Raw genomic sequence first — 983,686 nt, 5'->3', positions numbered from 1 at the left:
AAGGGAATCTAATCCCAGAGCTGCACGACAATCTGAACTGTACTGTCCCTCTGGGCTGGTGTCCAAGGGAAGAACTCCAAATCCCAATGGAATTTCCATGAGTTTGACAGGAAGAAACTGCCCTGTTATTCAGAAGGGTCTATCTGATGATCGTATTTGATAAATAGGAAGGAGTAGACTTTTTTTCCTTTGTTTACTTATGGTGGCATTTGAGAGAGCACCGGTCATCTATTTTTCTCTCAGCTCCCAGCGCCTGCATCCAGGCCCCGTGTGTGAACAGGATTGCAGCCTGCAGGAGCAAGGCAGGAGCACCAGGGGGAGAGCGTGGCAAGGAGGAGTACAGAAGACAGAGCTGCAGGTGATTAAGATGGATAGCTAAAATGGATAGGTGCAGGCAGTGTGTGCCAAACGTGGCACGGACTTGGAAATAACCTGCACTTAGAAATGAGGTAAGCCGTAAACATGAAGGAGGAGGAAGGCAGGAAGCAACAAGCGTGTCAGATACACTGCCTGGGAGACAAGGGAGAGAGGATGCTGTGGTTAACAGCTAGAGGAAGAGCCAGAAGAGCTGGGTGTCCTGCTTCGGTTTGCCTTGAGCAACCTTGGGAAAATTATCTAATAAATTAACAGTTACTAGTTTAATTTCTGCACCTCTTTTCAGTCTCTGCTTGAATTTCAGGCATCTACGAGTGGGACTATGGTATTTTATGGAACAGAGCAGCTTATGACTTACTGGAAATTAATGCTACTACTGTGATGTGAATCATGCATTGCAATGATGCAACATACAAGTAACAGTTGAAATACGTTGCCTTCCTTCTGTAATGTGTGTTAATGAACTCTGTGGCGGTGGTGGCGGCTCTTCTCATTTGCTGCCCTTCACATAGGAGCTGCTCACCCAGTTTATGAGGGGAGTGTGGTATAAATCCAGGGTCAGGTGAGTGGTTCCAGGGCAAATTAATGAAGATGTCACATGGAGAGGAGTAAATAACTTACTGGAAGCCTGTGTGCTCAAATGCAAGGCATAGCAATGTGATTTGTCATAGGGAGAAATAGTGGACTGATACATTTCTGTGGTAGAAGTTTATTCTTCCACTAAGGTGTACATCAGAACTCTGTGTGTCTCGGAAGTTTGTGTGATAATCTGCGTTCAATGTCTGTACTTTCTCTACAGCACACTTGCCTCTGTGTGAATCACACTCCTTTCTGTATATTGTAGCCTGTGCAATGTGAGGAGCAAAAAATTAGAGCAAGGAAACCTTCCATTCGTTCCTTTTCTTCTCTGTATCTCCCTGTCTTCCTTCTTCCATCCTTCATTTCTGGAAAGTCCTTTACACACCATTCAGATTCTTTCAGACACAGCCATCCTTCTGCCTTCCAATCCAGCATTCACGATGGATGTTTTAACCCATCTCAGTAGAAGTGTTTGTTCCTTTCAATCTAAAGAGAAGCTAGGGCAGGATCAGAGATTCTCCTGCTAACTGGCTTAGACACAGGCTGCCTAGAGAGGTAGTAGTCTCCTTCTTTGGAGGTATTCAAGACCCCTGGATGCCCACCTGTGCAACCTGCTGTAGGGAATTATGTTAGCAGGGGGTTGGACTCAATGATCTCCAAAGGAGTATAATGAGATACAGAGAGGCTAAGTGAGGCTTTTCTCTGTACTCTGTGCACGTGGGGTCCTGCTGCAGGTGTGCTGTGTTAGTAACAAATTGAGTTCACCTGTATTTGGATAAGAACTGCAGACAACAGATTTAAAGGGGGGGGGGGAAGGAACACGTTGGTGGTGATTTCAGTGCTGCTGGAGGAGGTGCTGTGGTAGGAAGGAAGCAGTGAAGCAGTCTGGTAGGGGCAGGCTAGGGACAAGCAAGTGGCTCGCTCCATTCTGTCAGTGTTTTGGTGGGGAAAAAGCTGTAGCCTCTCAGAGTGGGGAGTGTTGAGATGTAGGATGCTGCCACACCTGAGTGGGGGAAAGTGAGTTACCTCAATAGAACCTGACCCTGTAAAGTCAGGTTGGACTAATATGTTGTAGGGCGGATGCAGGCCATCCAGCAGTGCTTTAGGCAATGCACCTTCTACCCTGTCAGCAGAGCTGAGGCCTGTGGCTGTCTGTGCTGAGAGCTGAACATGTGGTTGCTGCCTCCAGTTTGGTATGTGAGTTCTTGCTTTTTCTTCTGCAATCTTGTTTTTCCTGTTAATTGCATTAATTGTGTCTATGTTGCTTTATGAGTGATCAAGGTACAAACCTGCTGCTTTTGAAATGATTTAAAATGAAGTTCCTGACTTACTCATTTCCTGGATTTTATTGTTGGGGTTTATTTATGTGCTGTTGCAGTCTGCTTTTTGCATACACAATAACTGTTATTATATTTGTCATAAACTTGATAGATTTGTCTCACAGTACCTCCTCCTGCCTTGCCTATTCCAGTTTTTTTCCTTCAAAATGATACCCAAGTTGTTGTCTTACAACAAGGGTTGGGCTTGTGTCTGCTGTTCTCAAGCCAATGAGTGCTTTGAGCTGAGGTTTGCAGAGCTGGGTGCCAGGCAGTCATTTGCAAAGCAAGCACACCTGGAGTTGAGCACCAGGCCTTTTATACAGTTGAAGAAGCAGGCATGGGACCATTTGCTGTTTGCTTTTTATTATGTGACTTACTCAGTTACTTACATGCTCAAGCTGGCTGTCAGCTCACAAACTGAAGGTGGTCGCTTATTTTCATATCACATCTCCTCTCAGGAGCTTGTGTTGTATATACCATGTTAATTAAGCATAGGTTACTTTGGAACATCCTTCTCACCTGGTCAACTGTGAGGCGTGTGTCCTTTCTGTTGCTCACATTTGTGAGTACCCTGTGAGTGGATAGGATGCCTCGTCTATAACTTTGTTTTTTCCATGTTGGGCACCTCCAATGCCCTGCGTTGTACTCAGCTTCATCTTTCTTTGCTTGTTTCAGCCCTCTGTGCTCCTGTAGTTATGTTCCTGCCCAGACTTGGGAGAATAGGAAAGTTTTGACAGGGAGAGTTCCTGTAATGGGAGAAGATAGTCAAAATCAAATTATGTTTCCAGATTGTCTGTAGGTTTTGGATAACCTTACTTCAGGGTAGGGACTCTGAGATGTTAACACAGGCCAAGACTTGTGTCTCTTTCAGCATCTGAAGGGGTAGTAAGCAAGTGGACCAGGCTCACTGATATCATTTCCCACTGATAGAGGTACCACTGATCAACTTCGGTGCACTGAGCAATGATTGCTGTCTGTGTTTGAATGGTAAAACATAGTTAACGTGTTTCCTTTGTTCAGGCTGGATTTTGTTAAAATTCCACTTCGCTTAACATGGGGAACCAACAAGATGCTTCAGGACAGAGTATTATAAATAATCAGGTTGGATTATTTCTTACAATGTTATCTTGTGATTAAGTCCAGAAAGACCCTTTGTTTTCAACTAAAGCAGAAGTACTAACAGAATCATCAACTTTGGCATGAAAAATGCTACCTTCTCATGGCCTTGAAGGCAAGGAATTGTATGAAAGAGTCTTCCAAGTTAAAACCAACAACCAAAAACCCCTCTCTTCTGCCTGGGTGACAGCCTGCAGGTAAGTTCTTTCTTTGTGTTAGGGCACCAAGAGGAAAATATGTGCCAGAGACGGGTACACTTGTGCACATTTTCATGTTGCAAAAATAAAAGCAGAAACAAAGATTGGGATAAAAATGAGATAACTCTATGTTGCAAAAGCTATCCTGCTCTGGAGATGGGAGATTAAATGGCATGGGAAGTAGTGCATGTGTGTGCAGCCAGGGTGCATGCTTGTGCATACTGCTTGCAAGCCCTCCAATGCTGTGGCAGATACTGCCTTTAGAAGGCAAAGATGGCAAAGAACCATTTGGCAGGGGGTGTTAGCAATAGAGATAAGAGTCCAGGACAATGTAGGTGTGACTAGAAGAGCTTAAGATCTGCGTGTTTGTATGTGTTCTCTTCACAAAACAAAGGCAACCTGAGTGAGGAAGATATTTGGTATCAGTTTCGCTCTCTTCATGAAGGTGCCATGCCTTTTTCTCCCTTGCCTCCCTTCTCCATCACTGACACAAGAACATATGTAATGCTTTGCAAAAAAAGAAAAGCATACACGCTTTTCTCAGATGTGGTTAAACTAATATCGTTGTAAGGAGTAGTAAACAAGGGAGAGGCTGGATGATAGCACTGTTCCTAACAAACCTTTTCCTGAAGGCATAAGGGCAGCTGTGGCTGCTTGAACTGTAGGTAAGGTCAATATGTTTGATCAGAGCACTCTTTGTAGGCTCTCATTATGCTTGGACATGACCTTGGCTTTTGAGAGCACTCTGGAAAAAAAAAAGAACCCTTCAGTTTTGTCATTTTCTTTCTGCTGTTTGCCTGGAGGATTAACGGCATGATTTACAGAACATCTCTTAAACCAGTCATCTGCTGAGGGAACTGGGAGTGGTAAAATACATTGGTGAATGTTTGGAAGTCTATTGGCTCAGGGCAGGATTGCACCATTCACCCTATGTAGAGAAGAGGCCGAAAAAGGTGTTGCAAGCTGCAGCTGATAGGTCATCTAGACATCTGCTACACGAGAATGGATCAAGGTCACGATCATTCTTCAAATACTCAGCTCAAATCAAGGGGTTACTTTAGTCTATGTTTGCTTGACTGTGATTGCAGTGGGAAGGCATGCACTCAGCTGTAAAGATGGCCTTGTAGTGATGACGTTAGGCTGTCTGAGGTGCGTGCCAGTCGACTGGAGGTTGTGGGAGTACCTTGTTTTTGCTCTGGTTAAACACAAGTGGAAATTGATCAGGCAGTAATGAGCGCTCTCAGGTGACTTATTAAAGCATTAGCATCAACAATTATTTGTCGCAATTGATGGATTTGTAATCCTAAAAGATCTTGTGATATACAGTAAAGAAGCATCTCATTATTCTTCATTAATTAAGTGGGGAAAAAGCAGATGCAGTTTGAAAGGCTTCAGATTACTGCGATCTCACCAAGTGTTTATAAGCTACTTTTTATAGTTTTTTTTCAGTATCTGTCATGGAGATAAAGACCAGATGCTCTACCTGTAAAATCATTATTACTGTCTTGATTGTATTTGTAATTGCCTTCATTTTTACTACAGAATCAAGCATCATCTGTAGGCTGCACTTTTAGGCTTAAATTTCCACAGTGCTGTTCCAGAATGGTTGCCAGTGCCTTATTCACTGGCACTGAAGAACTCCTGGGTGAATAACTTGTTACGGCCATACAGGAGTGAATCTTGAGTCTAATTGCCATGGCTAAAGTTTGTTGTCCAACCTAGCAGCTTAAAGCTTTATGTGAAACATCTAAGATACGGTGCTTGAACTTTAACAACCAGATCTTGTCTTGTATTGTGATCTTGCAGATCTTATCAGTGCTGAAGTAGACATACATGAAAATTCCACCACTGGTAACCATGGGTATTAGTCCAGACGGGGTAGGAAGAACCAGTACTCGTATCTCAGTCATCTGCAGATGTTCCCAGATTGTTAACTGACTTAAAACATTAGTGCAAGCAGCACCTCATGGTCCAGAGAGATCAATTTATGCTGGATATATGCTCTATGTAAAGGAATAAACATTGAGATAGAGTTGCTGAAGACTGGAGAAAAAAGATGCAATTGGTAGAGTCAGTGTAACCTTTGGTAAGGGCTTAACTTAAAGGGATTTGTGGAATGTGAAATAGTGAAATTAACTAATAGTTAATAGTTCTCAGTTAAAGAGAAACAGCAAAGCTTAATTGAGCACAAGATACTGAGTCTACAAAGCTTTACTTTCCATCTTATTCTGTATTTTGGCTTCGAACCAGAGGCAAGTTAGCACTGGCCTATCAAACTGCAAGAGAAATTTAATCAGCACCACCTTCCAGCTGTTATGCAAACAAACTGGCAGACTGAAGCTACCAATGAGGGGCTGCAAAGCTTGCACAACTGGTATTCTCTGGAGCAATCTGCGTAACTTTTGGTTCCGTGGCCTTTTGTGAAGGCCACCAGACTATTGCAATGTCTTTGCATATGTAAACACGCACTTCAACTAATTAATTTGAAGCCCTGTTTTAAAGTAGTAGAATTAGTGGAAGGTTTAGCCATTAAAAAAAAAAAAAAAACACATGACCAAATCAATAAACAAAATAAACAGGTGCCCAGGCAACGTAAAAGCAGGGATGAGCATTTATTGTCTCTTCCTACTGCTGATTCACTGTGTGATCAAAGAGTCCCTGTTAGTGTCTCATCTTTTCACATCTTAACATGACAGATACTGGCACAGCACTCTGTAGTGTCATTGTTAATTAATGTTTATTAGGTGATTTTTAGTTCTTGGTGGCGTTGCAGCATGAAGAAAAATAATAATAGTACTTGGCCCAGTGCTAGCAAGCTGCAGGAAGGAAAGAATGCGCCTGTTGTTAATGTTGTTAAAGCATAGGGCCAATCAAATCAGCCTTACAAGCATAATTTTTTTTCTTATGGAAATATTGGCACTTTTGCCTAAGGAAAAATGGGATGTACTCTCCTTCAGTATGTAGATCAGGTTCCAGTCAGAGGGTTTTAGAAGTCGACTCGTCATGTCCTATTAATTGCAGAGTGTCATTAAGTGGCTGCAGCAGGATTATGTTATAAATGGAGCATCTTTGCTTTGCCAATTTATGAACAGTAACACAGTAATTATAAACACCTCTGTAAGCTTTCCAGAATGACAGTATGTCACTGAGGCTTCCTGTAATGTGAACAAGTCAGAGCAGGTTATGTTTGCTGCGTTTCTGGTGTACTCTTTGAAGTCCATAGCATGTGTTGAATGCTGTGTGTGCCTTCACAGCTCTCCTGCCATGTCTCTTTACCAGCTTTTGTCTCTGTGAGACTGCACAACGTATTTCAGAAGAGAGTTGTGGTATCCTCAAATATTAATTATTCCTGGCACCTTATCTAAGATATGGAGCGTTTCTCACCCTATTCCAGTGCATGTGATGCTTCCATACCCTGCTTTCCAGCAGCAAGGTAGCTAGCTTGATTCACTGAGCTTCTATTTTTCCATTAATATTGGACTCTGGCCATGCTGGCAATCCGCACGCATCACACACTCATTACAGCTGAGTGTAGATAGCTGTGAAGGGCTTGCTGTGAGCTGGGCACAGCTTGTAATTCAGAATTCAGCCAATGCTAATATTTGGTAGGCTAATGACTAGTTAGCTGGTTGTTCTTTAGGCTGTACCTAAATGTTTTGTAACAGTAATGACCAGTCTCTATGGGAGTACTACTAACCGAGCAATGTGGCAGATTATGCCCCCACCTGCTATCCTGTTGTTCTGGAACTACTTCAGTGTTTCAAACAGGATCAGTGCCTTTTCTGTAGCTGCTGCCTTACTGCCCAACAGGACAGGAGCTTTGTTTGAAGGAGCTCCAGTAGGTATGACAGACTGAAAGTCTCAAAAGTAGAGCACTAAGAGATGTCCGGGAGATCAAGCAAGATTGTTAGGCTCTTTGTGCTCTCACTGCACTATTTTAAGTGGAGTGATGTATTGAGGCAGATGGCTATTTTTTTTTTAACCTCTCAAGCAGGGGAGGAAAGCACTCTGCCATCTGCGTTATTTCTACTTCTGTCTTACTCTCTGGAATTACATCAGTTCTCATCCTGTACCCAACTTGCTGGGAGTGTTGCTCTGATGTGTTTATTGAAGGATGATGGATAAGAGGTAGCACCCAAGGTACTCCTTCACACCAAACAGAAGGGACTGGTTCTGCTTTATTGGAACTAAGAAAATCAAAGCAAGTTAATGGGACTGAAAGTTACAGCTGGGTGGAAAAAAAAGCGCAGAATCTCAAAGCCCTGGGTGTGTTTGGAGCACATTGCTTCAAAAAGGGGGTGGAACTGTTATGGATTGTGAAATTTAGACTTGATTTCCTCCATGGGGGAGGAACCAAATGACAGTGAAAGAACGGAACAGAATTTCAGTGAATGGAGTTATGAAACATTTAGTAAAACAGAGCTCAGTGTTGTACAGACAAGAGAGAGTGAAAACAACAGGATCAATAGATACGATATTAGATGTATATATGATTGCTCACAAATAGATACATTTGTCAGTACTTCAAATGTTCTGATCCGTACTCCTGTAGCTGATCTTGTTTTCTTATTTTTTAAAACAGTGTGTACTTCAAACACAGCAGACCTGAATGCCTGAGGTATGTGTACTTGCAATGTGTTCTTAGCCTGTCTGGGCAGGTTGTACAGAAAGCTGCAGAACAGAAGTAGCTGAACTTGAGATGAGTGTAAAGGAAAGAGAGGTCGTCACTTTTCCAGAGAAATAATTTGGATGAGAAAGGTGATCAGCCTCCTTCCTGCAGCATGCTCAGAGCTTCAGGCAGCCTTAATCTACTGAGGAGCGATTCTGCAGGCTAGTAGCAGGGATGGCTTGGTTCTAGCACTGGCTGCCATTCAGAGGGTGGTGAGGCACTGGAACAGGCTGCCCAAGGAGGCTGTGGATGCCCCATCCCTGCAGGCATTCAAGGCCAGGCTGGATGTGGCTCTGGGCAGCCTGGGCTGCTGGTTGGCGACCTGCACAGAGCAGGGGGTTGGAAGGAGATGAGCACTGTGCTCCTTTTCAACCCAGGCCATTCTATGACTCTGTGTAGAACTGAGTGGTGTATCCTGTATCAATCTGGATTTTCAGGAATTTGTGATGAACAGTGGCTAGCCATGAAAGAACTAAAAACAAATATTGCAATGGGATCTATTCAAGAATTTTATCCAAGGAAATCTCTGGTACATTTTAATGGCTTTTCTGTTTGGAAATTGGGTGGAACTTCTAAAGTCACTGTTATTGATTCTTCAAAGACGAAGAAAACAAATTCTCATGGTATAAACTGCTGGGAAGGTTAAAAGTCATGGTCTTAGGACAAATGTGCCAGAACAGTAAGGAAGCTGAAGGCAATGAGGGACCTGGAGGAAGCAGTAGGATCTGTACCCTCTGCCTTTCTCTTTTTGTACACAAATTCCATGGAGCAGGGTGGGAAGCTCCAGAGGCCTGGCCATAGCTGTAGATGAGGTGTCTGTGTGAATGCTGTGACCTCTGTTGGCCTCAGTCTGTGGACATACCTGCACAGCCGGTCAGTGCCCTGTTTGGACTGGGTACACTGACCTCAGCAGTGCGTGGGACTGCCTGGCTCCAAGAGCCCTGTGGTCTCAGGTTCTTGTGGAATTGTTCTGCCCAGGCTGAAGGCTGCGCTGCACAAGAGGCTGCAGAAGACTCTTGAAATCATAGAATTGCTCAGGTTGAGAAGACCTTAAAGATCATCAAGTCCAACCACAGCCTAACCCTACTACCCTAACTCTAACAACCTAAATCACGTCCCTGAGCACCGCATCCAAATGGATTTTAACCACATCCAAGGGTGGTGACTCAACCACCTCCCTGAGGAGCCTATTCTAGTGTTTAACAACCCTTTCTGTGAAGAAGTTTTTCCTGATATCCAACCTAAACCTCCCCGGCACAACTTGAGGCCATTTCTCCTTGTCCTGTCACCAGCGAGAAGAGAGCAGCCCCGCTCTTGCTGCAATCAGTTTTCAGATATTTGAAGAGAGCAATAAGGTCTGCCCTCAGCCTCCTTTTCCCCAGACTAAACAGCCCCAGTTCCTTCAGTCTCTCCTTATAGGACGTATTCTCCAAGCCCTTCACAAGCCTTTTTGCCCTTCCATGGACCTGCTCCAGCACCTCAATGTCCTTTCTGTATTGAGGTGCCCAAAACTGAACACAGTACTCGAGGTGAGGCCTCACCAGTGCCGAGTACAGTGGCAGGATGACTTCCCTAGTCCTTTCATCACTCCATTCCTGATACAAGCCGGGATGCCATTGGCCTTCTTGGCCACCTGGGCACACTGCTGGCTCATATTCAGCTGACCGCCCATCAGTACACCAAGGTCCCTTTCCATCAGGCAGCTTTCCAGCCACTCCTCCCCAAGCCTGTAGCGCTGCCTGGGGTTGTTGTGACCAAAATGCAGGACTCAGCACTTGGCCCTATTGAAACTCATACAGTTTACCTTGGCCCATCGATCCACTCTATCCCTCTGGCAGATCAGCACTTCCAAAATTACAAATATGAAATGGGCCATTAAATGTGCTTTTGGCTTCTTGGTGGAAGAAATTTCTAGACCTGTTTTACATTATAACTCATTTGATAGCTCTACTCGGGGAATGTCAGTGACCTGTAATGAAAGTTGCCTGCCTGGGTTTTTCCAAGTATGCGTTTAAGCCTATTAAACATTAATGATGGTGATGTCTGGAGTAACTTCTTTCTCTTGACGAAAGTGAGTTTTAATGTGTTGTTGTAACTCAGCAACCAAGTGTCAGCTCTTCATTCTAATGGCTCGCTCTTCATTCTAATGACTCACTCTTCTAAATCAAGGATGCTTATTGAAAATGTTACGTGAGATGTGGGTTGAATAGATCAGCAATTTAATAATTGTGAGACATCATACAGAAAGACTAGAACAAAAATGCTGAATTTGATGATATTTTTCAACTGGAAGGCAGTGCAGAAGGTTATGAAGTCTCACCAAGTAACAGTGGTAGTTTTTTCTGCAGTCAAGGAAATGAATGCTGTCAGTTGCTCAGTAACATTTAAATGATCAAATAGTATACATTACTGTGATTAGTCAGTCCCAATTATGTGGAAACAATTGTTTGCTTTGTGGACAACGTTTGTGGAGGTTTGTGCATGTTACTGTCAATACATCCAGAACAAGATGCTGGAAGGAAGGATTTCCAGAGACTTTGTAGAATGAAAAGCATACGAGAAAATTATCCTGCTAGATCATAAATTGAAAGGGGAGGAAAAAAGAAAAACCCAACAAGTTATGTGCATTACTCTTCCTGGTTTATCTCTATTGCCAGATTTTACATCCCTTTCAGCTTTTGCAGTGGAACAAATAGAGTAAATAATCCATTTCATGGTGTGGGTGTTTCTGTTATTGTTGCTGAAGTTCAGCATTAGTGATGCTGTCTGTTGAAATCTGGATGAGTGACTTTTAAGACGTTTTATTTTTTCAGTCCTGCCTAGGATTTCTATTCTTTAACTCAGATCTTATGCTACGCCTATGTTTCTCAATGCTTTCCGTCTTCAGTATAAAAACTGGAGGGGAAAAAAAAAAAGGGGCATTCAGGTTGCTGAATTGTTCTGAATGTCTGTGTAATACATCCCAGTTGCATAAATGGATTTTGTAATCCTTTGCCCTGTTGCTTGCACAGTGTGGGTTAAGTTAATTATTTATAGCTTACTGGAGTAGCCGTTGAAGTGCCCCATGCAATGCAGGAGGAGTGGAACCTGACAGGAAGCCATCCTACTGCAACTCCTCAGTCAGGATAGGGCCACAAGAGTGTAACTGAGAGAGAGGTGCCACAATTTAGATGTGTATTTTCCTCCTGGAAAAACAAATATCATATTCCCATTTGTTCCCTCGAGCAACTTTTTCTTATGATCATCTCTCTAGTTTTTTTTCCCCCCCCAATCTTCTGGTGGTTACATGGTCTACACACATCTCATGGGCCTTCCGCAAGGTGTTCTAAGAGTACCCAGTGAGGAGACTGTATAGTCATGAAGGCTGGAAAGGACCTTGAAGATCACCTAGTCCAATCATCAGCCCATCATCATTTTGCCCACTAACCACATCCCTCACAGTCTCATGCTGTAATGCAGAGCTGCTAGGTGGCATGCCCGAAACAGAGATAAGCGCCGGGAGATCACGTTGTGCTCCAGGTAGTGTATATTGTACGTAGTTTATGCATAGCACATATTATAGCTCAGCTACACTGTTCAAACAAGCAGTAGGATTCGTGACTTATTTTCTTGTTCCTGTATGTATGAGAGAAAACTTCATAAATTGCAGAATGGTTGAGTTGGAAGGGACCTCAAAGCCCCCTGAGCCCAACCCCTGCCATGGGCTGGCTGCTCCCCACCAGCTCAGGCTGCCCAGGGCCCATCCAACCTGGCCTTGAGCATCTCCAGGGATGGGGCACCCACAGCTCTGAGGGCTGGATGTGATACTGCAGATGGACTGCACTTAAACTCATCTCCACAAAGCTTTGGTGCAGTGGAGCTGCCATCAGCGGGCAGCCAGCCCCATCTCACAGCTGTGGGGCAGCAGAGCAGGGCACGTGAGGAGAGCAGCCTGCTGGGTCCTCCTGGCCATGCCCTCACCAGGCACGTGGCCCAGGAGCTCCCAGCCCTGCTGCTGACCTCTGTGTCTGCCCGGCTCTGGCCGCTCCCTCTCCTCGCCCAATGGGGATGTGCTTTTTGTGCTGCTGAGTCAGGCTTCCATTGATCGGCAGACCCTGAACGTGGAATCTCGTTGGGTTTTTTTTCCTCTCTTTTTCCTTTCATTTATCCTGAACATTGTGTCATCTCTCTGCATCCAAGGTCCAGTGACGTCAGTGTGGATAGGAGGTCAGGGACAATAGGGTTTTCTTATAAGAAATATTGACCTGAATGCATTCGGGTTGAGGAACCTGAGAAATCTGAATTGAGAGAAAACACTCTCATAAATTCAAAGACGACATCAATAGTGGCAGAGTCCTTGCCCCCAGAAGCGAGGGGATTCCTTCTTATTCCTATATTTATACAGAATTTTCATTAGTGGTTTTAATTTCAAAAGCACCTCTGAAAGACGAAGAAGAGGTGTAAGTAATGATGAATTAAACCTCTCAGTTTGTGTCTTAGGATGTAGCAGTGCTATTTGAGCTGAGTGGTTGCATTCACTATAGATCTTTACCTAAACAAGATGTGATAACTGGAACATCTGCCAATTTTGATAGCAGGTAATGCTTTCAACTTTCCTGCTCCTTGAGTTCCATTGTGGAAGAAGATGCTCAATAGTTCATTCTTGTTCTGGAAAATAAAACGAAGCCTTTCTATGAAAATTGGTAGCATCGTGTTGTTTTTCATGCCTTTCAGGTCCGTGTGGGGAAAACAGCCTGGTGTCTTTGCTCCTTTGCTGGTCTTTCTCTGACACTGCCTCCTTTTGCTTGGGCATCCATCCTGTGTACTGCAAAGAAATTATGTCCACGTTGTGTTTCAGCCAACAGGTTCTCAGTGAAACGGTTTCCCACCAGGCAGAGTTTTCCAGAGAGCACGCGGTGTTTGTTTAACTTATCTTCCACTGAGTCTGGTGAGAAAGGGGCTCAGTGTTTTTCTGTTGCAAATTCAACCCTTGGTGTCGTCACCGTTTGTCCTGCCAGGTTGTCTAATTTGGCTGTACTGCAATTATTTCTTCTGTAAGATAAGGAAAAACTCGAAACCTAGTATTCTGTTATCCATGTAAGTGTGATGTGTGAAAAGGCCATTTTTTCCCTCAGAACTTGCCTTTTAAGAGACATATAGAGGTTTATACAATCAAAATATTCTAAAAGGTAGGTAAACCTTAGATAAAGTTGGACGCCCTTTTAGTCCAAATATTGAATCTTCCCACAGAATAGGAGGGATTACTCAATGTATGACTCCAATAGATGGATCTAAACGGGAGCTTGAAGGACAGTTAGTTAAGGTCCCTATCTCAGAGGAAAGACAAATATGGCAAATGAATCCTCTTTTTGAAGAAAAACGTAGCTTCCTGAAGAGAGTGCTGTGAAAGGGAAAATGGTTTTAAACCATAAGGGGGTAAATTTAGGCTGGATATTGGGAAGGAATTCTTTACTGTGAGGTTGATGAGACTCTGGAACAGGTTGCCCAGAGAGGTGGTGGATGTCCCCAGAGGCATTAAGGCCAGACTGGATGGGGCTGAGAGCAACCTGCTCTACTGGGAGGTGTCTCTGCCTATGGGGAGGTTGGAACTAGATGATCCCTTCCAACCCAAACCATTCTATTCTGTGATTTATTGAAATCTGTCTACCATTGCATCTGGCTGTTTATAAAATGATAATTATCATCTATCCAACTGCTCCCCCACGTCCCCCCTTGACAAAGCAGGTACAGACCAGAGGAACAACCACGTTCTAGCAGAATACCTGTAGGGTGAAGGAATGCCAGCCAGGGACTCGCACTGTGTTCTGAACCAGCAAAGAGACCACCAGACCAGAGCCTTGTTCTTGGCCCATCCTTGTAAATCACAGTCATGGTAAAAGGGCTGTGGTATAAAAACCACAAAATAAACTTTGTGGTATAGAAGCGGAAATCTCTCTCTTTGCACGTATTTTTATTATGGCAACAAACCAAAGACAATGCCATGACTCTCACGGGTTAGAAATGTTGGAGCTTTTATGTATAGAACCCAATTTAGGATTGGCACCACCATAAAAGTAAAGAGAGGTGGATTTGAAATTCTGCATCCAACTCTTCTGTGCGGATATTTATGTAGAACGTCTTACACATTGTGTATTATAATATATAAATCTTCTGGTGTCTTTAGACAGATTGACTCACTCTAATTTACTTTGGTCACTTAAACTTTTGATGCTTTGACCAGATTTGGTTTATCTCCTGGATGGATTTTTGAAGAATGACTGTGAATCAGCAGAAACCAGACTGAGGTGTGTTGGAACACTCCTGTCTTGCAAATGGCAGAGACAGAAGAGATAGGCTGCAAGATGTTTTTCTGCTCACTGCTGATATCAATTATTACGTGTAATCCCAATGTTGTTGACAATTAGGGCACGTTTCCTTTGTCCTGGGGAAAGTTCTTATATTCTTATATACCTCTTTGTTCCCTATCTTTTATTATTGTTTTACTCAAGTATTTTTCCAAGCTGCGCGTGGTTAAAGCCCAATTTACTGTCTCAATTAGCGAGGCTGTTAATCATGTTTACATCCAAGATGCATCATCAGCATTCTGCTAGAAGCACAGGCATATCTGCATTGGAGAAAAGCATTAGTCATGCTGGGTGTTTAATTGCAGCAGGGCTGTCATTCATTTGCTGTTGGCAAATCTCTCATAACCTTATTTCCCCTGCCTGAATTTTGTGAAATAGCCTCCTGCCAGCTCATGAAAATGTTCAGAATTGTTGAGTTGAGATAGAAAACAAAGCAAGATATTAAAAAAAGAAAAACAAGTGTGGGAAACCATGTGATTTTTAAAGTAGGTAACTATGCCAGGTGAAAAGGGGGATAAGGGTTGCTTCAGGCTTGTTGTTAGGTGATACAAGTGGCTGTCTAGTAAATGATGTGGGATCTCTAAGTTCAGTGTGCATACTAGGAAGAATTGCAGTGGAAGGAATACATCTTCATACTCCTGAAACTAATGAACGAAGAGCCAATTACCTTCAGTTCTCAAGAATTTGTTTGGAAGCCAGTTAGATTAATGTGAGACTTGTGTTCAGTGCCTTCCAAATAGCTGGACACAAAGTCTATCAATGACAGCAGCATCTTAAATGAGGTGCTTTTTATCAAATATATCAAGTAATTCATGTAATTAAGAGTTTCTTTACTGAATACGCTATGATCCATAGGCATGTTTAAGATGCACATAACTCCAGGCTCTATGTACAGTCAGCTCTCTTTCCTGTCCTGTCTTAATGAAATAGTGTTGGGAATACAAAAGGTTTTTCTTAGTTGTGGTTGAGGCTGTGGAATACTGGGAACACGACTCAAGAATGTCAGATTTTTTTTGGAGAGGGATCACAGCCCTTATATAATAATACTTGAAATTTCAGCTCTTGTAATACGTGTGTAACATCCTATTATCAAGTTTGTAGGCTGTTCAAGGCTCAACTCGAAAGCAGATAATGTTTCTTTAATGCACTACTTCTTTCCAAGGCTAGTTCTTCAGCTTTACTGCCACATTTATGACATATCTAATTTTCACCTTCAGTGACTTGTGTTCAGTTCATAGCATTTGCTTTTGTGTCAACACTGTCTGTGATTTTGCGGTGGAACTTCTTCCTTTCTGCCCATTGTACGCTGTTTGTTACTATTACAGAGTGGCAAATTAATTAAGATGGGTCTGTTTTCAATCAAGAGAAGCGCAGGCTGTCTCAGGGATACAAGCTGAAAGTGAATGGCAGTGAGATACACAGGGCAGCCAGAGGACTTGTGGAGAACGGCCAGATAGTTTAGGGTGGTATATTAGACGTGAGTTCACATAATGCAGTATGTAGGTTGCTCCAAAAGTAATGCCTCCTATTTATTTCCGTGGAAACTATAACAGCTACAAAGAGCACAATAACACTATCTGATAGAGAAAACTCTCAGCTACAAAACACCATTTTTCAACCTAGTCACCGTCACAAGTTGTGCATTTTCACCAGTGATGAACAAGCAAGCTGCGCTTGTAAAGATCCACACCAGTGGAGCTGACCCACTGCTTCTACCTGTTAGTTATTTTACCAGATGGTGGCCCAGAAGTTGCAAGGTGTTAGCTCATATACGTGTGTGTGTGTGAGTGATATATATGGGGTATTGCACTAAAGCACTGGCCTGGGAATTTCTTCTTTTCATTACCAAACCTCTTGACGAATGCCTCTATTGACTTTTCTCCCATTTCTCGCAAGAGTGTAACGTGCAAACAAAATAGCTGGCCTCCTCGCTTCTGTTTTAATCCTTTTCCTTCATTATCTCTGATGTCTGTTTGCTGTATTTTCACGTGTTGACTTAATTCTGGTGGTGAACTCCTTAGGCAGGGATGGAGTTTCCATAAGTTTCATCATATTCTTTGAGCCGTGCATTAGATCACTCACAGAACAGATTACTACATTCGCAACAGCGGATCTGCAGGATTAAGCAGTCAGAATGAGAAAAGCTAGCTCCTTTATTTCTGATAACGCCATAATGCATCCACTAATCTCTGAGCCTCTTCTCTGAGAAGTGAGTGAGATGGGGGAATTCTGGGCTTCCAAAGCAGACCTGACTTTGAGTTGTGAATGGACAAATGGGTGATTGCTGCAATGGGAAACCTGCTATGCTTTCCCTGGCCTCTAAAACAAAGTACTGCTTTGCAACCGGGTTGCGTGTTTGGCTGATGAAAGCTTTATGTATTCAGCTGGCTCTAAGGGATTGCTATGCTAATGGGAATGTTCTTACACTACAGAAGTTCGAGGGTTGTTTTCACTTTCTGCACTGCCGTTTCTGCCAACCAATTCTGTGTTATTTGTAATGGGCTTTTCAAAAAGGGTGAAGAGATTTCAGTAACGTCAGTTGGTGTGTTCCAGTGTTAAATTTAGAGGACCTGGAAAGTACCAGTTCTAGGTGTTTCGGTTCTCTGTCTGTAAAACGAGCTTGAGAGAATGGATGAACTTGGTATTCTGCAATTAGTGGCGTGTGAGATGATGTCTGAAGGTGTTCATACTCGGTAATCTGTGCATCAAGAGAAATACACCTCTCCATTATGTATACAGCAGATTGATGGGGTCAGAAGCAAACCTTATAGTGGAACATCATAAGATGCTGTGCAGTGGTGTAGGAGTGGGGGACAGTTTAGCTATAAGGTATTCACTATAGCTGGACACTGCAGATGGGATTCCTGAGACAACAGATGACACGGCTACAGGGGTTCTTTAAATCTAAGAGCAACATCTTGCATTATGGAAAAATACAGGTGAGGAAATTAAGTTAGATTTTGATGTTAATGCCATAATGGCTAGTTGCCTTAAGATTGTGGCTGTGAGTAGTAATTGTTAGTTAAAACACTACTGAACTATTTAAATATGTTAAGCTTGTGTGGACTAATTTTGAGATGGATGCTTGCTGTGTGAGGGCAGTACTCCTATAAATCTGCCCCCCGCTATAAAGCAACAGAAGAATTCTGAAGGAAAGTGCCACATTTTCAGTGTCCTCACTGTGCTCTGGGAGGTGCCAGGCAGTAGGTGTCAGCACTGTTTCAGCTATGCACAGGTTCACTGCAAGCTTGGGTCAAGGTAACCGGCATCAAACACAGGTTTGCTGTGAGCTATGCTTTTGGCAAAGTGAGTGTCTTAAGTGCTTAGACAACGACTGGCACTTGCTGTAAAATAGCTTTCCCCAGGGGACAGATGGATAGAATACATGAGATAAAGATAATTTGTGTATTGTCTTTGCTCTGACACACTCCCAAAGCACTGAAGGAAAAGGCTTTAAAAAATAGTGATTTAATTAGCTTTTGTTGTCTTGTGAATTGGCCAGGTGTTGCTGCCAGGAAGATGTAGTTATCTCCCAGGAATTTTAAGCTAGGAAGCAATTTCTACTAGTAAGGCTGCTATGCTGAAGGTGGGAAGCAAGGGTGCTGAAACCAGAATGGAGCAGGTAGGATTAAATACTGTGCTAGGCAATCTCTGTAAGATTTTGGAACTGTGCAATTTTGTGGTGTAGTTTTAAGCTGGGACTAAGAGACTGCACATCTTGTTTGTGAAAATGAAACGTGCTGTCTGAGGAGCTTTTCTACAGGCATGTGCCCTCAGGAGAGGCTGCGCAGTGAATGCCAGGTGAATGGCTATGCACACAGAAAGGGAAATGTTTTGGTTTTTTTTTTTGTCAATATCCAGTAAGAAAAGGTTGGGAGAGCACTCTTATCCTCCCTCAGCCCCTGCCTTCTCCCTACAGGTTGCACTGCATTCTCACAGGCTGTGAGTTCCTGGCACTGATGCAGAGGCACGCTCCTCTTCCTGCAAGCTTGGCAGTGTGGTGTGAAGGCAATGCAGCTGAATTGTGATTTGAGCTGATCTATTGCTATATTAAGGGGCGGGCCACGTTGCTCTTTCCTTCTCTGTCACTGCTGCTGCAGAAGCACCAACCAAAAGCAGCTGGCACGCCTCCTCATTGGCCCTTATATAATATGGGGTTTTGCAGGGTGCTGATGTAGAACTCAAGGCGTTCTTGAGACAGGCTCACACTGCTTGTCCTGTTGCTGGTGCTCACTTTCCTACCAAGTTAGGGCTGCTCTTGGAGGGTGACCTGTGGTCTCATTGGGGTGAATTTTGGAAGGTGTGCGGTATGGCTCCAGCTGAGACAGGGGATAAGCTTGTTTTCTTTGTGAATGGTAAAAAGGTAAGGAAGATTCCAGCTTTCTGCTTGGCTTGCTCCTGGGCTGTGCCTGATTACTTTCTTTTTCTAGTTGGCTTTTCCACCTCTGAAGTTTTCTAAGACCAGCACAAATGCTTCGGTTGCTTTTAGATATTAAGTTGTGAGGACTATTTATTGCTTTGCTGAGTGGCTTTTCTCCCCTGTTTGACCTTAGCTTGTGAAACATTCAGAGAGCAGTACCTCTCTGTAACCTTCATTTTACATTTGAAATTTGTTGGCAATTACCTTTAAACAAGAGGTGCAGTGGCTTTAGTACAGGCATTTCTACTGGAAATACTTTCAGTAACTACAACAGATCTGGAAAAAGTAATTCAGTTGAGAGCATACATATAATTCCTATGCTCAGTAAGTAATTTTGACATCTGTTTTCTAAAAGAGATGCAAGTAAAATACTCATTCCATTCCCATTTAAGAAGCTGGCAAACCCTTCACAATCTTAACCCCATTGACTGACACTCTTTTGGATGCACTGAAAGTCACCCGCATCACCTACTGATGATTATCAAAGGAGCTCTGGTGCCCACAGGAGGTGGCTGTCCTCTGGGAACCTTTGGGCAGTTTCTCCCAGGGCACCTCTCTGAATTAGCTTTCATTTCTTTAGAGGGTAACACGCTGTTCTTATTTGGCTCTAAAACTCTACCTGCTGCCCTGCAGACCAGCACAGGATTCCTATCAGTTTTGCTTTTGTTGAACTTTGCTGCTAATTTAATCATGTGTAAACGTGGCTAAGATTGTTGCTACAATTAGGGTGTGTTAGTTATGAATTTGGGTCCCAGGATAAGTTGGAAATAGAGCTTTCCAAGGCATTCAGCATTCAGTGTTTGAGGTTCTCCAAGTACCCAACTATTAGCTGAAGAATGAAATGTACTTAGTATGGATTATAATTTCATTGGAGGGGTCTTGAGTGCAACACTGATGTAGAAGTCAACCCTGGTTCCAAGCTTCTGTAAAGAAGGGGACAATTCCTGAAGCTTTGATTGCACAGTTCAGCATGGCTCATGTGTCAGTGTTACCTGACTTATCAGCTGCTAGCTGCTTCTATAGGGAGCCAGAAACTCAAAACTTTGCATTAATCATGACTAACCAATTGAGTTTGGTAACTGGCTCATGAAGTGGTGGTGTAGCATTCATCTGATGAATTTTCTGCAGTGACAGGGGTGTGGGTGTTGTACCATTAATTTGTCTTGTTCTCTTTCTGTGAAGGCTTCAGTGATCTCCATGAACCCAAATTTTCAGAGGGTGAATGGGGAGATTTTTTCAGTCTCGCTGTAGGGAATTGCCACAGACGTGGCAGTGCAGTCCCAATACAAGCAAAGTAGGATGTCTTGTATTCTTTTTCTGGTACAACCTAATGGAAGAGAATTGTTCTCATGCCAGCCCTTCTTCGATTCAAAACCAGCATGTGACTGGTGGCATATATGAAATTCCTATATACAGACATAGTGAGTACTTCAGCATTGAGGTTGCTTGAGTATTACAGATGGGTTGTAGAGAAGGCCATCGCCTCCTGGAGCAGATTAACATATGGAACTAATTTACTAATCAGTAAAGCAGAAAAGACTTAACTGTGCCAAGAGGGTTACGTGAGAGTCCTATGGATGTGGCACTGGGGGATGTGGTCAGTGGGCATGGAGGGAATGGGCTGGGGTTGGGCATGGTGATCTTAGCAGTCTTACAGCACTAATGACTCTGTGGTTCTATGTATGGTGAGGCACAGAATGGGTGGGAGAGAGGTATCAGCCCTGAAGGCTGACAGCAGAAACCAACCAGTATATGCTGTCCTCTATCTCTTTTTGTGCCCTAAAGTTTAGGGAACTTGCTGTGAATGACATCTCCACTTGTGATTTTCAGCACTTGTTATGAAACCACAGCTCTCTGTTCGCAAAACTCTGCTTTGGAGCTGGCCTTGTGCAGGTATACAGGGCTGTATCACAATCTGACCTCGGCGGTCCTTGGTTAGGGAAACAGCAGGACCAGTGAGGCTACCAGCAGCACCAGCTCCTTCCACACATTGAGGCTGTCTCAGCATCCTTCCCTGTTTGCATGTGGGACCACAGTGCTAGCAAGGAAGGAGGTTCCAGCTGATCAGAGATAGGAGAAGCTTCCCCGGTTGTGCTCCTCCCTCAGCCTCCATTGGCATTTATTTCCTGTTTCCTTCATTGTTGTGCTACCAAAGAGGCTCGAGTTACACCTCCAGCAAGTGCAAGTCCAAGAGGAAGAATTGGACTTATTTGGCTATCCAGTACGTGGCAACAGGGATTATGTAATGAGAGAGGTGGGGGGAAGTCCATGGAGGATGCTGCAGAGACAGCAGGTGGCAAGCTAGGGTACGGCTCCATCCACCTGAGTCCTAACGGCATGCTCCAGTCAATTTGCTGGAAAGAATGTGATAGCATGGCCAGTGGGAAAGCTCACTGCTTTATGAATCTGTGGCAGCTTGGCATTGTTAATGGGCTGCTGATATTCTGTAATGGCACAAACCAGCATGATAAGAGGTGGTTGATAAGATAGGGACTTTCTTGATGGTTAATTCTGCTTTCACATTAGCCCAGTGTATAATATAATATCAAGAAAAGTCTCCTCAGAGCAGCTGAGCATACTTCACATTCAGGGGTGTTTATTTTAAACACCTGTTTACTTCACTGAGATTGGCACACAGCTAATGCCAAGTTGGAGCCTGGAATATTATGGAACACAACACACGCGTAGCAGGATTGGAAGTGAATGATCTTGAATGTCTTTTTCAACCCAAGTCATTCTGTTATTCTTTATCTATATACTATGAGTACAGTTTTCCTCAACTGACAAGTCTGTCTCACGCAAGTTGCATGCAATTTTAGTTAAACACACTGTATATTTGTATTTTTAACCTGACTATTAAGAGGTCTGTGTAGGAATCCACATTAGAGCTCTCTCAAAGCCTTTCTACCCATGATCACAGGTGGAAACAGCTGAAATTTGGGATTTTTGAGCTTTGGAACCCTCTGGATCTTACATACACAGTGAATTACAATTTTCAGTGAGTTGGTTTAAAGCAGAATAAAACATTCTCATGACCAATAGACTAACATCATGTGGCTATGCTCAGATTATTCATTTATGTTCTAATCCTTCTCCCTGGTAAATGAATTTGAAACCTCTAGCTGACTTCAGGAATGCCCTTTCACAGACTGCAAGGTCCTCAGGGACTTTTACAGCTGACCAGCCTGACCTGCTGTTAAAACCTTCCACCTTCTGTTCTTGCCTCTAACAGACAGGAGTTGTTCAGAAAGAAGTCTGTTTTCTCATTTACAGGCAGTAGCTGATGCAATGCTTAGCTTGCTTTTGGTCAACTGGGAAACTTTAGTCTTCCTTTTTGTTCTTTCCAATATCAGTAATTGGACAAGGTATAGGAATGCTAGTTTAGATGCTTTATGCTCTAATGACAGTTACCTGAACTGTTGTTGTTCTCTGTTGCTGCGTGGGATAAAACAACCCATCTCAAAGCAGAAATAGCAGACACACAGTTTTGAGTTCACTGCATTGCACCCAATGCAAACCAACCTGCTGCAAGGCACCTCATGTCATCTCTGGTAAATGGCTGATGTGTCTCTGCACATCCTTAGTTCTCCACAGGGCAGGAGCAGAGGACTGCTGCCTCTCTGTGCATCTGCTCCTCATCTGGTTGGACTGAGAAATTTTTAAGTGAAAACTGTTCATTGAGATCCAAATCTTGCATGCAAAATCATGGGGAAATGAGCTCAACACCTCTCTGGAAAAGCCCACAGAATGCAAGAGTGTGGAGTGAAAAATAGATGCATAGTGCAAACATAGCAATGCAGCACAAGTTTATTAGAGGTCATTTGAAATCAGTGCCCTCAGCACATTTCCTAACGTTAAACAAATTGGCATTTGATTAAAATTTAAGCTACCGTATGCAGAAACATCTACAACTTTAAATCTGTCAAAATGTAGCCCTCAGTATGATTTGTTTTACCAAGGCGGGCATTGATTCAAAAAGCAACAATAACAGCAAACCAGCAGCTTAGCAAAGAAGACATCTTTCTTTAATAGCAGTATCCAAACAAGTTGGTCCTAATCTTGCTGAAGACAATGGGTATAATTCAGCTTCCTTCTACACAGGAACACTGAGGGAGTTGAGCAAGAACTGTCTTGATGGATTAGATATTGAGCTATGAATCATATTGTTCTGGGCATCAGACAAGAGGAGCTGTTGTCCCCACCTATGAGGTTTTAAAATATTTTAAGAACAAATCACAGCAGGTGAGCGTAACAAACCACTTGGAAGGAATGGTGTGCTGAAGGACAGAACACGCATCAATGCTAGTGAACAAAAGGCAGGAGAAGTATAAAGTTTCTCTGTGTCATCTGTAAGAGAGACTCATAAACAAATATTGCCCCAGCAGGAGTGTGAGTGCAGAGAAATTGAAATTATTCCATGCTCTCGTGTGTGAGATTTAGTCTAATCCAGACTGTATTCCAAACTCTTACCCCTGGGCTCTCTGATCCCAAGTCTCTGCCAGTGACTGAGGCATAAAACCGGGCTCTTAGTTGGAATGGGATATAAGTGTGGATTATTGTGACACTTTTCTGCATAGTGGGAGCCACTTTTTGATAAAGTTGGGCAAAGATTTGGCTCTGATGGGACTTAACACCTACTTAAGGACTTTACTAGAAGCGTGTGTAGCTGAGTGGTGAAGTGCTTTGCTGAATGAAGATTTAGGCTTATGTTTCATTTCTTGCTGAAAACTTCCTGACAAGGAGCCATTTGGCCAAAACCTTCCATTGCTGGGTTGGAGTACTTCATGGAGTGCTTTTGGAAACTCTCAAGCAACATTCTTGAGACATTTTCTTAGAACTAACCATAGAATAGTATAAATACCCTTTAATCATCCAGAGAACTGTTCTGAAGCTTTTTCTCTGTGCCTGGCTACCTTGGGAACTTGATTGAAAGGGATTTGCTATGGTCACTGATGGAGCCCTGGGGAAGACACTCAGCTGACGGTAAGGATGTGAGTTGCTGAGGAAGGCCCTTGATCTGGGAAAGGCCTATTGTCCATGGGAAACCAGTAGCCACAGCTTTTCTTTTGGATTTTTTTGCCTGTTTAACAGACTACTGCAGAGGAGTCTGCGTGCTTACTCTGAGTCAGTGGCTAAGACTAGGCCAATACATGCTCTTGCATTCATATGTACAGGAGAGATGGGAATGGGGATCACTCTGCTTTAAATAGAAGCAACACGAGTGCTGGTTAGAGTAAGACATCCCTGAGCTTGAAGAATGGATTCTGTTTCCTTGTAGATTATCCCCAGGGCAGAAATAAGACTATTTTTTCTTAAGGAAGGCAAATACTAACCAAAAATAAACTGTTAACACTTGTGTTTTGTAGCAGAGAACTTTATCTGATGGTTGTAAAAATGTGGACTCAAATAGGAAGTATGAACCTTGTCTCTTGAGAATAACCCTGTCACGTGTCAAAGGCATTAAAGTGAAACAGTACAGAGGGCGTGAAGGTGTTTTATCAGCAAGAAAAATGGCTTACACAAGTAGCCTCTGTATTGATTTACCCTTCAAAACTGGGAAAGGTAAATTCACATACAATGCCTGCCAATGTGAGATTTACCTTAAACCAGTAACTATTTTTCTTAGGATCTGCACAGTGTAAGTGCCAAGAATACATGATTATGCTCTGGCATGCAGTGAATTTGACATTCTATTAATAACAAAAGAGGAAGACAAGCTCTGCTGTCATTTGAAGGGAAGAGCAGACTTTGGTTTCTGGCCATAGGGTAGAAGTCCAAGTAAAATCTAATTTTATATCTAATGGTTAACTGCAAATATATATATATATTTTTCACTAATGGGTGAAAATCTGCAGAGAAAATATCTCTTCGATTATAGTTTTACATTCCTGCATTTAGGATAGTTGTCAGTGTAACACTGGTTGATTTAACATCATCAGGAATGGTATTTGCTATTTAGCACCATTAGTCAATTCTGCTGGTTGGTTGGTTTGTTGTACAACACAACATATCCGTGCTGTGAAATTTTCTGTGTGTAAAAGTATTTTTCCCTTCTTGCAGGTGGTGGAAAAAGATGTGGACCCAGAAACTACTCTGCTGACTTACCTACGAAGGAAATGTATCCAATGTCAGAAGAAATGACAGGAGTCATTGCCTATGGCATTTCATTGTTGTTTACTGTTCAGCATTGTGGAGTGGACAGAGTGGTGCTCCACGTGTCTGGTATTATTTCTTGCTGGGAAAGATTACAGCAGATATTTTGAGATGATAGAACAGAAAAATTTAAATCATCCACTTCACGTAAACTTGAAATTAGTTATTAATACTACAAAGGGAGATCTCAGAATTGCTAACTACTGGAATATTGTAGATACACGTATAGAGATGATTGAAGGAAATTTAGCTTTGTTTCATGAAAACTGTAAAGAATTTTCTGTCCAAAACATTAGAGCCACTTGAGCTGCTGTCTGTGTTGTCCAGTAATTCGAACATTACTGGATAGGTAATAACCAATAATTTGATTATCCTATGACGTGCTTCCCATAGGCAGGGTTAGAATGATCCATCGGTGTACACTTAGAGGCAAGGGTTTCTGTTGCATACTGCGGTTGTATTTCTGGATGCAAAGAGTCATGTTTGATTCCTGTGTAAAGCTAGTGATATGTGAGTCAGATTTGCTTTGGGAGCTGAGTAGCCATCACTGTGATGACCAGGCTGGCTCTACTAGGTCCAGTTCAGTAAGTTGTGTCTCGTATTTAATCTCATCTTTAATTTCGTTTATAATTAATTCTCATATTTAATCTCATGTTTAATGAGATTTTGTCTGAACTATCTGGGAGTGGACATGCTACAGATTTTTCAGTCTGTGTTGGTGTACTCCTTCAAAAGAATTGTGCATTGTTGTTTTATCTTTGGTGCCACGTTCTGGTTGTCTGGAATTTGAGATAAGTACAAAGATATAAATCATTATCCTCTTTGGGGTTTCCAGGAGAGATATAGCAACCCCACTTTGTCTGATTGTATCTTGGGTAGGTTAAGTTCAAGAGGGAAAATAGTGGCCTGTCTTTTGTGCCAATGTATGCTTCTCACTTCTTGACCTTTTATACCTAAAGTTGTTAACAATGAATGCAAGTAGGTTCAAAGGAGAATCTTGAAATTGATCTCAAAGATTATGTGCCAACATTTGAGACTTTGCCCATATTGTTAATTTATTGAGAAGGAAAAAATATCAATGCTTAGTTTCCAGCAAGAAATCGCTGCTAAGACTTGATTGACAGCTGTTGGAGAGAGCTTTTGCCAACGTTCCTCATGTTTTCCTTAATTCCTGTGCTCTCAGTGGGACTATGTGGAACCAAACTGGGCTGTGGGGAGGGTGGATGTGGTGCTTGCACTGTTATGATATCCAAGTATGATCCCTTCCAGAAGAAAATCCTGTATCCTTTTCAATCTGAGCCCTCAACATAGTGTGTAGCAAAATGTTCTGTGGCTTAACACGCAGCGATGACATTTACCTTTCTAAGTCAAATCCTCTTGTGCACAGTCAGTTTAAAATTCAAGTGAGGTTGTTAAGAACTTTGAATAGGTGCTGTAGGATTTGACTTGCAATGTTTGCATTGCAATCTACTGAAGCTCACTTGCTGTGTCTGCTGCCACGGATTCTAAGTACTTTTCAGCCCCTCCTGATTCCCTTTTTCCTCTGCAGAGCAGCGCTGTTGAATGAAATAACCTTAATTTATCACTTTAGCCACCATACTGCCAATGCTTGCCTCTTCCCTATCTGTGCTCTGCATCATGTAGCTGTAACTACTGTTGAAGGCATAGGAAACACAAAGTCCAGGTTGCACCCAGCCCAGGTAAGCTATTAACACCATTAACTACTGAACCTGCATGCACACTTTCATTTTGTTTGAACATGTTCCAGAGTATTGAGATCTTCATTATAATGCTGAAAGATTTTGTCTTGGAGGAATGGCTAGAAAGCTAGTAAGTTAATTGGTGTTCTCTTGGCCAAAATGCTCACACTTTGTTATGGGGCCATGGGACTCTGGTTTGCATCCTGCATCAGAAACTGGGAAAGCTGATGTTGTACTGGAAGCCTGTATGCTGAAAGCTGACAGTTGAAAGACCAGGAGCAGGAAATCTGGAGTTAGGTTTTGGCTCTGTTATGGCCTTCCAAGAATGACCTTGGTCTCTCCTCTTATGTAGTTAATAATCTGAAGTGGTAGGAAGAAGTGATGGTAATGTGAGCTTGCTCTTTTGGCAAAGTGTTTTATTGCACTTTGTACGAAACTTGACTTTAGCACTGCTGGGAATACTCTCCTTTACAGGGAACTGATTCATTTCGGTCTGTACAGTGAGTGGGACTTCTGCCAACGGCAATCTGAGAGAGTAAACAACAAAGAGAAAAATAAGTTAGGCATGTGTGAATGAATGACAGCTTGTCTGACCTTTGTTTGCTTCTTTCTCTACCTCCTCTGAAGACTCTAACCAGCTAAGCTTTGAAATTCAGACTCAGGTCTGTACAGGTAGCTTTCAAGTATGGCAAATCTGAAGACCTCCTCTCTTATTGGAGACTTCTGGTTATTTTCAGCTACTCTGGGAATCTGAAGCCTAGATGTAAGCTTTTCAGTGGGCTCTCTCTTATGAAGTCTTCACAGATGATACAACCCATCTTGTCAAAGAACATTTGGTGGTTGATTCAGATCTTTTGATGAGATTGTTTCTGCTTTTCTTTTTTTTTTTTTTTGAAGTAGAAATGTTGCAGAAAAGGAAATCAGTACAACCACAAACTCACTTTGACACCATGAGCTGATTGTTGCTGTTACTTTTCAGGAGAGAATAGCAAAAAGTCATGGGTCCCAATGTGGCTTTTGCACTCCAGGCATTGTTATGTCCATGTACACATTGCTTCGAAACAAACCCAAACCCAAAATGGAGGACATAGAAGATGCTTTCCAAGGTAATACCCACATTGCAAACAGATGCAACCTGTGCTGTTTTGCTAACATCTGCTTCACTAGATAAGATGGAAGTGCAACTTTGCTTGATGTATTTCATTAAAGACAGGCAGTTTTTATGAGGTTAAGCACCAGCTTTTCCACGGGGAGACTTGTCAGGTGCTATTAAGTGAACCAAAACGGCCTATGAAAATCCCACAACAACTCATTGTCATCCTGAAGCAGTGATAAGTGGTCTCAGTCTCTGATCGGGTCTTTACTGTTCTTAACATGATAAATTATGTGGTTAGTGCCTCGAGGGCTTTTAAGAGCCTCCACATCTTGTGAAGGCCAATTCATCTTGGGCACAAGAGGATGCAGAGTGACAGCATCTGGGCCAGATGCCAGTTCCAAGACATGATGGAGTAGGGCAGAATCCAACTGTTGAAATTATTTGAGAAGGTACTGTTGCTTCTGAGGTTAGAGCTCTTACGAGGCCTCTGGCTGCAGCCTGAGAAGAAATCAGATGCAAAGGAAAGCAATCTTGTTGCAATTCAGGAGGTTGGAGAGTTGATGTGCTGATTAGACTCGCGCAATTGAGGTAAATGAATACTGGATTGGGCAGAATATGTCTAAATTAATTTCAATTGAAGGTTTCAGTGAAAAGGGATAGTAAGATTGTTGCAAAATTATTTATGAAATGTTCTTCCCAATATTTTTGTTAGCTTAATCTAGATTTGACGAGCTATGGTGAAGGATAACATAATTTTCTAAAAGAATTATCATTCAGCTAAATGATGCTAATTTTTTATCCTTTGTCTCTGGCTATACAGGGAACTTGTGTCGGTGTACAGGATACAGACCCATTCTGGAGGGATACAGGACTTTTGCTGTCGTAAGTGGCTTCAGACAATGTTAAAAACATTCAGAGCAAATAAATACTAAGTAATCAATGGAGTGAGAGGTAGTCTTCATTTCACATGTAAAATGATGAGCTGGTGAGCAGATCACTGTGCAGCAAGGTGATCTTGGAGGTGTGGTAGATAGTTCCATGGAAGCATGGCCACCAGTGAGTACTCAAAACAACGTTCCAAGGAGTAGAGAACAAAACAGTACACAGTGTTATGCCAGTGTATCATAGGTCACCAACACCTGAGTACTCTGTGCCATTCTGATTCTCTCATCTCTATTAAGGTATAGCAGAAATTTAGAAATATATATCAGAAGTGGAGTAAGGATCACAGCTATGGTAACCTGGCTTCCATGCTAAGTAACACTGGGCTAACTGTGACTCCAGCTTGGAAGAGAGGTGTCAGGATGAAAGTGGGGAGAGGGAATTGTCTCAGAAGGGAATAAATTCTGCTTCATTTTCTGGGAACATGGCCATTTTTCTCAGAACAGTTTTCTGTCCCCACAGGACTCAAATTGCTGCAGCAGTTTAGCCAATGGCACTGGATGCTGTCTTAGTAAGGGAGAAAACAGCGTGGTAAGCTGAACTTCAATAGCCTCAATTTGCAATGTAGTATTAATAGAGGGTTTTTTGTGTGTGTTAGTCATTCCTCTGGCCATACTGTATTGCAGATGTCTAGGGACATCTGAGCTGGTTTGAATGCCTGTCTCTTGGAAAACACTGCCGTTCTGTATGTCTGGAGTAGCACAACACGTTATGACACAGGTTTTAGAAAAGTGTTCCCACTGAGTCAGTGAGGTGTAACACTTATGTGAAATAATGTGATGACACTTGCAATCGAGGTGCTACCAGCTTTTGCAGCTGTCTTCGTGAAAGCAGATTAATTATTCAGTATTGATCTGTCCCAAAATTAAACAGTTCAGTGATGAATGATTTAAGGACCATCCCAGGGCATCACAACTGAATCCTCTTGGGATATCTGGAGGAAAAGAGCTGATCACATTTTATGTAATAGTTGAGGTACAAATGATAGAGACTGAAAAGAAGGAATTAAAGCATAATACAATAGAAGTGTAAACTGACTTTGGGAAGGAGAGACTATAACAAAACTCTTTGGAAAATTCCAAAAAATTCTTGTGGATTCTTTGATAGGAAACATCCGGGTTTGTTTGGAATACTTCAGCAATTAACAACTGCTTGGTGTTATTTCATTAAAATTATTAAAGAATGCATGTTACTGAAAATTGCAGTGACCCAGGGTTTGAAAAGAGGGAAGGAATATATCCTGAATTGTCTAGTTTTGTCCAGACTAGTTGAAGTATGTTTGTTTCTTCTTCAGAATGGGGGCTGCTGTGGAGGAAAAGCCAATGGCCCATGCTGCTGCATGAATGAAAAAGAGAACCTGGTAGAGTGTTCCTCAACTATTTTGTTCTCTACTCTGAGTGTTTATGAATCTAACTTCGCTTTACTCTGTGCCAAAGCTCGTTGTAATCTGAATTTATGCAGAGGAGATTGGACTAATTTAGCTTTCATGCTGGTCTTGCATTCTAAAATGTACCTTTGTCATTTAGCACAACCAGTGTGAATGTGATGAAACTTTTAATTGGCAAAAATCCTGTGAGTGTATTTAGGTTTCTGGCCTGACATATTCTGATCAGAAAAAGTCTGATCTGGAAAACTTGGGACACTGGACTGGTTGTGTCTTTTCGCTGTTTGTTGTTGTTTGTTCCATGAAACAATAAGAGGCATTGGACTGAACAAAGAAATGAGATAAGGATGTATGTGGATAACTTTCTCCTCTGCTTCTCCTCCAGCTATCTTCATTCTCTCTTTCATAGACAATGATGCCCTCCAGCCTGTTTGATTCTTCGAAGTTCCAGCCATTGGACCCTACACAGGAACCAATCTTCCCACCAGAGTTAATGGTAAGGTACTTTAAAAAGAAATAGTACGTGGTTCACTGGCTTCATTTTTCCGCACAGGGTTTGAATGTTGCCAGTACTCAGTGTCCTGATGAAATGGTAGTGCCAAAGATGGCTGATGATGAAATGAAGCAGCATGGGCACAAATATTTCCCTCTTTATGAAAGACTCTTGCCAGTCAGGATGGCTTAAAAGATATGCAGGCTAAGAACGTGCCCCAGGTGGCTGCACTTCCTGTTGTCACCCTGTCTATCTGCTCTTGGGTTGCCTTCCTTTTTGGCCATTGACTATCTGAAGAGGTAACAGCTGCTGATATGTGGATTTCACTTTACTAGCTCATATGTATATCTCTGCTGTAAAAACAGTTGTCTGAGCTAATGACCCTGTGACCCATTTATACTGTGGAAAGGAAGGTAAGAAATACAGGAAATAACTGAATGTATGTCTGAACTAGATAACTTCCTGAATGCACCAACTTTCCTCCACTTGGTATAGCAAGAGTAGAGGCCGACTGGCTTACATCAGAGATTAGTTCTCTCCATTTTTCATCCCGTTGTTTGTTTGTTTGTTTGTTTTTTGGAGTAGCACTTCCAAAGGGAAAGAAAAACTTCTGTTGGTGTGGGAGACTTCAGTCAGTGACAGCAGGGGAATGGATGGAGAATGGCCAACTGCCAACCAGATGTGGGTGCCACGGGTCCCCACCAGTCACTTGGCAGGATTTTTGGCTTCATGTAAGGGATTCTTGGCTTCATGTAGGGCCTGAACTCTTTGTGCATTCTCTTTCTACAGACTCAGAAAAGCAAGGAGCAGAAGCAGGTGTGTTTCAAAGGTGAACGTGTGATGTGGATTCAGCCTACAACTCTCCAGGAGCTGGTGGCACTCAAATCCCAATATCCCAATGCCAAGCTTGTTGTAGGGAACACTGAAGTGGGTAAGAAGAAAAGCTAGTGCGCAAAAAAAAAAAGTAAACTATTGTGTAGATCTCTGAGCTTTTTTTTTTCTTGTGGGATTTTGAGAAGTGGGAGTGACGTGATATGACTTCTCTTTTTACTAGAGGTCATTCAGTTGTGAAATCTACATTTTGAAAAATCTCCAGGAAGTAAGCTGTCATGCCTTGAGATCTTGTGTGTTGTCTCCCAGCACGTATAACTCTGCAAACATGAGAGGCGTGGAAGAGAGTTAAGACATGCTGAGTAATTCTATTATCCTGAATAAATCAGGAGACAATCGCTCAGCTTGGTCTCATTCATTGTATTAATTTTTCTTTCCCTAAGGGTTATGTACAGCGATAGCCACGTCACACAAGTGCTAAATAGCCTAAAACTGCCCTGTGAAAATTCTGGTGTTAGTGGGGAGCGGATTTTAGTTCGGTGTCTTTATGACCGTATGTGATCTGTACATTAGATGGTCAATGAACTGACTTGTTTATAGGCCTGCTGCCTTTTCACTGGGAGACAGTTAACTGAGGCTCTCTATCACATATGCACAACTGAAGGAGTCTTACTTTTCCTTAAGGTATTGAGATGAGGTTAAAGAACATGTTGTATCCAGTGATACTAGCACCAGCATGGATCCCTGAAATGAATGCTGTTCAGCGCACTGAAACAGGTGAGGGAAAGGGGAGACAAGGCCTGCTAAGTGAGTGGGAGCTCCAGTACAAAAGAAAGACTGTTTCCTATTTCCATTCATGCATTTCCTATGCAGGTGACCAGGTGAGAGACATGTATGAATAGTTTAAGAAAGAATTTTCACTAGAAGGTAGATTCATGTATAGATGTAGATGTACTAAGGGACATGGTTTAGTGGGGAAATATTACTGGTAGGAAAATTGTTGGACTAGATGATCTCGGAGGTCTTCTCCAGCCTTGGTGACTGTGATTCTATCTCAGTGTGTATGGTGTTTCAAGTATATCGTTTGGCTCAATAATGAATTTCAGCAGGCCATCTTTATTAAGATTTTTAAATTAGCAACTGTGAGAAACACATTGGATTTGACAGTCTGTGTAACTAAGCATTTATCTTTGTGATGGAAGCAGGGAAAACTTAAAAAAAAAAAAAAAAAATTAGAAGAAATGAAGATGATGTAGTGAATGCAGCCATGCTATAGTAAGGCAAATGGATGCTAGGCTACTGTCATGTAAGAGGCAGTACTGCCATGAGCTGTGAGTTTTGTTCTGGGGATGTGATGTTTACACGCATTGCATTACAGAATACTCCATTGTGGCTGAGTGCCTTCCCCAAATCTTTGCTGCCTAATTAAGTCCAGTGGCATCTAAGCTTTGTAGACGCTGTTATAATTCTCCTTCTATATCTAGACTTCCGGGAGAAGAAAAATAACAGTTCTCATTTGTCTGCAGGGATCACCTTTGGCGCTGCCTGCACTTTAAGCTCAGTAGAAGAGGTGCTGAGAAAAGCGGTGGCAGAGCTTCCTTCATACAAAACTGAGATTTTCCAGGCTGCCCTTCAACAGCTGCGATGGTTTGCAGGGCCACAGATCAGGAATGTTGCAGTAAGTGACTCAGGAATACTGGGGACTGGAACTGAGAGCTTGGTCTGAGGAGATGGCCTCCCTTATCCAGCACTGGTGTGCCTTGGGCTCTTTGCACAAGGAGAAATTTATTTACTGTGTGAGTGAGTGGTGAAATGCTGGAACAGACTTTCTACCGATGCACTTGGTTGCCCCAAGGCTGTTAATGTTCAAGAGGGACTTGGAAAATGCTCTCATTAATGTGCTTTACCTTTTGGTGAGGAGGTCAGGCTGTTGGGCTCGATCTTTGAAGTTCCCTTCCAATGGAACTCTTCTACTGTGCTGTCGGCTCTGGGAAGCCAACCTGCTTTCATTTTAACCAGATGTAATTTTACAATACATTGGGCCACATATTTGTGCTGCAGTCAAAACACTTTGTTTTCTGAATGTTACTGAAAAGTTTCTCCATGGATCTTTCCATAATTGCATCCACGCCAATTGAATCTTGACACTGCTGGGTATATGTGGCTTGAGCACGAGGTAGTTTTGATGCAGTACCCAAAGACTGCTGCTAAAACCGTCAGACAAATGTTAGTATCAAGAGGGCAACAGCTGTTTTTGTGGATTTTATATATCCCTAATTCATTAACAGCCTAGAGTTGCTGAGTAAGCAGAAAGAGCTCATCAAAACAAGCTCAAGTGCAGCCAGTCCTTTGTACACTCTGTGGGATAATGTAGGATTGCAAGATATTATTAGATGTTGAGAATTTTTATTATTTTTCTATTTCATTTATTATCACTTTAGGCTCTCGGTGGGAACATAATGACAGCAAGCCCAATCTCTGACTTAAATCCTGTGTTAATGGCAAGTGGAAGTAAGCTGACTCTGATATCAACGAGTAAGTTACTTATATTTCTTTGTGGCACTGAGGTAGATGGAATAGTCGTAAGTCCTTTCCTATGGAATATTGTCAGATCAAAACTTGAAAGTGCCTATCAGCAACGCATAAAATATTCTTTGCTTGACTTTTGGAGGGTTTTGCCCTTTTTGATTCTCAAGTCTTGGGGACAGACCTAAGACTGGTTTCCTGAAGAGTTTTGAACTTCTATGCCAAAATAAATCTGGCACAGTGTATGCACTTACAGAAAATGTGAAGAACTGGTTGGAGATGTCTGTTCACAAGGAAAAAAAACCCAAAAAAACCCAGAAAAACCAAAACAATCAAAAACAGGTGTACAATTATTTATGTCACTCTCATGCTTTGATTGTTGTGGATTTTTGAAATAAAAGCTGAATTCTGTTCTGAATTTTTTTCTCCTCCTGTGAAGAAAACTAAATGTCACAATTTGCATTTGTTCTTAGGGAGAATTTTTTCTTCCAATAGGTTATTTTTGAGAAGTAGTCTGTCTTTTCAATGGTTTCTTATGTAACATGTTTGAATGCAGGCTGTGGAAAGGGGAAAGAGGGACTTGCATTGAAATGCTAGAAATGAATTCCACCAGAGTCTCAGCTTTGATTAGATGAAGGAAGGAGGATCTCTTTCATCAGTTCTCATGCAGATATGTACAGAGATGTAATCCATGATATACATTTGATATACATGATGACCAAAGTGAAGCTGAGAAAATCCTGATTTGTTGGAACAACGAAAATGAGTGGAAAATGAAAACTGGTACCATATCAAGAATGATTTGTGTAGACGAAAGGTTCTATCATATATACTCTTTCCATTCTTCATCCGAGATGCTCGCTCATTCACCACTGATCTCTCCTTGCTCTACAGAGGGCAGGAGGACTGTCACGATGGATGAGAAGTTTTTCACAGGATACAGAAAAACTGCAGTTAAACCTGAGGAAGTACTCCTCTCTGTTGAGATACCCTACAGCAAGGAGGTAAGCTTGTAGAAAAGCCGTCAGCATCTGCAGAGTTAAAATATTATTACCTAAATGCTAGTTTCACTGCTAAGCATTTTTCCTTGAAGATTGGCCTCCAAATGCTTATGAAGTCCCAATTGGATCAGCAGGCAAATAAAGTATTTGGTGAAAATGTAGCATTGTGCTCTTTCTAGTAAGCAAGAGGAACTGAGCTCTGTGGCAAGCCCAGTTTTTCTGGCACAAGAAATAAAAACTCTACTTTATTGTCTAGGGCTTTTGAGTACATTCAGTAATGGTTAAAGGACCAATGTGATGTTCCCAGAGGTGTAAATTCTGCTTGTGAAATGGTACAGCAAAGATGCTAGCAATTCCTGATGTGAAGTCTATGATTCTGAGGTTCCTGTTTCATTTCTGTGATCTGAAATGGGGAAGAACATGGAGATAAGAGGCAAGTTGAGTTTCAGTATCCTTGCCTTGCAAGACTGAAACCAGAAGGACTGCTTATCGTGGCAGTTTGGCAAATAGGGCACTCCCCTTTAACTGCATAATAGATTCACTGTCTATGAAGTAAAACCCCTTTTTCTCTTCAGGGCAGATAACGTCAGACTGTAATCTGCTGGTGTGAGGGTATTTTACCTTTTTAGAGCTTGAGACTACAAGCTGTAAGATTCAAGGATTCACGGTGTGGTAACACATTTATTTTGTAACTGGAAAGCATCAATTTACCTGAAATGCCATCGCATTAAGGAACAGAACTAACAAAGTTGTTGACTATTCTCTTTCTTAAAATTATTTCTCTTGTGTCTAAGTGTTAAGAGAACATAGGTATTTTACTGATGACATTTTTACATGTATTTCTGAATAACTGTTCTGTGATCTTGTGATAACTACAAGAAGAATTGCTTTTTCTCAAAATGAGAAACACTTTTGATAGAGTTGATGGAAAATACCATGTTCCTCCATTCATACCAAAGTTGTGTGGCAGCTTCACAAAAGAAATAAATGTTTACCAGCAGGGCAATGGTGTGATCCATAGGTTACGTGCAGCTCATTCATCTGAAAAACTAGAACAACGTTTGAACTCTGGATCTCATGCTGTCTTGGTTGGTCTTTGCTCACAAACATGAAGCCAGAGAGAGTAAAGTTCTCCAAGGAATGTCTCATGGTGCTGGCATGCGACAAAGTCTTCAGGAGCTGTGATATCCTCACAACAGATGCATCAGTTAATGTATAACACGGCATTCCTGGAATGGTACATACCCTTTATTTAACAATCCTCTTTCACTTCTAGGCTATAAAAACGTCCCGTGTTCCAGATAAGGTTCACAAATGTTATATGCACCATTTGCATTATTTCTCATTTAGCGATCATTAGTTTTTTATATCCTTCTCCTCACATACATCTTTCTCTAGGCCATTTTTCGCTCTTATTTAATGTTTATGATAGTGATATTCTGAGTCATAAACAAACCAAGTCATATTCAAACAGAAAGTGCTTAACAACACAGTGACTATATACTTCTCTATGAACCTATGAAGGTTTGTAGTGTTGCATTTTTTTCTACACTGGAGAGACAGAAAGATCACAAAATCTTACTTCATCCTTTAAATTGATATTTTTTCAACCTTCTTCCTTTATTGACCCCTATAGTCCATGCTTTTGTCAGTTCTTTCAAACACAGAAATGTTTTTGCAAATGCAAATATGTGCTCCTACATGGTGTTACTTCAGGCAGGAGGAAGAACCTAAATCTGTACAGAGCCCTAGTCAGTTACTTGGCTTTTCTGTGAGACTGCTAGTATCTGTAAACTTCCACTGTGAATGTTTAGAGGGGACGTTCCCTTGTTTTACCATGAGGTAGGGCATACGTGGGGAGCTGGTAAAATGGTTACATTGCCTACAGTCCTGGTGATGAAGAATAAGTATCTTCTCCCACAGGACACTTTACCTAGAAAACCTGTAGTGTCTTGTGAGAAGTGGAGGTAATTGCTATGCTCCTTGCTATGATCTTGTTATTGGTAATTTCTGAGGTGTGCTGTGAGAGAAGTGGCTGCTTTCTCTTCTCTTTGAAAGCTTATTGGGAGGATGCTACTGATGCTCTTCTGCCATTACCTGCTGGCTGCCTGCCAATTACTTGGATTTAGGAAATGAAGCACACACTTCAGTTATATCTCCAGTAACAAGAGCTCAGTGCATAAAACCAGCTCCGCGTGAAACTGCTCTCACTGCCAGCAGTAGTGCAATTACTTCCTTACAGTGGAGTCCACTTCTGATTAGAGATAACTAATGGAACAGACTGCTATGCTGGGCGGTAGCTTGGCTGAAGCATTCAAAGAAGAACTTGGCAGCAAACTCTCAAGAATGGCCATGCAAAGATATCAGATCTGATTTCTCTCCTAGTCTGCAGGCGGCTGGAAGAGGAATTTGTTATACACTGCAGCACAGGCAATGGGAAAAACTGACTTTTCTGTGACTCCAAGGTGACGCTATCACTTGGTGTAAACCAGTAGCATGTTAATCTCTTGTTTACTGCTGTAGGACAGCTGCTGAATTTCGTGAGTTGTAGCTGCTGGTGCATTTTTTTCCCATGGAATCCAACAGAGGATTCAGAGTAGTTATTGAGAGCTGTATTTCAAGTTGTATTTCAAGTAACAGACGGAACTGACAGTAAGTCTTGCATTCACTAGTCTGGTGTGTTCTAGAACTGTGAACCATTTATGATTACTGATTTCAGTTCCTTTCAGGTATAAGGACTTCCAATAGAGCTGGAAGAGAAAGGGTGAGGGAATCTGAGTTTTACTGATTAGGTTTCCAACTTGGCAGCCTGGGAGAAAGTGGTTGCAGAGGAATAGTAAGATTGTTTATGTAAAAAAAGGTTGTTTTCCTCACAGTGTAGGAAAACTGTATGCAGGTGTGCCAAAAATCATTTCACAAACAGCCCTATCTTGGATAATAACCACCAGTGTAATACATTAGACTTAATTTTAAGATCATGTGAATTTTGGACTTGAAGGTCTTTTCCAACCTATATGATATATAACACTGCCTGAACAAATATATCACACAAGGCACTGCGAGATGAATCCATCTGATACAGTTCCCTAAAATAGCTCATCTATGTAGGGATAGGTTAACAGCTTGTCCATTTCCATGCTCTGAAACATGCCAAGGCAAGGAATAAATAAATATTTTTCTGTCTCTAGGGTGAATACTTCTCAGCTTTCAAGCAGGCTTACCGTAGGGAGGATGACATTGCTATTGTAACCTGTGGGATGAGAGTCCTGTTCCAACATGGCACCAGTCGAGTGCAGGAGGTCAAACTAAGCTATGGCGGAATGGCTCCTACAACCATCCTGGCACTAAAAACTTGCCAAGAGCTCACTGGCAGGTAGGAGTTTTTCTGCAAGTCTGACTAGGGAGCAGCACTAACAGCAATTCAGATACCCAGAATCATTCTCTCTGATGGTACCCAGAAGGACAAAGGGAAAGAAGCGATGCTACGTTTATGCAGCAGTCTGTATGTTGTGTGATGCCTTCCTTCTTCCCTTACACTGAAATGTTTGTGTTGGGCTCTCAGAATGCTGAATGAGCTTGTCTATTGGAAATCTGTCCTGCCAATAGTTAGGGCTGAGGAAAGGTTGACTATTGCCTGTGTTCCCTTGCAGGGACTGGAATGAGAAGCTGCTGCAGGATGCCTGCCGATTGCTGGCAGGTGAGATGGACCTGTCTCCTTCTGCACCTGGTGGGATGGTGGAATTCCGACGCACACTCACACTCAGCTTCTTCTTCAAATTCTATCTGACCGTTCTCCAGAAGCTGAGCAAGCAACAGAATGGCCCTGTGAGTGTTGCTAGGGAAGGCAGGCTGGGGAAGAGTGAGCTGTATATGCTGTCTGAGAGTGGAAAGAGTTGAAATTCAGGCAGATTGGCTACTGAGGACTATGAGAAAGGGACTGACTGGGAAGATAATTTTCTTTAATATTCTGTGGCAGAGCAATCTGTGTGAACCTATCCCCCCAACCTACATCAGTGCTACGGAGCTGTTTCACAAAGATCCCATTGCAAGCACCCAGCTCTTCCAAGTAAGTCGCTGTTATCTAGGCTTTTCTTTAGCTCAAGCAGTGCTTCTTGTCTTGTTTCTTCCCTGAGTATTAATAGTACATGAACTTCTTTAATGCTGTTGCTAAGGATTTTAATTTGGTCTCCATCCCTTCCTTACTTTAGGATGCAGTGCCCAGCACTGCTCCTTTCATCTTTAGTACTGAGAATAGCTAGCTGCCAAACTTGGAAGCTTATATGAGCTGAATCCCTTTCACTTCCTTCTCTGCTGTTCCTTGTGTAGCCACTCCATCCTATTTGTCTTCCTTTCCCTAAGGATCTGAGGGACTGAGCCCCTGTCCCTTTACATGTCCTGCTAGGATGTCTCACCTTGCTTTTTAGTCTCCCATCGGTGCTTCTGCCCCCTGCACTAGCAGCAGTGAAGTCAGCAGTGTGTTTTGCTCTAGGAAGTGCCCAGAGGGCAGTTGGTGGAAGATACTGTGGGCCGGCCTTTGGTGCATGTTTCGGCAGCCAAACAAGCATGCGGGGAGGCTGTTTACTGTGATGACATTCCACACTATGAGAACGAGCTGTATCTCACACTGGTGACCAGCACCAAAGCCCATGCTAAAATCCTGTAAGTGTTGCTTTTGAGTTTCACACGTTGCAAACATCTAGCTCCTGTGGCTTAGAAAACATTGACGTGATAAGTTGAGGATGAGGGGAAAGCTTCTTGCACCAGTGGGAACTGTAGCTCATTGCGTGCTTTGTGCATGCAAGTGTCTCACATGAAGGTGAGATTTGAATGTTAAGCTGCCTTGTAAATCTGTGTGAGGGGAAATCTGAGGGAATTAACTGACCTGGCAGTTTTGGAGCACAAAGCCCTTGTCCCTAGGCAGCATTCTTACCCCATCTCACTTAAACGTGTAGAATTAGTGCATGACATTGCCTCATACCATCCTCAATAGCCTTGTGATTTGTTGTTTGTTCCTTAGGCAATACTTCCTGCCCACTTAAGGCTCCCTGCCCAGTGGTTTCCCACAGTGGTCAAACATGGGATGGGCAGCATACAGTGGTCATTGGTGCACTGATGTAGTAGCTGGCTTCCAGCTTGTGACAAAAAATGTTCTGTCATCATGATTAAATCTCAGGTGTTGCAGTGTGGTCATTGAGTGCCACAAGCATATAAGTATCATTACTGTTACCGGTGCAGGTGAGGCCATGAAGAAAGCATCCTATCTATGCCTGTTACCACAGTGTGCAATATTTTCTAGAAGTTGCTGTGCGTGTTTTCTTGCACTTGCACTTGCACTGCACACTGACTTTTCAATCTGTCTGTGTCATTCCGTGGAGGATGTGGCAGTATGTTTCATTAGGACAGAAGTAACAGAAGAGCCTCAACCTACGATTCTATTGGTCAAAATACTGGCTTTGAAAACTTCTCTTCACCTGAGTCAGGTTTTGACTAGCAACTATAAGTTAGAAATGATCTGATTTTGTATTACTAAGAGAATCAATTGGGATTCTTTCGGAGGCATTAGTGCAGAAGTGTTGGAAAGTGAGATTTCATAAGAAAAATAGCATTGTCTTCAGCTCCTGGTGCCTAAGAGTTCACATTCACACGTGAATGTTTTTTTTAAACGTCTGTAGAGCACTGGGATTAATAAACAACAACTTTCAAGCACATCTTGCAATGGAGTTTCAGGAATCTAAACAAGAGTGCTGAAAAAATTGCAGTAATTTATAGATGATGTTAAATTGTTCAGCAGAAACAAGGCCACAACTCTTCTACTGGCAACAGCCCCTTTGTAAAGCCAGCCAAATACGTAGCCCGTGTACATAATATTGCAAAAGCAACCTTTCACAATTTTTTAGAGCTTCAATTTTTTTGTGATTAATACTCGATGAAAATAATTTTAGTTGCCTCTCTGCTTTAGTCTAATGTGATATCCTATGACAAACTTCTCTTATGCATTGCCAGGCTTCTTGGAATCAAGCCTGAAGATTTATCAGTGCATCATAATCAATCACAGAAAGAAAAATAAGAAATAATAACTCTACTTCTCCTGCTTTCTCTCTTTAGTTCTGTGGACGCATCAGAAGCCCGGACTGTCCCTGGGTTTGTGTGTTTTGTCTCTGCTAAGGATGTTCCTGGCAGTAACATCACTGGCATCGCTAATGATGAGACTGTCTTTGCTGAGGATGTGGTACGTCCTTAAAAATAGCCTTTTTCAATCATATAAGAGTACTTATATTGTCCCATGTAGTCCTCTGCCATATGCAGAGACAAATGCTGACTGCACTGGAGTCAGTAGATATCTATGTGCCAAATGCAGTAAGGCCTGCTCCAAACCCCTCTCCTTTATCTGTGATCAGTGTCTCTTGTGGAGTTATGAGTAATCATGGCTATATTCCATTCAGACAGCTACTTGGACATAAAAACCCTACTCTAGCTACTCATCTATTCCTTATGCTATTCAAAGGTGGCTTTATGTAGACCAAACAGTGGGGAAAAGGAGGAAGGAAAAAAAAAAGAAGAAAAAAAAGAAGAGTTGAAGAGAATTAACACAAGTCTTGCAGTTACTCTGTGCGTTTGTGTGTGTGTGTATATATGCACTAACTGATGGTGGGTTCAAACCTGTCCTGCAGGTCACTTGTGTGGGTCACATCATCGGTGCAGTCATTGCAGACACACAGGAACATTCCAGGAGAGCAGCTAAAGCTGTGAAGATTAAATACGAGGAGCTCAAACCTATTGTCACAATCCAGGTAAGTTAGCTCAGGTCTGCTTCCTCAGTTAGCTCTCAAAGCTCTGATCTCCAGTGAACTTCGCTGTTCACACACGGTTATTTAGCCATGCGTTGCATTTGTCTCTGTGATGGGGATGCAGCAGTCTTTAAAGGGATCTTCTCAAAACTGAAGAAACATGTCAACAATTTATGATTATTTCATGCCTTTTTTTTTTTTTTTTAAACTGGAACATTTATTAACAAGGCATTCCTGTAGGAGTAAAAGCTAATTATATCTAACACAGCATTCACATCTAGAAAGGAGAGAAAATTGCACAAAGCCATTCCCATTAAGGAGAAATTAGAAATACTGAGGAGAAGTTAAGGCTAATTAGTTTTTATAAAGGTCAGTATTTTGTGCCACGTGTTCTGTATTTGGATTTGGCTCAAAAAATCTGTGCGTTGTCCAGCACAGACATGCAGTCATCTACGAGCAGAGGTTTTGATCTGTTTACATAGGTAGTTCATTTTCAAACCGTGTGTTAGAACTTTTCTTTTTCTGTAGCTAACATCCGCTTATTCAACCTAGAAAGAAAAGAGTGGGGCCAAAAAACTTTGTTGTTGTTGCAGTTCTATCACTGTTGTGTTTTGTTTTTGTGATGGAAATGTGCACTTTTGGCAAGAGTGCATTGCAGTCATAAAATTTCCACAGGAAAGGTTGTGTTTGGGCTCAGAAGTGGACTATTTCTGCAGGAGTTCTCACTCCGTGTGGGAATAGAGTTTTCTCCTTCTGTCTCCTTTCTTTCTGTACTGCCCTTTGGGCCGTGGACTACAGTTAACACAGGTCAGAAGTCACAGCTCTGTTGGCTAGAGGTCTTGAGCTTCTGGATCCGTGATATAAAACAGGTCACAAGGAACAATCCTAGGTTGCCCAGTCATGGTGTTTATTGTGAAATTGCTGTGCTGTAGCGTGGCAACAGGCAAAAAGCTTCAACAGTTAACATTCAGCAACTTGTGTGTTACCTTAAAACGTTTCTACATCAGTCGGAGGAAGCTTTGCTTTCACTCTGTCTCCATGAACGTTTCATTGTGTCATTGTTTCCCAGGAAGCTATTGAGAAACAATCCTTCATTAAACCTATAAAGAGGATTAAAAAGGGAGATGTGAAGAAAGGATTTGAAGAATCTGATCACATTTTGGAAGGTGAGAATGAACACAATCCTATTTTATAAATGTTTATCTTGGTGTTATCAAGAAAGTCTGGAAGGTATCAAACTACATAGAATCATAGAATGACTTGGGTTGGAGAGGACCTCAAGGACCATCAAGTTCCAATCCTCCTGCCACAGGCAAGGTTACATCCTGAGCGATACTGGCTCAATGGTGTGGAGTGCAGGATTATTTTTTAAATGTTTTTTGCTTGTTTGGTTGATTTTTATTTTTTTTATTTTTTTTATTTTTCTTACATCAAAATGGAAGTGTCAGTTTTAGAGCTAAGCGTGTCCAGTGCTGCACAACACAGGACATCCAGTGCTATGCACCCGTGTTTCGTGTTTATCAATTTAAAAGGGTGGTGGTTTGTAGATAGGAGATGGTGGTAAGCGTCTTATGGCATTCTATCTATGGGACACTTCTGTCAACTTTCTAGGAGAGATGTACCTTGGTGGACAGGAGCATTTCTATCTGGAAACTCACTGTACTTTGGCTGTACCCAAGGGAGAAGATGGTGAGATGGAACTCTTCGTGTCAACCCAGAACTTAATGAAGACGCAGGTAGGGTCTCTCTGACTTCAAATACAAAAGACTTTTGAATATCAGTTTTAGACTAGATGAATGCTTGTTTTGCAGTTTGTCCTAACTTGCCTTATGCTTAATAATAATAATAAATCCCACACCTATCTCTAATTTTTCAGTCTACACCCATCCAGCTGGTGTCATGAACTTGATTCCAGCTGACTGATACTTCTGTTGGTAATACATCTCTTAAACAAGGGATTACAGAGGATGCCTTCAGGACCATAAGGCTGGCTTTTGAATGACACATTAAAAAGGGAGGTGGTGTGGATGAGACAGTTCCATACATCGCTTCTGCTGTTCTGTTTTTCTTTAGGAGTTTACTGCCAGAGCTCTGGGAGTCCCATCAAACCGCATCGTGGTTCGAGTGAAAAGAATGGGTGGAGGATTTGGAGGAAAAGAGACTAGAAATACTATTCTGACCACTGTAGTGGCTGTGGCAGCCCTCAAGTAAGTTTCAGTGTAGGGATTAGGGGGTTTTTTGCTTTTAGAATTCACCTGGTCCAGACAGTCTTTTCTTGGGCAACATTTGTGCTAGAGTGCTCTGAAGACTGTGCAGTTTGTAGCAAGCCTGGGATTTCCTAACAGGGATATATAAGGGGCTCTTAGCTGGAGAAGGAATCTGCTTAAAGGGTCTGAGATTATGCAGGGATGCCAGAAAGGAGAGGATAAACCCTGTTCTGTTCTTTTAGTTCTCTCTGGAAACTCCTCAATCTCAAACTCTGCTCATCTTTTTCACTTAGAAACCCCTTCAAAACTGGGCACTATTTGTGCCTGTGTTATTTTGTATAGCGCAGATATGAGAGCCTCTTTTCCGCTTGAACCCCTGCTATGCCAATAATACAATGCTATTTCTCAGCTCTTATATGAACTCTGCTTGTTGGATTTTTTTTCCTGAGGGGAGGGAAGGTCACTGAACAGAACCTCCTGCTTTTCAAATTCCTAACAGACCAGGGAATGAGCCTGGACCATAACCATTTCTGAAACAGATTGTAAGTGTGCTTCTGGAGTTTTGATATGGGGCCATCTTTAACTGTGCAACTTCTTGTAGTTGTCAGTAAACATGGCGTCCGAGATGGTTTCTGTGCACTGAATACCTTCAGAGGAGCACAGCCAGATTGAAACTCCTGTACTTAAAGCAGCTTTGTTTTTGCTGTTCTGAGCAAGCCTTCTTTTTTTTTAAACAGTTGGTAATACGTATCCATTTCTAAAAAATCTCTGTCAGTCAAACCACTGCTGTTCTGTATCTTAGAGCTTATAGAATCATATCTATGACATTCTCTTGACATTTTTACAGTGTAAGGAGAGACACAGGGAAAGCAGAATTGCTGGAGAATGAAGAGTTTCTCCCATCCTCCTTGGATAATGAGTAAACAACCATGGTTGCCAGGTCAAATTGAAGGCTACTTAGTACTTAACATTATTACATAACTCATATGCAATTTTCCCTAGACAAGCCAAGAGATTGCCTAGAGAAATAATATAAAAAGCAATGATTTCATGGAACAATAGAATGGCCTGGGTTGAAAAGGACCACAATGCTCATCCAGTTTCAAACCTGCTATATGCAGTGTCGCCAACCAGCAGACCAGGCTGCCCTGAGCCGCATCCAGCCTGGCCTTGAATGCCTGCAGGGATGGGGCATCCACAGCCTCCTTGGGCAACCTGTTCCAGTTCACACAACCCTCTGTGTGAGAAACTTGCTCGTGATATCTAACCTAAACCTCCCCTGTCTCAGTTTAAAACCATTCCCCCTTGTCATTGTCAAGTCATTTCTTACATTTTAGTATCTCTCTCTATATGAAACTATTCTTCCTTCTTCATATAGGAGCCTCCACAAGTGTTTTCAACTGCAGGTCCCAACCCTAGAGGGTCTGTCTGTGAGTCTCTCTTTCTCACCTCAATCTAACCCTTTTTTTTTTTTTTGAGGAAGATATGCAATCCAGGCAAGTTATCCCTAACTCATGCAACCATTGCTCTGGAAAAAAAGACACTGAAAAGAGAAATATGTTTCTGTAGGAACTGTACTGTGCAGTTCAGGGTTTGCCTGATCAATTATCCTTTAACAGAATTGGCCGACCTGTAAGGTGCATGTTGGATCGAGATGAGGACATGCTGATAAGTGGTGGGAGACATCCTTTCCTGGGGAGGTACAAGGTATGCACACATACGAACTGAATGCATGGTGTTTTAGTGTTATCATCTGAAATGCCAGTGAATAGTAAGATACAGTGATAAAGCTGCTGCTCTGGTTGTTTCACTGCTGATATCCCCTGCTGCAAATGGGTCTGTTCAGCTGGGTTATGGCATTCATCCCATTAAAGATCTTTTGGATTGTACAGTTCTGCTTCCTGTAGAAGTTCTTCTGACTTGGGTGGTTCTCTTCCTGTGACTTAAATGTGAATACTTCATCTTCCTCCAACCACAACCCTGTTCCTGTTGACAATCACTTTGATCTTAGATGGCTCTCTATTTGTTTACAGCATTACACTAATAATAATTTTAACCTCCTTACTGCTGTGCCCATTTCAATCTAATTGCTTTCATTTTTCAAAGCAAGACAAAAGTTAAGGAGAGTATGACTGTGACAAGCAAGCAGCATCCACTTTAGAAGAGTTTTCTGGATCAAGATTAAGATGCATGCATGGAAACCTTTCTGGGAAGCATTCTCGTTTACTATGTACACTTGTCCTGTGCTACAGCAGAAGACAGACAACTTTTTGTCTTCAGGAGGTTTATTCTGTTTTTGAAGGAATATAGGAAACAACATTTTGTAGAAGAAAGCATTACTGAGGTAAATCTCTTAACAGGTTGGTTTCATGAAGAATGGAAAAGTCAAGAGTTTGGAAGTGTCATACTACAGCAATGGGGGCAACTCTGCAGACCTCTCTCACGGTGTAAGTAAAATAAACTTTTTGATAGATTACTATGCAGAAGGTGTGCTTCCCTGCATAATCTTTTACTCTGACTTCAGAGCTTTTGTCTACAGCAGTGCATTAACATCCTGCTCTCTGATGTGACTGAAAACAGTTCTTGATGTTTTTATCTTCTACAGCTTCCTTGAGTCAACCGGTCTACCCTGGCATGTGTCACATAGTTGATACTGATGTTTTAATAACTTGTCTAAGTTAAAAAGGTCAAGAATGTTTGCTTTGCATTACTGAGGGCTGTGACAGGAAACTTGCCGCACAACACAAGGTGGCTGACAGTCTCCCAGCTTTGGGAAAGCCAGTTTCTTGAAATAAAATACGCCCATGTCAATAGTTTGACTGTGGCAGGGTGCTTGAATCAACAAGTTGTTTGAGAAGTGGCTAAAGCTAATATTGGAGTTCAGAAGGGTGGGCCTGGGTTCTGAATTTGTCTTCAAGAATTTTTGTACTGTGGAACAGAAACATTTCCCTTTTTGTTACATGAGTATCCAACTCAATAGCCTAATGTAAATCATGCTCACTCTAGCTTTCCTTCTCAAGCCCGTTGAGACCTTGATATTTTTTTCTGTGAAAGTGAATCCACTTCAGTGTGAGAAGACTGCAAGTACTAGATTAATTTGATGCTAGCAATGTGCTTTGTGCTGTATGAAGAGCAATGTCAGGCATGTCTTCATATAAACTATGGACCTAGCTGGGAGTGTGTATGTGTGAAATGCCTATTTGACTGTGTTTGAACTGGGAAACTGGGATGTGCTCTGCTTTGAGATAAATTTGAGATGTGCATAATATCTGCATTGTGCTCCTGTTGGAAGACAAATCTGGGAACACAAACCGTAAATGATCTGGCCATTTCCTAGTCCGGGCAATTAATGGACAAAGATCTGAAATTTTGTGGTTTATTTTGTATATTCGACCTTCTTCTCATAGTCTTGATATCATCAAGACCTCTTTCCTACAAAGACATTACTTACTATAATTAAAAGAAGTTATAATTAAAAGAAGTGTCCGATGCTTCCAGATGGATAATGGTGTATAAATGTAGTTTGGCCCAGGCAGAGCCTAGAGCCAAAGAATAACTCGGAAGCTCAATCTTTTCCAGGGTCTTAAGTATCAATAGAAAAGTGTGCTTTTTTTTATTCTCCTTTCCTTAAAGATATTGCTCTGATGCTCCATTGCTAATGGGAAGGCATACTGGTTACACCTCAGTGCTCATCTGTGTTGACTGCAGACATGTGGGATGGAAAAGAAAGTGTCTGCTGTTGTAAATTATCTTCAGATCTTTCCAGGCTAGCTTTGGTGGTTAGTTAGAAGTCTGACATGTAGTTCATGTACAATGTGCACACCTCCATCATTTCTCTTCACTAGGTTATGGATAGAGCCCTGTTACATTTGGATAACTCCTACAACATCCCCAATGTCAGCAGCATTGGCTTTATATGCAAGACCAACTTGTCTTCCAACACAGCCTTCCGAGGCTTTGGAGGTCCCCAAGGAATGATGATTGCTGAATGCTGGATGAGTGACCTTGCTCGGAAGTGTAACCTACCACCTGAGGAGGTACAGATCCACTGACACATTTCAGTGCACTGACTTTGAACAAGGTCTGAAAATTGAATACAATTGCAGAAAATTCTAGAGCATAAGAACTTTTGCTCATTTTTGCTAAACCCTCTGCAAAACCTCAGATTTTCTCTATGATTATTCCATTAAGGCATGGATAATCTTCTGCTTCCTTAAATTCCCTCAGTAGTTTCAGTTTTTAAATACCTGTTTTAAGACTAGGTATTCAGAAAAAGTCCACTAGCTGCCTTAATCTAATTAAACATATACTAAAGGATCTCTCTTGAATACTTCCAGCTTTAATGTCTTAGGACCCATTTTTCTATAAACAGATTTTTATCTGTTAATTTTATTGCTCCCTAGGGGGAGTAAAGACTAGGAATCAATGTGCTTTTCATGTCATCCTTAAAAGGACCTAGTCTGAAACATTAAATTTGACATATCCTTCTATGTCTCTTTGGGAAGGTAAGGAAGATCAACTTGTATCATGAAGGAGACCTGACTCATTTTAACCAAAAACTGGAGGGATTTACTCTGCGGCGATGCTGGGATGAGTGTTTGTCAAGCTCTAACTATCATGCCAGGAAGAAACTAATTGAAGAATTCAACAAGTAGGTGTTCCCAAGCTGCAGAATTACTGGTTGTACCTTCAAACTTCTGGAGTTCTCTTAGCAACTTGAGTGATGCTAAGTTGGTCCATGTACTTGCAGAATGACTTCTAAAAATTTCTTTTCTCAGAATTCCTTCAGGCCCGCTATGTAACAAAGGCTCTCACAGTGACCTGGTATCTTAGATAAGGCAGGAATCAGGCCTAGCATGATGTTATTTTGTAAGGGAAATACAGCAGGGGAGAGGGGTCTTCAGAGTCTAGACTTCGCTTGAGTTTTCTTATGACTATCATGAAAGCTTGTGTAGACTTCTCATTGCTGTATCACCTTTCTTAGTTGGCTTATGTTTACAGCTGAGTAGCTAATAGCCATGCAATTGCTTCTTTAATGCCTAGGAGGCCATCTTCAATTCAAATTTCTTCTTGTAGGGACCTGTAAACAAAACCTTTCTTTCTTAAAAATAGCCAATAAACTCTGTCTATATTTCATTCACGTATTTCATTTCTACTTTGACGCCCAACCTGTCAGTGGGAAGCATGGCACTGAGATGCAGTGAAAAAATCATTCATGAATGTTTTTTCCTTGCAGACAGAATCGCTGGAAGAAAAGAGGGATGTGTATTATTCCTACCAAATTTGGCATCAGCTTCACTGTCCCATTTCTGAACCAGGTCTGTAGAAGTCATTGGTTTAGCTCCTATAAAGGAGCTAAATTTATTCTGCCTCTGTCAGACACTTTCTTCTCTTTAATAATAATGGAAATACTGTGACACTGAAAAATGGTCATTTTTATTCCTATGTTTAATCTGACTTGGTGGACCATCAGCAGTGTTCAAAAGTTCAAATGAACAGAGGCAGGTTTGGGCTACTTCACCTGCCTTCCCAACGGGAAGGCTGAGATGTGCAAAGTCATTGGAACTTTTACTGAGCTGGAGATAATAAACAAAAGTCGCTTCAGATGTAAACAAGCGCCTTCAGTTGCACCAAAGAACATTCATTCTCTGTGATTTGTAGCTGAAATCTGCTAGGTACTTCACTACTTCTTTTATGACAAAACTTGGATTAATATTTGCTTTTGTAGGCTGGAGCTCTGGTCCATGTATATACAGATGGCTCTGTGTTACTCACACATGGTGGGACTGAGATGGGTCAAGGACTTCACACCAAAATGATCCAGGTAATACTTTGGACTTAACCAAATGAGACGCCTGCTATGGCACATTACACTCCTTCTGTAGTACTGCCTCAGTCAAGTTGACACCTCCTCTCTGTGCACATTATGGTAACAAATCATAATTCCTGTTAAACGTTTCAACTGCAGTGCTGGGTTTCTAGAGTATTACTACATTTTAGCAGGAGATTTAGAATTCTCATAATCTTAACCCATCTAGTATAGATAATGCAGGTTATGGCTGCAGTCTAGCCTCTATAGCAGTTAATTGTCATATGATAAAAATAGCTTGCTCATATCTTTGTGTATATTTGTTGTATTGCAAACATGTATCTGCATATTTGCATGCCATAATAATTTAAAAAATAATTTAAGAAGAGCAACGCTGCTTCAGCAGGGAAATGAGGAGGGAATCTGATACATCTCTTAATCCTCTGATACTTTTGTAATTAAGGACAATGCAGTGAATGCCTACCATTTTGGCCAGTGTCCACGTGTGTACTTGCACAACGCCTGTGAAGGGCGAACTTAACAATGTTCTGGTAGATTCTCAAGCACAAAATCAACCAAGTTCCCAAGAAAGGTGAAATTTTGGACTGGGAGAGTGTGGAGGTTTAAGTGTGGACCCTGGCAGTGTAGGCAGTGAGTGGTCATGCTCCTGTATAAGAAGAACCACTTACCAATTGCTTTCCTTTGCTCCACAGGTTGCTAGCAGGTCACTTGGAATCCCTACCTCCAAAATTTACATCAGTGAGACCAGCACAAACACTGTCCCTAATACCTCCCCAACAGCTGCATCTGTCAGTGCTGACATCAACGGGATGGCTGTCCATGTACTGATCCCATGTTATTTAAGCTATTGGGTCGTAAGCTGGGAAACAAGAAGATGAAAAATTGATGTGTATTTACCTATTGCTTAAGAAAAATTTAACTTTCAAATGGGACTTGTAGGCAAGGGATACCTCACAACTTCTGCTATAGCTATCGGGGGGATGTCAGATAATGAATGACCATCTTTATTTTCCAGTTACTTTTTTACTTTCAATTCCAGTCCTTTTGTAGTCATGGAATTGAGCATTAGTGATTGCTCAAAATGAACACAACAAAGCAGCCATTTAAATGCCTAACTTTTTAGTAATTAATGAGACTTTGTTTGTAGCAGTGTATCGTGCTGCAAGTATTACTTGCCGGTGGTTTGTGGCCTGTGCTGTGGAACCGTAGAGAGAGAAGATGTATAAATTTAGAGCAAATATCCTTCTGTAACAGTGGCATAATCATGATAATCTCTGACATGGGATTATTATCATTATCAGTGCATCCATTTGCAGGACATGATGCTTTTCCAGTGAAAAGAGAAAAGATAACGTTGAAAGCTGAAAGTCTCAGCGTCAAACTGGTTATAGTCTCTGTACATCTTAAGGTTGGATGTTTGTTTCCAGTGTTACGAGGTCATCTTGCAATATATTCTAAGGTGATCCACTACAACTTGGTAAAGATACTGTATGAACACACGGGTTTAAGATGTTTTGTATATTGATCTGGAAAGGTCTGTGCTGTATTTGGTATTCACTTCTATCACCACAACCTGTTTTAAATTTCTTTTCAGTCAACATTTCTTTTACATAGCAAGCCATTTTCTAGTGAACTTTGTTCCTTTTTATGATATGCCAAAGTCCTAAAAACAATACTGATCTAAACAGAAGATTCTTTGAGTGTTGAAGTGCTCTTAATACTACTGACTGACATTTCAAACCTTATAATACTGCTTTTCTCTAATTGTTTTTAGAATGCATGCCAGACCATCTTAAAAAGACTTGAGCCAATCAAGCAGTCTAATCCCAAAGGGTCCTGGGAAAGCTGGGTAAGCTGTCTGTATCTGTCACCAGGCAAATGGGCATTCTCAGAGATTGCTTTTGTTGTCAGTCCCTGAATGCAGATATACCCTCCTGTATCTCACTAGCAGAGATCTGAGGAAAGAGAGCAAGGGAAGCAGTCAAAGCTTGCAAGGGTTCATCCCCAAAGCATCAGCTGTGACTGATCCTGGGGTCTCCTTGTGACAAACCTTACCAAATCATGGGTTCACAGATTGGCTTGCATTGGAAGGGACCTTAAATATTCTCTAGTTCTGACCCCCTGTGCTCTGGGTGGGGCTGCAAATCACTAGATCAGGCTGCTCGGGAACCCATCAAGTCCTGAGTGTTTTCCTATGTCTCTGTAGTCAAGCTCCAGTCCTGGGTAGGAAGAAATCTTGTATCTACTGAAGGGATTCTGTGATGAACAAAACACAAGTAAGACTTAGAGCTCTGCCACTCTGTTTGGCAGCTGCTGATCAGGTGATGTGGGGAATCAGCTGCAAAAGACGTTTCACTTGGCACTGCTGGCAATGAGTGTCAGCTGTCCGTCACCAGACACCTTCTGTTCAAGTCCTCCTCCAAATGTGTTTGTGGTAGCTATGTTTCAGGCATTGGTTGGACCGTAATTGTTTTCAAATTCTTATTCACTTTGCCAGATTAAAACTGCCTATGAGAACTGCATTAGTCTGTCAGCCACAGGATTTTATAGGTGAGTGAATATTCATGCTGCAAAGGCAGTTCTTATTCAACTGCATAGACTGCATCCAGGGAGATTCTGGGGGGGATTTGCAGCCCTAATCCCTCTGATACTGCTCTAATTCAGGACGAAATGCCCTTTCCTACCTAGAAACATGGCAATGACCTCCAAGAAATGTTTAACTGCGCTCAAAAGTAAAGGATTTGCTACTGGATTTGTGACAATATGTCTATAAAAGTCACCATAAGCCCTGAGATTCATCAGAAAGTGAAGATGGCTGAAATCGTTTCAGTTGGGTTTGGGAATATAGGGCAGCTTTGTCAGACTTCTATTTATAGGGTTTTTTTAATGCTTTTTCATTTCTGCGTGGGGTTGATGGAGGGGATAAAACCCGAGCAAATTAAGTTTTTTGCTAAACTGCACTGTGGTTGTATTCCTCTTGACTGTGAATTAAATCTGATTTTGTTTTTTTTCTGCATCAAGAATTCCTGACGTTGGCTACAACTTTGAAACGAATGAAGGGAAACCATTCCACTACTTCAGTTACGGTGTTGCTTGCTCCGAGGTTGAGATAGATTGCCTGACAGGTGACCACAAGGTGAGGGGGTCAGCAGAGAAACAGCCCTCCATGTTTGGGTAAAGGAAACATTCACAGGGAGTTAAAGCAAATACTGGGTGTCAGCCTTTTCCTAGTGCTGTCATTGGTCCGGTGTGACCTTCAGTGAATTTCTTAACTTCTGTGTTCCACAGTGCAACTGTCTGGAAAGAATAATAAAATGATGATTATCTGCCCCGCAGGGATATTATGGGGCTGGATGATTGCAAAAGTTATGGGATTTGCTTGTGTAAGAGATAGCAGCTCTGTGTTAGCACAAAGGAACACCGAGGTATCAGCATTGAGTTAATTATTAAAAATAGCCCTGGGATCTTTTAGAAAGGAAGAAGAAAAGACAACTCATTAGAATCTGACCTTCTAATTGATGGTTGTGCTCAGGTACAGAGCACTGACCCTGGCAGCTTTGAACTAACACAGATCAGGTCCAATCGATCTCCAGGGGAAACTGCACTGCTTTACTTTGCTTTAGGGATGAACCGGTTTAAAAGGTGGCGGGAAGAACTGAACTTGACACAGATTGCTGAACACTGGCCAAGGTTGGGTGCTGGTGGATGCATTCCTCTTGCTCAAATGAAACCACAGCATACCATTTTCAACAGCTGTGCTGATTTATTCCTTGTTTCTGTCTCTTAGAACGTCCGCACAGACATTGTTATGGACGTTGGCACCAGTCTGAACCCAGCCATAGATATAGGGCAGGTAAGTGAAATAGTCTCACTAATTTCACCATGTTCAAGATCACCTTGCTCTTAAGCTTTTCTAGATAGATCATTAACCTGCTCTAGCTTGTGCCTTTGCAAATTTAAATTGAGTATCAGGTGAGGCATTTTAGGCTGGCTATGAAAACCAGTTTGATTCACTACTAACTATGCAGTAGGCACAGGATTATGAATCCAGAGAACATGGAATATGGAGTAGTGGAATAACCTCACTCCAAGGCCAGTTTCTGCTATGTGGAATACATCTTCTAAATCCTGCAGTTGATTTCTACACTCCTGTCTACCTGTCAACATCAAGCCCTGTTTAATTTAGTGAAAACTATTCTGTGTTGAGAACTGGGGCAGTGGATTCTATCCACCAGGTACTGCTGCATACCTCAGTAAGAAGATTCCTTGGCAGGGACTGACTGACTTATCAGTCAGCAAAAGAAGGTAATAAACACAAGGTTATCTGATACACTGACATGTATCATCAGGTATTTGCTCATGATTGCCTAGTCAAAACAACCCAACTGCTTTGCTAACTGTAGGTGTCAGTACAGTGCAACCCTAGTGGTGCAGCTGCAGGGTCTATTTCCATAGCAAGAGTTTGCTATAGATGAAATGAAATTTTGAAAGCAACAAGTTTTCAGAAAGAGGTGTTCTCTTTGAAGTGGCCGAGGGGAAAGGGAGCCTTTGTATTCTCAGCCTGTCAGGCTGGGGCTGGAAAGAAAGAGGCGGGTTATATGGAGACTGGAGATATGGATTGATGCAGAGGATCTGGGGGGAAAAAGAGAGAAAGGAGGCTGTATAGCTGCAGGACCACAGGCACATGGTGCTGGGTTGAAGATTGTGTTTTTTTTCTCCTTCCTTCTAAGATTTACAGTGGAAAAATCATATAAAGAAGACTCTAATGGTTGGATGGGTATGGGAGTGTTTTTGCTCTTTGTGTTGCTGACCTGAGAATAAGCAGTACTTGAGAAAGCATTCGTGCTGAAATATGGAAATATTTACATATAGAAACACAAAATGTAAAATAGCTTGTTTTCAGATATATTTTTCTCATGCCCTTCAAATGATCAGCAAATACTACTCATGCAGTGCTAATCTGCCTGTGAAGGAATCAATATATATTTATGTACCAAGCTGTAATCTGCAAAAGCGTTTAGAGATGAAAAGTTGAGATTTAGACAGGAATGGAGGACTGAAAACTCTGGTTGAAATTGTCACTGTTTGCTCTAGTGTGAGGCAGAACAACAGCAATGAATCAAGAACACAACCTAGTTTGGATGTTTTTGCAGATAGAAGGAGCCTTTGTCCAAGGCATTGGGCTCTTCACTATGGAGGAATTGCGCTACTCACCTGAAGGGAACTTGTACACTCGAGGGCCTGGGATGTACAAAATCCCAGCGTTTGGAGACATCCCAACAGAATTCTACGTGTCTCTTCTCCGTGACTGCCCCAACAGCAAGGCAATTTATTCATCCAAGGTACGTCTGCGTGACCTGTAGGCCTCTTACTTCTCCAGGCTTGTATGAATGCATGATAAAGTGACGATGCACGTGTCAGAACCGTTGGTTTTGTTGTTGTACTGTAGAATTGTGGCATGGTTTGAGTTGGAAGGCATCCTAAAGTCCATCCAGTCCAACCCTTCTGTAATCCCTGAGAGAGGCATTCCTGCTGGTTTGGAAGGACCTCCAGTGATAGGAGGTGGTGTGCTCTGCCCATTCCGCTCACCTGAATGCCTTTGCTGCAGTTTTTGTGCTATCCAAAGGGATGTGAAAATGGGTTAGTCTTTTTTCCCATTATAGCAGTTATCCTGTGTTAGAAGTTTTATATTTTCATACTGTCTCTTTTTACAGTGGAATGGAAGTTGTTCACACTTGGTGAACTGGAAGCAGTTTTAGCTTGCTATTTCCTTTCTCTTGATAGACTGAGTTTCACACCTGGAAGGGGAAGTACTGCTTTGTTGCAGCCTTTCCTTGTTGATCACATCTAGGAGATTAAGACGTTACAAAGCAGGAATGAGAACAGTGATTGTCATCTAGGACCTGCTCATCCTTCTCTCAGCCTGGAAACTGGTGTTTCCAGGACCAGGACTGCTCTGAGCTGCAGTCTCATTTTGCTTGTCTTCTGTCTAGGCTGTGGGAGAGCCGCCTCTGTTCCTGTCTGCTTCAGTGTTTTATGCCATTAAAGATGCTATCTACTCAGCAAGGGAAGAGTCTGGTGTGACGGAACCATTCAGGCTGGACAGCCCTGCCACCCCAGAGAGGATCCGCAATGCCTGTGTGGACACCTTCACGAAAATGGTAACTATGCTTTCATAGCCCTGACCAGTCTACCCCACACTGTGTGCTAGATCCCAGAGCTGCGATTAGGGCAGGATGGGGAATTGTACTTAAGCAGCAGGTTTTTATTTCATGGGCCTCATCCTTCACTTAATGTACCATCAGATGAAAGACAAATGTACAGACTGGCGTTGCTAGCGCTAGGACGGGCAGTGTCTCTGAAATAGCATTTCATCCCTCCGTCCTTCAAATGCAGTTTGTAGAATGAAGGCTCTGACTTGATCTGATGCTCCTGACTGTTATCTCTTAGGGATTCTACAGTGCAGGCCCACTCTGATTTATTAGCCTTTATTAGCTATAATGCTATATTTATTAGCATTATTTATTTTTTTCTCCTCTTTACAGTGCCCTTCTGCTGAGCCAGGGACCTTTAAGCCATGGTCTGTGCGTGTGTAAAAGGAAAGTTGGAGGAGCAAACTTTCCTTGTGAAACCAGTCTTACGATGGAGAGACCACAAAGCAGTGGGGGGAAAAAAAAAATAATTCCATGTTCACGTGGCTCATCTACTGTGATTCATAGAATTTTCACGTTTAATTGTTCAACTGCTGTTTCCTCTTAGAGAGGAGGTTGCTGCCAGATTATAGCTGTGATGCAGATTTGAATGAAGAATAAAGTGGAAGGTGATGTTATCCAGGTGTACTTGAAAACTACACTACATTTCATTTAGAATTGTTGCACAGATGGGAGACACTCTTACTGCCAGGTGGTATGAAGTAGCATGGTTATTGTTTTGGGGTTGTTTGTTTTAAATTGTGGGAAGAGAATTATCACCTGGTCGCTCTCTGCTGTTATGCCAAGAAGGACTTAAAGGCACTGAACCCAGACAAACAGTGCTCTCATGGAGATGGGAAAAGGCATGAGGGGCACTGAAAGCTGGACCCTACAGCACAACAGCTAGATATACACCAGAGGAAAATAAGGAAGAACACTGATGTTAGCTTACTGTGATGAAGGTCGTGTGTATATTATGGCAGTGGGCTCAGAGGGAGACCTTAAAATGTGACCAATTGCTGATTTATCCAAGGTTACATGAGGATTGTTTTGTCTATGACAAAGCTTTAATGAAATCTCAGTTCATGTGCTATTTGTCTTCTCAGTCTAAAGATAAGAGCTCAAGATGCCAAGACTTCTAGCAAGATGTTGATTCATTTGGCATGTTCAGCCTATTTCCTCAACATCTCTTCCTCATCTCTTAAACAGCAGAGGACATCAGAGAAAGGACCTTGGAGTCATAACATGGTACTGATTGTTGTTCCTACAAGAATGTGTACCAGCCAGGATGAGGGTCTGGACAAAGCTGGGGGATGAGTTGGCTCTGGTCATTCTCTAGGGTCAGTCTCTTACTTTCATGCCATGGCCTTGCCACCTTTTCAAGACAACCCTTAGTTTTGCTGAATGCAAAGAAATGTTGTATGTTTTGCAAAAAGGATTGCTTGTCCAAAGGAAGGTGTTGATTCTGTGATGGTCTCATGATGTGTTTTGGGATGAATGTGTTTTTTGGTATTGGATTTAATGGTGGGTGTTCCTCTGCACAGGTTTTGTCAGATTTAACATGGCAGCGCGTTTTCTCTAGATGATGCCATGTACTGTACCTCCTCATCATGTGCAAACTTTCTCTGGCCCACAGCTCTATGAAAATGTCCTTTTCCTGTGTTAGCACTCCTGGGGCCATCAATAAATACACTGCAAAAGAACGCAACTCCATTGTCTTAAATAAGAATTTGCTTACATATGTCCTACTTAAAATTGGCCTCTATCTTAGGACTTAGTTTGAAATACTCTCTGAAGCACTCCAGGACATACAGTTTGGAAATATGTACATGTAATTCTCGGTTCTAATTGCCAGTTTTCACAGGGTTGTTAAGGCCTATCCATGTTCTCATGGCTTGGCAAACAGAGGCAGGACTCTAAAGCCATGCTGCTGCTTTAGAACAAAACATGACATGGAATTAGAAGAAGTGTCGTAGTGTAGGTTGTAGTCTGACAGCCACTTAAGAAGATTTTATCTTAATCTGCAGAATCTGAGAGGCATCTTACAACTTACAAACGTGTAGAAAAAGCTTTACTTCTTCCTTTGACTTCGAAATTCACAATAGTCAGGAACTCTTTCACACAGTATCTGTCAATTACTTTCAATGTGTCCCTGATATAAGATCTGTTGCCAATTTTCAAAATGCTTGGGCTTACATAGAAACAGTAGCATGGTTCTTTTTTTGTTTGACATGTAGATGCACCTGGATAAGCCTGCATCCAGGTAGAAGCGATAACCAGCAGCCATGTGCTCACAGTGCCATCCCTTATGCAGAACAAGGTTGCCTTGTATTGGCATCATGCTCCTTCTTGGCTTTGTTTCAAATTTAAACTGATTTTATGAAGTTTTGTTTGATTTTGAAAAGAACTTGGTAGTCTCAACAAACCTTTCCCTGCAAGAGCAGCGATAGCTACTTTCAAATGAATATTTTAAACCTTGCTGCATTCATCTTCTCGGCATTAACCTGTGAGATTAGAAATAAATTTGTGCTCATAGACCTAGCTGTTTGTCTTTGTACTTGGAATTTAGAATCCAAGTTTGTGGTAGCAGCTCTTTATTTGCTGTTTCTTCTCCTGTCAAGTGACCTGACATGTTTCAGTATACATTCTAAGGCCTGAATAAGATGTGACATTTTTATGTATGCAAAGTACTCCATGTTTGATCATTTGAGTGCACCCCCAGCAAGTTTGCAGATGACACCATGTTGGGAGGAAATGTTGATCTGCCTGAGAGTAAGAAGGCCCTACAGAGGGATCTGGAAGCCTGGATCAAAGGGGTGAGGCCAATGGGATGAACTTCAACCAAGCACTGGTCCCAGGTAACAGTGATAGAATAAAAGATAAAGGCTTTAAGTTGGGCTGGGGGGAAGGTTCAGGTTGGCTGCTAGGAACAATTCCTTCTCCCAGAGAGCAGTGAGGCAGTGGCACAGCTGCCCAGGGAGTGGTGGGGTCACCTGGAGGAGTCCCAGAGCCATGGAGATGTGGCACTGAGGTACATGAAGGGCGAGGGTGGGATGAGGTCAGACTGGATGATCATGGCCCCCTCGTATAGTGCTCACCACCCCTATATAATGTGCCCCTATATGGTGCTCTCTACCCACCCTATACAACAACCCTAGTATAGTGCTTGCTGCTCCTGATATAATGCCCCTGTATAGTTCTTGTTTCTCTATATGACATCCCCATGTATAGTGCTCACCCTGCATTCTATATGATGTCCCCCCATAGAGTGTTCCATTCCTTATGTAATGCCCCAACATAATGCTTGTTCCACCTCCCAAATAACGTCCTCCAGTACACTGCTTGCCCTCTCATTGCACATAATGCTTCCCTGTATGTATTGCCACCCCCAGTACACAATGCCCCCTCATATATTGCTTGTCTCCACCATATAACCTTTCACAGTTTACTGCTTACCCTCCCAACACCCTTGCTTACACACTCCCATATGATGCCCCCCGTACGCTCCTCACCCTATCTACGTAACATCCCCCCACCCAAGCAGTGCTCTGCCCTCTCCAACATAAAACCACCTCACGTAGCTCCCCATAACCTTTGAGCTAGATGATGCAACCTTTGACCTTTTATCCATTGGCTGTGACTCCATGACTTTTTGACTATGACCCCATGGCATTCAATGTTTTGACCTTGATCTGGGTTTGATCTTGACCCTCGTGACCTTCCTCCTCTGCTGTGAAAGCAGTACGAGCCATTTCAAAGTGGATGAAAGGAGAAGTGGTAGGATATGCTGCTTTTCTCTCAACGTGCCTCAGAGATGTTAAACAGGAGCTCCTTTGCTCATTTACCCCGACGCCCACTTTCCCAGATTTATGGTGACACAGATATTTCCAAAAAATGAAATCATCCAACATCTGCATTCTAAAATTTGATCATCTCTGAAATTTAAGTCCTTTCTAAGTGGGAAAAATCGGGGTTTAAGTTAAAGCACTGGAGAATGCATGGAAAGACTCCAAACTCAGGTTTAAAGAATCTCTCTCCATGTCCTACAGCATGGAAAAGGAAATGTAAAATGCTAACAAATACAAAGCATTAAAATTTAATACAGAATTTGCTGAATATTTAGTATTTTGTTTGCTCTCTTGCTCCAATAGCTGAATCAAACTATTTTGTGTCACTATATAAAACACTTGCATTTTTAGAGATGTGTTCTTTCTTTATATATAATCAACTCACTTGAAACATCAGCCTGAGGATGTTCAGCTGGGTGGGAAGAGCAACAACACTTAATACTCTAGGTCTGCAAGTATTCTTTGGTATTCTATTGTATAAATCTGCTCTCCTACTTAAGCACAAAAGAAAAAAAACAACACAGTTAAGTAATTGCCAAAATTCCTTAGGGCAAATTTTCAATCATTTATTTCTGATACATAAAAATGACATTCTTCCAAATGGTGTTTTTTTCCCCCATTAATTAATTTTAACTAGATCCAGGAAATTCTGAAGACAAATTAGTCATGTAGCATGTATATAATCATATAAAATATATAAAAGAGGTCATTAAAATACACAAAAGGGATGTATATAGAACTTCTTCAATTTGTATTTATATTAAAACCTTTTTTTAATCAGTGACTGTATCTATAGACTTCTTCAGACACTAAGACCGATTAGTCTCAGCTCTCAACTTTCTGCAGAAGTGTTTTTCTTACTTTTAAATACAGCTGTAATTGTGGCTAATTTCTGTAGATATCCTCACTACTTCTGTTACCTTTAAGACACTGCATGCTATGGAAACATGTTGTTTGGTGATGTGTTTTTCCTACAGTAGAAAACAATTTGGGGGGCAGAAGGAAAGGGCTTTTGTTGTTCTCCTCACTTTAAAACTTGCCACTAGAATTCAATGACCTTTCTGAGAATTTTAGGGGGATAGGAATCAAAGCAGATATAGCAACTTTAACAGAAGTTAGGAAAGAAAAGTCAGAGTCAGAAACAAAGATCAGTTATTTGATTTTCTGTCTTTTCCTTGCCTGAAACTGTTCAGTTTTGTTTTTGACAGATTTTACTAACATTGACAAGGCAGGATCTATGGATTTCTTAGTCTCTTTCTTTGCCACCTTGTTCTCCCATTCCTTGCTTGTCTCGTGAAGATCTTGCTGTTTCTGCTCTCTCCGGCGAGCTTTCTCTTCCAAGATCCTTTCTACTGCTTTTGTCTTCTTGAAATTTGGATCAGAAGGATCCACATTAAATAAGGGGGATGTAAACATGGCTTGGAACCTCGTATCAGCAACGTTTACCTGAAGGCAGAAAAATAATACTTATTTTGGGTAACCTTTACCCATGATAGCAAAGCTTTTAAATACAATAAAACATGAGCTGCATAAGGAGTAACAGCTCATGAGATTGTTCACCACCCCTGCAGCTGCTCAAATCGTAGGTATTCATCAAGCGCGGAGTAGAGAATCAAAAGATAATATTAGTAGAATAGATGAGTGATTGCACATCCAAGTGCTGCACGTGTCTCTATCAGCAAACAAAGGACAGGTTTCTTGTTAAGAACTGGCCAGAATGAAAGATGCAGTGGCTTATCATCAGAACAAAGGTAGCAATGAGTTTTATGAGGCTGTATCTGTCGTATCTTACGAGGCCTTGCGTACTGCTTTATCTTACACAAATCCATGTGAAAAGAGCCTGTAACTCCCTAAAAGGGAAGACACAAGTTCTTCTACTTCAACTTAGAGCAAGAAGGAAGGATATGGGACTGTAAAGTTTCTTTTCCCCAATTAGTTGATACTAACAGTTCAGTATCTAAGCTTATCTACTCAAATCTCAAAATCAAAAGCACATCATCACCTGGAAGTCATCTTCTAGTAATTCCTTCTTTTTCATTAAGAGTTTCTTTTTCTTCTTGCTCAAGTTCTGCTGTTCCACAATCTGTTTATAATTAAAATGCTTTCTGCCATCATCCTCATCATCCATCATAAGTAGAGCCATTTCAGCCTGTCGCAAAATAAGAGTTGAAGTACACAATAGAAGTTTTCTATGAAAAATATAACAACCATGTTGATCAAGTCTGTATAGCTGTACATAAACGAGTTGAAATAGTGTTATCAGTGCAGTATTATTGCAAATACAGTGACGTTAATGTTTTTGAGGTGCAATATTAAATATAACAGTTAATTTTTATCTTTTATTGAATAACTGCAGATACATGTTTATGTTTTTTAGCATACTGATAAGCTGATTTGAGAATTGTACACTATAACATAGAAATAATGCATTGATACTATTTTATATTTGTTTTCAAATCACAAAATGATAACTAACATAGGCAAACTTAGTAAATGGATTTATTTTTTCATTTTGGGAAAGAATGAAAGAATGTTAAAAGTCTACAGGACAAACATGCTTTAAAGCTAGAGCGACTAACCAGCCAGCCTGGTTTCCATGCCCTTACACTTGAGTATAATTTGACCCTGTTGAGCTGTGTTCAATTATAATCTTCCAGAAAGAGACCCTGGTGTAATCTTAATATGTCAAGTCAGTGACCAAGTACCATTCTCCTTGGTGGTTTTATTCCAAAAGCTGTTGCCATTAAAGTCATATGGTGTCAGAAGACCGGGTAGTTCCATTCACAAACACATACATTACATAGTTGCAGAATTCAGGCAGTGCAACATGTGTAAATCTATGCACTTTAAACCACTTTACCTTCTGTTTTTCAACTTCAGCTTCATCTTCTGAGTTACTTTCAACCAACTCTGCCTTCTTCTTTAAACCTATGGGCAAAAATAGGGCATTCACACGCTTATTCAAGTTTATGCATGACAGCATAAATGATCTATCAACAGGACCTCAAATTTCAGTCTCATTCTCTTACTTCAGTGTAAGATTTGGAAAACTGAGTATAGAAGTCTACCGGGTATTTCCACCATTCAAGAAGACAGCAATACTGAGAAGAAATGATCAAACAAGAACAATTAAAACAGAAGGCCAAATCTGCCTGCTGAGCAAGATAAAATATATTAGTTAAGTAAAAAAGCCCCACGCAAGTTAGTTTTGAAATTTATGTGTAAGCTTAAAGCTATACTGTGCTATTAGCCATGCAGGTGCTAGGAATACAATGCAAAAAAGACTCTTCACAGAACCACGGGGATGAAAATAGGATTGACTGTTCAGACTGAATGTTCTTGTGATAAAGTACTATGATAAAGCCCAAGAACTGAATTGTTGATTTATTAGTTCTAGAAAGTGTGCAAGAAAATCAGATTCAGATACTATATTGTTATGTGGCAGGAAAAAATAAACATAACACTTTGGTAGCTTTGAAATCATTCTTATCTTTGCAGAACTGCCAACATGATAGAAATGTAAACAAGGGGATGCCAAGTGATAGCAGTTATCCTACAATCAGCCTTTCTACCTGTACCTCAAGGAAGTCCCCTCCAATTATCTTCCTTCGTCTTTCATTACAAGTATAATCATGAAAGAGTTTATCCTCAAGTATTGAAAAACACGTGTTCTTGCAGATGGGGATGAATCAGGAGCCAGTTTTGAAGTAAGGTGTTTCCCATAGGGACAAATTAATTCATTTCTTTCTATGACCTTACCCAGCTAAAGGTTGTAATTACTCTCAGCACTAAAAGCTTTGCATCATAGTTTGGTTTCAGAATTCACAAAGGCATCATTCATCTTTTTAACATACTCCTGACGTAACCCCTGTCCTCAAACGCATTCTGGAAGTCCATCCCTCCCTCCTTTTGCAAACACATCACATAGAATATCCTGAACTGGAAGATATCCTGTTAATAAGCAATTACACTGTGCAGCTATATACCTCACAGCAGTTTAAGCTAAAAGAAAGAAAAATTGCCTTAGGTGAGCCTTTACTGAGACTCCACAGAAAAGAACAAGCTAGGATTGAAAGTGGACAAGTCAAATTAGAGATCTGTAATGCTTTTAGAAACAATATGTATTAACATAAAACAAAAGTGACAAGTACTTGTCCCCCCCCCGACAATATCTAACCAAAATAAATGAAACACAACATCTAGGCTCATATGCAGCACTTTACATCTTTGTCCATGGTACTGTGTGCACAGCCATTATGTGTACTATTATATTAGCAAGCACTGTCATGAATTTTGGATGTGCTAATTTGCATATGCCTATATCCTGCATGGATACTCTTTGGACATAGCAGGCACATAGAAGCTGTTTGACTTTGCACCTCCTCCTGAGCTGAAGCATTGCTCCCTGTGAGAATCATTGCTTGCTTTGCTAACAGGTTTCAGGAACAAAGACAAACCTGACAAACACACACTCAAGCAGACTTCACAGAACTTTAAGTTCTGCTTTCATAGCACTTAACAGAATACAAGAACGGAGAGCCGGTGTCCAACACCTCCTTACAGTCCTGCTCCCCTTAAAATGCCTCGGCTTATCAAAAGTGAACTTACATTTACATGTTACAGTCACTAAGTCCCTCAATGACACACAGAACTTCTTACATAAGGCAGAAATGTGCTGCCTCGGAGACTGGATTCAACATTGACACAGCAAATATTAGTATGAGAGTACCTACATGTTCTTGCTAATGAAAAACAAGAAGGTGCTGGAGGAAGTGGCATCTTTCTTTCCTTTTGTTTTTGAGTTATTTACTTTCTCCTAACATAAACTTCTAACTCTGAAGACACAAGACTGTGGTGGCTGGTGTCAGATTAAAGGATGCTTATTCTTGACTTGTGGCATATGAAAATCTGTTGTTAACATTCTTAATACGGCGTTGTAGGAATCACTCCTAGGTTTTGGCTTCAAAAAGCATGAAAAGCCAGGAATCTGCACATCTTGATTATCCCGCCCTTCAAATTCTAACCCCCAAAATCATACTCAGAATAAATTCGTCATCAAACTGACAGCTAACTAAAACACCACAAAAACAAAAAAAAGATATCCCAAAAATCTGAATTGGAAAAGTTCAATCTGAACATGCCACCTCTGCCTTTCTTTGGTTCATTATGTAAAGAAAAAGGCACATTTATTCCAGAAGTTACTTGTCTTAACTCACCTGTTTTTCCAAGTTCCTCAGCAAAATATGGATCACTGAGATCAACATCAGAGGGAATCTCATCTTCACTCATTTCTCTCTCAGCAGTAGCCTGTAACAAAACACAAGCATTATTTCAACCATCATATCAACTTCTAAAAATTCACTGCAATTAAACGTTCCTTCTGCCAGAAACTAGAAAAACCAAAATACTGCATGCTGAATCATCACCTAACTAGAACTGACTGAAAATTGCTAGTAGACAAATTCACAATTTAAAGCCCACACCACAGAATGAAAGCTTTCCTTTTACCTGAAGAAGAACAGTTTACACAGACCAAGGAACTCCATCAGCTGCAGCCACGGACTGCACTGTAGTAGGCCAACCATACCACCAAATACTTGCACAGGATGTAGTTCTAGCTGCATAATCACTACCTGATTGCTCTTACTTGCTACAAAGACAACAATTACAACCTAGCTACATCTAGTAGTTGAACAAACATTTCATTTACCTGCCTATTCCTGCACATCTCTGCCACTGCAGTTACCACACAATTACCTCCCATGTGTGAAAAGAAAGCAACAGCAATTTTCACATTGCTAAAAGGCTGTTCCTATACAGACATATTTACCAAATTTGCTTTTGCAATTTCAAAGTTGAATAGTTACAGAATCACAGAATCACAAGGTTGGAAATGACCTGCAAGATCATCCAGTCCAACCACCCTCCCATTCCTATCAGTGCCACAAGCTACTAAACCATCTTTTGTAGCTCCTCATCCAGGCGCCTCTTGAACACTGCCAGGGATGGCGACTCCACCACCTCCCTGGGCAGCCATTCCAGTGCCTGACCACCCTCTGAGAGAAAAAGATTCTCCTAATATCCAACCTAAAGTTGGATAAAGTTCTTCAAGGCTATCCATTCTTTGCTGTTTCAGCAACAAGCACCCGTTTTATTTTAGGCTGAAAAGGTCTAAAATTACAACCACTGTGTATTCTAACTACTTTCCCCCACAAACATACTGTGACAAAAAGACATCAATGTGTTGAAAAAAGACATGAATGCATTGAAAAGTGACATGTTAGAAATCAGACAGATTAATGACATTGTATCAGTGTTACGCTGAACATCCCACAGCTCTGCAGACTTCATGAGGCACTCTAACCTTTCCAAATGAGCGACCACTCCACATTCAAACCTTAAAACAGTACTGTACATTATGTAACTTTTTTTTTTCCTTTTTTTTTTTATACAAAACAAGAGCTGCGACTTAAGAAGAACAAACAAACAGCAGCTCCCCCAGCATCTGACCACAGCAGACATTACCTTCCTCTTTTTTTTAAGATTTCTTTTTTCTTTCTTCTTCTCCAGGTATTTTTGCCATGGAGTGAGGTTATCCTTTCCTTCCAACCTATTTTTGACCATTTCTTCAGCAGTTTCTTTCAGGCCTAGAACAAAAAATAGCAAGTTAAAAAAATGAGATCAATTCAAACATTTTCTTTTTTCCTTAATTTTTCTTTAAAAAGTCCATGAAAACAATACAAGTATTGGTTGGAGCAACATCTTTATAAGATCATTTTTATAAATAAGACCATGTTTTATCTTTTCCATAGGATTATAACCCTAGTAGCTCCTAAATATTTTGTGTCACCATTCAGTGTACAACCAAGTTCCTGAACACATGTTATGAACTGGACTATGAGGCCAAATTACCAAACATAATTGGATCCTGCTCTGGAAACAGAATGGAGCTTCCTATAACGTGCATCATTCAAAGGTGCATAGAAATGTCACCTCAAAAAAAGAATCTCTTCACTGTTCCTATTTTATAGCTGTAATATTTATACCCAGAATAAACAATGACTTTCAATCAGGAAGAAACCCAGGTGCAAACAGAACCATAATTTAGTGTTTTTCAATAGTACAGATCTTGATCTCCAGTATCAATAAAAATGGAGCCACGTGCTCCCCAGAAACTAACCACTATTACTTTGGATTATTTTTCAGTAACTTTGGGGAAAAAATGACTGCTCACTTCCTGAGAATCAGCGTGTATTTAAGTGGCCAAAAAACTTTTGATTGCAGAAGTGGAAAGGAATTGTTTACTGTAGGTAGAATTATTAACTGGTCATAGAAAATGTTAATTTATCCCTTATCTACATTATTTATATTTTTGAATAAATGAATCACTATTCTCACTTAATCTTTACAAACAGTGGTCATGAAAAGAGGGTAGAAAGATAATATATGTTAGCACACAACTAGATCACACTTGAAGTAAATGATAAGAAGTGATAATACTACAGCAAATGTAACTATATTGCTTTGCACACTGCAGGAATGGAGAGGGAGGATGGGTGGGACAGAATTTATGTTTCTCTAAACAATTATTTTGGAAACTTCCAAAAATTTAATAATTATGAGAGTTGCAAGCTGTAAAGAGCTAGAAAGATGCTTCTCAAATCTCAGGAAATCTAACTGAGCAAGTTCATCTTACATGTAGCACCTTACCCTGCTCTCTTGAAAGCAAATGTCAAAGTTTCTTTAATCCTAGCTGAACATTTTCAGGTCCAATTAAAAAAAAATGTATGAAAACCTGCCTGAATATCATTAAGAATGGCAATTGTGGCCTTCCTCTTCTTCACCTTCTAAAGGGAGCTTTAGGAGCTGGATATGGATGCATAGCGATTGCTTCTCAAATGAGATATGATTAAGAAAGCAGATGGGTGGCTAAATATAACACTGATTTTGTACCTAAAAGAAATAGACCAAAGAAAGTTGGAACTGCACCTAACTTGTTTTTGCTGGCACTATGCTTTATTTAAAGCTATTACGATTCAAGAATAACGGAATGACTTGCACAGTGTGTCTTCTATAACCATGAGTAAATATATTGGTGCCCAAACTCAAATTTTGAAATGAATTCAAGTCTGCATATCTATTGAAAATGCTCTTCAGTTCAACTGTTGTAGCTCTCTCTCTATTAAATGTATTGGCAGCAAAGTGATTTTGCAGTCAGTCAATCAGAACCCGGCAAAGTTTGATAATAAAAATATTCCAACAGACAGAACTTCCCTAGAACTAATTTAAGGAGTCTTAAGAGATGAACACAGAAACTATTTTTGAATTCCCAGACTACTCCAAGAGGAACGTAATTCATTTGGAATTTAAATAAGCACATTTGATCAAGGAGAAACAAGATAATAACTAATGTACTTCTGTCCCCTAGGAAAGCATAACCTCAGCTGTGTGTATTGCCAGAACTATAAAGTACTGCTCAGCACGCAGTGACTACATTCCACCCTCAAAAATCCTCTCCTTCTGGACCTTCTGGACCTTCTCTACAAATGTTGCTTGAAATCAATGAAGACTAGATTTTGCCAGGAGGTTGAATATAAACAGGAGTTTTGAAGTAGACTGACAGATGCAAGAGCCAGGAGAGGCAAGGCAGCCAAGCACCAGTACCACAGACTAAACTGAGGTTTCCAAAATCTGAATGCTCTTGTCCAATATTAAATAATGCCTGACACATGTAAACACAACATATTCCTAGCATAAATGTTTCCATTGTGGTTTCCAGCTTCTGCATGACATGCTGCAACTGAATATCTTTGCAAAATCTTATAATAGAAAACTCTGCTGCCTCCAATGCTCAGTGATACTAAGAATTAAAAGGTATTAACAGAGCAACTCCAGCAATGGAAATACTGACACGCTGTGGGCATTTGAAGTAAGACAAGTTGATGGGCTTTGCTAGTTTGCACTTGTCCTATAACACACATTAATTGCCTTCTCTAAAGTGTGCTGGCAGAATGCTCATCAGAAGTTATTCAAATTATACAACTAAAGGTCATAACTATTTTAATGCAATGCATGTTTTCAAATCAAAGTCTTATGAAGAACTAGGTAGGACAAATTCATTCAGTTTGATTGATTTCACCAAATTTGCACATACACAGAATAAGAATTTTAAAAAGGAGAATTTGTATAAAGCCAAAGTTGCCCAAGTTAATTCAAAATTAATAGTACAACTGAGATTCACATTCCCAAATGGAAATTGCACACCAGTGGAGAAGAGGCTGCCTTCTACCACAGCTCTGGTCTCACTGGTTACAATAGCAGATCAGGCTGTGTCCTTGTATCAGCCTGCAGTCTTCCACCACCTCCCAAAGCAATGCAACACCTGCTGCCCCCAAAATGGACAAGTCACACCTTCCCAGTCTTTCTCTACAATGAAATCCTTTGAACAGTCACCAAATGCTCCTATTTGTCTGACTGTCTAACCAAGAGAATAGCCTCTCTTCCTATCTAGAGCACTTCTGCTATTACAGCAAATCAAATTAACTTGCAAATGAATCTAACAGGTTCCAGGGCTCATACGTACTGTCAGAAGAAAACATTAAAGCCTACCTGGAACCCATTTAATCTCCATTTCTATATCCTTTTCTTCCTGTTTTTTCTCTTTTTCTTGGATGCTTTGCAAAATTTCTCTATACTTGGCAATTTGCTCTTCATCATCTTTTTGGCTCTTCCTGGGTTTGTCATCTTCCATTTCATGAGCTACACCTTCCCCTAAAAAGATGAAGAAAGGTATGAAAGACAGCCTCAAAGTGGTCAGTTGAATTTCACAGTTAGGAAATGCACCTAAGGCAATAAATAAAGTAATCCCAGGCATTTTCCTGTATCATTCCCAGAAAAAGTAACCAAGTTTAGAATTCCTGTACTTAGATGAAAAAAAAAAGAAAAAAAAATATGAGAAAAGATGTTGATCTGTCCTATCATCACCACCAAAACAAAACAATTACAATATGACCTGCAGTAAACTTTTAAAAAGCAATGGACAGCTGCCCAGGGAGGTGGTGGAGTCACTGTCCTTGGAGGTGTTCTAGAACCTCTGTGTCAGTGGGCATGGAGGGGGTGAGCTGGTGGTTGGACTGGATGATCTTAGTGTTCTTCTCCAACCTGAATGATTCTATAATACTGGATAATGAAGGCAATGCAAATTTGTACGTTTTACTGTCTTGCTAATTTTGCTGGGAGGAATTTAAGCAGTGACATGTATTGCCATACTCAAAATACTCATCACCTCAAAAAACTTTAAGAGTCTTTTCACTCCATGAGCAAATGAAGAACATTTGACAGCAGCTGCAAGAAAAGGAAAGTGAGCCACCTTCTGGTGGACGTTAAGACAGTAATGATTTTTGCCAACAGATTTTTCAGACTTTCTGAACAGTAAAAAAAATAGCCACAAGAAAATGTTCTGATGTTTTTCACTCAGAATGAACTGGATAGCCACCACAATCTCTAGAAAAAATCAGTCAAATGTATAATAAAAAGCATCTTTTCTGTAGCAGAATCATCAGATCAGCAATAAAGAAAGTGAGCTGCAATTTAGATGAACTGTGATCTTGCTACTTGAAATCACTCCAATTATAATCATTATACTTGGCTTAATTAAAATTTAATTATACCAGGTAAACAGACCTTGCATGACAAATGGAAAACACAACAGCAGGAATCTCTTTCAAAGCAAGGGTAAAGAAAATAAAATTCAGTCACCCTGTCTCCCTAATGCACTTCCAACATCAGATAATACACTTTCTCAGCTCCACAGCAGAATTGTTTACTTTGTCTTCAAAAAGAATTTGGCCATTTTGAGGTTATACCAGTGACATTATTTATTTCAAGAATCAGAAATAGGCCTACATAATTCATTTCAACTGTGGCTACAGAGATGTTTTAGAAAGTTCAACATATGTTTTCTTGCTACATACGCAAAACACTGCAGAAGTTTGTTTCTGAAATCTGTATTTAACTCAAAAAAAAAAAAAAAAGAGAGAGAAAAAGGGAAAAAGTAAATCTGAGAAACTCCACAGCTCCCATGTTGTCAGGCCTAGCTGAAATTTTTCTTTCATTATCTGTCAGCATTGTGTCATCACTCCATGTATTTCCTAATTGAAAAGAGTGAACCACAGCTACCATCAAGCTCACCACTGATGTCCATCCATCTCAAAGTCACACACCCAAAGGAGTAAGTATGTGCCACATCCAGAGACATTTAGCTCTGGGAAGAACCTGACCACAGCTTTTCAATAATGAGTATAATATTGTCACTGCAAAAGGAAACATTCAAGTATTTTCTAATTTTATGGAATTTATACATTTGACTCACATTTAAAGTGCTGTAGCTAACGACTTTGTGCTCAACATTTATTAATGAAGGTACCTTGCTGCTCTTCTTCCTCTTCTTCACTAGATGAAGCCAAATAAGCTTGAAAATCCATGTCCAGAAGTTCCTCTTTATTAAAAGTTCTGCTAAGTGACGTTACTCGTTCGTGATCTGTTTCATCCCATGTGATATCTACCTTAAAAATAGGATAGCTGCTTGTAGAAGCCAATCTGTTAAAATTAAACATTCTAAAGCACTTTTAAAAGAAAATTGCTTCCTAAGTGGTATAGATAATATAAACATGTTGCTAGTACTCTCCACAACGATTTCCTAAAATAATCATTTATTAAAATCAATTGAATTACAATTTTGATTTCTTCTTCAAAAAAGCATTTCAAGGAGTTTTAACTCCATGAAAGAATGAAGAAGTTTCCTATTGCATTTAAGGGTTCCGTAACATCCTGTCACACAACACTAAATCTCCGTAAGCCAAATTTCCTTTGTGGCAGCAGATACTGGAATTGAAGCAGTGGTCGCCAACTTTCCTCCTCCAGCTCTAGAGGATCCTGGAATCACACATGGATTGCAACAGGGACAAGAAAAGTGTTTGCACAACTGCAGCCTCAGCTAGAAAATGAAACTAATCTGACAAACCATCCCACCGAAACAACTTGGTTCTCATCTAATCAATTCTCCAATATAGTTCATTTCATGGCCAGATGAATGTTTTGGCTCTCACATAAGTCTGAGTAAGAGTGGATCACTATAAGGAAGCAATTGTGTAAGCCTGACACTACCACTAAAACCATTCTTGTTGAACTGCACACAAACAACTATTTTCAGCAAATTACATGATTTAGTTGTAGATAACAAAGTAAGTCCACGTATAACTTGAAACAGACATAAAATGAAGTAAAAAATGCAGTCTTCTTCAGTTTTTAACAAAGAAGCTTATTTATGGGGTCACAACTTGGGACTCTATAACGTGCTTGCATCTTGTAGTGTGTTTGATGTCTCTATTTTGAAGTGGTGAACAAAAACAGGAAGGTTTTCCTTCTAAACAAATTAGAAAAACATTATGAAAACATTGTAAAGATACCTTTGATGTTCCCATTGCAGCAGATGTGAAGTACTTTGGCTTATATCCAGATACATTCACTTCTGAGGCTGTGTCCTTTGGCTTATCATCAAATGTAACATTATCTGGAATAAATCTTCAAGGTAGATAATATGTTATTATTCAAATATGCTGGGAAGGTTCATAGTATGAACAGTCTTTTTCACAAATACAGAACATGAACACAAAATAATCAGGGGCCAGGAGATGTGGTTAGATGTATGCAGTGTGGTTAAACACAGAACGTGTCTACCACATTCAGGGACATCACCCCCTGCAGTCACCAGGAAATGATGAGGCTGACATGCTGGCTCAAGTATGGTGGACTGAGCACTCTCCTTCTGAGAACATTGCCCACTGGCTAACACATGCTGGACAGAAGACAATGTGGCCAGCAGTCAAAGCACTGAGGCTGCACAGAACAATGTCAGACATCATCCAGGCATGTCATGATTGCAACACTTGCTCAAGGATGAGACCAAAACCCTTGCCAGAGATGACTGCCCCCCTTGCCAGAGGACATAACCCTCATCAAAGGTGGCAAGTTGATTATATAGGCCCTCTCCTGTGTTCTGAGGGGGCCAGGTATGCACTAACTTGCGTCCAAATGGCAAATGGACTGATGCAGGTCTACCTGGTACCAAAAGTCTACACCACCAAGGCCTTAACCAAGTTAGTGGTGGCGTATGGGCAGAAGAAAACGCCACTGAATGGTGCTTTCATCTGCTGTATAATCCAATGGGAGCAGGCCTCAAACTGAACGTTATAACGGGATCCTTAAGGCTGCTCTGAAAGTAGACTGTGGGTCCCTGCAGGGGTGGATGAAGAGACTGCATGAAACTCTGTAGGAGCTGAACAAAAGACCTAGGGATGGCAGACCCAGGGCCCTTAAGATGCTTCAGATAACTGGGGCTTCCCATCTTAGGATCCAAACTGTGGCCTCTGACAATCATGCAAGACCCCAAACTGTTAATGAAAATAATCTACTGCTCCCTGCCCCTGACAATGTAGAACTCGGTACCCACAGAACAGAATTGCCCTGGAAGGTGCAAGTAGGACTGAAGGGGTCTGGCCCACTTGCACCCTGGTAGAGATTATTGGAGGTGGGAAGCTCAGTAGTCTCTCCAGTAATCAGCACATGGCCTACTGACATTGTGGTCAACACTCTGGTCTTCATTGCTAAGGAAACTCTCATCATGTCCCTATGGCAGATCAGAACCCCCCCCTTTGGTGCCTGATATAGTAGCGCAGTCACAGATATCTGGCCAAAGGGTGTGGAATAGACAGCTGAGATATGCCCCAGAGCAAGCTGAAGTGTTGACTCAAGAGAGGAACATGGCCTGTATCTTGCCTCGGAGGGCAGACCTTCCTCTGTGGGTACCTCTGAAATACCTGTACTACTCTGTGAGTCTTTTAAGAGTTCCTAGGATCACCAGAAGGAGTGAAATGTCATCAAAGTGTTCCAGTGTCGCTGTGACATGGAGCATGACACTTGGCCATGGCCTATGTGGGACTGATGGAACATGAGATGGACCTGTACCAAACAACTGCGTGCCTCCAGTAACACTATCAAGAACTGACCCATGAGAGAACATGAACTCCAACCACAAGTTGGAGTTCATGTATCAATCATCTTACTTTGTGTCAACCTGCATCTCAATAGGCAACTGTATGAGCATCGTGGTGCGTTGGATCTCTGTATCAGGGAAGGCTCATCCTCCAGCTGGCTCAATCAGTGGTTCAGGCCATGAAGAGGTGGAATGTATGGAAACTACTGAGTCAAGGGCTGAATCACTGATTGAGCACCTGGAGAAAAGACAGTCAGCCCCAGGAGCACAGATGAAGGTAATTTATCTGTAATACCAGAAGGGTGAAGTGAGGCTCTACCCCTCTCTAGACCTCATTTAAGGGCTGACTGCCACCAAGGAAGGCTCTCTTACTGAAAATCCTTCTTTTCTGGAGTTTTTCTGCAAGCCTAGATCTTTGGAGACAGGTAAGAATTATTATTATTTTTTTTTTTTTAAACAATCTTCTCATTGTGCTGGTCCTGGTGCCATTACATAAGAATGAAAAATTACAAGCTCTTTTGGCCTGAAACTTATCCTTCATGGTTTCCAAGAGTGTCCACAGCACAGCTCCCAGGAGACAAAGCTAGCTTCTTCAAACACTAATATGATTTAGTTATTTCTCTCCTGCCTAGACTAGCAGGCTCTTTCATAACAACAGGAAATACTAGCAACAAAGCACAACTGTAATTTGAAATTTTTAATTTTCCAACACAACTTATGAAATATTAGAGCCTTTAGCTCATAGGGAGTAACATGATGTACTGCAGCTTCAGAAAAAAGCAGCTATATTTGTGCTCTGTGCTATAAATCCAGAAAAACAGACAAAAAGTGAAAAAGAAAAGCTACTTCTAAACATGAGAGTTGCAAGTTGATGTTTTTTTGATGTGTATCTTAAAACACTGCTTAATTTTAGCAGAAAGGCTGAATATTCAACTGGAATTACTCTAATTTCTCTATGTAGATACGCTCAAAATTTTCATTTCTATATAAAGATACTTAAGGGACAAGTAGACAGAAGTGGAAAAAAAAAAAACAAAAACCAGCAACAATAAATGAAACTACCACTACCTCCTGCACCTTAATTTAAAAATAATAATAATCTCAACTTTGGTTAGAGAATAAATATAGTCCAATCCATATTATTCTAAATTGATTTTTTTATTTGTGCCCTTTCCCCCTTTGGATATATAAGAAAGCCACCATCAGATTTACCTGAGGTCAATAAATGAGCAGCTACTTTCAAATTCCAGTCCATCGCATTCCTCATAAATTTTGTTGGCTGTTTCAGGAGAGTCACATTCTACAACTGCATAGAAGTACTTCAGTCGCTTAAACTGATATTCCCTCAGCTTTTCCTTATAAAGCCTGCAAAAGCAGAAAACAACAGAATTAGTGAGCTGGCTTAAACAAGCTTTCATCTGCAAAATATTGTAATTCAACTCCTTAAATATATGCATCACTGAAACGCTCTCCCTGTCTTTATAAGATTAAATGTTAAACAACATGACATTCTACCAATACCTATTCAGTTTTACTCAAAGAATTCACACAGCTCTGTTAAAGGAGGCTGTGTTTCACTCAGTGCATTTTCTACCCAAAGAGCTAACATTCTAAGACTGACATTATTAAATTTTCCAACTTTCCAAATTACTGATGTTGTTCTAATTGCCTCAACATGTTATATAGTTGCAACTCTATCAGACTCTGCCTCCTACCAGCACTGTGAGGTTAGAGTCCCCGCACAGGGCATACAGCAGAGCACCTCTGCATGCCTCCATGCAGGCCACAGAAAGCAGCAATCAGTATTTCCCATCAAAGTGTTTGAGCCTATTTAGCTGAACTGAAACCTGCACCCTTGACTCCTGGCAAAGCTGGTGAGAAGCATTTTCATATACAGGTATGGTTACTCCATGACTGGAGAAGCCTGGATCTGAAGTCCAGGCCTGATGAGCTCAGCCTGCCTGGGCTGCAGCTGGTAGCATTCAAGAGATCTCAACCTGGGAATTTTTGGGCTAGGTTAAAGTCCACGTTGGTTGTGCTGATAAAAATTTTAATAGCAAGCAACAAAGGGGTTTTTCTTGTGCGAGTGGCAATTGGTAGAGAAAAATCATATATTGAACTCTTGACACATTCAATTTATTATTGCAACGAGAAAGTTTTCAAGTCTCCTATTGGTAACATTTTTTTTTTTTGCAAGTTTTATCATAATGCATTTATTATATGCATTCCTGTTGAACTAGGATCAGGCCTGATATATCCCTTGAAAAAGCTACAAAATGAAAATGTCTACAGGAGACTCCAGTAAATGAAGTTCTGTAACAAGCAGCTAATCAGGGAATTAAGATTCATTTGAAGATTAAGTTAATACTCGTCTTTCTCCGTGGTGTTCTCTGGAAGATCAAACAGTTCCTTAGGCCCTTGTTGTTCTTCCTCTTTCAATCTTTCTTTTCCAAACTCTGAAGGATAAATCTAGAAATAAAACAATACAAACATAAATTTTAACTGTGGAGCAAATTGTATACCAATTAAGAATAAGATCTCACCAAGCCTTTTACAATTCACTGATTTTTAGAGAGGGAAAAAAAGATATGGGTTCAATTCTACAAGTTTTAATATCTTCTTAACCTTAAAGAAAAGACAAGGAAGTGAACAGACTGTTAAACAAGAGACTATTTTGAGACAGATGAAAACTAATAGGAGCAGTAACTTCATCTTACTGTGGCCCTCTTCAGAAAGGGCTACTAGACTGACTCAGGAAGTTTCTGCTGCAGGCAAGCACTAAAACTGGAAAAACATTACTTTGATCAGAAGGTAACCAGTTTATAAATAATTCAAAATTGTTTAAAAACAAACAGTAACGGGCAATGACAAAGGGAATTGAGTGCATTTAGAAATCTCCAGTTTTAAGGCTGAGTTATCTACTAGATAGACTACTGAAAAGCAATCTAGCTAAGGAAATGGAGTCTCCCTCCACTAGGTTTTGAAAACTTCACTGTTAATCTCAGAGAAACAGCACTTGGAGCCAACATTGTATACACAATATGTTAACAGCTTCAGAATCCAAGCCCATCACTAGAAAGCAGTTACGCTTTACATTTTAGGCTACAAAAACAGGGAAGAATTTAGAGGGGAAGACAGATGAGGAGCAGCTAAGTCCCTTGGTTTGCACAGAGCAGAGGAGCCGAGGAGAGGCCTGATGGCAGCTGCAGCTCCCCCAGGGAGCGGAGGGCAGCTCTGAGCTCTGCTGTCTGTACAGCAACAGGGCTGAGGGAACGGCATGGAGCTGCGTCAGGGGAGGGCAGGTGGGGGTGAGGGAAAGGCTGCGCCCCAGAGGGCGGTGGGCACGGCCCCGATGCAACACGTGTCAATTCTCATTTATTGTGTCTTGGTTCTTCCACCTAATTAACTTCCTTTGCTTTTATTTTGTTGGCTTTCCCCCAGCTTTAGAGTAAAAAGCCACTTCCTTCTTTTAGAAATTGAGTCTTACCTTAATAGAAAATATAGTTCCTCCTTTGGGTATGAAAGAATTAAATAAAGCCAGCAAGTCCTTAGCTTTAAGTCTGTCCCAGTCCATATTACAAACTGCCAATCTACTTGTAATCTGAATGGGGGGGAAAAAAAAGAAAAGTTTAATTCCTGACCACTATGGAGAATATACAATTCTCTAACAACTGTTCTATGTAAACACTGAAGTCAGCAACAAGCTCTACTTAAAAAATACAAACAGAATTTTCCTCGAGACTTGATATCAATTAATTACTAAAGGCTTGAAGCACCAACCAACACAGCATATAGAAGGATCCAAGTGGTAAAGCAACAACAGATATGCTAGACTGCATTAATCACAGAATTAAGACTAGATTTATAACACCAGTGCTTCAGATTTTGTTAACACGTGGTTAGTCACAACAGCAATAACCAACACAGTATTATAACAGCACTGTGGTACTGTGATTTTTGTATGAACTAAACATAACCAGTTTTAAAGTCCTGCTTCCTTGTTAAATAACTTATTTAAGCTTGAATTAGAGAAATCATATTTAAAAAGTGAAAAACAAATCAGTAGCCAACAACAGCAGAACTATTTAAACTCCAGAATTCCTTTAAAAGCACAGTTCCATTTGTTTTTTCCCCCACTTACAGATAGAGCTTATCTATCTACAGATGACCCTCTGCTTAGAGATAGAGGGAGACATCAGAGAACATTTAAGGTCTCACGTTCATGGCCAACTTCACCAATCACTTGCATTTTGTAATCAAAAATGTCTAAAAACTGTTCTGACAAAAACCTTCACAAGTTGTTACATAGTCAAAAGTGTACAACAAACTTATGACTGTACATCTTTGAGTTATTCACACAGTAACCTGTCACATGCAGAAGCAATTTTACCTCATCTCCACGAGGGGCATCTTTATCTAGTTCACCCCATGAATGCTCAATCTCTGGCTCCTTTGGAAATAGATCATCTAAGTCATCATCATCGTCCGAGCTTGTTTCAATGTTCCCTATACCTCTAGCCAGATCAGGCTCTATATCACTTTCTCCATCTTCTGAATCACCACCTTCATCTGTTTCCTCACTGTCTTCTGACTCCTCGTCCTCATCTGTTTCCCCATTGTCTTCCAACTCTTCTTCTGATAGCATACACTCAGAACTTTCCCTTGCAGAAATTTCTTCCTCTAATTGGCTTTCATCAATGTCACTTTCAGCACTGCTGTCTCTGCAGGCAGTCACTAAAACACAAATATTAGGTATCTGACTTTATGTTGTAAACTCATATGATCTTTTACAGAGAGGAAAAAACATCTTAAGCTTTTTTTCATGCTGATTAAAAGAATCTCTGGAAGGTAGAACAATGCAGGAACAAATTACATCAGGGAAATTCAAACATCAGTATTAAGTGTTCTGCTTCTCATTTATTGCTTTTTGGTCCCCTACTTGTGTTACTGGTTTAAAACTGACAGAATGATATCATTTTATTCTATGTTCCCCAGAGGGTGGTGAGGCACTGGAACAGGCTGCCCAAGGAGGCTGTGGATGCCCCATCCCTGCAGGCATTCAAGGCCAGGCTGGATGTGGCTCTGGGCAGCCTGGTCTGCTGGTTGGTGACCCTGCACATAGCAGGGGGTTGGAACTGGATGAGCACTGCGCTCCTTTTCAACCCAGGCCATTCTACGATTTTATGATATTTTATGTTTCTTACTACCCTAGCAAACAATTTTGGCTCCATCAAAGGGAAGGACATGACTGTGTCCAACGTTACTGAAGAACACGTACTGATTCTGTGAGCAGCTCACTCCCATTAGTAATAACCCAAGTCTGCTCTTCTGGTTGATTTAGTGAAAAAAGCATTTTTCATTTATAAAATAGAAACAATACCAAAATAAGTACAGCCAAATTCTGTTATTGTAAAAACTAACCTGATTCCTGTGTTTTTCCTTGTACGGAACAGTCCCTCTTTGCAGCTTTAACTGTATTAGCACCTCTTGGCTTTGAAGTCTTCTGCTTACTTTGAACTGAAACCAACCTTCCTTTTGATTCACCTCCTTCCTCATTTTCTGTATCACATAAAAGGTCCTTGTTTCCCTGGGAGTCATCCATTTCTGTTCTGGTTTTCTTGGAGACCTCTTTCAATTTGAATCTAGATACAACTTTCTGTCCTTCGTTCTGAGGGTCATCTTTACATGCTTGGTCCACCCCTTGTTTTTTCATTTTACTCTCTTTCTGAGGAATTGGTTTTACAGAATCTCCTTCCTTAGGCTTAGCTTTTTTCTTCTTTTTTTTCTTTTCTGCACGTACTTCGCTCTCATCTTCTGAAAGTTCAGAATCAGATTCCGACAAGGCATAGAACTTCCTGAGGTTCTCTACAGAGGTATAGTTAACAGGTCGACCTCTTTTATCCACTGTGCACTTCAGCTTGAACCTCTTGTCATGAAACATTGCTCGAAAGCGTTTGTCAATCTTGACTTTACGGTCTTTTTCTGGCATCTCCCAAAACCTGGGATCCCGGGCAACGCGGCTGAACCGCCCATCGCTCAGTATTTCCTTCTGGGATGCCATTTTTGATGTCACTGAATTCTGGAATGAAAAAAAAAATACACAAACAGAAACCCCATATTAACAAAAAAAAGAAGCAAGATTTCTAACATCTACGTTATTTTCTGCAAATGCACATGCAGGAATCACTAAGGTTGGAGAAGATCACTAAGAGAAACAAGCCCACCGTGCCCACTGCCCGCAGTGCCACATCCCCACGGCTCTGGGACATGTCCAGGTGTTCCCACCACTTCCGTTCCAGCGGAGGGACCGTCACCTCCTGCTCCCCCTGGCCGCCCTCCCGCTGACACAAGCCGGGGTGCCGTCGGCCTTCTTGGCCACCTAGGCACACTGCTCGCTCACGTTCAGCCGGCTGTCAGCTAACGGCGCCTTAAACGAGCCCTTATCGACCCAAAAGGTTCCATTCCAAGCCAGACTTCAGGCTGGCTCTCCCCGCGTTTCATACCCTAAAACACCATTTAGGAGCTAATACAACAAAGCTCTTCCCCACAGACCGATCCGAGGGAAACACGGCCCCGCTCCCCCCTCGACCCTTGCCGCCAAGGAGCGCACCCCGCTCTAAGCTGTGCCGGCCGGCCCCACCTGAGACACGCCGCTCCAACCACGGGCCCACCACGCGCCGGCCAGCAGCACTACGGCGGCTGCGGCGGGACACACCAATCGCGCGGCGCGGCGGCGGAACTGCGGCAGCGGTGCTGTCGTGCGCATGCGCAGGGCGTAAGATAAGTTGCGGCCGCGAGTGTGGCGGCTGTCGTTGGAGTGGTGGCGCGAACTTTGGCACTGAGGGACGAGGTTAGTGGGCGGAGTGAGCTTGGTGAGCTTGGTGAGCTTTTCCAACCTGAATGATTCTATGATCGAGCCTCCACGTGGTCACCAGTTTTACCTCAGGTATTTAAGTAGACAGCCATTACTAACCATCACGTTAGTGTGCATAGGGAGCCCTTCTGCTGTCGGTCAGGTGGATGAAGTGGTTTTTCAGTTTATGCTGTGTGATTGACCTTCCTGGAGCTTTCAGAGAGGTGGGATTTAATTTTTGAGAATGAAAAAGTAACTCCATTACTTGCACTGAGAGCTATTTGTGTATCCTGTTGTTTAAATAAAAATGGCCACATGAATAGCTTGCGTTATGCACAGTTATTATTTTTTTTGCAGTGTTATTGCAGTGCTATCCCGTCACCTCTTGATACAAACAGGAGTATCCTGTTTTGGGATAATGAAGCTAGAAATCATAATACTCCAGCATTTACTTGAATTTTTTAAAAATAACCCCTTGGAAGTACATTATTTTCTCTGGGAATTAAATATTCTGTAGTGTGGAATAGTTTTACCACCAGGATAAAATTAAGTAACCTGTTACAATGCCCCCAAAAGAGCAAGAAACTGGGGGTCTTGGTGAATTTCTGTCTGGGATGCTCATTTTCTACTTTAGCACCACTGTCTTTAACTAATGGAAACTGTTTTCACCAGCATAAATTTCTTGCTGCTCAATTAAAGGATTTCTTTTTTAGCGTGGGTAGAAGTAGTGTGATTAATGCTTAATGAAATACCCATTTAAAGGGCTTTTGTTTCAACTCAGTAAGTGAGGTACATTAGTTGTGGCCTTTTCTGCCTTGTTAGCTTGATTATGTAAAATGGCTATTCTTTCTAAACCAGCAGTTGCTGGCAGTTCTGTATATAAAAAAAGAAGCTGAATTGGTTGATGTTCTCAGTAGGATCTGGGCAAGGAAAGCAGCCTGTCAGCCTTGGCATTTGAGTTGCTTTATTGCTGTTCTTCTTAGATTTAAAAATAAATACATAAATAAAAATGAAAAAATGGGAAACAGACATAAGAATGGCACTGCTCTGCTGTGAGCATAGAAGTGCAAAAACCACTACTGGAAATCAAGGCCTGTGCATCTGTTAAGGAGTTCCTGAGGCACTCAGGTTGCCTTCCTCTGAGGAAGTAGAAGTATCCAAATTGTTGTAAACTGTACCTTTTTGGAAGAAAATTATTTGAGGTTATTGTTTTAGGAGTTTCCTGTTGCGAATGCTTTTACCCGAGATTGCTTTTAATTTCATTAAAAACAAACAAATAAAAACAACACAGCAGGAATTTCTTAGCTGCGTAGTATTAATAAAAAAGAGTATGTTTTTTCTTCTGTGCTGTAGATTCACCAAATTCAGATGGAGTATTTATTGGTGCAGTGTTTGGGGGAGGCAGTCTGTACGAGTTTCCCTGCCCTTTGCAGCTACCTAGGGCTAGGGAAAGGGGATTTTCTCTTCATAGATCACCACTGTCCACTTCATATTGGATTTGGGACATCTGTCAGGTGCTGGCTTTTAGCACCCTGGCTGTGGTAATTAACAATCAAAAAGTAGTCTGAAAGATCAGAGCTGTATAGTAAACACTATTTACAGGAACATTAGCAAAGCATAATAAGTAATTCCTTTCTTTTGCATGGAGTGTGCTTTGCTAAGTAAGTTTCTGAACTAGTCTGATCTGCCTCTGTTCTTGGCTGTGCTGAGATCAATGAAACCAAGTGAAGTGTATCTTTGGCTAGTGGCCCAGATGAGTTTGCCCAGTCTTCATCAAGAAGTGTCAGAGAATGTTAGATTTGCTTGAAAGAACTTGAGACACTCCTGCTGCTGCTTCTAAAACCAAGAAAAGAATAATGGCATTTCAATTAAAATTTGATTAGGTTTAAGCCACTAAACAGAGTTCTTCAGAAATGTTGAGGCAGTGTATTTTTCTGAGTAATAGTGTGTTCAATTAGAAGTGGCGGGTTCTGAAAGTTAATAGAATGCTGTGGTTTTAACTTGATATGCTCCAAAATTAAGCTTTTGAATTCTTTCAGGATAGCGATGAAGTTCAGGTAAACCATCCAGGATCGTCTCAGGTTATGGAAGACTCACAAGGCAAGTATACACTGCAGAAACCTAACCATGTTCTGTGTCAGCAACACAGGGGTGGAATAGTTAATGCTTGCTTCATAACTCCAATTAAAGCTGATGGTAGTAGTGAAAGCATTACTTTTTTTTTCCTGAAATCTAATGAGTCAGGAGAGTAGCTCCACAAACAGTTTTGTATTGGGAAGCAGAAGTCAGAGATTTCTTCTTTGCGGTCTGCTGTGAATCTGTTTTACTCCTGAAGTAGGAGTTGAGGAGAAAGTAAGCTGAAGAGTTAACCTGAAACAACTCTAAAAACTTACTTGCTCTGACCTCTATGGGGGGGGTGGGGGGAAGAAAGAATTAAATACTGTTTTAGTACAGGTATTTTTAACCTTAATTACAATGACAGAATTTGAACTATGTTAATGTGCCAGAATGAGATATTTTTACTGTCCCAAATCTTTCACCAAGAGTCATTATGAGGAGTATGCCATGCCTAATTTGACTGTTTTGGGAATTTATGAGTTCTTAATGCTGATATTCCGTGTACCTTTTCTTTTTCTCCCTTCCTTCCATGACAGAAATGCATTGAAAGAGCAGTGGCTCAGTACCTGCCCCACTTCAGATCTTCTACCTGACTGGCTGGAAGTTTCACAAATCACAGGTAATATGAAACTCGGCTATTGACTCTTTGAAGATGTGTTTTTAAATTACTTAGGCTTTAAACAAATTTTATAAAATAATTTAGAAAACAGTCCTTATATTTTTTTTCCTCTTTTCTTCTTAGGTGAGACCTGCACAGAGAAGTTCTGCTACAGTTTCATTTGGAGATCTAGCAAAAACAGAGGAACTTAGTAGAAGAGGAGCAAAATAGTTCTTCATAAGTAATAAAAGTTATTTTGAAGCTCCTATCAAACTTGAGTGGACAGTCTCCACTTCTACTTATTTTGTTACAATGTTTTGAAATTATAATCTGCATGCAGCAAGGAATTTGAATGCCTGTGCTACATCAACTGTGTAAAATGGCACTCATTTCTTTTTCTAGAGAAGTATTTGAGCATTATTCTAAGTAGTACATTCTCTCCCAGTTGGATTAAATTCTCAAATGTATACTCAATACTCAATATACTCAATACTCAAATGTATACTCTCAAATGTTGGATACTATTCTCAAATGTAATTCCTCTCCCAGTATTTCAGTAGGACAGACTATTCCAGGTATGATTTGCAAGTCTTGGGCTGTATTTTCAAATTATTCCTGAAGGATGGTAGGTCATAATGAACAACTCTACTTGGTGACAAATAAATTTAAGTCATACTAGAAGAGAATATCAGCAAATACACAGATCTAACCAACTTTGTATGGTTTTTGTCTGTTGGAAATTATAGTTAAAAAGATATTATCAGTTAGCGTTTGAAAGTTGAATGTTTGACTTGTGCAAGAGGAAGTGATTAAATAAGTGCTGTAACAATATCTTTAGTTCACACTTCTTTGTACCTGCAACACAAATTCAATTCTCCTTCTACTTGCAAATGCAAAAATGATTGTTTCTAAACATTAAGGAGGGTAGGGTACCACAGAAAAGGCTGATGCTTCATTCCACCTTTAACAGACTGTGCCATCATTTGACTAAGTTTACTGAGAGAAGTAGCAAGCAGAAAAGTTAACTAGCACACAAACAGACTTGTATACTTTAAACTAATTAGCTTACAAGTGGCATTCTCTGGAATTGGCATTCTTTTGGAATTGCAAGGAACTTTGTACCAGTTGTATATTGTAGTGCTTAAAGGTAAGTTAAATCACATTTCCAAACTTGCCAAACTTTCTTCTTTTCTGTTTTTAGAGGCTGAAAATTGTGAAGTTTATTTTCTACTTCCATACCTGTTGCATGGGGCTGTAACTTTTCCTGTAGATAAATATTTTTAGGAATTGATCTTAAGTATGAGTAAGGCCCGTTCTCCTGAGGTGTTAAGAAGAAGTAATTTACTCGATGATTCACTTGGTTGTAGTGCTGGTAGGGAATGGTCGGAAGGAAAAGTGTGCAAAGTATGTAAGTGCATCATTAAAACAGATGTATCATTCTTTTAGGTGTTGTATTAACAAATGTGTCAGAGCTTCTCTTGGCCTGCCGTAAGAAGATGATCCAGCAGGTGGAGTTTGACAGGATGGTGTGCACAGGCCAAGTAGGCAAGGTAGGCAGAAGCTTTAATATTCTGTGAGGGTTTATTGAGCTATGATTCAAAGACAAATGCAGATATTAAAGTTGCCACCTGCTGCTTAACGTTCAATTCTCAAAATTACAAAAATGCTTTTTTGAAAGAAGCAACTTATGCAGTATTTAACTGGCTAGAAGATTAATTTAAGAGCTGGGGGAGAAGGAGGTGTTCTGTACCAGATTTTGGCTGGAAGAAATGAGTGAGAAGGTATAAAATAGTGTGATGAGGAGGGGAACCATCTTCTTGACAAGCCTAAAGCATAACAGTTCACAAGGAAGGGACTCATCTTTCATTTTCCTTTAGAGAATGGTAGTACTCCTGGAGAAAGGGAGATAAAGTACAAGTCATCTTATAACTTTTACAGCCCCTAAAATGAAGACTTAATACCTTTGGAGAAACAAGCTCTTAAGTTTTCTCATAGACCATCCATGGACTTGATCCAAGATACTGCCTCTCTTCACAGGCTCTGTCTTTCAGACAAAGTTTACATGTTCTAAGAGGAACTCTTCAGTTTTCCACATGTGAGCTGCTGTGGAAATGCATGTCAAATAACTGTGAACTTCATGCATTTTTGCTTCAGCAGGTTGATTTCCAGTCACTTCAACTGGTGACTCAGATGTGTTAAGGGGGTGAGGAGGTGGGAATGTGCTCGGTAAATGTTAACTGGAGATGGGCTCCTACTGTGCTTCTATGGTGCTTTTGGGGAAGAGGGAGATTTATTCTAGAATCGATATCCTCTTCTTTGGTTCCACATTCCATAGGTGGAGTATGTAAACAGAAAGGCATGGACATGACTTAGTAATGGGAGAAGGTATGTTCTGGATAGAGAGAAATAGAGGAATGGTTTTCTTTGTATCACCTGGAAGAAAAAAGAAGTATAGATAATGTGGAAAAAGGCTGGGAAAGAAGAAGTAGGGAGTAACAAATCTATTAATTGGAGCAATGCTAGCTGGAATTAGGGAGCATGCAACTGACAAGTAAGGTGTTTCTTCCCCTGACCAGCAGTGTTTTATGAACAATTTTTTGTTTGATAAACTTTGAACTGCACTGCAGTGCTAAATGAATGTAATGAATGTACAGTTTTTCACTGTGATGCAAGTTTCGTTTTAATTTCTTGACTTCTGGTGTGTGAGGGGGTAGGACAAGTTACTGGCCCACAGAAGCTGAAGATTGCATGAGCATTGGGCACTTAATAGATTGACATGTGAGGTAATCTGTAATGTTTCCTCCACCTAATCAAAATTAAGTGAGGGGAAAAAAAAAAAGATCAGTGAGCATCGTGGCTGCTTGCCAGCTTTAAATACTAACACAGAGCAGGTGGTGATTTTTCGTGTTGTAGAGGATAGGAACGTTCATATAAGTCAGGCATTAAAATTTGCATGATGTTACCCTCCGTGAGTTACAAATGTTTAAAATTTCAAGCATCTACAAAATAAACATATTTATGAAAACCAGCTCCACCACTATAACTGCAGGGCTTTTTTTTCCCCCTTCTTGGAGTTATTGGCAGGTCTGGTTTCCACTGATCACTTTCTTTGTATGGCAATCAGATCGATACCTTTGAAAAAAGTTAATTATGAATAGCTTTTTTTTAATTCATGTAAGGCTTTCATACTTTTTTTTCCAGCTTTATGACTATTCCTTTCTGAAATTGTAATGAAGAAGAATGTAGTTTGCCAGTTGTTGGTCTGGGAAGTTATTTTAAACTTTAAGTGCTTGTTTAAGAAGCCAGGTTTTGCAAAATAAGTAGCTTCTAAGAAGCAGTTGCAAACGTGATATGCTGTGTCTTGCAAGCCTAGGTGGTTTTAAAAATCTTTATGCATCATACAGAATGTTTTTCTCCTGACTGCAGAAGAAAGAAAAGTGAATTTGGGGAAAGAATAATTTTGACCAATTGTAAGCCAAGAGTGCACAATAAAAAAAAGAGTTAAATGCAAGTATAATTCTAAAATGAATGTTACTATTTGAGGGTCACAGACTGATAGGATCTGAGGTCAGTCATTGGTCATCAAGGATTGAGTTTTTTCAGTGTCTTTGAGTACAAAATCTGTCAATATGTTTTATCCAAGGCTACTTAGGATATAAGAACGATAGTAAGACCCTGTGTTCTGTACCCCAAGCATCAGATTTTATAGTTCCTATGACTGAGAATTTGAGTTTTAAGCATGAGAAATAATCCTTGCTTACCTCTAACTTATGAAAATGTCATCAGCAGAGGTTGAGAACTGAACCATACCTTTTTGTTTTTAAACCAGTTTTAAAATAAAGACGATGCTTTTCAGTGTTGTCTAGAAGTCAGGTTTTAGCTTGCTTTTTCAGTTGTGAAGGAGGAAGGAGAAGCCAGCAATCTTTCAGATGTGTTTTCCTTAGGATATCCTGATGTAAAAATCTGATGTAGTGGATATAATTCCATTAGAACACCTGGTTCCAAAGCTGCATTGGGGAAGCTAGCATAAGCATTAGTCCTAAATTTTAATTTGTTAAATCCAATAATTTAATAGTCACTCTTAATTAAAAGATATATTTTGGACCAGAGTAGGAAACTGCTAATGGGGGAGGGAAGGTTATTCCAATAGTTTGATTGGAATCTTAGAATCATTTGAGGCCATCCAGTCCAACCCCCTGCAGTGCACAGGGACACCCACAGCTCCATCAGTGCTCAGAGCCCCGTCCAGCCTGACCTTGCCTGTCTGCAGGGATGGGGCACCACCACCTCTCCGGGCAACCTGTGCCACTGCCTCAGTACCACTTGTTTAAAAAGCTTTTTCCTTATATCCGATCTGAATCTCCTCTCTTTTGGTTTGAAACCATTTCCCCTTGTCCTATCACATTGTCCTTGCTATAGAGTCTGTCCTTTCTTATACCCCCCCCTTTAGATACTGACAGGCCATTATCAGGTCTCACAGAGCCTTCCCTTCTCCAGGCTGCACAGCCCAGCTCTCAGCCTGTCCTCACAGGGAGGTGTTCCATCCCTGGATCATTTTTGCAGCCCTCCTTTGCACACTCTCCAGCAGCTCCATGTCTCTCCTGTACTGAGCACTCCCCATCTGGTCGCAGTGCTCCAGGTGAGGTCTCACAGCACAGAGCAGAGGGGCAGATCCCCTCCCTTGCCCTGCTGGCCACGCTGCTTTGGATGCAGCCCAGGATGTGGTTGGCTCTTTGGGCTATGAGGGCACAGTGCTGGCTCATGTCCAGCTGCCATCCACCAATACACCCAGGTCCTTTTTGGTAGGGCTGTGCTCCATTCTTATATCCTCATTTTGTACTGATAGTAAGGGTTGCCACGGCCCAAGAACAAGACCTTGCACTTGGCTTTGTTGAACCTCGTGGGGTTCTCCTGGGTCCCACTGCTCAGCCTGTCTAGGTCTCTGTGATGGCATCCCATCCCTTGGGTGTGTTCACCACACCACACAGCTCAGTGTCACCTGCAAACTGCCGAGGGCACTCCTGATCACACTGACTCCATGTCACTGATGAAGATGTTAAAGAGCACCATACCCAGTACTGATGCTTAAGGAACACCATTGGTCACTGATCTCCATCTGGACATTGACCACTGCTCTCTGGGTACGATCTCGCAACCAGTTCCTCATCCACTGAACAGTCCACTCATCAAATCCATATCATTCCAATTTGGAGAGAAGTAAGTTCTGGGAGGTAAGTGTCAGCACAGAAGGAAATTTGACAGGTAAAGCTAGCCAGTTGATTTCCTGCATATCTTAAGTGCTCTCAGGGGAGGGTGAGGAAGAACAAAATAAAATAGAAAATGAGAAGTTGTGTTTTTTAGCTGAAGGTTGTGTGTAAGTGTCGAGCAGAAAACACGGAGAAGTGCATGTGCTTATACAGGATTTGGACTCATGGTTTAAATCAAATAAGGATCGAAGTGGTTTGTTGATTTATTAATAGATTGTAATTAACCCTCAGTCAGTGAACTGCATGCTTAGGATTAATAGCAGCAATATAACAGATAAATGGCTGTACTAAAGCCTTCCAGAATGTGAGTAAACACCTTCAGCTATCTACACGCTCTTCTCCAGCTGTCTCCTGTAAGTTGGCAGTCGCATGTTCACCTCTGTCCTTTTGGCAGGCTGTTGTGGCTACAAGAACTCATCGTTCTGGGAATGAACGTTCTTCTATTTGCATTACATGCCTCTCCTTTGAAGATGTGGTGCTGTAGCTGTGTGTGTCCCTGTGCTGTCTGTGCAATCCCCTAACTTACCCTGCCTGCCATGCTGGCACCCCACGGGTGATGGGCAGGCACCCTGAAAGGGGAGGTATGGATTGTGCCCCATGCTGCCAGCACAAGGGTAGGGCTGGGAGCTGCTCCTGGCCTCTGGGAGCCAGGAGGGCATCTTCTTAGCACGGGACCAGATTGCACTGCTCCTTTCTTCCTGCTTCTGTTGCAAACTGTAGTGCTTGGGATACTGAAGAGTTCCCATTAAAATGCATGAGCTTTAAGACAAGACCTATAAAGAGAGACAGTATCTTGTACCTGCTCCATAGATAGGCCTTGAGAAAACTGATGCCATTGAAGAGGTGAGCTCTTCTTTTAGTCTTATTGTTATCATAGTTGCTTTTGTAATTGACATCATTTCCACAAAGTACTTGCTTTTGATGCAGTTATCTTTTGTGGTCAGTACCTGTCCTGTCTCAACTACAAAGTCTGATGTTATAGAAGAAATATTGCAGTTTTGAGGCAATGGCTGTAGGAAGACTTAGTTGGTGAATCAACGCTGAACTTCCTTGGCAGCCAGGACCAAACTGTAAGGCATACTTGTATCTTTGCATCCACATCACTTTAATTTGCATAACATCCCATTCATGCCTCATTTTTGTCTTTTGAATTTCTTCAGTCACCTATGGTTATTTCCATAATTCCAGAAAATAGTGCTGTAGATACTGCCGAGGGGTTTTCTTACTCAGATCTCAAAACCAGCACATCCTTGGCATTTTTTTTTTGCCTACAGGAGTCATCTTCGAAGGCGATCCGGAGGGGCACTGAGGTGCTGTCACACCGCTGTTCAGTCAGCAGACCGAGAGCACTTGTTTGATGCATGGATGACTGATCTTCGATTACTGCCTTTCACAAAACAAACAGAAACATCTGTTGTTTTATTTATACCTGAGCTTTCCCAAATAGCAGCTTAAGGGGCTTTGTTTTGTTCTGTTTTGTTTTTCCTTCACTTTTAGCTCAGTGAATCCCTCTTGTATGCAGAGAGGGACTTTGAAAACCAAATAGATTGGATGATTGTATCTCCCTTTTCAGGTCATGCTAAAGCCTGCTGGCTGATACTTTTTGTTAAAGAGCATTAATGATCCCTTATTGAGAGACTAGACTTTTATTTATAACTTCTATAACTCTGTGTTTAGAGATTTCAAAGGTACTGAATTAAAAGAGATTGCAGGGGTGGTTTACCCGCCTCTTAAATACCTTTGGAGTAAACTTAGTCATTCCACTTTGGGAGAGGATTCAGGTTTGTGAACCAAAGGGCTTATAAGTACAGAGAAGTGTTTCCCCACTGCTCCTTGCAGTGAACAGCTGAATTTGATAGATAGCATTACTCCAGCATTGACTACAGGGCAGCCTGTCTTCAATTCTAGCTCTCCTGTGTCTCACACAGCATCTGTGAATCACTTCAGAAATCTTGAGGATGTAAGTCAGAATCCCATTGCTATAAAGGGATTTAAGCGTTACGTGGTACAATCCTAGAACCGCCAAGGTTGGAAAAGACCTCCAAGATCATCTAGACCAACTGTCCACCTACCATCAGTATTTCTTCATAACCCATGTCCCTTAGTACCATATCTAAAGGTTTCTAATTCTGATTGTGTTCTAATCATCTTGAAAACACATTGATGTGACTTAGTGTTGCTCTTGCAATGAATTTACAAATGAATCTTGGCGTAAGACAGATGTATTTTAACACTTCTGTTTGTATGCCTGCTTCCTGTGTATTTATTTTCACCCTCCAGCTGATGAGCTGCTTTGTCTTGTGTACTGAAATGGCCTGTTTAATGCAGTGGGAAGTCAAGTAAAAGCTACCATTTGTTAATGGATGCTTAGAACAGGCACAGTCAGACATCTTAAATTATTCTAAATAAGCAGTAATTCTGATTCATTTCTAAAGATAGAACTGTAACAACCCAGTTACCTAGTTCCCTCATAGACTAATCAGCATGAAATCGGTCTATAAGTTTAATGTGCAATTTCTCATTGTGTGGACGTTGAACATACTAGCAAAAATATGGCAAGCTGTATTAGATTCTGTGTGGTAACTTGTTCCCATGCCATGCTGAGGGGTCAATCTAGAGGGATGTAGATAAGCTGGTTTGCTGGGCTGAGGGGAATGGGATAAGGTTCAACACGGCCAAGTGCTGGGTGCTGCACTTTGGCCCCAATAACTCCATGCAGCACTGCAGGCTGGGGATGAGCGGCTGGATGACTGTGAAGAAGAAAGGGACCTGGGGGTGTTGGTTGATGATTAGCTGAACATGAGCCAGCAGTGTGCCCAGGTGGCCAAGAGGCCCAATGCCATCCTGGCCTGCGTTAGAAATAGTGTGGCCAGCAGGAGCAGGGAGGTGATCGTCCTCCTCTACTCAGCACTGGTGAGGCTGCTATGACATATGGCTTAATAGCTTGTGGTAGTAATGGTGATGGGAGGGAGGTTGAACTAAGATGATCTTGTAGGTTCTTTCCAACCTTGTGATTCTATGATTCTGTAAAATATATCTAATGGGTATGTGCCATGTCTGTAGTGTTTTCCTCTTACCTTCTGTTGTCCTGTTAATCCTACTTTCAACAGTGTTCCTATGGAACTGATTTTCTGACCAGGCTGCGTCATGGAAGGGAAATGTAACTTGAAGAAGTACAGCTGTGGTGGAGGAACATGCGTGCTAAGCCCTAAGACCTGTAGCAATATCTAGAACAAAGACAAGAGAAGGAAATTAAGGAAAGAAAAATGACTCACTACTTGTACGTTGAAGATCACATTCAGAAATAGTGTTGAGAAAGGTATGAACAAATCAAGATTGAATAAAAAAAAAAAGAAAAAACAGTAAAAATATCTTTTTCTTAAATCTTACTCAATATTTTAAATGATAAAAGGTGTATTTTTCCATTTCACCTCTTGATGTTCTGACTTTGTAAAGTGTAACCTTTATACAATGTAGACAGACAGCTTTCTGCTTGTTTTTAATTTTCAGGTTGTGTTGCTTAGAGGTACACAATCATAAATCATGATAGCTTGTTTTTTCCTATTTATTAAAGGAATGAGTGCACTTCATTTCTGAATTGAATGATGAGCTAGGTTGCCACAAATGTTTTGGCTTAAGACCTTGTCGTTCATTCTCTCTCCACAGGCGTTTATGTCAGGAAAACACAATGGTTTGAGTGCTCATTGAAAGTAAATGCAAGAGCTGCCTTGGTATTACTGAAGTAAGTTCACTGAAAAATGTATGTCTATAGATTTTCTTTTTTTTCAGTATCTTCTGTTAACAGCCACAAAAAATGAAACAGAATACTCATAATTGGAATACAACTGTGTGAGAAGAAAAAATGGTTAAAGATGCGTGTCTAGAGAACTGGAATGCTGTAACACGCAAATAAATCTTGTCAGTTGGTTTGGGCTCATGTTTTTCATTCCTTATACAGAAAGTAGTTGCACAGTTGCATAAAAGATCTGACAGAAAGTTGCACAAGTCTGTGGCCCCAGCAGCTCTGGAACCATGACTCCAGATCACTGGGTTATTGCCACATGCATTTTTCTCTAAGTGACTTTGCTGTTTTTCTGAAGCTGGCGATCATTGCCACGTGCTCTCCAAAGAGGTAAAGCGTATAGCTACAGAAATGATCTTGAACAGCTGTAGGGCTGGAAGGTACAGTTCAAGGCAGCAGGTTCCTGCTATGTGTTTCCCTGCAAAGGAAGGGACAGGTACAAATAATTACACAATCTTAAAATTTATTACAGCCCTGATAGCCTTTGTTCTTGCTCAAGCACTGAAATGTGAAGTTTGAAAGTGGTTTAAGTTTCAGCTGTCTTTTCTCCCTGAATTGACTGAAAGTAGCTGTTTGGAGCAGCACGCTTGTATTTGTGTGCTCAGTTCAGAAGTAACAGGGCTCCTGAGTGCAAGCCCTTTGTTTTGAGGCATGACTCAAGATAGCATTTTTGCTTTCTCTTGTTAACAATAGTAGAAGGTACCATTAAGCTGTAATGTTTGGGGAAAGTATTGTTTTCATGAGATTGCACTTGTGTAGAGCCAGAAAAAAAGCAGGCAGAATTCCACTCAGTTTATTGTAGTTATATTAGCTCCACAAGGCAAGGTGGGCTGAAAGGTAAGAAAATCCACTTTTATCACCGAATGCTGGACAGAGACTGAATATTACAAATGCATTCAGAGCAGAACTCTGAATTAAGCTTTTCTGGATTTAGGCATTTGCTTTAAAATGACTTCTCTGCCCTTGCAAGGTCTTGAAAATGGACTAATGTAGAAGTTTGATGAGGCAGATCTTCAGGTCTCTAAGGACGTGCCCATTTTTCTAGTCAGTGGGCAGACCAGTGGAAGACATCTGTTCTAGGTTATACCTAGCTGATGGTACAGTAATTACTGTGAAACTATCTTAGTCCCCTTGTTCAACTGGCTATTGCCTCACTTCCGTAGGGAAGTCTTAAGTGTGAATCATAATAAGGAGAACTTGCACAACACAGAATCAGAGAGAATCAGAGCCAAAAGACTTCAATACAACTGGCTTTCCTTATGACGCATACTGTTTCTCTTGACATCTACCTATTGTAGCCACTTCATCCTTTCTTTCTCTCTTCATATAGGATATTGTTCCTCACCTTGCCTATTCATAAAAGTCAAATAATTACTGATTTTGTCCTTGTTAATGTTCAGTTTCGCTGTTATTTGTGGAAAGATGTAAAGCAAGTTCAATGATACATTCCAGACTGAACATGCATGGAGTGTTGCTGTGATCAGCTGTAACATAATTTGTTTGCAGCTGTAGGACTGATAATTGCTGATCTTGAATTTCAGAAGTATATTTCTGACAGAAAGTGTCTTTTTTTTTTTTTTTTTTTTTCCTTTTTGCAGAATATACTTTGGGAAGGACTCAGAAACAGGACATTTGGAATGAAGAACTCAAACTGCATTGTAGGCTGAACTAATGTCTGAGGTTTAAATATATGTGGGAACTATATTATATAGTTCTGAAGCTGAAAGCGATAAGCCTGGATCTGATGTGGAATGTAAAGAAATGAGAAAACTGGATGCCAAGAGGTATTTTCAGCAGCAGTATTGCCAGTACACTGAAGAAACCAGAGAGACAAGCAGGAAAATGGGTAATGTCAAAAGTCTCTACCGTGGTTTAAGGATCAGAGACAGGAAGGATGTTTTAGAGAACAATCTGAAAGGGAAAAATGAGATTTGGCAGCAGGTTAGCTAAGGAAGAAATAGGCAGGAGAAGGTTTGAAAGAAGAGGAAAAACATCCAACAAAGTTGAAAAAATATATTTCTTTTTTAGCTTGTTGGCTGAAATTGATAATAAGGCCCACAATCAGTTGTACTGCTGAGATTGGAAACTGGGAGTACAGCTAGTGGTAAGAAGAGATTTAGATCATCTAAAGACGTGTAGGACTTTTGGAAATGTTGAGAGCATGTGATGTCATTTAGATGACAGAGACAGCAGGCACAGAGCTTCCCTCAGGCTGCAGGAGAGAAAAGTTTGTCTTTTATCAGCTTATTCAATGAGATGAAGTTGTGGAGAGAGGAGTTACTTTTTTTTTTTTTTTTTTTTTTTGACATAATAAAAATTGATAAATCACCCAAAAAGATTAAAGATTCTGTGAAGATGAGATGGGAGAGGTTCACTGGAACAGGCTTGGTAGAGGAGATGAGAGGTGGAAAGTGAAAAAAGAGTCAGCTTGGGGAGTAGCGTAGGTTGACTCTACTGTAACATAAATTCAAAAAAAGTTCAGTGTTTCTAAGCAGTATGAATGAGCTTGTATTTTAATGCCCAAGAGGTGAGGGGAAAAATAAATTTCCTTTGGTTGAGAAGGCAAAAAGTGGCTTCTTTCACCTGAGAATTAGAAGGTCTGCAGCCACTGCAGACAAGAAGTCAGATGCTGCGCCATGCCAGCTGCCAAGAGACCTAGCAAGTCTGTCTTTCCTTGCCCTCCAGTGGTGTTCTTTTTTCATCTCACTGGTCTGCAAGTTTATATGCTGTTGGTTTTTTTTCCTCCATCCTGATTACTGCTTGCTTTGCTAATAAGGGAACAAAGATGAGGAAATATGTCATACAAATTGTTAGTCAGAGGAAAGGATGGCTGCAGGGATAGCACCACCTGAGAAGGAATCAACAGTTTGACTGCTTTCAGTAATCGTGTGAGAAGAAATATATGCTTCTGTTTTCAGAGTGAACAGAAAAAGCCTAGATGGAAAAGTCCAGCAGCTAAAGTTGTTATTATAGGCTGATTTAAAGATGCAGGTGAGGAAGTACTTCAAGATATTTGTTTGTTTCATGTTGGCTTTATAAGATTTGGCTTGCTGATTTCTGAAGGCTTGAAAATGTCTTGCAGATTCTCATGTTGACTGGTAAATCCTCTTGTGCTTAGAGTGCCATTCCCTCGTAGAGGCACTTTACATAATACTGATCTACCTGAATGATTTCCATGAAAGATCCATTAAACGTTTAATCCTGGTCTGAAGAGCTTAAATGCCAGAGAGCTTAACACAGACATGGTTTAATGGGGAAATATTGGTGGTGGGTGGACAGTTGGACTAAATGATCTTGGAGGTCTTTTCCAATCTTGGTGGTTCTGTGATTCTATTTGCAATAGTTAATTATTTTCACTTAACAACAACAAAAGCAAGTGGATCTTATGTTGAGCCTTAAATCTAGAGCTTCCAGCTGCTGAGTTTGGTATGAACTGCTGTATGGGAATGTAGCCTTTCACTGTCAAAATGCCCACCAAAACACTTAGCAAGAGTGGACAGTGATTAAATTGTATTTTAGCACTTCCAAAAGATGAATCAAGTGAATGTATTTAGAACTGTTCAAGATACAACATTTAATTAAACTAAATACACTATATAGGACAAGATCCATGCTTTTACCTATTTCCCTCAATTTCTGTGCCTATTTTCCTTCAATTTTTAATGAGGGAACAAGCCGGCTCTTTTCTGGAAGAGATTCATTTAGCTAAAGACAACATTTATTTATTTTTTTTCCTTTTACAGCCTTAGGGGTTGTAGATATACAGGTTGTACAGAGTAGTTACTGTTGTATTTTAGAGCATGTTTAGGTGTGATGATTGTATATGAGAAGGATGGTTGTGCAATCAGAGGATCTGAAAAACTGCTACGTCTGTTGTTCTTTATACTCTCAAGGCTTTATAATGCATTGTATTTTCTGAACCGATGCAAGAACAAACCTTTGATGATAGAAAAACTGCAGCTTGGAGTCGTAAAATAAATGTGAATTGATTTTGCCAATTTGGGAAATGAAATAGGCAGTACAGAAGTTCATAGGCCGCTTTCCCAGTTGAAAAGCACTTAGGTAAAACTGGACAAAAAGCTAGAGTAGAACTAAGTGAGATTTCACACTTAGTGAGATGCTGCACGTCTGAGCAACCAGCCAGACCTGAGTGTTTTAATATCCCTAATCTATTCTGTGCTTTAATGAGATCTTGAGCTATTGGCTCTGAAGATTATTAGTACCCTGGTGAATAGCCGTTCAATCTTCAGGCATGTGATGAGAATTTGCTTCCCCTTTCAATCCTTCAGCTTCTTGGCTAGAATTTATTATTTCCCTAAATAAAAGCAGCTGCAAAATTTCATTAGGTTTTATAGTACCCCTTTCTGCTATATTTAGCCTTGTCTCATTAAGTAAATTACATCCTTACCTCTTGTAATTAAGAGCAAATCAAACACAATATTTTAATATTATATTAAAAACATAGGAAATAGGACACCTTTTCAGCTGCCATTCTGGAATTCCTAAAGGCAGGAGTGCTGCTTTGACAGTGATGAATTCTTCCAGAAACATCTGGTCTATAAAGTGTATTTTCTCCTTATAGATGTGATAGTAAAATCATAAATACCAGAGACAAAGTGTTCTGTTCTGTCACACTTGAATTCCATTTAAAGAGAGTTCTTTATCTATTTCATCTGTTCAGTATCTGACTAACATAACTACCTGCAAAGGCTTCTGGTAGATATGGGTTTTCTGGACCCCAGCAATCTTAAATATTAGAGGAGATTAGGCTGTAGAAGAAGAAAATGTAAATCTAATGATGGGTTGTGTATTAATTCAGTAAGCCTTTGATTCTACTTAATAAGCAAAGAAAATGTATACTTCCACAATCTACTAAGAGTCCACTCAAACTATGTGATAAATACTAAAAGGGGGAAAAAAAATAATCTTGCACATTCTAAAATTTGGTCAAGACAAGCGTTGTGAACCCACATTGTGAACCTTCCTTATGTGGATTTGCTAAGTCCCATGTCTAAACTTCATCCATCAACGTTTGCCACATAAGCAGGGTGCAGCTGGGAATTAAGTCTTAGGGTGGGAAGGGGGAGAAAGGAGAGTGACAGCTTTTTTCTGTTCTCAGCTCCCAGCTGAGAAAGTCAGCCTTTAAGTCAGCATTTAGCCCAGAGCCTCTCTATGAGCTTCAGAGCCGCAGTCCTGCTGCTTGCTTGGGCTCATGCCCTTGGCTTTCTATCTACTGCAGCCTCTGTAGTATTTTTTTTTTTTCTCTCCACTTCTGCTTCACAGCTACGTGAGGTTCCACAGCACTGGCAGCAGTGAAACTCCTCACCCACACAGCCTCTCCTTGCTGTGTTGATGTGTTTTCCTGCCCTGGGGCGGAGGCTGCTTGCCTCTTCTTTAGTATTGTGCCCAGAAAATAGAAGTGTTGTTGCTTTTTCAAGTTATCATAAGTGGACACCAATAGATACACCCAGCCCATAGTGATGCAAAGTGTATGGTCTGGGCTGGGTGAATAATAATACGAGCATTTTCAACTGCAATTTTATAGCATCATAGAAACGTTTGAGTTGGAAGGAACACTTGAAGGCCATCAGGCTCCTCTGCAGTTCACGAGGCTGGGTTGGATGGGGCCCTGGGCAGCCTGGTCTAGCATTAAATGTAGAGGTTGGTGGCCCTGCATGTGGCAGGGGAGATGGAGATTCATGATCCTTGAGGTACCTTCCAACCCTGGCCGTTCTGTGATTCTGTAACGTTCTTCAGTGAAGTTCTTTGCAGAAATAAAAGAGGAATTGTCTGTTCGAGGGCTTTGATGTTGCATCTCTCTTGAAAACACATTTCTCCCTTTACTGACTGTGAGGTTGTGCAGGGCAGCAATGCTGATCTAAAGTTGGAGATGAAGCTAAGTGGTATTCACTGTGCTCAGTGTAACCAAAATGTGCTGTGTGTCTTCATCCTGTACCTTTGGAGTTAAGCATTGGGTAAATATAGAGCATTTCTCCAAGTTTGTTTCAAGTATGAACTGTGTGTATGTTATTAGCTATCTCTACATCCAAGAGAGATTTATTTTGATAATATTATCATTAATTTGATTTCAAACTGAGTCCCTGATTACATGGTTTCTAAGACTCAAATTCTGTTTCCTTGGGAAGGCAGAGGTGAAAAAGTTTGCACGCTACTGCACAGATAAGTAAAAAGCATTTCCCATTATGCATGTATGCTGTCTCTGCTCTGCTGTACTGTCCTTTGCTCCTTTTCCATCCTGCATGGTAGTGATGCAGCAGCAGTCAGTCTATTCTGTTACGTGTGCCTGAGTTGGGCTGCAGCCTTTTCTTAACAAGAGCCAAGGGCAGGCATCATGCTGCTCTGATTTACCTGCGTGGCTGCATTAGATCCAGTCATTTCAAAGTTCTTAATGATGGCAATTTATCAAACAAGCCTTAAAATAACAGGCACCATTTCCAAAATGCCATGGCATTAGCAACCCTGTTTTAGCTATCTGTATGGAATGGCATAGAGTTTTTGTTTTAAAGAACAACAACAACAACAAAACCTCCAAAAGAAACAAGAAAAACATTTCCCCCACCCAGTATTCGGAACAAGCTTGATACGTGGTGTATTCCCACACTGTTTAGTACAGTCTGAAAATTGCCTAAATGCATAAAATGGGTCACCCTGATTATGTTTTGAGCCTGTGAATTCTTGCAAGAAGTTGTTAATGCACGAGCAGTCCTGCTCAGCAGAGTGTGTTACAGCAGGAGCACGGCTACAGCAGGAGCATGGCTACAGCTTACTGTGGGAGGTGGGAAGTGGCTCAGTTTGAGATCAGATGAGAAGAGCCAACTATTTCACCTGAAAAGATCTCTCTACAAAGGAAGGTCAGGCTAATTCTGCTAGAATCATGCGAACCAGTAATTTGAAGTGCTTCTTGCACTGAATTGATATATACTGAACATGCATTACTTTGTGAAAATATGCATTAAAGTTTGCAAGTATTAACATTTAGAATACATCCCTTGCTCTCTCTCAGTTGATAATGTCATCTCCAGAAGCGTTTAGCAAATTACAAAATGTAATCGGTATGTATATTTGTGTATGTATGGCCTATATTTGTCTTTTTTGAGAGGGCAAGCCTTAGGCTGAAGTGCTTGTTATTTTGCAAAGCCTTGAGGACTGTACTGACCTGGTAAGTCAGAAGTTGTTCCATCTTCTGTTTTGACAGTAAGAACAGAAAGAGAATTACTTTTCCTACAGTGCCCAAGTGAGAAGGAACTTAAGACTGACCTGTGAGCTGTTTGGTTCTGTAGGCTGCATCAGTGTAGGAAATTGTGTGGATCAGTGGATGTGGATGTACAGAAACATGCAGGTGTTGGTGTAGGCTCAAGATACTCAGTATATGTATATACAGCAGGACTAGGGGAAATGGATCCAAGTTGAAGGAGGGAAGATTTAGGTTGGATGTTAGGGGGAAGTTCTTTACTAGGAGAGTGGTTAGGCCCTGGAACGGGCTGCCCAGGGAGGTTGTGGATGCCCCGTCCTTGGACGTGTTCAAGGCCAGGTTGGACGGGGTCCTGGGCAACCTGATCTGAATGTGGATGTTTGGTGGCCCTGCCAGGCAGGGGGGTTGGAACTACATGATCCTTGAGGTCCCTTCCAACCCGGGTGATTCTGTGATTCTGTGATATGTGCATTTTGGTGGGATGAGGGGTTTAACGATGAGCTGGTCGTTTAGGATCTTGTTCTGTGAACTGAATGCTTGTTTACAGTTGAAGTGCAATTCCAATTTGGTTTCATCTGAAAGCAGTCTAGTTAGTGCACACCACTGTATGAGGTGAAGCAGGTGAGTGGGGACAGTCAGGAGGTGTACTTCTACTAAATAGTTAAATGGGTTTATTTCTTAAGAAAAGTCTTGGCTCTGCTATTATTGCTCTAGCACGATTAAGGTCTTGCCTACTCAAGTATATTGGTAGGATGCGAGAAGCAATCAAAACCAATTCAGCATACTGGTAGTTTTGCTATGGCTCAACAGGAGCTAGATCTGAGAATGAGAGAAGCAGTCAGTCTCTATTGTTTGGCCTCTGAGTAAAAACATAACAATTAGAAACTGGAAAAAGAGTTAATGCCAGGCTTGCGCTGGTAATGATTGACTTTTCCATTCATGTGGCTGCATGCAAGGCCATCAAGAGATGAGAAATAATGATTGTATTTACCAAACTCAGCGTGTTTCTGTGAGCTCTGTACTTACTGTTGCTACACTAATGCAGCTATTTCAGGGCTGCTGGTTTGTAAAATAAGATACTTCATTTTTACCATCACTCGTATAAGCTTGGCATTCTACTGGTGTTGCATTAAGGATAAATTCATCTTCTGAGAAAACAAGCACTGATAGTATAAGAAATTTGAAATTGCTAATATTAACTTCAAATGATAAGGTGCCAGCTATTATAAATTCTTACGGAGCACAGTGTAATATGGAAACATAAGAGACAGCTAGAAATAAGAATATATGTTTTCAATAAACCATGTGGCTTTGTTGTACCTTCAGTACAATATAATCTCATGGATTAGAGAAACTTTTACTTAGCCCTTCAGTATCGGGGTTGTTGTTGCTCCTCTGTCCACTTTCTGCTTGCAAAATGAAGCTCATCACCGGTTGTCACAGGAAGCTTAGTCAGCTCTGTTAAATAAATAGGATGTCTGATTTCCAACTGTGTGATGAAACTTAACATCTACTCTTAATGTTGGGTGCAGTCAGTTGTAAAGAAAAAAGCTATATGGAAAGCTCAGAACTTGTATGGCTGAGCAGAATTTGCTTATAATGCCAGTGAAGTAGTACAGGTCTCATGAGCTATGACTGCTGAGTGAGCTTACTTTCTATGAAATCATAAGTGCAATTCTCTCATGCTTTCCAAGACTGAGGTGTAGCTATGATCAAATGTGTAGCTATTAAAGCTGCATAGTCCTACAGTCAGATTCACTTCTTGTCTTAAAGCACTAGAGGACTGTTGAGATTTGGGCTGCAGGTCTACGATGACACAAAATGCGTCATTCTGTACTTGGTGGGAGCCTTTGCCATCATTATGATTTATTTTTTAAATGTCATTTGTCAAACTGGAAACATTTTCCAGGAAAAAACACCCAAAGCATTTTACTGAGAATTTCACATGCAGAGTTTTGGAATTATAATGACCAACCAGAAGGAATTTAACGGGTGGTGAAATTCAAACTTACAGTAAGTCATTTTTTTTTTTAAAATGGAGAAAAAAAAATTGTATTTAATCTAGAATAAAAATACTTTTGAGATCTCAAAAGTATTGGCATCTTTTTTCCTGTGCAGGCTACTGGGAACTGGGTGTAGTCCAGAAAGCTGGTGGCAGTGGCTTGGAAATGCACAGAAGCATATAATCTCCCAAATCAAGCTTCTAATGGAAACTGGGGTATGTCATTTTTGCTCTCTATTCCAAGTTTGTTGGTAGCTACCATCTGGAATTTAAAAACATTAATAATGATTATGAGATTAGAAGGATAAAAAGCCACAGCAGCTCTCAGATATTACAGCAGAGCTTTTCCCATGTGCCTAAGGGAAAAGTACTGTACCAGGTGCAGAATATTTTCAGATTACTATTGTTTTAATTCAATTGATTTTTATTTATGCATATATTTTTAATGATCGAACAGTTGTTCAGAGCCTTTAAAAAAGATGAAGGGGAATGTTGGGTGCATAATTCATGTGCCATTTGCAGCCAACCATCTTGCACAACCGGGAAGATTCAGAGGAAGAAAAGCACACAGTTCAAAAGGAGATGCTGGGGTGTGAAATGAGGAAGGAAGCAAAAATCTCACACTTCCACAGTTTGAACTATGAAATGTTAACTAAGTATAAAGGAAAAACATATTGGAGCACTTCAGAGAATTATGTTCAAGGCAGAGGAAGCGTTGTGGTTAAGGATGAATATGACTACAGCGTGGCACGCTGTCTTAAAAAGCCAGTTGACTGGAAAACAACATGATGTACAGGATGGAATGACTGGTGGGGACAAGGAATGGAGGTAAATGGCAGCAGGATGCCTTTTTTTCCTCTCTGATGCCATCCAAGGTATCTCTTCAGTCACTGAGTAGGTACCCAACTGTGCCAGGTTTGTTTCCCCTTCCTCTGAAATGCAACACTTTAGGGGGAGAGCAAAGATCCTGCCCAGGCACTCAGTGGGCTTGATCCAGCCATGAATCCTTGTTTTGTTCATGTCAAGAAGAGTGAAAGAAGGGCAAAGGGTGTGGAAAGTAAGCTCTCACTTGGAAATTCTGGCTCAGTCTAGGTGTGAGCAAAGTTCATGCAAATCTTGTTCTATTAGCATTGCCGTTTACTAGGGTTTTTTTTCTACTGATTTTGTCCTGAACTGGTTATTTTGGATTACAAATGTGAGGCAGTGATCAGCTGATTTCTGTCATCACCTGAAGGAGCACAGCTCTGTGGGTGCTGAAGTGCACTCAGAACACAGGAGAACAGTCACCATGAGTTATAGGAGACCTCAGGTCAGTGCCCTGCTCAGGAAGAAAAGAGTTTCTGATCAGAGGAAGATAACAGCTTGTCTTTAAAATTAAATGTGCCCTTAAGGAGACCGCGCAGGGATCACAATTTTCATCAGCTCTAGAGATGTAGTAATTGCTAAAGGGGTCATTTACTTCAGTGGTTGCAATAACTATTTATTCATTATTACAGAGCTATGAAAACGATGGTTCTCCCTTTTTTTTCCCCCCTCCATCCCTCCCTCTTTTATTTTTTCATGGGCTTTCTTATCTTTCTGGAGTATATATAAAGAAAAGAAAGCAAGCTATTATATTAAGTAGCTCTTAAGTAAGATGGAATAATAAGGGTTGGTTAAAAGTAGTGTTTGTAAATGTTACTGAAGGGGAAAAAAAAAAAATCAGCAGGTGAAAAAGTGCAGTTATTAACACAAATGATTTCCATGCATGGATTTGGATTAGTCCAAACAAACAATTTAGGTAATGCCAGTGGAGAGGGATGGCTGTTCCTCCTGAGCACAGAAGTAAGAGAACAAGAAAGCTGGTGTTGTCTGATTGAAGGTGAACCTAAGCTAAAGAAATCTGGATGTTTGTTCAGCCCAGAGCACGACCTGCATTACACAAAGCTGTGTGCTGGAGAGGTTAGGGAAGCAGACAGCTGATATCCATCAAGAGAGAGGGCTCTTTCTGTGGTGGGCTGGCTAATTGTTCTCTTAGGCATTCAGCTGGGTTGCAGAAGACTTGTGTTTAGTTTCAGGTTTGTTTAAAGCACCCCGTGCTCCCTGGACTGTTAATTATTTGACCTCTGCTGTGGTTCCTGTGTAAGATGTTAGTATGATAGTTCTTTTCGTTGAGGCTATATGCTGGAAACCAGCTGAAAAGGTCACTGCCCAGGTGCTGTAACTCTGTGTTCCATCCTATAAAAGAGAAACGAGAATGGGTATTTTCTTTCTGTTAGCTTCACTAATGAAATCTATTCTCACTGGAACTCATTTATCAACATTGTTTGATGGATGGTTATTTGCTTGATCTAATGTTTACTGAAGTCAGCAGAAATCTTTCACTGGATATTTAATGTTGGTTTGTTTTTTTTCCTGTCTCGCTGCAGTGCTTCATGGCCAATGAATCAGCTGAGGAAAAATGCTCAGGAATAAAAGCCCTTGGGATGAATACAAAGCAACAAAGATCTTCAGAGTTACGCAATTTGTATCTTTAAAGTAATGGTAACTTCTTTCAGTTCCAATTGGAAGACCCCAAAGGTCAAGATTAACCTTGAATACAACCTGTATGTAAAAAGCAGGAGGTGGAGGAGGTGGTGCAACAAAGGGTCATGTCCAACCACAGCCCACCAAGTGTGGGAGATGGAGGGAAGGGAGAGAAAACGAAATAATTAGTTATTATTAGAAACTGATTACTGTAGGTACTATGAATCTTGTGAGAAGGAGTAGTGGAATAGCTGCTGTGGTTTTTATTTAGATTAAGTTGTATTTCAATCTCAAACTTATGAAGCTGCAGACACATAATATGCATATGCTGAAGTTCAGCTTCTTTAAAAATAGGGCTTACAGGTGCATGTGATGGTACATGTACAGCAAATTCTTTTGTTTTCAAGAAAATCTTCTTTTAATTTGGGCTTGAAACTGGATTCTGCTGACCTCATTTTAAACTGGAAGTCTAAAGACTGGGTAAAGATAGCCTTGCTTTAGTGCAGCAGCAGCAGATGAATCTCTGACTTCTCATGAAGGTGGTGCTAGCAGTGGGGGCTCTTAGCAATGCCCAAACTGAAAGTACTTCCAACAAGGCAGAATCAGACTGTAATGCATTAATTCCATTGTACGGTTTATCTACTTTGCTTGACATGGACAGTTATTTTTTGGCATTGTGTGGCAATCATCATTTTGGTGTGTTTAGACTCTCTTCACATCAGGGTCCTTATTTAGTAAATACCTGGAACAGAATCTCTACGTACTGGGATGTTCTATGAAATTGATCTTGTCAGCCAAGTGCTTTAAGGAGACTTAGTGTAATTTACTCATTTTGTCTTTCTGCTGATAGTTCCTAGGGAGATTTTTATGCCTTTAGGACAAATTGTCTGATGAACCTGCAACAAAAGGTAGGACTTAGTCCTAGAGAACAAGATTCCTAGTGGATCTTTAAATTCCACAACCAAAGCATCTGTATGAGGTAAGGAGCAGCACACGAGGTTTTCAGGTAAGACATTTTCCACAGTATGAGAATTAAGAGAAAATGTATTTTGAAAATTCTACCCTCACTTGACATTCGTTCTGCTATCCGTTCTTATGCACTGTCTTTAGGACTATATATTCTATGCCGTGTAACTGGACAGTGATAAACGGCTCAACAAGGTTAAAAATTAATGAAGAAAGGGCAATGAGAATGTTGTACTTTTATAATGACTTATCTGGCTCGTACAAATGAGATTGTGTACGAAATATAATAATGTTATCAATGTAATCTATGTTACTTTGGACATTTCCATACTTATGATTCATTAACAGTAACTGTTTTGCTATGTAGCTTTCTGTACTGGTTATGTTGCTTGGCAACATTAAGTCCAAGATAATGATGTCTTACTGCCTGTGATTAAATAATGCTTTTTCCCCGTATTGTTTATGATATATCTAGCTTATTTATTTTCTTGTTTGCAAACTCTGTTCCTTATTTTTCATGCCAAATATAGCAAGGTATGTATACATTCCTTGGATAATTCTATACTTAAAATTCACCGCGTGTAGTCCCCTACTGAAGTGAATGCAAATAGCAAAATAGTATGATGGAAAAATAAAACCAGTGCACGATAATGCAAAGAACATAAAATGGAGAGGCAGTCTGTAGAACTACCGCTGATACTGCTGAATAAATCCTTAAAGCCTTTTCAGCTGAAGTGCGTTGCTGATAGCCGTGGATAATGCCCTGGCTCTATGGTTTAATTCTCCTCTTAAATAAATAAATAGGAAGCTATGGGGCTTGCCCATATGCAGTGCTAAACTTTGGAACTCGACCAAAAAAAGTGAAATACTATGCGCTAAAGGGTAGTAAATGTCTTCTGATGCCATTAGTAGATAGATCAATGCAGTTTAATAGTATTTACAGTAGTACATTGGACCTCAGTGTTAACAGTATTCTGAACTAATACCTGAAGCATAGCACACATTAAAATTGATATCGGGTGACTATTGAACATATTTTAAATGATTCTGTTAATTCCCACAGAGCTTATCACCATGGTGACAGTGACAGAAATTGAACGAACAGGAAAAAAACTCAGAATTGATCCATCCTAAGTGAGATTCCAATGGGATTTAGAGTCATGCTTAAAAATTGGGAGCCAAATTTAAGAGTTCAGCTGGTGGTATACCTCTTATCTTCTCCAAGGAGGGGTTCTGTCTGCAGGTTTGGTCTCTGCATCATACATTGCTTTCCAGATGGCATCACCTAGGAAGTGATGGTTTTGGAACAGAGGCCTAGATAGTAAGCCGTGTGCTTCCAATATACTGGCATTAAATCAATAATTCTTTGTGGTTTAGACATTTATAACTGAAGTGTTAACACTGGTATGGATGCAGTATGAGTAGAAATGTGCATGTGACAGCACCAGGAATTACAGCCAAGTAAATGTTAAAAGAGTGTTGTACTGAACACTCAGCATGCTGCTCCCAGGGCTCTTCACCCAGTTGTAAGGATGAGGAATACGTTGTTAAGTCCACATGAGAACACCTGCCCTCTACAAGACTCTGCAGCACTGAGGAAGACCCAGAAGGGTGGCAGAAAGTTGCAGCATGTCCTGCATACCAATCCTTTGTGGTTTTCCAATAGGAGAACGTGCCCTTCAAACCAACAAGGAAAATAATGGAGGATGCACAGAAAGCTTGGCTACGACGCATGGAGCTACTGGAGTCAGAAACAAAGCACTGGCTGCCAAAACAGGTACATGGCTTCTCTTTGTGCTCCAGTACCACTCTTATTCTAAATTCAGCCAGTTTCATGTGAGAGATGTGAATCTCTCCTTGGAGTAGGATGTTTTCCTACCATTTTGAAGGGTTTCTAATGTGTCCAGTTGCTCGCAATTCCTAGCTGCTGCTTTTTAATTTCAGCAACGATCCTCAGAGAAATTCTTATCAAACTGAGCATCTGGAGTAGGTTTATAATTGCTGTACTTGACTTTCCCTGCAATGTTGGTATGTGAGGTCATTACAGAAGGCAGCAGGGGAAGGTATCTGTGATATGCAATTACACTGATGTCTATAGAGAACGTATTTCTATAGTAGTTTCTTTAGACAGATGACATAAAATCTCAGTGAAATCTTACTGGAACATTCTGGGTTTTCATAAACTTTTTTGTGTGTGTGAGGAATATTCAGAAAAACAGATGTTTCACCTCAATCAAAGTTGCAAGTGGTCCTATGTATGATGTGATCTCTCCATGTGAAACTTCATGTGTATGCTTTACAGATGCGTAACAAATCTGAGGTTGTGTTTGGTTCTTAGCTTGAACGGATAACCCCGTCTGCACAATGTGTTGTTGCTGTGGGATTTCAAGTAAACAGTAATAATAATAAAGCGTTCTTAAGATCAATATTGAGGCATAACAGGAACACAGTAAGGTCAAATCAAATGCCCTCATGAGTGACAGGGAATTCTGTTAAGTTGGGATTATATTTACTCTGTCTTGCACCAAATAAGGATGCTTATAGAAGTACATCTCTGGCATCGGGAGGTCTTTCTGCAGTTGAAATCAGGTGTAGTATAGTAAAAATACTTTTGCTGATGTTGGACTAAATATTAGCTTGAATAAAACAGTCAATGAGAAACATCCAGGAAGCTACTAACAGGCATGGAAGGCTGAGGATCCCATCCACTAGTCATTATGAATGAAACAAGTAGAAAATGGAGCGCCTGATTTTGTAATGTGATCCCCAGTGGAGAGGAGTTCACAACGGTAATGTTGGCAGGCTCTGAAGTTAAAGGTATGCTACATGACAAAGAGTTGTAATGGGAAATGAACCTTGTATGACTTGAGAGAAGAGAACAGCTGGGAATAGCACAGTGTTTGTAAAGGAATCCCTACCACCTGTGTAGGTAGCGCATTTACAGTCACAAAGGAGTTTTACTCAGCCCAAAATTCTTCCAAATGATGTCTGGTATGTAAGAAACTTGAGCAAATTAGAACGAGTTCATTGGGATAAGTTTTTGTTTGTTTAATTATAGATATTTCTTTTCTTCCACAGGAAAACATTTTGACCCTGGTGCCATTTATATTCATAGCTGTAGCGTACAAATGTCTGAGATGAAATAGTCAAAACTCTCAAGTTATACACTTACTCAACATTCAGGTTTAAAACCTTTGTGGGGAATCATATTTAATATTTAATGGAACTCTGCCAATTATTTTGGAACCACGGATTAAAACATAACTCTGCCATGCTCCTCGAAAAGTCACGTGGAACAGTCTGTTCTGACATAAATGGAGCTCTGGATATAAGCAGTGTTTTAAAAGGTTGAAAGTACATTACAAAGATTCAGTGGCTCTCACAAAAATGAGTTATTCCCAGCACTGAGCAGGAAACATGATCCTTTGAAAATGATCTTGGAGAAGATGCTGCTATTTTGATAATGACGTGACCCCAATTTATGCTAAGCTACATGTAAAAGTAAACTACTTCTTACTACTGTTCAAATATTTATAAGCTTTCCAGCCAAGCAGTGCTAATTAAAGCTTTATGCACTTAAGAAGAAAATTTTAAATAGTATTCTAGTTTGGCTTTTATGAAATCCTTTTTCACCAGGTTGTCAGACAGCAGCACAGCTGCAGTGACATATGCAGAAGGACATCACAACTGAAGAGCAACTCAGGAGCAACTATTTCCACTGCCTTCAGATTTCCCAGAACTGTTGTTTTGTTGGCTTTGGTACACTCTCATTCAGAACTATGGGATTCAAATTTAATCATTTAATATTAACATTTCCCAAGGCCCCTAAAGTCAAAGAGGGTGTAGAGCATCTTGTCTGAACAGTGATTGCTGTTTCCTCTGAATGCAAGCTAACTAGGAAACTATTGTGGTTTTTTTTCCTACAGAGATGTTGCAGGTTCTGTTTTTCTTCCCATGCCCTCAGAGCAGTATTTTTGATTTAATGTTGCTATTACTTCTCAGTATTAATGTTAGCATCAGGTTAGGGATAATGACATTAAAGGAATAAAAAAAAAAAAAAAGAGGAACTGGAAGCTTACTTTAAGAGAGAAAATCACAGAGAATCACAGAATTGAGAGGGGCTGGAAGGGACTTCTGTAGGTCCCCCAGCCTGGCCCCTGGATAAAGCATGTTCCCTACAGCAAGTTACACAGGAATGTGTCCAGACAGATCTTGAATATCTCTAGAGAAGGAGACCACCACCTCTTTGGGCATTCTGTTCCAGTGCTCCATCACTTTGACAGGGAAGTTCTTCCTCATGTTAGTATGGAAATTTCTGTGTTCCAGTCTGTGCCCGTTGCCCTTGTCCTGTTGTTGGGCACCACTGAGTGGAACCCAGCCCTATCCACTTACTTCTCACCCTTTAGATATTTAGCATGGGTAAGACCTCCTTCATAGTCTTCTCCAGTCTGAAGAGCCCCAAGTCTCTCAGCCTGTCCTTGTACAGGAGATGCCCCAGGCCCCTCACCATCTTTGTGGCCCTCTGCTGGGCTCTCATAGAAGTTCTCTGTCTTTCTTGGGCTCCCCAATTCAGAACTGAGCACAGCATTCCATAAGTGGTCTCATCAGGGCACAGTAGAGGGGGAGGATCACCTCTCTTGCCTTGCTGGCCATGCTCTTTGTAATGCACCCCAGGTTACCATTGCATTCTTGACTACTAGGGCACACTGATGGCTCATGGCCAACCTGTTGGCCGCCAGAACACCCAGGTACTGTTCCTCAGAGCTCCTCTCCAGCAGGTTGTCCCCTAACCTGTACTGGTGCAAGTACTATTCCTTCCCAGGTAGCAAGTAGGATGCTACACTTGCCCTTGTAGAACCTCGTCAGGTTCTTCTCCAGCATGTCCAGGTCTTATTGAATGGCAGGCAGCACAGCCATCTGCTGTGTTAGTCACCTGGCTTTGTATCATCAGCAAACTTGCTGAGAGTGGATTCTATCCCTCCATCCAGATTGTTGATGAAGATGTTCAAGAAGATCAGATCCAGCACCGACCCCTGGGGAACACCACTAGTTACAGGCCTCCAACCAGGTTCTGAGCTGCTGATCACAACCCTCTGAGCTCTGCCAGTTCTCAATCCACACTTCCGAAGCCTACCTATGAGGATGTTATGGGAGACAATGTCAAAAGCCTTGCTGAAGTTAAGGTATGTGATACCCACTGATCTCCCTGCATTTACCCAGACAGTCACGCCATCTTAGAAGGCTACCAGGTTGATCAAGCATGGTTTCCCCTTGGTGAACTCACACTGACTACTCCTGATAACCCTCTTCTCTTTTAATTGCTTGGAGATGGCATTCAGAACAAGTTGTTCCATCACCTTTCCAGGGATGGAGGTGAGGCTGACTGGCCTGCAGTTACCTGGATCCTCCTTCTTGCCCTTTTTGAAGACTGGAGTGAATTGGTTATCCTCCAGTCTTCAGGCACCTCCTTCATTCTCTGTGCCCTTAACATAGATGATAGCAATTTGGCAGTCACTTTCACCAGCTCCCTCAGCACATGTGGGTGCATCCCATTGATTTGTCTAGTCAATTTCTCACCAGATCTTCCTTGACCCATGGACAGTCTTCCTTTCCAGATTCTCTTACCTCCAGGGTCCGGGTTTCCAATCCTAGCAGTAAAGACTGAAGCAAAGGAGGGGTTCAAAATGTCAAGTTCAAAACTCCAAAATGTCTAGTTTGGGTTTACACACAGCCAAAGAGGATACCTAAAGCCCTTTGCATTTATTTAAGCCAGAACTGAATTTACACTGAAAGCTGACGAAACCTAAAGGAAGCTATTAGAAAAAAGAAGTCAGTACTAAGACTGTCAGGTTGCTGGCGACAGATCAGTTCCTCCACTTTGATCTACCCTTGTGCCAGTGCAAAGGAAGGATGGCATGGGGTAAGAAAAATGGGCCCACGTAGGTGAGATCTTTGATATAAATGAAATTACACTTGGAGCTTTAAGAAATAAAAAGATAAAAAAAAAAATCCCCGGTTCTACCCAAAATGATTACTAGTAATACTTCTGGTTGAAAGTGTATGGTTCCAAATCCTGATTTCTAAGTAGAAAGCACATGGTTTTGGAGGCCTTGATTCAACAAGTCCCATGGAATTTCTTATTGGTGAGGAGGAAGAAGAGGCGCTGTGTGTGAGTGTGTGTGCACCTGTGTGTGTCTTACACAACAACTTTGCATCTTTGTGCTTTGCTTGGTCTGGGAAATAAATGGATAAGTACGTGGAAATGAAAATTACATGCCATGAAACTTTTGGTTTCAAATGTTTGTTACTGACTAAAATGAAGACGTTCATTTACATTAAAAAATATGGCTCAGGCAACAGTACTGCAAGAAATTAAGAGGAGGAGTGTTTTCTCTCTCATAGGTATCTGTGGCCATGGCTGCTCTCTCTGTAGAGTGCATCAGACAGCAACTCTTTGTAGGAAGATGCCTTAGCTACTTAAGTCTTTCAGTGCAAATGCCTTGTTTTCTTACTGAGCAGTCTGGGTACCTGTTGTTTTTTTCCACAAGGAAGATGAGCAAGATCATGCCACTTCAAAGTAGCTCTTGAACTGTTTAGTAGACATCTGTGCTGTCAACTTCTGCCTTCTTATTATTCCTTCTTGGTCTATTTTCCTTCACCTTTGAATTCTAAGTGGGATTTTTAGCTACTTTTGTGTGTTTTCAAGAATAAAAGTTATGAATATCTTTTTTTTTCTTTTTTCTTCATTATGTTAAAACCTACAACTACGTTAAGCAGGTGCTTACATCAGAGATTAGTACTTACAAAATCTATTTAAGCTGAAAGCAATATTTTATTCAGGTGATGCTCTGCTTATTGTTTGTAGCTAAGCTGTAATCTTCACATGAAGGAAAAAAACACTGCTTTACATCTGTTTGAATGTCATTGATTTTAAAAGCTTTGTTTCAGTATCTTACATCTTACATGATATCTGCGGTGCTTAGAATTTTTGTAGAGCTCCTTAATTTGTTCTAGTAATACGTTGGTGTCATACATATTATTTACAACCTTGGTAATCATGTTAATATAATTGCATGAGGACATCTTATTGCAGTAGTACTGTAGAATCATGGGATGGTTTATGTTGGATGAAACTCTTCAAGATTGTCCAAACCCCTCGCCATGAGAAGGACACTCAGGCCGTTCAAAGTCCTGTCCAAACCTACTTTGAACATTTCTGATGATGAGACATTCACAATCTCTTTGGGCAACTCGTTCCAGTATCTCAGCACTCTCGTAACAAAATAATAATAACAAGATCATTTCTTTTGTCCTATCTAACACCTCTTACTATCACAAACTGCAAGAGCTGTCATTACTGTGTTTGACATTTGACAAGGGTTATACAGTTTGGGTTTCAGATTGTGTGGTCCTGGAGCAGCTCAGTGCTCACGCATACTTGAAGAGAGCAATTAATGCTGGCAGGAGGAGTCCAGGATCTCTTCCAATTCCCCGTCGTTTTGTTTCTTTATTTCTGCCTTTTTTACTTTTCCTCTCACCTTTTCTGTTTCTTACCTTTTGTAACTGTTTCCTACCACTTTCTTTCCTCCCATCTTTCCTAGGAAGGATATTGCAGTCTCGGTAAGCAGGTTTCTGCTTCTCCTTAAGAGGAATAAAGACCGAATAAGACTGTTTCTCAAAGACTAAAACCAGGGTAAGTATACAGGATACTTTTTAGCCTCTTGCTGCTGGGAAGCTCAGTGACATCTTGACCTGAATATTTTCTGTGAACTTGTGCAGTCTGTCCTTGTGCTCCTGTAAATTTAATGTCATTTTCTTCTTTCCTAATATATTTTGGTAATAAATAATTAATAGAAACAGACTTTTCAATGTATTTTAAAAAGGCTGCCAATCGCTATGTAAGTAATGTCATTCTACCTGCCATCTGTAGTTACCGTTCAGAAAGTGACAAACGATCATCAAATCTTGTCAACACAAAATAGCAGTCTTTGCCAAATTTGGAGATAATCCACAATCCCAGAGTAGAACAGTAAAGTGGAAGTGAGTTTGTATTATCCATTTGCTTGAAATAAGCAGAACTGCACTGGTAATGCACTACTTGTAAAAATCCAGCCATTAATTTCAGTAAGAGACGTTTCCATCTTTTGTCTTTGTAACTGAGATAGTTGGCTTTCTTTTGGCTAATTTTATCATTGCACAGGTGAAGCTGGGTTGGATCTCTGGAGTTTGGCATGGGCACACAGAGCGGGGAGCCCAGGACCACATCCCATTGGGTTTTGAAGCTCCCTGATGGTGTGTCCACAACCTCTCTATGTGACCTATTCCAGTGCTCAACCAGCTTTGCATAAAAAAGTCTTCCCTTATGTTTGGCCAGTTTCTCATGATTTTTAATGTGCCTCTTGTCCTACCACTGGATACCACTGAGAAGAGTGGCACGCATTTATTCACTGCCCTCTGTCAGCTATAGCTGGGATTCCTGAAGGCCAGTTGTACCAGGCAAGATTGAGATGAAGGATGCATTAAATAGCTTGGAGTTTTCTGTGTCTTGTGTCACCAGGTCCCCTGCTCTTTTCAGCAACAGCCCCACGTTTTCCCTAGATCTCTTTTTGCTTCTGATGGACCTGTTGAAGTTCATTGTCTTGTACTTCACATCCCTCCACAGATTCAACTCCAGATGGGCCTCTGTTTAAATGTAACAGGTAATTTAATATAGATTTAGCTAATTCTAAAGCCTATTACAAATTAGTCTGGCTCTAGTACAGGTTTCAAGTCTGAGTTTGACAGGTATTACTTTTGACTTGAAGAGCTAGGAGTTTAAAAAAAGTAAAATTGCAGCTCCCAACATGGCACAATTACTGCTTTTTTACCTCAGTTAACCAAAATGTAAGAAATATATTTTGTGGATTCTTTTTCAATGAAGCAAACTGGTATAGCTGACAAAGCACTTAAGCATGTGATGACAGATATCACATGTATTGTTCAAATTGGTTTTCGCTGTTTAATAAAATTTGCCTTTAAAGGAATGCATAATACTTATGGAGGAGACAAAATATCATCGCTCAGCTGGGGCTTCTGTGACAAAGTAGCATTTTATTAGATCTACCTGGTAATAAATGTAAATTGTGATGATCATAATAAATATTTAATTGATTTCTGAGTAGTCAGCAAAAAAGATTTGGCATAGATGGTTCACTGCTCTAAAAGCACTACTTCAGAAAATTCCTTTGCTTCATAAATCCCTCTAATGCATACTACAGTGCTGTAAATTACTATTGACCACAACATAGATCTCAAGTCTGTATCTTTCAGTTAGGATACACTGAATGATGACCTGAGTTCAAGAACTCTTCATGTTTTCCTTCTGCGTGTGGCTGTGTCTTCATTTCTATGTGCTGACTGCATGCTTTTCCCCTACTGAGTCACTTGCTTTCATCACGAAACAATCTATAATTGTGAAGTTGCTTTTGAAAACTTTCCTTTAAAATAGATAATCTACTTCCAAATGCAAATTCACTACGATGAACCGGGCCTGCATCCAAGAGAACCCCACTCAATTAAAAATGTAAGCAACTGCTCAAACATTTCACCATATGGAAGTACCTCTAAGTATGAATTAAAAATTAACCTTGTATGGGCTTAACGTGATAAACTGAGAAAGCAGATTGTGTTTGTTGGACAAATTTGTGAGCGCCCAGCAGCTGAGTAACACTTGGATTTACTGACTGATTCATTGCCATCTTTTACAGTGGAGGTGAGGAAGGTGAGAGTGGGCAATGTGGTTCTCTGTCCTTGATCTGAAGGCAAAGAGGTGTTCTCATCTATGCATGTGTTTTACTGCTAACTTGTAGCTTTTTGGTACATGCATGATTAAATTCTTATCACATACGTGTGAAATGAGACAGAAATAACCTTTTACTAGAATTACCATGGTGATGGTCCTCATTTCATTATCAGTAATCTATTTATTAATACTGAATTAAGCAGAAAGGGACACCTGGACAGAACATGCTATAACATGTAAAAGTAGCAGAAAGTGAAACTTTGAAAAGAATTGAAGTCCAATCATTAACATAGGCATCTCTTTCAATAGATCTTTGCAATTCCTCTGTCCCACACAGCCAGGATGTTTTACATGTAGAAAAGCCAAGGAGTTGTATCTCACATTCTCAATATTTGACTTTCATGCAGTGTGTGAAGAGGAAAAGAAACTGTGCCATTTCTTTTATTTTTGATGCATGCATATCCTTCTATGTATTTCTATACCTTGTACAACATTCCCATTAGCAATAATAATCTAAATGAGATGTCACTCGTTTTTCTTCTTTTACTCGTATTATATAGAACATAGAATAGTGTTATGGTGCTGTATGAGCTACCAAGCCAGATCTGCAATATATGTTATGATGGAAATTCCATAAAGCAGCTGAGAATTAAACACATCTACTTTTGAGATGGCATGAATGTGTTCATGTGTTGTATGAGCTTAAGGACGCTGGGTTTCATAGATGAAAGGAGGTTATAGTCAGCAGCAGCAAATAGTGTGATCATCAAGAAACTGCATGTATTTATTGAGTTACAATAAATAAGAACAGTGGCCCGTTATCATTGTTTGACAGAAGATGCACCAATAAGTATTTAAAGATTCTGTTTTATTAGCATCAGGGATTTCTTTATAAGAAGAATAAAAGCTCCACCGTCACCTATGAAATCTCATTTCATGCTATTTAATATTTGTCAGGTTGCTCAGAAATCAAAAAGCAAAAGAAGGATCAGCTGAATAGTAAACATTTACATCTTCCATTTGTTTCTATCAGTAATTTGCATTTGTGTTGGTTTTTTTTTCATCTGAAACTGTTCCCACTCCAAGATCCTCCTCTTTTCCAGAGTAGCACACTTGTTTATATTTAAACCATGCAAATGTTTTGTCCAAGCTACCACGTTTCTATCATTTGCAGACCCGGAACTGACGAGCTGCTCTCAACAAGTAAGTAAATCTGATAGAACTTTTCCATATTTAACATCCGTCAAACTTAAATACATTTAGTGCGGGTGTTTTTTGCTTGGTAGAGTCTTGAAATGCTCTCTCTCTACCTGGGTTCGGAGCCCAAGTACAGCAGTCTGTCTGTGTCCTGGGGAAGCTGAGCCACTGTGGAGGTTCGTGACCTTGTTTGCTTGCAGCAAGCCAGGCTTCCAGCCCAGCAGACTGTGGTTAATGTTTGCAGATCGAGAGGATTTTGCTGCTGACTGCTCGATTAAACACGTGATGTAAAATATCCTCGCTTCCGAGCAAAAGTTTGTTTTGGACCAGGATACATTTGGCAATTATTAATTTTACCAAACAATGTGTCAAAATAGCATATTAATGGTGAAGATCACTGTTGTTATCAGCTGCTTTCTTCTTCAAACAGCATCTACTTCTCAGTGCTGTCTAAAGTCCTGACCTAAAGCTGGAGAGGCGTTACTTGAGTCACCACGTGGCTGTGAATTAAAATTAGGCAGGGAGTTTTTTGTGGACATAATAACTGCAGTCTAGTCTATTTCCATCAAGTTCTATCAGTCCTTGCAAGGGTGACAGCTGTGGCCTGAAAGCTGTTTTCTTAAGGATGGTATTTCGATTTTATGCTAATGTTTTGGAGGAATCCTTCATTACCTATCCTTAACAGTCTTACATTCTCGATCAAAGCACACGAAAGCCCACAGAAATTCTCTCAAACTTCATTTAGTGCAAGCGCCACGGGCATCACAATCACTTAAACATTCTTTCTAAATGTCTGTCAGATTGCATTCTGTATTGGTCTGACCGAACTTCCCCACATCTGAAAGGTCGTGTCAGGCTTCATTCACTGTATGTCAGCATAGCCTCTGCCGACAGCCCGCGGCTATATGTGGATCTCGTGAGGGTGGCTACATGCCTTGGTTTATTGTTGCTGGAATTTGACCGATAAGATTAAACCTTGCCTCCTTTTCAGCCCGCAGAGGCAGTTTTTAAGCCAATCAACTCAAACCTTGTTCTTCTCCAATGCTGACTTCCTCACGTTTCAGCGTAGTACTGAAATATTTGTGATTTCTGAAAGGTTTACTGTTTTTCCTTATTTAAAAACAATCCTGTCTCTGGCTACTGATATAAATCTTGTTAATGCCCCTCATTATCGCTTCCCATTTGGAGCTATTCTTCATTTGCTTTTCCTTTTGGAAGCAGTCTCTTTATAAACACCTTTTATAGAAAGGGGAAGTCTTGTAATTTTTTTGAAAAAATCTAATTTCATTTCTCATTATCACTTCATCTGACTCCGGAGCTCATCTTGAATTCAAGTAGTTCTTTATCCCATCTTAGTTTTCCTTTTCAAGATATTACTTTTACAATTGGAATCTGACATCCCTTTTGAAACGGCACTTATAACTGTAGGTGGTATTCAACCATCATGAAAGGCAGCTGGCTCTTTACGTGCAGCGATTACCCTTGGGAATAAAGGCTTCTCTCCACTCTTGCTCAGATGCAGGAATATACTGGGAAAACATAACTGGACTCTTGCATCAGAACAGCTTTGACAGTTTTATGCAGTTCACTTATATTTGGCTACTGTACAAGGAAAAGAAACTGGATGCTTTAATGTAAACTTTACTATCATAAAAATATCACTGCTGAATCGCTGCAGTATTTCATTGGAACAGCATCATTTGAAACTGCATGTAGAAGGTGATGGGCAATCGAACATAGAAAGGTAGAGACAGATCTTGTTTGAGTGTGGATGATATGTATGTAAAAGTTTGCTGGCAGTTACATCCATAAACAAATGCTTTGGCAAGGTCTGCTGTTACTGGTTCAAAGGAAAGAAAAGAATTCGGAAAGTCTCACTACAACCCCCTGAAAGGAGGCTGTGTGAGGCGGGGTCGGCCTCTGCTGGCAGGGAACGGCCATAGGACGAGAGGGGATGGCCTCACGTTGTGCCAGGGGAGGTTCGGGTTGGCTGCTAGGAACAATTCCTTCTCCAGAAGTGATTCTGCACTGACACAGCTGCCCAGGGAGCGGTGGGGTCACCTGGAGGAGTCCCAGAGCCGTGGGATGTGGCACTGAGGGACGTGGGCAGTGGCACGGTGGGCTGGGGTTGGACTGGGTGATCTTGGAGGTCTTTTCCAACCTTAGTGATTCTATAATCAAGTAAAGTCTGTTGTACCAACAAAAATAATTTGATATTGGCATTATTGTGCTTATGTTGGAGAAACAATAGAGAATTAGTATAAAAAAGCCCTGAGAATAAGATTCACTGGTGTTTCTAAATCAGAACTTGTTTTTTTAGTGTGGATTTAAACTGATTTTTCACAAGATAACTACTGCTGAGTTTGCTGTTTTCTGGGATTTTGTTTCTGTCCATGATTTGTCTTCTGCTGGCCTTGAAATCTAGTTTTTGAAATTATCTCTTATCAAATTCTCTTATCTTGGTGTTATAACATTACTATGATTTGTTATTTCCAGCTTGGCAGTCCTGCTTAAGAGCATACACCATTTGCATTCAGTTAAGCTATTATTTGCACCAAGTTCAAGTGCAGCAGCTTTTCTCTTTTCCCTGGAACACTGTTCACATTTTAAACACGTAACCATTCTAGATCACCTATTCCATAGCTTGTGTAACTCTACAAAAATCAAATTTGCTCTAGGCAGTAAAACAGCCTAGAGCTGAAATACTGATTGTGACCCTTTGGAAAGATGTAAAGAGTTTATCAGAAAAAGCGTTGTGTCCTTTTGACAATGTCACAATTAATTATCCTCATCCCATTGTATATCTAGCATGTATATCACTATCAGTTGGCCAAGGCAAGCAGAAATATGTTGTTCTTCTGTATTTCACGTATAAACTATTTTATGCTTAGGCAGGTGTTGTTATTAAAGAGTGGGTGGAATTGGAAGACCTGCTACAAAACACTACTAAGGTCATACATTTCTTAGCCCACCATTAATCTAAAATTTTTACACCTTAACTGTTATGCTTCATATCTTCTGATGTCTTAGGATGTGTGTATAGTAATAATAATAATAAAACAACCGGAAGAGAATGTATCTACAGTAAATTATAATACATCTGCAGTAACTTACAGCTGATCTTGTAGTTGTTTATTGTGAACTTTACCTGCTGCATCTAGATATATGGCTCAGTGTTGGGGGAGTGATACAGAGCCGTTCTGTCAGCTCTACTTAAACTAACCTCATTACTCCTGATTTTTCCCTGAGGCTATTTCTACCCCATTTTGTACAACTAGAGCAACGTGAGGAGACCAGAGTTTTGCTAGGAGTTGAGTCAAAGGCATGGACTACTAGTTTACCTCCTCTTTTGGTGTCTAAATAGCTGGCTTTCCTTGTCAGAAGAAACGTTTGGTTATTAAAGCCTGAGAAGGTATGCTCTAGGTGTTTCTTTCGTGTTTTTAAATCTGTCATGATCAAACAATATTTTCATTGTAACGTTGTTATTCAATTTTAAGATTGAAGGAATACATACAGGAAATGGATTAACATGGTATTTCTGTTTACTACACTATTTGTTATCCAGAAAAAAACTGTTTTTAAATGCCACTTAAGTGACTTCCAAAGAACTAAACTGTTTAATACACACTTGATTTCAGATTGATGTTAAACTGGTCATAATATCTTGTTTATTTCCCCACATGTAAAGCAAAGGATGTTCTCTCTAAAATCCACACAAATCTCTGGCAGGATGTTAGAAATGAAAAGCTTATGGAGAGCAGTCTATGGTAATTCCATTCGTAGATAAGAACCTTCTTAGACACGGCTTCCTATTTAAAAGAACATTAAAATGCAACTGGATTTAAGTGTAAAATGAGGTAATATTTCTAAAACTCGCTGCTAGAATAATTACATGTGGAAGCAGATATTTGATGAGCACTCTTTACATACACCGCAGCGATAGCTTAACACTTGAAACTGAACACATTTAGTAAGTATTATCTTCACAAATCACATCTTTGGGGTATTGATTTGGATACTAAAAATGAACAGATCTGAAACGAATGACCACTTGCGGTCCTGCATGCTGGCACAACTCTAGCTGCATTTGATGCATTTCCATTTCCAGTTGGTTACTAGTTTAGGAACCTGGGCAGATTTATCACTCTTGGAAGTACATTTCAGCTTCTTGCCTCATCAGCAGCAAGATATGAGACACTGACATATGCTATTTTAAATAACAGCTGCTTATTGCTGTTCAAATTTTTCCCAGTAATGGCGATACGTTTTACTGAAATAATGATGCTACTGTTATCATTTTAGAAATTTTGTTCAAAAGTGCAGTTATCAACCACTGTGTGAGTGAACGCTATAAGAAGCTGCTTTTAAGAGTTGGGACTCAAACATGAGCTTCCCCTTTGTTCTACCCCTTTAAGATGCTCTGCATTCACTGGTTGCCTGTGTGTGGGTGCACGGCTACCAGGCTGATGGACAGAAGATGAGCAGTGTTTGTGGCACAACTGCTTTCTTTCTATGGCCTTTTTTCCACTTGGAATAGTTGCCCTCTGGCAAGCTCTTCAAGCATTCCTACAGGCAAATACAAACCTCACTGCTTGCCAAAGGATGCCCCTCTCTGGGAAACCCATGATTCATTCACTGCCTGACCCTTACCTTGTGCTCCACTACACCAACGTGAGTGAGGCCTGTTCCTTCCCACCCAACGTCAACTCAGGGGACAATTAAACCATGTTGAGGTCCTGCTGGCCTCCACAGCATTGCTTTGGGTAGGTTCTGATACCACCACAGCCTGCCTTCTGCCTCCTGAGCCTCCTTACTGGAGGCTCCAGTAAGAGCTCCTATCCAGGCAGGCTCTTACTGCCCATCTCCAAAGGTCCCTCTACGCAGTGAGTGCATGGAGCATGGAGCTCTGCCATCCAAGAACTGAGTGGATGCAGTCTGTCTGTCAGTAAACACGAGCAGCAACGAAGTATTTAAGATAACTTTACAGATTGATCAGCAGATAGATCACATCCACGTTGTAACAACGACGGGACAGGGTTTGTGACTGTGATGGAGGCACTAAACCTCTGTCCTGATAAATTGCACTGTGAGATGCATTACCTTGTTTTGAAGCATTATTTCTCTATGGTTTTCAAAAAAATGTTTGCTAAAAATAAAGCTACCAGTAAGGGTGCATTTTGTTCTAAAACTGTTTTGTTTCTATTCAAACAACAGAATGTATTTGGAAGACAAATTTTCTTAATTTGCTAACTAATAACGTAATTCTTTTTCTTTAGAGATAATTCTAACACCTTAATAACCCCGTAGGATACTTATTAAAGTACAAGAGATTAAATTCACAGTACAGGCCTCTTCTTAAAATGACTTCCAGGAAGGCACCACTGTAGGAGAAAAAGATTAAATTCATTTTCCAGCCTGTAACAAAAGGCAGAATTCAGGTGCATAGCTGTAAGCACCTCCCTGAATACCCATAAATTAAGTCGTGTTTTTCCAGCCAGTCATCAATGCCCAAGACTGTTATGCATAAGTTGGTGGAAAGTCTGCCTTTTCAACTGGTGGGTGACTGGGAGTCTTGGCCATATACCAGCTTCAATACTTCTTGCATACGAGTGCTGTGGATTTATGATAGAGGATAGTAGGACCTTGGTCAGGATTGTGTAGGGGATCCGTGGAACAGGATACACAGCGTGAAGAGCTTTTGCATCAATGTACAGCTAGGCACTGGGACAGGTTGCCCAGAGATGTGGTTGATGCCCCGTCCCTGGAGAATTCTGGGATTTGTGATCTAAATATTCCACTTTCTATATCATATTCTATAGCGTGAATGACATGTAAGATGATATGCAGTACCACAAAAGCACAAAATGCAATTGAGGAGGAGGACATTCTCATTAGCAGCATTCAGGCTGGGTAATCCCACGGAATTCGTACTCCCAAATTGCAAACTCATTTTTGCAAGTGATGTAGCAATTAAATGGAAACAGCACACACAAACGGTTGCGATATACAGTTGACCAAAGGTAAAGCTGTTATGTATACACATATATTTTTTTTCTCATGGGAAATGAGTAATTTAGAATGACTTAGCTAAGAGCAAACTGTCAAAGTACCCAACTAGAAAAAGCCACGAGCACCCCAGTGTGAGCTCCTGTTTTTGGCAGGAACTTGGATCAGAGAACCCTCATGGACCCTCCTGCCACAGGGAGGCTCTGATTCCTTGGTTCTGTACAAGTTGTAACTCCATATGTGTGCCAAGCGCCATCTCACTAATATTAATTAGCGCCTGCACTTCTGTAACTGAAGTGTGCCTTGGCAAGAAGTTTGTCTCCAATCTACAAAAGCTGTGCAGAATGGATTAATTTAAAATAACAGAGTAAAAGAAAACAGCAGTGAGGATACCATTGAATAGATGGCATTGTTTGGGGGGAGAATAAAGAAAGAACTGGAAAAGCAAGCAGTTTAAAAAATAATGTAGTTATTTCCTGTTTCAGGTCACTTCATATTAGCTTTGCTCTATATATAATTTTAAAATTTTGACCTGCCTTTCCAATTCGTATATCATTTATCTACTCTCTGTGCTCATTCTTTCAACTCACAACCATATCTCTAAGTTTTGTTCTGTTTTGTTTTTCCTGTCTGTCTGCAAAGATGCTGTAAAAGAAAAGCCAGATAAAATGGAAGAATAATGAACGTGGATGTTCCCTCTGGTGAGATCCAGAATTCCTCAGTGGAGAATATGTGACCTTCTTTTATTTTGACACTTGAAAGCTTTCTTTAGTAATATTATTTCAGCCTAATTCTATACAGCAACCATGTTAGATGTCTTTTGAAAGTACTTCCATCTTTTATTGTTTTTAGAAACCAATTAATTTGCAGCCCTACTAGTCCCAGTTGCTCAGCTGGATACTGGAGATTTGGCATAGCCTGTTGTCGTGAGTCACCCATTTATTTCCCCTTGCAGTCAGAGCAGATTGAGCACAGATGTAGATGTGTGCAACATCAATGGAAGATTCAACACAGCAAAATGCATCCTTGTACCTCTTCTTATGGTTACCCCACGTGACCCATGCTTTAACAACTAGTACTGCAGATGAATACCTTGCTTTCTTCTGCTAGATCTGATTGCATTATTTATTTTCTGTCCTTCCAAAGCCATTGGATGATGCAGCTGTCTTGACTGTAAGATGGTGGTGCACCTCCAGCGGTGGCCAAGGTCGCAGTGGTCACACATTACGTCAGTATTGAAGATAACCGCATTACTGTCATGTACTTTTCCTTGGAGCTCATGGGTAAGCTCTGCTTTTTCTTTTTCTGTATTGAGGTCACTTTGACTGTTGCAATCTATTTATGTTTTCAATTTCCATTTCTTACTGAGTGCATTGTAGGCTGATCAGGAATTCCACATTTTCAAGGGGCGTACTGAAAAGCGTTTTCCTGCCTGAAAGTTTTCATTGCGTATTTTCTGAAATACATCTCATTTCTTTCTGATACAGAATTATTCAGACCAAGTAGTTCTGTTTCTGGCAGTCATGAGTAGAGACCTGGAAATGCTCATGCAAGCACCTCCACCACAAAGTTCATATCAAAAACTCCAAAAAGCTCCTTCTCTGTTGTCTTTGCATACATTAACTTTTATCATAGGGTATGATTTTTGTAAACATTAGTATGAGGGCTGCTCTGAAAGTAATGCCTCCTGTTTTATGATGTTGGCCCACAATATCAGAGGCCGATGTTGGTGGCCGTGTTACAGATGGCAGCAGACGTGGAAGTGCATATGGAGCAAAGGTGTGATGCTGAAGTCCTCCATGTGGAAAGAATGACACTTGCTGAATGTTGATGGAGTGCAAACAGTGGATGTGAGCACAGTGAGGGGTGGGTGGTGTGTTTCAGCAGTAGCAACAGCAACAGCGGGTCACCTCCGCTGCTGCAGAGTTTTCCTCTGCAAAACGTATTAAAATCAGAAAGCTGTGAGAAACATGAATATTTTGCCTTTCATCTTTCTCTCCAATCACCCCGCAGGACAAAGGAGCCTGCAGTTTCTTGCCTCCTTGTTAGCTCATTTGCTCGAGGCAACAAAGCAGGGAAATTACAGGCAGCACTTCATCAAATGCTTGTCATCAGTTCACTCCCTCTCTATCTGTCACGAGGTGTAGTTTTATTAACAGAAACTTGACCCAGGTATGCTAGTAGCTCGAAAGCTCAAAAGGTGGGGTACAGCTCTCCAATAAAAGATGAGTGATGTACGTTTTATGTGTTGAATGCATGGTGGCATATCTGAAAGTGAATGTGCTTATAGAAAGGCAACATTTTGTTGAATATTGTGGAACTCAGAAGGGTTTTTCTATGTGATGTGAATGAGCAGGAGAAAAGACTTCATGGTTAATGTACATGGGCTGTACATCTGCATTAGAATTTCCTGCTGTGGAACTTGTGTTGGCACAGGATTTAATAAAAATCAACAAGACTCAGCTAACAGGGCTTACTGCACAAACAAGCTCTGAGAAGTGAAAATAATAACTGCTGAGATACATTTTTTCAAATTAAATATGAAATATTCATAAACTCATTTTATATGTTTATACTTTATTCTGTTATTGGCATGGTAAATTACTTTTGTTTACTGGCTACTCAAATCATACATTTCCAAATGCGTAAAGTTGTGTTTCATTTGTTAAAATGGTTAGAACCAGAGGAAATAATCTCAATTTAATCTCACATTCTAAATAATGTTATCAAGGAATTGAAATCGTATAATGAGGTTCAGAATCTAATCCACATCACCCACATTACACAGTCTTTGAAATCAGCATGCTGACTTTACAAGTCGTTGTGTAGTTCACAGGTAGAATTTAAACTGTTTTACAGGGCAGCAGCTCCGAACTGCTTATTTTGGTCAGGATGGCTGATGGTGACTTTAATGCTGTGTGCAGGTGGTGAATGTTCCAGCAGCTTGCACTGAAGTTCCAGCTCTTCTTTGGTATATTTATTCACTGATATAGTGTATTATTAATTCTCTTATTCATTTACATTTGCTATTATGTATCTCACAGGAACTCTCTAACCAGTCACTGCTTTATCCATATGTCAAGCAAGCATTCATTTTACAGTCACAGTAGAAATCTGTCTTCTGTCCAGGCCATGCATCTTTTAAACAATACTTTGTGGGCATTTCCCTGTTTTCCTCTCATCTTCTACAGAATGTCACCAGTGCGTTCCGTAGGCCAGGGATGGATGAAACACACTAAATTTTGCATTTTTGCACTCAGCGTTTCAGTGAAACATACTGAGGCCTTCTGAGTATTGTTTAAGCTGACATAGTATACAGCTCACTAATTTTCTCCAGAAAATAATCTATTTTTCAGCCTTGCTGGTTTTCATCCAAGTACTGAAATGCTGCTTTTTGGCTAAATTTTCCCAGCCCATTCAATACTGCTGATCACTTCTCTCAGAGACTCCTCTTTGACTCCCATGCTTCTCATTCCAGTGATTGCGCTCTCATGTTCCTGGTCATCATGATGCTGGATTTTGTATGGACTTCCTTCATCCTCCTTTAGCATCTCCTGTACTTTCTGCCCTTGTGAGGTCTCACCTGCAGTGCTGCATCCAGACCTGGGTCCCCAGCACAAGAAGGATGTGGAGGTGTTGGAGCAGGCCCAGAGGAGGGCCATAAAGATGCTGAGAGGGCTGCAGCACCTCTCCTTTGAAGAAAGGCTGAGGGAGGTGGGCTTGTTCAGCCTGGAGAGGAGAAGGCTCTGGGGAGAACCTCATTGCTGCCTTCCAGGAGGGGGACTGAATCTTTACATGGTCGGATAGTGATAAGACAAGGAGCAATGGCTTTAAATTAAAAGAGGAGAAATTTAGGTTAGATGTTAGGAGGTAATTCTTTACTCAGAGGGCAGTGAAGCCCTAGCATTGCTGCCCAGAGCTGTGGTGCCCCATCCCTGGAGGTGCCCAAGGCCAGGTTGGATGGGCCCTGGGCAGTCTGAGCTGGTGGGGGGCAGCCAGCCCATGGCAGGGGTTGGGCTGGGGGGGTTTTGAGGCTCCTTCCAACCCAAACCATTCTATGATTTTGTGATTTCTGTTCATTCTCACTCTACATCTTTGCTGCAAATCTAGTGTTGTCCTTGTACAATCTTACCCACTAACATGGACAGTTAAGTGTCCGCACAGAGCCAGAAGTTAATTACTGTACTGTGTGTTATATAATTAGCACCTTGTCTAAGCATCACCCCACTTTTAGGATGCTACCTGTTAGATGTTCCTTGCTTGGAAACAATGGTCAAACTTGGCACTTCAGGCTAAAACTCTCATCAACAATTCTATGAGAAAGAAAATAAACTGTATTTATGTACATGTGATACTGTGCCTCTGTGCCAGCTACAGTGTTAGAGAAAGAAAAAGACGTAACCTGTGTTTTGTTCCCTACTTTCCTTAGATTTCATTGCAGTGTGCTAGACTGCTGCCAGCATCCAGGGAGCAGGATTATTATTCCTGTCATGTGGATATTTTCTTCCCTCTGCTGACTGAGAGCTACAAACTTGTCAGACAGAAAGCCTGATGTATTTGTGCCTTTGTCTTTTTAAAATTCACCCATGGCCAATGTTAACATGTGCTCGACCAGGGGAAAATATCTTCATAAAGAAATTAGGTGTATTCCCCAAACAGCATTTCTAACGGACCATTTCCCATATATTTTTCTAGCTCTGGATGTGGGGATTGCAAGCTGGTGGGCAGCAGTGGAAGGGCTATTCGTGTTTCATATCTACAAGGCTGAACACTTTGCTTCCCTTCAGGAACAGCAGGGAAAGCACAGACTGAGATAGCTGGTAATTGTCCGATGATTTCACTTGACCTGGAGGATTTGTGATTGTTGGAAGGTTTAAGGCCTCCGGAATCAACAAGTATAAGAAGTGAATGCTGATCATGCTCACACCAAAGGCGGTGACTTAATTTCTTCTTGCTTCCGTGGGCCCAATTATACCAAGAGCTACTGAGGTAAGAACTCATATACATTTAACTAAATAAAATACATTTAACTAAATAAAAACAAGTATTTTCTTACACAAATTGAAAAACTTAAACATTTCTGTTTTAAGTTGAAGAGAGTTTTACTCCTGCCTTTTATCTGATCTTCCATTTTGGTGCTGGTGCATGAGGCTTTTTTCTTTTTTTCCTTTTAAAGGCACATACTTTCTATATTTCCCAAAATGATGGCTGTTTTAGCTGTTTTTACAAATGAAAATGAAGAATGCATGCAAATGTCCCGGATGGGAAAAGAGTTTTCTCTGTCTTCCCTTCTGGTCCAATAAACATTGATTTATAAAATGTGGAACAGATCCCAGAGGACTTTAGAATATTCAGTAGCTTGGTAATGTGGCAATGATGCAGGATATGGGTTCAAGTATCTGCTCTGCATCATAGAAACACAAACACACGTGACTTCAGCTATGATCCCTTTGATGCCTCTTCATCAGCTGGTTTCTCATTTTACCAAGATGAGAAAACTGTGTGTGGGCTACCAGAGAATATCAGCTGGCCAAAACAAAGACATTGAGTAAACACAGAGGATAGCAGTGTACCCTTGAGAGCCGACCTAATCTGAACATTAAAACGTGCTTTGTAAAGAGGAGTTTTATTCTAACTTGAGCTGGTGAGAAGGACAGCTCTGAGTATTCTGTTCCACCAGTGGGTGTGGTGAGACTATGGATTTTGCTGTCAGGAATTGCACCATGACTGCAGAACAAGAGCACAGACGCTGTGTTTGCTCCTCAGAAACTAGGACTTGGTACAAAGGCGGGCATTCCTGTGCACAGGAAAAAAGGCACTTTTCGCTGTTGTGTTTGTTTCACAGCATTGTCACAGAGTCTCTCCCTCTGTCAGGAGCGGCTTTATTTCACCAGAAGACCAATGAGCTCCCTCCTGACACAGCCTGATACACAGCACCCCGCAACACTGAGAAAAGGAGCAGACTTTTCCTCTGCCAGATGCAAAACTTCTACAGGATAACCCACTCGTTGCTGATGTTTTGCCTTAAGTGGGAACACTGAGACCTGCTACCTGCACAAACCCATTGAGCAGCGATTCCCAAGAGCACATCTCCGGGCTCTCTGTTCATGCCGTGGATGATACTGCCCCTTTCATTTCTAAGCTGAGGCAGTTCTGTGCATCGTGTATAACACAGTGTCCTCCAGTACCTCACCATGCTTCCATACTCTTCCACAGCATCATTTATTGCCGTCTGATCACTTGATTATTATTATTTTTACCGTGCTGTTTTTTGCTACTGTGCTCATTGAAAGTTTCATGCATTTATGTTTACACTGAAAAAAAAAAAAAAAAAAAAAAAGAAAAAAGTGCTGGGATAGGGAAAAAATCTGCCCAGAAATGCCACGGTTTTTCTCCGTGCAGCTCTGGACAGAGCTCTCTGACAGAGCCAGAGTCACAGGCCGAACACAAGGAGCTCCGGACCCGGGATATCTCTTCCTCGCGGCCCAACCGGACTTCACTCGGGACAAGGCGGGCAGCTGCCAGGGGCTGAACGTGCCCAAGGCGAGGCTCAGCAGGCGGCTACGCGCAGCTCCGCCCCGCCCCGGCAGCCCGCCCGGCTCTCCCCGAAGCCCCGGGCGTGCCGTGCCGTGCCGGGTCCCGCAGGCCGCGGTCTCGCCGCCCACCTCGATCGGGATCGCGACGCCGTCGCGTAGCAACGCGGCCCGCCCGCCGGAGGAGCGGAGCGCTCGGTGCCGCTCGGCAACCCGGAAGCAGAGCGGGCGCCGCTCCGCCCCGGGGCCGGCCGTGCCGTGCCGGGCCCCAGCGCCCTCTCCGGGGCCGCCGCCGTCCTACCCGAGCGCTCGCCGCGCTAGGGACCCCTCCGTCCCAGTCTCGGTCCCGGTGCCTCTTCCCGCCCCGCCGCCGTCTCCGGGCCCCTCCCGGCCCCGCCGCGCCCGGGCCGGCGGCGGCGGGCGGAGGAGGGGGCTGCTGAGCGGCGGCCGCCGGAGCCAACGGGCGGCGGGGAGGGGGGCGGGCGCTGCGGGGGTGTCGGGTTAGAGCGAGGCGTGACCCAGCCGACGGGCGCCGCGCGGAGCCGGGCGGCGGGCGGGCGCGGAGCTGGCGAGCAGCGTGCGCGTGCGGCGGCTGCTGTCGCTGAGGCTCGGCGTCCTCTACACCCCCGTGAGCCTGGGGAACCTGCAGCCGAAAGCCGCCGCCAGCCACAGCACCATGTACCCCGGCAACAAGCGGAAAAAGCTCTGGCGGGAGGAGAAAGGTACTGCCGCTGCCGCCGCCCTCCTCTCGCGGGGCCGCCCCATCCCGGGACGGGCTCCCGCCGCGGCCTGCGCTCTCTCCGGCGCTGTGGCCGCCTGCTGCGGGCGGGCGGGCGGGCTGCGCTGGGGGGGCCGTGCGAGCCCGTTCCCGCCGCTCCTTCTCTCCGCCGCTGGGGCCGCGCGGCGCGGGCTGACGCCGGGCACTGCGGGCGCCTAGCGGCCGGGAGCTGCTGAGGGCGGGCGCCGGGCGTTCCTGTCCCGCGCTCGTCTGCGCGTGCTGTGCATGTGTGTGCGTGTGTTATTTGGGTTACTGCGCGGGTAAAGCACCGGTGAGAAATCGTCCTTCCTTCTTGAAGGGCTCGTCGATCTTGCCCTCCCTTCCCTCCGCGTCTCTTTGAGCCCAACATCCAGCTCCAGAGCTGGCCGTCCGCTGGAGGTGTGGGACGGGCGCTGTGCGCTGACCTTGGCTTGTGGGCGTCCGCCTATCGACCCTCTGAAAGCAATGTAAATACCGACGAAGAAAGCGTGGCGGCCAGGCGGGATATTGCCGGGGGCTGGTGGGAGCCCCGCGCCCGGGAACCTACCGGAGACAGAGGAAAACTAAAGCACGCTCGCAGGTCCTGTTGTGAGTTCTCCTCTCATCACGCTGCTGAGTGTGTATTGCAAGTCTGGAAGGCAGGCGGCCCCTCGTAAGACAGCGTGCATGCTGCCGGGAGCAATCCAGTGGGGGATCGGTGAAGAGGAAGATGCAAGATGCACATAAGTTCATTGCTGTGCAAGTTGACTGCTCTATTCACACCCATCCCCAGGGCAGGGAGTTGCATTGCCTGTCATTTTGTCAAGCTGTCCTAGAAGTAGCATTCCTTCCAGACATCCAATTTCTACCTGGCTTTGAAATTTCTCTTTTCCAGAACAGAAGAGAGATGGTTAAACCCACCAGCACAGCGATACTATGGTCTGTGCGGCATGAAGATGTTGCTGAGCGCTTGCTGCAGCTCAGCTGCTGCTGAGGGTGCTCTGCCCAGTGAGGCGTGTGTGTGAGCACTGGGACTCGGTGTCTCCTCACACAGTGAGGCTGAACAACACTTGCCGGTCTTCTGCTCCAGTAACTGTTCCTTGGCATTGTATTCGTGGGTTTGGCCCTGGGCCCTTCACATGAGGAAAGGGGAGAGTGCTGCTGTGTTGTTGCTGCTGCTCTCTAGCTTGCAGCTGAGCATAGCTGTAGAGCGTTCTCTTGGCTGGGGAGCGAAACTACAGCATCCCAACTTCTTTCTTTCCTCGCCAGGCTGTCTGTGAAAGCAAGCATTCTGCTAGGCCTATCTCTGCCATTCCTGTGTGCTCCTGGCTCCCACAGTGCTGATGGGGCTCCTGGTTCTGCTTCTCCTGTGCAGACTTGGTGGTGGATCATTCTCAGCCTTTTATATTCTGTAAGGCTTCGTTCTTTCAAAAAATAAAAATAAAGAAAACAACAAAAAACAGACTACTAAATACTGGCTTGAAACCCACTGATAGCTACCTGGCTTTCCTTGATTACTTTCTTGGTAACTGAGAATTGATTCACTTTCTCCCAAGCTGGATCTTGTTGGAGTTCATTGTAGCAGCAGGAGCAGCATTGGTGTTGATGTCAGTCTTGCAGCACCGGACTGGTCTGCTTGTGAGGCTTCTCAAGCAGGTCAGCAGGCAATGTGGATAACAGCACTTGCAACTAAAGCTTCTTATGGGGGGTCTGTGTGCAGCTGAAATTCTCTCTGGCAACTTGCAAGAGTGAAGCCCTATGCACTCTTCCTACAGAGGGAAAACTTGCTGTTTTAAGAGTAGGGAAACTGCTCTGTGGCATCTTCAGCAAAAGACAGCCAGACATTCTGTGCTACTTGGTCCAATGGTTTGACACATGCAAACACACTCTTGTGTTCCTCTCACATTCAGGTTTGCCTTTCTGTAGTACCTCTAACAAACACACAACACTTGGGGCGCTTGAAGATCAAGCAGGAAAGCTAAGTGTGCGTTTGCAAAGCATAATGGTGATTCTAATCACATTAGTTGTACTTTTGTACTTGTAAGCATCCAATTAAGATACCAAGCCAGAATAATGCGATAGAAATATTTTTGTTGACTGAAGGAGAAGTCATACTGTCAAAGCATCAAAATACATTTGTTCTGATAAGGAAGCCTGTGTTCAAAGCCTGCCCCTGGTATTTTAGACTGTACTGATTACACTGTGTGAAATTAGGAAAGTTATTTTGATGGGGAGGGGGGGAAACACTAGTATAGTGCAAGTGATTTTTCCTGAGAGCTTTGGCCTGAAAGGCAGTTTCTGTTCAACCCCTTCCCTGCTCCTTCAACTTGATAAGAAAATACCATTTCTGTGTCAGTTTGTGACAGGGAAAGGTAAGATCCGTATGTCTCTAAAACTTCTTCAGTCATCAAAGAGCACTTAGTAGTGACTAACAGGCCAAGGGAAGGTGTTAGTATGGTGATGGTAGCTCAGTGTTATTGGTAGGACGTAGCCAGGAGCCTGGTTAGCGAATGGGAGTCCTGACGTGCTTACATTTCTTCATCCCTTCATACAGATGGGTGCATCTAGAACAAAGCTAGCAGTGAGCATTAGAATTGTATCTCACTACTGAGAGAGTCCATCCTGCTTGGTGGGGTGAGAAGAAGGGGATAGATCTGCAAGAACCTGGTGTCCAGCCCAGGTTGCTGGGCTGCTTTTCTCGCTTTAGTGCGCTTACAGCCACTGATGAAGGAGAGTGAAGCTGGCAGCATCTGTCCTAAATGTACAACCTGTGAGGCTTTATTTATACCAAGTGTCTAGAAGAAAACCTCTCGTATGCACTTCAGTACAGTAACTAAGTGCGTCATTCTAATGCTCAAGTACAAAACTCTTAGTCTTAAGCCAGGCTGCTCATTTCAAACCCAGGTTCTATTTCACAGCGCTTCCAGTCCAACAGATTCAGATCATGCTGATCCTGGCTGCCTTTAGAAACCTGTTTAGCCAATAGAGAGCAGTGGGCTTTCCTAGCAATTGGTGTGTGCTCCAGCTTAGGGGTTTCTTTTGCTCATCCTTGGGTGACCAACAGGTAGCCTGTTGTATTTTATTTTTCTGGAGCTGCTGATTTTGGCCCAGAATGTGATTACACACTAGTGGATGTGTTTAAAGCAAATGACTGCAGATTTCTCTGATGCTGGGAGTTAAATTGTTTGCAGAACAAAACAACCAAACAGAATCACCTTTCTTATCACTGCAGCCACGTAGGAAGTGATGTAAGATTTGCTTTTGCTGATTTCTATTTTTGTAGCATATTGACACTGCTAATTTTGTACCATTTTCCCCTCTTTCTTTGCTGGAGCACGTGAAACTTGTTTCAGTAAAAACACATCAATTTTGATGTTCCAGTGTGGTAGCTCTGCTTGTTTATAAAATCTGGTTTATGAATAGGGAACGTGAAGAATATATTCTGATACCTGGAAACTCTATGAAATAACAATTCCCTACTTAATGAACCTGCTGTTAAATCTCTGATGCTGAGTTTAAGCGGCTGGAAGATGGGGAAAGGAAATGTGTACAGCTGAGAGAGCAGTGAAGAGGCATTTCTTTTTTTTGCTGAACTGGGATATCCAGAAATAGGTGCAGGCAGTGGTTCTAAATACACTGTGTTCAGCTTCTATTATTTGTAACTCATCAAATCACCCATGCTTGTTTCTTTCAAGCAGTGTTTGGTTGCCTCAAGGACACTGAATTGGTCACTACTTGGCCAATGTACAAGAACATATGAAAGCTTGCAGAACTTTTATTTATCTTTTTATCCCCTGAACAGAACGTTTGCTGAAGATGACCTTGGAAGAAAGACGCAAAGAGTACTTAAGGGGATACGTTGCACTGAAAGATATTCCAACGTGGATGGAAGAAATGAGAAGCAAGAATGAAAGTGATGGTAAGTAAAATGGGAGAATCTTATTTAATAAATTATTTTGTTGACTCAGCCTTTTCTGTTTTCTCGGTTACTTTTAAGAGCAGAAGACTCGGAATCTTTGTTAGTTACAGTGGCAGCCTTAATTGGGGTCAGGAGTGCTACACTGGGGTGGGTGGGGTAAAACAGCTAAAAAAAAACTCAGAACAACACTGGTTTCCATTGATTCCTTAAATACCTGCAGGCACAGACAGAACATTGGTACCCCTAGGTATGTGAAGCAGCAATTCTTTGCCTCTGCATTTACCTTCTGGATAATCAGCCATGCCTAATTAACTTTGTCTTAATGAACTTAGGAACCTTAATGGTGTGGGGAATCTGAGCAAAATAGTGTTGTTCTTGTAGGCTGCTGAAAAGCAGTGGGGAAGTGCATGAGTTGTGGTGGATACTGAAAATCTAGAGACAAGACGGGATTGAATTTGAAGCCTCTGAAAACAACATTTCTTACTCATGATCCAATCTCCTTCCTTGGGCTGAGGAGCATCAGCCTGGCCTGGATGAACTCCTCTTCTCTTAGTGCGTGCAGTGTTATCATGATGGCCAGTAGGGTTGTCAAAATACTTGCAGTGAAAGCTGTCTAGAGATGTGAACTGAACTTGCTAACATAGATAAGATATTTGAGGTCTAGATTCTGGTAAGAATTTAATTCTGTGACATTCTTTTTTCTAGTTCTCCTTCATTCACATGTGTATAAGAAGAGGGACTTCCTGGTCTGGTTTCCCCCTCCTGTTTTCTTTCTGTGTTTTATCTGGGCTGTCTCTTGGGCTCTAACTATGAAATGTAACATATTCTCTGTTGCAGTCTCCTTACTGCTGCTGATACAGGAATAGATTGCTGACCCTTTTGTAACTGTTGAGGGCTAATACTGGCTGGTGTGAACAAGAACGCAGGGTGGTCTTGTGACTGTAGGTGGCCGTAGCCTTCATAATAACACTCCATGTGAGATGAGGTCTGAAATTTATAATCTGTTTTTAATAAAATGGGAAAGTTGCAGTCTTTTTTTTTTTCCTTCTAAAAGCATTTCTAGTGACTTCAGAAATAAAAATACACGTCAAAAGTTGCTTAGCTTTGAAATTCCAACATGGTTCTGTTACAGCAGTATCCATAGGTCTTTGCCCTTTTATGCTACATCTTTGCTATCTTCATAACATCAGGAATCTTGTTTATCCATAAAACGAGGGCTGTGTAAAAAAAATCTAGAGATTACATGACTTCAAAGTTTGTTTAGGTCTGTGGCACGTGGGAATGTGCAGTCTGTCCATTAGTTTAAGTGGGAGACTTCTTATCCTTCCTAGGCTAAACCGTGTTTTTATTCTGACAACTCTCAGGTGTGACTTATAAAACTGCTGGATCTCATATTACATGGGCTGCTGAATGTGACAAGGTGTGGATTTATGTTGTGATTGCTGTTACATCTCACATAAGCAAAATGTCAGTGTGTAATGTGCAGCTATTGAATCACAGGGATGGTGAATTTATTTCACTGTAGGTACTCTCTGTTAGTACCCAGTATGCTGCAAAAAATGCTGGAAGGCAAAAGTTGTGCAGGAACATTATTTTTTTCTTCTCTGCTATGCAGAGATTTTGTTATAATGTTTTCAGGAGAAAATATCCTTAGTCTCTTGTTTTTTTCCAGATGTCTTTGTTGTAAGTAAGCCATGTGAAGCAGTGAGCTCATGGAAGGCTGGGTGCTCGAAATGTTTCCGTGTTTCAGCTGATTCGCTCAGTTAAAGAAACTCTGTTAGGGACAGTGTTAGTGTATCCATTTCAAACTCTGTTTCCTTTAAATGTCAACTCAATTCTGAAGGTATCAGGACTATGAGGGCCGGATGAAGCTCCCTGTGCTGAAATCAGCGATGACTTGAGAATGCACTGCCCAAATTCTGTTGTTTTCTCCAAGTGAAAGGTTACTTCTTGCGGTGACAAACGAAGGAGGTCTGAAGAAAAAGAACTAAAAAGAAATAATGAATGTATGTACTTGGCAAGCCAGGACAGCAACTGATGAGGAATGTGGAATAAGTTTTCTACCATTTACTTCAAACACTGTATACTGTGAATAAATGACAGATTGATTAGTAAAGCGTGGAGTGGCTGTTCAGAAAGAGCGATGGGGAGAATTCAAGACAGGAACCAAGAACAAATAAACTGAAGCAGGTGTGATCAATCTTCTGCTGGAATACGGAGCTGTAGGAGAACAGGAGAGCCTCAGGGACAGGCCTACTACTCCCAGGTTCACCAGACTGGGAATGAAAGGTGTTCAGTACCGCACAAATTTTTGTATTGGCTTTTTCTTGGCGATAGCATCGTGTGAACAACACAAAGGCTTTTATGGTACTGATTTTTCAGTGTGAAAGTATTGCTGGAAAGCATGTTGAGATTCCAGCTAGTCGCACGCTTCTGTTATATGCCAGTTTAATGGGAGATTACTAAAGTCTCTGGAACTGCTGAAACTGAAATGATGATGAAAAAACTTCCTGCTGGGAAGGAGCCAGCCTGGCTGCCATGCTCTGTTTGGTCCTTATTGAGAAGTTTGGAGAACGCGCTTTGGTTTGTGGAAGGAAGTGTTTCTGCCCCTATTCCTCCTCAACCTTTGGGTGTGAAGTGGTATTTGGAATCCTGAAGCGTACCTGTAATGCTTTGAGTAAGTGGACCTTGAGGTGAGTTTTGGCAAGTCTGGATATCTGAAGAAATCACTACAACAACAAAGAATTTCTGGGAACAAAGTTAGGAAGTTGTGAAGGGCAGATGAGAGTGACTTTTTCTTAAGTGAAAATTTTGGAACAGCAAAGATGTTTAATTGGAAGTTGGAAGTAGCTGTGTGTGGTTGAGTCTGTTTTACTCTTTCCTGACTAAGCCAAGAATCTTAAATTTTTGAAGGCCTCCTTTTGGGGGCATGCATCTGGACCAGCCGTGATAAATGAAGTTGCTGTGCATTGTGACGTGGAATGTCTTCTGATACTTTTTGGTTTAGGGGAAGAAGGGTGATGTGGAATGCAGACATGAAGTTAGTGCCTGCTGACCTGAATGCAGGGAAGCGAGCTCTCAGGCATGTGTGTTTCTGGAAAGACTGCGTTGGCAATGTGTCTGGGTTTTGGCAAATAACTGGCCAAGCTGGGAAGGTAGACCTCAAGGTACCATAACTGTCCATTCTCCTTACACTGCTGTTACTGACAAGCAATCCTTTTGAATCTCAGAGCGGATAGTAAGAAGGGAAACAATCCCTTCCTCTTAAGGCTGCTTCGTAAGTGGCAGAAATTCTTTTGTTTGCTTTAACCACATTAAGAAAAGGAGAAACTGTCAAGAATGACCCTGTCATACAGGGCAAGGTAGTCTGCATGTGCTGTAATCCATCCTTCCTCCCACATCTCGTTCTCCAGCTATACCAAAGCCAGACACATCTCATCTGTTCTGTTACGTACTTGGAAGCAGGGTTTCTTCCTGACAACTTGCAAATAATGGACTTGTTTACTGAAGCTCTGGATTTTCAGTACCTCAATTTCAATGCTATTTGTTATGTATCACCTTATGCTATATACTTGACCTGTACAGTAATGATAATTTGTGTTTTGTTGTGTTTGGTGAATAAAGAGACATAATGCAGAAGAACTAAAATCTTTTTTGGAGTTGAATACAGTAACTTGTTTTTGGGTGCAGTTATTCCTGAAGATGTCTTTTTGGTTCAGTGGGGGAACTTTGGAAGAAAAAGGTTTCAAAAACTTTTCCTTGAAAGCTTTTCTAAAAACTGGGGGTTTGAGAAATCTGTTGCTGCTGAGTTCTGTGTACTAATAGTAGATAAATGCTTTGTTGTGTTTCCATTCAGTAAGTGGATTTATGGCTAATTCACAGCATGTGGCAGTCCTGCTGGGCAGTCAAGGTCTGTGGGATTCATTGGCATAGCAGTGGTGCACAGGAGACAGGAAAAATCTTTATATCATTATCTGAATTTGCTAAGAGTAACTATTTTTTGTGAGATCAAGTCAAACAGGAAGAATACAGCAGCTTTAGAGGCTTCTTGATGGTTTAAAGGCCACGAAAGGCCCGCAGTATTTTTTGTTTTAGTGAGTCTTTGGCAATCAGATGTTTTGGCTGCTTCTGAATTTTCTTAATATGCTTTATTTTTAGAAAATGATGTGGTTCAAAATGTGCTGCAATTGATCTACTTTAACACTGAAAGTTTTATGCAGATTTTTATGAGGTTTAGATTTAATAAAAGCATCTTTGTGCTAAAAATCTGCAGATTTCTAAATATTCAGAGAGATGACAAGATTAAAGAGACAAAGCATCTGTATAAGCCACTCAGTGCTTAATGTTGAAAAGAAAATATATGATCGTATTAAACTCTATTGACCAGCATTACTTGATATTGTTAACTAATCACCAATCATACTGGGTGCTTCGGAGCTGTTTATGAAGTGAGTGCCTGTCCTGCAGGAACCATGAATCAAGGTATGGCTGTTTTTCATGCGAGTTGTCAAACAGCCTTTGGAAATCAGCCTCCGCTGAAAATCTGCCTGAAGTCTACAATGAGAAACAGCATCTCGCAAAATTATTCATCATCTTCATCATATTCATCATCTTTTCTACACAGAAAAAGAAATGGTTGTATGAGAATGCGAACAGTTCCCGAGAGCTGCTCCTCAACCGAGGGTTTCTCTGACTGTCACAGCTCTGTGAAACTAGCACACTTCAAGACCACCCCCTGCCAAGAAAACAAGTCCATCGACTGTCTTTAGAACAGACTTCTACCTGAGTGGCAGGGATGAAAGTCAATTGGGACATCTTAACGCCGTGTGACGTTTGCTATCCGTCAGTCAGTGGCAGCTGTACTTCTGCTGCTGACGCTGGTTTATGTTGGCAGTGCAGAAGGTTTTTGGCTGAGTTCCCATACAAAACCTGCATGCTTCGGTTCAGGATCTCCTGCTACTAGTTGTAGCTGTGGATGATAAATTTTAGCTTCGTTTATACTTAGTGCTCTATTTGCTTCTGTTTTCTATTTGTGATTTTTGTTGCTCATACTGAACATCTTACACTGGAGTCTTCAGGAGACACTGAGGTGTGTTTGGTTTGAAAGCTGTCACTTACATGCATGTGGAGGTTACTGCTTAATGCCTGCTGCTTGAACTCCATTAAAATACTAACATTTGTGGCTTCAGTGAAGATCATGATAATGAAGTAGTTTATCTGTGGAATTCCTCACTTTCCAAGCCAGTACCTACATGCAACAGGAGTGAGCAGATTTCTATGATGCATACAGCTGGAGTGGCTGCAAGAGTGAAACCATATTTGCAGCAAATTAGGTATCAGTAATATTAGTTAACTTATTAATAATTAATATAACTGAGGACTAATTAATTGCAGTTATTGTAAAGACTTCCAGGAGCATATGTGCCCATGGTCTGACATAGGTGAGATGGTTTATGCCTGTCATTTATGTACAGCCTGTTTACAGAGGCTTCTGGAGCAATAGTGAGCAACAGGGAGCTCTACTGAGAGTAGAAAACTGCAGAGTGATACAAAGCTGATCTTGCCATTTGCTGATGCTCTGTATTTTTCTATCTTTCTAAACACACACCTCAGGCATTCTTTTCCAAAGACAGCTTTACAATGTGTAGGGATGGGGAGAATATCCTTGTGAGCAAGTATTAAGGTAAGGTGAGAAATGGCTGTTTTTTGGGGGGGTTGGTTTGGTTTTAGTGTCAAGTATTCCTATTTAGTTGGTGATATACCTGACATAAATAGACAAGTAATGCAAACAGTATGTTTAGTATAGCAGATGGAAAAACTGTGATGAACAGAAAGAACCAATGTGTATTCAGTTGACCTTGTAGCTCCCCGGTGAGCAGCATAGATATAACCTTTATAGGATGGATTAGCTGTCAGAGCAGTAATGCCTGTGTTAGTTTTCTTCAAAGAAAAATCTTGCCTTCAGCAACTGTAAGAGATGGTTATTAAAAAGTAAGAAATCAGCTCTGTTTATATATATATATAAAGAACACATAATTCAGTATGGCTAATTCTCTAAGACGATAAATCACTTGACTTTGATTAAGATGATGTCTTCTTAAGCTGTTGTTCCATAATTTATTTTTTACCAAGTTAATATCCACGCAGCATTAAGTTTATGCAGGTCCCTGATATGGTTGTCATTTTGTGATGTTTCTGTATGCAGCTGAGAACCTTATATTTTGATGTGCTAACTGTAGTTTTTCATAGGAAAGGATGCTGCTATCAGAAATAAATTAGAATCCTCACCGCAGCTCTGCAAGCTATCGGTCTCTCTTTTGAGAGTCACAATAGTGAAGATACAATGTGAAGTTTAACACGGGTTAGCCAGGGGAAAAATCTCTAATGTTGAAGTGCTTGAGTCTTGACACAATTAATAATTCTGAAGCCTCCCATCCCATGCAATAAGAGGATCAGGTGTTCTTTGTAGCTGCTGAACACTGTATGCAGCTCAGTAAGGAGGTCCCTAAGGAAGTTTTGTCAGCAGGTAGGCTTGCTTGGATGGCAGGGAAGGATGACTTTATCAGCAGTGGTGCTGTGTGTAAGGCAGTATGTGCTGTTCCTCAGAAATTGTTGAAAATGTAGGGTTTTTGAAGTTCCAGCCTGGATTTTATTGAGTAGCTGACTTGCCTCACATTCAAGTCTAGAAAGGGAATGAATACTATCTTCTTGAATGACATAGCTCTTTATGTATATATCTGTTTTTTTTCTCCTCAATGGGCATTTCTTCTTCTAATTTTTGTGCATAAGGGATGAGCTCCCTTTTGAGTGAGGCAGGTTGCAAGATCAAATCTCCGATTTCTTCTTCTGTGAAGAGAGTTCCAATAAGTCATCCACTTTTGCCCAGTACGGTAGTATAGTTCTAGCCTTAATCTGTGATTTGGGATAGATGGTATATTGTGTCCTCACAGTCTTTTGCAGGCAAATGTGAGCTAATGTGCCAGCCTGAGGGGAGAAAACATGTTTGTTGATTAGCTTGAGGCCAAAATTGAGCTGCTGAATTGTAAGCCATGACAAGGGTACTGCTGTAGACCTGGTGCTTTGTTGACTGCTTGCATGGCTTCCAGGTACCTTTGAGTACATGCAGGACAAGCTGCTGTCCTCCTTCATAACACCGGGAGCTTCCTTTTAATTGGGCAGTAAGAGAGCAAAGACAGTGGTGCTTGCCTCCTTCACCATAGCTTAGTTGTGACAGACACTTATGAGGATACTGAACTGCTGTCTCAATGTGGCTTTGTTGCCTGGGGCCAACAACAATTAGTGCTTGCATGGGCTCAGCCTGCCAGCTGCTGCTCTATGGATGTGGGAGGCTTGCATCAGGGTCTGGAAGTGCATTGCTACCTTTGTGGTTCTTAAACTTCCCTGATAAGTTAGTAGTGTCACTGATACACTTTAAACTCATTGAGCTCACTGTTTGGATGCTATTAACCAACTCTCATGCATTGCTGTGTTTACTCCATGCACAATTAAACACATGAGTACACGTGTGTTAAAAAGCTAATCGCTGGAAACCAGATAAGCTTGACATCTCTTTTTCAGTTCACTAGAGCCAAACTGCTCAGTTCAGTAGAGCCAACTTGCTCACCACACAGAAACATCTCTAACAACCACTTCATGTTTGAACGAGCTGTTGTAGTGCTTCCCCCATGAAGTGGTATGTGGTTTTCCCTGGAAGCTGACATCTAGCTGATGCACCATCCTAAAATCCAGTTGGCACTGAATTTATCAACCCTGTATACAGATGTTTGCTACAATGCTTTCCCGTGCTGGAGAGAAGGCTTGGACAATCTGTTTTATTTCAAACTTTTATTCTGTACAGCTTTAAGACCACTGAAATTATGATGATGTATGGCTCCATTTCTTATGTTAATGGGAAGAGGGGAACCACACAGCAAAGCTACCAAGGCTGGCAGCTGTTTCATGCTTCCTTGTGGAAGGGAGAGTAACAAAGGGCCTTGCCCAAAGTTTCCAGCTGTTCGTGTGGACAGGGTATTGTAGAATGCACATCCTCTGAAAGGCAAGCTTGCAGCCTCATGCTGATGTAATCCATCCATAATGCAGACCTGAAGAGAGTATAGAACCATTCACCCATCTGCTTTGCTTTAAAACATTTCCCTGCCTTGTCTATCTCTGGCTTTTCTTACACGGCTTTTCTATGCAATATGGGTCTTTTGGGTAGCCTCTTGGTACAGATGGGAGTAGTTTGTAAAGGTGTATGTAAAACCATGACAAGGTGGGGTAAGTTGCCTGTCACACTTGTGCAGCAATTGAAAAAAAGTGTAGTTCAAGCTCAGCCTGTGTTGGATTAATTTGTGTGCTTGATATAGTCCTTTGTGTGAATGAGGAACTGCTTAGAAAAAGACATAATAGGATTTAGTTCTCAGATAAACATATTGTGTGTTGTATTGCTGTCCTTTTGTGGGAATACTTAATGAATCTGAACTAACTGAAAGAAAACCTCACTTAGTGCTAAGTGTTGGGAGGATGAGCCAGGGAACCACTGACTGGTGTGCCTCACTTCTGTGCCATGGAAGGTTGTGCTACAGATCCTCCTGGGAGCTGTGCTAAGGCTCATGGAAGACAGGGAGGTGATATGGGACAGCTGTGTCAGCAGGGTGAGGGAGGGGATCTGCCCCTCTGTGCTGTGAGACCTCACCTGGAGCACTGCGACCAGATGGGGAGTGCTCAGTACAAGAGAGACATGGAGCTGTCGGAGAGTGTGCAGAGGAGGGCTGCAAAAATGAGCCCAGGGATGGAACACCTCCCTGTGAGGACAGGCTGAGAGCTGGGCTGTGCAGCTGGAGAAGGGAAGGCTCTGGGAGACCTGATAATGGCCTGTCAGTATCTGAAGGGTTCTAAGAAAGAAGGGGAAGGACTATTTAGAGGGGTCTGTGTAGTAGGACAAGGGGACATGGTTTAAAACCAAAAGAGGGAAGATTTAGGTGGGATATAAGGAAGAAATTTTTTATACTAAGGCTGGTGAGGCACTTGCCCAGAGAGGCAGTGGATGCCCCATCCCTGCAGACAGGCAAAGTCAGGCTGGATGGGGCTCTGAGCACTGATGGAGCTGAGGGTGGCCCTGAGCACTGCAGGGGGCTGGGTTTAGTGACCTTTAAAGGTCCCTTCCAACTCAAATGATTCTATGTCCCTGGGAGCATGGATCAGTTATATTTAAAGAAGTAGAGGCAGATTTTTTTCTGTTCTCTTTTACTACTACCAGGTATCTAAAATTTTTAGTGTATTGCTGATAATTAAATCCAGATAGAATAAGGTGATGTTAGCCACTTTATGCCTGTAATGAATTATGCTACAATATTCAGGTGCTTTGAAGTTTGGTGTTTCCTTCCCTCCCTGCCCCCCCTTTTTAATTTATTTCAGATTAAACATGCAGAAAAAGATAAAGCTAAAAATGTTTCTTCTCTTAGTGAGTTTGTGTCACGTCCTATTTTTCAACCCCTGAAAGCAAGCCAGTATGACTGTCAGCCCTAATGGTTGTTGGTAGAGTCCCCTCAAATGCTTACAATACTTAATTCTGTACCTTGTTGTTTGGATTGAACTCCTATTGTTTCTCAGGGTAGCAAATCAGTTATTTTTTTTTTCTCCTTCCCTTCTTGGGTGGAGAAATATTTAAGCTATGTGTGACCCAGGTTTAATGTCTTAATGTAGAAGATGCTGTTTTGTACTTGCATAAGAACATGCCTGTATCCCAGTAGTAGAAATCCAGAGTGGCAGTCGCATGACATGTTTGCTGGCAGTTCTGCCGGAGTTCGGTGGTTTGCTGATAGTAACTTTGTATCTCCAACCTCCTCAGTAAGTATTACAAAAGGCACTAGTGCTCGACTAGAGAATCTGTTGCTTAGCAATGGTGTAGGAAATTTATATGGCGCAGAATGTAGAGTAAAATTTCTCTGCTTAAAAAGCTAATGAATCTGTGCATGCTTTAAGCTTATTTAAATTCCGCTTGATGCTGCGTGTGCTGTGTATGCCTACTAAAAATGGGCTTATTCCTCATGGTAAATAAAATAGATACTGCTGGAGTCCTGACACCTGGTTACACATAAAAATATGTACTTTTTTTTTCCCCCCAGCAAATTCCTGAAGTTGAGTGAAGGAATACTGTGCTGCTGGTAGTGTAAGTTTTGGATGAAGGTTATCTTGAGAGATACTGGAGTAATTTAGACATACTAGTAATAGGAATATAGTGGTGCTATCAAGACACGAATCTTGTAGTTAAGGTGATCTGCTTTGTTTGAATCACAGAATCACAGAATGGCCAGGGTTGGAAGGGACCTCAAGGATTACAAATCTCCAAACCCCTGCCACATGCAGGGCCACCAACCTCCACGTTAAATGCTAAACCAGGCTGTCTAAGGCCCCATCCAACCTGGCCTTGAACACCTCCAAGGACGGAGCATCCACAACCTCTCTGGGCAGCCTGTTCTAAGGTTTGAAGGAACCTTACAAAGAAGCATCATCTATAGTCTTGCAGCTTTGTTTTTTTAAAAAAAGGCATCGATATTGTTCTCAGAGACCATAAGCAGTGGTCTAAAAACATGTTTTTCTGTTTTTGACCTTGCATCATCAACTGCATGCTGCCCGTTGTAGAGAGAGATTGTAAAGTGGGAATTGAATTGGAGGTGGTGCAGTGTGGTTCTTGTCTCCAGCTGACCTTGGCTGACTACTTACCATCCTTCAGTCAAGCTCACGCTGCCATTCTGGAAGAAGGATTTGTGTTTCAAAGTTCTTGCTATCCCTCAGATCTAGGTACTGATCATCAGACTTGGGCAAGAACTTAATAAATATGCCATCCAACAGCGTTGTTATTCCAGTATATTGTCAGAAAGCCTTGAATCCCTCTGAAGGCTCACATTAAAAAAACAAGGCAGTGATTGAGTGAGTTTCTTTAAATATGCAAAGCACAGCTCCTCCTGGGTTTCAGCTTAAGTGGCAGCCATACCTAAGGACCCTAACTAGTGAAATCTCAAGCCAGAGAAGCAAGCATAGCAGCTGTGTGCTGACTTTCCAAGTAAACACACAAATACCCTAGGGCCTCAGCCTACTTACGTTGTGTCTTTGCTCTGGCACTGTGCATGCCACTGAGGTGAAGAGACTTTGATTTATGAATTGACAACTGTGTGTCTCTGCAGAGCAAGTTGTATAACAAATACGGATTGAGTATGTATGAACTTTCTTGTTCTCTCCGTTACTACTGCTTTCTCAAAGTTTGTTCTTGGTTATTGCATTCCACACAATGTCTTGCCCAGTTTCTCAGAAAGCTGAGGAAAAGGACCAGCCCCTCTGTTCTTTTACCTTCTTCTTCTCACAGGTTTAATGGGCTGTTTTCTCCTCTGTCTTGTTTTTGGGGGACATACAGAACTGTGTGGGGTAGAATGAGAAAAGGTAGAGATATAACATTGTGTGAACTACCCACGAGCTTTATAACATCAGAATAATAATGTTGTGAACGTGCATTGTATGGATTGCCAGGACTAGCATTTTTAATCAGTTCTTATGGTATGCTGCTCTCTGTGATGTGTAACATAACCCTCAGTGACTTCTGATTCCATCATATGGCTGAAAAGTAGAGGCGCTTATTTACAAACCTGTTCCTGGGCTGCTGATAAATTTATGTTAACACAGATCAGATGAGTTACTCCGAGGCTTTTTGTGGTATTGATTCAGAGAGGTGTGTTTGTACCACTATTGAACTCAATTAAGATGTGGTTTATTGGATGTGGGCTCCTTAGATAACTAGTGGACACCAGGTGATGTTCATTTAACTGAAGTTATTGAGTACTTCTAGAAAAACCATGAATGGGAGGCATTGTAACCTCCTGGACTGGAAGCTGGGGCAGAGTGCAGCCACTGCACATTGCTGAACTGGGGAGTGTGATTGATGCACTTGAGATAGTCAGAGGGCTGGAGCATCTTCTCTACAAGGAGAGACTGAGAGAGCTGGGATCTGCAGGGGTCAGCTCCCAGGTGAGATATTAGCAATAATTGAAAGCATATGACAGTAAGGCATAAAGAAGGCAGAAGATAACTCTGGACTTTCCAGTAGTGCATAGTAGCAGGGCAAGAAGATGTGATCACTACTTGACAGAGGAAATTCTGTCAAAAAAAAAAAAAAACACAACAAAGCACTTATTGTGAGGGTTGCACAGGAACAGAGAGAGTTTATGGGGTCTCCATCCTTGGAGGTATTTAAAACCCAACTGGATGGGATCCTGGGCAACTTATTCTGAGCAGAGGATGTTGAGCAGACAGTCTCTAGAGGTCCCATTCCACCTCACCTGTCTGTGAGCTGTGTGCCCTGCTAGCACTTGGCTATGATCATTGGCTAATCTGATGATATCTCTTTATAATTAGCTGCAGCTGAGCATATTGGCAGAGTAGTGTCAGAAAGTCCTGGTGCCTTTGACTTGCATGTTGTGCAGCGTTTTTGGCTAGGTAGATAGCGATTTGTCTGCAACAGATGTTTCTTCCTTGTGCTCAGGTTGTGATTGTGCTTAAGTCCAAGAACTGCTAGAGCAAATCTGTACTACAAATCTGAAGTACTGTAGTGCATCTGTGAACGCTTTCCCAAGATGATGAAACACGTGGAAATAATACTTGATTTAAATAAGCAATTGCCTTTCCTGTACAATCATCCACTGCTAGTAGGAGTGAAAGCAGGCACGTAATGTAACAGATCTTACAATCTGTCTTTTCAAAAGCTCTGTAAGCATATGCAGAAACAAATGGAACGGAAAGCTGTGTTAAATGTGAGGTTAGTAATTGCTGATAGGTTGTCATTTTTAATCTGTACAAGACATTTGTAAAGCAAAGCCTTGGGGGAGAGGGGAAAGCATTGAAGAAAAGAATGCAGAATATCTAGTAGGATGGTTGCTGCACCTTTTCCTTTGGTCAGACGTTCTCAAACATGCTCAACTCCTTTGATTTTGTAGCAGCCTGTGAAAAGTGGAGTAGTGTCCTAATCCAGCCTTTTGCTGGGAGTTCTCCTGGTAGGGGAAGGGTTGGCCTCTGCTTGGTTGCTGTTGGAGTTCCTGTTCCTTGTACAGGTCCTTTCCTAGCACTGGCTGCAAATCCTGTTACAGGTTGCTGGAAGAGAAGCATCACGCGGATACATGTTTCCATGAGTAGCTCTTGTAGCAGGGATGAAATAGCAGATTTTTTTTTTCCTGTGTGTGTGGAAATGAGTTATTACCTTCAGAAGCAAATTCTACAGCTGTTTGTAAGTATGAAACTTTCCCTTTTTCAGCTTTGTTGCTTGCAGTTCACTCTGCTCTTATTCATAGAATGCTTTGTGTTGGAAGGGACCTTTAAGAGCATCTAGTTCCAACCCTCTGCTATAGGCAGGGACACCTCCCACAAGAGCAGGTTGCTCTCAGCCCCATCCAGCCTGGTCTTGAATACTTGCAGGGAGGGGGCATCCACAACCTTGCTGCACAATCAGTTCCAGTGTCTCATCACCCTCACAGTAAAGAATTGCTTCCTTATTTTTATGAAATAGAGGAAAACAGTGATAAATCCAATTTGTTAAACAAAATTGATTTAAATACCTTAGGCTTTTAAGACTAGCAGCAATAAATCCTTTTCACTTTTTCCTTCTTTAATTTCTTATCATATCTGCTTTTGCTCATGCGGTGCCAAGAGCCTTCATTGCCAAAGGTATTGCTTTATATTATGGATCTTTAATAATTATTTTCACTACCATGTTTGTACTCAACTCTTTCATTAGCAAATAGTTGAAAAATTACCATATGTTTTTAATAGCTCTTCCAGCTGTGTGTTTTACTTCTTTTCATTGCAAGCTCCTCGGTATTGCTGGAGGGATTTCTCTAACTGGATGTCTGAGACTATTTTGAAAATGTAGCTACTTAAAAGTGTACTAAATGTCAAAATCCTGTTTTCCTAAACTGAAGAGAAGGGATTAGATTGGTCACGCTATCAGCACAGGTATTAATCAACACGCATTACCTGTGATATCCTTCTGAACTTGAACTGAAGTACTAATTACTTATTTAAGATGAAAGACAGGAGGGAATACTTAGGGGAAGAAAAGATCCAGGAAAAAATGCTGGGTTTAAAAGATAAAAGGTGGAGAAGGGAGAAAAGAAAAGGATGATGTTCATGCCCTTGATGGGGGCTCCCTCTAGTGAGCTGTTTTGGAAGTTCTTTTTCCTCTTCTGAATTAGTTCTCACACTTTCTTTCAGTGCACGTTCAGTAGGTCTGGTATGTTGTTTTTAGTTGGAACAAGAGCAAGCTGCAGCTGAGTGCTGGAACCTGATGCAAACGAGGAGGAATTGCAAGTAAAGTAGGGGGACAGGACTGCCTGTTTGCTTTGGTATGCTGGTACACTTCAGACTTCAGGAAAGGTGTGAATAGGAAGAGCTCAGAGACGTTGTGAGCATGGTTAAAGATCCAAAGGATGTGAAAGGTTGAAAAAGCTTAAGGAAGTGGTGTTGGGTAGCCAGAAGGTTAGAGGATGCTGGGGTGGATCTAAGAGGAAATGCTGGTGGGACATATATTGCTTAGAATTTGTGAAGATTTTCCAATGTCGTATGTTCTTGAGGCTGAGGAGGGTGCAAGAGTGGAGCCTGGAGTGTTTGTGCTCTCTCTGCTGCTGTGTGCCTTTAAAAATAACCGAAACAAGTGATTTTTAGGAAAGCTGTGACAGGACCAACTCTACCTTTCATGTTTGTAAGTGCGCAGGTTTAGAATCATATCATAGAATCACAAGGCTGGAAACGACCTGTAAGATCATCTAGTCCAACCGTCTCCTCATCACCACTGCCACCACAAGCACTGAACCACATCACGCAGCACATCGTTTAGTGAGGTCGCTCCTCATGATCATTCACTTTGTTTTTCAATTGTACTTATGGTAAGCCTATTGGCACTACTGAGGTTTTAAAAAAAAAAACACAAAAAACAATCAAACAAAAAAACATAAACACAAAAAGCCAGAAACTCAGAAACAAACAATCCCCCTAAAAACAGTGTATTTGTTTTTGCATTACTTCTGTATATGATATTGTAGAGGGAACTGTTAAGTCCTGGTTTGAACTGCTGATTGCACACCTGGTGAAGGGCTGTGGCTGCCCAGGGAGCACAGACAAATTGTTTGCAGCTGTGCTCCCCAGCTGACCAGAAGGGGAGGACTCAGAGTGGAGCCTCCCTGGGCACATATAAAAGCCAGCCGCTGAAGGGGGAGCAGCTCTTGGACCTAGGCTGCTTCTTGAGAAGGAGTGCTGCACAGCCAGAGGGCCCCTTCACCACCTGGGTGAGTTCAATTCTTCTTTCTGTGTATGACTATCGGTCTACCTGCAAATACTTTGCCTGGTGCTGCCAAGAACCTGTCAGAAGCAGCTTTGCTTCTTTGTGGGCAGAATGGATATTTTTCATTATTTTGCTATATTTCCCTAGCGGTTTTTTTTCTGTAAAAATCACCCTGGGCAAGGGGTTGAGACATGAATGTCCAATCTTCTGGTTTGCCTGGGCCACAATGAGTAAAAAGGGAATTATCTTGTGCCACGTATATATAGGCTGCTCCCAACATAATGCCTCCCACTTCCATTGAATAAATGGTGATATGAACACCATCCTAATGCTGTTTGATAAGAGCGCAATTGCAGCTGCAAAACATTATTTTTTTCAGCAGTCACCACCATGCATTTTTGTCAGGGATGAACAAGAGCCATGCTGTGCTTGCAAATACATGCATCAGCAGTGGTGATGTACTGTTGCTATTGCTGAAATGCACCACTTACCCCTCACTGTGCTCATGTCCGCTGTTTGATCTCCATCAATGTTCAGCAAGTGTCAGTGGATGTCATTTTTTTCTTTGTGGAGGAATTCAGTTACACTCCTTTGCTTCATCCACACCTCCATATACCATTGGTACCACTGTACCATTGACTGCCCCTCTGCTGTCATCTGTCACACAACAGCAAAATGTAATGGGATATTGGTGGGAATATTCAGCCCCCTACTGCCCTCCCACCAACATCCACCTCTGTTATTGTGGGGCAACATCAGAAAATAGGAGGCATTACTTTCAGTGTAGTCCTCATAAAAATGTATAATATAGCTACTGTATTAAGTAACAAAACTTACTTTAATAATTTTTTTGTTACAACATAAAAATGAGACATCGACAAAAGGATAAAACCAGTGGGATATGCGACCCTGTTTTTGTGATAGTAACTCACCAGTCCGATTCGATGGCAGTGGTTACAATGCTCAGGTGTTCAACTGAGCTTTTTGATGTCGCTTTACTCCGAGTGCTTCATCCTTGGCAGTAATTGTTCATGGATATGCATACTGCCAAAAAGCAGTGACATGAATAAGGTGTGACTGTGAAGTGAGGGGTGTATGTCTTTGCTAAGAGAGGTCTTAGAAAAGTCTGATCCTGAGGCTTGATTAGATTTTTGAGTTGAATGGTTGAATGTCTGATTGCAACCTGATGCCATGTGTGGCATGCAGGCTGTGAGTTGGACATGCCTGTGTTAAGGCTTGCATTTGAGCCAGGAGTGCAGAGAAGTTTAAAAATTATACAGGTCAGGAGAAAGAGGCAAGTAGACCAAGTTGATGCTTGAAGTTTTAGCCTTGTTTGTTGATTGGGGTTTGTTTGTTTTGCTTGTGTATGTGCAGATTGTTGGCACGTGTGCAGAGCGGCTTCATACCTTGTCTCGCTTCCAAAATATGTGAATATTCCATTTATCCCCCCTGCTTAATAACATGCTGTGTATCAATTAGTTCTTTGAATTCATCTCAGCCTGAAAGTTGCAAATGGCATTGCAAGCTGCTGGAGGGGGAGTGCTTGTTGGTGCCTTCAGCCAAAGGTCTTGGTCTAATGAGGGTTTATTCCAGAGGCAGGGATGGCATAAAGTGGTCAGTAGGGATGGCTCTGGGGTTGTATCATCAGAAATCAGATATCTGGACTTCATGTGAGCACACCTTGTAAGATTTACTTGAGTTTAAAAAAAAAAACAAACACATGTAGTGTTTTCTAAAGCATTTATACTTTCTATTACGGGGGGAAATTCTTTACAGAGAGAGTGTTGAGGTGCTGGAACAGCTGTCCAGAGAGGTTGTGGATGCCCCATCCCTGGAGGTGTTCAAGGCCAGGTTGGATGGGGCCCTGGGCGGCCTGGTGTGGTATTAAAAGGGGAGGTTGGTGGCCCTGCGTGTGGCAGGGGGGTTGGAGATTCGGGATCCTTGAGGTCCCTTCCAACCCTGGCCATTCTGCGTGATCTTCATTTTTAACCTGAAGGACTATTTTGCAGTGCAGAGATTTGGTTTTGCTTCATGCCGAGAGTTAGGAGTGAAGGTGTGATCACAGTCAGTCCAAATCCTCTTTTTCTCAGATTCATGAGCTGTGGCTGTCTGGCTGTTTGTTGGCTTGTTTGTGAGGTTTTTTTTTTTTCTGTTCTCATGTCTGTGAGATTGGACAGCTGCAAATGTGAACAGGTGAGTTCTATTACTCTTCTTTGATTTTACATTGCATTTTGTTGATGAGCAGTCTTCCAAGTGTAGGTACAGCAGGTGTGCCTCAGAACAGCTCAGAATAAGGATGAAGTGAGAACTAACCTCACAATGAAGGTCTCACTGGGAGTCCATAATGATAAAGGCCCAAGTAAAGCAGAAGCTTTATTATGTTAAAATACAGTCTTCACACTCTGTTCACTCCTTTTGTCCTGAGAGCTCATGCTCACTGTTGTGGATCAAATGGAACAGATTTCTGATCTTGGTGTCTGTGGTACATCTGTCTAAGTGGTGGACTTTATAATAGTCTTGATCTGGTTTGTTTTTTAGGACTGGAATCTTTCTGAATGTTCCTGGCTTTCCAACTGTTCTGCCTTCAGGGTGTACTCTGGACAAAGTTGTTGAGGCAGACTTGAAAGTTTGGCAGGGGGGCTGTCTTCTCTCCAGATGCTTCCTAGGGATGATTTGTGGGTTATGGACACAGCTGCTGTCTGCTCTGTCTTTCAGTCAGGTATCATGAGCATCTCTAAAGGGTGAGGCTGATGCAAATTCCTGGTCTGTACCTTGTGCTGAAGACTGGTGTTACATAGCAACCACTTTGGAGAATTAATTTCTTGAGGGTATATGTACAGTTCTTTCTTTAGAGCAAGAAACACTTTTGCTACAAGTGCAAGGGTCTGTTGCTGCTTGGATTTCTATGAGTGCATGAGTTTTGCATGCGCTGCATGTCTCTGTGAAACAAGCAGTGCCCTGCGTCTGCTGGCTTGTCCTTGCTGAGGTACAGTGCAATAGCTGCAACAGATGAGTTTCTTGGGCATATTTGAGTTATTTGAGGACAGTGCATCATTCTTAATGACAAATTTGAGATTCAGTGTTACCTTGCAGAGCAGACAAAAATGCGTATAGGTAAGGAAAAGATGGGAGACAAAAGTGAGAAGTGAGTTCTATAATCACCGGGAATGACCTCACTGTCTTTGCCAAGATGACTACTTTGATTAGAGGAGAAGAAAACATCCCCAATAAGATACCAGTTTGACTTTGTTAGGGAAAGCTGTCTGCCAATCCCAGAGATCTGACAGATGGCAATGTGACTATTTGTATTGTGTTGGGGTTACTCTTTTAATCAGAGGTGTATTAGTAGACTTGTCAAGTGCGCTTGACTGCGAATGAGACTTGGCTCTCTGAGACTCCCGTCAGTGTTAAGAATCTTTCTGCAACAACCAGCATGAAATAATGAAAACTAAAATTCTCTCTATTACCAGATTCTTTTTTTAATGGAAAGAAGTAAGGGTAATCTGTCACAGATGCACGAGGCAGCATGTGTATTTCCTGCTGGGCTGTATTATAAATGGCCAAAAGCTGATGGGCAGGTAAGGGACTTGCTGAAGAGGTTGTAGATCATCCAGGTGTAGTGTGTTGGATTTTTTTTTGCTCATGAGGTTGTAAATTTACTCATGCTTTTCTATTGGGAAGAAGTCAGCATTTGTGAAGAGCAAGAACTAAAGGTGAGTGTGATGGCAGTGCAGCACAGATCAGGAGGTAGTGATTGTGTTGTGTGGCATCTTAAAGGAGTAATGGGACCTTGCTGGTGAATTGGCAAAGGAAGGGATATCTGTGCTCTGCTTCTGACCTAGAAAGCAGTAGTGATGAGAATTAGCTTTTATATCCTGTGGCACTTGTTCTCTTTGTGCCTTTTGATGGTGTTTGGTTTTTGTGGATTCTGCATGATATTGGCACACACAACCCTGTCATCCAAAATGTGCTTGCTAATAAACTTGAAGTAGTTTGGTTTGGAGAATTCTAGAAATTAGACATTATCTTGTTGCAGTCTTTTGGCACGTGGTGGGCTATGGTGCTGTGTTTGGCAGTGTTCCAGTGGGACGTTTACTAGGGAAGGATAGGGAAAAAAACTGTCCTGCGTGGCAACATAATGTGGTTAACAGGAGAGCAGGTAATAGATCATGCTCTGTAAATGAGTCAGAGGTTGATTTTTTTTATTTTACTATAACTCAACAGCTAGCTGCAATGCTTACCTTATGTGGAAAAGATGATGAACAGTATAATATTTGTTTGGTTAGGATAATAAGATCCTTAATAGGATACAAATACTTCATACCCCCTAAACAGAAATACTGCTTGTTCTGGTGAAGGCAGAGCCAACAGGAATTTAGGAGCCGAATAAGGGAATTAAATTATTGAACATACACACGTGTAGTGGAAAGGTAGTCCTGTACTCATGTAAGTCGTGGAGGCAGTGTATGTTTTGCTGGAGGTGGCGTGGATTTTGTGCTTAGCTGATCCAAGCTAGAAGTATGCAAGACTGGTTATTTTGAGTGGCTGAGATAAATGATGATTTTGGATACAAGTTGTTTGTGCTGAGGTTAAATCAACATCTAAAATAAATGCAACTTCTATTTATGGCTGCTTATAATGCGGATGATTTTGAGCAGATATTGTCTGATTTGTGGAAGTTGATTAAAATGAAGGTTAATCAGAAAACTGGACGGCCAGACTGAATTGCTTTCAGCATCTCACTGTATTTTTCCTTGAGTTTATTTTTCTCAAAAGTGAATATTTGTTTTGAGAGTTGAAAGCTGTTTTGCACTTAGATGTCAATTCAGGAGTTCCAGTTCTGTAATTCTGTTTCTGGCCAATATATGAACTCAGATCTCTTTGTTACAGTGCACAGAAGTAATTTTCAAAAATGAACAAAGTTAAGCAATCTTTCCTTTTCTCACCTTAAAATTTTAAGGAGTTTCTTACAATTCAAGGCTAGGTTATACTTACTGGCTAGTATGTATATGTGGAAGTATTGGGGTAAGTGGACTACCTTATGGATGGATTATAAGGCTGGTGAAGCAAGTTCTGATGCGAAAAGTACGAGTGTACCAGAATAAGAGAGCTGTTATTACAGCATTTGGCAAGGAAGCATTTGAAAGCTAATGTATGTGGAGACTTCAACCTCTGCCTAGCGGAGCAATTGAAGGTGTCGAAGCTCTGAGTTTAAATTACTGGTTGTCTCTGTTTAGGTTTTTCTTCTCCCTGTTGCCTACTGCCAGGACGCCTTCTGAATTCTGGCTGTGCTGGCAAGCTGCGTGTTCATGTGCTTTCAGACAGATCCTGAATAATTCTGGGTCACAGAACTTACAGCTTCAAGTGGGAGGATGGTCTTAACTGATTCTTGTTTTCTGTCGTTTTGTACCCTTGTGACTACCAAGGAAACTCACTGGATGGAGGTATCTCTGAAAACTGTGTGTGTGTATGCTGTTCTCCAGCCCAGCAGCGTTTGGGTGGAGGCTGTGCTGCACCCAAGATCAACAGGAAGATGCCTTGGGCTGTTGCTGCCCTCGCGAGGCTAAAGCAGGATGTGTCCACTGCTCCGTGGCAGACCTGTAACCAGGGCTAATGGTGCCTGCTCTAAGTGCCTCAGTGTTACTGCCATGCTGATGACCTGCTGTATCCTGTATTTTGTAGGTGAGAATGCTAAAGAAGATGTGCAGGGGAAGAGAAGTCTGAGTGAGAAAGTGTCTCTGTACAGAGGTGACATCACGCTGCTCGAGGTTGATGCCATCGTTAATGCAGGTAGGTGGCTGAATGTTGTCACTGCTTGACAGCCTTTATTGCAAGGATATCCATGTGACAAACCAACTCTGCAACCTTACCTAAAATTGCAATGGCCTGTGGAAACCTGCTGGAAACTCAGCATGCTTTGTTCCTGATTTCTCTGTATTCCCTCTGTTCATCTTGTGTGCTTTTACTGTGACAGCGGTTTATTGTGGAACTTGAGCACCACGGTCACTAAGAAAAAAAATAATGATCTTGTGTCTATTTTTTTTCTTAGCTTCAGTAGCTGAGAGTTCACTCTTGATATTGACAGAACGTTGCACTTCAATACTGAGTTACTGCAGTACATTCCAGTCTGGTTTTTAAATTGAGCCATTTGAGGACTAGATAATGTGGAAATCTTTTAACAGTAAGGTGATAGCAAAAGTGACATACTGTTTTTCATGGTTTGAATGTCTGCTTTCTTGTAGAGAGATTATATCTTTTAAATTTTTGTCATTATTTGTAGAGCTCTAAATGTTTTAAGACCTTTTCTGCTTCAGTGACTGAAGTGAAGAAATGTGTGTAGCATTTTGCAACAGAAAAGGAAAAAAAAAAAAAGAGAAAAAAAACATGCAATTGATTTCATCTATTATAATTATCTAATATGGCTACTTGAGAAACACTATGGGAAGGTTTTTCCCCCTGCTCCAACCCTCTACATCTTGGCTTCATTCCCCACCCCCTAAAGGGCATGGTTTGTGTGTCTTTTGTCAGTTTTTCCTTAGTATCTGGTTATGTTGTCATTACTTGTTGGGAATAACAATCCATTTGCAACAACTAATAGCTGGTGTTATTCATTTACTGGAAGGAAGCCTACTGCACTTTTCCTCTGTAGCAGAGTAAAGCACAGAGATCCCCAAGGTTGTGCTGGGCAGATTGATGTGCTTTCTCACAACAGTAAAAAGGTATATGGAGATGCTGGAGCTCGTGTCTGTAGAGTGTGAGCCCATGCAGCATGGACTGCCTGTGCACTTGGACTGTTTGGTGCTTCTTCCTCTCTGCTTAGCACAGTTCTCTTTATTCATGGAGCTCCCTTGAATCACAGGTTGGCACTGACTTCAGATTAGTTTTGGAATTGAAATGGTTTGCATTTCTTGACTGAGAGGGTTTTTTTTTTTTGTGCTTTCTGTTTGGAATGTCAAAAATCCTGCCGTTCAGAAATCGTATGTGATCAGAGTAAGGATCTGTTTTTTGGCTTCTACAGAACAACTGAGATGCAGAGTGACTGAGAGATACCTGGAAAAGGGAGATGATACGACATTTAGCTAAAACCATTCTCAGTTATGTACTGCCATGAATATGTTGTTATTGCTGAATAGTTCCTTAAAATGTCCTTGTCAGTGATTGTATTGCAGGCAGGTATTAGTTTAACTTAATGTTTTGCCTTGAGCATCCTGTTAATTTCCTTTCTCCCTTTTTTTTTTTTTTTTGAAGTCTTCTGTGCAGATGTGTATAAAAACCTTAATTTTAGTCTTACCTTCTTTATGAGTGTATTACACTGCCCATTACATGGAACTTGATCTTGGCTCTGAACAAGCTATTTCCTTCTATCTCTGCTTGGCTGCTGCCTCTGTATCTGAAGCATGGGCAGTGGGGTATTAGGAAGGTCTCACAGCTTAAGTAGGCCCAATGTAGCAGTGGTAATGATAAGTGACATTTTCTGAGGCTAGTGGAAAACTAAAAATGTAGAACTTACTCTGCTCACTTTTAGGTTTCTTCTGAGTTGGGGTCTCTGTGTAGAGATTAGCTAATCCAAAATAAAGAAATAAGCAGCAAAAGTATCCCTAAGACTTGAAGATAAACTGGGGGTTACTTGTAGTATCAGCTAAGGAGTATTTTCTGGGCTCCCCTGTCAAAACAGACAGGGATCTCCTAGAAGGAGTGCAGCTGAGGGCCACAAAGATGATAAAGGGCCTGGAACATCTCCCTTGTGAGGAAGGGCTGAGAGACCTGGGGCTGTGCAGTGTGGGGAAATGAAGACCAAGGGGGAATCTGATGAATGTTCGGCAATATCTAAAGGGAGACGGGAGGGAAATGGATGAGGCCAGGCTCTTCTGAGTGGTGTGTAGCAAATAGGACAAGGAGGAATGACTTAAAACTTGAACATAAGAAGTTCCATACAAGCATGCAGAACTTCTTTACGGTAAGGGTGGCAGAGCACTGGAGCAGGCTGCCCAGAGAGGTGGTGGAGTCTCCATCTGTGGAGATACTCAAGGCCCATCTGGACGCCTACCTGTGTGACCTGTTGTAGGGAACTGCCTTAGCAGGGAGTTGGACTTGATGGTTTCTGTCCCTGAGATTCTGTTGTTTGTTTTTTTTAATGAATATTTGGGGAGGTAATGGTACTTTTGCTATTTATACTATAATGATGTGGTAGATGCTTAATTTAAGTAGAAACAGGAGCTGCATTTTGAAAGTGGGTGTTTTTATATGTGACCGTGTAGTCATGTATATTAACTAGCAGTTCATCACTGCTGGCCTCACATATAAATTCACTTGTTGCCTGTTAAATCTTACTGTCAAGTTGTAAGATAAGATGTATATTAATGTGCTTGTGAATTAGATTTACTAGGAGCAAGATCAAGAGAAAAATATTATAGAGCAATGGGGGAGGAAAGGATTATTCTTTTTTATTTGATTGGAAAGGGGCATGACTTGCAGAACACTACAGAAGTGTTAATTCTTAGCTTTGAAAAATGTCCTTAGATAGAGGTACAAAAATATGGTACTGAGAAGAAAAATCTTTCATTTCCAGGAAAGAACAACATCCTTTCTCTATTCAAGCTGATTTCTGTTAATAAGTCTGTAGTATTATTTGTATGTTAGCCACTAGCCCACTGCCTACAGTTAGAGCAATGAGGTCACTCCATTCGGTGCCTGAGCACTGGAGTCTCCCCTAACTCTCCCAAATCTGGTGGAAAAGCTGTTGCCTCTTAGAGGGAATGTTGTTTCCCATTGTGAAAAAAGAAATGGTACACAAAAATCTTACTCTGATAAAAGCAAGAGGAGTTAGTAAAACAAAACAAAACAAAAAACAACAAACTGAACAACTTATATCCCTTTTCTGGTAGGAAAGCAGACCAGGAAGCAACTTACATCTGAGGCTTTCGGAAAATTTAGGGTTTGAAACACTTGTCCTGCTGTTCATCCTTGTCCTGGCACTGGAGATATGTTGAACTGGGAAATTCTCATTGTCCTACTAAATCTCAACTCTTCCTATAGGAAGATGCCTTTCTTCCCTTGAGCTTTTGCCTTCAGAACCATGTTTAAATATTTTACTCTAGCGCTAATTTATTTCTTAATTTTCTTTACCAGATTTTCTTCTGAACTCTTGACCTTAAGGTATAATTTGATCATTTAATTTTAAGGCATCACTTTTCTCTCCTGTCTCAAATTACACGTCAAGGTAGAAGTAACACACATAGAAGGTGTGAACTGAATGTGTTACTGCTGAGCTATGCTTAAGCCAGTGTGTAGTTACATCAGTGGCTGAACCATGCCATCCCACATAACAGCTCGTTAATGTGCAATCAGTTGCTGCAGTTGCCTTGAACTTGGTGCTTAATGAACAGGTGGGGAAAAAAAGGAAGGTTTCAAATCTGGAACAGATCTGACACCAGGCAATTTCACTGATTGCTAATCCGTTTCATTTGCCAACTTCATTTATCAAGCAAAATTTTCATCTTGCAGCTTCTGAAGTAGAAATTACTTGAGCAGTGGCCTGTCTGAATGTTGTGAGGGTGTTTGAATCTGATGCTGGCCCTATGGGAGCATCACATGTACGCTCATTCCCTGCACCTATATGTTACTGTTAGGATTTTTGCATGGAATATTTGTATTTATCAGCACTAATTTTTCAGCTGAGCTAAACAAATAAATATTTACAACAGAAGCTTCTTAGTGAGTCTGATTCTAGCAGCATGGTTTTAAAGCACATTTTGTTTTATCTACAATATTCTGATAGGAGAACTGAAAACTTGAATTGAAAGCACAAAGTCAGCTGGCATCTGCCTATGTGTCTTGCACTTCTGTTATTTCCTCAAGGGAATAGAACCAGTAATGCTTACAAAATGTTAATTTTCATTTCTACCATGAGCAAGCTGAGGTGTTAATCAAAGGTTTCTCAGGTTAAATTAGTTGGTGCAATTATACTTATGTATATAATCCCAGATTAATTTGTATGTATTTCCCATTTATTCAACAGAAAAGTCAACATTCATCATTGCTGGAATTGGTTATTCTCAATAATCCTGATATCTGTGAATAAGTTAATCACTGCTTTCTGTGACAAATATGCTGAATTTGTCAGGTGAGCAGGACATGGTAAACTTCTCATCTGCTTTCGTTTCATCTGATATTGCTGTAGTTCTTCCCTTTACTATTGTACTTAGTTAGAAAACTAAAAATGTGTCCGAAGTAACAGTGATCAAGGGAATGTAACCAAAGAGAAGTACATCTAGATGTGCAATTTCATTGAGTTGGATTACTGTAGCTGCTCTCTTGGTCAAACAGCTTTTGCTCTCAGGATGTGACAGAAGCTTAATGCTGGGGAGACCGACTCAGAAATGACTGCAACAGGTAGGGTCACTGGGCTGCTTGAGGTTGAAGGGAATGAGTTGCATACAGTTAAAAAAAAAAAAAAGTGTAGTTTTCTCTAGGAAATTACTGTTGTAATAGTTGAGTGCTGGCTGATTTGCTGTATCAGTGTTTTGATAGTGATGCTCACACGGCAGAAAATGTAAAGAAAGCAGGCACTTGAATATCTTGCCTTCATGTACCTCGGTGTTGTATCCTGGCTGTCACCAAAAGTCCACTGAAACTTCGTTTTCAGAAAGGAGAGCTTCGATGTGGAGTATGCATTTGGTTGGTTGATTTTTGTATTGGCTTTGTATGTCAGGTGTGCTACTCACCTGATCACTTTGAAAACCTGACTGCATGGCAGTGCATTTAAATCAGAAATGAGTGATGCTAAGAAAATTCTCATCTTGTATGTGCTGTGCATCCTACAAGCTTGCTTCCAACAGCATTGCTTAACTAGCAGAGATGAGCTGTGCATGCAGCTGTTCCTGAAGCATGGCCCGAACATCCTCTGCCTGCACTGTGCCTGGGCGCTGGTGGTACCAGGGGATGGAGAGAAGAAGTGAAGCCTGTGGGGGAAGAACTGCCTGCAGCCTGCCACATGGCCAGGCACTGCAAATGGGCAGGTGCTTCATGCTAACAGGCAGTGGGATGCCAGGGCTCTGCCATAAAAAAAAAGGCAGTAGAGAAGGGATGTACTTTCCATTGGGCAAAGGCAGTTGACTAAAAGTCTCCCTACACCGACAGACTGTGCAATGAGGCAGGAGCTTCTGTCAAAGCAGCCTGAGGTTGAAAGCAATGTTGTTTGGCTTTCCAGGGAGCGGGATGAGGTATGGGTGCTGAATATTGGGATGCCCTGGCACAGAGTCACGCAGAGGGTGGTGTGAACTGGAACAGGCTGCCCAAGGAGGCTGTGGATGCCCCATCGCTGGAAGCATTCAAGGCCAGGCTGGATGTGGCTCTGGGCAGCCTGGGCTGCTGGTTGTCAGCTCAGCACACAGCAGGGGGTTGAAAGTGGACGAGCACTGTGGGTCCTTTTCAACCCAGGCTATTCTATAATTCTATGAAAGCATCTCCTCTGATTGGGTTCAGTGTAGCTTGAGAGCTTTCTGATAATCTAACATAAAGCAGGCAAAGTCAGAGCATTTTGGGGGCCTGATCTAACCTGGTGGCCTATAGTAAATGTATTTAGTTAACAACTTAGTCTTGATGTAGATAGTGCTTTCAGGGCACTATCCATGTGTTTAAATAAAATCACCACACTAGTTTCAGTATTTGTGCTTTGACTGTCCATTGAGTCCATTCAGTTTCATTATCTCTATAGTTCACGAGGAAAGGATCATCTGTATAAATGCTGGTATTTTTGTGCATTAGATAAACGGAACAAATAGTGCTTTATGAATACAGAGAAAATGCTTCTGGTAACATCTTTTTGATACTTTCTGGGACAGAGAAAGTGGCTGGAAGTTGAAGGTGTTAGAGGCATCATTTGTGACCTGCCAGGTTTAGGGCTAAGGCTTGGCACTGCAATACAACAGTCTTTGTGCTTTCATTTGATCTCCTTCTCAGGTTTGTGTCTGGCCACTCAGATTGGGCACATGCTGTTATCTAAAGGCAGGGGCTGTGTGTAGTGGAGAGGGATCTGCTGGAGATGCAGGCTGCCAGCTGTGATTGTTACAGGTAATAGTGGCAGGATGCCATGTGCCAGGTCTTCTGTCTGTCCCACCTTTAGGTTCTCTGTCTTGTGACACTGCTGCTTTTTATTCTTCGTGTTTTGGGGTAATGATAACTTGAAAGCCTTGTTTCAGCTTGGAGATCTGCCTTCCTGTGTTCTGGGATTAGAATGTGGATTTTAGAACCACTGACCACTGTGTTTATTGATCTTTCATGCCGTGGTTACTCTGTATGTCCTTTCTGAAGGAAAAACTAATGACATACAGCAGAACACTGGTGAAGTTGGATTTCTTTAAGTCTGTCTGTCTTGCAAATAGGATGTGCTAGGAGTGCCATGAGTGCTTTCTGACAGCAGGTGGCAATAGCTCTACTGTTATTGGGAAGCCTCTTGCTTCTATACCTTAAGTTTTTTGGACATCAAATCAGTAACGACTTAAGCAGAAGAAACAAAATGCATGTATTTTAAAACTGCTTGTTGGATGGGCTATTGGTTTGCACTTATTAAATGTCTGCTCCATTACATGTATTTAATGGGTGTTTGGAAGAGAATGTGAGACAGATGTGGTTTGGAACAGCCTTAAGCGTCTCTTTTACTTCACAGAGAAACATGTTTAGGAAGGACTTTGCTTTCAACCTGTACTGTCCTGCATCTGACAGTGGGGCTGTCATCCCCAGTGGTGTGTTGGATGTGTAAGGAGCTAGCTGAGATCTTATTGCATCACTGTGCTTTGTTTCGTAATATTAAATCCACTTTTAATCAGGACTTGGGATTATCTGAAGGATTTTTTTTTTAAGCTGATAGTTGCCACAGCATGTTCTGAGTTAAGGTATGCATGCAGAGTGGTGTTTTTTCAACTGTTTGCATTGAAATAAATAAGCAAGATTCCTGTAACTGAAAGCTGATAGGACACAGAAGTCTCCTCAGCAGTGCCTACAAAATCTTGTCTGTTGGTTGGCTGGCTGGTGGACTGAGATTGTGCACGTTGTGCTAGTATGGTGTCTCCATCCTTCTGACCACGTGCGCCTGTTTCCTCTTTATTTACCCTCTGTAACTATAAACGCATTGAGATGGACTGGGCTGTGGATTTGCACGGATTGTACACTGGCTGACATCACGTTGAGCTAAGTAATGCTGTAGCGTTAGCATGGGAATTAGTATTTCTATGCAAATCTTAATCCCATTAAACATATGCTCTTAAATTGAATAAGGGAAAACGTGCTCTGATCAGAGCAACTGAACTTCAGGTTTATCTCGTCTCAGTGGTACGCACTGAGAACAGGATAGCTGCTTGCTACAAGTTGTAGCGAGTGCTGATACTGAAAAATGCAGTTGTGTTAGGGACCCTGCCAGGCTCCTCTTCTTTCCCCTTTGCCAGCAGGCACTGCTCTGGCTTAATTTTTGCAACTGCCAAGTAGAAGATGGATGCCTTGTCTTCCACCCTTTAATTTCTAGTTGCTTATTTGTCTACTGTTTTGCTATTTGCTGTAGATTTGGGGAAGCTTTTGGGGACTATTAGTCACTTTAAGCATAGCTTTGATCACTTGTTACGTATGTAATTACAGGCTACAAGATGCAGGCTAGGCCTGATTTTGGCCTATGGCTGTTGGTAATGCTTTCCTGACAGGAGGAGGGGGTTTCTATATGACACTGCAAAAGTAGAAGCTGCTTTTCTTTGACATTCTAGCTCTCTCTCACACCAAGATTACTGTTAAGGGTATGGCCTGGCTTTTAAAACTGGACTCCAGCCTCCTTCACGTGACTCACTGTCACAATCACTGCAGATGGTAACTGCAGGTAAATGCATCTGTCAGAGCACAGTGGAGGTTTGCAAAAGTGCTATTTGCATGTTAGCTCAAGTGTGGTGGTGGTGAGTGTTTGCAACATATGCAATAAGATCTCAGACACCTGTGCATTTATATGCTGTTGTTCAGAGTTGTGAAATACGTTGGGTTGTATGCAGGGATTATTTTAATTATAGTACTGAAAATGCAGTGGATTCCTTTGTTTCCTCCAGAACAGCACTGTGATAGCAGTACATCTCCCAGTCTTGTAAAGTTTATGCTTTGAGGTGACAAGAATGTTCAGACATGATTTTAATATCTCCTGACTGCACTGTGGCTTGCACAACGTGCTGAAGGGGCTGGTAGAGGAGTATGCTGTGCACTATTGGTCACTGGGTGCCTTTTCCACAGTGTGGCCTGGTGGCTGCAGAGGAGCAAGTAAGGCCTGGCTCCCTCTCCCACTCTCTGGGGTGCCTCTAGGGCAGGAGTCTCATAAGGAAGGAATTACTCAGCTCTTGTAAGAGCTACATTGTAAATGGCTCTTGTTCTGTAGTGGTTTCAGTGGTGACGCCTCAAAGCCCGGGTCTCCTATTGCCTGTTGTGTCTGAGCAGTTGAAGTTTGTGAAAACCATTGATTCAGATGACTTCTTTGGTACTGCTTCTTCTCCCTTCTGTCACTTGCGTGCCTATGCTGCAGTAACTTCAATCCAGTGTACAATATGAATCTCTTAAATATGCCTCCATAGCACCTTTCATGCTCTACAGTTGGATCCTATGTAGTAATAAACGGGAGCAGTTCTCATCTGGTGTACCTAGTTGCAGGCTGTTTCAAAAAGATGGTTGTCAGCTGCATTGGGTTTGTATTTAGAACTTTTTGCATTTCAAATCTGCTTTTAAGGACATAAGAAATGCTTTAAAATTTAAAGTGTGAAGCATATTGCTTTTTCAAGAGAGCTATACTCTTGTCACGTGAAATAACTTTTATTTCAGAAAGATGTGCTATTGCTTTCAACTGCCTCACATCAGCTCGTAGAGGAACGTAAGTCTTCCCAATGGCTTAATATGTTAGATGATAATAACTGGCAATCCATTTCCTTTATGTTGCTAAGGATTTGTGGCATATAGCCCATCTTAGAGAAACTGCTTTTCATCCTGTTGGTTTCAGCTCTCTTTGTAGTGGCTGTGTTAAGCAGTATGGTCCGTATCTCTGCTTGACTGATTCTGAACTTCCGCAAATCCACGTACTGATATTAGTCTTTCTGAACTTAAAATTGTTTTATATGGAGTTCGTGAATAGTCAGTCAGTGAAAAGTGGTGAATTTTTACTTACTGAATTCTCCAAAATATATTAGATGTAGTAGCAGAATCCAGAATTCATGCACAACATATTTCTTAGGTTCCGTGAGGGTTTTCAATTTAGTTTGGATATTAACTTCAAAGTAAAGCAACTAAGTCTGCGCTGGGGCTGGGCTGAGCTGGAACAGATACTGCAGTTACTTTTTAGTCCTTTGGCAGATCACTCAGCACTAAGAGGTGTTTGCTGCTAGATGACAAAGCTCAGGCTTTTAGAGAGCGGGGTGATCAGCATGAAGGCTATTGGGGCACAACTGAAGTGTTGTCTTGCGCCTCATTTCTAGCAAAGGTGAATCTGCTGTGGAGGCCCAGACTTGTTGTATCAGCAGGGCTTAGAGCCCAGAGCTTTAGGTCAGTGGTTGTCAGCTTCAGACTAGTCCCAACACCAGCAAGAGGTTAAATAAAAAAAATATATATATACACAAAAAAACCTAACCACCCACCCAAACAAAACAAACCCCAACTCCAAATTGAATTCACTGATACCATAAAGGGATGTTTTCAGGTGGGGTCATTTCTCTATATTCCCATCAGAGCATAAGGTTTTGATTTCTGTCTTTCCCAGTTCTTGTGGGTTTTAGTTAGATCTGGCTTCTCCTCTTTCTTTCCTCGTGTTGGCATCATCTGACTCAAACCAGGCTCTTTGCCAGGGAGCAGAGCTTAGCATGTAGCTTTGCAGCATCTCTGCCACCTTCCACTCCCCTCCCCTGGCGCTAGCACTTAGTAGAGCAGCTTGTGTTGATTGCAGCCTCTTCTTTATTTATTTATTTAAACTGCTTCTGCCCTTATCCTTCTTGGGAAAAGGGTAGATGACGGGAAGTGTATGCTGTGCTGCCTTTCTTTCCCCTCTTAGAAGGGCCGCTGTGAGCTGTTATCAGGCATAGCCTCATAATTGCAAATAAGTATCTCAAATCGCAACCTTCAACCTTGGTTTCAGCAGCAGTGGGCACCAGCAGTCAGTGAAACTGTAGTGATGCATTTATAACAATTTTTTTTTGTTATTAACTTGAGCCAGTGTTAATCATCCAGGAAAGCTGGATTTTATTCTTCTTGTTGGCCCCTTCAGAAATCGAAGGCTGCTTGGCTTTGCCTGCGGGTGAGACAGAAATGGCTGGCTGCTCCGCGTCCTTGCTACAGACTCTGTGCCTCAGGATCCTCCCCGAGCACCACTGGAGTCACTTCAGATTTTGTAATTCCCTGCTGACAATTAAGTCGATTTGCTGGTGCAGGCATGATGGAGCTAAGCTAGGACATGTGCCTTTTCTAGCCAGGACATGGAGTAAAAGTTGGCTCTTCTGCTTCAATGGCATCAAAAGCTGAAGCATATCGTTACCTGTTCCTGAGGAAAGGGTAGAGGTAGTACTGAGGGACATGGTTTAGTGGGCAATACTGGTGGTAGGTGGATGGTTGGACTGGATGATCTTAGAGGTCTTTTCCAACCTTAACGCTTTTGTGATTCTGTCTGCTGGGTTTATCTCCGCTGGACTGCTTAGTCTCAGATTAATATTACTTTAAGTACAGAAGGGATCACGGCAGGGAGGAGTAGAGCTTGGTGTGGTAGTTGGCAAAGCATCAGCCTTCAGCAAGAGAGGATCCAGCCTGGAGCTCGAGCCCAGAGCCTGTGCCTGGGAGAGGGGATGGATGTGTCCTCAAGACCTTGAGCCTCAGGAGATGCTTGGGACCTGTGGAGTACTAGATCTTTCACTCTTGTCCAGCATGGTCTCTGGGTCAAGAATTAATTCTGGAAATACCCCAGCCGTGTGCAGTGTGCAGCTTTCCTAGTGCTGGAAATACTGCTGTGACTTAATGGCTTCTGTTCAAGTTATTGTGCATGGTTTTGCTAAATATATAACTTAGTTAATATGTTTCTGTTCTAGCTTGGGTATAATTTCTCTCCAGTCCTTGCCTGAATACTGTTATCAGTTTGGAGTTATTCTGATGAAACGAAGGATGATTTAGCTGTAAAAAGCAGTATTTCTTCTGGCTGCTTGTAGAGAAATCAGCTTATGAATTGGGTTATGATTTTTGCTTGGGGTTATTGTGCTTTACAGACATGGGATCTGATTTTTTTTTTTTAATTTTTTTTTTTTTAGTAAAAGATTCTATTCTCAGTGCCAGTGCTGTGGTATCTAACATAGGTTTGCACTCATTGTTTTTCTGTTAATTTTTTTATTTAGCTACTTTTTTTTTTGCTATTTTTCCAAGAATAGCAAAATAAATATTCTGCACCATCAGCAAGTTACTTGGTGTTGTACAAATGCCAAAGATAAAATCCTGTATAATTAGCCAGACTGGAAAGTTTTAGGTTGTGATCATCAATTCAATTCACTTGCAAATATATCTCTTATGTGTATAATGAATCTCCAAATTAGATTAGAAAGAAAATATGCATATAAAATAGATGTAAGGTTCAGTTTTTCCTTTGGAAACTTTGCTGTGAGGGACTGATATGTTAATGGCGGTAGGTTTTTCATCCATAGGTATCTAAACTATGTAATCTTAACAATCAGAAGTCCAAATCTGGTACTTCTGAAGCACTTTTCTTCTCCTTTGTCCAAAATCCTTGCTTTTCAGAATGCATGGGGGAGTCTTTTCAGTACTAATGCATTATTCTTCTGAAATTTAATATCTGCACTGTGTTTAATATGCCTGCATCATATCAGATAGTGCTTGCAAACTATAAAAATGCAGGTTTTAAATAAAGGAGTTGTGCAGATTGAATAGATTTGAGTTCAAGCCTTAAAGCTGGAAAAGCTATGAGAGTCCTTAAATTCTAATGTAGGCTTATTCACACTTTTGTAGAATTACTTTATATATAATTTAAGGATATACAGCCCTTTTTCTCCAGAGTTGCATTTCTCATGGAAGTATTCTTCCAGCATTTAATAATAAGGCACTAATTTTTATTCTTTTTAAGGGCTGCTCTGTAATCACTGTAGTTCATTATTTCAGCTTCAAAGTGTAGCCTGTGCAGAAGCAATGAGGTGTATCCACATCGAGAAATTAAGCAATAATCGTGTAGTTTGGTGTTTCAACAGGCTTTGTTCATTACTAAGTACAATGATCCATTGTAACTACATGCACTAGTCACGATGTTCCTAAGAGTCTGAAATTCATATTTTCAGTATATTCCTGGCTGGAGTAGTACTGCCAAAAGTGACAAATGTGCTTAAATGTGTCTTGCTGTAATGGCAACTGTTCTGCAAAGTCATTACGGGGAGAATATGGGAAATGATGGGATACTTCCATGTGTGCATGCGTGGCTTTGGAGTTACCGATAGCTCGTGCTTGCACTGTGAGAGAGAATAAGTATAGATGCATTAGAATGATTGGAAAAGCTTCTTTAAATAACACAATTGAAAAACTAGGAGTGAGAAGAGGAGAAATGAAAACACAGCGAACTCAAAGGAAGAGAAAGAAAGGAGAAATTGGGGGGGGGGTGAAGGAGGAAGTGAGTGCTTAAATGCAGGTGAGCATACGCAGAAGTTGCTGGATGAGCTTCAGTAACTCAAACCCAAACCACCAGCAACTCCAGCCACTCAAATCACAGTGACTAAGACAACGCCGACTGGTTGTGAAGCCCTTTGAGCAAGAGCTGAGGAGGGGATGCTTTGCATTCCTGAGAACACTGGGGTGTGCTACAGATGTGAGTGGGAGGAGAGGGGAGGAGGGTGGTTTGACCAGGGTGTTGTAGTCTGGGGCTGCAATCATTCAGCAACTTGGGAGCTTCTGGGCAATAAAAGCACTGAGCTCTTTCAGTGAGGGGGACCTGTCTGTATGCTCAGCTGCTCCCCAACCTCAGACTGTCCTGGTCAAATATAGAACCCTGGCATCCAGCCATCCAGGGGAATTTCTTTTCACCTTTTCTACCTTAATGAGGCAAACCAGTATAGAAGTAGACTTGTATTTTAGGTGCACAGATCTCCTGGGTCTGGTATCTGCATGCAGGGGCTCTGTTGCAGGCAGGTGTGGCTCAGTGGCCTGGCACATGGCAGCATTTAGCCTAAGAAACTGAGAGCAAAGCACTAACTTGCCGTGTTTGTATCTGATCCTAAGATATGTCAAACTGTGTAAAAACCACCCTTGCCTTTGTCCTCTATCAAGAGCAAATAGTTGGTGATTCCAGACTAACATGTGTAAACCTTCTTGCTTCCAAACAAGCGCTAAACATTTTCCAAATGAAGGCAGAGTTCAAATCTCCTTTTATTAGTCAATCTGAGCACGGCACTGAATGTTCTGTGCAGATTTTGGGTCGCTAGAGTGTGCTGCGAGCCCGGGCTCCGTGCAGCTCCATGCATGTCCTGCTGCGGGCCGTCTGCCTTCCTCAGCCTGCTGTCTCCTGGGCAACTCCAGCCAGCCCCTGCTGTTTCCTTTGTGCTGCACCCTGCTCCCTGAGGAAGGTGGCTGTCTAGTTACCTGGTGCCCTATGGGACAGCATCGTGTCACTGGGTCCTGCAGCACTGCCACCTTTGGCTGAGCCAGGAGCATGGCCAGTGTGTCACTGAGCTGCTGTGGGTGCAGGGGGGTAATGGAGCTGGGCTGGTGGGCTTTGTGCTGGAGCAAAATGCAGACATGCTGCACAGGCTTGGTTGTGGAAGGAATGTGGTCAGTGCACGGTTTGGAAATGGTCTAATTCTCATTATCGTAAGGTGCCGCTTCTTAAAGTAAATGTGGCTTGCTGTCTGTCCTTTGGAGTAGAGATGAACAAATTGAAAGCAGCAACTACTTTGGCTATTCAGTGCTTTTCTGCTTGGTCAGGAGAACCTTGGCTAAATTCTTTTAACATTTTTGGAAAAGGCTGAGATGGTTGGAATAAGTAGCTTGAGGACAAATCCGAAGCTGTGTTTAAAAAAAAAAAAAAAAAGAAAAGTAATTAAAAGATACTTCTTATTACTTCTACTGTCCTGTCTAATTTTAATTAAGTTCATCCTCTGATGAGAATTGCAGACTGAAAAAGCAGTGGGAAATCCATAATATCTTCCCCTGGATGAAGATCGCAGCTGACAATTTGCTGCCTCAGGCGTCCTCTGTGTTCCTGCCCTGAGAATGAAAGCACAGGGAGTGGTTCCTTAGGGACAGGTCTGTGTGGGGCTGAAGGACCATTGCAAACCCTAAAGCCTTGAGAAATATCTCAAGACCTCTCTTCCATGCAAGTAAATGTATTTCTGAAGAAATAACTTCAACACCAAAAGCCAGCTGATGAGCGGCAGTGTTGCGTGTGCATTCCTGTACCTCTGTGTTCTGCAGAGAGTGAAAGGAGTCATGAACTTGGGTGTGTGGTTTAATGCTGAGCTGCTGGGCAGCCCTGTACCAGGAAGAAGACAGCCTGACCCCTGTGCACACAAGGGATTACAGCAGCTGCTGAGGACCAGGCTGCTGCCTGCAGCTGCATGCATGTCTCTGCTGCTGGCCCCGTAACTTGCTCTCTAAAGCAGGCAGACATCTTGCACAGCAGAAAGCCGTGGGGGTATGGGCGAGGATTAGGACAGCTAGCAAGGAAGAGGGGGAAAAGAATAACGCTTGGAAATGTCTCCTTTCCTATCTCCTTGGATAGTATAGCCCTTGTGCAAAAGCAGGTTGTCCAGCTACTTGCTGTGACGCTCAGTCAAGCACCCGGGTAAAGCAGCCAAATGAGACGGGCAGGATCCTAAGTGGGATTTGTGTTTTATGGCAACACGATAACGCTGTTTAATCTGGAAATAGTTAGGGCTGCTAATATGTCTGGAATTTCTGCCAGATGGTCATTTTCTTGTCTAGAGCGATACGAGCTGTAAGTGGGGCGGGGGGAAACCACCTCTGCAAGCAGGACCAGCAGCTTTGCCCTGTTCATGCACCGTGTGGAACTCCTTTGTCCTGTGTCTGTAATTGGATGGGATGAACCTGGGTTTGGCACAGCGGACTTAGAAAAGTACAAATTCTCCTCTCTGGTTGGGGAAGGGATGAATGCTTCTTATTAATTTTTGCTTTGCTAATGTGAAAATATGTTTTTGGTTTTTTGCTTTTTTGTTGCTTTCTTTTTTTTTTATTCTGAGCTATATGTTAAAGTTGTAAATTTTCTTGGAAAGCTAGTGAATGGAACATGCCTATGAAGAGATTAAAGTAATTATGCTGCAATGCTCCACTAGCAACAGAGAGCAGTGTGGGATAAAATTATTTGGATAGACGCCAAAGCCAAATTTTGTTCCATTTTAAGCTAAAACTAATTAAAGTTGGCAGGTCTTACAGTGGTCAAAGGTTGCTCGGCTGCTACTTGAAATAAATGAGTCTTTTTTCTCAATCAGTAACGCTACCAGCTCTGTGCTTTCTGTCATCCTCACAAGCCCAAGCACCTTCTGAAATAAGTATGCATGTTTACTTCTTGTGTTTGTCCACTTTAGTGGGCCGATTAGCATGTGATGGTCCTAATGCGGAGCTAAATGCCTCACCTGTGAATGCCTCACTGGTTCTTAGTCTTTTCCTCTGTGCCTGCCTTCCCTCTGTTACTTCATTTTATTTGTGCTGAGGGTTTCTGGTGAACAAATTTCACCAGGGGGCTGCTTCCAGACTTCTCCCACAAAAGCTGATGAAGCTGATGGTGTGTGTGTGTGTATATAAAAATGAATCAACTGTACAAGACTGGGAACAAATTCAGCTTCCTAGAATGCAAAGTATGATAAAATACAAAATCTCTAAAATACTATTAATTTCTAAAAAGTCATATGCCAGTTGTATGGTTGACCTGAAATTCTGTTGGAAGAGCTTTTGGTCATGAGGACTGTGGTGAGTTTGCCAGCTCAAAGTGGTGTAGCCAGCCTGCAACTCTGCTATTTGTTTTTGGCTTTATCACACTGAATATATTCCTTCTTCATAAAATGTTGACATGTAGTCACTCAAAACGTGCTTACAGCATTTTCAAGAATGGAGAAGCACGTGCTTACTGTCAGTAGCGGGGCTTTTAATGAGAAACTGCAAGGAACAAGTTGCGGGGAGTTGGGATTTCATTGGTGTTACACCTGTGTGGATGTGGAGATGGGTGCATTTACTCAGGGTTTGATGCCAGAATGTTAAAAACTGAATTACTTGAGTCTTGCGTTCCGTAGTTCGAGGCTGGGTGGATTGAAAATGTGCTTGGATATTGGAGGTGTCACGTTGAGAGCTGAGAAGACATGGAGTAAAGAGACTGACATGGAGCATAGCGACTTGCTGGAATGCTGAATGTATGAATGTAAATACCACTTTCTAATAAACTTTATATCTGAAGTTTCACCTAGCTCCACTGTAGATTTACCATAAAATTTAGACGTCAAACCAGACTGGCTAAATTCCAATTAAGATAATTAATAACTTGCCCTTGCAAATTTATGTGGGATTATTTATTCCTTATTTTTTCTTCCCTGCACGACTTTGAAGTATGCTGCCCATATATTTTACTATGTGGTATCTATTCTGACTAAGTGTTTTTAAGAGTGCTGAGGAGACAAGCCTGGAAGCATGCAGTGGGGTTGCATGTCAGTTGACTTCTTGTGCTTTTTTGTGTCTCAACTTTGATATTTTGTTGAAGGTATTGGGTTAAATTGGCTTTGCTTGTTAGTCTTAGGATGTTAAAACAGTTTAGCTTAGCTGTGTATTGCTAGTTGCAGGGAGGTGCTTTCATGGCTATTAACGATGTTGCCAAGATATTTTTCATATATTGCAAGTGCTAGACATATGAGATCAAACAGGTTGTGTAAGACTTGCTTTGACTTTCCAGTGTCTGTGTATAATTTTAGTAATAAAGTGTAAGCATAATTGTGAAGCAATGCTGTTGTCTTTCCTGCGAGTTTTGGTTGTGGAGCTAGCAGACAAAGCTTAACTGTTCACTATAAGCTTTTAGCGGTGGCTGCACAGAAGAGGCTTATTCAACCAGGCTTCAGTGGCAATCTGCAGCAAGTCAGACAAAGCCCACAGGACCAAGATAACTCTTGGTTGCAGCAGGTGCTTGCCGAGCCAGGATTTAGCAATTTGTTGCCTCAGACTATAAGAAAGGCAACCAGTCTGACCAGATTGTCAGTTCATAGTGTTTCTGTGGAGTTTGCTCTGGGATGGCTGATGTGTAACATTAAAATGAAACAAAACCATTTTCCCTTTTTAAAAGGGAAAAATTATGCTGAGTGCACTGGGAAGAGCAAAGGGTTGCAATTGCTGTAGACACAGGAAGATCTGAAAGGTATCTAGCAACAGCAATAATAATAATAATAAAAACCCTTAAGCTTGCTGTAAGCTTGTTTAGGCTGGGCACTGTCTGTATGTGCGTCCCCACCGACAGACCTACCTGCTGCTTGTCTCTGGCACTGCTTCCATGTTTGCTCAGAGCTTTGTCTTTGCAGGAGAGAAGTGTGGCTTACCCACAGTGTTGCCCCGTGTTGAATGGGACAGGGGACTTGTCCTCTGCCTCCAACATCGGCCAGTGCCCTTGGAATGCCAACTTTGCTATGGAATTTGTTTCATTTGCTATTGCTGCTGTGAAATTCCCAGACCGCTTTACCAAAGTGCCCTGTTTTGGCCATCTCCCTGCCTATGGTGTGGGAGGGAGAGCTGGCTGCCTTTTGGTCTTTTGGAAGAACAGAGCTAACTTGGATGTTCAACTTCTCAACTTCTAAATCTTCTCACTGTGAAAGCGATTAGACAGATTCATAGTCAGCAAGTCATAACTGTGCTGTAAAAGGGCTGGATGGGGATGCACTCTAACATCCTTAATGGGGCAGTTTGGGATGCAGGGGATAGGCAGGGAGAGGACTGCAGGCACTTGCCAGCTGATGTGTTCTCCCTGAGCAGCATCCCCTGCTGCTCCCACCAGGAGGAAAATCCTGGGCTAGACAGATCATTAGCCTGGCCCCATAAGGCATGTCTTCCTCGTAAGAGAATTTCTGAGTAGGTAGCTCTCTCTCTTAAAAACTGAACTGCTCAGGCTTCTCAGAACAAGTTCGTTCCCCTTCTCTGCCTCTGTTGTCAGGAATCTTTAAATTTGCACAAAACATGGAGGAAATATTCCTGTATTATTTCTAACAGCCCTGATGTCTAGGACCACCTTCTCCTCGTAGGAATAAATGTCACAAACTTAACCCACCTTCTTTAAATACTTAGTCCGGGTGCTGTGGCTGAAATAATTGAACTGCCAGTTAGATGTAGTTATCTGGGATGTCGCAGAGTGGTTACATATACTTGCACACGTGCACTCTAGTAGTTAAAAGGCCAGCCTGAAACTGCATGCTGTGTTCCTAGAAACGGGAATATCCACGTGGTTTTGAGTGATCACAGTGTGATATCTGCTGGGAACTTGCTGCAGGGAATACCCATTAAATCCACATCCACACACATGCCTTTAGCACAGCACTGGAGGGTGTGCACAGAAGAAAGCATTCCACTGACTCAGTGTGCTGAGCGCACTTGAGATTATTTTCTTATTGCCAAATTTCTTGCAAATTCAGTTTAAAATCTGTGCTGTGACAAACTGTGCTTGCAGTTCCGAGTTGCAACAATCTCAGGAAACCTTACGTTAATCGCTAAAACCCACAAGCCCCCGAACAAGCAAACAAATCACAGAAGTCATGGATTAGCTCGTTACGCTGTCCTGGATGACTTGTTTTTCAGTATGCTTGCAGGGATTGGTTTCTGCTGCCCACTGGGTGCTTAATCCTGCTTTTAAAATGGAAACTTGGTGGAAAAGGTTATCAGACTTCCTTTCTAGAACAGAAAGATTGCATTGTTTATCAAACAACAATTGAAATGAAAGTGAATATCTGTTTATGGCAGCACTAGAGCTTGTCATTGCTTTCCCTACGTGTTCAGGTTTTGTGTAGGTTGTTTTGATGGCTGCTGGTGCTGGTTAGGAGAGAAGAAAGTTTTGAAGCAGAAACTGCAGCGTGGTTTTTTTTTCATTTTGTTGGAATGTGAAGATTGAGGTATGTGGATAAAGGAGGCATGCCTTCAAAGGGTGCCAGATCAGTGACCGTGGTGTGGAAATTACACGGCTTGTTTCACCCCTGAATTTCTCCAACCTTTTCTACTCCTGGCACAGAAGTTGGTTGGGTGAAACTGTATGCACGTATCCAAGGCTTGCTCTTGTCTTTGGCTTCCTCGTTGGAAGTATCGGACACCTCACGTATAAATAACGCGTGGTTTTCCTTTACTATTAATAACTAGTAAATATGCTCTTTGTGTTCCATACCAAAAACTCAACAGCTTGAGGTACAGCGCCTTGGAGCTCACAAGGTGGCCCAGGTTTGTGTGTGAGGATCTGCCCACTGCCACAGCTCCATCCGGCTGCCGCTGGCACAAGTGAGACCTGTGCTTTCAGCCTGAAACCAAGTGGAAGCTGCCAGCCTCAAACACAAATGCTTTTGCTTTCATCTGCGGTCTGCAGCTGAAGGACAAAGGGGAGATTTTCAGAAGCCGTAATGAGAATCAGGAGTTGAAATCCCATTGACTTGTGATGAAGGCTGGGGGTAGGAGCGCTCGTTGCGCATCAGAAACTTCTCTCCTTTTTCCTTGTTGTCCGGGTCGCTGGCCCTAGGATGTCCCTGTGCTGCCTCCTGTGCTCCTCTGGCAACAGAAGCTGTTTGGAGACCTTTGTGTTTGGTATCTCGCACTTGGTTTTAAAACAACGGGGATCCAAGGATCCCAAATTCAGGCTGGGAAGTCTGGGCCCCTGCTGTCACTGTGAGGTTATGTGGGGAGAGCGCATCTCATCTTGCTATTTCGAGGCTGCAGTCAGTGCCTCTATTTGCTTCGTTTCCTGGATTGTTTGAGGGGTTAAGAGAGATGCATCTGGTGAAGACATAACCCTTGCTTTATTCATCTGTTTATTTTTGAAAGATGCATTATGGATGAAGCTGGAGGCAGAGTGCTTTTAAAGAAGTTTATCTTGCATACTCATGCTATATACGAGTGTACAATCTATACTTCTTATACAGTTGTCCACCTTTTTACTCGTGGCTGTGCTCCATAATTCGATAATTGATGTCTTTAGTATGCATATACAAAATGATGAATGATCATGTTATAGAGCTACAGGAATGCAGCACTGGGTGGTACTGGGAACTGTGGCTCACCATTTGTTTTGAGATAAGTTGCATAAATGCCTGTGCCTGGACTGACCTGATTTTTGCCAAAGCTGCTCTTCCATAAGGGCTGCTTGTGAAACAGTTTGCTCTGGCAAGTTCATCCCTTCATCTGTGTGCAAAACTTACTGTTATATTGAATATGAATTCTACTCTACCATAGCATATCAGAAACTTCAGCATCGTCAGAAACTAACACCGTTTCTGTAACATTTCTACGTGATCCATATTGGTGGTAGTTCTTCCTAAAAGTTGGGACTTGTTTTGCTTAACCTGAACAGTTACTACTGGAGGACTGAGCTAAGGTCTCTGGTTTTGGCTATTAATATTACGCCTTCAGCTGTTCTGTCTGTGTTTATAATTATGTAACTTTATTTTGGGTTTGATCTTTTCATTATATAAACTTTTGTCAGTTTAAGAACGGATTATGAAAGCACAAATGGGGAGAAACTCGTCTTGGGTGCCTCTGAAAAAAAACTGAACATAAGGGTAGAAGCATGGTAATATCTTCATTGCTGATAACGTGTTTGTATTTAAGAAAAATAAAGACGAGGAAGGAGGAGACGGAACAGTTGTAACCATCTGAGCAATGATTTCCTGGCTGTAGCCAGTAGCATCTTTGTGCTGAAGATGGGCAGTTACCTCATGCATTTTCTTCCCTGGCTGTCTTTTGTGGCTTATGTAACACTTGCCCAAAATCTCAGCTGTTTTCAGAGTGTTTTGATAACTGAGAAATGTGACAGAAGGTTATTAAAAAGTAGAGATCTTGAAAGTCTCCAGAATAATTAAAATGCATAAAACAAGTAAGTAGCAGATGGCAAGCAAGTGTTTGAATTAAACCAATAACTCTTTAAATATATAACCTTAACAGCTAACGTACTGACATGGCAGACTGCACCAGAATTCCTGTCAGCATTGTTTAAGTGATTGCAAGAGCCAGAATAATGTTAGAAACTATATTAAAAATAATAAAATTAATTAGCTTGGATTAGGTTTGATCTCATCCTCACCCCAACTGCATGGATTTTTCCTTTTCCTGCTGGCATTGCAAACCATTGCATGGTTTAGTATTTCAGGTTTTTGTTTTGGTTTTGGGCTTTGCTCAATAGCATTACCAGCTCAAAGATGTTCTTCCATTTTTTGTCCAAGATTGGTGAAAGTAAGGGTCTACTTCCTGCAGCTGTGCCTGCTGAAAGTCCTGATGCTGTACCAGAGCCTACAGCATCATAATTGTTCCCCACCTCTCGGCTGTGAACACACAGAATTGTGCTGTGCACAAGTTGGAGAAGCAGGTTCTGTTGCTAATTCGTTCCTTCAAACTACAGAATAGAAATTCGAATGGTATTACAGCCATTAAAAGTCTATATAAATAGTGTCACAAAATAATACATGTCTAATTGGATTTTGTTTAACTGAAATGTTTTTGTGGAGTACTGTTACCTACTTTTTGCTTGTCTCTGTAGTCTTTCTACTTACTTCATAAGAAAATGTGTTTGTTCAGCCTCCCCTGCCTGCCCACCTCCCACTTATTTCTATCCTGGCAGACTGCTTGGGCTCTTCATGTCAGGTTGCGCTGTGCTTTTGATCAGCCCAAACCAATCTTTAGAGAGGATCTTCTGCTTATTTCCAAATGTGTAGCTTTTAGCAGGCCATTGTGACATTGAAGCAAAAATGTGAATGATTTCTGTTGGGTTTTGCAAATACAGTCAAGCCTCCTGCTGTTTTTCTTCTTTGCAGCTTGGGGAGAAGTAAAAGAAAGGGGAGTATCCGTCCATGCATCAATTCATTTCTGTGCATTTTTTATCCTTCTTTCCTCCTCAATCACTTCTGTATATATAAAACCACCATAGGTTTTCTTATAGACTTGTTATAACTTTCTTTTTGTCTTGATAAGTTGAATTCAACACAATTCCTTGTAATCATTCCTTAGTGTTACTGGCTGCTGTAATTAATGGAATTTGTCTGGAAGCAAGACGGGCAGCCAGGGTTCTGGAAGGAGAAGCCCTTTGTAAGTAGGGGAGAAGTTAATGAAGCAGAGACAAAGAAATGCAGTAGCAGAAGCATCCACTGTAGTTGCAAGCAGTTTTCTTTGAGCTAGAGCTGCTCTGTGCTTCCCTTTGAACCCTGGCTGCGGCACTGCAAGGTTTAAACCCCAGTCTCCCACATGTTCTGCTGCTACAGCTCCTTGGAGCTATGCCTGCACATTTATCCTGGACGTAGAATTCCCAAAATATTTTCTGCTCAAGCAATGCTGTTTCATCAAAATAAAGATGACACCGGCAGGATGATAATTTTGAAAACTATTTTTCCTTAATGTTCCTGAGGGATTTAGTGCTTTGAAATGAATGGGTTTTGTGCGTGCATGTACTTGGGCTTCTCTTTGTCAAATCTCACGTCTTCAAATTCAGAATAAAACAAACAGCAAACAAATACTTGAATGATTAAAAGCACCTTTTAAGCAACGTGTATTATGAAGGCTCCCTTTCTATAATTTCTGCAGCAAGGCAAGGTTCTTCTCTTAGACCTGAAAGGAGGAAACTCAGTAGGATGTCAAGATAGTGCCTGAAGCGTATGCTAGCAGAAAGGCAGCACCAGGCAGCGCTTTTATTCTGACACTATAAAAAGCCACATATTTCCTCTTCTCTCTCACAAAAAATATTTTTCCTCGTCTTACAGCAGTGATGCTCATCTGTTCACTGGAATATCATTGCCAGATATTTTGGATAAAATATTTTTCTGCAGAACAAATAAATTACCAACAAATTGAATTGTGTAATGAGTTATGCCAGAAGTACAAGTAAGAAACTTGAATGTGCATACATAATTTTGCTTGGGTTTCTGCTGAAGTTGACAGGCAAGAAAACAAATGTCATGCTTTTTTACTCATCTAGCTCCATTATTTAATTGGAGAATTAAAAAAACTTACATGTGAGACAATGACTACTTCTTGAACCTTATCTTTGTGTCAGTCTCTTCTTAATCGCTTTTAAATTCCACATAACTTTTTCCAGCCTCTTGAAGCATTGTACATGCTCTGAATCCACGCATAGGATCTGAACTGTGCTTAGCGTGTTCTCTTGGTGTTTTCTCTGCTTTTCACTGTAAGGACATCTTTATTTTTCTTTTGTGAGTCTACTGGAAAGCTTTATTGCTCACTGTAGGCAGAGTTTTTTTTCCTTATTGTTTGTCTTCTCTAAAAAATGATAAAATCCTGGCAAATGCTAATTAAAAAAAAAAGTCATTCCCATCAAATCAGTTGAGATGGGGCTATGTTGTGTTGAAAGCCCAAAACTCCTCCATGCCTGTTGTGTACAACCCTGAATATTTCCCACTTGATGGTAGTGAAGAAATTTGATAGTTTATTTCAATGTACTAAGCAAGTCTCTATTGGTGTTTCAAACATAAATATCTTAATATAGCAGAATTTTATTGAGCTTATTTGACAGTTCTATGCAGACTAAGTTTTCTTCTTTGGTAATGGAACTCTGGTTTTCCATTCTGGTTTCTTCCTCGGTGTGGAAATTACACAGATAATGTTGAATTGGGATTCAAAGTCAACAGAGATTCCTTTGTGATGAATTCTTTAAGATGGCGATAGAAGGATTTGCTTATAGACCTTGGCCCTCAGTAATGACATCAGGTTTTTCTTATGCCTGCATTATGCAGTGAGGTTGCTAGAACACTTTAGTTTGATGAAGATGAGGCTAAGATTTTTGTTTGATTCTCCTGGAAAGCTTCTGTAAGCTAACATTTGGTTAGCTGGTACTAGAAGACCTGCAGTTCAGTGGTGCGTTACCTGATACTGTTCTTGGCATTGGCTGGTTATCTGAGATTGCCTTGGCTGGGTTACATTTCTCCATCAGATTTTATTTACACCTCTTATTTTAAGAATTTCCTCAAGTCTCTAATTCAAGTGTTTGGAGGTCACTGTGCTAGTTGTGTTCCTAGAATCTCTTTTGTCTGGGTGACAGCTTGGAGGAGCCTTCTCTAGACAAGAGAAGGAGGAAGGTGTGGTGATGAAGGCAGGGCGCGCATTGACTCACTTGGGAAGAGTCCGCCTGTAAGAAGCAGTTATGGTGTGGAAACTGAAATAAAATTGAGAAAGTGGGAATGTCAGCTGCATAATAGGGAAAGTTTTGGAGTGTTCTCCTGAGCAAAAAGGTTTTAGCATCTGAGCTGGGTAACGTAAGAGGAAATGCAGTGTCTGTCTGTCTGCTGCAGCCAGGCGTGGCCCCACAGCCCGCAGCTTCTGCCTGCAGCCAGGGCAGCTCAGAGCACTGGCACTGGTTGCCTCAAGCAACACGTTATTCAACACACACATTTATAACTTCAGAGTGCTAATCACTAATAGAATTAAAACAGCTGCATGGAATGAGATTTGTAATGGGGTGTTGCTGCTACAAGGAACGAAATTCAAGTGCAGGACTTGTATTTCATTCATTCATCACTTAACCTCTTACAGCACTGAACTTTCATTTGATTCAACAAGAGAGATGTTTATGATCCAGGTCTTCGTAAAACATAACTAGGAGTTGAAGTTTTGTGTAGTAGGCAGAAATACTTACACAGGCTTGTCACGAGGCAGCAGATTCTTAAATGAAATGTGTCTTGAAGCAGGGTAGCACTGAAGCAATTTATGGGACAGTGTTATAATCAATTGATAATTTAATTAATGTAGCATCTTTAGCTACTTGTCTCTGATTTAACTTTTTCCAGATGTTTTGTTTTAATGAAAAGCTCTTTAGAGACTCATGAGGAAAGCAACATCTGGGGAGCATTTATGGTGAGTTTATATGGAAGCAGAGATACGCTTCTGTAGTCATTAACTTCCATGTCAGCACAGGTGCTTCTGAGATTTGGACAGACTATATGGGTTTTTACAAATAGGCACACCTATTAGCAATTAAAAAAGTGAAAAACATTATGTAATGTGGTAAGGTGTTGATTCTAAAGCAATCCCACAACTGTCTCTTAAGCAAGAGCTGAACACCAGCGTATACTGATGACCTTTTTGTGCTGCTGTTACGAGGTGGCATACAGTGTCACCTTTCAGATTGGGCAGAGTCAAAGAATGGCCTGGGTTGGAAGGGACCTCAAGAATCATCAATCTGCAACCCCCCTGCTGCAGGCAGGGCCACCAACCTCCATGTTTAATACCAGACCAGGCTGCCCAGGGCCCCATCCAACCTGGCCTTGAACACCTTCAGGGATGGGGCATCCATGGGCTTTATTTAGGTAGCGTTGCTTAAATAAAGCTAACCTTGCTCCTGTCTTACTGTAAGACTTGACCAATACAGCAGAAGAGTTGATCTTGAATGCTCTAATAGGATGCAAATGATAATAAGAACTGTTAGTGTTGAGTTTTCTTTCACTGAAAACTTTTAAGTGCTTTTAAGGTATTCATGTTAGAGAAAGTGTGACCTGGCCGTTCTGTGGCCTGGAAGAGAGGAAGAGCTGGCAGGACTTAGAAATGGCTGTGTCCCATAAGAAGCAGAAGGAAATGCACTGCTAAGTCCTAGGCTCATTGCACAAATAAAGCATTTTGCAGTGTTAAATGTGCTAATGCTATATATATGTATGTATGTATTGCTGAATACTATAAAAAAAGAAGCAACAAAAGAACTTTATTTAAAGAAATGTATCTGTCCATGTGTTTTAAATAAATTATCTATATTTGTGTAGAAAGCAGATATTAAGTGGAAATTTAAGCCCAGGCAGCCTTTCTTAACAAAAGATGTTTTTGATCCGGGGTCCTGACATCCCAGGTCGGCCCCATTATTGTAATTCCACAGTGTAAGCTTTAAATGTATCTGGAGAATTTAATGGATCGCATGGGAGGTAAATACCTGCCTTAAGCCATGTGTTACTGATACGTGAAGTTGAGCTGCCTATCTCTTTCACTCGAACACAGCTGTGCACTTCCATAAGGGTTTTTTGAACTGCAAAGGGAAGTTTCACATTCCATTCTCCCTCTGCATAAAGACAGTCTCATGCTCTGTAATTTCAGTTGTGTAATTTTATAGATTTTTCAGGAGCGGGTAATTTTTTGATACATTACTAAATCTAATGATGCTTTAAAAATGCTTTATGACTTCAGTGCATTCACTTCATTCTTTAGCTTCTGTATGCCTTTCCTATTGTTGATCAAGTTTCTTTATGTTCTTACTATTTAAATAGCGTGCACGAAACCTATTTGCTTCCAATTGATATTGCTGAATATTGATGCAAAGAAAAAATTAAACATTAGGTTTAAATGATGGACTTGTTCTTCATACTCCTTGTTTTATTGTTTTCAAATATAACTATAATATGTAAATATTGTAAACAATTCATACTACTGTGATACAAATAAAACAGGATTGAAATTTTATGCATGATAGGGCACACAGAATGTTAATGTCTAAGATGCAATTTATTTTTAATAAACTATTAATTCCCTTTTGCAACTGTAGCATCTCTTCGAGTGTCTTTTATTACTTTCTTAGACGGCATTCTGGTTACTCCAGCATTCTTTCAAGGATGTCATATCACTGGTAGAGCTCCCTGAACACTGACTGCTGAAGTCTAAGGTTGATCTCCTTGCAATAACCAGAGCTTTCTCTGCTTACAAATGCTAGAGAACTATTTTTAGCCAGTAATTAGTAAATCCTCAATGGCCTCTCCTACCTTAAGTAGCTTGGTAGTAATTTTAAACCCAGCCTCTCCTCCGTATGGGACATGTACCTTGAAGCATTTTTCCCTGCTGTCTGCAGAAGCTTTTATTTTAAAATTAAAAAAAAATGAAAAAAGAAAAAGGGAAGGATGAGGTGTTGGGGACAGTGCTTGGAAATGCACTCCACAGGGTGCTGCAGGTAGCAGGCAGCTCCTTTCTCAAAGCCACGTTTTAAATAGAATAAACATTTATAGATAAACTTTGAAGTCGAGGGAGAATGGAGTGATGACAGCGAATAATAATTCTTGGCTACTTGTCCTCCTCACAGGGGGATGATAGGATAGAGGTAAATGAGGAAAAAACGGTGAGGGAGTATGATGAGGCAAAGCAGCTAAGGGTGAAAGGAGGAGAACTAAAGGGGGAGATAAAGAGTGAATGTTGTGAAGGGCTGCACTGGAGAAAAGAGGTTGAGGAAGTTTACCTTTATTTTTTTCAGGGTGGGTGTAGTCTAGCAGTAGATGTAAAAGCCTGTTTTTATGACTTCTGTTTCAGGGAATAATGACTAGGAACTCCACTTCCTGTAGAGAAGAGAAATCTTAATTTCTTTCAGCATTAAGCACTATGATGCTTATCCTTTAAGAAGTCTGATGCAGTTATTACTCCTTTCAGCAAGATGAAATTATGTGCAATATTACCAATGGCGTTTATACAAGGTGTGCAGGATTCATCATCTCAGGTTTAATGAACTAAGGTAATTATACCATGCCATAACTAACAAAGTAATAACAAAATGTTTTTTTTTTCCTCTACAAGATGTGCTGGGCTTGAAGCTCTCTGATTTAATATACTCATGCAATTGCACAAGCATTTAGGTTGTAAGTAGTGTTAGGAGTGTGTTCAACTTTTTCTCTGTGTGGTTTATACATAAGTCTGCACTTCAACTTCTGAGGAATGGCTTTGTCATAAAATAAATGCAGAGTTGCTAAATTTCAGTTGCCTGCGTGCAAGCAGGAAAGAAATGCTTCTCAGTTTCATATTTTCATTTCTTCTTTTATTTGAATGAGCCAAAGGCAAACTATGGTGTTTCTGTCATGATGTATTTCTTCTGTAGACTAAATTTTTATGGGTGAACTTCACCTCAATTTCAGCTGTCCAGGTAGGCCCTCTGCTTCTTCAGTAGGCAGTGGAGCAAGAGAGCATTTCCCAAAGGCCATCCCACTTTTCCTACGAGTCTCTCAGCTGGGGCAGCTTCTCCTTTGGAGTGCCAACTTTTCTCCATTCCCTGTAGACAGAAAGCGTTTAACCCAAGCAAAATATCTAATTTAGACCTTTATTATTAAGCACAGTTTCTTGCACTTCTTCATCACCGTTAGTGGAAGTGTGCAACAACTGTTTCAGATTATTTCCATCTGGATGAATTTAGATTTGGTGGACGAGACAATGTGTTTAGATTAAGTGATTTCTTATTGAGAAACGTGGGCAGCCTTTAAACTGGGACACCTTGGCAAGCTGCTTCCCCAGCACATTCTCCAAATACTCACCATTACCCACCAGATATCTCTAAGCCACGTGGATGTGAGTGAACAGATACTTGGTAGCTTGGTAGCACCCTGCCAGCAGTGTGACTGTTGGTAACCAAGGCAGCTGCATGACACAGCAGGATTTTGGAGAAGTTGAGTCTATGGGGTTATGGGGAAATCTTAATTAGTTGATGTCTTGTGCTGTCCCATTTGAGACAAATGTGATGCTTGATCTTGGTCATGTGCTGTTGTGTCACACTTTTGCTCTTGGCCCTGCTCCTTGTGATTTTTAACTGAAGTCTTTTGCAGTTTAGGTTAAGCTTAATGATCTTCTCACCTTTCTTTTTTTCTTTGCTTTAAGCAGGTAGTAAAAGAAACAAAACAGAACCCTCTTAAACAAACAAATCAGTTTTCTTTATTTCCTTGTAAATAAAATTTTGCGGAGCAGCAAAAGGCTATTTGAAAAACATCACAGAATGCATCTTATAAGTAGAAAAGTCAGCAAGTGGATTTAGAAACATAATTTGACCAACAGTGGGTTCCTTTTGAATGCTGACCCATTGATTTCACTTTGAAATATAAAACAAAGCAGCAAAAATAGTTTATTTCTTTACATTTTGTGTTACGTGTTTTAGGTTTAATTTTTTTGTATGAACTACACTCATCAAATGAGATACAACTGTTGAGGTGAAGGGCAAGTTGGCTGTGATGCTTGTCTTTTAAATCAGCTGAAGAAGTCTTAGTTTTCCCAGCAGTACAATGTTTTTGTGTTTTGTTCTTTTTTTTCCCCCACTTTCTTGAAGAATCTTCAGAATGTAAGTGATGAACACCTAGCAAATGGAATCCTGGTATTTCACATCATTCTAACGCTGCATTTGCTGTAACGCTGCAAAAATGCCTTCAGTGCATCTGTTTTCTTGGGGCTGAATTCCAGATGTTAATTTACAGTCTGCCGTCTGCTTGGATCTGGTGGTTTTGTCAAGTTACAGGTCAAAATTACGATTTGTTTGCAGACAAAAAAAAAAGAAAGCCACCATTTGAAGCACTGATATCTTGTGCTGAGTGCTTTTCAGTAATTCCTGTCTAATTTGCACTTCTGCTTCAACTCCATAGGTTAAATGCATACACAGAGTGAATTAGATAACTGCATGTGACCCCCTTGGTGTGTATATGTTGTTTAGCTTATGGTATACAAGTCTGTTGACTGTACAGCTCTGAAAACTATTATTTCTGAGGTTGTGGAACAAGTATTGGGATCTTGGGAAGGGGGTGATGCCCTACGTGTCTTGTGGAAGTGTTGGAACTCCTCTTTGACAATCAGGTAGCGATCGGATGCCTGATATCATCTCCAGTCCATGGCTGTGGGAAGTGTTGGGTTTGCTGCCAAATGAAAACACTTGTGGCCGTTCACTGCGGAGCTGTAAAGTGCACCTGTGTGACAGAAAAAAATAATTGTTAGTCTCACGTTTTGAGACGCGAGTGAATGGTGTGTGCTAACAAATAGGCTGGAAAGGTTTTTACTAAAAGCCTGAATTTGAATGAAGGTGAAATTAGTGACACGTGGCCTTACTTAGAAACCCATTACGGCTTCCTTCATTGTGCCATACTTCAAAAGAGGAGTGCACTTAATATTTGCTGACCCATATTGCTAGTTTTTTCCAGAATTTGTCATCCATCTCCCACTGTATGTTTTACCTTCTCCTGTGCCCTTCTTAAACTCAGCTGTAAACTGATTCTTTGGGTATATTTTCATCTCTTTTTTTTGTCAAGTGCAAATAATAGTTAGTAAGACCTGTGGGTACTGTGAAAGCCCACTTGAATTAATTTTTCTCCAGGTTACTCTAAGACTGGCCTGGCTTTGGAAGCTGTGTCAGGTCACCCTGTTGCTGGTAGTGTAGCTAGAGTAAGAAATTAATTGCTTATACTGTCTGGTTTTCATTTGCTGGGGAGCATTAAACTCTACAGTTAAATAAGTGACCAACTCCACTTTCGCAAGATTTGCATTTAAATGAATTTTCTTTCTGTAGTTACAGCAACAAATACATTGCTCTTTAAGTTATTGGGTAATAAGCACTAAAACCTTTTGTATTTAACTTCCATGAATTTGAATTTCCCACAGTTATTCTTTGAGATGGATCCCTTTCATTATTTCCTGGCCAGAAATAGGTCCTGATATTTTAACTTTGCTTCCCTCTTAGATGATCTCACGTGAAAAGATGAGAGCTGATATATGAGTCACTCTTTTGAAGCAGGCAATAGTCCCATTTGGAAACCTTTAGCCGGGATGGAGTCTGGTGGGGGTTTTTAACAATGCTTTCTGCCATTGAGTTAACTCTTGTAATCACAGAATGGACTGGGCTGGAAGGGACCTTGAAGGTCATCTAATTCCAACCCCCCTGCCATGAGCAGGTTTGCCAACCACTAGGCCAGGCTGCCCTGGAAACCATCAAACCTGGCCTGAAATGCCTCCAGCATCCACAATTTCTCTGGGCAGCCTGTTTCAGTGCCTCATCACCCTTTGAGTGAAGAATTTATTCCTCACATCTAACCTGAACCACCCCCTCTTTCAGTCACATATCAGTACTGTGAATGGTTGCGTGCAAACTTTTTCCATCCATTAAAATGCTTCATGCTTAGTGTTACCATGCAAGTGAAATAATGCATGAGACATTTTTTTCCACGAAATTTAAAAGAAAAAGGAACAAGTAATAGAGCAGTAACACGTGTCTCTAATGAATCAGAGCATGAATGGTTAGGTTGCAGTGACTTTTGGAAAGACAATTTAAAACTTCTGTCCTTCTGCTTTTATAACCCTCAGTCCGGGTTAGCAAATGTTCAGAATAGGAGAGCATTTGCATCATTATAACTCATGCTTGCTGGTTTTGTTTTTATGCAAGAAAACAAAACTGTTATAATTGCTTGTAACCAACCTTCTATAATAGAAGCGAGCCAGATGGGGCAACATTTGCCATTGGTGTTGGTCCAGGGCTTGTCTGTGCTTCTAACTCCACACCAGCTTTGCTCTTCTGCACCTGTATGCAGCAGCACCCTGTAGGAAATCATAGCACACACAGCTCAGAATTTCACTGCTAAAAACCCTGCTGTGTGGAAGAGAATTCTTGATCTCCCACTTCTTGCATTCCATGGCACAGGTCAGAAAACTGAAGCATTTGCAGGATGATTTGAAATGTATCTGCTCATAAACTGTTGCTAGAATGAGGGTACTGACACAAAATGTTTCTTGCTGTCCTTGTAGTGGTTTATCCAGATGTAGGTATGGTAGCAGTTGGCAGCCCTGACTTAATTGCTGTTTTTAGGAGTTAAAATCCACCTGTAATTCTTGGTTATGATAGTTAAGATTAAACCCAGGCTGCCAGTTGCCAGGCAGAAGAACATAATCTGTCATTTTCCAAACTCAGAGAAAGGGGGAAAAAACCCAAACCAACCCCGTGTAACTAACATTTTCTTGTGTTGAAGAAGAGCATGGGATTTCTTGTTTTGTTTTGTTGGTTTTTTTTTTGTTTTCCTCTTACCACATGCTCATTGAATGGTATGAAATGTAAGCAATATTTGTTTAAAGAATGGGAAAAAAAACCCAAACTCTGGAACCGGAGATGAGTAGCAAAAGCAACCAGCTGCTGGCTGGAGGGAGCACTCTTCTCCTGCCCCGTAGGACTTTTCTGGGATGTGATGATGGGGTGCTGGCTGGCAGCACTCTTCCCTTTGTCCAGAGCTTTGATGCTGGGGTGGTGATGGTGAGATGCCCAAAGTGAGGGGCTGCTTCCATTCTTCTGCTTCCTTTCACTCCAGGTGTTGAATGCTCCCCCTGGATTGCAGTGGTCTTAGTCCTGCTGCTTTCTGACCCTGCCTGTACAAATTGGCAGGCCTGATATCTGTAACATTTTGCATGCTTTGTTATGGATAGCTTTTCAGTCCATCGTTAAAATCTGATAAAGAAGGTTTATGTACCCTTAAAATTAACTCACAGCTGAGTAGGTATTTTTTTGAATTATTCAAAATCAATTTGACTCATTTTTTCCTGCTCCTTCTGCCCAGCTTAATCTTCAACAGCAATCAAACACGGTATTGCAAAGCAAAAGAACTCCAAGGCTTCAGTGGTAATGTGGAAATGCCTTGCTGTTAGATGCATTTGTGTTCACTACTAAATTTATGTGGAGTTTGGAAGTAGATGTGAAATGTGTATTTGCTCTAGCCCCTTGTTTTCTCTTTTGGTGCATTCTGTGGCATTTTATTTGGTTATGGTAGCATTTATAAGATTGAATTTCTATTTGGATATCTTCTTTCCCAGAGCTGTATTGAAACCAAGTTTACTTGTTACTCATACTGTGCTGCCAAGCAAGCATAAAAGTTAGTAAACAGTTTTCAGAGCAGAAAGCATTCCTGTTGGTGAACACAAGCAGGAGCTGTCATCGGGAGCTTCTGGAGCTTTTCAGCGGTCACTGCTGTGGTTTAAATTAAGTACTTCAAAGTACTGTGTATTTTGGCCAGAAAGAGGCTACGTTTTTTCCTGGGAACACTTACTGATTCCTCTAGTGGCACCACTGCCAGCTAGGGAACTGGAGTGAGCATCTTTTTGCCAAAGCTCCTTCAAATAGAGTTTGTGTTAGAAAGCCAGCCCTGTTTTGCTGGTGGTTTGGATTTGTAGTCAGTTGGTTTGTAGGTATTGGAGAAATGGCCCAAGGAGAGACCTAGCAGAGAGGAAGAAAGAGAAACATCCCACATACTGGATATTTAAAGTTTGATTAGGGAATACTAGTGAGTGTGTTGGTTTTTGTTTTTTTTTTCCTTAAAAAAAGAGCAAAGTGGGGGAGAAATGTAAATTATCAGTGACTACATCATGTTATTTGTTAAGAAAGTGTTCAGTTTGTGTATTAATAGAAGTATAAAAGTAGTCATTGTTTTGGCATAAAAACAGCTGGTACTGTTTGATGCCAAAGAGGCAGGTGCCAAACTGAAGTTCCAGCAAATCCTATTAAGCAGAAACAGGGACAGAAAGGATGAATCATGGCAATGAAGAACTTACAGTAGAAATAACATAGATACCTCCTTGGGAGGACTTCTTCAGGAGGGAATGTTCCATGTGGTGGAGTGGTGCTGGTCCCTGTGAGATATCTTAGTGGTCTTCTTTCAAGAATGTGTCAGGAACATAGAGGACATCCATGTGATGCCTGTGTATAGGTGGGTGCCATACTGCATTTATCTGTCTTTGAAGGGGTATGACTACAGAGTAGGTAAAATTCCATACCTGAACTGTTTGAGGCACATTTACGTGTGATGATGCCAAATGCTTTTACAGGTGTATTTGACTTGCCATTTTCTGTTAAAAAATACGTTCTTTTAACTCAGCCTTTCTTATTGTTTTCACAGACAGGTACAAGAAAGGTTGAACGTGGTGGGTGTCATTATGGGGGCGGATGGGGAGGTTACCAAAGCTGAAATGGAATTTTATCAAAATCCCTGAAGAGTCAATTAGGTGTTCTGAAGATTTGACAGATTAATCCCACGTAAAATAGGTGCTAGCAAAACCCCAATCTAGGGAACGTGGAAAAAGTGAGAAATGATGGCAGATTTGTGATGGTCTATAAAAATAGAGCCCAAGAAGCAGATTACGCTGGTGAGTTTGGCCTTTGCTAATAACGGTGCCATGATGACACCATTCAGCTTACTCTCAAAATGTGGTCACTAAAAGCAGCAACCTTCTTCAGAAGTATATTGTGGTTTAGGATGCTCTGTTTCAAAACAAGATGAGAAGCAACGCTGCTGGAGCAAGCAAGTTGAGCTGTATGGTATTGGTTTGTAACTCTTCTCCCTTACGAAATGGACCTCGATGCAGCTAAGAAGTGTACAATTTCATGTGATGTGCCAGTCAACAGAGAACATTTCAGCAAATGATTGCCTACTAGAATTGAAAAGTATGTGAGGGAATGTTATTTTTTGAAAGAAATTGATTCAGAAAAAACAATTTATGCATTGTGCAACAGGTAATGTAACACTTGCAGTACTAAAGTACTGAATTTAGCATGAAATATTATCATGAAGCAGATGAGTGCAATAGAATGAAGCTCCTAGGGAAAGGCAAGCTAAGACAGTGACGCCTCAATGATGGCTTATGGTGTGCTTATCTTAAAATTAATTATGCATATGTATGTCTGTGCTTTAAAAGGTTAAACCAATGGTTTTAATACCTAGAAATAGCACGATGAGTATGAATATAAGTCAATTTTCTAACAACTTTAGCTGTATAAACTTAAAAATTTACCACGTGCTTTAATGAGTAAGTTACTGGGATGTTCATTTTTGTACAGAGTGCTCAAATTGGAATAGCAGACTTGCAGGGGATTGTTTACATGATGCCAGTGTTTTCATTTAAGGTGCTGTAAAATCTTTAATTGCTATTTTCTTGTTTAAGTCCAATTAGTGCTGAAGCTTGCATCATTTGAAGAGCTGTAGCCCTTTTTTTTTTAACCACAGGTGACTTCTGTTGCACATCTAATTAACAATAGATGTGTATCAACACTTCTGTCAAATGTGGTTGGTTGGTTGTAATTTCTGAAGTAAATGCAAATAATTGCGTCTGATATAAAATGTTAATTTTTTCATGGACTGTATTTATGAATTACAAACAATAGAATTTGTTTGAGTTGATTAGTTGGGTAAATAATGACGAGTTGACTAATCAGCGCTGTTGCCTAATGTATATGTAGAGTACCAAAATTACCAGCAGCTCTTTGCAGCTCTTCCCCTCTGAGGGAGCACATGCTGGCAATCTCAGTTAAGTGAGGCATCTTAATATTGCTTGTGTAATGAGCACTGTTGAAAACAAGTGTATGATGGTGTCTTTTTATTGTGGTATCTTGTCAGCTGGCAGCACGTGCTGCCAAATTTGATGCATAGCATCAAGGAATGTCATAAAGGCAAAAGAGCGGAACTGAAAAAAGTGTCAGTCACCTCAACAGTGAAATAAAAGTTAAAACTCTAATGGACTTTGTAATGGAAGCAAAAGAAATTTCATAAGAAATTTGGAGAGTAGGGCTGCTGATTTCATATGGCGTGCTTTGGCAATAGGCGAAAGCACTGATGCTACAGATAGGGCTCAACTTGCCCTTTTCATCAGCAATATTGATGTTTGTTATAATGTCACTGAAAAATGGTTTCTTTGGTGCCACTAAAAGACTCAACTGAATGTCTTGATTTGTATGAAGCGGGTAAAATTACATGAGAACGATTTTCTTTAACCCTTGTCAATGTGTCTGTATAGCTACTGACGGTGCCCTGGTTATGGTTTGTAAAAAAGAGGGACATATAAAATTATAGGCAATGATGTAATTATCACTGGCAGCTCGTGTGTGATGAAACATCACTGCATTGTACATAAAAAAAAATTATTTGCAAAAGCTTTAAAAATGCACATCGTGCAAGTCATCATCAGAACTGTTCATCAAGTCCAATGGATTGAATAACCACTAATTCCAGGTCCTTCAACAGTATGGATGCTGATTGTGAGGGCATCGTGGACTTTTCTGAAGGAAGGTCACTGTGTTGGGCTAAAATGCTGAAAAGACTTTATGATTTGTGATATGAAATCAAGTCATTTATGGAATGAAAAGGGAACCTATGCCAGAGCTTGAAGATGAAAAATGACTCACAGATTTAGTGTTTTTGGTGGATTTGAGTGCTCATTTAAATGAGTTAAACATGCATCTTCAAGGTGAAAATCACCTTATTTGTGCTATGTATCAAACCATAACAGCATTTGAAATGAAACTTCAATTACAGCAAGCTGAAGTTATGGCAAATAACGTCATGCATTCTGAGCTGTTGGCTAATACAATCCTGTGAACAGCCAAAAAGATGCAATCGAGCTTCCAGTTTTGATAGAGGAATTTGAGGTTTCTGAAAAAGTCATCAATTTTTCGATTCTGTGACTCTATGAAAATCCAGATGGATTTCATAGATGTACAATGTGGACTTCCTGAGAAAAAGAAGGGAGGAGAAAGAGGTGTTTGCTTTTCCCTTCCTTTTTCCCTTTTCCCGCCCCTTTTCCCTTTTCTCTTCTTTTTCCTTCCCCCTTCCCTTTTTGTTCCTGTGGCCACCAAGCTTGGATTGAGTTTTACATGACCGAACTTAGAGTGGATTAGTCCTCATGGTACTTTATAGGAGTACTAGACTGCCTGCAAAGCTAACCCACAGCACTAGCACAAGAGAGTCACCAAATTTTTTACTGGCTACATGTAATCCCCCTTCAATAGACGCCAGCCAGGAGGAAGGAAACTAACGCCTTCATTTAGCAAACTCCTTACTATTTCTTGCCCAATTTAGTCCAGGTATTTTAGGAAGAATTGAAACAGTTTGCCTATTCTGAAGTCTAAAATGTCCAGCAATTTATCACTGAAGTGCCCAAGCAGATGTGTATTAAGATAACTATGTTCTTAAACCCAGATGTGTTGTGATTGATGCCCCATCCCTTGAGACTTTCAAGGCAAGGCTGGATCAGGCCCTGGGCAACCTGACCTAGCTGTGATGTTCCTTTGCACTGCAGGGGAACTGGACAAGATGACCCTCAGAGCTCCCTTCCAGCTCTTCTGTGATTCTGTGTAAGAGTGCCTCCTTCCCTTCCTGTGTCACCAAAAGCTGCCTGTACCCCCTTTTTATCCACGGCTTCCTCATTTTCCATTTTCTTTTTCCTGGCTAGCAGGTGGCAGAGATGGTCTTGTGTGCCCTGGCTGACTTTGTGTGTGCTGCTTTGTGAGGCTGCAGTGCTTTTTGCAGGCATCTAGGTCTCTGTAGTCCACACAGACTTACTGATTCATTGCCAAGTATACAACTAAATACCTTTAATCTCTGTGTCTCTGAAGTTGCTTAATAAGTTGCTACAGGGAAACATGATCACAGCAGCCCCTTTCCCTTGAAATCCAGTTCAAAAGGAAAACCAAAGTTTCTTTTCTGCCCTTAAAATGAATGGAACTTGATGTTTCAGTCACCTCCTTGTCTGCCCACATGTACATGGAGATCTTGGGGACGCATCTTGGTGTGTGTTCCCTTAGACCTGCCATCATCACCTATCTTTCAGACTATAGTAGCGGTCTCGTAGTGAGCTCTATGTCTTGGGAACAGCGGTGGTGGATTTTGCACCCTGTTGGCATCTCCTCCAGAGACCTTGGTGTTAAGAACTGATGCCCTAAGTAGTTCTCATGGCCATTAGACCATAGGAAACTGCTCATGAGCTTGGCCTCCTGACTGTGATGCTGCTTTAGATGCTGTAGGGTGGGTGAAGGTGTCTACGTGGGACAGGGAGACTGCTGGAAACTGATATTACTCTACTAGCAGCACTGGGAGCTAGGGTGGGTCAGGTATCTAAAATGGCAGGTATCTCTGTTTAAGCAACTGAATTATTTCACCATTCCTTTTTCTTGATGCCAAAGATTACATTGGCAACAGCTTGCCTGCACCGTGATCTAATATTTCTCTATCAATCAGAACACCTTTTGCTACTGTTCTGCAAAGTATTATAGCTCCCTCAGGCATTAAATTTAACACCTTGATTTTAGTGTCGTGAATCACTTGCTATGTGAATTCTCTTGTTCTGCTCTTTTTGATCCTGGCTGCAGCTGAACTTCTGAATGTAAAGGCTTGTTTCAACTTGAACTGATGTTGGTCGCCCTACCTGAGCGAAGTGTTGAGTGGTGCTCTTGCTTCTACAGTGAGTGAAACGAAGAAGGTTGTTTCTTAAGCCTGGCTTTCATCTCTCGATAGAAGCATTTTCAGGAGCATTATGAGGAATGGTCCTTCTTGGCTCGGGAGGAGCATTAGCTGATATCTGCCACTTACATAAGGGGTGAGGTTAGAGGATGGGGCTTTCAAAGTCTGCTGGAATGGAAAGCTCAAGAAAATGCAAAAAAAGAAACAAACCAAAAAACAAAACAAAATCAAGAGCAACAACAACAAAAACCCAAACTGAAACAACAGCAAAACTCCCGTCAAAACGAAGGAAGTCCAACAAAACAAAAAAAAAGCCCAACCAAACAAATCAACACCTCTCCCCTTCCCCCCCAAAAGAAACCCTACAGATTTTGCATTCTTTATGCTTTTTAGTTGATGTTTATTCAAATGATTTCTTGATAGAGTTATCAGAAATGAAAATAAACTGCGTTATTAAACTTGTAATAAATTCTTTGTGTGTGCAGGAAAATGAAATTTAAAAAGCTTAATGCTGTGAAATTCGTGAGCTATCTTCATGGTTTCCAGACTCTTTTATCTTGTCATTCATCAAAATTTCTTATTTCTCTGTAATGTTTTGTAATTGAAAAAAGCAGAACACAGGGTGCAGCATTGGCTGTGGCCTCAGTTTGTAGTGCTGTTCATGCATTAGAATTTCCATTTCCCTTTCTCAGGACAGAGTTGATCAGGCATTTTCTGTATTCATGTGGGGAAATTTCTGATCCTTACTGTACCGGATTGTTTCCTCTGATCTCATAAAATTTCACTGTCTTCTCCCCACAAATATTCCTGTATTTTTATAGCTGTGTCAATTTGTGTTTCTCAAGACCTTGTAGCTTTCCCTTCAAGCTTTCTTGACTTTTGTAGCAAGGCCAACTTTTCTCAAGGTAGTTAAGGAATGATTTACTTTCTTTCGCTTTAAAATTAGTTTTATTCTTCTGAGAGTGGAAAAAAAGATGGAAGGAATAAAGCATAGGAAAATTGACAATATTACAGAAAACCCTGAATGTAAAACAGCTGCGCCGCATTCATAAGTTATGGGAAGTTTTGGCCTTATGAATTGACTTCTTTACCAGACTTTGAAGCTGATGTATTGCTGCTGAGAAGTACTGATTGAGACTGTAAAAACCTGAGGTCTTATAACGATAATGCTATAAAATAGGTGGTTATGAATAAGCTTATGAATTTACCTTATTTTTTTCTCCCTGAGGCATTCATAGATAACTGTATGTCTTCCCATTTCTCTGGGTAGTTCTATCTGTCAAGTAGCCCAGGGACTAGAATACTTGATTTGTTTGCTGCATGATGTATGTAATATCTAGTTTGTACAAATGGGCTTGTCAGTTTAGCAGAAATGGATCTAAGATCATCAATTTTATTCCCTCCCATCTGTTAACCCAGCTCCATTGTTTACCATGCGGTGTCTAGGAAATACAAATGTAAGAGAGCTGGAGCGCTGTTAGAAATCTTATTTTGCATCAAATCAGAGTAACCTAATTCTACTGCTGCACACAGGAAATTAAATCTTAAACCCTGGTGTTCCCAGTGATCGCAGCAGACACGTTTATCCGGGAGGCTTGGCTGTAACAGCAGTGATGGTGGGTCGGTTCCTCCCTTCATGAGATGTACGGTGGGACGCTGGGCTCCAACAGGGCTCCTTGCTGAGTGTCATCTGTTGTAGGTATCAATAGGTGCAAATCGCTCCTCTGGTGCTGCTTCTTTCCCTACAGTGTCATGGGGGAAGCCTTTAACTTGAATTCCTCAGTTCCACCTTTTTGTTATCTTCTCGCTTTGTAAATGCACTTGAATACTGTGTTGTGCGTCCAGTTTCTCCACCACTCGTGCTTTGCAGATTTGGGTCATGTCCCACCTCAGCCTTTTCCTTTCCAGACCAAAGAGCCCCATCCTTCCTGGTCCCTCCTCCTATTGCTGAATGGTTTTTAAATTATAGCTTTGTATGCAATCTAGTCAATCCACAGGACTTTGGCAACGTTTGCTGTCTGTGTTTTCTGGGAGATAAGCAGCAGTCAGGCTAAACCTTTTCACCTAAAAGAATAAATGCCCTTGTAGAGCTATATTCTGGAGATTTGTGAAGAATTAGAAACCAGTTTTAATGAAAACATTTAAGAGAATTTCTTGTAGCATTTACGGATGGTGGAAACATAATGTAGGAGTGATGCTAAGCCACTCCATGTTTTCCTTAAGTTTGTACTCAAGGAAATCTTATGTGGCACCAGATCATTTAAAAACAGATGAACAAAACACCTCCAAACTCATGGAAGGAGTTAGGTTTGGCATTAGACCCTCTGGCATCTCCATAGTTGCTTAGTTTTGTTTTGCTTTGTTTCCCCCCCAGCTCTGGCCACACAAGTGCTCTGTCCCTTGTGTTACGATGTGCCCAGCAAAAGTAGGGAGCTTCCCCCACACCATTTTCCTGTGGCTTCTGCTGGGTGTAGCATTCGTTCAACCATCTGCCTGGTGCACAGTGAGGCACAAGCTTAGATGTGAAACCACCTGCCCTGTTGTAGACGAACATAAGCCTTTCTTCTGGAGAGTTGTAACTCTTACATCTAGCTGCTTTTTTTTTTTCCTTCTTCTCTCTCCAGGAAATTGCTTTTTCCTATCCTTCTTTTCTTGTAAAAAACTATTTTTAAAATGTTTCATGTTGTGTTAAATTTGTCTTTATTGCATCCCAGTGTGTTTTGGTTTAACCCAGCAGGTGGCTGAGCACCGCACAGTCCTTCACTCACTCTCCCCCTTCCCACTGTGATGGGGGAGACAATCAGAAAAAAAAAACACAACCCAGACCTATTTACTGAGATAGAGAAAAGGGAAAGAAGTAATGACATATGAAATATATGTATGTATATAACAAGTGATGCACAAGCAATTGCTCACCACCCCCGGCAGTGAAAGGAAGAGAGATGAATTCCCACCCTCTTGAAAGCTTTCCTTCTGCATGATGCCACATAATATGGGATATCTCTTTGGCCAGCTTAGGTCAGCTGTCCTAATTCTGTCCCTTCCCAGTTCTTTGGGACCCCTCTCACTGGTAGGACAGTAGGACAAACTGAGAACCCAAAGCGTCTTTAGCTCTGTACAGCACTGCTCAGCAACAACAGCAAACATTGATGTGTTATCAGTGTTTTTCCCCTAAACTCAAAGCATTGCATCATACCAGACACTCTGAAGAAAATCAGCTCTGTCCCATCTGAAACTGAGAAGCAGTGATAGGCAGATGGTGACAGGGCAGGCTGGGTCCCCAGGTCAGCATCTTCTAAATGTCTTAGCATGGCTCTGGGCTGTGACCTTGGTCTTAGGAACTCAGTCCTTGTGTGTTAATTCTGGCAATAACATTTTGAGCAGATTAACAGGCGTAACTTGTAACTCTTTGTATCCAATCCTTTTTAAAAATTGACTTAACTTTCCTTCTGTGGTAATAAACTATCTTTTGTTTGTCTTTCTTTAGTGTCTTGCTGTTACTTATTCCCTCTTCGCAGTATTTTTCTTTGTCAGTGACTTCTTCCAGTTTATTGCCTTCCAAGTTATTTTCACCAGACTTTTCATTCTTTGTTTCTTTATAATCCAATGATTTTTACTTAATGTATTCTAAAACTTCTGCCAAATATATATGTGCTCTTCCGTTATCTGTGCTCCTTTCACTCTCGCTGTTCATCAGGCTGGAGCATGCATGCATCCTTTCCTAGGTATCGTGCTTTTCATTCTCTAGCTCCAAATGCTGCCTCGCTCTGCTTGCCAGCTGCTCTGCTCCACTTCTCTGCAATCTCACAGAAGAGCGGCTGTAGATTGGCTTTACACACAAACTCCTTCCCCTGCTTTTCTGAGAGGAGCAGAGCACTGGGAAACAGCTCAGCAGGCCTGGGGTTTCTTATGAGGTGTCACTGGTGCCCCAGAGGGAGAACCTTGCTCAGTATCTCCCTTTGTCTGCAAGGTGAAGCTTTTCCCAAGCCATCCTGACGTTGCAAAGTAAGAACTGCTTTTCCATAAGGGCTTATTTAATGCATGGTTGTGAAGGTCGTCTCGAGGTGCTTTGCATAAAAGTGAAACAAAAGTGTGAGAAGTTGTTTTTCCAGGTTCTGGAGGTTTCGTGTTTCTGCTGTACCAAAGTAAGAGAAAATACCATTCCTTTGTTTCAAGATAGGATAGAAATTACCCACATAACTAGAGTGAATTTATGCATTTATGTTATTTATGTTTAAAGTTGTTTGTCTTCGTTATCCTCTTAATTTACCTTCAATGTCCTCTTGCAATTTTTCATTCATGAGAATGAACCTGGCAGCTTTTTGGAGCCAGTGATGCTGAGATAGATGCTCGGTGGCACTCTGCAGCAGTGGTGCAACTAGTAGTTATCGAGTTTATCATCTTGAAGATCTATTGAAAGGAAACTGAGGTGCATCTACACATCCCTATTAATGTTGGGTCTTTGAAGAAGCTGTGCATGTATCAGCTCTGGAAGTGGCACGGGTTCTACTGCCACGTGGAGCCTCTCTCCAGCGAGTGCTGGAAGACAAGAAAACCCCAAGGTAGGCTTTCATACCCTGCTCTACAGCTGGCTGTTGGCACAGCACTCGGAAGCGCAGTTCTTGTTTTACACCAGTTAAGAGTAGGGGATGCCTAAAATTGTATTCCTTGTTGTGTTTCAGCTTCCTTTTGTTCTGTTAGGTCTTTCTTGGCTTAGCTCTTCATTTTTGGAAGGCAGTTTGTTTCGCTGCGTTCAATATTAGTTGATCAGGAAACACAGATGTTTAAAGGACCAAAAATTAAAGAAAACTAATACACTGAGACAGGAAGGAAGAGGAGGATGAAATCTATTTCTTCTCTTTGACTTAGCTTTCTACTTCAGTGGTAAATTGCGGTAACAATGTAAAAGTAGGGCAGCAGTAGAAAGCAGAAGAACTAATAGGTGAAAATCATTATTTTTGAAAATAACTACGTCCAGGTACAGTTCTGAATGGGAAAGGCATCTGGTTTCACAGAGGTGATGCAAACACCACAACCCTAATAGTAAATTACAGGACTTCTCTGATGGACTTAATGCCTTCCCTGCCAAGTGCAGGCTGTGGCACATATTTGCATTACAGTACTATTGCTAAAGTAATTGCATGCTTAGCAAATTTCTTGGTAAAATAGCTTCTTAGGCAGCTTTGCAATTCCAAATCAACAGTGACCAGATTAAAAATAATACGTGCTTTGTTACCTTTACTGCAGCAACAGTACTATGTATATCTTCTTGTCCAAAGCAGTATGACAAATGCTTAATAACATAATTGTTGTACTCAGAAGATAACAGTAGTGCCAAATACAAGCGAATAAAACTTTTATGCTCTTTCAAGAGGGTACTATTGAATATTTGAGTCCTAATGTACTTGGAAAAAGAATCCTTCGATTGAATTTCTATTTTTTTTTTTTTATATTTGGAGAGAATAACTTAATTCCATGGTAAATAGACAGTATTCTGTGTAAATGTGGATACAGTCTTTCCTGTTTTGAAGTGAGCTGTCTGGCTTTGGCACTTTAAACGGATGTTTTTATCTTCTGTGCACTTAGAGAGAAGGGGTTGTGTTTTATAGAAAAATGGTAAATTCTGAAGGGCATCAGATATCAGCATTTGTTTCCTTTAAAACAGAGAAGGAAAAAAAAATAGAACAAAGCCCTCAGTCTATAGGCATTGACTTTTTTTGTTCTGGTTCATATTTGGAAAAGGGGAGAAAAATTGCAGTGGTACTTGGTAGTCAGATGTATTGAAGATATGAGATGTCTTGAAGCAGAATGAGAGGTCGTCCGTGTTTCCAGCCCATTTCTGCCACTCTTTTCTCAGTTAAATATATGAAAATGGCCAAAAATGCTGAGTCTCTGACACTTGCTTTAAAAGCCTCAAACCTGGAGGCCTGTTCTTATTTCATTAATTTCCCCTTAAATAGCAATGCCTAATTATGAGGTGTATTAGAGCTTTATATAAAAGGGGAAAAATCTGATGGGAACAAATCAAATGTTCTTTTCACTTCATAGGCCTTCTCGGGGCTACTTTTGAACTGGAATAACAATAATGACAATTAAAACAAAACAAAAGGCTCTGATTTCAGGGATCTTTTCTAACCACAAGAGCTGGGCAAATTGGAGTTGAAAGGACCTTTCCAATTAATGTGTCGTCTTCTGCTCATGTGTGGGACAATACCCTGAATAGCCAATTAATTACAGTTGTTTCAGCCTGTGTGGCTGTAGGTCAGATCATAGGCATGGCTTATGCCTCTTGGTACTTTTTTCTTCTCTAATTGCATAATGAGAAAATAAGTGCTCCAGTGACAGCAGTTGGGAAGTGGGTTGGTATCCAAGCATACGGCTGCAGCGCTGCGCTCATCTGGGGAGGGGTGCTGGCACCATGCATCCTTGTCTCTCTCCTGGATGGAAGCTGGAAGCAAAGGGGTAAAAGAAAATTTGCCTTTTTTTTTTTTTGGTTAAAGAAAATCCATTCATGACCACTTAATATTTTTCAGCTTTTTTTTTTTTTTTAATTGTTAACTTCACGTTGCTTGAATGGATGTGGCCACCATATTGGCCTATTTGCAACATCACGATTAGGTGAGCATTGGTAAGGTTGGAGGTACAGGGTTCATTTCAACCCATTTTGTCTTCAGTTTGTATGCAAAACATAAAATAACATGAATGAAGGTGATAACAGTGTAGGTTGATTAGTCAAAAAACTTGTGTCTTTTTAACACTTTTTCAGAACCTGTGGTCATCCCAAATCGTGCAGGAGCACCAAACAAAGACTATTAATCCTTAGGTCCGTTCTGCCTCCCCTGTCTGGCCCACAGGCTGTCTCAGGAGACTCCCTTGACTTTTCCCTTCTTGCGGTGTGGCTGTCTGCAAGATCAGCACTTTGTTCTGCTGGATGCTGACTTCTCTGTTCACTTGGCTATAAACTGCATTCTGCGCCCACAGAGCTGAAATCTGTGCACCTTATGCACTTGCAGCTTTGAGCAGCTAAAAAGTGGGTTTGAAAAAATGCAGTTCTGAGATCAAATTTTTGTTTTTTTCTAACTTTATCTAGTGTACAATATTCTCCTTTACCCTTCCAACTTTGAGGGAAGTGTGCAGTCAGTGACAGATGGCCGATTAGGTAGAAAATGTGTGCATGAGCCGTATTAATAGAAATGTATGTGGCTGAACCACATCAGTGCTAACCTCACTTGTTGTGATCCTGAGAGAGGCTGATAACGCTCATTATGAAACGCTGCAGTGACAAATGAGCCATTGGGTTTTTATAGTCAACGTTTCCATTAAATGCTGCTTGTTGTGGGGCATTTTGGCTTCAGAAATGCAGGTGCTGAAGTGCTTCTTTGTAGTCAGCAATCTGAAAATGCTGGGTGGTGGAGATGAGCAAACACCTATGTAGATGCAGCGCTTTAATACTCAGGATATCAATAATGCTTCTAATTAGCTCAGTGTAAGGTGCGGTGGTAGGCTGTTCCCTGATGAGGTGTTGGGGTTTGTTTAGGAGATGGAGGCAGGAGAAGTATGGTGAGGGACAATGGCCTCACATTGTGCCAGGGGAGGTTCAGGTTGGCTGTTAGGAACAATTCCTTCGCCCAGAGAGTGGTGAGGCAGTGGCACAGCTGCCCAGGGAGTGGTGGGGTCACCTGGAGGTGTCCCAGAGCCGTGGGGATGTGGCACTGAGGGATGTGGGCAGTGGGCACAGTGGGGTTGGGTTGGAGTTGGACTTTGTGATCTTCTTTTCCATGCATAGAAGCATAAACTTCTGTGACTTGAAGTCCTCTCCTTCATTGCAGTGCCAGGGTAAAGGACTTGTGGGGCATGAGCTTAGAGCAGATCTGTGGTTGAACTGGAAGAAAAATGGTTGCTGGGAGATGCTTTTCTTGATTTTGTCCTTTGTGTGGGGCAAGGTTAGAGGACAGCAAAAGGTGGGCCCTTGTGAATCTGATGGGGTTGAACAGAGCAAGGTACAAGGTTTTGTGCTCGGATTGAGCTAATCCCTGATGTGTGTACAAACTAGGAGAAGAAATCAGTGAGAATAATCCTGCTGAGGAGCATTGGTTGATGAAAACCTGAACATGAGCCAGCAGTGTGCACTTGCAGCCAATGGTATCCTGGGCTCCATCAGAAGAGGGGTGGCCAGCAGGGACAGGGAGGTGGCTGTCCCCCTCTACTCTGACCTTGTGAGGCCCCATCTGCAGTACTGCATTCAGGTCTGGAGCCACCAGTACAAGAAAGACATGGAGATGTTGGAGAGGGTCCAGAGGAGAGCCACAAAGATGATCAGGGGACTGGAGCACCTCTTCTATGAGGAGATGCTGAAGGAACTGGGCTTGTTAAACTTGGAAGAGAGAAGGAAGACGTCATTGCAGCCCTACGGTATTTAAAGGGAGTTTATAATCATGAAGGAAATCAACTTCTTATACAGGTAGATAGTGATAGGAACTAAAGATTGGATGTCAGGGGCAATGTTCTTTTACTGAGAGAGTGGCTGGCATAGGCTGCCCAGAGAGGTTGTGGATTCCCCATCCCTGCAGATATTTAAGGCCGGGTAGGATGGGGCCCTGAGCAACTTGATCTAGTAACTTGATTTAGTGGTTGGCAATCCTGCCTGTGGCAGAGGGGTTGGAACTTGATGATCCTGGGGGTCTCTTCCAACCCAAGCCATTCTGTGATTCTGTGACAGCAGTGCACCTATAGCGTGCTTTGCTGCCCACTGGAAGGCATGATGAAGGGGATATTCAAAGCTGCTCTGATCAATGGCCGTAGCAAGTAGGTGGTTTGTCAAATGTTTTCTGTGGTGCTGGTGGAGGTCTTGAGATCGCTTCTGGACAGTTTTAGTTCCTTTTGTTTAGTATGTGAGGAGCTGTTATGTTATGTTAATGTGATGGAAGAGTCTAGAATTTCCCAAGGTCCTGAGCAATAAGCAATATTCTCTCTTCTGCCTGCAATGGAAAGGTGGGGTAAAGAGCTCAGGAGCGGTTCTGCCTCCATAAAACCATATTGCAACAAATGAAGTGCCTCTCAAATACAAAATAAATAGGTATGTATTGATGTCATCCACTGTTAAGCTAATAAAAGATGGCTGCTGCTTAAAACCCATTTCATTTTCTTATATCTGCACCTTCTAAATAGCTCTGGTTTCAATTTCAATTTATTTTGTTGACTTCAAGAAAAAATTGTTTATTTGGACATTAAAAATTGAATTGTCAGTTCCATTATCTTCCTCCTGCACTTCAATTTCAGACTCATCTGCATCAATGAGAAAGTGTTGCAGGAGATTCTTTTTTTTTTTAATTGAAAAAGATCTATTATTTCTTGCAAAACCTATGAAGAAAGTTGCATATTACTAATAATCTGGCATTTCCCCAGTGTATGGTTTTTGCTTGCTTTGAGTATTTGCAATTAGAAGTCTCCATCTCAATGGGATAATTAAAAAATAATTTACCACTTGGAAGGAATGGGTCTCTTTGGGCAATCTGCACTGCTATTGGTTAATTATTACTAATTTTTGGTTATTTGATACTGTTCTTCCTGACCTGACATCTGCATAATGTAGAGGCTAATGAGAACAGAAATTAAGCCTGATAGTCAGCATATCCCCTGCTCAATTGGAGAGGGTAGGGTGGAAGGAGATTAAAAATAAAATAGTTCAAGTAGGAGTTCAGCAGTGCTGGAGATTTTGTACAGGATTTTTATGGAGATATATAGGTAGAAAGGGAGGCACGCAGAGGCAGCTCCTCACTAGCTTTTCGTTGTACCTGCTAAAAGATGTGCTGTTGGAAGAGCTGCTGGGGAAGGAAGTCAGTTTGATGGGGAGCGTGGGGCGAGCAGGTAGGCTGGAGGCAAACAAGCAGAGTTTGGGGCCAGGAGATAAAGCACAGCGAGCTGAGGTTCTGGTGGCCACAGGGCTCATCCTTCCTGCTGCCGAGGACACGAAGGTGCAGTCGTCTTGGTGTCTTTAGAAGGAACTGTTCTGCCTGCAAACCGTTGTGATACTTTCTGGTATTCAATTTCTGCATTATTATTATTATTTTATCTAATAGGAGTCTTTGAAGGCCCATGGGAAGATGCAGACCGATGGCACAGAGTGCCTGCACAGAATAGTTTGATTTAAAATATAAAAAAAAAGAAGTGAATAAAAGTAGATGACAAGGTCACTGTGGGAGATATTAATTTTGTGTTCGCTGTTGGTCTTACAGCTCTTGCACAGTGGCAAAAGGTTGTTCTGTGGAGCTGAGCCCAGGTTATCCCAGTCAGCTGCAACCATGGGCGTACTCACTTGGGTGCAGAGGCTGCCTGCTGCATTTTGGAGGTGGCTTTTCCATGTATCCGTGACCTTCAGTGATCCAGAAGGCATTATTGCTCTTTTAAAAACGCTCCACTTTGCCTTTGTTGACTTGAGAAGAATAAAATCATGTTACGCTGTGAGTTTTTCTTAATGAGAAAATTGATACCTCCCAACTGAGGGAATTATTATGATAAATAGGCAAAATCTGCTTCCATCTCAAAAACAAAACGTTTTTTTCTCTTTGGGAGCCGCATAGCTCGCGAAATATGACGACAGATGCAAACAAACAAGTTAAAAAACCCATACAATAAGATGGCAACAGAACTTTAAAAAAGGGGGAGTGCAGAATATGAAATGAAGCCATCTGTCTGCGCTACAAAGCATTCGTTCCCTTTGAGTGTGTAATTATGGACCTGGATTTTCTGTTGCTGGATTTATGTATGAAATTGTCCCTAAGAAGAGCGGTTGATTCCATGTAACGTTGAAATAACTTAACTGGTGCTACTGCAGATTCGCTGGGGTGCTGGCACAGAGCTGTTCCCCATGGCCATGTTTGTGTTAGCTGACCTGGTGCCTCAGCAGCTGAAAAAATTAATTCTCTTTTGTGCTTTATCAATAAAAGAACTTGTCATGCTGGAGCTGTTCTTTTTGAGACCTGGGTAAATTCTCACTCCCGCTTCTTAAGGTGACTCATGGTCTGATAAATGGTAATTACTGCCATTAAATAAAATGGGAGGAGCTGGATTTTATTCTTAGAAGGGAGGAAACTGAGCAAATTTCAGTTTTTGGCCCAGAATTCTGGAACCTAACTTAACCTATTTTTAGGTAAAATACTAGTATTTCAAATAATGTGCCTAAGTGTATGTGAATCATCCACATTAGCTATGCTTGAGGTCTTTCAGGCTCTTGTTTCACTTGGTCATAAATTACTTAAAAAAAAAACAACAAAAAAAAACAGCATGAAGACATAGAGTTATGATAGAACAGAGTTGGGTTGTTCTGACCTGCACCACAGCTGGGTTTACAGCCCTGTCCTAAAGACAGGGCAGTGGTGCTGGGGAATTTCTCACTGCTCTGGGTAAATCACTTTATTGCTTCTGTCGTTTCATTCTACTTAGAAATGAGGCTTGTAAAAAGAAATACAGCATAAAATAGAGTCTTCTCATGTAAAGGTAGGACAGCTTGCACCTCCTGGTATTGACCGAGGTGGTGTCAAGTGTGAAAGTGGTGCTGGTTTGCATCTTGGCACTGTCCCTGTTCTCCCCGAGTAGCTTTGTCGTTTGTTACAGATACCACTGTAATCACTGAAAGCTTGGGAAGGGTCTCCCCAGCAGTGTCCAGCTTTAACATGTGTGTGCAGCCTTGCAGAGATGGACACTGCTGGCCATCTGCCCTCTTTCTCTGGAGCATCGCGTTGTGTTGGGTGGCATCTGCTCTTTGGCGTTCCTTCAGCCTCCAGTAGCAGATGCTTGTTTTAAAAACAAGTGTTAATACATTAGTATGCAATGCTCAGAGCAGCAATTTGAGAACACAGTTAATGTAATTTTCCTGTTCTGTAACACTTGTTTTCCTTGTATGCAAACTCTGCTGGAGGAGCTGTGACAGTCCTTTCAGTCCAAGTTTGTGCATTGCGTTTGTGGTGGCTGCAGAAGCTGGTACCGGCATGGGCACTAACAGGGCTGGCATTGGGGTGCTGGGGCAGAGCTCATGCTGGTTCTGAGAAGGATGAGAACCTGTTTTCATCACTGTGGTATCACTGAAGTCAGGAAGCATCTTCCCTGACTTTGTCATATCCTTGACAGTCTCTTCTGGTTGGATTTAGTGGGTTCGATCAGTCTTTTCCAAGAAAACACAGGGCTCCTGACATCCTGAATTTAGATCTTTGTATTAAAAGGTGAAAAGTGGGCACCCTTTGTGAATTGGGCTGGGAGTAGCTCCCTGACATCAGGAATGCTGAACCTTGGCTCTGGAGCATCCCTGCGGGCTGTGCTCATGGCTGTGCAGCTCGTGTGGGACATGCATGGATACTCACGTTTCAGGGTAGCAGCTCTGGCTGCTTGTAGATGCTCCCAGCCTTCTTCAGGAGCAATGTGTATTGAGCAGTGTGGAAGCATTGTGTTGGACTGTAGTGATTCCAAGCTTCAGGGTCATCTTGAAATGGATATTGTCAATCTTATTACAGTTCTGCTAGCAGGCAAACAATTGTATGCAAATACAACCTATTATGTCTGCATGCATTAAGACTTTCTTTGCACCAATGCTTTCCTTAGTTATTTTGCATTCCTTGTTTCCATTTCTTGAAGTCCATTGTTTTAATGGCATTTCATTCACTTCCAACGTTTCAAGACATTTTCCTTCTGACACATTTGCCTGTGGCGTTTGCATACACAGGGCTGTTGTATTTACATGATGCTGTCTTTTCCTCACTAAAAAAAAAAATAAAAATCCCACATTTTTTAGGAAATACATGTAGTAAATTAGAGCTGCAGGTGCATATTCAGCCTTAGAAACTGTTAGGAAAAAAAAAAATGAAAATGAACACAGTGTTTTAATGCAGTCTGATTTCTAAGCTGATATGCGATAGGCCTGGGCTCCATGAATGGATGTGTATCTTAGAAATGCTCCCTGAAGATGGCTGAAAAACTGTTGGGGGTAAGGGGTGCAGCTTTACTTTCTGTTGATCTTAAAGCAGGTTATGTGAACTCGGAACAGAACCCACCTCCTCCTCCCCTGCACCCACCCCAGCCTGTGGAGCAGTCTGTGCAGGTCAGGCCGGTCCTTCCTTTCCTGGTGCCCGTGGGTTTTTAGGCTCGAGCCGAGTGGTGGTGAGCACAAAAGGCTCTTTATCTCTCACAGGGTTGGAAGAGCAGCAGGCAGATGCAGGTCCCAGTCTCTGAGCTTTTAGAGTGACAAGAAGGATGCTGTTACCAAGGAAAGAGAGCATCATCTCGTTTCCACAGGCCGATAGCTTTCAGCTGCTCCTAACCCCGGCCTGATCTCAGCAGGCCGTGTAAATGTTGGCATACATAGAGGATTATTTGCTGTTGCAATGTTAGTCGACTCTGATCTTTTACTTAATTTGCCATTTCGCATTATATCATAGAGAATTACAGTAACTTAAACCTCTGTAAGTAGACAGGTCGTGTTTTATACATGTGCCTCTACCAGTAGTATCCAGGTGACATCAGTTGTGGAGTTCATTGCCTGAAATTCGTAACGACACAAGTGCTCTCACTGTTTGGCTGAGCTTTATTTCTTTGTGCTCTATTTTGCTGTTCCTTTACAACCAGTTTATGCAAGATGCCTGTTGACATGCTGAAAATTAAACAGCAGCATCATCACCGGCCTGCCCGAGGAGAGGGGTGCAGTTTGCATTTCAGCATAGTATCAGGATACAGTTAAAATCAATATTGCAAACTCAGTTCAAAGCAAAGTTGTATAAAAAAAAAACAAACAACCATCCTTGGCTCTGTGCAGCACTGCTCAGCAGTAACTAGAAACAGCAGTGTGTTATCAGTGTTGTGTTTGTCCTAAAACCAAACCATAGCATCATCTCAGGCACCTCCCTGCTGGGACAAGTGCCTCCAGACAACGACTGCGCTGAAAACCTGATGCGTGGTGTTTGCAGCTCTCACCTCAGGAGGAATTCTTAGGGGATTCCCCGTCCTCCAGGGACATCTCAAGTTTTACCTTTAACTTAACATCAAAGTGAAGTCAAATATGTATTAACTTGTCCTACTGCACTGCATGGCAAATCGAAGGTATGAAAGTAAACTCTGCTCACGTAACATCTTGCTGAATCTTTGTTGTAGAGAAATTAAAAGAACAAAAAATCCGTGAGTGGAAATTAGTTTTTGCATTTTTCCCCCTAATTTAACAGCTAATTTCTTTGAATTGAGGACCTCATTGAAAAGAGTTCAGTCGTTGTGAATCCAAGTTCTTTGGTTTTGGAGATGCGTTTTATGTAAATAATTCACTGAATCTCTGACTAGAATGTTATAAGTGCCACTGAGAAAAAAACAGGGGCAGAAAGGCATTGTTTTTTTAAACACGCCTGCCAGTGCGGATGTGTGTTGGACTCCGGGTACAGACATCCTGTGCAGCTCAGAGCTCTTTGATGTGAGCCTTCAAGGATAAGAGATTAACCTCTTTCCTTTGGAGACAAAGAGTTCTTGCTTTTCGTCTTTGTGTAAGGCCGTATTCTGAAGTCATCAAAGTCTGTGGAAACCACCCTATTTGTTTCAATGGGAATTGAATGAGGAGCGTGATTTCTGTGCTCCTGCATTTCAGAAAACAACCACCGAACAGAAACTGTGCAGTGAAGTAATAATTGCATCCAGATGAGTTTTTCTCTAAGAGCTTGTGGAGCAGCTGGTGGGTATGGATTGATCTGACCAAATTCAGCTCCGCTTGTTTCTGTACATGGGAAAATCGGATGCAATCTGGAAGCAATTAACACGAAGCCAACAGCCACCCCAAGCGGTCCTTTTTAAGTGACTCACAAATAACAGGGCTAGGAATTCCTCCGTGCGAGGGCCGTCACCCCCAGCACGCTGTGCAAGGTGGTTTTTATTAGCAACGTGACTTCTGGGTTGTTTTTTTTTATATTCACTTTTTGTGTGTGTCATGCTGTAGGTGTTGTACAGTGCTGGTTGCTTTCCTACTGCTCTGTGCATCGCATCCCTGTGTGTGATGCACATATTGCTGCCCTCAGGGCACAAATCTCTTCCTACCTGTAGGTGAGGTCTGGCAGTGGGTTTTGTGCTGCTGTGATCCCTTCCCACGCACAGCACCGCAGGCTGGGCATCGTTCTGCTTCTGCCACTGCTGGAGGATGGTAACAGGAAGAAAAGACGTTGTGCTGCCTCACCCTACTGTGAGCCTGTGTCTAAAAACGGACCATAAACATATCTCAGCAATTTCAGTGAAATTGTTTGTAGTGTTTTGAGCAGGGAAGATATGAAGGCAGTATCCCTGTGTCTTTTTACCATAAGTTTGTGCTGAACTGCTGAGCCATTACTGCTTTAACCACAGATCTTGTGAAAACAGGTGCAAAAAAAAAGGTTAAAAAGTTTTCACATTGATTTATTTATCCTTTACGGACAGTGTACGTGGGAATGGAAACATTCACAGAATCATAGAATCTTTTCAGTTGGAAGGGACCTTTAAAGGTCATCTAGACTGCCTGCAGTGCACAGGGACACCCACAGCTCCATCAGTGCTCAGAGCCCTGGCCAGCCTGACCTTGGCTGTCTGCAGGGATGGGGCATCCACTACCTCTCTGGACAGCCTGTGCCACTGCCTCACTGTCCTTAGTGTAAAAAAACATCTTCCCTGTATCCAACCTTTGAAACCAATTCTCCTTGTTGTGTCTCAACAGACCCTGCTAAAGAGTCTGTTCCTTCCTTCTTACAGCCCCTTCAGATACTGACAGCCACGCTCAGGTCTCCCAGAGCCTTCCCTTCTCCAGGCTGCACAGCCCAGCTCTCAGCCTGTCCTCACAGGGAGGTGTTCCATCCCTGGGCTCATTTTTGAAGCCCTCCTCTGCACACTCTCCAGCAGCTCCATGTCTCTCCTGTACTGAGCACTCCCCATCTGGTCGCAGTGCTCCAGGTGAGGTCTCACAGAGCAGAGGCACAGATCCCCTCCCTCACCCTGCTGGCCACACTTCTTTTGATGCAGCCCAGGATGCGGTTGGCTCTCTGGGCTGCGAAGGCACAGTGCTGGCTCATGTCCAGTTTGCCATTCTTCGGTATGCTTTTGAAAATAGCTGTAGTACATGGAGGACATTTCTTAAGGTGAAGAAGGAATTTAAGAAAAGTGCACTGATGGAAAACCAGCAAGATGTAATTTACTCTCAAGCTTCTAAAAGAGAGAAACAAAATTAACATTTTGAAATTTTATTATGACTAGCTGAGCTGTAACATAATAGAGTAAATCTCCCAGTATTATGTAATAAAATTAGTCAAAAGATGACAAAAGCATAAAGAATGCACTAATGAAAAAGCCTTGCAGGACTCATATTTAAATTGGATTGTGCCAGATTGATTTATGCGAGCGTATAAGTACACTCAGCTCAAAACATTTGTGGGAGCAGTGACATTATCCTTGTGGCTGCTCTCTCTTCCTTTCTGTATGTTTTTTGAAGGACTGGAAATACAGTGCTAAGTCTAAGAGCATTGTCAATTAGAGATTACTGGGAACGGATACATGTTTTCTTGTGTCGTCTGAAGATATACTTAGAAACAAGCAAAAAAAGCTATGTATGGCTGTAACTTGGGGAGGGATGGGATGGCTTAGCTGGGATGCACAGGAAGCCATCAGCAGAAAACTCCTCTCTGGAGCAGCATCAGTGCATTTCAGAGCAGGCATCCCCTGGCGTGGCTGAGATTGCAGGCCAGAGCTCTGCATGTGCTGTTATTTCCAAAAACCAAACCCAGACAGAGCCTCTTTCCTTGCAGCACTGTGCCTGTGTACCCTGCTGTCACTGCAGTGCCTGCAAGCAGGGCGAGTGCCGGCAGCTGCTCTCTATACTTAAAATGTTATAAAGAAGAGTATTTAATTTGTAGCTGCGACAAATGAGTGGAAGCAGGCTTATCAAGTTCCATGCCAGCTCCCTGGCTTTTCTCCTCTCTTTCTTTCTGCTCCCCCTATCTGCTGGTAGAGATACCGGTTGGTGCTGCATCAGGAAGTTGCTTCCAGCTGCAGCGTGCAAGTGTTGTCAGTGCTGGAGTATTGCAGCAGGGCCAGCTCCTACTGTTGTGTTTTACCATCACGAGACTCAACTGTCTGCAAGCTGTTTTAAACAACAAAAAAGTGCATCTGTGTTGGAGCTGCTCTGTAATGCAAGTGATAAAGTAGCAACGTTCAGTGGGAGAGAGTAAAGCGTGAAAATAAAAGAACTGACAACATCTTTTATGAAGTGGGATCAGTTGTGTTGAAGAAAGATGTTGTACTGAGGCATGTGGTTTAGTGGTGGAATACTGGTGGTAGGTGGATGATTGGACGGGATGATCTTGGAGGTCTTTTCCAACATTGGTGATTCTGTGAATTTAAACAAAGGAGAAGCAGGGATGTAGTCTGACCAGCCATAACGCTGACTGCTTGGGGCAGCAGTTGGATGCCATAGGATGCACAAGTGTTCAGATGATGCCCTCTCTCAGAATCCTCCTGGCTTGCTTGGACTGCAGCCCTGTGTTGGGATGTGGATATTTCTGCTACGGAGAGCACCCAGCCTTCCCCATGACACACCGACATAACACTCATCCCTGCTGGTCGTGTTCCACCCACACGTGCAGTTTGTCCATGAAGCACGGCTGTCTGGGTGCAATTTGAATTGAGGCAGTCTCTCATACTCTCGTTTTTCTCCATATAGGCATTTTCTCTGTGTAGTTTATCTACCCGCAGCTGACTGTTAAAGATGAGAACAAGGTTTTTGCTGTCTTTTGAGAATGTGTCACGTGATGTTTCCTTTTCTGAATGAAGATCTGGTATCTTCTGGTGCTTGATTTCATCAGATATCTTGCATTTCTGTGGATAAAAATGCTCCTGTGGGAATTTTTATTAGGTGTGACAATGATGTTAGCAAGCCACATTATAGCTAAATGGTCAGCTTTTCAGAAATGCTCATTGTCAGATGAAACCCACCTCATTTATGTCAGTAGTAAACCCTTCATTAATACCCAGAGTTGCATGGCTAAGGCAGCACATGAGCCCTTCTCAAAACCATGCACCTGGAAGGTGTCTGTCTGCTTTCAGGACTGACAGGATAACAAGCTCATTGATGCTGCTGCAATGCTACGATCTGGCCATTTCCATAATATGAGTCAGGAACTTGCTTTACAATTCATGAACGAGCCTTTCAGACAGTAGCTTCAGACACAAATGAAATTTGTGAATGCTTCTGAAGTAAATTGCTGGGTTTGAGTGCATTTTGTTACGTATCGGGAAATGAAAATTATACTCAGATACCCAAGCCCAAAAGCAGAGCAATGTGTAATTTGGCATTTTTGCATGAGGTTTCGGAGCAAGGATGGTGGGGGGGCTACTGAAACAATTCCATATTTAGTTGTGCATGTAATAGGTGAAGTTGGTTATTCAGCAGTTGCACTGTAAATACAGCAGGTTGGCTAATGAGGTGGCTATAAAGGCAAAATGTTGTAGTTAATGAGTGCATCAAGATAAGCCTATTTTTCGTGTGTATGTAACTAAGCATATTGGAGAAGCACTGCTTGGTTCGTAGCTGTAAGAAGCTCTGCTTGCTTTAAGTAGGACTGCTGTGCAACTGCTCAGCAGTTGCCAGGGCTTTCGGTGTGGCTGCTGTGCTGGCGTTTGGGTGAAAGCATGAGGTGAAGTGCAGGTGGGACCAGTGGGATCGTGGCTCTTCCCTGCACAGCACCGTGCAGCTGGGTGTGGAGCTGGGCTGTGCCAAGGCTGCGTGGCACACAGGCAGAAGGAGGGCACCTCTGGGGGATGCCGGAGGGATAGGAACCTGCTGTGGAGCTTGGCTTGTAGAGAGCTTTCTGCCTCTTTCATGTGTGACGATAATTAAGCGGTCCGTTTTTATTTAACTCCTTGCAAATAAGGTTCTAATTAGGCAATAAGTTATGCAACGGGACGTGGAGCGTCAGCAAATGTCTGCCGCTCGCAGGAGCTTAGGACAAAAAAGCTTATTGTAAAATTAGTGTTAAAGCGAATAGGAGGTGCTGTAGGAAAAGGAGACAGATCCTGTAAGTGGAAATGGAGATTGAATTAATTTTCTTAGTGTTAAGCTGGGCTGAAAAAATGTGAAGTCAAACATGTATCCCTTTTAATGTGGTTGCTGTGCCATCACCGCACATGAAAAAAAAAAGCTTCTGTAACCAGATAAGAAGATGCTATCATCCACTTTTAATTTTAATTAAGTTTTAACCGATTGGAGGAATAGATATTTAAAGAATTAATTAAAATATATAAGGGATTTAAGTATAGGAAATGAGTTAATTGTGCTATCAAGGGGATCTGTGCTTTGCAAGCTGTTTTGTGATGCCGAAACAGCATCTTTGTGTGGATGATAGGAGCTGGTGGGGAAGCCCAAAGCTGGTGAAGGCCTGCAGTGGTAAAAGCAACCGCTGGGCTCCTTGTGTCCCTGGGTGCCAAACAGGCGGTTTCGGTTTCAGGTTGGGTGGGTGGCACAGTACTCAAATACTTGAGATAGTTGGGTGCCGTTTGATTGCATCACAGCGATCCCGTGTCTCACAAGAAGGATTTTTGAGGCAGTTGAAATATTTCAAACGCTGAGGTCTCCGATAACCTTTGCAATTTGTACCTCTCTTGATAACCTTGCGCTGCTGACTTTGCTTTGTTTTCACAGTTGCAGAACATATGAAGCTGCTGCTGGAGTTCCTCAAGGATCGAATCATGCCTTATTTAATATTTTCATTAGCAGCTTTTGCATAAGATTTAGAAGCATGCTAAATAAATTTACTGGCTCTGAGGTTGAGAGGCCTTGGCCGGGCGGGGGAGGACTGGATTATTATGTGCTAAGAAATACTTTCTTCTGTCATTAATTGCTTTCAGAAGAACTCTGGGCACCTAAGGAGAGGTGATATCAATTTCTTCTATAAATTCAGGCTCATCATAATCATAGAATCACAGAAGGGCCTGGGTTGAAAAGGACCACAATGATCATCTAGTTTCAATCCCCCCTGCTATGTGCAGGGTCGCCAACCAGCAGCCCAGGCTGTCCGTCATCAGTTGGGAGCAGCAAAGAAAGCAGATGTTTGTGCTTGGGAAATGGGGCTGGGAGAGGAGAGGGCTGCCATGAGCAGTCGGTAGGCTGGAAGGAGCCGGCCTTTGGGGCCTCGCAGCAGTGAAGCCTGCACTTGGCAGAGCATGGTGGTGGAGGAACTTGCTTTAAGCGATTGGTTTGAAAGGAAAAAGCAAAGCTTCCAGAAGAGAAGTCTTTTAAAAGCAGAAGTAATGTATAGGCAGAGCTGTCTTCCTTGAAGATATACGGCTCTCGGTGGCTGCACGGCCACGCCAGGCTTCTTGAGTCACCTCTGAGTAGGTGCCAGCCTGTCAGTGAGTTCCACTAAAATAGACCTTTCTCTCCCTCCCTGCCTGCTAGCAGCCCTTTGAGAGAGAATTGCCTTTACAGTGTCCTAGGGTGTCTGCAGGGCTTTTATTCCCTCATTTTGAATGAGTTTTTAAATGAGCGGAGGGGAGGTGAAAAACGTTGGCCCGTTTAATACTGTCGCTTAATGATCTGAGCCCCTGTTTGTGAAGAGATGGCTTATCTTGAGCTGTTCTTTCCTCTTCTTACCCGTTTTCCAGGGGAGTATCTCCTATTGTGTTAAGCCAATAACCCTTTTTATATAGGTCAGCATATGGTATTAATGAGCTTTTGTACCCTGGTTATAAATGTCACCCACGTCTCTTGGAGAAGTGAGGAATAGAAAATATTGCCTGGATTTGTTCTTTTCCTTTTAGCAGTAGATGTGTGAAGCAGTTGACCTTCTGATAGGAAAAAGAACCCACTGATTAATCAGAGCCTTTTAGATTTTGTCATTTAAAATACAATCCCAGAGACCCAAGGATGCGGTGCTTGTCTCTTCAAAAGCACCAACTTCAGGAAAAGCTAAGAAATGAAGTTGCTATGAGATAGGTGTGCCCGTAATGAGAGAAGTTTGCAGGAAACTTGCAGTAGAAGCTGAGAACTTCAATCTTTTTTTTGTGAAACTGCAGTATGTGCAAGCAGTGTTCAGCTTGGATGAAGCTCAGCCGCAGCAGAACAATGTGAGCTGTGTCTGACAGCAGGACCAGTGCTGCTGGACGCGTCAGTGGCGCAGACTGGGCTGGCACTGGGACTGGCCAGTCTGTTAGACCTTGTGTAGCATGTCTTAGTCCCTATGGATGACAGGTATAGGATGATGTGTTGCAGAGCCTGGACAGTAAACCAGTGGGAATGGTAGCTAAGCTTCACAGAGGCGGGATGGCTGTGGGTTCCCAGGGCTTTTGTTCTGGCTTGTTGTGTTTGGACTGTAGCTCATTGCAGCACTGCTGGCTGTAGAAGTTCTTGCTATTTTGTTTCCCCCAGCAGTAGCCACTTCATTGCAGCATTGCTACACGTGAGATGAGGTAGCCCTGTGCTGTCACCTCTGTTTCGTTTTCAGACCCCTTGGCAAGCAAGGGATTGAACATCTGCAGTTTTGCTTAATCAAACAGCCCCATAATGCTGCAAGCAAAGAACAAGGGATAGCTGAATGCAATTGAGGTAGCTTAATGAATTAGTATTAGTGTTGTAATTTGCATTGTCTTTACTTTTGGATTTCAACTATTTAGCAAAAATTACTTGGAAGGGCCATTAATTTTAGCATAGGATTGATGATGCTATATGTAGGAGAACATCTGGCTACACGCTTGTATCTTTATTTTAAAGCAAAACGCTTGATGATATATAGAAGATCTCTAAGATCATCCAGTCCAATCTTCCACCATATTTAATGTGAAGACAAATATAAACCATTGATAAACTTTTCTGTTTCAAGGAAAAAAGGAGAAGTAGAAGATGGAGTCTTGATAGTTTTTCCCATTTGTGCTATGGCTGTGCATATCGTGCTTTGGAGAGCACTGTTAAATGGAAAAGTGTTGTAGGCTTTGCAGAGTGAAACAGACTGGCTGGTCTGCTCTTGCTTGCCTTTCACTATTTTATAGCTGTTTTCATGCCCTTAGTACGTCTTACGTTCCTGTGGAATACTGCCATGATTCCTTTTGTTGCTGCTGTAGTTCAGCTAAGAATTACTGACAAGCTGTAAGGTTATGAGATTGCACGTTCTAAGGTTGCCAGGACTTTTAAAAATAATCAGTGAAGAAACAATGTTGTGAAAAAGCCTTAAAACCTTTTTCATTTTCTGAGCCTGGAGCAATCTTCAAGAGCTTCTGGAGTTTCTCACTCGAGTTGAGCTATGGAAGTTGGTCTCTACAGTGAGCAGGAGGGATTTTTGTTTTCCCCCTCTTTTTTATTTCCTGCTAGTTTAATTCCAATGTGACATGCCTGCAATTGCCATCATTACCTTTCACCATACACAGAGTGTTTTTTTCTGAGCAAGTGCAATGATTACACCTGCAAAACTGTCAGTTCAACAGCAAAACCCCCAGCACGCTGCAGTTTTCAGGCAACCTGCGCACTCAGCACATGGTCACATATCCCAGGTATGAAGTAATGAGCAATTCTTGGAGAAATTATTGAAATAGGCAAATCTGGGTCAGCCTGGAGGAGGGGAGGAGGGCACTGGCACCACGCTTCTTGCTGCTGCACATGTCCTGCACGCTGAGTGGGCAGTGCTTGCACTATGAAGGTGCATTTGCTCACACCGCATCATTCGCATAATGCCCCCAGATAATCTTGTTGCTCCTCTTAGTTTTTCTGTGAATAGATGGAAATAAAGAAAAATAAGTTGGCCTTCTGTCTCAGCAGTGTTTGAAGGTCCTTAGAGGAGCAGAGGAGCGCTCCTTGTCTGCTGGTTCTCACTGCTGTTCAGACCGTGGTCCTCACAACACAGCCTGGATCCGCTCAGCCCAATGGCAAACAGCAGGGAGAGCAGCGCTTTCTTTTATTGCTTTTTAGCAGTAAACTTCAGTAATCACTCATTTGATGCTGGAGGATAAATGCAACATGGCTCTTGGTCAGACTTTGTGTTCTTTTATGCTCCTTCTGCTTGCTGTGAGGTTTAGGAGGCCCACTGATTTGCACCTTTGCAGTTCTTGTCCCTGTTAATTGCATTTTTTTTGCAAGGAAACAGGAGGTGTGGCTGTCCACTGGCCAGGGCTTGCAGAGGCTGCACTCCTGGTGGGGATGTGCTTCCCCATCCCTACAGGCAAGTTAGCGGGCTGCCAAACGTGCCAACAAATGCTGTGGTGGGACTCCAGTTCCCAGCAGTGCCTGGCATGGCCATTCTCATCCCTTCAGGAATACAGACAGGGGAGTGAGAGGCAGCGATGGGGCTCAGGAAGCAGCCTGGCCACAGTGTGAGCAAGGAAGCTGCTCCTAGCAGGTGGCATGGAGCATCTTTATGTGCCATAGTGGCTGTGCACAGCACCTTGAGCAGCCTGGAGAGGGCTCAAGCCCTGCCCCTGTATCCCCTTGTGCCAAGGGACCTGAGTTACCGAGGCACTGGCTGCTCCTGTGTTCCCATGCTGATGGCAAACATTTTGTTCATCATCTCTTATTTCCCACTGAAATGGTTGCATCAGCTAGTTGCTGCAGATGTATTATCCAGACCAGGCTTTTCTGGATGGATGCTTCACTTGAAGCCTTTTGAAGTGCTGAATCTGTTTAAATTGGTTTGGGGATATTATATAAAAGGATAAAGTTAGTCTTCAGTAGCATGAGGAGAAGCAACAATAGGTAAATTTTTTTTTTGTTTGTTTGTTTGTTTTTTTAATTTAAAACCCAGCAGTATATAATGTGACAGAGAACAGCATGAAGGAGAAAAACAAAACAAAACAAACGATCAGTTCCCTGTCAAAAATGTGCAGATTGGGGCAGCTCCCATTCAGTGAAGACAGTGTTGGCTGCATCCTTAGATTGCAGCTTAGATCCTTAGATTAGAGCAGCTTGCATCCTTTGAGTTTGTACCAGATCGTGGGGTTGAAGTCACTTTGATAGATTCCTTTGGAGGATTTTGTGGAGCATGGGTTTTTTGGGGAGTCTGTGGAACAAGGAGATGGGTTTCTCACCTTGCAGGGCCACCAGCTCCGTGCTGCATCGTGTGTTAAGCAAACCTGTGCTTCCCAAAGCAGTGGGATGCTCCTCAGTGGGATGCAGAACATGGTCCTCCAACCAGCTCCCTTCCAGAAGCTGCAGGTGCTTTGGGGAGCCAGAGGTATTCTTGCATGGGGCCTTTTGTCAATATAGCTGGATTCATGAGGGTTTTTTTTTGTTTGTTTGTTTGTTTTGTTTTGTTTTTGTTTTTGTTTGTTTTTTTCCATGAGAAAATCAAGTTCCTACCTGCAATTTACTGTAGCATGATTTTTTCCCTGATTAGCATCTTAGTTTAATGGATCTCCTTCCTTTCCCTTTCCTCCTCTCGGTAGCATCCTAAAAGCTAAATTGGCAAACCATTTTTTTTTTTTGTTTTAATACTTAATGACTGAAAAGATACAAGTGCTTCTTAAAAAAAAGTCGGTTGATACACAGGGAGATGCTGACAAACTGTGCTGTTCAGACAGTTCTTCACTTCTATGTAGAATGCGTATTAGAATCTATCAGGAGGCCTGGAGGAAGAAAAGGCCTTCAAGAAAACGTGTGTGTGATTGCTAGGATTGGGTATGAATTCAAACAGCCTAAAGGTTAACCTTTTTTGTGCAGCTGAAGCTGGGCATTACTTCACAACATCTATAGTTGAATGCTGTGCCACTTGTTTTGGGGGCATTATTTAAGGCCTAGCATAAGGAAGTGATAGATCTCATGGCTTGGGAGAGTTGCTGTTGGTAGTTTTGTTGGAGGATGCAGTGTGCTCCCCTCAGTGCCTTGGTCTGTGCTGAGGGATATGGGGAGCAGCTCAGTCCCAGCACCTGCTGGGTCCCCTGGCCAGACAGCCATGAAAGACCTGAGGGCTTACCATGTAGATAAGCCTTCAGCAACCAAGTGGCTGCTCATATTTTCGGCGTTGTTCGGTTCTGAGAAGTAGAAACACTACTTTGTGATCTTAACCCTCTGCCTAAGAATTCTTAGAGGCAGCATTGTGAGTGGCTTCTTAGGAATATCTGATTTTTATCATTGTTTTTTTTTTTCCTCAGCATCATGTATTTGTAAGCTCAAGTAACAGCTGGTGATTTCCACGGTTAATATGTTGGGGTGTGCTTTCCTTGGATTGAACAGCAAACTCTTAAAGGAGATTTTCACCTGTTCCACTGTATATGAACAAGTGCAATTAGCAGCGAGGAGGTTTTTATATGCAAATTGAACGGCTGTGTTTACTGAGCAAATTCTCTTAATGAGCCTAGTTTAAAAAGAAAGGGTTAAGAAAGAAAAGAGAAATATAAAGGAAGAAAATCTTACATGCTGTTACAGCCTTGGTGATGGTGCACCTTCCTGACCCATCGAGGTACCAGCTTGAACTCCCTTGTAGCCAAACCCCACTCAGCAGATAGCTTGGGGAGCTGAGCAGGACCAGGGAACACAGGTTCTTTGTGTCCTGGCCTGTAGATCGTTACTGCTGTCTGCTGTTACCACGTCGGGGGAAATGAAAAGGTTATTAGTGGGCAGGATTGGTAGCGTCCATTAAGGTGCTGCCACAATAAAATTAATGCTTTTCAGACATTAGGCACAGAGGCTCAGCGTGATCGGCTAATGCCCTAAAATTGTGTTTACTCACAGGGTTAGCACTTACCCAGGATTTGGCTTTCTCTCTGTTAATGAGCTCCTGTTCCCCATGGGCAGTCAAGTACCCATCAGGTTTCAGAAATAAGCGTCCTCAGTGCTTATTTGTGAAGATCATTGAAACCAGGTAAACAAAGCGCAACCGAATGGAGATTCTGCAGGTGTCTGCACTGCTGTGTGCTGTTCAAACTTCAGGAAACAAAATACACAGTTTGGAGTTGGCTTTGTACTGGAGGAGTCCAGGGCAAATAACTTCTGTTGTTAATTAACACGAGGGATGAGCGTGTACTACAGGCTGTCTAAAGGAGATGAAGAGAAGAAGGTGCTGCTTGTACCAATGGAGTAAGAGTTACGAAGTGGCTTCCTAAATCCTCTTCCTTGTCCCAGCAGCAGCATTCCTGAGCAGAAGGTTTCACTTTTTGAAATGTTACTTGATTGCTTTCCTATTGAATCTGTGGAAAAACAACAGTTTAAAGCCTGAAAAGCATCGTTATAAGAGCTGGGAAACTGAAGTTTGTGGGATGCTATTTTACCTTTGCTCACCACCCCAAGCATACGTGCACTGATGTGCTACAAGTGTTAAATTGAAATTGTCAGACAGTTCACTTTGATGTCCAATTAAACCGAAAGACTGAGAGTGAGATTATTTATGCCAGTCAAGAAAATCAAGTCAACCAAAATAGAACAATAAAAACCCATTAAAAAAACACTTCTAAACAGAAGGAATCCCCACCCCCCAGCAAACACCTGCTTTCACATGGAAGTCTAATTGCCAGGTGGGCATTTGTCAGAGACAAAGTCCAACAGAGGAAAGGGTATTACGTGAATAGGGTGCGTATTTCTGACCTTATAGATCTTTGATAATATTTAGTTTAAATGAAAAGGTTCAGTTATGCATAATGCATGCATAATTTAATCCTGTAAACGATGCTCCTGTACTTACTGATGTAAGACCAAGGGCAGCCCCTTGGTTTGAACAGCAGACCCTCCGTAGCTGTGGCTATAGATAGGCTCTGCTTAAGTCCCGCAGGGGTGAGCACTGGGCTCTGACCTGCTCCTTGGTTTGGGGACTTAAGAGGGCTGCTCAGGACACAGCATCAGCCTCTATGGATGCTATCAGCCCACTTCAACAAGTCAGATTATTTAATTAGCCCTATTAAGACACTTCTATTTTTATAACTTATTTATGAGTGTTCTTGCTAAGCTGAAAGGTCCGGATTCAGGTTTCAAAAAGTGTTTTCAGCTCTTGGTGGTGTTAGCAGTCTTGGGAGGTTTTATACCATGACTCCATTGCGTTTTCATCCTAAGAAAAAGCAGAGGCAGCAACAAGTGATGGAAGTCTGCTGATACACGCTGGTCCTAAAATCCTGTTCTTTGGGCCTCAGAGGTACTTGTGACAAACCTTTGCTTAGAGATGTGTGTGGAATGGTAGGATGCTGCAGCGCTGCACTGATAGTCAGCTGCTGGCCGTTGCCATCCCCTCCTTGGAAGGGGAATGGAGTTGCTGGCTGCTTGCACCTTGGACCCCTGACAATCCTAGGAGCTGCTAGAGGACAGTTATTTGGCCTAACATCCGTATTGTTGAAGTGCTTTGGTTGCCACACTGGGTATGAATGTTCCCCAGCAATCATTAAAGCTGCAGGAAAACGAGCATCCCGATGGATGCTGGTAAACGTTGCTTTGAACTAGGTGCTGTGCAGCTGTTTTACTGAGATATATTTTGTTTTTGTCTACATTTTTACAAGGATCAGGAAACAATCTGGTGATTTACTGTTGAGAATAAATCCAGTGTACATGTTCACCAAAAAAGATTATGTGTCCAGACTGATACACAGTTATATCTTCAGAGGGCTTGACACAGCTCTAATTTGATTGTTAGAGGAAAGCTCCTTCAGCATCCCCCAAATTAAATTCATTTACAAAGACAAAATAGACTTCAAAGCATAAAATTTTCCTGTCTGGTTTCAGTCAGTCATCTTTCTTTCTGATGAACCACTTCTGGATGGAAGAAACTCCCCAGATATGGAGTCAGTAGACGCTTTGTAAAAATTGCAGTTGTAAGCACTGGCTTGTGGCTTGAAGCTTGTTGTTGTGGTGACACTTAGGAAACAGTTAATTAAACAAAGCTCATTCCCAAGGTGATCCTGAAGCACTGTGTGCTGAACGTGCCTCTGTGGGTTTGAAAGTAAGGTTAAGCTGTTTGGAAAGCTGAGGACATCCAAGCGAGTGATGGCTCCATCCAAAACCAAAAGTAATCTGGTTTGGAGAAATAGAGGCATTTGCCAGTCCGTGATCGAAGATTGTGGCCAACTGCAGCTGTGGAGGAACACACAAAAGGACACCCTCTTATTTAAGACAGAAGTCTGTATATGTGCTCATTGCGTTATATCATCAGTGAGTTATTTGAATAGTAAATAAGGCTTTGTATTACTTTCATTCTTGCTTTATTGCATTTGCTGCTCTACACAGTATGTACAGCATTGGCACAATATAGCTTGCAAGCTAGCTAAAGCATTAGCAGAATTGGTAACGGTGTTCCAAAGCCATATTGCTTTGATTGTGCTACTGTTAAAGCCAGGAAAAAAACAAAAACACAACCCCAGATCCCAACAGTTGTTGCGTTTCAGGCTGTTGTACAGAGTTAGGAAGTAATAGCTTAAAAGTGAAGCAAATGTAGTTTGGAACTTACTGAGATGAGACAAAATGAATATGGCTTCCAAAGTACCTGGGGTTCTTTTTTGGTGTCAGCGTTCAGAATAAACAGAACTGTGAATAGTATAAATCAAGAAAGGGAGCAGTAATAAGGAATGTGAAAGATACTGGGCTTAAATTAACACAGAAGATGCTGATTAAGTTCACTCTGAACAGGGGTGTAGGCTGTGTTGAAAAACATTTCACTCCTTGCTCTGAAATTAGATATTTAACAGCACACTGAAATAATGTGGATTTTAAAAGTTGAGATAAACTTCATGTGGATTAATTTTATTTTGATAAATGAGTATACTGCTGAATGAAGTAATGTGACTTGTCTGAATATACAGCTGTCTAATGGAATGGATGAATGGATGGATGTACTGGTGCTAGAGTGTACTGCATGCTGTAACTGGACTGTTAGGTTAAGTAGAAGATTCTTGAGAGATGGCCATGACAAGCAGCAGAAATTTTTATCAATATCAAAAGAAAAAAATACAGACTTCAGTTTGAAATTAATCTTTCACTTGCCAAATTAACACAGCTTCGTATTATGCGTGTTGTCTAAAAGTTGGCATAGACCTTGAAGATCTTGTATGCGTAGATGTGCGGTGTTTTTTCCATTGACAGCAGCTGCTGTAGGACACCAGCTCTGCCTGCAAACCTGGTCTGCTTTTCCATAGAGCCTGGCACCATTGCTCCAGGTTCTCGTCTGCTTTCTGGTGGAGGTAAACCTGGAACAACTGGGCCAGCTTGTTGAAGTTGCTTTGGATTTGCATATTACTGTCTCATATTACGTACATTTTATAAGAGAAGTCCTTGTAATTTAGATTGACATGCAACTATCTCCTCAAATGATGACTTCTGCTAGCCCACAGGATGTCTGTGTGGAATCATCTCAGAAATGCAGGTAGATGGTGTGCAGTGTTATTAAGCTGCCTCTGGCTGACCCCAGGAGAAGCACAGGAAAAGTATTCATGGGGTTTTCTTTTATCCTTTCCAAAGTACAAGTTTTGAGTCAGCTACAAGAGAGGTTTTCATATCAACAGCTTGAAAATGCAGCAAAACCTTTTTGATTTTGCTATTGGAGTGCTGATGGCAAAGAACTAGTAATCTGTTGCCAGCGAGCCAGCCATTGAATGTATTTCAGGTATAAGGGTCCCAGTATGCTAGTTTGCATGAAGAAAAGCAGGTCAGTCTTCTCTGTCTGGATTGGTCTTCCAGAATGAAATGAGCCTCCACATGCTTGTCTTGGCTTTCTCTCCCTTCAGATTTGTACCTGATGAGAAAGTAGAGCAGAATAGTCCTGCTGAGTGCGTCTCCCAGAGCAGCACAGAGCTGTTCAGCATCGTTTCCCCAGTGCATTGGCACTGTGGATCCAGCCCGTGTTCCACGTGAAGCACAGGTGGGACTGCGAGAGGTGAAGCGCAGAGCTGCTCCTCCACTTCTCAAAAACTGGAAACCGTGGCATGGAGTGTTTGGAGAGGAACTTCTCTGGCCACATCTGGTAAATGAAGCTGAAATGAGCTGTCTGTTACTGGCAACTTGGTGTCTGTGCAGGCAGATGGACCTCTGGCAGGAGTCATTTGCTGAGTGACTGCTGAAACCATCAGTACTGGCATCTCCTGTAGTTCGTCCTGTCATCTTCCACCCCTTACTACTCCTGGAGAAACAGAGAGGCTGAGCACTGCTAAAATACTCTCAAAATTGAACTGCATTTGGTATACATTCTTTCCTGTCCAAAATAACATCCAAAATATTAAGCATTTGTATGTCCCTGTACCTTTTAATTGGTGGTTTTGTTGAAAAAGGTCTGAGAGAGCTGTAACTGTAATTTCCCTTCCTTTCATTACTGGTACAATTGGAAGCTGTTAAAACTCGCTATTAAAGTAATTAACAATACAGAAACCCAGGAAGTGTGATACCATATTGAACAAAGTAAAAGATGGAACTTAAGACCTGAAAAATAGTAGCTTCTGAGTGGCTTTCCTGTCAGTGCACCTCAGATACGTGGCATTACTCTACTGATTTTTCAACTTTATTCACCAATGAGACCAGTGTTTGTCATATTTAAGTTATGTACGAAAAAGTGGGTATTTTATTTTTTTTTTTAGGGTTTTTTTGTTTTGTTTTAAAAAACTTGATACATGTAGCGTTGGATCAAGGCACATACAAGACCGGCCAAAGGGCGTACAATGCACTTTGGTTTTTAGTTGAAAAGACAAATGATTATGGCAACAAAGTGTGGCTTGGGGTTTAAACATGAAATAGCATATAGTCCAGCAGGAAGGCAGAAAGAAACGTTACTTTACAGATTTAGCAAGGAATTTCTGGAAAACTGTGAGAGTAATGGGCAGTATTCCTGACTGTAATGGCAGTACAGTTAACGCATACCTACAGGATCTTTAAGTATATGCTTTAAAATATCTGCATTCCCCAATTTTCTTTTGACCTGGGTGACTAAAATTTATGAGACTGCTTGCCTGCTTTTCGTCTGCTTTGTTTTCCTTACCAAACTGTACTTCCAGCCCTTCTGCTGAAGAACAGTTGCTCAGTGTTCTCCCTGTCCCTCTGCCACTGCCTTCCAAATGTCTGTGGCCATCCATCACCATTTTCTCTCTAACAGACCGCTGGTGCTGATAACCAGAAATCCATCCTTACACCCTGTCTACCCCTTGGTTAGTGGAGCCTAGCACATTTCTTTAGAATTCCTTGTTAGGAATTTTGTTACGCTTTCTTCCAAGGGTCAGTTTTTTCTTTACACATGCCAACAGTTTAAGTCTCATGCATGTAATTGATTTGATTATTTTCTTTTTAGATTGGATTTCACCATTGTTGGATGGATGTGTCCAGACAGCTGATATTGCCCATTACTACACGCATTTTTGTTTATTGAATATTGTCGTGGTTTACAGATTTAACAGACCCAACATTTAAGTTCTGTGAGTTTTTGCAACCACTTCTTGATCTTCCTGATTTGCCAGGTTTAACATTATTTTATTAATACCAAAGTGAAAAATGGCCTGTGCTTACACTTACAAGGATCTCAGATGAATGTTCTGACTGCTCAACACGGCAAGAAATTTCACTTTCACAGTCAACAAGTCATCTTACTCAGTAGAACACAAAAGTTAAATGGTCTGTAACTTCAATATTAGCAAGGAAAATACAGTACAAATTACTAAAAAATACTAAAATATAGAATTGTGGTCAGGTATCCCCACTACATTAATCGCAGCAGTAGCCTGAAATTTGAAACTTTTAATAAAAAGTTCTTAAATATAAATTATATGGCAAATGTACAGTACATTGCTTTGTCAGTCTTTAATCCAGTGTTTTGCAGTAGAACAGCAACCGTTAAAAGTCAGTCTTTTCTCTTTTTTTTTTATTAAAAAAAAAAACAAACAAACAACAAACCAACCAAAAGCAAACCAGTCTTTCATGTCCTTCAGTATCATGAGTGTGAATGATCTGAATCTGGAATACCACTGTCTCTGTAGCTCCTGTTACTACTGCTTTCACTGTGGCTGTTCTTATACAGATTCATGCCGTTAGGGGGGAAAATGGTGTGTATTACAAACTCCTCCTTGGACACCTGGTCGTTGGTAATGGGTATCATCTGAAAAGAAGTCTCCCTGATTTCTAGGATGGAGTTGTCCTTCTTAGTGCCCGCCTCAGCATAGTCATCCTTCCTCCTGCGCCCCTTGCTGTAGGCGCAGTGCCGGGAGAAGAGGGCTCCATTCCTGTGGACGTACCAGCACACCAGGGCCAGCAATGCCAGGGCCACCAGTGCCACCGCGCCACCAATGATGGCGGCCAGAGGCACGCTGGAGTTCTTGTAGGGCTCCTTTTCTTGCTCCCGGTTGAGTGTGGTTGTCGGGTTGTACATCTTGAGGGGAGCTGTCTCGGTCTCGATGCATTCAGGTGTCTCGTCAGAGAGATAGATGTTGCTGGTTTCCATGGGGACCATGCACACACGGTACGGCGACTCTGGTTCGAGTGCTGTAAGCAAATAGTCGCTCCTGTCCCCTGTCACGATGGTTTCAGTTATAGATCCAAAGGCAGGGCTGTGGCCCATCTTGAGCCAGCTGAGCCGTAAGGCTGTCATTGGCAGCGCAACTTTCCAGGAGATGTGGATGGTCTCTGTGCTCACTGATTTCACGAATATTGTAATGATCTTGCGTACCGGGCTGGCCGTGGTTCTGTAGTTCTTGTTTAGGTTGGGGGTCTTGATGTCTGGTTGCTTGGTCACAGAAACCGGCCAGTGTCCCTGGGCTGGGTACAGTGTGTTGGGTACTGCGGTGGTGATCTGGATGGTGCTCATGTCATCCTTACAGTCGAACAGTTCCGCGTTGAGGTCTTTGATAGCCATTCCGCGCACTTTTTCTGGTGCTTGGCACATCAGCCCTCGTACGTTCACTTTCAAAGGCAATGACTGCAACCAGTCACGGACCCACTTCATTTTGCACCCACAGTGCCAAGGGTTGTTGCGAAGAAACAGCTGAGTTATGTTGTCCAGGTCATCAAAGACGCCCTGAGGTAAATTGCTGAGATTGTTATTGGACATATCTAGTCGATACAACTGCCTTAAGTAAGAGAAAGCATTGGGTGGCACATGATTGATATGGTTTTCTTGAAGATAAAGCTTCCTTAGGTTTGTTCCTGGCAAATTTACTGGTGCGGCTGTAAGTGAATTGCGAACCAATGACAGTTCTGTAAGATTGACTAGATTCATGAAGACCTTGTCTCCTAATCCGTGGTTATTTAGAAGATTTCCATCTAGAACAAGGCGTTTTAGATTTGTAAGGTCTTGAAGGGACAGCTCTGAAATTGTGGAAATACGATTATCATCCAAGCGTAGCTCTTCTATTGTTTTAGGCAAACCCCAGGGAATGGTGCTAAGGTGATTTCGAGAGAGAAAAAGAAGTCTGAGATAGATGTTGTCCCTGAAAGCTCCATCTTCAATGCTAACAGCGGAAACAGAATTATCATCCAAATGCAGTTCTTCCAGATAAGGAATTTGTGAAAGCGAATCATAAGTGATGGTCCTTATATTATTCTCCTGCAAATGCAGTTCTTTGACGTACTTAGGGAGGTTAGTGGGGAATTCGTCCAGGCTGTTGTGGTATAAAAATATTCTTTCAACCCTACGCAAGTTCTTCAGTTCTGATGGAATCCCAGCATTATTTATTTGATTGTTCTGAAGGAAGAGGTTAGTAGCATCCTCTGGGATTCCTGTAGGAATAGATGTCAAATCGCGATCATTACAATATATGAAACCCACATCACAGCGACATACTGATGGGCACGGTTTGGCAGTGACAGAATAAGGTGCCATGTCAAGTAACAGCCCTATTTTAGTCCAAATTAGGAAGACGCTCCAGGGTACAGTAATCATGGTCAGGAATGATGAGATGATGAGTTCTGATCTTCGAAATCTAAAAACAAACAAACAAACAAAATTATCCAGATCATCAGCGATGAAATGCAATGAAAATTTGACTTCAGCATTACAGAAGACATCTGACATACAGAACAAAAATTCAAGTCTGTAGACATTCTACTTTTTCTACGTACATCAATAACAACATTTCTGCTTTTGCTAATTCAATTGAGTTAATAGACTATTCTGAATAGTAACTTAAAATAATATAATCAGGCATGTCTGATCTGTGAGTGGTTTAGTTTAACCAAGAAGGCTCCTTCTGAAGATTCCTCCCCATTTCACATATAGAGGCAATCTTTGTTCGCACATACCAGATAAGTACACAGCTGAAGTCAAACCAGAGTTCAAGTAAATCATTCTATATCTGAAAGATAAGAAGTAATTCCTAAGCCAGCTAACTACCTAGAAGCCCTTAAGTGAACTATAAAACCCTTACCAAATCCAGAAGTTCAGTGGTAGCTATTCTGGAGGTTCAAGAAAGTCCTAGTGGCACGGTACAAAATGCAGATGAGAACAGAGCCCAGCTCCAGATTTTTTTGGGTTTTTCTAGGAACTTAACACCACATGGTGCGTTTTACAAATACTGCAGCTTACTCTTCTTGTTTTTCAACCTGGAATGTTTAGAAAGGTGAATTGCAATTGGTGTGCAGCTTACAAGCCAACAGAGCTGTCTGAGCTGTGGCTTTCTAGTTGGCTGGATGGAATATTTCATTACATGCTTAATTTCATGTTTAAATATTTGTCATTCTCAAAAGTCTTCTTGCTAAGCAGTACACTAATAAGAGACTATTTGGCAGGTTTAACCACATTTTCACATCTTATTAGTTCATATTGTGCAGGGTGGGATAATATAAACTAACTCTTGAGACTGAAATTGTACTTTGCACTGGTAGCGTGTTTGTACACTGAACTCAGGTAATTAGCATTTTTATAGCTTTTAAGACAACATAATTCAATTACCACTGTAATTAGGGTGGTGAAAACTTCTGTAAGATGCCCTATGCATTAAACAGTGTCATGACCCTTTCTCTTGTGGGTTCATATATTAACTGAACTTCATTCTCCAAGGCATGAAAAGGAAAACAGATTCATATTGATCCTACCGTATTTAAAGGTAAGAGTAAATTTTGTGCTTGAGGATATCCAGCAAACAAATTCCTCTCTTGCTCTTATACTTCACTCCATGGACGACTTCTCTGTCGGCCGCCCCCTCCTGGTGGTGCTCGCTCCCAGGCACTATGCTCCAGGGGCAACCCAACAAAGATTTACCATGGTATGTAAGCACACCGGCAGAGGAGCAGAAAAGCTTCAGCTTCTGTTTCTGTTCTCGTGTAAAGTCTGTGAATGGAGAGCCTCTTTTGTTTGGTTTAATGCCTTTAACAAGAATTACTTTCTTTGTAACTTGTACAAGCTCTTTTGTGGGATGCAGTAGCTGGGAGGTTGGAGCTTGAGCGACGCGTGATGGAAACTATTCATTATGCTGGGGCCTGAACAAGGATCGCCTCTTCAGGAGGTCAGCAATGGAGGTTTATCTCTGTCCAGAGTTATCCAAGGATAAACTTTGTACAGCAGCTACATCCTGATACATCCACACCTCTCAGAGAGGACCATTTCTTAACACTTCTTCCCAATTTGTAATGCAGGAAAGAATTCCTCCTGTGCTGCACGCTGAAGCCGGTCCCCTGGCTGTAGGAATGTTACACAATTCAGGTGGTCTTCTTCATAAAAAGACACCAAAGTGTTAATTCCCTTTACAGAAAACTCCTCTTTAAAGCTTTCCGTGAACTCTTAATTTCCTGTAAAAGTAAAAACAAACAGAAGAAATTGTAATTAATAACAACTGCTGGACACTATTATTCTGTTGTATTCCGTTCCCATGTAAATCATGCTGTGCTTACTGTACAAAATCAGCACATCATTTTATCCCAATACATCAGTATTTCAGCAAAATGCAGGCATGTTTATTAACAGCTTTTGCTGTTTAGTCTCACGTGGTTGCCATTTTGCTGGAACAAATCTTTTCCCTCCTTCCAGCAGCAAATGAAGTCATTGTGCATTAACAGACAGTACCAAAGTCTCTGCAAATGATGTTTTCCCGCTGGAGGACAAATGGCAGTCCTGCCATGGGAGGAGTTAACGTGGTTGCTTGCTTTTTGTTTCAGGCAAACAGAAGTAGATCATGAACCTCTCTTTGGTATTAAATTTAAAATGAGTTAATTACCATTCAGTACTTGTTGGATGAAAGAGGAGAAGTTTTCACTGAAATAGAGAATTAATGTTTCACATGTGCATCCTGCTGTTTCTGCGTTGTGGGCTAGCTAGTAGTCATCTGTATCAGCTTCTTGAAAATGGAGGCATGTGGGTTTTCTCCATAAAATGTGCTCAGTATGCCAAGCTGTCTGAACTCGTGAGCTACTGTATTTGTCACTTTGCTCAGTGGAATCACTATTTAGATTGACATTTTGTTAATTTGATTTTTCTCACTTCACAAATAAAAGTAACCTCGGCTTTTCTTATTACTTGAGGAACCATTTGGCTGTTTTTAAGGACAGAAAGTATGCAGTGAGATACCGAGTCTCTGTTCCCTGAGAGCATGTAGGCAGTATCTGTCTGAAACCACTGGTAAGTGGTTAAGTCTGAAATCAAATCCTCGGTACTGAGCATGGTCCTCAGCACTGAAAAGCCCTGAAGAAACAGTGGGCTGAATAAGGCTTGTGTAACTCCCTTCATGTGGGCATAGCTGGAGCTGCTTCTGGGCCATCATAAAATAACAGAGCTGAACAAAAGCAGTTTCTGCTTTAAGACTCTTTTGTAATTGGAAGCAGGCATCATGAAGTCTTCGTGCAGTACTTTCTACTCCTGTAGCAACAGATTTGCACTGATAAAACAATTATTTTCATACATAAAATTATGTTTTTCCTCTTCAGCAGCATAAAGATGAGCATTTGAGGGGAAAAAAAATAGCAAAACCAAACCCATTCTTGTGATGGTGCAAGCGTTCCGTGAGGGAACAGTAAAGCCTCTGCTCCCCTGAAGCTGCTGTAATGCTTATCTGAGGGTTGGTTTTCTGCTTGTTTTTCACCTTGCTTCAGCAGTTGTGCGATGAAAATTGTAAACTGAAATGAGAGACGTTCTGTAAGATGGGCAGAATTAAGCATCTAAGGATACTCTTTACTTTTTAGTAAAACTAAGGTTCTGTGTGGGTTATAAAGGAATGCATGTTTTTTTAGGGATTGGTTAATATATGCAGTCAGTATTAGAAAATGGAACAAAAAAAGCTCCACATTCTTTGAGATTAGGCAGCATCCAATTTCCTTGGTCTGTATCATTCAAGTGTTTGTGGAAACTTAAGTCCAGGATCTATTCCCAAAACTTGGAAATGAAACAGTTGCTTAAGAGCTACATAGAAATAATGTGTCTCATAGGAAGTAATGCGAAGTTGTGACAGAGGACATTTTCTGGGAGTTGTGTGGTGAAGTAAGAGTATAAATTTGTTGTTAAGTAGGCCTTTGAAGGCTTTGAGTCACTTTTAAGAAGCTGACAAAAAAAATAATCTCATAAATTGTTCCTCAGAACTTTTAGAGCTGTTAAGTAGGCTGTAAAAAAAATTAAAATGAAAAAGGCACGTTGCTATTGATCAAAACTATCTCTAGTGTGCATACAGACACGAGAAAGTTAAGTGCATTGGCTTTACCTTTCTAGCATATAAACAGCTTCCTCTCTGCCCCGTCTGATTGTCAGCCCTTTGCTTATTGCTGCCATTATAATAGCGGTAATGTGTGGGATTAAAATGAAAGCACTAAAGCTCATTAAGTTCTTGGAATTTTTTTTATCCCTTCTCTCGAAATTACATAAAAACAAGGGAGGAAAATAAAAGCAGGTCTCTTTGGAGAAGATGATACTGTTTCAAAAATGTGGATTAAGCCCGTGCCCCCCACTCCCTTTTCTGAGGGCAGAATAGTTTTCTCCAGGTTCTGATTGTTTGATATCTTGCACTTCCCTTTTATATCTGGAGCCACAGCTGAAAACAATGTTTTTGCATATCAAAGGCTCCAGCGATCTGTCTGCACAGAAGGGAATCCTGCTGCCCTGCTCCAGCCCTCCTCCTCCCATCCCGGCCTGGGATGAAAGCAGAGGGGACCCGCTGGGTGTGCAGGTCCCCGCAGCACCAGCATGGGAGGCTTCATGGACACATGGCTCTGAAAGGAGCCATTAATTTCGAGCAGAGCAGGAAAAAAAGATGGATTTTAGAGAGTGCATTCTGAAATTCATTTTTAAATGACTTTTTGGTAACAAAAGTAAAGAGGGGACAGCCGAACGGCAGCTTTTGTGCTTATCTTCATTGGGAGCTGAATATATTTTCATGAACTTTGCTGAACTGTGTGGTTAAATTACTTTTCCTGGGACATTGTGTAGGCAGCCGTGTTACAGACAGCGGGGATGCCCAGACCTGCACCCGGACTTATCGCCGGGCTACAGCTCATTTTGAAATGGCAAAAGCAATTTGCACTGCGTAAGAGAAAATACCAAAGCACAGAGTATTTATTGTAACACGTGGTGTACAGCTGCCCTGCCTTAAGGAAAAAAAAAAAGCAAAAGAAAAGCTGTAAGTTTTTCTAAAAACAGTGCCAAATAGATTTGTTCTTTCCAAGATGTGATAAAACCTGACTAACACCCAGACCTGGCACTTCAGGTCCCACAGTGCTTACTTTAATCCCCATCTGCCCCAGCATAACCAGGAGCTGGCTGCTAACCCCCACACAACAGGGCACAGGGACAACTTTCACCCCGTATTTTTAGGTAGTAAGGGACAAGAGTAACTTCAAGTTATTAGGATACGCATATTGACAAGCCTAATGATTTTGCTTAACCTGTGTACTAAGACTGCAGAATTACCTCTGCATTTGTTATTATCAGAAACATAAAATGCACTTGAAATACCACTGGACCCATCCACTGCACGTGCTGCCAGGTCAGTTCTCAGAGGTCACAGCTCCTCTCGGATAGTTTCACCAAGATTTCAACACAAGTTCCACGGTGCTAATCTGTCCTTAAAACAATGCACATGCTTTGGTTTTTTTAAGTGTATTACTCAGACTTAGTTGATAGTGACAGCAAAATGCTTTCTAAGCACCCTGTCTAGGAGCTGAAATTTCCACGATCATCATATTTCAGGAAGGTGCCCCACTCCTTTGTTCGGTGTGAGGCAAGCACAAGGTCCTCTGCCTGTCTTTTCCAGGGCTAAAGAATGCAGAGGTTTTCATTAAAGTGAGAGCAAGCTCTCCAGGTCTCTGTGCTTTGGTGAAACGTGCTTTGTTTTTTTCCTCTTGTCCAAGAAGGTTTTATTTATTTTTTTGCTTATCCCTCCCCCTCCATCTTGTGTGGTAGCTGAATAGAATATTGCCTTTGTCCTTCTAGTTCTCACGTGCCTTAAAAATGAAAAATTTAATGTGCTCTTCCCTCTAATGGGATTGAATCTGACTCTGAAATGGGTTCCGAGTGGAAGCTGAACTTCATGCCAAAGGTGAGCCAGGGCAGCATCTGCTGCAGAGGAGGGAGACTGACTACGAGCGGTTCAGTGGTTGCTCTCTGAAGTTCACTTTTAAAACCCTTCCTGGCTTAGAGGACGTTGGCTCGAAGAGCACCGTGGTGCTGCGCAGTGCTGTGCCCTGCAGGGCCTGCCTGCTCCCACGGCCAGGGAGGGGGAGCACAGTGCTCTGCATCGTGGTGCTCGCCCAGCTGGGCCAGGGATGGCTGCTGGGCTCTCTCTGGGAGCTGCTGTGGGGGTGAGGCATTTGCTTGCGCTTAGAATGAGAGAACAGGCAACAAACGCTGCTCTGCTTCCACGGGGAAATCACTGGTTTTCCCTCTTGACAAATTTAGGTGGAATTATACCCTGCACAGAGTCCCTGGTGCAAAACGTTAAGCGTATCCAAACCGTTACTGAAATACCGCATACAGCTGCCATACAGATTTGTTTCTTTCCTCTTTTGTCTACTCGCCTACTGATGACCAGATTTACTGCTCTGATCTGAAAACTTGACAAGCTGTGGGGCTGCCAGGTTGCTTCAGTGCATGCAGTGAGCTCTGTGCAGCGCACTGTGGGCACGGCCAGCCTGCACCGAGCGAGCTGGGGCCTCTTATTAAAAATACACGTAAGCAGTCGCCTATTAATTCTCCTGAGCCGCCTCATGCCTCGAGGTGATTAAAGCAAACCTCGAGAGCTCCCCGGCCATTAGCAGGCAGGCTTCCTGCTGGAAGGAGACAAAGATGGCCATCCACCCACTGAAGGCACTCGGAAAAACAGCAGCGCAAAGTTTGCAAACTCCAGCAATGCCTCGGACGGCTCACCGGTGCCTTTCGCGCTACCTTTCCACTCTGTGCTACCGCTTACAAAGGGAAAACGAAAAAGCAAAGCCCCACCAATGCACCTTTATTTGATTCTCGCCCTGAAACGTTTGCGTTTCATTTCCAAAGATGAAAGCTTGGCTGCGACTTTACTACGGAGTTTTTTGCCCGCTGGGGGGTGGTGCACGCTGCAAAACGGCGCTGCTGAGAGCCACCAGGCAGAGGGCTTTGCTGCTGTCCAGTTCTCCCTGCTTTAATTACAACAAAGTCTCCTGTTGAGAAAAACAGAGGCGGCCTCCAGCGGGGGAATTAAAAGAAAATAAAATAAATCATTCTTTCGGGGACTTTACAGAATCTTATTTCCCGTGATGGTTGTATTAACCGTGGTATTCATCCATCCGCTCCTTCCCCAGTTAAAATTAAACTGTATGAATGCACCAAAAAAAAAAAAAAAAAAAGAATCGATATTCGAATGCACACCAAAGCCGGGCACTGCTTCTGCCGTATGCGAGGAGCAGGGAAAATGCATATACCGCTTTGGGAAGTGGTGAAACGTGGCTGGAGAAAAAGGAAAAGCTGCGAGAGGGCGATCAGCACGGCCTCGGCAGCTCTTAAAGTAACAAACAGGCTTCAGACGAAGCTCGGCGTACCTTTTCCTTACGGAGCATTCGCACACCGAGCAGAAGCCGGGCAGGCTCACGGGGCTGGGGGGAACGAGAGACCGGAGGGGATTTTCGGGTGGAGGGAAAGGGCTGGCAGCGCTCACAACTGTCCCCGTGTTCGGCCGCATCTGTGCGTTTCGCAGCACATCATTCCTGCCTGCCATCGCACGCTCGGCTCGACAAACGCATTTATTTGGCTAATTCAAAGAAATGTTCATTAAGACGCCATGTCCCCGGGCGGCAGGCTGGGGAGCGCAAGCGATGCTTCTGTCTTTTCGGGCAGCGCGTTTTAGGCGAAGAAATCGGGTTCAGAAAAGGAATCGCCGCTTTAAGTCTACTCGTTTTCTGCCTCTCTCCCGACTCCCCGCACGACGCCGGGATCCCGGGCCGGGCGGGCAGGGGAACAAAAGCCCGAGGGCAGAAAGCAACGCCAGAGCGGAGCGCGGAGCCCAGCGCCGGCTGCGGGAGGCGGGCTGGGAGCTCGGGGAGCCGCGCAAAAGTTGACGGCAAGTAGGGACGGAGCGCGGGGGCCGCGCGGCTCTGCTCCCCGCCGGCGGCTCCGAGCCGTGCCCCCTCCTGGTCCTCCTTCTTCTCCCTCACCCCACGGCCGACCCGCGCGACTCCCGCGGAAGCAGAGCGGAGCAGCACTTACCTGCGGTGCGCGGGTTAGACGTTGGCTGCGGCGAGGCGGCCGCCGTAAATCCCACCGGCGGGCCGGGAGCCGCGCGGCCAGGTGCGGAGCCACGAAGAGAGGAGCGCACGGAAGCGCGGGGCAGCCGCCGAGCTCGCCCTCAAGTCGCGGCGGCAGCGGGCAGCCGCGGGGGCGGGGCCGCACGTCAGCGGGGGGCGGGGCCTCGGCGGGAGGGGCGGGGCGGGGCGCGGCCGCTAGGGGGAGCAGCAGGCGGCGCCATAGCCGTGCCGCGGGAGGGGCAGCGCCGCGGGCTAAGGGGAGCCGTGGCGCGGTGCCCGTGCGCCCCAAGGGCAGCCGTGAGGTCGCGGGCGGCTCGCTTCGCGCTCGAAGTTTTGGCTTCTCTGTGAGTAGTGGGAGCGGTAATGAGGTGTAGAAGCGCTTGAGGAAAGAAAGTAAAATTTCAAAGCGCTAAAAAGTGAGGAGTTCGTGGCTCCTTCAGGGTGCGGGCGCTCAGCACAATGTGGTGGCAGAGATGCCTTGTGGTGAGGGGCCATGTGCTCCCACCTGCTTTCTCACCGAGCCAGGTTCCCTTTTATTCATGGTTAATCAACTGGTAAACCAAACTGTGGGCTTCTTTGCCGTGTCCCTCTTTCCTGGCTGGCAGCATGGAGGTGAGCTGCTTCCCCCTCCTCCATCTCAGTCTTGTGGCCCAGCTGCCAGCATCAGCAAGCCCCCAACATGGCAGCTGACCACAACATGGCGGCTGACCCCAACATGGCGGCCTCTTGTCCCTCAGCTGCATTTGTGTGGGTGTTGAAGACTGCAAAGCTGAGCTCTGTTAAGGTTAAAGGGAGCTTAATTTCTCCCAGGCTTGTGGAAAGTGCTGGAAAGTTGTGCTTACTGAGTGAGTTTTGAGTATTTCAGCTCCGTTTGGCTTTTGGCGAAACCGAACATCAGGTAGGAAGAGTTGCAGCTCACCTTTTTATAGGAGGAATTCTAATAGATTTTTGAATGCTGCTTGCCCTGTGTGGTGTTTAGGTGTTATGTATTCATTCAGCCAATTTAGAAAATAACCAAATAAATCCTGGGTTGATCTTCCTTGACAATGGGAAAAGGGTATTTTTTCTTTATCATTTCAATTCTAATCTTTCTCCAAGGATGGTAAAAACTCATAAGGAATTGACTTTAAGTTGAGGTACAATTGTCAGTCAATTGTAGAGTCCTGGCAAAGTGAGCTGTGCCCTAATCTGCTCAGTGTGAGAAACTCACATGTTGTAATGTGTTTGTAATGTATTTTACACACCTGTATGCCTATGTATAAGCCCATGTTATACAAACTTAGATGTGCCCTGTGTTGCAGTGTCTGAGTTCAGATGTTTGGGACACGACCGTGGGCAGGAAGCATTTTGAGATTCTCTGAGTAACCTGCAGATCTTTTAAATGAAATTTCACTGAGATTATAGCTTTTTTTAATTTTTATTTTTTAATGTATGTTTGGTATTTTGCATGCCCGACTTAATGCATTAGTTGCCTGGTGTTACTGTGGCATGCTGCTAAAACTGAATGTATAGCTCTGGGATATTCACAGAGGTCATATATGGTACTCCCTCAGCTACCTGGTGGTGCTGTTCCAAGGCTGGCACAGTGCTTCCAGCACCAGTTAGAAATAACAGTAAATATTCCTGGAGAATTCCAATGGGCATGTGAGAGATAATGAGATTTTACCAAGTCACAGCTGCTTTAAAGTACTGAAAGGTTTTTCACATGTTGTCGCAAGCATATTTTTGACTGTATTATTTTATGTAAGCTCTTTAACTGTACTTCTTGAGAACGTGGTTTGCCTTTAAAATACTTTCCACAAATAATGGTATGTGTTGTGAACTCAACCCTCTTCTCTGTTTTGGTCTTAATCTATAGAAATTCAAAGCTTCTTGAATTCCAAGAGACTTGAGGAACTCTGTTAATACCGATGAAGTTTCTCGTATGCAGGAAATGAAAATATGCATATGTAACACAGATATACCAAACTCTATTAATATAATGAGTTATTTTAATTGAATTCTGAAGTTAAAATAATCTTTTCACCTATATTTTATATATGAAATTAATTAATGCTTGTGACATGGAGATTAAATGCTTGTCAGACCTATAGGGAAATTACCTTTTGGAAAACTTGGCAATTTTGCTAACGATTAACAGGCTGGAAGATTGTGGAAGATGGCAGATGGGAAATTGAGAGTGCTTACAGTATGTAATGTATTTTGAAGAATGATAATGGAAGTTTATAACTCACACGTGTAAGGTGCTGTCAGGTCGAAGCGATAACAACGCTGCTTGTTGTTTTCTGTAAGTGCCCCGATGGCATGATAAGAGGCACGGTCCTGGGAACTGCCCTCAGCCAAAGGTCGACCTCAAGGACTCTGGCTGTGACTTGGCAGTGTTTTGGATCTCCTTTGTTCTACTGTAGATCAGGTTTCACTCGTAAACGTTTCTGGGCAGGACACTTATGAAATGTTAAGAAACCAAACGCATTGACCGGGAAGTGAAGTTGAATCAGAGATCAGTCATCCTCAGTGCAGAGGACAGAGAGCCTTCTTTGCGAGTAGAAACCGAACTGTTGCTGCTTCAGGCTCCTCAAGGATGAATTTCACTTAGGCAGCGCTGAGAGTAATAGTTTGATATTCAATGAAATACCCTGAAATGAGCGTTAGTGGTTTTTAGCTTTAGGCTTTTATCAGGTTATATTGATTTTTCAAAGCAGGCTGTCCCACTTCCAAGTTAGGCATTGTCTGATTTGTGGAGACATCTAAGAAAAGAAAGTGCTATAATATATGAACTTTTCTGTGATTCTATGGCTTAGAACATTTTTGGATATCGCCTAAGCACAGTTTCTCAGCAAATATGTATTACTGTTTGAATTAGTGTCTTTAAAAGATTTGAGCCATTTTAAAATTAGAATCCAATTCGGGATAAATTCCTTCAAAATTAAAGGTCCGTCAGGCTCAGCTTTTAGCACTGTGTACCTACAGTAACTTGTCAAAGTTGGTGCAGCAAGTCTGCATCAAATGCAGCAGAAATGAGAATGTGGTCATGAAAGAAAATCCACAGCAGAGCTAAAAAGGTACAAGTGGTCTAAAACTCAACAGTTGCTTTAGATTGGTTGGGCTCAAGTGTGATTGTTCTTTTTTTTTTCTCCGTGACAGAGGAATGTTCGAGAAAAGATGGTTGTAATTGTAATTATTCTTTTGTCTGTCTTGACAGGCCAGGAGATTAAACATCTACACCTGTGTTCTCTGCCATTCCTCTCCCTTCTCTCCATGCTTTTTTCCTCTTCTGCTTTCTAACTCTCCTGAATATCCCCAGGGGAAAGCCTTGTCAGCTCAGAGACGCCCCTGATGTAACCACATCACTATTTTTCCTAAGGCAGACTAACAGTTTTGCTCATCGCATTATGTGCTATTGATAGCAAAATTAAGTCACTTAATGGACTATATGAAATTGCAAAGCTAATAAGTAAGCTATTTACTTTTTTACTTGCAGAACGTACAGAAATTGGTAGAGAGATCTGACAGATTAAGTTCATGCTAAGAAAGGCCGTTCCTAATGTTTACGACTGATGGCTTTCTGTGTTTAAGAGGCGATTTCTTCTAAGTGTCAAACCATGAAGCCACCTTGACAGAGCTTTTGGGCAAGGCAAGAGCTAACTCTTTCAAGATCTATCTGTATAGTTTTTGCTTGCAAACTGGATGAAGTAAGCAATGCTGTCAGAGCAGAACAGACTTTCCATACTTACGACACGTCTTTGAAGGTTCTCCACCAAATGTGTGTTGAAGAATAATAACACGCTCCTAAAACAGCCTTGAAAATTTAGATTGTTAGTAATGTCTACCATGTGTGAGGAATGATCCTGCTGAGGACAAAACTGCTATTCCTCCCTGAGATTGTTTCTTATATTTTCAAATTCAAGGTTTTATATATAGAACCTGTACTGAGCCTAACAGAGCAGTAAGTGTAATTTCATATAGAAATACCTGCTTCTGTATAAGAGATCAGAGTAGCAGAGAAATACTCAAAACCAATAGAGTAAATCGCTTGAAAGAGCAAACCTTTCTGTGGCAGCTCTGGTCTTGGACTCCTTTCCTTGGAATTTGAACTCCTTCGTCTGCAAGAGCTGCCGAAAGCTGGCCTGCAAGAGCAGAAAGATCTGTAAGGCAGCAGTGCCTCGTGCTTGGGAAGAAGGGACTTGGGCCGCACTGCTGGTGTTCTGCTCTTCTGCTGGTGGTGTTTGTGTTCTCACTGCCACTCCTGTTGGCAATGTAGATGTCTGGCGACAAGGCAGGTATCTGTTGGTGAAAAGTCATGTTTCCTTGGGCCTAGCAGCTCTGTCCATTTGGAGGTTAAATTTGCTTTCTTCTCTGCCTGAAGATTTCAGCAGTTGTCAGAGGAGTTTTTGGATGAAAAAACTGGGTGCTGGAGTTACATAACAAAATGTGAAAATGTTACCGTAAGCACACCCAGAATACAAGGTGTCTCAAAGTGTTATTTACTGAAATACGGCAAATATTTGATTGAGTGTGATTTCACTCTGCAAAATGAGGGCCAGTTCTCACATTAAATATCATGGCTCAAAATGAGATTCACTGAGACAAAGATATATTTTCATGGAGGAGGTAATGTTCCCTTGGTGATGGATTTTTACGGTGGAATTTCCACTCCTCTGAGGGAGAAGATAAAACAATACACGTAGCTTAAAGAGCAGTTATATTTTCATACAGTTTTCATAAATTTTAGTTCTTTGTAGTGATGTACTGAAAGCTTGGAAGCCTCCTTCTTCCTCGCAAGTATATTTTCAGGCCATCAAAATGATTCTTGTTGTCCTCGCTCCATGTTTTCTTTTGTCTCCTGATAAGCCTTTGCTGCCCTCTCTCTTTCTTCTCACCACAGTCAATACAGACACCCTGCCTCTTCCCAGTTTCTCCTTCTGCAATGCCCAGCAGCTTTGTATAACCCACACCGGAGTGCTCTGCGTTCTGCTGATTGTGCATCTCCATCTTCTGCCATGACAAGCTGCTGCTTCTTAGCGCTCCTCTCTCCCTCGCTGTCCTTGGCTCCCGGTCTCCCTTTGCATATTAAAAAGTTTCCTGTTTTATTTCCTTCTCTGAAGGTCCCAAACTAGCTGAGCGCTTTCACAAAGGTCTTGTCTTCTGAAATTACATCGGCCAGGTTCTGTGTAGATCTATAATGTATTCGTTACCCCGTTAGAATATTTAATATTCTCCATAGCTTGAAGCTATTGCTTGGACATGGAGCTGGTGAAGAAGGCTTTATGGAGTGATCTGCTCTCTATTTAAAAAAAGATGACCCCCACCCCACTGGTTTGCATGCACATCAAATGAAAGCATTCACATGCTGTTTCGGCCAGTTGCACCGCCCTCACCGCTCATGGTGTTGGTGTCGGCTCTGTGCTATCCTCTAGCAGTAAGCTGCGCTCTGTGTGTTTGCTGATTTGCTTGTGTAATACCTGGTTTGGAAATCATGAAAGACTGCGTGCCAGCGGTGAATGTATGAATAACTCAGGAGCGTTTACTCTCAGGAAGAACTAGGTATACATTGTCTGAACAGATTTGTTTGGTTTTAAGTGGGGATTCTTATTCTGTCTGCCTGTTCAGCCAGAGAGGATGTTTCAGAAGGGCCTTTGCATGGCAGCAGTTAGTGTGTTGGCAGAAGGTTACAAATTGATACAGTAATTAAAAATAAGTTAAAGAGAATTGGAAAATTTCCCTCAACGTGAAGAGTGCAATGAGATTTGATGAGATTTGGACTCGGCAGAAGCCATATCTCAGTTGAGATACAAGAATGGCTTATCTGAGAATGGCCTCCACCAGCACCATCTGCAAGAATCGTTGTACAGGCTGGTGTGTCCTTGGCATCTGCATGGCTCCTTGAGGCTACACAGTAGAAAGAAGTAGTTGTAAGGCACATGTGTGTTCTTAGAGCAGGCGATGTGAGTGCATTCAGTGGGTACACCTTGACTGCTGAGGATGAAATTCCTTGAAGTGGTAAGAAGCTGTAGTTTCATGGGAAATGGGATCTGAAAGTCATTTTGAGCCTACTATCTGGAGCAGTGTTCTACTTTTTTTTTTTTTTTTTTTTTTTTCTTCCTTAATCCATCTGTAATCTCTTTCCTCAAAGTTTCTGTTCTCTTGCCTTTCTGTGAGCATGTGCTAATTGCTGCTGCCAGTTCCTGTGCCTCTGGAGAGGCGTTGGGAATCCTAAAGTGAAGCAACCTGCGGAAACCCCCGAGACCTTCAGCTTGGAGACTCAGGAAAGTTGAGGCATTTGGGGTGAACTTGTTAGTCTAGTTAGGATATAAAACCAAAGTGTAAATCCCTTTTGAGTTTTCATGTATTTTAACAAAACTTGTAGGTGCCACACTACATTTTCTATGTTGCTGTGAAAGCAAAAGCTATTTGATGGCATGGAAGGTCAAATTGAATCTATGATTTGAATCCAGCATGAGATTTTCATGTTCCTAATTAAAGGTCTTTGTAGGGAAATAGGGTTTTGGATAAAGCAACAAGTTCATGAGTGCAAAATGTTAATTTCTGTTTACTAACAACAGAATCTTCGTTTCAATAAAAGTTCCCTAAGATTGGAGTAGCTCTTGACCCCATCAACAAGTCTTCAAAATTGCACATGAGCAAAGCCAGCAAGAATACCCGAATTAGCAGGTTACTGGCAGTTGTTGTGCACCTGGTAGGTATCTCAGCATGTTTTTGATAGGTGGAAAAAAAAACAAAACAGCAAACCAAAACAAACAAGCAAAACATAACAACCCCATCATGAGATGGCTGTTAGAATAGCAACGTGGTTGTGTATGTAAAAAAACTTCAAACGTTTTGCAAATGAAATGACTGTGGTGTCCCATGCGATACCAAGTACACGTATTGGAAGAAATTGTTGAGGCGTGTGCTTTTGTAGTTTCACAGCCCTAAAAACAGAAGTTTGCCTTGCAAATGCCTGCAGATGCAACACCCGAAATCCGAGAGAAGTTCAGGAAGAACTGTTAACAGCTGCACTGGGAAATTACCTCTGCACTTAAATATGAGCATGTCTGAGAATGACCCCAGTGAGGAACAAAATCTTTCTGTTGATAGCTTGCTGGTGTTTGTCTTTATTTCTATTTTATGTTATTTTACATTGTTGTTCGTGGATATAACAAAGCCTGCTTCATTTCTTCCCGATCATTTTTCCCAAGGGATGCAGAGAGGCTGATTGCAGTTGTAAATTCTTTGTGGATTGTGCAGTTGCAATACGGCGTGCCGTGCCGGGTCAGCCCTGCGCTCCGGGCGCACAGCGCAGCCCAGCTATGGGCGGTGAGCTCAGCTCCTGGTGCTGCAGGCAGGCACATCTGCAGACTGCAGCAGCACGGCCGAGGGCTGGCAGCAACCGCAGAGGGCAGCCCTGTCTCCTCTTTGCGTCGGCGCTCGTGTTTGGCCAATCCTTTAGTAAGCTCAGCCGCCTGAAAATCAGACTTTCCCCCTAAAAGTGAAGCGTTTTCTTTTGGTGCTGCCTTCTGATCAGCTCATGATGCAGCCGGCCGAGCGCCGGTGTCTGTGCGGTAGCATCCTGGGCCAGCCGAGCCGCGCTTAAGTAGTCTTGAGCAATATTGCAGGTATGCTTTTCACAAGATGAAAAGCCAAGTTTTAAGCCTCAGCAGGGGCTCTGCTCGTACCCACAGACGCAGCGGAAGCTCTGTGCGCGTGGAAGTGTTTCAGGCGGCACACATCAGCTGGAGGAGCAGATGATCCCGCGCTGACAGACGGCCGGTGACAGCGCTCGTCATGCTGCTGCTGCCTGCCCGCGTCTGTTTGTTTGCTTCCCTCGCCTCTCTGTGCTGCTGCACAACTGCAAGGAGCGCTGCCTGCGCAGGAGCGGGGCCTGCAGCAGCCCTTGCTGTTCTAACCCCGCATCTGTGAGCTTCTGCCTTACCGCTCGCGTGGAAACTTGTGCTTAGGAAGCGTGCGAGCTTGGCATATGCAGCTATCAACTTCTCTTGCGGTTTTATGTTGGTTGTCATGTTGCTACAGAAACAATTCTCTTCTTTGCTTTTTTGTGTCTGAAGCTCAAAAATGCTCAGTTTTTTCTGTAACCTATCATGCGACATCTGGTGTATTTTTAAAAGTGAGAGACACCATAACACTCCGGGGCTGTTGCAGTGGAATTACTTTGCTGTTTTCAATGCGGTCATAGGGATTTTAGCATTTTGGCAAAATGCCTCCTAGGAAGAGTTGCTGTTTTGGCATGGGACTTGGCATTTTTGTCAGATGGACTGGTAGCTGTTGGTTTTGTCACGACCAGCAGCTCTGTGCAACCTGGCGCTTCTCTGGCGTAAGATTTCAAGTAGAAGCTGTCTCTTGAAACTAAAGCTGTAATGCGTGGCGTTGGTGGTACCCCGGCTGGCTGCTGAGTGTTGTGCAGTTGTTGGTTCCGTGCAGCCAGTATCCCACCAACTCCTCATCTGTTGGTATTTTGGGTCCTTTTCCCTCTTAGAGAAGAAGGGAAGTTACTAAAAATTACCACCAGCTGCTTTTGCTGGAAAAACACAACTGCAACCTGGGAACGCAACAGAGAAATGCAGTGTATGGACAGCTTGTCCTCTGCTGTGGGATCCCAAAGTATAGCAGACCATGCCAAAAAAGCAAATTCAGATTTGCCGGGGCAGAGAGCGAGGAAGATGCATGTTTGTGCATTCTCGCTTCGGCTTGCAAGCACTGCTGTGTTGTTTCTTGTTTGTGGCGAAGGGCAGATGGGAGCAATGGCGGTGCGGCAGCCAAGCCAGGAGCTGTTTGCAGGAATAAAGCTGAAGCACCTCTGGAACAGGCACTGACCTGTTGCTGGCCCGTGCAGGATCGTACTTTTCCTCTTTGAAGCTGTATGCGTTTAATAGCTTTCACCTGAAAACTTTCTAACTCCACTGAGTATCCATATAAGGCTGTAGACATGTTTGCTTGTATTTTTTGTTTCATCCCGTGGCAAGAATAGGTTAGCCGGATTACAGACATCTTTTTGCAACAGCAAATTAAGTTCTCTTTAAAGTTTTTGGTTGTGTAGACAGAATGAAGCCTTTTTGGGGTTGTTTCAAAAAAATGGGTGTTGTGAACTTTGCAGGCGCTGCTGTGCTGTTTAGACAACAGAAGCAGCTTGATCTCTCTGAGCCATCTGACTTGTGGGTGAGAAAGCTGCCGGCGAGGAGGAGGGCTTGGACACCCGCACTGCCGAGCCCATGCCGTGCCTCCTCCTGGGTGGCTCGGTCACCCACACAGCTGGGTGTCTCCACAGCGTGGGCACCTCGGGCACGAGCGCTGGCTCAGCTGCTCCAGGCAGGGCTGGTGGGACGTGCCTTCTGAAGCTGTAAAAGTATTACTGTGCAGCGGTGTGTGGTTATGCTGGTCGTGCGGCAGGAGAACTGAAGTGCAGGAGTAAAGAAACTGATAGAAGAGGGGCAAAAGAGCAATTTAGAAGGAAAAAAAAAAAGAAAAAAAGAAATATTTCACAGCATCTAAAACAATTTTTCTAATCAAACATAACCGCTTTCCTCCCAGTCTGTGTTCTGCGCATGTGTGTGTGCACATTTCCTTATATTCCCTTTTATTCTGATTAGCACGGCTAGTTTCAGGCAGAAATATTATTAGGAAAATATCAACCCAGCAAATGGCAGCCATCAGAAGATTAGAAGTGACTGAAAACAAAATCTTGTAAAAGAATTTCTCATGTAATTGTAACATAATTTGCTGCTGCTCTTGCTCCGCTACGGCGTGATTAAGTACTGAATTTGAATCGGCTTTTAAAAGAAAATGCTTAGTTTCATTCTGCAGCACAATTGGCAACTAAATAAAAGTTCAGACTGGATTTTTTTTTTTTTCAGGCCTCTTTTCAGAGAGAGAGAGAAAAATGTACATAGAGTCTTTTGTGTTTTGCAGAGAGGAAGTGTAGCACAATAGGCTGTTGGAGGAAAGCAATTCCGATAATCAGTTTTCTGTACTACTTATTACAACTGGTCAGAACTGGGTTTTAATTAAATTTTAGGGATAAAGGACAATAGTGTGTGCTAAGCATGGCGAGTCAGCTTAAACTTAGAATTTCCTGGCTTTTATCCATTTCTGTGCTAACTCAGTACTACTTAAGGCGTATGGCTTCAGATGGAATTCGCTTGTGTAGAAGGTAATAACTGCTGGGGTTTTAGGAGTTTTTCAGAGAATTTCTCTCCCAACTTGTAGAGCAGATACTGGCTCACAGGGGGTAGCAGCGTTGCACCTGGTGATGCCCACTTCCCTGCCAATCTTCAGCACTGTGTCTCATGTAATTTGGCCGCTTTGTTTCTTGTTGCTTTAAAATTAAACTTGCCATGTAATGATTTCAAAAGAGTAGGTTATTAAAAGCCAGTCCTTTTTGGTTCTTAAATGTTTTGCATTGGGTTTGGGGAGGATGAAGGTAACGTGGTGTACTGCTATGATGCTTAGCAGGACCTTCAGTGTCATGGAGGCTCAATAACTTCTCATTTTTATTTTATTTTTTGTATCAAAGGTCACAGACACAACTTCAGAAAGCATCTGGTCTTCTGAGGTGAATTTAGGAATCCCCTGCATGTCTTAAACATTAACTGTTGCATGATTGCCCTCCAACCATCCCTTCTGTTAACATCTTTCTAGTTTGTGAACTTGTAGCTTCCTTGGTTCTGGCATTCTCTGCAAGAAGTCTTCTGCTTTTTAAGAGTTGTATTTACATCCCAGTTTTGAACAGCTGCAGGTAAATCACGCTTAACTTTCTGTTGGATCCACACATTGATTATATTCCTCCACATGCCCTCACTGAAGCTAATGCGCTACATTTTTAATTCCTTCTTGCAGAGCTTCTCTTGTGCTTTTCTAGAGCCATTAACATTTTACTTCTCGGTGTGGATACAGCTGCAGCAGCTACAGCTTCGTGCAGAGCTCTACCAACAGACTACCTGAATTTCCTACTGACAGCATCCATTCTTTTGCACAGCTTTTGCTGTGTTTTGGTGTCAGGCTGGCAGCCTACAGAACTTTTCAAAGTAGTTTTGTTGAATTCTGTTCCCCCGGTGCAGCTGGGGTATAAGTACTCCTGCACAGTTATTAAGGAAAAGCACCACCATTTCAGCATCTACTTCATGGGCCCTAGTACGTATTAGATCAAACCTCGGAGTAAGGTGCAGTAAATTTGGAGAACTCCAGCATACTACATTGGTGTATATTTACTTTGCCCTCTAGATAATCAATATACTTATTTAGAATGTTTCTTGAAAAAAAAGTGTTTGTGTAATCACTAGTTTATCTTGCACGTGGACCGGGCTTTGCTGGTTGTATGAAGAACAGGAGGTTTTCAACTTCGATGTCTTGCATCAGCTACTTTTTAGCTGCCATTACAGATTGTCTTGTATGGACTGACACGGCATGGCTTGGGATACCTCAAATTTGAGGAGCTTTTAGGTTTAGAAACGTGATTATAAAGTAGTTATTTTCATTCTAGAATTAATGCCACTGACTAATTTGGAAGCCACTTGAAGATAGAAGCTCTTAGGGGTTTTGCTGATGTCCTCACAGTGAACATCAGAATACACCACTGTTTATCAGGCTAATTATTGAAACTGTAAATATTTGGATTGGCATTTGTCATAGCATTTTGTTAGGGCAAGTTCCTATACTGTATTTATTCTCAGCTAAAGGCACGTGCTGCTTTTGCACAGATGTTCAGGACCGGTGTATTCAGAGCAGTTATTCCCCCTCACTTCCATGAATCATGAAAAGGGAGGATGGAAGCAGCTGACAGTTTCATCAAATGCAATTCCAGAAACACACTAATAAATAGCTTCCACACGCCCCCCAATAGCTCGAATTAACCATCAGCTCAATGTGAGAATATGAAATGGATACTTGCTACCCATTTTCTCCTAGATTTGCGCTGTAAATGGTACAGGGAAGGCTGTTGAGTAATTTTGCTCAATCATGGGTTATATATTGCCTTTGTGGAGACCAATTTTCTACTTTGGACAACAAAAGCTCCGGTATTTTTTTATGCTAGTAGCTGAAAAATGATTTCGGCTAGACTTGCTTATCATATAACAATAAAGCTTTGGGGCAATTGACCTGCTGACCTTAATTCCCAGGAAACTGTCACATTTCTCCTTTATTCCTTTGTCCACCTGAACAATGTGACCCAAAATACTCGCTGGCTTCCCCGTTTCTCAGCGTTGTAAGGTCAGCCTTTGGTCTCCATAGCTACAGTTCAGCTCCACGGGTCAAGGGGCAAATAGATTAATGATGTCAGACACATCTTTAAACGCTTCTTACACCGCTCTGCCGTACGGTAAGCAGCTGAGCATATTTGGGATGACAAAAGCCTTCTTAACTCCTGCTAATAGGAAGAGCTGCAGAGGCATCGGATGGAAAGAAAGAGCTTTGCTGCTGTGGTGATGGGCATCGGCAGCGGGCTGCTGCAGGGACTGCAAGGAGTGGGTAAATAGTTGCTGCCCCACACATCTCTGGGTATCCCATTCCTTTGTCCAGAAGTCTGCCTGGTGGTAAGAGGCCACAGGTGGGACGTGAAATAGTGAGCTGGGAGAACAGATGGGCTGTGTGATGGAAGGCTTTGCGCATCCCTTTGCAGTGATGAGTTGTTGTGCAAGCCAAGAGGAATGTGGTTTGTGTGCCTGCTTTGCGTTAGCTACTAATAGAAGCCCTTCTTCATACATGAAGTAATCTCATATATCAAAAGCATATCTAGGTCCTTCCTCCAGCTAATGGGACTTCTTAAATTACAAGAGGAAGTACAGCTCACTTAAAGAGTTGCATAGGTTCCTTGTGGAGTAGACCTTCGTGGTTTGGTCAAATGTAGCACATTTGCATCAGAACTCAATGAGACTAAGCAGCCTACGTGAACATTTTGATTTACTAGCAAGACAGTTTGCGTTCGCAATAAATTATTGCTTGCACCTGCACCAGAGAATGAGGCATGAGATGTGGATTTCCTTACTTCATCACTGTATTAACTTAGAAAAACAGAAACAGCCAACCAAGTGGGGAACCAATGTCATGTGTGTAGTATCTTGATTATCTTCAGCAAACCCTGTGTTCTCATCACCATCAGTGTGAACCACAAGTCTATTCCTGAAATGCAAATCCAACCTAAGTGAGTGAAATGAATAACAAAGTTTATCCTTAAGTAGATAAGAAAAATCAATGTTTGTCCTTGCATACTTATTCTACCCTTCATCAGAACGCATTATCAAATCTTCATTGTCATAGCAGGAAAGTCGGAACTGATGACATGAAACTCATTTGGCTGAAGAGTGGATTCAGAGCCTTTCCCCAGCTGGGTGTTCTGCTGCTGGAAGATGGGAGAGCAGCTTTGTTTCTGGGAAGGTCTCACCTATCTCAGGCTTTTCCTAATCCCTTCTATGCAATTGGCAGAGCTGTATGGTACTTCCAAGAGGAAATGATCATAGCAGAAGGATTTGGAAACCTGACGATCAGCAAAATAAATGCTGATTTGTCTGGGCCTGTTCCATTGTGTTGTACTAGAGGAGTAACAGATAGGTACGGCTTTCTTTAGAAAGAAAAGAAATGCAAATCATTAACATTACTTCTGCCTCTGTTAGCATTTTGTGTCATTTTCCTAAACTGTTCTTTTCTTAATTTTTGATATTGAGCAGAATCTGTTCCTTTCAATCTGAAGCCCTATGAGCGCACAATTGTCTTTATATAGATCCTAGTGAATATAAATACTCTTCCAGTGACGTTTAATTTTTTTTGTGTGTGTGTTGTAAGAGGCCAAAAGAGACCCTTACTTTCTGTCACTGCCTTTCCAACCCTACGGCATGTGTTCCAGCCTGATTCTTTATGGCTCTCTCCTTGACTTGGCCCAGAGCAAAGTCTCCTTTTCTATGCATGTCTATTGCTCTTGCCTGGTAAGTTCTGTCCCTGGCTTCTCCTGTTCATCTTGCCCTTCTCCCCTAGCCTGTGTCATTTCACTGATGTTCTTTCATCCTCCTCTGCGCCAGATTTCTGATTTAGCACCTGTTTTACCAGCCAGCTGTAGAAGTATGTTTCAGTTCCTTCAACTCTTTTGTTGTTATAATTCATGTAAATGCACTAGAGTTTTGGAGACTTTCATCTGTTGGCTGAGTTCAAGAAATGGACTGATATTTTTAAAGAACATTTCACTTGAAGAGTAATTCAGTTTGCCTTGCTCTTGGGGAAGGCTGGAGAGTTTCATCCATGAGATGTACCTGGATGCTTTAAGCTCCACAGTGCCGTGGCTTAGCCCACGGCGTGAAATCAAAGTGGGAGAGGACATCCAAATGTGCCAGAGTTGGGTGAACGCTGCCAATGCATAAAAGCAGTTTTCATTGATGGTGTCTGTCTGATGGAGCACCGCATGTTCAACAAGCAAGGCTCGCTGCTTCTGCTTGTGCCATCTGGGGACAGGGAGCATTGCTTTCAGCCCTGCCCTCGTAGTGCAATTGCATTCTATAGCAAGGTGAAGGACAAGCTGCTGCTGCAGCCCCATTCTCCCCAGCCTGCTGCACCTTCCCTGCTCTGTGCACAGCCACACAGAGGGATTCCCTGAGCCTGGCGGGTGCTGAGCTCCTGGCACTTGTTCTGCAGGGAGCCATCACATACAGCTGCAGGAGCTTAATTAGGCTTTGCCATCTTTATGGTCATTATTTTACATCAGTTTTATGTGATTGACAGAATGACATGATTTAGCAGGAGAAAAAAAGGCAACCTGTATGAACAGCAGCCAGCTACCAGAATGTGCTTGTGATGTGGGAAAAAGTAAGCGTTGCGTCGCTCTCTGCGTGGGATTTAGAGGCTGGAAACGTAACCTGAGATCCCTGATGTCCTGAGTCCTATGTATACACGCTGCCAACATCCTCTTAGGATCGTCGGCATCTCCATCTGCATGGGCCGGTGCTGGCCCACGTCTTCCCCATCTTAAAGTAATTCTTCTTCCTTACAGCCTTCGAGACAGCCCGTGCTGGCCGCATGGCGGGTCTGGTTTCTCTCAGGACTATAGTTGATAGGGATGGAAATTTCCATAATCCTTTCCTGATGTTAATAGAATTGCTGTGATTTATGTGGGATATAATTCTTCTCGTTTTAAGTTTTACAATTGGTAAGGTCGCTTGTGTCCAGGATATTTTTAGACTGGGTATCCATTTTCGTAATACAAGAGTTGGATGAGAAGCGGCTCGGCACAAAGTTTTAGCAAGGAAACTGCTCAAAAAGTACCGAGCATTTTAATTATTTTTTCTGGATATTTGGTTTTATTCTAATCTTACTTTGGGAAATAGAATTGCTCAAGCAAAACTCACAGTGCATTTTTAGTCTGCTCCCGACAAGTAATTTTAATGTGTTGTAATTAAGTAATGTCCGACACGTTGGCGTTATCAAGCACTACGGCTTTTGCCCTTCCGTGTTAAACCAAGCTTTCCGTTGATGGCCACACCAATGCCCATTATCCCTATTGCTTCTGCAACAAACTCCGTTGGCCTCATCTCTGTAAAAAAAAAAAACCTAAATGTGTTGACAGACAAAATATGGGTTTTGTCATTTTTGTATCTCGAGGAATGTATTTGGGAAGCTCAACGTGAGAACTTTTTCTTTCCAGTGTGAAGCACTTTGTGTTTGCCCTGGGCTTTGGAAGTGGCACAATAGATGATTTTTCACAGTGAGAACTCAAGAAGAAGAAAACAACTTTGTGCCATTGCATGTGGACAGTTGCGGTCAGTAACTTCTAAGCTGTCCACCAATATAAGAAAACCCTGAATTAAATGATGGGAAAGTTTGTAGTATCCAAGTAAATTGACATGCTGATTTTTTAATAGAAGCTTAAAAAAACCCAAACAAACGCCACCTTGTATGTCACATCTACTCTGACTGTCTACGGTTTTTAATGGTGTCTGGCAGAGGGGATGTAATTTGTATACAAAAATGAAATGAGTGCTTAAGGGTAGAGAGTAATACAGCTTTTTTTATACACATACACAAGCATAATGCAGGCTGCCTGTTGAGGCCTCTCTTTTTTCTGTGTTAAATCTCATAATTTACTGTGCAGTACGACACAGGTAAGGTTTCATTTTAGCTCTGCTTGTAGCTTTTTTTTTCTTTTCTTTTTTTTTTTTTTTTAAGTATCTGAGATTGTTTTGATTGAGAACTACCTTGAAGTGCCCAGGAGTCCCACTCACAGTGTCATAAATGGTTTTGCACTGTAATTATGATCCCATTACTCAAAGGTATACAAGGGGTGAAACAAAAGGGTGCTTGCCTTAATCCCGCTTAGACCCAAGAATGGCAAAAACGAATCAGAGATGATAAAATGAACAATAATAGAGAAAGTCCAGATTTGGCAAGGAGTTGCAGTAGGTACATTTCTTTGCAGAGGTTCAAAGTATTGCCTAATGGTGTGACATACCTTCTACAGCCAAAAAAAGAAAAAGAAAAATGGATGTAGAAGCAGCAGAAGTACAAGTAAGCTATTTTTCCCTCGATAGAACTGAGATAGGGTAATCATCTTAGAAGAGGCTTGAAAATCAAAATGCATAAACAAAGTTCAATTTAATTGTACATGTGTATCCTTTCAGCTGGTAGACCAAATCATTCTGATTGTTCCTCATCAGATTTTAGTCCTTCTGTTTCGTGCTGTTTATATTAACTTCCATTAACCTACATGTTTTGAGTGAAAGTTTAAAATGGGCAATGAAAATTGCTTTCATCGCCTCTCAATTTTAAAATAAGCATCAACGCTGGATTACTCTGCTCCTATAATAGATTAGTTGTAATCCACAGTAATGTAACCTGGAATGACTGGGTGCTTTTAAATGGGAATATAAAAGTTTAATTTTTATATTTTGGTCAGTGATTTTAATAGATTTGCAACACAGGTTGAAAAAAAAATGTTGTATTTATTGAATACGAGAATTTATCTGTTCAGGAGTTTCTGCTTTTGAAGCTGAGATATCTTGCTGGCACTTTAACATACTGCACTTACAATAGCAAATCTATTAATTGAATAGGCTGAACTTTCTTCTGTGTACAGTTCAGCTTTGAGCTTGAGTACCTTTTCCATTCTTTTAAAATCATCAGTGATGAATGGAGTCCAAGGAGCTGCGAGTATATGTATGCATATATCTTAAGCATCGTTGTTTGCTGAATAATTCATGTGAAAGCTGCTCATAAAGCTTGGCTAGTAATGTACCTTTGGAAGGTATTACCATCAATATCTGACATGACTTTGATTTCCACTAATGATATGTAACCAGGAAGACTGCTTAATCTGTCACTGTGTATAAATCACTGCATTTGGGTGGTCAAGGAGACCACTGCGATTGGTGGTTTGGGAATGTGAATCCCTAATCCATCACTGGTAAACTGGATTTCTAAATGTTGTTTTATACGTTCTCTTTGTTTATAACGCTGTTGATGGGTTTGGAGCTAGTAAGAGGTGAAAATGGGCAGAAAAGTGCTTATTTAATGCTAAAATAGCAGCACGTAATGCTGATTTAAGTAAGGAGAGCTAAAATGTACAGCAGCAAAAGGTGAATAAGCTATAAATGAGCTATGAAATGCTAAACAGCTGTTACGTTCCATTTTAGAGGCAAAACAAATTAATACAAAGAAAAAAAAAAACCCACCAAAATAAAAAAAAGAACTGAAAGGGATTTTGAAAGCAAAGTGCAAATAAACGATTAGTGCCAGGAATGGGAAGGCTGTGGTGGTGAATAGGGATCCCGTGGCTGTAATGCTGTGCCCTGACCCATGGGGTGCACGTGCACGGTGTGTGCTGTGCTCCTTTCCCAGCTGGAGGTGCAAGGACGCTTCACCCGGTGCTACAGGATCGTCATGGAGCCAAGACGAGGATTTACTCGGATCAGCTTTTAGTCGGAAAGAAGCAGAGGCAATTAGAGAGCAATGGAGAGCCTGTCAGTACTGTCAGTACACCTATGGAAGGATTTGCTGGCTGGAAAAATTATTGTGCGTAGTTAAATGTCGTGTTTGGGTGGTAAATATCGCTGACTTTGTGAGGTAGTTCATGATTTGGTGCAGTTGTGGTGGTTACCTTCAGAGCCACATTGCAGGCTGATCTGTGCAGGAAAGCAGAGGAAGCGATGAGAATGCAGTTTTCCAAGAAGTGAAGATCATCACACCTGTAATGTTTGAATCTAGTAAGAAGCTGTCGTTAATTCCCAGCTGAATATAACAGCTTCTGAGAAGGAGCTGGAGCATAACGGAGCTGTGAGCTGTACATGGGATGAGCAAATAACAGAGCGCTCCTGGACAGAATGCTCTTTGACATTACTATAGGAGTTTCACACAAGGGACACAGGGCAGTCTAAATAAATCCTGCCGTTTGTGTTTGCCATGCAAAATAGGCATCCTGAGAAACAAACTGCTGTTAAGTCCTGGTTAACGCCATGTATTGTATTGGGAACAGGGTAAGGAGTCACCTGCGGGCGGGGGCAGAGCTGTCAGCTGATGAATCAATTGTCCATTTGCGTTTTATGGAGATTATCAGTGTGTGTCATTTTGTTGTATTAGTCTGAAATGGTGGATGGTGAATTAGCTTGTTTACTTTGAGGATAATGCTTAGTCTGAAGGGCTCTCGAAAAGCCAACTTACAGGAAGAGGTTAAGAGAAGGGGAAGGTAATAAACAGTAAAACAATGGGTGTAACTTCACAACTTGTCTGTTCCATGAGGAATTTAGAAGTTGTTTTTTTTCCCTTTTGTGGCAAATAGAAGTCAGATCTCATTCTGCAGACCTAGCAGTCAGTTGCTAGAGATGGGGTGCTAGAAATGGGATGATGCACATTTTTCTGCAGAAGTGGGGGAGTGAAGAATGTTGGACATGGATAAAGACAAAGTATCGAATGAAACTTAAAAACAGCCATGTAGAATCTTGATTGGATCCTATAAGCCATGTAGAATCTTGATTGGATCCTATAAACACACTTACTTCAGTGCGACAGCTAGCCTTTTATTGCTCTTTGCAGTCTCTAAGACATTATAGAGAAATCTTGTCATTCCTGAGTTTGCTTTGAAATGAATGCATAGCACTGGGTTTGCCATGTTACGACTCGTATTATTGCTTTGCTGTATTAAAATCCCTTCTAAGCTCTTCAACCAGAACAGATCTGTCAATAGTTGGAATCTAAGAATCAACCTTTTGAAGAAGACAAACAAGCTGTTGAAGTAACATGTGAATGTGGTGCTAAGGGATACTGTGTAGTGGGCAGCACTGGTGGTACGTGCGTGGTTGGCTTAGAGGTCTTTTCCAACCTAAATGATTCTGTGATTCTAAGAAACAAATGAAAGAACTAATGCTGAAATAAATATTGGTTAGGTAGATTGGAGAGAAATAGAAAAGTTATAGTGAAAGAAACGTTTCTGATGAAGTGATCTGAAGAACTCTTCCCTGAGGAAGCAAACATTGGTAGGCCCCATTTCTTTGGTTTTAGTAATAGTGATCTGACTTTAACTGCCCTATCTATGCATGTCTGTCCTCAAGCTGTGTCTGGGTGGGTTTGTGAGGAGTCCTAGGAGCCCTGCTTGGAGGCTGCTCACCACAGTCTGCTCTGTGCAAAGCTCATGTGTTGCTCCTCTGTTCTCAGCTTAATGTTGGTCACAGTAATGTGAGCTCGTGATGGAGCTAAGAAGGAAATTGCATGTAGGAACTTGGCTGATTATTTTTTTTTTCCCCTGCTCACGCAGAAACAAACACTCCTTTTGATTTTGGGGAATAGATGCTGAGTATATCGCTTAACTACTGGTTTGCAACTGTAATTGCTACTATGTGACAGTTTGTGAAGCAAAGCCATGATTTGCTTGGTTTGCATGGATCACCAGCTCTGCCGATTACTGTTGCTCAGCACATAATTTTAGGAACAATGTCAAGGTGGAGTTTCTTCTAATAGTGAGCTCAGAGCGGTGTTAGGTTGTATAGATGGAGTGCTCTGGAGAAGTTTCTTCCTGCCCATGATGCTCATCTGATGGAATAGGTGACTCAGATCCTGACAGCTGTCAATCTTGATGTTTCCTCTCGAACCTCTGTTTTGCCTCAGTGATCCCCATCTCTGGTTTTCTTTTCAATTTTTATGCTTTGTCTGCTGAGCTCGTTCAAGGTCAGGTCTCCACGGTGCTGCTCCCTTTTGCGAGGCAAACCTTTCCTCGCCTTCCTGCAGTCCTCTCAGCAGGCAAAGCTCAAGGCAAGAGGCTCGGTTTCAATTCTCATTTTTGCTTTCAAGTACAGAATCTGCTATTATCTGATGAGTTATTTCAAAATTGTGGAAAAGTAGCCTAAAGAATCAAGTTCCCTTTGCCCAGAATAGCAAATACAAGATACAGATACATGTATATATTTATAAATGATACCTCTACTGGGAGATGCGTTGCTGAAAGTAAAGATGAAACTGTCGGAAAGAATACAGAATCATTAGGGTTGGAAAAGAGCACTAAGATCATCCAGTCCCACCCCACCGTGCCACTGCCCACGTCCCTCAGTGCCACATCCCACGGCTCTGGGACTCCTCCAGGTGACCCCACCGCTCCCTGGGCAGCTGTGTCAGTGCAGAATCACTTCTGGAGAAGGAATTGTTCCTAGCAGCCAACCCGAACCTCCCCTGGCACAACGTGAGGCCATCCCCTCTCGTCCTATGGCCGTTCCCTGCCAGCAGAGGCCGACCCCGCCTCACACAGCCTCCTTTCAGGGGGTTGCAGAGCCATAGGTCTGCCCTGAGCCTCCTCTTCTGCAGACCGAACAGCCCCGGTTCCTCAGCTGCTCCCCATCACACCTGTGCTCCAGACCCCTCACAGCTCCGCTGCCCTCATGTATGTATCTGACCAAGCAATTTTTGAATGAACTTTGGCCATCACATAAGCTGGATTTTGCTGATTTTTTTTTTTTCCTAGGGGAAAATAAAAAGAAAACCAAACAGAACACAAAAAACCATAAGAGGCAAGTCTTGGAAAGTTCTCCAGTGATGCAGCCTCGGTTATGTGTTTTGTTACACACAAATCACAGAACCTGCTCTGTGGTTTATAAATAAAGCATTGTTTTTCTTGTATCCAGTTGTGAATTATGAATAGCAATGCTTAAAAAGTGAACAGCATCATAGATGGCTACAGATTATTGACTGAAATTAGAGATGTTTATACTTAATTTTTTTCAGTAGGACTCTGGAAGTCCTGTGGTAGATTAATCTGGCTTTTGTTTTTTAAAGAAAAAGAACTTAAAAGATACGCATCATGCTACCTATTGAAATGAATGGCACATGCATTATTTGTATAGGTAGAAGTGCTTGAATATTAAAATTTAAAATGAAATAAATTTAGTTCCAGTGCCAAAGCACGAGAGCCAGGAGGCCCAGCATCCAGCCCCAGCTGTGCTGCCGTGTTGTGACCTATTGCATGCAGCCTTCTGGTATTTATTTCCATGGCTCACGGATGTGGGGGTAGGAAAGGAATTCAAGTACTTAGTTGGGAAATTGTTTGAAATGAGTAGCATGGTAGGAATTACATGTTCGAGTCTAATTATGTTAATTTTTTTGTTATCTGTACTCAATATCCTGGATGAAATTTGAATATTACCAAGAGTGGAACTGGACTGTCACCTTTAATTTAATGTTGTCAAGTCTGTCCATTTATTCACACTAATTTAAAGATAAAAAGCCGCCCTTTCTTTGTGTCGTTGCTGCAGATCAGTCAAAGCAGAAGCACCTTCCATTTAATCTTGCATTTGAACATAGTTTTCAGTATCTCTGGAACACCTCCTCTGGTTCTGCTGTAGCCCATAGAATTACCAGCCACATAGGAAAGCACCACTGTATTAACTCAAAACTTGAGGATGTAATTTAAAAACAATTATGCGTTCTGTTGAGAGTAAAACTGGACTTTCAAAATCACTGGAACATTCTTTTGTCTGTGGAATTCTTGAAATGAGAAGGGATGATTTCCCTCCATTGCTTTTCTGCACTCTGTCAAATTTGCAAATTTGTTCTGTCTGGTTCCGTGTTGCTAGGTGGCACAGATGATAGAAGATGAATTTTCAGCGTTGTTCTGAATTATTTTGTTTGTGGTCGACTCTGTGTATTGGTGCCTTTCTTTTCTGGGGGTGGTGTGATGGTGGGGAGGAGGAGAGGCGCAAAATTCGGGTTTGTACAGCCAGTCAGAAGAGATGTTCACACCTTCAAGAATATAAACAAAATGGTAGTTTGGTCAAAAGCATAACAGTTTTGCTGATACTAAGGAAATGATTGTTGGAGGATGAAGTGAGAGATTTTGGAAAGAGATTTTGGGGTGAGCCACATGTTTTGCTTTTTTTTTTTCTTTTCTGTGAGCGTAGATCACCGAGGCCAGGATGAGAACTGTTGGGATTGCTTTTACTGTAGTTGCCTTCAGATTCTGGTTATGGCCTTCCAGTACATGAACCTGTCTGTGACAGTCACAGAGTACTTGTGGTTGAAAGGAACTCGAGGAGCCTTCCAGCCCAACGCTGAGCCAGAACCAGACCCGGTTAGACCAGGTGTCCAGCCCAGCTTCCAGTATTTCTAAGCATGGTGATTTTCCAGCAATTCTGGACAACTTGTCCTAATGCTTAACCGTGTAAGGGCTGAGAAGCTTTTGCTCATATCTGGGTGGATCAGGCTGGCTAATCGCATGGCTTTCTTCAGCCACGTCCCTGTGGTACTCAGCAGCCCCAAGCTGGACGCAGTGCTGCAGAAGCAGGTTCACAGTGCCACATGGAGGTCCCTTAACTGCTAGCTACATTCCTGTGTTTGCATAATCTAGCATGTGTCATGCCTACCTTACTCTTTGCATTGTAGGATCCAGTGACCTGCATTATATGTGAGGAGAACCTGCACCCTCTATTTAGCACGAAGGCCCACAGTATCTGGGGCAGCCATCAGTTCCCAGAACAGATCATGCTCTTGCTGTAGGTGCTGCTTCATCCCACACTCTCATTACTAAAACCTGGCTGATCTCTGTGTATGTGTTTGTAGACCTTGTTTTTCCAGCGTTATGCAATGCGTGCTTTCATAAAAGTGCATTTTCACAGTTCTTAAATAGCTTGACTTTGCTATGGAAAATAACCCAATCTTAAATTCTCGGGTTTTGGATAAAACATTTTAGGTTGAGGTAAGATACATCTTGCCTTCTCTTACATTCAAACACCAAGATGTGAGCTTCGTGTTTTTGTGGCTTCTACTGTAGTTACAAGGAAGAGAAATTGAAGAAAAACAATATGCTTGATCAAATCAGAAATTTAAGATAAGTTAGAGTAATTGTTGTATTATGCCATATATTTCTGCCCATTTTCCATGCGATTCATGAGTGACTTAGTTACAGTAAGTTGTGGAAACTTTACATGAGGTGGGTGAAATCCCATCTTCCTCTTACCGTACTGCATTTCGTATTTTCTCCTTACTTATGCATGGATGCTTTTTTTTATGGCAGCAGTTCTGTCTGCTTAATGTCACCAATTCAAAGATAGATACGCTTTGGAAAGAGATTTTGGGGTGAGCCATGCGTTACAATTTAAATGACTGCATGTATTTTGATGTGACAGCTACATTGCCTAACGAGAAATCAGCGTTTTCTGAGTTCTTAGGAAAAAGAGAATTCTGTGGAAGATGAAATGATAGCACTGTGGAAAGATAGCTGACAGGCTATTCGTGGTGGTCTGAAATTTCCAGACACAGAGACTATACAAATGTGAACAAGACATAAAACGTGCAATTATGAAATATTGTACTTGGTCTGGGTAGTCGTAAGACCAGTTCTAGTCGAGCTGTTTCCTCTGGAGTCCAGTGCTCAAGCATCTGGGAAGGCACCAGATGTCTGGCAGAAAGGTGGGCTGGGTTTTTTGTCCTCTTCTGGCATTTTTTTTGAGCAACCAACCATCTGAACTGCTGGCACGAGAAGCATGAAGGCTGGGTGGTGTTAGCAATAAAGGCAGAAGGAAACGTTAATGTAGAGGTCTGAATCTACTACAGGTCTGAATCTACCCCATAACATTGCCAGCTGTGTATCTGCTAAAGAGGGCTGATGGCCTGGAAACAGTTTTATCTAAAGGGTAAAAGAGCAGAAGACCGATTGTTCCTCAGAGGTAGAAAGAAGATGCACCTGATAGTGATAATTTAAATTTAGAGATAATTTCTGCTGAACTCCGGACTTGGACTGAATGCTTGTAATTGGAAAGCAGTGTGAAGGTGTGGGATCAGGGCGTTGTTAGAGAGGAAAGGGGTTCTGACTTCTGGTTGGGATTTGATGTTTACTTTAGAGCTCTTCAAGACCATGATAGTATTTGGAAGATACTTCAAGAGGAAGAGAGGCTGTCACATATACATGATAAAATGCATTTTATGATGTGCTTTTGCAGCTCACCAGATAGATAACTCTACGTTAAGTGCAGAATTTATAGATAGAAAAGCATTGCAAGAATATAGCTCAATATTCAGAAGTACACCATCCGTAAGAGGCTATGAAAACATCCCTCACTGCTCGGAATTGCATTCATTCATAGTCCATCACCAGCCGTTGTGAGAATAACTTTTACTAAAATACTCTGAATTTTTTTTTTTCCATATTAGAATGAAAGGCCTCTTAAAGTTTTATGTACCTTTTAGTTTTTTGAGCTTTCCATTCTGTTTTCAGTAACTTTCAAGGAGTTTTTTCTTTTTGTTATGCATGTTTTCTTTCACCACGAAGGAAATGTGCTCTCAGAATACCAGCCTTCCCACCAAGCCTGTGTGATAGTCATGCAGGAATATTGCCTCCATCCACAGGGAATGCATTCCCCCTATGAGCTACAACATGTGGGAACTCAGACTGAAGTTCTCAGGGCTGTAAAGCTGTGCTCAGAGAGGCAGGTGATGCCTTTCTGTGCAGTGCCAAGCTTTTTTTGGGTGCATCAGTAAGCGCCGGTCATATTGAAGTCTTCTGACTGGAAACAGCTCTCATTACACAGCATCTATGGGTGTAATTATGTGTTCCCTAGGGAAGGATGACCAAAACAAAGCTTACGGGGAGGTTTTAATTCAGTGCATGACAAAGCATCCACTGACTTCACTGAGGTTAGATTATATTTCAGGTATGGAAATCTATCTAAATCTGTTTACTGTCTAAAATCCCTAGCTCTTTTATGTAGTTTAAAAAGTAAGTTGTTGATAGTAAACATATTTGTCACCATATCAATATAAATTGGAGATTAAAAATACAGACTGTTTCCATTGTATGCTAATATCAAACTGACTCTACAAGTTGTGGTGTATAAAATAAATGAAAGGTGTAGGCTGAAAGATTCAGCTTGGGTTCTTCATAGGCGTTGACTGTAAATTTTCTAGACTCTGTTTAGGAGTCCTAAAGTAATTTTAAATAGAATCGGAGCTCTGTGGTGTCCTTTAAGTTTTTTCCATGATAAAAGGGAATGACCTTTCACTGCTTAAAAAAGGAAAGCAAATGTCATCTGTTGTATTTAGACTTAAGTGATGAAAGTCATGCAGATAGAGCAGCCTTCTTCCTTAGGTTGGTGTGCAAAGATGATTACATGTTAAACCTTCCAACAATGGGCTCTTTGAGTTGGTGTAACAGCAGGTTAGACTTCTCAACTCAGGAGATGCTGAAGCATGTTATCTTCTGTTTATTGCTTCCTGACGTTGGATGATGGTCTGTTTTTATTAAAAACAGCAGAGCTGCTTTTGTCAGAGATTGTCTTGTGGATTTACAGCTTGCATCCAGAGTAGTCAGAAGGTCATTGTGCTGATCCAGTTTGGGGGTGTCCACAGTCCTGAACAACAGGAGCAGCAAAGCTTGGTTCTGCCCCCAGACGAAGCCCATGCAGTGTGCTGTGCTAGCTTGCTTCTGGACTGTGAGTGTGGTGGTAGATGGATGGCCATGGTGGTTCTTTGGGGAAAGTCATGAGCTTTGAGATCACTTAGATGACCAGATTCTTATTTCTCATCCATTCATTCCTTAATATTTTTATTATTTTTATTTTACTAACATATTTCTCTTCGTTGTTGTTGCTGTATTTGCCTGTTTTATGTTTTTTTATTTTATTTTATTTTATTTTTTTAATTTTACATATATAATTGTAGCCAATGGAAGCTGGCCCTTTGTTGGTAGGAGGAAGATGTTTACTTTTTTATCTCTTCAGCCCTTGCCTCAGGGCATGTGTATGTGTATATTCTTGTGCAGATATGAATTATACTTTCTGTCTAGAGATCATAAGTTTTTTTGAAAGCGAAACAAAATGATTAAACTGAAGTCAACCACATTATTTGAAGCTGCTGTATGTGTTTATCCTCACAGTGCTTAATCCTTGACTTCCCCTCAGGCTACTAACCCTAGCTGGTTATTAATTCGTTAAAAATTCCCTGAGCCGGTGTTGCTGCTGTTGTAACTTGTTTGGGGCTGAAGCAAAGCTGCCGTTCTCCTTAGCTGTGGCATCTCCCTGCTGTAATATCACAGGGCAATTGGTTGTACCGTGTGCAGCCACAAATTTATTCCCAGAGCAGCATCTGTTTAGACTTCTCAAGTTAGCGTTTAGTCTACCGGGGACGTGGCCTATTTTAATGAGCTAATTGGAAATAGTCCCTTTCTTTTGGAAATAGTCCTTTACTGTACGAGCACTGAGTGGCTTATTGCAAAGCAACTCGTGTTTGTTTTGTGTGGAACAAAAGGAAAACCGGTCCACAAGATGGGAAATTTAGGTCATTGTGCTGTGGGATGAGGAGAACTATGGAATTGGGGTGGAATGCGGCGCTGGCTGAAATATCATCAGCTTCTTTTTGTATATATTCAGAGGCTGATTGCTTAAGCTGCTTCAGAATGCTGCCAGGGAGCAAAGTGTTGGCCCAGTGCTGGTGCCAGATGTGTTCCTGAGCATGGTGAGCATCTGGCAGGCTCCAGCTTTGGCTTTTCTGTTCCCATAGAAGCTTTCTTATGCAACCTAATGGCAGGCTGGGACTCTGCAGACAAGCCTCAGGAGGAGTAGGACAGGACAGCCCAGCAAACCTCCTGGTGTTGAGCAGTGTGATAAGCACTTGGGTGAGGTTAGGCTTCTTTAAAAGGTGGGAGGATCGTTTAAACACCTTCAAAACCCAAAGCATATTTCACTTTCCCTTTGCCTGAAATGTTTCATTGAAAAGGAAGTTCTGTATTCAGATTCCCATTTCAAACACAGTAAGTTGGTTTTGCTGCTGAAAACTCCAGGCTTACCCTGTAGGCAAGGCAGGTAGTTTGGTCTGTCATCCTTGTGCCGTAGGCAGCACACAGTGTTATTTCAGTGCATCTTTGTGTCAATCTGTAAAATGGACATAAATGTTGAAAAATACAGTGCAGACATCCAGTCCGACACGTTATGTTGTTTCATTGACCCATTTGCATCTTGTTCTACTTGTATCACATCGTTGTCAAGCACCCTCTGTTCTCAGTGCCAGAAATGTTTCAAATTATGATTTAAATGGTATAGTTAATCATTATAGATAATTAAAGCATGAATGCTGAAATTCTGTGAATGCTAAGCCAGGAAATTGTTTTTTGCAAGATTACTGTAATGAATATAACATGAAATAATGTCATCCACGCTAAACAAATTTGTTAAATGTAAGCCATACTTGGTATCTCTCCCCTTTCCCTCTTATGGCACTTGTGGGAGACAAAGTTAGCAAAACTGTCAGAAGTCTATAATTAAAAGGCAAGTGGCCCTATGGTGTGTGACTTCCCAAGCAACTATTCTTGAGTTGCAGAATATAATTCATGCTTCTAAGTTTGTTTTCAGCAGAATATTTACAGTGTTGTTGAACAGCAGCGTACTGGCTTACCAAAAACATTGGAGCTGTGAATGTGGAGAAGGTGGAGAAAGTGGAGAAAGTGGAACAGATTTAGTTCCAGTGCTTGGTTCTTATGGCTTACAGAAAATCTGTGAGGGTTCGGAATGTTTAGGAGAGTTGGGCTCAGTGTTGGACATTTAGAGCTTGAATCAAGCCGTGTGGATCCTGTTTGAGCACAGTTTCCTACCAGAAATGGGGATTCGGCTCCCTGACATTTGGACATGTGATGCACAGGAGAACTAGCAGAGGGTTAACAAGCAGGAGCACCTGATGAGACCAGCGAGGATTTTCCAAATGCACCGTGTGCTTTCAGAGCCATGTTTGCAGAGCTCCTGCTGCAGTGGAGGAAGGCATTGAGGTCACAGCACAGCAAGATGTGGCCAAGAGGTGGTGGGGCTGGCAGGACGTGTGAGGCCTTAGAGATCCTCCAGTTGGGGAGAAATTGGAGTTGTGTTTCTCTGATATCCCAATCTCATATGGCCCCACTCTGCTTTTTCACTCCCACTGCAGCCATAGTGGCATGAGATTCACGAATCCTGCTCCGCTGGATGTTCTCTTCCTCACTCGAGAGCACTGGCAAGAGTTACTGTAAGCCTGTACCTGCTGTCTTCAGTGAGGGTTCCTATTTAGTTAGTTCTATGATGATGCATGAACAGAACAGTCTGACTTTCCAGAGCTATTTTTACAGGTCTGGCTGCTAAATGCAAACAAAAGAAAATGTTTTCTCTCCAAATGGAGGATATTTGACATTGAAAGTCAATAGGAGATGATATGACTGGATGTCTGATGTTTATGCACACCCTGCGTATGGAGCAAATCAAATGATGTAATAACCTGCCTGCTTCCTCTTCTGTCTTCCCTGAAGGAACCACAACCCTTGTTCCCCCCTTCTCATGCCTCTCAGCCATCCCTTCACCCAGAAACCCTTAAAGGATTTTGGCCACGAGATCAGCCTTGCATTCCTGCAGTGAGATCAGGAACACCGTGTGCCCAACGCTGCCATTACGCGAGTGGCCATTTCTTCCCCTGCTAATTAATAGCAAGCAGCAAAGAGGAAGATTAAAAGGTTCCATGTGCTTCAAAGCCTTTTTATTTTCCTTGTAGTTTCTAAAGGAAGGGAACAAATCCTTTAAACCAGTTGGTCAGGAAAAGATGTGGGTTGCTCCACAAGTAATGCCTCCTATTTATTTCCATAGAAACTAAAGCAGATGCAAAGAGCACAAAATAACCGCGTTTGACAGAGCAACTTCTCAACTGCCAGATGCTATTTTTCAACAGAGTCACCACCATTGGCTCTGCATTTTTGCCAGGGATAAACAAGAGCGTGCCTGCTGCCCTTGTGAAAATCTTCATGGCTGCCCAGATGTTGTGGGCCAACATGATGAAACAAGAGGCATTAGTTTCAGAGCAGCTCTCTCTATGGCACATCATGGCACAGGAAGGTAATCAGCATGCTTTGATGCTCAGAGCCCCCATGGAGTGGCGAGTAGGGAGAGATGTGCGTGGTGCTGCACTGTGCTCTGCGGGGCTGGGAGAGCTGCTGGGCCTGGAATTTGGGGGCTCGTTTGCCTGTCTATATTTTCCAGTCTGAGTTGTTCTGCAGAGCGCCTCAGCATTCTTGAACAGAGTTGTGGGGTTTTTTTTGGTACATAAGGTCTCAGATTTTTACTTGAATTCATCCAGGAAGATGGGAGTTTTGTAATTGCTCAATCCTTTTTTTTTCTCATACTACCAGGTAGAATCCAAATGATGGTTTTGATTTTTATTTTATTTTTTGCCCAGTTAATTGTGATACTGCGCGGTTCATTTTATTTGGATGGAAGTAATTGAATGCAGCACATAACATGTTGAGATCCTGATTATTTTTTTTTTTTGGTCGAGTTTACAATCTCTTTTTTCCCAATGTGGGCAGTGGTTTCATTACAGTGAGTTCCTGCTTTGGATGCAGAGACTGACGTCAGATCCACCAGCTGCTCTCTCCCCACGCGGGCAGAATGCCAGTTCCAAGGATTAGCGGGTTACTGTGTGTCCCACCAGTTGTTTGTGAAATCTTTAACTGCAGAAGCACCCTTGTGTGTCGCCCCTGCAGCTCAGCCCTGTGCCCTCCCCATGCGTTTTTCTCCAGGTGCTCCATTTTGCCCTTCAGGTACTCAATATACACCTGTACTTTAGGTATATTTGGAAAAAATAATAATAATAATAATAATATATATATTACCAACCAGAAACCTGCCATGTAAAAATCTTTCATCTCTTGTCTAGGAAGGAGGCTTTCTGGGGTGGGTTCCTTCCCCCATGGCAGTGGCCAGCTGCATGCAGATACTGTCATTAAGATGCTTATCACAGGGGTGAGTGACTGCATTCTGATAAGCCAGGATGAGGAAACAGCAGCACTAAGTAACGCTCATCCAAACTATGGTCTCCTTGTCCTGTGGAACAGTTTTGTTGATAAATCACCTCCTTCCTACAGCGGCCGTGGCTTGGAGACTGGGATGTGGCTTGGTGGAGCTGAACCAAAATGCTGACTTGACTCCTAATTGGAAATAATTGCCTTATTGGTGCTGTGGAGCACTGGTGTTGCCAGGCAGGCAGGCAGGGCTCTGCCTTGCAGGGGCAGAGAAGGAGCAGAACTCCCTGTGCTGCAGTTTGCACTGTTCCCATTCTCCTGCAGTGTTTCTGTCCATGTTTCTTTCTACTAGAATGCTTCTGCTGTCTTCAGCTCTTCCCCCTTGCCCAAGTTCATCATGACAGTTTTGGAGCATGCTTGTCCTTTAGGGCAAATAGTGAGAAAGTTGTTGGGAGCCCACAAACACTTGGCTGCACTCCCTGCAGAGATGACAGCTTTCAGCCCAGCTTCAGACCCGCAGCCCCAGCAGCCGGGCCGAGTGTATGGGGTCTTTATACTTGGCCCCAAAGTCAAAGTGTTGGTCCAAAAGGGGCACTGGGGCAAAACTGCACTGATTGATGGCAGAGCTGTTTGTCTGTGCTGGGCTGGCTGCTGCCCTCCAGGCTGCAGGATTTAGCTTTGTTCACCATGCTGAGTCCATCAGAGTGCAGATTTTGAGATTCCCAGACCAGATCTACAGAGATTAATTCTTAAAATCAAAGAGAGCATCTTGAGACCTGTATGAGTGGATGAAGAGAGGGCCTGGCAGGAGCTTGGCTGTGGAAAAGAACGTATCAGGTTTAAGGTTACAGCTTCTCTCTTCCCCATAAATGCCCCTCAGACAGAACTGTGTGTGCCTATAGCTGAAGAAAAAGAAAACCCACCCTCATTCTTGTAATGGACTTTATAGCATTTTTTCTGATAGCATACATTTCACCAGTGTGCATGCACATCTTAAGGAAGTACTATTGAACCACTTGAAACCTGGTCATTTCAGGCTATAGAGTATTACTTAGGTGAGGAGTTTTGTGGAAGGATATCTGATGGGAACTCAAAAAAGGCACTTTCTTAGTTTTTGTAAGAAAACTGTCCTCGCCTTGATGGGCACTTGTGCAGTGCACAAGCCCAGACAGTCCAGTATATTTATTTTTCTAATTTTGGTAGTGTCTGTTAATATAAAATTGCACGAGCTGTCAGTTGTCTGAGTGGCAGCAGGAAAGAATGTTTGTGTCTGGTGCTTTAGGAGACGAGACCTTCTCAGCGAGCATCCTACCCAGAAGATATTCTTTTCTTTGTCAAGTGCCATGTTTCATTTTGTAAATGACATCTAACGACAGTGGCCCACCTCTCCTAGGCTTTCTCGTTAGACAGAAAGCACAAAATCCTACAGTTTCCTGGAAGCATTTTGCTGTCCCACACACTGATTGCAAGGATGGTATAAATGATGCCTACTTAATTGCTGGCTCACAATACTGAAGAACTGGCATTGCCATTCTGCTAAAGGGTGCTTTCTGCTGAAACGAGAAAAATTTGTTTCCTGACCGTAACCGTTAAATGGAGTATCTTAAAAATCAACATGAATTAGGGAAGCTAAATTAAAAATAGTCATAAAAGCTGTGCAGTCCACCAAGTGACATTTGACTTCCCTGGAAACCAGGGCTGCAGTAGTTGGATCACAGTTATTCATGTTCAGGTGCCAGTCAACAACAGGAGCTCAAGCAAAAGCTGCCATTGTGTCCAAAGCCCTTTTTTCTTTAATAATTGGTAAGCCACTCCTGTGGTGATTCAGAGGGCCGTCACAGTGCTCCGTCATCTTTCTGAATCTTCTTTGTTATTTCCCTGCACCATCCTCACTGACTGGCTTAGCACGCAGATGGTCCGCGGCACGCTGAGTGCTGCTCATGGGGAAGCACCCATGGACCACATCCAGCAAGCCACTGAGCGTGGGTAACTGCCATCAGCTGGGGCTGTGTGTGCTTACAGGTGAGCGTGTGCCTCGGTGAGTCGGTCTGTAGGGTATCTGTATGCTGGGACCTCCAGACAGGAAGAAGGTGTAACACAAAGCTGTGTTGGTGTTGGCCAAGAGAGCTTTCTGGAGACATTGCTTAGAAATGATTTCAGATTGTATTGTGGGGAAAAAATACAGCATATGCTCTTGTAGATTCAGAATTCCCCTCTGAATTGACTCAGAATTGGTGAAGAGACGCCTGTACCTGGTTTAGAGAAGTGCTGCTTTGTTTTTGGTTGAGTTCTGTCAAACTGTATGTCAAAGATTTAGAGCCCGATTTTAATCAGACCCATATACATCAGTGCAGTGAAGTAAGGCTCTCTCCAAAGTGCGCAGCTAGCCCTCCTCTGAAGGCAATATTCCTTATGTCGTCAAATTCTTCTACTCTTGCATTACGAGACTCAATATTTTCCATCTGCTCACGGCATGTTTGTTCAAAGGAAGCATTTTCCTGTCCCAAGGCTGCTGCCAGTGCTTCTGGCTTGCTTGTTGCTGGGTAGTAGTGCAAGGCAGGCCGTCCAGCTCCTCTGCTCTCAAAACAGGACTTTCTTCTTTAGACTTTAGAAAGCCTGTACCCATCCTCACTGGTTCCCTGGCTGCTGTGTGAACGTGCATGGGTGCGTACATAGATGTGGTCTGGTTCTTTAAATGTAACACACATATTCATGAAACACCAGAGAAAGAAACACGGTGTTCATTGGATGGGTATTGCTTCAGTCTTTAGTTTACTGTTGGATATGAGGCTGAAATTCTTGTTTCGGAGTGCTGCCTTAAAATATGTGCAAGTTAAATTATTTAATATAATTTTCTTCTATAAATGTTGTAGAAGTCTTATTAGTGTTGCCTAAATTGTCTGATTTCACTTTATACTAGCAATAAAGAAAGTTTATATGTCTGAGATAATATAGGAAGGATCGTCTAAAGCATAAAAGATTAAATTCTTTCTCAAATGTTTTGTAGGAACCCAGACAATATACCTTTCACACAGTGCTTTAGGAATAGGCCCTCTTTCGTAAAAGAATTTTAAAAATATATCAGAATCAGCCTGATCTCCTTGAAATCAAATATTAACGCAGCTGCACAGCACTTTAAAAATGTAGGATCCAAATATTAGAAATGAATGCAGCGGTGATGTCGGTACGAATTAAAGATAAAAATATACAAACATATTAAAACAGGAGAGTTTCACTTTGAAACACAAGTGTGTTGGCTTGAATATTATTTGCAGATAATGCTCCATGTAGCTGGAATGGCACAGAGATAGCCATCCTGTGGTTGGCTTTCTCCTTATCAGCTCACTGTGGGGAAATGGCAGAGTCCTAGAAAGTTGTGCTGGGGACTTGAGGAAAACCACAACATTGTCTTCCTTTAATCTCCCACGTGGGCGTGCTGATCATTTAGCTTTAAGGACTGCCCTGCTCTCATTGAGGCTAAGACTCCTGAAGACCAGATGTCAAGAGGAGGTACATCAGCTTACTTGAGGGCCCCTGCTTGGGAGTTGTACTGCAGTGGCTAATGCAGGCAAGGTAACGTGAAAGGGAAGTGCAGAATGGTACAAAGAGACCATTCTGTATATAATAACCAATCTAGGCCTTACCCTTGTGTGCTTTGTAGAAAAATCCTAGTTCCTTGGGATTTTGGTGCTTTTGTGCTTTGGTAAAACTGCATTACTCTAGCGGGTTAATCTTCCAAAGTGGACTTTTTGAAACGGGGCTCGTAAAAGCCGTACAAAGAGAATGCAGGTGAAAACGTTGAGTTAAATTTTAGATTTCTTCTTTCCATTTGAGCTGAAGATGGCAATTAATGCGGTCTTCTTGATCTTTTTGCATTTAGTCATTCAGCATAAAGCATGAAGCTCTCAATTCAAGCCTCCATACAGGGAGTGATTGCTTCCTACCACGCTGAATAGGGCTGTTTCTGAACTGTGACTGTATCTAATCAGCAGAGAGTGGGCTGACTTCACACCAGTTATTGAAAACACATTTTCATAAGGTTTTTTTGCTGATAAATATCCAACCAGAATTCTCTTATACGTTGTAGTATGCATAGCTATTGAGAACTGTTTAGAAATGCATGTATAGTGTCAACCATACAAATAGGGGTTTGTAATACTTCTTAGCATATTCATTATGAATTCTCAAAATGTTAAGTTATCTCTGTCCTACAGTGTATCTGTGCTGAGCAAACTGTGGCTGGGGGCCAATTCCATTTTACAGCCATCCAAAGCAGTCTTGTGACCAATCAATCAAGTTTACACTTACAAAATGCCCATGGTGTAAGCACCTAAGGTGCTGTGCATAATCCATACTGAAATAAATACAATATACTGTCTCTGAACAGTGGAGCCAGGTGAAATTAGACATGTGCCTCTGAGGTTGTCATAGATAAAGGAATCTGGTTCTGCAGGAGGGGCTCGATAGCACATGGCATCAGTGCCCGCCACTCATAAGGCTGCTGGACGTTTCAGATGTGAATGGGAAATTGGTTAATGTCTGCAGTTGGCTGAAAGGGTGATGCATAGGAAGATTTTATAAATGGGACACAATCAGGCCACAGAGATTTTTTTTCTACTAATGAATGTTTAGCTCTGACGGAGGGTAGGACGGGCTGCTCTGTTCCCTGTCACAGATCTGTGTGCTTCAGTTACTGCTGTTGCTTACCTTCGACTTGTTGAGGTGCATTGACTGGACAAGGATGGACAGCCCTCATTTTGCAGTAGGAGCACCAAGCGTTCCTCAAGTGTGCAACTGGGAAGCTTCTTTTTAAAAAAAACCCCTTTCCCCCCAAAAAAAACCCCAACAAGTTCCATGTGATGGCTGAGCAACAGGAGGGAGAGGAAGAAAGAAAAAAAGGAAGAACAATAGGGAAAAAAAAGAAAACTGTACGTGCAGCAGGTGTGGGTGCTGGGTTTATTTCAGAAGCAGTGAGATCAGAGCCCTGGTTTCTTTCGTGGGCTGCTGGTGCTGCTGGGAGCATCCGGCCACCCTGAGCCCTGCGCAGTGATGGGCTCTGGGAGGGGAGTGATGGCTTTGAGACAGTGCAGAATTTATTCTGATGCATGAATCTAGCATTTAATGTGCAGGTAGAAAAAACTGCTTCCTGTTCTGCTAATCCTTGGCTGGATAATTGACAGCCTTCTGGAATTTCATTTCTGGCCTTTTCAGCTTTTGTTGATAAAGATGCAAAAAAGACAGACGTGCACAAAAGGACTGTATATAGCGTATAATTCAGTTTGTTGAGCTAGAACATCCAGTTGAATGTGCCATTGATTTAGCCTGGCACTAATTCCTGGTGAGTGGCTCGTTTTGAAAGTAGCTGCAAGTTGGCATATTTGCAGGAGCATTGAATTCTGGCATGCAGTCCCTGTTATATTAAAAACATGGTGTGCAGTGAGTCTGGAGAGCCTTTGAAAGTGAGATATCAATAGAAGCTATGAGCTGCATTGTTATTCTCAGTACATACCGTGTAAAAAAAAATAAAATAGTAAGCTATGTATGTTACCAATAGCGTGCAGTTTGCAGCATGGATTTCTCTTGCACAATGACTGAGTGATGCTGTGTTTGTTAAAAATTGTACTCGAAGCCACTTTAAAGTCCATATGGTATCTGTTATGATTGCCTTAATAACAATAGCATAATTATGGGTATTATATCTTTATAAGATTAAATGTGCAACAAACATTGCTTGCGAGCAGCAAGTTCTCATAAGAGATGACAGCTGTTTTAGAACCAAAATTATAGCTTATTTATTGTGTGTATACATTCGAGCTGGGTGAAAAATAGCAGAAGAATGGAATCTGCAAAAGAACTATTTCTTGCTAAGTGCTATTTTGCAATAAAAAGCTGGTTGTACACTAATGAACAATAAGAATGGGTTTGTTGAAAATAAAATATTTCTGTGAAATGAGACATTTCAAAAGGGTCCTTTCAGCTGCGGACTTCTCACAGTATCACATCATAGAATGGTTTGAGTTGGAAGGGACCTTAAGGATCAACAGGTTCCAACTCCCCTGCCACAGGCAGGGTTGCCAGCTGCTAGAACAAGTACTAGGTCAGTTTTCTTCCTCTTGGAGGGAGGGGACGAAGGTGGGAAGAGGGAGCTCCCTCAGCACCGGGACTCTTTGCTCTGCGATGGAAAAGAGGTGGCTGCAGTCCAATGCTCTGCGAATGGGGTGGATGCAGCACTGGTAGGAACAGGGATGAGAGCAGAATGGGACTGCTGGAGGTCCATCCCATTTTGGGGGTGTCTTGCAATGGCAGTCCAAGCAGGGTTCTAGCTGCCCCGCTTTTCCGTTGCTTTTCCATGTCTGTGCCTTGCTGCAGCACTACTGAGTGCCACTCCAGAACCTCAGGTGCCATCTTGTCAGGTCTTGCAAATAGGGAACATTGTCACCAAGAGTCAAATTTATACTGGTGCTTACTTGCTTGAAAGCATCTCTGTTGTGTGCAGGTTTGAGGAGTCGTTGGTGGCCAAAAGTTCAAAGTTTGAGCTTTTTAACTGAAAAAATGTGAGAACGTGGGGAGCTGTACTGAGGTGGGAGGAGAGGAATTCGGATGGGCGTCCTCAGTGCTGCAGAGGAGCACAAGTGTGGATTCCAAGGGGTCAAAAAAATACGTGCAATGCAGATGTACAGACACTTCACAGCAAGGCTTAGAACACAGTAAACTCCAAGCAGAACACCAAACAAAGAAAAAGCAGGGTGCTCGCATATACAGAAAGGAGCTCCGATTCCGTGTGAAGGCTCTTGGCACAGAGGCAGTTTTCAAAATACTGTAAGGTTGTAAAAAAAACTGGTTCCACGGCGTGTATGAATGTGCAATGTGATGTGTGTGCTGGGAGCTCCTGGGAGCAGGGCATGCACACCCATCTCCAAGGGGAAGGGCTGGGCAGGGGGCAGAGGTTCCTGAGATCTGACATGGGAGCTGAAAGGGCACTTCTGGGAACAGTTTTCCACGTGGGGAAATGGAAGGAAATGCCACCACAGAGCTTTCAGTGGAAAGGCTCTGTACACTCAGAACTCCTCCTTGCTTTGTTTGTTTGTTTTTTAATGAAGAAAAGCAGACGTTTGTTTCGTTTTTAATCTTTTCAGCATCATTTTAAAAGCAGTAGGGTGCCAACTCCATTGAGCAGGATGACATGCCTCTCACAGACACGGATCACTGTCCACTGTGTGCAACATGTGGATGAATATTATGTGCATCTATGCAACCCAGGGACGCTAGCAGTTCATGCAGCAGTAGTTGTCTCTAAGTGTCTTCAGGTTGTGTAGATGTTGTTAATCTTGTTGAAAAAGCACAAACCACAGTGGAGTTTAATGATCTCGGCGTTTCTATTCTGTGTCTGCTTTTATTTTTATAATTCGAATCTCTGGAATGGTTGTTGGGCCGTAGTTTTATGGAAATGTATTGTGAAATGATAACTGTGTTACTCAGCTCTGTCTGCAGTCTCTGCTGCTAGCCAAGTGTTAAAAAACACACAGCAAATTGCCCAAGCTCACTGCAGAGTGCATGGAAGGACACAGCTGGAGCAGAGTGCTGCAATGGGGTAACTGAAGCACAGCGGCTGATCTTACTTGGTCCAGGCTACAGCATCTTTGGAGCACGTGTATCTTAGGCCTGTCAAACTAGAATTTGGAAGGCATGCTCCTTGCAATGTTGGCATTTGTGTGGAAGTTATTTCACTGAATTCCCTAACCCAACAAATAAGGTTAGGCAAGATGTGAGAGGGGGCCTTTTTTTTAACCCTGAATGGAAATGGCAGCAGGTTTTCTAGTGGCATTTGCAGTTGAGAAGTCTGAGGGCTGCTTTTCCTTTTTTTTGACTATAAGTCAAAATTGAAGTTCTGATGGGAAAAGAAATGGAGCCGATGGTGAATTTTTGCATCCAAGAAAATCTCTCTTATCTTGAAATGTTTGGATATGAAACAGCTTCCTACTTCTGATTTTTGCTAATGTAAGCTTACGTATATATAAAACAAAAAAAAACCACCAACAAACCACAAAAAACTCAAACAAAATGTTACGCTGCAGCTAAAAGGGAAACAAAAAGTTGTTTCTTCTTCCAGAAATGAATTGCAGAACATTGTGACTGCCTTTTGGTCTTTTTCCATTTCAACAAGGAAGGGTTTTAGCTGTTGGATACGTGGCATACCAGAAAACAGGGTTTCACTGCAACCCAGTCCTTGCAAAAGGTTCACACAAACGCTTGCATTCTGATCTTTTTCAGTACAGGGCACTTGGGCGTCACAAAAGCTTTTGCTGATTGGTGTCAGGATGTGGATGTGAGGAATTGTGCTACTCGAAGAGGTTTGTGGTTTGAAGCAGAACAGTGCATTTCTAAGATAATACAGGTATGCAGGGTGCTTTTGGCATCACTTGGGCACTGCTGAGACTCGCGGTTCCTCACCTGCCTGGTTTCCCAACTTACGAGTTACTCCATGTCATTAGAACTCTTGCTACTGCAGCCATGGCTGTCCGTGCTTGCTTCTCTGTTGTGGTGGATCTCAGCAGGTCCATACTTACACCTGTGTTAATGCAGAACCTCCTTTTGCCTTTTTGGTGTGGACATCTGCGTGTGGGCCTCATCTGCAAACTCTGGTGGTGGGAAGGGGCTGAGCTGTGCCCGTGTGACATGGCAACCCTTTATGCCTACAGGAAAGGAGATGAAATAGGATCAGGGCTGATTTTGTTTTAAAAAAAAAACCCAAACACTGCAGTATTTCAGCCAATGTAAGAGACCCTTACACGGAGCTGGGATCGTTTACAAAGTAATTCTTATTTTTCCATATTTCCTTGTCACGTCTCAAATATTGCAGGGGACCTGGCTTACATAAATTGCACTGATTATCAAAACTGGTTTTCAGGTGATTCTTCTGGTACCAGTCTATTTCAGGTACTTGTCTATTCTTCAGTTCCGCAGTGCATGGGGTGTTAGGTTGTGGCATGAAGGATGGCACTGCTGTGGCATGGTGCTCATGCCAGAAAGGAATTGCTCAGCCAGTTCCAGCAGCAGTCCAACGTGGTCTGAGCAGAGAAGTGCCCACATGGCACAGTGCAAACTGAGTTCTGCTCTTTGCTTTTGTGGCTCAAGATCAGATCGGCACCTCTCCTGTCAAGAAACAGATATTGCAACAACCTGTGCAGTATAAAATCATCTGTTTTGCTTTGTTTGCTTCCAGGAGAGTGACAAAAAGAAGCTGATGATTTAATGTCAGGAGAACCAGTCCAATTAGATTAGTGGGCTGTTGGAAGGCCTGTTTTTAAATTTATCCTGATTAGGCTAGGAAGGAACTTGAAAATAGAACAGCATTGCAATCTTACTACAGTTGCAGACAAACACCTGTATGCTCAACTGCACATTCCCACCAAGTAATTCTTCTGCTGAGGTATTTTTTGCTCCTGTGGTTCTTTCCGCCTCTGATCTTCGGGGTGATTCCTTGGAGATCGAGGAGTTGAGCCAGCCAACAAAATACAGAACTGCTGACAGCAGGCAGAAGCTCGCTTCTTTGCAGTGTCAATCCAAGCACTGTGACCTGCCGTTGGGTTTGTCTGAGCTGAGCATGGTGCGAGCAGCTGCGGGGCTGGGGCTGCTGCTGGGACTTTCTGAGATTGCACCAAGGTGAAAGCAGAAAACGATCTTAGAAAAAGTGCTGTCCTTTTTGTTGATAAACTGCTCAGATTGGAAGGGCTCCTATAATCACTTGAAAATTGCCCTGCTTTCTTCCTCTTTGTTATTTGTCCCATCAGTGATTGGGATATTTTTGCTTTCCAAAAGAATGTAGACGCTGCCAATAGAAATTGATCTTTTAATTGTGTTCATTGCTTTGACTGTGTCAGAGAGGTTGATAGCCCATAGGCACTGGGGGAAGAAAAATCACCAATCTGATTTTTTTCCAAAGTATAAAACAAGGAAACTTGATTTATTATAGATAAGTATGCAGAACCTTTAATGTATTCTAAATAAATCACATATTGATAACAGCAGCAATGCATGATGAACCATAATTGTTCAGATTAAAAGATACTTATAAATAAGTAATCTTTTCTAATGAAAAGTAATTGTTCTGAATATCTTATTCTGCAAGCCTTACGTTTAAAATCGCATGCAAATATTCGAGCGAGGTTCTTTAATGTACTAAGTACATATACAAAAAGTCTTACCTCATGTTTCCTGGCTGAAATTTGTTTCCTGCAACAGAAAACTGTCAGGAATTTTCCTAGTTAAGTAACGTTTTGTTTGGAATACATTCTTATTCAAATGCGTTTGTTTCTGGTTTTTTCATCTTAAGGAAGAGCTTGCAGAGATGAGGTGTGTGTCTGCATGCTGACACGATCTGGCCAAAGTGCTGTGACTTGGAAAGTCCTTCTGTTCCAAAAATATCCCAGGCAATTCCATCCATTTTATTCTCCATAGAATCAAATTGTAATGAGTACTTGTTTTACCCATCTTCCTCTGGTCCCCAAGAACCCTTCAACATCACTGTTAAACATTACCTGGAAATACTATTGAGTCTCAGAATACCGAAAAGAGAATTGATGCTGGTTAAAAGCAGCACCTTTCTCTTCTTTAGGTGCCATTTCCATAGGTTTATGAAGGTTTTCTCATTTGCACACTTTGCACTTGATGCCCCCAGTATGAGACCCGTGCCACGTATATCAGATTAGTTGGGTAAAAGCAAACCCTTACATCAGAGCTGAAGGTGAGAAGGACGTGAAAAGATCTCTGTTGTTTTTGCAACAAATAAGTCATGTAGCAAGAAAGTCTCATTTGCAGAAGGCCAGTGATTATGAACATCGCTGTGAACTGGCAGGTGAGATGTACAAACTGGTGTGCCCCCCTCCTACCCCCAACTTTGATTTTTCTTTTGCCTTTGTATTGTGGTAGTGAATTAAAACATGTTGTGGAAGTCCCTGTTTCCAGTGGTCTCAACCCAGCCATTTAAAGCTGGTAATGACTTGGCCAGACGTGGGCTAAGGCTTCTTGGTTGCCCAATGGGAGGACTTACATAGGGTTATATCTCACAGGATGGGACATCTGGAGGTGGGCTGGTAGGACAGAAGAGAAGGGCAAGCACCGGAGCTGTCTGCAATGAACAGACATGGGATAGATGAGGAAAAGCTTGGATGAAATTTAAGATGTATAGCACTAAAAGGTTTTTGTGAGGCTTATCCTCTTTCTGGGACCTTGTAGAGGGAAGAGGATGTGAACGTGACCATGAAGAATGGAGCCATCTGGCAGGTTTTCTGCAGCAATTTCAAAGTCTCTGTGTACTCTTTGATGAATCCTAGCTGCTTTCAATATCATGACTGTGGCTTGTGACCAGGAGACCTGGTGGGCCTTTTCTAAACTCTGCTTGGAGGAAAGGCAGTGACACAGAATCATGGAATCATAGAATCACAGAATCAGTCATAGGATCACAGAATGGCTTGGGTTGGAGAAGCCCCCCCAACCCCAACCCCTGCCATGGGCTGGCTGCCCCCCACCAGCTCAGGCTGCCCAGGGCTCCTCCAACCTGGCCTTGGGCGCCTCCAGGGATGGGGCAGCACTGCCAAGGCCTCACTGACCCCTGAGTAAAGAATGAAGAACGACAACAAAGAAAGGAGCTGAACAGTGGCCAGGCCTTGCCAGTCTTCTCATGCTGCTGGCTGGAAGGTTCTGAACTCTTCCACCTCTCCCTCATTCCTTGCGGCAAAAATAAGCAACCCAGTTATTCAGCTGTGAATGATGTGAGTGATTCTAGGAGGGCTGAGACTTCAAATAAAACTTTACAAAACGCAAAGATATTTTTCACTGGCTTCACTTAGCAAAACAAGAAGAGACAATGGTCAGAGGAGATGATTATCTCCATTAAAAGCAATTAGCTTTAAAGCTGCCTTTTCTTTTTCCTGCCCCTGTGAAAAGTCCTCCTGCTTAAAGCTATCACAGAGGATAACTGAAGGTCTGGCAGAATTCTCGGTCAGCAATGGAGCTGTGCAGCTCAGGAGAGATGGAGCAGATGAGGTGGAAGCCAGGCAGAGGGGTGAACACATCCCTGGGAGAGAGATTTGCGCTGCAGAAAGCTTTCTTGGTGGGGACTTGAAGGCTGTGTCTAAAGATGAAACAAACGTGGAAGAGGTAAAGCAAACAGAAGGAAAACCAGCACTAGCGCGTTTCCAGGATGAGACGGGGTTTTCCAGATTTACTGAAGGTGGTCAAGAGTGAAAAAGGTGAATTACTCATGATCTCAGTGTTTGTCTGAAGTGTTTCTGGTGTGTAAGGTGGCACTTGTAATGTCACTGTTTTGAACGTGTATTGGGGAAAGCTGCGAACGGCAAGCCTGTAACCTTCGTATGCTCCGAGCAAGTTATTAAAAGAAGTGTAATAAAACCTGAAACTTTTAACACCTGCATAAATACAGCTAGCGCCAGGTTCAGAGCAAGCCAAAGCCAGGCTTTCTGTGCAATGGGCACCAGGCTTATGAAACTTGTTGCCAGAGGGTATTGCGAATGCTTACAGCTTAAAGAGCTGCTGAATGAGTTTGTGGAGGAGAAAGCCACCAAGGATTATTTCGAACCTGCAGCCAACAGTTTTTCTCTGAGCTGAGTGAGTGTGGAGCGTTAGCAGCAACAGCCGTATTTGGGGATATTGTGCTTGGTGGTACTGCTTTCCCACTCTCCCTTGGCTATCTTTTCATGCCCTCTGTTAGAAGTAGGGTCTCAAGTGAGGTGATTTCAATCAATGCTGCAGTTCTTACGTTGTTCTCATCCAGAATATCACCTGCCTTATTTGAGAGGTGGGTTCGAAAAATAAATTGCCCAATGGAATAAAGCGCAAACTGTGAGGCATTGTGCTGGAAGAGAGGAGAACCCGTCCTCTTATCTCAAGCAGTGAAAGAAATTGCACGGTCTGTTTCTAGCCCATGCTTTGGACTGCACTACAAAAGGCAGGGGTGGGAATGTCTGGAGGGGCGTGGGACGTCAAATAGTAAGGGCATTTGGGTTTGTTAAGCAACTTGCATTCCTTGCACCTGATTACGTGCTGTTAGCCCTGAGCCTGTGCATGGCCGCTCCTTGTGCCCTGTGAGGGCACCGGCTCCTTTCTGGGGTCAGGGATCTCCCTGGTTTCCAGGCTGTGTACAGAGGGGACGGACAGGTGCTTGTCCTTAAGGCAGGACCCTTCAGATCGCGTTGTGCTGCTGCTGTGTGACGTGGCAGGCTGTCCCTTCCTGCTGAGGTTGGTGGGCACGAGCCTGTCAGCTGCAGCAGGGTGTACAGACAGCAATTGCAGGGGGCGGGTGTAGAAAACCATCCACTACCAAGCTGGATATAAAAAGCAAAGTGCTCTTCAAACCCTCTGTAAGCCTCTATGTTACTGCAAAAGAAGCCTTAATGAGAGGCGTTGAGGATGGTCGGCAGATCAGCCTTCAGAAATGGCACACGCAGCTCCTTGTTACTGCATCAGGTGCCTTGCAGCCCTCTGTCCTGGGGGACCTGAGTTTGTAGAGGCAGACTGAGCAATGATCTCCTCCCTTTGCTTTTGCAGGGGTTGGTTGTGTTTTGAATCGTTAGATCTGTCCATTCCTGAGGCTGTAAATCAGAGAAGCGGTACACAGGGAGCGTGGAGGTCTTTGATTGGTTTGTCCAGCTACTGGAGTACTAAAATAGTGCATAGGTGGTGTGGTGGTTTGATCCTTTTCTTTCTTTTCCCCAAATCAGTTTTTGGCAGTCCCGGGGAACCATTATGCTGTCAGACCTCTTGTTAATGACTGAGGAAGCAGTGGCATTCAATCTGGCACAGGCCAGTGTGTGTTTCATTTTCAAGATCAGAAAAACAGAGCTTTAGAAAGAAAACTCAGCAGTAATATGATCAACAGTGAAGCCTAGATAAGACTTGCAATGATTTGTATACATGCGTTTGGATGGTAACTTGTATTGCAGTGCTTTGTGAGTTTATGGTTGTTGCAGTGTTGGGTTATAAACAGGATTACAATATTTTATGCTTGTAATTGCAACTGATAGCACTGAAACTAACAGCAGAAGTTGTGTGATGGAAGAAAAATAATTAGGCTCTAAAACCACTCGCCGCCCTTTCGGCAGGCAGCATTCTTAGCAGTTTTTCCATTGTTTCACAGTGTGGATTCAGTTTTGGGTCCATAATGAAGGATGCTGAAATAGAATTGGTGGAGTTGTGTGTGAATAATCATCCTCTGTGCATGTGAGAATACGGGGGAATGTCTGTTTATATAAATTGCTCATTCTCTGGCAATCAGTGTTTACTGATTTTAATTAGAGACAATTTCAGATAGACTGGTGTGTTTTCCATATCATATGTCGGAGCTTAGTAACACCAGAACTGCTTATACACGCTGTAACACTTTGCTGTTCCTGTCCTTGTAATTCCAACTTCACTTCTGCTTATCCTGAGAGTTCGACAGTTCCATCGAGGGCGCTGGCACGTGGCTGGAAGCTCCTTCATGTCACCTGAAATCCAGCCGTCTTTTTCCCTCGTGGAAAGGCCCTGGGGCCGCCCTGGCTCCGCAGCTTCTCTGCTGGCATGCAGCTTGCTCACCCAGCACACAGCCTGCTCACCCAGCACACAGCCTGCTCACCCAGCACACAGCCTGCTCACCCAGCACACAGCCTGCTCACCCAGCACACAGCCTGCTCACCCAGCACACAGCCTGCTCACGCAGCGGGCTGGTGGCTCTGGGATCCACAGCCGGGCAGTCACACTCTGTGTGGCCGGGCATCGGCCGGGCACGCATCCAGCTAACGCTGCTTGTCGTCTGGGGGCTCGTGAGGCCAGGACAGCGTTCCGTTAGCGCTGTGCTTTTGCTTCCCACTTGCTAACCTTTGTTTGAGATGAATCGAGCTGTTTCCTCGCTGGTGCCAAGCGGCTTTCTCCGGAGCAAGAGGCATCTTTTTGTGTTTGTTAAATGGGCAATGATGAAGCGTTTAAGTGGTCCAAAGGTCCCGTTAATTATGTAAAACAACAACAACGAAGTAAGTGCAGCAGAACTTTTAAAGCTTTTTCATTTTTCTAGCAGTCTTAGCACTCAAGTGAAAATAATTCAAGCTTGTTGTGTATATTTGTCTAAAACATCGCGCATTTGGATGCATAGTTTTGTTCGTGGCTTAATCCTCATGGCTCTTAGCCCTGAATAGCTGGTGTTTCTGTGGTAAGGATATTTGAGACTGTCGTGTTTTGCTACATGAGAATAATAAAACCAAGAAGGAGAAAACAGGATGAAGAAGCCAGTTTGCCAGTAATTTGTCTCATTTCGTTTAGCAACACTTTGATCGCCTTTTCTGCGTTCTGCTCCCTGATGGGCAGCACACGAAGCGTGCTGGTGGAACAAATTACTTTGAGAAGAACCGAACTTGAGCAAAGGAATGATGTAGGGCTGCAAAACATCACACAACAAATATGCCAAATGCCATGTATGCATTTATTCCGTATCCTGCAGCTTGTCTTGTTAATGGCAGCAGGACTGGTGCTGCAGTGGAGGAGAGCGAGCTGCTTCTCTGTGGCAGTGCCCAGAGCCCTGGCAAGCAGTGGGAAACACCAGGATTTCCCCATTGCTGTTGACTTTGAAAGCATCGTGGTTTGTGAAGAGTGCATATCTGACCAATTTTGGGAAGGTTTCTTTAAGGGAAGGGTATCTTTTTTATACCCAGTACAGAAAAAAATAGCTGAAACGAGTCTGCCTGCTTACAGCAAAATTCTGCTTTGGTGAACTTGAGCTGGTCCTCATGAGGACCTCCTTCAAGACAAATGGCCCTTCCCATAGACACCCTCCATAAACTCCTGTTGGCACAGGGAAGAGCTGTTCCGTTGACCCTCAGGAGACCTTCAGGGCTCTTGTCTGGCCAGGGCTACAGACATCCACCAGACACATTTCCTATGGCTTTTGGAGATCCGGAGAGACTTGTGAGGCGTGCATTTGGCACTGGTGTTCCTACTGGAGCTGGACTGTGATAAAGTTTGTTTTCTGCAGAATTTGATCTGCGCTATTAAGTGCTCAGTGTTTGCTTCACAGCAATGTGCAGTGGAGTCTGTACGTTTAAGAGCTGCTAGACAGAATTATTTCTTGAACACGATTGCTCAGTCTCTCTTTCCCAGTTGAGGAATGGTGGTGTTACATTTCTGCTTTAAACATCGCTTACAGTCTTAACTGCACGAAGTCATGGAGCTCAGCTTCACCCTGCTGAGGTCCTTCAGGGCAGGTGGCAGGACTCTGGCAGATGACATTTGCATCTTAGAGCCTCCAATTCTGTTTTTAATTTAGGTTTCCACTGCCTAGTTCTGTGGCTGGAAACTCGGTGCTGCCAGCAGTGTTCCTCCATGAAAACAAAATAAAACAATCAGACAAGTGGTGATCAGTAATAATTACCTGAGGCTTCAAAGTAAGTGTTACTTTTCGTCTAGTGGCTGGAGAAGGGTCGTCCTTTGCCCCATTGCAGTTGAAGTGTAATTGCAGTATAGGATTTCGTTGCTTTATTTCTTGTTAATTGCAGAAAAAAGTGGACGAAAGGATGAGAGTAAAGTTAATTTGAGAAGAGAGAACTTTTTTTCTGAGACAAATCTTAAATCTTGCTGAGCGGAGAGGTTAAAATAGTACTTAGTGAGCACTAAATTTAACTTCCTCAGTATTTATTTCCTGTAGGTTGATTAGATTGTCCTGTCTCAAGGGAGCAAGTTTTTTCACTTTGTGCTAATGATTGGTATTCAGTATCCAATTTAGGTTGTTCGTTTAATAATTCAACATTCATGGTAAATTTTGGTAAGGGAAACTTTCTGCCTAATTGAAGAGGAATGGCTCAATATCTGATTTATACATGCGTGTCCTCCACACCTCTGGTTTTCAATAACCAGCTTGTTTCCACAACGTCTTTCTTCCCAGTTTCACAGTCGTATTGCTGGCATTTATGAGACACGGAGGGACAAACTTTAAAAGATCTATATGGTGTCCAATCAAATGTTCTCAAGAGCTTTGTTTTGGAGAGAAAAAGATGACATAATGTGTAGTAAAGGATAATGGCTATTCTTCAGTCAAGATGCTTCCCAGCCCCGTGTGACCTCTTAGCTCAGAGCTGTCAGATAAGGTTTCCTAGTCAGCAGCCACATTCCCTCTCAAGGGATCTCTCAGATAAATTAATTTGAAGCGGAATTTTTCTTGACTACCCAGAGGTGCGTTGTAGGCATCTTTCATGCAGGGTAATCCTGAAAGACAGAAAGGAGTAGGGAAGTTGCAGTATTTACTGGGGCAGCGAGAAAAGGGTTATTTTCTTAAATGCAAATATTGCTTGGGTGCAGCCTGCTGTAGGCTTTTCCATCTACTACCTGCTTCTTGACAAATTCATCTCCTTTCTAACGTACATCTTTCGTCTTACTTTCTTACATCTTACTTTCACTGGTTACTGGAAGCCACTTGTGCTAGAACTGAAAGGCAAAATGTCCTCCTGCAGGAGGGAGCTGGGCAGCAAGCTGCAGGAGGGCATCCTGGAGAGGATGCAGGTGGAGCACAGTGTTGGGACAGCACAGAGCTGTGGGGCACAGCACATGGGTGGGCTGGGAACGTGGAATGCAAGGAGCCTTGCATGATGGAAAAATGGGGGCTGGGGCAGGGGGAAGAGGCTGTGAGTGGGACTGAGGGCAGGAATTCAATGCGTTTCCACTTTTACATCTGAGCTTCATGGTGTCTTTCGTGCTCACGTTCCCCTGTTGGAGCTGCTGTGTATGTGGCACTAAGGGCTCATTTGATTTCTAGCTGTGGGCTTCTGCTTAAGAGTCTTCGCGTGGGTGAAAACCTGGGTTTTTCTGCTGCATTGCCTGTTTTGTACCGAAGCAGAAATGCGGACATGCTTGCAAACTGCAGGAAGAGGACTGTTCAATACTTTGAAAATTGGTATTGACTGTCCCTCACTGTCCTACATCGTGCAGATTTCCAGTTCTGAATATGCGTGATGTGAATGCTGTCAAGTTGTAGGTTGAATGCTGGTTCTCAACTTAAGGTTAACTACAAAAGCTGACTTTGAGCCCAGATTCCATCTCGTAGTCAGTGGAAAGAGAGATTCCCCCATGAGGTGGGGCGTTCACTGCCTGTGTCTGTTGCCTGGTGTGCTTTCTGAGAGGACTGCTGGCTGTTGGGGAGCTGAGGAGATGTGCCTGTGATGCTTAAATGGCTGGATGTTCTTTAGGAGCATCCCTCAAAAAAGCAATAGTCCAAACACTGCCATTTACAAATTCCTCATCTGCATTCTGCTCTTGTGGCTTTGGTTGCATTAGTTAAAGCACACTGGTTTAGCAAACCCTTTTTGTCATGATGTGCATTTTCTCTTACATTCCTCAAATGTGAAGCGTGTAAAAGTAAAGGCATTAAAGGTCTGAATAGTAATAAAAATATCCCACCCCAGTGTTCTAGGGATGATATGTAGCCGTTTATGAAAGAGGATAAAATGGAAGGAAGAAGAAAGGAATATCAGCTGGGAAAAATGTTGCGTTCCTGGCAGTGTTTAAAGCTGCTATAAATTTCAACATTTTTCTTTTTCAACAGAAGAAACCAATATTTTTTCAATTTAATGAATTTAATAAGCAGGGCATGTTATGTGGAACTTTTAGTTACAGTAGGTTTTTTCTTTTTAACTGCAGCTAGGTAAATGTTCAGCATGCTTGTAATTGAGCGAAATAAAAGGTGATCATTTAGCTTTTAAAAATACTCCTTTGGGATGTGGAGCTTTCTTACAGGTTCAGGACTCTCAGAAGATGTCCTGTGAATCAACAGTATTTTGAGTCGTTTTGCACGGACTTTGATCCTTCTGGTAAGCTTTTAAATGATGTATTAAAGTGGAGCATGTAATCCCTTTTCACTGTGTTTTTTTTCTTTCCTAATGGAGCTCTTTCAGATGTGAGTACAGTGCCATTCATAGATGCTCACTGCCCGTTATGGTACGCAAAGCTGAAAGAAGATCCTTAATGCATTCACCAATTGTCTTAATATCAGTAAAACCTGCTTAATATCTTGGGAAGTAATGCCAGATTCTGTTCCAGCCTGTTGGCTTTCTATCAACCTGGCTTTGAGCTGCTGGCCATCAGAGACTGCTGCCTCCCGTGGCTGTACTGAAAGTTACCTGTTGAATATGATTTTGGTGATAAATGCAATGAAGCACATATATGGAATAATGCTTCTGCACCATGGCAACAGTATCAAAACAGCACTGCTCGTCCTGTATTGGTTTTCCTTTACTGGCCCGGAGACCAGACTGTGACTGGGGGCTTTTGAGAGACATAATAAAAGCGAAGAACTGATTTTTGTTGCCTTTTTTCCCTTTACTTGATCTCCAGGCCAGTGTAGGTCACGAATCCCAAGACAGAAAGCATGCATATATTAAAACTAAGTAGAACTCCTCTGGGGCAAATGAGCACAACCCCCAAATAGCCCAGGTGGGACAGAAAGGTATGTAGCACATTTTCTCTCTTACGGCAGGTAAAATTGAGTCTGTTGGGTCACTTGGGTCTTTTTCTCAATGAGGCTGTGAAAACACCTACTTTCCATTTTGCCAAGCACTGAAGTTCTCGTGGTCTGAAGCCCAAGGAGAGCTCGATGCCTGCCTCTCACTGGCAAGGCTGCGGCACTGCCTGGCCGTCACCCTGCTGCTCTGTGGTGTCAGGGCTGCGAAGATCCACCAAAATCATTGGAATGAGTGGAACCTCCAAAGCTGGAAGGGACCCCCGAGGATCACCGAGCCCAACCCCCGGCCCCACACAGCCCCCGAGCCCCAGTGTCAGTGGTGTCCCAGGGCTCAATGAGCTCCGGCATCGGGGCCGTGCCCACTGCCCTGGGCAGCCTGTGCCATGCCCACCGCCCTCTGGGGCACAGCCTTTCCCTCACCCCCACCTGCCCTCCCCTGACGCAGCTCCATGCCGTTCCCTAGGGCCCTGTGGGATGCTGCTGTGTGGCCTCCTGCCTGGGAAGGTCAAAGCATCTGGGAGCTGGCACTTGCAGTACTTTCTGCAGGAGCTGCAAGAGGCATTAATTTTGTCTGTCAAAACAGACTGAAGCAGTATTTAGGAGCTGAAGATTATTCATTTAAATTATGAAAAGGCAAAAGTTACAGTGATGGATGTTTCGGAGGATGCAAGAGGGGACTAAAGTTATATTTAAATACGAATCCACTGTGAAGCTGTCATAACATCCATTACAGTAAAAGTGAAATTGCTGAGCTCTAAGATTTGTTTCCTGAAACTATACTTATGACATATCCAGTCTTCTGCTTCTACTGTACTTCTCTGATTAGAGAATTTAATCGCCTTAAGCCTGGCTGCTGTGTGGGTGCTGACCCTCGGGGCGGTGGTGTGAGAGGGCTCCATGCAGCACTGAGCGTTGGTGCTACTGTACCAAGGGGCTTGGACCTCCACATGTGCATCCTCTGGAATTACTGATTTTGAAGAACAGAAAATTCATCTAAAGTACATCTATTCTTCTCAAAAGTCCTTGAGTCACACCAGCCGGGGAATTTATCTTTACGAGAGGATGTTTTGCACACCCAACATAATGCATTTCAAATCTCAGCTTCAGTGAGATGACAACAGCAAAGCAGATATTAATATCCTTTCTCTTATACACCTAACATCGACTGCTTCATCTGCTAGTTCAGCTGTTTTCATATATTTTTCTTTTCATTTAAAAGAGCTCTTTGGAGTGCTTCAAATAAATATGGTTATGTTCTTCTGAAGATGAATTTGGAAACTGTAAAGGTGGATCTTATCAGCTGATTGCATTAATAACAGCTGGCTTCACCCTGCTGCAACAGATGCAGGTAGTGTGAGCCTCAACAGTGTTCTCCTTTTGCTTACAGGAGAGGTATTCAGATGATTGTGGTATCGGCCTGCTAAGGTTATCCCTGATGAACACACACAGCTGATTTTGTTTCTTGTGAGACCTGCTGCAGATTTTATAGCCGTAATTCTTTTTAACAGCGTCTCATGGAATCCAAGAGATGTGCCCCAAAACTGCAGTGGGAATTGAAAGTACTGATGGAGTTTTCTTTGCAGAAGAAACAAAAGCGACCAAGGCAGAGTTTTGGAAGTTGACCTTTTGTCACAACCTTTGTCTTTCTTTGCTTCTTATGGTTGGTATTTGTTTTCTGGGCCAGTCTTATTCTGTTCTCTAGTTGTTGATTCTGCCAGGGAGAAACTAATGTTATTTGAATGGAGCAGACAAAGAAGCCTTCAGCTAGCAAAGGGCTACTACAAGAGACCCGTGCTTCTGGAATACTTAAAGTTTTGAGTTCTTTCCCTGCTTTGCTCTGTGGAAGTTTGGTTAGTACTTAAAAAGTAAGCACCTTTGTGACTTGCAGGGTACTTGGTTTGCAGCTTTCCCTGTCTTCTCAGAGAAGAGAAGTCTAGGAGAAATCAGCAAGGGATTGGATAAAGCTCCTCTCAAGTGTTTATGGTAAAGCAATTAGGAATGGTTAAGAATACATGAGAACATCTTATCTAAAGACGATCTAGAAATTTGAAGAGCCTTGATTGAGTTGTGTTGTCCTCAGATATCTTGATCCTATTAACACTACAGCCTTTCAAATGCTCAAAGCCGGGTATTTTTGAACAAAGGCTGTGAGTGAGTGGCTGTATTTACATAAGCCTGAGGATTCTCCACGCTGGGACATGCGGTCCCGATATCTCTGGTCGGAGACTCCCTTCAGGAGAGCTCTGTAAACTCAGATACAGACATGGTGTTTGCTCGTCAAGACACTGCTGCTTTCTGCAGCCCTTTGCAAACTGAGGGCACTTCCAAGGACTGCAGCTGCAGACATCTTGGCACAGAAGGAGGTCTTGTGAAAGGCATGTGTGCTGGCTTGCAGCGGGGCGGTCATCTAGAAAGAAATGATGTGCTTCTCCAAGAAAGTGCGTGGTTTGCCTTATGCTCAAGTTTCTGTGGTTTGCCCTTTCATCTTGCTGTGCAGGACGCTAGGTGCCGTGTTATTTCCTCCCATCAATTTTCTATATTCAAAGAGATAAGTGAGAACTGCTAAAAAGTTGGCTTGTGTTTCACAGGTTTTCTTTTTTGGTGAAGAATTACAGTTTTTGTTTGCTTTAAGCTAGAATTTCTCTTCTCCACAGTGCTCTTTGTAAAGTATAGGGCTGGCTGACGAGTGAACTCAGCAGAAATAAAATGGTTTGCTCCTGATATGTTTAGTCTTTTATGTGATGGAAGCACCCTTACTTGCTTTATGTTTGCCAGTTTCTTCAGTGACCACAACACCTTCAGGTTGGTTGCCTAAATATTCCTACCCTTTTCCTGTAGAGATCAGATGGCTTTGGAGTATTAGTGAAATGTAGATCAGCAGTTTACATGAGATTACTGGAATTAGTCATTTTGGCAGAGGGGATTTCAAGTGGGCATAACAGAGGTCCTTAAAATTAGGAAGCAGACAATGAAGCCCTTATGGTCAAAGAGGGAAAATGATGAAAAGAAAGAAAGATGTAATGAAAGAATGGATTTTTTTTTTTAATTTTTTTGAGTATTTGAGAAGAAACAAAAAGATGATATTCTGTGACCTTTTTCTGCTCAGCATTGAAGTCTCCTTGTGGCAAAAGATAAGAGAAGCCTACCATGGCATAAGTCCTTTTGGAAAAGTGGGTTTTAGAACACTGAGAAGTACTTCTTGCTGTGGAAATGAGGTTGAGGAAAACATACATACTGACTCTATGTATTTTTGAGTGTCTGACTGCTTTGAGAGATCTGTTCTCCCATTATATTTTATCATATAGAACAGAACATCTCAATGTGCATCTCACACTTTGTCTTTCACCCCAGTGAATGACTACTAGAATGTCAGGTTTAGTGACATGGCAAGAAAAGCTTGTGGCTCCTAGCTTAGTTTTTTCTCCATAAGCATGGCAGCTCTGCTTCTTTTGAGTTTACCTGCTTTCTTTTGGTGGGAAAGGCAGAAGTTGACCTGGGCTGAGCATGTATTGCTTTTCCACTGCTTTGTGTAGCAAACGTTTGACTGAAAGACTGAGTAGGAAACAGAGCTGAATTGCTGAGCAGATCCTATGTAATCAAGGCTTTGCAATGCTGAGGTAATAAAATCTCCCCAGTTGCACACCTTGGAAGTAATCAGCTCTGACTTAGATTCTTGCCTTGTGGTTTGCTGTTTCCACCCCTTCGTGCTGATAGCTGCTATCTAAAGAATTTTAGGGTTTGTCTTTTATTTTTGGTCGTTTCCCCTCCCTCACACGTCGTATCAAACTGTTGCTGCCCAGTACTGTACTAGCACATACAGCCTTCCTCCTTTCTTCTGGTGTGAGAAGTAAGGGCTTTTTCTTTGTTGTAATTTTCAGTAATTAAACTGATTAGAATTAAACTGGTGGGGAAACTGCATTTGATTACACAGGCAATAGAGAGGAGGTAAAACTCATCCAACTAGGTTCCTTTCCAGCCTTCGGGCTTTTAATAGCTAAGTTAATTTCCTAGAGGAGTATGGGCTGATTGAAGGAAAAACTATAATCATTAATTGCAGTAGATTTAATTTGTTTGAAGTATAAAGGAAAGGCTGCCTGAGACTTGAGGGGAAGTAAAGAGCCACGCTCCTGCAAAGTTGTGTGTTCCAGGCAGAGCAATGTTTGCTGCTGCCCATAACAAATTCTGCTAAAAACGTTGGGCTATTTGTGGTTTTATACATGTCAGTAGGAGTGATGTTCCTACGTCGCAGGATTGTTATGCAGGATTGTTACAGATAAATTAACAGGGCCTCTTTTCCCACAAGTCACGAGCATGAATTTACACTTGTACTTAGCAGTGTGTTTGGTATTCCAGTCAATCTACCTGATGCTTCAGGGACACAAGCTCTTCTCCAGCTACCCTCTGAACCGTTTCCTCGCTAATGTGCTTATAGAATATGAAATTGCTCCAGTTGCTTTCCAAGAGAAAACAGAATTTTGCATATTCAATAAAGGCTTTTTTTAATTGTCATTTAATTTCTTTCTCGCTGATGATTAGAGCGTGAGGCTGGTGTTCTGGGGCCTGTCTCTATTAATTGCTACTAGAGAAATCATTTTATATAGAGCTTGAAAAGATCATTCATCTTTTTCTTTTCTGAGCAGCTATGGAAGCATGCTTTACCTGCCTAACAAAGGCATTTCTATATAGCATGAGATGTCATATCCTTTGACTTTACTGGTTACTGTATTTGAGTAAGCAAGTGCTTCTACTGTGCTTAATTCTGTCTTTGTTTTCTCAATAGCTTTTTATAAGTACTCGGCTGACTCATAAATTGTGTTAGTAGTGTCAGGGTAATGAAAAGGAGTGTTTGCTGTGCTCAGATTAGATTGTAGCATTCCTGTTTGTGTGTCTTTGTTGTGGAATGGATCAAATATGCGTACGTACAAGTCCTGGATGCAAATGTTCATGTGGATGCTTGGAGCATCTTCAGCTTTTGGATGTTCCTGGTATAAAATAGAGAAAGAACAATAGCTTATTATGCCATCCTACTGAGAACTGTTTTTTTAGGAAGTTGTGGATAGTTGGACTGTATGTGTTGCAGCACTTGACAGAAAAAGGACTTAACTTGGACCAGACACATTCATCCTGGTTTGCAACTTTACATGCTTTTTATCTCTCTTAGCTTTGGAGGAAGATGGGTAAAAACCAAATGATGGGGATGTTTATTTGATCAACACTCAAAAAATACTCATTAGTGAAGGAAAAAAAAAAAAAGTGAATTAATTTCATAGTGATTAATTAGCTTTCCTAAATTTATTTTCAGTTTAATTGTCTGTAGAAATTGTAGGGTTCTTCTTTGGCTGTGTTTTCCCAGTCTTAACCTCTAATTAGTGAGCTGCAGTCCTCTTTATTCCATGCTTTCCATGAGCATGGTTCCGGCAGTGAGGTGGCGAGGCATGCAGAGATGGAGCCGTGGTCCAGAGAAAGGATCAAACAGGTTCCCCTGATTTCATATACACAGGGGTGTTACTCTTAACTCCGTGGGCAAACCGCTACTAGAAGGAATGAAAGAAGCACCAGCAAAAACAGCAAGTGCAAGCAGCTCTTGTGATCTCAGGGCATGGTTAGAGCTGAAAGGATTTGTGGTGGAAGTGCTTGTGGTGGCTGTGGTGAATTAACCACAGGCATCCCACAGGGGGTGAAGTCTCACTGCTGGTCTCTGGCTCACATAGCACAGATGTCCTGCGCTGCCACCTGGCAGTGCCACTTCTTTCCGTGGCCACGTAGGGAAATGAGCCTTCTGGCAACGGTCTGCAGGTTTGCATCCGAAGTACACATCTGCTCCAGAGAGCTCGAGTGTTGTTCTAACTGGGAATAGACTGCAAGGCAAGGCACTCTGAGATAGCAGTGTAGATAAGGGCTACATTTCTATATCAAAATGTGAACAGTGGAGCTGGCAAGAAGGAAGGATGGCAAGGGTTAGGAATTGTGCTCTGGTGTGTGTGTGGTGAAGTTACTGGCTTGGTGCTGCTGCCTGGTGATTTCTCTTCCTGCATGGCACTGTTAATGTGTGATGATGCAGTCCATCTGCTGTCCTTGTGTGCTACAGAGAAAAGAAAGATTCTTGTCCAGTATAACCTCAGCAAAGTTTTCATCAAGGCCTTAATAGCGCTTCTGGTTGAATACCAGTCTTATAGCAGCAGTGCTAATTTACTGCAATTTTGGTGGGTAATAGCTTTAATCTCCTTCATCACTAAGAAGTGCCCTAATCATAGCTTTAGGGAGCTCTCTCGGGAGTATAACAAAACTGCCTGGCTCCAGTCCTCACACCTCAAATGGCCAATGGTACCCCAGAGCAGGGACAGAGCTGGTGCTCTGGCAAACCAGGAGCAGGGCAGTGTTGGCTGGGGAAGTAAGAGCGCTATCGCTCCAGCCTGCTGATTGCTGAGATGAATGGTGAATATCTGCAGCTAGGAGAGATGAGAGAACCCCAGCAACCTGACAGGAGAAAAGAAGAGTCCCACAGAATCTGCAGTGCTGTCATTTCCAGTGATTTCAGCTGGGCTCTTGGCTCTGTCATGCCCGTGAAAGTATCTACAGGCCTTCACATCACTTTGATTATTTCTGATCTGCCTTTCCTGTAAAGTTTCTGAAAAGAATTTTTCATGGAATGGGAAAACGGTAACAGAAAAAATAATAATTATGGGTTCTTTCCTCTGTATTTTTCAAGCTTCAGACAACGTTTTTCATTTTGAGGCATGTCATGAGTTGCATGCTCCTGGAGCAGTAAAATGGGGAGGATAACCAATCTCTGACTTAGCTGACTTGCTTTTATCATAACAGGGGCATTTTCTGAGATCTCTGGTATGGTGATGGCTGCACTTTATTCTTCTTATTCCTTATAGTCTTCTCAAGGTTTTTTCAGCTTATAGACTGTAACTTTTTGAAAGATTCACTTAAAGTATGAATTGTTTATTTGACACCTGTATACAGGAACATTTGGGAGAATATTCTTATGGATGGTGGAAGGTGTATGTTCTTTATCTTGCTGTAACGTGTGCTGCCTGATCTGACTGAAATACCCAGATATATTAAGTTCTACTTTCCTCCATAAGGGGAAATGTGGCTGTTGTGAACTAGTTAGCCCTGCAGCAACCATTTAGGCCGGTGCTGGAAAACAGAATGTATGGGAAAATACTTAACCAGATTCTCTATTTGTTCTGTAGTGTGGTTCACGCTGACCACACTGGGAGTTGCTTCTAATTTCAGCTACATAAAGAGATGATGGTTAGAGAGGTTACATAACACGTTCATAAGCAGAGCATGTTGCGTCGGCTCAGCTGGATGTGCCGTAACGTAGTCCTTTCTTTGGTGCTTGGCTTGCAGGCTCCTCACTCGTACACGTCTGTGCTAGTTGCTTCCAGGAGCTTATAATTCATTGTCAAAATCTTCCTTCCAGGCTGCTCTTGCAAAAGCAGTGCAATAACACCTTGCCTTCCTCTAACTCTGCAGCAGAATTTACAAGCAAGGTCTTGTCTGCGTAGCTGGGAAAAAAAACGCAAGGGCACCTTTGGTAGGGCATGACGTGTGCTTTTGCTGTTTTGTTTTGTTTTGTTTCTTGCTTTCTTTGTTTTGTTTAGCTTAAAACCACTGTTCATGAGTGTTAATATCCTAAGCAAAACCGGTGGTGCTAATTTTGCTCTGAAATGCACCCTCTGAGGCCATCCCTGCAGCCACAGCCAGCGCTGCCCTTGCCCAGCCCTCCTGTGTGCATCGAAGTGCCGCCGGCCCCTCGTGCTGCTGCCTGCCCCAAGGACACACAGGCTGCTGTGCTGCCAGGACAGGGCAGGGCCCCAGGTAGCTTCTGCTCAGCGGCTGGATTTTTATCACGAGTTAAGGTTTTTTATTGTTTTGAAACCAGGATGTTGAATATGAATGTTTCAAGAATGAAGTATGTTAGCTTTTATCACTTTTTCATTTCTTTTTCATTACCATAGTATAATTGTTGCTTTATTAAAACTTTTTGCAATCAGAAAGTACAGACGTTTTCCTTTTAGAAGTCAAATATTATGCAACTATTTCCTAGTGAAGGAAATTGAAGTGAAATCTTGTGGTTAGGTGCTCCCAAAGTACCACTGGTGGTACATAAGTGATGCTCTAAAAAAAAAAGAGAGAGAAAGGAAGAAAGAAAGGAAAAAAAGAAAGGAAGAATGAAAGAAACAACAAAAGGAAGAAAGGATGAACGGGAGGAAAAGAAGAGCAAGAAGGAAAAAGAGAAGAAATAGCTTATGGGGTGCTGTTGTCGTGTACAGGTAGGCTTTGGGAGGTTCAGGGCAGGTTGTAATTTTAGGAAGACAAAGGCAAAGAAAGCACAAAGAACTTCACTTGCATTTTTCCTGTATTCCAGATAACACCTTCAAGTACCTTTGGGGTACTGAAAAGATGCATGAATTATATAAATTTCACTAATTATTTTGAAATAATTACTACCCAAGCTGCTTTTGTAATTGCGCAGGTAAAACCTAGGACTGCCTCTTATTCTGTTTTGCGTAGGCTTTTAAATATTGATGACGACGCTACATAAATGGATTAATTATATACTGCAGCACTTTGATTCCCTTTAATGCTACATTTACAAACCACACAAATGGCCCAAATTATGAGATGAAGAATTGGCTGTAGTAAGCTTGAATATTTTTTCCTCATTATTCTGCCTTGAAAAAAGTCCCTTTTCCTTTACGTTTCAGCACAGCTATATTTTAAAATACCTTGATCTGACAGCGGCTAAAAGCAGTTAAGCAAACCACAATTTGACACACAAAATGGATGAAATCTTAATTCATAGCTTTCCTTTTATCCACAGGGTAGTGCGTGTGACAGTTTATCAACCCGTGTTTTAGAATGACATTCTTTCTGCTCTGTGCCTTTCTCACGTTTGCCATGAAGAGGCAGAGGGCTGTGACAAACAAACGTGCCTTCAGCACAAGGGTTCACACGAAGCCCGGGGGTGGCCGGTCCTGTGCTTGCCAGCCACTTGTAGCCTTTTCCAGTTCCTTCCTATTCAGGTTGCAGCTTCTCATTCAACAGGTCTGTCTTCATTTCCCTCCCAGAGATGAGATCAGCCTCATAAAACAGGTTCTTCTAACTGTCCTTCACCAGGCGCCGGTGGGAAACCTTTTGTATCACTTTCATTTGATTTGGGTTTCTGCCTAGCTGAAAATAATAGCAGCTGATTGGTATGAAGGGCACAGATTGCACAGGTATGAAGGCATGAGGAGCTGAAGTGCTGTTCTGGCAGGATTTCACCTGAATATTTTTTTGCTGGGTTGTGTTTTGGACTGGAGCTGTCCTGATGACAACCCAAAAAGCAAGTTCATCTGTTCTTTGTTTTTCCTTTTAAGTTACACATCTGTTACTCTGGTTGACTTTCCCACCAAGAAATGATTATGGTGCCTACAATGCTCAGGCTACTGTAAAATTTAAGCTCCTTTTTGTGTGCTGGAAGCTCAGCTTCAGTCTGTCTGGAAGTTCGCGTGGCAGTGTTGAGGATGTACTCTTGACCAAGTGCTCTCTCATATTTTTCTCAGTATATGTTGAACAATTTCAATTTCACTTCGTTTTCTCTCACACTGCATTTGGACAATCAGTGTATTTTACTGTAAGGTAAAAAAAGAAAATTAAAAAAGTTCATATTTGGTTTCTTCTGCATCAAAGTGTGCCTGTGTGCTTGTTTCTTTCTCATTACACTGTGTTCCAAATGACCGCTGCCCTGCCCATGTTCAATGCCTACACTGGATTTCCTGGGTGTATTTACATGTATATGTCTGTGTTTTTCACTCTTGGTATCACATTTCAGAGATGCTCTGTGTGGGACTGATTAAGGTTAATGGGTGCAGTGCAGAATCTTTAAAAATAGCTTTCGTGCATAATTGCACGTTATGTATTGAGTTTGTAATGTATTACAAGAGGAGAAATACTGAAAAGTTCTGACAGTTATTGTTTCCATATTGAATGCAGAATGTTGTGAAGGCAATTTCCTTGACAGACTCAACTCCAGAGCACTTACTAGTATATGACTTTTTTCCTTAATCTACCTATGATTAATTAATCTACCTATGAGATACACTATAGAGGTTTGAAATAGAAATAATGACTGCTTTATTTGTAAAGGTGGCAAAACTTAGCTGAAACAACTTGTTCTCCATAGAGAGTTTGTGAGAGGGGGAAATAGCATAACATAGACCGCATGGTTGTGGTCACAAAAACATTTTATTAGGTTCAAATACAAAATGTACACTTTTGAATTAAGTAAAACCTTCCATTAGATTTTATTAATCTTTAAATTTGGACAAATTTGTTCAATATCCGGGGAAAAAAAAGTAATACATGGAAATTTCGGTCCCTTGCTGTTGTCTCTCGTGCTCCACATCTGAGTTGTTTAGACTTACTGGGTCTTGCTTTGGGAATTCCTGTCTTCTTAGAAAGAGAGCTTGAAGTTGGTACCTTTTGCCAGTGGTAAACCTGTATGGGGAAACCTTCGCTTTTATTTACAGAGGTTTCTGAGTGAGCATACGAGAATTACTACCTGGAAGCTGAAGTCCTTGGGTATGTTTTGAGAACATGACCTGCTTTGGATGATTGTTTGAAAACAAACAAACCCCCAAACTTCTAAGCTGCACACAGCAGTGGTTTAGCTTCCAGGAGCAGTGTGGGTCAGGGCTGAGCCTTTGGCTGGCGCAGGGTTCGCTCTGCTCTTGGCTCCGAGGTGCTGGGGTGTAGAGGCTGAGGGCTGTGGAGCAGCCAGCTCTCCATCCCTGCCATCCTGTGGGGCTGTCTTGTCAGCATCCAGCTTGCTCATGAGCTGGTGCATTCGGCCCAGCTTGGCTGTTCAGTACTAGTCCAGAGAGGTGAAGGCCCTTTCCAGGAACAGAGGGAAGCGACCCATTTGTAGAAATTTTCTGCGTGGTAGAAAGCAGCTAAGTAAATTATTGCTTCGTGTTGTCACAGATCTGTTTGTGGTGTGCAGTTGTGCATACTGTACACCCTCCATGTTGAGTATCTGAAGCCTGTGTTTGCAAAATGCTTGTAGTGTCTGGAGGTGCTAATAGGGGTATTTTCTGCTGTGCCTGAATATGTGAAGTCAATGGTATTTCATAGGCTGGTTGGCTTTTCTAATTTCCAATAGTCTCTGCTTTGCATCATTAGGCACTTACATAAGTTTGCAAATCTGGCCGAGTCCTTTACTATAATGTTATTTTACCTCTCCTGATCGTGCTGGCATCGCACACCAGAAAGCATTCAGAGTAAAGTTAATTATAACAGTGATCAGACTGCATTATACAGAATGTTGCTTCATTTTATTTACTATCCATACTTCAAAATGACTCTGTGAACTTTGAGCCTGAAGCTTTTTGCCTTAAGGTACCAAAACACGTCTTGTCTAAAAATGGTTGAATGTACAGCACGCAGTTGTTAGCTCACTTTTCTTTGTTCTCTCTGCTTTCTGGAGAAAAGATCAAACAAAATGCAGTGGCAGGTAAGGATGTCTCAGAAAGCATGTAGAAGAAATGTAGCTTCCTGTTCCATAAATTACTTGCACTCTGCTCACCAGCTGCCTGTTATGATGTTTTATTGATGAATAAAAATGGTGTCTGAGGCAATAGAGTGCCTTGCATCTTGCAGCACTGCCAGTTATAAAGATGTCTTCTTGAATAAATTTCCCAATTAGAAAGTATTGACAAAAATATTTAATCTTTTTTACATCAAAGCAAGCTCAAACATCTGCTGCCAAAGTCAGACAATATCAAGTAATCTTTTAAAAGTATATTTTTATTATACTGACAGATGCATGGCTGCATGACATAGATGTCAATTTAAGTTACTAGTGCCATTAATACTCGACAAAGACGCGCTCCCAGAAGAATTTACGTTTTAAAAACGTTGTCAGATGAGTATATGCCAACAGAAAGTAACCAGAGTTAGTCAGCTGCGTTGTTAACAAAGCTAAAAGCATGTTATCTCCAGAGACACCACAAAAATTGGTATTCGCATCATTTCTATTTTCTAACTTCAGCAGAATTGACAGCAGGAAAAAAAGGCATTTTTGTGACTGCAGATGTCGGTTTAAGCAACCTGTCCTTTTTCACTTCTCGTATCTTTTTGGCTCAGAGCGCAGGAAGATTTTCAGTTTCATTTGGGGTGAACTTCTTCAGCATTCATTTGCTTTCCACAAAATTTCAAATAATCCTTCTTCTTGGCAAGGGCTGTAAAGAGAGCACTGAGGAAATGTGAAGACTTGGGCCAGAGTTTCTGCTCCGCTTGTTCAGTTGATAAAGTGTTGGAAAGCTCGATGGCTTTGCTCATTCAGAAAGCTGAGATTTAAAACATTCCTGTCCAGTTCTTATTTGTAAATTACGCTGGATTACTCATTATTTAAATTTGCACATTTTAGTAACTGGATATTCCAATATGAATATTTCATAGTGAGAAACTAAGCTTACTTAAAATTCTCCTTTTTTTTCTTTTCTCTTTTTCTCCCTGGCTGCAGAAGTTTTTTGGAAAAAAAACATTGGTTTTTGGAGCAAGAGTGGAGTGTTCTGCATACAACTGACCAGCGCTCATGGAGCTCATTTAGCATCCCTGTCCTGGTGCTGTTCTTGTATATTTAAAAGAATTAAAGCCAAAACCACTGAGGTGCTGAGTCATTAGAAAAACTGAACTCCTAGTTGAGTCCGGGGTCATAAACACCTCATTAAGGGCTAAATCCCTATACTGAATGAATAGGGACAGTGTTTTCTCTTATGTGGATTTTTTTGAGTAGATTTTTTCTTAAGAGAGGAGCCTGAACTTTTTTAGAAACAATCCTTGCTGCTAATACTTTTAGTATCTGTAATAATAAGCAATCTAGATCTAAGGGCTGGAGGCCACTCCTGGACTTGCTTTTGTTTGCCATACAGAGGGTGAAATCAGTCTCTCAAAATGTAGAGTCCAACACTCTTTCAAGGGGAGATGCTCAACGTTTCATCCTGAAGCTGCTCTTCAATATGCACCCTAGAAATTGATCAACAAATGTTGCTGTTTTATTTTAATTGAACTCTGTGTTAGCTGATGCTGCCTCTTGCATGCCAGCGCTAAGGGGGATTTTTGAATGGGGTTTATCAACATGTGTTATATTGCAGTCTGGCAGGGAACTGTGTATATTAAAATCACATTTTGAGATATGTATCGTGATTGATTTTCAAAATTGATGCCCAGCAATCTATTGTAGTTTGTAATGAGGTGGTTTCAGAAATGTTGGTCAGGTCAGCTTGAAAGGATAATGTTAGAAACGAAAGGAGGTGCAGGAAGTCCTTACCATGCATTTCGTTGTGGTACCTTTAAACTTACTTTTCTTTCTTGTTCTCTGTCTCAGTGATGGTAATGATTCTCCTCCCCTACTCTGCTGAATCTTGCATGATTTGAGAATTCTATTCATCTCTGGAATAGAGAGGTATGGGCAGAAGATTAGTCAAGACAGATTTATGAGATATCCACAAATATTGTCCTGTGTGCTACTTAAGGCTGGGTATGCCCTGAGTTGGGTGGCAGAGCTGTGCATGCACAGTGTAAGGCTGCAGCCTGGGAGGCAGTTTAGACCACACCAGCTTTGGAGGCTGAAAGCTCCAGAGTCCCACTGCTGGTTGCTCATACATACCTACCTGCCTCTACAATTCGTGCCTCGTTCCAGGTGTTTTGCAAGACTTGTCATTTGGGAGCACTGCTGGATGAAATGCAGCTGTGAATTAGAATAGGGGAAGGAGAAGTCGTACTGCTGCAGTGTAACGTGATGTGGCTACAGCTCTGGAGCTGGGCTCTCTGAGTCCAGGTGAAAATCCCCAGTTCTAGCTGTGGGTAAGGTGTTCTTACAGTGCTAAGCAACTGGGCATTTCTTTAATGGTAATATGTTCCCAAGTTGGCTGGATAATAGGAAAAACTTCTCCAGAAGAGTGATGAGGCACTGGCACAGGGTGCCTGGGGAGGTGGTTCAGTTGCTGTCGCTGGTATTGTTCGACAGTGGGGATGCGAAACTCAGGACATGGTTTAGTGGGCAGGATTGATGGTACGTGGAGGTTGGACTGGATGATTTAGAAGTCTTTTCAAACCTTAATGATTCTATGATTCTGTGAAAAATGGATTGGAATGTTTTGTTGAAGCTGCAACAGGTGCATTGAAGCCAAAAATCTGTTAGAAGTGTTTTTGCTGTTCCTACAGAGAAGAGTGTGGTGCTGACTTATGTTATTAGCAAGTTTTAGAAACGTATTGGAAAGGTAAACTTTATCAGAAAAAAATGCATGAGAAAAGCTTAATTCTGAGAGAAGCCAGCAGATAAGAGTTTGCAGTGAGGACCTTGGCTGGGTTTCAGAGGAATCGTTTTTACCGATGGTAACTTTTGTGACAGTGAGGTACAGCAGGTTGTAGCAATGTCTCTCAAGTCTCTCAGAGATAATGACTGAAATCCTAGAATTTGACTCATTCAAGAACTGCAATGGTGATTGCAGGTGCATCCTACATTGCCAAAAAGAGTGATGTTGAATAGCAGACTCATGGCAGAAGATAACATTCTGTCGCTCTTATTTTATTCTGATATGGAGTACACTGATTTTTATCTCAGATATGGCCGTTTTACTGCAGGGAAGGTGATATTACCTGTTACAGGAGTACTTCAGAAGCTGCTGTAAAAATATGTGGCTGTTTGCAGTTTGTGTCTGTCCTTAATACTGAATTTCAACGAGGACAAGAGCAGGTGAATATAGAGAGATTGAAGTTCAGTATCACTCTGTGATATTTGTGGATGACACCAAACTGAGTGATGCAATTGATACGATAGAAGGGAGGGATGCCATCCAGAGTGACCTGGGCAGGCTTGAGAAGTGGGCCCTGATGAGCCTTGTGAAATTCAACAAGACCACATGCAAGGTGCTGCACGTGAGTTGGGGCAATCCCAGATCAGTACTGACTGGGGGATGAGTGAACTGAGAGCAGCCCTGCAAAGAAAGAGTTGGGGGTACGAATGGGTGAAAATTGGGATATGAGCTTACGGTGCAAGCTTGAAGGTCATCAAGACAGTTGTGTCCTGTGCTGTATCAAAAGAAACATGGTTGAGGACGGTGATTGTCCACCTTTGTGAGAGCCCACCTGCAGTACTACATTCAGCTCAGGGGCTTCCAACATAAGAAAGGTGTGCATCTGTCAAAGCGGGTCTAGAGAAGGGCCTTAAAAATGATCGTAGGCGAAGCATCTCTGCTATGAGTAGAGGCTGAAGTTGTTAGGCCTAGAGAAGAGAAGGGTCCAGGGAATCCCTCTTGTAACCTTTTACTTCTTAAAGTAAGGCATGTAAAAAATATTTTCCCCGTATTTTGTACAAGGACCCGTAGTAATAGGACAAGGGGTAATGGTTTTAAACTGAAAGAAGGTAGATTTAGATTAGATACTGGGAAGAAATTCATTATTGTGAGGATGATGAGGCGTTGAACCAAGTTAGCCAGAGAAGTTGTTTATGGTTCCGTCCCTCATAGTGCTCATGACCAGGTCAGATGGGGCACTGGGCAACTTGGTGTAGTGGAAGTGTCAATGGGGCACTAACAGTCTGGAGCTATTATGACAGTTTGTGTTTGTCAGAAAGGGGATCCTATCTCCAAACTCGTTTGCTGCCATCGTCTGTTTCCTAGTCACAGAGTTCTGCCTCTCCTGTATCTTTCACAGCAATAATGTGTTGAAAAACTCTATTCAAAGAGTAGAGTCTTGTTTTCACCTCATTTACTGAGTTCAATCTTAAGGAAGAATTCCAACAGCCAGAAGGAAGGATATCCTTTTCTGGGGATGAAAGATAGGAAAGGAGAAGGGAGAGAGAGATCTTCCCATTTTATCAGCACAAGCTGAGGTGTGAGGGAAAGGTTAATAGTTGCAAATAGTTGAACTGAAAGCGAATGTTAAGTCAAAGATGTATGTAGAGTTTTGGAAGAATAGATGAGGAAAACTATGTTTATTGTCAATTTTCTGTGAAAGCCTCAAGAAAGCCACAGAAAAAAAACAATTCAGGAAATTTGCTGTTAAAAGCCTTCTAGTTAAGAAGCTAAGGGAAGTAATAGAAACAATAGCTTGTAGCAACAGATAGCCTCAATACTGGAAAATACTCTATGTATCTTGTCCTGCAGCAGGACAAGTACAGGCAATAAGAAATACCTGCGTCCATCCCATGTGCTGTTACTTCTATGCTGTTTTACAATATTACGATATGGCAGGGATCAGTTTCCCAACCATTTGAAGGGTGAATGCTTTACGTAAGTTTTCCTTCAGTTTTTGCCTTTGTAGTGATAAGAAAGTGTTTGGTGTGGCTCCAATTTATTTGGAGGAACATCGTGCATCACCATGCTCTGAAAAACACCTTCCATAAGTGATGTATCCATTCCTGGGGGAGATAGGTAGATGGTTATAGTACAGAAACAATTAAGTGTACTGAGAGAAATCCCAGCTTAGTTGCACACTTTGATTTTAGTGGAGCCAGGGCTTCTCATAGCTGTCCACAAAAGTCCCATGTCTCAGAAGATGTGGGGAGCTAATGAAAAGTTGCATCAAAGTTTCTCTGAAATGAAAGACTGTTATACTTCATTTGGTAATCAAAAATAAATGTGGTTTATAGAATTATAAATTCAAGATTGTAATTTCATAAGCTATTCAGTGCATTAAACTTTAATAATTTTGTTCTGTTTTATTTATTAGCTTACATGCTCAAAGATATTGCAAAATTGTGTAAAAGTAAAGATTACGATTACAAATTACATAGATTGCATTTGCAGTAAATGAGTTTGGGTAAGTGGAGACTGGTGAAATTATTGAAATAAAAGCAATGGTAAATGTTTTGTGAAACATCTTCTGCTTTAGTTCCAACTATATTTAAGTAGCACTCAACTAACAGTTTTCCTTTTGTTCTTCTTGCAGCTAATTCCAGCCTTCTTGGAGGTGGAGGAGGTAAGTCTTCCTACCCCTACAATTCTGTGATTCTGTAGTATACTATTTATTCTGATTGTGGAATATATGCTGAGGAAATGTAGTGTTCTGTTGCTTATAAAACGGTCTGTCTTACGCGGGATGGTAAAATTATCAAATGGGAAATTCCACTAAAGTCAGTAACATTTGATACCATCAAAAACCAGAGTCTGTGAGTGTTGCTGAATTCATTTTCCTCTCTGGATATGAGTAGGGGTGGCCTGTGTGTGGGACTGAAATATTAGGGAACCAAACTGTGTGTTACTCTATATTGTGGTTAAGTAATTCGATTTTTTAATTTCAGCTACTTCAGGGGAATTTTGAATGCCTCTTTATGGTTTAAAAAAAGTTACAAGAATAAAACAAGGTAGAATGTCTTGTTAGTCAGGTAATGTGGCTTTATCTTTGCTCCTCTTTTTCACTTGTTTCCTTGCCCCATTCCTGCTGGAATTATGAAATGGGTTTCAGTACAAATCGCTTGTGTACGATGCTACCAACATATCTACTAGCAAGACGGAGGCACAAGTGCGTATAGTGAGCGTTGTTTCTAAATACATTTCCTCTTTGAACATTGGTGCTATTTGGCTTTTTGCAGTACTGCAGGAGCTAACATGAGTGTTACAATTCAGGAAAAAAACATGCAGTGCTTGATTTCAGTTTTCTGTTACTTACCCTGCCTCCCAGAGGGAAGTAAAAGAGCTCAGTTCTGGAAATTTCACAATGTAGGAGCAGTGCAGGCAGCTACTAATCTTTCTTCCTGGCTGGAGTTAAAAGGACTTGATGATCAGAGCTTACATATGCAAGGGTAAAGGAAAGAGCTCTGCAAAAAAAAAAAGAAAAGACAGAAAATTGCTGTTGCTTGTGAGGCTTTTGTTTTAACAACCTTAACTGAATGAGCAGCCCTTATTTGTGAATCATGAGCATGGGATTGTCACATGAAAAGGTGCTTGACAACTGCACCGAGACATCTAAATAAAATGCTTTGCGCTTCTCAGCTGTGTATCTGGATGTTAAATGTATGGAAGCCTTACCTGATAATCCTGTTGGATTAATGTGTTTCTTTTGATTTGAGCTAGTTGCTTGCAGTATACTGATTTTTTTTTTTTTGTCTTTGTTTAAACGATAATCCTTTAAAAGGTAATCCTTTGCTAGCGAGTCGTGTTCCCATGGAGCGATCAGCGCACCTCCTCTCTACTGCTTACTCCCAGCTGGTAATGTGGAAAAAAAAAATCAATGCAAATGTTCAAATTCCAATCAGGTTCCCAGAGCACTGCAGCTCCTAACAGGATTTGTCTATTGACTTTCACTGGTATTTATTCAGCTGGACTGTACTTCAAAAGTTGATATCTTTTCAGCATGGCGCTTGGTAGCGTGGTCCTCTCTCCATGGCATAGGGGATTTTTCCTGTCGTTTAGGGATGTTTTTGCTGCCTTCCCCACTGCTGCTCTGAGCTGGACAGCCACACAGTTGGGGAGCTGATTTTGTCAAAGTGTCTGACCTGTGTTTCATGTCTTAACCGTGGGAAGTGAAGGACGTTTGTCCAAAGAGGATGAATCACTTAGGAATCTGAAGTAACTTAACTGAGGGAACATGCCGGCAAGCAGCACCCCACAGATGTGCTGTGGCTGGGCACCCACACGCAGCACCATGTTGGCCTCTGGTGCTGAGCGTGCTGGGGCCAGGCAGAGATTTGTGCAGCTCTGTGCTTCTCCATGATGTCCTGTGTGGACAGTCAAACAAAGGGAAGTCGCTCTGGTTGCAGCAGTGAGCAGTCATGTTGCTTCTTGGCCACAGGTGTAATTCACTTCCTCTGCAGATTAAACATGTGCTCAACTACACAGCGTGTTTTTCCCTCTACCAGCCAAAATAGAGGCTGAAAATCTCTGATTCCTATTTATTTATTGGCAGTTGATGAACTTCTGATGACTGATTCTTGTACTGGGGGCTTAAAAAAAAAAAAAAAAAAGGGCTGCAGGAGCTGGGCTCAGGCCTCTGCCCCGTTCCCGCCTTGGCACCTCTCCTCATGGTGGCGGCGCTGCCTGCTGAGGTGATGGCCGCAGTGGGCAGCTGAGGTCAGCGTGCTGCTGCTCCTTTCTTCCCGTTCTCCCAGTTCCCCTCATGCCCTGACGTTGCTTTTTGGCTTTTGCCACTTTTCTGAAGTAAGCTTTCACAGCAGTGCCAGAAACACCTCTGGTGGGGTCAGATTTTGGCGCAGGGTGTCGTCTGCTGGGGAGCTGTAGCTGGCCTGCATCCAGCAGCACTGACCTCTCACAGAGGTCTTCTCACAGAGGAGGTCTCCCCACAGCCAAGCTGCTTCCAAACACTTGCAAACAGCGCCCAGTGCAATCCCGGATCCTGTCATCTCTGGTGGAGGATAATCGCACATCCTGTTGGTTGATGATGGAGGTAAAATACCCAAACTGGTTGCTTTGTGGCTTAGAGTTCGACTGCTTACTGTTGCACTCCAGAGGGGCTGTGAGCTACTGTGGGGTAGGGCAGCCATCTTACCCTTGGTCACTTCCAGTGTAGAGTGGGCTCGTTTAGGTTTACTAAATCAGGCTAAAAGCCTAAGAATTTTGCTTAAAAATTACACCTAACTTTGGACAGCCTGCTCTTGAGGTTGCATGGCAGCTGTATTCCTTCAGACCAGAGAAATACAGACACTGTGTTCTGGCTGGGCTTGCTGAGGGAGCAGAGTACAGTGAACTACAGCCATCAGAGGCAGGTGAAACCCAGGTCCATGCTACTGGAGCCTCTTAGGCAATGAACCTGCGGTTGGCAGTGTGCACTCCTATGCAGAAGTGATCCTTTCCTTCAGCTGAGAGCATTTGGTTTTAAAATCCCAGGTATTATTATTATTTTTTTTTCCCTTTTCCACAAGTAAGGGGTAGCAGTAGTAGGCATGCAATATTGCTGATGAATTATTAAAGCTTTATTATATATGTAAACACCAACATCTTCTTTTGATTGAGGGTACTGAATATTTATGATAATGCATAATACCAGTATAGTTTCTCCATTAATTGGATTCAGATCTCTTCAGTAACGCTGGTTAATTAAATCTCTCTGTCACTGCTGGGGGTATGAATAAGTATCTTAGTTTCACAGAAAAGGAAAATCAGAATTCCAGCTTGCTCAAGTTGAGGCAAAAGCATTTGTGATTTTTTGAGCTGCTGTTAAGCTGTTCTGTGTTGTAAACTTTTCCAGACTCAAACACAAAATAGTTGGAAATCATTGTTTGTAAGCCCTGATCTAACCCAAATTACTCAATACTTGTGGTTAAAACAGCTTCTGGAGGAGATCTTATGAGGAATCCAGTGGGCACCATTGTTGGTAAACATGGCACACTTGCTTGTAAGTCCTGGTTACTTTGGGTGGCTGCTCATCATCATTCCCATGTCACCTTGGAGCCACATCAAGGCATCGGTGTGCTTTGATTTCACAGAGCCTAAGTAACGATTTGTTCTTGCATTCCCCATTTGAATGATGTCTTTTCATTTTTATGGCTATTTGGAACGAAGAGATAAAAGTACAAAAGATACCAGAAACAATTTTTCACAGAACTGTTTAATCATAAAATTGAGAAACTCACAATAGAGTTTTAGAGAAGAATCTTTAGTTAAATATAGATGTCGAAGGTTTCTTTCTGCTTTTCAAATAGCTCTGAAGTCTCCCAGATTTTAGTGTGAGTTTGGGGAGAAGTCTTTTTCCTTTTTCTTTCTTTACTGTTTTAAATAATTGATTTTTAATTAGGAGGCATATTTCACTGTCAGGACTAGATTTATCACACATTCAGCATCTCACTGCTCCTAATAACTTACACAGAGCATTGTGGCTTATTTGTGCATCATGTATTATTTGTTCCATTGCGTTGAACAGTGCAAAGGTGAAAATTATTAAGAAAGTTACTTGCATCGGGAGGCAAAATACTTTGAGAGGTGGGTACCCTTTTAAAAAATGTATTCTGGCTGTTCAGAAATTGAGATGCTTTACTTTGCAAGGCAGTTATTACTCTACTTGCAGGTCTGGGGCTTTGCGAAGGAATGGAAGGATGTGATCTCATGCACTGTGTTAGAGCAAAGTGAGCAAGAGCTGAATTTCCCCTCCCCCTGACTGTTTTGGATAGTCAGGGGTTTGGAGTTTTGTGCCCCTTTTCCAATTACCTCATTTTCAGTTATTTTCCTTGGGGTTTATTTTTCCTTTATTTCATTTGCTGACTGTAATCAAGTTCTTGTTGCATGCTAATTTCTGGATTGGCTTGCTTTCCTTGAGCTTAAATTGAGGGTATATATAAAACAGCAAGCTAGGGAATTTTTTTCCTTGCAGGATTTTGGTGCCTAGGTTAGATCTGGGAAAGGAAGCATCCCCATTTAATTTGTCGTATGATAAATACAATTTCTGTCAGCTATTTGTACTTCTGAATGGTAACTTGGACTTTAAAAACTGAGATGAGACAGGTTATACTCACAGTCTTTTGGAAGCATTGTTTGGACCCAGTTTAAATTGGTTGCCCAAAAAGATCTGTCTCCTTTTCTGTTTGCCTCTGTTTTGGGGCCAGTGTAAGTTTTTCTGGGCCTTTTACTAGCATGGAAAAAATTAATTGCTATGTCGTCATAAGCATGTTAGTATATCTTAAATGTAGACCAGACCTACCTCTGCAGGCTTCCAAGACATTTGGAGGCAAATCATTTTAAGCAGCTGTTACGGCTTGGGGAACTTATGTTCAAGAACTTGGTTTGGAACTGGGTTTCCTTGCACAGGATCAATTAGATTCCACTTTGAATTTGGTTCCTCTATTTGTCTTTACCTCTGCATTAGATTAGGAAAGTGGCAGAAAAAAATCTGTTTTCTCCTGCTGGAAAGAAATGACCACAGCCCCTGACTTCTGCTATGGAAAATGGGTTTAACTGAAGGAAAATGAGCTATTCTGTGTCCTTTTGCCGAGCCTGAGCACAAAATCACATGAAGGAGGAGATGGACTTTGTGCGAGGCTCTGTGTGCAGCTTCAAAATGCAAGCAGCTGCTGAAGGAATTTAATTACGTGTTCTTCCTCATCTGAATAGAGATTGAATGAAAAGGGAAGAGTGATACAGACCTGATTTTTCAATTTTATTTTTTTTCTCACCAGCAAGCTGGTATCTGGGCAGATGGCTGTCACTGCTTTCAGGGCTCACTTGGGTCCCTGCATTGTACCATTTGGGACCAAGTTGGTGGTGGAGCATCCATCTCCAAACATGGGAATTGCGGGTGTTTAGCAAAGCCATATTGGTTATTGCTACTGCTGTGCAAAGAGGGGATAGTCAGTGCTTCAGAGGGGAGTGCTGCAAAGGCACCCTGTCTGTTTGCTAATTGATTGTTCAAAAAGCCAATGACATCTAATGATAAATACCATTTTTTGACACCCCTCTTGGACAGGGATAAAGTTTTCATTCTCACAGCCATGACTTGGGGACACTGCTACTCATTTCGGCCATCTTCTGATAGCTAAATCTCTGGGGAAAAGAAAAGAAGAAAAAGGTTTTTTTTACCATTTGAATGCTGTTACTGCTTGTAATCTGACATCAAGTTATGTAGCAAATGAATGTTCTTTTGCTTGAGAAGTGAACGTTGTCCAAGGGAAAATGGGAGGCAGGGATGAGACAACTTGCAAAGCTCCCCATAGTCGTATAAAAGGAGAATACTTTGAATAGACTAGTTCTGTGCTGGCCCATTCAATAACAGTGAAAAGACAAGCCTGTTCCTTCCTGATCTGAGTTGCTCTGTTTTGAATTTCACAGGGTTTGGGCTTGATATTTACATAATTCAAATGCAAGTAAAGCAAAGGTTTAAATCCAAAGTTCATATTTGTACTTGACGTGCGCATAATGTGAGTGTATCCCTTGAGAGGAGGGGAGTTTGAGAAAGGAGCACTGACAGGATTCTTTCATCAAGAAAATAAGCGTTATTATTTTGTATTTTTTTTTTATGTCAGTCTGTTGGCATTTTCTTGTATCTTGTCAAATACATTTGTCAGATTGAGGTGTGCTTGCAACAAATGGCTTCACGGAACAAATGTGCTTCATTTTGAATTCCTGCTAGCTTCAGTTGCTTTGTGTGCTGTGTCGTCATATCTTAGGTATGTGGAAAATAGCCACAAAGGTACAAAGATTTTTCCTAGGGAATAATGATTGAGTAGAAGAACTGATAATAATTTAAGGAAAATGGCCATTTGCCTTTCTTGCTAATTAGTCCTTTTCTGCTAGACGATTGCTCCTGCAGTTCTGTGGGGTTGTCAAGTGTTTTTATCTCTCTTTACTATTTGCATGCAGTTCTTTTTCATCTCTGTAAATAGGGTGGGTATGAGAGGGTTGTGTCCACAAGTTCCCCTGCTGCCACAGTACATCAGCCAATTAAAATGTTTATATTGATGCATTTATGTATTTCTGTACAGTTGTAATGTGAGTTACATTGTTATCCTGGTAGCTCAGGTTAGAGTGTAGCCCCTTCAAGGTCTTTGGTTCACCCCCAAATCTTGTTATTTATGAGCTTTTTGTTGGATCAGATCAAAGCAAAGAGATTTCTCTGTAATTCTACTTCTTTTATAGAATTTGCTCATTGTGTAAGCTAGGCCTTTGGTTACAGGTCAGTTACTCTTGACACACTTTATGTACATAAGCATGTTTTTTGCTTTCAGTTATTGCAGTGGGTTCTTACATACGAGATTTAGTTCAACTTTAATTAAAATTAGTGACTTCTCGTTCTCTACTGCACCTAGAGATACAGTAATGATAACTGTATAAATAAATGGACATAGTTTATTTCAGAAGACTGCTGTGATTGTATTTAAAGTGTGTGCCCTAATTTCAAATTTCCTTTTTTTGTTGTTATTTAAACATGGTATCTATTTTGGTCCTTGGCTTGATAGGGTGCTAATTTCCTTTCTCCAGTCATTTTATAGATGGTTATAGTTATGGGTAATAGTCGTAAGCAGGAAGTCTTTGGATTGATAAGTATTTTTTACTTGCATGCTGCCTAATTGTATCCTGTAAATTACAGTTTCTCAGCAGTTATTTTAAAAGAAAAAAAATACGTTTTGCTGTTTACAGGAACTGATCAGATGTATGAGCAAGTGATAAGTCTCAGGCATGTTCTGGTAGCTCCGCATAACTAACTTTCCTTTCTTTAGTTATGCCTTCTTAAAAAAGTCATTTTGGGTAAGTTTACTGCTCTTGTCAGTGGAAAAAGAACCTGACTGTGTGTTTTCTGTCAGGAAAATAATTTGACCTGCAGTTTGTCCAGATCGTGGTTATTTTTGTCCTCAGCCTTCAGGAGTGCTGCTGCGTTGCTTTGGTCAGGCACTGGGAGATAATGCTTCATTATTCACCCCGCACTTACGGAGTGCTGCATGCACAGCACTCAGCTCTGGATCTCCCATAGCCTGTCACGTTTTGCCTCCCTTTTCCTTTTCTTTGGAGCAAATTGCACTGCTGTCTGTCCACCTGCGGTGGAAGAATGAGCGTACACAGTTTCACATGTATGTTTTGCTTATGACTTTCAAATGTACATACTTGTATGCATATGTGGCTATATACACTTGTGACCAAATGCAGTAGCCTTTTCAGAGACTCACTCTTAATGTGTTTGCACAAGCACGTGTAGAAATAAATAAAAAAGCTATGGCATTCATTTTGTTAGGCCAGGAAAAAGCCTTTGGTTCATGGTCACTGAAAGTTTAAGGCACTCTTGATAAAAATCCAAGCCGAAAAGGCAGGCAGTTATATAAGGAACATATTTCTTTATTTTTTCCATTTGTTTCATACTGTAGGACAGGGCTACAAATCAGGATGGGAGATCACAAAGCTCCTCGAATCCACAGATTTCACGTGATGTGTAAGTCAACTCACAGTAGGTTTGTCAAGTGGATTGTATGTATGTTCCAACAGTGTTAAACACTTCCTTCTATGCAGAGAAATACATATGTCACCTATGCAGAGCACAACTGTTTTTAAATGTAGTAAAGTGCACTCAGATATTTTAGGATCATTCTGTTGAGGCTCTCCCCCTTGTAGCTGCAGGTGCAAAGCACAGCTCCCAGGATGAGAATGGAGAAAATGGGAGTGCTGGAACCAACGCACGTAGGTAGCTCTGTGTTACAGTGAAAATGGAATAAATCAAGCGTTTGAGTAATTCTGCATGCCAGTCTACAGAAGACAGTTGATAAAATTAAGCAGTTAGTCAGTTTCCTTAAAGAAAAATCTGTAAATTGGGATGTTTGTCAAGGATGTTCTGTTTCGTGGCTGACAGTCTGAGCAGCATCCCTTTTGCTGAGGTAGGAATGAGGTGAGTGCTGCAGTGAAGACAGGATTTGTTAGGCTCACATAGGGGTTGGAGGGGTTTTAAATCTGTTTTTCAGATGTAATGTCTAAGAGCTGTTGTCCCCAGCCTGTGGTAGAAGGGCTGTTTTATTGAACAGGAAGAAAACGCAAACTGCAATTTAAATCATTAAAAACCACATTTATTTATTTTTATGGCTGATATTAAAACAAATAGAACAGGGGAAATGAAGGAGTGAGGGATGTACTTGACTGGTGGGCATGGAGGCTCTTTAAGAATATCAGACACTTGCTGAAACTTTTGCACTGGGACAGGGCAACAGCCGAAGTACAAAATAGAGATCTTCAGAGTTCCTTGGCAGTATCTCCCTGTGCCGAGCTACATCACCCTTATCTAAATAATGCAGATGTGAGCAGCAAGGCATGGAAAATTGCAATGTATTGATCCTGGCTGGTTACTCTTTTCACAACGTGTGCTTGCCCAGTAAAATGAGAATGTGGGCACTGCACAGCAGTAGCACCTGCCCAACGTGTTTCCATGGGTGACCTGGGCTCGGAGGAGATGGACTCTGGGAACTGAAAGTTGATGACTTGACACCTTGACTTCCATAATTGAAAGGATAATTTATTTTTTCTTGCTTCTGATGAAAGCAGATACTTGTTAATCGTTGTGTTTTCAAGTTAATCTTGACTAAAACCCCAGACTAAACCAGAGGCAAGCAAAAATGAAATGTCAAAATGACAGAAATTATAGAGTTTATAACTTCTTGCCATGTAGGAGGAAGGATTATGAAATCAGTGTCTCACTTACACTGCAGTTAGAAGTTTCTGCTCTTTCCAGAGAGTTTCTCTTTTCCTTTAATAGCCGGCCTGTGCTGATCATGTTTTTCCAAAGTTTCTTTGTTCTGTGCAAAACACAGATTATAATGTGCAGCTTTTCAAAAGCCAGGAAAATCTCCAGCAGAGCATCTGGCAAGATGGCTGAGTTTTGGAAGGATTTGTCCCTCGTATCTGTGTGTGTGCCTGTCCATGCAGCTCTCTGTATCCAGTTTTGAGAACCGTCTGTCAAGCAGACCATGTTAATGGAAAGATTTTTTGACTTAAAAGTAGGAAAAAAAACAAATGCTGTGATTGCTGATGATGGATTAAAGCTCTTACATTTGTGGAACTTGTTAAAAACCTGCAAGCACAAGTTTGTGTGCCGTTCCTCATCTTTTCTAAGTGGTAAGTTGGATGGTAACACAGATTCCAGTTGCTCATTCTCATTCTTTGCCATACAAGAGGCTACAAAGCAGAGTGCGGCTATGATTTAAGAAACAAATCAAAATAACATTTAAAAAAACCAGCAGAAGTAGGGAAACAATAAACTGAGGTGTGAAATAACTACGGACAGATACTGCTGAGAATGGCTTTGCTAGGACAGAAAATGCATGATGAGCCCCATCCATCTGAGCATTGTTATTGCAACATTTGAATGCTCCACAAAGATTTGGTCAATCTCTGCAAACAGAGATGTAAGGTTTTCTCTATTTTACAGCTTAGAAAACGAGACAAGGAAACAGTATGCTTTTGCCAAAGAGACCAGTAGGTCCAAACAGAAAAGAGCAAAAATCGGATCTCTGAAGGCAGCGTGTAACTCACTGGGGTTTCATGGTGTCTGTGTGAGTTTTGCAAGTTGGAATTTTAATTCCTATTTGGAAGGAAAAGGATCTGTAACTTTATTGCCAGTTTCATGGGTAGAAATGGGACGATATGTGGAAAAAGTGAAAGCCTACTCTGTGGAGAGCAACTTTCTGATTGGTTGTACAGCAGATTCCCTGGGGAGTGGCAGAAGGACCAGCGACTGGAAAGGAGATTTTGATACTCAGCTGCTTCTACGCAAATGAAGATAAGAGCTGGATATGGCAAAAATGTGATGTAGTAGAAGCTGCCACTGTTAATGATTCTAGAGTAAATAGCAATTTGCTGTACTGACTGAGGGCTTTTCTGTGTTAAACTTGTATTCTGCATTTGGACAGTACTAGTAACAAAGCATTTCAAAATCATTTTGATGACAAAAAAATCCCAAGCCCGCTGGAAATACAAGAAATACTGTTTTATTATCTATCAAATCTGCTATGCCAACAGCAGAATAGCGTCAGTGGATCTTCTATTAAAAAAACTAGCTTATACTTATGTGTTAAAAGGAGTTTTTCTTTCATTTACAAAGTTGTCTTAGTGACATCTTCTCCTTGTTCTTATGTAAACGCTCTGTAATCTGCAGAGTTTAGCATTCAAGATTCTTTTAAAGCCAATTCACCTTTTTAAAATTCAGAATCTTTTTTTTTGCCATTTGGACTGATGGAGCTGCAGTGTTGTAGTTTTGGCTACATACACAGTAGCAAAGAACAAAATATTTTTTGTCACACTTTTACTGTTACAGTTCAGTCTGTTCCTTTTACATTATTAGTTTGTTTCTCTGGCCTTTATAGAGGCATCTGTTTTAATTTTTATTGAGCGAGACTACAGCTTAGCAAACTCATGTAAGCTTCACAAATCATTCACAAATGTGAATGATTAAATCAGTTATGTCTTGGCTGAGTGATCTATGAGTGCATTATATGCACAGAATGTTACAAGGATGTTATTAAGGTGTAAAACCAAGTACTTAAAGTTAGGAAGTGCCAATATTAAAGCTGCCTGCAGGCTTGAAGTCTCTATGCATTATGTATTTAAAATATTGCCTCTAACTATACAAATGCACTGTTTTTGTGTGGCTGGAACCTCATAGCAGTCATCGGCTTCATTCAGAGTGTAATCCTGTGTGTTATTTGTAGTATTCTTGAACCCTAGTCTGCAAACCAGTGCTAGTTATGGTACTTATGAGTTTGGCACATGATTTCGTAAGTAAATCCGATATTCATAGGTAATTTATCTTCCTCAAACCACTGGTGTTATCTTTACCAAGGAGAGAAAAAAAAGAGATAAAGATCAGAATTCTAATTCTAAGGTCAAAGCTATGAACCAGGGACTAATTTATACAACCCTCTACAGCTGTCTACAGCTCTCTGAAAGCTGCTGTGTGAGGTGGGGTTGGTTTCTTTTCCCAGGTAACAGTGATAGGATGAGAGGAAGTGGCCGTAAGTTGCACCAGGGGAGGTTCAGATTGGCTGTTAGGAACAGTTCCTTGGCCCAAAGAGTGGTGAGGCAGTGGCACAGCTGCCCAGGGAGCGGTGGGGTCACCTGGAGGTGTCCCAGAGCCGTGGGATGTGGCATTGAGGGATGTGGGCAGTGGGCACGGTGGCCTGGGGTTGGACTTGGTCATCTTGGAGGTCGTTTCCAGCCTTAATGATATGATGATAATTTCTATATAGAAACCCAAGTCCTTACATTTCAAGTAGTAGGTCAGGTAAATTCTAAGTGATTCTGCGCATTAGAATCTAAATAGCCACTCTAGATCTAATCCTACACAGGAATTCATCAGACTTGAACAGCCACTTTGAGATTCCCACCTTCTTCCCCACTACCTGCATTTCGCAGTTTACTGTTCCCTTGATCACATCCATTCAAAAGTATATTGGCCTAAATTTGCATAATAAAAGACATTGGTTTTAGGGAGGCTTTTTTTGTTTGGACCATTTCAGTCTGTTGTCTTAAAAAGGTTTGCTTTGACTTGAGTAAGGAGTAGGGAGCTGATTGAGAGTGAAGTGATGGGTATGGGAACAAGTGCAGAGGGAAGAGATGAGTGATAACTTCCCTCACTGCTGGGTACAATGTAACGTGAACCACTGTTTTCAAACATTTGTAGCGTGGACAACAAGTGTCCCTTTTTTACCTGAATGTTCCCTTCTAAAAATTATTCTCCTTGTCTAGGCAGTCACAGTTTCTCTCTCTGCCTGGCTCACCATCCAATTTCTGTACTGGGAAACGGTGTTTTTTTCCCCAGGATCATTTCCCAGATTCTCTCTCCCTCTTTGAATCAGCACCCTGTCCTTGCCAGCTTCTTGTGCCGCATCCGAATCACAGCTTTGGTCACCAAGCCCCTCTCATCTCAAATCCTGCCACCCATCTCTGGTAGCAGGTAGCACCCCTTCTTCCTTTCGACAGTTTGTACGGGGATGAAAAGACTTGTGAAAAGGCAGTAAATCATCACGCCATTCATTATTTAAACAAGTGAAAGGGAACTGCCAACTTCAGAACTGCTGTGAGTGAAGTAATAAACGATGCAAGCCAACACTTCCAGTTGTCGCCATTTTCTGTATTTTAATCACAAATTTGATTTAAAATGATTAGCCCCACCTGGCTGCGCTACGGTGGTCGTCCTTTCTGATGTTGTGTTTCTCGTCGGCAGTATTGTTGGTGTGAGGGGATAAAACCCCCCGGTGTTACTACTTCCTTTGTATTTCTCCACCCTGGATGATTTGGCAATGATTTCTCCACAGGGATTATTTGTTCAAGGGTGGGACCTCTGCTCAATCCAGATACATCCCAGCTGTGGTGGAATTTAGCCTCTTCTCTGGGCTTACAAGCAATTAGCAGCTCAGCCAGGACTGCCTGCCCTCACTGCAAACAAAAGCTTCAGCAGAGAACTTCTCCCAGGAAGTGACAGCAGGACAAAGAATTGGCAGATTTATCAGACAATTATTTCGAGTCACTTTTTGTAGAATAGAAAAGTAGCATGACCTCACCGTGGGCTGAGATGAGGCCTCTCCTGTGTGTAAGTTTGCATGTAGACAGCTAGTGGAACGTGTGTCAAAAGAATGGATATTCCTAATAGCAGCAGGTACAGATAGCAGTCATGAGTGCATTCTGAAGGAAATTTGCTCTGATGACAGGTTAGTTTTTCACCAGGAGCTGGAAAATTGCAAATATACCATTATTCAAATAGGAAATATCAGCAAATAGGGTATACTAAGCAAACACTGTACAGTTCATATGCGATGTTATTATAATCTTCCCTCTTGAGAGTTGATTCAGCAGGAGCAGTTGGATGTTTTTAAACATAAATAATGCGGATGTTTAGAGGAATCTGTTTCATTATTAAGGAAAAATGTACCAACGGGCATCAAATATTAAAGATGATTCTCTCTATTTCCAGAATTAATTCCCAAATTTGATGCTATAAAATTTTAAGAGTTGTATGAGAGATCTCTGAAGCCCCTTAATTATGTCACATTATTACGGTGTATGTGAAGCCATAGCACCCTTGGTTGCCATAGTTCCTTATTTAATGAAGAAAAAAATGTTTCATGGCTGCACAGCTGGGTAACCTTATATATCTAGAGGTTTTTTTTTTTTAAGAAATGATCATATGCTCCGTACTGTTTTAATGTGGATTTTCCTTCAAAGAACCTGTAAAACTGCATGTCTTGTTTTTTCTTTTCTGACTACACGGTAAAGATCAGACCACGGTTTTGCACAGTTTTGCCTGGTTCTTCTCTGGGTTTGTGTAATGAAAGGAAGTTTTGGCTTTTCCCCCCCTTCTTTTCCTCTTGCAATAGCAAGCTTTGAGTATTGCAGCACAGTGAAGGCACAGAGCCCGTGCTGCTGGGTGTGACAGGTTTACCAGCAAGCACATGGTTGTATATTTTAACAAATATCCGAGTCCTTATTAATTATGTGCTTTTCTTTCATTCGTGTTCTTTAAAACCTAATTCTCACTGAACAAGTTGTATCCTGTCTCTTCTGAAACTGCTATCAAATAGCAGTTTAAATATTATCCAGCTTTAGATGCCAGCTTTAGTTAAATATCTGCCTTGTCAGGGGAGACACTGTGAGGAAGACTTGTTTAGCTTCACCATTTGTGTTAGTGTTTAAATAACATCACAGGCGTGAAATATCCAGGAAGGCTGCTAGAGTCTCCAGGAGCTTCTTAGATCAAATTAATGCCCTAATACTCAGGGAATATTTACAGTTGAATAATTGAGGAAAGTTGATTAAATATACAAAGCATTTAGATACCCGTTTGAGCTCACATTAATTCCTGGCAAATTAAAGCCTCTTGGCATTTAGAGAATTACAGACTTACAGCAGTAGGTTTGGGCCTTACAGCAGTGTGCACATTTCATGGGAAACACAGTATTTGGGTGGATGATGGTTCATGTATCTGCTTATATGTAGTCAACTACTGAGTCTGATCTCTTGTGATTGCTGAAACAATTGAGCTGCTGGTCTTAAAGCGTGTGGGAAGAGGGATCTGATGGCATTTGTACATTTGTGGATACCATTTCCCCTGCTAAGATGGTAGAAGACAACTTGTTCATGTTTTACTGTAACTGATCATTGCTTTCCCTTGTGTGAATCTGCCAACAGCCATCACAAGTGCTGATCTTTAGCAGGTCTGGATAAGGGCATCTCAGCTATCCTTGTACATTGCTATCTATGCCATTATGCGATTGGAACATTTCCACATTTTTTCCTGGATTCCAGCTGTTTTTTATGGTTGTTTTTTTTTTCTTTAGGCTGTTTGTTTGTTTGCAGCTTCAAGCCAGAAGTTAAAGTATCCTTGTTGACTTAAGAAATAATAGATACATAAATAGGGGAAAAAAAATGAAAAGCGGTTCTTTCACAACATCTCACCTGTGAGGAAAGCAGGTTCCTGTGAAGCAGCCCACAAGGCTAATGATGAAGGACCAGGACACATAAGAAAGACTCATTAAGATATTCCAGGCTGCCCAGCCTGGTTTTGTTTTTGTAGAGCAAAACGTCTGTAAGGTACACCTCCCAGATTTCTGCTGAGAGAGATGAGATGACAGCAGTACTCTGCCTCCGCCTCTGTGGGTAAATCTTCCCTGGATGTCACTGCCCTGAAATTGCAAAAGGGTGCAAATCACTGTATCCTCCTCCTCTGTGGGAATAAATCAGACATGAGAGTTGTAGACTTGGCAGTTCAGCATTTCCATTTGTAGAACACTGACATACTAATGATGGTAATTTTGCATTTGTTACTACATGCCTAATCTAATTAAGTTTTTCTTAGGGTACAATTGTTGTTTTCTGTATTTAATTATGTAAGCACCAGGTGCAAATGTTAACAGTAGCTGGATCCAGGAGGAAGCCTTTCATCTTTGTGTTATGCAAGACCCTCGTCTGTATCTTTAATTTTGCACTTAAAAAATGCCTGTAGTATTTGATTCTTCCAAGGAGTTATATTAGCATTTCTGATTGACATGTATAGGAAACGTTAATGAGGACTAAATGTTTATGTTACTTGTAGTTTAAATATGTTTAGAACCATTGTGAGTGCTACATTTTTGGTTTCAGGTGCTGCAGTAGTTGAGAATCCTTTTGCCGGCTCTGCTGCTGGTTTTGAGGGTTGGCAGACTTCCCACACTCCAGGACAGATCTGCTCCCCTCTATCTGAAAAGGTCTGAACGACGTAGGGGTCTGTTGTCTGAACCTGAATTTCGTGGAGTGCTGACAAAGCTGCCAGCCTGGCCGGGAGCTTTGTGCCACCATTGCATCAGCGCTTGTTCAAACATTGAAAGGGGCTTTTCAATAGAATTCTTTGCTGGAATAATAAACTCCAGTATTATTTTTAAAACTCAAGGAGCTGAGCTTTGACATGATGTAAAAGACTGCTCTGAGGCAAAGCGACTCTCAGTAAGTTTTGAAATTATGTTAATTTTTAAACGCAGAGAGCAGGAATTGCAGTAAAGATTTCCACCTAGAGATGGGTAATTGTTTTAGTCCGTTAAGTAAAAATAAGTACAGCTTGTATTTTCTAGTTTCAAGTCATTTATTAGTAATCTATATTTGCATAAATTCAGCATTAAGTATAAGAGAAAAATTAGATTGAATAGTTAATGTGGTTGTTCTAAAGTTCAGTGTAGCTGTAAAGCGTTTCCCCCTCTAACAAATGAAAATTGTCTAACTGGTGAATTGTACATTTTGCATAATGATATTTTTGTATAACACAGAAACCTGTACACACGACAAGGTGAAGCCTGATGCCAGCATACTATTTGCTTTTAGTAATCTCCTGTGGATTACTTCCAAGTAGGATGTTAAGTGCTTCGTGGAGCACAGGTCAGTAGCTGTGACCTGGAATATGTTACCTTTCATTGATGATCCGCCCAACGCCCTGTGCCTGATGGTCAGTTTTGATCTTGCAGTGAAGTATGGCTTTATGTTTGAGCTTTGAACCATCTTCAGTACAGAAACCTTGAAGTTCACATTTGTATTGGTGGGAGATGGACGGCATCCACTGCTTTTATTCAGTGTCCAGGTAAACAAGGAAGCCACATCTGCTGGTTGCTTTGAATTAAGCTTTCCTGTGTTAATGGTGGATATTTCCCCATCCCTGCCATTGTTCACCAGACCTCAGTTTTTTCATGTTTGGTTTATTTCTTACCCTTCGAGCTTCTAATTCAAACTCCACTCCTTTGATGGTTTATCACAAAATTTGTTCAGAGGCTTCCATTTTTCAGGTAGTCTTTTAACAACTACTGATTATGCACTGCATCAAAGAAAAGTGGTTGAAAACTTTAAAACCACAAATAAAATATACATCAAGTTATAGTGATGAATGCTAACATACAGCTTCTTCAGGAAGAGCCCTTTAGGGAAAGAAGACCGTGTTTCAGGTGATAAGAAAAAATAGCAAACTGGAGTTGTGAGGATGGCAGCTAGGGTTAGTGATCTGGTTTTACTAAAAATGAATTAAAAAATATTAAAGGAAATCTGTTTAGTATTAGTTCATAAAATTCTGCACATTAGAATCATTGTTATTTTTTTCTGGCAGTGAGGCCCACAAATGAATGGGAATAGTTACTTGTCACTTGGTGCCAATACTTTTTGCTTTTGGAGTGATTTTCTCATTATTGCTGCTCCGTCTCCCCCCCTGAAGTACAATGATTTACTTGGGTGATAATAAACAGGCTGCAATATATTAGCAGCTGATATCTGTTTCCATGTAGAGCTGCTTGGAGAAAAAAAAAAAAAAAGACTATCTTGCAAAAAATATGTTGACCTCATTAGGTGCAAAAGTGTCTCAAATGGCCCTTGAGCAATGCTTTAGCTTCTCCAGCTTCTCAGCATGAAAACATGTCTGAGTAAGTTGTATTATTTCAGGACAGTGAACAGCTTGCTTCAGATCCAGCAACTGTGTTTATTCCTTAGTTTTGGTTTTTCTTCCAAATGGAGAGTGTCACTCTGCACTGTTTACATTTAGATCTCAAAACAATTAAGCTGAAACAGCTTCATAAGATTTGGAGCTGGCTTTCTCTCAGGGAAAGCTTTAACATTTAGTTTCCAGAGTCACTCAGTAAATAGACTTATTTTTCTTTTTTCAAGCTGGTGTGATTGCATGCGCGTTCATCTTTCTGAAGAGCTTTGAATGGAGTTGGTTTTGAATTGTGCAAATTGGCAAGGAAACTTAGCCATCATTTCTACGTAGTGCTTTAATTATCATTACGAGAAGAACAGCTAACTGATTTATTGTATCTTTGAGGATAATTTATCTTTGGGAGATTCCCAAATGATCTTCAAGGATCTCACTCAACTAACTTGTACATGAAAAAGTAAAGTAGAAAGCACTAAAAACTTGTTGCCCTTTGAATACAGGATCAGGTAGTGACAAAATTCAGTGATTTCCCTCGTTGCATTTTCCTGTGTCCTGCATTATATCCATCTGTGAAATACACAAACCTTTCTAGTCTGAATGGACCTTGACTTGTATGAATTGTGTTGCACTAAGTCACAGAAATACTGCAGTGTGTAACTTCTAAGAGACCTGGTGTTGCTGAGTTTTTAGGGGGCCATTTATTCTTCCATTCCTTCCCCATTTTTGTGTCTCATCATCTTACTCCTATACTGACCTGATACATGTTTCCAAGTGGGTAATCCGGTAGTTCTTTGCTCCACTTTGTAATAACTGGCATTTATTTCTCAGCACACAATGCTTTCAAAGTAGGTGTCCCCTCTGGCAAGCTACTGAAGTAATAACTACATAAAAGGCTGCAAAGCTTATGACCTCAGCTTTCTGATTTCTGCCTCCTGACTCAGCTTCCTCCAAGTGGAACGAAAAGGGATGCCAGAGGTGTCTGTATGCCACTGCTTCTTCCCTTCTTGCCATTCCTTAGCAAAGGGCAAGGAACAGAATGTGTTTTGCAGTAGATGCGCTACAAGGGTCGTGCGTATGTGGGACTGAACAGAAGAGTTGTTAGACAGCTACTTTTACAGCTGTCTGCCACAGTGATTCACCATCCAGGACTGTATGAAGACCTGAAGCAGCAACATCTGAGTAAGATGGGAGCGTTTTCATTTTTCTCCTACTTGTTTGCTGGAGAGCAAAACAGGTGTGAAGCAGAACAAGTAAGAGCTCAGTAGACTGAAAAAGACCCTGGGAGGTGTACAGACGCAGGAAGGGAGATGTGTACTGAGGGTTTGGTGAGTAGCCTGCTGCCTGTAATGGAAGCGGTGAGGATAATCAGACATTGGGCTGAGAAAATGGCACTCCCTTGCTCAGGACCAGTACTGTTGCCTCCAGTGTTCCCTGTGCTCCTGCTTCCTTCTCCCAGTAGCAACGCTGCAGATCAGCATCATTCCTCCACTAGTTCTGCAAACAGCGCAGCTGCACTTAAGGGGTTTGCTACCAGCAGGAGTTGAGAGGGCACCAGGCAGGATTTAGCTGCTGTTGCACATACAGTTCAGAATAATTTGCCGCTCCTTTGATGGCTCTTGATGAGTTTTATTCAGTTCCAGTCTAATCAAGTTAATAATGTTTTAGCACATCGCCTTTCTGCAGACTTTTTTTTGCAGCAGGCAAGTGTAATCTCTCTCAAAAAGAGAAAAATAATTCCCCTTTCATCTTTCTAGGGAAAACTTTACTTTATTCATGTGTAGTGACCTGCTCAACATTTGATAGCTAGTGTGTCACTGAAAGTTCCTCATTATGGTCCCAGCTTGCCGGCCACCTGGAGTGCCTCATTATTAATGTGAACTTCAGGTTAAATTTTTAGATCTGTGCAGGTGCATTTGCACTGTTCGTTCCAGGCTGGTGACACTTGCCTTGCGAAGGGACAGCGTGCGAGAGGCTGAGTGTGTCTGAAGATATACGGAGCAGTTATTATTTTGACACCAGCCATATGAGGAGTGTAAGGACTGAGGCTGACACTGCGTTGATTATAATCTAACTTTTGCTTTCCTTGGCAATCATTCTTTGATATATTGGCACTTAATCTCAGTGGCTGGAGAAAAGTAGCGAAGTCAGAGGGGAAAGGATAAAGGGGAAGCCACACTCTAGTTTAAGTCAGTAGCACAGAAAGAGCTTAGTTCTTATTCCAGACATGAACCAATCTTCGGATGTAGATGATAGTTACATGGCAACCAGACACTGCAGAGCCCTCCAGATTGCTACTGGTTGTCTTGCAAGATGTGAGTAATCCTGTCGCTGCAGCTAGGATGCTGTTACAATGATGAGTGTAGGAAGAATCTTGCATCTCCTTGATGGAAGCTTCGTTTTGACTTTTATTTTTTTAATTTAAATTTTTATTTTTGTAATAGTTGCTTAAGCCACCTTCACCAGCCAGCCATCTGTGCGTCCTGCCATCAGACAGTGACTACTGAATAAAATCTTAACTTGCTTGGTTAGTAGTCTAAATAAATAAAACACAAGAGACATCAGCGTATGATGTAGCACACAACAGAGCTATGCTTGTAGGCTTATTCATTGTTCTCCCTGAGGTTGCTTTTTGTTCTTTTTTCTGTGTGTGTGTGTGGAGACTCTTTTTTTCTCTTCCTCTCTCTTCCTCTCTCTTCCTCTCTCTTTCACGCAGGAACTTCTTTTGGAACTTTTCCTGTTTTGTTTTCATTCAAATACACATACAAGTTGTACAAGGAGGATGAGAGGTTGTTCAGTAGGAAGAGTGGAGCTGGAAGAACAGAGGGAGATGGTCTGAAAAAGAAGGGGAAAAGAATAGCTACAAGTGTGTTAAAGGGAGTGGGAAGATGGGAAACCTCTTTGTGGGACTGAGAGCGTTGGGAAACCTGGGCAAGCATAAATTGGACAGGAAAGGCATCTCCTGAAATGTGGTGGGTTTTTTTCTTTACAGAAAGCCTTAATTCAGTAAGATAGCCCCAGCTATGCTGGCTAAGGACCAGATCTTGACACACTCTGAGACAGAATTTATCTGCTTAAAACAAGTAATAAAATACATTAATGCTTTTCTTATATGAAGAGCTAATATACCAAAAGGTATTTCCTCAAGAGGTTCATATTTCAAACAGAGATCTTTCTTAAATGCTGAAGGATTAAGGGTTTTAAAATATTATAAAATTCCATATAGTTTGTGTAGCTGACATCTTCTTAGTGATTTTACCCTTCCTTAAACCGACTGTCTACTGATACATATATTTTTTCCTTTGTATATGTGAAGGCTAGTGCCCTGTGTTGCTAATAGGTTATTGTAACACCTACTTTAGTTCGGTTAAAAATAACATACGGTCTGCAAGTGTGAATGTGAATAGACTCCAGGGTAAAATCTGGTTTTAGTGACTAAGGTAGCTGTGATAGTCTGCTCTGAACTGAAAAAAAGGATAGAAAATGGGTGGATCTGGGGACACTTCTACCATCACAGACTAGAATTTCATAGAAATAACCATATTTGAAAGCTAAAATGTTGTGCATAAAACTAATACATCCAGTCCCTCTGTCTGGCTAATATTGACAGAGCTGACAAATGGGAGTCTTTTTAACTCACGATTCTGCTCCTCAATCACAGATTTCAAATCTCCTTGGTAGAATTTTGAAGTGGTAAATTGCTGTTTAAGGGATGAAAGAAGTCAAAGTCATTGAATAGTTTAAAATGAATTAAATATAGGAATAAAAAGTATTCTTTATCTATCTTTTTTTCTCCTGCACTTCAACATTTTCATGGGAAAACATCCACGAACTTTTATGCTGTCTTTGAAATGTGGCTGGTGAACGTCCCATGTGAAATAAATTATTTTTATTATATTTTGCAAAAGTTCATATTTAATAGTGAAATGCTTTGCTTATGTTCTTTTATAACTCTAATGTATCATACAGGTCCAGAGGTCTTTAATTTATTATTAAGATAGGACTTTAATGACAAAATAATGCCTCTGATGTATCTGTGACTTTGGGATTAGATATTAAAAAGGTATTATATCTTTCAACTCTTCCTTATGTGATGTGACATTACTGCCCCAGACATTTTTTACTGCATGAGCAATCAACATAAAGGAAAACTAGACAGCATTCATGTTAGGACAAGAAGCAGTGTAACTTTCAATAAGGTGACTTCAGAAAACTGACACAGATATTTCACTGGAGACATTCTGGTTTGACCTCTACCTCACCATGCTTTTTTCTGTCTTTTTTTTTTTTGTCAGATTAAACAGAGGAGAAGGAGTTTGTGAAAACCCTCAAGAAAAGTGGCAGTTCCTTGTAGAATGCGGTTCTTTCTAATTTCCATATATTTCTGTGTAGAAGAATGGCTCTCTGAGAGCACATTAGCCTTCAACCTTGGCAGGTGTAGAAGTAAATCTGCAGTATTGTGATTGAAATGTTATACCTGCTTATTCTAAAACTGACATGATAGGTGACAAATGACAAAGGCATTACTGGGTCAGGTGAAGCCTTTGTCATAATCTCTTTTCCCCCACCTTTTAGCTGTTGCAGCAAAGAGAATCCTGTTTCAGGGATTATTAACACCACCTGCTACAAAATTCCTTTGGGAAGGACAAGAGCACTTTGCATTCAAACACTGACTTTGAAACATGTAGGGAAATGGCACAATCTCTGCAGATACGGTAATGGCTGCTTTGGTTTTGTTAAATCTCTCCCGTATAAAAGTGAAATGAAATCTTTAAGTGCCTGTTATTCACAGGATTTAGACGTGCAATCTGCTACAGTGAATTCTGCAGCAAGATTTAACAGATCTCCAGGTCCGCCACTTAAGGCTTGCCCCTTAATTCTGCATCCCAAAGAGAAAGTTCTGTCTCCATTATGTAGGATTTTGTACTCATCTTTCTTTTCCAGCACCATTTCATGTTTTTGTGAGCTTTTCCTTGCATCTGATTTCCGATAAGGCAGATTCTTCCCTCAAAGCTGCCTGTGGAAAAATTATTTCTCCCTTTTGTAGACTATTTTCATCCTACTTCTCTTCTGGGTCTCCTATGCATTCTCCAGGAAGGAATGCCACCCCTCCCTTGCTGGCTGTGGGGTATGTGGCTCAGCTGCTGCAAGGGCTGCACACTGGGGAGCGGAGAGATATCTGCCAAGAAGGCCGAGTACCAGGTTTGGTCCCAGGTCATCTGCCTTTCCTATGTTGGCTTTTGGGCTTTTTCAAAAAGCAGTCGAGGGAAAGGTGTGACTCCTTTTAATTGGCAAGCAGCATTGCCATGTTCCCTTTCCTGCTGGAACTGCCTGAAGCAGAACTGGCAAAGAAGAACAGGAGAAGCCCTGGGCTCTTTTCATCTCAACCTCTGATTGCAGATCCCCATGGAACCAGGGAGTGAATCTGTCTCTTTGTATTTTTGAGTGAAGTGAGTGCTGATTGATTTGTCAAGTGATTACATGCTCAGGTGAGATACTGGAATGTACAGTTTGATTCCTATGCAGTACTGCAGCAATGCCTAGGAGATGCTTCATAAAGTAAGTATACAATAAAGATTTTAGTCACTGTGGAAGAATTTGTACATAGAAATCACCTTTGTGCATCTCTTTTAGAACCTTCTTCAGCATCATATCCTTTTGTTTGTTTTCTTTTTGGAGAATTTTCTGACCTTGTACTTGCAAAGAGAAAATACCAGAGTTTAGACATTTGCCAGAAGGACTTGTTTCTAAATAAAAATACTGAAGTGCACTGAAGTTAATTGTCTTTTGAGGGTATATCTGCCCTCTCTACGCTCTGATACAATAATATACACCTAAACCATAAGGAGGTTTCAACTCATCAGCAGAGGCTTTCAGCTTTGTTTGGCTGGCACGTTTATAGCACGGAAGATATTACTCCTGTGAATATGAATCCTAGGAGATCTCTCCACATAAATCCACTCCCTGTCTTTTTCTCTCTCAAAATAACCCTCTGAAGAACTCCAGCTGAGCAATGCATTTTGTTCTTGGCTGCCCATTTCATGCTGCCTTCCCCTGTCTGCTGCTTCACTCATCATAGAGTGTAGCAGAAGTGCTGAGACATGGCCTGAAGCAGTGATGGAGCTGCTGGTGGGAAGGCAGGGCCAACCCAGAGGTTCTCAGGTGTATGCAGTGCACCTGAATGACCAGCAGGGCTGGAGCCAGGATGTACCCCTGCTCAGACTTCATTGAACGGTTGGCAATGGAGGTGAGGGCATCTCCCTGGAGATCCCTGCCTAAGGTGGGACTTCTAAAGTTATGCAGTTTTTGTTTCCTTCTTTCTTTCCTTTTTTTCTTTGTTTTGCATCCATGTCTGCTGTATTTGGACTTGTTCTCCTTTGCTGCAGCCTAGGATTGCTTTGCTGTACTTTCCATCATAGTATAGCATTATATAGTGTTACTCAGAGTCAGACTTCCAATGTTGGGGGTTCCATGTGCTCCATGAAGATGAAGTTGCTTTTAACAACTTAAAACTTCGAAGCCTAAAAAGGGTGGCAATCTGAAGAGTTTTTAGGCAATACCTAGATGCTATTCACTACTGTTATTGATGGCTGATGGGATTTGGATGTGTAATTCTTGTAGTTTTCTGTATGTGAGTGTAGGGGAACTGCTGGATCAGGGCCTGAACCTCTGATTGACCACCTGAGGTGAGCCATGAGAGCACAGGTGAAGGCAATTCAGCTGTGATTGGAAGGGGAGGAGCCTGGCTGCACCTCTCCTAGACCCCATTTAAGGGCTGACTGCCACTGCAGAAGGCTCTCCCTGGAGATTGCTCCTCGTGGAGGTTCTTGTGAGTCTACAACACTGGTGAGCACTTTCCATTTATCTCTGATCATCTTTTCCAGTGTGGTAATCTGCTAGCCTAATTTCTCTGTATTATCTGTGTTTATTGATCATCCAGTACTTTGCAGCATCTGTGTACTTACTTGATCTTACAGTGAGGTGTAAGATATGAGTTATTTCTTTCGTTTTAATCAGAAGAGGACAAGAGAAATTGAGAGGGAATCACTACGCTATGGAGTGGATGTATTAATTTGTGGTTTCTGAGCTAATCTTGGAGTCTATCTTAGAAATCAAGAACTTAGTGCTGTTTGAAGCAGTTCTGACGTAGTGGTTGTATTCACTAAGCAGCAGCTCTTTGCTTTTGTGAAAGTAAGGAGTGGGAATATTTTCCTCTGTATTGCACATCAGTTTCACGTTCCCGAGAAGTGACTGTCTGGTTAACACCACTGCTTAATGGACAGAAATAATGGTTTTATTGATTTTACTGTCATCAAGCCCCTAGTGGGGAAAAAAAAACGACCAAAACAAGAGGAGTAAAAGTTTTGAGGAATATTCAGGGGAACTCAAATTTTATTCGTTTCAAGTGGTGGCTTTGAGTTGATTGTGAGCTCTACCAAAGTTCTTTCCTTTGCAATCTGGGCATCAGAAGCAGGAAAATGATTATTGGTCTTTGTTTGGCAGTTGGTCAGAGATATGATTGGGTGTTACTAGATGGCAAGTTCTTGTTCTTTAAAGGGAGTAAAGTCCTCAACTAAGAAAGATGGGGATTGATAAAGCAAAAGCAGGCCGGATATTAAACGTGAGCTTGAGTTTGTTCCCTTTATTTAAACATCAGTGAAAAGGGGGATTGTGTTGGTATAAATTAAAAACATTGCTGCTAAGCTGCAGCGAGTCTGAATCTCTCCATTGTCTGCAAGCAGTAGTGACCTGAGGCTTAGGTGATCCGTTGCTCCTGCTTCTCTTTCTGTTAGGGGTGTGTGTGTCTGTCCAGCTGTTTGTGTGTATGCTTATATAACACAGGAATGAAGATACTCGTACACGTACTTGGCAGACTGAGTCCACTTTTCATGCTTTCAGTTTTTAACAACTGTAATAGCTGCAAAGTGATGTTTATGTATTTGTGGTCCTGGATGAAAGATGGGTTGTGCATCTTTGAAAAATATTTGAGAACTGTTGGGTTTTAAGTAACTAAAAATGGCAAAATTCCGGTACTTGAAATAAATGAAAAACACAGTTCCACTAAAAACTCGAGGAGTGTTTGGAGGTGATAGATGGCTGCTGAAGTGATTGACAGGCCTCTCAGCATGGGCTTTCTTTTTGAAGGAGGAAGGTCTCAGAACAATGCAGCTTTTGGGATGGGACCTTTTTGTTTGTTTATTCCATCTCTGGAAGCCAAATTCTGTGTGTTTCTGAGAGGTCAGAAGACTGCTTTAAATTGTTCTCAGGGCAAAATTAAATTGGTTCTCAGTGGGTTATCTTCTCTGTGCTGCTGTGGGCCTCACTGACAAAGGAGAATCATTTTCTGTTCTACTTGGATTTTGTAGCAATCTTGCTTAGTACCTTTAAAGATACCAGTGATAATATAAAACACCAAGATTCTTTCCAGATGCGCATGGTGGTGCCCATATGTCAAAGTCCATTATTTAGGAGGCAGTAAGAATCCATAGATGAATACTAGGGGATCCTAAAGAGTTAGGAAATACTAAATTGCTCCTTGGATAGGGTAGGGAAAAGAGGAGGTCTCTGCATGGCCTGGGAGGAAATGGGGTTCTTATGAGAAGAAAGGCATGAATAAGATGAAAGGGAGGATGTGTGTTGTTTGAATGCTGTCTAGGCTGTTGCTTGATCCTGGAGTGAAAGAGGGGGGCTTTTGGAGAGGAAGCCATGAGACAATACAGGCTTTCTGGGCACAGGATCATCAGCTCGTGTCTGAGATGATCTCTGAAATATACTGCAGAAAGTATTTTTAAAATTTTATTTCAAAGATCTTCACTATGATACAACGATCAATATTTTCCTTTCCTTTTGTTGACAAACCATTCGGACTATGTTGCTGCAATGAAGATAAGCCCATAGCAGGAGTCTTACAGCGGGCTAAAATGGGGCACGCGTTAAGAAATCTGTAGCTGTTCAGTGACTTTGGGAAACAATATGAAGCATGATTATAAGTCAAGCAGAAACGTTCTCTGCCAATCAGTTGCTGTGCTATGCACTGGCTGTGTGCTAAATAGGTAATTTCCTTTGCGCAGCATAGTAAATTTCTTTTAAGGACTACAGAGCATCAAGAAGGTGGTGGTCAGATCTTCACTGCCGATCGGAGATGTGCCGTTAAAAGTATCCCTTGCTGCTCTATGTTGGGAACATAACTAATTCTTAACCCCAGACAGATATTCTGATGGCCGAATCAAACGCGGAATTTGCACAGGTTATGTTTTTAATTAGCACTGTGCATCTATTCTCATACTTCAGGATATGATGCTTTGTGATATATACAGCGAGCTGATGGAATAATCTAATATAAATTGTAAAATGTAAAGAGTACTGATGCTCACCTGATTTTCTTTGGCACATGCTTGTGTCTCTTCCATCAGTGTTGTGCATAACAAAGAGCGACTCATTCCCCATTTCGTTAATGCACCTCAGATTTTATTTGAAGTTCCTGTCTCATACATGTAATAAGTGAGAAGGAAATGAGACTTTGGGGTTGATAATGTAAACACATACCATTTCTGTGGTTTAACTGAAATGAAATGAACTCTTTGTTTTGTAAAAACATAATTACTGCTCTACTTTCTGTGCATTCAGACTCTAATTTTGGCCTGGTTAAGAATGTAGTGCCTCCATTATTTCAGGCATCACGTTTTATGCAGCATAGGGTTTCATACTGTAAACACGGAGATGTTTAATTCTCTGCTGACTTTTGCACATTATAAGAGAGGGCTTCATATTCGTTCATTGATATGTTGTTAATAGGGGGAATTAAATTCTTGGGACTTGGAATTTCATGTGTTCTCACGATGCGTAGCGCTTGTGCAAAGTGAACTGGGAATGAAATAACTTACTTGTGGCACAGAGATCTGCATATCGGTGCACAGGTTTCCCCAGTTATGAGCACGTCTCCAGTCTGCAGTTCTTTTGTCCCAAATTATTTTCCCAACCTCCCAACTAGAAGTTCTACCAAGTTCTTATTTCTATTTTCCCTCCCCTGCCCCCAGGCTGTTTTGATTCAGTCCTTAGATTAAATAGTCCAGGCATGCTCTTGAAAGTACTGAATTTTCTTGGCTCAATCTTCTTCTTTTATTTCCTTATTTATATGTAATTCAAGGAGAGTAATATTTAAACTCTGTTGAAGTTATTAACTAAGATGTGCTTCTTTTCTTTAAATTCTTATTTGTAGTATTCATTTCACCCTTCTTTGCTTTACAATTTCCAGAATTGAAAAGGAGTTCTATCTCTGTTGTACAAATCTTGAATGAATACTTCATTAGTGTCAGCTTTGACTGCTATCTGTTTATGTTATCATATGAAACTGTAATTCCAGAATTACTCTCTCATGCTGTTATCCCTCTTCTTTTGGACGCTTCTATGGCTTGGGTTAGATAGCTAAAGAGCTGTTCACTCAACCACGTGCTTATCAGCCTCGCTTTATTTTTTAGTTTTATATTTTTATGTTGAAAAAGACTAGAATATTTCTTCTAGTTCAACTCTAATAAAATGGCCTGGACATAATCAGTGAGCAGTGTATTTAGGTTAGCTTCACAATCCTAACAGAAAAGTATTTGAAATGTATTTGTCATCTTTGGAATATGGAGACCACATGCAGTAATTATCTTTGGTCTCTCAGTGGCAATTAAGAATTTTTTTTGACTTTGCCAAATCTGTAAAGTAGGGTGCAGTAAATAAAATACCTACATCATCAGAACGTCGTGTAGGTATTTAAAAGAAAAAGTGGTAATGCAATTCTACATAGTTTGTGTTTTTGCTTGGGATTGCTCTGGATGTGTATGCTGTATTGCTTCCAAGTGTGGTTTCCCCAGTGCAAGAGAGCTCTCGCTGTTGAGTGTGGAGAAGTGGAGGCTTGGGAGGATGTGACCAATGTTTGTGAGTACCTGAAGGGAGGGTGCAAAGAGCGAGGCTTTTGTCAGTGGCACCCAGGCTGAGATGGGGAGGATGCAAACTGGAACACAAGAGGTTCTGTCTGACAGTCAGGAAGCACTTTTGCATTCTGCAGGTGGTGGAGGAGGTTGCCTAGAAAGGCTGTGGGCTATCCATTGGTGGAGGTGCTCAGAAGCTGGATGTCTGGATGTGGTCTGGGCAAAGACCTCCAGAGGTCCCTTCCAACGTAAATCATTCTCTGATTCTGTGATATGGTAGGGAATAACTACTTTGTACTCAGTGTTTGTTACAAATGTGTTCAGTATGGAGAGAATGTAGAAATGACTGTAGTTTTGGGCCCACCGGCTCATAACTAGATTTAGATACTATTTAAAAATGCCACCACCTGATAGCACCACATGAAAGCTCAGTACGTGCTTGAAGGTTTTCCTGTAGTCTGCAGGACCTAAGAACCTTCAGACATCTTGCAGGTACAAAGGATTTTGTGAAGATTGACCCCAGATTTTTGAAGGCACAGAAGACTGAGCAATTAAAATGAAATACCTTTCTCATGCTGGAAAGAGGATTTAAGATGCCTTTTAACAGTACTTATTTCCCTGGTTGCTTCATTCATGACACACGTTTTTAGAGAGCAGAGGCCAGGGAAAGGTGTCAAAATCAAATTTATTTAAACTGTGATCTTTGCAGAAAGCTTAAACAGATTTGGATCTCTGTGAAAGAGAATAATGTCCAATTGTTTTCCATGTCTGGTAGCTATATGAAAAGAAACTTATTCAAGTTTCAGAGGTGCTATTTTAAGAGGAAGATCTCAGCTATATAGCAGTTAAATATTGAACAGGCAAAAACACTGCTTAAACTAAACATCAGATTAAGCTTTGGAATGGGTGTCGTGGATATTTAAGTAGCATCAGAGAGGAGGACATGTGGAACTGTATGACTTAGTGAGGTCTGCTCTGAGTTACTATGAATTGTTTGTGGAAATATCTATTTATGTCAGTATATCAAGAGTATCTGTCTTTTTTGGGTAGAAGATGCGTGGTTTCTGAGGAATCCTTTGGTTTTTTGTTTTTTTTTTTTTCTTTAAGTTATCTGCCGCCTTGGGCATCCAAGCATAGGAATTGCCAGGCTATACAATTAAGCTTTACTGCTGTCAAATAAGGGAGAGACATTCAGAGATTGCCTGAGCTACATTGACCATTTAAAGTGTAATCTGCTCTGAATGCTTCTTCTAGAACAGCCCTCTACAGCCACACACACCTTCAGGATGCTCTTTCAGTGAAGTAGAATAAAATACCTGGATGCCTACCAAACCTGTTCTCATAGAATACCAGGTAGATATTTTATTCTTTGTAAAATAGTCTGAAATTTTAGCTGCAAAACGTATTGATGATCACTGAAGGCATTTGAGACTACAAAGACATAACCTTATTCATTTTAGCTGTGTGTAGGAGCAGAGAAGTATTTCTTGACTCTCTTCTGAAGCTGTCTGCTGCGGGTGCTTCAGTGGCTGATATCTCGGTCATCATTTTAAAGATACATATAATTAGCAATTGTAGTTTTGATGTGCATTCGCATTTTTGTGGAATTGAAATTGTTTTAATTCATTGCATATTAGAACCATTTTGCATAGTCCTCTGGTAAGCATTAAGGGCTAAAACATGCATATAATAACAGATGTTTTGATAATAGAGAGACTATAACTTTGCTAATAACTTAATTATCAGTTAATAGATAGCCACTTGCATTAAAATTGCTTTGGGGAGGCTCTTTAATTATCATCAGTTCTCTTGAAATGAAGGAGAAATGACTATTATTAGCCATATGCTGGGATTATGAGGTTGTAACAGTTTTGAATTTACATTTGGAAGCGTAGGTGTCTTGTAATGGGTGGAAAGGCAGGAATCAAACCCTTTCAAATGCTCCTCTGAAATCCCTTCCTCTTGTCTCATGTCAGTGAGTGGCTGATGTTGATTAACTAGTGACAAATCCGGCTTCTGTTATTCTTTTCTTGTGCATTAGAATTGATATGCCAAAGATACACTTATGCCAAGAAACAGGAGGCCTGGAAACTTCTTTATTTTTCCTCGTGTCTGTTCTCCCTGGCACCTCTTCACCTTTTAATCTTGCAATCGATTTTTTTTGGTCTCAAATCTTAGTAAGAAACATCGCCTTTACTGTATTTGCTGGAAGTTTCTGGTATCTCTTATAAACATTCTTTGCTTTTTAACCAAGAAGTAAGGGCTAATTAACAGCTGAGCAATGTCTTGCAGTGTTTGTGGAATGTGAAATATGAATTACAAGGAATTTGGTCATAAAATACCACTGAGTAGCATTTTAAACAGTCAGGATGGATGTTGTTTTCTCAGAAACAAGTTTTACTGCAGTGTTATCTGGAATATTGCTTTTCCACCTTTCTATACAGTTATCTGTGAAAAATGGAAGAAAAAAATTGAGTTTTCTAATTAAAAATGAGAAAGCATTGTGTATTAGAGGATTTGAATGCTCTGTATCCATCACAACAATCTGCACACCACAAAAAATCATTTCTCCCTGGTAATATCACTTTTAGAGATGACTAATTTCCAGGGTGGCCCATCTGAAGAGATGAGAAATCATGCAGTCTCTAAACATTGATCCTTTGCGTACAAATATATGTGCTTTTTCTACTACGTTGTCAGGAAGACTTGACTGATGATGTGCAATATTAGATCACTGTGTACAGAGAAGAGACATTAGCTTCTTAGTCATCAGGATTACATAAATGCTGTCTGGGTGCTTAGCGTGCTGTGTGTCCCACACAAGAATTCAGAGGTCACACACCTTGCTCTTGGTTCCACTGTGCCACTTGAGGATTTTTTTTTTACATTGTAGAGCTATTCTCTAGAACAGTCTTTTCTTTTGCTTTTGTATGAAGTGAACGTGTTTCCATCGTTGAAGCATTTCTTCTGTGTGTACAACAGCGTTAGAAACTTCAGCCCTAACTTAGAAGTCTGTGTTTTAGAATATGAAGGTGGTTTAAATGTCCCTGAGCTTCGTTTGTGTCAGTGGGTGATGCATCCTCAAAGCTAGGCCAGGCACCCAGTTTGTTTTAAAGGCTGTCAGATGCTTAAGCCTTTCAACAATTTGGAGCTCAATGAGCTGGAAGATTCAGCGTTTCATTACTAAACCACAGATTGCACCCATGGTTTTTGAGACTGAAAGCTTTATGCCGGAGGCACATGTGAAAGGTAACTGTGGCAGGCTAGAGAACTACAATTTCAAATAAAATGATACCACAGTTTATGCTGTTACTCACTGGCAGTGTCAAATGTCATTAATCTTTTTGTCAGTATTAGAGGTTTAGGAAAGCACCCAATTACAAAGTGCTTCCTGCTGCTCTTTAAGGAGGGTGATGGTGGCCGGCTGGGTGAAGGGGATGCTCGTGTGGTTCTGTCACTGGTGGTAATTATATGTAGTACAGCGTTGGCGTTCCAACTAGTAACAGTTCTTTTACTATTTCGAGTTTTTAGTTCATAACAAATATTCATAATTTTAGTGAGGGGACAAATAAATACTCGAATGACAGCATTTCTTTATAACTGAGCGTTCTCTATCTTTTGTATCTAAAAGGCCTTTTTATTGCAGTTGATCTGCAAAGTGCAAAACGCCTTACTCCTTGCTGAAATGAACAGAACGCAGATACACGTCAGGAGAGGGCTAGAGATAGATGAACTCAATATCTGAGAAAAAATACTTAAAAATCATCATGAGATCAAAATGAAAGGGCATATAAAAAGAGCTTGGGTCAGCTTTTAAAATGTAATATTCTTTGGCTAAGATCCCACTCCTTCATGCTTCGATTTAATCTGTCAGGGCAAAGGGCAAAGGTTCGCATGATTGCTGGGGAGGGTACAAGATGCATGACAGAGCAATTTGCTGAGTTTCTCTGGATGAGTGTAGACAAAGCTGGCATGTCTTTGCTCTTTGTCTCTCTGACAGTAGCCTCTAACATAGTCCTTATTGTTCACTTTTTGGGTCACTGAAAGGCATTTATAAGGTATTTGTGATGCAGAAAGCACATGAAACTGTTTTCTAATTTGTCTTAATTGCTTGTCTTGCTAAATGGTTAATTCGCATTTGTATGTGCTCAGCAGTTTAGAAAAAGGTGTTTGTTCATATATGAAATCTCTGTAATTGCCAAAAGTCATTAGAGGTGTTGGTGGATGATCCGTGTTAGACCACCTAAAAGCTTTTATTCTCACATTTCCCACTTTAAGTGCTTGATTATGATTTTATAATTTGTAGCGCTTAACTGAATCTATACTTGGTCCTTCCAAGTACATCCTTGGAGATGTTTGGTCATTCCAAATTACGCTTATTGATTCCTTCAGAGTGCGACCCCCTTCTACTGCTGTTGCAGACTGAAGTTGGCCTTCAAGTAACGCAGCAGAATGCTTTTCATTTCCACTCTGCCAACTTTGAAGTAAACAAAGGGAATCTTGTCAGTGTAGCTGCGTATCTAAAAACTTTCTTACTACAAAACATAAATTGGAAGAATCCCAAAGGTAATCATTTGCTGTGAATCTGTGCTACTATTACACAAAATTTCTAAAGCCAATGGAAGACCACTGGTTAGCTTTTCAGCTTTACGGGTTGAGGCACGGATCCCACAATTGACCGTTACCAAATAGAGAAATTTTCCAACCAGATGCAACGGTCTGTTTCAGAAATTTGTTATAAATTGGGAATCAAAGTCCATAAAAAATATTTCTGATTTAAGCAATTGAATGCCTTTGTACAGTGTGCACAAATAGGTTAGAGGCTTCATGTGTCTTGCTTCATTTAATTCAACTTTATTCTGTTATAACTAAAAGAGAGGAAATGTATTGCAAGCATAAGTTTTCCACTAGCAGAACTAATGCAATCTTTTTTTATACCTCTTGCGTATGATAGTAATGTTTGGTAAGTCAGTCGCAGTAACAAGAAATGCCTTCTTGGATCAAGGTTAATTTTGTTAGAGAATGGCAAGCCTGCTGATAGCCATGAAAAGAGAGGAAAAGACTTTACAATGATTTTGGGCAGTTAATAGCAGCCTGCTTCAATCTATATGCAGATTCATTCTCATTGCATTTTTGAGCAAAAGATGGAAATGACTAATGAGACTACAGTAGGTCATTTTATGGTCTGAATTTGTGTCATCGTAGTAAATAATGAGTGCTGCATATTTAATGGAAATGATTAAATGCATGAAGACATTCTGGATCTGATCACTGCTTACCGACAGCTATGTAGTCACGTATACAGAACGTCAGTTTGTCAGTGCTTCTGACTTCAGGGAAGAAACATTATGTGTTTCTTTATCTTAGAATCCTCCTCATTTGCTTTATAGCTGCCTATTACTCTTCCAGTTGTTATGCTTTTGGCAGCTGCTTTGGGTCTGGGTTAACGTCCAGATGCAGAAATGACTTCTTGCCCACGCTTGGACCTTTCATTGAATTGTGTAGTTCCTGCATTTAAATCCTTTGGGCTTTTCCTCATTTTCAGCTGTGTGTTTGAGGCCCTCTACCTGCAGAGCTATCACTAAGCTTCCGTGTTTGAAAAGGACCAAAGTAACCATCTAGTTTCAACCCCCCTGCTATGTGCAGGGTCACCAACCACCAGACCAGGCTGTCCTGTCTAGATCTATGTATATGTATTAGATCTGTATTCCTGTTTGCATTAAATCTTTACATCTGACAATGAAAGAAGTAGCAGGACTTGGTTTGAATTAACTTTTAGAATCAGACTTTTTTTTTGCTTCCTGGATGATGAGAAGAAAGAAGCAGAGGGGATGGAGAAATTATGTTCTAGAGGGTAATACAGTACCTCCTTAACCTTTTTGGTCGGTTACAGCACTTTGTCTGCAATCTATTGTTGGCTTATTGTATGGATATGAGCTGAAAAGGTGCCTCCCTGTTTTCTTGTAAATAAATTTGAGAGTTCCTAAAGAAAATAAAAATCTATGTACCGAAAGATGTATATAGGAACTTAATTTTTGACAATGAAGGTTGTCTGTCTGCGGCTGCACACTATTAACTGACCTGGCTTTGGTTAATTGACTGGACACACAAAATGTTGACGCATCAGGCAAATTAATCTGGAAACTCACATTGGTTACGCTTCACATTTATACACGTGTAGTTCGTCTTGCTGTTGTGCATCACTTTACATTTTTCTTACAGTAATAGAACTTAAGTAGGAGCTGATGTACCAGACCTGCTAGCAGTATGATTTAGGCTAGCCAATAAGTCAGACTTCCCTCTGACACCAGAGAAAAGGCACAGTGTGTTCCAGGTGATGATAAAAGCAAATCTACTGTTAAGACTTGAACTGAATGTTGGGCCGTTTTTAGAATAGTGTGCACTCAAAATTTTGCTTCAAAATGAAGAATAAATGAATGACTTGGAAGTGAACGACACAAAAAACTCGTGGAATTGGTACTGCCAGGAAAAGAAAGGAAGCTATGCCTGGTAAATAAAGTGGCTTTTGATAAGCACAACTTTCAAACTAGTTGGCTGTAGAGGCATCGTTTCAATTTCACGTGACTGCTGTATTCTGGAAGTGTTGTTGAGAGGTTGGATTGAGTCCCAGGAGCTTGTCAGGCTCAGGTAAGTAAAAGCTGTGTGACAAAACAGGAAACAGCACAGGGTGGAGAGAGGAAAAGGAGAGAAATGATGTCTGGAAAGGTCAGAGAGATTCTCACAAGTACCGGTGGCCGGTTTTTCCATTGATTTGTCTGTTTTCTGTTTTAAAAGTGTTTGATTTATGGTGTTGTGGAAATAATACCAGTTTTATTATAATCTGTTCCAAAGATTAATTATTAAAGCCCATTATTAAGGTTAATATATTCTTAACTTTATCTTTAACTTACAAAGGTCATAAATATATCCAAAGAAGGGCAAGACCACTATCTAGAAAGCAGATGTGAGAGCCAAGAGCTTTGGATCTCTTCCAAGTGCCTGCGCTGGGCTCTGGACTGGCTGTACGCAGAACAGCAGCAAGCAGTGCCTCTCTGGGGGCAGTTTGGAGTAGAAGCAGCACCTCTCCCGTGCTTCACCTAGAGGAGGTTCCCTGCTCTGCTGTGTGTGAGATGCAGGTCTGTCTTGCTCTAACCTAGGAGATGTGCTCCTCTCCCTGTGATCTCTCGTTTTGTTTTGTTCAGGGAATTGTCAGGTAGAATCAAACCGAGCAGATCAGAACTTGTTTCCTCCACCCCAGTCTGCGAAACGTGCCACACAAAGGCAGCGTTGGATCAGAACGAAGGCAAAACCTGATCACTGTCATTTTCACCTTCTGTTGCAAACAATGCTAAAGCTTGGAAAATCCTTTTAGCATACAAATTAACTTGCACTATTTATATTTTTTCATATGTAAAACCAAGTTTTGTCTAGTTGGAAAAGAAGATTTTATCTCCAGATAGCTCACATTTCTCTGAAGCATAATGGTAGTCAGCAATACAAGGTACAAGGAAGTCACTGCTACATCTCCCGACGTTTTCGTGGGTTGTTTTTACTTTACCTTGATTCCTATCTGAGTTTATTTTTGCACTTTTAAACTGTTTCCTTCCTGTTACCCGTAGATGTTCACTAATTAAAAGCTTCTGTAGAGTAATATAAATTAAGTATAGAGGAAGAAATTAAGAGCAAGCAAGCAATTATTTATTACTAGCTTGTTATCAGTCTGGGAGTAGTTGGTTTAGATGGATGAGTGAAGTTGAAGAAACAAAACAAAGCACAAAACCCAACAATCTGTAGAAGCGGAGAAGGATATTGGATAAAGCTGGAATAATACTTGAGATAAAAAGCCTTGTGTGATTTGGACAGGTGACCGGATCATTTACAGTGTGTTACCTGCCTTTCTGCCTTACAGCTATCGAGATGACTGAATCTAAGTTATATCAAAATATTCTTTGACTTTTTTTTCTGTTCAAGTGGTATAAAGAGGCAGCATTCTGACAGCATGTGGTAACTACGCTGCTCTTTTCTCCTTATCAAGATGAAGACTTCACTTTGTAGTCTCTGAGTTATTGCTTCTGACCTAGCTCCTCCTCTCCTCTGCAGCACTGGAAGCATGCTGATGGAGGGGCAAACATAATAAAGTAGATCTCTGCGACAGTAATTCCGAAGCCATTGACACAAATTATTGCTGTTGTAGATAGAGCTGTGGCAGGCTGGAATTGTGTTTGCGTGCCTTCCAAGTTTCTTCACTCTTCTCTGCAGTTGGGCAGAACATGATCTGAAGACCCCAAGGGCCGTGTTAAAGCATCACTTAGCAAAATTATTCCACTTTTTTTTTTGGTAGTATTAGTGCCAGTGATGTATATTTAATTTCTTCCTTCTGGATAGCAGTGATTATGCCAAGAATAGTAATCTTGGAATTTCTCATGATCAGCTAAATGATGGTTTCATGTCTGTGTTTTCATACTGTTTCTTAAAAAATGTGGAATGGTATATCTGGCAGTCCTACAACAATTTTTTCTTGTTGGACAGTAGAAAAAATCAAGTTCTTTGCATTCTCTACTGCATGTGCCAGAGAGGATAACCAATAATGAGAGAGATACCTGGCAAGGATGCAAAAGATGTACTAATTACTTTTGATGGGGAAATTAGATTTTAATTTATTTAATGTCTTCATCTGATATATTCAAGACACTTACTATTAGTCATGATAGGGAGAATCAAGGGCAGCTGCAACCATCTATCACAAAGTGGGCTGAGATCAGTATCACTTAACTCTTCATATTACTTGAATGAGCAACGCTGGCACTTCTCATCATTTTTTCAGGGCTTTTTCCATTCCAGTATTTGAAAAGTTTGGCTGGATTGGTAAGCTGACAAATGCCCATAACCATTTATTACCTAACATCTATGCTCTCAACTCTACCGGGACACTAATGATATTGATATTTAGCATTGCCAAAGGACTTGTCATCATCATATCTCAAAGGACAGCATGCAGACAGATTGGTAATGTTAATCCCAGTATACAGATAAGAAAGCCAAGCAAAATAATTTTGGTACATCTTGAATGGTGAGATGTTTGGGGAGGTAGCCTTAGAATCATCAATTTTATTTCCTATCTGTTCTTCCAGCAGCTGCACTGCACAGAGATGTCTGTATTTCCCCCAGCTGTGACAGAACAGGGATGGATGGATGGATGAAAGAAATGCAAAACCAGAACAGTGTATTTGCTGATACTGGCCTGGGCTGTTGGGTGTGGATTGGAAGTCAGTAGGAAGCTGCATGGGGCTGGGGGGGAAGTTCCATGTGCTCTCTGCTCTGTGTGATGTGGGTTTAGGAAGGAGGAATGGCTGAGATGAAATGGGATCGGAAGAGAGATTGACTTGGCGGGAGCCTGTAAGACCAGTTGCATGGGAAGCTCTCAGAAGCTGGATATGTTCCTGGTATCTCCATTCCCACCATTTTATATTCCAGCTTCTCTGATCCTCAGCTGTGTGTTCAAAATGCCTGCTTTCATCCATCCTTCTTCAGTGTTTTATTGGTCTACCATGAACTTCATTACTATTTCCTTGGTTCTCTGTTTGTTTCTGTATGTTCTTTTAATTTGGCTTTCTGATTATGTTCTTTCTTACATCATCTTCATTGGCTTACTTTGGTTGTAGCTTCCTTGCAAAGCCCCTTCCAGCTGTAGGGAAGGAGCTCAGAGCTTGCTTGGTAGATACTGACCATCGTATTCCCTCTGCTAGCATGTTGTATTAGCAGATCCTTGTCTGTACATCAGCTCCTAAGAGCTGGGATTGACTGCTGTATGTTGAGCGTTTGGCAGACGTGGCTGTCATTTCAAAAAAGGTTTCATCCAGCAGTGCATGTTTGAGTATTCACAACTCTGCAGCCTGCAAGCAGCTGCAAAATTGAACCCTGTGCTGTGCCAAGCCTTCCCCCAAAGGTTGAAAACGCTGTCAGCTCTCCCTGACTTGAGGGCAGGCAGCAGGTTGGACTCGCCTGCATTGGATCGCTTTGCTGTGACAATTTATTTCAATAGGTTTAAAGTCAAATCACGTATTGTATGTTTGAAGAACCTCAACCATAACTTTCTGAATGTGTTTTTAATAGCTTAGGTTCCCAAAGAGGATCCTCGTCTCTTGTATACGTACTGAGTTTTTAAAAGTATGTGTGCGTGTGTGGTTATACACACGCAGTCACTGAATTGCTTTCAACTTTTTGTCTATTCATTACATAAACCAAACATGGATTTTTAAAGCGTGCCTGGGGCATTCCAAGTTCTTATTTGACATATTGAACATTGGAAAATATTCTAAATATGGTATTTCATAAAGTCAGTAATAGCTTTAAGATAAGCTTTATTTCGGTCTGTAATTTAATAATAATTCTATGTTAATACAGGATTTAAGTAAAGAATATAGGGGCAGAATTGCCTGACCTTGACTTTTTTTTTTTTTTTTTTGAACTATATCACTTGCTTGGACACATTATTCATTTGCTATGGTCAAAAAGAAAAGAATCTGGAATTGTTTTCATAGCCAAAGGAAAATATGTGAGCAGTAATAAGAAGACTGGCCATGTCAAAATCTGGAATCATTCTTCAAATTTGCTTTGAAAATTAAGCTTTTAACACCAAGCAACTGGCTCTCTCAAATATCTTGTTTCAAGGAAAATACATCAAGCAATAAATTGCAGTATCAAATGGCCACTGTAACTAAATCTTGTTCTTCCTTCAGTGGCCTCAGGACAATTGGTCGAAAGCCTCCTTTAAAGAAAAAGGCTATAATTACTGTTTCAATTGTTTGCTTTGCCTCAGATGTAGAAAATGTGCTTCCTTCTCCTTTGTCCTTCTCGTGGCTTTTTTAGCCCTATGTTTCAGTGCGTAAGTGCTGTTTATGTCTAGGTTGATGCTCTGTGAGGTTTGAAGACTGTTGGAATCTAAAATGTAAATGAACTGTTTTGTATGCAGGAAACTCTTTAAAAATGGGATTGAGATGTATTAATTACAAAATTTCAGATTTTGCTCAGTGAAACGTGTGCAGAAATTGACTTATTTTTTTTCACCTAACGAGTGATCTGCTGATTACACTTTCAGTACTAAAAAGCACAAACTACTTCACAAATTTTAGAAGTCCTGTGAAGCTTAAACCCATTTTGGATTCCTTTGGTGTTACTGAAAAATAATGCTCAGTGTTCTTAAAGGAATGTGAGGGTCCTGGCAGATCTAAGGAAAGCTGCTTCTGCACAGTTGCTGATAGTTATAATCTGCAATAGAGAAGAGGCTGTTTTATGAATGTTGAGAAAAGATCAACGCTAACACCTAACAGATGGGTTGGATCAGAAGAGCATTTGCTAACAATACTCAATCTTAGACCTGCTGATACCTTGTGGAAAAGATTGAAAAACAGTTCAGAATAGATTAAAGACGAAGGCTTCTAATGACACGTGTTTCACAACTGTATGTATTGACTTAATGGACTAATTAAGCAGATCTCATTCTCTGAATTGGTTGTTGCACATGGCAGTTTATTTGGTTGTGGCGTCTCTTATGGGAGTGTAAGTTTTGACTTCAACTTTATGACCCTAAATAGACTTCTGCTGTCATTGGATTTTTTTTAATATGCACATTCAGAAAGTTTTGAGACAAGTTGTTTGATTTACATATTTAATTAAGTGAATTTAAAGGGGAAGCACACTGTGAGAATACCATTGCATTTGGGCTGAAACTTCCTGGCATTTCACTCTGATATTGCTCTGCAAGAAAGGGAGCAACGCTAAAACAGTTTGAAACTGAAGGTGAATGGGAATTGAAAGACAGAAGTGGAAGTTTATTTTGCTGAAGTGTACGAGTGTCATGGATTTGTGGGTGTGTTAAATCATTCATATTCCTGTACTCTCTGTAAAGGGAAACTTCCTGTAATATGTATTATTTTGCAAACCCGTTTGAAAGTTTCTGTCAGCACAGGGTCTCTTTAATTGTTGTAGGTCTGTGATTCCCTTTGAAGACAAATACGAGCTTGGTAGTGTCTTAGGTATATTAATCTTTTGTAGCAGGAGCTGAAGAACAGGTCAGTGGTGATTCAAGATGAGGGGTCTTGCATCTGATTTTATCAGTACGAATCAAAGTTCTTACCCACTTCTGTTGTGCCAAAGGAAAAATGCTTAAAACCTTGACAGCAGTGTTTATATGTAGAGCTAGAAAGGAACACGTTTAAGATGGCTTGATCTTTTACATGCAACCATCCTCTTATTGTCTGCAATCTTACTTATTGTTTAAAATGTTCACTGCTGGGTGTTTGCCAGGCTTGCTCATTTTTCATATTTTTCTGATAAAATGGCTTTCCAGTTGCCAAGAATAAGACAAGAATTTTTCCTTTCCTTAAATAGCTCTGGTACCCCTGAGTTTTAGAGAGCAAGTACGATATTTGGCAACAGGATGAGCAATTCCTCCCCTTCCGATAGGATTTTTTGGACTGGGGCAAGTTCTAATAGGTGCATGTACAGATGTCTTAACAAATGCATTTGGTAAAGAATGCATCCATGTGGAACATTGTTTCTTGCAATTGTTTCCACGCATTTCATAAATGCAAATAACAGTGCTATTTCATTAGTATGAAAATAAGCTGAGGAACACACAGATAATTCCATGACAAATGTCACAAATCCTAGCAGGATACTCTTATAATTTGGTTTCCATAGTTGGTCTTGAGCAGCGTATGTTACTTTTGTGCAGCAAAAAGTAAACTGAAAAGTAAACAAGAAGTGACCTCATGCTGACTTGAAAGAATTCAAATCTTGTGTAGTTAACGTTGTCCATTCTTGGTACTGAGTCAGGCAGTTCTGTTTGAGGTAAAGCAGCCACCCACGTAGTTTAACACAACTGAATTAAGAGTATATGTATAGAAGTCAAACTGGCATTTCCTAACTCTCAGAGTTTATCCATTGCTCTTAATTCATTTCTTAAAATAGAATTTTGATGTAAAAGGAAAATGTTTTCTGCATAGCCGGTGATACCTCTATCAAGCTGCGTGCTGAGAAGGCCCATCTGTGGAAAAAGCGTGGAATAACTTCCCTTTGTTACACACCTTCAGCTGTTTTGCCCCATTTATAACTTCACTCTATTTGTTCTGCTTACACACTGTATGCCAAAGGAATTTGCAAGTGTTCTGTGCAAGCCTGCCTACGGACCTCTTGCTAATCTCCACATCAAGGATTTGCAAATGTTTCACAGCGTGGACCACGCTTTAACAGTAAGATAGGCTGTAGAAGCTGTGCATTCCTCCTCTGATTCAAGGTACAGCCTTTCTGCTTTACCAATACTTCAGCAGTTGCTCAGAAGGAAAATAAATATTTCAAGAGTATTCAGTGTCTCTTAATGCAGTGCAACAGCTGAAGAGGACCCACTACTATACGATAATGATAATATAATGATCATAGCAAGCTTATCTGTAAACTTGTTTGCTAAGCATTGATGATCCATAGATGACAGTATGAGAATCTGTGCCAGAACTGATATTTTCCCCACAAAAACTGCAAATTTCAGATAATGAGCTAAGAGTACATTTCCTAACTTGTCTAAAATAGTTATATGCATCAATGCTTAACAGGAACTTTTTCATCATCACAAAATCTGTCTCCAGGAAAGAAATGTTCTCTTAATTCCCAAAGGTAAAAGATGCTGTTTGAATGGCAGACTTAGAGCCAAATGCTGCCTCCCTGTTTAAGAAGCTTTGGTAAATAGTGCTGAATGCTGCCTCTCGTTTAAGTCTGGAAAAATTAAAGTATCATTGAGTTTCTATTCAGTAAATCAAAACTTCTGATAACAGAGCCCACAGCAGCATGAAAATGCCCTTTACTTTTAGTAAAGAAGCTGTAACCAGAGAACTCCATCACGGGCCCATGTTACTGCTTCAGGGTACGGATAATAGGCTGAGATGGAGAAAAATTGCCCTTCCATGTAAATGGCAATTCTATTTTGAAAACACCTACGAAGACAAGAAATGTGGTCAGACTTATCCCTGGCACTTGCTTAAGTAGCTCAGTTGTAAACATTTATGCGCTAGCATTTATGCGCTAAACGTTTATGTACTAACCTCAGGTTGCCTATTACTTAGTCTTTAGGCTTTGTTTTAATCTTTTGCTGTTGGAAATGTGTTCATATTTCTGTTTGCTTACCAACTCTGAGGACAGCCCTGTACCTCAATCCTGTGTGCTTCCCGTCAGGTTCGTCCCTGTCCCTGCAGGATGCCCACCCAGGGCACGTCCCCATTGGCAGTAAGGCCTACAGCGAGTTTGATGTAGGGATCCCTTGCATGGAAATTTGGAAGAGGCAAGCGTTTACTGAGGGTGTGAGTGGAAACCTCCCCTAGAGTAACGTGTGCTTTTCTGGATGATCTCCACTGCGGGCAGAGGAAGCAAAGGACTGAAAAATTTCCTCCTCGGCTGGGAGTCTCTGTGGGAGAAGGAACAAGTCCTCGTGCCCCAGGCAAGCTGCAGCAGCTGTGCTCTCGCCCCAGTTGTGACAGGGAAGGTTAAGGTGAAGAAGCCATAATTTCTTGATAAATCTATTCAGTGCTTTTCTTGGAAGTGGCTTTCCGTTATCCTTTTCCTTCTGCAAAGAAGCACTTCTCACAATTTAGAAGCAATAAATGCTCAGAGCTCTTTGCTTCTGGTTTTTTTTTTCGGTTTTTTTTTTGGGTGGTGAAGAGGGAGTTTGTGTTGGTTTTTGTGCTTTTTCTTTTTAATCCTTGGAGATTCTAGCTTTGAAGATGAGACTGTTTAGGTCATCCCTTCCATCTCCTGGCACGATTGGGGTGGCCCACAAAAGCTGTCATAGCTTTTTGTTCAATTTAGTGCTCCGCTTCCCCCCAGAGACCAGACTTCAGACGGTGGTCTGATGCATCTCACTGTCAGCTGCTTGGTGAGACGTGCCGTATAAATGCCTGGATATTTTAATGCATGCTGTCAGCTTATGATTCATATTTTAAATAAAGATATTACTTTACCTGTGTGAGTAATAACAATTAAAAGAAAAACAACCAAAAAACCCAACCCTTCTTAATAATTTGTTTTGGTGTGTCTTGTTAGAACAGTTTCCCGAACCTGAACAGATTACTGAAGCCAGGACCATTTTTATTCTATTTCCTTCAGAGATTTTGTAGCACTTGAACTGCACAATTTGTTTGCAAAGGTTTGTGTCTCTTAAATAAAAATCTAGCAGCCATCTGTAAGATGAACCTCCCCCTCTCTGTTGGTAGCTGTTTTTGACACAAGTTTAAACACAAATACCTTTTCTGTTTAAAACGTTCCAGATGAAAACTTACCCCCCCCCCCCCCAAATGTAATTTATATACTCTTAAGTAAATTAGCTCATCCTGTTTCAGAAGCTGTTCCAACAGTTAGTTATTTAGGTTCATTTTGAACCTTGTTTCTGTCTGGACTTCTGCACTCAGGTCTTAACCACTGGAGCTTTGCTTTGTTTGCTGTATCAAAGAGGTTTTTTTGGATGTTGGATATCTCTACGTGTGTTGTAGAGGATGGGTGTGAAGATGGCATGCTCTGTGTCTGTATAAATATTGTGTCCTTTGGGAAAATGGCTTAACCAGATTATGACCTGTTTCTCTGCTTAGGCTTCAGATGTGGTGGTTTCCAGATGGCAGTGCCTTGGTTGACTCGTGCTTAGGCTGATGGGTGCTGTGTTTTATACAGGCTGGGAATCCTGCTCCAAGGATGTGTGAAAAGATACTGGAAAACTACCTGGTATTTATGTGAACTTTAAAATATTTAAACTCTGCTTAGGGGATGAGGGTCTGCAGTGTGATTTCCAGATGTGCATTCATAGTGCTTGATTTGATGTTTTTATCACCATCTTGTGGTCAGGCCCCCAAGGAGTCCCTAAATGGCCATCACTTTGGTGTTAAGTGATGTTTGGTTAAATCCTGACACGTCAGTATCATGTAGGCAGGGTGTTGCCTAATGCTGCACCCTTTGCACCTCGCAGACACAGATCCTCAGCAAACAGCAGCATATGATCTCATAAAAAATGCATGTACTGATGGGAGGGTACAAAACTAAGTGATAAAAACGGACAAAAGATACCAGAACAAAATGAAGGCATAAAGTGGACTCTCCTGACGCCCTGTATTGTAGGGACAGAAAAAGCGAGACAAGAACACTTTGCCCAGCTCCCAAATGAAGCGAGGAGTGACACCTCACGCCGGGTTTGTCACATAACTCTTAGAGAAGATGGATTACAACATAACTGAACTGTACCCCCTGCTGCTGCTTCTGTGTCCAAGACAAAAGATTGTTGTTACGAAAGAAAGAAGTCATATTGAGTTTTGATTTTTTTTAATAACCTCTCTTTTTTGTTGTTCTTATGGAAACAAAGGAGGATGGCTACAAACTGATCTGCTGGCAGCGTTCGTAGAGACTGATACTTTTGCACGTGTGTAGCTTCTTTGCCCCGGTTTCCAGGGCAGAACGGCTCCTTCGACTAAGATGTATGGGCAAAGCAGAAAGCTTATGTTGGAAAGAACTTAATGTCCTATATCTTGGCATTCTAGTAGCACTTCTTTCAGTTGTTTTTGTGAGGCTTCTTGCTCTTCAGTTAGAAACATCTATTGCAATTTCAAGAAAGGATGCTGAGCTTCACTGCAGACCTTTTTAGGTTTGGAGAATGTGTGATTAGTTTGAATTTCTGTCCTGGAGAACTTGTCCTTATTTCTTAGGTAGTCTGTCTCATTCCTGTGCTATTGACTCCCTGTAAATTGTATGTGTGGTTGTTTGTTTGTTTGTTTTTTTGCTATTGAATTATTCTAGTTATTTATGACTTCTTTGTTGTACAGGGTAGCTGAAGACCAACTCTTAGTAGTAACGTTGAAGTTAAATTGCATTTTTCAGAACAACTGTAAACAATCCTATAAATACAGTCTTGCCATCCGAAGGCTAGCAGGGCTGCGCTCCTGGCTGCTAAGATGCAATCACAGCATTACAGTCCCACCTGATAGTAATTTTAGGTGCACATATGTACATTTGTTCTGTTTATGTCATGTAATGAACTGAAGCAATACTGCAGGCAATTAATGAGTTTAGCTCTGACTTAAGCATATGATATTTGCAGAATTCCTCTGCCTGTCTTACAGCATTTAGATATTACTGTGCTGCACTGCTACTGACATTGTTCCTCTTAACAATGGATGGTGATTGCTATTTATTTAAAGCAGGGTTTACATAAATTTTTGCTGGGACTAATGTTCTTTACAGTGTCTTTGTTCAACCTGAAAGATGTGATTTCGTATTAATATTTCTGCCCTGAAAGATGGTACAGTGTATTTCATTTTTCTCATACTATTGATCTTCCATTGTAATTTGGGCTTTTGAGGTGAATGCGGCAACTATTGTTGTGGTCCTTCTCCTAGGTCTGCCTCTCTTTTCCCTCTTGCAGTGGTGAGGCTGCTTTTTGTAATCCCTCCTTCTTTCCCCCAGTTTCCAAGGCAGAACAGCGCCTTGGACAAAGAGATGTATGGGGAAGGCAGAAAGCTTATGTTGGAAGCTACATTCCTATCAGGTTTCCATTTTCCTGGTGGCTGGGAACCTTACCCACTGGCCAAGCTTTGGCATGAAGTCGTCCTTCACATTAGAAACGCAGCCCTCCTCCAGTCCTCACTGTGATATCCTGGCTGATGGCAAATGGTGCATGCTGATGCTCCTGTGCAGTAAAGCAAAAGACACTTGCAAGAAACAAGTGTTTTCTGGAATGGGAAGAAAAAAAATTTACAGAAACGAAAGTGCTTTTTAGGATGGTGAGATGACCACAGAATAATTTAGGGTAAGGAAATTAGATTATAGCAGTGGAAGGGAAAGGTGAAGTTGATGCAAGAGCCTGAACTGGCCAGAGATGGGAAGGAGATCTGCCGAACAGCAGAGCCTCTAGACTTAAAAATAGCCGCATTGTGTTTCAGTGTGAACTATAATACCTCACATTTTAAACAGAGAGAACTTGAAGTGATTAGGCAGGACAGAAGAAAAATAAAAAGAGCTTATAGACAATCCCCCCTTTGTCCTGGCAAGCAGCTTCCTGCCTTCAAACTCTGTTTCCGCCTGCTCAGTGCCCTCTGATAGCAGCAGGGTGATGGGAAGAAGCTTTGGAGAGAGGCTGCTGGCCGCAGCCCTGCAGCAGCCTGGTGCTGCACAGCCCCTCCTGCCTGCTGCAGTGGGGAGGGGTCCGTCCTTCCTGTTCCCTTTGGAGCCTCTTTGGGGCCACGCTCTGGACCTTTAAACTGAGAGGCAGAAAGAAAACAAAATCGTGCGTCTCAAATGTGGTTCCTTTCACATGGAAGAAAAGATGTGATTTTTTTGGGGCTGTAAAACTGCTTTTGGATTGTGATAGTTTGTCAGACTTGTTCTGCAGTTGGATTGTTCTCAAGTTTTGGAGTAGGTACTAAAAATTCTGGCAAAATTGACTTCTTGTAACATGATTGTGGTCTCTCTTTTACTCTGTTCAATCTGCCACTCCTGTCTCCAGCTGGGGATACGTGTGACTTGTGGTCACTGGTCACTGCTCTCTGATTGCAGTGTTAGGCAGCTCTTGTTGGGCATCAGTCATAACCAAGAGCTGCTGGGGCTGGAAGTCTGGCACAGGCTGCCAGTTCCCCTGAAGAGAACACAGCAAAGTGGTGATTTGCACTTTGCTCTGTGCTATAGATGTTAAGATTAGCACACATATCTGTACCACACTGCAGCATTGCTACAGCAGCACAAGTTGGCTGCTAAAGTAAGTCCAAATCTTAATTGTGGTTTTTTGTTTGCCTCGTTGCCTGTTTCCAGCTCCCTTTTATCACAAGAAATTCTCCAGAAAGAGCCTTCTGCAAATCTAGTGCTGCTTTCCTGTCCCGGCTGCCAACTTTTCAGTGTTTTTAAGCTACCCGATGTAATTTTGAGTGAATCCAATGTTATGAATTCTAGTTTTTGCATCTAATGTCTATTCTTCATATGTGCATGACATGCCAAATGACTGTGTACAACTGCAGTGTTTCTTGACCGTGTTCTTGGCTTGTGTATGTTATGGGGCAGCATAATTTCTCCTTTACTCAATAATTATTTGCCTTTGCTTATTTTACAGTTTGAAGTCACATGAAGGTAATCCTTACTGAAATGGATTTTACTTTTCTGGAGAGATGCAAATTCATTACTTAGCTGCTAATTTCTGTGTCTGCTTCCTTTGTTACATCTGCAGTCAGTGCTGAGTTTTCCCTCAAAGCATGCAGTGGACATCGTATGGATGACGTCCAGGTTCAGCTTTGAGTACTGTACTTCTTGAGGGCTGCTAAAAAGCATGGCTGTACTGTTAGATTTCATGGGTGCAGCGCTCCTGAAGTGCTGTTAATGTGACCCAAGGACTTGTGCATGTGAGTCAGGGGTGGAAGGGCTGTAAAAGGAAGTGAGAGGATTTTGGACATTTCTACTTACTGTAAATTTAGCTATTGTCATAGACGAGCCTCTGGCCTCACAGAGCTTTTTATAGTCTGTTATGGTTTAAGACTCTACCATATAGCATCTCATAATCGTACCTATCACTGATCCAAAGCTTGATGATTTGTTATATGCAATATGTTTTGACTTCTTACAGATTTTCATTATTCCTAAATCACCTACATTTTACAATGAGCTGTGGGGTTGTGAGACAGAATATTCAGGCACTAATCTGAAGTTTGAATTGTAAACTAGATGGATGATTTGTTTAGGAAGCGGCAAAGAGAACATTACCTCCAGAAAAAATGGCGCTTGTGGTCTCTTGGCAGCACTCTTGTGTGGCTCTTGTGCTTTTGTACTTACACAACTGCATCTGAAAGTACACATTGGGTTTTTTCAGCATCGTGCCTTTTCTTTAGAGCTTCTTGGTGTAAATTATCTCTCCAGATGTTCAGACAACAAGAGGAAGTGTATTTAAGCAGAAATTAATGCAGCACTTGGTTATTAAGCATTTAATTCTCAACAGTGGGCTGTTACAGCAAGGTTTGTTTTTCAGGATGATATTGGTAAGAATTGATTGATTAGAGGGTTAATTTACACCTCAAAATGGGAGGAGTAGGTGACCTGGAATGAAGAAAAACAGTTAAAAGAAATGAAAATACTGTAAGTAATACGGGAGTTATGCGAGGTAGCTTTTAGTACCTGATGTTGAATAGGACTTCTCTACTTCTGCCAGTGGTGTTATTAGGCCTGTCTCCAATTTGCAGACAAAACTAAACTGCCTGTGCCTGCTTGTCCCTGTGAGCCGTGTGTGAGCAGGCACAGCTGGCTGTGTGAGCCTGGGCAGCAGCTCGTGGGACTGGGATGTTGAGCTGCTATTCGTGGGGCTGCGTCTGTGTCCTGGCAGTGACTTTGTGCAACTTTCTGCTCGGGAGAGGAGAGCCTCACAAATCAATAGCAAATTGTTGCAGGACTGCAACACAACCGGTTCACTTGAATGCCATTTATGATAACCCCTTCACGCTGTTGTAGGAGCATGTTATTTTCAAGAGAGGCGCGGGATGATGTGCAGCGATGTGTCTTTGGGGCATACGTGCCCTTTCTGTGCTCTTACTGCGAGGCCAGGCGGCGGTGTCATGCTAATGGGGTGTGTGCTGCTCCACCATCCCTGAATCATCAGGACCCCGTGGCTCAGTAGATCTTTATGGCGTTTTATATGAGGCTTAGTCTGTGACATTGTTCCCTAGCGGTAGAAGCAGAGTGAGACAGATGGCAAAAGCCATTCTTCTGCCGGCAAAGCTGAGGAGAGGCAGGGAAATCGAATGAGGAAGTGTCAATAGAAATGCGTATGACAGGGAAAGCAGAAAGATGGCAAATGAAAGCGTGTGTGAAATGTAGCAGGAAAAATCAGTGCTTTGTCTCTTGGCTGATGCTCCCTGTTGATTTCAGATCTCTATTGTGAGTAGTTTTTCTCATTTGTGTGAGTGGGGGCATGTGATCTCCTGATAATATGCACTTGGCTTGTATTTCTTTCTGGCCTTTTCAAGGTACAGTTCCCCGCACATAGGGATACTGTGCCCTGATGTGTAAAGGTTGCTTCAGCATCAACCTGCAGTTTTCCAGGGGCTGTGAAATATCCATGTAAGAAATGGGGAGCAATCAGGAACATCACTGCACGAGAGTCAATTTCAATAAAAGAATCCAGGTATGGACCACCTGTATACATACATGTTAAAAAAAAGTCTCCGGTGAGTCCTTAGTATCTCCTTAATAAGGTTCATCGCTTAGTCTTTTTAATTTGTGTACAAGTAATTTTAAGCGGTGCTTTTGGCAAGCTTGAGCTGGCATTTAATGTGTTCTGACTGTTGGTTGCAACACTGTGCTGGTTAGAGCTAGTTGTACCCAAGTGGTATAATCCTAGAAGTTTGTGAAGAGGAAAACAGCAATTCATGGTGTAAAAATGGTACGTTGAATGGTTGAAATACTTAAAAAACATTTCTAAACGTTCCTGTCAAAGAAAAAAGCCTACCTCACTGGAGTCAGAAAAGCAAAATGCTGAGAGGGACATAAGGATCTGGAAATGCTGCATTGCGCTGGAAAGTCTGCTGTGGTTCCAACTAATGGTTTTTATCTACAGGATCCATATGAATGATTAGCACATGACTCGTCTTGTGCAATCTCATTTTATTAGATCTGATATGCATTCCTGAATGTCATTTCTTCTCTCTTGATTTCCTCAAATCCAAATATTAATGGAAACTATTTCTGTCCTCTTCTTCCATCCTGCCCTGCCAGTGACTGCTTAAAAACAAATCAAGCTTTTCTAGCACATGTGGCTTTCTGCAGATCAGCTATGCTCCCTGAAGCAGTGATTACTTTACCAGATCAGTTTTCTTGGAAAGATTTCCAAACAGTGATCTAATAAATCTGGTATGTTAAAATACTTAAGCATTCAGCAAGTGTTTGGCGAGACAGAAGGATGTTCTTGGAGTCAATATCCAAGGAATACAGAACACGTAGTGTCTCACTGTGCTGATACTCATTTAATGTTTTGCTGCTTGCAGATTTTTTTTCCCCCTCATTCTTATTTTTTTTCCCTGGTCTGCGGTCGTATTTCCTGAGGTGCAAGCATGTACACTGAGCAGGTCAGCATTTAGGAGTGGTTTTCTCCAACTGAACCCTCCGTGTGCTTGTTTGGTCAGTGAGAATTTGTACTAATAGATTTACTTTAACTGCATGTTCGGCTGATTGACTCTGTCATCGCCTGATAGTTTTTGGGAGACTTGGGGGATTTGGGAAGGCCAGCTGAATCAAGGAATAGCCCACTAGTGAGCATGATCTTAGTTCTTCCTCCTCCCTTCCTGACTGAAATTGGTTGTTTCAAAAGTGGTTGATAGACTAAGGAGGTAAAAATCTTAATGAGACATTCAGTAGTTTCACTGGGAGGGCTCTTCATTGAACAGATGGAGACCTAAGGAAGACCTAGATGCCTGGAAGAGACTCTTTTATCTTTTTCCTGGATTTTCTGTATGTATGAACTTAACCATTTATGTTACAGAGTATATATATTTAGGTAAACACACAACATAATGCACACACACGTGTACATGAATATGATTTGGACTCTTGAAATAAATGCGATTGCATTTTCTTGTTCCTGCTGTAGTGGCTAAGGAGTTGGCCCATTTCCTTAGAAAACCCCTAATTTGTTCTTCTTGTTCCACTGAAAAGTGTTTTCTCCCCTAGCACACGCTGCCAATTTGTAAAAAGTAAGGGTGAGCCCAGTAAGCAGAGGATGCAGTTGTTTCTCAGGCAGGAAGGCTTCTCATCTGTTGCTTTGTTCTGTCAAGAGTCCTTGTTTTGCTGGGGAGTTCTTGTATCCTGCTGCTTTGCTGCCTCTGATGTCTGATAAGGTTTTAAAATGGTTCTTTTTTTTGTTGCTGTAGCTCCAGGTGGCTCTAATTAATGACTATGGCACTACTGTTCTCTCTCAGTGCCAATGTGGAACAATAAAAGACCATCCCTGCCCTGAAGAACTCACTGTGTAAGTGGAGGACAAGAGACAACAAGCAGATGTAGAAAGCAGGCCTGGAAAGCCCAGCACAATGGATGATGAACTTGGGGTTAGGCAGTAGTCAAAGGGAAGCAGCTACCAAGGCACTGCCAAGGATTTCTTGCTGCCAGCAGCTGGAAGCAGCGCCTTGGTGAGGCAGACTGCTTGGTTTGAATGTGATCCTTATCCAGGATGGAAGCCAGATTGAAGGCCTAATACCAATAATAGTAAGACCACGTATATCTTGGATGTTCGTGTTGTTCATTCAAGAAAGAAGGGAGGGTATTTCCTCTGTGTCTGCAAATGCAAGAGAGGAGAGAAGGGATTTGTGTGAGGAGTGCTGTGTGCCAATAGGCAATAGCAAGAATAATTGGTGCTGCAGATAGCAGCACTTGCACTTGCTTAACAGGAGCCTTGCTGTCTGCGAGGTTTTTGGTTTTTTGCCAAATGATGGAAACAAAAGCAAGCTTTTGTATCTTCAAATTTTCTTCTTTTTGTCTTCTGTGAAAGTATAGGACTTACCTGCTTCAGGGATTAGAAGTGGGAACTTCGCAGGTGCAGACTCTTTGAGTAATGGAAGAGCATGGGTAGCCAACACCACTTCTTGCCTATGCACAGACCTCAGGCTTTCTCTGCAACTGAGTTGTTTCTCTTTCCTGTACCCTCATGTGATGCTGTTGCTTGGACTCCAGGCATGTCTGACTTTACTTTGTTTTCAGATGTAGGATTTGAGGTCAACACATCTTCCTTTGGTCTCCTTTCCTGTGCTGTGCTGATGCATCCAGTCTTCTCATTTTCACACAACAGAAAGGAGCACCGTGCCTGCTTCTCACTGCCTGGCAATTCAATCTGTCCTTATTTTTGGTGTGAGAAAGGGTTTATGTCAACAGCAGAGAGGGAAGCTTTTCATCAGGGCACCAGTAAAAGCAGTGTGAAACTTATCTGTACTCAATGTGGTATTCAGTCAAATGTTGAACAGGCATCATATCCACTCTTTTTTAAGCTAATTGCAGGAATTGTACCAGGTCTTCCTGTATGAGTAAATACAAGCACTGGACTGTAAGCAGATTTTGGAAGTAGGATGAAATATGGTTGTCTAATAAAACACTTGATGACTTTATTCTGTTTAAATACAGTCCTTAATTGTTTAAGGACTAAAAATGAATAATTTTAGCTAGCATGTGAGCCCTATTTTAAAACATTTGGCTTACTCTGTCATCTATAACCCTTTTTACAGTGTCTCCTTTGATTATGTAGTGAACTCAATTTTCAGATATAGATTTTCAGGATCTTAGTCTGGACTATCAGCTTTTCTTATGCCTGCTGTCCAGAAGTTTTGAAAGCATTGTTGATTTAGGATGCTTGAAGATGTTCTTTCCTGATCTCCAGCATCAAAGAGTGTTAACATTGTGCTTTTGTAATAAGTATCCAAGTTAAAGCATCATAACGTGATGAAGTAGCTAACAGTGGATCAAGCTGCCTTGACTTTTTGTAAAAAGACACAAATTGCAAAATAGATAAAAATTGATTATTGAATGAAAAAGTAGAAAGGAAGAGAGAAACTCCGTTTACAAAAATTAAGTACTGCCTTCAGACAGTAATATCTATCTACGCATAAAGAGTAGTGACCTGTGTCTCTCATACAGAAAAGAAGATTGCAATTAAGGTTTTATTACAGAGCTTTAGTTCTGAATGATTTTCTGCTGGGTTACAAAAAAGGTGCAGTGAAATATTGCAGAACACAAAAACCAAGTGGAGGAGTATTAATAAATAGTCATGATCAATTGCTGCTTGCTATTGAGGTAAAAATCTACTGTAATAAGTGAAGAGTTTCTGAACTATTTCCCTTCTCACCTTCCGTTCTAGAAGAAATTAAGTAACATTGAGAATTGAGACATTTAATAGTACAAAAAAAAACCCAACAACAACCCAGGTGATTAATCCGTTCAGTTCTGACTGACATTTACACAGCTAATTGTGTAGTGATGCTGCTGCTTTAATAGACCTGAATATTAATGGAAGATTTGGTTAAGGTTGAAAGTTGTTTAGAAATATCATTGGAGAAATAAGAATGCTTCATCAACTTCAGATTTTCACCGCACGTTTTATGACGCATCATGGAACTTAAGTGCTTTTATGACTTGTAAAAATTGCTTCAATATTTGACATTCTGTGCTTCAAGGAATCCTGATTGGCAGTTGATTAGCCTTTTGCTCAAGTCATTATCTTCTTTAGCAAAATTAGTTGGCTAGAAAATTGCATTGTAATTCATCAAGGGGAAAGCAACATTTCAAAAGCTCTTGAGAGGATGGTCCTTTTTATTTAGTATACAATGCAAATTATTTCCCTAGCACGATCATCTAAAACATACTATTCATTATGTTATAGCAATGTGTATTAAATTGTTTGTTTGCTTTTCAGTCCTTCAGTGAAAGTAGGTGATACCTGCCTTTAAATCGGCTCCTGGCTGATAGAGGATGTGTATGCAGGGAGGAGTTTGGCCTTGAATCAGAAAAGCACTGAAGTATGCATTTAAAAACTAACCCCAATATGTGGAAAATTGCTCTTGTTATGTTTAATGAAAAGCTAGCATTCAGATCTTTTTAATTTGAAAGGAAAACTTTTTGCAAAAACTACGTCAATGAATAATGTGTAAATGTTCAGAGTAAGGTGAAGAAAATACATTTGCAGGCAGAGCATCACTTAGGTAAAGCCGACAGTGCACTGTTAAAGGAGAAAAAGGACAATGGTTTTGAACAGCGTTCCTCTTTACCTGAATGGAAAACGTGGTACCTGAAACACATCTTTTACTGAGTGTTTGTGTGAGGAGCTTGGGGTGTCATTTGCTCCAAGCAGTGGCTGTTTGTAACCCAACGCCTTCATGGAGCCAACCCGTCTCCTCCTGCTTCCCAAGAGTCCACAGCCTCTTTATTTGCCTCCTTTCTGAGGCTGTTGGATTAGAGCAGGTTGCTGGGGTGCTGGGGCAGGCAGTGGAGGTCCTTCCCTTTTTCCTTTTTTCTGGTTGTCCTTCATATTCCAACTATTTTCTAAGTTTGCATTTGATGAGAAGAGAGATTTTTTTTTTTTTAATTATTTTTTTTTTTGACAAACCAACTTACTGAGATTCTGGCACAATTAATGACTTGTAGGTTTTTTGTCTTCCCCACTTTCATAGCACGCACGTTATTAGATGTTTTAAAGCAACATCTTCATATTAGAGCTTCTGGATGAATTAAATATGTATGTAATGGAATACAGCCACAATGGGTGCTATATAACATTAGCTGTTGTGCAGTTATTATCCAGCAGAACTTAATTCCCAGCTTGTTAGTAACATGTTCCTGCACAGAAAGGCAAAAACCATTTTATCGTTGCACTTAGTGTTCCTCCTGTAAGATGAATGTCTGGAAGAAAACACACACGTCAGATGAAATAAGAACATTTTTTGTATGTGATTTAATACCAGTTAACTCACTGGGCATCCCCTTAGAACTTAATTAAGGTGTTGTTTTTGCATGTAGCTTTGTTCCAGTATTGACAGACATGTCTGCCCAAGATTGTTTCATGATTCATCTCCCCAATGTAGAACACTGCATTCTCTCACAACTGGTGTCCTGTAACTTTGCTTCTGTGTTGGAATAGGCGCGTTCTTGCTTTAAACTTCTCCATCTTACTTCACTGCACCACTGTCACTGCTGCTGTATGCTACTGTTGTACTGTCTGATAGATGAATAGCAAGGATCATTTGGCAGAAACAGCTCAAATCAAATGTTCTTTTCTGGAAGAGGTCTCAAATACTTTCACAAAGTTGCCTCCCCTGTTGAAAAGCCGATGTTTTATGCATTTTCTTTTGTAATGTACAATAAGAAACTTGGATTCCTCACTTGGTAATGGAACATACCTATGTTATGTGCTGTACAGAGTATGTCAGCGGGAGTAATTAAAATTAATTAATGCTTCTGGTAAAAGCCTAATTGTCCCCTTAAGGTATAGAGCACTGGACTGGAAGATGTTGTTTAAGACATTTCAACAAAGTAAACAAAACAAATTTCTTGAGAAGAAAGACTGCTTTGAAATTGGATCTGTGTGATGGCAGCTTACCTCTCAAGCTCACCGGTCACTCACTGTCCCAGCAAGAGGAGTTGTGGCCCCTTTGGGAGCACTGCCAGTGCCCTGCACCAGCGCACAGCTGTCCCTCGGAGGTCATGCCCTGACCCTGCAGCATGATGGATCCCTTTTCATGCATAAGACACAGCATGGAGGAACTGGTCGTGTCTGTTCCTCCCACCCCCAGATGTGATGTTGTGATCTACTTACTGGGAATCATGTCAGAACCTTTAATTATTTACAAAAGTCATAGTGGCAACCGGTGTAATGAAGATGATAGTCTGCGTATCTGTACTTCTTCTATCTGAGGAATGTAAAGTACTTTACAAACATTAGTTAAGCAAGTAATATCTTTGCATCACTGCTAGTAAGTGGCCCTACTGGAATAATCAGGTTGCTATTAACTGAAGATTCTCTCCTCTCTGTTCATATTTAACATGCTGAAATAATTGCCGTATGTACTTTGTGCTCTTATTTCCCCTGTTCCTTTCACTTTAATCCTACAGGAGAAAGGCACAGGTTCTGGAGGAAAGGACTTAATTTTTAAAGGGTGTTTATTCTCCAAATGCAAAAAGAAAGCAAGTAAGTTGCTAGGTGGAAGAGTTTATGAGTTTGGTTTCCAGAGTCAGGCTCTCCAAGGCAGCGTCTCGATGTGTGTTGCAGAGTAGCTGGAGAACACGATGCTGCCTTGGATGTTTGTAGAATTGCCAGAACGCCTTTTAGACAGAGGGGAAATGTAATTTTAAAAAGTGTTTGGCAGTAGCGATAGGCTAACGTGAATAGTTCTAAAGCTTCTTGGCAATGTTGTGCAACTCTTCTGTCTAGGAAAAATATAAAAGTTGCAGACAGCTTTTCTCTAACCTGACAGGGTACAGTAAAATACGGCACTCGCAGCTCAAGAGGTGCTATCTTTCCAAATGCTGCCAACGTGTATTGATGTTCCACAACACGGTGCTGCTTTATTAAACTCTAGATGAGAAAGAATGATGGGATCTACACGTTTCCTGTCCCATTACCCAGAAGTACCCCTATTCTTCTTTTAGGAGAAACCGTATTCCAACTATTTTCTGTTGTAGAATACTCACTTCAGGCTGTGAAACTTTGTCTCATTTACTTGCATTGATGATCCCATATAGGGATCATCAGGATGGGATGATCAGAATAGCTCCATTCTGCTACAGGAGTGTTTTTTTCTTTGCTGATTTCCATCGATGGACATTTTGTCTGCTTTGGTGCTGGTAGGTCAGGAAGTCACCTGAAGGCAGGGGGTGCCTTCTGGGGCTGTGGAGATCTGCTTTCCTCCACACAGAGAAGTAATGCTGGTTCTTCCACAGCGTATTTCTTTTCTCTTTCTCTGACGGAGATCATAGTAACATAACGCCAGGTGTGCATGAACAGAGGGATGTGGAGCATCTTCTAGATTGTAACTTATTTTACTTTGTTCTCCTTCCTACTGGGATTTTCAAAATCTGTCCTAAATTTTCTGCAGTTCTCCAATCTTCTGAGTTGAATTAGGGGCGTTTGGTAATCTTCTGTTCAGTTCCCATTCTTTAACGGGGTCTTTGTTCTTGATGAAAGATAGTTATGTATTGCGTAGCAAAAAAATTTGTACAAGGGTTAAGGTTATACTTAAAATTTGTAGTACTTCAGCTTGTTAAAATGGACTATAAGCATAACAATCTCTGAGACATCAGGAAAAGAAATCAAATGTCTTGTTTTCTAATCTTACACACTCTAAATTACTTTTACAATGAGTTTTAAACCGTGCTGTGTTAGGTCAGCTATGTTTCTTGGAAATACGTCTATGTCCCTGATTGTAATAACATCTACACATCTTCTGGTTTTCTTCCCCCCCCCCCCCCCCCCCCCCCTTTGTAGCTTTCTTTTTCAGCATTATAAAAGAATTAAACTTATGCTCTTGGGAACTGTTAATTGTTTTGACTTACTGAAGCACTCTGTATGACCAGATCACCTTTATCATTTCCTTAATAACTGTCACTTTATTTTCTAATGTTGAATAATTGAAAGTAACAGAGAGAAAACACATCTGTTTAACAACGCGGTTTGGTTGTTCATATTCTTGTAAAACTGTATGTATGAGAGATGTTGGCTGCACAGGTATTTAGGAACAGTTTGTTTTTGGCAAAGGGATATATTTGACAAAAGCTGAGGCATTTTCCTGTACCTGTGCCAAGGAAAAGGGCGTGCTGCAGTTAACTTGATGCTTCTGTGTGTTGACCCATGCATTTGAGTGTTCAGGAGAGACTGCCTGCAAAATCCTCATTTTCAAATGCATCTTTCAGATATCCCCATTTACCTTCTGTACTGTAGTGCATGGTATTGCATCCAATTTTGAGGCTTTTGAAATATTTTTGAAAAAATATGCCTTTTTTATTTTGTAAAGCAGTTGTTGCTTCACTTTGGAACAGATTTTGTTGTGATGTGTAGTGAAGCAGCATCCAGCATGGTGTAACTAAATGGAGCACAAGAGCTGGGGAAACAGTAAGTAACACAATTACACCTACCATAGCAGAGATGGGAGCTGAGCCTCAAATGCCTAATTGGCTGTACTGATGACTGTCCACGTAGGCATTACTTTTGATTACGTTTTAGTATTTTGATTACATTTTAGTGATGCTTCAGTTCTAACTTTTTCTGACAAAGCTCAAGATCAGAATCATAGAATGGCTTGGGTTGGAAGGGACCTCAAGGATCATAAATCTCCAACCTTGCTGCCAAAGGCAGGGCCTCCAGCCTCCACCAGACCAGGCTGCCCAGGGCCCCATCCAACCTTGCCTTGGACGCCTCCAGGGATGGGGCATCCACAAGCTCTCTGGGCAATATGTTTGTGTAGTGCCATTAATGAATATGCTACACTGATTGCAGCATGGTTGGTTTTCTTCTTGCTTGAGGAGCTTTGCATATTGCAAAAAGTGGCTCCCCTTCCTGTCTGCTGCATCATGGGAAACATTTATATTGTCTTTGAAAAGAAGTTAGGAATGAATTGATGGCAATAAGCACAGTGATGCTTCCTCCTGGGGTCTTCTGCTCACCCCAACATTTACCCCTAAGCTAAGTTTTAGATATGAATCTCTGCTTCCTTTTACTTACTTGTACCCATTTCACTTTTTGGTAATATAATTGTAATGTTAATCTCACATAGTTTAAATTTAAGCATATCCTGAGGTCAGTAAGAAGAAATACATTTTTAAAGGAAGGGATAGGCTGTTTTGGAGCTATTCTGCAGTGACTTCTTAATTTGTCAGAGGATTCTGCAGGTTGCCATGGTCAAGGGGAAGCCTTACAGATTGATGCAGCCTGAAAGGCCAACCATATCCTGGTCTGCATCAAAAGAGAGGTGGCAGCAGGGCAAAGCAGGTGATCGTCCCCTCTACTTTGCTCTTGTGAGGCCCCACCTGCAGTACTGCATCCAGGCCTGGGGCCCACAGCACAAGAAGAGTGCAGAGCTGTTGGAGCGGGTGCAGAAGAGGGCACAAAGATACTCAGAGCTGGAGCACCTCTCCTATGAAGAAAGACTGTGGGAGATGGACTCGTTCAACCTGGAGAAGACCTCATTGTGTTCTTCCAGCTCTTAAAAGCAGCTGGTAATCAGGAAGGGAATCAACCTTTTATGTGGCTAGATAGACAGGACAAGGGGGAATCGTTTTAAACTTAAAGGGGAGGTTGGGAATGGGTTTCAGGAGGAAGTGCTTTCAGTGATGCACTGGCATTGCTGTCCAGACGAACTGTGGATATGCCATCCCTGGAGGTGCTCAAGGCCAGGTTGGATGGGGTCCTGGGCAGCACTATCCAGTGCCCCTGTCCAAGGCAAGAGATTGGAGTTGGATGGTGCTATAGGCTTCTTCCAACAGGAGTTGTTCTGTTATTTTATGATGACTGGTAGTGAAGCAGGCTGGTTGGCCACTTGGATGAAAAGACTAGTTATGGCCAAATTTCAGACTAAATATGTTGTAGAGTTACCAAAGACGATTAGGTTTTTTACAAGAAATGCTGCTTAAATGTGGCTCCATGTTTGCAGAGAAAAAGTTTACCTCTTGATTTCTGGGAATTAAAACTTAATTAGGCCAGGTTTCTCTGGTATGTCTGAATAATTATTTTCTCCTCTAAAACCCACAGGTTTATGAATAATAGAAGGGAAGGATTGAACATGGCTATCTGAGCTTTTTTTCTTTTCAGTTTTTATTCTGTGCTTTCCTGGGGTAGCTATTTGAAGTATGAGGAGGATGTCAATAGTTTCGTAATGATCAACTCCATAGCATCTAAACAAGCTGCAAATGCTGTCTCATAGAGCTATTTTGTTGCCTTCACGCTTGCAACACTAACTCATCTCCTATTTGATAGTGGATCTGCTGAACACAGGGGAAAAAAAAAAGACTGAATGACTTCTCAGTCAATATTCAACCCATAAGTGCAATGGGTGGAAGTTCAAACCTGATGATTGCTGAGTCATCTTGTCAGTCACATCCATGATCTGTGCTGTATTTCATAAACGTTGTGACCACAGGTGCACATGCTTCACTTACTCATTCACAGATGGGCAGACTGTTAAAGGGAATCCTGGGCTCCTTGAAGCCAAAGACGGTTTTGTCAGGGATTTCTTGTCAAACTGGAAAGGAAACGCGTGGTATTATCCATTTGCTCATTGCTTCTGCCCCATTCTGTATGATCAGGCTGCATATTTTAAAACACTCATGTTCTGGTTTCTTTGTGCTGTCAGCTTGCTGCCTGTTTCCTACTGTTAATGAATTCTCATGTGTTATTTGATCCCCTGGTTGTTTGCAGATGTGTTTGAGAGAGGGTTGCAGATTTCAAAATAAGTAGATCTCCCTGGACACTTCTGAAAATTGATGTCCAGAGAGAACCTCATGCATGTCTTCAGGTAGGGAAATTCATGGAGGTTCAGCCATTATATGTTTTTTTAGCATCAAATGCCTGGCTGGTATTTCAGATTGAGTGTAGTGCTTTGACTCTTACCTGGACAGCAACAAAAAAAAAAGAACAAGCTGAGGGCACAGGGGAACTGAGTTTAGATTATGAGGGGGGGAGACTGGATTGGTGGGAGTTTCTGGAGACATATGAGGTTCTGGAAAGTATTGAAAGTGCCATGCAGTGCCTTACTCTCAGTTTCCCATCTCTATTTCCTTATTTGATATTGGTCTCCTTTGCAAAGTACATAAAATACTCTAATAAAAAAGCTGTGCAGAGCCTTGAGGAGTTGTTTTGATGTTATGAAAGCTCTTGCATTCAAATTATGTCTGGTCTGTAAAACATTGCTCAATGAGATTTCTATTCAAAACAAGTATTCCTGTAATATCTGTATCTGTGCTGACATGCACATAAGAATGGAGAAAGATAATTATATTGGTATTTGACAGACAATTTTCTATTAATTTTAAGTAAAAAATCAAATAGGCAGTGTATTTCATTGGAGCCATGGAGCCTCTCGGAAGCTTGTGAGAGTCTCTCTCACCCTTCTGCTTCAGTCGGGCCAGCAAGCAATGAGATCCCACTGGATTTTATACAGTAATATTTTAAAAAATATTTTTATTGGTTTGTTTATATGAATACTTTCATCAGGCAAATAGATTTGTTCAGGCAAAACAATACTTAAACTCTGGTATTGCGTGCCACTGTTAACTAATTAAAATCATGTTGTGCAATAGGTCAATAGATCAAGAAGTTTCCCTTCTAATTAGAAGAGGTAGTTACAAAAAAACATTTCTGCTTGCAAAGGAAGTGTAGAATTAAGAAAAATAAAAGGATAGAGAATCCAGGTCTTGGTACTTTGCTGAAATCTGTGTCAAGAAAGCCAGCCTCTTTTTTTTTATTTTTTTATTTTTTGAATCATTCTATGTTACATATTGAGATACTTGAGGCTTTAAATTACCCTTCATTAAGAACCTTTGCATTCATCCCTCTCCCTACAGTGCCTGCCTATATTATGCATACTTCGTTGTGCAGATAACAGCTAATAGTCTGGCCTCCACAGCGGAGGTCTGACTGAAGTATTTAGATCTGCTTTATACTTGTCAGCGTAAACTTTCATCCTGCTTAGCATTTAAGCTACACCTATTTTTTGTGGTTCTTGCTATCACCACAAATAGGTGCCTGGCCAGGCTGAATGGTGTCATCTTGGGACTGTTTTCGTGTGAGCCTTTTGTGCCAATTATTGTTTAGCTTTAATTCTTCCACCTTAAGAACTGAAAAACATTTATTTTCAATAACATGTAGGTGTTGGGTGTTGTTTCACCCTGGAGCATAAACATAATTAGTAAAAAAATAAATAACAATAAAAAGATTTTAGATGGCAGAATAGTTTCTCAAGTTTTTCTATAGATTTTCTTCACTTCAAAAGGCAGATCTATTTCATCCACACGTTTGTTTAATAGAAGGCTGACTATGGCTGACCTCCAGAGTCCCATCCAGCCAAAGTTATTCTCTTATTCTGTGCAAGGATATATGCTGAAAATGAAATACATGAGTAGTATTAATAAGTCTAAAATGGCATCTTTTGCATCAGAAAGAAGACATCTTTCCATAGGAACGTGATGAGCTTGTCTTTGCAGTCTGATTTAGGAAACACTGAAACACACAAAATACTTGTGCTGTAGGATTATAAATTAGCTGTAGTTCTTCTGGAGACTCTCACAAAGTGTTTCACCTGCACAGTCATGTATTTTGCTGATTCAATTAGATCAGAGGTGTGTGTATTTCACAAGTACTTAGCATATAACGTTTTTATGTCTGATACTGTAAAGGGAGAGGGGATTACTTTTCTCAGCTGCCTTCCCATCAGAAGTAACTATGGCATGAAATCATTTGTGTAAGTCATCTCGATGCTCTGGAAGAGCTTCTCCATCATTCCCCTGGTCTCGTTGCTTCCAGACGCCGCATCCTTAACATCACTGCAAGCAGAACATATTAGTCATACTAAGGCTTGTTTATGCCTGTACCCTAGGGTGACTGTTGAATGTTTTTCTTCTGCCATTGCTCGGTTGTTTGTTAGTGCCTGTTTACAACTAAGACCTTAAGGGATGAATATCCAATCGTGTTGACTTCTGTGCATGGCTAGGGCACTGTTTGGGTTTGCTGTGAGTTGTTGCTTGTATCTCCTGAATTTCGATTCATGCACGTTGTTCGAGCTCAGTAAAGAAACAAATACCTTCTCATAAAGCAGAAATTTGTTTTATTGCAGTTCAAGAATTGAGGCTTTCCCCATTTACTTGCAAGTACTCATGCACTGCTAAAAATCCACAAAAATTCAAATATTTCTTTTGGAACTGTGTGTTTTTTTTAATTGTAATTTTCCAATTAAAAATGTTTGAAGGGTGCATTGACGAAGGTGTTTCACTTGGAGCCTACAGTATGCTTTTGACAAAAATCCCAACTGCCTTCGCCGCTGTTATTCAGCATCACTGGGTAGCTTGGTGCACATAGGCTAGGCTTTGTTGGGGTCAGAGTAGGCTGGAAGATGTGAACCCTAATGCATTCTGCTGGAAAGCTGGCATTCAGCCCATGGGTCACAGGATCATGAAGGGTGGAAAAGACCCACAAGGTCATCCAGTCCAACCATCTATCCAATAGCTCTCACTGACCCATGTCCCTCAACACAACGTTCAAACGTTCCTTGAACACCTCCACCAATAGACTAGATCTAGCCCCACCAAAGGTAGCCCCAATTTCTCTAAGCAAACAACATGAAAACCTCACCACCACCAGTAAGCATCACGAAACGTGCACAGTGCTTACACTACAGGGTCTCAGCATCAGTTGTTTTACTCTACAGATGCATTCTTATTGGTCCTCTGTGTTTGCTAATGAAGAAGAAACCTAAGTGCTAGATTTGATTGAAAAATATGTGGGCTTAATGTAGCCTTTGTGTTGGGTGGCAATTGGCAAGTAGGAAATGTCTCTCCATGCTTCCTTGCTGAATTCACCTTGGCTTCTTCTCACAATTCCATCTATGACTTCTTATTTGCAAGTTTGCCTTTGAACAATAGGAAAGTATGTAAACACAGCTGTTGTTAAAAGTAGACTTTTTGACCGTGGGTGGAATAATAATTTGAAGTTGAAATTTATTTGTGTTTGTCAGAAACTGCTCAGAATTATTATTTTTTAATACAGAGGTCCTGTATCTAAAGGATGTCCTCTGCAGGGTCTGTCACTGGTACAGTAGGAGCTTTGATACAGCCAGCCCTGTATGCCTTCTCAACTTTATTCATTGGCAGATTATAATGATCATTTGTTTCTAAAGGTATCAAGCTGTATTTTAGATGTGAACCACAGATAGCTAAGAAAAAAAAAAGTCATTTTAATGAAATAATTTTAATAAAATGGACGTAACTGAGAAATGAATCAACTTCCTGCTGTTTTGATTTCTCTGTGAACTTTCTAAACTTGGACTTTCCTTATACTCTGTAAAATGCTAGAAATGCACTCCTTTTTCACCCTTTAATGCAAAGTGGAAAGGAAAACGTGGATACTTCAGTATAACATGGCATCATAGGATTTACAGTGCTCGGTCTTTCTACTTACGATCAAATGTATTTTTGTCCAAACCACTTTTCTATATTGCACATGTGCACACTTGACTGTGTGCTGCGGCTTTAATGGGCTAACGTTGAGTTGCTTTTGCCTTTTGGAAGTTGTCTTTCGGCGCTCTTGCATTGCTTTGCTCAAACCATGGAGAACTTGAGATACTGTTGCTCAGAATTACCTCTTAAAAATTCTGCTAAAGAATTGCACAGCCGTGGAGCATTGCTATGGGATTGACGCTGTTTACTCTTTAATTACTGTAAACTGCAGCTCACAGTGCTGGCACTGGGGCTTGTTTGTTGCATGTGATGATCACTTTATAAATGTCAATAAAATCGAGACAAAAACCTCTAGTACAACTGGAAGTAACAACTCAGTATTTTCCTCATTAGCTTTGGCAGCCAAGTAGTCTTCCAAGGCAGTACGCAATAAAGCACCAGCCAACTGAGTCCCACACTGTGGCTATAATTACATATTTTTCCTTGCTAATCAGTAGCATATTTCTGTGTACACTATTATATTTTAATGGTTTTGTTGCAACACCAATTTCACTACAACATTCTCTTGAAGAAAATGGCACGTAATGATTTTGTATTTACTACAAGAAGATATTAAACTAAATAATACATAATGATGCTACACAGATTAACCAGCCCTTTAGTTCTTCAGTTCCTTATCTCTCCTTTATTAGTGTTTTAGGGCAAACATAAAGTTATTTAGAAGGGAATTACCAGAATTACCGAACTGGTAGATACAGCCAGCTGAGTGGGATGTCTTGTTTCTTACTCAAAAACTATTAGATGATAATTTAAGCTGTGCTTACTACTTTAATTTCTCTTCCCACAACTCACGGAACATAAGGAGGGCTGCAGCCAGCTCAGATAAGTAATAAGTTCATTAACTGCAGCCTTACCTTTCCTGTAGGTTAAAAAAAGCTGTGTGGGACTTGATTGAACAGCCTGTTGGGGTATGGCCCCGTGGAGGGCAGGGTGGTGAGCAGCACATAGAGGTTCGCTGTGCAACTTCTGGATTCACAGCCTTCGATTAACTCGAAAGGTCACTTGCTATTATTAGGCTTTGTGTCCTTCTCCTTTTTTCTTCTTAAATTGTTTTTGTTCAGTGATAGCGCTGCAAAACAAAACTAGTACAGTGGGAGGCATTTCTTTATCCAGTGCTTTCCATTATCTTGTTGCTGCTTCTAATCTGAAATATATTTTTAAAAAAGTTGTTACTCTTTCTCTTTTCTAACTGTGCCCATGCAGTCATTGAAATTCCATCTGATCATTATGAATATATTTGTATATTTTGGCTTAGTACAATGCTTTTCCATTTACCTTGGAAACAGCTTGACTGACAGAAACAAAGGAATGGGGGCTTAACCCCTTTACTCTCTGTGCCATGAATTATGTGTGAAAGTTCTACTGATGCTTCTAACGTTTCTTTAATAGATTTGTCAGATTCTGCAACGAAATCTGGCACGTAAATGACAGTAAATAGTTTTTCTTCTATATTTTGTTGCATGAGTCTGTCAGGATATGACATTGTTTTTACAGGGGAAATTGTACTTAGACTGTGTGACACTTTTAGCATGTCGCTGGAAAATCTTTGGTAATTCAGTGTTTCTGAATTCTGATTGTGTGTCCTAGATCTTCTTTGGCAGGCGTTTGTCTTAGATGTGTTGCACATAAAATTTTCCATCCCTTCTCAACAAAGAAGTGAAATATTTGAGACTCTTCAGTCCCACTTGTCATGCTTGTGTTAAAACGCTGGCTGTGAGAATCTTTTTCATACCTCATTTTCCAGTTAATCTAGTGTTTACCTTTTGCTTCCCTTGTATTTATTCCATTTGAACACATTGTAATGTGTTCAATTGGATTTACCTATTGCTAGGCAATTGTTATATAATTAATACTGTTAATTAATCTAGCTTCAAACAGCACTTTAAATTGAGAGGATTCTGTGATTGCGGACTGAGAAGCATCTCAACCAGTGGTTCAGGTTAAAAGCAAATTAGCACAAGTGAAAACCGTCCAGGAAATAAGCAAACCAGCTACTGCTCAGTAAATAATTCACAGTATTCCTATAGCTAGTTAAGCGTTACTGCAAGCAAGAGGATATTCCTTTGTTGCTACTTAGTCCTGCTCCTTTATCTGCTCCTGCTGCTGCCCTAAATCTGTGTTCCTAGGAGCCCTGTATTTTGGTTGTTCGTATGTTATTGTGGCTAACTTTCAAGCCAACTCCTTTATTTTCCTGTGTATCTGTATCTAAAAATAAAAGCAAAAATCTAGTCTAAGGACTTTGTAATAATCCATGCAAAAGAGGCATCTTAAGTTTGCTGTTAATATTATTTTCTTATTTAGAGCGGAACTATCTGTGCTTTATAAAAGCTTAAGTTGGTAATGTGACTGTCAGTGTTGGTCACTTTGAACACTGTTCCAGTGCTTGCTCTGTACATATATATTTTTTCACTGAATTCAGTCTATCTCAAGGACTTTGTCCATTTGGAAAGGTCTGTGTGAAGGCTGTGTAACCTGTGCAAAAACGGCTACCTGCTGAGACAACAGAATGCCTCACTGATGAAGGGATGTCTGTGAAACTAGATTTTACTAAGGAGCCGCTGCCTTCTGTGACTTAACTTTTTCTATAGGAGCTTCTTTTTCTCCTCTCTTGTGGCTTATGCATTGCCTAAACCTGCCTGGAGATTCACTGTGATGCTAAATAGTTGAGCTGACCTCTATGGGTTAGAGAGGGGAAGGGAAAAGATAGCTATTGAGAAGTTCATTAAAAACTGTTTAAAGCATAGTATTTGAAATCCTGGGTCATAAAAGCTTTACCTCTGCAGACCTGCCCAGCCTTCTCTTGCATTTTCTAAGGGATGTGTTGCTGTTCACCCCGCATCAAGTATTGCTTTGTCTCCTCAGGTTCAGTGTCTTCTCCCAGCAGCGTAACGCTCTTGGTGCACCCCATAGCTAAAGTGAAATCCCCATGACAGTGTCTGGTTCAATTACTTTTAGTTAGAAGCTGTAATTTAATACAGAAGGTTTCAGGCTCTCGAATTAAAAAGGCGTATGTGATAGTGCCTTTGCTTCCACAGTCTGTGTGAAGAGGAGGTCTTGGATCTCATCCCCTAGCTTTCAGTGGGGGAAAAAAGTAGTTATACTGAGGTATTGTTGTATTTACAGTGTACCTGTGCAACTCCTAGGAAAGACGTGCCAGGAGCCTGTTGGACTGTGAGAATGCATACAGTTAGACTCCCATTGACACAGTCATTGTACAGTTATTACACGGTCGCCTGTTCTCTCTAAATCCTTGACCCATGCCTGACAACTGTTAGCTGATCTTAGTGAATAAATTTGTATAATCACTGTGTGATTACTGCCTAATAACTGTACTCTGAGTATGCAAATATCTACTGCAGTTTAATGTAAGTCATCTGCCATGAGTGGCCCATAGTATTTTTGAAACATCTGCAAGTAATGAAGCATGCCACTGCAGCCTCCTTGTCTGTGGGCATTATCAATGGGCAAAAAAGCAAGCAGAAAACTTCTTCAGATATTTCACAGGTGGTTTTATTTTCTGCTTTCATTCTTTTCTTCTAGGCTAGCTGCATACTTGCACATAGAACAACCAGTATTATTTATTTCTTTGCTAATTATTCTGTCCTCGTTACATGGAGGACTGCATAAAGATGGAAGATTGAAATGCATGTATGAGCCTGAGATGCTCACAGAACGTTCACTGAAGAAGCCATAAAGGAAAGCGTATCAGGGGTGTGTAGAAAAGACATCCTGCTACATTTGCAAGCAGCCAGTACAGCAGAGTTTAAGAATGTTTTGTGGAAGCACTGGTAACTGCTTTTTCTGCTCTTAACCTCTGTTTTTTAAGCGTTTGCCTTTGGCCTTTGTGTGAAATAGGGTGCTGAGATGGGGATGGAGTGTCTCTCCAGTATCTTTTTGTACAAGGCTTGTTTTGTTTACATGCAGCATCGTAACACCAGTAAACGACTTTTTTCTTTTCTTTCTAACATGAGTTTCATTGTCCTTCCAGGAGCGTTTTTGATCTTTTTATCTCCTTGTTTCTTTAGTGCTCCTCAGAGTTTAGCTCTACGTTTCAGAACAGTGCAGCAGGAAAAATAGACTGTGCAGTTCTATGCACTAGACAGAGACTGATATCCCAGCAGCAGTGTAGTGTCATCAATAGCTTAATGGCATCATGACAAGAAAGAGCTGCAGTGAGATTTTAAAAACAACAGCGTGGTTATTTGCTGTGAGTTTGTGCTTGAAAGAAGGAAGCACTGAGGTGTGTACTGAGGAAGGACAGCATGGAGAGGCTGAAGGAGGCTGTGAGCTTTGTTGCAGGTGGGCATTGACTTTCTGTTTGACATTAAATAAGTGTTAAGCAGAGCCTAACTTGCAAGGGGTCATGATAGAAGGAAAAAAGGAGTTCTGATGACATCTCCCCAACCGTTTACCTGATTTAATTTCAAGGTGTTGCTGAGTTACATACATTCTGTATGTTAGAATCATAAAATCATAGAATGGCTTGGGTTGGAAAGGGACCTTAAAGATCATCTAGTTCCAACCTGCCTGCTGTGTGCAGAGTTGCCAGCTGCTAGATCAAGTATTAGATCATGTTGCCCCATCCAACCCAGGCTTGAACACCTCCAGGGATGGGGCATCCACAGCTTCTCCGGGCAGCCTGACATCCAATCCAAGTCCCTCCCTCTTTTACTTTGAAACTGTTCTTCCTTGACCTATCTACCCATGTAAGAAGCCTCTCCCCCTCCTACTTATAAGCTTCTCTCAAGTCCTGGAAGGTTGCAGTGAGGTCTCCCCAGGTTCTCCAGGCTGAACCAGCCCACCTCCTTCAGCCTTTCTTCTTAGGAGAGGTGCTCCAGCCCTCTAAGCGTCTTTGTGCCCTCCTCTGGACCTGCTCCAACATCTCAGCATCCCTCTTGTGCTGGGAGCCCAGTCCTGGATGCAGTACTGCAGGTGGGCGTGCATGAGCAGGGAGACACATCCCCTTCCTCTCCCTGCTGCCCCTCTGCTGATGCAGCCCAGGATATTGGTGGCTGTCTGAACTGAAGGTGCATGTTTAGCTATCAGAATTGTGTGTACATCTCCAGAATAGACAGAGCAAACACAAACTTACACGCTCAGTTTCCTGCCTCTTTGGGGGGGGGGGGGGGGGGGGGGTACACATCCTCTTTCCCTATCCCTGTCTCACTTCTTTTTCTCTACACAGTCCTATTCCTAAGCAGTTCCATGTTTTTAGTTTTTAATCATGTGTATCTGTAGTAATTGCACACCAGCATGAGTGGGAATGCAGGAATTAAGCAGTGAGGTGTAGTTAGGGCTTTGTGACTCAGTGAAAGGGAAGTACTGGCACTTCCCTATTGGCTGAGAAAGGGATTTTGGAGTCTCCAGCCTTATTTCTTCAGGACGATACCACATTAAAAAAAAAATCCTGCAGCTTTTAAAGGTAAGAGATGTCGATTCCAGAAGTTGGACTCAAGTGCAGATGAACGCAAACTGAAGCGGTTGAATAGCATAGAATAACCTGAAATTTCACCAGACTTCAGCTTCTCACTGAATAAACAATAACATGCAGTCTTTCTGCTTACTGCAGGGAAGTTCTTCAGAATTGTCTGTCTCAGTTCCATTTGTAGAAGACTGTGGTGTGGCAGGTGTCTCAACATTACCACAATTAAAAGGAAGTGCGCGGTTCTTTCACACATGCCTTAATGTCAGGATTTTGGACTGGGAAAAATTGGAAAACCACTGTTGGAGGCTTTCCTAGTTCTTTTTTTACTGCCAAAAGTGTGACATTCACACAGGTTTCTCAGACCCGTGTTTCTCAGAGCCCTTATGCTGCTTGAGTGGGCTGACAGAAGTGTGAATCCTATTGACATTATAACTCTGCAGAATCGAAGCGGAGCTCTCAGAGACCGAGAAAGATGATGTCCTAAGTACGAGATGAAATGAGAGCAATATTTACTGCTTTGTTGGGAGGAATTTAGTAATCGTTAGTGTGATCTACTTGGCTTTTTGCGTACTTGTGATTTGAGTTGCTGATATCCCAAGTTTTTTGGCTATGCCAAAGAAGAAAAGGTTTGTCAGAAAATGCAAGCTTACTACTGTTACTTCTTCAAAATATGAGTGGTTGGCTGTATGCAATAAATACAGCACGTGCTTAATGTTTAACAGAGTTGAGTTTTATTTTTAACCCCTGAGTGAGTTTTATTTTGAATACTGATTTCCTGATTTCCACGTGTCTTGTCATTCTCTAGCAAGGACTTTGGGCAGGACCTTGCAGCTGCTTTTGTTATCTTCCAATGTGAACTACATGCAAGCTAAGGACAGCACTCTCGTAAAGCATTGAGTTGTGTCTAAAATGTAATTTCTATCTCTCTTCACCAGAGCAGGCAAAAACTGTTAGTTTTTAGTGGTAAATGTGAAGTATTCCATCTAAACTATATTCTGAAATGTAAGTTTCCTGGGGACGATATTGCAGCAACGCTTACAGATGCCGTTGTTTCAAGTAGGCTTGATGCTTGCTGTTGGTACAGCAGTAAGGGTTCTAATGGCCATGATTATTATTATGTTAAACTCCCTCTGTGTTGTGATTTAGTGATTGGCGCTGAGTGCACCTGCAGCTTTAATTCTGGCTGTGTTAAGGCCCTTCATGCAATCTCAAATGTTGATTTTGAAGTGAAGACAGACACCCAACCAATAGCTTAAGCTTTGGGATTTTAAGATCTCAGTTGTGTCTTGTTTTAACTCAGAAGTGGGCACTAAGAATGTCTGAAAACAGAAGTATTTCAGGAACTATATAGTCGAAATGTCTGCGGTGGGACAGGAACTTAATTCAGTGAAACAGCCATCTCAAAATACATGGTTCATCTGTGGTTTTTGTTTTTCGAATGGAGAATTTTAAGGCAAAGTCAGATGTTGCTTTTAATTCTTTTGGATCCTGGCTAGAAAGTACTGTCTAAATGCTAAGTATTTAAAATTAATTATGTTGGAGGCCTATAAACCAGCGCATTGATTAAAAATCTTCAGCTCATTAAACTCCCCAACGGCACAGGCCATCTCTGTAATACAAACTGCCGCTTCTAGCGGCGGCCGACTGGCATCTGTGTTGTAATCTTTGTAAGATCCCCACCTTCGTTCATTAGACCAGCAGCTGCTGTGTCTCGCTGGGCGGATTTGTTTCCCCCTGACAGCAGTCAGTGAGGTGCAGTTGTGCCTTTCCCAGAACTTGAGTCCAGTGAACATTCTAGAGGCACTTGAGCACTTCTGCAGGGTTGCTGTTGTTGCCATGTGTGTTTTTGCAGTGAGCTGTTTTGAAAGGCCCACAGGTAGTTGGGGTGCGTATAGCAGAGGCCTGCTGCAGGCAGGGCACACCGGGTTCTTCTTGCTTGTCCCTAGCAATATATCTGCTAAAATGATATTTTTGTTTGGTTTTTGTTTTCCTTTCTCACTCCTGGCATCTGCCATGTGCAAGAATGGCAAGGCATCATCCATAAATTGTGCATGGTTAACTTGCTAAATAAGTAAATGTCCTGAATTATCTGGTGGATAACCAGGAATAAAGGTCTTGAAGGTCTTGAGAACAGGAATTACTATGAAAAAAGAGCATGTTTTCATGAGTTTTCAGAGTTTCTCAAAATACAAGTCTGCATATGTTGTTTACACCACAGCTTCAATTTATCCAGACTCAGATGCAAGGTCACAAAAGAAGTTAGGGCTTATTATTACCAGGGGAATTTTGTATTATTTGCTGTGGTGTTTGATTACCTTACCCTATTTTATTACCATCTGCACCGCAAGATTGGTTTTGCTGAGATCTTTTTTTTTGTTTTTTTCAAGCAGCATCCCACGATACCCTTAATTCTGTTTCCTTTGCTTTTGCTTCATTTGCAATTTTAAGAGATTTTCTATAAGAAATAGATTTATTCTATGTTGTAAATTAGCTACTTTTTACTATGTAACTTTAACCCTTTAATTCCGGAGAACAAACACATTTGCTTTACAAGAAATTAAATAAGACATAACATAACTGTTAGCATCTTTTAGTGATGTAGAAAGACATCAAAGATTCCAGTATTTTTAAGAACTCGCTGGTTTTATAGTATGTTCATTTTGCCGGGGAGTTTTATTTTGAAACTTGATTATTTCCATGTATCTTAAGCGGTTATTTTGAGGTGACTTCTTTGTGCATCCAGTGCCATTGATTGCAGCATTTTGGAAGGAGTTTTTCTTCATTAAGGGCTTCTGCTGAATTGTTGGGAGAACAAAGTGCTGTCCCCAGTGGCTCCTAAAACTTATGGATGCGTGCAATGTGATTGCTAATACTATTTTTAATGAAAAAAGTTACAATAGATTTGTAATAGCTTTATGCAAGCATGAACTGCTTGAAGTATACAGTTAAATCTCAAGCCCCTTGAGCTGTTCTTCATCCCTCAAAATATCATTCCTATAAATGTGTCAAGATCTGGGAAAGAACCCTTCCACGTGCTTCTCCAGCCAAGGCAGGGTGAAATGGTGCTCTCAGTTCTTGCCAGGACTTAAAAATACCAAAGGTTTGGCATGCAGGCCAGAGGTGGGGCTTCTTGTCAGTTAGAACTGATAGTTTTGTTTGTGGGGTTTTCCCACGCCTTTCCTTGTAGTTGTGAAATGACAGCTCGCTTGTGAATGTAAATGACCCGATGTGTATATATATGATTTCCATACGTCTGGATGGGAATGCAAGCTGTAGAAAATAGCCTAACTGAACAGAGTGATAGCTTCTGAGTTAAAGGGCATTTCTCTTTGGTTGTAGAAAATGGTGATATTGCATTATTTCTTACCTCTGTCACAAGATGCAAGTCAGATTTGAGCATAAGTGAAGTGCCTGGGTTTTTATTGCTAGTTGTGCACAGTAATTCCAGGAAAGGAACAGTGGGTTGTGGTTTAATGTTTCCCAAATCTGTTTTGAAAAACGCAGAGGAGCACATATACATCAAACTGATGGTACAGATGAAGTATTTGAAACCAATATGTCAAACGTTGTTCTCTTTCTTACAAAAGTAATTGGGCAGCATGCCACCATTATCATGTAAATCTCTTCCTCCTTATTACACGATAACATTATATCTTTGGCCATCGTTTCCCCCCTCTTGAGATTGTTTCCATTATCTGCAATTTCCATGAAGTTATCCTGTTAGCAGTGCTTAGCTTCCCTGTATGCCTACATTGCTAGTCATCTCACACGTTCAGCAACCGAAGTATCTCACATGAATGTTTTGTGCCTTCCCACTGTGTCTTTTGGAATTAATACAGCTAAGGCATGTTTTAGCAGAGGCTGAAGCATCGCATTTAGATTTGCTCACCTACTCTATCTTTGCCAATTGTTTTTCTTTTTGTTATGCAGAGTGCTCAAATTTGGTAAGATGTTTCACTGCTTGGGTTGTTGCTAGAAGAATTATCAAAGTTGTGTTACATACTGGATATATGATTGGACGTACAGAATGTTTCTAGCATGATTTATTGAGTTATCATACTATATGCATATGTAGATCGAAGGTCATCTCTGCAAAAGTATTTAATAAGTCATGATAGAAGAAATATATTATTTAGACAATGGTAATTCTATTTATATATCTTTAAAAGAAATCATTCTTCTGTGGAGTCACTGAAGTATATCAAATGCTAATGTCTGAGTTTCCATCTATGCCTGTCCACAGTATTCAATCATTTTCTGTTAAGCCACCTTTATGAGAGAAGCATGAACTTCTACTTGTTTGTTTTTGGCAGATGTCTTCCATTTTCCTTGTCATATGTCAAAATTGGCTATGATAGAATTGATTTGCCTCAGTTAAGAATTCAATTTTTTTTCAATTACCTTTTCATCCTGCTGGAGGTTGCTTCAATCAGAAAGGCTGCGTGTGGAGCTGTGGAGAGCCAAGCAGCGATGGGCCATCTGTACCTCAGCTGTGTGCTAGCTGAGAGCCTGCTTCTTCCCTCCTGAGGTTGTTTATAGATGGGGAGCTGGAGTTGACTCTCTGTTGGCCATCACAGCTGATCTGGCACATGGCTTATTAACCTACTGGGTTTGCTAATGTACTGTGGGTTTGGATGAGGTAAATCTATGCTTCTGCTTCTCAATGAGAGGCGGCGACTCCTTTCTGCATGTTCTTTTGCTTGGCTGTGCTCTGAGCTGGACCTGGTTTAAACCGAATGTGCTTTGGGGTAAAAGAAGTTGGTTTATCGAGATGATTTGGTTGAGAAGGTGTCTGAACGAGTAACTGTATAGACACAGGGCAGGTGAGGGTGCCCAGCAGCTCAGGAAAAGAAATAGCTCAGGGTTGGAAATGCTTCATCCACTGCTGAGGATTGTGGACTGTGCGCATTTGAGTTCTTGTCCGGTGCTTCTGAGGTGAAAGACTTTTTCCTTCATTGAGGACTGCAGCTTAAGTGCAGTGCTAAGCATTAATGCTGTTTTTATGTTAATGTCTCAGGAAATATTAATGTTGGTAAGGATTGTGGTGGCACTGCTTATAAAAATACAGTTGAGGTTTCAACGCATTCTGGTTTACTTATCCTGTTTGGTTTGGAAAAGCATTTCGTAATTAAGCTAAAATAATTAAATATGATGTTATGAGCATGGGAGAGATTTCCAGCATTCTTTATTTTTTTCCCTGGAGGTTACAAAATATAATTCTTGCATTAGCATCTCGCAGTCTGCTGAGCTGAGCTGTTGGGTACACGAAGAAGGAGAACTCAGCTGAGGTAGAATAATAAGACTTGGCATCGTGGCTTAGGTGGCACGGCTGAGGGAGCTCCTGAAGTTCCCTGCAGCCTGGCTGGCAGTGAGCGGTCAGATGGCCAAGCCTTGTGCTGTGCTGCCAGTCTTTGTGCCTCCACGGGGAATGGCACGCAGGCAATCCTGAGAGCCGGTGCGTTTCCTGAAATCTCATCTGAACTTGGCTTTTCAGACCCTTTTTTGCTTTAATTGTTTCAAAAGTGCTGTTGGGAATTGGTGTAGCTTCGAACTGGTTAAATATGAAATAAAATATTGAACAACACAAAAATAGAATCTATCTTTCTTGTATAAGCAAGAATTTGTTCAGCCTTTATTCTTCAGCTTTGTAACTTTTCTGTATTGAATTGTAATTCATGCAACGCTTATTTCTTGTAGTGGATCTTCATGGCTGCTGCTGACTTAAGGCCTTCATGTAGCTACTATGTCAGTGCACACAGCATTTCCTTTTTTTTTGTTTCCTTTTTCTTTAACTTTTCTTCCATAATTACAGTAAATGATTTCTTTGATTGCATGTTGAGTGGGCAGAAATGCTGTGCCAGCAGCCTTTTTTTTTGCCTTTGCTACTGCTACTATTCTTTTGCTGCTTCCCAAGGGTAAAAAGATCTATGCACTCAACTAATTTTCTTGCATACTTAGCTGCAATTGCAACCTTTAGTAATTATTATTTAATTAACTCCAGAATATTGCACGGATCATGCAGAACAAGAAAAAGGAAAGAATAAAGGTCAAAAGAAAGTACTTTTGTAAATTTCGAGTTCGTGAACCCATAAGCATTATTTCATGGAGTTTTTGTTTAAGGCCTTGACAGGACATTGACATTAACTGGCCTGCATAGTTCTAGAAGAATCAGAGCTATGTAGAGAAAAAGAGTTTGGTATTTATCTGGGAATCAATGTTATTGTCATAATAGAAAGAGGGAATTTATGAGCCTTGAATAAAAGCACTTCCTACTATGGAAATTTTAATTTCCATTGACTGTTTCTGGCAGAAAAAATGTTTGTTTGTACTTGGATGTCTGCTTGTAGATCAGAAGATCTGTACCTGAGCAGTAAATGGTGGTGGCCATGCATTTATGTGAATGCTAGTCACACACAGTTTGAATGCACAAAAAATGTTTTTTTAATAAATAAATGGTTCTGGGTTTGCTTTTGCAGTGGATGGCTGTATACACAGAGCTGCTGGGCCCTGCTTACTTGCTGAATGCCGCAACCTGAGTGGCTGTGAGACTGGACAAGCAAAAATTACGTGTGGATATGACCTACCAGCAAAATGTAAGTCATCTCCTCTTAGCAGCGTTTTGTTTTACGCACGTGGAGCTGGTATGCATGCTTTATTTCCCTGTAGTCTAATTCAACAAGGTATTCATTTTACAAGGTTAGCAGAGGGACTTAATTAAGCATGTTCTGTAATAATGTCTTTCCCTCAAAGCAATTCAGGCTTTTCTAAACGATTATTTCACCTATGTTATCCGATGGAAACTCACATGTCTCTAAAATATAAAACATCTTCCGTGTTTATTTTTCTTGCGAGCTAAAACGTATCCTTTCATATGCATAATAAAGGATTTGAAATGCTTTATGAAGTATGAACAAAATATACATTATCATATTTAAGATCCATGGAGACAGGTTTTGGAAATGTTGCACGTTTCATATTCTTCATGCAGATTTGTTGATTGTGAATACTTTGATAGCTGAGGAGATCAAAGTGATGTATTGTGTTTTTCAGCTGCTATGTTGAGGCTGATTGGCAATTACTGTGAAGGCATCTGTCACACTTTAGCTTTTGGTGGAGTGCAGATCAATGTTGAAATGCTTTTGCGCTTTGAAAGTGCAATTGACAAAATTCTCATCTTATTTAAAATAGGAAGAAGGCTATTTGACCTTGTCACATAGTTGTCGAGCTGGTCTTGGAAAAAAATAATGTGTTGACATGATGTTGGTTGGACAGCCTGTTGTGTAAGAGTCAAATGTAGGGAATCTCTTTAAGAATATTAAGATACGATGATACAAATATCAAGAAAAGTGTATAACTAGTATTCAAACTTACTTTAATATGCTCAGCACTTGTAATATGGCTCATTAAAGTATTTCAGATCTGCTCCCTTAATTTGTTTTAGGCTGTTCCCACGTAAAATCAAATGCATAGTGCAGAAACAAGTATCTTTTTAGGTTCCTGTGGCTCTTAACACCTTACAGAGAAAAGAGTCTGGTTCCAGTTGTTTGTTGGCACCTTCTGTGGTGATGATGATAACGATGATAACTAGCAGTTATTTCCTTGGCAGTGATAATTGCTATATTGTAGGAAAAATTTCATGTGCTTTATATGTAAATTTACCACTTGGTTAATTTATTTAACATGGTTAATATTAATTATTTATGAAAGGTTAATTTGCCTTCAGATTGGGAAATCTGAGGAAATCCCATGTGATGCCTACTTTGGGGTTTTCTATGTGATCAAAATCATGACCAGATTCCTGTAAAAAATATGATAAGGTTGTTGGGTAACATTGTCTCTGTTGTGAATTTTTGAGGTCTAATTCTTGTACTCTAAGAAAGAAGACAGAAAGAAGGAGGGAAAAAATCTTGGGAGTCGCAGGAAAGTGACTCGTGCATGGGTACTTAATTCCTCCCATGTATTTCAATGAGAGAAAATAAATGTGCCAAAGCAATGAGCACTAAACTGTGTTTGAAAAAGATAGGGTCGTGTCTGAGACATGGCCTCCCTTTAAATTTTATAGGAGTTTAATAGGTCTTGCTTAAGTTAGGTTTGTGGAATTGGATTATGATTGAAGGCTATAAGGAATTTTTGAATTTGTTCTTCATATAAGAAAACAAAATAATGAGAAAACCTTGTATCACTTGTGGTTTGAAATAAAACCTGTAACTACCTGTAGAGAAAAGCCAATATTCTGCTTAATTGATATTCTTTGAAATCAAGTTGCATCAAAGGCACGTCTATTTATATATGATCATGCATCAACATGAAATGGGGAAAGGATGCATTAACTGGCAAACGGGCAAAATGAAGGAAATAGGCAGTTTTTGTGCAGTCTGACAATTAGTTACTTGGCTTAGGCTGTTTCCTTAAAATGTATTTGTGTTCATCAACTGCTTTCTTTTGCTTTTCCTTTTAGAAGCTTTTGATTATGGGTCATTAAATTATTGTACCATGTAAACTCTGAAAGGGATCAAACAAGCTGAAGTCTGTTCTCACGTTTTAGAGGGTTTTAGAGCCACCTAATATCTTTTGCCTCTCTGTGTCGCTTTATTGTACCAGTATGACAATGTAAATGTATTTTACATCTGATTTTTGCAATGAAGCAGCGATGTGACAGGATGTCCTGACTCTCCCATCCAGGTGTTCTGTGAAGCAGTTGTGCAAGTCAGCAATTTGTTTGAAGCCATAAGTGAATGGATAAGTGCCAGCTTTTGAGTTTGCTTTTCACCTAGTTGTGTGCGTGAGACCTACAATAATCAATGAGCAGTTTAGGGTAATGATTTTTTTGTTGTTTCTGGTCTTCATGAGATTGTAATTAGATGAGTAACGATTTCGAATGTGAAATATAGTTCTTACTGTGATTATTTTTTGTTGTTTAGCAGAGTTGTAGATGTTCCAGTCATACTTCCTACCCCTGGGATTTTCCCATCTCTAGTTCTCACCTCTAGTTTCTGAAATCAGCAGAGCTGCTCTAGGGCCGAGCAGTCTACCCATGCAATGTGTGATGCAGGACTTGGGCTTAAACTGCAAACTCAGTGTTAAAGAAGGTCTAGGATTCTAAGGTCATGCAACATATTGTGTAGATTTACAGGTAACGTGGAGGAAGCTGGAATTAAGTTGGCTTTTTAAGGGAAAGGAAATTGATAGTTGATAAATAACAAGTACTGTGGCTCTCAACTTTATAAACAATTGTATCTTTATTGTATAATTAGCTGCATTGACTTAAATAAGAACAGGTGTGATAACTGCTTTTTCACAAGTGAAAAATGGAGAAAAAATGCCTAAGCAAAGTGCAAAGATGTATGGCAGAAGCCGGTCTTCTGTGTTTTGTTCTAGTAGTTACATCTGTCACATCAGTCTCTGGAGTACACAAGTAACAGTAAGTGCTTAGGGAGAAAATACATGAAATTGTGGTTTTTTTCCCCTCATCTTTTCATCTTAGTAATGTGAACAGACAAAGACTGATGTGTCTGAAGCCTAGAGATGTTGCTTTATGGGCTTTTCAAGATATATTTTTGGAAGCCAAAGAATAGTCTGGAAATAGAGGTGAAATCAAAATTAGTTTTCTAATTACCAGTTAATGTAACACTCAATACAGTGTTACAGAAGTCAATATAATCACCATCTACCTTCTGTACTGCAAAAGCCTACTCAGAGACCCTCAAATGCCAAACAAGTTATTTGTTGAACATGCTATTTGGTTGATGTAATTCGTTGTTGTCTTTCAGCAGACACCTATTTGTACACCCAACTTTCTATTGCGCATTGGAGTTGCAAATGCATCACTTTTTGATCAGATACATTCCTTTAATGCTTTTCTGAAGGAATAACCAATTACTTAACTTTTGTACCTCATATTGTTATTCCTGTTTAAAGAAGAGTATATTCTAGAACTTGTACAACTGGTCTTCAAACAGTGAACAGTGCTTTTACCCCATTATGCTTTAAACAGCAGATGAGAAGTGTCTGTTTAAAGCTCTACTAATGCCAGTTCTCCTTCTTGTTTGATTGATGGTCTCAGTTGGTCTCTGTTGGTTCAGAAAATGGTCTGAATGTGAATTGTGTTTATAGCTGGAGCCAAGGGTGCACAACAGCCTCATTGCTTGTTATCTGCTTGTAGAGGTCCTCCATAAAAAAGAGCCCGTCAGAACACATTAAAAAATAGAGTCCTGTTATACGAGGGTTTTAATGGCTTTGGAACCAACTGAAGACATGGTGACATCTGAAATAAGGAAGTGGTACACTAAGTTTGGCAGGAAAGGAGTCTCCGAATGAACTTTTTCCTACTGTTAATATTTCTAATAATCATTTCTTTCTTTTTATGAAAATATGCTTGATAATAAAACCCCCAAACCTGGGAAAATAAAATCTTAGGGTCTCTAGAATGCGGTAGAGCCATTGGTAAATTAAATCTGAAAGTGTGACTTTGAGTGAAAGGAAACACCTTGCTGGAAATGCTACACAGTCTCTAATATATTGTTTCCGTTGTTAATAAAGCTGTAAAATTTAGAACAGTTCTTTCTGTTTTGATGTTGCGAGTGCTACAAGCAATGTTGTCTAGGAAATGCTGTATAGACTTCTGGTCTATCTGGAGTAATAATGTGCATGTGCTCTCAAAGACAGTTCCTGCTGTGAAATAAGTAGCTAGTGGAAGTGCTAGTATTAAACACAGTAGGAAGAATCAGCCTTTCAATTTGTTTAATCAGATTAAAAAGTAGAGATTAAAAAGCGGAGATTAAAAAGAGTGCTACTACTAGATCCATAATTTTTGGTATTTAAAAGATTTAGAAGAACATTTGGAGTGTGTTATTTTAATGTAAGGCTGTAAAGGTGGAGAACTTAAAACTCTATATTTGCTTGGAGACTGCTTACATATCTGTAATTAAAAGGTTGATTAGACAGAAATGGAACTCCAAAGACTGTATTCCACTACTCCAAAGCTGATCAGTTGAAAAATGGAGAATAATATTTAAGCATATTATCCAAATTCCCTGGAGTCCTCAAAGAAGTTTGCTTCTTTTCTTACTTTTGAAACCTTGGTTGATTTAATAATATTTATAATTCAAGGATGTGCGAGGCTGAGAGATGCTTTCTTTTGTGTTTAAGAAAAAAAGTTTTCTTTGCACATTTGCTGTTCATTTTACCCACTTTATTTTTCTTTTCATGAGAGATATGGGGGAATTGAAAAGAATGTGAGTTGAGAAAGACTGCATTAAAGGTGACCAATATGTGTCCAAAAGAGGATTGTTTGGAGAAGACCAACTTGGCCATTATTTCCCTCTTGGTCAGAGTTCTCAGCCTCCACCTGCCACAGCTTTTAAACAGTTCATTGGAAAGAAATATGCTACCAGACACACAACTAGGTACAAGTTTGATGAAATTTCAGGTGAAGAAGACTACTGAGAATCAGAGGGTGATACAGTCATTAATATGATTGACGATCTGTGATGTTAGGGAGGAGTGTCTTCATACTCCTTGCCTTTGCACAGCAGCATCACATAATTGTCAACGTTCTGCCTAAATGGAGTGAGACAATGAAAAAAGGTTTAGCCCAAAGCAGCTCTAGACATGTATTTTCTGAATCAGTTGTTTGATGCTCTTTGTAATGCTTTTTAAGTCTTTGTCGTTAATTAAACATTTAGAATTAATTTGAAGACAGGGCGAAGGAAAGTATTATTAATCAAAGGCTGAGACCCCTCGTGCTTGAGTGATGTTCTTATTTAGATTTCAGTGAGAAAGGAATTTATTGTTAAAAAAACCACTTGCGATGTGTTCTGTGCCTGATTTTCAAAGTTTGTTTTGTTTTTAGAAAGTCGGTGTTATGCATTTTATAATGATTTTGAAAGTAAGTGCAGTGATGCATTTGTTGTGTTTTAATGTGGTGCAATTGGCTTCAGTCATCTTAATGACCTGCGATAGTTTCCATTTACAAAAGAATACACTGGGTGTGCTATGTATGTGTTGGAAGGGAAATGTCCACGATTACTTCAATGCTAGAAACTTTTTGGATTTCAGAGCTGATTTAATGTCGTAGTGTAGAGCTTGATGGCTTGTCCCTCTCTTCTGCATGTACACAATAAGAGCAAAATCAAGACTCATGGGGAATGTATTTATCACCTTCAACTACTCAAGTTCAAACATCTCCTCCAAACCTTTCATTGGTTTGGGAATGGGAAAAGGGACAAGTGCTTTAGCTACTAGTTGAAAAGGGCTAATATGAATCAGCAAGAGTCTTCCATCGTGACACTGTACAGTCTTTGTCCTCGTATGTGAGCCTAGCTCATGTACAGTTTTTAGTGGGTAGGTTCTTTAAAGTTGAATCAGTGAATGGGCTGGTGTGTATTTGTTAGTGCTCTGTGCGGTGTCCTGCTGTGGTTAACTTAAAGCACGTGCTGCTGGAAATCCTCGTTTCAGATCAGGTTGTTCAGTTAATTGATGTATGTGTTGTGGCTAATGGAAGTGTTTTACTATTGATCCTTACTACTAAATCTGAATTGTGTTCTTCACTGCATGCTACAGACCTGTCACCAAATGCTGAACGCCACTGGTATCTCATGTATATGAATATGATGCAGTGGCAGGCAGCAGAAGCCTGATGCCACTCGTTTTCCTCTCTGGCCTTGTTTCTGTAATTCTGGACAGGAATAGTTTCTGTAAGGGTCCAATTCTTGGTCTTGCTGAAAGCAGTTGCAGAACAGAACTTGCAGCATCACTTGGCGATGTCGGCAGCCCACCCTTCTTTGTAGCACACGTCCCCAAAGCCAGTGTTCCCAGTGCTGAGTTCATCCCAGGGAGACCCCAGTGACGACAAAGGGAGGTGCTTGCAAGTTGAAAATACTCTCCTAATGCCTAATTTATGTGTAAGGAGCTATTTAGATTTCTCCTCATTAGTTAAAAACAATTTTCACTCCAATATGCCTTAGCACTCAGCTGGCTGGTACTCATTCCTCAGACATTTTGGGGCTGACGCATTTTATTTCCTCCATATTTGAACATAGGCTGATTCGTTTACTCAAATAATAATAAAAAATCAAATGGGTATCAGAAAAATAAACAAATTTTCTGATAGTTAGAGTCAGCTTACAAGGAAGAAGGGTTATAATGGGTTATAATGGAGATGTTTATGCTCCTTTAACTGCAGTGCTTGCTGCTGTTCCTGCTGTAATATGTTCCCTCAGTAGCCAAAGCATACACTCGGTACTTGAAAAATTAATCTTTGATGCATGAGATTTTGTCTGCCTGAATTTTGCTTGTCTCATTTTAAATGGTGATAGAAATTGCTTACTGTAGTAAAACACAACATTAACCTCATAGTGTGCTGGCACTTTGTGATTTATGCTGGGTTAGTCTCTGAAAAATATGCAGCCTGTCTCCCAAACCTGGGCTCAGCTTATAAAATATGTTGGCGTGGGCTCGGGCCTTGAATTGGAGCACTGACTGCTGATCCTCCATCTCCCTGGAGTAGGAAAAAAGTTTAAAATGGTTGCCTCTCCGAGGTCATTAACTTCGTATCATTTATTGAGATTAATAATTACTGTATTATTGTAGCTGGGATGTTTTAAAATGAGGGTGGCCTAGTTTGGTTTCTTACAAGCAAACTGTAGGACTCCTCCTTGTGCCGAGTCTGCATATTTTTTGGCCCAAACTGTGACACGGTATTTGCAAGAGAAGCACTCAGATAGTTGAGAACAAATAAGGACACAACCCTTTCAGTTCTCCTCTTTTGAAATAAAGTGGGGGAAAAAAATAGATGTGAAAAGGTGCTATGATTTTTTTTTTTCCCATGAATTTTTGCTTCTTTTGCTCTCAAACCTCACTGTTCGCTTGGAGTCTAGAGCTGCTATTTTTATTTTTATTATTTTTTTTCTGAATGTGTTTTGAATTAATATTACTGAGGAAAAGTTCATCTGTTTCGAGAGGAGTTCTTTACCTATAATCTAATTCCTTTTGGTCAGTCTGAAGTGCGTGCCATAGGAAGGTTTTCAGAAGGTCCTTGTTTCAACCAGCGAAGAAGAGGAATCCTGAGGCTGTTTTGCACAAACGAAGCACGCAGAACATACCACGCTTTAGTATCCATTAGTTTGTCAAAATTGAGGTCAATGTTTTGAAACATTTCTCTTCAGGAAGAAGACATCAGGTGTGAGGCTGCAGGGCATAAATAATGTTTTAATTGCTGCAGGGAAGAGTCTAAACACTGATTAACCAGATAGTCAGTGAAAGGAAAGGAGAGAAGAAGAAAAGAAAGGAAAAGAAAAAAAAAAGACAAGAAAAGGCAAGAGAAAAAAAGAACGGGAGGAAAGAAAAAAGAAAAGGTATAATTTTACCTGATGTAGATACTGCTTCACTACAGAGGGAAATATGCCTTAATCTAGGATGTTTTGTATTTGAGTATGCACATGTGAGTCACAAGGGTTTTCTCCTGCAGCGTGATGAATTTAAGCAAAATTTGGGTCCCTGAGTTTTTTTTAAGCATTTGATAGTATCTCTTCTTATTCTACAGTGTCTTCAAATAGGGAAACACATTGATACTTCTGTATGTTTCCAGAGATCCACGTCTGCATATCTATGAATAAGTCTGTATTTTCTGTGTGCTTGCACTGTCAGTGTTGCAGAATATTTACAACATTCTGTGGCTTGCAAATATTACAGTCCTAGGACCAGATTTATGAGGAAAGTGTATTAACTGTATTTACAGCACGGTGCTTGCGGTGTGAACTTTCCTTATAGCTGCTTCTGCCCACATGCTGGTTTGTAGGTGAGTGTAATTTGTCTAATATAATTTACGCAGTAAGAAGCCAGAAGAAAATGTTAATTAAACAATTGTCACCTGCTTTGAATTATATCTTCTTGCGTATTCCTGTTGACTATTTGTCATGTTGAAATCTCTGCTCTGGCCTCCTCAGCAAGAGAGTTATGCTGAATTCCCTTTCACCTGGGACACAGCGATCTGAACTCTGTTATGTTTTCTACTGATGTATGAGAGATGGACAGAGAAATGCCCAACTGTATTTCTGTTGTGGTGTTGCAGAAAGGAGTGTGTGATCTATCACTGCACACTGCTCAGTAAGCCTCTTATTTAGTTCTCCTACCAAGTAAAAATACTTGGTAGGTTTCCAAGGTCTTTCCAAGCTTATAAATAAATAAGTGCATAAATGAAGAAATGCTTTGCAACACTAAAAATAACCCCTTTGATATCTAATTATATTTATGTCTGTCTGGATCGCATTTATCTTTTTGTAACTTCCTTAATATGCTTTCAGTATAATTTTATACAACGTTTGTGTTAGCATTAAAACATGTGGGTTGCTTTTAAGAAAGTCAGAATACAGTAAGAATGTTGTGTGATTTCTCACAGCCTGCAAGCTATAAACAGCAGGTCATCGAGACTGAACTGTTTGAAGCACCCATGAACACAAAGGAGGAAACATTTTCTCATTGAAGCCGTGTTGTAAGAGCCATGTTATTCATTTTTAATTCCCTCTGCAGAATGGGGGGGGGACTCTGAAGTTGTTGCATGAAGCAGAGAGGGAAATCCCCACGAGATACTGAGAGGTGTCACGGATAGCAAAATGATGTAACATCATGTGCTCTGAAAGCCTGCTGTTTTCAAAATCGCCATTCATTCACGTAACAGATTACATTTTTTGTCAGGTGTAGTCTTGGCAGAGGCATAATCTCGTTCAAAACAACTTTTTTCCCAAAATGGAGAAGAATTTTTTCTGGGGAAGACTGTTCATTTAAAATTAATTTGTTGTAATACAGCCCTGTTCATGAGAAGCTGAAAGTGAAGTGAACGCAAAATTGACTGGGGAGCCATGAATGTTGTTGGATTTCTTTCAGTTTAGAGAGTGAACATAAACAAAGGCACAAAGCAAGTCATTTTAAATCAGAATCTTACATTTGGCAATGTAAGACAACTTCAGAAAAGGAATTTGGCTTTGAAGGATTTGCCAGAAATTAAAAAATAAAATAAAACCATCTCTCCATTGCTGCCCCTTTACTGTGTGATTTTTGCAGGCCATAAAACTCCCCCTCTTCTTCTGATTTCTCGTTAAAGGATCCGCGTTGCTTAGGGACCATGCATAAATGGAGACTGCATTTGACGCAAGAATCAGTTTTAGGCAAGGCTGGTAGATCCCTCAGGATAGCAAAAAGAAACAAAACCAGCAGTGACGAGAAAAACAAAGCAGAACAACAGCAAAAAACCCCCCACATTAGGTGAAGATCTTTGCAGTGGTTGTGGTGAAAACGATTCCCATGTTGTTCTTGCCTTCCTCACCAGCCGATGCCCAGGAGTTGTATTAGCAGCAGTGCGGTACGGCCTGGTGAGGGAGGGTCAGCCTGTGCCGGGGAGTCGCAGGGAATCCACGTCCTGTTTGGTCAGCTGCTGTGCCACTGAGCCAACCCAGGAATCAACAAGGCAGAAGTAAAGAAAGCTTGCAGACAAGTTTCGGCCCCTGGGGAGTTTCAGGGCATCAGAGAAGAGGCAGAAGATCTGTGTCAGGGGTCTGTGATCTTGAAGGATGCTCGCACATCCTATTGCAGCTGTGAGTCCACCAGGACTCTTTCAGTGTGGAACTTTTAATTAAACAGCTGGGATATCTGAGTTTTTCTCCATCTTAACAAGAAAAAAAAATACAACTCTACATTCCCCTGACACTTTTTGTCAAATGAATGCATTTTATAGTGCTTCAAGACCTCTGACATCCCAGACAGGTTTCATCGTATTCTTTCCCTGTCATATTGTTGTTAATTTTAGACAATGTTTTATTTAGCTTCTCCACCAGATGGTTTTATCGAAAGGAGCAGTTAGTTCATGGGTCAGGGAATCTCGTGTTCATGTGTAGAGAATGCGTCTGAAAATATAAGGAGACTGTCTTGGTCTTTTCCTTTTAAGAGACCTGATGATTGTGACTAAGAAACCAGGATCACATAAATGAGTAAATCCCCTGTGTGGCAGGCACAGTATGTTCAGAAAGGAACTTTTCTGAGGTGGGATGAGGCTTCCAATTGTGCAGCAGAGAGCTCGGGGGGCTTTGGCCTTTCCACACGCAGCAGTGCTGCTCGGTGCCGTGTCCTGTGCTGCAGGAAGACATCTGTGCTGCTGTTGCTTTTCTTCTCCCAGACCACTCAGAGCTGTGCTTGTGCCTGCAGGGTTGCAGACCAGAAGCACCTGTTTAAAAATAACATAAAAATAACAGCAAAACCCTGTGTGTAACCCGCAGTGAGCAGATGGGGAGGCATGACTGCAAAGGGCAATGGAAAGTCTCCAAATTTGATTGATTATCATTGATGACAGAGGAAAATATCTTGTTCTTTTTTATTTATATATATTTAATATTCTGTGCTTAAAAAAAATATTCTTTGTTATGAAAGTATAAGTGCATTTCAGGTAATCCATTGAACAAGTGTGGTAATGATTTTCTGTCACTGAGCTCAGGGTTGGATTTGAAGCAGGAACGTGTAAGCAAAAGGCTCTGTAACCCATTAACAAATCTAGCTCCTTATAAGAACCTTGCTTTATTAAATAGGTGGAGATTTGTATTAGTTGCAGGTTATGTCACTGTTTCCTTTTCTTTTCTTACTTGTTCAGGAGGTGACTTGGAAGGCATCAAACAAGGAGAGCTGTGGGCAGGGCTCGTTACTCTGCACTGTGCTCTACAACAAATGTTGTCACCTGTCCCTGGTGCCACTTTTGGCCATGTGTGGTACGTGTGGTTGCTCTGTTCCCACCGTTTCATCACTTCTCTGTGCCAAATGTATCTCCCTGCCCACAGCAGAGGAATTTAATGTGTTTCTCTGATACCGAGCTTTGAATTTAACCATTAGCTCCAGGCTATCCTTAGTACAAACCTGTGTGAAAGCTCATTTGGATTAGTGTGTATTCTGTTGCAGAAATTGTAGTGGAGGTGTGCTGTTAATATTTGGAAAACAATGTATTTACTTAGCAATGCTTAAAACATTAAAGTGGCCCTATTTGCTTACAGTAGGTGGATGCTCAACAGCAGGAGCTGTGATTTGGCTCCGAGCCCAGCATCCATTATATTGTGCACCTTTAGCCTCCAAATTGATAAAATGGCAAGCGTACAATTAACAGATTTAACAGAGTCTCTTATCTAAATGCTGTGCTGGCAACTATATTATCCCCACCCCTGTTTTCATACTTCTTCCAACATCCCCCTTCCAGAACTTTCTTGATCCAGCATTGTTGTTAGCGTTCTCTCCAGGTTGTTGGTGTGCCTGTTCAGAGACTGATAGAATATCTTCCATCAGTTTAGTGTTTTCCCTGCCATCCTTTATTCTTTCCCAGCTGTTTTTTCTTTTCCCTTCATTGTCCAGCTTGCTTCCATTTGATGTGAACTTTTGATTTTAGTGTCTCCCTGTATTTCTTCATGGCACATAATGAAAGAAGTGCTTCCTCTGAGCATGAGGTTGGGTCTAAATCTTGGACTTTGTTGAAGTCAAACTGATTTGAATTAAGATCGAGAGTGTATTGCTATCAACTGTATGAGAAACATGAGCTTGGGCTATGGAGAGATAAAAATAACTGTCAAATCCAAAGCAAACAGAAAACTATTCTCATTCATCAGGTGTCTGTGTAAGTAGGCTGTAGCGTTTCCTGCTGATCTGGAAGTGTTCTCAGCAAAATGTTAATTCACACTACTGTTAGTTCACAATGCAGCTTCGATAAGTGTAACCAGAGGTCCTTAATTTTTCATCTTGGTTATGCGCCTTGTTTTAACATGTCTATTAGGAATGTGATTGACGTTACTTTTTTTCTGCATGAGGAGATGCAGTGGAAAGAGACAAGGTACTTGATATGTGCAATGCTTTTTTCTATGGGTACAGGGAATACCTCTTAATTTTTAACATCACAGCTGTTAAACCATTGGTAGTCATCGATCATTGATCAAACCATGAATATTTTGAAGTGCATTTTTTCTGCTTCTTCCTTCCTATCAGATGTTGAGAAATGACCGATTGCAGTTTCTCCAAGTTGCAGGAACTAGTTGGTGCTTGCCTTCTGATCAAATGAAGTCTTAAAATGTAATGATTTATAACAGGCCAGGCTATGATTAAGAGCATGGAGTTTTAACTTGTGAATACTTGACCATATAAAAGCCATAATCAACAGGAGTAGATGGCTTGTGATGATTTGCTGGATGAGAAATCCCTTCTTTATTAAGGCATTTGTTCACGAGATGAGTTTTGTCTGCAACCAGTCTCATGATGCACACTGTCTATGAAATTATCAGTTGCATTTTGAAGAACACATGCCTGTCTGATGCTTGAGGTCTTCATGGAGAAAAAAGTGTACGTTCAAGTGGTGTTATGAATAAGTGTTTCTTTACCTTGCGTGCTGCAGTGTCACTCATGCTAGTTATCCTGTTGAAAGTGTCTCAAAACTTTGGTACAAATCATGCTTCTTTGCCTTTTTTAGTGATCATTGTTTTTGAAAGCTGGAGAGACTTCTTTGATTCTTAGCTTTTAGTCTGAAACAGCATGCATTTCTTCAAACATAAATGTACAAAGGAAAGGATCTCACAATCCCTACTTACACAGAGTCCTCTAATTTTTAAGACTAAAGGTATTCATTTGAGGGTAGTTCCAAGTAAAAATAAAGTCTCTTGTGGCAGAGTGGATGTCTGCAGGTGTTCTGATCTGCAGTATTGCGGTCTGGGAGATTTCACCTTCATGTTTAGGGAGTTCATTTGGGCTAATCAGGATTGGCAACTCTGTGTAAATGAGATTGGAAATGAAGCTTGGAAACAGAATTTATGATAAAGAAAGTATTTGGATTAAAGAGACAGTGATGTATTTATCTTTCCATTTTCCTCTTCAAGCTGAACATGCTATAATGTTTTCGTGTTTTGTTGAATTACATTAAAAATATAAAAATGTAGAGGGCAATGAGGTGGATCATCAGTAGGTCTAGTTTTTTTTTTTCTCCCCAAATATATCACTCACATGTCATTTACTGGGATCTGCATTGCAAGCATGACTGTAACGTACAGAGAATTCAATCTTAACTAACAAGCTGAGAAAGAGAAGAGTAAATGGATTTTTCTTCACTTTGATTTGTTTTCTTGAGAACAACTTTCCGAAGGAAGGAATGTGAGATTATGGGTCCTATTTAGGCAGCTTTCATTGTAAGAGCAGCCAGAGATGCTGTTAAACTGTTTCCCCCTGACGTCCTGCTGAAATCCACTGAAGTCAGCTGGAAAACTGACAGCACCCTGCCCTTCAGGAGTGCCTGCCTTATCCTTTTGTTTCTGGAGACCAGTGGGATTTACTAAATCCTTTGAGGAATAAATGGGATATACTTTATACGTACAGATTTTTATCTATTTCCTTTTCTTTCTTTATTTCCTTCTTTTCTATTGACATTACATCAACATGCAAGGTCAGTGAAGCGGGCATGGGCTTTCTCTGTTACCACACATGCTGGCAATGCTGCTCTGCTCTCACAAGCACTCCCCGTTTTCTTTCTTCAAGTTTCTACTTGACTAGTGAACGTTTGCATTGCTCTTTTGCCCAGTTCCTGACAATTCCCTGAGGAGCTGTTTTCACTTTCTGTGGAGCATTTCCATTTTATCTTTGTAAGAGAGAAGTTCTGCCGTCTATTCTTTTTTCTGCCCTAATGGGATTGATTTCAGAGTTACCTACACAACCGTGCCTGCATTCCTGCATAAGGATAAACCTTGGAAATAAGTAGAACAATGACCCTTACGTATCTGGAGATTAACTAAACTGGAGAACAATAAAACTTAGCGAAGCGGGAAACTACAAATGATGTGGAATGATTTTTGAAGCTTATGTCGGTTTTGTTGGAGCTTTAATTTTACCTTCCTATACTTTTCAGATTACTTGACAATAGTGAGCAAATAGTAGGGTATGCTTTTTCCACTTAAAGAAAGGAATGGAACGCTTCCAAAGTAGCGAGTCTCTTGCTGGAGATGAAGGATGCTTGTTGTTGTTTGAGACTTCCAAGACCAAGAAATTTCGGTTTGCTCTCTGAAGTCGTGCCAGGCACCCAAAACAAAGTGGTGGCAGGAAATTTGCACTTGGGAAGCCTATTTAGGAGCTTCACTTACAGGTTTTTTTGTGGCATTTAAAAGCAAAGGCTTAGGTGGCAATCCTTAGTTATGTAAGCAGGGATTGGTTTTCTTTCCCAAGCTTGTTCTCTCTGTGTTTCAATGCTTACTGTAGAGTTAAAATGCTGTATGAGTAGATTATTTTGACGCTGTGGACAGCACTACAATTACGTGTGCTCCTGGAGCATGCAGTCGTGATCTTTGAGTAAGGGAAGTCTTTGCAGAAGGAATTTTTGAAATACATAAAGGAGCACAGGCCTTTACGCTGCATAGCAATTCCTGTCATTCAAATAATTTTGCAGGTTTTTTTTCCTAACTTTGAGGGGCTTTTTCAGACATGATTGATGTATGCAATTCCCAAGAAAGGAAAAAAAAAATAACATTCTGGAATGAAACGTCCTCCTTGTGGACAAAGCAAACAAAATTAAGATTGAAGTTGCTGTGTTTTTCAGAGATGAAATTTGAAGGTATTTGTTTACAGATTGAGCTGTCACTTTTAAGACTGCTTCCTACAGTAGAATGTTGGAGGTTACCATTCAGATTGTCAACGTGGAATAAACAGTCAAAATAAATTAAAAATGCTCTATGTGAATTGTTGACCTGAGGAATTTGAAAGAAAATAGTGTTATTGAGATATGTTATTTTCTCAGCAGGGAAGCAAACTTGCTTTCCCAAGAGTTATCTGTCACTTCCTAAATACCGCATTCAAAACGGTGCCTGTGTTTTCATTTGTTTGTGAAAGGCACAGGAGTGGGAAGTCTCCATTCATCCCTCTTGCTCTCAACACAATATCTAATAAGGTTGACAGGGCTTGTAATTTGTTTGCTGCTTCTATTCTTTTGTTTCTTTTTCTTTGAGCCACAAAAGAGCCATATTCCAACTCCTGTCACTTTTTGTTTGTTAAATTCACTTGAAGTGAACCTACATTTAATTCTCAAATCTTCTGCTTTGAATTAGAAGGTGGTTGGCACTTACATGAATAGATTTTAAGGATGAAAATAATAAGCTTCAGTAGCTTAAAGCTTTATTGCCTGAATCTATTACTAGCTACTAATTCTAAGCACTCTAGTGCTGATTTAGGATCTCAGTAGATGCCTTTTCAGGGAGACTACAGAACGAATGTGTGGGTGCTAGGTACATGGGAAAGTCTGGCCTCTAGTAATTACTTAGGTTAAAAAAGGCACCGTGGAGCCTGAAGAGTCTTGCTTAAAAGGTGCCCAGCGTTGAAAGCTCAGATCAGCAATCAATGATTGTTATAAATAAATTGCTGCTACTTAATGCAGTGCATTGCTTGATGAAAGATACTGCTGTCAAACCTCCATGTGTACAATTCTATGTCCTGGGAGTGTCACCATAGCTGTAAAAACTTTAATTAAGGACTTAAAGTGTTAAGTTGTGAGGGCAGAGAAGAATTTAGAACTTGGACAACATTAGGAGTTTAAGCCAAAACGTTCCCTCTTAGCTCCAAGCCATTTTCAGTGTTTGAATTAAGTGAGACATAAAAAGAGAAGGAATAGCTGGACAATGAGCTGCTGCCTGAGAATTTCAAGGAGGAATTTGTGTTGTTGGACATGTGTCAGTTTTCTTACAGAGGGTTTGTCTTATAAAATGGGTGGTGAAGTGGATGAAAATGTGGGTATATTGAAGCTCAGCACAGTAAACTATCATCAAGTGATCGAGATTATTTGCCCCGTGTAACGCTTCTCTGGCTGTGGTGGTTTTCTGAACACCTGATCCTGTAAAGCCCTGGTATCTCTGGAGCACTGCTAAAAACCTCAACTTGCTTTGCAGATTCCTGGCACTTTCAGGAGCGGAATGGGGCAAGAATGTACCAAACTTGTTGGAACAGAGCGATCTATGAGTGCATGGAAAAAAATCTTCTCTCCATACCATGACTGGAGAATAGGGTGTGTCCAATGAAGTTTGGGATGGGGAAGATAGTTTCCCGGAGGCAATCGTAGTCCTCCTGTTGCTGCCTCTCCCCAGAGTGAGCTCAGAGGCGTGTAGGAGGAGAGCCATTCATTTTGAGTTGGGATGCTGTCAGAGCTCGCTCCTGTGAGCAGCTGGAGGGCTCTGCTGAGGAGCTGAGCTCCTGCGGTGTGCTCAAGTCCTGCCCTGCAGTAGGCACTGCTGGCGCTGGGCGCAGTGGTGTGCTGTTGGGTCTTTTCTAGGAGAGCAGCAAAGTAGTTTTTTGGATTTCATTTTGCCCCATTCCAATGGGAGTAATGAAATAATGTGGCATGTTAAATACTGGAAAGGTTTAGGTCCGTTTATGCATTCTTTTTGCCTTCCCTTATTTTTGATTCTTCAAGGCTCAAGCTTAAAAAAAATAAAAAAAAGAAAAAAAGAAAACAAAAAAACCCAACTTTTTTTCTTCTCAAGAGAAGGTACATTTTTCCCCAGCAGGTCATTAGTAATGAAATAGCTAACTTTGTCTTTTAATTTAAAATGCTAGTAGATCAAACTTCCGGTCATTTGTCTTAATGCTTATTTTCATGTTTAATATCTGAGCCAATGGTTTAAAACAGCCAAGCCACTTCATCATTCTTTCAGCATCGAGGGAAAGCGAGTCCAGCTTTCAGGTTTCTGCACCGCCGTGCTCCAGCTCTGAGCTGCATGACTGGCTCCTAACCAAGGGCTTGGTGAAGCATGGCAGATCACGGGGCACTGGAGATAACAGCATCCCACATTATAACATTGCCCTTTGTTTTCCTTTCATGCTTTCACAGAGCAGTGGAATTTTTTTCCCTAGTGTTTACCGAGGGGATCAGTGATTAAATTCTGGAAAATAAAATGATTTTCTTGAAAGGCGTAAGTGCTCAAATCTAATACCAAAGCAGCAGGTGAACTATAATAGTGAAGCTGGTTTTAATGCGTGAAGTGGAGAATGCGTAATTGAAACAGTATGATGATGAAAAGGCATTATGTGAAGCTGTCAGAAGTCATTACAATATACTAATTAACACACTTTGCACTCTTAGCTTACGCTGTTATGTGCTAATATTTCTTCCTTTTTTTTTTTTTCCCTTTTGTATTCTTTAACCTTTTCTGCAGATACTTGAAGGAAGGTAGTGGTATTTCCTGTATTTTGCTGTTGTAGATGCTTTTGTTGGAAGAACCTGTCTCCTTCATTGTATGGATTTTCCTCTTGACAGCAATTTAATGTGTATCCTTGGGCTTTTGTTTTGCTTTCCTAATGAATATAAGGAAACACAGGTTATATTTCAACCTACGTGGATAACGTCAGATTGTAAAGGGAAGGCTATAGTTGATGTATGCGAGTGATACCTTCCTTTGCTTGGGGCTTTTCCACCATATGTCACAAGTCTCACGTGTTTCTAGAGACAGAGTACATCTTGCCTCAGTTAATATTCCTTGAAATGAGGAAACAAAAATCTAAAAATGGAGAATGTACCACATGTTGAAGTAAATACTGGAAGAGAATGAATGTGGTAAAATCAGGCTTCAGCCTTGAGATGGGTTTGAGCTGGGATCCGTTCTTTCCTTCCCAGTGTTTCTAGAGTAATTCTGCTCCTATCTGAGACCAATCATGGAAACCTTTAGTTCAACAAGATGAAAAGCTCCAAGCACAAGATTCTGTTTATGGAAACCGTTGTGCAATCCCTTACTGCCACAGCTCTGCTCAGTCCAAAGGACATGCCCACGTACGCATCCCTGCTGAAAGTAATAGTTAATGCCTTAGGTGCCTCTCCAGAGCACTGAACACGTACAATTTCTAACACAGTGCTATGTGGTAAGTGTTGGCAAACAATTCACTTCATGATGGAAGTCAACTGAGATTAATTGCTTTTTGATATTAGGCAACAGCAGCCTGGAGAGGGACGAACTGTCCTGTTGCTGCAGTGGCAGGCTCGTCATGCTCAGGCTAGTTCCTCACTAATTCAGCAGTCTGGATGATCCCAGAATACACTCCCTTATCAGTGAGCAGCGAGCACTTACCAGCTAGGATCAAGGTTTGGGTGCAGAGGGCGAGTCTGGGGGTGCTCGTGCTGTCCTCTAGGGAAAAGGGACCCAGCTGTCCCTCAGGGGATGGGTGGAGAAGGTGAGGCTCACCTTCTTGTGCTCAGCCTCACTGGGGGTCGCTTCCGCTTAAGGCACTGCTGTAAGTGAGGATCTTCCATAGGCTGCAGTGCTGTAATCTGTTCCTGAATTTTGACTGCAGTTGTGAAATCATGTTTCCTCCTCCATATGCTTTTGCATAATCATGTGAGAAATCTCCAGATACGCATCAGTCCTGCTGCTGCTGCTTCAGGACTTTACAATTTCTCAAGATCTCGGGGGTAAGGTGGGACCTTCCAGCTGAGAACCTATGCTTCACCGAGCCTAACAAAATTGTTTCATGTAGGTGAAGTTTTGCAAAAGCACACAGAAGAAGTATTAGCATCTTGTGAACAGCCTTTCTGCATCCCACGCCTTCTCTTCTGTGAAAGAAGGAGATGAAGAACACTTTCAGAAAAGGCTTTTGCTTTTGGCATTTATCTTGTGTCTCCACAATAGCTCTTACCTGCATTTGCTCTCTCAGTTTTCAGAAGTACTTGAGCTTTAAGATATGTGAAAAAATTTACTTAGATCCTCCTCTCCCATTTTAATGAGACCAGATTGATTTTTATAGGAAGGTATTCCTGCAGTTTTAATTAGGAAGCTCTTTGGTGCTCTGAATAACATGTATAATCTGAATTATACCTATAAATTATAACTGTTGGAATGTTTATCTTTTAAAGTTAACATCTGCTGGATTTGCTCAAGTTTCCTGTTTAATAAAAGATTTATTTCTCATTAGGTCATTTCTGATGGATTGATTTTCCTTTCTTTTGTTAAGGCTTGCCATTCAGTTATTATTGGCTGCTGTGCAATGGTTTGAAGATTCACTCAGTAAGCGGAACATTCATTGTCAGTAGTTTTCCATATTCATTGCATTATGTCAGTTATTTCCTACTTCAGTGGCTGAGTCAGAACGTAGCAGGGTTTACCTGGGAAAACTGGATTCTCTTTCTTCTTGTTAGTACTGTGCCTACCTAACTTGGTATAGATTCAAATAAAAAAAAATAAATAAAAAAGACTTTTATATTAAATCCCCAAGGCGAAACTTGCTTGATGACAAGTTAACTTCTTGAACGTGCTTTTAGTGCAGGAGTTATTTTTCTGTGTGGCCACTTGTGTAAGATGATTTATTTTTTTATTTTTGGTAGAAAAGAAACTACTTAACACTAACACTAGAAGAAGATTTGCACTTATATAACAAATCTGTTAGGCCGTCAAAAAGAGCTTTCTAAATCTTGCTCTGTATTACTTTCAATGGCACAGTCAGATATTTATAGTAAAAGCAATTACGTTTGGTGATGGTTGTGGTGATGGGGACAGACAGGATGGAAAGTGGTTATAAAATTCCAGTTCTCACAAATAGTGGATGTCAAACAAAATGTAAAATCTGAAGGTGTCATGTAAGCCCTGTTCTCAGATCCGTTGTTTGGGAGACACGAGTTTTACTGACAGCATATGACAGGAAGCTTACATTTTTCAGGGTGGGCTGAAATGTGTCTGAATCCGATGGCAATCAATCTCAGCCATTCACTGCTCTGCTTTTCACATTTTGATGCAACTAGGATGAAAGGAAAGAATCTCTAAAGAAGCACAAACGAAATAATTGGAACCTAATCACATTTAATTATTAGGCATGTGTTTAATTTTAGGCATATAAATAGGCCTGATGAAGGGAAGAGGACATCCTCTTTTCATTGCCTAATGCAACTTCTACAAATGCGAGCTCTTCTAGTAGTGGGGTTTTTCTGATGTTTTTGCAGAAAGATCCTTAGAGCGTTATGCAGAATGTTGTTAAATGTGGTTTAACTCTTTCTTATGCTTCTCTGGAAAAAGTAATCTGAAAATAGCCATAGGAAAATTGTAAGTGTGACCGTATTTTGTTGGCTCACCTAAGGTTTATATCCAAGTTTGCAACTGCTTGCTCTTTGCTTTTTATTTAAGTACATATGTGTGGAATGCTGTCTTTTAGCTTCCATCTTTTAGAGTAACCTTGCCTTCATTAAATAAGAAAGGCTAAAATATCATCAGTTGTACTGTTCATTTTTTTTCTAGGACTTCCATAGGACTGTATTTTCCTATTTTATTTCTTCTCTATTGAACTCTTGCTCTCAGAAAGATCTATGCTTTGGGGGTATGACAAGCATAGACCTTGATCCTACAAAGCTGACTGTAGAAAGACAGAAGCAATGATTATTACTGGTGCTGTCAACCATGTGAAGTAAACACCATTATAAACGAAGATTCCAGAGTCAGAGCTGCCAATAGATGGACAATTCCATCAACTCTTGGTTTTGAAAAACTGAAAAACTGTTTTGCTTTTGGACTCCTGCTGAATTGATTTTGTCAGCTCGCCTATCCCTTCCCTTGAACGAGAGGCTGGCTAAGAGCAGTCCACGTAGAGAAGTGGGTTTTACAGATGCGTGATCGCCTTCTTTTCAGCTGGCATGCTCTGATTTGAACAAGGGAGTTCAGGAGTAAATGTCCCGAGTTCCTGCAGTTTAAGCTCAGCAAACAAAGTCCTTGTGACGGCATCTGTAACAGCATCCCTTCTGCACAGCTTACAAGTAGTCATCCATCACTCTGTGCAGGAAACATCCTGCTGTGCCTTCAGAGACTTTTGAGAATGTGCAAGATAGTGATAACACTGGGATACTTTATTACTTTTGCCTGCCATCTTTTGACAGCGCTTTCTCTAATCTGTGCACTCTTCATGACTGTCCACTTAGCCTTTTGGATAATCTGGTGCTCTCTGTGCACATATTAAGTGGTGGAGTTTTCTCCACTTCAGCATGCATTGGATTGCATTTCTTTCTTGAAATGCTGCACGTTGTTTTCAGCTGTATGCTGGGTGTGTATCTGTAAAGATGGGCTTGTTTAATGAATGTGCTTTTGGAAAGCTGGTTGGTAGGAGAGCAAGAAATGCCTCAGCAGTTGTTGAGGTTGCTGAACTTCCCTATTAGTGTGGTGCTAATTTATCTGTATAACCTTCCCCACCCCTAATGTCAAAAATACCCAACACAAAGCAAAAACCACCTCCCAGAAATACACAGGAAAGAGAAAGGGTACCTTTTCAATCCTGTGAATGTGTTTCTAATGATGACTTAAATCCATGGGTAACCTACTGCAAAAAAAAAAAAATAAAAAAAAATAGTGACCAGTTTCCCAGCAGCTGTTTGCATCTGTGTGCTCATCACAGGAGTGGAATTCAGAATTGAATTCCAAGTGACCAGTGGGCTTTTGTTGGCATTCTTTTTGAGAGGGCGAGTGACAGCATCACGCTGTCCTTTGCTGTGTGAGCACGGTGCACAGGACCTGGTGCTGGTGTGAAGGCACAGCTCAGCCACACCTCGCTGCTGGTTTGCTTCATTAGTTCAGCTGTGTGATACCAGCAGCATGAGATGTAACCATTTCTTTCTGCATTTCATGAGTTTGTCTCTTTCATACATTTTTTTCCCCACTGCAGAAGGGAACATATGCTCCTCGCTACCTGCGTTAATGAGCCTTTGATGCCATTGCTAAATTAGCAGGTGGGGGGAAAACTAAGCCTTGATTTCCATTAATGACTGCACGCAGTACTATTTGTTACTCATTTTAAGAAAGCGTTTTAAATCTTTTTTTTTCCTTCTGATTAGATACTTATTACTTCTTTTCTACAATAGCTTTTGTGGTACAAGGTCTCTGAAAATACGCATGAGGTTTTCTTCTAGTCCTGTACTGACACGTGGAGAATGTCATAAATGTAGCTTTCTGCTTTCAAGTAGTCACGTCGAGGTGTTTGATTGCCAGTTACATTATTAAAAGAACATTGACGCTTTCATAGGAAGAAATATTGCAATCAAACAAACTTGTGGTCATAGAGGGTAAGTTTTAAATGTCTTTCTGTGGCACTAACTGGATATTTGTACGTGGATTCATTCTGTTCACAGAGTTTTATTAGAGGTGTTTTGCATTTGACATTAGACTTCGTTCTAAAGGCTTTTGCCTTTAGAGATGCGTAGCATGAGTTTTCACTTTTGAAAGTTCATCTGCACTGACATTCTCATTCTTAATTCATTATGAGCCCCTTTGGCAGAGAAGCTGAGGTATGCTTTGTGGTCCTGAATTTGTCTGTCACTGGTGTAACTGTAGAGCCTTGAAAGCTCCAAAGGACTGAGTTTCAAAGCGCATGCCAAGCCAAAAGGTTGTCTAAAATCATGTGTCCCAGCACCTAACCCCATCACCTCAGTGTTTTTCAGTTGTTCATAGTCATATGCTTTTCAGCCTTATTCAATAACAGGTTTGCAGACCTCTGACACCTCTATTTAAAATGAACTGACAGCTTTCCAAAAACAGCTGGTGGAGGGCATTTTTAACTGTTCATTGTGAAATGGATTGTTTAAAAAAAACCACAACCCCAACCTACATGGTTTAGCATTTCATGTTTTTTTTCTCTAAGTTCAAACTAATATTCACTGATCTGTTTTTCTTTCTTTTTTTTTTTTTTAATGTTGATTTTGCTTATATCTAATGTGTGCTTTTTACCTTCCTTTCATGAGAAGTATGCAAGCAACAGTCTTGGCACGGGTTTTTTTTTGGCTTTATGAGTTAATTGTATAACTTACTGAATTGCTTTTGTGATGTTAGCTGCTCTCCTTTCTTCAGATGCTGCATCTTTGAGTTTTCTTAAGAATTCAGAGACCTTGTGGTTGGTTGAAATCAGAATAGTTTTTACAATTCAAGCATAGCAAATTGAAATCTATCTTGAGGCTTTCCATTGAAATACTGCAGTTGTTACGGGAAGTTTGATCACTTATTTATAAATCCATCAATTTCTCATTAATATTCCTAGTTTAGCCTAACAACAGAGAATAGAGGGAAAGTCAGGGCTTTTCTGGTGTCAGCTGACAAAGGCCATATTGTTTTTTAAACAAGGAAACAATGGCTTTAATTAAAAGCTGATGCACACGCTCTCACATTCCTAAAAGCAAATTCTAAATCTAGTTTACATGAAGTATTCAAATATTTCCCTCTTCTGATCGCTGGCATTTTTTAGTGGTTTATGCGAGGCTATGTGTCTGACAAATCAGAAGGATTAAATCTTCAGTGATTCAATCATTCAATCTGATGGCTGTGATCTCCAACCACCACTATCACTCTATTGATAGCTCCCCAACTACGTCCATTTGCTTTCCAACTTTGGTCCCTGACTCTTCTGCCGAGTTCCCCCAGGGCAACATTCCACCTCCCCAGCCATCTCGTATGTAAATTGTTTTCAAATGAGTGAATTAATCAACATTGGAGAACCTTAATTGAAAATACAACTGATGATGCATGCCAGTTCATTCAAGTTAGAAATATATTTTAATTTTCGTGTTCCCCAGAGAAATTAGCTTCTTACTTCAACGTCTCAAGCCTTCGCAATTACAAACAGATTTTAACCTGAAAAAGGCCATTGTCAAAGATCAACTTTTAACTTCCCTCTGTTAAGCCCCCCAGAAACATCTAAGATACATTCATTAGAAAATGCAGAGACAGCAGGAAAGTCAGGAAAAAGATCCCACCAGGAGATAAAATGACTAATTCTGTTTTAATTTGTGGCCTTGGATACTGAACCTTTGAATGCCGACTTGGACATAATCCAGGAAGAGTTTTCAGGTGCTATAAAGAATCGCTTCTGTAGTGCTGCTTTTTGGAAACCAATTATGGCAAATGAAAAAGTCATGAAAATAGACCATGTATTTCTGACAGAGGAAAAGTGGATCTGTAGGAGAAGTGCTCAGTCAACAGTGACCTCTTCACCTGTGTGTTGTGCTGCTTCATTTACGCTTATGGGCCGGGATGCGCGGTCTTTTTGATGCTTCAGTTTCCAGTTGGAAAGGAGCTGCGCTTTTTTGAGCCTGGCTTCAAATAACGACCTAGCAAGACTGGTGAAAGCAAATGACAAAGTTAATAAGTCCTTTTTTTTTTTTTTTCTTTGGTCCTTTCCTGCTTTTAAAGAGGGGAAAAAACAATCGTCTGTGTCAGCATGAATCAGTCCCTGCCTCTGTGAAATGCAGTTCGATTTTTGTGCTTGAAATTAGCCTTTGCATCTTGCTCCCAACAATTGGGCTTATTATTTATTGTGTGCAAGCTATATACACAATGCAGATTGATCAAACCACCCATGATAGGTATTACATCGTTCTGACTTTTTTCAGCAAGATACTCCAATGAAAATAAGAAATATCTGAGTGGAAGCTGTGAGAAGGGCTGTTGGGTGACTGACAGAGACAAAAAACATGCAACTTTTTAGGTCAAGTGTTTGACTTTCTTTTCTGTACAGTTGCAGCTCTAGGTCACTGCTGTTACAATTGTTACTGTCGACTTACCATAATTCCTTCCCCCACCTCTCTCAGTATATTAAATGAATAAAGTGTTTCATGTGACTTGAACAGCTGTACTAGGAAGGAGGCTTTTTTCCAACTATTCTTATTTTTAAATTGAAGAGCTTATTAAAAAAGAAGTACTTCAGTAAGTTAAATTTCTTAATCCTGCACATCCTTGGAACCCTAATCACTTCCAGATGGAGCAATTCATACTTGTAAGAGAGCACTAATTTGAAAGTGAATCGGGGTTTTGGGTATATGCATCTTAGAGCACCCTTGTACACTGCAGAATGCCGAAGCCCTTAAAAATTAAGCAATCTAGTTTTGAAAATAAGTACTTTATTTTTAAACTTTATTTAAGTAGTTGCTGTTAAAAATAGATTTTGTTTCCTGATGCTGTTCCTGTGATACTCGTGCACATTTTTTTTTGAAGCTGCAGTAAACACAGAAGGCAGTAGAGTGGCAAAGGTAGCTCAGCAATACCCCATAACCTGACTTCTGGAAGGGTAACACGTGTAGGTGAAAGAGAAATCTTTGCAGGTTCCATTTGAGGTTTTTCACCCTAACATTTGCTATGTTACTTGCTATAGCATTGCTGAGTCTTGTTTTACTCCCCACACATCAGTGTAAAATTACAGTGTCATCACTTGCCACTTGGCCTCCTGGGCAACTTTCTTATGACAGCAGCAATTTTTCAGGTGGTGAGGATCAAGTGAATTGTGGTGTGTTCATTGGGACACTGATACCACGGTAACATCAAGTCAGTTCCAACATTTCTTACCTTGTGACTTATTCTGTTCCCATGGCGATCACCTGGTTGGCCAAAAGCAGATGCCAAATTATTTCCAGTCCCAAATCCCATCCTCTTGCTATCCCTAGAGATGATGCAAACTACTGACACTTAAATCTACCACAGACATCTTGTCAGTTCAGTGTTGTCAGCAGCTGTGTCATAGCTTGTAAGAGTTAAGGAGGAAAAGCTCCAGCAAAGTGTTTGTGGTTTTCAGCCCAAGAGCGCTGCTTTTCAGTGCTTTGTAGCAAGCAGTGTGGTTGCTTTGTCCTGGAGTGAAAGACTTTATTAAAACAAAAACCTTCTGTTTAGACAATAAAAAAACCATGAGTTTTACCATGTTTTGTGATTGTTTTTGCTTATTTATTTACTTTGAAGACAGGCAGAGGGAGCTGAACTTGTTCTGGTTGGAGAAGAAAAGGCTCTGAGGAGACCTCACTGCAGCCTTCCAGTATTGAAAGGAGAAGGGGAATCAACTTTTTACTTGGATGTAGATAGTGTAGGACAAGGGGGGATGGTTTAAGTTGGATATCAGAGGGAAGTTCTTTTCTATGGGAGTGTTGAGGTGCTGGAACAGCTGTCCAGAGAGGTGATGGATGCCCCGTCCCTGGAGTGTTCAAGGCCAGGTTGGATGGGGTCCTGGGCAGCCTGGGCTGGTATTAAATGGGGAGGTTGGTGCCCTGCCTGTGGCAGGGGGGTTGGAATTTGAGGTCCCTTCCAACCCAAGCCATTCTATGATTCTGTGATTCTATGATTTTGAAGTCACTTTTGAAACCCGAAACGCACACAGTTGCTTCATTGAGTTCTGTGTTTTCTCATTACCCACAGCCTCAGTAATTTTATTGTTATAAGTGGCTAGGTTTCAGTTACCTGGAAATTTACTTACTACATTTTCTTCTCATGGATTTTAATATAAAAACTATTTCTACACAGGAATGGGTCAAAATATAGTGCATGCATTTTTCAGTATAGTTAGGAAGAAGTTTCTCTGTGATTAAAGGCTAAAGATGATTTTTACTATGACGTACCTTTGTTAAGTTGTGGGAATTACATATTCTAATGATAACGAATGTTAGTAAAATTTGTTGAAAGCTGCTGCTCCTGTTATTACTGTGTAGTTATGACAAATTCTGTGTATAGTTGGTGATATGTACTTTTTGCTCGTTCTGAATTTGTTAAATGTAACCTGAGCAAAATAGGCAACATCTGTGATAATTCTCTTACTACAATAATTGAGATAAGGAAAATCAGTGAAGGGAAGGAGCAGAATTGCAAATTATTGTCCTTCAAGGAAAGACCAGCACATAATGGTAACAAACTTACGGTGTTATATTTGACAATCTCAGGTTATTGGAAATACTCCTCATTATTGGGTTATTGCTGAAAGCTGTTTTCTTTCAGAGGCTTATATTAACACTCAAGTAGGTGCCACGTTATGTGTTTACCAAACATACCTATAAAGGCTGACATTGTAAAGTCATTTGAAGTAATAACAGTTTTTTTCTGGAGCAAATCCTACTTGGGGGACACAGCATTTTATAGCTGAGTCTGGCTCAGTTCAGAATTTACAGGCTTGAAAATTTGCTACTGCTCATTTTATGAAAGCTAGATTACAAATGAAAGCCTGTGCATTCAAGTGATACGCAGAGCCCAGGCCTGCCTTGCCAACTGGTCAGCTGCCAGTTATAAATTATACTGTAGGTATTTTTGTGTGGAATATGGATAACATACTGCAATTTCTGTATTTAATTTATTAAAGTACAGTGCAAAGCAATATGCAGTCAGCATTTGCGTTCTTTAGCTGCACATTAGGCATATGCTTTTGTTCTAAATGTAATCAAAATTATGGTATCTCAGATACCACTTAGTGAAATCTGTTGGCAAATGCAACAGTTTTTTATTGTGATGACTGTATTTTCACATGTCTTAAAGCGATCTGACGTTGCTGTAGGTGCTGATTTTTGAGGCAGTTTCCTCTTGCTTGCGGTGCGGTGCACAGCTGCTTTGTGGAAGAGGTAATGTGCTAACAGCGGTGGTGCCCCCAGCTTTCAGGTCTGTACTAATTACACAGCGAAAAAAATCAGTCTTGATGCTAACAGCCCTCGTGTTTCCAGCACCTGCTCCAGAGGAGGCCATGGTAAGTGCACAGGTAGTCCCATCCCTCAGGCTGAAGTGCCTCGGTGTATTTTGGCAGCAGTTTTCTTGTGCTGAGTGGAGCATCCCACCGGGAACAGTCAGCATATTTTCTCTTGGAAGATCATTACAGCATATGATGTGTGGCTTAATCTAGTTTAAAAAGAAATAAATAAATGGCATGCAAATTGTCCATTTGGATTCAGTACAGGTTGAGGGAGTAGAAGATAATTGCGTGATGCCAGGCCTTGTTTCTTTATAAATTAGCTGATAGTTGATGCAAAGTTATCTTTGAAGATTCAAATACCAATTAAAGTAATAGCAATATAATCAGTCATTACAGCATACTTTATATTAATGACCTGAGTAGCTTAGATCTTCTTTTTATCTTTGACCACACCCCCACATATTTCATTTCCAGCCGAGATGGCAAATGGCTCTCAAAAGTTGAGCCTTGATTTTTTAGGGCCAGAATCATTTCTTTTTTTTTTTTTTTTTTAATCTGTCCATAAGAAAATTTGAGTTTTATGAGAATCTTTTATGCACTTTGGTAATTGTCGTTGTCTGATTGTGGCTTCCCATAAAGCAGGATTTGTTTCACTTTGCACTTTCCTTTAAACTTTCCTTGATATTCCATTAGAGAGGGTATGAGTCCTATCCAAAGAACTGTTACTCTGTGGTCCTGACACACAATAAAAAAGAAGACATACATTTTGCAGTCAGGGCAAATTTTGGGTTCTGAGCCAAAATCTGTGGGCTTCTCTGGATAGTGAATTAAAACCCCAAATATTTTCATAGCTATAACCTTGAGCAGTTGTTTTGGGATAGATACCAATAAATATAATGGGTCCCCTGGGAAGAGACAGAGCATTTTCAGATTTATGAAGGGGAAAAAATCAATAGTCTCCCTGAGGCTATATAAGTCATGAGTATTACCAGTAGTTTTATGCAAAGTTGACAATATCATGAAATATAAACCCTTGGTTTGGAATTTTACCAGAAATTAAAGTGGCATTAAAAAGAAAAGTAAATGTTTTGGCATATGTATTAAGAAGGTGGTTTGTATTTCTTATCATTTCACACTGTAAATTCCTTTCAAAGGCAGTTCAGAAAAGATTTAGGAAGAGTTTGGATCTCAGTCCATGTCTGTTCTCTGAATTATTTCTTTTTTTTTTCCTTTCTCTGATTAAATGTGTCTCTGGGGAATAGTCATTCTGTAAATGACAAGTTACTGTTCTTTAGCAAACTGGATGTAATGGAATTAGGAATTGATGCTGGTTTTGAAAAGATTGCACATGCTTTTTGATTATGGTAGCATTTAATTGCCAATGTTTGTGTGCAAACACAAGAGTTGTGTTAGATCACCTGTTTGTTTCCCCCAGGGCCCCAGGATGATCATGCTCTGCTCTTACTGCTTTGTTTTTCAATTTTTGTTTTTATTTTTGACTCTACAGAGGGAGAAGGGTGAGAAATTGCACTCAACTTAATGAGAGAGAAGGAAAAACAGTTATTTACAGAACAAAGAGAGGTTGAATGCACGGGTGGTGTGAATTGCACTTCCGGTCAGGAATTGCACTGCTTCCATAACGCTGACCTGTATGCAGGAATGGAGTAGATGGAAAGGAATTCTGTATCAAAGCATTCTGCGTCAGCACCCTGCTGTCACTACCCCATCAGTATTTCTAAAGGAATAATTTTTCCAGAATACATTGTAGTGTATGTAATGCGTCCACAGAGTAGCACTGCCATCCTGCTAGCTGCTAGGTGCTTTGAGATGAGTCATGGTGCACGTGGGACGCTGTTTGAAGGGGGTGCAGGTTGCGTTGTGGAGCTTTCAGGTTCGCTTTGCCTCACTGTATTTCCTTCGCTGATCCTATACACAAAAAATAATGGGGATGTTTTAGTAAATTGAGGAGTAGTGGTGTTACAGTTCTACCCCAAAAGAGTGTTGTTGCTACTGAACGAGTGAGAAGCTTGAAGTACATGAAAGGTTTTTTTTTCACTCTTTGTGAAACACTGTTGAAGGAGATACTTATGGGCTGGACAAGAATCCTGCTTACTCCTTGTTCGCTATGATAATGGAGGTATAAATAAGGAGACCTATGTAATCTATACTGGCATCTGTGCAAGAGACTGCTGGTCGGGCTGTGGGCTGTTGCCCAACCCTGCAGCTGACTCCTCCTGCGCAGGTCCATTCATGTGGCTGCCTCCTCCCGGAGCCGCCCTCCCAAGCAGCCTTTGAGGTGGGCAGATGGGCTGATAGCAGGCGTCCCAGCCCCCATGGTCCCAGCCAGCTGTGCTGTGCACCAGGCCAGCTGCGTGTTCTAAGAAGGGCGATCCTGAGCTCTGGGCGCAGTCCTCTTTTGGCTGTCTGTGCTTTGCAGGGCCGGTTGCTTCCACTGCCAACCATGAAGCTCGTCTGTCTTCGTAGACTTTGCTTTACATAGGGAAAAAGGGCTAAAGTTTAGCACTGGTCACCACTGGAGTTGTTCATGGTCAGGGACATGGGCTGGGCTCTGCTGTAAACATGGTACCTGCATGTAATTAAAGGGAAAAAAGGGGAAGTTTTTAGCTGCTTGGGACATGCACAAAGTTTGGATATGCGTGAGTGGAAATAAATCAAAACATGCAGCTCTCCAAAGTAAACAGATATGACTGTGAATATACACAGGGAAGAGATCAGTTGAGCTTTACACAGTCATTTTTCAAGTTAAACATGCTTTAATGTAAGCCATAAATTTCATCATATGAATATTTTTATGAGCTGCATTTCATCCATTTATTACTCAGGAGTTCCAGATAGTGACAACGGGTAAATACTGTGCCAGCTCGGCTGCGTGTTGAGACACCGGGCGCCTTCCCTCTCTTGCATGTTGTTTAAGCAAGGGTAACAAATTACCTGTTATTTCAGACATGATTTGGTGAGCTTTTTATTTGACTGTGCAGCTGCCAAGATTTCTTGCGTATATTCAGGCCACGGGTTTCTGACTTTAGGTCCAAGCTGAAGGTTTTGAGCGTTCAGTGTGGGGGTGATGGCAGCTTCAATGTTTAAACATCTTTGGGGGCAGATCTTTTAGTTAGGATCTTGACTCTTGGCTTGTAAATTAAAATAACAATTTCTAAATCTGTGATACGGTGGTACTCATGAAGCAATTAAGTACGCTGGAACTAATGCAAGTAATACACATTAGAATAATTTTTGAGAGATTTTAGACAGATTACTGTGCTTATGCCATAGATATGCACCTGTGTTATTTGAAAAAATAATGTTGATTGACTAAGAGCCCTTTCAGAGGCAGGGTTGTGAAAGAGAGCTCTGCCATAGCTTGCCTCGGGCAAACATTCTCAACTCTCTAAAACTGTGCAGGTGAGTGCATGGAGCCTCCTGCAGGGCCTGGGTAGGTTTAGACCCAGAGTGATGCTGCCTGCCTGTGGGTGCTTAACGGGTGGCCGGGGTTCAGCTGTCAGCAGGTGTGAACTAAGCAGGGACACTTCTCCCTTCCTCCCTTCCTCCCTCCTGAAGAGGGGCAGCTGAACTGCTCGTTTAGGCACAGTTGTGAAGTGTCGGACTGCAGGGTGGGATAAAGGCCACCCATGTTTAAGGAAGAATGCAGTATCCTTTCTGATACAGACCCCACCTTGATGTGTAGCAAAGGCAGAGTTGAAAGGCAGATTCTAATATATGTGTAATTTATTATCAGCTGTACCAATTATTTATAAACAAACATAGAGTGTATTTAGAAGGTAGTTTTAGTACTTTTCCTAAACATACCTAGGAAGTAAGGCTCTCTTTGACAAGTTTTACTGCAGAGAAGTCCATCATGGCATGCTCCAAGCTTCCTAAATTTGCTTTTCCTATTTCAGTCTTATTGGTATTTTCATCACTAACTTAAAATTGCTCAAGGAAGGCAAGACCTTGCAGCCATGAAATGCAGTACTGAAGCAGTCATTGCCTTTGTGAGTGCTGTACCATGGCAACCCTGTCTGAGGCCTGTACCAAAGCACTGCGATTTGGAGTTTGGTAGATGAAGGAATGGCTCCAGTATTAGCAGACCTTAATCTGCAAATGCTATGGTGCTTTGAATAAGAGCTGACCTCGTTTGCAACGCACAGCACCACCTCCATAGCTGTATAGTGGCTTTCTTGTACTTTTGTTTTCCAGTGTAATGATATCTCTCACCTGTATATTGATGACAAAATTGCCATGTTTCTAGAAAAGAAATTACACTGTATCATATAATCATTTTCCCTGTCTCTGAACATTGTGGAAGCAGGAAGCTGATGCATTCTGTAAATCTGGCAATAAATCCCTCTTCCTCTCCCCTCAATATCCCCAGTGCTTCTCTCTCTTTTTTTTGTTTTGTTTTTATAATTGTTATTCATTTCCTTGCACAGGGAAATCCGCTGTTGGTTTGGGCCATCACAACTTTTTATGCCTTCAACCAGCGTTGTGCTGCTTAAATATTTTGTCATACCAATTCAAATAAAAATTATATGCTGAATTGGAAATGCTCTATGGTTCTTACAGTGGATAAAATATGTTAATTTGTGTAAATGCTCTTCTGAGAGCAGATGCTCACACTGAAAGCACGCTTATCTTAAAAGCTGCGTGTCTTTCATTCTGGCCTTCTTCTGTATGCACAGTTTGTTTTTTTTAATACATCTTAATATTTGAGAAGAGTTTTTATAGGGGACATTCAAAGCTAAGTGGAAAAAAAAACTCCTATTTTTTTCATAAATATTCATGTTTTCACAGAAAATCATGTAACTGAATTGTTGGTTTTTTTTGAGTTTTTGTGTGCTCCTCCCCTTTCCCCCTTTTTCTTTATGCTTCGTTTCATTGCTATAGATTAGCAAATTAAGAATGCTGGGTTGGCTGAGCCATTATATGCTTGACATCAAGTCTGGTATGTGAAGTGTTAGGCTGCTCACTTTTGTTACAGAACTTTTATGTATCTTAATAATGTGTGATAACACAAAAAAGTGCATTAAGCAGCATTAATACGACCCACTATTTACTTTCAAGGTTTGCAGTGCAATCTGAAGTATTTATTTGTGTCATATTTGTCAGCTTATAAATAGAAGCGCATAGTTGCATTTGACATGAAGAACCAAAATATTGCATTACGTGTTAACTATGGTGGAGACTTTTTTTTTTTTTTGAGGTATTATTGTGCTAACCATTATAAAATGTTGTACTTCAGAATTCAACTGCTGTGAAACTGATGGTCATTCCATTAGAGATGGGCGACAGCTTGGCTCCCCGTCCCAGATATGGAAATGGATAACTTCTGATTCAGGGGAAGTTGCTTTTGTTTTATCAGGTTTGATAATTCCGATCATGGGATAGAGGTCATCTTTCTCTTAACCATTTTAGTACGCCGTCTCATAATAGAAAGCGTCTGGAAGAAATGATGCTAGATAAAGCAAGAATAAACATCTGCTAAAAACAGCTGGACCGTATCACTGCAAATACTGGTCTGTAAGAAAAACACAGTGCGATATATGCAGCAAAATACACTGATATATTTTCCTTACAAGAAAATGCAGGCATATTTAATGTTATCAACATTAAAAATTCATCTGTCATTAAATATTCATTGTAAAGTTTTCAAGTCTACACCTGTGGTAAATCGGTACCTTGTATAATACATAAAAGATGGACTGTGTAGGGTGATAAGAGTAATGAATTTCACATTTCCTGCTACGAAACCCACAGAGCCTGGTGCCAGCTGATCATAAATAAATGCCCAGTCAACAGCAGTGTCAGTCCCTGTAACGAGAACATCAGGGTAAATAAATCAAATGTTATTTAGGACATTTTTCTCAGTAGGAAAGAAATAAACAAGTGCTTTCCGGATGTTATTCACTGCTGATTATTCACTGCACACTTTTATTCCATCTTATTCACTGAATTTCAATGCGTTAGATATTTAAAATTCAGTCAAATTTTGGAGAGAGGGTAAAAAAAAAATGGCAAAAGAGAAGGATATGCACATCTCATTGGAGAAGTAGGTCTGTAAAGCAGAACGCCAGCAGCTCGCTGTTATAAGAGACCTGTAGCCCTTTTTCCGTGGTCAGTAGCTGAGTCAAAAAGACAGCTCTGTGTATATTACAAAGACACATTTTCATACACCCAAGGCCCATCAGTGGCTTTCTGTGGGGCCGAGGCATGGGGAATGGCTTCTGAAGTCCCAGCTTTGCCTGCTGCTGCTCACCATCGAATCCGTTGCCTTGGAAAAGCGTTCAGCAGAAAGCTGTTCTATCTTTTTGCTGCACCTCCTCACATTTTTAACGTCGTGCCTTGGAAAGCTAATTACAGGGTCTGCAAAAGGAGGTTTTGAGTTCAGACAGTTTGTTGCCTTTCCAGTTCCTTCTTTTGAGTATGGCCTCAGGAGTGGAAAAATCAGTGGTTTGTCTGTGGTTTAGGACCAAAAGGAGAAGTTTTTTAAAACTGAGCTGTAGTGAAAGGGGAATATAAAAATATGCTCTATGTGTATGGAAAAGAATGTACTTGTATGCTTATGTAGAGATGTACTGACCTGAAATGAAGATGGTGGAAGTCATCCCTAAAAGCAAGTCATTTTTAAAAAGTAAAAGCTTTCTTATGGACATGAGGCATAAGCTTTCCATCCTCTGGGCTTGTGGTGTTGTGTCCTGCTGCCGTAGCATTTAGTGATCAAAACCAAAACGATCCAGGTATTTTCCTATGTTGCAGAAGAGTCACAGTGGAGCAGAAGGCTGTTGTTAAATCTGAAGTTTGGTTGTGCATATATATGCATTTCCTTACTGGTTCTGTTTCAAAGGAGTCTTGTTTAGTGCCTTAGGGAGGTGTAAGATTTCCCTTTTTTTGTTACTGTGGCTGAAGGTAGCAGGGAGCCTAAGAGAGCTTCCAAGGGAAGTTACATATATAACAAGTTGTACCAATGATAGCTATGTCATCAACTCTGCTCTCTTTCAACAAATAGACCAGACTGTATAATCAGTGTATGTAAGCTTATGAATTGCCTCCTTCTACTATCTTTCAAGTGCTTTTGGTTAGAAAAGTTCCATGAGACTTTACATAGAATACAGCATTTCTTATGCAGTTAGTGCTCTGCTGCAGTGCTACCAAATGAAAGGGTGTTGAAATACTTTCATATTGTCCTCTTGGCTGCTTAAATGGTGGCTTTCAGCTTGCAGAAATATGTAAACCGTGCCGTGGCAGAATGCTGGCTCCTCTTCCTTGTCGTTCTGATTGTGTGCAGTATGCATTCGTCAGACAAAGATAGTAAAGATAACATGACCTGGCTCATTGTGGAAGCCAGACCTATAACCTTTTCTAATGTTGAAAATGACAAGCCTCTAGAAGCTATCAGTGTACATTACAGTACGTACATAACCTCTGTCGTCTTTCTGTTTGTTTGGACTCGCTGTTTCCTGTTAGTTGGAAGCATATATTATTGCATCAGCCCTATTTGAGTTGAGAGCAGGAAAGAACCATTTTCCCAAAGCCAGCAGATCTTTGCAATGGAGTAGATGCAGGTTATGACCTCCCACAGCTTGTTGTAATCAGCACAAGTGCTGCCTCTGTTGCACCATTTTTGCTGTACGCCAGAATAAAATAATCATAATAGTAACTTCCAGTACAAGGCTTGAATACTACAGCGACCCTAAGGCTGATGGCACAGCTTATCTCCGTATTTCAGCTATGTTGATTGTGCAGATCAATGTAAAATTAGATTGGAAGGTAAAAGGTAAAATTACCTATCTTTACATATCATTAAAAATTAGATGAGTAAAACGGTCAGTCATTACTGTTTAAATAGAACTTCATCAGTAAATAAATACTAGCAAATTGTAGGCATGTGGAAATTCTGAACTTGAAACTCATTGCAGTCATTCTTTCAAAAATCATCCCCTTCTATTTACTTGAGTGCTGATGAATTAGACTGATATTCACTGCTTCCGTAGCAATATGTCCCTTCTACATTGATTATTTCTGAATGTGGAGTAAAAAAAAATCTGGTTGTCTGCTCAGTCTTGACAGTGGTGAATAAAACCAAATATCAGCCGACCTAGTTGAAAAACTACTTAAGAAATTAAGAAATGTCTCTAGATCAGGAGCTTCTGGGTTTAATGTAATGTTTTGGTGCTCTGTGAATGGAAATACATTTCAAGGTTTGAATCGATGGCGAGGCAGTACCATGACTTCTGGAGGCTGCAGTTTCTGCTGCGTATGGCTGAAGTGATGCTTTGTAAGAAGGAAGGCCAACAGTCAATAATTAGCTACAGAGTTGTGGAAGTAGATGGAAGAACCAAAAGTATTCAGCGAGTAAATGGATGTTCAAAAAGATAGTTGGAACCAGAAGGGGTTAAATGAGAAGGAAGTGCAATTTAATTTGTGCTGCTCATGTATTTCAGGATACTGGTTGTGTAGCCAAGGTATGATTGCTGGAAGTATATAAAGTGGTGAGGAGATGAAGGGGAAAGGGGATATAAAATGACCTGAAAAAAAATAGTGTTGTTTCATTCTGTTTTAGTATGGTGTGTGTAAAATTAATAGACGAAAAGGAAATCATGATAGAACAAGTCATACATAAGTTAACACATTTAAAAGACTTGATCCAGTTGGTTTAATGTGTGTAAGAGCTCAGTGTATATCCTGATGCGTCTCAGATGAGACGCTCATTGATGTGTGCTAAAAGAAAATAGATGAAAGACTCCCAAATTTTCGAGGCAGGTTTTATTTTTTTTAGCTGTGAAATCTGACTGTCAATGCATAAAGATTCCCTGTTAAGTGGAAAAGGAACAAGGGAAAATGGAGATAAAATCTCTTCCATCAAACTACTGTATCAAAGCACGTAAGGCAAGTCTCCCTTTCACTGTTATTTAGTGAATGTCAGCGTTTGGTGCTGAGGGGAGACCTTGGTCCACAGAATGTCGTCACCCTTTCTTTTTGCCGGTAGTCTGCTGCAGTTTTTAAGGGAGAAGGGGGTGGGAGTAAGATTGACCACACCAGTAGATGCTTGATGCTGCTGTGAGCAGCTGCAGAACAAACGTGGCAGTGCGTGACACTTGGGCAGTAAGTGGCCAGTGCTCCAGAGAGCTGTGATATCCCCCGTAATGCTGTCATTCCCTTCACACATTTTAACCCCTTTATGCCATGACTTGTGGTTTCCTAACACAAGTGTTGACAGTAGAGCAGCTGTCATCTGCTGGCTGTCTGCTACCAGCCTGTGAACCAGCGGCGTGGCTGGAAACAATGGCAGCGAGTGCCATTGCTTGGAGGAACCAATCCTAACTTCTGCACCTGGTGAATTAGCATTGACAATGTGTTGTAAGAGTTAAGGAATTTTACATTTCAGAGTATCATACTTGTGTGGCTGCTTTCAAAATCTTAGACCGTTTAAAAACCGACCTTGATTTTTAGATCATTAAGAATTGTTTGCTTTTCATTGATTAGAAAATAATAATACAAAAATACTTGAATGTATTTTGCGCTCACTTTATTCTGTGTTGTACAGAGAGAGGGGTGTAGCCATTCCCTTAATTTACTAAGGTGATTAATTTTCTGGCCAATATTGACATCTTTACCCACAGTCTCCATCCAGATGATCTTCGTATCTAGGTTAGATATGAGGTGACACAACAGAGAATAAGAAAACATTAGGCCTGGGAAAGGGAGAAGGCATTTGCATAAAGTAAATGAAGCTCTTTGATTACACTTAGTTACACAAGATAATGGGTTAGTGTGGTCATTTCTTTGGGGAAGGATTTTATTTTTTGTTTATGAATAAAGAGCAGAAGACTAATGCTATGTCTCAAACTGTTCAAACTGAAAGGGAGGATTTGGCCTAATACAGTTTGATAGAAGCATCTACTAAAATGATTCGGAAGGCTTTTTCTGAATTCCTTTGATCATGTAGCTTTCAAAACATAATCAACCTGCTCTTTGGTTCTAAAGTAGGGCACTATCAAAGAGCATACGCCGTGTTGAGTCCCTACAGTCAACCAACCACAGTACTTATCTTCCCTTGGAAAGATGCAGCATGGGCCAGCACAGTTTGAATCAGGTTTTCTGGCCTGCTTATTACATCCTTAACGTGCTACATTAAGAGAGAAGACACACCCCTGCACGCCTGGGAGGCTAATGCCACTAGCTCTGGGGCATCCCACTGCTGTGAGAAATGCAGTGCCACCTGCGTGGAAAATGATGTTGGTGTTTTCTGTACATCAGGATCTCTGTTTTAGCTGCTTTTTGCATATCATTGTGGTTCGCTGTGTTTAAAGCTCTGTTCTCCATCTGGCTCTATGTGCCTCTGCACGGCCGAGCTCTCTGTAGACCTAACCAAGTCTTGGTGTAACAGCTCTGTTTCCCTTGCTGCCTCCTGGGTTGTGTCCAGCCTCTTGAGAAAGAGGTGTTTATGCTGCTTATCGCAGATAGCAGTGAACTTTTGCTTAGGCAACTAGTTTGCTGCTTGTGTATTGTGCAGTTGGAAATCATAGCCCTCTGCAGTAATGACCTCTGTGTCTTGGATGTTTAATTCATGCATTAAATAGAGAGCTTTTCTGTGCTTGCTTCAGGTTTGTGATCTTACCACATGAAAGAGATTCTTTGCACTTGAGATCCCGTGGGCATTGATCCACAGTCTTTATCTGTGCACGTAGCTGCTCTAAGAGTACACAGGAGTTGGAGAGCTTGTCCCTTAGTACAATCCAGAATAGCAGGTATGTTTGTGTTCGTGGTGGATATGTTTGTCTGATTGCCTGGGTGAGATAGTCGGTTTGTAGATAAAGTCAGTATCCAACATTCAGGCTTGTTTGCCAGAGATAGCTGATCCTGCCTGTCTCCAAAGTAATTGGAATGCTTTTCATTTCTTTTCAGCATGTAGGAATTTGGGATTTCTGGAATGCTGGGCTTAATTCTGGGAGTAATCCAAAGCAAGTTTTGTGATCTATAAGACAGAGCATGCGTGGAAGTGGCTCAGATCTGTGTGATTTGGAAAGTGTCACAACTATTTTGATTAGTAAAATGGAGACCACTGTGGTGGGGGTATTTAGGCAAATTTCAGGAACTACAAATACACGTGTATTTGTGCTCGCTACTTTACCATTTGTTGCTTCACAGTTAAAACTCAAGTGTTAAACAAACACAGTAGCCAAGCCATACCTGTACAGTACTTGTCTGTTGGTGCATTCTTGGCTCTGCTGGTTGTGAACCTTGATGCCTTTTCACTCCTGAGGTCGAGATGCCTCAGCATGACAGTAGCTGTCATCTCTCTTCCCCACGCTTCCTCAGCTGTCACTTGCATGTATATAAGTACAGGTTTTCCATGCATTGGGACCACTGTGGCTGAAGGGATTGTGCCCACTCTTTGAAGAACTGTCCTGTTTGAGCATGTTGAGGGAATTGCTGCCTCCTGAATCCTGATTCATTCAGATGAGTGTTACTTGTTTGCAGTGTGGATCAAAGTTTTCCTCTGGGTATTGCAGACTGCTTACAATTATCTTACTATTAGTCTTACTGTTTCTTTTTTTCAACTCTGCCAGACACTGGTATGACAAAATATTTCAGTTTTTACCCTATGACAAGCCCTCTTGTGGCATGTTGAGGGCAAACAAGATGTGTTCCACAAATTGGCCTTACGCAGCAGTTCAATTGAGATGGGCCTGTAATGAAATGCACTTCATGTCACCTACATCAAGATAGCATTATAAAGGAATTTAGCTGCACTGTCAGATCCTTCTTAATTGAAGGGATATCACTTGGGACTCTTCTTCTTGAAGACAACCCACGCATTTTCTTTGAGATCCAATCATGAGATCCTGAGCTGAGGAGACACCCGTAGGTAGCTGAGCAGAAGCCTTTGTAGTCTTCTTGTCTGTCTAAAGTCATCAGAGCTGTGAACTTTTATCGAAAGCATTTTGCATGTGTTTATTTTGTAATTGCATGTTTTCCTAGATTAAAGCATAAAAAAAGAATCTTGTGCATGGTCAGAACAAAACCATGCCAACCGCAAATTACTCAGTGTACCAAGCATCTTCATCAAAAAAGCTTGAGCCTCTGAAATGCGGAGAGACACTGCAGCGCCTATCTGCGATTGAACGAAATGCAGCCCAATTTTTACCCAAGCTGTGAAGAAATCCTGTCATTTCTGCTTTCTTAGCTCACTGCAGTGGGAAAAAATAGATTCTCAAAAGCATTGTTTTGTCTTATTTGTCAGATGTAGCCACATTCTGCCACAATTTAACCCCGTAATGAGGGCTGAATTTCAAAAGAGTTGTTTGTTATTGCTAAGTGTAACACTTCTTTAAAAGAGGCAGATGTTAAATATGTGGTAACGTCTCAGCTTGTATATATTATGGCAGGGAGATATCCCCTCGTGGACATTTTCTCTGTCGTGGACTGTAGCATGAGTCGTAGAAATCTAGGGCTGAAGTATCAGAATTCAGAATATGTTATTGCTTTCTTATTGTCAAGTTCAATTGAAAGTTCTATTCATTTCCCTTTGGGATAAAATGTGAGAGTCCTCACTGAGGACTGAAGAAGCATGGAAGAAGCGCTGTCCTGGTGTGTTAATCACCAAGTCTTACTGAAATGTTGCATGAGGACTTTGGAGATTTCCTGCCATCCTCTGCATAACAAACTATTACAAACAGACTGCTTCTTGTGAAAAAGAATACGTGTGTAAAAAAGTAGAGTGGTGATCGAGTAAATTGAATGCACTGCCATTTATAGTGGTCGTTCACTAATCAGTTCTGTGTATGAAGACAGCATTTAGGAAATCCACTCTCTGTAATGGTTTTTCACAGGATCATTGCGCCAGTGATGCTGTGACACCCTAAGGCATGCAGGCAGTATGTCTTATACACTAAATATTTCCTTTGCTTTATAAAGAAATCTAACCTGCTCAGCGTTTGCATTACCTGGCTCACAGCTGTTTATGAGCCGTGCTGCTGTCTCAGCACTGGGAACAAACAGGTTTCAGCATGCATGTGAATGACACGGGTTTGTTCCTGTCTGTTTTGCAAGCCAGAATTGTGGAAGTATCTCCCATTCTTGGCCTGACTGTTCTTCTTGTAGCAAGCCTCATTTTCCCAGGCAGATAGCTGTTATGTACAAATAAGCCTGCAAAAAATAAAAAATATGTGCTGCATATTTTCTAGTCCAAAAGCTACTTCTCGTGGCAGAGCCAGGTATGACAATGTGAAGCCAACTGAGATGGCCTGCTATGCTCTTTGCTTGTTCCCACCCAGAATACGCATCTGCTGTTCTCTTATATTACTTGAGTTGGCCGACCTGAATATTAAAACAAAGATTTGGATTGATACACTTTTTGATATAAAGTGATTCTCCTGCCTTAATGAGCCAATGCTGGGGGCTTCATCAGAAGTAGAGCATAAAAAACTAGAAATCAAATATGTGTAGGTCACCACAAAAGTAATGCCTCCTATTTATTTCCCTGGAAACTACGACAGCTACAAAGAGCACAATAATAGTATTTGATGGACTAAATTCTCAGCTACTGAACACTATTTTTCAGCATAGTCAGCATCATTACAATGCATTTTTGCTAGCAGTGAACAAAAGCCTGCATGCCATGCTCATGCAGATCTGCACCAGCAGAGCTGACCTGCTGTTTCACAGCTGCTGTGATGGTGTTGTTTCCAGGAAAGTGTTGCCCGTGTAGTCTATTTTTCATTGGCCCAAACAGACAGAAGTCAGGAGGCACCAAATCCGGACTATGTGGTGTATGTGGTAAGACAGTCCAGCCAAGATTGGCAGTGTGCTCCTTGGTCTTGGTATGAGGCCTGGTGTAATTACTGTGTTGCAGCAGGAGGACTGTCTTTTTGCCGGCCTGACTCTGGAAGTTTGAGCCTTCAGTTCAGTCACCATGATGATGATGTCAGTTGATGGTTTGTCCAGGTTTGTCATGTATATGGCCTTCCTTCAGAATGAAATAGTTCTAATCTGCAAAGCCACGAGCTGGGACTCTGTGCCATACATGCATTCATCATGTTTTTATATGCACTGATTTCCTTGTGTAGAGAGAATTCTCTGAGAAGGTTGTATTCAGAGGCTCACAGGTGTTCTCTGTGATGTGTAATCTGTTTGATTGCTTATCACCAGGGACCTCAGCTTCTTGCCTTTTCTGGGTCTTTGTTTCCTGGGGCAATGTGAGGGGGGTAGAAGGGTCCTTGGGTCCTCTCCACAATGTTTTGAGTCTTTTCAGGACCCAGCTGGATAATGGAAGGTAATGAAATTAAATAATGAAAGATAAGCAATGACTTTTTTTCTGTTTAATCACAAAATAAGTCCTGTGTGTGCATTCCACGTGTGCACATCCCTGCTATTGGAAATCTGAGTACTTTGTCTTTGAGACCTTTTGCCAAGCTGTGGGATGGAAAACGGCAGCGCAATGACAAATCCTTTGTCAACTGAATGTAATTCTTTAGTCATCTATTTTGAAAATAAATTTTCCAGCAGAGAATTTCTGAATGTTTATTATATTTTCTAGAAATGCTTTGCCCAGCGCTGTTCAAAAACCAAATGTTCAGTGGAATCGAAAGCACAGTGTGTGTCTGTGCTGTGGTTTGTGAGAAAAAAATTCTGGTTTTACTTTTGTGGTTTTTGGAAACCTACATTGTTTTATGGTTTGCGATTCCACAATTTAAATCTTGACAATTTAGGATTTTTTTTTTTAATTTTTAAACTGGGGTAGAATAGAAATTTAAAACTTCAGTACCTGGGTGATGCGGTTCTTATTTTGCCAGCAACTTGAAAGAGTGAAATCATCTTTTGCAGGAAAAAATGTTGGTTAGGGTTGTTTGTTTGTTTGTTTGTTATGAGAAAGAAGCATGAAGCTTCATATATGGCGTTTTGTGAGGTATTGGTATTAGCCATATTAGTCCTATGTGTGAGCTTTGGAAAACAAGATGTATTCCTTTTTCAGCAGTCAAGGCGAATTTACCTGTGGTCTAATAACCCTTTGCTGACTTGGAATACAGATACAGTTATACTCTGTTTAGTGAGTCCAGTTCAGAGGAGCATCCGTTGGCACAGGGCAGCTCAGCCAGACAAAAGACAAGAGGTCATAACTGTTACATCTGTATGCAGTGTACCACAGTGCTTCTAGCACCAGGATTTGTGTAGCCTACAGTCAAAGTGCAGCAGCTTGAAAAACAAGTGTGATGTTTATTAGGTCTAATTGTGCATACTTTTCAAAAACTGTTTGGCATAAGGGATAAATGTTTTCACACTTCCAATGTTCAAACACTATGCACTGTCTTCGCACCAGTTATGCCTCCCTGTCCTGTGACATGCCCTTCTCTTTGGTTTTCAGTCTTCTCTTTTCTTTTAATTTCCTTTCTGGAAGTGAAGTGGATACTCTGCTTAAAGATTTTGTCAAGCATTGGATTTTTCTGTATTTATCCTAATCTACTGTGAGTTAAATAACATGCAGATGCTTTTGGAATTAATGTGCCTTAACTTCCTTCTCGAGGCCCTAATTTAAATTACATTCACTTCTATACAGAGTTCTCTATACAGAGAACAACTAGGAAAGAAGAATTTCAAATGAGTAGGAATTTTTCAAAGCATTTATACTGCTGAGGTTCACTTATTATTCACTGTACAAATTATAGTTATGTCTTGGATCATTAACTGTTGTGTTATTTATAACTTAAACACTTAGATTTTTTTTCTGTTATAGGGTACTGGAGTTATTTGCTTTCTCATGCAAGAAACATCTTTCTGTTTTCTGATTTTCGTAACGGATTTGTATTGTAATATCCACATTGAAAATGTTTCTGTTTAGATTCGTATCTCTTCTAAATAGAATAAAGGATAAGGATGTGATTGTATCCTGTTTATTTATGCCATGAATACTTTAAGCAAGGAAGGAAGAATAATAGTTTAAAAAAACCCAGCAAAGTGATTCTGGAAAACTTTGTAGTGAAATTTAGGTGGCATTTTAAGATGTTGAATCTGAGTATTAAGGATTTTCCTCAGTTCTTCAAATGAGTGTTTCTATTCTATCTCACAGCCAGTGACTTAAAAAAAATACACGTGCACTCTTGACATGTGATCATAACAAACCCCAGTGGTCCTTTGAGTGTAATGAGTTTCTGTATGGTGGTTTCTCTATAACATTCTTCACTGACTGTTTTCTCTTTTGAGAGGGCAGGTGAAATTTAACTGAGGAAGCAGAAGTGACTGAACACTGGTGGTGGTTGTGGTTGCCATGAAGAGGGGTTCTTAGGAACAGATGGTGTCTGCTGGCTGTGGAAGAAAAGCCTTTCGTTTGAGGGTATGAAAAGGCACCTCCCAGCTTTGCGGTTGAGTGTAAATAGGGGGCAGAGCTGTCCTGTGCAAAGAGTGGGAAATGTCAAACTACCAGTCAGTGGGAATGAGGAATTCACAAACTGTGGTTTCCAAGTGGAGAAAGATGGATGAAGTCCTTGTTTTTACTGTATTAGTCTAAGAGTAGAATTGGAAGAAAGGAGAAGGAAATACAACTGAATACAAGAAGAAAAAGATATTGATAGAAGATTTCACTTAAAATTCAGCTGGTAGATTTCAGATGAAAAGCTAGGGAAATGTTGGAGGAAAGGCTATCTGAACATTAAGGACGTACTTGTCTGTTGGCCATTCTAACAAACAACGTAAAAGAAAGGAGGCAACAACAGATACAGGAAACATTCAAATGAATGGTGTCACTACTGAGCTGATATTGATGAAGATGGCGGTTAGCTAGTGTAGGCTGTGAAGAGTATAAAATTCTGCTAGTGACCAGAAAACCTTTTCCTTCTTTAAAGTATCCAAATTTTTTCCTTAGAAGACTGCTCTTCCAAGCTGAACATGAAAATTTGAAGATTACAGCACACTCAGAGTAATAGAAAACAGTTCTGCAGTATTTCCGAATGAAATAACACCCTCAGTTTGGATATGCAGTGGTGTGACAGTGGCTGAAGGGAATTGGGCACAGTCAGTGGGAGGGGAAAGGATGAGGTGGAGGAGATCCAGGAGGGAAAGGATGCAATAGTAAAACCTTTTGAATGGATAATGCCCAGAGACCGTGGAAATGTGTATTGAAACGAGCACAACCAAACCAAACCAGCAGATGAGCTCAGATGGCAGGATAGCTTGGCACTCCCAAAGACGTGGTGTTGGAAATACAAGTTAGAAACCATGCAGTTATGAACTAGATTAAAACTTGAAATCATCTTGCCTTCAGTTTGAAGACCTCCTGCAGGAGGGACATTCCCTTCTTTTTTCTTTGAAGGATAGAGATCTTTTTCTGTGCCCTTGATGAAATGAAGTCTCTTATTAATAAAGCACTTACAAACAAATGGGACTTGCCATGGATTCAAGGGGACCATGGGAAATGCTGCCTGTGTAGCATTTGCTGAAGCAGATATGAAGTGATCCATTTCAACTGTTGGTTTCCAGGTGATGTTTTAATGCTAGCTAGTGACAACTATACTTAATTTATTATTATTATCATTTTTAAAAATGATTCTTAATACTAAATGAGAAAATATGAAAGTAACTTATTTGGACCGCACAGATGCGGTGAATGTATTTTTTAATAGCAACACTAAATAAAGTGGCAGCCCTGGGTAGTTGAGAATTATAAGAGCAGCGTTCTTATTGGGTAGTTGATGGACTAAGACACAAAATTTAATAATATTTCATCTAATCATACAAACTTAACAAGAAAAACTCATCTTCAAATCTAGAAGGCGTTGTTTTTGGAAAAAACATGTATTTTCACACCTCATTGTCTTGTTACATGGACAGCTTACAGTTATTTTCATATAACAGGAATATTGTATAATGTAAAAATATCAAATATTTCCCTATTAAAATGGTCTAGTTACCTTTTGGCATCTAGAAAAGGAATGGTAAAAGAACTTAAATAGCTGTTTGATATTCATTTATGCAGTGCTGAAAAGCCATATAGAAAGTCTAGGAAGAAATTATTTAGAATCGCATAAAAATAAGTATGATTTGTTATTACAAGAAAATTGCTGTAATATAATACTCATTCCACACTCCATTTGATACAATTTCAGTACTGTTCTCTCTTAGTTCCATTACTTCATGGTTAAGAGGGTTCCCAAGCTAAGCCTAGCAGAACTTGGGTGTGTCTGTGCTTTTCCAGCAGACCTGAGTTTGTCACATTCTCATGCCATTGCAGAAATAGGTGCTTAACTTTTTTTTTCCCTGTCCCTAACACTTAGAGAAGCTTGTAATGTCTTGCATCAGGTAGTTTTGCTGTAGTAGTTTGTATCTTTTATTTAACCAACTAGCTTCTGGCCTGCAACAATGAACAATAAATCTATTCATCTGTAATGTACATATTGATCTAAAAATCTGAATCCATGAAGATATTAACTTTATGCACTGAGAGTGAATGGCGCTTGTCAATACAACAGGGCCAGTTCCCATCTCAGAGATGGTAGCAGCCTCTCAGGTGGAAATACTGGGTGAAATGAAATGCATTTATCTGATTCCTTACAATACTCAACAAGGTTTATTCAGGAATCCCATGGGGCAGAATTGCTCCAGCAGAAATCTGTTTTAGGGAAAGGCAGTGTAATCTGTGAAGAGAGCATGGCTGGGGGAGGATGCTGCGGGAAGCAGATTGACACTGAAGTGATTCCTCAACCTTTCTGTTTTTTAATCAGGTTTTTGCCTTTTTTTTTTCTGGGGGTGAAAAGAGACTGAGTGAGGTGGTGGTGGTGTTGTATGAAGGTTACATAATAGATTTTTTCCAATTTCCTTGTCTCTTCCTGTTACCCTTCCTCTGACCATTTTTCAAGAATTGCATGTATGCAATTGTGGCAGGAAGGGTGGGATTCTGTCTCCCCGAGGGTCTTAGCTGTCTATTCATGATGCAAAGATTATTTTATTTCTCTTCTTTGCAAGTACATTTGTTCATGATGATTTCTGTATCTGGAGTGTTTACTTTAATGTGGAAAATAGTTTTTAGCACTGAAACCAGTAAATACTAGATTTCCCAACAGTATAACTGGAGAGATTAAAAGGAAAACAAACCAGCATATGTTGTGGGACCAAGGTTCTCTTACCTCTAATCATTATTCTACCATCAGGTCTGTTCATTTCCAGAAAACACAGTTTCTCTCTTCGAGGCTGCAGCTGGAAGATATTCATGTATCCAGGTGGCTTATGGGTATTACCATGACTCTGGAGAAGAATTAATGTTTATGTGCAGTTCCATTTTCTTGTTTCCTGATCTGTGTTTGCATAACTTACGGCATAGCATAGGAGCATTGACAGTGAACTTTGCTTGAAGCCCTCCTTCATTTTTCTGCAGCAACGCAGTGACCAGCAGAGCCTTGAAAACACTAATGCTATTTCAGAAGTCTGATAGATGTTCGCTGTTTTATGCATTATATAGACTTTTCCTCCAAAACCAGGTTTTCATCATTAGTGCTTGGCATCACTGATAGCTTGTCAGAGGAAAAGAAGAGTTCAATGTGGACGTGATAAATGAAGTTGAAAGTGCATGTTGTTACCTCAGAAGGTTTAGAAGCAGTATTGCCTGGGTAGATTACACTGTGGATACCAGCATTTTACATGTTATAGTAATAAATGCAGATTCTTCATCTTTATCTCTGTTGCACACACTGACATCTGCCATGGGTGTTATATTTGCTTGCTGAAAAAGAGCTTTTTCCGGCACTCTCGATGGCGTACAACATGATGCTGAAATGAGACTTTTCTGCATTAGCCACAATTACTAATGACTCCTGCAGAACTTTTTTTTTTTGTGTCTACTCATTCAGAAATTTAGCATGTTTTCCTGCAGCACATTGTAATTCAGATCACTGCAGGAAAATTGAAGCTCAACATTTGCAGATAGACTCTGTTTCACTGAATTTGATGGATGTGGGTATAGATTCTCTGTACACTGAATGGGTTGCAGGTAAAACCAAGTATTCTGTCTTGCACTGAAAGTGATGAATGTGAGACTTGAATGCCTGGATATTGAAAGCACACATTGCTTGAATGGACAGGTATGCCATACCACACTTCTGATCTCTGCTGCAGACTTGTCCACACCAGTAATTTTCTTTGATGCCTGCTGTGTGCTAGATTGCAAGTCTGGTAGAAGGGGAATTCAGTCTGGATCTAAAACCCAGGATTTCTCGGCTACTAATTGAGACTGTATGGGAAACACCAAGTATTTTTAAAAAATAAAGGGAGGGGGGGGATGCTTCATCCTCTCCTTAGTTTGTCAGAGTCTGATATAAGAAGTACAGGTTGTTTATTGGCATTCAGAGTTAATTTTCTTGAATGAACTGACTTTCTTGAACTGCCTCACAGTTATGCAGGATTCCTGCTATTCTTTTCTCACTTGCTTTCTGGCCATGTTGAGTGTGAATGGAGCATTACTGATTGTTTGTGGTCCAGGAGCTGCTTCAGTTTCTTACAGCTTGACAGTCTGGAACTGAGTAGTCTTCCTTGGAAAATGCTAGCTTAATCTCTCTCACATCAAGAAGAGGCTGGATAACTTGAAGTTGTTTGATCTGATGGACTAAAAAAATGACAATTTCGGTCTCCAACGTGGGCACATTTTTGTAGGATTTTCAGAGTTATGCAAGCCATTTCTTTCATAGAATCATAGAATGGCTTGGGTTGGAAGGGATCTTAAAAATCATCTAGTTGCAATCCCCTTGCTGTGGACAAGGTTGCAGCCCACCAGCTCAGGCTGCCCAGGGCCCATCCAACCTGGCCTGGGGCACCATTAGGGTTGGAGCATCCACAGCTCTCTGGGTAGCAGTGCCAGGGCCTCGCTGCCCTCTAAGTAAATAATTTCTCCCCCACATCTTCCTTCTTTTAGTGTAAAGCCATCCCCTCTGGTTCTGTCTCTATAAGTCTGTGTATGAAGTCAGTCTCTCTCCTGTTTAAGCTCCCCTCAAGTACTGGAAGGTCGCAGTAAGGTCTTCCCGCCACCTTCTCTTCTCCAAGCTGAACAAATCCAACTCCCTCCACCTTTCTTCATAGCAGAGGTGCTCCACACCTCTATGCATCTTCATGGCCTTCCTCTGACCTGCTCCAACGCCTCCACATCCTTCTTGTGCTGGGGTCCAGGCCCGCATGCAGTACTGCAGATGGGGCACACAGGAGCAGAGCAGAGAGGAACATCCCCTCCCATGCCCTGCTGCAGCCCCTCTGTTGACGCAGCTCAGGATACTGTTGGCCTTTCTGGCTTCTGTTGCGAAACATGTAAGCATAATTACTGTGAGGCCATTGTTAATTTTTGAAAGCAAACATATTATTGCAGCTATTTGGAAAGATGAGCCTGATCTAGAATCAATGGCCATAGCTTTTAAGAAGAGGCTTTAATTGCTGTTAAAATTCAAAAAGGAGCATAAGGACTAGTGCTAAAGGGATGTATAAGCAGGGAATGGCAGTCTTTGAAGAAGCATTCAACTTGTCAAAAACTGTACTATATATCCTTTTCTATGGCCAGCTTAAGGGTTTTCATGTGGTCTCTTCATACTTGTGCCAGCCAAATGTCACACCCCTTTAAAGGTACAAATGGCCGAAACAGGAGACTGGTGTTAATGGGAAGTTTGAAGAAGAAAAAAAAAGGTTGTTGATTCAGAAGAGAAAAAGGAGCTGCAAAAGCTTAGCTAATCTGAAACAGAGTCTCAGTTTTATTAAGAGGAGTAGATTGCAATTCTTGGTGACACGCCTGTGCTTCTTTTCCGACTTGTTTCTGCAATCATTTCTAGTAAAATACTAAAAAAATTACTTTTGAGGCCCTCAGGGGGTGGCAGGGGACTGCTGGAATTTACAGTGTTGATTAATAGAGTATGAACTGTCGTATCTGAAAGGCAGCTGTCCGAAAAATGCTGGAAAGATCTCCCTGATAGAGTGCAGATACACATGAGCTGCTTGAAATGTTTACTATAATAATAATCAAGTAAGGCTTAGTGCCATGTACAGTGTAGTCCTGTGTTGTAAAGTGACTGCATTTCTTCACTTATTCTTGACAAAGTGTATGATCACACATCCCTACAGTGCATAGTATGGAATGAATACATTTCATGACAGTCTTAACAAACCTTGCTTCCTTCTGCCATTATAACACCACTTTTTATGTTCTCAGTTCCCTTTCGTTTTAGGAATGTAAAGTGTTTTCTGAACAGCATTCAGATTTATATGCCTGTGAAATGGGCTGGAAACATCAGGGGTTTTGCAGAACAGGACAAGGCTTGGAATAGCCCATGCCTGGGAAGCACACAAGGATAAGAAATGATAAGAAATATCTCTTCCTGATGTATGGGAGGGAAAGAAAAGGTAATTTTGCTGCTTGCATTCCAAGAGCTGACACAGCTGCTTTGCCACGTGGTTGCCATCCTAGCAGCTTAGTCTCTACACTATCAAATTCTTCAGAAACTGCGCTGACAAAGAATGTTTCTCTGGAAGCAAAAAGCCTCTTCCTGACAAACTGTTGCATTCATTTTACCTGATCCTCATCCTGGCCAGATGGTTCCAATTTTGCTTTCTTTTTTGGTTCATAGGTGATAAAGTGAAAAAGGCACAGGAAGTTTGTTTCAGGTACAAACCCAAAACACGTCTCTCTGCCTTTTCTGTTCTTGTCTTCAGAATTTGATCTCTCTGTTCTTCTGCATTTTGATGCAACGCATGTCACTATGCTTTTTAAATTTAGATAAGCCAGTGTTTACAGCCCGACTTGTACTGGGTGTGTGCAAAATGATGAAGTTCTGCCAACTCTTCCTTAGTTTACTGATCCCATAATTTTTCAGTGCATAACCTCTGAAGCCTAAACAGCGAGATAAGATACAGTGGTTTCCTATTGATTTCTTCACCAGAAGTCTGACAGTGCAGTGTGTATCATACTTGTGGCATTCAGTGTAAACTTCAACATGAAAAACACACCAGCCTTCCTTTCCTACTCAGCTTTCTGTAGGTACGGAGCAGGCAAACGTATTCAAGAAAAATAATTTCTGACAGAAATCTGGCATAGATTCTTGCTGTGAGAAATTAAAGTTTTGTTTTTAACTCATGTTTGGTAGAATGGTGGACATACTTCAGTGAAACTGCTCTAATGGTGCACTCAGAGATAGCTTTGATTGCCAGAGTAGAAGCACAGGACAGACTGTAGAAGGTCTACTTTCATCTGTTGTTTACAGATTGTTATTTTGAAGCAAAATACCTGAGCGTTTGAGCACATCAGGAACAAGCTTTTGCCTTAAATGTTACCTCTGTTAAGCACATTTGTAATAATTTTAGTATCTTACTAGCTTATTTATTTTCTTCAGATTTTGTGTAGATTTATTTTAAATGCATTTTGATGTAACTCTTATTCACACCAAAACTAAAAAAAACCCACAAAACACAACACCAAACCCAAACTGAAAATCTGTTTGACAAGTTTATATGTCAGAAAACAGAAGTAGAATCTTAAAATCATATTTCCAGTAACGTTCGAGCCATAGCAGCTAAATACAGTTCCCTCGCTCTTTGCTTCTGAAACTTTCAAGCTGTTTCATGACACTCCTCACAGTCTGCATTTTATGCCCATACACAGTTTGATAAGAGGGAAAATTGCAGAACTGGATGAGATGAATTTTGCCTTGATTGACCTTGGGTTCTTAATTGCTTGTTACTGAAGGAATGTTCCTTTGAAGTACAAAAGCAGTGACTGCATTTAAACACTTGGACTGCACGAGTGGGAAAACAACCTCTTGGATATTTTTCATTGAAGAAGTTGATCTGTAAATGATAATCAAAGAGCGGGCTATTGAAGAGTTTCTTCTCCTTTTGTTCTTTTAAATACTTTCTGCATTCCTTAGGCTGCGCTTTGGCATTTGGAGATGAATGCCATCTCATATGGTGACAATAAGGCCAATTCAGTGCCCTTCTGCAGGACATTAGGCTGTATGTCCTGCTACACGTAAGGGATTAATTACATAGCTGTGAATAGCATATTTGAGACAGAAAGGTCACTGTCAGCGTTTGGTGTGCTTATGCTAACCAGTTATGTTAGGAGAGTAAAATGATGCATTAAGCATAATTGAATGTGAATTTGAGATGCTTAAATGTAGAACCAGTTATTGCTAGTTAATTGACTTGGTGTTGTTTTCTGTAAATGCTTCACTTCATACTTTGTTAATGACAGTATTTCCATATCTTTGACAAGGTACTTGTTTTCTTAGCAGCTTGACTGAAAGTCGTCTTATCAAGTGGCCATTCATTCCAATTTAGTTGTGTTTCTAACTGCTTGGTATCTGTCTGTATTATCCAACTATTTCCATTCCAAAGAAGAAAATTTATATATTCGGAAGAGTACTGTATTTGAAATCCTTTTTGGAAGGAGGTCTTACTTCAGTTCTACCATTTAATAATGGAAAGGCAAGATTAAGAGTCAAGCAAAGAGGAGAGAGAGAGAGATGGGTAAGAACTACTTCTGCTCACTGATGAGAACATTGGTCCCAGTCAACCCCTACATTCAAAGGGTTTGTATCTTTGCTGTGGATACCACACTGACACGTTCTCTTCCTTTTCCTTCCCCGCTGTCATGGGAGCAAAGCCAGGGCAAACTGAAGCCTTGCAGGATTTGTTTCTCTCCCCTGGGCTGAGAGTAGTGCACATGTGGGTAAATCTCTCCTGCCTGCTCTGCCCTACTGCTGCGGCTGCCCCTGCAGCTTGTTACCTGCTTACTAACCTTATGACAAGAGGTTCACCAGGAAAGGAAAAAGCTTTTTCGTGGCCCCATTTACATCGGGCTTCTTATGTACATGCCCTTTGAGGCACCCCATGATGCCTGTCTGAAGCTGCTTCTGTACGTCTCTTCGGGCAGATGGGCTGCAAATCATCCCCCCTCTTGGATACCCACTCTGCATTACAAATGGGATGCTTTCTGTTTGATTACCGCTGATGTCAGTTGAGTGCCACGGTTCTGGGTGCTGTAAAACTGGGTAGTAAATGGCAGTCTTTGTGACAAAGAACTTTCAGTCCAGATTTTTTTGTGGTTTAGCAATGAGGCAATGGACTGCTAATGCACAAATTGTTCAGGCACATGGGAAATACTAAAGCACTACTCTCATGTTTTCTGTGCTCCATTTACTGTATCACTGTATCATGCTGGTGAGTTCATCACCAGCTCCTCTCCTGTTTCTGTGCTTTTCTAACTGATACAGCTTTGTGTGTGTACTTTTCTTTGCAATAATTTCATATTTATAGCGTATTCCTTTTGGTTTTGTTTTTCTAAAAAATGAAGGGAGCAGAAATCCTGGCTGTTGTGGGGAAGGTTGTTTGCCTCAGTTTGTAATAAGTGGAGATGAAGATATTTATTAGGTGTATTCAGCTTTTCAGCTGGCTTTTTCTCACGACGACAGGTTATCACTTTAGAACTGTAGGGTAGGACTTTAATTGCATTCATTATATTTGGTGGAAGATTGGCTAGGCTAGCCTCTAAGGATTGAAGCTGTTTATCTGGGTACGAGGAATCGCTTGATAATCTGCCAGTGCACTCCTGTTGTAGGGGGAGGCTCTTCTGTCAAACTGAAGAGCCACACCAACAGATTTTCTGTGCAGCTATCCTTGGTGCATGAAATCATTAACATAGGACACCTGCATCTCAAAACGCTTGGATTACCTGGTCTGCGTTGGATACATTTGCTGATATATTAAACATTTGTACTTTAATCCTGGAGGTCATGTTAACATTCTTTCTTATCATACTGCAAATACAATAACAGAGGTTGTTTGGGATTTTCTTTGCGTGGTTTTCCTCTTCAGTTGATAAATGAGTGTCTTGACAAGGACAGCTCATTCTGTGCATAGTAACTGGTAGCTCTTTTTGCTTGTAAAACAGGAGCCACTTATGTAGAGCTGTTTGAAATCTTCTGGAACTTTAAGGGCTACCCACAAATGTAGCCTCAATTGGAATAACTCCATAACACAGAAAGTGCCACAGAAGATGCACTGATCTTCTTTTGTGCAAGGGAAAACAAGCAGTTAAAAACAGCCTACTGAAGAAAAAAAAACCCAACTTATTTGTATAATTAAGTAATAGCTAAATTAGTAATTATAACGACGACTACTATTTAATATTTAATTTTCTTATAACTGTATCTATTGTGTTCTCAGTATGGGAACTCTACAGTCTTGCAAAGCATCTGGATGGTTTAGTTATTTTTAAAACTTAAAATGCCTTTTTAGCAAAGATATGTGATGTTTGATATTAAACAATGGCACACTCAGTTAATTAACCTGAACCTGTTTTATTGAAGATTGTTGATAGACAAGAAGCTCAAACCTTTCTACATAGAAACTTGCTCTCACAGGAAGACTCAGCAGTGCAAAGTGAGTCTCTTGCCAGCAGAAGGCATCCTGGAAAAATACATTTCGTTTATGAGTTTGTGCTGTGTCTTTGAGGCACCGTGTAAAATTAACTTTGATCCCTAGGCAAGATCTAAAGCGTTTGTAACAGTTCACTTAAAAGGGTGGGGAAGAAGAACACCATGTTAACTAGAGAGACGACACATTGCCTGAGGCGGGCTGCGTTTCTCTTGGCTCTAGGAGGAATGTGCTGTCTCCTGAAGGTCTGATTTCTCATAAGTTTTGCTGTTGTTTTTTTCTTTTTTCTCTTTTAAACAATGGCTGTAATTTTCTCTGATATTTTATGAGTGCCAGTTGCCAAAACATAAGAATAAAAATAGCCCATGTTTCTGGGTAAGGTGAATCGTCTGCTAGCCTGGCTCACCTTCGGTTGAAGTCTGGTGTTTGATCTGGGGAGCTCTGGGATCCCTAACAGAAAAGCAATCCAATTTTAAAACAGGAGAGGTGGTGGGTTTCACAAGTGCTTTTCATTGAATAAAATGATAATCAAAGCAAATTTCGGCAGCAATCAAGTAGTTAAGCATTCATGTGTCTGACAGAAAGCAGAGCAACAGCTGTCTGCCCCAACAGCAGCATCCTCATCAGTTTGCTTAGGGCCTCAGCTCTACATGGTTGTTCACGGGCAATGATTTACAGTCTCCTCCAGAATAAGGGGATGACAAAAGATCCTAATCTGTGAGCAAATAAGTTTTTCACCAAAAATGGACAATTTTTTGACATACAAGCGTGACTTATAAAGGTGCAGTAGAGCTCTGTATTGAAAAGGTAGTCTAAGGACGTTCATTTCAGAGCATGCAGCTAACAGGAGCACTGATGCTGTTTTGAAAATCACCATGGGAATGTCTAGAAATAATAACCATTTCTGCACAAATTAAAATATAAATGAACTCGCACATAAATACTGTCATCAACTTTAATATTGAAAATGCTACTGAACTTTAATGTGTTTTTCTGTCCACTTAGACAGAAATTCTGTCCTGTTTCATTCTGAGACATAACATAGGGCCCATGTTTCTGCTTTGCCTCTATGTAGGAATGGATCCAAAGCCCACAGACTTCTTTCTTACAGAGTTGGGAAATTTGGTCCGATATCCATCTTATTTTAGTGCTTTTTAATAAGGATGACTTGGGGTGAAATTTGCTTTCTTGCACATAATAGAAGAACTTTTAATTTGGAATTTAGTGTTTTTTCTCAGCTTTGCTTTCCTTGGCACCTTCCATTTCTCATGAGTTGAGCCTGAGGTTGGAGGAGTGTGGGAAAAGGTCCTCGTGCCACTGCCTGATGCCTCCAAAGGCTTACTGTGGGTGGAACAGAGGGATGAGGCACGCCGGTAAAGCTGGGCATGTCTGTGGTCACAAATTTTGCACGTCACTCCCTGATGGAAAAACTAAAATCATCTTCTGACAAGAACTGGAGAAGAGTAGGAGGATGAAGGGGATATTGAAGGGAAAGAGGGAGCAAGGAGTAGATGTAGCTTTTCTTCTATGTGATTCTGCAGCATTTGAAGTCTGACACCTGAGAGATCTCTTCCCACTTTCAGGTGATGGAATGAGCCCTTTCCATCTCTGCTGCACTCCTCTATTTGTGCTACACACCCCTGCTTGCAGACATTGCAGCTAGCTGTGGCTGCTTTGGTGCTCTTTATGTGCTCATGTATTTGCCTAATAGCGTGTGCCTTCCCTTAGGAATGGTCCATTGCATGGGATGATTAAGCCAGCAGGCCAACTTATAAAATTCTGACTTGGGGGTTAAGTATGGTCTCTACGTTCAGCAGATAGACCTAGGTCATTTTTCATGCCACCACAGAGCCCTTATGCTAGCTTAGGTTGCCTATAGTTAGGATCTCAGAGGGAGTTCTGTTTGTTGATCTCTATGAACCAAAAGACCATTAACTGCCAGGGTCAAAGGGTTAATGGAAGAAATGGTCTCTGCTTGCCATTATCTGGAAACGTTCTGTGGGAACTGGGCAAAGATAACTCTTGCTCCCCTATTGCTGTAGGTGTTTTCTAAAAAGGTGACCTCACTGTTCTGTGACTAAATAAAAGATTAAATGCAAATACAGAGGCCAACAGAAATGAACTTAGTCAAACTGCTAGCAGAGAGCCTTGCTCCATTAAATGACCACTTTGGTAACATCAGGTCAAATTCTTCTTAGACAAGTAAAGGTCATAGAGATTGTATTTCTTAATTTCCTAACTTTGTATGCACTGCTGTTATCCTTTTGTGCATACCAGGAGGAGAGCACTTTCTTTATGCAGTACTCGGGCATACAGCAGAGAGAGGATGGAGAAAGATAGAAGAAAAAATTTCGGCTTAGTGCTGTATCACAGAAACAAGGGTTTCCTTCTCTGCATAGTAAAAACAGGGTAGAAGGTGACAGCAATGCTGGATGCACAGCAGAAGTAAATTCTCAAAGTTAATGTGTAACAGACTTATCAGAGCAGAAGATAAAGTGTAACAGCAGTGGGCGAAATGAAGACTGATGGCTGTGGTCTGAGTGGCCCAGTGCTGAGCACATCGGTAACCTGGGCAGCTGTGGTTAAGGCCGTGGGGTTTTACATTGATAGGCTCCTGTGAATGCTCCTGGTGATTGTGTTTTAAAACTTTCTGAGGAATCTGTGCGTCCTGCTGGCTGTCCACACAACTGGGCTCTTACACAGGCTTGGAGGGATGTGTCATTTCAGTAACGTTTTACTGTGAGGGATTTGGACTTCTTCATGGAGTCGGCATTCAACATGAGTAGCTGCTGTTTTACTGGGCTTTTATTTGGTGTAATTGTACAGCTCATCCTGTAGAGGAAGGAGAGATGTTAGTTATAAACTTTTCACGAGTTAAACGTGATGGCCTCGAAATCTTAAGTGATGGTTGTGGCCTTACTCATCTCGTGTTTTGGATTCTCATAAGCAATATGTTGTGATGCTGCAGGTGATGCAGCAGATCCAATGGCTCAAGGTAATTTGGGAACATAGGGAAGGGCACTCACTTCATTCAGTTCTGCTGGGAAGATCTCTGAGGTTTACTGACCAAGTATGTATTTTTAAAAGAATGTTTAACATGCTTGAAAAATACTAATGAGCATTAACATCACAGATTGCTTTCTCAAAGGTGCACACATAGTTCTTCAAATAGGTATGAATTTATATGTTGTGCTTCTAAGAAGGATTTCTGTTCAGAAATCTCATGAAGTGGCTCAATGTGCTATAAATTCTTGTATTAATTATTAGTACCTTTATAATTTCTATTTTGATGCTTGGTGACTCACTTGGAAAAGCAGAAACAAATATAAATCATAAAGGTAGTCCATGATATATTGTTTAAAAATGCCACTCACTGATAGAGCAGAACATGAGTAAGGTAGGTGATATTATATCAGAAAATTGCATTAGATACCATGCAAGAAAGATTTGATTCACTCTTTGATGTCCGCATTTCATTTGATATCAGTTCTAGGTACCTACAAAACATTTGTGAGGCTGAAAAATAGAGATGTCAAAAGCTAAGAAGAGTAAGGGAAAATTCTGGACCAAAGGTTTGAAAAATAGAATTGATGCATGAAGTTCATGGCTCTTAGCCCAAAGAATGCCAAGCACTCCTTAATAGAATTTTTAGTGGTCTGACCAACCATCAAGATATTTTGAGTAGCTTCAGCTCAGCTTCAAGCATGCATTTCTTGTTTTTCTCTCTATTGTTTAGAAGCTGGCCTAGAATTGTCTTTGCAGCAATTTGACTAACTTTGACTTTTTTTTTTAAGCCTAAAATAGGCTGGAGTAATCACTGGTGTTCTTGTTTACAGAGTGTACAAAGAACAAGTATCACCTTGGTGCTTCTGTTTGAAACTGCTTTGTGTATATCAGTCTGCGGGGGATTGTGGGCATGGTGAGGCTGGTAGAAGGTAACAAACTGAAAACCAGCATCACAGCCAGCATCACACATTCTGGCCAAATGCAAAGGGGTGTTGCTCAGCACACCACGCAGGGGGCTGATGATGGTGCTGGTTACTGCTGTCACCCAACCTCACTAATTTTGACAGGAGAGTGGGGTTTGGATAAAGCAAAGGAAAGCAGAATTGCTCGATTTTAATGCTATCCCAGACAGTCCTGTCCTTTTGCTCTTTGGCTTTAATTATTTTGGGTCATACAGTTATCCAGATTTCCAGTTATCTTTTCTTCTCCATTGCAATAGCATGCATTAGTGGATGGGGCTGCTCTCTTGTTTGGAATATCCCCACTGTGGAAAATATTTGGCAAAATTCTGCTAACGTCTTCGTTACAATTCAGTTTTTCTTTCAGTTTCTTTTCAAATCACACTGTTTCTTTTTCAGTGCATTACTTTCAACATATGCTAGTTCTTAAACTTAGAGGTGACTATTTTATTCCTGCACAATGAGTATGGTGGTGAAAGGGTCATGCCATGCGTGATCAAGTTGTGTTAAACTTTGGAGAAAAGCTTTAGGCCATTTTCAGTTGTGATTAAGAGAGAAGGAAGAACTTGTAAAATTTAAACAGTATGACCCTGACTGTGTGGTTTCTTACCTGGCTGCACTGAACTAAAATTTGTGTTGAACCCTAATCAACAATTGTGTATTTTAAAAAAGTTGTCATAAACCCTTCCAACACGTTTCTCTTTCATTTACTGTTCTTCTGTTGTTTTATTTGTCACTTCTTGGAGATTTTTAATTCATAATGCTTTTCTTGGTAAGAAATTACAGATAGCTTGTGTATAAAAACATGCAATCTCCATTTGTTTAGTTTATTTGTTAAAGGAGAAACGGACTTGAGATTTTTGTCATGTTCATGTCCATGAATTATTTCTTGTCCAACAGGAATTGCATAAAAATCATATATTGTCTTCCTAGGTAAATACATACTGTTCATTAAGATAAACAATTAACTCACTGTTATTCATTGCAAGAGAAGAGCTAATTTCACATCTCTACACTGGTGTTTTCACAAGTGCAATTCACACCAAGTCATACCTGACTATGTAGATTTTAAACATGTTCTCCGTTTCCCTATAAAAGATCCTTTCTCTCCTATTTTGGCTTCTGTCATTTTAAGCCAGCAGACATTTTCTTTCTGTAAGGTTGAAGGTTAATTGAACAAAGCATTTCTTCACTCACATTTCCAAGTCTTGATCTGATTTTTCACTTTGTGGAAAGTCTTTGGAATGTCAGATCCCCAAAAAGACTTCATTCAGGGAACCTAATATTGGACCTAATATTTATCCTACTTCGGACTTTGGGGAAAGAAAAGATTTTTAGACCTGTCTCTGAAAATGGCTGATTCTACATACTTCAATTATACTGGCCACAAGTTTCCTGTAACTTGCCTTCTGTCTCTTAGCGATTGGGTGACCATTTTGATGTGTGGACAACTGAACCACATGCATGAAGTCTGTCAGAGGCAGTGGTGTGCGGCCACCAACGAGGGCCTGTTGCTCAAACCAGTGAGAGAAGTGGGGACTGTAAAGGCTGGAGCTGGGGCAGCAGCTGGGAATTTGCATCACTGAGCAGAGCAGAGCGCTGTGCTTTTGCAGCCCCATAAAGCCTCGCAGGGGGAATTATGGCTGTGGGAGGCTGGACTGCAGCCGCCAACACGGGCTGGAACCTTGGTGCCTGCCAACAGCATGGGGAGAGTGGCGGGGGCTGTGGCAGGGCATCAACCAGGAGTAAGAATATACCATCTCTTAAAATGCTGCTGGGAGGACTGGAAGGCTAGGCAGGGATGGAGAAATTTACAACTAGAAGATGAATTCTATCATTCTGTGATAGCTGAGGTGGATTTTATACAAAAAAATCTGCACGCCTTTTTCCATGAAATGGAAAACTCAAGAACTCGGGAAATTCAGAATTAATCTGTACTGCATTATGGTACTTTTTAAGTTCACCTTATGAATAAGCCTTTTCACACAAAGTTGTCAGCTGTTTCTGTAGCAGAATCATATGTTTTGGAAATATTTTTTTATTATCCTTTGTATTTTCACTCTCTGTACCAGGCTAAGTCACAAATATTTTGTAGATGCTGTATTTCGTAGTTGTGAAAGTATCTGACAGGACAACTACTGAAAGTGATGCACTTCTCTAATCTGTGTTTTCTGACATGGATCTTTTATCTTGTCTCTGAAATGGATTTTTTTTGTATTATCTGGTATACTGTTTTGCTGTACATCTTTGGCACCCAATAACCCATACAGAATTTCATTTAAGACAAAATAGTGACTCTAGCAGAAAATAAGTGGAGCTTTCTCCTGTGTAAGTTGTAATTGAGGTTATGGCATGGCATATTGCCTTTGGCAGAATTCTATTACTGAGAAACTGAAACCATGATTTTGAGGCTGCTGCAGTGTAAGCAAAATGAATTAATTATTAGAGACATAGGAAGAATTAGAGGAAAAGAGAAAGGCTTCTTGAGCGAAATACGATGTATTGACTTTCAGAGAAAGACAGGAGCAGAGCAAACAACTTAGTAATGAATAATCCACTTTCAAGTATCAAATGACTTCTTAGGAGATCTGCAAGTGTTTTATGGATGGTTGTGTTGGCTCTCCTCTCTGATGTATGTCAAATGTTGCTTTGAAAATCTACTTCTGATGCCAAACTCTTAGCTTGGTTTTAGCTGTGGCTTTCTGGTGAGTTAGCTTTGTCAGGTAGGAAGCTGCTGATATTACTGTCTGTAACTTGTTATAAAATACATTTTTAGATTAATTGCAAGATCTCTCACCTCGAGAAAGAAAACAGTGGAAAAGACAGAACAAAACTTTTTTTTTTTTTTTTTTTTTTTAAATAAATTAGAGGGAAATACCAATAAATAAAGCATCCTAAGTTTATGCTTCGAAGGACATGTAATATAATATTGAATTAAATCTATATAGCTATGTCTGTGCCTCTTAATCATTTTCTGTATCGAGTCACTTTGTCACAAAGGCAGAAAGGAACTTAATTGTAAGTTTCATCACATTAACTGCTCTGAAAGAACGTTTCCTTGTGGTCTTGAGCAGTCTCCATAGGACTTCAGGTCAGTACAGAGAAATAATTGGCCCTGCTTGGATTTTCCTACACACACTGATGTAACTATAGGCATTATTCACCATCTTCTAGAGATGGCGGGGACAGGGCTGGGTAATAGGGGTTATTTGATATTAATTGTAATTGGACTAATTTGGCATAAACAAAACATTGCAAACTTGGACTTTAATTTCCCTGTCTTGCACTCTCTTACTTTATTGTTTACCTTTTATTTGCTTGTGGAGTTTTACTTGTACAATTTCTCACTGAGCTTTATTATTTTGATCAGGCATCAGTGAAGCCATTATTCATTGTTTTCTGGGGGCTGAGGAATGCTGTGAGTTTCTCAGTTCTTGTAAAAAGAGGCTTCTGATCTCCTTTGAATATTCATATGTCTCGTCCTTTTCATGATTCCACTGTGTTCAGCTTTGGTGGTAGAAAGGTGCTGTGTGAGCATCACAGATGGATTTGATCGGTCTCTCTTTACTAAGCAGAAAATTTAGGGATCTCCAGGTGATAGTACAGCACAGAACAGTTTTTATTCATCTCAGTGACATTTTAATATTGTAGGGTATCTCAAGACTGTAATGATTGTGGTGGAGCTGAACGGAGGCAAAAAATGCAAATACAAAATGGCTTGCTGCCAGTCGAGGAGTGGAAATACATGACTGAAATTTATTGCTGAACAAACAAGAAAGTCCTCTGTACTTCTCAGTTTCGTGGTTGTATCTAGGTGGGTTTTTTTTGCTTTTTAGTTAGAAAGCATGCTAAAATAAAGGAGGCTAGTGGAACTGCTACGTGCAAAGACTTTTTAATGTCAATACTTGGAGTTTTTGAAAAGCTGACAAGAAGCAACTCGTAGTGTGACTTGATATCTTTCTCTAAACCGTTTTATTGCTATTTTGTTAACATATTCTTCTTCCACCAACAGTCAAGTCAGCAAGAACCAGTTAAGGAGAATAGTATTTAGTAATTTCAGTCAAAGCTTCTGCAGTTACAGCCTCATTTTTTTTTGTTGTGTGGTAACTGTTTGTATTGCAGTTTGATTGTCCTAGGGCTACTCACCATTTATCAGTAGTGTTTAAAAAGGTGGATAAGCAGTGGATCTGCTGTCAGTGGAAGAAAAGGTGGTGCAATGCAGGCCGAAAGTGTTGCGCTAGCCAGAGATGCATTTCTCTTGTGCTTGTGGGATTATGTTTTTGTTTGAATTTTGATATCTGAGGTTCTCAGTGAATATGAACGTCCATGATGTTGTGAGAGGTGACCACTGATTGGTTTGAATATAGATTTTGTGTTTGTACTGTGGCTACAATTGTCATAATGGAAAACAAGTCCTGCTGCTGGTAATGGGGAGGTTTAAAAGCAAGCAATAGTATATATATTAGTATTACATCATTAAAGGTGATCTACTAGCTTCGAAAATCAGGTGCCATCTGAGTATCCAGAAGACTTTGAACAGCTTGCTTCGGTTTTTATTTTCCTGATTTCTCTTATGTTTTATGCCGCAGACGTAGAGGAGATGAATTCAAGTGCATTAATAATGTGAGATCGTAGCATCAGTTCATTTACAAAGCGGAAATGCTATTGGGTTACAAATTCTGATAAAAGAGAGTGAATCTGCTATCATGCAATGTTATTCTTTTGCAGCACAAAGTAATGACTGCTTTTAGTTCAGTGCACTGCCTCTACAGTTAGTGTTTTTATAAGGCGATAAAGGTTTTGCGAGCATATGGTTTGATCACAGATTTGCATGGTACTTGTAAGAGTTTGCTGTGGTGCCCTTATCTCCTTGTTCTGCTTGTTGACATTCGTTCTTAAATAGAAGAGAGGAGTATCTCTACATCTCTCATTTATACACAGCCGTAGTTTTCACCTTGTAAGAAAATCTTCTAAGTCTGTCCGCAAATAAGAAGGGACAAATATTATGGTTGGGAATCCTGGATATGTCAAATAACACTGAGGTACTGTGAAATCCAAGTAGCTGTGCAATAGCTAAGATCCATGCCAAGGCAGCTAAGAGGAAAGGAAAAGATCGGAAGAATTATGTCCATAAGTCAAGGACCAAACCAACCAGCCCCATAACTGTATGAGGTCAGAATATGAATTTTGACCGAAAGTCAGCTGGGGTTCTGCACTTGAGAAAGATGCCTTCGGAAACATGCGTGGTGTGTAAAGCGTGGGTGCTTCATGCACACACATAGTATGTTCAAGTTCTGTTTTGACTGAAACTGTTGGAATGATCGAAGAAATAGGGGGAAAAAAGATCTCTCCAGTTCTTTCACCATTTTCATTAATATGCTTGATATTTTTATAACAGACTCTAGCTTACCTTTCTTTTTGTGATGCTAGCACCCTGAATTGAAAATTATGACATAACTCAAGGATGAGATGGATTGAAGTGCTTTTTATTACTGACTGTTCCCAGGCAAAATGTTTCAAGCAAACAGGGTAATGAAGCTAAATTATGTTATATGGGGTGCTGGCCTCGAAGTGATCTTTCTATTATGCTTCTGATAAAACAAAATTGCATTTGAGTTGTGTGAAATGATAAAACAAATGAATAATTGCAGTGTGTAAAGAATGAAAAAAAAAAACAAAAACCCAACAACCATGCACCCTGCAGTTTGACTGATTAAGTAAATAAAATAGGAGGAAAATCCATAAATCAGAATAGGTGTTTACTGTAAGATATTTGATAAAGGACATCCAGTCTGCTTTAAGGCAGCTGGAAGAAACCGGCTCTAATTGTAAAGAAGCCTGCAGAATTGGTGGGTGCGAGCTGACAGCTCACCAGAGCTCTGTAGCCCTTTGATCCCGAGTGCCTGTGTCACACTCACAGAAACAGAGTTTAACAGTCAAAGTTCTTCATATCCATCTACCAACTTTGAAATAAGAAAGTGATGGACTGGACAGATGTGTTCTACCCATTATCAAGTCAGGGGCAAGTGAAAATGCTATCTAAACCCCACAGTATTCTCCCATCTTCGAGAGATGTTGAAAGGTAGTGTTCCCTTATTTAATAACTCTTAACGGATTTTGGTTTCCTGAGTGTCTCATTGCTTTTAAACTCACAGCCTTAATCTCATCTTCCAGGCTGTTCAGTAGATGATGATCCTTCATCCCAGTTTTTAAAGTCAGTTTTTAGTTTTTGGAGTTATTGTTTTAAAACATTGCATGCTACTTAATGTAAGCGTTGTTTGTTGTTTCTTTTTTTTCTGTATACTCAATGGTTTCCACATGTTGGTTATATCTATGTGCTCAGTTCCTGGAGCTGTGAGTGGGCTTTAACTGGGACAGGGGAGGTTTAAGTTAGATATGAGGAGGAAGTTTTTCCCCCAGAGGGTGGTGAGGCACTGGCACAGGTTGCCCAAGGAGGCTGTGGATGCCCCATCCCTGCAGGCATTCAAGGCCAGGCTGGATGTGGCTCTGGGCAGCCTGGTCTGCTGGTTGGTGACCTGCACAGAGCAGGGGGTTGGAGCTGGATGAGCACTGTGGTGCTTTTCAACTCAGGCCATTCTGTGATTGATTATGTACGATTTAAAGCAAAGCCTACTGGAGTTCTCAGCTTTGAGAAGAGGGCTGGGTCCTTGTGTTCCTACAAACATGGGCAGTAATTACAGATTGTCCAAGGGATGCCTTTTCTTTGTTTTGATTTGTCTTTTTTTTTTTGGAAACTCCAGGGTGGCCCCTTTGATCTGCCCTTGAGGTTTATGTTGTGCCCAGGAAGCCGTCAGCACTCTGTTTTGCTGGATGAGTTTAACATGTGCTTCTCTTGAAAGCCAGGCCCACCATCTGCACAGCAAACACCCTTTCCTCTTAGTGCCCTGCCACTGCTCGTGTGGTCAGGTATCTCAGTTTTCAAAGGGCGGTGTGCTAGTGCATTTCCATCTATTTTACATTATGCATGTTTTTACATCTGCCTTAATGTAATTTGCTGTACGTTTCCTTAATCTGTTTGCTGTAAGAGAGGCAAGCAAGCCTATTAATGTAATTACGGCACTTCTCTTGGGGAAGTAAACCCTGAGAGTTTGAGCTAGTAACTCAGAATCAGGTAGAGCACTGGTACAAAGGTACTGAATTCCTCACCCGGGGGTGTGGAATAGCTTTCCAGCTGGCATTGAATAGCTGGCACAGGAGCCTGCATGACAAATTGCTTTTTAGGCAGCAGTCACACCAGAGGTCATTGTCACACATGTGCCTCCTTCTGACGTGTCCTCTGACTGCGTTCTGTCTGGTGTTCAGGTGGTGTTTGTGCACACTTCCCAGCCTTCTTGGAATACTTCCTTGAAGGTGAATGCGACCTGTGGGTGCCTCGACCTGGCTGCTTTCATGGGGAGTGAAAATGGACAACAAGATAGGATAAACCAATGTTTGTAAAATCTTCGTAACAGATAAGAATGGTTTATTTGAGAAGGATGTCGGGCAAGGTAGGACGGGAAAAAACCTCTGAGAAAGGAATGCTAGTTTAAACTTCATAAAGTGGACTTCAAAAGCTCTTCTTCATAATTATCATCGTCGTTTCAGATTGTCACTGATAAAGATATGAAGTGTTATTTTCTGGCTAAGCATCTAAAAATAATTCCAATATATATTTTTGAGATTTTCTTTATGTGAACGTGACTGATGAGGCGATGTGACCCCAGTTCACCAAAGCCCTGAAGAATGTGCTGAAGAGCCCTGTTGAACCTATAAGGGAAAATCTCCAGTGTTTGGATGTAAAAATGCATTTTCACTTTTGTTTTTATGCCATTTTCCCGCAAATTTTTGTCTTTTAAAGCTAGCATTTCTTTACCTTCACTATAAAGTTGTAGCATTACAGTTGGTGCTTGGGCTTGGTTTGCTGGATGCAGTTGGGAAGAATTTAGTGTTACTAACTGGCTGATCTTGAAGGTCTTTTCCAACCTTGGTGATTCTGTGATTCTAAGCTGCAGCACTGTGCGCTTTCCTTTTCAATTTGCTTGTCTTTAGCAGTTGGAAAATCAGCCACTGGGTCCTGGCAATGTATGTGTATATATTTACTTTGGTAATTTTGGGACACCCTCTTTGTTAGAGCACAGATCTGTGCCACATAGGTAGAACGTGCCGTACTCAACGAGGCTTTTGAGCCTTTTCTGACTTGGATTTTAGGATGTCATGCCATGGTGACCAGATTGGCTCTTCATTTGCTTTTCAGAGAGAATTTATGGCCCTTGGCCAAATTAAGTTCAAATACTCTCCTGGTGCAACGTGTGCATGGGCGTGGAGCACAGATACATGTCCTGGCTTTCCTATAATGGGATAATAGAAAGTCTGTAGGGAATGGGACAATAATTTCCCCATTATGAACGGGCCTAGGAAATGAGTTTTCAGTCTCACTAATGTAAATCTTTTCTATGCCCACTCAATTTACTCTCCGCTATGCCTCTCGGTCTGCACTAAGAAATGCTTCTGCACTTGTCTAGACTGATTAAGATTCATATAAATAGATGCTTTCTATATGAAATGTATTTTGGCACTATATTGACATTGAAATATATTACTCTCTTAGCCTTTAACAGTTGAACAAATTTAAATAAAATGATGGTTCATTTTTACAAGGTGATAAAATGAGCGTAATTGGCTTAATATCTTAATCTGGCAGCCTGGAATTAGATTGCCCATACCTGTATGCACAAAATTTGATTAGAGAAAATCAGATTTTCCATTCCACTCACTCCTTTTGTGACCTCTGGATATTCTTTCTTGTTGCCTAGAAGAATTCAGTTCAGACCAGCCAACCCAAAGCAGGTGATGTCGCACTGCTCCCCTCGATTGCCCTCTTCTGTTTTCCTAATGTGGAAGAGCATTTGTTTTCCCTTAATATTCCTGAACAAATTTCCTGTAGAAGTGATGGGAACCTGAAGAGGCTTTTAGTGCTGCTTTGGCAGCTCTCACAATGATTTCCTGGTAGATATTTAAAAAAAAATAAAAATAATAATAATAAAAAGAACTGCTGAGATGAGTTTTGAGATTCTAACAGTGGTTAGTTTGGATCTCTGCTGTTTGCTATCAACCTTATTTTGCTCATCAGTCTCCTTCCTTCCATCCTGCCTTCCTTTCTTCCAGCCTGTTTGTCACCAGTATTTCAGAGCAAAGCAAAATGTGTGAGAAACTTGGGCAGAGTTAAAGCTGTAACACGAGGAAGTACTGTACTAGCTCCTCACATAGCTAGAACCTGCAGTAACATCTCTCTGTGCTTCGTATAAGTCCAGTGGTGGAAAATAATGAAGGAGATAACAAAGTACATCTTACTGAGCTTTTTGTGTGTGCTCATAAGCCATGGTGATTAAGTATTTTGTGTAACTAATTGTTGCTGATTCGCATATTAGTACTTTTTAACCTGGGTGAGATACAATTTGGAGATTTTGTTCTGAATATAGAGATACCACAATAAATACTAGAGATCTGATTGTCTAGAGAAATCTACATAACCTGGCTTGCTGTGTTGTATCAGAGAGCCTCATTCATGCTCTATAGAAGCTCTTAATGATGGTAATAATTAGGCCAGGTCCAAGAGCAAATGTTCCAGTGCATCCCTTGAACTGTGTTAGCTATTGCTACGTGGAACAGTCAGTGGCCAGCTGAGAATAGCAGCTGGGTCAACATGCATTAATTGCAGAGCTGGGTCCTCATCTGCCCTCCCAGATTTCATGCAGGCTGATGGCTGGACTTGGACATGCTGATGCTGAAGGTCTTTCCAACCTCCTTGATTCTGTCATTCTCTGAAGCTGGACTGCTCTAATAAGATGTACTTGAGTTACGATTCCCTCTGAGGGGACAGGCATTACACGAACAAATACTATAGCTTCATCATAGCAAATGTGAATTGTATGCAGTCTTGAAAAGAAATAAGTTGTGTGCTTTTGAAGAGAACAAAGCCTCATGCACACAGAGACTTCAGAGCAGCTCCACAAAACCCCAGGAGTGTGGTACTTCCTGCAGGTAACGAGCTTTGCTTCATCTGTTTTCTGTTTGTTCCAGAGCATTGCCTACACTGCATCCACCTATATTTTGCACCCCATGCGCTCAACCTCTCTCACAAATTTTGCTCTCCATTTAGTAGCTAATCCCAACCCTAAAAGTTTTGGAAGTTTTGAAGTTTCTGTTGAGCTGCGCTGTGTTGATGTGCCTCCACGTGTTGCTTTATAACCACTCTTTCTCTCTCGTACAATATTAAAGTATTACCCTGGGACTGCCTGGATACATTTGTTATGTATGCCCATGATACGGTGTACTAAATGAATCCTAATTAATTTATTGCCCCGTCAGAGTGACACACTTATATATGACTAATTTAAATGTTGCTAGCAGTTTAGAAGCTTAAATGCCATTTGCTATTCCAGGAAAAAAAATGTTTTAAATTCATCACTCAAACTTCAAATTTGATGTAGTCAAGTTTAGCAATTCAGGAGACTAGTTATAAACAGAGCATCACGTTAATAGATCTGGAAGCTTCTAATATTAGAGTGATCAAATTAAGGCATCAGCGCTCACAATTTAGGCTTTTACAGATAAAAATAATGTCAAAGCTGAAGGTTGGCAAAAGTTATTTTTACAGGACGTGTTTGTCAGCCCTTTACTTTTTGGCTCAGAGGTGCAGTGCCCTCTCTCCCCGTGTTATGAATGGTGCCGTATTTTCAGCGGCGTGACAAGTATTGTTCAGGAGCTACCTGGGAGCAATCCCTGTGTGCTGCTCTGTACCCAAGGAAGTCTGCATGAAACCTTCAGCTTAAATTCTGAGATGGGTGAACTGTTTCCTCTTGTTCCAGAACTTCTGCCCATTGCTGTGTTAGTAACTATTTCCATCACTGAAATCAGTGACAGTAAAATGACAACTAAAAGGCGGTTTTATTTTATAATTTGTTTTCACTCAGTGTTTCACTTAGTGATTTCACTTTGTGAAAACTTTGTGTGCGTGTATCTTCTAATGTGAAACAGGTTTGCAGTGACCATTTCATCCCCAAAACTCAGTCTAATTTTTGATAAATATTTATACTGTGCTTGTTAACAGATGGCACGGATGACGTGTATGGCGGTGTAACACCTGAAAGTAAATGCAAATGAAATCAGTCTCAGAATTTCAGACATTTCTAAATCCCTTCTTTCAGGTTTGTATTCCTGATATTCCTTCTGCATCAACATATATTGAATCTCAGATGCCCTCCTTTTCTGAAATGTTTTAATATACTGTTGAACAATCTATGACTGCAGCTAAAAAAAATGAACCACTTGTTAGCTTGCTTTATGCAAAAAATATCTTAATGAGGAATTAATTGCATGTCTGCACTTTGGCTGCTTCTTGACATGTTTTCTTAGTGAAAAGCTGTCACAGAATGTAAAAGAATCTGGAGTTAGTCAATGAAAATAATTCTGGTGCACAGCAAGAATCCTACATACAGAAAGACCCAAAGATTTTTATATTTTTTTCCCCCCTCTGGAGGAAGGCATAGAAAACACTGAATAGGTGTTGTAGTCGTTATATACAGCACAAGGTAAGAAATCGTTTTGTTTGCAGTGTGTGAGCAAAAAGGTGGGAGAAGTTAAATGAAACTGAGCGAGCCAAAGAAACCAAAAGCTGATAGTAAAAAAAAAAAGACACCAAAAAACCCCAAAAAACAAACAAGCAACAAAAAAATAACGTCTAGAATTTGGTTAGCCATAGCTATAACATATTTGGCTGTCTTTAACAGAATTAAGAGCAAAGAAAGGAGGACTGGGATTAGACCTTGATAGGGTCAATAGCTAGACGTGCAGGGAAAAGCTTCTCAAATTACTCTTTGTTCAGCCTAATGAGTGAAACATGCTTTCCTCTGGGTATGTGTCCTTTGTCACCTGACTATCCCCAAAGATTTCACACCAGCTCCTTTCGTTCTCTGCACCAGGGCTGAGCAGGAAACCCTTCTGGGTCAGAAGGCTTTGGCTTGGGTTAGGCATGATTTGATTGATCAGCCTGTGGTGTGATGTGTTTGATCGGCCGGACGCTGCCAGATGAGATGTATAGCTGCAGGCTACAGACTGTCTTTCCCTCAGCAGATGCTCTACCTTGGGTGTTTCTTTAGGTTGAGTCAACTAGTTTTCACGACACTAAGGGAATATAATTCTCTCTCAGATTTTCATGCCCATTCATTTTAGTTTTGATGGAGTTGGCCAAAAAGTTCAAAAGTCACGTTTTGGTGGTAGAAGAAGGGAAACGTTTATGTCTTGACCAGAGCAGTCACATAAGCTTTCTTGCTTTGTGAAACTAGACCTAAATGAGAAAACCTGTGTTTTGGAAGTAATTTAAATGACTCTGCTCCAGGGTGAAAGACAAACTCAGATTATGTTGACAATGTAGAGAGAACATTTATCTTGAAGCATAATGTTATCCCTTAACTACGTCCATCTGTGTTTCTTGTATCTGCCTTTGAAACATCTGGTACTGGCCACAGTGGATAAAATGTTACTGAAAAAGTTGAGTCACTGGGATTCTCTTGTCTGGCCACTCTTATATTACTAAGGTGTTTACCATTTTTTACTTAGTTATCCTTTTCAATGTGGGTTCAGAATGCTCTGCTTCTTTGTCTAAGCGACCTTGTACTTACGATGACTCATTTTCTGTGTGGTCAAGGCATCTTTATTCTTCCAAAAGATGCTAAAGTTCAAACCAAAATGCTCTTTCATTTGAGAGAAGGAAAGGCTTGTGAAGTGATGGGGAAGTGCTGCCTTGCTACCTTCGTTCTTACACGTGCATGGACAGCAAATTGGAACAGCGGTCACCGATGTTTGGACAAAACATATGTTTTGTGTTGATCCAGCTCTTTGCTCTTATAAGAAAAAGGGGACTAAAAAAGATGCTGACAGGCCAGCATCATTTTTGTGGTGTGTGATATGTGCCAAATTTCCAGTGATCCAACAAAGCCATCTGCTTTCACATTTATCAAAGGTCAGTACTTATGAATTCGAGCAGCAGAGCTGAATTGATTCACTGACATGAAGGTAATTATGAGCTTGGTCAGAGTCAGGATGAAGGTGTAGCAGTAAAAATTTCTGTATTTTATGTCAATCCTTGATGCCATCTAGACCATACTGCATAGAACTGTTGCCAAAGCCTAGAATTTCTTTAAGACATAGGCATATCTACAGAACCACCAAGTGTTTGAAAGAAAATTATTGGTGTATAAGGAGCATCTACATAACATTTTCATTTTTCTGACCAAACTGCTAGCAATTTAAATTGAAAAAAAAAAAAAGAAAAAAAAAAAAAAAAAAAGAAGAAACAAAAAAAAAACTGGCATTGTTACTTCAAAATGAGAAGGATCTAGTAGACGTATTTCTGGCAGGAAAAAAACAATAAAGCAGCTTTCAATTCAGTTCTTCATTTTAATACTTCCAAGGATATAGATTTTATAATTACATTTGTCTGTTAAAATTCATTGATAGGATTAATTTTCAGGACCCTTATGAAACAATATTTTTTCAGTTAAATTTTCATTAGCTCCTTGTGTAGGAGCAGCGGGATCGGTTTTTTCTCCTTTGGTTTGCACATTTGTCTCTAGTTAGTCTAGAATTGGAAGCACTAGAAACTTATTATGCATGCTTTAAAATACGAGGTCTGTGGTTTAGAGGCATCACAGCCATATGACAGTCTCTGCTTATCAGCAAAGCAGTTGTAAATTCAAAGTGAAATGTGTTATGTCTGAAGAGATGTATTCATATTGATAGGTGATCTAACTTCCATGCATCCATGTGTGAGAGGCTGAATCTAGAGGACCACAAGGTCCTTGACTCATGGATAGTATTGCACTGATGTCATTCCTGTTTTACAGATGAAGGATGAAAAGCAACTTTAGTGCACAGAAGGTAAAGGCAACAGGCAGCGTATATTGGTGACAGCTACCTACCTTGATTTATTCTCATGCCAAACAAGCTTGATTAGTTTCCTGTATCCATTAAGGAGCAGGCTTCCTCAGAGAACCGGCCAGTTTGGCAGTGGAGATTCAGCTAAGTACTTTGCAGAAGTTACTTTTCCCATAACACAAGGTTTTTCTAGCAATCTTCAAAGTGTAAGGTCCAGAATCCATTAATTTGCTCTGGAGCCTGAATAAATATGACATGTCCTACTTCTGCTTCTTCAGGAGAAAAAGCTTTGCTGACATGGTAATCTTTGCAGTAATTCTTAAAGCCAGAAAGGAGGGATTTTGTGCTTCTCTTATATTGTTCTTCATCATCATCCTTTTGAAGAGAAATCTTATAATCCTGAAATTCATGAAGAGCCATCCCTCCATCCCAACCAGAACTCATTAGGAGAACAGCTTTTAAGAAGTCAGCAAGTTCCAAATTCTTACCTTTCAACAAGAAAAGCATTCAGCGATATCGATTGCTTTTCTTTCTTCTCATTTCCTCTAGTCAGACAAAAATTAAATCTGCTGCTGAGGCTCATGTTTCCACAGCAGATTCTGATGCTTACCATGGAAGAGTTTCTCATCTTGCAGCCTAGCCAAAACCCAGAACATTTTAAAGACAGACACTTAGCAGGTCATCTATTTCTGTTGTTTACATTGGAAGGGACTGTCTATCACTCTAATTGATCAAAGTTTTCATTCTGGCGCACATCGGAGTGAATAATTAAATTATCTAAATATTACAACATTCAGACTTCTGGTCTGACGTGTTGGAATTCTTACTATATCTTTAATGACACAACAAGTCAAAGTAGTCCAAATCATGAGGACAGTCTATGATACCGTCACAGTGTCTGATGGACTGGGGTGTAGTGACTCCTTTTGCTGTTTTTCAGCATGTGTTTCTTCCACACAGCTCACTGTCAACATTTGTGGGGGCAGAGGGAGAGGCAGGAAATGGGAGGGGGAAAAAAAAAGCCAAACCTGCAGTGCAAAGTTAAAATTCTACTGTGATAATTTTGTACAGATCTAAAAGATAACTGTTATACCATGGTTGAATACATTGCTGTGAAATATGGCTGCTGAGCATGTTTTCACTTCTCAGCTTTTCTCTTTTCTCCATAAAATTTCTGCTTGATTGGCCAGGATTCAGTGAAACCTCTCATTAGGGCACCATGGTTCATTAGAGCTTAAAGAGGCATTGCTGAAAATTGAATTGACTGTGCTGTGATTCTCTACTTGCTGTGATTAGTAATCGGTTGCTGTGTCCTTTGCATGCATAAGAAATACTAAATTCCATGTGATTGTTTGAAGAGTTAATTCATGTAATAGTTGAATTCTGAAATGAAGAATCTGCAGATAAATGTTTCATACAATGACCAAAACTATAAGCAAAGATTTTTCACTCTGAAATATATGTAGAAAATCCTTCTTTTTTCATTCTTTTTTGATTTGAGAGGTGAGATTGTGACAGATCCTTAGAGCTGCTGCTGCCGTGAGCTGGATTGATAGTCAGAGAGGAGCAAATACCATCATGAGCGATCAATCTTCGAAACTTTTCGCCCTATCCCCTGAAAAATGGAGTAGTAAAGTGTAATTATCTCTTTTTAATCAAAGTCAGAGTCTCGTTTGCCTGAGCACCAGTAAGATTCTGCATGTGCAATTTGTGCCAGTAAAATGAAGCCTGTCCTGATTTGAATAGTGAAGTAAAATATATGGAAAGGGCTGGGATCTAATTTAAGTAAATAATGTCTGAATTAGTGAAAACAGCTACCACAACAGAAACATATTGCTCATTTTCAGACATAGGGAATCCTATTTCTCTCCCTGCAGTACCTATGGTTTGCTGGTGGAAAAGGGCGAGTAGGCAAAGGTGATATTCTGGGGGAGATAAGAAGTAACCATTGCTCTAGAGGGACGATGAAGTGCCTATATCTGGTACAGACACCTTTTCCTTTTTGCCTTTCAGCTAAAAATCTGAAATTTTACCAAGTTATGATCCATCCTATCCATGATAGGGAAATCTCATTTGTTTATATACAGGCGAGAAAACGTTCTTGTAAAGAACAAGAACTTCCCTCCCTTGCTTTGGTGGGAGTACTGAAGGCAATTGTGCCGCATCATGTCCAACAGGGCCAAGACGTGGTAGCTCAGTAGTACATTTTGCACTCTTACTCATTACTAGGCCTTGTCCTGCCTGGTCCAGAAACATTTTGCTATAATAAGCTAATAGGAGACAACTGGATTTTCCCCCACTACTAAAAGAAATATTCCTTCACTGATTTTGTTGGTTTTATACATTTAATAATCCATCACCCACCATTATATTTAAGGATAAGGCATAGCTATTTTGAAACTAGGAGTGAGATTTTGATTTAGATGACCTTGTTTGAGAAGAACTCAAGCAAGTCTGTACTGTGAATATTGGTATCATTTAAATTTGTTATTATTGAGCCTCAAAAAGTTCCTTTTGGCATCACATAAACTTGAGTTTATCTCAAATAATAGAGAGCAAGAAGCAACGATCATCTCCATTTTAATCTGTGTGCTTTGAAATGAGGCATCGTGCGAAATTACTGTTCTTGTCTCTGAGGAGCTGGAGCACACTGATACAGTGACATATATTTAATCAGAAGCAATATATTTAATAAGAAGGAATTATGTGACAAAAATGTGACTAAATGACACGGGAACTGCTTAGAGATATCAAGACACAAAATTTACACTTTCGATTCCATTTCTATGAAATGAACATTTAAAGGTCAGGAAGAAAGGCTAGTATTTGCATTTAAATGGGGATATTTTAAGTTGAAATGGTGATTGCTGACCTCTGTTCTGACTTAAGTGGATTTTTTGCTTTGTTTTTCAGACACAGAATGAAGCATCCAAAGCCAAGTAAAAATACTATAAATCAGTAAAATGCTAAAGCTAGCTCTCGGGTTCTACCTTATTGGCATCTATTTTCTCATACTTAGTCTTCTTCAAATATTCTGTGCTCAGTCAATTTAATAAGCTACTTTGGGTAGTTGTAAATAGAAGTTGACTTTTAGAGGAGTCTTTTGAAAGTGAACGTTTAACAAATTCCAGGAATCTGACCACAAATATACTACAGGTAGCTGGAAACCAACAAGTTCAAGCTCTCCATTCGCACAGAGCACTCACATTTATCACGCTGTGTACCGGACACCTGAGAAGTTTATGCAGTTTGATAGCGTGTTGTTCAGCACATTCTGTACCTGACTGTAACTCAAACCTGATTTTTCTTTCTGCCTGCTCAGTGCTGAGGGGTGGGACGTTGCTAACCTTTAGCTGGATACCTCCAGCCTTAGCTGTCTGTTTCCCTCTGGAGCTTGTGTTGCAGCATGCTGCTGGGAGATGAGGCTCATTTAATTTTGCATTGGCTGGAAATATTAATGCAGGAAAAATCCTTTTTCCCTTCTCCTCTTTTTTCTGTGGTGCAAGTAGGCGAGACGGCTGATGGCAGTGCAGCTGTGGGTTCTCCCCAGTTTCCCTCTTGGACCAGGCAGGGTAACACAGAAGCCACAATCCTGAGAGTCAGATTTGCTGCCTTGTAATGCAGACACCCATTCTGCTGATAGTGTGCCAGGTTAGACGTGGAGAAACTTGTCTTACACAAAGTTCCTGAAGGAAGTTTTACCTGCAGTGTCACACTGCCTGCAAGCATGTGGAAAAATACCAGGTTACATTCTGAGAACTGCCTTGAAGATGTCACCTGCATCGTCTTCTGATCTGTCAAGAGGAGCAGTGAAATTTCCACTTACTTATTAAAGATCTTTCTCGCTACAGGGGTTGGGTAACATACAGCATGTGGGAGAGATGCATATAACCTAAAATAGATTTACAAGATTCTCATGTTTGAAGAGCGACCCGCTACACTTAAAGTTTTGCTATGCGATTCTGTTGTTTTTATGCACGGTGTGTTATGCTGTAGGTAATCTCTGCAATTGGGTAGCATTTGGACTGCCTGTGTGTTTATTCTCTTTAAATACATGCTGCATTTCAAAAAGAGGGGATTTGAGTAGTTCAGATACTTCACTGGCGTCGTCTTCCAGAAAGTTTCTAGGTTTCCAATCTCATGGTGGTGGCCCCTCTTCATCATTTTGAAATATGAAGAACTCATACAAGCTATTGAAAGCTACCTAGATGAACTGGCACGTGCGCGTAGTCAGAGAGCTGGAGAAAAACAACACAGCAGGAGAGGGTTTTTCCCCCCTCGGTAATGTCATGTCTTAAGCCTTACTGGCAATAATATGCTCGGCCAGAAATATGAGTTTTTAATTGACCCTGCCCTTTTAATAAATCATGTCCAGTCTCAAAGATTCCTGTTCCCACAGACTTCAGCAGGGGTGAAAGGTCAGCCCTCCTTGCAAGTGCTGGCCTCTCAAAAAAGGAAGAAATCCTTCGTTGCTCAGCCCCCACTTCGGGGCAAAACAAGATATTGAATTTCGGGTTTCATCTGTGCTGCCTCGTGAGTGACTTCCAAAGCTGCTTTGGTGCTTTCTTGTTTTTTTTTTTTCCTCCTGAAAATACTGCATTGCGGTATATGATCTTGTGGACCTGAGGTGTCAATACATTTGTTCAGTCAGAAACGCTCTTTCTTTGTTGAACATGACTTTGTGACTCTTGCAGCTCTGAAAGGAAGTGTTTCTCTCCCCACGTTGTTTCTCAGTAATTAATTACTTTTATTTGTTGTGATCAGTTTCTGGTGATGGCTTTATAACAGGACGCATATTTCTCCGTGATGGACATGGTTGTTGTTCCCTTATTAATGCTGAGAGGTGCCAGAGCTCATGGCTGAGCAGTCAAATAAATGAAAGGACACAGCTTCTTGCAGTTGTGTTCCCTAGTGACAAAGTTCTGCCTAAATAGATGCTGTAGGAAAACTATTCTGGTTTTACTTCTCAAAGAATGGTTTTAAAACTCATGTGTTTCCTTAGCCTGTACGGACCATTACGTAGTATGTAAATGAAGTAATAATTTGATTTTCAGCTGTGAAGGTGTCAATCTGGGTAGAAGAAATCTAGGCTATTTTGATAAATGTATTTCTGTTCTTCCCTGACAGTTACAGTTTTGTCATATTTTTGCTGTGTAATTTCATCAAAGGTTTGTCATACGGTCAAGTTTTCCGGTACCTGTTGGTGTGGCTTTTGGGATCATCTAAAAAAGCGACCTGTTTTTAGTGGTAAACAATTCATTGTGCTAGCAACCAGAACTAGCATAAATGTTCTCATATGAACAAGACTGATGCTTCCCGAATAAGAATTTAAATTAGTTCTGCTTTTCAAGTTCTGAACATGAGGCGCTTACTTTTGACCTTGGGCTTAACCACTGTATTATGTTTTTCTAGATGTGTTGGATATTAGACAGAGTGTCTGTAAACCAACATCTTCACCTTAATAGTGTGACAGAAGGTTACACTGTTCTTAGTAAACACAGTGTGCTTGTAGACATAAAATTGCTTTCTACTAAAACCTTTCAAGTACATATTTCCCCATCAGGAAGTAATAACAACATATTCTTAGTTGAGGAAGGTGAAACTATTTAAAAACCCATATTCTTAGTATAGATGCTTCTAAATTCAGAGCTCATTAATCAATTTTACAATCAGAGTAGCAAAAAGAAGAAGTGTGTCATCTGGAGTTGTGATTATTTCCATCAACAGCATCAGTTTCTACAATGTGACTTGTTTACTAAGGAAATAAGGAGGAAATACGAAGAAAAGAATTTTCCCCAAATTATGGAGTATTTTAAATTGGATATATTGTTGTATAAATTAAATTTATACAACAAGTAGGGAACAGCCAAGAAAAGTGATGGTTCTTGCTTTTTGCAGAGTGAAGAGTGAACTTTTGACATGCTGACTTAGATTTCTTGTCTGAATTTACCTTGTTGGAGATGTACTAGCTTTGTATCTTGTGACATTCAGCTGGGACCCCGTTACTTCTTTACAGCTACAGCCAAACTCATGAGTCAGAGGAATCCTTCCCTTTATTTCATCTGATGCCATTTTTACAGGCGACACTAGCATTTTCACATGTCTACTGGGGACGTTGATGAGGGGAAGAAAATAAATGGAGTAATAAAAGTGAGAAGATAATTGTCAGGAAAATGAAATGGGAGAAGAGAAGAAGTGGTTTAATCTTAAGAAAGGAGAGCCAACTTGGGGTAGGATGCACTTCTGTTTTCTGCAGTATGCTTTTGTTAAAGAGGCTGAAGGAATCAGAAACTCCTATGTCAATCTATGGAGAGGAGAAACAGAATACATTTATAGTTGTGAGGCTGGCCTTGCTATCTTCATTTCAATTTCCCTTATGCTAACAGCCGAGAAAACAGCAATGTAACTGGATTTCTGCTGCCACACCTTATTAAACACTGCTGTTTATGCATGAGCTGAGCAGGTCCCACTGATACTTCAGGGCGCAAGAGTTATGCTTGGCTATGAGAGGGGCAGCTCGAGTTTCTGCATCATATATTGTGTTGCCTGTAGGGTTTCAAAGGCTGTCAAAGAGATGTTAGGAACCTGGAGCTCCCAGCAGCCCCTGTAGTGCAGAAGGGACTAGGAATCTTACTGTTCTTGCAGAAAAAAAACAACCTTAGAGAAATGCAGCACTGTAAGAAGAGAGATGCATTTTCTTGATATCATGTGGAAGCAGCAAGGTGGGGAAAGAGATTTTCAGTCTGTGCATCAGGTGCAAATTTCTATTACCCATAGCTCTTCATGGGCTCCTCAGCCTTCACCCGAAGAGCTGCCCAAGTCTTGAGATTGTTTGCTGGAAAATGATGCTCTATCATGTAACATGTAAGGATATATTTTCATCTTTTCATACTTATTTGGATTTTGGAAAACAGGCAAAATCAATTGTGCCATTAGCTACGCTGAAGTAGATCTTTGCAGACTTGTTCAAAATCAGTGACATCACCATTTATGATCTGTACACGTGTGATCGTGTTGGGATTTTGAGGTATCTTGAAAGGCATTTTTAAACAAACTGCCTTTTGTCATCCAATACTTAAGTATTTTCCTGTGTTTGAATGTTCAGTCGCTCCATTACCTGTGGTTGCATAAGCGTGTACGCTGCCTAGAGTCATTGCCACAAACATGGCACTCCATTTGCTTACCTGTGTAATGACAAACGATTTCATAATTTTCCTTTTAGTAGTGTTTGAAAACCATAAATGTAGCAAAGCATAAAGCTATCTCAATACAAAATGATGCTGAAGCCTACTGAGAAGTTAATCACGATGCAATTAAGAAGGGTGTTCGTAGTGCTTTCTGTTTGTAAATGGAAGACACAGCAGCAACAGGGACACACATGTTAGAAACTCAATCAAGTAAGTGGCAGCCACTCATTTCTCCAGCTACCTGAAGTGTGTGTGACACGCAGGCACTTTTGCAATTATGAATACTCATTTGCTCTGGTACGTCTATCCTTTTGATTTTCAAGGACGTATAGTCACACACTGTCAAAATAAACCACTGCAAAAATGAGTCCTTTACTCCTCTGCTGATCTGAAGAAATTCTAGCTGAGTGTTCATATCCTGGCATTTCCAGTTCCCTTTAAAATGCATGTTTTAAGAATTTTGTCAAAGCTTACAGATTAAAAGATAAAATTAGATGCAGAGAGATGCATAATGACAGTTCAAGGCGGCAATTTCCCTCTATATGAAGACTTCATTGTATGATGTCAAGAACCATTTGTTAATTTTTTCTAAGTGTGAATGGATTTAGGTCCTGTGAAGTTTAAAGTCTCATTTTTACTTCATGCTTAGCTTTTGAAAAAATCTGCTTGATAATACAAGGATTCTAACTTAGTCTGACACTCCAGTGGAAATTCAAAGTTGTCTTTTCTGTCCTTGCTGTGTTCCTTTTCTGCCAATGAAAATATTGCAGCATGGAGATTGTCAGTCATCAAATAGCACTAGGATAGCTTTCCCTATTAGTTTTGGCTGTCAGCAGTGTGAATGGAGCATAACATAGAGTGGTTTCAAATGCCTCCGGACCCAGACTTGACTTGATAAAAGGACGAGACTTCATCCTCTCTCCCCCTTTATTTTAAATAATATTATTTTCCCAATGCATGCTAGGTCTTAGTAAATTTGCCTCTACAGCACAAGATCTTGATGTGTTTATGTGTGCTGTGCACTAGTTTCTTGTTCACATCATATATTTTGATTTAGGAACTGGTAAGTTGGAATGAGGATATAAGAACACAGCTAGCAATTAATGTTTAATGTCTCCAAAAGTTTCCTATAATCTTGTATGCCTGGACTTGCAAGAAGAATGACACACACTGAGGAGTAGATTTAATTAGATGTCAGCTAAACTAATTTATTTACAGATGTATCTGGCAAAAAGTTGTGTAGTGCACTGCAGGTTCTAATTCGTATTCGTCAATTTTAGTAGGGCTGGCATGAGCCGCTCTCCCTTCCTGATCTGATTTTTGTCTGTGGCCAGTCTTGACCCCATGAGAGACATTAGAGCCCAGCCAGAGTCTTTCACTTTTGTCGTCATCACCTTTCAACTGATTTCAAGGAACCAGACTTCCATGGAAGAGACGGTCGCCCTGGCTGTCTGCCACATGCTAATTGGTTTAGTTCAGCTACATCCTGATCCGTGTGTATAGATGCTGAAAGTGGTGGTGGTGATGGCAGGGAAAGTAATTTAAATATGCAAGAGAAAATCGTTCTCTATTCTGGCAAGCCCATCAAGCCCAATGAAACTGTATCTAATTCTGAGCCCCTGGCCTTGAAGGTTGGTTGCACTTGAAAAAATACACATGAGAACCAAATACCTTTCCATCTTTACAGATGATGCCCTACTCAGAGCTCTTTCAAACCCAGCTAACTTAAATAGGACTGTGAACCATAAACTGGAAAAGGTGTACAATCTCTTTCATCCTGCTTGGCCAGCCGGTGCTGCCCTGTCTTCGAGGCTGTGCTGATTATACTTCCTCATTTCAGCTTAGTATTATTTTTATTTTTTTTAAATTAAAAATAAATATGTAGAACAACTCCTTAGAAGTGGCATTCCAGGAACAGAATTCTTTGGAGGCGTTTTGCTAGAGTTAAGCTTCTTTTCATCCATTTTCCTGAAGTAGGTGGAGGATAGATGTCCCTTCTGCAATCTTAGTTACATATGTTAAAGCTGAAGGAATAGTTCAAAGGTTACAGCTAAACTTGACCTTAAACTTGTTTGATGTTCAAATCTTCCATCTGCTGATACATCCTCTCAAGTGAAGGTCATTGCTTCAGCATAAGAAGTTCCCCACTTCGGCGTAATGTTTGTGTTCCTCATAAAAATTGTGCAGACAAAAAGGGATACCGGGAGGCTGATGATTCTCAGCTTCCAAAGGAAAACGAGGTCTCCCTGTTATTCCATTAATCTGTTTCCCAGCAAACATACATTTTAAAACTGAATAGGTTTTAACCTATTTATCAAAACAGGTAATCTGAATAGCATGTTTCTTTTCTTCCCATTAGTGGTTGTATGTGGACTGGTTCTATCCTTAGATGATTTGTTACTTCTTGTTAAGCCTAAATTTTATGTTTCTTCATTCAGCCCATTTATACCCAATAATACATACTTTCGGAGTAACCCAAATAGCTTTCTTTGTACTTTGCATTGGCAGCTCTTACAGCTATGAGCACTGCTAGGCCCCACGACGACTTCTTCATTCCATCAGCCCAAGAATGTGCTGAACTTCTTCAAGAACTGTTAGCTGCACTACGCAGGATAGGTCTTGTGCTGCACTGAAGTATGTCAGAAACACCCAGCACTTCATAAAGCACTGAACTGAGCAACGTGACCAGTTCCTGTCACTCTTATTTTGTCCCTTGCTCTGTCACAAGTGGGAGAAAAACATGTGCAGGACAGTGCTTTACTTCTGCTGGTATTTTGCATGTGTGAGCTGCTGTCCAGAGAATTAAATGCCAGATTTGGTGTGCATTAATGAGTTTGTTTGCTGTGTGACTGAAAAATTGGCCAACTCTATTGTTTTTTCTTTTTTTTTCCAATCTCATTTTGTATTTTAGTCAGCCCAGAGCCTCAGTCCTTTTTGAACTCCCTGCAGTTTGTCTACATCAGTTCAGGGAGGCAGCATGGTGCAGGGGTTAGGCAATAAATCTGGGCTCCTGGCGCTGGTTCAGACTTCCCGTGTGATCTTGATAAATCATTTACCCTTATTGCCTCAATTATGAAACTAAAAGAGGTAATATTTACTTAACTCAGAGGTACTGTAAAGTTAAAGTGTTTCAGAGCTTCTCCACTGTTATTCTGGCTAGCTGTGCATCTTTTATCTTTGTTCCCTTCCATTCTGAACTTTGTCTTTAGCATCTTTGTTCTCCCTTTTCTCTTTCTCTCTTTTTTTCCCTTTTTTCTTCTCTCCTTCATTATTTGCTGCTGCCCATTTTATACCTGAGTTGTTTTTTTCTTGTGGAGGGCAGTGCTCTCTGGCTTGTGATCTGTTGGTGCGTGTGCCATCTCAAAGCTCTCCCCTTGGAAGTCTTCTGGAGTGTTTTGCTGCATTTTTAGGAGGATTTTGCCCAAGCTTTACAGAATTGCAGCTCTATAACACGCTTCTGCTTTGTTAGTTCCCCCCCATTGTTTTCAGCTGTGTTCATATAAACACATGCTCCTATCTCATATATTCTGCCTGTGCTTTCTTCTTTCCCTTTTTATTTTGGTGTAATAAATTGTACCGCATTCTCAGTTCTGAAGTAGCAAATGTTCAGCAGTAATTACCTTCTCACAGATATGCCTGTACTCTTAAGTGAAGAGAAACCTCCAAGTTCTAATGTAGAGCAGAGATGCCCATCTACCTGAACTACTTCAAAGCGTGCCTGTTTGTGCAGCTGTATCATCGGCGCATACATATTTTATGGTTCTTCATGTTTGTCTGTCACAGGGATTATGGAAAAAACAAATGAACAAATAAGTGTGTGAAAATTAATACGCTTGTAATTTGAGAACTATTGTTCTTGTTATTTGAACATTTGTTTTGCTTAATAGATTTTTAAAATAACAAACCCGTAAGACTTGCTTTTTCTTTTGTCGAATTATTTCCCTGGGACATAAATTCCAATCTTTCAAAAGCTTTTTTGCAATTAATTTGGAGCTGTTCTCCTGCATTTATTTTTATAGTGATAGAAGAAAGTATTAAAAAAAATTCGATTTTGAGATTCATCTGTGCTGCGTTTTCTGTAAGAGTTACGCCTATTTAGAATGTGCTAACGATACCTTGGGACAGATGTACCAGAATTGCAGGAGAAAACCTTTAGTCTTCATTTTTCTGGTCTGCACTCAATACAGTCTCTGATATCGCTGGGTGAAATGTTTACTTAAGTCTGGAGCCTGTTATGGACTAGAACTAATCAGCAGGCTCCATGAGAGGTTGCTCAAACATAGATTTAAGCTCTTCTCAAACTCCAGACACTTTCTGTAGTCTTTCAGCTCTCAGGGTACGTACTGGAACCTCTTCTTAACCCCAGTTCTCTCTAACTCTCTCCTTCACAGGCTTTGGGATTTAGATTGACAGATCTTCCAACATCAAGGGCTTTTGAATCTCATGGAGCAGTTTTAGACTTACCCGAGTACAGAATCGTGCTAGACACTTATATTTTCAGCAACAGATCTGCTCAGAGGTGGTCCATTTGATGATCCCATCTCTGGCTAGAGTTCCTGTTCCTCTACGACCTTCCCAAAGCGAGGATGTCTGATAGTGCAGTGTTTGTACGCTCAATAGCATATAGCGTGCGTTCAAGAGGATACAGATCTGCAAGCTGTAGCAGGAGCAGTTCTTGTTCCCATGCCCATAACGCTTGTGCCTTCACTGATGAGAGACACTTGCTTGAACGAAAACGTATGTGGGAGTTCTGTGCTCGTAGTTACTCCCTCTTCTGTAATGTTAACTATAAGGTATCAATTAGAATGATGATTATGCTGTTTAAATAGCACCTGTTTTTCTATTTTGAATTCGCAATTTAAAAGCCAGTGATCAAGTTATTGCTTTATTAACGTAGATCTGGTGAATATACTAACTAATGACTTCAGGATTTGATGTGACGTGAATGTTCTATTAATGCAGAGGAGAAATTAGGCTATCATCCCTGTCAAGCAAGAAACAAAGGAATGATGAATGGTGTGAATACTTATCCTAGTTCCATGCAGCTTAATGCAAGTTTGAGGTACCACCCTGAGGTTATCATTTGAAGAGTTATTTTGAGAATAAAAGAAGAACAAAGTGAGGTGCTGTGTGTTAGATCCCCTGAGTGAGAGCACAACAGGATTCCTGGCCACACAGGGGAGGAAAGTCTTGGTGTTTCACCTTTAGCGTTTACCACTGGTGCTTACAGTGGTGCAGGGCCATGAAAGAAAGTTAAAAGCCATAAGTTTCAGTAAACTTGAGCTTTACCTTTGTGTGTGTGTATAGCATTTAAAAAGGGGAAAGAACAACCCTACAATAAAATTGCATCTACCAAGGGATAGGAAGCAGTTCTGTAACACCTGCAGCATTTATGTAAAGGACTAGTTTAAGGTCTCCTTCAGATTCAGTTTAATAGAATGAACACTGCAACCATTTGTCCTAGAGATATATTCCTCTAAAAGGTTTCTTTATTGACTTTTTTTTCCACTGTTTCCTTTCTGTAATTTCTGTGGAGTTTAATTATTAGCCCCAGGTATCCTGGTTGAAATCTAGACTATAAGAAATGGAAGTTTAAATTGAGACCTGTCTTTTGAAGTGCAGCGGAATTGTTTTAATATAGCTGCTATAATGTATGTTTCTCTGTTTACACTATTGGATAGATAAGATAAAAATGATAACTTCTGCTTGAATTTTAGTGAAGAAGTAGGAGAGTGCATATCTATATGATTAAAGTGGTATTGAAGCATTATTAAAAAGCTGTAATTTCAAGTATTTTATGCTTTGTTTTGCATATAGTCAGTCTGCAGGGAAAACTAGTTACTTAATGTAATTCAGGTTCTTGTGCTTTTCTGAAGTTGAAGAAACTTTTCGTTGGTCCCTGCTGGCTTTGGATCAAGCCTTTGGTTTAAGTATTGATTAAAAGAGAAGCTCAGTGTAAGTGGGAAGCCAAGAGAATTAATATAGTGAATGCGGTGAAGTGGGGGAGAGGAGGAGGGTTGAGGGGGAAGGCCAAAAATGATTGCATCCACAAATGTAATTTGTTCCTTTATGTGATAAATCAGGTTCCAGGTGCTTATTCAAAAGCCACCTCAGTAGCAGCTTTGCCTGTATGTACCCAAAGGCTTTTTTTCTTCCTCTACATTCTTTTTCTAATAACTATGATATTTAATTTTGTTTTCCTAGTATTTATTAGATGGCTATGCAGTAAAAAAATATGAATAGAGGAGATTTAATTAAGGTTTGCTACAGCTGCTGAACCTCAGAAGACAAAGTACTGTAGCAGTGAGGACTGTGAAGTACCTCAATAAAAGGTAAAGTGCCCAATAGAGGAACCAGTGTTGCCACTTAAAATGTGGTAGCTAAAGAGGAAAATCAGGAACACTCAAAGATTCTTCTGTGTTCTTGCCTATCCTAAATCACAGTCTTCAATTATACAAATGCATGTTTATAAAAGGAAAAAGGAAAGCAGAACCGAGTAGCTTCTCAAACAGCTCTCTAAGGCTTGCCATATCTAAATACTGAGAATAGAAATTGCTGAATAAAATTAATGCAGCCGGTTTGACAAATCATATGCTGATTTACTTGAGTTTTAATGTCCTTTGGGAGGGTTCTGTGGTAGAGAAAGCAACTGAAAAATAATAGAAATCCAGGAAACGTATTGAAGAACTCTGTCATGCAAACATGCTGCATTTCAAGATGTGTTGATTGGGCAGACCAATGCCTGTAGTTTAGGAACTGAGTAAATAATGTTTCGAATATCCCTAAAGATGTTTGCCATGTCAACCATCCAAATTAGTAAAATAAATGTAAATTTGAAGGACTGCTGCAATTGCAGTCCATGTTGAAAGAATAATAACAAATGTATTATTCACCACCGCGCTACTCTCTGGGGACGCGGTAGTGCTGTATCTATGTTCAGCAACACAAAAAGAAAGGATGTATTTTAGGGACATGCTCCTGAGTATGGTTAGCTCTCTCTTCTTACACAACACAGCCTTTTTCCTCTGTGTACCTTTTGTCTTTGGCAGATCTACTGTGTCAGGAAAATCTATAACCCTGTTGACAAAGAAGCCAGATTGCTGTTGAACCTGTCACTTTATTAGACTGTATGTGAGGTCCCTTCCTTGCACACTGTGGCCAAACAATCCTTTGCCTGCTCTTTTGGGAAGACTGAAGAGTGCAGAGAAACCATCTGCAACAGCAGGCAGACATTCAGTGGGTGGAGTTAAAGTGGTGGGAAAATAGGATTGGGGGACAGAGGAGAAGAGGGAAAGTTTAAGAACCCTGTCATCTCATCATTCTCAATGCACTATTCGTATCTATAAAATGCATTTCATAGGCATAAAGTTCAGTCTGATCGTGTGAAAGGCTAACGTGAGATGCTACTGTACTCAGCTTGTATGCTTTTCAAATTATGAAACCCAAATAACAATCCCTAAAATGTGGTTCTGTTACTGTACAGAAACATCTACATCTTGACTTACTGGAGATGTAATCATATGCTCCTCCAGACAGATAAAACTGAACCTAATGTACTTTTTAAGATTAACCTTACGTCCAAAGAAAGGAGGAAAACATGAAACTAACAGTATACGTATAGAAGCAAAACCATGGTTCCACTGGGTGTACCTGTGTGCTAAACCTTGAAGCAACCTTGAACATTTCCCCTAGCTGTGGCTTGCATTGCTCTAACTCTGTCTCTTAAAGACCAAATTGGGTACTGGATGGAGAGCTAATCTTCTTCAAGAACTGCTTCAAAAAGGTTCTATAGAAGGCTTTGTGCTGGCATATAGGTTTGTCGCAAGTTTCTTGATACAAAATGACCAATCTGAGCTGCAAACAGTCCCTGCATTATGCTGTGTAACTGTAACCCAGCAAATAGCATGAGGGAAGAGATGGTGACATGTAGGTAAACAGTCGTGTGGCCTCACCCAGCTCTGGAGATCGTTAGCCTCAGGCACTGTAGGTATTAGCCATGCTTCGCCTTTGCTTTTCAGAGCAAGAAGTCTTTGACCAAGTGTTTCTTGCCCCAGTCTTCATTAGGATCTGAGGAAACTGATTACAAATAACAAGTTGGTCATCCTCTGTCCGGATGCGCAGTGCTTTCCACAGTGCATGTGTGTCTTTTTCCTGGGGGATTTCCCAGCATTTTCCAGTGCTGTTTGCTTTGTTATATAGGCAACATACGCATGCACAAACACACACACAAAAGGTGTTTAACTGCTGCTTCTCTCTTTTACTCCAAAACCAAGAAAATCTTTTAACAGAATATAAAGGAGAAACTGTTGCTCATATTACAGGGTGGTCAGAATGTGTCTGTTTTCAAATAAGAGTCACTGTATGAGCTTAAATCCTACTGTGCCACCAGAAGTCTATTTTATGATTCCAATTCATCCACCTTTTTTTTTCTGAGATGTTCTCTTTATCTAAAGCCTGTAAAATAGTTTTCTTTCTTTTTTCCACCTTTTCGATAGTAAACATTTGGTGGCTTTCATTTCTAAAAAAACGTGACAGCCATTGGTCCTCAGGTTCTGCTTTCTGAACAATACGCACAAAAGAAGATTAATATGTATTTTTCCTTTTGGAGATGGAGATGGGCTCACCTTTTCTTTCACAAGATTGTATTTTATCAAGCAGCTGTGTGTGTTTGCTGGGTTTCAGCTGTTCTGTCACACCATATGATCAGGCTTCTTTAATCTTCAGAGTCATATCCAAAGAAGATAAATTACGCTGATGCTCAGGTGTCTTAAAAAAAAATTCTAACAGATTGAGTGTAGTCTCACTGAAAATTCTGGAAATCACATTATATTGAATGACTTTCAGGCAGGTTTGTACAAGAATTTTCCTGCATCAAGTTTTGCCTTCAGAAATCACCAGTTCCTCAAAAGCAAAATGAAAGTTTTCAGGAAACGCATTTTGTATGCAGTTGATGGAGCTCAATAAGGAACTGACATCTACCAGTGAGTTGCCTGCTTTTTCAAGTTTAATTATGTCTTACTTTTCTGCCTGTTAGTAGAGTTGATCACTGACTCAGGACTGTTTCCCTGAATTCTGCATTTAATGTTTTAGAGCTCTGAGATGGGATGAATGTATACCCAGGAATAATTGGTGGATAAACACTTGATAAACTAACTTAAAAGTGTGGTTTTCTACTTATCAACTCCATGCAACAGCTTAATTATTTGAGTTGGGAAGGACTGTGAAGTTTTAATAAGCAATCAAAAGTATACAGTTCTGATTCTCTTACTTTATTTTACTTTTAACTGGAGAGGAATCTGTGCTTGATGTTGTTGAACAGGAGACGAATGAGAATGCTTCTAATAAATTAAAAAACACGTTTCATTGCTGTATTCAAAGGGGAGCTTAATGAGTTTTTCGCACAGTAAACAGTAGTGAGTTTATGAACAGTCCTACCATGCTTGCGGTGAAGGCTATGTAAATTATACTGATGCATATTTATTCATTTACTTCTTGTGGGAATAGATTTAGGGGGATATAAGCATATATCAGAATTTGTTACAGGGAAGGAAACTTATGAGGAAGGCTTATTATCCCAAGAGTGGAATTAAGGTGAAATTAACAAGTAATTGAAGTTATCTTTGATCATGATTTTTCATTCCCTTCTTTTCCCTGCTCTGAGGAAGTGAATATTTTTGATGTTCAGTAGAGCAGTACAATGCTGCACAGAGAAGCATAATGCTGAATTTTCATAATAATGTTTGTAATGCAAATGAGGGACACTTCAAAAACAGGTTGATTAGCATTTCTTAATAAAATGCCAGTCTCCTCCTTTTTCTTCATTAGTTCTATCTGCAGATTACATGGCAAGATTTTAACATTAGTAAATTTGAAGAGTGTGGTGGCTTCTCGTGATATAATTATTTGGTGGCTCTAAATAGTTTCAGATTGTGCGTTTAAAACAGTTCCTGCAGCACTAAGGCATTACAGTGAATTAATGAGCAGTTTGTCACCTCTGGGACCTTTGCTTTGAAATCCAGTCAGGCTTAAAGTGAACTGCTACCATTGCAGGCCAGCAGCTGGTAAAAGGTTAGAAAATGAATGAGCTCCAGGGACATCACTGAACTTCCACGGGAGCATATATTTACTTTAGTGCTGCTTTTCCGAGATCAAACCGAGGGAAGTAGAGTGCTGCTGTGCAGTTCCTCCCAAACACAGCATCAGCCAGCCAGCGTATTCCCCACTGCACTGCTCACTGTGCGCTCCGCTTTGCTTTCCTTTCCTAGGAAGGAAGGCATGGCAATGAAAAAGCTTGACCAAATGAACAGCATTCTCTTTTCTGTGTGTCATTTATTGGTTTTCCCCTTTTTAATCGCCAAGCCTTACTCCTTTCTCCTCATCCTGTGCTTTATTTTAAGTAATTTCTCCTCCTCCTCATCTCCTAGGTCTTGCTTTCCCCCAAGTGTGTGTTTTTTATTGACCTTTTCCTCTGTTGATTCTCAGTGGGAGACCCAACAAGCTATCTCACGTTCCAGGCAGGGTGCATTGTTCCTCCCCTGCTAGGCATTTGTGAGGAGCTATCCTTGGCTCCTTTCTTCCCCATCGGGGAGACTTCTGAGAGTGAAAGGGCCCCACACTGCAAGAAAAGATACTGTAGAGTGTGTTTGGAGAAGGGCAGCGGAGCTGTGAGGGGTCTGGAGCACAAGCGTGATGGGGAGCGACTGAGGGAACCAGAGCTGTTTGGTCTGGAGAAGAGGAGGCTCGGGGGAGACATCATGGCTCTCTGCAACCACCCGAAAGGAGGCTGTGTGAGACGGGGTCGGCCTCTGCTGGCAGGGAACGGCCATAGGACGAGAGGGGATGGCCTCACGTTGTGCCAGGGGAGGTTCGGGTTGGCTGCTAGGAGCAATTCCTTCTCCCAAAGAGCAGTGAGGCAGTGGCACAGGCTGCACAGGGGGTATTGGGGTCATGGTCGTTGGAGCTGTTCAAGCAACATGTAAATGTGGTAGAAAGGGACATTGTGTGGTGGGCAACACTGGTGGTAGGTGCATGGTTGGACTAGATGATCTTAGTCTTTTCCAACCTAAATGATTCTATGATTCTATGAAATGCTTGTTGTGCTCCTTTGATTTTAGAGGAGAAGCAGGGGAGGTGTTTTATGAGCTTTTAAGTTCAGAGCATTAGTAAGAGCTGTTGGTGAGCCGAAGCCTTTTCCCAGTTTTGATTCCACTTGAATTTCTTTCTGTGACTGTGTAAGGAAACAGCAAGCTGAGTACAGCAAGATGAGTTTTTGGAGACAGGATTTAAATAATACATGCATCTTATGATTAAGCATAGCAGGTCTTCAGATTGTAAAATTGAACTCCAGCATTCAAAAACCATGGAAGAAATGAACCTCTTTGCTGTCCCTGGAGAAGCACTGAGTTAAGGATACTTTTATATCATCTCATTTTTCTGTTTTAATGCTGTTTGCTAGTGCTTTCTAAAATGGCTGCATTTAACTGTGTATCATACCTCCACTTCTTGCTTCTTCCAAGACCTGATGCAGGATTTCTTCCTCACTAAATTTGAATGTAGAAATAATGTAAAACAGATCCCCTTATTAAGGCGATCCTGGAGTCTCATCTTTGTTAGTAAACCTCTTGACAATCTTCCTCCTTTCATGTGTATTGATTTGGATTAGGCAATTCATCAAAAGCTTGTTATTAGTCATTCTTTAGACCTTGTGTGTCAGACAGTCACTTCTCACTTTCTCTGCTTGTGGATTACAGCACTGCCATCAGCCAAGGCTCACTGCATGCCAGGCAGCCCCAGCCTCTGATTTCACTGCAAGCGTCGCAGGGAAACCATGCGTAGACCTCTGTTATCTGTACTGTAGTTTAAATTCAGCTTTTGGATTAAAACAATGATTTGTGCTATTGATGACTGCTTAAGTTCTTTGCCATCGATATTGAGTCAGCTCTTAACTGTTATAAAAATAAATGTAGCTTCAAAAAGCTACATACTTCTACAACCCAACCATTTAGTTTATCTTCTGTCCAGTAAGTTGCACTATTGGCAATTTCTGCCTTTTTTTTTGACTTTTGAGAGGGGAATGTATTTTATCCCAAAAAGATTGTAGCTAAATAAATTGGGGAAATTAATTTGTGGAAGTATCTTCTTTGAGATAAAACATTGTCCTTCTGCATCTCATCTTTTGTTTTCAGTTTTGAATTAGAACCACAGGTAAATCTTAGCCTTAGGTTTTGAGCCTTATGTTAGGTTATCTGATACATGATCAAGCCCAGTCTTTTTCTTGTTTTGTTTTCTGAAAGGAGATCTCACTACTTCTCTGAGCAGCCTAATGCAATGCTTAATTGCTTTCATTGTGAAGGATATTTTTTCTCATGCTCACATGTAGCTTCCCCTGATGCAATTTGTGCTCATTATCTCATGTTCTGTGGAAAAAAAAAAAAAAAAAGAAAAAGAAAAAAAGCATCCTAGTGAGAACAGTACCTCTACCTTCTCCAGAATGACTTCTATAAGTTATCGGAATATCGTGAGTGGATCTTAAGTACCTTTCTTCTTTGGGCTGAAAAGTAGGAAGGTCCTTCAACGTTTTTCATTTAAGTTATTCAATTTTCTCATCATTTTGGTGGACTCTTCACTGGACCCTTTCCCATTTTTCAATGCCTGTCTGGACCAAATCTGGACACGTTGTACAAGGCATGTCCGAGCAAGTGCTGAATAGAGCGCAGTAATCGCACGCCTTGACCTGCTGCAGGCTGGGACATGGATTGTCTTCATTGCTTCAAGGGTGCTCTGCTGACTCACACGTAGCTCGCCATCTGCCAGCACCTCCAAGCATTTTAGAGCAGAGCTGCTTTTTGGACTTGTGTAACTCTGATTTGTACAGCTGGTCCCTAACTCAACTATCCTCTGCTACAAAAGGCATCTCTAGACTTTCTGCTTGGGTCATACTGGGTCATGACTATTGCAGCGGGAAGTGCTGGGAGCAAATTACGTGTAGATTCTCCAGAGAGATGACAGGATGTGTACACACACATACACACCTCACCTCAGTGCTCTGACAGTACCAAAGTGGAACTGGTGTTTTAATTTCTTTATGCCTTCAGGAGCAATCTGTTTTTTTCATCTGAAAGATAATGTAAGAGCACAAACTGTTCTTATGTTGCAAAAAAATAGGCCTGCCTGGCCTCAAATACTCACTATTGGAAGTGCTGCTCACCCCTACCAGGCTTTCATCCTATCTCACTTCTTTTTCTTCTTTCACAAGCTGCCCTGCATGCTTTCCCCATTCTCCAAGCCAGGCATCTAGAACCCAGCCCCAAATCCAGAGACAGGGAATCTGCCTCCCAACCTCAGCCTCCCTTGCAGACTCATGGGCTCACCACCAGCCCTACGCAGAGGTGCCAGGCTGATGGGGCTGAAGCCCCAAGCTAGCTCCAGTCTTCCGGAGCAGACCTGCTGTGCCCTTGTAGAGCCTCACTCAGCAAGGCAAAGTGAGAGAGGGCAGTGAGAGGATGCATTGCACAGCCCCCCTGCCAACCACGAGTTGAGCTTGCTCATTCTTGGCTACTGCTTTCAGTAGTTCTGATATCAAGTTTTTGGGTTCTAGATGGCAGACAGCTTCTATTCTGCTCTGTCAACAATTATGTTCCAGGTGAATATTGCTGAAGTTTTGATCAATTACCAAGCTGACACTGAAACCTATTTGCTCAGTAGAAGCAGGGTTGCACACTCTTCTGTGCTCAGGTGAAATGACTGAAAGAACTACTGGAGAATCAGCTGGCTTAGGAGGTAAGGTTTGGAAGGGAGGGCCAAAAAGGACTGTCGCTGCAGCTGCAGGCCTCAACGAGCTGTGGAAGTTGTCCTGTGTCTGGCCAGGTTTGCAACATGACAGAGGAAAAAAGATAAATACTTAAAGAGAGAGATGTAACTGCAGTTATTATTGATTGTGAAGTGCTTTATACCTTAACTACTTTTGGAGTCTGTGGATCTGTCAATGCCTAGTGCCAACTGACTACAGTTACATAGGGCACTTGATAGATGGGTGATATGGGCCAACCTCTCTGTTCTACCTGTGAGCTCTTTGTGTGACTGGATTAGGTCACCTCCCGATAGGATTTTTTTCTGCATCACAAGCCAGACACAATACAGTGTGATGAGAGAAGAGCAGCTAGAAAGAATGCTAGCATGGCTAGTTGTAATAAAATGAAAAAATCACTTTTTCACAGGTTATCACAGTAATTTATTTTAACAATTAAAAATTAATTCAGTATGGAACATAATAGAACGAGATGATAGTGTTGCTGTGAGTCAGAGCCAGGAAATTTTCCTAACTCCTCTTAAAGCCAATGGAAAAGCAGCAGATGATCACTGTGAAGTCTGATAAATTGAGAGGCACTCAACATAGAATTTTCATTAGACTTTCAGAACTTTACTGTCTGCTTTGAGTGGCTTTTTACTTGTCAATGAAAGAAAGAAGGAAAGTGCATAAATATGGCAGGTTTTAATTTAGGCTCCAAAGGACAGCATCTTAGCAAGGTTATTAACATTCACCTTTCAGTCAGATAGCTTACTTTAGATAAATCTTCATTGAATAAAGAAAAACAAAACCTATTTCTCTGATAATGACAAAAGCCCAGTATCCTTTGACAGCAATAGAGCAGAAATATTCCGTTTTGCCTTTGCTTAAAATTTCCAGTTGCTCTTCTCTCTCTTTCCTTCAATCTGAAGATAAAATACATATTAAGTTATTCTCACATCCCTTCATGAAGGCAAAATTTCAAAAAGGTTAATTATCAGAAAAAAAGCTGATTTGATTTATATTGGCTCTCCTACTGAAAGCAATTCTTTGCTTCCAGATACTGTGGCTAGAGAAAGTCAGCTGGTCCCTATATCTTTTCCCAAGGCAGTACTCTGACTCTGAAACTGCAACAGAGGTTGGCCCAGCACCCAGGTCCTATCTGCTGGATCCTATTCCACCTTATCACTCAAGGGAAGAACAAAGATGTTGTCATATTCTCATTGTGATATCAAAAAGAATCTGAACTGCCTTATTTACCCTGACCATGCCCTTGCCAGGTCCGGGCAGAAATCTGTTAAAGGATGGCAGTTGGTTGACCAAAGTGGAGAGAGAAACTGGAAGTATGGCCATGAATTTGATTCTGAAGTTATAGGAGTTCTGGAATGTACAGAATGTACCTACCTATGTAGGTAATGGATAGTAAACTCTTCCTAAGAATAAATTATATTAAACAGAATAAACCCTTCTGTTTAGTTTCCTCTATGACTCATTTAGATTGGATTTTCAGTAAGACTTACGTGTAGGCTAATGAACAGCATTGGAAGATGAGCTGGTACTGGTGAATAGGAAATTGTATCTGGAAGGGCATGGTAGGGTGTGGGATCCATTTCATCAATTTTGTAGGAAATTAAGTTTTTAATTAAAATAAAATGAATTTATTTTCCTAGAGATAGGCCCATAGAGGCTTATGTTTGGGAGATGATCAGCAAACATCCACAAACAGATGGCTCCCTTGTTTCTTTACTTAGAACCAACCCAAGCAGAGAAAAAAATCAGTCCTACTAGAGTAGAGCTTGCTGAGGAGCTGTAGAATGGTCAAGTACCAGGTGTATGGTGGGGAGAGATCCTGCTGCTCAAAACTGCTGAGTTGGTCATGGAAAGAAGGTCCTACAGTCAGTGGTGGAAGAAAACAGATGGGGTCAGAAGAGTACTCAGCTAAGTCAGTATGTTAGACTAGTTTGCCTCATTGACGTATATCTTCCACAAAAGCTACTCATTCAGTTGGAAAATTATATTATATTTGCTGTCTGCTGGTGCTAAGTAGACATTTGAGGGTGCTCAAACCCTCCCCCTCTCTTCATCCCATGCCTTCACTTCTGCAAAGCTGGTAACCCTACAGATGTGCCAGATACGTAAAAACTGCATTTGTCCATGAAGAAGGAGAAGGGGGAAAACAGTTAAGATTAAATGGCGTTCACTACTGCAATTCAGAGTGTGCAGCTGGAGGTGGCAGGCAGAAAATGGAAGAATACAAATAAATCCACATTTGCATTCAGGAAAGTATGAAGAGAGAATTTATCTTCAGAACTACCAGATCCTAAGAGGTGCGCAAGCTGTGCAGAAAAGAAAGATTGAGGGCAAGACAGAGCAGAGACCAAGAATGTCAGTTAGGTTAAAAAAAAGCATGGTGGAGGGAAAAAGAAGAATATTGAAGGGAAGCGTTGTTGAAAGAGAGGCTGGCAGTGGAGAGCAGTCTAATGCATTGAGGTATCGATCCAAAAATGCCCTGTAATTTTTGCTAGGCACGATGTCATGCTTTGGTTTCCTTGGCGCATACAGGTGCAAGAGTTTCAAAACAATTCAGGTGAAGAGGGGAAAAAAAAAAAAAAGTATTTTAAATGTAGTGAATCTTCTGTCATGTTGTAAATCCAAATTAGGTACTTGAAATGCAGTCTTAGACTGGAGATTACCAAGATCGGGCACTGCAGATCTAGCTTGCTGTCGTCATCTGTATTCTGAAAATGGAGTTCTTTCTGTTGCATGCAGGCATTTAGGAAATGCCCCCAACTGACACACTTTTTTGTATGTAAAAATACTGTGGTGAGAGGACAAATACAGAAACTTATTTAAATTGTAATGCAAAAATATTCTTCGAGTTCAGTCTCAATCCAGAATAGTCGCTGAGCCTTGATACTGACTTAAAGGCAAGCAGAGCGGAACCATTTACAGTGAATAATGTATTAAGAAGCTGTTGGAATGTGAGCTGTTTACTAAAATATCTGTATTGATACAAACCAAGCTAATCGCAGTGAAGTTGCTGGGAAGAATGTGGAATATCAACTTGTGATCTGATGCAGTGCAAATGCAAGGCAGTTTTCTATATTCTGTTTGCTTTCCATCTTACACTCAATTTTTAATCATGTTTTTTAAAATTGCTTTTATGTGGGCATATGGGGCGTGTTTTTCACTCATTCTAATGTTTCTTCATGCCATGCTCCCAAAAACCTGCACATAGCTGCGTGCAACATGCTGAGAGTTGAGACTTCAAACAATTTTCTGAGTTTCTAAATACTGTGCAGAGATCGAAACAGTGAAAAAAATAAAGCTTGCGTCAAGGCATAATGTGATAAAAAGGAAAAAAAAAAATAAATTAGAGCGGTTCTTCAGCATCTTCTGTCTGGAGGTAATGGTTAACAATATATTTGATTATGTCATTATACAGATTTGCTGCTTATTATGAGGGCTGTGTCCGTATCATTCTCATACAGCAAAAGCATCACAGATCTTTGTGTTCTCAGCTGCAAAACTAAGCTGATCCTGTGCCCACTGGCAAAGGCTGAAGTTGCCATTGACAAATGTGTACAGTATGAAGAAACTTGGGTTTTGTACTTTCTTACAGCCCAGATTCATACTTTGATGTTTTGAAGAACATATTAGAATATTGTCAAAATGCCCTTTTAATAATTTTAGACACGATTCAACATGTTTTCAAATATTTAATCTGTCTTTTGCATTTCAGTATGGAACTTAATCTGTCATGTTATTAATATCTCTTCAGATACACAGATACTCTTTTTCACAGATGCTCACATGTACAATGCAATGTTGTGTTACTTAAGCATAAAACTTGGACTCCAACCCCAAGGCACAGATGCCAAATCAAAGGCAGCAAATTAGTGACATACCAACCTTACGAAGATTTCAATGAAAAATCTCTTTATCGATTTAATTGGTCACAATTCTTCATTTTGTTTAACTGGACAGGAAAATAAAATAAAAAATCAGCCCTTATTTGGATGCTGCAGGTAGGTTGGTTTTCAGTAGGTGGTTGTTTTTTGTGGTTGTTTTTCTTTTTTTATCAACTTGTTTCTCTTTGTGTATTATTTATTGGAGAAAGACATAAAAGGTAATCTAACAAAATAACTGGAAATGGGTTGGCAAGTCATATGAAGAATAGAGTTCCCTTCCACATGACTGTGATGAATGGTGGGCGCTGGCAGACAAAGCTCAGTATGAAACACAACCTCACACTTTAAGAAGCATCTTTAATCCTGACAGCTGTTGAAAAAATATGATAGAGTCTGACAGCAGGGCGAAAAACCTGAGTTTTCTTCAAATCCATGCTCTTAGTCTGTGAACCCCTTTGGTGCTGTGTCTCTAAGGATGGAGCTCCATGGCTCTGTCTGGTGTCTGTGGGATGTGCCAGGAGGGCTGGTGATGGCAAGGCCTTCTTGCTTGTGTAGGGCTGTGAATTTGGGTGCTTCTCCTCTGCCTGTCTCTTGATTTCCCCAACCAAAGAGAACCTAACTGCTCACCATCTTCTAGCCCTCGTTGATGTAGGCTTTGAGATGAATGCTGTTTGGGGGAATGGGAGATATATGCATGCATTCGTACTGCGCTTCCAGCTTCCTGATATGCTACTGAAAAAGAGGAGCTGGGGAAGCAGAGATCTTGCTGGATGAAGACCAGGTCAGCACAGGGTGGTTATCCAGTAGCCTCAATAAACCCTGTGGGCACTCAGGATGGTTGAAGACCTGTGGCAGCGCAGCAGAATAGATGGGAGCTCTTAGAGGTGGTCCCCTGCTCACACTTTCCTCCCTAGTGGTTGAAACTCACAGCCTTCATATTGTGACTGCATTTTGAACACAGTGGCTCTGCACTGAAGTCCTGGCAGCCTATCAGGATATCATGTGCACGCAGGAAACTCATTCAGAGCTGTCTGCTGGTTCTTGGAAGCTGGCTCTTTCTGTGAACTTTGGGTCAGATAAATAAACTGCTCTGGTTATGAGGAGTCATCTTGTTACTGAGGGGTTGATTTCTGAGTAATAGTAATTGTATAAATTAGCATTAATTTCCAGAAGCATGGTGTAAAGAGATTTTGAAAAAGCATTTAGCAAACCTTGTGTGCAAGAAGAACGAAAGGCCTCTCACAGGTTAGGCTGGATGGAGAGACTCACTGAAAGGAAAGCAGTTACAAGAACTGCTGCTAGCAGTGATGAAGGGTGTTTGGGCAAATTCATTGCTGGAACATAAAAGGTGTCAAGATATGTATCTGTGGGAGTGCTACTGCTTTAATTGTCCCTGTTGTATAGATGCTCATTAATCAGTGCACTCAGAAGCTTTGAAACAGAATCAAGGTGAACTCAGCTGGTTTAATTTAAAGCACGTGTAACAAATTCTGCTTGGTTGGTCTCTGCCATCTCCAGCTCTGACACCAAAGGTGAGCGTCCCATTTGTGTTTAACTGCTCATACTAGACATGGCAGCTGGCACAGGATGTATTGGGTAGAAGCACTCCTCTGGGTTATGTCATGTTTTTATTACTGGCATTAGAAGGAATGTTTAACAACAAAATCTGCAATATGTGCAACTGTACGTATTTTCTGTAGACCTGCACCTAGTCTCTTGGTGACCATTTATATTTTAAGAACTGACATGTCCCATTTTATTGAACTCGACTGAAAATGGAGAGTAACTGTTGAAGAACAGAGCTGTTGACCTTATATTTCATGAGTAATAAGATTTTATTTGCCATAGTTACTGCAGGCTTATTAAAAACTGAGGTTTTTTTATACCGTGTCATTTCTGTACATATATACTTGTATGTTGTTCTTGTACATTGTTCAAATGACCAGCCAAAAAATAGTATAAAATCATGACAGGCTGAAAAAGACATGAACGTGCAAGTGCTGTTTTTAGTTCAGAACCTGAGTTTTCAAGCTGAAACGTGCAGCACTTTCACAGAACATGCATCCTTTTATTCTGGTTTGACGTGCAAATCCATCGGGTTGTGAACGGGCTTGTGCATGAATATCTCAGAAAATAACAGGATCCATTTTAGCCTAAGAGTGGTTGAACTTCTTTTCTTCTGTTAATTTTCATGTTCATGTCCATGATTCCTGCCTGTAGTTTTGCTGTACTATAATGCAATAGCACACTCCACTTTTTCTACTGGTAGGCTTTAAGAGTAAGAGCTTATGTGTTTCACCATCTGAACCCTTCAGGTAAGGGGAAAAAAAAATCCCATATTAATCATGATTTCAAATGATTTCTGGTTTAGACTGGCCCCAAAAGATTTTGAAAGCCTTGCTAGGATTTTATACGGTATTTGATTGTCTCTGGAGTTGTATTAGCTATTTTTTTCCTGCAGTGTGCCTTTTGGCCAAATATAACAGGTCTGAGAGAATGGATTGCGGCCTCAGATGTGCAGCTGCTTGGTACAGTTTTTCTTTTTGAGGAATATATAGAGAATGAGGAACTTAATTAAGTAATAAAATAGTTTGCAGTGAAGATGGGGTATTGTCGTTGTAATTTTTTTCTCCGTTACCCAGAATGAGAGAATACATGAAAATTAAACCTTCATCTGAGGTGTCCATGGGCAATCGTGGGGAATTGTTTTTCTCACTCATGTACTTCAGCTGAGGATCTGTACATCCACCTGGAGAGCACATGTACCTCCTAAGGATTTTGGTTTGGGCTTTAATTTGTTCTTACGGGAGGTGATGGTGCACATGGAATCCACCATTTCACTGTCACTTCTGACACGTGAATTTTCCAGAGCAAAGTGAAGGCAACGTGTTTATTTTAATGCTCATGGCTGATCAGATAACTTCACAGCTCTGCCTGATCACGGAACTCCCATGACTTGGTGCTCAAGTCTCATCTGTGGAGTTTCAGAGCTGGGGAAGATCTTCACTGGCAGAAATATAGAAAGTGGTATTCCTTTCTTTGGGAGAAAGGAATAAATACTCCATGAGTCGCAAAAAATAACAAACAGAAGAAGAAAACAAATAATTCGGTCAGGTAAAAAAAATACTTGATTTTTCTCTGTGCTGAAAGCTGAGCCAGGAAGATGCCTCCAGATATGCTTATTTTGTGCCTCTACCTTTCATGCTGGCTGCATCCCAAGTACATACAGAATAATTTATTGCACATTTCAGAGCTGATCGGCCACGTAACCCTGTCAAGAGCACAACATTAACTGAACAGTGAGGGAAAGTACGCTTTTGTTTTGATCTTTCTTTGACCTTGCTAGTAATAGAGATAAAATTATAAACTGCAAGCGCTATTTTCTTACTATGTGCTATCCCTCTAAAAACAAACAAACAAACAAAAAAAATCCCAAATGTTCTGAATTCCTAAAATAGAATCATAGAACGACCTGGGTTGTTCTATGCTCGTTGAATTCAACCCCCTGCTCTGTGCAGGTCACCAACCAGCAGCCCAGGCTGCCCAGAGCCACATCCAGCCTGGCCTTGAATGCCTGCAGGGTTGGGGCATCCACAGCCTCCTTGGGCAACCTGTTCCAGTGCCTCACCACCCTCTGGGTGAAAAACTTCCTCCTCATATGTACAGAATCAGAGAATAGACATTCTGCAATTCATTTTTTTTTTTATCAGGAAGTGGTTATTCTCTGTAAAGTAGTGACTAAAACTTGAAGTTTGGTGGCTTAGAAGAGGTTTTGTTTTTTGTTTTTTTTTTACTGTTCTCATGGAAAGCCCATTAGGAAAATGGCTAATTTCCACCTCAGCCTTGACACACGCCAACAGTTTTGGTATGTCTCTCTTTCAGAAGTGTCAGACTCCTTCTTCAGCATCCAAAGTGGCAGCTAGATGATCCACTCTGTTATTTCTGAATGGATTAGTAATTAGTTGCCAAGACAATACTGTTATTAGTTTATGGACTAATACTGGTGTGTCTGATGCAGAGATGTTTGCTGTAGAGGCAGAAGGTCTGAGTTCTCTTCTGAAATATTTCAGTAGTTTGCATTCCCTCATCCTCCCCGCTCAACAGTGCTGGAAGTGACACTTTCCAAAGTAACTCCACAAAGATACTTTCAGAACTGTCACTCTGTTAGGAGAATTTACCCATTCCTTTATTTTTCCTTAAAATAAAAAGAAAAGAAAGAAACCTTTTACAGATCCCCATGCACATTTTTATCCACTGCTTTTGGAACTGGAATAGAATATTGCTGAATGCTATTGTTTCAAAACAAACCTAGAGATTGTTGCTTACAAATGTCATTTTTTATATTACTAGCATGCGTGTTTCTTTAATCAAAAGAAATATGAAAATCTGACCAAAATGCTAAGTTTTTTACTTTGAAGCTGTCAAAGAATCATTTAGAAACATAAACTACATATCCTATAGATATTTATTATCATTATTAATAGCAGGCTAAATTTATGCAAGTTAATGCTTCATAAAACTGCCAATTTCAGTGAAAGTTTTTTACTGTAAGGTAGTTTACTGTGGGATTTATTTCCTCTAGAAGGCACAGGGGAGAGCATTTGTGACTACGGGGAGAGAGATTTGGTGAAAGTGCAGATACGTTTGTCACGGCTGAAATGTTGGATATTTAAGCAGATTTTTGCTAAGATTTCTAGTACGTTACTCCACTTGATATATAAGAGACTTGGGTGGATAACCATTTTGAGAAAATTGTTCTCTTTCCCCACACTATTTATTGCAGTACTTCCCTCTTTTTCAGCATCTGTGGCTAGAGGAAAACATACTACTGCATCCAACTTGATGATCAGTGCTGTGTAAGGCATCCCTTGTTCTCCTGTCCATAGGTTTAACGCTTGTGTCACCAATCACAGATTCCTCATGCGTTTTCATCATCTGAAGATGTTGTGATACTGGCTATTTTTGCTTTGGTATGTATTTGTAGAGTGGTTAGATTTAATGAAATATTTGCGAAATTCCATGATAACTTCTGGTACAACATTATTTTCACTTCTCTAATGCATCTCCATGCTTGGGTCAGTCACTTTATCTATATACGTGCACACACACACACAAATGTGTATTTAAATTATTTTTGTATGGGGATATGTGTGGTTTTTAATACAGAAGTAATGACGGCCCTAAGGCATGCTTTCTTTCTCCATGATACAGACAGGGTTTCCTGACTTGACACAATCCCTGCAAAGACAAACGCTTGCAGATTAAATTTAAAATGTGACAATTTCAGTCACAGCAGTACAATCTCTGCATATGATGCAGTGCTGCATGTACGACATTATAAACATTCCCCTCCAAAGGGGAACGGAGATATTTGTAAGCATTTGCCTAAAGCTGAAGTAGTGAATTTGTAAGGTAGCTGAGAATTGTCGGAAAGACCTTTTTTAATATCTCCAATATTGGAGGACTCAGCTGAAAATAGCTGTGTGACATGCCTTAAACAGATTCAGGCGTCTCTGCAGAATGTAAGAAAAGAGCTGAATACCAGGATTACAGATCTCACAAATCCTCTGCTCGGTTTTACAGAAGGATCAGGCAGTTTATGTATTCAGTTAATCTATTTTCACTTCAGGGTAATGACTTGCAGCTGTAGCCCACTTCATTGGCAGATCAGAAGCTACACTGTAGTATCTGTCCGACTTACACCATTTGTCTTGGAAGGCTAATTGTTTAGCATACGGAATGGTTTATACTCCCAGGCTACTTCTGAAAGTCAATAGAAAGCAGCAGCACAGCCCCAGGGCAGCCCCATGCTCACTGGTGCCCTGAGGTGCAGGCAGCAGGGCCAGCAGTGTGGGATGGGGTCCCTGATCCCAAATGGGTGGCCAGATGGTTGATCTGGACTGTTTAGTGGGACAGCCTTGTGGGGTGAAGTTTCCTGATGTGTCACTATCACAGGATCGTTTGAGTTGGAAGGGACCCTAAATGCCATCCATTCCAACCCCCTGCAGTGCACGGGGACACCCACAGCTCCATTAATGCTCACAGTCCCGTCCAGCCTGACCTTGGTTGTCTGCAGGAATGGGACACCACCACCTGTCTGTGCAACCTGTGCCACTGCCTCAGCACTATTATCATAACGAGCTTTTTCCTTATATCCCATCTCAATCTCCCCTCTTTTAATTTGAAGCCATTTCCCCTTGTCCCATCTCACAGACCCTGCATAAGAGTCCATCCCCTTCCTTCTTACAGCCCCTTCAGGTACTGGAAGGCCATTCTGAGCTCTCCCGAGCCTTCCCTTCTCCAGGCTGCACAGTCCCAGCTCTCTCAGCCCCAACTCTGTCCAGAGTTAGGAGATAACCCAGCTTCTAAAAATACTGTTCTGGACTTTAGTCCATTTGTTTATTTTAAAGCATCCCTCTCAAGCTGTGTTACTGCATTTAATGAAGAGCAGCTTCCTTTACCGCTGTCTAATATTTGCATGTGTCAAAGGCCATGCCTGGCTCAGGATTTCAGGGAAACAGCAGGGCTCCCTGTGGGTACACAGCACCCATCGCAGTTAAGCTGTGATGTGGGAACTATGTTCTATAAGCTTCAGAAGATTGCAGGTGTCCTGGTGTTTTGCTAAGAGGAATTTTGCTGGGGATTCCTCAGATGACTTGAGAATGGGATGATTCTTCATTTCTGAGAGGAAGGCTGCTTGCATTCTCAAATACTGCTTTCAAAGCATGAAGTGGTGGGAGCTTACACAATCTGGCTTACAATGGTTTTCTAGCGTCCTCATCAATAGAGAAGTTGGCACAAAGCTATTCAGGCTCTTCTGAAAATTTCACATTTTGGACTGCATCAGTTTCCATCCTCGAGGAATTCGATGTACGGCCCAGAAGTACTCAGAGGGCTCCACTTCTGCTATCACTTCAGATGCAGCTCATCTCGCTTGGAGCTCAGCATTTAATGCAAAGTTCAGCAATTAAGGCCTTCCCCACAGCACTGCACCGCAGGGTGTCATGCTGCAGTGCTGTTTACATAATCGCCTTGCTTTGCTGGACAGCAAGTGCTTCATTAGGGACTGTTAGGAATTTATTATAATGCACTATAACCTAATGAGGTCCTGTCTCCAGTCAGGACAGGTTCGCTTTACTGGTCGATATGGTTAGGTAGGTAAGGCCCCAGCATAGACAGGAGTAGGGAAGCTTTTGCAAACAATTGCAGAGTCACCACATGACATACCTGCAGGACTCGTCAGATTCATTTAGTAATTCTGCTGTGAAATGCCGCAAAAGGCTTTTGATTTTAAAAGTTCAGGCAATTAATTTAAAATACAAGCAATAATTGTTTGGAGAGATACAATGGCTATGTAGTATTAGTGTTATTCTTGTTTTATTGTGGTAAACTTAAATTTAGAATTGTGTTGTAAAGGCAGAAGCATGTTTTTAATTTGAACTATTAAAGTAAGTTGAAACGTTGCCTTCCGGGTGTTTGAACTGAGTCCTCATCTTTGATTTTACTCGGAGTGTTACTGGTGGGATTTGCTTCAGAGCATGTGATTCAATTTCATTCTTTGGCAAGAATTTTGATTTGGGGTTTAATCTAAAGTTTGGCATTGCAAACAAAGGTGAAATGTAATTATTTACCAAACAGCATTGAAATGGCACCCAAATGAAGCACCAAGCGCATGCTTGTTTCTATAAAGTTAACCTGTGCTTTTGGTATTGCTCAGTGGGAAAATGCTGTGACTCTCTAAGAGGACCACAGGAATTTTCAGCTTTCCTTTCCCCACTGAGTCTCTTTTGCCTCCCTTACCAAACTCTCTGTAGAAGCCACTGAGTTGGATTTATTGCATCTTGCTAGGAATGAAATGCAGATTTCTACGAAACGAGGATGCTTTGGCAAATGGGCAACTTGATGTCTTTACCTCTCTTTACTCTCATAAACTATTCATTCTCAAGATTTCTTTTTTTCTTTCTTTCATTCTTGGGGCCTTTCCCCTGTTTCCCTTGCCATTTTATTCATTTCCTACTGTCTCCTGTGAATTTGCTTCCTTGATTGTGAAAGTCACAAAAGCGTAAATAAGTAAGCAGTGAAGGTGCGCCATGTTCAGCCCATTCTATGGTCTGTGCACTTACACCTGGCTGTTCAGCTACAGGACCCCAGCGTGCACAAGCGACTCCACACATGAAAAGGCCTCGGGAAGGGCATCGACTGCTGCTTCAGTGAGTTCCCCTCCGCAGCCCTTTCATGTGGAAGGTTCACACAGCCCTTCTGCAGAGGGAAATGCGCTTGGCAAATCCACTGCTCTCTGCAGCAGACTCAGCGTGCAAAGGGTTGGCAGGGCTGAGCTACAGGGAAACCCAAGTGTGATATGAAGGCCAATGCATTCATCAGCTGAGCCGGAGTCTGGCACCAATTGATGGGCTTTTGTTTATAAAAAAAAAAAAAAGGAAAAAGAAAAAAGAAAAGAAAAATCAGAAAAGCCAACCCCCAAAGCCTTACCACTCTCTAAGTTTTGCTAGCTTATTTTTTTATAAATCGTATCAGAAATCATTGGCACTAAACTTCCTTTTAGATGAAAGTTTGAAGGAGCTTTACAAGATATGTGCCGATATTAATATTAGTGACAGATGTTTAAGCTTTAGCTAAATAAGGCATTCTTTAGCCAGATGATATAGTTTGTTGTTATGCTGAAATATTGATTTAGAATTATAAATACCTAATCCCTACCTCAGGCTCCCACTGCTGGATTCCAGATGTGGGAAATCCTGTGTTAAAACAGTGCCTCTTCCAGCCTTCTGACTTGAGTTTTCTTTTCCTCTCAGTTTTACTCTCCTGTATTCTCCTTTAAGATTTGATGTATGAATTCATAAATGAGAACATCAGCAGTAAAGGGTGCCTTGTCCCAGGACCCTCATTTTGATACAACTGTGTTTATACATAATAGTTCAGTTAGCAATTTTAATTCATTTTTTTTTCTCTGTCCCATACACTTCAACCAACAGGGGCATTTACTGTTTGTAGTACTGCTTTGGAAAGTCAGTTAAAAACTGCAGGATAGGTTGATAAATGAAAGTATCCAAAGCATATTTTAAAGAGATTTCCAAGGAGAGAGTGCTCCCAAACCTATGGGTGAGTTGTTCATTGTATGTATTTGACTTGCAGACTGTAAGAAAATTACATTAGTAATTCCAAATTATTATTATCAGTAATGCTTATAAATATTTAATAATAAATGTACAGCGGTGTATAATTTTATTTCCCGGAAGGTTTTTTCCCCAAAACAATGGAAGTGTTTTGCCTGCTCTAGCGTAACTGAAGGCTCCTTTTGGTGCTGTTCTAGGGACTGACTGGTAGGAAATCAGACAAGTGCTGTCTCCACTCCAGCAGCCTTGTGCATGTGCAGGAATGTGTGTGCACACAATTAAAGCAATGGGATCCAGCACAGTTTAGATTTGTTTATAGCTCATTCTGTAGCACACAGAACAGGCCAAAGGAGCGTGCCGTTTGTTTTTTCAAACATACATGGTTTACAGCACTAGATAACTGCTTGTCCTTTTGTTGCTTCCCAGTTCTTTCGGGTTAAAAAAAAAACAAACCACAAAACAGTGCAAACCAAACCCAAACAGGTGCAAAGTATTCATTTGAGTTTCTTCCTGCAGTACAGATGGCTTTAAAAGGATTTTATAAATTTATGGCCTCTATCATCTCAAGTTCTGCTCTTTCATAGCATTACAACAGGTTGGCAGCCAAGTTGTGCGTTACTGTGCTGTAGTTGAGCTGTTTGGAATATTACTTTGAGAATTGGAAGGGCTCCGGGGTGTTAAAACTGATTATGAGATTTTTCTTTGCTTGACAAGATGAGCAGGTCCACGTGAAGTATAAGGCAGTTATGTGGATTGACGGCAGACAGGTTTCAATCACAGAATCATGTTGTGCTTTGCTCATTTTTGAGGTGGGATGCCAGCAAAATTGAGTTTCAAGAGGATAATTACAGCCCAATCAAATCCTCAGGTTAGGTTTCATGACTTTTTTTTTCTCTTAAGGAGGTTCCTCTGAGTGAATTATTGGATTTTGAGTGTTCTTCAGAAACTTAGTTTGTAATTTGTCTTCCTGAAAATCAGAAGAACAGGTTGAGTTCTTTAGGTAGAGTGAAAACTGTCCAAAAATCTTCATTTTACAAGTTTAATAACATCAAGGGCACCCAGTTCTTACCAGTGAATTTTCCATCTGCTTTTGAACATGACTTCAGCGTGAGTTTGACCCCAGCTCCGTGTGCTGATGGTCACCTCTGGCAGGTAGGAGTCTGCTGAAGTGATCCAGGGCTATAATTGTCCTCCCCAGAGATAACTAGTTAAGTACCTGACCCTCTTAAAAAATCACAAGTTAGTGCTATGAATGGGTGCTCTTTAGAGTGGGAAAATAATTCCTTTGGCTAAGCAGGATAAGCTGTAGAACCGGCCAACCTCTTTTAGGAACTATAGTCACACATATCCTAACAATAAGGCAACATTCACAGCTCCCTTTGTATCATTATGCTATTTATTGGTCTCTGACTGCAAAGGTTGGGCAAGGGCTACAGCTTTTCTTAATCCTCTTGCTTGAGAACGATTTGCTGCAGACCCTGGTTTTCATTTGTATGCTGGAGTCTGAGTTTAGGCTCCTTTTGCTGGAACTGTCTCCTTGCCAGCTACTTTGCACTTCCAAGTTGAGTCAACTCAAACTGTTTCACTGGGGATGAGATTGGGCCCCGGCTCAGCTCCAAAATCCAGTTTCTAGCATTATGTCTCTGTCTCTCCCAAACCTCCTGGGAAGGCTGTCTAGCATGATGGGAGCACTCCAGGTAACACCCAGTGTCCTCCCTGGCTTTTGGGTGGATGGACGGACTCCAGATGCCATCCACCATGTTCCCTCTAGCTGGGATCCCCCTCTGCTCTTTCTGGTGGGTGTTAAGCCCATCCTATTTTGCAGTTCATGCATTAGTAAGAATTACTTTGCATAGGGCCGATCCTGAGTGAAGGTGCTCCTCACCCTTGCAAGGCGGTAGTGACATTTTCATTTTGATACTGTGATACATAGGTCTGTCATATAAGAAATTCCTGTTACTTTCTCTGTCAGTCATAGACTTATTTTGTGTGTGTGTGCATTATTCTCAACTTCTTCTACTGCTTCTACTTATTTCTGCTTCTCGGATTATACAGCATATGAGTTGTAGCAAGACGACTTTTAACTTGGAAATTACAGCTTGTGATTCAGCAGTGCACTGGAAATTCAAGTGATAGTTCTAATGCTGAAGCATATTCAGTCTGGATAGCAAACTCCCAAGGTGTCTTTGAAGAAATCCCACTAAATTCCCTGGGGGGGGGGGGGGGGAAGTTTTGTTGCTCAGAATGTCACCTTTGTTTCCTTTATACACCCAGGAACACCATTACCCTGCAGGTGTCACTGAGCCATCTGAGCCTTCACCACCTAACCTGAGCAGAAAGTCAGGGCTTGTGAAACCAGACTAAATAAGCAGCAACAAGAAAGAGCTGTTCTTGCTCTGTTATGCAAGTCTTCTGTTTGGGATTTTCATTCTGCTGCCACTGAAGGTATTGCTGGTAGTTGGCCAATGGCTTTCCAGGCCACAGCTGTGCAAATCCAGCCTCAGTCCTTTATAGGAAGTTGGTTCAGGATGCTACAGCAGCAAGAAAATGCTAAATAAATACTAGACTTTCCAGTCACCTGCACCAAACCAGTGCGATGGGAGCTTGACCTCCTGCTTTTTGCATAGGACCTGGAAACTTTTGCTGTATATGTCTATGGGAGCAGGAATGTGAGACTAGTGGAAAAACTAATGTAGCTTTTCACTTCTCGGTGACTTAAGCTGGTTGACAGTAACCCTGGGACAAAATGTAGTTGAGGTGTGTCAGTCCAGGTGCAGTATAAGCAATTCTGATGGTTTTTTTCCATATTCATTTTTTGGCAGTGTGTAATTTTTTAATACAAAGCAGTTGTTTTCTTTTTTAATGTTAGTTACAGGGAAATTTATGGTGTATTTGTACTTCTCCACAAATATTCAAGTGCTCTTCTGGAAGGAGGTATGCAATAAATAACATTGCTTCATATGCAGAGTGAGCATTAAATCATTTAATAGTATAATAAGAAAGGCCTGAACTAAAATCCTTGTGGACTTCCTGAAGTTTCTTTTTTTATTACATTTTCCAGTATTGTGTTCTTTAAAGGAAGACTTTTCCTCGTGCTGGTATATATCCAGGCTTATCTTAAGAATAAAATATAGCAAAACATTCACTGTAACTACAAAACAGAGATATACAGAATAGAGAAAATACATCTATATTACATCACTATGCTGTAATTTGAAATATTTCCATGCCTTTCATGAATACATTCAAGTGAGAGTAGCTGGCAGTACTAGCAGTGCTTGCAATAGCTCAGGTTTGCAGATACCCAAATTGGGATATAGATTCTTCATTTTCAGTGCATCGTTCTGTATTATTTTGAACTCTGTTTTTCGGAAAATGGGTTGTTGGTTTTGTTTTTTCAGCACTGCTGCTGCATCAAAAACATAATATTGCAGTTTTCTCCTCATGTAAGTTTAAAACGCACATGGAGGCCGGACGGTCTAAACACACAGAGATGTATGTTCAGCAAGGACTAAGCATAGAGCTGGCAGTAGCAGAGGCCTGGAGCTCAGGGAGTGACTTCATTAGAGGCATCACCAGCAGGTTTTTTTCATCTTCTTAGGCCCAATCCCAACACCGCTTGTCTTATACAGCCTATGATGCTTGCAGCCCTATTTCAGCTTAGTAACAGTCCGTTGCCTCTGAAAGCACACTTCTGAGCCTTTTTCTTTGAGGGACATACCTGTGCTCTGAAAAGTGACTGTAGGGAATGTAATTGCAGACTTGAAATTGTTTGCATTTCTTTTGTCCCGGTGACTCAGATTAAAAGTCACGCATACAAATAGAATGAATTGCTTGGATATTACCGGCTGTTTTGCGGAGAGCTTGGGAGCCGGCCTTCATGCTTTCTCACCAGCTATCACCTCCCTCTGTAGGTTCTAACTGAGCGCTGAAGGCACGTGGAGGAGATCTAAAGATAGGAGGAGCTATCTTTAACTTGTCAGTCTTCAGGATAAAATTGCACTCATGACTCGATTTTATTCTTTCTGCTCGTTCCTTTGCTCTGTGTATTTTTGAACTTCCCATGTATATCTGTGCATGATGGTAGGGATTTGGGAATAAATTTACAGCTGATCTGAAATACTTACAAAAAAAAAAGCTGGTGAAATTATCTTGTGCTTACTGCCGAATTAAAGATGTAGCTAACAAAACCACAGTGCCTTATGCTATATAGCGGCTAGTTTAGCTTTACACATGCACTTTTTCAAGACATTCCACCATGTAGTATATATCTGTGTTTTTAATCTCTGTCTTTTGGTCTGCTCTTTGTTCTGACAATGTGGAGTGCAGTATGGTTCAATTCCTTTGCTCACTGGAAATGTTAAAGCCATTTGCTGTTCTAACTGATCCCTGCTTGGAGTGTTTTATTACTGACGCAATCTCGAGGTGAGCATTATAAAGTGAAGTATTATTCTTGATTTCACTGCGAAGCAGGAGGGAGTCAAACTGCAGGCATCCAATGTCAAAATCGCCTTTTTTAAAGGATTTTTTTAGCGTGAAGATGGAGTGCATTTAAGGCTGTGTTTGCTGATCTTGAAGCTTGGGATGTAATGAGTAAAGTGACAGAAGAATATGACCTTGCAAAGAGTGAGACGGCTGAAAGCTAAGTGAGCTTTGGGAATAATGGAAATGAGGCACAGTCCAAATGAATGGGACCTTTAAAGGTTGCTTTTCTTCTCACAAAGGTTTTTAATACAATATGAAACCTCTAACAAACCCTTAAGAAAAGACAGTTACGGAGCCATCCGTAGGCTTCCGAATCCAAGGTGTTCCAACTGGCTGCAGTTTGACAGCCATAGAAACCATTTCCCATTTAATCTATTTAACTGGATTAAAAGAATGTTTCCTTGCTCTTGGTATGTAGACTATTTAGTCATTAATTTGGTCTTACACTGTTTTCACTGTTGAGAGTTGAGCATATTGTGGAAAATTAATTATCTTAGAGCATACTATATTTTATGAAGTATTGATTTGCTTTTTCCTATTTTAGAAAATTGTACCTTTTTTCCTCTTTAATTGAATTTATTTCTTCAGAGGAGTTAGACTGTAAAATGCATGAAAAGCCAGTATTTTGAAAAGCAGAGTGTATTGAGTCATTTTTTGAAACTAATTTGAAATATTTTGGGCACCCTGCTTTCACAGCCACCACTTGTAGCGTGCTGGTCCCAACAGAAATTGTACTGTGCATTTTCAGCTGTTTCAGAATTAGCAGTAATTGTCTGCGGACTGGAAATGAACCGATGAAGGTGCTGTGAAGATGAGTGCCTGCCCTACAAAAAGATAATTCAGGTTCCCATGCAGTGGTGGTTGCATAGGTCCTCCAGGAGGAGGATGTCCTTCACAACTGAGGCAGCACTGAGCTGTCTGAGAATGTTTCCCTGAGACTTGAAGAAATGCTACTGAGAACTTTCATTTGATAGAAGGAATGCAGCAGAATGACTAGAATATTGTCAAACTGGCACTTGCTGTTTATTTTTTGAGTGCCTTTTTGGAAAGGGCATTTTACTAACAATTTTAATTATTAATGAATAATATTAAGGACTTGAGCTCCTGCCTCTAACATATGCAATAGGCATGTTTGTTACACTTAGCTATGTTTTTTAGTATACTGGTGCAGCTCTCTTTTGCTTTCCACGCAGTCGTCTTATCCCTGATTTTGAGTGTGTTCAGAGCTTTATTCTCTGTATCCTGGCTTCAGATAATTGATTCTTTCATCCTTCATTCTGGAGTTTACATGCTTGTGAAAGGGAAAGAGGGTTGAGGTAGGAAGGTGGTTGTTCTCTGTTATTATTGTTTTCCCTTCTTCTTCCGGTTCCCCTTTCCCTTTCCTTCCCTTTCCCTTCTCCTGCTCTGATCTGGTCTTGTTCCTTTTTCCTTTTCTCTCAGGTTTCATTGTGCTTTTCTTTAGCCGACGTGTGAATGCTCGGCATTTCAAAACAGCCCACAGATGCAATTAGCCATTTGTCAAGGTGTGCAGGAGCCGACCAGCCTCCTCACTGCAGCTGAGTCCTTTCTTTGCTCTGCTGACACACCACAGTATTATCCTCTTAGCTCCGTGAATGAGAGGTCCCACAGCAATAGAAGCCTGTCTGGTTAATATATAAGAAACCCATTGTGCACATTCACCTTTTTTTTCCTCTCTCAGTGCAGAGTTGTTTTTCCCTTTCATCTTGGTGTTTCTGAAGGCAATAACAAAGCTTTGTCCACCAGCAGTTATAAATTTCTGGTGTGCCACACCCCCAGTTCACTGCTATTATGCTTGGGCTTGTACAGCCAGAACCCCAGGAGGCATTTTCAAGTATCTTCTCCATCCAGCTCGAGCAGTTCTCATCACTCCAGAAATGTCTTTCTTTAGCTTATAGGACAGAAGAATGAGCTCCCTTCAGAGCTTAATATACCTTCGCTTCACACAGAAGCTGAAAGGGCGCTGAGGTAATGTAATGAGAGCGCAGGCAATCTGAGTTGGAAGTAAAACATATTTTCTCTGTTATGTGCTCACCCTTCTCTGCCCTGGGGCCTAAAAACTGAAATCTACGCTTTAATTTAGCGTTCTCCGCCTGTACGCTGAAATGCTGCTAATGATTCCAGAGAGTTAATAAGAGGGTAGCAAAAATCATATGTCAGGAATGTCTGAAACCATAAAAATTCTAGAGGCAAGACAATTTGACTCAAGTCAATGGATTTTGAAAATATAATTTTCTGTCTACTGGAGGCCAGGGAAGAGAACATATTGAGTTCATTTGTATCATAGTATTTTTTACAAACTCCTTATTAAATCAAATGTGAAGCAAAGGTTCATTAAACAAGTTAGTGTGCTATTACTTTTTTTAAAGAATGGCTAAACTGAGTAGCTATCAAAATTAGGAATCATTTAAAAATCTAGATCACTTTTAAATAGACACACTGGTTGTTGTTTTTTTCCCTTTTTTCTTTTTATGTGAAAACAGTACTTTCAGGAAAAAACAACAAAAAAAAACCACAAAAAAAAGCCAACAGGATTTATGATTCACCAGCTCAGATATTCTTATGAATGTGCCATGTGTGTCAGTTCTTTTTTTCCCTTTTTTTTCCCAATGCATGAGCCTCATGTGGGCAAGCCTGTAGTGTGCCATGAGTGCAGAGATGTGTTCCAAGGAAATTAATACTCATTTCCAGAAAGATGGCAGTTTCTCATGATTTGTGATTTGTAGGCATGGCTATTTACGCTGTCTAAAAAATGCTGAACCGCACATCAATTATTTAACCTGTCTAAATTTTTGTTAATGCTGTGCAGAAGTTCATTTGTTCAGTAAAATAGTTGCTGTTCATGACACTTCAGCATCTGTTTCTGAATGATATCTTCAGCTCAGTATTGAAACTTAAATCTACTTCGGAGCTGGAAGCTAATGCATGTACTGATGTTGCATGATGCAAATTTAAGCTTTTCATTTGTATTTAAAATAAAATTGATACACACTAGTTTCTTTCCCAGAGAAGTTCAACTTAAACTAATTCTTAATGATCCAAATGCATTGAAAAACCCTCAGAAATACAGAGCCAGTTTACTGGAGCATTACTGTCACGGCTAAAAAGCGTGCTTTCCTGGCAGCAACCTGACTGGTTGGCTTGTTTTTCCTTGGTATTGCTTTTACATAGCCTGCTAAATGAGATGGAAAAATACATTACTGCAGTATGTATTTTCGGTGAGATGCATTTGGGCAAGGTGTCCTTGTGCTGGTTGTCACATCTAGCCCCTGCCTTCTTCCAGTTAGGCTGAGATCCTTTTCAGAGGGAGCGATGCCTCCGTTTTTCTTGAGTGGAAGGAAGGAAGAAAGCTAGTGAAAAGCCAGCAGGTTGGTAAAATGATACTCGAGGAAGGGAGTAACACCTTCTCCTGTGCTGGCTGGCGGGCGGTCTGTACTGCTGCATTGGTCTGTGCAGGGCTTGTTGCAGACCAAAGCTACAGAGGCATGCTCAGCATGCAGGGTCAGGGCAATGCTTGGGACACCGGCTTACTGGTGGCCGTCTGTGTTGAGCTGTGGCCAGCATTTACAGAAGGGTGATGTGTTGTAAACAGTTAGCCATGCTAGACAGCATCATCAGGGCAAGTGAGAAGTGTGGCAGTGCTACCCCATTACTAGCATAGTAAACTAAATCTGGTAAGCCTAAACAAAATTTTCTTTGGTCCCTAATTTTGAACATACCTTTATTATTTTTAGTGGATTGAGGCTGGCAGGAGATTTGTAGAAGATGATTTTTCACAATTCTAATGAGAATATGAGTCCTTTGTCAGCGTGCAACAAAATCCTGCACCATTCATAGAATTTAAGATGGTGTTAATGTTATCTGAGATTGTTTATAGCGGGCAGAGGCTAAATATATCTTCAGAGCGTAACTGCATGTGGTCTTGCCAATTAAAATGGTGACTATAACCAAAGGCCATTAGCCTCGTTACATGTGTGTGAACAAGCTGGGTACAGTCCCCAGAAAGGTAACTGGCAACGCAGCAAAATGGTCGACTTTAAAATTCTTGTGGTGTTGTCATCATGGGCTAGGAACAGCTTTGAGCCAAGGAATTTTCCCTCACTTGAATTTACAGTCAATTACCATGCTTTTTATCACCCGTTCTGGTACTGAGCAATAAAAACAGCCCAGTGTGTATTGAGGGAAGTGCACCCGGCCCTCAGCAAGTGGAACGAACGCCCCAGTGCCCCATCCGCCATGTTGGGCCATCCCTTCCCCTCGGCCCAGCCTGCTGCTGGCACCACGCACTCGCACAGCGTTTGGTCTTTAGCACATACCTCGCTTGTTTGGGATTTCTTTCACTGGCCTTTTCCATTCTTTTTGAGCATATGGGCACTGCTGGAATAGTATATTAAGAAAGGAACAGAATTTTCTTGCTGGCGCAGTAGTAGGCTTCAATTTCTAGGGTTCCTAAACTTGTATAAAATTTATCTTATCTACGTTTCATGATCTGGTGACTATTTAGTAATAACGGTCACCCACACAGTGAGCTGGGATACCATGCTGCTTGGTAATGAGAGCTCCTGGAGTTCTGTGAAGGCATCGATTAATCATCCTAGTGCCAATTAAAAAGGCCATTAGAAATACTGTCCTAGCCTTCAATCCCACATAGGGTATTTTTTCTCACAGAGGTGCACGGATTGCGTGCTTGGACTTGCAGGCTTCCTTTTTCAGGATGACGTGACCTGGCAGAGTGATCAGTGCACATTCTGTCTTATATTGTACTATGGTTAGATCCCAAATTTATTCCAATCTATTCAACAAATCAGGTTTGTTTCTGTAGTGGGACGTAGTTCTTTGTACGGCACAGTGATCCTCAAGCTCTCGTTGGATTTGACCTGCTATGTTATTGGAGTATGATTTTAAGGTTAACATTCACAACTTCCTTTCAGAACAGGGACTTTTCTGTCTCGCAGTTCCTGGTGAGGAACAGTGTGTTACTGTGGGTCTCCAAGTAAACTTTTTACATAAATAATTGAGGGTGGAGGAGGTAACGCTGTTTGTAACTTCATTCTGAGTTCTTTTTGTCAGTCGCTTCTGACTTCTCCATATTCCTCCTGTTGGGTTGAGCTGTGCCTGATGCCTGTTGTGTCCCCAGCACGCTTTTTTTTTTTTCCCCAGAAAAGTTCATTTGAAAGCAGACCATTTATGAGTACAGAGTAATGCTGTGTGAAAAACCTCCCGAAAGTTTCTTTTTTTATCATGAAGCAGAGCTCCAGTGCTTTGCTGAGGATTTGAGAATTCTTAAGGTGGCTAGCTTTTTGTTTTTTTCTTGTATAACATCTACTTAAGGTTTTCAAAGGTATATGGCACTGGAAACCAGTGTTGTCTCACGCTCATCAGAGGCGTTAAAGTTTTAGAGATGCGTGCTGCAAGAGAAATGGAGATGCATCAAAAGGGTCTGCAGTACATGCAGCACCCAGAGCAAGAACCTGGAATTGAGCTTGGGATTTTTCTCTACTGTTAGAAAATACTTTATGAAACACGGTATCAGAACACATACATATCATCCGGTTGTCACAGAAAACAGTCTGTTACCCCTGTCTTTCAGCTGCTTAGGTACCAGATTTTTCATAAACAGATCTTCTGGAATGCTTGTTGGCATCAGTGTGCTGTTCAGCTGTGGGATTTCAGTTCAGCTTTCCAGGTTATATTAAAAATAATAAGTTGAGCAGCCAGTATACATAAAAATAATAATAATAATCCCAGCAAAAGAACTTCAGTCTTCTTTCCCAGTTCACGAAACCCAGAGAAGACATATAGAATCTATGCATCACATCAAATGTCGGAGTTAAGCTTATCTGTGTATTTTTGCACTTCGTATATGAACATTATAATTCAGTTTTCAGATAGGATATATCTGATAGGACGTATCTGGTAGGATATATCTGGTATGATCATGGAGCCCCACAGGTTTTGTTTGCAGAAGGTGACACAGCTTTAGCCTTGTGCCGGTAGGGAGCTTCCTGCTGGGTTTTGTTGCTGGAACTGTGGGTGCTCTGCAGAGAAAGGAGAAGCCTGTTCTTGTCTTGCAGTATGGCACCACTGCTGCCACCCTTGTGTCAAGCAGACAGCACCTGCCCTTGTCCCTGTTCCTGATTTTAATGTGAACAGAGGCCTGGGCATCTTGCAATTGTCACAGCCACCGCTGAAATTGTGAGCAATGCACCGAACCCCACATCATACTGGAAAGTGCCAAATAGCCTTAGAGAGGGGACCCACCAACTCTGCACATGCAGAGGCAGTTGATCTTCGATTTGCTGTGCTCCCGTGTCCCAGCTTTAAAGTGGAGAAGAGAAAATGCCTTTGTCAGATGGGAGTGGGAGTGTTTGCAAGGAGCAAGTACTTTCTTTTCTTCTTTTTTTTTCTTCATTTCTTCAAGTGATCACGTGGCAGCATGCTGTGAAAACTGGGATGATACTAAGAGTTTTGCATTCAGAGCAAGATCCAGAGCGTGTTACAAGGCAGCCAATAATGACAATAAAGCCAATTACTAACTGGCTTCCTTTCAGTCAGCGGGAGCCTGTATTTGTCATTTATATTGGGGCAGAGGGAAGATGCAGCTTGTGAACAAATGTTGGGAGAGTTTAAATGGATAACATTTTACATGACAGTCGTTATAATGATAAAGCAACATAAGGCTTGTATCTGCTAAAAGCAAATTTAAAAATGAAGTCCCTTTCCTGCCCTTCAACTTAAAATCTTACGATTATCTTCAATCCCAAAATGCAGCTTCGATGTTCATTTCCTTTTACCAGAATGCAAAATAACAAGAGCTTGAGGTTTTAGTGTATTTGAAAAAAGTAATCCCTTTTCATTATAACTTCTGGTAGTGCTTTAATTAAAAGCGTTAGAAGAACCATCATGTGCAACACAGTTTAAAACACATGTCCAGTGTGCTGGGAAGGGGATTATGTGCAGAATTTGTTCAGTTGCAGTGAAGAAGACTGGATTTTGGTATTTTCTTGTTTTATCACCTGCTACTCGATTGTGTATTTTTACATGGCAAAGGGAGACGGTGCTTTTGTGCATTTCTTCCCTCAATTTTCCCACCTTTATCCCAAATGGGCCCTCGTAGAATGCTTCAGCCCCTATTTCTTAGGCCTTTTCCAACAAAGGAAGTTTCATACTGAGGAGCAGTGCTGTGCCATGGAAGTCCTGTGGTTTTATCAGGCTTCCAGGCTCACACGGTGCTGCTGGAGAGGCAAGATGCTCCCCTTCTGCAGGCTTCACGAGATGAAGAGGGTAACCCAACAGAAGGCTTTGTGAGCTCACTGTAAGCTGATGGTGGAGGTTTTATGCCAGCATTTTTCCTTCCCTGCTTTTCTTGAACAATTTGCATTATGCCACTACCCTGTAAAGCTATATCTGAAGTATAATGTGGAGGTGGTGATGAGCAATGTAGAGTAATGGAAGGAAGTTGCACTAATTGCTGTCCGGAGTGAACGGTTTGGGATCTTAATCTCCAATGTTTTGAAATGGAAAAAGGTGGAGAAAAGAACTGGGAATGTTATGCCCGGTCATTGTAATGTAACACTTTGTATAAATTTTAAAAAGAGGAAAATTTAAGATTTTCAGGAGATGTTTTGAAGGTTGAAAGGCATTTCCGCCCCTTAACCCATGTGTAAGGACTGTCACCACTTCAACAGCTGCCAAAGCAGCTGACCTGGGTTGGAATTGAAAGATCTTTGATTGACATTTAAACAAAATGTTAATTTATTTACGTATGTGTAGTCCTGGAGGACTTCTTAACATCACCAGAGGCCTTGTAAAGCTGATTTCCTTTGATCATTGCATGGAATTCGTGCTATTTTTGTGTTTTTCCTCCCACTAATGTCTTCCTTCAGGAGATGTGGTTTACTTGTAAGGTGTCTCTAAGGAGGGAATTTTACTTTCATACTTAATTAAAAAAAAAAAGACAAATTCAAACAGGTGTCTTAAGTTCAGCTGAAGTTACAGGCATGTGAAAACATAAAGCACATAGGTCGACATAATTTGGTGAAGCAGGGTTACTGTTTGAGAGATAAATGTGTCCCCGAAACAATAACACATGCTGGTGCCTTTGTTCAGCCAACAGAAAAAAATTGCACTTTGGTAATGTTGGACAAGTAGTACATGATGTCAGTGCACTTCTGTACTTTTCTTTGCTCGGTTGTTAGCTGGCTGTGGGCAGTGGTCTGGGAAAAATCTGTTCAGGTGCCCTTTTTTTTTTCTTTCTTTCTTTAAGTCCTGAGGATCTCACCTAATGACAAGGTGTGTAGAGTGCCTGTGGCATAATTCCTTCCACCCAAACAAGTAACATTCATTCAGGAATCTGGGTGTTCCTCAGCAAACTCTCCCCGGGTGAGTTTAGTTAGCAATTATACGATAAATCTAAATGTGTATTGCGATGAGCATAAGAAAGGGAGCAGGAAACAAATGCATACTTCCCATGTGGACTTTGAAAAAGCACTTCTGTATGCACAAAAATATAGGCCCGAGTGTTTCATCATAAAAGGTGAATGAATGAAATATTGTCATTTTTGATTTCACAAAGGTTAAGTATTTGTCTTGCAATAATTTGAGTGTTTATGGAGTCCATGAGGAAAAATCTGTGCCCATTAATGTATGTTGTTAATGAGTGCCTCCTGTTCATGTAGGATTTTGTGTATAAAAACGGTTCATAGATGTGCAAGTGATTTTTTTAAAATGCCTGCAACAATATTTTCTCAAGTGTAGGCATCCCATGGAGATGCAATACCAGCATTGCAGCAGGAAGCCCTAGGTAAATTCAGGTGTATTCTTATGGTGCCTCAACTGACCTTAATATCATGTAACTATGAACACCATAATGCAAATTTGTTGAGGTGACACACATTGCTACATCTGAAAAGATTTAAAATGGTGTGGTATGAGCTACCATTGCCCCAGTGCCTCGGTGTCCTGCTGCACCAAGAGATCCAAGAACAGAATACATACAGCAGGCTTTTCCCAAGTCCCCTCCGCTACGTGATCCTGCTCTCTCCACTGCAGAATGAGGCATGCAGGCAGCCATGCCCGCCCTTTGTCGCAGGCATCTCAGAAGATGAAGCTGGGTACTGTCACGTTTGATTTCGTGGCCATTGTAATCTCTCAGTTGTCAGCAGTTTGGCTCCCCCCAAGAGCAGCCTGCACAGCACTTTGGGTCGCTGACTGAATGGAGCCTCTTGACTTTGCAGAAATGAATGAAAATGCAATGAAAAGGAAGCTTTCCCTGGGAAAGCAGAGGAAAACGGCTGCGCAGTGTGATAGCAGGTTGCAAGAGAGCTTAGTGAAGATGCTTTAGGAAGAGGGGAGCACACTGCGTTCTGTTCCTTTCTTCCCTTCCAGAACTGCACCTTGCATATAAGATGGGTCAGGCAGGAGACTCTTAGGGTGTTTTAAAAACAAGGAAATGGGAGAGCAAACAGCTGTCACTATTTATTCCCTTTATTTCCTTGGTGGAACCAAAGGAAGCCTCTGATGCTTCACACTCGATGAATGCTTGTCCCATTTTTGTTGCCTGATGGGCTGTTTTTTGACACGCTGCGCAAAGTGAATGAGTGAAACATTGAAGTAGATGACAAGAAAAGAAGATGACAAAAGGAGGGACAAGTTCTAGGGAGCGAGTTAAATGACACCAGCCTCTAAAGATTTGGAAAAAGCTGTTTAAAATTGCTGAGTGTGAAGCAGACATCGCCTGGGTCAGCTTTCCAGCATGACAGCCATAAACACGTGGCCAATAATTCAACCCGACAGATGTTCAAGAATACAGATAACGTGAACGCTGCGTTCTGCTCACGCACCCAGAAAGCAGTACGTCAGCCTGGACCTCCCTGACAGCGTGCCTCCCGTCTCTCCCATCCGCTCATTTGGTGAGCGTCCTCCCTGTGAAAGCGCAGCCTTTCTGATCCCATTAGAGAAGAGAGGCTCTGTCTCCGCGGTCCTTTTTGCTGTCCGTGCACTCTGTGAACCGCGCTGTGCATGGGGGATTTGTTAAGAGTTGCATTGGAACCCAACGTGTCACAGGCAGCCTTGTTACGGATGAAATGCAGCTGACAGAAAGGATTAGCTGCAACCGAGAGAGAGAAACAAAAAGTCATATTTTAAGGAAGATTGTGGTGCAAAATTTTGATTATTTATTGGGCAAGGAGATAGTCGGCGCTTTGTGTTATTAGAGATTCAGTGCCTTAGGAAACTGGCAGTGAATTCAGCCTGGTGCTGCCAAACTGTACTTCAGAATATGAAGAAGGAGAAAAAAAAGCAAAACAAACAGAAAAGCCTCTATACCCTGCAGCTGCAGAGAAAATACTCAGAAACTCACTGTGACCAGAGCTGTGTTCTTGTCTTGAGTCAGCAATCAGCTTGAAGCAATACCTTTGAGAAGAGCGAACTGTGCTGGTCATTTCAATGCATGTGAGCTATGAAGTCTGACGTGTTTCACAGCAGCGAGCTCCTTTCTGTTCCTTTTTGCAAAAGCCTCAGTGTTGTTTAAGCCTCAGTGTGCCGTTTAAGAATGTGTGTTCTTGGGAGAGAAGAAGAGAACTAGAATGAAGGTTTGTTATAATTATTCGTGTAAATTAGAAGAAGAAAAAGGGGGGGGGGGAGGAAAAAGCAAGCTAGTTTTGAAATTGTGGAGAAACAGAGAAACAAGGGATATTTTCTTTGCCCACCGGAAAAAGCTTTAGTCATATCCGGAGTCTTGAAAAAAATCACAACAAAACCCCCTTCTTCCCACCAACTCCTACACTCTCGGCAGTGCCATATGCCCCAGCTCACAATTATCCAGCTTTTAATGCATTCCACTTCTGCTCTGACAGCTATACAATGTATAGCAGTCGCGTAGAGTCAGAAGGCAAATCTGTGAAGCACAAAGAATCAAGAATTTGGTGATAGTTTAAAACAAATGCAGAGAATGTGGAATGAAATAACGTAAGCTAGATACTAATGGTGTTTGTTCCATTTCTCTTTGTGTCTGTCTAAACCTGCTGTTTCAAATTGACTTAGCGCTGTGAATTTCCCTTTGGGTATCACTTCTCCAGCATTTACATGGAGCAGGCTGCAAAGTACAAGAGATCTGTACCCGGTGCTCATACTCACCCCAAGGAACCTGTTAATCAGTGGAACAATTGCATGGTTATATGGCTTGCATCGTGTTTGAGCAGTGGAGCTCAACGTTAGAAAAGCACTGTAATTGCTAATAATTAGTCCTCGGCAAGCTTCACAAGGTTTACTTCAGTCCCCTCATGTCAGATTCATACCTACAGCATATCTGAAGTATCTGAGCCTTTTAAGGAACTGGGAGGTAATCCTTTGTCATTGTGTAAGGCAGAAGGCCTGCGTAGGAAAGGGCAAGGGGACTGTGAAATAATTACTCGCTCTGCATTTAATTTGAGTCAATGAAAATGCCAGAATGATTGAAGTGTTTATGCTGAGGATCAAGGAGTAAGATGGGAATGGGGTAATCAAACCCAGGGACATCTTTCTTAAGTTTTTAAATATTTCTTAGGGAGGAGATAACGCAGAACTCTGAGAGCACGGCAGGGGAGTGTTGGAAAGAAAATCAGGATCAGAGGTCACACCTGTGTGAAGCGATGGCTTGAAAATGACAAGTAAAAATAGAAAAATGCTCTGCTTGACAGTGATTAATGGGTTCCTTGACTTGAGGAGGAAGACCAGAGGAGGCTTTGCACTGTGGAGATGGTAATTTGATAGTGGCACTTAACAGGTGAAAAAGCTTGCTGTTACAAGTTCAGAAAAAAAACCAACAAAAAGACTGGTCTTAATTATGTATGGGCACTCATGCCCCAGGCCTCCATTGCCTAGGCAGCTCTGCTTTTCGGCTGCACCAGCTGTGGTGCTTTCAGTTTGCCATTTTCCCATACTTTGAATATGATTCTCGTACTCACTTTCTTCCCAGCTGTCCCTGTCTAGATTTTACTTTGTGTTTACTTGTGCTTTGCTTACCTTGAGCACTGTTCTTCTCTGCTCAGGTGCCCCTTTCCTCTGGCACTACGGCACTGTTTGACCAGCCCCATAAAGTTGGTAAGATGATGTGCAGGGCTTATAGAGCCAGTATAGCTATAGCTGGGTTTGTACGTATGGCTTCCACGACGTGGGAGGTGGGATCAGTCAGATCTTGTGTACGCATCTCTTGTATCCCAGGGGTAGGGAAACATTTGCCAACGCCCTACAACTTTGCTTCTCTGCAAGCTATGAAAGCCTGGATTCTGTCAGCTTTTTGCATACTAAGATGAAAAGCATGTTATGGGCTGCTGGCTGCTTCTGTTCAAACATGAAGCATGGATTTTGAGGTTAGCGGAGGTCTGTTTGCTTAAAAGAGATTCTGATCACGATGAATTATGAAAATGTCAATAAATGCCACATTTTAGAAGGTAATAAAATTACTATTAATGTCGAAGGCAGAGCTCCAGGCAAACATTAACAGCAGCCTGAACCACCTACCTGTGTGTACCTTCTTCCTCTGTAGCATGAGCATGGGGATCTGAAGCAGCCCTGTACCTATGGAGGGAATTCTCAAAGGCCCAAATGGTCAACAGTGCTTCACAAAACCCATGTGCACAGTTTTGTTATGTGGGTTTCAGTCCTACTTTTCCGTGCTGGTCCCCTATGTGTGTGTGATGCTAATCCATTTCTCAAATAAAACTATCCAGTACTTCACAGTTTAGTATGGTGCAATTGATTGTATGTTTGGGCACCACGACGCCAAGTTTTATTTTGCTTTGAAATATGGTGTATGGCAAATTGGAAAAAAAAAAAATAGTCAAATGCCACGTTTAGCATATTTCTCTTTTGCAGTATTTTGTACAAATGTACCAAAGATTTCCTCTAAGGACGTGAGTTAAAAATAAATAATCTCTCCTTGCTTCAGGTCAGGGTTTAATTTCTCGCCCACCCAGCCAGGACTTACCTAGCCCTTGCCAAGTTCAGCTGTGCATGCTATCACAGCACCAGCGCAGAGATTATCAGCCCAAAGGAGGCATTTGGGGAGCGCTGCTATCCACAGGTCTTGCCCTCCCTCTTTGCCGGACTTGAAGTCTGATTAGTGTTTAGACATCACTTTGAGATAATGATAATGTGCCTTTTAATTAGCATCAATATTTCTAATCTTTTGGGGAATAATAATGTGCTTCTTTTTTAGCCCTTGACTGTTGACAGATGGCCACTTATTAAACATCATTAAATTCTGACATCAATCATTTTTGTGCTTTTTTAAGTATGCTCGTCATTTAAATCAAATTATATGCACGGGAGGAAGGTTTTTCAGACTGGGTTGTTTAGACTTTGATGCAGTGCTGAAGCAGCATTTAGCAGAGGCCTTGTTTTTTAAGATGCTGTAATTTCAGGGGCTAACTGCTAACTTGTAATTTCAGTCTACGTGCCTATATGAATGGGGGCTCTCACGGAAGCAGCCTGAATGCTTTTGAGACAAAGCCGCTGCTTAAACATTTAGAAACTTGAACTTTTGGAGAGCCTGCGCTCGTCTGCAGAGAACATTCAATGCATTTACACAGGAATTCATCTTGTATGTGTTTCTGTGAACGCAGTGAAAAAGTGAAGATGAATTCCTGTACGTTACTTGCAGCAGTGCTTTGCTGGCTTGCTGCACTCTTGGCTGGAACCTCTGGTTCGTTATTTGTGAAACTTTGTTTAATGGGCACAATTATAATCTGCATTGTGTCCTTGCTCATCTTAATGGCAGTATTAATTTGCAGGAAGGGACAAAAATTATCTTGCAGAGTTATCAAGTGGTGTTTAGGCTTTCTGAATGCTAATTAATTCAGAGCTCCAGTGCTGTACCTGCTGTTTGAAAGGCTAGCAGCTTGTATTCATCACCTGAGTGACAGCTGTACCTTCCTTTTTTTTTTCTTCTCTTTTTTTTTAATCTTTAAAAAAGAGAATGGGGAAGATTAACTCCTTCCATGCTGATGATTGATTGCCACATTGAAGTAACAATTGCTTTCTTCAGATTTAAAATTTGCAGTATTTTGTCTTCAACTGATGTCTGGTTTTGACAGCATCTTAGTGAAAGGGTGGGTGATAGTGGTTGTTAGAGAAATTGGTAAAAGTAGCTCCAATACACTGCTGCTTTTTCTGTGATCAGGAAAAATAAAAGTATCTTTGAGGGTTAGTGCCAGAACCGGATCCTCCATCTAAGCTAGGAGAGAAAGAATTAAAATGAAAAGTCAAATTTGAACATTTATAGTAGGTGAGAAATCTGAAGAATTTTCTCTTGGACTCAAGTCCTTTTTTTTTTAATCCTTAGTGTCAAGGAAATCGTTAATTAGTTATAATTCAATTAATTTTTCACTTACCTAGATAAATAAGAAAATACTAAAAAACAGTTTTATATTGTGCATGAGTTATTATCTGTGAAACGAGACTGCTGTCATCTTTGGTAGTGAAAAGGGGCTTTGGAGGCACGCAGGTAATTTCCTTTAATCTGAGAAGGAGCATCGTGTAGTGTAAGGCGGGTGTCCCTCTGCAGGTTGGAGAGGATTATGCAGTTTGTTTTAATGATCGATGAAACAAGGTACAAATACTGGATTACACTGCTTCTTTTCCAGGTAGCTAAGTGTATTTGTCCAAAATCCATCTTTCCATCCCTTCCTGTTCCTCCTGATAGAAGTAGTTCAGTTGTGTGACGTTTTCCTTTGGAAACATGAGACAAATGAACAATGTCTCACGTCAGAAGGCTTTGCTTGAGCAGTGGTGCCAAACAGAGTTTCATAAAGGCTTTCATTAGTATTACGGCACGTTCAAGTGTTTCTGCTGTTATTTGTTTTGCTATATGCATGATTCAGAAGTATAGATGTGCAGTAGATGTGCAGTAGACGTGCCATAACTTCTTTTCCGTATCATTTTGAAGACTCTGTGTCTTTAGGGGGACTTGGGGTGGACTTGGCTGATGCCTTTGGGTTTCGAATCTGCTCACATCAGTTTTTACGCATTCTGATTCAGTAAATCTCATTAAGCATGTTTAAATTCCACCATTCACTGCAAGTTCTGTTGACTTCAATAGCAAATTAAGCATATGTTTAAATGTTGCTTGGAGCCTGAGGGAAAGGTGATTAACCTAAAGAACAAAGCTATGCTATTACAATATTTTAACTCATTAAAATCCAGTAGATTTGCTGATACAGACTCACTAAGTGCTCTATTTTAAAACAATTACCTTTTAGTTAGCTGGCTCTCTTGTGCAGCTTGGAATACCAACATCGGAGTACCAGCTAGATACTTCTGATGAGGCAATACATTTCCTTTTCCTTTTGACCTACTGTTCTGCTCTCATAAATAATTAGTGATTATAATTCCTATTTGGGAATGCAAACTCATTATCAAAATATAAGGTTTGACATGGTTGTTTACAAAGTGCTCTTGAAAACTGAAGTCATTTTTGAAGAAATTGCTGTCTTGTTGCAGGTTGCTCAAACATCTTTTGTTATTACTCATTAACATCAAAGGACATTTTTAGCCTGCATGCTCAGGAATGATTTTTCGAAACGTGTTTTTATAACAAAAGCACGCAGTCGTTTTAGCAGTATTGTCTTAGTGTTGGTGTTAATTTATCGTAGAGTTTGAGTGAGTAAAAACCACACCATAGCAAGATAGAGATGGGATTTTCGAATAACTGTGGGAGGTACTGCGATGAATCCAGCAACTATTAAGAAAATACACTGCAATATGTAGTTCTGTCCTCTGTATGCTATTTATTAAAAATTCTCTGAACTTTCCTCAATTTAGTGATATACTTTGTTTCTTCCCTCCCCAAAAGCAGTTCTTGTATTTCTGTATGACATTTGTAAAGCTTGCACGTGCGTCTGAGATTTGTTGTTTTCTAACCCATGGGGAGAAAATTCTAAACTAGCCCCATGGTGATTCCAGAATGAGAAGGTAGCTGTAGTGTTTGGGGAACGTTGTTGTTTCTCTTTTTTTCAATTGACAGTGAAAGAAATGATCAAACCAGGTCAGGAGTGTTTGGGGAGGCTGGATGTGGCATTGGTAGCTTCTCCAAATTGCTGTGCTGGAGATGTTACCCACAGCAGTATAAACGAGTGCATAGAATGGCTCCTGCAGTTACTGCGTGTGCAAAGTCACGAGCTAATTAAAACCTTGGAGTGAGTTATTTGGGGTCCGTAGCCTTTCTTGAGTTTCTTGAAATAAATCTGAGTGATAAAGCTGAATAATTGTTGCTGCAGTGGTATAAAAGCTTACAATGATTCAGTCTCGGTGTGTTCTCTGAGTCAGACCGAGGAACCATCGAGTCTGCTGACTTGTGTTTGCTTCTTGACCTTTTGGCAAAGATCAAGTGGAGCATATGTTTTTATCAGTTTAATATCTGTTATGTCCTCAACTTGAGGATTTTATATTAAATGAGTTTGGGGACTGGGAAATGTACTAGGAGCTTACACCATCCTCTCCATGCGTGAAGCTGGCTATTGCTGTGTTTCTAGAACGCTGTGAAAAAAAAAAAAGAAAAAAATTAACGAGTCCCCAAATGACCATAAATGAGTGTGAAGGGAAGAGCAGGAACAGAGCAAGCAGAGATTACGCTGCTCTAAAGTTTTCTCTTAATCTCTGCTTATTTTCAGCTCAGGGGTTTCCCTTAACCTCAGTAAATTTTCTGTTAAAACACAAACAAACAAAAAGCCACTTCTGGCTGTGTTTCAGCTTTGTGTTCACAGTCTTCTCAGTCCATATTAATAACTATTTTGTGGTGTCCAACCCTGGAACATCAGATTATATCTTCCAGACTGGGCATGCCTTTGTAGTGAGAGGATGCAGTGAGCCTACTCAGTCTCATCCCAGCTGAGGCGCGAGTTACTGCATCAGCATTGCTGTTGGTCTTCACTGACCACTCTTACAGGTGCTGTTTTTTCTGAGGAAATAATAAAAGCAAAAAGAACAATTGGTAATAGCTCCAAAATTCCAAAGAAGCATGCTGCATCATTGTGCAATATGGGGTTACGTTATAGGCCATGGGGAAGGAGTAGACATGATGGATACCTTTGAGGAAACAGTGCTGCCACAAGTGTTTAAAACTTACTCTGAAAAGTGTGGAAAGCAATGCAGAGTTGGTGTTAACTGAAACGTTTCTGATTGATTAAGTACCAGCTCATGCCATTTTATGCCCTGTTATAAACTGCAGGTCCAGAACTGTTCCTGAATGTAGGAATCAGTGGGTGGCTAACACGAGCTGTTTCTGTTTGGCCTGTGACATAGTTACTGCTGAGGTCTATGTAATGCAGCAGGTGATGACAAGCGGGCTTTATAACATCTTTTGAAACAGAATCAAGCCACTAAATGACAAGTGAAAGTGACAGGGTGAAAATTGGAAGTTGTATTAGAAGTAAAATGAGGGCAGCTCAGATGGGGAGTGATGGCGATCCTTTCTGGGTGACATAAGAATTTGACCCTCCGTGGATTTTTTACTGCATACGTGAGGTAACCCGGAGAGGAGGTACCCGTGTCACTGTAAATCAGCTCCCCCACTTACGTCTCATTACCTGGCCACCTTTCACTTTTAAATTATTTGACCTGCCATGGTTAATGAATAGACCATATAGTGAAGTTGGTTTGGTGAGACATTTTTGGTGGTGGGTTGGATATTGAATTAATTGCAGTGAAGGAAAATAAAACCAATTATTTCCATAAAATCCCCACATTTTCTATCCCTTGTATCTTGAGTTGATTGGTGATACCCTTGTCAATATTTATGACCTCCGTATTTAAGTTAGGAAATATTAGGTAAAGCTGATGATTTGGGAAAAAAATCACAATGCAAATTAATTGTGACTTCTTAATGTTGCTGTCTGGGGAAAGACACAACATTTTGTTTTTACAAAATTCTACCTAGAATGGAAAAATAACATCTGCAAGATAGAAATCCAGTGCAGCATAATGCCACCTTATTACTAGGTGTGCTACTCTGCTTACAGCTTATTGTCAATATATGGCGTCTACTGGCATGGAAGGTTTTGTTTGTCATGGGAACAAAATGATTGCTCCTCTTTTTTCCTGATTGCTGAGTTCTTTTAGCTAAAAGCGTTTTTATCCTGGAGTAGTGATTCTCTCTTTTCTCTCGCTGAGAACACTAATATTGTGAGAGTTACATTCACCCAGGTGAGGGAAGGGCAGCTCGAGGCCCAACAGGCTACTTAAAGCCAAGACAGTGTCCAGCATACAAGAAGTGTCTTCATTGCTTTGGGGGGGGAAAGCAGGGAGGTTAGCAATAGCGGAATCATTTCTTCACAGGCTGAAAATGTGGAGGTGAGAACGCAAAGGTTGAAGTAATGCATGGGAATACGTCTGTGGAATATGCATTGGTGCCTTCAGCTGCTGGGGGATTGCTCATCGCGGGGGGGATACCTGATAGACACATTGAAAGAGCAGGCAAGAGCCATGGGAAGGCATGGGCTGATTATTGGTAGAACTGCACGCTGCCTCTTCCTCTGCAGCTTTCTTAAATGCTGTTGTAGGAAATGACTGCTCCTTTGCAGATGACTACCTGTGCTGCCGCTTTCCTCGTGGTTGCTATCAGTCTGCATCCATGTGTGCCCCTATGAGATCAAGTGTGTCTGACTGTGTGACTGTAGAAATTATATCTTGCAAGTTTTGCTCCCCTACGTCCAGAATTAACTGTCATTACTCAATTAACAATTGGAACACATAGGTAAGATTCCAAGGTTCTCTTCAAAGACTGAGACATAAAGTGACTTCCTTCTGCTGCTATAAAAAACAACAATTAGCATTCTAATAAATTAGTTTGGTGGAATTTATTGCAACACGATAGGCTTTGATATTTGTAAAGTCAGCATCAGCTTCTGATACGCTGAATCACTGAATGTTATTGTGAAATCCTCTTTTGGATGTTTGCACGGACTCTTGTCTTTGTATTACAGCATTGGCCACTGCCTTAATAAAAAGTTGTTGAAGCAATGAAGGCAAATGATAAGGATCGTCCATCTCCAGCAGAATGTTAATTGTCTGTCTCCAGCATGATGCTATCACACTTTTGTTCCGGAGTCAGTGCTATTGAATTTGGATTAAATTTTCATTTAATATGATTTTTTTTTTAAATTTTTGAATGTATTTTTTTTTAACACAATTAAAAAAAAAAAAATTCCCACACTTCTGTGCCTCAGACAAATCATAATGCTGCCACTGACTTTATGAGAATGGCATTCTTTGAGAAGGTTTTAAGCTGAAATGGGGCTTTCAGATGGTTTGCATTAGTTATCCTCAAGGGAATGCATTTCCTAAGGGGGAAACTACAGTTAAACTGATGTTTTGTGAGATTTTGTACTGATGTCAAACTTCGTTCTGCTGCATGAAGTAACACAATTAAAACACCAAAATAGCAGAACAGAAGCAGCGGAACTTTGTTGAACTTGTAGATGTTTCCACATAGGTGATTAAAATTTGATAGGAGTGCTTGAGGCATGTCCATGTGGGATGTGAGAAAAACAAGCCTTAAGCAAGTTAGCAATTTCCCTCCAAAGGGTTTTATCCAGAGCAAAGAAGGCAGTATTTATGTGCAATAGCAGCTGGGTGTTTTTAGAATGACTTTTTGTACGGTAAGACTCTGCACCATTAGAGAACAGATACGAATCAGATAAGGTAACGGTTTGTCCCATGTGTGTGAAGCTGCCTCCCAGGATAAAATTACACTTTCTTTCCTTCTAAACGTGGTACTCATTTGGGAGTAAATTAATTAAGACTCGTTCTGCAGCCGTAACGTGGTGAGGCACTCGGGGTCTCCATGTAAAACTTGCTGGTACATCAGAAAAATAAAACCTTTTTTTTTTTTTTCCTAGTGGTTCTGGAGCTGTTACACGATATTTAAATAAATGACTTAATTCCATGTTCAAAATACCCAAAGGTATAATATCGTGTTATTGTTGTTAACTCAGGTGGCAGCAGTTCACAAGCTCTTTCCTCGTCTGAGAGCCTTTTCTCATGAGACAGGAGGATGGTCTGTGTGCTGTGCCCTGCCTGGTTTACTGTTTTATCCTTATTTGTGACTCGAACAAATATAGATGAACACAACCCATGTAAGTCAAACAGACACAAATGCCTCACTTGGCGTTCCTCACTTGGCATTCCTCCAGCGATCTTTACTGATAGACAGGATGGATGGGGGGTTTTTCTCAGTGGGAACATGATACGGATTGCTTAGTTATTCTGTACATGCTGGAAAACTGGGTGGTTTCCCTGTTCCTCTTTGAGTGGAGATCAAAAATTCATGCAGCAGAAAGGTTAAGACTGCCAGTAATTGAAACACTCAGTTTCGACAGCAGAATTGCATGTGAGCTTTCCAGTGAATTGTAGACGATCCATGACTTGATGTCTGCATCTGTTTAAGCACAATTACTTTCTATGCTTATTTGAGTTATCCTGTCATTTTCTGTTGAAGTGTTTTTCTGCTCTAAAATGAGCCTAATTGCAAAACCATTTCATGTAACAATATTGAATGTAAAGGTATGTGTTTCTGCATAGCTGTTCCTGTGTGTGAATTCCTCGCGATGTTATCTCATTGGGGTGGAAGGAAAATGAAGAGCTGAATCTTTTAAAAATGCATGTGAATGCTTTCCTCAAGTAGTGATTATGAGGAATGAATATAGCTGGAGCTTAATCATAAACTTTTCCCTTTCCTGACAGTACTGACATTTACTTGTTTCTGCACAAATAGATGAATCATAGCTAATGATTTATTTTGATCGTTTATAGTGTTAATGCAAAACTAAGTCTCGTGTATTTTGACCTCCAGATTAGCTGGACTGAAAGCCTAAAAGCTGCTGCTTTGCAGAACTGTGGCATTGCTCTACAAGCTGCCTCATTCAGCAGGATTCAGCCTGGGGTAACACGTCACTGGTGCACCCTGGGTGACTGCGTGCAAAAGGAGTGTACAGGACAATCCATCATCCAGGGGACATTTGCTAGCGCATAGTGCTGGAAGCTGAGTATTTAGTAACACTTCTCTTTCGTGTGAAGGTTTATCTGAGGCTCCTGTTACGAGTGAAATTCAGTAGGAGCCTGTGATCCCAGTGCGTCTGATTCACATCCAGCATCTTAGTGGACCTAGTGGGCACCTGTACTCCTGGCTGCTCTCTGTCCCAAATATCCTCCATTTGAGCAAGAAGAGGAATGTGAAAGTGGGAAGGACTTGAACAACTTTACACGGAGGATGGAGAGTGGTGGTACTGCTCAGGATAATAACTTCAACTCTGATTTTCTTCCTTCTGTTGCAACAAGGCATCTGTATTCTCTGCAGGGTGCTGCCGGCCTGTGGAAAGCTTTTGTTCCTGGAAACCATGAGGAAGTCAACAGATTATTTGGGAAATTGAAAAGGCAGCAGGGCTGGACTTGTGAGAACCTGTTTTCAAAGAAAAAAGAGTGTGGAAGGATGGGGAAGGGGAATGGTGGGAAGAACGTGAGGACGAACTTAGGCATACTTCCATCTGCAATATGGTAAAGGTAATACTGCTGTGGTATCAGGTGCCACAAGCTGCCAGCCAGCAGTAACATCATATCTTTGCATCCATTTCATGTGCAAAAGTCAGTTTGCAGATGGCTGGCACTTCAGGGGGGTCACTGGCAGTAGTGAAGAAGTAAGACTGAAGGTTTCTGGGCTGAGATTAGCTGTAGTCTTCTCTTATCATGCCCTAGCTTATTACACGATAGTATTGATGCAAATGTGTATAGTCTAACAGTATGTCAATTATTTTGTCTAGCAATCAGACTCTACATTTTGTGCTGCAGAAACAAATGCCTTTTTCAATTACTTTAATATGCTACATTCTTTAAATTAGATGGTCTATAGGCGGTATATAAACAGCACTCTCCAATATTATTTCAGAAAATGAATAGCATGTGTGTTCCCTCTGCTAATCTACAAGAGAAACTGCCGAGTGACATAGGTTCTTGTTATGTGCTTCCATATGAACAGCTCAGAGCAAGTGTCCCTAAGAAATGCACACTGACTGCATTCTGGCTTGTGGAAGGCCGTGTGTCTATTTGACATGTTCTCAGTAGAGAATTGCTTATCCATGCCCAATCCTGACTGGTTTCACCTTCCAAAAGAAACTAGCATAGGTCAAATGTTGGCAAGATGGATTGAAAAGTGTTTCCAGCTGATGGAAATGCTTTTGGTAACAAAGTGGAGGAATTTGAAATCTAATCTATTCTCAGTGGAAAAACAGCAAATAGTCCATGTTTCAACACTTACAAGCTATTCTAGTATCTGAAGTGCTGACACACGTGAGTTTTGCAAATGACAGATGCCAGGAATCAACTAATTTTGCGTGAATGGTACAAGTACAAAATATCTTCTATAATAGACTGTGATGTGCCAAAAGAGCTTTCTTATTTACTAGTTCACTGCAGTGCTAATAGCCATGCTTGTACATGAACGTCTCCAGACTCTTCCTTCTCCAGTTCTTGTGTTCATTGTCTTTGGCATCCTAATTTCTCATGTCTTTCCCTTCCTGAATTCTTACTTTCCTTAGCATAGTTGAACTTTTCCATCCTTTATTTCAGTGTTGATTATTTCTGGCATTCATTTTTATCCCCTCTAAATGTATATTCACTCTTGCCTGTGTTGCTGGTTCTTCTGGCTTTCTTCATAAGCAGTTCCTGTGGTGTCCAGAATTTCCTCTGCATGTGAGCTGAGGAGAAGGATGCTCCTTACTGGGCAAAGTCTATGTTATTCTTCCTTAATTTTGGTAGCTGTTTTTCTTTGTCTTCTGTTCTCTCCGTTTGTCTCTGACTGTAAGTGCAGTGTAAGTCAGAGTTAGGGCCAAGTGTGTGCTAGGTTTCCTGTTGAAATTCAGAATAATGATGGAGATGTGAGTCACAGACTGAGTAACACTTGGCACAACAGCAAAGAGGGAATGTATCTCTATTGTAATTTTCCTTTTACTTCTTCCAGTGCTTGTCCTTTTTCTCATCTTCTTTGTACCTCTCCTAACTCATATATACAATTAACTGACATACATATTGTAAGCGGTCTTTAATTCAGCATAGCTGCTTTTTCATCTGCCTGAAACAGGACACTTGTTAGGAATGTGAATTGTGCCCTTATCCACACCAAATACTTCTCTTAAGTGTAGCTGGAAGCTGCTTCATGAATTTGAAGGCGCCACTCAACGTCCAGCACAAAAAGAAGCTGGAAAAAAACAGAGGGCCTGACCTGAGTAGGAGTGCAAAGCTGCCTTTCAGGGCTTAGCAGGGCTAATGAACCTCTTGTTCCCTCCCACCGCCCTTCGCACATCACAGGTTTCTGAGTGCAAGGGGCCTGTGTAAATTTCTAGCATAAATTCAGTACTAGATGAGGCAAGGAGTCTTTACAGCTGTTTTGTTGAAATCTTTTCAAATTTCGTTTCCCCTGACCAGGGCAGTCAGCAGAGACAGATTTCTGTAATAAGGGAACAATCGTGTTTGACTGTCTGAGCAAATTCTTCCACTTCCGATTGACTACTGAGATGAAGTGGAATTTCTAACAAATCCTGTTACAATGGGTCAAGCACCACGTCTGTGGTTGTGCTTATTTTTTGGAAGCCTTGGTAGGGATTTATTTTAGCACAATCATTTTATAATGCTTGGAATATGTTCATACTTTGGATTGCTGCTGCTATGGATAATGGATGATTACTTAGTTAATGTTTGACGGCGGTTACAATGCACATCTCCCAAAGTTAAGTGTCCTTATGTCTTTATATGAGAACTGACCTTCAGGGACAGTAAACATATTGTTTGGCAACAAGTTAATTACAGACTTTATCTTCCAAAAACATTCATGTCACGGGTGGGATAATTAAGATGTCCTTGCAAGGGAAAAAAAAGTTCTTGAGTTATAGTAGCATTCCAAAGTAGGTGTTAGAAACCGAGGTCACACCAGTATTGCAGGGGCTGTGTGCTCACGTTGTTTTGTCTACATAATTCTCTTCAGGCTATAAAAATGAAAGATGGGCTTAACTGATGTGTATGGCAGTATATTCTGTAAGTCTGTGAAAAAACAAAAGGATCTGGGTCTTGTAGGAGTATGATGGGCAGGCAGAACTGATTGTGTTTGGTTTACTGTGGGATTGATTGCTAGGGTTTATTTTGTTTTTCTCCCCTTTCCTCCTTCCAAGGCCCGAATCTTTTGTTAAATGGCTAGGATCGTGTTGGCCCTTTCTGATTTTGTAATGTGAACTTCATGGTGATAAATAGCTAATTATTTGCAATTGAATTAGGCCATGAATTTAAATATGACAGAAACAGATGTACCGGTGATTACCTTCAATGCATTGCTCGGGGGATCCACGTTTGACATAGTATAAATACATTCCTGAAATGTTATTTCTGAAATGGAGTAGTACGGCTGTTGAAGAATCTCACTGAGTGATTAGTGAATATCCTCCAGACCACTGCATCTCGGATATGGAGTGTGTTTTGTGTTCTGTTTTTCTCTGGAAATATTCAGGGTGAGAGAAGCATTCACTGCTGGGAACTGAAGTTCTTGTTCAGGAGCATTGCATCTCAAAGCTGCAGGCGCATGGTTTCAGTCCAATTTTGATGTATTTTTTCATAGTATACATTCACAAGGGGGACACCAAGTGCTTTCCAAGGATTAAGTCCCTAGAGGGGCACAGTGTGGTGGGATAAAATTGTTGTCAGCAAAATTCCCACTGTATGCAATGCAATTTTGTAGATGGTACTTAAATGAGAGACTTTGTCAGCTGGCTGAATGACATACAGTGTGATGAAGCAGATTAACTATCCCAACATGCCTTTGTGTTAACGTGGAGCTGATAATGACTACGCACTAATGTAATTTTGAGATTTGATTTGCAGTATCTTAAAACAACAACAAAAACAAGAAACAAATGAAAAAGAAAATCTCTCCATGTTCTTTTTCTCAAAATGTGATTCAGGAGATTGATAGGTCTGATAATCAGATAATCCTGAGCTACTGTTTTCAGTTTGTTTTTCTCTTTGGAAACCCGCAGCAGAAGCAAGCCATTCCATTTTTAATAGACAGTACAATTTTGGACAATCAAATACCTTCAGAATGGTCATTTTTTTTCTGCAGTGGAAGAAAAGCCTTACAACATTAACAAAGCATTCCCCAATTATAGCCAAGATACATGGCTGCTGGTGAGTCATACCTTGAAAAACAGTAGTGAGGTTATGAATGATTGAAACGTACTCTCTGAGACCTATTTCCATGAATACATTTGTGGTTTGAATGATAATATTTAAGTAGCCCAACATTAGAAAACAATAGAAAAATGGAATCTAAGCATAAAGACTTTGATTGGTGGAGCTGTGCCAATCGTGTGATGTGGCACTGTTAAAATACCCGGATCTAATTGATTTATTAATACTGAGTGTGTCCAGGATGGGTTTATGCAAAGTGCAAGGCAACGGAGTAACACTTTGAAAATGGTTAATGCTGTGCCTGCCCCATGGACTGTCTTGAAAGCTGAACGTTTTTATCTTCGATGTAGGCAAAGATTGTCTATAAATGGTTGGGCGTGATGCGCTGTTGCAAGATTCCTCCGTTAGAGAATGGCACTGGGGTGTGATTCTTACTGTGCAAATGAGATCAGAGGTCCAGAGTTTGAAATTCAGAAATTCAGCTCCAGATAGCATTGAAGTTATCAATGTCAATGACCATGCTAGACAGTTTTCTTCTGAGCAAACTGTTGGGTTTTTCATGGTTTTACTTTTTAAATCTGTTTGCTTTTGCTTTTTTTTTTTTGTTTTTGTTTTTTTTGTCAGCGTAGTGATTTATTTTGCTTGCGTTGTTTATTAGATTTACTTGTATGTCATAGTCAACATAAAATGGCTCAATTGAATTTCATTTGAGGTGATTTTTCTGCATAACTGTGTGCAAATAAGTATTCTGATATGCTTTTCTTTTTAAATCAGCCTGTTTAATACTTGCTCCTGCCGTAGCTACATGGAAATGAGAGTCTTGCCCTATTTACAAAAATGAGCTTTTTAGCATTGTGAGTGAGGGGAAAAGAGAATTTTAGAGTTTTTGGAGTTTACTTTCCAATTAGTTGCCATTAGGATTTGCTGGGGTTTGCACATGTGAATAATATTCTCCTTTTAACAGGAAAATGCACAGTGGACTTCACAGGAATTTCTTTGTCTCGTAGCCCCTAGTGCTTCCTAACCTTGTTAGAGCTCCCAGCACTTGACTTGGAGCTGAACAGGCCTCAGCTTTGTTGCATAGAAATTACATGCCTGCTGGTAGAACTGTATAGACTATTCCACTTCACGTGCATTCGGGCAGAAGGGACAGAAATTAATTTATGCAGGACTACAGTTATTTCTAATGTGACATTTACCCCAGAACCATGTTGAGATGTTAGCACTGGGGAAAAAAAATATATATATATATATATATATATGTTTTGTTAATGCTACTCTGTACTCAATGCCTCACTGGTACTTGTTGCAGATGTTTCAGATTACTGGCAAAACTTCATTATCAGTGCTAATGTACAAATGCAGTAAGTTGACATATGGGTTGACCAAGCAACTACTGCAATATGTAATTAGGCTGGTGCCATGTGATACGTTGCCACTGATCCTACACAGCCTTTACGTGAAATCTTCCTGAGACTGAACTTATTTGCTGCGTTGTTCCCATTCCCAGAGTGGCTGCTGCCATTTTTGCAGGATTCCTGAGGGGTGATGGGAATGCTTTAAGGGAGCTCCACGTTGTACAGCAGAAATAAGTTTTCTTCCAGCTTTCCATGTAATATTCATGTTACTGGAAATAATAATCTCATTATAGAATTAGCGGTACATATATCTCTGTCTAATAAATCACATCCAAGTATATGGTGTTTATATTATAAATAATACATATCCTTCTATTACTGACGTTTACTACTGTTAAGCCATTTGAGAGCTCTGACATTGCCCAATTCCTAGCCTTGGTAAACAAAGATATTGTTTACAAAGATGTCGGCCTGCAAAGTAAGAAACTGGAATTTTAATGGATTCCTTCCAATAGCTGTCAGTTTCTTCCTCTGAGTTTGATAATTGAAAGGTTTGGTTGTTGTTTTTTTTTTTTTAAAAAAAAAGGAAGATGGTTTCAATTACCCAAAGCTAGCGGAATGTTTAACTACCCTTCTGCTATCAGTGGACTTGTTTACATTGGGATTTTGACTAAATTGAGATTGCACACATCCAGATGTTATCTGCCCGGGTGACTTTTTCATTTGCTTTGGCAAAGAATTTGATGGTATATTGCTACCATCTCTTTGTCAGTTTTCACTTTATGTATTGCAGGCTACACTCAGACTTTTCTTTTTTAAACATTTTCCACAGAATCATTAACTCCTAAGCTTCTGCTGCTCTTTTAAAACCCCATTTTATGGTAGGCTCATCTGAGTCATGATTATACACAGGGAAAGTTCTCGGTTGTCCCTTACGTGTGACTGTACAGGCAACAGAGCAAATGCTGGGTTTATTTTTTAGATTTTGTAGCCTATGTATTTCAGTCTCCTGCACTTGGAGGATGTGATGGCCTTGCTCTAAGGCTAGGTTGCAGCCACTTGCCCCATGTGTGAAACATACCATTCTTAGGCTGCCCAGGGGCAGCAGGGGAACCAGACTGGAGCCGAGAGATGCAAACTTGATCCCGACTGCAGCTTTTCTTTTTGGTTAACATGAAAAAAGCCGAAGTCCCAGACAAGCAAACCTCAAATCAAAAAGATTTCTTTCTCTGGTTGTTGTTCTTCCTCTCTGCTTTGCTGTGCTCAGGGTCAGTGGTGTGCCTGAAATACATCTACTCTGTTGTGCCCTTGTGTGAGATGGGAAAGGAAAAGCTCTGCACCGGAACCGCTCTCTCTTGCCAGCTCACACTGACCTGTTGTACCAGCATCTTCTGCACAGGAGCAAAGGCTCCTTTTTAAAGTAGCCCACAGCACAGTAATACTCCATGTAATATCAATGGGGAGTTAGAGAAAACATTAGCCAGGGCTACTTGGAAGAAGAACTGTAGTTGTGAGAAAAAGGAATGACTGAATGAGAGGATCATTTAATTCATTATCGTAATGTCATTTTCTAGCACTGGTGGTGGTGGGGAGAGAAATGACCTGGGCTGGAAACCTGCTACACAGAATGTGCTTGGCTGAGAAGCAGATTGAATAGAGAATTACATTTTTTATGTCTTTAGAATGCTGAAGTGGGCAAATGCTCAAGCTCAGCAGTGATCAGGAGGAGTTGCAGCCAACAGAAACAGAGGCTTGAAAGTGTCAGATCCCAAACTCTATCCTAAAGAAGCTGTCTAATGACTTATTTTTTTACATTCGGCCCCCAGACCTCCGTGTTGCAAATTAAAGAGTTCACGTTTGCACTCACGTGACTTCAGATGCATATGTCTTAAGCTGGATCTGAATGGAGGTCCACTTATTAATGTTTATCCAGACATGGGTGCAGCAAATCCTCTTTACAGGCCTTTAAAACACGAGCTTTTTATTGTAAGGCTGGTTTATTTTAACTCCAGTATTTAGCCTCAGAAATCTGTTTGTGTGGGTTGTTGGGGTTTTTTTTTTCATTTTTTTTTCCCCCCTCTTGATTGCATTTTTAAAAATATGAGGTTTTAAGTCAATAAAAGCAATGAAAATGTGTGCGCTCTTTTGAACATATGCTCCAAACAAATCCATGTATAACCATACACACTGGGATTGAAACCAAGCTGTTTTTAATTGTTGTTGATACTGTTGACTTTGGTAATGCCTGAAGACCAGCTTTGCTTGGTCAAGTAGAAACACGGAGATGCTTTTATAATCTAAGCAGGCAAGAGTAAGTGATTGCAGTAGAAGTTTGTGGTAAAATCCACTAATGGTTGATGTCAGAATGTGTCAGATCAGTTCCAGTTTGTTTGTTGGAAGGAGATGAGAAAAGGAGCAGAGGAATTGTTTATAAAGCTAAGAGATAACTGAAAGTAAACCTGATACTGACTGGGGAGAGTGTAACTGAGTGTAGAGCCGGGTCAGGGAGGGAATGTAAATGCCGTACACAAAGTATGTATCAGCAGAGTATCAAGAAGAAGATGTAAAAGAATTGATTCCACTTTGTTGTACTGGGCTCTTTGAGGCCATGTTGGTCATGCATATGATTTTATTTATTTATTTGTTTGTTTCTTTATTTCGAGAATGGAATTTTATTTTCATTGTGTGATTTTTAAAAAAAGGGAGCAGGGCACGTGAACGTGAGGAAAAGCATAGAAACTCGTGCCATTCCTCCATCTTTGTGATGGCAGTGATCTGCTGCTTAATGTTTACTCGCATTGCTACCTTGGCAGCTGTGGCCTGGGTACAAAGAAAGGACATATGCAGGGGGAAATTTACTTTTCAGGTCAGCAAAGCTTCCTTCAGGAGCTCTGGCTATATCATTCTCCGGCTCCTCCATTGCTCCTTGCCATGTATATCATTAATTCAGGCTCAGTGACTGCTTTTTAGCTGAGCTCAGTGTTCACTGCTGATTCAGAGAGCGGGGCTGAGCTGCTGACTGCCGCTCTGTTTACTGTTATCAGATGTCTTCTCAGTGACTGATAATAGTTTAATTTAAGAAAACATGGGCTCTGCTGAAAACCCGAGATTCTCCTGTTTGGGAAGTCTTGAGAAGAAGTGGGGTTTAGACAGGAGCAAAGAAACAAGGGCTAGCTGTGGAGTCAAGTAGTTCTGAAGTTCATGGAGGGAGCTGGCTGAGGAAGGGGACAGCGGTATGTAGAAAGACATTGCAGGGGGTTCTGCTGAGTTCCAATGGACCTCAGAGAGGAAAGTTATCCTATGGGATGGAAGGATTTTATTTTTGTCCATCTCAGATAGAGATTGCTAGAACCTCTTTTCAAAGCTGTATGTTACATGTGACATCCCACTCAGGTACCTAAAAGGAGAGGGACTGAACCCGGTGTGCCCGGTAGGAGAGAGCTGTGAGAAAAGATAGGATTAAACATCAGCTTGTTAATTTCGTAGGAAAGGTCTTGTGAAGGACTGGGGAGGCTGGGGGTTATCTCTGTTTGCAACTCTTGCCAGAAGAGACCGAGTTGATACTTAGACCAAAGGAAACCTGAGAGCATGTGGGTGCAAAGCATGTCTAGTTATAACATAAGAGCTGCAGCTGACACTGTTTCCCAGAAAACTTGACAGGTTGAAATAACAGTGGGAGACTTATGAAAAGAGTGGAAAGAAATCTTGTACAAAGAACTGCATGGCTGATTGCATCAGTGCCTTGATGTCAGTAAGTCTTCACCATGAGATGTGCATGAAGGCTGTGGTGCATGTATACACATATGGTGGCATATTTATGTCTTGTGAGGCATCGTTAACAAGAACAACGGGTTTTTTAAATAAAGATTCTAGGAGATGTATTTCAATATAATGATCAGTATCAATCTGTACCTGAGCACACTTGATTTTCAAAATCTAATATTCACCTCTCTGTTTCATTTCACATTTCATTCCTGTTAGCAGGCAAATGGAATTAGACGGATGAAGAAAGCACAAGCTGAGGAAAGAAGGTAAATTATACAGTATGAAATGAGCAACATTCCAAGAGGCTTCAAGCCTTAGAATCTCAATTATTAATTACTTTGCCTCCTGAGTCTCTGAGCTATTACAGACAAAGCAAAATGAAAAGAAGTGCAGAGGTCAGGAGAGTGCCAGAAAACAGCGCCCTGCAGCCTGTTGTGGACTGGGGAAGACCACAGGTTACAGGGGTAGTTCAGTAAGCATGCTCCACTGCCTGGAGCACTTCCAGTGCCTTTACACAGAGTGAGTGGCCTGGGCTCAGGTGGGCCTCACTGCTGTTTCCCTGGGTGGTCTGGGAAAGCCTTTGCCTGGAGGTGCAAGGAAGGACTCCATTCCAGGCTGGCTTCCTAGTGCCCCCGCTCTTTCCTTTCTCATAGTCTTTTGTTTGGGGCTTTTTATGAAAATGCTGTTAAACCACCTTCTCTAGTCTAGATTCCATGTTTGTTCCAGCGTTTTATAATTGCACTCACCTATACCTAACACTGTCTCCCAAAGCAAAATGGGAATCTGAGCGGTGTAATACAAACGCAGTGAGGACAAAATAACCTCAGTTCACTGAATGACATTTGCTGTTACATCTAAGGCAAGAGCTTAATTTCTTTACCCGTTCATATTTCTCACTTCAAGTTCAGTATGTAAACTTTTTGCTGTAGTGGAAAGTGACAAAATCAGCACATACGTTCTAAATACTTAAGAACCAGGAAGCGTTGATATTTTTCTGTTGAGTTCAGATCCTTTTTCACCTTTTCCTAAAAATGTTTCCGCAGTTAGAATTTGCTATGCTTGTCTCCAGCATGTGAATGTTGCCTTGGATCATTTGCAATGAACAGCTGCAAGGAGATCTCAGAAAGAGAGAATATGCTAAGTAAATTAGTAGTTTAACTGCACAGCAGTCAGCAGTCTTTCATCTGCGATATTGTGTGCTTGTCTCTGAATTTGGGGTAAGTTTCCATAGCTCCAGAAAGCTCCCAGTTTTGATGTGCGGAATTCCAATGAGCAGGAACTTCTGACAGAAGCTTTTCCCAATATTTAACCTTCACAGTGTCTCTAAAGGCAAGCTTAGATTCCTCCCCTCCACCCCATCAGCCTCTAAATTATTTTCTTCTGTTAACAGCCACTGTTTAGCAAATCAGCCATCTGAAGGCAGGCATTAGGATGTACTGACGAACTATGCTCATCTGGAACACCTTAACGTGGAAGTAACATCCCTTGGATGTATTGTCTTTACATGCAGAGGACATGTTCTACAGAAACCATGTATTACCCTTACTCCAGTTGTCTTGGTTTTCACTTGCTTCAACACCACTCTGATGTTGGAGAATTTCAGGGTAAAGTAACAGCCACATACTTCAATATGGGTAATTCCTGAAATGTAGCCACCACATGTTCTTAAGTAGATATTCTATATGTCAGCCTGTTATTTGCTCTGCAATTGCAGGGCATTACGGGGGTGGGGGTGGTTTTTGGTTTGATTTGGTGTTTGCTTGTTTCTCTGAGACTTTGTGTCTGTTTTCTTTAAGTTGGAAGATATTTAATGCACTATAATATATACTGTGAATTCATAATTCATGACAAGTAGAAAATGTTTGTTCCTAACAACTTCCCCCTTGTAAGGTAGCATGAACTACTAGGATAGCTATGTGAAACTGATGGGGAATAGAACAGTACTGTCAAAAACTGTGTCTAAAATGCGTATGGAAAGCACACCTCTTTTGAGATTGTCCTATACAGAATTTCATTGCTCTTTCTTAAAATATGTAGAGCAGAGAAGCCCTGAATTCAATTCGCAGATGATGACAATAGTCTGAACTGAGCAAAGCTCGTCCCGCTACCTATCTTGCATATTGGTTGTATGAATAGAGCAGAATTAGTCCATTGTGAACAAAATGCTAGTAATAAAAATCAGAGAATAGATATTAACTTGTTCTAGCTTTCAGAAACTTCTGAAAAAGCAGAAATTTTCAGAATACTGAGTAGTTTCCTAGCCACCCTATGCAATGCCACTGTTCTGCTGCAAAATATATTTTGCCAATCTTCTAATTTTCTTGTTTAGGTACATGTTGAGCTATAATTCATCATACTGATTCGGAGGTTTATCTATTGCCTAACACAGGAAAAGCAGCATGCTTTCATCAGTAGCTCATCCGTGACTATCAGTAAACTAGGTGGTTGTCAAAGGGAATGTTTTCGTTGTGTTGATAACCAAGGGGTACAGTGTTTTCAGTAGTTATGCCACAGCCTACACTGTTACAAACATGTCTATATCATATCTAGCATACGTATATTGTTATTCAGAAATTTTGGCTTTAATAGAAAGATGACTTTGGAGATTTTCTTCTATCAGGGCAGTGGATTGGGTGGTTCTACATTAGCACTTGTGGGAATTTGTGGTATATTTTGCACTACAGCTGTTAAAATGACTCACACAAGCATCTGCATCTGTGGAAGAATTATCCTACAGCCGTATTAGTTCTGAAATCTGTCATTTTCCTGCTAGAAACTGGTATTTGAATGCAGCATTCCAACTGCTAATGGATATTCAGGGCCCTTCCGGAGAGAGTCTCGATTAGTAGATGACAGGCTAACAGGAGAGCTGTGTTTTATGGTTAAGGGAGTTAAACCAAGCTCCCGCTGCCTTTTGGATGGGGGCAGGCAGGATCACTCAGAGCCTTCACAGGAAGTAGCTGGAGAGGAATGGCACAGTGACTGATGAAGGCGGCCCATGATCAAACACTTTGTGCAAACTTTCTTCTAAGCAAATCACATGGCTTATACAGTGTGCCAGTGGAGAATTAATGGTGATGGGTTTTTTTTTTGCTGGAAATATGTCAAACAGCGTTCAAAACAAAATTTAAGAAGGAAAATTGCATGATGTACTTAAACTGATCGATGTCGATGTTCCCTTTGAGTGTATCTGCATTTATTGCTTGGTAAATAACATTTTGCTGGAAATCAACTACTTATTTCAAGGTCTTTGAGATTTGCATCTCTATGCACATAAAAAAGAGCCACGTCAGTTACAGGCTTTTTCTCTAAAGCAAATCTGTGTATAAGTTGGTTATTTTAATCTGACTTTTCTTTTTCTTTCATTTTCTTTTCACACTTTCCTTTAGCATTTGAGGGGTTGTCTGTCCCCTGTGTAAGGAAATCCAAGACTGGGCGACAGTAATTTTTTGTTCTTTCAGATAGGAAAGATGTGAAGGCGTTCGGACTCACAGAGTTCATTTCACAAATCCTTCCAAGCAAGAACAGCACAAGCAGCCATCCCAGGCTTTACAGATTGCACAATCCCAGGGAGTGCAGCAGCCTGGCATGCAAAAAAGCATACATTATCCCTGATTGATGTAGCTGGGACTTGATCTATTGAATGGCTCTGTACATCAGGTTCAAGGTTTTCAACACTAACAGATGCGGGCTGGAATCTACTAGGACCCTACAATAATATCCACGAGGAGCTGTGAAGCAAATGAATCCCTTCTAGTTACAGAAATGCTATTAAATGTTTCTGAGCAGACGCATTTTGCACAAGCTTGAACTTCCACACTGCTTCTAGGTATAGATGTACCTTGTAAACATGTGGCAGGGGGAATCAATATAGTGACTGTCTGAATCAGTGCTGAGGGGACACTATTTGTGAATAAAGGATCAAGTTTTAAGCCATGTGCATGCTGGACAATGGCTTTCTGTAGGTAATTATTTTGGCTAATCATCTTTTTTAAACTATGAATAAAGCATGATTCTGAGCTTCCCATCATGCTGAAAACTAAGGTGGGGAAGCTGTAAAGGGAAGATGGAGAGATGCTGGCTGAAATGGGAAGACATTCCTTCCTCAGGAAGTCCTCTATAGAAATATTCACGGGCTCATTCAGGTTTATTTTCTGCCAGGTGTTCCTTTGTGCAGGAAACTGATACTCCCAGCAGTCCTGAATAATCAAGATTTACACTTCTTCTTTTAGACTATGGAATCACTTGTAATCTGTGAGACAAAAGGGAGATCAGGCTGAGCTCCTTTTATCTGATACGGTGTTTCTGTGACCTACATGTCTTGTGGCAGATACCTTGAATATCCCAATGCATTGGCCTCCATGTCTATAAACTGAAGTGTGCGGTACACCAAGCTGTGCTAAGTGTTGGTTACCTGGGTGAGGTGTGTAAGGATCCCAAGTAGGCCAGAATTCAGAGGGTAAAGTGCACCATTGCTGCCTTAAGGTAAGCTAGATGAAAAGGGCTGAAAATGTTGCCACTATTCAGATAGCATTCAGCAGCTGTCTCTGTGGCTCCGTACAGGAGTTCTCTGTATGGCTTCCTGAGTCACATAACATCTGCAATACAATTTGAAGTGTTGTAAAGGTCCTGTAGAAATCTTTTTAATAAAAATGAACAAAATGAAAGAATCTAAAGTTCAAAGACCTCGGAGGCTAATACAGAAATTTTCCTTGCAAATATAAGTACTTGAAGATAATCCCTGAAAAGATCAGAGTTGTTTGTCACGAAATCTAGTAGCTAAAGGCTTACATATATCTCATGTTTCCTTGCAAGAGAGGCTGAATGGCTGCGGGGAGGTAGGCTGTTGTTTTAGTGTCAGTAGAAGGTACTTGTTTTTGGATTACCTCCCTAAAAGTAAGCATTTCACGTTCTGCTCTGTTTTTTGGTGTGTGTTTGTAACCTCCATCAGATGCAAGGTTCCATGGAAGGAACTTTTTCCTTCTTATGCGTTGTTTAGTCTGGAGAATTCCAAATTTCTATATTACCCAAACCTAGATTAAAGGTAACCTGTGTTTGTATCCCCAAGAAGTTCTTTCATTAATATCCTCCCTTCTTTCACTGCTTTGCCATATGACAACATGTCACTTGGGGCAGTTCTTCTCACCTCCTAGCATTCTTGCACACTCCATTTCTTTTTTAGCTCAACGCTTTCTGAGGTTTATTTGGTCAGCCTTCAGGTGATAATTTATTGTGTTTTTTCTCCCTGCATTGTGTTTAGACTCCCTGCATCCATTGTGCCTTTGAAAATTGCTCTAGAAGCAGTGTACCCAGAACAGCATGTAAATACTGCGGTGGGCAGCACCGTGCCCATGCTCAGCACTGTGCTGAATGTCATTGTCGCAGGTGGGCAGCACGGCTGGTGGTCAGCTCTGGCAAGCAGGCAGGAGAACCTGGAGAGCGGGGACAACAGCCACAGAGCTGCTCTGATTGGGGATGGAAAGCCTTCTCTAAAAGCAAAGTGACAACAGGTGGTTTTCGAGAGATTGACGTGGGCTGGCACAACAAAAGCCTTTCATGCTGTTCGTGTGTATATATTTAAGGCTGTTTTAAAACTTTAAGTGAGAGCTGGGACGATCTGCAACAGATGTCCCCAAACCAACATACATTTTATCAGCCAAGGGGCTCTCCTGTCCTTGCCTGCTCTCTAGGAATCCCTGGAAGGTTGTCTGGTTTTAGTTTTGGTTTCAAGATGTGCGTTCCAGCCACGTGCTGCACGTGCAAGGCCTTGGAGCACTTCAGGGTCACTCTACGTGGAGTGAGGATGAGGAAGGAGGGAGTGTATGCTTTGCTCAGCACAGGCTTTTCCAACAGAACAGAGGGAGACAAATGAACTCAAGAGGAGCTTTTGAAGAGTGCTGCATTACTGGGTAGTGGCCAAATCCTCTTTGTTGTGCTTGACTCTGATTTCTAATATTTATGGAGGCTTTTAAATTTGTAAGCAACTTTGTCTTTTAACTTTTCATACTTTCTCCCAACTATGATGGCCAGGCCTTAGACTTCAGTATCTTCTGGCAGTCTCTGCCACTTAAATGTCTTATGAAGTAACTCTCCTGTTTGAACCTTCACACAGGATTTTGATAGGGGGAAATAAAGTTTTGGAACTTCTCTCTTTTTTTCATTATTTCTGTTTAATCTGGCCTCTCCCTAGAGCTGTCTTTAGTATCAGAAGGCATGTGGCAGAAATACCGTGTGTCTGTTGCCTGATACAGTGGGATATCCCATCAGAGAAGTTTGTCTCTCCTTTCGAAATGCAAGATAGCAGTACAACAAGGAGGAACCAGCGGTTACAGTGCCGTTTTGTATCAGTGTAGTTAGTTACTGCAGATCCCACCATTAATCCTGCCATTAAGACTGCAAAATTACCAGGTAACACAGAATGTGGGCCTGGTATCTGTGTCTGTGCAATGAGAACAGAAGGTTTTCTACAAATAAATGTTCAGAGAAAATACGCATTCAATTTACAGCCTACAAAATCTGCACAATTACCCAGCTCCTTCCTTTTTGCTGACAGTACTTTATGCCCATAGCCAAACCTCTTCAACCAGCATCACTTTCTCCTGTGTCCATATTCCCACCCAATGCCCCTTTCCTACCTCACTCAGTGATACTGTCTTCTACTTCCCAATGCTTCTTTGCAATTCTCATAATTTCTGCTTAACTGAAAACAAACAAACAAAAAAATCCAGCACCTGTGCATGGGATCATAAACAGATTTTCTACAGTACTTTCCTTATCCTGCTTCTAATAGGAAGACTTCCAATTTAAATAATCTCTAGTTACAAAATTCATTTTCTGCTAGATTAGATTCAAATTGTGTTCTTCATCCTTCTAACTCTCCATGTATAAAAGATCGTGATTTATTTTCTTTTGCACCCATTCTGGTGTATTACCAAGGAGCTTTCACAAATGGTGATAACAAAAGGCCTTGCGTAGAGAACATTGTCTGAAATAGAAATACAGATTTTGACTAGTTATTCCTTCTAGCAGTAACTAATGCTTCTAATGCCAGGTGTTGTCAGTTTAGCTTGATTGTGGGACCATTACGTGCACCTGAAGGAGACCCAAACCTTAGTGCTTCAAATGGCCACCTGGCATTAGTGCACGTTGAATGTGCTGTTTGGTCTATGGCAGCATCCAAAAATAAAATCCTATCTAGATGACAGCTTTGTGAATGACAGAAGATGATCTTGATGTTCAAACAAAGCGTCATCATCCTGGCTTGTGATTTAAATTTTATGTTCATAAATGCAAAAAATTGCAAAGATTTTGCAAACCACTGCCTATTTAAATTTATTTATGTGACATTTTTGTTTCCTCTTTCTTGACAGCTAGCCCTTCACATTTGCTCACAAATAACTAAAAAATCAGATCCATATGACTTCTTTCAGACAACCTCTTTAGAATCTACTTAATGATAAACAGAAGGGAGGTTCAGATGGTTTGAATATAAGTTCACTTCTGAATAATCATGTATTTAATTGCACTGCTAAATTGAGCAGTGGCTTTCAGTCAGCAATCGCGTGTAAGCGTCTCTGCTTGACTTCACATTTGGGTGAGTTTTTGTTGGGCGTGAGGGACTGATCCAACAGAAGGAAGCTTTGGAAGGCATGCTGGGAGCACCACGGCACACAAAAGGCAAGTTAAATATGGGGAGTCACCAGAGCCTATTACAGGCTGTAGAAGGAAGGAGAGAAAAAGGGGAGAAATGGGTCTTGTGTGGAACAGAGGAGCACTCAAAGCTTTGCCACTTGCAGGGGGGGCTGCTGGCAGCAGGGAAGGCCCCAAGTGTTGGAGCTGCACAGGTGACGTTGGTTGAGTAGAGGGTGGTGATGAACAGCTGATTGGGTGCAGCTGTGCAAGAGGGATACATGTAGGCTGCAGTGCTTCAGGGAACAGCCAGCAAGTGTTGGAGAAGGTGACTGCCTGATCTGTGGGGTATGAGATGGATTCTCTGCTTTTGAAGAAGGGTTTCTTTGGAACAGGTTAGGAGCTGTTGGAGGAGAGGGTTGTTTTTTGGGATGAGCAAGAGTTCTCTGTTAGTGTGGGAGGGAGGTAGGGGAGCAATGTGCTGATGCCAGGAGGAGCTGGTCGTGTCCACCTCAACCTGGAAAGAACTTGGAATGTCTGATCCTTGAGCTTACTGGAGAGGGAGGAAAGTGGGAGCTTGAAAGCCATATGAAAGGGTTTCTGTGGTCCTGGCCTGGAGCAGCAAGTAGGAAAGGCCCCTCTTCACTGTGCTCCCACATGCTAACTGCGTGCTAGTATGGACTGCTGCTGCCAGTTAACATCTTGTTAAGGGAGAGCAATTTATCAAGGAAGTCACATGAGAAACCTGTGTCAAATGGTAAGTGTGAATTTGTTCTTCAGGTTTTTCTTTCCTGCTGTTGTTTTACTGGAGAAGTTTGACCTTGACTTGGTTTGGATACTCTAGTAAATGGGTTGAGCTTAGCAGGCAAAAGACAAGGAAGAGTATGTACTAAAAATAATGACTGGCGATATGGTTATTTTTGGTCAGTGCTGTTTACTTCATTCTTCTCTGATATTGTGGGTAAATTGTACCTAATTTAGTTCAGTGCAGTTATGCGAGTTCATCTAGTTTTTGATATTGTATTTAGAGTCCTCAACAAGTTATGGAATATAGCAAGTGTTCTTTTTTTAAAGAAGCACTCCAGGCAAGCGTGTTGTTATGCCCTTAATTTTGTCTTTTTCTTTCTGTGTGCAATCACTTCTATTATTTTGCTGTCACTATGTGGCGTAATGGAAGTAAGCTGAAACACTCAAAGCACAGAATTGTGCTCATAGAGAGATTTTTTAGAAGGAAATGAATTGTGGTGGATTATTATCCAAAGCACACCAGCATACACAGAGTATCTTCCCTGTTAAGTGGTACAACAAATGTATTCATAATTAAATGTATGATGGATCGAGTAATTCTCGGGGGAACCATTTCATATCATTAATTTCTAATAACTGAATTATTCTATAATACCGTATCACAAAGAAGATAAGTACTTTGAATGGTAGCGGCTAGTTCCTCAGCTCCGTATCGAGAACACGTCCATACAGTGATGGCATCTTGTTGCAGATGAAATGTTGCATCCTATTTGAACCAGCAGTGCACAGTTTCTTCCTGCAGGTCTCTATCAGGAGTGCCAAAGAATACGTGATTCAGGTCAAGTTATGCTTTTATTTATGTTTTTGCACCTTCTGTGGTCTGAGTAACAAAAGAATTTGGCTTCTTATTATTTTCGGCTCTCTTTGAAATCGCAGTACATGAGAATTCTTTGAAGCAAGTCTTCAGCAAGCTGCTGGATGTAACACTTTTTCATTAAAACATAAGTCTTCTGGCTTACGGTGTATTCAAGTTCCTTGTACGCTCTGTAATAGCTAATAGGAGGCCTGATTAAAAATGCAGAGTGCTTGTCAGAGTGCAAGAGGAGATTTACACAGCTTTTGGGCAGCTTTCTACATAGAAAGCGGAGGCTTTCTTTTCATGGTGTTATTTTAATTCTTCCATTTCTCCACACCCACTTTTCCATTATCATGTATGGTGCTCGTAATAACAATGGATATATGGGAATGTCAGTTAAAAGCCAAGTCTCTGTCTATTATAACTAATGAAAATATATTGAATTTAATATAGCTGGTTGGAGATGTTAGTTTCTGACAGTAAATGATGGCTTATAATAATTATGGTCATTATCATGCAAGTTGAGTGTGTTCTTCAAGCTCAAGGTACTACTGGTATTTGAGACTTGAGAAAAACACCCCAAACCTTAAGTTTTTGGTTTGAGTGTGGGTTTTTTTTGTTTGTTTGTTTGTTTTTAAGAAAAAGCTAAGCTTATTCAAAATGCTGTTACTTGGGCCACCTCTATGTGAAAACAGAGTCTGTTGCAGCTCAGTAAGCTGGCAAGGAGGCTCCTGTGCATTCAGGGTTATTTGGCTTTTGTGGAGAGCTGGAGTAATTATGGCATGTTGACTTGGTTCTTTTTTTTTTTTTTTTTTTTTTTTTTTTTTTGGTTCTTCCACATCTTTTTAATCTTAATTTTTTTTCCTTCATTTTTTATGTGTTTGGAGGGTACGCATGGGTGGTTCAGGATTTGGGGCCACAAAGGCCCTCACTGGGTGTGTGAGAAGAGATGAAGGACAAAGAGCAGATAGAGCTTTCATGAGTTGTTGGGACATAAGTCAAAATACTTCAGCTTTTCTGTTCCTGAAATTAAGTAGAGAGAGGAGCTGTCATGGGGGGGGGAAAAAAATGCTTTTTTTTTTATTGCGATAAATCAAAGAAGTGAGGCTAGCCAGAATTTCTTAAAGTAAAGGAAAAGGCTCTTTCCTACAGCGGGGGAAAAAACAACCAAGCAAACTAAAAGCTTATTTGTTTTAAATCCAGGAGTGCGGGGGGGTGGATGGAAAGCTTATATATTTATAGTGGGGGAGAACCCAGGCTGCTCCCTCTCTCCTCCCAGGCAGCTGGCAGAGGCTGTTCCATCTTGAATTATTCGCAGTGACTTTATGCAGGGATGTGGTCTGGTTCTGTTACGCTGCTCGTTTCTTTCAGAGAAGTTTGCACATAACATTTAACGTCGTCATTACTTTGTGGATGTGCTAACAGCTTAGGAGTGCATTTTCAGTGTTTATCCAAGGGAAAATTGTATAGAAATGTAAACTCCTCAAGTGCCCTTTCCGAAATAGGTATTTTTAGAACTCCAGAAGTATGGCTCATAGGATGTTACTTCTGTATCGTGTTCTGTCTCTTCCAGTAAGTTAAATAATTCGAGCTATTTAAAATATGGAGTGGGAATCCCCAGGAGTCTTATGGAAAATATTATCCTGAAGCTGAATGTAAGCTAGTTACATTTTTTTTATTTTTTTTATTTTTTTTTAAATAAATCAAGTTGCTTTTTAAACAAAAAGGGGAAAAAAAAAATAGGGAGTGTTGGACAAAATGCTTTGCCTTGTGAGTCTGAGTGAGATTTCTGCATCTTCTGGCCAATTCCAAACAGAATTACTGACTTTAAAAGCAATATTGGCTCAAAATACAGCTTAAGTGTTTTATCTATAAGTTTAGGGAGAGCCAGGTGATGTTTCATTTTATAAATGCACAGCTGTATATGTTTGCTGGCTTGTTTAGTGGCGATCAATGTAAGTCAACAAATGAGAAGTGTGTTGAGAGGTGTTATGCTACAAAATGAGAGCTGAACTCTCCCCAGGAGCACATTTGACCTGAAAGTGGGGTGGGTGATTACATGGGTGTTTATTTGGGGCAAGTAAAAGAGGAAAGGAGGTTTAAAAACAGGAGGAGGAAAGCTGAAGGAATTCACATGAAGTGGCAGAGTAACATCAAGATGAAGCACTGGAAAGAAGGTAGGAGACAGCTCAGAGCAGGGACTTCTTTTTGAGCCAAAGCAATCGTTCCCCCCCATGAACTACTCTGCAGTTTCTGCTAGGTTTGCTCTGCCAGCTATCATCTCCATCTGTTTCTTTTCCAAGGAGTTTGTGCATCTCCTGTGATGATATGTTAAGGTTTCAGCTTCTTGTTTGGTTATTTTAAAAATGCCCAAATGTAACAACTAAAAAACCTTTAGAGCTTAGGAACTTGTTATCTTAAAATGGCAAAATCGAGCAGTTTCTCTGTAGTGAATTTGAGCTGTCCTGTATGAAGTACAGAAGAGGAAGAGCACGAGACCATAGCTGTAGCTTCGTGTGGTTTTTCACTGCTGCACTTCCCTGAACTCAACAGGAGAAATGCTTTGAGGTGCTGTCACCTGTAACTTCTGTCTTACAGAGGAAGAATTTCTGGGATCCTATCATAAGAAAACCTTGGGGTGTATTGGTTATCAAGACCAGTGGTCCAAGTCCAAGGGAATCTCTTAACAGCTGCTGAAGGCTAATACCTGAATACTGATGTCTTTCTGAAATGGGACTTTGGGCCACTATTCCTTTTTCTGGTTTTCATTCTTTTTTTAAACTGTCCATGATAGCAGTAATTCAGATACTGTAATGTGAAACTCCAACTGTCAAACTAATTACATTCTACATTCCTCTAAAGATGAAAAGGATGGAAATATTTAACAGGCAGGTACAATATTTCCAAGAAGCTATCGTGCTTTTTGTCAAAGCTCCCTGATTTCACAAAATGTTTGTGTGAATAATGGACCAGACTGCTTTTAGGATGTGAAAACAGCATTTACAGGTTTGGGTTTTTTTTTTTTTTTTTAGTAAGATCAGCTCACATATACTTTATTGCAGAATTCAGCATTCTCTTCTATTGGATTTAACATACTAGCTTGAGAGAACTCAGTTTGTCAGCTGCAGCCGGTTGTTCATTTTAACTGTGATTGCAGTACGGTAAGTGGAGCACAGGTTGGAGATGAAGGCATAAGATTCATTTCCTCACCCTTTACTGAAGGCTACGGAAATTCAGGAGGATTTCAGTGCTGACGTGTAATGTCTGTATGTCTATGCTGTTTCAGGCATTCAGATTTTAAATAAATGCAGAATGCAAGTTGAAACTGTAGACCCTGCATTTTCAGTTATGCACCATTGGTTGTGCTTTTACTGCTTTATTGCTATGAAAGAATGGTTGCCTTGAGTATATGTATGTTATGAGAACTGGATGACTGGCAAGTTGAAAATGTAAAAGCGACATTTTCACTGTTTAAAAAATGCAGAAGTGAAGCCAGTGATATATTAAATTAAGGTAACTACATGTAAATGCCCAATGTGTATTCATTTAGCATGTGGCTTGGACTAGCTGTTGGGTGACTAATGTCTCCATGTTAGTCAGCAGATATGGATGTGAAGAGCATGAAAATATCTAGAAGCAGTTAATTCAGCTGCTCATCCAGCCTGAGCAGCTCCCAGACTCTCAGCAAGGCTCAGCTGCCTCTCCAGTTTTCCTCATGCAAATAAAATGTAGTATCCACATGGATTAGATTTTTTGGTAAAAGGCCAACAGGAGGAATGTATTTGTTTCTTAATAAGAAAGTAATAATTGTGTAATTCATTTGACTACATCAGCGTTTTGCAGGAGAGTTTTCTTACTAATGTCTATCTGTTGCAGAAGAATAAACTTTTTTCTTTCAGTAGGGAAAGCTGTGGACTGGGAAAAAATGCTCTTAGCTGCCATGTTTGTAGCATCTGTTGCATTGGGTAGTGCTCAGAGTGTATGTTTGTGCTTGTTTTCCATGCTTGTTGGAAAATCTTCAGTTGTTTATCCAAGCAGTTATAATGGGCCAGCTTCTTTTTTTTCCAAAGCAGCCGCCTTTCTGATGTGCTGCATGGCCATCTTCTAGTTGGTAGAGCACATAATTTTTAAGAAAATGAGTACGTGTTCTGTATCCAACTCAATGTATTGAAATAAAACTGACAAGAATTTTTAAATCATGCCGTTTTCCCACTTCTGCCTTTCTTTACATAATTGAAACTTGACTGAAAGGTAGGGAGCTGGTGATACAGGACTCTTTCCTATAGATGCTACCTTTTTTCCCATGGGTAGTTACAGTGCACTCCAAATGTACTGCTGTTTAAATAACTGTTTTCTCTCCTCTGCTCACCTGTCTGTAATTTGTGAACAAATTGTTTAGCAAATGACTATCTAAATCCTCTGGCTCAAAAAAAAATATCTGGTAGCCAGGAAAGACCAGGAGTATGCAGGGGAATTAAGTGGTTTATACCATCAATAATGGCCTGGCCAACACTGGGCCAAAGTTTTTAGTGGACAATAAGATGAAAAGCAAAGCAAGCATTTAGACCATCTGTATGTCTTTAAGGTGATTTGGGATTCAGGAAGACATCTGATTTCACTAAAGCAACTAAACATTCCCAAGAAGATAGTAGTAATAGCAACAGTTAGAAGGTGACCTATTAGATTTTTTTTTTTTTCCTCCAGGATAATTGGAAGCAGCTCACTCCAGCTTGTTTTCTGTAATGGACGCAATTTACTGAAGCTGGGAGACTGAATTTCACTGGCTTAAAATGTTTTAATTTTCTTTAATAATTTTTCCTTTTTTTTTTTTTTTCCCCTACACATTCATATGTTTTGCCTTGAAATGGATGCCAAGACTGTGCTCCTGCTGTTATTGTATTACACCCACCTAATTTCCCTTGTTGTAAGTGTCATAAGGATTAAAATGCCATTGTTTGGAGAAATAAGTGATGTTCTAAATAATTAAAAAACAACCTGTGCCTAATAAGGGTAAATATAACTGCTGGAATTTCTGCAGTCCTTTTGCTTGGTCAGAATAAGCTTAAACACTGAATATGCTTTCAGACTTAAATATGATTTAGGTGTAGGGTGTCATTGTTCATTGCAGGGGAGTTGGACTGGATGGCCTATAAGGATCCCTTCCAATTCAAATGATTCTGTGAAACAACTTGGTGGCTTCCTGATGTCATCTTTTTGCCTGGGTTGCATTGAGGTATTTGAACATTGCTTCCAGATTATGGGTAGCTGATTGCTCCATAAAAGCATTAGGAGAGATAGAAGCTACCAGTAGATCCTCACCACTGCACAAACAGTGCAACTCATAGGACTGAAGTGAAGTCTTACCAGAAAGTAAGGAGGGTTCCCTCCAGTGTCTGGTTTCTTCTGAGAGTTTCCAATACGTTGATGCAGTGATAATAGAAGTTGGTTTCTGGCAGGCTGTGCGTGCAGTGCTTGAGTTTTATCAGGTCAGAGCTACAGATGTAGCCAACTGTTGGATAAAGATTTTTATTTCAAACAATCCTTACTGCATCTCCCCAGGATGTTTCTGGAAGTTTGGGAAGTGGGGAGCAGTTAGTTTGTGGTTGATGAACAAATGAATGTGTGGTTTGTTTTTTGTTGCCTTCTTCGTCACCTGAAGTGAATGCCTTGGAGAGGTTGTGTCTCAGAGGAGCTGAGTGCAAGTAATTTTTTTCCAGTTACTACTGAATTACTAGCAGCATCTTTGTGTTGGGGTGTGAAGAAGTCGGTCCAAATTTGGCAGTCTTAATAGTATCATCCAGTTAACATCAAAGGTAACTTAAGTGGCTTTTGAGTGTGTGCAAATACAGGTCTGTAGACTCTTGAAGAGATGTATTAATGGGAAAAGACTAGACTTATCTATCAAGAAAGCTTTGTTTCTGGTTATGTGGATAACTTTCTGCCATTTAAAAAAAAAAAAACAACCAGCAAACTAACAAACAAGCAAAGCAATCCTGAACAGATATGATTGCTCCTAAATGATGGGCTTTCGCAGTTTCTCAATCCAACCTCTTACTGGGAGTCTTACTGGGATCACATGCTGACTTGTCATGAATGTCGCTGCTAAATAAAACAATGCTTTTTCTTTCCCTGAAGTTAAATTCTTGGTCATCAACAAAATGATTATGGCTATCCCTTGGAAGGGGAGGCTAATTTTAAGTTAATTTTTCATTGCAAAGGAAAAAAAAAAAATTTACATGTAACAATTCCAGGTTGCATATGTGTACAATTTTGGTAGCATTAGTTGTAGTTGGAAGCACCTCTTCGTTGGCTGGTCTTGTAGTAGTCAAGTCAGGTGTAAAAGTCTCTTGGTGCAGAACAAAATAATTAAAAAAGCCCAGCACAAATCAAAACAGATTTCTGGGTATGCCATGTTAACATGCTGTTTCACTTGCTGTATTCCTCTCAATTTATAGCCTAACAATTAGAAAAAGCTAACAAGCCACATGGAAAATTTTTTTTGAAAGGCTTGCTTCTGTGTTTCGTTGTTTCTTCTGTTATCTAGGTTAAATGGCTCTGTTCGTGTGGTTGTTGACTATTTACAACAATTTACCCTATTATAGTTAAGGAAACAGCAGCAACGATGACATAATTTGATATTTTAAAGCGTTTGCAGTTGTGTCCTTATTTTCAAAGGGGTATAAATGCTTGGAGAAGAGCATTTTAGTGAGCTTTAATGGTATTGATAGAACTTCCCTAGCCTTAATCAGTCCCTGGAGCATCTTAAATCTATAAATAATGAGCGTTCTGGATGCAAGGTGCCTACTGCTACTGTTAGAGAGCAGAGCTTACAATTTTTTGGCTTTTGTAATTGGTGTGATGTTCGGCTTGAGTAAATTTTATTCACATTAACCTTGAAGTAAGGAGTCTTAAGTTGTTGATTATTGTTTTCTCTCGTCTGAGTGTTTTGTTTCTCACTTTGTATTTTACATCATAGGAAAGTAAAGTTAATACATTTTGTTTTAATGCCTTTATATTCTGTGCTTATGAAGAAGGCTTACTTAGTTACTTAAAGAAAGAAAATTAAAAACAGGCGATATCATTCATGTTGCTTCCAAATGCACTTCTTAAACAGGCTGCTGGGTATCGAGGCTTACTGACAGAAAGCAAATCCTATCCCCTCCTTGCTGCCTCTTCCTTCTTTCTCCTCTTGTGCTTCTGTGGCAGGCATGGTAACTCAAGTGCACAGTGCACGTGAGTGTTACGATGGCAGCGTTGCAAGAGAGTATGGGCTGCATGGGGCAGCGGCCTCCTGACTTCCTGCACAGGGAGTTGAGTTGATTGTGTTACAGTTTCCATGAGAAAGGATTTCACAAGCTAATAATTGAGAAAAGGTGGGCTGTTTTATTATCTCTTAGGTGGTACCATTTCAGGAGTTAAATGACCAAACTGCATGGCAGAAAGTGGAAAATACTCTAAATACTTTTGAATGAAACATGGCAAAAGCTGTAGAGCACTTTTTTGTGACTGCTGACATTGCAGTGGGCTACATGAATTCTTTTGTCCATCAGAGCCAAAACTGAAGATCAGTATCTCCCCAGAGTTTTCTTGTTTCTCTTACAGTATGGTTTGTTAACCAATCCAGATGACTGAAGAGGATTTCAAAAGTATATGGTAGAAAGCAGTCTGTGCAGATCCAGTGCCTGTTTACTTGTGTAATTACCAAAGAGAACTCAGTTTCCTCCTTTGCTGCCTTGCTTGCCCTTGTTCTCACCCGTTGCCAAGATGGATTCGTTTTTCAGGCATACCTTAGAGATGAGAGTTTTGGAAAATGTGTTTGGTTAATTTTTAATTCCGTATGATATTAACAAGTTGCTGTCCTTAAAAGATAAGGTCAGAAGCTTTTACTGATGCTTACCCTAGTTTGAAACTTTAAGCTGTAGTGTCGTGAGGGAAACTTGCTTATTACTCCATGAAACGTACTAGGAGGAGCATCTGAAGATGCTTTCAGTGATTTGAAAGATAGGTTCTTTTGGTGCCTTGTCATACTGGAGAGCGCCTGTGCACACACCTGTGCTATTAAATTTATAAAGTTATTATGGAACTACAGTTTGTATTCTTTTGTTTAACAAATACCTGTTTAGTTACAACAGTTGTGAAATTGCAAACCAGGTCTGAGTGGCTGCTTTTTTTTGCTGCTTTTGCTCCTAGTTCTACACTAAGTCACATTCTGTGTTCAGAGAATAATTCTGGTAAGCTGAATACACTATTGATAGCTTAAGCATATGCATTTACTAAAAAACTAGCATTGCCAACAGAAATAGATGCTAGATAAATTGGTAGCTGAAGTGTATAGATATATATGTCACACAGTTACTTGATGTACACTTAAGAAATGCCCCCCACAACAGATCTGTGAGCTGTTCAGGTCTGATCCGCATGCACTGAACTGGATGAGAGCTTTCCCATCTGTTCTGGGTCTGCTTTGTAAAGACAAATGGAATTGTTTAAAGCATTGTTTTTCATACATTTCACACAACATATGAGATCTATTAATGGTTTGTATTATGCAAGGTTTGGACAACAGCCCTTCTTGGGCATCCTGTTGACATCCCTCCTAGTTAACTCCAACTATGGAAAAATGAGCAGGTTGCCCTTCAGAAGATGTACCTGTGGGTGAACCTACAGCTGCTGCTAAACACAGGAGTACCAATGGGGCAGCTGCAGGGCAGTACAGCAGTTTCCAGATGAGTTTGCAGTGGAAAACAAACTAAGTTGAGTGAATGTACACTGAAAATGATTTGTTGCTGCAAGAGAAAAACCAAATCAAAATGCCAGAATGTTGCCTAGAAGAACCTATTCTTCATTCTGAAAATTCTTGTCTTCTCAGCTCGTAGAGAGCCTTTTTGTTGCACTGAAATTCTTTTATTTGTATTTGTTGTGCATAAGGAGTTTTTTCCATGACATTCCTGTGTGGTTAATCAACGGCTTTTTTCCCCCTCTTGAAAGTTTTGGTGAACAGTGGGGGAATGTGGCTGTGTCTAGATGGAAGTTGTGCATCAGGAATAAAAATAGAAGCTCCGAGAGTATTGAAGACCAATTCTTTAATTGTGGTTTTAAATAATTTTTATAAAATAGAATTAAATTATAATAAAAATCTAATTGAGGACTTGACAAATTAATGTTCTTGGAACGCTTTGGAAATATAGGATATTCTGGCTGTGTGCATTCCAGTGGTTTGCTTCAGCACAGGAATATGGTTTTGCTTCCTTGTCATGGAGCACCCATTGCAATCCAATAGGAGTTGTGCTGTGTGATCTGCTGCCTGAGATCTGATGGCTGTGCACTGCTGCAGTTTGAAGGTGCTTCACCCAGGCTGCTCTGCTGTGCTGCTTAATTATGCACGTGCAAAGCTGGAAAGAGAATGCAGAAAAGCCAAGTGTCTTTGCATAGCGATAATCAATAAGACCAGCAATATTTTAGGCTTCTCATGATCATGACTGAGTTCTTTTGAAAACAATTGTAAGAAAGACTAATGATGTGGAACTTGTCATTTGCTGACTACTCCTGACCATCCAGAATAAATTATTAGAAATGGTGTTAATTAAATATGCTATTTATCTGATTACATTAGCGAAGGTTTGAAATAATAAGTTTAAATTATGCTATGTGACTTTAAATCAATGGGAAGCTTTACTTCCCTTTTGCCTCATGTCTCTTGAAGAACTTAGGGGACCCCAGGCACCTGCAGGTTCAACTCTGTTGTAAACCAGTGGGAACTATAGCATGTATTTCAAGTACAGCACCATAGCATTTGGATAGAGAGATTAATGAGCCAGCGTTGAGAAATTACTTATTTGTGGGTGAGGCTGGAAGTGCCAATTCTAGTTTTTCTTTACTTGTGTAAGGTTGGTGGGGAAACACGATGTATTTTTCTATTAGGCTTCTGCCAGACAGATTGGAAAGATATTGGAAAGCACTCCGGATGTTAAGTGGACCAAACAGTACAATCTCTTTTTGTGGAGTTCAAATGCTTATTTATATCTACTAGGGTAACTTTTCTTTCTTGGCTTTCTGAGGTGAGACAGTTAAGTGATGAGGGCTGTTAAGTCTTCTTGTATGGTAGTGACAAGTTACAAAGTTGACTTTTGGGCATTAAATTTCTAGGTGGACAGAGTTATCTATTGATTACAATCCATCTTGTGCAGCAAGTAATATGCTGTGTTCAGACCTCTGTATGAGGAGCTTACGTATAAATAAGCTAAAACTCAAAACACATCAAAGTTGTTTCCTTTGAGACCCCAAAAATATGGCTGAGGACAGACATGGGAGCAAAATATGATCTCCTCTGTGAATTTGTTGCAAACATAAAATCAAATTTTATTAAGAAGTAATTTTGTCTGAGCTGCTGAAGTGCACAGCAGCTGAAATGAGGACAAAAGCAACAGGGATAGAAAACACAGAAGTGTCCAGTTAACTCTTAGCTGGTTACTTTGGTGTGAAGTCATAGGGTTGAAATTCATTTTTCTGGAATTTCCTTTATAGGAAAATATATACTTATCTATCCACAGCAGTTTGGTGAATATGTAAATTAGTTTTTGTATAAGTTATATGGAAATGTGCTTTCCCAAAAGGCTTGGGACTATTCCAACTTCATACTTCTATGCTCCTTTGATTTAATATTTTTTTAACTTTGACCAAGAGAGCTTCTTAATGCACATTAATAGTTATTTTCTTGTTATAAATTGATGAAAAAAATACACTGGAGTTCATTTTTAAGCTGAAGATACTGCAGCTTGTAAGCCTGTTGCAATTTCTGCCGTAGTGTAGTAAAGCACTGGTTAAACAGACTTTTGGATAGACCAATTTGCAGTGGAGCAAATGCATCTTTTTTCAACACATTTACTCCTGAATTTGCTTTCTAGACTTCAAATTGGCTGGAGTTGTCTGAGTAAATAACGAAACTTTAAAAGTAGTTCTTAATAACAGAAATGCTGACAGTGTCTTCTCTACAGTGGAAGCAAGCATTGCTGTAAGCATTTGTCATATGTTTGCCTTGGCTCCCGTGTGCCACATTTTCTAATCAGGCATCCTTTCATCCTTTTCCTGGCAATTTTGTTTTCTCCTTTGGTAAGTTATTAACTTCTAGTTATATGGTTCTTGTGTCACTATATAAATCTGGGACTAGAAATGGAAGGAGAACCACTTTGAACCATTTCAGTTGTCTAACAAATTAGGAGGAATCTGATAACTCACAGAGACCTTGGCAACGATGAGCATAATGCTAATTCAGCATATTTGGTTGGATCGTTCTGGATTGAGCTGCAGTCAGCTGTGCTGCACATGAAGTTGGGCCATCCATGTTCTCTGCAGCTCCTCCCAGTGCTGCCACCGGGACAGAGCAGTGCAGGGTCTGTTTTCACAGAGTGGCCAGGGTTGGAAGGGACCTCGAGGATCGTGAATCTCCAACCCCCCTGTCACACGCCGGGCCACCAACCTCCCCATTTAATACTAGACCAGGTTGCCCAGGGCCCCGTCCAACCTGGCCTTGAACACCTCCAGGGACGGGGCATCCACAACCTCTCTGGGCAGCTGTTCCAGCACCTCACCACTCTCATAGTGAAGAACTTCCCCCTGACATCCAAACTAAATCTTCTCTCCCTCAACTTAAAACCATTTCCCCTTGTCCTGCTGTTATCTACCCTTTCAAAGAGTTGAAGGGAAAGCATCTTGCTGAGGGACTAGGTCTATGATCACCTGCAAGCATGCTTGGAAAGCTCTGGCTGAGTGAATGTGCTGCCAGCCTTAGGGCAGGCGTCACTCAGTGCAGCGAGCTCGCGTCTACGCAAACACCCGCACAAAAAAAAAGAAAACAAAACAGTGTGAGCAGTCCCTGCATCTTGCATTGTGATTTCTCCCTCAGTCTGTAACTTTTCACACCAGTTGTTTAGAGCCCTGTGTTTTATTAGCCAAAAGTTTCTTGCCCTCCCAGTTGGAAAGCACATTGCTTAGAATGCAGATCTTGTGAGGCAGCAGGGTTGTGACACTTGGAACGTTTCTTGGATTTATGGTTTGTAAGGCTGAGATCTTTAACCAGATGTTCTTGATGATTGAATCATGGTTATTTTATTAATTCTGAAATTTAGAGGGGGGGAGGTGGTTTCTGAGGAGGGTTTTTGAGCTTGTTGAAAAGCAAAAGCTCACAGGACCTGGTGACTTGGGTGGCAGCTGCATGTGGGCTGTGTGTGGGAGGGTGGGCCTCAGCCTGAGTCCTGTGCTGCCCCTGGCCCGAGTTGGGGCCTGCTTCTTAGCCTGGGCTGAGCGGTCAGAGCAGAGCATGCTGCTGCCTTTGGAAATGCAGTCATGTGCTTGTGGGGCTAACAGTGCAAGGTAAGCTTTGTGCAGTAACTGAATTTAGTTTATCCATGCAGTGTCTTGTGCAGCTCCTTGATATCCAGTTTTATCCTCAGAAAGAGTCAAAGTTTCGTGGAAGCTTGCTGAGCACTTTGGGGCTGGCAGTCGTCTCACAGTTGGTTGCGCTAAAAGTTTGTCCTTCTCCCCTTTTTATAGAAGATTTTATGTGGAATTGGATGCAGATCCGTGTTATGTGGCGTGCACAAGGATTGGTTAAGGGTTGGCTGTGCTCGTCTTTATCAAGAGCTAGTTCACTGGAAGCCTTGTGTTCCCCTTCCAGGAACATAGGCACTGTGCTGAGGGGTGGGCGATTGTGGAAACAGATCAGCCCTGAAACGCACTGAAGGGAATTACTGCAGGGCCTTCAGCAACAGCCATCTGCTGTGTGGATTTTCAAAAAGAAGGGAAAATGTTGAAAGAGAGGCCCTGATAAGTATTTTTCAATAATCTGCCTTTATTCTCTTAAGGTTTGAGGCTTATTCGTGTACAAAACAAGTCAGCTTCTTTGCTGGACAACATTAGCTATTAAACTAACACTTAGAGATTTGCAGTGCTTATGAAGCTGAATTATAAGTAAGATCCATAAATAAGCATATTCAGAAATGGTGCACTGCTGCACCACAACTTCTAACATAATATTAAATTCAATTATTTAATATTAAATGTAAGTGCATAGAGTGCACTTTAGTGAAAATGTGAATGAGCCTTGTGGTTTGTCCTGAAATTTCATGTCTTTGAGACTTTTAAAATTCTGAAGGTTATGAAATTGTAGTTTATGTCTCCTGTTTTCAGTGGTAGTGTGAGGAAAGTAACCAAGTATGTGGCATTTCCATCCCCGTAGTCCTTCAGGCTGCTGAGCTGCCTTGGTGCCCTGTGAGGTGACTGCTGGGTCTGGCTGGCTTGTAGGCGAACCATCTGTGGTGTCAGTCCTCTGCTAATATAAACATTATGTTTCTTTATATTACTGTAAGATTTGGCTTAAAGTTTTGGTGCAAATTTGAGCTTTGGAAACTATAATGAGAGCTCAGAGAAACCAGAGACGGCTGGTTTGGGCACCTCACTTCTGGGTCTTCCAAGTTCAGTGTAAGCTGTGTGTTTCCAGCCAACCTTCTGTTGTCTTTGCACGCAAATTGATACCTTTGCAGATGTTTAATTGTTGGAAAGGTTTGGACTGAGCGTTGTTGTTCAGTTAAGGCCAGCCTGATGCCTACATGTAAACACATCTTTTTCTATATGCATTTGCATATGCATTTACATATGCCTCAGGTGTTTGCCTCTGTTCTTAGGCATCCGGTATGTGTGCAGTGTCACTTAGAGAGAACATGAGTTTACGGCTTGTAAGTTTAGGACAGCTCTTACTGAACACGAAGAAAACATTGTAGGAAAAATTTCATCACTTAATCAGCCGTATCTTAGGAGTTTATCTTAGTATTGTGGATTGGTTTTTTTTTGGTTTTTGTTTTTGTAGAGTAGGAAAAAACACCCCTTTGTTTTAGAAAGCTTTTTAGTGGTGTTTTACTTCTAAGTGGTGTTTTAATAGTAGGAAGAGAGACAAGGATCTTAGTTTCCTGGAAAGCTTGCACTGATTTCAATGTAGCGATGCAACCAAAACTTCTTCAAGGTATTGCATTATTTGCTTAAAGAACAGATGACAGCAGCAACGACAACAAAAATGCTATTAAATATGTGCATTTTAAAGTGCAGTAATAAAATAAGTAATATGGCTGAAAAATGCACTTTGGAATTAGCTTTGACACTATTTGCTTTATGTCTAGCTTTATCTTATAACGCATTATTCACTGGTAATGTACAGACTACTTTATTAAGTCTTAATCAAATGCATTTTATCATAACTGTCCATTCAATATTTTGCTATTGTATTTGTTTTAAAATATGGAGGAAAATGATAAATCTATACCAGTGTGGTCAGGAAGAGACAGCTTTATGTTGTCATGTTATAAAATTATCTATGAGCTCTGCTTTTATGTTCTGTTCCAAAATGTCTGCAGATCCAGTCTACTTCATTCACCTGAATGATTAAATGGCAAAACAGAGGAAGCAAAATGGTTGATGGGGTTTATCACGTTTAGATGTGTTATAAAAAATATTTGGAAGTATATCTGAATGTGATTAAGCCATTTTGATAACTGCAGATTGCATTTGCATTAGAACTAATGGGAAATAAAGTGAAGTGTGTGTGCAAGATATTATATGCTGTTATTAGGTAGAAGAGCAGGAATCTGGTCACTGCTTGTTATATTACACAACTGTGCAATGCTATCGCTATGGGTATATGTGGTTTGCACGTGTCTGCTTTTTAGATTCAATGGCTCCACGTTTCTGTTTGCATGGACTCTAATCAATCAGATAATTTTTTCTGGCTTGAGATGATGGGGATAATGCAAAGCAACAGTTTGGAGCTGTTATAAATTAAAATTTTGGTGCTCTTTCCTGCTTTCCTAGCATAACTTTTTTGTGCTCTGAGATCTTAGTTGGATGATTTAGCCCCATGGAGAGCTGAACAGAGGCTAGCTTTGTGGTCTGATTATAAAAGAAAAGATGATTATTTTGAATTTCCAACATCTCAGCTGAAGTCTTCAGCATCTTCCTTTCAAAATATGAACAGGCTGAATGGTTGCTTAACCATCTCCCATATGGGTAGCAAGAATTAAGTGGTTTCCACGTCAGTAATTTTTGTTATTCCCATAAATTTACATTTCTGTGCAGCAACAAAGACTTGTTTAAGTACAAAGCACACTTAAAAGCAACTGCTACTTTTCATTAGGAGGGACCAAAAAGATAAAACAACCCGTTTCCTTTGACTAGTACAAAACCTTCATTTTTCTCCATTAGAATCTGAGTTAAGCTTCACTAACACTGATGGGAATTAAGCACGTGTATGGTAAAGAGCAGCCTTCTGAGCCTACTACAAGTTCTTCCACAGATAAAATAAATGATGTTCATTGTTGATACCTTTTCTCCTCCCAGGCTGACTAAAGTGTTTGGTAAGAGCACACATCATGACAAAGAAAGCAATATTTATAGTAGCATTGAGAGGTTTATAGGTTTATAAGCTCAGAATCAGTGTAGCAGTTGCAGGTTCTGGCCCTTTTGTCTCAATTTTATGACCCCAAAGATGTGACGTAAAGGAAAAAAAATGGGATGTTGAGTCTCAGAGAATAGCTAGGAAGTGTATTATTTCTGATTTCATTTGTTTATCGACTCAAAGTTAGAGGATAACTGATCTGCCTGGGGCTTGATTCTGTTATGTCTAAGATATATGAAATAAAATCACATATCTGAGTGCTTATCTCATGTCTCAATCAGACTGTGGCACGCTGCTGACTGTATAATGACCAAAAAATAAAAAGCTTATGTAGAAGTACTACTGTGCCAAGCAAACTCAGTCTTGCCATCCTCAAATACTTCAGGCAGTTTAAATGAAGTGATACCTGTATGCAGATGCAGTTTTTAAAGCTGGAAGAAGTGACTGATACGTCAGAAGGACATGGGTCTTCTGGTGGATAAGGTTGGCCATAAGCCAGCAGTGTGCCCTGCTGGCTAAGGAGGCCACTGGTATCCTGGGGTGCCTTACAAAGAGCGTGGCCAGCAGGTGGAAGGGAAGGGATCCTCCCCCTCTACTCTGCCCTGCTGAGGCCGCATGTGAAGTATTGTGTCCAGTTCTGGGCTCCCCAGCTCAAATCAGACAGGGATCTCCTAGAAGGAGTGCAGCAAAGATGATAAAGGGCCTGGAGCATCTCCCTTGGGAGGAAAGGCTGAGAGCAAGGGGCTGTGCAGCCTGGGGAGGAGAAGGCTGAGAGGGAATCTTCTTTTGAAAGGACTATGGATAGTCAGGACGATGTAAGCTGCTAGGAACTTCTGGGATTGTAGCTTGAGAGCAGCTAGAGCATTACTCAAACATTGAAAATATGCTGAAGTTTGGCTCTAAATTTTTAAAGGATATTTAAGTGGTAGAGTGGAAGTAGATGTCAGAAAAGACATGATTTTTGTTTCTGCGTTTTGTAGCGCTGTTGCATTTAAAAATACTAAAAGGAGTGCCAAAGTTTAACCTGATTCAGTTTGCAGTAGCTTTGGGAAAACACACCTGCAGTGGCAGCTTCCGTAAATTCATTCTGGAGTTAGTGGGCTTCAATTGGTAGATATGAAACTCGCTGTGCTGGCAGTGCCCTGGTTTGAATTGTGCAGAGACTTTTCAGGTTCTGAAAAGCGAAGAAAATCCCTAGGCCTGTGGCTGGCTGGGGAGCAGTGGGGTGCCCTTCTCGTTATGTGGGGTGCCCTTCTCATTTGAACTCTGCAGTGCTGAAATTGGATTACTGGAGTATAGTGAACTCTGCTCTGATTTGCTTAAAGACTTTGTTTCTGTGCTGAAGCTAAATGGAACTTTTCAGGCCTTCATAAAACATTTATACAACGGTGATACCTAAGCAATCTCTGTGTAAACCTACTGGTTATGGTGTGTGTTCTGTTTATGCGAAGGTGGTGATTTTTAGTGATATTTTTAGTTTCGTGCATAGCTTTTTGCTTTTCCTGGCAATCATCAGAACTCTTTGTGTTAAGAAACGTGACAGATGCTGTAATGTTTTCTTCGCTTCATGTATTTCATTTTTATAGCTTCCAAAATTTCAGTTTCACTGCTCTTTATAAGCTAGCACAACACTGTTTAAGATCTTTTAATAGAAGAACATATGAAAGCTACGGCAACCTTTTGTCTGTTCATGCGTTCCTGCTAACAACTAATGTACTTTTGCCTACTCGTTGCTTTTAGTACATTGCCGGTGGGATTTACAGAGGCTTTGCTTTAGCTTTTCTTCCTTGACTTGTTAGATCTGAAAACATCTTTTTCTACTATTTTTGGACTTGAAGGTGCCTCTGGCGTTGCCAAATGATTTTTCTTTTCTGTGTGGAAGTAGGAAGAATAAAACTAGAGAAGTGATTGACTGAAAACTTGCTATAACATGTCAGACTTCAGGTTCAGGTTGAGATAACAGATCTCTCTGACTTGAATATGAGGAAACAGTTTGTTGTTGGACACATATGTAAAGATGCTACAATGGTATTTTGTATTTCTGTTTATTCTGAATTCATCTTTAAGAATTAAGAATAGTTCTTGACCTGATTTGCAGAGAAATCATTCGTTCTCTTGTGGAGAAAAACACATACAGTTCCCAAAAGCAAATACCAAGTGTAGATTTGTGCCTCAGTTGCACAGGAGGGCTGAGAAGCAGGAACACGTAAGGTTGCTGGGGACGTGGCTCTGCCACCACCTGAAGTAGGAATAATTTCTGGGAGTTCTACCCATAATTTTGGTGCTGTCTGTGCCTTTACTCTCTGTTCCTGAGTGCCAGCTATTTTCCTGTTCTGCAGTGTGTACCCATCTGTGGGAACCGCTGCTGTGATGTGTGAATTGCACACATGTGCAATACCGTATGCATTTCTAAAAGCCACGTTTTGAATCCCCAGTATTGCGAATTGTCGTAATATAAATACAAGTATAAAAGAGTAAGATCCAGAACTATGGCATTTAAAGTAAAACCCATAGGAAATATCCTTCCTGGGAAGGTTCCTGGTCTTTCAGAGCAAAGAAGTTTGATCCTACTCCCAAGTATGTGCTATAGTGGTGATCCATTTCTACTCTTCATAGCACGAGCCCTTAGGTCCTCGAAACATAATATATTTTAAACTATGCGAGCACTGCCTTTTTACAATGTATTTTAAAAGATACATGAAAGTCTAGGTGCAATTTGAAAGCCAAGTGCATTTTCCCTTTGGGACGTCATAATTATTTTGGAGACTTAATTTGCCATATATTCCCTGCTGAGTTTTTGAAATATTGGTTTGCTTTCCTGAGGTTTCTCTGATGTGCAAGGGCAAATTCAGATATTTGATCCTCTGGCTATGGCTGCTGTTGGTATGACAAATAGGTCAATTTGTGCTTCTACTAATGCAGATAATGTGGTATTCAAATTCTTGATGACAAACAAACAGGTGTGTTGTGGGCAAAATAAGTATTTTCTCAGAACGCAGAACGTTTGTGATCTTTTCAGCCATTATCCTTTGAAATGTAACATTTATCTTGGCATTCAGTTTCTTTCTGTACTTGTGAAGGCCCCTCTCTCATTTATTACTGTTAGCATACCAGAACAAATGTCTTTCAGATGTGAAAAATCAATCATCTCGAAAATGTCTCCAGTAGTTATTTGGGTGGATTAATGCAAGGTGTTAGGAGAGTAAGGTTGAAATGAAATGTCATAATTGAGCGGGGCAAGTCACCAGAGAAATAATAGTAAATTGATTGTGGTTCCAGCATCAGAAGGTTTTTTTATTTAAGGAAAAAGGGTAAGTTTTTTGCAATGTATTAGATGGTATGGAGTGAACGCACACTCTGTGGGTTAGGCTGATTGAACACAGCACACAGTTCTTCACTCTTCAGGTTTCTGCTTGTTGGCTGCAAATCTCTTTTCAAAGCTACTTCATAGTCCCCTGGAAAATAGAAGGCGTAGGCCAATAATAGACTCATTCTATAATCTCTAACACTTGGACATCAAGTCCAAAATCACTTTTGTCAATCCTGCATAGCCTTGGCACGTGCAAGGGAGAAGATGAGCAGCAATGCTTTTCTCAGATGCATTGGAGACAAATAATCAATTTCTTTCCATAGCTTTTGAATCAGCTTCTGTGTCTACTGCTGATAGTTTTAGCTGATCTGAGGTAGGCTAAATCCTGCCTGTGTAGCAGGGAGTAGCTGCCCAGACACCGTGTTTTAGCAAGTTGTTTTTTCTCTTTTCTAATGCTGGAATGACTTATATGAATAAGAGATCGCCCCCACTTACACTGTTCTTTGCACAGTCAATTGAAATTACAGGAAATAGTTTGCTAACTCCTGCCACGTTCCGACCTGCTTTCAGTGATGGAAGATTCCACAAGAGGGTGGGAGGAGGACCATTAATGCATTATTAACAGAAGAATGTAATATTAATACAGCATATTGTGAAAGCGTAGGAATACGTTGTTATATAAACATAACCTCTTCCCTCACCATTCTGATGATCGTGATTTAATACAGAGATGTCTTTTCCCTTTGCGGCACACAAAAAATCAACCTGGGAAATGTGTACCCATCTGAGAGTCCTGTTCGTCTTTTCTATGACAGGGTGTCTACATTTTGTAGCGTATGGAGATCAATTCCTGACATTGGTTTGGGAAGAAATAACTTTTACAATCTGAAAGGTTTTATTTGGGCAGAGAGGAGGAAATATGTTAAGTGCTGGTAATGCTTGGAAACTTTCAGATTTTAGGGCCAGTAAAAACAGTCTCGTAATACACAGGGCTCTGCTGTAATCAGTCTGTTGCAGTGGATCTGCTAAGGGCCCATCACGATATTGTTGTTTTTCTTTTAATTTGTAAGAGCCACAGTCACAGGTTCATTAAATTTGCATTGTGATGAACCATTCCTTTCCCAGAAAGTGTCAGTGAGGCTAAAGTGTCTGTATGCACACTGCACACGGGTCATATACTCTGAAATCTGAGTGCTTTTGTGGAAATTGGGAAACTGGTTATTAAATGCCAGTTGTCATTGATGGAAACTCTGCAACTACCGGAGAAATAAGATTCTAATAGAAAAAATGCAAAGCCAGACACCACGGGCGTTTGAGCATTTACACTGAGCTTAAAGGAGGTAGGGGGAAAAAAAAAACAACATTGTTTTATGGAATTTTGACATCAAATGAATTATTGGAATTGAGTTCTGCCCTGTGACTTCTTTGCGTGTGTGGATGCGAAATGGTATTGAGAGTGAACATCTGTTGTGAGGCCGGGGAGGACAGAAATGTTGATTTGGTAACTCAGTACACGACTTTTCTCAACCCACATCTCACATACTTTAAAAAGAACTGTGCTGAGATGGACATTTAGGTCAAAATCCAGGGCAACGAGATACTGTTTTGCTAGTGGTTGCCTTGTTAATATTTACTGTATCAACCTCAATGTGTGTGGGGGGAAGAGGGGGGGGAGAAGGGAACTGTAGAGCTTACCAGTGTGTAAGCTTTTTCAGATCAGGGATATATGAAGTCTTTCAAGTGCTAAGGCTGCGCTGTTTTACCAGGGGAAACTTGGTTGTGTGATGTCTGATTTTCTTATTTTCCTTCTCCTCCCCCCCCACTTTTTCTTATCTTTTTACCATTTAGAACCTTGGAAGACCTGGCTGTTGGATACGGTGCATCTTAAAACAAAACCATTACAAAAGATTGTACTGTGCAGGCTTTCCTTGATGATAAATGATTAAATCAACTGAGAAACATGTGCAAGTTTGCTAAATGGTGATTTTCTCCTTCCTTGCCCTCAATTTAGTTGAACGTGGATTGATTCTTTTAGCTGTGATATCCCTGCTCTTAATTTGAGAACTGCATCCATTTGGGACCCTCTTCATAAAGAGTCCTGAATGATCTGTATTTAAATGTTGTGTATTCATTTGGATTCACTTTTGTCCTACCAGGCATAAGACGCATATGTGCCCATATATCACACTTGAAAGAATTTCCTTCAAGGTGAACTGTATCTTATGTTTATGAAAAGCATTTATAAATTAGCAAAGACGAGACAATAAAATTCAGGAACGCTAATGAATTAAACAGTTTTGTTTAGATGCTAAGTAATTCAGTGTGGATCATTAAAATTAATTGGAACTAGTTGCTTATTCTGAAGCTGTAAGAATTCAAAGCAGATGGGGTTTTGAAGGAAAGTGCAACCATCATTTGTGTCTTTCAGGAGCTTACGTGTGACTGTGACTTCAGTAACGGTCCACTATGGCCCCTTCAGTTGGTGTGCTGTCAGTGCAGTGATGTCTCTCCTCTCCATGTAGCATCACTTTTGATGCTTGGCTGAGTTTTCTAACTTGCTATTAAGCTACAGAGCTTTCAACAATGTTAATTGTCCAATTAAAAACACTGAAAAGTTTTTTCAGGCGCCTCCAGCTGAAGAATACTCAGTTCGGGAAGAACTCCCACCATGTGAGCCAGAGCGGTAACTTAAGCAGTGACAAAAAATGTAATGCCTTTTAATGTTCTTCTCCAACCAAGTCTCCAAGTTGTGCTTTCAGCATGCTAGTGCCGAGCCCAGCTGGAGGTGTAAGGTTGGATGAAAGGCACTGAAATGTACTCGTCGTTTGACATGTTTGGTTGTGGTATCAGAGATTAATATGGAAATTAGGTGCTTAGTAAGTGGAGAGGAGCAATAAAGAACATCATCTAGGATATCTGCTTTATTGATTTACACTTCAACGTATGTATTGCTCCCACTACCAAACAGCGATTCTGTGATGCTCAGCTGTTCTTTCGTTCTGGTTAACTTGTCTGACTGCAAGAGCTTAGTCTTGATGTGATAGCAAAGCTCTGTGTACCTTCTGGTCAGGGTGCCTCAGTCCTGTCTTCAGTCCACTTGTTGTGTTCAGCAGAAGTACAGCTGGATTGCAGAGTATTCCTGCAGCTTCGTATTTTTAAAACTTGAAATACTCACATCTGTATAGGGAAATGCTCTTGTCAGTGTGTACCATCTCTGCTGTTGTGGTCTTTGGCATCTCTAAACAAATAGCCTGTGAACAGATTGTGTCCAGGAGAGCAAGACTCCTTGCTAGAAACCCAGATACTTGAAACTTCTGCACTATTTTCCCTGTCCTACTTGATTCTCTTTTGCTGAGTGTGAAGGGCAACCTTTGCTGTCTGTTGAAGATGTGAGCTGTTGTTACATAGGTACCCACTCTCTCCTCAGAGGACCAGAGATCATAAATGAGAACTTTAAAGGCAAATCGATGGCTCCTATAATCCATTAATTGACACCACGTAAGCTTAAAGTGAACATGCAGTGAGTCAGCTCACCAAACAATAGCAGAGAGCCCAGGGATTGAACAGACCTCTAGAATAAAACAGCTTTTAAAGAAGAGGCAGCAGGCTGCAGCCCGGGCTCTTTCTTCTTCAGCGTGCTTGTTCCTTGACACGCGTTACCTTTTCTGGGAAAAGAATAATCTCAATTATCCTGTTTTTAATAATGTGTGCAATTAGCAGTCCTTTGGTTTGGGAGATAAGTCAGCCAGAACCAAGATCAACTTTAACTAATTTAGTTTTTTCTTAAAGTGTAGTTGAGGTAATTTCCACCAGGCTTTTTCAGTTCCAGTGTCCATAAGCTCAGCTGTTGGATATGGAAGCTTACCAGGAGTTTGGCCTTATTTAGGGTAAGTGTTTTACCAACTGTGAATGTTTCTCAGTGTTGGGTGGAAAAAAAGACTTGAGTTTCATATATTTTTGAGTATCTATAGTTTATCGAGCATCTTTTGGGTAGTTAATGGACCCATAAAGAATTTCCTTATTGCTTTATTGGTCTGTATAGCATAAGCATGAAGGGATATTGGTTACAAACTCCAGTTCTCATAATAGCTGTAGGAATATGTGGTTTAATGGGCTCGTGTAACTGGTAAGAGTCGAGGATTGGGCATGGCTCGTTCTCTACTGATCTTTGAGCATGTATTACCATGTGTAAACCTGCTCAGTATTTTCTGTAATGACCTGGGAGATGGAATGGAGTGCGTGCTTATTAAATCTGCAGACATCTTAGTGAGAACTGTGAGAACACCAGAAGTCAGGAACAGAGTTCAAAGTGATGGCAAATTAGAGAAACAAATCCAAAATGTCAGATCACGTTCAGTGTGAATGTGTTGTGCTACCAGCTGTAAATAGCAGAAATCAGCTGTATAAATAGCAGAGAGATGGGAGGGCTGCAGCCAGGGAAATTGGGGTTAGAACAGATTCCAAGCTGGTGAAAAGTCAGCAAGATCCTGTTGATGCACAGAAAGACCCCCTATTTGTAAGTATAACCAGGGCTAAGGCCTGCCAGAGGCACCAAGTAGTTCTCTTCAGCTTTGGCACAGTCTCGTCTTTGCACACTGGGATAGGGCATATCTATCTGAAGGAAGCTCATGTTATGTGTGGGTCTAAAAAATACGACTCGGCTAGGTATGGAAAGGAGATAAGCCTTAGAGAAGAGAAGGATAGAGGAAATACACAGAAATCCATTACGAAGTTCTCCAGTAAAGAGGAGGGGAAACAATCTATCTTGCCTTTCTGTGAAGAACAAGATGAACAGCAAAAGCAAGGAAGTAAAGCCTAGGAGAAACTGTACCTATAAAAATAACATCCTGGAAGGCGATGGGGTTTGCACCTTTGGGAATCTTTAAGGACAGTGAGAAGGAAGTTTATTAGCTTATCTTTCAGAGCTGGGAAATAACTTCCCAAATCACCAGCACCTGTATGGATGTATGTAGTTGTCCTGAAGTACTGGGAAGTTGTCGCACTGAAATGCAGTTCATTTTTGGGGAAAAAAAAAAAAGGCTTTCGGAGTACATTGCTGTCAAGACCAAAGGAGGATAGTAACCTGTAAGACCTGTGAAGTGCTGACAGAATGAATGTGGTCTGCTTGCCCATGGATGAGCTCCCGAAGGGCTCCCTGTAGTCAGTCAGATATTCCGCAGATAGCTTGAATTGGATTGCACTTCTGTTCCATTGAAGAATGAGATGAAGTTCATCACGATGCAGGAAGTAAGGAGGTCAGACACCTTATTGCTTCACTGAAGAGTCTGATTAATCGACTGTTGATCTATAGTGAGAGAAACAACGTAATTAGAAAAAAAGGATTAACTGTAAGCAAGCTTAAATAATGCTGTTTAAAGAAAAAACACAGAAAATTCGTATCTTCCAAATCACATGGAAAGTAAATTTGGTTTTGTGGTTAAACATGCTACTTTGAATTCAGCAGCAAAGCATTGCCTATGTGAAGAAGGTGCAATTTTTACATAAAGAGCAGTGACAAGTGTGTCCCTTCTGGACTTCTGAAGCACAGATGTTCCTGTGGTGGTGGGAAGGGGAGCAATGTGTCTCTGTATGATGCATCTTCACAAAGCAGACACACTTATACTGCCAATATATAATATAGGGAATAAAATAAGGGACATTATCTCTAGTGGGGGGGGAAAAAAAAGCCCCAGAGAAGAGGGCATGGGGGGAGGGGGAATGAAACCAACTGCCTTGAACAAAAAGAATCTCTCATATCCCAAACCCAGCAGTCAGCAGCAAACAAAAATGCAGTGTGCCCCCTCGCCTGAGTGGTTTGGGTCTGTAAGCGATGGACAGAGTGGGAAACCGGACCAATGCTCTTTGGAGGCTGGAGAAAGCTTTCTCTATTCTCGTTTACACTCAGAAAATGTGGGATTTGAGGTTACAGTTGCTTTGTGACTCCCAAGTTGTTAGAAATGTAGAAGATAATGTAATACAAATAGCATGTGAATACAGCTTAGGAATGAGCCTCTTTTCTTACCTGTTCTTTAGCTCACTACAAACCATTGCATCTTGCTTTCCAGCAGAGAAAAGCGGCTCTTTCTTTTCTGCTGCCTTCTCTGTGTTTATTGTTGCTTTGCCCTTGTTGGTGTGAAGCTTGCTGGGTTTAGGAAGGTAGCTAGTATCTCTTTCTGCAAGAGAAGAGCTTCTGTTGGTTTGCCTCTGCCAAAGAGGAGCGTGTGGGCATGCGTGCTCTCCTACCTGAGGAACGGCATCTGTTTTTCTTGCCAGACCAAAGATATCTAGCATGTGCAGCCCTCCTGATGGACTGCCATTATGCAGTGAGCAGCCCAGCTGCGGTGAATGTAAAGAGTCATAGGTGCAGCAGTTAACAGCAGTCAGCAGGAACTGAAGCTCTAATTGTGCTCTGCAAGAGACCTGAAGGAATAGCTTGCAAGTCGTTTGAGCTAAAAGCTGTAGGAGACTCACTTGGCCTCTCGCTCTCAGGACTTGACACGCATTTTGGTAGTGCTCAGTATTTTTGGATGCTTAGCCCAACTTTCTGTTGTCAATAAATGTTTAATTTTATCCATTTTGCATTTGATATGCATCATCTCTCCTCAAGCCTAACCTACTTACTCAGCCGATGCTGATGTCCGAACCTTTTAGTGTGATGCTTTCTCAGTTATCGGCACAGATGTAGCTGTGGACTGGGAAAGCTTTCTGCTTACTAATGTGCAACTGAGTGCCCTTTGTCTTGTGGAATATTTGTTTTTGTTTTTCCTGCTGGTCATTTGTTCCCAGCCGTTTTCCAGCAGGAGCCTTGCTTTGTGCTAGTGTGGAGCATCTTCTTCACAGGCTGTTTCCTCATGTGCTTCCCTTACCTCACCACTTTCCCAGCCTCTCTTGCCCTTTTTTCTCATTTGCCTTACAATGACCTTCTCATCTTCTCCTTCCCAACCTTTTCTATTGTTCCTTTTTTTTTCCTCCCCTCCTTGTTTTGTTGCATCTCCCTGGGCAGTTCCGTGCTCCCTGGTCGCTCCGTGTGTTTCTGATGGCTTGCCAAGGGCAGGACACGCAGTGGGGCTGGCCAGTACGTGTTTTTGCAGCTGGTGTGTGAACCCAGAAGGGACATTTGGGGTATAGAAGCTGTTGTTTGCTTGTCACTCTATGCATGAGCTACTGCCTCAAGCGTTGGCCCCTGCCGGAGCCAAGGGAAAATGAGGAAAATTTAGAGCTATGGATTTTTTTAACCCATGTTTAAGAATTGTGCCCACGTGGATGAGTTAGAATATAAACTCTCCAGCTTTACAATTTCTATTGTCCCTGCATCTAACCATGCTAAATTCCAGTAGGATTTCCAACAGTGAGCATTTTTCTGTGTGTAATCTGGTTATAGGTTAGCTGAAGCCACTTTCTGTAGGTAAGGGGATACGTAAAGATCTTCGAAGGCCATCTGTGCCCAAGCACTAGGGGCAGCTGCTTGTGTGAGCTGCTCAGGACAGGGAGGAGGCTGCACAGTTCCAAGTTTCTGCTTCCTTGAAGATACTGTGCTTGGTGGATTAATGGTGAGAGCACAGAATTTGCTTGCCACAGCATTGTTTTTGCAGTTTACCACCCCAGTGCGTCACAAAGCTTTGGGAAGTGTAATGCTTGGTTAAGGTGGCTGAATTCTAGGTTTTTCAAACACAAGGAGGAGGCAATCCAGCCTGGTGGATCCAGCACACGAGGTGGAATGGGGAGAGTGAAATTCAAAGAATGGGTTTCATGCTGAGCCCACCAGCACTAAATGGAGTGCCTGTACCTATGATCTGCATTAAAATCTCAAATACAGTGGCTGTGAATTGCACTCAAGTTAGGTTTTTTTGTGCTGGTCTGTTCTGCAGCTGAATTGCCTTTATTTTGTAAGGGCTCAGCAGGAAATCTTGTGGTGCTGTTCAGGGAGAAGTTCGGGAAGGTGTCTGGCAGTCGGTGGGTCTGAGGGCATGAAAATGGGGACATGACTGTCTGTTGTTAACTAGGGAAACAGCACTGTGTCTGGGCAGTGGGCTGCTTGCTGTGTGGGACTCTGGAAGATGATGTCAGTGCACAGCTGTCCCAAAGGGAGCTTGGTGAAGAATCTGGAGAAGCTTTCAGTTCTGGATTGCTTTTAGCCTTATTCCATTCAGCCCTAACGTAGTTTGCTGCCCTAATTTAGCTCCAGATTAAAATGCTAATAATGCTACTATATGGAGCATGAAGTAGATTTTTCTCTCTCAAATGCAGTGTGAGCAGCAAACAGTGGCTTGTGGTGTGTGTGTTGGTTTGGGTTTTTTTTCCATTCAGCATAAATGGTTTTTAAAATAGAGAGAGAGATGCAGCTGCTTGAAACTTTAAGAATGTGACAAACATTTTCGATGAGATGACATTTTGATCTTGCTGTTTTCTGTAGCTATAGACACTATTTGAAGTGAATCTGACTGCAGACACTCAGAGCTGCAGATACTTAATTTCTATTTTCATGACATTCAGCTCAAATCAAATTCAGCATAATTTGTGATGGCTTAACTGCAACACGCCTCATTCAGTCATGGTTCATGTTGTGTTTTCCAGCCATGGCTTCATGGTTTATGATAGTAAGGATCAAGTAGCTTTTGCATCTTAAGGGGTTATAGGACCACGCAGCTGATAATTTCTGCTCCTTCCTTTCTTTATGATGGATTTGATTCTGAAACACAAGTTGGCTGGACCATAAGAGTGGTGTTGAGCCAAATCTTGTTGGTAACATTTATTTTAATAGGAAAGTTTTCTGTTATTCCTTCTCACACAAATGTGACTCATTGTGAGATGGGCTCATTTGTTCACCGTTGAGGGAATATTTTTTTCAGTTTTGATTAAATACATCGTTTGGCCTTATGATGAATTAAAGAACAGCACGAACATGACATTTTGTTGAGATTTTTGGTGTTTAGTTCTTGTGCTTGACCACTATTAAAACAGAACTGCTGGGGAAAGCACAGATATGTCCTATTTGCCAGACATGATGGTGTATATATATTAAAAAAGCCCACTGTATTTGAAATTCTGATGTGGCGGAGAGTTAAACTTCTATGTGAAAAGAAGCTGTAGTGACACAGCCAGTGAGATGAGTCATGGTGTGTGACAGCAGCCTGGTGCTGTGGGCCAGCAAGCATCAGCTTTAATGGAAGTGGTTGACAGGGTGGATGAAAGGGATGCCATTCAGAGGGACCTCAACAGGCTTGAAAGATGGGCCTGGGTGAACCTGATGAGGTTCAACACAGCAAAGTGCAAGGTTTTGCACTTGGACCAGAGGAATCCCAGGCATCCATACAGACTGGAAGGAGCGGTCCTTGAGTGCAGCCCTGCAGAGAAGGACCTGGGGGTCTTGATGGATGAAAAGCTTAACATGAGCCAGCCGTGTACAGCATGGAAAGCAAATGGGATCCTGGGCTCCATCAGAAGAGGGGGTGGCCAGCAGGGACAGGGAGGTGATTGTCCCTCTCTACTCTGCTCTTGTGAGGCCCCATCTGCAGTACTCTGTTGGGGTCTGGAGCCACCAGTACAAGAAAGACATGGAGATGTTGTAGAGGGTCCAGAGGAGAGCCACAAAGATGATCAGGGGACTGGAGCACCTCCCTTACAAAGACAGGCTGAGGGAGCTGGGCTTGTTGAGCTTGGAGAAAAGAAGGCTGCAGGGTGACCTCACTGCAGCCTGTCAATACCAGAAGGGAGCCTACAAATGGGAGGGAATCAACTCTTTGAAAGGGTAGATAACTGTAGGACAAGGGGAAATGATTTGAAGTTGAGGGAGGGAAGATTGAGGTTGGATGTCAGGGGGAAGTTCTTTACAAAGAGAGTGGTGAGGTGCTGGAACAGCTGCCCAGAGAGGCTGTGGATGCCCATCTCTGGATATGTTCAAGGCCAGGCTGGACGGGGGCCCTGGGCAGCCTGGTCTAGTATTAAATGGGGAGGTTGGTGGCCCTGCCTGCATTGGAGATTTGTGATCCTTGAGGTTGCTTCCAACCCTGGCCGTGCTGTGATTCTGTGAAACCCTTGTGAAAAAAGCCAGGATATCTTTGTGCATGTATCACGTACTTCTCACTAATGCATGCGTTAAATGACCAAATGTTGTGCATCTCCAGAGCTATAATTCAGTCTTGCTTTGCTTTGACACCAACAAGACAACTGTTCGGTGCATTTCCTAGGTAACAGAAGTACTAACAACTTTGAATATGCAGCGGTGTCTTTGATGTGCTTTTGCTCAAGATGTAGCGTACAAAAGGTGAGGGAAGAAATCAATGCAGAACGATTCAGGTAACAGGATGGATCCCTATTAGTTTTCAGACAATTGATTTTTAGTAGATATTGTGTATATTAGTTGCTCTCCTGCTGTGAGCGAGGAGGGATTGCCAATCAGATTTTTAACTGTCAATTGATAGTTGCGGATGGGGGGAGAAGTAAGCCTGGTGCAAGTGAGGACTGAATTTTTTCTTGTTACTCTGTAGTTACAGATGATTTTCCTAATGTGTTGATTTTTCACCAGTGCCATTACTTTCCATGATTAGGTTTGTGTTTCTAGAGAAGTTCTTAATATAATCAGATTGGCTTCTTGGAAGATTGTGCTCTGTCGTTTTAGTGATGCAGAGAGTGTGTGCGTAACAAGTAGAAGAATAATAACGGTTTCACATTTCATACTTGAATTTCACTGCTTTTGAGGTAGTAGCATCAGTCATGATTGGGTCTGGTTTAGAACGAAAAGAAACCCAACAACTTCAAGGCTACTGTGTAGGGTGCTTAGTGTAATGCATGAGTTGAATGCATTTTCTTACGATAGGACATAGCTACCAGCTCTTCCCTTTTAAGGTCTGTATTCATAATATATAATTAAGAGGAAAATTCGCATACATTTTTTACCTGCTAACCCATTTGAGTTTCATCAAGTAAAATTGATTGTGTAAGCCACTAAAGGTGACAAAAATGACATTGCGATGGTAAGAAAGTCTTGCATTGCAGTAAACCGAGTCTATTGATTTTTGAAATAGATGTTCAGTGGAAGAGCTGATGGAAAAAGTAAGAGCATTAGAAGACAAGCTGCATGACTGATTCAAATGAACTGGCTGGCTGTGAACATTCTTGGGAAAGAAATGCTAATAATGCAAGCAATGCAGAGGAGGAAACTATGATGGAAGAAAGCAATGCAAATGTTGTGACTTATCTAGTATAAATTAGACAGGTTTTCTTATGGAAAAAGAAGTGGTAGCAGTTAGTTAAATAAAGATAAGTGCTAAAGCTAAGTGCTCTGTGAAAACAGTGACCGAATATCAATGTTTTGTCTCCAAAAAATCACTCTTGAGCATGCCATAACTAGAAGTTCAAAACTTCCAAAGTATTCTTAAGGAAGTTCTGAATGTGAACATACCACTTGATCATAATGTATATTGAAAGGCAAATGCAATCAAAATCCATTATATTGTATTGTTGGGTACAGTGAAACAATGTTAACTGAAAAGAAACTATGGAAATAACTGGAAGGCAGCCGTAGAGGAGGCAAATCTCCTCAATACTTGTTACGCATTGTGAGCACATGTCTGTGGAACATAAAGCATTTGACTGTGGGGAAGATGCTGTTTCAAAATATAATTGACGCTCCTGGAGTGAAATATGGGAGAAAACTGACATGGCGTCTAACACTTCCAGGCAAGCTGGTTGTGTTGATGAGTGAATTAAGCACACTTCCCTGACGATGTACTTCTGAATTATAGTCTCACTATATATGCAAAAGGATGGAGGAGACTTCCTGCCAACTTGACTGAACAATCAAGAACAATCAGAGGATAATTTTGGGAACGGTGATTGAAGTTGAATCAGAGGAGACGTCCGTCATATAACAGATGCCACCCAGGAGATGGTATGGTGGCCTTTGAGAAAAAGGTGACTAAATGCAAGGAGCAATCAGGGGAGCGTTTTTATTGTCAGCATAAAAATTCAAAAATAGTATTCGTTGTTTCTCCAATCACTCCTACAGCATATCTGGTCTCCCAGAAGACTGACTATGATATCCTTGGTAACAAAATATGCAGGTAAAGAGAGAAGGAAGATGATAGCCAGAATTACAGACAGCAGTGACAAAAAAAATCTCAGAACAAATTGAAGATGTGTGTGTACCCAGTAGTTGAACAGTTAGCGTGGCGCACGCTCACACTGTTGCACAGAGGTACACAATCTGTTCCTTTTTGAGTTAAGGAGAATCTGGGTGTTGCTGTCAAGTCTTTTCCAGGCAGCATGGTCAGAGAGGCCTACCAAATTTGTGATGCAGGTTTTAACTTGTTTTATGACAGAAGCTTGAGGTTTTAATGAGATCCTAGTTGCAACTGGGGAAAAATGGACTGTTCAGAAGTGTTGCAGTTCATCTTGTGTGTTAAAAACTCCCTCTTGAACTCTAGGTTTTGGTAATACCGATTGGCTTCTGTTTTTCATAAGCGCTTCTTGGTCTTGTATGCATTCACAATGGACTTCATTTGTGCCGTGTATAAACTGCACACCGCTGATAGTAGAGAAATGTGTCGGGGTTTATTTTTTGAAGTGCTTTTCAGCTCTCATATAAACAGTCTGGGAAAATGGTCCAGATGATCAAAATGAAATACAAAGCGTAACCCAGATGAAGGGTCAGCATCTGTGTAAACTTGGATGCCAGCACATGTGTGGCTGCACTGTATCCTCCGCAGGAATGTGTTATTTATCATGTCGTTTTACAGCTTTAAAAACAAAACAGAAAAACCCAACCACACAGACACAAAACCAAAACAAAACCTCAACCCAGAATCTCTCATTAGCCAGTACAAATACGTATGTCTAATAAACAATTCCAAGTTGAATTCAGAATGAATAGGGCTGTATGAGGGCTATCAGATTGAATGGAATAATCAATTTTTTGGCTCAGGACAACTAAATAGTGACAACTTGTGTCCTATCATGTTATACCTCTATATTTTTAACCCATGTCGTTCTATAATTTCTTGTTCTGTAGGAATTAAAGAGATGAGCAGTTAGCCTGGGTTTCAGCCTTTGTTGTGTGTTAATGTAGTCAAGCAGACAGCTTTAAACAGGGAAAATAGATAAAACGTGTTGGGGAAACATTTAAAATAAATTTGGTTCTAATTGGAGAGGATTGTAGCATGAAAGCACAACAACAGAAAGTTAAGTGATTTATTACCTAAAATTAGATATCACTAAGTGCTAATTGAGTAGAAATTGTTATTTTCAAAAGGCTGTTTAGGATGTGTATATTCATATGATGACTCCTCCTCTTAAAAAGCTCTGCTTTTATCCTTGCAGGGCATTGCATCAGCACAGATCAAAGCCATCAGACATATGTTGCTTTACTAATAATGTACCTATTTCCTTTTTCTTCTGGAAGATATGCCAAATAAAGAGAGTTATTAAGCTTTTTGTGACAATTCAAATAAGATAAAAATTTGTTGATGTTGTTGAGCTGCCAAAAACAAATGATATAATGTCAGCATTAGGAGAACAAACTATTCCCCAAACAGTCCGTTGGGCTTTTATGCCAATCAGGCTGTGCCACATTTTATGCTCAAAATGTGATCTGTAACTCTACGCTATCTCCCCCAGACAGAGATAAAAAAATACTTCAGGTAATCTCAAGCACTTGAGCAGGGAGGGATGCAGCAGAACAAAGGTGCTCGCCACGTTGCCGTAGTTCACCCAGTATTTATGGCAGTGACAAGTGCACAGCAGCCTGGCTCTCAGTGCGACCTGCCTCTTCCTGGCTGCGTGGGGAGGTGCAGGCAGTGCTGCTCAGCTGTCTCATTTCCATCTTGCCCTGGGAAGTGTGGATAGAAATTGGTTGCAATAAGGTGGACTTCCTGCTGAGCTTGCCTCTGGAGTCTCTTCCCATGAGTGTGTATGAAGAAAATCATAAGCCATCACCCTTCAAGGATTTATCTTCTTTTTTGTGTTCAGCTGTTGTGTCGAGAAGGGAACTAAGTACCCAGATTACAAGTTATTTATGTAGATCGACAGAAAAGAAAATAAAGCTGTAGCTGCTGCATTTATGTGACTTACACCGGTTGTGTTATGACATTTTCTTTAAAATGTAAGACTGGAAGCAAAAAGATGAGCTGCTGGCTTGAGCAGAACTGTGCTGACATGGCGAACATGTTTGGCCAGACAAATCTCACTTCAGTGCTCTGTGAGGATTGAAGGGAAGCATAAGGGATTTATAGACTTTGAAGTAATGCAGCTTGAGTTTGATTGTACAAATTGACAGTTGATGCTGATGAGAAGCGTAGCTGGTCAGATAAGAAGAAAATGACTGGAGGGGTGAGGGAGATGTATGGCGTTTGCAGTATGGCAAAGCATGTGCTTTTATATGGAGATGCGCTGGCTGCATTCCCTAGCAGTTCAGCGAAGGAAAATAATTCAGTTTATTGCAGATGACGTCTGAAACAATCGTTGAAAATTAAGAAAAAATATCTGATTGGTTTAGCTGCATTCTTTGGAAGCTTAAACACAAAATCTATCTCTCTGCAAAACTTCCCAACTTCCTTCTATTTGTGGTTTGCTATTGTAGAATTTCCTAGGAGATTTGTCTTCATTGCAGGACTGCTTTGCGATGTGAAAGGCAGTGTGAAACTGTGAGCTTTAAAAAAGATTTCCTAAACAAAATCAGACTTGCAGGCAAGAATAGCAAGAAGGGATGAATGATAGCCTGGATTTAGTATCTCGGAGGCTGTAATGCTTGTTTGGCATTTGGTGTCTGCTTTTCCAGGACAGAAGGCAGGACGTGTTCTGAGAGGGCAGACCTGGAGTTAGGAAGTCTGACTTGTGTACAGTGATGGTAGTCTGGTCCTTGTCCAGTGTTCTGAGTAGTAATCACAATTGGAAGCATCTAACATCCCAGAGCTTGGAGATGTTTCCTAAACGTGTAAATGAGGCAGGGATGATAATAGTTTAAATCCAGATGTTCAGTGTGTGTCAAAAGCACATCTGCTATTTTTCCCATACTGTTTTCTTTGCAGTTTGTGTGAGTTTGCAATCTGTCATTACAGAAACTATTTCTATATCATTGCAAAATAGGAACTAATATGAAGCTTTTTGATGTTTGAGATTTCCAATTTGGTTAGTTGGGTGGTTTTATGAAATCAGCCATGAATCTCACTGAATCGTGGATCTATGGCTGAGTATAAAACAAGAGATGGATTGAGACGGTTGGAGAAATCTAGCAATGAAACAGAAAATGTTCCTTTTTATTTTAAAGAAAATAAGATGTATAGTTCGGATTGTTTTCCTTTCATAAGCAATAACATGAGTTGCTTTCTGTTTTGTTCTATGGTTTTGTTTTTGGTGGTTGTTTTTTTTATTGGCAGCATTTGAATGATGTTTGGATGCTGATAGTTCTATAGAGTAAAATATCCCACAAAAACAGTTGAAAACAATTACTCAAATTCTAGCTGCAGAGGAACTGATTGTGCTTGTGTGTTGTAATGTGAGAGAACATTTTTATTCCATGGAAATGTTTGTGATTGCTTGTCTTTAATCTGTTAGTGTGGAAATACTTTCTGGTTCCCCCAGCACATGCACATACATATTGGTGATTGCATAAGACCATCAGCTCCGTCATCTGAAGATTAATGTTTCTGTGCCTTGGAGAAAAGATTTTTATACTTTTATTTATATCCTGAGTATTGGCTAGGAAGAATCTTGAGCCCTCGTGCAAACAAGAAGAGAAGGTGTAAACCCTCAACTTCGTCTTAAGAAGAGCCATGGGAGTCAAAGAGAAGGAGCAATGGGAAAGCATGCATTAATTCCTTGCCAAGCGTAGCATGAGGGGACCTTGCACTGCCAGCAGAATGAACAGGTAGCATGTCCCTGCTCCCTCAGCTGCTCCTCTTGCACATATGGCTATGGGAGCATGCAGTCTTGTTGGCCAGGGAGAAACTTGCCCATGGCAAGGCTCAGAGTCCTCGCGTGGTGGCATGGTAAAACAGAGCTAGGGAAGTGAAAAACAGGAGAAAGAAGTACTAACCCTGTGCTCTTGTAACAGCAGGTGTGCTAGTTCAGGACAATCCCTCTATATAAGTGCGTTTAATATTATGCTTGCTTGTTATGTAAAATAGATGCAAATTTATGTAAATGCATGCAGAATAGCTTTGACCCTCAGGCTGTTGGCGAGATGCCAGCATGGCCCTGGGTGCTACAGCACTTTGGATCTCTATATCCTGACAATTTCCTGGGATTATATTATCATTTGATTTTTAATGTGAGTTTGAGCCACTTAACAGTCTGATCAGTTTCCTTTTCACCACCAGCTTTACTCGCACAGGAGTAAACAAACATATTTATCACCCCTGGGATCAGTAAGTGCTAATAAAGTTGCTGTTGCTTGCATTTCGGGATTGGTTGGATGATAGGCACATTGTAAATGAACCCATAGTGTTCTGCTTGCACTGCAGCTTGGCAGGAAAGGTAACGATAGGAGCCCAGAGTGCGATGGCTGGGCTGAGAGAGGCTGTGCCTGGTCCCTGGCCCAGGATTAGCTCTGCGAAGGCTTTGTCCCTGGCCTCCAGAGCTCCCAGCACACAGATGGGATGGGGACAGAGAAGCTTCAGTGGTGACATGTCAGATGGCCTCCTTGGATTTACCCTGTAAATCCATGTTTACTGGGTAGTAGAGATGAATACTGTCATGTTACGTGTGGAAGTCTTGTAATTGCATTTTTGAAAGCATGCTTGGGTGTCTGTGTGGAAATGTACTCTGTGAACCCGAAATAATATGGTGCCTTCATTATGGTCCCTTCATCTTGGGCACACTGCATCATCATGAAGTGGAATAGTCTGCTATCAGTGCCGTAGTGCTTAGGTACTCCAATTTCTCCTTTCTGCTGCACCTCTCAAATTGTTTGCTGTTCCTGATAGATATTTCCAGTGAACATTCAGTGTTAAGTTTTAGATTTTAAATGTTGGAAACAGTATTTACAAATGCAATTAGCGTTTGGAGATTAACAAGCTGCTTTTCCAAGAGCTGCATTGAGTGGCCACTTCTAAGGGTATTTCTTTTGCAGTACAGATTATATTAAAATTTAAAAGGCATTTCTACATTAGTGTGAGATGCTTGACTTAAGTAGAATGTTATTGTCTAATTGACCCATGAAACTATTTCAATTATAGGCTCTTTTTCCTGTGATCAAATGTGTAAAATAAACATAAAGGCAACTAGTAGAACATCTCTTTTCCTTGTGTTCTGTCCAGGAATTTTAATTCTTTGTAAGCTATCTGATCCACTTGTATCTTTTCATTTTGTAGTTTCCTTTGACAGTAACGTTGCAGGACTGACAGCACTTCCTGGATGTCAGATGTTGGGTTTGTACACGAAATCATTCTTCATGCATTTTCATTTGTCTGTGGTTAATGGTGAACTTGCTGTACTTCAGTTTGTTATAGATCTTGGAAGTGCGTCCAAGCCTTTTCTCGGGTATGTTGCTGTGTGCTGGTGTTCAAGAATATGTACGTGGGGTGGGTTTCTGAAGGAGAGCCAAGGCCTTGACACAAGCATCAGAACAACATACCTTGCTAGCCACTCACCTAGAAAACACTTAGCATTTGTTCATTATGTAGTTCTTAGAATAGAAAAATAACAGCTATGTTTTATTATCACCTTTATCACTTGAGCGTAAATCACAAGTGCTGCCTTCTCATATTGGTCCTTAGCTCCTGATCTTCACCTGTTTGCAGCGTGGTGTAGGTGTTGATGCTCAGGTTGAGCCCTTCTAGCCCTGACCTCTTTGGGTGTAAAGAAAGAAACAGGTGGCAGTGGCACAGCTACACTTCTTCCCAAAGGCTTGTTTCCTCCATGTGCATGTAGGGGATCCTGACCTACCAGCAGTGCAGGATTTCCAGCTTGATTCATCAGCCTACCTGGGATGCTTCTGTTATGCCTTATAATGAGAGCAATCAGTATTTATAATATTTAGATACTGCTTCAAAACAATTTTCTCTGGGGTATCTCTATACATGGATTGTGTTGGTTTGTATATCTAGTAGTTGTTGATTTTTCTTGTTAGTCTGGAAGGTCGCTTTCAAAGTAGGCAGCAGGTCCTTGTTTACTACACAGAGAAACATCTTAATAGAAATGGGGCATGGAAAACGAAAACAGAGTGAAAAGTGTAAAGCAAGTAACTCTAAGCTAAAGATCTGGGGATTGTTCTGAAAGTCAACTAGCAGGATCTGCTAGATCTGAGCCTCCTGCTGGGCTCATTACCCTAAATGTTTTCCGAGGTGAAACTGAAAGCAGTGTGTGTTTTGAGGTCTCTGATACTAATAATGACATCATAGTCACATCATATTTGGTAGACCAGCGTTACATAGAAACGTGGAACAAAGACACTGCACGAAAAGAGAAACCCACTCTCATGGGTTTAAAAGCATGTTCAAAACTTCTTGTTTTTGCTTTTAACTGCCCTGGTCTTTGGTTGCAATCCTGTAGGGTTCTCTGGGCACAAAGGCCTCTGCAGCACCAAATGTCCCTTGTGATAAAGATCATTAGCGTTCTACGTTTTCAGTAATTAATTTCAGCCTACATTCCTACGTTTTGTATCAAAAACTATTGAATTTTCTTACTATATTTAAACTTAGAGTTTTGGGAGAGATTCTTGCATGAAAGGAGATTGTCTTCATTTTTTGTTGTTCATTTCTTTTAAGTGGAGAGACTTATAGAAGTAAATGCTTAATGACCAAAAATGACCAAAAGTACTGTCTTCTGTTAATATTGGTATAATCTGTCTTTGATGCAGTGTTGAGCTGAATCAATGATGCTGATGGCAAAGGGAAAACTTAGATTAAAAAAAAATTGATTCTGTTGTGTTGCCAATCAAAGTTTTTGTAGGATCACAGTTACAAAGCAATTAAGAAGCTGTTGCACTGGTCTTTAACTGCAATGGATAATACTGCTCATTTGTGACGTTATTGATGCCACTTAACTTGGCTCCATGGCTACAATGTCAATGTATCAGCCACACGGTTGCCTTCTCAGAACAACAATAAAATAACCCACAGCCCCAAAACACTGTCAACTGTTGGATTTCTGCCCTTTCCATAGCTTGTCATTGAGGTCTCCAGGCACACTTAGTTTTAGTGGTCTTTGCGTGCTCTTGACCATCGGGCTTTCCTTAATGCCTCTTTTCACTGAAGCTTTCCCCTTTTCCTCCAGACCTTGCTTATCACTTGTGTAGTTAAAGGGCTGCTGTGTGCAGGGCTTGACTCTGGACTCTGTTACAAAAGAACACAAGCTGTCTGTGTTTTCCCATATATTTTTTTCCACTTACTGATTTGCTTTCACATCTCCCTGTCTTTCAATAACCCCTTTTCTTTTAGACGTCGCATCAGAGTTGCAGAGGTGTAGGGGGAGTGAGGTTGTTGTGAGGAAAGACCCATTTTACTGCTCTTTTGGGTGTTTAGGACCAACAGCTTTAAAGAAAGAATAGTAAATTTTCTGCTGTAGCATCCTTGTGATACAGCCCTGTTTTTCTGACTATGTTATGAAAAATACAGTGAAGTGACTTCATGATTTTATCATGTGTGGAGTATGAGGAACCGAGGGAAAATACTGAGTCTGCTTGTAACAACTAGCGAGGCAGATCTAGTTCCAGGTTTCTTAGGAGCAGCCCTGGTGCCGACAGTGGATCTATAGTTTTGTCATTGAGTCTTAGCAGAAGAGTAAGAAAAATAGAGCACGTCTTCCTTGATGAAAAACGGAAAGCAAGTTCAGAGTGTGAACATATTTTTCAGTACTGCCTTATTCTTAATGTCACAAAGATTTGGTAAGAAGGGTTGTAGTGGAACAAACCTCCATATCTGGAGTACTCAGGTTATAATGATCTTAATCAGAAGATGCATATTGGGGTCATAGGCTTGCATGTTCTTGCTTGATAGTTGATTTTTGGTGTAGACCTGCTCTCGTTTTCACTGCAAGGTTTACTCCATCACCTATACAAATATGCTTGTATTTGAGCTTACCAGGGGCATCCCTTCCTGTTCACCTCTGCCACAATGCAGTTTTGGGTGGGAATGTGAGATTTTATCTGAGGTCAGTGGACGGCATTGTCCAGAATGACTCCAAGTATAGAGAAGCATGGTGAAAAATTAAGATGAAAAATTCTTTTTTCCCTATAGCTGAATAAGTCATCTTTGAGCATGGTGGCATTTGTTTAGTCTCTGCTCTTCTTTGTCATTTACGCAGACTACTTTTACTGCTAATTAATGTCAGGTGATGTGTCTTGTGAAGAATATCTCAGCATTTGTTATAACACCTCTGTTAAACACCCAAGTGAGAAACAGTCTGCTTAATTTTATTAAAAAATAAGATGATGTATTCTTTGGGAACTGCTGTCAAGTTGCTAATTTATCTCTCAGAGATGCACATGGCCTTGCAAGTAGAAATACTGATGTTCTGGACTTGTTCTGTTGCAGTGCAGAAATGTATGTTCTTTAATTGCTCACTTCAGGATCACAGAAACAGAAATGTGATCTCATCAGTATGCACTCAAGGCTTAAGAGCTCCACGCTGTTACATCTGTGTAATTTAGGAAGTTGAAAATAGGCTTTGCAGATGTTGGGAGTAATGGAGTACACTGTTTACTTTTTATTCATTTCCATCATATGTCATACTCTATACATGAATAGTCAATCATATTGGAGTGTACCTTCTGTAAGGATTTCCTGTGCTTCCCATGTGTCTTGTTTATAAATATTTAACTTTGGTTTGTTAAATTTGGGTTAGACACTACTTCATATGTGTTTCTTTTAAAAGTGTGAAGCATAGATGAATTGGTTCTACAGGCGCTAAGGGTTCTCGAGTTATTAGTAGCTGATAGTTATTGATTTGGATACCTTACAATAGTACCTTGATACTTGTCTAAAATAAATTCTCTGAAGAAAAACAACTAAAAATAAAGCACAACAACAACAACTGAACCCAACCCTATTGAAGTAGCTGAAAGTTTACTACCAAAGATCAGACATAGCGACTATGCTCGTGTTGCTGTGATAGTCTTCATGTCCAGCATGCTGGAACTTAATGATACCAATAAAGTGAGAAACCTTAATTGTAAACTGATAAGTCATTGCTTTTCTTAAAGAGAATTATCTTAACAGAAGATTGGTCCTGTACTACGTCTTATGTCTAGATTGGAGAAAGATGGGTTTGAAGACTGGACTATTTGGTGGATAAAGAATGGGTTGGATGGTCACAGCCAGAGGGTTGTGGTCGATGTCTCTATGTCCAGGTGGAGGCCGGTGATGAGTAGTGCCCCCAGGAGTCTGTCTTGGGATGCCTTTCAGCACCTTTATCAATGACATAGAGGGATCAAGTGCACCTTCAGTAAGTTTGCTGATGATAGCAAGCTGAGTGGTGCAGTTCATTCAAAGAAGGAAGGAATGCCGTCCAGTGAAACAAGCTTGAAAATGTGAACTTAATGGGGTTCAGCGAGGCCAGGTGCAAAGTGTTGCACCTATGTCAGGGTGATTCCAGACTCGCATACAGACTGGAAGAAAAAATCCTTGAGAATGGCCCTGTGGAGGACATAGGGGTTCTGGTTGATGTAAAGCTGGATGTGAGCCAGCAGTGTGTGCTTGCAGCCTGAAAGGGTGGCTGTATCCTGGACTGCATCAAAAGAGGGGTGGCAGCAGGGTGAGGGAGGGGATCGTCTCCCTCTGTTCTGCCCTTGCCAGGCCCCATTTTGGGGTTCTGCATCTAAGCCTGGGGCCCCCAGCACAAGAAAGATATGGAGTTGTTGGAGTGGGTCCAAAGGAGGAGCACAAAGACTGCTCCTTATGAAGAAAGCTTAAGGAAGTCGGGTTTGTTTAGCATGGAGAAGGGAAGGCTCCAGGGAGGCTTCATTGTGGCCTTTCAGTATGTGAAGGGAGCTTTTAAGCAGGAAGGGGAGAGACTCTTTATAGGGATAGAACAAGTGGGAATGGCTTTAAACTAGAATGGGAGATTAGGTTAGATGTTAGGCAGAAATGCTTCACTCTGAGGGCAGTGAGGCCCTGGCTCAGGCTGCCTGAAAAAGCTGTGGGTGCCCCATCCCTGGAGGTGCCCAAGGCCAGGTTGGATGCGCCCTGAGCAGCCTGAGCTGGTGGGGGGCAACCAGCCCACAAGCAGAGGGTTGGAACTGGGTGATCTTTAAGGTCCCTTCCATCCTAAGCCATTCTGTGATTCTAAGATTGATGTGAGACTCATTCTACTGAGTAGTATGTCTCTGTAACACTTCTGAATTTTGCTTTAATGCAGGCCTAAATGTGCAAATTATTATCTCTTACACAAGGCACAATGCTGTATTAGTCAGGTGTATTGATAAATGAGGCTTTCATTACTGCCTGAACTTTAATCTGGCGCTACAGCACCACATTCTGCTTTTACTTGAGTTCCTGTTATGAGTTTTCCACATCTCTGATTTCCACACACACATGCTATGCTAGATGATGATGACATCAGAGTGAGACCAAACTCAGCCACAGATGTGATCTTCAGACTTGCTGTGTGCTTGGTTCACCACCTGTTTGGTACTGTACAAGTTGTCCCCCTAGCTGAGAGAGTAAAGCTGAAAGATGACTAGTGGGCTGTGTGGTTTTGGTTGTGTTTCCTTGTTTTACTTTAGGCAAGAGAAAAATATACAACTAGCATTTGCTGTAGGTATGATCAAATTTTCTGTACTGATTTCACTAGCGATGGCAGTTTGGGGAAGAAATATTTATGTCTTAGCCAGCTGGAACTGCATTGGACTGTAACTTAGCATTCGTGCTGGATTCTTGGTGTCCATGTGTTCATAACCACAGATCTTGATAAATTAGATCCAGCACTTGTGTTTGTGTGCAGTATATTATCTTTAAAGATAAGCTGTTAGGGATCTGCATATTTTAGCGTACAATCAGACTTTAGCTTATAAATGGTCATTCATGATGCCAAATTTTACTCGGGAATTGCTTGCAGTGTTCAACTCATTCTAAATCATAGCTTTTTCAATTACATAATATTATAGGTATTCAGCATACAAACAAAGAAATGTTTGGTTTTGACTTTCTTCCATATGTGGTGCTTTTTTTTTTCACACATTCTGCAACTAAAACTTGGGGACTTAAATTTCTGAACAACATGCTGCTAGCGCTTAATATTTAAAATAGGCACAGAATGTAAGTAATTGTTTTATTGCAATCAGCATATGTCTCTCCATAATTGCTTTGGCTTGTGTACTGGATGAGTTAAGAGGTGGGAAATGGAACTTTGGTACTCTCATTTGCCCACTCCTTCATTTATTTTTTTCCTGTTGTAAAGGAGTTCAATACTTTAAGAAGTTCTAAGCTAAGCTTTTACCTGCACCCCGTGGTCTTCCATGTGTTTTAGTTGTATTGTGGCAGGGTGAGAAAGGGGGCATGAGGGGGAGGATGAGCTTTGTTTTCTAGCATGAAAAACAGCACTATGTGAATAAGTAGGTGACTGGTCTTATGAAACAACAGCAGTGGTACCTCTTTAGTCAGGGACCTAAAAGAGGGGCAGTGTTACTTGGAGCCCTAGTGTGTACAGAAATCCATATCTGAAAGGAGGATCTCCTTCCCTTGAGTTTACTGGGAAAGCAGAGGTAGTCTGCTGGTAAGGCCAAGTGAAAAAGGATTGCCAGCACTTTCAGAACTGGGATAAGAGAGATTACTGAAGGTGATTCCCTACAGTGCTGTCTGGCACAGTGCTGTGTGTGCTACCATTGTAAGCTTCCCAGCAGAGTTCAGGAAGCTGATCTTAGCCTCTAACAAGATAATGGCAGCTCTTCAGATGGAAAACGAGGGATTCAGTGAACTGTATTTACTATTTCTGCTATTCAGTTTCTGCATGTCAGTTGGAAAGCTGTGCTTGTAGTGATTTAGAAGTATTGTTGGTTTTACTCTGAACATGAGAGGGCTCTGTAGCACATGGCTCTGCCAAGGCTTTGGGTTGGATGTAGTGCTTGGGATGCTGCCTTTCTTTGAGGCTGTCAAGGGCTTGCTTAGTAAGGTAAAGGTTGGTTGTGGGGTATGTGCTTGGTTTTTTTTGTTGAGAGCTGTGTGGGATTGCAGTAGGGGAATGGAAAGCAACCTAATGAAGCTAATTGTCAGCGATGCTCTGGCCATGCGGTTTGTCTTGACACACTGCTACATGTGATTGTAAGCTGAAGGGATGAGATAAATGGAATTGATACTTGTGAAAACATTCGTAAGAAGCAACGTTGTGGGATGGGGAGAGGAGCAGGGCAGAAGGCCATGGCCTGGCCTCTTTGTTAAATCGATTTGCAAACCTCTTTGCTATGGAGTAAATACCAGACAGTTCCATTCTGTCTTAACAATGCTCCTGCAGCCAGCACTAGTGGAAGTGCCTGGTTCTGTAAAAGAGGAGCAGAAGCACGTGGCGCTACTGCTGGGGATGCTCCCTTGCAGAGGACACAATGCCACCCTAATATCTGTAATTGCAAAGTGCAATAGTGACATCCACAGACGGGAGGTATGGCGACAGTGGGTTTGTGACAACTGCCTTTGTGCCTTGCCGTGATGCAGTCCGGCCCTAGAAGTAGAGAACGCAGTAATACGTGCGAGCACCTGCAGGTTCCCTTCTCTTCTTTCAAGGCAGATGACAAAATGAATGTATAGGATGACAAAATACATTTGTAGGGATGTTACTCATTTCCTAAATATCTGTAAAGAAAAAAGGCTTGAAGGGTAGTAATTTCCGCTTTCTGTTTGAAACACCCTGCTTAAGATCAATTTTTTTCTATTCTTAAATTAGTTTACTAGTAGCTGGAGAGATGGTGCAAAACTCAACTATGCTTAAAATATAACATATGCTACTTTGGCACTATCACTTTGTGATACGTGGCATGACTCTGTTAATGACCTATGAGAATTTTCAGAAGTTGTCAACATTTTCTTCAATTTGTACAGCAATGTCATTCTAGTCTTTTTTCTAGCTGTATTTTTTTTCTTTTTGAGAAAAGAATAACCTTCTGTTGGCTTATGCAAATAAATCATCTCTTAATGCACTTGAAACTGAATGATTCCCAAAGGAAGATGAGTGGCAAGTCAAACTGGCTCCAAATGAAAGTAACCTCTCAGACCAGAGCTACAAATGTTTTATTCAGACGAACAAAGAGTCTTTATTTTAGCGCATTAATCCATTTTCCTTTTGCTTTTTTCAAATAGTACCCTGAAATGACAAGGATTGATCATTAATTGCCATGGCGTAATTTGCCTCATCGTTCTTCTGTAGACGGTGTTTGATTGAAAGTTGGATGTTGGTTATTGGAAAAAAAAAATGGAGTTTCTTAAGTTTCATAAAGGCAACATGTTATAATGCCTTGACAAAAATGCAAACAGCGCTGCTTGAACAATTAAAATTTAATTAATAGATTTGTAAAATAATGCAGTGTGTTGTTTCTAATCAGTGAAAGGATTGGATGTAGTGCATCCCAACATGACAGATTTTCCCAAGTCACCTTTGTAAGTTGTTTAAAATTCAGTGTTCCTTTTAGCGTGGATAGCTTTTCCAGCCAGTCTATTCAAAGTCATGTAAGTTTTGCTTCTCTATTAATCCATCATGAGTTGTCTAGGGGATAATGTCTTCTGAATGCATGAAAACACTTTGTTTGTTACTAAACATGTTTTAGTATTGTCGTATTTTAACACTAAAAGAGGAAAAAGAAACCTTTTGGCAAAAATTCTTCAGATCAGATAATGTTTCTGCAAAATTGCCCTCTGTCAGCTGCCATGTGTTGTATAACTGTGTTTATGTTTCCAGTGCTTATGTTGAAAGTTTTCTCAGACAAGAAAAATTCAGCAGGTAAATGTTATATTGCTTCTGACAGTTTCCAAAGCTGAATGGAAGGCCGTTGGCTTCTTTTTTACTGTGTGCATGGGCTTTTTTTCCCCCTCCCTCTGAACCTTGCTTTTCTCAGTGTATTGGCTCTCTGTCTCTCTGCCAGCGCTGTGTGTGTTTCCATGTTCAGGAGGATTTTTGATGATCCAACGTTCAGCTGCCAGAAGCGTAGTCAATGAACTGATGCTCCCAAGGTCACCCATAATGCGTGTGGGTGTATTTCCTCGCTGCAAACTGTGTTCACAGCCATCCCAGGAAATGGAACTGGCTTTGATTTTTGGCTTTGGCTGAAGCTTCAGACAAATCTGCCTCTTCACTTGCAGCCAGGGAGAGAGAGAGCTGACAGATACGGAGGGGAAAAGTAGTAGAAATAATGCAGCTTATTGGACCTGTGCAACATTTGCCAAACGTGTGCTTTATGCTGAAGTTCAGTGAAAGCCCTCTGAAGTGCTCATTTGTTAAGTAGTTTTAAAATACATATATTTAAGCCAGCCGTAGTCAATGCTGGTAATGCAAAAGATTCATTTGTTTCTCCAGATTTCAGTCAGCAATGTTCTTGTGCTGTTGATTTTTGTATTTCCTTCTAATGCCAGGCAAAGGGAACACTAACACAGGGAGGAAACAGGAATTGTTTGGAAGTGGAAGAAATTCTTGTAAATTAAATTCAGTTCTTTGCAGGGCACTGTGTGTCTGCATTATGTATAGGCACATATATGTAATAGGTATATATATTATTTGTAGGAATGGGGATCTTAACCTACCCTCTGTAGAACCTGTTTGAAACCTGTATATGCACACACTGCATTCCTATGTATAAATATTGAGAAAACTTGCTTTTTTTTTTTTTTTGTATGACTGAACTTGCACATGCCCTAGGTCTTTTTTTTGCTCAGTTTTGCACAATGGAAACAGATACCAAAATCATTGTAGTCATCCTTCTTGCTTTTTATTGTGCAGTGTGAGAGGTGCTCATGTTAGAGCTCCCTGATCTGTAAAAACATGTGATGTAAGCACCATCACTGACATTAGCTGCTCCATAACAAAGCATTGTGTTTGGCTGGCTTCACAGTAGGTCAGATATAACAGACAAGGAACGAGCTCATCAGCATGGCACCAGGTACTGGCAAGTTGCCTTTATATTGATGGTGCTGCAGCTAGAACCCCCTGGGATCCATGTGAAGCCTAATATATCATATACCCTCTTATCAACCTGTTGTCCAGAAAATAAGAACCAGTGGAAGTCCCTTAGGTGAGTCTGTAAGTAGCTGGGGAGGTGTAACCAGACAGCTGTAGGCTGTTCCTATCGATTTCTTTCTTCTTTAAATTCAAGACCTATGACCATGCCCCTGCCCTGTCAGAGGCACAGAAGGACCGTGACTTTGTTCTTGCTGAAGTCAATGAGAATTCTGCTGTTGACTTCAACACGCGTAGGTGTCCAAGGTGAGAGAATTGGCTTTTTCTTTAATAGAAACACTTCAACATTTCTTACTTATTTGGGGTAATATTTGACCGTTTAGTTCTCCCTCTCAGCCACCTACTCAGGAAAGAGTTCTTCACTTTGGGAGTTCATCATGAGACTAGAGCTGAAATTGGATACTGCTGCACAGCATCACTCGGCTGCTCTCATAAGGGATTTGTAACTTGGCGTTATTGGTCTACGTCTTATGAGAGATGCAGAGAAACTGTGAGCTTTATTGAAAGCTTTTTTCTAAACAATGTGATGTTAGTTTGGTTGTTAAAGATGTGAGGTGTTGCTAATTATCAGACCTACCTCGATGGCAAACAATTTAAGTCAGATGCCTGGGAGGCGACACTGCACTGGAGCTATGCAGGAGTTTGTAGAGAACAGGAAATCATTTTCTGAAAGGGTTTTAAAGATTTCTTGGGTTATGAGCACAGGCTGACTTGCAGTGATTTCTTCCTGAAATCCCACAGAAACTTCTTAACCTTTTAACCCTGAGGATTCTCTTGTATGACCTGCAGGGGACTGATTGGCTGCAAGGACTGAGCGTTTTTCTTGACCGTACTCATTAATTCTGAGAAACTGGTGACAGAGATACGATCCATTGAGAGAAGTTGAGCCAGCTAGCATTTTTTTCTCCAACTATCCTAGCAGTTGTTCACTAAGGGTCTAAATACGTGGTCTGAGGCTTGATAGAACAGAGAGCACAATAATTGTAAATGAGATCACGATTCGTTCTAGATCCTTACTTATACTGGTCTAAGAAGCAGACTTGCAACATATGTCCACATCAAAGGATTTTGAGGGTGGTGAGGCACTGGAACAGGTTACCCAGTGATGTGGTTGACGCCCCATCCTTGGAGACTTTCAAGGCAAGGTTGGATCAGGCCCTGAGCCACCTGATGTTGCTGCGGCGTTCCTGTTCGTTGCTGGGGAGTTGGACTAGATGGTCTTCAGAGGTCCTTCCCCATTCTAAGGATTCTATGATTATTTTTTTTTTTTTTAGCTGAAATTCATATTTTCCTGTTCAGTCTTCATTCTGCTGTGTGCAGACTTCCTGTCTGAGATAACAGTGATTGAAAAACAGGTCAATATTTAGTCTCCTCTGCATCTTGTTCCTCTTTTGTATGGCTTGGTTGCTTCATACTCTTCATCCTTTACCTCTGTGTCCAACTGGAGGCAGCTCCTTGGTGAACAAATGGCTTCTCTGGTTGCACGCCTTTGTGGGGCCTTGGAGGCAGGAGCTTCTATAGTCTCTAAAGCTAACTTTGGTTTTCCATTGGGTGAAATAACTGGGGAAAAGCAAACTGTTCCTCTCTGTGGTCAAGTCTCTGGGTTTGTATTTAGAAAATACCTTCTCATGAGGGCTGAACTCTATTTTAGAGGGGAGAGTTGTGTGGGGGAAAAAAGCAGATCATGGTTTGGGGCCATACCTTAAGAAGGGGATGTTAATAATTTTTATTCCAAGTAGTTTGCTTGCTTTAACTTTGATATGGATCAGAAAGATGACTAGAAAGCATCAGAAAGTGAATCCACAGGACTTGATGCCATGTGAAGAGTCTTTTCTTTCTGAAATCTTGCTGGTATTTTAAAGATGGTGAATATAAAATATAAAGGAGAAATTGGAAAATTAACAGATGTATGCTGAGGGACTTGCCAAGTGGTGCAACCTGATGCCTGGGACAATAATTAAATTATTTCATATTCTTTATCTGCATATATATGAAAAGTACATTCTAAACTGCTTGAAAGGAAAGATTAAAAAATGCTTGTGTTGCGTGTTGTTCCTGTATTTGAAAAAAAAGAAAAAAAAAGTAGCAGGTGACCTCTGGAAAAATCCAGGTTGTTCAGAATTCAAATTTGCCTTCAGTAGTCACATCTTACCCACAACCTACCAGTTTTACCTTAGGGATGTGAAGCTAATGGCAGCCCTACACGTTCACAAAGGGATCAGTAAATGCATTGTTATTAAGGAGTGTTGAAAGAAGTGATTGTCATCATAGAGTTAGAAAAACGCTGATGTCAGGATTAATGAGGAGGCAACTGTACTCCTTAGCTTTGGTTTCAACTGCTTACTGGCAGGCAGTCTGGAGAGATTCCACCAGCTTTAGCCTGCTTTCTCAGTCGCAGTTTCTGCCTTGATCTCCTGGTTTCATTTGTCCTCCTCGTGTGTATGCACTTGTATGCATGCTGTGTCTCTCTCGTTGGGGATGGAAGTTACAGCCATCTTTCTCCATTCATTGCTTCCTTTAGGTTATGACTGCAGACTGAAATTCAATTTATTTGAGGATCTTTCTTAATTATGAGAACAATAGGACCCTACTCTGGTACCTGACTTTTCAGATACTGTCCCATTATGCCTAGGAATTCATGCCATTTTCTTGACTACCTAGTAAGAAGGCCATCTGTGTATTGCATAAATGAAAAGGTTTTCCTCAGAGTTATCTACTTCTCTGGAGCTTCTGAAGTCTTAACTGTGAGTACCTCCAGTCGCAAAGTGCACAAAGTGCATACAGGCTAGCAAAGGTAGCAGAGGAACTCGGAGATTTGTAAGAATGCGTGTACACTTGACAGCCTATTTTATGGAAGAATGACAGCAGTTCAATCTTGCTGATAAACTACCTTGGCTTAAGATATAGGTATCATAATCACCTCAGTACTGAGCTTACAAAAGTGATGTACCCACTATGGTCTGGCATTCATTTTTGGGGAGCTGGGGAGCAGAGCCTTTGTGGTGAAGGGCCCTCGCAGGTGAGGGGCGCTTCTTCTGGTTGCTCTTCAAAGGGCAGCAGCTTGGACTGAAGAGACCCCAGAGGTCTGAAGAGGTTGAAAGCTGTGGGTTTTCTCTGGCCAGGAAGAACCTTCCCCTAGCATCTGCTGCTGTAAAGATGTCTCTGGTGAGTAGAGGTCAGTTTGGCTATTGGTGTGGTGGGTGTTAGCTCTGCAGTTGGCAGTGGTGCTTACACTATCTCAGTCCTGAGATGCTTAGTCGTATTCAGTACTTATATCCTACGGTAGGAGTTGTTTCTTGCTGTGTTTGGTGTGGGAGACTGTGCTCTTTTCATACTCCAGTTCCTAAAAGCAAAATAAATGCTGGACCATGCTGAGCACCTGTAATTTCCCTCAATGGGGAGGCAGGTGCCAGCAGCTCTTCATAACCAGCCTTCCAAAAAGCTCGGCTGGTAATTCAGACATAAATAGCTATGGTGCTAATTTTTAGAGGTGCTCAGCACCATCTGCTCTCCGAGAACTCACCTTACTGAAGAGAAGGTTAAGTGGCTATTTAATCATGGTCTGTAAGTACCCACTGAGGGATAAGATGTCTGGAGCGAAGGACTCTTTAAAGTAGCAGGCAAAAACACAGGATCCAGTGGCTGAGTTGAAGTTAGCAAAGATCAAACAGAAAATGCAAGACATTTTTAAGTGAGGGTAATTAGTCCTTGGAACAAGTTGCTGGTGGCTGTGGCTAAACTGTCCATCACTGCAAGAGTTTAAATAGCATCTTATGTTCAGCTGCAGTTGCAAGTGGCTGGGCTAGACAGAAGCTTGGTGGGGAGAAGCACTTTGAGTTGCATCATGCGGGAGGTCGTGTGTGACAGCCATGCGTCCCTGCTGGCTGCAGAGCAATGCATCTCCAGCCCTGGGTGCTCCTCAAAGCCTGGTGAGACAGGAATTTCTTACAGCAGCTCTTCAACTTTCCCAATCTGCTGCTTTTTTTTTTTTTTTTTTTTTTTTTGTCCAACCAGCTACGGAAGGCTCTCTGTGCACAAGGATATATAAGCCCTACAGACAGTTACATTACTGAGATGGAAGTATAAATTCAAGCCCCTGATCTGTGTCAAGCAGGGCAAGTTTTCTCATCACAAGTTGCAAAATGAGACAATGTATAGAATTGAGTCCAGCCCTTCCATCTTCTTAGCCACTGACCTATTGGCTTAAATACTTAAAATCTAACCCTGAAAACTAGTCCGGGGACAGAAGAAAAATCTCTATGAAGTACTTCAGCTCCAACAAAATGTGGTATTTTCATTAAAATTTCCAGTTAGATCATGTGCTCTGAACCTGTGAAAACCAGCTTTCAGTGAACAGGAAATGAAGCCATCACATCATGATTCTGGCTGGAAGAAATGTTGCTATTACACCGGTGAGATGATGCGGTTCTGCAAGAAGATTAACCGTGACAATCTGCTCTGGGGGGTGAGGAGAGGGAGGTGTTGGTTTGGGGATTCCAAAAAGAGGAGCCAATTGGGTGTGGAAAAACAGTTATAGAGCACAGGAGATGGCAGGTAGGAGGGCGAGCAATGTGCTGCTCACCTCAATGGCTTTGCTGGGCTGTGAGTGCTACTAAGCATGGCTGGACCACCCGTGGGCTCAGGTTTGCACGTGCAGCCTGTGTTTTCACCAGGAAACATCTCCAAAGAGAGCAAGCAGAAAGAAGGATTGTGCCCTCTTGCTTCTAGAGCATTTTACACTGAATTAATTATGGAATGCCATTGCTGGGGTCTGTATAAATGCTTAGTTTCACGTGTACTGTAGGGGATGGTTACCGAGGCTTCATTTTTATTTTGGTTTAATGTTTTTTATGTTTTTGGTTGCTTTCTGCATACTGAGAGAATGTCTGCAATCCAATCTTGAATTTATAACAGGGAGGATCCTTTCTGCTTGCAGCACGAGTATGTGTCAGCCCTTTGGTTCTGTGTTGATACAGAGCGTCCCACAGATGCACCCTTTTCTGTCTTCTCCAAATGGTGATGCTTGCATCTGTCATCGCATGCAGCTGGCACCTTGATGGATCAGCTGGCAGGTTTGTGCTGCCTGGGATCTGGGAATGCATCACCTGTACAGCCCACTTCCCTGAAAAGTAGCTTAACAGTGAGGGTGGGGTGTGGGAAAAAGTTCAGTTTTAACCCCAAATGGAACAAAAAGAGAAAGAGAAGCCTGTCTTGGACTTGGCAACATTTTGGGTCTGCTGGTTGCTCCTGATGGCTGTCCGTGGAGGCTTAGCTCCACAGGCAAAAAGCTTTCCTTATCCCTTGGAGCATGGTGGCTTTCTTTAGAGCTGTAAAGGAGATGGAGAGTTTTTAGGGATGGGAGCTTATCCTAGACTCAGCTGTCACTCCTGTTGCACCATTAATGCTAAAAGTTAATACCCTGTGTGCCTGGAAACAAATACCTTGTCATTAATACTGGAAACCTCTGGCGGCTATTGGATTTATATGCTAGTTTGATGAAATTGCAGTGTATCAGTGGTCAAGAGGATGTTATAGGGTAATTTATGAGACACCTGGGGCAAATTGGAGCAATTGTAGTTGATATGCGTGGGGAAAATGCGGCATTTGCTTTTTTTGGGTTCCTGAATTTATCTCTGAAGTGTTACATGGAATTTGGTATGTAGCGCTCTCATAGTTAGATTTAGCCCTTGAAAATGGTTCAGTGTGCATTTTTCCTACACGTTTTATCGTGTATGAAACCATTTAAGAAATTTCTGAAATAATTTAGAAACTGTAGTGGGAAAGACATGACCTTTAATAGCAGGTTGACTTGGCAATAACATTTGTCATGCAACAGTTGAAGAGGAGTCACAGATGTCCCACACATTGCAGGAGAACTGCTGTGATCTCGCTGTCTGTTCTGAGCCGAAGTTGGGCAAACCCTAATTTTTCTTTTTTTTTTCTCTAATGAGAGCAGCTGTATTGTTTAGCAGCTCATGGCTTTGCCTCCTAGATGAAGGCAGTCTGACCTTATTGAATAAGATGTGACGAGTGTAACAAGATAGAACAATAAGGAAAGATCAGAAATAATATCTTCAAAGCCTGCGCTAGAAATCTCCAAAGAGGCCTGCACACTTCTTGCCATCTCCCTTCCGCAGATAAATATTAGACAAAATTGCTCAAATAAAGTGTGCCCAGGGGGAGAGGGCATGGATGACTTCAAGCTGTAGAATAAAAGTGAGCAAACTCAATTGCTGTCAGGTAACCACAAGTAATTGGGAGTAGCATCTGGCATTTTATATGTATGGGCTTCATCTGAAACTATCATCATCAAGGGACCCGGGAGGGGAGGGAGGAAGGGGTAGACCTGATTGGCTTCTGTATTTTGGCTAAGAAGATTTAAACTTCATGGGAGACAGCTGCTTTATTTCATGGAAACAGAAAGCAGATGGGGATGACGATATAAACCAGACAGCAGCAAGGTGAACAGGAATAGCCCTGTCTGCTTTAGAGATACCTGTGTATTTTTTTTATATAAGGTGAATTATGATTTAAAAGAAGATTTATACTCACCATCGGTATTGTGGTAACAATTGCACTAGTACTGCCTAAGAACTACTGTGATGTGTTCATAGGAGAAGATTTATTTTTGCTTATGTACCTTGGGAAAAAAAGCTGGATCAGCTGTAATAGAATAAATTGGTCTGTTTTGAAATACACAAAAAGTGCTAAAATACTGCCAGTGGCATCACTGAAGTGGGTATTTCCATTTTAAAGCTGATGGGAGAGAGTCATTTCTGCCAACAAATGCTTGAGTAACATTAACCCATCCCATTAACTACATCACGAGCCTGGTTGCTGGGCTTGCTTTGCATGTGTGCTCTGCATTTGTGCCAGTGCTTTGATACAAAACTCTGCTGCCATACTGTGACCAGTCCTGGTGAACTTCAGGGGCTGGTGGTGAAAGTTCTACTGATGTTTTTGTGGTAAGGATTTTCTCTAATTTGTGAAAAAAATGTGTAACACTTCCTATATTGCAAGACCAAGTGAGCTGCCAATCAGCTGGCTGTAGCAATTTGGGGTGGGCAAGGGATGGGAACAAATAAGAAAGCAGCTGTAGTCACGATCTCTTCTGATGTTGTGCCAAGCGCAGTGGAGTGATTTCAAGTAATAAACACTGAGTGTGGTGATGATTCAAGTTTGGGTAAGTTGTGCTCTTGAAAGAGATCCCTGCAGGCTCAGTAGAACCCAGGGCATTTTTGCAGCTGTGAACTGGGTCCCACAGGGCATGTTCAGCCCCGATCCTTGGGCAAAGCACAGCAGCTGCCCACGTTTCGCTGAGAGTCCTAGGAAGGAGGGAAGAAATGTCCTGCTGGCATTTCTGGATGCAGCATCTCTAGATTTTTGCACGGTCCTGCTTTGACAGGATCCCCAACCACAGCAAGTACTCCCTGTCCAGGAGCCTTCTTGGTCATTTATCTCATTAATGTGAGGAATTACGATCCCAAATGCAGGCAGGTTTGTGTTTGAAGGGAAGTGTGGCATCTCTCTGCAGAGCCCAGGGCGGGTTTTGCCTGTGGTGGTTAAATCTTTCCAGCTCCTGGGCAGCTGAAGTCTTGGAAATCCTGGCAGCCTGGTGTTGATTGCTATTTCTACAGATTTTTAAAGGGAAACTCTTTAGTGTGAACTTCTTGCATTGTGTTTACTCAGTCATATGCAACCAGGCTACTTGGAAGAGCTGTTTTGTGTCTTCATAATGAGTATATGTTTGTGAGATGAAAAACAAGCACGTGTCTTCAGGCAGGCACCCAAGCACATACCTACCTGCATATGAATCTATTCTTATATGTTCTGATATCATCGTGATATGTTTGTGGATGAGACAGGCTTGAGTGGATCTGGACTTAATGCTTTAATACATTAATGAAGGTTTTAAGCATGTTGATAACTGTTGCTACTTAATTTAAAATTAGGGTTAAGTACTTATTTCTATATGTGCGAAGTTCTTATGTGCTAGAATATTCTAGTGAGTTTTCCAAGCCTACATAGTTTTTGAGATAAAATGACTTAAAAAAATAAAGTTATGACTATATAAACTGTCTTGTTTTTAGAGATGCTCCCAATGAATTCAGTTGGTGATTTCTGATGAAGCGCAAGCACGTGATTTCTTTGTTCAGTGTGTGAATTACATAGATGTATGACAAAAAAACATGCAATTCAGAAGCAAAGCTTCTGGTTTCCACTGGTTTGCAGTGATTTGTTGTGTTTTTTTTTAGAAAGCGTGGGCTCCTCTTGTTTCTGATCTTAAAATATTAAGTATTTTTGCTACTCCCAGAACGGGTGTATTTCTGTCAGAAATCTAATTTCAGATAGTAACAAAAATCTGAGATGTTTCAAGATGAAACATTTCAGTTTCTGGTGGCCTTGGGAAGTGACAGTTTCTCTTTGGGCTTGGTAAACTTGACAGGATGTGTGATGTGCATGCATTTTTATAGATGTTTTCAGTGCTGGGTGTTAATTTCATCCCTATTGAAGCAGTTAAGTTATAAGCCTGGGACACAACTTGCCAGATCTTGACTGTCACCATCTGATTAGGGCTCAGTTGTTAGGATGATGTTCTTTGGTGGAAGGGCTGTACATGAAGTTTGCTGGGCTTGTGCTGGCTGGAAATCTGTCTTTCGGTTCCCAAATCACACTGTTAGTGTGATGAAAGGGGATCCTGGGCATGCGATATTTGCACCTAGGTAGGTGTAAACTGGTGATGGACAGGAGGACAAGAGGTGGCAAGCTGTTGAGATGGGAGTACACTGTTCTGTTGTTCGCTTCTTGCTGCCAATGTTACAGGACTTCTTCCTGTGTGTGTTACTAGGTCAGGAACTCACAAAACGGTCTACAGCAGAATAAAGGGCTGCACATGCTGAATATGGTCAAACAGAGCTTCATCAAATTAAACTGGTTCTGCACACCCAGAGTTTATTCCCTTCCAGGGAATTCTGGAAGCTGGCTGGATTGCAAACTCTGTTTAAATGCCACTTCTTGGCTGTCTGCCTCCAAAAAGTCAAGGGTCGCTGCTCAGTGGTGTAGAGTAAACATGGCTGGTGCAGTAGGCCTTTGCTTCAGTCATGCAGAACCAATTTTGAGCTTGATGGTATCGCTGTTGCATACTTTTAATTGAAACCGTTGTGAGAAATACTGACAGAAACCTCATTATTATTCTGTTTTCCCTGTAAGCTTATGGTACTGCCTGGCAGCGTTTGATACTGCACTAATATTCAAACTTAGATGTATCCTCAAGTTTGGGAATTGGGATAAGAATTCCCTTTTGATGACTGAAAAACAAAGTTACCACTGCATTCATTAGGCTGCTAATCAAATGCTTCTACTAATGCCAGTTGGTTATAAAGAATTAATAGCTTTCATGCGGGACTGTGGCACAACCCCAGAAGCCCTTACTGTTCTTCCTGAATCTAAATGTTTGTCCTGGCAAATAAATCTCACGCTGATTCCCTGCTGCTTTTTTCCTGTGCTCACAAACAAAGCAAAATACACCTTGAGTGTATGTTAAGCATGGCAAGACTTTTCCTTGAAAGTGTGTTTTTCTGCTCTGTTAAAATTATCAGTTCCTGTTAGTAAGTCATCTTTGAAGATAACTTTGGTTTTAACAAGAAATGCGCTGGATCAGTAACCTACTGTTGATAACGGCTATTTTGCAGTGATGCTCAGATGCTATAAGGATCCTGTGGGCACAGATGATCTGTTGGGCAAGAGAAGTAACTTGTACTATGCTCATAACTTCTCTGGGGCTGCGTGTGTGGGGATCAGACTGTGCTAGGGAATCAGGCACTGAGGGGAAGGAAGTGAAAGCAGTAGAAAGAGTGAATTGAGGCAGCAAACATGGTCGCAGAGAAGGGAGATCCGCTCTTCTGGCAAGATCAGGTTATGAAATTCATGAACGCTCTCTGCTGTCTTTGACAAACCCACCCCAGGTTTGTCCCGGTGACCTCCTGCAGGCCCCTTGCTCTTAGAAGCAACTCAGGAAAGATTTCAAAAGCAGCTTTGCAATACCACCGCTATGCAGGAAAACGTGGTTTTCATCTCTTGGTTTGAAGGTGATGCTGAAGAACAGGAGAGACAAAAGGATGAGGAAATCTTGTTTTGAGGAAATCTTCCTTTTATTTTCCAGACTGCCCCTGAGGGACTTTGGGCTGTATTTGTTCAGGGACTTACCCAGAAAGGAGTCCAAGGCAGAAAGGCTGTCTTTCCCCTTCATACTTGAGAGCTGAATAGATCTATGATTTTTTTTCTTCGAGTATTTATATGTATTAAAGTAAGTCTGTTCATTAACAGACTTATAGCTCTTTTGTGGACTGTTGCAATTTCAGCTCTTTAATTTGTGAGATAAGATGACAGATATTAATAGCAATACTTAGCTCAAGTGATGGCAGCTAATGCTTTAATATCAAAACATCGAATTTCCTTTTGTCTTCCATGCATATCTGAGCGTGTTACGTTGTCTTATATGACTTTCCTCTAAAATAAACCTGGTATTTCAGAACAGATGCAGGAACATAAATAGTTTAGTTTTATTTTAGCTTCTCGATTCTCTTTCCTTTTAAAATTGGCCTCACTGTCTGCTCAGGGCAGGTCTTTTAATCCCCTTTACTTTTTAATACTTCTACGGTCGTTAATGTTTTGGTCACCTCCAACCACTGCTTCTGACTTCATAAATAGAATTTCAGATACTAAAATCCACCCGTAGCTTCACCATCCCATCAACTTTAAATCGTTGACATTCCCTGTTGGAAAAGTAAATTCCCAGGTTTCTCTGTGTGTGCTGAGCGTGTTGTTAAATATTTGAACGTTCTCAATATTTAATCACTTAGGTTTTTCAAAGCCGCAGAAAAAAAGCTGATGGTCCTTTTGTTTATTTATAAGTGGGAGGCTCAGGTAGGGCGATTATATCTTGTGTCAGTAGCAGCGTGAAAGGAATGTTTGGGAAGACTCTGAAATGTAAATTTGGTGAACAGCCTACCATGAGGGAACAAAGGCGGGGATTATAGGAAAGAAATTGCAAGCAAAGACAGATTAGAGGGACTTTGTTTTTCTCATTAGTTTCTGTCCCTTCGGGAGATCAGCTACAAATCACCCTAAAAACTCAAGAGTCCACTTGCAGGCTGTAAGCACTCGAAAGCGGGTTTTTAGTCCCCACTCTTCTGTCCCAAACCAGCCTAATTGGATGTGAAAGTATGTCCTGTATGTATGCTGACGGGTGGTATAGATCTGTACACTTAACGTAATAATTTGACATCAGCGTAATCTCTGATGGGAATGGGTTGGGGAGCTCATCCTGGGCTGACAGGCTCTGCTTGGGCAGCAGGGCTGGACAGAGCAACCTGCACATCTGGGGTCTCTTTGCCCCTACTGGGCTTCCCAGGCTGTGGAAATCCTCTGCCTTCTGTAAGCTCTGTGGATGTGCTGTCCTCAACTGGACCAAGCATTACCCTCAGGTATTGCTTCTTTCCTTTCAGAAGCCTTCAGCAAAGATCCCCAGTGGCTGTTAGGCAGCGTTGGGCCTATCTTCTAGGAGTGCTTTAAGCAGCTTAGTTAACAGTGAAGAAGAAATTTTGCTTGTAGTTTTCAAGGAGCTGGAGAAATCTTCTCCTGGTATGGAAAATCCACTAGGCCTGAAATCTCCTTTCTGGCTCGGCGCTGGGGGTCAGTCAAAGCTCTGTGTCCCATCACTGAGGAACACCCAATTACAGTACAAATTTCCTAATTCCGTCAGAAGTAATTTATCCAATGGCTTGGCCAGCAGTATAATTGCAGTCTGAGAGTCACATTAGGTAATCTGAGCAGACAGGTAGAACAAATTAAAGAAATAACATGGTGGAGCAGGGTAGGTTTGCAGAGCATAGATTGCTGTCCCCTGATTTCCCCTTCAATTGTCTGAATACCACTCTGAATTTCCATAGACCCCTCGAGCCTTGTATTCAGAAACTGTGCTGTTCTTGTTGGCTGGAGGGGGAAGAAAAACAATAAAAAGAAAGAGTTTATACAGCGAGGTTAGAGATTGATAGACCAATATTGAAAACAGTTTTAACTTTCCAGTTCTGGCAAGTTTTCTGTTTAATAGGTTCTCTGTTATGTTGAAATACACACACACACACACACGCTTTTTTTTTTTCCCAGTGTATAACAAGATAGGCTTTTCTGGCCTGTTCTTGAGATATAATCTATATTTACTATATATATATAAGTTTGGCTCAAAAATATACACGCTTTGAAGATACTAGATGTCTAGAAAATGAGGAAAATAAACATGTTATTAAGTATTCAAAAAGCATTAACTGTAGTTGGCTTTAAGTGTTGTAATTGTCACTCATATTCTTTACTACTGCAAAAGAATGGGCAGGATGTGAGAATGTTTCTGAATGGTTCTATTAAAAACTGTTGCTTGTGCACAGAGGATCACTAACAGTATAATCTAAAAGCATTCGATAACTACCAGTCTAAGCGTTCTGCAGTGAAAGACTGTTTTGTTTGGATTATTTCCACAGTAGGAAATACAGGTTTTTTAATGAGATATTGGTCAGATTAGTTCAAGGGGAAGATCAAATGATGGGGGGAGTAAATTGAAGGGAGGATCTCTTCAAAGATGTGCTGGTATCTCTGCATAAATACCGAGCTGTACAGAAAGCCAAGAGGCGTGAATCTAGCTCTCCCACAGTACCAGTTGTTTTTCTTGTGCATGCCTTGCTGGATTCGTTCCTCTCTCTTCAGCATGGTTTCCAAGTGCCACACGTTCCCGTTGCTGAACGCCTGAGCTCACACAGCGTCCTCAAAGCCAATTGCATCTGGCAGAAATGCTGCCAGAAGGGCAGGGAGCAATTGGTACAGAACGGAGCTGGGACTCGGTGCTTCAAATGGGCCCAGCTGGGATGTGGGCACGGTTATAAAGCAAAAGGTATTTCTGTCCCTGGTCGTTCGTTCAGTGGTTCAGCAAAGCGCTTTGGGCTTTTTGTCAGCACTGAAATTCGTGATCACAAATATTCCTTAAAAATAAGAGAAATAACTTATCTAAATTTCTGGTGTCTCCCAACATTTTGTACACTGATGTTTTTGAATGGCTTTGTGCTTATTGTGCAGGCACAACCTTTCATTTCTGAACTTTATAAACTAGTATTTGTCAACCTTATAACTTTGTCGTCATTTCCGTGTGCATTTTTCTGAATGTGCTCAAACTATTTTATCTTTAAAACCCTGTTTCAACTATATAGTATTGATTCCGATTTAATATACGGTGGAGGATACTCAATTATGAGATTTATGTGAGTTTAATTCTGGTGGCCAACTGTATTCTTCCTTGATTTTTTTTGATTCTGGTAAGAAAGCTGTATGTTTCCTTGCTTGTTATGAAATTGCCTCATAATTATAACAGTAGTGCTCTACAGTATCATTTCAGAGCCACTATAAATGCATAAGGCTTTAAAAAAAAAAATAATGTTGTAAACATTCTCTCTATGCTGTCTAACAAATCATTTGATGGTTATCAAGTTGATTTTAGTTCATTCAGCTGAAAATTGACAGTATGATTCTTGGTAAGTGGTGGGAATGCTGTGATAGTAGTGCCTGAGAAGAAAATTGCGTCGTTCATCACTGGGCTTGGTAATGGCAGCGCTTGCACTGTGAGAGCCACTGCTCCAGTTTTGTTAACCTTATCAAGCTTCTCTGCCTTACCTTGCCAGCGTGGCGCTGCCTTGATGTAAGGCTTGTTAGCAATTCAAAAAGGAACGGGTTCAAGACTCAGTGTTGAGATCCTAAATGGATTTGAATGGTTCACGCTTATTTCGCTGTTGTTGTGATTCTCGAAAACGTGGTACAAAAATGCCTCTCTCCAGAAACTCGGTTTTATTATTATACATGTATTCACCAAAGGAATGTGGTGGTTTATCTTAATTTTAGAGTTGTGTGACGTCAAAACAAAATGTATGTTCCAATGCCAGTTCAGTACTGAGCACTATCACTTGCAGATGCTCCTACTTGCACCTGGATACCTCTAGTGGAATTTAAATGAAAAGATGCAGCCATGTGCTCCCCTGGACTTGCATTTTACTGATGGGTGGTCAGCTGAATATGAGCCAGCAGTTTGCCCAGGTGGCCAAGAAGGCCAATGGCATCCGGGCTTGTATCAGGAATGGAGTGATGAAAGGACTAGGGAAGTCATCCTGCCGCTGCACTCGGCACTGGTGAGGCCTCACCTCGAGTACTGTGTTCAGTTTTGAGCACCTCAGTACAGAAAGGAGATTGAGGTGCTGGAGCAGGTCCATGGAAGGGCAACAAGGCTTGTGAAGGGCTTGGAGAATACTCCTATAAGGAGAGACTGAAGGAACTGGGGCTGTTTAGTCTGTGGAAAAGGAGGCTGAGGGGAGACCTTATTGCTCTCTTCAAATATCTGAAAACTGATTGCAGCAAGAGCGGGGCTGGTCTCTTCTCACTGGTGACAGGATGAGGGAAATGGCCTCAAGTTGTGCCGGGGAGGTTTAGGTTGGATATCAGGAAAAACTTCTTCACAGAAAGGGTTGTTAAACACTAGAATAGGCTCCTCAGGGAGGTGGTTGAGACACCACCCCTGGATGTGTTGAAGAACCATTTGGATGTGGTGCTCAGGGACACGATTTAGCAGAGGTTGTTAGGGTAGTAGGGTTAGGTTGTTGTTAGACTTGATGATCTTTAAGGTCTTTTCCAACCTGAGCAATTCTATGCCTGTTCAAAGTTGGATGTCTGTGTGGATAAAGTCTGTGGAATAGACTGGTGTGCTGTCTCAAATTTTGGATTTCTTGCACAAGCAAAAGAAAGACGAAATAGTGAAGGATGCTTTTTTTTTTTTTTTTTGTATATAGACTCACTGAAGAAGTCTAATTTGTGGCTATTAAATAATGCAAAGACATAATGTTTGAAAATGTGTACTCCTGCAGGCTTCAAAGAATCAAAGAAAACCATTATTGTACTAATTCTCTGCTATGTTACTCAGCTTCTCCCCCAGCAGGGAGCTGTGTTTGCTCCCCAGTTCTCTGTGGGCAGAGGCAGCAGAGGACAGGGCTGGGGCTGGCTGTGATACCAGCTGCTGGAGCCCTGAGTTGCTGCTAGTCCTGGTGGCACAGGCAGCACTGCTCGGCTGTCTCCTGCCATGCCAGCTGGGGAACGTGCAGGTTTTAACTCAGTGAAAAGGTTTGAGCTCCTGCTCTTTAGCAGGAATATCAAGTCACTGGATAATGGCGTTCTGCGCTTCCATTAACAAGGAGGTTGATTCAGAGTCTTAACAGTGGATGTTCCCATGTGGACCTATGCCAAGGAGCCTTCACTGAGAAAGCTACTGAGCTAAAATGAAAATAACATGCGCTGGAGGGAATCATATGAAAATAGCTTGATGGCTTGTGTTTAAACAATGTCTCAATGTCTTTCGACAGATGCATGTTGCATGTAATAAAAGCAGCCCATTAGGTTAACTGCTGTACATAGAGGTTACATGGCAATGAAGTAAACCCATCTATGCTGTATGCAAGGTGTCTTATGATGGGGCCTAACGATGTGATCCCCCCGCCTTAAATTGCTGCTCAGCCCTCAGAAGCAGGCTTGTTTTTGCAGTTATGAGGGCAAACATAAACCATTTCATGCTTTTTCGGTGCCTCAGAAGCTGTGTTGTGTTGGTAACATTGGGCAAACTGACAAGGGACCAAGGGTGAGCCTGGTCCACTGGATCAGCTGTGGGGGGTTGAGGCCCAGACCCAGGGCCACCTGTGGTTGCACTGGGGTAAGTTTCCTCCTCCTGCTGTCGCATCAGCCTGCCCACCTTGCAGTGACTGTTCTGATGGCCAGGCACTCACTGCCCAGCGTGCTGCCTGCTTTCTGAAGGACTTACTGCTGAAGTGCATCACTGTGTGCTTCAAGCCAACAAATAGATTAACAATTGTTAATCTATGTTAATGTTTAGTTTCAATTCTGCTGCTTAATCTCCCACTTGCCTTGTCTGCAATATGGCACTATTTCCCGTGCACTGTTACAGGAATAGCAAGGGTAGGCACTGCCCTGTTGGCAGCACTCTGTCCTGTGTGTGCTGCGTAGTTACAGACCCAGCTACCTGTGTCTGAACCCCAGGCAAGAACTTGCTGTGTCCTTCATTCATCTTCATTGAGATGCTGATACAGAATCCCATTCCTCTGCTAATCTCCTTATGCAGTTTATATTTGATTTGGTAAGGGCTCTGTAACTCCCACAGGAGCCTAATGGAGGAGATCATCAGGCCCTGCAAACCCAAGTGCTGTTTCTTTCCGGTTGGGTACGCAGTGCAGCCATCCAGCGTGAGGATCATCAAGCTTCTAATAGGCTAATGGAGGAGAAAAAGGAGCAGCAAGAAAACACTCTGAAAGTGCCCTGTCCTGCGAGGGGTAAAATACTGCTCCCTTCCACTGATAATCTGGAATCCCATTATCGCTCGTCTGCAAACTGAGTTATTGGTGACGTACAGGCTGGATTATTCTATCTGCTTCTTGTACAATATATCCAAAAGCTGACACTTAATTATGTTGTCCCACAGCAGATCAAGTTTTACAGCAGCGACAAAAGATTAAAACGGTTTTATATTGGGGACATTCAGAGGATAAGCAGCACTGTGTTATAGCAGGGAACTGCAATCAGTTGTGTTGCCATCTGGGAGAGAAGCATTTGAAATGCTGTTAACATTTAAACCTTTTTTTGTTTTTGTTTTCTGTTGGGTGGTCTGTATTTTTATTATTTTGTTGGTAGCTTTCCTTAAAACTGATTCTAACTCTGTGGTAAATTTTGGTGTTGGAGAAATCTGCAGATAGTGTTACAGCAGCAATTAACATGGGCAGAGCTTTAGTCTCATTTGCTCTTAAGATACCTTCAAACGCCAGCAATGCAAGAGAGATGGATCAGATTAAGTAGCATTTATGGCCATAAATCTGCTGTGTTTCATAAACATGCTATTTGATGCAGAAGAAGACAGTGCAGACTAACTCCTGGCTATCTCAGCAAACTCTATCCTTATTGATTTCAGCTAATCTTTTGATTCAATGCAATAATCGCTTAAATATCCTAATTGACTGATTTATTACTGCATCCACTGCTAATGTGCTAATTGTTTTATTTGTATGAAAGTTATAAAAATCTATTCTGATTTATCTCCTGCTCCATTTATATCTATTAAAACATGGTTTGTTTTAATTCTGTCTTCGAGAAAATCATTATCATGCATATGCATGTTAGTGAGGAGTAGGAGCAGAGTTAAAAGGGAGAGCCATCCTTACACAAGAGATTTGAATGCAAGGTAAAACGTTGGGCTTAAATGAATTTGCTGTGCAGTCAAAAGATGTCTGGCTGCATTTCATTTATCTAGTTTACTTGGAGTAAAATGCAAAAATAAAAAGCCAATCAGAGCAAACTCTCCAGGGTTTTACTGTCCTGGTTTCTGGTCAACAAGGCCCAATTGCCTCTTCACTTTTTTGAAAGCATCGTCCCTCTGAAAAGGCTCAGTTAGCTGTGCCTAATTGCTGAGTGTCTTTGTGCACAGCCTTGAGCTGTGGCAGGGAATTAGCTCCCAATCTGCTTTCCTTTGGGGAAGAGCAGGGGAGGAGCAGCTTCTCTGCACTGTGATACCGGGCAAAGGTACAGAAACTTCTCAGTCCCAGCTGGGAACAGCTCGGTGTATATCACAGGCAGAAAATTCTCCTGATAGCACTGTTTCATCAGTGTGTTTGCTATCTTTTTGCTATGTTATTGTGATAGCTGTGTTAGTTTTGCCATAAGCCACCCCTGGCACTTACAGTGCTCAAAAGCAAGCCAATGCTAAGAATGTGTTGCTTCTGTATTTTTGCCTGCTATCTTAACTCTCATGGAAGCTGCAGAAACACTGTGCGGAAATAAAATCATGCTCACTCTTAAAATGGTCTCATGCTGGTTGTAGGTCTACACAGCTTTACACTTTACTGTGTCAGGCACTGGAGGAAGACACGTTTTTGAGGCCTTCCTGTAGTGACAGTGCCTCTTTAGACCTTGTTCTGAAAACTGCAGCAGCATTCAATCTGCAGTGTTTGCAGATGGGACTCGTGGATCAGATGTCCCAGGTGCAGGTTGGGTTCTCTTGGTTCAGAGCTGTCTGTGGCTCTCAGTATGCTTAGCAAAAGGTTTGTTCTTTGCTTTTTCTGAGATGGGAAGAACAAAAGAGCATCTTCTGAGCTGACTAACATGTCTGTGTTTTGTTGTAACACAACCTAGAGTCTGTGTATGCTTCATCAATGAGTAATCTGAGTTTTGATATTTTGAACTTATCTTGTAAGTGTATCAATCACGCTTCTATCTTTTGTTTTTCTTTGGCAATCTGTATTTTTAATGAAATATGTAGTTTCTAAATTCTTAGTTGTATGTATTTGGGTGAGGGCATGCGTGGAGGGGAAAAAAGATGTTGTTGAGGCTGTTGGACCTCTGTATGAAACTCTTACTGCAAGATTTCAGAAACGGTGATGTTAATTGAGATATTTTTTGGAAGAGCTGAGTGCTCATTTGTCCTTACAAATTTTACAGAACCTCCTGCTGATGCCCTCTTCCTGTATTGCCATACAGTGAGTCCTTGTTTCCACAACAGCAGTCCCCCAACTTTCTTTTCACAGGGGGCTATCTACTTCATGTGCGTTATTGGTTCCTAATATGAAGTTTAAACAGTATGCGTAGCTTCTATGCACAGTAGTCATCTGTCACTTAAAAGGAGGGTTTAATTACCAGAACCCTAATTTTATTTTAATGAGGTGCTGAACCATGATCTTGTAAATCCTTCTGCATAGAGATTTGCTTAGTTAGTTTCAATTGGAGCCATCCTCAGCAGCAAAGTACTTTTTATGACACTGTTAATCTGGAAGGCCTTTTTGTACTAACAGTGTTCTTTACTTGTAAGCATATTTTGAGTTACTTGTGGTATTTTTCCAGTAGTGATTCAGTTGCTTGACTTCTAAACAAAAGCTTCTGGTATGCCTGAACTGTTCACCCCGTGCCCACCCTGGGACTCCAAGGAGGTTCACTGCTCTCACGGCCTTTCCAAAAGCATCTTTGCTGTAACACCTAGGCTAGTCAAATTCCATTATTTTCAGAGAAACCACTCAAGTTCAACATTTCCAGCAAAATAAACAGGTTATGCCACTTCCCTGGCTGAAACGTGCTGGTTTAAATGTGCTGTGCTTGACCTGAGACCAGCAGGTGGGGGGAGACTTGGTGCCAGCCTTCTGCATCCTCGCCTTGGAGCCAGCTGGTCGCCAGCCCTTGCATGGCCACACGTGACAATGGTACCTTGAGCTACTTTGACCTGTGACCAGCTCTCTGTACTCCTAAGGTGCTGTGCTGGTGGTTCTGGAGGCATTTGGCATGGAAGGACATCCCTGCAAGTGCCCTTTTCCTATGGATGCTGCTTGGAGTCAAGATGGTGTCCTGCAATGTCACACCAATGTTCTAGTGGTGGGGGATTTGCCCCTGCCTTCCTGCTGTTTCCCACAGCCACCCCCACATGCAGCATGTAGGTGCATTTAAGACTGAATCTCTATTTTTCTGTTTGATTTTCATTTTTTGAAGTGTCATTGCTTAGAATTAAACCACTTGGGCTATTCTGAATGTTACTTTAATAGAGCCGCTAGAAAGACAGGATTCCCCCTGCTGAACCAAAAACCACAAAAAATGTCATGTTTCCCTGCCAATGGAAGAGAATCTCACTGTGACCAGCTTTAAGCACTAGATATCCGATTGCTTATCTATAGCAAAATGGAGAATTCATAAGGCTTAAAGCTCAGGACAAGCTTTTTCAGACAGTAGCAGCATGCTAATCCAAGTTATTTATCATTTGTGACTAATCCAAACACCTCCAGTACTGTTTTGGAAAAAAAATTATTTTTTAAACGAATATTACGTTTTTTTCCTAAGCGAACATTTCTTTTGATGTCGCGCTGACTGACCATTCATTTCCTTGTGCAGATAACATCATATTTATCTCTGTACTTTCAGGGCTCACATTCGCTGTATGGAGTTTTGTTGGTGTTAAACGGAGTTCATTTCTGAATATTTGAGTTCAGTATAATTACTCCATTTCCCCATCAACCTCCATTTCCTATGATCAAGGTTGCTGCTTTCTTGCTTCTTCTTTGCATGCTTGTTGTTTGGTGGTTTTTGTTCATTAGTAAACCGTTTGATTCTGAGTCAGTAATTTCTTTAGGAACTAAACAGTTCTCCTATCAAGAGAAAAATCAACATTCATGTTACTCCTTGGGCCATGTTTGACTGTTTTAACCAGTGGTAGTTTTTCATTGTCTGATTGTCCTACTCATGTTGTGATGATAATGTAGAATTAGACCCTCTAGCATTTGTGGCTCATACCATGAGCAAATGTAATTCGATCTGATTCGTTCATCAGCTGGTAATTGAAAACATCAGCAGAATGGTTTGTGTTTCACTCATGCTTCATCAGGTTTTTTTGTTTGTTTCTTAGTTTTTTTTAGAGTTCAGCAGAAGTGAATGCCAACTTCAGCCATCTTGTTTCAAGGGAAGTAGTTAGGAAGTTGTCGGAAGAGTTGGTGTGGGCTGTCTGGGCCCGAGCCTCTACTGAACGCATACAGCCACTCAACTAGTTTTCACAATCTGTTGTCCTGTAAAGTAATAAATTGCCCAAATTTTCTACACACTAATTAAAATTCCATTTCTCATGAATTTCTTAATCGAGAGCAAGTCATTATGTGCTTTGTTGATTCTTAAGTGCAAAGATAATTGCAATGGGCAGCATGAAAGTGGTTTGATTATTGCCTGTCGGCTCTTGTGAATTCTAATAGGTCTAATTGCATAGCATCAATTCATCATCTCAGCATCACTTCTTTTTATTATTAGCTCTCTGAATTGTAATGTGCTCATAAAGAAGTGTAGTAGTATATCAGGGCTGACATGGTACCTGGCCTATTGTAATTTTCCTTCCTCACCTAATGTTGCTATTGAAATTAAAAGTTTATTATCTAGGTTTTCTTTTCCAAAAACTTCTCAGTGAAGAAAGGGATATTGTCTTCCTCTGAATATACATAGTATTTCTCTCCTAAATGATAGTTCTTTTTTTAAAAAAGCTTTTTATAATCAACCCCATAAAATCCTAGCCATACTATTTATTGAAAAGCTCCATCAAAAGATTTATTGAAGCGCTTGCTGTTGCTGAAAATTAACTAGCAGGTAAAGACATTGCAATGATGTCAACTTCCCAACAAAACCATTATTGATTGAGAATCAGGAGAAAAGGGAATGTTCAGGTACAGTGGGAACTGTATTTTAGGGGAAACCATGTTTTGTTTTGTCTTCTTTCCTCTTCTGTTCTCCCCCAAAAGCAAGGCTATCAGTCTAGGGACAGTTACCTTGAAAATAACTTCAGATGGAAATCATAACGTTTCAGCTAAAAACTGCATGATGGATTGGTTGTTTTTGTTTTTGTTTTTAATGGTTCTTGCAGAAAAACCCTAGTTTACATTGAAAGATGAACTTTCTGCTAAGCCGAAGTATTACTAATAATTAAATTATCAGAGAAAGGCTTGAATTGGAAGGGATCTTAAAAATCATCTAGTTCCAACTCCCAAATTGTAAAGCATTAATGTTTTGCACTGTCATTACTAAATTATTTCTGGACGACTTGGGTGTTTTTAGAAATGGGAAGGTGCCCTTGTTCTTACACTAAAGCTTTCCCTTTTAAGATTAAGATTTTAAGATTGCCAATGAAATTGGCTTTCTAGATTTCTCACCCTTTGCCTTTTCCATCCTGCTGCTGTAGCATCAGTGGATATCTACGGACTTCTCAAAGTACAAGTAGCTCTCGCGGTGCAGCGATCTTCTATGTACCACAGCCCAGTGTTGTGTAAGCACTTTGCACGTGGCACTGCTGAAGTAACCAAACTCAGCTTTTTTCAATATGTTGCCTTCAGACATGCGGAATTATACTGAAAATGTTTTGTGTGCCTCAGGGCAGGATGACTTGCCTTGAAAATTTGCACCGATTCCATGAAAACAGTCAAGCGTTGGAATGGCGATCCAGAGAAGTAGTGGAGTCACTGTCCACAAAGGTGTTGAAGAAATGGGGATATGTGCCACTTAGGGCCGTGGGTTAGTTAGTGGGTGTGGTGGTGATGGGCTGATGATGGAACTAGATGATCTTAGAGGTCTTTTCCAACCTTCATGGTTCTACATAAAAGCGCACATCTGTGTGTTTTCTTGTTTTGTCTATTGCATTTTTGCTTGTTTCACTCTGTATCGCTCAGCTGGCAAGGCCAGCCAAATTGCTTGCTGCTTTATGAGCTCTGAGTTCTGTTTTGTTATGTTGTTTTTTTGTTTTTTGTTTTTTTTTAAACAAGAGGAACTATTGTTATTCTTGAAGTAAATGCTGTCAGTATGGAAATAGCACTATGTCTTTTCAACAGTCTGTGTGAGGGGAGATGATGTGAAGTATGATTTTGCACACACAAAAAAGCACTACATCTAATCTGATGTTCAAGCTGGCAACAGGAGTCTGCAGGCATTGCTACTTTGTAAAGAAAGGATGTTTTGAGTATTTGGGTACTGCTGAAAAAGGTTGCTTAACTTCAGTAACGAGCGTAATAAAGATGAAACATTTTTCTCAGTATGGTTTCCCATACATGGAGCAGTTCTTCCGTAAGTCCCTGCAGTTGGAAATGGCATGTTGCTCCAACACTTTGTCACTTTTGCAAGCTTCACCATTGCACTGCTTTTTTCAAAGGCATTACTGTGTTTCCAAATCACTGCTACCATTTGTGTTACCCCATGTCTAGCTGTCAGCTATTTAAGAGACTTGTCTGACATCCCCCTCTTGCGATTATCGTAAAAGGCTTGTGACAGGCTCACGGATGCTGTGACATGACTTAGAGCAGAAGTTAACCTTATTTACATCTGTTTTTCTTCTCCAGCAAAGCTGAGCTCAAGACTGCCCTTCAGCAGCTCTTCTAGGTCATTACCTGACTTTCCAAAAGGTTGTTTAAGTACATGTTCTCAATTGAGCTGAACGAAGTATGACACCAGTGTTTTTCCAGGGCTTTTGGTAGCGATGGTGCCTGACGTGAAGGAGAGCATTAGCAGTGCAATAATCCTCTGCGAGTTACTAAGTTTGTTTTGCAATGCTCTTGTTTTGTCTTGACAAAAAAACCAACCGCACGCACACAAGCACAAAACAACAATAAGAAACCCATAAAAAACAAGGGAATGGGAAAAAACAACGTAACAGTTCTCTTGCTTCTTATTTTATACATTTCCTTCTGCTGCAAATTCAACTGTTTACAACTTCCACTGATGCAAAACACTCTCAAGATGTTTGTCAAAGCTTGTTTTTCACTTGAATCCACACGAGCATTACATATTGTACAAAATACCACAATTTCTGTTAAATATTCTTGCTGTCTCTATCTCATTTCCCTGCTTGCTTCTGTACCTGCCCATGCTGGGAGCAGGAATGGAGCTGTTTGTCCCAGCTCCTTGAGCTTTACCCCTTGGGCAGCTGCTGGGATGTGGGAGCTCAGGTGCCACGTGGCGTGGTGGCCCTGCTGGCCTGGTGGTTTGTGTGCTTTGTGTAAGCCAGAAAGCCCAGGGCTGTTGGCTTGTTGTGCTGGACAAAAGCCTCAGACAGTTGTGTACCTGCAGAGCAGGGTCTAGGCTGTCCTGCCCAAATGACCTTTCAAGTCCTTTCCCACCCAAGCTGTTCTGTGGTTAATAAAGCACGTAGGTAATAGAATTAAGGCACTGAATTTTTTCTCTGATGTGCCCCATCTATGATACATTTTGTGTAAATATGTCTGTGTTTTTCCCATCTTATTTCATTATGCTTTTCCCATTATTTCCTACTTCAGCTCTGGCACGGTCACGCCACTAGCATCTGGTGGGTTTGCTTTTAAGCTGAGTTGCAGGGCAGTGCATTCCAAGAGTTGATGTTTGTTTCGTCTCCAGCTGATGGAACTGTTTTTCAAACTGGAGCATCTCTGGGGAGGAGACTGGGAGGAAATGCTCAGAGGAATTTATCACAGATGCTTGGCATTCCTGGGAGTTGATATCTGAAATATGCTGATATCAGGAGAGGGAGCATTAACATGGTTTCAGCAACCTAAATTAAAAAAAGATAATAATTGATGATGGAGCGATCCCTTTTCTAGGCATGAAGACTCACGTTACGGTTCAAAGAGCTGTCCAGTTATTTCTCTTATCATGCTTCTGTGAAGCAATTGAAGTGGCATTGCCAACTGGAAGTCCAGTCAACTTTTTAAAATGAGTTAAACTTGCTGGGTGCCATGTATGTGCCAGCTCTCACTGACAGGGTTTTTGTGCAACTAGGGGAGAGGTGCTGATAGTGCAGAGGGAAGTTGATAAACGCTTTGTGTTATTTCTACTTTTTATCGTTCTGTGATGGACTCAATAGATGCAGTAGGGGAAAGCATTTCTAAAGGAACTGGTCATGAGCAAAGTCCACGAAATGCTGCTTGCCAATGCTCCTAAAAGTATGGAAGAGAAATATTTCAGTGAGGTAAATTTGGAATTTTTCTTGTCACCATTTAAAAAAAAAAAAAAAGTGGAAGTGAGATCTGCAGTGATAACCCTTAAGAGATGAAGCAATCAAGGTGCATTTATTATCCTGGAGAAAATGTGCTATCATTTTCCTTTGCTTAGGTCCTTGTTCATCTTTAGGAGCCCTGATAGTTTCACTGACTTGAGGAGGACTGCTCCTATGCTTGGAAGCAGCTGGTAGGGTGAGAGCTACAAGCACTGCATTTATTGCTTATGGGGGAAATAGCACATCCCCTGTATTAAACGTGGTCCTGCAGCACAGTTTCCATTGTCTCCTCAGCTATATTAACATAAAAGCGTATATATTTTAAAATATTTAATTGTATTGAAATTGATGTTCCCAGCTTTCTCCTCCCTCTGCATCCATTCTGCTTTGGGAGATGAGTAATGGTAAGAGTGGGCTGTGCAAGGATCTCGTATCTGTGTTACATGAGCAGTGTGGTTTTGCGACAAGGGAAAAACTAAATTTTTCTAGCAGGATTTGCCAAACTCTAAAAGTAACCAGGCTGACATAACGACCAGTAGCCTCTAGAAGATGCATAGAGAATCTGTAATCTATTCCCTGTTTTGTCTCAACAGAAATGAGCAAAGTTCTTGGAGAAGCATGTATTCTCTATGCTGCAGAGTACACATATTAAAGAAGTGTCATGTGGGAAAGGTGTACTCCAATATTGGAGGTGGAAGGAGTTTATTCTCAAGATGGAGAATGTAGAAAATGTAAACGAAAATTTGAACACGGTAACTTTGCATAATGTGTTGCTGTCAAGGAATAGATTAACCACAATAAAGCTCTGAATATAATTTTCCTAGGAAGCTTAAATCATACTTCATTGTCTCTAAGAATCCCATAAAACTACCTATTATGGAAACAATTAAAATTTTAAAATATCTCTTTACCTGAAGTGATCTGATTAAAAAATAAAATGAAGCTCTTTTGCCTTCCCTGAAGGGAACTGGTATCTTTCAAGAGTGCAGCTGAGCAGATAGGCTATCCTCTCTGTCAGCAACCACTGACTCGGCTCACATCTGGACTTCACGAATTCCCTGGAAGGCTGTTAGTGATGCCTCCTGCCTGGATGATACGGGGAAAGGGAATCTGCTTGTATTTGAGACCCTGTTTAAGGTTTCCCATGGTCTGGGAATGTCATTACCTCCATTTGTTTGTTGTTTTGTTGTAATTCTTTGGGCATATTTTCCTTCATTTCAATACCTCTGAGGCAACGTCAACCTAATAATAAAACATGTCTTAATAATAAATGTTACTGATGTCCCATTTCTGTTTTGATTACAGGAGAATCCTCAAAATAGGAAATAAGGGCTCTTTCCGTAGTTTGTTATTAACTATTGGAGCACTCGGTGGTGTTGGTGCTTTGAAGATAGTGTAAGACTTTCAGTTGTGAACGTAAATAATCTCTGGATCAAATCTCTGGATCAAACAACAAATGGTGTTGTGTCTTGCAGCGCGGTTGTGTTTGTTCTTTTTTTTCCCCTTAAGGATGAATGTATGCCTTGCTGCCTGTGCAATATACCAGCAGAGGTGACTAAGTCTGCTTTCTTGCGATTGGGTCAGATGCTGAAAACAGCCTAAGTGTGACAAGGGGTCTGTTTTCAGTTGCATTGATCCATCTCAAAATTCTGTACCCCTGTAATTAATCCAATTCCACAGCTAGGACCGAGGTTTACTTAAACAACAACAAACAACAAAGAAAAGCACAATGGATTTTAAATACTTTTCCATCTTTTTGTGTTTTGATTTGTGTTGCACATTTTTTAAGGGTCGTGTTTTTCAATCAATATTTTTGAATTAAGCGTTGAGTATGGTTCAACGTACCTTGGATTTAGGTGATAATTGATAGTGATACATCCATCACCATACTGCTTATATTGGCTTGAAATTTTTGTGGAAGGGCAGACGAACTCACTTTAACTTTGTCTCCTAAGAATAACTCCTCTTGATCTAAGAGCAAATAAGTTCAGTTTTGTGTGCAGAAGAGCTGGCTGATTAAATTATTTGACAAATAAGAACAACCTCCCTAACACCTCTTGCTACTTAATGAAAGAAGAAGAGAATCTTTGCGGCTCATGCTCTCCTACATGAAACAAACATCAAGACAGATTAGGGTGGCTTTGTTCTTGCCTTGTTCACTTGCAGAACAACAGTCAGAACAATGGAGAGTGTGACTTGGGTCAAGGGGGGCTTGGCAGAGCTCCTCTGGGATGCAGCCAAATGGTGTTTGCCACGGGGTGATGAGCTTGAAAAAAAATTGCTTGGGGAAGCATAATTCATTTTTTCAGTCTCATCTTCGTAGGTGATGTAAGGTTTTTTGTTTGGATAGATGATTAGCAGGGGTGAATAAGGATAGCAATTGAGCATTTCTGCTGCAGTGGTTTCAAGTCCAGATTAAAGGGGAAAACAGGAAAAGCAAGCCATGAAGCTCATAATTTCATGTTAAGCCGTGTTGTATGCATTTCAAGTTCATTCTTATCACATCACGCTATGAATATCTCAAGTGCAGTCCTTGCATTTTAGTTCTACATGTAGGCAATTACTTCTGTAGAAGTGGTGGGGCCGTCTGTCTAGTCACTGCTTTGACATCTGTCATCTTAGTGCTAAATTGCTTTGTAAAACCTATTACTTTGGGATATAGGATAGTGTCTCTTAATTGCACCATTTACTCGTCTTGCCTGAACAGAGCCTACTGTTGTCTTGACGGCTAATGGGGAGGCTCTGATGACAGCGCAATGCTGGGTGAGCATCAGTGAGAGGGAGGTGCCCTGGGATTGCATGGGCATATCCCAGCCTTGTCTTTTATGGCAATCATGAGTGCCAAAAATACTTGGGTTTCGACTTGTGGGACTTAATTCTCTGGCCGGCTGTCATGGCGGTGGTGTGACTGCTGCGAACAAGCTCCTTGTGTTTGCAGCATCCTGAGGCTCGGAGTGATTGCACTCTGCTAAATGCTGGCTATTGAGCACGGGTCCCCAGAGGACCTCGTGGGCTTGGCAAACCCTTGGCCTCTCCCTGTGGGAATATCGTTTTCTGGCTGTCTCTTCTGTCTCGTACTTAAAATATATACCTAACCCGCAAAGAGGAGTACTGGTTAATCATTTATAACAAACATATTCTTTACTCTTTCTTGGGTAGATGATTCCATTTAGGTGAAAAATGGCTTAAGTATTTTATGTGAATGGCTTTTAGATACTGTGGCTTTTGCATGTAATGAAACATTGTTTGGTTTATCCAAAACAGCTATTTAAACACAGAAGGAGGCTGGAAAAGGGACAAAGTTCAAATTGGGCTGTGCTTATTGATTCAAGCCTAAAAACTGAGGCAGTTGCTTTAAATGCTCGTAAATGCAGATTTTTTTTTTCCGCTTGTAAATGATGTCCTTTACAAAATATTTGATGATTGCAATACCTTGAAAAGTGAAAAGATATAAAGCAGATAAATACTCATAACTGAAGAGCCATGTCATATGTCAAGTACATATTGTGTGATCTATAAAAGATGTTTTCTTGCATGTAAAATATTCAACTCAGCTAATCAAGTTTTGGAGGCATATATTAGTAAATAACTTGAATTAGACCGTGGTCCTGAGGGAATCATTTAGGTTGAACTTGAATTAACAGTTGTTTATTACACATTGAAAATGCACACTTTATGAGCAAATGCATGCAACTGGCAATAGAAAATAAGCCAAGCAAATCAGTATACCAAAGCAATATGGACTTCATGAGTAGTGTCTATGAGTAGGTAAGAGCATATGGGGGTAATTTCACCTCCTATCAGTTGAAGCTCGGCTATTAGTTTCAGGACCAATCATGTGACTGCTTATTGAGGAAGTCAGCTGGTAAGACTTACAAATGGAGCAGCTCTTGATGCTGCGGTTAATTGTCAGATGTCTTGTTTTTATTCAGTGACACACAGTATGGTAGCTTCCTTCTTAAAATTCATCCAGCTCAGGCAGTGATGGACGGAGGACAGCCTCATTATGCATCGCTAGATGGGCCGATTAGGGCTGTGAAAGCGCCAACGCGATGAACGAGGGAAGTGTGTGATTGATTCTAGCCTTGGTCTGCTGCTTCGTTAACGCTGCAAATGTGTGCTGCCCTCACTTCTGAGAGGCAGGAAATGAGGAAAACTTCCACTTCTTCATTTGTTTGAAGATGCATTATGCTAATATTTTGGCTGTCTAACATCACTTCTACAAAGAACAGGAGAAAAGTAAATTACATCAGAGCCCTCCATGGTGACGGTGAGTCACAGTCACTTTTCACTTCATGCTTTTGCAGCTGGAAGTTGTTTTTGCATCTTGGCCCACATTGCTCTGCCCTTTAAGTACGGTAGACACAAATCATGAGGAAAACAGCGTGTTAAGATTTATGGACTGATTAATTTAATGAAGGAGACCAGGAAAAAAAAAAAAGCAAAACAAACAAGCCTTGCTTGCCCTTTTACATGTAGGGTTTGTGTGTTAAGGTAGACGTGGTCTCATTTTTCAATGACCCGTGCAGGAATTTGAGGGAAGAGTCACTGTGCTTTTGAAGGGTTGATTAAATGCCCAAATTACATCTATTTTCACTGATAGCTAAGTGGGGACAGGGATATTTTAAATGCCAAAATGCCTGTTATTCCTCAAGTTTAGTTAGTGGCTTACACAAGATGCCTGCATTCATTATAGTGCTTTAGAGAAAAACAAGACGCAAAATGGAATGAAAGCAAGCAGAGATGATGCAGAGCATGCACACATGCAAATTGATGTGCGGTTGCTACACTCCTCCATTTGGCTGCCAGAATTTCTAACCAAGTGACTGAAAGTCAGAAGACTAGAAAAAGAGCAGGCAGATTGAGGAGTACGCTCTCCTCATATCAGCCACAAGATGCAACATAAATCTTAGAGATAACAGTGCAAAACTCGATTGTTGTTGCCCTGGAGGAGCTACAAACCATGCTAGTATGTTGTAGATCTGTGCCGTTGCTTTCTTTCAGCCACCTTTACCTTCTCTCTGGAAGTATTTTTGGGGGAAAAGTATCTCTTTCATTATTATTAGCATGTCTTTAACATTAAGCAGCTTTATTAGATTAAAAGCCATTGCTGTGGCCTGAAGCTCAAACAAACGTATTCCTACCTTGGGGGCTCTGCATTTCTGTGTGCTCTAAAAAATGTGAGCATGCACCCTTGTTGTGTACATGGAATGAAAGTGATTTAGGAACATCGTGACTGCATCTTTCTTACCGAAGTCCTCAGTTTGAAGACTCACCGTGGAAAGCAGAAGCTTCAAAGCAATGCTAGTGGCTCTCTCTTACGTAAAAAATTAGAATGAATGCAATGGTTCTCTGTGGGACCTCTTTGCTCTACCCCCAGGCAGGTCGATGTGGAAGAGCATTGAACAGGGTTTGCAAATTTGTGTGCCATGGGCAATGCCAGCGGTCTGTGTGTGGGGCTGGCTGCTGTTGCGGGTGGCTGAAGTAGTAGGGCTGAAGTTTGTTTTGAGGACAGAAGCCTGTAGGCGTTTCCACTGTGCCTACTAGCACTGAATTTTTCCAGCTGCATGTGGTGAGGGTGCGACAAAGGCAGAAATGAAAATTCCTTGTGGGAGGCAAGGTGGAAGATTGACCCAGTCTTCATAACTGTATTAAAAATAAATGGTTCTTCTTCAGGCTGTGGAATCCAATCCTCATATATCAACATGTTGGGCTGGGAGCGCTGGGGAAGTGTTTTTATTTCCTGATCTGTTTGCTTTATGCCTGTATAATCTCAAAGGATTTTGCCTGCCTGCAAACCTTGACATACTGGGGAGTAGTTTGAGCAGAATAATAGATTGTTTAGACAGTGTATGGATATACAGATTTTACTGACAGTATACAACAATAAAATCTCTACTTTCATGTTCATCAGCTGACCAAGAAACACTTTGGCCTGTGATTGGTGCTGTTAGTGCTAGTAAAATGTTATTTTGTCATGGTCATGTGTTTCTGGATAAGAACGTGCCTTAGACAAATAGTTTTTGACAATGATAAATCCCTAAGCAATTAAAATAATGTTGATGGATGATAAACCAATTCATAACTACCTTCAGTGTCCTGTCTGGAGAAGCACTTATTTTGAATTTGTTTTAAAAAAAAGAAAAAAAAAAAAAAAAGGCCACATAACAGCCAATAATTGCATTGAAGGTTATTTATGTGATACATCGAGTGTAGCGGCAGAGAGTTGGTGATGAAGTACCATGAAAATGCTAAATCGGGAAGTTCCATTAAAAAAGAGAGGATGGTAAAAGAGACATTTTGCATTGTTGAAATGAGAATTTTTGAAGTTTGTGTTTAATAATGAAGGGTGAAAGAAATGGAGATAGTGTTTAATGAGTAAAATGTACGTAGAAAGTTTGTGAAGGGAAGTTTTGTACAGAAAGACTTGAGTGAGAATTTAGCACTTGGGCCGTTCCCCAACCCTCCATCTTGTTGGTTCACTCATGGTTAAATTCAACAATTAGGCTTCCACTTCTGAGGAGCAGCACCTTGAGATGCAAGTTAATTTGGCTTTAGAAGAAAAAGGGGATTCTTCTGGGGTTCTTTGCTTATTCATCCTTTATGATTTGTTGTTAAGTTTGTTTTGCAGTCGTTCCATTACTTTACTTGCTTGTTGACTGGTGGGTGTTGTGAATTTAAAATGCACTGCAGTGCCTCTGATCTTACTGTCTATAAATGTAGGATAACCTTGATTGAGATCAGCTTTACTGTTACATTCCTTCCCTTTGCTCAGTAATTGCAGCTTGTCTCTTTCAAAAATAAATAACAAGAAAAAGTGTCAAGAGGTGCTTTTCTTTCTTTGAAGGGACCAAGTGCTAACACTGCCAAATGAAAACGTGCCCTGGGAACTTTCAACCTGAAGCAAACTACTGTAGTTAGAGTTTGCAGACATATGAAATGATGGTCTTTCCTAATGAAAGTGCTCAAACCTCGTCTTTGTGAGCAGAAGCAAATTTTAAACTCGTTTGCTATTTCTTTGGTCTTTTCCTAGGTCTTAATAGCTCTCAGTTTATTATAGTAACTAAAACGTGTGTGCAAAGTATGTCTTCTCCCAAATTTCTGGTAAAACCATTCAACTTGTTTCATCACCTGCTACCAGAACGTGAACATCTACTGCATGTTTCCATCTCCTCAAGTGCTGTGGGGAGGCTTTGCTGTAGGTGTTGTGTGTAGGTATTACCACTGTGGCATTCAGCAGGTAATGTCCAATCTGTCCATCCTGGGCTCCGAACTGGAAGAAATTACTGCGTTCAAAATGGAAGGAAGAGTAGTAAACCTTTTGTTTGTTTACTTTGTTAATATTGCAGAGACTAGGACTTGGCAGCTGGTATCTGCCTTGAGGAATAATAAACATGAGGGTGACTTGCATCTTGACGCTTGGCCATTTTCTCTCATGATTTAGGATAGGTTGGAGAGGAATAATCAAAGGCAGCCTGGACAAACATTAGTAGTCTGAATTCTGTAAAGCCTTTTAGTAAACAAATATTCCATGGACAGCAGATGTCCATGGAAACCTGTCACGTGAGGGACAGAAATATAACCTGAGCAAAGGGACTGCGGTGCCTGAACTGGAAGCGTTTCCTTTTTGTGGAAACGTTACAAAAATGGTGCTGCTGCTTATTGCTGCTGTGTTGTAGGAGGTGACAAAAGGGTGGGAGGAAAGGATGTACCTGCCACCACAACTCACCGCAGCGCCTTTGCACACACTGTTGAAGAACAATGTCTGACAAGTACACGTGCTTGCTACTTAGCAAACATGGGGGGAAGAAAATATTAATTTTTCATGACACCTTTTACTTTGCTAGGATTCTCTTTAACGTATTTTACTCCAGGCTTTTTTTTACTTCATTTTTCATTTTGCGCTCTGAAGACGCTGATTGATTGCTGCATCTGGTGTCAGTGTATGTGGAGGCATCGTACCTGAGCTACTCCCTGATTTTGCTGTCTCTTTTTGTTCATTAAGCTTTTTCAGGCAGAATAAGATATTATTGTTTTGTTGTGCAGCGTCTCCACCTGGTTTGATGTGAAAGAAAAGCACGTTCCTGAAATAATTATCACATTCTTAGATCATAACTTCTCTTCAAATAGTTGCTGAGAAAACACCTTGAGTATTAGGCAAAAAAATGAAGCTTCACAGAATCACAGAATCACCCGGGTTGGAAGGGACCCCAAGTATCATGTAGTTCCAACCCCCCTGCCTAGCAGGGCCACCAAACATACACATTCAGATCAGGTTGCCCAGGACCCAAGCTTATTTGTCACCACCTGCATGCTGAGCTTTTGCAGAGAGCTTTCCCAAGGAGTAGCCCATGAAAGAGTGAGAGCAACTGTTTCAGATGTATAGCCCATCCCACGTGTGATTTGTGGTAAACACATAATAAGTGCTTGGTACGTTTTTCTAATTTTCCTTTGAAGCAGTTCTGCTTCAAAATTTAGCCTTTAGGGTTTCTCACTTTCACCTAACTTCCACATATATTACATGTTCATCAGTTGTAAACGTTTTCTTACAATAACATTCCAACTTTTTTGTCTAGATACGATGCCAAAATGGATTGATTTTCCAATGTAGTAGTTTCGTGCATTCATGAAATAAGTAACGAACTACTTTAGGAACTGCAAATAATATATTTTTTTTCCATTTCTTGCAGATGTGATCCATACAGTTGGGCCGATAGCAAGAGGGCATCTCACTGATACTCATAAAGAAAATTTGGCAAGTTGCTATAAATCCTCTCTGAAACTGGCAAAAGAAAACAGCATCAAATCACTTGTAAGTACTGTGTGAGAACCTAATTTGAATTGTTGTTTCCTTGCTTTAGGTTAATTATTGGTACAACAACAGAATTCCAGAAGGAATTCTTGATGCATGTAATATGGAAAAAATCGGTATTTGCTCCAAAAAGTTGCTAGACAAAGAAAAAGGCAGAGATGGGTTTAGCAAGGAGGCAATGGAAGGGGACAGTGGTATAGCCCTTGCATGGTCCCCGTGCCACAGAGTGGCATCTCAGCTTCTCCGTGCCATGTGCAGGGGATGTCTGTGCAAAGGCATGGCAGTTGTGGGTGCACAGTTGGCCAACTGTTATTTGGGTGAAATAAAATCACTGCGCAGATGGGAGTTGGATGTGATGTAAATCCTCGTAGTCCTGCCATTGTGAACAACCAGGGATCTGGCTTTAGCTATCTTTATTTTATCTTGATGTGATGGTAATAGATTGTTTTGCTCTTACCTAAAGAGGAAGGTTGTAAGGAAGCCTTTTCGCAAAGGTAGGTGGCCAGCTAGGGAAAGCAAAAGATTATTATGGCAGAATTTGGAAAGAAGACAGAATCTGGTGGAGGAAGTCAAACCAACTTTATTCAAACTGAAGGACAAAAAATGAAAGAAAAGCAAGAAAATATTGTTTCTTTAACTGCTTAAAATAAAGCATAATTGTTTACCATGGCTTGGTAAAACATTTTTTAGCAGAAAAATTAGCTGCAATCTAATTCAACTTTGAAGTACCTCGGGCAGATTTCCTCCCCTAGTTCTGCAGCTAATTCCCCATTTGTTAGGGAATTTATAGCGATGTGAACTTTATGAGGTGGATTTTAGAATGGTTAAAAGTACTCTTTAGCTAAGGGGACCTTGCTGTTGATAATGTATTCAGTCTGTAGGTAATTATTGGAGTGATGTACAGCTTATTTCATAAAGATCAGATTTTACCCAGAAAGAAAGATTCTGACGTTCTATATATTCATGTAATATTGATCTAGTGATATGAGGTTTTGATTTTTCTCTGGTGGCACAAATACCAGACACTCAAGTTCAGATTACTTGTGCACAAGGAATATTATCTAGCAAAGCATCATTAGGTTAATTTAAATGAACCTACTATCTTTCAAATCTGCTGCTGAGAGTGGATTATAAATCACACTTTTGTACCAATCTAGTGAGGATTTGAGTAGTTACAGATCTAGGACTGCTTAATTCAGTTTATAATGATTTAAGCTATTTGCTATAGGGGTTCTGGATTAATTCCTGTCTGTCCAAAGGGCAGGTGGCTGCTGTGTATGGATCGGCGTGCTGAAGGCACGCACTTAGACACCTGGGACAGTGTTCCTTTCAGCAGTCATTACTCTTGTATCTTGTTATTCTCCATCTTGTAGGGTGGAGTCTTTTATTTTTTTCTCTGTCCACAGCTCTGTTTACTCTCCAGCTCTGCAGCTTGGATTCTGTAGCTCCAAACGTAGCAGCTGAAATGTTCATTTTGGATAGCCATACATTCCCTAAGCGTGTAAAGGAGAAGGAAGTTATCACATGAGTGTGACTTTGCGCCTCTTTTTGAGGAGGTGGGAGATGCAGGACTTCTAGGCTGAGCTAGGTGTAGCATACTGAGACAAAAATGGGTGAATATGGCTTAGTTTTTTTCTTGGAGTGAACTGTGCTTTCCACACTTTTCCTGCTGAAAACATCTTCTCTGTACTTGCCAAATTTTGTCCAATGAGCCTTCTTTGTTATCATTCAGCCACTAAAGAGAGCTGACATCAAATAGCAGTTAATCGATTACGATTTTTATTTTACTTTTAATACTATGCACATAAATTAGAAGTGAAAGCAACCTCTGAGGGTGTTTTGAACTCCAGGGCTGTTTATACATGCAGGGGCATTAAGGTCCTGCTGTGACTCCCATCGTTGGAGGCAGTAAGGTTTTGGTGCTGTTGTGCCCATGTACATTCTTGTTCTTGCCTTTGGGCGGTTACATACTGCTTCTGGGCCATTCAGATCAGTGAAGAAAAAAAAAGGAAAAAAATAAAGTGGTGTGGAAAAAAGAAAATGTTGAAATGTAAGAAAGGAAAATTGGCAGTAGGCGTTGGTCATCACTAGCATTGCTTGTACCTGTAGGGCTTCAGTAATTTGTGGACATTTTAGGTGGTAGCTTTGTATGTGAATGAAATAACAAAGAGGTGTTCTGCTCGTGGGTTTCATGCATTTCACAAAAAATAGCTTGGTATTCTAGGAGGAAAAAATGGCCATGAGAGAAACTATCCATGGATGATTTCCTTGCTGGTTAGGAGCTGTTGACTCTGCACCTGTTCAAGATAAAAGCAAACAACAAAAAACCCATCACCCAGAATGGCAGGACACAGCTGCACAAGCTGAGCAGGAGCCAAGAGCCATTCATTCATACCAGCATTAAGAAGCTTAGCAAGCAATATAGATTTTAAAGTCCACATGACTGATTGTGAACTGTTCTGAAAAGCCTCAAGTCTAGCGATTTCAGCAATGCTTTGGGGAGTGAAGGCTACTTGAAGGTCTACCCTAATGAACAAATCAAGCCTGGAGCAAAGTAAGATGTATAATTCATTCAATTAAGGAGCAGTAGATTACTGCAAGTCAGAAGAGAGGAATACGAAGTGCAATTGGGTTTTACAAGATCCAGTATACAGTAGACATTGTTGGTAGGGAGTAGAAATGGAGGAGGGAAAAAAAAAAGCAACAACACAAAACCCTACAGATTTTTGGTGCTTGTAGAGAATACAGAAGTACTTATGACTCAAGCAACATAAAAATGTGGACAGGATTGTGGCAACAGATGTATTTGCAATAGGGAACTGAGGGGGAATAGATGACTGCCCACAGAAAATAAGGAAGAGAAGACCAGCAGAGCTCATTGATGGCAAACATTGGTTGCTTCTTAGAGTGAGATGCATGTGAGCAGGCGAGAGGAAACTAAAAATTTTTGAAATAGCTCCTGATTAAAAACAGTATTCTTTTGTCATAAGGAGGTATTGGCGATAGCAAGCCCTGGTATGCTACAAGAATTAGCTAAATCTGAAAGCCTTGAGGCTGTAGCAAGTAGAGAAGGAAGGAGAAGAAAATGTGAATGTGTTACTTATCTTTGAAACAGAAAAAAACAGCAAGACTAGAAAGGCATGCAAAAATAGTTAAAAATATATATATTCAAATTGTTCTGAATGTGAATCATGTCAAAGGATTTACAATTGCTAGAGGCATTATGAATGAGAAGTTGTGATGAATGGCAATGTATCAAGTTGGACAGAAGTGTGCAAGGTGACTCAGGGTGCACCGCTAAGCACAGTTTAATTTAACATCTTTATTAATGATTTTTGAAGAGTACATAAACAGCTCATTAATTACATTTACAAATGATGCTACATTAGGCAGCGTTGCAAACACTAGAAAAGGACAGAGATATATGATGACAATTGATTACAGAGAGTGCAAATAGAACCTCATCTAGCATCCTCCACAGCACCAGAAGGGAAACTGCCTTCACTTCAGTGGAAGATAGGTCAGAACCAGAGCTGACAGCTACAGAGGAGCTCAGAATAGGAGAAGTCGTGATAGCATATGGGGGGGAAGAATAACCCAGTTCACAGACAGTCAAAGGGAGGAGAGTGCTGGAAAACTAGCTTAATGAGGAAATGGTCTTGAATAATAAGCCTCAAATTAGATACACTTAGAGTGAATTGTTTTGTTTCGTTATTATATATTATTGAGCTGCCTACAGAGAAATGATGGATGCCACAGATGTGGTCGTTTTTGTTCCAAAAGGGCTGGGGAGACCAGGAATAAGATTATGAGTAGCTCAAAACTAACTTACATGTGTGTATGTGTGTATATGCATGTATTTTCATCTGAGGAAGATACTTACCATGATCTCAATAAACTCTGCAAATTGTTAAATGCACTGCTATGGTAGAGGGGAGAGAGAAGAATCTCATTGTGTGCATGACAAAATGACAGCTAACTGGTGTTGCTTATGCTAATTTGTGGTGTTTGCATCCAAGATTTTCAGGCATGGATCAGAGCAACTCTGTTAACTCTTGGGAGAGTGCTGAAATCTCATCTGAAAATGTTGGTATCTGCATTAAAAAAAACCTGCGATGGGTAAAAGCAGAAATGAGATGAGGGAATATAATGAAATGCCAGCATGGCTGCCAAAGTTCATAATTCACCAGCAGTCCAGCCATGGGCAAGAATTTGCATAGCCATTATGGCAGAGGAGCGTCAGGATCAAATTTGATCGTCCATGGAATTGTTGAGAGAGAAATCAAACAGCCCCTGACATTTGTCTCCTGCCTCTTTTATGTTCCATGTGATATTTCCAGTGTCACATCAGCTTTTTTTAGTCTCTATTAGGTCAGCTATTACATCTAGCTTTTTGATTACCAAAGTGTTTGTACTCATTATCTGCTTGTCCCGAAAACATGCACTGCTTTTTCATCTGTGCCTGTTGGTGTAGCTGTGCCCGCTGTAGGGTTACTTGTGCTGTTCTCTGACTGTTTATGTGCTCTTTGGCAGTGGATGAACCTTTTGTGCTGGACGAGTCTATCATGTATACAGCACCCTGGTGAAGAGGATACTTACGGCATTGTTTCTGTGTAGCTCCACTTAGGTTGTTACAATTCAGTGGTGGAAAGAATTATTTACGGTCATACGAGGTGTTTATTTTAGAAATAAATAGTTGGCATGTATGCAAATTGATTTTTAAGTGTACAGAGTAATATCTTATTGTTGGTCTATCTAACGCCTTACTGGCAGATGCTGTCCTGCATCAATTATATCTCCACTGTCTGATTCACTGGGAAGATGTTACAGGCACCAAATCTTCACTGAAAGGAGCAGAGTTAAAATTTTCCAGTAGATGAGTTTTCCATTGCTTATTTCTATTTCCTAAGTAGGAATCTTGCAGGCCAATTAACTGCTGGCTTATTGGGCAGACCAGAGGAGCTGTAATCACTATTCTTAAGGATTAAATTGGCCTGATGTTTACACATTGTTTGAGATTATTTAACCTGATGTGTTCTGACTTTGCTGGAGGACCTCCTGCTTTGCTGAGCCTTGCATATGCTGCTTCGAAGCCATTCAGTATCCTGGAACTGTTCTTTACATGGTGCGCTCCCCTGCCATGTACTTCATTCAGGCTTTTCTTGTTGTTGAAAAGCTTCACTTGAGTTTGGTGGAAGCTGTAGTTAGAGACTTGCTCAGCATCACTGAAAACCAAATATAAAATAATGCTGTGGATTGTTGAGGTTGGGATCAGCCAAAATGGCCCAGCGCGTTTGCAGAAAAAGGCAGTACTGGTCTTCACCAGAAGGAAGGAGGCTTCCTCTGCCCCAGTGCCAAAACAGAGGAACTGTACTGCAGGCTGTAGCTCTACAGAACTGGGACCAGCAGTGCAATTTTCAGAATTGCTTCCTGTTGGCAGGGGTGAACTGTAAAGCTTTAACAAGGAGTTAGACCACACTCTTTGGCTCTTCCTAAGGGGAGAGTTATGGCTAGTGTGGGAGTGAGAGGAAATCCTCAAAGAACGTGGTTTCATGAGCTGCCAGAAGAGACCTGCTTGCCACCAGCAAGTACATTGACAGGGTTAAATACCAAATACAGATGTTTTCCTATTAGATCCCTAGAGTCAAACTGGGAAGAGCTCAGTGTTGGCAGAGTTCAGCCTTGCTAGATTAGCGTGCTCTTGTGTAAAAGAAAAGAAAACAACCACCACCAAAACCCCAGAATGTCCCCATTCTCCTTGCACTAACAAGTTTGTACAGAAGCACAACCTATTTATTATTCAGAAGATTGCATAAAAATATATTAAGGTAGGTACCTGCCGCTGATCAGTTTATAGCGCTGCAAAAATAACTAAACTACCTTTTTAATTGCCTTACATATTTTCCCCATCTATAATCAAGGATTTTTAAACACTTCTCAGTTATCTGGTAATAATCTTGGTATCTGTATTTGCTGCTGCAAGGAAGTTGTCCTTCTGGTAAGGGTGCAACTGTATCTTTGAGCTTCCTTTCAGTGGAGACATGTAGTCACTGTAATGTCAAAATCTTCTATCATAATCCATAGACTTAAACTTTTAGTATCAGTTTTGAACCTTGAGTATTCTCGGCCCCTCTTTCTGTAAACTGTAGAAGTAATCAAATAGGAATTGTGTCTGAATTGTTAGAAGGTACTTGGAATGGTGTGCTATAAAGTATCAGTCTGATAGGCTGTTTTACAGCATTGTCTGTACTTGCCTTCTCTCATTATGCAGTTACGTTTTAGGGAAAAATCAAGTTTTATCTATTTTATTATAAGGAACTTGCCTTCTGCTTAGTGTGTTATCATGGCAATAAGTTAAGTTTGAAATTCTCAGGTTGATTTCTATCTGTTTTTCTGGTATACACAGGCTGCTCCAAAAGTAGTGCCTCCTGTGCCATTGTGTTGGCCTACAAAGTCAGAGGGGGATGTTGGTGGGATGGCAGTTGAGGCTGAACCTTCCAACCAGTATTCCATTCCATTTTGTTGCTGTGTGACTGATGGCACCAGACGGGATGACAGAATGATGTCTGACATGGAAGTGCATGAGAAGCGAAGGTGTGGCATTGAATTCCTCTGCATATAGAAAATGGCACCCACTGCTTGCTGATCATTTCTGGAGACCAAGTAGTGGCTGTCAGCACAGTGAGATGGCGGGTGTTGCGTTTCAGAAGTGCTGATAGTGACAGTGGGTCACCTCCACTGTTGCAGGTTTTCAAAAGCAAGGCATGCAGGCTCTTTGTCATTACTGTTAGTAATGCATTGCTAATGGTGGTCACTATGTTGAAAATAGTGTTTTTTAGCTGAGATTTTTCTATGTGAAATAGTGTCATTGTTTTACTTGTATCTGTTGTAGTTTCCATGGAATTTAATAGGAGGCATTACTTCCAGAACAGCCTATACAGATTCATATCCATCAATCACAAGAGCTGTTCTGGTGGAAAACTTCTGCAGCATCATAAATCCACTTTTTTTTTTAAAATGCTTGTTTAACTTGTGGGCCACAATAAGACTAACCCTATATTTTCAAAGAGCTTAGACCTCCGCTTCATTTTTTATTTACTTTTTTCTCCTCTTAGATATTTTTTCAGATAATGTCTTTAATAATTGAAGCTGCTGCATCGATTTTTAACAGGCCATAATAACCAATTCTGCTTTAAACATCTGCATCTTTAGGATATTGTGATCTTTTCTTTGGAATGTAGGAATTGCTACAGCTGGTCATAATTGAGTTAAAGCCCGAGTGAATCAGCTGTCAGTTGTCCATGTTCTCCCAAAGATTCATACCAAAATGATCTTGGCAGATTCGAGAAACAGGATTGTGATCAATAAGGATTTAGCTAAATGAAATGGAACTCAGTTCAGTGAGATCAAGTGTTATTTCTCGCACCTAAGCAGAAATACTTATTTGGCTAAGAAAGGTTATGGAATGAGTTTAGCCCTAGGCAGAGGTTCCTCAGAAAATAAACTGGGCTTTGTGGCTCCTTGTTTGCTGCTTGTAATGCTGTGGGGAAACTGAAAGAGGAGCAGCTGTTGTGTGAGACTTCAATGAATGAGACTTAGTAGGGTCTCTAGGTGCTGTACTGTAGTAAACTAGACCGGCACACACAGTTTTTCAGCCAGAGATTATTAGGAAGCTGGAAAAAAAGTATCAAAAGTAGCGAAGGAATGAATTTATAGTTTAGAGAATAGAAGCCTAAAGGTGGGAAGACAGGTTTTAAAAAACATGCATAAAACACAACGGAAAAGTTAAAGATGATCTGCCTACAGGTAGGACAAGAAGTAACAGTCTGAATTTATAGGAATGGAGTTTTAGGTTGGAAGTTGAGTAATCGTAAAGCACTGGCAAAGTTGTTTAAGGAAATTATGGCTCCATCTGTGGCTGTTATGAAGAGTAAGCTAGATAAATATATTCCACAAGAAGTTTGTACTCTGAAGGGATGAATCTAAGATTCCTTACAGTCTTGCAAGATTTCTAGTACAGCTGAGGCTTGCCAAATGCACATACCAGAGCTGGAGCTGCCATCCCTAGCAAATGTCTGTAGTGTCTTTGGGTCTGAAATGGGAAAAGGACTGCTGATTTGAAGTCATCCCTGGGGTTTGAAAAGTGACCGGTTGTGTTCTAGATGTCTAGGGTTCTAAGTGGGTCAAAGTAAAGGATTGCTTCTTGATTCATGCTGGTGTCCTCTAATTGCATCCTACTTTTGCTGATAAATAGAAAGGAATCCTAGATCAGTATCTTCAAAAGTGTTCTACTTGCAACCTACGTAAATGATCTGCGATCATCCATGCGTCTTGTAGAGCAGTGTGTCCAGCTGGGCTGAGGCTCTGCTGCTCTAACAAAGGGTCTGTGTGTTGGTGATCTTTTACTATCTATTTATCCTCTTGTTCTTAATATATTAACCACTGTTAAACACCAAACGAATGAGCTCCAGCAGCAAGGCTGTTGCAGCCGCATGGAAATCAGCAGATAACCTAGCCGTCATAGAATCTGACTGTACAATGCAGAGTAAGAATAAGTTTATGTTGTAAACCAGCAGCATTCCATTAAAACATTTGCACAGTTTTTTTGTTCGTTTGTTTCCTTGCCAGTTGGTTTCTTCTCTCTTGCTAGGGAGTTGCTGGGAATGGTTTTCCTGTTGAGATAAATGCCTCTGATTTATGCAACTCCTGTTATCTGGCTACCCTTTTTGCTCACCATGGAGACTTTTCTACAGACACCAAGAAGATAACTAGCTTAGGGTGTGCATATAGTGCATGTAATAACATTGAGGCTTGTGTACGCTTTTTTGAAAAATAATGCACTTAAATGTTGCTTCTACATTGTACAGTTGGTTATACATTCAGTGTACATTTCCTTAGAGGCTCCAGATTTATTTTGTTTCAGCACTGCTCTAATAAGAAAGCCGTGTTATGAGGAAGTCATGATAGTCCGTTTTGTTGTTCTGTGATGATGTAGCTGCTCTATAATGCGGTGATTTTGTGGTGGAGAAGATGGAGAAAAGTTGTTTTGGTTTGGTTTAATGAAACACTGAATACACATCTCAAACTGAACTTGAGGTATAAAAAGAAAATGGCTTGTCAAGGAATATATTTTGTAGGTTGGAAATCTGTCATGGGTTTAAACTGTGATAATTCACCCTTCACCCCGTGGAAATCTTGCACTTAAAAGATTGGAACTTTCTAGAAATGTGGCTATGTGCTTGATAATGACCTGTCTCATTAAGGAAGGACAAAGTACAAATCTGTTGGGCAATGGACCAAGATGCTAGATTCCAGAGACAGCTCATAAAACGCAGGGATTGCTGGAAAGCATACATTGTAAGGTGCAGGGAAGATAATTTATGTTTGTCCAGAGGAAACTGTAACTGGAAAGTTTTCATTTTGATTGAAAAGGAGAAAAGAAAAAAAAAGAGTAATAAAGTAGGAAAGAGGGATACTTCTTTGTGTGCAGATCTCAGCTGTCGGGAATCATGAAGTTTGTCCTCACTTGAATAGCGTGCTCCTGCAATGGAAATTCATAGACAAAGGTTGATGGCATAGTAGAAGTCCTAACAAAGCTCGAAGCTGTGGCCATCAGACATAAAAGCCATCGTTTCGCTTCTCTCCACTGGCACCTTCCCTGTCACCTTGTTTGCAGTCTGTAGGCTTCTCCACAGGGCTCGTCTTTGCTGTACAAGGACACTGTGAAGGTGTAATCCCTGTTAAGACTCACGAGGTTCACAGAAGGAGCAGTAATACAAAGATATGGTTGCAACAGGGTCAAATTCTTTGAAATGGACTGCAGTGACACTCCAGCAGGAATGCAGGGGAAATAAAAATTGCTTATTCACAGGCTTTCCTGCCGCAGGTACCTTCTGTGATGCCTACAGATGTCTGAGGGGCTGCCTGGCAGATCATGACTTGCCACTATCAGGTGTTTTTTTCTCCTCAACTTAATGACGAGGAAAAGAATGTGTGATGTTGCATTTTGCACTGCGTGGTGCTCACAAGGTTCCTGTCACTTGGCATTTTTCATCTGGTAACTTTGAGACTCTTCTGCAGAGGCCATGTGTTGTTTTATTTAAACATTGCTTTCACTCGTCTGTACAAAGAGAATGATAATCTAGTATTTCTATCGGCCTTTTTCCCCGGAGTTGTTCCGTTTTTCAAATGGCATGTTAGAAAAAATAAGGATTATTTGGAACATTATGATATTTACGTAGCTTATGTGCAAAGAACTGCAAAATTAAAAGTGGAAATGATTTTATCTATCAGACTTACCTAGGTTAAAATATTATATTAGAGCATAATATCTGTTGGAAATCAAAATATAAAGAAACTGGGAATTAGATCTTAGAAAATAAACAGAAGGGGCATTCTTTCATCAGCCTTATTTGCCAAATGCGTTTTCTCCATATGGCTAATACTTGCAACTATGTGTGTTGTACAGAAATGATTTCTTAGCTACCTGTAAAGAAATAACTATGATCAGTAGTTGGCTGCAAAAATTATACTGTTACCTGAGAGTTGTTCAACAAATTGTGATGTCATGTTAGTTTTTAAAGGCTTTGTGGTGTAAAACCAATCAAATTTGAATAATCTAACTGAAGTAATAAGCCTGATAGATCATATTGTGTACTGATGGAACATGTATGTGTATAATTGTTCTCACCCAAGTATGAAGTGCATGAAGTCCATATTGAAGTGAAACGGTTTAAATAGCCTTATTTTTTTATTTCCAAGCTGAGTTAACAAATCCTGGTGATGCCTGCCTGCCAATTAGGGTTTAATGCTTACCTCACAAAAGCAAATGGAGCAATTTCAGTATTTATAGCAATGGAAACTATGCTAAAAAGATGGCATTGTCACATCATTTCCTGAGGCTTTCCTTTTCACTGCAAAAGGGAGGATATTTTTTTTTTTTTAATTGGGATAATTACAGGTAAAGAAATTATTTATTTTTCTCTTTTTTGCTTCTAAAAAGTTAAAGTTCATTTACCTAAATGAAAACTCTGTCTACAGTGCTGTAGACTACACTCACTTGAGCTGACTTGAGCTTTGAATAATAATTTTTAATGAGGCACCGATACTCTTTTCAGGTTGAAATATAGAAACTATTCCATTGTAGGTCATTTTCTAAGGAAAAAAAGTCAGCTTTTTGCTGGCTGTTTCAGGGTTGTTTGCTTTTATTGCATTATCACACCCTTCTGAGCTTTCTCTTCCATATGCTATGTGGGTAAATCTTTATTGTTTAAATCTCTGCCTGCATCTATTGCACACAACTGTGCATTTCCAGAAGAGGAGCAGACATGGTATGAAAACAAATAACCTGGCAAGTAATGTGATTTGGACAAAAAGCGTGGATGGTGTTGGGGCAGAGTTATCCATTAGTGTGTTCTATTAGAACATTTTATCTTGCTACTGTGCTTTCATTAGTATGGTGCAGATCTTTCAGCCGTTGTTGGTTTTGTTTCCTGCAAAGAAAAGGAAAACTCCAAGCCTAACAAGTTTTCACATCTATCGCTTGCTGTTATTACTTTTTTGAGGAATTAATCCCTTTTTGGGTATGACAGAGACAGCCATCCTTTGTGCACATCGTTTTACTGCCATAGTTCCGATGGGACAGTCCTCACAGTTGTAAGTAGGCAATGCTGTACTAATGCAGCTTCTTTGCACTCAGTATTTTCTGTCCTTTCCTGAGCAGCTTTGCCAACTGGATTGCCGTGTGTCACTATTTTGTTTCTTGAAACCAAAGATGCGGAGATGCAGTGTTTCTCCATACAGCTGCTAGTCGCAGACATTCCCGTTTGACCTTTTCTTATCTATTCTTCCATTCTCAAATACACCAGGACAAAGTTCGGCAGCAAGGACAAGCTCAAGACAAATACAAGTCTTCAAACAGGCAATTTTTCTTTCTTCCTGCTGAATTAATGTCTCCCTTTCTAATTCCCTTGTTTACTTACTGTGGTACCGTGTTTGCTTTCTTTAACAGACTGTTCAAAACATCGTATTATTTCTTATTGCAGTCTAGAATCGTTGTGTGCGTTATTGCCTGTAGCTTTGTTTCTTTTAAGTATTTACACGCTGCCCTTCTTTGATCCCTCACAATGTGTTTTATAATGTTAAATTCTGTAGGATATTTATTTATCCGTTTCCCTAATCTCTCTCCATCTTCATTTTGTTCTGTATTTTCACGTGTTCTCATTATTACCCCCTGTTTAATCCTTGGCAGAATTACCAAGGGGCTTTGACAGTCACAGATGCTGAGTTGAACCAGAGTGCTGCATTATATAGAAGTTAAGGTGTGTATCCAATCCTAACTAAATCAGTGGATGCATAAAGGTTTTCTTATTTATCTCATGCTTTTTTCTTTTCTTCTTGATCCCAGCATGGAGATGCCAACGGAGGCATAGAAGCTGAATTTTTGATGCAATATTAATACCTGACTGTTTATAGTTCACCAATTTAGAACATGCAGCTCCCTCTGTTCTTAGGAAAGCAAGCAAGCCTATACTACTGTATTTAGATATCAAAAGGAAAAAAAAAATCTGCTAAAAAAACAAAACAAAAAACAAATAGGAGTCACAAAAATGTTTCCTTAGCCCACCAACAGTTTCTCAGTCTGATAAATATATCACTAAAAAACTGCAAGGTCACAATGCTGTCTGATGTGGGTTCATTCAAATAACTGAAGCTGCAGTGCAAAAGGAGGTACGTAGATTGATCCAACTGTAATGTCTCATTTATTTCCATGGAAACAACAACAAATACAAAGGACACAGTGACACTATTTGATAGAGCAAATTCTCAGATGCAAAGCAATGGTTTTTAACAGTCACCACCATTAGCTGTGCATTCTCACTAGTGATGAGCAAGAACCTGCATTCCAGGCTCATAAAATTCTGCTCCAGCAGAGGTGACCGCTGTCACTACTACTGAAATGCATCACCCACCCCTCACTGTGCTTACATCCACTGTTTAATCTCTATAATTTTTCAGCAAGCATCAATGAATGTTAATAGCTGTGATTTTTTTCTGCATGGGGGAAGTTGATGGCACCCCTTTTTTTCACATGCACTTCCATCTCAGACGTTGTTCTATTAGAGTGCCCCTCTGCAGCCACCTGTCACACGGCAGCAACTTGTAATGGGATATTGGTGAGAAGTGTTAACCACTGCTGTCATCCCGCCCACATCCACCTCTGATGTTGCAAGCCAGCGTAATGACATAGGAAGCATTACTTTTGGAGCAGCCCTCAATTATCAATTGTGTTTCATTTCGGTACTTCCCCTTTAGGAGCTATTGATGTTCAAGACTGCTGCTGGTGACTGCAGCAGATGTTAAGGCTGAGGCACATGGTAAATTTAAGGATGCTGAACCCAATTACCCGCTGCACTGCTGACTTGAGTTCATCTCCCAATCAGTGTTTTAAAAAAAAAAACAAGAGCTGCGGTGCTGCTCATCACCATTTGTTGTGCATACTTCTGTTGGTATTTGGTTCCTTCATTTATAGTTGTGTTGTTGTTTTGAAAGGGAATGGGGGCTGTTTTACCTTTTTGTCACGAATTTGGCTCAAATAGCAGTTGTTTTTTGGAAGGCCTAATGCAGCATTTTCATCCTTATTTTGAAGACAACCAGCGTCAGAAGAAATAATTTGTGGCAGTATTTTCTCTACCTTGTCTGAGAATGACTGATTTTTTGATAACTACTTAAGTGTAAGAAAGCAATCTGAGATAAATGCATTTCTGCACAGGTTGCAGCGCTCCTGTTTCTCCTACCACCTGCCATAAATTCAGGTGCAGATGTCCTTGGGACTCCAGAAATAGTTAGCGTGTTTCAGCTAGATAGGAAAGCTCACAGAGCCTTTCCAGAGTGGTGGTGGTGGTGATGCCCAGAGTTGATTCAAGGTGTGAAACCTGCCTGTTCACCTTTTATATTTGAGAACCCAGACCAAAAGAAGCTCTGTCGTAGCCGTGCCACCTGAGCTGTGTGTTAGTGTGATTTATCATCCTCCCTTTCCATTGCAGTGCAGCTGTACTTTAAGTAAATGAGACCATTTTTCTCCATTATCTCCTTGTTAAGAAAACCAGCCCTTGCATTTTTCCTGAGTGTAGGACTTCTTTGGATAAATATACGATGCATCACTTTACACAGTGACATTCTGCTGGATTCCTTGTACGGAGCCCTGCCAGAGGAGGGAGAGCTGAGGTGGTTTAGAAAAGAAATGCGTGCACCTTGCATGTCTTTATGAGGTATGAGTTTCTTATGAGTCTGGGGAGAATAATTGAATGCTACACAGGTGTTGGGGAGGTTTTAGTTAAATGATAGGCTCTAAAAAAAGGCTGTGGAGTATAAAATAGAAAGCTAAATTCTCACTAGTACTTAAATAACAACCTGGACTTAACAAAGACATTTCCAGCCAAATAAAACATTGGATAGTTTAAGCAGATTTTGTTAGTTAAAGATAACTCCCTTGTCCTTATTCTGACTTGTGGACAGTACATATTTCAGCTGTGACATCCAAAGCAGGATAGCGAGCAGGCAGAAACACTCAGGAGCAGATGCAACATAAGACTCATTTGGGAAGAGCTTAAAAAGATAAGTTTGGAAGACCCAAGGCAAGTCTCAAATGGTGCAAATGCTTGTGGAGGGTCGATTGCAAGCAGATGCTCAGCTCTTCAGAGGTACAGTGAGGTGTGTGGCCTGTGCTGGGGAGGCTGGAGACTTCCTAGAAGCTAATTTGATGCATTGGCTGTGTGATGGTTCCATGTATTGTTATGGGTGGTAATGTGTAACTAAACTGCCCCTACGAAAGAGCTGCTGGGTGCTTCATGTTTTTCAACTTGGGATGTGCTGGGAGCAAGGCCTGTGAGGGAGTGAGTCAGTAGTAAGGTTGTCACCATGCTTGAGATGTTTCTACGTCTTGTCTTAGGGTGTGCTGGTCTGCAAGGAGGATGGATTTGGTTACAGAGAAATGGCTGCTGACCATGATTAAGTGCTTCTCCGATAATTAGTAAGCGCTAATGGTGCTATTAATATCCTAAGGACTTGCTGTTAGCAGAAGGAACTGCTTTGTATTGAAGAAAAAAAGATTTTAGTATGTGTCCAGGCCTTTTCTCACAGCTGGTCATTGGAAACCTGTGCTTCATGAACTCTTCTTCTTTTTCTTTGGAAGGCCCAGGAAATCCTCATGTAAATCCTGTGGGCTCTGTGGGCATCAAGGAAAGCGCTGTCCTGCACAGATAATATTGAGGGCCGGTGTGCTAAGTTTGTGTCAAGTGATAATTCTGAAATAAGAATGGGTTTTCATTGGTAAGATTTCTAACACATGAAATCTGTAGGGAAAAGCTATGTGTGTAGTGAGCCAGTTTGCTGTTTGATGTTTCTAGTGTGTTAAGTTCCTTCAGAATACGTTGTTCTGATATATTGCATAAATAAATCAAACTCTGTTAATGGTGAAGAGCAGGCTTGCAGTTATACACTAACCTCTTCTAAGATACTATCAGGAGAAGTAAAACCTTTCAAGGGCTCTTCAACACAATGGAAATGTTTGTTTTCTCAGGAACAAAAATGTGAAATTGCTTGACTGGCTTCCAAACAGACTGATGGTATGTGTGGTTTTTCCTAGTCGTCGTGGATGAAAATTTGGGCTATGCCAAAGGGAATGAAATTGAGCTCCCACGTTGTGCGTCTGGAGTAAATCTTTGAGTATGAATGTAAACTCTTTCAAGAAAATGTCTTCAGTTGGCATAATGACAGCAATCAATAATTAATTAATGAATCAAATCACAGATTGGAGAAGGAAAAGCTCTGTAAAGCTTCTGGTGCATCACGCATCACCAAGTTAATGTCAGAAAACAGCATCAGTGAAAACGATCAGAGCTGAGTCAGTGTTCCGCGGTAAAAAAGCATCAAAATCTGAAGTCTCTGCGAAAAGATTTCTGAGGTGTTTTTATACATTTTTGTTTTGAATGTGACAGGAGCCATCGTGTACTTGGGGTTTCGCTGCAGAAGTGCTCAGCTGTTGCTGCGAGCCATTTAACTGTGCTTATTGAAGCTGAGGGTCCTCACTTCCAATCAGTTCAATGTAACGAAAATGATTAAAGGCTTAAAGAAAGTAATAATTTAAAAGACAAAAATGCTGGTATACTTTGAAATCTAATAAGCAGTTTTTGCCATAAGCGGCAATGATAGACAAAGCCACAGTAGTGAAGGACTTGCTAATAATTAGATGTGTACTGAGGGCAAATGCATGAATAACTCTGCCTTAGCTGGCGTGATACTCAGTCTGCGGAGAAGTTTTGGACTCAGATTCCAGAGCCATAAACTGCAGCAGGTAATACAGAGCACACAGAGAGCCAAGACTGACTGTTTGCTTTATTTTGCTTGCCTTAGCTTTTAACTTTAAGGTTTTAACATTTTTCATTACTGAAACAGCATATACATTTGGTTGACATGCCAGTGTGTGAGAGCTTTATGGAGGAAGCATGTTCTTGGTGTCCTGCCTAACTGAGTGAGTGCAAAAGCCTTGGCACACTGAGCTTGGGAGAGCAGTCCTGTAGTCAGGTCCAGCTTGGAAAAAGGCAAGCTAAAAGGGTCAGGAACTGATGTCTAGAGGGATCTCTGATTATTAGGGTCTGCTGGCGGACCAGGAGTGAAAGCTAAGGTGATAGAAATAAAATATTGGATTATCAGCTTAGCTAAATGATCTGATTGCAGAAGGTGGTTTGAATCGCAGTACCTTAGATAGCAAGTGTTGGATTTTTTTTCTTTTTTTTTTTTTTTCTTTTTTTTTAAATGCATTCAAGGATAAAACCCAAGCTCGGATAGCCTGGGAGAAGCCCTGGGAGGTGAGCTTGAGGTGGCAGCCACTATGAGAAGGGCTGGGATGAGCAGCTAGCTAGAAGAAAAATGAAGGATCTCTGAAAGGAAAGGGGAAAAAGTCAGCTATGCTTGATGAGGTGAAGATTCTCACGCTACTATTTGAAGAATTATTTTTTCCTTCGGAAAAGCAGGTAGGCTGCTGTGGACAGAAGTGGGCTGGGACAACACGGGAGGAGGCTCCAGGCTTTGTAGCAGTGGGGTGCCTTTGGGGGCCCTGGCGGCTGTGTAGGGGGCCGTGATTCACTTACACACCTCCCCAGGTAACGCGTGGCTGTTGGGAAGCAGCTACTGCTGAATCCTGATTACTCACATTCCAGCTGTTACTGAACTGGTGCGGGCCGGAGGAGCGTGCTAGTCTGCAGGGATGCATGTAAAAATAGTAGGGACTGTCAATGGAAATCATAACCTGACTCATTAATGCAGCCTTCATAGCAGTGGGAAGAAAACGGTATCTTTTCTCTGGTACAGCCAGCATCAGTAATTAGCCATGTTGTCACATTGTCAGTGCTGTACCGGTATTTTTACGGTAGCTACAGATGAGTTGTTCTTAGGCAACTTATCGCTCCCTGCTAGAAACTTGCACTTTGGTCCATGTGGAGATGTGAAATGAGGCAGCTAGGAGAATATCCCAGAGTTCTCCAAAGAGATGTACAGGAGAAGCCTGAGCTGATAGGATGGCACGCATGGAGGGTCAACTAGTGCATGCTGGAAGACTATTCCTTGCAGCACAAACACTTCACCGAGTGCTGCCTGTGCAAAGCCAGTGCTGCCCAAGTACTGGGCCCAGTCCGTGGGCTGGCACACTCATCTCACTCCTCAGCCTGCTCCTGGGGCTCACAAAGCACTCACTGCAGCTTCGTGGGGAAAATGTTTCCTGCTGCTTCGTTCCCTTGCTGCCCTTTTTCTTATAACCAACAGAAGGTTGAAGGAGAGATCACAGATGCATTAGAAGTGTTTTATTGTAAGAAGCTTTAATGTACCTCCTGTGCTTTCTCAACAGACGCAGATTACATGCTTTTGTTGTTGCCATTATGTAGACAGTGTTAAAAACTATGATAGTTTTGAGAAGTCTTAATGCTACCCATGCCAAGGTAATGTGAGCGCAGTAGCTTAGCCTAACGGATTTTTAATTAGGGTTGTTGATTTTCTTTTTACATTGTTACCCAGATAAACAGAACAAATGGAGAAAATCTAATTGATTTACCTTGCTCAATTTATCTGAATGTTTTTGATAACATTTGACATCATTTTATTCAACATGCTGGAGAAAGGAGAGCGATGGAATGTTTTGTTCTTTCTCTTGTGTTATTTTTGGTAAGTGTCTGGGGTGCATTTAGATAAACTACAGAGCTAAGTCTGAACAAGAAAGACCTAAATATCCAGTGAATTACTCCTATTTGCATTGAGAAATTAACTGTAATTAGCATTCAAGTTTTAATGATATTGTATTTGTGAAGCTGATAAGACCTCTGGGAGCGTGGTTGCAAGGAACTTCCATTGTTTACTATATGCAAATCTATCCACTTAGCTTTAATTAGAGGTTGAAACCTGGAGCAATTATCAGCAGTTGCTTTAGTATTAATGAGCTTGACGGAGCTGTCCATCATGTTGTTTTATGTGATTGAGAATTATAATATGGAATCCCAGTTGGTTTGCTGTTCAAAGAGCTTGCAGCCTTCATTGAGCACACAACTATTTCATTTTGTGTGCTATGCGTTTTGTTAGCTCCAGTCATCGGAGAGACTGAAATCCTTATAAATTTCTATAGCTGCTATTTTCGGCCTTGTGATGGGAGACTATATGGGAGAATTTCTTTTAAAGCTTACGTTGCCAATGAAATTCGTAAAATAAATGTTCAAAGAGAGGCTATATGGTTGCAATATAAAATTTGGTTGCTTGACGTCTGAATAATATAGTTTACAATAAGCGCTGACTGATGAATTTCCTCACAAAATTAGCTGACGTCTCTTCCTATGTAATGGCACTGGAGTGTTTCCATTCATCTGCTGTTTTTAGCAAGGGACAACAAGAGGGATGTAAGGGAAGGAGAGAAAAAGCATATAATGCCTATCCCTTAAGTGGTTTTATTTCACGCTCAGGGTAATGGAAGCTCTAAGCCCTGGTTACTTCTGTTGCAGCTCTTTTATGTTCTTTGGAAGAAGCAGCTTTTGTGTGGAAGAAATAAAAAAATTTCCATGGAAGATCTATATAGAGGGGGGAAAAAAAGTTAGAAAATGTTGCTTGATGTTAGCACTCAGTGAATACTGCGTAAAGTTGTCTATTTTTGGACTGCTTCTTTGTGAAATTATTCTCCCTTTCACAGGCCTTTGAAGGATTAGAATAGATACAAAGATATATAAATAAAATAGCTGCTTTATATTTGTGTGGGTTCATTGCAGTTTGATAGGCAACACAATATTGTAGCCACATCTTGTGCTCTGGCAGGTAAAGCTGAAAGGAAAGGGCTGCTGGCATTGTTGGTGTATCTTGGCATTCCTTAGGACGTGAAAAACTTGATAGCACTGTGTGATAATGTGGTGCCATTGACTCTAGAGGGCTCTGGGCTCGAAGGCTGCTTCAGTCATGTGTGAGAGTACCGGGGTGTGATGCTCCAGCAGGGATGGGAGGCTGGGACTTTCCCCTGGGGGCAGTTAAGAACCATGGAGATGTGGCACTGAGAAACACTGTTCCTCAGTTCCATCCTAGTGGGGATGGGTTGGTGCTTGGACTTTGGCGATCTGAGAGATCTTGTTCAACTTTAATGACTCTGAAGTGGAGCTTTGGGGGGGTTATGACAGCAGGAGAGAAAATGTCTTTCTTGGGGTCCTGCCCTGCCACTGGGACCGGAGCTTGGCTCCTGGTGTGGTGGGGCAGTGTCCTTGCAGCAAGCTGGGCCCACCTCCTGCTGAGGGTTGGGATGACCTCGTGTCCGTGTGCTGCACAGAGCTGCTGCCCTTGGCCAGGCAGTGCCTGGTGAAGCATGAGGAGCTGCAGGGATAACACGGAAAAGTAAGCCTTGTTTCTCACTGGGAGGACAGCTATAGAAAGTTTTAGAAGGCTAAATAACAATGCATGTTCTAGATCAGTATCTTTGACAGCTAAATACTGCAGGGAGAATAACACACCGAGTCTCGCTGTTTGTAATTCAAACTAAGCCAGCTTTAGCTAGGTGGAGCAGAGCTATGAATCAGATATGCAGCACCAGCACCAATTTATTCCTTCAGGAAAGCCCAGCCTGTAAGCCATGCACCTGTTAGTGAAACCATGCTTTTTAATTTATTTTCTAGGTGAGCAGAGTGAGGTTAAGGGACTAACACTCTATCATGTAGGCAATCAATTGGTTTTGTTCTATTGGTTTGCTGCGCAATTGCGTGGTGTTGAAAGTGTATCATATGGTGATATTCACAGTTTTTTCATCTTCAGAGAAAGGCTAGATAGGCATCATCAGGTTAGTAATCAGGCTGGCTGATTAGAAGCTCTTAATTGCTGTCTCTCAGCACATCACCTCTCCCCTTGTGGCCTGTGCGTCATTGCCCCATCTGCCTGTGGAGGGGCCAGCTTTGGCCTGATGGTGTGAAATGGTGATCTATGCTTCACGTAGTGCTGGTAATTTGATTTAAGCAACAGATCACACAGACTGCTAAAGGATAAACGACCTCAAATAAGTTGCCTTCATGTGTCTTGTTTGAGCTGTCCTGTGGCAGTTTATTATTAAACAGTGAAAATGGGATTCTGCTTTTCCCCCCTACTTACTGGCATAAGAAGAAATTCAAAAATTGTGGCATATGTAGCCGTATTCATGCTTTGCATTCTGTTAACTTTCTTATAATGGCATATGTATTTTTCCTACCGAAGTGACACACAGAGATCATTCTTCAAAGGTTTTTTTCTCCTGTGCTTTTCAGCAAAGAAGCTGTGATTTAGTCTGGCCCTAATTCACTCAGAAGGTTATGTGTGGTGAGGAGGAGAGATTTCTCTGTCATATTTCTAGATACTGCAAAGCTTTTTAACTGTCTTTGCCATGCTGACCATTTAACGTTTATTATATATCAACTTTTGTGTAGCAGATCTTATAGTAATACATATTTAACACTTATTGTCTTTATGGCTCCTCTTAGTCATTATGTTTATAAAGATAAAAGACCCATAAATTGCTAGTGAATCAAAACCAATGTTAAGCTATATTTACGCATCTAGTCAGGCAGTGTTTCTGTTGTTGTTTAGGGCTCTTGAGCTTGTTAATGTCCCATTACTCTTTTATATTTACAGCCATTCATCAGCAGCAGCTTTGTTACAATTTTGCAAATATGCAGCGCAGTTAACATTTCTTAAAGCCTTTCTCTGGCAGTGTATTTTGCTGGTGTGTTGGTTTGTTTTCGTGTCTGACCTGTTTGATTTGTGCTTGTGAAGTCTGGGTGGCAGGAACCTGGGAGGAGGGAGCTTTAAGTGTTTGGTATAACATGTTTTATTTTATTTGGAAATTGTACATGAGCTTAACGTTAACATTTCCCTGAGGAAAGATTTTTGCCCTCTCCCTGGTGAGATGCAAACCTTATCAACCAGTAACCATGCTGAACATACCAGATAAGGCTTGGAGGTAGGGGCTGTTATTTGCTAGGGCTCCACGAGAATTCTGGAAGGTGATGTTTGTCCTGGATTTAACTCTTCAGTTTATTACATCAAATCTCTTCTGTGCTTGCCTAAGTGGTGGCGTTGATAAGTTCCATAGCAAACAGTCCAAAGTCATTGTGACTTGTCCCTGTGTGTCACTTCCAGTGAGGACAATCTCATCAAAGCTCGTGTTTGTTATTTAGCAGAGAGCGAGAGGGAGATGGGACCTTGTGGCTGCTTTAGAGCAGCTTTGATCTTCTTTTCCACTCCCTAACAACAGTGCACAGTGGTAATTACCTTTCATTTTAAAACATATTAGAGAGGTAGGGTAATAAGTGAAAAGGGAATTTTGAGTAATTTTCAGTGTCGATGAATGCATTATTAACTCCCAGTGATTTTGCAGATGCTATGTCTGCCAGAAGAGCCTGAATGAGCGGTGCTTGCCAATCAACTCTTTAAGGAGCGCTGTTTTCTGCACTCAAAAAGGAGTAGTTCCAGTCAGGTCTACTTGTAAATCCCAACCTGGGATACATCTGCTGAGGCTGACGGGATGCTGTGTTATATTACCCTAGCTCTGCCGCCTTTGTCTATGGCAAGACCAAAAATCCTGCTAGAATAGAAAACACCCTGTTTGTTTGATTGGTGCAGCCTTGGCTGTCTGTCTGCATCATGGAAGGGCAGTCAGCTTTGCAGAGGTGTCCAGGTGTGCACAAACAGCAATGAGAGGAAGCTGTGGGCCTTCTCAAGATCTTACAGCCTGCCCTAGTGTGAGTGAGTGGAGTACTTGTTTCCTTTGTCTTGTGGTATACCAAACTTAAGTAAGGGGCTTGCACCTGACTGTGCCTTCCTTGGCATCAAAGTATTATCATATGCCAGCCGGTGTAATAATGTAAAAAAGGGAAGATTTGAACTTGTTAAATAAAAGCAAGTTTTAAAAATTGGCCCAACTCATAGGTCCACATCTTTTTTTTTTTTTTTTTTTTAATTATCTGAGTTTATTTTGACTTTTAGACGAATTCCGTGCTCAGTAAAGGTTTTAATGGAGTTTCTGAGCTCATAAATAGTAACACAGCTAAGCGATCATCTTTAATAATCCACTGGCAGTATCGCTTAGCAAGAAAAGTGTACATCTCAAAATGACTTCAGCAGAAAACTAATCAAGCTTAGTCACACTCTATGAGTGACTAACTTCGGCCTAGCAATTCTGCTTGATTTCTCATATACTATAAGAAATGCAGTTTTGTGGTTTCATGGAAGATTATCAAAACTAATAGCTTTTCAGAAGCTCTGCTGTTAAAGAATGCGATAGGATTTCCATGATCTTTTTTTATTTCATTTCTTTCCTGAACAATATTGCAGGACTAACTCTGTATTTCTCTCTTCTGTTCAGTTTTGATGGCTGCAGCTTCCTAATATGCTATACTTATCATTCTTGAGATGTCTGTTTGGATGTGGCGAAGGGAAAAATGACAGCCAGTCAAAACACCCATGTGATGTGGTGGAGTCTTTGTTCCGATTACATTACAGAGTGGAATCTCAAATTCTCAATTTGAAACTTGTGTGCCATAAAATTGAAAGCAAGAAAAACAATTCCTGAGCAAACAAATAATGTAGCAGCAACTGTAAAAAGATAACTGTAAACTGTTTCCCACGTTATCCTTAAAATGCTGGCTTTCTTTTCTTCAAAGAACCAACAAAACGTCTACTCCTAAGAGATGTTTTTAATCAGATCAGTTGCTTGTCTGAATGTTTCCAAGAGGACTTTCCTTGTTCCTAAGCATTTTCTTGTATATCTTGCTATAAAATATTTGGGGAACAGGTAAGTGTAAGGAAAATGCACTTAGTATTAGAATTAAGCCCAAGAATTCCTCTGACATCTTCATCTTTTCGCAGTCAAAATACTGCTAAGGATATAGAGTTGGTGTTTTCTGAAAGCTTAGCTATTTCTGATCAAATTTCTCTTTTGAAACATTGCTTCTGTTCAGGATTCACTTGCATATCAGTTCTCCCAGGAGAAGACAAAGTTATTTTCACAGTACTTAGAGTTGGACTTAACTCTTTTCTTAAGCGTGAAGGAAATTAATGTAGTTTAAATACTTTCTTCTCCATCTTTTAGTTTTCTTCTACTGGGCATTTACAACCGTAATTTAGTATCTGACTCACTTGCCATGTTTTTATTTTACTTCCAGTTTAGTTCTTGAGTCTCACCTGCAGTGCCCCTGATACCTAGCATCCAACAGTGGACATCTATTGGTTTTACAATATGGTGGCTTTAGAAAGGGGAAAAAAACAGTTTTACACTCCTGCAATTAGAGCTCAGTATATTTGTTGTGTAATTACCTTCTGTTTCAAGTTGGTAGTAGGCATGTTGCTTTTGTATATTCCTTATTTTGGTAAGAAATAATAAGTAGAGTGTAAAGATGCTGGGGCACCCTGAAACTCAGCACGTCATATTTTGCTTCTTTGAGACCTGAAACAATAATAAACCTTTCCAAATTTGTATCGTTTTTTTGTTGAGCCATCTGGCTCGTCCTGTAAATAAAATATGTAACAATCAGGAAAGCATTTATAGCTCATCTACTGTTGATGCTACTAAATTAAAATTCTTGTAGATTTAATAATGCTGTAGTTCTTAGCCCCTTTATCAAAATGCTCTGCTCTGATAGCAGGAGCACCAGAGAGACTGTAGTGTGTCAGACCAGACCTCAATCTCTGCTCTCAGAGTGACTAATAGCAAAAGCCTGGGGAAAAGCAAGAGAAAAGGAGAAGCATGCAGCAATATGAATTTACTTAATCTTTGTTTGCTTTTTTAATCTCCATTAAGCACTGAGTTGATGGTTTTGTAGAGTTACACATAACTCCAAGCTCTTGTTTCTGAGTTCTAATAGCTAAATTACAGCTTATCGTTGTGTAAGTGAAGTTAGGAATGTTTTTCAATGTGTATTAATTTACGTTTGTCAACATAGCATTTCATCTGCCATTTCATCACCTGAGCAGTCAATTACTATGCCGTCTTTCTGCAGCTGTTTGCAGTGGGATTTGGTTGGTAGCTTTGTGGAGTAGCTTTTCCCAGCACTGGTCCCTGCAGAAGCACAGGTTTGAGACTGGATTATTGATGTCATCTTGATGGCTGCTGGTGGGCTTTGCTGAGCCCAAAGGCTAAGGTGTTGGCTGTCCTGAGATGTCGGTCTTGAGGGCTGCAATGCTCCCATATATCTCAGTAAGTTTGCATTGCACCTACCATTGTTAGACGCGCTTTTGAGCTTTGGTCAAACTTCCTGCCTGCTTTCAATCCTTTCAATTAAAAGTATTGGAGTCCTCATGTGACATGCCTATCTGAATTGGCTTCTGGCTGAATCGTCTTTGGCTTTTATAAGAAACACATGTAGAATCAGAAACATTGCACCCATGCAGATGCTGCTGATGCTCTCTGTGAGTTATGGCTTCTGCTCTCAGACTGTGCTTTTGACAGACCGTGTTCCTAGTCTGTCAGACTTCACAATTTAACACTTCTTTCAGGGAATGCATTCCCCACTGCACTGCTGTTAGAAAGATCAGCGTGCTTTCTCTGCTCTTGTTATTGCTTGTGCTGCTATTGCTGTCCATACTTCTTTCATAAACATTTCCCTTCTCACTGGGTTGCAGAAAACGTTTCTCTACACAGCCTTATTCTGTGGCTGTTGCTGAAGCCAGCATGGTAAGATGCTACCAGTCAACATGCTATGAGTGTCATCAGTAGGGAGCTGAGCTGAACTGCTGTCAGCGTTCTTAGATGGATGCTGCTGCAGTGCATTGTGATGCTCTGCTCCCAGCAGGGAGTATAAGCCAACAAATGACTTCGATGGTGAGGAGACAATAGAGATTTGTGTTTAACATCTAATTATTTGTCTTTCATTAGTTCTCAAGATCTTCACTCTCAAATGTTTTGAGATTGATTAACATCTTCTGCCCAGATCTAGCTATATTGTGGCTGTTGGGTGCCTGGAGAAAAGTGGCACTTCTTTTTACATATGTTGTTCTGAAAGTAATGCTTCCTATAGTTTCTGTGGAAACAGATGGGAAGAACTCAATGATGCTACATCACAGAGCAAACTCTCAGCTTCAAAATGTTTTTCAACATCGCCACCACCGTTAGTTGTGCTTTTTCACCTGTGATGAACAAGAGCCTGCATGCTATTCTCATAAAAATGTGTACCAGTGGAGGTGACCACTGTCACCATTGATGAAATGCACCTCCTGCCACCTCAGTGTGCTCACATCTACTCATTGGTCTCTGAAATTGTTCGGCAGGTGTCAATGAATGTCAATAGATGTAATTTTTTTCCACATGGATTAATTCAACGACCCATCTTTGTTTCGTATGCACTTCCATGTCAGACTTCATTCTGTCAGGCTGCCCCTCTGCTGCCATCTGTAACATGGCAACAAAATGTAATGGGGATATGATGGGGAGGTTCAGACTCTGCTGCCATCCCACCAACATCTGCCTCTGACTTTGTGGGCCAGCATCATGAAATAGGAGGTTTTGCTTTTGGAGCAGCCCTTGTACTTCCTTAGAGAAAAGTCATTTAGTCCTGTGAGGCCTGTCAGAAGTATATGTACTTATTATTTTATCTGCCTTGTCCTCTGACGTTCACTTGAAAGTTAACAACCCTGTTAATGATAGATTCATAGAGTTGTAATTTCGGTGTTTGTTCGTTGTTTCTCTTCAATGCACTCAAAGTTTCCTTACCTTCTTAGACAAAGAAGAGTTGAAGCAGGGCTGTGTAATCCCCTATGCAGGTCCTTCGTATTGAATTTTAGGCTCTTTTTTCCTTCACTACATGCAGCAGAGAAAGGAAAATTGCGGTAATCTGTGTCTTTCATTGTAAAAGTACTTTGGGATATTCCTCCCATCTATTTTCTATTTGCAGCAAAGTTTACCAAAGTGGAAAATGCAGTAGAATACTTCATTTTTCTCTAGATGCCACCCACTGATTTTTCATGTTTTCCTTGGAAATATGTAACCCTCACAGAAAAAGTTTCTTGCTATGGCTCTCACAGATTCCACTTTCCCCTTTTTACTGCTGCCAGCTTACAGCAGCATTTTCCCCTTCTGTGTGCTGACATAAAGCAGACCAAGCTAGAAGGGCTTTTAGACACGTGTGCTCCCCTGCCTTTGCTGGAGGGGTAAGGAGCAGAAGAAAGAGGTGATCTGGGAGATGGGAAACCTTGGTGGCTGCAGAAAGAAGCCTGGGGCTGGTGGGGGGCTGCAGCACGGACAGGCGTATGTTGATAACAGCAAGTGAGATTTAAGAGAAAACAAATAAGTTGATTAGTGCGTTCTTGGGACAGATTCACAAGTTGAGTGGAAAACCCGCTTCCATTTGAAATGCAGATGTGAAATATCTGTTATGAACTGGGTCTTGTAAAGGATGTGCATCTTCTGGGGTACTTTTTGAAAGCAAAGACATCAGAAACGGTTCAGAAAGAAACTTTCTCCTAAAGGAGTACAGTGGAGTTTAGGCAAGTGTTTGAATGATGACAGGGCGTAGAACTCAGTAAGAAAGGATGTGACAGATGCGGGGCTGTGTCTAACTGATGATGGTGGTGTTTTGCTCTTAAACTACTGACTTTAAATAACATAATAATAAAAATCCCATCCTTCCAGACTAAACGATGCTTCAAGACGTTGTCAAGATGTCAGATGTGATTTTGTACATTCATAAGTTGTTTAGAAAAATGCAAAGAAAGGTTTAACAGAGGAAACTGTATTTGGAAGAACAAAAATTGAGTCCTTTCTACATTTAAGTGACTACTGTGGGACAGCTTATTTTTTCTAGTAATTACTGCGCTTCACGTTCTTCAACAATTAATCTTTTGCCAGAGAACACAATTTAAACGTCAAGTTTAAAGAACGGTTTTAATAATTTTCTTGTTTTTATTGGGAAGTTCTAGTAAAGACTTCAAAATGTTAACAGTTAGATTTCTTGACAGTTAAACGCAAACTTTATAATCTTATCACTTTTAATTTGTCCTGGAATGATGTGGGAAAAACTGGGAGGCTGGTGTAATGCTCATAGCCAAGGACATACTGTTTGAAATCTGCCTGTATCTCCGAAATCTTGCAAAACTGGGGATTGGGCAGCCTTTGAAGATGTACATAAATCCTTGCTGATTGTTGGAAAGTGATAGACAGAAGGTTTTGAAGTAGAACCAAGTTGCGACAAAGCAGTTGACAGGAATATTGGATTTTGGAAGATTCATTAAAATCTCAGAATCTGATCTTGCAGGCGGGGAGAAACATTTCTTTACTTCTGAATGATTTTTGAAGGACCACAGAAAGATGCAGCAGTTTAACTGCCTTAGTAATCACACTTTTATTTTACCCGTTGGAACTAGGACAGTTGGAGCCATCCTGACATTTTGCATTGCTGTTTGCTGGACTTGGGTGTTAATGGTTTGGTCTTGCAGAAAGCTTTGAGAATTGGAAGTACATCACAAGTAAAGAAGCCAAAAAAAGGGAGGTGCTGCATCGTACCTTTTCATGAATGTGCACCACAGTAATCTTTTTCTAGTAATAACGAGCAGGCCCACTTGGATGTGTATCTGTCCCATTGAAATGTGAAGGGCAAGTAGTCAGCACTCAGTTCAGTTTCCATGTAGGAATGTCATAGATCTCTTGCTGTGTTGTGATGACTTCAGAGGTTTCTGATTCTTTAGCCTTCCAAAGAGAGCCCTGTTCTGTCTCATTCTCACAGCTCCCATCTAAACTTAAAATCCAGTGCACATGCTGTCTCCCTTTTTATATTAGGAACATTCAAACTTTATTGAAACTGTTGGCAAGAAAGCTGTCACTGCCTTGTGAATTTATTTCTGACCTCTGCAGTGGCAGGGAGTCTCACAGTATAATTGTGTGGTTTTGGAAGGGGGGTTATGTAAAACAGTCCCACCATCTGAACAAATTTTATTTTATTTTTCTTTAATATTAACCATCCTCTGTACTTCAGTCTTCATCCTTCCTATGCATCTTTCTGACAAAAAAAATATTTAGGTTGGTTTACAGTGCACTGCCTGGGACACCAAAAGCAGAGCGGAAGTGTCCTGGGGGTATTTGCTCAGGCTGACTTGCTCTGCTTCATTGCACATAACCCCATGCAATGTAGATGTAGCCAAAGGTAAATGATTCCAGTCTTCCTGATTGTTTTCCGTGAGAGATTTTCTGGACAGTTCAGGAGTCTCTGAAGCCTCTCTAGTTCTACCAGATGCTTTGATGGTACTTGCTGTGCTCATAACCTCTCAAATCATCCGTGCTGACACACGTCGCCTGTGTTCCACACTGTTTTTGGTGTCTTGAGCTTTCCTTATAGCAGTGATCCTAGTTAATATTTTTGTAATATCAAAATACATAGGAACTGTTATGAGATATTTGTTTTCTTTAACTCTGGGTTAAATCAATTTTATTAATGTCAGCCCATGAACTTTATTCGAATGCTTAATGTGGTCTAACTTCCTCAGTTTATTCCTCTACTTTCTCACCCATCTTTAAGGGCGAATGTTGCTCTCTTTTGTACTCTCCTGCATGTTTGTAAAAGGCTCTCCTATACATTGAGGTCAGAGTGTGTTCACATGTAATCAAAAGTCTGCTGTGTAGAACTGGAAACTAAGGGCAGATATTTATCAAGTTGGGTTTTCTTAAGATTTAGAGCAATGTGAAAAATAAAGGGTGCTGTTGTCACAGCTTCCTGTACATCCTAGGAGGAGATTCTAAATGAGCAATAGGTGAGTCTCTAAGTGAGAATTATCAAAGCAGAACTCTTTCAAAAATGCCATCCTTGTTGTAGAGAGGTGGCAAACGTTGCTGAGCTCCAGTGAGCTTTAAAGATCATTCAACAAGTTGATCTTCTATTTATGTATGGATTTTAGTGAAATGGTCACTTTTTTTTAATGAACAGAAGGAAAGAAACTGTGAGATTGATCAAGTAGATGGCCCCTCAACTTCTTTGCTTTGCACACAAACATTGCAGTATTTTGTCCGTTAAAAGAAAATGCCTTGTTATTTTGGAGGTGTGGTTTTACAGTTATATTGTCAGAGAAAGTTTTCCACGGAAAGCTGGAGAACAGTCTCCAAGTTGTTTCACTATTCTCACTACTTTGAAAGTTGGAAAAATGATGTTATTTTATGTACAATAAAACATATCTTATGACCAAGAATATTTTATGGATCTTTCTATCCAGACCCTTTCAAAAACATAAGGGAAGAATGTAAAATGCTAACATGTAGCTCAAAGGATTGTTTGTGTGAAGCTGCAGAATAGACAGGAAGTTTGCTCAAATTACACTTCAATTATAATTCATGGCCACTTAACAGTATGAGAAACATAAGAGTTACATTGGCGTAGTGTTATTGATGATACACGTTGGAAGGAATAGATCGTTCTCTTCATTAGTTATGCCAACAGCACACGGACGTAGATGATGGAGTACGACAGCATGACCGGTTGCTGGAACACGGGAGGACTCCTGAAGAAGCAGGGAGAATTGAGAGGAAACGCAGAGATAATTCTTTCTTTCTCAGAGTAGGCCAAACCACAAAAGGTTCTGCATGTATTATGACTTTTCCCCTTCCTTCATCCAACTTTTCTTAGGCCTGTCTGCTCTGAGCAGCTGATGACCGAAGCTAGGTATGCCACATAGCCCAGCTGTCCTGAAGCTGTTTTTCAGAACGGCTGATGTATCTGGAAATGTAATATGTAAATTCTTACCTGGCTAATGCACCTACCTAGGTGCATTCATTTCTCCTGTCATTGGGAGAGGGTGAAGAGAAAGAAAGGGAGCTCTTCCCTAGTACAGTACACATAAACTCAAGCAAAATAAATGAAGTACAAAATCCATGTACAGATTCAAAAAGCTTACTGAAATCAGATATCTGGTGAACTCTTTTTTATTTACTTATCAGTGAAGGCTATTTTTCCAGAAATATGTCATCTTTCAATTCCCAGCTGTTTCAGTACTGAAGAAGTTAAACAAAAAGATTTTTTTTAAATTTTGTATTTATGAAAAATGTTTTAACTGCTATGCAGAAATCTAAATCCGTGTCTTCAAAGTTTGTCTAGAAGAAATCAGTTTAGGATACAGTCTGATAAGTGGAAATTTTAGACTGTATTGAGAAACTGAAATGGTCTAAAAAGCAGCACTTCCATTTAAGACTATCTTAAAGCAATTGCCTGGCATGCTCCTCCCTCTCTTGTAAGCAAGCAATCTGAGAGAATTTGATATAATATTTATCTGTAAAGACCCATTTAGCAAGAGCGTAGATCTGTGAAGGGATTATGTTAAGCTAAATGACTTACTGAATGAGGGACTCGAACATTAATAAAACTCTTTTAATTTAAATGTATATAAATGGATAAGGGCAGTAGACGGTGTAGGGTAAACTCTTAAGCTTATGCTTTTAATCCTTTTTGCCCTTTTCTGTTGGCTTGAAGGCTGCTACGAAAGTGCCAATTTCTCTTTGATCCCATATTTCTGTGGACCATACAGATTGTATTTGTATAGCTTGTCTAGTTTTTTACAGCTGTTTGTGTAGCTGATGGTTTCTTACTGTCAGTAATATAATTTATATACTGTGCGATGAACAAGTTTGATGGTATAAATGGATCCTCCATCTCAAAAGCTGAAAGACCATTGATGTATATAGATTTTGCACCCTAAATCTATTTGATCTTAGGAAAAATCAAATAATCCTTTTTCCTCCAGGTTTCTGGAGAGGTTTCCACTCCTGAAGTGTTTACCTTCAGGAGTCAACCTATACCCCTCATCCCCACTGTTACAGATATACCTACTCATCCCTCATATACTTCGCTGCCTGACGCTGTATTTTAAAGGAGCAGGAGTTGTGCTGTTAACCTGTTGCCGTGCATGATGTGGTTTGTATCTCCAAAAACATTTTCTTGGGGATTCTGCAGTCATAAACAGGTTGCTTATAGATGGACTGTCTGCAACTACAAGAAGCTTATAGCTGAAAAAAAGCATGGCTGAGGATCTGATGCAGATGTGTACTTCTACAGCGAGAGCTGCAGGCTCCTGCATCGCTGCCTGGTAGGTTACCACACCATTGTGTGAATGAGTGCATCACACTACCTACCTGGTTTCAGCACTGTGCCATTGCCCTGTTGTAAGATGTCAGATCCACAAGAAATTAGTGGGCGCTTCCATAGTCAACCTGCACATTATTTGTATCTGTGGGCTTGACCTCACAAGGGCACATTTCCAGTGCCATTATCAAAAATGCTTTGCAGCTCTTCAGAGCAGCGTTACTCCTCTGAAACTTCCCAAACCCAGGCTCAGCACAACTTGCAGATGCCTTGGGGTTGATGTGTAAGGCACTGTTCCAGCCCATTCCATTTACATCTTTTCTTCATACTTTAAAGTCATACTTTAACTGCTTCCTAATCTTATTTCACTCTTCAACAACCTTCAATACTTCAATGCCTGAAGGATTTTTTAGATTAATTTTTTATTACTACAGTACAAGCAGGCTGTCATAGCTCAGTTGTCCCACTCCTGGCTTTGGTACTGTTAGGAGTTGCCTTCCCAGGACCAGATGTGATATCCTTCCATCCCTGACCCTACTACTGGCGTGTCTGAGTGCTTCTGAAAGGCATTTCTAGTGCTAAGCTACCAAAGAGGGAGCAAAGCATTTTCCTTATGATTTTGGAGATCAAGATGAGGATGTTGGTGCTTCCTCACTTTTTCTTTCTTAAATAGAGGAGTTGCTACATTTTCTTCAGCTCCTACTGATGAACCTCTTAACCATTTGTCTGAACCTCCTCGCCTGCAATTTCTAGCTCTAAAGTAGAGAAATTGCTCATTTTTTTTCTTGAATTTTGAAAGTCAGTTAATTAAAACACTTGGATAATGAAATCTTAATAATTGAACTGCTCAAAAGACCAGTTTTACAAAGGATTTATAGATGTTAGAGTTTCCTTTTGTTTCAGCTTTGGAGTGAAACAATTCCCTTTCCGTACAAAGGAATCTTTTCCCACAGGCAAAGCATTACGTGACAGCTCTGTTGGAGGCTAAGCTGTGGTCCTACAGGTAGGAGAGTCTCTGCTACCCTGAGAAGTGCGTGCTCCGCTGGCTCTGCAGCTTTCCTCTCAACGTCTTCTGGCTGTCAGGCTCTAGCCCTGCTTCTCCTGCTGTCGCTGTTTTAGATATTACAGATAATTAAAGACTCACTGGGATGAATATTTGATACGGAGAAGGAAGGCTGATGCTAAAAATTAGGGAATTTCATCATGTGGGAGAACACGGTGCGTTCTATGTCCAATGCTCTTTGCTAAGAAGGCAGAGCTTGTAACATCTGTACAGGCTGGAGCAGCTTCAGCAGAAGCTCGTGGCAGCTCCTCAGCCTGCTGCCTGGGCAAGCTGCTTCAAAACAGGTGGGAAAAGGAATTTAACTGCTTTCATCACCTTATACCATATGAGCTCTTTTACCACACTGAAGGAACATTTACAATGTGAATGTGCAGAAACCAGCTCATGGTTCTCATCGAGTTTTCTCAAGTCTGTCCTTCACCTCATTCAGTTTGGGCATCTAAAACTTGTAGTCAGTCGTAGCAGAGAGCTTCATCTTTCATGACAGAGAAGGAAGAATCGCATGTGTTGGAAAGAGACGTCAAGCAGGCCAGCTCTGAAATCAGTCAGCTTCAATAAACTGCCGTATTGATCTGCTGCGTGCTGTCATTATGGCTACGTCTGAGTGGAAAAAACCTGTAAAACTTGCTGTTTTTTGGCAGGGCTGGCTATAATGTGATTGCTTGCTCCGTGACAGCTTCCCTTTCTTTAGTCTCCTGAGTTCAGTACAGTGTCTATCAAGTATGCATAAGGTTTTTGTCAGATGTTGTTTTTTAATCTGGGCTTAATTGAAGTCTCTTGCATATTAATGGTACCCTTTTACTCCCTGGCTGGAAGTTAGCTTTAAGATGCTAAAATGGAGTATTCACTATCTCTGGAACTTGTTTAGAGTTTTCCTCTGGGGTGAAAAAAACAAGCTTTGCAAGAAGAAAGCGTGTGTTTGACTGAATCAAATCAGTCTCTCAGGAATGTTAATGAGGCTAATTACTCAAAATTGTGATTCTTGATTGTTTTACTAATTTGGGAGGAGTTGGTGTTTTATCTTCACTGCACTAAGTGGTTTTGATGACATTTAAGTAAACTTTTTCAGGGAGAGAACAAATCCAATTTTCGTTCATTCTTTCCTTTGCTTTTGGTTCTGGGCAAATATTTTCAGATTGTAGTCAAACAATTAAGGTGGGATTATGTTTTGGCTATCATAGAGTATTACTTCCTTAACATATTACTGTACGCAAGTGAAGATTAGGTAAGTTTTGTAAAGGGCAGATGTCTGTTTGTAATGTCTGGCTTTTTTTTTTAATGGTACACCCTAGAACCTTTGTTCTGATCTTTTCAAGTCATATGGAGAAAATATTGAATTGAGGTTAGAGACAGGCAAATAGTTATGACCTTCATTTGAAGCAATAAGCCTTTATTTTGGAACAAAGATTTTGTTAGGCTGAAGTGCTATAGTTTGAATTTAGATCAAGGTAGTGCTGAAGTTGAGGATAAAATAAGCAAGCATGTTTATTCCCTCTGCTTTTGACTGAAAGTGAATCTAACTTGGAAAACAAACAGCCGAGATGACGATTTACCAACTTTTTGAGTTCAGAGTTTGTTGAAAAATACCACTGTTCCTTGCTATTGAATGTATTAAAGCTAAGATGTGATAGTTTGGTAATGGGTTTGCTGGAGCAGCTGTAAGCTGCTGGCAGTGCCTCGCTGACTGTGCCTGGGAGCTGCCGACCCGACTCCTGAGGAGCTCTGGGACACTGGGAGGCCTTGCATGGCTTCCTTTGAAAATGAAGATCTGCCTCATATAGTGTGTGTTCAAGGGCTGCTTTGCCCTGTACTGCAGTCTCTTCAGATCCTCCTTTTCAGAGGGTTTCTTTATTCCACTTTTTCCTTCTGAAATGCTTGCTGTAATTCAGAGATGGAATTAATGATTGTACTTTTCCTTCTCATTGTATTTTCTGCCTGAAGAAATACTGATTCCAATAGCTAAGAAATGTTTAACGATCGTATGCCTGCAGTTAGCCTTTGGCAAATAAGATGTAATTTTATTTTCCCCTCTCACTTGATTGTGCTTTGGCTTGCTGTTTCATATGATGTTTTTCTGCTTTCATAGGCAACTTTGCTGATGTTTCTGCTCCTCTTTCTAAGGCCAAGCATCTTTGTCTTCACTTACTGTATATCTTAGCTCTCACCTTAATGCCATGAATCAAATGCATAGTTGTATCTCACTACTTAAATCACCACTGTCTGCTGCATTTGGTTTTTGTTTTGTTGATTTGGTTTTGTGTTGCTGTTGTTGCCATCACAAGGCCTTTTATTATTAGCCATTATCTAGTAAGACAAATCTTGACCAAGTAACCTGAAAAAGTGGTGGGCTATAATTTGTGTACGGCATACCCAAAAATTTAACTGTGATAATACTGTGGGTGGATGTGGATTTTAAGCAGAACACTGTTGAAGCAAAATCGGTACAAAATCTTTCTCATCTGAGAATTTCTTTGCCAAGGTTGCTGGAACTTGTATTCTGTTTCTTTTCACTTATGAAGCCCTATGTGAACCTGTAATTAGCAAGGGCTACATTTTTTCTCTTCCTTTGGTCTTTTCAGGCTGGAAAGAGATCTGTGATATATGAATATGAAGAGTTAGATATAACTTGAATGAGATTTTGCCTGATGAACAAATATATTTTTTAAAAAACCTGTAGTACTAATGTGCCATACTGACTAATGAAAGGTAACTATTGGAGTGTGAAAGGTAGCAATTACAGCAAAAAAAGAACGATAGTTCTGTAACAGTGCCGCACAAGGAAGTGCCTCCAGCATACACTTGGAGCAAGATTCTTACCTATTCCAGGTTTTTTGAATTGACCTCTCTTTCCCATGCATACTGACATCACTCGGAAGTGAACAGAAATGGAAAAGAACATTTGAAAGAAGCTTGATTTGTTTGATTGACACAGGCTCCTTTTCATAGAGAATTCAGAACAGAAAATATCTTCCGGCTTTGTGTACTTATTTACTTATACAGCATAACGTGAGCAGAATCCTTGTGCACTGCTTTGATGTGGCTACAGCATGTGAGTGATAGCAATATCATTTATAGAATCATAGCATCATTAAGATTGGAGAAGACCATCCACTCACCACCGATATTGCCCATGAAACCATGTTCCTACTACAACTTATACCTGTTTTTTGAATGCCTCCAGGGACAGTGGCTTCACCACCTCCCTGGGCAGAGCCTGTTCCAGTGCCTGTGGAGAAATTCTACCTAAAGTCTAACCTGAACCTCCCCTGGCCATTCCCTCTCATTCTATCGGTAGTTACCAGAGGGAAGGGACCGTACTTGGCACTGATGAGTTAATACGGAATCTTCATGCTCAATTCAGCTGAATTAATTTTATATTTCTTCTATATGGATTGTCCGTTGTCTTATCACTGCATACAGTAGGAAAAAAGAAACATCCTTGTGATTCAAAACTTCTTACTTGGTAACTGGTGTAGACACACATTCTGCTCTTCCTATCATGGAGGTACCAGCACAGCACATAGATTCCCTAAGTTTGGGGGTAACTTTCTTGGTAAATATTTTCTTCTCAGACTCTCTGTAGTGTCAAAATCCCATTAAGGAATGGCAGTGTAAGCAATGTCTGAACAATCTTGCCGGTGTGAAGCTACCTTAGAGCTTTGCATGTGCTGTGCTATGTTTACAGTAGTATTTGGCTATATTTTTTGCTGAAAGTAAGCAAAAAATATTTGGTATTTCTATGATATCTGTAGATACTCTACAAATATACAGGCAAAATAGCATCCCCAAGAAGCTTAAGAACACAATAAGATGCATCTGGAATGGAGGAAGTTGCATGAATGTCTTTGCATGATGCATCATTTATTTTACTGGTGGTTGATGTTAATTTGCCACAAACCAGTGTTTTTAAAAAAAAAAAAAGCAACACCAATCTTAGTCAAGGTTCAGGTCCGAGCTTTTCAAATACATTGAGTTCACAAAAATGCATTGTAGTTCTAGTTTGACTTCCCAACATGCTTAGTGATCCAAAAATGCTGAAAATCTTTCTTGCAATGTTTTGTGGCCAATGGGGAATTGGATCTATTTATTTATTTTTATTATTTATTTATTATTTATTTTCTGGTACAATCCCTAATGGCTGTGAAAGTAATGCATCCAGTTCTGCAGCATTTCTTGCAGGGCTCTGGCCCTCAGTGTTCTCTGTTGTGTACTCTGTGGAGATCTGAAGATGCCTGCCCTTTCCTCATCCTAACCTTGGCCTCTGGCTTAAGATGGGAAGACAGCAGGGTGCGTAACAGAGATAACTGGATTTACTGAAATCTCAAAATGGATTTTAGCAGATCAGAGTTTTAATCTGTTGGAGTATGAGAAGGAAATCTATACTTCATTTTTTGCTTGGTTTCTGGTTTGAGATGATTCACGTTCCGTAATCTAAACTAGTGCTGGTTTTACCCATTCCTCTTGGCAGGTCGCTTCCATGAACACGGTAAGTGAATTGCCCCACAGAGACATCAATGTAAATGGGTTTGTGTGGCACTCTGTCTCTCAATTACAAATATGTGGTTTGCATTTTAATATGTATTACTATATTAAATGAGCTTGAAGTTCACAACTTTGATCTCTGGATAAACTCTTTCAAATACTTGCACAGAATTGAGGGATTTCTGTGTTCGTTAGAGATTTATGCTACGAGCTGTTATTGAAGTAGTGCTGCTTATCCACTTCATAGCAAATTCACTACAGATCATTATTGAGGTCAATGACCTCAAAGTTTGAAAAAGTAACTGCAGAGCTTTTGGAGCAATGTATAACTCTAAGGGACAGTTATTAATAAATATTAAAATAACCCATTGATTTGAATATATTAAAAATGACAGTGGAGGATTATAATAGTGAATGCAGTGATGAAACACTGAGTTGGACAAAAGAACATTTTTTCTTTAAATGGATAAAAGGCACAAGCAGTAATGAGTAAAAAACTTGCATTCCCTTGTTCCCTAATACATTATAACCAGAAGATTCATGGTCTCACCCAGAAGCAGTTCTGGCATTTTTACTCTGTTGCTTAATACACCACTGTCTGTTTGTGTGCTCGGACATGTCCAAGAGTTGACTGAATATTCAGAATAAAATTGCTTTTCTCTGAGACAGTAGAAAATGGAGATGATTTTTCATGCTAGCACATTAGTGTGCTCCCTTGATAATGAGTAGATTGGGGGTTACATAAAAGCCTGATTCGTTAATGCTGTCTTGTCTTTTCTTTTTTGAAATATGAATATTTGAGTTTTATTTTACAAAGAGGGGGAAAAATGGTCTCCTTTTTAATGCACACGAGAACTGTGCTGACCTAGCACAGTAGCATGGTTCATTAGCAGAAACTCAAAGCACTTCCATTTTGATATCTGTTCTCTCTAATATACTGGAATCTGTAAAAGCAGATAAGGCTTATTATTTAATAATATGACCTTATCCTTTCTAGTGGCATATGAAAGATGTTTGAATAAGCCTTGTTCAGTGTTGACTTTTTTAGTACTTGCATACAAAGCAAACTGAAGTTTTAACCGTGCAGAATTGCTTCTTGATATGAAGAATCTTTTCTTGGTAGTGGTGGGAGATGTCTGTGGCCACAGGTTTTTTTCTGTATGAACTCTGCCTGAATTTTGAACTAGTGAGTTATTAATGAGCCAAGTGCAGACTAAAATTAATGTGATCTTCTGTAGTCTACGCTGTCTGATTTTCTGCTCTACAATAAATTTTTGTGTCAGAGAATCACAGCTGAGGTTGGACAGGACCTCTTGAAGTCATTTCTTCCCATCTGCCTGCTCAAAGCAGTGTAGCTCAGCATAGGAGGTCCAGGACCATGTCCTGTTGGGTTTTGAATGTCTCCAAGGATGGACATCCTCATTCTATCTGTTCTATCCCCAACAACACTGGAAGACCTCTTTCCTGGGGTTTGACCACCCCAGGAAAGTGTTGTTGTTAGCAGGGAATCAGTAACTTGTTATGTGAAGGTTAGATTCTTTGTGTTTTTCCATGGAAAGCGTTAATTTGAACATAAAATGTAAATATAAATATATATATATAGAGAGAGAGAGAGTTCAGAAATAAGTCTTCATAGCTGTATGATGTCACCCCTGTGGTTTTTCTAAGCTACCTCTCACTAAGACCTGTCAAAAACCTACTGGCAATTTTGGTGGGAACTTGGGCAATACCACAAGTCTTGAGCCCTTGGAGATAATTGTTATCTTTTGGGGAGCATCAATCAAGTTGTTTTTTTCTGTAATTACTGCTGATTCATTTAATTGGTCAACATTGCATTTGAAGAAGAAAGAAATCAAAAACAATTGTTAAAAAAAAAATTAAAAAAAAAAAAAATTCCAGCTGGATGAACATCTGATGCCTTGCTTTTCAAGCCTGTGTCAGTGTGTTACTATTAATGTTTGGGGCACAGTGAGCAACAACAAGCTATTTTGTCATGGACCGAGTTAAATGATTTCTGATGTAATGCCCGTGAAGGCCAAAAGCTACCAAGAATTGTTTCTGTTTATTAGAATGAATCCTTGAGGTCAGTCTCAGCATATCAAAGCAAAGATCTTAATTAGGATAAGTTTCAGGACTTAAAGAAATTGATTGTGATAGCTTGGGGAATTGGAAAGGATCTGAGGAGCGTGCTGCTCTTTGTCTTGCCACTGCTGAATTTTTTGATTGAATTAGAAGAAGAGTTTTAATGGTTTTTTGTGTGCAGGAGACAATTTTGGTACGCATTGTTAAAGAAATAAAAATTGTAAAGGCTTAGTCTGTTGAAATCGGAAAGAAGTGCACTTTGGTACGGTAACTCCCGCATTTGTCATTTGTACCAATCCAAGGCTTTCTAGTCATTGTGGATCTATACATTCATTTATCCATAGACATCTGTACATAAATCCATGATGTATAGACAGAAGGTCATTCAGTGTAGAATTACAGAGAAATTTTTGTGCAGTATATGGAAGCAACCTACTTCAGGTTTCTGTTTTCTCTCTGCAATTATTGCATAGTGACTTAGCCTGATTTTGATCCTCAAAGAGGGGAAGCTTTTCAGCTACCAAAATGATACGCGTACAGCCAAGCTTTCCAGAAACCTTGGAGCAGTGCGTTAGTCTTTCGCTACAAGAAACCACATCGTCTAGTGATCTAATGAGAAAATTAATTCAGTAATGTCACTGTGGGCCCAAGCTGCTCGTTGTCAGCACTGTGGGACCACCGCTTAGTTTGACTCTCTTTGCTCACTTGACTTGAGAGCCATTGACAAGTGAAATATCAGGTATAGTTTAGATTGAGGTTTCCATGTGCAAGCAAAGCTCTACAAAGAGTTTTCCCACAGCCTCTGGCACTGTCTGGAGCTGTGCAGAAAGTGCCCTCACAGATCAGAGTGGGAGTCCATCCACTTCAGAGCTTGTGGCTGACAGCTTCTTCAGAAGAGCCAGGAAAAAAGCCTCAAGCACACAGCTAAAGAAAACACTGTTGATACCTGCTGTTAATTCCTTATTAGCAGAGGCTAGCTCGAACTCTCATGTAGGGAGACATAGTATCTCTTCTAGAGTGCTTATAATGCCAGATATCTGATGTTTAAATGCAGCATTTGATATTTTGTATGCTGTTGATCTGTTATTTTCGATCTGGTGCTCTTGAAGTTACTTCTGTAATTAATTCTGAATGGTGTCAAACAAACAAAAAGCGCACACTGAAACAAACACTCGGCTGTTGTTATTGCATTTTCAGCTGTCCGTTTTTCAATTTCATTTGCTTCTGCTTTGATGCCCATGTGAGGGGCTAGAAAAATCTGGTACGTTTCTTGTGCAATTTATTCTTATATCTTGTGCTTTGTGTGCTTTCATTTTCATCTGTGCCCTTTGGGCTGTCCAGCAATACAGTCATCAGAAAGGGGTCAGAGCAGATCTGTGCAGTGAAAACAAGTCCTGTTCTGGCATGCTACTTACGTAAGCCATGCAAATCGGAAACAACAACAGGAGTCACTTGCAGGCACATTTCTAAGGCAAGAAAACCATTGTTCTTCAATCAATTAAAATAGAGCATTCTGTCTACCTCATGCACCATGTTTTGTTGTGTGCTGGTTTTGACATGCAAAGCATAGAAGCTGTTGCTGCACGGTACCCCTCAGCAAGGACAGGCATGCGACAGCAATGGCATCATATGAGCATTTTCAAGTTGTGGGAGAGAAGTGTGCCTGATCTACGGGTGTTTCTTTTAAGTGACATCTTGCTCATAAATAATGTATTTCGAGTGGTTACTATTGGCAAGAGGAAATAAAGAGAAAGTTGAGGAGTGTTGAGCACTTCTGTTGCTGTTAGGAAACTGCGCACAGTTGCTGTGAATTCATAACATGAAGCACCTATATTGGTTTGCTTCTCTGTGTTTTCTTATAGCTAAGTTTGATTTATGATACGTACTGAACCCCTCTGGAATGCTGCTATATGTTAAGATAAACATAAATTCTTTTCCTTTCTGAACTAGGCGTTCCTGCTTACCCCAACTTGCCGCTATTAAATTCTGCAATATCCTTTGCAAGTATTTTCCAGGAGTCGAGCCCCTGCGGTAGCCAGATCCTTTTTGTTCTTACTTCAGGTGTTAAAACCATGAAAGAGGTTATTCTTGGAGCTCTATAGTACTGTGTGTTTGTCAGCCAATGACTGCGTAATATTTCTCCGGGCACAAAATAAAAATGGAGGGGAAATTGCAGTCTACTGAACAATTTATTGACTTTTTTTTTTTGTTTCTATTTTATATTTTTAATTTCATTTGTTTTCACAACAATTTGTTCTATGCAAGAAACCATGCAATAAAGATAAAAGGATAGCCTGGAAAACTGTACAGCTTTAAAAATAGTTGGAGAGGGAAAGTCTTTTGCATCTGGAACAGAGGAAAAGGACAGATTTCACAGATACGTTTCCAGTTTCCCAACTGGCACTAACAGTGTTCTGCTGCCAAACCAGCTTGGTTCTTTATTATTTATGGTTTACGACTTACTTTAAAAGATCTTCATCGTAATAGTCTCATTTAATTTCTGTCTTTCTATAACGACTTTTCCTCCACTGCTTCATTTTCAGCTCCAGCATTTCAACTGTGCAGCACACAGAGAGCTGCTGTTAGATGCTGCTTTATGGTGGAATCCATTTATGCTCAGTAGCAAAAGTACATTGTGTGTAGATCCGAGGTGATATATTTCGTCTCACACATGGGTTTTGAATACGTTGTTTTTAAGAATGAGTGGAGAGCAAGTGAACTGAACGCGGCATTAGGAGGATGTGGCAGCCTGGCCAAATCTATCACTAACTTTACTAAGTGACAGAGGCAGCACCGAGGCAATCAGTGCAACTGGCTGCTGTGCCTGCCAAGTACCTACGAGTTATGTTGTGTGCCAAAAATACTTCCAACAGCTTGCCATGTATTTACTGCTATGACTTGAGTCAAATGCAGGTGCTGGAAGGAAATACCTGGGAGTGAGGATACTGGGCTGGTAGCTTGACATGAAGCTGTAGGTTAGGAAGGGATCAAATTATAGCGGTAGGCATTCTGTTGTTAGTGGCGGTTTTGAACCTTTGAAAATATTAGAGTGAATACTAATGGCTTTCTGTCTTGACCTTCAGCTCAAGTCTTAGCCCCAGGCTCTTCCCTTGCTGACCATTTGGCCTCTTGTTTGCCATTTTAAGGAGTTTTATATTATTCTCCTTTCTTACATCACACTTCCCATGCTCCTTGCAATTTCTTCTGTTTAGTTAAGAATAATACAAGGAAGTACCCTTATGGTCCAATCACTGTCATTCTTTCCTAATGGAATGACTGAGGAAGCATTTTTCCTTTCTGTTCCTGGGTACCTTCCCTGAAGATTTATTACAGCCTGGTTGTAGTTCTGGCCGTAGTACAAAAACAGCTTTCTTCTGTGTTTTACGGTCTCCCTCACCTTTCTGCTTATGACAGTCCCCTGCTTCGTCACTCTTCTACTTGCCCTTTGAAAATATGGACTGCTACCTTTTCCAATGTCACTACCTCAGCAGTTTCTGGTCGTTTTGCTTGTTTGCTTCTGCCATCCTGGTGTTAGCTGAGAAACCAAAGCAGCGGTGTCCCACTAAATAACTCCTGGCGGTTAGAAACTTGTCCAGTATGAGCGTTCCTGGAACTGGTACTTTCCCAGTTTTTTTTGCCAGAAGGTCTAAAGGCTTTCTGTTCTTGCACCTGCTGCCAGCAGCTCCCTGGGAAGACACACAACATGCGGAGTGGTGGCACCCCCTCTCCCTCCATAAGGCTGACAACTGCCGTGGGATTTGTCTTTGCATCTTTCCCTGCTCTTTGACATTCTTTTGTGTAGGATTTGCAAGTGGTGGACAAAGTTGGTTTTGGTAAGAATGAAAGACTTGGTAGGTGACTCGAAATAAAACTGCTAAGCAGATGATGACACGGAGTGCTGCTTGCTCTCAGTGACAGGCAAGACCCTTGCAGACTATATTAGGCATTGCGCTCTTGGCTGCCCTGCATCCCAGCCCATCCCCGTTGCCACACCATGGGGCTGCTCCAAGGGCCCCCTGGCTGCCATCTAGGCCTGCTGTTGGCACGGAGCAGACCTGGCCCAAGTAGAGAATATAATTTAAGAAACAAGAGTTATACAAACAGATGATTAATATCACACCTCATACCACCTCATGATTAAATTAGACAGTTATCTGGACTGAGCTGGAAGGAGGGCATTGACCTGCACCATGCTCCCTTTGTGTTGATGACTTGTTCCCTGGGGTGCCATTGGAGCACAGAAGAGAGACACTGGCCAGCAGATTGGGAGAAAGGGGAGCTGTCAGGTGGGGTCAAGAGATCAAGAACTTGTTAGGAGAACCCACAATGCTGCAGAATCAAAACTGAACTCCTGTTTGTCTTTTGTGCATCACACACTGTGCACAAAGGAGACTGGAATAATGTAAATTGTAACAGCAAAGAGTCTTGTAAGAATCTTATGCCTAAATATGAAAAACTGTATGTCGTTTACAGTGTCCCTATAGAGGGCCTTAAGAAACACTTCTGGATGCTGTAAATGACTGGTTATAATTCCATGCTCTACTCCATTTTCCTAGTGGAGGGTTGTGTGGAGCCAGACATGTGAGGTGCACAGCTGAGTAAGTTAATGAAATCCAGATGACAGGGTTATTTGGGCACATGGCTGGGCTTTGATCCAGGTATGGAAGAGTTCTTCTTCTACTGCTTTTGGGATAAAATCCCTATAATCTCCTGCTGCTGTTGTATGCCTTGTTGGAAATCTGTGAGATTTTGCTGGAACCTGCAGGATTCAGTTATTGGCTTGCATTTCATTTGAATGTTATTTTTACTTGCGTGAATCTTCTAACTTTCTATTTTATTTATTGTTTAAATTTGTGGGATTTCATAAAATTGAAAGAATGCTGATTAATAGCTTGGTCTAGGCATCACAATCACATCTGTGTCATAATGTCAGGTGCATTACATAACCAGGAATTGGTTTTTGCTCCATCCCAGGCATGTGCAGAGTGCACTCAATGCGATACCACTGCTTTTCTAAACAAAGCTTTGTGATTGAAACCAAGAAAAATGCACTTTCTTAATATATCTAGGGAATTGTGGAAGAAAATTACATATGAATCTACTGAGTCTACTGATGTAACTTGGATCCTGTTTGCTTTTGAGCTCACTGCTTATAACAAAAATACGCAAGTAATGAGTAAAGTATAAATGCCACAAATTCAGCATAAACACAATACCTTGTCAAAACTACTGAAAGGGAACAGCACGATATATGGAAATGAAGGAGTTAAGCCTCCAAAATAACAGCTGTACAGTTCTTATCTTTAACGTCTTCAGTTCTGTTCCAAAGAAAATGAATTCTCTGAACAAGGAAACAAATCATTTCAATTAACTGTGCTCAGTTTTCTATGAATTTGAATGAAATACCTGAAAATTACTGATATTCTCCTCCAGATCTCATATAAGGATAAGAAATACAGTTTCTGCAGCAGACAGACAGTGCTAAGTACAAGTTACCAAGGAAATATTCGCCAGCAGTGCTCGGGGTCCCTTCTCCTGCTGAGCCGTGGGTGTTTGAAGCGTTTTAGCAGCCAGTTCCTCCATCTGTACTACAGCAGGCTGGCAGCCAGGGGCAGAGCTTGATCAACAGCCTCAAGGGAATGTGGCTCACCAGCCAATCAGTAATCTGTTTGGCCGTTTTGTGTTTTGTAGATTGACTGCTTTGTTTAAAAAAAAAAAAAAAAAAAAAATTCTTTTTTTTTTAATCTAGAAATTGCCAAAGTAGCAGCCCACCTGCCAGCAGCCCAGGCTTTGCCAGACAATTTGTGCTGCCATCCAAATTATCTGGAAGGTCCGATTCAAAAACACAGCCGCAGGCAGGAGGAGAGGAGCACTGAAGACTTTCTGAAACTGCTTCACCGACAGAAAAAGATTTTTCAAAAGAATACAATTCTGTTTGATTTCTGCCTCTAGAAACACACAGAGGTTTCCTGCACAGTGTATGGCCTGCAGCAGGGGGGTGCAAAGCAGCAGTTTAAGCAATCTGAGCCAAAGGAGGCCACGATAGAAGTCCTCCAAGGAAATATCTGTGTACTGCAGGCATGGGAAGAAGGGGCTGGGTGGTTTGGTGAGTGGTCTTCCTTCCTCTGGAATCTATCCCCTGGTTGTATGGACAGCAGGTTTCCACAGCATGCTGAGTTTACTGAGCTCATGGAGCTTACAGTTTTCTTAATTAACAAGAGAGCAGATTAAATGCTAGATGAATTGAGTCGAAGAGCAACTGAGCACTTTAGTGTGGTTAAACTAGATAGATGAGCTGAGAAATGGGGCAGTGAAGGTGTGGATGTAGAGGAATAAGAAAGAAATGACAAGGAAAACGGCGACTGTGGCATCATCCAGGCAGCAAGTGCCCACGAAGGCTGGATTGTTCTAAAGACCTGGACATCCTGGGATGTTGAGAGCTGGAAGGGTTTGGCTTTATACATGTTTGTAAGATGTCCCAAGAAATTTTAGACTTTAGTGCAAAGGGAGTTCAGCCTAACGTTACTATTGTGTAAGGAATTTTGTTACAGTGGTGACATGAGTCCAAAAAGTTTTTAAAGAAGGTGTCTTCTATCAAATTCTAGCTAGCCAATGCCTTCCAATGAGCAATATTGTTCATGCCTTGCATTTTGTTGATTGTCCTGTTATACTGGGGCCGACACTGTTAAATGTCATTATTGATGATCTGGATGATGGGATTGAGCACACCTTCAGTAAGTTTGCAGGTGACACAGTGGAGCTGTGGGGGGTCTGGAGCACAAGTGTGGTGGGGAGCGGCTGAGGGAACCAGGGCTGTTCGGTCTGGAGGAGGCTCAGGGGAGACCTCGTGGCTCTTTATGAACTGAAAGGAGGTTGAGGTAAGGTTTGGGTCAGCTTTTCAGGTAACAGTGATGAGAGGCAATGGCCTAAAGTCATGCCAGGGGAGGTTCAGGTTGGGTATTAGAATAAATTTCTTCTCAGAGCAGCAAGGCAGTGGCACAGGCTGCTCAGGGAGGTGGTGGAGTCGCCGTCTCTGGAAGTGTTCAAGAAAAGTGGAGATGTGGCACTGAGTGACACAGTCTAAAGCAGTCACAGGCATGGGATGACAGCTGGACTAGATGATCTCATTGGTCTTTCTGACTTGTATGATTCTTTGACCAGAGAGTAATGCAATGGTCATTTCCCACCTGTTAGAGAAAAAGAAAGATGGCAACCCTGAAAAGTGAAATGAATTTGAATGAAGATCTCTTGGTGCTCATGCTTTCAGATGAAGCATCTCTTTTTAAGATGCTCTTGTAGCCATGTGATTGATACTAGTAGTCTGTAGGCTCCTGAATTTCTCAAATATCTTCAATTCCTGTTTACTTCAAACAGAGCCAAAGGCACTCTGCAGCTAGCAAGATTTAAACTTTAGTATATTCAGTTTTCTAAGTAAATATCTGAGACCCAAGTTATAGCCAACTCTCCTTGGCACGTGAACCAAGTTTTGGACGCCAGCTTGTGCTAGCTTGGCAGTGTACAATCATGTGCAGTCATGCTTAGCAGGGCATTGTATTAGGACTCAAAGGTATTTGAGTATGTGCTTAATTTGATTGAGATTTAGCAAATCACATAAGAACCTTAACGCTTTATTCAGCAGTGGGCCATAGTGCAGGAATTCAAGTCATTTTCACAATCAGAACTCATGTTGCTTCTTATGAAAAGAAAAAAAATACCAGTAGAAACATGCATTAATTCTGTTGTTACGGTAAATGTAGCCATTTCTGAAGACTTATTGCAGGAATACTACAGCTCATAAAAGGCATCTTAAATTTTAAATGTAGAGAACAAGCAAGATATGTCCTAAAGGGACGCTTACTTCTGCAAGAACAGTGGGTTGAGGTTACTGTGATTAGCGTAGTTTTCCTCATGGTGTATCTAATACAGTTATTTGTTATAGCAAAGGAGAACTTGTCTCAAAGAAGATATGTTATCTTATGCTGGTTTTGGTGAGCAAAGCAATTTTTAATGATTTCTTTTGTACGCATGTATTTATGATTGCACTTCACCGATATTTCCAATTCCATTCTATATCAGGTAGCTTGCTTTCAGTGCCTTTCATTTGTATGCCAGCATTGCATGCAAATAGTATCTCTTGTGCCTTATTATTTGTTATAGGATTGCTTTTAAGATTTGGTATTTTCATTACTTTCTTGTGTATTCTTTTTTTTCTCCATTTGACATAATCATGTGTTCATGATTATTACTTGCATAAGTCAGCTAAGGATTTCTTTGCTTGAATGTTAATCTTTCTCAATTCTTCACCCGCTAAGTGTGAAGTTAATAGTATTACTAACTGGTTTCTGTGAGGCTGCATGCTGAAAAACATTTCCCATTAACAGGGTAATTGAAACTAGCTGATGTATTGGTCAGAGTTGGTAAGTTTTCAAAAGGCTTCTTGCAGTGATTGTGCAAGAGGTCCTGTGGCCATTATTTTAACAAATAATGCATACAGTGAACTACTCAGAGTGGTAATTCAGTGCTTTGCATGCCACCTGCGGGTCACGATTCCATCACTCTGCATTTTTGGGGCACTGGAATAGGACTCTTGGAGTAAAAGTCACCATAATTATGTTTTGTCCTGTTATGAATAATTCTTACAGTTGACTACACAGATGATGCTTGGATCCCATGAATGCACCTTTTTGGTATATTTTTGCAATTTGGGGTATATTTTTAAAAGTCTGTTAAATGTGAAAGTTTCCAAGACAGTAGATTGCATTGGGAACCCTTAGATTTAAACTAATTACTTCCACCTGTTTTAAAATTTATGGGTTATGATTGCTGCTGCCTTACTAAGTGTGAAATGAGCTTTCTATGTAACATCCATTTTATCTTTCTTGCGTGTGCTGCCTCTGTAAGCCAGTTATCTAAATTCTTCCTAGACTCTGAGATTTTCCCCTCTAGGAAATTAGAAAAAAAATAGAAGAAGAGGTCCAATCTGTCCCTCTTAAAGTTAGTGGCAAAATCTTCATCACTGTAATAGCACAATGTAATTCTAATCTCCTTTGATGCTTTTAGAAGATGGGTTGAATTGTCTGATGTAGAGATTACAAGTTGTTCTGATTGATTTTACAGGCTAAACCCTCACTCATTGCACAAGCCTGAGGTACTGATGGCAGGAAGTGTGGGAAAGAAAGTTGGATGTTGTCCTCAGTTTTCCTTTCAGAACAAACCTTAAACCACGGAATCCTATAGCAAGAAGTTGATACCAGTATCATTTGTCCAACGTGGGCTTTTATGCCAGCTCTCTGCCATTTGAACAACTAGCATATGTGGAAGCTGCTGGTGGGTGGGTAGGGAGAGGATGGGAGAGGAGCCTCGAATGTGGAGGTAGGGAAACAGGGAGAAACAGCATAAAAGCAACTTGGATGCTTCCTTGTCGAATTTGGTTTTTGCTTTGTTTTAAATTAAGTTTGGGGTTTCTCTGAGAGCTGGTCAGTGAAATTTTTAATGCAAATTGCAATATCTTTCCAGAAATACCTTCTGGCAAGCTACAATTACTGAGTACATAATAGATACTGTTTGACAGGCTATAGCTGTGTTCTAGTATGGTCAGAATACCTTATTATAGTGGTTATTTCTGGATTTGGATTGCTGCAAACTTTATAGAAGTAATTTGCCTTTGGGACATGAAAAAATGAAAAATATTCCAATGTATGGTTATTGTAGGAACTGTGGCTTTTCTCATGAAAGTCCTTTTTAAAAAAAAAAAAAGATTTATTTCTTAAAATACTATTGAATGCTGTATGGATAACAAAGCATCTCAGCACTTTCCTTTGGAATCCTATGTGCATACTGAACCAAGGAAGGACACAGCAGGTTTCTGAGGTATTTTGCACAGAGGAACCTCAAGGGTTATATGGTTTCTGCTTCTTATTTTATCAGAAGAATGTACAGAATCAGTACAACATTTGTGGTACTAATCCAGCTCCTAAGCATGGTTGCACGTCTGGCTTAATTTCACAAAACAGAGAATAATAATGTCATGCATGTACAGATGTTCTTCAATCCCCTTAATTGTCAAAAAGAGTTCATGCCTAACAGGGCCGCAGTTCTCCCTGGAAGCATATTGAATAGAACTTTGTCATAATCATGACAAATTTAGTCCTGATCTTGTTAACCTTCTCTGCAGTCAAGATTAATGGCTGGAAGACAAATAGTCATTGGACTGAATAGGAGATTTTGATCAAGACTTCATTTTGATAAGAGTAATGACAGATTTCTTGATCTAGACTGCAGTTTATGATCAGACCTCCAAGAAGTAGCATTTGGAGATCCCTCTCCACTTTTCCAAAGACGTGCTTTGAAGATGTCCCTTCTAAGTTGGGAAGATGTGGGCAACAGTTAATTATTTACCGACGTTCCTGCTGGCGAATGAGACAGCAATTTTGGCGCTGCGGACACTATATCTTTTCTCTTACCAAAGGGGAATTTGTTTCCATGCTGTGCTACATTTAGCAAAGTTCTTTTGACATGTAATTTCCAAATTTCAGTCAGAAAACACCTCAGATCATGGAATGGGAGAAGTAAGATTTAGAGTTGTTCTTACATTTCTGGAGAAATACAGCCTTTGTGTTGATTGCAGTAGCTTGTCCTGTCAAGGTCAAGAAAGCTTACTGCTTCCTGGTTGTTAGCATATCAACTTGCAGCAGAGCTGAAAGGTAATCTTACAGCTCAATGGGGATTTTACAAGATATTTACAATTTTTTAAGGCACTTATCAGGAAGAAGTATATGTATAAATGTGAAAGGTGTTCAGGGACAAAAACTGGAAAAGTTAAAACTTAATATCTCTGCTCCTTAACTGTTGAATTTTCTGTAATTAGTTGTCTTCATCAACTTCAGTACCAGTTTTCTGGAAGAAGGAATACTTAAGGACAACATAAATGATAAACTAATATGAAATTTAAACCCTCAGAGTCCAGAACTTCCTTCCATCACTTCTCTGTTGTTTTCAGCTTCTGTTTTGTGTCAACTTTTCTTCAATATAACAGACATCTCTTTGAAGAGCTAATTCAGTTCCTAAATGTAGGAAAAAAGCAACTAGGATTGTATGTGCTGGGAGATCTTGCATTAATAAGGGCGGTTTCTGCTGCAGAACGTTACTGGTGCAGTCGCATAGCAGAGAACCCACCTCTGATGTTGTGGGCCAACAGAAAGAAATAGGAGGAATTACTTTCAGAGCAGCCCTTGTATTTAAGGGACTTCAGCTGACTTTGTCAAAGTAAAGTCTTCTGCCCACAAACCCCAACCTCAGTCCAAAAAGTCGTCTTTTTCACTAAAAGAAAGCGGGGGTATTTTGATAAAGGACTTCAGAAGCCTTAGTCATCATCTCTTAGCCATTGGAGGTATGAGGCATTATTGGACATGTTTTCAATAAGCAGAGACTGAGAACTGTAAAAATTTGACGTGCTAGTAAACGAGTCAAAGGTGCAGTAAGAATGCAGAACAAAACAGGCTTGTTTTTCCCAGTTAGAATCTCATATGTGATGCTTCCATCAAAGGGAAAGGCTAGTCCAACAGAATCTGTTACAGCTACAAGTGGTGTCTTGACAGCCAAAATCACAATTGTCGAGAATGTTGCCCTGCTAATTATCGATTCCCTCACAAAGTTGCCCAGTCTTTCACGGATGAGCTGGAGGAATAGGATTTGTTTTTGCAGGTTCTCTCTTTAATCAGTTACGGCAAATCACAGGCTGTCAACTGTATTTTTATGCCTTTGAGCCTCTGCTGGGCTCCTATCCTAGTAGTTATTTTGGTGCCTTTTTGTTTGTTCGTTAGCCTTACATTTAGTGTAAATTACAGCAAACAAACCACAATAACGACTCACTTGTTAGTCATGTCCACGCTGTACCCTTTGCAGGCAGAAGGAATAAACACGTCACTTCCCCATTTTGTTTAATAAGGTTTTTCTGTCAGCTTATTCAACACCAGACATCCCTCTGGCCAGGACAGCTGCAATCTGCACGGGCTGGCATGCAAGGGCTTTGTCATAAGAACTCTGCTATGTAGCCCTTGCTTCCAGGAAAATGATGTATAGGGCCTCTTTTTTCCCCCAGTAATTAAATCAGCCCATGATGATGATTGCATTATTGGCTTGAGTAAAGAAAATACATCTTCCAGCAGGTTGGTAAGGTAGCAGGAGTTATTTCTGTTGTCCTAGGTATGGACCAGAAAAAAATTTTCTCATTAGTCTTGGGCAGTGGTATGCTGGCAGATTAAATCAAAGCGAGCTTTGGTGTAACCGTTTGCTTGCTAACACCCAAATAGCTGTGATAGGGTTGGTAAAAGAAAGGTATCTCATGACCGTCTTTACAGGAGGGACAACTTAGATTAAACTACCTAAAAATAGCTACAAGAAGTAACCTATGAAAATAGGTTAATTAAGTAGTGAATGGGCATTGGGAGAACAGACAGGGACTAATGTGATCATTAAGTTGACTCTATGCTAAATTTATTCAGAACCAGAATTCATTTTTTTCCAAGGTTAAAAAATGATATTTCAGGAGTGCAGAAAGCTGTAGGTCAGCTGACGTGGATCCTCCTTCCCCCTCCGTTCCCCAAAGCACAGACTCTTTGGGGATGATAACTGGATTTTCTTCTTTCCTTTTTTTCTTACGACAGCACATTGCACAGTGATAATTGTAGATCAGATGTCTGATCACAATTGGAATTTTAACAGTGGATGTATCTGTTATTATATCTCATACAATGGTCAGATTACAGAGGTGGCTCTGCTGAAGCCTGCTGTGTCTGTAGCTCAAAGCAATGAGAAAATACTTTGGGAGGCATGTCAACAGCTTGGAGCTATTCCAGTTTTATCCTGTTCCTTGTCGGTCTTTTTTTCTGAACTGTTTTGCTTTCTGTGGTTGAAGCTGAAGAATATGAATAGATGGGTACGAAGCCTCCAAACCTCAGCTGCATGTGTGAGGATGGTGATTTTTGTCTGTTGTTATATTTTAACCCACGAACATCAGACAAGAGAAATGCATTTCCATCAAGCCTAGGCAGCTCAACGCTGGCAGAGCTCGAAAGAAAAAGAATAGCGGAGAGCAAATAATCTTTTTTTTCTTTTGCCAGTCTTTTTCTCAGCTCATTCTTATTGTGATCTTCTGGATTTTATTGTGATCCAACCAACAGCACTTCAGCTTTACTGGGTCAACTAGTTGTGGTGCACCTACCCAGCAAGAGAAATTACTGACAGAGAGGAAAATCTCCACGTTTTCACAGGATTATGGAAGAGTTCACATGGTTAGATCAGGGTAAAATACACTCATGGGTGTGGACATGAGTTGAAGCCTACCATTGTGCCATTGGAATAACCTGTTAGCCTCTGTTTCCTGAGCAGTTTTAGGGGCTGCAATACAAACAAGTCAGAATTTCAAAGCTAAAATACCTCACAGCCTTACAGGAGGAGAGATGTGAGTTGCAGGCACAACCAGTAGGCAATGGGATGCTCTGGCCATAGCGTTTACTATAGTGTCATCAGGGCTGCACAGAGAAAATCTAATGGAGTCACCTGGCTGGTGGAGGCCATCAAGCTCCTTTGCCGTCATCTCTTTGTTGCCTAAGATGTGTGGCTCTTGGCTGTTTCTTCAGGATGGGGTGTGAACCAGTCCTGACTCAGCCTGGCACAGTATGCTGGCTCTCTGCAGACATGGGGCCTGCTGAGCTGAGAAGTTGCAGCTGTTTGTTTCCCCCTTTGTTAGGAAAACAGGATTTTAATGTGTGGGTGTGTTTGGTGTTCTTTTTTTTCAGGGCTAACAAGGTTATGTTAATAATGTACCTGATTCCTGTTGCTGATTTATTAGCCAGCAAGAGTGACTCTGCAAAGCTACAACCTTGGGCTGCTGTGTCAGGGGGTTGGCAATGCTGAGAAGCAGGGCACTCTGGAAAAGCTGCTCAGATGAATGTTTGTGAAAGACACAACCTGCAGCTCTTCCACTGGTGGAACACATAAGATTATTTCTGCATACCTTGTGTGGTAACATGGGGGAAATGCAAGTGAGGAGCTGAGCTTCTCATTAAGCTGATAGAAGAAAACCTGCATCCCTTTCAGGAGAAGGTTCAGGAGGATCGTGACTTGTTTCTTATGCCTTTCTTCCTACTCAGATACTTGTCTAACTCTGGTAGCATGACTTTTTTTTCTCCTCCTGTGAAAACTTTACACTAGCAAATCAACAGTGTTTCAACAGTGGTGTGCTGATAGAATGAGTCAGTCTCAGGGCTATCGCAGTGCAGCTCCCATGGCCATGCATTAAAAAACATTGTTTTGGAATAAAATCATTGCACTGGCTCAATTTTGAAAACCTTATCATATTAGGTATTACCTCTTTGCACCTCACTAATTTTATGCTGTATTAGAGGCTGTCTGTTGTAGTATACCCAGCTCAAAGCCAGCATAAGCTTTATTTCTGGCCTTCTGGCTGCTACAATGGAAATGCAGTCCTGGGCTCATCTGAATCCAAGTCCAGCATGTACCATGGAGTGTCATGGAAGTCCAGAAGTTGAGGCACGCCCTTCAGAAGGTGTCTGAAACATTCTAGTGTGTGCTGCTGTGTTTGCACTGTGCTTTTACAACCTGAATGAGGTAGGGTAGGGCTCAGCAGAAAGGAATGCAGTAATGGTTAAATTGTTTTTAGGAAGCAAAACAGAAACACAAGGGAGTTTAAATGAATGAGCAACTGCATCTAGCATCTTAATTCCAGAGGTATTTTTGTTGTTGCTTTCTTTCAGCGTCTTCATTGGCAGCCTTGAAATTTTTTAAACCTATCGTTATACATGAAGCTTTATTTTGCTGCTTCCCAAGCCCTGAAGGATCTCACTGGTAGCTCAGCTTTTCCTCTTAAAATTGTGCATGAGATAGAGAAGGCTAATAAAAATTGCTTGGTGTGCCAAAGGAAATATTTTGGCAGCTTCAAATGCTTTTGCGTTTGGAAACTGTCTCTGCACTGCCTGCTTTCCCCTTTATCCTAAATGTCGTGGCATGGCCTACAACAAAGTCTGTATGTAAATAGTTACTTGATGGAGTAATCGGCTTAGTCAATAATACACAGCAGCTTTCCTTGCGTGTTTTACAGGGGCGCTGAGATCTCTTACCATGATGTGCTGCAGATCGGTTCATTTGAGTGGCATATCTGTAATATTTAAATCCTAGGAAATGTCAACTTTCCCCCTTTAATAAGGGGCTACCTGAGACAGCAGCTCCCTGGGAAGTCACTCCTAGATGAGAGTACGCCTGCAATTGTGGTGCTGGTAGCATCCAGGCTACGCGTGCCTTAATTCTTATGTGGAACACAGTGACCTGTCCATCCTGCTGCTTGGATCGGGTTCAGGTTTAGTGTGTCCAACTCGAAGATAAGCAATGTCTGCACACAGGCATCGCTCCTGGGAGTACTTCAGGATACGACTGCGCAGTGCTTTTTTGCACTGTTTCCATACGTACAGCTTTTGATGATGTATTTATCCTGTTGTGTTTGAGCAAAATGTTAGCTGGCAGTCCTTAAAATGTGTTTGAATGTAGTGCAGTGCCCCTGTGAAGCTGGTTTTCATATAGTATGCATAATCCAGGTTTTTTCCTTTATTCCTTCCACTGTTATTCTCTGTCTGGAGAGAAGTAAACGGACTGGTGAAATGGGAAATTGTGTTTTCTGTGGCTACGCTACCTCAGTGCACTCAAATATGTGAAATGACTTCGATATCAACACAAAGGCATAAAATGTTTTAATGCTATCAGAAACTGCATGCAGCGCATAGCTGCAGCCATCGATGTCCCATGTGTGACGTGGCTGTCTTCCTCCCCTCAACAGGAATAATGTTGGAAAAGAATGCAGGCTCCTTTTCTGTTATTTCTGTTTGAGCAGATCACTATTTCTGCTCAAAAAAAAAAAAAAAAAGGGTTGTAAATGTAGATACTTAAAGCTTCCTGTACTCGATGTCGGGGCAGTGAGTGCAGGAAGCCCAACTCTTGTGCCCCCCCCCTCCCATGTTTGCAGTGCTGATTCTGCAGGCTCTTCTGTTTGGCAGCAGGCCTAGGCTCCCTCTCCATGTGCTTGTGTTGCTTTCCAGCCTTACGCTCTGAGCACAGTCTGTGTAAAACGCGCTGGCATCTATCACATGTGGATCTTTTCATTTCCTGGCTACTGCTGAATTAAGGTTTTGGGTTTGTGTTTTTGGGGGGAAGGAGAAGGGTTCTTTTTGATTTTTTTTTGTTTTGTATTTTTCTTGGCAAAATTTTGCATTGTTTTAGTTAATGACTGCAAAGCTTTCTTGGTTTATGCTGTGTTTCTGGTCTTGGTATTTAGGCCATTACACATTTCACGGTGAAGAGTAGCACCTGGGTTGTGGTGAATAGTGTTGTCTATCACCTTTTTTTTTTTTGTAGAGTAAAATTTATGACTTACTAGTTTCCTTTTGCATGTAAGTAATTAGAAACAGAGTAGGTCAGTGCTGTCGTCTTTAGGCAGGAAATAGAAATGAACAGAGCTTCCTGCCCTTCATGAAGTGAGGCAAATTATTTGCAAAAGGAAAGCATTGAAGTTATGCTGTAACTTGAATTAATGACAGCAAAGTTTCTTCCATTGCCAAAGTGGAGTTAAAAAGTAGAGATACTGCAAACCTTAAACATATCAGTTGTGTATGCACAACAATTGAGTCTATAACAGTATGCTGAGTCTGTATGAACCTAGGTTGTCTGTGCAGAGAGTAAGGAAAAATAATGAAACTGTTGGTGTGGGTCATTGCTCTTTGGGTTTTATTTGCTTTTTAAGAAATAAGTTAATTGGGAGAAGCTGTTACTTACTTTAGTAAGAACTTGTGTTATCGTGGAGACCAGTATTACAGCGAGTGCTCCTGCCTTCAGAGGTGGTTTGTTGCTGCACAGAAGTTGTGATGCTGGGTGAACTTGAACAACCATGCTTGTAAGACGTGAGCAGCTTCAGTTGTGTGATACAGTCATTCTGGTGAGTTAATCCTTAAAATCATTAAATGCACATCACCTGGATATGTTCAAAACATAACTTAGCGGATATCCATGTTACTAGAAAGAATGGTCTGACTTGCAAACGTTTGCAAAGTATAAAATGTTGTGGTTTGCAGATTTTCCAGTTATTAATCGTGTTGTAGGAGTATGAACATTTACAATAGATAAAAGGGAGATGTGATGCAGCTCACGCAGCAGTTTGATTGCACATTTGAAGCAAGTCAGATTTTTCCCTGCACATTCTTATAATGCAGGAACTTATGTTGCTTTCTGAGAATTTCCTACAGAAATTTGAGGTGGAGGTGGAACCTTTTCCCCTCTCTCCTCTCATTTGTCCATGTCACTGCATACTGAGAGACATTATTTTGAATTACGTTGGTTACTTTTTTGTTCTTGGGGTCCAGGCATTAAGACAAAACACTGGATAGATTTATGGTTTAGGGCGTATGTACTTTAGCCAAATGCTCTTTGAGTCTCTTTGATCTGACAAGTGTTCATAGAAAAAAAACTAGTATCCTCATGGGCTTTCCCCTCCTACCCTCCATCACCACAATTTTCCTTTATTGGCCACAGTACTGCTGCTCCCAGACGAAGCAGTTCTGCAAATGGCCCCCACGTGTCCTGCACCAGTCCTGTCTGCTGAAGGACAGTGCTGGGTCCTTGTGCAGAGCTGTTGTGGTGACAGAGACAGCTGTTGAGAGGTCGCAGCCATTTACCGTATCCCATACCCTTTTTTCTCTGCATTATGGAGCTGGTCATTCTCTCTTCCATACCATAATGCTAGACTTATGGCTATACTTCCAATACCATAAAATATTAGTGTTGCTGATAATTAAGAGTGAAGTGGTAGCCAAAATCCTTAACTGCTTTAAATTGTGTTTCTCTTAATTTGTGTATTTTTAATATTCTGCTTTTTAGTACATCAGCAATTTATGAGTCGTCCTTACAGACCGCATTGACAGCAGACACCAAATCACTCCCAGCTGATGTTTTCTTCCTTGGTGTGTTTAAGAGCCCACAGAGGAGGTGATGTTAGCTGTCATGATTTCCAGAGGGCTCTCAACACAACCTTGAGTTACATTTTGTCAAGATTTTTAATGCTGATAGAAAGCAAAGAGGTTTTAAGGAATCGTTTAAGTAAGAGAAATGAGGCTGCTTTGTGCCTCATTTGTGATGCTTGATTGTTAGCCAGATTGCCCCAAATATACTCCATTATGTCATAGCATTAGTCGGTGTGCAACTGCTATTCTGAATGGTACTCACGGCCATTAAATGTATAAAACAAAATCTTTTAAGAAGAAAAGCTGAGCACCTCAAGCAGTGCTGTGTCCCGTGGCCATGGAACAAGCAAGCTGCAGCCAGCAGTGAGCTCGGGGTGGCCCAGTGCCGGGGAAAGCAGTGACTGAAGCTGCTTGTGGTGTATGGACTGGTAAAGGGCAGGGACCACCACTCAGTAACGGCTAGCATACAAGCCATTTTTTCTTGTTTATTGTTAGCACAGTCAAAACTTGTATCCATTGGCCTCTCTCTTTTCTGTTTGCTTCCACTTGCACTTAGTACTGTTGGTTTTGCACAGACCCACCCATCTGCCCCAGGCAGGGTGGGATCCTGCACTGAGATAAGGGTGACAGTGTCAGGTGTCTCATCTGGGAGCCTTGAGATGGTCTCTCATGCTTCCTTTCTGGCGCCACCTCTACTCAGAAGGCTTGCATGGCAGTGAGAGCCTCCCTTCACTGCTGGATATTGCTGAGAAAATAAGCAATGTTGTTTATTGAGAGAAGACCATGAAAGCTGTCACAGGACAAAACCTGATTGCCTTTGGAAGCTGAGGACTAAAAATCAATTAGCAGAAGAGAAATGAATGCAAAGAATAAAAAATCAATTCTATTGACGAAAGAGGTTAACAGTAGTATTAGAGGTAGCAGCATCACCAGTTTTGCTCAATGCATTTAACAGCGTTTTCATCGGTGAAGTTGAGAGGGCTGTAGTTTGCTGATGACTCGGAATGACTGACTTTATATGTAAACTTCAGAGGCTTTAGATAAGAGTTACAGAATCCACAATGGAATCGTGTAAATGACTAAAACACAAATGGGTTGGATGGGTTCTTAATTAGCTGTAACTCCTTGGGGAAACATTTTCTGAAAGTGATTTTGGATGACTTCTTGAAAACGGTCCTGGCTAGGGAAGGCAAATAAAAAGCTCAGCTCTTAAGATGTGGCTGGAGATTACAGGGCTTTTTTGGGGGGTGTATAAATTGGATGTTGCTGTCAGGTGGAATGCTGAGTCATCAAAAAATGATACGGCAAAAGTAATTCAGACCTGTCAAGTATATAAAGTATTATGGCAGTTTATTTAATATATTCCATGAAAGGAAGATCTAAAACTTTTGTATTCCTCATGTGTATTCTGTTACAAAGCAGAAAGACAATGGTAATGTTAGACAAAGTATTTCAGTTCAGCAATTTGGAGAGCCATTCTCTGTTAAGGGAGGAAGATCTTCGTAAGGCCTACATACAGCAGCATGTTGGAAAGACATTAATGAAGGCCAAAAAGAAAGTCTTCCCAGGAGAAGGCAGAAGGATTCCTTGTGGCTGCAAGTAAACCATGTCCCTCAACACAACATCCAGCCTTTAACACCCAGTCCAGGCTGGGTGTGAGCCCTGTCCCTGCAGCAGTGTGCCTGAGCTCCTTGAGCCACGTGCCCTGAGCCAGCTGTGGGCAAAGTGATCCCTCCTTCCTCTTCTGGTGGCTCCCCTCCTGGCAGTTCTGTTGCTCTGATATCACTTCTTGTTTTCACACATTTTAGCTTGCAAAAAACCTTTCTCCTCTTCTTTTGTCAGCTTGTCCATGCATTTTCTTCATAGTTATGCAGAAACATTCTTGAAGATGAACAAATATTTAACTCTCTGTCCTGCCTTCACCATGGCTGAGGGCTGCTGATGATTGGTGAGGAGGGTGAGGACGGGGCAGGCACCTAGTGGCAGCAGTCGGACTGCTTCCTTAGCCCCAAGGACTCAAGGACTTCACGATCTTTTATGTTGAATCAGAGTCATGCTAGTCTGTCAAGTTTAATGTAGTGTAGGTTAGTGCTATATTGCAAGTGATTTAGCATTTTAATTTAAGACCACAACACAATTGTTGTCCATATTCATTTCTTCTCTCACAATTGAAGTCTTGACTATGATATTGGTTCGGAGATATGACTTCGTTCTTGAACTGATGGTTAATAATGACAGCTTTTAGGGAAATGAGCACTTTATGGATGTGTCTCCATCTACTGGAAAAATACTCAAAAAGACCTATGTGTTTTGCCTGTGTATAATCTCCTCGTGGCTAGCTAAGGTGGCAGCAGGTTAGCAGACATGAGAGGTAGGTCTGGCAGACGTGCGTGGGAATGAAAGAGTCCCAGGTGGTGGGGAGGGTGGGCTTGCAGGGAGACAGGCAGAAGGGACAGAGGGGACAGAAGCTCTTTGCAAAGGAGGTCTGCCAAAGGTCAGAGAAAGTGTCCTAGTGCCTCCACGAGCAACAGTGAGATCCCATAGGTAGTTAAAGGAACGCTTACAGGACTGGCAAAACAGATGGTGCGTAAGTTAAAACTGTACAGGAGCAACTTACCTTCTGCAGCGATTTCAGCAAGACAGTTATTTCTGTGGTTGTTACTCCATCATTCAATCACAACATGCAATTACTATAGCAAACCTTCTGTCATACTGCACACGTTTTCACACTTGTCAGAAGAAAAGTCGTAGATTAAACAATATGGTTTGAAGTACTGTTTAGTTACCAATTTCGTAACTATTTTAATGCGAGACAGAAGTGTTCTCCAGAAGCAGATCTCCAAAGAACAAGAACCAGGGGAATATTCTCAGGAAGAAAAACAAGTACTGTTGGCCATACAGATCCCATTAGCACAAATGGAAAATTCTCAGTGCTAATGCCTTTGCATCGGTCTGAAAACACAAGCAATTAGAGGCCTGTTTTGGAGTCATTGCATGTACAGAACTCTTGCTAAATCAATGGGAGCTTGGAGAAAAGACAGAAAGAAGAACTAGGGCCTTAATACTAACATTTCCCTTTTTCTTTTGTACAGCCTTTACCATACCGTGTGGTACAACCTTTCAGTTATTTCTTAATTCTCTGCAGAGTATTAGAAAACAAACAAGCAAAAAGAAAGAAATAGTAAAACCGCTTTCTTAAACCCTTTTGTTCTCGTATGAAACGACGCCATCAACTGATGCAAGTTCTTCATTTCATTCATTTTCTTCATTGCCTCCTTTGTGGGTTTTTAGTTTTTTGTTTCTCTGTGCCATTTGTTTTCCAGAAATGCCATCTATTTGACATACATAGCTATTTAGATGTATATATGCTGCTTTTGTCTCTCGTGCTAAATGATTTGCATGAATGATAACATATTAGTAATGCAAGTGGTTGTTCCTTATAACATTCCTTGAATAATAATGCATTTCTGGTTTAGACCTTTTTGTGTCTGTCTTTCCTTTAAGGAACAAAGCCCAAAACCAACAAAACCAATTCTAAGCAGCAGCACAAGGATCTTAATATGCTTTTGCTGAAAAAAGAAAGGGGCATTTGGGGGCAACCTAGCAGAAGAGACAGGGAAATCAAACCAACGGCTATGTTTTTCACTTCCAGCTTGATTAATTTGTGCAATTTTCTCCATTTGGGAAATATGTATTAAAAAAAAAAAAAAAAGGTAGATCTTGCTGCCTTTCTCTGTCAGTTATGATTCTTTTACTATTTAAAAGTGTGCCTACCAGCCATTTCCATGCAACGGGTATATGAAGAATTTAACAAGGCTTTAAGTGTTAACTGAATCCAATACAAAAGTCTGTCTACATCATTATATCACAGGAAGTAGAAAACTGAAGTCACACTTGCATTTTTAAATGGGTAACTTGGTATTTTTGCAGCAGCACCTATCGAGAGACAGCATAAATGTGTGGAAGGGAATGAAAACTGAAAGAACTTAGAGAAAATATGTTGGTTTTTTTTTTTTTCTTTCTTCCTCTTTTTTTGACTTTTCCAGTATGTGTGATGGCCATCCTTGCAATGACATTGAATTTTTATTGAGAGAGATTCTGACACATTTTCTGATGCAGAGTGAAGCATTATTCAGATTCATTGGAACTGGTGGAAATGCAGTCAGAGAGTTACTCACAATGACAAAATGTGTGAGAACTTGCAAACCTGGCCTGGCTTTTCTTCAGAACGCAGTGTTATCTCAGTGCCCAATTGCCACTGATTTTTCCAGAACCTTCTTTCCTACAGAATGGTATTTTGCATTTTTCAAACCAACGCGACATACCAGAAAGAAGGCATCTGGAGTTGTTGGCCTGTTTTTGGCATTGTGGGCACAGCTTGTTTATTCACATCATTCAACAGCAGCCTGAGAACAGTAGAGCTGGTAGAAATAGGATTTGGACTCCAGCTGAAGTTTAGGATTTCTTGCTGCCTGCAGTGGCTCTGAATCAAGCCACAGATGGTAGCAAGGCGCCTGTAGCTGCTGCTCTTCTTGCACAGACGCTTCGGTAGCATGGAAAGCAAGGAAGGGCCTTAGGAAAAAGCTGTAAAGTGGATCTGAAAGCAGATGTGCCACAGCTGTAAGGATAATGGAAGCAGTGAATTCAGGATGGGGCGAATGGTAGCAATCCGTCACTTATGGGAGGTGGAAGGAGGGAGCGGAAAAAGCTGGAGTGGCCGTGCATCAGGGAATAAATGGGGAGGGAAACATACTGCCTGGAGGAAACTTGTAGTAGCCATAGAAACACGCGAGAGACTGTGTCCCAGAACAGGAGAAATTGGGTTTAAAAATACAAATAACCTCCTTGGTCTTTAAAAAGAATCTCGGTTCTTCATCATGATTTATGCTACCGGGTCTCCTCAACAGAATTACAGTCACCAAATCCACAACTGCTGTTATTTATTCTGGATAAAGAAGGCAATTTTGACTGTGATCTCCCTTGACATTTCCCAAGGTCTACTCCTGTCTCCTACCTTTCATCATCATGTACTACTTCAAGGCAATCAGCGTCTCTCTTACTTCTCTCAAAGAGAAACACACATTTCAGTCGCTCACCCTGGACTGGAGTGACACAGACATTATGGGTTAGGGGAGATCAATTGCATAACCCTGCTCCTCTTCACCTGGGAGGATCACTGATGTGTGAACAAGGCTGGAATCCAAATAAGACATTAACCTACTGTTTTGCAGTGGCTAGAGTGGCAGGAGAAAAAGAAAATAGTGTCTTACCCAAGGAGGTAGCTCCTCTTTTTCATTTTATCATCTGTGTCAATGGCAATTGGAACCATTAGACCCGCATTAAAATTACATGTTACTCATATAAATGGAGGCTATAAATATCACAAATAGTAAAACTAAAATTGCACCAAGGTTCAAGAGACAGTATGTCTAAAACCTACAAAATTAAGGACAGTTAGAGGAAAGCCTCAGCCTCCATTTCCTTTTAATTTACCTCATTATTTTAAGTCATCAGAGAACGATCTCAGTACTACATTAATGTCATCTAATGGCCTTTCCTTGCAAGGTTACTCAGTTCTGAATCAGACCACAATAAAAGGTGCAACTGTCTTTCCTGGTGTTGTTAGTTTAGGTGGAGCAGTAAAGATGATGGAAGCTAATGTTACAAATGGAGCAGTTATTGAAATGAGTAAAAAAACCTTGTGCAGCTGCATAGCTGAATATCTCCTTGACATATATTAATACAGTTCTTGTGGGCTCCTACTTGTTTGTTTGTTTGTTTTCCTATGAAAGTTTATAAATGCAAAGCTGGTGCTGTTCTGTGGGTGTGGTACGGTGTTACATTAGTTATGTCCTCTGCTGTCATCCTGCGTGCGCTTAGGCTGAGCTCTCAGTGTCTGTGTTCCTCTGAAAACCAGCGGATGTCCCAGCTTTTGTGTCCCCTAGGGTGAGAGTCACCCTGGACTACCAGAAGCCCTGCACTGCGGCCAGCAGATCTGATTTTCCCACTGTGAAATGAGACCAGTAACCAAGACTGAGGATGCTGTGTAGTCTTTAATTCTCCTCTTTTGGGAAGCAGTATATTAGCTGGCCCGAAGGTGCCTGCTCATTGCTGGCATGTGTGTTTGACAGATAGACCTTTTCCTGGACTGTTTGAGGCTCTGCTTTGCCACGACACCCATGAGGCTGACTACCATACGTAATGATATCATGGAGCTGGAGAAGTCTGGGCCATCGTTTTTCATTAGGAGTAATTTTGTATTGAATCACTGGAAAGAACGTTTCTGTGGTTAGGGCTCCAGAGAAAGAGTTCCTGAATATGCTTTCTGGCAAACATGTATGATTTCCTGTGCTTAGGGAGAGATTTGTTTCACCTAAATTTAGCCTTGGTATCTAGCTTCAGTCTGTACTCAGTGGTTCCCCATGAGAGCTGTTCATTTGACCCGAAACAGCTGAATTACCCTCTTTATTAACTGTGGAGAGAATCAGAGACCAGCAATCCAGCCTTGACGTGGCTTACTGAGATGAACATGGCTCCTAGCTTTCCTCTTTACTGCCTACATGGGCAGAAAAGGTGGTTGACAGATCTCACAGGATCTTGTGAGCAGAGATATGCGGTGGGGATGAGATGCCCAAGTGCTACTTTAAAGGAGGCCTTCAAGGGTGAAGAAATAGGAGCCGTTAATACATTAGTTTTTTGGAAGTGAATATGGTTACACAGTATTTTTGGTCCTCTGAAAATAGTTTCTATCATCATTCGTTTAAAAAAGTAATAAGGGCAGTATCTGAGTTGTTCTTATACAGGAAGTTGCATATTCAAGCTCTTCATAAAATAATTAGATACTGATAGTTTAAAGACTCCAAAGGAAAACCTAGCAACGGTTTCATGTTAAAGGCTGATGAATGCTGATCCCAGAGGTGAGTATCCCTGTATCTTCCTGAAAAATGCAACGTTTTCAATTTATTTTTCTTCAGAGTTGAGGAAAATCCCAGTTCTCTACTGGGACTAAAAGCACATGGTAGGTGATGTTCAAAATCAGTTAGCTGTCATTCATTTCAAGCCTGTTTTGGTGTAGGCTGGTGTAGAAAAAAGCTAAGTTGAAATCCTCTTCCAGGTTCTCATTGAGAATTCTTTTCTTTCCTCCTACTCGTCTGTGTTTTTGCTGCTTTAATTGGTGAGGTTTTGTGTTTCAGCTGCAATGACTTCCGAACACCTTAGGCAGATGCTGTCCTATAAATCCACTTCCTGTGATCCTGTCTATATTTTATTGTTACATGTGAGGTGGATTGAAAGCTGGCTGACCTGCTGGGGGTTAAAGGCTAGCGGTCAGTGGCACAAAGTCCCGCTGGAGGCCACTCACTAGCAGTGTACCCCAGGGGTCAATAGAGGGGTCAATGCTATTAATGACTTAGATGATGAGCAAAATGCACCCCAGGGAGTTTTCAGACAGCGCAGAGCTGGGAGGAGGTAAGCCAGATGGCTGTGCTGCCATTCAGAGGCTTGTTGACAGGCTGGAGAGCTGGGACCTCACGAAGCTCAGCAAAGAGAAATGCGAAAGCCTGCCCTGGGGAGGAACTGCCCTGTGCATTAGTGCACACTGCAGGGTGGCCAGTCAGAAGAGAGCTCTGCAGGGAGGGATGTGGGGATTCCCAGTGGGGAGCAAGCTGACCATAAACCAGCAGTGCAGCAAAGAAGGCCAGCAGTCTCTGGGAGCTGCAGTGCTAAGGCTGTTGCTAGCATGTCAAGGGAGGTGATCCTACACCTCTGCTTAGCACTGGGCTTCCCAGTAAAAGAGGACTGCAGAGGCTGGAGTGAAGGACCACAGAGGTGATTAAGGGATTGCATTGTATTTTCCACAGGTTGCTGCAGGCAAGAACTGGGACATTTTTTATTCTTGCTACAGATGTGCTTACAAAAAAAAAGAGGTAACTCAGTTATAGGGCTGAGCTGCCCTATAACTGAGTTTATACTTAAAAAAATCCAATCATTTGACAAATTAACAGTCTGGATCTTCACCCTGGCACGAAAATTTTATTTTTAGCCACTGAAAAATAATGAATTTCAAATTATGTAAATAAAAAATTGGTGAGATTCCTTAAGTGGTGCATATCCTTAAATAGATTCCATTCCCTTTCAGTAACTGTAATGCTGAACAGTTTTGCACAGTTCACTGCAGCAACTGCTTTCAGTGACTTCAAAAACCCGTGTTAATAATATTTTCATACCAAGTTAGAATACACAGCTGCTAAAAGTAATTTGTAAATTTTCATAGTGGCTCCTCAATGTTTTTCCTCCACTGTAGCAGCATCTCATCAGCTCTCAGTGCCCTTCAAGGACGTTCCCTGTGTGAATGAGGGAACGAATGCGCAGTGCTTTGTGTGTGATCTGACATACTCAAAAGAACATTTCCATTTTTAAGGCAATGATTACTTTTGTGTTCTTTAAAGACAGATTAATAAACATGCTAATAGGGTGTATAATGAAAACTGAGTTTAAATGTTCTCTTATTCACTTCCTCCACTTAATTTTTTCTCTTCGTTTTCAGTATAGGAAATTGCATTACAGTTTTTGTTAATAGGTCTTCTCTGAATTATAGTGATTTGCAAAATATGTTGTTCGCTAAATTAGAGTTCAGAATTTATGACTGGAGATTAAGACTGTGGGAAATAACACGAGCTTTTTACTTTTCTTCCAAGCAGTAACATAAGGATTTTTAAAAGGTGACAGGATGGTGTTATAGTTCATGGTTTATGAAATGGTTCAGTTTTCAAATTTAATCTTTCTAGTAAAACTGGTGGAAACCTGACTCTCAACGTTTGATGTTACTGCTGTCATAAATACGTGTGTGTTTACCCTGCGAATATTTTATGCAGCTTAAGAGGTACAACAGACTGAAGTTTCCAGGTTTAGGTGTTTTTTGGAGGTAGGTGTTTTTATAGAGTGTGGAATTTTGAAAAACATGTAAGGTACGCATTTTCATAGGAGCTTTGGGTGACCAGTGGGAGTAGCAGTGTAGCTGATGTTGGAGTTAGCTGATACTCCCTGGGTTCAGAGTGTTTGGACTAGCAGAAGTGAAGTGGGGAAAGAACTGTAAGTTCCTGGTTAGCCCACATTGCTTGATGCTAGCCCAGGGGTGCCTGGCTGGTGTGCTTACATCCCTTTTGCTCTCCCAGGGCCCTGTATGTCATCCTGTTGAACTGTGGGTGCAGATGATGCTGTTTGTCATTGCATACCACAAGTCAGCGTCTGCACAACACAGCTGTTGACGCTGAGGTATGGCCATTGCAAGTGGGGTTTCTTTGTCCTCTCCAGGGCCCTAAAGAAGTCCAGGTGTGGCAGGGATATATTCTAAGTCGCTGTGACAGCGAGACCAGGCAAGGTCAAGCCTTATTTATTCATCAGTTTCTAACCAAGTCAACAAGGAGCTGTAAGCATTTTATCAGAAAGCCAAGGCAAGGATACAAGCTAGAGTCTATATCTCTGCTATTTAATGAAAAGGAGTTGTGGGAAGAGTGGTGTGTGTTAATGTGGAGCTGGAATGCTGTGAGAGTGGGCTGCAGCAGGTAGTTGGTGCCCGTCTGTGCCCAGTGGTATCTGTGCGTACCAGCTGTCCAATGCATGCTGCCAGAGTGGGCATGGATGAGCCTGAAAAGTCTCCAGCTTTCGATCCCTCTGCTTGTACATTCAAAACAATGATTGTAATGGGTTTGGAGCACTGATGGTGGTTAAATGTCATTTGCTGCCACTGAAAGAATGGAAAGGTCTTCCCTGAGTTCATCCAGGACCATGATTTTCTGCCATTTCATAGCCTAGCAATTCGTCCCGAAATGTCAGCACTACTTAGGGGGAATAAGAACTACAGAATGCACATTGACAGCCAAGGAAAGGGAAAGGAGGAGCAGCCTTGTGTCCAGCCACACAGATTTTTTCCCCATCTCTGTTTCCCCTGAGGTCCTGCATGTCCCTGCCGTCGTAGCACCCCAACTGCGTGCTCTGAGTAATAGGTGTACAACGCTGTGTTCTCTCCTATGCCTTTGCACATCTACTAGATTTGAATCATAAAATCTTGTGAATATAAATGATTCATTACGCAAACAATTGATATTTAAATTAGTTTACTTTGTGGTTTAGTTGATACATAGCTGTCATGGTACTGTGCCATAATCCACGTGCTCTGTAATGCCATGATGCATGTTCAACAGCTTTTTGGTGTTGCATGTTCAAGGATATTCATAGCATACTTTCTGTCCTTCTTTTTTCCCGGCAGAAAGCGTAGGACTTAGGCAGTAAAACATGGTTTTTCAGGTGCACAGGAAGAGTCACAGAGGTAGGTAAGTGACAAGGAAACAAGAACATTATTAACCCATGCTGTTTTAAGAAGTTATTACAAATAATGTATTTACTTACAGTGAACTTTCTGAAAATACACATAGGAACTTAAGATGTGAAAAGGTCCCATATTACTAGTATAAATCTATCCAGAAGAGATTGTTGTAGCATAAGCAGCTTTGCCTTGCAATCCTTTGCTGTGCCTCTGCAGTTCCTTTGGCACTCACCCCAGTGAATCACAGCAGAGCAGTGTCATCAGGGCTCCTCTTAAACAAGCAATTTCCTCGCTGCCCACTCGCCTGCCACTTCAGCTCTTGAGGCAATCACCAACTGCACAGCAAACTGTCTAGCAAAGGTTCTCACCGTGCTTCTTTTAAGACAAGAATGTGCTCTGCACACAGGAGTTCATCTTACTGTAATATTTTGGTGTAAATGAAGCTGAAAAACAAAAACTTGGATCCAACTTGAAAAGAAAGTAGCCAACAGAGGCCTGTATAAAAGAGCACAAGTTGGCTGGGTTTGGGGTCAGGTGCCCTGGGTGACAGGAGAGGGGCACTCTTCTGTTCTGAAGCTGTGATTTGGGTTTGTTTCAGACACAGCGAGTGCTTTGGCGCTTCAGTTTTTGGAGCTTTGGGTCTCTTTAGTCTTGGATGTTTGTGGTTCTGCAATTTCTAAATGCTGCTAAGACTCTGTAGGGACAGTATTTCAAAGTGGAAGACAAGCTTAATTGTTTTTGGTCTATAAAGTGCAAGCAGAGTGCTGTGTGTGATTTTCTTGGCCACCATGGAGAATACAGTTGTAGTGGTGCAGTGCTCAAAGCCAAAGCCCGGGGCAACATCCTTCTTGCTAGCAAATAAGAGGAAGAGAGTTAGGCTCTGACTAGGTGACTCCTGGCAGTGTCATGGAGATAAAGGCAGGCAGTTCAGAACACGAAGCTGTGCCAGGCTCTGGAGGAGGATGGGAGGGGAAGAGAGGTAACCCAGCATCAGTTAATGCATGAAGGCTTCAGCTGCATCAAAAAAAAGGCTTACTGCCACCTCGCATTATGGGAGAGAGCAGGAAGATGAAGGTACAGTTTGTGGAGATCGCTTAGGAGCAAGCTGCCTGCTGAGTACATTACCTGGTGTTGGCTACCTGTACCTCCTGCAGGATGCTGTAGGCACAGGTCCCAGTGTGCTCGGGATGCAAACAGCAAGTCTGCTGCATGGACATTGCTCTTCTGCTCCTCCAGGGTGACTGGCTAAGAGCAGCAGTCTTCAAATTCAGGTGTAGAATTTTCTGTAGCGGTTGTAGGCTGTAGCTAGCATGGAGACTGGCCAAGAAAAGAAGTTAAACCAAATACAGAGCATAAGGCCAATTGGTTTACATGAGAGGGAATGTTTGTTGCCTTGAACCTGTTGGAAAAGCTAGCTTTGGTGTTGGTTACATTGGTGTAACACATTCAACCCAGAGCCATTAGGAACTTTCACTGAACAATTATGTATTTATAGTTTCTACTTGCAATTTTGGTGAAAAACAAGGACTTTAATAAAACTCCTGAATTCTTTGTGAGCATTCAGTAGGGAATGCTGCACGAAGGAATGACTCTCAAACATTTTAGTCCACTTAAAGAGGTGATGCACTGAAATCAGAGAAAGATTGGTTTGTATTTGATATTACTTTTGTCTGCTGTGTGCTGGAAGACAAGTATTTACCTTCTATGGGGCCCAGTCATGGCAGAAATGACACTGAGATGCCCAAGCAGAATGCTGAGCACTTAATTTAAAGAAAGCCCTTGCTCTGTGGAAGCAATTATTAGGGCTGCTGTAGGAGGCAGCTGCTCACGTAGACCTAGCGATTGTATGCATCTAATGTATAACAGTTAATGCATTGTGGCTCCGTGTGAGCTAGAACCCCCTATTGTAGACAAGCCTTTAAGTATTTAATACCCAGGTCCCCCCTTACTGAAATGTCTGAGTCCGACTTGGCCTCCACCTGGTAACTATTGTAAATTTCCATCATGAAACTGCATTATGTTTCAGCCTAATTAGCATCGCTAGCTGTAGCCTTAGTAAAGAAACATTAAATTAGAGAGTACCAGGGGCTGAGCACCCACATCCTCTCCTGCAGGAATTAAATCAATTTCAGTCTTGCAGTATTCACACAGCTGATTTAATTTAGTCTGTTTCTCTAGATGATGGCAGCAGTGGAGTAGGAAGCCCTTGCCATTATTACTCATGTTTTACTCCAGAGTTGTATCCGGTCTGAGTGCTACCAGGGTAGCACTGCTTATTAGCCCCCAAGTAAGGCAAACACACTCTTTCAGTAGCAACAAAATTAAAGGTTAGTCAATAAATAGCAGTTACTGGCAACAAATTAAGATGAGAAACGTTTTATTGTGGTAATAGGAATGAACGTTTCCTACTGTGAAATTGGATTTTTTATTGAAATCAAATATATAATTAAGATATTATGCACAGAAAAGGTTAGGAACCTTAACATCTTTCGTCCATAAGCCAAATATTGTAGTATGTTGATATCCATGCTGTGAGTTCCCCATTACTGCTCTGCCAGTAATTTCAACCTGGCATCTAGACTAAATTGTCTCCCTAGGAGCCAAGAGGAAACACAGTTGATATGCGATCTCAGGCATGGGCCTTTCTTGAGTGAATAAAAGCGCTGTCATGTTTTACGAAATTACACCTGCTGGTTGTATGCGGTGATCATCTCTGAACGAGGGAGAGGGCAGAGTTCACCTAAGGTATGGCAGAGGCTGGTATTGGAAGGAGCTTGATGGGATTTTACACAGTCTTGCAGCTTCACTCAAATATGTTCCGGGTAGGCGATAGGAACTGAAAGCAAGGTAATGATTATGATGTGTCTACGCAGTAATTTTAGAATAGATATTAAGGAGCACACAGCTCAAATTGCTAGCTAAAGCTCGCTAAGCAGCCTCTGAGCAGTATATTCTGTGAATGGAGACAGAGAAATGTGATAAATGTCGGTCATACAATGCCTGAAATGCAGCTGTGTAATCTCTTCTTTGAGCAAAGCTGAAAAGGAAGCCCAGTCACCAGCATGCTGCAGGATTCCCTTTAGGCATTTGGCTCTGGGGCCCCAATAATCACAACAGCTAGGCAGGGGTTGGACCTGATGGCCTCCAAAGTCACCATCCACCCTCAGCCGTTCTGGCATTCTGTGAAATTCAGGCAGCCGTGCTGAGCCCAATGGCCGGTCTTGCACATTCCCTCAAGATGGTCATCAAGGCTTCAAGCCATCTCACTTGAACGCCATACCAGCCACCTGCCTTTTGCTTTTCACAGGCCCTAAATCTTCAGTGACACAGCGGGAGATGGTGCGTGATGCTCTTACTGGCGCTGGGGGCTGCAGAGTCCTTCCCCAGCGTGGTGATATTGCATTGGTGGTGCTGCACCCCATGGGTGCCCACTGCAATGCAGCCTGAGAAGCTGCAGGTTGGTGGGACTTCAGAGGTGCTGGAGGATCGTTTCCCTCTGTGCAGTTAGTTATAGGGCCAGCAGGAGCAGAAACCTGAATCCTCCTTTTTCATTCCCTATGGCTGGCAGGAGTATCTAAGGCAGGTGCATTACTTAGTTGCGGAAAAATAATGAGAGCAAAACCCTTGTTTGTAGCAGTTGTCTCTTAACGTTTGAAACGTCAGTGTAGTGAGTTTTAAAATTTGTTGCTAAACTGGACAAAATCAGCCTTTATGCCTGTGCTTTATTGCTGGAGTGTCTGTTGTCATCTCAGCCTGAGCACTGTAGCCATATGCATTTTTTCCCCTCCATTCCTCATTTCCTTAAAGAGCTGATTCGTTGTGATTTATAGGGTACAAACTACAAAGCTAAGTATTTTTCAGGATGTAAGTTGTAGTGGTTGTGAGAAGGAATGAGACTATAATTCTTCCCCGCTTTATTTTACTTAAGTATTTTCAGAGGGGAGGGCAGGCTGTATTCTTTCCATTAGACCTCTCCTTTCTTAATCACCATTCCCTAATTAATTCCCTGGTTAAATATAAAGAAAACATTAGGTTTGAATAATGTTTTCCTGAGTCATTAAGTAAAGAAGAATTCCTTTCTTTTGTAAAATGACTCATCGCTGAGGGATCTGGAGTTGGCCCCCGGGTGGATATTTGAGCCTCCTGTCCCAGGTGCTCTCCTACCTACACAGGCAGTCCAAGGTGGGAGGCAAAGGTGATATCACATGTCGCCGACACACAAAGGATACCATCCCTGCCTTGAAACCGTGCCCCCAGTATGATGTTGGTTTCTTCTGATGGAAAGCTGAGTCCAACTTGCAAGAGTGAAAACCTCCAGACAAAGCTCACACTTCATAAATGTAAATGGCTGTTCTTGCTAGTACAATGTGCTGCTTGATGCATTTTCTTCCGTGTCCAATCAGACTCCCAAATGTACCCTATCTTTTCTCCTGTCACCTTCTCCCTCCTCTCCCGGCACCAGTTTGCACACCTGACTCGTACCAGTGCAGCTGTGTGTTGGGTCGCATCCTAAACCTCATCATCCTGAACCTCATGGCTGAAAAATAAACAAACAAGGTTAAAAAGGAAAGGCTCTGAAAAGCAAAAGATGTAATGGTGAATCCAGTCATGGGCCAAGAGGCAGAGAAGGTCAGGGTTTAAGCTGGTCAAGCTGATTTTACCACTGAAGAAACATTGTCTAGCCATATCCAAAGATTACGACCTTCTTCAACTGTAGCTCGTGGCATTAATTTTCAGCTCGTACTGATAATTTTTAGCTCAAAAAGGGCTTTTAATAATGTTTCTTGGTCCAAATGTTGCTGATCGCTTGAGATGAGAAAAAGAATGTGCCTTTATTAACATGGCAGCAAGGAAAACATATGGAATATGTTTTGTGTAAAAATGCCTGTGGAGTGAATGCCGTAACAGTGAAGGCTCCAGTACGTAATCGCTGGGCACTGCAAAACAAGCACTTAAAAATACCCTTGGTTTTGATCAAAATGTTCGGAACACACCAATCCCACTGATGTTCGTTCTTTCATTTGTTTTACAGGCATTCCCCTGCATTTCGACGGGAATTTATGGTAAGTAAGACCTTAGGTGTCACTTACTGCTTACTCATTTTTTTTTGCCGTTCTGAGTATTTTAAGCAGGGATGTTTCGTATCGGACGTCTCCTCAGCCAGTTGGACTTGAAAATCTTTTTGTACTGTGTTAAATTACAGAGAGCCAAAGCCTTTGACTGTGGCTGAGTGCTAGCGTGCTGATAAATGGATGCTATCATGCAGCCCTCAGCAACCTGCCAGCCGGGACCCATGGCTGTGATTACACTCCTGTGGCTCTGGTGGCTCTTAAACACACTGCTTGTGGCTTCCGCAGGGAAAACCAGGGTTTTGACACAGTTTTCCATCCAGAAGACAAGTAAGCAAGGCTCCCCTATGTCCAACGCTGGGAAAAAGTACGTTTTCCTCGAGCAAACTTGTTAGGATAATGTGAAATTGTCTTTGCTCCCTTGAGTTGTGCTTCCACATGTTTAGCTTAATAATTTGCATCCAAATTAATACTGCCTGAAGATACGGAGGGGAAGGGTTGTTTAAAAAGTTAATCACTTGCTTGGTTGTAATTTTAAGGCAATCCACCACTTGTGTTCAGCTGCTTTTGATTGGCATTTTGGAAGAAATGGGCATGATATTTGAAGGAGGAAAAAAACACCGTTCCATATTTGGAGAAAAATCCGGAGAAATCTGTGAGAGGATGTGCAAATTTACCAAGGGACAAAAGTATTTTGCCATGTAAAAATAATGCAGGCTGATTTTTCTTTCATTTAGCTTCAGTAAGTGCATGCAAATGATAATACGTTGAATTACTTGTAATAATTTTAGAGGGGAAGATAAAAACACTATGCAGTGATTGAAAAAGAAAAAAAAGGCATTCATCATACACCACCATAGTAAGATAGAGCTGGAATGTGAAAATAACATCTAGTTCAAACTTTCAGCTGGATTAATTTCAGTTTTGACTAATCAGATATTGGAGACGTAGGGAAGTTACTTCTAAAAAATGACAGCCATGTTTAGGGTTGTTTTCTGAAGAGCAATCTAGAAAAGCTGTTATTTCAAATTGGTGACTGTAAATCTGAATGAAGCTTCAGGGGGCACAACCTGAATTACTTGGGGTGCTGTGTCTTTTTCCACTGAACTGCACTTTGCTGCAGAAGAACGTACAGATGCCTTCCCTGCAAACACCAAAGGTCACTGGATGTGACTTTCTAAACAGTTCTGCCCTCCTCTGTGCTTCTGAACCCACCTCCTGAACTGTCAGGGCACAGTCTACGTTTTGGCTGTTGGCTTTGATGTTGAGCTTTGATCTTTCAGTCGCCGCACAGAAGCATTTTTGTGATTTCACAAAAACAAGCAGGATATGGCATAAGTATGTGGCATATATATGGAAATGACGACGAGATAGCGCTCTAAATAGTTAATTATATTTTATAATTGGTTTATTTAAGAGAAGAGGTTTCAGCAGGTGAGGATTAGAGTTGTCTGAAGTTGGCAAGGAGTGTTGGAAAGGATCTCTGGTGGGAATCTTGATATTACTTTCTGGAAGAGATGGGCACTTCTCTTGGTTGGCATTGATTTTAACTGGTACACTGCAACAGCACTGGAACATTGCACAGTGTGGTAGATGCTCTTTCAGTCATTGCTGTTTTCACCTTTGCTGAAGAACTGAGAAATATTTCTTCTAAAGTATTCAGGATTTCTGTCATTTATTCTATGTTTAGATGGGTTTTTAACTTGTTTAAAATACCTCTACTTTGATTTTGCTGTATTTCAGTAAATATTTTCTGTTCCTTACTGAAAAAATTACTTAGCTGGGCAGGGAGGAGAAAGAACTTCCTTTGCACGTTCCCATATACGCTGGGTGCCAGTATAGCAATGGAACAGGCGACCCTGTGTCAGGCTTCAGGTGTCAGTATTTTCAAGAATGTTTGACTACAGCTGCAGTGCTGAAACTATGCTGCATGTTGTGCTTGAGGTGTAAGGTACACCCAAGCCCCTCCAAGGAATGCTTTCATCTTTTTGGTTTTGTTGATATTTTTCCCTCTGTACACATGCATTCCTTCACATAATTTCAGCAATTAGGCAAGCAAGTGGATCAGCTTCATTCCTGGTGGTCTGGCCAATCAGCAATGCCTCGTGTATTGTCCCCTTAATGCCAGGCTACCCCAGTAAAATGCTAGTGAAGGAGCACAGCCCTTATTTCTCACCTCAGATCTGTAGCAACAGTTGCTACCCATTCAGAAACCCTTGGTTGATAACTTTCACCTCCAAGTGGAAGGGGGCAAGAGATCAACTAGATGGATCCAGTTTAAGAATCTGGATTGCGTTTTCCTCCAAACTCTTGTAAATGCTGAGATTGCTTGTCTTCTCTGTTATTATTACAAGAAAGTAGTCACACTTCTCTGGAGAGCAGTCCTTTCCTGTTTGCATCACTGTAGAGTGCTCCTTTTTTCCCATAAAAAGGAAACTGAGGAAAAGAAAGCAAGCCTCATTGAGAGGTTTTGGCAGAGGGCAGACAGCTTTCCGTAAGGGTGTTGGGTGGAGGAGAGGGCTGCCTTTCCTCCCCAAACACTTCTCAACTGCTCCATCTCCACCCGCAGCACCCTGGATGTTGCAGATGGAATGAGTTAGAGCCCTGGGAAGGCCATTTGCCACAGGGCATCGTGCCAGGAGTCAAAACTTTGTTTTCAGTGCGCTCCTAAAGAGTTCTGGCAAAAGTTTCACTCGTGAAAGATTGTTGTTTTAAAAATCTGATGGTTTCAAATGGGGGATTAAATCTTTAAGAAATGTTTGTAAGGACAGCAGAGGAGGTACAGGTCTACCCAAAGACACTTTGGAGAAAATAAAAAAAAGTGTTGTCTTTTCCTAAGAGACCCCTGTCAGCTCTAATATGCTTCTAAACTGATAATCAGTCAAAGAAAGCAAAGGTTATGAAGACTCGCGTCCCTGTGGATCCCTGGGTTACTCTGTTCTGTAGCAATAAATGTTTTCCTTTACAACAAGAGCATAAAGGTTCATAAATAAAGCTGCTCCAGGAGCACAGAGGACGTGCTGCCCCGGTACCTGGCAGTCCCTGGCAATCCAGCAACTGGCAGATCCACTCAGTAACCCTCAAGGTTATTATTATTATTGAGTGTTCAATAACACTCAGACCTGCGAGAGAGCAATATTAGCATTATCTCAGCTTTCTGAAGGCCAACTTCATTTTTAGGAATACTCTTATGTTTTGCCTCTTCCCTATTTCAAAGAAATTGTGCTGTCTGTATGTATGTTAAAAAAAATAAGGTGATAAAAATAAATCCACAGACAAATTTATAGGGTAAAAGGAATCTGAAGGGTAAAAGAGTTGTTTTAACTCCGTCTGATTTTCAGCATGTGCAGTGATAACTATTAACACATCCACTTTCCCCATCTTTACCACCTTAATATGTCTGAGGTATTGCCAGAAAGGGGGGGGGGGGGAAGTGACTTGTGTAGTTTTTATGGAAGAGCACCTCATTATCATGTCTTTAAGAAGTTATCTGCAAGTTATGGTATTTGCAGCCTGCAAAGTGAACAGGGATGTCTGCTACGGTGCTACAAATCTTGTGAGCTGCAAAATTAAAAGAAGGCTCTGCAGATGGTTATGAGAATACAGGAATTTTTGTGCTTTGTCACGTGCTCTGTTGAGAGATCACTGTGGGTTGGACTACATATGGAAGGACTTGGGGATGTTATGGTCTATGCACATCTATTTGTTACCTTCTTTCTGTTATTTTACAGTAATGCAGGGCTTGGCTTCTGTTCCTAGATACTTGGAACATACGCAGGCAACATAAGCAAGTATTTAAATGTTATTTTAAACTTAGGAGAGGAAAAAATGGGAAGGGGGAAAAAAACAGTATGAAGAAATCTGTAGCTGTATCTCTTTTTGTTTCTGCAGTTGTGTATTTTGTCTTGACTTTCATGAAAATATCATCAATCTTTTTTGAGAAACAAGATAATGGCAGCTTCTAGGTTTTGTTTCGAATGCTTATTTGCTTTACTTTTTCTTTAATTATTATTATTCATAAAGAGGGAAAGAAGAAAAAAGCCCAAAGCCATGGAAGCGCAGTCTGGGTCTGCAGTGATTACGACAGTGGAAATGCTCAGGTTCACCGCATTTTAAACACATTTATTACGTTGGAGTAAGACTTATTTCTTTTAGAATCGGGCCACTTATGCTTACTTGTAGCTTTTGGCCTGACCATGGCAAAACATTGCAAGGATTAATTTATTATGTGTTGCTACAGGAGAGCCTGAAAAGCAGGCTTAGAAAGCAAAGAGGAAAAAAAAAAGAAGCAGGGGAGGGTGAAATAATGTGTGCAATGTGCGTCTGGAATAGGTGTATATAATAGAGTCTCAAGGAGGGATGTAGGGAGGTATTACACATCCTCTGCTCTGCCTTGTCTTTGTGCAATGAGATAGGCCCCTGGTGTAGTGCCAGCTTGTCGCACTGCTGTCCTCAGTACTTCCTCCTCTGTACCCAGATCAAGATTCATCCTGCCCATCCATGCAGGACTGGGAGCACGTCCATCAGCTCTTCTCCCTGTGAGCTGATCCAAGATAGAGCATTACCAGCAAGTGTGCTACAGAAGGATTACAAAGGCCCTCTGAAAATCTGAGTCGGGAGACTAAACCAAACATTTTCAAAGGCAGAACAAATTCCTTGCACAGGGCTAAAGGTTGAGGCAATCTATTTCCATCTTTCCCATCTGTTTCTCCTCATTTTCTGCTGGCATTCTGTTCCTAAGATATGTATTTCTTTAATGAGCAGTTCTAATAAGGATTGCATTGTCATCTTTCCACAGAAATTTTTCAGACCTCCTAGGCACGAGTGTATAAAAGATAACCATAAAGTGACCTTATGTTTATCTCTAGTCTGGCACTTTTAGTCCTCGTAACCAATGGCATCGTCCTGTATGTGGTCATTGCCATATGAATGTCGTGATGTCAAGGTGATGACAGAACGAATTGGATATTGTAGAAGCTCTCTGTTGGGGGAAAAAATCTGGTAGGCTGTATAAGAAAGCTTCCCATTAAGAAGATTCTCTCCTATTATTAAGCCATTTTTCAAACCTAATCAGCAGCTCCTCATCCCTCAACCCGGACTGCATCAACTGTTTGACACTACTGTGTGGCTTTAACAGTCATCTCCTGTAACTCATTGGGAAGTTAATTGCATTTTGTTATTTACTCCATAATTTGTGTAATGTAATATTTTAGTGAAAATGAAGATGTATGATAACTCATTTGGTGTTGCTTCTTTTGGGACTGATCGCCAGTTAAATGAGACTATTATTAAAATTAATAATAGTAGCTGCAATGAAATGACTATTATAATATTCAAGTAATCCTAGAAATCTAATTACTGCTTGTATAAAAATTTGTTGCATGCATTATTTAACAATGTTCTTATTTCAGACAGCGTAGTGTCCGTGATACTAATCGGCCTTTTCCCATATTTTAAGTACTAAAATATGATTACTGGAAAGTGTAAATCAATGAGCTCTCAATGGTCTAAAATTAACATTCATATGACGTATTTAGCAAGGAGAAACTCAAACTTGATTTCAAAAGAGAGACTTAATAAGCTCTTTTTCTGTGGAAATTGGCATTTTATGGATAATGTAGTTAGATTATCAAGAAATGTCTCTATTCTGAAGTTCTTGCTGACTGCCCGACTTGAAGCCTTTCCCCAGAATCGTAGAGAATGAATCCCAGATTTCATTAAAATACTGTTTAGTGCCTGTCCTTAGGAAAAAAAAAACGGGTACCTGCTCGGTGGAGGGGGCATCCCCCATCCCGACCATCCCCGGCTCCCCAGGTGCCTCTGCGTAACAGGTTTGAGGCCCTGGAAGTTGAGGGGGGGACGAGTGAGAGTGCGGAGACAGGTTCACCCGTGAGGTTGCCTCAGGCGAAGCGGTCGCCCCCAACCCTCAAGACTGCTTCTACCCGTAAGGACAGGAGGGTGATTGTCATAGGCGACTCCCTTCTGCAAGGAACAGAAGGCCCTATATGCCGGCCCGACCCTACCCGCAGAGAGGTGTGCTGCCTTCCTGGAGCACGGGTCAGGGACATTTCAAAGAAAATTCCTGAGTTGATTCGGCCTTCAGATTATTACCCACTCTTAATAATTCAGGCTGGCAGCGAGGAAGTTGATAAGGAAAGCCTGAGGTCTATCAAGAAAGACTTCAGGGGAATGGGGCGAATACTTGAAGGAGCTGGGGTGCAGGTGGTCTTTTCTTCTATGCCCGTGGTGTCAGGGAAAGGTACAGAGAGGATCCAAAATACCCAACTCTTCAATAGATGGCTTAAGAGCTGGTGCAGGCGCAAGAATTTCGGCTTTTTTGACCATGGGGCAATTTACACTGCACCTGGCATGATGGCTGCTGATGCATGCAGCCTGTCCCTGAGGGGTAAGAGGATCTTAGCCGAAGAATTAGCAGGACTCATTGACAGGTCTTTAAACTAGGAATGATGGGGGAAGGGGACAAAATAAGGGCTACTGGAGTTGAACGGGTCATTCGAGGGCTTATACCAAACTCCATGGGCAATGACGGCAGATTGCATAGGGAAGGACTAGGGCAGGGGGATGCTGGGGATGCTGCTGTTCTAGGGGATCCTAGATCCCTTATAAAGGTGGCGAGACGGATAGCCCGGCTGAAGTGCCTTTATACCAACGCACGCAGCCTGAGTAACAAGCAGGACGAACTGGAAACTGTGATGCACTCGGGAAGTTATGACCTTGTTGCTATCACAGAAACATGGTGGGATGACTCCCACAATTGGGATACTGCCGTCGACGGCTATAGACTCTTTAGGAGAGATAGGCAAGGTAGGAGGGGTGGGGGAGTTGCTCTCTATGTCAGAGATTGGATAAACTGTGAGGAGCTCCCTACGAGAAGCAGTCAGGAACAGGTTGAGAGCCTGTGGGTTAGGATTAGAGATGGGACAAATACAGGTCAGCTGGTGTTAGGGGTATACTACAGACCACCTGATCAAGGGGAGGCTGATGACGAGGCTTTCTTGCTCCAGATGCGTGAGATGTCTGGCTCACGGGCTCTTGTCCTGGTGGGGGACTTCAACCATCCGGACATCTGCTGGGAAAACCACACGGCGAGCTGCAAGAGCTCCAGAAGGCTCTTGGAATCCATTGATGATAGCTTTCTGGTTCAGGTATTGGACGGACCGACCAGAGGTGAAGCGTTGCTGGACCTGCTGCTCACCAACGCCGAGGAGATCATCAAAGGCGTCAAGGTTGGAGGCCACCTGGGCTCCAGCGACCACGCCCTGGTTGAGTTTGTAATCTCAAGCGATGTGGGCCTGGCAAAGAGCAGGACCAGGACACTGAACTTCAGAAGAGCAGACTTCAAGCTATTCAATGGATTGCTGGCCAAGATCCCCTGGCACGCTGCCCTCAAAGACAAGGATGTTGAGGAGAGCTGGCGGCTCTTCAAAGATGCCCTCCTGGAAGCACAAGAGGTCTCCATTCCTCTGAATAAGAAAGTGGGCAGGCGAGGTAGGAAACCGGCATGGCTCAGCAAGGACTTGCTGAGAGAACTGAGGGCGAAGAAAGGGGTGTACAAGCTCTGGAAACAAGGCTGTGTCACCTGGGAAGAGTACAGGAATGCCGTCCGGACTTGCAGACGTGGGATCAGGGAAGCCAAGGCGCAAGCAGAACTGAACTTGGCAAGGGACGTGAAAAACAATAAGAAAACCTTCTACAGGTACATTGCCCAGAAGAGACAGGCCAAAACGGGCGTACCTACTTTGGTAAATTTGAAAGGAGAACTGGCTTCAACAGATGAAGAGAAAGCCGAGGTGCTGAATGAGTTCTTCACCTCGGTCTTCACTGGTGGCCAGGATTCTAGTCTTTTTCACGTCCCTGAACCCTGCATCCCCAAACCTCTATGTGGGGACCAAGGAGGTAAATCCCTCCCCACTGTAAGGGCAGAGCAAGTCCGAGAGTGCCTCCTTAGACTGAATGAATACAAGTCTATGGGGCCGGATGGCGTGCATCCCAGGGTCCTGAAGGAGCTGGCCGAGGTGGTTGCCGAGCCGCTCTCCATCATATTTGAGAAGTCGTGGCTGTCAGGTGAGGTCCCGGACGACTGGAGGAAGGGTCACGTCACTCCCATATACAAGAAGGGGAGCAGGGAGGACCCGGGGAACTACAGGCCGGTGAGTCTCACCTCCGTGCCTGGGAAGATCATGGAACAGATCCTCCTGGACAACATGCTCGGTCACATAAAGAATGAGCATGTGATCCGAGACAGCCAGCACGGCTTCACCAAAGGAAGGTCATGCCTAACTAATCTTGTGGCCTTCTATGATGGAGTGACGGCATTGGTGGACGAAGGGAAGGCGACCGATGTCATTTACCTGGACCTGAGCAAGGCCTTTGACATGGTCCCCCACCACATCCTCGTCTCCAAATTGGAGGGAAGTGGATTTGATGGGTGGACGACCCGATGGATAAGCAATTGGTTGAAAGGCCGCAGACAGAGGGTGGTGGTCAATGGCTCTATGTCCAGGTGGAGGCCGGTAACAAGTGGTGTCCCCCAAGGGTCTGTCTTGGGACCGGTGCTCTTTAACATCTTTATTAATGACATCGATGAGGGAATTGAGTGCACCCTCAGCAAGTTTGCTGACGACACCAAGCTGAGTGGTGCAGTTGATACGGTGGAAGGAAGGGATGCCATTCAGAGGGACCTCGACAGGCTGGAGGGCTGGGCTCGGGTGAACCTGATGAGGTTCAACACGGCAAAGTGCAAGGTTTTGCATTTGGGCCGGAAGAACCCCAGGCACCTGTACAGGCTGGGAGGAGTGGTCCTTGAGAGCAGCTCGGCAGAGAAGGACCTGGGGGTCCTGATGGACGAGAAACTGAATATGAGCCAGCAGTGCGCTCTGGCAGCTCGAAAGGCAAATGGGATCCTGGGCTCCATCAGGAGAGGGGTGGCCAGCAGGGACAGGGAGGTGATTGTCCCTCTCTACTCGGCTCTTGTGAGGCCCCACCTGGAGTACTGTGTCCAGGTGTGGAGCCCTCAGTACAAGAAAGACATAGAGATTTTGGAAAGGGTCCAGAGGAGGGCGACTAAGATGATCAGGGGGCTGGAGCACCTCCCCTATGAGGACAGGCTGAGGGAGTTGGGCTTGTTCAGCCTGGAGAAGAGAAGGCTGCGGGGTGACCTCATTGCAGCCTATCAATACCTGAAGGGAACCTACACCCAGGAGGGGAGTAAACTCTTCAAAAGGGCTGACAACAGCAGGACTAGGGGAAATGGTTTTAAGTTGAAGGAGGGAAGATTTAGGTTAGATGTTAGGGGGAAGTTCTTTACTAGGAGAGTGGTTAGGCCCTGGAACGGGCTGCCCAGGGAGGTTGTGGATGCCCCGTCCTTGGACGTGTTTAAGGCCAGGTTGGACGGGGTCCTGGGCAACCTGATCTGAATGTGGATGTTTGGTGGCCCTGCTAGGCAGGGGGGTTGGAACTACATGATCCTTGGGGTCCCTTCCAACCCGGGTGATTCTATGATTCTATGATTCTATGAAAAAAAAAAAAAAAATCCTTCAAAAGCTGGCACTGAACACTGAGTATTTTGCTCAATTGCCACCTACCTGGTGTTGTTCTTTCTCTTTTCCCTTTTCTAGAAGAGATAGGTAGAGCTTCTATATAGTTTCTTCTTTCTTTTAAAAACAATAGAGGCATAAGGAACTGAAGGCTTTGTAAGCCTGGAAGGCCTAGCTTCTTTGTTAGGCTCACTGCTATGAATTTATATTTGCATTTATCAGTTGGCCCCTTTGATCTCTCAGCTTCACAGTAAGAATTGTTTCTGTACCCTTTTCCTCTTATTTCATGGAGGTTTACATCTCATAGCTCTAAAGCATGGCTCTTACTCATCGGTAGTTGGGTTTGCAATGACCTGTATGGATAAAAGCCAGTAACGTGTCCAAAGCCATCGAAACCAGATTGCATTTCAGGGTGTTTTCTTCATACCAGGAAAAAGTAGAGCTTCTTTGAAGCTAATTTGTTAAGAAATTGAGAGGAAAAAAAAGAGAATATATGGACCTTGTCCTGAAGAGCTGAAATTAGCATGGTGCGTTCAGTATAAATACCTCTCGGTAAAAGGCTCACTATGAACAATTTTCTTTGTAATCCTGCTCCTTCTCCCCAGAAAAGAGCATTTCTCTAAGAGATATGCTTGGAGGTCAGTTCATTGCTGGATGCCCTTGTCTGCATGGGCTTTAGTGAGCAGGGAACATACCACAGCATCACAGAAGCAGCCAACAGCAGAAGGACGCTTGTGTTCAAAATGATGAAGTTTCACACAAAGCTATGTGAAATGCTTAAAAGGAAATGAAGTGGCCTAACGTAACATCAAATTCATTGCCTCAAAGAGTTTTCAGACTACTAGCAACTGCTATAATTATTTAGATATATATTCAGATAATTAAATCAACCAGCTAAATGTGTAAATTGCTATCATGACCACTGCAGATGTTCTTTGTCTTGAGAAGGAAAGACAGAGATGTGTTCTCATTGGGTTCCCTAAGGTCCTGAGTAACTCAGTTAACTGTGCATTTTTTCCTGCTTTGGACAGAAGGTTGAACCACATGACCCACAGAGGTGCTCTCGTGATTCTAACCTGTGTTTCTGTGTTATTGAGAGCTCCTGATGTGTTTTCGTCATTGACAAGTGAGATTCCTGCCAAGGAATTGCACTGCTACTGCACATTCCTTGGTGAGATCTCATTAGGTACTACAGCAAAGCTTTTTTTTTATATTTTGAAAGAGAATGTCATGTTGTTGTGGGTGTCTTTTAACGGCATCCATCATTCAAATATAGTGTGTCAAATTTGCAATTATAAGAACATCTCTTTCTTGCCTTCCATGTTTTGCAGAGTTTGTTGTATGTGAAGTATCTGTTACCTTTAAGTTTTTAACTCAATGTAAAAAGGAGGTTAATGGTTTCAGACAAGTTTCGTGACACTGAGCTTCCTTGAAAGGAAGAACTTAGTATGAAATTGATCTAGTTAAAGAAGAATAGGTATCGTCTTGACTGTAAAACTACTTCTGGATTTGGAAACTTGCGCTGAAGCTGATGTGTGTCATAGCAGCAGTGATTTTGTATGCCTATGCATTGCAGCATAACCGTTCTTGTATGTAAGCTTAGTTATACATCACAAATTCTATAGGCTTCAAGAAAAGAAAAAAAAAGTAAAAGTGCCTGGGGCAAGATAGTTAGTCCATCAACCACAATCATTTCAATACCAAACAATTGTTTAACTTCATATTTAGAAAAGCGTTAGGCGCATTCTGCTAATATTGCATCTGACTTATGGCTTAAAACTTCTACAAGAACAGAGCAGTCATGCTGGTCTGCATTAGTGTATCCTTAAATAGTATTTGCAGCCCTGACACACAAACGTTGACTAGGACTTAAGTTTGCGGTTTGACCCGTAACAATTAGCTTTACCACAAAGGTATTAACTGTATCCTTCTGAAATTCTGTGTTAGTGTTGGATAGTTATTATGCTAGGAAATCAGCTACTTTCTCTTATTCTTTTATTTTTTCTAGTGCACAGTGAGACTCTGGTCTGGCCTAGGCACAGGCTATTGTGGAATTGCCCCTTATTTGCCCCATTTCTTGTTTTTAATAGGAAACCTTATCTCTTCTATGCATTTATATAATACCTTCTGTAATGGCCCTGGTCAGCGTCAGAGACCCTAAACATTACTGCAGTGTAAATACAGAAAGTCACCGTTATAAACAATTACTGTAAGCTACAAAGAGCATCTCTCATTCAGATGCTTGATGTCTGAAAATTGCTTAAAGAAGTGAGCAAGAGGTATGTACAAGAGCAGTGGGGCTTTTGGGTCGCCTGTGAAAGAAACAATAAAATAAAAATTTAAAAAGTAGTAATTCTGTTGTTATGAGGACAAGTGTTTTCTCACTCCCGTGTAACAAAGTGAGAGATCATCAAAATTGGCCTGCCATTCTGCAGCTCATCCAGGTTCCTGAAAGGCAGTTTGAAAGTGTCTCTTCTTCCAAGGGCTGCTCACTGCATTGTCCTCTTTTCTGTATCTCTGCAAGATAGGAACGCTGCCATACATCACTGGAAAGGACAACTGCTGCTGAGGCAGAAGACCATAAGAGTCAGATAACTCAGCATAATGAATGATTAACCCCATTCATAAGCTTGGATCCTACTTATAGAACATATTCTGCATTTCTGTGTTGCTGTCCATGTGGTGATCTTAATGAAAGACCAGCCTGGGCCCGGGTCAGGGTTCTGGCTCTTTGTCTTCAGAACAGGGTGAAAGCCACTGTGTGCCACAGACTGCTGGAGACTTTTCCACCTTTCTTCTGTCTGAAGATGCGATGCCAAAGACGACAGTGTACGATACAACAAATTACAACAGTGGGAGGAATCATGTATTGCAATGGCCTGATTTTTCTAGAGAGAAAAGGGATTATTTTAAACTGATTTTCTGTGGTAGTGGAAAGTTAGACATGTATACGTGCTTTAAATTCGTGCAGCTTGAGTAATCTGCTGAAGGTTGTATCAGTGCATAGAGTTAAGTTGCAGGCATGCATAGTCAGGATTGAGGCATTATTTCTCAAATTCCGTGTTAATTATTAAGAATAAATCAGGTCATTCCAAAATTGTTTTCTATTTCATAGTCTATCCGAATCCTATTATTCAATTTAAGCCACTTGTCTATAATAATGAAATATTAAACAACTTGTGAAAACAGATGTGGCCTACTGTAGAGGAAACATAGCATGTCAAAAATTACCTTTCTGTGAACACTATTTAGGAAGAAGGATGCGTGCAAGAATGTCTGCACAGAGTCAAATTGTTGTTGTTTACTTCATGGTAATGGCATAGATGTTAAATTCCCCTTCAGGCTGACTCAGGGTGAGGCACTCACAACCAAACGTGCACCTTGCGGAAGAGCATGAAGTCAGAAGTTCAGTACTTGTTAACAAGGTGACTACAGAAATAAATGTGGATAGCCTTTTTGTGTACCTGCCAGGCAGGAGGGCTGAAGTCAGCCATCTACTTGAGGAGCTGGTTAGAGAGGAGGATGGGAAAAGTCACCTTCTGCTGCTCTAAAATACACTTTGGCTCAGGTTTCTGCTCGATAGAGCTGAATTCAGTTTATTTCTGAGCTGTCACTACTGCAGAATAGCACCGGTTCGAGAGGTATTCTGCGCGAAGACTAACTGTAATTGGCAATCCATTTCTTCATTTCCATGCTATAGCCGGCGTGACAAATTAATCACAATCAAACACAGGCTGCGGGATGGGGGCGACCTCTGTAGCACAGAAGAAAAATGAGTCCTCACGCTGGCATGACAGAGTAATCTTTCAATTCACCCCGTTGGGCTGAGCGAGGGGACTCAGTGGTGTGCCTGCTGCTAGTGCTGCCCATAAACAAACTGCTCAGCTCTGGGCTTTGGCTGGTGGGGTGGAAGCTACTGAGTGCTGGCCTCATCACTGCTGTGGGACAGGGACTGCCTGCATCTGGCCTGATGAGAAGCAGTGGCTCATGAGATGGGTAGGGAGACTTGACCCGAGTTGTGCTGTGTCCGGTACCGTAGGAACCATGCCTTGCTTTGGTTGTGTGTGTGGTGCTCCTGCACAAGCAGCCTGTCGCAGCAATGCTTATGGCTGGCAAAAAAGAAATGGTATCCAAAACAAGATGGGAAAGAATGGCAAAGAACCAAAACAAACTAAGTGTTGAGATCTGCTGTTAGATCTCAGCTTAGCTGTCTTTGTATGTACTTCAAATGGTGCAGCACATGCATGACTTCTAGGGTTATATTTGGGATATAATACTCTAATACAGCAGGCCTTTCCTTAATAATGTTTTTTTTATATTGTCTGCTGCTGGGATTTTAGCTTCCCATCTGGTAACTAAAACAGAAACAGAGCTGATTTCTTGCTGTAGTTAGTCAGTGTACCTTGGTTTCTGAGCTATAATAGTTTCCACTGGCTGTGAAATATTCCTCTGCATTTATAGAAATAGATCTAGCTTTTTTTAATTGACCCTATTCACTTTGGCTATAACTGCATTGATTTTAGCAGAGGAGAGATCTAGTGATTTATATTGTACTTCTCTAACAGTTTTTTGTCAGATAAGACTTTGTTTTTCTTCTTGAAAGAGTGCCTAGCCCCTTGGAAGGGATGGTTCTTTGAAGTCTGATGTGTAAACAGTTTGTGTATGCGTGTCTCTTTTTACTCCTTTCAATATTTTATTTATATACAAGAGCGGAAGACTTTCTTTCCTATGTATTACTAGATGATAAACAGTATTTGTCATTTTCCAATTTATTTTTGGACAGTGCAGCGTATCACTTTTTTGTTTTCCTTTCTCTTCTCCATGATGTTTGAAAGAACCCTTTAACAGAAATAATGTATATTGCTATTTATGGGGTAATAATTTACTGTATGTGATGTTGTGGCACCGAAAGGCTTCCTGTCCCCTTCTGTTCTCATTTCTCTCTGGAATAAGAACATTAAACTCACACTTTGCAGGAGTTGGTAATGCTGCATATGAAAAACATAGTCTTTCATGACAAATTGTGACTGTTCTGTCAAAAGCCAAATTCTGGTTTGCTTAGTTGAACCAAGCAGCGCTTACAAGTCTCGGCCAGTCACTTCCTGAAGGAAGGTGCTGTTCCACGTGGATGATGTTATGCTGATCCTGCATGGAGGGCTTGGTTCCGACATCCTTGAGCTACATAGAAGCGGTATGGATGTCAGCACGTCACTCTAGTTGGCAGCTGGGTTGCTTGTTTTCTCTGTAAATTTTCCTGTCTCTGTTGTTCTGGTCAAAAGAATATTTCTAAAGTAGAGAAGATGACAGCACGAACTGTTGGGCATTCAGATAAGAGAAATAGAGGATAGGCAGATCTAGAACCTAATCAAAGAAGTGGTTTCAGCTTTAGGATGATAGTAAACCAACTGTTCCAGCACTGACCAGTGTGCAGTGCATAGCATCAGCCTCATGTACCAGTACATTACCCCATGTTTTATGCAGAATACGTATCACTGTAAATTGCCCAGTGTAGGCTGTGAGCTGGAGACAGTGCAGTCATAATGGCTGTTCAATTGATGCAGTTTTACGGCTTCAGAACATTTATCAATTTCTTATGCCTTTAATTACCATAAGATAGTTGCATCTGTGTCCATAATAGGTGCTGAACATTATGCCGCTGTTAGATTTTTAACCATTCTCTTTGTTGTAGTTAGCAAGTATGATATAGCAGACTGTTACGGGTCCAGAATGTTGGTTTGTTTTTTTAAACCAAGTGCCATGAGGAACCTCACTGTGCAAGGCCAGCAATGTTTTGAGCTGTATTTGCTATCTGATTGTAATCCTCTGTTTTTTTTCTGTTAGTGTTGCAAAACAGGCATTGCTTAATTAAAGGAAAATAATTTTCATTAGTTTTAGAAAAATAAAGCCTACCTCCCAGAATGTGAATGGAAGGAGAAATTGCTGCATTTTCCACAAAAATAAATATGTGGCAAAAAAACTGTAATGCTTCTCAGATGTTTATCAATAGCTGTGCATTAGTAATCTCTTATTTCGTTGTGGACTTCTTAAGTTATGATTTAGTAGTTTCAAAATATTAATGATTTACTGATGTACAGTAAGCTCATCTTACACAGGAAGATGTTAGAGTTGAAGTTCGCTTCTAATCAAAGCTGTCAGCCATGATGTAGATAACGAGGGGGCATATTGGCAATGCTTCTCATTCCTAATGAGGCTTTCGGTTTGTAGAACCTTATAGCAGTCTCCCAGTTGTGTGGCCTGATTAATGAGTTGTCACCATTTTATTGAATATAGGTAATCAGAAGCAGCAATTGAATTCATCATATTTGGCAGCCACAAAATGGAGAATGTACAACAACTGACAAATTGAATGTTCAAGAATCTCTAGCTGTTTAATTTATGTACAAACCAGGTTTTATTAACTCCCTATGTATATTTTCAGTTCATGTTTTCCAAAGCTACACGAGAGTACAGGACACAAAAATACTTAACTGCCTCATTACTGAATTTCTGAAATAATTCCAGTCTGTTCTGAATTGTCTCATTAAGAGCAGTCAGAGATGTTCCAGTTGTGGAATTTCAATCATTTGATGTTAAAGAATTAACTTCCTCAGCCTTTTTAAACTTGTTTTGTGTTTTTAATGTTTCTTTTCCTAGCGGTTGACCTTTCTGATTTTCCCAGGCTGATTACACGGTATTTATGTTGACCTTAACCCTGCTCAACCCTTTCAAAAAAGGAATAGGTAGAATGTTTTTTATGCCAATAAAACGTAGACTTGTAGTTGATAAACATTATGCTTAAATTAGGTATGATTTTAAGAAATTATCTACTTTTTAAAAAATTACTTTGGATTATGAATTAATTTCACCTAATAGACCAATTTTCACCGAGTTTTGTGGCATCCTTATTAAGAGGAGGTCACCTTGATGTTTGCACTTAGAATAAATTTTGGCTCTGGCTCCACGTGTTGTCATTCTTGGTGCCTTAAATGTTCTTACCTCCACAATTTTTTAATCTGCTTATTTTTATTACTTGTTTTTATGACTCTTACTGTCAACATATTTCATTAGTTTTCTACTTATTAAGCAAAATGGTTCTGCCTGATTTTTGCGTGTAGTCTTAATTTTGTAACTTTTAATGTATGATCCCTGCTATTTAGATTACTTGGTATTTATTGCTTGTTTCTGTCACCGCCTACTGAATATATTAATGTCTGTGAATCTCTAAATGGTGGTGCTCTTCTCTTCCCCCAGAATCTTAAGTCTGATGATAAAACTGTCTTCCTCTTCCTTCACAACAAATCTAAATATCCACTTAATAAACACTAGGAGGTAATCTCGTGCTTCAATCCAATCCTGAATCCTGTCTGTAATTTGCAGTGCTTAAGACAGTGCAATGCTTAAGACATTAATATGCATCACACTCAGAATGATTTAAAAGATGCTTTGCTTTAGTAAGTGATGAAATAGGTACTCCAGTCTAAGCGCTATCTGGTGCTGCTCCCAGTGAGTGGTGTGCATGGCATAAAACCCTTTGGGGGCTTTCAGGTGCTGAGCTCATGCCCTCCATCCCGCTGCTTCCCTTGTCCTGTCCAGTGCCGGGATGGTGGAGAATGTTCACTCTGACATCTCAGCCAGCAGACCCAAACATGGAGTAAGTTCTGGGGGAAAGGGGTGAGCTGCTTTCTTTGTTTCTGTCCTTCACCTTCTCCTCTCTCTTGCCTCTTTCCCTCCATTCATTCAATGAATTTTCAAAAGTACCTCAATCCTTCTCAATCATCAATTATTTTCAGCTTATACCTGGTGTTACTGTCTCAGTCCTTTACATATCTGGAATATGAGAAAGGCATATGTGGAGTTTGATGGGAAGTGATAGACAATATCAGAATGTCAGCAGAGCCCCAGAAGCTCACGTTTCCTCCTTTGACTGTAGCTGCATTCTTGCACAGTAGCTCCTCTGGTAGTTTTCTAACCAATTTTGAAACTGTTTGCATAAGCTACTCTGACTGCTGTCCATAGCACATTTTTTTTTCCTTCCTGCTCTTTCAATCTGTGTAGATAAAATTTACCCCAGTTTCTATAGGAGAGGAGGTTTCTGAATTTGTGCTCGTGTTCCATTCTACGACTCCCTTCTTTGGGTGTCCACATGAGGTTGGGTATGCAGTAATTTCTCATTCCGTTCATTCAAATTCTTTTGCTCTGAAGGAGGTCTGCTTTTGACCTGTTTCCTAAGGAATACAAATCCTGCTTCTTTGACCTTTCTGAATTTTGGAAAGCCTTCTTTCACTTTGATGTCCACCACTGATTTTTTTCTATTTCTAGAATACTTTTGAGTTCAATACCAAGTGCTGCGTATAAGGTGTTTGATAAGTATGGTGCTGGTACTGTTGATTTTACTTTGTCCTTAACTAATTCAGAGAGGACTGTGCATTTGTTTGCTTTTTGAATAACTTTTAGTTGTAACATTCAGACTTGCAGTGGCATAAACCTACAAACATTCCACATGTTGTTCTTTTCCTGTCTCTGGGATGTAACACCAGGTTATTCTGCAAAGCTCATACACAAATATTGTAACTGGACTGAACACTGGTATTGAGCCCATTGGTCTCGTCTCTTCAGCACTGCTTGTTCTCTTGCTCTGTTTGTGGAGGTCCTTTGTTTAGCAATTGATTTGTAAAAATCAACACTGTTTCTTGTAGCATGACAGTCCTATTAATTTTGTAAATCTGACTAGAATTGCTCCCTCTTCCAGTACCGTTGTGAACAATTTCTTACTCAGATCTCACATGTTTGTGCTCTAATGCTTTCACTTGTCCTTCTGTGCCTTTTTTACCGGTTTCTTTCTGCATTTTACGACAACATTTTATAGTCCTTCAGATGGCAGGCTTTCAAACTGAGTGCTTTGGCAAACAAGGAGCTGCTGGGCGCCATTTTGTTCTTTCCAAAGCCCGCCTTGCCAGTGCATTGCTGAGGGGCTCAGAACTGGCGGGAAGCGGCTCGGGGCTCCCAGCTCCCCTCACAGGGCCCCCAGCCGCCCTGCTGCAGCACCTCGATGCCCACACAGTGGCCCAGCAGTCCTGCAGAGTTCCATTTTCCTTCAGGTACCGTCCTCAGCATCTCATCCGTTATCACTGACTGCCAGTGAAGACTGGTAATAAACTGTTTCTCTGTATCCCTTGTTACCCTTTCTCCCTTCTCATTTATCAGAGGAGGGTATATGCTCACTTCTGACCAATGTACCTGTAGAACTCCTAGTTTTTTTCTCGTCCCTCACTGAGTTAAGCTCCATCTGCGCCTTGACTTTCCTGATCCTGATCTCTGCATGTCCAGAGAGTCTCCCTGCATTCTTCCCAGGCAACACATCCTTGATCCACTGCCTTTACATGTCCCTCTTTTCCCTCAGTCCTGGCCCAGCCGTGCCTATCGCACGCCCTTTCGACTCCATTTCTGCACTGACGGTGCCATGGAGATCTTACTTAACTGCATAGAGCTGCAGAGGGGAGAGACCCTTTCCTCAGGTGAAAGGACCCGCCGTTTCCAGCTGACCCAGGGGACGCGTCCAGCCCTAATTGAGTCACTGATCACTGATGGTGTTAACAACCATGAAATTAAAAACTAAAATTTACTAGGGCTGGTTTTAGACCGTAGCTGAAAGCCCTGCTCTATCCATAGCCGTAGGAATGACTGTGCTACGGAGGGTGGTGACTGCAGATGGCAGATTCTCACATGGGTAGTTTGGTGGAATAATCTAGGCCCAACCTTAAATACTACAGTGATATTTTTGTGGTCTGGAGAAACGCAGCTGTTGTGTTAATACAATCTATCTAGAATGGAATTCTATAGAGAGGACCCATTGATCTGATCAAATATTAAAAAAAAAAACACAAATTCACACTACCTAAAGCAACTCAGTAAGCTTGAGTGTGATGCTTATGCTGTTTCAGTCATATTAGGTACCTTTTCCCTCTATTTAGTTTTATTGCTTAACAATCAGCAGCATTTCTCCACCCACTGAGTTTATGTGCTTTTCCATATACCTGCACTGACCTGTCTGGGATTTCATATTTCTGAGAGGATTAATTGTGTTTGTGATGCAAAGTGTGGATATCTGCCTCGAAAGCATCATTTTCCCAAGGTGCACTGGGGCTCATCTCATGCTGAGTGTGTACACCAACTAAATTTAACAAAGTGCTGGAATAAACCACCATTCCTGCTGCCTCATGGCCGCGTTTACAAGGAAATGGAGGTGGGAGGGCAATTTTCACTGAGGGGCTCAGGTTAAGGCTGCCTGTTTTTTTAAGTGGAGGTCTTCTAATCTCATTTGTCTGACAGGTGCTAAGAAATTTACATTTAAATTGTTCAGATCAGCATCTTATTTGTACTGGGTTGTCAGACAAAAGAAATCTTAGTCTTCCATATCTATCCCTGCTCGATCTAACCAACCATAGCATAGGCTTCCTTCTTTTCTAATATGGGTATTGTTTCTGACTAAAGCAATTCATTTGCATCAGCCTTTCTCCTTCTCCTATATCAGTTTGAATATTGTTCAAAATGGCACAGAAAATGTTCTATTTTTCTTGAAGAATGACCTCTTGCAAAATGAGATCATTTTACTCTGAAATCAAGCACGCCAATGCTGGTCTAGCCAGAAACAATGGCAGTTGCTAAACCCTTCTAAGCATTAGGAATTTCCATTGCCTTCCAAAGCAACACAGATTTGCTTGTATAATGTTAAAAAAAAAAAAAAAAAGAAATCGTCACACTGACAACTTGTCAGAATACATGCTGATAATACTATTTAAAACAAGTGTTAATAATACATAAAGTTCAGATCAAGCCTAAATTGGATTTGAATCCATGCGATTGGCAGTGCTGTTAACTAGTTATTTAATTTCCTTTTTGATTGAAGTATGCAAGACTCAGAAAATGCCTAATTGTGAGTGAAATGCAAATGAGAAATATTAGCAAAAAAAACTATTAAAAAAAAAAAAAAACCAACACAAAACTTGTTTGACAATTAAGTCTGTGATTTTTTTGAATTATGAAATTAATGAGATCCAGGATATCTTGTTGGTCAACTTGCGTTACTGGGTTTAAAAGGCAGCTGATGATAGAGGCTGACTGGCAGCCAAGAGAAGTGTTGCAGTACGGGGTGCTAACTTAGGTATATGTAATTGAATTAGCATGTGAGAGAATGAGACCTTAAAAACAGACAGGAGGTCAAAGAGTCAGTGTTTTCCAAGATAAGATGATATTTTTATGTGTTTCCCTTTAGCTGTTGGTTCCATGCTCTTCAGCACATGAGCACTTGTTTGTCAGTTTTCCCATGAATCTAATTTCCAAAACTCACTAATTAATTGTTTTTCTGTTTTTGTGCATCTTTTTGTGATTTGAGGAAATAAAACAAGAAGAAAGCATTTTCACTGAAGCATCTGGGGAAGTGTAAAGTAGTTGCTGGCCGTTCCCACGTACTTTTTATTCACTTTACCAAAGGTACAGTATGAAATGAAGGTGTGTCTGGATTGTATTGGCTAGTTGCTAATACATAACAGCAGCATAAAGTAGTTTCTGCTTTAACCCTTTCTGCAAGTTAAGATATATTTTTTCACATGGAGCTCATCTCTAACCGACCAAATAGCCTCTACAGAAATGATACAGCATCTATGCAAGGAGGAAAAAAGGCTTCCTCTAAAAAAACATATGATATTATAATGACTCTCAAGTCAGACATCTGCACAAATACTTGTTTTAGCAGCGTGTATGTAGAGGATGTTGTATTAGTTATGAGGTGCCTTAATGCTCATTGAGAAAGAGTAACTATTAAGCATCAAATAAGAAACACAGCCATCTCTGCTCCTCTAAAATGTACTGACATCTTTGAACTCCAGATTATCTGGAAATATTTCAGTTTTGAGCTGCTGTGGATTTCCTGAGTACAATAGCTGCTGGTCTGTGTGACCCTATAGTATGATTTATCACTGCCTGAGGCGAGAGTGGGGAAAAATCCACACTGTGAATAATATGCACAAACTAAGAATCAATAATATGTTTGTTAAAAACGAGTAAACTAAGTAGATAAAATATGCCTCACACGGTGACTTGCTTTTTCACCCAACCTGCTCTGTAAATTTTTTTCATGTAAGTCTTTCGGGGAAAAAGATAAAAGAACATCTTTGTTTCCTTTTGCTCCAAAAGGAGCTGAGTATATGTAGTTTCAGCTGATTTTCTTTATGTGCTCTTAGGAAATCTTTGATTTCCCTTGGAGAGGAGATAAGAACTGTGCTTCAGTTGAAATAATGTCAGATTGTTTTGTTTGTTCTTGTACGTGTATGGCTCTCACTAAGTACTCTGTTGGTTTTAGATAATCCAGCCAGGTCTTTGGGTTGCGTCTGTCAGAGCAATTGAATGTGGTGGAAGTGATTCAAAGGATAGAGATGGACTGACAGTGCTGGCTGTTTTCTTTGTGGGAGTGCATATTCTTGTCCATTGCCTATGTATGCCCTACTCCTCTGAAAAAGTTTCTCAGGCTTTTGATATTGTCATCTCTTTTCTTTGTACTGTAGTAGCTTGTCTTCTCTTATATGCACATATATATATATGTGTGTGTGTCCCCAAATCCTTGTACTTCAACTCCTGTCATATTGTGCTGCTTATTTTCAGTCAAAATACTCAGAGCTCCAGCAGAGCTGACAGCCCTGAAATTCTCTCTCAAACCCAATCCTCCTTTCAAAAACAGAACCCCATCTTGCAACCAGAGTTACTGCGCTCTCTTTCTCTTCTTTCACTCCATCTTGCTGCACCTGAGTGCATTTCCCTCATTGCTATCAATTCTCACTGCCTGCACAAAGATCCTCTCACAGCAATTTCTCTCACTTCTCCCCAGGCCTAGCCAACAGGCAGGCAGCAGCATTAGTAGACATCAGGGACCTCCAGCACTGTGAAGCACGTCGAGGATATCTCATCTGCAGATGAGCCTTCAGTAAGAGTTTGCAATCAATTGCAAGATGCATTCCCAACAGGGAACACGGCTCTGCGAGGTCCAGGCTGCATCTCATTCCTACTGCTGACCAGCAGATCTCTGGAAGCAAAGGCTTCCTTTCACGCTTAGGGAAATTCATGTCAAGGAAGGGGTAGTGTCAGCAAAGCATCACTGCATTGGACCACATACACCCCATTTTTCAGAAAAACAAGAAGCTGCAAATGAGAGATGGTGCTGACTTTCTAAAATCTTTCAAGGCAGTTCAGGAAGGTAGCATTGGTTCTTCACACTTTGCTTCAGGCATTTTTATCCTGATCAGTAGGTAGAAAAAAAATGTTTGACCATGCTGGAATTGAAACTACAATAAAGCCAATATCCCATTGCTGTTCAATTCAGTGTATGATGGCAGATTTCACAGTTGACTAGCACGTTGCACTTTGTTTCAAATTACTTTTGCTGGATTATGTTACCACACACAAAAAAACCCAACTTGCTTCATATGAATAAGTAGAAGATGAAATACTCTGCATTAAGGAGTTCGTGTGCACTTAGAAACCTCTTTCAATTAACATTTCTCTGTGCAACACTCGTTTCTGGAATAGTAATTCTACATTTAGTTTAGGGAGTGTGTTAAGAGGAAGGATGTACTTGAACTCATGAACAGCTGTATACATATGCCTAAACGGCCATGCAGTTTGCACAAACATTGTATATACACTCTCGTAGGTAAGATTCTATAATTGCATAAGTACCTCTGCAAGTACATCTTGCACTTGCTTTTGCATTATATATGCTTTCTCATACCATGTTAGGATGCTTATTGCTGGAGTGGAGCGATCTTTTCCCTTTCAGCACCGTGCCACCTTTCTGCAGTTCCCTTATTACATTCAGCTCAAAGCCTTAATGTTCCACAAGAGCATTTTAAAATATTCTGACAGACAGAACAGCTCCATCACATAACACAGTAAACAGCACAGCTCTGAAGCAGTTAGCTTCCCAGAATGTCTCTGAGTATTGCTTGCTACATTTTTTCAGAAGACACTTAGAGAACCCGTCTATCCGCGATGTTGTCGCCCTGTGAGCACTCTTCCTATATAAGCTGGGAAAAGAATGAAACCAAGATCTTGACTTTTAATAAAAATACACTGACTGCTGCAGAAAAGCACAGTTCTTGCAAATCCACAGCTCTCCTGCAGGATGCAGATATAATGTCTCTTGCAGACACGTAGCTCTCACTACTCATAGAGAAGCTCCTCCTTTTTTTCTTCCCACCAATGCTGACAAACGACAGACAGCTGAGTGAACTTAAAAGCTAGCTTTTTCTTTACTGGAATCCTAGGATTTGTTAATGAAAGCCTCTATCTGTTCAATTGACCTACATAATTATAGCTTACTTCTATATTCAGCCGATACTTTTATCACCGTTATATGACAAATGTTTTCCTGATGATATCAATGTAGTAGAGTGTGAAATGAAGCATGGTGTGGTAGCGTGTGTTTCAGAGAACTGGCAGATGGCCTGCTTTTTTCTTGCACCAGTTTCCTGTAAGGGACTGCTTCATTGGCAGCCTTACGCCAAGTCCAGGTTTGCGTTTATACAGAAGAGCAGCTGAACTGCAGATGTGGAAGGTGGATTGCCATGCCCACAGGACGAGACCACTGTTGGTCAGCACAGTGATGAGCCTGCACAGGTCTGTCATTGCTGACAAGCTGAGGCAGAGCCAGCCCACCTGGAGCCCATGCATCTCAGCCTGCAGCTTGCCTTGGTTTTGTTGACTTGCATGGTGTTTGTCCCCTTCTGCCAGCCCTCACCTGAGCCGGGGCTTGGTTTAGATGACCTGCAAAGCTCCCTACCAACCCCTGTGCTTCTGTGAACCAGGGATCACTGAGTTACCCTGTGCTGTTCCGTGGCTCTCTGTCATTTCAGTACTCTACCTACTTCGTGTCACTGCAGCGTAGCAGAGGCATTCTGTTTCTTCTGTTTGTTGCTATATGCATATTTTGGGTTCCTTTACTAACTTTCCTCTACCAGCTGCCTTGTTATCAAGTCAGTGGTTGAATGCAATTGGCAGTGATTCTTCAGAAACTGTATTTATTTTCCTGTAGCTGCGGAATTTATTCAGTTGAGGGAAATGAGAAAGCATGCTCCTTGCTCAAGAGGAACTGAGAGACATTTCTTCAGAAAAATGCTTTATTTATGCATTTTGAAAATGTCTCATTTTCCTTTTTAATTTTATTTACATGCCAGTTACTTACTGTAGCATAGTTTAAAATGGATACAGCAAGTCCGTGCGGCTGTGTTTCTTGGAGTAACTGGGGTAAACAAAAGTTACTGCATTTTCACAATACTTAGTTTCACTGTCTTTCTGAGACTTAATTTTTGAGTAGGCAGCAAATAATAAGGTTGTCCTCGGCTGAATGAGTTCAGTAAGGCATAGTAGGTTATTTAGAAGATTCACAGCTCTCCTCTTTAGCCTTCAGCGCCGCCGATTGAAATTAGGGCTGCAGCTGATCCATTTCCTTTTCAGGTTGCGAGTGACCACAAAAATGATAAAGCTAGCAACTTGTCAGCTTGTTTTGCCAGTCATCACATGACTGTGGTTGGTGAAGAAAAAAAAAGAAGAAAAAAAGAAGAAAAGCCCAATAGCAGCAGCAAAGTTCTTGGTAGGATACTACCGTCTGTGCTTCCGGAAGGGCCAGATTTACCATGGTAATGGGAATCAGCTCAGCATGAGTGAATTCATTTTGACTACTATAATACGTCTTTGACAAGATGATTATATGGGTTTGGTTGTAAGATTATACTCCTGCTAGTTTCACAACTGAAGGACAAGTGAACATATTGAGTAACCCTACCTCAGGCGTGCTGGGCTATGCATCTCATTTGTTCCCTTTTATTGTCATACATTGATGAGGTTGAAGTGTTATGATTACTGTGTTGTCAATAGCAAGTCTTAACCCACATGACCATAATGAAGCTCATTTGCTCACATGTCTGCTCTGATTCAGAAAGCATTTTTAGCCCTGATAGCAATATTGGATTTCAGACCATATATTGGATGAATGCTCAGTGCTTTTTTCTCTTTTTAACAAACTTGGTAAGAGTTTATTTTCCACGCCATCTAGTGCACACAGTTCAGCAAATACTAGCTGTGTGGTACACAACAAGGGGGGGTCTTCTATACATTTCCACAGTGTCAAAATGTGGCTGTTGAGCTCCTATGAGAAGAACATTATTAAACATCATTGGCAAATACATAAACTGAATAATGCTAGTTATTCCATTTTGACAGTTGTGTTGACTGAACAATGGGAGTCGGGTTTGATTTCAGAGCAGTCTTGTACAGCAGTATGTCCCTGATATGTGCACAAACATCCCAATGTAGATATTTTCTGAGAAAGTAGGGGAAACTCTGAAATGAGCATTTGTGCTGAAATGTGTTTGTTTTTTCATGACTTGCTTCAAAATGAAACCATTAAAACTGGCAAATAAGTGTATTAAGATAGTGATGAGCTGTTCTCAAAACGCAGAGAAAGGAGCAGACGGAAATGAATAAAAACCTTTGTAGCATTTAGACTGTGCCAACAAAAAAGGACCTTTTTTCCTTTCTTTTTTCATTTAGGATGATCTGATGTACCGAAAACATCTCAGTTAAACTGACAGGCTCTAACACTGACCCCTGCGGCTACTGAAGTGTTTTTCTGGATTGACGTTTGCTTGTTAGCATTATAACCTAACAGCTATAATCCGTTATCATCATCTTCAGCTATATCATATTAGGGGTTCATTATTTAGTACTTAGGTTTTCTTAATGGACTTTTCATGGGGAGGCAGCATTACCTGTCTCTGAGCCGGACATTTTTAATAACATGTAGCAGTGAATTGAGGACAGTAAAAGAGACAGATAAAGCTCCCAGCACCTCCATACAGTCTGAGTCCCTTAAATAGACTTCTATTAATTTTATCTCACAGAATTCTTGTTACGCCGCTTTTCATTGAAGAACATGTAGTATACATTTTCCAAATACTGCACAGACAAATTAGGAATACAGTAATAGACATTCACAATGGTGTGAATGTTTTTCTGCTAAATCCCCTCAGCACAAAAGGCTGGGCGTTTGTCCTGCGTGTGGAACAGCAGGGAATTCATTGCATATTTTTTGAATGTTAGTAAAACAGGGGGACTTGAATGTTCTCAGCAGTTGTTTTAAGGGAATAAATAGAAATATAAGGGGAACTTCAGCATGCATCTCCACGCTTACTGTCTTCTTCAGCCCCTATCCACACTTTGTTTCTCTAAAAGAGCACAATTATTTAATATCTAATATGTTGAAACAGTTCTGTAAAATTTTATCATCCTTTCTCTGGGAAGTTATGACCACGAGAGCCTGCATAACATCCCGTTTGTTTCACCGCTATTTCTCAGGTCAGCGTGATAATTTCCAGGACTAAGGTGATAAAGGCCTGGAAGCAGATGCAGAAGCTCGTAAGTCAGAAGATCTTTTAAAGCTTTCATAGACTGTCTCCATGGGTAATGTCTGCCCAAGGACACATGAGAAGCAACAGAGTTCATTTGGAACGACGTTCAGTTTTTGTTGTTGCTTTGTTGTTTATTTGTTGGCAGTTCGGTGGTACAGCCATGAATCAAAGAATGAAAGTAGGGGAATAGACATCTCTTAGTAACATGCAAAGAGGAGGAAAGGAAATTCCTAAGCTTGGCTGAAATTAGAGCGATGCCGGTAGCCGAGGTCAGTGTTGGGAGCTAGCAGTCACTTTTCTATAAGTATGTACTAAGGTGGCTGTGCTGTCTGGGCTGACTTCGCAAGTCACACAGATGACTTCAGCTGTGAAGCAACTGGCAAAACCATGAGAGTTTTCCTCCAGGATTCCAAGTAATTTTTATAGATTTTGCAGTAGCAAGTCAGCATGAACAGTAATGAAGAAGGCTGTTCTTTCCTGAGCTGAGAGAGGCTTAAGTGGCAGTGACTGCTTACTTCAGTGTTTGCCATGGGTGGAAGATTGAAAGTTGATCCTGGTAACAGACGACGAGCTGTGGTTAATGGGCACTGCAGCGGTGTTACCCCATTCTGAAAGAGCTTTTCAGGAGCAAAGACAGCCTGTCACGTTCTGGTGATATAGCAGGATCTGTTGCCAAAATGTAATCTTTGCCACTGCAGAATGTAGGAAGCACAGCCTGTGTCGGAGACCTGTGTGTGCTGGTAAGTAGATGCTTCACCTCGCACCTATCATGGGCATACAACCTACCAACCCCCCTTTTTCTCTAACCAAACAAACCCAGTGAAGTCTTTCAGAGGTTCTGCTTGTCTGCACCTTACAGATGATGCTCCTTTGCCTTTTTGCGCCCCTGTCCTTTTCAGTATTCCAGAGGAGCTCTCACTGCAGTAACATGGGCCAGTGTCACTCTTATTACTTTACCTGTTTTATCTTTTGTGAAATTGAGCCTTTAGCCAGAATTGTCTGAGCTGCTGCTCCAGGAGTCGGTTAACTGTGAGGCTCCTTGAGCTTATTTCTCTCCAGTAATTTGATTCCCACGTGCTCACTGAGATTGCTTTTTTGCTGAAAGCGAAGTGGGGAGGGCTGTGTGTGTGTATGGGAGCGGGCCAGAAATGTTGTGGCAGACAAATGCAGCTCAGAAATAAATAAATAACAATGCAAAAACAGGCTTAAAAAGATCCCGTCTCGCTTTATCTCCCTTTAGCCCGGTCCTATAAAACCAAATATTTTTCTGTTAGAGAATCAGAGAGACAGGGCTTTTTGTGCTGGTGCACGGTGTGGAACAGGAGGCCAAACTCCGTCTTGCTTCTGCATAAAGCCAAAAAGATAATCCTTTTATTTAAATTTACCAGAGATTTGTATGAAGCACTAAGTAGGTTGGTTTTTTTAGTAGTAGTTGTCATCATAAAAGGTTTCTGTAGATTTTAAGATCTTTTCTGAAATTGTACACAAGATTCAAAGCTTTTGTTTTGATTGCTGATCTATTTTATTTTGTTTATTTTACGTTATTTTACGTTATTTTACGTATTTTGTGGTTACTTAAGAGGAATTGAACACCAGTCAGGTGAGCTTCTATTTAAGATTGATTAGCATGGCAGCAGTTTTCTAAATAATGCACAACTTATTGAGAGAGCAATAATTCTGTCAAGTTGTTAGCGTGCTCTTACAGTTTTGGGCAAATACCATACTGAAGGTGAATAGAAAACCAAGCCAGAAAAGTAAATCTTGCTGGAGGGAGGATTGTTCTGAAAATGAACCATTCAGAGCATAAACAATGGTTTATTAATTGTCTGAAATCTGCTTTTCTCTCTCTACATGGTCTTCATTTTATGTCCAGGCAAGCCTACCAAACTCTTGGTGTAGAATTTCTGTATTATAAAGTCATGGTTTCTTAGATAAGATGTTACTAATTCAAATGGACTGTCTGCTTAGAGGTCTGTTACTTTACATGACCTAAATATGTTGTTCTGGTGGCCAACAGGCTGGCCATGAGCCAGCAATGTGCCCTTGTGGCCAAGAAGGCCAATGTTACCCTGTGGTGCATTGCAAAGGGAGATCAAGGGAGCTGATGCCAGCAGATCAAGGGAGCTGATTCTCCCCTTCTGCTCTGCCCTGGTGAGGCCACACCTGGAGCACTACGTCCAGTTCTGGGCTCCCCTGTCAAAACAGACAGGGATCTCCTAGAAGGAGTGCAGCTGGGGGCCACAAAGATATAAAGGGCCTGGAGCATCTCCCTTGTGAGGAAGGGCTGAGAGACCTGGGGCTGTGCAGCCTGAGGAAATGAAGACTTAGAGGAGATCTGATGAATGTTTAGCAATATCTAAAGGCAGATGGGAAGCAAATGGATGAGGCCAAGCTCTTCTCAGTGGTGTGTAGCAAATAGGACAAGGAGTAATGACTTAAAACTTGAACATAAGAAGTTCCATACAAGCATGCAGAACTTCTTTACAGTAAGGGTGGCAGAGCACTGGAGCAGGCTGCCCAGAGAGGTGGTGGAGTCTCCTTCCGTGGAGATATACAAGACCCATCTGAATGCCTACCTGTGTGACCTGTTGTAGGGAACTGCCTTAGTAGGATGTCTGATCCCTTGAGGTCCCTTCCAACTCCTGCAATTCTGTGACTGCAATACTGTGAAATAAAACCATTGAAGCATTCATTAGTTTGTGTCTTTGGTCACATGCCTTGATGATAGCAGCATTGTTATTAAATGTCATGGGAGTATGTGTTCTCAGCAATGGTGGATGTATCCACAGCAGTAGTTGTAGGATCTTGGCTAATTTTTCATCTTGGACCTGGAAAAAAAGGAACACACCTATGTTTTATGAAGAAACATGCAGAAAGGAAGTGAACCCAAACAGTGACCATTCTACCCAGCTTGTTGGATAGCTGTCACTTGTCTCTTGAAAATAACACCAATGGAAAAAAGCACTTACAAATCCAGTTTGGTTATGGAGAGAAACGCTGGGGGCATGACTCAAGGAGGGCAGAGAGATTTTGTTTGTTTTTCAGTCTAGCACTGCATAAGTTCTGAAAAGAGTTAAAAACATAGGTTTTGGTGGCTAACAATCCATGTCAAAAAGCTGGGTGCATCTACTGCTTTTTGCAGTGTCTGTACTTCAGCTTATGGCACGAGGGTGTGATGTATGATGTAAAAAATGCTGTATGCATGCATCTGTGTGCCAGATTTCATGCCTGTTTCTGTCGAGCCCCTTTGCTTGCTTGTACGCAGCGCCTGCAGCTCCACCTCTTCAAAGGCTGTTCTATTAATCTAACCTACTGAGGGCTATTCATACAGCTTATGGGTTTTTATATTTAAATCCTCACAGAAATGATTTGCTGCCCTCAAGTTAGGATTTTAAAGGAAAATTAAATTAAGGCTGCCTAAGTAATGAAAGCATCTTTAGATATGATAGATAGAGACCATCAAAGCAAAAAGTCTGCATCCCTGGAAAGATTTCTGATATTGTTTAGTGTTAGGGGGAGTTGCTATTGCTAGTATATCATGCAATATCAGGCCTTAAATTTGTATGCTTATGCTTCATGAATTCTTTAATTTCCAAAGTTGTTTGTTATGTTTTAGGTTATAAATTAAGAGATTTATATGTCAAGCATTTTTATCCTTATGAAACCCATGGCACTGGGATCATAGTGTTGTATAGCTTTGCTGACAGATGGATTAAAGAAAGAACTTGTGCCGTGAGATGTAAGCCTAGCATTTGTTACTGTGATGTATGTTACATTGTCGCCTGCCTAGTATGACACTTGTATAACTCTCTGTTGTTCCTAGAGCTGCTGAGTTTTCCTAACCAGAGCTAAAAACAAACAGTCAAATCAAAAACACTAATAGAAAATCACTGCCCCTGTTTTCAATTTGTTTACCTAGGAAAAGAATAAATACTGTCACCTAAAACCTTTAAAAACAATCTTTAAAATGGAGCGGTGACCAAAAGGAATCCCAGACCTAGACCAAAGAAGGTGGGAACAGAATCCATTTTCTTATAGGTGGAGAAAAATGTCTACCTTCAATTTATTTCTCATTTCTTCTGTCTTCAGGTTTTCCAAATGAGCCTGCTGCTGTCATTGCCCTTAACACTACTAAGGAATGGTTAAGCAAGAATCACAATGAGGTATGGAATAAAATGTACATTTCCTAATTTATTTATTTTTTTTAAAGATTATGGACTTTGATGCTGAAACTGTGGAAAGAGTAAACATCAGCTGAATGTTTAGTCTGAAACAAATGAAATCAGGCTGGGACAATATGGCAGGGCAAAGACTGTTATATTTAACATCTACACCGGAGTTGAAGGGAAATACCTTTGTTTGAAACCACACTCTGCGTTTCCTGTGCATTGTATTCTTTCCTGGCAAAGTAAAAGTCTATTCTCTTTCTGAGCTGGTTCTGAGCGTCACAGTTTTCATCTAATAATGAGGAGAGTCTTGGAAAGGAAATGTATGTAATAGTTGTCAGTGGAAACAGTCACCAAAGGTCACTGGTGCTCAGGGGCCACTTTACAGTAAAGAACCTATGATGGTATTTTCTATTTTTATTAATTTTTTGGTTTGCTTATGGTTAACTGTTCATTTTCCCTAGAACTCTCAGTAAACATGTGATTCAACAGTGATTTTCTAACAGCACCAGCCTTCTTCCAATGACAACATGATGGTTATTATTTTTATAAGACAAAATGCTTTCAACAGCATGATCTCCAGATCTTCCTTTTCTCGTTTTTGTCTTTCTCTGGTTTTTGTTCTTAGCAGTCTGATAGTTCCTAATACTGAATTGGAGAGATGCGACAAAGAAGCAAAGAAATGACAGACCAAATGAAATAAACATGATGTCTTGAACTGAAGAAATGCCTGCTTCCTGTTAATGATAGCAAGCAGATTGCAGACAGCTCAAGTTGTTCAGTATTTTTGTCTGAAAATATTTAACAAAGGAGAAGAAATAGATACAGGGGTATAATTAGCAGTACCCTTATCTGTGTATTTTGCAGAGTATTTTACTATTATACAGAGTATTGCTAAGAGATTCTGATGATTGACAGGAGGAATTTAATAGCTTTATGGTTTGGTGGTTTTGGGGTGTTTTTATTTATTATTATTATTATATATATATTTTATATAACTGAAAGGAAATACTGTATTGAGATTTGAATGGTAAACTGAGATTTTTCAAACCTGAATGCCAAAAGGTACAACAAGGGATGCTCGGTCAGTGTATCTTTGTGCTTCCCACTGAACACTTGGCATTTTCCATGACTTAAATATTTGAGCAGTGGAGCAGATTTGGACTGAAACTATTCTCTTTATTCCAGAACTAAGTTCTTCTATTTCAAAAACTGAATATGTGTAATATAAACACATATTCCCTTAATTACTTTTTTCTTAATGTTATTAGAAGCAACTTGGCTTCGTTTGGTAGAGTGCCTATCACATGTATAGAAGCTTTCTTGATGAAAGCTCTTTTCTAGAGTATTCTGCCTTATGATTCAGCCATTGCTTCTCAGCTGTATGATTACTTTACCTTTTAGTGTAGACTTTGAGTCTTCCCTTTTTTTATTTCTGCCGTGACTCAGCCTGGAAACCCACGTATGCACTACATGTTCCCCCTTTCTTTTCATCGGTGTGCTGCTTCCACAGTTTTCTGGTTCCCTTCATAGACTTCAGGTGAGCTCCTCCCTTGGTTTTCAGGCAGCTTCATCTCTGTCTTAGAAGAAGACTTAAGGCTCATAGCCCACAGCAATTGAAATGATGATGATTGTTGTATATATTTTTGACTCCGATTGAGCTGTAAGCACTTCTTGCAAGTAAAACATAAAATTCCATTGCATCTGTGGCCTGCACAGATTAATGTAAACCATGAGCTCTGAATAAGCACGATTTCTCCTTTCTCACTGTATTATGTTCCCTTCTGTTTCCTTAGTTTTCTTGGCTGTCTACCTTCAAACATCCTTACTTACTCCCCACAAACTCAATTTCATCTGAGTTCTTTTTAAAGAAATACCTAGAGCTTATGGTGTTGTACAGTGGAAAGAGCTGTTGTTTTACATTTCATAGGTCGATCAGCAGCAAAATTAAAATACTTAGCAGAGGACAGCGGTATCTCATGCAGTGAAGGCGTTCTTTGGGGAGCACGCAGTTGTTGGGTCACTGTTTGTTTGTAACAAGGCGGGTATACTTTGTCTGGACTAAATGAATTGACATAGCACAACACTAAGTGTGAATCAGATCCATTGCTTTGGATTTGCTTTGGGGCACTGGGTATTATTCGTCACCCAAATGTTCCACCCAAGTAGCTCATTGTACATCACTGACAGGGACTACTTACATCTCAACAACAGAGCCTACTCTTACTGCAGGTACCGTAGAGATCTCCCTATAAGTTTTTGTCACAGAGATAGAGCAGCTCCCTCTATTCCCTCTGGAGCTAGGAGCAAAGCCTTTAACAATTTGCCATGAGGACATCTTTTCAGAAGGCTGCCCGTATTTCACTGCTGTAATCTCTGGCCAGAACTGCTCCCCTGGCAGTGGCTGTGCTGTCAGAACAGGTCAGTCTGTCCTGCTAACAGCCTCGCCTGAGCAAGAGTCCTTCTGCATTTGGCTGTGCTGGACTTCAGCTTCTTCCTTTCATTCCTTCCTGAGGAATCTTTAAGTGAAAAATCTTGTCCATGTTCTTCTCCTTCAGCCCCAGAGATGTTTGGCTGCCATTTTTTTGTCTTGCTAATGTCTCGTACTGCTTGTCCTAACCAAAACCTCCACCTGTGCACGTAGAATGTAAATTCACAGAATCACAGAATCACAGAATTCGTGAAGTTTTAGTGCAAGGCAGAGACCGAAATGAGAGTGTACTCACTAGGAAATGTGCCTACCCCACAACACGCCTGACAACATCATGTAGGTAAAGTAGATGGAAACCTGACAAAATGCTGCAGTCTTTTGTTGCACTGTATGGCTGCAATGTCTTATCTGCCTTCCTGCATCCCAGGAAACCGTGGCAAATCTGTGAAATATGAGGCAATATTGTTGCTTTCTCCTCTTTACCTTCATGTAGGACTTTCTCTGCTTTGATGCTGTAATGAGGATTTCACCCAATCTGATATTAATTCAAAATATAAATAGATCAGTGGCTATGTTCCTCAGTCTGCCTGGGGCCCTGAAAATCTAACCTAAATGACTCCATTCTTGCAAGCTGTGTTAGAGTCCTAAAGTTCTCTGCCATAGTATTTACAAGAAAAGTGATTTGCATTTAATGAAAGGTTTTCTCTTCCAAGTCCATTGTTGTGCTTGACCCCTCAGGTGCTTGCATAAAAACTTATTAGCATGCTTAACTTCGAAGTGGCTCAGATGAATTCCTCATTACCATGCAAATGAAGTTAGCTCCTGTCTGAGGTTAATTGGTACAAAGCTAGGGAGAGAGGGATCCATTGTAATGGACTGAACGCCAACCAGCAGCCAGGCAGGGCAGCAGCCATGGCAGCCAGACGGCCTCAAACTTAACTACACCAAGTCCGCTAGGGAAAACAACAGGATTGGAAGCAATGGTTGGTTCTTAGTTGCTTGTAACACGCAGCACTGCTCTGGTCTTGAAATGCAACTCTAAGTCAAACTAATTTCTGGCCGTGTTTTACACCAAGGTCTGCTGACTTGCAGCCAGAGGGCAAATCTAGTTTAGAAGCTGGTAAATGGTGTTGTACTGTAAGCATAGAAATCCCTTGGAGCAGGCTCAAAGAATGGCAACAGTCAGCAGTACTGGGTTAATTTACTGCGGACCACCTCGGCTATCTCCTTAGCAAACTGCATTTTCACATTTCACAAAGTGCTCTACAGGTTTAATAGAATTCTTCAGAGCACAAAATAGAATTGATTCCTATCCTTTAGGAAATTATACACTGGGATTCATTTAAAAAATGCACATTAAGCTCTTTGAGCAATTTTGTGCATTTCTTTTTGGGATGATTTAGCAAGGATGGAGGTAACTGCCACTTGACTTCCCCCAGTGCATCACAGAGGAAATGTGACACCTTTAAATAGTTGACCCCTGCATTTTTTGGAGTGGTGGTGGGGTTGTGCTTGTGTTTTTCATGGCAGATATCTTTGAATATTTGCAATGTAAGGTACTGTTATTTTCCAGTGCTTTAAGATCACGCTGTGTGTCTCAAAAGGGTGAAAAATAAAAAATGCTCAGAGTGTGCCTTACCTTGTGTCACTGACATGAAAAGCCTCAGGACCTTTTCAGTGCTCAAGAAAAGACTTTAATTTAACAGCACATTTAGCTCGAAGTATTGTTCTTTCTCTTGCACAATATCTCACAACATTTATTATGCGCCTCAGTAGAACAACAACCCGGAAAGTGTGATTGCAATATGTGTTCCATTGAAATAACTGATGCAGATTAAAAGCACATAGATGGAAAATAAATCAGCACGTTCCTGAATCCTTTTCATTACAGTCACTATTGAAAAGAGACTTTTTCTTACTTTGCCTAAAGTACATGAGATATGAGATTCAAGTCTATGTGTTTTAGCAAGTTGTTACAGGTTATTTTACTGTCCTTTCTACCCCCTCCTTCCCCAAAAGCAGGGAGGGAGAAATTGCACATTTCCAGCATAACACAGTGAGGTTAAAAAATAAAAATCAAAAAACAGCAGAACAGTTTTCAGTGACATAGGCAGGACCAGAAGTGCTGTGTTTCTCAGGATCAACATTTTGAGGAGGAAACACCTGGTTTCTCAAGTTAGGCTCACCATAATATAGAGCCCTGCACCTGTGCTTTATTTTGTAATGTGCTTCATCCAAATCACAGCAGTATTTTCCACTGCTGAGACAGTCAAAGTGGAATTACCTTTCCTGTGCACTGATTCCCATATGTGGGAGCAGTTGGCTTTGCCTTGCGGGCAGGCACTGCAGTATGAGACCAGGGAGAGCTGGGGAAGCATTCCCTGCGCTGGGACCCATAGGGTTCTCTGTGTCTTTACAGAGCTCTTCACTGTGATGCTGCAGCAAGCATGGTTGGGCAGGGCTAGAGCAGAGCAGTGAGGGAGAAGCTTCCCCAAATGTGCGGTGCAGCCTGGTGGCCCCGTGGGCATTAATCCAGCTGTGCCATGTGTTGGCCACCCAGTGCAAGCCTGCTTTGAGGCATCTCTGCTCTAAGAGTTATTGTTGCAGAAATTAAAAAAAACATTGCTGTTAGGTGCCTGGGGGGAGGCAGGGCAGCTGTGTGGGCTAGCAGATATGGGGCAGGACCTACAGGAGTGCTCCCAGCCTCCCAGGTGACATCTGTGTGCCAGGCAGGTTATCCTGAGTTCCTAAAATGGTGCTGGGTACCAATGGCACCCATTTGAGAGAGGTAGATGTTGCCTTGGTGAGCCTCTGCCTGGAAGGGCAGAGCAGAGGGAGTTGCTGTGCTCTGTATTGCCAAAGGCAGGATAGTGCAGGCGTACCTGAGTGAGTTTTCAAAAGCACTACAGCTTTATTTAGGGGCATGCAAATAGGATCACAGCATCACATGCAGCGCCCTGCAGGTAAGCGTGGCAGCCCGGTTGGGTACCGTGTCACTGTGGCTGTGTGCTGTGCAGTGGTACGATTCGTGGGTGTACGTGTTGGAGGTGTGAGACAGCAGGGAAGGAGCATTTCTCATCTCTCCCTTCAAAACTGGGTCAGGCAGCTAACACGAAATTGCTTTGCCTCCTGAGCCTATGAAAACATCAGGACAACCTAATTTCGGTATTTCTGTAATCTGCTTGACTGAAAGATAATTTTATTTTTTTTTTTAACTTTCTCTTTCCCCCCTCCTTTTGGTGGTCCCAATGACCTAATTTTGTCTCCTTGTTATTCAGAGACAATTAAACAAAGTGCCATCTTGAGATGAGCTCTTGTCCTTATCTCTATAGAAGGATGCGGATGGAGACAGCGAGTCTTGGAAGATGTTGCCTGATGCAGTTTACTTTAATCTAACCTCAGTTACATTCCTCTAGGCACAGCTGCCAAATTTTTACGTTCATTCCAAGAAGTGGAGTAACTAATTGACAATATCTAATTAACAAAAGTTTGTTGGTTTGTTTGTTTGTTTGTTTGTTTGTTTTAATGACCTAATACAGGCAATTCCCCTTAAGACTGTGTTACTTTTGGTTTGGGGTGGCTAGTTTTCATGCTTAGTTTTATAGTTGTCAGATAAAAAGCGTGTGTGATTTTGAAGAAAAAAAATAGTAGGCATATATATTTATGCCTATGGTGATATCTTTTATGACAAGTTTGGGCCTGCAGTGACATGTATTTATTTTAAAATATATTTATTACTTAGAAATAAAGCTCTGAAAATATGGGCTTCTCTTGAAGCCACGGATGGATCCTCAAGGACGGTCAGGGTGCCAATAATTCAGGTGGCTATTTTGGTAGCTCTCAGATGCCAGTATCATTTGATTAACATAATCTTCCCCCCTCCCCAACACCGTTCTCTTGGGTAGGTTAAAAAATGATCTCCTTTCTATTTCTACATTCTAATTAGGTGGTAATCATATGCTGCTCTGATTGAAATGAAAATCAGCCATCATGCCACTGTCATCCAGCTGAAGTCGAGGAAAAAATGCTTTTCAACTTGTACAGAATTAAAATGATTTACTCGCTCTGTGTGGCTGCTCTCTCACCGGGCTCAAAGAGATTCAGTTCTGTCCCCAAAGCCCAAACCTAACTATCATCCCAACAGGCAAGTCATTTTCTGACATGATAAGTAAGCTGCCACGGCAGTGATGCTTTCTTCTATGTTCTTCGGACTGCTATTCAGGTGGAAAGCTGATAAAGCAAAGCAGACAAAGCCCACATTCATTATACACAATACTTTATTAAACTTAAAGAGCCTTTGTTATTTTTGATGCAGCAATTGAGGAAAGGCAGGAAGGCCCCTCCTCTTGAAAAAGCGTTATAGAGCTTGAGGTTGCTGTGATTTTTCCACTGTCTCTGTGCCACTCACTTGCGACCAGGAAGGGTCTAAGGGGAGAAACACAGCTTCCTGTCACCCCTTCCCCACCCAAACTGTTGAGGAAATCCACTTCTATGCATACTAGAGATGTATTTGCAAAAATTTGTATACACTTATGCACTGTGTAATGACTTCTGAAACTCCATTACAGCTAATTAGTGCCACTAATACATGACAGGTCTCTGCATGGTTTCTTTTGTGTTTACACTAGTTAACCATCTAATAAGTTAATTTTTTTTTATCCTTACAATTGGCAGTTGTGATAAAAAGGAACTGAATAGCTAGAAATGTCTGTAACGTAGGTAAACTAACAAAAATACCTGCAGATGGTTTTAGACTGTGACAAGGGAGGTTTAGGTTGGTATTAGGAGGAAGTTTTTCACACAGGGTGGTGAGGCACTGGCACAGGTTGCCCAAGGAGGCTGTGGATGCCCCATCCCTGCAGGCATCCAAGGCCAGGCTGGATGTGGCTCTGGGCAGCCTGGGCTGCTGGTTGGTGACCCTGCACAGAGCAGGGGGTTGGAACTGGATGAGCATTGTGCTCCTTTTCAACCCAGGGCATTCTGTGATTCTATGAGTCTATGATCTGAATACTGCTGTGAGGATATTTAAAAATAATTTGCAAACAAGTTACTTTTTCCTTTCCTGTTAATTCCTGTATGACAAATACATCATAATAAACTTCATTTTAGTACAGGCTTTGAGACAGAAATCCCAATAATTCTAACAGTCTTGTCAATATAGAAGAGGTCTAGCCTGCATTTTTGCCAAGATTTAGTCCTTGTTGCTGTCCTTTACCATAGAATCATAGAATACCCCAGTTGGAAAGATTCCATGAGGACCATGGAGCCTAACACACAGCCACCAAACCTTGTGTCTGAGAGCGGTATCAGGGTAAGAGGAAGGGCTGGAGGGTCAGTTTGAATTCGGTTTTGGGGAACATTGCCAGAGGGCTCCCATAATGAGTCTCAGCAGAGGTCATCTCATGAAGACAGCGGCAGATGAAGCAGTGTAGGGTCACTTTCCCCTGACCTCGGAGCACGGGTGTGTGGGGCTGGGAGCAGAGCACCCACATCCCATACCATAGCCTCCATTTGGGGTTTCTTCTGTCTGCAAGGCTTTCAGCTCTGAACCAACTCTCGGGTGCAGATGGGAAGCGTCTGGCCGTGTGATCTGAGCCCCCCAGCATGCGCCAGAGGTGCTGCAGCTCCACAACCCAGCATGTGCTGAAGGCAGGCAGTTGGACCAGCTGCCACCCGCGCCCATGCAGCACGACAGGGCACTGAGCAAAACCACTCTGCTGGCATGGGCAGTGCCTGGCTGCACCAGCCAAAGCACACGCTTTGTTCCACTGGCACTTTCCTGGCATCCTGCGGAACATACGATGTCTGCTTCTCAGTGCTCCATTTCCAACAAGCTGATGTAGTTGGTTGGCTTCTGGAAAGCTGCCGCTTCAGTCCTGTTGCCTACAGTTCTGCCAGAGCAGAATGTCCAGTATGGCATGTGAGGGTGGAATAAAATACAGGTTTAATCTGGCCAATGCCAGCATCATCTCTCAGCCTGGTGTTGCTTTCAGCAGTGGGTTACAATCAAACCTATGCAAAACTGAACCCACAAGGGTTCTTGTAGCCAGGGTGCTTTCCTTGTGAGAAAAAAAAGAAGAGTTCCTTGCTGTCAGACTACAGCATCTTGACACAGCATTTGAGATATATGATTCTGACATTTAATAGGTTAGATGATATTGGCCACATACTTCATAGGTTCCGTATTGCACTGTATTCCTGAGAAGGTGAAAAATGGGTCTGTCTGCTATATATGAAATGACAGAACAAATGAGAAGAGCACTGTGGATGTGGGGAGCATTGACAATGGAAACATGTTCAAATGCAGCACAGGTTTCCAAGATAAAATACCTGTTAGTTAACACAGAGCAATTTGTTTAAATCTGGAAGTGGGCACAGTTTAAGGATATGTACGGCCTTCTTACTTGGACTTCAGGACAGATTATTTGACTCTTCTATGCTGAGGAAGAAATGGAGAATAATCACTCTTAAGGTGAGCTATGATATTCCTTCCTTCAGTAGCAGTGGGGATGTACACAGTGCTTCCAGAGGAAAGTTTTTGGACAAAGGCTGCAAAAAGACTCTCACTAAGTTCCTCACCCTTGTTCCTAACCTGATCTCTCATGAGATAAGAGTGAAGATTCATTTGTAATGCTATGGGCTGTTTACCAGCACTAAATCTTAATTAAGTTCATTTATTTTTTTTTCTTTTAAATTAAAATAAAATAAAATAAAATAAAATAAAATAAAATAAAATAAAATGCTTTGGCATTTGTAAAATGACCAGAAAACTACTAGTGGTTAAGGTGACCAATACTAGTTAGAATTAAATCAGAATTAAGTAGGTTAAAGAGCTGCATAATTGCACAGTTGAATTGGAAGTCACTGTGACAGAGCACAGAGGTGACTTGCAGCTGTGCCCTCTAAATAACAATGCTGGATTTCCTCATGCCCCTCTAATTTCCCCTTTCTCCATCATGAACCAGCAGCACTGAACTTTGTATATTTGCCTTGTCTTTGCTATTAAAAATACAGCATGCAAATACACTGCTGTACTCTTTAGTGCTTTAGTCTGAAATAAAATCTAAGAACAGCAGCCACTTGTTCATCCTTCGGTCAGTTTATATGTGATAAATCCAGGGGGGAAAGGTGTCTTTCTGAAAGAGAAGACAGCCCCTTCAAGAAGGTGCAGTGTGTCATCAGCCCATCTTGGAGCATACCAGATTGGTCGAGGTGTGAGGAAGGGTTTTCAGGTTCTGCATTCTTTCCTGTCATCTTCCTTCCAGCTTTTCCACACACTTACCAGGGGCTGGTGTTGGAGCCCCAGTCCAGCTACTTGTTCTTAGTTTGAGGGATGGGTTTTATGTGCAACTTTCAACCTCTGCTGCTGGTAATCTCACTTTTCATGTGAAGTCCCTTTGGGTTTTGTATGTCAAAAGGTTAAAAAGCTTTAGCCATCTAATTGTACGTTCACGATCTTACTCTTCTGTTGAGGTGTTAATGTGTAGCTGTTGCTTTATTCCCAAAGTACAGCGTATTTGATTTATTTCATTAATTCTTTTTAATTTTCCCTTGTTTTGCAAGACTGCATGTCAGATATCTTTTCTATGTGTGGAAGAAGTCTGTGAACTTGCATTGCTGCTTAGTGTTTTGAAGTGAACACATGAAACATTGCCCTAATGTATAAAACTTATCATATAACACTTTGAGTCCTCTGAACTCAATCTTAGAACTTGATACCTGTTTGATGATAATCTCTTCTCTCTGGATATTTAAACAAACATCTTCCTTTGGGAATGCATACGCTTAATATACGGCCTGTCTGATGATAACCTCGTGATGGGGAAATATTTCAAAAGGCAGAATAGAAATTAAAAGCTTTAGTCCTGCTGACTTTCACTGTCACTCTGTTGCCTCAGTGCTCTGTGTCCCCCGTTAAAATTTCTCCCTGCAGACAAGATATTAAGTTCATTAAATACTTACAGAGCAAATATATTTCCCTTCAGACAGTCGAGGCACAACTGCCCTTGATATCTTTTTGAATTACATGTGCATTGATGTAGCTTAGAGATAGCATAAGTGCAAAATCTAATTAATATACATACTTAGATTTGTTGAATGCCTTAGGCATTTTTTTTCCGGAGTGATTTTTATGTGTAGCGTATGAGAATAAAATCTCATTATAACTACAGGTTGCTTATGTGAGAATGCTCTTAGGATGGGTCCAGGTCTACGTGGGAATATGGAAACCTCCTGTCACACCATTGGTGACTGAAGCCCCCATTAGCAAGGTGGAGATGAGGATGTAAGAAACTGCAGTCCCCCAGAATATCAAAGATGCTTGTAATTCAAAGCTCTGAGTGTAAAAGCAGAGGGTAAGCTTCTATAGACTAACACGAGTCCTCAAAGCTCCCCTAAATTTTGGCAGAGAGAATTTTTGCAGCACAGTTGCTAATGAGGAAGGGCAGGCATTCATATCTTTAATGATGGCAGTGTTAGCATTTGTTAGAGGAGGCAGATGAAAAGAATGAATTGGCTCCCATGTTGAAAGTACGAATATTTACAGGAATAATAGTTATATGCTCACTGGCATTTGTGTTGTTGTAAGCATGATGTTTCAGATTCTTCAGGGCTCAGAGACAGAGATGTATCTGAGGGACAATCCCATCATATGCAATTTATAGCTGTGGTATTGCAGAAATAAATCTTGCTTGTGTGATGCCTCCGAACAGTAGAAGCTGAGAGAGAAATAAGTAACAAAGATTTTTGGAAACCATTAGAGAATAAGGAGTTCTCTAGGCAGATAATAACGAGCACATATATTGTTTCAGTGCTTGATGGACAGTGAACTGGGATTTCCAAGTAAGCAGTTGGTAACTGATCATTCTTAGCAATTTCTGGTTGCTTTCTAGGCTTCGTATGTGGGAAAGAAAGGTCCTGCTGTGGTCTGAAGAGCTAGGTCTGGCAAGGGAGGGCAGATGCCTAGCAGCAGCCAGCCATGAGCAGTGAATCTGCATTTTCCCTTTGCTAAGGTTTGCCGGTAGGCAGGAGCAGGGTAGGCTGACGTGTTTTTTTACCTGGAGTATTGCGGGAGCTTTAGCAGTGAAGTTCTGAGAAGCTATTTGATTGGGTTTCTTAGTTCCTGGATAGCCTAGTTGAAAAGGAAAGCTGAAACAGACCTTGAAAGTGCAGCGTGAGCTGCTGTGTTTTCTGAGGCTTGCTGGTGAAAGAAGTTGATTTTGGATGTCCTACATACCCAGAGCAGCTTTGTAGGCTAGAAGTGAACTCATCATGCAAGAATCTGGCAGGTTCAGTGCTTCTGGCTCTCCCCTTATTTGTGCTTTATTTCCCTTTGCAAGTTTTCCCTTTCAGGCATTCCCTGTTCTGCCCCATGTTTGAATGAAACTTGTCTCTTTATATTCTGCTCTCTTGGCTGGGCATTTAACTGAGTATTTTGGATGCAGAGATAGGAAACAAAGTGTACCTCTGCTCTGGGCCTATCTTGTGTTGCAGCTGTTGTTTTTAGGTGGAGATTTCAAGTCCAGCTGCTCCCTCCTGGCCCTGTGGGAAGTGGCAGGTTGAATCAATTATTTGACATGCACATTCTCCATTGGCAGGATTCTCGAGAGCCTTATAATGGCACAAATGATGTTACTTGCTAGTGAGAAAGAAAGTTCCAATTGGGTATAGCAATTAATATGCAATTAGGAAGGCATTCTTTTCTTTCCAAGTATTTTTTTTTTCAGTTATTTTTAGATTTGAATCAACTGAATAGTTGAAGAGTTCCTTTTGGAAGGAGGGAAGGGGGTAATGTTTTTCCTGCGTTAGCTTTGGTTTGTTTGTTCCTCCTGCAGGGACACCAAAAAGCGCAGACAGCTGTTCCTTAAGGCACAATTGGACATGAAATGCTATCAAGTCACTTATTTTCTATGAACTGTAATGCAGCAGTGCTGTGTTTTAATGATACATTGTTATGCCTTACTGCTTGAACCTACATTTGTTTAGAAAAGTGATGGCATTTGAACTTGATTACAGTATATCTCTAAAAGCAGTCAGTGAGTGCCAGTTAAGGTGTGGTGGGATTTACCATTGTTGCTGCCCACAGTGGTGAGTCTGCCCAGCAGACTGTGAGGAGGGAGGGCATCGGGCTGTGGCTGTGTTGAGATGTCAGCATTATCAGAAATGACAACATCTGTGAGCAAAAGAACAGAGAGCAGTCGTGGCCCCCTCAGCCTTCGGCACTGGTGCTGAGGCTGCCATCGGAGGTGTGGCTTTGTGCCAGCTCCTGAGCACGTTCTGTGCTGGTGTTACTGGCTGCTTGTGGGCTGTGTGGGGATGGTCACTGACTTTCACGTAGGCTGTCTGTGTCACCTGGGCTGTGTTTGAGCTACTGATGCACGAGCAAAAAAGGCTCTGTTTTTTATATTAGTCTTCTGAGTTGTTGCATCCCAGCTTCAGATTAGATCAGTCAGCACCCATGTGAGTAATTCTAGATGTAGTTATTTAGAGTTGTTGCTTCCAGATTACTTTCTCCTGATTGCTTTAGAAAGGTGGCATTAGAAATAAATGTTTTGTGGTTAAAGAAAAAACCCCTGAACGTAAAGCCACGCATAGTGCATAATTCATAAAGTTTCATCAAACGAAGATGTATGACAGGTACACAGTTTTGCTGACTAGGTGACCTCTGTGGACTCTTGCTAGAAGAGGTCAGATTGGATGTGTGAACTTACATCCAGAGCTGAACTAATTAACGTGGTAGGAAAAGGTTAGGACGTGGTATCGCTATTTGTAGAACTGGATCGTAATTTCTTTTTCAGTTAGTCTTCTAGCATGTTGCCACACCACGGTGCTTCCTATGAATAATGAAGATATTTTGGAGAAATCATATGAGCAGCTGGTTGACTGTAGTTAATTGATGTATTATTGTATTCCAGCACATTCTGTCAGGGACTGCTGTGAATGGCTTGAAGGGCTCTGGGAGAAATAAAACAGAGATAACCAAAGAGAAGTTGTTTTAATTTGAACAGTTCTACAACTTTTTATACCCTGATTCTAGAAGGGAGTTGTCTGAAGTGCGTAGAGAATTTGGGGTTAAGAAATACTGGTTTTAATAAATCTGGTCTGTGCGGATGGCACATAAGCTCCTGTAGAAGTCAAGCAGTGCACTGAGCCCTGAAGTGTTTTAAAATCTGAGGGAGTGAATGACACAAATCCATTTACTTACGGATTTAATCCAGGCTGCTTTGTCAAAAATTGGAGTAATGAATTGACAAGGAGTTTAAGAAATGAACCATGTATGTAATGGAGGCATGCTAATTACTGTCTTCTTCCCCCCCAAGGTTAACAGAGTTTAAAATGAATGAATCTTTGTTTTTAGAATGAGGACTAAAGAAGAGAGCCTGCAGGAAGAGGGGTGGGGGGTTACTTCTTAAGAGAACAGTTTTGTGAAATGAGATTAGTAATGGGATAGCAAGCCTTTCACCTCCAGGTCACCAATGCAAATCCAGACCATTCTGTTCCTGTCTGAGAGCTTTTCAGCTTTTGCAGCAGCCTGGCCTGTGTATGAGGAGATGGAGAGCGTGATCTGGGCCCCTATCACAGCCAGTGTGACCCTTGTTGGGCTGATCAATATATTATATATTTAAAGAGTCTGATCCTGCAGCAGCAGCACCCAGCTGGAGATTTTGCTTTTCTTTCCAGAGTAGTTGGGATTAGGCACAAAATAGGAAATGACAGCCTCCAGTGCTGATAGTTTCAAATGTTCATAGACATACAAAGGAATTTCTTCTTAGATGTGCTTATGGAAGGAAATGGAAAGCAAGAACTTCAAAGAAACTGAACTATTTGATCACGGAACATTTTATTGTGCAGTTAATTACGTAAAATAGGCTGAGCTGAGATAGAGCTCTTAGTGGTTTTTTGCTGCGCGTATAATTAGATCTACTGAGCTGTTTCCTCAGCTAGTGTCAGCCTGCTTAGCTTTCTTTAAGTCAATTTGCATCAGCTGAGTAGTGGGAACCTGGTCTTGAAGGAACCACTGGCTGTTTGTTATGTTTGAAAAGCAGAGAAAGTGCCTGGATGCAGGTTTCCGTATTCTGGTTTTAAAAGGTATTGCTAAAAGCAGCAACCTTCCAATGGTAAAAGAGTTAGAGTTCGAGGCCAGTGTTACTCTGCCTTCCACAGTTGACAATACAGAATCACAGAATCACAGAATCACAGAATTGTAGGGGTTGGAAGGGACCTCCAGAGATCATTGAGTCCAACCCCCCTGCCAAAGCAGGTTCCCTACACCAGGTAGCACAGGTAGGCATCCAGGCAGGTCTTGAACATCTCCAGAGAAGGAGACTCCCCCACCTCCCTGGGCAGCCTGTTCCAGTGCTCCGTCACCTCACTGTAAAGAAGTTCTTGCGCATGTTTGTGCGGAACTTCCTATGCTGCAGTTTGCAGCCGTTTCCCCTTGTCCTGTCTCCACTCACCACTGAAAACAGTCTGGCCTCGCCATTCTGCCCCCCACACCTTAGATATTTATAGACCTGGATCAGGTCCCCTCTCAAGGATCCTAAAAGAGTAACCATTGTTAATTAAATGACTTAAAGGCAGTAATTCCTTTGGATCATGCTGGAGACATTTGTGGATATTCTTAGTAGCCTGTAGGCCTTGAAATGGCCAGTTTCTTGCTCACTCCTTATATGTTTCATACTGACAGAAGCTGAATTGATGGGAACATTAAAAATATTTTAGAGAATGCCAGAATCCCAAATTATTGGGAGCAAAGTCCTGTTTCATTGCCTTGAAACCAACATGGATGTCCTGTGTTAGACCTGAATTCAAGAAACACAGACTTCTGTCAGCTGAGGGTCCTGACTTTGCCATCAGTATACACGTGTGCCCAGTGAGCTGCATGGGGAGGCTAATGGAGTCACAGATAATGACTGTGTTTATTTTCTCGTTTAAGAAGAAATATGGTTTCTTAAGACCTAAATAGCCGTCTTGCTGTTTATTGTTAAATACTGATGCTTTTTGACCTCAGAATAGTTCTGTAGTCGTCAGAATTGTATTTTTATTCACAGGCTGAAAATAAGTTGTACAAGTTCTGGGATAATTTAATTTCACTTTCATAATGATGTATATGGTTTCTGCAATATCCTGCATTCCTCTGTGGTATGGAAGCAGTTGAGTTTAAAAGTTTGTGATACACTTAGTGATTAATGAAGTAACAGCCGTTTACCTCAGATCCAATTCTGCTTAGAAAAGATGGTTCGCCTCGCACTAATTATTTCTGTGTTGTCATTATTTGCATCACAGGCATTTCAGTGCTCTTCATCTTAACTTATTAAATCCTTGTTGCTCATGCATGAATCCGGACAGCTGGATGCCACTAATGGGGCAGCTAGTGCTACCCAGTGGTCTATAATCAACATTCTGTTGCCACACATTTGCATCACACTGTATGCCTAAAAGGACTAAAAATTTGATTTGCAAAGCAACAGCTGATTAGTAATGATTAACAAAAAGACTGGGGGGTGGTGGATATTGCACAGTGCTGCTTCCATCCTTTCAGAGCTCAGCAAAGAACAACATATCTGGTCCGTCAGTGTGAACAAAAATAAATGAACCATTAGCTAAATGCTTTTATGGTTTCTCTAAGGTTGTTACAAGCCAAATGCATTTCACAGTGTTTAAATAAAAACAGAAGTGGAAATTACCATAAGTTTATGACAAAGAAGGTGTATTTATTTTTTAAAAAAAGAAACACATTTTTTCCTGCAGTGCCAAAGCAGTACAAGATGCAACAGCCAGGCTAAATGTATAAAATTAATCACATCACTAAATATACCTTGGATGCCTTGCCAAATCCAAGAGGCTCCCACACAGTGAGGTTACCTGGTCATCTGTAAAGGCAGTTCATTGTTGGTTGCACAATGGGATGCTCTGGAAAAAAACAAAGTCTAGCAGGACTTCAATGACCTTCAGTGACCACTGAGAAATACATTCAATACTTTGTAAATAATCTGAATATGCCTTTGTGACACTTCAATTTCTTCAGACTGCCCCATCTGCAGCACCTACAGTGGTAGCCAGAACTGTTTGCAGTTTGCAGTGTTGGATGATGATTACTTTCTTCAGAATTGTTTCTGTCTTGTGCTGATGCAGGATTTTAATTGGGAAACATCATTGCTGCCTGTATCGAGGTGGTATCAGCGCTGGGAAGCATTTGATCAGAGAATTCTTTGCTGGGGGTTGTTATAGTATTTCCTTTAGTTCAGATTCCAGTCCCAGCAGCCCAAGGTAGGACTTACACAGAGGTTTGGGGTGAGAAGCCATCAAAGTGTGCAATATGTCATTCCCTTGTTCCAGTGATGCTGTGATTCCAGATACTCTCTCTGCTCACTGGGAATTAATTTTGACTTTTCTTTCTTGGCAACAGAAAAGAGGGTGTAATATAGCTGTATTTGGAAATGACACATCTGGGAAGTGTTAAAAAGCAAACAATACAAGAATTTGTCATAAATATCAAAATATTATACCAAACAGCGTATACGTTACCCTGTTCCTTCTGTCATGCTTCTACAGGCAACCACTAAAAAGACAGAAACATTTGCTTCAAAAATTGGAAAGAAAGTGGAATATGAGTTGTTGCTCTCCTAGCAATAAACCACAAAGTGCTGTGAATTACAGACCTGTTGGTGCACTTCTGAGGTGACTGTAGGCAGAGAAGCGTGATGCAGTCCAAGCGTACGTAAATAGCCTACTAATGCACAAACTGCTTCAGTTCATCACTGTAGTGGACATTATTAAGCTAATTATATTATCCTTCATGACTCGTTATTCTGTCGTGCTGTTTTATAAATCAATCCGATCTAACTAATCTGTTTTGAGGGAGAGTTTTCATCTCTTCTTACAGAAGAGGATCATTGTGGAAGGCACTATTAAATACTTGTCACTTCAGAAATCTGGTGACAATAAATGCTTGGCTGCTCATTTTCTGGCAGGTCACGTTTCAGTTAAAAACAAAAGCACTGCAGGAAGTGGCATGTAAAAAAAATATTTAAAACATGGGTTGTCTAACTTAGTGCCTAGGCTGGTTCTATTTCTTGTCATTTTGCTTCAAATCACACCAAGCTGAGCTTCAGACAATGCCTTTGGGGTGTTTTGTTTCACCTTCAGTAGTTCCAAAGGTGCTGCTGTAGCACATACAAAATGTCCATCGGCGTGGAAGGTGAAATTAATGCTTGACCAAGGTCTTTTGTTTACACCTGATCACTTTGCTAATTGTTTCTTTGACTGACTAAATATCTGAAGGTAAGGCTGTAAGCTGAGCTGATCGCTCAGTGTTTGGGCAGTGCTGTGCTTCTCACTCCCCATTTCTCACTCTGCTATGGGCACTGCAAGCTGGGGTTCTGTAGGCCAGGACCTGTGTTTCTGGGACAGCTGTAGCTATTCTCCTGTGGGGAGACTTTGTAAGGCTCAGGGCAACATCTTAGAGCTGAACTTCACATAAGTCACAACTTCTGCAAGGATGAGGACACTGTGTCCTTAAGTTAGGAAATCATTTCCAGGCTTCCAGCTTATGGTTAACTCCTTATTCTATATTTCTTATTCCTTTTTTGTGCTTCTTCCTCGCTTAGCTACATTTTGTATAGCAGCTTAGGAGGCTGGTGAATAATGTGCTGGAAAATGATATTTGAGTGAAGAAGGTGCTCTTGTTTCCTCTCTTGCACTACATATGCTGTATTAAAAGCCAGGGAAGTGGTTAGGCTTAGTAGACACCTATGTATATTTTGTGCTTATGTATAAAGAGCTAAGATTGACTTGTGGATGTCCCCCTCAATCCCAAATATTAATTAAAAATTCAGCAAGCACTTAAGGGTGACATTGTTAAGTATATGTTGTACAGTGCCGGTCTGTGAGGGGAGCAAGGGCTATAATTATGGCTTTATACTGTACCAAGAGGGAAATCAATTTGCTGAGCGTAGAGTGTTGTACCCATTTAGTATCTGACCTAAGTTCTCCACAAAGGATCCTTCGTTTCTCTAACTGTGTTGTGTGAAACCGACTCTGGGTCCTCCATGTCTCAATCCCTAACAGAGTCGTCCCGTTTAATGAGAAGGAAAAAAGCCATTCTATCACTTACTGCTTCATACTGATTAAATAAATAAATAACAAATCAAAACAAACCAAACTTTGGAACCTAAACCTTTTGAAAATGATTATGAGCAATCAGCTGTCCTTAAATTTCCCCTTTCTTGCGGGCATGTGGTTCCTTCAACTACTTATTCAGGTTGTTAAAGGGCGATTTGAATAGGAGAAGAAGTAGGAGGAGGTCGTGCTAACTTCAGAAGGGAACAAATTCAGTGGAAGTGAAATTCCAGCTGAAGTCATGCTGGCAGATGTATACAAATGTCGTGCGAGGTGTTTTGTATGACTTACGTACGCCAGAGTCAACACTGTGGCTCATCTTGGCCTTAATGAGACCAGAAACAGTTGCTGTGTACAGCTGTTGTATTAAATTATGATTATTATTTTTGTGGTTGATTTATGACTTTGCTAAACACAATCTGATTTGTCTACATGACTTCAGCAGTACCTTTTTGACTGAACAGCCTCCGTTCTCAGTAATGATAGGAGGCCGTAGTTCATCATTACAGTACAAGCCATGCGTGAGAGTGGTGAGCCTGCTGAAGGTTTGTTAGTAAATTCTGCAGGTTGTTCTGTCTCTGGGGCAATAAGGACACAGCAGCTCTAGCTAATTAGCCTGCAAGTACTGTTCTAGGTGTGTACGTGAATGACAGTGGCAAATAGAACAGGCTATTTATAAACAATGTGATCTTGAAAGGCAGTTTCTTAAGCTTTTTTCAGTCTGTGAACAGAAGCATTTTTAGAGATAAGTGATCAGCTGTTATTCAGAATATAGTAAATGTCAGATAGCCTCGTTGTAGCCTTGCTTTCAGTGGTAATTCATCAACAGGGAGTTCATGGGCTTGCTCACAATGCAGCAGCGGTGACTACATTAGGTAAAGAGTTTTGGGGAAGAGGCTCAAAGGCCTGCAGTTCTGATGAACACACAGAGATGCCCAAGGTTTATTCGTACTACGCCTCTGTGCAAAGTTTGGAGCTTTTATGTCTGATTATTGCCAAAGCATCTACAAATTTTGCATTTTTAATTGAAAATGTGAAAATGGCATTACTGTGGTTGCTTCGGCGTGACAAGCAGTTCAATGCTAAGAGAAGCTAGCCTTAGACAATTAGATCAAAAACCCATTGTCTAAAATTCAGGCTTTTAATAGCAATTTGCAACTTCAGAGTGAAAGTGGAAGAGCACGAGGCATTGTTTATTATTGCAGTTCTGAGTGCAATGAAGATGACAATAGGCAGCAAGTTTCAGGCCGGTCTGCCAAAGCGCTCCGTGCCACGGCTCCTCACACTTGTCAGCACTTCTGCTTCCAGGAGCATTTTGCTTTGGTGAACACATTCAGCAAATGCACTATAGTGTGTTTGTGTACAAGCCAGCAGTCACTGGCAGTAGTTGATAAAGATGCATCACCCTCTGGTTTTGTTTCTCGTCCACACAGAGGTGAACTGGAAAGATGTGAGCTTCAAAGCTCTTCCACATGGATTGCTGTGGCAAGGCTGGACTCTCGTTTCTCATTTTGTGTAGCAGTGAAGGGAGTTAATTGTGATGCTTCAGAGGCTGATCTTCTGTAGAAATAATTTAAAAAAAAAAAAAGAAAGAAAGAAAGAATAAGGTGACTACATATTAAAGTGTTCAATGGCTTTTGTCAGTGTTTTCCTATACCTCCCTTAGCTCCCTTTTCCTCTTGTGTAGTAAAGAAGCAAAGCTGCAGCTTTCGGACATGCGTCACAAACATTAATTATATTGCTATCTTTGGCTTCCAGGACTAGGAGATTGTGAGGAATGTAGTAATCACTAAATTCATTTTTAAAATGGTTAAACAGTAGTTCTGGGTCAGCAAATGAGGGGAAAATTACATAGTGAGAGAGTTCATCTGATTTGAGAATAAAGACTTTATTTCATAAAACACTTGTTAATTCTGTGTGTATAAATATGTCTGAGGAGTGTGCAGTGGTTTGGTCTTTATCCCAAGAGAACTTATTTTTTTATTCTTAGCTGGCTAAATCTTTTCAGTCTTGAATTAGAAGTTTTTTTAGGGATCAGGCTGCAATTCATTCAGTGCAGAGTTACAGGTTAGTTTGTATGGACTGTATAATCCCTTTTTTTAAATACAGGACAAGGTATATTCAACATTTTGCAATGGCAGCACTGGCATAATAAAAACTTGAATAAATGCTTTAGTTGTAAGGGACCTAAATGCCATCTGCCTTCTGAAGAAACCCTAGATGAAGTCCTGCACTGTCATTATTATGGAAGGATACAACAACAAACTGATAATTGCTTGTCCAGGCAGATTTATAATTGAATTCACATACTGATTCTTTTAGAAGTGACACTGAATGTATTTTGACTGGATGCCAATTTAAAATCAGACCTAGAAACCAAGCCTTACCGTGACAAACATGATGTTAGATATGTCTTTTTGAGTAACATCAAAGATCTCCAGAGATAAGTTGACGGGGAAGCTATTGAAATCTAGATGTACCCAAACTAATTGCTGTATTAGAAAAGTAAGTTTTCCAAACAGTGGAAGAATTTGAATTTAAACTTGAACTGTTGAATAAAATATAGAAAAAAAAAAAAAAAAAAAAAAAAAAAAAAAAAAAAAAACCAACTTAAAATATGTAGAGAGTATATTAAATATATATAGAAGTTTTAAGAATGTATCTCAGAGTACACTGCTTTAATGGGCAGCTTTGATTTCTAACAGGGGACATATTTAGAGCCTTCCTCTGGTTAATTTTTTTTGTCTTCCCTGACGAGTTTTCCTAATAAAATGAGCAGAGTTCAAAACCGAAATAGCTTCCATTCTGAGCTATTAAACAGCCGTGTGGCTTCAAAAAATACGCAGATCTGTGAGCCTAGCACACTTTTTAAACTGGGAAGGTGATGTCTGAGAGCATGATTTTGAGAGAAAGTTCCCTGAGTCTGGACATTAACACTATCAGAATTGCCAGCCTTTCTTGTACTATTATTATTAGTGCTGTGTTAGGAAGCCTTCCATGTCTCCAGACAAGGCATGAAGACCTTTGCACTACTTCTGATAGTAACGAGGATCTTGTCTGCAAGTATTCCCTTCCTCGTGGTACTTGTATCTCTGCAGCATAACAAAAGGTCATAAGTGGACAATAGAGAGGAGTCATGAGCAAGTTATTCTTTTACCTGTGCGTATGTCACACTATTTTTATAATTTCCTGAAGGATTATTAAAACCTCCCTTGGGACTGACAGGAAACTGCTGAACTTCTGGGTGAGTTTTCTCTTCCCCTTTTCTGCATCAGTTTAGGCGGATACAGCTTGTTACTCTGTTTTAAAGATAAGGCTTCCATGTGGATTGTATGGGGCAGAGGATGTCGTTTAAAAATAGTTTATTTTTCCATGCTGAAAGTCTCCTTGGGTCTGGAAGCATAGTGAAGATCTTTTGAGCACTCTGAAAATTGCCTGTTCTTAGAATGTGTATGCACAGGCATGATGCTCTACAGCTAGAGGGTGAGGAAACCTTTAACTGTTTGTAATAGGCATCATTTGGTCAAAACCAGGTCTATAAATATCTAAGGTGTGGGGGGCAGAATGGCGAGGCCGGACTCTTTTCAGTGGTGAGTGGAGACAGGACAAGGGGAAATGGCCAGAAACTGGAGCATAGGAAGTTCCGCACAAACATGCGCAAGAACTTCTTTACAGTGAGGTGACGGAGCACTGGAACAGGCTGCCCAGGGAGGTGGTGGAGTCTCCTTCTCTGGAGATGTTCAAGACCTGCCTGGATGCCTACCTGTGCGACCTGCTGTAGGGAACCTGCTTTGGCAGGGGGGTTGGACTCGATGATCTCTGGAGGTCCCTTCCAACCCCTACAATTCTGTGATTCTGTGAAAACCAGCAGTAGTTTCAGTGTTACGTTTTCCCACTAATTCAAGGTCTATCACCAAGCATTCACTTGACCTACTTTAGATCAGTATTGCCCTGATGTATACTCATCTCTCCACAGCTGGCTGTCTGCTGCTGAAGACACTTTTTGCACTGGTAGGACAGCAGTTCAGGTGGTTGTCCACATCTGAGGCATTTTTTCTCATTTTATGTCAGCTCTCACTTAAAATTGTCTATTGCAGAGGGTTCAATTTTTGTCTGTCAGCATGTTTTCTGCTCCGGGCGTGGATAATATTGGAGTGCACTGTGCAGGAAGGCTCACTTTGTGCTGACCAGGTGAACTGTGTGACTGTGGTCAATGTGGAAGTTCTCCTGAGCTGAGCTATGCAAGATACTATTGTTGTAATAATTCCATCTTCTTTTAGGATGTAGGGAAGAGAGAGTAACATCTGTAAAATCACAATGATTTAGGAACCCAGTAAAACTTGCTGAAAGTGGGTGCACTCAGATATACGTTTTACCTATGCCTGTGTTACTCAAATGTCGAAGACTTATTACAAGTACCTCGTACATCTACAGGCCAAACTGTCATTAACTTTCAGTGAGAAGTCTCAAAAGCTTTCCATGGTAATTGGCATCCTGAGTGACCAAGTAAGCTTTGGCAATGCAACCAGAGCTCCTAGGCAGTGATGTATTTCTGACAGTTTCACCTCAGTTGGACTCCAGTATCTCGCGTGAAAATACAGATGCATCTAAACTGCCAGGACTGTGCCTCAGAGTAATTGGCACTGTATGTCCTCTGTCACTTCCAGTCAAAGGTTCCTTCCACCACTAGCATCCTATGATGGTACCACTACAACATAGGCTGGTTTTTGGGCACTGTGCCTAGGAGAAAACCACTGTACCTTAAAGCAAAATGATAGCGCTATTATTTTAGAAGGTCACTGAACATCTTCTTGGCATCTGGCATTTATATATTAAATGGGGAACCCTTCACAATGACATTTCAGGTAATGAAAGCTAAACTGGTTCGAGGCCTGGTACATACCCAGACAGTACTGAACCAATGCCAAAGCACATCAGTGCCTTTCTGGGGGACCAGTGACATTTAAGACCTGATATTATGAAACCATCATAGTAGGAGATTCATGCCTTCTACTAAAGATAAGCTTGCTGCCATTACTTTGGGGGTACTCTAAAAGCAGATTTTTCCATGTCTTTCAACTTAGGCTTACTTTAGTAGCTGCTTTTCTTAGAATGCTTCCAACTTACAATGGATGTTTTTTGTGGCAACAAATATACATTGCCGCATTGGGCCACCATGATGGTTCACATCTGTAGTTGGTAACTGTCAGGCAATTTGGCATAGTTAGGTGCTTTAAGGGTGCATGAGTTGGTATTTTTTCACTACTTTCAATGGCTCCCAGTAGCTGATAGGCTGCAGTAACAGACATGGCAGAATCATATTTCAGGGGAATCTCTGTATAAATAATTGATGGGTTATGTCAGGTTTCCTTCCAGGTTACCAACAGCCCATTCCCAGTACTGGAAAAATCAACTATTTCTGTATGTGAAGCAAATGGTTCACACCTGTTCCAAAAGTAAGGACTCTGCAGTAGCCTATTGCTCCTTTGTGTGTGTAACGAGGAAATGAGACTGGAGATTTGACTTGGCAGAAATGTGTTGTTCATGTGACTTTACAGAGCAGGACAGTTCATTAAACTGTCTAAAAACCTTCTTATTTTGAAGCCACACGTCCTCAACAAAACACATGCAAAATATTTAGTAGCTAATAGGCCTTTTAACCAACCACACTGTGATCCCATTTTCTTGAATTTTAGAGGTATCAATCTGTACATGTTTTTTTAACCCAGTCTCAGCAAATTCACCGAAGCTGTTTTCATAGAAGTGATTCCTACACGTATGCGCTCTCATACTGAAGTATTTATTTAATTTATCCTTTGTTTCCAAGCAGGAAGAATTTTGATCAATATATTTACTATGAGGGAGGCTTGAGCGTAAGGGAAAATCCAATCAAGTGATGTTCTCTTCATTGAGAAAGCATTTATCATTTGGCTATGGAACAATCCAGGATGCTGGGAAATTATTACTTTTGGCAAGGCTACAAGAGGCACATTGAAAGATGAAAGAGTTGCAGGGTACGCTCACAGTCCAGTGAATACCTGTGTGCCTGTAAATCAGCACTACAAGGTAAATATTAAGCTGCAAATCAGCTACATGAGACCCCTGTTGATCATATAATGTAATCCTGATAAACTGTTTAGTTCCCTATTGTACGAAAATCTTTCTTCTAGAGACAGTTATCCAAGCTCCTCTCCTTTCTGAGTTTTAAGGAGAAGAAAAAAAAAAGATATTTTTTCCTAAGTTTGGTTTCTCAGAGCATTGATCTCCCATGATCGTTCAGCACATAGGCAACAGCTTGGGGGAATAAATCTCTTGCCTTCATGAATCCATGGAGCACTTGCTGCTTTTTCTCAGCAGGATTGAGCCTTCAGGCAGGCAAAAGCAGACAACCATTTGTCTCTTTAACTCTTACTTCTCTTTCTTTTTTGTAAAATTTAATTTAAATCTTCACTGTCCTATGATTCAGAGGGGAGAGAAGACTGTATGCGTGTGCACATGCGTGCATACACAGATTAACATTTGATAAATGTGTTATATTTTCCTCATATTTACTGGTAAAAGTGGTTGGGCCCTCTTTTGGAAGTTAGCAATTGAGGAAGTGAAGAAAAATCATAATTTAGCAATCTCTGCTTCATTGGCTGCACTAAAAAGAAAACTAAATAGTTTGCAAGTGATTGTGAATGTGCTTGTAACTACTTTGAGACATGCGGGAAGTAGAGGAAGGTATCAAAACCATCAAATATTTGGATTATGAGGTCTTTGTTTATTATCTGTGCTCACAAACTGATAGATGCTGTAAATTTGGCACAAGAAGAAGGATTTGATTGATTTGCGATGTCACTGTCATGAAGATTCATACTGAGTAACTGATTCTCTGGCACTTAACAACAGTTTGCAAATGTAAGCGTGTAAAGCAAAAGGCAAAGTTATATTTCTAACGAATCATTTGTTAAAAACATGTCTGTTGTTTTTAACATTATCAGTAGATGAAACTATGAAACCTACCTTGGAAACTAAATAAATTGTATAGCATTTCTTAGAGTGCTGTTAGTGTAATAGCTGCACTAGCAATTTCTGCATCAGAACACGATCATCTCCAGTATTATGCTGTCAACAATCTGCCAGAGGTTGTTCCTTTTCGTTTGTGAGAGCTCATGCCTAAGTTGTATATTATTACTGAACCTAAACACTTGATATTGACTTCATATTCCTCATGAATTTCTAGGATTCATTATGTCTTCTGTCTCAGAATATATAATCCATTAACATCCCTAGCAAATACATGTAAAATATGATGATATAGGTCTTTGCATTAGGCTTTAAGATTGTATGCCCTCCATTTCTGAGTACTGTTTCTTTTAGGTGATCTTTCTTCTTCATTAAACGTCCTGCTGATACTGTTTTGGATTAGGGTAGTTGCATTCCTGTGTTCATCTGAGCTTGTTTCCCCATTATTGTTTTGTCTGAACACTTTCAGGGTACATCTTACATATTCATATCAAGTTTCTTTTCCTTTGGCACTTCTAATCCAACTGAATTTAAACTGTGGCATTTTAAAAAGATCCGCAGCATTAAATCAGCTCCTGAAGTCTTGAGCCAACCTTGGATATGTTTTTTTTCCTTTTTTTCTGCGTAGATGCTGCTTTTAAAATATGGTACAGAAGCTCCGACTAGATAGCACTGACTTCCTTCCTTCCAGGCATATTCCCAGCCAAATGTTTCTTACCACAAAGGAGACTCAGCTACAGATCATGTCACAGAGAAAGAGGAGCTACAAATGTTCCTCCTTGTGTCTTTCCACAGACTGCAAGATGAGTCAGATTCTTGGAGGGAAGAACCCAGAAACTCACAGCTTGAGCTAGGATGAAAGCTTCTAAAGAGTCCCCATTCTTTTTAGGATAAATGCAAAATGCGTTCCACTAAACTATCAGCTCAGCTGGGCCCCTGCTGTGTCCACTAGTGAAGCTTCACCCAAAGGAACCAGCACCACGATGCCTGTAGCCAGATGGAATCAGCAGCGCAGCATCTCTGTGTCCCTGCAGCGCGTGCACCCTCCTCCTGGCCCTTTGGCTATTTCGCTGCTGAATCCTAATCCAATGGCAAGTAACAAAAGTGTTGGTTCAGGATCCCCATAGTGTTATCAGAACGTGTTTCTTTGAAGCTGCTCACACGGGGTTGGCCATGACAAGTCTAGCTGTCCTATACGTGGCCATCTGCAGACCCTGCACCATTGCTTATGGAGCCTTTTTGTGCAATTTGATATCGCGTTTTCTGTCTTTTTCTTTGTCCAAATATCAGCCTCTCCTTAATTAGTCTTTCTAAAAGCGGAATCAGCGTTCGGTGTTTGATGAGAGGAAGTGGAGCTTACACTCACCATCTCCTGATGGATGTCAGTGCAGCAGTTCCTCTACACACTGCCAGAAGCAGCATCTGGCTCTTCGCCACTCTCCTCAGGCACTATATTTGTGGCTTTGAACTTGCTTCTGTATATATCACACAGTTAACATGTCACTCTCTTCCATTAGCCTTCTCGACTGCTGTGCACTGGGTTGGCAGTTTCCAAAGGCAACCTTAAAATTTTCAGTAAATAGTAGTCTGAAAAAAATCACCGGTAGTCTCTGGTGAGTTTTTGAGAATCAAACTTTCAGGGGGGATCCCCTCTTTTTACATATCACATTGCAGAGCCCAGAAGTTCTGGTTACGTGGCCCTGTGTAAAATAAATAAAAAGATCTATTGAGAACCGTTCAATAGAATGCTGTCAGAATTTCTGAATTGCTTTTACACGGTGTTACTTCCTGATAAAAACAGCATTTTTTTCTCTACCATGCCCTATAAATCCTGAAGTGTTCTACTGCTGTATAATATGTGCAAAGGGTCTAGAATTACTCCATTTCAAATCCCTTAGCAACCTTGATAATACACATATCGGAGTCGGTTGTGACAGCAGTGACTTTCTGTTATGAAATGCTTGCTTAGCTGTCATAGGCATATCGATGGGAAACTGCTTACGGTTTTACTGAGTTTTAATTCTGGGTTCATTGGCCTGGCATGTTCTAATAGGTATTTTTAGAAATCACAAGCTGGAAGTAATGCAGTACATTGCTTTCTTTTCTCTGTATGAGGATGGGTTTGAAAATCAGTTCTGTTTTTTTGTTGTTGTTTTTTTTATGGAATTTTCATGTGGCTTATTCAGCAAGGAAGTTAATGCCTGGTAGCTGTAGAATCATTTTGTTTATCTAAAATGAATTATGCGTGAATTTACACCTAATGTAAGAGCAGCCCCAGTTGGGATGAGATCAGTATCCATTGTGGATAAAATTCACTTCTGTGCTACCATCCACTGGAAGGCCAATGCATCACGTAAGCCCTAGTTTCAAGTCTTAAATGAGACTGAAGCAGCTCACAGATTTTATGCTGTCTGTCTGCGCAGCAATGGATTGTACTCAGTATGCACATACAGAAGGCATATGCCAAATGACCTTGATGCCTCTGGAAAAAAGAGTAATTTTTGCTCCTGATAATTCTGCTTTTTTGATAGTGAGATTTTACTGTGGATTTTGCATAGTTTGCTCGCCTTGAAGCCTGAGGTGCTGGCATCATATAATCACACCAGAATCTTAGCTTTCATTGAAAAGGGAAAAACTGTTTCTTTCCTGGTGGCTACAGAGGAAACTTCAAAGAGCTAGACTGAAAGGCTGGGTCAGATTTATTTTTGTTGGGCTGGCATCGCAAGGTAATTAACTTTTCAGGAAGTACTAATGTGGCATGTTAAATTTAAGATTGTCTTCAAGTCTCTTGTCATGGTGGAATCTGGCTTTCAACAATCAGAGGCTGATATGTGTTTGGATTGTGTTGGCAGTGTGAAGTTTATTTGTTGCTGATCAGCACCACTAACGAAGCTGCTTTGATGTCAACAGAATATTAAGTATTTATTTGTGTGTGTACTGGAGCAATCATGGAGTTTTGACATAGGCAAAGTAGATATGAGCATGATTAGCACCAGCAATAAACACTTCACACAATGTAATGGAGGCACTTGCGTTTTCCCTTATTCTACTTGTAAGGAATTTTGCTTGGTGAACACTGAATGACAGCAAGGGCATCTGACTTGGAATGTTTGTTTATGCTCATAAGCAGCTGCTCTCACTAATAGATTCGCCAACCTCAATAGGACCTGTGTATGAGATTTTGTACTTACATGGGTAAATAGGATTTGATTCTGGTTTGCTCACTGTGTTGGTTTTTTTGTTTGTTTAATGTTGTTATGAAATGATCAAATGCCTCCCTGAAGCTGCTCCCTCTTCACTCCTGAGGACTGGACTTTCAGTTTATGCATTGATCGATTCAACACGGAAAGAGTAGTCCTCACAGACAAATTTCTTATCCTTCAGGCATTATACTTTAAAGTTTTGCTTAGGGAACATTGGTATAAAGAGGAGAGAGCAAGTGCTGATACCATTAAGCTAAAAATAAATGCTTAATCCCATCAGCCAACTAGTTTGGGGAATCGTGCTTCTATGTGGAGTCTGCATAGGAAGCAGATACTCTAATACAGTTTCCTAATTCTTTGGGTACTTTAAAACCTTCAGCTCTTAAGACTTACTCCTTTGAAATGCCTTTTTTTTTTTTTTTTAATGCCCTATTATCTGTCAAACCAAAGTGAGTTCTAGTCAGAAAGCTAAACAAATCTCTTCCTCTTGCTGCTTATTATTTTACTTTCTGTTTGTGGCCAAGTCTCTTGCTCAGCTAACAAATAGGAGAGAATACTGCTCATTTCTTTTCCCTGCTAAAATATATATATATAAAAATTTTTTAAATATCAAAAAAGCCATTAAAAAAATTAAGATTTCCTGTATCTATTTCTCAGTCTTCAGGCTGCTTAGGAACAGTTCAGTGGGAATATTTGCCATTCGTAATTAGTGAAGTGCTAATTAGTCTTAAGTCACATGGTGATGTTGGTGTTACAGGGTCGAATGAGCAGCCAGCTCAGCATGAGAACACACTACAGGTAATTCCGTTCAGGATGTTTTAGCATGTAGGATTAAAATATGCTGCTGGTGAGCAGCACTGTGAGTATACTTGCGCACTGTGATTCCTGTGAGTCATCAGCACAAAATTAGACGTTCAGAAATTAATTCTGGACTGAATGCTCAAAGAGGAGGCTTTCCACCATCACTTGTTTCCTCCTTTGGCCGTAAGAATGTGGGCTGAATTGTTCCGAGTAACGTTTCCGACTGCAGAAAAACGAGTGGAACTGTATGAAGCAGATTTATAACTGGTGTTTTCTGCTTCTGTGGTTTTAGCTGCTCAAAACTTAAATTTACTGTGTGATCCTATTAACACTTCCCTGCTTTATCAATATAATTTAATCTAAAAATCATTGCAGTCAAGTGGCCTACGGGATGGCATGAAGACAGTGTCAGAGCCAGGGAAGTTTCCTGTTAGTTAGGTAAAATTAAGTTACTGAGTGGTGAAAGTCCAGTGAGGTGCCAGTGAGAGGAGAGGACAGTTCAGGTTTATGGCCTTTGCCTACCTTATTCAATGGGGATTCTTTACACAGAGCAATTCTACGAGTTACACTGGGCGTACAAGTGTGATATTTACAGCTCTGCATGGCATGTGGAAGGAGAACAGGTATCACCTCCTGGCTCAGAGTGGGACCCACTGCCCTGATCTTCATTGCTCTGGAGCCATAAATGGAACCTTCACTTCTGTCGCTCTTTGAGACCTGCTGCTGAACTGCGTCTTGTTCAGTGAAGCGTAGCGACTGGGAAGAGAAAAATTATAAAGGGTCATATATACATCTGTGTTTCTTTCAGGCATGGCATGAAAACAGCCATTCTGGGAACATCATAAAAGCTTTACCCATCTGTCCACTTCAGGCTGCTTGGGGAGTCTTCAGTCCTGGCATCTCAGTAAATAGTGCTGTAATGATATGATGCACACTAACAAGATAAATTTCTTGGATGCTAAAAAATTGATGGAAGCAGTAGATTTGTGCCTTTTTTTTTTTCCATTTCATACAGAAACATTCAGATTTATGGTTCTCCTGAGTTAGACTATGAATTCTTGCTTGTTTTTCTTGAAGTCCTTGTTTACATTGGGGTGATTTACTTACACCAAAAATGAGCTTACTGTGTGAGTTGTGTCAAGTAAATAGCAGGTTTTGATATATGGCCCTCATGCAGTCTCCCTATTAAACGTAGCATGTTATTTATCATTGCATGTTTCCTCCTCAGTGATCTTGAGTAGCAAAGTGTATAGCACAGAGTAATTGCTGTTTTTAACTTCTGAAGACCTTGTTTTAAGTTAATGCTTTTTCAACTTGTTTTGATGAACTGTACATAGACATGCAGACACTTTGTAGCCTCTGCTGTGCACTGCGGACAGTTGTTTTGGGGGCAGTACTTGGTGCCATGAGATTTGGGCTCGTGTCATTCCTGAGGGTGGTAAAAGCTGAAGTCCACTGCTCGAGCTTTGTGTGCAGAATTGAAACGCAGCTGCCTGTACAGCCTTTAATTTGGTATTCTGGAGTGGTGTGAGACACTATTATTATAAAACATATCTGTATATGTAATATAAATGTGTATGCTAAAGAAGAATTAGGAGATCGAACCAAAGCTGATATCCCCCTCCTCTGCTAAGCTGTTTGTCTTTTAGGCAGCAAGGGAGGTTTAAATTTTCCCGTTTCTAGATTTGCTATCATATTACCTTCTGAACGTATTTAGCATACAATTTATTTTTATATATGCTATTCACCATGCAGAACATCATAAACTACTTTACAGTCAGAGATAAACCAGGAAAGGAATTCTTTAGTTACAAACAGTGAGTTGCAGGCAGCCAAAGATGGAAAGAACAGTGCATTAAGATGCAGTAAAAAAATGAAAGATGAAATTTAAAAGTAGTAAAAATGCAAATCAGCATGCTGAAATGATTCATTGTAACCTCTTTTCAGAGCTGTGCACTGTAGTGTGCTGCTTCCAATGCTGATATTTGCATGTATCAGCATACGCTGTATAGTATAGGCTCCTAGCTTCTGCTGGAGGAGGAGTGTGGATGTAAATGAGGCTGACAACAAAGAACATTTTCTGGGAAAATGCTTTAGATCTAGGGAAAGAAAAAACAACACAAGTGAAGGGGAAATATTAATTGCTGTATTTGCAGTGATCACAAGGATCTGTTCAGGTTTAAGAAATCTGCAGTTTGTTCCATTACCAGTTTCCAGGTCTGGTTTGGTTTTTTGTGGTGATCTGAAGACTTTGGCAACCTATTTGTTCGTTCAATGCATTTGTTGAGGCGTATTAGAAGAAAGTTGTTTTTTTTTCTGATACTGTGACCCAAAAGATGCTTTGTAGAATTACTAAAGTTAGAAAATACCTCTAAGATCATCTAATCCAACCACCAACCTATCACCACTAAAAGCACCCCATGCTCCTCTTTCTCAAGCAGTCATGTCTTGCTGGAAAAGATAACAAGCTCTGCGCTCAATAAAACTTAGCTGTTACTTTGATACGAAGAGGCGCAGGGGCTCTGTGTATAAGGTATAGTGTATATGATCCACTTGGAATTGCCACTGTCCTGCCAGCTAGAGAATTCCTTCAGACAGCAGACCCCAAACAACAAGGCGTTATTACAAAGTTTGGTTGGTTGGTGGATTTGGTTTCTTTTTTTACTCCCCTGGATAAGCAAATGTTCAAGAGAAGTGATTCACTTAAAAAGAGTCATTCAGTTTAATCCCTGAAATAAAAATGAACCTCTGGGAAATGGAAGAACAGACGGTCAGTCTTGCTTTCGAAGTGTGTTATCGTCCCACACTTTGAATTTCTTCATTCCTGGGATCTAGCTGGAGCTCAAAGCAAAGGGACAAAACTCCTTACGAAGGGCTGTTCTTGGGAGGTGTTCAGGCCTGTTCCATTCCCTTCCAGAAATGTCATGAGTTACCACTTCTGGGCCTTTTCTGTGAAGAAGATGGGAATGTCTTGGTGCCTAGATATTACATCAGGCAGAATACCACTGTACAGTATTCAAACACAAACACAAGCTTTTCCTGGAACAGGGTCATTCCTGTGGATGCTGCTATTTCAAAAACTAATGCTGTCATAAATGCATCTTAGTACACTTGATAATGTTCAGGGCTTTAATTTCAGAGTGCTGGGCTGTGAATGGTAGCATATTCCACAACTTCAACCCAAACAACAGCACAGAGTATATGGTTTTACTGATAGAACTTTTTTTTAAAGATACATGTTTTAAAATGATGAATTGCAAAATGCTAGCAAAATTAAAATGCTGACTTTTAAAAATTGACTTTTCACAGTGTGATATCATCAGCTGCGTGCTGCTGTAAGTAGAGCAGACTTTGATCATGTTTCATTAGTGTGCTCTATATGAAGTTGCACAAAAGTGACATATCTGCCACCGGTGGACTGAAGCTAAATGCTGTCATCACCACCATTGCTTTCTTTCCTCAAATCAGCACTTTCTGCAGTTCATCCTCAGTGACAGGGTTTTGCCTTTGGGTAAAAATCAAACCAAAGCATTCCGCACTGAAATTAAGATGGCCAAAGTGCACGGAATGCTCCAATGGAGTCTTCAGAAACTCTTCAGCCTCTGCAGTAAGTTATTTAGCAGTGGTTATCATTAAACTGGCACATGCGGTGGCTTTGAGTTGCTTTCCTTTATAACAATGTCAACCTAGGGGAATACATAAGGATTAAAAGTAACAGCAAAACAAACTGTGGTGATACCACAGTGAAACATACCACCAAATCTCTTCTTGATGTCTTTGTTAAACAAGAACCTACTTAGTTCCCCGTGCACGTATTATGTATTATTTTATTATCATTGTCTCATTTTCCACATAGACAGAAATGCCCATTCTAAATAGGTAACAGTCTCAGCTGAAGTACAAGTGTGATGAATGAAAGGAACAGAAGGGGATAATAGCGGTAGCACAGACTAAAATTGCATTGTTACAGTGGCTATTTGTTGCATCACTGTTTGCAAAAAGTTATGGTGTTTTGTTGTTTTTTTTTTTTAAATACACCATCCCCAGCTACTATTTAGCTGTAATTGCTTGGCTACTTTCTTCCAAGCATCAAAGTAGAGGTGAATGTTGAGAACAGATTCAGGAGGTGAGAGAGAGTGCAACTTGATTCAGCTCAGAGACCTTTCCCACTTCTGGCCAGCACAGCTTTGGAAAGAGATCTGTCCTGGACTGTGGCATCACAGTTTGCTGCATGCTTGGACAGTCAGTTGGAGCACAGATGCAGTTGGCTTTGTGTGTGTCTTTGGCACATGAAGCTGCGATAACGAGCTGGGGAAAGTGCTTTGGGTTTCCTACAGAACTGATGTGACAGTCTCAGGGGACGGCTACTTACTGACCAAGGGGAGGATACGAAGTGCTTTCATAGGAATTTGTTTAATGTGACTCTCTCTTCTTCTGGATGAGACGAGGCCTAATGCAGCAATATTGCGTTATTTAGTAGAAACAACTTCCTATTTTTCTGCCTTTGTTACTTCATTCTTTTTCTTCCTGCCCCCCTCCTTGTTGCTGTCACCAGGCTTTGCACTCCTACTCAGAGCAGTAGCTCACAGCCCTCCTACATCCCAAACAGCTTTTTCTTGCCACGACGGCTTGGTGTTTCCTGCTTCTCATTTCAACCTCTCTTTCCCAGCAATGGCTGATCACACCTTTTGCTATAAAAGCGGTTCTCATCCCGGCTTAGTTCACACATCCAGAAGCTATCTCTAACTGTCAATTTTAGCCGCCCAAGTTGGCAGCTCTCCTTGCAGTATAGATTAGTTTCACATTCTCAGCTTAGTGCAGATGAGTTTCATATTTCTGACCCAGCGAGGTGCTGCCTGTCCTCAGCCTCTGTCACTCTCTGGGCAGAAAACCCGGGGACCACAGCAAGGCGAAGCAGGGCGGCATTGGAGGGGCTGCTTTTCTCCCAGAGCAGTGCAGTCTGACAGCCGTGCTCTCAGAAAGGTGCAGGCTGTGATTTAGCTGTCTCTTGTCCTGACCCTTCCTTCAAAAAGCCTGGCAGAAGGCTCCTCATTTCGGCTCACACTTGTCTCAGGAATGTGGAGGTGAGGACACTATTGCATTTTTTCTTCCCAGAGATGGCTTTTTTTCCTTCCAGGTTATCCTATGGCTGCTCTTCAGTCGGTCTGCTTCTCCGAGGAAGTCTTAAAAGCCTTCTGCCGTCTCTATTCACACCAAGTAATTTTTTCTCTGTGAGAAACCCTGCTGATTTCTTTACCACTTTCAAAGTAAGATATTCTCAGTGTGCACAGGGATGGCATCATCTCGCTCATTAATATTGACTACTTCATGGAAATCTGCTTCTCTGAAAAATTAAAGCTAGCACAGATACAGTTTAAATAAAGACATTCACTGAGAAGGTAGGGCAGAGACAGAGGGCCTCACAGGAATTAGTATATGGAAATGAATATTATCATAATGAAGGTGGAAGCCAAGCTCTGAAGTCCTTACATAAATGCCCTGAAGTCATGACAGTCAACATAATTTCCTCTCCAGAATTCAGAAAGCCCTGATAATATGAAACAGTTTCTCTATTACTGGGGTTGGTAATAAGTCTTTTAAATCAGGAGTGTCCAATCAAAAGAGGAAGACCAAGCGATCTATCCCTCTGAAAACTCGTTAATCTCTCCTGGACAATATGCAGATTTTCCCAGCAGGAAAGGAAGTTAAGAATAATTAAAGGCACAGGGTTTACTGCAGGATAAAATGCGACCATGGGATTGCCAAAGAACATTTTCAGATACCACATCAATACCTTTCTCGGAGGGTGGACTCAACTGCTTTTGTGAAGGCAGGCATTAGGCCTAACCTGTGTTTTAATGACATGTGTGATGCAGGATTATGCAGAAAACTTCAGTTAGCTGCAGAAGGCAGAGAGCTGCAAACATCCTACAGTGAGCAGGCAGGGCCGTGACGAGCAGCAGGCTGGAGGAAGGTCATGGCTCTCAAACTGTGGCCACAGTTCTGATTTTGTTATTTCCACTAAGAGCTTCACTGTGAGAGTTAGATGAAACCAGTAGAGTTTGTTGAGAAAAGCTGCAAGGTATTATCAATAATAATAACAGATAATGTTGAAGACTGAATAACAGACTGATTAAATTTGCAGGGCAGTTAAAAGGTAATACGTATTATGGTTAATCATTTCTGCTGCATCATGTCGGTTTGTCAGATGGAAATGAGAGAGGAAAAAGAGTCAGGATTATTAAATTTTACAGTAACTGTGAGTGAGCATCTGAAGCCATGGCTAAGGCATATGCAATATTAGGAGGAACGGTGTGAAATATTCTCCTGAAAGGAGGGGCACAATCCTGATGTGAAAGGTGCTAGCTGGAATGGGAAAAACAATAGAGCTTTTTGTTAGGAGGGGCTAAAAGAATTTGGCTTGTTAAACCCAGCAAAAGTAAGCTGGGAGAGGATATTGCTGCTCTCTGTAAGTACACTGGGCAGGTAAACAGCACGAGCAGCTGCAAAAGCTGGAGGGCAATGCTGGCACTGGAGCAAATGGAGATAAACTGGCCACAAATGAGTTGAAGCTGGCAAGTGTGTGCTTAACTGTCAGAGTGGAGAAACAGAGAGCAACCTGTCCAGCAGGGGACAAAATAGCTTCATTGGCTTTAAGACAGACGTGAATTACTTTGTGGAAGGTGGTTCCTGACTTGTTGGCAAAGGGAGGCTGAAGGCAGAGAGGTAATGTTGAAGAGGCCGGGTTGTTCTTTGGATTAATTTTGAAACGCCAACACCTAACGCTACTGTTTCAATTCTGTGCTTAAGCAGCAGAATAACAATAGCGTAGGTTTGTCGGTTTTAGTTTCCCCAGGAAATACTGGCATCTTGCTTGTGTTTAGTGAGATTTCTGAAGAGCTCAGGCTTTTGCATAGATACCTAGGCTTGTAAATACACCAAGGAAATTAACACCAAGAAGAGCTGTTGCTGCGGCAAAATATTTAAGCATCAGAAATCTAGAGAAGCCAGATACGTGTTTCAGAATCTGCCTTTGCTGTTTTAGCAACAGGAATAAAAGTGTTCCCTATACTCTGTTGTGTGTTCTTTTAAAGTGCATCACTAGGATCTAAACAGCTACTTGAATGTGCTGTCGGATGCCTACGTTGTTCTGTCTCTACAGGATGCTGATATAGGCTTGTAACTTTCCAAGAGAGCAGCTGCAAGTATGCACTGACATTTCCAAATGGCTGTATTCCCCACACTTGCTTTTTGTGGCCATTAATGGCTGGTAGGAGTGAAGCTTCACAAATATTCCGAAATGTATTTCAAACACCTTTACAAAACAAGGCGGTAAATTCTGACGTTATTAATTCTTCTGACAGCAAAATAATATCTAACCAATAAATCAAAGTATTTTTTGTCATTCTCTCACCTGTTGGTATTAAAAAACAAAGACGAAAGTAGAGTTATTCTTCCCTGAGTAGAAGAGATAAGGAAATGGATATGAATGTAAGCTAATGTGTTTGCTCATGTTTCAGGGTTTAAAAACTAGCAGTGTACTGGGCTGGAACAGAATCTCAATCAACTGTATAGATGGTGGTTCACTAGGGAAGAAGGAGCACTGCCATGATGTTGTAAGGAGAAGTCAGTGCAGTCTCCCTTTCAGTGGTCTGCATTGCTTGAATTAGGTCCCCCTAAACCTCCTTGTGTGCAAATTTATCCAGATGTTTTGCATGTTCCCAGTACAGTACAAACAGCCAGTTACACTACAAGGAGTATTAGCTGCACCAGTATAGTCCTTGAAAGATAATTACGCTGTCAGTTGCTATCACTTTAAACCGTAGCAGTAAAGATAGTGTATTACAATACAGCCCCAAACCAGTAACAGCTTCAAATAATGCATTAAGAAATGTTAGCACAGCCTAGTTGCTATTCTTGTAGGTTGTTACACACAGTGTAACTTTGATAGGCATTTGACAGGAAGTGCCTGCAGGTCATCTTTTGTAACAGGCTGTAGAATATGTAGAAAAATTAAAGATGATGAAAAGGATGTATCTTATCCCATGGAGGAATAGGAGTGTGTCTTTTTTTTTTTTTTTCTCCTACCACCATTTCATCCTCTGCATATTGAGCTGTGTTTTTATTTTGGATTTCCTCCTGCTCTTGCAGCGGCTCACTCTAGAACACTTCGTGCCTGTTGAGGATGTGCTGGGTGTACAGCTGGCAAAAGGCTGGGAGGTGGGGCCGTAGCCCTGGGATGGCACAGCTACAGATCATGAACAGAGAACAGATCGCTTTGTAGCCTGTAAAGAAATCGTTATTTACAAATTGAATCATTGATAAAAAGAATGGTCAAAATGCTATGTTTTCCAGTTGTCAGCAGCCCCACTTAACCTGTGGGTTAGCCTGCAGCCCACTTAATGTAGGTTTCAGAGCAGAAGGCTGAGCAAATGCAAATTTCCTTTCAGAATTCCAAGAGCGGTTGCGTGCAGGTGAAAACAAACAATGATAGAAGATGTGTCTGAGGACAACTTGTAAATTTGCTAAGTACTATAGTAACTGGATGTGTGATTCTGTAATTAGCTCTTTCAGAAGGAAAATGGAGAGGTTCTCATTAAAACACTTCTATAATGTAGGCTAATAGCTCTGGGTGGTCTTCTAAAGGGATTTTATTTACTCGTTTTGGTTGTTTTGGTTTTTTTTTTGGTGAAACACAGTACTGTAAGTGAATCATCCTGCATGGTAATGCTGAAAAGTGCTTTCCTGTGAATCTGAAGAGAACTGGCTCAAGTGTTTGAAGAATGACATTGAGACTTCGGTAAAAAAAATAAATGCTGTTGGACAGATAAGACATAATGTGAAGGATATACCTACCCTTAAGCAGTATTAATAAGGCTGGACATTGCTCATATACAGGGTTATATTTTTTTATAAAGGAAAATTTGAAAAGTCATGCTTAAACCATTTTATTTAACAATAAGTAATGGAAAAAAGGCTGGATTTCTTTAACCTGGTGATAAAATGTGGCACTGCTCACCTGACAGACACAGCTGTATCTCAGCGGTGATAGCAGTGGCTTGCCATCTAGATCTGTAGTTTAGATTTGTGCATTGCATCAATATGCAGCAGCAAAATTAACATATAATGCCTTAGCATGTATAATTTAGGGAGGTCTGGTTTCAAGATCTGCAGTTGATGGCAGCCCATTATGTCCCATTTTATGACCTGCTTTTCCTTGCTTAAAAGTTTGCCAAGCGTTTGCTAGCTACAGTTTTTTCTCCAGGAGGCACAGATGGCATGTGCTTTGGACAAATCACAGCTAAGTAGAAAAAAGATGCTGTTGTTTCAAGGAGCTTCATAAGGATGTTGTGTCACACCATATGTACTAGGATTGAGAAGATGAAAAAAATGATGGATGTGTGTAAGAGAGAAAGGATCACGCTGTGGCCAAGAAAGCTGCCTTGAGAACTAGCGCCCGTCTGCGCCTATATGTGACTCATCCTGTATGATTTTAACATAAGGTTCTCACATGTCCAAGGAGAGATCTCAAGGTTTGCCTTGGGATGGCTGGAAGGCTAGACTCAGCATTAGTGAGAAAGCTAAATAAGATGCTAAAATATAGCGGACTATATTTTTTTATCTTTTAACTCTTCCTTCCTCATGTCCATAGCTCTCTGTCTGTAAACTGTATTTCAGTATCGCTTGTTTTCCTTTCTGGCATAAATCCACAAATGCCCATAAATCTTGAAGAAACCCTGTACTCACATGCTAACATTTTTAATAATATTCATTTAGCGAGATGGGGATGTGGAGAAAGGAGTGCTTACCTCTTTAGTTCCCCTCTGTGTTCAGAGGTACAGTGTATTCAACCTGAGCTTATTTTGTGACTGTTAGTATGCTGTGTGCTGGTTGAAGAACAATGTGCAAAACGTTGTATATGACCATATTCTTCAATAATTCATCTTTTTTGCTCTTTATATCTGAGTGCTTTAGCAGACTGTGTGCATGTATAAGGCACACAGTAAATGGAGCAAATGGCAAACTTAACATTTGCTATGCAGGATGCAGAGGACAGAATGTCAAGAGCAAGTTACCCAGTGTATGTGTAAGTGCATTCTTGCAGGTAAGGAGTGGATTATCTCTCTTGGCTCTGAAGTATTAGCCTCCGGATAAATGTTATGGTTTTACCAAATGACAAGGCATACACAAAAACCATGTGACTGCATTAAAGCTGCCAGGATATCAGAATGATTTGCTGGGAGAATTGAGACATTCATTCATTCATTCATTCATTCACCTTGGGTGAGAGTCCATACAACAAGGAATTTGTTAACAACATGGCAAAGCTTGTGCTTACAGATGAGGATGATAAACAGGGATTTGTGCATGTAGTGTCTATTGTCAGTTTTCCTCATCAGAGTTCTGAATGGTTCCAATTATCTTTTGCCTTTTAAACTACAAAAAGTGCTTTCCTGACTACTGAATGAGCATTGAGTGCTGTTTCCTGTGCTGCAGGGAAAGGATTGCTCTGGTATGAGGGAAGTAGAATGGAGCAAGCGTTGTGTTTTTGTGTACATCTCCATATACCCTGAAGATCAGCTTTGCCCATATACAACAGTTATCTACACTGAAACTTCTCATATTTAGTCCCTGGCGACAACTGGAGAAGCATCTGAAAAATGTATTGAGTTTCCAGGTATTTATTTCAGAAGGGCACGTTAGTGACAACGTGGGCTTAACACCACATCCCTGGAGGTGTTCAAGGCCAGTTTGGATGGGGCTGTGCCTAATTTAGTGGTTGGCAACCCTACCCACAGCAGGGGGATGGAACTAAGATGGCCTTTGAGGTCCTTTTCAACTCAAGACATTCTATGATTTAAAACAAGAAGGTCTCCTCAAGTCCAATATAACCCCGAAGAGATTCATTAGCATGATGTTTATCCAGAGCTAAAGTAGGAATTGCATGCTTATTCTTCTCAGATGTTTGCATCTTAGTTGTACTGATAGATAGAGGAGCCCAGCAGTAAGTCCAGGAAGGTCAGCAGGGAGAGGCCTTCCTCTGTGAAAGCAGGGAGTTGCTCAGTAACCACTCAGCATGCCTTTATCTCTTAGAAAGACATTTGCTTCTCTAAGGAAGGAAACAAGTGATTATTTTAGTAGAGAAAAAGTAGTCAGATCATCGTCTGGACAAGGAGAGATTAGAGTGCATTTTGGAATGAAAGATCAGATCTTGTTGGACACCTGGGAAACTTCAAAGGAGATATTGGCTCTAAAAGCATGCGCGCTGAGGGGAGATGAGCTACTGGGGGGTGAGCTCTGATGGGGGCTTCCAAGGGTTTTCATTTGTTGGAAGCTCTCCATGGGGAAACTCCCCTTCACAGCGACGTCCCTGTCAGAGCTCAGGTGTAGGCGCTGTCTAGCAGATACAACCTGAGGCATAAACTGCACAGAGTGAAACTGCAAAAAGCAAGGAGTCAATATGAGCAGCTGAAGCATTGCTTTCCTTCATTTCTTCATCGCCATCTTTTATAAAGTTGTGTAACTGTGTTGCCTATTTTGAATATTCCAAATGTGGTTCTAGTTTTTCTCATTGCCCTCACACCATTCGAGCTCTGTGAGCCAGATGGGAAAGCTCTGCACCGCGTGCTCAGGATTGGCCACAGTGCCACTCAGTGAGCTCAGCTGGCGCTGGGAGCATGTCAGTGTGCCTGCCTGCCACTAGAGCTTCAGGGCCATGCTGGTTGTCTAAACGTTCTTTTACTCATCTTCCTCTTGTTTCTTTAGGAGCACAGTGTGGCCAAACCACTGAGCTGGGGGATATGCTATGATTTATTGGGATTTGCTTCCTGAAAGTATGACTTAAAGATGATTAAAGGGACTGAGCTTTTGGCCTGATTCCATTATAGTTTCATTACAGTATCAAACGTAGTAAAAGGCAAGTTCTGCTTTTTACCTAGGAGCTTTGTTTCGCAGGGAGAGCCGTAACCTGCAGATCACCTACAAATTTCTTAGAAAGGGTTTGGGAGGACCGTGAAGTGAAGTGCTTATATGTGTAGAATGATACAGTGCTGTTTTCTGTTGAGCTTATCCATCCTAGAAAGGCTGATAAAAGCTGTGGATTGTTTTCTAGTCTGCTTTGTCCAAATTCCCTTGGCATGAGCACATTGTCTTTTCAGTAAAAGTTTTTAGGGTTTGCAAACCTCGCTCACTTTCCCAGATCCGCCGTTTCCTAGTTGTATGAGTAGTAGCCTAAATTTACTTTTGGTGCTTTGAGTATTAGCCTGTGAACACGTAATAAAGTGTGTTGTCCTCTTTACTTAAAGGGCATCTTTACTTTTATTGGAAAAGGTGTTTGTGCTAATTGCCTGTCAAACCCTAATATTTCATTTTCTGATAACCTCCTAAAATACAGCAAGTTTCCTCCCTAAGGCAAACAGTCGTATTATTGAAAGCAACACTTAATTTAAAGTAAAGCAGTGGATATGTAAAATGATGAATACTGATTTAGATGCAGCATTAGATGTGTGCTGCATCCTGTCCTCACATATCTGTGTTGGTGCCAAGGATGTTGATGCGCAATATCCAGAGGGCAAGCGATATTATTAGGTATCTCTGCGTGTTGTAAGCCCATGGTGGGACCTGCAAATATCTCTTCTCAGCGCACTGTACATCCCTAGATTTTTAACAGGTATGTGCGAGATAACAGCATAATAATCTCTTTCGCTAAAACTGTCTTTTATGGCAGTAAAACAGATAGGAATGACAGCTTCCACCACGCAGATATTCCCTAGTATGACGTTAAGCAGTAGGAAGAGGCAATAACACTTTGTTGTTGTTATTGTAATCTGGTTGCTTGCCAAAAAGTCTTAGATAAATGACTACCTAGATGCAAGGCCAAAGTACTTAGACCAGATTAATAATTTGATCAACTCCTATTGTTTCTTCATAACAGTGACCTTTTCGTAGAATGATAGAATCCCCAAGGTTGGATCCAAGATCATCTAGGCTAACCGTCCGCCTACTGCCGACATTTCTCCAACTAAACCACGTCCCTCACAGCTCCGCTGCCCTTCTCTGGACACGCTCCAGGCCCTCGGTGTCTTTCTTGCCGTGAGGGCCCAGCACTGAGCGCAGCACTCAAGGTGCGTTCTCACCAGTGCGGAGGGACACTCACCTCCTGCTGCTGCTGGCCGCCCTCCTGCTGACACAAGCCGGGGTGCCTTCTCGGCCACCTGGGCACATTGCTGGCTCACGTTCAGCTGGCTGTCAGCTAACGGCCCAGGTCCATTTTCTCAACAGTGTCTTCCAGTCGCTTTGCCCCAAGCCTACAGCGTTGCCTGGGGTGGCTGTGGCCAAAGTGCAGGACCCGGCACTTGTATCAGCTTGTGTAGCAAAACATTTTATCAAATCTTTTTGTTTTTCTCTGTATTTCAGTATGAAAGATCAGAATTTCCACAAGACATTGTCTGGGAATTTGCACCTGCACTCTTGCAATGTTACCCTAAAGGGGAATTTATTATAGGAAAAAAAGTGCACATTTTTAAGGCCAATTGGAATATGTACAGAGGAGCTAGAAGTGGTCATTCAGATGAAGCCAACGGGTGATTACGCTTTTGCTAAGACTCCTTAGCTCAGCTGCTTGGAACTCTCCTAGCCTCAGGCACAACTTACTCATCTTATTAAGAAAAAAATCAGTGGACATTTTCATAACCCTGAAAGGAATAAAAAAAACTTTAGGTGTTTCATCCAACCTTAGGGCTAATCTACTTATTTTGTACCATATAATCATAGTTACTGCTCCCCAAGGCAGTGAAGGCAAGCGGTCCAGAAAGTCTGTGAAGTAGCAAAGACTGAAGTAATGAAAGACCTTAATTTTCCTACGTTTTTTTAAAGAAAATCTCAGAAATTAATTTTTAAGTCTGTTTTCATTTATAGAAAGTTATACAGAGGGAACTTATTTTTGAAATAATTAGGTTTGGATTTTTGTGTGTAACTTCTTTTTTTTTCCCGGATGATTACTTTCTCTAACCTCTGGCAGCTTTTGGGTTCAGAGCATGTATTTCTAAGTGGATTTTGCAGGAACCCATTGACATATGCCTCCAGTCATAGAAAGAGTAAAAGATACGACTTTAAAAATATGATCCTAAAAATCTAGAGGACACATTTTTATTTAATTTGCGTCATTTTTGCTTGGAAGCATCTGAAGCAAAGGAGTTGTGAACAACCCTAAAACTACATTCTTTCCTTCCACGTTTTGCCTAATGTTGCATACATGATGCAGTTAGTAGGATCTAACCTCTTGTGAGGGACAGACCAAGCTCTCCGGTATGTCATGCTTAAAATCTGGAATGAGATTATTTTTATTGCTGGCAAATGCGGCTAAAGGGCATGAAGGAATTCAGTTGTTCATGACAGAATTGTTAGCCAGGCTTCCTTGTTTTCATCTCAGTATCAACCAGGCTTGTTTTTCATTAAGTTTGTGTAATAACTTATTTTAATCTTCTTCAGCCTACTGTATAATTAAACTCCATGCTTGTAAAATCAAATGTTGGTTGAATTGGAATGTTGTTAATATGAAATGCTTCCCCCCCCCTTTTTTTTCCTTTTCCAATTTCTTTCTTTTTTCTTTTTTTCTTTTTTCTTTTTTGTTGCTGTTTTTTCCCCTTTCTTCTTTTTTCAAACCATGCTTGTAAGTAATTTTTTTTTATTTTCAGTTGAAGGTAAAATTGCCTGTTGATTTTTCTGAATTGTGAACCATTTCCTTAAACCATGGCAGTTCAGTATTTGTTATTCAGCCCTTTGGTATTTCCAAGGACATAAGTACGTCTTCCAAGGAAGAACCTGTTGAAATGATTGCATTGTCCTTTGGAAGCTGATTTCTCTTCCGTGCCGTCTGCTGATCCAGCTCAGAAGCAGTTTGTGTGGTACCGAAGCTTCAGCATGCATCTCTCTTCCACTTTAAATGCTGTCAGTTCTTTAGGATTCCACTTTGTTTTCCATGTGTATTTTACCACTTTCTCCTATTTTTTCTCTTACTCCTGAGCCATTTTAAGAACCCAAAGGCTTTTCACAGCAGACTGCAAGACTTACCATTACGTACACAGAAAATCTGAGCTAACCTCAGGCAAACCGCAGTTTGGCACGTGCTTTAGTCAACATTGGATCATTTAAGGAGATTGAGAAATACATTTTATGGGATGGTGATTGAGACACCGTTGTCAGGTTTTGTTTCTAAACTCAAAGGGCTGGACACCAGCTGTATCAATCTTGTGCTGCTTTTCCTCCTGTGACTGAAATCAGAATCTAATCTCACATTTTCTACTCCGGTTTCTTCATCAGAGTAGAGTATTAGATTACCATAGGTTAGAGCTCATCTGTCTATCTTAGAAAGACATTTTTCACTCTGTCAAAAATTTAGCAGGTTTGCAAGCATGAATAACTGGCTTTCGCAGAGGACATGGTTTGTTGCAACTGGGTCTGTCTGCTCCCCATCGCCAGCCCCAGGTGTGCCGAACGCAGGGAGCAAGGTAGCAGCTGAAATTAGCAACAGCTTTGTCAGGGAATTTTCCTACTGCAAGGAATAGAACTGTTGGAAATGCTTGCTCTCCTGAATATATGTTCCCTACAAATTTTTGACTTAACACCGTCCTGGGTTTTCATTCCCTCGTGCTACAGTATTAGTAAACGTCTATTCACGGTTTTGAGATGATTTTCCTTCACGAATTCACCAATTTGTATTGTTGTGCTGCTGTTTTGATGATTGTTGGAGCAAATGTTTCAGGCCCAGGAGAATGTGAACCATTGAGAAATCCGTGCTGACCCCTTGAGCTATAAATACAGGGGTTGGATGTGTCACCCATTCAATAGCAGTCATAGAATCGTAGAATTGCTCAGGTTGGAAAAGACCTTGAAGATCATCAAGTCCAGCTGCAACCTAACCATACTACCCTAACTGACAACCCTCCACTAAATCATGTCTCAGTCTTCAGGATAACGATCCGATTATGGACTTTTTTGATATATAAAAATGTACTTCTCTGACTAGATCTTCATTAAGACAGTAAGCAAGTGCATTACTTATGCTGATCAAATGGGGAAGAGTTTCCTGTTTGCACTTTAAGCTTGTCTGAGGCCTAGTTGAAAGCTATTCAAGGACAATATGACAATCAATATCTTGGCACTCTCCGATCTTTTCTCCATAGTGCCATCAGTGCTCTCCGTTATCTTCTTGCCACGTTGTTGCCTGTAGCTGTTCCACCTCCTGCTGCCATTTGGTTTCTTGGCATAGTTACGCTAAGTGACCAACCGTAGGGGAACTGTTAGGTCCTGGTTTGAACTGCTGATTGCACACCTGGTGAAGGGCTGTGGCTGCCCAGGGAGCACAGACAAATTGTCTGCAGCTGTGCTCCCCAGCTGACCAGGAGGGGTGGACTCAGCGTAGGACCTCCCTGGGCACATATAAAAGCCAGCCGCTGAAGGGAGAGCAGCTCTTGGACCTAGGCTGCTTCTCAAGTTGGTGTGCTGCACAGCCAGAGAGCCCCTTCACCAGCTGGGTGAGTTCAATTTTAGTTTCTGTACATGAATTTTGGCCTACTTGTGAATGCTTTATCTGGTCTTGCCTAAAACCCGCCAGAAGCAGTTTTGCTTTTCTGTGAGGTGAACACCACCTGTTACCGGTTATCCTAACGCACCAGCTTCGTTGGAAGTTTACTGCTTGCTGAATTAAGTGGAGAACTTCAAATCTGAAATTTGTTAAAGCTGACCATCTCCACATCAGCAGTGAGTTCTTGTTTTGTTAATGTGTTCTGTTGTATGTTATTTCTTAGCATGTTATCGAAGGAGGACTTTAGGTTGAGGCTGTCCCCTAAGTAGTAAGATAGGCTGTTGTCTCTTCATTTGGTGGAAGGTACAATGATTTCTTGGATGTGATTTTTCTGTCTATTAATAGAAATGCCCTACTGACATAACTCTGGAAACAGACATTAGGAGAGACACTTTCGTGTACTGGTTGCATCAAGAGTGCCTCAGCTTAAAAGTACGAGATTTACTTCTGACAATTCCAAGGTCAAACTTACTGTGGATGTTCTTTAGTGAAATGTCAGGAATGTATAATTATATGGCACATGCCCAGCTTGAGAGAAGTACAAGAAGATATCTTCTTAATGTTCAGTCCTAGATCGTGAAGCTATTTGAATTGGTGGTGTTAGAAACATCCTTAAAAACACTAGATTTGAATTCTGATATTGCTGGAGTCAAAGCTTTCGTGTGCTGATGAGACCTGAATGCAGAGAGGAGTGGGTTGGGAGTGACTGACATTCAAACAGCTCTGTTTTAGATGTTCACGTATATATGCATGTCTATTCACTTATTTAGGCTTTGGTTTTTCAGAGGAAACAGCAGCTAAGCAGAGTTAAAAGCACATGTGCTCCCAGGACCATTTTATCCTCCAGTTCTGTAACTGGGATCTTCAGTTCTTCTTATCTCCTGCCCTTGCACCCAGATCTGTTGCCAACACAACTTGTGGTTGTACTTCTGTCCAGTCTGGCTGTTGGTGTCCATTCAGCTCGCCATTCTGAGCTTTAGTGAAAAAACTTAATTCCATCTGAATTCTGTATCTAGTGGCAAACGTATTGACCTTGATTTGCAGCAGTGGGGCTGTGTTCCCATCTTTCTGCCTGTGGTATCCAGTCTCCTGTTCTGCCTTAAGAAATGGGAGCGTGTTTCTGCTATTCTTCAGCTGAACGTACTTTACCTTTGATCATCATGTAAATTTCTGGCCGATTCAGGCAGAGCTTTTCAAACCACAATCCTCTGAGCAGGGTTTTTCAGTCGCTCACAAATCCTCGCAATTTAGCTCTTTGTTACTGGTGTTCAACTTGCAGGCCACGCTCCCCTTAATAGTTACTTGTTCCCCTGTAATTATTCACAGCCCTGTTTTGGCTTTGTGAAGGAATTTATCAGAGCATACAGTATGCTGCATCTGTTGCAGATGATCTGCAGTTTCTGTGTCCGCTGCCTTGGCAGCTTAAGATCAATGAGGAGCAATAGCAGCACATCAGAGTGCTCTGCTCATGACCTTGCGAGGTCATAAGCAACAACAAGAGTGTCTTGCAAGGTTATTCTTCTGTGTTACTCCCTCTGTATTACTATCTTCATGAGTTTTTTTGTGGATTAGATCTAGGAAATATAAGAGGATTGGGGATTATTTTGCAAGGATTTTAAGCCACTTATCGAGGTATACATTTCTTCTTTTTGAACACTTTCTTGTTTCTCATTTCAGAGTATACTTACAGAGCAGGTGCCTCGAGCACAGCCTTAATTCTCTGCCTTTCAGAGAAATCTTTCAAATATTCTAATGTGAATCCATTGCACCTTGCAGACTCTGACATGTTACCGTGTCCCCTTTCCCAACACGCAGAGGACAGCCCTGGTGCAGGCAGACTGCTCCTGCCTTCTGTTCAGGTCACTGCAGAGGTGGGATGCCCTGGGTGCAGAGCTATGTGGGTGCTCACATGGGAAAGTGCCAGTGCTGGGAGGCAGTGTGGCATGAAGGTTTCTGAGCCACAAAATGTATCCAACTTATTTTTTTAACTATTTTTTAACTGTTATTTTAAATCAGTGACATATACCAGGCAGTAGAGCACGTTTTGGTTTTTGTTTTCTCTTGTAAATATTCAATGCATACACTGGGCTTTAATTAAAAGCCAAACAGTACAATGGCTGCAGCAATAATTAACTCCTACTGCACTGAGTTTTAACTGGGATCTGCTAGTATGTTAGCTGGATTTAGAAGAAGATAATTATAGGTATTTTTCACTTCCACAGTGTAGGGCTGTAAAGATGTTTACTGTTGAATTGCAAATCCAATTATAATACATGGAATTGTACATGGATCCCAGAAGATCTTGTTTTATTATTGCATCTCTAGCATTGCTAATAGGCTTGGCTGTCCTTTGGGCTCATTAACCACACTGTATCAAGTCCTTTTTCCCTCTTTGATTCTTTGTTCATTCTAGAGGAATACTTCTAATTTGATTTTGTGGTCTTAAATCCACATGCCAACTTAAATTTAAGTTCCTCGGGCTGGTTTTTTTATCACCTACAGCCCACCTAATGGTGCTTTCTCTATAGATCCTGTGATGATGCTTGTGATGCACACCCCTCCCACACTGGAGAACTTGCTATACTGTTGTTTTTCAACATGAAGCGTGTCTTTTGCTCCTGTTAATTTTAAAAAGTATAGTTCAGGGCCTTTTTATGGAAGGGTTGCTTCTTTCCTCGGCTAACTATGGGAAAGAGTTGTTTTGGATCCGAGCTCTGGATTTACGAGTCCCGACTGCTATGTCACTGCTGCATTTTAGTTTTTTAGCCTCTTAAATCTCCCTGTTTGCTGAAATACACAGAAGGTTGATTTAAATGGAATATAATCTGGTTGATAATGGCTATTGCAGGAGTGTTATTCCTATGCACAAATATTTTTGTTCATACTGTGTTAAGTACTGTTTTTTTCATCAGTTAAGTTTTGGCTCTTCAATTCACTACCAATGTACCAGCGATTGATTGGACTTTTCCCCTGCTGCATGTGAGACAGTAGTGATATTCACGAGTACTGATGAGTGAGGGTGGAGTGCAGGTTCCTGGCAAATATTTATTAAGTAAAATAATAGAATAGGGAATGATTATTTTTTTCCCACCAAAACATTTTAAGTGTTGAATTGTTGGCTTCTCGTCAGGTTTTGGCTGAGATGGTTGGCCTTCCAAACCATTTTTACTTTTCTACCTTTGCAGTGGTTCATTAAATGAATTTGGCCACTTCTGTGTTGAGAGAAGGAGCTGCTTATTACTTCCCTGGGTGGAAATAATGTGAGCAATCATCAGACAATATTGCAGAAGTTGGAATTGCTTTTGGTCAGGGTTCTGATGCTTGTTTAAAACCTGGGTTCTTTGAAAACTGTATGTGTGTTGTGTGCTGATGTTTTCATTGTGTGTGCATGTATGCGTGTGCTTTTTAGGCTCTTTGAAATCTCCCCAGTAACTTTCAAGGTTTGCCTGCAAGCTGTATTGAAGGTAAGCTTTGAATTGCTACACTCCCCATCTCCAGACTTCTCACACATCCTCGTGTGCAGGGAGTGCATTCTTCCATTAGTTTGTAAATCAGCGTAGAAAGTTTATTTCTTGATTTAGGCTTTACTAGTTGCTGGATTTTATGTCAGTGCTATAAGCTCCGGCAGTGTTTTATCTGCTGATTAGTCTTATAGCATAAAGTGCCTGGTGATGCTTTGTGGAGAAGGTACTATAAAAATAGTTTATGGTGTAAAAGCAAGGAGAAATGTAGGGAGCACAGATTCACTTGTTTGGATGAACAGGAGTCCCTAAGCAATCGTTTGTCAGTGGGAGTTAAAGATCAGTTTGTACTTGATGATCGAATCTTTAATAAACATATTTTTAACTGAAGTAAAACAGTTATATTGAAAGTAAGGTAAGGGATTTACATGTTTGTGTCATTTTACCTATGGGGGGGGGAGGGGAGGGAAGGCATATCCATCCAATTTGCACAATAAATGTCCTTGCCAATAATAGTGTTAAGGGGAATAATTAAAACAGAGTCTTAATGTTATGCGTACCAAGCCCCTTCCTATGACAAAAGCAGACGAAGTTTAATTCTGTGTATGGATGGGCATCACATCTAAAAATAATAAAGCACAATCTTCCTACGTGGAGAGATGGTATTAGTTGCAAAGGTAACTGCTTCTTACAGCTATTCTCAAGTGCAGCCTTTCATGTTGAGGCTTGTCTGACTGCAGTCGGCTCGTTCTCAACCACTGTTTGACAGTTGGCCAGAAAGAATCTGGGTGATGTTAGCACTCAAGAGCAGCTTGGGGACAACTGCTTCTGCACCTCAAAGCTCCTCGCAAATTCTAACCAACGCAGTTCAGACAGCCCTGGTGGGTGACGTTGGTGTTACTGCCTGAGCCGCACAAATGGGGAACATAAGGCTCAGACAGCTTTAACCAAAGTATCCGAATGTACGTGTGCTTGGTGGGGTTCTGTTTGTTTTTGTTTCTGTTTTGACAGACTTCAAAACTATTACCAGAATTCTCAAGTCTTTGAACAGAGCTTGTTCTAAAGCCGTATAAACATTGGCAGTAATTTTGCAGTGGCTACTTGTGTGACCGCACTGCAACAGCTTGGGTTGAGGCTAGAGCTGCAGATGAGACGTTTCTCATATGTGGGCTAGCTGCTGCTGAGCATAATTGATATCTTATGTTCTCTGCAGTGTGGGTTTGGTGCAATTTCTCTTGTTCAGAGAACGCTAATGGCACATAATTGTTAGCTGCAGATAAAAAAAGGATTGTCTTGGGATGATTTTGTCTGCTCGTGTTTTAGGGACAACTTTACTCATCAGCTGTCGCTGAACTCAACGGAATCAAACAGAATTGGCTTTCAGCAAGAGAAACGTACGTTTTAACTGTGTTTTTCAAAATATACAGGGATGTGCTTTGTGTGTAATTAGATAACCAGCACATGCAGCTGTGACAGCTGATCTTTATTAAAGATGCAATATGAGACTGCAAAATAATTAGCGCCTTTAAAGTAAAGATTAACGGGGAGATCAGCAACCTCCTGTCTTTTCTCCTGCGTGTGCCGATCTATGAATATACCTGTGGTAACGTAATTGTGACAAGGTGCAGAGCAGCCTGGTGTTAGCAACTAGCCTCAAAGTTCATCCACGAATCACATAGTGGGATTTGTTGCAGTGATGCAGTTCCCAGAGCTCAGCTTGTTCAGGGGTCGTGCTGAGTGCCTACCAATCAAACAGCGAGATGCTAAGGTGTGTGGGTGAGCTGCTGCCCAGCTGGGAGAGACTGCCAGGTCCCTCAACTGAGGGAGGGAGCTGAGTGGCACAGCTGTGAGTTCCAATGGGCATTAGGACTGTAGGTCCTTTGAAAACCTCTTTCAGGTGTGATCCCTTGCATACTTGAAATGTGCACGTTTTTCTGTTGGTTGCTGTGCATCCAAGTGGCAAGAGGTTTTCCATCAGCTGAGATGTGGGATTTCTTGTGTCTGTTGTTGCTGTTGTTATTAATTTACCTTCAGGAGCAGTTTTGTTCTAATTAGCTTAATGAAAAGTCATTTAAATAACGTTTTCTTGGTTCTGGATGTCTCAGGATGGCAGGAAGCAGAGTGGGGGAAACAATGCTGCATCACTCTCATGTGAGAGCGTTTATAAGATGACGTCTGCAGAGGGCTTTTGATGACACGGCACGTGTTTCAGAGGGCCTATCTGTATTGTAGACATCTAGTAAATGACATAGAAATGTTCCTATTATGAAATAGAAAGGTCTTGCTGCAAGCTACTGAATTCTGCAGGACAGGACACGCTGAAGCTCTTGAAATGCATTTTGAACAACTGTGTTCCACAAGTCACTGTATAATATAAGCAGGGTCTGGTGACATTTAAGACCAGAAAGAAATGTTACTCCTTTTGATAGATGCATTACAATTAGCAAAATACAAAAATGGCATATACATATATATTGGACTGCATCAGTGGAAAATCATCCACGTTGAAAATTTTAAGTGACTTGGTCTTGAATTTTAAGATTTTTAGTTTGAACAGCTTTTTCCTGTTTCCAGTGGCAGGATGAATAATATACATTATTAATGGTACTGAAAAACAATCTTGTGAGTGTTCAAATTGATTGGTTATCATTTTCCTAAAAATGCAATCTGTAACAGAAATTCACAGCAAGCTCGCTTGAGTGGCATTGTTATAATAATTGAATATCAGAGTTAATGAAATATTCAGAAGGTTCCCGTCCTCGTTTTCTTTCTTGCCCGTCTGTTAGTGAGATTGGCAGTTAATGAATCTTGAGGTAACACAATTGTTCTGTTACCCTCTGCATATATATATGGACTTCCAGAAGAAGGGAAATTTTTAAACCTACTATTTAATATCTTTCCGTTGTCTAAGAGCCGTCTCTTGCTAAAAATATTATTTCTGTGTTGAAAGGCTTAGAAATGAAGTATGCTAATAAAAGAATATCTGATTCGTTATCCAGAGGAGAATTTAATGCAGCAGGGATTGGAAAATGTATGGTTCATATTAAAATGTAGTTTTCCATTGAATCTGTGACAAAATTTTCAGTTCTATTTTTGCAGTAAAAATTAGATTGACAGCTATTAAATGGATTCTTGTAAAGCAGAAGAGGAGGAAGATGTGTAATAAACTCAAATCCTCAGAGCCAAAACAGCACGTCAGGTCCCTGGATTTCTAAGGGTGCGTTAATTCAGTTTACAGTTGTATCTCCGCTCCCTATCTGAAGGAACCCCTTTGTTGCATGGATTCTGTACTGGAGCTCTCAGACTCGAGAAATGAAAAGCAGTAGGATGGTAAGACAGCACTTCTCAAACTGCCACACGTGTAGAAGGGGAGACTGGTGGGCCAGGAGAAGGGTCTCCTGCCTCCTCGTGCTGTGCGTGGGCTTCCCTGTAGAGCCAGGCACGAGAGCAGTGCCAGATAGTCCCAGTTCCTTGTGAGATTGGTCACAAGGTGTTCCTTGCTTCTCACTGCTGTCTCCATCATGTGAGAGGAGGGAGTTGGCTTTTTAAAAATTGCTTATTTTGAATGTTGGTGGCCAGGTTGCCTTTGCATGTTCTCATCACGGCATGCGGTGGGTCTGCACCTCCTAGTTCTCATAGGTTAGATTTCTCCAGGCAGTTAATTGTGGGCTTGTTTTAATCTTTGCCATGTTGGGAAGAGCATCTCCAGTATTTACAGCTGTTGTTAAGTACCTGCCCTGATGAGGTTGCTATGCACCCTGATCCCTGTGGCAGCAGGACACCCAAGGCCACTCTAATTAGAAAAGCTGCTTAGCTAAGTTGTACTACTTGCATCGTCCTCTTCATTACTTAGAGAAGTAACTTTTTTCTTTGGGAAGCGTTCTCCATTTCTGTTAGTGCTGGGAAGTACTTCTCACATACCAGTCCTCTCACTGCACTTTCACGCCAGGAGTCAGGTTGAGGAAGAAAGGTGTGAGCCGCTCTGGGAGAGCAGAGATGACAGCTCTGGGGATCACTGAGCTCATGTAGTGCTGTGAGAATTTTACACACAGTCTTTGTCTTTAATTCTTACAATCATGTTCCTTACGATATGAGCTTGTTTGAAGGTAGCTATCTTTTGTAATGGAGGTGAGTGCCAAAATTGGTCACATTTTCTGAGCACTTGTAAAGTAGTTCGAACTGTAAGAGGGCATAAAATGCATTATGAGAAGGTTTTAGTAAGCAATCTGCCAGTCTGTTTCCTTTGGGAGAATGTGTCCTTTTTTTCTGTGTGTCTGAAGCTGGACACTGATAGGAACAGGTGAGGTTTCAGAAATGCATAATGCTCTGATTTCCCATGAGCATGGGAGGACTGCGGGAAGTCCCAGAGAGAGGCACTAAGTTTTAGGAAGCTCTCTATGAAGTGTGCTTTCTAAGAATCTTTTTAACGCAGCGACTACAGAGCTTGTGTTGTGAATGTCTCAGTTCTAGGGTGAGCAGCTGCTGTAATATTTCTCCATTCAGTGACTATATGAGCATCAGCCTTGGGATACATTTGCTCCTCAGACTCGTGTGAATCCTGTCAGTCTTCAAGCACTACATCTGCAAAGTGAATCTTACGTAATTATAGCTCCAAACCTAACGAAGATTCATAACGCTGTGAATGTTCCCCACTATTTCCAAGCTTATTGTTGACTATTCTGATTAATTTCAACATTTTCATCTGTATCTGCATGTTTACAGCAGCAGGACGCGAATTTCTGACTAGCATAAAAAGCTGAAATCATCGTTACGTTTTAACTTAGCTTTAGGTAGCAACCATTTGGCATAAAGTAATGTTTAAAGGTTCAGGAGAAGGTTGTAGAGCAGAAATGCCATGGAGAATAACAATTTTCATATAGTTCTCCAATTCAGCTAAGAGAACAAATAATGTAGCTTGCATATGGCAAAACTGGCATATGAATAACATACTTAAGTTTTCATCTTGATATAAATTCCTATTCTTAATGACTTATTAATGGTATCAGGAGGTTTCCCTTCTATTGACTACTCTTTATTATTATCACAAGTATAGTAAGCATTAAAAAAAACAATAATTGATAACGCTTTTGGAATAAATGTCTTCATTAACTTTTCCACTTGCTAAAATAAATCTCACTTGACAGCAAGCACCCAAACAATTTAATAAACTTAGATAAACATGAAATAATACTAAATATCCAAATCTTACAAGAAATTGTCCGGGCCTGCCTGTTTTCTCAGCAAGTACGAAAAATGTACAGAATAAGTGGAAAGTAATTCTTCAATAAATGTGTTCAGTTGGAAAGCAAGTTCACAGTACTGCTTGTCTGTTTCAGAATGTATTAAATATGAATTTTAAATCAGTTAAACTATTGGATAAAAGATGAGAAACGGTGAAAAAGACTATATAGTAGGAATTTGTCAAAGCAGGCTGTTAATGCAGTCTCTATAACTTCAGGGTTTCTTGCAAGTTAGAGTCTGTTTTTGGGAAAGGCAAAAATTTGAATTCGTTGTGAAACTTAGAATGGAAATGAAAGAAAACTTGGGTTGTCTTAATTTTCCAGCAGTAGTGGAACATGGGATCAACTATGCTCCAATTCAAAGGCAAATGGAAAAGGGAATGCAAGTAAGAAGCCAAGAGAATTGGAGACAGTTGTTGTGTTTATGCTGAATAGCTACAGCAATTGCTGTGGCACTGTTAGTGCTGGCGGAGGAGGCCTGTACCGCTTGCAGCTGAATAAAGGAAATGGTGTCAGTGGGAAACTACTGATGCAGCACTCCTGGAAAATTGACATTTTTGAAAGTTGTAGCAGAAGGTTTTTGGAATTAGAGATTTTTTTCATACTAGGAGTCATTGCTTGCTCTTCAAAAAGTGCCCTCCAAGTGATGTATGGTGTTTTTTACCATATGACTTGAAAAGGCATGCTGTGTGTCAGTTTTAAACCCACCTGACTGAAGATTACCATCAATACCTATTTCTTCAATATGTGCCTTTGGTTCTGTGACTCAGTCTGGTAGTTTAGCAAAGGAATTACATGTGAACCTATCTCTCAGTATTAAGGGGTGGCCTGATGCAGAGCCTCTCCGAGACTGCTGTAGTTGTGTTAACCTTTGTGTTAAGTAAGTGGTGGAGTTCAGAATGATTCATTCTGATACGGATGGAAAATATGGATGAATTTCTGGAGAAGCTAGGAAAAACAACAGCAATGCTAGCTAGGTAGGTATCAACTGAAAGTGGAAATTCAGATCACCATTTTATGGCAACAGAAGAAAAGTTCCAAAAAAACTAGGAAGATCATTCATTATACTGCTGAATTGAATATGGTAGAGGTAAAATACTGTTGAAGTGCTACTTGGTAAAATCGGGAGAGAAAACTATGTACATAAAACTACCTTAAAAGTTTCATAAAAGCTAATGGTGGCTGGGGAGAGCTTAAGACAACTTCTACAAGCTAATGTGAGTAATCGGCAGATTTGTAAGCACTGTGTTGGTGTCCATAGCACAAACAGAGACATTTCTGTAACTTCTAAAAAATGAAATTGGCTGCTGCAGAAAAAGGAAATAAAATTTGTTGCCCTTATTAATGTCATTAAATAGTCTAGGAGTTCTACTTCTCTCTTCTTAAGCCACACTAAATGGAGCTTGGAGTTGTACGGTTACAGCTGAATATCCTTTCTCTAATGCATACATCTAGTGCTCAGATTTAACTTCCTGGTGAGCTGTAGATCATGTTCATTTGTCTCGGTGTGACAGTGCTGAAGTAACATGAATATTTATCAGCTTGTTAAAAAGTATATTAAAAATCAGCATCGTTATATTAATTGACCTTAAAAAAATTAATCAGTACCTAAAGGGTCTCATGATAATTTTATGTAAAGTCAAATTCACGTATCTTTTAAAACGTTCTCCTCAATGTATTCATGCCCATTAAACCTGTGTATTATTCTGCATCGTACTTTGGCCAAAGAATATTCCAAGAATCCTTGAAGCCAACATTTTGACAGACTTATCCATTAGTTCATTAATAGTATGTAAACTTCACATTCTGATTTTCATTGGCAAATATGTTTGGTATTTGCCGGATGTTGCATGTATGGACTGAGCCATTTCAAAGGCCTGCTTAGATGAGAAGAGGAAGAGGCTGATGTTGGCAGGGCAAATCCAAACCTCCCAGTTGACCTTTTCTCCTCCCTCTGGGTGACAGCATGGCTCTGCAGGGCTGTGGCTGGGGGGACACGGCCCCCCTCAAGTCTATCTAGAACTTCATTTGATGTCAGTTCTTTCTCTGTTCGCTTTAAGTTTTTTTTTTCAATTTTTTTTCAATTTTCGTTTCTTTTTCCTTCAAGAACCCTTTAGAGTATCTGTTCTCAGATTAAAAACTGCTGGTTCTGAATGAACATAAATATAAAAACAAAAATTTATAAATAATGCGAATGCAATTGCAGGCACAGACAGCATATTGCAGAGTCTGCAACAAGCATTTGCTGACATTCTAGAAGTTGTCCAGGATGGCATGTGTTGAGTAGGATGGAGAAAACCTGTTCATGCCTAAATTTAGCCCTACCTGTTTTTATTATTTTTTAACAATAAGCATGGTTCTGTTCCTGAATCTGGCAGAAAACATTTTATTCTTTATCTGGTAACTGCTCTGTAACGGCTTTCATGACTAGAGATAACCTGTAGTCTTTCTGTAGTGCCTGAGATAGCATCACTTTTGGCTCTTGAGTTCTCAAGTTCCTACTTTCTAACAAGTGTGAAAGAAAGGTGCCTTGAGAACGAGCCAGACGTTTTTCACAGCACAGCCAATCTAACTGGCAATCCAGTATTTGCAACAAAAAATGCAAAAGAAAAAAACCCAAAAAACCAATCCAAACAAACATACCATGAAGTAAGACTTGGAATAGGTCAAATAGCTTACTCCTTATCTTACTATGGTTACTTTTTAAAGAGATTATTTAGAATTTAGCCTTGGTGTTTGTTTTAGAGAGTTTTATATTGTTGTTGGGGACTGTAAACCAGGTTTCCATTATGCTCTACTGTTTATGCTCATAGCCTTACAAAACTTCTTATGGCTTTTAACCTAGATGATAGTGCTGGGGTTTCATTACATGGCTGCCTAAGCACTTTCTTTTTATATCAAAATGATTTATATGTTCTGTACATTTTCCATTTCCTCTTTTGAGAATGCCAGAAAAGGAAGACCGCTGCAATAGTCACTGTGATTGATACTGTGCTTCTGAAGACAGATGGGGATTATTTAATGCTGGGGGACTTTCCAATTAGCTCTATATCCCACTCATGTTTAGAATTATCAGCTAATTTTGTATGCTGAGCTAGCTCCACAGCTTTTGTCACAGGCACGCTTGTGGCACCAAGAGCTGAGAAGCTGATGATACTTCAGAGCTGATTGTTATATGGTATGTGCTGGAATGCTCTTCCAGGTATTTATTCAGGAGTGGCTATCGGTATTTAAGGCATCAATGTTGGGCCAATGCCTTTAAGGCAAACCGTTAGTGAACTAGTTTTACAAGCTGATGTTCCACTATGGATGAGTAGAGGCAACAGTAAACACAATCGATATTCTGTCCCCAGTGGTCTACCCCAAAACGTAGCAGAGGAAGTTGAAGCACAGATTGGAGAGAGAGGTTTTGGTTTCTGCTGAGTGGTCAGAGATTCTCTAGTCACTGGGCTTCTGAGGTTAAGTGTTCTGACATCCACTGCAAAGTATGGCAAACCCTGAGATAGGTTGGGTAATTGCCATCTGATGTTACACCCAAAATAAACACTCCTGGAGTTGCCCTTTTAACAAATGCATTGGGTGATGGGTTTGGAGTGCTGTAGGTTACCACTGATAATCTGGAGCAATTTCAGAATCAGCCAGAAACCTACACAGGTGATAGCGAATAACTCAATGGTTGGAGTAATTTCCTCCTCTTTAGTTTTGTCCAGTGGAAAACATTAAATTGCTTGACGAGAGCACAACAATCTTGTAGCTCAAAATGCAGAACTTTCAGAAAGCCTGAGTGCTGGAGCCACAGCCCTGGTTGACTTGTTTTACTGGGGAAGGTACTGTGTTACTTTTATGGCTTTGCATCATTTTTCTCAGCTAAAACACTCAGCTCCTATTGCGTTATCATTATTATCACCTGTTCAGGTTTACAGTGGCGGGCACAAGTTTGAGTAAAACATTTTCCTAGAAATATCCTTTCCTATAGAAAGAATATTTGGCAACAGTGGCTTTGTTTTATGTAACACGCATCTCTGTGAGCGTCCAGAATTACTGATGCGCTCCTGCATTTATGTGAGAAAATAGCTGGAAAAAACCCTATTCATTAGGGACAATGAAATTCTCTGTAAGAGGTGGTGCTAGTATTCGTGATAATATTGATTACTCTTTCACTGGTGCATAGCCATTTTGAAAAGACATTTGCCTTTACTGTGAACAGAGAAATAGGAATACTATAGATAATTTTCATCTTTATTTACCAGAAACTGTCATTTAGAGTATGCAGGTATATATTGTGAGAATGAGTTGCATTTTCTTAGCCATCTACTAATCAAAAAGACTGGCAGGTATTGTGCAAGTGAATTTGTCTTTTTTTTTTCCCCTCTGTATGTTGTGGTTTAACCCGGCAGGTGGCTGAGCACTGCACAGTTGTCTGCTCTCTACCTCCTTTCTGAGTGTGATGGGGAAGAGAATCAAGGGATAAAAATTAACTATGACTCATGGGTTGAGATAAAACTATGTACTAGATAGAGTAAAGGGATAATAGTTGATAAATATATATTTATATATATAACAAGTGTTGCACAAACAATTCCTCACGACCCCCTAACTAATGCCCAGCTAGCCCATGAGCAGCAGAAGAGAAAGATGAACCACCTCACCCTTCAGAACTCCTGCTTGATGTCATACAATATGGAATATCCTTTTGGCCAGTTCAAGTCAACTGTCCTAATTCTGCTCCCTTCCAGCTCCTTGGGCCCTTCACTGCGAATGTCCATGGCTCTGTACCACGCTGCTTAGAGCAGCTGTAAACTGGTGGGTTATCAACGTTGTTTTTTCCTAAGAGCCGATACACAGCATCATACCAGGTACTCTAAAGAAAACAATTCTGTCCCAGCTGATTCTAAGACAACATGTTACACTGCTATTCTTTGCTTTATTATGTAGTATCTCACAACAAATATATTAAATCCAGATTCTGGTTAATGAGCAAATTGTTGTGAGAAGACACGCATTTCTTTAAGAGACAAGGAGAATAAATAGTGTGTAAGACAAGACATCCCACTGATATGCATTACTTAAAAAAGAATGTTTCTGCAATTCTAATGAGTGACATTATCAAGTGTCACCTACGTTTGCGTAGGTAGTCAAGATTGATTAATTTTTAGCCAGTCTTTTTTCTTTTCCAAGCTTTCATTTTTCTTTTGTTCATATAGTCAAGCAACGAGTACCTGCCCATTGTTATCTTCATGCTAACTTGAATGTTGCACTGTAATTGAACCTTTTCTTTAACCTTATCACATGAAAAGCTTAGGTGAATTGAATATCTCTTATATCTTCATTATCCATTATTTATTTTTCAGTGCTTGGGAGATAAGACATACCCATTGAACGCAACTCACATAAGAGATTTATAAAATACCACATTCTGAAGATTGCTAGTTTAGTCTATTTAGATTCCCACTTATAATGCACGCCTGCTCATTTCACATTCAACTCATCCTGCTGTTTGACCATTTTTATGTCTCTCCATCTATGCCATTGCTAAGAATCCCTGCCCTCTTGTAGCTGTGACTGCAAGCACTGCTGATGTCAGTGCCAGTTTTGTATTTGACTCCAATAGGTTGGAATTCCATTTTACATGTTGTCCAGGTTTGAAGAACCCCTGAGATTACCAGTGTCATCTTGAATACGTTGAAATACATGTATATGCTTCCAGTGTGTGTTTATGATCTTAATGTCAATCTGCCCCATGATTAATTTGCGTGAATAACTTTATAATGTACAATTGTTAAATGCTTCCTCCGTGTGCTACTTAGCACAGCATTGAAGGTTCCTGACGTTCATCGGACCTTATACATGGATTTTACTTTCATGCATTTGGAGATAGTTTACCTGTACAAGAATTATTAAAAAAATATTGTGCTTTCATTTGTGGTTATTCATCCCTGGAGCCTGGGAGAGGCTTTGTGTCTTGATGTGCATTGTGACTGACATGGTATATAAGTGCCTGGATACTCATAGCTTAGGCAGATGCTTAGTTTAATGGCCTTCCTTAAAACCATGGCTAATGCTGTCAGTTGTTCAGAGCACCTCCTCCTCTTGCACAACACTGCAGTTTATTTGCTTCTACACATCTTTCCGGTTTCTTCAGCTCTCAGGCCAGGGCACGGTAAGGCAATCTGAGCACTCAGCAAAATGCAGTTTCTAACCCACGTGGCAGGTTATTTTTCTCTCTTTTTAGGTGGGTAGGGTTTTGGGACTTGACTTTGGATTAGTAGAGACAAACGGTAAGGTCAGGGTCTTGGTGGTGGTGTCATGCCTATCTCGAGCTGCTCAGTCAGGAGCTGGGCGCATGATTGTGCCCTGGGACTTTCCTGTAGCCTATGGGGAGGATGAAGCCAAAGCTGAGCTGTGCTGTGATGCTGCAGAGCTGCACATGCCTTTCTAAGGCCTCTTGGGCGCTTTCAGGTGCGTTGCCTGGTGTCATGTTTTTGACTTAAAATCAATTCTCTTACTCTCTTTAGTACCAAAGGTTTCTAAAATGACTCCAGAACTTGACGTAGAGCTGTGCAGGCAGGTTGTCATTTGGTTGGTGCGTTGTAGGTTATTATATTCTGGCTACTTGTATTGGTTACACTGCTCTTAGGCTATGAACGCACACAGCAGCTATGGCATGTTTGAATTGCTCTCCTGGATCAGGGTTCTGCTTTCAGGGCTATATCATCACTAGTTTTCTGTTGTATCCCAACAAAGTTACAGCTGGATATACAGGCAGCATTCCACCATTGGAAGCATAGTCCTCATCTTGCTTTTTAAATTTTCCTGTTTCTGGCACATCTTTCCATTACGACATCCTTCACTCTCCACCTGATTGTGCCAGGTTCTCTCCATTGGCATCTTCTGTGTGTAGGTTTGACTGTCGCTCACACTTGAAAGCAGATTCCCGCAGTCCTGGCACTCGCACACCTCCCAAATTCCTGTGTTCCCGGCAGTGCTCATCTCTGAAACACCCACGATTGGATGCCAGGACGTATCCTAGGAGATGCACTCGGCCTCTCAAAGCCTTGCAGTTTGCATTACTAATGGCTGGGTTGTGGCTTGGGATGTTTGTACCAACGGAGATTGTGCAGGTCCCAATTATTTTTGCACTTGTCTCACTGATTCCCATTTCCCCCTATCAGTCAGAAATTTTCTAAAGAGAAATAAAAGCACAGGAACTGTTTTCAGTTCCTTGACAGATACTTGAAAAGGGGAAAGGTTTAACAAAGCTTTGTATTGGCAAGTGCTAAATGGAAATCAATTAATTAGGACCGTTGCTTTAGAAAGGGTTATTCTCAATGTCTCATCACTTTATATCGGGCATCCTATGATTTTGAATCGCAGGATTAAATCATATCCTAAATTGTGCTTGGGACTAACTTTATGTAAATGAGATATTGTCAAATTGAAGGGAGATGATTTCTTTTTTTCCCCTTTTCTTTCCTTTTCTCCCTCCTCTTCCCATTTTTATCAAAGAATGGGCTGCATCTCTTCTTGTTTTAAAGGTCTGTGTCACTTAGTGAGTCTGACTGCTTCTGTTTTGTGTTGCAGCATCCTACTGGAGATGTGTAATTGATTGTCAAAATGGCAGTGGACAGGGAGTTGTTCGGAGTCAATTTATTCGTATTGGAATAGTTTTTGCGTCTCTCCCTTGTTTCACAGGATCTCCTCTTAGCTTTGTTCCTGACGTTTGTTATGTCAGACACACGCTTGTGTGCTGAATAGAGGTAATTAAAGATCAGGTCTGTCATGTCTCGGCAGTATTTTTATATTCACAGAAAGCGCTTTGTGAAAATACTGTGCCTGCTCTAAAGCTACTCAGCCTGCTTCGTGGTCTGATAGCAGTCACAAGTTTCCCTTTGGCTGTTCTAAACCATGGAAATTGAAATAAGTACTTCTGTTAATGTGACAAGCTGTGAGAATGCAAGATGAAAGTGCCTTGAGTAGCACTGTCCACCACAGCAAATGTCTGCTCCTGCACTTCCTTGTGAAAATCCCTCATTCCATTACAGCCGAGCATTTATAATGAGATGACAGTAAACTCATTTGTATGTTTTGACTGTCAGGGAATCACTGTCCACTGCCTATAAACAGGAAAGGAGCCAACTCTTTGAAAGGGTAGATAATATCAGGACAAGAGGAAATGGTTTTAAGTTGAGAGAGGGAAGATTGAGGTGGGATGTCAGGGGGAAGTTCTTCACAGAGAGAGCGGTGAGGTGCTGGAACAGCTGCCCAGAGAGGTTGTGGATGCCCTGACCCTGGAGGTGTTCAAGGCCAGGTTGGATGGGGCCCTGGGCAGCCTGGTCTGGTATTAAATGGGGAGGTTGGTGGCTCTGCATGTGATGGGGGGTTGGTGCTTCATGATTCTTTAAGTCCCTTCCAATCCAAGCCATTCTTTGCCTAGATAACCTTTTTCTTGGTGCAGATCACCTTCCTGCACTACTTACTGTTGCACAGATAGAACAGGCACATCCCAGCTGTGAGCAGCCCAAGCACCCAGCCTGGCACTGGGCAAGGCTGTGAGCCAGGTGCCCTCACTGTGTGCCCTAACCATGTGCCTGCTGAGCAGCCCTGAGATCATGACACTACCCCTGTGCTCCTTGCAAGCCCCAGCTCCTCTGCAAGGCTGAGCAGCATGCTGGGGGGATGCAGTTCACAGCTGTGTTTTGGCCGTTGTTGCAGCTCACAGCTTCCCGTGGTGCCAATCAGTAGCACGAGCAGCACTACTCCTTCACATCCCCATGTACTCCTTAGAACAAAGCCAGAGGGTTACGGTGGCAAAGTGCTGTGTACGGCCACGCTTCCATTGCTGTCTTCACCTCTAAAGAACGCAGCATCATAGATCTTGTTAAAGTGAGGAAAAAGTAAAAAAAAAAAATATATAAAAGAAACGAAAAGAGGGTTCAGGGTCTGGCATATCTGTATCTCAGTGTTGCAAAGCATTTTAGTGTATCTTGGGAAGTGCTGGCTGCTCTCAATTCTCACTTTAATGGACATTCAAGGCACTTAGTGCCTTGCAGGAGGCATTCAGTGCTCTTTAGCATTGGTCTCTTCCCAGGTCTTCACTTAAAAAATAACCGGCTTTGCAAAGCAGAACAGAAGTTTATTTGGACAACCTGCTGTGATGTATGGGTCCCATTACTGAAGTCTCCAGACTCCAATTGGTTCTGGAAACTTTGGGGAGATAATAGAGGCATAATCTGAAACATGGAATTCGCCTGTATGCTTCTTTCCCTGTAGGCAAAAAGAAGTAAATACAGCAGGGAAAGGAATTAATGGAGACTATAATTCACAGTGGGTTTGTTTGTTCATATACATTACAGCACTCTGTACGTTCACTCTCTTTTCCTCATCATTCTTTGCACGATCCCATTTCTCCCTTCACTCACCGTGTTTTTATATCAGCATAACTTTTTGTATTTCGTAGACTCTGCTCCTAATTTAATCTGATGCCAACAACATGGATGTTGGAGATGTAATTTACACCATCAAATTGAACTGGGGCCAGGCACTTCTCTGAGAGCTGCACCTGCTTTCTCTAGGCTGTTTTTAGTGGAATTTTTCCTTTCATGTTTAATTCATGTTCCTTCTGGGAAAATATTTAGTGAGCTAACTATTGAAGTTAGGAATAGGAGAACTTAGTACGACTCGAAGTTCTGTAGCGCGGATAAAATTCTTTCCCAAACATTTTGGATATCACAAAATGAGTTTTGAATTATGTGAATTTCTCCTCCTTTCATTCTCATTATTAAATCCGTGTCCCTTTTCATTTCATTTCCATTAAGAGCATATATTTATCTGCCCAAAAGGAGGACTTCAAAAGACAAAATGAATAAATCATGAACAAGTAAGCTTTACAACTTATCCTTGTGTTCTGGTGCAGTGCTTGATCACTGGCCTTCCTCTCCAGGTGGGAAGGAGAAAAGTTTTGTCTTGTGGCAGCTTTGCCATTTACAACATCCAGCCCCAAAAGCCCTTAACTCATTGCCCAGAGAGATGTATCAATGAACATATAAATAGTTTTAAATAAGCTTTATTTTTGGTTTTAAGGTTGGTTTCCTGATGTTATCTGGAGCTAATAAAACTTAGTCAAGATGATTTTTTTTTTTTCCCCTGTGGTTCTGCATTGGAAAGCAGCTGGTGCTTACCTTGTCCCCAGTATCAGAGCTGCTGCCTCCTTGATTCTGATGCAGCTCAGTGAAGATGGTTAGATATCCTGAGTTAGATGGGATGAGGGACAAGTAATCTACTCTTAGAAATGTCGTCTCCCCTTGTACTCCTAGTTTTTCCACCCTTCTGCTCCTCAAGATGTGCTAATCTCTGATAATGGCGATGTCATTTTGTGGGGGCATGAAGCAAGAGCTACAGCAGGCAATAACAAATGGGGTTTGGTGGTTGATGCACGAGGCAGGGACTCCCAACAGCCTGAGATCCTCTCTGGCTCTGACCCAGAGCTGTTGGTGTTTTTGAATCAAATAATCACTGCTTCACTGTTGTCTGCAAAATGAGACAATAGTATAAACTTGCACAAACCAAAAATGACCCAAAAGCCTCTCGTCTGTCAGTAATGGTGTGACATCTGAGACAGCATTTGACAAGCTTTTGTTCTCATTGATGGGAATGAAGTTCAATGCTGATGGCTTGGACTGCTTCAGTAGTGCATAGCTGCTAGCTGATCCCGTTGCAGTAACAAGAAGCTGCCAGATTTCTGTTGATAGATCTAAGGAAACACATAAGCTAGGCGTATAAATCTGCTGGATTGCATGAAGGCCCTGCATATACCTAAAACTTCTCTAAAGTCCAAAGTCTAGAAGAAAATGCTTTTAGAAATTCACCTTGCAATTTATTAGTGAAGTTGTACTGCTCTGTGGATGTAATTCTTGCAAGGTCTTGTGTCAAAAATGATAAATGTTCAAATTGCTGGTAGCAATCTGTGTCAGCTATTGTATTCCTGCTCAGCTAAACATCTGCTTAGAGCACGTACTCGTTAGAAAGCATAAGAATGCAAAGGGAACTTCAAATTTGAAGGCATTTCTTGTTTTTTAATATAAAGGGAGAAAGCTTACGGTACCTTTAAAGAGCTCCTTGAGGTGAAGCCAAGAAGGAAAGGGGGGGGGAACAGGAACAGATTGCTCAGCCTGTGGCTGGACTGGTACAATCAATCTGTGCGAGATTTCTCCTGAGGAAAAATCTTGAAGCTTGTGCTGCTGAGAAACATGGAGCAGAGCGGGGAACTAAAAATTGCTGGAGAAGCTGAATATACCGGGGCTTGCAAGGAAAAAAACTCCCAGTGAATTCTGTGGTCCCTGTAATTCTCTCTACAGTGTTTTTGTGCTAGAAACAGATATTCTGCTAGGCTACAAGTGGAATATGGGACACTTCTGCCACCTGTTCTGTCATTATTACTGCAAAATGCCTTAGCTGGTTGGGCTTGGCTTAGTCATACACATTGCTTTCTCAATATTCAAGTTATATAAAAGAATTGTTTAGCTATTAGAAGACTGTTTCAGAAGTTGTCTTGGAGTCCCAGAGCAGAGAGGGAAGAGCAGCCTGGTGACTTTATTGAAAACCCTCTGTTTATGGAACCTGCTTGGTTCATTGTGCAGCGCACAGTTGATTCCAGATGCAAACTTGATGCAAAATCAATACTACAATACTTTCCTGCTATCAACTGTTATTGTTTCCTTCCATAACGACGGCACTGTCAGTAGCTCTGTGTTCACTTGATGCTTTGCTCAGAAGTGAAGCATTTCCTCTCCTGGAGCAGGCGTGCAGCTGGGATAAACACAGGGGCTTGTATAAATTGCTGCTCCGCTTGATGTGCTTTTGATTGTCTTGAATTTATGGCAAGGTGGGAGAGAAGTGGTTACTGATGATAAAGGGAGAAATCCTTGCTTTGACAGAGGAGCGCTTCCTTGGCTTGCCGTATGGGCTGCCAGTTGCCAGCTGCTGTCTGAGCGGGTTTTGGAGGAGTTTGCTCCAGAGAGCACTGGGCTCTCAGGGGTATTGGCAGGATGGGGCAGCCTGGACAGTGCATAATCTGGATTACGTGCACACGAGGCTATCAAACAAGGACAGTGTTCCCTTTCAGCATGGAAGGGAGATGGGCCTGGTCATCTGAAAAGCCCCTTGCTAATTGTCCAGGGCTGAAGGCTAGAGCCTTTTTCTGTTGCTGTTGTCCTCACCTCTTAGATATTGGCCCAAAGCCAGTTGTTTCAGAGCTCTTTCATGGGATGAGAGAGGAGACATTCTCACAAAATGAGTGGTAGTGACATCTCTTTGTAAGCAGCAGCATGTGGGCACAGCATGTTTCTGTTCAATAACATGCCATAACATATGCCAGGCAGGATTTTATGTTCTAGCCACATCCTGCTTCTGCTTTTCCTTTTCTTTTTTTTCTTTTTCTTTCTTTCCCTGCCTCTAGCTTTAAGCTGAACGAGACAATCGGATTCTTTGCAGAATGAATCAAACGGCCGCTCTTCATGCCGTTGAAAACTTGTTCATGATTTTGCCATTCACAGTCCCTAAATGCCAAGCTAGCTGTGTGGCTTAGGAGTGCGCGCCAGGCGTATCACTTGTTGAAAGCATTATCCTCAAGTGCTTTAAGACTGTCTGGATCATTGTTCACCCTGTTCTCGGGCTGTTTGAAGAAAATATCGCTTTTATTTCTAATTAAAATGCCTGCAGATTCAACAGTGTAAGCTTTTGAAAGGCTTCCGGAGGGATCCGTGCCATTTGCGGTAGATATTGTCAAAGGAAGTCAATGAGCAATGACAGCTATGTCATCTTATATCTAATTGCCTGAAATGCATTGCTCTCCCCTCACTTCCTTAGCTCCTCTTTATGGTTGAAGCACATACAACTCAATGTATTAAGAGAGTTTCTTTCAGGAAACTGTTTCTCGTAAGAGTGATGTGCTGTAGTTACATGCGTGTGTGAAGCTGCACCATTGCTATCGCTGCAATTTTATTTTTATTTATTTGAGAAAGATTACAGTGAATTTAAACTGTTTTGCTTTTTTTGTCTGTTGTTCAGAAATTGGTCTAAAGCATATGCTTGAGGGTGAGCTCTTATCCAAGCACAAGGGTTACTGTTTTTCAACCTTTATCTCTGCTTTGAGCAACCTCAAGCACCTTACATAGAACAGTTCTCACCATCCCTTTCATGGGTTGATGCATCCGATGCAGCTGCACCATGTGCTGCACTGAAAGGCTGCTGCTGCTCCATATAGCCTTGGGTCTGTGCCCTGTCTGAGGCTGGAGGAGTTCTAAGATGCGCATTCTTTACCAGCCACGGAGCTGAAACTCTGGCCCAAACATCTTTGCAGAATCAGAGAAACACCAAGGTTGGAAAAGACCTACAGGATCATCCAGTCCAACCATCACCAATAGTTCTCACTAAACCATGTCCCTCAACACAAAATCCAAATGTTCTTTCAACACCTCCGAAGTCAGTGACTCCACCTCCCTGTGCAGCCCATTCCAGTGCCTGACCACTCTTTCAGAAAAGTGGTGTTTCCCATTGTCCAGCCTAAATTTCCCCTGGTGCAGCTTGAAGCCATTCCCTCTAGTTCTATCACTAGTTACATGAGAGAAGAGGCCGAACCCCAGCTCACGAGGACCTCCCTTCAGGTACTTATTCAGATGTGGCTTGAATATGTTTGCGTTACGTCTTTTCTAGCTGTAAAGAATGCATCCTTAATTCTTGCTTTGGTCATCCCATGCCTTTTTGCTTTGCTGTTTTCTAGCACAGCAGATGGCCTTGTTCACTGGTGTGGCCTTTTTTACGTAGGAACCTTATTCCACACTCCTCAGCTGGGCCAACCTCTCACTCTTATACTCAGTGATAAGGCTTTCTTTTTGTGTGTCCTGCAAATGATTCTTTGTGCTCCCGGAAAATATTTGCTAAAATCTTTTAAACCATTTGAGTGTTTCTTTAAAATATCCTTTGGCGTAGTGCTTAGAAAATAGTTGACATCTCTCTGCATCCATCTGTTGTCTCGTATCCTATAATGAGGCTGTAAAATTCAGGACTATTTTTTCCATGTTCACACAGCATTTCTCAAGTGAGCCTTGCCCATGCCAGTGACCTCTGAAGTGCTGCAAACAGCTATTGTTGTCAGGGCCAGACAGGCTGCTGATAACTGAAGGGGATTCTGCCTATATGTTATCATCACACTCTTTGCCATTAGCATCCCCTTTATATAACCTATTTTTAAGTGACACTGGTGGTGAGAAGGCTCTTTGTCTGCTGCTGCTTTGCTGAAGTATGCTGCCTGTAGCAACCCTTGCAAGCCAGCAAATAAACCTCATAGGTAACCAGCTGCTTTTCGTTTGAAGAACAAACAGATTTGCTGCTTTGACTGTAAAATCTTTCTCATCATTATCTATATGGAGCACAGCGTAGTCTACTTTCTGCAGTTCAGTGTAATTCCTTGGAAGAAAGAGAAGGCAGGCACGTGTTCTTGGTGGGTATTCATCATCAAGCAAAGTTATTACTTAGCAATGATTTTCTTCCTTTTTCTTCTTTTTCTTTCTAAAATAAGCAGGCATTTTGCTCTGAAATCAAGGTATTTAGAGAGTGATGGTGGTTCACATTCAGAAAACCATATGGGCACAACTTGTTTATCTCTTTCTCTGAAATATGACAACAGTGCCATCCTTTTGTTCAGTATGATCAAAGGACATCTACTAGCAAGAGTCGCAGCTGCATCTTGCCATTAATTCACAATAACAGCACACGTTCAGAGGTGCTTTGAACAGTCCTGTTCCTCTGAGGCATCCTGAGAACACTGGATTTACTTGGTAAGGGTGGGACAGCCAGGCCAGGCAGATGCTGGTCATCCAACCAGCGTCACTCAGCAGTGCACAAGGCAATGTCTTGCTCCTGTGTTACTGCGATAGAGACACAATCAGGAATTTGAAGTGAGCTGAAATCACGTTTACTTGGTGAGACCTGCTGCAGCCAATTCAGTTCTTTTTGCAGTTGCTGCAAGAAAAGAAATTGAGTCTTAAGCTGAAGTCTGAAATAAATGAGGTGTGGTTGTACATCATTGCTCTTGCTGTTTACACTTTATTATCCTCTGGTGACATTTGCCAAAGGCATGCTGCAGTGGAGTTAGATCAGGGGCAAAGCTACATCTCTTATGGTGTGAAGGCTTCCCTAATTCTGTTTTGCCTTGTCTTTATTCTCCTTTGATCATAGTTCCCTTACATTTGTCACATGCTAAATTTTTCCATCTCCTCCTCTTGTTTCCTTCTCCACTGTGTTCATAGAGGAGTGCAGTTCAGTGCAGGCTGAAAAACTCCTAGAAAATATTGCTGGATTTTCAGTCTATGGGAGTCTATCTCAGTAATGTGCTATCCCACCCAGGGAAGGAGCTTGTTACTTAGCAAGAGGCCAGTCTGGATACTGACAGGAGGAAAATAAGTCATCTTAACTAAACCTAAAAGGCAAGAGAGTACTGAGATTGCTTTGATAGCAGGACATCTTGATCCAGGACTGCAGGGATTTTTAGCAGCATTCAGTGTTCTCAGGGCAACTTCAGCTGAAGTTACCTCTCCGCTTGGCTGTTTCTCATTACTAGACTTACATTGCTGTTGGGTGTGTTTTATTTTATAAGATTGAGCACACTAATATCATCAGCCATAATTCCGTGGTTTTCTCCTGAAGCCATTACCATAATTAAGATAATGATGTTTAAAGTGAATGTTTATTTTGTACTATTTTGTATGGCAAAATATAATTAGATGTTAGGCTGAAAATGTTTGAAAAGGATTTAGTATTTTGTAAGAGACAGTAAGTCAGAAAAAAGCAGTATTTTAACTCTTGAATTGAGCGAATGAAACCCAGTGCAAGAATCATGCTGCAACATTTTCTAATTCCTAAGTATTCCTAACTTCTACTTTTGAAGAGTTGTTTGTCCAGAGTGACAACTGTGATGGCAAATAGATAAAATTCCTAGACCTGTGCTGAGCCGATCTTGTAAATATTTATCTGCCTTACTGTTGATGCTAAGTAAAGGATGCTTTCTTAGCACACACCACATTGCAGTGTGGGTGTTTCCTGTAGGAGCTTGCTTGTATTGCCTCCCTGGGCTCCTAGTGCCAGAGACCCTGCATGCAGGAGATAGCCGAGTGACTTCATTCACCTGCAGCCTTGTGGCTCTAATCTTTCCTCTGCTGTTCAAAGTGACAGGCTTTCGAAGTGCTGAAATCTTTTGGTTCCAACCCAAGCCATTCTGTGGTTCGCATTTCATGTGACACTTTTGGTCCTTGCTTTATGCCATTTCTTGATTTTTAAACAGGATTTCTGAAATATTATCAAGAATAAGACGACCTCACAAGATCCAATACACCTTTTCTGTATCATACTTAGAATGTTGAGTGCCTTATTTAAGATAAATAGAAAAAGGAGGAGGCAGAGATGGGGAGGGCAGGAGGGGGGTGAGTGACTTATCCATGCAGCAGCAGCTCTGCAAGTACTACGAGGGTCAGACACCAAAAGAAAAGTGAAGATTTAAGCACATGTGCAGCTTGTTCCAAAACTGTTTGGATGCTCTTATAATTAAGTTACTGTTAGTTGCAAACAACAGTAATCATTTTAGTTGGGCATTAGCTAAAATATTTAGATGCTATTGTGCTTTGAGGAAACCCTTTCTTTATTTTTGTCCTGGGAGCTCTTGTTCTAACTCATGCCTTCTTTGTTAGCCAAGACGTGAAGAAGGCTTCCCTTGTGCATCTTTCAGTTTTAGCTCACGCTGCTTTCCTCATGTGCTTCACCTCTCCAGATGCCATCTGTCTTAATGCTCCTATCAGCGTCATGTCAATCAGTGACTTCTGCATATATTTACCCTTCCCTTTTATGGGGCAGAATGAATGCTGCAGACCACGTGCATTTGTGTGGGATGACTCTGGAAGCTGATTTTTGTGTCAGCGTACCTTTTTCTCACAGTTTGTAGTTGAAATCTTCATCTCTCAAACTGACTAGGTCGTTCATCTGAGAGATGGAGATATGCTGTGTCCTTGGAATTTTCCTCTCAATTTCTTGTCTAATTTACTAGACTGGTGCAATTTGCCTGGACTAGGCAGCATGCTTCCATTTTTATTACATATCACCCCCATAAAATTTCAGGTTTAACCTATTGCTCTGATGTTCTAGAGATTTGTTACTGTTACTTAGTTGTGTCTTTTGTTCAGTGTTGATCAATTTGTAGTGGACACAATTTGGGGCGCATCTAAAGACTGTTCTTCTCCACTTCCTTATGTTCATGCCTCGTGTGATGTAAATATTGGCATTTATGATAAAGATAAGTTATTGGCAGTATACCAGATATGGTTGTCAGTCTTCTCACAGCACATAGGCTGAACGTTTTGACCTCTGCTTAAGTTTATATATCAAGCATGTTGGATGTGTCCAGCCAACTCAATGCCAGAATCAACATCTTGAAGAACCAGGAGCGTCGGACTCCAGATTAATGTAACCACCAGCCCATACTAATTGGACTGGTGTAAAATGAAGCTCTCTGTTAGTGCTTACTCTGGGGAAATCTGTAACAGTAGAGAGCAAGGTGAAGGATGCGCTCCTGACTAACTCCTGTTTGTGTGAAATAATCCTGTTTCTTACTGGGATGAACGTCTGTAAGAAGGGCTGCTTGCTCATGTGTATGTATGCTACGTGCAGAAGCTAGCAAATAGTTTTTGCAAGTCTGCCAGGATGCTTCCAAAACAGGCTTGTAGTCTTAGGGATCTACTGTTCAATTCGGTTCTGTTCGCAGCTTGATTTAATCCTAAATCTAATAATATATTTCTTTAATTTGTACACAGTTCAAGGCGTTTTCTTGAACTGAAGTCATATTCCAGTTGAATTTTATAGCAAATTCTTTGGTTTCAGTGGAACCAGGGTTTTATTTCCTGTGTTCAGCTGTACTTCAAAAGCATTTTGCCAGATTTGACGAAATAGAGGAAAATAAAAACAAAAGGAAATTAGGTCATCTATATGATTTATCTAGGTAATGCCTATAGGTACGTGCCTCCCACCTGAGGCCGATTATGAGATCAAAACGCCATTCACTTGAAGTTAGACCCGTGAAGATATATTTCTGCTAAAAAAAAAAAACTGTTTCCAGCCTTGTGTTTTACTTCATCAGAAGTATTTGCTGAAAAACTGAACAGGAGGCATGGAAAGGGCTGTACTGTTTTATGGTAAGGAGAGGCACACAGCACGTCCACCATTAGATGTGTGTTTATGAGTGGTGGTTCTCCAGTGGCTGGAAGGAGGGAAGGATGAGAACACTGCTTTGGCTCCCAGCCCCCTTTACCTCTGGTGATGAAGGACGTGTGTTTCGGAGAGGGTGAGGGATCTGCTATTGAATGCTTATGCATGTGAACATGGTCACTTACATCTTTGTTGTAAGTGACCTAACCAAAGGGGACGATGGAACGCTGCCATCACAATTCCTCGTGTTAAACATAGAAAGACTAGAAAAGTATTTTTAAAAAAAATTGGATTAAATCAAAAGTACTCTAACACGTCTTAATTAAAAAGCCCATCTTTTTTTAATAGACAACAAATCACTTGATCTTTTAAATCTTAAAACTTCAGAAATTGCATCCATTTGTTAAGCTGTTTGTCTTCAAAGTTACTGAAGGCTGCCAGTTTTCAGTCTCTGCATCTGATGAGAAACGTACAGATAATTTGAACTGGATATAGATGTATTTACTCTTCAAAACGTGTCATCTTTGGAGTCTAGAAGAATAATTTTGGTTGTCTTATGCTACTTGCTATATATATATGTATATTTAAAACTTAGTGGACTAAGATGTGTTTGCTGTAAGATTTTGTGTGGAATGGTTCCTGAAAGTGGTAATATGCAGGTTGTAGAGGAAAAGATTACTTTGAAATGTAAGGCAAGCTGGAGTTAGTAATGGCTTCTTTTGTGGAAAGAGCTGTCTAGGAACTTCGGTACTTTGGATGTCTTGGAAAATACGTGGAACTCAGCAGACCCTAATAGCAGCAAATTATTTTTCAGTAAATGTTTTTTTTAGAGTTCTGTTACTCTCATTTTCCTCCACTTTCCTCTTTTGATTTACTAGCTTTGTGTGTGAGATTCAGTGCATTTGGGCAGATGCAAGCAGCTGGAAGTAATAGAGTTAGAGCACTTTGAAAGGCTGAATTTTCACAAGTAGTTTGGGGTTTAGATGCTGGGAGTCATTATCTGGTGCTTCAGAATAACATTTGGAGAACTCGCTCTCGTGGCGGAGATTTGAAAGAGGTTATTCATGGGTTGCATTTCACTTCAAGAAAGTTGAATAAAATTACATTGCATTATGTTTTTTAAATGAAGAAATCTGATTGAGCCATGCGGATGCACTGTAGAATAATATATATTCTAATGGCACAAATCATTACTTTTATTCCATGTATTCAGAAAAATGCACACTCCCAGAAGCTTTGGAGAGAACTTTTTTTTTTTCTTGCCAACTATATATGGTGTAGGGAGTGTTTCCCTTAATTTCAAGCCAACATCCCATGTAAACACAATGAAGTTAGCTATGGCAGTTTTATGGGGGAGCAAGAATTTGTGGTCATCTCTTGTGCATTTTTTTGTGTTGCTGTTTCTTTCATAGCTGTCCTCTCTGTCTCCAGAGGTTGGTTTCATTACTTGCCATACAAGCAAGGTTTCCTTGTTTTATCCAGGCTCTTTGCAAGTCCACATTTTTTTTGCATTTTCTATGCTTACTTGTCCAGTTCCTGCAACAAATTACTCTGTGGACATGAGCAATGTACAGCACATCTGCTGTCACCTTTTCTTGGCTACTTTGCTGTTGCAGCTGAAGTAGTGGTTAATGTTGTGCACACCTCTCCATGCTGGTAAGGAAGGTTGTAGGAGAGCAGTGCCAGACCAGTTATGCATACTCTTTGCATATGGCTGTATGCTGTCGCTTTGGGGTAGCAATTACAAACATGAGAACGTGTCCCACATCCCTGCCTTCTGCAGAGGCAAAGGAAGGAAACACGATGGGTACCTGGCTCTGCTGAGCTCCTGTTTTCATACATCTTAAAACTGAATTCTCGTAATCAAATACTGGAGTGAGAGGCAGTTAAAATATTTTCAGCCTTCTCTCTGAAGGAACCAAAAATGAAATGTATGGCCTCCTTTAAAATGAGCATGGATAAGTGAGTATTGGCTTTCTAAGAATAAGAACATTCAGAAGTGCAGTGTCTGCAGGGAGCTGGGAGTTAGCGGGTATTCTGTGCTGCGTTTGCAGGACAAATAACACATCATAGAAGGAAGGACTCTGGCGTAGGGCTGCAGGGGAACTGGCAGTCTGGAGATCTTCAAACAGAAAAGGTGAAATATCTTGAGCTACGTTTATTTCTAGCAAAAATTTGCATAGTTCTAATGGTGCTGAAGGCCAATAGGTGATTATATTTGTCATTGTAGTTGGTGTGTGTTCAAATGAGATTTTTTTTCTCTTAAAAGAGAAAAAAAAAAAAACAACAGGAAGGTTTTATTATTTGTGTTGCCATTAGTTTTTAATTAGTTTCATACCAGGCTTAGAGTAGTTCTAAAGTTATGATTTTTAGAATGATTGTAACCTCCATGTTACCTTTGCTTCTAAAGGCAGCAGTAGTTATTCACACTCCTTTAATTGAATAACTACTGCAGGGATGTGATTTTAAAAGTCACCTTTAACAGAAGTTGCATTTAAATTATCACTTCTGTGCGGTTTCACGTTGATATCAAGACAAATCTTTTACTTCTCTATATAAACTCAGTGCTCTCTGGGTAACTTCTAGCACAGTTTGGTGATGATTTCTGTAGTTGATATATTCCACCTAGGGAAATAAAAAACATGAAGTAAAAGTTGGAATCAGCTGCTGAAATGGTCTCATTTCCTGCCAGACAATTCGCCTTTGGTTTGTACTGAAGTCGATGTCAGTCTGGAAAAAAAAAAACAACGCTTTGATTATACATTACTGTTCTTTAAAAATAATTACCCTTATCTTATATTCTGTTCTACTCTACTACTCCCAGTTTAAAAGAAATTGAGGTCAGAAGGCCCATAAATAACCATCTGGTCAGCAACAATACAGAAGAGCGATAGTAGTGGCTTTTCCTATGAAATTTCAGGTGACAGCTGTCACTTGGTGTTTGCCTTTCTGCTTACACAAATTCATCAGGAATGTTTTGATTTCCAGAGTTTTTAATGCTTGCATTTGGAGTGTGAAAGGATAAAATCGCTCTACTTTATAAATGGAGTAAATTAGGAAAGAGTGTGTGTGTGTGTGTGTGTGTGTGTGTACGTACACAAGAATGTGCTTTCTGCCCAGTGCTTTGGCTGTGGTAAATAGTTGTTAATTCTGTTTTCTGCATCCTCAGTTTAAGTACATTTAGAAGTCACAAAAGTTGTAGCTTACAATTAAGTATTCTGCGCCAGATGTCCTTTCTCTTCGGTGCTTCATATTAGCACGTCGAAAGAAAAATAAAGCCCAAGTTGTTCAAGTAACAGATGTTTCCATCCATACCCATGGTCCATTTACTAGTGTTCTATTAGAGAGTTTTCTCTTCCAGGGACCAAACAGTCAATCGGATTTTTCCACAGCTCCAAATTCCCAGTATTGGAAGGCAAATATTCATAGCCAACAGAGCTTTTTCACTTGGATTGCAAAATTCTTTCCTGAGAGAATCAATGACTCATTTTGCTGTTCAGCTTACAAGTGCTGCATGAATAGCATTATCTGGATTGATGCGATGACACCCAGCAGAGTGCAAAATCCTTCCCACTTGTGAGGAAGTGCAGGGAAACAGCTTTGTTTCTGGTCCTGAGGAGGCAGGGAAATGCTCTTTGAAGACATGGTTGAGATCTGGTGGCCTGGCAGTGAGATTCCCTGCTGGCCAACAATAAGAGCAGTTAGTTGCATTACCACGTAGAGCTTTGTCTCACTCAGCGTAGCTGTTCTTACCTTGGCAAATAAACCACCAATTCGAAGGCTTCAGCTGTTGATTAATGCTGAAGGTTGATCCCACTCTGAGCTAGGCACTGATAGCTGTTTGGTCAGTAAGGGTTAAGAAGCCAAAGTTGCCCTAGACGTGACAGTAGTTACGTTTTTCCCTCTAGTGCCATTAGGTAAAGAAGTTGGTGTGCTCTAACCTGGCCAGACTGCAGGGTGTGTAACTGACAGGCTGACAGAAATTGGGCGGCTTTCTTTTAATCTCCTTCAGAGAAAAAATGAGATGCATTATGAATTAGGACAGATAGTCAATTTGGTTCTAAGGATGAGAGATTCTGGAGTAGAGCGTTAGTATCTTTTATAAACATCATCACAGGGCTCCATTGTGTGGCACTTCTCACTTACATGCACTTAAATCAGATTTCAGAACTGTTCAGAAATATATTTCTGTAATTGAGATGACCAAATAGTTTGTAGCCAAATTAAGGTTTTGTTGCTTGCTTTGAGTCGATCTTAAAACTCTTTGGGGGTGGAGGGAAGCAAACAAGACATCTCAACTCCAAATGCTGTTATTTAGCTCCAATAATCAATCCCAGAAGACATTTAAATATACAATTGGATTGGCTCATTAGAAGTTAGGCTCAGCTGCTGCCAATTAGGATGTGCTAATTTGCATAGGAATCTTGATTGTGTAGCATTGTTAGAGGCAGCACTAGAACTGTCATCTGAGAAAGCAGCAGAAAACCTTACTGAAATGTCAAATGGATTTTGCTGATCTGAAATCCAAGTATCTTTGGCATATGTAGCAATATGTAACATAGAATGCATTTGTAAATGACTGCCACGTCATCATCTTGTATCGTTACTGCATTTAACTCTGAGACAGGTTATTGGTTTTTTGCTGAGAATGGGATATATAGGAAGATTTCAATCTTCCAGACTTACTACAGGGACGTTGTTGGCGGTGTCATGAAAGAGGACTTTTATGGGTTGTGCTTACCAACAGGAGAGCTGTATGGTGTGCAGTTCCTCAGAAATATGCATAATCTAGAGTTCCATTTCTAAGCTACCTAAATCTCTGAATCTCATGGTTTGGAAAATAACTAATGATGTAGCTTGTAAGGCTGAGAGACAGCAAAATGGTTTCATTTAAAAAAGAAAAAAATGTTTCTGCAATGCACATCAGCATATTCTTGTTCTTTAAGGAGGTGGACACGCTGGCTATTAGAAGACAATGTTATTGCTCTGCAATCTTGACAGGTAGGAAATTCATTGTACTGTCATCCCACTTCGTTACCTGAGCGCAGAGTACAGGAGAAAACTATATGATCTGCTGATCAGACTTTTTGTTCTGTTTCTGCCTTTTTGAGTGGAATTGTGTCAATTATAAGCAGCAGAACATAGCAGTATATCTTGAGAGATTTCTAATGGACTTATAATGTAATTCTGATCTGCAAATTTAGTCATTAGCTTTTTCTGGTATCCCGCACTAGTCTTCCTCTGATTACATGCGTCCATTCACTTGTCCAGTTGAATGAGAAATTACAGGTTTCTAAATGAGAGTTGTTCAGTTGTTTCCTTTCTGAAAATAGCTGTGGTCTGTAGTAAAGCATTAGGTTGGGAGCAATGCTCCACTTTTATGTTTCAGAGCACTGTGCCAGCGAGAAGCAAGTTTGTTCTATTTCTGGAGAGCATTCATTTCATTGCAGTGAAGAACTACTCACTGAAGTTTGCACTGCTACACGAAAAATTTTACTAAGGGACGCTTCAGATTTTTGGATTAAAACTTCAGCTGGGGTTATTACTGTTGTGGTCAGGAAATATATTTCAGGCTGATTAAACGCAGGCAAAAAGCTGTGAGTGCTAACTGCTTTTTTAGTATGGTGTGTTTAGTCTTAGGCGTGCAGAGGAACGTGCTGAACATGCAGAGGTTTTAGGCTTCAACTGGAGCGCAGGCAGGCAAGTGTAGAAAATTGAGATATTGTGGGATGCTCATTTATTTTTATCAAGTGAACAACTGGAGAGTGGGCACATGCTTTTTCCTGCTCTTCTGTATTTCTCTTCTGGACATATTTGACAGAGGTCACGGGTGAAATGGGCAGAAAATCGGAGTAACCCTTTTTGCTCTGGAATTGGCGTTGTTAGAAAGGTTGGACAGAGGATTTCAGGATCTGGGGACATCAGTCTGTTTTTTGAGCAGTGACATTTTAAAAGCATTTAGGAGAGAGCAGTGCAAGGCAAAGGCAGATTTAGTTTTTGTTGAAGTTGTCATTGGTTAAACTTCTAAATTTCAAGCTTCACTATAAAAGGAATCGAGTATTTTTTCCTTTAACTTCTGGTCTCTGAGCAGTTAAATACAACTTCTTTCTGAATGCTGGCTTCTTTGCTCACTTGGTTCTCATCATGAACTCAGCCTGCCCGCACTATCAGTCTTTGGGAACATTCACACATGCTTACAGACTAGGAGAATATGCAGTGTGGTGCTGAGGAGTCGAGAGGCTGGGTCCCCTCAAGCATAAATTCTGGGAAGTGACCTTTGCTGCCTTTGTTTAATAAAAAAAAAAAAAAAAGCCCAAAACCTTCATTAACAGTTGTCTCACACCTGGAAAGGAACGGCTGTCTGGGAGTTTGTAAGGTGCAGGAGAATGCCTTGGTTGGTGTGGCTGCTGCAGGAAAGCGTGCCCTGCAGCCACGGTACGCCTGCTGCCCTTGGTGTGCCACCTGCCCATAGCACCTCGTGAGACCATGCTATCCTGCTGGGAATCTAATTCCTGAGAGAGTGACCATGAAGTACATTCACTTACATATATTTCTGTTAAGGTTTTCAGTTAACTCTGGATTGACTGGCTTAGTTTAGTTTTTGACCAGAAATCAGCTGTGGTATATGAAAGCATAGCTGTGTTTAGCCCCTGGGTTTCTCTTAAATCTTGTGGTTCTTGACAATATGTATTTTTTTTTTAATTAAGTTATACTTTTAATTGGTTATTTGAATATTCAGTGTTTGCTTATGTATTCCCAGTTAATTGCTTACTGCTATCAAAAAAAATAAAGTAAATCTCACTGCTTGTGAAATTGGGTATAAATACGATGGCACACTATCATTTTTAAGAGAAATGGTATAAATGGAAAGTGAAGTTAAAAACGGTATTTCTGAGCTATTAAATACTGATATCAGAGTTGTAACCTTGAAACCAGTGAATGAGTGCGCTACGTGTGCACCAACACAGTAAATGCTATTGCTTTGTACCTTATTGGGGCTAACAGTTCTGCGACTGTAATACTTAGCAGAGAACGAGTTCCTGGTGCATAAACATTTAGAAAACTGTCTGTTTGCAGTGTTGCTTTAGGGACTGTTGAAGGGCAGGGAAACGGGGTGAGAAATGACAGGTTGGTCTTCAATTTGGAAAAGTATCTGGCTTGCATGGCCAAGAAGCGATAGGATGGGACATTGTGAAAGCCTGACCTCAGCAAACTGAACAGCAGCGTTGGCATTGACCTGACCAGAGTACTGGGGTGTTGCTTGTGAGCTGCTGTCTGCTTTGATTCTTTTCTCAGTGGAGTAAAATGGGTTGAACTTGTCTTGTTCTCGTATGTCTTTAAGCTGCTCGCTTGCCTGTACTGTGTATACAGCTTACGAATCAAATAGAGTTTTGAAGGATAAAATATCATCTTTGTCCTGGGTTTAGTGAGGCAGAGGACAAGAGGCTTCTTGTTGTTGTTTTTCTGACGCGCGAATCTTTGGAATCAATTAACTGTGCTCCTTTTTGCATTCTTACATTGTTTATTGCATGTGGAGAGAGACCTTGATTTCTTCCCTTTTCCATAGGATTACTGGTTTTCGTTGAGAAGGGTCCTGGGATCACAGTGAAAATGAATGCATTTGTAGTACATGGACTGCTCTTAGTTTTTAAAGCTGGACATTGGTCAGCTATCTCTAAAGGTTTTCCATCTTAGAGAAAATGGCTTTGCACTCTTTATAGCAGTTATCGGTTATATCAGTTCTGATGTTTCGCTCTGCTAGATATAAAATATGACCTGAAATCCTGCTCTCTCCTGGTTCACTGTAAACAGTGTATTTTAGAGCTGTCGAGTCCGTGTATTTATGCTCCCATCCGTGCTCTTTTATTTATCTTTATGACAAACCTTTGAAGTTCTGGTTAATAAATCAGGAATGCAGCAACTAGTTTTGAAAAGTACAAATCGTGGCAATTTTATCGATTCCATAATTTACTCAATATTTTGGTTAATGCCAACAAAACTGCCTGACTGTAGATGTTTAAGTCAGCTGACGCATCTTAAATAAATATAAATCTATCCTAACAAAGATCAGGGTTAAAATACATTACACACCAAAGCTCTGCACGGCATTTATGTAATTGAACTACTAAGTTGTCTCCAGGCTTTTAGAGTGGTCAAAGTGGAGAAGCACAGCATTGATAGCATCCCCAATGTTTGATGTCAACTGAATTTTGACTTAACGATTTTAAAACATGGGCATGGTGGTGATGGGCTGATGGTTGAACTAGATGATCTTAGTGGTCTTTTGCGACCTTAATGATTCTGCTATTCTATAAATTATTCAAACCAAGTTAGGAGATGCAAATGCTGAGCAGGTGCCTTGATAGCTTGCTGTTCTGCTTGTAATTGGAAATATGCCTTCTACTACCTGCCATGCACCCCTTGAGGGCACAGTGCAAAGGCTCGTTCCTCCTCAGGGCCGTGGGTGTGCATACCCGTGCGCACTGTGCTTTCACAAACACTTCAGCATCATCTTGCTTTATGTGTGCTGTTAGTCACAGGGCCTGGATTTAAGCACATTTAGTGCTGCTTGAAACAGCATTTGAATTGTTGTTGCAGTTTATATGTGTGCTTTTAGGTGGTTATGATGCATACATGTAAGCACCGAAATGAAAGCAATTAAAGAGGTAATCTTCCCTTTCCTGCTGCACTGCTTCCCGGTGAACTTAAGAAAAATCTTTCTGTGCCTTTAAAGCAGTGAAACAGTGATCAGTTGGGATTAACAGTAAATACATAGAAATACTCTATGAAATATAGGTTCTGCTTTCTCTTTAAAATGGCATGCAAAGAAAACATTGTAGCTGAGACCAGTCTTGTGCTGAGGTGGCAGTATGTTCAATGATTGGGTTCTGATATCTGTTAAGGGAAGCGAGATCTGTCCACAGCAGTACTCACATCTATCAGAGCTAAATTAAAAATATCCAAGGGCTTAATTTTCTGTCTGTCTTCAGCTGTGTATGACCTGGAAACCATCCCTTGTGTCTAGTCTTTAGAAGTGAAAAGTTGGTGTTCATAAGATCAAGTGGAGATATCGAACAGTAGAGAAGATATAGCACGTGTGGGTGAAGGTCACAGGCAAGGCTGGATGTCCATGGTTAAAACCACATCCAGCCACAAAGAGAAGAAAGTGACTGAGTTAGAGTGCATACTTTTTTTTAGAGATGAGTTCCATGGTGGCAAAGGCTTTCAATTGCTTTTTGTTTCTAGAATGTGCTGTGTCTTTATCTCTGGCTGGGGAAGGAAATGTGGTGTTGTGGTGTGGTTAGGTAGCTTCAAGTGCAGGGGGAAGTTTGGTACACTACTGAAGTATCGCATGAAGGAGAGAACTAAAGCTTACAAGTAGGTGAGCTGTATTGGTATGGGCTGCCTGATCCAGTAGTTGAAGGATGCTGTATTACTTGGCTAGGTGAGCTGGTGAAGGACCTGCTCAAGCTACAGATCCTTAGAGAATTACTTGCTGAAATTTTGGCCTCCTCTAACAGTCTTGGCTTCTGCAAACCTGTAAGGCTTGCAAAAATACTGGAAAGCAACTGATACTGACAAGTTCTACATCATTTACCACCTGAAACACTGGGAGGAGAGCTGGAGCTCAAATATTTGTCAGCTGCCCGAGGGGATGGGGATATTGCTTGGAAGTGTTGTGTTGATTTATTATTCACTAATTTTCCAACTTTTCCTGGCCTTTCTTCCTTTCCCACCTGCCAGCAGAATTCTCTTTGTTGTAAACCCTGCAATTCAGTAAAGAGGTTTTATCTCTGAAGATCACCCAAAAGAAGTAATGAAACTTTTCCCGTATTTCTGGGTGGGATCATGGGTGGTGTAATTTAACTTTTGAGGAGGAATCCCTGCGTAATTGGAAATGGCTCTTTTGGCTACTGACTGCACCTGGAACAATTAGAGAGCGTAGTAATTAGTGACTGCTATGATAATAGCTGTTATGCCATGCTTTTTACCTGCGTTTTAATTAACAGGAAAACAATGCTATGTTGCTTTCAGTGAATACACAAGACCATAGGAACAGAGATTGCCATCTGGACCGAAGTAGTAGTCCGGTTTATCTTGCTTTCATCCGTGACAGCTGCTGAACCTGAAGCTAAAGATATTTCTTTTCTTTTTAAGCACAGGGACATTCAGTAAGAAACTGAATCACTTCATCCCCGATTTTGGCAAATATTCAGTGTTGGTGCTGCTCTCCTGCAGATGGTGTAGACGGGACCTGGTTTTATCTCAGTAGCACCAGCAAGTTCTTTGCGTGTCGTTTTAGTAAAACATAAACAATTTGTACTAACAACCTCCTAGGGGAGGGCTGAAGATAGCTTTGAATTTGTGTAATAATGAAGTAAAAAGTGGATGATTAAACAGAGGAGACTGTTTCTAATTTTACTCGGTCAACAGTTGCATCCTGAGAAATTGTTGAGACATCTTCGGCCCTTCCATTGTAATCCTGCAATAAGCTTGCTTAGAAGTATAAGTACTGGCCTTGAGGCTCTTGGAGATAACTTAAACACTGCCTCTCTGTGTTGCAGCTCTTGGAATAATTTGCTTTTGGGGGTTTTTGTAATATTACTTCTTTAATGCTGCAGTTGAATGAAATACATTTTCTTGACAGGCAGTCGAGGAATTACAGAAACAGGGAAGTTAGTGACTTGGGAGTGTTTAAGTATCAAAGTGTTAATGGATTTTCTTCATTTTAGAGATTTAATCACCATGCAGTAGGCATGTCATTGATTTTTAAGCATATTTCATTATTGACTGCAATTGAGAGTTCATTTTAAAAAAATCAATGGCGTGATATGACCGTGTGTTTTTCTGCTACTTTCTGCAATTTGTCCAGGGCTGTGAATTGGGTTGTATTAATTCTCAGAAGAGGTCCTGAGCATGGTTTATATGGAAAACACTCTACTGCCTGAAGTCGACTGATAATTTCGAAGTAATGAGAAGTGAAAAAGAGAAGATAACTGGAGATGAATTTACTAAAGGCGCTCGGTCTGAAGAAAGTGCCCTCTGAGAGATGTGGCACATTGAGAGAACTGACATGCCTTGTGGCTGCTGCCTTGTAGCTGTCAGGAGGCTGCCTGGGAAATGGGTGAGGAGTCCATCCTTCACCCTCGCTGATCTGCTGCTAACTTTGGTGCTCAAAAGATTGGTGCAATTTTAGGATTTCAACAAGAGCCCTTTTGATCTCATTTCATCGTCGCTTATCTCTCTTGAACTGCAGTATCTGTGTTTTCCACCGGTTTCCCCATGCGTGGGTGTCTGCCACTATTTCTGACACCAGCAGAGGTTTTAGAGGTGACAATAAACCATTCACTTCATTCACTTCAAAGTTACGCTTGCCATTTTGGTTAGCAAACGATGAGGACGAAGCAGACATTTCAGAGTGTACAGCTCTTCTGGAACCAATGACATAGAGAGAAATAGGGATTGATATCTAGGAAATGTTCAGTAACAGAAGGTTTTGATAAAATATTTTATTGGCAAAGGATGGCTTGGTACAAAATAGCCAAGAGGAGTTTGACAGATGATTAGAAGAAGATATAGAGGTTCCTCCTGAGGGCAGGAGGATAGCATGGGTGTAGAAAAAAACATGGAGGGCTAACTGCAGTTTGAGGAAAGGGAGGAGGGAGAAAATAACTGACAGTAATTTAAAGCAGTGATTTACATCACTAAATAATGTCCTGGAAACCTGAAGGTGGGAAACAGTTTCAAAACGTGATGACTGGAAATGACCCCTTTGCTTTAATTTAAATGAAAATAGGTGAATACAAAAAAGTACAAAAGACACAGAAAATCATCTGTAATGAATAAAATATGCATACGTTTTTATTTTGCAGCCACGTGAATGCACTAGTTTTGTTGGGATGATGGTAAGAAATGAGGAAAAAGAATAAAATCTTGATCCACGTGGCTTCTGAAGACTGATTAGGTTAATGATAGGAGAAAGTGTTGCTTGCTTTGAGGGTTTTGACATTCTAGCAAGAAAAAGTCTGGTAATTTATCAGGTTGGCATTCCCAGTCGCTGTTACAGTACTGTACAACAGCATGAGGTTTGGTTCTATCAGGTACAACATAGCACTTCTGGACTCATAATGTTTATTGACTGAGTCTTCCATGTTCACACAGGCCAAGATTCTCAAACGTGCATCTCTGTCGTGTTGCCACTGGCAACGGGGTAAAAGGAGTTGTCTAAACTCTGCCAACTGTCCATAAGATGTCTGCTTTACCTGTACCAAATTTGTAAGAAGCTGCAAACGCCTATCTGACATTTACAGGTTGCAGCCCAAGGACTGATGCCTCATTAATTCCTCCTGGGACTTTGCTGTCCGTGACAGCTTTTGAGTTACTGTAAACAATATGCTGAAAAATTTGCTCCTCGTCTTTAACTGTCAGAAAAGTTTATTCTGCAGCCTTTCGTGCATGTGGCACAGCAGTGTGCAGGGGAGGGCTTCCCAGCACCGTTACCTGGCTCAGCTTTCAGAAGAGGTCTTCATTTTCTAATAAGCATGTCTACAATAAAAGGTATTGAATTTTGAAAGCTGTGATGGCCAGCTGTCCTAAATCCTGATGCTCATTTGCATTAATGGTCTTCAAATAGTAAGTTAGAGCTTTCTTGCCATCATCCCGGTGCTTTGTAACTAACTTACTGCATCCTTTATTCTAAAAATGACAATAATTAGTATTTCTGAGAGTTCAGTAATAAAACTGGTCATTAACGAGCAGTTTATCCCAAATATCGAAGTGATGGCTTGTGTAATGTTTGTAAGTCGCTGGTTTTGCTTGCCTTGAAAACAAGTCTGCAATTTGTTAGAATACCATGGATAAATATTAGTTAGAATGCCAGGAATAAATGTGCGTTTTTCTCTGTGATTTTTCAGGCTGAAGTGATGGTACAGCAGAGATACTTAATCTCCTTTTAGCATTTATCATAAAGTGCAGAGCTTCCCGGAGAGTAATTTTGTATTGTAATTGTTCACAACAGACTTAAGTTGTTTTAGTACATGCATAACTTGGAAATGAATTGTTCCAACAGTTTGGGGGAGTATGCTACCCAGGATTTAAAGAATAATAGCATCTGGAGTCCCTGTTTCACAACTTTTATTGCAAGGCTCATATATTATGTTGCCTTAGATGGAGTTATATGCAGCACAGACAAGATAGCACAAAATAAGTAAGACATCAGTCATAGGGAAAATTCTTTATATGGAGCCTGTGAGGGACTTCAATTTGTCTTGAAAGCTGTTCTATTCTGTTGGGCTTTTCTGCTCGAGGATGTAAAGAGAGTGAGACAGCATGAATTTATAGAATGCTTGCAGCTCCCTGCTGCCTTCCATTTTCAGTGCTGGGGAGGCTTCTCCCTGGGGATTGAGAGCAAGGACCAGCCCTGAGCCCTCTAGCAGATGCCTTGTCTCCAAGGGAGTATCCATCTCAGTACAGGTTGCTGAAAGATTACAGGTGCCTAAAATTAGCTACAGGGAGCACTCGGCTACTGAGGTCCTACTAACTCTGTAGATTTGGATACTTGGATGCTTGACCTGCTCTTGAAGACTAATAGGTAAGCTGCATCCTTGAAAGATCCTTGCGATGGAGGCAGAAAATAGTTGTACTGACATTGGTGTAAAATAGCACGTTCTAAACTGCTGTCCTGACTCATTTTCCCGTAGCCTTCCTGGAGCTGTAGCAATGATGCTTGATGCTTGCTGCTGCAGTAATAGTATGCATGAGCTGATGCGATAATTCTTTTTAATAACCTGGTAACTAATTATTTTCAACGACAGTTTTTGTTAGGTGCACAAATGGAGTAAATTGTTGGCAGCTTCGTTGCTGCGTGTAATGTAAGGCAGTCTGATGATGCCCCTTTGTCAGGTGCAGCCGTGTTGGCAAGAGAATTTCCAGGAGCTACATGCAGAGCAGTAGCAGGCTTCTGAATAGAAAGAGATATATCTCTATACCTGGGAATTCAGGTGGCTCTCAGGAGCAATTACCTTGCCTTGTTACGCAAGCTCTTGGTTTTGAACACTGGCCAGAGTGTAATTAGCTGTAATTAATGTGAGGGAGGTGCTAGAAGCGAGGAAAGCAGCTAAAGAGCACCGAGGAGGGAGGCTGCACCTACCCAGTAGAGCTGTGAGGTTTTGGGTTAGAGATGGGCATGTGCATCTCTGAAGGCTGTGAGGGCCCGGGGCAGTGACACATCAGTGTGGGAGGTCTTTCTGTTTTTCATCTATAGCTTCCTCAGGGATTCCTGGCTCAGAAGGAGCTCGTGCATCACACTGAAATGCCAGCACCAGAATTATGTCTGGACTTTTGGCCAGAAGACTCCTCCTGAGTTTTCAAATCTGCATTTTGCCCCTACTCTTAGCATGCAGCTTCCCAAATGGATTGCATGTGAAGCACTCACATAATATGCTTCCTCCATCCTTTCCTCTTATTTCTTCCCCTTGCTACCCTTTTGGATGACGTTTTCTTTGCCATTAGTTCTCTATAGAGCAAATTCTCCTTCTATATTACTGCATCCCCGATAATGTGATGCCAGAAAGGAAGTTTTTAGCTTTAAAATTGTTAATGGGTGCAAAGCTAAATAGCTGAAATGGATTTGTGACCCCTTCTGCATAAAGCAATCTGTAGAATGGCATGATGATTTTGAAAGACTCAGTCATCTCTGTGGGTATCGGTAATACAAAAAGCACGTTTAATAAGTTTTTCAGGAGCTACTTTATTACCTTAGCATTGTTCCTAGTGGCAGCTTACTGTAATGGGCTGAGCGTATAAAACACCCCCGGGAACTCCTGTGATTAAATTGAATTTCTGATAATGATTTGCACTGTGAACTTAAGAGAATCATTTAAAGCACACCTGTGAACCTTTACTTCCATTTTGGAGCAGCTATTTCACAGAACCATCACTGAAACAATGCGATGACTCCAGTGAGCTGTTGCTTACAGCCCAGACCTTGATCCATCTCTGCTTCGCTTCTATAAAAAGAAATGGGATGCTTACATGTCCCGCAAATTATTGTGAGGATTGATTGCTTGATGTTTAAGATCTATTAAATGCTTTTTTTTCCATGGAGAAAGAGCAAGGGAAAAGGCTAATTACAATTGTTCTTCTTTTTGGAAGATAAAGTAAGCGTACGTCTTTTTCATCGTCCCTGGGCTTGGGGTTTTTTTTTTATTTTGCGTTTTATTCTTTGGCCAGTTTATCTATGGCAGCATATATTCAGAATTAAGCATGCATGTTTCTCAATTCACTGGCAGAATATATAAAAATACAGAGTGAATGGGATGTAGTGCACGTGTCAGAGCTGGCCTGATGCCCTGCTGATGGTGCTGAGGATGGCACGCTGCAGACAGGTCACTGTGTGACACAGAAAGCCTGGGGGGGACAATGCGTGCTGTGAAATCTGCTTTGCGCTCTGCTTCTTTATTATTATTATTTTATTTTTCCTGGCTTAACTTACACATCTGATATTGAAAATCTGATCCAGAACGTTTTACAGACAAACCCCAGAGGCTGCATATATGCTAAAGTAGCACTTTAATATTTTGTTTATATTCCTCTCAGAAGATTGGTATGATTACAAATTACTGGTTGAGGGATCTTATTTCTGTGTTTGCCTTAGACATGTGCTCATTCTACCCTCATAATTCTCTAAGAAAGAAAGAAAAAAAGGATCCTTAAACAGTTCAGAGCAGAAACAACCATTGCTTTATATTGCTGCCTTTTGCTCAGGCAGGCATATTTAACAGTTCTCACCCTTAGGATACGTGTGAAGATCTGTATGTAGATTTTGCTGGCTGAACTTGTGACTGAAGCTGAACAACTTCAAGCACCAGCTTGCTGCAGGAGGGCCACGTGTTCACATGGACAGCCCCAGGTCTCTTGAGGCTTTTGCTTTTTATCAATGCTGTTCATGCCTAACTCCTACCAGGTGTGTTTTGATGTGTTCATCCCACTGAAGTAGAAATAAACTCAGACATAGCAGCCACACTGCCTGTAACTGCTTCAAGCAGAAGGCTCAGTGTCAGTAGATGCCAGGTCCTAGCTGTCTTCAGAAATAGCACTTAGTCATGAGGTTCGGATTTGAGTCTGCCTTTAGAAGGTGGGCAGGGTGAGGATTTCTTGTTTTCACGTGAGTGAGCTGGTCTGTAGGAGCTCCATTAAAGCACGTGGCTTCACATGTTGGGCGGTTGTCTCGTAGTCATGGCAGCTGGACATGAAGTGGAGAACTGACGTTCTCGGTGACTCAGTTTGAAGTGACCTTAATGCTAGATTCAGGTTCATCCAACAAATACTTGTTATTGAATAAGGTAACTTAGAGTTCAGGAACAGATTTGTACAGACTGTGAGTGAACGTGAAGGCTTATCAGAGACAGGTGCAGGAGGGTCCTTGGGCAGATTACTGGTGGCTCTTTCCAGTCTGAGTCGGTACCAACCTGTGTCTTTAAAGTCACCCTCCAATAATGTAGATAGCACTGCTCCTTAGGTTATCTTGTTCCAATGCTTAACTGTGAAAGTACAGAGGTAATGCAATCCAGTGCCTTAAATTTATGTTGCTGCAAGTTCAGCTGATGAGATTTCGCTTTCCCATGACTAGACTTGTGTAGCATTTCATTTCTGTCCCCTTAGCCATGTCTGAGCGTGTTGTTGGAACTTCTTCCTCAACTATCTCTGTTAGCTGAACATGTGTACCTGCTTCTCCAAGCCATCCTAAAGGTACCATTCCTGAACTTCTGTGTCTTGCTCCAGAGTCTCACCAGATTCCCTGCTGGGATCTTTCTTGTACCCATCTGAGTCCTCTGGGCTCTCAGCTGCTACAAATGGCGCTTCTAGGAACTCATTCCTAGGGAAATATTTCTCATCCTCAGTGGCAAGCTTTGCATTGTGCTGTTTATTTACTCACACTGTAATATATGTTAAACTCTTAAAATGCTGTTCTCATGCTCTGACGCTGTATTAGTATTTATGATTTGTTGTTGCAGGTGAAGTGCTTCTCTCTTGGCTTTGACTGCTTCTCCAATTTAGCAAGATTTGTTTTCTTGTTTTATCTTCCAGAGCAATTTTCCTTCCTCCTGATTTTGTTACCAGCCAATTCTATATGTGTATTTATTCCAACGTGGATGGTATCAACGATCAAGTATCAGAGCCAGTGATGCCTGTGTTGATAGATTTTTCTGATTTTTGTCAGTAAATGATCAGAAATGGCTCCTGAGAGCTGTTTTTCAGATAGCCCTGCACCTGCTTTGTTTTCTGCTTTCACGTTAACCTACATTTCTGCAGCTTGCTTAGGAGACTGTCATGTGGAATATGTCAAGAGCATGACTGAAGTCAAGATAGATCCCATCCAGTGCTTTCTTCTTAGCTCACTTTAGACCTTTCTAGGAAATTAGGTTGGCTTGACAGTGTGCCCTTGTGGACAAGAAAGCCAGTGGTATCCTGAGGCACATTACAAAGAGTGTGGCCAGCAGGCTGAGAGAGGCCATCTGATCCTTCCTTTCTATTCTGCACTGGTGAGGCCACTTTTAGAATACTGTGTCCTGCATAAATATATATATATATGTATATGTATATATTTATGTTATAAATAAATAAGTTATATTATATTTCATATATATATATAAATAATAATATATATATTACCAGGCTCTCCAGTTCAAAACAGATAGGGATCTCCTAGAAGCAGTGAAGGACCACAAAGATGATGAAGGGCCTGGAGCTTCTCCCTTTTGAGGAAAGGCTGAGAGGCCTGGGGCTGTGCAGCCTGGGGAAAAGAAGACTGAGGGAAGGATGTGGTTGATGTTTATAAATACCTAAAGGGAGGTGGGAGGGAAATGGATGAGACCAGACCCTTATTGGCATAGCGATATGACTAGGAGCAATGGCCTAAAACTTGAACATAGGAAGTTCCATACACACATGCGGAAGAAGTTCATTATATTAAGGGTGACAGAGTACCAAAACAGGCTGCCCAGAGATATAGTGAATAACTCCATAGAAGGAGGCTCCAAGACCTGTCTGCATGCCTGCCTTTGTGACCTGCTATACAGTACCTGCTCTAGCAGAGTGTTGGACTTGATGATCTCTTAGGGTCCCTTCCAGCCTCTACAGTTCTGTGATTCTGTGGCAACGTTTGTAGTTAGCAGCTCCGTGTTAGCCATCTTCAGGCACTGTTATCCTCTGGCTGCTTGCTTAGGGATGACTTTCTAGATAGTTCTTTTAAATAATACTCTTTCTGATTTCTTTCACTATGTAATTTCCTAAATCTTTATTCTCTTCCTTTTTTTGCCTACCTTTCCCAATGGCTCTTCAGGTTTTCTCTCCTCATCCATGAACTAACTCTCTTGGAAAGTGGTCAGTGTTCCTTAGAGTCTCTGGAATGATTCTATCAAGCTCTTTTGATGATTCCTTTACCTAAATGCGTTCAAATGCATTCCTTCTCAGTTTTTTTCATCCCCCTTCTCTATTGTTGAAACTAATTATGTTAGGAGTTTCATCTTAATGGAACATTTTCGTGAAGAGTGAAGCAAAAAAGCATTGAATGCAGCAGTCATCCCCATTTATCCATTACTTTAGTATTTGTAAAGAAAGGACCTTCATTCTTTTTATTGCTCTTAGTAAATTTACAAGCTCTTTTCTTACAGAATTTATATCCTTGCACCACAGTGTTATAAAATCACTGTCAGGCTACTAACACATCAGTTTAGTAACTTTAACCGATCAGTAACCATTGCTTATTCAGTGTGATAGTCATGTAAAGCTGGAATGAATACATAAGAGCTGCTCTCTGCCTTTGTTACTTATTGGCTGCTTATTTTTTTTCTGGCCTGCAAGCATGCTATAAAAGAAATGTGGGGAGAAAAAAAAACCAACGAAAACAGAAAAAGAACATATCTATTTCTATACTTGCAGTTTTGGCACTGTTATTCTGCAGAATAAACTGAGATCAAGCTCTGCATGCTTTGAGAGTGGCCATCAGCTGTACCTGTGCACGCATCTGCCTGTCTGTTCTCTGCAGCACTGCAGCTGTTCACATCTCAGGGCCACCATTCAGACCCTTGCTTTGAGTTCTTCACCTCTCCCCTTTGCCCGCTTGCTGTTGTTGAAGGAAGCTATCTTGGTTTTATTTAGGAAGGAGGGAGGAGATGTGGGATTTTTTTTTCTGCTCTCCCTTGGTTGTGCTTTCTCTGTGGAAAGGGAAATGTTTGGCCTGTTGTCAGAAAGCAGCATTAGGTAAATGCTTAAAAAGTAATAAAAGTGCAAATGGCAAAACCTGTAGGTACTGCGGACATTACAGAGTATCTGTTCACTGAAATCCAAATCATCAGGTTGTGTGGGAGGTCTGAGATGGAAGGGTGGGTGGTATGATAGCAGAAAGGGGATAAAAGATAAACATAAGTGACATTTGAGTCTTTGTATCTGATGTGGAAACCGTGTTCGTTGGTGTCAAATGTAGAAGAGAGCAGATCCAAATACAGCTGAACTGGTGAAACCGCTTCAGCTTTTGAAACAGGAAATCCTGCAGGGTTTTGGCCTTAGGCATTGCATCCATTGAGCTTTACTTCCATTATTTGGAAAACTGAATATTACATTATATTCCTCGGTGATGGGACTAATATACACACTACAAAATGAGGTGTACAAAATGCACTAAAAAGGATATAATTGTTTTATGAACTGCTAAATGCTGGTGTCACTTCTGTTTTTAATTCTGGAAGAGAAAGAAGCACTTTGAATTAAGTTCTTCAAATTGTCTTTGAAGCTATGACCAATTATAATTTTATTTTGAAAATTGCATCTGTGGAATTCAGAACTTTGAATAACATTATCACAGTTATACAGTTGAAAAATGAAAACTCCAATTACTGTTCTTGATGGAGAAGTCTTCAGAAGGAATGCTATGTATCTGGCAATTTCAGGTGCAGGGAATCAGCACGGGAAGTTTAACAGTTTCACTCCCTACTACATTGCGTGTCTTGCAGGTTTTACTACTAGTTTTTTATACTGTTTTTAAGAAAAAAACAAAAAAACACCCACAAAAACGGTTTACTACTTTCAGTTCCAGCAGATGCGTACATCAAATGTTTATAGGGAAAAATATTTTCACAAAAAATGAGAACTTGTGAAGTAGTAACAATTGTTATTATGTCTCTTTATGCACAAAGCATTTGTTTTTGAAACACTGTGGGCATATAAACATTAAAGTAGTAATGCTGTATATTCACATGATGTGCCTATCACTTCTCTCTGTCAGAATTTCTCCCCAAGTGATACTTGCAACTGTAGAGTTTCTAATAGTTTACCCAGCTTTATACTTCTGATGGCATCCTGGAGCAGTGATTTAATGTTCTGATGGGACTACTTCCAATGTTTGGATTCTTGAAAGCTAGAACATTATTCTTAGTTTATTTCTGCTGCAATTGTTTCACCTTCCTTTATTATTTCTTCCTTTTATCATTGTGATAATGGAGCACAAGTCTCTTAAGAATTAGAATGAGGAATAAATATCTTGTTTTCTTGTTGGAGATGCATAGATTAAAAGGCTTAAGAAGAGGATTGTGATCAACTCGCAGGCCTTTTGGAAGTGGCAGTTTATGGAAGTACTGTGACTTTATTTTCTCAATTTTGAGCTGGAATATATCAGAGGGGGGAAAAAAAATTAAAGCAACTAGAAAATCCATCACTTGTTTGTAAGGTCACTAAGGTTCCAGTTGCATTGCATTTGCACCTCACCTCTAGCGTGGATTTATTGAACTTTGTTTTATCCATTTTCTTTAGCCTGAAAGGCCAAAGAATCTGGAGCATCATATTAGGAGCTTACGTTTGGATGATCACAGTCAGAATCAAAGAACATTTAAGGTTGGAAAGGAGCTGTGGAAGCACGCAGTCCAAGTGATCTGACCTGTGTCTGCTTGATGTTTGAATCTTTCCAAGGATTGGGATTCATTATTATAGGCGTTTTATACAAACCACCTCACAAGAGTTTGACTGCTGAACACTACAAGAATAGCAGCTATGGAAGCTGTACTGAAACGAAGGTCAGCAAAGTCTGTTCACTCTTGTCTGCTGAGTCGTGGAGAGCAGCTAGGTGTGCCAGCCAAGATTTGCCTGTGATGCATTTTTGTGTGGTTTCTCTAGCCACCCTCATGTTCTTGGAGAAGGCTTCAAGAGAATTTTCTTTGTGACTTTCACTGGAGTGAGATTGGTCTGCAGTTTCCTATATTCTCCTCTTGTTTCTTGATGGTGGGCACAACTGTCCTACATTTTTCAAAGGTGATGTTGCAGTGGCATCAGATAGCATTAGTTATTGTGACCAGCTGGATTTATGGATTTGATGCTCAGGAGCAGTAGGGTAGAGGTTTGGCCTTTGCTTGGAGAACATCCAGCTCAATTTAAAAACTCATCTGTTAACTGAACTTTCATATATTAAATGTACTACATTGGGCTTGTAGTGTTCTTAATTCTTAAAATATTGCACGGCATAGAATTGCTTACCTTAGGGAAGTGTGTTTTCTCAGCACCTTTATTATCCCTATAGCTTGTAATGTCATTAGCGCGTATCTTGAGTTAGATTGACAAGATCATAAACACAGCTGATTGATGCAGTCCTTTAATTACTTATTTAAAAAAGATATGCTGCCTGTTCCATAGTGTTGCCCAAGATTGATTTGAGTTGGCAGGCCTCTGCCTTCTTAGGTCATTGAACATTCTTTTTGCTATGATAGCTTGCTTACTTTTTCCCAATCTTTTGGAATATCCTTAGTATTCACAGAGTTATTTAAAATTGATGTTGAAGGTAGAACTTGCACCTTGATAAACAGTCTTTGAAGCCGTTGACCTGGAGGTCATGAAGGCCTGCTGCTTTATAAAGGCCTAACTGAAGAACAGTTCCATTCAACATTCAACCCTCAGCTACTTTTTAGAATGAAAGATAAATGTCACGATCATTAAATGGTGTGACTGTATCTTCTGATTTATTTTCCAGATACGGTAGAGGGGAATTTATTGAACATTTGTACCCTTTCGCATCGCAGTATTGACATGCATCATTTTTGTTTGCCTATCAACAAGAAGAATTTGTGTCTTATTCTGTTCCCAGCACACATTATTTGGTGTTTAAAAAAAAAAAAAAAGGGAAAACCACACAACTAGGTTATGATAATCACCAGTTTCTTCTGTCTCCTCTTACTTTGCCTTTAATTCTACATGCAGTGCATCATCACTTGTTAGTTGTCTTACTGACCAATCATGTAACAAAAGCAAAAGAATGTATATAAAGATTTCTACACCTGTTTACATTGAAAGTCAATGGACCTGTCTATAACCAAAGGATTGCTTTTCCCACTGCATTTTTAACAGCTATCCCTTTTTCCCTCTGTATTTTAAACCACTCTAAGCATGCAAGCCTGTTTATTCACTGATGGCTGTTTTCTGTTTTTTACCTGTGCAAAACTGTATTTCTTAGATAAAGATAGCCTTCTTTCCTGATGGTAAGTTGCGAGGCAGCTGGTGACATCTGTTTAGTTCTTGCCATTGTGCATTTTCTGGATACCTGAACAGGGATTTGTTGCAGTTCCTCAGGTAAGGTAACCAGTAAGCACTTTGAGAGAAGCAAGAGTTTTGAAAGATGGATGGAATTATTTTCTTCATTTTTGTCTCTACATTCTAAGTCAAAAGTAGAGGAAAACGTGCTTTTGATTAGCTAATAAGCAAAAAAACACAGAGCTCCAGGCTTCATCTTCTGATATGCTAATTCTTGAAATAAAAGAGCAATGAAACTATCTGCAAAAGGAAAGCGCCAAACGTCTGACAACAATACACTTGCCAGGACTCTGAAAACCATTTCTTATCTCAGCAAATCCTTCCAGCCTTGACTGTCATATTAGCCAGTTTTATTTTTCATTGCTTGTCTTTGATCATCTGCTGCATATTCCCATGGGAGAAAGTTATGCCCATTTGCCTGTGAGCTACTTGCAGTGTTTAATGAGTATCTGTACGTTCTATCTAGGTTTTGAAAGCACTTCTGCTTAGATAAATTGAACAATCCTTTCATTAGCTTTATATATGCAGACTTTTTGTTGCTCTAAAGGACGATAAGGCATTAGAGAATTTGTTTTGTGGGAGGACTTGCACGTGGCTTTTCTTTAAAAAGGTATTTTTACCACCATTTTCATTTTTACTGTAGCAGAAGAGCTAGTTTGCACCAGCTTCTGTGTTACCGAGCAATGCTCGGTATGCTTTTCCATCCCAGAGCATTTTCCAATGCTTTGAATGTTTTTCCAAAGAGAAAGCAGAAGATGGCATTTGTGAACACCAGTGTGTAACAGGTTAAAATAAATCTTATTGACTGTGACATCTGGCAAGTTGCATGTCAGCTGTTTCCCAAAAGGATCTAATAGCCGGTATTTTTGTCCTTTCATGAAGTAGTGTCCATTTCATGAAGCAGTAAACTCTTGTCCTTTAAAAAATTTCAGCTTTGTTTTCCTTATTTTTATTTTGCTTTTTTTTTCCCCATTATGATAGTGAGTAGCATATAGGTAGAAAATTGAGCTAAAGAGCTTTATACGTAGGGTAAATCTTGCATTTGTTGAGTTAAATCTTGGGCTTCCATTCACTTCCATTTCTATTCTTAGACTGTGCATTTAAAGTTCCTTGGTTACCTGTAAGTTGTTCCAAGTTTGAAGTTACTCGAGTTGTCCATCTGTGATAGCATTATTGTTTCATCAGCTGTAGCTTTAGTATTTTGGTAGACTATGATTTTGAGGAGGAAGAAATGCATCCAGTTGGAAGGACTTCTGTTCAGTGCTGGGATCTTCATAATAATTAGGGGGAAAAGGCCATTGCTACGTTAAGGAGAAATGTTTTTTAAGGTTGCAAAAAGGATCCCTGTGGTTGATTGCTATGCACCCTGTCAGCCAGCTGGGTTCTGGGAAAAACAAGAGCACTTGTTGTGTCTCAACACAAATATTGAAATGCCTTTCTACAACAAGCTGCAATTAGAACTCAGACAGAAATGTGAATGTTTAACAAAAAAAAAAAAAAGTTGGCTTCTTCACTTTGTCAATGAAATTTAATTCGCAGATGAAAATTATTTCTTGTTATAGTGACATGAAAACAAAACATCTTGAGAAGACAAATTTCATTCTTCTTTGGAAGACTTGTGGAACAAGAGTGTGGACTGTGTTGTTTGTATTTAAAATTAACATTAGTGTCTGAACTGTGAAGGCATTCTTGAATTGCTCTTTCAAGTGGGAACAGGCAGCTTCTAGTGGACTTGGCAATTTATCTAGCACGCCTGCCAGAGATGAATGATGCCATACAGGGTTTCCATAGCTTGCTCTGTGCAAAGTTCCAGAGATCCCAAAGGACACGTGGCTGCTGAGTTCCCAGCATGTGGGCACTTGACAGCCCACCCTGCTCTTCTCCTCCATCTTCAGCACAAGGCCAAGGATCTTGCTGTCAAGAAGAGGAGAATGAAGGAAAGTTTTAGGAAAGCAGCATCTGTATTTCCTGGGTTCTGGAAGCACAGTCAGATGAGTAGGGTTTGGAAGGTTAGAATTCAGATCTTGAGACAGAGCTCAGGAAAATGAGACACTGTGTGTACGTGCAGGCAGCATGCTGGTGGTGATAGCTAAGAGGGAATTATTATTTAACTGTGGTAACAGATAACGTTGGTTTTGAATCAGTTATATGTCTCCTCTGAGAGCAGTGAACTAGTCTGCAGGAAGTGTCTGAGTAAGGGAGGGAAACTTGGGCAGCAAAACCAGAGTGGGAGCGGACAGGGACTGGCAGATGTGTGTCACTGAGCAGATGTGGGAGACTAAATGGTGAGAACAAAGGAACAAAAGGAATTTCTGAATAGGCAGACAGGAGGAGATTAAAAGGGGGGAAGGAACTATGGAAAGAAAATGACAAATTAATGAGAGGAGATCTTTTTAAGAAGGAAACAATGGTAAATATTGGGATAATTTGGCATATAATAAGGTAAAAAATGAGAGAAAATAGAGTGAATGGTCTTAAGAAATTTATCAGAGAGTCTTTAGTAAAAAAAAAAAAGTCATAGTGGATGGACTTATTTTGTAAACTGCACAAAACTGAGAATCAGTAAGCAGAAATACAACACAGACAATTGAAATGACATACGCTAGGGCTCTTGCAGCAGGTAACAGCATGTGGTACAGAAGAAGAAAGTGGACTCAAAAGAAGGCATTGCAGAAACATCTTAAGAGGTGATGTGCAGTTATTCTTCAGAATCACACAAGTTAATGTTCTCTATCCGTTAAAGAAAGCTTGGATGCGTCAATTGGCTAGTAGTGTGAAACTCTCTCAGGTTGTATCTTGAAAACTGTACCAAAGGCAGTAAGTAATTCCAAAATATTTCAGAGGAAATAATCTGCAATTGTTATCAGGAAGATAAAACAGATTAGCTTTCAGATAAGAGTATCTTGTTGCAGAGACTGCATTCCTCAATGTAAAGAAAATAGAGCAGATGTTTTTGTGGCCATGTACGTCTTATCTGGACACACAGATAGATGCAACGTAGCATTTTATTTCCAGCTTAGCTTTGTTGGAGTATGTTTATTCTTATGCTAAGATGCTGAATAGAGAAAATGATAAAGTTCAGCAGGAGAGATCTCCTTAGTGCGTTGTAGAATGTCACAGATATAAATCGTTTGTGAATTAGCTGTGAAGAAAAGATGCTGTGATATCCTACTAGACTGATTGACCAAGTAGCTCATCCCTCTTTTAAACCAAGCAAATATCCAGAAGACCCCAGGGTATCTGCAACAAAGCATTCACTGTGTGAGTTAGCCTGCAACCATATTGGCAAAGATCCTGCTGGTTGGCTTGTTACTGTTTGGAGTCTAAGTGCGAGGACCGTCATCTTATACGCCAGCTTCATTTCATGGTTTTGTAACTCAGCTACAGATAGTAAGTCTGTCTGGTAGGGGAGGGGGAGAACTTGTGCACTGACTAATGCATAATCAAAATTCATTGACGCTCTGGCAAAGAAAAGACTGCAATGTTTAACCATGTGCAAGTTTGACAGCCAGAACTTCTTTGGGCTGTGATTCAAGAGATCTCCAGTGCTGTATGTCTGCGGATGTATTTCTGTATCATGCAACTCTTTTCTGTTTTGGAGCTGTTGTTCTTCTGTCAGATCTTAATTACTTATATAGGTTTGTGAATTTACCGTCATTTAGCCAGACATCAATTGAAATCTGACCAAAGCACATTAAATAGTGTTGGCAACAGAAGAATTAAGTGAACCAAACTCTTCCGCTCAAATAGAAAACTTTATTACTGCTTATGATAGAGAAGGAACAAAAGAATTATCTCAGTACTTGGAGAATGGAGCTCGTAATTCAGGAAATCCAGTTGTCAAATCCTCAATGATAAATTTAAAATCCTAGTCGTAGTGTATATTCCTTAGCTGTCCTTCAGGACTGTGTAATGACTTCACTCCTTTCTCATGAAAAAGATGATTTTCTAAATGTGTTCTGAATAACATGGAAACTGTTGTACGTTACAGCTGGAAATGTTTTTCCCTTCAAAACATTCAGTAACTGTGTGTGACAGCTCCTCCATTTTTGTACCACAGCAGATCAGATATACCGAATCACTTCCAAGATAAAAGTACTACAAATGTGCTCATGGTCTTTAAAAAGGCACATTCCAGATGTTCCTTAACCCCTTGACTGCCATAAGAAGATTTGTGCAGCTACTGATGCTTCACAGCATTCTTCGTGGAATACAATTGGCCACCAGCTACAAGCACAGCAAGGGTTAACAAAGCCTCTTTTTTCCAACGTGCTCTAAGTCCCATCCATTAACTCGGTACGACCCAAGCGTCATAAAATAATGACAACATACTGCTCAACAAGCTTTGTTTATAACTCTCTCATCCTAATATTGCTCTTCAGTTGCAATTAGTAAAAATGGAAAATGATGTGCTGCTGGTCACTTTCATGTTGATTTTAAAGGATTATAAATACATTTTGACAATCTGTAAACAGATGACTCTAATGAGGCACCCTTAGCACAGACTCAGTGATGGCATTTCTGGCTGTCACCTCAATAATTCTGTAAGTAATTATTACTAAAAAGAAAGTTTCTTTGATTTCTAAATGAATGCAATAGCATAAGTAAAAGGCAAATTGACTGGTTCAGAGTATAAAAATTTCCTGCCTTGACTATTTTCCTGACTGATGCTGAAGATGAGCATCATCTCAGGCCTGAGATCCCCTCTAGCAAGAGAGGAAGGAGCAGTTGATTCAGTTGCCCTTAGCTATGCTTCTCTGCGTAGGATGGTTGTGTGCGGTGATTGAAAGTGGGATGGAACAGAATATTAGGCTGCTCTGCTCTCATGTGAACATGATAAACACTAAGAGGGCAATTGTGCAATAAGGCCTGCTGGAGTTTTGCAAGTGGGAATGCTGAGCTGGTTGGTTTGGGGATTTCAGTTTTCCTCCATTAGCCTGATGAGGCAGAGGAGTTCTGTTTTTGGTGATTTCTGTGTTCTGGGCCAGCCCCTTGGTTTCCCCTGTGGTGCCAGGCACACAGTGGGATCCAGATGAAGAATAATAAGCAAAGAAGATACAAGGACACTAACAGTAATGCAGATTCCATGGGATTAGGCTCCAGTTGGTTCATTTGCAAGGAGTAATTCCCAAAACTATCAGAGGAGCACATTCAGGCGGGCGGCAGGCACTCGGCAAGGGATGCTGCTGCTTGCATAGACTGCACCAGTGCTTTCCTGATGACTCCTCAGTTAAACCTGTAACTTTCAGAAAACTTTTCCTCTATGGGACTGTCTTACAGAAGCACAACATCAGGGGAGACATATCTAAAAAGAGGAGGTTTTTGTTGGACAAAAGCATTCCTCTTCTGAGCTGGGGAGAGGGAAAGGTGCTTAATGTTGTTGCAAGTATGCAGGATTATTAGTAGACTGTGCTGTACAAATATAATGAAACAGTGCTGATCTGGTGCCACAGTTTCACAGTGTATAACTGGTCTGTGGTGGGGATTTTGTAGAGGGAATGAAATAAAAGAAAGGACACATCTTGGCATTTAGGTGCTTGTCATCGATCTGTGACAGCCCATCGTGTTTGTGGACGTCATTCCATCATACTGCAGTGGAGGGACTATATGTTTACGTCAGTATAGCCAGTAGATAGATGCTTTATTTCTGATAATTTCTTCGTTCTCATACTCAACTACTGAAAGAGTGATTATGAGCATCTAAGACAAACATCCCAAAGTTAAAGAAGTGATCGAACTCCTTATCTCATTATACTGCCAGATTGACTCTTCCAGCAACTAATAACAGCAGCTGCAATTTCTTCCTCGTGGAAGCCTGCTTTGATTTCATTCTTTTGCTGCTAAATGATAAAATAAGCTGAGAACAGCAAAAGATTTAATTGGGTCACTAATTAAATGTCAGGCGCGGGCTGCCTGTTAAAATCGAAGGTTAACTGTAAGAGCGTTGGTGACAGAGGGGACCTAATGTCTGGAGATATGCAAAGCAATGAGATCAATTTTTGTGGAATATGTTCAACTGCCTATAAAATGCAATTTTAGACTTATATTTTTTTTTTTAGTTTACTGTGTTGCCAAACACATGCTTTTCTTACCCTGTAAGCGTGCCATTGAAAATCAGCAGATTAGAAGATGCAGTAATTACTATGCTGGGATTGCAGCCATCTCTGTAGATTATTTTTATTCGGATTCTGCAAAAGAGAGAGTTTTTGTGCTTTAAAAAGAGAGGTTATAATTTTGAATTCAATCCCAAAACATTTTGTATTGGTATCAGAAGCAAGATTATTTGTACAGTGTTGCTTAAGAATTTATGGGGTTCATGTGATTGAAGAACCTGACACTCTGTAATATATTACAGAGCTCCTATTTGGCATTGACTAATATTCCCATTTTATAGATGGGGAATAGAGTACAAAGAGATCAAGGTATGTTGACATTCCCAATGGGAGTTCAGGGTAGATAAAAGCTTTCGAGAAGCTATTTAGCCCTGAAAGTGTTTGGAGGCTATGCTTAGATTCCTTTACCCTGGTTTTCTTCAAGGTAAATGAAACTTCATGCCAGCATTGCGAGGACTGCTAGCTCATATGCAGTTCTGGAAGAAATTTAAAATCTCATTCTTGCATAGAAGAATGGCAGATCTTTTCCTCACAAGAATGTGATCGTGTTGATTAAAAAGAAATATTGGGAATTGTAAGCTGTTTTTTTTGAATGCCTGTATATTAATATATCCCTTTACTTACACACGTGTATGTGTGCAAAAAGAACTGATAATGTCCTAAAAAAGAAAAGACATTGAGAATGAGTGGCAGGTGAGTTTTTAGAAGTGTTAAATAATGCTTTTAAGAAACTTTGAGCCACTGGATGCTGAAGAAGAATGCATGAACTTTCCAATACGGGAATACTGAAATTTTGCTTGGCTGAATATCTTTGAAGTCCTTGTATTAGCTGAGCATGTGTTCATATTAATTGGGTGAGACAGATCAAGTAATGCCTGAAAACACTGAAAGAAGACATTCAAGTAGCCTCAAGGTAAGTTTATTGTAGGCTGAAAGCTTTCTGCCTTTCTTATGTCAGACTTGTGGCTAGTTTGTCAGTTCATCTATTGTTAGTATGAAATAGGGATCAGATGGTCTGCTTTGCAAGGGTGGGTGACCTGCTTTGATCAAGATCCCCAGAGTTTACAGCTGAGCCTGTGTTTCCACTTAAACAAAAAGTCAGCTGTCCTGAGGAGTTTCCCACTTGTTTATCATGCAGATAGCTCTTGGGGCTGCTGGTCCACCCTCTCCTTCTCCTGTCAAAAAGTCAAGCCAAAGACTGAGCGTGAAGCCTTAATGTTTCATACCAAACCAACTTTTTCCAGCCTTTTCATTTTGTTTGAAAACTATTCTTGAGCAGCAAAGAGAAAATTGTGTGAATTGTGTGTTTCTGTTGGCAAAGTTGACAGTTGTTGCCTTCAGACAAGACACAATGTTGTTTCTCTGCTTCTTTCAAGCTGTGAAATGAGCTGAGGGAAAAACTCCCCAAACCTTTGCAAAACAAAGCTCCAGTTCATGAAGGCACCTCTTGTGTTTTTGCTTACTCAGAAATAGCTGTTTTTCAGTAGTAAAGCGTTAGCTCAGTAAAACAGAATGACTAGGATTACTGCCGTAAAGTAAAGCACACATTTAAGGGCTTTCCTGGGTCAGGGTCTGCTCCTTCATCATGTTTAAACTGGATCTCAAAACTTTTGTGACTGTCAAGATGTTTCAATGCGGGCTCCAAATTGTGCCAAGTTCTCAAACCTTTTCCGTGCAAAAACGAGGAGAGAGGAAGGATGGCTTTTTATATGAAGAAAATTTGTTAAAGCACGTACCTTAAATGCGTAGATCACTCCCAAAGTAATGCCTCCTATTTATTTCCATGGAAACTAAACAGAGCACAGTCACACTATCTGGTGGAGCAAATTCTCAGCTACAAAACACTTTTTTGACATAGTCTCCACCATTTAGCTATGTATTTTCACCAGCGATGAACAAGAGTCTGTATGCTGCACTCATCTTCTGCACCGACAGAAGTAACCCACTGCTGTTGTAACTGCTGCTGAAACACATCACCTACCACCTCACTGTGCTCACAGCCACAGGTTGGTCTGCTCTGTAAATATTCAGCAAGCATCAGTGAATGCTAATAGATGCCATTTTCTTGCTCCACCTGGAGAAATTCAGTTCCACACCTTTGCTTCACACATGCTTCCATGTTGGAATGATCCTCTGCTGCCATTTTGTTGCACGACAACAAAATGTAATGGGATATTGGTGGGAGAATTCAGCCTCCTCTACCGTGCCACCATCATCTGCCTCTGATGTCATAGGCGAACATAATGACATAGGAGGCATTATTTTTGGAGCAGCCCTTATACAGTCACTGTGTTGTAGTGGTCAGATGGATATCATCATCTGCCCCAGGCCAAAATGGTTTACTGACAACTCTGCTCCTACCCTACTTCTTTGCTTTCTTTGCCCTCAGAAAAATGGAAAATGGGTCAAGCCTTAATCGGGGTGATGGAGATTCAGTTTTCAAGTGATGGGTTTCAGTTTGTCCTCCAAAGTAAATGTCAAGGCTTTCTTCGCTTTGGCTTAAGAGAAGCGACAATCCTGGTCAGGCTCTCATAATAGTCTCATCATCTAAAAGATGGAATAGGAAGAGAAGCTACACAAATACATTTAACTAGCCTGTACAGATGGTAGTACCAAGTGAAGTTTGCGCAGGGACCAGAAGGCCACGTTAATTTCCCTGTATCTCTGGCTAATAAAGTAACTTTAGTAAAAATCTTTTGCAAAGTCTGACGGTTTTTACGCTGCAGACCACTGAGAGTCAGAGCTTTATTCTCAGTATGTGGTGCAGTACTTGGCAAGCAGTCATTCAGAAATCTCTGTGAGGTTTAAGGTCCGATTAAAATATGGAGGATGGGCGCATCATAAAATTTACTGTGTTTGGAAACTAAATGTTTATGCTAGTCAGCTTTCTTTTAACCTTCAGGTTCTCTATGCAGGTAAATTTCTCTGCAAATTGATCTTGAAGTTGAACCAAGCTGTTGTGAATAATGGCTGCTGCTAAGAGAGAATTCTGGTGTTTTACTCAAAAGTTGTCCTGTAGTGCAAGAGGTGTATTTTAGAGGATTCCTCATGCCACCTTCTTGGCCCTTCTTTGCACCTTTGGTCCAAAGCTCTGGTTGAATTAATGGCTGTTATAGTAAAGGGTTCACGTGGACTTTCAGTGCATTCTGGACTGAATAGCTGCTAAATAGTGATAAGTGAAGGGTTTTGGTGGTTTGGTGGTGTTTTTTTTTCATTCTAAATGGGACTTTATGGTGTTGGAATGCCAAAGATAGAAAGCTCTACGTGTTTTTGGCAAGTAATGAAAAAGTTGTTTGGATTTCTATTGGAACACAGAACAACCTGTATTAACATACTAAATTTACTTAAATTACTGTGATGTCACATATATAGGAAGTGTTTTAATTAGACCTTGTTCATTTGGCACCTGTAAATTTGAGTAGTTGAGTGGGTCAGCGCCCTGCAGATGATACAGAAATCAAGTGATGAAGGACAGATCAGTTTGTCGTCTCTTCATTAGAAAAGCATCAGAGGTCTGAGTTCAGAAGAGAATGCAAAGTGAACTTTCCTCCTGATTAGCGAAGTCCAGCTGTTGTGTCCTCACTGTCAAGTAACATATTGTAAGAGGTAAATATTAGAATTGGGAAAGGTGATTTCTGCTTGCGAGGAAGGCATGACAAATGAGAATTACAGCATACCACGTATTTAATTGCATTTACCGTGACATCTAGCAGATGCTGGGAGAAGATGGGATCAATAGTTTTGTGTCCCAAGGGAAGGTCAGCTCACACCAGATGTACCAGTTTTCTTCCTCCTTTTTTGTATGATAAAAAAAAATGTGCTGTGAATTGATTTAAATCTCACTTGAATCTCCCTAGAGAAGATATATATATATGTAACAGTATTTTGGTTTACCGACAGTGCAGGTACTGTTCATTTACTCAAACTCATTCTACCATGCTAATGAGGTAATCTTATTCTGAAAGAATAAGCCATTAGGAGTAAATTTTGTATACAGACACGTAACACTTCTTAGTGGGGTGTGTGCTATCCTTTGCTAGTAGCCACCAGGGAGTTTAAAATACTAAAGGATGCATTTTTTGCCAGTTACATACCTTTTCTATGATTTACTCCATCAAAAATGCAAAGCTTAAGCTCAAATAAAGACTTAAGAATGGGAATGGGAATTGTTTTTGTAGGAGAAGATAAGGTGTACGGTGATGTGGTCTGCAAAACATCGTTACTGTAGCAGTAGAAGGGAAAATATAAACTTTAGGAGGAGAACTCAAAGCTGATAGATGGTGTGTTATGAAGATGAATTTTGACACATGCCTATCTTTCATATCTCAAAGCATCTACTCAGTTCTGTGGTGTTTTTTTTAATCCTTTCTTTATAGGCACATTCAGCACTAAATAGCTGGAGCTCTCTATGAAAAATTGCAGTGGTTTAAGAAAGGAGATAATTAATCAGTATGTTCACCTTCAAAATTCAGATCGTTGAAAACGGGAGGTTGCAATCTCTCTACTTAGATGTAAGTTAAATCTGCTGGATGCTGTCAAACATTTAATTTGATAAAAGAACGATGTTACAGATGGGCCCGTCGTTTTTGGATGCCACCTGGGAATTAAGTGTCATGCAAAGGTCAACCGTATTTGTAGAAATCTGCAGCCTCTTGGCGCTCAGAAAGAGATTTCCTGGAGAAACTGTTTATTAACTCTGTGGCATGGTACGCAGAGTCATACATTTGATCACAGAGAGCAAGTGGCTATCAAAGAGAGGGCATTGCAAGGTCATTAAATTCCTTTTCATGCTGGGTAATCATACCCTCTGCGGGTAACCAGTTGCCCTGTTCTCTGTGTCTCGCAGCAGGGTAAATTACAGAATCCCTACAGGTGCTCTGGCTGATTTTAGTGTTTCCCATCTGCAGGTCAATTATTTACTTACCACAAATACAGGATATGCAGTTGGTTGATATAGGGTCTATGTTTCCTTTCATCCAGTGTTGCCAAAATGTGAAAATCAGGTTTTTTTTTCCCCTATTCTGAAAGAGAAGCTACTTCTGATACATTTAGTCTTATTTTCGTTCGTATCAGTAAAAAATGTCAATGATTCCTGAAGATTCTAGTCAGAAATGCCTGTCTTTAATGACCATCAACTTTTACTGAGTTTTGATTAGTTATTGTTTTATTTAACTGATCGATAAGGATGATAGGAATTCAGGTAGAATTGATTAAATAGTAATAAATAATTTTTGTTATTTATTACTTATCCAGATTTGAGCTTGAATAACATTCACGGCAATCTTGGGAATCTGGTATTTTCTTGGGGGTTTTCCATGTCCTTCCAGTTCCTTGCGGAGTAAGTTGTGGTGAGTGAGGACTTCTTGTACCTTCCTTCCTTCCACTCTAAAGTTGGCCACGATTCCTCAGAACACCTTCTTTCTGATTTTTACCACTAGTCCAGAGGACACAGTGTGCAAGAGGGAAGTCATTGGCAGAAAAAAACACATTAAATTTGAGTGAAGTTGGAAAGCGGGGCTCAAAGGCAGCCAATTCTAGCCACTGGGCACATAGGACTCATGAGCTGTGTCCACCTGTGTTCTCGTGCCAGGTAGTGACTTTGGAAGACGTGGCCTATGTTCATTGTGTCCTGTATGGCTTGTATGCATTTCTGTCTTGCAGATTGAAGGTAGAACGTAGTAATGAGGAGGCAGTGCTTGCAAAGTGATTATTATTGTTTTCCTAATAGTGTTGCAGAATCAGCTCTCAGTTTAAGCCCATAGCAAAAACTTTGTCTGAATAATAGGTGCTCAACACCTGTTAAGCAGAGCTTTTCCCGATGAGCAAGGATGAGAATCTGCAAAGATGACATGATTCAGGGCTTTCTAGAGGGGCTACATTGTGTGAGTTTTGCACTCTTCATGTTGTTCCTTTTGGCAGACCTGGGGAGAAAGCTGTAAAGATGCTCACTTAATGTAATGAATAGTCATTAGCTGATGTTGCCATAAACACATCAGAGGGCGTTCTGTGAATGAATGCTTTTTATTGCAGAAATCCACTGGATCTCTCTCCTCCTCAGTTCAGTACACGGAATGTGCAGGAAAAGCAAATTAGTTCCAGTAATCTACTCATCCAGCCAGAAACAACTATAGCCCCCAAAGCACTCCAGAAATTAATGTTTTGTGTTAAAAACAGCTTTCTAAATTTTTGGTTTATTTTTAGGAAAAATATATTAGAAACATCTTGAATTTGTTTTGATAAGATGTATGTCTTCTGTCCTGCAACAAACACTGAATTGCTTTTGTTGTTTGAAAGTGTTTTCATTTGGTTTGATGACAGCTTTCCCACACTTTTTCCCACTGTGTTAGGATCAGAATCTTTCAGAGCAATGAATTTCTGAGGAAGGACTGAAGTGCAGTTAATCTGACCTATAGGTCTGCAGTTCCTGAACTGTGCTCATAATCTGAGGCAAACCAATTAACCTAGTTCTGCTCTGGGCTCGTAAAATATTGAGTATGCTGAAGAATTTTGAGTAATTGAGTGATAGGTAAGACTTAAACAGCACGAATGAATTTCATACTGTTAGTCTTAGGGTGGGGAACTCTAAAACTGCAGGAAGAATTCTGGACCTTTGCTGTCCCTTTGGTTTTTGGTTCACTAATGACACAAATATTGTCTGAAGAACGTAGTAAAGATGTGACAAAGCTGCCACTGCTGTTGCCTGTTGTTTGTTTCTTCATTTCGTGACATATTCAGTGAGATACAGAATTTTATCCAAAAGTTTTTAAGTGATAAAGCATCACAGCCATGGGGGAAAAAAAGTACAGTAAATGGCATCCTTTAGTTGTGATTTCTGCCTTCCATCAGTAAGAAGTGATTGAATCTACTAAATGAGAAGAATCCGCTGAGCCAGTTAAGGTGTTATTGAAATGGATTTTGACAGAGACTGCTGCCTAAACAATCAGAGATTGCAGCAGGGATAGGACACAGTATGTCTATCTTGTCTATATATCATTGCAAGCACCTTGAGGTTTTTTCCTGTGGCTCCTGACTGTGTTTCCTTCTGTGCTGTCTGGAACTAGCATGACTTCCATCGTAAATAATAATAATAAAAGAAAATCATATGACACTCTAGAATAGAATAAGATGGAATGGAGGAAGAAAACAAGTTGTTACTGTTCTACCAAGGCTTGCTGAATGTCTCCCATCTTCTTTGCCCCTTGCTCATCGTTTTTACTTTTTGTTGCCCTTGTTGATGTGTAACTCAAGCGAGCTGACTCAATCAGCTGAAGCAGTTGCATGAAAGATGCTTGCTGCAGGGAATGGTGCAGCAGGGAAGGGGGTTGTGAACAGGTTGTGAACACACCCCAAATAGCAGGGCCACCTGTATTTTGTGTTGGTGCTCAGTTACCTGGCAGATCTGGAAAAGTTTTTGAAGCTCCTGGTAGGCAAAGCAAATTAGGAATGCTTGAAAATGCTATCAATGATTCTTACTTTTTTTGTGTGTGCATGTGTTTGGCACAGTGGATGAAGGTGAAAGACTTGTTTCACGTTTCTGTACGCAGCAGAAGCATTTCAGAGAGAATACAGCCAGAAATATCACACGGTGAAATGCTGGCATGAAAAGGTAACTTATGTCAGATGGGTTCATAAAGCATTGTTTTAATTGCTATCAGAACCATGATATATAAAGCTTCAAAAGCATCTGGAAACACTTGTAGATGTTATCAACAGGAAAATGTTTAAAAGTAACATAAAATAAACACAGGTTTTTATTCCTCTCTGGTGGATTTTTCAAGGAGGATTAAGTTCTCCATTACATCAGCCAGCGAGCAGCTTGCAAGGTGTATCTTTCACAGGTTATTGCTTCTGCAGAACCAGCTTTTTGGCAGATCTGTTTTTATCGTGATCTCGGTCTGATCCGATTCCATGGATCACGTGGAGCAGGATCCACTTTACCTCTGTGGCAGCTAGGTGTTCTATCAGCAGCCTGGCAATGGAACTGCCACTTTGGGGGATGCTGCTTTCCCTCCCTCCCTGTTTTCCTATGGTCGGTGGCTGCTGGTGTTGAGTTGTGGGGTCCAGCCATGTGCCTGCAAGGAGAGGCGTGAGGCCCTCAAAGCTTTGTGGAGAGGCCTGACGTCTGAGTAAGGCAGGGAAGTTTTCCTGGAGAAGTTCCTAGCAGACTCCCAAGCAGAACTGTAAAAAATATATGAATTTAATTGGAGCTCCACTTTGAAAACTCCCCAGACAAGAGAATACTGAAATCCTAGAACTGGCGAGTTTGCTTCTTGCTCACTTCTGAGCATTGTTCCATTGCTCACATTGGCAGCTCGGGGCCAGCCAGCAGCACTTAGAAGAAAGCCACAGCTTCACCATGTCCCTGTGAAGTTATTCAGCCCCGTGGCTTCGTGGCGTGCTCTCTGCTGGTTCTGGGGCCGTGAGAAGTTTCAATCCCCTGCTATCTGCTGTAGCAGGCTGTCAGCTCCCCCAGTGACCCCATTTGTCATTTATACCCCCTGAAACATAGCATCGCTTTCCTTCCCAAGCCACACAAACGTATCACTCCTTTGTGTGAGCACAGGACCTGACACTGTGTTACGATCTGCAGTTGTTTTGTTTTTATTATAATTAGCTATCTAATTGCATGTCCAAGCCTGGTCGATGCATTTACATTTGTAAGTAATTAGGATTTATTTGAAAGCATGCTGTTTTAATGTTTAGCCTCCACTTTCCACAAATGAAATTACAGATAAAATTTAATTTCAAAGTAATAAACTAGGAGGAAAAAAGCATAAATAACAGCACTGAACGTATCGATCAATCCCAGCTCACACAGCACTGACTTCTGTGAGCTCTGATTGTGGAAGAGACTGTCCTAAATTTGGGGGGACTTGCCTGAGTGAGATTTACTCTTTCAAGTAATGACTCGTTGTGGTCCCATTACAGATGGAAATCATGTTGTAATAAACTTTCACACCTGAGTACCAATTACAAGTACGTACCTGTGCTAATAATTTGTTATCCCAAAATTATGTCCCACAGTATCTGCCTTTTTGTCTAAATGCCAGCAATCTCATTTGTCTTTCTACCACTACCCTGTATGTTCAGCAAAGTTTAGACAGAAAAATAAATGGTATCATTATCCTTCTAAATGAATATAAGAGGCAGAAAATAAAACTAAAAGCAAGGCAGGAAATTGTTAATATGTTTACAGAATTGTCGTAATTGCATTAGTGAAAATAGGTTTTCTTCCACTTCTGGCTTTCCTTTGGATCGCAGCAGTCATTTGAGAAAAGCAGGATCAAGATATAAGGGGCTTTTCCAATTGCTTCCATGAAAAGGCAGGGCGGTAGATACAACAGCGATGAGCAAGAGGATGACAATGAGGATATTGCCATGGAGGCAAAGTATTTTCTAAAGTTCAGTTGTAATGTACAATTTCAGACAATCTGGTTAAAGAACTATTTTATTACTTGGTTTTTGTGGTTTGTTTTCTTTTTATTGTTGACCCCTTTTCCTGGGGGAGAAAGACAACACCTTGGGGAAGAAGGCTTAGTGTCAGAACTCCCTGTGCTCTTGGTAACTGTGTGCTCACCACCTCTGTGATTTTGCTGTTGTGCTGGAAAGAAAGGATGCTCGGAGTGCCTGGCTGCTGTAATCTGCTGTGGGAGGCTGAGCAGATTCTCCTTAGACACTTGAGTTGTGGATGCACTCTTGACTGGTCGGATGGATGCTTTCATTTCTTAGGGGCATCATATTTATTCAGTGCTTGCTTTTGGTGCAGCACTGACTGGACAGACAGACAGCTACGTCTTGCATCCAACCTGAAGTCTAGATGCTCCCTCTAGTAATCAGAAGATCAAAGCCTCTGAGGACTTCACCGCAGCTGAGGTGGCATTAGGCTGTCTCACTTGGTTAAGCTGTAACTTCAGAAAGGCTGTGGGACAGAAAGGATTTTGGATGTTCCCTACCTTAGGGAGGCTGTATGCCCAGAGCAGCGTCTGAAAATGACCCTCTGAATCTCTAGCAAGATGCCATAATTATTCTGCCACTGCTCCATTTCTGCTCCATTTCCACTAGCTACTTAATGTGTAGTGTAAAAATATTCCCATTTGTTTTTGTGGTATTGTACGTGTGTTTAGACCTTATGCATGTTTTGAAAGAGCTGCCTTTTGACTTTGTGAAGCTTTTTTCTTTTTTCCTTTTAACTGTGGGCAACATTGGCTGGGCAGTAGACTATTTATGAAATAATGTTGCCCACTGGCGGTGAAGAAAGAGGGAGATCCAGTAAGTGTTTTATGTCATTGTGACAGCTTTCAAAGCAGCTCATTCCAACAATTTAGTCCAGGAGGAAAAAGCATTAGTGTGTGCCTGGAGGAATTTAATGCTACAAAACCTACATATAAGTTCATATTAGAAAAGATTACATACACTGAACAAAAAGGCTGACGATCTCAAGAGGCTTCAATTTCAATGCCAAGCCTTACAAAACAGGTACAAAGAATGTGATACTGCACATGCCACATTGTAATTATAGCATTCATGAGCCCCCTACATACTGAAAATAAAAGAACCAAAAAATGGCCTTTGATAATGTTTAAAACGAGCAGTATTTATTATGGCTGCAAAGCAGTAAAAAATTAAGGAACTCTGGTTTTGAGAGTTGAATCTCAGAATCCAGCCACCTTCTGTTGCTCCGTGCTCTGGCTTGCCCCAACTTTTGCATAAGCAGAAGGGAACTGAAGGAAGGTAGCATAGGGTTTGTAAAGCAGAAGCTGCAATGAGGCATCCCTTAGATGCATTTGTGACCCATTAGCTCCTTTGGCACGTAGCAAGAGAGTAGCTGGTGACTGCAATTGGGCTTAGCCCAAAGCGGGACCAAAGACACCCCGCGCATCTTGGAGATGTTTGTTAGCAGAGAAGAACAGCAGGATATGCTGGCATCCTGCACAGCAAACTGTCTACTCCCCCAACCTGGATTTTTTTTGTTGTCCCATAATTGTGTCTGCCTGTTTGTTTTCCCATTGCTTGCTCAAGCCAAATCTTCACTCGTGAGGCTCTTGACTTTTGTGGTTTTTGTGCCTGTACGTCATTCTACTCCTGAGCTGCAGCCCAATGCTTGCAGCCTTATTCCTCACTCGGTTGTAACATGATTCCCACCTCATCTGTTTGCTTTCTCCCCTCCCAGTCTCCTTTTACCAACAGAGGACTTGTGCGTTTACGTGGTTACATGGAGTAAGAGCACCAGCATCCTCAGGGCTGCTGCCCTGGCAAAATTTGCCTTTTCCGCTCTCTTCCGTAGACTTATTTCTCATGTGCCATTTTACTTTCTTGCAGCATTTTGTAACACTGTTTAAAATGAGAGGCAAGTAAGATTTATTTATTTATTTTTTTTTGCATGACTTACTTGCCAGTGACTGACACTGGATGAATCTTCTGCAGTAATTGACATTTAGGAGTAACACTGGCTGAGATCTGATAAAACCACTGAGCAAAGCATGAGAGTGAAGCCTGGTGGTGTTTTAATGGTTCAGTGGATTCCCATTGCAGTCCATCCTGTTTGATCTGGGTTTATAAATATCAGAGCCATTAATGCTACTGAGGAGGGTACTGGCTGTGTCCAAATGTAAAGCTGTAGAGGAAATATGAATGAGGATGTAACGTGTCATATGAGTAATTTGCTTTGAGAGAAGTGACCCTCTGCTATGTGTGCTAGATTAATTGGCAATGTCTTAGTGTATCCAAACTTGGATTTCAACAGAGAAATGCAAAATGTAGTTGTTCAGTTTTTATGTAGTGAGTACGTTATGCCGTTCTAGTTGCATCTGGCCTGTGTTGCTGTGGTTAACAATTGCTCCTGGTTTGGTTGTTTGTTTTCCATTGTGGAATAATAGTTGCTCTCTTCCAAACAGAGTATTTTGGGGAAACTATTGCAGTGAGTGAACGATAGTAGCAAGCTGCTAAGTAAATATAATAGAGGAGGTATGCATTTCAGTGTATTTTATTTTGTGGAATTAGGGAGTTTAGCATAACGTGAAAATGGGTTCTTAGTATTAAGCAGTCACTCCCAGAAATTGATTACACTTAAATTTATCATTTATTTGATTTTTAATTTGACTTCAGACAAACTGTGTTACACAAATATTCCTTTTACTATAAAAACTGGGCAGTGGATATAAGCCTGCTGCTCCCTAGCACTGAATGAATCCTAGGTGTTTGCTGGCAGTAGGAAAGTGAGCATATTTTGCAGTTACCAGGCAGGAAAGAAAAAGGAATTGTCTCACATAGGGTAATAATGATATTTTAATCAGAAAAAATTACAGCTCCTTGCTGCTGCTTGAAGGGACTACTTCATAATTAAGAAAAGTAAGATTGCATTTTCTGTTATCCTTAGTTTTAAGAACTGGTTTGAACACAGAATATCTTTCATTGGCTTTTATAGTGCGGCGTTGTGGCTTGGGTGGCTATTGCCCCACAAATCTCCTGTAGTGGGAGCCTGCCATGACTACCAACTCAGGGACTGATATATATATATATATATATATATATATATATGTATATATAGACTTGGGGTGCTTTTGTGAGCACATGTTATTACTCTTCTCTTCTTTTGTATCTGAAATAAAAGAAATAGCATAATTGAAAAATGAATGTATTCATTATCAGTAAAAAAAGAGAGCATGCCGTGCTAGTTAAGTCGTGTGCCGTCTTGCAGATTCATCGCAAGGCTTAATCGCAATTTATATCTAGCATTTGTTGTGATACTTGGAAAATGCATACTGTAAATAAGTGCATAGAACATCTGGAAAATGTGTTCTTTCCTTTTCTTTTGCAGTAAGAAGTTAAGCATTCATTGATGCGGTCTATATTTGGGGGCATATCCATTTTTTATAAACCTTCCTTATGATTTCCAAGAAGGAACTCAACATTTTCCTTTTCAGCTGAAGCAAGGCTCTGCTGTTGCCTCTAACGCAAAATGAAAGCAGTTTAGAGGAGGTCCAGAGCTGGGACAAAAGCTGATGTGACTGGGGCTCATGGCTGCAATCCGTGTGCTAGGGCCAGAATCGGGCTGTGCTCAGGAGGATCCTCAGCTTGGGCAGCCGGCTGACATGGCTGCACGGTGAGGAAGGTGCTGGTTGTTCTGATGCTGTCGCCAGCCTGCTGGTCTCCAGCTGAGGACCTGGGCCTGCCAGCTGCACATCAGCAACGTTCCTGGGGCTGTGAAGCAGAACCAGGATTTGGAAAGGAGCTTGATGAGACAGCCAGGGAGTTAACGCTCAGTGCCTTGGGTTTGTGCCGCTCATCTGCGAGGCAACAGCATATGGTTGTTCCCAGCTCTGGAATAAATGCTATCTGAAGAGGTAATGAGATGCAGTTGTTGTCTTTGTCCATTACTTCCATAAATGTTAAATAGCTCTTTTGTGACTGAACGAATTGTTCCTGAGTTGGCTCTACAATTATCCCTGTAGCCTCAATAATGCCTCAGAGCAAAAGGTGTATCAATTCTGTCCTTTGGCATGCCGAAAAGCAGGGCGGTCTTCAGCATTGTATCTCTGCTTCTGTACATCCTTGTCCAAAACTTCTGTTGTTTTCCCTAGAACAACATCCAACGAGGCCCTCCTGTCCTCTGAAGCAACACTAATTCCTTGGAGGACGCATGTATGTGCAGAGAGCTGTAACTGGGGAGGGCTGGGGAGAATGTGGCCCAGGAGAGGTAGCTCAAACATAATCACATCTCCTGAAAGTATGCTTTTATTTTCAGACGTTGTGCAACTGATGGCAGTTTGGCACTCTTTCTGTTTTGGAGGAATATGATGAAAAGGGTGCATTCCAGTTATCTGTTGTTAATTTAGTATCCGTGGTTAATTCATAACCCACAGATTTCCCATACTATTTATATTTTTTGAAGACTGATACAATCCCATTTCCCAGTTGTAATACAATCGGGGCAGTAGTTCAGAAGTTGCTGCCATATCCTCTTAATTAATGTACAATTTAAAGTCTAGGTCAGAACAATGGATTAGATGAACACTCATTCAGTCAGGGGAGATGTCAAACATCTATCTAGCAACTAGACCCAACAGGCAGAAAAGATTTAAGTTCAGCTCCATTCAAGTGTTTTCCTGGCTGTTATTTGTGTTGGTGTTTTTTCCAATCTCATGAAGCAGAGTGTAGGCAGAAAACACCTCAGCGTTTGCCAGAGCAACAGTATCTATACGCTTAGCACTCAGCAAAGTCTGCAATATTTCAGAGATGTTTCAAGGGAAAACATTTTATCTTTTTTTCCTGTGCTGCCTCAGCATAATGGCAGTGCTTCCCATGTAGGTCAAGAGACTGTGATTTTGTTGGTCTCTTTACCCTAACATCAAAGTGCATAAATGTTCGCTTATTTGAGTGCCAGGGGGGCTTTCTTTCTGATTTTTATTTTTATTATTTGGGTGCAGAGAGGGTGAATGGGAAATCTTGTTATGTATAAATTGGAGCATGCAAAGAAAAGATGCATATTATAAAAAGGCATGAGTAGCGTGCTGTGTGCTAGCTATGTTAAGCAACAGTAGGTGAGGCAGTGCTTTCCAAGGTAGATACCTCTGATTTTTATTTTTAATACTTTATTTCTTGTCATTAAGCTTTACTCCATCCCTGGTCTCCTCCACGTTTTTAGACCTTTCTGACCTGAATGACAGTGCAAGCACGCTTAGCATCTGCAGTGCCTTCATCTCCAGGATCAGTCACCCCAATAGAGAGCGCTTTCCTCAGGGTCACTGCTGGCAGAGCTCACCCTGCTGCTTTTCCCAGGAGCTGCTTTCCTGCTGCCAAAGCAGAGTTCTTACTCTTATGTCTGAGCCATAGCCCTGAGCAGACGGAAAAGAGAAATGTCCTGGGTGGTGAGGCTGGTAGTAGGGACAAGCTGTGGCAGCTCTTCCAGCTCCCTCTCTGTCCTACTCAGTCTCACTGAAATATTCTTGCTTGCCAACATCTAAATTGTTCTTCTGTATGCTTGCATAAACCAGAGGCATTAAAATTGAGCTTAGTTATTGTTGGTGAAGGTTCTGTCAATAACTTTAGGAGGAATTGTGGTGGTGGCCCAAAGAGTACTTTGGTTGAAAGCACGTTGGCTTTGGTCTTTAGGCAGTGCTGGTCAAGTGCATTTATTTCCTGTACTTCACAGTCAAGCAGGGCTTTTTTTTTTTTCTTTTTTTTTTTTTTTAAAGAAAGAATAGTGAGAAAAGTTTGATATTTTGTGAAAAGCCAAGGGTTATTTTGTAAATTTCTCAGCAGAAATTGAATAGAGTGGCTTTGCTGAGCTAGAAAATGAGAGATTGTCTTTGTTGTAAATGAGCGTGTCTTGGTTTTGGCTGGGATGGAGTTAATCTTCTTCCTAGTAGCTGGTATGATGCTGTGTTTTGGGTGTAGGAGGAGGATAATGCTGATAATGCCCATGTTTTACCAATAGCTGAGCAGTGCTTACATGGAGTCAGGGACTTCTTGGATCCTTGTGAGCTGGGAGGGGACAGCAAAAGGACAGCTGACCCAAGCCGAGCAAAGGGATGTCCCATACAGCGAGGCATCGTGCTCAGGGACTGGCTGGGCAACAGTCAGCAGGTTATGAGCAATTGCTTTGTGCATCCCACGTTTTGTGTATTTTTAATTATTATTTTCCCTTTGTTTCCTGTTCTATTAGCAGTCATCTGAACCCATGAATTTTACCTTTTCTTTTTTATTTTTATTCTCTCCCCTACCCTGTGTTAGGGGTGGAGGCTGAGTGAGTAGAGATGTGGTGCTGAGCTGCCTCCTGTGTTGTACCACAGCAGAGAGAAAAACCCGAAAAATTGCCCAGATCCAGATCTGTAATAATCTGTAGGACACATCATGGAGTTTCTCTAGAGCAGTGTTACTCAGAACAGTGAGCTTAGGGGTACCCATGCATCCATTGTGCTCAATGCTTAAGCCTGAATAAGATAGCCAATAAATGAAATCACTCCGTATGTATAATAATATGGAAATCAAGATAACTTTAATGCATATTTCAGAGCAGTTGGGAAATTCAGTTCTGTTAGTTAACTCCGTGTGTGGGACACAAATACCCATGATAATAGATGAAGAAATGGTGCATGTCAGTAGATTTTAATACAGTATACTCAAGTCAGATTTTGTTCAAGTAATTACAAGGTTATCCCAAGCTCACAGTGCAGAGCAGCAGCTCAGTGCCATTCTGTTCTTCACACCAGCCTCAGGCTCTGATGCAGATTAAAATTAACCTTTCCTATTCCCAAGCAAATTTACAGTGAGGCTGCATCAGAGTAGAAGTGATAGAGGAGTAAGGAAACATTCAGGATGGGTGGGAGAGGACAGGCTTCCTTGATTTAGCTGTGCAACTCCGTGGTTTTGTCCAGGGACACATTCAGTATCAAAAATTTGCCATCAACCTCTTCTCTAGGCTGGCATGAATAATGGTGGAGGGAGATTCTGCAGTGCCAGTGCTCAGCATAATCAGGGATGAACTGCCTACGTGTCTACAGCTACACCTGCTTGCCCACATTGGTTTTCTTTAGTTGGAATACACTGAAATATTAATTCCTAGATAAATAATGAAAAAAGTCAGTTCATTTGGGAAAAAGAAGTCAACTCCCAAAATATGAAAAACACCCAGTATCTTCAGCATCTGATTATGCATGCTATTGAAAGTAGTGCATGTGTGCATATAAGCAGAGGGGAGAAAATATCTTTGTTTGTATCTGCATATTAATTGTATTATGTGTGCCTTCATGTAGGCGTTTACCGTAAGTGCTGGCTCAGGTGCAGGGAGGTCAGCCACACTGCAATGTGCAATAATTTGCAAATAATTTCAATTTGCTTATGCTGAATGAGGAAAAATTTGTTCTTTTCCTCGCAGTTGCTGCTTGCCGTGCTTTTGTATTGATCTGCCTCTCATACCTTGAGACACCGATGATGGAAACAAATGAGCAAGGAAAAGACTCCATGAAATATTCTGCAGGAGCCTTGTCTTGCTGTGTAATGACTTTGTGACCGCTATAGATGCTCTTTGAGGGCCAGTGCTTGACGTGCCCATCTTTGTCTGTTAGCGTAAATTTTAATTTAGTGGATTTAATTTGTGTTGTTAAGTGACAAGAATGTGTGTTATTGGAGTAATTACTGTAAGGCTATTTAATTATTGATTTCCCCAACATAGCGGCCTTGACATTTTACCAGATATAATGAAGGAAAAGATGCACATTAGCAGGATGGATATGGAACAAACAAGCGTTTTCAATAGAGGCTTAATTCATTTTAATAGATATACAATAATTACCTAGGAAGTAAGACTGTTTTCTTCATTGTGACATTAATGTTTCAGATAGGGTGACAGAGGGGTAATGTATAGGTACATTATGACTGTGTTTAGAACACCAGGGCTGGCTTATGAGAGTCTTGAGGACACCAGCTTTGGCTTTAAAGATGTGTAAAACCTTCAGACATACCTATCTTTTTTCTTTACTGCTGAACATGGTTCTGTAATAATCCGTATTTACTTTACCCCCATTCCTCTTGTCTCTTAATGATTTTTCCATCTGAATTGTATGAGAGAACAAGAATTGACTTTGCTCCTTTGCTCCTGGAGAGCATGGGGCTTGGGAACGAGCGTGGTGTGATATAGCTCCGTGGGATTTCAGGGATCCCCAGCCATTTTAAGCTCACGTTGTGGGTTAGTGAGCTTAGCATCTCTATTGTAGTTCAGTGATTCAGCCACAGCTCTCCTGGACATGATTTAAGAACAATAATAACAATAATAAACTGCCTTCTCTCTCAGGAGAACAGTGCTTCAGAATCAGAAGCAAACACAAAATGAAGTCTTTCCTCTCCTGGTGAATCCTAATTCACTGTGTAAGAACATCCTTGGGACTGTTAACTGAAGCCACCGTTAAGGAGAACTTGAATTGCTGCCGATGCAACTTTTTCCCTCATTTTGTAACGTGGTCTTGTTACTTCGCATTTCTATACATGCAGCTGTACCACAGTTGATCTCCCTAACGCAGAGCCAGCCCATCGGGCTCAGGGAGCACAGCACAGCCTGTGTCAGCTCCAACCTCCAGCGTGTGGATGGAGCAGAGCCACAGCCCCGTGGGCTTTGCTGCAGTGCCAGCAGTCTGCTCCCTGGCAGGGAGTCTTGTCATATGGCTAAAGCGTGGTCCCGAGCTCACATAGTCCCCTTGAAAAGCAGGAGTGTAGGATGGAGAAGCATGCTCACTTTTGAAGCAGGTTGCAGTTGTGCTATGGGCCAAGGTAAGAGCGCAGAAGGATGTTGTAGGGGCTAAGCTTTATCTAGGATTTGAGAATGTGTAGAATATAAGGATGCGTTCATGTCCAAGGAGAGTAAAGTCACCTTCAGCTCCTGTGACTTTTTCTACAGCTAATAGCATTGTACAAAAGGCAAACCCAGATGCCTGCAAAATATAAAAGAGCAGTACCATGGAGATGTCACTTCTGATAGCTACTGATCGTTGCCTGTTTTGAAAACACAAGTTTCTCCAAGCAGCCTTGTGTCTGGGACTTGCCAAAACAGAACCTATGTGCATTTATGTGCATTTTGTTGTGGGAATACCAAGTTTTTAAAGTTTCAGTGCTGGAAGTTGTGAACAGTCTGTTTTGTTTACCTAAGGTGCCTAAGCTGTAGAAACCAAAAGGATGTTACTGAGTTGATGCTACAAGGCTTTAAAAGGTTTCCTTGACAAAGCTACTTCAGTCTGACCCCTGCTTGAATTTTACCACTATGGAATGAAAGCAGATTGCACTGAGGTGAAGGAAATCTTGGTGAGGAAGTAGTGAAGCAAGGAAGCTGCTTTTGAGGCAATGTTTCTGATCCCTTCTCTTTGTTCAGTATCTGTGCACGGATGTATGCACAGAGCTCCTTGTGGGGCACGGCCTTGCTGTGTGCAGCCAAACAGAGTTGGCATTGGGATGCAGCGTGCTTTCAAATATCTGTGTACAATTTTTGTTGGTGTAAGGAAATGCCTAACAAGCAATGGTAGGATTGCTGGCTTCTGTCATCTGTGTGAAAGTGAAGCGGGAGATTTGCTGGCATCTGCAAAGGTTTAAGTTCTGACTGAGGGAGGCCAGTAGTGAAAACTTCTGGTGTTTTCCAGTACACAGCATAAAGAGGCAAAAGGCCAGATTGTGGCGAGGGAAGTTTTTCTATATTGCTTCAAAGGCAGCTCCCCACACTGTGTGTATTACCGAGGGAAGGAGCAGCCTGCATGCAGCTGCTGCACTGTTTGCAGCCAGCGCTCTGCAGGGAGCGCCCGACAGAAGGTGTCCGCTTTGGATGGAGATCTCACCTTTCAAACCAAAGCAAAAACCCAGTAGAGCCCCTCGGGACAGCCGTTCTGCATCAGCAACAGCTGAAAAGCCCAGCTTTTGAATGCATCTGTCTTCAGTGGGTGAGTTCCCTGGGCTGGCTGCATGGGGTGAGCAGGGCAGGAGGCGGGAGGGCTGTGCAGAATGCTTTGTGCTGGTGAGGCCTCATCCTCTCCGTGGCGCATGTGGGTGCATCAGTAACTTGGTGTGTGGCTCAGAAAATGGCTCAGAAGTAACTTCTGCAGTACAGAAAGTTGCTGGCCTCCTGAAGGAGTGGCACTGATGGCAGGTAGATCTGGTGGGCAGCAAAGAGCTGAAACGAGGAGGACGTGGCCTCTGAATAAACTCTACGTAAATATTAGTATGTAAACAACGGGAGCCACATCTTTGGCTGCTCTGCATCTGCTTAAAGCTGTATTTATGCAGGCCTGCTGGGAAATTTCGGGATACTTTCTGAAATAGTTTACCAGAAAAGCTGCCTTTAATGAAGAAGGTGGATGGACTCCTTATGCCCATCTAAGACTGCAAACTGCTTTTTCTCAGCTTCATTATCAAGGAAGGGAGCCTAGAAATGAGAACGAAATAATTGAAATCCCTATTTTTCAAATACATTTCATAGGTCAAAAATCAGAAAAAAATCTCTTCAAATATGCTGAACTAAAGAAAAAAGCATTGATTTCTAGCTGAAGAAATAGATATATCTTTCTGTAATAAACAGAGTTCAATTTTTATGTGGCATATGTATGTGTAGCACATATATTTTACATCTATAGACGATTAGGGAACGCAATCCTGTTTGGAATTTGTAGTGCTTGATACCAGCCAACCTTGGGGAATATCTGTTGCCCATTAGGTTGAGTCCTCTGTCATGCACTGTCCCAGTCAATGGGAGCATGAGTTTTCTGCTCATATTAGAAATTGTTCCACCAGAAGATAATGGCTTATGAGCATGTAGTCCATTGGATTTTTATGCTCAGCATGTGGCTGTTGGTCCAAGCGTGCTTCTGTAGAAAAGCCAAGTGTCCTGTTTTTTGTGAATCCAAGTCCACAGGATTCAAAGTAATTGAAAAACTGTGAATCTAGAAGTAACTCTTGTTTCTTGCCATTTGTGTGGTGCTGTTTCTTGAAAAATGTAACTTTTATTTGAGTAGGAAAGCAGTCTCAGCACAAAGGCTGAGTTTCACAGTGGCACTCAAGTCGTTGTGTTGTTGTGCAAAAGTAACCATATTTTTAGGAGGACGATATGAAAATATTGTGAAAATTCCTTCTGTTCTGAAAATTTCTGGTTATCCAAGAGCACTAATCCTTGCATTTATAATGAGTGGCCTTGACTGGATTCACTAAAGTTCCCTAGAACGGGGCAGGTTTTACAGTGTTGTACACTTGTGCATAATATTCTGCATACCCAATTGCAACTGTAGCTTCTGTAAATTATTAATGAAAAATCCATGAAAGAAAATAGGCGGAAACCATTTCTATAAATGAGTATCTTCAGTTTGTTTTGAGTTGCTCTTTACTTTTTTCTTGACCCACCTTTATGTCAATGACTTCTTAGGCACAAAGGGCCAGATTTTCATAGTATGGGTTTCATAGTAAAGATATATATGTATTAAAAATAAAAATAAAAAATTCCTATTTAAGCAAGCTATAGGAGATAAAATCTTAATTTTCTAGGTCATGTATGTTTCTAGTATTACTGCCATTATTTCTACAGGCTAGCTTCTTGATGATTATTCCTTAATTAAGGTAGAGATTGTATTTGTCACAGGTCAGTGTATTTATGGCAAAATGGATATAGGCCATATATATGAAATGTCACTGAAAATAGCGCCTTCTATTTATTTCCATGGAAATTACAAGGGCGCAATAACACTATTCGATAGAGAAAATATGGCAGGCTGTTGGTGGGAGGGTTCAGGCTCTACTGCCATTCCACCAACACCAGCCTCTGATCACATGGGCTAACATTGTAAAATAGGAGGCATTACTTTTGGAGCACCCCTTGTATATGATGAAGGGAAAGATGCCTATGTTCTCCTAAAATGTTGCGTTCTTTTAGATTTCTGATCGCCTTTTTTGCTGTTGAGTACAGAGTTGTAGTCTCTGTCCTGTATATAATATAAACAGGAAACATCTGAGCTTTCAAGGCAGAGATTGGGATTACAGCAATTGTTCCATGCGTGGTTTTTGAACTTTTCATTACCAATCTGCACCAGTGTTGTTCTTTTTTTTTATAATAATTTGAACGTTATTTAAGCAGAGAGCAAAGACAGTTGAATGGTTTGGATAGAAAATCTGGCAAAGATGCAATGTAATGCACTTAAACGATCGTTTACTGAGCAATCAGATATGCACTCTTAAAGTCTCAGAGTTCAAAAAAAAAAAAACTCTGCCATTTTGAAGGTGACGTATCTTTCTGTTTTGACATTTGTCTGTGCTGTGTACACTTGTTGGATTCATGTATCTAAATCCCTCTTGTCAGATATTCCGCAATCTATTTACACTTTCACCCCCAGGCTCCAGTTGCACCACTTTTGAAGCACTTAACACGTTTCAAGTGCCTAAGTGCTAACCAAGTCCTCTCTCTGTCGCAGAAAGTGCTGCTATTAGAGCTACCCAAAAAGTACTTTCAGACATTGAATGGACAATTAATAAACTTGAAGACTGATAATAACGAAATAATGTTGCTAAAGGCAAGGTAAGGCTGAAAGGGGCCTTTCATTAGATTTCACTTGAAACACTTAAAATCCACTTCTACTCACAGAAATCATCCCAGACAAACTATCGTGACCATGGAGGATAATGTTGTCAAAGCTACTCTACAACCTTGCCATCTTCTAAACTTTTTCTGGTTTCTGTTCTGAGCTGCTCATACATCTCTAGGTTTGCTCAGAAGATCGTTAGTACTAATTATCCTCATGGGGCGAGAGGTGGGCTACAGCCTTTCAAAGGGCTGGGTTTGTTTTAGGGGAGGAAAAGCAGCTGATCTTCAGCCTCAGCACAGCTCTGCCTCTCTTCCCCGGTGCTAGAGATGTGGTTTCTTGGTAGCGCAGCCATTTACACATGAGCACTGAGCATTAACAACTCTCAATATAGTGGCAGCAATATAGTGTTTATCTACTGCAAGATCAAGCTGTTTGGATGGAATTCTGAGAATATTCAATTCTATAATTAAACATTCACTTACGGTCTGGTAGCTTTAAAGGCCGTCAGTGCTCAGCTGAAGAATATGCTCAAGTGCTCTCCTGAACTGGAGCCAGGATTGGTACCTGAAGATCCTTGTTCCTCTTGTCCCTCAGCTGGATGTTGAAACGTTCCCTGACTGACAGCATTTCACTAATGTAATTGTACTGCTCAGCATGTTGGTTAAACATATGTAGCGGTCAAAAGGTTATGTACACTTGATGGATGCCATCTTCTTTCCTCCAAGAAAAATATTTTTGTCTTACAGAAGTACAGTAACCTGATGCTGATTTGAAGGAGCAGAACTAGACTTTCACTACACTTTTAAAAGTGACAGATCAGATAACCTTCTCAGGAGGCCGATGATAAGGAGGGATACTTGTAACACAGTAATGGAAGGTTGCCTAAAGTGCTTGTTCAACACCCCGATTCAGCAGCCTTTAGCTGTGCCTGCTAAATATTTGATTATTTTGCCTTCCAGTTTGTGCTGGTGGATGGAGTTTTATTATGTTTGCTTTTGCATTCATGATTTATCTTATTTATACTGCAGCGAGTATCCCTTTCAGTGGAACCACCAGGTCGGGAATGGTACGAAGGGACAAGATATAAAATCCTCTCCATTATTCATTGTGAGGCCCCATCTGCAGTGCTGCATCCAGGCCTGGGGCCCCAGCACAGGAAGGACGTGGAGCTCTTGTATCAGGTGCAGAGGGCCATTAAGGTGATCAGAGGGCTGGAGCACCTCTCCTGTAAGGAAAGGTTGAGGGAACTGGGCTTGTTCAGCTTGGAGAAGAGAAGGCTCTGGGGAGACTTCAGTATGGCCTTCCAGTACTTGAAGGAGCACAAACAGGAGGGAGAACGGCTGTTTATGAGGGTGGGCAGTGATAGGACAAGGGGGAATGGTTTCAAACTGAGACAGGGGAGGTTTAGGTTAGATATGAGGAGGAAGTTTTTCACACAGAGGGTGGTGAGGCACTGGAACAGGTTGCCCAAGGAGGCTGTGGATGCCCCATCCCTGCAGGCATTCAAGGCCAGGCTGGATGTGGCTCTGGGCAGCCTGGGCTGCTGGTTGGTGACCTGCACGCAGCAGGGGGTTGGAACTGGATGAGCACTGTGGTGCTTTTCAACCCAGGCCATTCTGTTGTTCATAAATGCAGTGTACATGGGACCTAAACAGACAATCTACTTAAGAAAAGTGAGATTTATATGGATGACCCAATTCATTAATCTTTCAGACCTTGTGAATATATTTATCCCAGAGGGACTAACTCAAGATTAAATGTTTTCTTTATTTTATTTCACGTCCTTATGTTCATTGTGTGTCGTGCATCTCCTTTGGAACATAAATTGCTGTCAGTAAATTAATAACTCACTGAGACACCCAATGGTAGGAATTGAGTTGTTGGGTTTTTTTTAGCAGTGTAGCCAGATTCTTTTCATTGATGTTAAAAACTGATATGAAACAGAAATCAAGGTGAGGTGAATCTAACTAAAAAATTATTTATGGAAATCGGTGCTTATACAACTAAAGTTCACATGCCTGTTAAAAAAAAAAAGTCATAAAAACAGCTTGGAAAATGTATTTTATTAGCACTGCTTGTGTATTTAACTTCAAACACCTGCGTTTCTCATATTTATTCTTCAATTTTTTTTTACTTGACTGTAACCCTCATTGTGAGGAATATAATATTCATTGCATGTGTTCTTAAGGTCTCTCTGTAAATGATAGCAAGTGGGGAAATTTCAGAATTAAAATAATTCTCATGCTTTGCTTAGGCGAATCCCCTGTTATTTATGTTGGATGCACACTCAGACATTTTTGTTATTCACAACAGCAAATGAGAAGAGAATTGGGCTTTGATGGAGCTTTTAGCCTCTCTGTCAAGTAAACAATGTTCTAGAGGAATGAGTTGCCCCTTGTGTTTCTGACCAGGTGTACGATAGCAGCTGTGTTTTTGAAGTCATTTAGTTCAACTTTATTGATGTTTGTTGGATCTTTTGGAAGAGCGAAACACTGCTCAGTAAAACATACCAGAACAGTCTGTGCGATGGTGTCCTGCTCACTCCCTTCTAAGGGATTAATCCAAAGTGCATTCTGTTTGAGATTTTTTTTAAAAGTTTTTTACCTGATTGATACCAAAACATTTTGTGCATGTAGACTGCAGTGGTTACTTTTGATTTCAGTGAGAGGTTGGTACCATCAGTTAGTATCTTTAGTGGAGGCATGGTTTGAAAAGTCTTGGTAGTGCAGAATGCAGTCAGTGTAGCATAGCCTGCTGCTGACATTGACAAAAGTAATTGAGATGTTGTTATAAGGTAGTCATTGCATTTCTAAGCTGTACTTTCAAGCAGTACTTGTACCAGCAGTGGATCTTAAAACTCATAAAAATGACCTGAGGAGCATGTCCGTGATTGCAGCTGCTTTTGTCTCCCTTTTTTAGACAGAGGACAGGGCCTTCAGCCTGACATTGACCAAAATAGCCTTTCAGGTCAGCCTAGCCTTCGATCCATGAGGTTCCACATGGAATGGAATTTGGTATTCTTTTTTTGGGAACAGAGACAGTCTTTCATTTGAGAAGAGCAATGCTTTGAAAAGACCTCCAAAATGTCAAGACCCATTTCAACTTGTTTTCAAAAGGGAGGACTCTGCAGGTTGGATATTGCTAACAGATGGCACGAGTTGGACTGTGGGTCCTTCCCTGAACAGCCCATGAGATTAAACTTTTTAACAGGTAGCCAGAATCACGTAATTGCAGGGGTTGGAAGAAACCTCTACAGATAGTTGAATCCAATCATCTTTGTATTTTTCCACTGGACTATTTCTAGGAGATCCCTGTCTGTTTTGAACTGGGGAGCCCAGAACTGGACACGGTGCTCTGGATGTGGCCTCACCATGGCAGAGGGAGAGAATCACCTCGCCCTGCTAGCTACACTCTTCTTAATGCACCCCAGGGTACCGTTGGCCTTCTTGGCCACCAGGACACCCAGGTCCTTCACTGCAGAGTTCCTTTCCAGCAGGTCAGCCCCTGCACTTGCCCTTGTTGGTGGGCCTCACCAGGTTTCTCTCTGCCTAGCTCTCTAGTCTTTTGGGCATCTGCCACTTTCCCAGCCTTGCCCTGCATGAGTGCTGCTTTGCTTTTACCGGGGATAAGCTGGGAGCTTCGTGCTGCTGCTTCTCCCTGCCTTAAAGTAGTGTTACATTTTGAGATAGCAGTGTTTTTGCCTGTTAACCAGATACTGAATAGCAGTTGTATTTTCAGTTGGCAGTCATAGAAACGTAGTTGATGTTAAATACATATAAAATATGTATATATAAAAACATATACATAGTGCTGTGCAGTGCAGTGACCCAGGAGTGGTGGGAACAAAGCTGAGGTATCTGGGGCTGCTGTTACATGAAAGCTGAGTGCCAGACATCCCTGCATTGTCTGTTGTTGCAGAATGAAAGCTGTCTGCTGTAAGCAAGTCGAACAAATGCTGCGTGAACTTAATTCATTCTGAAAAGCATATATAGTAAAACACATTTGTTTACTTCGTGCTGTGGAATGGGGCCTTTAAGTCTGCTTCTAATTTACTCCAACTTAGAAATATGAGGTAAATGCAGAAATCATGCATTAATAAAATCTCTTTATGTTCCCAGCTGGCATGAGAAGTAACAGTTGTGGTTCACTGAAAATGACTTTGGGCCAACACTTTTGATGTGATTTTAGGTTTTATTTTCAGCCATGCAAGAACTCTCCTGTGATGCTTTCTTTTTAGTGTTTTATGAGCAGTTGGTGTTTTTGTGTGTCACTGAAGAATTAGGTTTTTTGTTTTTTTTTTTTTTTAAAAAAAAAGCTCTTTTACTAATTTTTTTTTGTCAAAAAAGAGCGTTAGGAAAGCCAAGTCTATAAAAAAAAAAAAAGAAAAAAAAAGAGTAAAGTGCGTATTTGCAAATGCTTATGTATAGAGTAAGCAAGTTGAGTAAATTATTATGAACTATTTGGTGCTGTCAAGAGCTGTCTCTTGCTCTGAGATGTCTGCTTCTGTGCTGAACATTAGCCTTGATTCTGTTGCTGTTTCCCTTTCATCTATCCTTAAAACATGCATCATTCCATTTCTTTTTTTTTTCCTCCGTTTTTTTTCTGTCTGCATTTTAAGCTTTCTCTTGTCTAGCAACTTCATTTCTTCCCTGTTTGCATATTTCCTCTTCTGAAAAAAGCTGTCTGTACCATGAATTCCAGCAATTCCACAACTACCCGCCTTGCAAATTAACTTTGCCTACAAGGAAGATGTGCTTTAAACTGTATCTTGACAGTGGTAACATGTTAGTATTTTTTTGCAGAAACTATTATGCCTTATCAATTTGTACTGCATTTTGCAAATAAACTTGTTCATATTCAGAAATGAAGAAGAGAAGAGGTTTATCATTAGTATGCAAATTGACCTCTGAAGTACAAAAATGCACAAGACTAGAGTATCATTTTCAATAAATTGCCGTATTTCCACTGGAAATACAGAACATTAGCCAGGAAAAAAGGCGGTTCCATGCTAAAGAGAGAATATTATCTGGTAATTAGAAGATTCAGTACTTCAGTAGTTTTGTATTTCAACATGATAGATTGGCTGTTGTTTTATATATGGTAGAGCAAGATATTTGTTAGAAAGTCTGTTCTGCCTAAGCTTAATGTTTCTTAAATAGATGACAGAATTTTCTTCCTTATTGTTAGAATACTGACTCAGGAACTTGGTGTATCCCTAGTCAGGAACTCTTAAAAGGCACAAGATTAAGTCTATTGATTTCTAGGTGTGGATTTTTCTTGCTCCCGAACAAGTAAGATTTCCTAAATCAGCATCTGCATTGCCATCCTAGCCTCAAAGACAGCATATATGGCTAATGATAGGGTAGTCCTTCCCAAATTCATTCTCACATGCTGTTAGACTCATTTCTAAGGGAAGAGCCATTTGAGAGTCAAGGGTGGTTTGCTCCCCAGGCATTCTGCTGCCGCAGCCATTAATGCCGCAGGTTGTTATTTGTCTTACTGACTGTCAAGTTAACCATCGTTATTTGGAAACACTGTCTGACTTGAGCTGTAGGATATATAGTATTTTCTTAAATATCTGTCTACAATCTTTTTTGCACTATTTAACTTGAAAATGCAATCATTGTATCAAAATTGGATTTCTTGTGGGGCAATCAATGAGTCATGCTTTCCTTCTACTTGAAGATATCATGGCAGAGGGCTGGATTTTAAAAATAGCTCAAGATTGGTCTGCCTTTGCTGTCAGTGAAGTCAATGAAGAAATGGCCTTCATTTTCTTTTTTTTTCCGAGCACTTCCAGAAATGCTGCACATCTGAGCTGGTGTTGTTAATAAATGCCAAAAAGTTCCACCCAGAACACTTATTCCTTCTGCTATGTTATTACTGAAGGCACTGAGGGAGGCTGTTTCCCCAGCAAAGGAAGTTCCAATATACGTGATTTGAAATCTCATGGGAAAGTGATTTACTTTGGTGGGAGGGGGAGGGGACAACAAACCTTAAACTTAATAAATGCGTTGTTCTCAATTCAATTGAAATTCAATTTGAAAACATAATAATGATTTTTTATTTCTTGTCATATTGAATGACGCTTATTGACCTAATAACATTTGAAAAGTGTGGCTTGAATTCCTCAAATGTTTCTTGCTGTTTCATAAGGCTGGAACTTTTTCTCTGTATTGATTGCTGTTCTCTCCAGAGTTACTCCACACTTCTCACACAACATTGGCAAGTTGTTTTATCTTTCTGCATCATAAATTTCCCATATGTAAAACAAATAGAAAAATTCTTACCCTACAGGGATCCTCGTGGTTTAGTTCATTAATGTGTGTAAAGCAGTAAATAGAAAAAGGCACTATAAAAATTCAGAATATCGCTGTTGATAAAGCTATGAGTCTACTGGCATCCACCTATTACAGTCCAGGTGATGATAGGATTCACATCAAAGCTGCAGTGCAAATTTGTACAAATGCGATCTACATCTGGAGTGAGAACCAATGCATGTGTTGTGTTCCCCAAAGAAATATTTACTCAGCTGCAGAATAAGTATTGTTTTAGCAAACATCAAAATGATGGGAGTTTAAGGCACTCGACTGGCAGTAACCTAATTAACTCTTGATCAAATATTTCAGATGCTGGAATCAAGCTGATTACATCCGCAGCTCCAGCTGAAGACAGTATGCTGGGAACTAACGGAGGGTCAGTTTTTGGACTGGAGCTAAATAGCACAGAGCTGTTGATTTCAGTGGAGCCATGCTGATTAACTGCAGATGAGGCTTTGGCTCACGCTCTTTTGTCTGGAAGCTCAAGTCAGGCTTTTTTATTGTAACGTTGAGCTCAATCTTTAAAGTGAGAACGGTTGTAATTTCCACTGGCACTGAGAGAAGAGTTTTGCCGTCCTGAAGGACAAATTTGGATTGTGGAGCGTTGGTGAAGTGATGTGCCTGGGTGCCATTTGTCCTCTAGGTCAAGTACACTTGAATGTACCTAGCAGGGTATGCTGTTAATTAGTTTCTGCATTTAATTGCTGTTAATGTATATTGAGAGTTTTGCTGCTTTAGTTTTTAAATTTTAACAGATTTAGCACAACAGGCTATCAATTATTGAGGGTATTATGTTTATCTTGCAAGACACAGTTAATCTAATGCTAAACTATCCTGGAAGCTGATTTAATTGGGTGGGAAAACCTTCAAAATCAACCAAGGCATCTCAGGCTCTGACATGGGATCCCTGATATTTCAGGCTCATTGGCAGTGAATGTGAGAAAACAAAGCACAGAAGACAAAATCTTGAATGTGGGCCAAGACTATCTAACCTTTAAATGCTTTAAAAAATTACTTAGAATGGTTTTATTTAGGTTTTTTAAACAGATTGTTCAAGGTGCTGGTTAGGGAGCGATCACCGTGACTGATCTCAGCAGCAGCTTTGAGTGCCTGACTCAAATGAAATGTAGTCATTGGAAAAGCCGAGTCATGGCTACATCGTTTACTCGCTCACTTGGTATTCAGGGTGAAAGCTTCAGGCTATGCGACCTCTGGACCTTTGTTCATCAGAACATAAGAGTTTCAGAATTATCAGTACCGCATCTTGATGGTTTCATTGTGCTGGACCGCCTTCTCTCATCTTCCTGATTCAGTCTTTGGCTGCTCTTCCATATTCAGATTATTGATTTGTTTGTGCAACCATAATATTTTATAGTATCACTTCACACTATTAAAGGACTTTATATCTCTTGAATATTAAGTGATTTACTCCAAACTCCATCAGTTTGGTGTTAAGAGAGCCTGCGGGTAGAGCTGAGGGCACAGGGACTGCTTCCCCACCAGCGGCGCAGGGGCAGGATCCAGGATCTCCTGCCCGTGTGCTCGGAATCAAACGCTTTCACTGCTTCAAATGCTCTCCTTTCAGCATTTTGTTTTGTTTCACTTTTCCATTTCACTACATATTTGCCGGTTGGAAGGGAGCACAGAATACACAGCTCAGCGTTTTCTATCTCCTAGTATTTTATGAGGCTGTAATATTTATCATGTCCCTTCTAGTGGCAGCACCTTGCTGTTCTGTTCCTTTCTAAGGAAAAAGGGCTAAGGACTTTCTAATAGCTACAGAAGTGTCCCATAGACAAGGAACAAAGGTGTTAATAGTCCACTTGGTTCCTTAATTCTTGTGAAGCATTCTCTGGAATGCAGACAAGCCAGTAAAATAAACAGCCCCTGCCTACTTCCCCTTAGGATGTGATAACATCAAAGGGTAGTTTATGGGTCTGTTTGCCAGGTGTCAGTTTGTTCACAGGGCTAATCGAAGTTGTATGGGAATACGTTTTGGTTGAACAGTGGAAGGATCGATGAATTGAAATATTGTAAATTGCTGTCAGCAGTTTAGCCTCTTGCAGCACTTAGGGGATGGAGTTTGGTGTAGTGGGGCATCATCGGTGAAGATGGATTCTGCTTGTGGATGGGTAACTTTTGGGATTGATGCACAATTGAGATACAGCACAGAAATGGGTAAGTTGAGGAACTGATGACGCATGCCATGGTGGTATCATTCTCAGTGGGCCTGAGAAGCACAGACTGCATGCAGAAATGTTCTGTGGAGCACCTCACTTCTTGGTTTTCTCGTGGCAGTTGGCAGTAGGAACAGCCATACAAAGAGGTTTACTCTTGCCAGAGCTTCCCACTTAACCAGTGACCACTACGCTGTCAGTGCTGCTGCAGGGAGCTTCACCAGCAGAGTGACTTGTGCCCTGAACACATAGGATGGACCAGGAGGTCGTGGTGCCCCATCTGCCCTACTGTGCTGCGTGGGAAACTGCAGGCTTGGATGCGATGACCCGTGGAGCAGGGTGTAGGACCAGCAGGGTGTAGGACCAGCGTCCTGACGTCCGTGTGCTTTGCTTGTGTTGCACACACAGGCTGGCTGTGATGGTGCATACAGCTAGAGCTGTGGGCAAGCGTGAGCATGACAGGCTTTTGCCTATTCTGAGAATTCTTAGATGCATGTAAATTATGTATTTCCTTTAATTGATGCATCTTTTAATACATCTTTTCAATATTTACTGTGTATTAATCTGTTGGTTTAATGCATTTCCAATCAAAGTATCTTCTACGGTTGGTCTCTGGTGGCTACTTTGTGCAAACACTGTATTTCCTGGAATGGATTAATTATTGAAATCTATTTCTCTTAATGCTTGCCTTTCCCTCCAGCTCTTTCTCTTGTTGCACCAGCAGCAGGATTTGTTATTAGATCAAAACATATTGACCTTCTTGTCATTGTGTTTTTGCATCTCCCTCCCTGATTACACCTCAGCACTACAGCTGGATATCCATATTCATGTTGCTCTACCACAGAAAAAAATAGTCCATCTGCATAGACTTAGCAGAACATTCCCACCTGAAAAATGGAGCTTTACCCCATCCATCAAATCGGGAATATGCTTTCTAACCCAGGATACATCAGTGACATGCAGTGATGTTCTGGGTATGTCATTTCAACATCCCGGGGCGAATGTGGAATGAAAAGAGAACGTAGAGAACAGAATCTGTGGGAATTAAAGGACACAAGCAGCCTATAATTCATAGGAAGTGAGGATTCAAAGAGATGAGGTGATAGACACAGCCAATGAGTGGAAAAAGCGATCTGAAATGTTAAATTATACCAACAGAATTGAATTAATGATATGAGGAGCGGATCGTCCTGGCGACCTGTCCGTAAAAGAAATAATTAAGTGCCAGCAGTCAAAAGTAGTGTTTAAAATGAGTTGACCTGCGTTTCTGGTACATTCCTTACCTTTGCACTAAGCATGAAACGCGGCGTGCTCTGGATGTCAGGAGGGAAGCCAAGCTGCTAGAGGGGAAGGTCCCCCGACTTTTGGGAAGCGGAGCAGATTTGCCAGATGAACACAGGAGGGGCTGACTGATGCTTCCTGTTTTTCCTGCCCTAGCAGGGTGACAGCACAGAGGGTTGACAGCTGCTGCATAGCGACTGTAGAAGATTGGCATGGACCAGAAATGGAAATCAAAGCTGATTCTCAGCCCTCAGAAACAACAAAGCAACCGTAGAGCTTGCAGTACAGAGCCTGCTTACTTGGCTTATGCTGAGGGCTTCAGGTCTACTGGTGAAATTTTCAATAGTCCTTGAGTGATTTAATGTATAACCTCACTGACAGTGAGCAGTACTCAAGGGCTACCTCGCTACCTAGCTGGGGTTGCTTGGGCTCTTCTCAAAATGTTATCCTGTAGCTTTATTCTCAAAGACCACAACACCAAATTGGATTTACTAGCTTAAATGAAATTACTGCTTCATGCCAATCTTTTATCAGTCCTTTTGCTCCAGGGCATCATCTGTTGTGGTCAGGAGAAATCTTTCCTGTTTTCTCATGCTGTAAATTGTACCGTAAGGGTCAAAATCTGGTCTGGGGCTTACCACTTTCTTGGCTTCAGTTAAATCAATTGATACTTAAATTAATCTTGCTAGCAGTAAAATTTAATCTGACTTGTTTTGAAGCATCTGGCACTGACAAGGATAGAGGACCTGCAGTCTATTCCGTACAGCAGTTCCTGCATTGCACAACTGAAATGAAGTTACCGTGTTTTGGGTGGAGTCCATGGTCAAAGGCCGTCTATTAGTGAGAATGTTGCTAAAAGCAAAAACAGAAAATGGCTTGAACTGAGCTGGGGGCAATTAGGAATAATTGAAAGTTTGGGATTTTGCTGTCAGTAACTGCATACAAAGCCACGTTTAGGTGAGTCTCAGGAGGTTTCCTTCTACATAGCTACACAAATACGATCCGAAATGAGCAAAAAGCCTTATTTCTGAATTCATTAGTTTATGACTCCTTGCCATACATCTGCCGACACTGCGCTACGTTTTCTCTCTCTGCCCCAAATTTGCAGACCGTAAAGGGAAAGAAAATCCTCCCCACATCTTGCTTGGGATTGCAGCAGAGCAAAGAAAGTGGGAGAGGTCAACAGGAAGTCCCTTGGTCTCCTGTGGATTTGGGGGGAGGGATTATAACCCAGGGTGCCCTTCTCTATTCGCTACTGAAAAAGATCTTTGCTGTATTTAAGTAATGTTTCTTCTACCGTCTTAGTTCTTTATTCTTTCACTGGCTATTTTTCCTCTTTCTCGTCTCACTTTTGACCTAGATTTGCTTTCCTTTTGGACCCTCTGGCTCCTTTGAAAAAGCTAGCAAGCATTTTGTTTTCGTGAACCTTTCTCTGCCCTCCTGCAGAGGTGGTACTTCAGCAAAGGAAAGGAAGGGAATCCCCCTCACCTTGGTGCAGGAGGAAGGGCACGTGGGGACCCACTGTGATGGGCCCTGTGCAGCAGAAGCTGCTGCTGCGTTGGGTCAGTGGTGTAGAGGTGCCCTCTTGTTTGCCTGGGCTGAGTGCAGGAGCTGCTTTGGCAGCACTCAGTCCTTCCAGCTGAACTACAGGGGATCCCTTAGTACTAATTACATTCATTTTGGAACGCTAATTGTTCTTCCCTTTTGCTGGCTGCTATCGTTGCACAGCTACTTATCAGGTGTGGATGTGCACTTACCATATTAATGCGTTTGTGCTGAAGTTAATTAAGTGTGGCTTTCCTTAGTGTATTTATAGGAAACAAAAAAATCTGTTGGGTTTTGTTAGTTTTGTTTTTTTTCCCCCTTTTTGCATGAGTTTTACACCTGAAAGCAAAGTGCTGAATCAGAATCCGCTGCATTAAAAATAGTTTACAGCAGTACAGCAGAAACATCCTGCATAAATATAGTTAACACCTGCCTCGTATATCTGTAGGGTTGTAGAGGAGTTCAGCTGATGTTTTATTTAGGAATGGCACGATGAAAATGTTTACAGAATGTTATTAATGCTTAACAATTAGACCCTCTAAAATGTCTCAAACTTGCATGGTTTGAGAACAAGCTGCTTTTTATGCAGTTAAGGGAATCATCTGAGATAACAGCAGTGAGACATAAGAGTGTGGCCAGAAGGTCAATGGAGGTGATCCTCTCCCTCTACTCTGCCCTGATGAGGCCACATTTAGAATGCTGTGTCCAGTTGTATCCTCAGTTCAAAACAGACAGGGATCTCCTCAGAGTGCAGTGGAGGCACACAAAGATGGTGGAAAGCCTGGAGCATCTCACTTGTGAGGAAAGGCTGAGAGACCTGGGACTGTGCTGCCTGGAGAAGAGAATACTGAGGGGGGCTGTCGTTAATGTTTATAAATGTCTAAAGGGAGGTGGGTGACAAATGGGTGAGGCCAGGCTCTTCTCAGTGGTGCGTAGTGATAGGACAAGGAGCAGTGGCCTAAAACTTGTGCATGGGAAGTTCCATACAAACATATGGAAGAACTTATTTATGGTAAGAGTGACAGAACACTGCAAGAGGCTGCCCAGAGAGGTGGTGGAGTCTCCTATGGAGATATTCAAGGCCCATCTAGATGCCTGCCTGTGCAACCTGTTGTAGGGAACTGCTTTAGCAGGAGTTGGACTTGATGTTCTCTTGAGATTCCTTCCAACCCCTGTGATTCTGTGGTAATACACCCATTGCTGCATACTCACCGATGGTCTCACCTGCACATGCCGAGGTGCCTCACACATGCACACAGGACCGTCTGGCCATGCACAGCCCCTTGCTGACCTTTATCATCACTCCCTTACGTGTGGTAGCGCTTGCTGCCTGTACCTGCCCTGCCATGCCTGCACCTCAGCTCCTGTGGGTGTGTGGGAGCACTTCAGGCCGAGCTGCACAGACCTTCTGAGCATTGCGTGGCAGTTAAATGCTGTGCTTTTCATAAATATGCATCTAGGTAGGTCTGTGCTTCCTGGTTTATTAAGTATGAAATGCCAGCTCTGCATTTTCAAAGCAGTTATCCCTTTCTCTGACTTCGTTTGTCTTTATATCCTTAAAGAAAACAAAACAACAACACAGATTAACTGTGTAGTTTCCTGCATAGTGCCAGTGTTTTAGTGATAATGTTTGATACGTAATTAAAATAAACACAGAAAAGTTGAGTAACGGAGGTGTCTCTGCATTAATTCTGAGCATTAAAGCGTTAATGCTTTCATAGCACTGACTTTCTGACCTGCACAGCTTCAGGTAAAGTTACAAGCTGATGTCGATAGCTCTAATTTGTCCATACAAAAGTTGCAGGAATTTCTGTAATGCTCTGCTTTGAATGACTTCTGCTGCCATTTAACAAGTCTGTATGCTATAAAGTCAGGGGGTGAAGTGTTGTGCTTCAGGTTGAAGTGTTTCACACATAACTGGCCAGCGCTAGGAGAGCAGCAGGTTGCTGTGTGTGGGTGAGTTGCTGTGCAGCACTGAGTTACGTCAGCTTTTGGGTTGTTCAGCTCAAGATCTCAAATGCCAAATAGCAGCCTCAGCAAAAGGCAGTGGGTTTGATAACTGTAAGAAACTCAGTGGTAAATGAGCTGCTGCTGCCCTCAGAGGATGCTTTCAGCAGGACACAGCCATGCTGTCCAAGCACTTAGAGGATGTCTCTTTGCTTCCTTTCAGCCCTCTCCCAGCATTTTGTGCTCATAACTCGAGTGATCCTCAGCTGCTGCTGACCCAGGGAAGATGGCATTGGTGCTCTTTGGGTTTGCCATTTGGGGTTGCTGTTTTCTGGCCTTGGCTGACCTCTGGGTGCAAAGCCACCCTGGAGCTAATCTGTGTGCTTGTCTGCAGAGATACCTTAAGGGGTCTTTATCTGACCTTGATTTCTACCAATAGCTTATAACTGTCTCTCTGTTAAGGTGTGAGCTACAGGCAGTGTTCCTCCATCCATTTGGGGTAACATTTTTGTTGTGATGTGGTTTAAAAACTCTCCATTTGTTTTGGTTCTTTCTTTAAATGTTTTTATTTTTTTTCCCTCCAGATTTATGCATGCACATTGAAGTCTTTTTTACGTACTGAAGCTTTTTTTCCCAAAAGTGAAAAGTATTTCCCTTGTGAAAAACAAAATAAGAGATTTAAGAGGGAATGATAATATTTCTGCAGATCTTTTTTAAAAAAATCAAGCAGAAAATATTATGCCCATGGGATACAAATCATAAGATGGACCAAAAATACATAAAGAGCCTGTCATTCTCTGATAAATTCTGCAGTTTTTCAGGCTGTTTTCCTGTTCAACTCAATTAATTCTCACTAAAGGCATCTAGAAGCATTTTCTTTACAGGAATGGATGAGATTATTTATCTGGTAATACCTATTATTATTTTGTAACTATACGTAATTAATTTTTTATGCGTAAACCCAAACTGTTTTTCCTAAAACACATCTAATGATTTTTATCATCTAACACCTCTGGAAAGCCCCAGATGATTGAGTGGCAATGAAATAGATTATTTCTGTGGACTTTTACTAGGTCTCTGCAGGTACTCTCGTGGGAGACAATCAGATTTAATGGTGACTAAGGCAGCTCCTCAATGATGCTATAGAATTTTATGGAACAATACTGAATTTCATAGAACTGATGGAACTGCTCCTGCTACTTCAGTGCTCTCTATCAGTGCCGTGCCTGAGAACTGCCCTGTTCTCTTCTGGAATCGTTTCTGCTTCTAAAAGTTGAGAAAACAATTTCTCTTATTTTCACTAGGAGCTTGGAAACAGCGATTCCAATCTTCTCCTAATTCTGAAGCATTGATCCGCAAATACAGGTGTTGATAGGTTTTTATTTCAGCTTTTCTAAGTTATGCTGCTTCCGTTAATCATGGTCCTTCTGGAGTTTTTAGATGACTTTCGTTTCATACTGAAAGAAATTAATGATAAATGACCTTTGGAGCCTTTAGCACTAATGTATTCCAGCTCTCCTGAGCTGCTCAAGGAATAACAAATGCAGTAAACTGTGTTTGTCACCACTAACAAGGAGAGAGAGGGCTGGCTTTTGAGAGAAGCTGAAGTAATTGACTTAAAAATAGTAGAATGGTCCCTGTGGGTGGCAGGCCACGGGCAATCTCTTTTCTTACTTAAATGGGGACTTCTAATATGTTTGTACTACTGCATGTGCATAATCTGCCCTTTGCATTAATTATCGGTTCTGTCGCGGCTTTAGAAGCGGGCGCTGGGAGGAATGGCAATCTTCCAGTTAGTGCTTTTGAGACACTGCTCGGGTTTTAGATTAAAGAAATCCCGTGCCGGGAGAAATCCTCATAACTCCTAATAAACAGTGCGGCCAAACATTACTACTTCTGTCTTGAGAACAACTGGATTTACAGCCTCGGTCCCTATGACTTTAATGGAGCTATGCCAATTTAGATCAATTTGAGATCTGTCTCATCCTTTTAGTTTTGCTTTGTTCTTTTGCATTGTGGAAGCAATGCTAATTTACATCAGTTATGCTCTATTAAGTTGAAATACCATGTACGTTCTCGTACTTCTGTGTTTATAGCAGAGGACAAAAAGACAAGCAATTTGACTTTTAATTTTACTCACTTCCCTGCTTCCATTTGTGTGGCTCGATTCTCCTCCTCTGCTTGTGTTTGTTTGTATATAAATCTGTGTCTGTTCAGGCTGATGTGACATCTGAAAATGCACTTTGACATCTTTGAAAAGAAGTTGCCAATGTAGTTCAAAGTATTATCAGTTTCCAGCTCACAGGCCCTTGCCAAAATGAGAAATTTGTGCTGAGACTTTCAGAGTTGTGCCAAGCAATTGTACTGAAAGGAACACACAAGCTGCAGTGGTTAAGTAGCAGAATGTAGTGAGTTTGGGAGCTTATGTTAGTTGGAGTCAGAGCTGGGCTAGAGCTGCTCTGCATTCCCGGCCATGAGAGGGACATGAAGCTGTGTGGTAGACTACAGGTTATATTCCCCAGCCAGTGGGAACAGTGCATTTTAGAGTAATGGTTAGTTAGGACAATGACCAGTGTGGAAATACACTGAAATGCTGAATTTTTAGGTAGCCATTTGCAGGATGCTTTGTCGTGAAATCTCCAGACATCTCTGGGTGGCTGTAGTAGCTCTCAGCCAAAACTTGCTGCTTATTCCTCCTTGCCAACCTCACGCTGCTGCAGGCAACCATCTTGGCACAACCCTGGTGCTGGGGCATGGAGAGAGGCTGCTGCCTGCCTGGGTGCCGATAGCTCAGCATGCCAGCCTTGCATCTGGGCTCAGCCAGCGTAACAAGGAGCAGACCTTCTATATTTACGTACAGGCCCTTTTCACGGCTACACCAGCAAATGATTTAAAAGTTATGCAGGCTCTTTCAAGCACGTGCGTGAAAGTGTAAAATCATAATGCTCATTTCTAGAGGCAGACTTTGAAATTTCCTGAGACACCGAGTTTGGCCTGTATGGTTCCAATCAGTGCCGTTCCCTTTCCTTTGCCCAGTGTCAATCAGGGCAATGGGGACACATTATTGAGGCACTATGCAGGACAAGCGTACACAAGCCTGCTTGTCTGTTAACCAAATTTCGGTGCATACCTCCCAAGTACCTCTTTGAAATATTACTCTCAATTTAGCTCTTTGCTGCAGGTGTCAAGCAACAAATTTTAGATCCCGCTTATGCTGACATTTGCTCTTGGGGAGAAGGAAATTAGATTTCTACTAGTCTGAAACCAGAAACAAATGTTAGAACTGAGAGCAGTTTGTTTGAGCTCTAAGTTATAAGACTGCAAAAAATAATGAAGTTGGTAGCTGAAGCCATATTTTGCCCTTCTATGCAGGAAAGCTGAAATGACTCCTTTTTTCTTGGGTTTTCTCTTTTTCTTTAACGTGTAAGAGAAAAGAGGGATTTCTTTATCATAATTCCTCTCTTCAGAGCCACCTGCTGTTTCCCCACTCGTGTCTGTTTGGTGCTGGAGCACTCTGCCTTTTCCACGCAGCTCTGCACGGAGGCTTGGAGAGAACATCTCCCAGTTGGCCAAAAGGCAGCACAGGGCCAGGACTTCAGGGCCTGCAGGGAAGCACAGGAACCACAACGTGCAGAGGAGCTGCCACAAAGTGGGGAAATGGGAGCCCAGCTCCTTGAGGGGGGGGGGCGGGAGCACCTTGCACTGTATGCTAGCAAGAGTTGGGATGTACTCACCACTTAAAAAACAGCTGTTTGTTGTATTTACTGATTTCTTTGTTTATTTATCAAGCTATCTGCCAGGTATGGTATAAAGGTCTTGACTGCAATATGTTGTCATTTGCAAGGTCTTTCTCCTTCAATCACGTCCAAAGCAAAGCCAGAGTGGTCTAAAACACAGGGATGAGGAGGAGTAGGTCCTGCTTTTATGTTAAGGGGGGAAGAAAAGAAAAAAAGCAGAGTAAACATTAGAAATATGCCTCTTCTGCACGTGGGTTCTTTCAAGCAATGTGAAGTTTCTTAATTGCTGTTTTGCTCTCTAAGAGTAAATCTCTGGGCCCGCTTGTACTTGTCAGGTTGAAATGAGCCTACGGTTTGCTCAATGCTGAAGTTGAGCCCCAAGAACGGGATTGTTGTCATCTGTTGTTTGGCCTGCTCTGGGGTACCTGCATTACAGCTCTTGTTAGCATATAGGTAACAGTGCTTCCCTCTCATCTCTGCATCCTAGGGGGCTGATTTTTGTAAACACATTTCTACCATGTGATTTAAATGCCTTCTCTTCTTCTCCCACAGAAATTCATTACAGCATATTTTCAGTAAAATGCACAGCATAGCATATGTTTGGGTTTTTTTTATCAGTAGATAGTGTAATTAGGCCCCAGCCACAGGATTGGAGCAGACGATTAGAGAGCGCATAGCTAACAAATCTTTAAATGTTCTTTGTCTGTTGGAAGAAGGCTTTTCCTTGTTATTCTAACAGACGTTTCTGCCATACCAAACGATGACAGAAGTTGGCAGGTTTGGACAGTGAACAAATCTGATGTGCAGAGGGAGGCTGTCCTGGATGTTGGCTCTTTTGTTCCTGTTTTGCAAATCTGGCAGCAGTAATGTTTTTAGAGACTGTCAAAAGTTGGCCCCTGTGATATTTAAACTTAAGAATACCTTTAGCAAAGACGTTGGTGGTGAGGGGGAGGCACCCTGCAGCGTTTGGGTTTGGTATTATGGCTCATTATCGGCGTTATGGCCCAATGTCTGCATCCTCACATGGTGACTGGCTTAGCCTTTATGATCCATACGATGGCCAGGATTTCCTGGAGTATATCACCTTTCCTCACCTATACAGAAGGCCATGGTTCAACGGGGAAATGTGGTACAAATAAGCAGAGTTTTCTCTGCCTAATTTGGTTTTATGAACTAAAATCTGCAGTGGAATCTGGTTCATGACTGCCATCAAAATCCTCAGCAGCTTAGGAAAACTGTGTTGCACCACAGAGCCCTCAGACCACTCACACACTGCAGTGTGTTTCAGCAGGACAGGTGCCTCTACAATGCAATTCCTCATTAGAGCCTGCAGAGCTTTTTTCCCTGTTATCCTCTAGTTAGGCAACATACCAAAATATTTTTCCCACTTTCTTTGTTGTTGTGAGTTTTAACAGGGCTGTCAGCAATGAATAAAGGCTTTTTCTTTATTCTGTACTGAACCTTCCAAAGGGAAGTTTGCAGGCCCTTTAACAGGTGAATGTTAAAATACTTTTGCTCTCTCAGCCTATTGTGTCTATGTTATCACCACTACAGGAGTATATACACAGAAAAATATGTTGGGTTAAACTGAGACAGGGGAGGTTTAGGTTGGATACCAGGAGGAAGTTTTTCACCCAGAGGGTGGTGAAGCACTGGAACAGGTTGCCCAAGGAGGCTGTGGATGCCCCATCCCTGCAGGCATTCAAGGCCAGGCTGCATGTGGCTCTGGGCAGCCTGGTCTGGTGGTTGGCGACCTGCACAGAGCAGGGGGTTGGAACTGGATGAGCATTGTGCTCCTTTTCTATGGCCATTCTGTGATTCTATGACATACTTTCAGTACCTTATAGCTACAGATGACTTCATGTCGAACATCACACACTTGTTCATATGCAAAATATTTTCAGCCATATAAAACACTTCAATGGAATGCTCTAAGCTGCTTTTTAAGAGGTGGCAATGGGATGGTGAGAGGAGGTGATGGGCCCTGCACCACCACCAGCCAGCATGACAGGGAATGAGGTGCAGAAATGTTGAGAGGTCTGTATGCATGCTTGTTCCTGGGCTGAACAGCTGGACACAACCCTTCTAGGTTCTTCACAGTCTGGTGCTACTGTAAAAGCACATCAGGGCCTGCAGTTCCTTCAGGAGCAGCTTTGTCTCATATCTTTTTTTTTTTTTTTTTAATATTTTAAATCACTGAGGGCATCTCAGAACCCCTGCTGAACATCCCAGGGAAGAGCAGGAGCAGAAAATGTGAAGACAACTTCCTGGGGCAAGCAGCAGAAGTGCTGCAAAAGCTGCTGGTCAGCTGCAGGAGGCTAATGAGGCCGTGGTGGAGAACTCGCAGATAAATCCATTTGTAGAGCAAGCGGGGCAAACTGGGCAGCCTCACACACATCCACAGAAGCATCCTGCTCTTAGAAAAACTTCTTGTAAAAGATGGCTTTTTGAGGTAGAATGAGTTATTAGCAGTACTTGAGATGATAGAAACCAGAATGGAATGAAGAAGAAATTGTGCAGTGTGAAGCAGCGTGTGCTGTAGGAAGGAGGCTGCATGTACCATGAGTATGGGCAGGGAAGCTGTTCAGACATGAAGCTTGCCTGGGTTGCATGCAGCAAGGAGCAGAACGTTGCTTCTTATAGTTAATGTTGTTTGATATGTAAATGTATTCAGAGATCCAAAAATATTGTGATTTTATTTCAAGTTGATGCTTTAAAAATAGGCTGAACGAAAGATGGAAAAGATAGCACCAAGATATTTATGCGTGCCTACTCGTTATAGGAGTGTCTTTTTTCACTACAGCACACATCAGAGGCTCGAGGCCAATGCAGCACCTTGACCAGATGCTCATATCTTCAGCACTGCCGTGGTTTTACTTCCTTTCCCCTCAGCTGCTTAAAGCCCATTAAAAGTCACACTCATTAGTGTCACTTGACAATGCATCAAGTGGTTGGCTTCTAACAGTGGTGTTTTAGTGAAAGTTGAAGTGTATATATTTAGTTTAAGTGAATAGTGCAAAGTTATTAAGATTATTTTATGAACATTTCTCTGCAAAGTGACACAGCTGGGAGGAGGAAATCTAACATATAAGTGTTCGTGTCTGAAAATTAGACAGAATGATTTAGCCCATTAGCTTGTTAAGCAGGTGTTCCTTGCACTTAGCCTTATTTTCTAAACTCAGACTATGCCTAATATTTACTCGCAGGTAATGAGGTCATGTTAGATTTAGAGGATACCTAATTCTTTCTTGGACTTCTTCCATTTTCAGGCTTTGGCAGTCTAACAGCTTGTCAAAAAGAGACATCTGGAACGTATGATTGTTATTGGAGATGGCTGGAAATGTCTGTTACTGCTTCTTGGGAGAGGAAGATAGGGGGATTTCATCTCCTCTGAAATCTGTGGAGAGTATCTTACTGTCTTGATTACAACGTGAGGCTTTGAGAAAGGCAGCCTCGCTCTTCTATCCCTGTAATGCTTTTGGAGCACAAACTGTCAGTGATTTTTGGTCTGAGATATTTTAGCTTTGGATTTATGGGGAAAAGTATAAGTTTTCATAGGCAAAGAAGATACTGTACAACAATATATCAGTTCTCATTTGTGTTTTTCTCTCTTTTCACATCTGAGCATCTTGGAAAGATCTGGCCTAAACTCGTCCCTTTTTATTTTGACGCTTATAAAATACAACTTATTTGTCCTTCTTTTCCAGTCCATAATTGTGCTCTTTTTAGACAAGGCTGAAAGAAGTCTCAGCACAACATCATAGCTTTTCCTTTCATCGGTCCAGCCCCGATTCTGGCACACTGTGCTGCATTTCCAAAAATACAGCTCAGTTCTTCTCCCCTCGTATGCACCTTTCCTTTGTATGTCATCTGAGCCCTGTAAACAAGGACACTGCAGGAGCCCCTTTAATAAATTAGCTGTTAGCACGTTCAAAACTTTTAAATGATAGGCTGTTTTTCAGCAGTGAGAGACGGATTTTCATCAAATCAGAAGCTGTTCTCATCGTGCTATGAGTTACAGCTCAGGAAACTGCCACCAGTGTTATTAGCAGCAGCTCTGCAAGTGTGCCCAGGGAGCGCTGCGGTGCTGAGATCGATTGTTAACCCTCATGCTGCCCTTGTTTTCCTAATTGGTCACCCAAATGACTGCAAGAGAAATCCATACTTAGGCACGGTGCAGAGAGCGAAACAGTTTTCTGTTCTAACAAAGGTCTCCATCCTAAAACTGCACGCAATCAAGAGGATTATTTTAGGGCGGCTGCTCTTGGTACTCAGCACCACATTCAGAGGTAAGGGGTCAGCTAGATAGCCTGCATTGGTTTTTATTTGCTTCCCTAGACTGGAGGCTTTGCAAAGCAGCTGTAAGCAGCGTGCCTGTTGCATTTGATTTGATGTAGATGTTGGAAATGGATTCCTGTAGGATTAGAGGTGCAATCACAGTGCCTGACTCCCGAGACTCTTCTGAATAACAAGTCCTCGTATTGATTTCCCTTTATGGTGAGAAGTGAGGTGATCAGGGGAGATGGATATAGATAAGCACGCTTCGACTTAGACAAGAGCTGGTTTGGGTCTGCTGAAAATCCCATCACTGGGGAAGAGAAAATCCCCTGTTGCTTTCGAAGCTATTAATCTGTTTGTGATTACTTTAATAAAAATTCCTCCGCTGTTCTTATAAGACTGCCTTCTACAGAGTTAACCATGCAATTACCTCCTGGTCTTTGCTAGCTATTTTTGTTGCCGAGTTCCCTCTTATTTATTTAACCAATCAAAGACTAAGTGATGCATTCAGATACCGGCCGCAGGTAATTGCTTTAACAGGAGAGTCACCGGTGAAATTGCTGTTTTAATCCTAGCCTGGGATGGCCACTCCCTGGAAGACCGTAAGAAAAGCAGTGTCACGTTATAGCGAGCCTCACCATTTTCAGAGGAAATCACGTGAATTCTGAGCAGACAGGAGTTGAGCAGCAAAAGTCAAGCAAAGACCACAACTATTTCTTTGTAGAAGATCCAGCTGTGTTTTAGGTATAATATGCCTAGGAGTGGTTGCCTCCGTAAATGGAAAACAGAAAGGGAAACGCTGTGTGCCTGCCTAACCTCTAGTCATGCTAATGAGAAAATCCTTGGCCTGCGTTCAGTCGGTGTTGGTGTTTTTCTTGGAAGGCACGCAGGCCATCTTGCATGGTATATAATGTACAGTGTCTGCCCAAATGTGGTTTATGAAGTGTTCCGTGCATATCTGCTCTTGGAGATTTGGCATTGTCTGTTGGGCTCTTATAGCATGTGCCTTTAAAAACAACCCCCCCAAAAAACCCCTACCGGAGAGCACAGACCCAAGCCTCCCAACACATCAGCATTGGTAATTCAATACCACCACACCATTCTGTTGCTGCTGAATAGACAAAAGAAGTAGAAAGGACCCCACAGCTTGAAAGCTGATGCTGTTTCACTCTCTAACAAAAGTCTTTGCTTTGGGGAAAAAAGAGATATTTGTTAAACTACTTAAGGAGTTAATTTTCAGACACTGAATGCAAAGCTGACATTAAAAAGGAAAAATAATAATCTTAAAACACGTGTGGCAAGACAGTTTTGTTCTGTCAGGAAATTAAAACAATAGTCTGTGGATGCGGATGCAGATTCGGTGTTTAAGAAGAATGCAGCCCAAGGGGCAGATCCTCTGCCCTGCAACTCAGCAGGGATCTTCCAAAGTAATGTGAGGTTCTGCCCTTTCCTGTTTGCAGGCTTATGTGGGCAGAATCTGTGTTTCTCAGCTATTTTTTTATTATCGATTTCCCCAAATTAGAAGTCTCTTTCTAATAGAGAGGGGGCTTAAAAGTAATCGATAGTGTTTATCTTAGGAGACAGCAGTTCAAGCTGCAGTGGAGGGTGGTGTAAGTCGACCTTTCTCTTGTTACTAAGAGTTTCATTTAGGGCACAATACACAACAGCTCCAGGTTTTAATGTTGAAAATTCCCTTAACTGTACCCTCACCCAAATGTGTTAAAAATTACTTAAAAGTGTTAATCAGGCATTTCTGATTGTATTCAACCCCCCCCCCCCCCCTCACCAAAACTCTGCTTCTAGATTCTGCTTGCAAATCACTATAACTTAACTATGTGATTTGTATTGGAAAGATTGGTTTTTTGGTTCATTTCACTTTATTATCTTTCAGCAGAGCTGTGACATCCACTTAGATGTCTTTACTGCAATTGTTTCTTGATGAGATCAGATTGCCCACTGCAGCTATGTCACAAAAACAGCGAGATGAAATTCGGGCCGCCCTATTTTTGATGAGCTGCTGGAGCCCAGCTTCACAGGGAAAAGAAAAAGGAAAAAAAAACAAAAACTAACAGCACATAAAAGAATGATTAAAAGCGAAACAAAAGAAAAACATTTGGCGATCAAAATTGCTCTGAATTTAGTCAGATTGAACCTTTTAAATAAACACAATGTGAATAAAAGGGAAGGAAATGGCTCTGAATGTTACAACGGGGTAAAAGAAATGGAAGTTCCTAAAACTCAATGATTTGTGTGCTTGTCTCGCTTGAGCATGGAACACATTTCAGTTCTCCCAGTTGAAAATGTTTTTAATAGCTACTTTCTGTTGCCAGAACGTGTTTAGTAGCAGGCTCTAAAACCTGTCCATGGCAGTGTTTACTGTAAAGTGAGCATTTCCCTTTTGAGTTGCGCTGATATTAACTGGAGGAATCCCTCCTGCAGCACTTTGCCACTCACCACCTCCCAGTCGTGGACTTCCAAATCAAGCAACACATAGCTGCAGGAGTTTGCAACAGACAATATTAGTAAAGCTGTTTGCTTTCCAGGTAAACACATTAGGTCAGGCCAAAACTCTATGTAGAAAGTCTCAAAGAAGGCTTCCCATGCAAAAGGCAAGGTCCTTTTCATGATTTTGGACAGTGGCAGATTTTTGAGTGTGAGCTGCCTGGCAAGTCCTCCATAGCAGTGGTGTTATCTGCCAATACAGGCAGATAAGGTGGTGTTAGCTGCCTTATAGAATCTGGTGGAGGAGCTCTGCAAGGAAACAGAGCCTGGAAATGCAAATCTGAGTCGTGGCATGTCCTGGGGAATGTGGTAAGGAAAAGCACAGCAAAAGAAAACTAATTCCCAGAGCTGTTCCATCTGCTGCTTCCTCAAACCCTCAGAGCTTTCCTTGGATGTTTTGGTGGAAAACAACCTGCTTTGCAAAAATGCTGTCCTCCCCTTTCAGTACAGTAAAGAGAAAAAATATATATATCCGTACAGAGTCACCACTTACAGATGGATAATGGCAGGGCTGAGTGTGACCCATTGCATCTACAGAGGCAGAAGTGTGTGAGGACCGTTGCAGAAAGCTGACCCATGTCCCTTTGTTCTAATCAAAGGAGTACAACAGCATTTGGTGTGATCAGACAAGAGGTGGAGTGACCTTACAAATAACAGCATGGTGTTTCAGCTCGGTCGTGTGCCTCTGCTCTGGTAGTTCTCTCATTTTCCCATGCATTTAAAGAATAGCGCAGTCTTTATTGTTGCCAACTCTTGTGATGTTTTCCGCAAAACCTGACTTTTGGAGACACTCGAGATATAGGTTTTATTTACTTAAGTTTTGTTTAGTCTTTGTACTTGGAAGGCACATGTGAAAACGTGACTTGAGTTCCTAGAATACTTAGAAATGTTACAAGGCAGAAGAGATGCTCGCAATTATCAGTTGGTACAATGCTGCAATTTTAAAGATACCCTCATAATTTTGAATGGATGGAAAGGATGTGAGTGCAGTATGTTCAGCAACAGTGCGTTTTCAGTTCTAAGGAGGGAACAAGGCAAGCAATAACTGAAAGTTGCACTAGTCCCATAGGAGCTCTATCATCCATCACTCCAGCGGGATGTTTCATTGTGGGGCAAGGAGCTGCCTTCTGAGAAACTGCCTTCTTCCTGTTCCATAAGCTGAAAATAATGGAGGTCTTCCTCCATTAGAAAAGGAAGAAAAGAAAAGATTGTCCTGCCATGGATCAGGAGGCAGTTCAAGCTATCATATCGCATCACTCGAAAAGTGGCATTTGTAAGAACGTCACATTTGAAATGTTATACTTACCAGACTTCCATTATACGTGTTATAAATCCACATTTTAGAAGATTGCGATCTATCTGTATGGAGTCATTCTGCTTTGAAGCTTGGCATAAAAACCATAACCCCGCAGCTAATATTTTTATAACTGAAAATACGTGAGAGAATGGATGTGGTTTTTTAGAGATTTTGACATCTTCATGTTGTCGCTCAGCACGCTAGACTTAAAGAAGTGAAATTTGTTGGTGAGTCACCGGATACCGGAACACGGTGGGTGTTGCACGATCCACAGCAGGTAATAATTTTGTTCGGATAACCATGAATAATGCAAATGTGGGAATGTGCCATGTGGATTGTAACACGGGGAACCGCAGAATGTTCAAGTCTGAAGTTAAATCATTCGGAGGAATCACTTTTGTAGGAACTCAGCAGATGCTTGCGGGAGGGGGTCTGAGTGAGTGGTGATGGGCCTGAATAGCGCTACTCATGTCTGTCGGTGTTGCATTTGGGCCCTGATTAGTTTAATGGGGAAGAGCTCCACAAATTAACCTGACGTTAACCTGAGATGTAGGGCTCCCCTGTCTCTTGAAACCCAAAGATGTAGAGAACTGATGGGAGTTTCTGTATAGAGGCACCTGGTAGATTCGTGTCTGCTATAGGAGCAGGCAGGATTAGTTGAAATGAGTTAATTACCTTACCTGCCTGAGGTGTGTTTTTATTCTTCTTGTTGTTCCACCTCCTGCGAACTAAAAGTTCATGAGTACTACGTGAATCCGTAGCTTACATCTGGAATCCTGACTGTGCCATACACCACAGCCTGACATGGAAAGCAAGTGCATGAAAGCAATGTGCAGGGTGAGTCTTGCTGTTGTAGCCCCATTGCAGCTCACTGAAATGCACCGACTTATGAACCTATGTTTTTCTGTCTGGCTAAATGGAGATCAAGATGTTGCTCCAAACCACACGAGATTGGGTGCTCCCTGCTGAACTGGGCAGAATAGGAGCAGGTGCTGTGCAAGCTCCAGGCACGGTGCAGCCCTGGGCTCTGCATGGAGCCCCAGCAGCACTTGGCAGCCAGCTGGGCTCTGCTCTCCCCAGGGAGCCATGCTGCAAGCAGTCTCACCGTGTTTACCTTATGGATAGGAGATGCAGCTTAGCTGCCCCGGAGTGGTTTGTAAATTTAAACTGTAAACACTGTAAAACGTTTCATCTGTTCAAAGTCAGTCGGTTCAAATATCCTTTCATTCTTCTCCTTTTTTTTTTTTTCCTTTTCTTTTTTTTTTTTTTCCCTTAAATCTAAATAAGTTTCCCTGCATTGAGTGAACAGTATAGGTCCAAGCTTTATAAACTGATGTCAGCCACATCAGGTATTTCCCACTTTTGTTTTTCTTTCTGCGTCAGTTAAAGAATAGAAAGCAATGGGGAATAAATATACTTATCATCTGTCAGAGGCATAGCAGGGCAGTTGTTCACAGGAGACGGGTGTGGTGCATTACAGATCAGGTTCTTTACTTTCAAACTCTTTAAATCTGAATGTCCGGATGGACTTGGAGCAAAAAAAATCTTGGCTAGGTTAATCCCACACAGACTAATTTATATTATGGATAGACATATGTTTAAACAAATACAAGACATGCATAAAATATCTTCTGATTTGGGAGTTACAGAAATGATGGAGCATATCAGCAGGTCAGCCAGGAAGCCCAAACCTCTGGAAACCTGGGGCCAATCCAACTGCAGGTGGTAATCAGGCCAGCTGTAAGTCATCATTGTTCTTGCTAACTAATCAGAACAGGAGAATGATGAATTTCTGGTGGTTTCTGGGTGTGTTTTTTTTTTCTTTTTAACTTAAATTTCCCCCATGAATGCGGTCATAGAGAAGCAATTTTGTGCAAAGATGGGATAGCCGAGTGTATTTTTTTAAGGCTGTTGTGACAGATGTGCTTGTAGGTATGAAATGTGGCTCTGCAAAAGCTGTCTTTTCTTTCTTGCAAGGGAAGAACTCCCATTCATGAGGGTCGCCTCAGTCACAAAAGCCTAGACAAGGGTGGTCAGATGGGAGGAACCACGTAATGGGGATAGGTGGTGATGGCTCCCTCTAATTCTTCTGTTAATACTTCTCACCAAGAGACCACAAAATAACCTGTGATGGAGAAGGAGCCGTAGCTCCCACAGGTGAAAGGGAATCACATTCCTGTGTTACATCCATTCAGTTTGATTGACTAGAATTGTTTAAATCCAGGCTAGTTCTGTTGAGTCACTGTTCTCAAATGTTTTGGACGAATGAGGAGAGTACAATAAACTACTTGCTGCCACGCTATACAAAGTCAATCACAAATGTGCAGGCTCTTCAGACCTAACGTATAGGGTGAAGAACTCAATAACGAATGTGTTGTGAAAAATTTCCAGCAGAAACCCAAACAGGACCATTTACAGATGCTTTGCTGAACAGAAGTGCCAGATCTTAGGTTAGGTTTTGGCTCTGGACCAAAAATACTTTCTGCAAGAGGTGATTATTATGTATGATTCATACAGTGAGTCCACACAAGTAAAAATAATACTGCTTAGCTCTTAGTATTCAAAGTGCTTTTACATTTTCAAAGTGCTGTGCAAACATTAGTTAATTAATGGCATAAAATAAGTTACATTTTTGTGCTTCTAGCATTGACATTTTGGCAATAAATGGTTTTGGAGACTTGGTATGCATCAGTGCGTTGTAGCAGCTCGTATAAATTGTGCTAATGTTCTCAATTGTATTTGAGCAAAGTCTTAGTAATTTAGATGCTTTTTATCTTACGTTGAGGAGATACATAGAGGAAAGGTTATCTGTAGATAGCAATGTACCATCAGTAAGGTATTTTCTTGTCCTTTCTAATAAAATGTAAATATGTGCTTACTTGCCTCAGTGGCTTGCATCCCATGATCCACCACAGAAATTAAACCACTGGACAAGTCAGAAACCACTAAGAGCCATCATTAGCATTCTAGCTGCAGAAACAGAGCTCTGTCTAGAAGATGGATATTGTAGAACTGATGTACCCAAGGTTAGACGAGACTTGGTAAAGTGTTAGAGCATCTGCTGGTTATTTTCCGAGAACTCTCATGCCATTAGCATCTATTAAAATCATTTGAAAACTGATCCTCAAAAGATGGATCTCTTTTTTTTCCCGTCCCAATTCTCATGAAAAATGCTGGCATGCAGTTGACATTTGTATCTCAGCGCATTTTTTTCTAAACAACCCATATTAAAGTTGCAATATCCTCTGTGGAAGACATTCGTCAACTGTATCATGCTTGCTTAATGACCCTTCACATGAGGACATCTCTGCCGAATTGCAGACCGAGCTCACATGCCAAATCTATAACCACATCTACTCTCAAGCATATATCTTTTTTACTGATCCTGGACTCTAACAGGTGCAAATATTCCAAAAGCAGTCTCCGAAGTGCAACCATTCCCTGAGCTGAGCTGACCCAGCCCCCCTCTAAACTTCTTGAGGAAGAAGGATTTTGCATCAAATTTTCTTGTCTCCTTGCTCATTCTCCTTCCTGAGTGGCAAGAAACACTGCAGAGGTTGTGTGCAGATCAAACTGGCCCCTGACTTGGTTTCTTTTGGGATGCTGAGATTCAGCGATTGCTCCAGTCACTCTTATTTAACAAAAACATGTCATTTTGTCACAGGTACCCAAGTGTCTCAGGCACGAACAAGGTGTAATTGTAACAAGCGACCTTCTAGAAAACAAGAAAACTTCTGTGAAGGAAAGAGATAAATAGCTTTTAAAAAAGTCAGATTTTCTCTGCCTGGCATCTACCTGGTGCTTGCTAAGCAAATGATCCCGAGTTGATCTTCTAGGAGGAGATGCTGGAGGAGCATCCTGGGAGAAGTGATTTTTTTTTTTCTTGTAGCAGTTGAAATTTAATAGCTTCCTCTTCTGCCTGGCTCTGTCTCTTTGTGATGGCAAAAAAGATTATCTCTAGCATTGGAATGAGAGAGATACAGTGTTTGAGAAAATCAGCCTTTGTCCTGTCAAAGTGGTCTTTAATGGATTGCATTAATAACTTTAATTTCATCTATAAATGACAGATAAATTGTAAAACATTTTCTTCAAGAAGTGAGATAAAGTAGTATTTATACAGTCGAGACTCAGTCCAGGTTTCAGTCTGAGCAATGGTTTCAGAGCTGTTTCAAGTTCTGTTCTGAGGCTTCTATTCTTCGGAAACCAATTTTTATTGGTTTTTTTTTTAGAAGGGATCCTTTTTATCTACAACAAACCTTCCGAATAAGAGTTCTGCAGACTCTGTATACATGTCATTCTTTTGTAGCCTTGATAGCAGGTATGTTATGCCTTCACTTTGCTCCTACAGCAGGAGTTTTAATTGCCTTAACGGGGAATAATTATTAAGTTCTCACAGCAGAGTTATCTCTGCCTACATTTTTCTTCAAATCAAGCATAGATCTAGAGAGGAGAGTTCAGAATATGTTGGGAGTTGTTGTGGTGGTAGAGCTGTTAATACAGCATAAGTGAAGGTCCTCCATCTCTAGAAATGTGGGTTTTATGACACTTGCTGCAGTTTGGAAAACTTAGCTGTAGTTGGACATAGTGAGTGTGTGCTGTCTTCCCACCAAGGCAGGTAAAGCCTAGTTGCACTGATCCAAAACCCTCTCTTGAAGTCGATGGCTTTTGGTTAAGGGCTAATCAACATGAGTGTTCATGTAGGATGGAGATGTGGGAATGATTAAAGAGGCAATGGTAAATGGGAAATACCCACTGGGAGCTGCTGGGAATTGTTGTCAGTTGCATTAGGTCTGAGGGATTTCTAAATAAAATCATATATTTTGCAAAAGCAAAACCTCCCATCTTATCTAGGAGTTTGTGTAATTAGGTACATGAGAGTCATCTGGCCTCTTTCAGTGAAAATACTGAAGTAAGTTGCAATTTAAGCCAACTTGATAAGCCAGATTTCTTTTTTCTCTGTCAGTAGTTTTGAAGGTGATGGGAAGTGTCCAAAGTGAAAGCAGTCACCAGTTGTAAAATACCCTACCCCCAAGGCTAGGCAAAACCTTTGCTCAGCCTTGATGAGAAAATTGTTGAGTTTATCATGACTGCAATTTTACCCTGCCTGTAGCCACACGCTTAAAAGTTACTTAAGCCATCAACTGCTGCTTCTCCTGCTCTTTTTCTGTAGCTCAAACATTTCTTTTTGAATGAGGCTGCTGAGGGCTTCTCAGCCATTTGAATCCCAACCATGAGATGCCAGCAAGACACTCACACCTGTGCAGGGACCTGGTGACTTCTCCTGGGGCAATACCTAGAAGTTGCTGCCTCCCCTTGCAGCTGCTCTCCTGGCTGGTCTGCAGCCTCAGATAGCTTTCTCTTCTCCTGGGGCTGCCTGTAGCATCCAAACCTAAATTATTCGTATCATCTGAAGGACAGGAAGAACCAGCCTGGTCTTTGAAATAAAATCAGAGACTTATTTAGATTTCAGGATCTTGCAGCAGCCTCAAAGATGATGGTTAGGAGGAGATTGCATCTCTGTTCTCAAGTACGCATGCTTCCTGGAGTGGCAGGCTCTGAGCAATTCTCCTCCTGACCCTGGAAAGGAGTACAGATCATGTTGGTGGATATTACTCAGTGCTACAACAGAAGAATTTTTGCAAAGTGACACCTCAGTCCTGGGGGTATCTTTGCTGAGCTTTTGATGGTAGTGAAACATAGCATCTTCTGGGAATGGGTCTGCCGCAGGTTAGATGCCCAAGCAGGCTTTGGAATCTTATGATTATTGGCAACCTGGGTGTATTTAACCCAAATTGTACTAAAGAGACTGTTGGGGAAAAAAATATATTGTAAAGTAAAATATGGTAGAGAAAGTTGACCTTTGGGATTGCAACACGCTGCTTGATTGTATGCCACAAGACTGTCGTATTCTTTGGAGAGCCACAATGAGGATATAATGATAACTTAATGTAAGCTGATGATTTATCTCCTCAAAAATGCATGGTAGTTGTAAAACTGTCTATCAGATATTTTTCAGAGTACTATCCTTCACAAGCCCTTATTTAACGCAGTTATATTTGCATGCATACCCTCTCTTCCCATTTGCCATTTGTCACTGAGATAGCAAATTACATTCATCAGAATCCATTCATTCCCCCGGTTTCGCTGAATACAGGATTATCTTGGCTGTGTCAGCTGCCCTATGACTGGTAACTGTGAAAAATGGAGGTCGCCTTCAGATATTCCAAACATGTATCTTCAAAGGACAGTAGGTATTAAGCCAGAAAAGATTAATGGCTTTTATGTCATTGTGTTTGTGTGGCATAAATGTGAATTGTGCAGATTGATGGATACCTTGGTAAAAACAAATGCATTTTTAAAGTACTCTCTTGCCCTTTCCCTGACAAGTTTTAGTGACCATCAAAGGAAACACACTGAGACGTTGCCTTAAATCCTAGACTGATTTTGCAGGTTTTTTCACCCCATAGGAAACTGAAAGATTTTAGTCACTGGCCAGAAAACGAACATGTGGCCTATTAACTGCTGGTTAGCTTCTTGCCTGTGTCTGTCTGTGTTTACATTAGTGCTAGGGAAGCGTTATGTCTTATTTGTCATGCAATATGTCAGTAACTAGGATGCATACAATTTTGTTGCTCGATACTTCAAAATTTGTTATAAATTGTCATCATAATTTCCTATTTTTAATCTGAATTGCTTCTCTAGGACAGCCCTTCTGCTTGTCTGGCAGGTGCTTTGCTCACACAAAGAAGTAACAGCTCAGCACAGGGAATGGCCGAGTCCAAAAGGGAAGGCCCTACCTGTCCTTCAGTTACACAGTCTGTTAAAAAGATATTGAAAGCAAAAACTGGGTTCTCTCAGAGGGAATAAGTAACCTTTAAAAACCAACCAACGTATTAGGGAAAATAGTTACCTTTATTGATTCTCACAATAAATGGGTGCATTGAAAGGATGTGCCAGAGGAAGACTGATGGAGTGCAGTCAAGCTTGTAACCTTGGCTTGTGACCATTGATAGGTTTTTCTTTTTCTTATTACATCCTCACTTGAGAGAGAACAGTAGAACAAAATCCTGGGGTTAAGATCTAGCTCTGATGCTTGTTCTTTGTGACCGTGGGCATCTGTAATGTCCACCTGGTGGCAAGACTCTATCAACTGTCGCAAAATTTAGCTTTGGTTCAGATCTATGAGTAAAAGTGCTTTTCCACGAGCAAGTACTGTGGGTTTTAATGCTTTTCAGTTGCATGGAGATAGGCTTATGTCATAGTGATAACTGCAGAGGTGTCTGACACCCATGAGATGCAGAGAGTAATTTGCCATTATCTGTTGAATGTGAGCAGAGCAGTAGGAAAAGCAGACAGGGAGAGATGTTCTGACCATGCTTTAAATTTATCCTGGGTTTCATTTCTAATTCTGTTTCTACTGCGTTTTGTTTTACAGGCTGGGGTTGTTGCAAAGCCTTATCTAAAGTTCCTTTGGGATGTTTGCATTAATATTTTAAACTTGTAATAAATTTCTGATGGTGGTTTCTGTGTTGTTTTGTTTTGTTTTAATTGCCTTTGGACTTTTAATTATCTTTCAGCCCAAGCAAAGTGCGCTTTCATTCACAAATAGGATATTAAAGCACCAATAATAATTTTCTGCTTTTTAACTTCAGTAAGACCACCATAGAAACCATTCATCTCTATTTGTGATAAACATAAATCATTTTATAATTTATAATGTTTTGCTTTTTATTCTTTCAATGACTGCCTAAGTAACACAGTGGTTTAAGTAAGAGTTGCTTCCTTACAGCTTAGTCCTCAGTGGGTATTTGCTCTTGATGTGAAATCACAGTGCTTCGTCAATATCTACTTTCAGAAGGCTTGCAGTAATGTGGATATTAATTCAGATTTTTGCTTTGGATTCAAAGAAATTTAAAACTCAAGTCCATGAAGAGCTTTGTCCTGACAGGGTGCGTCTTTCTCCCCCCCTTCAACCAGCAGGAGTGATCCAGAGGGTGTCTGTTTGCCTGACGCTGGCCTCGTTTGCCAACTCAAGTTAAGCAGACTGTTTTGGCTCAGGTCTGCAGTGGGTTTGAACTTGGGCAGGTGTAACAATCTTAAGAGCAGATGAATTTCTTTGTGAACATCATTGCACAGTTCATTGATTGTCAAATCTGCCATATCACTAGTCTGACACCTCTGCCCTGCTTAAAGCTTCTTATGAGGATGGAAGCGGCGCCGAAGCTTTGTATTTGCCATAAATACTAAACTGAAGTTCTTTTTGAGAGTAATTCTGCAATTATAGACCATGATGTCATGCTGAAAGGAGCAGACAGTCAGCTAGGCTCTACGCTTTAATGGTTTCTGTGAAATTAGTAATAATAGTAGGAGGCTAAATTTTAATTTATGGCGCTGTGAAATGACTAGGTTTTATAGGGCTTGAAGCATTCACCTTTGGAAGAGGTGTGTGAAAACTTCTGGCTTGGACTATGGCTCGTTTCCAGGCGGGATGAAATCCTCTTTGCTCTTTCTTTCCACTCAAGCTGCCTGCTCTCTGAAAAGCTGGACAGATGTGCGTGGGGTTCAGGAAAGGCAGCGCCTCTGGTGAGGGAGCTCGCTGCTGCTGCAAGGGAGATGGCAGCTGCCCGAGTTACTTACAGAGCTGGCTTTTCCATCTGTTAGTTGGTTGCAATAGGATTACTGGAGGATCAGATCAGGCAGGGGTTAGGCTGAAGGGGAGACAATAGGCATCAAGAGTATCATGTACCAGTGCTCGAAGAGAGCAGAAACAGATGGTGGTCTCTTGGAAGTGTGCGAAGAGGGGACGTGACGCATCAGCTTGGTGCTGGGCAGGGAGCAGTCCTGGTGGAAAACAGTGAAATGGAAGTGGAAAACAGGGTCCCTGACAATGAGCATGAGAGTTGTCACCTTCAGAATGGCTGGTTGAGCTGCTGCCATGGCAATGGGAGAAGTTTTACTCAGTGTGCAATGCAGTCAGGTGAGACACTCGTAGCCTCACTCTGTGATACATTAAAAATCTTTTCCTCCTCCTTTTTGTTTCCCAGCATTGAGGTTTTGATTCCGTGAGAGTGTATCTTGAAAAAAATGGGATGATGTGGCCTTGTTCTCACTGGTCTCCATCTGGAACAGTGAAAGCCACCAAGGCTGCCCAAGCAGTAGTGCTGTGAGCAGAGGGAAGATGTGGGATCTTAGCCCAGTGAAGGCTCAGGACCTCTTCCTTACAGGCACCGTAGTCAAGGAGACTTAATTGCTTCAGACAACTCTGAATGGTGATTGTTAGGGAAGTATCTGAGAAAGTATCTGAAGAGTTAGGATAATAAAATTTGAATATCAGAAGAGTTTTAATTCTTAAGGAGGCAAGTGTTGTTTCTGGCATTATGGGCTATAGGCACCGATCCAAGCATGCTGAAGTCAATAAAAAGCTTCTGTTTGGCTCCACTGAGTTTTGAATCAAGTCCACAGAACGTTTGATAAACTGAAAATGTTACAGCAAGCTTCTGGTGTTAGCCATGCCCTAATGACAGTGAGTTCTGGGGGGTCAGATAAGCATATTTTGTAAAGGAGATTTGCTACAAGGAAGAGAGGCTCATTCTTACTTTGTTTTCTTTGTTATTTGTTGCTATTTTCATTTGGGAAACTTTTTTTTTTTTTTACAAATTACAACTGTTTTGTTGTTTTGTTTTGTTTTACAATTGTGTATTTTCTGGTAAGACTTAAACTATGGTGCAGCAGCTTATTACTGTGTATAATAAAAAGCAATCAGTGCCTGCTGGGTGAATGCCTTGGTACTGAGGACACGCATGGAGTACTTGGAAGTGCTGAAATGTAGCTGGTTTTATATTCATTGAGAGTTATTTTATTAGGACACGATGTGGCAATGACATGGAAACACTTAGTAGATGAAGTAGTGTAGAACAGCTCTTGATTGGTTTTCTGCTTAAGATCTGTGCCTGATGTATGGCTTGGCACCTGCACATACGTGCAGCTATGCGTATGGCTCTATTTGGCAGGTCCTATAGATCAAACTTGGCAATACCTCTTGGTAGTGATGTGTAAGTGCAAAACTAAGTATTGCTGTCCCCTAAGCAGATAGAGAAGTTAAGGCAGAGGAATTGGTCTCGCCTTGGAAGGGCCACATCCTTGTGGCTGTTTCTCCAAGCAGTGCACACCCATCTTGTCGCTCTGCTTGCATTCTGCAGGCAGGGCTGTCCGATTGGTGGTGTGCAGGAGTTGTGGGGCTCCCACAGAGAGATGCAGCCCCAACTGTGCTCCAGGGCTCCTGAGACCCCCTGGGCAGCTTTGCCCATGCTACTGTGACAGTGAAGTCCCTGAGCTGGTTGCACAGCTCTTCCTGACCATGAGTGGTCTGAGAGAGAGCCAATCCAGATTGCATGAGACCACTGGCATGGCCCACCAGCACATGTAAAGCTGACTTGATGCTAAGTGCTCTCTAACCCCTCAGGGCAGAAAGAACACAACAAAATAAAGGAGAAAAAAAAAAAAAAAGAAAAGAAAAAAAAAAACCAACAACCTTTAAACAAAGAGCAGAGGGAAGCATTATTTTTTCTCAGCTTCTTTGTGTTAAGGTCAACAGAGCTGTCAAGAACAGCATCGCTTCTATACTTAGCGTGAGGGGTTTTGTGGATAAGATTTGGATGCATCCATGCAAAGCTGGCATTAATGACTGAGTCAGGGCCCACTCTGCTGCAGAAGCAGCCTGGGCCATGCGAAGCTCCAGTAGTTTGCTGATCCCCATTTAGTGCTGCTAGCAAAACCACCAGGAATGGATCCCAGTCAAAAGTAAATGCAGCCTGGCAAGGAGAGCAGGTCCCAAGGATAAAAAAAAACAACTGAAAAAGAAAATCAATGTACTCACAGCCTTGGGCTGTGAAGCTGCCTACTAAGCTCATGCAATTTAAGTCCCTTCTTCCTCTGTTACAGCGCTCTTAATTTTGGGGTTCTTTGATCCCACTATTCATAGCTGTGAAGCAAGCAGAATTTGATCAAGCTCTGACAGGGGCTGGTTGATTTTAACACCAGCTTCCAAAAAGGAGCTGTCAATCAAGGATGAGCCTTAATAGCTTCAGCTTGCAGCTCCTTTAGGCTTGCATTGCAGCTGTGTGGTACTTGGTCAACTGTGGAGGAGCCGGGCACCTACAAAAGGCTCCAGGGGCTCCTTGGGCACAGAGTCCCTCGGGGTCCCTGCCTGCCCTCTGCGAAGGGGCTGCATCCAACTGCTCATCTGCTGCCATGTCCCAGATGCAATGGGAGAGCTCTCCTCTTTGGGCAAGGAGTGCCTTTTGTGAGAGTGCATCCCGGGAGGCCTGCTGAGCTTTTGTGAGCCAGCAGATTACAGAGTTTTGGGTCCACTCGGATTAAACCTTTCCTTATTGCAGCTTATTGTAGCTGGTTTGGAAACAGTGAGGACAAGGGTTACTTTCTGTACCTAATTTCCAAGTTATTTTAGCTGGGGATGTTAGATAAAATAGTCAGTGACTGGCAGGATGATAGAATATGGTTTAATTTCAGATTTACTATCTGCCAACACATGCCATTCAATCAGATAAACACAGGATTTTGGCTGTCATCACAATATCTTATGCATACTTAAAAATAAAGCGCTTTTTCTCACACCAAGAAGAAATTGAACAGGTTTATACACAGGATGTGTATAGTCAGGATGCTAGAAAATGTGAAATAGCATGCCATTTCTGGAGAGATTCCCTATCTTTAAATTAAGGAATCATATTAGAAGTAGCAGAAATTCTCCTGATTGCAAAAGTTTTGTCATTGTCAACTGCGCAGAATAAATACAAGTAAAGGGAACACCTTGAGAAGCTGAAATATAGAAAATGAGGGAAATGCCTGTAGTGTTTACAGCAGAGAATGTGAGATCGTACAGAGGGCCAGACGGCTCAGAACTTCTCTGCATGGGAGTATGATTCCTCCTCTGGCTTGTAAGTTCCCATCCTTGCTGCTTGGTCTGGTGCACGTGTTGCACCTATCGCTGTAATGCTCGAGTATCTGCTCTGCTCAAGACGGGGGGATAGAAGATGGCAATCTAGGACTGCCCCAGCACGATCCTAAATCAGGTTGTACAAAGTAGGCAATTTAAGCTTTCTCTATCGGTAGCTCCCATCCTGAAAACACAACTTCATTAAAGTGGAAACAGGTGAAATACGGCTGTAAAAACACCACTGAAGCTTTATGTTATAAACACGTGTGTATGCAAATGAATACTCCCTTTTGGCCCATGCCCTTCATTAATGTTTGTTTGTTTGTTTAAATACTATTATTATTTTATTTATTTACTTTATCTGTTGTGAGGAGCAGCTGATGACACAGTCCTTCACTTTGTGAAGCTCTAACCTGGATTGTTTACCAGAGCCTCACAAGGCGGTTTGTTTCTCTGAATGTCGTACAAACAAACACATTTTCCTGCTCACAAGTCTGCAAGAGCTCCCAAGCTCTGTCTTACTGCTGCTTCTCTCCTGCTCCCCAGCCTCTTTCTTCCCTAGGGCCCACATAACCCACACCTTTGCTCTCTTATCTCCTGTCTGTTTTGCACTTTCAGCTTTTGAAGCTGCCTTTGGGAGATGTCCTTGTTACCAACCACCAGGACTTTCCAGAATAACTGATTCTTGCCTGCTCTTGTTCTGTTCTTTATTCTACTAGGCTGCTCTAAAATGGCAGTCAGAGCTGCTCAAGTATAATGGTATCTTTGAAGCCAAGGCCTGTATTTGCTTCGAAAAGCAGCTCTAGCAAAAGGGCAGCTTTTTCTAGTGAAGTTAATGGAAAGAAGGCACTTTTTTTGTGAGCGTCCGTCCTGCAGGTTTCTCTGCTGGAGGGAGGCTGCTGCCTTTGTAGCATGCAGCTCACAAGCAGCTCTGCCACAGCACGTCGGCTTATTGCCCATGGAATCACGAGGGCAGCAAAATGGCAGGCAAGGAACTGAATTCCCTACTGCTCAAAATTCATCCTTTTCTGGTTATGCTCTCGTGGCACTTCAGAGAAGAACTTGATTACTGGATGGGTGGGTCCTGCAGCTCAGCCTTGCCTGGATCTTCTCTTTTTCCACTGCTCCTTCCAGGAGTTGTGCTGGGCTAGGCGAACAGATAAAGCAAAGAAATAGCACAGCTGGAGTGAGTCCGCTGTGGGTGTCTTTCAGTCCTAAAGGCTTTGGAATTGTGTTTGGTTTTTATTGTTTGCCTTTTTTTTGTCACTTTTAGAAAAGCCTTTCACACAGAAGGCCATCCTGATTTATTTGGAACCATTGGTGGGTTGGTGGTGCGTGCACTGTGGGCTGTGGTTTCATTGGTACGCTCAGCCTCACTAAATAGACGACGTGTTAAACGTTTTATTTACCCTGTGTGCTACCTGTCATCTAATCAGCTTTTGTTTTTGCTGCATTTTGCTTGTATTATAGCAAGAGTAAGTGATTTCATGTAAATTAAAACCACATGAAACCTTTTAAAGCCGTTTTAAAGTACTAAATGGTTTCGCAAATAGGTTTGTCCAACAAAGATTGGAAAAGGAGCTCTTTGCTTACCCGTTTACTCTTTTTTATGCTTATTAGAAACCCCCCCGTGTGACACTTTCATCAAACATTGCATCCTGGTACTCATCTAGAATGCCAAAAGTAATTTATACTATGCTCAAGAGTGGTTTGCATAAACAGGAGGCAGTTAACAAAGAATACAGTTTTGAACTACAATTGCAAATTTTATTGTATAAATTACAACACAGATGCACAATGAAATCAAAACACGTGTCCCTATGATGTTTCCTTGCTTGCCTGAAGCATAAAGCAGTGTTGATATTGACTATTATTGCTGATGTTTATTGTTGCAATCATTTCACTGTGAATAATTTTGTTTCTTACAGGTGGATCGTATCATCTTCTGCGTCTTTTTGGAGGTTGACTACAAAATTTTCAAGAAGAAAATGGGCGAGATTTTCCCTATAGGTAGGTATGGGAATTTACTGCCATCTGACTGCAAAAAACGATGCAGGAAAAGGCAACAGTCGGCGTCCTTTCTGTTTTCACTGCCTAAGCCAAGTATTAAAATGTGAACTTTCTTTAGAGATCAGTTGCACAAAGAGGCTGTGATGCCGGAGAAACACAGGCGTTTAAAATCTGTGAACCGGTAAAACTGTTTTGTGATGCTGCTTTTGCAAAATCAAGGCCTGCTTTTCCATGCTCAGTACTATTAGTTTCTTCAGTCCTTACTGTAATCCGTATCTCCTCTTTAAGGCTGCTGTGTGGCACTGCTTCTCTTGAGCAGAGGAAGATGATTTGCACTAATGTATGTAGCTCCTACCGTACATGGCTTTTCCATGCACACTGTGTATACTTTACTCTTTCACTAATAGTGCTGGTAGGGTTTCTCTGCATCTTAAAAGGTACCACAGGGGTTAGAGCCCAACTGTGTCTGAATGGGAACTTTAAACCTGAGCTGTCCCTGTGCGAGAATGAATTGGAGAAAGATGGCTCTCACCGGAGCACTTGGGAAATGTTAGCCGTTCATCTTAGGCTTCACACAGGAGGTTACTTTCTAGAATGCAAGAAAACCTGGTAAATAGTAAATTTGTTCACACCCCTCCTTATATAACTGTGATTTATTTTTATCATACATCATTAGAAATCCGTGTTAGAGCAGTGGGTTTTTTAAATCAACCCTAACCCTCTCCCGTTTTATTCTGTTTTCTCTGCTATATGTGATAAGATCCAGATTTTAGTCTTTTTCTTTTATCACCCATTTCTGAAATGGCAGTCACTTAAATGCTCCCTGCACTGACTGACTGCCTGGTGGAATGGGCCTGTGAGTAATGGGAAGCAGAGCTTGGGTGTGTTGTGAGATTCTCAATTAATTTTACAGGGCCATGTTGTCATAGTAGCCACGGTGATTTTTTTTTCCTTTGACTTCTTTTTTTTTACTTTTACTGGTAATATGGATATTGTGATGTTTCTGCCTTATCTCACTAGAACTAACAACTTTGTAATCTCCAGTTTGCAGTGATCTCAAGCCTAGAGACATACTGAATAATTCAGGTAGCATAGAATGGTGTCTGTGTAGTAATATTTTGGGCTGGAGTGCAGTGAACATTCGTTCAGACTGCGTTCACATCTAGTCTGGATAGTGTATGATTTTTATCTTTTTTTTGGTCAATGTACACATTGGACAAGACAGCAGTGCCCTGTCTTCTGTTGCTGCCTCTGTCTCTGCCTTTCGGATTAAGGAAGAGTAAACTATTGTGGCAGTTTGTCAACGGATTACAGTATTGATGCTCACCTTCATCACCGAAGTCTTTGAAATTCCAGATGAAAGCCTGCTGTTGTTACTACGAATGTAAAGCCCACTTGGGTTTGAAAGCCCCAGAGAGAATGAGATGCTTCAGGTGCTGAAGCGTGACAAAACTAAAGGGGGAAAGAGGGTTAAAAGGGAGATCTACTTCTTTTTTTGTGTTGTCAAAATAGGGCATTGTTGAAGTGTTGAACAAAGAGGGTCTGTTGGGTTGGACATCACAGCGTGTAGACTTCTTATTGCCTTATGCTACATTGTGCAGGTGATTCGTTCTAGCATAGTTCTGTAATTTTAAAAGCATGTCTATTCTCATGCATGAAAAGCTTTAACTTTTTTTATTGTTTTTGGTTTTTTTTTAATCAAACTAAAACAGAGAACTTGTATATGACCATAGTAAAGCAGTGGTGATGGGAAACCTCTAATGTGCAGTAACATCCTGTAATTGGCAGGCGTGTGACTGTGAAAAAGGACCACACGATCTGATGCTCATGCAGATAGCTTTCTAGAGAGAAAATGCTTTACTTCTCAGCAGCCATAATTTGGTGTAGGTTTCTAAAAAAAACCTTAGGACCTATTCTCATAGGCTTTCAGCTGTAATTTTCTCACCATTAATGATTCTGAATACTGGTTTTGCTTCAATAGTGCAGGCTTCCGGAAGGACTTGAACATCTACTGGTTGTTAAGTTTGGAGCTTTAAAAGGCACCAAGCTGGCTTCTAAGATTTTTTCCCCTGAGTCAGTGAAGGATTTCCTGTGTTTAGGTCAGTAGTCAGCAATTTGGGAGATCTGATTTTAATCTCTTGTAACACCACGGATGTGTGGTGTGCTCTTACAGGAGTCACTTAGATGTGCAGGTTATGAGGAGAGCGGCAGAAAAGATGTGTACAAAAGAAATGACTTCGATAGCATCCCTGCAGAAAAGATCAGTATCTGGGCCTCTGTCTCAGAAGAGTGCCCTAATGATTGATGTTCAGCATCAGGCTTCCTTTGCCCTGCTGAAGTGGCACTTTTCTGCTGGGTACCATCACAACAGCGGTTAGGTTGAAGTTGGCCCCATCCTAAATTGTCTGTAGCTGAATGATGAGGACATTAGCTGTAGGTCTTAATGGTGATCATCAAAGGATTGTCAGGTGTACTGTTTCTTCCTTTTTTCTGGTCAATTGGTATCTGCATTTAAGCCTAATGTAAGCTCCAACAAGTTCTCCACAGACTCCCCTCCTGGGGATTATTGCATCTCTCTTCAAGACCGGCTTCTTCCACAAGGGATTCGGTGTGGTTCTGTGTCAAGGAATTAGCAACTGTCTGTACCTTTGGCAATGGAATCCTGGTATGTAGACTCTGGAAGGAACTGCCAAAACTGCTATGGCATTTTTTGTTTGTTTGTTTTTAAGTGATTCTATTAGTGTAATAAAACAGAAGTCTCTAAGGAAAGATTTGCCCTAAATTTAAATTGATAGCAAGCTATCTGAACATTCACAGGAAGGAATAATGCTGAGATATTACTTGAGGCTTGGAGAAAAAAACACTGAGACGTTTTTAAATGTGCATCTCACATTCAGAAACATTACAAAATATATCTACGTTAATAGATGTGGACAAAAATGCTTAGAAAGAAGAATATATTCATGGAGTTATATACATAAATAGTTATTACTTTAAACCTAGTGCATTAATAAATCCAAAAAGACATCCAAGTACTTAAGCTAGTCAAGTGATAATGAAATGAAGCTAGAGTTACACCTCAGTGCATTAGAGTAAGTGGAATATAGATACAGGGAAATTGTTCCATTAGTTGAACATATCATTAGACTTATTTTGTGAGAGGGATGCCAAAGAAATTAGTTGAGTAATAGTACTGATATTAAGACAACTGCCAAGAGCTTTGTCATTTGCAAACTTTAAATATATAGGGGAAGAAGCAGACTTCTAAGTAATTTCATATCTTAGAAGTGTAACATAGCTGTTCAGTAACGGACCAGTTGTCACAGCCTCAGCATTTCAGATCCAATCTTACTAAGCAATAGCCTGTACAGAGCCTGAGTCAAAGCCAACATGCTCTGAGGGTAATGCCATGTAAGCTTTAACTCAGACTCAGATCTCATCCCTATGATGGCCCAGGAAAGTATTATCGTAGAGGGAAAAGTGCCCTGATTCACCCAAAATTTAGAGTGGAATCTCTGAGGTTTTGCTGAGAAGTTCATGAATGTCCTGGTAGGAAAAGAGCAAGGATAGAAGACTTTTGTTGGACGACAAATCTTAAAATCAGTCACTGTTTTAGCACATGAGGTGAGACAAATGGTGATTTGTTTTTCTGTGGATCAGTTGTGTTCTCTCTCTTGGTGGAATGAAACAGCCCAGACATCCTCTCTTCAGCTGCATACTGACATTCTCTCTGGTTAATCTGAGATGATGTCTCGCTGCATATCCTTCAGGCAAATAAAATGCCCTTGCCTGTAATCCTGGCTCAGATGTGTACTTCTTACCTCACTGGATTCATTGCTACTGGTATTATGTGTGAGCTTTCCAGGAAAGCTGCTGATACTTGTATCATTTTTTCTCTTGGAATTCATTGTCTATTCTAACACAATTCTGCACAGAGCCTGGAATCCAGGCATTACTTTTATTGCTAAATATATATTTGTAAAACCTACCAGGAAACGGTATGAAAACGTTCCCCTTGAAAAGCTAGACTTGCTAACTTTTACCTTACAGTTACACGTGCTCCTTGGTTGCTATTCATGTGAGTAAAATTAAGCATATTTGTACACGCTTGCCAGCTGGAGGCAGAGACACCTTATTTTTCTCCTGTGTCCTGTGTGTAGCTAGCTATTTAGTATGTCAGATAGATAATCCTGTGGAGACCTTTGGCAAATGCTTATTTTTCATGGTGACTATTGTATATTATGAAAGGTTTGTCTTAAATTGCAATGTTTGTAGTACTTCTGAATCTACCACCTGTTATCAGTGGATTGGAAAGGGAAATCATTTTTTTTCTGAAAATGTTCTTTAGACAAAATAATGTCATAAAAGGTGCATACTATGAAGCTGCCCCGTTCCAGGTGATATTACTCTTACTAGTTTAAACAGAGTAACAGAATTACTTCACTAAAGCATCGCTAAAATTGCTAGAGAGGAGAGATTTGCACTTTTATTAGACCAATTGATAGATGGAAGATGCAAGCTTTTAGACTCTGTGTCCTTTCAGAGCTAATTGAAAGGATGCTGAGCCCAACAGCTTGTTCTTTTTTTTTTTTTTTTTTTTGTGAGCCACATCAGTTGGTGCTGAGAGAGAGAGAAATTGCTTCTTGAAAAGCTTTCTCTCCCTTCTATTCCAGGTTATGACATTTAGTGCATTTTCTGCTTTTACCCTGCATGCCAAAATGCTATCCACCCTGTCCAAAGCAATGCGGATGAGAACTACTGTTCTCTATTAATCCTCCTATTACTTTAGGAGGATGCAATGTGCAAATATCTTATAATTGCAGAGGAAATTTGTTGTTAAGAGATCTACCAGGCTTGGAATCAAATTGGAAACTGTCTAAATGCCTGAATGAAGGGCTTTGTATTAAAAAGGCAGATCCCTGCACTAATACGTGACTGAACTGTTAAGCAGAGTTTGTAATTGCTGTGCTGGTGTTGAGGAGCATCCCCTCTGCACTTAATATGGCAGAACCCACTGGGACTACGACAGGCCTCAGCGTGAGCAAAGGAATCATAAGTTAGCCTTTTGTAAGCAATTCTATATCAAATGGGTAATTCGTTTGATAAATTTTGCCTCTCTGTTTGCATTTGCAATGTTCACGAGCAGATTCATTGTGTTAATTTGTCACCTGAATGTATTCCACAAAATATTTTTCATAGGCTTTATTTTACTGCATGGATAGGTGCCAGCTGGCTTACTGGAAGTCCCTGATACCCTTTATTTGAGGTCTGGTCTGGGTAGGGGCTTGCATGTTAAGTCACCCAGCTATGGCTCATGTCTGGTTCAGGCCACCAGGACTTTGGGGCTACTGGGAGGCTCGGCTGAAGGAGCCTGCAGGCCTTTGGTCTTCACCTGCCTGTCGAGGGCATCCTGAGTGTGCTGCTGGGCTCAGCTGCTTTCCTAGTTTCTTGGCAGAGCTTTCGGGTCACTACATTCCCAGCACGTAAACACTGTGCCTCTTCACTGGTTTGAACCAGAGGGGCTGGAGATGGGGCATTCAGTGCTCCACCGGCACGGAAATCTGGGGGGAGTCCCGTGTTTGGATAGAGATGAGTGAAGCTTTTTCAGTGAGTGAGAAGGAATTGTGGTCTTGACAGAGCTGTGACAGACCGAAGAGGATTTCGCATGGATAGGAAGTGCTGACGCAGTGGCAAAGGTTTGAAATCCCGCCCCCCCCCCCCTCTGAACCCCTTTGAGCTTTGTATTGAGGGATGTCATCCTCCAATGTCTTGTACAGGACCCCTCCCTGGAGGACTTGAGTCTGAACTGCTGGGAGGAGGCACAGGCTTGCTGTTTCCAGTGGTGGTTGCCTTTCCCTCAGTAACACAGGCTCCTAAGGAAGCACAGCTGTCTGGGGGAGCTGGAGGAGCCTGCACACCACAATAGGATGATGGCTTTGCTCTATTTCTCTCTTAGAGCACCTGCGGATTCTGATCGAGTGCACTCCAACATAAATAGCTCGCTATAAAAATTGTTCTCAATCCAAAAGCTTCATATAGCCATAAGGCTTTGAATACCCATCCATTTCAAGATGTGTCTGAAACAACTTACCTCATAAAATCAAGCCAAGTAAAATCTGAAGGTGTTCACAGAACTGTGAAACTAATTTTTTCTATTGCTTTTTGTCTTAATTTGCCGTGGCAGTGACTATGCCAGTCCAACTGCATGTTGAGGTTGCTTCCTTTGCCCTTTCTGCCAGTATCTCTGCCCTTTAGATGGTCTGTAGGGGCAGGAGGGTGAACAGGAAGCCGCTCAGGGGCAACTTTGGAGACGGAGACCAGGAGAAGGGTCCCAGCTCCTTCTGACACGTCAGTAGGTCACCAGTGCCTTAGAAATGGTAGTGGGGAGTTCTGCTTCGGTCTGAATCATAACAAAGCTTCCTGGTGTGACCTCTTCTGAATTATTTCCTGGCAGTCTGCTGGCAGAGTTTAGTGTTTAGTTGTATTGCTCTAGTGTTTAGTTGTATCGCAAGTATTGGTCACCTCAGGCATGGGGCTTAAATCCTCTGATTGTACACTGTTAGACACAAGTTTGTGGTATTCTGCTGCATGTGAGCTGTAGAAAGAAAGTTGTCTGCTTGCCTCATTCTTGTTAGCAGCAACAGCACTGCTTGCATCAGGGTATGGACAGACAGTGGGTCTGTAATGTATTTCAGTGCTCTTTCAGGAGGTGAAGTTCTTTTTTTTTTTTTTTTTTTTTTTTTACTTTTTTTGCTCTGATAGTGTTTTCTGAATGTTTGCCTTTCCTTGTATAGCGAGACTGATGATAGAGCCTACAGTTGCACCAGAAGATAGGGGAAAATGGCTCTTTTGCATTCCAAATCCCTGAGCTCTTCAGCTCCTGGTGGATAAGGATTGCATTGAAACAGTGAAATGGCAGGTGATGAAGGTGCCCTTCGAGGCACAGGGGTTTTGCAGGGTTGCTGCATGTCTTAGCAGTGCGGGAGAGGATAGGGAAGATGATGAGTGGTGGTAATTATAAGGTGAGTCCGGAGCACTGTTTTGTCTCTTGCAACACAAGAAATGCCAGGAAATATTCCAGGAAATGATGAATCAGAATTTTTTATTTATTTATTTATTTTTTTAAAGGTAATTTTCTACCCAACACATAGCTAGGGAGTAGGAACACTTGTTGTGAGGTGCTGCAGACCCTGCAGGAATTAAATGTAGTTGAAAAGGAGATTAGCTCAACCAGCATAGGACTAGTACAGCAGTGGCTGTTAGTCACCATAACCTATAAGTGATATGCTCAGGAAGAAGCTGGTAGTGGGAGGGAAATTTTTGCTGTTCTATTCAGTCCTTTGCACATGGATGCCTGGCAGAAGGAGGTGAACAAGCATAAGCCGTTCCTGTGTAATATCTTCCGGATATGTAATTTTTGAACAGGCACCTTTTCTTCCTGCTGCCTTGCATAGTCTTTTAGATTCCATGTAAAACAGTGCAAATGCATTTCACGTCATGCTCGAAAATATGCCATCTTCTCCGGACACTGATGCTGAGTCATTTCATGTGCTTGAGTGCTTCTAATTGCAAAGGATGCCGTTAAATTTGTGTTTGTCTCATTTGATTGCCTCTGTCTTAGGTTACTGATGAGATTTTGTTAGAAGCTTGTATTTGCATGTGGTGACACATTTCTAAAACATAACATTTTGTGTGTGAATGCTACACTAGCGTATTTATGGGTGAGAAATCCACTTGAACATTCTGGTAAACAAAACTCAGTTGTTTTCAGTATTTTAAGGCATCGAAGAAATAAGGAAGTTTAGAAATAGGTTCTTTTTTGAAAAACAGATGAGTGTTTTTGCAAAGAGTGTAAGGTAGAAGCATCTGGGAAATAGAAATTCAAATCTGATCCTGGCTGTGAGCTCTACTTCCTGCGCTGCAGCTCTGCTGTCCAGTTCACCCACAGTGGGAACAGCAGCCGCTGTGTTGCCTTTGTAGGCACCTGAGGCTCATATGGGTATATGCATTTTACTGCAGATTGAGTGATATGATGCATAAAAGACATCTTTGTGGTAAAAAAACAACAACAAAAAAAGTGTAACTTCTTAAGAGGCTGGTACTATGGATTTCTATTTGATATGGCTTCAAAAGCTACAAGCATTTTACATGCAGTGAGGCTCTGGTGTTGTGGGACTGGTGTAACCAAGCAACATGGGAGGAAAAACCGCACCGATGCTGCAGTAAGGCTGGGATGTGCGGTGTGTCAATGGGAAGTTCTGCATAATCACAACAGAGTAAACAAAATTTCATCAAACTTGCTTAGCGTCAGCTGGGAGTTTATATAGTACCTATTGTTCTGCAAGGAGGATTACAGGGTACAAATGCTCAGAAGCTCCACTTCTCCTTCCAAAGCAGAAGGATGTGCTGCTTTTGTTGAGGTTTTTTTTTTTTCTTCTGAGAATATTTTTTACAAGTAGATGTGATAAGAATCAGGCCTTGTCTTGCCTGATCTCATCAGGCAGAGGTTTCCAAATCTGCTTTTGCTCAAAGAAAACATTCCCCTTTTCTGTGCTGTTGGTCAGTCGGTTGCATCAACTCTGTGGAGAGCAGTATTCCATGGCTCAGAGCAGCCAAAAGAGCTCATGAGCTCCTACATTACTGTGAGCCCTCTGTGTACATACAGGCTTTGTCAAGCCCTGGGGTGTTCTTGTGTGCCTTACTACACTACCAATCTTCTTTTCTGAGATGGAGTCTGTGCGCTATTATGAAGCTCCTGTCAGGTAGCAGCAGTGGTCCTATGCTATCCAAAAGAAGTGATTTTTTTTTTCCCCACTTAAAATAGATAATAGATACAGCATTAGAAAGCTTGTCAAGCTGTTAATATAATTGTGCAGATAGGTGGGTGAAGCTTTGGAACAAAGTTTCAGAAAAACAAATGTGGTAAAGAGGAATAGGGACAGTGAGTACTCGGTCTTTTCCACTGCAGGAAATCCAATATTATCATGGTTTAGGCAGTTTGCAGAGGGCTGGTAGCCTGGTTCATGCTGCCACCCACTGCAAGATTTGACAGAAGAAGCTTTTCATTTGAGTAAGCAGACACTGCCCTAAAATGGGATCCATTGTCTTGAAGCCTTAGTGCAGCACATCCTCTGTTCTTCTAGCGGGAGCTGTACGGTCAGATCATCAAGTCCCTGCTAGGCAAATGCTTGAAGGCTGGAACCCTGCTTTTGCACGACAAAAAATCTCAATGGGATAGCTGCAGCTCTCACTGCTGAAAGGTTTCATGCATTTTTTTATAGGTTTGTTTTTTTTTTTTTTTTTTGAGGCATGAGCATTAAAATCTCCATTTTGTTCCTTCAGCCTCTTGTATTGCTGTGCCCATCCCATTGCTCTGCTTGCCATGGTGCATTTATGCAGGCTACAGAAGGTAGAGGTCTGGTCCCATTGTGCTCTCCCAGCCCTTTTCACAGTTGTCTTCAGCCTGTGCAGCCACACTTGCATGACAGAGACAGCTGAGACACGTGGGTAAGGACTGAGATCAGGGAACAGCAGAAAGTGCTGATAAGATGAACAAATGCTAAAGGATGAGATGAAGAGTGAGGAAAGGGAGAAGTCAGGAAGAAGCCATCAGCATGCAGCACTGCTGGGGAGCACCGGGAGCCTGAAATGCAGGCCCTGAGTACAGATTAAACAGCTGCCTCAAGCAGCTTGGAGCTGGCTCTACTGTAAGAGCTCCATGAGGCATGCATAGTTAGAAATTAAAGGTGTTTGCATAGCGTTGACTCTCCCCATGCAAACGTGATGAACAATGCAAATAGAAGCGTGAGCAACAAGGAAGAAGTAGTTTAATGGCTTTGGGGATTAGCAGTGGTATTTAGAGCCTTTCACCTCTTTGTTCCTAACATAAATCTAAACACAGATTGATGATTTTAGCCATCTGGCTTGCACTTGCTTGTATGCAGTGTCTAGTGAGACAGAGAAGGAACCTGACCAGCAAGGCAAAGGAAAAATACGTCTATGACAGAAGGCGGCATCTCTTTCTCCTGTGCCAGTAGGAGCTGGTACGGTGCAATCATTCTGTCTCACCAAGTTCAGCAGGTAACAAGGGAGAGGGGAATGAAGAGGTAACTGACATCTCTTGATACATGAATATACCACGAAGCCTGTAATTTATACAAATGTATACGTACCAAGCAAATTGCACTCAAATGCAAAGCTCTCTGATCTTTTGAGATATAGTTAACCCATGTAATGTGAGAGTTAGAGGGCCAGTTTCCATCACAGGTTGATTCTGAATTGTAAATTATTTTAACTGACTGGAAACTGTTCTCCCATATATCACCTACCTAATACCTTGATTGTATGAACCATAGCTGAACTAGTAGCTGGAAAACTTTGTGCCTTCAAATGTATGAAATGTTTTGGATTAGATGTCTTCCTTGTCTCCCAAGCCTTCTAAATACTGATTTGAGTTTTCTTGGTGATGGGTTGACTCATGCAGAGAGTCAGTGCCAGTTTTCCTCTTGCTTCAGGAAGAGATCTTGAAAGATTTGTCTTTTTTTTTTTTTCCCAGAAAAATCTTCTTGGTAGAGTTCCCCAAAATATAGGGTTTTAATTGGCAAATGCATGTGAAAGGCCACTGCTGTGCTCTGCCAAACATAAGAGTAACCAAGAACGACCACATGCATGCAAGACCAAGTGCAACAATCCCAGGCAATATGTGAGGCAGAGTGGCTGGAAGACTGTGTAGAGGAAATAGATCTGGGAGTATTGATTGATGCTCAGAAGGCCAGTGGCATCCTGGCTTGTATCAGAAATAGTTACCAGCATGAGCAAGAAAGTGATCATCCTCCTGTAGTCAGCACTTGTGAGGCTGCACCTTGAGTACTGTGTTCAGTTTTGGGCCCCTCACTGCAAGAAAGGCACTGAGGGCCTGGAGCGTGTTCAGAATAGGGCAGCAGAGCTGTGAGGGGTCTGGAGCACAAGTGTGATGGGGAGCAGCTGAGGGAACTGGGGGTGGTCAGTCTGGAGAAGAGGAAGCTGAGGAGAGACCTCATTGTTCTCTACAATGGCCTGAAGGGAAGTGAGGGAGGTGAGGGTTGGCATCTTTATCCTATGCAACTAGAAGTAAGATGAGAGGAAGTGGCCTTGAGTTTCTCCAGGAGAAATTCAGTTTGGATGTTAGGAAATAATTTTCCCCCAGAGTGGTCGTGTGCTGGAATGGACTGCCCATGGAGATGGGGAACTCACTTGTCCCTACAGATGTACAATAAATGTTTAGATGTTGTAGTGAGGGATGTGGTTTAGTGGGAAATATTGGTGACAGGTGGACAGTTGGACTGAAGAATCTTAGAGGTCTTTTCGAACCCTGATGAATCTGTGCACACACTGCAGCATGTTTTCCTATTCAGTTAACTCTTTTAAGAGTAAGAGTTGCAGCAAGCTCACATCTGGGCTTTCAAATGTGAGCTTGGGCAAGAAACTTGGCCACGTTTCTTCCAGGCAATGATTACTGGCATCAGAGACTGACTCTTGGGCTCTTCTGTGATTTTACTCAATTTTGTTTGGGACTGATAGACTGGTTTGCTTTGGTTTAATATATGCATCACCCTAGAAAGCTTATTCTACAAGGGGTAAAAATATGCATAGGGAGCAAGGAAAATAAACCTTAATATTACAGATCTAATTTATAGCAATCTTGGCACTCATTTGGTCCTATGTTCATATTTATAATAGCTCTGGTATTAAAAAAAAAAAAACAACAAAACAAAACCAAAAAACTTTTATGTGCTTTCATTTCTTTAAAACCCAGTAACTGCCTGTAATAACATACTATTGGGAGAAAAGCAAAAGATTTTTGGATTAAGCTTCCTAAAATAATGTTTTTCACCCAAAATAATTGGTTTTGGCATAGAGTTCTGACAGCTAAATGTGGTGTTTATCACTTTAGCTAGCCACACCAAGGTCAGTGAAAGAGATCGCTTTATATATGACAGAGAAGCACTTCCACCAGATGCATTAGTATTGTAAGAATAAGAATTATAGACACATGAAGTGACTGGGGAGTGCTGTGTGCCAAAAGGAAACTCAGATTCAGATACAGGTTGGAGTAGAATTTTCAAAGGCACCACAATGACCTGGAGGTCATGGGCTCCTGCCCGTGTTGCGACACCTCCCATTTTTGGAAGTGATGTAAAGACTGCATTGCATTTCAGCAAGATTTAGGTTCCTTTTCCCAGAGAGAAAAAAAGAAAAAAAACACCCAAAAACCAGCACTTAGTTCACAATTAGTTCACAAAATCAGTCTTTGACTCTTCATAATTATATTGCATAATGATTACTACTTAATAACGCCAAATTTCTTGTCTGTGTCCATTATCACCAACTTAGAATCTATTTCTGTTGCTCTGGGAATTTCATATTCCAAGTCACTTAGAGAACTATAATTCAGACCTTCAACAGAAGAACGGGTGATATATGTGTGTTGGGATGTTATATTACACTGATTTAGTGTCGTGTCTTAGATTAATTTGAAATTTTATCCTGCTGGCTTCATTATAAACATTTCCATGGGAAGAATATGTTATTGGAAATGGATTAATGAATAAGCTTTGTATTAACTAAATGCTTTCTGAGTGGTTTGTTGAAAAACGTCAGGACTGTTTCAGAATCCTGGCTCTATTCGAGTGAATGGCAGGATTCCCATTGGCTTCCTTCAACAAAGCTTCTCTCTTCTTGATCGCAAAGACTACTTGTCAGAGCTCCTTACAGTTTCTGTGTACAGATAGGGGTCAGTGTGCCTTTTCGAACTCCAAAGCAATTGTTTTTAGAGTCAGGAGGAAGGAGGTAAAGTATGTGGTGACTTTGTTCAGTCCCAGTCCTTTGTGCCAGTTCGAAGTGTGCTCAAGAAAAATGCAACTTGTTGTCCTTTAGTGTCTTCTGGAAGTCCTGCCGTGCATGCAGAGCAGGTGTGACTGCAATGGAAGGCGGTGAGGGATGGATATAGATCCATCTAGCGTAGATTTACAAGCCCCCATGAAAAGTTTCATGCTCATGATTTTATTTTATTTTTTATGTTTTGATTTAAGCAGAACTGCCAGTGCAGGCCTCTGTTATTTACTAATTGTTCTGTACTTAAAATGTTTCAAGCTCCAAATTTTGATGAAAGCAGGTCTTCAGTCCTCATGGCATGCGTTACAGTATTTGAATCTCAGTGGAGCTTGTGGTGTAAAGATCCAATTCTGTAAATTAGGACCTAAATAATACTGCTAATTTCCATTGCCATTGATCATAGTACTGCAGAACTCCTTGGGGTTCAAATGGCGTAATAACACGTACATGCAGACCTTTGAAAGATGCTATGCTTTAGGCAGAAATTGTAGGCTTGCAGAATTTGCACTTGCCCAAATCAGTTTCAGAGGGTATAAATACAGTCCACAGACTAAGGAGCTTAGTTGAGAAACCTCTGCAGTCACTGGACTGTCCATTAGATTATTAAGGCTCTGGAATGTTGTTTTACTTAGATATTAACTAAGGCAAATCTTTTTTATTCACTCCCACTGCTCTTCCCCAAAAAGGTCTCATGGTATGAAACTGCTTCGTTACCAAAATGTAACTTTTTGAAAAAGGAACTTTCTTCATAGCATCAAAAGCTTTTTTTTTTTTTTTTTTTTTTTCCATCTACCTCCAGGTCTCCCTACAAAATGTTAAATGGGAGAAGGGAAGCTAAGATAGGTACAGTTTGAATAATGGAATACTTTATTTTGGATGTTTCCTGATTTTTATTTTTATTTTTTTTTTAACAGATGACAATGAAGAGACTGAAATAAGTGAAGAGACAGGTGAGTACATGATATTTTATGCTAAAACGTTTAATTTTGAGAAGGATGAAACAAACTGGAAGGGTTCTTAAAACAAATAGTGTTGGTTGTGATATGCAGTGCCAATCATTTGTTGCTAATGTTGCAATAATCATCTTTAGTTTTTAACAACATAGGGAAAATGATTCCTGATAATATATAATGTTTATTAAGAATGGCTGAAACTAACTTTTTAGTATCATCTTTTGTGAGCTTTTTTTGTTAGTATTTTGTTTGAACATGAATGGGAAATAATTAGAATTCTACAGTCTGTTCGTAAAAAGGTGTGGATACAGCAATTCTTGAGTCGTTTGCAATTGTGATTAGTAGCTGTGATTTGTTTGCAATGACAACAGTGGCAAAACTCTCCAGCAAACTCTGGAATAAAGGGAATGTGATTGGACGATATTTCAAAGAATTCATTTCCATGGAGTCCACTAATTGACTATTGGAGTACTCATCTTGCTACCACTTGCCAGTTACACATCATCCAATTTTCAGCTCATCTAATGGTGCAGTTGTTCAGCCAACGCTTTTTAGCATCTCAGAATGCTGCAGTATGTAGTACAAAAAGCTGTACGAAAGTGTATTGTATACACTGTTCTCCCCCTGTTCCAACAGGACGTGCTACGTGTTTTTTCCATGGACTGAAGTCAGAATGACTGCCTATATTTCCCTTCATCCTTTTCCATGTCTCTCTTGTAGTGCTAGCCTTTTACCAGCAGTCAGGGACTTTTTTTCTTAATAGATGATAAAAATGCAGTGCTAAAATCACATCGACCAGCTCTTCCAGCACATTCCAGTGTATCGCATTTCACCTAATTAGCACTCCTAGTTCCTCGAAGCTATTGTTAGCCTACTGCCTTTCTGCTGCTCCTATTCTTCTTAAACTCCACTTGTATGTACGGGACCTCGGAACGGGCTTTGCTCATAAGATGAGCACCTCTAACTTTCATTTTGTCTATTACTAGGTTGCCTCTTCCATTCACTGGCTGAGAAATACTTTGAGCTAGCTTTTGCTCGTGACGTGTTTGTCAGATCCCTTCATGTTATTCCCTATGTTCCTACCTAGTTTTAACTGCTACTGGTATGCAAATTCAGCCTTCCTGATTCCATCCCTGGCTACTTTTCTACACTCCTTTTGTTGCATGTCACTCACGATGACTTTGTGTTGTAATTCCTTGACCTAGATCTTAGAACATGCCGGGTGGGAAAGAACCCACCAAAGATTACTCAGTCCAACTCCTGGCTCCACACAGAACCACTCAAACTTCAAACCTGAGAGCGCTGTCCAAATGATTCTTATGCAAGTGAGCCTTCTGCTGACATCCCATCTTTCAGCACAAGTTGGGTTGTTCCTGACTCATCAATTCCTGGAAATCCTTCTTTGTGCCATCTTCTCGGGCCATTCCGTCTAGTGAGCAGAAAGGTCCTTACTCTGCTCCTTTTCTTCCCAGCCTTCCCCTGGAATCAGTCACCTGATGTTTCTCAAAGCCTGACTTTTCGTCTCTGGCCATGTTTGTTACTGATTCTCCCATGTTTAAGAGTAGTAAATCAAGCGGGGTACCATCTGTGACAGTGCATGGATGTGTACTACCTCATAGGTCTCTGTGACCCTGATCCCATCATAGCCCAGTGAATATGATGTGTTGGAATTTCCAGTTATTTGCTTTGGGAAAGGATATGAGATCAGGAAGGAGAGCCACTTGGAAAAAGGCAGAGATATGCCAGCCAGAAAACAGAGGTAAAAGCTCTTGAAGCACTGTGTTGGCCGCTTAAACTGGCAAGATTGTCTTGAAGACAAATGGATTATGATGATTTATGCAACAAGTTAATTAGCTTAGAAATTATAAATTCTTTAATAACAGCGGATATGCATAAATGTGCAAACATGGATATACACAGATAGTTATGTGTTACTGTGATGGATTAACACATTCTTTTATGACTTTCTGGACTGTTGGTTTTATTACATATAATTGTAATTACTTTTTGGTGTCAAGATTACTGGATAGGAACTTTCAGAGATTTTAATACAATTAGTGTGATTAATATAGTTGTACATATATACATAAAAGAAGGAAAATGAAGACTGTCCTTATACAACAAACATTTGCCGAAGTTGAATTTTCAGTATTCATCTAACATTTCCAATTTCATTTTTTACAGTAATCATGGCATGTATGTTTTTATAAGTCAATTATTTTGCATTTTTTCTCTTGTTGCTTTCATGGAGATTATGCAAATTACATCATTGGGGTTTTTTTTTAAGCATTTAAAATTACAATTAAAAGGAAGTATATTTCCACTCAATAGCCATTCTTTTCTTTTTTGCAGAATAAATAAATAAATCTTTTTTTATCCTTCATGAATTTAGGTGAAGCTGCATAGCTGCTGTGGGAAATAATCGTTTGAAGAAGATATTTCCCTACATACCCTCTTCCTTGTGCATGTAAGATAGATGAGATCATAGCTGATCTCACAGGCTTGTTTATAGGGTACGATGAACATCAACAACATGTACTTAGTTATTCTGTTCTGATTTCAAGATATTTTGGGAATCAGCACACTGACAGCCATGAGTCAGTACCTACAGTGACCAAACACAAATGTATTTACTATAGCTAATCCAGAAGTGGTTGGGAGTTCTGTCGTTTTGACCTCCTTGTGTACGGTTGTGGTTTAACCTAACAGGCAGCTGAACACCACTCAGCCTTTTGCTCACTCGTATCTCTCAGTGGGATGGAGGAGAGAATCTGAGAAAAAAAAAAAAAAAGGTGGTAGAACTCATAGATTGAGAGAAAAACAACTTACTAAAAAAGGAAGAGTGAAATAACAGTAATGATAATTTAAAATATGTGTATGACTTTACAAAACAAATGGTGCACAAAACAATTTCTCACCACCCACTGATGCCCAGCCAGTTCCTGAATAGCAACAGCCCCCTTGGCCAACTTCCCTCAGTTTTTGAGTTTTTTATATGATGCCATATGGTATGGAATATCCCTTTGGCCCGGTTGGATAGGCTAGTTCTGTACTCTCTCAGTTCCTTGTGCCCCTGCAGCTTCCCTCACTGGCAGGACAGCATGAGAAGCTGAGTAAGTGAAATGTCTTTGGTTCTGTATAGCACTGCTAGGCAACAACTTACATAGGTGTGTTTTCTCCTAAAGCCAAAACATAGCATCATGCCTGACACGATGAAGAAAATCAACTCTGTCCCAGCTGAAGCCAAGACTGGGTATGAACTTTTTAATGATCATAGACGCATTTGCAGAAGTTATAAATGCATATTAAATTTCTGCACTGAGGGGAGTTTTGATTTTTTTATATTCAGATAGCTTAAAGTTTGAAAGAGTTCAACTTTTCACAGTTCTGAGGGAAAAATTGAGTATCAACATCTAGTTGCCACTTCAAGTTATTAATTGAATAATCACTCTTCATTCTACTTGACTTCATGGGCCATGACTCCAGCAGATGGAATCAGCAGTTGGCACTAATATTGATGATCCTGTTTTGTTGAGCTGTCCGTATCCTGTCTGCTTTGGGGTTATTTCTCCAGTTCTCATGCTTAAAAAAAGCTACCTTTTTAAAAAAGTAGAAGAACTTTTGGGTTATGGAGAGCACATGTTGCAAACTGCATGTCATGTAGACCTCTGGCAGAGATTCAAATATTCTAAATTTCAGCTAAATCTCTATGCCTACAATTCCTTGTTGGTTGGGTGTTTCTGAAGGGCCAGTATCTAGCCAAAAGAAAATAGGGAGAAGCAGAGGGACTCAAATGAGACGTAGATTCATATCTGCACCAATTTCAGTGTGAAGAATGTAGTAGAATACTGCAGACTTTACAGAACCAGTCCTAATTAAAACCCGGCGGCAAGAGATAGAGGAAAAAACCTGATTTTGGTTTGGTGTCGGCTGACGTTGGTGGGAATACGTTCATTAAACACTGGATTAGAGCTCAGGTACAGCTGAAGAACTATCTGGGAGTAAGAAGTAACACATGACCTTATTTTGTGTGTACCTTGTTGAGTGATGTACGCATTATGAAAGTAATCTCTTTCTTCTGTTTCTGCCACCCTGAAGTACAAATATGGTGTTGTTAGTAGAAAGGCCTTTTTTAGAAGAGAAACCGTAGGAATAAAGTATTAAACTAATATTAATTGCATGTCTGCCAGGTAATCTCTATTAATATCTATGTTAATACTGTAAAATCAAACAGACATGAATGATCATTTTAATGAGTCAATCACATAACATCACTGCATATTTTGGATATCCTAGAATAAGAAAAATATTTAAAAGTAATAATAACCCAGTGTTAGTAAATATACACACTCAAGACTGCTTTTCTAATAGCATTTAATTTGCAAGGGTATAACCCATGTGTTTGTTATTCTGGATGCTGTTTCTTGTTGCAGCTGCTAGCTTAACTGCACCACTTAATTCAGTGAGTATGGCTACTAATATATTTCATACAGCTTGCTGTTAGAATAGCTTGAGCCAAAAGAACAGATTCAGTAATGCCAGGTACAGACTAATGCACTTCTAGATCTCGGCTTCATGGGTAATACCCTATGTAAGCAAAAAGAAGGGCCGTATGACCTAACAGCCTTGTCTTCTTTTAACTTCACTGTTTTAATGCTGCAGTCATGATGCTTAATGCTTTAAGCTCCATTAAGGGAAGATTATTCTAAACTTTAACTTCAGAAGGACTTGGCTTTTATATCCATAACTTCACATACCTACTCGTAGAAGCGTGCAAAATAAGCCCTAATACTGCCATAATTATGTGCGCAATTGCAGTGATTGCATCTGGAAATTACAGAACCGTGTGCTATTATGAGAAGCACAGTCCAGATACACAGTAATGCTGCATTATTATGCACTGACATAAGTTAATTCTCTTTCCATAAAACCAAAACAAACAAACAAAACAAGGCACAAAAAATGCCATGCTAAAGTGTTTCAGTTCTGAAGCTGTTTTCTCCTCTTTGGCTTCCCCCTTCCATGTTGTACCAAGGCCTTTTGACCTCATCCGAGTAAATGTTGCCACCCACCTGTCCTATATCTCATCTTATAGTTGCTCATGTGTGTTGCCCTGCTTGTTATGCCATTTCTGCCCCAAGTGGCCTACTTAGCCCACCAGATAGTTACTCCAGAAGTGACAGCCTGCTATAGGATGTCAGACCAAAGGATCTCATTGACACTAACAAGAGAAGGCCAACTATAAACAATGCCATATAGACTCTCTATTTCCTTGTGCATTCCACTGTGTACGCACACAGGCTTGGGTACTTTTTACTTTGGAGGGAGACTTGGAGGAAAATAGGAAACACTTGTAGACAGCAAGGCTTTGTAACTGTGAGGGATTTTTGAAATAGCTTACTTTGAGAGAAACTGTCAGGTTTAAGTGGTTTGTTAACCCTCTGAATTAGCCTTCAAGTAGGAATGATGTCTCCCAGTGTTAGAGCTCAGAAACCTGATCATGATTAGAAAAGCTTTGAAGATGATTGGTTCAGACACCTATGTAGGTGTTCTGTTTTTAAACAGAGATTGGCAAGCAGGATTCTGTAGTATTTGGCTATTTGCTCTGAAAGACATACTACTGTAAAGCGCAAAGGGTTAAGAGTTGTATTTTGACCGCAACAAAAGTCATTATTTTAAATCTTGAAGGGATCCCTTTCTGTCTCTAAAATGAGGGAAAATTGCTAAATAAATAAATAAAAAGCCTCTGTGTCCTTTAATGAATGTGAAAAGATTCTGTATAGAGTGAAGAAAGACCATTTATTTTGACAGGGTAACAGCCTCCTCCCTTTCTGTCTTTCTGCTGACAATTAAGATGTTGGTTATTCTATTTAATGTATTGAGATACTCATCAAAGACCTGGCTGGACACTTGCACTTAAGTTTGATTGACATTTGACTTTTGGGCTTGGAGTAAGGTTTACTAGATGATAAAAATTGTCATTGGAGGGGTGAGTGTTGACTGAAACGCTCCTATTGATTTGGTCCCCCGATGTGAATCATTGTTAACCCAAAAAGGGAAAATAGCAGGTAGTGCAGAGTGGCATTAGAACCAAAGAGGCCATCCGTCAATATGGTCAATTACAAATTTTCAGGTTATTTTTAAAGAGAATGGGAGAGTGTTGGCAGGAATAAATCTTTAAAAGCCTGGTTATTTTTCAGGATCTCACTTTTGCATTGAGCTTCTTGCTGAACATCATTACTGCTCTTGAATAACCTCTGTAAAAGGTTGACAAAGTGTGTATTTCATGTTTTTTGCCTTTTCCCCACAGCTTTACTTATGGTTGCTTCTATGTTCTCACAAGCCTAGAAATAAATAGATCTTAGCACTTTGATTTCATCTAAATATTGTAATTGAATCTCAAATTCAGATGAACAAATGTGATGACATGAACATGGTCCTCTGTGAAGTGCTGTCAGGAAAGTTCTTCTTCCTGATGGCAAGCTAAACATCAAAGTGTATTCTACACCATTTATTTACTGATCTGTAAAGGCCCTTCGTGCTCTGAACAATACGGAGTTGTGTATACAGAAATTCTGTGCTAGAAACTATTTTTAAGGACAATATTCAGTTTGGGCTTTTGGACCTAAAATGTAATGTTCACTCCTTAGAATTAAACAAGTGAAACTAAATTCAACTGCTCACGTGCAGATCTTCATTTTAGAGTTTTGTTAACGTTTTGAGCTGTAGCTTATTGTAAATTCTTGCCATCTTCTTAGTTCATAGCTGCTCTTTCAGGACTTCAGTGCAGCAGAGAACCAAGGCTCCTGGGAGGGCAGGCAGAGATGTTTCTGAGTAGCTTTCTGGGTTCTGTGTGGAGCCAATGGTTTCTCTCTCCAAAGAACACAGTATTCCCTTTCACACTGCAAGTTCCATTTTCACATCCTTCTTTATTTTCATACCCGTGTTTGGAAAATTTTAGCAGTTGGATTCTCTGTATGTATAGAGATACGTGTGGGATATCGAAGTGTAGGATCTATAGCTATCAGCAGAGCTGAGTCTTTATGAGGAACTGTGCATCTTGTTGCTGAGAGCTTTTTACGTATCCAGCAACATAAACAGTAGATGATTGTGTACAACAGCAGAAGAGATCAGATTGTTCAGTACTTTAGGCAATTTATAATACACGTGTACATTTCTTCCTTCTTCTGTTGTTTTGTTGGTGTTTTTTTCCAGTTGCTAATTAACTAATGGAGTTGAGGTGATTCTTTGTTTCAGCATGGCAATAGGCCTAAATCTAGAAAGGCCATGTGCTTTCCTAAGTTATCTGGTTATAAGTATTCAAGGTGTCTTTTCAGCATGCACGTAAAATCTGTTTTCTTTAGGTTTCTTCCTCTCTCAAGCCCTCAGCTGGCCATGAGGAATTGGGTGGTCTGGTGGAAAGTCAAATGACAAAAAGGCATTTTTCCATCGCTGCTAAATACGTTCAATGCATGCAATTAATTGAGTTTTAAGCATCTGCTGTTCTCAGCTTTCAACACAGAATTTGGTTAAGCAACCATTTGAAGAATATTCTAATTAGTGAGCCTTCTTTCAAATGTCTTAATTTACAAATACCTTTTATGATTAATTTCCAGCGTGGCTTTCCTTCTGTGCTAATGGGCTTTCTGTGCTACCTACAGGTCTGTCTTAGGAAGCTAACAGTAACTTGATGGTTATGTTAAAAACTCTGTTCAAGTTGTATAAAACCTCTTAATTTTTAAAAAGTAACCATCTAATATTAGCTGCTGTGAACTTCACTCACTTAAACTTCACTGCATCAGTTTCTCTTTTACTCGGAAGGATTTCCTTTTCCTTCATCTTCCTGTTGCTTTCTGGCTAATGGGTTGGAAGGCTTTTTTTTTTTTTTTTTTCCCTCCAAACTGAACATTTCTATCTCATAAAACTTTCATTTCCTTAACTTCACTATCAAACTTGATTCCCAGCCTCTCATTTCATTACCCATTTCAGTCAATATTCATTTGTTACTGTGTTATTACATTGAATGGAGAATTGAGCTGAGAGGGAATCATTTCACAATTCTATAATACGGTTTAACATATATTACATTAAAAATTGCAAATTAAAAATTACAAACTTTTCTTTTCCTGAAGATATTAAGAGCTTGTTAAGAAGTAGGACGTTTTAACATGATCTTTCTTCCCTGCTGTTGTGGCAAAGTTAGGCAAAGTCCATTGCAAGCTGAAAGATACTTTTTATGATCCTTTTCTAGCGTGTGATGCAGTAATTAATTTTCATAAGAGAAAGATAGATATCGGGCGCTGAATGGAGCACTGAGATAAAATGTACTCTCGGTTGTGATATCACGTGTGGTAAAGTTTGATATGATAACACTGTTTCAAAATATAATATATTCACTATTTTCTTTTTATGTTTTAAAGAAGGACTGGAACAAAAAAGCCAGCCTCTGTCTCCCACAAAGTGCAAGGCAGAGCAGGCTGAAGATGTGCAAGATGATGTTGAAGGTAGGTGGTCTGACTGCTTTTCAGAGCTATTACTAAATGTTACTTCTTGGGGGAAAGTTCTTGAGGAAGAAAAAAAAGTCACAGAATCAGAGAATGGCCAGGGCTGGAAGGGACCTCAAGGATCATGAATCTCCAACCCCCCTGCCACATGCAGGGCCACCAACCTCCCCATTTAATACCAGACCAGGATGCCCAGGGCCCCATCCAACCTGGCCTTGAACACCTCCAGGGACGGGGCATCCACAGCCTCTCTGGGCAGCTGTTCCAGCACCTCACCACTCTCTCTATAAAGAGCTTCCCCTGATATCCAACCTAAACCACCCCTCTCTCAACTTCAAACCATTTCCCCTTGTCCTGCTGTTATCTACCCTTTCAAAGAGTTGACTCCTTCTTGTTTGGAATATTTTTATTGAAATGGAATACTGTTACTTAAAAATGTTATTTGCACACACTTGGAAAGTTCTGGTCTCAGTCATGATACTGTAATTCTTCTGAGGCGTTTTTCATCTCAAGGTAGATTTAGATTTACAAATGCAAATTTTACTGATTATTGCTGATATAAAATGGAAAAATGTTGCTGTTTTATGTCTAACCTGTTCTGGTTTTACATAATTAGTAATATAAAATGTAAGGTTGCACAGTGTTTGCGTCACGCTCATTGCTTAAGCTGCTCAACTAAATCAACTACCCACAGCAATACATAGATCAATAAAATTCTTGCTTTCCTCCTCTACAAGAGAATTTTACTATGTCCCTTTCTGTTCCACTTGTGTTGGTGTTTATGGTCTCAGATCTTATGCGCTGTGCTACATATTTCCATGGTCAGAAGTCACAGATGCTTACCATTATGCCTGTGTTGTTCTGAAAAGTGCTTTCCTGCATTTGAGTTTTTCTGAGCACAGTCCACGTCAATCTAAAATTGGATCAAAGTATCTTTTCCTAATGTGTATCTCATTGGTAGAGCTGCTAAAAGATGTTAACATCAAAGATGTAATTTTCAATGTAGACTTTGACTTTGCTCTTCAATTTGTGGAAGAACAAAATGCTCAAATGCTAGAGAATTCCCCTTAGGTGAAATAGTTAAAAGGATGAACCTTAATCTTTAGTCCATGACAGTTCCTTATCATGGATTCTCTTTGACCTAATGTTCCCTAAGTGACACATCTCATTCTGCACCTCAACCGGTGGCTCCATGTCCTTCATCATTCTGACCTCGCTCTGTGCTTTCAGCTCCTAAAATATTCTGACTAGGGTGTAGTGTGAGTCATAAAGAGCAGAAAAACGTTAACATCTATCACGTTAAGTAACTGCTAGTAACATCCTGTCACTAACATTGTGACTGGTTGTTAATGGCAAGTACTTAAAGCAATAGCTGTCATCGCCTGGAAGGTGTGGGGGGACCCAAGAAATCTCATCCTGACTGGTCGTCTTTTCTTTCTTGTTGCACTAAACCCAACTGAAGTTAAAATACCAGTGTATATTTGGATTAGAGAATTCTATGATGACAAACCACATGTCGACTTGTATGCAGGCTAAATGGGGTGTGGGATCATGGTGTCGTTTTCCATATTGCTAAGTATTCCATAATACATACACTGGAGCGTGACTAAAAGCCTTCATTGTGTCTTAAAAAGTAATAATAAGAGGCAAAAAAAAATAAAATAAAATGTTGTAAGCTTTTCTTTCAATTGGAAATCGAGCTGATGTTGTTCCACTGCTTCCTTGGTTTACTGAATTCCGTCTCCTCGCTTGCTATTCCTGTCAGTGTTTTCCTGGTGACCTACAGTTCACTTTGTAGAGTACAAACAAACGCATTGGAAGGATGAAGTAAATAGCATGGCAATAGAATGATTGCATTACCCTCGAGCTGTAAAATGTCTGAACTCCTTGAATTTGATGCCGTACAGTAGATTTTTGCTGATGCAAAGTCGAGGCCTGTAACACATAATCACTGCTGCGGAATGTAATCTGGCTGGTGACAGACTCGTCTTCTCCTTGGGCAGAAATCAGGCCTGTAGTGTTTAGAAGTGAAAGCCTTGATTTTGATGTTGTGCTGAGAATAAAAGAAAGTAATTAAACTGTTTGTTGAAGGGGGAGAAACGCAGATCAGATCACAGTAGAATTACCTGTGCCTGTGTTTTGAAGAATAGCTCCAGACACTGAGTTCCTATAGGGCTGCAGAGTGGCCAGAGTCTAATGTAGCACACCTGTGAATTATTTCTATTTAGGTAAATAGGATTTGCACGCATTTTTCTGAGAATAGAATTTAGTTTCTGTCATTCTAAATATTAGCTGTTGGTTTTGGCCAATTAAAGGAATTGCTATTGTGGAGCTTTGAAGATCAAGAAAGCTGTGTATGTGTGACATGAACCAGAACTGCATGACCGTGAGTCTGAATGATTTTGTTTAGATAGGTAGGGCTTTGGCTTCCCTTCCAAGAGACTGCCTTTATTATTTTATTGTATTTTGAGGGATAAAAAAAAAAGGTTTTTGGGGTAGCCAATACATATAAGCGGCCTCAAAACTCAGTAAAGCCCATCTCTGGCGGCCAGCTTTGTTGAAGTTTCCTCGTGGTGAAATTGAAGTGCTTTGTGTTCAGGGTGTTTGAACCTTCAGGTGGTTTGCATACTTTATGTACCAGAAATTAAAAAGAAAAAAAAAGAGAAGGTATTAGGAATAAAAGCCAGTCCAAAGTGACTTACATTTAACACAAGATATTATTTTCTCCTTCATTCCATTACTACATATAAAATATTTAACAAATATACACTGAGGCCCAGGAAGAACTTAATGTTTTTTCCTCCTCGTAGCCACCAGCATCCCTTTACACCACAGGTGGGAATACAGCTTGCTGCTTTTGCAGCCTACTGTCACACATGTCCTCATGGCATCCTGTAGAAACTATTCCATCGAGTGCACAAATATTCCCTCAGTTGTATCTTTGTACAGCAAGCCAAGCTGGTTCATTGGCTAGAGGTAACGGAGCAAAACCTTTTCAGTGCATCTTAAAATCTCTGCAGAAGATCACAGAAAGTAGGCTCCTTCATTTCTGTCCTCTCCAAAATCAAGGGAAGTTGAACAAGTGGCTGTATGTAAGGAGCTTGTTTTGCAGTAAGCTAAGATAAACACTTGACATGCTAATGAAAGCAATTTTGTACAGAACCTCTGAAGTATTAGTGGTGTCTGTTATTATGCTATTAGATATATTGTTCTCTGCCTTCAGTCTGTTGATAGCAAAAAGCAAGTGTGAACTGCATAGCAGATTCTCCTGTCACTTGTTGTATTCAGTAGTTTTTCATTCTAGTGCAGGTTATTGTCTGGAGAAATGAATGGTCTGGATGCACAGGGGATCTTTCTTTACTGCCAGGTTTTACGTGTGCAAACATGTAGAGTTATTTAGTTTTTTTCATGTATTTCCCTGGGTCCTGCTGGCTGGGAAAAAGAAGCCAGTGGCAATATTGCCTTTTCCATGGTCAGGTGCACTTGGTGAACTCCAAGGTGAGGAAAATATTTTTCATACTAAAGCAAATTCGGTGTGTCTTCAGTAACTTCATAACACCATCATTAAATAATGGCGTAGACAAAATGGCAATACTTGTCACAGCGTTGCTATCATGAGATGGCAGTAATGCCAAGGGTCGTATTTTCATCCTTCTGATCCCTACCAAGTAACATCAGACTGTCTTTAAAGAAGGCTAATGAATCTCAAAATGTTACTTCTCTTTTTCTCCCCTAATGGCTTCCTATGTGGGCTGAACAGTGAGATGCATGCTGTAGGTTTTCTTGATACTGGGAGAAGCAAAACTATTTGCCCTTTTGTTTCTGAATTTCTCAGTGAGATATAAAATGGAGCCTGTCCAAGAGCTGCCCCATCTATTCCCTCCATGGTCTGCAGGTGATCAATACTGTATCAAAGATGACTAACACAGCCAGCAATAGCAGCATAAATGCCTGATCTTTCTCTTCTTCCAGGAAGAAGAGAATCAATCCATGCAGCAAAAGCCATTGCTATGCCTTTCCAAGGTCAGGATCCTGCTTGTTCTCCTTTGAGGGGTGTGAAGACAGAGCTGGAGCTCTGCAAGTTATCTCACTTCAGCTTTTCTCCTGAGCTTCTCCCACAATGAAGTGCTAGGTTCTTCCTGATATATTGATGGGCTGTTGGTCTCTAATGATCCCCTTATCTGAGACCCAGTGTATGTGTGAGGAGCTAGCATGTTGGAATTGCTCATCTGGGATGAACTTTGTCTGCTTTCTGTTCACCTGGTGGGAAGGAGAATGATTTGATGGATAAGCCAAGCCAGGAAGGTCAAAAGGAGCACAAATCACCTTGGTGACAGTTGGTAGAGTTTGTTCCTTTGCCTGATAGGGTCATTGCACTACTGACCTCTTAGCTTTCAAGGGCAGCATCAGGTTTCTGAAATGCTGTTCATTGGGATGCAGGGCTCGTTAGCAAGATCTTGTATTGCTCTGAATCTGAATTGTGCTGTGTCTACGGGAGAAGTCACCCATCTGATTTGAGTATGCAGTAGGAACGAGGACAAGTAGAGGTGCATCTTACCTCAGCAGTGCTGTGGTTCAGCAGGTCATGGCTGTTAGGAAGGATGCTCAATCTGAGGTAGACACCCTTGTTTCTTATCCCTTTTCCAAGAAAGGTTTGTCAGCTGACAAAAAATGCATAGTTTTGGGCTTAGCAAGTAAAACTGATTTTACAGCTTAGTCCTTTAGTTGCAACATTAATGTAAGACTTCTCCTTCCTTCTTCTTTACAGCACAATTTTTGCAGCTTTGCTGCTCATTGCCTGGTTTCATAGAGAGTAGGATATAATATATTCAATGGCAAAAGTCATAGAATCATTAAGGTTGGAAAAAAACACTAAGATCATCTTGTCCAAGATGATGTCCAACCCAACCCCACCATACCTACCAACCATGTCCTTCAGTGGCGCATCGCCACAGCTCTGGAACACCTCCAGGGACCCCCTGGGCAGCTGTGCCACTGCCTCACCGCTCTTTGGGAGACAAAATATTTAATACCCAATCTGAAAAGATACTGAAGTCAGCAGTGCTATGACTTTTGCTCCTTCCCTGAGGGGTACGGCGTGCGTACATCTGCAGTGTGTTACAGCTACACGGCAATGTTCAAAGCATCTTTCTTATGGTCCTTGTAACACTGTGCAGACCTGATTGTCTGTCCCTTTAAGGTATGGATTAATATTAACCAGATTTGACTTCTGATTAAGTTTTAAAGTTGTCCTTGATTTATAGCAAACAATTCTTCTATCATTTGAGAGACTATAGCTACGTTTCTTCCTTGCATCCCACAGGGCAGTAATATTCTTCAATAAATTTCTGCTCCACTCATACTGAAAATGAACATCTAGACACATAATTATGCTTCAAAAACACACTCTCTTGTTCAGCATTAAAGTGCTCCTTCTTATTTAGATAGCTTAGAAGTTACTGCATTCCTTTTACCACCAAACTAAACCCTTAAATAAAATTTCACATTAAGATAAAGTACTTCAGACAAAATTCCCTGTGAAGCATGTGTATCAAACATGTCTGTAAAATGTTTCACCTTCATACAGACTGGTTATATTTAAAGTGATGCTATTAACCCTTATCCACTTTGGCTGATAGCTTCTTTTTTCACTCCAGTTTTGAAGTCTGCCATCTGTCTTGACTGATTACAGCTCTCAGTGTATCAGGTGATCACTTTTCACTTAGCCAGGGGAAAAACAGGACGTTATCTGTGTATTTATTTGTTATTTGCTCTCTGAGCAAACCCTTCTTGGAAGATTCTTTTCATTGCTGGAGAGGCTACTGCCGTTGCATTAGATTGTCATGCAGCAGTCACACACGACAGCTTTGAAAATGCAGCTCATTTTGGTCTCTGCAGGTGACACACCATCCTGTTGCTTCAGCCATTCATTTGTCTGGGTTTCTTTTTGCAGTCGACTGCATGTGTATGTAAACTGTAGCAGATAAACAGTCGCAATTCCTTTCTCATTTCTAGCCACCAAGTGAATAACAGTAAAGCAGTGCGATTGTTCGGGCCTAGCACAGAAGGCACAGTCAGACCCTTCATTTTGAAATGCTAATGCAAAATAGTGCCATGCTTGTTTTGGTTCATGTTTTATGCCCTCTTAGTAAGTGCAGCTTCCTGCATGGCTTCCCTATCCAGTTCTTCGCTGTTACATTCCTCCATCACACGAGCTCAGGAATGGTATGCACAACATTGAAATAGCTTTTATTTTATATCTTTCCTGTGAAGAAGCAGCTGTGCCACAGTCTTCACGGTCTGCGGTTACCCATTCTCTAGGGTACACCAAGCAAATGAGCACTAACAGCAAATTGACATAGGGTGGATGTTATGGTCATACTGCACACCCTCACATATTTTTGCCTTAGCTGGGGAGGGCTGGGAGTCAGCCTCCTCTGCTCGGCTCTGAGCACTGACTCAGCTCGCTCCTCAGTGTGCATCAGATCACACGGGCAGTTTGTTTAACTTCGTACACTAGGATGGCTGTATATGAATGCTTGCACATCGCCGCGTGTGTAATTTTTGCATCAGAATGCAAATTGCATCTTCGTGCTTTGTATGGACTTTGTAGGCTGTCTGTATTCTGGTTCCTCTGGAGAGCTCAGGCTCCCAGGAAATACCTGCTTTTATTTGCTTTGTAGGGACGCTTGCAGATTGTCAAAAATAGTGATGATCAGCATCTTGCACAATGAAATTTTAGATAATATATTGCCTGGTATCTGTGCTGCAAAATCTGAGCTATGGTGTGCGTCACACAAAAAAATTACATCCAGCAAAAAAAAAAAACAAACAAACAGCCTTGCTTGATGTTCCCAGCAATATTGTGGATTGGCATACATCTGAGCACAAGCGAAGCACTTCACTCGGCACTGGAAACTGTTGGCCCATACGTTGTCCCTGGTTCTTCCTTGTGCTGGGAGTTATGAACTATGGTGCTGAGTTACCTGCTTTGTGATCCACAGAGGAGTGAGTTGAGGGAAGCAACTGCAGTGGGCTTTAGCTTAGGCTCCCATATTTCTCAGGACACTAAATAATGAAATGCAATAGTGTTATTTTAAACCTCTGAGATAATCCCCACGAGTTGCAGTTCTCATTCTTTTCCCACACTCCCCGACAATACTTGACAAAAACGCTGCATGAAAATAAGAACCTGTTATTCATTACACTGACAACTTGGTGAGGCTCGGTGTGCTGATGGAGGGCTGCGTCTGCAGTGAGGTAATTGTTCAGACAACAAGTGGGGAACAGGTCTCGTAACCCCATTAAACAATTGCTGCCAATGATAATCCTTTACTAACCCTTCTTTAAATTCACCCTAAAGAAATTCCACGCAAGTCCGCTTTAAAGCTGACTTAAAAATTGTGATTTAATTAGAAGAAACTAAAATGCAAACCAAAAATGTTCAATAACCTCAGGCCACCACCCTAATGATTTGTTTTCATGCTTTTGGAGTTCTACCATGATGGCTCTTCTTGTTTTATGTCTGATATCATTTTGCCACTGGAGCAGTCTGACAGTGGTTGCCGGCTATAGGATCTTGAGTGTGTATCCAGATCCATATGTGTTCTCTTCTCACATCATAGGAGTTTGTTGAAGTCAGCAGATCTGCTCGTGGGTAGAATGCAACAGCTGTAAGATCAAGGCCCATATTTTTAATTTTCTCATTAATTAGCGTCCCTGTTATTGTGGAAGAACCTTCACATCATTAGTGCAATTACCGCGGCAATGTTTTCGTGCTGTAAAAAAGACAATTCAGAACTGTGACATCTTTTATCTGCCAGATCTCGGTTTGCATTTGTCACAGAAGCGTGGCCCAGCTTTGAGAGAAATTTTCAGGCCAGACCATGGGAGATTTGTGTGGCTGCAAAGCAAAAGCCATGTGAGGACGTAACAGGGTGAGAGCTGGAGCTCAGGATTGTGTTTGCATACAGATATTTGGGCAGGACAGACAAGTTACGACTCTCAGATGTTGGCCCTCTGTATCAACTATTTCCACTCCAGATAGGAGGATTCTGACAGAGCCTCTCTCTGACTGTAGGCACACAATGGCATGTACAAGTGCTTTTTTCCTAGTGAAAAAAACTTTACCATTAATAACTCGTGTGTTGGAGGAGTAGAAGTAGACTGGCTGGGCAGAATTTCCTCCTTTGACTAAAAATACGTTATCTGCAATTCTGTTTTCTTCTGAAAAGTGTCTTTTTTGTACAAGTTTTTGAGATGTTGACATTAACCTTAGCTCTAAATATGTCTGTGACTACTTATGAAGGGACTGCTGAGGAGGAGTAGGTGTGTGAGAATCTGGCACTCATTCATCTCTGAAATGGGAACGGCCAAGAGGCCGGCAGACTATTAATATTTTTGACTTGCCGTGTTTGTTGCAAGAACAGCGAGGGATGTAAAAAGAGGGATGTAAAAAGCCCTGTGCCTCCAGGCTCTGGCAGAGTAAATGGGAAGAATGCTAAAAGCTGCTCTGTTTGTGCTGCTGAGAGCTTGTCCCCTGGACATTCACAGGGCTCTTGTCTCAGCCTTCTCCCGTATGACTGCCGGCTTATTATTTATCATATCATCTGCTTCGTTTTGGGGCAGTTTCTGCAGCTGATACATCACTGTGCATGCTAAGTACCTCTCCTTAACATAAAAGCAGGCAGACACAGAGCATCCAGTTTTCTAGCTTAGTTCAAAATGCTGTTTGCTTTGACTGCTTGCTGAATGTGCTGATTGGTCACTGCCTGGCCTGTGACCAGATATAGATAAGGATATCTGCTATTTCGGGGAAATTTCCTTGTCAATCCCAAAGAAGAAGGCTAAGAGGAGAGAGCAAGCTCCTACCATACAGTAGTCAGCTTGGCAGAGGATAATATATGGCCAGGAGTAGGTATTTTAGCGTCTGATGTGCTTCTGTAATTCTGAAAACTCCTGTTTTTTCAACTGACTGCCATGCAGGGGAGAAGAAACAGATGTTCCCATTTGTCTTTTGATGTGGCTCAAAATCATTTACATTTGCTGGCCTAAAATGACACAAAATGTCATTCACTACTTTTTCCATCTCCTTTGGAGTGAGTGACAGATTGCTGTTCAATTGCTGGTACAATGGAAAAGCAGATATTGTGGGGACAGTTTTCACCTAAAGGAAATGCAATCGCCAGTTGCTGCAGTAGTGGAAAGAGAAGGATGACAGACACTATGGAAGCCAACCAGTGGAAAAGATGTCTTTAGTATTAATGTCATGGGGAAGACTCGAGGGAAATGCACTGGGTCTGACTTTTCTGCCTGGTGAAAAGGAGAGCAGGGGCGAATAAAACTACAGTGAAAAACTGGCTTGCTTCTCTTCTAAAATATGTTTTTGGCTCTTTGGTTTGAGCATGTGCTACTTAAGACTTTCCCATTTGCTGTGCACCCAGTTCCAGTGGAAAGCAATGCTTACGTAAACGTTCTTCATCAGTAGAAGACACTCAGTAAGAGACTTACTAGGAAAGTTTATGAAAAAATGGAAAAAACTGTTTGTCAGATGCTTTGGGATCAGCCACTTTTCCACCCAATAGTTTGCTTTCTTACTGTGTGTTCTTACTCCACTTTCCACAGAGATGAAGAGGTTCCCTAGGCCAAGCAGAGCTTACCCTTTCCCTCTGCAAATCACTCACTTCAGAATCACTCACCCACTCTTAACTGTGGTGTTTCCTTTCCTCTAATTGTAGGAGAGTCGCTTTGCAGGCTCAACACGTACTTTCACTATGCTGATCAAAATTAATTCCCTTGTCACAGTCCAGTCAGTCTGCTATGCTGGGTCAGAGTACAAGAGGTGAAACTTCTGCTTAAAGTCTTTCACGTTTGGTGGGTTGGTTTTTTTTTTTCTACTCAAAAGGAACAAAATGAAATGTTAGATGGAAAACATGTTAAGAATCTAATACACAGTGCTGTAATTATCTTTCCATTATTCTAGTTTTAAACAGTGAATCTCCGGTGAAATAATAGCCTCAGGATTGACAACATGTTCTAATGAATATATGCATTGTCTGTTAATCTGATGAAGCAGCTCTTTTAAACCTTCTTTGGAGGTACAAGTTCCCTTTGAGAAACCAACTTTAAAATAAGGTGTAGCCCTTTGGAAATAACTATGAATGAATCCCCCAAATACCTGATTTTAGCCAAGTAACTCGTGGTTATGTCACTGTAATGGATGTAGCAACAAGTGTCACCTAGAAATGTAGTTTTTCATTCTAAATGCAGTAAGGCAATTGCTGAAATGACTTCCAGTGATATATCGGTAGCTACTATTTTTGCCTGATGTGCTTTTCCTGAATATGAAGTTCTTTTGTGCAGAGCAAAACATGTTGGACTTGGCCAAAGTGAAATCCTTTATGTTCTGGCGCCGCTTGTTTAACAGTGATGCAATATTCTCTTTGGATCCGACTTAATGGTAAAGATTTTTCAAGTGTCACTACACTGTTGTGTTACAGCGTTGTGTTGAACTGAACATACCTTTGCGCAGCTCCCGAGCTAGACAACTTTATCCCTCAGAAACACAGCCTGGTGACATAAAGGATTTTTTTCTTCTTTATTAATTGCATGTTGTAAAGCCTGCAAAGTCCCAAACCCGTGTTGTAAAAGGAGAAGGGGGAGAGAAGAGTTTGTCTTCTGGCACAGCAAACTTTCTGGTCTGCTTGCGGTCCCTGCATTGCGTGTGGACAGGGTGATTTAAAGGGAGGGAGAGAAAAACCCCAGCTGGTTTTGTCAAGCCATTTTGGTCATCCATGAAATGCAATTTTTTACAGGTTAGAGCTCACTAATGTCCTAAGAAATCGCCGTAGCCAGCCAGCCATTGCAGGTGGTTACAGTCGGTGCGGAGAGCGGCAGGCAGGCAGGAGCCCCAGTGCTGGGTGCTGCTCCATCTCCTTGCTCCATCCCCACCTCCGAGAGCCGCTTCACGCGAGCCGATGGGGAATGCTTCTCCACGAGTCCCATCTGCTGGATGCTGCATGTATTGCCTGCTGGAGAAGGCGAGCGTCATACCCCGACCTCGAAGTATGAGCTGAGTGTAGCGTGATGCCAAGAGATGTGTGTTTGCTGCTGAAACACATGTGCTTACTCAGTTTCTCTCCCATCCACCTAATTGCATTTGGGCTACCGCTGTTCTCTTCAGCAGACTCTGTGCTAAGTAAAAGCAAGGAGGCAGTGCAAAGAGCTTCAACTGCACTGCTTTAGAGAAGCTGCAATCAGAAAAACCCGGGAGCCACAGCAAAAAAATACACTTATCATTATCTAGCCATTTACAGGCTTGGGAATGAATTTCCTTTCTCCCAATGTACATGCTCAGCAGTCACTTTTCCAAACGCCTCATTAAGGCTGGAGCTCAGCTGCCATGCTGAAAGAGAGGGAGCACAGCCATTGCATCTGAGCCAGCCTGTCTCATGGCAGCCTCTAACGTTGTTAGGAAACTAGAAGAGTGTTCTCCATTGCTGGAAATACAGATTTCCTGATATACTTCTAATTGGGCCAGGCAAAGGTTAAAGGAGCTTGGTGTGGTGTCCATGGACCAGTTTTCCCCAGGGCATTGCTTCTGGCAGTGGTAACACAGGGTTTGATACCTGCCTTCAGTAAGAGAGCTGGAGGGAAGGAAGTGGGTGATGAATGTGAATGCAAAATAGCAGAGAAAATTGGGAATGAATGTGAATGTAAAACGGGGGGAAAACACATTAAATCCTAGCGATCTGACTGTAGTTTATTTTGCTCTCTCCATTGCAGTCATTTCTGATGCATTTTTCTACTTTATGTTAAGTGGCGTTGAGCCTTTTGCTTTAAAATAAAATTCAGGCAATTCTGCCGCTCCTCTTCTTACCTTCCATAGCTATGTAAGTGGGTTCTGCAATCTGAAACACAGCCACTCCAAGGCTCTTGTGGAAATGTTACTGGAGGAAAATAATCCCAGGAAAAAAAAAATCTTTAGAAAATGAATAGACTCAGATCAAGCAACATTTTTATCTACTGCTGACAGTGTTTAGGGAAAGCTCTATTTATTTGGTATACAGATATTTCTGATGTGCCTACTAAGGTAATAATCTTTAATCTAACCTCCCTTCCCAGCTGGAAATATGGCAGCTTAAAATTTTGCTGGTTACGTTTGCCATTTGTTCAGTTTACCTTTGCGTCTTTCCCCTTCTGTTGTTGGGCCTTGTTACAAACAAGCAGTTTGTGCTGCGTTGGTGACCATGAATAGTGCTGCTGCTGCTGCTACCAATAGCAAGATTCATCCTAAAGAGTTGTGTGGTCTCCCCAATAGGTGGTAACAGCGCAGAGGAGAAGCAGAGTGTTGAAGAAACCGTGGGCCCAAGCCAGGAAGCAGGTGAGTGCCCAGGATCACAGAATCACAGAATCACCCGGGTTGGAAGGGACCCCAAGGATCATGTAGTTCCAACCCCCCTGCCTAGCAGGGCCACCAAACATACACATTCAGATCAGGTTGCCCAGGACCCCGTCCAGCCTGGCCTTAAACACGTCCAAGGACGGGGCATCCACAACCTCCCTGGGCAGCCCGTTCCAGGGCCTAACCACTCTCCTAGTAAAGAACTTCCCCCTAACATCCAACCTAAATCTTCCCTCCTTCAACTTAAAACCATTTCCCCTAGTCCTGCTGTTGTCAGCCCTTTTGAAGAGTTTACTCCCCTCCTGGGTGTAGGTTCCCTTCAGGTACTGATAGGCTGCAATGAGGTCAGGAGGATCTTGAAGGGTTGCAATGAGGATCTTGAAGGGCTTTTGGTTTTGTCCACCTTGGTGAACAACAGCCCTACTCAGTGCTGCTGAAGGAAAATGTTTGTACTTTTCACCAGATTAGCTCAGGGCTTGTGCAGCTCCATTCATTATGAATGAAAGTATTGCAATGCAGGAATGCAGGCTTCTCTCCTTAACCTCCCAGCTCCAGATTCCCCCTTTGAGGTGGACTACCTTTAGCTAATCCTGTAACTAGAGAGAAGTAATCTTCCCTCTCTGCTTGCGCCAAAGTAGCACGGAATTGAAATGGGGGAAAGGAAATTTGGGGAAGGTCTTTCCTTACTGAATGTTGGGCTTCTTAGGTTTTTCAGGCTATTTTCAGGTTTTAATAAATTGTCTGCACAAGTCTCAGGGGTTATGAAGATTCTAAATCCATACAGAAAGGCATTACATATACTGTGAATGAATGTCAGAGTTCACGAACAGAGGATTTTGCAGATGGCATGCTTATAAATTATATATTACAAGTTAGTAAGTTCAATATTGTAAAATACAATGTCACTCCATGGTCACAATAGATTTTCTTCTTTTTTTCTGTTTATGTTTTTAATCTCACCCAACTCTGTTCGTTGCAAAAGACTTAAAATTAAGCACTTTATCAGAAGAGCTGAAGTGACAAGCAAAATGCCTGTAAATCCCCTTCTTTTTTAGGATTTCTTTTTTCAGCATTACATGTAACACAATTCTTTTTTTTTTTTCCTTTTTTCTTTTTTTCCCCTCATAGTAGTGCAGGATGTTACCTTAATTCACAGAGCATGAAGCAGTTTTATTCAGAGCTATTTTTTTAAGCTGACTTGGAGATTGTTATCAAGTGGAAAACTGAGCTGAAGAAGGCCAGCTGGTAAGGGCAGGAGGAAAAATAGAAATCCTGGATTCTTGACTTATCTGGTTTGCTTACTGTACTGTAGCTCTTTCCAGACGAGGAATTCATTTGATGTGGGTCCTTATATATCCCAGGCAGTGAGCACCGTGTGTGTGGAAGTGCAGTGTTTCTCCCTGTGCTCCACAGGTCAGTCTCCTGCAGCTGTGTGTTTAACAGCTGGTGGTGGCCTCAAGTGCTTGAAGTCCCTCTGTATGTGCCTTCTTTGTTGCCTATTCTTTGGCAAGCAGTGGGTGGTGAAGACATGGGCGTACAGCATAGCACCTTTGGACCAGGAACGTTTATGCTCATCAAGATAAGCATGCTGCATGAGCCAGCAGTGTGCCCTTGTGGCCAAGAAGGCTAGTGGTGCCTTGGAGGGGGGGCATTACAAAGACCAGGGTGATGGAGGTGATCCTCCCCCTCTGCTCTGCCCTGGTGAGGCCACATCTGGAGCAGCTGTGGCCAGTTCTGGGCTCCCCAGTTCAAGAAATACGGGAAACTACTGGAGAGAGTACAGTGGAGGGCTACAGAGATGGTTTGGGGCCTGGAGCATCTCCCATCTGGGGAAAGGCTGAGAGACCTGGGGCTGTTCAGACCATTCAGTCTGCAGAGGAGAAGACTGAGAGGGAATCTTATCAATGCTTGTAAATATCTAAAAGGCAGGAATCAAGAGGCTCTTCTTGTTGGTACCCCGCAATAAGAAAAGAGGCAGCAGGCACAAACTGGAACACAGGCAGTTCTGTTGGAATGGAGCACTGGAACAGGCTGCCCAGAATGATGGTGGAGTCTCCTTCTCTGGAGATACTCAAAACCCACCAGGATGCAGCCTACCACAGGGAACCACAGGGTGGGTTGGGAGTTGGACAAGAAGGTCTCCAGAGGTCCCTTCCAACAGCTGCAGTTCTGTGATTCTGTTTTGGTGCTGAAGGAGATAACCATGTTGACTTTCCTGGGTTTTTACCGTTGCAGTAGTCGTAAGTTGTTCTGTCTGAATCCAGGCTGTGTTTTTTGACCTTTTCCTAGGCAGGGGGATATTTTTGCTCAAGCAGTGTTGAGCTTTTAACTATATCAAGTACTACCTCAGGATTACTCCAGTTGCAGGGATTCACTGAAACCCAGTTGTATTACTGTCTGTAGATGCCAAATACATCCTGTTTTACTTGTCTACTCTATTGACTCTGATGAGATGTAAGTTTCCTTGGTATTTTGATTTCCAAAGCTGCTGGATTGAATGAGATACATTTCCTTTTTCCCTAGAGAAAAAAGGGGAACGTGCTTCTCTTAATTATTACTTTGCTACTGTAGGTGTGCTAAATGCATTGTGTTTTCTTCCAAAGCTGTCATTATGACTTTCTATGTTACAAGCTGTCAGGCCTAGTTTACTGGGGAGATATCATGTACACTCCTGTGCTATCTCATACTGGTAGTCATGTCTTGTTACTCTAATGAAGAGTGTCAAAGAAAAGATCCAGACTTATTTAGGTCCCAAATCCAGAACATTTTCTGAACTCATTTAAGGCATGCACCTAAAGATAGCACTGTGCCTACACAAACTGCGTGAATCACTTCCTCAGCCACAGGCACGCAGCGTTACAGAAAGAAATGACTTGGCTTAACATGAAGCCCTACTGGTTCACCTAGTGACAAGAACAGAGAGGCAGACAATTATCTTGAGTAAGTAATGTTCAGCTGATGAATTGCTCCTGCTTTCCGCTTTCAACTGCGGAGACAAAACATCATCAGAAACTTTTAGGTTTGCTGCTTCTGAACCCTTTCTTGTTGGTAGGAAATGAGCTGATTTTTTAAGATACACAGCTGTATGCCTGAAGTTGTATGCCCATTTCTAATCATTATAAAGGATAATTGCGAGGAGCAAGCCATTCAAATACTAAAGTTCTAATTTGTATTTTCTAAACCAAAAGGCATAACCTTCATCTGAGTGTGACAAATCACAAATCATTACTTTAATATCGTAAAAGAAAGCGTATGAGAAGCAAAAATAAACTGTGCTCTTACATAGTCATTACTTCAAGATTTATATATTCTTATTACAGAGTAGATGAAAAAGCCAATTATAGTGTACAAGGATTGGCCTTGAATAGTTTGGCTATTACAGTGTTGTTGGTTTTTCTAATAATCTGTCCTCTATCCTTTCATCGGTGTGCCTCACAATTAACACAAGGAAAACAAAATGGCAGGTGGTTCAGTCCTCTAGCTTCAAGCTAGTTAAAAATACTCAATGACTAGACCAGGTGAAAAAAAGAACAACTAGAGGCAAGTCTTAAGAAAGAAGTGAAAGGCTAAAAATGAAAGCAGGTTTCTAAAGGTTTTAAATTGCAAAGATTGCTGAGAAGCAGCAGCAGTGGAAAAAATACACTATGAAATTCAGTTACTAATTTTTATCTATTAAAGATCACAGTTCTAACAGCACATGCCCTACCATTAAACAGCTATGCACCACAGATTTTTACAGACTTGCTAAGTTTCAGATCTGATTCAAGAAAGATTCTGTTTTCAGGAAAGCATTTGCATTTAATGATTTTGATTCCAGTGGGGCTATTGGACATGATTAAAGAATGGCTTGCGTTTTTTTCCCCAAATAAATACATTAAATTAAAAAAAGAAATATCTAAGCAAAGAGAACAGCAGCCTGCCCACAAACTTGGCAGCTGTTCCTCTCTCTATTACGGGATGTTGAGGTACAGATTTGATCTGGCAGTATTGCAATGGAAGTTTACCCCTGGCTTAGGGAAGACAGTCAGACCAGTAATGGTCAGGGAGCACAATGAGAATGGATGGAAGCCCAAAAAATCACATTCAAGCATTGTATCATGCTTCCGATAAAGTGTAACACTTGTTTTTTTCCCCTCAGTAAAGCAGTTCATCAGTTTGCTAGCTAACGAATAACTTGTCTTTCATTTCCTTGGTTCTTACAGATGAGACGAAACCTTCCGCTGTAGCCAGCCTATCATCATCAGAAGAAGCAAAGCCTAGTGAGGATAAAGGTACAGACTGTAAATTGCATTGCAAAATATCCAAACCCAAGAGGACATCTCACAAAGCCGTATTTTCCTTTGTCTGGAAATTGCTAAAATCACAGTTAAACCATACAGAAATAGGTACATACTTGGATTTTGATTTACAAAAGTCTTTGTAATAAAACTACTTGGCACCAGCTGTTGTGCTGATGAGAGATGCCATGAATTCCAACAATTTTCCTTCTTATGGAGGTAATGCTACAGTATCATACATGACATATCAGAAATAAGCCTGGAGCTTGCACTCGCTGGGATTATTCACGTGTGTAAAGTTAAATGCACAGATCTATCTCCACAGTGTTAGCTCTCCTATTCAGAGCTCTCCTGATGGGGAAAAAGAAAAACACAATAGCTATAAACACATCAAGAGGAGACAGAAGGAGATGAAGTCATAATTGAGAAGGAGAAAGTAATGTTTATGTTGTGCAGGCTGTGCTGGGCACTCAGATCATTTAGTTTGTGATAAATATTTAAAAGTGTCACGGGGCCAAATGTTGGGGAGTTTAGGAAACAAGAAAGAGGGATGATCTAATTTAAATGTTTCAAGCTGAGATTTTTCTGATGGAACTGTTGGTTTACAGATAGGAGCCAGTGCACAGACGTGCTGTTTTTGATACTGTTACGATATCATGCTATTAATTGCTTGTGCCGCTCCATGGTTTTTGGCATTTTTGTGTGGGTGCGTCAGGAAAAAGCCTGGGTGATTTATAAAACGTTCGCTACTGGTAATTCAAAACAGGAGTTATGCTATCCGTAATAAATACCGCCTATCAGAAAGATGGGCTAAGGAAGACTAATAGAAAATTTTAATGCGTTTCACTGAGATAACATAATTATTAACATCCATTAACTTATTTATTTTAAAAGATCTAATGTTTAATTCAGTGTCGCTGCTTGACTCTCTTCTCATTTTTCTAGATAAGTGTGACAGGGTGCGAGATCTTGCCATTTTGTTCCAAAGGAACATGCTAGAGAGCCCACATACTTACCTGATTATGAGTTCAAAGCCTGGCGCAGGTTGATTTAAGTGCTCTCTCAACTGGTTGATTGATACTGCAGGGAAAAAAGCCCTCAAACCCTTGCCAGAGTGCTGGCTTTTGCTATTGATATCTTCAGATTAAGGTCATAGCAAGGCTAGTTTGAGGCAGGAATAGTAATAGGTTCAGTCCCAGCATAGCTGGTGATTACCTGTCACTCATTTTTCTTTCTTCGCTGACACTTGGCCTTTTTATGTATACTGTATCTATACGATCTCCCATTGTGTGGGTTTTGATGTTTTGTAGTGTGAGGCTTGTGGTGGGTTTTTGGGTTAGGATGTTGTCTGCAGCTTCACCAGAACTCCAAAAATTTCACTATTGCTTTAAGTGCCTGTTCATTATTACAAAGTCGATGCCTTCTGATAGCTAATCTAATCATTGTTAAACTACTCCTGTTTTTTGGCCCTTTGTACTTAGTTTCCTCTTCTCAGGAAAGCAGCTTTCTTTGTGTTATGCCTTTCGCTTTTCCTTTAATATTCGAAGAGAATCATGTTTTCCCCTCTTCTCTTGAGAGACTGGCAGAAGAAACAGTGCCCTGCAAAATCGACAGGATCATTCTTCGATGCCTTTCTCCTCAAGGATAGGACGGAAAGCATCTGATAGGGGAAAAGGAGTGAAACAGATCCTGCTCTATATATCTTGTTTGAAAACTCATACTAATAGACAAAAAGAACAGTTGGGAAGAGATCCTGTTTTGGGTTGTATTTGCTAATTAGCTGAGTAGAGGGAGAATTTTTTCTCTGAAGGAGCAGTGAGGCATTGGCACAGGCTGCCCAGGAAGGTGGTGGGGTCACCATCCCTGGAGGTGTTGGAACAAAAAAGGGTGGATTGTGGCACTGAGGGACATGGGTAGTGGTGGGGGGGTTGATGGTCGACTAGGTGATCTTAGTGGTCTTTTTCAGCCTTAATAATTCTACGAATCTAACCAAGGTTTTTGAACATTGAAACCACTGCATCTATCAGGCCGTGGTTTGCATTGGGTATTTTCAGATTTTTGGATTATGATAGCATATGGATTATTATCGCATGAATACTGCTGTTACAAAAAAACTTGCTATTTTCAATTGTTTGCCCACTGAGTTAACGCAGCTAAAACGCAGCTAAAACCTGCCAGGTTCTGGAGTGCACTCTTTTCTGCCGTTTATCTTCAACTTAATGAACTGGATGTGAGGCATTGAAAGAAATTACAGTTTTCCAATTCTTTCACCTAATTACTGGGAAAAGAGATTTATGGCAAAGGAGTACAGGCTATATTCTTCCAAAATGCATGGTTTAAAATAATCAGAGCAGGCGGTTTCCAAGCTTGCTGTGGCAGTTCTTCAGCCTTTCTAATGTCAGTTCTGGTGAGTGCCCTGAAATGGCTATTTCAACTCTAACCATCGTCAATTAGTAATTTTTCCACTTTTTTTTTCACATGTATTTCTGGCATCAGAAAATAGTGAACACACTGAAATACTTCTGCATGGTTTTAAAATGTGCTGTTGTTCAAAATGGATTCTGATTCCTATCAGTCTGAAGGTTGAGGCTCCACATGCCCGCTACAGTGATGTTTCTCTGCCTTGGTTAAAATGATTTCTCTGATGACCTTAACCATAGCTCTGAAATGATATTACCAGAGGCAGACTGTCACTAACAGGGTTCTGCCAGTCGCAGTGGCATGGCTCAACACTTCTTGGTAAGGTCCTTTGCACAAAATGGTAGGTTAGGTCTCACGCCAACCTGTACTCCAATTCAGGAACGCATTCCCAGTCATGAAGTTCTAATATTTTATTAATCTAAGCCTCCTTTATCTTTTTTAATTTTTTTTTTTTTTTTTTTCTTTCAAGGAGAGGAGAAAGTATGAGACCATAGAAATATGGTACATGATAAAATCTTCTGAGCAGTGCAGGAATAATGCCTTCAGGAACTCTGATTAAAAAATAAAAATCTACTGTGGAATTACATGTCCCACATTCCTGTGAGCACATTTCTCTTCTGTTATCCATAATAGAAGAGATACTGTCCAGAAAAAAAGTTCATGTGGGCCCAGTTTGCGTGTGGCCTTTGAGCAGATGGAGTTTTCTGAGTGCTCTGTCCTCAGGAAAAAAGCAGAATAGTCGTATTATAAGAAGATCAAGATGTCTGAAGTTATGCTGTAGAGGTATCTTCTCCTCGTCTGTGCCAAGTTTCTATCTCCACTGTCTGGAAATACAGCAAAGAAACGTTGTGATTTTACCCTTGAAAACTCACATGCATTTCTATTAGCTGTTGATGGGAGAGCTGACACCTCTCAGCAGCACCTTCACAGTGCTTCATTACTGTGCATGAGGAAGTAGGTCCTTTATGCACAGAGTATTTCAATGCCAAGATGCTCCTCTTTATGTAGTGGAAGTCAGAACAGAGTGATTAAAGTCATTAATGTTTATGCAGCAGATAAAACACATATCAGACAGGCTGCACTCAGCCTAATATGCCTCTCCACACAAGATTGTGCTGGGACTTCCAACTCATTTTAGATGGACTGAGTGCACCTGAGTGTGTATCTCCTCAGATACCCATCCTGCCGACTGCTGCTTACCTTGACTGAGTGGTGGGGCTTTTTGACAGGAAAATGAGAGACAGAAGTGGATTGAGTGTAGATAAAGGGTGAACTCCCATTATGTATGTAATCATGGGAAACTTCTTGTGCACAATGCACTGATCTTAATTCATTAGCACTGAGTAAGCACTGAATTTTCGTATGAAGGTCAACTAAATTAAATCATATGCTAATCAATTTTAAAAATAAAGTAGCGATTAATTATTTCCAGGTGTTCACCAAATTCCGTGCTCCTGCAGGAGTGCTGTTAAAGCAAGTCACTGTATTTCTGTGTTCTCTGAGATGGAGTCAGATTCAGACAGCTGGAGGGTTTATGTTGTCAGAAGCAGTATTAGGTATATGCCTGGGCTAGAGATTAGCCCTAAAAATTCACTTTGTGCAACCCAGAAGCCTGTAAAATGTAATGGCTGTGTAATTTGTGTTTGGCCAGCTGTAGTTCTCACCTTGGAAAAATCTTGACATCAAAAAGATGTAAATGATAGAGAAGGGATAAACTACGAGATATAGAATTTTCCAATTCGGGGTAGCTGTGTAAATCATCATAAATTAGGCATTGATAAGTGAGTGAAACAAATCGACTGTAAGGCCAATGTGTTCAAAAAAAGGTGTTTAAAATCAGCTCTTAAGTATATATTAAGACATCTAAATGAATGACCTGATTTTCAGAAGTGCTGAGCGCTCAGCAGCTACCAATGAAATGTTTTTACTTCACCCTTGGGCTATGATTAGGCCTGGAAAATTTCAGCCTGAAAAATTTCAATTATGGGTAAGTGAAAAAGAGCCTTTTTAAATAGAAGAGTTTCAACACCCCCAAATGTAGCTGTGCCTCTGCATGCCAGCTATGGAGATAACATTTTTCTCTCCCTTGATTGGGATGATATCTATGGAAACAAATAGCACAGGCTAAACGGTGTGGTTTGGTTTTTGTTTTCAATCACCAGCATCCAACCAAACGCCTCTTCTCTTAGCACCCTCCAGAATGGAGGGTTTGAATTGAACGTGATGCAGTTTTTTTTCTCTTTTTTAATTTCACCAATCCGTAGCATTGTGTCTTCAGACCATAAACTACTGAGGAGATATTTCTGCTCTAACGTTCCCTGTACAGGCAGCCGCAACAGCTGACACTAATCTCCTTAGCTGGTTTATTTAAATCCTACTTATTTTTAAATATTAGCTGACCTGAAGCCATCCAGCTGTGCTCCCATAAGCCCGATGGGAGCACCTATTCCTCCCATCCTCTCCCTCCTACCTTCAGCTTCTCCTGGGAAGGGTCTAATCAAGGCAGCCTGGATTTTCTCAGCTTTTTCCTTTCCCAGTGCTCTGTGCAGCAGGCCCTGCCATGCAGCAGGATGCCCACGGTTATCAGACCAGCTGAGCCTGGTCTCTCTCTCGTAGGCAGAAGGTGAGGTCAGAGGAGATGTCCTTCCTGCAGCTCGAAGCAGGAGCGAGTGGGAGCGATGTACGTTTAACCCCACCTGTGGAGATGAACCGCTCCATCACCTGAACACTTGGGAAAATTGCTCTACAGGTTGTTGCTCCTAAAAAGGTCTGTTTTACCAAGGCCGTATAAACTCGGGCTCAAATAAATCTAATCTGTCATAAAGATAGATTAAAATGAAATCTTAGTGGATATAAAAATAACATTTTAAAGTCAAAGCTCAAGAATATCTCCCTCACTTCTTATAAATCACAGTTTTATAGTACTTCATTTTAACACATTTTCTTCGGTTTATGAGGCAAAAGAATACCCTAATCATGCGGCAGCCTCCGTGCACACCATTACCTGTAATTTTAGACGCCTGCTTGATTTCTTTCACTCTGGAAATATTCCAGTCATTTTTCACACTATCATGCTTAAAAAATAAAATGCACTGAACCTGTTTCTTTCATAATGGCCAGCTTTCTCCCTCTTTAATCTTCTTACCGCTCCCTAAAATGTGGTGATTTATCTATGCTGTGCGCAGGACCCAGGTGTGTTGCACATTAGAAACGACTCAGTAAATAAGCTGTACAGAGAGTAGCTGGGGAAGTGAATTTTAAGAGATCATTAAAACCGTTTAACATTCAGATCTTACCGTTTTTCCTCTTCTGAGCATTTGCAAAATTTTCTTTGAGCAGTGTTGCTTTGTACAGTAAAAAAAATACAAACTATGAATGACAAGGAAGAGCATTGGGTTTCATGCAGTATTAAGGCAAAATAGCGTCTGATTATTGGCAGGAAGGGCAGGATTGCTAGTTTACTGCAAGCTACACCATTTTCTTGGAGTTGAATTCAACATACAGTTGGTACATTGGAACAGAGTGTACGAGATGTGATGAGAATGTGACCTACTTCAAGTTCAGATATGTTCTCCATTTGGAGGTTGGGTTTAATTCCCAGGTCCGTTCAGCCACGCAACCCCACAGTACAACTGTTCGTATACAAGGGAGAGGTGCAGAGCAGGCTGGGGCAGCGTGTGTGCTCCTTATGTGGACACCTTCACTGCAGCCACTGTATAAATACAGCTTTGATGAAATCAGAGGGTCACTCCTTAAACAAGCACTCCGGTACTTTATGTGCGGTCAGTGAAAGTGGCTAATCTTTGATTCATTTATGTCAGCAAATGTCATGTTCGTTCTGTTCTCTTGTGAGCAGTGATGACATTAGGAACCAAGCTACAGTGTCGTATGAGGAACACCGATTGCTTTCAGTCCTGGTTGGCAGAATACTAACCCTTACAGCTCTGATGTGTCAATACCCAAAGCAAATGGTGCCCAGCATCTGTTATCGAAAGATCTGTAAGCATACCTTGTTGTGAAATCATATCCTGACTTGGATTCCCGACTACAACTTGACAGATGAGTAGCTGTGTTAGGAGACAACTGACATTGCTTTATGCTATTTAAAAATCAGACTTAGTTCCCCAGGCATTTAGTGATGGATGAAGGCTGTGGGGATGTCCAGAGCATATGCAGACCTGGAATCATTTAGGACTATCATCCTGGCTTATGCCCAGTTCTGTATGGCTCTAAAGGGCTAAGTCAGCATAGAGGACCAGCTGTTCCAGAGGAATACCTCTACCCTACTGAAGTCTTGGAGATAGAAAGTTGTATATGCTCAGCATTAGTGGGATTCCCACCACTGCTTGCCAACTGAAATGGATGCTGCGCTCCTGTTTCATATCCAATTTGGGAGCAGCTTTTATTTACCTGCACATTTAGTTTTATGTTTTTATTCGTGCCTGGCTGAGTTTTTCTTCATAAATCTGGATTTCTTCCTTTGCCTTGTTTTATTCTTGTAAATCCTAAAAGTAAATCCATCTTTGGGCCTTTGGGCTTGAATGTTTGATCTAGTATTAGCATTTGAAAAGAAGAAATCTTTGATACGATCTTGACCTTAAAGATTTTGAAGCTCAGAATCTACATGCTAATGCAAGGGCCGATCTCTGCTGCTGAGGTAGGAACAGGAGGCTTCATTTCAGAGAGGCAGCAACTCCTGCTTGTGTTCTGCTCTTTTCAGAAGCACGCTTGACAAAAAAATAATATGGGCAAAATGAATGTTTTGTATTGCCTGGAATAATTTTGAATCCTGTGCAACTAAATTGCTTTCTCGAACCCTGGAACAATTAGAAAACTGTTTAAATCCAAAATGAAAGCTTAACACCAGCTTACAGCCTCCTAAGAATAAAATGCATGCAGACAGTTGTGGGAACATCTGAAGATGTGTCCAATGGCATAGGTGGTCTCTGGCTGAGGGCAGTGACATAGGGTGGAAATGCAGGGAGCTCCCCATGCTGCCCAGTGAGTATAGTTTGCCATGAGCTACACGATGCTTCACAACAAACAACAGTGATTGGGGAGCTTGTATCTGTGAAGCACAGGGCTCCTTAAGCTCCATTTGTTATTATTGACCAAAGCATGTAATTGTTCCTCTGATGCTGTGGATTGATTTTTGCATGAAATTGGAGCCATTCCTCATTCTGGGAGAAAAGGTGGCACCTGTGGGCTGAGGTTAAAGGCACAGGTCTGGCAGTATGAAGTACTGTGCAATCAATGTAAGATGAAATAATTTTAAGGACCTTGTGGGACAGACAGCTGTGCATCCCTCCCACCCAAAGCAGGTAATATCACACTTAGTTGTCACTTTTGGCTATTGGGAGGGCCCTGGCTGGGGCGCTTAAGACAGAAGACTTCTGATTCCAGCTTTGTCAGCACACTACCGTTTACAAACATTCAAATAAGAGATTATAGTAATTCTGAATATGAACTGCAAATGCTGCAGACTTTGACTTGCTAGTTATCCTGAAGACTTTGTCAAAGACATCAGTGAAACCAGAATGTCAATGGGTTTAAAGTTTGTCCTAGACATTGACAAATTCCCTTCAGATTTTTAGTGCCATTCTCGCGGAAAACCAAGAGGTCCTTCAACTCATTTTTTGACTGAACTTGCAATTTGATGAGATTCTAATTGATTTTTGCTCTAATTCAGGCTGGTACAGTAATCCCTTGCAACTCACAGCACAGTGGGACATTCCAGTATGAAAGTCCAGCACAGTTGATAGCAGTAAGGAGCATTTTAAGTCCACAATAGGGTGAAAAAAGGTGCAGCAAGAGCAAATTTTAGCAACTTGTACAGCAGTGAGATATTCTACTTTCAAACTTGGATTTATAAACTTATTGTCATGCCATGAAAGAGGTAAGAAGCTGTGCAGGTAATTAAATATTTGCCTTGGGGGATTATTTGCAGTTAATTAAAGGCACACGCTTTCAGTGCATACCTTTTCTACAGATTATTAAATTTGGATCAGATGTTAACAACCCAGCTTTCCCACTTACCCATTGGAGATTTTTCTTGGCAAGTTTCAGGAACAGAGTTTTACCAGAGCATCCTTTGGTGTTACATATTGTAAGATTCTTTCTGCTGCATTATAGAAAGAGACGATCTAGAAATAGAGCTATAACAAGCCTGTCATTGAGTAACTTACTGTTATACGCTGCAGATCTTTGCACTTCATACATCACTAAGGAGTGGCTGTTGTCACAAAATGTTGTTTGACACAACAGAAATAATGTACTGTGTTTATGAAGACCACAGATAGCTTAGGGATTGGATTTATAATGTCTAGTTTAAAGCTTACTGTGCCACTGGTTCAGGATTTGGCTTCGGGCAGTTCGTTTTGTTGGACTCCCAGAAGCAAAAGGAGTTTTGGCCACGGCAATGATCTGGGGAATTCTGTCATTTGGTGCAGTGAGGCTGGGATTTGCACTGGGATTTAAGACTCAATGTTTGTCAACCTTGTGGAAATCCAACCTTGAAAAGCACTGACATTGTTCTGAAGAGAAAAGAAGTCTATTTATCAAGTAGGCGGTTCATTTTGTGTCTCATAGTGTCTTTGTGACACCCAGTTCATAGAAGTCTTGGTTGTACCTCTCATTTTCAACAACTCTTTTTTTAAAGTTTTTTTGTTTTGTTTTATTTTGTTTTCTGAAGGCCAGAAGCTACTCAGTAAGTGGACAGATTCTGAAATCAATTTGAATAATTGAGACCCATGAGAACGTATTTGCAGTGTACAGGGCTGTGGTTAAACAGCTAGAAATGCTGCCTGAGTATCAAAATGCCAAGTACAAATCTCAGGCTGCCAGTGTCTGAGGAAAGAAACAGACTTTTCCAGCCTAAAACCACTGCAGTACATGTGATTGTGTGTTTGCTGTTTCCTCAGACTCCCTGAAAGTCTCCAAAGGCACGAGGGAGAGTGACCCAGCACATCCTATGGGGTGTGAGCAAGATCAAGCCCAAGGTAAAGTTGTCTCTGAAAATTCCTGAAAATACAGGTAATAAACCAGGTGGGAACCTTGATTCTTCCATTTCCAGGCTCCACTGGGTTTTAGCCTGACCTCTGTTGCCTTAGGAAAGCGCTTCCAGCTAGCAGTGTTTCTATGCCAGATCAGGTTTGTGCAGCAATTTCTGGCACTGCTGGCAAAGACGCACATCTCCAAATGGCACGGGTTTATAACCACATTGATCCAGAGTGCATAGCATCATTGTTATTGCCTCTTTTTTTTCTTCTTTTTCTTTTTCCCTCTGTCATTGTTGTTCTAAAAGCCTGTGGGATTATTCTGTTCCTTCTGATAAGCTGACTGTCAAGCACGGGTGCTTTGCAGCAGCTCCTGTGAGAAACAGTTTGCTGAGGCTGAGCTATGAAAGAATAAAAAAAAAATTGATTCAGGATCAGTTTTGACCAGGCATTTAACATACTTAACGCTTGAAGCTTAGTAAGTGGTCTTTTCACATATAAAATAATTCTAATGTTGTTCATTTAATAGAAGAAAGCAGTGTGTGGCTGAAGAGTACCATGCTGCCTGTTAGATTCGTGCTGTGCCTGCTGAACCTGCATTGCATGTGTACAGCCCTCGTGCTGATGTCATTTTCAATTTGTCACGTTAACAGGACAACAGGAGGATGCTGTGGAGGAGGAGATGAAAACCGGGGCAGATTCCCAAAGCTCCTGCATGGAAATAGAAGGTACTGCATATGCATAAAGCTAGTTAATGCTCAGATATTACCAATAGCATTTAAATTCCCTTTCCTTCTCAATACCTACTAAAGCTAAACTGTGGAGCTAAATAGTCTTATGGAATCATACAATCATTAAGATTGGAAAAGACCACTGGATCATCTATCGTATACCCATCCCCAGAAACCCACCGTGCCCCCTGCCCACGTCCCTCAGTGCCACATCCCCACGGCTCTGGGACACCTCCAGGTGACCCCACCGCTCCCAGGGCAACTGTGCCACTGCCTCACCGCTCTTTGGGAGAGGAAATTATTCCTCACAGCCAACCTGAACTTCCCCTGGCTCAATGCGAGGCCATCCCCTCTCATCCTAACACTGCTACATGGGAGCAGAGGCCAACTCTCAGCTTGCCACAACCTCCTTTCAGGTTGTTGCAGAGAGCAATGAAGTCTCCCCTGAGCCTCCCCTTCTCCAGACTAGACAAACCCAGAGCAGGGCAGTAGCTATGGCTTCTCTGTGAGAAAGGCTGAGTTGTTAATGACTGCCATTTTTAGACAGAGAAATGAGAACAGTGTTTCCTGTTCCTCATGACAAGCACTTAGTCCTGTGCATTTGGAGCACAGCACACTCTGACCCCAGTCCAACAAAGGGCTTGGGTATGTGTGTCTCTGGGTTGGTGATGAGTCCTGGTAAAGGCCCATAACTGAAGTCAGGCACGTGGGGCTTTCTGTACTAAATCCCAGAAAGCTCAGCACGTTAGAGGATCAAGGCCTTGCTCTCAAATGCAGCCCCCTGCATTTCTCCAAGATGGTTATTGTGTCTGTCCTCCTGGGGGGAATGATCCTTTTGCAGTGTTTTTAATGATAATCTCTCCAGTATCTGTTAATCCTTTTATGCAGTGTCAGTTCTGAAAAGCCATAGTGTTCATCTTTTTATCAAATTTATTCAGAGCCATTGTTGAACCAAGAAGACACAACAGAAGAAGAGAAACCTTTGATTCCCAGAGCAGAGGAAAAAGAAAAAGAAGGAGGAGGAGTACAAGAAGAAAAAGGAGGTAAGTCTACTAATAAAATAGAATGAGGTAGAGAATTCTGCTGGGCTCACGTTCTCCTTTCTGTTGTGAGGAAACATGGAAATAGCACATAAAAGAAATTTCTTACAAAAAAAGAAAAAAGACATTTCTTCCTTATCTTTGGGTGTTGTGTTGGTGTGTTAGACTTGCACTCAAATAGGAAAGTAAGTGCAAGAAAGTGCATAGTCAGATTCCAAAGTGACTTTAAGCACGCTTCATGTTGTTGGCTTTCTGTATTAATGTGCCCAAGGCTGATTAAACAACCCGTTTACGTCCATTTAAGTACTCTCTTGATCATGTTCACTAGAAGCATCGAGAGTATTTACAACAAATGGGCACAAAATGATTTGTGAGACCATTAATAGAGATGTAGCTAGTAATTAACTAAAACTAGTAATTCTAATAAGGAAACCAATATCTGGAGCGGAAGTACAAGGTCTTGCTGAAGCAGTCATTTTTTTTCTGAGTGTAAAGCATTTAAATCCTTACTAATGCCTTTGTAAAGAAACTTGGAAGTTTAATTTTCTGTGTTGGATACTCTTCTGGGAGCCCATTTATAACACACACATGGTTATATAAAAAAGAACACATTATGGAAGTAATTCTAATTGTAAAGTAACTGCAAGTTGATAATTATACAGTCGCCTTCTGTAAAGCATGGAGATGAATTTTACAGTTCCAAATTAAAACCCAGACATGATTTTTAGTGAAAATTCAAGTCAATACTAACACTGTTGTCCTAATTATGAACTTCTTTTCCCAGCCACATTGACACCAGCTTAATTGCAAACTCGTGTTAGTTTTATTGACGCTTTTCTTTACTGCAAACTCAGGTTAATAGAACCTCTTTGTTCATGTACAGCTGAGGAACATTTCTGCTGCTTTTTTTTATTGCCAATCCAAGTTGAGACTAATCACATTTCTTTATTATCAGTCATGCTAATAGTATTGGTTTTGTGTTGTATTACTGATGGTGAAAACAGAATTCGTGTAATTCTTACTTCAGATCCAGGTAAATGGTGTTGCTCTACTTCAATTACAAATCCAGGTTATATAATACAAGCTCGCTCTGATTGCAAATACCAAAGTCATTATGTTAATTTCCTCCTAATAGAAATTATTTACATTTTATTTTATGTCTCATCAAAAGCAAGTTGGACAAAATGTACTTTCATTATTTGTGCATTTCCTTCTCTTTAATACTTTACTGTCCCCTACAGCTAGATACTGTCATTTAGTTCTCAGTGGAGAGCTTGTATTTCACCATCTGTTCTACCTAGTATTAAAATATGCAACATTAAAGAAAAGAAGGTAATGTCAGAAAAGGGTTGTTCTTGGCACTTTTCCTTTTCCTGCCCTTGATTTAAAAGGCTCAAGTGCTAAGTAAGTAAAAGGCTCTTTCCAGACATTGTGGAACATGTTCCTCTACGCGGGCTCAGATATTGCTCCTGAATAAGATGTGTCTGATCCAAAGCTTACTGAATTTCATAGAAAGACTCATTGATTTAAACTCCATAGTAAAAGGGGATGCTGTGCTGAGTCTGTGTGCAGGGTAGTACCACTTTTAAGTCATGGTATAGATACTTTCTTTAGCTTTTTCTGAGCGCGCTGTCTTGGGATCAGGGAAAATAAAATGATGCTTTCTCCTTTTTTGTGAGGAAAAGGAAATTAAGACTTTTCCTTGCATGTCCTTTTCTCTTATGGGTGTAAGAATGTGTAGGGTACCTTCAGAGCTGGTGGTGTTAGTTGCTTTCCATGTCAGTGGGCACACACTCAGCCATGGGAGGTTTGAAAGTCCACCATGATGCAAAATGGATCTGGACACAAAGTTGAAAAAACAGAAAATCAGCTGAAATTCAAACTGGTAAAACAATACATATTCCCCAAGGAGAGTCTCCTCTTAACGGGAAGAGATTATGGAGCATAAACCAGGGATGTACTATGTATCACTATTTCATGTAACCCTTTTTGCATGAACTAATTCGGTTAAATTGTTTTCCAGCAGCATCCACAGTGCATTTGATGTACAAGAAAACAGCATTTTTTTTGCCTGAGAACACTTGGAAAAGAGCTAAAGTGGGACTGCAGTTCCCATTCAATAGAAATCCAGTCATAAAACTGGATTGTAAGTGTCACAACGGTGGTTTTGATCCGTATTAGACCTGTGTGCCTCGCTGCATGTAGCAGCTACTGGACTATCAGCTACCTGATCTCTCTGTTCTACATCTGGTATTTGCTTTTTGTGTTACCAAGCTAATCCCAGCTTGTGAGGGGTGGCACAGAACTGCCTCTCCCCTCTCTCTGACTCACTGGTAGCCACTGGATAAATGGGAGCCATCTGTGACCTGTGCTGTCTCCAGAACTGGAGCTATGGAAGCCACTAACTGACCAGCAAAGTTCAAGGTCCCCTTTCCAACCCTAAGCTAGATTTCTGCTTAGTTACTGGTAGGGGCTTTGAAGCTAGCTGGAATTTTTTGTCAGTTATCCTTGGAAAGTTTGCCTTGAAAAAATGTCTGTTTCTTGATGGTTTAGCGGTGTGTGTCATTTTTCACAAGCTGTAGGTACGCCTCCAATTTAACTGTGCTCATTTTAATACCAGCTGATGTGTATAGTAGGGGATTTGAGTGCTTGCAGTGTCCTTTTTGTGTAGCTGGTGTGGCTTCACAGCTCCATAGTGTGTATTACCAAGGAGGCGTGAATCCTGTTCTGGGGCACGGGAGCCCAGAGGACTGGAGAATCAAAGTCTTTGCAATTTCACCACTCTTTCCTATTGCCAGAAATATGAAACAAGCCAGATTACCCTGAAGAATGTAACAATGTGAAGCAGTGTGTGTTTCATAAAAACCTGGTGTGGCTTTTTCCAAGATCAGTAATAAAATACAGTGTGTGCCAATTATTCCCTTTTTCCTACTGTAACTTGAAGTTATATATTATTAGGGAGCACCTGAAAAAAACAAAACCAAAAAGACAAGCTAAGATGCCTTTTTTTTTTTTTAAATATTATTTTCCAACTACTTTAATGCGCCCATTCTAGTTCACAAAAGAATAATGAAAATCTGTGTTTGTTATAAGATTAGGGAATATTCTCAAATCCCTTTATTAAAAAGCAGGATAAGTGGTGATCACTGACCTATTTTCTGACTAGGGAGGTGTACATGTTTTTAATATGCCACTTGGCTGCCCCTTTATCCGTATGCATAGAAGTAGTCTTGTTACGTTGTAATGACCGTGCATTCAGTCTTGTTACGTTGTAATGACCGTGCATTCAGTCTTGTTACGTTGTAATGACCGTGCCTTCAGTTTCAAACAGATGAGTCTTTCTACAGGACGGTGTACAGCATGTGTGAATACACAGGCACGTCCTACTCTAAGCCTGCTCTCCCCCCCATCGTTTTCATTTCCGACTTCTTTCTGTCCCCCTACATAAAGTCATTGGATGTGATAGTTTCTCTCACTCGTCATCTGCTGAAGTTGCTGAACTCTTTGGAGAACGGGTTTTCCATCACAGAATAATAACAGAAACAGCCATTAATTTTCTTCTTCTGTGATTAGGCTAAAGCGTTTCGTCTTATTGTGCTGCTTCTAACATTATTTGAACTTGACTTGGGATTTCTCTCCACCAGTTTCACCTGTCGCTGTGTTCTGAGCACAAAGCACAGTTCCTGGTTTCAAGAAAGTCTTGACAGCTTCATTCTGATCACTGGAGCTGTGTAAGAGATGGTGGGCAAAAGGAAAGGGATGGAATCATTCTGCCACTCCTACATAGCTGTTGTGGCACAGTGGTACCACTGCTGAACCTGTGGCTGGGTGACGGTCTTTCTGGGAAAATAATAGGTTTATTTTCCTTTGGACAAGTCCAGAAGTGCAGGAACAGGTTCTTGCTCAAGTACTATCAAGGAACAAAGTACTGTAATGAGAACCTACGGAAAGGGTATTGAAGCATCCAGGGATTTAGCTTACAAGCAAGACCCAGCCTGTTCAACTGGTATTTCTCTGTAGTTGCATCCTGGCCTGTTTGAATGCCAGGTTTGAAGAGCTATAATAACCATCACACACGAGCTGTGTGATGTTAAAGGATGCTTGTGAATGGACTGTAGGGATTTATTTCTTTCAAATCATTTGCAGTATACATGATTTCCTCTGATGCCAGACTTTTGGTCACTGCCTATTTAAAGTTTGAATTCTGCCTGATTTCCATCATAGCTGAACCCAGTTTTACTCAAGAATCTTCATCGTGAGAGCGGATGTTACTCTGTAGTTGTGAAGTCATCCATTCTTTGCTTAACCAGGTTTTAAGGGCGTTTATATACCAAAATAGATGATTTCAAAGCATAATCTTGGTGAGATTTAAATATTCCAAAGCTTTGAAAAGAGCTCTTCATTTTTTGCAGTTTCATTCTCAGGCATTTATGATTTGTTGGTGCAGTGGTTCCGTTGGTACAGCTGTAAATATAGTCCAAAGAATTACTTTCTCTGATATGGCATTGTAGTTACAGAGAAACAAGGTACTTCTGGAGGAAGATCTTTCATGACAAATCTGACATCTTTATTCTTGAGTCATGGCAATTGTAACTGCATTTATTTTTTTAACTGAACTTCTCAGTTGCAAGTGCAGATGGGTCAGATGTGTTAGGGAAAAAAAGAGATTTAACAAATCTTCTGTACGCATCTTCAGAAGAGATGTTTTCTTTTTGTTTGGGAAGAAAAGCAAACAAATACGTGTGGGAGCATTGTGGCTTCTGAAGAGCTAGTTCAGAGGCTCCAACTCCTTTTATTCAATTCCTCCCCCCCAGAATAGGAGTAAAGTATCCTAATTCAGATACAACATGTTTGGTCTTTGATAACAACCCATACTGGATGGATCGGATGACATTTTATGGGCTGTTGCAGAATAGTCTTGCCATAAATTTGGAATGTATTTTAACAATATGCTTCCAACATGTATTGATATTTTGCAGAGAAAAATAAAGGTGCACCTCTGGGCCTTTTGCAGAGAAATGCTGGCTGTTCTGTGGAAATAGAAACTTGGAAATTGGTTTTTAAACTCAGATGTCCAAAGCCGAGCTAAAGAAATGGACTGTTGCTGGAATTAGCTGGAAGCACTCAGTAACCAGATTATGACTAGGAAGCCAAAACAGTGCCTTCATCCAAGTGCTTTCAGGTTTAAGAAGTCTCCCTTTAAAAGCCTTTATTTTCTGGAGAATTTCACAGAACTCAGGTGAGCTTTACAATTGAAATGTCAACCAGACGAGGAGCTTTGGCACCCACATTCTGCTCGTCAGCCTCCTGTGGTCCATCTGTATTGGTCCAAGGGCAGTTCCATTTGTAGCTCCAGTGAAAAGCACTTCTGCCACAGCTACAATGATTTCAAAGTGGCAGAAAGTATATTCAGGTTATTTTTATGGCAAGTAGATGTTGCAAAGGACAGGAAAATCTTTTAGGCTGGCTAAAGCTAACTGTTGATAAGGGAGGAACGCCACAGTTTTTTTCAAGTTCAAAACAATATGTTGTTTTTATTGAATGCATGTAAAATATTTTACATGGATCCAGGTTTGGGGTGGTTTTGTTTGAAAGCCTGTGAGCAGAGGTGAGGTGATGTGCCTGTGAGTGGCTGTGTGTGAGCATTTTCTTTGCTCCGCTGGAAGAAGATGCGGCTTGTGGAAGAGGAGTGGTTTTTTGGACCCAGGGCCCGTGGTTACATCTGTGATAGCTTTGGCAGTGCCAGACTGGGAGGTTTCCAGACTCTCATACTGGCAAAGGTTAGGTGCTCTCAGCAGGTGCTCCACTGATGCAGCCCAGAAGGCCAACTGCAACTTGGTCTGCATCAACAGACGGGTGGCAGCAGGGAGAAGGTGGGGGTTGTCCCCTCTGCTCTGCCTTCATGAGCCCCACTGGATTGCTGTGTCTGGGCCTGGGCACCCCAGAAGCAGAGGGAAGTGGAGCTGTTGGAGCAGGTCTAGAGATGGGCACAAATGATCAGAGGGCTGGAGCACCTTTCCTGTGAAGAAAGGCTGAGGGATCTGGGCTTGTTCAGCATGGAAAGGAGAAGGCTGATGGGAGACCTCACTGCAGCCTTCCAGGACTTGAGAGGATAGGGCCCTGCACAGCCTGAGCTGGTGGGGGGCAGCCAGCCCATGGCAGGGGTTGATGCTGGGGGGGCTTTAAGGTCTAACTCAAGCCATTCTGTGACGATGGAGGACCAGCAAGCTTAACAGGAGGAAGTCTCACTTGCAGGCTATCATGACCAGCCGTGTGCACCAACAGGAGTGAGGAGGTGCTGGGATTTTTGTTTTCTAAAGAGCACCTGGTGCAGCAGCAGAGTCGTGCCACATCAGTGCACGGTGCCCAAAACGATGTTCCTTCCCTGCTCGTGGAGGGTGCAGGCCCCCGCAAACCTTCCCTAAGGGTGCTGTGTGGGTTTGTACTGAGCAACGCTGTGCATGAGCAGGATGGGTGGTTATTATACTGTCAGCAGTCTGCTCCAGATATTGATTTCAATCTCCTTGGGGGGAAAGAAGTCTTTTTTTTTTTTTCCTGCCACAGAAGGAATCTGTTTCTTTTCATTACTCTCCATATATCAGATTCTAGCCTGAGTGTATGTAAAGAACAGGTGGTGCAAGATCAATTCTAAGTTTTAATTATTTTTCATCTCTTTCAGTGACAAACGATATATTTTTTTCTGCATTGTTTTCTAAGAGAAAGTGGAAAATGTAAGGAATTCTCAGCTTAAGCATTTCACCTGCCATCACAGTCATTTTATGTTATCAGGCTTGATGGTGGAGTATAAGACAAAAAGGCAAAAGAAAGGGAAAAAGATACAAGAAAAGGGACTGCTTTAACAATAATAGTGTTTAAGGTTTATTGCGTGTATCTGATTGCTTTCTTCGTCATCAGAATAGAGATATTATTATGAATTGTCAATTTTTATTTCATTTAAAAATACCATCTCTTTGTTCCCTTTGAAAGTGTTGGCAATGTGGCCTTTGTTTAGTTTAATTAACTCACGTTACAGTACTGCATTGAAATACATTCTGCGTTCAATCTAATAATACTTTTTAGAACTCTCTTCTACATACAAAAAATAATTTAAAAAAAAAAACAAACAACAGAAAGATTAAATCCTCTGAGAAGCTGGAGGAGAAAAGGGATATTTTTAATGACGTATTTTAAAGTGCCATTTACATTTTTATTTTCCAGTGGTAGGAACACCAAAATAATATAAAGCCATAAAATCCCACCGAAAAGCAGATGCTATGAAGTCATTCAAAGTCCTCATATGTTTACAATATTATTACATGATGTTACATGTTTTGTACTTCTGAGCTACAAGGCTTAAAGAGCTTTAAGATGCTGATAATGCCCTTTTAGCATATGAAAACTGGAACGATAATGGAATTCATATTTCATGTGGTGCTCAAGTCTACCAGTCTTTGGTTCTAATTCAAATCTCCTGAGAAGCAGAGGTACTTTATGCAAATGAAACACGTATCTTTCAAATCATATCAAATGGCAAGGAAAGGAATCGAGGGAGAGATTTTGACATCCTAGAAACTTCTTCCTGTAGCATAATTGAAAAAAGAGAGCTCGCTGACCAAAGGCTGCAGTTTTACAGATGGCATCGTAGTTAATAATGTATCTGGAAATCAAGTTTAGCACCCTCAGAGAAATGGCACCATTGTTTTCAGCATACTGTGCAGCTCCCGAGGTTTCTGTTTGAGCAGCGGCCTTCGTTCCCTTTTGCGGCAGTAAGACTTTTGGTTTTAAATCAGAATAGATCCATCAAACCTTTTCAGTCTGATTCATTTTGGACTCTCCCCTCCTTTAATAAAGCTTGTCTAGGGAGGGGTGTGCACAGATCCTGCTGAACTGGCTCTGGAGATTCTGTGCTCCCCCACGTTTTACGTTATATATGATGTGCAGCATGCATAAGATGCGCCTCTGCCCAGGTTGTTGTGCTGTGTTACAGCTCTTTCGTACGTGCAAGTGGCACACACACTTCAGACAGAGAAAGAAACTGCATTTACCAATGATTGTCATGAAGCACAATGAGCGGAGTGGGACTGTAGCAGTGTGAACTAAAAACAAGCAGCGGGGGTCGGGGAGATGATTTGGCAGTTTTGCTTATTTAGGGATCAGAACAAGAATGAACTCAAAGCAAGCAGTGGATGTTGTGGGATTTACTTTGTGGGTGTGGATGTATGTTTCCCTACTCTGTTAGGAACTTTGTCACTGCGGTTGTGCCCAGCAGTGTGGGTAAGCAGTTTACCATGCTCTCCTATCAGAATGGTGGCATTTAGCCACTGTTCATGCTAACAGGTCTGTCAGGATGCCATCTTTCTGGTTCAGCTCTGCTCTGGTTTCTCTGCTGCTCAGCCCCATGGTGTTGGCCCTGCCAGGAGCTGTTGTGCTGTGGCTTCTCAGGGGCCCTTGCTCCTGGTGCTTGGATAGGAAGTCTGGTATGCACAAGGAGGGTCTGGCACTCAAGCAGAGGGAAGAAACATCTCCAAGTTGTTCAGTGGGGCACGACCCCAGCTGAGAGTAAATCTGCCTTTCCCCATTACAGATCCTGAGCAGGAAAAATCCCACCTGATCTCATTCAGATCTTCAAAGCATTATCCTTTCCTCGTACCTATAGATATTCTCTTCCTTTTATCTGCCTGTGAGCCATAACTTCCTGGCAGCGGGTTTTCTGTGCCCTCACCTTTTCCTAGTGCAGATGGCAGGTGAGTGTTCTCAAGCAGATTTTGCCATCTGGAATAGCTTTCCTGTGCTCAGTTGGCTTTCATCACGTTTTACTGCCAGACAAGTGTTCTGAGGTCACTGCTAGCGTACCCAGCCCACAGTGTTAGCCCCAAGCTGCGACTGTTTCTGGTCACTGTAAGTTGTCTGCCAGGGAGGAAGCTAGCATTTCATCTCACCTCCTCCATCTCTGTGGCTGCACCTTTGTATTAATCGTGCTGTAGTGATATCTTAACACTGGTGCAGTACTGCAGCTCTTTGGGACTTCCTGTTACTTAACAGAAAGTTCAGCTTGTCCTCTGTGGGCTCTTCCATGAGCTCTGAAAGTCCTTTCTCGTGTGTTATGTGTACAGTCAAGTCTTAATCTGCAATTAAACTGGTACAGCAGAGGTGTTCTGGATGATGCATTTTGGGTTGTATGGGCAACAGCAAAAGCATCTGTTTTCTGCTTGAGAGGTCCAGGAGAAATACAGAGCATGGAATGGCGTGGTCTTTTACTTTCCCTTGCGTTTACTGGGGTGCTTAAATGATTCCATAACTGACTAACACTGTTATTTCCTCAAACATTTATTTTTCTCCCGGATCCAGGCTTTCCTTGTGATTTCTATCCTAAGTTCTAAAATCCATAGCATTCCTCAGCTAACAAATTTCTGCCACGAAACAGTCCTTGTTATTGTTTCACTGGTGAGAGATCCTTAGCCCGAGACGTTGGGGCATGCAATCCTTTTGTCTCGTTATTCCTTTTGTGGTTTTGCAGCCTTATTAGTTTGTTTTTTCTCAATCGCTAGTGTGAAGGGCATAGCTCTGCCTGTAATCATCGGTACCACAGAGGCCAAAAACTCCTTTCTTCATTTACAGCATCCTGTCAAAAAACACTCAATACCTTCATTTACTTGACAGCCCTTGAAAGACAGCATATTTACACGTTCAGCATCTTCTCTGTGGAGGAAATAAGCAGTCGCTTACAGGCTATGCTGTTCTCACCTGGACTGAAAATCAGTTAAACCGCGTTCTGGATTCCGAGGAGGAAAAAGTCAATAATCTTTTTTCAGTGCCCCCTGGTTACATCTAACAGTGGTACATAGTGAGAGGGTCAGCCTAGCAAAGTCGCTGTCTCGGTGGCTGGAGAAAATTGAGCGCCCCGCTTTGTGGCTAAATCCTATCGTGGTTACAAGGTATTTCATCAGTTAAAACACACTCTCTGGGTGTGTTTGTGTGGTCTGTCAGCCTGAAATGTAGCACGAAAACATCAAATGGGCACAAATGGAGATACCTCAGGTGCTTCAAAGTAAGATGTCACTGTGCTGAAAAATCGGTACCTAACTCCAGCAGCTCGATTCAAGGAAATTAAATTGGCTGATTCTTCCAGCTGTCCAGGCAGCAGGGAAGATTAGCAGGAAAGCTTGCAGACTAAGCAGGGAGGCAGTCAGTAAGGCATGTTTTAGCATCTCTCCCGCCCTGGGGTGCAGGTACCCAAGTGTGGCACCGCCATCAACCTAAGATCCAGCCAGTCCATGGAGGACAGAAAACCGAGCAGGACTAGCTTTTTTGGGGTGTACACCAGCTGCATCGCTCCTTCCTGGGCTTTGAAAGGGCTCTGTAAGTCGTGTGTTTTTGCTGGCAGTGGGCCCTGGTGCATTAGAAGGGTGAAAGGGGCTTTCTCCTGCAGCTGTCCATGCAGGGATCTCTAGGACATGAGGGCCAGAGGTTGGCTCCTTCCAGCACGGAGTGGGACTCAGACACGGGTTTATTTCCAGGCCTGTAGCTTATCTCTGATGGTTGTGTTGTTCTATAAAGCTAGATGTCTGAAAGAGATCCGAAGTGTGCTCTCTTGTTTTGGGGTCTTTTCCATGGGACAGCAGGTTTTTACAGTTCCTGTTGTATGAGCAAATGTAAGAAGTCCATCTCTGCTCCTGAAGTACCAGCATCCTCAACACTGGCTTTGTTTGTCTCATTTCCCCTTCTTCCAAAGCCATAACTGCACAGTGCGTAGCAAGTACAGCTGTTGTGGTCATTTTTATGCAACTGTTTGTTTTGTTAATGCTCATCTCATCACAAATCCATTTACACATCCAGACCTGAGCCCACACCGGATGCGTGGCTCGGTGACTGTGTGGCAGTACTGCAGTGCTTGGCAGCATCGGGGCCAACTGGAACGGAGCTGCTGCTCCAGTAAGCATCCAAACATTCAGGGTTTTTTTGAGCTTGGTTTTGGTTCTCTTGGCCCTGTAACTCTGGCAAAGCTTGCTGAAAACCAAAAGGCACGAAAAAGGAAAAAGACCTTAAAGGATATTCTGCTTCCAGCATTACATATGATGTGGAGGGAAATAGATTTTCTGGATGGAGTTCTGTTTGCAGATCCAGCTGGCTCTTGAAGTAAGTGAGCATGAAAAGCAGACGATAAGTACGCACATATCCGGTACCTATCTGCAGAAACTGAAGTTATCTTAGAAACTGATATACACAGAGATCACAGCATCTGAAACTTTTCCCTCTGGCATTAAACGCAGCCAATGTTTAACAGTACTGAATAAAAATGTGACAGCTTAAGACACAGCAGCTTTTTCCAAGTGAACCTTCAGGGAGAACCTAGAGGAGAAAAATGTATGTTGAGATTTGGCTCAAGAATAGGGTTAATGCCGTTTGTCCTTATCGAAACCGAAATGGCCGCAGGTAGGCAGGGCCTGGGTTTTGTATCTGATCCTGCGGACAGCAGTGCAGCATGATGCGATAGATCCCCGGTTCCGCTTCCTTCTTTTAATGAGGTCTGCCATCCAAGGATGGATATAGCTTGCTCTTGCGCAGCCTGTGCATCTGACTGGTTCACAGCACACGGCCAAAATAATTGAAGGAGAATCTGCGTGTGGGAGGAAAGGAAATCAGCCGCACGTCGGCACATCCCGAAGCAGGAGTTAGCAAAGTGCAGCATTTTGGCACGGGTTTGGCCACGGCTTCTGGTGTCACAAGCAGCTTGCTTTTTGCCAGCCTGCACCTGTAGTCAGCCACAGCCACATCCAGCCCACGTGAGCAGAGAAGGCAGGGGAGGGCTCCTCGTCTGGATCACACCAGCACCTTCCCTGCTCACGGCTGACAAAGCCGTTTAGCACAAAGATGGCTCAGATATTCCTCTGGTATGTGTAGTTTGCCCTCTGATGAACGCTGCGATTTTCTCTAGCCAGTCTCAGAGATGGGAAAACACAGATGAGCTTTATCCAGGCCTGAAGAGGCTGGAGCACATAAGCTGCTTGCCATATTGATGAAACACCTGGGGCATTCATTCTGAAGCCTAAACGCAGGCTGTTCACCTGGACTGCCAAGTACAACAGAAGCTTCCTTCTGGCTGGCAGGGTGTATTAATTTAAACAGAGCACCATCTGCAGGGCCTTGGAGAACAGCAGATCGGAGAGGAGAGGCAGGGAGGTTACTGGAAACAGTCTTGTTCTGATCTGGGGGCCTCCACTCCCATCCATTACCTATCATTTCTAATTAGCAGGCGCATCTTGGGGAAAGCTTCTCCGATTCACTTTCTTGCAGATGCTTTTCGTGCTAAGAGCTGTTGTTTTTGCTGAGCCTCCCAAGCTTATTTTGCAGGCTTTCACTGGCATTTGGAACTGTAATGGTCTCAATGACCCGGTAATTAAAGGAGTCCTGTACCTCCTGGACCAGAGAGCTGCCCCTTTGTCCTTCCTCTTTCTTCTCCCTGCAATGCCACTACCAGATGGTCGGAGGTTTTTCACCCCTTCAAAAGCCTCGTGTTTTTCCCATCTCATCAAGCATGTCTCAGCCATGCTTAATTAGCTTAAGGCTTTTCAACCACCCACCCCACTCCCCCTGACTCACCCCCCAGGAGATCAGTTAAGGACCTGAACAATTTCAATAAAGAGCTTGGAAAGCAAATCCTCAGAGGGGAGGCATAGCTGCAGGAGGATGTAATATTAATGGTAGGGATCAGTCGTTCGTTCTTTCTTCTCCCATTTCTGCCTGTCTGTCTATCCTCCCTTCCACTTATCTCCCCTTTCAGAATATCTGGGAATGCCCTTTGCTCCTTGGCAGTGCTTGGGATCATTTGGTGGTGCTCACCCTGAGGCTGCCAACAGAGTACTGTTGCTTTTAACCCGTTTCAATTAGGAAGTTCTGTTGAAGTCCTCCTTGAATAGGAAATGGCAAACATAATTAGCTAACCCATGTTAGGAGGCTCTTGGGTTGGAGTATTTTGGTTGAGTTTGTTTTGCTTTATTGCCTAATTCCTTGGCTGGTTTGAAAGTAGCTTTATTTACAGATCTGAGCAGTTGAGATGAAAGCCTGGTTAATTAACAGAAAAAATAAATTTGCTTCTTGCTTTGTATTTAACGCGGAACGGCATTTATTTCTGCATTGTCACATATGCACTTTTATTATTAATCTTCAAGCTTTAGCTGTACAACTGTAAATGAGGTTTAGAAAGAAAACAAAAACTCTTTCCCTTCTTCCCTCCCTTCCTATAAAGCAATAGAGAGAGCTGTTTAAGCACGTGAAGCACAGGCTTAGTGTGGCATGTAGGATGTCTCAGAGGTACCTGTGGACGTTTGCTGTGTAATTGAGTACAGCATCTTTTGTTCCATGCACACAGGCAAATGAGAGCACCCAGCCATCGTGTGTTTGCACCGCTACAATTAAAGACCAACTAATATAGCCACCTTGGAGATAAATATTTAGATGTAATTAAAATGGCTAGTTGTAAATGCAAGAATCTGGCTGTGGATGATAGAGAAATGTGAGAGGGGGTTCTTGGCTACTATACAGCAATTTTCTTCCAACACTCCCCATCGGCTAGATTGAAATGCTGTATATGAGGCTAGATTGAAAGGTTGTTCTTACACTACTGCAAATCTTGGTATTTTTAAGGCACCGAGGGAAATAAAATGCAAAGAGCACACTCTAAATGAATGCACGATGCAGCACAGGAAAGGCCTGAAACATCGCTGCCTCCGTGGCAGTAAGTAGGGCTGTCGCTAAAGAGGAGCACAGCTCCCCAGTCCATTGGCACTGCTATTTACAGCCAGTAATCTTTGAAGTGCTAACTGCCCTTTTGTTTGGTGTGTGTGTAAGAGAGATGTTGCATTTTTCTTTTATGTTTGTTTTCCACAAAAAGAAATGTTGGTTATTTTTATGATGGCTGCTGCTCAGTTGAGATCCTCTATGTAAAGATTACAGATGAGTTATGTGACCTGACATTCTCCCTGGGAATGTGCTCAGAACGAAGCAAGCCAGTGGCATTTCAAAGTCTGCTTTTAAAGTAGTTGGCTATATACTTTGTTTATCATAATTGCTAGGATGTGCCATTTCTCTGGTATTTTGTACCTTCTCTTAATTGACTGCGAGGCAGAAAGCCTTTGGGCAGAGGCCCTGAGACCCAAAGGAGGCATACTCATGCTGAGAACAAAATGTGCCACTTGAGGCTGCTCCATGATCCCCATCCTGTGAGAAGAGCTTGAAGCAGTCAGGCTTGCTGTGGGCTGTGGAAATGAAGCAAGCTCTAACCCTTCAAGAGCACCTGTAACAAGTACACGTTGCTGGGCACACTTCTCAATTACTGTGTTCATCCTCTCGCTGCGCTGTGCCAGGTGGTGATTCGAGTACTTTGGAGGAAACCAGCACTGTAAGTGATTGGCTTTGAAGGGGGTTTCACATCCTGCTAATTGAAATCTCTGCTCCTCCCAATCACATATCACCTTGTAGCCTCCTACTTCCTCCGTGTCTTCCTGTGCCATGTCTATTAGCGTGGCTCCATATGAGCTGGCAGTGACCAATGTGAAAGGCTGTCCTGGAGATGAAGCACTCACTGGAGCACTGGGGGCTTCCCAGTTGCTCACTGGGCAGCCCCGCTGCTTACACCCCGTGTCTCCATGTGGGTGGATAAGAAGCTGGGCATCTGTGCCTGGCTGGGAGGTGAAGGAAGGACCAGCAAGGTGGTGCTGCCTTGGCTCTGCTTAGCTGAGGACACCAGAGAGGCCACCACCCAGCAGCGCCCAGCACCTTCATGGCAAGGTTAGCACGAGTTCTGTCTTTCTGCAAAAATACTTTGATCCAGTTCAGTGTATCAGCAGGAATTTTGTTTTGGCAAGAAAGCAACTACTTTTTTTTTTTTTTTTTTCCCTACATTTCACTGGTTTCTTGTTTCTGGAGACTTCACAGTTTTGTGGCTAGAAACCTCTCGTGCTTAAAGCTATTGGCCCTCCTGTGAAATAAAAACTGTTTGAAATAAAAACAGCTAAGGAGGAAAAGGAAAAAAAAAACACCGCAGCCTTTCCCAAGGCCTGACATTCAGATTGCTTTGCAGTGCCCCCTGGAGGGATGGCCTTTGGTTATAAGCTCCACTACATCACTGGAGAGCTGGCTGCACACGACCACGATGGCAGCCCTCCAAAGACTGAACTTTAATGATGAATGCCACGAAATACTGCTACACAGGCTCACTCTGGGGAAAGTAATACTGTGTACAGTGTGTGATCTATGTCACCTGGAGTCCTTATCATTTCTTTCAGCTATTTGCAGAACTCTTTCGTGTTTGGGCTGCGGAAGGAGAGCATTAATTCAGGTTTAGTAAACATGAAGATAGGCAGAAATAAAATGAATCTGCTCTGTTAAGCTTGCTATAGCAAACATACCTTGGGAGAGCAAAAAGATGCTGAGCTGAACTTAGCGAGCTTTAATTTGGGTCCATTTTCATTGTACTTTCTTTTGTACCATAATTGGTATTATTAAGCAGTCTCCTGGGCTATGAATTACTGCTATAGTAAGGAAATGAAACAACTGAAGAACTTTGCTGACTGAGAACATGCAGAAGGAGAAGCAGGACCTATTTAACCATTATTATTATTATTAATGTCTTCTCCAAGCGTTGTTAATATCATCATTACTGCCATACAGAAATGCAACAGAGCTCCCTAAACTTCAGTTGATAATAACATTGTGCAAGGTGCCGTACGCTTAGGTCTCTATCCAGAAAGCACACAGCCTAAATCGTGTATCATGCCATGCTTATCAGTATAACCAAGGCATCCATTAGATGGATTTCCAACGTAGTTGTGTGGCTTTTTTACATGTATTGTCTGCGACCACTAAGATTTCTCCAACTCCTGCAGGTTAAAGAATTAGCTTTGCTCTGCCAGAGGAACTGTTGCATGAATGACCAATACGTACCTGGCGATGCTTCTGCCAGGCGGAAACACTTCTTCTCTTGTTCTTCCCCCCATGAAACATTCTTACAAAACAGAGAAAAAAAAGACTTGCTATCTTTTCAATTAGGAAGTTTGTTGTTGTTTTGTTTTGTTTTGGTGAGTTTTTGTTGTTTTTTTTTTTAATCAGAAATCCCAATACTTCTATTAATCGAGAGCTCTCTGCTGCCAACCTTTCCCCAGAGCAGTAGGGCTACCCAAGGAATACAGAGTTCTGTTTCTCTAGAAAGTCTTTACTCCTAACACACTTAGTTTTTCTGGCAATTCCAACTCCACTGCCAGTGTATCTACAGATGATGGTTAGACTTGATAATTTTAACTGTCTTTTCCAACCTAAATGATTTGATGGTTATAAATAATTTTGGCAAGAGCCAGCAATACTTCTCTGGCAGCCTTGGGGCTTTTCAGGCTACTTTTGTAGGGCTCCCTGAAAACAGAACAGTTCCCATAAAACTGTCTGTTAAAAGAAAGGAAAAAAAAAAAAAAGTATGTAACTTGATAGGGGAAGAGATTTTGTTAGAAATATTTTGATCAACTCCACATGTGCCTTTGCAGCCAGCTCTTTTTGCAGCAGGACCACCCGCTGCACGTGGGATGCAGCAGCTCCAGTGGCCTTGGTGCAGCCTTAGGTCTGCTGCAGTATCCCAGCCAACCTCCAGCTTCTTTCTAAGCCAGGCACTCTCATATGCTGTGGCAGCAGTAGGCAAAATAGTCACACCTCTGCAAAGTGCCTCCTGCTGTGGTATGATGAAGAGGCTCACCCTCTCCTCCTCCATCCCTGTATTTGAGGTCTATCTGTGGTTTGGGTAAGGTTCTGGTTTTGTTCTGTCTTCTCATTTTTGCAAAACCATGTTTCTTGAACTCACCTAATGTGTGTAAATACAAACTGGCCTCCGCTGTGCAAATTCCTCTTCAACTGTAGAGCACAGTGCTGAAGTCAGGGTCAGCCTCATCCAACGTTACAGCAAATTACAGTGTGTACAACCAGGATGGGAATCAGTGGTACTCAGTGCTTTCGGCCATCGTAATGTCAGCTCCAGGCATTGTGGATATTCTGTGGGAATAAAGCAACTCATTAAGACACACGGGTTATTTGCTCCCCTCACCACCAAATATTCACAACATCTGTTCACTGAAAGGCCACAGACTTCTAACTCAAAGCACAGCTCATTCAGAGACCCATTTTAGGTGCTTACATCAGATTAGTAACTAAGTAGGCAAAATATTTGATCAGGATTTGCTGTGAACTAAGAACTCTCTTGGCAAGGACTACCTGTTTTCTATGTAGCAGTTCCTCCCTTCAGTGAGTTTGTAGTATTTAAAATAGATTTGATGTGAAAAGACCAATCCAAGATGTTTATTTTGTTGCCCGGCTTTCATTGTATACATAGAGACATCTTGTGAATGGTTGTGAAAAGAAGTTGTTTGAGACTCCTCAGGCTGTTTGTCAGGCTGAAGGTTTTTAGTGCACTGAAGTGTAGTGAAAAATGAGAACTATAAAGCAATATAACGCGAATTGTCTAGACCTTTAAACCTACTCAGGAAATCAAGATATATATGTATTTTTAAAGAAACTCAATAAACCTTGTTTTTAGGATTGTGAAATCTGCTATTGACAGGGCTGAACATAAACACGGTTCAAGGCCAGTGACTTAATTCTAGGTGACACCACTCCTAATCCTTTATAGCCGAATCCTTCAGTTTTATCTGCGGCTCTGGGAAAAGGTCTGTCAAGGCTGAAGTCACTTGCACGAGGGGATTAGCAATTTTTGCATTCTTTTGAAAGCTTCAGTAATTCTCTTGAAAGTAACAGATGCCAAGGCATTTGTGGAAACTGTGGGCAGTGGCAAGTCTTACGCTGGCCTGCAAATTCTTTCAGACCTGGGCCATGAGAAACGGCACACATCTGAAGCCTCCAATTCCAACCTTTGTGCCATGTGTGCCGGCAAAAGCTCAGTGTTGTCTTCTGTCTGTGAGTAATCAAGGGGAGGAGAAGAGGGGAGATGTTCCTTCTGATTGACCCAGGGGTGGAATCACTATATTGATTTCTTTTCTTTTTTTTCTTTTTTCAAGCCTGGAATAGTTGAAAGCTGTATTATAAAAAGGCTTTGGGCTTTTTAGTGAGCTCATGAGCTAAGAAGGTCTTCATTAGAAATAAATCATAAAACATGATCCAAATCCAGCCATCTGAAGGAGTTTAGCTGGAGGAAACGCTTTTAATATGTGCAAGTCATCTTCCTTCAGCAAGACAAATGCCTGCCACTGTCTACTGCTAATACAATTATTCTCTTCTGGCATAATTGGTAGAGGTCTTGCCTTTGGTGCTAAGATCGCAAGTATAAGCCTTTCAGTTTTCTAGCACCTCGTAATGGGAGGATGGTATTACAGAAGGGCTAAGCACTATAACATGCCAGCCTGGGTTTCGGTATTTTATATGGCATTTGACATTCTGAGCATCCTGGGGCTCAGCTGTATGCTGGCTGACCTTCAGGACATCTCACTACAAGGAACCCTTGTTAGCCATCAGTTATTAGGAAGATGTGGGGGAGATGCGACAGACTTGCTCAATAGCTTGGAGGAAAAGTATAGTTATCTTATTAGACTTGAGAGTCTGCCAATTTTCATGATAGACACCAGTTTTATTAGCAGTTCTGTAAACTGTTGAGGGAAAAAGAAGGCAAAAGCCAATTTGTTGGCTCTAATGTTGCTGAGCTCTGTAAGCACAGGTCACAGAGGTGGTGTCATCTCCAGTGCGGTGAGAATTGGCATTGAATTCATGAAGCCAAGTTTAGGACTCCAGATAGGTGGCTTGGTTTTTCAAAAACGTTGCACACATGCCAACTGTGCTGTGAAATGACATCCTTTGAAGCCAGCTGGAGCTGCTGGGTGCTTGGAGCTTTTGAAAATCAGGATCTAAACTCCATTTTAAAGTGTTCCTAGCTTCAGTCACCTGATTCTGAAAATACTGACCTACGTCTGCTGCTATCTAGAGCAATCCGCACGGTAAAAGTGTGTTTGATGGAAAGGAGAGATATTCTCTCCAGTGATAAAGGGAAAAATCTTGGTCTATTTGAAAGCATATTCTCTCTCAATGGAAGGCATTGAGACGAGAATGAAAGTTTGTTCCCCCCTTTTTTTCTTAAAGACTTTTGTTCACGCTGTGTATTGTGTGGCTTGTATCTTTGGCCTGCAGTTTCTATTTTGTGCCTGAAGATATAGCATGACTTGGAGGAATCTAATATCTCAGAGTGCAGTCAAGATGGTTGCTGAGGAAAAAAAGAAGTGCCAAAGCTTTCCAAATGAGTTGCTCCAGGTCTTATCCAAAGTAATTAAGAAAAGTCAGTAATGCTCTCGTCCTAATCCAGCATTGGTCTGGCTTTCCATTTGAAATTGCTTCCTTTGGGTACATCTCTAATAAGTGTGAAACCCAGAGTAGATGTCTGACCCTTTTCTCTCCTGCTGGTCAAGTTGCCAGAACAACCAGTAACAGCAGAATGGGCCTCTTCCAACAGTGGGAGTAAACTCATATGAGAGGAAGTGTAATTAGGAATAAAGCTATTTGGGAGAGGGTAAGTCCTCCAGTACTTCTCCTACTCTGCACTGGTAAGCTGTAGATCTGGTGGATCATTATGTGCCAATGCTGGTAGGTGTCAGGGTTTATGAACCTGACTGAGGACCTCTCTAGAATGATTTCCTGTGGCTGTAATGCGTGCTGCTGGCTTTTTCTTACTCTTCACTAGTGAGTCCTTCTGGACTGTTCTGAAGAAGAAAAGCTGTATCTCGTAATCAGCAAGCTCTTCCTTGGGGCTGTCTGCTTCCCATTTTTTTTCAGGGAGCTTAGAAGAAACAAATTCACCTTCCTCTTCTAGGTTTTACACTCCCTCACCATGCTCAGTGTCTTCTCCCAGCCTTCCCTATACCCTACAGCTAGAGGCGAAGGCAGGAGCAGCATGGGGAGGGAGTGTTCCAGAAATCAAGAGACAGGAAAAAAGGAAAAAAAGAAAGGATAACCTTAGAATGCTGACTCACTGGAGAAAGAAATGTTCAACTGAAAGCAAATAATCCAGACCCCTGTTTTACAAAGCCGAGGTCAGTTGAGAAGTACTTTGGAGCTGTTTGGAAGTGGAAGGATTATAGCTGTTAGTATTCTTTGCCTTACATTATCTAAATGTAAATGTCTGTCTCTGATGTAGCATCCTAGTTAGACCCTAGAATTTATGAACTGAGGGAATGATGAAATGTGAAAAAGTTGAGAAGAAAAATGTGCAGCTCTGTCTTTTTGTAATTCTTGCTGAGAGCTGATATAAATGGAAGACAAATCAAAGGCAACAATAGCACCATGCATTTTATCTCGCACACTGTGATGCATATTAGTGTTGTTTCCCATTGTGAGCCCAGAAGAACATTTACAATTTTAGAAAACACTGCATAATGACTCTCCACAAGGAAGAGAAGCTAGCATATGACTGCCAATACTGACACTTGCTTTTTTCTGGCCTGTGAAATTATTTTCCTAGAACCTCTGAATGGGACAAAAAAATTCCAGCCCTGCACTGTGAATTTTGAATTCTGCCCTAAATTTTCTCCATGAAGCAGAGTAGATAGATGTGGTGATATTCTATATCCAGTCTTTGACCTTGCCAGGAAATATTGGTCAAACCCATCGACATGTGACAATGATCTTTTAAGGTATGGGTAATGCTACCCAGGCTGATGGATGACTCTTTTCCAAGGCAACCGAAGATTTCTGTTCAGTTTTGCTTTTTAGTGTTTTGGGAACATTCCTGGCTTTGTGGGAGGAGGGTGAATGTCAGGAGGACTGGAGTAAGTATTTTAAGTATTAAACACCAGCAGTGCTATTGCGGTCTGGTTCTGCACCTCCCTCACTCTCCAGAATGTCAGTAGTAAAGCTGAGTTGTAAAACATGCCGTTGAAATGTGTGGAAATGCGTGATTGCCATCATCGAGCTGAAACACCCTTAGTGGTAGCTAGGCTGCTTTTTTAGACTTGTCTCAGTTTGGGCATACGTAGCATGCTGTTCCCTCTAGCAGCATTGTGACTTAGGGATTTTGATCCATTCGTGGCTTGCTTCTATGCACTCTGAGTTGAAAGGAGGATGAGATCATTCCCTGCTGGCACAGGACACTCAGATACGAGCCAGCTCTTGCTCTGACGTAGCAGTGCTGAGCTGAGTGCTGAAATCCGTAGGGCCAGTGCCAGGTGACACAGGGAGAGCTTGAACTCTTCTTCAACTCCTGGTGGCCAAATGGAGTGATGGGGAATACATCCCTCCTTTCTCTCCGGAGTTAAATCTAAGGTGTTTCGTCTGTGCACCTTCCTTCCCACTGAAGTGGCCTGCTGGGCTTTATCTTATCACAAAATAAGTTCTAGATATTGCCTATGTATCTGAAACAGTCCTCAGCTGAAAGCCAGGCACCAACAAATTCAGCATTTAGTTCCTTTGGAATATGAAGTACTGTGATGGGAATGTAAGCACCCCCATAATAACAGGTGAAGAGGCAAGTGCTGAACATTGCTTTCAGTATTAAACTGTGGCTGAGTTGACCTGGAGCTCTCAATTAGAGACAAGAACATCAGGCACTTCATTATTGGAAATTAGAAAAAAATAAATTAGAAAGGCAAAAGTCCAACCAGGAATTATTCTGGCCAGTACTGTTAAAGATAATAAAAAATGTTCTTACAAATATATTAACAGCAAGAGCAGGGCCAAGGAGAATGTCTTGCTTTTTTTGGACGTGGCAGGGAACGTTATCACATGGGGTAAGGATGAGGTTCTCACTGTCTCTTGTCTTTAATCATCGGGCCAGTTATCCTCAGGGTGCTCAGCCCCTTGAGCTGGAAGACAGGGATGGGGAGCAGAATTTTATTTTCTATCCCCCCATGATTTGAGAGGAAACAGTTACTTGCTACACCACCTGGACTGTCAAAAGTCCATGGAGTTGGATGAGATCCACCTGGGTGTGCTGAGTGAGCTGGCAGATGGGATTGCTGAGCTTCTTTCCACCATCTATCAGTGGTCCTGCTCAACAGGAGAGGTCCCAGACAACTGGAGACTTGCTGATATGATGCACGTCTACAAAAATGATTGGAAGAAGGATCTGGAGAACTGCAGGCCTGTCAGCCTGACCTTGGTATTGGGGAACAGAATGAAGCAGATGATCTTGAGTGCAGTCGCACGATATGTGCCAGACAACCAGGGGTTCAAACCCAGCCAGCATGGGTTCACAAAATGCAGGTACTCCTTGACCAACCTCATCTCCTATGGCCAGCTGACCTGCCTGGTGAATGAGGAAAAGGCCATACATGTGATCTACCTAAGCTTTGGCACTGACTCCCACAGAATTCTTCTGTGAGAAGCTGGCAGCCCATGGCTTGGAGGGGTGAAATCTTTGCTGGGTAAAGAAGTGGCTGGAGAAATATTAGGAAAAATTCCTCCTCAGAGCAGTGATGCAGTGGCACAGGTTGCCCAGGGAGTGGTGGAGTCACCGTCCCTGGAGGTGTCCCAGAGCCGTGGGGATGTGGCACTGAGGGACGTGGGCAGCAGGCATGGTGGGGGTGGGCTGGGGTTGGACTTGGTGATCTTGTGGTCTTTTCCAACCTTGATGATTCTGTATTTCCATGATTATATTGCAGTGCTTTGACGTTGATTCTAGGAAACCATCTTCCCCTACTTAATCATCATTTTTCTCTTACATTTATCAAGTAATCAGTAGAAATTTAAAATGACAGCAGTGCATACAAGGTAAGTAATATTGGACTTGCAGTATGTTTGGTTTTCCTCTGAGCCCTTTGAGGCCTGACTAGTGTTGACTCACACACACATTATTGTAGAGGAGAAAGACATGCTTTCACTGGAGAAATGGGAAAAACAATCAGCATTAATGACACACTGCAAAAGCAGCGCAGATCTCCAGAAGCCAGATTTCATTGATGTCTTCCACAGAGCACACAGTGCTTCCCCAGCAGAGTGAGGAGGATCACCTTCAATAACACAGCCAGCACTGTCATCTGTCACTGGGCTGTCCCTTTCTTTACTGAGGGAAAACAACCCCAAGCCATTTATTTATGTAAAATTTCTTACTGCCCTTGATTGTGTGTGGGCATGTGGTGTTTAAATGCCTGTTTTGTTTTGGTGAGTCACCACCCAGGTCCAAAGCAACACACCTGAAAAACACAAATAGGTGAGGATTTCAGTAGGGAAATGATTTCTTTAACATAGATTTGTGTTAATCACCATGTCGTCAAAGCTGACTGTAAAGCTTCAAAAGACTCCAAGTAGAACTCTTTTAAAAAACAAACAACAAAAAAAGCCCCACAGCCTGGATTCAGTCATTCATTTGTTTTTGAAAAATGATCATCACGTCTCTGTAGGGGAAAAAAGATGATAAGTATCACCTGTAAGGTCTTTGGGATTGAGTGCTGCCAATTACCACTTTTCTTTCCAGCGAATGAGTTTCATATTCTGTTGAGCTTAATTCTAGGAAGCTAGAAGGCTTACAAAATTGAAACAGAGAGCTTGGCTGTGTCTTGTTAAGCTTTTGGAAATGGAAGTGCTCTTTCCAAATAGCAAGATGTTTCAGCCAGGTGTGAGGTGAACAATACCTCTAGTTATCCAAGTTTTTAGGAAGTGGGATTTGTTTTAACAAGTGTGTGTTTTTCACTTTTTCATGCTGACTGCTGCATCTTTGCATCACAAAATGTTTGAAAATTACAGTGTGCCTGCAAGGTGCCATCCATTAACAGAACTTTGCTGAACTTTCTTGTGCTCTCGTCACTGAGAACATTCTGTTCTATTTTAAGCCACCAAATTTAGGCTGGGGTCTGTGGATGAATAAAAGGGAAGCGTCTCTTTCTCTCCCACACAGTATTTTGTTACTGCTTTTCAGGTAAAACCGTACACTCTTTATTTACCCTTCTGCTGCTCTTCCCTGCCACTTTGAAGCTCATTCTTCATACGCTTGGCAATAGTCTCCTTGAAAAGGAATTGAGCAGAGTATTTTCCAGGGCTCCTCTTTGACTTAGCAGTTATCTCTTTCAGAAGCAGTGACCCCAGAAGTAAATGTTTGCAGTTGTAAGGGTGAGCAGCCCTGGCTACACTCTATCAGAAACTTGGGCAAAGCCTCCTTTTGTCCCGTGCTCACGGCATGCTTTTTCACCATGGTGTGCTCTTCCTCGTAGCTGGGATTGGAGAATTAAAATACATGGGTGCTTGCTTGAGAGTTTGGGTATGTTTGGAAGGGATTTTTCTCTCTACCAGCTCTTGAGCAAGTGGCTGTTTTTGTCTTTTCACATTCTTACTCCCTCCCTCTCGCCCCTTAATATGATTCAGTTTTCCAATAATTATCATTGTTATTGGCTTGCAGTGCCTGCCTGGTGCTGGTACAGCTGCTTAGAGCCGAGGGTTGACGTGGTTTCTTCTGTTTGGGGCGGCTCCTGTAGAGGGGAACCAAAAATTTCTTTACCGTTTCTGAAATAAATAGCGTGCTGCTCTGATAAATCAGACCTGCTTATGAGATCCAGGACCTCTTTGCTTTCACAGTCTATTGCTTTGCTGCAGTTGCATCAGGATTATTTGAAATGCTCAGAAAGTACGGCGAATGCAAAATTGAAATGGAATAGGGGCACAGTGTGTGCTGATGGAAAATCCAGCAGCAGGGCGAGCTATTCAGTTGTTAGTGGTGGAGGGGAAAGCAGGGCCTGCGAAAGCTATTGGGCACCTGGGTCAGCTCTTCAAAATGAAGGATTGCATCCTCACTCTGGATTAGTCGTGCAGAAAGGCATTAAACCTGCTCTACAAGGATAGCTGGAGACAGACAAGAAGTGTGGCAGTATGTGTGGTGGGTGTGCAGGAAAAATGCATCACTGTGAGTGTGGATGTCCGGGCATCATTTGGGCAGCTGGTGGTTGTTTCAATGCTCGAGGAATAAGAGGCATTCTGCGTGCCCAAACATCAGTTCTCCCTGATGGAAGCCAAAGCTCGGAAGACCTGGAAGGTTCCTCTGGATCCTTTATGTGTAAGGATCCTCCAGTGCAGCCATTCCTTGCATCCATGAGTATTTTAGCAACAGGAAGCTGGAGGTGATCAGGAACTGAGCCGTGTAACTTGCGAATTTGGTAAGCAGTTACAAGTGACAGGGAAAATAACAGAATGGGAAAGGAAGGTAAATAATGCTGTTTCTAGAGAACTCTGTATTCAGAACACCTACGCTTTTGAGCGTGCTGTCTGCCTCATTTACAGACAGGGAGATGGAGTGCAAGAGCTCTGAAAGCAGCTCGGGCCAGGTAATCTGCTAGTTTGAATACTACCCGGCAACATTTTAGTTATGTTAACAGTCAGCAGTCAAAGAATTCAATTGAAAGCCTCTGGGTGCTCCATTTCAGATATTCCCTGCTGTAGGGTTCTTCTTTGATGAGAGGTTTCACAGAAAGAGCATCTGGAAAACAGCAGCATGGCCTCTTTGTCAGAAGAGAAATTCAGAAAGGCCTTTTCTGCGAATGATATGCCCTTGTATTCATCAAGAGCCTGCTGTGTGCAGGTCTATCCTGTTGTTACAGAGAGACAAAAGAGACAAAGAGCTCCTGATGGGCATTAGCGACTTTAGAGACGCCCAATTTGTATGGGTCTTACGGACCAGATTGCTGGGAGACAATCCTCCCTGCACTCCCATTCCCACCTTTAGGGAAAAAAAGGCATAATGAGATTTACTAAGAGTATATTTAATAAAGAACCGAAAAAGGGTAGGGATAAGCACTTCTAAGACACTCTTAAATCACGTTTTAAAAGAATTGCCGTTCAGCTTGAGCCTGGAAATAACAGTGCCTTTAGGTACAGACGCGTGCACAAACACAGAGCTGACGCGATGCACGCTGCGCCACGGGGACGGGGAGCCTCATCGCTCTGCTGCCCTTGGAGACAGAGCCAAAATGCCACAAGGGAGGGTAAACACTCGATTTAATGATGAAGGGGCTGCAAATCCTAACAGCGGCATTAAGAAATGATGCTCAGCTCTTTCCAGCGCCTGGCAAAGCTGGCGTCCCAGCCAGCGCTCCTTCCTCTGACATCTCGAGCTTTCTTTTCATCTCTGCGGTGCCTAATTGCCAGGGAGTTTTTTGATCAAGGTAAAAGATTCCTGATTGAACAGATGGAGACGTTTGTTAATGAAGCTGCACTGAATAGAGCCTCAGACTCGTACTCGACCCGGACGTCACAGAAGGATGGTGAGGGGGGAATTGCCCCCAGCCTTCAGCGTAACAAAATTAAGCAGGGCTGTGGCTGCTGTGGCTCAGAGCCCTGAGAGCAGGAGGTAGGGCACTTCCGCATATAGAACCATGCAAAAATGCAGTGTAAATCTTATTTGTGGGGGTATTTGGTGTGGTCGAAAGGGGTCAGTCGTGCCGGATGAAGGTGGTGAACAGAGCAAAGCCAGATTCTCCAGTTCCTAAGTGAAGCGGCATTTATGCTATCAAAACGCAGTAGTAAACAAAGTACACGAAGGCTTGACAGTAACATTAGCAAACAGCTACAGTGAAATGGATGGGAAGAAGGAAAAAAGCAGCCCCGACTATTTGCAGAGCAGGAGAAGTGGAACTAGTTTTGACAGATAAGACAGTGCAGCTCTGGGTCACAAGAGCTCTGTCTTTCATTTTTGTTGCTGCAGATGGAAAATGGTGCCTTCAAATTTTAACTGGAGAAATTCAGATTTTAACGAGCCCCCATTTCTCACTGTCTCCCAATTAGGGGAAGCATATTTACAGCTAAATGTAGAATAATAAATTTAATTTAGCGGCTGTGTGTTGCGGAAATCCGCATCATTCAGAATAGCTACAATGTAATTTTCATATTACATAATGACTGAGGTGTTTTTTTCAAGGTATATAACCAGAGTAGAAGTGGCTGCTAGACACATAACTTACATCTAGTGAATTTCCCTTGGTTGCAAATTGTCCATGGGCAGAAGAGCAGTTTATTGGAAATCCTGTGGCACTACCCAACAAATCTGTTCTGTAGGTATTTTTCAGGAGTAACAACCTTGCCATTTTACCTGCAAAAAACCAGTAGTGGCAGCCTTGGATTGTTTTTATGTTATGGCTAACTGCTTTTCTTCAAGAATTCAGAATGATCCTAAGGCAAGGATTTTGCTCTTAGTTACAAGGCTTCTAACAAACATTGGGGATTTTTTTAAGATCCACGTTATCTTGGTGTTGCCCGATTGTACTGGCGGGACTCATTCATACATGAAATCTCATTTTTCTGTTTGTCTTAAAGCTTGTCCATGGTACTATAACTGGAAATTCACTGCAGAAATCCAGGTTCCTGCTCTGGAGCCCAGAGGCACCAGGAGGGCTTTGGTGAGGCTGGGCTCAGCCATGAGCACTCCATCTTCCCAACTGCCTCACAGTCAGCAGCAAATCAACCCCCTAGAGTCAGGCTGATCTCATTGGTTCTGGAGAGACTTGAGGTAGGATTCTGCTTTGAGTTACCTGGGAGAGGAGCCTGCTTCTTTCTCCTGATGACAGAGGCACTCTTCAGCACACAGCAAAGCCTTGCTGATGATCAGGTAAAAAAATAAGTTGTATGGATTGCTCTGCATTACAGCTCCTAAGCCTGTATCATTGCCTGCGTATAGACATAAATCTTGTGCAAGAGGAGGAGTTACACTCCTCACTTGCTAATTTATCAGGAGTGTGGAGAATGGACATAGGTATCTTACCTCTCTGTTCATTTTAATTTCATGAATTGCATGCAAATATGAAGTTGTGTTTCTCCAGAGGAAGAGCAGTGCATTAGCTCGAACTGCGTGGAACTACCAATAGGTTGTGACTGGAGAGGAAGGAAAAAAAAAAAAGATAAAATAACAGGACAGAGATTTCTATCTGCCTCCTAAATATTTGTCTGGCCTGCTTAAGAAGGCTGGGAGTGCCTTTGCCTGCCCTGGCATCCTGCTGTCACTGCTAGCTGTGTAAGCAGCCCGCAAAGGGCCGGGGCAGTGAGCTCTGCCAGGAGCACAACTGGCTTCGGTAATTGGAACTGAAAGCAGTACCTCTCAGGCTCCCTCCAGTTCTGTGGTGCCCCAAGACCCGAAATACCTCTCTTGTTTGTGCTCTAGCCTGTAGCAATCCAGAGTGGGGAAGGGCTCTGGAATGAATGGGCTGTCGCTGCCTTGCTGGGTTTGTTCAGGTCCTGCTGTTAATGGGAAATGGGCTCGTTTCCATGAGGCGCTCGGTGTTATTGCACGGCAGGGAAGAAGCTTTGCAGATCATGTCCCTCCCGCGTGCACAGCAGCGTGGTGAAGTGCCGCTGTCCACATCCTGTAACAAGAGCAAGGGAAGAAATGAAGATTTATGTTAACACGGGTTGAAAGTCCTTCCCAAAACCAGCTGGTAGAGCGCACAAGCACCCTCCCAAGGTTTGCAGTGGTACTCAGCTTTGTGAAGGTCTAGAATATCTCCTGCCTCCTTCGTCCCTGAACAATGTGTCTCACTACCCGTTTCTTGCTGACAATCTGCAGCAATCAACATATGCCATAAAAAGCACAATGTGGCCATAATCCAGTCCCCGAAGGGATGGCGAATCAGCTAAGCAGACTCGGAAGGAAGGGGAAGTGTAGGACACATGCTAGTGTTCTTCTGACAATGTTCATAGCCCTCAACCTTATGAAAAGCAATTTTACAGATTTGCTGCAGCTGTTGTTGCCCTTTGGGTCTCCCTTGAGGGCTGCCCACCCTGAGGCTTTTTGTGTTGGGGGCTCTTGACACCTTCTGCTTTCAGCAGCCCCAATTAGTACAAGCGTGCACGCACCAACACGTGTGTGCACAAAATGCTGTGGCTTTAATTAGGTTCTGTCTTCAGCTCGCACCGTGCCAATAATGCTTTGCACCTGTCAGCTGCATGAGGGATTTCTGAAGTGGAAAGCGAGAAGCCTTTCGGCAGCGTGGTGAAGCCAGGCGTACTGGCTAGTTAATGGGAGATGTTGGGGTAGGGCCGGGAACTCTGGGCAGGCATTGAGGAGCTGCCAGCCATGGAGGCAGCTCGAGCTGCTAGAGGAGCTGAGAGCCCAGACGTTAGCTGTCACATTGCATCCCCTTTGTTTGATTCGTAGACGGTGCTGGAGAGTGGGCAAAGCCTGATCCGCTGGCATCAACTGCCAGCAGGAGAGCACCCACATTTAGCAGGGGTCCTGAATCCCTGCAGCAAACACATGGGCATCTCACAGGGAGATGCTGTGTTCGTGGTGGGGTGGTGATTTTCCACAGTGTTGTTTCTCATGTAGTCATTCATCCAAGCTCATGGAAGAGCAGCACACATGGGACCTTTCTGTTAAAAGGGCAGGCAACATCTCTCACTGTGACACTGTCCATCGTGCTTCCGTCCGCACTCAGTGAAACAGTGAATGGGACTGATTTGTTGGTTCTGCATTTGCTGGGCCCCCGTTTTAGCATTTGAACACTTGGTAGAAGTACAGGCAGTGTGCCAGAAGTTGCCTGTGAGAGCAGCATCACCGTCATAGGGTGCACAGAGAGGGCTGACATCTCTGTCACAGCACCTTGGATTGCAGATACAATCAGAAGGAAAGCTTCAGCGGGAAATACATGCTTATGGACAAACGGAATGGAGTGCACTGCAGTGCATTTTATAAAGATACTCTCAACCCATACAGAAAGGTGTCTATTACTTAGAATGTTCTACGTCTGTTGCTGCGGTGATAAATAATTTCCGCTCATGAGTGAACCCCCTGCAAAATGTTTCAGTCCTTGCTACGCTTTGCTGTTTCCTCTCAACTCCCCCAGTGTCTCGATTGCTTAGCAACCGATAGCTTGGCATCCTGGAGCTGGACCACCGGGCAAGGCAGCAGTTTATGGTGGCCACAGTAGCAGAGCAGTGCTCTGGTGGAAATGAACTAAAAACTGGCTTCTTGGCACTCCAAATGGCAGAGTATCAGTAGCACTGCATATGAAACAGCAAACGCAGTTTTTCTTCCCCATTTCAAATACTGTTAAGAGATTGAATCTAAGTTTGCAGACAAGCCTGAGGCAGAAGAGATAAAAATGTTGAGTTTCAGCAATGAAGTGCATTTGCCTAAATTCGGATTCTAGTTTGTGTCTGACTATGGGTATGTTTGAACTCTCGCTGTATCTATTTTTATTCTGCTAGCTGGAGAAGCTCATAAGTGTGATTAGGTCCCCATCACATACTGCAGTTTATGAGCATAAAGGCTTCTACGAAAATGCTGAGGAGAAGAACAGCAGGGAGACAGAAGCACACACTGCGATGGGGTTTTAACAATCCTAGTTAGAAAGGAGTGCAGATAAGTGCAAATATTTAAGCAATTATTTTCAAACCATGTTCCACCCCTCATATCCCCTGCCTTTTCTCAGAAACCTGCCATTTTACAGCAGCACAGTCTATAAAGGTAAAAGCATGCCATAAGAAAAAAAAAATCCAGAAAAGAATAGGCGTACAGAGTTTGAGCATTATATGTTAATCAGGTACTTAAGTTCCAGTTTTTCTCCTTTCACTTACAGGGATGCAAGAGCAAGAGGAAACTTCTGCAGAGCCTATGAAGGTTGAACTTGCATGTGAAGCAACAGAAGCTTCGAGTAATGACGGTTCGTTGTTCTAACATTTTCACTGTCATAGTACACAAGTAGCATGCCTTCCTAAGGTTTGTCTGTATGCTTACCCCCCAGAATAAGAATTCTCTTTATTATCTCTTCAACTGAAACTTCTGGGAGCCAGCAGTGTGCCCTTGTGGCCAAGAAGGCCAGTGATATCCTGGGATGCATTGCAAAGAACGTGGCCAGCGGGGCAAGGGAGGTGATTTGATCCTCCCCCTCTACTCTGCCCCGGTGAGGCCCGATTTAGAACACTGTCTTCAGTTCTGGGCTCCCCAGTTCAAAACAGACAGGGATCTCCTAGAAGGAGTGCAGCAGAGGGCCACAAAGAAGATGAAAGGCCCGGAGCATCTCCCTCATGAAGAAAGGCTGAGAGACCTGGGGCTGTGCAGCCTCGGGAAAAGATGACTTGAGGGGGGATCTGATTAATGTTCGTAAATGTCTAAAGGGAGGTGGGAAGCAAATGGATGAGGCCAGGCTCTTCTCGGTGGTGCATAGCGATAGGACAAGGAGCAGTGGCCTAAAAAGGGAGGTGGTGGAGTCACCGAGCCTGGGGGTGTTCAAGGAAAGGCTGGATGTTGTGTTGAGGGACATGGTTTAGTGGGAGCTACTGGGAATATGTGAACGGTTGGACTGGATGATCTTGAAGGTCTTTTCCAACCTTGGTGATTCTATGATTCTATGATTCTGTGATTGAACTTGAGCATGGGAAGTTCCATTCCTTTATGGTAAGGTTGACAGAGCACTGGAGCAGGCTGCCCAGAGAGGTGGTGGAGTCTCCTTCTGTGGAGATACTCAAGGCCCATCTGGACGCCTGCCTGTGTGACCTGTTGTAGGGAACTGCTTTAGCAGGGTGTTGCATTCGATGATCTCTCGAGGTCCCTTCCAACCCCTGCAGTTGTGTGATTTTGTGAATTTCTGCTGTTACCTGTTAGAGACTTATGAGGTTAGTTTTGTTTGTTTGTTTGTTTGTTTGTTTTTTACAATTATTCCCGGGTCTTTTTAGGTCTGGATGCACATTCCCAGCGGTCCATCAAGGTTCAGTGGAGTGTGTTTCTCATAAAATTGAGTCCACAGCACTTCCTTGAAAGCCCTTTTCATACCTCTGCTTTTCTAATTGGCTCAGTGTATATGTTCAGTTGATACATTCAATCTGCTTGCCTTTTAACTATGCGGTATTTTAGGCCTGTTGTAATTTTGGTCTGGAAATTGATTTGGCCAAGATGTATCTCATCTCACAGAGGAGTCAGAAAATAGTATTTGTAAAAGCTTCTGAGACAGTGCCTGACTCCATCCTGAGGCAAGCATTGGTTCTATAGCTACTCCGAACTTAATGTCAATTAGAGGTCAACATGTAAGCTTGTTCTGGCTCAGAGCTGATTTCCCTTCAGAGGAAAGGAAGTCCTAGTATAACTCAGTCAGATAGAAAACAGAAATTATTTCCCTAGAACATTTCCTGCTAATAAAACTATCATGATGCTGTGACCTAGCAGCATTTCCAGTTGGGTCTGTGAACATTCGTAACCCCACTGTCCCAGCCTGCAACTTGATGAAATAATTTTTGGTCAGTTGCTTTGGTAAGAAGATGACCTGGCTGTCTGGCTGGCATGGGCTGAGTACTAAGTCCCTGCTCCAGCTCACCATACGTAACCAGTTCTTAAACAAAAAATATTGCCATCTGCACTCTTCCTGCATGTAAAGAAATGCTGGATGGGATCAGGGTCCTGGTGCTTAGATTTTAGTAAGGCAAACACTTTGTCGTTCGTCTGGATGGTCTCCTGTAGCTTAACGAAGCCACATGGGGGACTCTTTTGGATTTTGACTGAAAGGTCCTTTTGGCTGCCTCAAAAGGCAGTGTTCTCAGGTTTGGGCTTCCATTCCCCGTTTTGTTTGTCATCGTCAATGAGACCCCTGTCTGTAGTGCAGACCAATTTCTGATTCATCCCTTAATGTCTTCAGCGTTTACATAATATAAATTCAAGGCAAAAATGTTTACATCTCCAAGATAAAACTATTGCATTCCTTTTGGCATTAATTACACAAAGTATCTAATGCCAGTTTCTGTTCTCTCACATTGGATCATATTGCAGCATTTGGGCTGGTGACTGATTTTGATACTGGACCGTAGAGAAGCTTTTGTAAGAACAGGGAAAGGAAGCATGCTTAATGGGTTTGGTTGCTGGTTGGTTTGCCTTTTTTAATACTGGAGATTATGCTATTACTAGAAATTGCACAGAATGAAGCCAGGACAGCCTTCTCTCCTCATCTCCTGAAGAAATCAACCAAAAAATCCGTAGCCATTTTAGATGACATTAATTTTGGATCCCTGGAATGGCCTGGGCTACTTACCAAAAAACAAATTTACTGAAGAAACAGCTGTAGGGATTGCTTTCTGAAAAGAGGAGCATCCGCATGGCTACTGTGGATGTGTGCTGCAGCGCAGCACAGCTGATTCAGCTGACAGCTTCTGCAACAGTGAGCTTCACCGGTTTCTTTCCTTCCATTCTTTGCTTATCCTGTATGATCTTTTACATAGAGCTCATCTTGAAACTTCCTTTTCTTCAGAATTCCTGTTATGCAAAAGGAAAGGAAAATGGTGTTCAGTAATGCAGCATACTCTGCCATCCTGGGAAGTCTTTTTTTCTCCACAGCCTAATTTGCTATCGGGATCACAGTACAGGGTTGTTTTTATGCAGTCCTACATTGCATACTAAAAATAAATAAAGAATCCTATATCTAAAAAGAAAAAGGTTGAAAAAAAGATCGGATTCCTCATGTATCTGATGAGTTTATTTCACTGAAACAAAGCCTCCCAGATTTCTGAGTGTACCAGGTACTAGTTGAGATTTAAAGCAAAACAAAACATAAAAAAGATTCCCTCTGATGGTAATTTTAATGTAAATTGCCTATTTTTCCTCTGGTCCCCTTCCTTCTGCCCCAGGAGAGCACTTCCCAGCTGAAAGCACAAGACTGTCTCACCAGGTTCCCCTCAGCATCTCAGCTCCGGTTTTTAATTTCATGTGCAATGTCACAGTGAAAAGTGCTCCATAAACACAGAGTGTAGAGAGTTGAGGCGGTTCTCAACATGTGTCCATCTCGTGGGCAGGGCCTTCATAGTGATTTCAGAATTTACTAGAATTTGAGAACTGGCCATGATGGTCCATCAGGAACTGTCGGGGTGCTTGTGTGTATGTGTGTGTGTGTGTAAGCACAAATAGGTGTGGATATACAGTAATACTGATTGCTGCTTGTGATCTCCATTGGAAACCAGAGCAAAGATCTCTGGATATTAAATTTCTTGTATTCAGGACAGATTTTCTGGTTTGTTGTTTAGCGATGACAAAAGCAGTCTTTGCTAACTGGTTTCCCAGGTAGTGTTTCACTGCCCAGAGACAAAATTTTTTTCTACTCTGCCAAAGCTTTAGAGATTACAGAGGTAGATGTTAGTTTGCAGCTGGTATTAGACGGATCAAGCTCTTCACTCCTTCAATAATGGAGTTACTCATTGGCCTTGCTTATTTCAAGCCTGTGGAAAGCTGCATCTTGACTTGCTGACAGAACAGGAGAAAAGAAAAAGATGCAGCAAGCACAAAAGAAGAGTCAAAAGTGAAACTTCGGTTTGTTTCATAAGCCACTGCAAGCTGATGAGTGTGGCACCAGTGCCCTGACCTTCACATGACTCACAGAAGCGACACAAAAGCAAGATCTCAGCAGTTAACACCATCACACATTGTTTTTGTAATATCCTAGAGACGAGTAACTACCAAGAAAACAGGTGCACATATATCATTGCAGCACAATCAGTTTGATTCAAAATAGGTAATTTTCTTTCCTGAGCAGTCTGGAGTTACAGCTGAGTGTGCGATAGCCAAGTGATATGGACGCAAAGGGAGACATTGTTTAGGAAGCGGCTGAAGAAACAGATGACATTTGCAAGTAGCAGTCTGACCGAGCTCCTATTTAAATCAATACAATAATACTTTTCTTTCATCTGCCATCCAGATCTACAGCACGTTATCCTCTGGGGGAAAGCGTGTCGTCTCTTTCAGACAACTCTGAACTTAGTTTTCCAGCCTCCGATTTACCTGTCTTCTCTGCTTAGATGCCGTGCCATTACTGCTCGCTCCGTGACCTTTAAGCACGCAGCCAGCTCACAGGGAGAGGAGGGATGCTGTGGAAGCACGGCCACCACTTTGCATGTGTGAACTCTGCGCCCCTTGTTTTTTCTCCCCTTGCAGGGAACTTGCTTGTTTTTGAGGGGAAACTCTTTTGCAGTCTTAATTTGAGAGCTGCTCAGCAGCTCACAGATGGAGAGAGGAGATGCACACAGGTCCTCCCCAGCAGGCCAGAATTTAAGTAGAAAACAGACAGAAGACTCCGTTTCTATTGCACAGAAGTACCTATTTCTGTCTTAAAAAGCCCCCACATGAAGCTCCAGAACTGGTAAAGCTGCATGTAGATGATGGGCAGCTGCCTTGAACTTCAAGTGCTCTGCTGAGCTGGCAGCTCTAGATGTGTGTAATGTAATTTAGCAGTTTAACACACGTAAAAACTTCTAGTGGCAAGAAGCCTGTTTCTGGCTTGCATTGTGATTAGATGTAGCACACTTGGGGCCAACCAAATTGTTCCAGCACCGACTCGTGCCGTGAGTCTCGTTCCCCTGTTCCTGGTGGCAGCCCCTCCATCTGCTCCTCAGTAAGTGCTCCGTGGCTTTTCAGGCTAAGTGTCAAGGATTACGTAGGTGGCCTCGTAACAACATCTGTTGTAGGGGTCTGCAAAAGCTTATCCTCCAGTTAGATCTTTCTGTCCCTGTCAGTGTTAATGCAAAGAGCTGAGCTTATTCACCCATACGTGAAAAAAAGCTGATGGTGAAATCCTTGGGCACCTCAGTTCTTCCCACTTCCCCTCTGGCTCCATGTTTCAAGACTCCCTGTGCTTTTGCATTGCCCTTCAAGAGGTGCTGGGTGGTTTGCATCTCACCCACTCTGATGTGACGTGCTGTCAGCTAGAGCAGGGATGGCTGTTGGTAGCTTTTAAAAAATGCAAGAGGGGGGAAAGAGGCATGGTCGTTTGGGATGCTGACAGAGCTTGACCTCGGGTTTCAAATGAAGCTTTGGTTTTGAAAGAAATCTCTTTGAAATGTGAGCAAAGCCTTCTGGTACTTACAGAAAACCAAGCTGGTGAAACCGGCTGGCATAATGAGGCTGAGAAAGGCTGCTGTCATCAGTGCACAGCAGCCTTCCCTTAATGATTTTTTATTAAGCATCCTGTCTTTGCTATGCAAATGCATACAAAGAACACAACATCACTAAATGCGATGTGCATCAGAGCTCCATAATCAGGAGCGGATACTTTTCTTGTTATTCATTGCATACATCCAGGAAGCCATTATGGGATCTGTTCTGCATATGGATGATGAATAATTTACAAATAATTCATCACAATCCTAACAGGTGTATTGACACGATATTGACTCGGAGATCGTACTGCCTGGCTGGAAGTAGCTATTGATTTTTGGCCTTTTGTTTCCCTTGTCTTCCCTTAGTTTCCAAATCTCTCATTCAGGTTTGAGGGTTTTCCTGTCGCACGCATCAAATGACTGCAGCTGAGACCACAAAGTAAGGCAAGGTTAAAAGCAGAAAAATGTATAAATGGCCTCGATCAAATTCATTTCAGAGCAGATACTAACTACTACTCATCCTACAAATGCATGTGCTGAAGGAACCCTTTTGTGTTTAGCCAATCACACGTGCCACTGTTGATTTGTCATGACATCTAAACTATGGCCATATTGAAATGCACTTAAGCCTTCCATGTAAATCATCTCCTTTTTTTTTTTTGCAGTAATTTTATATGTAAAAATAAGATTGTTGGGGTAAATTGATAGTACACTAGTAAACTAGTACATGTGGGAATGTAGTGCTGTTGCCCCTCCAGCAGTTTGCAGTTCAAGGACAGTCAAAGGCAGAGGCAGCATCACTGCAATTAGAGGTGGATCTGCATCCAGCCCCCGGCGCAGCCCAGGTCCTGCTGGCAGTGTTCACATCAAAGGTTTTGCTCTCAGCCAAAGGCTCCATGCAGGAAATCCTTCCTCTTTCGTTCTCACATGGGGAAGCTAAGAGATCCGCAGCCCTCATTAGCATGGCCAACATGAAAAATCTCCGCGTCAGGTGCCAAATAAATGATTGTGTGTCCGTGTCACCCCCTCACCGCAGCACAGCAACACGCCAGCAGTAGCAGGTAGGGGTCAAGACCACTTTGCCTGGTAAAGCTCTAAATCACCCTTTGGAAGTACCTATACATCTGCTGGTTGCCTACAGAGACAGAGGAGGGTTGTTTAGTTCGTCAGCTGGCCATTTTTCGTAGGCGCCAGAATGAAATTCAGTGCATTTGGATGAAAGTGAAAATCTGCATCCAGAGGCTTGGCATTTCTAGCGATGCTGAAGCGTATATCCCATGCAGAACCACTCATCAGAGATTCTGTGTAGTTGCAGATTAAGACAACTGGCATAAGAGATACATAGATAGAACACAGAATTTTTAGTGTGATAATTGAACTCTGTGCCTTTTGGGCAGAGTGGTTCTTACTCAAGGTGATAAACTTCACATGTATTGTGAGCAGCATTTGAACACTGTCTTGTTTTGTTTTCAGCTGAAATGGATAATCAAGTTGAAAGTATAAAAGATCCAATGGAAACTGTGCCAAAAGCTTAACTAATAGGTAAGGTATTTACGGCTATTTTCCTCTGCATTTTCCATTTTGGTTCTATTTGAAAACTCAATTTAAAAATGAGTTAGGACACACCACAAAAAAAAAAAAAAAGCACAAAAAATAATGGGCTAATAGGCTAATAGGGCTTCTATTGCACAAAAGGATAAACATCTCATGTAGACTTGATTTGTCAGGTAAGGATGGCAGCAGCATTCTGCAGCTGTGATGGCTTTGGACAGTGCGTGGTCTTAGATCATGAGAAGGCTGGACAGCAGTGAGATAAGCAGTGGAAGAGTAACGGAATGAGTGAGATTTGGCATCACTTTGGAAAATGATAGGCAATTTATACTGGTCAGAACAGGTTTCAGTTCTGTGCGATCCACATGCTGGGAGCAACAGGCTCACATCACGAGGGCTTTCCTTCCCTTGGCTCTGCGGTGCCCCACATCACTTGTGACTGCACTGCTGTAAAACAAGGCAAAGGGAGCAAGCTGCTTTCTGGAGGTGTGCAGCATTTCAGAGCTTTACTGTTTCATGTGCCAAATGACGGTGCTATTGCAAGAGTGCACGATGGTAGCTGTTGCTGTGCAAGTCTTTGTGGATGTAAGCAGCATCAGCCTTACATAAAAATGAGTAATTTGCTAGGAAGACAGCAGTCCAGGCCCACCCCAGCTACAAGAAGGAGTTCTGCATCTATCTCAGAACAGAATTTTTAAGCATTAATACGCAACTCTGCCTCGGCATTGTCAATATCACACACGGCAAGGTGTGCTATTTATGTAATAGGATTTCGTGTAGCTCAAGACCAAATATAGAAGCTTTACAACAGTGGCAGCTGTATTGGAGAGATTTAAAATACAAGGTCTTATTACCGAGCACGCCCCTTTGCCCTTGTCAGCATATTGACAATATGCTGCTGTACTGCTGGAGCGAGAAATACAGCCGATGGTGTCCCTGCTAAAAAGTACCAACACACAATGAGAAAGAGCCTTTGCAATTAAAATTCGGCTTCCACAGCTCTTCCTTCCCCCTTCCCGAGCCTCCTGTCATATGTTCTCGTAGAGAAAAAAAGGAAAAGAAACTAATAAAATTCTCGGAGTTAAAAATACAATGAAAGGTTAATACCCTTCACTCGTTTTAAAAATGGATGTGACAGTTATCACGGCTTTCACGTGTTCTGTAGGAGGGTCTGCATTTCAGCCACGTTTTCCTATGGAAATTAATATCTCTGAATGTTTTGGGCTGCAGTCATTTTTGCTGTATGAAGGTGAAGTTCACCAGAGTAACACTACAATTAGCAATTAATTAATAAATGTCCTCAATTCTACTGCAAGGTCTCATTCTCCTGGCACCTCTCTGAAGCAAAAGGGGCCTGAGCCAGCCTGCAGAAAGACTTTCCCAGCATTTTAATGGCAAGTGTGGGATTAGAAGTAGAAATTGAACTCTTTGCAGCTCTCCATTTGGGTCCTCCTGACCTTTCTGCCTTGTTTTAATTGCAAGGAGCAGGTATGTGGGGGAGGACCAGTCAGCGCGTTAAGCGTCCAATGTCTCTGTTCACCACATTTACTATTTGAATGTGGTGCTTTTGAAAAATGTTGTGCACCAAAGCACCACCAGTGCCAGGGACCTCTGATAGCTGAAAGGAGGGCTTGCTAGGTGGCTTGTTGCTGTGGGAAAACACAAGACCCTAATTAGCGCTGCCAGTTTGCATTACTGATTTCCAGAGCTGTGCTTCTTCATGAAGCCATGGGTCTGGGACCAGCTGCCTGTAAGGTCAGGGATCATGTCAGAGCTCTTCAGGCCCTGTATATTGTAGGGCTGGTGAGTGTCTGCATGAGCAAGCTTCTCCACAGCACCGTGCATGGGATGAGTGCTGCGCTTCTGATTGCTGATTGGCCCCTGCTGCAAAAAGCTGAGGTGTTTAAAATGTGCCTGAAAGATGAGTTCTGTTTGAGCCCCAGCAATGAGGAGGCAAGAGAGAGGAATGTTCTGAAGGATAGTTTGGGGCAGGAAACGTCACTCTGCAAAAGCTTAGCTCAAAAAGCATGGGCAGGTTCATAGGATGAAACAGGGAGGGAACAATAGACAGGTTATGAATTGAAGGAAGGCCTAGCTGGTTTCTTGTGTCTTATCCCTTACATTATTGCCTTGGATTTTCTAACAAAATAATATGGACAGGTGGAGGAGGTCCCAGTTCCCAGATTATCACCAGGGCCAGTATCTAGTTCAAACTGATGTGCCATGCTGCGAGCAAGAGAATTTATTCCAGTGATTCACAGAATAAACGTGTGCATGAAGCTACAGACTGGTGGCCAAGGCACTCTGTTAAGGCAGGAATAGTTTACCACGTCCTCATCAGCAGAAGAGAGAGGTGCTGCACTGATATGAGACACCACTGAGATAACTGTAGAGGTAATATATGTACATACACCACACGAAGCACACGTTTTGTGTGTGTGATGAATAGGGAAACCTTTGGCTTCTGCATTAGGAAGGTGAGACTTGAAATCTGTGCAAGCGTTATTCCTAATTTTTGCCTTTTTTCTTTCTTTCTCTCTTCCCCTCTAGGACGAAAGAAGGATGCAGGAGACAAGAGACCCGACAAAACCCAAAGGGCAGAAGCTGACATCCTATGGCATCATTCTTGGCAGAAGAGAGCACACAGAGGTGCTCGGTGGGTTGGGAGGGAGGGAGCTTTGGGGAAATGACTCTTTGCTTTAATTTCTCTTTGTTCTTCATTGCGTTTTGTTCTGTAAACCTGTTGGAAAGAAACACAATTTCCCAGTTCTGATGATGGTTTGCAATTATTCCTGCAATTACAACAGTTACTTCTGAATGACAAGTCCCTGTGTTATATCGGGTCTCTTTTCCTCCTCCATCATATTGTTAGCCCGTCTTCAGGTCCACCCCTTTTCTAGCATCTTTATCTTCCTCCCCAGTTCCGATACTGTCTGCAGGCAACTTGTGGGAGCACGTTTATTCCCTGCCCCCCCTGCCCTGTTTTTTTAAACTGTTCCCTAGGATACCAATGGAGATTTGCTTTAAGAACATGAACTGCCACAAAGGATTATAATCTACACGCACCAATAAACAACATCCCTCCTCGTGCTAGGGATTTGAAAGAAGAGACTCTCCAAAATCTCAGATATTGACAGAGACAGCCCTGCACGTCGCCTGCCTCCCAGCTTGTCGATCAGCAGCTCCTGGCAACTTTTCTTAATGCAGAGCAGTCAGCAGCTCCCAACCCAGTTGCTTGAAGAGTGGCCGGACTCTGAGGGCGCGCCGTAGGCAGAGCCTGCACATTAACACTATCTTCTCACTTACCTGCTGCCTCAGTATTTCCCCTGCCTCTACTTTTTGCAAGCCCAAAGGAGATCTCTGAGGTGCAATAAAGCTAAACGGTGACAAGCCTGCGCCATGCCATGCCCCTCCACAGATCTTGGGTGCAAATAACGCATGGCCTCAAACAGTCAGTACCCCAGATCAATCTGCCTCTCCTCCAGAGAGGTCCGTGCATGTCAAAATCCATGTGCCATAAGTACAACCTTCACGTAGGAGCAGGCAACACGTTTCCTGGAATCTGTGAGCAGAGGAGGATAGCAGGCATTCTGCATTTAAAACATCTTTAAGTATGGCTTCTGGCTTTAACAGCTTCACACTGTATCTCATGTGAGCCCTCATTATATTTCCCACTGCATATACATGATTTTTTTAAATTTAAAAAAAAAATCAATTAACAGTTATTTGGATAAGAATGTCTCACCATATGTCAACTGGTCTGCCAGCAAATGCCACACAGAAATGTTTAGAAGAGGAACAAAAGGATTTTACGTACAGTTCTGTGCTACACTGCAAATGAAACTAGTAGAAGATACGCACAACGGAAGAGCACACAACCTGTCCCTGGGCTACAAACCATATTTCAAAATGCCATGGATAATAATTGGATCCTTTTAAATAAAGTAGCTGTGGTGGTCTCTCTTTCCCAATCCTGAATAGGCACTAATCCCAAATCAATTATTTACTACTAAAAAACAAGGCAAGACATTTTCCAAGATGTGGAAGGATGTCCATCCTCCTGTGATCTATGTTTATCCCGGGTATAGGGGCTTTGGCGATAAATTCTCCACCAGCATAACAGCAAGTAAGCTGTGTCCCTACGGAATATACCATCAGCTATGGCGTTTGATGGCTGCTGTCTGCTGCAGGTTGATTTGGAAGATTGTCAAGACAAACAACGATTAGAAAAGAAAACAACAAAGGCTCCAGATTTCCCCATGAGAGCACGCACAGCTCCTAGGAACACTGCCTCCTTTCACCTTGTGTATGGCTCCAGCACATTTGCTTTTTGTGGTATCTTTGGTGGATGAATATTTCTGCGTGCCAGCTCCTGTGGCATTTTGCACCATATGGAGGTCATGCCAGAGAAGATCTCAAGGAGATTCTTCATCATACAGTTCTTCTGGAGATTAGTGGATACTTGGAGTTGGGTCAGCTTTAGAAGAAACATCATAAGCCTTTTAATCTGTCTTATACTCTTGCTAGTTTTCCTAGAGAGAGAACTACCCTCTAGCTCTACATTTTGGACTGTATTCACTTTGAAGCCACTCTTCTGTTTCTCTTTCTCATCCCTGTTAGCTTGCCAGATGCAAAAAATGCATCTTCTAGGACATGGATATTTTCCTAATGTTCCTTCACTTTTCCAGCAGATTCCAGTTTTGTAGATAATGGCTTTGCAAACAGTGCATCTCTGCAATGCACATCCCTTTCTATGTGTCTTCTGTACTTGCTGATTTTGATTTAAAGAGCCTGTCATAACAGAAGGTGGAAGAGTGGGAGGAAGAGGAAAGAATGCATCAGGTATCTCTCGCCGCAGTTCCTCCGTTAATGCTGTCTCTGTGAAAAGACAAAGATCAAAGGGATCCATTTCTCTGGGAATGTGAGGGAACTGCCTCCATACGTCATGGAATAGATTGGGAAAGCTCATCTTTGAATTGATCAAAAACATGGAAGACAACCTAGATTGCCAGGTCCTCAGCTGGGGTAAACTAGCCTCAACAGAGCTGTCACATATCCCTCAAGCATTTGCTAGCCTTGGTTTTAGCAAGGAGGCTGGCCATAGAAGCACAACTGTTTGGAGACAAAGGCTCATCTAAGTCCTTGCAAAGACCAACTGAAATAAAGAACAATCAGTAACTGCAAAAATGCCTCATGTTAGACATGATATTTATAACCTTGGACAGTAATTTCATTGCACTCTTCATTCAGCCTTGGTCTCTGAATGGCAGCAAGCCTCTGAAGCTGGGAAAGGTTCTCCTGAAGACGCAGCAGCAAGTGTGACGTTTAGAAGTGTAGGAAGTGTTGAATAAATAAATGTACGAGTTGATTAAATCCTTACAGGGCGATCTTCAGATAGGTCTCTCTCTTTCTTCCAGTGGATTTTCATTTTGTTATGGCTTCTTTCATTTTTCACTCACATAGAGTGGGCAGAGTTGGGTGGTGTGAGTTCCTCAGTTGGGTTTGCTGGTTGCAGCTGGGCCCACGCTCCTCCACACAGTCTCTGCCGATGTGACAGGAAGTATAGAAATGTGGGAGCTGGTACCTGGCATAGAGGGGAAGCCCCTGCCTGTTGGTGTCTGCATGCAAGGTATCAGACTCTGCTTTAACGTTGCTGCTCCTATTTCTGAAAGTGTGGTCCCTGCTGTGAGGCTCGTTGATCCTCCAGCCAGTGACTGCTCCAATGATGGGCAGGTTTCCTTCCACGCCGACCTCCAAAGAAGATGTCTGAGACGTCATCTGTAACGCTGGGTCACACATTCACTGCAGCTAATTGCAAATCTTTCTATAAAGCACTGAAAAAGCCTCATTGTGAATTAACACTGTTCTGCTTTATGCACTTGATCAAAAGGAAAAAAAAAAGACATTTCTCTATATGCAGTGCATGCCTGCTTTGCTTTCAAACCGACAAACTTAGCAGAGTATGTCGGATCTATTTTCTCGGGGAAGAGGGGTTTTTATCATACAATTCATCTGGGATTTGCCTTACCCTGACATTTGTGATATAAAGGAAAAAGTTTTAAAAAAAAAGAAAAAGTAATTTTCTTGATCAAAAATATGTTTTTACTTAAATGCAAAGAAATGTAGACTGTTGCTTGCAAAATGTCTTCTAATAGATGGTATAACAGCTATATAGACTAATCCATGCCTCTTTTGTTACTCTGTTGTTTATGTGCCGAATTTGCTTCCCAGTCTGTTGTTTTTCCTTTTGTCCATGCCATACGACAGAAAACTTAAGGAATCGATGCCTTCACACATTTGTTTGTTAAAGCAAAACCTTAATAAAACTTGTTCTGAAGACAAGCCCACATCGCTCATGTGTTTCTTTCCTCCTGACTTTGCCAATCATATGGCAAGAGCCTTCGTTGTTACAAAGGCACCCTTCAGGCTGGATATGCAACTGTGTTGTAGATTGAATACTGTGTTGCCATTTATAGTTGAGTCTTGTGGTTGTCAACTGAATGTTGTGTTGGCATGATAGTTTGGAAGAAATGGATCCATCAGAGAGACTTTTGGAAGGCAACAAAGTGAGGTAAGGATGGGGACTTCTCAGCCTGAAGGGGAAGTGGTTGTTTGATTGACCCTTCATTTTTTGTCTTAGTAGCAGCGAGTTAACCTCAGAGGGAAAATACCAGCAATATCTGTAAAACAGTACCTTACTGAATGTCGTTGATGAACATTGCTCTTCTTTTATTGCTTTACTTTTTTTTTATCTGAGGAAACTTGCAGTCTAGAAGGACATGCCTAGTTTCCTAGATCTGCTGCAAAGAACTTTTTCTTTTTTTCCTCTGTAGCAGGCCTACATTTTTGAAAGGAAATAATAAGGAAAAATTCATGTCTCACGTGAGAAGCAAGTAAATTGCATCCCACTCTTTAGCACAGGGCTGAGAGGAAAAACCTCCTTATTTTTGGAGGTCAAAGAGGGCTACTCAGAGCTTCACAGCAGTACAGCGGTACAAATGTACAGAGGTGTTTGTCTGGGAAAGGAGAATTAGGCAAGGAGCAGGTAAGCCTGCTAGGGAAATACGATGAACAGTAAAATGTACTTTTTATTTTATTCCTGTATTCTGTGGCCCAGTTGACATCCTTTTCCAAGTCATGTTTGGAATAGGAGCAGATTTCTGACTGGAGAAATAAGTTTTTCTTAGCTGATGCACATGAGGGTCAACCTTGGCGAGCTTCTCTCAGAGCAGCTAGGATGTCTGTTGTGATTTCCATGAGAAGGCTGGCTTAGCCACACAGATGCTGTGTAACTGAGAGGAGCAGCTTGTGCTTGTAGTTGGTTTGGCTTGTTCTTCCCCCCTGATGTAGCAGAACTCTTCCACAGACACACAGGATGAGGCCTTTGAAGCCTTTGTCCAAAAGTGAAAATTGTGATACAGGGCTTTCATTAGGCTGGAGTTTGTAATATTTGTTTTTTGTTGGTGATGGTGGGTTTTTTTCCCCTTAAATAAAAGTGTTGAGAGATGTTTAACTACCCTCATTCTATTAGAATCCTCAGTAACTCCTTCAAGTATGTGGCAAATGACTATTAATTCCTTTGAAATTCACTGATAAAATATTTCTTATAATGAAGTCCTTTAGTGAAGGGGGGAGTCCTGATTCAAACACAGCAGTGGATTAGGCCAGTGCTCAGGCTCCTGCTGTACTCAGGATGGAGATGCAGTTGGTAGAAGATCCCTTGTTTGGCATCTGGAGGAGAATTTGGATTGGGTGGCTCATGCACGTCCCAGTAAAGTGAGACTGTTTCCTTGATAAGAGAGCCTAACTGTGTATGCTCTGGTGGAACTGTCAAGCAGGGTAAGCTTTTTTGTTTGCTCTGTGTATATTCACATACCTGTTACTCCTGGTCCAAAGATGCGCATTGCCCCTAGCCAGCTTAAATCCAGCCTGTCCAATCCTGAAAGGACATCTGCAGCATCCATGCTTGTATTTATGTTCTGGGGAGGAAGGGGAGGCTTTTCAATAAACTCAACAGTTAATTATTTGTGAACAAAAAAGAAGTTTTGTTGAAGTATTTTGTAAGTTCTCATCTGTCAAGTTAGTACTATTTAGCCAAACAGAGCATTACAAATGAAAGTAAAAAGAACTGTAGTGTAATCATAAAAACATACAGCACTACATATTTGCTATCTGCACCACCACCACTTCACAGTTTATCTTTTAATTCCTGGAATGATGCTCTACTTGTATTAATGAACTATTTATTATTTCAAAGGTTTAACATTTTGGAGAGTCTGATCTGTGGCAGAATAGCTGTAGCAGCTGTTGAAAGCCTTATTGCTGCTCTGTCAGGCTCAGTCTTCTCACTTACACAGTGCTGCCACAAGCTGCATGCTATACCCCATTTCTTTGAGCTGAGAAGATGTTACCAGCAAAATCTTGACTCTTATGTAACCAAGTATTTCAGGACAATCAGGAAATCCCTGCTCCTGCTGTGTCCTTTATGTCATAGCCCTATCTGTGTTATTTTTGCAGGAGGGAGAACCCCAGATTCCACCAGGTCCCTCCTGCACCAGCAGCAGCCCTGGCAGGAGACCCCACACCATCAGGTGCAGATCTGTTCTCTTTTGGGTTTCACTGCACAGCTTGGAAGGGATGCAAAGAAACACCCTACAGCAGGCAAATTGTTAGCAGCTGAAACCATCAAACTTTAGCACTGGGCCAGCATCTTGCTCAAGCCATAGCAAGACTGCCCAGGATGAGTTTGTGCCTAAGATTATCTACTTGGAAATATAACTGCAGCAACACACTCCAACAATTCAATATAAGACTGATGTGTCTCTTCATGCTGGCCAGTCTGCTTCCTGAGCACACCAATCCTTTGGTTGTTCTGATGCTCCTGCAACACTAGGGCAGAAGACTGCTCTGGTTGTTTCAGGTCCCACAGAGTAACTCAAATTTGACAGCAAATCCTTGCCATACATCTGTGAGGAAGCAAGGCACAGCTGCTGCTCTTCAGCAGCCTCCTCAAAAAACACTAACATCAGCAGACACAGCTGGTTTGTGCAGCTGAAATTGGAACTCTCCCCCCCCCCCCCCCCAGGCACTAGAGGCTCCAGTGTTCTCACATTCTCTGGGTAGCGTGTGCACCTATACAAAATCACCTTTGCAACAAGTTATTCTTCTACTTGGCCCTGAAGCCTTGGCTTTATTCCTTCTCATAGCCCAGAGGAAGCCAGCCCCACAGCTCCCAGTGCTGGAGCTCTGCACATCACCTACAGCCATGCAAGAGAAATAATTGAGGTGTTAAATCCCTCCAGCTAGACTGTCCTGCAGCAATGCAAGCCATCTGCTCATCACCAAGAACTGCTCCTTGCTGCAGCCCCATCCCTCACCAAGACCTTAGTCTGCCCCCACATTCCCTCCAGCCCCTTTACCTCGTGAAAGGAGAGCTGCAGGATGACTTCTAATCACCAGCAGATAGTGTTTACAACAAGGTCCTACATTACAATGCTGGAATAAAACAAAACAAAACAAAACGAGTTCAGTTGCTGCATCTAGATGATGGGATAGAGCAGCCTAAGTATGTTCTATCATGTTGACAACGTGCGGCATTTGGTTTAATTTTTTAGTGCTTTGATTGAGTTGTAGGGTTATTTCTGTTATTGGAGAGAGCTGCTAGTCACACCATGTACCCCAGGGCAGTAAGACCCAAAATTCAGCACAGGAGCCCATCAGTAGGCCAGAGGATTTGGGTAGAAGGGAGATACAGTCATGACTGGGAAGAGGAGGAGATGGTGGAACACAGGGCAGGTTTTACTGCAGCATCACACCTTCTGTCTTTCTGTCCTAGCTGCCTGAAGACTTTTCACTCCCAATTAATCTCCAGCACCTTGATACAAGACAAGAATCAGCCCTACATTTTTATTTATCTGATTCTTTTTTGGAAGGCAGGGCATTTCAGGGGCACCATGTATACAGTAAATATGAGGGGAATGAGGAGCACCTCCTTGTCCTGGAAAGTCATAAAGCAGACAGTCACAGTCATTAAAAAAAACCATCCAGAGACACCCTTTAACAGCCAGGTTAGGCATGAGCAGGAGGTACCCATGACAGCTATGCAATGCAACATATTCATGCAAGACCTCGGAAAGCAAAGACCTGCAGGGATTTGCAGCCCCATAGCCAAAACAACAAGGGCTTTCCATGGGACAGGATTACTGGACACTGCTGCTGGAGACAAGGATCAAGAGCAGCCGAAGCAAGGGGAAGTGAATTCAGTCTCAATTTAAGTGGTGAGGCAGCATAATGAGGAAGGGAGCTATGAATGGCAGCCCCAGGGCTGTTTGGGGTGTCTCCAATGCATGCACTGAAGGAGAGGGCCACTCACTAAGGGATGGGGCTGAGCTGCCTCCCAACCGCAAGGGCATGAGTGCAGCACAAAGCACTGGAGCAGGATCATAGCACATCCACACTTACTACAGACCAACTTTTAGCTGGTTTTCAAAGTGAAGCCTCTACTCACAGCTTATGGGGATCAAGCAGATGAACAGTACGTGGCCTCAGAACTGGCCACCCTGGGCACCCCAAGCCACCAGCCCTAGGGGAATGCAAGCTTATCAGGCCAGGAGATCCACCAGCCCCAGCTCATCTGGGAAAGTGTGAGTCCCACCACAACAACTGCAAGAAATGCCTTTTCTCAGATCATACCTCACATGTGGCAAGCATTTTACAAGACAACAACAACAACAACAACAACAAAAAAAAAAAAAAAAAAAAAAGATGAAAGAACAGAAATAAACCCATTGGCTGAGAAGTACAACATGGGTGTGAACCTTGGGAGCCAGCACAGATCAACAGTGTTGTGGCAGAAGAGAGCTGCTGTCCATCAGGAGGGTGGCCTAAATATACAAAATAAGTGACAGGAACGGATGGAAAAAATAAAGGTTGATGTAAACAAACAGCAAAAGAGTCTGAAATAGACAAACTGAAGAAGGGTTTGTTTCAGGGCCATGTTTTCCTGCGGAACACAATATATTACCTCCTCCCCCCCCAAGTGACAAAGCTGTAACCTGGTCTCTGTAGGGGTTACCTGCTCCATAGTGGTCAATGAGCTGGGCTCCTACAGCCAGGTAGCTTTAATTAAATTGTCAGGTTTAGGACCTGCTTATTGGATGTTTCACGTATTGCAACAGTTTCTGGCTGCTTTCTTTGCTGCTATTGTTGATACAGCATCAACACCACAGGAAAGAGCACTTGTGCACTGACTTGATCATATTCTAAGAGCTGGAGGTCACACCCTGAAAACGGTTCTCTCCAGTAAACTGGATGCAGTCAATGTTTGATGAGTGCTTTTGTGAGAATGCAGAATGAGAGCTGCTAACAAGCAGGAGACAGGACAGGGCAGGAGAACAGACAGCCTGTAACTGTGCTGGGATTGCTTCAGACCTCCAGGATGAGGCTGCACACCACTGCGCTCCCAGAGCTGACTGCAGAGGTTATCACACCCACACCCATTCTCTCTCAGGGCACTTACAAGCTCCCCTCTGCCATGCCAGCCAGCATGGATGAAGACAACCAGGTTTATCCCATAGCTGCTCCTCAGATCCTCCCCCAGACCCTACTTTGCAGCTGGCCAAGGAGTTCTGCCTCCAATCCCAAATGGGCAAAGAGCTGTGCAACACAGGTATACTCAATTACTACACTCTCAAGTCAGCTCTGGTTGTCCCATCTTTGGAGAGGAGATGGATTCAGAATGTGTTCCCAGAGAAGTCAAGTCAAAGGATAGGGTTTTGGAACCCTTGTTTTACAAGAAGTCCAACACCACCTCCACATACACAAAGATGCAGAGATTCTCAGTGCACATAGATGCGTTCTATTCTTAATCAAAGCCAAGATATTCTTAACGCCCACAACCTACAAGCACTTAAAAAGCGGATGCTTGACACTCACCTGTGCTAGCAGGCAGGGCCTGACCACAGATCCCACTTGAATGGCAACTTTGCACCCAATCAAGTGCTAAGAGCAAGTCCCCAGCAGCTGCAGAGGGCTGAGGGCAGGAAAGGAACGAGGTGGCTGTGTGCCATGTCTCACCAATCCATAATGGTGGCTTTTGGGAATGGTTGATTCATTCTTTAGTGAGTAAAAATATAACAAATAGTAATAATAATAAATAAAAACCCTCTGTTCCTTGGCTAGCACATCATTAGAAATGTATCTATCTGAAATAATTAAAATTAAAAAAAAAAAAAATTGGCATGTTTCTCCTCCATAAAATTGCCTCTGAGGCCTTGCAAAGCCAAGTGCATTTGCAGAGTGGGAAGGGGAAAGAAGAGATTAAAATAATTACAGCTTTCCTTGAGTGGGTCTGCTTAAGAGGAGATTAAAAAAAGGCACGTCGAAAAATCCCCTTGACTCCAACCTCTGCTGGCGCCCATCTGCCATGTACTTAAGCCACCTCGGCTGCGCTCCCAGCCCGGCCCTTGGAGGCTCTGTGCATCAGGATGTGTGATGCTTCCCCTAGAAAATGAGCCTGGAGATGCTCTTGACAAAAATGCCTGCAGGCTGCAACACATCATCCCCATAGCATCAACCCAGCTTTGTTTGGTTTCCCCCCCCAGTTCACACTGAGGGGAGCATGGCCACTGGCCAAGCCCATGGCCATGGCACGCACGTGTCATACATACCTCTGTGCTGGCTCTCAAAAGTACCACTGGATCTGGTGCTCTATTTACTGCCAAGCTCTTGACCACCTTTGTAGTCCTTTATCCATATTCACCCCACTCCTCTCACAGGAGCACTGTGAATGAAGATGCTGGAGAAGAACCACATCTTGCACAAGTTCAGCATCTGCAATAACCCGCAGTGGCACAGATCCACTGTTGACAGAGCCACATGGCTTTGCAAAACATCCCCAGTGCACCAGACCTGCCTGCTTTGTTCCCAGTTTTCCCTAATTCCTGACAGACACAGAGGATGTGCTCCTTTGTATGTGATGCATTGGGTTGAGCTGGGTGGCACTGTGACATAAAACTTCTTTGAGAGGGGAAGGGGAAGGGGAAGGGGAAGGGGAAGGGGAAGGGGAAGGGGAAGGGGAAGGGGAAGGGAAAGGGGAAGGGGAAGGGGAAGGGGAAGGGAAAGGGGAAGGGGAAGGGGAAAGGGAAGATCCCACCCTAAGCACCAAGGAGGCAGTCGGCACCATGACACTGAGCTGAGACTGAACTTAGCTTGACCCTGTGTCACTCTTTGTGCCTTCCCACAGCTTTTCCTCCACAATGGAGATGTGAAAACAAAAGATTAAAATACTGAGTGCCTGATTTCGTTAGCATCAAACTTCATTATTGCAAGCAGCTAATAGGAAATGTGCCTTAATTGTTTTAATTTGCCTGTTAATTTATTAAACAACTGTTTCCTTGGAGCACATGGCCACTTCATCTCCTACTTCTGTCCCTGCATCACCAGAGCCTGGAGTGCCACAGCTCTTGTGGCAAAGGCTCTTCCTTGAGGTGCCAGGGGTTTGGAGGCCAAGTGCCCCAAAGCAGCGCCCAGGGGGAGTTAACACAGAAACACTGGAGCTGTTCTGCTCCAGTGTGTGCATCCTGTTACCTGCAGCATGATTGGAGTTTCTGTCTGCAGATGGGGAACAAATGACTGAGAACACAGTTTTTGAAAGGTTTTGAATCACCCATTCGCATGGCACATGCATCAGCAGGCAGGAGAGGAGCTCCTAGGTCTCCACAGGGTGACATTAGCACATGAAGGAGGAGAAACAAACGCATAAATATCAATAAATACCTCCTTGGCAAAGGGACAGAGAACATTTTTTTTTTGAAACAGTTTAACAGGAATTTGGAGAAAACCTGTAGCAACTTGCACTGAATTCATGAGTCAGATATACCTCAGAAAGTATGCTGGTGATGGCAGTGGCATGACTTTACTCAACTCTGCCATTCTCCTGAGCTGTACTGAGGTGCTCCATGCTGTGGGCTGCTTTGGGGACTCCTCCCTTGGCTCATGTTGAGTGTCCTTCCGCTCTGCTCTTCACTTTTTCCCAGGGTAAGAAAAACCCATCTGTGCTCTCTGGAGTTCCTGGAAGGGAGAGGAAACACATTCAAACTACAGAAACCCCAACATCACAGGCATTAAAGGCATTTTCTGAATCTGCCAAGCTTGCGCTCCAATGTGCTATGCCAGTGCTTATGTAAGCAATTAATTTACATAATAAAATTTTAATAAAGATGCCTGATGAGTGCTCAGCTGTGTTTTTCCCCACATGCGATGGAGGATTCTGTGACTAAGCCCAGCACTGCAGAGCACAGGAATCGAACCCACTCATGCAGTGTGCCAAAGAGCTGCATGGGACACCTGTCCTGGCACAAAGGGCCCCACAGAGCTGTCGAACTGTCCCTAATTAAGTGTAAGATGACTGTATTCATTCAGAGGTGCCGCATCGATTGGAGCCAGCGCTGCGTCCATCACTCACGCCGATTTAAAGTTCCCAACTCTACGGCAATCAATACATGCAAATGCAGCTGCCAGAGAATTAAGATGATTTAATTCTTACCAAAAGTGCCGGGATCAGAAAGATCACAAGATGGAAAAGCAGCTCAGGTCCATGCGACACGCTCCGGAGGGAAGTCTTGTAGCACTTGGCTGCCTTCAGTCTGTAAACAGCAGTTTAGATCTTCATCAGGAGGAACTGGGAAAAGGGAGCAGACCAGATGTGAGCAGATGTGAAATCTACTGTTGTTTGACTTTGTGTGATCTCCTATAGCCCTGACATAGAATCATAGAATTATAAAATCATGTGGGTTGGAAGGGACCCATTGAAGGCTATCTGGTCCTAACCCCCTGCACTGAGTTTACAGCCCTGTCCAGCCTGACTTGGGCTGTCTCCAGGAATGGGGCACAAACACCTCTTTGGGGAACTGTGCTGTTGCCTCATAGCCCTTATGGAAAAAAACTCCTTCCTTATATCCCATTTAAATCTCCCCTGTTTTAGTTTGAAACCATTTGCTCTTGTCCTATCACACAGACCCTATAAAGAGCCTGTCCCTTCTTTCTTAGAGCCCCCCATTAGATAATGAAAGGGCATCCATGGACTTGGGAACATGCTTGTGGCAGTCTCAGGAGGGCCAGTGGGAGACATCTGGTCCTGCTGGGGCGTACAGCCAGTGCTCCCTGCCTGTGAAAAGAGCCCCATTCTCTGCTCCCTGTTCCTTACTCCCTGACATGTGGAAGAGCACAGTGGTGAATAACATCAGCAGAGGAGAGAGGTTATAGAGGGGAGCAGAGAGGCAGAAAAAGAAGGGCTGAAAAAGATGACAACTCTACAAAATAAACTATTAGACAAAGCTGGTTTGAAGTCCAAATCAGTCAAAAAAAAAAAAAAAAAAAAAAGCTTTCACAGCTTCATAGGATTTTCAAACTATTATGATGAAAGAAAGGTTTGGAGGTTGCCATCGTCTCATCATCGCCCATCTCCGCTGCTCATCACTTTCAGGTTCCATCCTAATAACCTGTGGGTGAAGGAATCCCATTTTGAAATGATCCACTTTCATCTTTCTTCTCAGGAGATGATGGCACCGAGTGTCTGTCTGCTGTCCTCAAACTCTTCTGCTACCCCAGAGACCACAGCTCCTTGGGACAACATTGCTGCAACCCGCCACCCTCTAATGAGATCCCCCACCACCATTATGCATATCTAAATACCAACAGGAGCCACTCAAAACCTCCAGCATACCATTGAGAGGTAATTGGAGTGTTTCTCATTTTGAAATGTCAGCAATTAAAAAAAGACCAAAATGGGAAAAAATAGATCTTTTTCTTTTGTACTCTCCCTTTTCCCCCTTTCATTTCCATTCCTTCTCTCAGACACAGGCACAATCTGGGGAACAATGCAATTTCCAGCTGTGAAACAAGGGCAGGAGCAGTCAGCTAGCAGCCGGGCTGCTATCTTGGGTTCTTGGCCAATTAGCTGATCTGCCAATAAAGACTTCTGTATATGCAGAGACTCATGCACATCTATCTCCTATTTACCTACTTTTAGAAGTATGTATATATATAAAGACTCCTTTATCCACAACCAAATCATAAAATCATAGAATCATTAAGGTTGAAAAAGACCTCTAAGATCATCCAGTCCAATCCCAACCCATCCCACCATGCTCACTGATCACATCTTCAGTGCCACAGTTCTTGAGCACCTTTAGGGGCAGTGACTCCATCACCACCCTGGGCAGCCTATTCCAGTGTCTCAGCAGTATTCTGGAGATGAAATTGTTCCGAATATCCAACCTGAACCTCCCCTGGCACAGCTTAAAGCCATTCCTTCTTGTCCTATGGCTGTTGCCCGGGGAGCAGAGGCTGACCCCACCTCACACAGCCTCCTTTCAGGTCATTGCAGAGAGCCACAAGGTCTCCCCTGAGCCTCCTCTTCTCCAGACCGAACAGCCTCGGTTCCCTCAGCTGCTCCCCATCACACTTGCGCTCCAAAAATGAGGTATGGCCTCACCAGTGTGGATGACAGTGGGAGAATGTCTTCTTTCAACCAGTCCTCCAGGCTCCACTGGCAGCTAAATGCCAGGCATCAATGCTTAAGTAGCCTCATGACAGAATAAAAATTAAAAAAGAAGTGTGCAAGAGGCACATATTCACCATGCTCAGCTTCCTGTGGAGCTGCTCATGCAGATTTACCACACCTGCAATGTTATTAGAGACGAGTGGACAAAACCAAGGGTTATAGAGCTCGTTTATCTTTGTATATCTCCTTGGGTCCATTTATCAGCTCCTCTCTTTGCAGATAGTGCCTCTGCCAACGCACTCCAAACTCCAGCAGAGCCAAGCCACATCCACCTCAGCATCTGGGTGCCATTAAATGCCAAGGTACAAGCAAAGCCCAGAGTAAGGGCAGTGCAGCAGGAGGCTTTAGGTCTGTTTTCTCCTTAACACTGCAGATGGCAGCAGCCAGTGGGAGTACTGGAGGTTGGTGGAAGCTTGCAAGGTGCTGCCTCACAGCTCCATGAACTGACTGCTGGTGTTTAAGTGCCTGAGCATGATTGCAGTGCTCTGTGCAATTGCTTTGCTCTCATTCTGTGACCCTGTGTGAAAATACAAGGGTTTCATCTGCAGGTTAAGCTTTTATTTCAAGCTTTGCTCAGCAACAAATCCTGCTCAGTCTTAGCCTGCAAAAAACCCAAAGATTACTCTCTAAATCAAACAGTATAAGCAAAAGCAAGAATAAGGGTGCAGATTCATAAAAGAAAGTAAGGCCCAGAAAATCAGGTTATATTTCCATTGTTAGGAAATTACAGCGTTGACACGATCATTTTACTGATCTGAAATACTAACCACCCAAGTCACCTCTAATTAAGTGGAAAGCCACAATATTCATTTAAATGTGCTGTATCGATTACAAGCGCTCCAAAACCAATCAATCTATCTTTCCATTTCAAGTACTGAGCTGCGAGTGAAGCAGCAAACACAGACAATGCTTGCTGACAGCTATAGAAAACTTCACCTACCAAAAACCTCCCAGCTGCCCAGCTCCTTGATACAATCCCCTCACCTCAAGCCTTGGCCACCACCTGCTCCTTCTAGAACCCAGAACCTCTCCATCTCATCCACTGCTCCTCACTCCCACTTCTTACATTAGGGTTTTGCAATGCTAAATCAGCTATGATTTCTGGGCTGTGCGCAGATAAAAGAATGGCATGAATGTGTTTTTCAATCTTGGAAGAAAAGCTATGCTGTAAGCCGTGGATCAGCTCTCAAAAGGGGATTTATTTTGCTGTTAGTCTGCTGCACACAGTTCCTCACAGTCCAGCAGAGGAGTGTGTACCCTTGAGGACACTCCACTTACAAGCATGTGGTGGTCCAGAGAAAAGGCACCCTCTAGGTTGACCTTGGTCACTTTGGCTACTTTTGGGCAGATTGTTTTTTTTCTGGAGTGAGGGAAAGAATCATACAATCACAGAATCATCAAGGTTGGAAAAGACCTCCAAGATCATCTAGTCCATGCGTCCACTTACCGCAAGTATTTCCCCACTAAACCATGTCCTTAAATGTTTCTTGAGCACCTCTAGGGATGGTGACTCAGCCATCTTCCTGGGCAGCCAGTTCCAGCACCTGACTACTCTTTCAATGAAGACATTTTTCCTAATATCCAACCTGAACAAGCCCTGGTGCAACTTGATGCCATTTCCACTCATCCTATTGCTGTTACCTGGGAGAATCACACAGAACCACACAGAATCACAGAATCACCCGGGTTGGAAGGGACCTCAAGGATCATGTAGTTCCAACCCCCCTGCCTAGCAGGGCCACCAAACATACACATTTAGATCAGGTTGCCCAGGACCCCGTCCAACCTGGCCTTGAACACATCCAAGGACGGGGCATCCACAACCTCCCTGGGCAGCCCGTTCCAGGGCCTAACCACTCTCCTTGTAAAGAACTTCCCCCTAACATCCAACCTAAATCTTCCCTCCCTCCCTGAGGGAAAAAACCCCTCACAGCTCTGCTGCCCTTCTTTGGACACACACCAGGGCCTTGATGTCTTTCTCGTACTGAGGGGCTCAAAACTAAACACAGCACTCAAGTGGGAAAAAACCAAGCACTCAGTACAGCCTCACTAGTGCCAGTACAGAGGGATGGTCACTTCTCTGTTCCTACTGCCAACACTATTGCTGATACAAGCCAGGATGCCACTGGCCTTCTTGGCCACCTGCGCACACTGCTGGCTCATGTTTTGCCGAGCATTGTCCAACACCCCCAGGTCCTCTACACAGTCTTCCAGCCACTCTTTCCCAAGCCTGTAGTGTTGCCTGTAGGGTTGTTGTGTCCAAACTGCAGGACCTGGCACTTGGTCTTGCTGAACTTCACCCCATTGGTCTCAGCCCAGCTCTCCAGCCTATCCAGATCCTTTTGTAGGGCCTTCCTACCCCCAGGCAGATCAACGCTTCCTGCCAACTTGGTGTCATCTGCAAACTTACTGAGGGTGCACTCAATGCCCTCATCCAGCTCATCAATAAAGATATTAAGCAGGACAGGCCCCAGTTCTGACCCCTGGGGAACACCACTCACAACTGGTTGCCAGCTGGATTTAACTCCGTTCACCACCACTCTCTGGGCCCAGCCATCCAGCCAGTTCTTCACCCAGCAAAGAGTGTACCTGCCCAAGCCACAGGCTGCTGAATTGCAGCTCCCTTGCTTGTGGTGGCTTTCTCCTTTTGTTTGGCTTGTGACAATTAAGATGCCTACTGGCACTGAGCAAACTCTCACCACTCAGAACAGTTCTCTCACTTATTTCCCAAGAATCTGCAATCTTATTATCCTTAATTACACAGCACATTATAATGCCCTAGTATTACACAGGATTTGAACTCTAGAAAAATATGCAGCATGTTATGATTTAAGTTAGTAAATACAATTTCATCTCAATAAACCTTTTTCTCAGTTTCAGATCTTGGTGAGAAAGTTGCAGCAGTTGTTTAGGAGTGTCAGACAACTAAGTCACATCAAGATAACAGCAATTAGCCATACAGAGGAGCAGTGCACATTTTGCTCAGAGTTGAGCACGTATTTCCCATTCATGAAAAGCAGCAAAATGAAAAGAGGATTTTTTTATAAGAGTCATGTGTGCTGTCAGAAACAAAATATGAAAAAAAAATCAATATTAATGAGAAGTAGATAGTGAAAATGCTATAAATCTGCTGTCTGCACAATTTTCCTGAAATGCTGTTACTTTATTAAAAAAAAGAGGGGAAATAAATACATAAGTGAATAAATCAATGCAAAAGGAAACAGAAGAGAGAACAAAAGAAAGGGAAGGGGAGAACAAACCCCAGCCCAAGGACTTTGCTCACAGATGGGATGGTCTCAGCCGCTCACTTGGATGTGAATGGCGGGGCTCTGTTTGCCAGGCTATGAACTTTTCAAATGCTTGCACCATATGTGTGCTGCTGACTGGATGCTGTTTTCCAGCAAAATGAATTACAGAGGCTCCCTCTGGTGCAAATTGGATGAGTTCTCAATTTTCTTAACTTTGAAGCCTCGTGGTTTCAGCCAAACCTAATCCTTAAACACTTGGCTCGGGAGCCTGTAGCAGAATGAAGAAGTGAGGAGGCCAAATGGTGAAATGGCACCTCCCCAAAGAGGCTCCTCTTTAAGAGGCGTTCTGGTCACATTAGTGAGCAGCTTCAGGGAGCAAAGCTGATGGCTGGAGAAGTGGGAATCAAAGAGACCAGATGCCTTTGTTGCTACCTGAGCACAAGATCCAAACAATGTACTTTTAAGAAATCTGTGGGAAATAGGAATTGGATAAACTTGCTTTGTTTGGAAGAAAGCTCTTGTGTATGCTGCCTATGTGGAACAGAAATTATCTTACCAGAAATTAGACTGCACAGGACTAATTGAGAGTATCCTAAAAGCAATCAATGAATACTTCTGGACTTCTGTGATTCCGGTTAAGGTCTGAGAAAACTTCTCAAACACGTTGCTCTGTTCCAGAAATGTTTTGAGTTCTCCAAAAACTGTTCTAAATGTTTTATTGAGGAAATGAAGCAGCTATACATGTGCTGAAATGTGAAACACTAAAAGATTTGGTGAACTCCTGCTGCAAAATTCAATCTTAAAAATATGAAAGAGTAAGGAAAAAGTTTTTTGCTGAAAATATTGAAAAATAGGCTTTAAATTTGATAGCCTTTTAAAAAAGATTCCTTTTATTTCTGATCCTTCCATTAACTGCCTGGTTTGGGACAAGCTATAATAACCTGCCACAGAAGGAAATATACTTAATTGATAATGTCAGTGAAAGTCTTGTGGAGCCTTCCCTCAAAGGGGCTTTGAGTAGGCAGGCTCCTGTGAACCCTGAAGTCATCACTGCATTCCTTATTACAATGACATCAATCCTCAGACCAGAAACCATCTCCCTGCTTCCACAGAAACCTGATAATTACAGCAATTATCTGGTGATCCAGCATGGCTCTATTCTATTAATTGAATCTTACCTCTGTTGTTAGTAGTGCTGTCTTCAGACTGAAGGACATCAGACCCAGCATCGTAGACCCTTGGGCTGATCTGTGTTGTTACAGGTCCTTTGGAGCCAGAAAGGCTACAAGCCACAACTAAAGACAACGTCATAAGGTTCTCCCCCAGACTGCTTACTGAGTCAAGACATAAATGTTTGGTCAAGAAAGCAACGGCCTCATGCACACACCAACCAAAGTCCAAAGGAGAAATCCCGGTTCTGTTGAAACAGAAGGTGAAGTAAGCCTTGACGTTAGTGAGGACAGATGTCCTTCAGCAAATCGCTGGATTTTTGGAGTCTTGTGGGATTTACAAGTGCTTCACAGGACCCTCCTGTATGAAGCAGCCTGTTAAGAAGCAGCTGCTCATTTGCCCAGGGCTCATTTGTCACCAGCTTCCTCCTCTTCTCTGCTCTCTGACAGTCCAAAAGACGAGCTGCCTGGATTCCTGATTCAAGAGTGTTTTAAGACCTCAGATTTTATTTATGTTTATTTATTCCTCTATCTTTTCCCATTGCCTACTTCAGTAATCCTCATCAAATATTTATGCTTCTTTATTTCCCTGCTGCAGACCATTTAATCATTTCTGCGCTGCTATGGGGTTCTGTATCCCTGGTCCATTTCTTTCTTCTTAATTGCTGTGTGAAAACAGGCAATCTCTGATTTCATTCTCACAGATGCATCTTTTTATTCTCACTGTGTTCCTTTCCTACCCACCCAATCTGCTTACAGTGCAATGTTTAAGGAGGCAGCCATCACTCCAACTGTCCCTTCCTTTCCTCGTGCTTTCCTTTTGATGATCAGAGCACCTTCGCTTCTCTCCCCTGTGACACTGAGATCCAGATCATAATGGTCTGGACTTTCCTTCATTCAAGCTGATGTTATTGATGGCTGTGCAACCAACCTAACTAATCACACAGGAAGCACGTGAGAGGGTAGGGTTCCATCTGGTTGATTTTGAAGAGCTCAATGGGCAAATAAGATGATCCATAAGATGTTAATTGAGGCCCAAACTCTGTCCGTAGCTTGAGCTGTCATTGCTCATCAAGGCTAAGCCAATTTGCACAGACCCACCTCTGGCTGAGGTGCCACCTTGTCAGTAAAACAAGTCAGTGCACTCTTTGAAATATGTCGTGATAAATTATGTCATGATTATACATAAAGTTTCCCAGGAAAGCAATAAAACTTCACTTAATGTCAAAAAATAATATTTCACTAAAATACAGCAGTTTATGAAGATAATTCTGATTTTTGGAAAACACAGGACTTCACAATGAACAATACAGGCAGTTTCTTCAGTATGAAAAATTGCACGTGGGATACTACTGTGGGACACTACATGGTGATTATGTCAGGGGGCAATGGGAAATGGAAATGAACTCACACCAGAGAAGTGGGAGGGGGGTTAGGGCTGAGCCCTTGGGCAGGAAAGTGTACAGATCAAATCAAACAGCCCTGCTAATGTGAAAGGAGGCAAACGGAGCTGCTCGGCTGTATAGAATACCTGTCACTGCACTTACTCCCCCAGAAAAGAGAAAGCGCAATCCTTTGAGGATAGAGCAGAGATGAAATGTCACCGCATATCTCAAGCTCAGAGCTTATCCAGAAGAACTGGGCAAACTGAGTTGCTCCACGTTCCCAGAAAGGAAGGTCTAGGCTTGGTAACGTATGATAATATCATCTTTCTTCCCTG

General features: G+C 41.4%; 4 protein-coding genes, 3 long non-coding RNA genes and 1 other non-coding gene across 38 annotated transcripts; 4 read left to right on the top strand and 4 right to left on the bottom strand.

Moving 5' to 3' along the window:
* The first annotated feature begins 1,790 nt into the window (after positions 1-1,790).
* XDH (xanthine dehydrogenase) lies at positions 1,791-57,893 on the top strand. 2 transcript variants are annotated; one of them, XM_048935477.1, is made up of 37 exons: positions 1,791-2,147; positions 25,080-25,137; positions 26,356-26,452; positions 26,764-26,872; positions 27,852-27,978; positions 28,789-28,850; positions 29,373-29,441; positions 30,205-30,270; positions 30,704-30,790; positions 31,577-31,718; positions 32,303-32,395; positions 33,145-33,296; positions 34,060-34,153; positions 35,039-35,148; positions 38,334-38,518; positions 38,796-38,970; positions 39,122-39,211; positions 39,635-39,804; positions 41,251-41,374; positions 41,817-41,936; positions 43,003-43,099; positions 43,545-43,669; positions 44,007-44,140; positions 45,760-45,847; positions 46,501-46,587; positions 47,986-48,177; positions 48,646-48,791; positions 49,377-49,458; positions 49,869-49,964; positions 50,663-50,791; positions 51,745-51,819; positions 52,468-52,520; positions 52,992-53,106; positions 53,758-53,823; positions 55,124-55,312; positions 55,964-56,131; positions 56,516-57,893. In XM_048935477.1, exons 3-37 carry the CDS (start codon positions 26,415-26,417, stop codon positions 56,564-56,566), a joined length of 3,906 nt encoding a protein of 1,301 aa, XP_048791434.1. In that variant the 5' UTR covers positions 1,791-2,147; positions 25,080-25,137; positions 26,356-26,414; the 3' UTR covers positions 56,567-57,893. The 2 variants fall into 2 exon arrangements, with proteins under 2 accessions (XP_048791434.1, XP_048791433.1); XM_048935476.1 differs by lacking the exon at positions 1,791-2,147 and adding an exon at positions 18,763-18,962.
* A 2,333-nt stretch (positions 57,894-60,226) lies between these two features.
* Positions 60,227-80,800, bottom strand: ESF1 (ESF1 nucleolar pre-rRNA processing protein homolog). 2 transcript variants are annotated; one of them, XM_048935484.1, is made up of 14 exons: positions 80,703-80,800; positions 79,484-80,141; positions 78,453-78,796; positions 77,550-77,663; positions 76,431-76,531; positions 75,275-75,427; positions 72,477-72,591; positions 71,435-71,573; positions 69,619-69,780; positions 66,535-66,656; positions 65,226-65,316; positions 62,870-62,937; positions 62,012-62,158; positions 60,227-61,455 (listed from the first exon to the last, which is right to left on the bottom strand). In XM_048935484.1, exons 2-14 carry the CDS (start codon positions 80,121-80,123, stop codon positions 61,162-61,164), a joined length of 2,490 nt encoding a protein of 829 aa, XP_048791441.1. In that variant the 5' UTR covers positions 80,124-80,141; positions 80,703-80,800; the 3' UTR covers positions 60,227-61,161. The 2 variants fall into 2 exon arrangements, with proteins under 2 accessions (XP_048791441.1, XP_048791442.1); XM_048935485.1 differs by having other exon boundaries at positions 80,673-80,768.
* A 2,766-nt stretch (positions 80,801-83,566) lies between these two features.
* Positions 83,567-128,661, top strand: LOC125688905 (uncharacterized). Of its 20 annotated transcripts, none has more exons than XR_007374940.1 (13): positions 83,567-83,652; positions 83,776-84,778; positions 85,078-85,181; positions 90,173-90,858; positions 92,009-92,217; positions 92,565-92,640; positions 94,299-94,546; positions 102,032-102,131; positions 104,324-107,163; positions 110,375-110,569; positions 112,988-113,079; positions 123,517-127,359; positions 128,216-128,661. It is a non-coding gene; the product is annotated as an uncharacterized LOC125688905 (long non-coding RNA). The 20 variants fall into 20 exon arrangements; XR_007374941.1 differs by having other exon boundaries at positions 90,173-91,811; XR_007374950.1 differs by having other exon boundaries at positions 90,173-92,217; positions 104,324-104,432; positions 105,271-107,163.
* Positions 128,662-129,429: 768 nt separating this feature from the next.
* On the top strand, positions 129,430-964,289 carry MACROD2 (mono-ADP ribosylhydrolase 2). Of its 6 annotated transcripts, none has more exons than XM_048935504.1 (20): positions 129,430-129,625; positions 133,442-133,558; positions 154,563-154,670; positions 301,229-301,258; positions 377,197-377,313; positions 592,727-592,906; positions 606,646-606,767; positions 679,363-679,393; positions 710,502-710,575; positions 873,366-873,447; positions 887,235-887,270; positions 895,697-895,777; positions 908,097-908,159; positions 912,383-912,451; positions 921,799-921,876; positions 922,527-922,601; positions 923,543-923,647; positions 954,166-954,249; positions 960,908-960,976; positions 963,536-964,289. In XM_048935504.1, exons 1-19 carry the CDS (start codon positions 129,580-129,582, stop codon positions 960,967-960,969), a joined length of 1,560 nt encoding a protein of 519 aa, XP_048791461.1. In that variant the 5' UTR covers positions 129,430-129,579; the 3' UTR covers positions 960,970-960,976; positions 963,536-964,289. The 6 variants fall into 6 exon arrangements, with proteins under 6 accessions (XP_048791461.1, XP_048791460.1, XP_048791465.1 ...); XM_048935503.1 differs by having other exon boundaries at positions 895,694-895,777; XM_048935508.1 differs by lacking the exon at positions 592,727-592,906.
* FLRT3 (fibronectin leucine rich transmembrane protein 3) lies at positions 222,720-234,701 on the bottom strand. Of its 2 annotated transcripts, XM_048935496.1 has the most exons (4): positions 234,538-234,701; positions 227,979-228,671; positions 227,312-227,486; positions 222,720-226,867 (listed from the first exon to the last, which is right to left on the bottom strand). In XM_048935496.1, exon 4 carries the CDS (start codon positions 226,825-226,827, stop codon positions 224,884-224,886), a length of 1,944 nt encoding a protein of 647 aa, XP_048791453.1. In that variant the 5' UTR covers positions 226,828-226,867; positions 227,312-227,486; positions 227,979-228,671; positions 234,538-234,701; the 3' UTR covers positions 222,720-224,883. The 2 variants fall into 2 exon arrangements, with proteins under 2 accessions (XP_048791453.1, XP_048791452.1); XM_048935495.1 differs by lacking the exon at positions 227,312-227,486.
* Positions 294,560-303,196, bottom strand: LOC125688908 (uncharacterized). Of its 4 annotated transcripts, XR_007374960.1 has the most exons (5): positions 302,308-303,196; positions 301,949-302,096; positions 297,949-298,025; positions 297,638-297,727; positions 294,560-297,301 (listed from the first exon to the last, which is right to left on the bottom strand). It is a non-coding gene; the product is annotated as an uncharacterized LOC125688908 (long non-coding RNA). The 4 variants fall into 4 exon arrangements; XR_007374958.1 differs by having other exon boundaries at positions 294,560-297,727; XR_007374959.1 differs by lacking the exon at positions 297,949-298,025.
* LOC125690241 (U2 spliceosomal RNA) lies at positions 504,294-504,485 on the top strand. Its single transcript, XR_007375568.1, has one exon. It is a non-coding gene; the product is annotated as a U2 spliceosomal RNA (small nuclear RNA).
* Positions 930,017-971,702, bottom strand: LOC125688909 (uncharacterized). Its single transcript, XR_007374961.1, has 7 exons — positions 970,405-971,702; positions 968,862-968,964; positions 956,605-956,825; positions 951,730-951,951; positions 951,354-951,463; positions 940,488-940,675; positions 930,017-939,647 (listed from the first exon to the last, which is right to left on the bottom strand). It is a non-coding gene; the product is annotated as an uncharacterized LOC125688909 (long non-coding RNA).
* Positions 971,703-983,686: the final 11,984 nt, after the last annotated feature.

The sequence above is a fragment of the Lagopus muta genome, chromosome 2 (genome assembly GCF_023343835.1).
Source record: "Lagopus muta isolate bLagMut1 chromosome 2, bLagMut1 primary, whole genome shotgun sequence".
In the NCBI taxonomy this organism is placed as follows: Eukaryota; Metazoa; Chordata; class Aves; order Galliformes; family Phasianidae; genus Lagopus; species Lagopus muta.
This window is presented reverse-complemented; position numbering and strand designations above follow the sequence as displayed.

Coding starts and splice junctions, on each gene's coding strand:
- XDH (XM_048935476.1), top strand. CDS start 18,909: ATGGCTCCAGCTGAGACAGGGGATAAGCTTGTTTTCTTTGTGAATGGT. Junction 25,138..26,355: donor GACTTACCTACGAAGGAAAT/GTATCCAATGTC, acceptor CTGTGCTCTCAG/TGGGACTATGTGGAACCAAA. Junction 48,178..48,645: donor GTAACCTACCACCTGAGGAG/GTACAGATCCAC, acceptor CTCTTTGGGAAG/GTAAGGAAGATCAACTTGTA.
- ESF1 (XM_048935484.1), bottom strand. CDS start 80,123: ATGGCATCCCAGAAGGAAATACTGAGCGATGGGCGGTTCAGCCGCGTT. Junction 72,592..75,274: donor TGCTCATTTATTGACCTCAG/GTAAATCTGATG, acceptor TCTACCTTGAAG/ATTTATTCCAGATAATGTTA. Junction 71,574..72,476: donor CTGCAATGGGAACATCAAAG/GTATCTTTACAA, acceptor CCTATTTTTAAG/GTAGATATCACATGGGATGA.
- MACROD2 (XM_048935503.1), top strand. CDS start 129,580: ATGTACCCCGGCAACAAGCGGAAAAAGCTCTGGCGGGAGGAGAAAG. Junction 133,559..154,562: donor AAGCAAGAATGAAAGTGATG/GTAAGTAAAATG, acceptor TGTATTTTGTAG/GTGAGAATGCTAAAGAAGAT. Junction 923,648..954,165: donor AGTACAAGAAGAAAAAGGAG/GTAAGTCTACTA, acceptor TTTCACTTACAG/GGATGCAAGAGCAAGAGGAA.
- FLRT3 (XM_048935496.1), bottom strand. CDS start 226,827: ATGATTACTGTACCCTGGAGCGTCTTCCTAATTTGGACTAAAATAGGG.